Genomic DNA, 1,078,106 nt, shown 5'->3' with positions numbered 1-1,078,106 from the left:
TGTGTGTGTGTGTGTGTGTGTGTGTGTGTGTGTGTGTGTGTGTGTGTGTGTGAGATTTTTGTTTAGTAAAGAAAATAACTAGTCCATGTGCACTTACTACCGTCAGCTTTATATTAACCTGTACTGCTATGAAAAAAAATCCACATACATACACATTTAGAGCAATAATCTTAATATTTTTTAATCTTGGTTCACATACAACATAATCAAATTACGTAATATTTGAAATAATCAGCAGATGTTTGAGTAAAATCCTGACTCAGAAATTAATCTTGTTTAGATCTTGTTCTGGAGCAATATAAAATTCTTTAAATGTCCCAGGTTTGTGTACTTACTTTTTTTAATGCTTGTTCTTAATTTAAAAAGAAAACAATTTTCTGTACTTAGGTTGGTTTTATATTTTAATGTTTTGACTGAAATTATCTTTAATAAAAAGCTGGATTAATTTTTATCTAAGAAGATAATCATCAGTGAGTATTCCACAGCTCCATGTCCATTCCATATTTTTCTTTACAGTGCAAAACATTTTTAAATTCTGTTTGCTTTTTTAAAGTTTTAAAATTTCTGGCTAGCTTATTGTCTCTTGAAATTACTCAGAAAAGTGCATAGCATTTGCTCTTTAAAACAGGTTTGTTTTAAATGTTCAATGCATTTTCTATGCAATAACAATTGGGAATTATTAAGATATAGCATTTGATGAATCAGAGGTAAAGAGAAAAAAATGTGTTGTAGCACAGAAACCCTGTCAACATACTAGATGCAATGACCATGTAAAACAACCTTCTATGACGAGCCCATGAAACGCTTTAAGTTTGTGTTTGGGATATTTTTGTAACCTTTTCAGATGTAAGTTATATAAAATATATTCGACATCACCAAACTGTTCCCGCAGGCTGTTGTGTTGATACAGCAGAAATAATTCTGAAAACACAGTATATTCTAATGAAGTAGTTTGTTTTAATGCAAAACTTTGGTGATGCCCACTCTTGCCTCACAGTACAAAATCATTCACTAAGCCTGGTTAGTGACATCACATTGCTTTTCACACTCCTGTCATCTTATGCTTTAAGTTTGCTTTGATGTTTGTTGAGTATCAGAGGATTGAATCAATGATTTCACTCTCAGTTTAGTATTCTAAGAGAAAATGTGGAGGTAAATATGACCATAGTAGGTATTTAAAACACTTAGTTTTATCTTAACTATCTGGGTCTATTTTTTTTTTCTGTGATTAAAGAGACACTGTCAGCACAATTTTATAAAAAAAAATTGACAACACTTTAAATAGCGCATCTGGAGATTCTCTTTTTTCTTTTACTTTTTAATGGAAAAGTTAGTGTTACGGGATTTTTGTCTCCTTTATTGCTAAGGGACTCTTCAGTAAGTGATAAAGTACACAAGAAAATGTTGAACCTGTCTGTCTACACAGAAATGCACAGAAAAATGAACTGCTAATAAATATATTTGAGTTTCAGAAATCTCTGGAACTTAAGGTAAGTGCAAAAGTTTAGGATGGAAATTTTATCCTAGTTGATAGTGTCTCTGTAGACATTAATTTTAATTCCTTTTCTGATTCTGAAACCACTGAAAAAGTTTGAGTTGAGTGCCATATGTGAACAGAATGTAACCATTGATTCAGTTCTCTATGTTTATATATAATGCATGATCAATTGTTATATAAATTTGCTGCTGTTAATATTCTTGCCATTACAGCAATTCTGACTATTGAACTGTTCTTGGCATTGCAGTGGACTAAAGAGGATGGACATAGAACTGCCACCTCTGCTGTCCCTAACCTGTTTGTTCCATTGAACACTAACCCAAAGGAGGTCCAAGAAATGAGGAACAAGGTTTGTAACTGCTGTTAAATAATTAAATTTGCCATCCCTTCAAGTGGTGTACTTGTAAAGAGCTAATAATTTTGCAAAAATCAAAAGCATGGCTTCTTTATTGTCCTTCCTGTGATAACTAGAGGTAGAAACAGTTGCTATATGTTCTTGAACTAAGCTCGGTAGCATTTTGTCACCTGCTCCCTTAGAACCAAGAAGGGATTTAAACTGTTTAAGGAAGCATGTGCTAAAAGCCCACAGCTAAATGTATTTTTTAAAAAGTGGTCATGTCAGAGGGTTAGATATGGGGGTTGTAGAGGGCGAAATTACAAGAAGGAAATTAGTGGGGGAATCTGTCCTCTTAGATGTCTGTATTCAAATGTAAGAAGCATGGGAAATGAACAGGACATATTAGTGTATAAACTAAATGTTATCTTAGTTGGCATCACAGGAACCTGGTGTGGTAAGTTTCATATAGAGGGATATAGCTTGATCAGGAAGGACAGGCAGGGTAAAAAGGGAGGAGATATTGCATTATACCTCAAGAATGTATTAAACTTGTTCTCTGGTCAAGAAGAAAATGAGAGGGAGGCATATCTGGATTAAGATAAAAGGAGATTAAAAGATAGAGGTCATGTTCTGGCATGGGTCTACAGTAGACCACCAAATCAGGAAGAGGTGATGGATGAAGCATTTCTAAAAGAAATAACAGGAATAACCCAAAATACAAAACTTGATACTAACGGGAGACTATAACTACCCTGACATCTGTCAGAAAAGTAATATGGCAAAAGATAAAATTCCTAGTAAATTCTTGGAATTAATTAGGAGACCATATTTTGTTCCAGAAAGAAATTAACCCAGGAGATAGCCATTTTAGATTTGATTCTGGACAACAGGCAGGAAATGGCTGCAAATCTGAAAGTGGAAGGTAATTTGGGAGAAAATGATCATGAAATGATTGTTTTAATAGTTCTAAGGAAAGGAAGGAATAAAACAAGGACAGAGGACTTCAGAAAAGCAGGCTTTTAACAAATTCAGATAAATATTAGGTAGAGTTCCATGGAAAGAAGATCTAATAAAAAAGGTTGAGAGAGAGAGTGCACTTCCTCAAGACACTATTAAATGCGCAACTGCAAACTGTTCCAATGTGAAGGAAAGATAAGAAGAATTGATCTTTAATTACCTGAAAATCCAGAAAGTAATTCTATGCTTAGAGGAAACAGGAACAAAATCAGAAAGGCTAAGGCACAAAATGAGTCTAGAAAGGGCCATAAACAATTAAGAAAAGGTTCTTTAAATACACTAGGAGCAAGAGAAAAATGTACATGATCTGCTCAGCAGGGGGAGAGCTAGTGACTTATGACCTCAAGAAAGGTGAGATGTTTACTTCACTCTTAGCAGAAATGATTAATGATAACTTATTCTTAATATTAACTGTATTGAACATTTAGAGAAGGTGGAATGTAAACCAAAATAAGGAAAGGTTAAAAAAAATATTTAGAGAAGTTAGATGTATTCAAGCTGACAAGGCCTGATGAAATTTATCCCAGGTGACTTATGGAAGTAGCTGAAGCAATTTTGAAACCATTAGCAATTATCTTTGACAATTCCTATATGACAGGTGGGTTCTCATAGGATTAGAGATAGGCAAACATAGTACCTATATTTAAGAAAGTAGAGAAAGTCTATGGGGAGTTATAGACTAACCAACAACTTCAATACCTGGAAAGATACTGGAATAAAATTTGAAACAATCAGTGTATAAGTACCTGGAGTTAGAATAGGACTATAAGGAACAGCTGGCATTGATTTGTCAAGCACAAATCATGCTGCACTCATCTAATTTCTTTCTTTGACAGGGCTAGTGGCCTGTTTATGGGAGAGTCAATAGATGTGATGTATCTTTATTTTAATAGGACTTTTGACACAATCTCACAGGACATTCTCCTAAGGAAACAAGGGAAATGTGATCTTGATAGAATTATTAACATAAGGTGAAAAACTGATTGAAAGACTGTAGTCAGAGTAGTAATCTATGGTTCTCTGTCAGACTGAGAGGGTGTTTCTAGAGGGATCTCAGGGGTCACTGCTTGGTCTCGTGGTATTCTGTATTTTTAATAACGACTTGGAGATAGGAGTGAAAATTATGCTTATATAATTTGCAGATGACAGCAAGCTGGGAGGTGTTGCAAGACTTTGGGGGGATAGGATTAAAATTCAAAATTACCTTTACAAACTCTAGAAGTGGTTGGAAATCAAAGATTAAAGGAGGAGTGCAAAATACTTATGAAAGAAGAATCAAATGCATGACTACAAAATGGCAAATACCTAGCTAGGAGTTAGTACTACATAAAAGGATCCTGGGGTTATAGTGGATCACAAATTGAATATCAATCAACATGATGCAGTTTCAAATTAAAAGTGAAATATTCTGGGATATGTTAACAAGAACATTGTATGTAATATAGCGAAAGTAATTGTCACACTGTACTTAACAGTGGAGCTAGAGTACTGTGTCCACTTCTAGGTACCAAGTTTTAGAAAAGATGTGGATACATTGGAAAGAATGCAGAGCAGAGGATCAAAACTGATAAAAAGGTTTAGATACCTTGGCCTATAAGGAAAGATTTTTTAAAAATGGACATGTTTAGTCTGGAGAAGAGAAGGTTTTTGGGGAGGAGACTAATAGTTTTCAAGTACATAAAAGTTGTCACAAGAAGCAAGGTTCTCTTTAACTTCCGAGGATAGGACAAGAAGCAACAGGCTTAAATTGCAGCAGAGGTGGTGGACATTAGGAAAAGCTTTCTAAACTGGCAGGGTAGTTAAGCAATGGAAAAAAATTGCCTCAAAGTTGTAGAATCTCCATCATTGGAAACTGTACAGAGCAGGTTAGACAAACATCTGTCAAGGATCATCTAGATTCGGGTGGGCAGACAATAGGCCATGTCCAGTTTGTCTGACCTTTTTAATCCAGCCCTCCAAAGTCCATTTTCCTGCTCTGGTATTCCAGCTAACTCAGGGGCTTGGCCTCCTCTGGTGTTTTAGACAGGGAGTGGGGTTGAGGGCTTGCCTCTCTTCTACGTGCTCATATTCACAGCCTGCCAGTTATGGCCCTTTGACTCTGTGATTCAATGTTTAGACTTGAGAAAAGACAACTGAGAGGAACCTGATAAATATTCAAATATGTTAAGGGATGCTGTAAAGATTATGACCAGTTGTTCAAGTCCACTAAAGGAAGGACAAGAAGTAATGGACTTAATGTGTAGCTAGGGAAATTGATTAGGAAAATGTTTCTATCTTAAAGGATAGTCAGATTCTGGAACAGGCTTCCAAGAAAGGTTGTGGAATCATTGTTGTTAGAAGTTTCAAAAAAAAAAAAAAATAGGACAAATACCTGTCAAGGATGATCTAGGTGACTTGGTTGTGCCATAGCTCAGGGGTTGCACTTTATGACTTCTTGGTCTGCCTTCTAGATTTACGTTTCTGTGATTCTAAGGCAATGTTCCTTAATCTCTTTGGCACTGTTTCCCCTCCTCCTTTTTTAAATGGCAATAGACAAAAAGAAAATTACGATTTATCATTTTTATTGTATTTTGTTGTCTCAGATATTATGTTGAACAAAATTGAACACCTATTGTTTTTTAAACTTGTTACCCCCTGAAATATGCCAAATTACCCCGCATAAGTAATTACTCCTGGTTAAGAACCACTGTTATAAGGCCTTGTTTTAAGATTTTTCAATAAAATTTATGTTGACACCCAAAAGTCAACAAAATAAAAATCACCAAAGGATGCTCATACTTGTTACCTCTGTCAACAGATCATGACCGCAATGGGGAGAACTATTTGACAATTTGAGCAATGCACAGAGTAGGTATCCCACAGTGCAGTGTTGTGGGGGAAGGCAGAGCTGAGCATTTTGGAATTGCCTCTGAGTTCTCCCACATCCTCCTCAACTCCCAGGAGTGTCGTCATGAGTAGCTCTGTGAGCACTCTGTGTTGAGGAATGTCAAAACAGCGCAGCACATTCTGTCCCCCTCTCCCTGCAGCAGCAGTCTGCCAGACACTGTGTTCCTAAGTACAGGACAGAAGAGGAGCATTCCAATGATTTGCTCTTTGTTTCTTCCCCAAAAGGCGCAGCTCACTCAGCTGTCAAATACTATCTGGAGCTGTGAAAGGACAGGGGTGCAGGGCAGCAGCGGTCAAAAACACTGAGCACAGTCATCAGAAAGGGCGTTGTGGGATACTCGCAGAAGCCAGTTGTCTCTTTGTAGCTAGCAAACGAAGGGAAAAAAGAAAAATCTCTTGTAGGGGTGGAAGTTCTTTGTGACTGAAAATGGCAAAAAGTTGCATTGCAATTTGTATGCTTTTACTGTTTTGTTGCCAAAAGGCAGTTTCTGGTGACAAAACTTGATAGCGTAGACAAGGCCTAAGATAGAGACTTCCATTATCTCCTTATAAATAAGATGCAAGTATAAACATACAGTGTAGCCAAACCCGGTTAGTTTAACCTTAATTTTGCTTTTCAGGTATAGTGGTAGATTTTTCGTCAGCAGCTCAAAGAGGCAGATACGAGATTGTTTGTATCACCTGAGATCACTTGTTACTGCTTGGCCAGCTTCTATGCCTGCTTTTCAGTTATAAATTCTAGGTAGATTCTTTCAGAAGTGAGCCACATATGTGACATTGCTTTTTATTGTTAATTATGATAGCATCTGGGGACCAATCAAGAAAGTGAGCTAAGCAAGGTGCAGTCCCTGCCCAAATGAGTTTGCAATTTTAATAACAAGGCAGAAAAAGAATAGAGGAAAATGATTAATCATCATGGTCATGCTGTGTTCTTTTAAATTTTTGTTTTTGGTGCTTTTTATTTATATTTTAGGAAAGAGTTTAGCTAAATATGTATTATTCTAAAATGGAATAATGAAGCACAGAAATACAGATATTTTGTTCTTTAGATGTTGCATTATAGTTAAACATCCTTATCCCCACTTCCCAGATTTGTTGAGCCAGTTACACATTTTAAAGTAGGACTGTTAAGCAATTAAAAAATTTAATCGCAGTTATTCGCATGCACTTCCCCTTTGAAACGCTGCTGTGTTGTTTCAATGAGGCAGTGCTGCATGGAGCTCAGGATCAGCCAGAGTCCCCATGTAGGACACGATCTGTTTAGTTTATTCTACAGCAATGAGATTTAGGTTAGAGATTTTAAAAAAAAAAAAACTACATGCATGCACACACTTTCTAGCTACAAAGGTTAGCCCTTGTATAGACTTCCAAATGAGGTTATGCATTCCCTGTCATTGGAGGTTTTTAAGAATAGGTTAGACATACACTAGTTAAGGATAGCTAAAGTTTACTTGGGTCTGCATCAACATACGGGTCTTCACAAGATGTCCTCTCAAAGTCCCTTTCAGCCATACATTTCTTTGATTCTATTTTAATAGCACTTCCTCTTGGCTTTGGAATTATTCTCTGTGGGAATATAGTTATGGAATATGTGTAAACTAAAAGGTTAAATATGGTAAAAGACTGATTTGGAATGCTCTGATGCCCTTCTGAAATGGCTTTCTTTGCTGTCTGATCAATCTGGTTTAATCCCATAAAAGGAAGGGAAATGCATGTTGTGGTACCTATATACCAAACGGGTTGGGATGTAAGAAATTTATATCAGTAGAATCCTAGGGGGAGATCCTCCAACTAATGTAAATTGTCATAGCTCCATTGATGATAGAGGAGCTATGATGATTTATACAAACTCAGGACCAACCTCTAAATCCTAGCTGAAAAAGACTTTTTGTTTTGTCCCTCTCCTCTTTCAACTGATGGGTTTGTCTACTGTTGACATGTATTGATCCTGCTGTTTTCTTCACAGATCCGGGAGCAAAACTTACAGGATATTAAAACTGCTGGTCCTCAGTCACAGGTTCTTTGTGGGGTAGTAGTGGACAGGAGTCTTGTACAGGTGAGAACACAGAGTGTCATAAAACCTAATATTAAAATTAATGTGTGGTATCCTCTCTTTTCACCTAATATGTCACTATAACATTATTCTTTGATTGGCAGAGAGTAACTATGTACAAGGTAAGTGTTAGAGATAGCACCATTGTCTTTGTGAAAGTGCACAGGGTCAGAAATATAAGAGGCTTCAGTAGTGCAGTTGAAGCATGTCCATGAGAGATTATCATTGATTTATTGCTGAATGTAGTGCATGAAAATTTGAAAAGGCTATTTATATGGGTTAGAATCCCACTCAAAACTAGTCAGGCTTTGTAACATCTTGGATATTTTTCAAGTTAATGTACTTTTAAAATATAAGATATTGGAAACAGCAAAGTCAATTTTGTCTAATGTGTATTAAATATATTCTGATAACTTGACAGTAACTTGTTTGGAGATCAGTTAAAAAAATTGATATTGTTGTGTATCCACAATAAAATCCAATAAGCCAAAAACTGTATTTGGTTCACTAAGTAAATAGACTTTCTTTGAATTATTGTTCAAAATAAGAATTTAAGAGCTGTCTAGCCAGCTACTCAGCAAAGTGTGCACACTGATCATTTAAAAACTTACATCTCCGTAAATATGAGTGATATAATTGGCATTAGATAAGTATTTTCTGATGCACTATATGAAGTTTGACTAGTCATATCATGAGCAGAGCATTTTTCAGTCTGGTTATGATGTTTGTGTGCATGTCAGTTCATTATCAGTGCTGTTATATCTACCATTTACTGTTTCTCTGCATGTTTATTGCCAGTGTCTTAATGCTCTTGGTTGATGTGTTAAAGCCTGGGCTTGGTTTGCTCTGTTTACTCAATTTACTGTTGCAGGATGCTCCCCTCTCAGACTGTACGGAAACTATTGAAGGGCTCGATCTCACAGAGCAGGCCTTTAGTCCCGCTAAATCTCTCTCTGTTAGAAAGGTACTTACTGCCCTGTCATACTGCTCTAAATACTGTTGTTCACCATTCACTTCTACCTCTTCTTATTCTGCCCTGTTACTTATATTAGCTAAAGAGTTGGCTTTAAAAGAAAGTCTAGATGGATGTACAAATGATTTATGTGCCATTTGACACAGTTAAATTACCCTTTTAAAGTACCTCTTAAAAATTTTGAGTTCTTTTTATATATTCAGACTGGTGAATAACATAAAAGTGTGTGTGAAGTTTAAAGGCTTATCGGGAGTTCTGCATGTGGTGTTTGGTCTGCGCATGTCATCAGTGTTAAATAATCCTAATTTGAGAACATCCATTTTGAGCTAGTCTAGTCTTAGCCTGATTGTCAGTGCAATTCCAGTGATAGCCACAGGTGGAAGGTTTACCAAGCTGACTTTAAAAACAAAAGTGATTGTAAGGCTTCTATGCTGCAAGGATACTGGGTGCCTCCTCCTATCTTCTTATAACAGGAGTTGAGATGCAGGGGATGCTCAGTGCTACTCAGGGCTAAGTCCTAAATACATGAATTATCAAGTGGTTAATGAATAAGCAGTATCTGTGGCATTGTATGCCGTATAATTAAGATATAATTACATCTAAAATGTGCATTGGGCTTGCTTGGGAGGCTAAGTGAATTTGGAGTAATTTCCACAATGGAAATTCTTCAGTCTACTCTTGATGGAGTTCTTTGGAAGCAGTTCAGTATGGAACTTCATCAGGTAGAAATGTATTGCTTCCTTTTTTATCTCTGTCCCTTATCTTCTCCATCAAATTCTTAAATCAGCTGGAAGCTAAATAAATTTTGCCACAAGTTTACTCTCTCTGTCATCATATTTAATCTATTAGGAATTGAATAATTTGAAAGGTATAGTTTTTGCAAGTCCTGTGATTTTTTTTTTAACATGTCATCTGTGATCAGCCATTCTGTGTTGTAGATACATCATACACATAATACTGAGAACTTGGTAAACTCTGGTTTTCAGGCCAAGATTCATGTTCTTGACAGAAGGTATCATCTTCTGAAGGGAAGAGTAATTAATTTCTCTTTCCAGATTTAGACTAGAGAATAAAAACCCCAAACTAAACATTTCAAAAGCAATGACTGTCCTTCACTTTTCTATCTTATAAGCTCAGTTATCATAATTTCAACAGTGGTGGTCTTAAAGAAAAGAGAATCCATGTGTCATCAAAATAAATGGTAATAATTTTACCAATGAAATGCAATATTTAATTTAAGTTCTTATACAGTGTTTGACTAGTTGCTGCACTCTTGTGATGAAAGTATTCACAATTATTTTGCAAGGATTTAAAAGTTAGCAAGGGCAAGAAGAATGGACAGAAGTGTTTAATATGATTTTAACAGTATATATGTTGGCAAAATATCCAAATGAAGAGTGTTTTCTCCTCTTACTGGTGTCATTAAAATCCTATGTGAAATGATGCAATATTAGCCATCTGGACATATAGAGTAGTCATTATCTACCTACCTCATTATCTTTGTATAAAACAAGACTTGGGAATTTGGGACGTGAAGAATGTCATTGATAGAGAGCAAGTGATGCAGATAGATTGTGCTAAAAATCTAAACACAAACTTTATATATTTCCTCTATTTAAGATTTTGCAGACCGAAAAATCCTTATAGAAATATAATGCTCAACCAATCAAACTTCAACTAATACAAAATATTCCATGTATTATGGTTCCCCCTCTATATTGGAGAATTAGAGAGTCTTCTTTTGTCAATTTATTTTTTATAAAATGGCACTCAAAGTAATAGCAAAAAACTGCTATCTGAGTAGCATTTAAAAAAATTAAATATTCAGTGAACATTGGGATATATATCAGTTACACATTAATTTGTGGGAGAAAATTCCAGTGTTACATACAAAATATAAAAGTAATCGTTTAAATCCTGTCTTACCTAGAGCTGCACTGATAAATTCTCTCATCAAATGCTTTGATGTTCTGAGAAATATACACACACACGGCTCAACAAACCGTGGTGAAATCCACTCACCAGCCCTGAACTGTGCATGCACCAGACTGGCATTGCACATGTGCACGCCACCGGTGAATGGGGCAACCGGCTGAAATCTAGTCACCATGGGCAGTAGATACACTGATTTGTCGAGCGCTGTGTGTGTGTCTAAATATAAAATAAGAAATGTACATCTGTCACTCTGCCTCCTAAATGGTAAGAGCTAGGACCACCAAATGTGGTATGTAGCTTCCTCTTCTAACTTAAATCAAGTGTAACCCACACACCTAGGCTATGTCTACACTCGCAGCTTCTTGCGTGAGTAATACGCAAATGAAGCTATTGGTGGAATATTGCCGAGCCTCATTTGAATACCTAATGTAATGAGCCACCATTTTTTCAGAAGAGACTCTTGCACAAGAAGGAGCATCTATATTGCCCCTTCTTGTGCAAGAAAAACCCTCTTGGGCAATGCCGTTACACCTATTACTTTTCAGAAAGAACGTCATTGTGCAAGAGGGTTTTTCTTGCGCAAGAAGGGGCAGTATAGACACTCCTTCTTGTGCAAGAGCCTCTTCTGAAAAAAAGGTGGCTCATTAGGTATGCAAATGAGGCTCGGCGATATTCCACGTTTAGCCTCATTTGCATATTACTCGCGCAAGAAGCTGCGAGTGTAGACATAGCCCTAGTGTGGTTCACTGTCCCACGCAGTGGCATCTAGACCACAGCAACAGATCAAAACAAGAGACCTCTACAGCATGAGTTGAGAGCCAGCTGGCTTTTAGCTCAGAGGTAGAGGTTCCTTTACTAACCTTCAGAGGTCCCAGATTCAAATCCACCTGGTGGTGGTTACAAGTAGGGGCTCAATCAGGATCTCAACTGGGTCTCTGAAGCTTCAGAGGCACTTCCTTGCCCAGGGGAAGTATGTAACCCACACACATGTAACCACAATGTGTGGTTCATTGTCCCATGCAGTGGTGCCTAGACCACAGCAACAGATGTAAGACAAAGAGACCTCAACAGCATGGGCTGGGAGCCAGCTGGCTTTTAGCTCAGAGGGTAGAGGCTCTAAGCTCCAGAGGTGCCAGGTTTACATCTGCCTGGTGGCAGTTAAACAAAGTCAGGGTTTGGTTGCGCTAGGATCAAATGGAAAGAGGTGTGATGACAGGGACAGTTATACTCACACATGACCACAGGGGGACAGCAAGGATGAAGGCAGGAATCACCACAGGGGGGCACCACCTGCCACCCAGAGCAGCCCTGGGGAGTGCTTGCAGGAGGCCTGTGTGTGTCTTGTCTCCCTCTACCACCCCTCCCCCTGGGCAGGCCCTGGGATCAAGCTGGCAGGCAGGGTGTGCAGCCCCACCCAGAAGAGAAAGCTGAAGGACAGGTTGCGCAGTCCCCCTTTGTCCCAAGGGCAAGCCAACGGGCAGGGTGCATGGCCTGTGCTACTCCAGGCTACCCTTGGGGAGAAACCAGTGGCCACCCACTCTGAGCCCTCCCTACTGAGCACAACTATTGGTCACTCGTGCCTTGAGCCCTCACTCCCTCTGCACTCTCTCAACCCTCTGCCCTTACTCCTCTGCCCCTTCTCATCTCTTGCACTCAATCCTGTACCCTACCTCATTCCCAGCCTCCTTCCCTGCCCCCCAACATCCCAAGCTGCTGCCCTGACTCCTGCACACAATCAGCCCCCTGCCCTGAAAGACCCAGGCAAGACTAGGTAAGTCTTTTGGTGGACTGTATTAACTAAGTTTCTGCTTTGAACCAGATAGGGAATTTGGGTTTTTTCATTGATATTCCATGATATAATGAAATTCATAAGAGATGGGCCATTTTTCTGTTCTTGAAATGGAGTAGCTTTGCATGTCTGTTCCTAAAAACTTCTTTGCTTTTGCTGAGTAAGTTCTATATTCTGCCCTAGAAATGGCTGCATTTCATCTCTGGCTGTTACACAGGTTGAGGTCTGGTGTTTCTGGATAAAAGCACTACAGGCAGTCCCCGGGTTACGTACAAGATAGGGACTGTAGGTTTGTTCTTAAGTTGAATCTGTATGTAAGTCGGAACTGGTGTCCAGATTCAGCCGCTGCTGAAACTGATCAGTTTCAACAGCAGCTGAATCTGGACGCCAGTTCTGACTTACATACAGATTCAACTTAAGAACCCCAGGCATCCCCAAGTCAGCTGCTGCTGAAACTGATCAGCAGCTGATTCCAGGAAGCCCGGGGCAGGGGCTTCCTGTAGTCAGCCACTAGTCAGTTTCAGCAGCGGCTGACTTGGGGACACCTGGGGCAGAGCAGCTGGGGTGCTGCTGGGTTGGTCCAGTGGCGCCCAGAGCGGTGCTACGGGACCAACCGGTAGCGCCCCAGCTGCTGTACCACAGGCGTCCGGAGCAAAGCAGCGGAGCACGGGGGCAGCGGGACAGCCCAGACGCGTCCGGGCTGTCAGCTGGCCGCGTGTTCCGCCGCTTTGCTCTGCTCTGCTCTGCTCCCCGTCCCCCTGGTCTGCAGACCAGGGGGACGGGGAGCAGAGCAGAGCAATGGTGCGGAGCACGCGGCCAGCGGACAGCCCAGACGCGTCTGGGCTGTCCGCTGCCCGCGTGTTCCGCCGCTTTGCTTCCTCTCCCTGGTCTGCTGGAGACCAGGGAGAGGGAGGGCCCCGTTCGTAACTGCAGATCCGACATAAGTCGGATCCGCGTAACTTGGGGACTGCCTGTATATAAATCCAAGCTGTTAATGTAAATTATTAACAGCCTCAAGTTCTAAATTAGTCAGTTATCTATAAGTGAGTCAGAATAGGTGCAGGTAATGTCTTTTATAGGGTCAACTTCAATTCATGAATAGACAAGCTTTCAAGCTATCAGTTACCTATTGTATTTCATACACTTCATAAAGGGATAAAAGATGCTCCTATTAGGCGCCAGCATTGTTTACCTCCTAAGACTAAGATGTTTGTTTTCTATTTACATTTATGAAAGCAAAGTACACTAGAAAGCTTACAAAATGAGTTGTTTTTGACCAGAATTTCCATACAGGAGATGAATAGTGTTATCTAGCATCGAACAGTGACATTGCTCTTGTTCGCCTTCTGTGTGGGAGAAACTTGCCCCTCCAGCTTTTCAGGGGTGGAAGGAAATTGCATTAATGGTCACCAGTCTCATGCATTGCTCTTCTGATGTTAAAATAGGAAAGAAGGCAGTCCTAATGCACAAGCTGGGCACACGTAGAGTCAGACAAGCTTCAAAAATAGTCCATTACAGTTTAAAATAACATTAAAACCAGATACTGGTCCAAAGTAAGTCATAGGAAAATCAGCTTCTTCTGTATCATACAGAAAGCTCTTTCCCTTAAAATCCACTCTCATTATAGATGAAAACGCAAATGGAATTGGAGAGGAAGCATAATCTGAAAAATATTTTGCACCGTCCAACAGTGTTCCTTCCCTCTAATTTTTCCCATACGTGGGCAGAATGAATTTTATGTGCACCAATATGGAGGTGATGTCTCCATATTGATGCACATAAAATTCATGTGCTGGGGTGAGGATAAGGGTTTTGCAATGTGGGAGGGGCTTGAGGGCTGGGACAGAGTGCAGGGGAACTGTGGGCTCTGGAGTGGACCCAACAATGAGGGTGTGGGCTACAGGCTGCCCGGGGGCTACAGCAGGGAAAAAGGACTCCCCTCAGTTCTCTTTTCCATAGCAGCACCTGGGCAGGGGGTGTGAAGAGAGGCACCTCTCCTTACCACAGTAGGTCTATTCCAGGGGCCAGCAGGGAGAGACCGCTCCCTGCCACAGTCCTGAACCCCTGTATGGGGCTTAAAAGGGAGCTGCATAGCAGTACAGCTGTGCAGTTTAGAGGGTACTTAGCTATCCAGTCTTTTTTTTAAACTGTTACCTTTGTTTTCTGTAAGATTTTTTTTTTTTTAAAGTAAGTATTGATTTAGTGAAAGAGCCCTGGCTGTCTTCTGAAACATCAAAAGCGTAGTGATGAAATGGGGGGTTCCCTTCCTCTCAAACATGCTGTTTATTAAAATGGGTCCAGAATGAAGGAATTAGTAGCATATCTTCAGTAATGTCAACTCTTTTGGGGTTTCTAATATGGCTATTATTATCAATTTGAAACTACCTTGAATTCAGAATAGAAAGCAGCCTTTCATACTAGCTTGTTTTGGAGACCTCATACAGTTTTTATAAATTTCTGCTTTTTGCATTTCAGCCATACTTTTGGTGTTGAATACAAGTATCCACCTAATCTAATTGTTCACCAAAAATTTCTACTTTTTCATACCTTTTTAAAGGTAGCCATCCTGCAGCAGCAAAAAAAACTTCAGGACCAGACTTCAGAGAGAACCTGCTGAGCTGCAATTCATCTGCAAATTTGACACCCATCAGCTCAGAATTAAACACAGACTGTGAATGGCTAGCCAATTACAAAAGCAGTTTCTCCTCTCTTGGTGTTCACACCTCCAGATCAGCTGCTAGAAGTGGACCTCTTCCTCCCTGATTGAATTTACCTCATTATCTCTAGCCTGATTCTTGCCTGCATATTTATATCTGCCTCTGGAAATTTCCACTACATGCATATGATGAAGTGGGTCTTTGCCCACGAAAGATTATGCTTCAATACATCTGTTAGTCTATAAGGTGCTACAGGACTCCTTGTTGCTTTTGCAGATTCAGACTAACACGGCTACCCCTCTGATACTCTTTCATAATACCTATAGTAATTAAATCACATCTGTCTAGTGGGGCACACTTTATTCTTTTGTGTGTGTGTGTGTGTGTGTGTGTGTGTGTGTGTGTGTGTGTGTGTGTGTGTGTGTAGGAAAGCAAAGTACTGCTTAATCAAGTCAGCAGTATTGTTGGGCTCGTTCTTTAATGTGGTTCAATTCATGATGGCATAATCAAGATTTTAAGGCAGCAGGAGAGACTGGTAGAGATTTAGGCCTTTGTGAAATTGCTGTTTTTAAATTCTCTTCCAGCTCTGAGGCGCTTTAGTGCTTGATAGGACAAATAATCGCTGCTTCAGTTAAATTAAAATGGCTACCACGCTGTGCCGATCAGCTGTTTGGCGGCACAGTGCTGTAGTCTGGATGCTCTGCGGTTGATATCAAAGGCATTTGTCAACCTCCCCAGTAAACCTCATCTCACGAGGCATAACGGGGAGGTCAACAAATGTCTTTGATGTCGACCATGGAGCGTCCAGACTAAAGCGATGTGCCTCCAAACAGCTGATCGGCACAGCGCGGCAGCCATTTTAATTTAAATGAAGCGGTAATTGTTTAAATCGCTGCTTTATTTGGGTACGTCTAGTAAACTAATCTTACTGTGGTCTAGACATACCCTATCATTCAGGCCTGCAATCCCTTCCTATTGGCCTTGGAAAAGATGCTATTGGTATTCTATCAGGTAAACAGGGAGTGATATTGCATACAAATCTCCATCCAGCCTCTGCAATGCACCCAGTCTATATCTGCCTCCATAAGTAAACATTTCTTAGAGTCCACAGAGTCCACATCAAATCATGGAAGTTTAAAGATGTCAAATTTCATCAAGTACTTCACCTATCTTGATGCTCTCCTCACCACTAGTCCACTTTGTTTGTTTTTAGAGATGTCCATAATATTAATGTCTTGAACCATGAGGTTTCCAGTGGGAGAGTATTCTGTGACCTAATTCAATGGAATATATTTTGATTAACCTAATAAAATGTTCTTTCCTTCACTTTAACCCATCATTGCTTGTTATATGTATCCCTTTCTGCTATGGTAAGCCATTCCTGTCTTGTCTCTGATATTATATCCTTTATATGATTCACATTCTCTGTCCCCTAAATTATTTACCCAACTTTTTTACTTTTGTCACTCCTTTCAACCCCCTAATTATTTTCATTGCCCCCTCTGAATTGGCTGCAGTTTTACTGTTGTACTTAAAAAGATCCCGTGCAATTCTTTCGGGGATACGGCAAAATACCACATTTATTGGTAATATAACAATATTGTATTATATACATATAAGATACCATACTCCACGTGCGCACGCACACACACTCTGTTGTCTTGTTGCTTAGTTACCAACTTGCTCCTCTTAACTCCCTGGTCAGGTGAGTTACATGAGGGATGGGAAGGACCTGGGCTTATGTCGCTCCAGAATGCTGCTCCGATGTTGACAAGATGAGACCCAGGGTCCTAGCAAGACACCCCACATTTATAGGCGCTTCCCTCTCATGCAAGTCTATGCACTTTAGCTGTGTCACTTAGATCTGTGGCATCATCTTCTGGAGTTATCCCCAGTGCTTCCAATTTCGAAGAGGGTGTTTACTTTTAACTCTGCTTCAAAAGAGGGTGCTTGCTTCTGATTCCCATGGCCATCCATATGTCTGGTCTTTTCAGAATAAGCCCACTTGACAGTGTCTTGGGTGCCTTGGGTTTGACTCCTATTCTTTCCCTTTCCAACTGTTGCAACTGTTAATTCTCGGAGGTGTTTACCTTCCACGCCTCATTCATCCACATCTTGTTCATCAAGAACAGAACCACTTTCAAGTCAAAAGGGTAAGATCTATTCTACTTCTAGTACAAAGACATTTTCTTTAACTTGATTATTCCTAAAGACTATACAATTATTTAAAAACTTAATAAAAGATTTAATACAAAGTTAGAAAGACTTGAGACACTATAAAATGACTAATACAAAGATTTATCTACATTACATCTCTCTGGTATTGTTCAGGCTGGTTGAAGTATTCCAGGTGTAATTTCACCGTTCTATTCTGTGACATAATGCCTTTATTTAAAAAAAAAAAAAAAAGTGTGCTGTCTTTTTCAGTATTACTTCTCTCCAGGGGCAGATCTTCTGCTGGTATAAAATGTTATAGCTCTGTTGAAATCAAGGTGTTTCCCTTTAGTCTGTATATCTGTCAGATTATTTTCCCACAGAAATATTAACTTGCATTTTTTAAGATGACAAATTTCTCTCCATTTCCTGCCCATATTTCCAAGTCCATGTGTTATTTCCATCGCCTCACTATTTTACTTGCTAGATGTTGTGTCATGAACTTGATGTGCTTGTTTTAGCTTCTTTTCCCAGTAATGAATAAAGATGTTCTCCTAAATAAGACAAATAATACGGATACATTAGTCACCCGGCTCCAAACTGAATGCCTTGCTGTTTTTTGCTACCATTTCTTTTATAGTACTTTAGTCAACTTTCAATTTGTGTGATAGCGTTCATATCAAATCAGTGTAAATTACAAGAAAGGTTCAGAGATGCATAAACTAACTCTTAAGTGAAATCAGCCCACATTACATCTATTGTATTCACTTTGATAATTTTATAATCCTATAACACCCACAAGCTTTGCCTGGCATGATTCCCTGCTTTGCAAGCCTGTGCAGCATATTGCTAATGGTCCATTATTCAATCCATGTTTAGTTTGTAATCTTTTTGTTTAAAAAAAATCCAAAGTAATTGCGGATATTGATTATCCCCCCCCTATCATTTTTAGTGAAGTTATAAGTCTTGGGAGCTCACAAATCTGTTTAAAAATTATTTTTTGACTTGTATGAAATGCAGTTTTTGAGGTGTTCTGTTGTAGCATTTATACACCTCACTGGTGCAAAAGATGTCAAGCTCCATACAGTTTCAGGCTGGCTGATGTCGTATGAGAAACTTCAGCATGTATTTATTCTGCAGCTGGGAAAAGGGTGGTTCTTATTTTATTGGCTGCAACAAGACAGTTTCTTAGTTTCTTTGAAAGTTCATCTCCTGCTGTTTGTTCCCCACCAAAGGTTATACTCTTCAGTCACTTCCAAATAAATCAGTTGTGATGTTTGTAAATAGAAGTTTATGGATTCAGGTGAGGGACCAAGCAGCCAGAGCCTGTTAGTTTTTAAAAAACTAATATCCTGTTTTCATGCAAATATCTCTAGTGTTATGTTGCAAAGAAAGACACATCATTAGAAAGCTTTAAAAGTTCCTATTCTTTTAAACTTTTAAAAGACAAGTACTCAGATTGTCAAAAATGTGAAGAAACTTTTCTGCATACTATACTAGAAAATAAATGTAATCCCAATTTAGCAATGACAACCTGCGAAGACAGTTTGAAGTATTTCAGTGGCTATTTTTCTTCATAATAAGTGTTTCATTTGGGCAGGAGTGAAGCTATGTGTGTTTGTCTAGGCTTTTCAGGAGTGTGGGCACCCAAAATATAAGACATTAAATTGGGCCAGCATGCAGTTTAACTACTAAATTGAGATAGGAAAATCCAGTTCTACTGAGTGTTGTGGTCACTGGATAACCAGAAAAGAGGACACTTGATATGAATTCCTCTCTAAACATTAGGTTTGTTTGTTTGTATTGAGTTCCTGAAGTGTGCCTTCGTAAATCTGAAAATCAGATTCATTATGATTAAAATCTAAGGTATCTAAACTAGCACAAGAGAAAGGGCTCATTCAAACAGTTTCCAGGGCTTTTCACCATATGTGCGAGATTATCTTTCTTTTGCTACTCTTTGGTGATGAACCTATATTTCTGTTTCAAACTTAAATTAAATCAAATGGGATAACCTTGTAAAAGAATTTCAGTTTAGATTGTGTTCAGGACAGCAGCATGTAATCTGGGCACCATCTTGCTGCTGATGTAGACTGCTTGAACTGGGTGAAGATGGACATTTAGCTACTGTATGCTTCCTCTTTTGATATCTAGATCTTTTCTGACATGCTTTCACACTTGCAAGGGAGCTGGCAGGTGTGGTTGAAGGCATGACTGGCTCCGCACTCCCAGAAGGGGTAGGGGCAGGGCAGCCAGCCTTCAGCACCCCCTGGAGTATGCTGCTCTCCTACCCTCTGCCCTTAAAGCCACCTGGAGTGCGACAATGTGGCAGCAGTTTAAAGGGTGGCTGCCAGGATCTCTTAGAGTCGTTGGGCCCAGGGCAGCTGTCTCTCCCCTCCTCCCCCTTAGTTGGTGGGCCTGCACACCTGTATAACCGTGCTTCTCTATTTCTGGTGGCTCATCCTTTACTGAGATTCTGGCTGAAATGTTCTTGCAGCTGTTTCTGCCTAGAACAGTATTTCTTGTCTCATCTGTGCCATCTTTTTTAAAAATAATCTTGAGGATTAGAGAGTAATTTTTAGACATCTGTGCTGATGAGTTCAGATTAGGCATCAGAGTAACTTTTTAAATAATGCTGTAGACAAATGTCACTTAAACAGACAAATGACCTGGAAGGTCTGACACAGAAATCACAACCCAGGGAAGTGTCTTCCACCTTTGAGGCAATATGAAACCTTTAGCACATTTACCCAGCATAGCTCCTATCCTTAAGGAGGGGCTCAAAGCAGGGGGCTGAGGGCTAGACGGGTTGCAGGAATCAGGGTTGGAGGGTGAGGAGGGCTCTGGTCAGGAGACTCTGTATAGGGGTGAAGGGTGGGGAAGGGCAAAGAACACTTCCCCCGGGCCCCCCAGCTTTGTACCACACCTGCTTACTGTTCCCCTTCCTGTCCCTGCACTCCCTAGTCAGAGAGGAATGCAGCAAACTGTGCACTTCTCCTTGCTCCTTAACAAAGAGAACAATTAGCAATGTTCTCCCAGGAGTTGGGGGAGGACAGCCTCAGGGCCCTCCCCGCTTTCCCTGAAGGGTGCCTGCGGGATGGAAGGCTCAGGGCTGAGGCAGTCCCAAAAGAGAATTCTCTCTTTTCTGTATGGTTGTGAGATGAGATCTCATTCCCAGCAATATCCCATTTTCCTGGAACAACCAATCCTTAGCCTTGCTTTAAGTTATAAGAGGAACCTGTTTCCTGAATTTGGTGGTCCTAGCTCTTATTATTTTAGGAGGAGTTCTTGAACAGACTCTCAAAATATATACTGATTAGCTTTGATTCCCAGTTGATAAGAAAACCTGCCATTAATATGGGCGGAGGGCTCTTGTACATCAGCATGTTCTGTTCTTGTTCTTTGGACACAGAGTATCAGCAGTGCTAAATATAATACTTAATTACATATCATTTGGATCCAGTTTCTGTGAAAGACTGTATCCGAAACAGAACTGGTAAATTTTCCCTGTGGAAATAAGGAAACTTGCTACTTTCTTGACAGCAAATATATTATTCTGACAAAGCCCGTTTGGTTGCTATTTGATGTGGTGCTTAATAGTGGACATGCCCTGGTGAAAACAGTAATGTCTGTCTAGCCATTTACTCATAAGGGCTATTTTTTCTTTAATATAAAACATCCCAAGTTTTTTAAGATTTCTAAATTGGAATTGTTGCTTATTTAACCTAAGAAAATGAAAGCAGCATTTTTTCAGCTTAATTTTTAATTACATTTGTGTTTTTGGCTGCTTGTAGCCTGAGCCATTGTCAGAATTAAATGAATTGCTGTTCAGCGGCACACTCATCTTAATTGTATTCTCTTTTGCCAGGGAGAACTGGTGACTGCATCGAAAGCAATCATTGAGAAGGAATATCAGCCACGAGTTATAGTGAGCACAGCAGGACCAAACCCCTTCAATAAACTCACTGATCGAGAACTGGACGAGTATCGCAAAGAAGTGGAAAGGAAGCAGAAAGGTTCTGAAGGTTGGTTTGGTTATATCTCAGATACATTAGGTCCATGGCACAGCTGATGTGAGCATAGGATTGGGAACCAAGGTCTTCTGCAGTCTTAATCTTAGCTGTGACAGTAATTCTTCTGTGACCACAGGTCAGTTACTTAACCTCCTTGTTCAATTTTTGCAACTCTAAGTGGAGAATACTATTTGCAAAGCAATTTGGAGATGATAAACTGCCATTGAAATGCTCAGCAATATTTGGCCAAAATCTCAGTTCTTAATCAAACAAAACTTCACTGGAATCAAAAGTGAATTGCTTAATTACTGTCCAAGGAATTTGGCCAGTTATTATTGTTACTTAACATTTAATACAGAAGCTTGATACTTCATTCAGCCAGGCCTTTTATTGAACTTGGTGTAATATAGTTCATTACTGTGTCATTTTCCTACTGTGTATGATAACCTAGTGAGTAAAGATCTGACATTGCTTTTAGACAGCAGGAGTAAAATTTTCTTATTTGTTGTAAATTGGAGATCTGGTAAGTATTTTGAATTGGGGAAAATGCAGCTGTACCAGTTGGTGCTTTTGAAAAGGAGTCAATAGATAGAGACCTGATTAGGGCACACTTCCGAACTATCCCGAGGAATCACTAACCTATCAGAAAATGTATTGAGCATCATGCTGCAGTAAAAGAGAATTCACCATGGCATTTCTTTGATGTGATTCTCATATAGTGTTAAAGTGGAGCCTCTATGATAGTATTGTTTATGCTGGAATATTGGTGGCCCATTTTCACCTGTTTACAAGAGACTGGTCCATGGGTAGGGCTCTGGACCATGATTAAGGAAGTGTGGCTCTGTTCCTGGCCTTGGGCAAGTCATGTCCTTTTCTGTGCCTCTAATTGCCCGCTAAGCCTTTGACTGTCTTGTCCATTTAAATTATAAATTTTTAGGGCACGTTTTTTCACAATATTTAGTATATTGGGACCCCAATCTAAATTAGGGCCTCTAGGCACTATTGTAATACAAATAGCTTATGGGGCAATATACTATTTACATTTCCTTTAAAAGTTGTATGGTGACTTGTCCCTGGTTAGGGACTATTATTAGAGTGTGTTCTTCTTGTAACTTTACACTAGCTTGATGTATAGAGTCTCAAATTCTGCCTTTTTCATAGATAGCTTTGTCTGTATAGGTATTAAAGCTGTTTGTGGGACTGAACTGTTATGATGTTGTCTCTGTAATTGCATACCCCTTTATTTTCTCTGTAAAATTGCTAAATCCTACATAGATAAACTATCAAAATATGGAGAGACTGAGGTATTGAGAGAGACACCAGCTGGGAAGCCAAATGTTTCACATAAAAGTCAGAGCTACAGGGAGCAAAATGCTTCCAGAAAAAAACCATTGGCGTTGCAAGGCAGATCAAAAACCTTTCAAGGAACAGTGAAAGATACAGATCTGAAGATTTTGCAGACTCATGAAGAATCAACACTCTCTAAATCGTTAGATAATTCTCAGTTCTCTGCTGCATGGGTTTCTTCTCAGACCATGCAGCAAATGATTACTAATCTTAATCAGGAGGAGTCAGATGAGCAGAAGTCTCCACACAAGGAGTTTCACACAGCAGTCATCAAGGCATTAAGCTCCAATCCTGACCTTTTGGCTGAGGAGTCAGGTACTACTGAATATGGTACCACTGAGTTTTCAATCAAGGGGAAGCCATCTTGCTTAATCTGCACTTATGGAGTCTCTGCTATCTCTGGACATGTTTAGCTTGGCTTATTACTTGTGGGGCTGATTTAATTTAATTGGTGGATTTTTTTCTTGGCTGGATGAACTGTGTAGAACATAGAGATTTCCTCAGTACCAGACTTTCTAAAGGCAGCTTTTTATGTTTTACATTAACAATTACTTCTTTAGTAGGCACCTATTATTGAAGCTGAAAGGGAGTGGGATGGATGGATCATTTTTAATTTGGGGGGGGGAGATCTCAAACCACTTAAGAATCCATTTGCAATAATTGCAGTTTATTGCATGTTACACTTGTGATTATCTGTGCACCTTTCCATTCGTTGCTTTCAGTAATAGACATTTTGTTTAATCCAAGTTTCTGCCAATAAACTCAAAGCAAGCAAAAAATTTACTATTCTATAATTTTAGATTTGGTGCCCTTCATATAGTTATTTCTTCTTTGGCTCTTAGCCAGCAGCCTCCTCCCTCTAGAACAGTATGTCCCAATGCTGGGCCCCAAAATAGTGTGGAAACTGTTATATAATCATTTCAGTCCATTTTACTGAAAAATTTTTGGAGTAGAAATAGTTGGATAACATAATATCTATAGCGGGTAAAATCACAATAGTGTTGGTCTACACCTTAACTTTGGCTTGTTTTGGAATTATTTGGCATTCGGTCAGAATTTTCATTCAGCAACAGTGAAAGATTGTGTGTAGTGGTAAGTTGTTTTTTCCCTGCATCCCTAAAGAAGAATCCTGTGTGCTCTTTTTAATTTCCATCCTGATTCATCTGTAGAACCTTCAGAAGATGCCAGAGAACCGAAAGAAAAGAGTGTTCCTGACCACACTTCAGCCCGTACTCCTCCCAGCACTCCAGTTAAGCTAGAAGAAGGTATGTTCCATTAAACTGGGGTGGGAAAGACTTACATAGCAACACCTGTATTGACTGAAGCATGAAAAAATAATATTTAATGGAGGAATGAGTTCAGTTTTTTAACAATCTGTAGAGCTGCTTGACTAAATGTAATAGTGGCAATGTTCACAATAGTAAAGAAATGTGCATTGTCATTAGATAGATACTCACCATTTCAAAATTGCCTAGTCATCTTGTTAAGTCTTGGAACAGATTTGCTCCTTTGAGCACTCTGAGTAAGATGTGGCTGCTGTTTTGAAGTGACACGTTAAGTCTAATGATGAAGCAGAGTTTTGCTGAACGTGATTAGATAGTTTAGTAAATCCTGCTCACTGGTTGCACATTTCTTAAACATTATTGTATTTGGATTACACCTATGAGAATATTTTTCTGTCCCAGTTTAGCTCTTAGTTTGATTTGTTAACACGATGTAAAATTATCAGAAAAAAATAAGAAAAGGGCCTAGCACTTCTGTTTCTGTTATCCCATGGAAAAAATAAGATAAAAGTAACAGTCTGTTAAACAGGTGTAATCTAATTTCTGTTTTATGTTTCCTTTACCTTGTTCATTGGAATATATCACTTGTCTATTATGAAGTCTGCCATGCACTACTTCATCTCATTCTGTTTTCTGTAAGAATGTTTCCAATCATTCTTTTAATTTAACACAATGGCTGTGATGAATGCATAGATTCTCTACTTGTGCTTTTTTCTTCTTGTGGCTGCGTTAAACAGGAGATGGATATGCTAAAGAGTACCTGTTACCATAGTAAGTATCATCCCATACTCTGACCTGTTTGTGCTTCTTTTCTGAAGTTCTCTGGGCTTTGCTTCATTCTCTTGCATCTCTGTTGTTTGAGTTTTGTTTTCTGTTTGTGTTTTTTTAAAAAAAGGCATTTTTACAGTCAATGATAGACACTAATTCCTTCCATTATTACTTTCTTGGAATTCTAGGTCACTTGCATAAACTTTACATTAAAATGTGCTATACTGTTGAAAGAGACTGTGAAAGTGTCCTAATGAGATTCCATGTTTGTCCTGTCTTTCGGTGACTGTATCTGGCTAGTGATTTGTAACAGGAAAATCTGAACTTTGTTCTGCGTGGCTCTGATACCACTAGTAAGATTCTAAGATTGGAACTTAATTAAAATTGTGTTGAATAAGCTAGATATAAATGAGCTTTCTCTTTAAGCTATGTTGGCTTTACAGGGCTAACGAAAGTAAACTTCATGTATATGTGAATTTCCCTATCTTAAGCAGCTATGACTGAATGCAATGAGAGTTGGGGCTGTCAGGAGATCTGTTGGAAGCAGGTGCCGTTTTTATGTAGTCAGTTTTCTGACTACAACCACACTTAAAGTATACCATTTTGAAAAGCGTACTCCTATAGTGGGAACCCTATAGCATCTGTTTGTATAAAAATCTACTTTACCCCGACGTTTCCATTAGGGCCAAAACTGCAGATAGAAGTTGTAATGCATCACAGTATGCATGTGTTGTGTGTGTTTGCGTGCGTGCTGTTGTTTCTAGAATATATTTTTAAATTTTAAAGTATTGTCCTGTTGTCGCTGAAATATTTTTTTTTTTCCTGGAAGATGTAATTTGGAAAACTTCACTTGATGTATTAAAGTCACTGAGCAAAATAACGGATCTTGTACACATTTCTGATTTTAAAACTTTGCCCATTCTTTAGCTAAATTAGGAAATCCATGTTTCATTCTAGTGTACAGTGATTCCATCTTGTTAAATAATTTAGGGACTGTTTCAGAGGCTGGGTGGGATAAGTCTCTTGGAAAGACAAGTTAAAATTATTTTTCTATAACTGTAATGCTTGATAGTGGCAAAACCTGTTTAAATTCTGGTAGCTTCCTATACTTTCATTTAATGAACAAATTGAAAGGTTGACGGTTATTCCTTTAGAAGAACCAAAAACCTGCCTACCTGAAAATCAAATGTGGTACATGCACTAAAAATTAGTTTAATGCCTTCCACTTCAATTCCTGAAGAAATAAAAATCATGACTAGAAAGTTGGTAATGATAAAAAGACAATATGATATACTATAATTGAAGTGCTGTAAAATGGTCATAAAGAGTTAATCAGATTAACATTCCATGAGGCAACTGATAACATACATGATGGCTTCCTCATTTTCCTGGCTTTCAAATCTTGTCTGCATCATAACAGAATTTTAAACTTCTAACTTTACCATTCTGAGCATTTGGCTTGATACTGAGTATTAAGTAGATATTGTGGGTTTAACAGCAGAAATTAGCACTATTCTAGCAAATATTTATCATACATTCACAGAATAATGTCTTCTAAAACACAGTATAAGGAATTTTCAGTATAGTCCTGCAAGATTAAAGGACACATTCTCATTAGAGACATTCTCATATTCTATAGATATAGTCACCTCTCAAAGCCTTGAACATAAAACCTAGTGCTCTCACCCAGTTTCCCTCTTGACTGTGGAAGATCTTGAATTTTTTAAATTGAGGATTATTAGCCCAGTTTTTCTCGCAGCTCACAAACTCCTATGGCCTGGCTGTCACCCACTTTCCTTTTTATGCTCTACTAGCTTGGATGGAGTTGACACAGGTAATGGGACTCTTATTAATTTGTGCTTTTTACACAGGCAGGAATAAAGTGCATTGTGTTCTAAAAAAGTGCTCAGTGCAGACAGGATTGCTTCATAGTGAAATGTATGTAATATTGAAAAGTAGAGTATCGTTAAATCTCCCTGAAGACAGGGAGGTTCTACTGTAGACTAGTGAATAATGTGATCAGGGCCATAGCAAGGCCTGAGTATCACTTTAGCACCATTTAAGCAATGGCTGATGCTTCGCACAGGGATGAAATCCCGCTAAGTGAACCCATGTCATAGAAAAGGCTGCATCACAAAACATGCTTAGTTAATTTGACAGAGTATATTGATTATATTTATAAGACCTTATAACACAATAATAAATCTTTTCAAGATAATGAAACCATTACAATAGCAGACTTCATTATAAAGTCATCTTTTTAAATCTTCCCTGAGAAGCTCCAGGGAAATACTAGGATTTTTATAAGGATGGGCAAAGTAAGAATTAGTAAGATTCTCACACATCAAGCCATGGATCTGATGTTTGTATAATTTGCTCCATCCCAATAAATTAAAATAATTTAAAATTTAGGAGTCTAGTGACAATCTCATTAATGCCAATGGCAATTGTAGATTTAGTTCCCTGGTCACTGTGCTAAAAATTCTCAAATCATTTGCAAAAGAAGCAACATTACTATATTTTATTTATAAATATTTGATATTTACTCCTAGCACTTTAGAACATTACAGTTGGATTCAACTTTATTTGTTGTCTGGCAGGAAATTGAAAATAACCTTTTGAATGTTCCACTTACATCTCTGTGCCCAAAGGTGAAGTAGACTAGATAGATTTCAAAAGCATTATGTAAGTTAAATGAGCTAGACTTTCACACACAGCACTCACTAAATGATAGCTTCACCTTAATGTGTGTTGGAGACCAGCATACTTGAACTAAATATTTCATATCAATCCATCCATTAGACACACTGCAGGACCAGACTTACAAAGATGACAGTGATGCTGCAACTTTCAAGCAAACCCTCCCAGACCTCACCCCCGATGAGCCTTCAGAAGCACTCAGCTTTCCAACCTTCAGAAAGGAGGAGGAGGAAGAGGAAGGTAGGTGCAGTGAAGATCTGACCAAAAGCCAGACTGAGTTACCTGAAACAGAAAATCAAGAGCCCCGGTCCCAACCTGCTGAAGAGGCAACAACACCAACAGCTGAGGAGGGGACAGCTGCTGATCCAGGTAGTGATGAATCTCCAGGAAAATCCCCATCCAAAAAGAAAAAGAAGTTCCGCACTCCTTCCTTCCTGAAGAAGAACAAAAAGAAGAGTGACTCCTGAAGGCCTGATGTACTGCAGAAACACTGTCCTATTTTAGAATCTAAATTCATTAACCACTAGAATGTACCAGATTGTACTGAGCATTTTGTCTCATTATGTAAAGGAATGCAACAAATCAAGCAACCAACCCCTCAAGTTATAACTTCATTGTTTAAGGTTATAACAGGAAATTAACGTGCAGAAAGGTGCTAAACCTGTGTACTCAGCAGTGAACCACAGATTTGAAGCTTAATTTATAAACAAAGTTAAATGGCTTCCATGTGGAAGACATTGAACCACTGTTTTTAATTTAAAGACCACACTGCTTTATGTAAGAACACAAGTATTTTTGATTAGGCCATGTTCACAGTGCAGTAGCTGCTCACTCCAGAACATGCTCTTTTCCAATGTTATACTTGCCTGTCACAAAGAGGTTCTTTTTTAAATAATGCATTTTAGAGAGGATGCATTTTAGAGAGGGGGCACATTCTTGAACAGAGATGTATGCTTCTACAATATGTCACTACTCTAGTCAAGCTTTGAGACTATTCATACCATATCCCTCTATCTTCTCCCTACCTCCTCCTTCCCCATATAAGAAGATAAAAGCTGTCTTTCACCCATATTCTGGTACCTGAATATGAGACACATCAAGGGGCTACTAACTTTGAATAATACTCTCCTATGAGAACAGTGGGTTTGTTAAAAAGATATGATATAGTTGGAACTTAAACTTAACCTTGTGGTGTAAAGAACTGAACGGGTGATGGTGTTTCCTGATGATATTGTGCATTCAAAGAACCTTAACTTTTCTAATAAATGTAATATTGTGAAATCTATTTTACAGACCCTCTTCCCTAACCAAAATCAGAGACCATCAGACATCAGTTGCATAGCAATTTGGTCTTTAAGTACAGGTTGAAAACAATTGTATTTTAGATTTTTGGGACACTTTTAATTGATGACCTAGAGCATGGACAGTTTTAGATTTGGTCTTTAGTGCAGTTGTCATTGTTTTGATAAAACTTTGCTGGTTGCAGATGCAAATACGTTGCATATAAGCTGCATTTTCACTCCCTTCCCTATTGTAAACACAATACAATGAACACTTAACCTGTGTTTTTATATTACCTTTTTTTTCTTTTCACTTACAGTAGCTCATGTTTCTTGTTTTATGTTGCCAGCAGTAGTTAAATCAGGAACAGATATCCTTCCTAGAGTCCTTAGAGGTTCATTTGCCACAGGTTTTCCATAAGTATTTAGCATGTAGCAAAGCGAGAAAAATCTCACTTTCACCTCTTATTTGCCATCCTCTTCTACGTACAACTATGATTCTCTGTCACTGAGCACATTCAGAGATCAATCTTCAAGTTACCTTTTGGAAAGACAAAACATCTTCATTTGTTGTACACATGAACTTTTCAGAAACCATAATGAATTTACCCTGGATATAAACAAATTGCCTCCAAATGTCAGTGTTCAAATTACACATTTTTATTTATAACAGCAGAAAACAAGGGGAAAAAACCCTCCATGGGGGGGAAAAAAGTTGGCTTACATGCAATGACTATAATTAAAATAAAATTCAATAATGTATGTATCACATAGGGTTATATAAAACGCCTGTTTTATAGTGAGAAAAATAGCAGATTGTGAATGCCTTGCAATTGGTGCAGTATGAAAGCTGTGAGTAGTAAACAAGTTCAGCTTTATAGTGCAAAAATAAAGCCTATATTAGGCCTCAGATATATTGATAACTTGGACCAAATTAAAGTGATAAAAGGAAAACAAATGTACAGGATATGACATTAGCACTGCAAGGTGTCCAGGTGAGGGGCAAAGAGGTTTAGTGGCAATTATTACAGAAATCAGACATCTGTTTTGGAATAGGTAGAGTAAAATGAAATTAGAAGCAACAGCAAATCACTGCTTAAGAGTGACACCTAAACAATAATGTCTAATAAGGACTGCATGGCGCTAATGGCTTTGAGCTTATATTCTAACCTTCTGTGTCCTCTGTATACTAGGAAGCATACAGTACTTATCTTACTTTGCTAAATTGTGTTTTATTGCCAGGGTCATAATTTCATTACTAAGCCATTGCTACATGTTTCAGTTAATAATGGAGTCCTTTTATCTTTGACCACATATGCAATGATTTTGATTCTAATTTTGTAGTTTGTTCTTTCAATTCTTTGTATTACACTATGAAATCTGGTTGTGTACGGTATGGTTACACACTTGGGGGGAACAGTCGTGTATTTTTTCTTTCTTGTATCATTAAGTTTTACTCACAAATAAAATTCTTCTTTAAAAGAGTAAGGGTTTTTCCTCCGTTTTTGAAAGCTGGGGAACAGTTTTAATGTCCAGAATCTCTTTGGGAATAGTGCTCTAACCATTTTACTTGAATGGCTAAAACTATTTTCTTGAGCAAAGTATCTAGTACAGTAAAACTTCAATAGTCTGGCATCCAATTGTACGGCACTCGCGATAGATCAGCATCAAAATGGCACGAGCCTAGTGAATGAGCTTCGGCAAAAAACGAGTCACAAGACAGCAGCTGGACCGAGCGAAACCAGTCGGGACCAAGTTTAGTCTGCCACTGGCATTGTGACACGCTGGATGGTGCTTGTGCTACAATAAAAAGGGTAAAAATACTTTGTGTGTGTGGTGTGTGTGTGTGTATGTGTGTGTGTGTGTCGGCACCACCTATGTCCCAAAGGTTCTGGATTATCGGAAGTCTACTGTATTTTGCTTATAGTAAATTGGTTGCTGTTAAAGTTCCATACCAGATACTGATTTCTGATGTTATGGCTGGAGACCTTGAATGGGGCATGTAATAAGTGGCGGAGGGAGATGTGCATGTCAGAACTTTGAGGGAACATGTAGACAGAATACAAAAGCCTCCTTCATATTGCAGTCGTTGTCCTTCTGGAGAATTAGCTGTATCAGAGGGTTTGTCTAGACACAAGGTTTTTTCGAAAAAAGTGGTCTTTTTTCAAAAAAACTTCCCCTGCATCTAGACTGCTGCTGCATTCTTTCAAAAGAATGCGGCAGTTTTTTCAACTGCAGAAAACCTCGTTTTACGAGGAAGAATACCTTTTTTTTGAAATTGCTCTTTTGAAAAAAGGCACTATGTAATGCAAACTGTGCTTTCTCAAAAGAGACTGCCTGGATGCTCTTTCGAAAAAGTGGCTTGCTTTTTCGAAAGTACTGGTTGTAGTCTAGACACTCTTTTTCGAAAGAGACTTGCAGTCTAGACGTAGCCTGAGAGAGCAACTGTAGGATCCCTAGTCACTTCCAGGTTAGTATAATTCTGCCTACTGGAAACAACCTACTAGATTAATCTTATTCATTAAACTGCTGTCCAGAAAGTGACAACGCTTGGGTGGAATATGAGCTCAGGTGAAAGAGTTCTCATTTGAAGTCTTGCCTATTAATTTCACCCTCAGTCTGTGTGCAGTAGTTTAGAGGTTTGAAATCTCTGAACAAATGCCATAGTTTGCTGAAATACTATGGGGAGGACATAGCTGCTTTTCACTCTGGTAAATTTACATTCTCTGCTTTTTGAGTGAATTCACAAGCAACATATTCTCGTGTCCTTTTAGAATTTACATTTTTTCCACAAGGCAGGGAAATACTCTGCCTTTATCAATAATTTTTTTAGGACATACCTGGAATATTAGTCACTAATTCTATTTTTAACTAACACTCTAAGAATACAAAGTAAAAGTTTGCCACAACCAGGAAGTTGCAGAAATCTTTTTCCAGGGCTGTGTTTTTTTTAAGTGATGGATTAAAACCTGCATAATAGGAAATGATAGACATGTTCAAATTTGAGACATTTAATAAAAGTGAGTCCTAAATTTTATATATAAAGTCTCTAGCTTACTTTTGTTTCCTGTATTATATATGAGTGTAAAACCTACCAAAACCCAAATTATTTCCTTGAGCAGGTACAAATGTGTTTGAGGTCTGTCTCAATTTTTTTTGGCATAAAAAACCCTCACGAGTATATAATAGGCATCTAAAATATTGTCAAAATAACACATTATAAACACGCCTGTTTAAATTATGTTGGTAATTTATTTCAAAGTACCTGTCAGCATATCTGTAACAATATAGATACAGTAAATACAGAAATTCCCCCAGGAGTACAGAGTTAAAGGAACTCCTATGACAAACCAGTTCCTGTTTTTCTGCCCCCTTCTCTCTCCTTCCATCCTCCCCAGAGTCCAGCCAGAGGTCCAAATACATCGTACCTTCTCCCAAGAGTCCTCAGTTGCAGGACCCCACTTGCCAATTCCCCCAAGAGCCTAGCTGTGGACCCCTTTGTCCAGGGATCCAGCAAGAGAAACAGCCTGATGCTTGGTCCCAGGCTTGTATGGAGTTTCCTGCATGTCACCATCTCCTTCGCTGAGGATCATGCCTGGAACTGCAGCTGCCACGAACTCTCTAGCTCTCTTCCCCTCCCCCCTGACAGTGTCTTCTTTGTGCGGCTCTGCGGGGTCCAGCAACATTGCAGCCCATTTCTGAAAATTCTGCATTGCGCAGTGGTGCAGCATTCTCCAAGGAGTGATTACACTGGTTTGGGTTCACATTTTATTATTTTAGTCACAGGTTCACTCAAAGTTTTGTCTGCAATAGCACAACCTCAGGTTATGATCTTGTCAGAAGTCAAGCTAAGCAGTTGAACACACAGGCTGTATCTATACTTACCACACCAGAGAACAACCTTCTGGCATCAACTTAGCAAGTCTAATTAAAGCCTGCTAAATCAAATACTAAGGACAGTTCAGGTTGGCTCCTGTACTTATCAGTCATGAGAAATAAGGGAAGCAGACAGGAGCATTTGCTATTAGCTTCTCTCTGTGAAGATGGCACCAAGCTTAGTTTAAGGTAAGCTGAATCCAGCTGTGTGTTTTACAGAGCTGGAGTTGCATACCTTTAGCCTGACCTTGCAGTTCTAGTGTAGACCTGGCCTCAGATATTTTAGGAAGTAGTATGGTGGCACTCATCCCTCTGAAACTGGATTTAGCCAATGCTCTGATATGGGTCAGTGTTTCTGAATAGACTTTTATTAAAGGAATACTGAGCAGACTGGCCTTCAAACCTTGTGATAAGCAAAATTCCTGTGAAGACTGCTTAGAAGAGTAGGGCTGTTAGTTCTTCCGTGTTAGCCAATTTACATTTTCCCTTGCTACCACTGGCGGACCCAAATGAGATTTTGGGTAAGTTAGTCTTCACATGGTTGTATAGTGTTAAGGAATTAGAATCTTCTCCCTGGTGCCTATATTTAAGGGATGGAGTCCTTCTAGATGTAGTCTGGAGTGTTTCAGAGTCCTTCAGACTGAAAAAAAGTATTATTACAGGGAGATCAGCTGTCTATCAATGTTTTTTCAATTACAGGCAGTCCCTGGGTTACGTACAAGATAGGGACTGTAGGTTTGTTTTTAAGTTGAATTTGTACGTAAGTCGGAACTGGCATCCAGATTCAGCTGCTGCTGAAACTGACCAGCGGCTGACTACAGGAAGCCCTAGGCAGAGTTTCTCTGCCCCAGGGTTTCTGGAATCAGCTGCTGATCAGTTTCAACAGCAGCTGAATCTGGATGCCTGGAACAGAGCAGCTGGGGCGCTGCCAGATAGGTCCCCGCAGTGCCGCACCTCGGCGCTGTGGGGACCAACCCGGCAGCACCCCAGCTGCTCTGTTCCAGGTGTCCCCAAGTCGGGGACTGCCTGTATTTGTGTTAAAGCCTGGAAGACAAACAGTGCTGTGTAAGAGGGAGCAGAAACTACTCCACTAATAAGGAATTTGATCCTTACTCCCCTGCTAGAAGCAATCCTGCTCTGCCAATGAGTTGGTTATGAGGATGAGCAAATTAGTTGGAGGGTGGGGAGGAGCAAGGGTCTAATAGTCCCAAACCTATAAGGTACAAATAAGTACACCCACGTGCCTCTGCCTCTCTATGCCTATTTTCAATATCCTTCTGGAGTGAGCTTTTGTGTCCGATTTAAACTCTGGACTTCTCAGTCATAGATGAGCCCAGAAAACCGCACATACCTCAGACACAGGGAAATGTCACTGCCTGCAACATTTTAAGATCACAGCTGGTCTTACTGTATATCCAGGGTTCAAACAAAAACAAAGATAGTTGATAAGGTACTAGGATTACAAAACCACCTCTGAAGTCGTCGTATTTGGACAGTGATTCACTGGCTCACTTCTATAATTCATCCCATCTCTGTAGCAGTGTAAAAAAAAATGTGAAAGGCAAGACAACCAGGAGATGACAAAAACCTATTAGTGAATTGCTCTGCTTGCAGTGATTGAGATCACCTGGAGGAATGAAGAAGGAAAACAAACATTCTGAACTTCTGATAAGGTTCCTAATTAAATGGAGCTAGTCTACATTGTGAAGTTGTAACTTGATTTTTCAAATAAAGAAACATGCTGCTGACCATCTCATGGATGGCATGGAGACTAGGACAAAGCATGGTTAGCACTGTCAGCTACTTAGCTTCTTTACCATGATGGTCAAAGAGTATAATTTTGCAAAGGAGAAACATCCATATTAAACCTTTTGGGGTCATCGAAGAGCAAGGCCAGGACCTGTGAGTTAAGGAGAAAGACAGGCCTTGAAGGGACTAGGGCAGCTGTGGCCAACCTGAGGCTCACAAGCTGCATGCAGCTTTTCTCTCGCCCCCCCCCCCCCCCATGGCTCAAAAGCAGCCCCTGTGCCCCCCCAAAAACGGTCCTCTTGTCCCAGCTCCCTGTGCTGACTTGGGCAGGGGAGCTGTACAGTGCAGCCATGAAAGCTGCAGAAATAAAGATGGGAGCCAGCTGTGGCCAAAAAGCTTCAAAATGTGTTTAAATGCAGTTCTTAAAGGGGCAGAGCATTTTTTAGAGCTGTTTGGTTTTTGGTTTTTTGCTTGACAATGTTTTCCCAGCTCTTTGTGCTGGCTCCACTGTTATCTTGGCTCTTTGCCTAGAATGGGTTGACCACCCATGGACTAGGGCTATCTTCTTTTATTAACATGAAGCTGAACACAAGAAGACATCCTCCCCATCCCATGCAGCCCTAAGCAGAAGTGCTGTTGGACAGAGCTTTATATAGCCTAATGACTGATGAACAAAAGGACACTCTAAAAAGATGCATGTTATTACTGTGCATCTTCCTACCCACACTGTAACTGCAGTAGATGAGTTTGCAATGAACTGTTTGTAGTGAAAAATACAAATATTGGAAAATGCTCAGTATTGGAAAAACCTGATATATTAGGCATATAAAATGTAGCTAAAACATTTTTCCAATGATATTGTGTGTAAGTTGTACCACCTATTCATTTATAACCACTTGGCAGTACTGTGGGAATAGTTTCAAGATTGCTATAAAGCTCTCACAAATCATAAAAACTCTGGCTACCAACCAAAAAAACCCAAAACCCACCCAGTTTAAGGCACGAGGTACAGATTTTACCAGCGGAAGGAGGTCTTATGCAAGGAAACTGGCAAAATAATTTCAATATGACCCTCACAAAATGGGGCAGGTGTTGCATTTTCTTCTCATGAACCAATTGCAGGGTCTTGATCATTAGGCTGGCTGCCTGAAAACGCTAATCCATATTTGCTCAGAGCAGCAGAATGAGCAGCCAGTGCTTAAAATGAAATGGGCAAAGGCAGGATCTGTAAAAGTAATAATAATGTGCACATGATATTGTGAGAAATCATGGCATTTTACATGCCACATCTGGTTGGGAACTGTAATTTAAGCACAAACTTCTGCTATGGAGTGATTCTTATCTTGCTGAATTCAACCTTTCTCTGCCTGTGCAGCTGGCATGATCTCACCATTTTATGTAGCAGAGATACAACATGCTGAAAGAGACAAACTGGCATGAGAGAATTAATGTTAGCTGAGTTTCCATCTCCTTGAGGATTACAACGTGTGAATAAGAAATAATTTTGTGATCATGGTGGGTATTGCAGAATGGAATTCAATTTGGCCTTCCAGCAAATCAAAACAGAATGTTGTTCCATTTTAAATCACTTCTTGCCAACTGACTCTCCACTTCTTTTGACGTCCCCTTAGAGAATGTAAGCCATGATGTTGCGCCTTTCTTTGGTTATTCCTCCTTTGTATGCTGCTTTATGTAACCAAGAAGAATGAGGGGAAGCAGGAAGAGAACTGCACAAACAGTGAAGCAAATCTCAGCTCCTGCCAGCCAGTAAACTGCAAAAGAAATAAGTCTTTTAGTTCTTGGGTGCTATCTTCCTTGTACATGTTAAAAAGATTTTCAAAATGACTTCCTGTTCAGCCTTGGTACAAATTTGAGTAGTTGCATGTTGTACATGATGAGAGGTGCACCTAGTTAGATTTGCACATATGAATCTTTACCCATGAACAAAGTGTGGCTGCAAATAACCTTTGGCTAATACACTGGTTGATAGTAGTCCCCTTATGATTAAATTAACCTGTGGAATTCATTACTATGGGATGCTGTGATGGCCAAAAGTCAACCTGGTTCAAAACAGAACTCAGTGGCTGCATCTAAACTGGCATGATTTCCACAAATGCTTTTAACGGAAAAGTTTTTCAGTTAAAAGCATTTGCGGAAAAGAGCATCTAGATTGGCACGGATGCTTTTGCGCAAAAGAACATTTTCGCCATCAGGGTTTTTTTGCACAAAACAGTTTTTAGCTGTCTACACTGGCCCTCTTGCGCAACTACATTTGCGCAAGAGGGCTTTTTCCCAAACGGGAGCAGCATAGTAGTTGCGCAAGAACACTGACAATTTTACATTAGATCGTCAGTGTTCTTGCACAAATTCAACTGGTCAGTGTAGACAGCTGGCAAGTTTTTCCGCAAAAGTGCCTGCTTTTGCGGAAAAACTTGCCAGTCTAGACGCAGCCAGTAAGTTTATGGATGATGGGGTCATCAATGCAAAGGATAATCAGAGATGCATCCCCATTCTTGGGGCAACCCTAAATCTCTCACTGGCCGAAATCTGGAGGAAAAGACATGGCTCACTCCAGCTGCCCTGTTCTGTACACTCCAGTAGTGGCCACTGTCAGAAGACAGGCTATTGAACTAGATGAACCATTAGTCTGACCCCATGTGGCTGTACTTAAGTAATTAATTATACCAGTGGTCACCAACCAGTAGATCAGGAACTACCAGTAGATTTTGGAGCCTCTGACAGGTGATCCTGACTGGTTTGGCTAGGAAGCTATCAAGCACTGGTACTTCAGTTGTCCCTCCACCCACTGTCATGCTGCTCCTGCCCTGGAGCTGCCCCCTGGGAGCCTCCTGCGTGTACGGTTTGGGAGGGAAGGCAGGCACCCACTGTTGTACCCTATCTCTACACAGAGAGAAGGGGATGGAGGGAGCTTGGCAATGCAAACCTGTCACTCTGACACACTGTGTATGCGTCTGTCATTCTCACAAACCCACAGGCTATGTCTACGCTGGCAGCTTCTTGTGCGGGAACTATTTTGCGCAAGAGTTCTTATGCAAAAAGTCTTCCTCAAGAACACGTCTATGCTGGCATATGCTTTTGCACAAGAGATGTGCTTTTGTGGTAAAGCATCTATGGCAGTGTGGATGCTCTGTTGTGCAAGAAAGCTCTGAAGGCCATTTTAGCCATAGGGGTTCTTGCGCAAGAAATTCATGTTGTCTGTCTACACTGCCCTCTTGCGCAAGAGCTGTTGCATAAGAGGGCTTATTTCTCGTGGGAGAGGAATAACTCTTCTGGAAGAAGCCCTGTTTTCCGACACTAGACAATACATTTACTTGCGCAAGAACGCACGTGCAGTGTAGACACCTGGCAAGTTTTTGCACAAGAACAGCTGTTCTTGTGCAAGAAGCCGCCAGTGTTAACGTAGCCACACTGTCCTTCACTCTCATCTCCTGCTCCAACACATATGTGGGAGGGTTGTTGTTGGTACTACTTTTACTGCTTGCAAAGTGTGTTATTTTGGAGTTTTGACTGGTCTGCACATGTCAATCTTAATTTCTCTCTTATGCTTAAATTTAATGAGTTCTAAAATGCCTAACCTATCATCGCTGGAGTAATTATGGCTATGGTAATTGCCACTTCTTGAAGCTGTGGGCTCAGTGCCTGTAGATGAGGGGCCACACATAGCGCCAAGGAGCCACTGCTGCACATGCCAACTGCTTTCAGGAGTAGTGTAGGGCCACTGCTCCACCTCCCCCACCCCGAAGCTGTCTCAGTTAAATGGTGCCCTGCCAGAGCCTGCTTCCTGAACTCCTGTCCCAGCCCTGAACCTCCTGCCCCAGATGTGAGTCCCCCTGAATCCAAACTCCTTCTTAGAGCTTGTACCCTGAAACCTCTCCTGGACCCTAATCCCCCACCCTTGGCTAAGCCCAGAGCCACTTCCATACTGCTTAGCCCAAGAAGAGAGCCTGCTCCCCAACTTCCTACCCCAGCCTGGTGAAAGTGAGTGAGGATGGGGGAGGAAAGAGAATGGAGTGAGCAGGGTGAGGCCTCAGAAGGGGTGGAGCAGGAGCAGAGCCTCAAAGAAGGGGCAGGAAGGAAGTGGGGCAAGGGTATTTGGGTTTGAGGTAGATCTTACATTGCACTTACATTGAAAAGTGATTCTGTGGTTAAAAAGGTTGGAGACCACTGACTTACTCCATCTAGACAATGCTTTTCAAAAGGTAAGTTTTAAAATTAGGTAAATTCTTTTTGCAGCCACACACAACTATTCTGCTGATACCCTACCCACTGTCCCTTATTTTGCCTGGTTTAGCTTTCACTGGAAGCCAGTTAGTTAACTCAGTTGCAAAATGGTTTAATTCCAGTCAGAGCTGCCTCAACTCTTGCTGCACTTAGCAGGAACTTGGGTCTGGAAGGCAGCCAGCAGCTCAGAGCCAGAAGAAATATCAGCAAGAGCATGAGAGGAGTGCAGGATGACATCAATCATGAAAGGCAGCAACAGCAGGCATAAGGGGCCCCAGGAAGAGAAGTTAGATCCATACGTGCAAGCTGCTGCTCTCCACATCTTCCTCACAAGTATCTAGTCCTAAACTTGCTTTTTCCCAATCACCAACACGCTCCATCTTTGTGCCTGCCTCCATCACTTCGTCCTGCTTTCTGTCCACAGCAACTGACCCTCAAAGTGACCTTGAATTGCCTCCACTTTAAACTTTTAAAATACAGCCTAAGTTTCAAGCTGAGATCAAGTAAATATTAAATCTGGATCTAGCCAGAACTGACAGATGGCCTTCTCCCTACTCCTGCAAGGTCCCCGTCCCTCACAAGGAAAACCCCTGAATATGGCAGGAGGGGCTGGGGGAAGAGGAGGGGTGAAAACTGCACAAGGCTGAGCCCAGCACCGCTCTCCTTGCCAACGTCAAATCTCCACCCTTTCCTTTGGGCTTTGACAGATAATGATGAAATGTTTCTCTGTGGAAGAAAAGGAAAGTAAGCAAGCAGTTGAGGCACTTTAGAAATTTGGAGCTCTACCTTTCAAATAATTAGCTTGTTTGCTACTTGCTAAGTGCTGCTGTCAACCAAGTTGCTCTACAAGCACAATATGTTCTCTAAGTTAGGCACCAGCCCAATTACAGTAAGCAATATCTATGCCCTTGCTTCTATTCCCTTTCCAAAAGCCTCCCTGCTTTTCCATGCCATAATCCTTTAGCCCTTGAGAGGTTCTAGTCCAGGCCTCTGCACTCATGGCAGGTGTATATTAAATGTCACAAGGCCTAACTTTGAGTCAGGTAGAAAGTCACAAGAACAATCTGACAATCCACAAAGCTGAGCTAGGCCCTTAGGTGTCCTGTACAATGAGTGAGGAGAGACTGGCATTATGGCCTGTGTGTCTCAAGGGCCAGCATGTCAGGGAACAGGCTGCCTCAGGTAGCCAGTAGGAAGTGCTGAGTGGCCATTTGGGCCCATCTAGACAAGGTATACAGGGCTCCCTGAAAGAGCACATTTGCTCTTCCACCGAAAGAAAAAAAAAAAAGCAGAAGAGCAAACGCGTTCCCTGGACGCGGTGGAGTTTTTCCATGATACCACCAGTCTAGACGTACCGCTAGAGGGAAGCAGCAATGTGCAGGGGCAACAGCAGAAACACAAGCACCAAGGGAACTTTTACTGCACAAACTTAGGTATCGAGAGGGTGAAGTCACAGTTTTGTGAATCACTGGGGAGCCTAAAACTGGGATTCAAACTTAAGTGCCCAAGTCTTTTTATGAGTCCAGGACTTAGTCCATGGTGTATTGTGACAGGATTACTATAGTGCAGGGTTCAGTTCTGCCACACAGTAACGGGCTTCAGGTCAAGCTTTAGAGCAAAAAAGTTCTGCGCCTTTAAACACTGGATGGGAGGAATCAGTTGGAGCCAGGCTTAGAGCCAAAGCACCGGTGCTGCGTCTGGCCCTGTCAGACCTCCCCATGCATTGATACTGCAGCAGCAGCAAGCAACAAAACAAAAACTCCATAGCAGCAAATCTGAAATCCCTGCTCAACTTACTCAGACTCACATGATGGGGCGAGGAGCAGCAGTGTTGACAGTCTTGTTCCAGCAAGAGCCAGAGCTCTGTGACTCAGGTTACCATATGTCTAGGTTTCTCAGACCTAGGTTTTTTGATCCTCTGTCTGGGGGATTTTTCAAATAAGACACACGGGCTGGGATCTTTGCAAGCAGACATTGCAGCTCAGAGCTGTCTCCATGCTCTGATGGGTCCCTTCCCTACAGCCACAACGGAATGGTAACCTGATTCCTCCCAGCCCTGGGGAGAGGGAGAGTTCTGAAGAGAGGCACTACATCCTGGGCCCATGTCAGCCACCCTTGCACCATGACAGGGAGTGACTGCCCTCCATCATGAAAGTGAGGCTGTAGATAGCACTTCCTCCCCATCCTCCAGTACAAACAGATACCCTCAGGCAGTGTCTTCTTTTGGAGAACCTGAAATATGGTAACCTAACGACCCTCTCCCCTTATTGGGCCTCAGCACCCAGGCTCCACCCAGGTGTCTGCACTTCAGCCCAGCTGAGCTGGGCTCTGAGCCTTGCCGCTACTGAGAGAAAGAGAGAGGTTTTTTTTTTAAAGTAGCCCCTTTTTCAAAAAAAACATTAAGTACCTCCAGCCCTCCCAATCTAACCCAATGACCTCCCCTCCCACAAAGCCAGGCACCCCAGTCCCCCCACTCTAGCCCAGTGCCCCTTCTCTCCCCCAGAGTCAGGCACCAGACCTATGGTAACCCTACCTTTGAAGTGCCCACTCCCACTGCCCGGCTCTGCCTCAGCAGCTTGTCTGCAGAGAGCAAGTGGCTCTCTGGTGCCAGGCTTGCCATGTGGGGCTGTGTGCTCCCAGTCCAGCCCAGTGCCCCAGTGTTTAAATGCACAGAAAATGGCTGCACTAAAAGAACCAAGCTGGGAGGGATTGCGACTGCTCTGGAGGACAGGGTCATAATTCAAAATGATCTGGACAAATTGGAGAAATAGTCTGAGGTAAACAGGATGAAATTTAATAATGACAAATGTAAAGTGCTCCACTTAGGAAGGAACAATCACTTTCACACATACAGAATGGGAAGGGACGGTCTAGGAAGGAGTATGGCAGAAAGGGATTTCAGGGTTATAGTGGACCACAAGCTGAATATGAGTCAGCAATGTGATGCTGTTGCAAAAAAAGCAAACATGATTCTGGGATGCATTAACAGAACTGTTGAGAGCAAGACAAGAGAAGTCATTCTTCTGCTCTACTCTGCACTGGTTAGGCCTCAGTTGGAGTATTGTGTCCAGTTCTGGGCATGGCATTTCAAGAAAGATGTGGAGAAATTGGAGAGGTCCAGAGAAGAGCAACAAGAATGATTAAAGGTCTAGAGAACATGACCTATGAGGGAAGGCTGAAAGAATTGGGTTGGGTTTGTTTAGTTTAGAAAAAAGAAGACTGAGGGGGGACATGATAGCAGTTTTCAGGTATCTAAAAGGGTGTCATAAGGAGGAGGGAGAAAATTTGTTCATCTTGGCCTCTGGGGATAGAACAAGAAGCAATGGGCTTAAACTGCAGCAAGGGAGGTTTAGGTTGGACATTAGGAAAAAGTTCCTAACTGTCAGGATGGTTAAACACTGGAATAAATTGCCCAGGGAGGTTGTGGAATCCCCAGCACTGGAGATATTTAAGAGTAGGTTAGATAAATGTCTATCAGGGATGGTCTAGACAGATTTGGTCCTGCCATGGGGGCAGGGGACTGGACTCTATGACCTCTCGAGGTCCCTTCCAGTCCTAGTATTCTATGAACTGGGCACTCTCTTCTCACCTTCCCCCCCCCCCCCACTTTCTCACTGTGAAGGGAAGAACTGGAATTAGAGAATCCTGCCTCCGTCCCTTTGATTAACCATCTTCCACCTGGTATCTCAGTGAATGAGCTAAAAGCAAAGAGGCAAAAGTCATTACTTTTGCCCATTTGCTTTACCATCTTTCACTCAATATGGCCAATGTTCACACCACGCCCTGATACTGTAACTCTCTACCTTCTTCAACTCCTCTTGGCCATTTCCCAACCTAGCTCTCCTCCTCCAAGTACACATGGCCTCCTCAGCACAGAATTTGTGCGTCTTGGTGGAACAGTGGGAGCCTCAACCACTCAGTGGAAGGGCAGCACGTATGCTATTCAGGACGTAAAAGTATTGTTTTCTTGCAATGCAGATATTCACGGTTAGTCCATGGCAAAGGGACACATTCTGCATCTGCACAAGCACGTGCCACCGTATCTTTAGGGCACTGTTTCCACTTGTCCTGGCAGGAAACTTTCATTCTATTTCTGGCTGTGATGCTGACCAGCAGTGTGACCTTGGGCAAGATACTTCACCTCTCTCTGAGCCTTCTTTTCTCTCCTACCTGCTGTCTGCCTTGTCTATTGAGATGGTGAATGCCTCCAGGCATAGGCAGGCTCACTCCATCCATACAGCGCCTAGCACAACCAGGTTACAGTCGCAATTGTGTCCTGTAAGCCCTGCTGCACTGCAAACAGGCATTTGTACACCACTCCTCCAAGTCTTTGCTGACACCATAGGCTTATCTTCTTGGGTAACAAGGATGCTTCTTTCACAGAGGGAGAAAGCTCCAGTTTTGCACCTTTACACAGTATTTTAAACTGCTGCTGCGTAAGGGTAGCCACTCCATGTCAAACCCTGAACCACATGCTTTCTGAGATATTCCCAGAGCTAGGTCAGGGGAAAGTGGTACATATTTCAGGAGCGACATAAAATCAAACTATATCACATTATCCCTTCCTGTCGTGAGTAGCTTGCTCCATGAGCAATTCCTGTTGAAATCAATGGGAGACTTCCATAAGGACACAAGTTGGCCTTTCCCTTAAAAGTTAGGGATGTTCAGCAAAGACATTTACTCTTCAGTCATCTCTACATTCCCATTGCCCTTTTTCTCCCATGGCTGCCAAGCTGGAAGAGCCAGAGAATTACATTTTATATTGTCAGGGTGATGCAGGAGCGTGTCCATGCTTACCTGCTGCTGACAAGATTGGTCCCAGGGCTCTTGCTAGGGCCCCCAGGCTCCTCAGAATTCCCATTACTGTTCCCTTCTGGCTGGCTGAGCCTGTGCAAGGAAGAGTGCAGCATCAGTTAGTTCTTTTAACAAGACCTACTCCCTCCTCTTGTATCCTGTTTTTTGTGCATATCAGATTTGTGTTTTTTACCCCACACAGCCCACTCCATCCCTGTCCACCAAACATTCTTCCTCCTTAGTAGTTTTCCTCTCCACTAGAGAGGTGATTCTGGCTGCTGAACAGGATTTCTTCATTGGGAAAATGTAATTAATGGCCCTCGCTGCGAGTGCTTGTTCATCAGCTTTCACATACTGCAGCTCCATGCCAAAAACACATAATATGCTGCTGCACAGAGAATCCAACAGAAGCTAATACTTCTCTTCGCTGGACTGCAGGAGAGTTTCACATGCTCCTTGTTCAATGATTTTTTACATCTTCTTTGTAACATTAAGACAGAAAATTCTGTTTCTTATTATAATGACTTAATGCTGTGTGTACTCGTATCTGTGTATCTACATATTGAAATGTGCATGTATCATTAATCTTTCTTTCTTAAAACCCTGTCTTCTGAATGTACTGGTCCCAGGGCCAAATTAACTCTTCTGGGAGCCCATTAGGCTCTAGGATGGGGCCAAAATGAGGGGTTCGCAGTGCAGGAAGGGTTCATGGGCCTGAGGCAGGAGGGTGGATGTGGGAGGTGGTGGGGGCTCTGACTGGGAGTGCAGGGTTTGGGGTGGGTCTGGAGATGAGGCTTTTTGGAGGAAAGTAAGGGGCTCCAGGCTGAGGCCAAGAGATTTGGGGTGCGGGAGGTAGGGATGCAGATTCTTGGAGGGAGTTAGGGTGCAGGAGAGGGCTCAGGGCAGGAAGTAGGGGTGGGAATAGCAGTTATGGTTTCTTTGTGTATTTTGTGCAAGTGTAATATATAACAACCAGTGCTTTGGCTCCATCCTCCTCCTTGCTGATAACACCGGTGAGAAAGAACTAGTTCCACTATTGGCAGAGATGGTCAATGCTAGAGATCAGCAACCTTCTCTCCTTAAGCAGATTGCTGTGCAGCTTTAGCTCAATAAACCAACTATCATTTGCCCCCTTTCTGATCTTCTCTTCTGGCTAAGGCTTAGAGAGAAGGTGGTGGTGGACAAATGATGAGGAAACGTAGATGTCTCAGGTACCCTTAACCCAGGGGTTCTCAAACTTTTTGATACCGGGACCCCCCTCTAAGTTGCTCGCGACCCCCTAAGGGGTCTGGATCCACAGTTTGAGAAACGTGGCCGTAAGCCTCTCAATTTGGGTACAAGTTGGGTACACAGTAGAAACTGCACAAGTGACATTGGTAGACGATCTCCTTGCAGTGGCTGAAGACGCTGTAAGCATTGGATCCAACACTGCTGCTCACCAGGCGTTTGCAATCTGCCTGTGGCAGAAGTGGGCAGACTTGCTTGGAGGTGACTCTGTTCCATCTTTGCTGTTTCCAGAGTTCCCAGGGTTGGGCAGTTTCTCTTCCTGACTGAAGAGCCCTCCATGGGGAGTTCTACAGTGATTCATCTAATGTCCCCTCTATGCAAGGAATACTTGGGGCCTACAAGGTGGCCTGGCAGAGGTACCTTCAGCACGCTGTTTTATAGCTAGGTTTGTGTCTCTATCTCATCTAACCAAACCAGTGCTGTCAAACACCCGCACCAATGCCTGAAAAGGAATGGGGCATGGATGGGAGATAATTAGCTGACAGTAAAGCCTGATAAAACCAAGGCAAATACTGGCGGGCTAATGCAAGTAACCAGAAGATATGGAGTCCCCCCCCCTTACTTGATGGTCTCACCAGTTGCAGAAGAGGTGGGCAATAAGTGGCCCGTGGGCTGCTCTGTCTTGTAACGCAGGGGTGGGTGATAAGTGACCCGTGTGTCCCCAGATAGAGCCACTCCTAGCTCCCGTAGGATGCAGTTTGCCATTCCCGGCCAATAAGAGCTGCAGGAAGCGGTGGTCCGACCCACAGTGCTTCCCACATCTCCCACGGGCCACTTCTTGGAGGGGAACTGCAGCCAACAGGAGCTGAGAGCGGCCGTGCCTATGGACACGCTGTGAATGAAGCATCTGGCGGCCCATGGGCTGTTTATTTCCCTCCTCTTTGTTACTGTATATGGGGATACCCAGACTGTTGGATCCCCAGCTGCAGTTAAATTGTCATACAGCATCAGTGTCTAGAAAGGCTTTTCCCCCCTTGGAGTTTGCAACCTTGTCACTGCTATTCATGCCTTTGTCTCTGATTAGATAAGAGCAGTATTACTCCTGGGGATGGATTAGGTGCTGCTTTTACTTTTAATTGACTATATTTTTAATTTTTGTCAAAGCGGAGGAGAGGCTCTTAAGTATGCTGGAAATCCATCTAGTGTAACCCCATGTCAGCTGTTAAAGTCCACATTCCAGCAGTAAATGTTTGTTGCTGTAGCACCAAATCTTTGCTAAGCAGAAGTGGGTTTTGTATTTGCATAGTTGCAGTTAAAGTTAGCTTTGTACAGACAAGTGCTGTCCTCCAAACAAGTAAAGAGCCACTTACCATAGCCTGACACTACTGCTGACAAGCAAGGAATAACAATGGCAGCAGCTGGAAAAGATGTTAAGAGTAGGTTAGAACAGCACCAAACGGCAGAGAGCTCAAAACAGCAATAATAGCAATAGCCAGAAATGCAGCCACATTGGTTACTACTGCACAGAAAAATGTGGAGCCCTGCGGGGATTATACCAACAATAAATCATAAGGTTTAATTCAGTTTAATAAGAAGAAGACCCCCACAAAGCCAACCTCCACAAACAGCTCTTGCAGCCACAAAATCTATGAGTATTCAGCAGCTGTTTTACATTACAATCTTTCTTCCTGAGAGCCCTGGGGGAAGGGGCATAAAGGTCACAGTTACATTCTATTCAGCTAACTGGTAGTTTTCCAGATCTTCATCATCTTGTCAGGTGTAGTGGGAGAGGGAATCTTTCAGACATCACATGCATTATAAGATGGCCACGTGTAGAATCATGGAAGTGTCCTCTGAGGCACACAAGTTTATAGTACTAATGTATTAAGTGGATAAAAGCAACCATATTGTTCTGCAATGCAGTATGCATATGCCAAGTCTAGTGGGAAAATATGCTAGCTCTCAGAGCCCAGGCTAAATACAACAGCCAAGATCTAACAATGAGAACTGCCCTTTTACTGAAACAGAACATGTTTCTCCCATCAAGGAAGAGCTGTAGCATACAAAATACCCTTCCTTCCCAGCAAGGAAAAGACAATCAGAGGGAAAGAGCTAGGCATCCATCAGCAAATTTGAATGATTTGCTAATTTTTCAAGAATCTCAATTTGTACCTTTAATCTAGGTGAAGTCATTAACATACACTTGTCTCTAGACAAACAAGATGTCAAATGGAGTCTTCAAAACAAAGGGTTTTCTGTTTTAGGGATTTAAAATTTTCTACCCATTTTGAAATGTATCCCGGACACTCTAAAGAGAATATCCTGTTGTAATAAAGTTAACTCTTTTGAGAGCTTCTGATGGTGCCTGTCCATGAAAAGATTTAAGGTGCTTAAGTTACACTAATCACAGGCATGCGCCTACATACTTTTCCAAATAGGGAGGAACGGAAGCTCATTCTTAATGGTTTTCCTGAATGGGAGCCTAAATCTGCAAAAACTTCCTTCCTTTTAAATATATATGCACACATACTTCTGCTGTCTTCTTCATAAATGACAGATTGAGTTGTCCCACCTTGCCCCCCTGTGGTTAGCAAAGCAGGAGAGCAGAAAATTATACCAGTGACTAAGTCCTCCCTTGACTGTGTTTAGCATAAATCGAGTGTTTATATACAGCACTTCTCATTCATGCTCTGACAGACAGTTATGCAGCTCTCCTCAGCCCAGCCTCTGAAGTGTAATGAATAATGCAGCTACCATAGTTGTGAGAAGCAAAGCTGCCAGCCTTTTACTAAGATGGGGTATTTTTATTTAATGTACAAGTAGTTTCTAGATCTGGGAGAGAAAAAGAATCTGAAATGCTCCCCACTGAGCTGAGACAAGATCAATGCTGGTGACATTCACACATATCACCATGACAACTTCTAGGGATACAAATAGAATCAGAATAATCCAGAGCTGCAATTCCTTCAAGGTTTTATAAGCAAGAAAGTCAACTTTTAGTTCCTATTCCATGAAGCCTGAAGTACAGCTTTATTTAACAGGATGAGGAAATCTACATAGTGGCTTTGCCATGCTTAGGCTTCAAAGCCTATTGGTAACTATTTGAATAGCTCACCGAAAGAATAGAGCAACAGTCCAGTGCTCAGCACAGTCACATTAGCAGCCCATCCGATTAACAAGAAAGCTGGAATCAGCATCATGATAGCCTAAAAAAAATGCAAAATGAGTGTCCCTCTATTACAGCTAAAACCATATTAATCATAAAAGCCTAATCCTAGGTTTCCTGGCGCTGCGCTGCTGCTGAGAGGGGCTCTATTTAAATTAAGACAACAGTTCCCATGATTCCGTGTTTCTCTTTCTAATTTGGTCTGTTTTTACTCATGGGAGACTTTTTCCTATTAGGGGTTGGGGAAGTGGCGATTGTGTCACTGAGGATGCAGGGGTAGAGAATGCCTAGGCAAGCAGAGATTAGCAGAACTGGGAAAGAAGCAATAAAAGCACCATATTCCCCTTTTCTTGGCAGTGCTGAGGGATGCTATGAGAAGCTGCATCTGCCCCTAGTCAGCTGGAGGGTCAGTCACCATGGTTCAGGAGAAGAAGATCCTTAGATTTCATCTGCCCCAAGGTTAAAGAGAAACAGGAAAAGATTCTCCTCTTCCTGCTGTGCAGTTTATCTCTGCTTCCATATTGTGCTCTCACCATTCCTATTGGAAATCATTGTATCCGAGCCAGGATCCAGCACAGAGGTGGGAAAACATTTTGGCCTGAGGACCACATCTCAATATGGAAATTGTGAGCATTCATGGCCCACAATATTAAATTGGGGGATGGGATGTGGGAGGGGATGCAACTGGGGGTTTAGGCTCTGGGGTGCACCAGAAATGAGGAGTTCAGGGTGCGGGAGGGGGCTCTGGACTCTGGCAGGAGATTGGAATGCAGGGGCGAGTGAAGGGTCCGGCTGGAGATGTGGGATTTAGGGTGGGGCTAGGAATGAGGGGCTTGGGATGCAAGAGGATGTTCCAGGCTGGACCTGAGGGGTCCAGATGGTGGGGGGGGGGGGGTCACAACTGAAACAAGAGGTTGGAATTTGGGGAGGTAGTGGGGTCTCTGGTTGGAAATGCAGGCTCCTGTGCCCCAAACCCCAGGGATGAGGGATTTGGGGCACAGGAGGGTGCTCTAGGCTGTGACTGAGGGGTTCAGAGAGCAAAAGAGGGATCAGGACTGGGATATGGATGGGGGAAGGAGATGAGGGGTTCAGGCTGGGTTGGGGGTGAGGGGCTTGGAGTGAAGGACTATGCTATGGACTGGGATCAAAAGCTTCGGAGGGTGGGAAGGATGATCAGGGCTGGGGCAGAGTTTGGGGACACAAGAAGGGGTTGGGGTGCAGGCTCTGGGCGGCATTTACCTCAAGCAGCTCCCAGAAGCAGCTCCTATGTGGAAGTGTGGCTAGTTGGCTAGTCTGCCCCATTCACAGGTCCCATTGGCCACAGTTCCTGGCCAATGAGAGCTGCAGAGCCAGCACGTGCTGCCCCCAGTTACCCCAGCTTCCAGAGGCCATGCTGAACCATGGCACACACAAAGTCCTCACCCCACTCTCTGGCTGGAGTGCCAGAGTACGGCAAGCCTCCAACCCCCATGCCTCAGCAGGAGCTCAGGGCTGGAGTAAAAAACCTGACTAGCCAGACACAGCCCACAGGCCATAGCTTGCCTGTCTCTGATCCAGCACATGATTCACAAAGGAGAGCTTTAATTTTTCCCCAGCCCTCTCACATTGTTACAATTTAAGGATAGCTGAAATTGCTGTTTTCACTCTGCTAAAGAGGAACCACACCCACAATGCTAATCCAGAGTCACGTCTGAGTTATTAAAGTTACACATGACAAAAGGAAACACTCCCATCAGAGCTAGCCAACTAGTATACTGAGCAAACAGGATGCCTCCAGAGCCAGTCGGTACTTTATGTAGGGAAGGCAGGAATGGTTTACCCTACTATTTGGCCCACGCTAACCAAATAGTGTGCATCGATTATTAAGAGATAGTTGCACTATACACAGACCAATGGTTGAGGATGAAGGGGCATAAAGATTAATGGGATACGTGAAAAGCAGATCTGGTGCACTGAGCTGAAGTTAGTCGCAGCAGGCATGGCAGGAAATTAATGGAAGGAGGAGGAAGTCAGCAGAGAGAACAAAGTAGTGCATAGACACAGTATGGCCACTGAAAGACATCTAAAATTAACTTCTTGCACTGCTATCTTTGATACAGAAGAAGAAGCATTCATATTTTCTTGCCAAAGAACATGACGGAGCTGATGCCATCTGCAGAAATAGGATTTAACTTAGCTAGTGTGAAGTGGAGCTTGTTAATCCTTCTGCACTGACAGGATTAACCCCGTGGTGGGTAAAGAACAGGTTAGGAACTATTTAGAAAAGCTAAACGTACATAAATTCATGGGACCGGACTTAGTGCATCCGAGGGTACTGAGGGAGTTGGCAAATGTCATTGTGGAGCCTTTGGCTATTATCTTTAAAAGTCGTGGAGATCGGGAGAAATCCCGGATGACTGGAAAAAGGCAAATGTAGTGCCCATCTTCAAAAAAGGGAAGAAGGATGATCCAGGGAACTATAGGCCGGTCAGTCTTACCTCGGTTCCTGGAAAAATCATGGAAGGGATCCTTAAGGAATCCATATTGAGGCACTTGGATGAGAGGAAAGTGATTAGGAATAGTCAGCATGGATTCACAAAGGGCAAGTCGTGCCTGACCAAACTGATTAGCTTCTATGATGAGGTAATTGGCTCGGTGGACATGGGGAAGTCAGTGGATGTTATATACCTTGACTTTAGCAAGGCTTTTGATACGGTCTCCCACAATATTCTTGCCAGCAAGTTAAGGGATTGTGGATTGGATACATTGACGGTAAGATGGATAGAAAGATGGCTAGAAGGCCGGGCCCAGCGGGTAGTGATCAATGGCTCGAAGTCAGGATGGCGGTCGGTTTCTAGCGGAGTGTCCCAAGGTTCGGTTCTAGGACCGGTTTTGTTCAATATCTTTATTAATGATCTGGATGAGGGGATCGATTGCACCCTCAGCAAGTTTGCGGATGACACTAAGCTGCGGGGAGAGGTAGATACGCTTAAGGGCAGAGATAGGGTACAGAATGACTCAGACAAATTGGAGGATTGGGCCACAAGAAATCTGATGAGGTTCAACAAGGACAAGTGTAGAGTCCTGCACTTGGGACGGAAGAATCCCAAGCATAGTTACAAGCTGGGGACCAACCGGTTAAGTAGTAGTTCTGCAGAAAAGGACCTGGGGGTTACAGTGGATGAGAAGCTAGATATGAGTCAACAGTGCCCTTGTAGCCAAGAAGGCTAATGGCATATTAGGTTGCATTAAGAGGAGCATTGCCAGCAGATCCAGAGATGTCATCATTCCCCTTTATTCGGCTTTGGTGAGGCCACATCTGGAGTATTGTGTCCAGTTCTGGGCCCCCCACTACAAAAAGGATGTGGACGCATTGGAGAGGGTCCAGCGGAGGGCAACCAAAATGATTAGGGGGCTGGAGCATATGACTTATGAGGAGAGGCTGAGGGACTTGGGTATGTTTAGTCTGCAGAAGCGAAGAGTGAGGGGGGATTTGATAGCAGCCTTCAACTTCCTGAAGGGAGGTTCCAAACAGGATGGAGAGAGGCTGTTCTCAGTATCAGAGGAGTAGCCGTGTTAGTCTGAATCTGCAAAAGCGACGAGGAGTCCTGTGGCACCTTATAGGCTAACTGAAGTGTAGGAGCATGAGGCCCACTTCTAGCAGCTGATCTGGAGGTGTGAATTCCTCGTGTGGGGAGGAAGTGAGGAGACAGATTGACAGAGCCAGACATGTACCCAGAAGCCTCCTGCTACGGGACAAGCCCAAGAAAGAAACCAACAGAACACCACTGGCCATCACCTACAGTCCCCAGCTAAAACCTCTCCAACGCATCATTAGTGATCTTCAACCCATCCTGGACAATGATCCCTCGCTTTCACAGGCCTTGGGAGGTAGGCCGGTCCTTGCCCACAGACAACCCGCCAACCTTAAGCATATTCTCACCAGCAACTACACACTGCACCATAATAACTCGAACTCAGGAACCAATCCTTGCAACAAAGCTCGGTGCCAACTCTGCCCACATATATACACCAGCAACACCATCACAGGACCTAACCAGATCAGCCATACTGTCACTGGTACATTCTCCTGCACATCCACCAACGTAATATATGCCATCATGTGCCAACAATGCCCCACTGCTATATACATCGGCCAAACAGGACAGTCCCTACGTAAAAGAATCAATGGACACAAATCTGATATTAGGAATGGCAACATACAAAAACCTGTAGGGGAACACTTCAATCTTCCTGGACACACAATTGCAGATCTAAAAGTAGCCATCCTGCAGCAAAAAAACTTCAGGACCAGACTTCAAAGAGAAACTGCTGAGCTACAGTTCATCTTTAAGTTTGACACAGTCAACTCTGGATTAAACAAAGACTGTGAAGATTGAGCTTGCTAACTACAAAAGCAGCTTCTGCTCTCTTGGAATTCACACCTCCAGATCAGCTGCTAGAAGTGGGCCTCATCCTCCTTGATTGGATCCACCTGGTCATCTCCAGCCTGATCCTGGCCTGCATATTTATTCCTGCCTCTGGAAATTTCCACTACATGCATCTGACGAAGTGGGTCTTTGCCCACGAAAGCTTATGCTCCTACACTTCAGTTAGTCTATAAGGTGCCACAGGACTCCTCGTCGCTGTTCTCAGTAGTGACAGATGGCAGAACAAGGAGCAATGGTCTCAAGTTGTGGTGGGAGAGGTCCAGGTTGGATATTAGGAAAAACTATTTCACTAGGAGGGTGGTGAAGCACTGGAATGGGTTACCTAGGGAAGTAGTGGAGTCTCCATCCCTAGAGGTGTTTAAGTCTCAGCTTGACAAAGCCCTGGCCGGGTTGATTTAGTTGGGATTGGTCCTGCCTAGAGCAGAGGGTGGACTTGATGACCTTCTGAGGTCTCTTCCAGTTCTATGATTCTATGATTCTGTATTGTGTTGGCCTGGAAATTACATGCAGTAAATTGATGGCAGTTTAACAGTCCAAGTATAAAGTATGTCACTGTGCAACCATGCAAGAAAGTAATGCAAAACAGACAGAAGAGAGACAAGGAAAAACCAGGACTCCAGAAACACTGAAAAGCTCTTTGGTCTTTTTTTACACATTAGAATGTACACAATGCAGCACAAGCCCTCATCCAAATGCTTCACAAACATTAGGTAACATATGCTCCCATCACACACAGGTAATTGAAGCTATTATTATCCCCCTTCTACAGATGGGGAAAAAGGTAAAGAGATATATGGAACGCTATCAACTTAAAAAAAACCCCACTCCTGAATATCACTATAATTGGAGGAGATTACAGAAAAAGATTCTCTGTCTTTCCCCACATTGTTTACCATACATTTGACAGCATTTGCTGTGTAATAAGTTTCCCTGTTATTTTTCCATTTGTGTTTATTTTAATAGAGAGGAAAGCGCCTTTAAAAAAAAACCACAATGTGATTGTAAAACCACCAGTATTGACAAGGGGATGATGCAGGAGCAGGTATAGAACCTGAAACTAATTATTTTTATCTATATTGTGCTAGGTGCTATACAAACATACTTACCTATTAAAAATCAGACTAGGTTCCAGAATTAATAGCATCCCTAAGGTGATTTACCCAATGCCAGAAAGGCGGTCACAGATGGGATTACAACTCAGGGGTGCTTGCTTTCTTGTCCTGTGTTTGCACCAGTAAACTACACCAGAAATCACTGGAACATACTTCTCCTCACATTACATAGGCTACATCTACCCTACAGCAGAAAGTCCACTTAAGCTATGCAACTCAAGCTACATAGCTGGAAATCGACGTACCCGACATCAAGTTACTGCGGGGAGGGGACCAACAGGAAAAAGTCTCTCATCAGCTTCCCTTACTCTTCTTGTCTGGGGTAGAGTAACAGGGTTGAGGGGAAGAATGATCTGTGGTCACTCACCAGTGGATCGATCTCAGAGCACACACCCGGACTGTAGTGTAGATGTAGCCATATACTTGAGCCTGTGTGTGCTACATCTACACTACAGTCTGGATTAGAAGCTATGTAGCACTTATACTAGAAAGAATTTAAATATATTAGAGGAAAAGAACCTTATTATGGGAGATGTTTTAATTTTGTATCTTCTTAAAAAAATGTCATTACAGTGTTAATAGACAAAATATGCACGTTCAATTAAAAGGCATAGCAAACCACTTAAGATGTAATGATAAAGCCAAAACAAATCTCAGTCCATCTCTGATTTTAATCCTCAGGACAGTTACATCCATATGAGTCGAGCAAAAATGAAATATATACAAATAATATATGTTTAAAAGAGAAAAATACCCTTTTTACAGCTTTGATTTCACATCCTGGTTGGATTCGGCGAGAGTAGCCTCCCTGGATCACAGCCATTGTCATCCCAATAAAGAAAAACATCTTGCCCTGCTGCATACTAGAAGGAGTTGTAGAGAAAATGGAAAAACACAGATTATACAGTCTTCTACATGGATCTAGATTACTGTTTCCTAAATGAAAGAGATGGTTACATTAGGTGTCCACACTGCAATAAAAGGGTCTTAACATTCAGGCAGAATTAGTCACCACAACAATCAAATAAAATAATTGGAGATAGATTGAATTGCTCAGAGATATAGAAGACCTCTTCACTTTAGCCTGTGGCTATCTAACACATTCCTAGGGCAGCCCCAGAGTAGTGATTCCAGGCATTACTGACAAAAAAAGAGCTTACTGGCTTTCTGGTGACCTATGGGTGAGGAGTTGTTGGTTTGCAGTGGACAAGGTGCTTCACATCCAAGAAACCAATATCCCAACTGGCAGTCTCATCAGAGAGGGCAAGGAAACTGAACAATTGATCTGGTTACCCCTTGAGGTGTGGGTAAAGGTACATTGGTGGAGAAGCTTATACTGTCATTGCCCAGGCTGTTCCTCTTCCATAGAAAATACAGCAGCTTTAATAAACCACGTACACATTTTAAATTAAAAAGATTTAAGTTTGGGCAAAACATAATTCCTGAGCTATTTCTTCACTATTGGCTATCAAAGTATTTGGATTGTATCAACTCTTACCTACATAACTAGCTTGTCCTCCTGGCCAGTTCATTCAAGGATGTCATAACACAGTCATGATCATGGTTATAAGAGTGACATATCCAAACACCAGATACTGAATGAATTGCGCAGAAGAAGTAGGATTATCACAACGAAAAGGCTTCCAAAGACATACAAAAGATGTCTATTATGGTGAGGAAAAGACAGGAATAGAAAGCATATCCAGAAACAAAATCAAACAGGGATAAGGACAGGAGTAAATGATTCAAGATCTGGTCCCAAGTTGGGACTCTTTCTACAAGCCAGCAATAAAACTGCTTTTGAGAAGAGAATAATAATATGAAAGAATACAACAGGGTTTGATTAAAGGAATCTAGACAATCAGAAGTTGCATTACATAAGGGTTTGCACGCTATATATAATAATAAAGAACCATGCTGAGAAAAAAGAATCATAGCTAGACCCTATATCCAGTCTGTTTTACTGAAGCCTCAAGATACATGCTGACACAGAAAAACTCTTAGAATAGCTTTACATGAATCAATACAACCAAGCCAATTAAGCACAAATTCACAGTGTTTTCCATTTGTTTTGTTTCCATCTCTGCCCATCAATTTTTCTTTAAATTTTTAATTATAGTATTAGAGCACCTGCTTTCCTGATAGAAGTGTCTGTATTTCAAATATTCTTCCTGGCTTATAAAGAGAACCTTGAAGCATTAAAAATCAATTTATAACAGAATGCAATTTTGTAGCATGAAAATGCTTATCAATCATTAAAAGGTTCCTTTGAACATTTAGGAAAAGCCTCGATAGTCCATTAGGAAAACAATGAACAAAAGAAATGTTAGAGAGTACGTAACACATCTTTTCTAAGCACACAGTACCTGCTGAACTGGAATCGCTGATGGGTGAGAAAACTCAATGTGTATTCAAGACCAGAAAACAGGAAGAGATAAAGGAAATAAACTAGGCCCAGGACTTTGAGATTCTGAAGATCTAAATCAAAAAAAAGGGAAAAGGAGACACTACAGCGTAAGTACCATTTTAGAAAAAAAGACAACAAAAGCAACATTCAGTACCACTTACATCTACAGGGGCCAAGAGTTATTTCTGATGCTCATTTTACATTTCCACATGCCACACACCACAAATTAGACTCTGGCCCCATTTCTGTGATTACAGTGTAATGGCAAGTCTACACTATTACACTACATTGGCAGCAAGTCTGGGGAAGATGTGCTATGCCCACGGGAGAGCACTCCCCCACTGGCATCATTACTCCACCTCTGGATTTTGGAAGTGTCTCTCCCACTGACATAGCCCAGTATGGACACCACTTTAAAATGATGTAATCTATATTGGTCAGGAGGGTCTTGTTTTTACACCCAGGAGCAACATATATGTGGTAGTGTAGACCAACTTTAAGGGATTAAAGTGAAAAATAAGAGCAAGAGCCCAAAACATCCAAAGAAGTGGACACTCATACTATTAAGTGTCTCTTCCTACGGAAGAGAAGCCAGTGGGCAGGCCTGCCGAAGGGCGTGGGCAAAAGGGGCAACAACCTTGAGGCTCAGCAATTCTAAAGGAATTCTAAAGGGGCCCCAGGCCCTTTAAGTTGCTGCCAGAGCAATTTAAAAATTGCTGCTGGGCAGCTCTAAGGATTAGAGGGGGGCACTGCACACACTGGGCAGCACTATGAGCTGGCTGCCCCAGGCCCCATCCCTTCTGCCTGAAGCCTCACCCCTTCTGAGAGAGCAGGCTTGGTTTCCCTGCCTTGCTCAGGGGCCCAGTATATCCCCTGCCAATGGGTAAAAACTTACCTTCCACTACCCCCCACAGTTTAGTCTTGAATGATTTCTGCATTTAATACCGCTATGGTATAGGATGAATATGGATGCCAACGTTGTTGGTCTGTCTCTTGGGATATGTCTACACTACAGCACTAATTCGAACTAACTTAGTTAATTAGTTAATTCGAACTAAGCTAATTCGAATTAGCGCATCTAGACTTAAAAACTAGTTCAAATTAGCGTTTTGCTAATTCGAACTAGCATGTCCACACTGAGTGGACCCTGAACCGAGGTTAAGGATGGCCGGAAGCAGTGCCGGCAGGGCATCAGATTAGGACTTAGAGTGTGGAGCTACTGTCTCAGGCTAGCCGAGGGCTGTGCTTAAAGGGACCCAACCCCCACCCCGGACAGACAGTTCTCAGGGGTTCCCCGCTTGCAAAGCAGTCCTGGCTTGGAGTGCCCTGAGTGCCCACACTCGGCACATCACAGCACTCGGCCATCAGCCCGGCTGCACTTGCCGCAGGCTGCCATCCGGAGGGGGGGGGGTCAATCAAGGGGCTTCAGGAGAGCTTCCACCCCGAGGAGCCCACAGAGCCAGCCCAGTCCTCCCCATCGGGGGCTCGTACCCCATTCCTCCCTCACCTCCTTCCACTTACTCCTCCCTAGCCCCCCTTCCTGATGTACACGGGAATAAAGGACACGTGTGTTCAAAAATAGAAACTCTCTTCATTGAACAAAACTCGGGGAGACTGGGAAAAGGAGGTGGGAGAGGGGAGGAGACTGAGGGGGGATATGATAGAGGTCTATAAAAGCATGAGTGGTGTGGAGAGGGTGCATAAAGAAAAGTTCTTCATTAGTTCCCATAATATAAGGACTAAAGGACACCAAATGAAATGAATGGGTAGCAGGCTTCAAACTAACAACAGAAAGTTCTTCTTCACAAAGCAAATAGTCAACCTGTGGAACTCCTTGCTGCAGGAGGCTGTGAAGGCTAGAACTAGAACAGAGTTTAAAGAGAAGTGAAATAAAGTCATGGAGGTTGGGTCCATGGAGTGGTATTAGCCAGGGGGTAGAAATGGTGTCCCTGGCCTCTGTTTGTGGAAGGCTGGAGATGGATGGCACGAGACAAATGGCTTGGTCATTGTCTTCGGTCCATCCCCTCCAGGGTACCTAGTGTTGGCCGCTGTCGACAGACAGGCTACCGGGCTAGATGGACCTTTGGTCTGACCCAGGATGGACATTCTAAGCTCAGGGCTCAGGGTCGGGGGTCTCAGTGGACCACCTTGATTTTCATGCAAACCTGCTCCTGGGTGGCCAGGCTGGCAGCTATCCTGCCCTAGACGGCCACTTTCCTGTGCCTAGTGCGAAGGTCGTGGATGAGGTCCACGATGTCTGCACTAGACCAGGCGGGTGCCCGCCTCTTGTGGACCTGGGCAGGCTCCCGGGATCCACCAGCCTGGTCCCGGGAAGAGGCGGGGGGCTGGGTGGCAGCGGGTGGCTGGCTCAAGCCGTGCCAGGTGCAGGGTCTGCTGGCTGGGTGCTGGCAGGCTTGCACCTGGCACGGACACCGTAGCCAGCCAGTGCCCCTTTAAGGGCTCCGGGGCCAGGAGCGGGGCAGAAGAATTTCCCTGGTGGTGCCCAGAGTGGCCACCAGGGAAAGCTGGGGAGGGCTAGCCTCCCACTAGTTCGAATTAAGTGGCTACACAGCCCTTAATTCGAACTACTTAATTCGAACTAGGCGTTAGTCCTTGTGGAATGAGGTTTACCTAGTTCGAATTAAGCACTCCACTAGTTCGAATTAAGTTCGAACTAGCGGTTCGCGTGTGTAGCGCCTATTAAAGTTAATTCGAACTAACGTCTGTTAGTTTGAATTAACTTTGTAGTGTAGACATACCCTTGGGCATTAGTGGAACTTATAGCATGAAGGTGGTTTGCAATGGCCTCAGAAAAGGATTATCCTTAGTATGTTTTTCTGAAGTAGATGGAGATGGTTTCATATGGTTTTATGCTGCTTAGTTGAGGGTAAGATGGTTTTAATGTATCTAACACTTTAGCCCTTTCTACCATTATAGTAGCTGGAAGGCCATATTAACGCACTAGTATGACCAGCAAATTCCAAATACCTTTACCCAGCTAAAGCTCTGTGTCTAAATATCCCCAAACTTTAAGAGAAAATTTTGAAAATAAAATTCCCATCTGAAGCTAGAGAAAAATGCACTGGACACAGGCACTAACTTCTAGTTTTCCCAGCAATGCTCCACCCCCATAAGCAGAGGGCAGAGTTACTTCTGAAATGGTCAGAATAAAGGGAAAAAATGTAAATAGAAATCACTCCCACATCAAAGGAACACATACAGCATTATGTGAAAAACCACACAGCACTTACTCTCCCTCGAAGGTGAGTCCTTTCCTCTGGTGACTGCAGAGAACTGAAACAAAGCCAGCGGACTGAGCAAATCAATCCCTGCCTGAAATCCAGACATCATGGAGGATACCTAAGAAGAGAGAAAGACAACTGTGGCTTGCTTGCATGGACTAGAGCAGGATCGAAGGTATGCACACTACAAACAGTCCAAATGTTTTGAATGCACATAAACATGCTTCAAAACTGGTCCCGGTAGTCAAAACCTAAGAATGGCCATACTGAGTCAGACCAAAGGTACATCTAGCCCAGTATCCTGTTTTCTGGCAGCAGCCAATGCCAAGTGCCCCAGAAGGAATGAACAGAACAGGTAATCATCAAGTGATCCATCCCCTGTCGCCCATTCCCAACTCATAAAGGCTAGAAACACCATTCCTACCCATCCTGGTTAATAGCCATTGATGGGACTATTTCCAATCAATTTATCTAGCTCTTCCTACCTAAAAGCAAAACAAACACAAATTTTCACAGAAGGCAGAATGCAAGATATGTTGTCCTCTAAGCAGACTTGACACCATAAGCCACAAGAGCAAATATTTTCCAGATACAGGTACATATGCAAACTCTGCAGTCAACTAAGGGCATGTCTACCACATACACATATACAAACAAGGGGCACAGTTTTACCCCCAAGCACCTACAGATTGTGATTTTGGCTATTGGTAAGTTTATATTTATTACACCCTGAAGTCAGGATACAAGTCATGGACCAAATAAAAATAATCAGCAGATAACAGCATTTCTCCTCTTTTTCTTCTCTTCTGTAAGAATGGACAAGTTCTCCTCTGTTCCATTCACCAATCTTCACTTCCATGATGTCCAGAGGGGCTCAAGCCACCTCACATATTTATAAGGCATATATTGTTACTTTTTGTATTACAATAATACCTAGATACCTCCACTAAGATGCAGTCTCCTAGAGCTATTGAAATACATGCAACATGTGCTATCAGATACATGATCTGAACCAAACAAACAACCCAACATGCAGCTTATAAGTGACTGCTTTTGTTGCTTGTATTTCCGGCCCTTCAACCATCCACTGACACCTACTGGGAAACCATGAGAAAATCCTCATAGACTCATAGACTTTAAGGTCAGAAGGGACCATTATGATCATCTAGTCTGACCCCCTGCACAGTGCAGGCCACAAAATCTCACCCACCCCTCCTAGAATAATCCTCTCACCTATGTCTCAGATATTGAAGCCTTCAAATACTTTGAAGACCCCAAGATGTAGAGAATCCTCCAGCTGTGATCTGTACCCCATGCTACAGAGGAAGGCGAAAAACCTCCAGGGCCTCTGCCAATCTACCCTGGAGGAAAATTCCTTCCCGACCCCAAATATGGCGATCAGCTAAACCCTGAGCATGTGGGCAAGACTCATCAGCCAGACACCCAGAAAGTTCTCTATAGTAACTCCTATCATCCCTCCATTGACCTATTTCCCACTAATAATGAATGGTCAATTACCAAAATCATGTTATCTCATCAAACCATCCCCTTCATAAACCCATCTAGTTTAATCTTGAAACCAGATAGATCTTTTGCCCCCACTACTTCCCTTGGAAGGCCGTTCCAGAACCTCACTCCTCTTATGGTTAGAAACCTTCGTCTAATCTCAAGTCTAAACTTCCTACTAGCCAGCTTATATCCATTTGTTCTTGTATATTAAACTTAAATAATTCCTCTCCCTCCCTGGTATTTATCCCTCTAATATATTTAAAAAGTGCAATCATGTCCCCCCTCAGCCTTCTTTTGGTTAAAGTAAACAAGCCAAGCTCCTTGAGTCTCCTTTCATAAGACAGGTTTTCCATTCCTCGGATCATCCTAGTGGCCCTTCTTTGTACCTGTTCCAGTTTGAATTCATCCTTCTTAAACATGGGAGACCAGAACTGCACACAGTATTCCAAATGGGGTCTCACCAATGCCTTGTATAATGGCACTAACACCTCCTTATCCCTACTGGAAATACCTCGCCTAATACATCCCAAAATCGTATTAGCCTTTTTCACGCCATGTCACAATGGCGGCTCATAGTCATTCTATAATCAACCAGGACTCCGAGGTCCTTCTCCTCCTCCGTTACTTCCAACTGATGTGTCCCCAGCTTATAACTAAAATTCTTGTTATTAATCCCTAAATGCATAACCTTACACTTCTCACTATTAAATTTCATCCTATTGCTATCACTCCAATTTACAACATCATCCAGATCTTCCTGTATGATATCCCGATCCTTTTCTGAATTGGCAATAGCTCCCAACTTTGTGTATTCCGCAAATTAGGACACTTCCACTTTTGGTGCCAAGATCAGCAATAAAGAGATTAAATAAAATTGGCCCCAAAACTGATCCCTGAGGAACTCCGCTAGTAACCTTCCTCCAATCTGACAGTTCACCTTTCAATATGAACCGCTGTAGTCTCCCCTTTAACCAGTTGCTTATCTACCTCTCAACTTTCATATTAATCCCTATCTTTTCCAATTTAACCAATAATTCCCCATGTGGTACTGTATCAAATGCCTTACTAAAGTCGAGGTAGATTAGATCCACTGCATTTCCTTTATCTAAAAAATCTGTTACTTTCTCAAAAAAGGAGATCAGGTTGGTTTGGCATGAGTTACCTTTTGTAAAACCATGTTGTAATTTGTCCCAATTGCCATTAGCCTCAATGTCTCTAACTACTTTTTCCTTCAAAATTTTTTCCAGTATCTTACATACTACGGATGTCAAACTAACAGGCCTATATTTACCCGGGTCACTTTTTTTCCCTTTCTTAAAAATTGGAACTATATTAGCAATTCTCCAGTCAAATGGTACAACCCCTGAGTTTAGAGATTTATTAAAAAATTTTGCTAATGGACTTGCAAGATCATGTGCCAGTTCCTTTAATATTCTTGGATGAAGATTATCTGGGCCCCCGATTTACTCCCATTAAGTTGTTCAAGTTTGGCTTTTACCTCGGATATGGTAATATCTACCTCCTTATCTTTAGTCCCATTTGTTAATTTATCATTATCCCTAAGCTCTTCATTAGCCTCATTAAAGACTGAAGCAAAGTATTTGTTCAAATATTGGGCCATTCCTAGATTATCCTTAACCTCCACTCCATCCTTAGTAATTAGCGGTCCTATTTCTTCTTTTTTTGTTTTTTTCCTATTTATATGGCTATAAAACCTTTTACTATTAGTTTTAATTCCCTTTGCAAGGTCCAACTCTACCTGACTTTTAGCCTTTCTCACTTTGTCCCTACATGCTCTAACCTCAATAAGGTAGCTTTCTTTACTGATCCCTCCCATTTTCCACTCCTTATATGCTTTCTGCTTTTTCTTAATCACCTCTCTGAGATGCTTGCTCATCCAGCTTGGTCTAACACACCTGCCTATAATTTTTTTCCCTTTTCTAGGGATACAAGCTTCTGACAGCTTCTGCAACTTTAACTTAAAATAATTCCAGGCCTCCTCCACTTTAAGATCCATAATTTCTTTAGTCCAATCAACTTCCCTAACTAATTTCCTTAATTTACTAAAGTTAGCCCTTTTGAAATCAAAAACCCTAGTCTCAGATTTATTTTTTGTTTATCCTTCCATTTAATTTAAACTGAATTAGCTCATGATCACTCGAGCCAAGGTTGTCTCCTACAACCATTTCATCTATGAGGTCCTCGCTACTCACCAAAACCAAATCTAAAATAGCATCCCCCCTTGTTGGTTCAGCAACTACTTGATGAAGGAATTCATCAGCTATCACATCTAGGAAAATCTGAGCCCTATTATTATTACTAGCACTTGTTCTCCAGTCTATATCTGGAAAGTTGAAATCTCCCATGATTGCACAGTTTCCATGAAACAAAATACAGGTCTATGTAGCACTTTAAAGACTAACAAGATGGTTTATTAGATGATGACCATCTTGTTAGTCTTTAAAGTGCTACATAGACCTGTATTTTGTTTCAGCTACACCAGACTAACACGGCTACATTTCTACCACAGTTTCCATGAGTATTTAATTCATTAAAAACATTAAAGAGGTCTCTATCCATATCCAAATTGGATCCTGGTGGTCTATAACACACCCCAAGCACTATCCCAGGGGAGGATCTGATAGTTTTCTTCCCCAATGTGACTTTTGCCCAAACGGACTCTGTCTTCTCCATTCCATCACTTTTTATTTCTTTACAATCTACCTCATCTTTGATATACAATGCGACTCCACCACTCTTACCCTTATTTCTGTCTTTCCTAAACAGCACATACCCTTCAATACTTGTACTCCAGTCATGCCTAGTATTCCACCATGTTTCTGTTATTCCTATAATATCTGGTTTCACTTCCTGGACCAATAGCTCTAGTTCCTCCTTTTTGTTACCTAGGCTCCTCGCATTGGTGTACAAACATCTTAATTTTTGCTGTTTGGCCTCATTCACATTCTTTACCCAATTTGGCACAGACGTTATACCTCCAATATGACCTATTCGACTAGTATCCACCCCACCCTTCCTCATGTTCATTCTCCTACCTCCAGCTATATTCTTTCTTACTTCGTTTTCCTCCCTCTCAGTGTTAAAATCTGGCGTAGAGATTACCTGGGCATCTCCCAACCGTCTCCCCCAAATTCCTAGTTTAAAGCTCTCTTAATAAGTTGAGCCAGCCTCCACCCTAGAAGTCTATTTCCCTCCCTACTTAGGTGAAGTCCATCTCTAGAGAACAGTCCTCTGTCCATAAATGCCTCCCAGTGACCATACATCCCAAAGCCCTCCTTATAGCACCACTGCCTGAGCCATGTATTGATCATCATAATCCTGTCACATCTTAGTTGCCCTTCTCTAGAAACAGGCAGAATCCCACTAAAGATCACCTGAGCCTCAATTTGCCTGAGCATTCTCCCCAGCCTAGCATAGTCTCCCTTAATTCATTCCAGCGAGAATCTAGCCGTATCATTTGTTCCTAGATGAAGGATGATCAATGGATTCCTTCCTGCTCCCTTAATAATTCTCTTCAACCTCAGTTCCACCTCTCTTATCTTAGCACCTGGCAGACAGCACACCCTTCTATTCTCTGGATCAGCTCTGGTTACAGGCCTATCTATTCTTCTCAATAAGGAGTCCCCAACCACATAGACCTGCCTTTTCCTAGTGACAGTGAAATTCTCTGGTCTATCTCTAGCTTCCTCTGGCTGAAAGTCCTTGCCATTCCTATTTTCCCTTGTAATCCTAATGCTCATTATTGGTGTTGTCTCCATTAAGTCTTCCCCTTTATCTAGAGACACTCCTTTCTAGAGACACTGTGTTAATATGATTTGTATATCTTATCTGCCAGTTTTGCAATGAAAACTTCATCTGCCCTTGTGCTTATGTCCTTACGTTAGCCTTCTGTGATTTTACAACAGATTGCTCTGGAGTCAATTACTGTCTTATCACCAAAGGATTTGGATTTAAAAGTCCAGGTGGGGAAAATAAGAGAAACTATTAAATATATGAAATCACTGTCTCTAAATTGAGTGGTTTCTTTGAGGCATTAAGGCAGGCCCAAACTGTAATGTGATGAGGCAAGTATGAGAAGCCACCAGGTGGAGTGATGAACCTTGTATAATAATACACATACACTGTATATCTTCAAAGCATTGTACAGACCTCAGCTATTGGACTCTTTACCATCCCTCAGAGAGACAGGGCAGATTAGAGGGCGAGAGTAGGTAGAGGTAGGTAGAGAGAGAGGCTACGTCTGCATTGGCAAGATTTTGCACAGAAGCAGCCGCTTTTGCGCAAAATCTTGCAACCTGTCTATACTGGCCGTGAGTACTTGCGCACACTGACATTCGAATGTATAAAATCAGTGCTTCTTGCGCAAATACTCTGACGCTCCCACTCAGGGATAAGCCCTCTTGCGCAACTGTTCTTGCGCAAGAGGCCAATGTAGACAGGCAACATCAATTTCTTGCGCAAGAAAGCCCGATGTTTAAAATGGCCATTGGCGCTTTCTTGCGCAAGAGAGCGTCTACACTGGCACGGATGCTCTTGTGCAAAAGCACATCTTTTGTGCAAAGGCACATGCCAGTGTAGATGCTCTCTTACTCAAATACTCTAATGCAAAAACTTTTGCGTTAAAGAGTATTTGTGCAAAATCTTGCCAATATAGACATAGCCAGAGAGAGAGAGAAAGGCAGCTCTAATAAGCAGAAACAACCCTGACTAATTAGGAAAGGGTTACTTCAGGGCAGCCAGGAACACCTGACCCGGGAGTTATCATGGGCAACATGGGAGTAGCTGGTATAAATCAGTTAGGCTCAGCTGATCTCACCTGAAGCTGCTATGGGTCCTTTTTCAAAAGCCTTCCCTGCTTGGGGGAAGAGGAGAGTGGGAGAGGAAGTTGGAGTGAGAGAGAGCATAACAGATAAGGAGAGAGTCAGAAAAACTGAGAGGGAGATATCAGTGTTGCCAGAGACAGCAAGAGGATGAGGAGCTCCAAAAAAAGAGTGTTTGGGTTCCCTTCCCAGGTAGCCTGAGAGTACAACCAGTAGCTGGAGAGGACTGTTTACCCCACCCAGGCTGACCAGGGGGTGCCTGCCCCATGCCCTTTTTAGCCGAGGGTCAGAAGCCCAAACCCTGGCAAGGACAAGCAGGACCTGTGCTGCAGTACCTAGACTGTGAGATTGTGGAATGAAGAGGTGTCTGGGACCCAGGAGTAAGACTGACCTTGCAACACCCCATATTGAGATAGTAAAAAGAACTATCACCACCAGCGGTTAAAGGCCACATTTTCGGAAGTAGCATTTACTCAGTGCACACATTGAAATGCATAGGGATTGATTTTAAAAGCGTGGACACCCATATAAACTCCAAATGATGCTGTGTGCTGAACAGCTCAGAGCAGATCAGTGGCAGTCCTGACACTAGAACTCTGGAGTCCCTCACACCCAGGCTTGTGACTGGTCCAGGAGACTAAGCTGCTTCTGTGTAAAGTCCTTACGCTGCTACACACTCATTAGGATATAGAAGGAAGGCAGTTTCTCTTCCACTCCAGGCACAGGCATTGTGAGGCTTAATAAATGTGTAGTCTTTAAAGTGCCACTGGATTCCTTGTTGATTTTGCTGAAACAGACTAACACGTCTACCTCTCTGACTCCTGCTTAAAGTACCCTCCCAGTAGGCTCATGTACTGTACATGACTGATAAAAATTCTCAATTTGTTTAGATGACAACCTGTACAGATGTTGCCATATTCAACATCTGGAAAGATACTTGATGCAACGACAGTTTCCCAGTTGGAAAGGTGTTGTAGACCCGATACACACTGTATATTGAGAATCATTTCTGCATGGCTGCTATTATGGGGTAGGTTTGCAGTCCCATTTAAAAAACAAAACAAGGAGCCCTGATATTTTTTCTCTTCACTCTTTGTCTTTGTTTAACAAACAACAGTCTATTTAATACACTACATTGTGAGACTAAACGTGTCACTTCCTCAGAAGTTTGCAAAAGAATTAACTCTATATCCTATATGCATGACAGTTTGCATGACCAGCTGAACACAAACAAGCTGTAGAATCACCTTTAAATTTCATGGCAGTTACCATCATTCGTATGCCACCTGGAAAACTCTGTTTTGTGAGCCTCAGACTTCTCATAGCATCTTTACTGGATGTGCATATGTGTGAAAGACCCCACCAGTTTAGAAAGGGGGTGAGAGGAGAGATAACTAAGCTTACTGAAGAACCACATTTTACCCCTACATTCTCAGACAAACTAGAAAAAAGAAATAAAAGTTTTCATCTTTGACTTCAAGACTTGTGTATTTTACTTACAGACCTCTAAACACTTCAGGCAGGAAGGGTCTCTATGTGTTTGTATAGCATCACGCATAATAGGCCCTGTATTTTGTAGCTGATTCCATCATATTATAATAGTAATATTTTGTTAATTAACAGCAGCAAAACAATCTGAGAGAAGAAGAAACTGTTGAATATTCTACAGATCATTATAGGTGACCTAACAAGCACAATGGGAATTCTCTCTCTAAAGTTTATCCAATTGCCACTGTAGTATTAAAAATGAGCCCGCACAAATTACATCAAAATTCCACTGTACACCTACCTAGCAGACTAGGTAATCAGGAAAAACTCCCAACAGGGTGAAAAAGAAAAAAAGAGTACCATAGAGACTTATTTTGCCCCTACGTAAATACAATTTACTGCTGCACAGGAGTTAGGAAGCAAAGGGGAACTCCCAGTATACATTCCATTTTACAGCAATTCCCTACAAAATGTTTCAGTCAGTAGAACTACAAAGAGCGTCCATAACCCTATCAGACTGCCATACACATGCAAAAGGAATAATTATTACAATGAAAAAAGTGTCAAGCTATTATTTCAGAACACTAGGTGCATGCAAATAATCATAGTAGAGGAATAAACTAACAGTCATTTCACACGATACACCCTGCAGGAATCACTTAGCTGGATGGTTTGAAGCTTTTGCCCGAGCTAGAATAGAACAGGCAAACTTTTCCAAACAATTCTAAATGCCTAAATGCAGAGGCAGAGCATTCTCCATCCCACAAGTGCCTTGTAAATGGAGAGTATATTTAAAGAGCTGGGTGCTGCTCAAGGGGAGGGACAGAGACAATGAGACTGATTAAGTCCTGTTGAAATCCTAGGGCTGAATTTGGTCCGATCCATGCAAGTTTTTATCTCCAGGGACTTACACAGAATCCTGTTTTGAATCACTATAATGACTAAAAGTCATTTGAAAGATTTCTGATTAATACTGTTCAATAGTCTGCACCACAGACCCGAACAGCCTCCTCTACGTCATGGACAGCAGAATGGCCTTAGGTCAGGATAATGATCCCCAGCTGCTACTAGAGTCCTTTATCCAAAATAAAGCATCAGGCAAAAAGATTGGGATTCTCTTTTCAGATGCAGGAATTGCTGATTCTGTTTTGATGTTCAGCTATAGTAATTCTCTTCTAGGCCAGAGAATGATGCAGAGTAAAAATTTCAAAAAAACCAACCAACCAAACAAAAAAACCCAAAACCTATACCACAGAGTAAGGTATTAGTTTTGACAGCCTAGGACTCATTTTCAATAGTTGTTAAGCACTTGGAGGGTCAGAGTTTCAGAAGGTACTTAGATACCTGTAGGTGTTTTCAAAAACACGTACATGTCTAAAATCACTTTCAGGTGCCTAAATACATTTAAACAAAAACTGGGTCCTTCAACTCCTACCTTGCAATAAGACTTTACAGAAGAGATATCCTAAATAACATCTGAAAATGGTATTCAGGTGCTTTTGAAAATTTTCCCCACTGTCTATCAAATGTTGGTTCAGCAATAATGGAGAACTAACACTGAGCTAATAGCTGAAGTCTTTGTTCATTCTACAAGAGACTTTGTTCATTCTCCATCCTTCCCTCACCAAGTAGAGCATTCGTGGTATTTTTAATTTCATACAGTGTTTAGGCACTACAATGATGAGCCCGTTATAAAAATTGACAATTAGAAAGATTCCCAGACTGTTATTGACAGTTGTATCTGGATTAGTTTAGACTATAGAAACAATATGGCTAATTGAAGAAATGATATCTTAAATACATTTCACTCACTGTATTTCACGATTAAGTGAGAATGTTATCTAAAATTCCCAATTAGATTATGTCAGCGCAAGATGATAAAGTATTCTACGGCTCGTCTAGTGGTCCCAGCAATTTCTGTAGAATTTGAAGTTTAACATACCCTGAAGAAATTAAATGCAGAAATTAGACCTGTAAGCATTTCTGATGCATTGCAGTAGCTGGGACATGAGGGCTAATCGTAATTACTACTTTTTGTCATCACCAATTTAGGTAGTTCTAACTTCTGGTCTAAGGATTGAACCAAATCCCCAATCCATCAAGTTCCAGAGAGTCTCTCCCCTCCTCCTGCCCTCCAATATCCCCTGTCATTTCTGAAGTTTCAGTAATTCTCAAAAATGGATTTTCAGGCCCATTCTCAGCATGTTTTACCCGTTTTTCTTTGGGGAGTGTCTCCGGAAGCAGGAAGAAGATGAAAATTAAATCAGCAACAGCAAATCCAAGTGCAACCAAAGCTGACCGAAGATAGAAGACTTCTTTCACTGTTTCCATGGCAAGATAAGCACCAATCATAGGACCCACAGTAAATCCCAGCGAGAAAGCAATACCGATCATGGCCTGTTGGGAAACAGTAAACCTGAGGTTTTAGACATAGGTTTATTCATGACTGGGAATTTTTTTTTTTTTTGGTGAAACTTGATAATATTCTGACAGAAGCCAAATTATTGTGCCAAATGCTAACACATCAAGCATGAAGATAATGGAATTAAGCATCTTTTGACCCCAGTTCAGAGAGTCTCTTTCTAAATATCCACAAAGCAAAAAAAATCTGCAATCACCTCAAGAGAACGGGGAAGTGTGTGGCAAACAGCAATGAATGGCAAGACAGAAATAGCTGCAACAGAATTTAAGCATTCATGACTAGGCAGAAAATAAAAAGAGCTACCATTCAATAAGTGGCCATGTCAATTTTCAGCTTGGTAAAGGGCTTTCAGGGATCATTTCCACTACTAAGGCTCCTTTGAAATAAGGAAAGAGGAGGAAAAAAATAGGGGGGAGGTGAATAATATGCATGTTAATTCAAAGCAGATCTAAGACCACTTAGCCCCGGGATGCTCCAAGTAGGATGGTGTCAGTGCATATGCACCACCATGGTGGTAATGATGTTGTTTCTCATCCCCCAGGGTTCTTTGCTATTCCCAGAGTCTGCCCTATAGATACAAAATCAGATAAAAGGTGAGCAGGCTTGACCAGGGCAGAATTAGGATTGGTGGATTCTTTTTAAAAACAAAACATAAAAACAAAAAAACACCACCCTTGATGGTGCAGGAAGTCATAAAGGTGTCCAGGGACATCCTTAGGATTTTCGGGGCCCTACATAGTATTATTAAATTGGTGCCTTTATGCACAATGGCAGCCCAAAGGGGAGGACGATTTTTTATAGATGTGATTTTGTAATCTTCAGAAACATACTAATGAAATATTTTTAAAGTAAAATTTTAACTAATGTCCTGTAGGCTAACCCAGTAAATTCAGAAACTGACAGTATCTAGGGGGTTCCAAATGCCTGTTAAATGGCTTCATTACCTCTTGAATGGCTCTTTCACAGGTTCAGTGTTCTGCTAGTATGTTTGGCAGTCTTTTTCACTTTTATATTAATGAAATACTCTCCAGAGGAAGTAGAGCCACAGAACAAGAATAGGAAGAGGTGGGTGGGTGGGTGGGCATTAAAACCCAATGGTGCCCCAATTTTTTGGATATTCTGCATATGGGTAAAGCTGCATATTCTGTGTATGAGTAAAGTCATCCCTGAAGGTGCATGATTAAATATCTGTCTTCCTGCCAAGTTAGCATTAAATCAGTGCATCAAAATGATGCTCTAATGCTGGAAGGAGGAGGCTAAAAATGTGGTGCAGTTTAATAGCCTATGCAAGCACAATGGGACTTTGCACAGAATTTAGTCCAGCATCTTTAAGAGGAGTCATTTAAAACAAAATCTAGGTCCAGGCCACTTGCTATCCGAGTACAGGAGTTCTATCCCTGTTTCCAAATGAATCCTCATTGGGCCTGAGAACAGGCTCTTTGCATTTCTGCCTCAGATTCACAAACTGTAAAATAAAAACATCACTACAGGCTTGTCTACCACACAGGAGAATAGTGAGTAGCATTGTATGGAAAGTGCTTTGAAATTAAAAGCTCTGTATCAGTACTTAGTATTATTGTTGAATTTAAAGCTCTCCTTTAATTTAAAGATCTTTTAAAAAGATTGTCCCCCAGAGCAATTTAACCAGGATACAGAGATTATCTGCTAAAAATTCACCAAATAATTTCAGTAAGATAAACTATTAGTACACTTCCTTTTCTATAATGTATAACAGTTGCTACAATGCTATATAAATATTACTCCCAAGGTAACTGCATTTCACTAGTGGGTGAAAATGACTCCTATATAAAATTGGTAAATCAATTTGTAAAGTGCTTTAATTCTGGAAGAATGGCACTCTGAAAGTGTAAATATCATTTGAATACATCACAGGGAACAAAACGTAGGCAACTTTGCTGAAAAATTAACAACAAATCCTGTATGTATAGCCAGCATTTGCAACTCACCATGCCCTTACTTCTAGCTTTTGGAGAGTGCAAGTCAGCAATTATAGCAGTGGAGAGACTGACATTCCCTTTGCTTATTCCACCTAGAACTCTGGAGAGAAGAAAAATACCAAAACTCCTGGAGATAGCCCATAGTGCATATGATGCTATCAAGCCCACCTGCAGAGAGAGGAGGAGATTTATCTTACATAATATACTAAAATCAGCATCATTTTAGGACAATTTTCTAGTTAGACTAATTTTTGAAAAGCAAAATCAACATCTGCTCCACTAATCATGCAAAACCAAATGCTTTCTTGAATAAACTGGCATTTCACCAGATACTGAGTGTCAGAAAGTAGAAATCCAATAAGGAGAATGTGCAATCATTTCACATAATCCATGATTAGATTTCCTTGTAACATAATGTATGCCTGATGCAAAAATGATATTTTTATGCATTGAAGGGTGTCGAGAACACCTTTTTACAAGCTTACTCCATTTAGTTTGAAAGACAGGCATGGAAATGGTTTTGAATATAATTAAAATGTTTAAATCAAATTTGCAACCCAGATAAATTCTAAAACAAAACCGATTATCCACTGATCTGAAAGTCAGTTTTAGCCCTAAGGTTTAGTGAATAATAATTGAACTCACACATGTTTACTGCATTGATCTACAAAGATGCTGGGTTGTGTATGTTATTTGCTGCTAAGATCCCTTATGTATGTTCAGACCTGCAGTATATTATACCTAAAATCAGATCCCTACATTTAAGCTCATAACAGCTTCCACAGAGAGAAACTGTTTGGCGAATGTTTATTAATAGAAAGCAACGTATGTATTTATTGTATCAAAAATCCAAAGCTTTGGATGGCCAAAGGTACAAATTATTATCCCTATTATATAGATGGAGAATTTAGGGAGAAAAAAAATAAGTCCAACATTATCAGATTGGATGACTTAAAGCCAAGCACATAAATCCATATATAGGTACTTGTACAGGTAATACGATTTTACATGTTAAAATGTCAATGGCATTGAGATGCCTAAAAGATACAATGAAATGTTTTTGAAAATCCCAGTAGGTGCCTATCTGCACCTTTAGGCACTTAAATGCCTTTTAAAATCTGGCCATACGTGCTGAGGATGACACATGCAAGTTTGATCAAAGTGACTTGGCAAGGTAAGGTAGCAGAAGTAAGGACTAGTGCTCTGCATTAACCACACTGGCCCCTCTCTGTATGTGTGATTTATGCTGATTCTAGTCAGGATGCCAGACGTACCACTGTCAACAACATGATCGGCCTTCTCCCCATGCAGTCAGATGCAGCACCCGTGAGTGGAGAGGAAAAAAACTGCAGGATGGAAAAGATGGAGCCAATCAGACCTAGAAAAGATTGATGGTTAGACTTAATAACAAGACTTGCTGCCTTAGTGTTAAACACCAAGGCAGTTTAAGTGTTTAAAACCTATCGCTTTGCTATGGTAAGAAAGAAAGAAAGAAAGAAAGAAAGAAAGAAAGAAAGAAAGAAAGGAAAGAAAGAAAGGAAAGAAAGGAAAGAAAGAAAGAAAGAAAGAAAGAAAGAAAGAAAGAAAGAAAGAAAGAAAGAAAGAAAGAAAGAAAGAAAGAAAGAAAGAAAGACTCACACTCACTCTGTTACATTGTGATTAGCAGTTATCTACCTGGAATGCAAACACCCCCAAAATTTTGAGGCTAGGTTATCATTTGACTAAATTTAACTAGACTTTTAAGGGAAAGGGAAATGAGGACAAACCAGAACACATAAGACTTATGGGAGGAAAGAGGGTGTGTCAATAAAATGCAAATTATCTGATATTTTCTATGTCTGATTGAAAACTCTTTCTGTTCATGAAGAGATAATAATATAGCAGTGGTTCCAAATCTGTGGTCCCCAGACTCTGGGGGGGAGGGGGAGAATCCTTATTTTTCTTTTTCTTTACCCTACCGGGGAGTGGGGGAAGTTGGGCTGTGAAATTTTAATAGATTGAAAAGGGGTCCGTATGCTCAAAAAGGTTGGGAACCACTGTAATATAGGATTTAGCAGTGAGGCAGTGTAACACACAGTTCTTTTAAATAGGGGTTTTTTGGGGTTTTTTTTTGATTAACTGAACTTGGAGCTTATCTTTTCTCCCCTCAGTATGAAAGGGAGCAGTGAGACACATGATTGTAGGTGCAGCCCACACAAAAATGGCACTGAGTTTACATATCTGAAGAGGTTCCTCGAAACCTACATTCTGTCCCTGTGAAATTCAGTTCCTCTCTTCTCTTGCCATTTCTACCTTAGCGCCCTCATTAATTTGCAATTGTGACGGGGTGAAGTCACAGAAGACTCCTTGGGGAGGCTTCCTAGAGTGCTGACACAGCCACTGCCACCCTCATTTTGCTCTCTGGGACTTCTCGCTTCCCTGTCCTGCTAGGCCAGGTTCCTGGTCTCCCCTAGCCAAGGCACAGAGCTGAGAATCATTCCCCCACTCCCACCCCTGAAAAGCAGCACAGACACTAAATCTCTTCAGGTCCAAGGAGAGTGCAGTTTTGGGCCTAACCCCCTGGGACATGACTCCCCAAATGGGATCCAAACCCCCACTCAATTACTTGAGTAAGCCCCCTTTAACAATGAAAGGGGGAATGTATACACTGATTGCTCCCCCAGGTAATAATTATTTACACGGTGCTTGATAGTAAGTAAAAATGATTTTATTAAGTACAAGCAGCAGGATTTAAGTAGTAATAAGTGAGAACAGGCAGGGCAAATTAGATCACAAATTAAAAATATCAGAAAACGCTTAGCTAATTCTAACACTAAATCCTCAGTACAAACTTATTACAAACTGACCCTAAAACTGTTTCTGTTCCAGCTTCACTTTCAAACCAGGGAAAAACTCCACTTCTTCTTGGGGCTCTGGTTCACCCTCCTGAGTGTGCCAGCCAAAGACAAAAGACTCTTACTTTCCTGTTGTTTTTAAAGATTCTCTTATTATATGGGGAGTCACCTGAACCATCTCCCTATGTCTAATTTTGCACACAAGAATGATACATACACCAAAATAAGATAAATAGACCCAGAGGATTAAGACATAAAGATTGATAGGTTACATGAAGTAATTTGCTCAAAGCACCTTTGAGTTATATATTATGTCCATAAGTCCATTTCATAAAGCATGGGAGGGGAGGTGAACCATCTCAGCAATACTTTGTGACAAGCTGTCAAGAAAATGCATTTTTCTTTAAAAAGAGAGAGCTACGTATATGTCTTTCTTAGACCACCTAACAAGGCTGAAAATGCTCAGAGGTTGGAATAAAATTCTGCACCCATTGAATGATAAAATGGTGAGGGCAGGAGAGGAGTTAGTTAACAGGGCTGCAGGCAGGTAAGAGGCACTGGAAGGAGCTTGCTGGGCTGTAGATGTTGAACACCCACTAATTTTTCCCCTTGGATGCTTCAACCCTGGAGCACCCATGGAGTCAGTGTCTTGCTGATTTACCTCCATTCCTGGGAAGCTCAGTGAAAAAGTAGTAAAGTCAAGCAGGCCTGGTCTAGGAAGCAATACTGGGGAATAGGTTAAACAGCTTGCCTGACTAGTCAGAGATATTAGTTCCATATAAGCAGCACCATTTGCCAAATATTTATATTCTGCTTCTCTTGGGTATTTTTACTCTGAGTAAAAGGACTCCAAGGACTTTTACTCTCTTGCATATCTTTTACTCTGGCATCTAAGCCCCAGCACCATGTTTACAAGTTGTTCATAAATAAAAACATTGATGTGATCCTGAAAGCAACACTGGATCACAGTTTCATTCATACCTCCAAACAAGACCATGTTGTACTTCCTCTCCAAAGGCACCCCAATGACTGCGGCAAACCAATCCACTCCCTGTTGCAGTGAAAGATAGAAACCATCCTACAAAAGAGAGCCATACTGTTAATGGCACTAGGGAACAAGCCACTCTTGCAGGCTGTGACATGATTTGCAAAAATGCTGCATTGCTTCATAAACCAAAGACCACTTCAGACAACTTCCTTCCCCAGGCATGCTCATGGGGCATATGCCTGATGGATCGAATTAGTCACAGATAACCATCCCTGCCATTGACCTTCCCTCTCTCCCTCTCAAAATCTCTTCCATGATAGCAAAACAATTATTTCCCTCTCCCTCAGCACCTCCATTACTCCAGACTACTTCAAGCCTTTACACTGCTTCTGAGTAATGCAGGAAATACATTTCTGTATTGTAGTTTAAATGAATTACTCAAAGTAATAAAATAAAGAAAGAATAAAGAAAGAATAAAATAAAGTAAAGAATCTATTTGTCAAAAAAACAAATTACCTGAATCTTTTTTGTTTCTTTAGATAGACAGACTGGTTGCAGGCACTTTGAAATACATTATCAGCATAATTGAAAATGGTATGATTATACGGTATTATTTTGACAAATAAAATATGCAGAATGTTAAAATATTGTTCGTAGAATTTTAATTTTGTGTGCAGAATTCCCTCCACGAGTAAAGTGCCAATTACACGTGAATTGACACTCTCCACACAGAAGCTGAGCAGAGACCTCAGCTTGAGAACAAAGGACAGAGACCAAGGGTAAATGTGGGCTCTACTGGGACTGATTAAGGAACTCAGAGAGAGAGATGGAAAATGGAGTTCACTATAGCTTGACTGGTGAATTGCTCTCACTGGTTCAGAATGAGCTATGGACTGCTTATGCTGTGTACCAGTGAACTCCTACCCCATTTTGAAAATGCACCTTAGGTCTCACCACAAATCCTTGCAAGGATGCATTAGTCCCTGAAGAGTGCAGAAGTCTATTTCAGATGCACTCACTGGGCAGAGTGCACAGTGTAAAGGAGGAGTGCTGTAGCCCAGTGTTTCTCAACCAGTGGTACGAATACCCTTAAGGGTACGTAAGGGAAGTCTGGGGGGTACATCACAACAACTGAAACTTGGAGAAAACTGAATTTTTGTTTTAAGTTTTACAGCGCTTTATTATTTTTGTACTGTTTACACCCAAAAATGTAATCGCCTGCCCAGCTACAATTAAGTTGTTTAAACAAATGTGTTGCGATAGTAGAAAAAAAAATTGTGTGTCTGAAAATTGTAGGTATTGAGGGTATTTTTTTCAAAGAGGTACTTTATAAATAAAAAGGTTGAGACACACTGCTGTAGCCCACAGACACAAGTCTAAGAGGCAGTAAGTCTGCAGGGCTTTTCCTGAAGGCAAAGTGAGACTACTTGGGGTCTGCAATGCTGAAGGAATTCTCCCAGGAGATTGTTTAAAACCTGGGATGTAACACAGATCCTGTGGATCCATGACACACTTCCTCATGACACTGTTAATCAAGTTTTGACAGGTATAGACTGTCTAGCCATAGATGGCTTTGGGGCTCGTGAATCCTGCCACTGCTATCGGGGGGAGGGGGGAGGGGAAGCAAAGCTTCAAATGGATTCCCAGTTTACACAAACAGTACCACACTTGACATGGGATCATGGGGTTCAGTGCTATCTCAGCAGCATGCCAATTGGCATTTTGCTAGTTGTATCCAGATGCTCATAGATCCATCAATGTGCTTTCTGCTGAGCTGCTCTGAAGACGACCCAGTAGCTGGGACTTCTTCTTTCAGCTGATCATAATTGTGTGAATGCTTGGGGACCAGAGGCATATGCCCCATCTCTAACAAGTAGCGCAAAGTCCAGGAAAGGGAATTAGAGTGGTGGACAAAGAATAAGAGGGCTTAAGGTGATGAAAGAATGCGGGGAGAAAGGGGAGAGCTCTCTCAAAAAAACCTCAAAAAACCCACAAACACCAAAGCTCCGTGTATTGCTTTAAGCAGAGGCATCTATTTACCTATAAAACCAACTGGCAAAGAAGTCAGTATTTTCCATTTCAATGTAGTTGCTGGAACTGGCAAACAGATTTGACCATCCAGGCATAGGTGTTGGAAGTAGGCGTGTGGGAGGTGCTGCAGCACCCCGGGGTTAGAAGTGGTTTCCATTATATACAAGGCTTACAGTTTGGATCAATGGCTCTCAGCATTCCCATTGTACAAATTGTTCCAGTACCACTGCATCCAGGAAGGTCCCTGCATCAAGTTCCTCTCTCCCAGAACCAGGAGAGACAGAGGAGAGACTGCAGACTCTGTTACCAGTAGGGTTGCCAGATGGTTTCAACAAAAATATTGGACACAGTACATCACAATCTACATCACATCTTACTTGGAAAATACCGGACATTTATATTTTCTCAATTTGTTTCCCAAACAGAAAGCTCAAATACTGGACTGTCTGGTTCAAAACCAGACACCTGGCAACCCTAGTTACCAGGAGACCAGGGCTTCACGCCTCATGGAGCTTCATCTCAGCTGGCTGAGCCACGCAGAAGGAAGAAGCCCAGCATTAGAAGAAACCTCTTAGCTGGCCACTCATTGCTGGAGACCATGGCTGTGTCTACACTACAGAGTTTTTCTGGGATACTGAAGGTATCCCGGAAAAACTCTGCTGCAGCCAAGGAATGCATCTGCTTTTTCACATCAGTTGCCAAAAAAGCGGGCACACTCTTTCGGAAGCCCTGTATTCCTCATTTTATGAAGAACAAGGGCTCTTTCAAAAGAGGAGGTTTTTCCCGCATTTGGCCCCATGTAGACAGGCCAAATGTTAGAAAAGCCTCTTCCGAAAATAGAATCAGAAAAAGATACGCAAATTGCGGTTCACAATTTGCATACCTTTTTCCAAAAAATAATTGCAGTGTAGAGATATCTCATGAGAACACAGACACACATGAGTAAATGAACAGCGAGGAGCAGAGCAAAGGCAAGACAGTAACGAGAACTAGTAATCTCTGGATTTTCCCTAACACAGATATCTGACCTCAACTCATTGACGAAGAGGAGACAGTCTTACTAGGCAAAGGAAAATAAATCAAATCCATAAGAACAATCTAAATTAGGAATGTTATAATGCATGTATTGAAGTAAAGTGTAACCGCTGAAAAATGTCAGTGGTTACAGTCACACATGCAGGGAGGGCAGGCAGCTCTCTGGGAGCTGGTGTGCATGGCATGGGGAGCCAGCTTAAAAGCCAGCTCTTTGCACATACTGGTCCCCACCTGCCCCTTTGTGCTGCTGCCTCTGATACAAAGGCAGAAACATGGGAAGGGGGGAGTCAGTGCATGTGGGGAGCCAGTTTAAAAGCTGGCTCGCATGTGCATCGACTCCTGCCTTCCCTTCTTTCCCCCCATTGCTGCTGCTGCTGAGGCGGGGGGAGGGAGCTGTGTGGAACTGTGCACATTAACCAATGAGCCTAGACTCATTGGTTAATAGTGTACACAGTTACACTTTCACATCTCTAATCTAACTATCCTTTCGACTAGGGGGTCCCGGTTGTTCTGCAAGTAGATTTTGAGCAATGCCAGGGGAATGGTCAACCCTCACATTCCCTTTTCTGCATCACATTCTTCAGGTCACCTTGCGCCCAAATTGTATTTTCAGCAAGGAGAACTTAGGTATTACTTACGTCATTCTTGCTGTAATATTCGAGGATTGAAGGAAGGAGTGGCAAAATAAGAGTGAATCCCAGCAGGTCTATAAGGAGTGCCAGGAAGACAATGGTGATCACCCGACTGGAGCCATCTTCAGCCTCTAACTTGCCTTTGCTGGGGCAGCTAATTTCCCCCGTTCTCATGGCCATATTCTCAGGCACTGCACTTCTGAAACAGCATAACAGCACAGCATTCACTCCGAAGCATGTTAAGTACTGAGATTATTTCATCCAAAGAGGAAGAACTTGCTGACTCATTCTCTCTCCATTTCCCCAATGCAACCTTATAGTAATTATTAGTTTAGAATCATGATTCACTAGGGGGTAGCTATTTTGAAAACAGAACAGCCCATTGGCCTCCCAATTCCTGGTCCTTTATTCTAGTAAACATGGGACATGATGGCAAGGACTACTGTTCAAGGGAAAAGTTCAAGTGCTCAGTATAGTCAGTCCCAACTAAATGGATCTGCATCTTAACAGGATACGAGTGCTAAATCATAGCATCACTAAGTATACCTCTTCCATGTTTAAATACAATTTTTCTGGACTTGCTAAATTTTGTATAAGTGTTTTCAAGACAGTATTGAAGTGCAATCAGGAAATGAAAAAGTCTCCTGAAGCAGGTATCCAGCAGTATTTATGTCTATAGTAGATATTAAAGTGAGTACGGCTGTACAAACAGCTACAACAATTGACTCACTGACCACTTTAGGGAGGGTGTCAGATTCAGTAATGACAACTCCAGAAATACAGTGTAACAAAGTTTCCTTTGAAATTACTAATAGGTCTTCAAATCTATACCAAAATCATAGGAGGGGCATAACTGTAAGGCAGCTTGCATGGCTTTACATGGCTCTCATTTTATTTTTTTATTCTTCTGACATAACTATCAGCAAAATGTTTTAATTATTTGTATTTTGGAAGCATCTAAAGATCCCTGCCAGGGTTAGGGCTCCATTATGCTTAATAATGTACAAAGAAAACAGTCCATGTCCTGAAAAGTTGACAGTCCATGTCTGTCTGTGATATATTACAAAAAGTTAGCACTTTGTCAAACAAGTAGGGTCGAGGGCAGCGGAGCTAGCCAAGGGAAATGGGGGGGGGGGGGGGGGCGGGAGAACCAGCAGGCAGGAAGCAGGGATGGCTGGGTGGGAGGGTCAGGGGCAGCGGGTCTAGCCGGGGGAGGTGGGGACTGGCCGGCAGGAAACAGGGCTGGTTGGGGGCAGCAGGGCTGGCCAGGGAAGATCGGGGGGGGGGGAGGGGGGAAGAGAACCGGCTGGCAGGAAACAGGGCTGGCCAGGAGAGGGTTGGGGGGAGTGAGACTGGCGGGGGGGGGAGAGAATTAACTGGCAGGGAGCGGGACTGACCCGAGCACACGCAGATCCTGGGGCGCTACCCGTGCCACCCACGTTCCCGGCGAAGCACGAGTGAGTCTGGCCCCAGGGATTCCCTCCCGCCCCAACCCCACCCTCCTTGCATAGTTGCATACTGCCTAGCTGGTAGACACACTCACATAGCGTGAGCATGTCTACCAGCCAGGAAGTTCATAACTACATACTCCTAATAATAATAAAACTTGCCTAATTAGAAAATACCAGACATTTTATATGTCCAGAATTTTCTCAATTTGTTTCCCGGACAGAACCGTCAAATACTGGACTGTCCAGTTCAAAACCGAACACTTGGCAACCCTACAAACAAGATGGAGTGATTTAAAATGTTTTTAAATCAGCAAGCATGAAACATTAATTTAAATAATTGTTTTAAGACTTGTTTTGTATTTGTACTTGTAGATGACCTATGCTCCACTCAAAGTAGAAGGGTTTAAGAAGATGATTATGGTGCAGATAGGCCCTAAGTAGGATTGTCAAGAGTATCAAAGCATTAGATGTTTATCTGATCTTTAGAAGAGCTACATAGCTTTGAATCTGGCAGCATGTCCTTCAGGATATTAGAATTAATATCATCCTCTTCCATCTGGTTTTAACTCATAGGTTAGAAGAGAAAAATTAACTTTCCAACATTTTCAACTCGCAGTTTCTCAACATTGACTGAACTGGTGAAGAAGAAATGAAAATACTCTCTCTGCCCCTGCTACCTAAGCTGACATCAAACGTAATTAAGGCAAAAGCTTTTCTGCACAACAGAAATTGAAAGCAGTCACATTTGAGAAAATGCAAATATAGTACCATAAATCATTCAATTGTAAAGGCTGAATATAACAAATTCGTAATGTGGTTAATGATATTGTGACATACTCATAAAGCCAGATTTGATCCAAAAAATTAAAGATGCTTCCTCTGATTCTGTAAAGTTAAAGATGTTCTCCTTGATTCTGTGCATTACTAAAAATGTAGCCCCTTTTAAAATCTTTAAAATTTTAGGATGCCTTATTGCAGCATTTTCTTTTTAATTTTAGTGAGCTTAATAGATGATAATATATTTAGGCCTTAACACAGGGGTGGGCAAATACTGACCCATGAGCCTGAATCCAGTCCGCGAGGCCCCCACAATTATATTCACCTGCATGGCTGCAGGTACCAGCAACTGCAGCTCCCATTGGCCATGGATAGCTGATACCTGTGGCCATGCAGGTAAATATAGTGATGGCGGCCCATCATGGGCTAACCCTGGCAAACCACCACCATGTTATTACCCACCCCTGCCTTAAAATTAAATTTGAAATTATGGCAGTTTAAAACAGCTTATACTTAAAAGAAAAATGTACTTAATTTAAATAAGAAAAATTGTTTAAATTAAAATATCCTTTCAAAAATTTATTTTTATCCAGAGTGTTGTTAAAACACTGCAGTGCAATTGCTCTCCATTCCCATAACAATCATCCCTCCCAAAGTCCCAAGCACTCCCACTCCCACCAAACCCCCCCCCCCCCCAACCCAATTTTAAATGCTGATTTTGTGCTTACTGGATCAAACAGCAAAAATGGGGGGGGGGCTACCTCTTTATACTCTTTTCATTAATAGCCAAACTATCATTGACTTCCATTTATGATTGGGCCCACTGAATAATTTCTGGCATGAGTTCTATATTAAGAGAGATACTCTGTATCCCAAGTACAAATCACTGGGGAAACAGTATTAACAGATAGTTTCTAGTAACTTGGCATACATCGTAACACTCAGAGTTCCTAAAGCACCTAAAGTTCACAGACAGATATTTTTACTACAATTCTTTATTACTGGGTTTTGCGTATTGAATCTAAATTATTAAGGAACTAACATTCTGGAGCAAACACAAGAGGATGCTTCCAATCCACTTATTAATAAGAATAGTTGCCGTAAAGCAAGTGAACAAACTGCTGCATATAACAGTTTGTGTTTTTTTAAATGTATAAGAGTATATGAGCTTTTTTAAGTTGCAAATTACTCTAATTATAAATTATATACTCTAATTTACATTATTTGTAGGGCCTCTATTTTTCCAGATTTTTAATTTACCACTTTTGAGTTCTATGTAGATACTTAAAAATCATAGGATTTGGGGCTCTTTGAATATACTGTAACAAGTAATGTATGTACTGTAACATTATGTAATATATATACTCTTCGTAATGTTCTCTGGTGCACTTCAATATAGCATTTTTCCCACATACTTTAGGCATACCAGCAGTGTTTACATTAATCAATTAATATGCCATATTACTGCACTTTAGAAATCACACCTTAGCAGTTGGAATTACTATTTTGTGAAGACAAGCTCCTAGATATGAGTAACCATTTCTGGTATTGATTGAATAAATGCAAGTTTCTGTTTTTGAAAAATTTGGGACGTTTTATCACATAAAACTAAAAATCAGGAGTTCTGATTATTTATTTATCCAAAAGAGACTTTTTTATCTGGGTAGTTGAATCAACTGTGAGCATTAGGTTAGGCCTTGACATTTAGGTCAGGAATTTTTCCATTCTAATTTTTTCCGGCTCTTCCAGGTTGCAATCTACTCTATTTGTTGAGCCCTGCTCATTTTTCTTTGATTAGTGATCACGAGAAGTTATAGTTCAAGCCTTCACCTTTTTCTTCAGCCAGCAAGCCAGAGTGCATTTCATAATACATGATCATCCTGGCTTTCATTAAATGCAAGCAACATTTCATCTGTGCCTTACAGCCTACCTTACTTCCTGCAATACTATTCCATAGTAGGGGATATTTTTGTTCAAGGAAATAGGGACTAATGTTGTTGTTACCTGCACAGCATGTGCCATGTTTGTCATCCTCCTGGAAGATAGAAGGGATTTCATTTGCACTGAGTGAAAGCTGGTCGCCATTTTGGAAGAAAAAAATTAGAGGACCTGAGGCCCAAGAATCAACCCTACCTTCCATCAGAGATGATGAAGACTTCCTCAGTAGAAGGGAGCATTTGATACTGCAGCCACAGCAGGCTGAAGAGCCAGTGAGGGCAGTACAGGACAAGGAAGAAACTGGCAGAATGTAGCCTCCAGGAGAAGAGAGCCAACTCAGGTATCCCCAATTCCACAAGAGATAAGTAACAGCCTTCAGGCTCTCTGCACAGGCACTATGGTGGAGTATGCTTTGGCAGGGACCACTCAGGGAAGAAATGAGAAAAAGACTCCATCGACTGGAAGGCATGGGATGTGTAGGCCTAGGGATGGGGGTTCCATGACCACCACCACCCCCCAAAAGAAGAAGACTGGTAGTGGTGGTTAAGGACTCCCTTCTAAGAGGGACAGAGTAATCCATCTGCTGTCCAGACCTGGAATCTTGAGAAATGGGCTGCTTACAAGGAGCCAGAATTCAGGATGTGACCGAGAGCCTTCCAAAACTGATCAAACCTTTGGCTCGCTACCCCTTCCTGCTTCTCCATGTATGAACTAATGATACAGTCAAGAATGATCTTGAGCAGGTCACTGCAGATTATGTAGAGCTGGGAAAAAGGATCAAGGAATTTGAAGTACAAGTAGTGTTCTTGTCCATCCTTCCTGTTGAAGGAAAAGGTCTAGATAAGGAAAAAAGCGCCAGTCTAGACACTGATCTTGCGGAAAATAAAGCCTTTTCCGAAAGATCCCTTACGGCTTTATTTTCTGCAAGATCAGCGTCTAGACTGGCGCTTTTTTCCAGCAAAGCTCCGTGCGGAAAAAAAGCGGCAGCCATTTTTATGCTAATGAAGCAGGGGAGATTTAAATCCCCACTTCATTAGCAATTGCGATACGTCTAATTTACATCCCTTTTCCGAAAAAGGGATGTAGTCTAGACGTAGCCTATGGGTTAAGTTTAGAGGCAGAAGCAACAGGGGTGATGTTGTGCTTGGTGTCTGCTATCGACCACCAGAGCAGGTGGATGAAGTAGACAAGGCTTTCTTCAGACAACTAAGGCTACATCTATATTGCGCATTCTTGCACAAGAAGATATGCAAATGAGGCACGGTGATGAAAATAAGTGACAGAACGGCTCTTGTGCAAGAGGGGTTTTTGCGCAAGAAAGAGCAATGTAGACAAGGCCAGCTCCCAGACTACTGGGCTAGGCAATGCAGTATGGGAAGGAGATGGGCAGCCCTTGGTGGAGAAAGAACAGGTTAAGAACTATTTAGAAAAGCTAGACATACACAAATCCATGGGTCTGGATTTAATGCATCCGAGGGTACTGAAGGAGTTGGCAAATGTCATTGCATAGTCTTTGGCCATTATCTTTGAAAACTCATGGAGACAGGAAGAGATCCCAGATGATTGGAAAAAGACAAAGGTAGTGTCCATCTTTAAAAAAGGGAATGACAATCCAGGGAACTACACACCAGTCAGCCTTACCTCAGTCCCCAGAAAAATCATGGAGGGGATCCTCAAGGAATCAATTTTGTAGCACTTGGAAGAGGGGAAAGTGATCAGGAATAGTCAACATGGATTCACCAAGGGCAAGTCACGCTTGACCAATCTGATTAGCTTCTATGATGAGGTAACTGGCTCTGTGGACATGGGGAAGTCAGTGGATGTGATATATCTTAACTTTAGCAAAGCTTTGGATACAGTCTCCCACAATATTCTTGCCAGCAAGTAAAGGAAGTATGGATTGGATAAACGGACAGTAAGGTGGACTGAAAGCTGGCTAGATTGTCAGGCCCAATGGGTAATAATCAACATCTCGATGTCAGCTAGGCGGTTGGTTTCAAGTGAAGTCCCGCAAGGATCAGTTCTAGGGCTGTTTTTATTAATGACCTGGATGAACATAAGAATGGCCGTACTGGGTCAGACCAAAGGTCCTTCTAGCCCAGTATCCTGTCTACCAACAGTGGCCAGCACCAGGTGCCCCAGAGAGGATGGACTGAAGACAATGATCAAGCGATTTGTCTCCTGCCATCCCTCTCCAGCCTCTGACAAACAGAGGCCAAGGACACCATTTTATCCCCTGGCTAACAGCCTTTTATGGACCGAACCTCCATGAAATTATCTAGCTTCTCTTTAAACTCTATTATAGTCCTAGCCTTCACAGCCTCCTCTGGCAAGGAGTTCCACAGGTTGATTACACGCTGTGTGAAGAACTATCTTTTATTAGTTTTAAACCTGCTACCCATTAATTTCATTTGGTGACCTCTAGTTCTTCTATTTAGGGAACTAATAAATAACTTTTCTTTATCGGCCCTCTCCACACCACTCATGATTTTATAGACCTCTATCATATCCCCCCTCAGTCTCCTCTTTTCTAAACTGAAAAGTCCCAGTCGCTTTAACCTCTCCTCATATGGGACCCGTTCCAAACCCCTAATCATTTTAGTTACCCTTTTCTGAACCCTTTCCAAGGCCAAAATATCTTTTTTGAGGTGAGGAGACCACATCTGTACACAGTATTCAAGATGTGGGCATACCATAGTTTTATACAGGGGCAGTAAGATATTCTGGGTCTTATTTTCTATCCCTTTCTTAATAATTCGTAGCATCCTATTTGCCTTTTTGACCGCCGCTGCACACTGTGTGGAAGTTTTCAGAGAACTGTCCACGATAACTCCAAGATCTCTTTCCTGATTTGTTGTAGCCAAATTAGCCCCCATCATACTGTACGTATAGTTGGGGTTATTTTTACCGATGTGCATTACTTTACACTTATCCACATTAAATTTCATTTGCCATTTTGTTGCCCAATCACTCAGTTTGGTGAGATCTTCTTGGTCCCTCACAGTCTGCTTCTGTCTTGATTATCCTAAACAGTTTTGTATCATCTGCAAACTTTAGTACCTCACTGCTTACCCCTTTCTCCAGATCATTTATGAATAAGTTGAAAAGGATTGGTCCCAGGACTGACCCTTGAGGTACACCACTAGTTACCCCTCTCCAATCTGAAAAATTACCATTTATTCCTACCCTTTGTTTCCTGTCTTTTAACCAGTTCTCAATCCAAGAAAGGACCTTCCCTCTTATCCCATGGCCATGTAATTTACATAAGAGCCTTTGGTGAGGGACCTTGTCAAAGGCTTTCTGAAAATCCAAGTATACTATATCTACTGGATCCCCCTTGTCCGCATGTTTGTAAACCCCTTCAAAGAACTCTAACAGATTAGTAAGACAGGATTTCCCTTTACAGAACCCATATTGATTTTTGTTCAACAGATGATGTTCTTCTACATGCTTCACAATTTTATTCTTTACTATTGTTTCGACTAATTTTCCCGGTACTGAAGTTAGAATTACCGGTCTGTAATTGCCAGGATCGCCTCTAGAGCCCCTTTTAAATATTGGTGTCATGTTGGCTATCTTCCAGTCACTAGGTACGGAAGCCGATTTAAAGGATAGGTTACAAACCAAAGATAATAGCTCAACAATTTCCCATTTTAGTTCTTTTAGAACCCTTGGATGAATGCCATCCGGTCCCGGAGATTTGTTAACATTAAGTTTTTCTATTTGTTCCAAAACCTCCTCTAATGACACTTCAATACGGGACAGTTCCTCAGATTCATCACCCACAAAGGACGGTGCAGATTCAGGAATCTCCCTAACATCCTCAGCCGTGAAGACTGAAGCAAAGAAATCATTTAGTTTCTCCGCAATGGCTTTATCGTCCTTGATTCCTCCTTTTATAGCTCGATCATCTAGGTGACCCACAGGTTTTTTAGCAGGCTTCCTGCTTCTAATGTACTTAAAAAACATTTTGTTATTTCTTTTTGAATTTTTTGCTAGCTGTTCCTCAAAATCTGTTTTTGCTTTTCTTATTACATTTTTACACTTGATTTGACAGTGTTTATGTTCCTTTCTATTTATCTCACTAAGATTGGACTTCCACTTCTTAAAAGATACCTTTTTGTCCCTCACTGCTTCTTTTACATGGTGGTTAAGCCACGGTGACTCTTTTTTAGGTCTCTTGCTATGTTTTTTAATTTGGGGTATACATTTAAGTTGGGCCTCTATTATGGTGTCTTTAAAAAGTTTCCATGCAGCTTTCAGGGATTTGGCTCTAGTCACTGTGCCTTTTAATTTCTGTTTAACTAACCTCCTCATTTTTGTGTAATTCCCCTTTTTGAAATTAAATGACAGGGTGGTGGACTGCTGAGGTGTTCTTCCACCACAGGAATGTTGAATGTTATTATATTATGGGCACTATTCCCAAGCGGTCCGGTAACGGTTATATCCTGGACCTGATCCTGCACTCCACTCAGGACTAAATCAAGAATTGCCTCTCCCCTTGTGGGTTCCTGCACTAGCTGCTCCAAGAAGCAGTCATTTAAGCCATTGAGAAATTTTATCTCCGCTTCTCTTCCTGAGGTGACATGTATCCAGTCAATATGGGGGTAATTAAAATCCCCCATTATTATAGAGTTCTTTATTTTGGTAGCCTCTCTAATCTCCCTCAGCATTTCAATGTCAGTATCGCTGTCCTGGTCAGGTGGTCGGTAATATATCCCTACTGCTAATTTCTTATTATTGGAGCATGGAATTACTATCCATAGCGATTCTATTGAACATGTTGATTCACTTACTATTTTTATTTCATTTGATTCTACATTATCTTTCACATACAGTGCCACTCCGCCACCCACCCGGCCTGCTCTATCCTTTCGATATATTTTATATGAAGGGATGGATTGCACCCTCAGCAAATCTGCGGATGACACTAAGCTAGGGAGAGAGGTGGATACCTTGGAGGGCAGGGATGGGGTACAGGATGACCTAGACAGATTAGAGGAGTAGGGGCTTGGAAGCTGACTGGTCCATAACTCACCCTTAGTGCCTCAACAAAAAACAGGACGATGTAGCACTTTAAAGACTAACAAGATGGTTTATTAGGTGATGAGCGTTCGTGGGCCAGACCCACTTCCTCAGATCAATTTGTGGAAGTCATTTGTCAGGGGCGGGGAGGAGGAAATCCCGTTTCCCAGCTGGCGGGGCGGGGGTCTGCCAGCAGAAGGGAAAAGCCTTTCGTGACTCATTAAGAGGCTGGGTTGGAGTCCTGAGAGAGAGAAAGAGCAGCAGGGCCGGTTTCTCAAACTCCTTACCCCCTCCCGCGTGAGCCCCAGGGCGGATGAAGACACACGAGCCAAGGGAGCAGCCCCCCGCCCCCTCTGAGCCAGCCCCACCGCCGGAGCCCAGCACAGCTCCCGCTTGCCCACCCGGCGCGCCCCAGTCCCCTCCAGCCAGGCCCTACGCTCTCGCCTGCCCAGTCCACCCGCCCCCTCAGCTGCTGTACCTGCCGCCGCCTCCCCCTAGCCCGGGCGGCCCCGCGGGATGCTGTCGGCAGCGGGCTGCCCGCTCCACCTCTGCTTTCCAAGAGCGCTCCACACGGCCGCGGCGCTTCCTCTTCCGGGCTGCTGCTGCAGGAGAGGGCTGAGTCCTGCCCAAGGTGCCGCCGCTGTGGCCCCAGCCTCACTCTCCGGGCAGGGCGGGAAAACGCCCTCAGAGGAGAAGTCCTGTAACGGGGAAGTTGCCCGCTCTGCCGAGGGGGGAGTTTGCAGCGTGTAAAGTCCCCCTCTTTTAGAGCCGCTACCGCATTCAGAAACCCTCCTCACCCCCCCAAAAAATAAACCCTCGAGACTCCTCACAGCAGCCTGGTAACTTCCCCTCCTTTGAGACAACTGCCCAGCCTTAAGCCTGAGGCTTTTGCTTTGATCTAAGGTTAATGGCCTAACATTTCAACATCCAGCATAAACTTAGTAGTAGACACAATGCTTATTATACACACACCATCCTCCTATCCACACAAGACCTTCTGTTGCTCATACCAGCAGGAAATGTTTGCAAACGTTTCTCTTGTTATAATCAAGGTAAAAATCTCATTTTAAAAGGTTAAGATAGCATCCGTATCTAAAAGGAAATGTACTGATTTTTTTCTCCTATGACTCCCTTGAGAGCATTAGGGTTGCTCACACAACATCAATTGTACAAACCTCTGAGTTGCAGCTGCCAAATGCAATGCCGTTTATATGAAAACCATTGATAATATAGAAACCCTCTGACATAGTTATGTTAGCCCCTTTTTACAGTAGGAAAAATGGAAGCAGAAGTTGATATCCTCAAGGCCATCGAGTTATTGGAGATGCAATTGAAATGCAGAAGTTTCTGATTTCTAATTCTGAGCTCAAACATTTCTCTCTTGCAGTAGCCTTGTCTACCTAGGGAAGCTTGTAAACATTTCATTTTGTTACCCACTAGTTCAGCTCCAACATCAGAAGCAAACTTGGAAGCCCTGGTATAAATAGCTGATGCTGGGGTTCAACGCATCAGACAATCCAGCATGAACTTAGTAGACACAGTGCTTAGAAGCCTCCTGTCTACACAAGACCTGTTGCTACTACCACTGTTAGCTTCAGTAGGAAGTATTTGTGAAATTTCTCTAGTGTAATCAAGGCTAACAGAACATAACCTTAGAGAGACCATATGTGTGTATTCTTGTTAAGAAAAAAGTTGTATCTCTTCCAAATAAACTCTGGATACTGAAATGTGCAGATTGTTCTGACAGAACACAAGAAAAAAAGAAATAAAATTAAGGTGGCTGAATAAGGGCATATCCATGCTGGTGTCATGCAGCATAGCTGAATTGACTTCACTCACTGGAGCTGTGCAGATTTACAGCTGTGCAGCTGAGCTGAAGATCCGGTCCAGTGCCACTTTCAGAGTTTCATTTTTAAATTTAATGTCTAGGAAAGAGAATTTTGTGACAATTTTTCACATCTAGACTGCCACAGCCAATTCACTCAGCCTGTTTCCCATCAGCTCATGTTGTTACCAAACTTTGGCACCACTGCTTGTCTACTCTCTTTTAATCTGGCCCAACTTTTTACCCCCTTGGCCCATTCATATATATACTGTTTGTCATTTGGTATTTGTATGAATAGTACCCTATTAAATTAGATTATGGATGGTCAAGCACAAGACTGAAAGTCAGGAGTATTGAATTATATTTTCAGTTCTGCCTCAGACTTTTGCGTGTGACCTTTGGCAAGTCATTCTCTGTGTGTGTCTCAGTATCTACTATTTGCAAAATGAGAATAATACCTATCTTACATGTTGCAAGATTTAATTAATTAATATTGGTAAAGCAATCTGTGATCCTCAGAACAAGAAGAAAATAGGGTTTTTTTTTGCCATATCCTGAATTAGTTTCTGCTTTTGTTTCTCAACTTAGGTTTCACACCTCCCTGTTCAGAATTCTCCGTTCTCTTTTCAGAAGTACTTTTGTACTTCCATGTCAAATTGTGTTTCTCACAGGCAAATGATAGTACTACTGCAAGACACAGGAAAGTTACAAAGCAAAAACCTTGCAAAAATGCACCTTGTTTAAATAAGATAAAAGACAAGTAAGTTAGCAACATGCTAAAAACCAGAAGTAAGACATTTTTATTGTTCTTAAGAAAGCTTGTTTATCATTATTATTTTTGGCTGGGGACAAGTTTTAACACGTGGTTTATTTAAAGAAAGCACGGATAACAGCTGCACAGTGAAGTAGATCCTGAGTTGCATTCTACTTACCTGTCTGTATAGAGACAGCTAAACTTGTAATTGGCACCTGAACGACTTACGGTATTTTCTAGCCCCTTAATCAATGATACTCCTGAATCACAAGTACCTCTTTAATGCATCTCCAGCAGCCCTTTGCAGCACATGATATTAACATTATTATCCAGTCAGGATACTTTTACTATATTATTAACCAATTAAGTTATCAATTGGCACTAAGTTATTAATATATTTGCTGTAAGAATACCTCACCATACTGTTTAAATAGTAATAGTGCAATTTCCTATATATTTTCGAGTTTGTCTGACCAAGAACCCCTCCTAAATGGTAAGAGCTAGGACCACCAAATTCAGTAGACAGCTTACTCTTAACATAACTTAAAGCAGAGTAAGGGTTTGGTTGTGCCAGAAAATGGGATTGCTTATCATAAAGCAGACAATCACCAAATCAAGTACAGTTCTCAAAACTGACATAACTGAGTGACTGTTGAAAGAGACTGAAACAAGACGAGCCAGAAAAATAGGATGAACCTGGAATAGAATTGCAACACAATAAAAACGTATAGAAAAGAGATAAAACAGAAATTTGGAGTAGTGTTCTGTTTTGGCACAGCTATATGAATGCTTAAGATTTGAAAACTAAAAGACAGTGTTATTGGAAACCAAATTGACTATAGCCCTTTTTTGTTAAAACATAGTGAATGATAAGAGTTTATAAGAATGAAGAAAAAAATACACTTCATGAAATTCCCATTTTAAAAAGTTTACTAATATTTTAACAAAAATAACACTGTATTTTTGAAAAATATGATCATTTCAATAAAACATGTATATTTTCCTTTTATTTAAAAAAACGGAATTAAGGCCAGTGTAATGCCATGTAAATCTGCTAGCAATAAATAAAACAATGAATTCACACTACTGTGGCTCTTTTGGGTAATGTTGACCACTAATTTGGCTCCTGAACCAGTGAGGTTTGGCTGTGTCTAGACTGGCCAGTTTTTCCAGAAAATTGGCCGCTTTTCCGGAAAAACTTGCCAGCTGTCTACACTGGCCGCTTGAATTTCCGCAAAAGCACTGACTTCCTACTGTAAGAAATCAGTGCTTCTTGCGGAAATACTATTCTGCTCCCGTTCAGGCAAAAGTCCCTTTTGCGCAAAACTTTTGTGCAAAAGGGCCAGTGTAGACAGCTCAGATTTGTTTTCCGCAAAAAAGCCACGATCATGAAAATGGTGATCGGAGCTTTTTTGTGGAAAAGCATCCATGCCAATCTAGACGCTTTGTTCCGAAAATGCTTTTAACAGAAAACTTTTTCATTAAAAGCATTTCCGGAAAATCATGCCAATCTAGATGCAGCCTTCATGTATTACTACCCTAAATGATATAGATAAAATGCTAAGTGTTAGCCAAACACCTTCCCCACAGATCATCCCCTCTGCCCATGAATTGGCCATTTGAAAAGCTGTATCTTAGATTTTAGGCATAAGTTATGATGTCACCATCCAGTTCTCCAAAGTTCACCAAAATCCTCAATGAAAGGAGGGAAGTTGTGACCTGTAAAGTAAAAAATAAAGAGAAATTATATTTTAAACATAAAATGTATATGAAGCTGCCTGTAGACATCAATTATTTTTCATTGTTCATCATACTTACTAAAGTAACGCTTATAGGGAGTCAACCATGAATAGAGCCTCATTGTGCTAAGGATAATCACATACAGCCCCTGCTCCCATAATCTTACTTTCTAGCTAGACAAGATGGACACAAAGCAGAGGAAATGCATAGAGCGTACAAATAATATGAATGTGATGGTGCAATAAGCTCAGGAGTCCAGGACTAGGCCCCAAATATCATGTTGGTTAGTTTGGTTATTTGCATTTGTCCAGTTTGGTTATATAAGGAGGGGATTAGCTAGAATGGGGGAAAGAAAGGAGGGACTGGAGATGATCAACAGAGCCATCCTTAGGCATATGCAAAATACACAGTTGCATAGGGCACCACTACATTTGGGACATCACTGTGCCCCAAATTAAGTAGTGCCCTATGCTGCATATGCCTAGTGTGTCCAAGAACTGTGCCAGCCCAAACCCCCACCTTCCAGCTCCAGTTCCACCTCTTGCCCCAGGCGGCCCAATCCTCTGGCCCCGGCTCTGCTTCTCAGCCCCCCCATCCCTCTCCTCTGCCTTCTGGTTCTGGTGGCTCAAAACCCTGGGCCCCTGCTCCACCTCCCGGCCCCAGAGGCCCAATACCCCAGGCCCCACGGCTCCTGCTCCACCTCCTGGCAGCTGAATCCCTCAACCTCCCACCCGGACTCTGACCACTTCTCATCCCCAGCAGTCAGGGGCAGCCCGTCCATATAGGCGAACTAGGCGGTCACCTAGGGCGCCAAGTTAAATGGGGGGCCAAATGGTGTCACAATATCATTGAGGAGTTTGGAGGTGGGGGCGCCGATTGCATGGTTCGCCTAGGGCGCCAGTTGCTGGCAGCTAGTCCAGGGCCGCCCCTACCAGCAGTCCAATCCCACAGCCCAACTTCCAGCCCTGGTGACCAAATCCCCCAGTCCCCATTCCCTGCTGTGACCATGCCCCCAATTCTGATGGCCCCAATCCCCTGGTCTCCTGCTTCACCTACCAGCACATGTGGTCCCAATCCTCCACTTCCTGCTCTGCCTCCCAGCCCACAGCTCGGACAGGCTGCATCTCTCTCCCTTTTCTACCTGTTCCCCCCACTGGTCTCCCTGAGCACAGCCCTCTCTGAAGAGCTGCTGCCCTGCTTCTTGGCAGAGGATGGAGGGTGCAGGTGCTCAGGCCGGGTAGGGTACCAGAAGTCATAAGGCCGGCCCTCACTGAGGAGGAAGAACTGGAATAATCTGCTGAGCAGCACAGGCATGAGATAAAATTTTGAGTTAACACTGAGGAAAGCACTCTGCTTACACTGCTCTCTTCACCTGCTGTGCTATCTTCAGTATCTGTCTGGCTCTTCCCAGCAATGTCTTTCCATTAGGATACATTCCAGGAGAGAAGGTGGTATGTCATATGGTTTCTGGTATCCCAGAGGGAGACTCCCCTGCAAGTTCTGGGTCTGAAGAGCACTGGATCAGGGAGCTGTTCCAGCTGGGACCCATTTTACCCTGCCCCACCCAATGCAGAAGTCGTAATAAAGAAAGCAAACAGAAATATTTATGATTGACAGTTTCCTTTCACAAGAAAGGAACTGTGGATCACAGATTGCTACACAGCTTGCTCTGCTATGAGTTTGCTAAATAGCAGCAGTTAGTTGTGGCTTTGATTAACTGATAATTTTCAGTCAGATGGACACCACTAGAAACATAAAAAGGTCCTTGTGAAAGACCAGTAAGCAGCTTTCATAATATTCGCCTTTCTTTGAAAACATTAAGACATTGCTACTTTTCAGACTGAGAGGGTTTCAATAGGCTGATATCTGCACCAGCTTATTTAATGCTTGACAAAATCCAGCTTCATATAGCATTCAGCTTGCCAAAATCAAACAGCGAGCAATTAGGAATAGATTTATAGTGCTTTGTCATAGCATGGCTGATTTTAAATAAGAAAGGACCTAGGCATGAAATGGAAGTCTAAATCTACACCAAGTTTAGCAGTATGGAGTCTGAAAGGATTTTTGTCCTCTTCAAAGGCAATACAATACCATCAGTGGTTTGGATTTATGCCCATCAGAATTCTGGCAAGTATTTACATTCTCTCAACAATTGTTTGCATTTATTCTCCAGCAGATTAGCTTTGGAGGAGTTAGTCTAAACATCAGGATTAATCTGCCCACATGCAGTGTTTTGAGATTCAGTTGTTTAGATGTGTGGTTCATTACCCAGACTGAAAAATGAGAAGAGTGGACTTCATACCAGCTATTGATCATGGATAAGATTCCTTATTATAGTTATTTATTATTTGTATTGGGATAGCTCCTAAGAACCTCAGTCATTGACCAGCATCCTATTTTACTAGGCAATGTACAGATGCAGAACAAAAAGATCATCCCTGTCCCAAAATGTTGACACTTATAAGACAAGAGACAAATGGATACAGACAGAAAGATGGGGAGCAGAAGAAAAAAAGGTCTTACCAGTTAATAGAGAATTAGGGATATTCTGTAAAATAATTCTACAGAATAAAGAAGACTTTAATTTAAAGTATTTTGTGATGGGGTCAGGCCAGAGGGTTACAAGAAAGTAACAGAAAGCGGGTATAATAGCCCCAGGTTAAACAAACTCATATCTCTGATAACCAAAGGTCTACCCCGGTTAGAACCAGCTAGCCTCACTTGAGACAGTTAGGTTAATTAAGACACCTGGAGGCTATCTAGAACCCGCTACAATCAGTTGAGACAGTTGGGTTTGCTTGGGACACCTGGAGCCAATTAAGGATGGGCTGGAACTGGTTAAAAGATTGCCTTTCAGTTAGTTTAGTGGGAAGAGGCACAGGTGGGAACCTTGTAAGCACTAAGGTGAGGAAAGAGGCTTGTGGAATAACCCCTTTGTACTTGGGAAGTCTAAGGAAGCTAAATCCTTACTAGAGGGGAAGAGACTGTTAAGAAATCTAGTCTGTTGCCTCCATGTCTAGAGAGGCTACTAGTGATTAAGATTTTCCCCCTCTGCTATGTCAATTATGAGAGTGGCTAAATCAGACTATGCATTGCCCCTGATGTTAGAGTGAGAGCTGCAGTGAATCACTGAGGTGAGCAATTAGACTAGGAGTAGCTGTTTTTCCCAGACAAGGAGAGAAAATATCTAGCCTGCTGCTATCCAGAAGTAGTGGCCCCACTGTGTCCTTTGAAATAATGAAGTATTATAAGGGGGTGCTAAATAGAGTGATCAGGATTTAAGAAAAAGCTAATGTAAGGAACAGTTGGTACTGAGTCAGGCCGCAAGTTCTAGATTGTAGGAAGAGAGGCAGCATGGTGGGGAGAAGTTTTCTAGCTTCAGTGAACCTTGACAATATAAACTGATGACCAAGAGCTAGTTCCTGTACCATTCAAGTCAAAGGGGAGCCTTGCAGCTGATTTCAGGACCAAGCCCCAAGAAAAACATGAATTTCTCTTATTTATTTCAAGGGAGTGTTCCGTTTGAAGCTGATCTAGTTCAGTGACCCTCTTCACAGAAATTGAAACAGAGTGCAAATGATTCAGTGAGGTTTGAATTCTGTATCATTGGAAGTGTGTTGCCTGGAATAACAAGATCAGGAGACATAATCCTGTCTATTAGCTTCCTAAACCTTCAAACAAATCAAATCCACAGTCCTGTTCTGTTCCCCTCCAGGCTGCTTCTGTTCCTACAGTCTGAAACTCCTGGCCTGGTTCAATACCAACTCACTCTACACTGGCCTTTTCTTTAATCCTGACCACTCCATTCCACACTCCCCTTGAACACTTCATTTCAGAGGAACTCCAGAAAAAGTGTATGAGAATTTCCTCATGACCAGAACCATCTATGCCAAAAGTTAATTTTATGAATTTTTCCCCCACAAAATGTTTAAATAAATAGCATCACTGGCCTCATTGCCACAGGTCTTCAGATACTAAGATGATACTTCAGTATACAAAACCTAGATAGACTAGAATAGTATTCTAAAAAAAACCTTATCTACACATTGGTTGTTTCAATTTCTGCTTATATTTGCTTAGCTCTGATTTTATAGGGTTGCCAGGTGTCCGGTATTGACCTGGACAGTCTGGTATTTTCACCTCCTGTCTGGTAAAAAAAATTCAGAAAATACCAGACACCTAAAATGTCCAGTATTTTCTGATTTTTTTCCCTGCCAAGAGGTGAAAATACCGGACACCTGGCAACCCTACGACACACTCAGCAACTGGGCCCAATCCTCCCCCGCTTACCTGGTTCTACAAGGAAGCTGCTTTCTGGCTCTGATCAAGAAAACAAGATGGCTGCTGGCAAAAAGCCTTAAGATTTTTCTTAAAGGGGCCATACTGTTTTAATGCTGTTTTATTTATTTATTTATTTTGCTTTACTCTCGGTGTCCTTTTTTTTCCCAACAACTTTGGTCTCCCCCCCTATTTGTTCCTCAACAGAATTTTTTCCCCAGTGTTCCACAGTGGGGTGTGGAAGTGTTCGGTATTTTTGGCTAAACCATCTGGCAACCCTATCTGATAATACAAAAGCATTTGCACTGCTGGATAAACGTCAGCACTCTAGGCTTCTATTCTTGTCATTCTCACACTTGCCAGTGACAGAGTTAAACTGTTTAGTTAATAGAGTTCTGAGACTTTAACCGAGGACTATCCTGAAGAATGAAGTACAGTTGTGGTGACTTGAGTCAGCTTCTGGCAGCCAGCTCAGGAATCTCTCTGAAGGACTTCACTGGCATGTATGCAAATAACCACTCAAATGAACAACACTGGGGGAACATTAGTCTTGAAATAGAAAATAAGAAAAACAAGGCAATTCACAGCTGAATATGAAATATTGGCTGCAGCATAACAACCCCCTCCCTCAGCCCAAGAAATTAGGCTGTGGACAGTGATATAGCAATGGGTGGGCCTGCATGGGCCATGGCTCACCCACTTATCATCCAGGCTCACCTACTCCCTTTCTCAGCTTTGCCCTTGCCCAATTCCACCCACCCAGTGTTCCTGCCGAGGTTGAAGTGTGGTTCTTGCCCTGCTCTTTCCTTCCAGTTCTCCAGCTGCAGAGCCTAGCTGTGGCCTTGTCCTGTTCCTGCCACCTGCTGCTCTTGCCAGACAGCAGCATTGGTGCATGGGGCTTGTAAACCCCCAACCCTGCTTCCCGGCAGGAATGTTGGGCATGTGCAGCAGGGCAAGTGCTCAGACACCATTCTAGGGACCCCTTCCATCCCATCCCACTCTCTCCAAGGCTGGTTGGTGGGAGGCAGCCCGATCTCTCTTGTCCCCCTCCCCTCCTCATTGCCCACCCATCTGAAGTTAGGGCCCGCCCAAGTATCCCCTTCTGGCTATGCCACTGACAGAGAGCTGATATACAGTAGGTAAACCTTGCCACTATTTTGTTCAGACAAGAGTAGCTGCAACAGTGCTACCAATAATGCCTGGTCTGGGGTAGATCAGGAGTAGGCATTTTGACCATGGTCTCTAGTGCTATTCAAATGTTAGCCAAGGAGTTAAGGGTCTATAGGTCCTGTTGTACTCTCTTTTTTGCAATAATGTTCACAGAACAACTCTGCTGTTGCTCCACAGCCCGTGGGGTGTGCAGGAGGAAAATAGTTGTCCCTCTCTAATCTCTGCAAAGCACAAACATTGCAGAGGGGACAGGTTTCACAGCATGGAGTCCTTTTACATATATTCTATTTACACGTTTCATAGATGTCCAACATACTTGAGGTATGCAATTCTCTACTGTGTTCATGGGACTGCCATTGGAACAGTGCTCAAATTCAGAATTTGGTCAGAAACAGGCAAGATGATGTCACAAAACTATAGTTTTCTGTAGAATCAGGCAAAAGGCAGAGCTGAATGAGCGAGATGAAATCTCTTATTCACTAAAAGTTATTGTAATATCTGAAGCATCACACAAAATGTCTCTCCTAATAAACTGCCCTCCACAGAAATTTTGTGGTTTTGCAAGTTTATCTCCTTTTTAAATGTGCACTTCCTTCCTTTTATTGTTAGCTATCTCAGCCTTAACCCTGGTTTAATCTGCAGTTCTCAGCACTGTTAATACTTATAGAATGGCTTTCTACCACAGTACTAATTTAACCCAAATGTAGTCCTACATGCTGAATGAATGCTTCACAATGGAATTGAATGAGGCTGCCAAACTCTGACTCATAAAAGCCCTCTGCCAGTGTTCACTCCAACTCTATCAACAGCCGCTCCTGCTTTTACTCAGAAACCTTTTCTTCGTCTCTTAACAGCTCCTCCTGCTTCCCTTTAGCGATCAGTTCTTTCCCCCACACTTACGTCCTATATTTCTGCCTTCTTTCTGCACCTCCCCACAGTTGATAGTGGTACAAATTTGCCAACAAAACAACATCAAAAAGACCTGTGGCAGTGAATCTCAGAACACAGATCAACTGACTTGGGCTTACACTGTGGGGCTAAAAATAGCAGCATGCTTGTGTTTTGGAACCCAGGCTCTAACGCAGTAGTCTCCAAACTTTTTAACCACAAGATTACTTTTTCATTTTAAGTGCAATGTGAGATCTACCTCAAACCCAAATACCTTTGCCCCACTTCTTTCCCGCCCCTATTCCATCCCTTCCCCAAGACCTAGGATTACGAGGTAGACCCCGCCAAAAAAATGGACACACTTGATCATGTGTGGGGGGGGGAGAGGGGCAAGGCAGGAAGCAGAGCTGGGGGGGCTGCGGGGCTGGCTGGGAGGAACAGGGGGGGAGCTGGGAGGAAGGGGGGCAGGAAGCAGAGCTGGTGGTGGGGGGAGGGGTGCAGCCACTGACCGCAGCCAGAGTCCAAGGGGCCACGCCCCCGGCAGGTACTCCCTTGAGTTGCTAGTAGAAGCATGCCAGGCTTCTGCATGCAGCCAGCTGGAAGGCGGGGCTGTGATTGGCACTGGGAGCCTCTGGTCCAGTGCAGAAGCTGGGCGGGGAGAGTGGCTGGGAGTCCCAGCCCGTCCCTCCCCCCAGCTTTTGCACATGACCACAGGCTCCTAGCGCCAATCGTGGCCCTGCCTCCAAGTCGCTCCCCTGCCAGGCTTCCATCCGGCACCTAGCCGGGAATTCAGAAAATACCACACATTGCACATGTCCGGTATTTTCTGAATTTTTCTACCAGACGATAGAAAACTGGACACCTGGCAACCTACCAAGACCTCACCCTGCCCCTTTACCCTCCTTCCTCCCCAAACCTCATTCGCTTTCACCAGGTTGGGGAAGTGGATTGGGGTGTAGACTCTGGTCTTGGGCCAAAAGGTTCAGAGTCTGGGAGGGGCTCTGCACTTACTCCAGGATGGTGGATTGGGGTCCAGGAAGGATTTCAGAGTGCAAGCTCTAGGAAGGAGTTTGACTGCAGGGGAACTCATGTCTGGGGCAAGAGGTTGGGTACAGGAGGGGATTCAGGACTGGGACATGGATTCAGGATGCAGGCTCTGTCTGGGTACCACTAAACTGAGACAGCTTTTGCGTGGTGGAACAGTGGGGTTAAGGCAGGCTTAATCCTGCTCTGGCTCTGTCCCATTCCTGAAAGCAGCTGGCATGTACAACAGTGACTCCATGGTGCCATGTGCTGCCCCTCAGCTACAGGCACTGAGTCCACAGCTTCTACTGGGCACCGTTCCCCATTACTGATCAATGGGAGCTGCAGGAGTGGTGTTTGCAGGCAAGGACAGTGTGTGAAGACTCCCTGCTCTGCCATTCCCAGGGGCTGCAGGGACATGCCAGCCAATTCCAGGAGCAGCAATTACCATAGGGATAATTATTCCAGCCATAACAGGTTAGGCATTTTAGAACTCATTACTCAAAGAATTAAATTTAAGCATGAGAGAGAAATGAAAAGTATGAATTTCACAGACCAGTCAAAAACCAAAAATAACACTCTTTGCAAGCAGTAATAGTAACCACCACCACCCACGTATGTGTTGGGTCAGGAGATGAAAGTGAAGGACAGCTGCTTTTGTAGAAAAACTTGCCAGCTGTCTATACTGGCCGCTTGAATTTCTGCAAGAACACTAATGATCTCATGTAAGAAATCAGTGCTTCTTGTGGAAATACTATGCTGCTCCCATTCGGGCAAAAGTCCTTTTGCACAAAAGGGCCAGTGTAGACAGCTCAGATTTGTTTTGCACAAAAGCGTGTCTAGATTGGCATGGACGCTTTTCTGCAAAAAGTGCTTTTGCGGAAAAGCGTCCGTGCCAATCTAGACGCTCTTTTCCACAAATGCTTTTAACAGAAAACTTTTCTGTTAAAAGCATTTGCGGAAAATCATGCCAGTCTGTACGTAGCCTGTGTGTGCGAGTGACAGATTTGCATTGCCAAGCTCCTTCCATTCCCTTCTGTGTGGAGATAGGGTACAGTAGTGGTGGGAGGAAGGACATGCTGACATCAGCACCCTGCCTCTTCTCCCTCCCACAGCCTGAACGGGAGGCTCGTAGGGGGGCAGCTCCAAGGCAGAGAGCAGAAGCATCGGGGGGAGGGGGGGCAACTGAAGTGCCAGCACGTGATAGCTTTCTGGCCAAACCAGTCAGGATCACCTGTCAGAGGCTCCAAGATCTACTGGTAGATCCTGATCTACTGGTTGGTGACCACTGCTCCAGAGGGAACCCAGGCATCTACCCAGATATTTTTAGCCCTGTTGTTTTTTGATGGTTTATTTTACTGTGTAGGACCCAGAGTGGCTGGTATGTGTGGTACCTGTTTCTCCAGCAGCAAGATTGCACGTAAGAGAGAAAACCAGAGCTAGAAGCTGCCTTTTCTACCTTTGCTGTTCTTTCTTGCGTGTGTTTGAGATGTTTTGTTTTCTAGAAAATGAGATTGGATTTTATTTACAACTACAACAATGATAGTTCCTGACCATCTCAACTGTCTTTCTCTTTCCCAAAGGAGCAGTTATTACCATCTAAGACTGCCAGACAAGGAGGGTCAGTATCATTAAAAACAAGTTTCAGAAAGGTAGCCATGTTAGTCCGTTTGAGCAAAAACAAGTCTGGTAGCATCCTATAGGCCAACTAATTGATCAGGACATAAGCATCTGACAAAGTGAGCTGTAGCTCACAAAAGCTTACATCCTAACAAATTTGTTAGTCTTTACGGTGCCACCAGACTGCTTGCTGTCACTCTTCACAGCTAAACAGAAAGGGAAAAGAGATGTTAAAGTAAAAACCTTACTTAATAAACTACATTTTAAATGCTTTAACATTTTTCCTCTTCTGTATATTTATTAAAGGGTTAAAAGGACTTTTAATCATGTTTACACTATGATACTAAGCAGGCTGAGGTCTCTTTATACAAAACTTTAATACTGTTTAATGTTGGACAGTTTCAGGGCCATGTTAACATCTTTGATTTCTTGTGTTTATTTAGGTGGAATAAAAGGGACCAAACACTGAGGATGAGATTCTGTGCCTTTGCTAGATTATCTCATTCAATTGTGACTCAGGCTATCCATTCTCTCATCTGCAAGACATGCTCAATTGTTTCCCCCCCCCCCCCCGAACTGGGCTCCTCCTCCCAGATTTCCCTGGCAATATCAAGGATGCCACAGGGGAGGCACTCGTATAATAAGTCAGAGGTGAAAATGGATGGATGGATGAGGCCATACAACTGTAAATATGTACATAGTATTTTAAAATAACTTCTCCCTCACTGTCTGATTAGGAGCCAAAGAACTGCAATACAACAAAGAGGGCTGTGTGATTTCTTTTTGCTTCTTGATAAGCAGTATGGGGGGAATCAGGATCAAAGTTTGTGTTTGGTTGGGGAGTTTAATTTCATTGTTACCCACCAGTCTTGGGAGTATCTTTTTTCCCTTTTGCAGCCTGCCCTTACCTTGGTATTTCCAGTGAGGGCTGCCCTAAGCATACCAGGTCACAACCATCATTGATAAAAATCCTGCAGGACCACTGTTGACATCACCTGTGCAACAATATCTTTCTGTATAATAGCTGAGTACAGAATCTTGGAAAAATTGTCAGATTTTTAAAAGGAGATGTTTACGTGTAGGGAGATCCATTCTGCATTTGAAATACTATTGTAACAAGCATGGAATAAATATGTAGATAGAAAGAAAAGGATTGTATAGAGGGATCTATGGTTAGAATCTGGCCTTCCAATTGGAACTTAAGCCCTGATCCAGCAAAGCATTTCTCATATGAGTAACCTCACGTGAGTGGGCCTAGGGGAACAATGCTATGAATGAAACATGCAAAAATAGAAGCCAGCTCCCTTTTCCACTGCATTGCTGGTGCTACAGGGCTAGCAGTAAGTGTGAAACAGTAAATATTCACAGTCTCAATTCATTAAATACCCAGAAATTGAGGAAAGAGTTGCCATTTTTACATAGATACTTTTCAACAGAGATCCTTGAGGGTTCTTAAGAATGCAAAATAAGTCTTTGTGATGAATGCTGGGATATTGATCCAATTCAGGCAACCAACTTTGCATTGTGAAACAGGGGTGAAATATTTGTTGTTTCTCCACAACTGTAGCTGATGGAATACATTGTCAGTAGTAACTGAACTTGTTTTGTTATAAAATATACAAAAATGATTTAAAGATGTAGCTGTGAGCTTAATCAGACAGTTCTGAAGATGCTGAGCTAGTCTGTTTAACTGACCCTTGTTACATGGAGTATCAGAATGGCAAATTGAGGCCAACATTAAGATTCAATACATATGAAGCAAATGTCAACAATTATTGAACTGATAATGGATGCTGGGCTTTAACCAGATACTGTCAACAAACTAATTCTATTAAGCCCTAAAGAACAGGAATTACACTTTTCTGAAGCCAATGGCTAATTAAAACATTACTGCCTGATCTTCAGTATTATAAATCTATGATGCTAATTCAATGTGAGAAATTTTGCAATATCAAAAATACATAAGTCTATGCCTGTTACTTGATTATATTTAGAATAGCTATGCGATGCACCATATTATGGACTCTCAGAATTGGTCAGCAATTCTTGTCAAGAATGCACAATCTGTACAATTTTCTGAATGCTTATTCAGCCGACTATTTTTCAATAATATACTAAGTACACAAAAAACAAAAGGCTGTTATCTTTATTTATCACATTAAAAATACAGATAATTCTTCACAACCAACTAATCAATTTATCAGAATCCTTTTTCAGACTATTCTTAAAAGGCACGTTTTCCAAAAAAGGAGTGTACCTAGATATAAATCACCTCAAAACCCATGAGAACATTTTTATTTTCAGGTACAATATAAAACGTTCCAGCGTTTCTTGTTGTAGAATGTCACTGTCTTAATTTTTAAACTTCTTCCGCTTCATTGCTTTCCATTCACCTTCCTGGGTAGCAAGGCTATTGAAAAGATGTTTCACTTTTCTTTTTCTGTCAGAATCCCTATAAAAACAAAAGTATGTTTAAACCTTTATTCTGACATCATCAGGTAAAACAGGCAAAATAATATGCGTGGATTTAAATATTTATAAAAAGCTAAATTTTTGAAACACCAACCTCTGCTGCAGTTTAAGTTAAAATATTATAGGTATGGTACTTAGAAATATGCATTATGTTACTATATGAAAGAAACAGCAAAATTCCAACACATTTAAAATAGGGAGGATGATAAGTAATGAACATCAGGTGTAACTGACTTCAAGTCATGTAGTAGTTTCTATCAAATTGTCAGAAAGCTGTTTTGGCCTCAACATACGGTTGGCCAACATGACAGTCTTGATGAAGACCAAAATTGAAAATCGGCCAGCATACAGAGTAACCAATGGCTGTTAGAAACAATCATATTTTACCTTTCCATAATTTCTGAAAGCTGCATTCTAGCAAGGAACTGGTTATCTTTGCGGATTTCCCGAACAGCTCCTTTAAATTCACGTTTGTGTTTGTGAATCAGCCTCCTTCTTTCCTGCTCCTCTTTGCTGCCTCCCTGTTTTCTCCCAAACTCCAGGCTGAAATCATAATGTGCACGTATGAACAAGCATAAAATATTACGTCAGGTATATGCTTTTATACTTCACAGGGTCTAGTTTTTAAATAGAATATCAAGAAGTAGCATCTATCTCTTTATACATTCCTATGGCAACTCTCAGCACCAAGAACTTACCAGTCTCAGCTATAATTACATATTTATAGGATACCACAATAAAAGCATTTGACAACCTTACATAATTTAGAATAAGAGCAGATAACATTTTTTATAGAGCCAATACACAACAAGCTTCCACACACAGCAATATATTCAGATGTATAAAGGCTAAGACAACCATATTAGCTCACTAAAACCAGGTCAGCATCCATAGCTAGTGAAAAACCTGGATAAGAATGGAGTCTCCCAATGTGTTTTAAGGTTAATATTTCTCCTGATAAATTCAGCAAATAGCCAGAAAGTGTTTAGGATGAAAGTAAATGGTGGAACAGAGGCAGTCTCCTGAGTAACTGAGACCAACAGATAAGATAGTTTAGGAAAGTAATTAGTGTGTCCGTTTGGAAGTGATTCAGCAGCCAATGCAGAGTATTGGTGTAATATGCCCTTGCTACCCGAGTCAGAGTGCAACTGCATTCAGTATTAGTACAAGCTAAGGATGTTAAATATCAAGTAATTTACTAGTCAAGTAGTCAATGGAATTTCCATCGACTAGTCGATAGGCACTTCTGCATTCTTCCTTTGAAATGTACAAAAGCCCCTGCAGGGGAAGTCTTGCTGACTCTGGGCTGCACGTGGTGTGCTAGCTTTGAAATGTACTTGAGTCCCCAGCAGGGGCTCTTGTGTATTTCAAAGCAGAAGCGCCCTCATGGGGCCCAGGGTTAGCTGGGGACTCCCCAGCTGATCTCAGACTCCGCACAGCATTTCTGTGGAACCTGAAGTCAGCTGGGGACTCTCCAGTGACCCAGGGCTCTGTGCACTGCACCGGAACCCGGGATTAGCTGGGGAGTCCCAAGCTAACCCTGGGCTCCACGCAAATGTCACAGCAGTGTTTTAAAGGGGCAGCGCCGCACAGAGCCTAGGTTCAGCTATGCGGCACTGCCGTTTTGAAGTACCTTTTCTCTCCCCTCCCCCCCACTTTGCTGCCTCTATCTGATGGGGGAGAAGGGGGGAAGGGAATCAACTAGTTGACTTGACTATCCAATAAGCATTTGCTTATTGGATAGTCAACTAGTCCTTAACATCCTTAGTACAAGCTACCAAATACTTTCAAACTTAACTGCAAGTACAATCAGGATGTGGCTATAATCTAGCTCAGAACACAAAAAGATACATATGATGTGCATGGAGTAAGGTCTGTATGTGACAGGAAGGTGTAAAATCTGTTGATCAGACCAAGATAACATGTTTCTGGCCACTGTTGCAATCTGGGAATCCTGGAAAACTGAGAAGCCAAGACAGGCCCAGTGCAAAATTAAGAACTAGTTTAAAGCAGATACCCAGATTGTGTTTTATGTTTTGTTGGAGGTCAGATCAAATGCTCATAATGTTCCCTTCTGGCATTAAAGATCTACGAACCTATTAGGGAGAAATGAATATGAAAGCTAGGAATAGCCTCCAGATCCTTTTTTCTAGTCCTATATTCTAAGGCTATGTCTACATTGCGCATTCTTGCGCAAGAAGATATGCGAATGAGGCATGGTGATGAATATCGCCATCTCATTTGCATACCTAATGAGCTGCCATTTTTGCGCAAGGGGCTTTTGCGCAAGAAGGAGCAGTCTATACTGCTCCTTCTTATGCAAAACTCCCCTCTTGCGCAAGTGCCTTTCTGCCTAAGAGACGTAGCCTAATGGTAAAACCAGACAATACTTCCTCCATTTCTCAGGCTCGCTTATTGGGGTAGGTCATTCTTTTGTGCTATGTACACCTAATGTAGGAGAGGCAATTCCATTCTCCTTGTTTTTCCTACTTTCCAGAAGCTCTGCTTGGAAATTTAGGAAAGAATGATTACAAGCCTTTACCTGAAGCCTATCATCACACTATCTCAATGCCTAACTGGCAGTTTTGCTTTCTTCATTTCTATAATGATTAAGGTACTTACACTTTTACTATTTTGGGGGTGTACAGTTTCAATGGCACAGGCTTTTTTTTCTCACACACCAATGGCATATAGTGTTTTTCTTTGTCCTCTATCTCTTTCAGAGCATTTTGATGCAACTCCTGGAAAAGTAAATGAGTTTAGGATTTGAAAAGCTAATCAAAAGATATCACATTTTACAAACCAGTTATTAGCTGTCTCAAGAATGATGTTTTCCTAGCTAAGGGATCCTCAACAAAGTGTCTTCTCTCCTAGTAAAATCAGAGTTAATATTTAGGTTATTTGATAGTCCTGAAGAGTTTTAAGCCTTCAGGCCTGGCTACTTTCAAAAGGCTCTCTCAGCTCTACAAGAGGTGCTGTGATGGACAGCAGGAAGGATCTGTGGTCAAAGAAATAAAAGGCCAGGTTGGTGTGACTGAGAAGCAATAGACTAAACCTATTTGAACTCAGCTCCTGTCTCTCAACTTAAAACTCTAAGGCTGAATATTCATTGCCTCAGGGTTACATTTTGTGACTCTAACATGGCATTTCCATGCCATCTACATTAATCTTATTTGCTAAAATATTTCATGCTGTGCCTTCTGCTTGACAGGGTGTTACTGCGAAGTAAGAGGGTCCATCCTCACTGAATGCAGAGGAGAGTCAGGCTACATTCAGATCATTTTGAGCTTCAATTTCTAGAAAGGAAAGAATGAACTAACTTTTACTGATAAAAGCGGACAAATATTTATACTGGTTTTACTAAAGCACCAGTGCCCGTGTGAACTGTTACTTTATTTGATATATTTGTTTGATATACCAGTGACTTACAGATTCATACAAGATCCTCAGAAACAGTAACCCTGCCAGAATGCTATTCCTATGAAAGGAGCTACCCACAAAGTGGGTTCAGCTGCATCACAAAAAATCTATCCAAATATTATGTAACACTCCAACTTTTCCACAGAAAAAATGATCTAGTCTTCAATGGTCTAAGAGCTTGTCTATATACCAGTTAAGTACACAACAAGCTGAGGCATGAATTTACAGCATAGCAGTAGTAGATTAATGTGTTGAGAACGTTTACAATACAGCAGCAAGGACCACCTAGGTATTTGGTGTGTGGCAGAGGAATGCATCACATATTTATACCCCTGCTTTCTGAAAATCAAACCCTAAAAAACTACCAAGCTTGGCCTTTGATTTTTTTTCATGTTTAAATTAGCTTTACATTTTTTGTTAGCGCACACTTAAGATATCAGAATTTACTAATTTCTGCATTAGCAAATTGGTTTTGGAAGAACATTTACCTGCAGTTGTTTAGGGTATTCACTCACTGGTATGTGTTCTGTAAGTAGTACTCTGATGGGTAGCATTATCTCATGGAAGGATGACAAAGATCCATAGAGAGATGCACATTTCTTAATAAGATCCAAACATACGGCTAGACATGATAACCTGTTAAGAGAGATGTACACAGCTATATTAAAAACTCATATGCAATTATTTTACTGCATAATTAGAATATGCAGATGGAAGTTTTAAGAACTTCAAACTAAACAAATTATAGGCAGGGCTGATAGTGCCACATATTTTAATGAAACATGTCAGGCATCCATAATGAAATCTTGTTTTCTGCTTCTTGTACCTTTGTTGGGGCTGAAATTTTCTCTTTTTTTTCCTGCATACCTCAGTCTGAATTTTTGATTGGGAAAATTTTGACCAAATACGTTCAGTCATTTTCATGAATAAGGCTAAAAAAATATCTTGATCTGCCCATGGTAAAATATTCTGGGAACCTTGTGTTTGAAAATTAATATCCTCATGCTTTGGAGCAGGCACTTAAAATTTGGCAGGGATGGTTTATGTGTCAGGAAAATTCAACCAAATCTGGCCAAGTTATGGAAGAGAATGGAAGCATGGAAGAGAAAACGGTCTAATTTGAATACAGAAGGAATAGTAGTAGGACTAAGGGAAGAAAAAGGAGTAAATTGGAATAAGAAGTCGGTGTGTAACAAGGATTGCAGAGATGGCGAGGGCTGGAACTGGTTGGGCAAAAAGATTGGGACTGGAAATCTACATAGGAAATGGTATGAGTGACAGGTGCCTAAGGTGGTTGGGAGATGGGGTGGGTGTGCTTAGGACTAGGAAACAGAGCATATGGATGGTCAATGGGGTGGGGAGTGGAAAGGAAGGGTAACAGATACAATTTGGAGCAAGGATGACAGGGAAAGACCTAAGACTTGCTGTGCAAAGACATTAAGACTGGAAGACAGTGAATGGGGACAAATAGACAAGGGGATGGAATGATGGGACACAAGATGGGGAGGGCTCTGAGTTACTACAAAGAATTCTTTTCTAGGTATCCACCTAGACTTGATGAGGGGAGGAAGAAAACAAAACACGAGGGGTGAGGGAGAGAGGAAATTGATGGGAAGGAGAAGGGCCGGGTTGCCTTGCAACCCCCCCCCCCCCAGGAATTTCTTCGCACTCCCCAGATTCTGAACCCATGGCCTAGAAGGTCTGACCCACATGTTCAGGGTCTAACTGCCTGCCACATTTGGGGATGGAAAGGAATTTCACCCTAGATAAGTGGAGGAGGGGGGAGGGAGAATAGACAAAAGAGTCTCTGTTCGCTAGAGCAGAGGATTTCAACCACAGGGGGTCATCCAGAGGGTACATGAACTCATCTAAATATTTGGCTAGTTTTGCAAGCTACATAAAAAGCACTAGTGAAGTAATTATAAACTACAATGTCATACAATGATTTGTTTATAAAGCTTTTATATTACAAAGTGAAATGTAAGTACCATATTTATATTTAAATTGATTTATTTTACAATTGTATGTAAAAATGAGAGTCAGCAATTTTTCAGTGATAGTGTGTTGTGACACTTGTGTATTTTTATTATGGATGTAAAATTCTGTTTAATTAGTTAATCGGTTAACCAATTAAATGAGGGTGGGCTGGCTGAAGGGCAGACAGGAGCTGTAGTGGAATGCCCCGACTGGGCCTGCAATGCTTGAGCGCTCCTACTTGAGATGCACCAGGCCTGCTGTGGATGGGGGCTGCTTTGGCTAGGTTGGAGTGCCCCTCTGCCCGCAGCAGGCAGGGGGGCGCTCTAGATGCCACCAGCTAACCATAACCAGTAAACCATTCATATCACAGTCACACCAGAGCACATTTCTCTCCTGAGCCAGGGATTGAATTGCAAGATTAAGGTTCACTATTCCTTTATTCAGTACTTACCTGTGATGCCTATTGGCAAAGGGCATGTTTCAGGGTTGTATAGTGAAGGGGCTGTTAACTTTAGGACACCTACATTATTTTTTGCAGATGTTGAAAGATGCATAGTGAATGACTGCAAGGGACTACAGGAGGAGAAAGGTCAGTTTCATAGCTAAAACAGGTGTATCCTGACCTGGACAACTGGATTCTATCCCTGCCCCTGCTTAGTAGTACTAACCAAGTCTCTTAAATATAGAGCTGTTCAAAAAATGTTAATGAAACATTTTTCCTCTGAATTTGTCATAACTGAAACATGCAACTATCAATTTTGTCAAGATTCTCCTTGAAACCATGGAAGGTTTCTGACAGAACCCTGCCTACTTTCTAGCCGTCTTGCCTGCCCTGCTCATCAGCACCCTGGGGTTCTAATGCTAAAATCTGAAACCTCAAAATACTATACAAAATGAAATTACCGATTTCTGGCCAGTGATGCTTAAATCAAACTTCTCATGAGTGATCAGTAAATGTTGTGTTCCTCATTTACTGTGTAATTGTCTTGATAATCTGAAATCTGATCTGCAGCTATACTGAGTCCTCACAACTGCAACTGAAGTCAGTAGATGCTAAGCTTTGAACATATGAAGTGCTAAGTCCCAGGAATCTCAAATCAGACCCCCCCAAACTAGAAGAAACCTTTGGACCTTAAATCTCCAAGCCTTAGTTCTCTGCCTATAAAATGGGGATAATATCACTCCTCGCCTCACAAGGATTTTGTGAAGATACATTCACGGACATTTGCGAAGCACAGAGATACTATAGTGATGAGTGCCACAGAAAAGTCTAAGAGAAAATTAATAATTCTGTCTTTAGAGCATGATGTGAATAGTGTACAGTAAATAAGGCCTATGTCCACACAATATAACTGAACAATGAATCCTAATGTATGCCCACAACTGGGACGAATTACAGATCCACAGGCCATCTTATCTCTTGTAACTTCTGAGCACTTGATCTTGCAATCTTAACCATGTTCTTTTGATGTAGTTATTTTTGTGTGTAATCAAGATTTATTTACTGCTTAAGGGCCTGACCCTTCAAAATGTTTAGCGACCCTTGTGAAGTGCCGACAATCCTCAAATCTCACTGAAACCAACCAAATTGGGGGTGCTTAGCTCCCCAGAATCTGCTATTTGACCACTTTGCAGCATCAGGACTTAAGAATTGTATATTTCATTAATATGTAACAAGAACCATATCATGAAAATAATTGATTACTACTGTACACCCTCAGTTTTCATCCTAGAAAGTAACATGCCTGACAGTATACTGTCACTGAAGTTGCAAAATAAATAACTTGAATTTTTCCCCTATATATTGTTCACATACCTGAAATGATTCATTTCTGTTTTGCTGCTTTCCTTTAACCTAGTCACAATACTGAGTGGCAGATTTTGTTTTTGCCAGGTCTCCATATTCTTCTTATCACAGACCAAAAGTAATTCTGAATTTTTTCCTCCTGATCGGAAAGGATGCACTAAAGTATAGCCTAAAAACAAAGTTATAACAGTATATACAGATTAGTTATCAACATAAAAACTTAATCTTAGGACAGGAAAAAGTTGATTTATAGAAAATGTGTAGTTTTATAAAGATCCTTTATTAAAATTAAACTATTTCATATATACACAATGGTAATCTTTTTACAGAAAAATTAGGTCAGCAGTAAAGGCAGTAAGTAAGAGAGAGCGAAGACGGTGGCACCCGTGGCGGTTATAATAAGAGATCAGCTAGGAAAGGGAATTTGCAATGCAGCAAGGACAGTGGTTTCAGGAAAAGTTTCACTGCTAGGGGAGAATCAGGAAGGTTAATTTGATGTGGTTATCATCTAAAAAACTGGGATGAAATGGTATTTACCTGATAAAAAACACTCGTGACAAAGTCATAGTTTTTACTGGCTAGCGAAAAAATAATTAGCTCCACTTAAAGGCATTTTCTAGTTAATCTATTTTGTTAATGCATACTGGACTACAATTTATTTTAGTTACTGTGTCAAATTATTGCCTTATGTAATCAGAGATTCATGGATTTTATTTATACAATCTTAAATGAAAGTAAAACTGCGGTAGGTATAATAAGAATATATGCACACTGAATTTTGATTTGGTATTTTCTCAAGGAAGTTATATATTCCATGACCAATTTCCATTTTCAATATTTTATATAAAGAAAAGTTTAATATATTTGATCATATGAAAATGACAATAATGCAGATTGTAGGCTAGAAGCATTAAGTAATCAGAAGCATGCACAATTGCAGACTACCAGTTCAGGACCATTTGGTCATACAGCATTCTGAAGCTGAAAGTCAACTTTGACACAGCAGAAAGACCAGAACTGTTCCTCAGGTCTGAATGGATGTACCCAATTTTTTTTGTAATTGTTCTATGGTTGCTGAGCTTGCTAGATAATGATGCAATTCTTTTTCCTAGTTTCCTGGTTTAAACTGGTTTCTAGGCATAATTTGCTAGCACCCTGTCCTAAATAAGCTTGCTCTGGGAAATGGCCAAAAATGATAAAGAAAAATAAATTACACATCTGTGAAACTAGCATGTTTTTAAGCCCAGGAGGCTTAGAATGGAGCTCTTTTCAAAATCTTTTAGCGACAAAAATAAAAATAATATATATATTGAAATTCATGCAAATGGCTCTTTATGGGTAGGCATGAAGAAAGTCTCTTACCTAAAAGTACAAAGATGACTCAGGAGGTCAAGATAAATGAAGTTTCGATTTTATAGCCCCAATCCTACAAATGCTCATGTATATGCTTAACTTTACTACTGTAACAAGTATCAGTAAGTCAATGGGACTACTCAGGGTAGTGAGATAAAGCATGTGCACAAATGCCCACAGGATCAGGGCCTAAATGTTTAAATTATACTTATCTACTCTATTTCTAAGAGCATTTATTCTACTTGCATGTTTGATCAATGTTACCAAAGGCTACCTACCAAAAAATGACATCTCTCCCCCCAAAAAAAACAATGGATTTTTTTTAAAGGGGAACATTTTTTTCTAAAGCATTAAGTAGAGCTGAACCTCAATTTGAGACATCATCACTCAGTCTTTTTTAAGGATCTGTTGTTCCACAACACTTCCTCACATGGAAGGCACATAGATCAGGCCCTCAACTTTAAAATAATGGAGTAATATTAAATTATATTACTAATTATTAAAAATAAACATTAAAGAATGTATTGATATGATAGCATATCAATATGTATCACAATATCAGGTGTAAAATATCCTGTGTCAACAGATACCCAAGATGCCAGGAAGTCAAATGATTAGATATTTGGCAGGTACATGCCAAAGCCATATTGAATTGCACAGAAAGTATCTTAGCAGCTCTAATGTGAATTTCTAAAATATGATTGAATTTTTGTATATATGCTTCAATTACCAATACAATGTTTAAAGAATTAAAATATCTCTTGCAGAAATTCTGATAGTCTACATGTAAATAACTACTATCTTTATAGGTAAGTGTCACTTTACCACACAGACACTTTAGGCAACTTTCCTTCACTACACACACAATTAGAAACCAGGACTACTTGCAGTTAAATAATGCAAATCCTTAAAACAAACCAACCAAAACCAAACAAATACACAAACACCTGAGTTGGAGTTTTTTAAAAATCCACACAGGATAAACTTGAAGCAAGGGGGCCAACAGAATATCTGGGCTCCTGGGCAAGATGAAGTGGGGAGCCCACTCCAAGACAGGGCTGGGCCTTAGGTGAAAGGGGTGGGGCTGAGGCTAGCCTTCCCATGCCACTCATACAGTGTCACCTGGAGTGTGCTGCCCAGGGCGCTGATGGCAATTTAAAAGGCCCAGAGTTCCAGCCCCTGCCACTTCTGCAGTAGTGGCAGCCAGGAGCCCCAGGGCCTTTTTGTCTCCCTTGTTGGCAGACCTGACTTGCAATAAAACTGCACAAAGGAAGTCTCACATTGTTTAATAGTTTACCAACCATAAATCACATTAAAGTTTGAACAGTGAAGGAAGTATTGTAAGCATTTGATTTTCATGATTTGGCAACAATTCTCTTCCCCTTATAGGTGAATTACTGTCACTAAATTCCCTGACAAAGAGAAAAACATGTGAACTTTGCACCTAGAAATGGGGCACTGAGGAGGAGTGGCCAGAGAAAGAGAGAGACTGGAATGGAAATCATGAGTAAGTAGAAAAGGCCAAATTCAAGAGTCAGTCATAGTCTACATGGTGTTTATTAGACGATGTTGTCTCAAAGTGCTAATGAAGATTGCTCTACATTACAGGCCAGATTGTCCCCTCTGTTAATATGAGGACAGGAAGAAGCAAATCGAGGTAGGTATGCAAGGAAGGAGAAAATCAGCTTTGTGTCATTCATTTTTCTGGTATGCTTGACTGCATGGAAGCTCTACTACAGTTCTTCTGGCATTTTGCTTATAAGATGAGGAGTGTGTAGCATGAGCTGCAGTCTGAAGCCTCAATCACTAACCCATAACTCCAAAGAGATTACCTTTACCAGCATTAGCTCACACTGGTTTTCTCACTGTACTGTGGTGTCAAAGGGGAAGGAGCAGTTTTGCTATAAGGGCTGGGAAGCAGCATGGAAGAAGGCATCTACACAGATGGCACTTGTGTCTGGTGGATCTTTTGGGGACTGCAATATTTGAGAGGTTAGTTTCCTGGTCAGCTCAGGAGATCTACCTAGGAGATGACCTGGTCTTTCATTTGGAACATAAAGCTCTCAAGGTAGAATTATTAATTACAACAAAGCTTGAGGTATAAAAACAAATGCACATTCATATTTATCACTGCAAGCAAACTTACCCTGTGTTCGTTTTTGGGGTACAGCAATGTGAAGTATTCCAAGGAGGAAATTGATAAGCTCTGGTATGAATCTTTGAGATAGCGATACATATTCCAGGAATAAACAACACACAAACAATCCTTTAACAACATCTTGTAGCGTCATGACTTGGCACTAACAAAAAAATAATAAAACAAACATCTTGCATTAACATATTAGTATGAAAATTAAAGTGCAAGACACAAGGAAAAATAATAGCCTCTAACAGTGAGATTTTAATGAGTTTCACAAAGATGTATGATCTACACAGCAGGGCATTTTTAGCAATTAAAAAAAAGCTAATATATATTTTTACTGAGATCATTTTTAAAACATGTTGCTTCTCCCTAGTAAATATCTGATACCTTTCCTCATTGAAGGGAAGATGTGCATTATTCTACAGAAGCCTTGTCAAAAGCTACTTTAACCACTGGATGGCACTAACATACAAGTATTACATCCTTTTTATATCTTGCCTTGTTTCTGTGATTCTTACTCTATTCTTTGCTCACTGGTCTACAGTTTGCACTGCAATGTATGATGTCCACTTTTAGAAAGGAACCAAACAACTGCTGGATTTCAAAATGACTCAACGTCAGATGAGACAAGAGCAACTGAATCTCAATATTTCAATTACACAAATAAGGCTTTAGGATTGAAAAAAAATGAGGCGCTTTTGTTCAATTTATTTCAATGTAGCTGGCTAGCTCTGGAGGGACAGGGTATTTTATAAATAAAATCAACTGTCCCTGTTAAATAAGTACTATTAGCATATATGGAAGATATCATTGCTAATGAATAGGATCATATACCCATTGTATTTCATGACACCCACAGACATTAATATGAACATAAGAATGGCTATACTGGGTCAGACCCGTGGTTCATCTAGCTCATTTTCGTGTGTTTTGACAGCAGCCAATGCCAGATGCTTCAGTGGGAACAAAAAGAACAAGGCAATTATTAAGTGATCCATTTTCTGTTGTCTAGTTCCAGCTTCTCAAAATCAGATATTTAGGGACACCCAGAGCATGGGGTTCAATCCCTGGCCATCTTGTTTTGTTGTCTCTGTACACTTTCCAATCCGAATATATCTTTTTGGGAGGGGGTGATCTGTATGCATCATTTAAGATGTGTGCATATCAGAGATTTACATAGCAGCCTTATGAATTGACTGCTGCTGAATGCTGAGCAGATATTTTCAGAGAATACACGACTTCAAGATCTTTCTTGAGTGGTAACAGCTAATGTAGAACCTATAGTTTTGTATGTATTGTACTATGTTTTCCAAGGTTCATTATTTTGCATTTATCAACACTGAATTTCATCTGCCATTTTGTTGCCCAGTCACCCAGTTTTAAGAGAACCTTTTGTAATTCTTTCCATTCTGCTTTGGACTTAACTATCTTGAACAATGTTGGATTACAGCCGGTCCCTGAGTTACGAATGCATTACGGATCAAACGCTTGGCCGTAACTCAGAATGTTGTAACTCGGAACCCATTGAGTTACATTGCGACTGTGCTGTTCGTAAGCGCGGGTCGCGTTCGTAACTCGGAGCCCGCATTTACGACCGGTTTGGTTGTAAGTGCGGATGGTCGTAAGTCGAGACGGCCGTAAGTTAGGGACCGGCTGTATCTGCAAACTTTGCCACCTCACTGTTTACCCCTTTTTCTGAACATTTATGAATATGTTGAACAGCATAAATCCCTTGGGAGACCCTCCTGTTTACCACTTTCCATTGTGAAAGCTGACCATTTATTCCTAGCATTTGTGTCTTATCTTTTACCTGACACTGATCCACGAGGCAATGTGCATGTGCCCGGGAACCAGGGAGAGGGCGAAAGGGGTCTGCACTGGGACCACAAGCACCCCACCCTCCCCCGAGGCTGGCAGAGGGACTAGCAGGCTGGAGCTGGCAGCAGGAGGAGTCCATGCCATGTCCCCCTGCACTAACTAACAGTGGCAGTGAAGGTGCAGCAGGCTTGGTGGCTCTAGGTCATGCGAGATGGTTCTCCGGCCTCTCCACTCTGGAGGAAAGGTGGAACTGCCCTAGCACTCCCTGCAAGCGGAAGCTGGTGAGAGCTGTGCCATGTGAGCTGAAGCCACTTTCCTGTGCCTTCCCTGCTATCACTGCTGATGAATGCAGGGATTGGGGTACCGCATGGCCGTGCAGGGGGACTACTGGGGCTGAGACTGCCCTGGCTTCCCCTTCCTCCCCCCGTGTACTCACCAGGAGTGGGGAAGGCAGCTTTGGCCGCACTGCTTCTACGGCGTGCTGGAACAGTTCCATCGCTTCTCCAGAGCGGTACACTGGAGAACAACAGCTTGTGAGCTGGAGCCACCTTGCTGTGCCTTCCCCACTGCAGATGAGTCCAAAGGGGGCGCAGTGTGGACTACTGCTACTGGAGCTGGCCCCGCTAGTCCCCTGTTGCCTAGGAGAGAAGGTGGGGTGGGGCAGAGCAAGGGTGGGGAGAGGCAGGGCCTGGATTGGCAGGGGGTTGTCTTGACCCTTCCCTGAGTTGGGAGAGGAGAGGACGTGTCCAGTGGCCCCTCCTTCTGTCACCAGTCACCTTTGGCTGCTTAGTTTGCTTACAAGTCTTTAGTGTGGGACCTTGTCAAAATTGTTCTGAAAGTCCAAGTACACTCTATAAACTGGATCATGGTGACCCACATGCTTGTTGACATAGTCAATTCTAATAATTAGTGAGACATGATTTCCTTTTACAAAAGCATTGTTGACACTCAATATATCAAGTTCATTTACGTGCCAGATTATTGTTTACTATATTTTTTACCAATTTGTTAAGTACTGAAGTTAAATTCATCAGCCTGTAATGGCCAGGATTGCCTCTGATACATCTCTTGAAAATCAGTGTTACATTAGCTATCTTCCAGACAATTGGTACAGGGCCTGATTTAAACTATAGGTTACATGCCACTGTTGGCAGTTGTGCAATTTCATATTTGAGTTTCTTCAGAACCCTTGGGTGAATGCTATCTAGTGGGAGTGGTGAGTTATTGCTATTTAATTTATCATTGTTTCACTACTTGTCTACTGACATCTAAATATTGGACAGGTTCTCAGGCTTGTCACCTAAAAGGAATATTCAGGTGTGGAGATATCAACCACATCCTCTCCAGTGAAAAACGATGTAAAGAATTCCTTTAATTGCTCTGCAATGGCCATTTTTTCCTTGAAAACTCCATTAGCACCTTGACTATCCAGTGGCGCCCTCCTCTGCCCCAGATACTTTGGCAGATTTCCTGCTTCTGATGTACTTAAAAGTATTTGCTGTTAGTTTTTGTGTCTTTTGCTAGTAGCAATTCATTTCTTTTTTGTCCTAATTACTTTCGCATCTGCCTTTCAGAGTTTGTGCTCCTTTCTAAATTCCTCACTAGGATTTGACTTCCAATTTGTAAAAGATGAGTTTTGGCCTCCAAATACTTCTTTTATCAAGTAATTCAGCAATGGTAGCATGTTTTGTCCTCTTACTTTTTAAAAAAAAAAAAATTGGGATTGTGACCAAATTCACACTAAAGTTCAGCCTACATACTATTATGTAGACTATATATACAAATTATGCTTTGTAACATACCATTTAAAAACAAATAGCTCTGTGGTCAGTAATATCACGGTGAAACGTATGTAACAAAGTTACATGTAAAATTATGAATATAAACTGAAATTATAACAAATGTGGTTACTGTGCAATTCTGGTCAACAGTGGTGTAGCCATGGATGGGCTTGAGGGGACCATGATGCTCTGCCACTCCCAGCCAGCAAGCTAGGCTGGGGTTGACACTGCACTGCCAGCTCTCTAGCTGGGGAGCGGGGTCAGGGCTGATCCTGCTTCGGTGTCCTGCTGCCATGTCTGGGGAGCAGGGCCGGGGTGCAAGGTATGACCCTGATCTGCCAGTGCTCCAGTGGGGAGCAGGGCTGGGACGTGGGGCTCACTGTTCCCACTAAGGATGTTAAGGACTAGTAGACTATCCAATAATAAGCATTTGCTTATTGGGCAGTCTGTCGACTAGTCATTTCCCCTCCCTCCCCCTGCTGCCTCTACAAGATAGAGGCAGCAAAGGGGAGGGGGAGGGGTACTTCAAAGCAGCAGCACTGCACAGCTGAGCTGAGGATCAGCTGTGTGGCACTGCCACTTTGAAACCACAAGGTGGCATTTTAAAGGGGCAGCTGCCACACAGCTGATCTGCAGCTCCTTTAAAACGGGGGATTGGGGACATCTCCCCAGAACCCGGGGTCAGCTGAATGGGGAAATGCTGCTTGGAACCCAGGGCTAGCTGCGGAATCCCCAGCTGACCCCAGGCTCCGCAGCTGAGCCGCAGATCAGCTGTGCAGCGCTGCCCCATTAAAATGCCATCTTGACATTCAAAGGAGCAGAGCTGCACAGCTGAGCCGGGGATCAGCTATGCAGAGGCTGCCCCTTTGAAACGCTGCCTCTATGTTTCAAAGGGGCAGCTGTGGAGCCCAGGGTCAGCTGGGGAGTCCCCAACTGACACCGGGTTCTGGGGAAATGCTACACAGAACCCAGGGGAGCTGGAGAGTCCCCAGCTGACCGCAGGCTCCATGGCCTCGAAATGCACTGGGGACTCCTGTACATTTCAAAGCAGGCACCCGCATGCATCCCGGAGTCAGCATGGGCTCCTGTACATTTTAAAGGTGGAATGCGGAAGTGCCTATCGACTAGTCAATGGAAATTCCATCGACTAGTCAATTAACCGCATTCTAACATCCTTAGTTCCCACCAATACCTGCCCAGCCACCCAAAGTTGGGACCCAACCAAGAGGGCCCTTCTGGCTAGGTCTCTGTTGGTGAGTGCATAATTTGGCTCCTCAAAGACAAAAGACAAGCAGACACTTCTAGCCAAGTGTCATCAAAGTTGATAGGCAATCACCTGTCAAGTGGCCATTCTTTGGTAAGGAAGGGTGACCAGAACAAACAGATCCACATTTTATGTAGGGGTAATCCTCACAAAAATGCACTTCAAAAGACTATAGAAGTGAGGCACAAAAAACACCTCAAAGTATCTCCTTATCTTTCACCTAAGGCAAAAGAAATAGCCATTTGACTTTGGGAGAGATTCTGATCTGAAATTCAGTCAGCCCTGTTGCTGGGAACATGTGGTGGTAACAATTTCACTTTGAACAGAGTCTAGTTCGTTACGTTTTAGTACTAGGAAGCATTTTATCTTTATTTGTTTTGTAACTATTTCTGACATGAATACCTAATACTTGTAATCACTTAAGCTCTCTCTTTTTATTTTGATTAAAGAATAAAACCAGTTTATCTAATTAGTCTAGTGTTGTATTTAAACTGAGTTGTTTGGGTAACTCCATTTAAAACAGAAACAGTTGAATATTGTTCTGTTACAGGAGCAATGGACCTAAAATTTCTGGACTGTCTAGGAAAAAGTTGGGGACAAAGCACAACACACATTTTGAAGAAATGTTAGGACCAGGAATGTATTGTGGTCACTCTGCAAGTGATAATTAAGACTGGTGGAAATCACACTGTAATGCTGCAGCTATACACAGGCACTCAGTGCATGCCAGCAAACTGTTTGTATGTTTGTGAGGAGCCCAGGTTGTAAGCCCAGGTTGCAAGGCAGGTGGTGACAACCTCCCACTGTTCTGGACTGTACTCTGAAATGTCATAGCTAGAGCCTCTATTATGACGTTTTAAAACTGTTCTATTTGGTTTACAGGCATTTCACTCTTGTGACTGCAGATTTCCATTTAACAAGCTTCCTCATTTTTGTGTAGTTCAGGTGTGGAGTCTTTGTATGAAAGCTCAGTGGATGTGATCTTGTCAGAGTAAGACTGTACTCTGAGTGGGACTTGTAAACACAAATATTTTCCTGACAGTTACTGATATAACATACTACTAAAACATATTTCTAGATTTTTTTTCAAAAAAGTTCTAAACCTGCATCTTAATCCCAGTGCATTTTAAGTTGGAGTATAAGAAAGAAATGGAGGCATTGAAGCCTTATACTTAAAGAAAATATCACAGACATACCTTAGTAAGTAACTGGCTCATATACACAAATGCAGGTGTTACTACCGGGTGCCAGAAGTCAGAAGTAGGAAACAGTATTGCAGTAATTTTCAAATAAATGAGCTGAAAAAATGATAAAACAGACTAAGAAATTAGAATACAGTAAGTAACAGTTTCTGAGTATCTTAATCGGTTTTACATATGTGACTCTATATGTGGAATTGCTATGCGGTAATCTCAAGACTACTTATAAGCAATCATTGACTTTACAACATATGGGAGCAGTGGAATATTTATTATATGTCTATATTGCTTTGCTTGAATGATGCTGTTTGTTTTTCCAACAGGCAATACAATGGCTCCTCAGATAAGGACATCATTGCGCAAATCCGAAAGACAATGTATGTGATGAAAAAGACTAAACAGCTTCTAAAGAGCAATTTTTGAAGCTGGAGAGAGAACTGACTGGTGAGCTAAGAGAAGAGACCCACATTCTGTTGGTGTCGAAGAGTTCGGAAGCTCAGACCTACCAGGATTTCTTTATGGAAGATGGATAATTTTCTTTATAATGCTCTTGCTCTAAATAAAATAATAAGTTGCTTTAAGAAGGCTGTTTGGTTACTACATCTCAGGGGAAAATAAACTACAAGCTCTGAAGGTAAGTCAGGCTTGTTGAGGCAATTGTGGTTGATCAAAGAGGATTTTAGTTTATGGCCCAGTCTAAGAATTCCATACCAAAAGATCAGAAAGGGTCAGAGGGTCAGTTAATCTGGTAACTGTGACAATGACATAGCAAATGTAGATGCTAGAAGTGAACATGGCTTCCCATGATGGATTCACAAGCACTGCCCAAACCACACTGGGATAACTGTTCAAGAAAAATCAACCTATCCAACCTTAAAAATGTATTAAGCCTATTGTCTCCTTAGTCTGCATTACCCCAAAACACTACTTACAGTCTTCACTCTTGTACTACTTCACTAAGCCTAGTACAATGAAGCAGGAAGTTTCCTTTGAATCAAACACTGATTTATAGCTTGTCTTTTAAGCATATTACCAAACAACAATTGTTTGTTACTATTAGTTGTTACTATTTTCAAAGAGGTAGCATCCCATCTTGAATGCCCTAATAATCCAACTTATAGTTTGAAAGAAGAGTCTATTCATAGATTTAGCATAAGTTATCCAATAAAACTGTAATTCACTAGTGAACAGGTAAGCTCAACTATTTCATTCCAAGGCCCCTAATTTATTATCTATCATATTTAAATTTCAAAATATTGTTGTATTACATCCACAATTCTATTAATTTATGATGCAGAAAAGTTATTGCACGGTAAAATACTAAACCTTGGGGGGGGGGAACATTTTATTTAAACAGTTTATTTAAGAAAAAATATCCATTTCATTTGATCAAAAGCAGGAAGGACAATCTTGCCTTGCTCTAGGGTGGTAATTTTAGTAACATTAAGTGTTGCAGGGGGCACATAGAATCCTACAATAACATTACTGTTCAGTTATTTTAAGACAGAATAAGAAACCTTGCAAATCTGTTAATTTAGAATCAGTGTTTTCTCCTCTCAATTAAATGTGGCTCAATTTCTGCAGCCACATTTCTGTTCTGTAGAATTAATTTATTCCAGACAGAAAATTCTGGGCATTGAAAGCCCACAGATGCTGCAATGTGTCATATTTCGAATTATCAGCTGTGAAAAGCAAAACAAGATTTAACATCACCTTGATTTTTTTACACTAATGGAAAAAGCAATAGACTTTTCTAAACAAAATATATTAAATACCATGTCTAGCTTTGGAAATGTTGCCCGACCTTTGACTTCAATCATTTCTTCCATGTCATGTGCAGCATCTTGGAGGACAAATTTAACGCTATTACTTGCAGCTTCAGGAAACATCTGGCAAAGACTGTACAATGGTCTATTAACAAGAAACACAAGTCATCATGAATTTACCCATAAGAACATAAACATGGCCATACTTGGTCAGACCAAAAGTCCATCTAGCCCAGTGTCCTGTCTGCTGACAGTGGCCAATACTGGATGCCCCAAAGGGAGGGAATACAACAGGTAATGATTACATGATCCCTCTCCTGTCATCCATCTCCAGACAAACAGAAGCTAGGGATGTACCTAACCTCCATGAATTTATCTAGCTCGGTTGTTAAAGTCCTAGCCTTTCCCACATCCTCTGGCAAGGAGTTCCACTGGTCGACTATGTGCTGAGTGAAGAAAGCCTTCCTTTTGTTTGTTTTAAACCTGCTGCCTATTAATTTCATTTGGTGATCCCTAATTCTTATATTGCGGGAGTAAGTAAATAATTTTGCCTTATTCACTTTTTCCATACCTGGCATGATTTTATAGACTATATCATATTACCCCCCTTAGTCTCCTCTTTTCTAAGATGAAAAGTCCAAGTCTTTTTAATCTCTCTTCATAGCAGACTCATTCCAAACCCATAATAATTTTTGTAGCCCTTTTCTGAACCTTTTCCAATGTCAAAATATCTTTTTTGCGATGAGGTGACCACATCTGTATGCAGCATTCAAGATGTGGGCATATCATGGTCTTATATGGAAGCAAAAAGATATTCTCTCTCTCAGTCTCCATCCCTTTTTAAATGATTCCTAACATTCTATTTGCTTTTTTGACTGCCGCTGCATACTGAGTAGATGTTTTCAGAGAGCTGTCCACAATGACCCCAAGATCTCTCTTGAGTAGTTGCAGATAAATTAGTCCCCATCATATTGCATGTATAGTTGGGATTATTTTTTCCTAATGCGCATTACTTTACATTTATCAACATTAAATTTAATTTGCCATTTTATTACCCAATCACTTAGTTTGGTGAGATCTTTTTGAAGTTCTTCACTGTCTGCTTTGGTCTTGACTACCTTGAGCAGTCTGATATCATCTGCAAATTTTGCCACCTCACAATTTATATCCTTTTCTAGATCATTTATAAACACATTGATCAAAAAGGGTCCCAGGACAGACCTTTCAGGGACACCACCAGTTACCTCTCTCCACTCTGAAAACTCACCATTTATTCCTACCCTTTGTTTCCTGTCTTTTAGCAAGTTATCAATCCATGAACGTTATCAACCCCATTTATATTAATAAAGAACTATTATTTTAAGCATCTTTTGGAAATGTTATTTGTGATAGGCTGAAAGCAGAATATACTCTGATTGAAATTATTTCTGCAGAAGACAATTAACTGGTGTACAAACATGGCTGTGCTGGTTCTGATTTTACTAGATTGACATTTTTCAGTAGGTTCTGTGAAATGTGAATTTCTATTGCTTAAATATACGGTTGTACTCAAAAAGTTCTGTTAAGGTAGTATAATCCAAATACTTCTTTGAGAATTTCATAGAATCATAGAGCTGGAAGATGAAGCAAAATGCAGGACAATGTAGCACTTTAAAGACTAACAAGATGGTTTATTAGATGATGAGCTTTCGTGGGCCAGACCCACTTCCTCAGATCAAATAGTGGAAGAAAGTAGTCACAACCATATATACCAAAGGATACAATTAAAAAAATGAACCTTCAGAAGGTCATCAAGTCCAGCCCCCTGCTCTAGGTAGGACCAATCCCAACTAAATCAACCCAGCCAGAGCTTTGTGAAGCTGAGACTTAAACACCTCTAAACACTGGGCAGGGATCGTCAATGTAAATGCATCTCCATCCTTAGAGATGCGTGGTTATGTTCTGATACTTAGCTTCTTTCACACTGATAGGCATGAATACAAAGTTTAAGGCAAGACTACACAACACACAAGTCAGTTCTGCTGATACTAATAAAATACAATATTTACTTGATTTCCACCCATATTACAGCACTTTTAATGAGCAATGACAGTCCAGGAAGTTAACTACTAAAACGCATCTCAACATTATAGTCAAGTAGTCATCATATTGACTACTTTTTTGTTTTGGCTCCCACCCACAAGCTGCGTGTTGAGCCCTGTGTAAACCCAAACTGCACCATGGTCCGCAAACAAACAGGCCGCATGCGGCCCATGGGCTATGTGTTGAGTAGACCTGGTCTAGCCTATGCCACCACCAAAGTGATGCTAACAGCAAATGTATGCTGCTTAGTAAGCACCTTCTAATGGCCAGAACAACTACAGGAGGGCGGTATGTGGGCCAATGGGGGGGAAAGGGAACAGGTCTGCAGCCAGAGGGTGTAGGGAAGACTGTGTGTGTGCCTGTTAGGATTAATTGATGAGCACAGGGTCATCGGTTATTTGTGTAAATGGCTATACATTCACATCCAAAATTGAGATATAATTAGGGATTGTAAGACAGAACTATGTAGCACTTTAAAGACTAACAAGATGGTTTATTAGGTGATGCGCTTTCGTGGGCCAGACTCACCAAAAACTCATCACCTAAGAAACCATCTTGTTAGTCTTTAAAGTGCTACATAGTTCTGTCTTTTGTTTCAGCTAGACCAGACTAACACGGCTGCATCTCTATCACAATCCCTAATTATGTGATCACATTTTGCACTTAGTCCTCAGTCAGTGCACAGAATGGACACTAAGGATGTTAAGAAGTGGGTAAATGACTAATCTTGTACTCAATATAATTTGTATCAAGTACACAATTAGTTGATCAGCTGCAGCTCTGCAGTTTAAATGTAGTAGGAGTTGGGCTTGCAGGCAGTCTGACTCCTACAACATTTAAACTGCAGAGCTGCAGTGGGAGTAGGTCTGAGGTATGTCCCCCTTTGCGGCTCTTACTACATTTAACAAGTAGAGCTGCAGCCATCTGGGACCCAGTGCAAGTCAGGACGCAGCAGTCCTGTCTTGTGCTGAGTCCCAGACTGCTGCAGCTCTGCCTTTTAAAGTAGTAAGAGCCACCTGGCAGAGCTGCAGTGGGAGACCCGGTGCAAGCTGGGAGTGCTGAGTCCCAGCTCACGCCAGGTCCCAGAGTGTTGCAGCTCTGTCTCCGCTGCACCCCAAATGCACTGCAGAGATGGTACAGAGGCAGCAAGGGTGGTGGTGGGGAGTGAGTGGTTGAGTAGTGACTCGACTACTTGGTGAGCTTAAGTTTATCAGAAAGTCGACTACTCGAGTAGTTGTTTACATCCCTAATGGCCACAGGACAAATGTTGCAATGAGTAATAATAGGTAACAAATTTGGCATTGCCTAACTTTCAAATACTTGACTTAGTAACCCAGGGTATGTCTACACTACCCCGCTAGTTCGAACTAGCGGGGTAATGTAGGCATACCGCACTTGCAAATGAAGCCCGGGATTTGAATTTCCCGGGCTTCATTTGCATAAGCCGGCTGGAGCCATTTTTAAATGCCGGCTTGTTCGAACCCCGTGCCGCGCGGCTACACGCGGCACGGGCTAGATAGTTCGAACTAGCAAGCCATTCCGAACTATCTGTAGCCGCGCGGCACGGGGTTCGAACAAGCCGGCATTTAAAAATGGCGCCGGCCGGCTTATGCAAATGAAGCCCGGGAAATTCAAATCCCGGGCTTCATTTGCAAGTGCGGTATGCCTACATTACCACCCTAGTTCGAACTAGGGTGGTAGTGCAGACATACCCCTATATACTTTCATTTACCATAGTTTTTCCTTGTGTAATTATGTAGTTCTAATTGAATGTCTCTTGCACACTGAGAATTCTGTTAATTTGCTTTTAGAATGTTGGAAGCTTTTTAATACAAGTAATGACTAAGGCACTAAAAGAAACAACATTAAAACACAATAAAGTAAGTGGAAAATTAGTTTTCAATGTTAATAGGAGAATTTAAACTAAGTAACACACTGTGTGCTTTATTGTCAAGCAGCTATCTTTTTCTCTTGGAACCACTAGGGGGCTATAGTCAACATGTTTTATTACTTACAGGACCAATTTGTCAATCATTTTGAGCTCTGGTGGTTCCACAGTTGCTAACTCTCCAATGTACTCCAAAAGGAAGCCAAATAGTTTCTGCAAAAAGTAAACCATTTAAAAACCATTACACAGTTGTATGTGTGTGTACTCCCAATTGTAAATTTTAAATAACATTTTCTTTAAATAATGTGAATACAAAAACAATATATTTCAAATTGCTCCTTGAACATTTAGTCCACTCACTTTAGCATTCAAAATTCATATTAAAACTCAAACATACTTCTAACTTTGCTTTGTTTCCTACTGCAAGGCTTGGATGATTGCACTTCTGAATCCTCTCTAAGATAACAAGCTGTTCTTCTATTATTCTTCCAAACAGTAAAGATTTAAGTTTTTCACAGGATTCTGGAACTATAATAATAATAATAAAAAAAATCAAGCATAACCTGTTGAAATTTAAGATAAATTAGAAAATATTTTACATTGTCAACAAACTTCTAGAAAATAGCTATTTCAAATCAGAACAAAGCAATAAGACTTCTAGAAAAATGTTAAGTTAACATTTAAAAGATAAATAAAACCATATTATCACTATGTTATTTGAGACAGAATATACAATCACATAGCCATACACAAAGAGGAGCAGACTTAAAGTTCACTGTCCAAAATTTACCCATAATTCTATATTTTCTGTTTTTATGGTCGCACAAACTGTGTAATTTTCAAGATACGCAGTCCACTATCTTGCATGGAATACAGTAAGATATATATATATACCTACTAATGGAAAGAAATACGTGTGTGCCAGTTATTTATAGTGTTTTATAAAAGCTTAGCCAATGTACTTCCTTAGAGCTCTTTTTTAATTTAATAACTTCCCTCATAAAAATGATGCCAGATTCAATTTAAACTAGGGATGTTAAAATGTTCTTTAATTATTCAATTGTGCTTTCACTGAAAATGTCAGCAGTTACATGGGGGGGAGAGGGGAGCGAGAAGCAGGCTGCTGCGCAGGAGCCGGTGCACACGAGGAGCCGGCTTAAAAGCCAGCTGCCCGTGTGCACTGGCTCCTGTCTGCTGATACAAAGGCAGCAGCGTGGTGGTGGTGGTGGGGGGGGGGGGGGGGGGGGGGAAGAGGGAGGGAGGCAAATAGAGACATGCATTGCCCCTTTAAGTATGCCGACTTCCCTTCAAGTACACTGCCCTTGTAAGTAGACCAGGAAGCCCAGACACAGGACTTTGTAGCTGTGATATCCTGCTTTGTGGAGAGGGGGTACAGAGTTGGAGGGAGGGGGCTCAACTAGGGAAGAGGGGGGAACAACAACATCCCTCTTCCCGCTCTCTCAGCATTGCAAGCAGGAGGCTTTCGGGAACAGCTTCAAGACAGAGGGCAGGAGCAGCACGGCAGTAGGAGGAGGAGCAGCTGCATAGGGAACTTATGAGAGCTGATGAGGGGCTGCCAGCCCACCCTGATTCCAAACCCCCACAAGGATAGGCTGCTTTTCCAGAAAATCCTGCAAGTAGTGGACAGAGCAGGCAGCCATACGATGTTATAAGGAAGCTATGACAGGGTGTACCAACCCCGCCTTGGGCATGAAAGAGTGAACGTGGGCTACCTAGCAGAGAAAGCCCCACGTGCTGCCACTCTGAAGTACCCCTTCCTCCGCCCTTTGAGGCAGCAAAGGGGGGGGGGGGGGCATATCGACTAGTCAAAATACTAGCAGATAAGCAGGGCTTGCCGAACCGCAACATGCGCAGAGCGCCCGAACTTGGCTCTTCCGGGTTGCCATCTACTCGCCACAGGCGAGTAGACTGCATTATTTGTTGAGCCCTACCAATAAGCAAATGCTTATCAGTTAGTCGACTAGTCTTTTATATCCTTAGTAGAAAGGCCATTGAAGCAGCTCAGTCAGGGCTGAGTGCTGCGGAGGAAGGAGCTGATGCCAGAACTCCGCAGGAGGAGCTACGGGACAACCGAACTGTGGAGGCCAATCAGCTGAGAATGGCTAAGATGTGACTGGAGAAGTTGACGTTAGGGATGCTGGTAGGAAGCAGCCTAGGGCAGGGAGATCAAAAACCTCAAAAGCCTAGCGTGCTGCGGGCGGATTTGCCACTGAGCTAATGGTGGGACACACCTATCAATGACAGGGCCCTGGGCTGGGACCCGGGGGAGAGGGAAGGGCCCTGTCATTGATAGGTGTGTCCCACCATTAGCTCATTAGTCCCCAAGAGGTTGCTCCAGCTGTGACTGACTCTGGCCAATAAGGCTTTACTTTCCTGGAAGAGGGAGCTATTGATATGGACTCTGGCTTTTAGGCCTGACTGACCTAGAATAGGGAGTGATTGACTATTGACTCTAGCAGCTAGGCCTTACTGCCCGGAACACAGGGGGCACTGCTGCTGGCTCGGGCCATTAGGCCTCACTGTTCTAAGAGAAGAGCATGATGACTGATTCAGGCCACTTGGCCCCACTGCCCGGAGGGAAGGGAATGGAATGGGTCTCACTAACCCTAAGAGAAGGGATGTGGTACTAACTGTGGCCACAAGGACATAGTGAGAGGACCTTGCTCATAAGGACTGAGACACTCACAGGCTGCAACACTTAGCGAGGGGCCTGAAGGGTGCAAAACCCTGCCTATGAAGGGGCAGGGCAAAACCACCCCATGACAGGAGCACTGAGCAACAATGAACGTGTGCTTTAATAGATAAAGCAATGTAACAAAACATTAACTGGCACTATGTTAAGTGAGGAGTTACTACATGAAGTGGAGCCTCAGACATAGATCCTTATTTCCAGAAAATAAACAACCCCTCTACCTAGTCAATCAGTAGGAATCTTACCAGTAAATGTGTATGGAAGCTCAGATTTGGCAGCTTCTATCTTAGCATTTTGTTCTTTCTCACTTTGCAATTTATTTTCGTTTCCTTTGTGTTTCTTTTTCTGGTCTTCATCTGCAGTTACCTCTTCCTCGCTCCCCATGTCAGATTCAAGATCAGAGGGACTATCTGTAGCATCATCTTCCTCAACAATTGCTTCTTCCCCATCTTCCCTAGTAGGTTCTCCCTCACTTTCTTCTTCACTTTCACTCTCTTCTTCATTTCCACCTTCTTTCTCTTCATTTCCAACATTTATTTTTCCATCCTATTAATAGAGAAAAAGACTTAAACTAGCTTACAAGAATACTGTTGGGTTTTAAATTATAAGTTAAAATAACGCCTTTACTTGTATTACTAGAAACTAGGGATGTAAAAGTATAACCATTTAAATGGTACCTGATAAGCCTGGGCATATTGGTTACTGTTAACAGTTAGACACAGGCTCTTACCCATTCCTGGGGAGCCAGCTGCTGTCCCATGCTGCTGGCTTTGTATTCCAGACAGCATCCTGGGGCAGCAGTCAGCTCCTCAGGAGCAGAGTTGTAGCTGGGAGCAGCTGATTCAGAGGCAGCAGCATGGGGACAGCAGTCAATTTCCTGGGAGCAGGGCTGCAACTGGGAGCCAATGTGTGCCGAGAGCCAGCTTAACAGCTGGCTCCCAGCATGCCCTGGATCCTGGGGAGCCAGCTACTGCCCTGCACTGCAGGTGCATATAACCACTGAGGTTTTCAATGGTTATACAATTACCCACTTTTTAACAACCCTACTAGAAACACATCAGATCCTCTTATCTCCGAGTTTGATAAAAATTGAATATTATTTAAAATCCAGCGGTATATTAGGTGGACCAGTAGTTTGCAAATTAAAATTTGGCTCTGACAGTACATAGACTGGGTATCAGTTGAAAAGGGAAGATGGAGAAGTAGAAACCAAGGAAGAAAGATGAGCGAATTGGGAGTAGCTGAGCAAAGTCACTAAGGTGACATACAGGAAAACCGGTGCTGGGGATGTAAAAATTGAAAGATGGGCAGCCAGAGAAGCAGTGTCTGTAGCCAGAGTTACACCGCAAATGGAAGATTTCACCTGTATTTAAAAAGTGCCTTCTATGGGACTTTTTTATGAATAGAACAAGGAAGATTTCCCCTCAGTATGGGCTTGATCCCAAGATGTCAGAAGCCCCAACAACCTGAACTGGATAACAGCTGCTGAGGAACAAGTTCTACACTTACTTGCACATTTTGTAACTCAACTGTTCTCAATGCACTTACAAAGAATATAAGACAAGGAAAAGTGGTCCCAGAATACAGTTTTACTCCCTTTTATTTCTGTTAGAACTAATACAGACCTAGAAAAAGACTCTATCTATAGTCTGCCTCACACACCATGCCTCGTTACAAGATTTTTATTACTGGTGATTATAGGAGGGGGTCTGATAGATGCCACATACAATTTGCAGCAACAGAGCCATCATTTCTCTTGTTAACCAAGTACATTTGACATTACAAAAAGGGAAGGCAAACATCAAAGCCTGCTAGACTGTTTTTACAGGGTCACTGATCAGAGAGCCTAATCACTGAGTGAAGCCAATGCACTCAAAATGCCAGTGATTCCTCTATCTGAAAGAGGAAGGTAATTTCATGAGAACTCTGATCTGTTGCAGTTGAGAGGCACAAAGCATAGGTCGACAGAGGAGGTATTTAATAAAGTATGCTTTAAATCACTTTTTATTCTCCTCTAGTGTGGAATAGTTGCATACTAGTCAGCTCCTTCTGAGTGTGGAGAAATCATGGCTATATCCCTTATGCCAGAGGTGGGCAATAATGTTTGACCGGGGGCTCACTTTAGAAAATTTTGAATTGGCCCCGGGCTGTCCCTGAAGGGGCAGGGACTCAGGCAGAAGGGGCGGGGCCAGGACACCTCTGTGCTTCCCCACCCAAAGGCCCTGATTCGTCTGAGGGTGGGAGAGCATGCAATCTCTCTGCCCATCCCCAGAGAGTACCGACAGATGTTCTGAACAGCTGGCAGTTCCCTCTAGACACTTGTGCCCTGGTAGTGGGAGGAGAAGTTACACACTCCCTCCCGTGCCCACAGGTCAATCAGGGCCTGGGGAGGGAGAGCACATGAAGGAAGCATCACGCTTAGAGTCAACCACCAGCTAAGTTCCCCGAGCCCTTTGCAGGACGGGAGGAGACTTCACACGCTGCCCTACCCACAATGATTGGCAAGACTGGTGTCCTCCCACCATCCCCTGAAAGAAGCATGAGGCACTTAGAAGCACCACACCCCTTGCAGGGTGGGAGGAGACTTTGTGCGCTTCCCCCATCCCCAGGCACTTACTGTTCTGGGGGCAGAGGGAGTGGCAGGGCCTTTGCGGGCCAGATCAACTTACTTAGTGGACCACATCTGACCTGCAGAGGCCCTTTTGCCCACACCTGCCTTATGTGGATGATATTGGAGCTACAATTACACCATAAGTTGATCTCCGTACACTAGGGTGGGTCCTCTATGCTAGATGTAGGTTGCTTTACGCTGCCTGCATGATCAGTCCAGCCCTAATACAGGAGAGAATCTGAAACAATCTCTTGTGTACAAGGAATAAAGTTCAGGTGGAAAGTGCAGTACACCCAGATAAAAAATAATAAAATCGACAGAAAAGAGTTCTGTTTCATTGGAAATGATTTTCTCTTCATTACAACAATGTTGAAAGTCATTATAAAACAATCAAATCCTTACTTTATAAGAAAGTAAACGTCTGTCATCTTTATCCAGGATGAAGCCATCTGCTAAATCATCAGCTGACATATGCTTGGGTTTCTTTTTGTTCTCATGTTCATCTTTTCCATGCATTCGATGTAGTCTATCGGCCTGAGTTTTAAAATAAAATCAGGGGAAAGACAATATAGTTCATATGACCTAGATTATCTATTTTTTCTCCAATTTTCAAAGTAATTAAGAAAAGAAAACCAAAGAGAAAACAAAATTTTAACTAGCATTATTCATTTAACAGAGGGAAGGAACAATAAAACGCAAAGATACAATAACATATTAGCTTGAACTTCAAGTTGCCTTGTTTTGGTGAGTGGGACTGGTAAATGAGTCTGACTGTATATAGTCTAACCCATATTTTGAAGGGTTTGAAATATATTTACCAAAAGCCTTGTGTATCTTTGGCAATGAAATATTTATTTATACTCTTAAATATATATTTTGGTAATTATATTATTTTCACAAAGCAGTAGCTTCTTTAGAACTTTATGGTTGTGCAGCATGCATGCATGCATATTTCCTATATTTAAAATAGGTTTGAACAAACTTAAAAGGCTTTGAAAGGAATTTTAACTACGAAAACTTGTCAACTGACTCATCCAACTGTAACTGAGCCATTACTTATTGTGGAGCATTTCCCGCTCCCCCTCCTCCAACCAGCAATTATTTGGATTTGGAGCCAGAGATGCACTGCATGAAATAAGAGGAAAAGAATCTTTTCCTCCACTCTGATTAGTGATAACTGAGCAGCACTGTGGTCACTATAGAAGACTTAATATTGAAGTAGCCTTGCAGTCATAGCTTAAAGTTTTTATTTGAAGAAGATCAATTTAACAGTAGGCTTGGGCCCTACCAAGACCCACTCTTTGTGCACTGATGCCCAGGGCGCACTGAGCTCCTCGGGAACATGCAAACCTTCCCAGGTAAATCCTATCCCCCCACAGAGCAAACTCGCATCAGCACAATTGCCAGGGGACCCTTTGCAGCTACAGAAGGGAAGCGGTGCAGGATTTGCACAGATGTTGATTCAGCTCCTGTACACAACGCAGGTTCATCTAAAAGTTTTAAGCACATATTAGGTCTGAATGATACAGAAAGACAACCTTGGTGCAACTTGTATTTAACTGAAAAAAAATATTAGTTTTCTTGCCATGTCATTTCATGTGCCAAGTATTCAGCCCATTCTTTTTAAATAGTCAAATTAAAAATCCATGAAAAATGGGTAAATCATGTTATCTGTGTAGTGATGCAAATAGTTCCATTAGACTATGACAGGGGCTTATTTTCAGAATTGTCTCCTGCATCTTTTAGTACAACTGCTTTCAAACTGAGGTTAAAGCAATGACAAAAAACTGTAAAAGTTCACTACCAATGGGAGGTCTACACCACAATTTAAAACACTCACGTACCTCTAATTTCTGAAGTCTTTCTTGCTCCTCTTTTGCCAATTCTTCCTCAGTTTTCAACCTGTCAGAGGGTTGTGCCTTCATCTCAAACCCAAGTTCTCGAACAATCATATCATACTCATCAGGCTACAGAAATATACAATTTCATAATTAGTTAATATGTTACTTTTTGTGCACATCCACAGGAAGCCCTTGGTTCATTCAGGAATGACTATGATTGGCTCTGGAGAAGTCATGAAAGAACACCAACACAATAAAAGAACTTGGAAAAGACTAATTGAGTGGAAACTGAAATTCATGGAGACTTCCCCCACCCCCAGGAAAATTCTCACTTTAAAATACATACATACATACATAAGTGAATATGAAATCTAAGAAACTATATCTGGTCAAAAATTAGGGATGTAAAATCCCATTTAATTAGTTAACCAGTTAAATGTTAAGTGACCTAGTTAATTGATTAAAAGAGGGTGGGTGTGGATTCCATCTCGATGGGACAGAGCAGCCTCTACTACCCCTGCCCTCCAGTCAGTCAGGCTGAAGCAGCCACAGCACCAGAAGCAGGGGCTGCTTCAGCCCCTTGGTTTACCCAGTTACCTATTCACATTTCTATAAAAAAAACCAGAAAAAATGTTTAATAAACTGATCACTTACATAGCATTATATATCCTCAAACCAGTGTACAAAACATGAGTTACATCTTAATTAGGAAGACAATATCCTCATTTGACAGATAAAATGAGGTACAGTGTGCCCAGAGCCACAATGCAAATTAGGGGTAGAGATGAAAAGGGTATGGGTAGAGAACGATTTTTGGGTTGGGGGACACTGACCCACAGAAAAAATCAGTCGGGGGCCATACACAAGTGAGAAGCAAAAAACCCCAACAACAAAAACAAGCCCTCCCTGACGTGGCCCCGACTGAGAAGGAGAAAGACACTCCCCCGCACTCCCCTCGCGTACAGAGTCTGAGGGACCTAGGCTAGTAGATTGTGGGCTCCAGCCCCATGGTGGGGTGGGGGCTGCAGCACCAATGCAGGCTCCCCAATGCTGGGGGTGGGGGAAGAGGGAGAAAGACCAGGGCCTCGAAGTCCGGATCCAGGCAAGCCAAGGGCCACATCTGGCCCCCAGGCTGTAGGTTTTCCACCCCTGCACTAAACCATGCCACTTGTTTAAAACATTTAAATTGACAAAATTTTCCTTTTATACTAAACCAGATTATGAATTTTCTCCCAAACTGCATATGAACGCAACAGAACATCACTGATTCTCATTTTCTCTGTATCCAACAAACTTCCAAATGAAATCTACAAAGGTTTCATGTCAATTTCAAAACCAAGATAAAACTTGATAAATTGTTCATGGCATATTTGTCTACCTGTTAGAACTTCTAGATTCACTTTCACAATTAATCTGCCCAAATCACTAGAATTTTCACTCTTTTTTAAATAAGTGTGAAGAGAGATTTTATGTGCCAATTGATGCAGAAGTGAAGTTACTGCCACAAACATCTATTGCTAAAATAGGGGACATCTACACAACAGGGCAAAATGTGACTTAAGATTCGCAATTTCAGCTACGTCAATTGCGTAGTTAAAGTGGAAATAGTTTAATTTGGCTTTTGGTGCTGTCTATACAGCAGGAAGTCGAAGGAAGAACACTCTTTCTTCAACTTCCTTTACTCCTTCTGAAATGAGGATTACGGGAGTCGGAGTAAGAAAACCTCCAGCTTGACATTATTTCAAAATACTGTCTTGCAGTGTAGACACTTGCCTTTTTATTTCAAATAAGGGGAATTATTTTGAAATAATGCCCCAGTGTAGACATGCCCTTGAAGAATGTGTGTTCAAGAGACATTTCAAAGGCATTTACAACTCAGGCATTTTCCTTTTCAAGCAGATGATATCTCTTCAAGAAAATGTTTGTGTCTTACAAATAAACCAGAATATTATTCATATTTTTATAGAACAAGCAACCTCACTCAAATTCAACAGCTAATGAAAAAGCGTAGCCATAATCATGATGAACTTCTTGGTCAAGTCTTAAAATACTTAATACAAATCCTTTATTTCTCTAAAATTAGTATCTACTAAAAATCCTTCCAACCTCATAATTCTGAGATGAAACTCCTTCAGAGACTGTAGAATTCTTTCAATTTTACTAAAACACTAGACATTTTAAATATTTTAATTAGAAATGATCATATATAAATAACTAGTGAACAAATTCCTCCTTAACTGTCAATAACTACGTACTTTGATTCCATAACTGGAATCAAATCAGTAAAGGCTGCAACGAAACAAAGCTATATTGACAAAACCTTACCTTGGGTTTATCCTCGTCTTTATCTTTCCTCTCTGACTTAGGGGTTTTGTGGGAGAGAAGGGTTTGGATTTCTTTCCAATCAGTGTCAAGTTTTTCTGTGAGTTCCAAGGCATTTTCTCTCTGAGTTTGTCTCTCTCTCTAGAAAAATTAAAATATGCATATATCATAATTATTGTTCAATTGGCCAATAATTTGTGTAACTGCCCAAGGAAGATCACCTGCAGCATCAAGAGCAAATGAGGTCCATATGTAGACAAAGTTAAACATATGGTAAAAAAAATTAATGCACAACCAACCTGTTTTGCAATATTAAGCACTCTAGGTGAACAGTAGCACAAGCCTGCAATGAGGGATACAAGGGCAGAATAGCCATGCTTACAGAGTTCATAGGTGAAGGGTTTGGGAACCTGCAAAAAAGCAGACACTCTATACCTGTCATGTCCAACATGCTAGCTACTAGACACATGGCAATTCGGTCGGTTGAGTGTGGCTACTTGGCTTGAACAATGTGGCTATTTGGCCAGTTGAGTGTGACTTTCACTATAGTGGCTACTGCTTCAGAACCACTGGACACCACTGTTTTATACCATTTCCCAAGAGGGTCAGGTATATGATCATTTGGCTCTATATTTAGAAAGGCATACTCCCTTTACTTACTGCTTCTCCTGTGAAAAAGCACACTTCTCACGAAGAAAGGGGATATGGTGGTTTCCATGTCTTAAAGCTGATAATGGTTTTACAGAATGTTTTCTGCTATAATGATATGAAATTTAATGTAGTCTGTCCATTTTTGTTTATTATTATTATTATTATTCAAAGGCTACATACTCACTTTCTCTCGTTTGGATTTGGCAATCAGCTCTTCAATCAGCTCCTTGCGAGATTTAGGTTTTTCCTCTTCTTTATCTTGTTCCCCACTTGGTGCTTTCCTACGAAGGAGACCTCCACCCCCTCCAAAGTGAGCAGCAGTGAGCTCAGCTGAAAAAAGAATAGAAAAGATTAATCAATATATAGATTTACTCTGTCATTAAGATTATAAGGTGCTATTTCCCTATTAAGGCATAGATGCAACTAATAGATTCCCTGAAAGAATAAAACAGCTAGTTAATCAAGTTTTAAAACCCATATCCACAGATAACGATTGATGCTTGGCCTAAGTTAAGATGAAACTTTTGAAAAAAGGTATTCCCACTCTGACCTTGGGTTTCTAAACTTTAAGTTTCCTTTCAAATACCCAAAAGCAAAAGATACTTTGTGTTAAATCAGCAATAGAATGCTTTAATCTATTAATCCTCACATAATTAACGTGAAGATAAGCATTATTATTCGTATTTTACAGATAGAGCAAAGAGAAGTTCAGTGGCTTGATCAACATTCCAGAAAAGGTCTATGACAGCCAGGAACAGAACACGGTTTAATCACCAAATGCTGACTGTGTTTGATTTATAAGAGCACAAACTTAGGCCCTGATCCTGCAGACACTTAACAACAACAACTGATTTTAAGAATATGAGGAGTTCCACTGGCACACAAACATGCACAGGGGTTTGCAGGATCAAGAGTTCACACATCACAAAAAAGAACATCTATCCCACAAGAGGAACCTGGAATAGTAGGTTAGCTTCAACACTGGATTTTTTTTTTTTGCTTGTGATCACTGTCCTAACTTTCATGTCAGACATAACACTTGTGTTTAGTTATTTTATTCAAAGAGTACCCCAAAACTAAACAACACCAAAACCTGTTTAAAACAAAAAATCTGTACAGTGTTTATAATCTAGAGGGATATAAAATTAAATATCTATTTTTCTTTAAAACTATCTTTCATTGAATTAAAAATAAATCAGCTCTATTTTAACACAATTAATGCCATGATCCTGCAATTAACTTTGGACAAGTGCAACAGTCCAGTAGAGACTACATTGCATGAACTCCTACTACTTACTCATGAGCAAACATTCACAAAAACTTTTACAAAAGGCACGAACATTTCTACTGACATCATAGTCATATATAAACTGAAGTTGCCAGGCTGGCTTTTCTCTTTCTGTGTATCCAAACATAGCCACAAACAATCTTTATTCATATAAGCAATATTTATTTATATACTAGCAGATGTACCTGGCATTGCTGAGAGAGAGAGAGAGAGAGAGAGAGAGACAGAGACAGAGAGAGAGAGTGTAAGTAAAATAAATGAAAAATATACATGTTATTTAAAAAAAAAGAAGACTGGAGTAAAAGTCTGGGGGTGAGGAGAGGCAGGTGGCTTAGGGCAGAGAGTTGGGAGGGGTGGGGAGGGGCCTCAGGGCAAGTGTGAGGTGTACATTCAGGGCAGGAGACTCAGGACAGGGGGCTGTGAGGGGTCTTAGTGGGGCTGTGTCGGTGAGGGTAATGCTATCCCAGCAGCAACTCCTCCCAGGAGGTGGAGCAGCACTCCCCTGGCCAGCAGGCTCCCTCCCTCTGCAGCCTGTTAGGGGGGAGGCTCCAGGGGCTTCCCCCTCCTGCAGTGACCCACCCTGCAGCCTGTTGGGGTGAGGTGAGGCTCTGGGTGGCTATCCCTCCTGCAGTGGCCCCACAGCCTGCATGCTGTCAAGGGCTGCACGGGGCCTCTAGCGGTTTCTCCCTCCCCCCACAGCCTGTCTGGGAAGGGGTCAGGCTCTAGGGGCTGCCCCTCCTCCAGAAGGCCCCCTCACTGGCTGCTGGCTCTTCACAATGTGGGGTAGCAAACTTCAGGTGTGGGGCAGAAGGGCTCCTTGCTGGTGTGCTGGCAGGCAAGATGGCAGAGCCCTAGCCCTGCTGGCCATTCTCTTGGCCCTCAGGGGCCATTCTCTTGGCCTCTCTGTGCTCCTCTCTTTTGTGTTCCTTCTCTCTGCCTCTCCCTTTCCGTATTATGGGAAATACTCCCATTACCAGCACTGCCCATTTTCCAGACTCAACCAAACCCTGACCCTTGTTTAAATTAGAGTGAGAGAAAGCTGCACCAAATTTGGACATCCTAGCTCTTACAGTTTAAGAGGCATTCTTGAACAAATGGACAAACAGACTTATATATATATTTTTTTTGAGTGCATCTGTCTAAGTGAAGATGTAGACTTATCCAGGTGAAAGGAGATACTTGCATAATTATAGATTACTCACATCACTAAGGGATACAGAAACTAGCTCCAGATTTGCCAAATAGAAAAAATAAAAGTAATTATGGAAAGATTTTTAATATACAGGCAGTCCCCGACTTACGCGGATCCGACTTATGTCGGATCCGCAGTTACGAACGGGGCTGCCCCAGAGTACACGGACTGCGGGACCTCGCGGTCCTGCCGCCCCTGTACTCGGGGGCTTTCTCTGCGTCTCCCTGGTCTGCAGACCAGGAAGACGCAGAGCAAAGCCGCGGAGGGGCTCGGGCAGCCCAGGGGCGCCTGGACTGCTCCGCTGCGGGGGGGCTCGGGCAGCAAGGCAGCCCAGGCACGCCTGGACTGCTCCGCTGCCGGCTTCCCCGCGGCTTTGCAAAGCTGCGGGGGGGCTCGGGCAGCAAGGCAGCCCAGGCGCGCCTGGACTGCTCCGCTGCCGGCTTCCCCACGGCTTTGCAAAGCTGCGGGGGGGCTCGGGCAGCGAGGCAGCCCAGGCGCGCCTGGACTGCTCCGCTGCCGGCTTCCCCGCGGCTTTGCAAAGCTGCGGGGGGGCTCGGGCAGCGAGGCAGCCCAGGCGCGCCTGGACTGCTCCGCTGCCGGCTTCCCCGAGGCTTTGCAAAGCCGCGGGGGAAGCCGGCAGCAGGACAGCCCAGACGCCCCGCAGCTGTCCCGCTGCCGGCGTCCTCAGAGGCTTTGCTCCCTGTCTCCCTGGTCTGCTGGTCTCCAGCAGACCAGGGGGACGGGGAGCAAAGCCGCGGAGGACCCAGGCGGCGGGCCCGCGGTGCGTCTCGGTCCGCCGCCCGTGTCTTCCTGGTCTGCTGGGGTGGGGGGAGGGCGCAGCTAGTACGCCCCCCCCCCCCCCCCCCCCCAGCAGACTAGGCTTTTCTCCGGACGCCTGTGGCAGAGCAGCTGGGGTGCTGCCGGTTGGTCCCGCAGCGCCGCTCTGGTCCTGATTCAGCCGCTGCTGGTCAGTTTCAGCAGCGGCTGAATCAGGACGCCTGGGGCAGAGCAGATGGGGTGCTGCTGGGTTGGTCCAGTAGTGCCGAGGAGCGGCGCTACTGGAGCAACCCAGCAGCACCCCAGCTGCTCTGCCCCAGGCGTCCTGATTTAGCCGCTGCTGAAACTGACCAGCGCTGACTACAGGAAGCCCGAGGCAGAGTTGCTCTGCTCTGGGCTTCCTGGAATCAGCTGCTGATCAGTTTCAGCAGCAGCTGACTTGGGGACGCTTGGGGTTCTTCAGTTGATTCTGTATGTAAGTCAGAACTGGCGGTCAGTTTCAGCAGTGGCTGAATCTGGACGCCAGTTCCGACTTACATACAGATTCAACTTAAGAACAAACCTACAGTCCCTATCTTGTACGTAACCCGGGGACTGCCTGTACATTTCCTATAGCTATACCCAAAGGGCCAGACTGCAAACCCTTTACTCACATTAACTTGCACTAACTGACACAAGAAATCCCATTGGCTTCAATGAGACTATTTGTATGAATAACTATTCACTATTGTAAGTAGGAGGTCTAACTTCAGAACCGGGCAAATTAGTCGAAACAATAGTAAAGAATGAAATTGTCAGGTGTGTAGAAGAACATAATTTGTTGGGCAAAAGTCAACATGGTTTCTGTAAAGGGAAATCATGTCTTACTAATCTATTAGAGTTCTTTGAAGGGGTTAACAAACATGCAGACATGGGGAATCCAGTAGATATAGTATACTTATATTTTCAGAAAGCCTTTGTCAAAGTCCCTCACCAAAGGCTCTTGTGTAAATTACATTGCCATGTGATAAGAGGGAAGGTCCTTTCATGGACTGAGAACTGGTTAAAAGACAGGAAACAAAGGGTAGGAATAAATGATAAATTTTCAAAATGGAGAGGGGTAACTAGTGGTGTCCCCCAAGGATCAGTCCTGGGACCAATCCTGTTCAACTTATTCATAAAAGATCTGGAGAAAGAGGTAAGCAGTGAGGTGGTAAAGTTTGTGGATGATACTAAACTATTTAAGATAGTCAAGACAGAAGCAGACTGTGAAGAACTTCAAAAAGATCTCACCAAACGGAGTGATTGGGCAACAAAATGGCAAATGAAATTTAATGTGGGGAGAGGGATAGCTCAGTGGTTTGAGCATTGGCCTGCTAAACCCATGGTTGTGAGTTCAATCCTTGTGAAGGCCATTTGGGGCAAAAATTTCTCAGGGATGGTAGTTGGTCCTGCTGTGAAGGCAGGGGACTGGACTCAATGACCTTTCAAGGTCCCTTCCAGTTCTAGGAGATAAGCAATATCCATTAATTTAAAAGTGGGTAAGTGTAAAGTAATGCATGTTGGAAAAAAACAACCCCAACTATACATACAGTATGATGGGGGCTAATTTGGCTATGACAAATCAGGAAAGAGATCATGGATAGTTCTCTGAAAACGTCCACACACTGTGCAGCGGCGGTCAATGAGGCAAATAGGATGTTAGGAATTATTAAGAAAGGGACAGAAAATAAGACATAGAATATCTTACTGCCCCTGTATAAAACTACAGTACGCCCACATCTTGAATACTGTGTACAGATATGGTCTCCTCACCTCAAAAAAGATATTTTGGCCTTGGAAAGGGTTTAGAAAAGGGCAAATAAAATGATTAGGGGTTTAGAACGGGTCCCATATGAAGAGAGGCTAAAGAGACTGGGGCTTTTCAGCTTAGAAAAGAGGAGACTGAGGGGGGATATGATAGAGGTCTATAAAATCATGAGTGGTGTGGAGAGGGTGAATAAAGAAAAGTTATTTATTAGTTCCCATAATAGAAGAACTAGAGGTCACCAAATGAAATTAATGGGTAGCAGGTTTAAAACTAATAAAAGAAAGTTCTTCTTCACACAGCGTGTAGTCAACCTGGGGAACTCCTTGCCAAAGGAGGCTGTGAAGGCTAGGACTATAACAGAGTTTAAACAGAAGCTACATAATTTCATGGAGGTTAGGTCCATAAAAGGCTATTAGGCAGGGGATAGAAATGGTGTCCCTGGCCTCTGTTTGTCAGAGGCTGGAGAAGGATGACAGGAGACAAATCGCTTGATCATTGTCTTTGGTCCACCCTCTCTGCGGCACCTGGTGCTGGCCGCTGTCGGCAGACAGGCTACTGGGCTAGATGGACCTTTGGTCTGACCCAGTACGGCCGTTCTTATGTACTTACGAGGTTCTTAATCTGATCTAAAGAAATTTTAAACACAAAAAATGTCATTTTAACATTACAAAACAAGATATTGTATTTTTCCCTAAGTTTCTTCTGAGAAATGGCTGTCTTGTTGGTGCTGAAATTTCTCCCTAAAAACCAATTAAGCCTAGGACACAGACCAAGAATGGAAAATTTCAACCCACACCTGAAGTATGTTGAAGTTATAAAGCAACTGAAAACAAGGTCTTTTTATAGTGGAATATGTAAAGTAGTAACATCTGAAGGTCAAGCTAATGGTGCCCCCTATAATGTACCATACTTTGCATACTAGCATCTCTAATATAGAGGCAGTCCCCGGGTTACGTACAAGATAGGGACTGTAGGTTTGTTCTTAAATTGAATCTGTATGTAAGTTGGAACTGGTGTCCAGATTCAGCAGCTGCTGAAACTGACCAGCGGCTGACTACAGGAAGCCTGAGGCAGAGTTGCTCTGCCCTGGGCTTCCTGGAATCAGCCGATCAGTTTCAACAATGGCTGAATCTGGACGCCTGGGACAGAGCAGCTGGGGCGCTGCCAGGTAGGTCCCCGCAGCGCCGCAGCTCAGCGCTGCGGGGACCAACCCGGCAGCACCCCAGCTGCTCTACCCCAGGTGTCCCCAAGTCAGCCGCTGTTGAAACTGATCAGCGGCTGATTCCAGGAAGACCGGGGCAGAGCAACTCTGCCTCGGGCTTCCTGTAGTCAGCCGCTGGTCAGTTTCAGCAGCAGCTGACTTGGGGATACCTGGGGCAGAGCAGCTGGGGTGCTGCTGGGTTGGTCCAGTAGCGCCGAGAAGCGGCGCTGCGGGACCAACCGGGCAGCGCCCCAGCTGCTCTACCCCAGGGGTCGCGAGAAAAGCCTGGTCTGCTGGCGGGGGGTGGGCGCACTAGCTGCGCTCCCCCCCGCCCCACCAGCAGACCAGGGAGATGCGGGCAGTGGGACCGCCGAGATGTGCCACGGTCCTGCCCGCATCCTCCGCTGCTTTGCTCCGCGTCTCCCTGGTCTGCTGGGGGGGGGAGGGCACCCCCCAGCAGACCAGGGAGACGCGGAGCAGCTTTTCTCGCCCCGGAGGACGCGGGTGGCGGGACCGCGGCGCGTCTGGGCAGTCCCGCCGCCCGCTTCCTCCGGGGCAAGAAAAGCCCCGTTTGTAACTACGGATCTGACGTAAGTCGGATCCGCGTAAGTCGGGGACTGCCTGTAGTTGATTTTAAACTAGAGTTTACTTTAACAGAATGCACTTACTTTAAGGATATCCACATGTGAAAAATCAATTATGACGTGAATTAAAATACAATTTTAAGAAGTGAATGGTTAAAAATTACAATATTATATTGGTAGTTACCTAGTTCTAATTACCATATTTTATCTGATTTAAGAGAGGAACAGAAGGCCAATTTAACTCTGAATCTTTTCTTTGCATTATTTTTTAATAAAAGCCAGCCATACAACAATTTTCACAGTTGGGTTAAGAATGAAAATTACATTGGATAAAAATGTATTAAGGTATCAATTTGATTTTTCTACCTGACAATATTCCTCTTTCTTCAGTATCACTGTCACTCTCAATAATGTCATTAAGTTTTTCAATATCTGCTAAAGATTGGCCATAGTGGGTCAGTTCTTCATCTTCATTGAGGTTATAGATACTTTTCTTTTCATGGTTTTGCTGTGAAAAATAAAGAAACCAATTTAGCAATAAGACATTTTTCAGTTTAGTAACAGTTAAGTTAATGATGGCTAGTCAACAAAGATTTTTCTTTCCTCAAAAACTCGTATTTTCAATTTAGCCCAGGAGAATCCTATTTCATTTCTCTGCTGTTTTAACAGCATTTAGAAGTCTAAAATTTCATTCACACATATTTAAACCTTGAAACAGTGAGCATCTCACACTAGTTTTTACACTCTTATCATAGGAAATACAGAACTAAACCAGTGTAAATAAGTGGTGAATCAGGCACAGTGTTCTGGAGAAGGGTTTTTTCTTAGTTAAAAAACTAGTGGCAAAATTAATATAAAAGCAAAATTGGGTTTTTGTGTGTGTAAAAACTCAAACCTTTTAAATAAAATATTTCAGGCTTAATACCCACTAAAAATTATTTTTCCCAAAAACTGTGTTTTATTACTAGAATTATCTGCATATAAAATCATGCCGCTTAGTTCAGGAATCCAAATATGATGTAGACTGAAACAGAATACAAACCAATCCCACTTCCTGCCTCAGGTGTCCCCAAATCATGGGGTGCCCCTAACAGAGAAACATTCAGGGGCACTGGCTAGTCCCCATAGGGGGTGAGGAGGGATGCCAACCAGTTTTGCTCCTGGCATCCAACTGTGGCTCCAGCCTCGGCCCTCTCACCCATCCACATGCCTCACTTTGGAGCTACAGCCCCACTCCAGGCAGGGGAGGCAGGATAAGGAGGGGAACAAAGTAAAACGTTTGGGGACTGTTGTCTTAGACTCGTGATAAGACCCTAAAATAAGCTTCACGGGCCATCAAGTGAAACCCAACTTTTTTCAGGTGTATTGGTGAGAACAGGTCTTTAATGCCAACTAAAGGATTTACATTTTGCGGAAATAAAATTAGATTTTGACTAGTTTAATTCCCAAAATTACAACAGTTTTGTAAATGTTAAAATAATTCAGCTTTAAAAATCTGTAATTTGGATAGGACTGGTCAAACATTTGCTGGGCAAAACCTGTTTTTCAACAGAAAAATTGATTTTTGACAAAAGAATTTTCATTACAATTTTGATTTTTTATAAAAATCCCCAAATGCTCAGAGTATTTCAATTATTGGCAAAAATTATTTTGGTTTTCTTACTTCCACCAAAAATTCTAAATTTTAAAATAATTTTTAATAAGCTCTAATTCTGGAATTCATTTCAACTGAATAAAAGGTGTAAATAGACTTTCAGAAACGGAGTATGTGGGAGTAAAAATGAAAATGAAGTATGGTTTAGGGATGTTAAAATGCATTCATTTAGGTAAAGGTGTAACTGCTGAAAATATTTACATGGGGGGGGAGAGGTGGCCCCAACCCCTCCCCCCCCGCATTGCTGCCTGGGGAGGCGGTGTGTAACCATGAAGGTTAACTGACGAGCTCAGGCTCATTGGTTAACCATATCCATGTTTACACTTTCACATCCCTAGTATGCTTGTGTTATAGGGTTTTGGTAGAACCTTGGGATCAAGCAAAATATTATTTACAGAAAGCTTTATTTGATAGTTTAAACATTTCTACTTCTACTTTTTATATTATTTTTTATTCCTATATCTTTACCTGCCGTTCCAAAGCGAACCTCTTCATCATCTTCTCCTCTGGACTTATTTTGGTATTATATTCACCAAAACGTTTATCTTTAAATATATTGGACTTTCCCCGTTCTTTGTATTCTTTCAATAAAGTTTGTGTACGCTGAAAAACAGATCAAAGCATAAATGTAACAAAAGCACATCTGACGCCAATGATTTACAAAACAAAAGGCTCTGATGTATTCTGCATTAAAGTCTAAGTTAGTCACACACACACACACAAAGATGGACAGCTTGTGTGAAAAATCTATGCAGATCAATTAAAGAGTTTTATGAGAAGAGAACTTGACTATAAACAGACCAATGTAATTCATGCTGTAAATTTAAATTTTCTTGTGCCTGCATTTCATTAAATTAGTCTATTTTGTTATACTCCTAAACAATCCCAATTAAGAACTGTCATCTCAGTCTAGTTCATCATGTATAAAAATCTATCTATCTTAAAAAAGCCGCAGACTATTAGGTGAAACCATTGTTGGCAGCCTGAGGAGAGGTCAGTAATCAAATGGGTAGAGATACTGAGCTACTTATTTCACCTGGAAAGCAGATGCTCTAGGTCAGCAGTGAGGTATATCTGGCAGTTCAGAGTAAGGAAATTTGGTAGGCCAGTGTGGAGAAGCCTGTACATATCAATTTTGCAGGCAAATAGAGAGTTACACCTCCTTCTAGAGCTGTTAATAAAGCTGTCAAGAGCATACTAAACAAGTCATTTAGTTTTCCAGTATTAACCATTTTAAAGTTTTGTAAAACCTAGGCCAGTATTAAAGCAGGTGGGAAACTAATTTAAAATCTCTTGCTCACACACTGAAATATCACAACCAATACTTTCAGCAAGCATGCTACCTTCAATATTAGGTTTAAAAAGGTCAGAGGCAATACAAAATGTTGAATGCTTAGCAGATTCCTGGGGAGAAATAATATTTTGTATTATTATGAAGTCAAACTACAGTGGACAACAGAACAGCTGAAATTTCTAGGTATTGCCGGTCACGCACATCACATATGCAGAATCTGCAGATGTCAGGATTACTAAATAATGGAAATCTTACTTCATCTAAGACATCACAGAATTTATGTTCTTTTTTCATCTTTTTATGTTATGTACACATATATAATTTCCAATGAATTTTTAATATGATGCCATTTGTCTTTTTAATATTTTTGGCAGAGAAAAATACTTCTCCATCTTGACAGATATAAGGCGGACCCTTTCATTGATTACCATTACTCAAAGTAACTGTTTTATAGAGGGCTTCTCAACGGTATTCAAAATATATGCAACGATAACCTAAACTACAGTTTTGCTTGTGCTGTAGTATTTCTCAGACAGATTTGGTTTTCTTTTGAAGTATATCTCTAAATTCTGTTTGCTGATGGATGGTATGTACATCATAGTGAGAATTTGAAGAAAAAAATAAATTTACTTTTAACACAGATTTAATACAGAAGTATTGTGCTTAAGTTAAGTGGAGAGGAAAGAAAGCTTCAAGGCTTCCCTGCTGGATCCAGCGTGCGCAGGGAACAAGTTGAGTAAAAAATGGCTGTGTGCTGCCCTTTTTCTTCCCCTTGAGTGTACGGAACAAGCGGAACTAAAAAAGGGCTCCATGCGTGCTGCCATTTTCCTTCCCCAGATACACATTTCCTGGAGGCTTCCCCTGTAAATCCTTCCTGGAGGCTTCCTTCCTATAAATGGAAGCAGCAGGAGGCCATGTTACATGATGCCTGTGATATGGTGCAAAAACAAGTGCCTCCCACCACTCATTCATGCCCAGACCCTGCTCATCCCCTCTCACCCTCTCTCCAGATACCCTGCCCCGAGGCCGCTCCTGCCCTCTCCTCCCGGCCAGACACCCTCCATTTCTCCTGCCCTCTTCACCCGGATAGATACCTTACTCCTGGCCTGCTCCTGTACCCTACCTTCCACCCATACCTTGCACCCTCATCCTGCCCTACACCTCACCTCCCAGCCATACCCTGCACCCCCTCTATCCCATTCACTTGCAGCCATGTACCACACTTTTAACCCCTCATTTATGTCCCCACCCCAGAGCCTAAGGGGGCACACAAAATCCACTAACCCTGGAACCCCAGAAGAGTAAATCTGGCTTGACACCTTGAACCTCAGTCCTTCCAGCCCCTCCACCCACCATAGGGCTGGAGCACCTGGGGAGTGTGGTGTTTCAGTGGGGGGCCACATCAGTGAGGGTTGGGAATTTTTGGAGGGGTTTTTCTTTGCTTCTCACTTATGTGGTCCCCGACTGATTTTTCTGTGGGTCAGTGGGAACCTTTTTTGGGTCAGGGACCAACTCCTACCATAAATAAAGACAATGTTGAAACCTTGTGTGTTGGTTAAATAATGTTTTACTTTATTTAAATATGAAGCCAAGCCAACACCCCCCACATACCAACCCTGAGCTTATCATACACCTGAACCCCGTGCCCTGAGCCCCACATTCTAGAATCCCGCACCCCCGAATCTGCAGCCCCCTGCGATAACTCTCCTGCACTCCTTATACTCCCCAACCCTAAGCCCATCATATACCTGAACTCCCTGCCCTTAGCCCCTCATATCCTCACATTCCCAGATCCCTGCAACCCCACGTTCCCAGTCCCCTGCCATAACACTCCAGCACTAGGGATATAGGCAACTAGTCGACTATCCGACAACCATAAGCTTATCAGATAGTTGATTAGTCCCTTGACTAATCACTTCCCCCCCACTTGCTGCCTCTATCAAAAGGGGCAGGGAGCAGGAGTGGAAGCTAGGGAGAGTCATCTTAAAAACCGGTATGCCCTAGCACTGTGTCTGCAGGGGGCAAGGGAATAGCAGGGACTGGGCACGAGCCAGGAACCATCAGATTACTGGCTTGCGCCCAGTCCCAGGCCACTGTGGTTCTCCTGCTTATCAACTAATCGATAAAAATTCCATTGATTAGTCGATTAAACTAAATTTAACACCCCTATTCTTCACCCCCCACACCGCAACCTTACACTCTGAGTCCATCATACACCCAAATCCCCTGCCCTGAGTCCCTCATACACTGCAGACCTGCCTCTTGCACACCCCATAACCCTAGTCTCCTGCCCTGGGATTGACAGAAGACAGCCTGAATATGTGCATGAACAGGGTTCGCCAAGTAGCGGCGAGCCCTGCTCGCTAGTTGCGCGGAAGAGCTTGCTGCGCATGCGCAGACCGCACTGCGCAGCCCCGCCAGGCTAAAATCTACTTGCCATTTCCTTTCTAATAATGCCTAACCATTTCCTTTGTAATAAGGGGAAACTTTTATATTTAAAAAACAATCAATGTTCACTTTAAGTGCAGGTCCTTGGTAAACCAGGCTTATTTCTCTTGGCCTTCTCAGATAATTTAATTCCCATAAATTAAAATGTCTCAGGCCCTAACTCTGCCAACTTAAGTACATCCTCAAATTGAAATCAAAGAGAATACAAATACAAATGAAATTAGTATTTTGCAGGGTTGGAGCCTAACTTCTCCTAGCATAGATGAGTATTTCTCAACCTTTTTGAGACCAGGGACAGGTTGTTGTCGTCTTCCTAAACTGTGTCAGTGAAATCTGAGGGGCTGGAAAGGAGGCTGCCACGGACCAGCTGAAGTCCATGGATCAGTCATTGAGAAACACTGATATAGACCATTTGGGGAAATCTGAATTGTGTTTGAAGCCTGGTGTATCGTGTGGACGTAAATTGTTATTTAAAAAATTAACCAATTAAACATTATGTTTAACTGGTTAACTATGGAGCAAGCCTCCTTTTGCAGCACCATACAGCAGCCCTGGCCTGGCTGTCACAGCCCCCCACCTGTAGCAAGATGCAGGCAAGGGGCTGTTTTAGCCCGGCCCGGCCAAGCTGAGCTTGCTGTGTCATGGGTGGAAGCTACTCAGGCTGATCCTACCTCACTGTGGGGCTGCTTCAGCTAGGCCCACCACACAGTGGGTGGTGGCTCCAGCCCAGTCAGACTTACTGGTTAACAGACAGCATCACCTGGTTAACTCCTTGTATCCCTAGTCTATAGATAAAAAATAGAGATCAACCTACATATATTGCTCAGGGCTGTAAAAACTGTAATGACATGTGGAGATGCAGCTAGGGCAACATAAGAATTCTATTGTCAATCTAGCTACTGCCTCTTGAGAACATGGATTTACCATAGCAATGGAAAACACATGACACTCTAGTCTTTACATTATAGTGGCATAGCTGCAGTTGTGGCACTGATGTATATACATACCATTAATTTGTGGCTCCACTAAGGTACATTATTACCTTTCTTGGAGTGTAGGCCTGAATCATATATGAATCAGTTTGGTTGCATTTGTGTTAGATTTTCTACATGTATTTGATATTGTGATGAATTAGCAAGAGTGCTATAAGCAAGACATTAGGAGTAATTCTTCTGTTCTACTCCAGGCTGATTAGGCCTCAATTGGAGTACCATGTCCAGTTCTGGGTGCCACATTTCAGGAAAGATGTGGACAAATTATAGAATGTTGACAGAGACAAAACTAATTAAAGATCTAGAAAATATGACCTACGAGGGAAGATTGAAAGAAATTAGGTTTGTTCAGTTTGGAAAAGAGAATACAAAGGGGATTTAACAGTTTTCAGGATTCTAAAAGGTTGTTACAAGGAGCAGAAAGACAAATTATTCTCCCTTACATCTGAGGACAGGACAAGCAGCAAAGGATTTAAATTACAAGGGAGGTTTAGGTTGGAGATTAGGAAAAACTTCCTGTCAGGGTGTTAAGTACTGGAATAAATTGTCTAGATGCTGCAGAATCTTCATCACTGGAGATTTTAAGAGCATGTTAGACAAAAACCAAAAAATTAAAAATTCGACAAAATTCTGTATATTTTTTGTGTCAAAATAACACAATATAATCACACTGTTTTCAATTATTCGATGACCAGTATTTTGAAATAAATTGCCAAAATAATTGAAAATACAGTCATTATCTGGTTATTGTATTACTCTAACAAATAAAAATATGTGAACTTTGCAGTTTTAAATTTTTAAATTTTGTGTGTGCAGAATTCCCTCAAGAGTACCAGGGCACCATCTCGGATGCAGGCAGCTCAGTGGGGGGCCCAGGTGCAGGGAATCTGGATGCACAGGGGTTCAGTATGTGGGGAATGGAACTCTGAAGGGGCATCCAGGTGAAAGTGGTTAGGGTTCCATAGTGGCGGCTGGAGAGTGGGTCTTGGTGGGGTTGGGGGGTCAAGATGCAGCTGCTTGGGCTCAGCGAGCTGGGATTCTGGGTGAGAGGAGCTCCCAAAGCAGGGCGAGAGGCTCTGTGTAGTGTGCAACATCTCTATTTTCTTCCTCTCACCACCCATCCAGCTGGGATTAACATTCTTGGATGTCTGGGACATCCCTAGATCTCTCTCCTCCCTCCCCAATGATTTACCTCTCCCCCACCACTGCCTAGACAGACATGTCTGAGCTACTGGGGAGTGCAGTTTCTTTTTTGCTTTCACACAGGAAACCATTTTCTACCAAAAGTAAATAATTTGCAAGGGGCAGTTTTCTGCTGTGCTGCAGTGGTGCAGAATTCTCCCAGGAGTAACCAGTTTGATCAGTGCAGCTTGGATCAACAACAATATTAATAATCATAAAAATGGATTTTGTAGTAAAGAATGACCGCACTGGATTATACCAATAATCCTTTTAACCAGGTATCCTGTCTTATGACAGTAGCTAATGTCAGGTATTTCAGTAGGAATGAAAATAATAGGCAATCAACAAGTGATCCATCTCTTGTTGTTCATTCCCAGCAGTTTCTGACAAAAAGAGGCTAGGAACTCTCAAAGCATGATGTTGCATCCTTGCTCTAGCGAATAGCCATTGAGGGACCTTACCACTAGGAATTCACCTTGTTCTTTTTTGAACCTTGTTATAGTTTTGGCCTTCACAACATCCCCAAGCCTGGGGTTCATTGGTCACAGTTAAACCTGCAATCTATTAATTTAATTGAGTGTGTTATGTGAAGGAATAAAATTTCGTATTTACTTTCTCCATGCCAGTCAAGATTTTATAGACCTTGATCATATCCCCCCTTAGTCATCTCTTTTCTGAGTTGAACAGTCCTAGTTGTTTTAATCTCTCCTCATACAGAAGTTGTTCCATACCCCCAATCATTTTCGTCAGCCTTCTCTGTACCTTTTCCAGTTTTTTTTTTTTTTGAGATGGTGGGTGGGACCAGATATGCATGCAGCATTCAAGTTGTGAATGTATAGGATGCAGGGGTGATGAGTTTAAGACTAATGAGGGAGTATGTATCCCCACAATGCTACGGATGGGAGGAGCAAGGGGCCAGTACCTGGTGGCACCAGAGCCTCTAGTCAGTTTAGGGGACTAGATGGGGAGCCACTAGCAGCAGTGGGGAAGAAGCAGAGGGATGTGACCCAACCCGCTCCTCTCCTCCTGTGCCTGGCTACATTGCTCTGCTTCTAGCTGGAAAGTGCGGCGGGGGGGAGGAGCAGGATGAGGACTAGGGCTATGTCCCTCTGCTTCCCTCTTGCTGCTGCCAATGAGTGCAGGTGGGGCACACCCTTGCTGCTGTCATCAGACTACCACTAGTCCACACAGGACATGTCGCTCAGGGGTGAGGTAGGGGCTAGGGATGTAAAATCCCATTTAATTGGTTAACTGGTTAAACATTTTGTGTAGTAAGTTAACTGATTAAAGCTTCGCCCCCCTGCACGGGCAAGGACTGCTCCAGTACGCCGGTCAGAACAGCCCCTGCCTGTGGCGAGCCACACAGGGCTGGTGCAGCTACCTGCCCCTGGTGTGAGGGAATCTGCTCCAGCCCCTACAGTAGTGGTCCTTGCCATGGCGCCCGTCAGGCCATTTCTGTGCACCCGCCGGGCCATTTCTGTGCGCCCGCTGAGTGATTGGTGCCAGCCCTGCCCTTAGGCGTGTGGGCGGTGCCGGCCCCTGGGCGCATTGGCGGCGCTGTCCCCAGGCACGCAGCATATGGTCAGTGCTGGCTCCGGGAACGCAGCACATGGGCGGTGGTGGCCCCGCCCTCGGGCACACGGGACATGGGCTGTTCTGGTCCCGGGTGCGCGGTGGTGTATGGGCGGCCCCAACCCTGGGCGTGCAGCACAGTTGCGGCGCCAGCCCCGGGAGTGCGGCGCATGGGTGGCGCTAGCTCTGGGCATGCAGCATGTGAGCAACCCTGCCCCCGGGCGCCTCGCAGCCCCAAAAGGTTGGGGACCACTGCCCTACAGCATAACCAGAATTGGTAAACCAGTCACAGCCCTTATTGGGGACAGGAGTGGGGAAAAGGAAAACAGAGGGTGGAGCAGGGACCAGGAGGAGCAGAGAAGGTTACTGTCACAGCCTTTCCCCACACTAGGGTGGTACACGGAGGAGTCACATGGGGATACCAGTCACATGGTAGGTGTCCCCTTGTGTCTCCCCCTTAGCAGTAGCTCCTGATAGGATGTATAGTTCTTTAGATTATAGCATTTTTCATCTGAGAGCCCCAAATGGTTTCAGGTCTTACAATCCTTGAGATAAAAGTCATCCTTATTTTCAAGTCAGAGAAATGAAGGGACAAAGCATGCTTTTTGCTTGACAACTTTCCAGAGCAGAGGCAACATACTCATGTTTATATAGGTTACTTACAATGGAGCTTCAGTCTTCACTGACACCCTTAGATGTTCATTGTTATCAGCACTCTCAATAAGTAGAATAGACTTACCAAAAGTCACAGAGCAAGTGAATAACAAAGACTACAAAAAAATCCCTACTCACCTGCCTATACTCTGCTCTGGGGCTATACTGTACCATCTGACAATGTGGTTGTACCCCAACATAAGGGCAGTCTTGGTGAGATTTGTGCTATCAAACCCTCGGGGACCTGCTCCAAACTCTGAGATCACATCGCCTACAGGCCATCATTTACACAACCTGGGGGTGTGTGCACCACCACTGCCCCAATCTGGCCACAGGGGCCTGCTCCAGACTGGTGGGATCCCCACCTTGCCCTCACCTGGGGCTCGCCCTTCTCCCCTCTTACCTTTTTGACAGCTTTGGAGCGCGAGATGCCCGGCAGCCCCACGTCGTGTTTGGTTTTCCGTCCCAAGATATGAAACTTCTGCTTGTTGACCTTCACCTCGAAAGGGTTGTTCTTTACCATGCTCGTGCCCGCCCCACTCGGGCCCTTGGGCCTGGCAGCCACTTGGCCTTTTCTCCTCTGCTTAGCTGCCTTCCCCATCGTGCAGCGTGTGTGTGTCCGGGGTCAGCACTCGCTCAGCAGCATGAGGAGCCAGGCGCCTGAAGCACAGGGGCTGCGCAGGAACGGGGGGAGGGGGGGGGCACACTAAACAAAATGGCGACAAGGGCCCCCCAGACCTGAAACCGTTCCGAGCTGCCCCCCCGCAGTGTCCGCACACACCACGTCACGCGAGATCGTCTACGTAGCGTGAGACCTATAGGGTCGACCAGGGTCTCTAACGAGCCGGCCTGCGACCTGCCGCTCACGCTACGTACAGAGCAAGCTAAGCTGCAGCAACGCGGCCACGTCTCTCGCGGGACTTAGCGGTAGCAGTGACTAAGCTCTGCCGGAGAGCAGAGCGGCATGAACGATACGACTGTATAACCCGGCATGCAACGCTCCACCCCTTGCCAGTGAGGTGACGAACTATCACTCCCAGCATGCAACACCGAGCACGGGTGCTGACGCCTAGTTACTAACGAATCCGCTTTGACACAACAGAGCGCCGGGAGAACGCACTGCCTGCTGGGAGCTGTAGTCTTCGAGAGGGGACTGCCCCAGGCGTGAGGCGGGAAGCGAGGCGTAGCACTGCCCAGTTGTGGGCAGGCCCCGCCCGTCCCGTTTCTCCGCCCCCCTGAACAGAGGAGGGAGGGGGCGGTGAGTGAGCGAGGTGCGAGTGATGGGAGAGCGGAGAGCCCGGCATTAGCCTTCGGGGCCGGATGAGTGGAGACCGGGGGTCCCGGCGGTGGCGGGGCAGGAGGAAGGGGCGAAGAAGGTGGCGGCTGTGAGGGGACGGAGGGGGTCGGAGACCTGATCATGGAGATCGAGAACATCGTAGCCAACACGGTGCTGCTGAAAGCCAGGGAAGGTGAGCGGAGGGATGTGTGCGCGGAGGAGGGGCGCTGAGGGGACGGGCGGGGTGCTGGGGCATGAGGGGAGGGGGAGAAGAGAAGCGGGGGCGCTACAGGGAGGCGGCAGGCTGGGCGCATAGCTGCTGGGGAGGGGGGGCGTCGGGCGGGAGGAGAAGGAGGGTTTGGGACCGAGTTGGGGAAGTGGGGACCCGAAGGGAGCAGGGGTTGTGCTGGGGCTGGGCGAGGGGGAGGGCAGGGGAATGAGAGTGGCGAAAGGAAGCAGCGAGTGGACAACGAGGGTGAAGGTAAGATGATGGGGAGGCGCTGTCAGCGCTCCGGGGAGCCTCGTGAATGGAGAGGAGAGTTTGTTCCTCAACTCCACCCAGGTAGGGTGTAAACATCCATACAATAAAGGCACCCGCAAAGTCTTCCTTCTTCGGGATTAACCGTTTTTAATGTTTCTTCGCTCTCCCACTTCCTTGGGTGCAAACTCGTTTGCCGGATGTGTCGGAGCTATTTAACTTTATTCTTTAATCGAAACAGTGGTTATAGGAAGAGGGATTGCAAGCAGGAGGAAGCTACCTAATCAACTGAAATAGGCTCTAACTTTATAAAAAACTTTTGTCTTTGTCCTCAAAATCCCAAACAGCCGAAAAAGTAACAGATGATAGCTTTTTTGCAGCTTTAGGTTGAATGTCTTACCTCGTTTGCTATTGAAGTGTCTGTCTAAGATTGTATAATTGTGGACAGTCTCCTAACTTTGCAACGGCCTCTTCAATGAGCAATCCTTTTTTAAATAAGTCTGAAGTTTTGTTCTCTCTCTTTTTGTTTTTCACCCGACTGCATGATTTACATAAGTGGCTACATGAAACCTTTCGGAACTCTCCTCTGTCCTGAGTAGATCCTGACTCTGAGTTCCACTGTTCCTGTTCTCTTTGGACCTGATTCACCTACTTTTAATTGCAATGAGTAGCTTGTTGATGATTCCCATTGATTTCAGTGGGATGACTCAAAGTGAGTAAGGATGGAGGAATCTGGCCCTATAAGTTTTGCAAGTCACTCCCACTCTAAATGGGTTTGGCGCATAATATAGTGTGGATATTCAGTGAAATCAGTCTTGAGCAGCCTAATTTTTTTTTGTTCACTCTTCTGCTTTGAAATTGTGCTTAGAAAGTAAAATAATGTTGATACACCTCCTGATGCTAGTTTAAAAAAACTGCCTCAACCTAAATGAGTGATTAGTTCTATTAAAAATCTACATCTGTGACATTACAGCCTGGGTTTGGAGTTTGCCTTGGGACTCTCTAAGACAGATTTGGCCCACGGAGGTCCTACCTCTACCCCACACCCAGGCCAATCAGGGCCTAGGGATGGTGGTTAGGGGGGTGCACAGCACTTGGAGTTAACCCTGGTGGTTGACTCTAAGCACCGCAAGCCAGAGGGCAGGAAGCAAGAGACTTCATGCTCTCCCTGCCCCCGGGCCCTGATTGACCTGGGGGCAGGGCAGGAGCATGCAAAGTCTCCTCCCACTGCTGGGGCACAGGTGCTGGGGCACAGCTGTTCAGAACAGCTGGCAGCTCTTTTCAGGGGGAGGGGCAAATACTACTTGTGCTTTTCCACCCACAGATCAATCAGGGTCTCAGGGTGGGGAAACACAGAAGTGTACTGTCTCTGCCCCGTCTGCCCCCTCCAGGGCAGCCCTGGGCCTATTCAAAAAATTTTTTAGTGGCCTCTGGTCAAAAATTATTGCCCAGTCCAGTCTAAGAAATGGGGAGAGTTTGGACGGCATACGGGCATAGTGGAGTTTGAAGCCAGGTCACACTAAGGGTGGAGTGGTAACTGGGAATGCTTTCAAATGGTTGCTTAACATAGGGTTGCCTCTTTAGATTCCACCAGTGCTTGTTTTGTGTTTAAAAAAAAAGAAGTTCTGGTACTCCAGGGGAAAAGTTGTTGAGCTCTGACTGGAGGTGCTGGTACAGCATACCGGCAGTACTGTCACCAAAAAAAGCACTGGATTCCACTATATAGAGAGTAAATTATGGTATTACTGACCAAAATGAGTTATTACAGTACTCTGATGTATGGGTTGGAATCCTGATTACTTGGTCAATAGAGAGTGTCTTGTTTCCAGCTTTTTAGGTCTCTGTCACTGAGGTATCAGGATGAATCTAATGTTTTCAAAATACTGCTCAAAAAGTAATGTATTTGCCACGTGTGGAGTGCACTCATTGGTCCTGGGAAGATCTTCATCAGGAACGCTCCACATCAGCTTAGTTGTCAATATTTCCCCTAATTTTTTCCATCCATGTGTGGCATACATTTTGCTATGTGAACCCATACATGTGTGGTAGTGAACTCCAAGTAGAAACACATGCTGCTGTCTGTGGTCTGCTAATCAGCAGAATAGCATATTTTCCTGGGTGGCTGCCTAAGTAGTCAGTTTATAGGGAACATTGTCTTTTGTCCCCTTTATCCTTAGTTGGTATGAGGGCTGTGAGTGCATCAAACTGATTCAGGTACTGTGGTGTTGGATGCATAAGAAATAGAGTAACTGCTCACTTGGAAGGAGCTGGACAGGTGGGGCAAAAACCATCCAGATCTCTGAGACATCGCTCCTTCACAGCTGCCATTTTTCTCATCTCTCAGTGCATAGTGAATAGGGGTAGGAGAGACTAGGGAGGTGCATAGTTGCTGCTTTTTACATAAAGGGTCAAATCCTCAGCTGATCTAAAGCCACATAGCTCCACTGATCTTGCAGATAATGTTGGAGTGCATCAATAATTAATCCTATGAAATGGGTAAATTGCATGAGGTTGGATAGAAGCAGGTTACGTTCCCTTTATTAGAGCATAAATATTTCACTTGAATTTGCTAATTATTTTTCCTACTCTGCTGTGCTTTTGTGACAACTTAAACCCATTTCTACTTCTCAAAGCCATAATAGAGGGAAAAAATACTATGTTCTCGATTATGGACTGCACAGCTCTTCTAACTTGAAACCTTTTCATATCATAGGTGGGGGTTGGCAAAATACTGATCTTGAAAGCACTTACAGATGCTAGTCCTTCATACTATTAAGAGGTAGATGGCTATTATCTGCATTTCACAGATAACGAAATTGAAACATGTTTTGAATCCCTTCCTGAAATCCATAGAAAAGGTCTACTTCAGAGCCTTTGTTAAAGTTCAGGAGCTCCTGTTCTGAGGCTTTGTCTGCACTAGCACTTTTATTAGTCAAAGGTGTGGAAAAACGCACCACTTACTGACATAAATTTCACAAACAAAAGCACTGGTGTGCACATCACTCTATCCTCTAGTGTCTCCTGCTGACGAAGTTACTGCTGCTCGTTAGGGACTGTTCAATTATGCCAGCAGGAGAGCTCTACTGCTGGCACAGAGAGGCTACACAGAAGACCTTAGAGTGGCGCAGCCGCGGACATAGAGCTGTGCCGTTATTGGGTCCAATGCATAGACAAAACCTTAGACTCTAAATCAGGTTAAGGATATAAAATCCCGGTCAAACAGTTAAACATTATGTTTAACTGGTTAACTGATTAAAGAAGGGTGGGAGTGGGGGCTGCTCTGGCCACGCTGGAGTGTCCCTGCCTGTGGCGGGCAGAGCAGGGAGGGGGTGGTCCTCCAGCCCACTGGTTAACAATTCACATCCCTAAATGAGACCAAGCTTCAGGCTGGCTTGAAATCATCAGACCTTGTGATTTCCAAGAATGACTTCAAACAAAATAACTTCCAAATTCTTTCCTCTCTTGTTTGGCTGGCTTTAATGGCATTGGCAATTAATAATACTTAGTTGTTTGTCTGGGCCACCCTTTTGCCCAAAGTATAAACGGTTTCTGCTGCTATGTTGACAGTCTGGAAGAGATGTGGGGGTATGGAAACACTTGCTTCTTACAGTATGGTTTGTTTAATCAAAAGGAATAACTTAAAATATACTGTAAATCAAATTAACTGAATTCTAGATAATTTAGAGTTTCTCGGTCCCTGAATATCCATAATGTTGAATTCCTCTGGGAGTTGGCATCTTTTACTTGTATCTAAGGATGTTAAATTGTGGTTATTTAGCTAATCGTGTAGTCGATACAATTTGTGGTGACTACATGATTAGTTGATAAGGACCACTCTGCAGAGCCACAGTGGGAGTAGCTCCCAGAGCCGGCTCAAGCCGGGACTGACCAGTCACCCCTGCTGCGGGTCTGCATTTTACTACATTTAAAATGCAGAGCCGCAGAGTGCTGGACCAGCATAAGCCAGGACTGGCTTGCGCCAAGTCCAGCAGCCCCTGTTAGCGGCGGCCACGAATGGGCCACCACGAGCAGGGGCTTCTTGTTGGCATCAGCCCCTGTCCATGGGGGGGCCTAGCTCCCCATTGGGACCCCTGCAGACAGGGGCTGCTGCTGGAGCAGCCTCTGCCTGCGGCAAGCCTCAACCTGGTTTTTAAGCCAGCTTCATCCTAGCACCGTCTCTTGTTTCCCTCCCTTTACTGCCTCTCATAGAGGCAGCAAGTGGGAGGGGCGGTAAGCAAGTAGTCAAATACTCCACTCGACTACCCGAGTGAACAAAACCTTTTACATTATTTCTTGAGACAGATGCTCATAAGAACATAACAGACATACTGGGGCAGACCAAAGGTCCATCTAGCCCAGTATCCTGTCTGCTGACAGTGGCCAATACCAGGAGGGAACACAACAGGTAATCTTCACATGATCCTTCTCCTTTCACCCATTTCCAGGCCAACAGAGGTTAGGGACACCATTCCTACTCATCCTGGCTATTAGACATTGATGGACCTAAAATCCATGAATCTATCTAGCTCTTTTTTGAATCCTGTTAAAGTCCTAGTCTTCACAACGTTCTCTGGCAAGAAGTTCCTCAGGTTGACTGTGCACTGCATGAAGATAAACTTCCTTTTGTTTTAAACCTGCTGCCTATTAATTTCATTTGGTGACCCCTAGTTCTTTATATTGTGGGAATAAGTAAATAACTTTTCCTTATTTACTTTTCCATACCAGTCATGGTTTTGTAGACCTGTATCCTATCTCATCTTCGTCTCCTCTTTTCTAAGATGAAAAGTCCAAGTCACTTTATTCTCTTTTCAGATGGGACCAGTTCCAAACCCCTCATCATTTTCTTGCCCTTTTTTTTTAACCTTGTCCAATTCCAAGATATGTTTTTTGAGATGAGACGATCACATCTGTATGCAGTATGTAAGATGTGGGCATACCGTGGTTTTATATAGAGGCAATAAAATAGTCTCTGTTTTAATCTCTGTCCCTTTTTTTAATGATTCCTAGCATTCTATTTGCTTTTTTTTATTGCAGCTGCATATTGAGTGGATGTTTTCAGAGAACTATCCACAATGACTCCAAGATCTTTCTCTTGAATAGTTCTAGCTAAACTAGTCCCCATCTTATTGTATGTATAGTTGGGATTATTTTTTCCAATGCATATTACTTTACACTTATCAACATTAAATTTAATTTGCCATTTTGTTGCTCAGTCACTTAGTTTGGTGAGAACTTTTTGAAGCTCTTCACAGTCTGCTTTGGTCTTAACTATCTTGAGTAGTTTGGGATCATCTGCAAATTTTGCCACCTCACGATTTATCCCTTTGTGTAGATCAGTGGTGCGCAACCTTTTTTGATCTGCAAGCCCCATACCGCGGGGGCTGCCAACCACTGGGCCCAGCCCCCAGCCGGCCAGATCTGGGTGCCACACTGCAGGGGCCACCAACCACTAGGCCCAGCCACTGGCCAGCTGGATCTAAGCGCTGCATGGCCACCAGCCACCGGGCCTAGCTCCCAGCCGGCCGGATCTATGTGCTGCAACCCCCCAGGAAGACATCCATGACCCCCCTTGGGTGTCACAACCCACAGGTTGCACACCACTGCTCTAGATCATTTATAAATAAGTCGAATAGGATTGGTCCCAGGACAGACCCTTGAGGGACACCACTTGCCACTCTGAAAACTTACCATTTATTCCTCCTATGTTTCCTGTCTTTTAACCAGTTGTCAATCCATGAGAAGACCTTCTCTCTTATCCCATGACAACTTAATTTACTTAAGAGCCTTTGGTGAGGGACCTTGTCAAATGCTTTCTGGAAATCTAAGTATACTATATCCACTGGATCCCCCTTGTCCACATGCTTGTTGACCCCCTCAAAGAACTCTAGGAGATGAGTAAGGCATAATTTTCCTTTACAGAAACCATGTTGACTTTCCCTCAACAAATTTTGTTCATCTACGTGTCTGACAATTTTATTCTTTACTATAGTTTCAATGTTGCCGTTCTGTAATTGCCAAGATCGCCTCTAGAGCCCTTTTTAAATATTGGCATTATGTTCACTATATTCCAGTCATGAGGTACAGAAGCTGATTTAAAGGATAGGGTTACAAACCACAGTTAATAGTTCCTCAACTTCACACTTGAGTTTTCAGAACTCTTGGGTGTATGCCATCTGGTTCTGGTGACTTGTTACTACTAAGTTTATCAATTTGTACTAAAATCTCCTCTAATGACACCTCAGTCTGAGACCTTTCCTCACATTTGACACCTAGAAAGAATGGCCCAGGTTTGGGAATCTTCCCAATATCCTCAGCCAGGAAGACTGAAGCAAAGAATACATTTAGCTTCTCCAAAATGACTTGATCATCGTTGAGTGCTTCTTTAGTATTTCGATCATTCAAAGGCCCCACTGGTTGATTAGCAGGCTTCCTACTTCTGATGTACTAAAAAAACATTTTACTATTGCTTTTTGAGTTTTTGGCTAGCTGCTCTTCAAACTCGTTTTTGACTTTTCTGATTATATTTTTACATTTAATTTGACAACATTTATATTCCTTCCTATTTTCCTCAGTAGGATTTGACTTCCACTTTTTAAAAGATGCCTTTTTATCTCTCATTGCTTCCTTTACTTGGTTGTTAAACCCCGGTGGCACTTTTCTGGTTCTCTTACTGTGTTTTTAATTTGGGGTATATATTTAAGTTGGGCCTCTATTATGGTGTCTTTGAAATGTTTCCCTGCAGCTTGCAGAGGTTTTACTTTTGTCACTGTATCTTTTAATTTCTGTTAAGCTACCCTCCTCATTTTTGTGTAGTTTCCCTTTATAAAATTAAATGCCACAGTTTTAGGCTGCTAAGATGTTTTTCCCACCACAGGAATGTTAAATTTTATTGCATTATGGTCACTATTTCCACATGGTCCGGTTATATTTACCTCTTGGACCAGATCCTGCACTTAATTTAGGACTAAATCTAGAATTGCCTCTCTCTTGTGGGTTTCAGCTGCTCCAAGAAGGAGTCATTTAGGGTATCAAGAGATTTTATCTCTGCATCCTGTCCTGAGGTGACGTGTACCCAGTCAATATGGGGATAGTTGAAATCCCCCACTTTTATGGAATTTTTTAATTTTGATGGCCTTTCTAATCTCTCTTAGCATTTCATAGTCACTATCGCTATCCTGATCAGGTGGTTGATAATATATCCCTGCTGCTATAGTCTTATTATTGGAATATGAAATTACTATCCTTAGAGATTGTATAGAATACTTTGGCTCTTAAGATTTTTATTTCATTTGATTCTATATTTTCTTTCATGTATAATGCCACTCCCCCCACCAGCACAACCTGTCCTTCTGTGTCACAAGGCATAGAGCATCTAACAATAATAATTTGTTGCACTCACATATTGCATCTTGTTTTAGCTCTTTGTGGTGGAGAATCTGTCTTGCTCTGTTTGGTATAGCCCTACGCACAATCGGGATATCTTGACATTTGCCCTTTATGTAACAAAGTAAGAAGAAATGACATGGGCATGGTGGAGTCCAAATACATGGTTACTAAATATACACAGCATTCAAGGCCTAGTTATCTATGCACATTCTTGCTCTGGTTGTTCTCTGAAACTTACAGCACAGTGAGCACCACTAGAGGTCTTGAATCTATTTAAAGAGATACTGCCTTCTTTTCTAATTCAGTGTTTTTTCAACCAGGGGTATGTGTGCTCTGGGGTTATGTGGAGATCTTCCATGGGGTACCATAACTCATCTAGATATTTGCCTAGGTATTTGTACAGTGGGCTACAGAAAAACGCTAGTGAAGTCACGACAAACTAAAATTTCATACATACTATGGCTTGTTTATGCTGCTCTCTGTTATACACTGAAATATGAGTACAACATTTATAGTCCAATTGATTTAGAATTATGTGCTAAAATGAGGAAGTATGCAATATTTCAGTAATAGTGTTCTATGACACTTCTGCATTTTTATATCTGATTTTGTAAGCAAGTAGATTTTAGGTGTGATGAAACTTGGGCATGCATGGCAACTCGCACTCCTGAAAGGGGTACAGTAGTCTGGAAGAGTTCAGCGCCACTGCTCTACATTACTGGCTGTAATACTGCGTGGCATACTGAAATGCTACTATAATATAAATTCTCTTAATAAGAACAGCCATACTGGGTCAGACCAATGTCCTGTCTAGCCCAGCATCCTGTCTGCTGACGGTGGCCAATACTAGATGCCCCAGAGGGAGTGAACACAACAGGTAATCCTCATGTGATCCTTCTCCTGCTGGCTAATACTCATTCTGGCTAATAGCCATTGATGGACAGATTCATGGACAGATTCATTGAGCATTGTTCTAGCTCTTTTTAGAACCCTGTTAAAGTCCTATCCTTCACAACATCCTCTGGCAAGGAGTTCCACGGGTTGACTGTGAAGAAAAACATCCTTTTGTTTGTTTTAATTACTAGAAGACTTACCTGGCATTGCCTGGGTTCTTCAGGGCAGGGGGCTGGCAGTGTGAAGGGTACTGAAGTAAAGGCAGTGCCTTGCGGACGTGGGGAGCTCAGGGCAAGAGGCTGGAGGTGCGAGGGGTGGAGGTGTAGGAGTGAGGGCAGTGGGTGAACAGGGGCTCAGAGCAGGGCAGGAAGTGGACACTAGCTTCTCCCTGGGGGCAGCCCAAGGTACCCCCACCTGTTGTGTTATTTGCAGAGGCTTTCTCCCTCCACACCTGGCCCCACCTGGGGATGGGGAAAGTCGGTGGGAGCTGTTTCTCAGACAGGGGGGCTTCCACTTACCTTTTCTGGTAGTAGACAAAATGGCAGAGCTCCAGCCCTGCTGGCCACTCCCTTGGTGGTACAATGCTCTGCAGTGGATGCTCTGCATGATAGCACTCCTCTGCAAGCTCATGGCCCTCCAGTGCCACTCTCACATTGTGTCCTTTGGAACAGCAGCCTTTCACTTTGCATGTTATGGAAAACTGTCCTTTTCCTGGGGCTTCTGGATCTCCTGGCACAATGAAATACTGACCTTGCTTTACATTAGGAGAAGAGGAAGCTACATATCAAATTTGGTGGTCCTAGCTCTTACTATTTAGGAGGAGTTCCTTAACAAACAGACTCGCAGAGAGGCACACTCAAAAATATAAATGATAAAGCATAAATTATAAATGCCTGAAAGTATAGGTACAGAATCAAATTTGGGGTTTTAAAACGCTTTTTAAAAATAATTTATATGGTGGGGCGGAAGGGAAGATTGATTATGTAAAGCTGACATTGTCTTTGTTTTGTTCCATCCACTGCATCCTGTTGTTTAACTATCTCTCCTGAATGCATTAGTATATACAGGTATTCTATTGTAAAATCACAATACTAAATTCTAGGTCAGATTAGCTAAACCTAGTTTCAACCAATGTAAAAGTACGGGATGAGCAGATTTGAGGAAATATGAGAGAGTTGTAGTCTATGGATATTGGTTGCACAATGTTTATGCATTAGCATTTCTAAATGTTCGCGAGTACTGAGATTGGACATGCAGTCAGTGTACAGGCCCAGTAGTTCTAGTGCCTTCAGCTGTGGGTTCTTTGTGTGATTGTGCATATAAACTAACTCAAATGTGTACAATTTTATCTGATTTTTTTTGTTTAGATCTAATGCATTAAGTCTCTTAAAATCCAGCTTTGAGATGGGATGAAGTCTTTAGTTTTTTTTTAAGCAAAGAGGATCAAATACAGCAATTTATCTTCAGGCTGTCCCAAAAAGTTTGAGCCTAAAAGAATCACTTTCTGATTTTTTTTTCCCCCTTCCTTCTGGCTTCTGTAGGTAGGTATCCAATTCACACAATTATTCCAAATTGTCAGTTCAGCGGAGGACCATACTGAGTAATTCAAAATAGGGAGGGAGAAATTAACTTGCCCTCCCTGATGCTTCTGTTCCTTTGATGTTGGTTTCATTATTGCTTTTAACGTATTTGGCATCTAGCACTCATTCTTGCTTATGTAAGTGGGACTGGTACATCTGCCAGTGTCTTGCTATTATTAACATTGAAATAGTCTTGAACTTGACATCTATGAACAGAATTATGCTACAGTGACTGTTTTAAATAAAGGCCTGGATATCTGTTGTATATTCTGAGAAAAAAGGTGAGCTTGAAAAAGCAATATGACTTTTTCTATCCTTGAAAGGGAGCAATGACCATTTCTCTGTTCTGAGGGGATAATAGAGAATTGAGATGAGTAAACTAATGTTAATCTAGAGGAGCAGTTGTCATACAGACAACTACCTGTCTTGTCAAAGTCAGACAGGACTCACAGATTTGTCAGACCGCTCTATTAGCAAAGCCGCTCTGCTAAATGCACCCAGAAAATGTGAGTGAGTACCATACAAGGTTCAAACTCCTTGATTTATACAGTCAAAAGAAAGCCAAGTTAACAAGATTAAAAGAGAGGCAAAACTTCACATGATTAGTATGAGGCTAGTCAAGTATCTTCATTTCCACATCAAGCACACAGCAATCTCCTGTCCATATCTCCCTGGTTATCTCAATTGTTTTCTGCAATACCTAATGTTTCCTTTTTCTATTATCCCAGGCCCACCTGTTTAGCACTCTGATCTGCATACTTACAAACAACATTAACATACTTTTCTCCTTCCTGTTCAGAGACAAACAGTATTCCTCCAACTTATTCAATTATTACAGCATAATTCATCTTTCTCTTACAGTATAATTCTTTCTACTTTCACACTGTCCTGCCTAGGGAAGTACAGTGGTGGATGGAGCAGAAGGTTTGATGAAAGTAAGTTGGAAGTGGTAGATACTTGTTGGTCAGCACAACTACTAAAATGAGTCCAGAATATCTTATATTTTGTATATGTGTATGGGTCACTTCATTCTGAGTAACACAAATTGCTTGAAAAAAATATACATGAATGGAAAAAATTACCATATATCACTTGGTCGGCAGACCAATCTTTTCAGCCAGATGTAGACGTGAAAGAAGAAGCAGGTTCCTGGGATTTCTGCCAGGATACTTCCCCAGACTCTTTGAGGGGAATCCTTTCCTGTCAGCTTCTGGTTTGTGGGAGTTTGGTAAATGTGAAACTATTGGAAGGGAGAGAGAATGTTATGTATGTCTTGTTCCTTTCTTCTCCCTCTTACTTAAAACTTCCAAGCAGCTTCTAGGAGGACTGTCTTTCCCAATCAGCCATTTTACACAGCCTGTTAGGAAGAGGCTTTGTGATGGGGTAGAGTAAGGAAGAAAAAGTCCCTGTGACCTATCAGGAACTAGGAGTACGGAGCTTCCAGTTTCAGATACCTGCAAACCAAAGGCTAATATAAAGCCTCCAAGAAGAATAGAGCGACAGGATCCTTGTAGAATCCCAATTGCTTTTACTTTCAAGCAGTATGATTAGATAAGCTGGGCTGCAAAGAATTGTGGGGATCAAAACTTAATAGTTTCTTAATACGGTGTTTCCCAAATGGTGCTCCGCAGAGCCCTGGGGTTCCATGAAGTGGAACTCCGGGTTCCACGAAAAAATTCTGCTCCCCCATTCCCTGCAGAACCCGTAGGCAGTTCCCATTGGGGCTTTTCCAGCAAGGTTGGGCTTCTGGGGGCACATGGCTTTGGCCACTCCACCACCCACTGCGGCTGCCCCACCCCCACGCACAGTATAGCCCCTCCTCACCTCGCAGGACTGCCCTGTTCCGGTGCCTTGCAGCGTCCTCCTCCTCGTGTGTAGGCGGCAGCCTTTACAGTGGCCACTGCTGCTGGGAGTGCGAGGGATAGCTGGAGCTGAGAAGCCACTCTTGGACCGTGGCATTTTAAAACTGCTGCCTGCGTGGAACCCGGCTCAGGCTCCGCTGGTCCTACCCCCCCCCCCCCCCTGCTTGGGATGCGCTCGGGCTCTGCTACCCCCCATGTGCTGCTGCTCTCTCTCCTCTGTGTCCCTCTCCAGCCTGCTGGGGAAGTGGCAGAGTTTGATCTGGTGGGGAAGGTTGGGATTTCTACTCCCCCGCCACCTCCCCCTTCCAGTAGGAAGCATGACCTGGTGCTGCAGCTGCACTGGGTCCCCCACTGCATGGGGTGGGGGAAGGGAGAACTGAGCTCCATCCCTTCCCTCTCCCTCAGGAACAAGAGCATGCTGCCTGGAGGCTTTCCCTGCTGCAGCAGGGTGCCAAGCCAGGTAAGCTTCCCCCCTCATGCCCAGACCCTGCACCTATATCCCCCTCACTCCCCCCTGCCAAGAGTCCACATTCCCATCTTGTTGTGACACCCTGCCTCAAGACCCTCCTGAACCCTCCCTCCTGGCCTGACACCCTGTCCCAAGACCACTTCCTGTACTCTTCCTCCTGGCTAGACAACTCTGCCCCAAGCTTTCTCCTGTACTCTTCTTCCTGGACAGGACACTGTATGTAAATCACAAAGATGATCTGCAAACATCATGAAGAATTTTCCAGCCATAAATGACAACAATAACTGGATTTGAAATCCATTAAGTATAACAGAAAAGCCAGTCAGTTTTTCTATGCAAGATTATGAAAACATAATCGAAATCACTTCAGATGGCCAATTAATACAAAAATTTAAAGGAGTTTCTCTGATTACGTTTTGGGGCGGCTTATGTCAAGAATATTCAGCTTTATCAAGATGTGAAGTGCATCAGTTGTTAACATTAACCAGCACATACATGTGTGAAACTGGGTTCTTGAATTATGCAGCAACAACAACAAAAAATAATACAGCAGTTGACTGAATGCAGTGCCAGATCTACAAATCCAACTTTTTCATATTAAACAAAATATAAAAAGAATTTGCCAAGAAAAGAAGAAAAACCAGTCTTCACATTGAAAACTGCCAATATAATTTATACAGTAAACTTCCGATAATCCGGCACCCTTAGGACCCAGGGGGTGCCAGATTATCAGATATGCTGGACTATCGGAAGGGGGGGCTATGAGGGGTCTGGAGTGGGGTGGGGGGGATGCCACCCCAGACCCCTCATAGCCCCCCCTTCCGTTAGTCCGGCTCTGCCCCAGGTGTCCCTGATTTAGCCGCTGCTGGTCAGTTTCAGCAGCAGCTGAATCAGGGACGCCTGCAGCAGAGCAGCTGGGGTGCTGCCGGGTTGGTCCTGCAGCGCCGCTCCTCGGTGCGCTACTGGACCAACCCGGCAGCACCCCAGCTGCTCTGCCCCAGGTGTCCCCAAGTCAGCTGCTGCTGATACTGATCAGGGGCTGATTCCAGGAAGCCAGGGCAGAGCAGCTCTGGCTTCCTGGAGTCAGCCGCTGATCAGTATCGGCAGCAGCTGAATTGGAGACAGCTGGGGTGCTGCCGGGTTGGTCCCGCAGCCCCGAGGGGCAGCGCTCCAGCTGCTCTGCCCCCAGCTTCCCCGATTCAGCTGCTGGTCAGTTTTAGCAGCGGCTGAATCGGGGAAGCTGGGGGCAGAGTAGCTCCAAAGGTCCGGCTGCCTGGAGCACTTCCGGGTTCCTGATGGTGCTAGACCATCAGATGCTGGACCATCGGAGTTTTACTGTATTAGTTTTTGAGCTTTATGAATGTCGATCTCATGACCTTATTTAGCATTTGTTCATTATTACTATCCTTACTTATTTGTGGTCTACTTTTTCAGCGCCATATGTCAGACTGTTTTCTTGAGGGCCTGGGGATGAGGTGGGGGTGGGGGGTGTTGTGGAGCTCAGGTCCAGCGGCTCCTCAAAATTCTTACAAGTTTAAAAGGGTTCTGTGGCCAAATAAAATTGGGAAACATTGCCTTAGTGATTACACAATTATTTGATACGGAGGCAGCAGTGCAGGGCAATAGTAGCAGCCCCTGTCTATGCTCACCATGGACAGGGGCTGCACCAGCATCCCATGGAACAGCCTCTGTTTGTGGTGAACCTGGGCCTGCCACGGACAGAGGCTGCTCCATGGCAGTCTCCCCCCCCCCCCCCCCCCCAACCAATGCTGTTGCCTCTAATAGAGGCAGCAGAGGGGGGAAGGGTGAGCTGGCACGTACAGAGAGCTGGCTTAAAAGCTGGCTCCTTGTGTGTATCAGCTGTCACCTGCCCCCTCCACTCCACATGCTGCTGCCTCTGATAGGGAAGCAGCAGCGCAGGAGGGCAAGGGACTCCACAGGAGCTGATACGTGGGAGCAGCTGGCTTCCTGCATGTACTGGTTCCTGCCTGTCCCCCTCCACGATGCTGCCTCTCTATCAGAGGCAGCAGCATGACGGGTGGTGGGGAAGGTGGCTCTATGGGATCCAGTGCTACCGGCTCCCCTCCTTGCTGCCTCTGATAGAGGCAGCAAGAGGAAAGTGCATGTAGTTGATAGGGATTAACTGATAAGCCTGGGCCTGGGCTTATCAGTTACTCGTGTAGTCGATTACATATTGACATCCCTATTAGGTAGAAAAAAGTCAATTTTAAACTAAGCTCTGTATAGTGTATTTTTCTGCACAAAATATCAAACAGTTTAAAAACTACTGAGCTACTGTTCAATAGTTTTTAAACTGTTGAGCTACTCTGTCCATGTAACATAATCTGATTCTTTGCACCAACTCAATTAAATAATAGAAAGAACAAAGGAAGAGGGCTCCCATACTGATATGTTGTAGATAAAAATGTAAATGTAGAATTGTCAGAAAATTAAACATTGTGATTCCTTCCTCAGTTTTAGTTAGTTCCCCTTGTTCATAAATGGTATTGTATATTGCTATATACTGTTGGTTTTGTGCCTGTACATCATGTACATGTTTGATTCCCTGGTCTGGCACCCCCAGGACCTAACTGGTCCTGAATGACAGAGTTTTCTGGACCAGGGGAGGTCAATTCTGGCCCGTCCTGCCCACCTCTGCTCCCAGTTCTAGCTACTGCCCCCACCCCGAGCTGCTGGGCTCCTGAACTGTCTGCTACCGCCTGCCACGCTCAGGCTACTGGTCCCAGCCAGGCTCCTGGCCACCATTGTCATCAGCTCTGGCTGGACTCCCAGGCCTAGCACCACTGGCCCCAGCTGGACTCTTGGCTGCAGGCCCTTCTGGTGCCTGACTCTCAGCAACAGGGGCTCTCTGGCATTGGAACATCCTGGGTTTTAGAGGTTCAACCTGTACTATGCAAGGTTGATAGCAGGAAATTGTAACTCTGTATATGTGTTCTGCTTATCACTTATCACTGAACATTTTTTTTTCAAAAGTAAAAAACAAAATGAGGACCAAACCTTTGATCACATATTTAGATAAAGGCATGCAGTGTGTTTCTGACACAGTAGTGTGACTTTTGTAGATTTACTGGGTGTGGCTGACTTGGCTTTCTCATGTAATGTTATCTCAGTGTTTGGCTGTAGGAGTTTGTTGTGCAAGTATTTCTGTGCAAGCAAACATGAACCAACAGCATTACTTGCATTTCCTGAGTGCTCTTAACCATAGAGTTAAAAGTATTTTGCAGAGTTGGATAGGATCTTTAGTAACTTGTAAATTGCAGATAAACTAAGACACAAAGATGTGACTTGCCCAAAGCCACTGGATCTTATTGCATAGAGCTTATGGTTCTACTTAATAGTATTTTACCATTGCTTTGCTAATAAAGACTATGATCATATAGGATAGAATCAAATTTCTCTATCGCCAGAAAGTCCAGGCGTTGTGTAATCACCGAAATAAGGGCACGTTAATATGGATAGTAATGACCACATTCTGGCTGACTTGTTTAGAGGAAAATCATCTGCTGCTTTGAAAAATATTCTTAGCTTGCTGAATTGTATTTCTGAACAAGATTTCTTCATTGCTACAGTAAGACTTTGCAACAAACATCTGTGTGTTCATTTAGGATTTACATAAAGTAAACCAAAAAAACCTCCATCTTTTATTCAAAAAATATTATCTGAATGTTTTTAAAAAAGCAGCTGGAATCATTTAATGTATCGTGCCCTGATAACTAAAAAATGTTCCAATGGAATGTCACTGAACTTTCCTAGAAGAAAAATTCTGCCTCTACACTGAAAGTAAACATGAAAAATTTCATCTCAATGGGTAATGACTTTCCCAATGGAGAGTCTTCATAAATAGGGACAAATGCAAAGTACTCCACGTAGGAAGGAACAGTCCATTTCACATACAGAATGGGAAATGACTGTCTAGGAAGGAGTACTGCAGAAAAGGATTTAGGGGGTCAGAACAGACCACAAGCTAAATGAGTCAACAGTATGACACTGTTACAAACAAAGCAAACATGATTCTGGGATGCATTAACAGGAGTGTTGTGAGCAAGACATGAGAAGTCATTCTTTCACTCTACTCTGTGCTGATTAGGCCTCAGTTGGAGTATTGTGTCCAGTCCTGGGCACCACTTTTCAAGAAAGATGTGGAAAAATTGGAGAAGGTCCAGAGAAGAGCAACAAAAATGATTAAAGGCCTAGAAAACATGAGCTGTGAGGGAAGACTGAAAGAATTGGGCTTGTTTAGTTTAGAAAAGAGAAGACTGAGGGGACATGATAGTGGTTTTCAGGTATCTAAAAGGATGTCAGGCAGGAAGGGGGAAAATTGTTCTACTTGGCGTCTGATAGGACAAAAAGCAATGGGCTTAAACTGCAGCAAGAGCGATTTAGGTTGGACATTAGGAAAAACTTCCTTACTGTCAGGGTGGTTAAACACTGGAATAAATTGCCTAGGGAGGTTGTGGAATCTCCATTGCTGGGTATATTCAAGAGCAGGTTAGACAGACCTCTGTCAGGGATGATCTAGAATGGTACGGGGTCCTGCCATGAGGGCAGGGGACTGGAATTGATGTTCTCTTGAGGTCCCTTCCAGTTCCAGTGTTCTGAGACAAAACATGTTCTTACTAAAGTGCTTCCTCCAGTCATAACCATAATATCATTGTCACAACAGTTTCCTCACTCCTTCATATGAAGATGCATCACTTATTGTTGGAGACTTTTGTTCCCAACCTTTTAACTAATTATTGATCTATAAAAGGATCTTCCCTTTTATCCAATGACTGCTTACTTGGCTTCAGAACCTTTGGTGAAGTACCTTATCAAACTCTTTCTGAAAATCCAAGGTGATGGATTACCTTTGTCTATATGCTTCTTGACACACTCAAAGAATTCTAATAGATTGGTGAGGTATGATTTCTCTTTATAATTTTCTTCTTTTCTATAACTTCCTTATCAGGCAAACTGGTTGAAGCTAAGCTTACAAGCCTGTAATTGCCTAGACTACCTCTGGAGCTTTTAAAAAGCCTAGAGGGTCTCAACCAGAGATATGCACAACTCAGGGGTATGCAGCTGTCTTCAAGGAGGTAAAACAATTCATTTAGATATTCACCTAGTTGTACATCAGCCTACGTAAAAAGCACCCCAAAGTCAGTACAAACTAAATTTCATACAGACAGTGACTTGTTTATACAGTAAAACGTGTGTTGTCTGGCACGCTCAGGGTTTAGGGCTTTTGGGTTATCTAAAAATTCTGGTTATCTGAGGGTCCCATAAACCTAGGAAAAACCAATGGACAATAATAATAAAACTCAAGTTTTTAATAGTGGTAATTTTGTAGTGCGATGCAGTTGGTCTCACATTTCTATTTTGAGTTAAAGATGATTAGTACTTCTTAAATAAAAAAATTAAGCCAATCGTGGTAAATCACGTCAGGCCTGTGTTCCTGATGATGTGACAGTGTTGTGGCTGGGAGCAATGCCGCTTAACAAAGTTTTCTGGTTAACAGAGTTCCGGATAACACAGGTTTCACTGTACTTTTCTGTATACAATTTTTCTTTAATTCCAGAAAACTGAAGACCCTTGCCCTGACCTTTCTTGAGACTCTGCCACCTCACACTCCATTCCCTCTTCTCCATAGTTCTCCCCACCCCCTCTTACTTTTGCTCACTTTCAATGCAAGGCCCAAGTTGTTAGTTGCTCTTACTGATAAAAATGTCTTTAGTTTGTAATTTTGAATTGTTTTTGGTGTCAGCTTCCAGACATTTGTTATGTCTGTCTCTGCTATGTTAAGGAACCCTACAATATCTGACATGACCCCTGATGGGGAAGGAGAAAAACATTCCCCACCATTTCCCTCACATAGCAAAGCCTATGGTAAACCAGACTGGTAGATTTTGTGAGCTCCAGCTCTCCGCATTTGGGGTGTGGCAGGGAGGGGGAGACCTGGAGCGCCAGTACGAGCTCTCTGATGCTGGGGATGAGCGCTGAGCCTTGGGGGCTGGATCCAAGGCCTGTGGTTCCCCACTCCTAATTTATAGCATGGCACGGGGTGGGAATGGGGATGAGGGGTTCATGAAGGCTGTCCTGGAGAGAGACAACAACTCCAGCCCCCTCTCTCTCACTGCAGCAGCTTGGGACCAGGTGAGAAGTGCCTGTTCATGACTGCTGTAGCTGCAGCAGGCACAGCTGGGGCTGGAGGACAGACCGGCATACAGGGAGACACACTCTCTGTCCCTTTCTCCATCTTGTTGGCCTGGTTCCCATCTCTGGCCCCTTGCTTGCTTTCTGAGGCCATTCTAGTGTATAATTTATTCCGCCTACCAGACCTCTCCCTTTACATTTTATATGAAACAATCAAATTCTAGGCATATCCTGTTGTTCTGACACAGCCAAACTAGGGATCTAAAAGTATACATGGGTAAACAGTTAACCACTGAGCTTGGGCTCATCAGTTACCTTTCACGGTTACATGTAAGCCCCGCCCCATGATAGAGGCAGCATCGGGTGTGGGGGAGGAGAGTGCAGGCAAAGCTGACTTCCTGTGCATACCGGCTTTTGGCGAGCCCTGCCCTCCTCCAGTGTGTAAATGTGTAACTGCTTAAATTACCAGCTGTAACATGTTTAACAGAATAAATGCATTTTTAACATCTCTAAACTAAACCTTTTACCTTGCCTTAAAGTTATCATAAGAGGAAATTACATACCGAATTTGGTGGTCCTAACTCTTACCGTTTAGGAGGAGTGCTTGAACAAACAGACTCACAGATGCACATTCGTAAAATTATATAGTAAGATAAATAAATCTGTAGAAACTGACTCCTGTGTCTTCATGAAGATACACATGTATATTCATGTGTACATACCTAACATGCACCAACACATGTACTTTCATGTTATTACAGTTGTCTAGTGCCCAGCAACCCCAAGAAAGGTCAAGAATGCATTGTAGTACGTATTGGACATACACTTAAAAAGAGTTTGTAATATAGCTAGACAAAGGTTGGAAAAAATGTCTGATACATTTCTTCTTTTGTAACTACTAGTCAACAAAACATTCACTCTTTAAGAAATAATGCATTTCTGAGTTCCATTCTTTTAAAAAACTTGTTATGAAATGGTTACATTTTATGTCCTCAGTTTTTGTGTGTTTGTATGCCAGCAGAGGGAATAAGTTAGAAGTAGGCTGCAATTTATATGTACACAGGTATATACATGTGGCAATACATGCACCTCCCTACAGAGAGAGACAGTCTGTTACACAAATACACTGCATATAACACATTTGCCTTCACAGAGACTTTTTCATACACTTTTCCAGAGCTGCCTGTATTACCCAGATGAGAAGAAAGGAGGGTGGGCTGGAAGGGGAAAGGTGGGAGAGAAGATGGGGAAGGAAAGAGGCCAAAGACAATTTCCGGGTGGGGACAGTGAAGGAAAGAAGGGTATGTTGCATGGATAGGGATGCAGGGGGAGGAAGAAGGCTACCAGTGCATGAGGATGTGATGGACCCAGAGGTGTATAGGGAGTGCAACAGTATAAGAAGGTGAAAGGGATGCAGGGCTATAGGGGGTGAGAATTAAGGAGGTGGCGGCTCTGGGAGGTAGAGAGGATGAGTGAAAATGTGCTGTAAGGGGTGCTGGGATGGGTAGGTGTAGGAGCACAGGGTGGATGGGATAGGAGGGATGCAGTGAAGGCTGGAGAGTTCCGGGGGCGGGGAGGCGGTAGGATGGGAAGGAATGCAATGATGAGGGGATGGAGATGCAGGGCAGTTGGGATGAGGAGGGATCCAATGGGGAGGATGGAAGTGCAGCTCCATTCCTAGTACTTGGAGACAGGAGCTACAAATACCATGAATTCCTGGGTGCCAGTCATAGAGCAACAGATTGCAGTTTACCACAGGGCATACTCTGCAGCTCAAGCCCAGCCCAAGGAGGCGCATGAGAAGAAGATGGCTAGCAGCAGCAGCAGCAGAAGAGTGCACCACAATCCCTCAACAGCCTGTTGAGTACTCATGACCCATGCTAGTTTGTCCGCTGTTATGACCGTCTGTGGGCAGGACAGCATGTGGACTCCTTGGCCACCTCCAAGACGAGGAGTCAGACATGCTAGCCACTTCCCAGGAACCGTTCAGGATGGCATCTTTCAGGGAGCATGCCAGGCCTGTTGTGCCACCAAGTGGACTGTCAATGGCCCGGACAGGAGTGCTGATCAGAGCCTTCTAGTTGGGTATTCTAGTTCAAAACTGGACACATGGTCACCTGTGTTTTCTGTAAGCTACCTGGCAGCACAGACCCACAGCTACTTAATCAGCCCTGCCCAGTCAGGGGCTCAGGGCTCTGTATTAGGTGGAGCTGATTAAGCAGCTGTGGGGCTGTGCTGCTGTGCAACTTAGAGGGATCACTGATGGTCACCCTAATACTATACATTGAAATATAAGTACAATATTTTATATTCCATTTGATTTATTTTATAATTGTATTGTAAAATAAGAGAGTAAGTAATTTTTCATTAACTGTGCTGTGACATTTTTTTGGTCTGATTTTTTTGTAAGCAAGTAGTTTTTAAGTGAGGTACACAAGAAAAATCAGACTCCTGAAAGGGATACAATAGTCTGGAAACATTGAGAGCCACTGCTCTAGTCATCTGGTACAGAAGCTGATTTAAAGAATAGGTTACATGCCACAATTAATAGTTATGTAATCTTATATTTGAGTTCCTTTAGAACTTTTGTGTGAATACCATCTAGTTCTTGTAACTTAATGTTTCATTTATCAGTTTGTTGAACATCTCTATTTAAACCTTAATCCGGGACAGTTCCTCAAATTTGTCACCTAAAAGGATGCTATGGTTGTAGGGATCTCTCTCTCTTAGGCTCTGCAGTGAAGAACAATGCAAAAAATATTTAGTTTCTCTGCAATGGCCTTGTCTCCTTAGAAAGATTTATTAGAATCTCTGTTTTCCAGTGGCCCCACTGACTGTTTGGCAGGCTTCCTTCTTCTGATGTACTTAAAAAGTTTTGCTGTTAACTTTTGTGTCCTTAGCAAGTTGGTCTTTGTATTCTTTCTTGGCCTGCTTTTTTAAACTTTTTTACACTTGAGTTGCCAGAGTTCATGATCTTCTATTTTCTTCACTAGGATTTGATGGCCAATTTTTAAAGGATGCCTTTTTGCCTCTAACCATCTCTTTACATCTCTTTGTTTTGCCATCATGGCTTTTGAGGAGGAGGGGCACTTAATCTCTCTGTGTGTGTGGTTTTTTTGTTTGTTTCTTGTGGGACATATTTAATTTAAGGTAGTTTTAATAGTCTGCATACTGTTTGCAAACATTTCACCCTTATACCTATTCATTTTAATTTCCTTTTAACCAGCTTTTTCATATTAGTGTAGTTTTCCTTTTTGAAGTTAAACACTACTGTGGTGGGTTTCTTTGGTATTTTTTTCCCCTACAAAGATGTAAAATGAAATTACATTACAGGTGAGCTGCTCAGTAATAGCAGTCATTTTCACATCTTATACCAGATCTTGTGCTACATTTAGGGCTAGATAAAAAATGGCCTCCCTCTTGTGGGTTGCAGGCAAAGCTGCTCCAAGCAGTTGTTATTTATGGTGTCTAGAGATATATATTCTGCATTCCATCCTGAGATAACAGCAGATGGAGTGGGTATGTGTTATTTTGAAATCCTCTGTTGGAGTGTCTACAAAGATAGGCAATGCAATAATAATCTTGAGTTTTTCATAGTTTGTCACCATGCTGGTCAGATGTTCAGTAGAATAATTCCTACTGCTATGGTCTTATTGTTCAAGCATGGAATTTCCATCCTTAGAAATTTTATGGTACTTCTGGGTTCATTGACAATGTTTTACTCATTTGACTCTATTTTCTTTCACGTATAGTGCTTCTCTCCTACTCTGTTATTCTGGTGTACTTTATATCCAGTTATCCTCATGCATCATTAATTATCCTCATTCCACCAAGTCTCTGTAATATCTGTTATATCAACATTCTCATTTAATACCAGTGCTCTAGTTCACCCATCTTAGTATTTAGACTTTGTATATAACCATTTATACATTTTATCAGCATTCAGTTGCTTGACTTCATGTGTTGTATTTAACCAGGACACTCTTATGTTTTGAAGCCTGTTGCTCAGCCACAAGCTGGATATTTCAGAACCTGTCAGTTTCATCATTGATGCTGTTCAAAGAACAGCACTGGTCTTTTTATAAGAATTTATCTGAAGCACCTGTCAATGAGATTTCAGGCAATATTTCTTATAAATTTCAGTCAATATTTGAGGCAAAGTAGCAGCAGGCATTTTTGATTGTGTACTAATATTGAGACCTCACCCACAGTGATCAATGCAGTGGTCTTATACATGTTTCTTACTTTTCCTGTGCCTTTTAGAAGCTGATTTATTTTGCATATGTCAGATCAGAAGTTTCCTGCAACATTTTGTTGCAATCAAAATGTTCCTCTCAATCCACTATAGGTGGACGGTGCTATCAAGCGCTCTGATTGGGTTAATACCTTATACAGCAGTGTTTCTTAAACTTTGTTCCGCAGAACACTGGTGTTCCGTGAACAACTTGCAGGTGTGCCGCGACCTCATCTTTGTTTTTGTTACTTCTTTGTTTTTTGTTTTTTTTGTCTGACAATTTATTTTGTTTGAAGAAAATTTCCATAGGCGTTCCACATAAAAATATTGTTTGGTGTTCCATGGTCTCAAAAAGTTTAAGAAACACTGTTATACAGCATTTCCTGGTCACAGCTGCAGTTACAATGTCTTTGTCTTGTCATCCCCACTTTAAAAGAGTAGCAATAGAATGCTAACAGAGATCTAGTTCAGCAGGACCAAAGGTCAATGGGTCACTTAGGAAACTAGCACATCCCTTTTAGGACATGTTACCATACATAGTCTTGTCCCAGTTAGCACTTTTTTTCTTCAAAGTTGGCATCCCCTGGATTCCTCCACCAGTTTTCACATCAAAGATTGGTCTCATAAAGATCAAACTACATAGGCAGATGTTAAACTTTTTTACTAAAGCTTTGAAGATAGCCTCCTAAATTGAGATGGTTCCTTATGAAGATACTTGTAATACTACATGTTTGTGATGAATTTTGAGACTGGATCAAGCTAGAGAAAAACAGAAAATTGAAGTAAATCTAATGCATCCTGTAACTGTGGTGTGCACAGTTATCCTTCCTGTCCCCTCCCCAATGTGGTTAACAGTATTTTGTGATGGTTTCATTGCCACAGGGTATGGCTTCAAAAATTTCTCTCTCTCTCTCTCTCTCTCTCTCTCTCTCTCTCTCTCTCTCTCTCTCTCTCTCAAGCTCTGTCATGCAGATACACTTTTGTATTGGTTCAGTGTGTTAAATTAAGTTTTTAAAACCTCCTGTGAAGCATGAAATTTATACCGTGAAATATTTTGTTGTACCTAAATTGATATGATCATTTTTAAGACACTGGTGTATCTATTGATCTTAGTTTTTCCACAAAATGTATGGATATGCAGGTCTTCACTGTGTTAAGAGACATCTTAAGGTCTGATATGTGTAGAGAGTTTAAAATCTTCGATATTGTTACCTTCATCTTACAACAGGTGAATTAAATATAAGTTAATGAGAATTATAAAGAAATTCTGTTGTATTTATGAAATGTGGAAAAACTGCTCTTGATATAACATCTACATTGATAGTCTTAAAAAGGTTCAGTTTCTACAGCAGTTAATTCTATTACATTGGTTACCCTAAATTATTACATTGTCTGTACCATGTAGCATAGCGTATGTATTTGTACGGTGGCCAGTGTGGTCCTGGTCCATGACTTGAGCCCTTATGTGGTGCCATAATAATGGTAGTATTAATGCTTATTCTTACATGGAAAATGGAATAGAAAAGGCTATTTATGTACTGAATTTTGAACACTGAATTCCCTTAATTTTAATTATGATTTCTTGACCTCTTCAGTCTTGTATTGTTTCCTTGTTCTGTCACTTTTGCTTCCTTAAAAAACTTCAGAGGTAAAGGGAGCCAGTTGCATTTGAGAACCCTTTAAAATTGCATTTTCAAGATGTTGATTGAACTCTGTATGGTATCACAATATACATGTGAGATTAATCTTCACAGAAAATAAATAGTGATAGAAACCCACATATTAATATATTGACATTGTGATGCTAATAGAGGAAGGAAATTCACTACAGACTTCTGGCCTATCCTAAGCCTTCTGGATATATCTAGATATTTTCAGATTCTCCAAAGCTGTGAATTTTTTAATTAAATATACACATCAGAAAAACTTCAGTTTATCCAGATCTTGTTGATGCATCATAATCCTGTCTCAAATTGTAAGAGTTAATTTGAATAAGTTCATCCATGTTCTGAATGCATATACAAAGTGTTTGGATACTAATCATTTGTGCATATAGCAGAAAAGTGGACTATACAAGAGATATTGAAGTCAGTGAGGGAAGTGGTAGGCAAGTCACATTTGTTCATTCAGGAAAAAATAGTACAGTCCACTTGTAAAATAGCTGACATTTCACTATACAAAATGAGAATGACCCAAAGCTACAATATATGTTCTGCAGAGGAGAGAGAGCATATTGTAGCACTGGATTGAATTATAAACTACTCTTGCTTATATTGGGCTTTGTTTTTCCTTTTAGGAGGGTGCGGCAAACGAAATGGACGCAGTAAGAAATGGAAGGAGATGCTAACGTTACCACACCTCAGTTATTGCGAAGACCTTAGACGTTCAATTGGTAGGGGGGGTGTGTGTGTGTTTGTGTGTGATACAAATCTGATTTCTCGTAGGACTATGTTGTTATCCAGTGAAGGTGTTTCTTCTTGCTTCTGATTAGATATTTTGCTAGTTCGTGATCAGATCTCACGTCCTCTAATTTAATTGAGAATTCCTGAGGGGAAAGCAAATGTCTCAGCTACTGTTGAGTGTGCCCAAGAAAACTGCTCCTGAAATCTCATTAATTTGTGATTTAAATACCTTATGTTCTGATTTGGGTCTCAAAAACTGAGCATCTTCACCAGAATGTTAAAATTGAAGATGCTTACGAGTTGCTAGCAACAATGTTAGAGTGGCCTGTTCAAGGAAATCTGGGTATACTGCTGTGAATGTGAAAATAAGCCTTCCTGAAGCAATAACATATATTTGCCTCAGATTGGATATTTCTTTTGTTTATGTTTTTAAAGCCTCTTTAAATGAGCTCTGAAGAACTGAAATCAAAATATAAACCCCTTCAGTTGGAAACCTTTAGAACCAGAAAGCTTCTGTGTAAGCCTAACACTAGTAGGAAAGTGCATTAATTTTTTACTTTGGATACGGTTGTTGCAAATAAAACTACCAAGCTGAAACTTCTTAATCAGCTTTGGCATCTGTAAGACAAACAGGAACAATCAGCTTTCATTCCCCACCCTCAATATCTATTTGACTATATTGTTAAATAATATATTTTTTTGTTCTGCTCTTGATCTCTCTCCCTTCCTTCGTGTCCCCTTTCTCTGGACTTCATTCTTTTGCCTATCCGCAAAACATCCCACACCCACCTTGCAGACTCCTAAATTTAAGATCCAGTTGTCCTTGAATAAGCTTTATTAAAAAACAAACAAATATATTTTTCTTTAACATGCATAGTTAGTGTGCATACTACCTGAAGAAAGGGTAGAGATGCTATTTCTTATTAGTTCTAGGATGTTGCCCAACTGCTTGGTGTAGGAAAATTCCCTATGGAAGTAGTTCATTATGGGGGTTTTTACACTTTCCTTCGAGCCTTATTTTGTAAGACTGTTTTGACAAAAGTAGTCTTTCTGTTCACAGTTGGTACAGTGCCTAGCACTTATGGGGTCCTGGTTCATGGGCGGGGCTTGTAGCTGCTACAATAATACAAATAATGATGATTATGACCAGGGCTTGACAAACCCTGGCAAGAGCTACTTGCAAGCCCCACACCGCGCATGCACCAGACTGGCACTGCACATGCATGAAGCGCCAGTGAATGGGGCGCACGGAGCGACCGGCTGAAATCTACTCGCCCATGGCGAGTAGATTCAGAAGTTTGTTGAGCCCTGATTATGACAGTTTAATATCCCCATCTAATGTTGACTATATGGATCACAGGTATTTTGATCAAATGATTAGAGTGGAATTCAAATGGGGAAGCTGATCCCACAATACTTAGTCACATGAGTAGTCCTGTTTATGTTAATGAGACTTTTCATGTGAGTATAGAATCACTTTTGTTTTTATTTTCATTGAGGCTGGCACTCCATTATGTAATGTACAGGACCTTAACAAGTGTTTTTACTTAATATATTGGGAATTAGCTGCTAATTTAATATAAAAATGCTACACTACTACTCGCCATCTTGAATAATTTAAATAGAAAGGTGGGGTAAAAATATTTAAATAAAAATAAAACTATTTAGGGTGCATGTAGTAGAGTGTTGGAGGTAGTGGTGGTGATAAATAGTCTCTCACTTTCCTTTGTGATCTTTCTAGCTGGTTCAGTCCTCTTCATTTGACATGTTGATTGCATGGACTTTTGCTGGCTCTTTCTAAATGGGAATCTGCAATATAAACATTCTAAGTTGTTTTTTCTCTTCCAGTCTCAAATTGGGATGGGGAGGGGATATGAAGAACAACACTCTGGCTTGTGAAATGATGTCATTTCTTTAATCTCTTCTTTTGCCCAGAAAAAAACTATAATCAGCTTTGCGACAAGCAGCCAATAGGGAGACTTCTCTTCAGGCAGTTCTGTGACACCAGGCCAGATTTGAAGATATGCATTGAATTCCTGGATGCAGTGGTAAGCTGTAGACTCCGCCTACAAAGTTCCCAGCCTTGTTCTTTTGAAGAATTAAAAACTGATGCAAGGAGGGAATAGTGTATTTTTAAGTTTATAAATGTAGCTGTCATATTCTCTAGATCCAAATGCGTACTAATACAACATCAATTAAAATGTAGCAAAACTGCTGTAGTATCAACTGAAAAGAGAGTTCAGCAAAAGAAACTCAATGCCCTTAAGGGCTACAACTTCTGAAAAAATCTGGAGTCCATTTGTGCATTTTGTAGTATGCCTAAGAAGGCAATAAATTTTGCCTCCATTGTGGGAAACTTTAATGTCACTGAAAATGCTTTTCTTGCTTATGTACAGATCTAGGTTTCAGTATCTTACTTGATATCAGTTGAGTTAGGTGTTCTCTAAAAACTGGTTTATACTGAAAATGTAATTGACATATATTTTTCTAGTGTGTGAAAAGTCTACACTCCTGAGAGACATATCTTTGCTGACCTAACTCCCAGCATAGACAGCACTGGGTTGATGGAATTTTCTGAATTTTTTTTTACCGGACAGGAGGCAAAAATACCAGACTGTCCAGGACAATACTGGACACCTGGCAACCCTATGCCTTGCCCCCAGCATAATTCCATTGGCCAGTTTCCAGATAACATGAGCTGCCTGTTTGAAGAACAGTCAGCGTGTGGAGTACCCCTCCTGCTCCCCTCAGACTCGTAGCTATTCACAGACCCACATGGCCCTGTGATGGTCGGGCAGGCAGGGAACCTCCTATAAGAAACATAATGGGCTGCTGGTTGAGAGTTGCCTGAGTAAGTCTACTGGCCAGAGACTGCCTCTGGCACTCCAGACCCTTCCTTCCCCAACTCTCAGCCTCCCTCCCTTTCTCCTTACCTCACATAACTCCAACTCTTGGCCCCTCCCTGCACCCATGCCCTCTCTCAGACCCTGCACTCCAATCCCTTGCCTCGGTCACAACTGCTTCCTTCACCCAAACTCGACCCAGACTCATCCTGTACCTCAGTCCCTTACCCCAAGTTCCCTTCTGCACCTAACCTCCATCCGAGACACTGCACCTCCTCCATTAATATCATGGAAGAGTGCAGCCTGTGACCACTTTCCAAATTCTTAGTGTGGACCCCCCATCAAAAATCATTGCCCACCCCTGCCGTAATGCTATCATTGTTCCATAATTATCATGCCAATCTTGAAAATCTCTTGAACCCTCTTTGGACTTACCACGCTCCACTTTTGCTGATAGAAACTTGGACTTGCAGACCTCTGAGCATTGTAGACATGGGACATACAGTCCTCTGGTATTTTCAGTTCTACAAGAAATGATGATGAAACAAGATGATTTATTGAAAGTCAGATTGCTGTGAGACATAGTAAGAATTAATTCAATATTCATGAATGTGTTCATGATGCAACTATAGATGATGGAGTGTCATTTCTGGCCCTGTTAGATAAGTACTGACTGGTGAGATTGTATCATAATGCAGTTTGGGATGATGAGCAGTGTCTGTGCAAGGCAATATTTCTGATCTGTATACTGAGTTTGTCTCAGAGCTGGAAAACCAAAATGCGAGCTGCACTGACAGAGCTATTGCTGTTGACATCTCCTCTGTGGCAAGTTGCAATGCCAGGTTGCTACTGGTCAGTAGGAAGTTATTTGGAATTGGAAAATCCACTATGGAGGCCATTGTCATTCAAGTGTGCAAGGCCATTAATCATCTCCTGCTATGTAATGATGGTGATTCTTGACCATGTATGGGATTCATAGAATTAGGGATGTAAAATTCCATTAATTGGTTAACTAGTTAAATGTGGTGTTTAACTAGTTAACTAATTAAAAGTGGGGGCATGTGGGCTAGAGCGCCCTTCCACTCTGCTGCAGGCAGAGGCAGCTCCAGGCAAGCCAGAGCAGCCCTGGCCTGCAGCGCCAAGTCCCACAGTAAGCAGGTACCTGCTCTAGCCCTTACTGGTTAGCCGAGCCATTAAGGGTAATGCTTACTGGTTAACCTTTCCCATCCATACATAGAATCATAGGGTTGGGACAGACCTCAGGATTTTGAGTCCAAACCCCTGTTAAAAGCAGGACCAATTGCAATTAAATCATCCCAGCCAGGGCTTTGTCAAACCAGGACTTAAAAACCTCTAGGGATGGAGATTCTACCACTTCCCTAGGTAACCATTCCAGTGCTTCACCACCCTCCTAATGATATAGTTTTTCTTAATATCCAAACTGAACCTCCTCCATTGCTTCTTGTTCTGTCATCTATCACAACTGAGAACAGTTTATTTCCATTCTCTTTGGAACCCCCCTTCAGGTAGTTGAAGGCTGCTATCAAATCCCCCTCACTCTTCTCTTCTGTGGAGCAAACAAGCCCAAATCCTCAGCTGCTCCTCAGCCCCCTAATCATTTTTGTTGGTCTCCTTTGGACTTTTTCCAATGTGTCCACATCCCTTCTGTAATGGGGGCCCCAGAATTGAAAGCAGTACTCCAAAAGTGGCCTTGCCAGTGCCAAGTGGCCTCGCCAGTGCCAAATAAAGAAGAATAACCACTTCCCTAGATCTGCTGGCAATGCTCCTTCAAATGCACCCCAATATACTGTTAGTGTGCCCTTGTAAACAACAAGACTGACTCATATTCAGCTTCTCATCCACTGTCTTGCTCAGGTCGTTTTCTGCAGAACTGCTGCTTAATCAGTCGGTCCCCAGCCTGTAGCAATGCTTGGGATTCTTCTGTCACAAATTCAGGGCTCTTCACTTGTCCTTGTTGAATCTCATCAGATTTTTTTTCCCCCAAATCTCCAATTTCTCGAAGTCACTCTGGACCCTACCTCTACCCTCCAGCGTATCTACCTCTCCTCCTTAGCATAGCATCATCTGCAAACTTGCTGAGGGTGTAATCCATCCCCTCATCCAGCTCACTAATGAAAATGTTGAAGACATTGAGCCATTGATCACTACCCATTGAGCCCAAGCTTGCCAGCTTTAGATCAACCTTACAGTCAATGACAAGAATACTGTGGGAGACTGTATAAAAAGCTTTGCTAAAATCAAGGTATATCACATCCACTTCCTTCCCCATATCCACAGAGCCAGTTACCTCATTATAGAAGGCAATCAGGTTGGTCTGTTGGTCCTGCATGATATCTGTGATGCCAAGGAGGGGAGTTGTTATGGGGTGTGTGAATGGGCTGTTTGTCGAATTTTAATAGACAAACAAGGGGGGCTATTTGACTAGCTCAAAAGAGAGTTCAGGGAGGCTTAGAAAGAACACTTGAACAATGAGCCACAAGGATGTATTGTGTGCTGTATGTGGCCCTGCTGTTTGGGGGCCTGTTATGAATTGTGTGGTGCTTAGAGTACATTTCTGATTTTTACACATTTTTGTCGCTATCCTGTGATGTGTCACATGGTACAGTAGCGAGTAAGTAAATGGTTTCACTACTGCTAGGCATTCTGCAGAATTGGGAATTAATAAATATGATTTATTTCCCAAACCAATAGAGTTGCACAGAATTTTTGAAATATTTTCATTATTCAATGTAAGTCAAAAACAAATGCATGGATCTGAGGTTAAAGAAGAGGGAAGAACATTCATATACATTTAACTTCACATACATGAACCGTGGCTTTCATAGAAGAGGTTATGTAAAGCTGTGGCTGTCTGAAGTCTGCCTGAGAGGGGTGGCAGGGAAAGGAATGCAGCCCCCAAAGCCACTTGAAAGGTTGAGGCAAGGTGTAGTTAGGAGCTATATTGGAGTTCTCTACGGACTACAAAGGGATGCTAGCCCATGATTGTTAAACATGTAAATCGGCCACAAGAATCTTTAGCATGTGTTTGTTATGAAAAGAGCCCCATTATGTCTTGGTCCTTCTCCCTCTCATTTTCCTGCTGGTACTCCTGGGCATTTCTCCGATCTGCTCTTACTTCCTCCATATAGTTTGCTATATTTATAATATAGGCACTCTGGGCATCATTTGATGCATCACTCACTTGCAGAATTTCATTGACTCTGTTTTCCCACGTCCTCTTCTTTTTCCTTGTCTGGCTTAGGTATTGAGGGGCTACTCCTCAATGCCACTATGCAGCTATGGATAAACACACAGAGGTATCGTCAGTATAGTTGCTATGGAAAACAAAAGTTAAGTTTCTTAATTTCCTTCCCTAAAGGCTTAAACAAGACATGCTTATTGGCACTTCTGCTTTTGAATGCTTGGGCATGCTTAATTGCATGAAACTGGATGTAGGGCAATTTTCCATGGGCAGTGGTAATTTTAGCAGATCTCATTCCTGAGGGTAACAAAGGCACAGAGAGCACAGTTGTTACTGACATCTTAGTCATCTGAGGCCTCTAGGTTGTTAACAACATATTGCAACAGAGCCTGCCAAAACTCTCCAACTTATGTGGGAGAGTGCCCTACTGAAAAGAAAGGAGAGAAAAAGAAGGGTGCCTTCCCTAGAAACCTTTGGGAAAAGATGGCAGAGTTCCTCCATGAAAGTTTCATCAAGATATCTTAGGAAGATTTGATGGTGTGTGTGGGAGGATGGGGGAGGACTTCCAGTCTCCATGTTCTCTGGGCAGTAGTCACAATTGTGACCGAAGTGGTTAGTGTTGGAGGTTATAGGACAGCTGCTGGAGAACTGTTAGGGTTGACATAGGTAATGCAGAATTTGGGCTGTATTGAGCTCAATACTGCTTGTAGAGGTGGTGTTACTATGTCTCTGTAATGGAGAATTTACATTGATGGAGACAAATTTAAGTGTAGACGCATGCACAGCTAGATAGGTCAAAAAGCTGCCTTGAATCTGTCTTTTTAGGGTAGACCAGACCTAAGATAACAAAGACGAAAACCAATTTTTACAATCTAACACTTAAAACAATGCTATCTTTGCCAAACATGTCATCCTTCATGTAAGGTGCATGCCACATTTAAGCACCAGACATTTTCAGCACTAGGTGTAACTTCTGAGTGGCTTCAAAATGTGTTTGTATAGATTTGTGTATATTATTCCTATTAAATACATCTGGATCTGACAAAGGCATAGATAATTGTTGCAAACCCCAGATTTGGGGAAAGAGTTGGTACTTTTTTCCCAATTGAAAAATGGCGCAGAGGAAGCATTCTTGAGAATTGCTGTTCTCAGATAAAACCAGAAGCATCTCAGGATATAACACAACCCCTAAGTGAATCTTACTGTCTAAAGGCAGGCATGCATCCTGAGTCAAAGGGGTCATTTATAATATCTGCCATTTCTTTCATATTGGATCCCTGGTTTTGTTTTGTTTTGTTTTGTTTTTTTGTCCCCCGTCTCCCCCGATTTTGAGCTTCAGCCAGCTAACTCAAGCTCTTAAAACAGTGAAAGTAATGGTGTGAAGTAGACAAGCTAGTTTTCTTGTAGTCCAATAATTACCTAATTTGCTATAAACTTTCTCTTTTGGCATATCCTCATTACATGCAGTCCTGAGAACATAAGCTGTTTAAAAGTTTCTAGCATAAGCTTTTCGGCAAAGGATTTTAATTTTTCCTCCTATTCAGGAAGGAGCTGCATTTCAGACATTGAAATGTAGTATAGAGTCAAGAAAGGAGGATTAGTGGTTCTTTGATCTTTTTTAACGCAAACGCTTAAGAGCCTAATGTACCTCTCAATTTAGTCTATCCTGTGGACAAAGTCATTCCTACAAATAAGTACATTGGGGAGCTGAAATGGCATGTACAAGCTACATAATTCATGTATTGTTAGTTTTAAGATGGTTAATCATTAACTCTCAGGAAGATAAAATCTGAAAATTTTTCAGGCAGTTAATGGCTTTATAAAAGGAAGATTTTGAGAAAATTATTGAATTAGTTTTAGTCACATCAAAATTAGTTCCAACATCAGGAACTAATCCATTCCAACATCAGGAGTGGGGGGCTGGGGCGGGGAGAGGGAGGGGTTACTACAGTGTGAAGAAATTGCAGTTTGGAGTAATGACTCAAACTTCCTTCTCAACTTATTATTCAGAATATGTTAAATTAGATTACAGTTAAGCAAGTTTTATTTAACTTCCTCTAAATTAGATGAAATTTTTGTCCCTGATTACTGGAAATAAAACTCTGAGGCCAAAAGTTTATATTAGGTGATTCATTTCTTTGGCATAATATAAAAATGTTAAGACACCAAATGTGCTGCTGCAATTGATCAGTCATTGTTATAGAATTTATTTCTCCATTGTAGGTATTACTTTAACATCATGACAGTAAATCTGTAGGCATAATTGTTTAATATTTGAAATTTGAAGTGGTCAAGATCAAAATGTTCAAGCAGAAATGTTATTTCTTGAAGATGAGATACTACAGTAAAACTCCAATAGTCCGGCATCCAGTAGTCCGGCACTCCTGATAGTCTGGCATCAAAATGGCAAGAGCCTAGTGAGTGAACTTCAGCAAAAAATGAGTCAAAAGGTAGCAGCAGCAGCAGCTGAACTAAGCAAAAAGGGTAAAAAAGGCTTAAAAATACTAAAACATTACAGTATACTGTATACAGTATGACCAATAAAAAGGGTTAAGAACACTTTTTATACAGTATATAATGTATACAGTGTATATATATAACCAGTTTATAGTACCTCCTGATAGTCTGGCATATTTGATAATCCGGCACCACCTAGGTCCCATAGGTTCCGGATTATCGTAAATCTACTGTAGATTGATCCTGGGACTGGATTCTAGGAAATCTGGATTTTGAGTCCTAGCTGTGCCACTAACTCTGTGATTTTAGACAAATCATTTAGAGCCAAATTATCAAAAATAGCTTGTAATTTTTTGGGGAGTGCTTATGTTTGAAAAACTGATATTTATTTATGTGAGAGAAGTGTAGCACCTGTACACATTGATGCCATTTGAAGTTACCAGTATTAGTGCTTCTGAAAATGACCCACCTAGATACTTCAGGTTAAATACACATAATTCAAACTCTCTGTGAAAATGCGATCCTTAGAGAAACCACTGAACATGAGATCACATTTGTAAACAAGTGTGATCTGCTGTAGTTATAACACCACAGCTTTCAGTAACTGAAAAAGCTTAGTTCTCAGTTTTTCTCTTTCCACGTTTTACCTTGTGCTTTTGATTGGATTTTATATGTAGTCTCCATGTTTCCCTCATTCACGCAGTTTCTTTTTTGCTGAATAGACCCTCATAAATGTCAATAGGCAGGGAGAAAATTATTTCAGACTTTCATTTAGATCTTGAATTGAAAAACAATATCTACTATTTAGTGGAACTCCCCCTGTACATAACCTGCATAGACTTTGAAAAAGCCTTTGACAGTGTTGATAGACACTTTTTGGAAACTGCTGCAAGACCGTGGCATCCCATCCAAAATTATTAACCTGCTCCATTCAACGTATGAACCATCAACATGCCAAGTTGTTCACAATGGTGTCTTGACAGAATCCTTCAGCATACTCTCAGGAGTGCGACAAGGTTTCCTATTATCACCTTTCCTGTTCTTGAACACAATGGACTGGATTATGAGCAGGTCAACAGATGGCCATCAACGGGGCATTCAGTGGACGCTTTTCAAACAGCTAGAGGACATTGATTTTGCTGACGATGTCGCCCTCCTTTCACATTAACATAAAAGCATGGAAAAAAGATCGCAACACTAGACAAAACTGCCTCAGTGATTGGACTGAGCATTAACAAGGAAAAGATCAAGACAATGAGGATCAACCAGTCCAACAACACCACCATCACACTCGGAGGGGATGACCTGAAAGATGCAGAGTAGTTCATCTACTTGGGGAATATTATGGGCAGAGACGGAGGAACAGATAAGGATATCGATGCTAGGGAAAGCAACAGCTGCATTCAAGACTCTTTGTCCCATATGCAGTTCACAAATAATATCTGTGAAGATGAAACTGTTACTCTTCATATTTGTATTGAAGATTGTGCTCTTGTATGGATGCAAGACCTGGCATGCTAAAAAGTCTTCAAATCACAAGCTACAGGCATTCATAAACAGATGCCTGAGTTACATCCTTTATATCAAATGGCAAGACTTGTGTCAGAAATGAGGAGCTTTGGAACAGAGCAGGACAAGAACCATTTGACATTGAAACCGAGAGAAGCAAGTGGGGATGGCTAGGCCTCACTCTCAGAAAGCCATCTTCTAGCATAGTCTGCCAAGCTCTCACATGGAACCCGCAAGGAAAATGCAAAAGAGGAAGACCTTGACAACGTGGAGAAGATCTACTGAGAGTGAATGAGAGCAACTGGGGTACTCCTGGAGTCAACTAGAAGTTTTGTCTCCAGACAGAGTGAAGTGGAGGAGACTTGTAAACGACCTATGCTCCACTTGGAGTACAAGAGTTTAAGAAGATTTAGTGGGTGCTGTATTAGAAATCTGAATTCTCTATTGTTATAGTTTTCAGTCTCAGGATATTGAAGAAACAAGGTGGTTGATGTAATATCTTTTATTGGACCAACTTCTGTTGGTGAGAGAGAGGGAGAGAGAGTATGTTTACACAGTAACATTTTTTCGAAATAACTAGCATTATTTCGAAATAACTTGGTCCACATCTACACAGCAGGTAGTTATTTTGAAATAATGTTGAAATACTGTCAAGCTGGAGGACTTTTTACTCCGACTCCTGTAACCCTCATTGTACAAGGAGGAAGGGAAGTCATATGAAGAGTGCTCTATTTCGAAATTAGTGCTGTGTAGACACTCCTAATTTTGAAATAAGTTATGCAATTGATGTAGCTCAATTTGCATAGCTTATTTCTAGTTAAGCCCTGTTGGGTAGGCACACCCAAAGAGACCCACCCTTGTTTCGCTATCATGAGTCTAGGCCCACCGATGGGGAGAGGGAGAGGGCAAAAGAGGAAACTGCCCCGTGGTCCAGCAATACGAAAGGCCTGGAACTCCTGGATGCTGTCACTGCTGCTACTGCATGCCCTTTAAATTGCTGGCGTGCAGCATGCTCTGGGCAACATCGAGGGCTGCCTGGAGTGGGTATGATGCTCTCCAGATGGCGATGAGGGTGATTAGCCACTTCCAGGGTAGAGAGCAGGCTCCCCGCTTTGTCCAAGGGCCTGGCAAGACTGTTGGCCCTGCTGCAAAATTCAGTTTTGTGACCTTTTGAACTTTTGTCTTCATTGGTCTCTGTCTGCATACAGTAGGGATAATATCTTCTTGCCTCACAAGGGACTGATAACAGTTATGCTTGTACGTTACTTTTAACGGATGAAGCTCTATATTCATATTTTTTGTGGGGATGGTGTTAAAGGCTAAAAAGGACAGTTAGCTCCTCTAGGCTGGCCTGTATATCACATAGCATTGTATTTGTCCAAATTACTTCATTAGCTTGTTTGATTAAAGCTTATCTTCTAGAAAAATATCCAGTCTAAATTTGAAGACCTCCAAAGAAAGGGATTCTACAAGTTCCCTCTGTAGTTGGTTCCTAAACTTTTGGCAGTTGGTTCTGTTACACCTTTTTCTGCTATATTAAAGATTTCTTTAGTATCTCATATTTTCTCTCCATGAAGGTACAGTAATGAAGTTACTTCTCATCTTTTTTATGACAAAACAGATTCAGAGCCTAAATCTCTCACTGCGTAAGACATTTTTGCTAGTCTTTGTATCAATGTTGTGGCTCTCTTCTGCATTTTTTCCAATTTTCCCTCATCCTTTAAAAAATGAGGACACTAGATCCTCATGCATTTTTCTAGTATCTTTGTTCTCAGTCCCCTTCCTGTACCTGCTCATTATATTCCTGTTTATGCATCCAAGGACTGCTTTAGCTCTTTTTGCCAAAGCATCACTCTGGGTGCTAAGATTCAGTTGCTTGTCCACTGTGACATAAGAACATAAGAAAGGCCGTACTGAGTCAGACCAAAGGTCTTTCTAGCCAAGTATCCTGTCTGCTGACAGTGGCCAGCTCTAGGTGCCCCAGAGAGGGTGGACCTAAGAAAATGACCAAGCGATTTGTCTCTTGCCATCTCTCTCCAGCCTCTGACAAACAGAGGCCAAGGACACCATTTTATCCCCTGCCTAATAGTCTTTTATGGACCTAACCTCCATGAAATTATCTAGCTTCTCTTTAAACTCTGTTATAGTTCTAGCCTCCTCTGGCAAGGAGTTCCACAAGTTGACTACACGCTGTGTGAAGAAGAACTTTCTTTTATTTGTTTTAAACCTGCTATCCATTAATTTCATTTGGTGTCCTCTAGTTCTTCTATTATGGGAACTAATAAATAACTTTTCTTTATCAGCCCTCTCCACACCACTCATGATTTTATAGACCTCTATCATATCCCCCCTCAGTCTCCTCTTTTCTAAACTGAAAAGTCCCAGTCGCTTTAACCTCTCTTCATATGGGACCCGTTCCAAACCCCTAATCATTTTAGTTGCCCTTTTCTGAACCCTTTCCAAGGCCAAAATATCTTTTTTGCGGTGAGGAGACCACATCTGTACACAGTATGCAAGATGTGGACGTACTATAGTTTTATACAAGGGCAGTAAGATATTCTATGTCTTATTTTCTATCCCTTTCCTAATAATTCCTAGCATCCTATTTGCCTTTTTGACCACCGCTTCACACTGCGTGGAAGTTTTCAGAGAACTGTCCACGATAATTCCAAGATCTCTTTCCTGATTTGTCGTAGCCAAATTAGCCCCCATCATACTGTACGTATAGTTGGGGTTCTTTTTCCCTGATGTGCATTACTTTACACTTATTCACATTAAATTTCATTTGCCATTTCGTTGCCCAATCACTCAGTTTGATGAGATCTTGTTGGAGTTCCTCACAGTCTGCTTCAGTCTTGACTTTCATAAACATTTTAGTATCATATGTAAGCTTTACTACCTCACTGTTTACCCCTTTCTCCAGATCATTTATGAATAAGTTGAAAAGGATTGGTCCCAGGACTGACCCTTGCGAGACACCACTAGTTACCCCTCTCCAATCTGAAAATTTATCATTTATTCCTAGCCTTTGTTTTCTGTCTTTTAACCAGTTCTCAATCCAAGAAAGGACCTTCCCTCTTATCCCATGGCCATGTAATAGCCTTTGGTGAGGGAGCATTAGAGCCTTTGGTGAGGGACCTTGTCAAAGGCTTTCTGAAAATCCAAGTATGCTATATTTACTGGATCTCCCTTATCCGCATGTTTGTTAACCTCTTCAAAGAACTCTAATAGATTAGTAAGACAGGATTTCCCTTTACAGAAACCATGTTGACTTTTGTCCAACAAATTCTGTTCTTCTATATGCTTCACAATTTTATTCTTTACTATTGTTTCGACTAATTTGCCCGGTACTGAAGTTAGACTTACCGGTCTGTAATTGCCAGGATCGCCTCTACAGCCCTTTTCAAATATTGGTGTCACGTTGGGTATCTTCCAGTCATTAGGTACGGAAGCCGATTTAAAGGATAGGTTACAAACCACAGATAATAGCTCAGCAATTTCCCATTTGAGTTCTTTTAGAACCCTTGGATGAATGCCATCCGGTCCCGGAGATTTGTTAACATTAAGTTTTTCTATTTGTTCCAAAACCACCTCTAATGACACTTCAATCTGGGACAGTTCCTCAGATTCATCACTCACAAAGGACAGTGCAGATTTGGGAATCTCCCCAACGTCCTCAGCCGTGAAGACTGAAGCAAAGAAATCATTTAGTTTCTCTGCAATGGCTTTATCGTCCTTGATTGCTCCTTTTATAGCTCGATCATCTAGGGGACCCACAGGTTTTTTAGCAGGCTTCCTGCTTCTAATGTACTTAAAAACATTTTGTTATTTCTTTTTGAGTTTTTGGCTAGCTGTTCCTCAATCTTTTTTTACTTTTCTTATTACATTTTTACACTTGATTTGACAGTGTTTATGTTCCTTTCTATTTATCTCACTAGGATTGGACTTCCACTTCTTAAAAGATACCTTTTTGTCCCTCACTGCTTCTTTTACATGGTGGTTAAGCCACGGTGACTCTTTTTTTAGGTCTCTTGCTATGTTTTTTAATTTGGGGTGTACATTTAAATTGGGCCTCTATTATGGTGTCTTTAAAAAGTTTCCATGCAGCTTTTAGGGATTTGGCTCTAGTCACTGTGCCTTTTAATTTCTGTTTAACTAACCTCCTCATTTTTGTGTAATTCCCCTTTATATGTAATTTTGTGTAATGACCCCTAAATATTTTTCAGAGTTAGTTTTCCAGAATGGAGTCAACCATTCTGTAGATGTGTTACATTTTTTTTTGTTTCTATATATGTGATTCTGTGTTGTCAGTACTAAATACACTTTGACTAGACCTAGTTCATGAAGCAGTCCAGATCACACTCTATGATTGCCTTGTCCTAGCTAATACTTGCCACTCTGCCAATCTTTTTGTCAATGGCTGATGTTATTGGCAGTGATTCATATGTTTGCTTCTTGGTCTCTGAGAAGAATGTTGTGCCTAGAACCAGTCTTGTGGAATTTTACTACAAACACTTCTTTTCAATTATGAAAATATCCCCATTAACAATTATCTTTTGAGATCTATCACTTAACCATTTTTTATTGAATTTAACATGTGCTTTGGTGATATTTTATACTTCTAATTTTTAATCAGGGTGTTGTGTGGTTCGAAGTCAAATGACTTACATAGGCTACTAATTATATGCCATTACCTTTTATCAACCAAATTTGTAATATCAAAAAACCTGTGATCCACAAAACAGTGTTGAAAGGTATTATAGTGCAATCCTTTAATTCTTTCTTATTGAATCCCATATCTGCTTTTCCATTATTTTGCCCAGGAATGATGCCAAGTTAACCAGCACGAGATAATCCATATCATCTTGCTAAATAAGGCTTCCTATCATGTGAAATACAATTTTAATGTAATTATGCATATTTCTAAGGCATAGATTCTGGGATTTTACAAATCATTTGTCCAGTTTCAATATGTCCTGGAAAAGTACAGTTTAGGCATGGTTAACTCTTTTTAAGATGATGTGGATAATTTTCTGTTTCAGTATGTGTCCTAAAAAAATCCTTAAATTCATGAATTTCTTAGATGAAAACCATATATAATCCATAGATAAGATGCATCCCAATATTTGTGGTAGAAATTGCATGGTATCACAGTATTAGGTAATAATGGGGCTAATGTAATTTTAATTTCTCTTCCCTAGGCCATGTATGAGGTGTCTTCAGATGAAAAGCGTAAAGACTGTGGTCTGAAAGTTTTAGACACATTCTTCACTAATGGGGTAAATATATCATCTTGCAAAATATTTTGTCAAAATGCATAGTAAGAGCTGACCAAATTAGAGCTCAAAACTGCAACAATTTTGGATAGTGTTTTAGTTGTCAATGCATGAAGAAGTAAATTGCTTTCAAAATAAGAAACTCTCTAACAGAATTTTGCAAGTCATTCTGGAATATGGACTAACTCTTCCTTTCAAGATTATTGTGAAACTCTATTAACTCAAACACAAAGCTTGAGTGCCCTCTATCATTTTTTTTCATTATCGCTATGATTTTTGACTTTTTTTTAATGTCTGGTCACTTTTTAATATTACTGGTCCTGAGCAGAATTTTGTGAGATTAGAGGTCAATGGGTTTTAGTCTAAATATAAAAAAGTAGCTAAATTGCTGTTTTACCATATGAGTTATAGATCTGGCTTTTCAGCTCACTTGCGTAGCCTTGAGCAATTAGGTCTAAATTTTCAAAAGTATTTCATGTTTTGGCTGCCCATCTTAAGAAACACAAGAATTGATTCATCAGAAGATGCTAGGCACCCACAGCTCCTACTGAGTTGAATATCTGATCATTGTATTGGTAAATTAGATCTGCCTAGGTATGTCCCTGTTCTTCTACCTCTTTTGGTTATCAGAAGTTCTGCCGGGGATATAACTTCCATCCTCTTTTTCTCCCTTTCCCCTCCAACTGTTCTGGTTATCCTGAGGAAGATATGGATCTTGAAGACGTCCTAAAAATGCTCAAGCTCTGAGTTAGTCTCATCTTCTCTTGAAATTTATTTAACACCTAGCATGGTCTTTAAACCAATGAAAACTGGTCAGGCCTTTTAAGCCTACCTGTCCCTGAATGGTTTAAAATCTAGTTAGCTGAAGTGATGTGTTTTTTAAATCAGATAGAAAACTTCCTCAGATGAGAGCAGAATTGGTTGTGAATATGAAGGTGGAAGATAATTTGGGTGAAAATACCATGAAATGATAGATACAATAAATTCTAAGGAGAAGGAGAGAGAATAACAGAATAAGGAGAGTGGACTTTACGTACTTTAACTAGCTCAGGGCACTGGTAGGTAAGGTCCCATGGGAAGAAAAACTAAGTGATAAAATAGATCAGGGGAGCTGACAGTTTCCCAAAGAGAGAAATTAAAGGTACAACTGCAGACTATGTGAAGAAGGGATAGGAAGAATAGTTAGAAGCCAAAATGGCTGTATAAAGAGCTCTTCCATGACCTGAAATTGAAAAACCTATCCTACAAAACTAGAAACATGGGTGTATTATCAAGGAGTATAGGAAAAAATAACATACGCATGAAGGGACACATTTGGCAAAGCTAAGGTACAAAATTAATTGTACCTAGCAAGGAACATAACAGGGAAAAAGAAATCTTTCAATACTTTAGGAGTGAGGGAAAATGAAGGAAAGTGTAGGTCCTCAGAAAGGAGAGTTACTGGTGACATCAGGAAGGCTGAGGTATTTAATGGGTATTTTAATATTCAGCCAGGGAGGTTTTAGGAAAAAACTTTGTAATTATAAACTTATGTAATTATACTTTGTAGGTTAATAACCTGCTCGACTAGGTTACCAAGGGAGGTTGTGGAAATCCCCATCACTGATGGTTTTTAAGAACTAGTTACACAAAGATCCATTAGGGATGGTCTGTGTAAATTTGGTTTTGACTCAGTTTAGGGGTTAGACTAGCTGATCTCTTGAGGGTTACATATAGCTCTATTTTTGTGATACTTCATGTTTGTTAGATTACTAATTGTTTTTATTATTGTTTTTTGTTTGAATCATATAAAGTCTGCAGCCCACTTACCGGAAATACCTCAGCATACAGTGAATGAATGTAAAACAAGACTGGAGCAGAACCCTTGCAAAGATCTTTTTAATGACTGCACTAGGTATGTGATGAGTGACTAAAAATGTTGGCCAAAAGTACATTGAAAACTGTATTTCCATGGAGATGATAGGGAAAGTTTAAAGAGAAACTATCAGATGAAATTCTGCTGAGGCTACAACTAAGAATCTAGTGCTCTTTGTTTTCCTGTGTGCTGTGCACAGCCCTCATGTTGTTCTTAGAGTTGCTTCTGTTCTGTAACAAAAGTTGATATTATTGTGTCTTTGACTATAGTGGGAGTTGTGCAAATATGTCTAAAGATAGAATCTGGAACACTAATACAATGCGAGAGCTGAATACATATAGACCGAAACAATGTTTATCAAGCTAAAAATAGTTTTTTTTGGTTTCTGGAAGTTCTGTAGCTGTTACTGTTTGCATCTCCATTTTAAGGAGGATTCAGTCAAGATTCCACTTGTAAAACTGATGCGATTTGCACTTTACTATAGTTTCAACCAATTTGACTCTAAAGAACAGAATTGTCAAACTCAGTTTGTTAGGGAAGAATCAACATTGTTTTTGTAAAGGGAAATCATGCCTCACCAATCTACTAGAATTCTTTGAGGGAGTCGGCAAGTATGTGGACAAGGGGACTCCATTGGATATAGTGTACTTAAACTTCCAGAAAGCCTTTCACAAGGTCCCTCACCAAAAGCTTTTAAGCAAATGAAGTTGCCATGGGATAAGACAGAATGTCCTTTGATGGACTGATAACTGGTTAAAAGATAGGGGAAAAAACAGGTTGGAATAAAAGGTCATTTTTCAAAATGGAGAGAGGTAACCAGTGGTGTCCCACACTGGTCTGTATTGGGACCAATCTTATTCTACATATTCTGGAGAACATGATCTAGAGAAAGGGGTTTACAGTGAGGTGGCAAAATATGCAGATGTTACCAAACTGCTCAAGATAGTTAACTCCAAAGTAGACTGTGAAGAGCTTCAAAAGGATCTCACAAAAGTTGGTGGCTGGACAACAAAATGGCAGATGAATTTTAATGTTGATAATTGCAAAGTAATGCACAGTGGACAACAGAATACTAATTATTTGTATAAAACGGTGCAGACTAAATTAGAGAGATCTTGGAGTCCATTGTGGATAGTTCTCTGAAAACATCAATTCAATGTGCAGCAGCTGTCAAAAAAACAAGCTGAATGTTAGAAATCATTAAAAAGGAGATAGAGTAAGACAGAATATCTTATTGCTTCTTTATTAATCAGTGGTATGCCCACATCTTGAATACTGTGTGCAGATGTGGTTGCCTTATCTCAAAAAAGATATCTTGGCATCTTTTCTTAAAAAGTTCAAAAAAGGGCACCAAAAGTGATTAAGGATTTGGAATGGCTTCCATATGAGGAGATGTAGCAAACAGAGGTGGCTGCTCCCTGACCCTTGGGGGGGAAGAGCCCCCTCTCTGAGCCCGGATAGGCCAAACTGGGTCCTGTCCTTTTAACTTCACGGAGGCCAACAGGCGGAGCAGGTGGATAAAAGCCCAGCCCAGGAGCACAGTAAGTCCCCAGCTGCCAGAGGAAGCAGAGGCTTGCCCTGCTCACTGAGCCAAGCCAGGAGGGCCTTGAGGACCTTTCAGAGGGTGAGGACTGGCCCAGACCACCAGGCCCTTGCTCCGAAGAGGAGACCTTCTACACCCTCCCCCAGCGTGCAGGCTACCATAACCCCGAGAACTATGGAGCCAGGTAGATTCTGCGGGGGAGTTAGGCAGTGGCCCAGGGAAAGCCTGACAACTGTCAGGCTGATCCGATAACAATTTAGAGTGCGTCAGCAGGTTGTGGGCCAGATCCCCACTGACCCCATAGGCTGCCAAACCTGCCACTGCTAAGGCCCTGGACCGGGAGGTGGTGGATTAGGGAGGACTGTGCCCCCGTCACCACACATACCGAGTGGCAGTCTCCCCCTCCCTTCTCCGTTTGCTGTCTTGCCCTGAACCCTGGCCAAAATCCCCCTGGCCAGATACCTCCTGGCCAAAATCTTCCCAGCCAGACACCCACTACCCTTACCCTCCTAGCCAAAATCCCTCCTGACCCCAACCCTCTGGCCAGACATCCCCTGCGCTCCTGACCCCAACCCTCTGGCCAGACATCCCCCTCTGTCCCCTGGCTGGAATCCCCCACCCCACCAACTTCCCAGGCACCCCCTGGCCAGGCAGTCAGCCTCCTGCCACCTTGCTAAGCAACCTGCCCCCTGGCCAGACCTCTCACCTGTACCCCCTCCAACACCTTACTTCCTCCCACCAGATTCTGCACTCCCAACCCTATCACATTCACTGGCAGCCCTGTCCCACATTCTTAACCCCTAAATTTTGGCCCCCCCCTCAGAGCCTAAGGGGGCCCTAAAAAATCCACTAACCCTGGAACCGCAGAAGAGTAAATCTGGCCTAAGGCCTTGAACCTCAGTCCTCCCTGCCCCACTCTCCACTAATGCCCCTGGTGCTCCAGATGTAGAGATGTTTCAGTTGGGGGGTCACATCAGTGAGGTTTGGGGGTTATTGAAGGGTTTTTTTTGCCTCTTAGGTGGTTGATTTTTGTGTGCATCAGTGGCCTCCAACCCCAAAAAAGTTCCCAACTCCTGCCATAAATCAAGACAATGTTGAAACCTTTTGTGCTGGACATAATATATATATTTTAAATGAAGCTTGGCCAACAAGCCCCCAATTGAGGCTAAGCCCTCATCTGACTGCAGCATCATAACACTCCTGCACCCCCACACATGCCAACCCTGAGTCCATCATACACCTGAACCTCTGATCTGAGCCCCTCATATCCCCACATCCCCAGACTCCTGCACCCCCACATCCCCAGTCATAACACTCCTGCAACTCCACACACCCCAACCTTGTGCGCTGAGTCCATAGTTCACCCCATTCTCCTGCCCTGAGCCCCTCATGCACCCGAACCCAGACTCCTGCACCCCTACATTACCAGCCCTCTACCATAAGATTGACAGAAGACAGCCTGAATGCATGCATGAAGTTGGATTTGACCAGTTATGACATAAACTTCAAAGAAATGTGCAAACAGATGCAGCAACAGAAGTCCCATTAATTAGTCTGTGAGTACAGTGTTTCAACTTATGCTATTATTAATCATTATCTGAATTATTAATAATATTGCATTGTATATTTGCAGTTATGTAAATGGGCATTCTTATATGGCTCTTTTGTTGATCACTTGTTCCGAATTTTAATGTAGTTTGGCTCTTTGGTTTGAAAAGGTTGCTGACCTCCGGTCTAGTGAGTCTTCAGAGATCTAACATTGCGATGACATTTTTTGTCAGTTGTAATGTAATCTGATGAACTGTGTCCCAGTTGTTTGAGATGTTTTCATAGAAGAGAAACTGTAGCTATCAATGATACTAAATATCAACTATTATTTTACCATTAGTATCTGCTGGGGTGGGTCTGAAAACTCATTCCACTGACTACACAGCTACCAGAAGTAGGTGGGAAGCTGGTAATTGTACTGTTGAGTGATGCTTCTAAAAACAATTGTGGGCAGAGGTTAGATGCTATCTCTGGGAAAGGTATAAGTGATGGAGAATTTCTGGGAAAGGAATTTGTGTGGGTAAAATGTAGAAGCACAGTTGGAGTGCTTCAGGGTCTTTTGATTTAGCTAAAGTGCAATCTCATCCCTCTTTCAGTAATACCAGACTGTTGATGTACAGACATCTTTTAAAATGTCTGCATCTATGCTCCTGATAGGACAGTGATATCAGCTCTTAAAGTAAGGCACATCCCTCTGATCAGGCTAGCCTTGGAAAGCTGCTGAAAAGTGCTTCTGTTTTTGTCTCCACTCCTGACATGCTCACCTCTTGTCCCAGAATTGGATTTTGTTACGGTCGACAGGGGAAGGAAATGCAGGCCTCTATGCAATCCCCAAACAGGCCATGTTTGTGGGGGGATGTTTCACTTCCTATGTCAACTTAAAATTAGCTCTGACTAGTCAGTTGATTTGATCTCTAATTCCTCAAGAATTATTTTAAAGGTTCCAGCATTCACTGGTGACACAACAGACCTAGTTCTCAATTGAATTGTACTATTTGCTGTCTCTCTGAGGCAGGCACCGTAAAACTATGGCAAACTCATTGTGTAAGTGCTGTAGTATGTTCACTCTACCTTCCCTACAGGTTAATTCATTTGACATCCATTCAGATATATCAAGTGGCAACTTCTCATCCCTTATAGCTCAACATAAACTTGGATTGCTTTTGCAGGGTTGTTCATGATTATTTAAGTGGAGAACCATTTGAGGCTTACCAACGAAGCATCTATTTCTCCCGTTTTTTACAGTGGAAATGGTTGGAAAGGTAAGGCATGTTTTATTTAACACTCACTGCAGTACTTCATAAAAGCCAGCCAACTTGGGGTTCAATTGTACAAATATAGTAAATGACATTCCCTGCCCCAAAGACAGGGAAAAGAAAAGATGTAATGGGCAAAGGAAATAACAAACAACAGAGTTGTAGTAGACATGGTATTAATAATTAAATCCACCTAAAAGATCTCAGAGCATTTTACATTTAATTACGCTAAATGTTTACAAATCTTTGTGTGTTTGTAATTCCTAGACCCCAGTGGGGTTCTGAGCTTGATTGGGGCCTTGGGTGCTGTTTATAATACAATTCTATTAATCATTACAGCCCTCTAGATGGTAAGGTAATTAACTGGTTTTACAGGTTGGAAAATTGAGGCATAAGTTAAGTGATTTGCCTAATCATAAAGACCAAGATTTTAAAAATAGAGGGCTGTGTTCAGGGTCCTAAATCCAAATTTTAAGCCATTAAAGAAGTGACCTGATTTTTCAGAAGAGCTGTCGCCTAGAAGCTGCATGATGTCAGTAGCAGTTGCTGGATTTTCAGGACTTTTGACAATCAGTCCTGCTCCTTTGGGCTCCTAGGTGCCTAACCATGACTTTCGCTGCAGGCTTCTACTACTAGAAGACTCTTGGTTTAAGCAAGTTAGAGGTAGACACAGGAGGAAAACTAGGAAACTTATTTATAGATCATTAGACCAAATACCTCTGAAAAACAGAACAAACAAGGTGGTAAAAGCTTAATTGGGAACAGAGTTGAGTCAGTGATGAACACTAGAAAATCCCTGTTGAAAACATTGTTTCCTCACAAACATGCATGAGAACAACAACTAACATGTGTAGTGGTAGCATAGACCCTACATTTTTGTTCATTCTGCTTGTTGTAAATGCGTGCTGCCCATAACGGGGAGCCAGTGCCTATAAGCAAAAACACCCTTTCCTTTTGGTATTCAGTTTGTATTCTAATCCTTTTAGTCATTCAGCAGGAGGAAAGACATTGAATTGTCTGGTGGTCATGGAAGATATATAGGATGAGGGAAGAAACAGAAACAAACGGCTCTGAAAAAAAGAAAACAATGTAAATGAGATTAGTAATTATTCCATTCTGTCAATTAGGCAGCCAGTAACCAAGAAGACATTTAGACACTACCGAGTACTAGGCAAAGGAGGATTTGGAGAGGTGAGATATCTATTTGTTTGTGAATCCTTGAAGGGCATTTGTGGGAAAGGTAATTTATGCTCTTCATTCTGTGAATAAATAACAGATTTGACTGGATCAATTGTAAATCACCAATTTGCCAAACTGAAAAAACAGCATTTTATACTCTTAAACACTTGCATCTAACAAGACAGTTGGTTTATACAACAGTTTTCCATTGTTTTCTGTTTAAAAAAAAAACGAAAACCCCAAACCAAACAACCCAGCGTATGCATCCATGAAACAGTTGAATTGGTTCTCTTGTTTTATTTGTTCCCAAAGCACCCAAGGGAGTTAAAAAAGAGAAAACTGTATTTATTCCAGTGTAAAACCTGATACATTTGGCACATCTTTCTTCTTTCTATTAGGTGTGTGCTTGCCAAGTGAGGGCAACAGGAAAAATGTATGCTTGTAAAAAGCTAGAAAAAAAAAGAATAAAGAAGAGAAAAGGCGAATCAATGGCATTAAATGAAAAAAGAATTTTAGAAAAAGTGAACAGTAGATTTGTAGTAAGTATTTATTTCTGCCCTTGTGAAATATACGCGTTTGTGTCTCGTAGGCATTTCTTTATTCCTGTCTCTTCCAGTGGCAGTTGGACAACAGTACTCTTTTATATTTGAAGGGGCCGGCACAGTGCTTAGCCAACCCACCTCAGACCTCAGTGCTCCCTGCAGTGTGGTGCCCTGCTCCGGCCCTCAGCGCTTAGAGCCACCTGGAGCTCACTACATGGTGCTCCAGAAGTGATTTAAAGTAAGGATGTTAAGGACTAGTTGACTCTCCAATAAGCAAATGCTTATCAGATAGTCTGTTGACTAGTCGATTCTCTCCCCTTGCTGCCTCTATCAGAAAAAGGCAGCGAAGAGGAGGTACTTCAAAGTGGCAGTGCTGCACAGTTGATCCCTGGGTCAGCTGTGCAGCACCATGCAGAGCCCGAGGTCAGCTGCGGATTCCCCAGCTGATCCCAAGTTCTGGGGAAATGCTGTGCGGAGAGCTACAGAGTCCAAGCGCAGATTTAATGAGAACCAGGATGTCAATGAAAACATAGTGTGGTACAATATACCAGACTAGTGAGAATTATAATTCACTGCTGGTCTATAATATCACTTAATTTTCTGATGAGTTTTTAAATGTATGTTTTTCTGTCTGTAGATATTTCAACCTCTTTCATTGCTATAATGCCATACACATGCTAGGAGAATCCTTAAAAGTATTTGCTCTATTGCAATTTGGATGTCAAAGTTCTTATTGCCTGTTCATTAAAGTTGAAGGGATTAGAGAGGAAGATTTGAAAAGCTATGTAAAGTATGATATAAAGAGTATGAGTGCTAATGGTTTTAAAGTGAGCAACATTTCCATATTTCAGCTCTTTCACCATGATATTTCCCAATAAATTATGACCAACTTAGAGACCAGATCACTAACTAACTGATGTAATGGCCTAAAACACTCAAGGAATATATGTCAAACAGTTTATCGTTTATTTTTATCATTGACTTGCTATTATTTAAATATTAGCTTTAGGTAAATGTCTAGTTAAAATCCATTAATAGATGTATTTTCTTTGTTACAGAGAATTATAAAGCATGAGATTCTAAGTTTTTGCTTTCATAGATTCTGCGAAGGAGAAGATGGAATTTATTCTAAACAAACATAACATTTTGGTATCCAAAGAAGGGAAATCATGCTGGCCAGAGAAAACTCATTAGCATCTTAAGCCATACATAAATAGCATCTTTTATAAAGGATAATGTTTATCTTCATGTAAAGACAAGGCTCACAATACACAATTTCCCCACAATTATAAGTTATAAAGCTGCACTGGATATTAAAACTGAAACTTTGTTTGCTCTTGCTACATCTAATTGTACAGTAACACTCTTCCATGTATAAAAGTTTTAAAATGCTGAAGGGAGTTTAATTCAACATTTCTTCAAAAGAATAAAAGTAATCTTACTCTAACGCTCCCTGTGTGATGTGGTTGTTAAAAGAGCAGGGATAGGTCAAGTTGAAGTAGGGAGGCAATATTACTATGTTATGTGACATGACTGATTACTGACAGGTTGGATTGATTTAAATAGATTAGATTTTAAATCACCAATTTGAATCATGATTTTAATTAGAAAGCAAGAAACCTTGATTTTAATTCATTGATTTAAATCTGGTTTTATATTTGTACTATTTTGAACTTTACTTTAGGAAAACAACTTCCTCTTTATCCTGGCTATTCTGGATGATGATGCAGACGAGTTTAATTAAGTGGCAACTGTATTACTTAGATGGCAGTTGTATACATTTATCTGGAATTACCCAGCAATAAATCATACAGTTCAGGTCTTGATTCTTTCATCTATCTGGGATTTCCCTTTCCTCACTGAGTCCCAGGCTGTTGCTGGGATCCTGCTGCCTGCCTCTCATATTGACATTAAGGGAGGCTGGAAAAACAGGGGGTTGTTTCCCCACTGTATTAGACGTTAGGAGCCTCAATCCTCATTTCTAGGCTGCCTTTTGGGAAATCTTCCCTTAAATCCCTTTCCAACTCTGGTTTATTAGCTAATTGGTTTATCATCCCCATAGGATGAGTATCTACCCTGGACACCTGCCACCTTCTAAGCTGTGACATCTTAACCTAACCTTTTTACCTGTCCCATTGGGTCCCTAATTACCCATGGGGAAATTGTGTTGGGAAACCACAGTCCACCTGGGCCAATCTGGCAGTGTGAGGGAAAAATTCCTTCCTAGCCCCCTAATAAAAAACGGGACTACAGGTTGAACGTCTCTGGTCTAGCACCTTTGGGGCCTGACCAGTCCCAGATGAGGGATTTTGTCAGATCAGGGAAGGTCTTTTCTGGCTCCTCCCTTCTACTGGCTCCCTCCATCCATAGCCTTGCTGCCAGCCTCCCAGCTGGCTTTCCCCTGCCACCGGACCCTCAGCTCAGGGCTCCCAGTCTCATTGTGCTTGCAGTGATGGGGTTGTCACAGCCCTTAGTGGATCAGTGCCCCCTGCTGGCGTCCGGGTGTACCATCAGGTGGCAGCCCCACTTAAGCTTCAGCTCTGTTGCCTCCCAACCTCACTAGACAGCTCTCCACTGGGTGGCAGCAGGACTGCTGGGCTCTTTGCTGTGCCACTTGGCAGCCCCACTTTAGGTTCCTGGCCCCACTGCCAGGCAGCCCCGCGGTCGGACTCCCGATCTTACTGGGCAGTTTTGCTGCCAGGCGGCACCCCTGCTGTTGGGCTTTAGCCCACCAGGCATCCTCGCTGCCTACTGGCCCTCCCAAACTACCCCTGTAGTGTTGGTACCGGGTGGCAGCCCTGTTGCTGGGCTCCTGGTTTCACTGGCACAGGGCAGCCTCGCTACTGAGTTCCAGCCCTGCTGCAGGGCTACCAGCCCTCCACGGGACTCTCTGGTCCTGGAACATTTCTGGTCCCTCCTAGGGATATTAAATTTTTATTAATCAGCTAATCGAGTAGCTCAATTAGTTGATCAACTACTCGATTAGTTGATAACTAGGGGGAAGCGCAATGGGGAACCCAATGCGAGTGGGGATTGCATCATCCTCCAATCCCCATTGTGCTTCTGACTCCCCTGTTCCCCTTCCCCTCTGCACTGTGGAGATGATGCTGTGGGGAACTGGCTTTTAAGCTCGTTCCCCCAAGCACCAGCTCCTGCTCCTTTTCCCCTCCCTTGCTGCCTCTGATACAGAGGCAGCAAGGGTGGAGTGGGGGCAATTCAAGTAGTTGACTCAGCTACCCAATAAATGTAAGCTTATTGGGTAGTCAATTGACTACTTTTTACATCCCTAGTCCTTCCGACCAGGGATGTTGTCAGACCAGAGAGTCCTGGCTAAGAGGTTCAGCCTGTAGCACAGTGTGCCCAGTGTCTGTCCCCAGGCTGCACATGATGTTTCAAAGTGGCAGCACTGCGTGGAGCCCGAGAGCAGCTGGGGACTCCCCCACTGACCCCATGTGGTGCTACTGCTTTGAAAAGCCACATGAGCCTGATGTTCCTGGGCTTCACGGGTTCCACGTGGTACTGCCGCTTTGAAATGCAATGAGGAGCCTGACACCGGGCTCCTCGCAGCACTGCCACGTGTAGCCCAAGATCAGCGGCGGAGTCCACAGCGGCACTTTTGCCTTTGAAGTGTAGCAACAGCCCTAGGTGCCCTATGGACTCAAATAGTCAATGCAAAATGCATTGACAATTTGATAAGTCAGTTATTCACAATTTAACATTCCTAATCCAGGCTGTGAACTCATTCTCATGCTGGTGTTTTTATTTCCATCTGGCTAGGCTAGATGGTAGATTCCCATCTCTTAACTATGTGTAAGGGTCATTTGAATTGGAGCTCTCCCACATTCTCAGTTGAACTAAAAGTTATAAGGGAGGTGGTCCTCCTTCCCCAAGGCTTTTTGGAAAAAATGGCTTAGGTGCTTGCCTTCCAGAGAGGGTTCACTGCTGAGAATCACAGAGATAGACCTCTTCCTATTGCCCTGAATTAGCAGGCTGATTTGTGTATCATAGTCTAAGGCAGAGCCAGGCCTTGTGTGACTGGCTGGTATGGAGGTCCCAGAAATGACACATCTGTTACTTCCACCCCAAGTCCTGCTCCCCTCTGGGGATATCTCTGGTATAAGGCACTTCTTTTCCTATTCATTGTACTGAGAGCTTGAATGCCTAACTCAGGCTTTGTGGATCCCATTGTTTATTCTTGTGATTTTTTTTTCTAGGACCTAAGTCTTAATGAATCTAGCTTTAGATTTATATACACGTATTTAAGAAATTATATAGCTTAACATACATTTATGCAAAGTGTTAAATGGTATATTTGCATTTTATTATGTTAGAATAATGAATGATACTTATTTTTAGCAGAAGGCTTTTAAAATTCATTCATGTCAAGATAGAAATTGGAATTCAATTGGAATTGCACAGAGCCTGCATTTTAAAGTGTGGTTAGCATTTGTTTTTTATGTCTAGGTGAACAGTTAGTATGCAGCAAGCTGGGATGTAAATCTACAATGCTCCAATGTGCCATGTACTAACTGTTGTCATGCACCTGCTGTTTTTGCTAAAAGTTCTCTAGATAGATAAAACTACCTTAAATATGTTGGATACATCAGGGAAAAAGTTTGTCAAAACATGTTGTTAATCTTAAATTCAATTTACAACAAAATTGGCAAACTTACTGATCTTCTGAGCCACATAAGACGACATATGACAGTCCTCAGAAGTTTGAGAGCTGGAGTGCACCTGCCAGGACTCAGGATATCTGCCTCTCAGAGGCCCTTATGGGGCTCAGAGCTTTACCCCACTAGTGCTGAAGCCTGAGCCCTGGCAGGTGTAACTCCAACATTCCCTCCCCACTGGGCAAAAGCTCCTACCTTGCTGAAAGACACGGATTTCAAGCTTCCCATCCCCAAGACTGGTAGGTGAAGAATATGGAGTGGGGAATGGTGGAGTTCCATGAGCAGCACCTTTTTTTAAAAAAGTAATTAATTTCTTTTTAAACAAATCCAGTTTTCAAATTAAAAAATATTTTATCTGCTCTGATTATCAGAATACTGTGTCCAGTCTGGTTTCAACTCTTTTTTTTTTTTTAAAAGAATGTTGGCAAAGTGGAGAAAATTCAAAAAGGACCCTTATTGTGAGAGATTAAAGATGCTCAATCAGTTTAGTTTATCCAAGAAAAGGTTTGAAAGGGATCTTGATCACATTTAAAATGTGTGTATATATACATGGGGGAAAACTGCTTTTTAACTTAGTAGACCAGGTATATATAATATAATGACTGGAAACTGAAGCTAGACAACTTCAGACTAGAAACAAAATGCAACTTAAGTGAGCATAATTTACTATTAGAACAACTTTCCAAAGGGTGTGATAGATCCTCTGTCTTTTGACAGGACTAAATATACCTTTCTAAAAGAGAAGCTCTTGCTCTAACACATTTTACTGGGCTTGAAACGGGAATCACACAGAAAAATTCTATAGCATTTTTTATGCCAGAGAGCAGACTAAATAATCATAATGGTCCCTTTGGCTTTAATCTTTTAATCATATTGACTCTCTTCCTGTTCTATGGCCAATGCTAATCCCATCTGTTCATGGTAATGAGCACATAGCTAGCTATAAAAGCTAACATGTTCAAGTCCTTTGAAATGAAGGCCCGTTAACTTTAAAGACTAACTCATGCATGAGAGAATTTATCAATATAGAATCTACTTAAACATTGATAAGGGGGCCACCATTCTGTCTCTGAGAAAATGTGTACTATAGAATCTCCTTCTCCTGGGAAGAGTGAAATTAGAAGGCAGTTCAGACTATATCACTTAGGAGTTGCATTTGTCTTGTGGAAATAGAGCAGCTTAATTTAACATGACTGACTCTGCATTTGACTTTGTCCCTATTTAATACACTGCTTGTAATCATGTGGACTTATCACGTGTCAACTCTACTTAATCGCATTCCAGCCCTGTGTGTATGTGGCTGCAACTTGGTTCTCTCTTAGTTTTTCAGTTGCATAGATTTATCAGCCTGTCCATCTGTACCTCTGTTAGCCATTCGCCTTTGTGTAGGACAACATCTCAGAGTTTATTTGCTGCATGTGAGAGAAAATATTCCATCTTGCTGCCACCTTGAGGAAATAAGGAATTGCTGGGCTTCCCAAGCATGCACTGATATCAACTAGGGATATGAATGGTTAATTGGTAAGCGTCACTCTTACCAGGTTATACTTAGGTTACAGTGAGCAGGGGGCTGCTCCAACCTGATGGGGCCCACCACGGGTGAGGAATACTACAGTCTGGCCAGAGAACTCCCTGCCCATGTCAGGGGGCCAGATACAGCCCACACACTCCCATTTAAGTGGTTAACCAGTTGAACTCTGTTTAACCAGATAACTGACTAAATGGGATTTTAAATCCCTAAATCAACACATCCTACAGCACATGGGCAGGATTAGGAATATGAATGAGAGACAGTTTTTGTAGGGAAAGTGCCACTGTACAGATACATTGACTAGAAACCTGTTCAAAACTGCCTTTTGCATGTTTTAATTATTTCCACAGACTTTTTCCTCACACAGAATATATCTAGACTAGAGATTTTACTCTAATAATGCAAGTTAATCAACTGCCAGTTAATTGCTTAAAACTTTTATAAATACCAATGAAGACCACGTGCAGGGCTCACCAAGTGGTGGTGAGTCCTGGTTGCCAGCCGCGCAGAAGCGCACGCGCAGATTGCACTGCCCGGGCGGGCTAAAATCTACTCACCACGGGAGAGTAGATTGCTTGATTTGTTGAACTCTGACCATGTACGTTCTAGGGTAAGCCACAATGTTCTGTTTACTGAAACAAATGTTTGTGGAGCATAATTGCCAGTTAATTAACTTGAGTATTGGCCTGAGCAGGAATTGTAGTCTTGAAATAGCCACAGGCTATCTCTCCAGTCTTATTTCTTCTCGCACAATCTTGCCACAGGTACTAGGCTTCCTTCTTCAGTTGTGTGGTCTGGAACAGCATTCCTGTATTTCTTTATCTCATCAACTTTCTTTTTTTTAATCTCTTGAAAAATCTCTGAAAGCACATAATCCTTTTTTATCTGTGGCTCTGTCCACACTGCAGTTAGATACCTGCATTTGGCCTGGGCTAGTTGACTCCGGCTTCCAGAGCTTGGGCTAAAGGGCTGTTTCATTATAGCAGACTTCTGGGTTCATGATGGCGCTCAGGCTCTGGGACTCTTTCAGCTTGCAGGGTCTCAGAGCAAGATTGGGCAATAATTTTTTATTAGGAGGCCACTCTAAAATGTTGGTAAGTGGTCAAGGGCTGCACTTTTAAATGGAGAGGGTCTGGGACAGAGGCCAGGTGTAGAAGGGAGCTAAGGGTAGAGGATTGAGGTGCAGAAGAGGGAGGGGAGTCAGAGGGAGTTTGAGAAAAGAAAGGGGTTGTGATCTGAGGCAGGGGATTGGAGTGCAGGGTCCAGGTGGTGATATGGGTGCAGAAGAGGAATCTGGTGTGGGGGAGGAGTGTGGGAAGAGTTGCAGGGTCTGGGAGGGAGTTGTGACCTGGGAGAGAGGGGGTGCAGAGGGTTTGAATGGTGAGCTGGGGCAGAAAGGGGTGATAACTTGGGGTAAGGAGTTGGGATATGAAATGAGATGTGGTGTCAGATGTAGGATTTGGCTGGCAGGCATTTACTTAGGTGGTTGCTGGCCAGCAGCTCAGCAGAACCCTCAGGCAGGCGTCCTGCCTGCCACAGCTCCAGGCTCAAGTCCTGCTGGCTGTTTCATGTGGCTCTCTCTGTGCTGTGTGTGTGTGGGGGGGGGGGGAGGGGGGGGAAGGTTTCACATGCTGCTTCTGCCCCCAGCACAGTCTCTCAGCCAACGGGAGCTGAGAGATTGTGTTGGAGGTGAAGGCAGTGTGTGAAGCCTCTACTTTCCCACGTGAATTTGCTGAGAGCCAGTCGCTTCATGGTGTGAGGCTACTCCATGCCTGAGGGTCCTGGAGGGGTGGGCTGCAGGTTGGATTTAAAGGCTTGGTGGGCTGCATTTGACCGATGGGACACATCTTGCCTACTCCTTTCCTAGAGCCTGGGCTCCAGCCTCACAAAGTAAGCCCCATGACTCTGAGTCAGATGGCACAGGCTGTTAATTGCAGTATAGACATACTTCAGGTGTTTGGGATTCACATCATGACTGAGTGTTTCACTTGTTGGACAATTAGTGTTCGGTGTTTCTGTTGGCTCTGAATTTAATCAAGCATTTTGAGATGTATTTTGTATGCAGAATGCTATGCAGATTCCTGTGGCTGTTCTGATGTAGCTTTTTTCTACTTGGTATTTTTATTTAGTTTGTCTCCTTTGCCCTCTATGGCTTTTTCAACTCTCTGCTTGCCCTGCTGATGCCTTGTTCTGGATACTGTGCCTATAGCCAACCAATGAGAGGAGATATGCTTGGTTTAATGCAGTTCTTCATTTCACTATTAGAGGGTGCCACTATTAAAAGAAAAAAAAAAAGACTAGTCAAGTGGCTAGAGTAAGGGACTTGAACTTGGGCATTCTTAGTAATATACCTTGTTCTGTCATTGACCCTCTCTGACCTTGAGTAATTTACAGTGTCTCTTCTTCTCTGTCTCACTTTTTTACAGTGATTATTCATTTCTAAGTGTTCATTGAAAGGTACTCTGTGCAAGTTATTATCTTCACATAATTGGAATTGACAATTGAATGGCACTGGTAATAAGTGATCCAGTGTCGGGATGGTGTTGCATGGAGTATAAGCCATTCTACTCTACAAGTTTTAATCACACTGTAGTTTTGGTCCTAATGGTCAGTTTCAAATCTTTTGCCACAAAATTAACAATGGTGATGATTTGTTGGCTTTTCCCATACTCCCTGGAAAAGTAAAAAATGTCTGCTTATCTGCAACATAATATTAGCAGTATTAACTATTGCCTACTTAGTTCTTTTCTAATCAGCTATCTACTGATTGAATTAGAAAAAAGGGATGACATTCAGGGTTATGCATAAATCAGCAAGTATTTTTTGTCTTTAGGTTAGTTTATCCTACACCTATGAGACTAAAGATGCCCTATGTTTAGTATTAACCATTATGAATGGAGGGGATTTGAAGTTTCACATTTACAACATGGGAAATTCTGGCTTTGATGAAGAAAGGGCTGTTTTCTATGCTGCAGAGCTTTGCTGCGGCTTGGAGGACTTACACAGAGAGAGAATTGTTTACAGGTAAGTTTTAACTATAATCGTGTATTCCTTGAAACTTGTCAACTCTGCATGCTTTTATAAGATTAAATTGACTTTTTTTGTTTCAAAGTAGTTAGGTTATTTTGTATACCTATTTATATGTGTTAATGACCGTGTAGCTTTTTTTTCCTGACTTCTCTGAATTGGAAATGTTGCCTCTCATACCCTCTTCTGTTTATAAATATTCTTATCCAAAAAGTCAGTATATATTTAAAATGAAAATCAATCCATAGTTGTTTACTACACAATAACAGAAGTATTCTCACTGGAAATGAGTGTTACAGACAGCAATATTCAGATGTAGAAAGTGGAGATATCTGCAGGTACAAATTTAATGGTGGAGAATTCCCCTTGCCATGGGACCCATCTAAAATATCTCTCCTAATCCATGGTTGCTTTCCTAGCCCAGACTCTATCTTCCACAGGACATTTTTTATTAAATTTACTGAACCATTAAGATGTGCACATACCGTAACCAAATAACCACATGACTTAATTTTGTATTGTCTGTGTCTGTCATTAACATCTAGTATATGTTAGATCCGCAGTGAGTGAGGCTAAACTGAATTGTAAACACTTTGGGTCAGGCATCTTACCTCTTAATTTGTTCTGTAAAGCAGCTAGCATAATCTGGACTTGTGTGTATTTGTATAAAATTATAAAAAAGGGGCTCAGCACTCTTCTCCATAGCTAAAATGTTGAGCATGGGGAAGAAATGAGACATGCAATGGTCAAATAACTTGTCCAAGGTATTACAAGAAGTCAACGGCAAACTTGTGGCTTCATTTCAAAATAATCTTTCTTCCCCTAATACCACTTTTAATTTTAGAAGTACTTCAACTTTTTGTAATAGTATATAGCTATTGATGTTTCTTACATACTGGGTTAGCAGTTTATAATAACAATACTAAAAATTATTATTGTCCTGGTCTACTGTCTATATCTGTACATGTGTGTTTCTTACTTAGTTAAGAAGCAATATGCCAATTCTTCATGAACAGCATTTGATTTCTTTTCCTTTTTAAAATAGTTTGAGTGAAAGGAGTATTTATAGATATGATTGACATTTGCAATAGCTGGCACTAGTTGCTGAACAAAGATTAAATGGTAATAAGTCACTAAGACCGAATATTACTCTCCAAAGTGTTTTGGAGCTTCAGTTTAAAAAAGAGTTTACTGAGAGTGGGATATGATAGAAGTCTATAAAATCATGAATATGAACAAAGTGGAAAACATAATACAAGAACCAGGAGTAATCTGATGAACTGAATACCCAACAGGTTTAAAACAAACAAAATGAAAGTACTACTTCATACAATGTACAGGCTACCTGTAGAACTCATTGCCAAAAATATTATTGTGAAGCCCTAAAACATTATGGGGTCCAAAAAGAATAGGTCCATCAATGGCTACTGGCCAAAGACAGTCAGGGGTGCAGTTCTGGGTGTCCCTAAATCTTGGAGTGCCAGAACAGGGGATTGATCATTCTATAAACTGCCCTGTTCTGTTTGCTCTCTGTGAAACTTTTGTCACTGGCCACTATCAGAATAAAGGATACTAAGTAAGATGGAACCACTAATCTCACTCAGTATGGCCATTCTTATATTGTTTTCCACCCAACTCTGTGAATACATCTTAGAGTCATAGATCGGGCACTGCTAATTGTGCTAAATTGTGGTGGCTTTTGAGATGAGCCTAGAAAGTGAGCTAGAAACTGTGATGAGCTAGACTCTTTTCTGTAGTGCTGCCCCTTCATCAGAGCTGTGGCTGGATCCTTTAAATCAAAGGAAAATGAAGTTAAATGAAAAGCTGTGGAGATTTGATTAGGGTTTGAACCTAGTTTGTTTAATATTATTAACCTAAACTGAAAAAAACCTAACCTGAAAGAAATTGAGTTGTACCTATTTGTTAGATTCCTGTTTTGTGTTAAATTCTAGAATTTGTATGTTTTGGCTCAGGTTTGAGCCTCTCCTTATGCAATATAATACATTATGAGATAGAAATTGGTGAAATAACTTCTTAGATATATTAGTCTCATAAAGCTGTTTGAAGTTCAGCAATAATCTCATTCCAGCAGAATGTCACTGCAAATAACCCAGGAGAATTAAATCTCAGACAAAAATCAAAACTATCGTCATTGCCTTCTGCACATCTCCATGTGCAAGGGAATCAGTAAGCAGAGATATATACACATTAGTATATTGGAGCATGAACAATTTGTGCACACTCAGGAAAAAGTCTTCTGTTCAGTCCTAATACTTTTGTAAAAATTTTGTAAATCTGCTTCTATTTAATATGTAAATGGTCAACAAAGTAGGCATTTGGAAATAAGGTCTGATATTCAGTGATCCTTAAGGAATAAAACTAGAAAACATCTATGGTGAATGAAGGGAGAAGGAGTTAGCACCGTTTTCTGGATGTGTTCAGCCATTCAGGTAACTAACAATTACTAAGAAAAAAATTTAACTCTTTAGACCTAATTGCCTTGCCATAGGCAATGAGTATTAGTAAGTCTTAGAGAAGCAGGCAGTGAATTGGCAATTGGCCAGGAGAGCCAGTGAAAACAGAGTATGTTTTTTGAATTGGAAACAGCAGCCTTTCCTGTTTCCTTTATTGGCCAGGAAAGAGCTCCTTTAAGGACCTGTAAAGAGCCAGGCATGGGGAATCCAGTGATGTCCATGTCTAGGGAAGGCCTAAGTGTTGCAACTACAGATATATGAGTAGAACAGGGAATGTTTAGTCAGATGTGATCAGGTTATTTTCTTTATTTTTGTGTTTGTTGGACTTCTCTGTGCTGAGCACACTTTACTACCCTCTTATACTGTAGCTTTCCAAGCTGTCCTCCAGGGAAGCACTTCTCTCTATTTTTAATTCATTTTTTGTTTGCTCTGGAACACCTCGGAAGCAAATAATATTTTACTAAATGTGGGGTTTTAAATAAAAATCACTCTCTTTTAAGAACATGATCTGATTCCTATATCCTAGAAAGCGGAGAGATTGTGTGTGCACATATTCAAGACTGCATATCCAAACTACTAAGAGTAACTGAAGAGTTAAAAGATCTTGAGGGTGTCTCACAGGAAGAAATTCCAACGTGCTCCTTCTTTGATTCTCAAAGTGTTTTTGCATCTGAATGGTGGCAGCAAAACCAGAGACTCTGTAACTTTGGGGACTTTGCAGACCCCTAAAAAAGTCCAAATTGAGGACCTCTTTGGAAATTCAACTGATGGTGTATGAACCCTGACTACACTAGTGTTAGGCCTGAAACTGACTGAACCAAATGTAACTATAATGTACGCATGGCATTTGACTCGGCAAAAGAAAAGGGTGTGGGCTTCTATAACAACAACACTTTGGGGTTTTAACCAGTAGGTGGGGGTAATTGTATACTTTGGATTGATTAGAAAAATAGAATGCCTTTTCTGGGATTTTAACTTTATTTTCATAGTTGCCTTTCATGGATCGATTAGACATATAATCTGCAGAACCATTGGTGTCCGTGGACCACAATTTGAAAACCACTATTTTAAACTGCGTAGTTTTAACCTTTTGCTGCGTGTTTGTTTTTAATCTTCATTTGCAAACATTTTGCACTTACTACATTGTTTTGTTGATCCCTCAATAGTCTTCCTCTAGCTTGTTTCACTGGTTAAATACTCAGTAAAACTTAACAAATGCATGTCATCAGCAATAAAATAAAGGTGAATTGCTGAGAAATGGCTTAACTTACACATATGAATCTTGATGTGTTACCAGTTTTAATTTGATCTAAATTGTTCAATACATCTAGTTCTTTTATTCAGAATTGTCCCTATTTATTATAATTACTGTGGTCTGTTAATAAGGTTATTATCTTTTAATGATAATTATAGCTAGGTTAAGTTTTCTGTTTCAGTTTGTATGTTGTCTTTATGCTATGAAAAATGAAATAATTTGAAAACATAAAAAGGGATATCATGTTAAATTATAAATCTATCCAATTCTCATTAATGATTGCAAGGCTGGTCCTGCCCCTCCCCTGAGCAATGCAGCTTGGAGAGGAGAGCGAGCTGGAGCCACCTCGTTCCACTTTCCCTACCATTGCCAGTGAGTGCAATGTTGTGGGTACCAGGCCCCTCCTGGGATTTTCCCCGTCAGCCCCTTACCCCTGCCATCCATGATGTATGGGGGAGGGGTCTTGAAATTTTATTTTGGATTAATCAAAGTCTTCTGCAGAGAGGAAAGAGGAACAGTTTCTGACAATCTCTACTGTAAAACTTCTTACTCTATAGTTCACCATGTTTAAATTAGAAATTTAAAGTTGCAAAACTTGATATTTTTATAGTCTCTTCACACCTAAGTTCCAATTTTCTCAGGAAAGCAATTTTGTAGTTTTTGCAATAAACTACAATTGATAGTAGCTATAATTTTTCCCTTTTAGACAACTGGTTCTTTGTTTCATTTGTTTTGTAGAGACTTGAAACCTGAAAATATTCTTCTTGATGACCATGGTAAGTAAAGAAAAACTTCATTGGCATGTACAATAAAAATGTATACATTAGAGCGGTCAATTAATTGCAGTTAACTCACATGATTAACTCAAAATATTAATTGTGATTAAAATAATCATGACTAATCACGGTTTTAATTGTTCTGCTAAACAATAGAATACCTATTGAAATTTATTAAATATTTTGGATGTTTTTCTACATTTTCAATTTACAGTACAGGATACAAAGTATATATTTACCACTTTATATTATTTTTATTACAAATATATGAACTATAAAATGATAAAAGAAATAGTATTTTTCTGTTACCTTATACAAGTAGTGTAATGTGATCTCTTTATTGTGAAAGTACAATTTACAAAAGTAGATCATTACATAACTGCCCCTACCCCCCCAAACAAAACAATTTAAAAATTTGGAGCCTACAAGTAAGTTCACTCAGTCCTATTTTCTGTTCAGGGATGTGCTAAGACAAACAAGTTTGTTTATGTTTGGAGGAGATAATACTGCCCATTTCTTTACAATGTCACCTGAAAATAAGAAACGGCATTCTCATAGCACTTCTATAGCAGGGGCTGAGGGGTATTTATGTGTTAGATGTTCTGAACATTTGCATATCCTTTATGCTTCAGCCACCATTCCAGAGGACATGCTTAGATGCTGATAATTCATGTGAAAAAATCCAATAATTAAATGTATAACTCAATTCCTAAGGGAGAATTGTATGTCAAATGCTTTCTGCCATATATTTCATGTTATAGTAGTCTGGGATGAAGATGCCCCAGCACATGCTGTTCATTTTAAGAATATTTTCATGGCAGATTTGAGAAAATGCAAAAAAGGTATCTGTGTGAGATTTCTAAACACAGCTATAGCACTTGACCCAAGGTTTCAAATTCTGAAGTGCTTTCCAAAATCTGAGGGATAAAATGTTGAACACGCTTTCATAAATCTTAAAAAGCAGTGCTTGGATGCAGAAACTAGAGAACCTGAATCACCAACAAAAACAAACAAATACATCCAAAACCCAACCTTCTGCTGTTTGCATCTGACTCATGACGAAAATGAAGATGCGTTGGTCCACAGTGCTTTGGATTGTTATCAAGCAGATCCCATTAGCAACATGGAAGCATGTCCTCTGGAATGGAGGTTGAAGCATAAAAGGACATATGAATCTTTAGTGTATCTGGCTTGTGAATATTTTCAGTACTGGTATGCAATATTGTACACTTTACATTCTATGTTGTAATTGAAATCAGTATATTTTAAAATGTAGAAATCCTCAAATATTTAATAAATGGTATTCTGTAATTGTTTAACAGTGTGATTAATTACAATAATTTTGTAATCGCTTGGCAGCTATACTATAAATATTCAGCGTGCAGTGTAAAGGAACAGCTTTTAGCCTCATTAGATCTAGTCCTAATTAATGTCCTCATTGGATAGGCTGGAAAACAATTTTACCTTCCAATGTCTTCTTGCTTATAGATTAAAAAACAAACAAACAGTATTTTGTTTTAGTGAATACATCAGTAAAAACTTATCAGTTACAGTTCTTGGCAATAAAAAAAACAAGCAGAAGCAATTTGAACATGTGTATATCTTTTTGCTTATTTATTTTAACATTTGAATTAAAACGTGTTGGATGGAAATAAATAATAAAAAAAAACAGACTGCATGAAGCAGAAGTAAATTTTTCCTGCAAACAAGAATTCATACAAGCTGCTATTCTCTGTTCCTTTTTTTTATGTTGAAATTAGAAGAATCTTGTGACTTTTTTCCCTTCAGGAAGTGGTAATTGCTGAGTTTGTGCTTGCAGCTGTTAATACTGTAGTTTTGAGGCCAAATGATTTCATTAAATTCCTAAATCACACCCTGAGGTATGCTAAGTAGGTTTTCAAAGTGGTACATGTGGAGGAGTTGCCTGCTAATAACTCATGCTTTGGTAGACAGCAAGTTGGTTATTAACTTTCTAGTAAAAGCTTTTATAAAAAGTGAGCACCTAATTGGACATATGTGACCTTCTGTCACTGATCTATAGAATAATTTCTCTGGTAGAGAGAAGACATCCTTAATTCCATAGTGTGTAGAGAACTAATTAGAAAGTAACTTTAAGAGATCAGATCCTGCATTTAATGGCTTTACCAGATGTTAGTGGATAGAAACCTAATATATATGAAATAATTCCTGAAATAGCCAAAAGCCTAGTTATTTCTTGACCTGTGTACTTGCAGTCAACCTTCCAGACTTTCAGAAGTTATATACCACTAATGAGTTAAAAAAATACTTCTCTACATTGAAAACAGAGAAATGCCTCATTAAAAGGAGCCTTTTAACATAATTGCCTCTGTTTGAAAAGTCTTGCCACTACTGTGGCAAGTAACACTTAAAAATATTATATCTGAAAGACATCATGTCTAGATCTTATATTTCTGTTTTTAGGCGTTAATAATGAATGACCAGAAAGATGGGAACTTTTGAAATAACCAATTATTTAAAATTTTATCTCTCATATACTTCAGTGAAACACTGTCAGGTTTATGTATGTATGTATACAAATGCATGTGCAGAGCTGGATTTCTTTTCTGTAACATGATCAAAGGATACAACTTTGAAATCCACTTCTATCCTACATAACTTTACATTTCCTTGCATTTGGAATCTCCTGCAATTATGGTTTTTAATTATATTATCGTAATATTATATATCAGAGCCCCTTTTACGTTATGTCCATACTACAGATGCGCTTTTTTTGTCATCCCTGTAAACCTCATTTTACGAGGAAGAATGGATGTTCTGAAAAGGGTGTGGTTTTTTTTGTTTTGTTTTGGACAAAAAGAGATATCTCTTCTCACCAAGCAACAAAGTGCATAATGGAAAATAACATCTCCAGTGATGCACTACACTTATTTATCTGATCAGGGAGCCTGGTCTTTGAGAGAAATAAGGGCACAACATATCTGAATTACAACTCCTTGAAGCATTGCAGAACAATTGACTGATAAAGTTTAGTGTTTAACTGACTTGAAAGTACTTATTTTATTTTACACTTCCAAACATTTTTTTTATTTGAAACTTGTTCTGTGAAAAATTTCGATACATTTTGTTCTGATTTAGTATGAAACAAGTGTTGAAATATCAGAATTCCCTATGTGATGGAAATTCTGGTTTTCACTCTATTCTGCTCATTATAATATCTTCAAGAGGAAAACAGGTAATTCTGTATAACATTTCTTATGTAAAGAATGAGAGAGAGCAAAAGTCCAGTGTTCTGCTAAGAAGTCAAGAAGCTTAATACAGAATAATAAAAGACTTAATTATGGTATTCTATTGCTGTTCTTGTGGCTGCTGAATAAACAAAGGAGTTGAAAATGGTAACTCATAAATCCTATTCAGCCTACAGTCACACTTCCATGTGAAGTGTTCTGTTCTGCACTCAGCCACAGACTTCTTGTGTGAACTTGAGTATATCAGTTCTGCATCTAATTTTTTTCCATTCATAAAATGGGAAGGCTAAGACCACACAAGGGTGTTTTTGATTAAATTGATTAAAGATTATAAGGCTCTCTCTCTCAGGAGTGTGGAATTTACTTCCAGATAACTGTCTTTCAAGGGTGTGAACAATCCTTAACTAACTTAACCCTTGAGAGATGTAGGCATACTAACTAACTTAACCTTCCATATAGACTTCTTCAGTCAACCTAAATACCCCCTCTCAGAGACATAGATTACCTCTGCTCTTGAGAGAAGCTCTTCCGTTGATCTAGTATCTAAGGGTTAAGTGATTTTTCAGAGGTGGTGGGACTAGGAAATGGGGCTGAAGGATAATGGGTACTTATTTTGAAAAGGCTGATAATTTATTGCTGTTGAATTTGTGTAATTAATTTGAATGTAAACAGGACACATCAGGATTTCAGATCTTGGACTAGCTGTGCAAATCCCAGAAGGAGAAACAGTCAGAGGGCGGGTTGGAACAGTTGGATACATGGGTATGTAAAATGCCTATAACTTTCTAAATCATACTAGTGAGTTTAATTACACTTATATAAGTATATGTGACTCCAGAATACAAAGTCATTTTGATTTTGGTTTGGGGATGTTATAATATGAAGAAAAGATACAACATGTGAATAGGTGTGCACATTGTCTGCAGTGACTCATGACCGATATTGCCAGCCTCAGGACAAAGTCTCAAAAAGTAGAGCAGGTTTCCAGACTGGTTGTATATTACATAATTAGATATTGCCAATCCAGTAACAAGTGTAAACTCCTAACATACTAACCAGTTTTGCTGTTCATTAATAGAAAATCCCATTGGGCATTCCAGTCTATTTTGCCACTTGGACAAGTTGAACTATGATAAAAATGTAGCCGTGTTAGTCTGGTGTAGCTAAAACAAAATACAGGGCTATGTAGCACTTTAAAGACTAACAAGATGGTTTATTAGATGATGAGCTTTCGTGGGCCAGACCCACTTCCTCAGATCAAATAGTGGAAGAAAATAGTCACAGCCATATATACCAAAGGATACAATTTTAAAAAAAAGTGAACACATATGAAAAGGACAAATCACATTTCAGAACAGAAGGGGGATGCAGGGGGGCAGGGAAAGGAAGGTGAATGCCTGTGAGTTAATGATATTAGAGGTGGGGAAGGGTAGATGTCTGAGAGTTAATAGTATTAGAGGTGATAATTAGGGAAGCTATCTTTGTAATGGGTAAGATAGCTGGAGTCTTTGCTCATGCCCCCGCGGAGAGTGTCAAATTTTAGCATGAATGCCAGTTCAAAGGATTCTCTTTCAAGTGCAGATTTGAATGTCCTCTGAAGTAGGATGCAGGTGAGTAGGTCATTGAGACAGTGTCCTTTCTGGTTGAAATGGCAAGCAACTGTTTTTTCTTTGTGATCCTGTCTAATGTCTGTTTTGTGGGCATTGATTCTTTGGCGAAGTGTCTGAGACATTTGTCCAATGTACATAGCAGACGGACACTTTCGGCACATGATAGCATAGATTATATTTCTGGAGGCGCAGGAATATGTATTCTTGATCTTATAACTCACTTGGTTAGGCCTAGTAATGGTGTCAGCAGAGTGAATATGTGGACAAAGCTGGCAACAGGGTTTGTTGCAAGGGAAAGTACCAAGGTTGGTATTAGTGTGGTATGTCCTGTGGTTGTTGGTAAGAATCATCTTGAGGTTAGGTGGTTGTCTATAGGAGACTATGGGTCTGTCTCCCAGAGCTTCTTGGAGTTTAGTGTCCTGTTCCAGTATAGGCTGTAATTTATTGATAATGTGTTGGACAGGTTTAAGTTGGGAGCTGTAGGTGATGACAAGTGGTGTTCTATTGTTGGTTTTCTTGGGTCTGTCTTGTAGTAGATGGTTTCTAGGTATTTGTTTGGCTCTTTCAATTTTCTTTTTTATTTCTCCGGGTGGGTAGTTGAGGTTTATAAATGCTTGGTAGAGATCCTGAAGTTTCTGGTCTCTGTCAGTGGGATTAGAGCAGATGTGGTTGTATCGAAGGGCTTGGCTATAGATGATGGATCGTATGGTGTATGCTGGATGGGAGCTGGAAGCATGTAGGTAACTGTATGAGTCAGTGGGTTTTCTGTAGAGGGTGGTGTCTGATTTTCCATTGTTGATTTGTACTGTGGTGTCCAGGAAATGGATCTCCCGTGTGGAATGGTCCAGGCTGAGGTTAATGGTGGGGTGTAGGTTGTTGAAATCTCTGTGGAATGTCTCCAGTGTTTCTTGGCCATGCGTCCAGATCATAAAGATGTCATCGATGTAGCGTAAGTAGAGAAGGGGTAAAAGGGGACGGTAGTTGAGGAAATGTTGTTCTAGGCTGTTTGGTATATATGGCTGTGACTATTTTCTTCCACCATTTGATCTGAGGAAGCAAGTTGAACTATGTGATAGATGGTCACTTTATAGCAAAGGTCACAATATTTAGATTATTTCCAGTCCCAAAGGACTAGTGACTTACCTTAGGTCAGTAGTCATTGGCCTCAGGTCTAATTATAACGCATGTAGTTAATCCTGTAATTAACTAAATATTTATTAACTAAAAATAATTATTGTAACAAGGTTAAAAACATAATACACAAATTAGTCTTTGATTTGAAAAGATTTTATAAGCTCCTATAAGAAGTATAAGCAGCTCTATTTGTCCTTTGGGGTTGAACCATGCCAGGCAGCATGGGGTCTCTTGCTATGTTTAGAACTATTTGTCCCTCAAAGTCCATACAGCGTAAAAAAATCCAGATTCTCCCTGTCAGGGATTTTTATCTCCCCTTACTACAGAATCCAAACTGATGAGTGCTCTTGCAAATAACTTCTTCATGGGTGGATGGGAGGAATAAGACAAAGGTTTTATTCTACAGGGGCCCATTTGGATTCAGCCATCCTTCTAGATGGGGAAGAAATGACACCTCTTGAAGTAGACAAATATTTCACATGAATAATACTTCTCTGACTGTGGGGAACAGGCCAGCTGACAGATTTGGGGAGGTAGTATGCAAAGGTGGCAATTACCCGTTGGCCCAGAGATCCAAAGGGGCCCAGAGCTCCTGGCCATTGCAGCAGCTAAGCAGGATTAGGTTCAAGCTATGCATTTATAAGTGTTCAGTGAAGTATAGGGACTTCAGCATGAGCTGTAGCTGTTCTTCCAGCATCATGTTTGATAAAATTACAGAATTACATTGAAAATACAGCCATCTCAAAAAGTTAATTATTCTGGAGAAAAAATTCCAAAACATCTAAATATCATTGATATTCAGTTAGAATCTTGGCTTCTAAGTTCACAAGTCACTTTTAAAAATGTAGCTTTGACTCCTAAGTCACTTAGATGCTTAGCTTATCAAAATTTTACCTTGATTTAAAAATGGTTTAAGGATCATATTGATCTAGAAAAGAAGCAATTAAGGATCTGCTGTTAGCTGACCAAAATAGTTCTTAATATGGGAATGAGGACTTCCTGTAACTCTGGACTTCCATTATTACTGTAGCGTCTGTTTCTAGGCAGAGTGCAATGATAACTTAGTGGATTTGTTTTACTGGTCAAATAATGGAAAAAACCCTAAAACTGTATATTTTTATAATTTATTTTTGGTAGCTCCAGAAATCCTCAACAATGAAAGCTATACATTCAGCCCTGACTGGTGGGGTCTTGGCTGCCTAATTTATGAAATGATTCAAGGACAATCACCATTCAGGAAGCGTAAGGAAAAAGTCAAACTTGATGAGATAGACCGAAGAGTGAAGGAAGACCAAGAAGTGTATTCAGACAAATTCTCAGAGGAGGCAAAATCCATCTGCAGGATGGTGGGTGAAGAGACGTAGAGGTTTGGAAATTAAGTTTCTAATACTCTTTAAAGAGCTGAAATTTTACAATTTTAGTGTCTTGGTTTTGTTGGAAACTTTTCATAATTCAGGTGACATGGCTTAGGTGACCTGCATAAGTCACTTTCGTCTCTCTTTATGATTCATCTATTTATTGGCTAGAAGTCCATAAACAGTCCCATACTGTTGTTGTTGTTGTTCTGAGAAACTGAGGACTTTTCTTCATGATTGAAGGAAGATCATGTTTGTTGAATTATAACTTACAAAATAGTGTACTTTATAAGTGTAAAAGCTTCAGAGGTGTAGCAGAATTAGTCTGTAACTAGAGAAACTTAAAAAATAATGACTAGACTAGTAACACCTTACAGACTAACAAAACATGTAGATGGCACCATGAGCTTTTGTGGGCATAACCCACTTCTTCAGATGACTGGAGTATTAAAAGCCCAGATCCAAGGAGGAGGAAAAAATGGAGAAAAAAGACAGTGATAGATTGTTACAAGAGGCTGATAAGAACAATTAGCACCTCCATTATTTGGTTGGTTAAGTCATTAGGATCTGGAAGGTAGTGTGGGAGCCATCTGATGTCTGTTCATTCCATTCTGATAATTAACTTCATTTACAAGTTTAAGTTCCCTTCTTTATATTTGGCTTGTGGAACTGGCCTGAAACAACAAGGTTGGAGATCCAGGAATGCGTGCCCATCTAGGTTAAAGTGTTCTTCAACTGGTTTCTGCATCTTGCTTCTTTGAATATCTGATTTGTGTCTATTAATTCTTCATAGGTATATCTCCATATATATATCTATATCTCTCTCATAGAGCTGGACGGGACCTTGAGAGGTTATGGAGTCCAGTCCCCTCCCTTTATGGCAGGACCAAGTACCATCCCTGACAGAGTTGCCCCAGATCCCTCAATGGCCCCTTCAAGGACTGAACTCACAACCCTGGGTTTAGCAGGCCATTGCTCAAACCACTGAGCTATCCCTCCCCCATAAAAACTGTTCAGTTTGGCCAATATACATGGCTGTGGAGGCATTGCTGGCATTTGATGGCCTAGATCACATTAGTGGATGTGCAGTTAAATGAGCCCCTGATGTAGTGGCTCCTGATGTTGGATCCAGTAATGAAATAGCTTGTATAGATGTGTGCACAGAGTTGGCATCAGAGCTGATTGCAGGGGTGAGTTCCTGGATGATTATGATGGAGGTATGTATTGCATGGTTACTGGAAAGAATTTGTTTGAGGTTAGGGGGTTGTCTATAGGCGAGGATTGGCCTGTCCCCTAAGGCCTGCGAGAGTGAGGGGTCATTTTCCAAAATATGTTGTAGATTGTTGATAATGCGTTGGAGGGGTTTAAGTTGTGGGCTGTAGGTGATGACAAGTGGAATTTTGTTGTTTTCTCTCGTGGCCTGTCTTGAAGTAACTCATGTCTGGGTACTCTTTTGGCTTTAAGTTGTTTTTTTCACTTCTCTGGGTGGGCATTTCAGTTTTAAGAATTCTCTATATCAAGGGTGGGCAATAATTTTTGATGGGGGGGCCACTCCAAGATTTTGGAAAGTGGTCGAGGGCTGCACTCTTCCATGATATTAATGGAGGAGATGTGGGGCCTGAGATAGAGGTTGGGTGCAGAAGAGAGCTTGGGGTAAAGGATTGGGGTGCAGGAGGGAGAACGGATTCTGGGAGGTAGTTTTGGTGAAGGAGGCGGTTGTGACCTAGGGCAGGGGACTAGAGGGCAGGGGTTTGGAATGTAACCTAGGGTAGGAGGGTATTGTGATCTGGGGCAGGAGATTGGGGTGCTAGATCTTGGAGGTGGGATGGGTGTAAGAGGGGGACAGAAGGTTTGGGTATGTTGAGTGGAGGGGCAGAGAGTTGGGGCAGGAAAGGGTTGGGGTGCCAGAAGCAGGATGTGGCCAAGAGACTTACTTGCCAGCTGCCAAACTAGCCTACCTGCTTGCACAGCTTAAAACGTCTCCCAGCCAGCCTACCTGCTTGCCGGGCCATGTGCTTCATGAATAACTGAGCTGTAGAGAGAGGGCGTGATTCTTGGCTTCCTGTTACTCCAACAAGCAGTTCGCATTGGCTGAGGTCTGCCAGAAACTAGACAATGGGAATGTGTTGGGAGCAGGGCAGCTCCTAAAACTTCCCCCTCCTTTCCAGTTTTAAACAAAAACAGAGCCCTGCAGCTGTGTTTCTGCATGGCACACAGGTCTGCAGGGCAAGCTGGGGAGCCAGCCTGGTGCTCCCCACTGCCTCCATGGGTCGGACTGGTGGATTGGTGGGCTAGATCCAGCCCGTGGGCCGTATTTTGCCCAGGCCTGCTCTATAGAAATCCTGTAGGTGTTTGTCTCTATCTGTGGGATTGGAGCAAATCTGGTTGTATCTTAGGGTGTGGCTGTCTACAGTAGATTGAGAAATGTGTCTGGGATGGAAGCTAGAGGCATGAAGGTAAGTGTAGTGGTTGGTAGGTTTCCAGTATAGGGTAGTGGAAATTTGTCCATAATTTAATTGTACTGTAGTGTCAAGGAAGTGGATCTCTCCTGTGGATCGATCCAAGCTGAGGTTGATGGTAGGGTGGAAGTTATTCAAATCCCTCTGAAATTCTTCAAGGGCCTCTTTTACGTGGGTCTATATGATAGAGATGTTATCTATGTAATTTAAGTGGAGTAAGGATGCTAGGAGGTGAGAGCTGAGGAACTATTGTTCAAGGTCATTGATAAAGACATTGGCATATTGTGGGGCTATGCAGGTGCCCATGGCTGTGCACTGACTTGAAGATACAAATTGTCTCTGAATCGGTAGTAGTTGTAAGTGAGGACAAAGTCACAGAGCTCCAAGTGTGCAGTGGTGTCATCGGGGATGATGTTCCCAATAGCCTGTAATCTGTCTTCACGTGGAATGTTGGTGTAAAGCGCTTCTACATTCCTGGTGGCCAGGATTGTGTTTTCAGGAAGTTTACTGATATGTTGTAGTTTCCAAAGGAAGTTGGTGGTGTCTCGAAGATAACTAGCAGTGGTGGTAGCATAGGGTCTGAGGAGAGAATCAGGATAGCCAGATTATCCTGTTGTAAGTATGCCAATGCTTGAGATGATGGGTTCTCCAGGATTTCCAGGTTTGTGTATTGGGTAGCAGAAAATTCCAGGTCAGGAATTAAGGCGGATGTTACTGTAAATTTGGTCCTGAGCAGCATCCGGGAGCTTCATGAGCAGTTGTTTAAAAACCTGTCCTAGAAAATGACCCTTCACTCTCTCAGGCCTTTGGGGACAGGCCAATCCTGTCCTACAGACAACCCACTAACCTCAGACAAATTATTTCCAGTAACTGCGCAACACACACCTCCATCATACTCATCCAGGAACCCACCCCTGAAATCAGCTCCAGTGCCAACTCGGCGCACACATCTATGCAAGTGATTTCATCACTGGACCCATCAGCCATTACATCAGGGGCTCATTTAACTGCACATCCACTAGTGTGATCTATGCTATTAAATGCCAGAAATGTCCCACAGCCATGTATATTGGCCAAACTGGACAGTTTCTACGGGAAAGAATTAATGGACACAAATCTGATATTTGAAAAGGCAACACACAGAAACCTGTTGGAGAACACATTAACCTGCCCAGGCACTCATTAATCTCCTAGTCACCATGTTGGGTCAGGCCAATTCCACAAGCCAAATACACAGATAAAGGTTGGAACTTAACTTCATTTACAAGTTTAATTCTTATCAGAATGGAAATAACAGAGACATGGGCTGGCTCGCACACTACTTTACACATCCTAATGACTTAATCAAACAAACAATGGAGGTGCTAATTGTTTTTATCAGCCTCTTGTAACTTAAACAATCTATTGGTCTTTTTTTACCTTTTTTCCTCCTTCTCCCCCTTCCCTTATTTATTCTTGGATCTAGACTTTTAATATTTCAGTCATCTGAAGAAGTGGGTTTTGCCCACGAAAGCTTATGATACCAGCTACATGTTTTGTTAGTCTGTAAGGTGCTACTAGACTATTTGTTGTGTTTTTTACAGTTTTTTTTTGTAAGTGTAGTGGTCCATATCCTCAAGCTAAGGTGCAATATGAATATAGTGTAATCAAGGGAAGAATTAAGCTTTCTTAGTACATGCAACTTGGTATTTAATATGGGGAAGATGTGGTAGAAAAGTAGCATGTTAATTTTCTTGTGTAAAGAAAAAGATTACAGAATAGGACAGATTGATTTTTTTATTTTTAATTTTTTAACCTGTGTTTACTGAAGTAAAATGCAGTAAAACTTGGTAGATAACATACACTTAGGGGAGTTTTTTAGAAACATAATATTTATGTTTGTTATGGTATGATTTACAAAAATATCTTTTTTTAGAGTTATGAAGATACTGAAACAATTTTATCTCTCATTTGAGGAAAGGTGACAAGGTAGGATTGGAAGGTACCCGAGGAAGTCATCAAGTCCAGTTCCCTGTACTCTTGGCATGAGCAAGCAACATTTGGGATCAATATCTGTCAGGGATGATCTAAATAGTGCTTGGTCCCGCCATGAGTGCTGGGGACTGAACTTAATGTCCCTTCCAGTTCTGGTATTCTGACTCTATGTTTATATATTTGCAGATCACATATAATTATATAGTTTAACGAGCTGCTAAATTAGTTATGGATAGAACCTATAAAAAAGCAGAATGTAATTTAAATTACAGGTTTGGACCTCTCTTGTTCAGTACTTTCAGGACATGACTGACCCTGAACCAGGGAGTTTGATGGATCAGGGAAGGTCCTGGCCCTCAGCCCCGGCTGCTGGACTTGGCTCCCAGCCACCGCCTCCTGGCCCCTCACCCCTAGTGTCCGCTGTTGGCTTCCCTCCCCGTCTCATCCACCTGGCCCTAGCCGATAAGCTTCCTACCCCAGCAACTGACCATCATCCTGGGACTCTGCTTCCAGCTGGGCTCTGTTGGTCTGACAACATCCCTGAGGCCTTGTCCTGCTGTGCCAATTTTTCACTCATGCCAACTCCAGAGCACTCTCAGGGTCCCTAACTGTGCCAGACCAGGGATGTTGCCAGACAGGAAAATCTCAGATTAAGAGGTTCAACCTGTCTGTAGTCTAATAAAAATGCTTGGACACTTTTAAACCACTTACTTCAGGTTTCCAGTTCTTTAAAAGTTAATGTTATGGTGCAACATTGAATTGCAGATATCAGTAAGCAAAGGAGCCAAATAAAACTATATATATATGGTCTTCTTCAAGTGCTTGCTCATGTCTATTCCAATCAGATGTGTGCACGCCGCGTGCACGGATCTCAGAGCTCTTTTCCCTCAGCAGTATCCATAGAGCCAGCCAGGGAGCCCCCTGGAGTGGCACTGGTATAACCACGCATATATACTCCTGCTGGCACCTCCACCCCATCAGTTCCTTCTTACAGCTCATGCAGCAGTTGGAGCATTAGATCTTTAGTCTTCCTTTAGCTTTCATTGTTTCTTCAGTAGAGTAGTTAGCACCGAGTTAGTTTGTAAATAGTTCGTAGATATAGTATTTAGAGTGTAAATATTTAGAGATAGGAGGTCTTTGTTCCTCTTCTTTGCCTCTCCCCCACTGGGGAGGGGATGCCAGGGCCACAGGGATTCAAGCCTTGTGTGTCCTGTTTGAAATCTATGCCCTGAAGGGAACTGCAGGACTCCTGCCTAAAGTGCTTGGGTGGGACACATTGCACACAAGCCTGTAAGATCTGCAGGAGTTTTAAGCCGCGGACAAGAAGGGAGAGGGACTCTAGGCTGAAGAGACTTCTCATGGAGTCTACTCTCCAACTGCCAGCACCAGAAGAGGCCCATTTGGTACACAGTGCCCACTCCTTGGTGCAGGAGGCCTCGACGGCACCACTAAAGACTAAGGCTAAGCCTTCCCGGCACCATTCACTATCTCCTTCTCAGAGGAGATCCAAGTAGGGGAGGGGACATTCCTCCCCCCACAGAACAGGCCACAAAATGCACCTGAAGAAGGGGCACTTGGCCATGAAGGCTCCAAGCCAGACTCACGCAGAGCCTGGGCACGGCCACGCTCCCGTAATGGCTGAGGCTGAGGGAGCCCTACAAGACCTGAGACCATCAACGCCGGAGACGTTTCATGCGGTGCGTGACCTGATAGCGCTTACCGCCTCAGAGACATCCGCTTTCTCCGTACCAGTACCGAGTTGGTCAACGGTGCATTGGTCGTAACAGTCAGCGGCACGACAACATCCTTACCGGCTCTACGGGTACCGGGCCCTCAGATGACCTGGGCACATGGACACCCATCGACGGTTGTTGCTGCAGCACCGGGAGTGCCGGAGCCAACGACGTCTGTGCCACCTATCACTTCATCGGCACTGACTCCGGCACCAGCCCCTCTCTGGGCTATTGCACAACTCAGGTGCAGGCCCCGGCACCGACAGCTCTATCGGTGCTCATATCAACTACAGTAACACAACTGGTACTGGCATCAGCCTCAGCTTCAGTGCTGGCACTGATACCGACATCTATTTCAGATGGCGGCACTGGTGCCATTTCCGGACCGGCTGATGCCTACGTCATCCCTGGCACCGGTCCCACCAGTGTGGTCAGTAGTGGGGACTCCAAGCGTCCTGCCCTCGCAAGGTCTGGCAGTGCAAATGGCACTGCAAGTGCACACTGCACCAGCGCACCCCTTTTTACCCCCTACACCAGTCACGACTCTCAGGGAGCAACCGTGGGCTATGGCCTAGCAGCAGAAGGAACAGGAGTCGGGTGCCCCTCCGTAGTTGGCCTCAGAATATTCATCTGACTTGGATGCGGAGTCTTTGAGGCCAGGGAGGTCCTCATACAGGTCAAAATCGAGGCACCAGTCCTGTTCACGCCACAGGGCTGTTGGTGTCGACCCAGCCCAGCGGTACACTTGGCCTCCCCAGCAATGGCCCTTTTGGACCCTGTGGGCCTACCATCAAGCCCAAGGGCCACCCTTCGAAGCATCCATCTCGGGGTCGTCAAGACAAGGGAGTCCAGCAGGGGACTTGCATAGAGCTCCTTTGTCTGAGACGGATAAGTCAATGTCCACGTTGACTCAGAGCGAAGTGGCAACCAGACCCTCCTCCCCCCCCAGCCTGTGCAGGTAGTCCTGACATTGCAGCCAGGGCCACTGGTGGACAAGCAGGTGGAGGACCTGCTCATCCCGAGGGACTTCTCATCGTCCTCGCCTGATGAGGCCCTAGGTGATCCAGCCCCACCGCTACCTTCGATGGATGGAAGGACTCATCAAGACCTCTTGAGGAGGCTGGCAGAAAACTTGTCAGTAAAGATGTCGGAGGTACATGAAGAGGCAGATCTGATGGTGGACATCTTCTCGGCAAATACTCCCGGGAGGGTGGCTGTGTTGGGGGGATATGCTTTTAATAATGGTACGCTATGGAAAAGTTCTAAGATTGCTTGCCACAGGAGGACCAGAAAGAGTTTGGGGCCCTGAAGGACAAGGGCAGAACGGTGGCGTGTACTGCCTTGCAAGCAGCACTTGATGCAGCCGACTCGGCGGCTAGGACAATGGCTACTGCTATTGTAATGAGAAGGAGTGCATGGTTACAGGTGTCGGGCATTCCTTCCGAAGTCCAGACCTCTCTTCAGGACCTTCCTTTTGAGGGAAGGGGCTTATTCTCAGACCAGACCGATCCGAAATTACATGGTTTAAAGGACTTGAGGGCAATGCTAAAATCTTTGGGGATCCACACACCTGGTCCACTGAGGCGGTCCTTCAACCCCAGACCCGGAGGCAGACCATTCCAGCGGGATTTCAACCCTGACCAAGGTAAACGGAGGAACCGTAACTACTTACGGAAAGTCTTGCCTAGACACAGACATAGGCGCTTAAGATCGGGCCAAGATAAGGGGCCTACAACGTCTGTGGGCCAGCACCCCAAATCCTCATTTTGAGGATACGATCAAGGACCGCGCACCACTCTCACTTCAGTTACTCCCTTTTGGTTTCCATTTGTCCCACTTCTACCAGGCCTGGGCCTCCATAACTTCAGACCAGTGGGTCTTAGGCCTGGTGGCACAGTGTTATTCGATCCCCTTCTGCCTCCCTCCCTCCCTTGTCCCCCCCTCCCCCCGCTCCTCCCCTTCCCTCTTCAGGGACCCCTCTCATGAAACACTGCTAAAGCAGAAGGTTGCAAAGCTTCTGAACCTCGGAGTGGTGGAACCGGTTCCAGGCAAGTTCAAAGGAAGGGGTTTTTATTCCAGATATTTCCTCATTCCAAAGGCAAAAGGGGGTCTTCAGCCCGTATTAGACCTCAGGGGCTTGAACTTGTTCATAAGGAAAACGAAGTTCAGAATGGTCACCCTAGCCTCTATCATTCCTTCCCTTCGCTGCCCTCAACTTAAAAGATGTTTACTTCCATATTATGATAATCCCTGCCCACAGGAGATTCCTCAGATTTGTAGTGGCCAGTGAACACTTTCAGTTTGCAGTCCTGCCATTCGGCCTAACCACAGTGCTAAGGGTATTCACCAAGTGTATGGTCCCAGTAGCAGCCTTTCTAAGACATCAGGGTGTACACATTTTCCCTTATCTGAACAATTGGTTAATATGGGGGTCATCTCGGGAATGGGTGATAACACGTCTCGAATACCAAGTGACTGTTTTTCCAACTTGGCCTCGTACTAAATGAAGAAAAGTCTACTGTGATTCTGTCTCAGACAATAGAATTTGTAGGGGCCTTTCTGAATTCTATGGTAGAGACAGCATCTCCGCCCATACTCAGGTTTCAGACTATGTGTGCAATGATTATGGACCCTCAGAGGTCTCCCTTGACTACTATCCACAATTCTATGCGCCTACTGGGACATATGGAGGCTTGCACTTATGTCGTGACACTTGTCAGACTGAGGCTGCATACACTCCAGGGCTGGCTGAAAACCGCCCGCAACCCAGTGAGACAGCCTCTGGACATGGTGGTTACCCTCCCAAACTCAGTACTTCATTCATTGGACTGGTGGACTCAGGAGGATGTAGTGTGTGCAAGGGTCCCTTTCACCAAACAGGCCCCACCTATAGTCTCGAATATGCTCACGCAAGATCTAGGGCGGGGGATTCTATGCCATCCGAACTTGGGGGCCGTCTACCTTGCAGCTTGGAACCTAAGTGGCTTTCCAACATAGAACAGGGATGCTCTCAGGAAGTCCAAAGGGTCTTATTGGAAAGCAGAAAACTATCTACCAGGGCCCTTTATGAAGCATTGTGGACTCAACAAAGGGGCATAGAACCGGTTACGGCCAATATTCCTCTGATATTAGACCATCTCCTACAGCTCAGGCACCAGAGCCTTGCCATGTACTCTCTGAGAATCCACCTGGCAGCGATTACAGCCTTCCACCTGGGGGAGGGAGGAAGGTCGGTGTTCGCTAATAGGATGATAAAGAGAACCATGAAGGGGGTTGACAGGCTAATGATTCAAGTGCGTCCCTCTATTTCCCTCTGGGACCTTAATGTGGTATTTAAGGGACTTATGCGGCTGCCCTTTGAACCACTAGTCACCTGTTCTTTAAAGCATCTGTCATGGAAAGTGTCGTTTTTGATAGCGATTACATCAGCCAGAAGGGTTTCCGAACTACGAGCCCTTACCGCAGAGTCTCCATATGCAGTCTCTTTTAAGGACAAGGTTAGGCTTCGCCCTCATCTGACCTTCCTTCCCAAAGTGGTTTCTCATTTCCATATATCCCAGGACATTTATTTACCGGTGTTTTTCCCTAAGCCACACAACACACCTAAAGAGCAGGCTTTACATTGCCTGGATATGAGGAGGGCCATCGCCTTTTATATAGACAGGACAAAAGTGTTCCGGAAGTTATCACAATTTTTTATTTCCTTCGCGAAAAGAATGAAGGGAGCGCCAGTGTTAGTTCAGTGTTTATCCTCATGGATCACCTCATGCATTAGCGAGTGTTACTATGGACGGGTGAAGACTCCTCCCCCACTGAGAGTGCATTCCACATGAGCACAGGCCACATCCATTGTATTCTTGGCTCAAGTGCCTATATTGGACATCTGTAGGGTGGCCACCTGGTCCTCCGTACATACCTTCTCAGACCACTACGCCATCATGCAGCAGGCCAGAGCTGACACATCTGTGGGTAGGACAGTGCTGCAATTTATAGAAAGATAGGTGTCATTACTCTCCGACCCCACCGCCAGTGGAAATGGCTTCGGAATCACCTGATTGGAATGGACATGAGCAAGCACTTGAAGAGGTTACTTACCTCATAACTGTAGTTCTTCGAGATGTGTTGCTCATGTCCATTCCAAATCCCACCCGCCTCCCCTTCATCGGAGAACTTTGGTAAGAAGGAACTGAGGGGGTGAAGGGTCCAGCAGGGGTATATAGGCACCATTATACCGGTGCCACTCCAGGGGGCTCCCTGGCTGGCCCTATGGATACTGCTGAGGGGAAAAAAGCTCCGTGATCTATGCACGCACGCACACACTTGATTGGAATGGACGTGAGCGACACATCTTGAAGAACTACAGTTATGAGGCAAGTAACCTCTTCTTTTCTATTGAAAAATGCTGTAAAGTTTATTTCTAAAAGGGTATGTATAAAAGGCTAATTAAATGATATAGTTACTATTTCTTTACAGCTACTTGCTAAAGATCCAAAGGAACGATTGGGGTGCAGTGGAGATGGAGCTGCTGTTGTAAAACAGCATCCCATTTTCAAGAACATTAACTTCAAGAGACTGGAAGCAAACATGTTAGAGCCTCCATTTTTCCCAGATGTGAGTAGATGATAGACCTGTCTTGTACTTAAATAGATGCAATATGCTTCTCTGCTAATTAAAACTGTTTGCACTGAAACATAGGAAGGGTGCAGAAGCTGCAAAAAGGGTAGGTGGTGGTATTTGTAAATGATTGACCTGAACTTTGTGCAAAGACTTAGGAGAGTCCTAACAAAATTATTGAAATGGACATAGTGGTATTCTTTCAGTGTTCAGGTAAATAAAAAGTGAATAGGCAATAATGTGAACCTAAAATATTTAATTGCCCAGTTTTCTCTAAAAAACAATTATCTCAAAAAAGCAATGATTGTTTAATTTTACAGCCACGTGCAGTGTATTGTAAAGATGTCTTGGATATAGAGCAATTCTCCACAGTGAAAGGAGTGAACCTGGATACCACAGATGATGAATTCTATTCCAAATTTGTTACAGGTTGTGTCTCAATCCCTTGGCAAAATGAGGTACTGTACTTTGAGCAAATCCTCTTTGTGTTAGCATAACAGTAATGAACATTAAAAAAATACAGCACTGTTTAACTTCCCTAACCAGGCTTTATGATGAAACTTCCTTTTTTCTTTAGGCATTTGCTTCAACATGTTTCCAGTTAACAGTCCCATTGATGATTTGACAGGAGCCTCAAGGCCACACTTAACTTGCATAAAATTGAACAGATGGAAGCTGCACCACCCTATGCTTTAGTGGATGCTGCCCAGAAAACTGTAGCATCTGCTAGGATGAGCACATTGCTTATTTTTACCCTGTCTCTGAAAGATTTCTAATATTACCTATTCAAAGCAGTGGGACTTCAAGAAGTGCCATTCAAAGCAGCGATGTAACAGTGTAACCATTTAAATGATTAACAGATAAGCAGGGCTCGACAAACCACTGTTTCTACTTGCCTGTGGCAAGTAGATTTCAGCTGGTCCCTCCGTGCACCCCATTCTCCGCATGTGCAGTGCGGGGCTGGCGAGTAGCTCTCACCGCAGTTTGTCAAGCCCTGTCGATAAGCATAAACGTTCAGCTACTGAAGTGGTTACATGCTGGCTCCCGGCCATGTTCCTGGGGAGCCGGCTGCCATCCTCCACTGCTAGCTCTGTATCCGAGCCCATAGTGCGGGGTGACTGCTGGCTCCCTTGGAGTGGGACCGGGAGCCAGGAGTGGGGCTGGGAGCCGGCTTAAAAGGGGACTCGGGGAACTGGCTGCCACCTTGCACTGCTGCCTCTGTCTGCTCCTGACGTGCACTGGCTCCCGGGGAGCTTTCTGCTGCCCCAGACTGCGTGCTCTGAAGTATAAGGCCTATACTGCAGAGCCTGCAATGCAGCCGGCCCTCTGGGAGTTGGACCAGCAGCCGGGAGCCAGCTCTTGGCATGTACTGGCTGCTAGCTGCGCTCTAGGCGAGTCAGCTGCATTGCGGGTTCTGCAGTATAAGTTGTATACTCCAGAGCCCACAGTGTGTAACTACTGAGATTTTTCATTGTTACATCTGTACCTAGTTAACTGCTTTTTAACATCTCTAATTCAAAGTATGAAAAAGTAAATTTACTAAATGTTAGCCATTGTTATAAGGATCTTAATGAGTCATACCCAGGTATTCATGTTGAGAGCAACCAGAAGCTTCAGTCTAGATCTCTGTGGACACACCTTGCTTTAGATATTCAGAACATGTAGTTATTTCTTTAATCAAACATGACTTGATCATGCTTCTTAAGTAAGTATTCTAAACTGACTAGTTAATGAATTCATTTAGGACAATATATAGAGTTAATTTCTCCTGCCCCCACTGTGCTGGGGACACTGGATTGATTGTAATTAATCTGAGATAGGCTGTCTTGAAACAGAAGGGTAGAAAGAGAGATCCATGTTTATCTATTTGGCATGAATTAAATCTAGTTCAAGTTGTGCTTGTTTCAGTTTGGGCAATGGAAATTCAGCAAAGTGTGGGTGTGTTTTGGGGGAATGATGTGGGACACACTTATGAGTATTATCTCTGAAGCAAGAATTATAGAAAGCTGGTCTTAGTTTCTTTACATAAGGGCCCACATTTATGGCTATGGTATGGTTGCTTTTTGTTTGATTGCTGTAACAAAGTAGCTGTAAATGCAGTGTACCTGCTTGTGCATTAGACAGGGTGCAGCTAAGGGAGCAGCTGTGTCCTGCTATCCAGGGCTGAGATGAAACTAATTGTAAAATAGGTTTTAGGTTCTGGGTTGCACAAAAGTGGATAAAGCTGCCTTGTCGTCTTCTGTGCCTCTTATGTTGGCAACTTGCCGTTAGTCCAGAGTTCACAATTAACTTGAATGAACTTGAATAATGTCCGGGAGGAGGAGTCTTTTTCTGAGTGCGTTTTTCATTTTTATCTTTTTCACTTTCATGTAGATGATTGAAACAGAATGCTTTCAAGAACTCAATACGTATGAAACTGATGTCGCTTTGTCACAAGATCTAGATATGAGCAAAGATATCCCAAAACCAAAGAGAGGCTTCTTTCACAGACTTTTTAAGAGAGGGGTAAGAATACTGCCTATGGTTTTGATTTATGCAACATAAGTATTTTTTGCCTTTTATTTTTAAATTTAATTTAAAATATTTATCAAATGACAGTCTCGCTATTTATATAGAAGACTTATCATGGGAAAAATAATTAAAAGAGTAGATTGATGCTTGATATGATCATTGAATGAACAGTGACTTTGAAGAAGATATTTTAGGAGACAAATATCAGGATATTTTAGGAATGTATATAGATTTTGATGTAGGTGATGTAGATATACATGAGTTTTCCATGAACAATTTGACTCCATTTCTAAGACCTAATGTTTAATATATTAAAATATCTTAAACTTGAGCAATCTTTAGGAATTGCACTTCAAAATATTTATTATAAGACATGATAAATATGTCTTGTTTTAGTATATTCAAGTTGCATATAGATTTGAACAAAATTGGCTGTTAAGTATTGTTTTCTATATGCAGACCTTCATATATACAATTTTGTTTGTTCTGCACATAGAAATTCAAAGTGAAACTTGTTTTATGAAGAAAAAGTGCATTTCAATGAAGAACCATAGAAATAATGTTGGCTTACTATAAAGATTTAATTATTTTAAATTGCTAGGAACAAATAATGAATCATCCACAAAATAGCTGTGCATTATAATAGTAGGCTGAATATTTTTGTCATGAACTGGGCATTTGAATGTTGGTGTAAACTGACCATTTGTTTACAATAAAAGACTCTTTAAACAAGGAAAAACAGAGTACCATTCTCAGAAAATATTTGATTTGTACTTAAAAGAAAGTTTCCAGTTCATAACATAGGAATGGATCTAGTTTTCTAATGGAAATCTATCCTGAGGGAAGACTAGACATTTGAATTGATTTGAAACTGTCTGCCTTGAATGTTGACATTCAACTATTTACATGAAAAATATAAAAGAAGAAACACTTTAATCCCTACACTGTCAGAGTACAGCAGACTTTGATAATCCGGCACCTTTGGGACCCAGGGGTTGCCGGATTATCGGATATGCTGGAGTATCAGGAGGTACTCCGGCAGGGGGGCTGTGACGGGACTGGGGGGTGGGGTCGGGCGGGGAACGGCAGGGTGTGGGGCAAACCCTCTGCCGTTTTGTAGGGAGGCGGGGGAAGCCCCGTGCAACCGCTGGCGACAGGACAGCTGCGGCCGCAAGTGGCAGCAGCGACTTGGGGAAGCAGCGGGCAGAGCAGCTAGGGTGCTCTCGGGTTGGTCCCGCAGCGCTGCCTCTAACCCCCCTGCTCGGCACCAGGCAGCACCCCAGCTGCTCTGCTCTGCAGCTTCCCAAGTCTGCCGCTCGTCAGTTTCAGCAGCGGCAGACTTAGGAAAGCAGTGTGGACCAGCTCCAATTGTCTGGCTGGCTGGAGCACTTCCGGGTTCCAGTTGGTGCCGGACTATCAGGAGTGCCAGACCACTGGATTCTGGACAATTGGAGTTTTACTGTACTAGAAAATTTGCTAACGCCTTGGAACATAGAGTCAAAACATGTTAAGTTAATTTGTACAGTAATATAAACATTTGTTACTGATTTACCTAGTATAGCTATCTCTGTCTGATGTTCAAAATACTGTTTTTAGCTTTTGCAGGTACTGTGTTATCCCATCTGGTGAACAGAAGATAATTGGCAACTGTACCAATAGTTCCTAGATTAGCATGGCAGCAATGAAAATGTTGATCTTTTGACCACAGTTTTGCTATGGACTTGTATTGCAGATCATATTTCTTTTGCCTAAACTGTGCTCAAAATCTGGGCTTTGTACAAGTGAAGGGTTTTATGGGTTGAGGTCCTTCAATTGGTATGAACTACCAATATAAATCTTGTCTCTTATTAGGGATTTCATAAGGAAAGAATTAAAGGAAGATTAGCTGAAATGAAAAAGGCCTGAGGTTTGGTTTGAGGATGCCTTCTGCTTCCTTTTGATACCCACAACACTACTTATGTAATTGAAAAATTACATTGATTCTTATTAACAGGGCTCGCCGAACCGCGGCGAGCCCTGCTCGCCAGCCACGCTGTCTGGCGATCTGCGCATGCGCAGATCGCCCAAACCCGGCTCTTCCCGGTTACAATCTACTCGCCATGGACGAGTAGATTGTATTATTTGTCAAGCCCTGTTTATTAAATAAACAACCTACCAAACAAAACAAAGTACAAAATTATTTAACTAACTGCTAATTATTTAACTAAATGCAACCATTTTGTCTTGTCTCTTTCTCAGGTCTGTTTTAAATCTGGTTACATTGATGATGAAGAGGAGTCCTCTAGACTTTAAATCAGAGAATTATAGTAAAAAAAAAAAAAAAAAAAAAGATTAATGACCTCTGAATGTTTTTATCTTTTATGTTTTGTAAAGTGTATTATACATTTAAAATATATATATGGGCTTACAGACGTATATTTATTCTTAATTTTAAGTGTTAAGATGTATATTTTCACTAAATCTTCATTGTATGAAAGCTATGAGTGCCACTTAAGTGTAAGCTTGTATGTGTGTTATATAATGTATTTTTAATTGGAATGAATCTGGAAATACTTAAGGGTTTTAAAGTACGAAAACTTATGCTCTCTGTGATATGGATGTTGCTTGGCTTTGGGGTTTTTTTAGGGTTGGTTTTGTTGTTGTTGTTCCTAGCAATTCTACTGAAAGGCACCATGTTTTTTATTCCTCAGAATATTTTTAGGATTATTGTTATACTGATTAATTTAATATTTCTGGTTTCAATAACACTTTTCTGTTTGCTGTCAGATTGCACTGTAATGTAGTTCCTAAGTAATTTAAAATGAAATTGATATAGAAAAAGAAGGAATGAGTTCAGTGCAGTGACCTGTTTCTGTGAAATGCTTTTTACAAGTTTGGATTTAAAGACTATTTATTGGTCCCAAATTGTTCTTGTTTTGTATATTGTGTACAACGTGTATTGCCTTGTTTTTGCAACAGAGTTAATTTCTCTAAATGTTGATATCAGGAGACCATGACTAATTTCTTAATTGTGTGTGTGTGTGTGTGTGTGTGTGTGTGTGTGTGTGATTTCCATTTATCAGAAAGATAAATGGTGTCTCTGTAAGCTTTTTAGAATAATTGCATTTTTGTTCATATATTTAAATCAGGAGTGATTATAACAGGAAGTCCAGATTTTTAATAATAGTAATTTATGTCTTTGGTCCATAGTTTTTCCCCTTCCCCACTCTAGCTATAGCTTATCTGAGTAAGGTCTTTCTCTACACTGGAATCAGAACCATGCCAGTTATATAACTTGAATGCTTCATGGTTATTGTTAATAGGGTTTCCTAACCATTGTGGACAGAACTCTTCCCCTGAGATTGTTAGCCAACTCTATGAAATAGGCTTTCATTTATCGTGTGGCTTGGTGCTAAGTTGGAATGATGAAAAAAAGTATGTTCTTATCTACCAAATGACTGCTTGACAGTTAAATTCTCTGAAACTCCATCTTCACTGAGCATGTTCCACTCCCCTCACAGCTCTTGTATGACAGCTGGACTGCGTATGTGTCATTTCCACAGGGCAACTGAGCATGCTTCAGCCCAGGGCTCGGAACAAGACTTTTCCTGCAAATGGGGCTCCTGGCTGTAGCTATAACGCAAATTGAAATCAGGGAGACATTCTCCTGTGCTCTCAATATTCCCCATTGCTGCCATCCAGTATGGAGAATGAGGAAATGGCAGGTTGGAATGCACAGAAGTGGGAAATGCGGTCAAGAAGAAATGTTAAATGGTTGAAAAGAAGAAATGTTTCAGGAACCAGAGGTTTCAGGAAGCAGAAGATGGGTATAGGAGCCAGAGGATGGGCAACAGAATAAACTCAGATGGAGAGTGAGCATGAGCTGAGATGGAACAGATAGGAGCAAAGGGAGACAGAGAGGCTAAGGGTATAAGAGGTAGGACATAATCACTAGGGCTGTTAGTGTGTACTAGTTTACATGATTAACTGATAACACCGAGCTCATCAGTTCATTCTAATGGTTACATGCACCCGCGCTTGCTGCCTTTGAATCAAAGGTATCAGCGTCAGGGAGCAGGCAGAAGCCGGTATGCATGGGGAGCCTGCTTTTAAGTTGCTCTCCATGTGTGCTGGCTCCCTTGGAGCTGCTTACCCCCGCAATACCCACCTCTGTCTTTCACAGAGGCAGCTGCAACAAGGGGCAGGTGGCAGCTGCAACAAGGGGCAGGTGGGAGCTAGTGCGTGGGGGAAAAGGAGGTCGAGTCGTCGGCAGAAAATGGCTTAAAAATTTAGTGGTTACAGTTTAACAAAAATAAACATTTGTTAACATCTCGAATAATCTCTGGCACATGTGGGTTATATGGTTTAAAAAAACCCAAAAAAACCCAGCCCAACCCAAATGTACCAGTGCTTATTAGAGATGCGACGAACAGTGATATAGCTTCTCTAATTTGATTACTATAACTTCTATGTTAAAACATCTAGGCTACGTCTAGGCTGGCATGATTTGCCGCAAATGCTTTTAACGGAAAAGTTTTCCATTAAAAGTATTTGCGGAAAAGAGCGTCTAGATTGGCACAGAGGCTTTTCCGCAAAAGCATATTTTGCGGAAAAGCGTCTGTGCCAATCTAGACACGCTTTTCTGCAAAAAAGCCCCGATTGCCGTTTTCGCGATCGGGGCTTTTTTGCACGAAACAAATCTGAGCTTTCTACACTGGCCCTTTTGCCCGAATGGGAGCAGCATAGTATTTCCACAAGAAGCACTGATTTCAGACAGTAGGAAGTCAGTGTTCTTGCGGAAATTCAAGCGGCCAGTGTAGACAGCTGGCAAGTTTTTCCACAAAAGTAGCTGCTTTTGCAGAAAAACTTGCCAGTCTAGACACAGCGCTAGTATGGTGATATGAAAGTAACAACATTAACAGTGGGTATATGGAGTGATTGTCTGGACTTAATAGCTGCAGAGGGCAATTTAGGCAAAAATACCATGGATCCATCCTGAGCAGTTTTAAATGATGAAACTGCAGATATCAGCTTTAACAGATTAAAGAAAATATTGTATTTATATTTGCCATCCATGTTAAGCTCTCAACATCAAATAGGATTTTTTAAAAATATAGGTAATATCTTAATTAGGAAATCAACTACTGTAACACCCTTACTCTAAACAGAAAGTTCCCATAACACAGGGCATGAACTAAGGAATTAAAAATACTAAGTGTTAGAGGAGAGCTGAAACAGAAAATACAACAGTGATGTCTTATGAGTAATCCACAGTAAACTGCAACTGATATTAACCCTTCTCAATAATCTGTATTCTTAGTCATTATGCACCTTCAAGTTTAAAAGCTGCAAAAAAGTAGAGTGCAAAATTCATCCTCAGTGCAATGATAAAATAATCACCCTAACCCTAGGTCTTGGAATTCAGTTCAATAGCTGTAGCAGAAATTAATGTAATGATGGAGAAAGACAGACTCACTCCTTGCTGCTGTCTAGGTCAAAAATGGCTCAGAGACCTTCTAGTAAAATACATCATGCAATTTTTTGACAGTATCCTTCTCCCACTACAGGTTGGATGGACCTCCCTGGTCCAAAACCCTTGGTATCTGACCAGTCCAAGACAAGGGAGTTTGCTAAACAAGGGAGAGGTTAGGCCTCTAGGTTCTCCGGGAGGTGCCAGCCTCCCTGCGGGGCTCCCTTCCCTAGTCACTGGGCCCTGCAGGCTCTGACAGCCGGCAACCTCGGCCACTCGCGCTCTCTAGTCCAGGGACCCCTGGTTCTGGTGAGTCCCAGACCGGAGAAGCTGTTACAGGTTATACAGCGTCATCCCAAGAGTAACATAGAGTCCTTAGTTCTTGAAATGCGGAGGAGCAAGATTTTTCATGACTTTGGTTCTATAATCCTAATCCTTCCTCTGGCTGTACCTTCTGGGCTAATGAGTTAATTGGCCTTTTCACCAATTTAGCTCACCCCCGTCTATCAAAAGGACATAATTCCCATAATCAGGTGTGCTCAGTTGCAACTAATTGGAATAGCGGTCATCAGAGCATTGGCCTATCTGTAGTTGCAGAATTGGATCTTATGATGTAACTAAAAAAAAAAATCTGTACGAACAAAGTTTCAAAATTAGGAAAATTGTAGCCTCTTTGTTTCACCAATTAAGAAAAAAAAGATTTCAGTTCCTCATACTGATAATTTGACACCAGGGGATGTCCTGATCAGTCTTGGGTCTGTCTCAGAGAAAGGCAATGTTTACAAGCGCCTTTCGAAACAATTGACTGTCCTGTCCTGTTATAGTTGTACATCTCAACCAGATGAATATTACTGCCTCTTCCTACTGCACTTCCACTCATTCATGTTCATTCTTAATTCTTCATATGGATCAACACATATCTGCTGTAAATTTGCTCAAAAAAATAAACTCTGTTCACATATGGGCAAAAAAGGAACACGTAATTTTTAATCATAATTGTTTCAACTTTTGTTGCCACCTTTGGCGATTTTAGGTCTATTGGAAAAGAGGCACTCTTGACAAGCAACAGCATATTGTTTTTTATAAATTGGAGTTTTATCTAAAGTGTAATGAGTGGAGCAAGGGTATAGCCATCAAGATTCCTGGGTTTTATTCCTAACTAAGTCAGCATTTTACCCATTAGCAAATAACTAATCTGTATAAACATCTCTAAAATGTGCATGTCCTCTACTTTAAAGAAGTGTTGAGGTCTAACAATTGTAAGATCTGTAGAGAAAAGATATATCTCATTTTATTTGCAGAGAGAAGTAGCATTTTTTTCCTCATTCAAAAGGTGCTGTCTTGTCAGAAAACTGTCAAATTTTCATAGCTTTCCAAATAAGCACCTGTTTCACTTATCCAACAGTGAATTAAATATGAGTGTTCATTAAATTTCTTTAAATTGTTTGCAACGTACGTTTCAAAATGTATATATTCATAAGGCCAAATTCAATAGTGCATTCTGGCTGCTTTATTCTATTCAAGCAATACAATACAACTGAAAATCTGGAGTAACTAGCCACTTAAATTGGATTTACATCACCAGAGTGGCATAAAATGGCTCAATCATACTAATGAATTTGGCCTGCACTGAAGATTGTATTTTTTTTTTTTTTTTTTTTTTTTTGCCATGAGGTAGTCATAGTTTTTTATTTGAGACTTTGGGTATGGATAGGTGGATGTAACAATGAACAGTTAAATCATTTTTATTAAGAACTTCGAGTTACAAAATTTCTACATCTGTGAAGGGAAGTAGAGACTGATGGAAATCCAGTTCTACGGAGATGTATGTACAGTCCTGCTGTGTCTGCTACCTTTGCAGACAAGCACATATACCATAAAGGCAGTATTAGGCTCTTGCCTGCTCATCTTACTATGCCACTTCTATGCACTGAGGGCCTGGTTTTGTGCCATTTAAGCTTTTGTAGACATTTGATTGTTTACTTCATTCAGAGCAAGGTTGGGACTCAAGATTGGGATGCAAGCGAAGGAAAAAGGTACTAAATGTTTTTACTCTTAGGGTATGTCTAGACTACATTGTTTTTTTTGGAAAACACTTCCCTTTAAAAAAAAAAAAAAAAACTTCACCTGCATCCACACTGCAATCACATTCTTTCAAAATTAAATCGAAAGAATTCAGGGTTTTTTTCAACATTGGTAAACCTCAGTTTATGAGGAAGAACGCCTTTTTCAAAAGACAAATTGGAGAAATGGTCTGAGGTAAACAGGATGAAGTTTAATAAAGACAAATACAAAGTGCTCCACTTAGGAAGGAACAATCAGTTTCACACATACAGAATGGGAAGTGACTGTTTAGGAAGGAGTACTGCAGAAAGTGATCTAGGGGTTATAGTGGACCACAAGCTAAATATGAGTCAACAGTGTGATGCTGTTGCAAAAAAAGCAAACATAATTCTGGGATGCATTAACAGGTGTGTTGTGAGCAAGACACAAGAAGTCATTTTTCCACTCTGCTCTGTGCTGGTTAGGCCTCAGTTGGAGTATTGTGTCCAGTTCTGGGCATTGCATTTCAAGAAAAATTTGGATAAATTGGAGAGGGTCCAGAGAAGAGCAACAAGAATGATTAAAAGTCTAGAAACCTATGAAGGAAGGCTGAAAGAATTGGGTTTGTTTAGTTTGGAAAAGAGAAGATTGAGGGGGACATGATAGCAGTTTTCAGGTATCTAAAAGGGTGTCAGAAGGAGGACGGAGAAAACTCTGAGGATAGAACAAGAAGCAATGGGCTTAAACTGCAACAAGGAAGGTTTAGGATGGATGTTAGGAAAAAGTTCCTAACTGTCAGGGTTGTTAAACACTGGAATAAATTGCTGAGGGAGGTTGTGGAATCTCCATCTGTGGAGATATTTAAGAGTAGGTTAGATAAATGTCTATCAGGGATAGTCTTGACAGTACTTGGTCCTGTCCTGAGGGCAGGGGCCTGGACTCAATGACCTCTCGAGGTCCCTTCCAGTCCTACTATTCTATGATTCAATCAGGTCTCGAGGGTGCCAGACTAGAGAGGTTCAACCTGTATATTAGACAGAACATCATTGTAGTCAATGGGGTAATCGTAAGTAAAACTGGTATACATGAGATCTGATTCAAAACCCCTATGTTATACTCAGAGCTATTAGTGGCAAGCTATGGATCTAAAATATTGGGTCTGGATGTGCTTTTGTATTGTGTAATTGAGAACATAAACAGTCTACTTGGTTTTGTCTTCTCTAGTGTGTCTTCCTTGGTTTCTTAATGACCATACATAAATATATATTTTTAGGTCATATTTTCAAAGCTGTGAAATAATGTGACAGTAACTCAGAAGTTTTCATTATCATGTCCTGTGACCATCAAAATGGAGTGTTCCTGTTTCAGGTTGTTTTTGTTTCTATTAAGAGTCTTCTCCTTCTCTGTTGTTAGCTGTTGAGATAGTGCTGTATATCTGTGTTCACAATACCTATACAAAAGTCTCTATTTAAAAAATCAGAACTTAAAATTACTCTACCACATCAACATGAAATAATTGTAGTACCTCAGATAGCAAAATGTAGTAGCTATTGATGAATGCTGTGTTTTCCTTTTGGTAGCTTTAAATTTTAGTTATGCAGCCTTATTCCCATATATGAAAAAGAATTGCTTTTGTTTCAGTGGAAAACTTGATTAGTTTGAGAAACCAGTTTATAGACTTTTTAGAAAGTTATTCAAAGTGAAGATGATTCTTTAAAGGTGCAACTAATGACACTGTGTCAGTTGGTTCCAATGTGGTATTTGTGAATTCTAAATGCTGAATCTAGCTTTGCACAATGTAGAGAAATTTCCCATTTTGTCACTAATGAAATAAAGTACTGTTTACAACAGTGTTTCTTAAACTTTTTAAAACCGAGGAACACCAAACAATACTTTTTTTTTTTATGAGGAACACCAAGGATTTTTTTGTTGAGGAGGGGGCGAGGGAAAGGTTGAGGGGGGGAAAAAGGTCAGGGGGAAGTTAATAAAAGGTTGCTTGCCCCTTTAAGTGTGGCCATTTTGAACTTTGTTGTTCTCCGTGGCACACCTCCGACCACCTTGCTGCACACCAGTGTGTCACGGAACACAGTTTAAGAAACACTGGTTTACAAGATTCTAGAAACTTGTCAACAGAGACAATAGACCTTTGTTTTAGTTCTGTAACATGAACTTAAACAACTGTATCAGGAGTTGTATTTGTTTTGGTTTCCAGAAAAACTTGAGTAACTTTTGTTATATAGTTATCCAATCAGCACAACTTTAATAGAATACATTAATACAAACCATTAAACTGAATTCTGGTTCTTTCTAACTTGAATGATCCTAGAGGCATTTTGATGGAATGTTATATCTTATGGAATGTCTGCACAATGTCCATATTTATTGTATGTCCAGATGTAGTACGCATAAGAAGCTCTCATTTCGTCTTTGTATAATAATGTCAATACACCAGAATTCTTGTTCTAAGTATAACCATTTTCATTGCTATATGTGAGCAACATAAGTTATAAAAGTGTCTTCCAATCACTGAAGTGTTCTTGTATCAGCAGCTTTACATATTATGATGCATTTTTTTTATTCCTGAAATAAAAGCAAAACACTGCCAAATAAATAGATCATATGTCTGCATTTTGTTCTATGTAATGAGTCTTTCATGGGGATCAGGGTGGATGAAATAATTTTAATAAATAGATTTTTATTTTCATATTGATAGTTCATTAGCAATTTAAGATGTTAAAGTGGGAAGAAAGTAAATAGTGTTGTGTACTTGATTAGCTTCCAGATCATTAGTAGAATTTAAGTTTTATATATAGGGTTTTTTTTAACTGAAACATTTCACACTTAAAATGCTCAATTACACTTAAAGATGAGCCTGGTCTTCATGAACAGCCTTACTGTGAACTCTTTCCCCCCACACACACAATCACCTTCCAGAATATTGAACTTCCACAGGTCAAGGAAAGTAAAATGCTTCAAACAGGCTTCATTCCACGAGCAGGGTTTATCATTTTGAAGTGAATGGGATGCATGCTCCTAAATTACTTGTGTTCTTGAAAATATGGACATTGAAGCAAACTTTGAAAATGTTGGCCAATATATAAAAATGTAAATTATTTTGTTAGTGGCGTGAAAGTGAAAATAATTTTTAAAAAATATACAGTGTTGGTCTGAAGTGACATATTTCTGTATGCCTAAACTGCAAATTAAGGTTTGAAGGTAATGTATGTAGGCATGATTGTACTACCTTTAATCTAGCTAGTAGGGATAACAATAGTATTGAAAACATGGTGGCACATCAGTTTGGGCTAGCTACTCCATACAAGCTTGCCAATAATCTTGTGTTTGAACTTGGGTTGCTAGCCTATACAAAAATCTTTGCTATCACATCTTCATTATGCTAGCTAGATCAAAGGTAAGATGCCTACCTGTGCTATGATCACACCTTAATTTGTGTTGTAGACATACCCTTCGGCTAAGTCTACACTGCAGGCTTCTTGCGCAAGAACTGTTTTGCTGAACAGTTCTTGTGCAAAAGGTCTTCCACAACAGCTATATGTGAGCTTTTGCATAAGAGTGTCCATGGCAGTGTGGATGCTCTCTTGTGCAAGAAAGCTCTGATGGCCATTTTAGCCATAGGGGTGCCTTGCGCAAGAAATACATGTTGCCTGTCTACACTGCCATCTTGTGGAAGAGCTATTGCACAAGAGGACTTATTCCTCAGGGGGAGAGGAATAACTCTTCCTCAAGCAGCCCTGTTTTCCGACACTGTACTATAAATTTACTTGTGCAAGAACGTGCGTGCAATGTATACGCTCTGCAAGTTTTTGCACAAGAACAGTCGTTCTTCTGCAGGCTTTTTGCACTGTAGGCATAGCCAGTGAGAAACTTCCCCCCATGAAAATACAACTTTACACTCTGATGCTGGAAACACTTCTTTACATGCTTAACTGTAAGCACATGAGCTTTTGTGGGCATAACCCACTTCTTCAGATGACCAAGTGGGAAACAGGAACATTGTCCAAAGTCACATGGTGTGGGCAGGCACCAAAAATCTGTTAGTAAGAAATAAATTTCAAACCAAAATGTATGTTTGTCTGCTCTTTTTTTATCATGTCTCAAAAAGGAGGTTGTCCATGAAAATGTTTTGATTGGCCTGGTGGTCCATGGACTGAAAGGAGTTGAGAACCACTGGAACTAAAGTATTTGTTGTTTTTTAAGTTTTTCCTGTTACAGACTAACTTGGCTACCCCTCTGAAGCTTTTAAGCACATGGATAGTGCTGCTGAATGGGAGTCAATTGTGTGATTAAAGTTCCACATTTGCTTAGGTTTACTTTTCATTAGTTATTACTTTTCATTATTTTTGGATGTTTGTCTGGCAGGTTTTTTTTTGTAAATTTCAAATAAGATTCTCTACCTCTAACTACAACACTTCCTTCCTGTTCTGGCATTTATAATTTAGAACATTATACATTTTAACCTAAGTTTCACATTTAGTTTTACAAACCTCAATCTGATTTGATTTACTTATAGGAATTTGTTGTTTCAATTTGCATTTTATGTATATTGAGTGGTACATGTAATCAATACATGGCATATATTATATTCTAGCCAAACTCATATTTTCATCACTTAATACATACAAAATTCATAATGGTCCACATAGTCTGGGAATGGATAATGTATAATGGGATTATGTTGAAGGAAAAGATACCATTTTTCTTTGACGGAAAAGCTGAAAATTTTGGCATTCTTTTATTTTTGAATTCTTAAACATAATTCAGTTTTAAGGATTACATGCAATATGACTTTGACAAAATACCTGTTTCATTATAATGTCATACTACTATATATTACATCATAATGTTTCAACCATCACAGAATATTTTTTTAGTCAAATACAATAAACAATTCAAGCCAATCCTGTCTGAGCAATGAGTTGCTGAATGCTTAATTGATAAAATGAGGCTTCTTCATTCTACATTGTCGTAAACTTCAGAAAAGAGTGACAGGATTGATTAAAGGATTACAAATAATCTTATAGTAGACACATAGACTGAATACTTTGAATCTTAACAGAGACAAGGTTAAGGGACTTGACTACAGTCTATAGGTATCTCTCAACACGGGGTAGAAATATTGAATACATGTCTCTTCAATCTAGCTGAGAAAGGTATGACATGAGCAATAGCTGAAATATGAAGCTAAGTCAAATTGATGCTAGCATATATTTTAATAGTGAGACTAATTTAACTATTGGAGCAATTTCCCAGGGAACACAATTCAGTGTGCAACTGCAGTAAATTAACATAAATGACTTTCTACAATTATCTGTGCCTCTGAAAACCTGGCATCATAATGAAGTTAAATAATCAAGAATGGACAGGACTAAGGGTACGTCTACCCTGCAACACTTCCGAAACAACTAGCGCTATTCTGAAATAACTTAGTCTGCATCTACACAGCAGGCAGTTATTTTGGAATAGTGTCAAAATACTGTCAAAGTGGAGGACTTCTTACTCTGACTCCTGTAACCCTCATTGTAGAAGGAATAAGGAAAGTCAGAGGAAGAGTTCTCTATTTTGAAATAAGTGCTGTGTAAATGCTCCCAATTTCAAAATGAGCTATTGTGAAATAAAACTGACGTAGCTCAATTTGCGTATCTTATTTCAAGTTAAGCCTGGCAGTGTAGACACACCCTAAGAAAGAAAACTTTAATTCTTAACTTCAGATATAATTCTAGAAAGACTCCTTGGACAATCCTCAATCTTACGTTAAGCATCTTTTTCCGAGAAGATGGAAGCTTAATTTGTGTAGTATGAAAATCTATTTCAAAGTGTCTTTTCTTAGCAGGTGGAGCATATACTAGCCATATAACTTTCCTAGTCTATGCAAACTTCAGCACTTAGTTTTCCAAAAGCTGCATATATTTTGTTGCAGAGTATTTGTTACATTGATTAAATTTGCCTTACTTTTTCTAGCTGCTATAATGTGCATAATAAGGGGATTTCAGTTAAATGGGTTCAAGCAGCCAGTTATATTAAAACCAGCAGTTGAAACTGTGGAAAATTCAGTGGAACCCTACATTGATTTTTTTGATTTGCAAAAATTGCATTTATAATGACAGAAGTATTGACTTAAAAAGTAGTTTATAACAGTATGCTGCGAAATTAGTATTACTTTTTCACAAAAGAACAAAGGTACCCTTGGTACAATTATAGGAAGAAGAGGAGCCAGGTGCTTTTCTGTAAATCAGAGTACTTGGAACAAGTTTTATCTTCAGAAAGGCAAACATTTTCAATTCAGTGATGCTGAATATATACAAGTATGAATGATTCAAAGTAAGAGGTCTATATAGAATCATGATTCGATGTAGACTCACAGATTCTATAAAGATTCATATGAATCATACAATCATATGCAAAATGTCATGCTGGCATGAAACACAGTACTAAAGCCCCATTCTTAATATAACCCTATTTTAACTTTGACCGACATCTGTCTTAAAACTATGGCTTCGAAAACAGAAAAATGGGATCTAATTCAGATTAAATACTCTGCTTAGCAATGTATCACTGGTTCTTTTCAGTCTTTTAGCATGAGTTCTTGTAATGTCTCCTTTTAGCCAATGTCAATATCTTTGTTCTATAGTCCATGTGGTAATAGTGGAAAAATTAAGAAACCTTAATTGGTTTTTCCATTTCAACAGAATAAAAATCAAGAGGACGTGCTACTTGGAAAGTAGGTGTATACTAAGTGCACTTACTGGAAACTTGTATATTCTGTAAAACTATATTGAGTACTGATAGCACAAGTAGTGTTCTGGAGTGTAGAATGAAAGTTGTATAAAAATACTATTTGATCTTTGCAACCTGTTCAGTCTAAAGTAAAAAACTACTTTTAAGAAGTGTCTTTGAGCTTAAAGAATTTTTGTCGCTGTACTCAAAGAGAAGTCATAAACCTCATTGTCTTCCTACTTCGTTTATGTGAGTACCAGCTACCTGAACCCTTAGACAAGGAGACAAATGATAGCATTTGGCTGGTGCAGACTCAGAGGCATCGTCTTTTCTGTAGCAATGTCTTAGCTCAGCTTGTCTGATCCACCTGTAATTAGGAGAGTGTACCCAGATAATACTTTCAAGCAAGAAATGAAGGAAACTACTGCTGAAAACTGGATCTGAAAAAAGTGAAAGGATTTCTAGAGATATACATGGAAGAGCTCCATTCAAATTTTGTCACAGGTATTTTCCTTTAAAAGTGCAAGATGGAGCTCAGAGCTCTACTTACCCTGCTGTCCCTTTCCTCTGCATCCTGGTCTGTTTTTAAAACTTGGATCAACCTATCTAGTTATGTCACTCAAGGGTGTGAAAATTCATTTTTCAGAGACACAGGCAGCCTTCAGAGACACAGTTATGCTGCCTTAAGCCTTGTTGTTGATATCATTAGCTCAATGGAAGAATAATTCTATCAACCCAACTACTGCCTTGCCACAGGTGGATTTACCACAGCAATGGAAAACCCCTTCCAGTGTTGTAGCAAGTGTCTACACTACAGCACTATGGGAAAGTAGCTGCAACTCGTCACTAGTGCTTACAGGGTAGATTTACCCCATGAGGTGTATAGACGATAGGCCAGGGATGGGCAAAATACAACCTGTTGGCTGGATCTGGCCCATCTGCCACTTCTGTGTAGGCTGCCTTGGTTTCTGGCAATTAGGACCACAGCAGAGGATGGAGTCCAATTGCTGGTGCCCTGCGTGCTGCAAGGTGCGCAAGTGTGAAGGGCTGACTGGGGGATGCTAGCCTCAAGCTTGCCCCTTCTGCCTGAGGCCCTGCCCCCTTCTGAGTCCTGGAGTTAACTTCTCCCCTCCCCAGGAGTCTGGCAGCTGTGTAATACCCACTGGAGACTTTTTCTTCATTGAGTTTTATTTCTTCTTTTCACTTACTAAATGTAAGTTGTAAGTAAAAGTTTAGTATTAGTATTATTACAAATTTAACAAGTGTTCATAAAATAGTTTGCAATATCAATTGCCTTCTAAGAGAAGCTGTGGATAATTGTGTATTCAGTTAATTACTAAGTGCAATTTGTTGTATAAAAACATAATGGAGCCTTTTCATTAAAATAGTAGAACTTTGTGGCCTGTTTTTGCAGAGGGATCATTCCACAAATTAGTGCCCATTCCTGCCTTAGCCCTTGGATGCATGCATGTTGTTCAATTTTAAACCTACAGGGATGATGTCATTCAACTCAACCTTAGGATATGGGTGTATTACAGCAGCAAGTGTATGCCGCTAGAGTACTGTACCTTGTATGCTTCCTGGATCTATGGAAGTGGGTTTTTCTGAAGTTCTGAATTACATAATCCACTTCTGCAACAGGTAGCAGAGTCCTTCCACTGCTTTAACTCAACCTTACCCTTGCTCTAGACATATCTAAGTCTAACTTTCAGAGAACAAACTTATTTACGCCCTGAGCTCCATTTCATTCGCAAATAGGAGTGTTCACATCAGAATTTTATGGGCACTAGCTTCTTGTCTGTCATTAAGTCCCCTGTCATGTTCCTGACTATTAAAGGACAGACAACACCATGGGGCCTGAACCTAGTAGCAACGGAAATACAAGATCTGGGTGTAGATGGTCCCTTAGGTTGCTCTAAGTAGGGCATACCCCCAGCGGCCCTCGTGCAGTCTGCTGTGCGCTGAGGATCATGGGTTGTGGGAGCCCAAGGGAACGAAGCCAGCACCATGCGACCGGCGGACTCTGGCAGACCGGCCCAAGTTTGACATGAACCAAAGGGGCACTAGGACCCGACAGCGACTTTCGCGAGAGGAGGCGGGGCAGAACGGAGTGGTTGGGGGCGAGGGGAGTGCGGATGAATGTATGCCCTCTCAACCAAGTTTGTGTTTATCTGAAGGGTGACCCAGCCTCCCTCGCTAGTGGTGATTTGGCCAGTATTCCTGAGCTTCCTTTCTGATTGGTGGTTGAGGCTGTCACTCTTTAGTTTTCCAACCCCCTCCCTGAGGATAGGCCGGGTTCAGGGGCATGCGCGGGGACCTTTGCTCTCGGCCGGGCAGGGAGGGTTAGCGTGGGGGATGATGGGAGGTTTCCAAAATGGCGGTGAGGCGGTTTCGAAGTGATCGCAGACCCCTGCAGCGTCTCCTCCATTCATTGCAGTGACGAGCGGCGGCGCGTGCGGACCCCGGCGGCTGCAGACACGGCGGCGCGGCGGCCGGGGCGCGGCAAGCGGAGAGTTTCTGAGGCCCTAGGAGGGGGCAGTCCGTGCGCTGAGAGGGGGCAGGCTCCACGCTCCCGGGCGCTGCGAGGCGGCTCGGGGAGTCCGGTCCGGGCGCTGCGATTGCCTGGCCCCTGAGGGAACATGGCCACTATGGAGAAGCTGATGAAGGCCTTCGAGTCCCTCCGCTCCTTTCAGCAGCAGCAGGGTCCGGCTGCCATTCCCGAGGAGCCGCTCCAGAGAGTGTGAGTGTGCGGCCGCGGGGCGGCCAGGCTAGGTCGGGGGCAAACCTAGGAGGGGACCATAGAGCTTTCTTAGAAGCTGCCGCCCCAGCAGCGGGGGTGGAGTGGGCGGGGGAAGGGACGCCCGTGGGGGGGCCTGCCACTGGTGGGGCGGATGGGCCCTTGATGTTGTCTCTTGAGCTGACGGATGCGTGGCGGCGGGTTCCAAAGCAGTTGGGTTCCGTTACAGGAACCCAGCAAAAGGCTCTCACCAGAAAGAAAAGGTTTATTAACCTGCTCCGCAGTGAGGGTCGCTCCCCCGAGTAGAGCAGCAGCTTCTTTAGGCCGCTGCTATCTGCTACGTAGATATATACACACACATACATACACCTCGTGACAGCCAGGGAGCCTCTCGCATGCTCTAGCGAACTCCTGGAATAATAATAAATAGTAATTCACGTGTGTGCCCGCAAAGCAAGGCTGGTATTCTGTACTCAGCTGGCCTTTTCTCATTGGAAGAAGATAATTTAATAAAGTATCCTGGTAATTGGGTATCCAGAGTCTAGCATGTACTGAACTTTTATTTTTGAGGGGGAAAAAGAAGCTTTATGTGAAAGATCCTTGGTCGGTAGTTAGGTTTGTTTTTCTTAAAGCAGCAGTTCTGTTAAAACAGACAAATTATTATAGTAATTATGATGTATACTATAAAATGTGAACTATGAGACTGATATGGAGGAATGAATAACTTTAAAACAGCTAAAACAAAATACAGGACTATATAGCACTTGAAAGACTAACAAGATGATTTATTAGGTGATGAGCTTTCGTGGGCCAGACCCACTTCTTCAGATCAAATAGTGGAAGAAAGTAGTCACAACCATATATACCAAAGGATACAATTAAAAAAATGAACACATATGAAAAGGACAAATCAAATTTCAGAACAGAAGGGGAATGGGGAGGGGAAGGTAAATGTCTGTGAGCTAATGATATTAGAGGTGATAATTGGGGAAACTATCTTTGTAATGGGTAAGGTAACTAGATCCTTTGTTCAGACTCAGGTGTAAAGTGTCAAATTTTAGCATGAATGACAGTTCAGAGGATTCTCTTTCAAGTGCAGTCTAAAAGGCTTTTGAAGCAGGATGCAGGTAATTAAGTCGTTGAGACAATGTCCTTTCTGGTTGAAATGGTAAGAAACTGTTTTTCTTTGTGATCCTAATATCTGTTTTGTTGGCATTGATCCTTTGGCGAAGTGTCTGAGATGTTTGTCCAATGTACGTAGCAGATGGACGCTTTCGGCACATGATAGCATAAATTATATTTCTGGATGCACAGGAATATGTGTTCTTGATCTTATAACTCACTTGATTGGGTCCAATAATGGTATTGCAGAGTGAATATGTGGACAAAGCTGGCAATGGGGTTTGTTGCAAGGGAAGGTACCAGGGTTGGTATTAGTGAAGTATGTCCAGTTTAGTATCCTGTTCCAGTATGGGCTGTAGTTTATTGATAATGTGTTGGACAGGTTTAAGTTGGGGGCTGTAAGTAATGACAAGTGGTGTTCTATTGTTGGTTTTCTTGGGTCTGTCTTGAAGTAGATGGTTTCTAGTCTGGCTCTTTCAATGTGCTTTTTTATTTCTCCGGGTGGGTAGTTGAGGTTTATAAATGCTTGGTAGAGATCCTGAATTTTCTGGTCTCTGTCAGTGGGATTAGAGCAGATGCAGTTGTATCGAAGGGCTTGACTATAGATGATGGATCGTATGGTGTGTTCTGGATGGGTACCCTGGGTTGGAATTGCATCCCCAGAACTGTCAGCTGGCTGTGGCTTTGGGTGCTGGTCCATCCCCCAGCAGGACTCAGGCTCTCTTCTCTCCCCTTTCAGGCTTCAGTCATCTCCATGTCATTATCCCCACACACTTATTTTTTAATAAAAGTCCTGAATAGGTCCTGGGAAATAAACAAAAATTAATTAAAGCCCATAACCTGTCTGTGAATTTTACTAAAAATAAGTGTCAAATTCTTAACCTTAATGATGACTGTTCTGGACTCTTAACTATAATGCTTGGGTAGAGGATGAGTACAAGGAGCTGTTCAGTGCTACAGTGCTGTAGTAGCACAATCCTTGTGATTTTCTTTTTAAAGTCTTGATGGAGCAGGTGTAGAGGGCCCCAAATTAAAATCTTTATTGTCTAAATGCTGAATGTAGAAAACGGTGTTCTTCCTGATTCCCAGAGTATGAGGGAAAACGGAAGGGCTGTGGGTGAAGTGATTTTTCTGACATCTATGTAGTGAAATTATAGTTGGAGTTGGTTCCAGGATATTAGAGACAAAGTCGATGAAGTAATATCTTTTATTGAGTCACTTCTGTACACTAAAATATATAATCTCCCCGATCTGTCTTTCTGTTTTCTGACTTGCTGAATGTTACTGAACTGCCAGAAGGAAGTCTGCAGTCCTGGTGTACACCCTGATGTGGGACTAGTTAAACAGTTTCCTCTCATATTTGGAGAAAGTAGCAGTGAATGATTCCCTCCTCCCATTTTTATTTTTACAGGGAAGTGTTTAAGAAGAATAATGCTCATATTCCTGACCTGTCCTTGGCTGCTTTCTTATGTGGCAGTGGGATGATCCCAGTGTTTGTGTATCTGTTGTGCAGGTGCTTCTTACAATCTTGAGCAGGGGGATAGTAAGTGGACTCTGGGCTGAATGTGTTTCACCAAGGCTAGCCCCTGGCTGGCTGCCAGTCATTTGTTTACCTGCATATCTGCAGGCACAACTGCTTACAGCTTCCGTTGGCCTTGGTTCTCTGTTCCTGGCCTGTGAGAAGCAGTGATCTGCCCATACCCACAGTTCCTGATAAATGCAAAATAATGCATTGGAAAACAGTCACAACTATATGTATAAAATGATGGGAGTTAAATTTAGCTATTAGCACTCAAGAGTAGGGATGTAAAATCCTGTTTAATCAGAATACCAGTTAAATATTATATTTAACCAGTTAACAACTTAAAAGGGGGTGGATGGTGAGCCACCCCACCTGGGCTGGAGTGGCCTCCCTGCTACACTAGGGGCTGCTTTGGCTGGGCATGAGTGCTCCTGTTGGTGATGCGCTGGTCCTGCCATGGGCATGGGCTGCTTTGGCCAGGCTGGAGCTCCCCTTGCCCACAGTGGGTCCTGTTGGGCTGGAGCAGCCCCCTGCCCAAGTTGGGCGGGTGGCTGCTTCCGTCCACTGGTTAACCATTCACATCGCAACCTGAGAGCAATCTTGGAGTCACTGTGGATAGTTCTCTGAAAACATCTGCTCGGTGTGCAGCAGCAGTCAAAAATAGAAAACAATGTTAGTAATCATTTATAAAAAAGGCTAGAGACTTAGATAGGGATATTTGTTAAATTTTGTTTAATCAACTAATTGAGTAGTCAGTGGAATTTCCTGTTGGTGATGCGCTGGTCCCACCATGGGCATAGGCTGCTTTGGCCAAGCTGGAGCCTGGTCTAGAACATGGGAAACTGCAGAGCCACAGTGGAGTTAGCTCCTGGACCCGGGAGTTAACTCTGCTGCTGCTCTGCCTTTTAAATGTAGTAACAGCCACATGACTCATTTAAAAGGCAGAAGTGCAGCAGGAGACCGAGCACAAGCTGAGAATCAGCTGTCCCAGCTTGTGCCTGGACTCAGACACTGCACCTCTGCTTTAAAAGCATTTAAAAGGCAGAGGTGCAGCAGGGGACCAAGCACGAGCTGGCAATCAGCTGTCCCTGTGCATGCCCAATCCCAGATGCTGTGCCTCTGCCTCTCCTGTCCCCTCCCCTTCAAGCTGCCCCAGCACCAGCTTATGCTTCCATCCTCCTTTCTGCTTTTCATAAAGGCAGCAAGGTGGTGGAAGTGACTAGTTGAGGAGTCACTTGACTAGCTGCTTACATCCGTAGAATAAAATAGAAAATATCTTATTACCTCTATATAAATCCATGATAGGCCCACATCTTGAATACTGCCTGTAGATGTGGTCGCCTCCTCTCAAAAAAGATGTCTTGGCGTTGGAAAAAGTTGGGAATGGGGCAACAAAAATGATTAAGGGTATGGAACGAGTACCATGTGAGGAGAGATTAATAAGACTGGACTTCTCAGCTTGGAAAAGAGGCGACCAAGGGGAATATGATAGAGATGCATACAATCATGACTGGTGTGGAAAAAGTGAATAAAGAAGAGTTATTTACTTCTCACTATAACACAAGGACTAGCGGGTCACCAAATGAAATTAATAGGTAGCAGGTTTAAAACAAACACAAAGGTAATATTTGTTCACACAGCACATAGTCAACCCTTGGAACTACTCGCCAGAGGATATTGTTAAGATCAGGACTTTTAACAGGGTTCAAAAAAGAGCTAGATAAATTCATGGAGGATTGGTCCATCAGTGGCTGTTAGTATGGGCAGGAATGGTGTCCCCAGCTTTTGGTTGTCAGAAGGTGTGAATGTGTTACAGGATTACCTGTTCTATTCATTCCCTTGGGGCACCTGGCATTGGCAAGATGCTGGGCTAGAAGACAGAATAGAATGCTGCACTAGGTGGACCTTTGGTCTGACCCTTTACAGCTGTTCTGTACTTATCCTGGTTTAGAGAATAGATTGAAACTTGCATTTACCATTGATTAATGCTATCCAGAAAACTTTTTCCAGAGAGCTTCTTATAATGGTATCTTTTCCACTAAAGACCTTTGTAAAGTATTACATACAAATGAGTATCAAATATCATGGCAAGGATTTTAATTTAAATTTGCAAAATAGGAACATTGAAAATCCAGGCTTCTGATCTAACCGCATGGACACCGTTTTAAAAATAGGCAGTATGGTATGTCAAACAATTGGTTATGTAGTTCCTGGGGTCACCCAGAACAAATAAATATGCAAAAATAAAACACACTTAGGCTACATAGGATGTAGTTATAGTCTTCTTATGTTTTAAAATGCTATTATAAACTAAAAAGGACACCTTCATTTTAAATCTTTCTTTTACCTGCAATATTTTGACCCAAGAATTCTATAATATAGAAGTTAGAGGGAAAAAAATGTGTGTTCACTGTGCATTTGACAGAAGTTTGTGTTTGGTCTTTTTCATTGCCCCTACTGGTCAATTTCCATAATTGTTTGTGTGTCTGTCTCACCAGGGGAGAGCAAATCACTTAAAAATAGGAAAATATGATAAAACTGCGAAGTGGCAGAGGGACTTGGTCTTGTGGGTAAGGCACTGAACTACAAGGGCTTGGTTGATGCAGGATCACATAAAAAAAAAATCACCCTATAGCCTCTTACTGTCTCTTTTCCTTTTGTAAAATAGGGATAGTAGTACTTTATGTACTAAGTGTTTAGAACAAATCAGTTGAGGTACTCAAGCACAGTGGAGATAAGCTCTTTTGTAATTCTCATCAACCAAAGAAATAGCACCACAAATTATTTTTCATTCTTAAAAAAAACAAAAAACAAAAAAAACCCCCAAAACCTCCAGTTGCCAACCTACAGCTGTGGGTCACATGTAGCCCATCAGCATTCTGTGTGTGATATAGATGTCAAAAGTTGACTGCTAAGCCTCACCCTTTAACGGTTACTGGTTTTGATTAACCAGCGGGGACTGAAGCAGCTACATTGCTAACATGTGACCCACGAGACATTTTGTTTATCATTGCCCACACTCAAGATAATCAGGTTCCGCTGGTTTCTGTTAGGGTTGTTAGTGAGTAGTCGACTACTCGACTACCCAATAAGCATAAACGTATCCGGTAGTCGAGTGGAGTCTTTGACTACTCATTTCCCCCCTGCTTTGCTGTCTTTGTATGAGAGGTAGCAAGGACAGGGAAACAGCTTAAAAGCTGGTGTCTCCCCCCCCCCCCCCCCCAGCACCATCTCCGTGGTGCTGCCTGTCCCTCTCCCTGCTGCCTCTGTGAGAGGCAAGTGTGGTGAGATAAGGAAGGCTGCTCATGGTAGTTGGAGGCTGTTCAGGCAGCAGCTCCTGTCCATGGGGGTCCCAGCTGGGACCTGTCCCCCCTCCTCCTCCCCCAACTTCCGTGGACAGAGACTGCTGCCACCAAGCAGCCGCTGCCCGTGGCCAGCTCTGGCCACCACGAACCGGGGCAGCTGGACTTGGTGTGAGCTGGGACTGAGTAGTCCCAGCTCATGCTGGTCCAGGATGCTGCGCCTCTGCATTTTAAATGTAGTAAGAGCCCAGCAGGTTCTTACTACATTTAAAATGCAGGGCCACAGCACAGGTGGCTCCTGGAGCCAATGAAAATTTTATTGACTATATGATTAGCCAAATAAACACAGTTTAACATCCCTGGTTTCTGTTCAGGTAAGGTTTTTTTGGTGGTTGTTTTTTGTTTTTGTACCTGTATTACCAAAATGACAAGCACATGAGGTGAAGAACATGCTGATTGCACACATCATTTGACTGAGAGCCATGCGCTTTTGTTACATCTAATCAAAGCATTCTTTACTTCAGTCTTCACTGCTGACAATATTAGGGAAATTCCCAAACCTGAGACATTCTTTTTAGGTGACAAATCTGAGGAAATGTTCCGGACTGAGGTGTCATTGGAGGAGGATTTGGAAAAAATTGATAAACTTAAACAGTAACAAGTCACCGGGACCAGATGACATTCACCCAAGAGTTCTGAAAACTCAAATGTGAGATTGAGGAACTATTATCCATGGTTTGTAAGCTATCCTTTACATCAGCTTCTGTGCCTAATTACTGGAAGATCACTAACCTGATTCCAATATTTAAAAAGGGCTCTAGAGGTGATCCCGGTAGTTACAGAACAGTACCGTCTAACGTCAGTACCAAGCAAATGAGTTGAAACTATAGTAAAGAATAAAATTGTCAGACACAAGAGGAACATAACTTGTTGAGGAAACATCAGCATGCTTTCTGTTAAGGGAAATCATGCCTTAGTAATCTACTAGACTCCTTTGAGGGGCCCACCAATATGTGGACAGGGGGATCCAGTGGATATTGTGTACTTAGGTTTCTACAAAGCGAAACTCACCAAAGGTCACTCATCAAAGGCTCTTAAGTAAAGTAAGTTATCATGGGATAAGAAGGAAGGTCCTTTTGTGGATTGATAACTGGTTAAAAGACAGGAAACAAAGGGTAGGAATAAATGCTAAGTTTTCAGAGTGGAGAGTGGTAACTGGTGTCCACCAAGGGTCTGTCCTGGGACAAAACCTATTCAACTTGTTTATAAATGATCTGGAGAAAGGGGTAAATAGTGAGGTGGTAAAATTTGCAGATGATACCAAACTTGCTCAGATAGTTAAGACCTACACAGACTTTGAAGAGCTTCAAAAAGTTCTCACCAAACTAAGTGATTGGGCAACAAAATGGCAAATGAAATTTAATGCTGGTAAATGTAAAGTAACTCACATGGGGGGGGGGGGGGAAACCAAACGAACCCCGACTACACGTACAATATAATGGGGACTAATTGAGCTACAACTACTCGAGAGAGATCTTGGAGTCATTGTGGATAGTTCTCTGACAATATCCATTTGGTGTGCTGCAGCAGCCAAAAATTCAAATAGAATGTTAGGAATCATTAAAAAAGGGATAGAGAGTGAAACAGAGTATCTTATTGCCTCTATATAAAACAATGATATGCCCACATCTTGAATACTTCATACAGATGTGATTGTCTCATCCCAGAAAATATATTTTAACATTGGGAAAGATTTTAAAAAAAGGGCAACAAAATGATGAGGGGCTTGGAATGGGTCCCATGTGAAGAGAGAATAAAATGACTTGGGCTTTTTATCTTAGAAAAGCGGAGACAATGGGTGTGTCTAGACTACATTCCTCTTTCGACAGAGGGATGTAAATTAGACACTTTGAAATTGCAAATGAAGCTGGGATTTGAATTTCCCATGCTTCATTTGCATATTTGTCATGGCACTCTTTTGAGAGAGTGCTATTTTGAAAGTGAAACCGTCTAGATGAGGTTCTTTTGAAAATAGAAGCAGTTCTTGAAAGATCCTGTAAACTGAGCCAGCTCCAGTTCTGTTCGTCTGCTCCCAGGGAAGGGGTGGGGGAACCCAACACCACGTGCTTCTCAGGCGAATGCTGTATGCATTCAACCACTCCAGGACCCACCCCACCTCCTGTATATTCAGGGTGTCCCTGAGGTTTGCAGGATCTTTCGAAAAAGTCTTCTATTTTTTGAAGAACCGCGTCTAGACCGTGGTTTCACTTTCAAAAGAGAGCTTTTTTGAAAGAGCGCCACGATACGAATCTACAAATGAAGCGCTGGAAATTCAAATCCCGGCTTCATTTGCAATTTTGAAGTGTCTAATTACATCCCTCTGTCAAAAGAGGGATATAGTCTAGACATACTTTAAGGGGGGATATGATAGAGGTCTGTAAAATCATGACTGATGTGGAAAAAGTGAATAAGGAAAGTTATTTACTTATTCCCACAATATAAGAACTAGGAGGATCACCAAATAAATTAATAGGTAGCAGGCTGAAAGCAAAAGGAAGGTTTTCTTCACTCAGTGTAAAGTCAGCCTGTGGAACTCCTTGCCAGAGGATATGGTGAGGACTAGGACTTTAACAGGGTTCAAAAAAGAGCTAGATAGATTCATGGAGATTAGGTCCATCAATGGCTATTAGCCAGGATGAGTAGGAATGGTGTCCCTAGCCTCTGTTTGTCTGGAAATGGGTGACAAGAGAGGGATTGTGTGGGGATTACCTGTTGTTCCATCTCTCTGGGGCATCCGATATTGACCACTGTTGGCAGACAGGATACTAGGCTAGATGACCCTTCAGTTTGACCCAGTATGGCCGTTCTTATTGCTATGGTTAAATTGGTGCACCTGCAAGTGCAGTTAGCAAAACTACACTATTGTGGGAGGTGGTCTTGATTATGACAGTCTTGTGGCCCACTAGATGGAGGGCCACTTGTGTGGCCCACTCAGTACCCTAAGTTGCTCATCGTTGGTGTGCACAATCAGCTAAAGTTGGCATGGTCAGCTTTTTAATATTCATTTATCTGATACAGTAATAACTTTTTTCTTATTAAGCTTTTTGCTATGGAATGTTACTGTATATTACAGGTAAACAAATGGAGACACCTGAGATTTGTAAGTTCATACTATACAAATATTTAAAACTAGAGGAAATTATCAGGACGTTCAGGTATGAAATTTAGATGTACTGAAACTCCGGACTCATTTTCTTCAAAAAATTGGGACGTACAGTATAATACAAATGGCATGAATGATTTTCTTGTTCTGTGTTTTGGGGGGAAAATATATATTTGAGGATCACCTAAATCAGTGCTATAAAGTTGCAAGAAAACACCAGCTGAATGAGTGCCAGTTTTGTTTGGGATTTAGAAATTCCCTAGTAGTATCTGCCACAAAGACATTACAACATGAAGTAGAGCATACAACTGACAAAAGTGAAAATAACTGATCTCTTTTCAGTTTTGAGAATTTTAAAGAAATTGTTTCATATAATTCAAACAGTACACTATTACTGCTATGAGATTAAAAGATTACCTTAAAAGATTATCTTTTGATATACCAGACAAATGAATGCCAGTACCTTTGGTAAAAGTCGAGTGATAGACTACTGTACTTTTTGCATCCTTTGAGAGATCTGGTCCTGCTTACATGATGTGTGTCTAAAGCTATGTAATATAATTCAGTCCATAGGAGTCAGTGTTTGGAAAGATTTGAGTCTAGTAAAGTGTAGATGTTGTTTTTTTTTCTGAGTTTAAACCAAAATACAGTCTGAGTCATTGTTTTCAGATAGATTAAGTTCCATTTTTAGCTCAAATAATTGTGTAGATTTTTATAGTGGATGACTTTGATAGGATTGGATTAGCTTGTGACAGTTCAACTAACTTTGAAGACATGCCTGAATCTTGCTTGGAGTTGGAGTGTCTTTGGCTTAATAATTAGAGGTCTGCAAATCTTCAGGTATGTGCTTTTTATCAGAGGTATCCCCATCCATGAATGTGGATATCCATGGCTCATTTTTTGCACATACAAATTATATCGGTGCATGACTCTAACAATTCAAACTACAAATGTAGCCATATTCAGCCACTTAGTTGGCATACTTTTTATCTGATGAGTGTGTATGCATTTCCAAATGTAACCTGATTAAATAAATTACACTTTGCCTCTGTGTCAGAGTACACAGCTCTTCTGGTGTTAGAAGGCACTGTGCTGCTGGAGATGCTTGCTAAAAATTTCAAAACTACCTTGGTTTAAAATTTTAATTGAAGAGTTTGTTGACTTTAATTGGACTTAGACTGTAAGTCGCTTAAGTATTTATGATAATTTTATCCTGATGTCTTAAAAGTGATGTGAAATGGGGATTGACCATGATTTTTAAAGATCCTGTGTTACCTTTCCGAGAGCTAATGGTTTTTCTCATAGTCCTTTTGGCCACATGTCAACTTGGTTACTCATCTTGCCTACTATGTAATTTGGCCGTGGTGTTTTCCATTATTTGTCTTAAACACTAATTCAGAGTTGGTGGTTGTTCTTAAACGTCTGCTTTTTTATTCCACATATGGTTTCATTTAAGTGTTTGTGTGTTTTGGAGGCGGGCTTGAAATTTTTTTCTGTAAATATGTAAGATATTTTAAATTCTTAAGGATGAAAGGTGCTTTAATATAAAATAATAATAAAATCATATTCTGAATCCTTTCCTTTATTCACTCATTCCTCAAAAAATCTCTTGGGTTACTATAAAATATGAGGCGTTTCTTCCCAAAAGGAAGTTTGAGAGAGTTAAATCCATTGTATCAAATATTTCAACCAAAGTAGAAAATTGGATGTCACTAACTGACAAGAAATAGGTAGCTGAGATTTGTGTCACTGAAGAAACTAATTAGGGATGTTAAAATGCATTTAAGTAAACATGTAACTGTGGTTACACGCAGAGCAACAAGTGGCTCCCTGGACGTACTGGCTTCTGCCTGCACTCTCTCCCCTCCCTGATGCGGCTGCCTCTGATATAGAGGTAGCAGCTAAGGATGTTAAACAGCGAGTAATTTACTAGTCGAGTAGTCAGTGGAATTTCCATCGACTAGTCGATAGGCACTTCTGCATTCCTCTTTTGAAATGTACAAGACAAGAGGGGGCTCTTGTACATTTCAAAGGAGGAATGAGGAACTCTGTGTGCAGCCCAGGACCAGTGGGAAGTCCTGCTGACTCTGGGCTGCACTCAGCGTGCCAGCTTTGAAATGTACAAGAGTCCCCACCCGTGGCTCTTGTGCATTTCAAAGCAGAAACGCCTTCATGGAGCCTGGGGCCAGCGTGGGACTGAGAGTCCCCTGTTGACCCTGGCTCCATGAACGCGCTGCTGCTTTGAAATGCCACGCGGAGCCCAGGGTCAGCTAGGGTGTCCCATGGTGGCATTTCAAAGGAGCAATGCCACACAGCTGAGTTTGAGATCAGCTGTGCGGCGCTGTCCGTTTGAATCGCCGCCGCGAAGTTTCAAAGTGGCAATCCTGCACGGAGTCTAGGTACGAGCTGCCACTTTGAAGAACCCTTTTTTTTCCCCTCCCCCTTTTGCTGCCTTTATCTGATAGAGGCAGCAAACGGGAGGGGGGGGAGAAGATTGACTAGTCCATAACATCCTTAGTAGTAGCACGTGGATGGGGGATTAAGGGACAGGAAGCTCCCCCAGAAGCTTGTGAGAGCAGAGAGCTGGCTATTAAGCTGGCTTTCCGTGTGTACCGAGAGCCTCTACATAACCATGAAAGTTCATCTGTTGACTGTGTACATGGTTACACTTTCACATCCCTAAAATTGTTACAAATTTGGTTTGACACATACTGGAAGTTTTTAAAAATCTTACTAAAGTAAAAGTAGTTTTTAGGTGGTATTTGCTTCTACCAGTTTTTGTCATTCTCCATTCACAACTTCTCTTCAAAATGTGTTTTCTGCTGTGTGAAAAATGTGCAGAAAGGAAAGGAGAAATTAAAGACATAAAATAAAGCAAAAGATTTTCTTTCTAATCTTCTAGTTGTAGTGATCTTAGGTCTTGCTTTTAAATCAGTAGGCTAAACGTTTTCAGATTTCCCATCTCCTGAAATAAGTTTTAACTTAATGTCAAACTTTTGTACTCTTATTATTGGGGATTAATATGAGTACAGTGTGCAAATATTTCCTCCTTCCATCCCCATAAAGGCTGGCATTTGAGGTGTCACAGAAAACCTAACTTTTGAGTTTCCTGACCTGAACATCTAAAGTCTCTATATAATCATTTCATTAGTATAGCTTATTACATTTAATATGGCATGCTTTTCTTAATGAGAGTGCCAACTATTATGTTATGACTAGCAGACTTACTCAGTGTTGCCCGGTTCCTTTAAGATAGGGGGTTGATGGTGTTGGGGGTGCAGGACTCAGGGCAGGGACTTGAGGTTGTAGGGCAGGGCCGTGTTGGAGGCTGGGATTGGAGGGGTGAGGAGAGGCTCAGGGCGGGAGGTCCCATCTGACATGGACTTTCTCTCCTCCTTAACCCCTCTAGCTGTCAGGGGCCCTTATCTCTCTCTCTCTCTCCACTGAGGTCTCCTAGCCACCCTGACCGTCAGGGGCCTTTTTTTCTCCCCCGTACCCGATGCTGCAGCCAAGGGTGTTGGGGAGGGGGGGAAACGGTTTGGGGCAGGGGAACTAACTACTTGGTGTGCTCACAGGCAAGATGGCGGAACCTGAACCCTGCTGGCATATAGGGATATTAAATATTGGTTTTTTTAGTAATTGTGTAGTTGCAACAATTTTTAGCAGTTAAATGGTTACTGAAATGCTCCCATCCCCACTCCTCGGAGCTCCTTCCATTCCTGCGCTGCTGCTTCTATATCAGAGGCAGCAGCGTAGGGGTGTCGGGCAGAGCCGGTTTGAAAATCGGCATCTCAGAGTTCTGATCCACTTTCTTAGGGTGGAATAGATGCTAGCTATGATGCGTGTCTGTAAGGGCACGTCTACACAGCAGTATTATTTCGGAATAACTCATGTTATTCCGAAAACTTAGTCTGTGTCTACACTACAAGTAGTTATTTTGACATACTGTTGAAGTAATGTCAAGCTGGAGGACTTCTTACTCAGATTCCTATAACCCTCATTTTACAAGGAGTAAGGGAAGTCAGAGGAAGAATGCTCTTCAGACTTCTTGCTGTATAGACGGTGCCAAAAGCTGAAATAAGCTATTTCAAATTACGCTATTCAATTGATGTAGCTGAAGTTGCATAGCTTATTTTGGCCTTACCCCTATTGTGTAGATGTTCCCTACGAGTTCTGTATTTTAAAGCAGAACTAAGTTGTTGATAAAGTAGCATGGAAAAGGAGGAAAGGAACTCAGTCTTTGGGGCTGTTATAAGTGAATAAGGTAATGTTGGCAAATAAAATAGCTGACTGTATCTGTTGGACCTGAATTACAGTAAGGAATGCATATTTAAGTTGCCATACCATACAACTAACAATGATTGGTTTGACATGTTGTTGTTTGGATTTATTCAAAGTACATTCTCATTTTTATTTTAGAAAGAAAGAACTTACAACTTCCAAGAAAGATCGAGTGAATCACTGCCTGACAATATGTGAAAACATAGTTGCTCAGTCGCTAAGGTAATAAAAGACTTTCTGAACTCTTTATGAATGCTGGTAAAGTGGCTTAGTGTTCTTATGGTTTCTTCATTTTAATCCGTCTCTAATTCTGAATTTTGAACATACTCCTTTTTGAAACAGGACGTTGAAGGGTTGGAAAAATTTACCAGATAGAGACTCTGGAGGAACAAACCAATTATCCAAAGATTGTTATGAGACCTTGCCATAAATGAGGTCCAGAAGTAGTGCCCTGGTGAAAACTCCAGTCCTCCAGATTTCTTTAGATATTGGGAAAGTGCTGAGATTTGTACCTGGAGTTATCCTCAGATTCTGGTCTGGAGCTTAATCTTTCATATCAGCATCTGTTTGGTTTACTTATTTCAGTCTGTTCCTGTATAGGTGGAAGCAGACAGAATTTGCATCGCTTCTCTCTTCTTAGGGCCTCCTGTCCATTGCAGGAGCTACAATTTCTCCTTACTATACTCGTTTTCCCAACTTCTGTCCTTTGTCTCATTTTTTCCCACTAAGGTTGTGTCTAGACTGGCAAGTTTTTCCGCAAAATCATCTGCTTTTGCAGAAAAACTTGCCAGCTGTCTACACTGGCTGCCTGAATTTCTGGAAAAGCACTGACGATCTCATGTAAGATCGTCAGTGCTTTTCCGGAGATACTATGCTGCTCCCGTTCGGGCAAAAGTCTTTTTCCGAAAGACTTTTGCGCAAAAGGGCCAGTGTAAACAGCACAGTACTGTTTTCCGCAAAAAAGGCCCGATCGCGAAAATGGCGATCGGGGCTTTTTTCGGAAAACCGCGTCTAGATTGGCCACTGACGCTTTTCCGCAAAAGTGGCAGGATGCTTTTCCGCAAAAGCAATCTAGACGTGCTTTTCCAAAAATGCTTTTAGTGGAAAACTTTTCTGTTAAAAGCATTTTCAGAAAATCATGCCAGTGTAGACATAGCCTAAGGGTATGTCTAGACTGCATCCCTCTGTTGGCAGAGGGATGCAGATTAGACAGGTCGACATTGCAAATGAAGTGGGGATTTAAATATCCCATGCTTAATTTTCATAAAAAATGGCTGCCTTTTTGCCGACTCAGCACTTTGTCTGCAAAACGCTGCAGTCTAGAGGGGGATCTGTCGAGAAAGAAAGTCTTTTTTGACAGATCCCATATGCCTCCTGCAAGGAGGTTTACAGGATCTGTTGAGAGAGGCTTACTTTCTCGACAGATCCCCCTTTAGACTGCAGCGTTTTGCAGACCAAGTGCTGAGTCAGCAAAAATGGCGGCCATTTTTAATGCAAATTAAGCGCGGGATATTTAAATCCCCGCTTCATTTGCAATGTCGACCTGTCTAATCTGCATCCTTCAGAGAGATGCAGTCTAGACATACCCTAAACTTCTGTGTCTGTCTCAGATCTCATGGCATTCTCGAGGAGCAGTAGGAAAATTACATGGTCTTGACTGTTTCTTTGTTTCCCACAAACTGAATAGCAATATTTACTGGGGCGGGGGGAGTAAGTTATTCGGAAAATATTCTATCTTTAATTGTGGGGTTCAATCCTAGCATGATGACCCCTGATTGGGGCCTGAAGCCTCTTCGATAATGGAAGTGTTATTAATATAGTAGTATTGGAATTGGTCAGGTCTCTTGCACAGATTTGTTGCTTTGTATGGGTGAGCAAATAGTAGTGTCACTAAAATCGTATATATTAAAACTACAAAGAAAACACTGCTTCAGTTTACTTCAGTTTCTCATGTAGCGATTTTGTTTTTTAAAATGAAAGCTTCAGCTCTGAAGAAATTGTCTGAGGGCCTATACTCATCAGGCCCTTTTAAAGTGGTCTCACATTGAACTTTTATATTTGCTTTGAAAAATCTTGGCGTAAGTATATACTTTTTCACTGTTTACTCTTTTATGCTTCCCAAAGATCAGAGTAAAACTATAGTTTCATAGAATACTAAGACTGGAAGGGACCTTGAGAGATCATCAAGTCCAGTCCCCTGCTCTCCCGGTAGGACCAAACACCATTTATATCAGTGGTCACCTTTTTCAGCATGAGATCACTTTTTGAATTTAAGTGCAGTCCAGGATCCACTTCAAACCCAAATACCCTTTGGGGGACAGATGAATATCTGCTTGTCAGCTAATGCCTTTGCTACTATTGGTAAAACAATCCTAGCTATTGCTAAGCAGTTGACAATTCCCAAAGGAAATATAAGCAAAAGATATGACTCATCCATGGCTTCCTTTTATCATAAGGTCTGAGCAGCTCAGTCTTTTTAAATGTGGCACAACAGTCCTTTGAGGTGGAGAAATACTGTTGTCCCCATTTTATAAATGTGGGACTGTGACTTAACCCAGTTACACAGGCAGACTGTGGTAGAGCATGGAAAAGATCCAGGCCCTTAATCAGTGAACCTTCCTCTCACATTATTTGTCACCTTTAAAAACTGCTTGGATTCTGAATGTAACATTCTTCATTGCTATTTTATGGGATGTTGGGGAATTATTTGTTGAATTTAATGTAAAGAAAACCCTTTTAGAGTCAGAAGAATTCTGTGAAAATATCCCATTAGAAGATCAGAATTCTAGAGAAAAATAAAATGTATGCATGTTCTTAAATTTTCCAGAGGCGGTCAAATTGGAGTTTGATATGTAAAATTATGTAAACTTTTGTGCCTGGACTCAACTATTAGTTTGCCCTTCTGAGGAATAGAGAAAAAATTGTTTGACCCAGCTAATCTGTGTTGTACATTGTAGCTTCTGAGCTTGGAATGTTGTATTGCTTTAGGTTATGCTGTGAAAACAGGATGAGTGATGACCTCAATGGAAAGTAAACAGTATGATGCTATATTGACCTTTACATTTAGAATATTGGATATGGGAAATTCAATTTAATTGCAAAAGGACAACATTTGTAACAATTATTTTATTTCCAAACCATGTCAATAGGAAAAGTGGAAACTAAAAATATGGACTCCCGTCTTCAACGTCTGTCTTTACAAACAGCAACATTCACTTACTTTTCCATAGTGCACTTTAAAACATGCTAACTTTTTTTTTCCAATTTAGGAATTCTCCAGAATTTCAGAAACTGCTTGGTATTGCTATGGAACTCTTTCTTCTCTGCAGTGATGATGCAGAGTCTGATGTCAGGATGGTTGCTGATGAATGTCTCAATAAAGTTATAAAAGTAAGAATTATGTAATATATTTGATCAGGTTTGTCCTTTTTAGTACTGTCCTATAAGAAGATAAATTGATACTATTCATTCCATCATCCATTTTTTTGAGTATTAACTATTTCTCTTAATGCATTTGAGAGCACGTGTACACTTGCTAATCTTGCTTATCCACCAAATTCAACACCTTCCTTAAGGAAGAAAAATATTGCACGTGAAAGACTTTCTAATATACTGTTGGCATGGTTTCTTTATTTGTATCCTTTTTAGGCCAAAAGGTTTCTAATGATATGGGTAGTTAAGCTCTGGATTAGGCTGTGTGGAAGATTGTGTACTCCCCATCACAGAATATTTAAGAACTAACCAATTAGCCCGTCATAAAATGGGATTTTCAGGTCTTCTCTCTCTCAGCTCCCCTCTGCCTCCTGCCTCTCTCTCAGCTCCCCTCTGCCTCCTGCCTCTCTCTCAGCTCTCCTCTGCCTCCTGCCTCTCACTCTCCCTTTCTCTTCTCCTCCTCCTCCTCCTCCTCCTCCTCCTGCCTTTCTCTCCCCTCCATCTCTCCCCGCCCCCCTTCCCCTTCCCTCTCACCGTGGCGCTTGGCTGAGTAACGGGGCGGTGACGTACACGGGTGGGGCAGTGTACATCACCTCCCTCCCTTCCCCCAAACAGCCCCTTGTGCTGCTGGCTCCCCCGGTGGCCCAGCTGAGGGGCGCAGCACTCAGCTGAGTGCCACAGCGGGAGGGGAAGGGGGGCGGTGATGTCGACAGCCCTGACCCCTGGCTGTGTACGTCACCGCCCCGCCCCCTTCCCCTTCCTCCCACCATGGCGCTTGGCTGAGTGTTGCGCGCTCAGCTGGGCCGCTGCAGTGGAGAAGGGGCGGAGCAGTGATGTACACAGCCAGGAGGCAGGGAGGAGGAAGGGGGGGCATGATTTACATGGCCCCGCCCCCTGGCCATGTACATCACTGCCCCGCCCTCCTTCCTGTCCCACCGGACCCATCTGAGTAGCACGGAGCGAGGGAGCAAGCGGCCCTTTGGGGTCCAGCTGCAGCTGGTGGCTGCACCCCCCCACCCTCCTTGCCCGGTCTGCTTCCGGCCAGCTGTCCTGCCTGGCGCCCCGACCCCCTTCCCCTTCCTCTGTGATGGTTCGGTCAGTCACACGGCCCTCCGGACTCCCCACACCAGCACTGCTTCCCTCCCCCTTCCAGCCATTCCCGCCCCCCTTTCTTTTCCCTGTGTGGCGCACTGTGCCGCTCCCAGCTGAGCGGCGCTTCGGCCAGACCCACCTGAGCGGCGCTCCTGGAGGCGGGTTGCTGACGTACACGGCCGGGGGCGTGGCTGTGTACATCAGCATTACAGACGCACAGACACTAGGCTACTATATACAGTAAAACTCCATTAGTCCGGCATCCAATGCTCCGGGACTCCTGATGGTCCGGCACCATCAGGAACCTGGAAGTGCTGGGGCAGCCGGACAGGCTTCCCCCATTCAGCTGCTGCTGAAACTGACCAGGGTTGGTCTCGTAGCGCTGCCCCTCGGGGCTGCGGGATCAACCCGGCAGCACCCCAGCTGCTCTTGGGGACGCCTGGGGCAGAGCAGCTGGAGTGCTGCTGGGTTGGTCCCGCAGCGCCAAAGGACGGCCCTGCAGGACCAACCCGGCAGGACCCCAGCTGCTCTGCCCCAGGGGTCCCCGATTCAGCCGCTGCTGAAACAGATCAGCGGCTAATTCCAGGAAGCCCGGGGCAGAGCAGCTCTGCCCCGGGCTTCCTGGAATCAGCCGCTGATCTGTTTCAGCAGCGGCTGACTTGGGGACCCCTGGGGCAGAGCAGCTGGGGTCCTGCTGGGTTGGTCCCGCGGCGCCGAGGGGCGGCGCTACGAGACCAACCCTGCAGCACCCCAGCTGCTCTGCCCCAGGCGTCCCCAAGAACAGCTGGGGTGCTGCCGGGTTGATCCCGCAGACCCGAGGGGCAGCGCTATGGGACCAACCGGGCAGTACTCCAGCTGCTCTGTCCCAGGCGTCCCCAAGAGCAGCTGGAGTGCTGCTGGGTTGGTGCCGTAGCACCGCCCCTCGGTGCTACGGGACCAACCCAGCAGCACCCCAGGTGCTCTATTGCAGGCATACCGGATTCAGCTGCTGCTGAAACTGACCAGCAGCAGCTGAATCAGGGACGCCTGGGGCAGAGCCGGACTATCGTAAGGGGGGGCTATGAGGGGTCTGGGGTGGCATCCCCTCCCACCCCACTCCAGACCCCTCATAGCCCCCCCCTTCTGATAGTCCGGCATATCTGATAATCTGGCACCCCCTGGGTCCTAAAGGTGCCGGATTATCGGAAGTTTACTGTATATGATAGGTTTGGCAAATGCCTGTCAGGGACGGTCTAGGTGTACTTGGTCCTGTCTTAATGCAGAGGCCCGGACTTTGACCTGTCAAGGTCCCTTCTAGCCCTACATGTCTGATTCTGTGAAAGTGGTGAAAAAAACTGAGCTGCAAAGGGCAGAGTGTCTGCAGAGGAGAAGGTTGTAGCTTGGTCACCAAGAATAAGCTGTTCAGTGATTGCATTCTTTTACTAGTTTAAAAGTCCCAGAGGAAAGTCTTAGCAAGGACTGTAATCTAGATAGCCCCATACAGTTGGCAAACAAACTATAATTTGATGACCCTGTCAGAGTGGGGTGAATCTTGGGATTCTACCATGAGAGATTTATATACATTTAGCAAAAATGACAGTGGAGAGACTGTGTGTGGAGGGTAAGTTCACAGCTCACTTTGGATCCTTAACATAATTAAATTGGAATGTATTATTTTTGTAATTAATTATTTTTGTCATTTTTAGTTTATCATGACCCTTGTTATAATGGGTCTATAAAGAAATAATGATTTTGAAATGACTATGGATAAAACAAATTTAGAATTGGTGCTTAGTAACATGTAATCTTTAATGGCAATGCCATTAAGAATTAAGTTTTAATTTGTTTTACGCATTGTAATATCAGCCTGCTTCCATTAACTGGTATTGGATTCGATCCTGTAAACTGCCAAATGTTTTAGATTTCCAGTTGACAAAAGTTCAAATCACTGATCACTTTAGAGTAGGGCTGCAGTCCTTTCCTTCAGATATGTTTTAGTAGCAAACAACTCTCATCACTCTAAGCACTTCCTAGATAGATTAGGTTTACACGATGTGGGAACGAATAGATTGGATGGGAGTCTTCTATTTTTCCACTTCCTTTGAATAGTAGACTTGAGATTTTTCCCTCTTCTTCTCTTTCCTTCCTTCTCTCTTTTGGCAGTGGTTAAAAAGCTTTTGCAAAGAGGAGCGTCTTGCAGCTTCTAACACTTGGTGTCCCTCTCCTACCCCCCCAGTAGAAGAGCATCTGGTCAGACTGCCTAGTACTTTGAGAATCTGTTCCAGTACAAAAGTACATTGTTAATTGAAAAACACATTCTGCTTTGTACAATAAAGTCTCTGTGCATTTTTTGTTACAGGCCTTGATGGATTCCAACCTTCCTAGGTTACAGTTAGAACTCTATAAAGAGATTAAAAAGGTGAGCATAGCTCTTTCCTTTTTTCTCTTTGGACATATGTGATATTAAATAATGAAGTGTTTTGTTATTCATTGATCTTTGAAGTGATTATTTTAAAAAGTTTAAATTTCTCTTTGATATTTGATCTACTGCAACAACTATATTTATTGGTTTCTTTTTAATGTATATTTTTGTGTGTGTGGATGTTAAACATAAAAATGTCCCTTGTTAACAGCTGCTTATGTGATGTGTACCTCCTGTATATCATGGAAGATCATACTTGTATTATATATATACAAGCTAATTATTTTAGTCTGTGGTAGCTTCTGAGACAGGTGCCTGTAAAATAAGGAAGAAGAAATTAAACAAATGTTAAATGTGGGACAGTATATCGTTGGGAGACTGCTTACTGAACCTGAGAAGAGATACACGTGAAGAGAATGTATAGAGGGACCAATATTATCATTAATAATTTCTAACACATTTCTAATGGTATAATATATTTAATATAAGAGGTAAGGTAATAATACCACTCTCTGGAATAGTGTTCAGGCAAGATAGAACATCTATTTACGACTTGAGCTCTTCTTTGCGAAAGACTAAAATACCCTGTGGAACCCCATGTAAGTCTCTCGTTATTTGCCATATATGTAGGCGCTCTTGCATTATGATCATAACTGATTACAAAAATAAAACCTATTACTTCCATTAGTTTTAAGAAAAATAACTTCAGACATTCCTTCTAAGGGGTGAGAGGAGCTCAGTTTATGAAAAGATTTTAAAATATATTGAGAGGTGCTAATCTTCTACTAACCTGTGCTATTAATGACTTGTGAATATTCATCTATAAAGACAGATTATAGAGATACAGAGAGAAGGGGAAAATATTTTTAAGCTTAAATTTGAAACATTGCCATCTGTTCTTTGAGGAGACGTAGCCATATATTCCACTTAAGTGTGCATGCACTCATTGCACTGAAGCTGGAGAATTTTGATTATCAGTATCCACGTGTAGATGTATATGTGCTTGCTCACTCCTCAAGACCTTAGCCCCCATCTTCTGGTTACAAGAGATGGTGCCGATGTGATCCTCTTCAGTTCTTTCTTACCACCTGTGGCTGGAATTGGAGCTCTGTGTGTTTTCCACCTCTCATGCCTTCTGTTTTAATGACTCTTTCTAATTGTATACAGTTAACTAGAAGATTTACATGATGGTCCTCGGGTACTTAACTCAATTTTGTTTCATTGAAATCATTATTCTGTGGTGGGGCTGTGAATGAGAGGTTGAGTATGCAGAGTGCCCTGGGAAGAGGATTATCCCAGCCCCCTCTTACCACAGCAGATTGGGGTCAAGTGAAAAGCACCTCTCCATGGCTGCTGTGGCTCCAGTGGGCATAGCTATAGGAGGTGTGCATGTCCCCATCTGGGGCAGGTCCAGGTTCATCTGCCTCTTGCGCTTCCCACCCTGAGTAAGGAATGCAGCAAAATGAACTTTCCCCAACTTCTTGATGAACAGCTAGCAATGTGCTTGTATGAATCAGGGAAGGGGGAGTTCCAGTCCCCTCACTTCCCCCCAGTCCTCCCTAAAAGGCTTCTGGGCAGGTGGAAAATTTGGGCCTGGGGCAGTCCTGAAAGGGTGGGGAAAGAAGCACCTGCCACCCAGCCATCCCTTTCACCTGAGTGGTGATTCTCTCTTTTCTGTATGGTTTTGAGAAGTAGTCCCATGCTGGGCATACCCTGTTTCTCCTGCCACAATGAAATCCTTACCTTGCTTTAAGTTATTGCAAGAGGAAGCTGCATGCCAAATTTAGTGGTCCTAGTTTTATACTATTTAGTAGGAGTTCTTGTAGATTAGTAGATTAGTACCCTTAGTATAGTGTTAGTTTCATTGGGATTATCTTTAGTTAAGTATTTCTGTGGTGGTCTCTCCACCAGGGTTTAAACTAGGGATGTAATAATGTAGTCTTTTAATTGATAAGCAGAAGCTTATAGGTTTATGCTATAGACTACGTGCATTTCTCTCTTCCCTCCCTACACCTCTGCCAGTAAATTTTTTAGCAGACTAGTCAGCAGCCCAGCTCCGTCCTGGCTTGCAATGGGTTTGAGACCTATTCCTGCTGTGGCTCTACATTAGAGTGTATTAGGAGCTGGACAGGCGGCAGCCCGGCTCATTCGGGTCCAGGAGCTAAGATGCCCTCCGTCTCTCTCTCTCCCCCCCCCCCCCCCCCCCGACAAGGGCTGCTGCCACTCCATGCCGCTGCCTCTTTATCAGAGGCAACAGTGTGGGGTGGCAGGCAGATGATCTGCGCAGGGAGCTGGTTTTTAAACTGGATCCCCTCGCTGACCAGCTCCCGCCTGGCACCCCATACTGCTGCCTCTGATACAGAGGCAGCAGTGTAGAGTGGGAGGGGGCTTCTCGGGAGTGAGGCCGGTCCCACCCCTGGGGACTATAGAATAGTCACCTAACCGATAAGAATTCATGAGGTGGCTCGGCTATTCAATTAACTGATATTTAACATCCCTTGTTTAAACGTTTGTGTCCATGGTGTAGGGGGGCGATGTGCTCAGGAGAGGCCCATGTCAAATAATGGAGTTCACTTTTGCAGATTGTTTACCAAATGTACTCGGGTGACAAGGAATATTCATCTAAAGCAGCACCTGCTTGAAGCAGGCTGTGTAACTTGCTTCAGCCCCAAGGCCTTCATCAGAGTGCAGGTAATCCTTGGGTTCTAAGAGTGCTGCTGCTTTGCTCTCTGAAGCTGGTACCTCTCCGAAGAGTTGGAGGAGTTGTTCCCTGTCACTTGTACCAAGGAAAAGTTTTCATCTGGGCCAGGGTGTGTGGGGACATGTCTGTCTTCTCCAGAAAAATTGCAGATTGGTACAGAACGAATACTTGTGTGAGAAGGAATGGGTCCCATCAATCACTCCCCAGTACTATGCGGTTCTCTCTAGTCTTTTTCAGTCTGCTTGAATTTTTTTCCTATCCATGAGCAGAATTTTTTTTATATGCACCAAGAAATGTGCAAATGTGTACTACCATTAGAAACAAAAAAACTAGCTGTGGGTTCTCGGCTAATTAGCTGCGTGACGTTAGAATCTCTCCTGAGTGGCTGCACAGCTTACAGAGAATGCTAGCAGGGAGGTCAGATGATGACTCTGGTTCTAGCACTAAGATTTTGGTTGAGTTTTATACTGATGGTGTTTCTGCATTGGAGCATATCAGGTGGCAATAGACTTCCTCTGCCTCTCTCTCCTGACCTCTCCCTTGGTTCAGGAATTTGCCAAGACTGTGACCTTTATAGTCCCATTGGCTGGGTGGCCTGCTGAACCTGTGTGTCCATCTGCACTGTGCCCTGATGTTTCCCCTTTGCAGTTGGTGGAAGTGGGGCTCAGCACAAGTGATCTCCTCAGCACCAGGAATTTCTTCAGTATTCCTGTGCCCATAGGAGCACTCATGTTCCTTCTGTTTGGTATCATCAGTTACCTTGGCACCACTGCCAACTGTGGGGCCAGTATGTTTTTCAGCACCAGAAACAAAACTGTTTGCAGCAATTTCCTCTTAATTCTGGGCTACTCCCTCCCCTTTGCATCAAGTATTTCCTCTGGGTGTTCAGTGCAAAGGAACTGAATGGACTCAGGTTAGTGTCACCTCATATAGCAGGATGAGGGGGTTGGCTATGAGGTGTGAGCACTGCCTCTTTTCAAATAGTGCTAGGAAAAATTTTCTGCCTCCAGTGAGCAGATCGTATACACATCTAAGTGGAATATGTGTCTACATCACATCTTGAAGAACCCAGTTACAGTAAGTTACCATTTCATACATTGCTTGTAGGCTCCAAATACTCTTTGACAAAGGATTCAGCTTCCACTTCCAAAAATAGAACTGATTTAAACTAATGTTCCCTTTATGCTGAATGACAAGACTGAGCCTGTCTGCTTAAAGAAAATAAATATCGTACTCTCTTTATCTTGAAACTGCCCTGCCATCTTGGGCTATAAAGCAAAGCCTGAATTTATTACTCTTGCCCTGGAGCTAGTAGATGTTTGCATTTTATGTATCTTCTATTATCCTGTGGGATGCAGGAGGGGAAACAAGGAGCAAGAACCATGTATTGTTATTGTAGGCTTTCTTATCACTGAAGTTGATTTGACCAAGCCATTTACTCTTGAATATGTTTACGTCATATGATCCCTATTTTGATCATTTGCTCAATTTTTTTAAAGTTTTCCCCTGGAGTTTTATCATTTTACAACACAGGTTTATTTTCCTTTTCAACTGAGAGAACTTAAGTTTGTTTTTTTTTAATATCACTTCCTGTCTGGAAGCCATAGTACAATTTATAAGCATGAGATATTAGGGAATTGATTTTTTTTTTAAAGTTAAAATTCATATGCAGGCAATCATTTTATCCATTTTTCAAGGCTGTTTGTGATTGCTGATTGATTGGAAGTATTATTTGTTATATATCTAGAATGGTGCTTCTCGAAGCCTCCGAGCTGCAGTTTGGAGGTTTGCTGAACTTGCTCATCTGGTTCGACCTCAGAAATGCAGGTAAGCTTGTGCTGCTTAAAATCCTTTCGTTGATTCACGTTTTTGGTATGCAGAAGTGTTACTTGTCTGCCATATGTAAAAATAAAACAGAAAAAGTAAAATCAACATCTCTGGTGGTAGTGCTGCTTCATAATCCAAATTCAGCTGTTCGTTTTAATAAAGCTGTTGGCTGGGATTCAGTTGATTTGTCTATGGTTCTTTGAAAATCATAATTCAGTGGTATCACTATCTTTTTTCCCCCCAGATAATATGATTTTGATGTAATTTGAGTATCTCCACCAAGCCTTATTGTGTTTCACTGTTACATATGTTAACTGAAAAGTCTTGACAATGTAGTCACCCAAAATACTTCATGCTTGCACAGTGCTGTGCATCTGATCTCAAGGAACTTAAATGATCCCCAGTTTTCAGATGAGGAACCCAAACCACAGATTTGAAGAATTACTTTCCCAAGCTTGCCTAAGCAACACAAGGTAGAGGTTGTAAATTGGGCCCAAGTTGCGTGATTTCCTGTTTGTGTTTGTAACTATTACACCATCTTTCTTCACCTCCTTACCTTGTAATCATTTTTCTGTAGCTTGTATGATCCAAAGATCCTATTAAGGATTGGGGCCAGTAGCAATAACTGGGCCTCAGTAGGCCTATCCTAGTTGTGAGCCTACCCGTGGGAAAGTAGGTGGAATCTCTGTCACAAGATGCTGTTGGCAAAAGGTAATACTTTGGATTCTGGTGACACATCTGACGAAGTGTGTGGGATTTGAAATTAATGGACCAAAATTGGTGTGTAAGAGTTCGTCAGCAGGAGGCCACACTAATTGACTCACTGCGAGCCTCTGAAGTTCAGGGCTTTAGGCCTCACTGCAGGTCAACAATCCCAGTGCTAGAGGCCATGCCCTTGTTCAGGGGTGTGGCAACAAATCAACTGTTAAGGCAGTACTCTGCACTACAGTGTAGGGGTCCAGGCCCTGTATCAGGGCGGCATGACAAACAGTTAAGTAATACGTTTGTACGCTAATCAACAGTCTACAGAGCACAGACCCTTGGTCAGGGCAGGGTGACAAACAGTTAAACAGTGCATTTGTAGTCTGAGCAACAGTTTAAGGCTCAGGCCTGACTGCAGGAAGAGCCAGTTTGGAAGGCTGGGCCCTGCGTAAGGGCAGGTCAGGCCAGCAATCGATTAACAAGGAGTCCAAAAACAGTTGAGTAGTCCACAGAGTTCAAAGTCCAGGTCTATCTGCAGGCTGAGATGGTGTTGGGTCTACTTGCTGGCAGAGAGCTGACGCGCAGGGGCTTCTTTCCCTACAGGGGGAATCTGCCACCCAAGGAAAGGGGCTGGCGGGGAGATGTAGGCCCACCTGCTCCACTGTGTCCCAGCCCAAGGCCCTAGCAGTGGTGGCGCCACGGCCACTGGGCTGGCGGGGCTCTAAGCTATAATGCGCCATCTGGGTTGGTGGGTCAGCAGAGGTCCGAACCGCAATGCGCTGCCCAGCTGACCTCCATTTCTTCAGCTGCCTTGGCATTGGCTGTTCCTGGGCCCTGTTCCCCCTGGGGGCCTCCATGGCTTGGGGGCTGCTCCTCAGCATCAGCTGTGATGGAGGTGCTGGCAGCATGTCCACGGGCTTTGGGTCCTGCGTGGGTAAGAGTCCAGGCAGTCCAGCCTAGCAAGGGTCCTGGGGGTCCGGGTAAATCTGTGGGCTTGGGCAGTGTCTTCTGCAGCCTTGTCCAATGATCCAGGTCTGGCAGCGGCCATGGTGGTCTAGGCCAGTGCTCAGAGTCCGGCAGTAGGCCAGGTGGCCCAACCCAGTTCTCCCTCTGAGGGCAGTGTGGCAGGGCCTTCCTCCACTGTGGCTGGGGAAGAGCCTTTGCCCTGCTTGGCAGCCAAGCTCTTCTCTTTATACCTCCGGCCCCACCTTTCTGTTTGCTGTGGGTGGAGCTGGGTGGCTCTGGTACTGCTCACGAAGGGTTTTTTGTGGGAGTTTCCTCCTTTGGTTCAGTGGGGGGCCACGCTAACTCACTATATGGTACATTGGAACTTAGGCCTAATTGATGGGCAAGTTAATGAAGGGATTATACCTATCACTCCCTTTTTGGGGACTTTCACCAACATCTTTTCTACTATTGAAAGAATATTAAAAGGGGGTGCATTCCTTTTTAAAAACTCTGTATAGCTAAAGAGAAAGTGAGCAAAGGTTCTTTTTAAAATGAAAGCCTTTATTTAACAGTTTACAATCCAAATGCTTTAACTATTTTTCTTTATTTTCTGTATTACTGTACTGTATAAATACTTATTTATTTTCTGTATTAAAAAATAATGGTGTTCTTGCTATTGTACTAAGCAGGAAAGGTCTGTCCGTGTATGCCAAAAACTGAAGTTTGTTTGAAATTGTTTAAGGTTGGACAGTGACAGTTTAACATCTTTTAACACTTTGATTCTAAGTAGTCCATTGAAATTAATAGCAGGCCCCATTGTGTTTTGCTCTGCTAAAGATAATGGCCCCTACCCCAAAATTTAGTTCAGTGTTTTGTACTCTTTTAAACTCTTTCCACTTATCACCATAATGATGTTTATGCTATATTGTTGCTATATTATATCTTTGAATGTATATAGTACTGTTGTATAGCACTCAGATTTGATGGGGGGGGGGAGCATTAGAAAGAATATATCAACTGCTTATGATTAGATATGTAAAGTAGTATTGACCAAAAAAAATTCTTCTTGTGCTGTAACTAGGCCATACTTAGTGAACTTACTGCCCTGTTTAACACGGATAAGTAAACGACCTGAAGAATCAGTACAAGAGACGCTGGCTGCAGCAATACCAAAAATCATGGCAGCATTTGGCAACTTTGCAAATGACAACGAAATCAAGGTAATGCTGCTTTAAACTATTAAGAAATATTTGTATTGTACATGAGTACATAGTTAATCAACCATTAGAACCATTAATGAAATGTGATTGACTTACACTGTAACCTCTACCGATTTGAATTATTAAAGTATATGTTATTTATAATTAGGCTTGTAAAACATGTTCTTCAGTACCCTTTTGATTTCTTATAGTAACTTTTAAATCAAAATAACTTTTTGGGAGGGTAGAGGGCAAGAATTTTATTGTTTGCTTGCTTACTGACTTCTGCCTGCCTTTAACTTTCATGATTTTTATTTTTTGCAACCTTTTAGGTTTTATTGAAGGCTTTTATTGCTAATCTTAAATCCAGTTCTCCTACTATCCGTCGAACAGCAGCTGGATCAGCAGTAAGCATCTGTCAACACTCACGAAGAACACAATATTTTTATACCTGGCTACTGAATGTGCTTTTAGGTAAAATTCAGAAAACTGCTCCTACTTCATAAGGCATGAATAATATTGGGGGAAAAACAGAATTGGCCAAATAAAATCATGATAGTAATTACTATGTTATATTATAGTTTTGCTTCAGACATTTTCTTTCATGTTAAGTGTAACAAGTGTCTGCTTTATGGCAAAGGCGGGAGGGATAGCTCAGTGGTTTCAGCATTGGCCTGCTAAACCCAGGGTTGTGATTCAATCCTGGAGGGGGCTATTTAGGGATCTGGAGTAAATCTGTCAAGGATGGTAGTTGGTCCTGCCGTGAAGGCAGGGGACTGGGCTTGATGACCTCTCAAGGTCCCTTCCAGTTCTGTGAGATAGGTATGTCTCCATATATTTAATGGTTCTCAACCAGGAGTTTACATACTCTTGGGGGCAGCTAGAGATCTTATAGGAGGTACATCAACTCATTTAGATAGTTGCTGGTTTTGCTACAGACCACATAAAAAGCAGTAGTGAAGTTAGTATGAACTAAAATTTCATACAGTGACTTGTTTATACAGCTGTATACATTATGCACTGCAATGCAAGTATAGTATTCATATTCTAATCAATATATTTTATTATAGGTAAAAATGAGAAAGTAAAGTAGTTATTTAATAGTAGTATGCACTGGCACTTTTTTGTAAGTAAATAGTTTTTAAGTGTGGTGAAGCTTTGGTGTCCACAAGACAAATCAGACTCCCCAAACGAGTACAGTAGTTTGGAAAGGTTGAGGGCCGCTACTCTATGGTACACTTAATCAACATAATGAAAAAATAGGTAGGTTTAATTTTTGTCTTTTGTCAATGGGACTTTTACAGACACATAATGACATACCTCTATGGTACTCAACACTGCTTCCCAAATCAGATACATGTATCTAATGGAAAAAAAGAAAAGTTTGAGTAATATAGTAAATTACAACTCCCCATGTGTTTGAAGGACAAACAGTTTCATTAGTCTGTCACCTATGAAAATGTTTTTCTAATTCTAGTTCTATTAATGCAATAAACAAGGATTTATTGCTAAAAGAATAAGACTTGGCAAAGAAATGATGGTATTTTTCAGCTTTCATAAAAAAACAGAAAAAAACTAAAATCCAAATCAATGTTATAATTATTTCATTGTTTAGATGGACACAGCCCAGTGAGGGTGTCAGAGATTATTCTCTGATGTTGAAAGGTAAATCAAAGAAGGGAAGCATACAGTTGGAGCATTGGGAGGGGTTGTTCTAGGATCTGAAAAGGATAACAAAATGTGAGGAAACCATGGTTGTATGCAGCAGAGTTATCTTTTGGTGAGAAGGATCTTGGCTCTTTTCCCCCCAAGGGTATCTGTTTTGACTTTCTAATTGCTTCTCATTAGTGGATGCCTACATTTCCTGAAGCACCTCTCATGTTCGTTTTTCCTTCTTTAAAAGCCATCCTTGAAGGATATCGCTGGCTTTCTGTATTTGAGGAACTAAGTTTTGAGTTAGGGATATAGAAGGTTAACTGGTAGGTGCTAGACCACTTCCCTGCCCACCTCAGACTGAGCGCTCCTCCAACCCTGTGAGGCTCATTGGAGCAACTCCCATCTGTGGTGCCCTTCCCCTCCCCCCAGGTTACATGCTGGTTCTCTGGGATCATGAGTGCACATAGCACTTTCTAGATCTGTGCACTGCAGGGGTAAACTAGCATATCATCCCTTGTAGCGGTGTATTTGAGTGAAGCTCTTGAACCTCAGCACCATCAGGTACAACACCATCATGGTTGGGTAACTTGCAGTCCTGCAGCATTCGCCTTCTCTTTCATCCATGGAGTTGAGCTCCTGTCAACCAGATATCCAGAGTCAAGGACCTTTTGTAGCTTTTATAATAGATAACGTTCATGAAACACATGAAGCGGTTCAGGAGGTTATTGTTGTTACCAAGCGAGACTCCCAGGCCTGCTGGCTTTGAAATGTCTACATACTGCACTAAAGCAGGATCCGCCTCAGTCGTCTTTGCACTCATCATCCTCATCGCCAAGTGAGACTGTAGTTCAATGGGATTTCTTATATGTTGAAAATTCCTTACGTTACAAGTCTTATCAAGATCTTTTAAGGACAGTAGCTGTCTCAAAATAGTCCTGTTGAGGTGGGTGTGCAGAATTGTAATTTTCCCTTTTAAGAGCAGAGCAGGCATTGCCCTTTTAAGGTGACCATTTTGAACTCTGCATAGGATGCCGACCCTTTCAGAGCCTCTGGTGCAGGAGCCGCAAGTTTTTCTTTGAAGAGCTACATACGGCTCCCGAGCCGTGGGTTGGCCACCCCTAGCCTAGATATTCCATGTTTAATTCCTGAAGGGGCAGAGTGTTCAAGGACACGTGCAAACATTTTCCTGAATATCCGAAAGCTATCTATACAATACTCTTACTTGTTAAAGTTGAAATGATTATCCTTATATTCAAGACAGAAAGGTGTTTAACCAATCTTAGCTTCTCTCCAACATGTTTTGGATTACTTGTTCCACCAAAAACAACAAGGCATATCCGTTAACTGCCTAAATGATCTCTGCTTTCCACAAAGGGTGGACTTGGTATTTTTTGGTCCATTTGTCAGATTTTGGGAGGGTGTGGACAGTTTATATCCCAGTGTCCTAGATCTTTCCTTTCTGGGTCTGGTGCCAGAAATGATGACGGGATTGCTCTTTGAATTGGTTGCTGCCTGCTCTTTGCTGCGTTTCTCGAAGGAAGTAGCATTTTTAATAATTACTGCACCAAGGATGATGGTAGAGTTATGAATGTTGAGAGCTGACCCTCCTTACATACTTTTATATATTTGCCTCTGCATCAAAAATCATAATTAAGGTAGTAGAATTCTACTTGTCAGGCCATATAATTACAAATGTTTATAAAGATTAGGAGAATGTTCATACGTTGCTGTCTTTTTGGACATTGCTAGATTTTTTTTACATTGTCATACCAGCTGTTCATTACAATTGTGTCATGATGAAAGGCCTTTTAGTTTTGACACAAGATTCAATTCAGGATTTTTTTCCTACATATGCCAGTGTACCTACTACGGATAAGAAAATGTAACCATGTACATGGTTAATTGATGAGCCTGGGTTGATCACTTAATGTACATGGTTACACACAGGCTCTTGGTATGCATGGGGAGCTGCCTGCTGCCCTTCACTGCTGCCTCTGAAACAGAGGGATGAGGAGAGGGGCATGCTGGATCTTGTGCATGCAGGGAGCTGGTTTAATGGCCTCAATCCTGCACCAGTGGATAAACCAAGAGAAAAGTTGGTTACACACATACCCCTGAAGTGGAATGAAAATGTGAAGTGCATTTTGAAGAACCATTTCAGAACAGGGTAGTAAACCATTTTTGTTTTCCATCTCTCTTAAAAATGCTTCTGACATAGTGTTATTTTTTTAATAAGTAAAAACTGTTGATATCGTCTTGAGTTGCTGCATAGTACTTGTATTACCAATAAGATAAGTCATTTTTTTTGCAGGTCTGTTAGTACCTGTGGAAGATGAACATCCTACTCTTTTAATTCTTGGAGTACTGCTCACACTAAGGTATCTAATACCATTACTGCAGCAGCAAGTGAAGGATACCAGTCTGAAAGGCAGTTTTGGTGTAACAAGAAAAGAAACAGAGATTTCACCTTCTCCAGATCAGCTTATACAGGTGACAGTCAAATTGTAACTCATTTTAAGTATTAATTGGTTTGAGGCAATAAACATCCTTGTAATATACACTATATTCTATTTCTCATATTTGTCATCAACTATTTTATTTCTGAGTTGTGAAGGGTTTATTTTTTATTTTATTTTATTTTGTGATTGGCAAAATACATATCACTACAAAGTGCAATGGCAATATTATGAATTATTAGTAGGCACTAAGGACCATCACAAACGTACTTGACTTGCCTTTTCTAATATAGCAATATATATGCTGTTTTAAAATAAAAAACCTTACCAAAACAAAACCCCACATTACTCATAGAATTTTCTTTGTGGGAAAAGGATGAGGGAAAACAAACTTTATCTGACAGATGTTAATCACATCACTTAATGCACTACTGGAAGATTAGAACATGGCTGTGAGGGTGGTGTATGAACCTATTTAGAAAAGACTATAGCTATAAATATTTACTTTCTAAGGTTTCTTCAATTTATAGGTCTATGAGCTGACTTTGCATTACACTCAGCATCAGGACCATAACGTTGTGACTGGAGCTTTAGAACTATTACAGCAACTTTTTAGAACGCCACCACCTGATCTTCTTCATGCCCTGACCACTTCAGGGGGCATTACACAGGTCAGTGTATCCAAAGATGAGTCTATCAGCAGAAGCCGCAGTGGAAGCATATTAGAGCTTATAGGTAAGCAATATTTTTGGTGTTTTTAGCTGAGAGCAAAGCATACATTGCAGGCTTTTTAAAATCCTGAATTAGCCAAAATGATTTAAAAAAATAGCATTTAAAAACCTGTGTATGGAAACTTCGAGCTTTTTCAGAAGCAGGTGTGCAGGTTCTTTATGCACATATTGGAGATATGGGAATGTGGCTCAAAATTCTTAACATAAATATCTTAGCACAGTCTCACGTTTTGTGCTTACCTCCTTTTGTTTAACCAGAAGTTGTCAGACCACCATTCTATTTGATGACTTGATGAGAAAATTACCAATCTTTTCACCAGGCAACCGTGATGCATGGAAAGCTGATCTAATAAAAATGTACATTAACTATGAAAGCTCATTATCAGTTGTCCAGTTTACCAACAAGTAGGGCTGTCAAGCGAGTAAGAAAATTAATCACAATTAAAAAAATTAATTGCGATTAATCACACTGTAAAACAGTAATAAGAATACTATCTATTTAAATATTTTTGGATGCTTTTTACATATTCTAATATATTGATTTCAATTATAACACAATACAAAGTACATAGTGCTCACTTTGTATTTATTTTTTATTACAAAGCATTTACACTGTAAAAAAAAACAAAAAAAAAAAACCTTCAGTTCACCCCACTGAAGTATTGTAGTACAAATTCTATCATGAAAGCTGAACTTAAATTTTATATAATCAATGTATCCTTTTTTATCTCTGCCCCAGCTGTGGGTGGCCCAGGGCCAGAGGGAGGTAGACTCTGCTGTGGGCACTGCAGAGTTTGGGGGAGAGGGGAGACTCGGCCTGCAGATGGCATAGGGCTCAGGGGTGGGGGGCAGCCCCTGGGCTCTGTGTGTGTGTGTGTGTGTGTGTGTTTGTGGACCCCACCATGGGCAGTGCAGAGTTCGGAAGGGGGGGACTCAGCCCCAGAATAAGATGTGGGGGGGAGGGTTAGTCCCAGCCCCAGGAGGCAAAGAGAGGTGGCTTAGGTGAGCCCTGCGGTGGGTGGGTGTGTGTGTGTGTGTGTGTGGACAGTTTGGGCAAGCCCTCCCTCCCCAACTGTTTTATTTAAAAAAAAAAAAATATATGATCATCTGGGAGGGGAGAGGGATGTGTGTCAGGATCTTTACTTTTCTTGTTTACTTCTCCACTGGAGCTGGAACCACCGCTTCAGTTTTTTTCCCCTCCTTTCTGGCTGCTTTGTTTTTCTGTTTGCCCTTTGGTGGCGGTTTGCATTACTGCGGCTTACCGGAGATGGTCTCTGAAGCAGTTCATGTTGGTTTGCTAACCTCTGCGATTAACTCAAGTTAATTTTTTAATGTGTTAATTCTGCCCTGCATTAATCGCAGGCGTTAATGCCCACTAATTGACAGCCCTACTACCAAGATAAATTAAGCTTGTCTGTAGTTGTTTTTTAAGGTTTTGATGCTTTTGTCCGAGATGCATGTTCTTATAAATAAAATACTATCTTCACTCTTTTAAGTTCCTGAAATGAAAATCTTAATCCCTGATTGGACTTTAAAAAAAACTTTGCTTTTTATGCAGAACTCATTTTCTGCATTAGAGGAAAGAATGAACATTTCAATCTCTAATATACAAGTTTGCTGCTAGTAGGTGGTAATTCATTAGCCACACTAAAAAAAATACTGCAATGACAAATTAATTGTGCTTTTAAAAGTATACAAAACTTCAGCTGAGTTTTTTTTCTGTAGTGCGAAGAAGTGTTTGAGTACAACATTTAGAGATATTCTACCTCACAAGGATTTGAAACCTTAAGAGATTTTCTATTTAATTTTCTAATGTTTATCTAATGACCTTATGAGGCTATTAGAATTCCTGCTTAATTTCAGCAGCTTTGTTCTTTACTCTGATGTATTACTTTGTGATTTGCAGCTAGAGGGGGGTCTTCATGCAGCCCTGTTCTGTCAAGAAAACAAAAAGGTGACTATCTTCAGAATCACAATTTCTTAATCACATTCTTTTTTTTTGATTTTTCACTTTCTTGTCTTGCTAAATTTTTATCTCCATTCACTAATGCATTTCTCTTTGCAGCTGGGATTGAAGAGTATACATCTAACTATTGCCAGTTTGACATTACAACCAAATTTAGTAAAGCAGTTAAACAGAAATATTACTATTTTTTTCCTTGCTTTGCTGGCCGAATGATCCTGGCCTTCAATGATGCAGCTTTGACTTTTTAAGTAGCACTTGTTAAAGTAATCTCTGACGGGGCCAAATTACCCCTTCCTCCCCTTTAACAACAATATTTGGATGGGAATGAAACCAATAAAAGTTAATTTTCTAATTTAATTCTGTTATGCTTTTTGATCTTTTTTTCCACTAATGCATGTGTGTGGCTTGCATGTTTTAAAATGCCACTTGTGTCTAATCTAGTCATTTTGTCCTGTGATGACTAACATTGCTCACTTACGACCGTATTACCTATCTTTTTTTTATTTTTTTCTCTGTCACTGGATGTTAATGTTCAAATCTTAGTTTGAGTGCTCACCCTTAGATGTTCTGTGAACAGTTTGGCCATAATAAGGTACTTCATATTTAATCATATTTATGTAGTTTTCTGAAGAAGCTTAACAGCAGAAATGAAATCATTATAAACCCTATCCTGTCAGGATTCATTCATGCTGACTTCTGCTGTGCCGGTGCAAAATCCCTTTGGCTTGTGTGACGTTTAGCATGGAAACAGATGTCTGTGCTAGTGAATTCCAGTGTAGGATTTCCAGTGTAGAGAAGGAAGTACAATGGAGAAAAATACCTTTCCTGGGAGAAACAATTTAGAAGTAGAACGGGGATTCAACAAGCATTTGTTTCCACTACACCAGTTAGGGCCATTACAGCATCTAATTTACACTTCCAAATAGTCCCTCTACTTGGTGATTGTATATGTGAAAATCACTAAACTACAGTATTCTTGAGTATTTAAAGTGACAGGAAAACATCTTAATGAGAGAAACAGGGATTAGGGTTGCTAATTATCTAATCACATAAACCGAAATACCCCTGTGCCACTTCTTCTCTGACGCCCTGCCCCTACTCACTCCATCAGAACAGACTGGTCCCCCAGGGGTCTGCACTGGAACCGGTCCTATTCAACGTATTTGTAAATATCTGGAAAAGGGAGTAAACAGTGAAGTAGATAATTTGCAGATGATACCAAATGTATTCAGGATTGTTCACTCCAAAGCTGACCAAAGAGTTAACAAAACTGCCTGACCAAATTCAGTGTCAATAAGTGTAAAATAACGCACATTGGAAAACATAATCCAAACCATACAGCTATGGGTCTCAAACCACTCAAGAGATTTTTGGAACCATTATGCGTAGTTCTTGGAAAACATCCACTGAATGTGCAGTAGCAGTCAAAAAAGCAAACAATGAGGCAACTACATCTGCATGCAGTATTCAAGATGTGGGCATACCATATTTTTTTGTAGAAGCACTAATGTAGTCTCTGTCTTATTCTCTATCCCTCTCTTAATGATTACCAACATTGTTTGCTTTTTTGCCTCTATATAAATCCATGGTAGGACCACATCTCTCAAGAAAGATAGTCTTTAGAAAAAGTTCAGCAAAGGGCAATCAAAATGGAGTATGGAGAAGCTGCCATATGAGGAGAGATTAATAAAACAGGGACTTTTCAGGTTGGAAAAGAGGAGACTAAGTGGGGATAAGGTAGAGGTCTATAAAATCTACACACGAGTAATGAAAGTAGATACAGAAGTGTTATTTACTCTTTTTTCCAAAATACAAGAACAAGGGGTAACTAAATGAAATTCATAGGCAGCAGGTTTAAAACAAACAAAAGGAAGTACAATAGACTTCCGATAATCCGGAACCTATGGGACCTAGGTGGTGCTGGATTATCAAATATGCTGGACTATCAGGAGGTACTATAAGATGGTTATATATATATATATATATATATATATATATATATATATATATATACACACACTGTATACATTATATACTGTATATAAAGTGTTCTTAACCCTTTTTATTGTACATACTGTGTACAGTGTACTGTAATGTTTTAGTTTTTTAAGCCTTTTTTTACCCTTTCGGCTCAGTTCAGCCGCTGCCGCTGTTACCTTGTGACTCATTTTTTGCCAAAGCTCACTCACTAGGCTCTTGCTATTTTGATGCCAGACTATCAGGAGTGCCGGACTATTGGAGTTTTACTGTATTTCTTTACAAAATGCACAGTCAATCTGTGGAACTTCCTCCAGATGATGTTATGAAGGCCAGGATATTATCAGGGCTAAAAAAGAACTAGATAGGTGCATCAATGGCTATGAGCTAGAATGGGTATTTATTTATTTATTTTAACATTTTAACCCTGCCTTTCTGTTTAAAATATCCAAGGCGGCTTACAGGGTAGAGCTGGTGTCCCTGACCTGTACGTCAGGGTTGGGAATGGGCAACACAGGATGGGATCATTTGATTACCTGTTCTGTTCATTCTCTTTGGGGCATGTAGCATTCGTCGTTGGAAGAAGGGCTACTGGGCTAGATGGACCGATAGTCTGACCCAGTATGGCTGTTCTTATGTTCATCTTCCTCCCTCTGTCACTCACATGCCCCCACTTTCCTCCCCATTTTCTGAAGCCTAAAATGGGAGATCAGCCGGTGGTACAACAAGGGGCTGAGCCAGGCTCCTCCTCCTCCTTTCTCATAACAATGTCGTCCCTGTTGTTGCCCAAGGCTGCTTGAAGAGCCTCTTGGGGAGGTATCCACAGACACCTATAGGACACTGGTCAGGACCCCCTAGAATTCCATGCAGCTGCTCATGGAAGTGGTATGTTTATGACTCTGACCCAGATCGTCTGTTTGCCTCTTTTGTCTTCTGATATGCTTTCCTGAGTTCATTTATTTTCACGCAGCACTGCTAGGTGTCCCTGGCCTATCCTTTTTTCACCATGTTCTGTGTATTTTTTGGCGTAGATATTCCTCATTTAACATGTGCCCGCTTAACACTTTTTCGCGATAGCATGATTTTTTTTTTGGGAACGCTTTGGAATTACATGACCACCCCCGGAATAACATGATTTCCTCAGCCAGCCCATTGCTGGTGGCTGCACATGGCTTCTCCCGCCTCCCTGCAAAGCAGCAGAGGGTTTGCCGCTCTCTGCACCGTTCCCCGCTGACTCCCTCTTGCCGGACTAGCTGTTGCCTGCTGACTCCCCCTTTGCCCGCTCTTGTAGGCTGTCGGCTGGGTTTCCCCAGCCGGCCCGTTGCCAGTGGCTGCACGGGGCTTCCCCCGCCTCCCTGCAAAACAGCGGAGGGTTCACAGCTCGCTGCGCTGTTTGCTGCTAACGGACCCCTCCCCCTCTCGCCGGACACAGTGCGGGTCCCGGCAGACCTGTCACAGGGGCATACTCCCAACCCAATCCCCCTCCCCTCTCCTCCCTTTCCCAGAGCCCAACACCCCCCCCCCCCCTCCTCCTGTAACCCAGTCTCCTTTCTCCCCCAACCTAATGTCCTGGTTCCAACAGACACCATCACTTGAAACACAACCCCCACCTTTTCTATTATTTTCAATGGGAAAATTGACCCCGCATAACACGTTTTCACTTTACACAATCATTTTCTGAAACATATCTGTAGTGTTAAATGAGGAATTACTGTACTAGAATTTCTTCCATTGCTTCATAGTTCTGCCTGCACAGATTGTTCTCCCCACTGCAGTCAGATCTAGGATTTCCTGTGTGCTCCGTGCTGGAGCTCATTTGCAACCTGGAGCATTCATGGTCAGGTGTGCTGCCAGCTCTGCTCTTTACACTGTCCAAATAGGAACTGAAATTCAAATTTTCCCAGGGCTTTTCCTGTGTACCTAGAGCGCAGCAGAGTTGAAAGTGCGGGCCAGAGTGGTCATTGCAGAACACTGTAGGTTCTTCTTCGAGTGGCTCCGTGGGTGCTCCACTCCGGGTGTCGGGTCCTGTCCCGGCGCCGCAAATCGGAGAGCTATCAGAGCTGTGGTCCGCTGGACCGCGCATGCGTGGCTGCCCAAGGTGGCATTCGCGCCTTTGATGTGTTGTGTGCGGTCCGGCATGCTCAGTTCCTCTCAGCCGCCCTCGGTCGCGGACGAGAGCTCCTTCTTGTCAGTTTCATTTCCAACGGTTTTCTCCCAGAGCCTTCACATTTGTAAATAGTTTCAGAACTCTTTCCTTCCTTACTTTTGCGTTAAATTGACCAGTTCTACAAAAAAAAAAAAACCAAAAGCCAGTTTTCTACAGACTTTGGACAGTTTCTACGGCTATCTGTGTTTTTAAAAAAAAAAAAAAAAAAAAAAAAGGCCTGAGGGGGACGAGCGTAGGAGACATTGTACGTGTCAATTTCTCTCTCCCCACTACTTCAGTATGCCGGCGTCCCCCGGTTTTAAGAAATGCTCAGTCTGCCGAGAACCCATGCTGGCATCCGACGGGCATGATTCCTGTGTCAGGTGCTTGGGTAAGACGCATGTCCCTCAAAAATGCATCCACCGCAGCAAACTGACGGTGAGGGCTCGAAAGGATCGGGACTTGCGCCTGAAGCTGATCCTTTATGGAAAGGCGCTAGAGTCTGATACCATCCTTGCCTCGGGCACAGCAGCCCAGAAACGGCAGGCAACGTCTCCCGGGACAGCCGTTACGAAAAAGACTAAGGTGTACCCAGCTTGATCGTTGCCAGCCACCACCAAAATGAGATGCCCTGACGAGGCATCTGGGTCAGCGGCCCCAGGGCAGAAACGGGCGCCTGGACAGACGAGACCGGCACCGGCTCCAAAAACTGCACAGAAGCCGACGATTGCAGGACTGCGAAAGCCGGCACCGCCAACTGCCGCCCAAGCAGCACCGGCAGCGGCGATTTTAAACCCCTTGGTGCCGAGCCGCCAAGTCTCTCAGGCGGCACCATGGGCTGATCTGCTGGCACCGGGCTCTTCCTTGGCACCGTCAACGCCGCCCCCATGTGGCGATAGAGGCACTACAGCCGCGTGCGGCCCCGAGCTCTCCACCAGCAGATGAAATTGACAAGGCTTCACTGCCTTGCAAAGCTGCAGAGAAAGAAACTTACAGGGCGCTTTCCCCATCGCCTTCCTTCTCCACCCAGGTACCGAAGGCACCGGGACTATAGCCTTTCTCCATCTCATCAAGTGCTTAGAGGACCTTCCCATGGGGACACGGTCTATATAGAAACTAGACGCCCCCCATCAAGTTCTCGCTTCCCAAGGGGGTCATCAAGGCATAGATCACCTAGGCGGTCACCACGGCGGATCTACTACATCCGCAGTTCAAGATCCTCCAGGTACTCCTCACCAGCATGGTCTGACCATTACTATGGGCGCTACCATAGGGCTGAATATGATCGCCCCCACCCTGGACATGCTACTCTATCTTAGACGGGTACATGAAGAACCCCTATATCACCTAGTGCGCAGCACTTACCTGAGCGTCCACAAAGATTGTTTTCATCGCCTCCATCAGAAAACTTACCCATCCATCAGGATCACTCAGAACCAGAAGAGGGCCAACTGTCCGAGACAGAAGATCCTCAGCCACACATTTCTCCAGCTGACTGTTCCTCATCGTCACCGGATGAAGCAATGATTCCAGATAACGCCTCTCCCTTGGATGACCAGAAGCAGTTCCATGACCTATTCCAAAGGGTTACAAACACACAGGAAATACAGTTAACAGACGTTCCCAAGAAGAAACATCATATCTTGAAGAATTTGCGGCAGCAACAACGGGCAAGAATCGCCCTCCCTATCGATGAGGCAATCATGGAAGTGGCAGACGAAATATGGCAGACCCCCACATCGGCTGCCCCAGCTAGTAAGAGGGTTGATAGGAAGTATTTCGTACCTGCTAAAGGACTGGATTTCCTTTTCAACCACCCTCAACCCAACTCTGTTGTAGTTGATGCGGTACAGCGGAGGGCTAAGGCTCCTCAATATAAGAATACAATCCAAGACAAGGATAATAAAAAATTGGATGTGTTTGGAAGAAAGGTTTACTCTTTAGCTACGTTATTGTTACGAGTCGCAAATTATATGGCCCACCTTTCTAACCACAAATTTGATAACTATTCAAAGCTTACAGAGCTACTACAATATCTACCTGATGCTAAGAAACCCTTACTGAAGGCCATAGTCCAAGAAGGATATATAGCCTGCAATATTACTTTGCAGATGGCCATGGATGTGGCCGACACAGCTGCACGGGCCACGGCTACGGGGGTCGCAATGAGGCGGTCTTCCTGGTTATCATCCGCCGGAACTTTGCGGGAGCTTCAGAATAAAGTAGAAGATCTACCCTTTGAGGGTACCAAGTCAGTTTCGGGGAAAAGGATTTTATTCCCGGTATTTCCTTACCCTAAAGAAGACAGGAGGGTGGAGACCCATTTTGGACCTACGCAAGCTAAACCGCTACCTCAGGAAACATCGCTTCAAGATGGTGACCCTAAATGCCATCATTCCACCGTTGAACAAGGGAGACTGGTTTGCAGTCCTCGACCTGCAAGACACCTACTTCCACATAGCGATCCATGTGGCACACAGGCGTTTTCTCCGCTTCCAGCTAAGTCAAGAACATTTCCAGTACAGAGTACTACCTTTCGGCTTGGCATGTGCACCCAGAGTTTTCACCAAAACCTTAGCGGTAGTGGCTGCACACTTGTGCAGGCTGGGAGTGACAATTTTCCCATACTTGGACGATTGCCTCCTAAGAGGCCAAACTTATTCAGAGGCCAAACACATGGTGACAACAGCCTCAGGTTTTTCACTCTCTGGGTCTACTCATAAACATGCAGAAATCCTCGCCAGAACCTACACAAGATCTGATCTTTATAGGGGCGAGGCTCGATTCAAGAACAGCGCGCGCTTATTTACCCGCCGAACGTTTCGCCGCTATTCAAGATCTTGTTCACACGCTGACGTATGCTCCAACGATTCCCGTCAGAGTGCCGTTACAACTACTGGGACACATGGCTGCCTCAACAACTATTGTTCAAAACGCAAGGTTACATTTTCGCTGCCTTCAACACTGGCTGACTACAGTATACACTCCGATGAAGGATAGCATTCACAAGGTGGCGGCGATACCATCACATGTACAACAATCCCTACAGTGGTGGACCAAGTCCACCAATGTTATGGCGGGCATTCCTTTTCACCGTCCACAACCGTCAAAGCAAATAACAGATGCATCCCTTACTGGCTGGGGAGTGCATATGGACGACATGACGGTTCAAGGTCACTGGTCTCCGCAGGAGATGCTCTTACATATCAACATTCTCGAGTTAAGAGCAGTACGTCATGCATGTCAGCATTTTCAGTACCATATAAGGAACACGACCGTCAGAATCCTTACGGACAATATTGCCACCATGTACTATGTAAACAGACAGGGAGGGGCTCGATCCCAGTCCCCCTTTGTATAGAAGCGATGCGCTTGAGGAACTGGTGTACCCGCATCAATACCATCTTGACAGCCACCTATTTGCCGAGTGTCCAGAATACTATTGCGGACTCGCTCAGCAGGCTGTTTCCCCACGACCACGAGTGGGAACTTCGCATGGACATTCTACACGGTATTTTCGCCCAATGGGGGTTTCCCTCAATAGATCTGTTCGCTACTGCTGCCAATGCCAAGTGCCCCTATTATTGCTCCAGGGCAGGGATCGGACATCGCTCCTTGGGAGATACTTTTCTCCACAATTGGGGAACGTCACTGCTATACGCCTTTCCCCCGATCGTCCTAGTTCCCAGGATCCTGGAAAAGATCACTATAGAAAGGGCTCGAGTAATTTTCATAGCCCCAGCTTGGCCACGGCAGCCTTGGTATTCAATACTCGACCAGATGTCCATCAGGACACCGTACATCCTTCCTCTGCTTCCGGATCTCTTGACTCAGGAAAACGGCTCCCTTTCCCATCCGAAACCTGAAACATTACACCTCACGGCGTGGATGCTCGCTGGTTCAATCCAGTCGAATGCTCATGCTCTCAGAGTGTCAAGCAAGTATTAGTACACAGCAGAAAAGACTCAACTCGAAAGACCTGCCTCGCCAAGTGGGCCAGATTTCAAACGTGGTGTAGCAGTGATGGTAGGGATGCTTACGTCGCAGGGATATCCCAGATACTTGATTACATTTTACATCTCTACGACACGGGCCTTGCAATAGCCTCGCTGCGAGTGCATGTAGCAGCAATTAGTGCGTTTCATCAGGGTCAGGATGGGTTCTCTCCAATTACAAAGAGGTTCCTGAAGGGGCTTATGAACCTCAACCCACCATGACGACCACCACCACCACCTTCTTGGAATTTAGACTTCGTTCTGGATTCTCTGACACGCCCCACCTTTCAACCCTTGGCTACGATACCATTGCAACTTCTAACCACAAAATTGCTTTTTCTGCTTGCCATGACATCAGCTCGCAGAGTGAGTGAAATAGCTGCATTCGTGTCATCACCTCCTTACACAGTGTTTACTAAAGAGTCGTTAACGTTGAGATCTCACTGTTGAGATGCACTGTTGCACACGCTCAATGTGAGAAGGGCATTAGCCTTTTATATCGAAAGAATGCGACACTTTAGGAAATCGGACCGTCTAATAGTGTCATTAGCGGAGCGAACCAAGGGACAACCCATCACTTCCCAACGGATTGCGAGATTAATAGTGTCGTGTATTACAACCTGCTACTCCATACGTAACAAACCTCTTGTGTGTGTTCCCAAGGCCCATTCTACGAGAGCAGTAGCCACAACTACAGCTTTTCTTAGAGGTGTTCCATTCCAAGACATTTGTCGAGCAGCAACATGGTCCTCTCATTCTACCTTTATCAGGCATTACGCTGTAGTAAACCAATTTGCTGCCGATTCCCTTGTGGCTACAGCAGTTCTTTTGCATGTCCAAAAACTTTTAATTCCGGAGCGCTCAAGTGTTCGAGTACTGCTCCGAAGTCACCTGGAGTGGAGCACCCACGGGGCCTCTCGAAGAAGTTACTCACCCTGTGAAGTAACTATTGTTCTTCGAGATGTGCTCCGTGGGTGCTCCACGACCCGCCCTTCCTCCCCGCTCCGGAATTTTTCATTTTCTCATTTCAGGGAGCGGCTGAGAGGAATTGAGCAAGCCGGACCACGCACAACACATCAAAGGCGCGAACGCCGCCTTGGGCAGCCACGCATGCGCGGTCCGGAGGACCACGGCTCTGATAGCTCTCCGATTCGTGGCGCCGGGACGGGACCCGACACCCGGAGTAGAGCACCCACGGGGCACATCTCGAAGAACAATCGTTACTTCACAGGGTGAGTAATTTCTTCATACCTCCCAGGGTTCAAGAACATTAACTTTCACAGAACTGCATTTGCACTTCCCTAAAGTTGACCATGCAAGGTCGGCAGAATGGTCTTGGTGACATGGCTTCGTTGTTTAGAAAATTGACATAATGCAGCTAAGTTCAATTTAAACTTTTAGGGTGCGTCTACACTGAACCATTATTTTGATATCACATTATTTCAAAATAACACTAGTTAGCGTCTGCACAGCTATTCCGTTATTTCTAAATAATGGATGGCTTATTCTGAAATCTGTATACTTCGTTCTACGAGGAATAACGCCTATTCCAAAATAGCTATTTCAATATAAGGCATGTGATGCTCCACTGCTGCTATTTTGAAATAGAGCGGCCCAAGTGAGGGGCTGCTATTCCTCCCCTGGGCTCTAAATTGAGAGAGAACATCTACATTACGGATGTCTGCCTCGGACTAATTTTGAGACTTCCCTGCAGTATAGACGTGCTATTTCGGAATAACTATTCTGGAATGGCTTATTTCGAAATAAGCATGCCATGTAAATGTACCCTAAGCATAGACCAGGCTTGAATTTCTTTATTTGTGTACGTTTTAATCCCATACTGATTCCTGTAGTCTTTGATATAGGTGAATAGCATATTCGCTCTAATTATTATAGTTCTTACCATGAATTTCGAAGATGCATCCCCCTTGTAACTGGATGCTGTGCAGTGGATTTCTGATTTTTTCAGTTTACTGGCATGCAGAGCATTGAGGCTCTGCTCCTTTTGCTGGGAGTGGGGCTATTGGACTTTAATATTCTCCCCATGGGTAAGTGGGTAGAGAGATGAGGAAAGGGAGAAGCACAGCAACATTTGATTCCACCACCACTACTCTGTAGTATCGTTTATTCACTTCGTGCTGTTGTTTCAGGGAATCTGATTTAGGCTTCAATTTTTGTAGCTGGGTCATATTTTGAAGGCTGTCTTGTCAACCATAAGACTGAAAGGCTATATGGTTTTTAAAATGATTGCTCTACGTTTTGGACCTCAGTAATACAGCATCTTAAAAAGGTCAATTTATCAGGTGATTTCATGTCCACATAATCATTTTTTACAAAAGGGCCTATACAAAGTTAAAATTGACATTAGCGTTTATTCATAGCCTACTTTATACTTAATCTGAAAGCTTACCTGCTTGGGAAATGAAAAACCATCCTCATTTGTTTCTTTAAAATGGATAAATGCATGAAAGATGGGAAAATCAAATATCTTCCCTGCTTTTGGTAGGGGGACTTCTAGTCGTTTTCTCATCCTTTCATAGAGATAGGGATATATGCATATGATTTCACACTTGATGGTGTGACTGGTCTGTACACAAAACACAGTGCCTGATCTGATGGCCTTGAAAATCAAATATATGAATTCTAAAATATGTGAGGAAGCTTTGAAGCAATGGGGAAATGAGTAGCATACTACTTTTTATTATCAGAAGTGTAGTGGCTTTTAGGAAGTACTTGAATGAAGACAAGGTGTTGATTCATTAAGGAAAATATTTATTTTCTAAGTGTATCCAGTTTTGAATTAAATAGGTATTGAAGTTTTGGATTTTACGGGTTTTTTCCAGAAAATAAATAAATAAATAAATAAATCTCTCTCGCTCTCGCTCTCGCTCTCGCTCGGTCTTTACTTTCTTTTTAGTTTTGATGTCATGCCACTGGCCATTTTTTTTCTGGAAGATTGGAAAATTTAAGGCTGATGCTTCAAATGTAAAAAAACAAGGAAAAATTGCCATTTTATGCATCCTTGTGAAATAAAAGGGCAAAAACCTACTACTTTTTCTTTTGCTGCTCACTTTTAATGATCACATACTGAGTTTTCTATGTTTGAGACTCAGAACAAAATATAACCTTAAGCATACTCAGCCATTTTCTGCATGATTTAAAATACCTATAACTTACATACTGGAAAAAAAGTATGTTCTCATGCAGATGCAGCACAAAAAAGAGAAGCCTAAGCATTTGTTGTAGAACAGATTTCCAGTTGCATTATTTTCCATAGTGTTATGGAGTTGCACAATTCCATAATGCTACAGTTTCACGTTTCCTTGTCTGTAGACTTGATTAGTCTAACACAGTGCTGTGGATAAACATGGTATGGCTTCTTCTTATCATCAGATCTGTTTTTTTCTTCACATGAAAAATATAAAGCCAAGAATATTTCATGCTAGTGTCTGTGTTAATGCAGTCTTGTGGTTGTAACATAAAAGAAAACAAAACTGGAAATGTAAAACAGAATTCCCTGTTACACATGTTGGATATTGGATTATTGCATTAGGTGAAGTTTTGCATCTTTATGTATGCTGTACACACTTGAAGTATGATAGCCCTTACTGAGCATGTCATTGTGGGATTTATTAAGCTGCTGTATTAGATTCAGTTCTTGGATATACCACATGCTTTTGAATTTACTGAATATGAGTAGCATCCAGGCATGGATGACTTCTGGCTTTTTAAGATCACTCCTGAGGTGCAGACTGCAATGCTGGTATCCATTTTCTTAATGTGAAGCCCTGCAACTGAGTTACCTTTGACAAGTGTGGACGTCTCAAGTTTCATGAGTAGCTCACATATCCATTCTCCAGAGCTCCATTCTTGTGGATAGTCTGGATTGTTTCACCCTTTGGGGATTTTGTGAAAATCAAAACCAGTAATCCAGACTTTGCAAAGGCACTTCTAAATCACACACGCTTTACTCTTGGACTATGTCTATACTCTGAGTTCTTTATTGTATATCTCTTTCTGTATATGCAAATTGGCAAAAGGCTCACAGTGTGGATGTAGGTGGGACCAGTTAAACTGTTCTTTTACTGGAACAACTGAACCTACATCAGGGCTTGTGGTAGCAGAGTTGTCAGTCAGAGATAACACTTCATTACACCTCCCTGACTGATATAGTTATGCTGACAAAAGTCTATATTATAGACCTGGCCATTGACAAAGCACAACATGCATGCAGATCTGTCAAAAAATAACAGAACGCCTACATGTGAGACCCTCCTCACTTTTCTCAATCCATTCTGAGAGATGGTTGGGTGTTAATCAACATTGTCCAATGAGTACAGAGTAGGGATGTGAAAGGTTAACTAGTTTACCAGTTAATATCACCCTTCGCAGGTGATGATATCAGTTCTCATGAACCATCGACCAGGGGTTGTTCTGGGTATCCAGAGCAGCCCCTGTTTGTGGCGGGCCGGGGACACAGGCACTGGAGTAGTCCCCTCCTTAATTAGTTAACTGGTTAAATGTGAAGTAAAGTTCATGTTTAACCGGTTAACTAGTTACATGGGATTTTATGTCCCTAGTCTAGAATTCGTCTGCAGCCCTTTCACTCCTGCCCAATCTTGTCTTCTAGTTTTGGTATGTTTCCCCATTGTTAGTGTTTCTCTTTAATAGCAGATTCTAATATTCTTCCTGTCGTTCCCCCTTATAATCTTGTAACTGTTGCAGACAACATATTTTTGGATCAGGATCCCTACAGTTATTACACAGTGATATTTCAGATTTAAATGGCTGAAATTTACTTATTTTTAAAATCCTATGATTGTGAAATTAACCAAAGTGGACTGTGAATTCGGGAGGACTGTACTGATAAGAATATTCCTGTGCTGGTAGTCCTTAATGTTTGCTTTGTTCAGAAAAGACACCACGACCTCCCTTTAAAACAAGGATGAGTGAAAGGTATCAGTAAGGAAATAAGTATAAAGAAAATACATAAGACTGGAATTCATAAGTTTGCATAAACAGATTCCCATTCCTTCTCAAAATATTCAGCTTTCATTGTTTGTCATTGTCCACTTCTCTCCTGAGTACACAGTAAGATGCTGTCTGTTCTTTTTCTTAGTTTTTCATTTTCCCCATATTTTATAATAACCTAGATATTTTTTCAGTGCAAGGATAGATAATTTACTTTGGAGGGAAGCAGTTTTACATCTGACTCTCTTTTCATGTATGCAACGTTATAGATGTGTTGATCCCAGGATATTATATGAGGTGAGTGAGGTAATATCTCTAATTGGACCAGCATCTGTTGGTGAGAGAGAGAAGCTCTCAAACTGCACAAAGCTCTTTTTCAGGGCTGGGAAATATACAAAAAATTTTATTTAACTGTAACACGTGATGGGGTGCGGTCATAGAATACGCCTCCAGGGGTGTCTCCTGGAGTGCTGTTGACACGACCACTGCCACTTGCCTTCCCATGCTCTGGGGCTTCTCATCACCTGGTCCTGAGATCCCTCCTCCCCCATCCCCCTGAGAAGCAGTTCAGACACTGAACCTCTTCAGTGTCCAAGGAGAGTACAATTTAGGGCCCAACTTCCTGGGATACCCCTCCCCAAATGGGATTTAACTCCAAAGAATTAGGTAAGCCGCTTTTAACAATGAAAAGGGGAATGTGCACACTGGTTGCTTCCCCCAGGTAATAATTATTTACACTGGGTTTGATAGAAAATAAAAGTACTTTTATTTTCTAGAAGCAGTAGGATTTCAGTGGTAATAAGTGAGAACAGGCAGAGCAAAGTAGATTACAAATCAAAAGAAAAACAAATTGTGGACCACAAGCTAAATATGAGTCAACAGTATTACACTGTTGCAGAAAAAGCAAACCTGATTCTGGGATGCATTAACAGGAGTGTGTGCAAGACACAAGAAGTCATTCTTTTGCTCTACTCTGTCCTGATTAGGCCTCAATTGGAGTATTGTGTCCAGTTCTGGGCACCACATTTCAAGAAAGATGTGGAGAAATTGGAGAAGGTCCAGAGAAGAGCAACAGAAATGATTAAAGGTCTAGAGAACCTGACCTGTGAAGGAAGACTGAAAGAATTGGGTTTGTTTAGTCTGGAAAGGAGAAGACTGAGAAGGGACATGATAGTGGTTTTCAGGTATATAAAAGGATGTCACAAGGAGGAGGGAGAAAATTGTTCATAGGACAAGAAGCAATGGACTTAAACTGCAGCAAGGGAGGTTTAGGTTGGACATTAGGAAAAGCTTCCTGTAAGGGTGGTTAAACGCTGGAATAAGTTACCTAGGGCGGTTTTGGAATCTCCATCTCTGGAGATATTTAAGAGCAGGTTAGCTAGACATCTATCAGGGATGGTCTAGAGATAGTACTAGGTCCTGCCAGGGGGCCAGGGGACTGGACTTGATGACCTCTCGAGGTCCCTTCCAGTTCTGTTCTATGATTGTACGAAAATCGCTTAGCTAATTTTACACTGAAACCTCAATACAAACTTTTTAAAACTCTGCCTAAAACTACTTTTCCAGCTGCCCTTCCAAATCAGGGCTGTCTCCCTACCCTCGGATCTTTGGCTCCTTTCTTCAGGTGCAGCCTGGCCAAAAGTCGTTTTAAAAAAAAAAAAGAAAACTCCTCTTTTTAAAGAATTCCATTATTGCATAAGGAGTCACCTGGCCACTCCCTACCAACCAGTGCTAAACCTAAAGGATAAAAGGCTATTTGCATACGACTGCAAAGACATTGATGCCTCCCATGATGACTTTCATTACACTTTTAAAAATAATAAAGTATTCCCTACTCTTTGCCTAATTTTACACACAAGAATGATACACACACAAAAATAAGATAAACAGAATGAGCAGATCATGACATGAACATTGACAGGATACATGGAATAATTTGCTCAAAGAACCTTTGAGTTATGTATATTCATGTCGGGGGGAGAGGTGTTCACTCACAAGGTGAAACAGATTTGTTTGGCTCTGTTTCACTTTGTATTTAGTTGTGACACTCTTGAGACATTTCCATTCCTGAAGAGCTTTGTGTAGTTTGAAAACTTTTCTTTCAGGAACAAAAGTTGTCTAGTTACAGATATTACCTCATCTACCTTTGCTCTTTTTAAAAAGAATTTAGACTGTTTCAAGGGTATAGGATAATGTTTTAGCAAACTTTAATATTGCTGTGTCATTTACCAGGCAAAGTACTTTTAGGAGAAGAAGAAGGCTTGGAGGATGACCCTGAAACACGTTCGGAAGTCAACACTGCAACTTTTGCAGGTAGATCTGCATTCTTTTTATTACAGAATGCAGTATGTAACTTCTGTATATCTGTAATCCGGTCAGTATGTCCATCATGAATAGTAAATAAGTGTCTGTCCTTAAAATATAATTCACTAAAAAGTGGGATAGCCCAAGGCTACATAGTTACATTTTACACATCTTTTACCAGTTTATCCTTTATTTAATAAGTGTGAAGACTGATAAAAGTCTAATTGAACTGTGATTATGATTGACTGTGACTTGTAGCTGAGGATTATAGGTGAAACAGCGTAAAAGTTAAATTTTTTTAAAGTGCTATCTGCTTGTTCTCCTTAGCAATCATAGTAACAGAAGCTGAAGAAATAATATTTTTAAAATAGAAGGTGCATACTATTTAGAAACATAACTTCCTCAGACTTGTACCCAAATTTGCATACTTCTTTTTACTGAATTTTAAAAGCCCCCCTCTGGCATTTTAACACACAGTTTAGAAAAGATGGTTCTTGGACTGCAGTGTTCAGATGGAAAAAAAAGACTAAATATGGGCGTTAGAGCTAGTTAGTTTTTATAGAAGAAACAATGAAAAGTTAAGAAGGTTGTACTATGTGTAATTGACTTACAGGCGTTTACCTCCCTAAGGATGTTAAAATGCGGTTAATTGACTAATCTACAGGCAATTCTGCATTCCTCCTTAGAAATGTACAAGAGGTCCCACTGGGGCTCTTGTACATTTCAAAGGAGGAATGCAGAACTCTACATACAGCCCGGGACCAGTGGCAAGTCCTGCTTACTCCGGGCTGCATGTGAATCCCCAGTGGGGGGGCTCTTGTGCATTTCAAAGCCATGGAGCCTGGAGTCAGCTGGCAACTCCCCAGCTGATCCTGGGCTCTGTGCGGCATTTCCCCAGAACCCGGAGTCAGCTGGGGACTCTCCAGCTGATCCCGGGTTCTGGGGAAATGCCGCACGAAGTCTGAGGTCAGCTGGGAGTCCCCAGCTGACTGCCTGGGCTCCAGGGCAGCTGTCCCTTTGAAACACCAGAAGCGGCATTTTAAAGGGGCAGCCGCTGCATAGCTGAAGTACCCCTCCCCTTCCCACCTATGAGAGAGAGGAAGCAGGGGGCAGGGGAATCGACTAGTCAAAAGACTATCCGATAAGCAAATGCTTTTTTTAACATCCCTATACCTCCCGAACAATATTTTATTGCTTCATTCCCTGCTCCCTTCTAAGTCTTTTCCCTTAATCCAATTTTACATCTGAGATGCAAACATGAACTTGATTATTTTGCTTTCCTTTGTTTTTAAATCTTTTCTTTAATGTATACTCACAACATTTTCTTGATTCATTAGTTTGGACCATTAATTTACTTTTTGTTTCAGCCTCTATGAAGAGTGAGATAAACAGTGAATTAGCTTCTTCATCAGGAGTATCAACAGCTGGATCAATAGTAAGTTCTGCAGCGGATCCTACAGGACATGACATCATCACTGAGCAGCCACGTTCACAACATACTTTGCAATCAGACTCTGTAGACCTGACCAGTTGTGATTTGGCCAGCACAGCTACTGAAGGAGAAGAAGATGACATGCTTAGTCGGAGCTCCAGCCAAATCAGCACTGTCCAGTCAGACCCCATTATGGACTTGAATGATGGCACGCAGGCATCTTCACCTGTTAGTGATAGCTCTCAGACTACCACAGAAGGTCCAGATTCAGCTGTGACCCCTTCGGACAGTTCTGAAATTGTAAGTGTGCAACGGGCAGAGTGGGTATCCCAGTCTTCTACTGAGGGGCCCGACATATCTCAGAGCTCTTCCATGGAGGGTCCAGACTTGGACACATCTACTTGTTCATCTTCTACTTTTCCGTCCTCTGCTAGTAACACCGAAAAGGTCAGCAGCTCATAGCTTTATCTGAGAGCTTGACCTCATTTTAACACTTTCACTGCTGCTTTAAAAAATTAATTACTGAACATAAAAGTTGATCAAAACAAGACTTTTTAACTTGACATGTATGTATTAAAGAGACTATAAAATTACTCTCCTCACTGAAAGAATGAAAATATTAAGGGGTTTTCATGATAAATTTTCTAAATGTATGCTTCTGTTTTATTAGCATATTAGCCCTTAAAACTAATCAAATTGTTGCTTCAGTTTGAAACAGCTGGTGAAAGTGTTAAAGGGTGAACCCTCCATTTGGAATAATAAATACTTCTCAAGTCTGAGTGTGTTTCAACGTCATACTTTCATATTGCTTATTGCCTGTGCTTTTTCACTTGAGAATTCAATTTTACTACTACTTATTCCACACTTATAGAATTTCTGTTATATCATTTGAGCATTGCATAACTTCATATATGCTCCATTGATGCTTTTATGCTTGCTTCAAGCATTTATTCAGTAATGAACTCTACAGATATTTTAGCATGCCCATCTCTCTTTGGTCAAGATGTCATGTGGTTGAAAGAGCAATTCAACAGACACTAATGCTTTTTTTGTTTGGAGGATTTTTTTTAAATGGCTTTTTTTAGTGGGTTGGGCAAAGGACACAAATATACATATGTAGCTTGTCAAGCCTCAATTCCGGCTTCTTAATGTATTGTTACTGCTTGGCCTAAAAGCACTTCAGTGAGGTTATTGTAGATGAGTTGGGAAGAATAAATGACCAGTGGAGTTATTTTTAAAACTTGTTACTTTACAAGTGTGACACGCAGGTACTGTTGCCCAAAAGAGGGGTCAGATTGGGCAGGAGAGGAGTAATAGTAGTTTCTCAAACTCTGACTAGCACCTAAGTGCTCATGAAGCAAAAATGAACTGGTGTTGGTGCAAATCTTCATAATAGGATTGACCTTCTTTCTTGCACACTCTAAATAGAGAAATAATTAACACTTATGTTGTAGTGGCCAGCATCAGAATGAACACTTTATTAAGGAGAATTGGAGTGTTCACACTTCCCTTAAAGCTGTTGCTTCAGGCTGCCTGAATATTTGGGCTGATGTCACTGGATTGATTTACAATTGGTTCAGATTTTGAATGTTATATTTGCAATCATAAAGGTTGGAGTTTTAAGCTTTTTTTAAATTCATAGATCTTAAGACCAAAAAGGACCACAAGGATCCACAGCCTGATCTTCTGTATCACATAGGCCATAGATTCAAGCCCCTTAATTTCTGTATCCAGACTGTAATTTCTCTTTGAGCTGTAACATCTCTTTTAGAAAGATAATCAGTCTTGATTTGTGACTTCAAGCAATGACAAATACAAGGTACCCGTAAGTAATTAAAATTAAGTTTAAATCCTAAAACCCAAGTTTCTACCTTCAGGGAAAAGTACAGTTTGGTAAGATGCCAAGCCCGGAATAATCAAACTTGTCCCACTTGACAGATGCAGATAAGCCAAATAGAGTGTCCTTTATTGGTAGCTTTTAACTTTTAAATATCTCTTTTCCCCCCTTCCTTTCAATGTTTAGTTTGCTTTCTTAGCGCATAGCCATTGCTCCGATGTACTGAGATTATGGAGTTTGGAAATGAACAGTTTAAGAAGTGTCCAAAATAATACAGAATTATTTTCAACATGAGCTGCGATCCAGAATTGTCAAGGACTTTACTATTTTCTTGGTACTTGCTTTGGAAATCCAGTAAATAAATCCTCAGTGAGGTTTAGGGATGCTTAATGCGCATACAAAGTGCCTCTGAAATGCACATAGTAGTGTAATTTGATAACTATCTAAACAGAGAACTTGGAAATACTCAGAATTTACCTGGTATTTAGCAAACAGGCTAAGAATTAACTAACTTAGTGGCAATCCATAAATACTTGGTAAATAGCTGATGTCTGCATTAAAATGCCTGAACTACAAATCATAACTAAGGAGCTCAAATTTAAATCCAGTGCAAATGACTTTTGGAAATTGAGAAGAGAAGAGCTTATAGTTGCAGATCACATTTCAGTTTTTGAAAATGGTCATTATTACAATTACAAAACTTTATTAAAATTGCTACATAAAAATTCCAGCTCTTTTCATGCAAACAAATGGCATATTTAGATCTTTAAATATATGTAAATGTAGACTGGTTGCAATACGAAAAGTGACTAAATGTGCTAATTGATTCACATATCAGATTCTTGTGTAGTTGGTGGGTAAAACCAAGTTTCTACTAATCTTTTGATCTTGATAGTCCTGCAGACACAATATGAGAGGCTGAGTCCGGCTGTCTTTCTTCCTTGTGTGGCATTAACAATGTCAAAATTATTCTCCAGCTTTCCGTTGCATCCAAGAACAGATGCCTATTTTCAAATTCTGGGTGCTTATATGGTTCCATCACTGTAATATATTTGTTTGTATTTATCCTCATAATGTCCTTTTGAGGTAGGGCAATGCTATTATCTCCTTTCTACAGATGGGGAACTGAAGTAGAGAGACTAAGTAACCTGTCGTAGGTCATACAGGAAGTCTGTGGCAGAGAAGGGAATTGAACTATGGTCTCCTGAGTTATAGGCAAATAACTACTAGCCTTCGCTCCCCTCCTGTCCCCCAGGTCTGCAACAAGTGTAACTGAGGTTAGAATTTGGCCTGCTGAATCCATTTGTTGCGGAAATCATGTTTAGTTACCATGGAATCTACAGTGCCAATACAATTTATTGTAAAATCAATGTGTAAAACACAAATACGTTTTGAAAACCAGTGTTTGAAAGTGTAGTTATCTGCCAGATACGGAGTCCAGGGTTTAGATCTTCTTTGCAACAGCTAATCAAAACACAGTTAACTAAAACTGTGCTTCCTACATTGTCATAAGCTTTCCTCCTTGAAGTGTGTTACAATCAACTTGGGTTTTGGCAGGTAAGCAAGAGAGAAACTGCTTCATAAATACTGTTATAAAAATATTTATTTGAAAAATACACAGAGACATAATGAATTGGCTTTTAAAATATTTGAGTCTTTAATGGAAAATGTGATACCATGGAAATAATAAAGCAGAGTATAATGTATAAATCTTGAATCTTTATAGAATTAGACAAATAAGGAGAGAAGTTAAACTAAACATATAATAGGATTTTGAGATTCAAATAAGTGATGGAGTGAAAATTCTGAAAGATGTCACATCCTATACACTTACGTGAGCAGAGCTTGTTGTTTGTGGGGTTTTTTTTTTTTGGTGTTAAATTTGTAATCTTTGGACAGTGGGCTTTTTTGTCTTTTGTCTTTGTTTATGGAGCTTCCTGCCGTGTGAAATCTAAGAAATCTATCTTTTTCTTGATGCTTTTTTATTTTGTTAGACATTTTAAATGCTTTCCGACTTACATGTTGTTTTAAATTTATAGGCTGCTTTTTATTTGTGTTGTATAGAGTTTTGATGTCATAAGAACCCTGAAGGGTGTTTCTAGCTATTTTGTTCTTGGAATGGGAGGTGAGGTGTTGCTTTGTCCTTCTGCATGCTTATTTAATTTTTGTAAGTCTGGGATTTGTTTTATGTGGAAGAGGGCCTTTTAATATTTTAAAGATAAATTTTAAATGACAAAGATTTGTTCCATAATTTTATGATTTGATCTTAGACTTTATAAATTAAAGACAAGAGATGTCCACAGTTATTTTCTTGCCAGTGCATGATAGCAATGTTACAGCTGACTCAAATCAGTATATTGTTTGTGTATTTATTTGTATATTATAGTCTATGCAGCTAAAATTTCTTGACAGCTTAATTGGTATCTACTTTTCACTTTCATGATGTACATTTTACAGCCAGGATATTAACAGTTACCTTCTGATAGTGTAACTGAAATGTTTTGCTACATTTTGGTGATGATCTCAACATAAATGAAAGACGGTCCATAACATTAGTATCAGTGGGCTTTTTTTTAAGTTCCTTTCTATTGAACTCTGAGTTAGAATGAAAGGATAAAATGAGAATATTTGAAGAGCTCCAGCCCTGTGTTTTATGGTGCCCAGCAGAATCACTACTAAAATTCCACTACCCAATTGGAAGTTGTTGGAAAATTTGTCAACTGGGCCCTAAAAGAGGATGATGGAGTTTGATAACAGCTAGGATGGATGTTGCCTCTCAACAAAGAGGCCCAAACCGTAAAATAGAGAGAGGCTCCATGTAAGGTGTCATGTAAAACAAGGATGCCATTTCAGGAGGGAAGGGCGGGGCAGCAGTCATGTGCTGTAGGATGTGGCTAGCTTTTCATCCCGTTCTCTGGATGCTAAGGGAATGAGGGGAAAGTACTTGCATTTGATGCATACCTCTTACACCTGACTGGTAAGCTCCCTTCACCAGCTAGATGTGAGAGGCATGTATGGAATGCAAGCGCTTTCTCCTTAGCATCCGGGGAATAGGATGAAAGGTAAGTCGTGTCCCAGAGTGCATGGCTGCTGGCCTCCCCACCGTTCCAAAATGACGCCCTTGCATGTAAGCCAGGCCTGAGAGCTGTTGAGATCACACTTGTACCTTGGAAAATGAGGACTAGGTATGGGGCAACTCAGAGCTGCACGCTAATGCTAACATGCATCAGACTGACTTTGGTTTGGAAGGAGTTCTGAATTACTAACACTGCATGTTTGAGTGCAAAAATCCAATGCACTAAGTTAATCTAGTCTAAAAGTCTACTCCTTGTATATCTTAGGTTCTCGAAGGTACTGAAAGCCTGTATTCTGGAATGCAGATTGGACAGCTGCAAGATGAGGAAGATGAATCTGCAAATGTTCTCCATGATGAATCCTCAGATCCTTTCAAAAATTCTTCCCTTGGTATGTTAAGTAGAAAAAATCAACTACAAAAATAGTACAGTTGAACCTCTCTAGTCCGGTGCCCTCGGGACCTGACTGGTTCTGAACGAGAGAATTTTCCAGACCATGGAAGGTCAATATTGTCTAGCAGCATTACCAACACTTCCACTGCTTACTGGGCTGTTAGAGGACGTTTAGGAGTAAATTAGAGCTAAATAACAGCACAGAACACGGAGAACTAGGACTGGTGAATATAAACAAAGTTTATGAAACTGCGGGAAACTTGGTCACACCCATGGAAAGTGGACATCCGGCTAACTAAAATCACACCAGACTATGAATGTTTCTGGTCTAGAGAGGGTGAACTTGTAGTTTCTTTCATCTTATTTCTAGCAAAATTCATTTACTTATTTTATGTCCACCATAAACAAATGTAGCTGTTCTGATCAAAGTAGAAAATTCATTTTTCCTCTTTTTGTTTCTTTAACAAATAATTTTTCTTGTTAGTTCTACGCTACTTTAACTGTTTGGTAATAAACTTCAGTTAAGTGTGTGATCTTTGTTAATTTACATTTTAAATAGTGTTCTATTCATTACTTTTTTCTGAAGCTCTTCAGCAACCCCACTTACTGAAAAACATGGGCCATAGCAGGCAGCCTTCTGACAGCAGTGTAGATAGATTCATGGCAAAAGAAGAAGCAGTAGAATCTGGAGATCATGAAAATAAGGTAAGACGCATTCTCCCACTCAAAATGGGTTTTTAAGTTAGATGTTTGTTAAATTTTCCAAACAAATGACCTGAAACAAGACTGATGAAATTCAGTATTATAAGCAAATGCTTTGATATGTGCAAAAGTAGGTATATTTAACAGTATGTGTCCTAACTTTAAAAAAGTACATTCCGTTCATAAACATTAACTTGCAATTAAATGTCCTAGATCACATAAATACACTATCTTGACAACTTGCATATACAAAAGATATTATACTATCAAGCAGACCTAAATAGACAAGTAATGCAATTAAGGGTGTCAGAACTGAAGAGAGAAAAAGAACAGCTCTCCCTTGTTGGGTGAATGAAGATTAGTGAAGGGGCACATAATGAATTTATGTCAAATATCATTGAGCTGACCATCACCTGAAATGAACAAATACAACAAAGCTCCAGTTGAATGCAATGAGTTTTATATAAAAAATAATCCCCATCACTGAGAAGATGTTGCCAGAATCTCTGCCATACAGTTTATTAGAGCAAATGAGACAAATTTGGCAACTTCTAGAAGGAAATTACTCCTGAGTTGGGTTCCATATTATGTTTCTAGAGAGCATAACTTCATAGCTGAAGGAGCCTTATGAACAGTCTTTTGTCAAACAAGTTTAGATGATGATCATGATGATCTACAAAACCTGTCATAGCCTCAATCATAAAATTAAAACTATTCTAATGCTGGTGGTAGCATTCTCACAGAAGATGTATTTAATGTGCCTCTGATTTATTACAAGGCATCTTAGTCTTTTGTGATTTAAAAAAAATTATCTTGAATTAAAAAATCAGAATTTGTTGTTTTTTTCACATATCAATTAAACTGCTGAACTTGAGTTTCCGTATCCACAATATATATAGGTATCAGATGAACGCAATTTTTTTTATATATTCATTATTTTTCAGATGACCGCCCTTGCCCCAATCATTGTCCAGATTGTTTTTGGTTCTGAACTGGCCCAGGTTATAATTAAATAGGATAATCAGGGTTCCTTGTCTCTGACTTCAATTTTTTTAATAAAAAATGAAGAAACACAAATTCTGTATTTTTTCCATAGCAAAAAGATTTCTAGGATCCTTGTTTATTACTTAGTATTTCTAGAGTATCTTCCCTTTTTATGATTTGTTTAAATACAAAGTTAACAGCATATATAAGATGTGTGATTTGCTTTTTGGAACAGCCTTCCAGAATAAAAGGAGATATAGGTCACTACACAGATGGAAATTCTGCTCCTCTGGTTCACTGTGTTCGTCTCCTATCTGCTTCTTTTCTGCTTACTGGGGAGAAAGGTGGTAAGTTGCTGTCAAAAACAGTTGTGCTTATTGCCCATATCAGTATACAAAACAAAGTGTAATCACTTTCTCGTGTTTGACAGTTCTTCATTGACAGAGCTTATTGTTTTTTGTGGGTTTTTTTATGACAATAGCTTGTAAAGAGCTTTAATAGGATTTGTATTGTGTTGTAATGGCTGAACCTAGTTTTGACCTGCTCATTCTTGATATTATTGTATTTCTAGAAGACGTACCTGGCATGCCTTGGTCCAGACCGAGGCTGCAGACACCCATTGGGGAGTTTGGGGGGGGTGAGCCTGGCCTGGGTCCAGGGTTGGGGCTGTGCAGACCTCCCCTCTGGTGCTCCCCATGCCTGGTCTGGGGGGCAAAGGAGTTTCCAGTGGGGTTCTGTGGGGGAAGGGGGACCGGGGCTCCACTGCCCAGCCTTGGTGGTATTCCTGGGGGAAGGGGCATGGTGGTGGAACCAGTGGGGTTTCCCTCCCTCCAACCACTCCAGCGCTGGGACTGAGGGCTGGTGGTGTAGGAGGCCATTTACCTGGGTCAGTGGCAGGCAAGATCATGAGCCCTGTCTCTATCTGGCCACTCCCTTGGTGGTGCGGTTGTCTCCAGTGGTCATTGCAGGATTACCGCTCTCTGTGCTTGCTCCCCCCCCCCCCCCCCCATTGGTAACTGAGGATCCTGTCCCTTTTCTCTCTGCCTACTTCCTTTCCATGTTATGGAAAACAATCCCATTCCCAGCTCTACCTGTTTTCTTGGCTCAACCAAACCCTGACCTTGCTTTAAGTTAGGATAAGGGCAAACTGCATATCAAATTTGGTACTCTTACTGCAGAGAGACGCACAGATGCACAAATCTGTAGTGCGTGGGTGAGTGTACTTTAAAAGATGTTTTTAAATGGCAAAATAAGATAACTTTTAAACTTTTTCTTAAGATGTCAGTTGTCTAATTGAAGCAAAATACAGGACTATATAGCACTTTAAAGACTAACAAGATGGTTTATTAGATGATGAGCTTTCGTGGGCCAGACCCACTTCCTCAGATCAAGTAGTGGAAGAAAATAGTCACAACAATATATACCAAAGGATACAACTTAAAAAAATGAACACATATGAAAAGGACAAATCACATTTCAGAACAGAAGAGGGATGGGGGGGGGGGAAATGTGAATGTCTGTGAGCTAATGATATTAGAGGTGATAATTGGGGAAGCTATCTTTGTAATGGGTAAGATAATTAGATCCTTTGTTTAAACTCAGATGTAGAGTGTCGAATTTTAGCATGAATGACAGTTCAGAGGATTCCCTTTCAAGTGCAGATTTGAAAGGTCTTTGTAGTAGGATACAGGTAGTTAAGTCGTTGAGACAGTGTCCTTCACTTCAGCTACACCAGACTAACAAGGCTACATTTCTATTAGTTGTCTAATTGAAATCCATGTAGAGCTGGCAATTCACATGATAAAGCCAGCAGCCCCTACTTTTTACCAGTGACTTTCATTCATATTAAGGTTTTGTGTAGCATAGTTAAGTCTGAGATACAAGTAACAAAAACTAGAAACAAGGAGGAGGAAACTTGTAAAGACTACTGCTGCGTAAGTGGAGGAAATGGCTTTTTCTGTAATGTACTAGAATCATCAGCAGTAGTGGAACTGCCAGCTACTAGTGAAGCCAGTAACAGGAAGGAGAGAAGGACTACATACAAGATCAGAGCCACTAGCCAGGCAATGTGTCCGTAGGAGCAAATGGTTAAGAGACTGGAGTTTGGGTAGTATATCTGGGATAGAAGGGAACTGAGAAGCAAGTTCAGGGGCCTGCCAGTGCACTGGATAAGTAGCCCCCCCCCCCCCAAACTCTTCCTCCCTTCCCCGTCAGTGCCAATGGGAGGGAGGGAGAGAGTAAAAGGCCCCTGGTGGCGGGGGGAAGGGAGGGGAGAAATGTCCGCTGGGGGCTAGAAGGGAGAGAAAAAGCCTGTGACACATTGGATCCCCCACACTGAGCCCTTACCCCACAATCCTCACTCTTGCACTCTCCCTCTTCTCCCCCCCCCCCCCCAGCCTTTGCTCTCCCCATCCCCAAGGTCCTGCCCTGACCCCCCCCTCCCCGCCCCCACCACACACATATGCAGTGTGTCAATTCCCTCACCTGAAGGACCTGGACAACATTTAGTAAGTGTTCTAGAAGTTCATATTTTTAATTTCAAATACAAGGGATAATACATGCACACAAATGAAATATACACATTCAGCAGATTACAACTTTTCAAGTGATACTTTACAAGAATTGTTTGGCATAAAGCTTTTCCATTTATGCACATTCATAAGCATATTTCCATAATGCATATTGATATGTCCATGACACAACTATAGTACTTTCAGCTGTATTCTTATTTCTTATAAGCTTAGTGGGGAGTCTGGAAGGGGATGTCTGCAAGGAAAACATAGGCTGTTCTAAGTGGTAGTGTTGGTGTTAATGGGTCTTTCATTTCAAGATATCAAAGCAGTTTACAAATAATCAATTTACGTATCTGTGAAATTAGTGGACTTCCCTCAAATAGTGGTGTGAGAATGACGTGTTTCACCTTGTTACACAGGGTACGTCTACACTTGCTCCCTAGTTCAAACCAGGGATGCAAATGTAGCTGACCGAAATTGCTAATGAAGCAGGGATTTAATATCCCGCGCTTAATTAGCATAATCACTCCCACACGCTATTCAGCTCGCCAGCTGGTTCGAACCAGGAAGTGTCCTCCAGGACACGTTAGTTCGAATCAAACCCCTTGGGTTCAAACTAACGTTACTCCTCAAAAAATGAGGATTTCCATAGCTTTGCACTTAAAACACAAAACCCAGACCATACTCCTATGCTCTGCCTGGGATATGGTTCATGAGGGATGTTATTTTTATTTTGTTCTTGAGCACCCTAAAGGGCTCTCAGAAATAAGATCTACTGCCTGTCCTGAAACGATTATAATCTAATTGTGGCTATAAACATTACATTACTTATCCCATTCTGCTGTCAAAACCTAAACCAATATCCCTTACGTTATATGAACAGTGTTTTTAGAGATGCCTTCTTTCAGATGAGATGTAACATACAATTCCTGATCATTTGTGGATAGTAAAAGCTCTGAAGCACTTCTGCCAAGGATAGGAGTGTTTCTCAATCTCACTGTTCCAGTCACATTCCAATTTGGGTAAATAGTTTCATCCCAGTGAAAATGTTCCTTACAATTTCAATTGGATGTTGCTGTATAAATTTTGAGGTCTTTTTTACCTAATTCTTGAGCTACTGTAATCTTGGGGTGGCAAGCATTTTTTCATTTTTGTCTTGAGTAAAAAAAAAAAAAAATCTTACGGATTTCTTAATTTCTGGTTCAAATTAACAGTTTAGATAATCTAGAATACTATATTTTGGAATTGGATATTTTCAAAAACACTTTGTGGCACAGGAGGCCCATCCCCTCCTTTTACATGGGTTTTTGTCTGTTTCTCCAAGTGGGGATAGCTGTAGTTTTAAAATTTAGATTGTCACACTAGGACAGGAAAGAATACATTAAATAATACATTAAATAATAAACTATGGAATATTATGCACTGCTAATGCAGCAATCACATTCTCTCGAGCCATTATTTAGCAACTAGACTTTTTTAGGAAGAAAACACTATATAAATTATTCTAATAACTAGATGCAATTACAGGGTCTGCATTGATTCCTTGTGAATAGTATCTGCCTAGGTTAAGTTGTAATAAGACTCTGTTTGCTCTTTACTACCTTTTTTTTTTTGCGCAGCTTTAGTTCCTGATCGGGATGTGAGGGTCAGTGTAAAAGCATTGGCAGTAAGTTGTGTTGGAGCAGCTGTTGCCCTTCATCCTGAATCTTTCTTCAGCAAACTGTATAAGGCACCTCTTGAAACCATGGGAGAAGAGTATGGTATGTTGAGGTTTTTATTATAGCTCCCTTCTCTTTTGTGAAACATTAACTTGTTGATTTTTTGAATACATAATGGAAACCGTGTCTAAACCATTTGAGTTCTTTAATGTACACAGAACTCAGTGCATGTATACTAACCATGTCACATCAATGGTGTACACTAATGCTGTCTCAAACTATTTCAGTTACAGTGCCCACATTTTCTCTCTTGCCGATGAAAAGCCTTAGAAACAAGTATTTGCAGAAGCAACGGTGCACTGTGGGAAAAATTAAAACCAGTTAAAAACCCTTCAATGTTTTTAGAACATTCAACATTCACACAGACATACCAAATGGTTTACAGATCAGCAGTGAAAGGGCCTAATAATTTAACAGATTACTATTAGCATATTTAAAACGGGTTAAATTAACTGGTTCAATTTCAGCATAGCTGCAAACAAAGCAGAAATGATTAGGTAGTCCTCCTGCTACTGTTCCATAATGCACTGGTGCTACTGGAACCATTGCTTCATTATGAATTTAGTCCATGCTTGGGTGATAAAATGAAAACATTACTATTTTCTATTTGTTTTTGATGAAGCTTTTTGCATCATTTGTTATAGCTGATTTATTACTGCAGTCTATCTTAAATTTTTATAAGCAGTGAAATATCAGTAGAAGGCTTGTTAAAGCATAGAACGTATTTTTAAAATAAAGTAGTCGTAACTTCTTTTCTCAGAAGAGCAGTATGTATCAGATGTTTTGAACTATATTGATCATGGAGATCCCCAGATTAGAGGAGCAACTGCCATTCTCTGTGGGACCATTGTCTACTCCATTCTCAATAAATCACGTTTTGATGTGGAAAACTGGCTAGCAAACGTCAGAAGTTCAACAGGTAACAGTTGAGTAATTTTGGGGGATTGTTTTGGTGCATGCAGTGAAAACTTTGTCCTTATTTTTTCATTATTATTTCTTTCAGGAAATCTCTTTTCTCCAGTAGACTGTATACCTCTCTTACAGAAAACTCTGAAAGATGAATCCTCAGTTACATGCAAACTAGCTTGTGCAGCAGTGAGGGTAAGCAAAATTTCTATTACTTTTTATTTAGATTACCATAGAATGCTTGTCATGGACCAGGGCTCTATCATGCTAAGTGCTATAAAACACAACAAAAAATGGTCTTGTAGCAGCTTGTGATTCATTCACAGCACTTCAAACTGGGCAGTCCAGAAATTAGCTTTTCAGCTTTGGAATGTGTTCTGCTGGTTGGTGTCTTGCCTAAAGTTACCTGCTTCCTTCTCCGCTTGTCAGGCTTCTGTCCCTCCTATTCTGTGGTCTGGGTACTTACCCTTGGTCCGGTACTGTCCTCCTGGGGTACCCATGCCTGATTTCCTCCCCTGCTGGTGAAGCCACTTACCCTTTAACCCACTTTGCCTCAGTGACCTACTGCCATTTATCATCTAGCCCATTCTCTCAAGGACAAACTGCAGTCTGTATTGGCCACTTAATACCTTTCTCCCTATTGCTGGGCCTCAGCCTGGGGATTACTCAAGCCTTTCCCTAGCATTGGTCTGTCCCCTGCTGGCAGGCAGCTAGATCTCTCTCCCTACAGAGCTGGAATGGGAGTGAGTTCTTTCAGTCTAGCAGCGCTTTTATGCAGCTTAGCCAGGGTTTGATTAGCTGCCAGATACCTCCTTCTAATTGGCTCTCATGACAGCCCTCTCCCTGGGCTGTTTTTAAATCCTTATAAACCAGAACTAGGCAACTTCCCCATTACAGATTCCAGCCCCAGTGAGTATATAGTTGAAATATGAGGCAAGGTAACACATGACTACAGATAGATGGAAGAATACAAGAAATGAGATTTTAATTTGCATGATAGGCAGTAATTATTCCCTACTGAATTTTGAGTTCTCTTACAGAAATTTGGACCCTTCAGATTTCCCTAGCAGTTGACTATTCTCAGTGCAGCATCTCTGCAGAGATGCTCTTGAGGAGGAGTGGGCAAAGAGCCCTCCGTGGGCTGGTTCTGGTCCGCCAAGTCAGTGGATCAGGGCCGTGGCTGCCCTGCCACTCTCCCACCCCCAGGCCAATCAGGGTGGGGGAGGCGCAAGAAGTCTCTGGCTCTGCTCCTTCCGGGATGGCCTTGGGCCCCTTGAAAAATTTCTGAAGTGGCCCCCTTTTTGAAATTATTATCCACCCCTGCACTAAAGTTTCTCTGTTTTGGCCCCCACAAAAAGTTTAGATATGTAAGCATGAATTTGGTGCAAGAAGAGATGCTCTCTAAAACAATAAAAGATTAAAAACTTTTCTACCTCTGTCTTTTTAGCATTGTATCATGAGCTTATGCAGTAGCAGTTACAGTGAACTAGGTTTACAGTTAATCATTGACCTCCTTACTCTGAAGAATAGTTCTTATTGGCTTGTAAGGACAGAGCTTCTGGAAACTCTTGCTGAGATAGATTTCCGGTAAGTGTGCATTTTTCAGTAGGTTGCATTGTAGCTGTGCATACAGTACCTTGTATGGGAACCTAGCTTTTGACTTGAAGTTAGAATAGTTTTGACATATTAATGAACTTCTTATGCAATAAATCAAGTCTGACTAGAAAGCGGCCATTAACATCAGTGTTCACAAGATTGGACACATTAGTATCTTCTGTGTGTTCTTTTAATCTCCTTAAATCTGGCTTCTAAGAAACTATAAACAGATAAATATGGTCTGGTATGCGAAATAACTGAACTTTTGTGAAATCCTTTGGAGGCCCAGATGCAGCACATATTTTAAGTTCCTTCTGCTACTTTTTGTCAGCTGTTTTCAACTTCATTTGTTGCACAAAACTGTTTGGATAGGTAATACTGCAGTGTTTGCCTTTGCTTTTACATTCCCTCACACTCCAAAGGCTTTTTTAAGGTAATCTTATTTAAAAAAAAAAAAATCACCAGCCAGATGCTAGTTCAGTATGTTAGAAGCTTTAAATTGTTTCAATTTATTGTCTTTTGTAACAGATTTACTAAGAGGTGCTAATTCTGACCTTTTTTACCTAAATAATTAATAAAAGTAAATTTTAATTCTGCTATGAACAATTACACTGTACAACACTTAAAAAAAATCTTGTTACTTTAATGATGTTTAGTAACATGATTTGTCTTTGTCCATTTTACCCATTAAGGTTAGTCAGGTTTTTGGAAGGAAAAGCAGACAACTTACACAGAGGAGTTCATCATTATACTGGGGTAAGAAGCTTATCTTTGTGTGCACTATCAAAGCATTATGATTGAGAATTTGAAACATTGATTCAGTAAAACAGTTGAAATTATATGCTTAACTTTAATCAGTTGTTCAAGAGCTGCTGAAGCCAATGTGCTTTACATATGTCCGTGGTAGAATCATGGCCTAATTCTTAGTACTGGGTGTCAAATTGCTTTTCTACTGAAATAGAGATCTTTATAATATGATTTTTAAAATGTATAATGTTTAGATTATTTCATATGTAAATAAATTATTCAGCAATGTGGAAGTAGCACTGTCCTTTATATACTTTTCCATGTTAACACTACAAAATACATCTTTAATAATCTGTACAGTTGATAGTAACGAAAATGTGCTATGATAGTTAATCTTTGCTTACACTAATCTTATTCTCATAGCTGTTAAAACTTCAGGACAGAGTGCTTAACAGTGTTGTAATCTACCTTCTTGGTGATGAAGACCCCAGAGTGAGACATATAGCTGCAGCTGCTTTGATGAGGTATGAGCTAAAACATAGGATTTCCATAATATGCTAGCCTAAACTCCATGTATCTGCAACTAAATAAGACTTAGCATTCCACATTTTAATTCTTGTGTTTATTTTATACACATGCACACACTATTTGTAATGGAAGGAAAACATTTGTTCAGAATTGCATATTATTTTGAATCATCATGCTGTTTTCCATTTTTTCAAAGGATCGTATAAACATTTAATTTTTCACAATACCCCTTGAGCTGTTACTCCTGTAGGAATTCTGTGTAGGATTGCCAGGTGTCCAGTATTGACCCGGACAGTCCGGTATTTTTGCCGCCTCGCTGGTTAAAAAAAAAAATTGAGAAAATACCGGACATGTCAAATGTCTGGTATTTTTCTGATCCTTCCCCTCCTCCTCTTCCCCCTCCCCCTCCCCCCAAGCCAGGAAGCAAAAATACCAGACACCTGGCAACTCTCTCAGCAACAGGGTCTGCCCCCCCCCACCCCATCCCCCCGCTTACCTGGTTCTGCAGGGGCTTGTCTTGTGGCTGGCAGAAAAACAAAAGGGCTACCGGCAAAAAAGCTTCATCTTAAAGGGGCCGTGCTGGATTTTCTTCTTCCTCCTCTTCCTTCACTTCACTCCTCTTAACAACTTTGGTCTCCCCTTTTTTTTTCCTCAGAATGTTTTTCCCAGTGGTTTTTTTGGGGGGGGGCGGGGGGCGGGGAGCAGTATTTTTGGTTAAATCATCTGGCAACCATAATTCTGTGCTAAAAAATGCTGCACACAATATTTTAACATTCTACATATTTTATATGTTAAAATAACACTATATATTCATACCAGTTTCAGTTATTTTGATAACTTATTTTTGATAATAGTGTGTGAGTGAGTTTCCCCAGGAGTACAGATTTAAAGAAGCCCCTACAACAGCTCAGTTCCTGTCTTTCTTTCTTGACCCATCCAGAATCCAGCTATGGGGCCAAATTCCTGCACCTCCTCTTCCCCCAGGGCTCAACTGCAAAGTGCCTGCACAGTCTAAATACTGGTACCTCTTTCTCCTCCAGAACCCAGCCATGGGGAATTGCCCAGCCCAGATACCCATACCTGATCCTACTCAGAATTCAACTGCAGGGCCCCATCTCAGCCCAGACTTGCACCTCCTCCCTAACCAGAGCCCCGACTGTGAGGCCCCATCTCCAGCCCAGAAACTCACACCCCATTCTCTGCAGAACTCGGGGACCCATAAAGAGAAATAAAGACTGATGCTGGGTCCCAGACTTTTATGCAGTTGCCTGCATGTTGCCTTCCTTCTTGAAGGCATTCTGGATCGGCAACTTCCAGAACCTTCCAGTTCCCTCCCCCTGTCCCCAGGAGTTGCTGTCTCTTTGCAGGCTGGGGAACTGGGCTCTGCCAAGTTCAATGTTCTCTAGAGGCTGCAAACAGCTTTGCAGCCCATTTCTGTGAGGGCGGGGGGAAGGGAATTTTGCACGGGACATTAACTCTGTACAAATTGTGCATTGTGTAGTGGTGCAGAATTATTCCAGGAATGAGGTGTATTATCTCCATTACATGGATGAGGTAATTGAGACACCAAGAAGTTTGTGATTTATTCAGTAATATGGGGGGAGTTGGTGGTTAAGGTGTGACAGAAATCAGAAACTATACCTATTTTCAGTTTTATGAAAGGGATCGTACCTGCCAATCCTGTAGCAGATATGGCTCCTATAGTCAAGAATGGCATTTGGGAAGGAAGAAGTTTCCCCCATTTAAGACACAGGCAGAAAAAAAGTGTTTAGTGACACTAGCTTGTGTGTTATGCCACCAAATTACATATATCATGTCCACATCTGATTTGGTGGCATAGCACATAAGCTAGTGTCACTTAACACTGTTTTTGTACCTTGGTCTTAAATGGTGGGAAAGTTGCCAGAATAGTCAGTGGCAATGGAGAGGGCAGGGATTGGGGAAAGGATTGTTGTCAGAAGTTGAAGTGGTATTATATAACCCTGCAAAAGATTGATCCTCAAAATGCAGGATGAACAGTCAGGAAGTTTTGGTCAATGGGTTGGTTATCCTATTGACCAAAACTATATTTTCCAGTCCACCTACATTAACAAAGATTAACTGTTACCTCATATAATTTACACAAGAAATCTGACTCAACAGTCAGTTTTCAGTGCACTTCAACCTTTTTAACTTGATAAAGTTAGTCAGTTGATGCTCCAGTATTCATATGTCTCTCTGAATTATTTTGAGTCAGAAGCTAAAGATCATCTTGGCATGCGTATCAACACTGGAAGTGGCATCCCCATCAGAGGGGGAAAGGCAGAAGAGGAAAAGTTTTGTTACTCAGCACCAGTTAGTGCTACATGTACTTTAAAATTACTTTGTTTCCAGAGCGAGTCTATTGTTATCTGGATTGGAATGCTAGTGGCCATAAGGGTACGTCTGTACCACATCCCTCTTTTAAAAGAGGGATGTAAATTAGACATATCGAAATTGCAAATGAAGCCGGTCGGGATTTGACTTTCCTGTGCTTTGTTTGCATAATCGCATCACGGCGTTCTTTCAAAAAACGCTACTTCGAAAGTGAAACTGCAGTCTAGATGCAGTTCTTTTAAAAATAAAAGCCTTTTTCGAAAATGTATAGGATCTTTCGAAAAATGCTTTTCTTTTCGAAAGAATCCTGTCTTGACCATGGTTTCACTTTTGAAATAGCGTTTTTTGAAAAAAATGTCATGATGCGATTATGCAGATGGAAGTGTGGGAAAGTGAAATCCCGGCTTCATTTGCCATTTCAATATGTCTAATTTACATCCCTCTTTCAAAAGAGGGATGTAGTCTAGACATAGCCTAAGAGGATTGTGAGGGGAAAGATAAAATTGGAAAAGGTGGTCTTCAAGTCTCCTATATGGATGTAAGTGGTTCCTTTGGGTTAAATATTTGAGAGTGAGAGTTTGAATTCAGAATAAGAATTTTAATTTAAAAAACCAGCATGGATTTACCCACAGTTTTCTTTAAATTGTTTGTTAAATCAGTTTTTGTGATACCTGTCTTTTTAAAGAAAGGATTTGCTTATCATTTTACCTGTTTTCTGTTTTATTTAAGGCTTGTTCCCAAGTTGTTTTATAATTGTGACCAAGGACAGGCTGATCCAGTAGTGGCAGTTGCAAGAGACCAAAGCAGTGTCTACTTGAAACTCCTAATGCATGAAACTCAGCCTCCATCTCACTTTGCAGTGAGCACTATCACCAGGTACAGTATTTGCAGTATTGCATTTGCCTTGCTCTAATTAAAGAAACGTTGGCAATGGATAAGTACCTAAATTCTGTCAAGTGCTTGCGTGTTGCCAGGAAGACTTACATGAGGTGGTCAGGGTGGTCAAATATTGGAATAAATTGCCAAGGGAGGTGGTGGAATCTCCCTCTCTGGAGATATTTAAGAACAGGTTAGATAGACATCTGTCAGGGATGGTGTAGACGGAGCTTGGTCCTGCCTTGAGGGCGGGGGGCTGGACTCGATGACCTCTCGAGGTCCCTTCCAGTCCTATTATTCTATGATTCTATGATTCTATGAATATTTAATTTTATCCACTGTGAAATTAGAAGATTAGGCTTGAAGAGACCTCAGGAGGTAATTAGTCCAATACTTCTGTGATGGGGTGTGGTCACAGATGACCCCTCGGAGGGTGCCGACACTACTACTGCCACTTGCCTTCCCTCCCTTTGGGGCTCCTTACCACTCGGTCCTGCTGAAAGTGGTGATTTTTTTTTTCAATGGTGCAGGATCTTTAGAGTCAGTCAGCATTTTGAAAAGTTGTCTTTTATGTATAGGAGCCTAAAATTAGGCATCTAAACTTAAAAGTTTTGGTCTGCTGCAGTGATTAAAAAATTCTTGCCTTTGCTCCTAACTGATTAGAATGATTAAAAGTTGATATTAGAAATTTAATTACCCTTTTGTCATTTGTGGTGTTTACATTTTGCAATTCATTTAGCTTGGACTGTGAAATTAGATGGATCTGTTTATAGTTATTGATCTTCTAGTGTTCATCAACAAGCATAATGCTGTTGTGGTTTGAATTTTAACACTAAACAGAAATCATGAAGTAAATTGTTGTACATTAAAATTTAAAAAATTCTATTTGTATTATTGTAGGTTTCATAAAACTTTAAAAATGTATTATGGCCTAAATGTACTTGGTCACCCTATCTCAAAACACAAGAAAATAAGAGATCCAGAGATGGATGATGAAAATGATTAAACATATGAACAAATGAAGAGAGTGAAAAGGCTGGGAATGTTTAGCTCTCAAGAGACAAATAAGAGGCAGTATTGCAGATATTTTAATAAAAGGAATGACATAAGACAGGGGTGGCAAACCCGAGGCTGGTGAGCCGCATGCGTCTTGTGGGGGGAAAAAAAAATTGCGGCTCCTGACGGAACCGGAACAGAACCTGCAACTGCTCAGGTCAGCCGCTCTCATGGCCGGGCTGCTGTGAGTTGCACGCGTGGTCATGGCTTGCGCCATTCTGCTCATGGCCCCCAGCACGCTGTTTCATATCCTGCATGTGCAGGCCGGGTCGCACACTGTGTCCCAGACTGCACGGGCTAGCAGCCAGCCACTGAGTGCAGGCAATGGCTCTGGGACCCGGGCATAAGGTTGAGGGGGAGATGCTTGGCTTTGGAGAAGGGAAAGGGTGGAGGATCGGGGATGGAGCGGGGTTGCGCATGGTGTCCTGATGCGGCAGAGTGGCTCTGGCTCCAGGACCCAAGCATAAGGTTGGGGGAGAGGGGGATTGGGTTACAGCAGGGAGGGGAGGTGTTGGGGAAGGGTAAGGGAAAGGGGATTGGGTTGCACATGGCATCCTGGCCAGCTCATGCTCAACGCTGGCCGCTCAGTGCACGTGCCCCAGCACCTAGAGGGAGACGTACGGCTATAGCAGCAGCTCCGGGACCCAAGAATTTGGTTAGAGTGGGAGGAGGGGGATTGAGTTGCGGGGTGTGTGTGCCTGGCTTTGGGGAATGGGAAGGGGAGGAGAGGGAGATTGGGTTAAGGGTGTGTTTGCCTGGCTTACGGGAAGGGGAAGAGAGGGGGGATTAGGTTGGGGGCGTGTGTGTGTGTGCGTGTGGCGCCTGGCTTTGGGGAAGGAGAGGGAGACTGGGTTAGCGCAGGCTGCTCTTCCCCTCCCCATAACAGCTGGCACGCTTCCTGAAATGCTGGATCTGTCGCACCACTGGGGATTTTTCCCCTAGCTGCCTACCTGCACAGGAGGGGAGGGAGTAGGAATCCTGGAACTGCATGCGAGCTCCAACTTCTCAGGAAGCTTGTGGCTGTCATGGGGAGCGTGCGTTTTCTGAGAAGTTGGAGCTGGCACGCAGTCCTGGGAGACACACTCACACTCACATCCCCCCCTCCCCCCCGCCGCTTGCGCAGGCAGCAGGGTTGAAGGAAGTCCCTGGCGGAGTGACACACCAGGTATTTCAGGAAGCACACCGGCTCTTTAGGGGAGGGGAAGAGCAGCCCACATGCTTCCTGAGACCCACGATCCCCAGCACAGTTGGGGCCACATTAGTGAGGCTTGGCGGGTTTTGGAGTAGTTGTTTTTTTTTGCATTTCACTTGTGTGGCCCCGACTGACTTTTCTGTGGGTCAGTGACCACTGACCCAAAATAGATTCTCCACCCCTCTCATAAATAAAGACAATGCTGAAACATTTTGTGTTTGACATAATATTTTATTTAAAAATGAAGCCTGGCCAACAAGCCCCCATCTGGCCGCAACATTGTAACACTCCTTCACACACACCCCCGACCCCAGATCTGAGCCTATCCTACACTGGAACCCCCTGTCCTGAGCCTCTCACATCCCCAAAGTCCTGCACCCCCACATCCTCAGTCTTGTGTCACAACACTCCTGCACCATCTACACACTGCAAATCTGTGTCCTGAGTCCATCATACTCCCAGCCTCCCTGCCCATAGCCCCTCATGCACCTCAGCCCAAACTCCTGCACCCTCACAGCCACAAGCCTGCAACTTGCTCAGCACCCCAACCTTCCACCTGACCCCAACACTCTCCAGCCTGAAGCCCCCTCCCTGAGCCAGCATCCTTTTCTCTACTTCCTCCTGCACCCAGATTCCCTCCCAGAGTTTGCACCTCTCACTCCTTCCCAGTGCTTTTTTTGTGAGCCACAGTGGCAGTGGAGAATGGCAGCATGAAGAGCTGGGGCAAAGTTGTCAAGGTGCCCCTGCCCCCAGCCGGTGGCCAGGATAGCGAGTGGTCTGAGAGCCCTAATACACCCAAGTCTTTGACTGCTAGGATGAAGGTCCCTTTGCAGCGGGCAGCCAGGGAGGCTGACGGGTGCCCCAAGAGTCTGCCCCGTGGAGGCGACACGACTCGAGACTTAGCTCTTACTGCGTTTACCCCGACCGGCTCTGATTCTTTTAATTGTGTCTGGTTCTGTTAGAGCAACAGAAGGAGTCAGGTTAAAACTTAAACAGTTACAAGTTTATTAGAGAAACTTATAATCATACGGTTACAATGTCTATTGCTCTACTTCTTAACTGCTAGCAAATACAGGTCTTAAGAGGTTACAAAGGAAGGAGGGAAAACAAAACACCAAAATAATGGTACCAAAATGACAACTTAGCCTTATAGAGCTCTAATGCTATATGTGCACAATGACCAAAGAAAAGGACACAAACAGGTACAATTTTTACTCCCTTCTGCATCTCTCAATTCCAGCGTGTCAGGCCACAATTGGTCACTCAATTCCTTGGAAAGATGAATGTGAGGCTGGGTGTCCCCATGTGGACCTCGGGAGTCCATCACGTAGCCTGACCAGCAGGCAGCTGATGAATTGATACTCAAAATGAGTGTGCTGCTGGGCCCATCTGTATACCCGTAGGGTCACGTATTCTTTCTTATCTAAGGTGCCAAATTGTGCTGGTTCGTCTTTGTGATGCCAGTTCTTACAAGGGAGTTGTGAACATAATTTACACTTGTGAGAGAGAACTAAATTGGGAGTACTGGACATTCTTTAATCAGCGGGAGATTCCTCTCCTGAGATGGTTGTGTGATTGTATCAATATCTGTGCTAGCCAAGGGCAGTTTCTGCAGCCTCTTGGTCAACGACTGGCTTGATGGCCCTCTTACCTATGTTTACAGTTGTCCAGGGTCACGATGAGCCAGCATATCCGGGCCTTCTGTCAAGGCATCAAAGACTATGCTGATTTTATTGCTCTCTGTGCCCTGTGTGCTTCTGAGGCATCTTAGTGGGCAAGCAAGATGGATGTGGCAGGGTAGGATGTGGCAGGCTACATTCCACCCCCCCGATATGACACACCACGTCCCGGGGTACAAGTTGGTGGTGATGCCAGCTCCTCTTGCCCTCGTTGGAGGAATCTGAAAGTACCCAATGGCCTGATTAGAGAGTTCAGGATCGAGGAATTGGCTAGGATCTCTTTCTAGTGCTGTATACCGAATTTGCGCAGAAGAGATAGCTACATTAACCAGGCGTTTTACAATGCACAATGTTATACAAAAGGTAATTACAACAATCAAAACAACTAAAATACTGGTTATGATAGAGTGTAGGAAAGGAGTTAAGGAGAATCCTAACTGTTGGGCCAACCAATTTAGCCATGAGTTTTTTCCATCCTTAGTTACGGCATGTAACACTTTAACTGCATCTTTTATGGCAGACACGTCTTGTTCTTACCCCATGCTGTCTGTTGCCACTTCCCTTGCCTCCCCCCAGAGTTAATTTGAGGATTTCGGTAGTCGCTGTCATCGAACCATACTGGTTCCCATTGAAAGATGTTGCTCTTGTTCCACCAGTCGTTTGGGCTGAGAGGGACAAACTCAATTCCCAGTCAGGTAGAGGAGTTAAGCAGGGTGCACATCCAGCAATTTGTGGCTCCGGCAGGGCCGCAAAGATCTGGGGAAAAGTTAACCGAAAAAAAAAAAGCAGCCATGGGATAGTGTACCAGCACCTATTTTCCCCCAGCGTGGGTTTTTTTAATTATTATTATTTTTTTTTCTGCTCAACAACTTTGCCCCGGCTCTTCACACTGTCTCTGCTGCTATTATGACTCTTCATCTGGAATGGGTTGGACATCTTTGACATAAGATAATCAGGCGCACCAAACTTCACATTTGCTGTTTAATCTAGCTGCATTTGGACACTCGACAGTGAAAGAAAATAAATTTATAACAGAATTCTTTTTAATACAAAACTAGTCTGTGAAGCTCATTGGTCCATGGTAGTGGTATTTTATGTTAATGAACCCAACCATAAGTAAATTGTTTTAAAATGGAGAGAAACTCATGCTTCAAAGGGTAATTCAACTATCAGCTGATAAGATTAGGAAGAAACTTTATCTATTGGGAGGATGGTTATATCCTAATTGCCACAGTAGGTTTTTTAGTAGTGTATTTTTTTTTTTTGTGAAGCATCAGGCTCTGACAAAATACTTATATGTGCATCACTGATCTTTCTTTCTTTTTTTTTAACCTGTTCATATCTTACAAGTCATTCCTCTTTTTCTGTCTATTATTATTAAAATAACTTGAGTACCTCTCTTGCTTCTTGCATTGAAAACAAAATCTTTATGTTATGGAATAGTAGAAAAGTGATATGTATACTAATCTAATGGAAAAGTTTTTCCTTCTTGAAACTGTTGCGTGTGCATTATATCTCTTTTCTGTTTAGTCTTTAAGTGATATTTCCTTCTATGTTCAAGTTAACTAAATCCCATTAAATTAAACATTCAGTGATGAAAGATGCAAAATGTGCTTTATGAAGGAGCATTCTTTTGTTTGTATACAATTATGTTAGGCTGATTAAAGCATGATAATATGCTTAAAAGATCTATAAAATGGAATTTGAGTGATTCTTTGGTTTCCCATAGCGATTCTACTGTAGGGCTACATCTAGACTGGCCACATAAGACGGAATAGGCATGCAAAGCAGGCAAGTCAGAATAGGGAAATCCGCGGGGGATTTAAATATCCCCTGTGGGATTTAAATAAACATGGCCGCCGCTTTTTTTCCCGGCTTGGGGAAAAGCCGGAAAAGAGCGTCTAGACTGGCGCGATCCTCCGGAATAAAGCCCTTTACCGGAGGATCTCTTATTCCTACTTGCAAGGTTGAAACTGATCTTATTCTTGCAAGTAGGAATAAGAGATCCTCCGGAAAAGGGCTTTATTCCGGAGGATCGCGCCAGTCTAGACACTCTTTTCCGGCTTTTCCCCAAGCCGGAAAAAAAGCGGCGGCCATGTTTATTTAAATCCCGTGGGGGATATTTAAATCCCCCGCGGATTTCCCTATTCTGACTTGCCTGCTTTGCATGCCTATTCTATCTTATGTGGCCAGTCTAGACGTAGCCTAGGTGTATAGGCACTGTAGGCCTTTGCAAATAGGTCAGATTTTTTTTTTTCCTCAGCACTCTGTCATGGTAGCTTTACTGTCCTGTCACGAACTAGTGTGTGCAAGTGTAAGAGCAAGATTGTCCCGGATCCCCTCCCCTTTCTTCTTAATGCTAGTGATGGTTGTCAGAGCAATATCAAATTGGTTTTATTCAAATGCATCCATTATTCATCCTATATAGTTGTGGCCAATTGTTAGTTTCTCAAGTGAATTACTGTTAGGTTTCTGTTTTTTGTGGTGTTGGGGTAATTTTTTTAATTTCAATACGGGGCTTGGTACTGGAACGATGCCTTACGCCCCACGGTTCAAGTCTCATGGGACATGCTCAAAGTCTGTGCCTGTCAGTGATCCTCATCTGACCTGCCTGAAGTGTTAGGGTGGGCATATGTTAGTAATACATTTCACACCTGCAAGCGCTTTAAACCATATTCAAAGGATGGAGCAGCAAGGTGTAAGTGTTTGCTTATAGAAGTAGTGCTTCAAACTCTCATATGACATAGCATGAAGAGAGTACCCCAAATACTATTTCATCCGTATTTTTAGCACCATGGTCCTAATCCTTAGTACAGAAGATGAGACCAAGACTTTCCTTGGGTTCAGCATTTTGTTCTTCCATGTTGGTATTGAGACGAGATAGGAGCAACGACTCAACTAAGCTTGTAGCAGAGAGCCCCACCCCAGGAGCCTTACCTGTTAAGAAAGGTTCAGTGTCTCTGGACCCTTAACAGGTCCATTAGGGCTGTTCCCTGAAAAGCGTTTGAGGAGCCAGCAGTCAGTCTCATCTACCTCAGAGACATATGCAGCTTTTGTATGGATTTTCATCAGCACTGAAAGCCATCCATTTGCTTCCTGGACCCACAACTCAACTCTCACTGAGATCCCCCATTACTGCTATGTACTCCTCCTTTTCAAATCAGTTTTATCAAGAGACAAGCTTCTCTTTCTTTCATTGGTATTGCTATTTCAAGGTTCAGGTTACTTCTTTCTGGTAGAATCAGCATCATTGTCTCCCTAGTGTAAAGCTTCTGACTATTTGGACTCAAAAGTGCAATCCTCTTTACCCCAAATTGGGACGCAGCACATTTATGTTCTTTCACAGTCATTAGAGCCATGATCATTGAAGCAACCCAAACATTGGCCTTCTAAGGGGCAAAGACCTAGATAAGGATGGTCCAAGTCCATGCCAGTGGCCACTCTGGGCTCTGTGGGGTATCGCTCTTTGAGTCAGGATCTCCTCTCAACCATTTAGTCAATTGTGAGGGAGTGCATCAGATGCAAAGGCACTTGGAACTTCATTACTCAATACCTGATTTTGAAATGGGTACCAGGCCCTAAGAGCATCTCTCACCAGTACAGGCAGTCCCCGGGTTACGTACAAGATAGGGACTGTAGGTTTGTTCTTAAGTTGAATCTGTATGTAAGTCGGAACTGGCGTCAGCCGCTGCTGAAACTGATCAGTTTCAACCGCGGCTGAATCTGGACGCCAGTTCTGACTTACATACAGATTCAACTTAAGAAACCCAGGCGTCCCCAAGTCAGCTGGTGCTGAAACTGATCAGCGGCTGATTCCAGGAAGCCTGGGGCAGAGCAACTCTGCCTCGGGCTTCCTGTAGTCAGCTGCTGGTCAGTTTCAGCAGCGGCTGACTTGGGGACGCCTGGGGCAGAGCAGCTGGGGTGCTGCTGGGTTGGTCCGGAGCGGCACTGTGGGACCAACCCGGCAGCCCCCAGCTGCTCCACCCCAGAGGTAGGCAAGAAAAGCCTGGTCTCCGGGGGGGGGGGGGGGGGGGCACTAGCTGCACCCCCCTCCCCCCCCAAGCAGACCAGGGAGACGGGGGTGGTGGGACCGCCCAAGTCCTCCACGGCTTTGCTCGGTCTCCCTGGTCTGCTGACCTGGGAGACGCGGAGCAAAGCCGCAGAGCACACGGGCAGTGGGACAGTCCAGGCGCACCGCGGCTGTCCCAGTGCTGGCGTGCTCCGCGGCTTTGCTCCCCATCTCCCTGGTCTGCTGGTCAGACCAGGAAGACGGGGAGCAAAGCCGCGGAGCACGCCCGCAGGGGGACAGCTCAAGCGCGCCCAGGCTGTCCCATTGCGGGCGTGCTCCAAGGCTTTGCTCCCCGTCTCCCTGCAGACCAGGGAGACGGGGAGCAGCTTTTCTCGTCCCGGAAGACGGGGGCGGCGGACGACGACGCATCTGGGTGTCCCGCCGCTCCCGTCCTCCGGGGCAAGAAAAGCCCCGTTTGTAACTGCGGATGACATTAAAGTTTTACATCTTAAAATTTAATTCTACAAAGATAGTTGGGATTTAGAATATGGATAAGATTATGCATTGCTATTTGACTGGTACAGTTTGTTAATATCTAGTCAGTGTTATGTGCAGTTTATCTTCTCAACCAGCATTCATGTTTAATTTTACATATTTTTAACAAGATACAATTTGACTTGTATATGCACATATTTTAGTTTTATTTTGTTTGATTCAGAATCTACAGAGGTTACAACATGGTGCAAAGTCCAGCGGATGTCACTATGGAAAACAACATTTCTAGGGTTATCTCAGCAGTTTCCCATGCATTAACAACATCAACTACAAGAGCACTTACTGTGAGTATTTTAATAATCTATAAATAACATATAATTTTAATAAAATAGGGATCAGTAAATACATTCAGTACTTTCTTGCTATATGTGTTACCTCCACAGGGTTACCTGGGACCTCTGGAGCGTAGTGTAGGAGCCTCTACAGCTTGAGCTATAAAGCCAGCTGGAGCTCCCTTGTTCTAATCTCTCACTGTGAGTGGTCTAAGTGCCACTATCTGGGACAATGAACCACACTAAGGCTACGTCTAGACTGGCCCCTTCTTTGGAAGAGGCATGCTGATTTCTAAGTTTGGAATAGGGAAATCCGCGGGGGATATTTAAATATCCCCCGCGGGATTTAAATAAACATGGCTGCCGCTTTTTTCCGGCTTGAGGAAAAGCCGGAAAAGTGTGTCCAGACTTGCAAGTAGGAATAAGAGATCCTCCGGAAAAGGGCTTTATTCCGGAGGATCTTGCCAGTCTGGACGCTCTTTTCCGGCTTTTCCCCAAGCAGGAAAAAAAGCGGCGGCCATGTTTATTTAAATCCCGTGCGGGATATTTAAATCCCCCGCGCATTTCCCTATTCCAAACTTAAAAATTAGCATGCCTCTTCCGAAGAAGGGGCCAGTCTAGACGAAGCCTACGTGTGTGGGTTACATATGCATATGCCTCTGTACTGTCATACAGCGGTAATGAAGAAATGTTAATGATGGCGTTTGGAAATTCAATGTATTTTGCTCCTAACCCCTATACTGTTAACTGTAATGTAATATCTTCCTTAATTTCTTTCAGTTTGGCTGCTGTGAAGCTTTGTGTCTTCTCTCTACAACATTTCCCGTGTGCACATGGACTGTAGGATGGCACTGTGGGTATGTTTCTTCATCCAGTATACAAGCTTCTAGAATTCATATTTACAAAAACAGAGGACACTCATTCAGGTATCCAAAGCCCTGCTTTAATTATTTGCTGTTAAGCGTCACTTAGCAGTTGTTTAAAGATTTCATACAGATAGGCCTAATATTATTAGGCTCATAACAGGTTAGCATTGAATCAAGTAATAGATTTTCCATCATTTTAAATAATACAGTCCATATTCTGTGGTATTTGTAATTGTTTAAATAAATGGAGAAAATCAATGTTTATCTAGGAAATGGATAAAATATTGTGGTAGCAGAGGGGAAGGGGAAGTATTTTTTTTCAAGCTTCAGAAGGAATGTTATAAAATCTGCAGTGTTAAATAAAAACAAGTAGAGCAAAAGTCAGCTTTTTTTGTCTGAATTTTTCACATCATCTATACTTTATATCTGTATTGTAGGTGTTGGGCAATGGAAACTAGTGTGTAACTGTTGTTATAACAAGGATTTGCAGATGCCTCCCAGTTGCTTTTGTTGGGTAGATAAGTCTGCAAGACTTCATGGCAACAGCAAATGGAACCACTAGTGAAGTGCATAACTTTCCACTTACGTGGCTAATATGATTTTGAAAGACCCAAGATATTGTCTGTCGTGAGAAGAGATCTTTTACTTAAAGTAACTGTAGCCTTGTTAAATGCTAGTGTTTGATTCTCTTCTTTGGATACCATTGTATGTATTGCTGCCTGTCCATTAGGGTTGTAAAAATGCATTTAAAAATGTAACTGTGTTGTGTAACTGCTGAAAATCAACTTAAGTAAGCTTTATACTGCAGAGCTTGCAGCGAAGCCTGCCCAAGAGTAGGGTCAGCAGGGGCTGCTGCCAGTCTTGCCCCTGGGAGGAGGCTCTGCTGCGGCAGCAAAAGCGGCTTCCCAGGAACAAGGCCAGCAAGGGGAGCCATCATATAACCTGTAGCTGGGGGATGGCTGGGGGGTTGCTGATCCTGCCACTGACAGGTGCTGTTCGAGTGGACCCTGCAAGGCTGGAGCAACCCCCTGGCCAGGGCAGGTGGGGAGCTGCCCTGGCCCTACTAGCTAATTGGAACCAGTAAGCATCACCTGTTAACTATTAATATTGTAGCTGATTTTACATGTTGCGTGGTTGTGCATCTGTGGTGTTTGTGGGATTTTTTTTTGTTTTGGTCACAGTTTGTAGGACGTTGTGTGTATGTGTTCTGCTGCATCAGCTGTTTTCACTTAACCAAATATATAGTACAAACTCCCTGCTATCATCTGTGTGGACTTGCCAAATTGTTTGTTTTACTAGTTTCTGATGCTCCTCCCCCCCTTAAAATAGGCTTCTGTTCAAGTCCTTCAAGTTCGCATTTGTTTGGATGCTGGTTTCTCTCCCTATTTCCACATGTACAGAATTACACTCTCGTGTGCTTTCTCATATTTTCTACTTCAGCAGTTTTGGTTTTTTCTGATGGCTGAATCGCAAGGGAGAATCTTTACCTTAATTTCATTACTTGTGGTAAAATTATAAAAGCTTGCTGCTTCTCTGGTGGCTTGAAGTTGTGATGTGAAGCGTACCATCTAACAGTTTGTCTTTTTTGTTCATCAGCTTGCCCTTTCTTTTGTGAAGCTGCTGCAATTAGCAGTGCATAAAGGAAAGCTATGTCTCTTTGAGCTATAATCATCTCATTTTACATGGGAAATAGCCATAGACCTGATCAGTAATTGACTAGCAGGTAGGGCTGTCACTTGACCATGTTAACGCCTGCAGTTAACACAGGACAGGATTAACGCATTAATCCTTTTAATGTGTTAATGCTGCGCTGCCCCTTTGAAGTGCTGTTTTGACACTTTAAAGGGGAAGTGCATTAGGAGCCTGGGATCATTTCAAAGGGGCTTTGCAATGCTGAGCCGGGGATCAGCTGGAGTCCTCAGCTGATCCCAGGCTCCTAATACGCTACCCCTTCCAGCTGCCATCACAGCACTTCAAAAGGCCAACGCTGCATGAAACCCGGGGTCAGCTGGGGACTCCAGCTGATCCTGGGTTCCCTCAGTGCTGCCCCATGGAAATGTGGTACTGTCCCTTGGAAATGCCGGGGCAGTTTTTCCAAGGGGCAGCGCCACATGGAGCCGGGGTCAGCTAGGGACTCTAGCTGGTCCTGAGCTCCTGCAGTGCTGCCCCTTTGAAACACTCCCTCTGCATTTCGAACTGGCTGTGGTACTGAGCCTGGGATCAACTGAGGACTCCAGCTGATCCTGGGCTTCCACAGCGCTGCCCCTTTGAAACACTGCTGCAGCATGCACTATTAATCAATACATTTTTTAATTGCTTGACTAGCAGGATAAAAACTCATAGGTTTAAAAATAATTAAATTTTTGATTGTTTTAATTGGATTATTTAAATTTAAATTATATTTTTTCTTTAAAAATAAATCTGTTTCAAATGAAATCTGAATTTATTGCAAAATTTGTGATGGTCTAAACTTGTAAATGTGAAGCATATTTTGATAGAAGTTTGTTATTCAAAGCACTTAAAATTTAATAAATTGCTCTAATTCCAGTTACCATCGTAATGCAGGTTGACAAAAAAGAACAAAAGGTTAATAGCTAATAAAGAAGCAAAATATAATTCGTCACTTTCTCTTATACTAAAATATATATAGCTTATATTAAGCTATATGATGGCTTAAAATATTGTTATATAATTCTTCAATAACTGTATATAGCTATAGTCTACACTTCTAGTTAGCAAAAAAAAATTACCAAATCTAGTTTAATGGCTTTATTTAGTTATAAATTAACATGTTTGACTGGTTATGTTAACCAATAAGAATGTACCTTGCCTTAGAAAATGACTGAAGTACAAATGAAAATGCTGATTAAATTCAGGCTTTCCACTTGGTGATTAAAATCATGGTTTTGTTCACTAATCCTCTGTTGGAAGATCACAAAGAATAAAAAATGTATGGAAAAAAACCCTTCTTTTAAAAAAGACAATCTTTCTAAAAGCACACCAAAAGACTAAAAAATAATAAAGTGCACCAAAAAAGTCAAAAATAAAGTCTTAAGCTAGCAATTTAGGAGAAAGATTGGATGGCTAAGTATGGTTCAAGCTAGCTGCTGTTAGCCATCCAATCAACAGCAGCTAGCTTGAACCATACTTAGCCATCCAATCTTTCTCCTAAATTGCTAGCTTAAAACTTTATTTTTGACTTTTTTGGTGCACTTTATTATTTTTTAGTCTTTTGGTGTGCTTTTAGAAAGATTGTCTTTTTTAAAAGTTTTTTTTATTTTATTTTTGTCTTTTTAGTCTTAAGTCTAATGTGTTTCAAGTAATAAAAACTCCAAGGTTCATTTTGATATGCTTATATATTTTGAGGTAGACTTTTTTACATAATCTTTTTTGCACTAGGTATTTACATTTGTAATTATAAACAGTTGTGTTTAAGGCAAGGATCAAGTAATTGAGGTGATCGATCAATGGTTTTGTTGACTAAAAGGAGGAAGGCTTCAAAGACACTGTAATTCTTCTAAGGTGTCTTTATGACCAACATTGTCGCCCATTAATTTATTTGGATCGATTTTGTCGATCTCTACACTGTCTAAAGAACGTACTTGACTGAATGCCACAAATGGTTGAGCTGGCACAAATTATTGAGAGCTGAAGGTCACAACTGCTTTATGCATCGTAGTCCCTTGTAGTTTGTGGACGGTGACTTCATAAGCATGGATGATTGGAAGCATTTGCTGCACCACCAAGCTTTATCCAAAATTCGCTTGAAATTGACATGTAATTGACTCAGTGTGCTTTCTGACATCGCCTTCGAATTCAATTTAAACTTTACGGATATCGGTTTCGTGAATTTGGTTGTGTGGAAGTAGGGCCATATTATATTGGTGATGGTGCCAATTTTGCCTTTGATCAAGCAGTTTGCTTGGTCAACACTGTACGGAAGCACAGTAAGAGGCACCCAGATGTATTACAGTTCTCTTTAGAGTGCCTGCTGTTCGATTGATCTTTGTTGGGATAGCTCAATAAAGGTTAGGCACTCGTCTTTTCTGCTCAACGAGGGTATCTTGTGCTATGATTATGAACATTTGGAGGTTCGTATTGTCTAAACTGCACAAGACTTGATTATTGTGGTCATGTACCATTTTACAAGTCAGCATGATTCTCAAAACTTTTCTGGGTGAAAAGTCCCCTTGTTGTTCGCTTTCCTCACATTTACGTAGTAAAATATGTAGTTCTCATGTAAGTTTTCCTCTCAAAGATTATTTAAAATTTCGATAAATGTTGTATCCCCTCACTGTCACATGTTTTCAGTCAATTCACAAAAGCTAAAGAGGCGCCAGAGATGCACAGCGGGTCTTATTGAAACAGGTTGCTTATAAATGGGACTGGCTGATATTGGTGGAAGTTGAAGGAGATCACTGAAGAGCAAAATGTTCAAGCCTGCAAAAAGTTCATCAACATTAAGTTGGCTTAAACTTGACTGACAATCGGTATACACTAGCCACTCATATGATATAATAGAAACTTCATCAATGATAACAAATCTCACATTATGCCATTGGCGTCACATATGTTGAAGGTAATCTGCAGACAAGGGTGTGAAAGAGAGCATGTGGAGGTCTTTTTGAATGGGCACCATGAGCATTGAGTGCAGTATGAGCATTGAGGGCACCATGAGCATTGGCCGTTGACCAGTAGCGCAGCTTACTCCAGTGGGAGCTGCCGCTTTGATGAAAATCCCAGCAGGTTCTACTGGTCAGTAAAGATAACAAATCAGCTCAATCGCAGCTTGAATAGAAATGTCCTGCCATTGTGGTGCCTCCAGTGACGAACAACCGGAGAGGTGGTGGTGCTGGATTTTGATCTGTGGCTGATAGCTCACGCTGAATGTGGAATATAATGTAGTTGAACAGTTATCTCTGAGATTCATTCGAGATCTTCCACTTTCTAAATCTTCATTGGGCATGTTAAAGTTCGATTCTTCCACCTCAATCAACTGGATTTCATCTGGATTTCGATTCTGTTGAGATTCGCCGTCCTCTATCTGCATGAAAGTCTTAATTTGATCGATGGCAGCTTCGATTTCTTGTTTAAATTGCTAGAGTTCTTCGATGTTACTGTTCCTCAATCACAAAAAGTCTTGATTGGCAATAAAGGCTTACTTGGCAGTTCCATGTTCTTCCAAAAGCTCGGATTCCTTTAGAAAAGGTTTGTGAAGAACCAGCAAGTTATTGAAGTAGCTTTCTTTGTCTCTTATGTATGAAAAGTGAAGGGTGCGTATAATGTCTGGTCTTGTCCAAATATTTATTTTTGATCCATCTTTCAAGGTAAGCAAACGTGTGGGTACGTTCCCAGTCAAATCAAACTTTCATGAAGCCTCTGGAACTCGTCCCAGTCAAATCGAACTTTCCAGAAGCCCTTCTAACCCTTGCAATTCAAATACAATCTACACCCATGTGTTTGTATACGTATGTGCATGTGTGTGTGAAAGTTGAAAATTCCGTGACTGACAGATGGACAATAATGATGGCCGTTTAATCGAGAGATTGCCTAATAAAAATAGAATACTGTAGAAAGTGGGGTTGATTTTATTAAATAACTCATGTCTTTCTCTGAATCAAGTGTATCTGCCTGTGGTTTGTTAAAGGTCTATTAGTAGGTCCAAATTCAAGCTGCTTATTCTCATTTTCCAGGTTCTTTGTTTTTAGCCTCTTGTACTCCTTCTCAGCTTTAGTCTCTCCAAATATTTTCTTTGCCCATATTGTCTAATTTCTCCATTTTCCTATCTGTTTTTCATTCTATCCATAAATTTGAAATTGCTTGTCCACCATGCCTCCATTCTTTTTCATTAAATTTCTCCTCTGCTCCTTTTAGGGAGGCCTGCCAACTTTCGTATATAAATTCTACAAATAACATGTTCAAATAAAAACCATCTTCAAGATGCAAGCAGTACTCCTACATGATAGGAAATCAGGCATGGGCAATAATTTTTTGCCAGGGGCCATTTCAGGAATTTTTGAAGTGGTCCCAGGTCGCACCAGGAGGGGCAGGTCCAGGATACTTCCCTGCTTTCCTACCCACAAACCATAATTGGCCTGGGGGCGGGGGAGCAGCAGGGCTTCCATGGGCTGGATCAAACTGCTTGATGGGCCAGATGCAGCCCGCGGAGGCCCTTTTGCCCACCCCTGTTGTAGATCATATTGTCTTTTTGTTTTTCCTCTCTGCCCAAGCCCTTCATTTGGTGGTGTTTCTGTTGTTGACATGTTGTGTGATGGTACTATAATTAAATAGCGGAAGCCTTGGCCTCTTGTAATCTTTGATCCCATTGTACTAGCCGTGTAGTATGTAGGTAATTCCCTGTGGCTTTTCTGTTTCCTGTGGCATTATTTACATCCTCTACTGAAATGTTGTGGTTGTATACACTGTTCAAGACCTGTTTCATTCCACCTTTATACTTGGCAACATTCTAGCTATCATGAAATTATTTCATATATGATTCTTGTATATGTAGGCATACACATAGATGGTAGGATAAATGTTGAAATACTTTTCAATTGTGTAGAATGAAAAAATCTGTACTAGTAGTGGAACTCTCAATCTGAAGAGTAATTACTTTCTGTGTAAATGATTTAAATGTTAGAAGATGAGTTCTCTTTTGATTAAACTAATGGTTCTCAACTAGGAATCTGAAGGGGCCATGAACCGGTTTTAGGGTGCCTGTCAAGCACGGCTGCCATTAGATTTGGTGGTGCCTAGGGCAGAAAGCCAAAATACTGCCACATCGGGCAGAAGCCTGGGTACCTGAGGTCTGTCACCTGGGGCTAGGGCTGAAATCAAAGCCTGAAGAACTTAGCTTCATGTGGGGCTTTTGACAGTTGCCATGCTTGTTATCCTCAACACTGGTCTGGCTTACATGCAGAAAAGCAGTTGTGGCACAAGTGGGCCGTGGAGTGTTTATAAGATGTTGTGGAGAGGAGGAATGCTTTGCCCTGAATTTAGCCCTACCTATTTGGAAGTTCTTGAACTGAATAAATTTGAACTTCCTATAAGTCATTTTTGCAAAGAAACTTTAATTTTTTAGAAAATGAAGTGGAAATGTAGGGGACAAGTTCCATATCTTTGAAAAGATTTGTCTGCATCTCATAAAACTCTTAATATTTCTTTTGGCTAGTCTGTGCTTTTGAAACTTGAAGCATGTAGAGACCTTTTTGATAAAATTATAGTATGGCAAAATCAGGTTTCCAAGAGAACATTTTCACATCTTAACTGGTGTTCCTCAATAAGTCTAGAACTATGGGCTCATCTAGACTACACAGAATGATTGAAAGAGGATATGCAAATTCTGTGTGAATTTGCATATCTTCTTCCGATCGCACTTTTGAAAGTGCAAGTAGTTTAGACGCAGCTTTTTTGGTGAACCGCCCCTTGTCGAAAAGCTGCGTAAACATCATTTTGCATATCCTCTTTCGACCATTCCGCGTAGTCTAGATGAGCCCTAAGAGAAACAATGTCTGTACTGTTTGAGCTTTAGTTTTTGAAACATTTAAATTCATATCTTTGTCCATTGCTATTCTTAATATGTGCCTATTCCTAAACAATGTTACATTATCTATTTGTGAGCATTTTAATTCCATAGTTAATATCAGACCATTGTTTTGTGTTATATCTTTCCTTAATATTGAAATACTCATAAGCAAATCATTATTTAATTGTCCACCAATAGGTTCCCTAAGTAGTTATGATGATCACTGTGTTAGCAAAGCACTCTAATTCTTTAATAGATTCGCAGCAGCTTGCATGTTAATCTTTGCTGAAACTATTGTTTTGCGGGCTGAAGTCAAGATACTAAAGGTGATTTAGTTGTACAGATAGATGAGTTTCTAATAAATAAGAAATTAGATGTAAAAATGTTAAAATCATTTATCTCACTTTTAGTTTCCATGAGACTTAAAATTTGTCTAAAATGTTTGACAATTTTCATAATTAAACTTTCAGTGTTTCCCAGCTGAATCCTTCAGAAGAATCTCAGAAGAGCTGTACTATTGGAATGGCTGGTATGGTTTTATCCCTTCTTTCAACTGCCTGGTTCCCACTGGATCTTTCTGCACACCAAGATGCTTTAATTTTGATTGGAAACTTGCTTGCAGGTAGACAACAATTTTGGGCTTTTTCATTGTGATAATTTCCATTATGTAGTCAGAAAGCCCTATCTCTGTTTCACTGTAGGCAGTAAATATTCGCAAGCTTCAGAGCTTAAGAATTGCAGAAGAGGGTGGGAAGTTGTAACTGGGGTTGTGCATTGTTTTTCTTTATTTGGCTGGGCATCTAATGTTCATGCATGATAGTTATCTAGATATGTGAGCCTTCTCAAATATATTAAAATGTATAGGCTTTTCCTATATAACCCGGTAAGCATATTGTTCTTCTTCCTAATACCACTTTACAACATTCTACTAGCTGAGGAGTTATGCCTCTTAGATTTGAATTGGATAAAGGAGTCGTTAACACAAGGCACAATGATCTCTCTTAACAACAGGCCATTAGGTCACTAGTTAACACGTGGCTTTACCTAATTCTAGGCCTTTTATGTGGTACTTGTACATGTAATTTTAGGGCTGGAACAGTCTCATAAAGCCCAGATTTCCACTTGGTCTGTTCTTATTGGTCCTTTGATCTTTCTATTTTTAAATAACCGTAAGAGAAGGGATCTGTGTGTAGAATGGCCTATATAGGATATGTCGGTAGCAGAACATAACTTGAGAAATAGCTCAGTTATAACTGTTTACATTTCTTTAGGCTCAGATGTCTTCCCTAAAACAACTTGGACTTTGATACTTGACTACTGTTGCATACTTTGTGCACGTAACGATATTGTCTATATAGTCATAAGACATAATGTGTGGGTATTTATATTTACAATTAAAATGAAATTTTAATTAAAGTGGTATAGAGAAAGTGTGTCTAAGCATATTAGTGATAAACTGTTTTAAGTAAGATTTTATTTTTCCTTGCTTTGTATTCACTGCTCATATAGAGAATATAATTGACTAAAGATGTAACTTTAAAATAGTTTCTGCTAACATTTTTCAAATCCAAGTTGTGATGTGTTCCCCTGGCATACCACATCAACTGGCATCCCACTGAGGCCCTGATCCACCAACCTGCGCTCCCTTTTACACTATATTGCTGTGATAAGCTGACAAGCCTTCTAGGCTTTAGTCTGCACTTTCACCAGCATACATACAAGTAGGAGCGTACCCAGCTGCAGTATGTGCAGAGGGTTCTATAACCAACACTTGCATGGGTAGGCTTTTGCTAGGGTACCTCTCAGTTCCTAAAGCCTGTAATCCCTCTGCAGTTTAAACTCAAAATTATACTGCTTTGCACTGCACAGGAAACTGTACAGCATAAGCTCATAAAATTTGCTGCCTCCTTCAGTATGAAGGGGAAACACAACAGCTTTATCCTCCCTGGGTTATGATTCCCACATGCTGGTTTTAGATAAAGCAAAAACAAGTATTAAATATAAAAGATAGATTGTAAGTGATTATAAGGGGTAGTAAACAGATCAAAGCAGATTAGTTAGCAAATAAATGAATAAAAATGCAAGCTAAACTTAATATTTTAAATAGATTGGGCACAAATAGCAGATCCTCACTCTGAGTTTGGATGAGCAAATTCCAGCCTGCAGGTGGGATCTGGTCCACAGGGTTAGTTCCTGGTGGACCCCCACCTCTGTATTTATCTGTGCCTTTGCAGGTATCAAGCGAGCTATCAGGGATGCATGGATATCTCTTGGGGATGATCTAGATCAGGGGTGGGCAATAATTTTTGACTGGAGGCCACTTCAGAAATGTTTGAAGTGGCCCCAGGCCACCCTGGAAGGGGCGGGGCCTGAGATGGAAGGGGCAGGACACTTCTGTGTTTCCCCACCCGCTGACCCTGATTGGTCTGGGTATTGAGGAGTGGGTAAAGTCTCCCCCGCCCCCCGAGAGAACTGCCAATAGCTGGTGGTTCCGTCTAGGTACTAGGGTTGCCAGGTAGTCTGGTATTTTCGCCTCCTGTCTGGTTTAAAAAAAAAAAAAAAAATTCAGAGAATACTGGACACCTGAGAAGTTGTCTGGTATTTTCTGAATTTTTCCGCAGCCAGGAGGCAAAAATGCTTGGCACCTTGCAACCCTACAAACACTCAGCTCCTGGCCCCCCCCCCCAAGCCGCCCCTAACACCCCCAGTCTTCTGACCCCAGCCCCCATGCTTATCTGGTTCCCCAAGGCTGCCGGCACAAAATAGCTGCTGGCCAAAAGACCTAGGGGAAGCAATGAATCCCCTGGGTCTTAGTGCTCAACCGATCTCCGGTTCCTATCTTTGCACTCACTTTGAAATGGGACATGCTGTTTTAATGCTGTTTTATTTTAATTTGTTTTTTGGCTTAAGTCCTTAGAGTCTTTTATGTATGTATGTATTTATTTTCTCAACAACTTTGGTCTCTCCCCCCCCCCCCCCCTTCTTTTTTTCTCCCTTCAACAGAATTTTTTCCTGGTGTGGTGGGGTTTTTTTTGCGGGGGGGGGGGGGGGGTGTTCGGTATTTTTGTTTCAACCATCTGGCAACCCTACTAGGTACCCGTCCCGCTGGCAGAGGGAGGAGACTTCCCATGCTCCCCCCTGCTGCCCCTCAGGTCAATCAGGGCCTGGGGATGGGGAACACATGAAGTCTCTGGCTCCCTTCCCCTGCCCTACAAGGGAGTGCTGCACATAAAGTCAACTGCCAACTGAGCAGCAGCTGGTAGTTGACTTCAAGTGCTGAGCCCCTTACAGTGCAGGAGGAGACTTCACTCACGCTCCCCCTACCCCCAAGGCCTCAATCCCCAGCTGTTCCGTTCACAGACCAAAAATCCCTTTAGCCTGAATCTAGCACATTCTCCAGCACACTCTCTAGTTCAGTCTTTGAGTTTTCTTGAATAGGTAGTGAAGAGCCAAGATGATGTCAATCCCCTGCTTTATATAGCTTTTGCATATGGCAGGAGCCCTTTGTCAATGGAAAAATACTGACATCCCAATGACATCTCACACAATTTATCTTGCAAAAATATATCATAACATGATTATAATAGTTTAACTTGTTATGATTATTATAATCCTAATAATATCACTGTGAAGTATAGAGTGCAATGTGACACCAGTTTTAAGTAATGGGTTATTATTTCAGCAAGTGCGCCCAAATCCTTGAAAAACCCCTGGACTACTGAAGATGATGTGAATCCAGGTGCTGCTAAACAGGAGGAGCCATGGCCAGCTTTGGCTGACCGAACTCTTGTTACTTTGGTAGAACAACTCTTCTCTCACTTACTGAAGACAATTAATATATGTGCTCATGTAGTGGATGATGTTGCTCCTGGCTCAGCAATAAAGGTATGAATTTTATTACATTAAATTACTCCAAAATGCTTGTGATTTATAGCTGCTGTTGACCTGTGCACTCGGAGAAGATTTAGGCATCCAAAATATTTTATTTGGTGGAGAGTTCAGTGAAAACATGGCATTATGGACTTCTGTGAGGGTTAACAACGTGAATAACTAGCCAGCATCCTCAATGTGTTGTGCGCTGCTGTGTCTTCACTCCTATTTTTAGCATCTCATGCTCTCTGTCTTCCATGTGCTGGGTGGATATGCCCTATGAGTGCAATGTTACCGTTCTGGTTCTAAGCAGGGTTTATTGATCCCTCTGTCTCATTTAGCCATTACCATATTATTTGAATGCTTCCAAGAATATATAAATAACAGTCTTCCTTTCTTCAAATAGTTTGAGTAAACAGTTTTTAAAATATTTGTATTTGCTTATTGAGAGAATTGATTGAGAATATCAAGTAAAAAAAAATGTTTTGCATTTAGTTTCGAAAATATTGAAGTACCTGGTCATTCCTACCTCTGGGGAAGCAAGTTGATTTTCTGTCTACTGCGTGAGCCTCCACCTTGCTGGTGGACAGCTTAATTTCTCTTGTAGAATTTAGCTCTCATGGAGCTAGGTTGTGGTCATGGGAGGAGAGATGATGTCTGAAGTCACCAACACTAATTCTGTGGAAGACTTTGAACATTAGAGCAGAGACCTTGACCTATATTCTGTATTATAGGGGAGCCTATAAAGAGGTCAAAGCACTGGGTTATGCCCTCATGATAAACTGGTGCCAAGTACTACTTTCGGTGTGGTTGGCTGGCTTGTTATATAGCCCCAAACACATTTTAAATGGAGAGAGAGGGGCTGTTTTTAGTATTTATACAATGGAAGGTTTGTTTTATAGAATGTAGTTTGAAAGGTTTTTTAAACGAGGCTAAATTTTGAGACTAAACATAATGGCCATTCAGACCATTTTTGTTAAAATCTGGGGAGGGAGAGTTGCCTGCTATAACTATAGTACAGTAAAACCTGGGTTATCCAGCATGCCCGGGGATTAGGGTGTGCCAGTATCCTAAAAATTGTGGTTATCTAAGTAGGGAGGAGGGGGTGTGGGAGCTGTGTGGGGGCCGGGATGTGGCCTGCTGGGGGGGTCCAGGATGCAGCCTGGCGAGGGAGGTGGAAGCCAGGGGGCAGAGATGGATGAGGCGGCCTGCTGGGGGGGGAGAGGAAGAGGGCGGGATGCTTGCTGCTTGCTTCCGGCTGCCATTTGTCCCTCCCCCAGGTACATGCTGCACGCTCATCTAAGGAGCGGCCCGGCACTTAAAGTGCCAGTTTCCCTTTTTGTTTTGTTTTGCTTTTCCCAGCATCAGAATTTTGCTGGTTTCTACAGTTTTCTGGATGCTTAAGTTCTGAATAGCGCAGGTTTTAATGTAGTATGTTTTTGGTATTCTTTTACCTTACTGGAACCTTAAGAAATTTAGTAGTAAAACCCTTGATCTTTGTAGTTCTTATGCTAAAGTTGAACGTTAAAATACTCTTGTATTCTCCTCTCCATTCCAATACAATTGCATCCTGGCCTCCTGTCATGATGCCTCGGCTGGTCACAGCTAAGAATACCAGATTCAGGACAAACTATTGAGAAATGGGACAGACACGCTTCAAAGTCGTGGTGGTTCTTGTACAAGATATACCAAGCCAGTAGCAAAAGTAAACTTGTGTTTCACCACAGTGATTTAAGAAGTCAGAAATGCAGTTTCCTTAGGTTTCTAGTAATTATTTCACCTCCTAGACAGTAAACCATATGATGAGTGGTTATTTAAAGCAAATCTAATAAAAAAAAAGTGTTCTAATCCCACCAGATGAGTCTCCTACCCAGGTAAATATGTAACTTAGATCTTACCAATAATCATGCTGTTGCCAATCCTTTAGTATCTAATACAGTTAACTGGCTAAATGAAATATTTAATTGGTTATCTGTTCATCCACTATTTTACTTTTCCCCCCTAGTACAGTAAACTTCCGAAGATCCGGCACCTTTAGGACCCACGGGGTGCCGGATTATCAGATATGACGGATTATCAGAAGGGGGGTCTGGAGTGGGGTGGGAGGGGATGCCACCCTAGACCCCTCATAGCCCCCCCCCCCATGATAGTCCGGCTCTGCCCCAGGCGTCCCTGATTCAGTTGCTGCTGGTGAGTTTCAGCAGCAGCTGAATTGGGGATGCCTGCAATAGAGCAGCTGGGGTGCTGCCAGGTTGGTCCCGCAGCACCGAGGGGCGGCACTACGGCACCAACCCAGCTGCACTCCAGCTGCTCTTGGGGACGCCTGCTGCCCGGTTGGTCTCGTAGCGCCGCCCCTCGGCACTGCGGGACCAACCCGGCAGGACCCCAGCTGCTCTGCCCCAGGGGTCCTGCCGGGTTGGTCCCGCAGTGCCGAGGGGCGGTGCTACGAGACCAACCCGGCAGCACCCCAGCTGCTCTGCCCCAGGCGTCCAGATTCAGCCTGCTGGGGAAACTGATGCTGCTGGTCAGTTTCAGCAGTGGCTGAATCCCGACACCTGGGGCAAAGCAGCTGGGGTGCTGCAGGGTTGGTCTCGTAGCGCCGCCCCTCGGTACTGCGGGACCAACCCGGCAGCACCCCAGCTGCTCTGCCCCAGGGGTCCCCAAGTCAGCTGCTGCTGAAACAGATCAGCGGCTGATTCCAGGAAGCCCCGGGCAGAGCTTCTCTGCCCGGGGCTTCCTGGAATCAGCGGCTGATCTGTTTCAGCAGCGGCTGAATCGGGGACCCCTGGGGCAGAGCAGGTGGGGTCCTTCCAGGTTGGTCCCGCAGCGCTGTCCTTTGGCGCTACGGGACCAACCCGGCAGCACTCCAGCTGCTCTGCCCCAGGCGTCCCCAAGAGCGGCTGGGGTGCTGCCGGGTTGGTCCCGCAGCCCTGAGGGGCAGTGCTACGAGACCAACCCGGCAGCACCCCAGCTGCTCTGCTCCCGGCTTCCCCGATTCAGCTGCTGGTCAGTTTCAGCAGCAGCTGAATGGGGGAAGCCTGTCCGGCTGCCCCAGCACTTCTGGGTTCCCGATGGTGCTGGACCATCAGGAGTCCCGGAGCATTGGATGCCGGACTAATGGAGTTTTACTGTAGTAACAATACTCTACATGATCATATTTTAATTATACAACATCATATCTCTGAACTAATAAGATTAGGTGCAACCATTGTTGAAAAAGGCAGGAGTCATTAAATGTGTATATCCCTGTAAATATAGTCTCTATTTAGACGAGGGGGAAAGTGCTGATGAGTTAAATACCACACTATTTCAAATGTTTTTACTTTAGGCAGCATTACCTTCTCTCTCAAACCCACCTTCTCTAAGTCCAATTCGTCGGAAAGGAAAAGAAAGAGAACCTGTGGAACAAACATCTGTACCAATGAGCCCTAAAAAGGGAAGTGAAATTAATCCAGGTAAGGAGGTTGTGTGTACAAGGAGTATTGTGAAGAAATACTGGTTTGCATAATTCACTTTACTGTGAAATTCTAGCATTAATTCTGAGGAAGACTGCATACAGTCAGAAGAAAGTAAAAATATTTTCAGTGCTTAAATCTTGAGTGGCAAATCTTTTTCGTAAAGAACTCGTTAACTCTTTGGGAGCAGTATGGATTTGTGCCTCTCATTGTTATAATTGTGCTTTGAATCTCATAAACTGTTGATTAAAAATAAAAATTAGTTTATATATTTGCTCTGAAAATGGAAGCTCTTTTCCTGTTCAGAGAATAGAGTGACTGATCCTGAAAAGCAAAACTCTAAACATTGAAAGTAAGAGCTTGCAGGTTTCTCTGTATCTATTGCAGAAATGGGCAGGAGTAAAAGGAGCAAAGTTTATTCTCCTTTTTGGAAGTTCTCCATAACTATTTTAGTGAGTCCTGTGTCAGTTAATTGACTTACTTTGTAGCTGATTGGCATCAGATATATTGTGGTGGTGTTCTGTAAATTCTGGTCCTTTGAGTCATCCTCTGAGCTTAAATCACAGTTCTTATTCTAATCATTCAAATATATATGTTGGTTCATTTTACAGTGCATTTAAAAGTGATTCATTATATTCCATAGAGTTCATCCATATTTAATTTAATGTGTTCATTGATTTGTTCAGGATTATTTTTCTGTTTTAATAAGCTGCTAGGCAAACTGATACTTCAGGTCCTGCTCCAACAAGCAAATCATCATTACTGGGCAGTTTCTATCATCTTCCATCGTATCTCAAGTTATATGATGTCTTGAAAGCTACCCATGCGAACTATAAGGTACAGTACCATTTCCTTTAGATGAAATGAGAACTCTTTTCTGATAGTGTTACACTATCCAGTGTTGTAAGTTTCATATTCTTTACATGTTTGTTATTTGAGCGCTTGTTGAATATATTGTAAAGAGATGTAAGTGAGTAGTCGACTACTTGCATTCCCCTTTCCCCCTGCTGCCTCTTTAGGGGAGGAAGGGTAGGGGAGACTGGCATGAAGTAGCCAGGAGCTGGAGCAGCAGCCCCTGTCTAAGGGAGATTGTGGGGGATCCCAGATCGCGCTGGATCCGAGACATTTAAAATGCAGAACTGCAACAGTCTCAGACCCAGTGCGAGCTGGGACAGTGAGCACCTTCCCTTGTTGACTAATCATGTAGTTGATAGAAATTGCATCGACTACATGATTAGCCAATTACTCGCCTCTTAACATACTTAATATGTCACACTAGAAGGTTTACCTGGTGTTGCTGTGTCTCTAAAATACATAGTAGATAAAATATTCATTCCAATGTTGGGCATTTCTCGTATATACTGAAATTCATATTCTTTTGGCCAACAATATCCTTTGAGGCCATATCTGCACCTTCAATGTCTTCATCCCTCCAACCTGAAGACATAAAGGATGGGCCAACCCCCAGCCATCCCTTAATTCTTTCTTATTGACTCTGGCTAGGAGTTGGAACTTGCAGTGTCTATACTACTTGTTCACGGTACAGCCTGTTGAATGGGCTGTACATTGATGGGTGTGTAGCAATTAGTCATTAAATTATATTAATCATTTTTGATAGTTTCTTTTCCTCTTTTGAGGAGATGAAAATTTTTCCTTTATCTGTAGGACTTTCCTGGTATCAAGTCCATCCATTATGATTTAAATTCAGAGTTGCCTTGTATACAAAGTGGTAGTGAGTCCTCTAATGGGCACAGTTGGTGCTTAGTCTGGCTTGGTAAGGGGCACATACTATGCACTATTATAAATTGTTTTCAAAGAACTCAAAATGCAAAAATCCCACCTGAAGTAGCTTCTGCTGGAGATGTTGATGCATGCATCAGATCCTTAAATGGCTAGGGCGGAAAATCCTTAGCAATTGTCCTCACTTTTTCCATCAGTTCTTGTGTTCAGATCAGAAATGGGAACCTCTTAAAAATTCATCCTCCTCTAGTACTACAACCTCTGGGGAAGAGAACAGAGCCCCCAAAGGAGAGAGTTCTAGGTCTCCTTCACCAAGTCCTACTCCTAGAAGCCAGAAATTCTCCCAAATTGCCTTTGAGAAGGGTGGTTCAATACCCAAAAGTAGTCCCTCTGGCACTGCCTAAGTCACCAGACACTGTTCCAGGACTGGCCTCTTTGGTACCTTGGAAATTTTAGGTATTGACACCTTGTAGTGATGTTAACTACTACTTTGGTTCTGATGTCCTCCATTTGTGCATCTCCAGTACTAGCACACCCCATGCCGAAACTCTGCGCAGAGTTAGGGAGTAAAGGATTTCTGTGGCACTGGATTCTACGCTATGATCTGTAGTAAAAGTACAGTTACCAGTTCTGAGTGTATTAGCAATACCAATCAGGACGTGGTTGGAGGGCTTGTCTCTACAGCGAGTTAGGGCGTATCTAAACTACGCGGAACAGTCAAAAGAGGATATGCAAATTCAGCAGGAATTTGCATGTCTTCTTCCGATTGCACTTTTGAAAGCAGAGCTTTCCTAGCATTTCATTTTTTGAGGTTTATGTAGCTTTTCGATAAAGGGGAGGGGTTCACCAAAAGCTCTGCTTTCAAAAGTGCAATCGGAAGAAGAGATGCAAATTCTTGCGGAATTTGCGTATCCTCTTTTGACCATTCCGTGAAGTCTAGATGAGCCCTTAGTGAGCAGCAAACTGGGGCGTAAATCTGCAGTGATCCAATGTGCTGCTCAGTAACTTTCTGTATAGATACTTTTGCTTTGCACTAAAAATGTCAATAAGTCAAAGTTTGTCACAGTGTGGAACTTCTAGTGTACAGCAGCAGCATCTCACACAAGCCCACTGCAGTGCTGTAGGTTAATATTGAAGCTTGCTGCTTACTAACTTGCTATATGTACAAGTCATGAGTGTGTTTCCGTTATTCCATCTGGTACTTCTCTCCCTTTGTAAGCGGAGTACTCCTCCTCTGCTGACTCAGATAATAGCAGAGAGGTGTCATCAGTTCATTCTATGAGGTCAAGATTTGTACACCTCAGAGCAAGTTGAGGGCTCACTTTTATTACCCCAGACATAGAGCTCTGAGAAATACTCCCTGGTATCTGTCCCCATGTGTCTCTGCATCAAGTACCTATCAGCACCTAAGGGTTTATTGGGCACCATGGGAATTACATCAGGCCTAAAGACCAGTTCTGCAACCCAGTTCACAAGTGAGCCCTACAGTCAAACTACAGCTCTTTCAGCAACACAATCCGGCCTGATAAGGACTTGGAACAGACCTCCAACTTTCCTAGCACCCATTTTTTTCATCTCTACTTTCCACCTCACTGTCTAATAACTTTGCTGGGTTAATGCCTTTACTCCTCTATTTTGATAAGGTTACACTGGATCTTCAGAACAACAATGAAAAATTTGGAGGTTTCCTGCGATCAGCTCTGGATGTCCTCTCTCAAATTTTGGAACTTGCAACTCTTCAAGACATTGGAAAGGTGTGTTTATTTAATATAATGTGAAATTAGCTATATTTGACATTAATTGGTGCTTGATAAGGCTGACAGGTATTGGGGTCAATGACAAAATGTTGGGTTGCACAGTAAGTGAACTTCATGGGTGTTGTTTCTTTATTTCATATGACATTTGAAAAGTAATTGTGGCTGGGGTTAGTTCTGTGATTTGTACCTCATCACAGTAACAACTTGGTGATTCTTTCATTTTCCATTTGTGGAGGAAATGTCTACATTTCACTAAATTAAAAGTGTATATGTGAGTGTGGGGGTCCTGTCCCGCCCCCCTTCTTTCTTCCTTGTCTTCTCTTCCCTTTTTGCTCGCTAGCTGCTGAATGGCCGCTGCCTCTAAAGTTTATTTCACTGGGCTGCGGTGTGGGGGTCTGGGCCCACCCTCACTCCCAGACCCCAGTCCAGGGCCCTAAGGACAGAGTCTCCTGGACCTGTCCCACCGGAGGGGGTATGTCCCCTTAACCCACCGGTGCGCCGGCTCCGTGCCCTGCCCTGGGCTGCTTCCACCTCGCCTCCTTCGCGCCTCTCCTACAACTGTCTTCTCCGTTTCCTTCTCCCCTCCCTCTCTCTCTTCTCCTGCCCCTCTCCCCCCTTCCTGGCACTTCCCTCGGGGCTTTTATCCCCCTCCCCCTTCCCTTCCCCCTGGGCTTCTGACGTCACTTCCGCCCCTGCCGTCACTTCCGGCCGCCATTACCCTGCGGCCGTGCGCCCCGCGTTGCTCAGCAACGGTTGCTGGCCCGCCGCTCAGCTGACGCGCGGCGGCACTACACAGCCCGCACGTGAGCAACTCCCATTGTGTTGCCCCCACTAGCGAGAAGGCAATCGCGGGGTCAATACAGGGTGGGCCTGTTTCGGTGGGGTAGGCGGGCCTCACCCTGTCACAGTGAGTTTACTGTGTAAAGAGAATTTATGAAAAACTGAATAATTTTGCATAATTAAAGTTAATACAGGTGATGTTGCTTACCAAGAAAGCTGGAGACCTTTTGAATCTTACTTTCATTATAGCCATATAATTATTCTATATTTATATTAACTGAAGAAAATCAGCAGGGTTGGTCTTTTTCCCCCAAGTTTGATATTTTCGGTTCTTAATTTAACTGGGCTGTTAAACTTGACCATATTTGACATGACATATAACAAGTTTGTATGAAAGTGTAGATTTAAGTTGTAATTTCCTGGTTTCTTTCTGGTACATATTTGTTTTTTGAGCCTGCAGTTTTTCATTTTTTGCTGTCTGAGAATTATGCAATAGTAGCTTCTGTTTCATTTAAATTGATTAAATTACTTTTAAACTTATGTTTAGTGTGTTGAAGAGATATTGGGATATCTGAAATCCTGTTTTAACAGAGAACCAATGATGGCAACAGTTTGTGTACAACAGGTAAGGAAGTAACTTTTGTTTGAATTTTGGGAGTGATAGTGTGGCACTGAGGATTCCTTTTGTTACGCCATTTTTAAATCACTAGTGTCACTTGTCCTAGAACCTCTTGTACCATCTGAATAGTTTCTCTTGACATGCTTACCTACATTGTTAAGTGTCAGGAAACAAATTATTCCAGTTATCTGGATGCAGAGTACATTTGAGAGTAGGAAGCATGGTTTAAAGCAGGGGTGCGCAACCTTTTAGCGGCCGTGACCCATGGCGGTCGGCAAAGTTGTCGACAAAAAACTCCCCCCAAAACCGCTGGTGTCTCCCAGCTGGGCTTCCATCTAGCCGTATCTAAGCGGCACTGAGCAGCCAGGAACAGACAGTGACATTCCTCCAGTAAGCCATCCACGGCCCCCGTGGGGCTTGCAACTGACCATACCTGGGAGCAATGCCATGTGGTCAGCAGCGGGCAGGAACATGCCACGACCCCCTGGGAAGGCATCGACCCATGGGTTGCGCACCACTGGTTTAAAGGACTGATAGGGAGTTGAGAGATCTGGGTACTATTTTTTACTTTTTCACAGATTTCTTGTGTGACCTTTGCAATCAGTCATAGGACCATTTCTTGCCCTTCTCCCTCCAAAGAAGCTGAGCACTTCTGGAAATCAGGTTTTTAATTTTTCTCTCCTTCAGTTTCCTCATCTACAGGATGATGATGCTCTACTTACAGTGAGATGGAGGCTAAATTCACTGATATTTGTAAATTATTTGGTTCTTGCATTAAAGGTTCAATAGAACAACGCTATTTTTGTAAAATACTTTTTATGGGTTTTTTTTATCCTTCAGTATAAAAAGGTTGAGGTTTATCTAGCACCTACATTTGGCTCTAATTTAAAAAAATACAGATGTAAACTTGCAGTAAAATAGTTAACTTTTATCAAATACTCAATTAGAGAATTAATACGTTTTGGAGTCCCACGCAAACTCCCAAATATGCCCACTCTGGATTGGATCAAAAGGGATTGTCTCTGGTGTTCTAGTATGACCTAGCAGGTAAGCACAAGTCAGCTATACATACTATCTGCCACAAGGAAAACTCTAGTTATGATACAGGTTATATATTAGTTTATAGGAACTAATGACAGGATTGAAAGATGTTTACTGGTGCAAAACACAATTTTTGTATAAAACTATAGACAAGTAGCTTTCATCAGAATCAAATTCAATACAAGTGATTAAGTTTCTTCTTTATTTTGCCTATTGAATGTTTGACTTGGTGTCAACAGCAAATAAATAATCTTGTTCAGGATAAACAAGCCATAAAACTCCATTCATATTTAAATACAAGTTTATTAAAAGCTATTTTAAAAACATAGGAACAAACATAGAAAAAAAGTTTTCATAAAATGTCTTACCAAACTGATTATACATATAAATGTCTGGGTTGGAGTTGCAGAGTTGAGTGCCTTGTGTTGGTACCTTGTAATCTAGCCAGAGTAAGGTGCAGTATCTTACTGCACTGGCGTAGAAGCAAGGATAAGAGTGAGTCTGTCTTAGTCTGTCACAGTTCAGTCTCTCCTCTTTTGCTGAATGGAGAAAGTAAGCTGCACCAACCCCTTTTCCATGGTGCACTGGCAATATAAAACTTTCTCTGTTACTGAAAGAATGCTTGTTGGGAGGGTGGGGGATTAAAGTTTCAGAAATGTTCATTTTTTTCACATTTTTCTTTAGATGCTGAAAACTTTATTCGGAACAAACTTGGCTTCTCAATATGATGGCTTATCTTCAAACCCCAGCAAATCTCAAGGCAAAGTCCAGCGTTTAGGCTCTTCTAATTTGAGGCCTGGTCTTTATCATTACTGCTTCATGGCCCCTTATACACACTTTACACAGGCACTTGCTGACGCGAGTCTAAGGAACATGGTACAGGCAGAGCAGGAACATGATGCTTCAGGGTAACTGTTTTGTTTTTCCTTCTGTGTGTGGCATGCAGACTTTCATAAAACTTATCGAAACACTCTAGCTGCAGACAGTCAATCATAAAATCTTTGTAAGTCCTGAACAGGACTGTTGTAAAGTTTATTGATGTCTTTTACATATTGAAATTACAATATACTGTCAATAGCAGGAACTTTTCTTATATATTCTTTTGAAATACCATAATGTATCTTATATTTACTAATTTGAACTTTGGTACAACACTGTATTCTGGATAGAACAAAACTTCTTCACAAAGCAAAGTGGTAAATGTACATAAGAACGGTTGTACTGGGTCAGACCAAAGGTCCATCTAGCCCAGTAGCCTGTCTGCCGATAGTGGCCAGCACCAGGTGCCTCAGAGAAGGTGGACCTAAGACAGTGGTCAAGCGATTTGTCTCCTGCCATCCTTTTCCAGCCTCTGATGAACAGAGGCCAGGGACACCATTTGTATCCTCTGGCTAATAGCCTTTTATGGACCTAACCTCCCATGAAATTATCTAGCTTCTCTTTAAACTCTGTTATAGTCCTAGCCATCACAGCCTCCTCTGGCAAGGAGTTCCACAGGTTGAGTACATGCTGTGTGAAGAACTTTCTTTTATTAGTTTTAAACCTGCTACCCATTAATTTCATTTGGTGTCCTCTAGTTCTTCTATTATGGGAACTAATAATTTTTCTTTATCCACCCTCTCCACACCACTCATGTTTTTATATAACTCTATAATATCTCCCCCTCAGTCTCCTCTTTTCTAAACTGAAAAGTCCCAGTCACTTTAACCTCTCTTCATATGGGACCCGTTCCAAACCTCTAATCATTTTAGTTGCCCTTTTCTGAACCCTTTCCAAGGCCAAAATATCTTTTTTTGAGGTGAGGAGACCACATCTGTACACAGTATTCAAGATGTGGGCACACCATAGTTTTATATAGGGGCAGTAAGATATTCTTTCTTATTTTCTATCCCTTTCTTAATAATTCTTAGCATCCTATTTGCCTTTTTGACCGCCGCTGCACACTGTGTGGAAGTTTTCAGAGAACTATCCACGATAACTCCAAGGTCTCTTTCCTGATTTGTCATTGCCAAATTAGCCCCCATCATACTGTACGTATAGTTGTGGTTATTTTTCCCGATGTGCATTACTTTACACTCATCTACGTTAAATTTCATTCGCCATTTTGTTGCCCAATCACTCAGTTTGGTGAGATCTTGTTGGAGTCCCTCACAGTCTGCTTCTGTCTTGACTATCCTAAACAGTTTGGTATCATCCTCAAACTTTACCACCTCACTGCTTACCCCTTTCTCCAGATCATATATGAATAAGTTGAAAAGGATTGGTACCAGGACTGACCCTTAGGGGACACCACTAGTTACCCCTCTCCATTCTGAAAATTTACCATTTAATCCTAGCCTTTGTTTCCTGTCTTTTAACCAGTTCTCAATCCAAGAAAGGACCTTCCCTCTTATCCCATGACCATGTAATTTACACAAGAGCCTTTGCTGAGGGACCTTGTCAAAGGCTTTCTGAAAATCGAAGTATACTTTATCTACTGGATCCCCCATGTCTGCATGTTTGTTAACCCCTTCAAAGAACTCTAATAGATTAGTAAGACATGATTTCCCTTTACAGAAATCATGTTGACTTTTGTCCAACAAATTATGTTCTTCTACATGCCTCACAATTTTATTCTTTACTATTGTTTTGACTAATTTGCCTGGTACTGTCAAGCAGAAATACAGCCTTTGCATATATCTTAATTTGGTAGGGATTCAAAAGTGTTACCATGTACATGGTTAATTGATGAATTTGGGCTCATTGATTAACCTTCACAGTTACAGGCAGGCTCTTGGTACACAAAGGGAACTGGCTCTGCACACAATGGTTCCCGGGGAGCCACCTTCCCCACTCTCCTCCCCGCACGCCCTCTGTATCAGAGGCAGCAAACAAGTGGGAGCCTGTGCATGAAGTGAGCCAGCTTAAAATTGGTTCTCTACGTTCACCAGCTCCCAGGGAGCCCACTCTCCCTGCTGCGTGTCACTGCTGAAATTTTTCAGTTGTTACATGTTAATTAACCACATGTTAACATCTCTAATATTTAGAAGAAATTGTTAAGGTTATATATTTGCTATTTAATAATAAATATTAACTTTAAACCAACTGTATTAATATCATTTTTTGCTAATTGACATTCATGTTGAGTCTTAATAGAGGCAAATAAATGGAGACAGAATTCTCCTTTCAAGTCTGCAGCTAGTCAGGCTACAAATATATTAGTAGAATAACACAGGAAAGTTTGCATTGCTTCTACCCTTGATGTACAGTAAATGTTCCATAGATAAGTGAGTTTGTACACTCTAATTATCTGTTTGTTAAAATACTTAAAGTGAATTTTTAATTTTCTCTTAGCTAACTAAAATACTTGAAACAATCAAGCCCTATTACAAAGCTAATGCTAGTAAATAAAATAGTAGGGAGTGTGCATGTAAGAATTTTCTCAAATGTATCCCTTAGTTGTATTTTTTTATTTTGATAGATGGTTTGATGTTCTGCAGAAAGTTTCTACGCAACTGAAAACTAGCCTTACAAGTGCAACAAAACATCGTGCTGACAAGGTATTTAAAATATGTACTTAAACAGTAAAATGAAAGAAGGGGTAAAATTTACCTTTTATCCACATGAAGTTATATTTTAACAGTTCATTTTTGAACAGGAATCTTTCACAGGCAATATGTGGCTTTAAACTGTTTCTTTTTCTTTTTCACAGAATGCTATTCACAATCACATTCGCTTGTTTGAACCCCTTGTTATAAAAGCTTTAAAGCAATATACAACAACAACATCGGTACAACTACAGAGACAGGTTTTAGATCTACTAGCACAGTTGGTTCAGCTACGTGTTAACTACTGTCTTCTAGATTCTGACCAGGTTAGTCAAACTGTCTACTCTTTTTGGACAGTTCATAATAGATTAGACCATTTTAGTTCTTATAGGGACACTTTCAAGCTAAAATCTTACTGTAAAAATAATGACCTTCCTTGGCCTACTAATAGCACCATAGATGAGAACTATGATTTAAAATTGAAATTACAGAAATTATATTTCTCTCTACAGGAATATGAAGATCATTATTTATCTCTACAGGTTGAACCTCTCTAGTCTGGCATCCTGGTGCCCTGATCAGTGCCAAACCAGACAATTTTTGGAACCACAGAGGTTCTATATTGTCTAGCAGCATTATCAACACTTCCACTGCTTACTGGGCTCTTAGAAGACATTTAGGGGTAAATTAGAACTAAATAACAGCACAGAACACATTGTCAGGACTGGTGTCTGTAAACAAACTTTATGGGAGCACAGGAAACTTGATCACATCCATGGTAAGTGGACATCCAGTAACTAAAATCATGCAAACCACTGATGTTACCAGATGTGTGCTGGACTAGAGAGGTTCAACCTGTAGTTCGGTTAATCTTTTTCCCTTTTGATTATCATGCACTCTAGCATATGGGTAAATGTTTAAATCTGCAGAACTATTAATTTAATAATCATTTCTAAATTATCAACTTCCATTTGGAAATATAACAGCCTATCACACTGCTAAATAATTTTATTATAGTTAAGATTTTTAAGCAGGAATGTTATAATTACAACTAGGAAAATATGGTTTGTGGTTAGAATCATTTGGATTACTACTTAATCACAAAAGACAAAGATCTTAATCTATATACCTGATATGTAACAACATGAGAACAGATTAAATTTTAGGTTTTCTGGCTGGATGCCATTTGTAAATATTATCAACTAGAAAATTTTCTCCTAAGCATACTTAATGGGGATCTGTGTGTCTGAATTTCCAAATTTTATACCCACTAGCAATCATTTAATCACCATGTAACTTATACATTGAATAACCAAGAATCCTCTGGAAACAAAATTACTCTGGATTCTCATTGGTGCAAATGTGTAGAATTTGCACATTTTGGTGTAGTAAGGATATTATCCGTTTTTCTGTGAGTGATTGCTGATATCCATTCCACAGTAGTTGTAAGCACACACAACATGTGCCAGTGCTGAAAGTGTTTTCCTCAGCACTACACCTATGGGAGTTGCTCTGGTGACCCCTGAAGGGGTGCCCACATGGCATGGTATAAAGGGCGCTGCACGCTCTCTCCGGTGATGGTGCAAAGGAGCTGCTGTGCTTTGGACAGTTTTTACTTTTTCTGTGAATAAACCTTTGCTTGGTGTATATATAGCTTATTCAATAGTTCCTGAGGAGAAGCCGTGTAATTCTATAATTTTAAGAATGAGTAGTCCTGTGGCACATTAGAAACTTACCCACGAAAGCTCATAAATGTATATATTTTTGTAAAACCCACTTCATCAGATGAATTGGAGTGGAAATAATAAAAAAACAAAATATATGTATAACAGCGGAGCTACCTGTCCAATGTAGGACCTGTGTTAATGAGGCTGAGTGGACTAGATGTGTCCCATTCGTAGCTTTTGATGTGAAAATGCACGTTAGAGGCAGGAGAAATTGGCTTTCTAATGCGTCAACCAGTTAATGTCTTTATTCAAGCTGAGGATAACAGTGTCAAATTTGTAAATTAATTACTGTTTAGCAGTGTCTCTGTAATTGGGTAGTGAAATTCCTTTGTAGAAGGATGACTACTTTTAAATCCATGATTGAGTGTCCATGTATGTTAAAATGTTGCCCAGCTCTGCTCTAGGCGAATATACAGGCTGGGGACTGGATCCAGCCTGCCCAATACTTTGATTGGGCCCATGGATTGCCTCCGGTTACTTTCTATTTGTATCCTGCTGCCCATGCCACTGAATTTCCAGGTGGTGGTTCGGGCATCAGGATACTATTTAAATGGCTCTTGGTAGGGAACCCTACACAGACAGAAGGGCATACAGGACTGCTGGGGATCATCACATACTTGGATTCAGAACTAGTGGAGAAGGCAGATTGGGGCATAGGATCAGGAGCTAATAGCATGACAGCACCCAATCAGGGGCTGACTGAGAAGGGGGATGCAAGGCCACATGGGGATGGGAGCAGATGTGCCTGACTAAGTAAAAAAGAGAGTAGGGGGTCAGTCAGGCTCTGCATAGGGGAAACTCCCCAACTCGCTAACAATCCTCTCCTCCCCAAAAAACTGTTCTATATTTCTCCCATCCACAGTCACGACCCTCCAGGTTCACTCCCAGCTTTCTTCTTTCTCCCTCAGTTCCTTTGTTATCTCTAACTTTTCCAAGCATCTGCACTGCTTCTGAAGGGTGCGGGCAATATGTTTTTGTATTTTAAATTAATTACTCAGTTCTGTATGTATTTGCCTAGTAAGGAATCTGTCAAAAAAAAAAAAAACCCAAATCTTTTTTGCCTGTATTATTACAAACATACTTGCTAACAACGAATAGTCCTGGGGCACCTTAGACACTGACACACCCACTCAACATCATGAGCTTTCGTGGGAAAAACCCACTTTGTCAGATGAGATGAGCTTAAGACATCTCATCTAACAAAGTGGGTTTTGCCCACGAAAGCTTATAATAAAATAAAATAAAATAAAATAAAATAGTTACTCTACTTGTTTTTAAAGTTACAGACTAACACGGCTACCCCTCTGATACTTGCTAATAGGTATTTTGAAATTAATTACCAAAATAATGGAAGCTGTCATGGTCATATTGTGTTGTTGTGACAAAATATGCAGAATTTTGCAGAGTGGTGGGTTTTTTGTTTTTGTTTTTTTGATTTTTTTTGATTTTTTTTTTTGGTACAGAATTCCCATCAGTAAAATGTATATATCTTTTGATGCATAAGTACAAAGAAAGCAGGGTTAAATTTGAAGTGTCAGTATTCAATCTTCATTTTCTAATTTAAGTTCATTAATTCTCTACCATAACACTTCATAAAGGCTGTATTTTTGTATGAAATATGTCATCTAAAATGTGATGCAATTTTAAGTTTTTACATTTACGTTTACAACACACTCAAAATTTCTTCTAAGCATTCATGTCGTGCCATTTTCTTCTAAGCATTCATGAAAGTCTTCAGAATATCTTCTAGCAAACTGTGGGAATCAGTACTTTTAAAGTTTCATCTGCAAGTTTAGTTTTAGATGAGAAATTAATATTGACAGTGTTACGCCACTCTGAATGTGTACCATTCTTAACACATACTTTTTATCCTTTGTGTAGGTGTTTATTGGATTTGTGCTAAAGCAGTTTGAATACATTGAAGTGGGACAGTTCAGGTATAATCAGACATACAAAAATCTCCTTTCCTTCTGTAGTAGGATTATGGAAAATAATCACACAGGCCAGTTGAAGAATTTACATTAATATCTTTTTTGAATTGTACTATTTATTGTTTCATGAAAAATATGTTCGTGAATTTTTCATAAAGCATAGGCTGATTATTTTTTACTGAATAGATCGGACCTGTATATGTTTAATAAATGTAAGTTAGTGTGTATTGACATTTTTGTTTTGTTCCAGGGAATCCGAGGCAATTATCCCCAATATTTTTTTCTTCCTGGTATTATTGTCTTATGAACGATATCACTCCAAACAGATCATTGGAATTCCTAAGATTATTCAGCTGTGTGATGGCATCATGGCCAGTGGAAGGAAAGCTGTTACACATGGTAACTTGAAAACCAAAACAGTAAAAGTACTAACTATTTGCAATATACTAAAAAAGAATATAAAGTATCATGCTAGGGAATGCTGGGCTCATGCTGGTCAGCCCGGAAAACCTTTATATGGTTTTCTTGTGGCATTCTTTAAAATTACATTTTGTTTACATATTAAACCTTATTCAAAGGTATGAACTTACTCCTTCTGGCAGAAAATATTGTTTATCCCATTTATACTCCTTTTGCAATTATGCATATTTGGCTATTTTTGTTCAGAGTAATTAGGAAATTTGAGTAGAAGACAAGCTCTAAAGTATTGTCTGAGCTGTTTAGGTAAGGTCGTGTAGTCGGCAAGAATAAGTCTCAAGTCCGACACTGGGTTCTCAAAGTACAAAACATGCCACACAGGTATGTCATACACAAGTAGTTTATTTCCTGACAGCTAAGAGCTGTGCCCCATAAATGGAAGAACTGTATAACAGAAGCGGCATAATCTTACATCACTTCCTGCAAGCCTGGGACTCCGGGTAGGCTGCAGACGAAGTGGGAGGTTGTCTCAGCTTCTGAGGCGACGGTACCCAAAGCCCATCGGTGAAGTCCGATTTGCTAGGCTCTCAGGCAGCCTTAAATACACTTTTCCTGCCTTGTTTGGCAGTTTGGACATTTCCAGGGCTTACTCATTACATGCTGATGTAGGGCTTAGCTGTTAGTTATCAATCTGGTTCTGATCTGGATCTTCTTGTCCTTTGGCCCTGTTTACATGATCAGTGCGTTAGGGTAAACAGAATTGTTTGTGTTCTTGCCCTTTGCCTTTATCTCATTCTTGTTCTTGCTATATTGGCGACAATGCTTATCTTAAGTGGTGTATGTTCCAAGGACTTGCTTCTGGCTCATCAGATATAGGGAAAAGGGAAAGGGGATAAAGAATGCAGGCCTCAACTCCCCTAAACTATCACGTACAAAGTTCTTCTGCATTTAACCACTACAGTTTGTTTATAGTCTTTCCGGTTCTCCTTAAAGATTTCTGTCCCTTGCTTTCTCATAAAATATTCTAGTTAAAAATGAGTGTGATAAATTGATTGTCATTTTATAGTTGTAATTGCTAGTTTGTTACAAGAATATTGCCTGATAGACTCTTGACAAGGCAATATAATCCTTTTCTGTATGCACATGCGCAAAACCATACTCAGATTTTGCTTTAAATGTCTGATTTTTAATTTGGAAATCTTCCAAAATGTTGTGTTTTTGAAAAATCAGAAAAAAATTCTTGTAAGTTATATTTGTGAAAAAATATCTGCTTGTAGTGAGGGTCTTCTATTTTTAAAAATAAAATAAAATAATGGAAATGGTGGCCAAACAATATTTAATAGCAACAAAATTATATTATGGAGGGCTTGTTACTTATTTGTATCATAGGTGAACACAGCTGTCTCTTTTGTTTAGCTTCCTTTTGGAAAAAGAATATTGAAAGCCTTTTCTTATTCCAGAGCTGTTGATGCAAGAGATGTATCTGTCAATTACTGTGACTTATACTTAGCTTTAATAAGGATGAAAGAACAAGAGAGATGTGGGAATGACTTAAGTTTTCTACAAGTATTCATAGAAACATTACAATTTAAGTGCTAATTTTAAGTAGTAAAACAGCTGGGAGTTGGAACCTTTCTGTACTATTCAAAAATAACTTGCATTTAATATTGAAATATGAAATATCTTGATTTTTAGCTATACCAGCTCTGCAGCCCATTGTCCATGATCTCTTTGTATTACGAGGAACGAATAAAGCTGATGCTGGAAAAGAACTGGAAACACAAAAAGAAGTGGTGGTATCAATGCTATTAAGACTTATCCAGTATCACCAGGTAAGATAAGTGGACCAATTAGTAATTCTTTATATGTTCTATTGTGAATTATTGATTAGACTGGCCACACTTAAAGCATTTCAGATGACATTCATCCTAATTAGTTAGACAAATCCTGATTAATCAGACTTTGTTCTGAGCATTTTCTGGATATGCAGGATAAAAATTTGTTGCTTTCTGGCCCTTCCCAAATTGGTAGTGTAAGAGTACAAATTCAAGTGTCCCAAAGCAAACAATAAAAGCATTCATCGTTAAATATATTTTTTATCATAGAGTAGAAAGATAGATTTCATATATAGTGGTAAGTATTGACCTTGGAGTAGCAGTGAAGGGCTCCAGTCAGATTCTTGAAGACCTGCAGTGTATTGGGGGCTGTATGAACATGTAATGAGACAGTAGTGTCCTTGAGTGATGATCTAATTTAAGACAAGCTACAATAAGTGTGTGTAGCTATCATTAGGAGAAAATGGGGGAGTGAGTAATAATTAAGCCTAAGATTTGTATCACTTATTTGTAATAAGTCATAGGTTGTGGGCAATAAAAAAGCATGGGAGTCCTAGAATCATGGAGCTGGAAGAAACCTCAGGAGGTCATAAAGTCCAGCCCCCTGCCCAAGGCAGGACCAACCCCAACTAAATCAACCCAGCCAGGGCTCTGTCAAGCCGAAACCATGACCTGTCTGATTTTTATTAAAACTATTGGGGGGAAGGAATGACTGAAGCCCAAGAGAAGAATAGAGCCTGAGCTGAAAGAGTAGGGGAGCAGGATATCCAGCACCTGCTGTTTCAGCAGCTGACAGCTCTGGGGCTCCAGGGGCTCAACAGTGCCTTGGAGTGCTAAGTTGCCCTCAGTAACTGATGTCTTTGGCTCTGCCACCACAAGGTTGAAGTAAAAAATGTCATGGCAGTCTCTGAAAGTCATGGACTCCATTGCCTCCATAACATAATCTTACCTTTTATAATGATCATAGTTACATAGCCTTTTATGGATACAACTAGATTGGTAGTCATTTCATTTTTATAAAATACTACAGAAAAGTAAAAAAAATCTGGAAAATAACATTTTTTGGGTCATAATAGAGAGAGAGAAATTTGTTTTTTTTATAAATTCTGGCCAGAGCTGATTTTTTTAAGTTATTGTCATAGATCTACATTTTCATTTCTTCTCCTGGATTTACTTAGTTAATATTTTTACACATACATGCATACAAGAAATAAAACTAAGTGGAGCAGAATAGGAATGCTATTTAATAGTAATAGTGTTCGGGGAGTGGGGACAGGAATGGAGACAGAGTTCTGTGGCTGGGGACAAGGGAGTGGGGACAACGTTCAGGGAGTGGGGACAGTATTCTGTGGCTGGGGAGCGGGGAGTGGGGGCTGGGGAGTGGGGTGCCAGTGGAGGCAGAGAGTCCCCTGCATCTGCCTCCTCCCAGGATTTCCCCCCTCCTCCCCGAGGGAAACCAGTGCGTGCCTGCCCCGGGGCCGACACTCCCCCCCTCCCCCCCCCCCCCGGCGCAGGGAAGCTACGCTCACGCTTGCCCCAGCGTCAACCCCCCAGGCACCGGGAAGCCCTGTGCGCGCCTCCCCCGGGGCTGACTCACCCCTCCTGTGCGGTGGGAGGGAGCATCGACTCCCTACACAATACACCTGGCAGAGCAGCTAGCACATTTCCGGAATCTCCGGAAGTGGCGCTAAGCTGCGGGACTTTTGTCTGTCCCAGGGAAGCCGACACTACCTCTAGTTTCACTTGAGATAGGTAGTGGGGCTTCTTCGGAGTGGGAGGGAAGGAAATGGGGGTGGGGCGGACAGGACACCTCGCGATCGACTGGTCAAGGCCTCGCGATCGACCTGTTGGTGACCACAGTTCCAGATCAAGGGTGGGCAATAACTTATGGATGGGAGGGGCACTCGAAGATTTTGGAAGGTGTTCAAGGGCTGTTTTTCTATGGAGGAGCTGTGGGGTGTGGAACAAAGGTTGGGTGCAAAAGGGAGCTTGTGGTAGGAGACTGGGGTGTAGGAGAAGGCGTGAGGTCTGAGAGGGAATTTGGGTGAAGGAAGGGATTGTGACCTGGGGCAGGGGGATTGGGGTGCAGGGTCCAGGAGGCGGTCTGGATGCAAGAGAGGATTCTGGCACGGGGAAGGATTTAGGAGGGAGTACAAGGGCTGCGGAGGAAGGGGATGGGGTGTCAGAGGTAGTCTGACCAAGAAGCTTTTACCTAAGCAGTTCCCTTCCAGCAGCACTCTCAGGCAGGCTTCCCTGACAGCAACCCCAGATTGCTGGCTTTCTCTGTGTGGGATGGGAGGGAGAGGCTTCTCACACTGCATCCACCCCTAGCTAAATCTCTCAGCTCTCATGGCCAGAAACTGGCTCATGGAAGCTAAGAGATTGTGCTGCACTGCCCCTATCCCCTGGCAAAATTTCTCAGCTCTCCTTGGCTAGTTTCCAGTTAGTAGGAATGGAGAGATTTTGCTGGGTGTTGGGGCAGTGTGCTGAAGCTCCTCCTTCCCTACCCTGTTCCCACAGTACAGAGAGCCATAGGGAACAGCTAGCTGATTTGATCAGCGCTGCTCCCGCTGCAGGGGTGAGAGCAGGCCAGATCAAAAGTCTTGGTGGGCCAGATGCAGCTTGTGGGGCCGTACCTTATCTATCCCTGTCCTAGATAATTTTTGAGAAGCAAGTTGCATAACTTTTTGGTTTTGAGGAAAACGATTAGTTTTAGTGGTGGTTCTTACCCTCAACTGTGCTATTTAAATATGCCATTTTCTAAAGTGCTGGTGTGTTTTTTCTTCAGGTGCTGGAGATGTTCATCCTAGTACTGCAACAGTGTCACAAAGAGAATGAAGACAAATGGAAAAGATTGTCCCGGCAGATTGCAGATGTAATTCTCCCAATGCTATCAAAACAACAGGTTAGTATCTAACTTTATTGATTTTTTTTTAATTCTTATGTATCAAGTAGCCCTGTGGTGCCTTGAAGACTAAAAAAGGATAGTCGTGTTGCACCTTAGAGAATAATTAATATATATTTTTATTAAAGTTACAGACTAACACAGCTACCCCTCTGGGACTATATTTATAAACAGTCTTTCATATATAAACCAATTTTAGAAGGATAGTTTCCAATATTTTCTATTTGTATTTCATATGTATTTGTAGATTAATGTAATTGTGGGTTTTTTTTAAAAACTAATTTTGTAAATAAAGCTTTTTGTACTGGCTGTCTTCTGATATAACACAGCTTAAACTTAAGTATATAACTGCCCAAAGAATCATGACTAATCCAGACCACCATGCTTACTATAGATAGAGTATCAAGCCTTCCTATCTCTAATAGGCAGATGTTCCACATTTAGTCATTCAGCAAGAGAGATTCATGAAAATTCGTCAGGATTTTTCCGCCATTGGTCAAACATACAATGGGACCTCAGTCTCAACCTGGCAGCACTCATCAGACTATTGGAACCTTTGGCACCTGAAGGGTGAGCAAAATGGTAGTGCTCATGGCAGACCTCCCATCCCCGTTTTTTCACAAGAAAAAGGTTTCTCTTCATCTCCATCCTAAATTCTTCCTGAAAGTTACTACTGAATTCCATGATGACTGAACACTTACGTGTTTTCCCCAAAATCACATGTCACTGTGAAGAGGTGATGTCATGCCTATGCTGCCGGATATGTCTGGGCATTCTAATGGCAAAAGACCAAATCTATTCACAAATTACTAAGGCAGTTTCTTTAAATTAATTTCTGGATGCATGTGCAACCAGTGAGCTCATATTCCTTCACCTGGCAGAGGCACACTCAACCACAACACAAGCTGCTTCTCCTAGATCCCTGCAGGAATCAGTGATAATGGACATATGGAGAGCAGCTACTTGGAGTTCCATTCACACATTCTCAAAATATACCCTAGTGCTATCTTTTGCTGTAGATGCAGTGGTTGGAACTGTAGTACTTCGGACATTTTTGCCCTCTGCATCATCACATCTCTCTCTAGTTTAAGTGCAGTTTATCAGGTGGAGCCAGCACTTGAAAAAGCTCCCTTATCTGGTACTGGAAGTACTTCTAAATGTGGGATCCCTACTTGTATTTTCCTACCCTCTTTCCATCCCTTCCTCTTCAAGCTCTATTTGTTGGCATCCTTTCATTTGCAAGAGACAGTGGGAATTGCAGCGTATGGTGTAGATCATTACTGGGCAAAATACAGCCTGCTGGTCAGATCTGGTCCGCCAAGCTGCTGGATCCAGTCCCCAGATTCCGTAGGGAGCTAGGGATGTAAGCGACTAATCGAGTAATTGACTGTCTGATAAGCAAAAGCTTATCGGACAGTTGACACATCACAAAGCCATTTCCCCTGCCTTTCACATTTGCATTTTCACATCTAAAGCTATGAATGGGGACATCCAGCCCTCTTAATTAGCTTCATTAACACATGTCCTACAATTGACAGCTTTGCTGTTCTATAGATCTTGGATTCTATTACTTCCATTCCAACTCATCTGATGCAGTGGGTTTTACCCATGAAAGCTCTGTAAGGTACCACAGGACTACTCATTTTTGATATCACTGTGTCAGAGTTAGTAGGAATAAACTGCCCCACCTCTATTTTTTCTAGTTAATTTACTTTGAACAAAGAGTTGTCTCATGCTTGTAATCCGTATCATTTCCCCCCCCCCCCTTTTTTTTTTTATATAGGTGTTTCTCACGCTACATGGAAGAGGTGCTTTAACAAAAAATAAGAATTGTGGTAGTAAAACTACAAAATTAGTATTTGGGCGGGAGGAGGTAGCGTACTATCTGATATGATTGCTAACTTAAGTTTCAAGTTGATGTCCCTTTTAATTCATTGTCTCCCAGTACAATTGCTTTTAGATGGAACCAAAACCAAACCAATGCAATGGCTGCAACTGCTTTTAACACTGATCCCTTATGGGTTTTCTAATCTGTTGTGGTTTATCCAACTGAAGTGCAGCCTTATTGCATGGGAAATGCACAAGTATTGTACTAAAACATTCAAGACACAAAGGCGTTGTTATTTTTGGCAGCTGTGTTCAATGGAGAATAAAATTTGTTCCTTTCTTTTGAACAGATGCATATCGATTCCCACGAAGCTCTGGGAGTATTGAACACTTTATTTGAAATTTTAGCTCCTTCTTCACTCCGTCCTGTGGATATGCTTTTAAGGAGTATGTTTGTTATTCCCAGTACAATGGTAAGTGACCAGTGAAAGAAACTACATTATTCTGTTTGATAATAAAGCCTTTAATGCATTTGTGGCTGTTATACAAAATAGTAGTGAGTGTTCTCTTAATTCTCTGCAGTGTGTGTAATTCTGTTCCCAAATTCTGCTGAAATTACTGTTTGGTAATAAAGAAGAACTCAACAGGAGGACTAGTTTGCCTTTGTATTGGTCATTTTACTTGTAATTCAGTGGTGTAGAATAGTGGTCCCTAACGCGGTGCCAGGGGCATTTATGTGCGCCCGCCGGGGCATTTATGTGCGCCCGCCGGGGCATTTATGTGCGCCCGCCGGGGCATTTATGTGCGCCCGCCCCGGGTGCATGGTGCATGGGCGGCCTCTGCCCCGGGCGCGTGGTGCATGGGCGGCCCTGCGCCAGGCAGCCACGAAAGGTTGGGGACCACTGGTGTAGAATGAGGAGACTCCTGATGCAGGTTTACGAAAATCTGCTTGTTTCGTGCAGAATTGTAACCCCCTTTTTAATGTGTAACAAAACAAGATCCTCCTAGTATTTCATTTTTGAGAAGGCGTGGAGTTTTTTTGTGAGTACTTCATTCACAAAAAATGTTGTAGAAATACCCGTTCCCAATTGGATGCTCTCAAATCCAAAATGATTTCCAGAAGCCACCATCAACGTTTAGCTGTTGGGAGCCACAATAGTGGCAGAAGACAAGGTAGGAAAGTTTTTCACTTCTTTGACCATCTTTAAGAATGACCTTTTATCAGATATAATATGTTGTCAGTTCTCCATTATATTATTACAGTTGTCAATCTCTTAATCTGCTGTATTTTTCTCCTTTTTTGTTTTTGTAGGCATCAGTGAGCACTGTTCAGTTATGGATATCTGGGATCCTAGCTATCCTTAGAGTTCTGATTTCACAGTCAACAGAGGATATAGTTTTATCTCGTATTCAGGAGCTTTCTCTCTCCCCTTACTTAATGTCATGTCAAACAATTAACAGGCTAAGAGATGGAGAGAATAATGTACCTGTACCTGAAGAACAAATTGAGTTGAAACAAGCTAAATATCTGCCTGAAGAGACATTTTCTAGGTATGTTTTCTGAATCTATAGATATTTTGTAAAACTTGTGATTAAATATTAAGAGTGATCAGTGATATGGAAGCATAACTCTTATATTTATAAGGATGTTATCTGAAATGGTTGTGGGGGGGATTTAAGGTTGGATGCAAGATTGAGGTATAGAGTGGGCTAAGGTGTTGATGGATGTATTACATAGGATGAAGGTGTGTGTTTTTGTTTAACAGTTTTTGGCTGTTCTGGTTTCTTTTCCTATGCTGAGGTTAAAAGCAACATTGACTTGTATGGGACCAGGATTTCATCCGGGAAATTGACATGTCCTGCTTCCTTGCTTTAGCTCTTTTTTCCTCAGAGGCATATGTGTGGGATGTGTTGGGTGATTTTCCCTCCTGTTTATGTGAAAGGGTGAAGATCATGGAAGGGGAAGATCAGCTTTGTTTTTAAAAGGATAAATTGTAATCTAGAGCCTTCAGAGGAAGAGAGTAATACCAAGTAACTTGAGAAATTTTTGGGTGTGGTTGAATTAGAAATACTCGACTACTGTAGGGGGAAGGAATTGGGATGCTATTTTATCCCTCAAGGTGAGGATTGAGACCCTTATAAGATATTTTTATCTCCCAAATTCAGTTGTGGGGGGTTATGATTAGGCATAAATTTTTAACTATGAATCCTGATGATCTGAGACTTGCTAAGAGAAGGATTGGGGAATGGTTGTGGGATGGATTATTCATCTGAGTCAGATGGTTGGATGGGGTTTTTAACTTTCCTTGGTGGCCTTTATTTGGGTGAGTATATTCCTTTGGCCACCTTCAGGTAGCACACTCATGCCCTATGCTAGGAATATGTATAGCTGATGGAGAAAGGAGTTTTTGATTATGAAGGTCTATCATGTCTGTGGTAGTGATGGATGGTAAAGATTTTGTGTAAAGTAGAAACCTGTTGTGAACAGCTTAGTCTGGATGATTCCTCATTTTGTCTGTCTTTTAGGAAAATAGCATGTTGGGTAGGGTGCTAGATGTCTGATTCATGTTTATTGCAAGTATAGTGATTGATTGAACACTGACAATCTGTGATTTGATATCAGATGTGGTTTGGATAACTAACACTGTGGCTTCTAATCACACTGCAAATACTCAACCTTATACTAGAAAATAAGTCTGAGAGCTGGAGCTGAGTGGGTTTTTTGGTTGTTTTTTGTGTTTAGGGTTTTTTTGGGGTGGATGGAAGGGAAAAAGAGCTTTAAGAAGAAAATTTTAAAATGAGGTTCAGGTCAGCATGCTGAAATCTGTTAACTGATGTCTTTTTCTTCCTGACTCTGTAGTATAGTGTTTTTTTTATTTTGTTTATTTTTTAGGTTCTTATTGCAATTAGTGGGCATTCTACTAGAAGACATTACTACTAAACAGTTGAAAGTGGACATGAATGAACAGCAGCACACTTTCTATTGCCAAGAGTTGGGCACACTGCTTATGTGTTTAATACATATCTTCAAATCAGGTAATCCTCTCAAAATGAGTTGTTTTGTGCCATGATAATGACAAGTTCTTTTCAGTTCTGAATCAATTGCCCTTTCTTGGGCACTAGTCTTACAGAAGGCACTCCAGCTGGTGGCTCAGGCTATGTAGGGAAGATGCTAGATACCTATCAACACCTTTGGAGACCTCAGCTACTGAGTTCAGGGATGAACCTAAGGCAGAAGAGAACATTGCTGCCAACATCTCACAAATCAACAATAATTCATCCTTCTCACCAAACAAGATTTCTTAGATGTTGCTGAGACAACTGAGAGGTCCACCCCTACAGCTGTGGTCATACAATAGGCCTCACAGTTGAACTGCTCAGCATTCCCATGAGAAATACAAAATACAGCCAAAGACCTTCCTTTTGAAGGAGAGAAATTGTTTGCAGCCAAAATCAGCGAGGTACTGCATTCATATACTTGCTAGAAAAAGAAGACTACAGGCAGTCCCCGGGTTACATCAATCCAACTTACGTCGGATCCCTAGTTACAAACGGGGGGGGGGGGGGGCGCACAGCTAGTGCAGGGCGCTTCCCCCCAGCAGACCAGGGAGACGCGGAGCGGCTTTTCTCGCCGTGGAGGATGCGGGTCTGCCGGGGGGAACAAGACACCAGCCAAAAGGGGGCACTCCAGAGTGGAAAAATTAATTTCCTAGGGAACAGCAGGAGCAGCAGGCAGTGAGACCCATTGTGTTACAGTCCCCACCTTGAGAGCAACAGCTCTGTCCCTCTTCAGCACTAGAGCTGCAAGTATCTTGTTAGCCTCACGTGAAATTAACAAGTCCCTTCCAGCCTGGCAGAGGTGAAGCTGAAAAATTACCCAGTGGTGTGGGTGGGCAAGAATGGGGAGGAGCAGGACAGAAGGGAAGAGGGGATAAGTCCCAACCCCACACCCTGGCTGGAGCGGAGCAGGGTAAACCCCGAGGGGATAGGTCTCGTTGCAAAGTGGGTGAGGACAATGAGGACCCACCTGTGGCTAACCTCCTGTTCCCAACACAGAATTTTTCTTTAAAATTAATCCTGTGGATAAATTCTCACACACACTTCACAGGAAGGGATTTCCATTTTCTGCTCAGCGGAATACAACAACAGCTTTGATTGTATCAATATTTCACTGTGCTCTCCAATGACTATTGATTACACTTAATACCCATTTCACTGAACCATCTGTAGCAAATTCTATTTGGAACAGTAATATGCATTGAATAAACTTTTTTTAGTTATAAAAAACAAAGATTCTGACTATTAAATGAATAACTGGGATTTTTCAGGTACCCCAAAAGGAAGATTTGGATATAGCATGAAACACTGAAACTTATGATCAATTTTTAATTAAAATATCAACCAAAAAAAACCTTCATATCAAAACAGTATGTGTTTTTCTTAGAATAAGGAAGTTGTATGAGAATCAGGGTCTTCTCCATCTAACTCCAGCTCCCCGTCCCCCATCAAAATATGTACCAGTTCCGACTTACATACAAATTCAACTTAAGAACAAATCTACAGTCCCTATCTTGCATGTAACCCGGGGACTGCCTGTATATAGATATCAACCGTACCAGAGAAAGAAAGAAATATTCAAAATATACACAGTAAGGCCTTAAGAACAACAACAAACAAAGACTGAAACCAAAATGATGCTGACCTCCAGAAGCTGTGGTGTCCCAAGTTTTTTTTTCTCTGAATAACAAATTTGAAAGCCTGGGTGAGAGTCTGCAAGACCTTTCTCTCATTCCAGTGCTACTGTCATCCAACCATCAGTTTGGAGACCATTTGCTCCCATTCTATGTGAAATGAGCTGCCATTATCATGAACAAATAGGTCATAGAAGTCTTCCAAATGGGCTATACCATCCCATTTCTTTTTATACTCCCCATCCTTGCCACCTTTCCCTCTTCAGAGACCCCTCTCATGAACATCTGCTACAAGAGGTAGATTGTCTCCTCCAATGTGGAAACTGTTTGCATGCGACACAGAGAAGGATTTTTATTTCTGTTCTTTAACACAAAACCAAAATAGGGATTGTGATCTATTCTGGATCTCAGGTGACTGAGTAAACAACAATTCAAGATAGTCATATTAACAACAATACCACCATGAGACAAATGCAATATAATAAGTACACTCATATTCACAGCATGGAGCAGCCCACAGATTACAGCCCTACACATGTCTCTACTTTGAGCCCCATGGCTGTGGTCAAACACACACTCTGACAGCAGGCCCGCATGCAGGAATTTCTGGTGTGTGTGTGTGTGTGTGTGTGTGTGTGTGTGTGTGCTTTTTTTTTGTAAATGTGGACCGCAAGGGTGTGAATTCACCTCTCATGATCCTCCAAGCAAGCAGGGAAATCAGCCTCAGCCTTTCCCTGGCTGGTTAAACATGCGGTAGGGAGGCTTAGGCAGTGTGCTGCTCTTGCCTTCCACTGGCTGGCCAAAGCATGCTTACTTGGAGTGTATGGGGGGTGCTTTCACACCTTTCTCACACGCACACACATGCACCCTACATATGGGCTTGTATAGAATGTAAAACAGTCATACTGTATCAGACCAATGGTCCATCAGGCCCAGTATTCTGTCTTCTGACAATGACAAACACCAGGTGCCCCAGAAGGAATGAACAGAACAGGTAATCATCAAGTGATCCCTCTCCTGTCAGTCCCAGCTTCTGACATACAGAGGCTAGGGACACCATTCCTATCAGTCCTGGCTAAAAGACTTTGATGGGCCTATCTTCCATGAATTTACCTAGTTCTTTTTTGAACCCTGTTAAAGTCCAGCTTTTCATAACATCCTCTTGCAAACAGTTCCGCAGGTTGACTATGTGAAGGAATACTTCCGTTTGTTTTGTTTTTTAAACCTACCTATTAATTTCATTTGGTGACCCCCAAACTCTTGTGTTATGAGAACTTTCTCCACACCAGTTATGATTTTATAGAGCTCTGTCATATCTTCCTTTTAGTCTTCTCTTTTCTAATCCGAAAAGTCCAAATTTTAAAAATCTCTCAGCATATGGGAGCCCTTTTCTGAACTTTTTCCAATGCCAAAAAATCTTTTTTGAGATGAGTTGACCACATCTACATGCGGTATTAAATATGTGAGCATATCATGGATTTATATAGAGGCAATAAGATATTATCTGTCTTATTCTCTCTTTTTTAATTATAGCTAACGTTGTTAGCTTTTTTGACTGCTGTTGCACGTTGAGTGGATGTTTTCAGAGAAATATCCACGACGACTCCAAGATCTCTGCGTCGTAATAACTAATTTAGTCCCCATTGTTTTATACATATAGTTGGGATTATGCTTTCCAATATGCAGTATTGTATTTATCAGTATTAAAATTAATCTGCCATTTTGTTGCCTTATCACCTGTTTTTGTGAGATCCTTTCAAAGCTCTTCTCTGCTTTGGGCTTACCTAATGTTGGTATCATTTTGCCACTTCACTGTTTACCCCACTCTCCAGATCACTTGCTACTGATTTATAAGAGCCAGAACTCTGCCACATAGCAAAGATCTGGCCTTAATGCAGTACAATTTACTATGTATTAATTAGATTAGAGTTTTAGATATCTGCAAAACTTACCTTAAGCCATTAACACCAATGTAAACTTTGTTTAAAATGCAATAATGCAAATGTCCTGACATACTCTCCCTTCCCCTCTGCCCCCAAACACCCTGCTTTCCCCTCCTCCCTCAAACCGAGCAAGACAGAGAGGACTGCAGTCTATACTGCACAAGTTTGTTAGGGGGACACCCGAAACGAACTCCAGCACCCTCCATCTCACTGCACAGATGCCAGCACCCACCTACACCTGTGCAATCTGCTCCCCGCACTCCCTAGCCCATCTGGGACTGGGATAGAATCCTGCTTCTCAGACTTGCAGGTACTTGCAGTCTAGCTTGGAGTTAGGACAAGACACACAACAACAAACTCTCCACCCTTCCCTCATCTCCCTCCTGGACACACAGCACAAACTCCCCCGCCCTCCCCCCCCCCGCCTCCACCTCACCACAATGCCAGCATCCCCCTCTTTGCCCCATCGACCCCATTCAGTCAGTTTCCCCTCTACCTCTCTCCCCAGCTTAGGAGGCTTGAGGAGAAGGCTAGCTTTCTGCCTCTACCTCCTCTCTTTGAGCAGATGGGACTCTCCAAACTCTCCCTGCCTGATTCCTCCTCCCAGCCAAATTACTCCCCCTTCTTCCTCTCCCCAAACGCCCCTACTCTACAATTCTCCCCTCTCCCCGGCCCTCTATTTCCTCCTTTCCTCCTCATCTCCCCTCCCTACCTGCTCTCTGAAATTGTTTGTCTGAAGCAGGCAGCTCCATTTGAAGCTGCTCAGATGGTCCCTCCTCCAGCCAGTGAGCTGAGCTCCCTCTCTGTGCAGGAGCTCTGAGCAGGGCTCAATAAATAGCTGCACGGTAATGCAGCTGTGTAGTTTACAGGGAACTTAGCATAGGATTGCTTAGAGTTAGATTGGTTGTGAATGAAGCAGTTTACATTTTCCAAACGTTGAGTGTCTGATTTTTTTTTCCAATTCTCAGTACACACAGTAGCATGTGTGGTTCCTCTTTAATGTGTGTGTGTTCTTTTCAGGGATGTTCAGAAGAATCACAGCTGCTGCCAGCAGGCTTTTTACAGGAGATGGATCTGATGGTAGTTTTTATACCCTTGAGAGTCTGAGTGGTCTCGTTCAGTTCATGATTCCCACACACCCTTCTTTAGTGCTTCTCTGGTGTCAAATCCTACTTCTTGTCAATTACACTAACTACAGCTGGTGGTCAGAGGTGCATCAAACACCAAAGTAAGTCTGTTTTATTGTGAAATAAAGGTGTGCTGTAATAGGACTGTCTCCCCTACTGATTTTAATTTCTACACTTAATTAAAACACTAGTCTTTTGATGTAGCTTTATATGAATTTCTCAGCTGTTAAGAATTTGAGTACTATATGTGATAGAACCACCAAAAAAAATACTTTCCTTTCAAGAAGTGTGTACAGTCTTTGCAGAGTTCCATGAGGTCAGTAAAGTCTGACTACTGTAGAAAAAATGAAAGAGTGTATTCCACACCAGCAGGTAGAACTCTCCTCCTGTCCCCCCCCTCCCCCTCCCAATTGTTCTCTCACCTTTTAAAGGGAAGGGATTCCACTCTGAGTGTCTCTGATTATGTAGAAATACTACTTAAGAAAAAAAGGTGGTCTGGTCAGATCCCAGGATGCTTATGGCTTTTTATAGGTCCATATCAACATCTTATTTTAGCCTCTAACTGCTACACAAACAATAGACCATGGAGCACTGAAGAGGTATAATTATGGAAAGCTCTGTTGGCTAAGCAGCCACTGCATAACACATCCTCCCGTCTGAAATGGTCTGTTCCAGATTGTCTTAAAGTTTAGTGTCTGGTAGATGGGTAGATTATAAGCATTGCATTGTCTAGACTAGTTCTCAACATGGGCCATATGGCTCCCCAGGGGGCCATGCCTTACTTCTAGGGAGCCACAGGGGAAAAAACGGAACATTAGGGGCCCACAGTAAGTTTCTGAGGGGGCCACACAAACTTAACTGCTAGGCGTGTGATGAATGAGGCTCAGAAGGGAGCCTTGAGCAAAAACAGGTTGAGAAACACTGGTCTAGACTGAGTGACAATGGGATGACAAGGATGAAATTAATGAAATCTATATTGGAAAGAAAAGACCCCAAATGTAGTCAGACCTAGATTAGAAAAAGCAGGTCCAGGCCCTAACTGCAACTTGATTGTCTGAAGGCTGCTGTTAAAGAACAAATTTGAACAACAAGCAATGGGACAATACTGTATCAGCTAACTAATAGAACTTCTGTCTGTTCTTCCTGTTCCTCTAACTTACCAGCATCATCTCCTTTTTATCAGGATTGTGTGTCTGTCTTAGCCTGACAGTGGATTAGATGCTCAATCACAGTAGCTGGATAGAAAGAAGTGCTATGTTTTATGAATACATTGAAGGCTTTGTAGTTAATGACTCGTTGCAGGCCCCTCTGTCAGCGACATTGTAATATATATTGAACGAGGGGATGATCAGATATAATCCACAGCACCTCATAAAAGACTGAAGAACTAATGACAAAGAAATTCATATTGAGGAATATATAAAATGGGTTGATTTAAAATGTAAATCAGGGATCTACTTTAACAATAAAATATGTTTTTCTTGCAGGAGGCATAGTCTTTCCAGTACTAAATTGCTGAGTCCTCAGATATCTGGGAACAGTGATGAATTTGATTCAGAATCCAAATTTGGCATGTGCAATCGAGAGATAGTACGAAGAGGAGCACTCATTCTTTTTTGTGACTATGTTGTAAGTTTAGAACAGAAATTCATGCCAAAAAGTGTTTTGGGATTTTACTTGGGATGTTATCTTTTAGGTGCAGAGTACAATTATTTTAAATCACAATAAGGAAAAAAATTAAGAGCTCCTAGTAGTATTTACTTCCAGAAGAAACTACATAGAATTTTTATATATCAATTTCTACTTCTGGAAGTGGATACTTCCCCACCCTCCTCTCTCTATTCATGTATCTTATTAGTGTGTTTATTTTAGTTACTCATGAGTTACCTTAGGCATTCTTGCTACACTGAATTGTCATTGTCTACAAAGTTATCCTTTATAAGTAACGATAATCTCTTGATTGTTGTATTCTTACATATGTGATTTCAGGTGCACATTCAGAAGCTTATAAAAGTGTAGTCCCTCCTCTGAGTGTTTCTTGAAGACATTACTAGAATGAATTCTTTTCGCCTTAATATTTGTTTAACTCTGATCCCACATTTCATAGTTCTGTTCAGGTTTTCAGGAATTGGATAGCTCTTATGGCTTCAGATTTTTTATGCTCTCAAACACAGCATTATGGAAGTCAGCACCTCTACTGATATTAGTACACACTTTGCAGAAGATTGTTTTGCCTCAAGTGAGCAATATTAAGGCTGCATCTACACTACAACCTGGATCAATGCTCTTAGATCAATCATGTGGTGGTCAATTGAGCAAACCTAGTTAAGATCTGTCAAATTGATCGCCGATTGCTCTCCTGTAGACCCTGTTACTCCACCCTGAATTAGAAGAGTAAGGCAAGTTGATGGCAGAGTTTCTCTCATCAACTCCGCACAGTTTAGAACCTACAGTAACTTGACTTAAAGTATGTCGACTCCAGCTATGTTGTTTACATAGCTGGAGTTGTATAGCTTAAGGAAGCTTTCTGTTGCAGTGTAGCCATGTTAGTCTGTAACTTTAAAAAACAAAAACAAAAAAAACTTAAACAATGGTCTTATAGCACTTTAGAGATTAACCAAAAAATATATAGTTTCATGCACTTTTGTGGGCATAACCACCTCCTTCAGATGACTTCTTCCATACTTGTCTGAAGAAGTGGGTTGTGCATGTGTGAAAGTGCATGATACTATTTATATATTTTTTTTGGTCAGTCTCTAAGGGTATGTCTAGACTACATCCCTCTGTCACCAGAGGGATGTAAATTAGACATACTGAAATTGCTAATGAAGTGGGGATTTAAATATCTTGTGCTTCATTAGAATAAAAATGGCTGCTGCTTTTTGCCGACACGGCACTTTGCCGGCAAAAAGCAGCAGTCTCTAGACGGGGATCAGTCGACAAGGAAAGCCTTTTCTGACTGATCCTGTAAACCTCACTGTATGAGGCATAAGGGATCGGTCGGAAAAGGCTTTCCTTGTCAACCGATCCCTGTCTAGACTGCTGCTTTTTGCTGGCAAAGTGCTGCGGTGGCAGCCATTTTTATTCTAATGAAACGCGGGATATTTAAATCCCCACTTCATTAGCAATTTCAGTATGTCTAATTTACATCCCTCTGGTGACAGAGGGATGTGGTCTAGACATACCCTAAGGTGCTACCAGACTATTGGGTTTTTAAATTTTTTTTTTTTTGTTATAGTATAGATGTATCCTGTTGAAGGTATAACTAGCTCAGCTACAATGAAAGAGATAGGGTGTACATTTTAAAAGGAAACAAACTACAGACAGACATTGAGACTTTGTAGAAACAATTCTGACATATTGAATGTGTATCTATTATTCATTATTACAGAACTGTTGCAGAAAAGCAGGGTCTGATTGTATTAGAACAACTGGAAAGAACTCTATCAGAATTCATTGTCTTCATGATTATGACATCATGGAATTTGAAGCAATTTGTTGCAAATAGAGGATTATAATTTAAGATGGATTAGCTACAGGATAAAATGAAGTTAAAAGAAAAATTTGGTCATTATGTAAATGATCATGGTAATAAAAACGTGAAAAGAAATTAAAATATACACACTTGTAAACAGAATGTTTTTAACCTAATGTGATACAAAGTCCCACATGAAAAATTATTTGCTTTTAATCGTATATAAATAATATTGGATTGTTTCTGCTATTCTTTTAATATTGAAATGCTTACATGGGTAGTAATATGGAAATATTAGAATTATTTTACTTTTTTCCATAGTGTCAAAATCTACATGATTCAGAACACTTGACATGGCTTATAGTGAATCATGTTCAAGATCTAATTAATCTGTCTCATGAGCCTCCAGTACAAGACTTTATTAGTGCTGTTCATAGGAATTCTGCAGCCAGTGGCCTTTTCATCCAGGCTATACAATCTCGGTGTGAGAACCTTGCAACTGTAAGTTTGACTTGAGCTTTATAATGATGTAATTTAGACATTTCTTGTTAATTATATTTGGAAACACTTGTAATGCTTTTTCATGTGTCTTTTTATAGCACCAAATGCGGTCTTGGTACATAACTTACTATATGTCATACACTGGTGCCAAGTAAGGATGTTAAGTAGCGTGTAATTCACTAATCAGATAGTTGATAAATTTTTGCTTTAACTATTCAATTAGTCGATAGGGTGGCGCTGCCCCTTTGAAATGCCACCACGATGTTTCAAAGCAGTAATGCCACACAGAGACCCGGGCTCTGTGCAGTGCTGCCACTTTGAAGTACCCTCTTTTTTCTCCCCTTGATGTGTCTATCTGATAGAGGCAGCAGGGGGAAGCGACTTGTCGATTATCTGATAAGCAAGTGTTTATTGGATAGTTGACTAGTCCTTAATATCCCTAGTGCCAAAGACAACTCTTGGCATCTGAACTACATTGTCTTTAGTGCTGCTTAGACACACAGGTAGGTAGATGTGATCTCTCCCCAAAGTGCTTACAAGAAAATACTAACTACTAAATACACTTTAGAACTTTAGATATTGGATAACCAAAAACTTTGTCCCCATTTCCCCATATGCTTATAACCCTTTGGAGGGAAAATAATTTATGATCCTAAGCCTCTTCATTCACAAACTCAATATTTCATCTTCATAGCCTTTCTATTGCCCCCACAGGATGCAAACATGCCCCGTCAGGTGCCGTTACAGATTAATCAAATACAATATGGATCTTGTTTTTTCGTAGGAGCCTCTATACTGATACTGCTTTATTTGCTAAAAATCATACTCCTGAGTTGAAAACAAACAGTTAAAAAGGGAACATTCACTTCAAAAAGCAACCATGTTTATATAATAATTTGAGTATATTTTATTTTGCCCAACTGCCACTCCTATAAATTCAGCTGGTGTCACAAGAGGGCTCTGCTGTTGCCTGGGTGATCAAGCCAAGCAAACAGAGCTCCTAACCATGTATTGTAACCGTCTCACAGAACAAGAGATCCATAGTAGAGAGATTATACCGTTGACAAGTTTATTGGAAGCAATTCAGGAGGAAATTTTAAAAGCTCTATATGTATATGTATATTTAGTACTTAAACAATTAAAACAAACCGTGAAAGACATTAAAAGACATTGCAAGCATAAAAAGGCATTAAAAGCAATAATTAAATGGAATACTTAACAATTTAAATCTAATTCTTAACCCAATTTAGAGGCCTAATTCTTAATCCAATTTAACACACGTACTCTCTGTCTCTCTGTCTCTCTCTCGTGTGTGCTGGCCAGACCCCAGGTAATGTTGGTTAATTTGGTTGAGGCGGAAGTCCAACGTGCACATCACCCTAATACGCTGAATCGATGGACTCCAATTCCTGGGACAAAATAGTGTGGTGTATATATCCCCTCAGCAGTCCGATGGGATGCATCCACTGGTTGCACACAGTCCAAGTGGGGTGATGTCCGTTAGTGACACCACCTTCTTACAGATGTATCCACGACCAGTCCAGAAACACCCGGTTTTTGCACCACCCAATTTTGTTTCTCACCAGGAGTAAGAAACAATGGTCTGTCCTTGGTTAAATTCTTTCCTTGTTACTTTTTTTTTTCTTATCTGCAAATGCTGGAAATGCTGCCTCAGCGCACATACACAGTTTTTATTTCACGCAGTTCTTTTCTTAAAGTTGTAAACAAGTCCATAATCCTTCGGGGCTCTTGCCTGTACCTCAGTGTAGCCTGTCTTCAGCTCACTTACTGTTGATTCATTCATGCTAACCATTCATAGTATCCGTGATTTGTGACACTGGGGCCAGTCAGTCTACATTACTTCCTTTCTATGCATTATCTCAATAAATGAAGTTCTGACATGCTAATTAAGTCCATGGTCACATTTTTGCAGGATCTTTGCCTTCAATGGCTGTGTACAGATGTTTGGAAATTAGTAGATAAGATTCAGTATATCTCCATGTTGACCCTAACAAGATTAAAGAGTGATAAAAGAGAGGTGTGTGTCCTCTTCCCTAATCCTGCACTTAATGGGCTGTGCGATCTCCATGAAGATTTCTGAGAGTCGCTCCTTGAAGTCATAAGCAGGGAAAGACTTGGGGAAGAAAACAATACTAAACTTATTTTTTTAATTATTTTAATTCACTTCCGTTTCTCTTTTAAAAATGAAGGTTGGTGACAGCAGTGCTTTAGAACAGGTATGTGGAGCTGGAGAATGAAGAAGGGGTACAGCATGTAGATAATGAAGATGGAAGGGTGAGGAAGAAGAGAAGAGTAGCTAGTCCCATAGATAAAGGGGAAGACTTAATGGAGACAACACCAATAATGAGCATTAGGAGGATACAGGATGGGTTAGAGAGGATTACAAGGGAAAATAGGAATGGCAAGGACTTGCAGCCAGAGGAAGCTAGAGATAGACCAGAGAATTTCACTGTCACTAGGAAAAGACAGGTCTATGTGATTGGGGACTCCTTATTGAGAAGAATAGATAGGCCTGTTACCAGAGCTGATCCAGAGAATAGAAGAGTGTGCTGTCTGCCAGGTGCTAAGATAAGAGATGTGGATCTGAGGTTGAAGAGGATTATTAAGGGAGCAGGAAGGAATCCGTTGATCATCCTTCATGTAGGAACAAATGATACGGCTAGCTTCTCGCTGGAACAAATTAAGGGAGACTATGCTAGGCTGGGGAGGATGCTCAAGCAAATTGAGGCTCAGGTGATCTTTAGTGGGATTCTGCCTGTTTCTAGAGAAGGGCAACTAAGATGTGACACGATTATGATGATCAATAGATGGCTTAGGCAGTGGTGCTATAAGGAGGGCTTTGGGATGTATGGTCACTGGGAGGCATTTATGGACAGAGGACTGTTCTCTAGGGATGGACTTCAGCTAAGTAGGGAGGGAAATAAACTTCTAGGATGGAGGCTGGCTCAACTGATTAAGAGAGCTTTAAACTAGGAATTTGGGGGAGACGGTTGGGAGATGCCCAGGTAATCTCTACACCAGATTTTAACACTGAGAGGGAGGAAAACGAAGTAAGAAAGGATATAGCTGGGGGTAGGAGAATGAACATGAGGAAGGGTGGGGTGGATACTAGTCTAATAGGTCATATTGGAGGTATAACGTCCGTGCCAAATTGGGTAAAGAATGTGAATGAGGCCAAACAGCAAAAATTAAGATGTTTGTACACCAATGCGAGGAGCCTAGGTAACAAAAAGGAGGAACTAGAGCTATTGGTCCAGCAAGTGAAACCAGATATTATAGGAATAACAGAAACATGGTGGAATACTAGGCATGACTGGAGTACAGGTACTGAAGGGTATGTGCTGTTTAGGAAAGACCGAAATAAGGGTAAGAGTGGTGGAGTCGCATTGTATATCAAAGATGAGGTAGATTGTAAAGAAATAAAAAGTGATGGAATGGAGAAAACAGAGTCTGTTTGGGCAAAAATCACATTGGGGAAGAAAACTATCAGATCCTCCCCTGGGATAGTGCTTGGGGTGTGTTATAGACCACCAGGATCCAATTTGGATATGGATAGAGACCTCTTTAATGTTTTTAATGAAGTAAATACTCATGGAAACTGCGTAATCATGGGATATTTCAACTTTCCAGATGTAGACTGGAGAACAAGTGCTAGTAATAATAATAGGGCTCAGATTTTCCTAGATGTGATAGCTGATGAATTCCTTCATCAAGTAGTTGCTGAACCAACAAGGGGGGATGCTATTATAGATTTGGTTTTGGTGAGTAGCGAGGAGCTCATAGATGAAATGGTTGTAGGAGACAACCTTGGCTCGAGTGATCATGAGCTAATTCAGTTCAAATTAAATGGAAGGATAAACAAAAATAAATCTGAGACTAGGGTTTTTGATTTCAAAAGGGCTAACTTTAGTAAATTAAGGAAATTAGTTAGGGAAGTTGATTGGTCTAAAGAAATTATGGATTTTAAAGTGGAGGAGGCCTGGAATTATTTTAAGTTAAAGTTGCAGAAGCTGTCAGAAGCCTGTATCCCTAGAAAAGGGAAAAAAATTATAGGCAGGTGTGTTAGACCAAGTTGGATGAGCAAGCATCTCAGAGAGGTGATTAGGAAAAAGCAGAAAGCATATGAGGAGTGGAAAATGGGAGGAATCAGTAAAGAAAGCTACCTTATTGAGGTTAGAGCATGTAGGGACAAAGTGAGAAAGGCTAAAAGTCAGGTAGAGTTGGACCTTGCAAAGGGAATTAAAACTAATAGTAAAAGGTTTTATAGCCATATAAATAGGAAAAAAACAAAAAAAGAAGTAGGACCGCTAATTACTAAGGATGGAGTGGAGGTTAAGGATAATCTAATATAGTTCCAATTTTTAAGAAAGGGGAAAAAAGCGACCCGGGTAACTATAGGCCTGTTAGTTTGACATCTGTAGTATGTAAAATCCTGGAAAAAATTTTGAAGGAGAAAGTAGTTAGAGACATTGAGGCTAATGGCAATTGGGACAAATTACAACATGGCTTTACAAAAGGTAGATCGTGCCAAACCAACCTGATCTCCTTTTTTGAGAAAGTAACAGATTTTTTAGATAAAGGAAATGCAGTGGATCTAATCTACCTCAACTTTAGTAAGGCATTTGATACAGTACCACATGGGGAATTATTGGTTAAATTGGAAAAGATAGGGATTAATATGAAAGTTGAGAGGTGGATAAGCAACTGGTTAAAGGGGAGACTACAGCTGGTCATATTGAAAGGTAAACTGTCAGGTTGGAGGAAGGTTACTAGCGGAGTTCCTCAGGGATCAGTTTTGGGGCCAATTTTATTTAATCTTTTTATTGCTGATCTTGGCACCAAAAGTGGAAGTGTCCTAATAAAATTTGCGGATGACACAAAGTTGGGAGCTATTGCCAATTCAGAAAAGGATCGGGATATCATACAGGAAGATCTGGATGATCTTGTAAATTGGAGTGATAGCAATAGGATGAAATTTAATAGTGAGAAGTGTAAGGTTATGCATTTAGGGATTAATAACAAGAATTTTAGTTATAAGCTGGGGACACATCAGTTGGAAGTAACGGAGGAGGAGAAGGACCTCGGAGTCCTGGTTGATTATAGAATGACTATGAGCCGCCATTGTGACATGGCCGTGAAAAAGGCTAATACGATCTTGGGATGTATTAGGCAAGGTATTTCCAGTAGGGATAAGGAGGTGTTAGTGCCATTATATAAGGCATTGGTGAGACCCCATTTGGAATACTGTGTGCAGTTCTGGTCTCCCATGTTTAAGAAGAATGTATTCAAACTGGAACAGGTACAAAGAAGGGCCACTAGGATGATCCGAGGAATGGAAAACCTGTCTTATGAAAGGAGACTCAAGGAGCTTGGCTTGTTTACCTTAACCAAAAGAAGGCTGAGGGGGGACATGATTGCACTTTTTAAATATATTAGAGGGATAAATACCAAGGAGGGAGAGGAATTATTTAAGCTTAATACCAATGTGGACACAAGAACAAATGGATATAAGGTGGCTAGTAGGAAGTTTAGACTTGAGATTAGACAAAGGTTTCCAACCATTAGAGGAGTGAGGTTCTGGAATGGCCTTCCAAGGGAAGTAGTGGGGGCAAAAGATCTATCTGGTTTCAAGATTAAACTAGATGGGTTTATGAAGGGGATGGTTTGATGAAATAACATGATCTTGGTAACTAATTGTCCATTCATTATCAGTGGGAATAGGTCAATGGAGGGATGATAAGAGTTACTATAGAGAACTTTCTGGGTGTCTGGCTGATGAGTCTTGCCCACATGCTCAGGGTTTAGCTGATCGCCATATTTGGGGTCGGGAAGGAATTTTCCTCTAGGGTAGATTGGCAGAGGCCCTGGAGGTTTTTCGCCTTCCTCTGTAGCATGGGGTACAGATCACAGCTGGAGGATTCTCTGCATCTTGGGGTCTTCAAAGTATTTGAAGGCGTCAATATCTGAGATGTAAGTGAGAGGATTATTCTGAGAGGGGTGGGTGAGATTTTGTGGCCTGCACTGTGCAGGGGGTCAGACTAGATGATCATAATGGTCCCTTCTGACCTTAAAGTCTATGAGTCTATGAGTTTTACGAGCTGTTTTACTAGATTTTTCACAAACTCTTTGAAAATTAAAATAAATGCCATTGAACACTGTCTCCTCCCTTTCTGCACTCCCTCATCCAAGTGCTGAAGTATCCCTTCTGTTCTTAACAATCTTGTGTGTGTGTGTGTGTGTGGTTTTTTTAATCCCATATTGGAAAATTCTGCAGATGTTGTTTTCACCTTCTCTGTGCTCCTTTTAAAGTCTGTTTCATTTCCTTTTCATCTTAAATTCATGCTGTCACTTTCAAAGCTCTCTAATTCTGCCCAAGATCCTCTCTTCCCTTTCTCCTATAATGACACCAAATCTTGCTCCCTAAATTCTATGCCACCTGTAATCTCAATATATTCATTCATCACTTCAGACTTCATGTCTTCTTTCTGTCTGCTTTGCATAATTGAATAGCATCCCAGTTACTGTTCACCAAATCCTTTTCTGCACTTCCTTTGCCTTCAGACCTGTTTAAATAGTAAATTTTACATGACATTCAGTTAGTAATGCTATACTCTCTTTGGCATCATCATTCTTTTATCCTGTAAGCACTTAGGCATTGTGTAGCACTGTCCATCTATTGTTCCAACATCTTTTATATTTTACTGTGCTATAGTACTTACAAAATAAGATGAGGAAAAAAATGTAACACATGGTTGTTTTTTTTGTAATGTTTAGCCAACAACACTAAAGAAGACCCTGCAGTGCTTAGAGGGTATTCATCTCAGCCAGTCTGGTGCTGTGTTAATATTGTATGTGGACAAGCTTTTGTGTACCCCATTCCGTGTGCTGGCTCGTATGGTTGACACACTTGCCTGTCGTCGAGTAGAAATGCTTTTGGCTGCAACTCTGCAGGTAGGAATAAAAGTAAATATATTAGTCACTCAATTAGGGTTGCTAGCAGATAATTGAATGTGATTTATGTTAAAGTACGCTTTAGTTAACTTGACAATGATGTTTAGTGATGAATGAAAAACAATATCACTGTTTAGCATGCACGTCTAAGTGGTTAAATTTCATGTTGTGTTACAGTCTTTATATTGTTTAATGTTATTTCCTTGCTCTTGGTCTGTTAAAAAAAACATATGCATATATGTTTTATTCATGTTGTGCCTCATACCAGTTGTTTTGTCACTGTTTTCTACAGAACAGCGTTTCTCAGTTGCCAGTTGAAGAACTGGATAGAATTCAGGAATATCTTCAAAACCGTGGATTAGCACCAAGGTAAAATATTAGTATTAAGTCACTGTGATCGTAACATTGTATGTAAAAAATGCAAACCATGCATGTTTTTAATGATTTTACAGTGCTTTTTAGATGTCTGTGTGACGGACCCGGTGGGGTCCGCACTTGGCCCCGCGGGGGAACACCCCCCCCCCCCCCCCCCCCCCCCGTGAGGGGAAAAGCGGCTGCCGAGCACACCAAGGCGGCGGCGCTGGGGACCGGACGCCCCGCAGCGCCGACAGGAGCGGGGAGCAGGAGGCGGGGCCGAGCGCGAGCGGCCGGCCCCTGCCGCCCCGATTGACACTCCAGCCGGGCACCCGGGAGCGCGCCGGGACACCCGGGAAGGGGGTCGCGCCGGGGGGGGGGGGGCGGAGCTAACCACTCCGACGTCATCCCCCGGCGACTATAACAGCCGGGGACGTCCCGGCAAGAGGGGGGGGAGAGCGCAACGGCGGGCGCCCTGGCGTCCAGGAGCACCAAACCCCCAGCCCTCGGGGCAACCCGGAGAGACGGACTCGGCAGCTGGCGGCTCGCCCTGGGACGGGCCCGACGACTCGGGCGTGGTGAGTGACCCTGGGCTTGTTCCGCCAGCGGGACAGGTCAGCGGGGAGTGGAAGGAGCCCGAGGCGGGACCCTTTTGGCGCCCGTGGGCGGACGAGTTGAGGGCCGCAGCCCCGTCCGCCGTGGAGGGCGACAAACGGTCACTGATCTCCGCTTAGGGCCTCGGGCTGGGACCCGGAGGTGAGGGAGGGCCCGGGTCCCCCACTCCCCTTCCCCTTCACAACCCTCTCCTACTCCGCCAAGTCGAGGAGCAGGAAAGACCGACGAAGGGGTCGCCGAGCCCCCTCAGTCCCTCAGGGAGCTGAGGGGTGATCTCCCCCCGCAACTAGACACTACTACCAAGACCCCGGGTGGGGCGACCAAAGAGTCCAATTGAGGTGGTGGGTACGCTGGGCCCCGCCCCCTCCCCAGACTAGGGCCAGGATCGGCTGGGGGGAGAAGGGGTGAGGTGCTCGCACCCAGAAAACGCCATCACAGTCTGTATAGGTGGAGGCATACAAAGATTTGCCATGCCTTGAATACGTAATTAAAATATGATAAAGCCCTCTTTGTACTGCAAGATTGAAACCATATTGTAGTTTTCTTAGGCATAACCATATGCCTTGACAGAGTAAAATTTTTAGTTTAGATTCAATTTAAAACAGCAAAACCTGCAGGTCTCCAAGGATATTTTCTGCTGGCCTGCTATAATATAGGGTTGATGCAATCCCCAACCTTCAGTAAATCAGTCCCTTGGAAAGACTAAATTCGTAATAGTGATTTTAATTTTCATAGAGAATTTGGAAGACAAATAGATCAGAGAAAATCCAGATCATTTTATCACATGAGCACACTAGTCTCCTACCTACATTGAACAGTTTAATCTTGCTTGTGTAGAAGGATTCACATTGTTAGTATTGTTTATTTGGGTACAGCTTTGTAAGTATCAGGAGCCTGATTGATATGGCTCCTCATGATTGTTGGTTAAGAATACCCTGTTGCCTTCAGTAGTGGTTTATTGTATCCTGGGGGAAAGAGGTGGCGGGGAGGAAGGTAGCTAAGGCTGAGGACTATAAAATGGTTTGCTAAAAAGAATGTAATATTGTTATCTCTTGCTTGTATTGAGATAAGCTTATTTAACAAGACTTGTTCCATAATACAGCTCCCAACATGGCTTGTGATGTATACTTTATTATTAATAAAGTAATAGTAAAAGCAAAAAATATCTAAGTTGAATCTTCAGAAATTTTGTAAGACTCATGACCAGTATTGTCAATTATGTGCTTTCTGTCGTGTGTGTCAGTGTCAGTGTCAGTCAAGAGTATCCGGGCACGTTTGGAGACAGTTTCTGAATTTCTTCCTATGGAAACAAAGTGTATGCCAGAAAAATTATCTGCTTGGCAGATAAGACAAGTTTGATCTCTTGCTGCAACACACCATAAGCTATGCCTTTTTTGTATTGCTTGAGCATGCCTTCTGTAGCATTCAGAGCATTAACAAGTAAAATATAAACTAGTTTCTACTTATTTTGGGGGTGGAATGTATCAGAAGAACTAAGCATTTAAACTTGTTATAAAAATTATTAAAAGCTCTGGTAATTTGAAGCTCTGTTTGAATTGTAATAGTCTTCAAATTCCATATGGAACACTACAGAATGTTCTTAAGTTCAGAGCCTTGACACTGCTTATCAGCAGTTTTAGTTCATTCTCTTTCACTGAACAACGTAAATACCTCTGTAAAGAAAACAGTGTTTAGTTCTAATGCAGATAAATGTCTCCCCTGTGTTATTAACAAAGCAAATTTCCCCTCCCCTCCCCCAAAAAATATCCCACAATTCTTCTTTGAGTTCTTGTCCACATGTATTCCATTGTTATGTGTATGCCTAATGCCCTTGAGTTTGGATTTTCTGTCCAGCAATATCTCTTGCAGTTTATATATGCTCCCTGAGTGTTCTCCATCCTCCAATAGAGAATATAAAAAGCAGGGTGACCGTACTCATCTCTCATTTATTTTTCACTACTCATGGATATGAGTTGGAATTTAAAGTTTTCAATCATCTTTGCTCACTGTACACTTTTCCTTTTGTTTTGTAAAAATCAGTTGAGTTACATGGTTTTGCCTCAAACCACATGCAAATAGGGTTGACCAATAGCTATATTCATTGAAGGCGGGATGAACACTGGCATTCTCAATGGGTAGGACCTAGAGATGTGAAGGACTAGTCACTCCCCCAACCCTTGCTACCTCTATTAGAAAGGGGCAGCAAGCAGGGTGTGTATGTGTGGAGGGAATGGAGAGGGTACTTCAAAGCAGCAGTGCCACTTGGAGTCCTGGGCCAGACCCCGGACTCCACATAGTATTTCTGCTTTCAAACACTACATGCAGCCTGGGGCCAGCTGGGGTGTCCCCAGGCTTCATGCGGCATTTCAAAGGTGCAGCACCAGAGGAGACTGGTCTCCACGGAGGAGTTCCCAGCTGATCCCAGGCTCCGTGTGGCGCTTTTGCCTTTGAAGTGTAGCAACAGCCCTAGGGTTGAAGCGGCCTATCGACTAATCAAATAGTCAATGCACAATGCATAGACTATTCAATTAGTCAATATTTAACATCATTAGTAGGATCAAACCATCTTGGTGTTTTACCCAACTGTTGGTGGCTATTGCAGACATAATGAAAGGGTTTCTCCATTTTGCTAGCTTCTTGCTTTCTCCCCAACATCATAAGCAGCCTCAGTGTCATTCCTTGCACAGACCCCTATCCTGCCTATTTATAAAACAGCAGCCTGGTCATCAGTGTACTCTTTTTCCTCTCATTACACCATTGTCCAGTACTCAAGAGGTGATGCTAAACTTGGTCAAATGGTACTACCAAGCTGGTTGTGTGTTTATGGAAGTCTGATTCTTTCACCTATTTAGCTGCTTGGGAATCACCAAGAATTGAATGCACATGTGTAGTCACTTGAAGAAGAAATGGTTACTAACATGTCTTATGTCCTTTCTGCAACCTGCCCTTCTGCCCCTCTACATGAGTTTTCAGAAGAAGGAACTGAGAGGCCTTGGGGTCAGTTGGACCCTTAATTACTTGCATCACTGATGCATGGCAGCAGAAGATGCATAAGGTGCTTCAGTGGGTACCAGTGAGGGGGAAATTTCTTGTGATTGTGTGAGGTGTGACCATATATGGAGTGGAATGGGCATGTGTGCCACATTTCAGAGAACAGTAGTTATGAAAAATTCGTTACCTTTTTTCCTCTCTTTGTCCCGTGAAGAAAAAGTGGTGATCACCTGAACGGTCTGGTCTATCAAGTACCATTTTGTTCTCTGTCTTGCCAAAGCTCCTATTTGAGGCAGCTCTAACTTATAAATTGAGACCAAACCTAAAACTTGAATACTGGCTGAGATGGTGAACCATGTAGATTTCCCAGTTAGCCAGTAATGACCATTTTGTCTCTTTAAGCTAAAGCCATGTAATGACCTGCCTCCTTCAGCAAATGGGTAGTACAGGTTGAACCTCTCTTAACGGATGTTCCAGACAAAGAGCTTTTACAATTCATCTACAAATTCAATTCTCACACTGATGGCCTCCTTAGTCGAGATAACAGATGGCTGTAACATTATCAACCTAATAACAAAATGTGTAAGCGGGAGGGGTTGCACTTAGACACTTGCTGTGTAAAGGGGTCATAAGCAGGCTCAGGGCTCCAAGAACAGAACTGACTGACTGGGCAGGGCTGATTAATCACCTATGAAGCTGTGTTTCCGCGTAGCTTAGAGGGAACACTAGTCACCAGTACAAATACTTGAGAACCACTTTTCTAAAATAAATAATGACTTTGGGATAAAATACTTCTCTCTACTCCTGATCAACTTTTAAAGACCATTTAGCTTGAAGGTAGTGATTTAAAATTTTGGATTAAGTCTCTCTCTCTCCTTGATGTAAAACTAACTTGAAAAATTCACTGTCTGTGGCATGTGGAACTAGTAATTATCTTTCTTGCACATTATTATATGTTGAAAGTATTTATAGAATATGTGCCTTACCTGTAATTTCTGTATCTTTCTCCTTTTAAAATTCAAATTTTCTGATGAGTGTGTATCTATTTTCAGACACCAAAGACTTTACTCGCTGTTGGACAGGTTTCGCCTTACAGTAGCACCAGAAACAACTAGCCCTTCGCCTTTGGTTACTACACACCCACTGGATGGGGAAAACCAATCAGCCTTAGAGAACATAATTCCAGACAAAGTAAGGCCATATTTAGAATATTTAATAAGATCAGACAGCAAATGTATTTTCCTAACAAGCTTTTCCATTAGTGAAACATATCTGTGAATGCAGCTTTTTAAAATTCCCAGTTGTTTTTCTGTTTACAAATCTGAATAACCTGGTATAAAAGGTTAGCTACCTATTCTTAAGTTTTGTAGCTAACCAAATAATATGCACATATATTTATATCAAGCTATGATAAACCTCCTGTTTTTGCAGTTCTTAAAATTGCAACTTTTCTGGCCTGTAATATAGATGGAGATGCATATTATGTCTCAGCGAAAAAGATTGTTTTGTATTCAGTGTTCCTTTGCTATTTCAGAACTGTTTACTTGTTCCTTAAGAGACTTATAGATACCTTCTCTCTCTTCTCCAACCTCCTCAGCTGTGCTTTTGCTCTGTCTTACAGTCTTGTTTACTTCTGAAGACCTTATTTTCTGCGGGTGTTCTTCTTTGCTTCAGATCATTTCCCAGTTTAGTCATTGGTTTAACATGCCCACAAAATTTCTGGCTTCCAACAGCCAATATCTTATTTAGGCTTTAGTTTACCATCTGCTTCTTTCTTTGCAGTCTTCTGTCAACCTAGAGTGTTCATGTCCTATAAGAGTTTTTTTAGCAGCCTTGAGGCTAGCATGATTTGGTCTTATCGAAAACTGCATCCTACTCAACAAGATCTGATCCACTTACTATTGGGACATCTGTGCAGCTCCACGTCTCTTTGTGGCACAGAAGTCTACTTACTAACTATTCTTCATGTCTGCAGTTTGACTCCACTATAGAGGCAAAGGAGGAAAATGAAGTGATCTTGGTTCCATCAGCTCAGGCACCTCCTGAACACCTCAATCCTACACTCCTTTGGTTCCCAATTAAACGATCTTCCCTTGGGTTTGTAGTAAATTGGAACAAGAAGCTTTATTGAAGGCACAGGAGCATACCTTCCCAATGTGCAGAAAGAACAGCTAACATGGCAGGCAACCAGCTTGGCTTAACATGGAAATCTTTAGTGAGCTTAAGTGCAAAACGGAAACCTACAAGAAGTAGACACTTGGACAAATGACTAGAGAGGAGTATCAAAATATTCCTTAAGGATGCCAGAGCATCATCAGGAAGTCCAAAGTGCAATTGGCGATTCAGCTAGCAAGGGATGTGAAGAATAGCAAGAAGGGTTTTTACATGCATGTTAGCAACAAAAAGAACATCAGAGGAAGTGTGGGACTTACACTGATTGGGGAAGACAACCTAATGACAGATGATACGAAGAAAAACCTGAAAAAGGGTTTAGATCTTGGGTTAAAAAAGGGATAGATCTTGGCTGGTCTCAGTGGTGGCAAGTGACGAAGAAAGGAGCAATGGCCTCAACTTGCAGTGGGGGAGGTCTAGGTTGGATATTAGGAAAAAACTATTTCATTAGGAGGGTGGGTGGTGAAGTGCTGGAATGGGTTACCTAGGGAGGTGGTCGAATTGTAGTTTTCCACAAGTTTTCCGCTCAGGTCAGAAGCCTCACCCCACTAGATACCTAGATATTTTATAATGGGGAAACATGGCATCTTAGGACTTGGTCCATATTCCATTTACTAAGCGTTACTAAGTAAAAGCTATCTTCTGTTTGATTGTGTGGGCTTTCTTTCTGAATGTTAAAAAATGCATATAATTTTGCATATAATTCTAATTTTTTCTCACATGGCTTGTCGTCTTTTTATACATTGGTACCTGGGTGACCCAGTCTGGTTTAGGGTCCTAATGTGTTACATGCTGTTTATTAGCACCTATCTTTTCCCTCTCTTTGCTATTTTCCAGAAGTTCTGGATTGGCATAAGAACGCTTGCCAAAAAATAGATGAATTTTGTGAAATTAGTCTATTATGATGAGGGTCTGTTGAGTAACTTCATGTACTCTTTTTTGCTTTGTGTTTTGATTATTTTGTTTACTAGCCCTCTTATGCTTTGGAAGTTTTGCCAACTAGTCTCTTAGAGCAGTGTTTCCCAATTTTATTTGGCCATTCTTAAACTCAAAAGAATTTTGCGGAACCCCTAATAACAGTCCAATAAATGGACATCAGCACTGAGTAATGACATCATCATTCCCACTCTCTGGCTAAGCTGGCATTACCCAGGGACACTTATCGTGGCGCAAACAAATGAAAATTGTTTTTAGTAAAATTAATAAACACTTAAATATTATTTAAAAAATGTTATTGTAATGGAATTTTCTTGCAGAACCCTTATTTTCACTTTGCAGAACGCCAGGGTTCCGCCGAACACCATTTGGGAATCACTGTCTTAGAGGAACCAAATTCAGGGCTTAAATCAAAATATATACAGCTTTGTCTCCACAGATAGAAGTAGGTATGGTTAATCCAGTAATTGTGAACTAGGAAAGGGATAATCGTTTAGCGTGCTAATTAGAGGGTAGAACAAAATTGGACTATTTTCTAATTCTGCCAAAAGTAAATATGTAGTAAATTTCATTTTTTTTTTTTTTTTTTTTTTTTTTTTTTGAAGGATTGGTATGTATCACTAGTCAGATCACAGTGCTGGGTCAGGTCTGACTCTGCACTGCTTGAAGGTACAGAGCTGGTGAATAGGATACCTCAGCCTGAATTGAACTCCTTCATGACCAATAAGGTAATTTCTTGAAAAGAGGAGAATTTAAAATGTCACTTGCTTAAAATATTTTTTAAAAATTGTAAAATTTTTAAAACTGTCTCTCCATTCATGTTACTAATAATGGCCAAGTTAGATTGTTAAAAAATGAATTAAAATTCTTTCAGTTTTACTTAATACTGTTTGACTTTGGCATTTTACTGAGTTTGAACTACTAAAATAGCACGTTGGTGCTCTGCATAGTCAAATGGATTAATTATTAAGCCTGCAAGTATATCACAGAAGTCACGGGTTCTATGACTTTCCAGGACCTCCATAACTTTGGCAGCAGCTGTAGTGCCCCTGGCTGTCTCATCACCCTTCCTCCCCCATCTCAAACACCAACTGTGCCCCAGGTTGCCCCATGAGCACCAGCAGCGCAAAGAACACCCCTCCCCACTGAAGTATCAGTGGCACCCCAGGGCATTCCCCCCCACAACAGCAGCAGCACCCCTGAGCTCCTTCTCCCCACCCACAGAGCAGCAACACCAGCAGCACCCCTGAGCTCCTTCTCCCCACCCACAGAGCAGCAACACCAGCACCCCAGAACTCGTCAGAGCACCTAAGATTTAGTCATAGGTATTTATAGTACAAGTCATGGTCAGGTTTCTGGCTGTGAACTTTTGTGTATTGCCCATGATATATCTATAATTGTACTATTCCCATGACTAAACCTTAGTCTTAATTACTACCTTCTTTCTGATCTCTTCCCCCATCGTGTGCGCTCCCTCTTTCTCTCCCTCCCTTTCTCACCTGGGAGCCAACATGGAATCATTTGGGGTTTCTGATGCATACTTTGTGGGTCTGCCCACAACACATTCCAGTCATCACTACCCAGCTCACTGTGTTCTAGCTATGCCCTGCATGGGTAAATCCTGCTCAAGCTGCATGCTGTGGAGCTCTCTCCTGGCCAATGGGAATTCTCAGATAAAGTCCTGGCATTTCAAATTAGACACCCAAAATTAGCGGATACTTTTTGACTTACCTCTCTGTTTCAGCTTCCCATTTATAGAGTGATTACTTTCCAATTTCTCATAAGTTAAAACTCAACAGAAATCTTTAGTTTTATTCTGATTAGGTGCAGATAATTTGGGACAGATTTTCCACACAATGTAAAGTTGGAGTTCAGTTTTCAGTGTGAAACCAAACACAACCCTTAACTGTGGCAATCACAATGGTTCTTCCATTTTAATTTGCATAGTATTACCCAAATGCTTTAGTTTCTTTTCTCTATGGAAATGCGTTCTTTCTAAACTTTTGTCTACCATTTATTATTTCAGGAGTTTAATTTAAGCTTGTTAGCTCCCTGTTTAAGCCTTGGCATGAATGAAATCTCAGAAGACCAGAAGAGCAACCTCTTTGAAACTGCCCGTAGAGTAACTCTAGATCACGTGTCTACCTTTGTCCAAGAACTTCCTGCCATCCATCAGGTTTTTCAGCCATTGCAGCCAACTGAGACTTCAGCCTATTGGAGCAAACTAAGCGATATTTTTGGTAATACAAAATAATGGCCTTTTTCTCTTGATCATACTGTATAACAATGTTATCATGATGTCAGTTTTCTAATGGGATCAAAGATTCTCATAAGTAAAATACCTTGCCCAAATTTTATTTATCTGTTAAAGAAAATGTTAACCATGATAGTTTTTATTTCAAGCTTCTAGATTTCACCCTGACATTTTATTTTATAGGAGACAGGATGATGTATCAGACTTCGATGAGACTCTGTCGTGCACTGGCTCAGTATTTATCGTTCCTCTCTAAATTACCAGAATCTCTCTGTATTCCACCTGACAAAGAAAGTGACATCCTCAAATTTGTAGTAATGTCATTAGAGGTAAGAGAGTGAGAGTAATAAAAGATGCAACAGAAAGTTTACAAATATGTTCTGTATCCCTTTAACTAACTTTGAAGAGTAAATGGGAGTTGTGTAAGTCTAGAAGCATTCTTGGGTTCTAGGCTTACGTATAGACATCAGTTTCCAATATTTGCACTTGTCTCCACTATGACATCAATCGACTTTGCAGTGAGCAATCCACTGGCTGTCTATTTTTATCGTGTCTACTTAAACATAATAAATCTTTCTGTGCGCTCTCCCATTGATGCTGGTACTGCACCAGGACGAGAAGTTGCCGGCATCAATGGGAGAGCAGCCCTTGTCAACCTCACCATGCACCCTCACTATGCACAAGACACCGCAGTAAGTACATTGACTTCAGCTATTTAGGTAGTTGAAATCACTTAGGTTAGATTGATGCTCGGGTTGTGAGAGACAAGGCCTGTTGTTTAGTTCATTCAGTGGTTACTCTTTTGTGTCTAAGTATAGAATACACATCAGGTGGAATTGAGCAGAGCATATGGAACAAGAAAAAATGCCTTTTTTTCCCTCCAAGGAAGACTTTTTGCAGATAGTAAGGACAGGGAGGTCTTGGCATTTTGAAGAGTGGCACTGTATGACTTGTTGGGAAGATGAATAAATGTGGTTGTTTGCTCAGTATAGTGCTTAACTTATTTTTCTGGTTGGAACTTTTTGAACTATCAATATGCTAATATACTGTAATAAGAAAAATTAATCCTACTAGTCTTGGCAGCTGTAAATATATGTAATTATTTGTATAAAAATAATTTGAGCCCATATATTTGTATAAGAGGACAATTTGATATTTCTTTTTCTTGTGCAGGCACTGTCATGGCATTTAATACATGAACAGATTCCACTAAGTATAGATCTTCAAGCTGTTTTGGAATGCTGCTGCCTAACATTACAACATCCTGGTCTCTGGAATTTGCTGGCTTCTGCGGTGTATGTGACACAGGCTTGTTCCCTAATTAATTGTGTCAGATTTATAATAGAAGCAGGTGAGTTCAATTTGCACAAATATGGGAGATGCTTCTGATCCTATGCCAAGAATCTTGAAGAAATGCAGAATTTTAACAGTCCTTTGAATTTTTGTCTTTACCAGATGTATACAAATATATTTCTACTATGGAAAATATTTTTTTACTTTTTGAATTTGCCAGATATCTTGCCAATACAAGTGCGTGCTACTTTGGCATAATTGTGAATTTTAGGAAAGGATTAAAATTGAGAAATACAATTGCAATAGGCTTTTTAAAATGTTCTCTGTATTTATCTAATGTAGTTGCGATTGAACCTGGAAACCAGCTTCTTTGTCCAGAAAGGAAAAAGAATACTTCAAAAGGGGTCAGTGAGGATGAAGTTGATTCAAATTCTCAAAGTAAGTAAACAGTGAAATTCTACTTTATATGCAGTTTTACATAATTTGTTGAAAAGTTGCCAGATTTTCCTCTTTACCACTTTAAATCAAGAGAAAATTGAGGGTTATCAAATAATTCTCACTCTTGGTAACATGTGGTTAAGCTTGTATCACTGTTAAGAAGTTGGGATTTCTCTACAGCAGTGTTTCTGAACCTTTTTTTCTGAACCTTTTTTTATATAAAGTACTTCCTTTTAAAAAAAAAAAAAAAAAAAAAAAAAGTACCCCCAGTCCTACAGTTTTCAGACACACATTTTTTTCTTACCATTTCAACACATTTGTTTAAACAACTTAATTGTAGCAGGGCAGGCGATGAAATTTTTGTATAAAGTACAGAAATAATAAAGCATTGTAAAACTTAAGACAAAAATACTGTTTTCTCCAAATTTCAGTTGTGTTGATGTACCCTTCCTCTCCCCCCCTCCCCCCCCAAAGATTTCTCTCAAGTACCCCTTAGGGTACTCATACCACTGGTTGAGAAATACGGCTCTACAGGTTGAAACTCTCTGGTCTGGGACACTCTGGTCTGGCAACATCTTTGTTCTGGAAGGATGTTACTGGATCCGAGTTCCAGACATATGAGAGCCCAGAGCAGGCTGTGGAGCCTAAGACTAACCCAGGGCCCAGTCATGGTGCCAGGGCATAAGGGCTTGGTGGTCCAGGGCTGGCAACTGAGCCCAATGGCAGTGCCAGGGAGCCCAGCTGGGTCCTGAGGGACCACAGGAGAGAACCTGGAGTTGATGAGCAGAGGAGCTGAAAATTGACCTCCGCTGGTCCAGCCAGCGATCTCAGTCCTTCAGGACCAGGGATTTCTAAGCTATACAATTCTGACCCCAGCTGCCATTTGTAGTATTGTATTGATTAGCCTGGCACAGGGGCGGATATACGGCAGGGCGAGCGGGGCAGCCGCCCTGGGCCTCATGCTTTAAAAAGCCCCGCGCATGCGCCGTGGCAAAGGGGGGCCCTGCAAGATTATGCTGCCCTGGGCCCCGCAAAACTGTTATCTGCCCCTGGCCTGGCACTATGCAGATTTAATTTGTGTTAATGGAAATCTCTATGAAAAGTGTTATGAGAACCTTAAGCTGCATCTTTAAAACTATTAATTTGTGTAAAAACTATTAATAGTGTAAAAACACTTAGCTTGTCATTTGAAGGGTGCCACCTTTAACATTTTTAGACTTCATCCTCTGCACCGCATCGGGTATGAGTACAAATTTGGGTGTGGGAGAAGGACTTAGTGATAATACAGCTTAGCTGACGTTGAGGCACCACTTTAGTTGGTAGAAATAGACCTATTCTTATTAGAGTTTTTGTGTGCTCTTATCTTCACATCTGTATGCATTTTGTGAATATTCAAAATAACACTTAAACTTCTTTGTCTTTGTATTTCTCTCAACTCAGAAATGAAATGTATTACAGCAGCTTGTGAAATGGTGGCTGAGATGGTGGAGTGCTTACAAACTGTCTTGGCTCTGGGACATAAGAGGAACAACAGTATCCCAGCATTTCTCACTTCTTTGCTTAAGAACATCATCATCAGCTTGGGTAGGCTGCCTCTAGTAAACAGCTATACAAGAGTACCTCCTTTGGTAGGTGCATTATGGTTTGTTTCCTTAGCAGATGAAAAATATTGGCTAGTTTTTTGATAAAATGAATATAATATTTTGCTAAAACTTCATTCTTTGCTCTCACATTTGGTTGTCCATTTTTATCATTTTTTTTAATAGTGCGTGATCTCTAGTGCCTGCCTCACTTAAAAGTATTTTCAAATTTGAATGTCTTCTTTGAAGTGAATGGTTTGGTTAGAATTGTGGGATCCTTTTAGAATTCCATGACATTGTTTGAAATAGTTCCTTCTAGTAGTAACAAATCAGGACTGGTGGGATACATTTGCTGCTGACTAACTGTGACAGTGAGCAATATATTTAGCACTTCCTGTGCATAGCTAATATCTCCTGTAAAATAGCTACAGAAATACTTCAGAATTATTGCAAGATTTCTTAATAATTTTAAAAGACTTTAAGATCCTTTGATTAATAATGCAACTCAGAATAAGTATTTTTAGATATTTTGAGGGAGATTGTTCCTCTTTGAGTGATGTCCCTGGGGGTGCTCCACTCTGTGTGCTGGTGTGTCCTCATGCTGGTGACCCAAGATTTTTCTAGCAGTGCCCTGCCGCACATGCGCGATGGCGCGTCCTCGTGACATTGGTGTCCGTTAGGCACGTGCTTAGTTACTTCTCTACTGTCCTCAGCTGCAGACATAGCTCCATTCTCTCACCCCTTTAAAAAAAAACAAAAAAACCCAGTTCTCCTCAGTTTTACTTTCCTTTGCAAGTTTTGAATCCCTCCCATCCTACTACCTCCCCCCCTGCCCCTTCAGAAAATTTATTTTCTTCACTGTTCATACCTGATCTCATTTTTTCCCTCACGCCTGAGGGCTCATTCTGAGCCCAGACAAAAACCGGCTGCATCGATGGAACCCACAGCACACGCCAAACATAAATCGATGTCGAAGACCACATTGAAGCTGGCACCGGATGTGGCACTGAAGAGACCCCGCACTGAAATGCCTCCTCCCAAAGCATCGTCCTCAACAGCACTAGTGGCACCAAGTACCGCACACTCAGTCTTGGCACCGCCACCGGAATGGACACAGCACAGTACACCTTAGTCTGCGGCTTGTCAGCACCACCATCCCCATGATTCTCGGTGTGGTCCATCCATTCCCCAAAGTTATTGGTCCCATCGATCTATCCGAGTGAAGCTGGCACTGAATCGTACAACCGCTTCTGATCACTGCATTCCAGCCCAACTCAACAGTATTTGCCTTGGGAGTCTTGCCTCTCGAGATGCTCTCACCCACCTCTACCACAGCCTTGGCACTTACAACACTGGCTGAATCCCACACCCCCTATACTGGACAATGGCATCCCTGGGAGTCCTGCTCTTTTCATAGGTACCATCACACTGCTTCTTCAACAATAAAAAGACTACCTCAGTCACCTGAACCCACATCATCAGCCATGGCGCTAAATTCTCCAGACCCATTCACATGAAGCTAGACGACTCCTTATCAGGAAGGGAGAATAAGTCCCCTCTATATAACTCCTCCTCCTTTGCCGGACGAGGCCATCATTCTTACTACCTCACCTTCATTCGATGACTCCACATAATTCCAGGAGCTTTAAAAGGAGTAGCCCTGACACAAGAACGTGACCTGTAAGAGGTACAGAAAAGACAAATACTAATTCTTGCGCATACTACAACCTCCTACATCCTCCTGGATTGCCCTCCCGATGGATGAAGCCATTATGGGCCGCACTGATAACATCTGGCAAATCCCAGCATTCATTACTCTCACCAGTAAAAGGGCCGACTGCAAATACACTTTATAGTCCCACGGATATGGACTTTCTTTTTGCTCACCCTCTCCCAAATTCCTTAGTAGTGGACTCGGTCATGCACAAGAAAAAACAACCAAGTATGAAGTCCACTCCTCAGGACGAGGACCATAAATGGTTGGATATTATGGAGCGTAAGGTCTATTCCTCTGTGATCTTGATTCTCAGAGCAGCAAACTACACTGCCATGCTGGCCAAACTCCGGGAGCTTTTACAATTCCTCCTGGAGCATAAGAGGCTGATACTGCTCAATGTGATGCAGGAGGGCCACATCATCTCCCGCACGTCATTACAATCTGCCATGGACATGGCCGATACAGCTGCCCAGATCACAGCGTCAGCTATCATTATGCAAAGGGCATCGTGGCTCCAGACATGTGGGTACTCGGAGACCTCCAGCAGAAATTCGAGCACCTTCCCTTCAACTCTATTTGCAGCCAAAACAGATGAAGTCCTTTAGTTGATGAAGGACTCGCTCACAATCCTTTGGACTCTGGGCATTTACACCACTCCCCCAACAAAAGGACAAGGAAAACCTCCTACCACAGGCCCAGAGAACCATACTGACCAAAAAAGAGAGATGAATTCTGACAGAAACAGACCCCAACGGTGCAGACCTCAGCACTAACAACAGCTTTCAACATCTCAACCTTCCTCATCAAAGCAACAAATTTGGAGGCTTGGTTGGGAGCCAGAAAGATGTCCCTGCTACTGTTATAACACCAATTGGACAGCTACAGTTCACACACTGCTGCTGGCCCGTTTTACATCAATGGGCACTAATGACATTAGGCTGATCAGTGCTAGAGTTCATCAAAGTCCATCCCCTTCATCTCTATTCCCCTTACCAAACCCTCCTCCCTGTCCCTCTTCAGGAACACCCCGAACCCTCCTCCCTGTCCCTCTTTAGGACACCTCTCTCAAGATCCTCCTCCAGCAGGAGTCCTCCACCTTCTGCAAATAGGTGCGATACAGACAGTACAAACAGCTTTCCGAGGGAGCTGTTTTTACTCCACGTAGTTCTCCAGAAGCTTTAAGAAGGCTCAACAAGTATGTCACATACTGATGATTCAAGATGGTAGCACTAGCAATAATTATTCCAGCACTAGACCAAGTGGATTGGCTTTTGACTTTCGATCTTCAGGATGCATGTTTCCATATAATGATACATCCTGCCCACAGGTGGCTTCTACAGTTTATGGTGGGGAACCATCACTATCAATATTGAGTTCTCCCTTTCGGCCTCTAATATCTCCCAGAGTTTTTTCCAAGACTCTAGACATTGTTACAATGTACCTATGTTGTCAGGGAATCATAATAATCCTATACCTGTACAACTGCCTTATAAAAGGCACATCCTTCCAGGAAACACTAGACATGGTCAGTGCTGCCACCTATCTTTTACTCTGACTTGGCTTTTATATAAACTACCAAAAGTCCATGCTCCAACCCACACAGACTCTCGTGTTTATAGGAGCACACATCAATACCATCACAGCCAGGGTAGCTGCCTACACACAGATTTGAGGCCCCACATGACCTCATAACTTGGGCACACGCTGCCACCACTATAACAGTCTGCGAATGCCTCAAAATTCTCGGTCACATGGCTGCCACCATTTGTGGTCTGACTGGCCAGACTACACATGAGGCTTATGTGCTCCCAGGCCTGGTTGGCCACACTTTATACCCCTTCTAGGAACCTCTTTCCAAGACTGTCACTGTCCCACCATGTGTCTTCAGTTCATTGGAATGGTGGATGGATCCACACAATGTCCTGTGGGGTGTGCCATTTCATCAGCCGACCCTGACAGTTACCATTATGACCGAGGCAAATGGTCCTTCAAGAACCAAATGCTCCACATCAATCTGCTAGAACTCAGGGCAGTGTGCTATGCTTGCCTTCACTTTCTGTGCCATGTAGTACACAATACAACCTACATGTACTATATTAACCGGAAAGGTGGAACCTGGTCACCCTCCCTTTGTACAGAAGTGCTGAAATTATGGAACTGGAACATTGTACACCAACTCTCATACATAGCCACCTATCTCCCTGGGGTACTCAATGTTATGGCAGACACCATCAGCCATATTTTTTACAATCATCGTGAATGGGAGATAGACACTCAAGCTTTCAAAGAGGTGTCCTATGATGGGGACAGCTGGATTAGACCTTTTTGAAACCAGAGCCAACCAAAAATGCCACTTTTATTGCTCCAGAGCAGCCGTGGGGAAGGGTTCTCTAGGGATGCTTTCTCTCTAAAATGGGACACACCTCTTCTTTACACATTCCCACCGCTTCCCTTTCTCCACAAAATTGTCAAGATCAGAATGGAATTAGCCCACGTCATCATCGTTGCACCAGCATGGTCAAGTCAAATGTGGTTCCCTTATGTGCACGGATTGGAGGTAGCAGATCCATACAGCTTTCCCCCACTACACAGTCTTCTCACTCAACATTACGGCAGTATTTTCCATCCTGAGCCAAACTCCACCTCCAGGCGTGGCTCCTTCATGGCTCTAGAATGCCAAAAACATCTGTTCTGAACAAGTGAAACCGATATTAATTAACAATAGAGGCGAGTCCACCAGAAAAAAATTACCTTTACAAGTGGACCAGATTCTCCAAATGGCTCAAATGCAGTCATCCTGTGTCTCCTGCCACCACTCCCATTATATTGGACTACCTTTTAGAATTAAGGGAATCGGGCCTCTCTTTCAATACGGTTAAGGTGCATGCAGCAGCAATAGCAGCCTTTCACTGAAACGCGGATGGCAATTCTTTCTCTTCAGACCCGCTCACGAAACAATTCTTTATGGATCTCCAGAATACTTTCCTATCAGTACAGCCTAAGTTCCCATCTGGGACCTGAATGACGTCCTCAAAAGCTTAATCGAACCTTCCTTTGAGCCTCTATCAACTTGCGCTTGACTACACTGCTCCCTGAAAGTCACCTTTCTGGTAGCCATAACTTCCAGCAGGAGTGTGGGGGAGTTGGCAGCATTAGTAGCAGACCCTCCTCCTACACAATATTCACCAAAGACAGAGTAACCCTTTGGCCTCACCCCAAATTCCTATAGAAGCTCCTATCTCCCTTTCATATTAACAAACTGATACTTACCTGCGTTCTTCCCCAAGCCTCATGCTGATCCATCCCAAGCGACATGGCACTTCCTGGACATCTGCAGAGCACTTGTGTTCTACGCAGTTCAGACGAAACCATGGAGAAAACCATCCAGAGTCTTCCTGTCCTTTGCTGAATGCTCCAAGGGCCACGCTGTCTCTTCCCAGAGAATCTCTAAGTGGATCTTGTACTGAATCCACATATGCTATGCCATACCCGCCAGATACCATCACAGCTCACTCAACCAGAGCCGTGGCCTCCACAATGGCTTTCCTCAATAACGTGTCTCTGGAGGACATTTGCAAGGCAGCCACCTGGTCATTTGACCATACGTTTGTAAAACGTTATGCTCTGACCTTTGTCATCACACCATCTATGGCTGTTGGATAAGCGGTGCTATCCTCAGTTAGTGGCAAGGCTCCAAACTCACCTTAACTATATGACTACAGCTTTGTAGTGGAGTACCCACGGGGATATCACTCGAAGAAAAGAGAGTTACTCCCCCTGAGCGGTAAGGGGTTCTTCGAGATGTGTGTCCCCATGGGTGCTCCACTATACTCCTTCCTTCCCACTCCTTTGGAGACTTCTTGGTCCAGTGGCCAGGGTAGAAAAGGAATGAAGGGCTAACGGACACCAACACGTGAGGAGGCGCCACAGCACATGTGCAGCATGGCGGGGCACTGCTAAAAAATCTCCAGTCGACAGCATGAGGGTACACTAGCACCCAGTGGGGGGACACATCTCTAAGAACCCCGTTACTGCACTGGGTGAGGAACTCTCTTTTTCTGAATCTGCATATACTGGTGTTTCACAACCTGGATGGGAGAAAGTGTTGAGAGAACACTTTTTTTTCTCTTGAGTTAAAAGTTTTTTGTTCACTTTTCACAATAATCTTTCTTTGTGCCACCCTTTACATATGGAAAACCTTCCTTTAATTTGGTTTGTGTGGCCACAGGCTCTCCTTTAAATCCTTTCCTCCAAAGTGTTTACATTGTACTGTCAATTTACAGTGGCTAGTTAAAGGACTTACTGTAAAAGTATATGATTTTGTATGGTGGATTGGGGGAGAGTATGGTTTGATTTATAATTTTAAATCTTTTAGAGTGTGTTATATTTGGAAAGCATCTTGCACATTGTCGGCACCCGTGTAAACCAAATTAATAATGTGAAATTTTTATATATTAATAATTTGGTATATGAAACAAGGAACTTTGATGTTTTACTTATTTCCATTATTAAATTTAACATCTTGTTTTGAAATTCTGCCTTATTGGAAAGAAGGTTGCATTGATTTTTGGATCCTCTGACACTAGATGTGCTTCTGGCTATTAAATAAAGGTTTTGTGCATAATATATTAATTACACAGTTCAGACTTTAAGGAGAACATGGAATCATTTAAATGTCAAGTAACTGAATTGGTTATGACAAGGCTTTGCCTCTTTCCACTGGTCTAGTGTTAGAACTTTGCACTATTACTTGGGCAGGCCAAATTCAAGATCTAAGAACTTCTGAACCTCAGTTCAGTGTGGAGAGAGAGAGAGAGAGAGGGGTGTGCTGGTTGGTGTGAGGTGTTGTGTGTGGTCTCTAAGTGAAATGTAGGGGTAGAAAAGAAACCTTGGCTTTTTTATTTACCAAATGTTTTCCTCTCTGGCAACTTCCAGTAAAGAGGAAGAAGTATAATAAGACTGCTACTAGAAATGGTAAAAAAGAAAAAGTTTAAACACTTTAGTAACAACATTATTCACTTATTTTTGTTACAGTATTGGCAGAGTTGAACAATTTTCATTGAGTTAATAGAAGATTGTGTTTAAAAAAATACTGTGAAAAATTGTCAGATATATAGTAAACACACACAATTACTGTTGGAATTTAGAATAATTTCACGGATTCATTTTTGCATAGTGTGGTTATCTTTACAACTAGTACTCTTTTTTTATATTCCAACAGGTCTGGAAACTAGGCTGGTCACCAAAACCTGCAGGTGATTTTGGCGCAGCATTTCCAGAAATCCCTGTAGAATTTCTTCAGGAAAAAGAAATTTTTAAAGAGTTCATCTATCGCATTAATACACTGGGTAGGTAGACAACATTTGTATAGCTCTTTTGAATGCTTATATTTCTAGCAATCAGAAGTATGTAAATTCATAGGTTAGAACAGGGCTACTCAACTTTGGAAGCCCCGGAGGCCACAATGCCGAGGGCACATGCCGAGGGCCTCAACTTAAGTGTGGTTGCATGTACATGCAAATATGCAAATAGATTTTCACACTGATGGGTATGAATACGAAGATTAAGGAAAGACTACACAACACACAGGCCCTATTTAAGTCAGTTCTGCTGCTATTCATAAAATGTAATATTTACTCGATTTCCACCCCATGACAGTACTTTTAATGAGCAAAGACAGTCCAGGAATTTAACTACTAAAACACATATCAACAGAAGACCATTATATTGACTGCTTTTTTGTTTTGGCTCCCACCCGCAGGGTCGCGTGTTGAGTCCTCTGTAAACCAAAACTGCACTACGGGCTGCAAACAAATGGGCAGCGGACCACATGTTGAGTAGCCCTCGTTTAGACCATAGATTAGGGAACAACTTTTGTTTGTGATAAAGCATAGACTGTTACTGTTTACCCAAATGTGTTGGAGGACACACAGAAATTTGCGGAAATGTCAGGACATTTTTAATGGGGTGTCTTACACTTTACCTTGTGTAAGATAAACAAAATTTGTGTATATATGCTTCAAATAAACTAAGTTTAATTTTAAAAGCAAAAATGAAGTACAATATCTGATTTCTTCTCAAAATAAAATAGGAAAATCTTACTCAGAGATTAAACTAAACCAATATAGCCTATGATTATGCAAGTGATTTCATCTTTCTCTTCTGGTGAGCAGGGTTCAAATATGGCTTAATGCCCAGATAAAAATGAATGCACTGGTCTTTTTCTAATTGGGTTGGAGGCTGTGTGCACGCGCACATGCATCTATGTCAGTGCTATGAAAAAACACCCAAACAATTCAATTTTGAAGCTTCATGGGGGTACAGGATAAACTTAAAAAACAATAAATAGTCTGGTAGCACTTTAAAGACTAACAAAACATGTAGATGGCATCATGAATTTTCAATCTCTGTGTAGAAGTGAGAGAGAGTGCATATTGTAGAGCAGGAATAAATTACTATAATTTAATTAGCACTAAATTCAGCTCAGAATTATAATATGAAATTTTAGCAATAAGGGGCTTTAACTTTTTGGCATTGCCAATAACATGCATTGTATTGTATTAAAGGATCTGTTGGTTTTTATCTGCTACACACCCACACTGCTGATATAGCAGTTCACAATTTGTGGCAGCTGCGTCTGTCTTCCTTCTCTATGGCCCAGCAAGGGAACTCACTTTTAGGCTTCTGGCTCTCTAGCTATTATTTCTCTTGTAAGGAAACATGTTTCTCTCTTTTCTGGCAAACTTAATAAATGATGTAAGTCTGTATCCTGCTGAACACTCTGTATGCGGTGTCTAAACAATGTTCTCATATTTTATATACATGTAAGCTTTAATAGTCAGGGATCTAGTTGGAATACTTTTGTGGTTTTTTAATTGTATTTTTAAAGGCTCCAAATGAATCCTCTTCTTTCTAGGAATGAGCTTACACTAAATGTTAGCTATATTTATGGTCATTTGGAACACTATGCATTTCTACCCTACAAAAAAGGGAATTTTGGATGTTTTAGTATGCATGTAATATGAAAACCATGTTCTCGAATTTTTGTCCATTGTGGTTTTATTGCTTTTAAACTAAAAAATTGAAAACTAAAATTTGTGTCTGAAAAACAATTTTGAATAGGGTGTTTAATTGGGGGTTTTCATAATTCAGGTTAGGTATTCAAATAGAATTGGAGGAACTTAGGTTGCAACAGTTATAAAAAAAAATTGATTGGCACCAGTGTGAAATTACATTGTTAGAAATTACCATCTCATTTTAAAATGCTGTTCTACATTTCTTTAAAAAAAGCTAGCTTTTACACTATAGTAGTAAATGGCCTTCTACCTTTGAATATGTTCCTAGGATGGACTAGCCGTACCCAATTTGAAGAGACCTGGGCCACTCTGCTTGGAGTGCTTGTAACTCAACCAATTGTAATGGACCAAGAAGAAAATCAACAAGAGGTAAAGCCATTCAGTGCAATACAATTATGTAGCACTAGAAGATTGCTCAAGTCCTAAACTCAATTAATTTTGGGGGATTTTTTTGAAAATTAGAATGAAAACATACATGCTTCAATTAAACCATTGCTATGGGTGGGAGTGAGGTCGAAGGGTTCAGAATACAGTGTGCCCAGCCCACTCACCACAGCAGCTTGGAGACAGGGGAGAGAAACCTTTCCAGGGTCACTGCAGTTTCAGCAGGCACAGCCAGGGGAGATGGTACATGTCCCTCGTCTGGGGCAGTTCCAGGTTTGTCTGCCCACAGCGCTCTTCACTCTGTTTGGGGAATGCAGAAAACTGTGCACTTTCCCCTCGCTCCTTGATGTAGGGGAACAGCCAGCAATGTCCCCATAAGGCCACCTTTTCTCCTTAAAGGGTGCTTGGAGGGGTGGGAGGCTCGGATTGGGGTAGTCTTGGACCTCTCATGTACCTGGTGATTCTGTTTTTTCTATTTGGTTTCATGGGAAGCAGTCCCATTCCAGGCATGTACCATTCTTCTTCAAGTGATTGCTCATGTCGATTCCATGTATGAGTGTGCGCTCTGAATGCATGGATTGTCTTGAGAGTTTTCCCTTAGCAGTTACCTGTCAGGCTAGCAGGGGAGCCCTTGGAGTGGTGCTGCTATACCAGCACATATATATCCTTGCTGGGTCTCCACCCCCCTCAGTTCCTTCTTGCCACCCATGTTGTTGGAGCTCCTATCTCACTTACTTGCAAGTGTGATATCAGTAGTATCTGCAGCTAGTTAGCACCTTGTTTGAGTTCTTTATTTTCAAGTTCCCAGTTTTAGCTGTTCCTTTGAAGTTTTTTGCGTTTGTTTTTTTTAGTTAGAGTTTCTGTTGAGTCGGGGTTCACTTGTATCCTCTTCTCACCCCTTCCCCGGGGCATACCAGGACCCCAAGTCTTTAAGCCCTGTGGGGACTGCCTTAAGCCTATGCCCTGCGGGGACTCTCATGATTCATGCCTGAAGCGCTTGAGTGCGGCTCAGATCTCCATAACTTGTAAGATTTGCCAGCGCCCGACTTGGCGCAAGAGAGATTCGTGCCTGAAGATACTCCCAGTGGAGTTGGTGCTCCACTTCACACCAGATGCACCGTCTTCAGTGTGGGAGGCACCAGGGTCAGCCAGTACTTAAGTATCGAGACGCCCTGCCGCCCAGCACTGTTCCCAGTCTCTTTGGTGCCTCAAAAGAAGAAGAGGGTGGACAGAGGCACATGTTGAAGGTAAACCCCTAGTTTTGGGGCACTCAGACCCGCCTACCTACGCCTGCTGCTCCTGGATCATCTCGAGGTCAGTCGAGCACGAGATCATAGTCCTGAGGAGGATCGTTTAATGGTGGTCCGGCCTTCAACCCTGAACACCTTTGAGGTGGCAAGGGAGTTGATAGTGCTTGCCTTCTCCCCGGCCTTGCCATCAGCACCGGCGCATCGAATGGAAGAGCAGTCTCTCATCCACACTGAGGCACCTACATTGGAGTCCACCCAGCGTATTTCAAGGCTCACACTGACTATGATCTCAGTAATAGCGCTGGGTTCTGTGCTGCACCTAGCAATGCCTCTGCCAGCTCCTGCACCAGGGCTGGTGGCAACCACTTCCCATGCCTCCCAGGAAAGCACGGCATTGAGCACCCCCATCCCAGTGGCACTGCCTGCGGTATTGGAGCACCTGCTGTCACCATCACCTGTTCGGCACCAGGGCAAGCTGGTGGCTATGGTCCACCATACTTCTTGGCACTGATCCCTGTACCCATCCTCGGCACCACCATGGTCGGAATCTGATTATTCCTCAGACTCCAGCATTGAATCTGTCTGGACCAGGGCCATGGTCTCCCACTCTTGTTTCTAGCACTGCTCCCATTCTCTGCACTGGTACTGGTCTCGGCACTGTTCCTGCTCCATACACCACTCAATCCACCAATGTGTTTCAGGGAAGTCAGTGAAGCATACTTGGCTACCGCAGTGGCAGCACCTGGGCCAGTGGCCTTTTTGGATCCGATGAGCCTACCAGGGAAGCCCCTTTTCTGCTGTTGGCTCTTCATACTTGGGGCCTCAGGTGCTGACTTTGGTTACACCACAGCCTTGATTGCTGGCACTGGACCAGGCACGCTCCATCCAAAGGGAATCCCCCAAGACCCTCACTGGGAGGGTTTGGGGACCAATGTTCCCTCTAAGCTGTGCAGCAGCACAGGTGATTAATCAGCCCTGCCAAGTCAGAGGCTCAAGGTTCCATGCATGGAGTTGACTGACTGGGTGGAGCTGATTAATCACCTGTGAAGCGCTGTTGTCATGCAGATTAGAGGGAACATTGTTGGGGACCAGAGTCCTCCAGATCACCCAGCACTATCCTTATGCTCTTGCGGGTGATCTGACGCCTGAGACTCTGCAACATGGGAATACTTCTCCCTGGACGAGGCCCTTGGCTTGGCTTCTCCATGCTGTCAATGGATTCCTGGATCCACCAGGACCTGCCGAAGAGGTTGGCATGCAGTCTGGGGGTGCAGTGTGAGCGGGTGTCAGGATTCTGACCTGACAGTGGAAATCTTTAATGCAGAAATTCTGTCTCAAGTGGTCCTGGAAAAACCTTTGGCAGATGCCTGCCTCCATTCCCCTTACTGAGAAGAAGGCAGAGCAGAGGTATTTCATCCCTCCGGTAGGACACAAGTACCTCTTCTCACACCCTCTGCCAGGGTTGATCATGTACTAGCGGCCAACCAGTGGGAGCACCAGGGTCAGCCTGCCTATGCCTAAAAACAAGGAGGCCAAAAAGTTGGACCTTCTGGGTCACAAAGCTTACGCTTCGGGGGTTCTTCTGCTCAGGATTGCCAATCAGCAGGTGCCCCTGAGCAGGTATGCCTTTAATTCCTGATCAGCAATGGACAGATTTAAAGAGCTGCTTCCCCAAGACTCCAGGTAGGAGTACAAGGCCCTGTCTGAAGAGGGCAAGGTTGTGTCCCAAGCAGCTCTACAGGCTGCCTTGGATGCTGCAGACACAGCGTCTCATACCATGGCGACTGGGCTGGTTCTGCAGTGGAGTATCTGGCTGCAGGTTTCTGGTATTCTGCCAGAGGTCCAGAACTCTATCTAGGATCTGCCATTCGAGGGTGCGGGTCTCGTCTCAGAACGCAGTGACACCAGCCTACATAGGCTGAAGGACTCTAGGGCAATCCTAAAACCCTAGGGATCCACACCTCAGCCCTGCAGAGGCATTCCTAGGGCCTTCTCTAGCCCATTCCAGCAGGGCAATGTGTCCGACTTTTCTAAATGGAGAGGGCAGAAGAACAACAGAAATCTCAGGCAGCTGCTCCGTTCCTCTTCCAACTCAGTGACAGGCCCTTCTAATAAGCCTCAAGACCCCAGACTGAACCTTTGAAGGTCTGCATGGCAACAACATTACATATGTGGTGTGGCATGCTAGCCTCAGGCTTCACCTGCTCCAGCTGTGGCTGAGCAGGTTCATAACCTGGCTTTTCAACCTATGGATATGGTGGTGATGATGCCCAAGGATGTGCTGAGGTCCCTTGACTGGTGGCTGCAGGAGGAGGTGGTCTGTGTGGGGATGCCGTTCAGCAACCCTTCCCAGTCCATCCAGTTGGTGATGGATGTCTCACACAGGATGAGGAACTACAGGCTCAAGGTATGTGGTCCCCTGCAGATTTGGCCCAGCATATCAATGCCAGAGAGCTTCACTTTTTGTGCTTTCCTGCCACGACTTTGAAACAGGTGCATTTCAGCATCACAACAGCAATATTCTATATAAACAGGCAGGGGGAACAGGCTCCGATCTTCTGTGCCGGGAGTATCTTTTTCCTGTGGGAATTGTGCATTACCCACACCATTTACCTGGTGGCCTCTAACCTTCCCAGGGTGCAGAACGTGCTGGCAGACTATCTCAGCAGGTGTTTCAAGGGGCATGAATGGTCCCTCAGAGCGGATGTAGCCTTGGACATCTTCCACAAGTGGGGTTTTCCCCAACTGGACCTTTTTTGATCGGCTTCATTTACCGGCTTCATCGGCTTTTGAAAGAGGAATGTAGTTTAGATGTGCCCTAAGATTTTACACAATTCAATAAGGTTTGACAAGTCTATTTCTGACAGTTCATATTTATCACAAGTAATTATTGACTTTAAGAGCATAAATGTATGTATATCACCTGGTTATGATAAATTATATTGTTGCAGTTTAATCAATATATACAATGTGGTCACAAAAACTTGGGAATGGATCCATCTGAATTTAGCCACAATGTGAAAGTTGGTGGATAGCTCTGTAAATATTAAAAAATATAAAAATCTATCATCAGATTGTAGGTTAAATCATTTTAATTATGTTTAGTTCCCAAAGAGCATGCGAAGCCATACAAACTATGACATAAAGAGATTGACAGATTTTTAGTCAGGAAAAAAATCTACGCTCACAAGGAAAGTTGCCACAGTCCTTGTGTTACTTTCCCCTGTAGTTATTGAGAGAGCATCCGTAACATCAAGAGGTATATTACATTGGTTTTGATGGATCTTTAAGAATTTTCATTTTCAAATACAGTATGTTCACTTCACAGGAAGACACAGAGAGGACCCAAATTAATGTTCTTGCAGTACAAGCCATAACCTCCTTGGTGCTGAGTGCAATGACAATACCAGTTGCAGGCAATCCAGCTGTTAGTTGCTTGGAACAGCAGCCTCGTAATAAAGCTTTAAAAGTTCTGGATACAAGGTATTATTTCACCTGTTCTGAAAGCATGCGAATTTATATTGACAAGCTTGAATACAGCGTTATGCATATGGTAACTTCATCTATTAATATGATGTATAATGTAAATGTGTCTGTTATATTTTTGTAAACCCCAAAGTGAAACACTAACCTGAGTACATTTCCTTTTAAATCTAGTTAAATCTCTTGTTTGCAAAGCAGTGGCCAGATGAGAGCTGTTGATTTTTTTTTTTAAGCTAAGTGTGGAAGGAGTCCTAAGCTTGGGCAAAATTTCAGATTTGTTTAAAACAGCTAAGTAAGTTAATATGCAGCTAGAATAGTAACTTGACAGTTTTCATACTTGGTGTTATAGGCAAATGTTGGGTAAAACATCGTCTTAAACTGTTAATATGCTTTCTTCTGAGCTTTTAGGTTTGGGAGGAAGTTAAGTGTTATCAGAGGAATTGTGGAACAAGAAATCCAAGCAATGATATCTAAGAGAGATAATATTGCCACTCACCATTTTTATCAAGCGTGGGACCCTGTTCCTTCACTTTCTCCTGCTACCACAGGTATGTGTGCAATGGTCATTTATACTGATAGTTCTTCAGTCCTTCAGTGAATGAAATGATGGCTGCTTGCTGAATAAAGTAACTTTTCTTATATGTGATAGAAAAACATTTTTCAGGAATTACCATATACACTATTCTGAACAAATGTAGAAAAAAGTAGTTTTCAGGTTTATTGGGCATTTGTTTAAAAAGTCCTTTGTCTTTTTATTTTAGGTGGTCTTATCAGCCATGAAAAACTTTTACTGCAGATCAATACTGAGCGAGAAATGGGAAACATGGGCTATAAACTAGGACAGGTTTGTTCAAGTTAATACATCAAGCCCAAACTTCTAAACTTTTTTTGTCTTTATTCTCAAAAATCCAGTTTAAGAAGCATTGCTTAATGTCCAATTTAGACTTAGTAAACTAAGAACAGTCTTAGATCCTGACTGAAAACAAAAACAAGTGAGGGGTTTTTTGAGTTGTAATAAAATCTACCTAGGAAGTAGAAGTTCTCCCCTGGGATTCATTAAATACTTATTAGTGCCACATACAATACCTTATCAATGACTCTGCTATTTAAATTCCTAATTTATATATTTCATTCCATGACTAAATTTAAACCCCTTTTGGAAAAATAGTTTTCCATTAAAAAATGGTGCATATGCATTAGCAAAAACTTGTCCGTTTCAAATACTCAATTTAAATAACATTACTGTCACTGTTACAAGCTCTAATTTACCTAAGTTAGTATCTCCAACAGTAGGAAAATATCAGTTTTATGTTGTCTGTCTCTAGGACCCTTCCTTTTCCCTTTATAAGTTGGAAGTAATTTCAGCTTGTTGTATGTCATATTACTGCCCATTAGGAAGGCATCTGTTTTACCTACAATAAAATCATTACATTTGTAACAATCCCAACATTTTATTACATGATATTATAGAACTAGCAGTGCAGATGTTATGACTTGAGAGGAACTTCTGTGTCAAGCTACTGTTTTTAGGTATTTATTGTGATAGTTCAGGGCAACTGCAAACTATTAACAGCGTAATTGCTATAGTTACAAGTTAGTGTGCAGCTCTTTCTATGCAAGCACATTTTATACTTAAGATGACACCATTACAAAGAACACACATTTAAAAAAAAAGAACTAAATGCATGCAAAAAAGTTTACCAGAGGTTACTGCAATTCCAACATCAGATTCTGGTAGGAGTCAGTTTTTCAAAACCCACAACTGCGTTTATCCCCATCATTACAATTTCATAACTGTCTCAGATTCAGAACAAGAGCTACTGTGAATAGTTCCGTCTTTCCTGAATACTGCTTGGGCATTTGATTTTGGCCTCATGGAACAGGTGATTAGTAAACAATAGTTCACTTCCTAAGAGTGTGGCTTCCTAAGTCTGAGTTTTGTATAACCAGGAATTTTCATTCATCTCCTTTAGATAAGCTCTTTGTCTAAGAGCCCCCCAGCATGCAATAAAAATTCTACAGCCCAGCTATGCTATGGCAACTGTTTTTCTGCATATAAAAGCAAGGATAGTGTTAGGGGGTAGCAAGCAGGGCAGGTGCCCCAAGTCCCATGTCACAGGGAGATACCACAAAGGTATGTTGCTCAGGGTTCACATGAGTGGTGGGGTTCCGTGCAGCAGGACATAGGTTTTCTGCCCTAAACTCCCTGCTCACGAACCCTCAGGCGGACCTTGGATCCGTAGTTGAGAGCTGTTGCCTTAGATAAGTCTCCAGGAAAACCACTTAATACTTTTTAGTTCCAAAAGTCCATTATTGCCTGGCACATTGTATAACATAGTCCCCAGGTCTCACATCTCCCTACTCCAGAGATTGTATATGTTCTTCGTCCATGATAACACATATACCAGTCATTTAATATACTGGCCCCCACAGTACATAAACTTAATTCAGTAAGGTATCTCAGGGATACTGCAAAAAAATGGCATATCTATCACACTTATGTTCAAACATATTGCTGCCAAAAGGTGAGTTTATTTTTCCAGGAAAGGCTTTTTTCCATTTTTGTAAGGGAATAGGGTGGGAGTTGTGCTATGTGAGTGACAAATAATTTTTTTCACAAGTTAACTTTTATGACTCTTTTCTTGAACTCAAATTTCATTTCCTTTTTAAAATCTTCAAATATGTCATTGGCTCATTCATCATGGCCTGCCTTTGATATATTTCAAATATTTTGTTGACAGATGAGTATTACAGTATTTTGCAGTTTATACACAGATTGCACAGTCTTCTGAAAGAAAGATTCAGTTTTTCAAATACAAACACTTGAGCCTCACACATTATAATACATTGTCTTCTGAAAGAAAGATTCAGTTTTTCAAATACAAACACTTGAGCCTCACACATTATAATACATTGTCTTCTGGAGTAGGTTTTTATGTGTTGAATTTTCTTTAATTTTTAAAATTGAAGCTATTTGATCATTAGACTAGCATGTAGTTTTGAAATTAAGTTTAGCTTGCAGTCTAAAATATGATCCTGCCAAAATGCATCATGTACATTTGTGAATATTCTGGCAATTAGAACTTGTTGCTCATGATCAGTAACTTTACTTCTTAAGCTTTGGGGGGTAGCAGAGTTAGTCTGTTGTTTAAGTTTACTTTTTAAATAACTTAATATTAGTCTGACCTTTCTTTCCCAAAAATAACAAAAAAAAAAATTGCATCCTTATCCAGAGATTAACAAGCAGAGAATTATTTTCTGCACCCTTGAAAATTAAAATGACCAAATGATTTTTTTTACCTTCTTCCTTCATTCCCTTGCCCATCTGTGCCCCTTTTATTCCAAATCAGAAGCCCAAACAAAAAAATTAGCTACTTAGAGAAATGGTATAAGAATAGCTAATTATAATTCATGTAAGATTTTTAACTACTTGGTCTCCCTCTCTTCTTTTAGAGCAGGGATGGGCAATAACATGGTGGTGGTTCACCAGGTTTAGCTCCTGAGGGGCCACTGCTACTTTATTTAGCTGCATGGCTGCACATACTAGTGCTTGCAGCTCCTGTTGACTGTGGATTGCCATTCCCAGGTAACAGGACTGAAGGAAAGTGGTGTGGACCAGGACATCACTTCCTGTAGTGTGGGTTGGGAAACGTGATCTGTGCCCAAAGGGAACTGCAGTTGCTGGTACTTGCAGCCATCCAGGTAAATACAGTTGTTGGGGTTACCTGGAAGCTAACGGTAGCAGACCAGATGTGGCCTGCCAGCCAGTATTTACCCATCCCTGCTTTTTAAATATATTTTGCTATAAAAGTCAGAATTGTGACATCTTTTTATATAAAATGTAGTTGAGAAATTCTGCTTTAAACTTAAGTTAGAAAAATTGGAGCTGCTCTGGGGTAGTAAAGAGAAGCTTTCTTAGATTACCTATAAACACAAGTTTTTACAGCAGTCTACACTGCATAATCAATGTATCTGAATTAGGCCTGCAGATGGGGGGGGGGGGGATGTTAAAGTGGGTAACTGCCTGGAGACTGATGATCCAAAAGAGCTTGTAGCTCTGGGTATGTATAGACTACATGCCTCCGCCGGCAGAGGCATGTAAATTAGACTACCTGACATAGTCAGTGAAGCGGGGATTTAAATATCCCCCGCTTCATTAAAATAAAAATGGCCGCCGCATTGTGCCGGCTCAGCTGATCGTCGGCACAGCATGGCAGTCAAGGGGCGGATCAGTTGACGAGGAAAGCCTTTGCTGACCGATCCCTTATGCCTCATGTAGTCTAGACATATCCTCTGAGTGGCCAGAGTCCTGGGATTTTTAAATTGTTGCCAGAGTGCCCCATAGTTCACTTCAGGCTGCACTGAGGGCTGCTTGGAGGGGAGATACAGCACTCTTCAGGTGGCACTTAAAGCTGCTTAGCTGCAGGCCTGCCCCTTCCAGGACGGGGGGTGGAACAGCCTGTCCCTCTCACCTTGCTCAGGGCTCCAGTAAGGCTTTCTGCTCCACTGATCTGAATCCTCAAGCTATACTGTACATTGCTTGTGCAGCAAAAACAAAACAATCCATCTAATTTATGATTTTATTAATTCAACAGTGAAAACTAAAGCAAAGGCACATCTTGCTTTTTTGGATACTGGTCTCAAAATATAATTTTGACTTGTCATTGAGAGAACCAAAGTTAATAAAGTAGATGAATAGAAGATGGCAAATTCTGGATCCAGATTTTAAAAAAAATCACATTTAAAGAAGAATATTTTCAGATACAATTCTTATGTCTGGGTTCTATTACCTTGTACATCAGTAGGAATGACATAGTAGAAAATTTAGGACAGACTTGTATCTTTTATATTAAGTGTGTTTTTCTAGAGTTGAGTGAAACATTCATAGTGAAACCTGCAACAAAAATAAACATGGCTTGTTAAAAGCTCAAAATTTCATCATTTTTTCTAAGGGTACATTGACCTTTCAGCCAACTTGTCCCAACTTTAACATCTGGCCAATGTTCATGAGTTTTGGCTGATCTTTTTGCATAGTTTCAGCCAACATTATCGACAGAGAGGCCATTTAAACTAACTGGCATTTTTAGGGATTTGTTTAGCCCCAAAAATGAGGGTGCAAAATCCATGCAAGCAGACTTGATGGGATTCACACACATTCCAATGTTCCCACAAAACCCTGTGGAATGATACCAGGGTTTTATGCTGATTTGTTTTTTCCCTTTCTCCAGACATATCTAAGGGAAGGCAGCAATGTCGCGCATATGCAATATATATATATATATATCTATATATACAATCTTAGCAGAAGTATTCTAATGCCACATATTACTTGAGCCTTGACCGTTTTAAATGTATAATTATTCAAACTCTGACCTTCCAATTCTTTTTCTTTACGAGTTTTTTTTTCATGCAATTAGTATAGGAGCTGCAATTGGCTAAACCTACTCAAATTTCTTAACTTTTGCAGATGGCAATAGAAGCAGCTATCACTAACCTTCCCTTGTCTTCTTTAATTTCAAAGTATTAGCACTTCTAAATTGTTTCTATTTTGACACACGAATATAAACGAACAAAGTATTTTTGAAAGTATTTTTGGCTAGAGAATTCAGGGTTGGGTCTTGCTCCTATATATATTGGTTCCCAGTCAAAATATAGTTTACTATGGCTATATCTTAATGCAGCAGTCTCAAACTCCTGGCCCGTGGGCCATCTCTGGCAGGAGCACAATCCAGCCTGGGCGTCCCGGTGGACCGGGGCCTGTCTGTTCCCGCTCCCCAAGCCCCACTCCTTCCTCTCCCCCCATGACATCCTGCCTGCGGAGGATGTGGTCGGCACCTCCACACTTCTTGTAACAGCAGGAGCCACAGGAATCAGAGTGCACTTGGCAGGCACACTCACTTCGCTTCATCATGTTTTCTGCAGCTGTGGGGAGGGTGTAGTGGGCTAGTACACTGCTGCCACCCCACGCCTGACTCCCATGGTAATCCTGAGGCTGTGTTCCTTGGGGGATAGGGTGCTGGGGGGGAATTGGAGAACAGGAATGGCCTGTGTTAGTGCACTTGTATGTGTTGTGACGTGATTTATTGCCTGTAAACTCATTGTGTCATATATTTTGAGAAACCAGTTTAATATTTTTAGTGACCTGACAGGGTGCACCACATAATGTTATTGCAACTGTATAAGCACACCACATATGCAACATAATGTATTATACAAATTAACAGTATAAAGCTTATATAAACCTATTTTGAGATACTGTACAGTGTTTTTGCTTACCTTTTTCAAATAGAAAAATGGTAGCTTTTTTTCCCCTAGCAACTTCTATCTTGATTATAAAAAAGCTAAATATTTTTCAAGTTTATGTTTTCTGATATTTAAGGTTTCTATACACTCCGTGTGGCTAGGAAATAACATCACTCCATTGAGAGAAGAGGAGTGGGATGAAGATGAAGAAGATGAGAGTGATATGCCTGCTCCTTCTTCACCACCAACCTCTCCTATTAACTCCAGGTCACTTACGTGGATTTTTGTTTGTTTGTTTGCTACTTGAACACACCAGTGCTAATAATTATGTTTTGAATTAATTCAGAGTATCATATGTTGCCTTTTATAAAACGAATGCTGTATAAGGATTGCTTTTCTAATTTCTTTGGAAACACACACCAATATAGTGACTGTTAGCTTTGATCATTTTACTTTGCAGGAAACACCGGGCTGGGGTTGATATACATTCTTGCTCTCAGTTCTTGCTTGAGCTGTACAGTCAGTGGATATTGCCATCAAATCCTAGCAAGAGAACACCAGTCGTTCTGATTAGTGAAGTGGTGCGATCAGTAAGTCTAAAAAATAAATTCTGTGCCATAATTGAGGGCATTCATGATTGTTTTGTTTATAAACTTGCTTTTCCTAATGTATAGAAAAACTGACTTCTGTAGGTGGTATCATTGATGTAATGATTCATCTTTTAACTGTTTTGGTAACTTAATTCCGCCGGAATGCTTTTGATTAAAATATATTAAGCTGCGGCTCTGCTCCCCGTGTCCCTGGTCTGCTGGGGGGGGGGGGGGGAGGGGGGGCGCAGCTAGTGTGCTCCCCCCCCCCCCCAGCAGACCAGGCTTTTGTTTTGGACTCTGGGGCAGAGCAGCTGGGGCGCTGCCGATTGGTCCTGCAGCGCCCGTGGGCACTACTGGACCAACCCGGCAGCACCCCAGCTGCTCTGCCCCAGGTCCTGATTCAGCCGCTGCTGGTCAGTTTCAGCAGCGGCTGAATCAGGACGTCTGGGGCAGAGCAGATGGGGTGCTGCTGGGTTGGTCCAATAGCACCCCAGCTGCTCTGCCCCAGGCGTCCCCAAGTCAGCTTCTGCTGAAACTGACCAGCGCTGACTACAGGAAGCCCGAGGCAGAGTTGCTCTGCCCCGGGCTTCCTGGAATCAGCTGCTGATCAGTTTCAGCAGCAGCTGACTTGGGGACGCTGGGGGTTCTTAAGTTGATTCTGTATGTAAGTCAGAACTGGCGGTCAGTTTCAGCAGTGTCTGAATCTGGACGCCAGTTCCGACTTACATACAGATTCAACTTAAGAACAAACCTACAGTCCCTATCTTGTACGTAACCCGGGGACTGCCTGTATAGACAATGTAACTGTAGTATTTTACATAAATAAGGAGGGAAGTGCCAAATCCATTCATCTAGGCAAGAAAGTCAGTACCCTATTGAAAGGCATATCCAACACCAAGTACCAATGTTGATAATCCATGTGCCATGTCTTCAGAATATTCTGTCAGGAACATCTGCTCAAGTCATCTAATAGAACACAAATGGTTTGTGAGAGACTATCATCGGGTCAGTGTTTGATCAGTGAGACTCTTTGCACAGATTTGTATTGAGTCAATAACAAGAAGTGCAAAAATGTCTCCTCTATTAGTGGAGAGAGCCCTAGTTCAGTCAGATATTTTTATGATACCATAGACCAAGGGCTGGCAAAACGCAGCCCACCAAACATTCGGATCCAGCCTGCCACAGTACTCTGAGCTGTCAATGTCCTGCAGTCCAGCAGAAACTTTGGGAGCATTTTCCGATGATTTGTGTTACTGTTACTTAGGAAATACAGAATCCTAAACTCTGCTTTCAGAAGGAATGTAAGAAAAACTTCAAATATTTTATTTGAAAATGTGGGATGTGTCTTTCTACCATCTTGAGTTCTTTGGATTTGTTTGTTTGTTTTTTATTTTGACTGTTCCTCTTTGACTGTTCCAGTGTGTCGTTTGGCTCATTTTACTGAAACTTTAAAATTAAAGCCTTTTATAGCACACATTACAATAAAAGGAGTTGAATTTTGCTGGTGGTTACATTAAGCAAGTACAGTCTAATATTTTTGACCTGATAATTGATTTTTTTTCTACTCCATTTTTATATTCACAGCTTCTGGCAGTGTCTGACTTGTTTACAGAAAGGAATCAATTTGAAATGATGTACACAACATTGACAGAATTGCGGAAGGTACATCCATCAGAAGATGAGATTCTCATTCAGTATTTGGTACCAGCCATATGCAAAGCAGCTGCTGTTCTTGGAATGGTAAGAAATTGTCACTAAAAAGTTGTGGCATGTCTGGGAATGGAACATGGAAGTAGGGATGTGATTTTTTTTTTTTTTTTTAAACTCTGTATTCAGCATTGGTGAGACTGAAATTCTATATCCAGTTCAACTGTTCACATTTTTAAAACTACGCTGAAAAATCAGGGAAGGGGTAGAAAAGAGCCACAAAAAAGATTTGAGGGATGGACAAAATTATAGAGAAATATTTAAAGAGCACAAACTACGTAGCTTAGCAGAAAGAGAATTGTGAAGTAACTGTATTACTCTACAGAGTATTTTGATGGGGAGAAGAGACTGGATACCAAAGAACTCTTCAATGTAGCATAGAAAGGCAGAACAAGACATCTAGAAAATGAAGGCAGACATTCAGATTGGAAATAGATATACAGTTTTAGCAGTGAAGGTAAATTGAAAACTGGAACAACCAACCAAGGAAATTGGTTGGATTCTCCATCTCCTGATGTCTTGAAATAGACCAGAATGCCTTCCTGGAAGATAAGCTGTAGTGAAACATAGGTTTTTGGGCTCAATATTGGAGTAACTGGATGAAATGTAGGGCTCTGTGACTTGAAAGATTAGCCTAGATGATCTGATGTTCCCTTCTCGACTTAAACTGTGAAACTTCGCAGATCTGTGCTCCTAGTAGCTGCCACTCACTGGCCACCCAGCTTGGAAGGCAGCATTGTAGGAGTAAGGATGGCATGGTATGGTATTACCAACCCTTACTTCTGCACTACTGTGGGCAGTGCTGCCTTCAGAATTGGGTACCTGGCCGACGGCCGTCTCTCTCCAGTCATCCAGCTCTGTAGGCAGCACAGAAGTAAGAATGGAAATATTAACTGAAGTGTTGAAGCATAAGCTTTTTTGTCTTTGCCCACGAAAGCTTATGCTCCAATACTTCGGTTAGTCTATAAGGTGCCACAGGACTCCTCGCCGCTTTTGCAAATGGAAATATTGTGACACCTCTGACGTTGCAACTCCTTGCAGTTCCCTTTTAGGAAGAACCCAAATTTGGTCTCCCCTGTGAAATTTCTATATTATAGGTTAGAAACACAAGGCCAGGGGGGTCCACCAGATTTCATGGTCTGTGACATATTTTTCATTCCAGTGAATTTGGTAAGCCCCTACTTATTTGCAGACTTTGGGCACACAACAGTCTCTTTCATATAATAGCATTCTTCCTCACATACATAGTTTGGAGGACCATTGACAGATGAAAAAATTCTAGATGCTCAGGCCTACATATAAGGATGCTTACTGTGTAAAATCTTACACTGCATAAATGGCTTCCCTTACCTATCAGTATTAGTATAATACTAATTTGCTTCCCCCTAAACTAGGACATATGATGACAGAAAAAGTCTGACAACATTTGTTATCTTGGTTCAGTGGTTTACCATTTAACTTGCAAAAGTTGATAAAATACTTGCACTTATTTAATAATGTGATCTCTTTGGGTTAAGATGCTTTTATATTGGGAATGAGATGCAATGTTTTTAATTTAATTAAATTTGCAAGCTAAATATATCAGTTTGCCAACTTGTTCACATGTCTCTTACATGATTGAATAATTTACTAAGTGTTGTTTCATGTAAACCTCTGATTCATGTACATTTTCTGCTCTTTATTTAACAAATTTTTGCAGCCATGAGAATGGTACAATAGTCCAGTAATGCTTTCAGTTCATGGTTTTGTTTATGTGCATTAGGATAAAGCTGTAGCTGAGCCAGTAAGTCGTTTGTTGGAATCAACACTACGCAGCACCCATATGCCAAGTCGGATTGGAGCTCTGCATGGAATTCTCTATGTGCTGGAATGCGACTTGCTTGATGAAACAGCAAAGCAACTCATTCCAATTATCTGCGAGTATTTGCTTTCCAATCTGAGAGGGATAGCACAGTGAGTGTTTAAAATTTTAGAGTATTTTAATGCAAGCAACATTTGGAACTGTAGAAGAAACATCAAGAAGTATTCTGATTTGTCCAAATCTCTCAATCATGCAAAGAAGCTTTTTGAAGAGATTTTTAAGGATCCAGGTCTGAGAATAGATTGATTACATTTCTGCCATGTTACTATTTCTGGTTCTGATTTCATCTGAAAAGAGCAAAAAGCTTGATTTCAATTTTGAACCTCAGAAAAGTAGTTGTTTTCAAGATTGAGATGAATAGTCAATTCTTATTTTAATGTGAACATTGGTGAGTGGATAGACAAACATTTTTTAATTTAACAGTCTGCAAATGAGAATTATAATAGTAGTTGACACTTACTCGTGTCCCTTGCTACTGTCTTCATCTTTAATTTGCAGAAATGACCTGCTGGAAGGAAGAGGAAAAAAATCCGTGTTTAATAGTTCAGTAGGCTGTTACAAAATCTTCCCTTATTTAAATACAAAAAAGCAATCATTTTCAACCCATCATCCACAGACCCCTGTGCTTGCTCAAAGCCATTCCAGTGTGGGTGTGTGTTGTCTCTGAGCACAATTACCAGAAAAAATGTCTTCACTGGTACCCTTCAAGGTGTATGGAGTGCCCCCTGGTGCCATGTGATCATGGTATCAGGATAAAGGGCCTATATGATCCCGTGTCACCTCAGTTCCTTCTTAGCTCCTGTGATCGTCACTGGAACTCTTCCTCTTGCTTTGTCAAGCATTCTCAATGGTCTGTTTCCTCTGATATTGTATATAGTGGTATGGTTTTTTGTCAGTTTGCTAACTGAATTGTATAGAGTTTTGTCCTTACCTGTTGCTGTGCCATGCCTCAGTCACTGGGTTTCAAGCCTTGTGTCTCCTGCTACCAGACAGTGTCCCTGAGCAACCCTGAGGTACTTGAGTGAGGCTCATGTTGGGGACTGCTGCCGGATTTGCAGGGATTTTTAAGCCCCATACAAAGAAAGACCTGGAGGCCAGGTTGAAAACTTCCTTTGAGTCAAGCCAGTCAGATTCCGTATCAAACACTCAACATCAGTGAAGCACTCCTTGTTCCTTGTAGGATTCCCAGCACTGTTCCCATCCCCAGTGCTGAGGAACAGACAGAAGAAGCTACCAGCTAGGATGGGACATTTTCCAACTGCTATATATGACAGCCATGTGAAGTAGAGCAGAGTGCAACCTAAGCCAGACCAATCTTCTACCTTGACAGTGCAGTGGTCTGCACCATTGACTCTGGAATCATCAGCACCGGAGCGATAGTATGGTACCAGTGTTATTGTGATGCCATCCATGCTAGATGCACTTGCTGCCACCAGGTATCTGCTATTGCTGTTGGAACTGCATCATTGACAATGCAAGATCTGGGGTATTGGAACCAGCAGACAAGAAACAGCTTTTAGCCACAAGTTACCATTCAGTGCCTGGCCTCTAGGTACTGTCTAAAAGGAAACTGACCTTGCTGGCCCCAACATAGGCTTCTCCACTATAGCACTGCTCTCCAGAAGAGACGCACAAGTAGAAACAACTTCTCCATGGTTACCAGATAGACTTTTCGTCATCTGAGTCAGAGGTTGGGTTATACTATAATCTGAGTCACTGCTGCTCCTGCAGTCATCTGTACTCTACTTCAGATTCAGGAGTGCCATCAAATGCTTGGCCTAATAGTCACTGGAGAACCTATGCCCATGTGGTGGTCCTTTTTGAGGCACTCCTGTTGGGTGGTTTCTGGAAGAAGAGCACCGCTGTCCCATCTGGCAGTATTTGATCCACACTCTGGTACTGAGCCCGGTGCCAAATTTCAGGAACTAGCTCCTGGAATCCAGATGGTGCAGAAAGAGAAGAAGAGTACCTTCAGACAGTACCTCCTTTTCCTCCACTGCTGTCTCTTCTCATGGGGAAGTTGTGTTAGGAGCAGGAGTGTTGCCACCCCAAAAGGACTATAAGGCCCACCAGGCTGCCAAAGATAGATGGTGGCCCAAAATCTGTGTATACTGGTGATGGTAGTAAGAGACCTCTCATAGTCTGGTGTACATTTTGGCTATAGGAGACTCGTCAGACGTTGCTCTGTGGATAGACTGAGAAACTTCATGGAAAAAAGGACTCTAGTGTGACCTTTAACTTCCTGGGATTGTATACACCAGTGACTTTAAGGAAGTACTACAGACATCAGTAGTCCTAATACGTTGCCTCACTAGCCACCAGGCCTCTGAGAGGAGATGGGGCAGGGTCCTTATGCATACACTCGAGCCCTCTTCTACCTAAGCATCAATGATTGTTCCACCTAAACAACAAGGAGCCTATTATAAGCAGGCCTTTTGATGACATGCTAGATAATGTTGGATTATTTTCAAATCCTATTTTCCCCCTTTTATTTGTGTACTGTGTATCGCACTTCATCCATCCGTGGTCCAGTATCACTAAGAACTACACTACCACACTACATTGGGTGCTATACATGGTGGAAGTTGAATTCTACACCTTTTCACCTTCCCTAATTTCATCTCTTCAGGGACCCTTTTACCAAGTGTCTTCCAACCCAAGAGCTTCAATCTTTCATTTGGCTTGGAGTCATGGAAGAGGTTCCACAAAATTTAAGGCAGGTTGAGTTCTAGTCTCATTTCCTAATCCCAAAGACCAAGGCTGTTCTCAGACCTATTCTAGGTGTAAGTGAAGAATATGGAGACCTGGGAGATGGGTCGTAAATGGGAGGGAGCCTGGGCTATAATAGCAAAGAAAAAGGAGGGACAAGGCAGAACTGGAAGGCAAGATCAACTCAGTACCTTAGATGCCAATATATAAATGCAAGAAGTATGCGTAATAAGCAGGAAGAACTTGAAGTGCTAATAAATACAACTATGACATTGTTGGTATCAGAGATTGGTGGGATAATACACACAATTGGAATATTGGTATAGAAGGGTACTGCTTACTCAGAAAGGATAGGCGCGGGGGAAAAGGAGGAGGTGTTGCCTTATACGTTAAAAATGTATACACTTGGACTGAGGTGGAGATGGACGTAGGAGACAGATGTGTTGAGAGTTTCGGGGTTAGGCTAAAAGAGGTAAAAAACAAGGGTGATGTCATGCTAGGGGGTCTACTACAGGCCACCTACACAGGTGGAAGAGGTGGATGAGGCTTTTTTTAAAACAACAAAATCAAGTACAGGATTTGGTAGTGATGGGCTTTCAAGTATCTAGACATATGCTGGGCAACTAATACAGCGGGGCACAGACTATCCAATAAGTTCTTGAACTGCATTGAAGACCAGTTATTATTTCAGGTTAAAAAAGCTACTGGGGGGAAGCTGTGCTAGATTCAATTTTAACAAATAGGGAGGAACTGATTGAGAATTTTCAAGTGGAAGGCAGCTTGGGTGAAAGTGATCATGAAATCATAGCGTTCATCATATAAGGAATGGTAGAAGGGAGAAGAGCAAAATGGAGACAGTGGATTTCAGGAAGGCAGATTTTGGTAAGCTCAGAGAGCTGGTACATAAGGTCCCATGGGAAGCAAGGCTAAGGGGAAAAACAACAAGAGTGTTGGCAGGTTTTTCAAAGAGACATTATTAAGGACCCAAAAGCAAGTTATTCCACTGCATAGGAAAGATAGAAATTAGCCAAAAGACCACCTTAGTTTAACCAGGAGATCTTGCATGATCTAAAAATAAAGTGGAAAAAAGGACAAATTACAAAGGATGAATATAAGCAAACAATACAGGTATGCAGGGGCAAGATATTAGAAAGGCAAAGGCACAAAATGAGCTCAAACAGCTACAGACACAAAGGGAAACAAGAAGACATTGTATAAATATATTAGAAGCAAGAGGAAGACCAAGGACAGGGTAGGCCCACTGCTCAGGAGAAACAGTAACAGGAAACTTGGAAATGGCAGAGGTGCTTAATGACATCTTTGTTTTGGTCTTCACGAAGAAGTCTGATGATCAAGGAATGCCTAACATAGTGAATGCTAGTGGGAAGGAAGTAGGTTTGGAAGATAAAATAAAAAAGAACAAGATAAAAATCACTTAGAAAAGTTAGATGTCTTCAAGTCACCAGGGCCTGATGAAGTGCATCCTAGAATACTCAAGGAGCTGATAGAGGAGGTATCTGAGCCTTTGGCTATCATCTTTGAAAAATCATGGAAGACAGGAGAGTCCAGAAGATAGGAAAAGGGCAAATATAGTGCCCATCTATAAAAAGGGAAATAAGAACAACCCAGGAAACTTTAGACCAGTCAGTTTAACTTCTGTGCCAGGAAAGATATGGAGCAAGTAATTAAGGATTTCATCTGCAAACACCTGGAAGATAATAAGGTGATAGGTGGTAGCCAGCATGGATTTGTAAAGAACAAATCATGACAAACCAATCTGATAGCTTTCTTTGATTGGATAAAGAATCTTATGGATAAGGAAGAAGTGGTGGACCAATTCTGTTTACTACCTTAATTGACAATTTAGATATTTGCATAGAGAGTACACTTATTAAGTTTGCAGATGATGTGAAGCTGGGAGGGACTGCAGCTGCTTTGGAGAATAGAGTCATAATTCAAAATGATCTGGACAAATTGGAGAAATGGTCTGAGGTAAATATGATGAAGTTTAATAAGGACGAATGCAAAGTACTCCACTTAGGAAGGAACAGTCAGTCTCTCACATACAGAATGGGAAGCAACTGTCTAGGAAGGAGTACTGCAGAAAGGGATCTAGGGGTCATAGTGGACCCCAAGCTAACTGAGTCAACAGTGTGGTGCTGTTTCAAAAAAAGCAAACATGATTCTGGGCTGCATTAACAGGAATGTTGTAAGCAAGACCTTATAAGTCATTCTTCCACTCTACTCTGCGCTGGTTAGGTCTCAGAGTGTTGTGTCCAGTTCTGGGCACCACATTTCAATAAAGATGTGGAGAAATTGGAGAAGGTCCAGAGAAGAGCAACAAGAATGATTAAAGGTCTAGAGAACATGACTTGTGAACAAAGACTGAAAAAATTGGGCTTGTTTAGTTTGGAAAGGAGAAGATTGCAAGAGCATGATATAGCAGGTTTCAAGTATCTAAAAGGGAGGAGGGAGAAAAATTGTTCTTCTTGGCCTCTGAGGATAGGACAAGAAGCAATGGGGTTAAACTGTAGTAAAGAAGGTTTAGTTGGACATTAGGAAAAAGTTCCTAACTGTCAGGGTGGATAAACACTGGAATAAGTTACCTAGAGAGGTTGTGGAATCTCCATCTCTGGAAGTATTTAAGAGCAGGTTAGACAGACATCCATCAGGGATGGTCTATATCAGTGTTTCTTAATTTTTTTTAAGACCGGGGAACACCAAACAATATTTTTTAAATGGGGAACACCAAGGATTTGTTGAGCCTCCTCTCCCCCCAAAAAAGTCAAGGTCAGAGGGGAAAGTTATTGAGCAAAAAAAAAAAAAAGTTGCTTGCCCCTTTAAGGGCAGCCATTTTGAATTCTGTTCTCCACAGCACACCTCCGACTGCCTCGCAGCATACCAGTATGCCACAGAACACAGTTTAAGAAACGCTGAGCTAGATGGTACTGAGTTGTGCCATGAGGGCAGGGTACTGGACTCGATGACCTATCAAGGTCCCTTCCAGTTCTAGTGTTCTATGATTCTGTTATTCTAGATCTTCTCCAGATCTATCTCAAATGAAAGTTTCACGTGGTCTTTCTGGCTTCCATTCCTTTCTTAAATCCTGGGGACTGGTACACTGCTCTTGATTTAAGAGATGCCTATTTTCACATACTGATTTTCCATGGCCACAGAAGGTTCTTTGGGTTCATAGTAAATCAAACGCACTACCAATTTGTGGCATTCTTCTTTGGCACATTAGCAACTTTGTGAGTATTTACAAAATGCCTGGCAATAGTGGTGCCTTCCTGAAGAGGCGAGGAGTGCAAGTTTATTCATGCCTGGTTGACTGGCTAATAAGAGGCAGTATTCAGGCAGGTAGAATCCATCATCTTTTGCATCCAGTTGACATTCTGGGCCCTAGGAAATAGTACATGGTTCAGCACAGAGAGGTTCGACAAGCCTAATAATAATGAAAATAGCCTGATCACATCTCACTAAATATTCCCTGTTCTACTCACATATCTGTTATTCCAAGGTTTAGTCCTTCCCTAGGAATGGATACTGCTGAAACTTCCATGCCTTGCTCCTTGCTTAACTCAAATCTCCCAGCTCTGCTCTGGTCACACACAGACTGCAGTAGAAAGGTCCTGCTCTTTAATTAAAATACCCACGCTCTGTTTTCATTGGCCCTCCTGGCTCCCTGCCAACACTTCCTGGAGACTCTGTAGGACCCACTGTCTCTGGGTTTATCTCATACAGGCAGTTTAGTTTACTGAATGGCTGGGATGTCCAAAAAAGGATAGTACCCCGCCTATTCATCACAGGGCATTAAGTGCAAAGGAATTGAGGAGGATTGCAGAGGCACTGCTTCAAATAGGAGGCTAAGGTCAAAAGGAACATGCATCCCCACACTATGGGTACTATAAGCAAAATTCTTCAGGTCCAGCATACTGGGCACACACACCCTTATTTGGTATACAAGTCTGCATCACATCTCAAAGAACCACAGTTACAGTACTTAACTATTTCTTTGCTGATATAACCATTTGCTTTTTTGTTTATTTACAGCTGTCTAAATGTCCATAACCAACAGCATATTTTAGTGATGTGTGCTGCAGCATTCTACTTGATAGAGAATTACCCACTCGATGTAGGGCCTGAATTCTCTGCAGGAATTATGCAGGTATGTATTTCACAGTGCTGCAGACTATAGAAGATTGATGTAATCTTGAAGTGGTATAATTTTTAAAAACTTTGAAGGTGGTTTACTATTGATAAGCTTTATGGAAGAAATGTTTTCTTCTTTGCATATATATCCCTGTCAGTGCTACCTCCTAGGATTTGCATGCGCTGCCCAAGGGCTCTCATGTGTGCAAATGAAGCCCTTTTGCCTCCAAATGAAGTCATGTATGATATTGTGGACTCACCACAGCTCCATTCCTTCTTCACTGCATACTGCTTTAGACAGCCGTTGTGCATACACGGATTCTCAGCATCCTACCTTTTTTAACATAGTGATATATTCTAAGTTTTTTCTTTCGTTTTAGTTATTATATTTCTCCTTTTAGTTTTAATGCAGATGGGTCTAAAGGTTCCCTTCAACTTTCAGTCCTCTCTTTTTGGTCCATCTCCACTCCAGATTACATCCAAGACCCTAGAGATTAAACACTTTAGAAGTCTCTCTTGTGTACTTGAGAAGCATTCAAGGTACCTCTGCTGCATCTGAGACACCCAAGTCCCACCAAAGGTAGTAGTCTGGACATCATTTAAAGACAGGCCATAGAAAGATTGGAAGGCTAGGCTGTGAAGCTCCTTCTAGTGGAATACTCACTAGCTCAGAAGGGGTCCACTTTTCCTACTGTACTTAACATCTGAGGCAGCTCCATCTACTCCTTCAGAGGCTAGGACTTAGAAAAAGAAGCCTCTTTCCCCTACCAAGGAAAAAAGGAAGAGTGGTAGGTTATCCATAAATGCTACTGAGACTTCTTGTATCTTAAGGGGAACAGTAGAGATTCTGATATTATCCCAGTACCAAGCCATCAATACCACGCAAGAAACAGCATGTGGTGAAATCTTCTAATAGATGGTATAGGAAGCCATTTACTTCTTGGCACTGAGATGCGCACAAGCACCAATAGTACTCTAGTAGGGATGTTAGATAGCATGTGACTGAATAGTCATCTAACTGCATCAAATTGTAGTGGTTACACAATCATTTGATAGTCCCTAGAGGCAGGGCCAGCAGCCAGTGCACTCCCAGCTCCACTACTAGAGAGCTCCCTGCTACTCCGCAGTGCTGACTGTCAGAGGCAGCAGCGCAGAGTGGCAGCAGACCCTGTCTGGCAGGAGGGATGGGGGGTAGGTCCAAGTTCCCCACAGATGGGGTTGCTTCATGGCAGTGGGCCCTATCCATGGGGGGGTTCTCAACTCCTCAAGGACAGGGCCAGTTGCTGCTGAGCAGCCTCTGTCCATAGCAAGCTTGGACCCACTGCAGTCAGAGGCTGCTTCGTGGCAGCCTCCCTCTCTCTCTCACCATGCTGCTGATTTTGAAAGCTGGCTTCCTTCAGCACCAGCTCCTGCCTGCCCCTCCCCCGTGCCTCAGTAGGAGGGAGCAAGGGGTGGTAGTGGCTCCCTTGAGCCAGCTACAGGTGTATCAGCTCCCATCTGCCCCCCTCACCCTCTGCTGCTGCTGCCTCTCTATCAGAGAAAGCAGCGCAGGGGTGAGGAGACAGATATAGTGCTCATGGGGAGTTGGCATAAAGTGGGCTCCTTCCTCCTTCTCCCTCCCCCTCCCCAATGAGTGCAGTTGACAGGATTAATTGATAAGACCAGACTTAACAGTTAAATCATGTAGTCATCTAGACATTGACATGCCAGTACTCTAGTACTATCATCTTCTCTGCTCTGGAGTTATGAGATCCAAACTCCTCTACAAGCCTCTCTGGTATCACGTTCACCATCACAGCTCTGACCATTCTCAAAACCCTTTTCTCCTGGAGGCCCTTTTCATACTGGAGGAACAGGAGTTCCCTGTGTTATGGGCTTCTATGAAAACTCCTTCCCTGGTATTACTTAGTCACCTGTAACCTCAGTTGGCTCAGTGTAGGCTTGTTTTTAGCACCATACCAATATCATCTCTCCTCCCCAGCTGCCATTCTGTGTAGGAACCTTTAGCCTCACCAGACTCCATACATCCAGCGGTAATGAATGTCCTTGGGGGGGCAGAGGGGAAACTTCCTCAAACCTCCCCCATAGTGAGCTCTCTGTAATCTGTGGGGTCACCTTCATGAATAATTTTATAGGTTACCAGCGAAAAGCGATTCCAATATTTGTTGGTACCACATCACTCTCACAGGCACCAACTGTATGGGGACATCCTTCAGTACCTTAAGCCCCTTTGACACTGGGACACGCTGAAGAAAAGTGGGACCCACATATGGAGGAAAATTCACCCCATCTGCTAAATTCTCTTCATCCTCCAATTAGGCGGTAACCCCTCCATCACCTTTTTTTTATGACAGCTGTAGGGCCTTCGAAGAGCTCATTAAGTGCTTGGCAGAATTCCCCCAGATCCCAGCAGAGGAGGTTCAGGAGTCTTCGGGCTCCTTAAAACATGTTATAAATATCACCCCTGAAGGGAAATTGCACTCCCAATCAATGAGGCTCTGTTATTGTTCGCTAGTACAGTCTAGCAAATATTTGTCACTATCCAGCACACCTGTTTAAGTGAGCAGATTAAAAGATACATCATCATAACCACCAGAATGGAGCATTTCTTTTTCCATCCCACTCCTAATTCCCTAGCAGTAGGTGCAGCTAACAAAGAAAATGACAAATCTGCTCCAGATCTTTACTTTTGATGAGTCGAAACTCATTTTGTTGGATGTCTTGCAAGTCACTTGGGCCTGATGAAATGCATCCCAGAATACTCAAGGACCTGCTAGAGGAGGTATCTGAGCCTTTAGCGATCATCTTTGAAAAATCAGGTAAGTCGGGAGAGATTCCAGAAGACTGGAAAAGAGCAAATATAAAAAGGGAAATAAGAACAACCCAGGAAACTACAGACCAGTCTGTGCCTTGAAAGGTAATGGAGCAAGTAAATAAGGAATCCATCTGCAAACATCTGGAAGATAATAGGCATTTGAAAGAGTCTCGCATGACCTTATCAGTAAACAACGGAAATACAATCTACATGGGGCTACTATCAGATGGATGCATAACTACTCTGAGAATAGTTATACAGCCAGTTATTAACAGTTCACAATCCTACTGGAAGGGCATAACAAGTGGGGTACTACAGGGGTCTGCTTTGGGACCAATTCTGTTCAATATCTTCATCAGCAGTTTAGATGGTGACAGAGTATGCTTATTAAATTTACAGATGATACGGAACTGGGATGGGTTGCAAGTGCTTTGAAGGATAGGGTCAAAATGATCTGGACAAGTTAGAGAAATGATCTGAGGTAAACAGGATGAAGTTTATGAGGACCAATGCAAAATACTCCACTTAGAAAGAAACAATCTATTTCACACATACAGACTGGGAAGTGACCGTCTAGGAAGGAGTACTGCAGAAAGGGATTTAGGGGTAATAGTGAACCACAAATTAAACATGAGTCAACAGTATGACACTCGCAGAAAAAGCCAACATGATTCTGGGATGGATTAACAGGAATGTTGTGAGCAAGACATGAGAAGTCATTCTTCCGCTCTACTCTGCACTGATTAGGCCTCAATTAGAGTATTATGTCCAGTTCTGAGCACCACATTTCAAGAAAGATGTGGAGAAACTGTAGAAGGTCCAATGGCTGTAGGTTTCTAGAGCATCCTGGCTCCAGTCTTACTGCTGCCCAAGAGAGGTGCAGAATATGCTTGAAAACCTTCCCTTTGAAGAATCATGCTCTTTAGTGCTGACAGATTTTTCCATCTGCACCTGGAGGGACTTGAAATTAACTTTAAGATCTCCGAGAATTTACTTTTCTGCAACAAAGAAACCGTGTATTCCTAAACATCACAGTGCTCTGTTTGATGTCATTACCATTCTCAGGTAACTTTTCACAGACCTTTAGGCTTTGAGATCTTGCTCTCCAAAAAGAGACCACCTTCTTCTGTAATATTAACATCGCTCATCCCTCTAAAACTATTTTACATCTTGCTTGAGGGGCTCAAGCAGTCTACCTTTCCTGGGCCTTGTGATGCATGATTCCACCTACCACCACCAAATGTCCCACTTCCTACCTTTCTGGAAGCAGGCTTCCTCAGACAAATGGGTCTTGGAGCTTATCAGTGTTGGATATCCCATACACTTTCATACTTTTTCCACCCTCTCACCTGCCTTCCTCATTTATCTTCAGGGAGTTCTTAAAACAAGAGAGCAAGTCTCTCCTACTTTAGAGGCAATCAAACTGCTTACTCCAGTGTTCTTTAGGAGAGGGTTTTATTCCTGTTTCCTAGAGGGACACAGGATGGAGACCAGTACTCTATATCAGAAACCCAAGTGCCTCCACCCTTTCCTGGCACTTCATATTGGTGACACAAGCCGTTATAATCCCATCCTTAGACAGGGGAGATTGACATAAATGGGCTGCCAATTCTGAAAGGATATTTGTAAAGAACCTAGGGCTATGGAGAACCCCAAAAGAAAGGACTCCATCCCAGCAGCATTCTGAGCCTTTTATGAAACATAGGAAATGTTTGTGGGATGGGTAGATAGCTACATAAAAGAAGGCATCCTACAGGTCAAGGTTGAATGGCAATCAGCCAGAGCACTACTCCTTTATCTGGATGATTGACTCCTCCATTCTAGCAATCCAGTTGGCAGCCTCCAGGGCTCTAGCATTGTTTTCAGTCTCTAGAAGTGATGCTTTTCTTGTAAGATAGGAATCCCAAAATTGCAGACTCCCTCGGCCAAAATTTCTTTCATAATAGCATTAAGTCTCATTTGCAGTCTTGACATTTTCCAGATTTAGGCAGATGCAAAAGCAATCTTCTTTAACACTGTAAACAATGTGAAATGTCATCTTTTTTCCCCACTCCAAGAGAAGGCTGAAACTGATTGGGAGGGGCTCTGATAATACCAGGGCCAGGTACTATACTTTGTCTCTACCACTAATTCTCAAAGTCTTTCTCAAACTGCATCAGAAAAGAGTGAGGGTTATCCTGACCAAGATAATTGTAGTTACTCATACCTCCATCACCTCTCTGGCAATGTCTTTCCAACTAGTTTGTATCAGGAAAAATCTCCTATTGTTATGCTTGTAACAGAGGTGGGGAACCTTTTTGGGTTGGGGGCCACTGATCCACAGAAAAATCATTCAGGCTGCACACAAGTGAAAAACAAAAAAACCCACTCCTCACCAGCATGGGCTCCCCAGTGGTGGTGGTAGTCCTGATCTTCAGGGGCCGGATCTAGACAAGCCAGGGGCTGCTCTGGAGCCTTAGGTTCCTCACCCCAGCTTATAAGAAGCACACAGGATCATTTTTCGGGGGAAAAGGCAATATGCCATGTTGATTGAAAATACAACAAGAAAAGCAGTGCGTTCGCGTGCACACACTGCACATGTTTTTATAGTTACCAGTATGTCATGGTTTGAATCATTTTAATAGATTGAAAATGAGTGAGGAGCTTGGCTATGTTGGTCACGGTCTGACGCGCTGAGGCATTGTGAGACTGAACTCCAAGAACCATAGCAATACATCCTGTTTTTATACTTATACATTACCATTTGAATCTATGGGTTTTGCAGTGTCATGTTCTGATTGTTAATCTTTAAGTGGCATTTTATCCCATCCATTACTGGGGGTTTCCCATCATTATCCTTCATTGGCATTTCGATGGTTGTCACAGGGTTTTTGCCACAAAAGTCTAGGACCTGATCAATCTCAATTTTTTTCTCCATGGTTCCAGGATAGTTTTCAAGATAGAGCTAATATGTTTGGAAAAGGTCCAATCAGTTACCCTCTGTAATAGGAAATATAGTACTTGTAAAACTTGTCTTCAGAAGTGGAAGTGCTTATATTCACTCTTCCCCAGCATCTGCTCTTCAGAAGGTTCATTTCCAGTTGGATTTGAAGTCCTAATACACTTGACCACTATCACAACCTTCCACTCAAACATTGAGGGCTTCTCAATTTTCGCAAGCCCTAGTATGGCCAGTTTCCTCAAAGACCCCAACTCCTCAGTGGGACTTTAATTTCATCCTAAGTGCCCTAAAGAAACCCCTCTTTGAACCAACATACCTGTTTTTCCTCCACCTGGCCCACAGGGCTTTGTTCCTTATAGCCATCATTTCACTCAGTGTTCTTATGGCAGACCTGTCATTTACTGCCTTTTGTAGAGGTAAGGTTACAGTGTGTCCCCTCAACTTCACTTTTTCCCTAACGTCAAAGCCTCATGCCCCCAAGAGATTTGCCTACATACACTCCAGGGATCTTATACTTCCAGAGATAGTCTCTGATGATGTAGTCTTCTGGACTTTCTTGAACTTGTCTTCCCAGCACACACCTCGTTGCTGAATTATTGCTTGAGAGTCTCCTATAGCAGGCCACCCATAGAGATATAATCGAAGAAGGAGAAGTTACTTACCTTACAGTAACTTGAATCTTTCAGGTTGTTTTGTCCCTCTCGATCCTTCATCTCCAGTCCTCCTTCCTCTTTGTGGAGGCTTTGCTTCATAGTGAAAATGGAGCTGAGTTAGTGGCAGGCAGGTTCAGACAATCTTCTGAGCCCTAATTTGGAGGCACAAGGTGCTGCTCTGTACAGCAATGGATCCCTCTGTCGTTGTTTTGCATTCTCCTGTCAGTCTCCCCCTCCCCCCCATCCTTTAGTGGAGTACTCAGCAGGAGAAAAGAACTCAAGTTAGTGTAAGGTTAGTAACCGTTTTTCCTCTTCCCCCAAAAGGTATTTTATTGAGATAAAATCACTTCTCCTTGTTACAACATGAAAACTATTAACATACTATTGTATCTGATGCCAAGATATCAGCGCAGTGTTAATTTGAATACAATCACTTGTTTCTAGACTTTCTTGTTTCTTTCAGATGTGTGGAGTAATGGTGTCTGGAAGTGATGAATCAACTCCATCCATTATCTATCATTGCGTCTTGAGAGGATTAGAACGACTCCTTCTTTCAGAGCAACTTTCTAGGCTGGATAGTGAATCTTTAGTTAAACTAAGTGTTGACAGAGTGAACACACACAGTCCCCACAGAGCTATGGCAGCCTTGGGATTAATGCTGACCTGCATGTATACAGGTGTGCATTTTATTCAGTTATTTATACTCTGTTTTAAGTACATCTTTTTAGTAATGTTTAGTTATTCCAGAGTGCGTTTCAGAAAATAAATGTTTACAGATTACTGACAAATGATTTTTTTCAATGATACCTGTAAATCCATAGTGAATTTATAAGAATTTTTGTTTCTGCTTAGGAAAAGAGAAAATCAGTCCAAGTCGAGCAACAGATACAAATCCCACAGCTCCAGATAGCGAGTCTGTTATTGTGGCTATGGAACGGGTATCTGTTCTTTTTGATAGGTAAGAAAACAAGTCCTGAAGCATAAACTGCAATAAAAGCCTCACATATTTTGGTATTTTCAATTTGTAGGTCAATACTCTGAGTTTGAAAATGTTACTGCTTATACTTACTATGCTGTTGATTAAAAGTACAGTACCAGTAACAAACACAGCAGTGTCATTAGAGTTGTTGGGTCCAACAGACATACAACAATGTAAATAGGAAACAGATTTATCCAGTCAGTAGTAATTTTATACAAAACAAATGCCTCTGCTTATCTACAACACGTCTTCCCCCAATATGGTGATATATATGTAAAATATTTGAATGATCCATCTCGAAATAAAAATTAACAATACTTGGATCCTGTTTATTGACATGTAAATAGTCAGAAAGAAATGTGATTTTCATAGTCATTCAAGTTAACCAGGCCATCTGGATGAAAATTGTAGTTTTGTCACTGGCTACATGTAGTGTGTATGCCATCACGAAGGGTTGGAATGCCATTTGTGGGTTATGAATATATGCAGTGCAAAAACGATTAAAGTGTACTTTTTTTATACAATACATCTAAGTGCAAGTTTCCTGATGTTCAAAAAGCTGTTCCAATATCTACTTCACCTCACTGGACAATACTGTGTTACTATTTAAGTTGTATATTCCATGATTCTTTTTTTGTGTGATTTTGCAGTGTCTAGCACGATAGGGACTTGATCAGAGATTGGGACACAAAGTATTCCTACTGCAAATAAATAGTTTTATAAATCATTGTGAGGAACAGAGTGCTCCAAGCTGCACCCAGAAATTTTAACATTGTCTGCAGTGTGTTGTTGTCTCTCCCCCTCCCCCCCCCCCCCAAAAAAAGTAGACTTGTTAAACAGGTAGGAAATTATTCAGTTGTGATCCCCTTAAGTTTTCAGTTTATAATCTCACTCAATCTTCTAGTGTTCTAAAAGCAGGAGTTCACCAACAAAGCGGTGTCAAAAGTTCCCAACTTTGTATTGAGGGATAAGGATCCTGACATTAACAGGTGTGTTGTGAGCAAGACACGAGAAGTCATTCTTCCGCTCTACTCTGTGCTGGTTAGGCCTCAGTTGGAATATTGTGTCCAGTTCTGGGCACCGTTTCAAGAAAGATGTGGAGAAACTGGAGAAGGTCCGGAGAAGAGCAAGAATGATTAAATGTCTAGAGAACATGACCTATGAGGGAAGGCTGAAAGAAGTGGGTTTGTTTAGTTTAGAAAAGAGAAGACTGATGGGGGACAGTTTTCAGGTATCTAAAAGGGTGTCATAAGGAGGAGGGAGAAAACTTGTTCATCTTGGCCTCTGAGGATAGAACAAGAAGCAATGGGCTTAAACTGCAGCAAGGGAGGTTTAGGTTGGATATTAGGAAAAAGTTCCTGACTGTCAGGGTAGTCAAACACTGGAATAAATTGCCCAGGGAGGTTGTGGAATCCACATCTCTGGAGATATTTAAGAGTAGGTTAGATAAATGTCAATCAGGGATGGTCTAGACAGTATTTGGTCCCGCCATGGGGGCAGAGGACTGGACTTGATGACCTCTCAAGGTCCCTTCCAGTCCTAGTATTCTATGCCTTCCTACTGATGACCAGAATTCAGAAAATAATGACAAAACCCAGCCTGCATCAAATAGGTCAAGATGACAATGGCATTAATACTTGTTGGAAATGTCTGTACGTGATCCTTATCTTTCTGAAATGTGGCCTTTTGTCTAAAAGACCCATTCTACATCCCATTCAGGTACGTCTAAAATTGACTCCTAGATTTTGAAGGGGTGATCTTGGGTCAAGAATGCTGAAGATGTAATTCAGATTATTCCTCTCCATATCACCTTTCCCCACCCCCTACTTCCTGTCAGCTATTTGTATCTACTCCAGATACTGTATCTACCAGTATCTACAGCTTTTACTGGTTTAAGAATAAAATGAGTCTTTCCCTTTTTAATTTCCAATATCCATCACTCACTACAGGATAGTCCTCGAGTACTATTCTTAGAAGTGATTTAGGGCTCCTAAATCCCATTGAAAGTCAGTTTTTGTTAATACCTCCAAAGTGCCTCAGTGTGTTTAAATAAAAAGCATAGTAAAACCTCTTTCAGAATTCCTTGTAATATACAGAAACAGAGCATAGACCCTTCCCCCCCAAAAAAAAGTAGTATATTTCAGTGTATTTTAAATTTGTCTTTTTTTTTTTAATGCAATCAGTTTCTGTAATTGTCACCAGGATGTTAAGCATTCATTACTGGGAAGGTCCACAATACAATATTTGTATTAAAATATGCTCCATACGGTGGAAGACACAAGAACTCGTGCTCTAACCTGACGACCTCCAGATACAGTAGGTGTGGTAGCACAAAGTGTCAGATTGGTCAGAAACATTTGGCAATGATTTATCTGCTCCCATTAACTTCAGTGGGAACAGTTATACCAACACTAAATGCTCTAGAAACCACTGTCTTTTAAGACTTCATAAGTCAATCTTGAAAGTCATTACTGAACACTCACAAAATTTGTGCTCATGAAGCAGAGAGCATTCCATAGCAGAGGAAATCAGTTGTATGGTAGTGCATATGCACTTTTCCCAAGAATGAGCTTGATCTGTAAGCATCAACAGATGCAGGAAAGCACTCCAGTCAGTGGTACCTCATTAAAATATCTTTTAAATAAAATTAGCTTCATTTCCTCTAGCGGTGTTTCTCTCCATCCCTACCATAACATTCTTCTTGTTACTTCCCTGTTGTTCAGCAAGCAGAAATGTTAGGGATGAGAATGAAAACCTTTACTAATGCACTCCCCTACACACAGATACCACCTTTGTAGTATTTCTACTCTATGAAGTTTTCAGACTGTTCTGAGATGCACATGAGACATACTGTAGCGCACTCAAGTGTAGAGTTGTTTTTTCTAGAGCTTTACTTATTTCCATTTAAAAAAAAATAAGTCAAAAGCTAAATATTGTACATCTGTGGAAGAACTCTTGGATTGTCAGTTGGATAAGGGTTAGATCTCAGTGCATGTCTATCTATATATAAAAGAAAAACATCTCTATGTTCCTTCTTGGCTCCAGAAAAATGTGAAAAACATTCATAGGGAAACATTCATAGGGACTAAATCATGAACATTCTCCTGAATTACAATGGTTAAATATATGCATTCTCTTTTTTGTCTTAGGATCCGGAAAGGATTTCCTTTTGAAGCTAGAGTAGTGGCACGGATCCTCCCTCAGTTCCTAGATGACTTTTTCCCTCCACAAGATGTAATGAACAAAGTTATTGGAGAATTTCTATCTAACCAGCAGCCATACCCACAGTTCATGGCCACAGTAGTTTATAAGGTAATGTATTTTTAAATTGAGTTTCATAAATATACTTTTAGTGCAAGGCTGTTCATTCTTTTAAGTAAGTAACTGGAATTCAAGGCATACATGCAATTTCTGGTGTTATTCAAGTGCATAATCTGGCAAAATAATTTTATACCACTCTACTTCTGAAGATATCCCCTACTGACATTTGAAAATTCCGTTTGTGACATACAGCTGAATAAAGTAAGAGGCCTGTTCATGATAGAGAATCAGCTTTGTCTCAGATGACCATATGATCAAGCTAGTCTACACCAGCTTTCTTTCAGCATTGTTTAAGCAGAAAAACTGGCACTGGTGACCCAGTGCTGAATCCCCTTGCCTTAATTTCTCCTTAGGCTTCCTTTTTTCTGATGTACCCCACAAAGACAACATCTTGACCTCAGGCACCTCCTCTGTCTTAATTAAAGATCAGGCATAGTATAGAATAGGAGTTGGTAATAATTTTTGGTGGGGGGCCACTCCAAGATTTTAATAAGTGGTTCAAGGTTGGCACTTTTCTATGGACTGAGTGCGAGTCTGGGACGGAGGTTGGGTGCAGAAGGGCACTTAGGGTAGGGGACTGAGGTGCAGAAGAGTAGTTTACATTACCTAATGTAATATAGTTTAGGCGGGAGGGATAAGGTAATGTAATGTAGCTTAGGGGATCATCCCTTAGCTAATTTACCTTCCGTTACCTAAATTAGTCCCTAAGTGTCCTATGGTAAGCAGTGTTCTGAGATTCCTCTCCCTCTTCTCATCCTGCACGCATAACCATGTCGTAATGATTCTTCAGAACACATTTATGACAGATTGGGAAGAATAGTTTCCTCATTATAATGCTAGTCTGGATATGCCATCTTGGCCAATCTCTTGGATTGAATATGCCAATCTCTTCAGTTCTGATTTCCCCAACATCTGAAGTACAAGTTAATCACTCACAAATTATTTGAAGGCCCAGATGTTGCCTGTGCAATTTTGATTATATTTAGATACAGCTATCTGCCATAGTATACTCTCATGGAATTTTGTAGGAAATCTCATGTATATAATGAATATATTTGACTCAGAGCCCAACTACTAAAACCTGACTGACAAATTTAATATCTTAAAGATTTAATAAATACATTTTATTTGAATCACCCATCTTAGTGGGCAAAATGTTTTAAAGGTTTGGCATAGTAGAAGGTTTGTCTGGGTTTACATGTTTGCAGTGTGTGTTAGGAATGTAAGCGCCTAGTCAACCAGTGATGCAACTAGTCACTTCCCCCCTCCCTTGCTACATCTTTCAGAAAGTGGAAGCGGGGGGGTGACGGCTTACAAGCTGGTTATCCTCAGCACTGTCTCCACAGGGGGCAGGGGAGGTAGAGGCACAGCAGAAATGGGGTGGGTGGGTACTGAAGCAGTCTCTGCTCACTGCTTCTGCTGCAGTTCTGCTTTTGAAATGTACAAGAACCTGCGATGGGTTGGACAAGGCCCCCACATCCCTGCTGGAGGCCTTTCCGTACCCTACCCAGCAACAGGAGCAGAAGAGAGGTCCTCCAAACAGAACAAAGTGGCAGCCTTTGCTGCAGCCAATTAGGGTGCAGCAGGCTGATATAAAAGAAGCTGCTAGACCAGGGCTTGGCAATTCCTTCCTGGAGCTTGACCCAGGTAGACCTCAGGGCTGACTCACAAAACATCAGCATGCTGGACAGCTCCGTGTGAGAGCTGTCCTTCATACCTGGTCGGAATCAGGTCCTGGGGCTAAAGATTAGCTGAGAAGCCAACGGCAACCCTTGCAGAACCCCAGACAGGGAACTTGAGTACAAGGCCCTAAAGAAAGGGCTGGATGGAGCAGCTTCCTGGGGAAGTGGCCCAGGGACATGACTGTAAGCAATTACTTTGAGACGCAGCAAGTAACTGCTACTTATAGGGTCCCTGAGACGGGACCCAGAGAAGTGGGCAGGCCTGGGTCCCTGCCCAACCCCCAGCAACCACACCAGGAGGTAAAAGAAGAGGCCTGGTCCCAGGCCATATACTGGACACTTCCTCTCCACAGACAGTCAACTAGAGACTACAAGATTCCCCTCAGTCTCCGAGGGGCACTCATAAGAAGGGCAGAGCCCTTTGCAGAGCCCCAGCAGGGCTCTTGTACATTTCAAAAGCAGAAGCCCAGCAGGGAGCGTGGGGTCACTGGGGGAGTTACCTGTTGGCCTTACACTTACTGCAGGGCTTCCACTTTTGAATGGTGGCAGGAGCTCAGCAGGGCTCTTGCTACAGTTCAAAGGAAGAGGCGCCCTTATAGACTAATCGAATAGTTGATGGAAATCCCATTGACTATTTGATTCATTAATTAATTTAAATTTAGCATCGCTACTGTGTGTGATATCTGGTCCTTAGTGTTCTAACATGTTTTCTCCCATGTGAAAGACTTATTATAATTTTTGCAGGTTTTTCAGACACTACATACCACTGGACAGTCATCAATGGTCCGTGATTGGGTGATGCTATCGCTCTCCAACTTCACACAGAGAACACCTATTGCGATGGCAATGTGGAGTCTTTCCTGTTTTTTTGTCAGTGCTTCCACCACTCAGTGGGTTTCAGCGATGTATCCTAAAGAGATTTTTATGTGGGTTTAGGACTTCTTTAAAATGAATTGATAATGCTGGAGACTGAAATCCTCCCTTCGTGTGCCTAAAAAGCATACAGTGGTCAGCAGCAGTGTTCTCTCTAATTTTTTCCACCGAGTGAAATGAATTTTTATGTGAACCAGTATAGAGGTGATGTGCACCACATCACCTTCATATTGGACACATAATGAAATTAATGTAGTGGGGGTGGTGTGAAGGAGTTTGTAGTTTGAGAGGAGGCTCACGCCTAGTGTAGAGGAGTTAGAAAGCAAGGCTGAGGGCTCTTGCTACGGTTGTGGGCTCTGGGATGGAACCATGGATGAGAGCTTAGAGCTGGGATAGATGGTTGGGGTGCCTGGGATGTGAAGGTTCCAACTAGAGATAAAGGCTATGGGGTGGGGCCTAGGGTGTGTGTTAGTGTGTAATTGAATAGTTCTTCTTCGAGTGGTCCCCATGGGTGCTCCACTCGTGGTGTCGGGGTCGTCCCGGTGCCGCAGCTCGGAGGCTTTGCATAGCTGTTTTCAGCCGGGTTGTGCCTGCGCGGTGTACAGCACACGCCGTTCACTCTTTGATCTTCGCCCGCACCTGGCTTACCTGTCAGTTCCTCTCAGCCGTCCCTGGCTGCAGACGAGCTTCAATCTCTCTCATCCTTTCAGCAGTTCTCCTTCCCCTCAAGGGATCTTTAATTAGTTAATTGTAAATAGTTAGACCCTTTAGTTCACCGTTCCTCTCATCTAAAAAAACAAAAAGGAAGGAAAGAGTCTTGTTAGCTCTTTGTTGAAGCCTTGGCTTCCCGCGGCTATCACTGACTTTTAACAGCTCAGCCGCAGGGGATTAACAAACAAGTTTTTCTTTAAGAAGAAAAGATTTAACCCAGTCATGCCTGGATCTCCAGGTTTTAAAAAGTGTGCCCAATGCAGTGAGCCCATGCCAGTTTCAGATGGGCATTCAGCGTGTATGCGCTGTTTAGGGGAGAACCACATCCCCCATAAATGCAGGCACTGCTCAAAGATGACAGCCCACACTTTCCGAGACAGGGAAATGCACCTCAAAACGCTTCTCCTGGACAAGGCGCTGCACCCCAATGTTGTGAATGCTGAACAGTATGGGGGGAACCCAGAAGAGGAGAATTCTTTCCCCTGAACTGCTGGCTGAAAAAAGAAAAAAGATCTCCCCTACCAGATCGTTCCCGCCTGAGAGAACGGGGGGGGGGGGGGAGATAAATCAGGACCCTCTTGCTCTGTCCTGCGACTCTCAGCACCTAGGTTGGGGACTAAAGTGAGGAAGGCTGCGGCATCCGATAGATCCTATTCAGCACCGACAAGCAGTGCCTGTACTACAAAGGTGCCAGCACTGCATCGTTTAACTCTGCAAGCGGCGCCAGAGCAGCAGATACCTGCACAGGCGGCACTGGAGGGAAATCTCCCAGCACCAGCAGCACAAGAAGCACTGATGCCGGCACCACGGACTACTCCCAACTCACAAGCGGCACCAGCAAATACAACAGTGCTGCAGCTGACTGAAACACCTGTGCCGGAGCCGACGATGAGTCATGCCAGAGCCTCCAGCAAAGGCACCAGTTAAAACACGGAGACAGGGGACTCCCCACTCCCCGTATCAAAGATTTTCACCAGGTCCTTCTCCTTCTCCTCCTCCTCCTCCAATGTATGCCTCACCTCTGCACCATACCTATCAGCACCACAGCCCAAGGCACCAGTTCTATCATAGACAATATTCCCCATATGGGCACTCGCGGTACAGAGACTATTACAGGCACTATTCCTACTCTCCACCACGCTATCACTATTCCTACTCTCCACCACGCTATCACTATAGATGGTCACCACGCTATCACTATTCTCTGTGTGTCAGACACAAAAGGCGATATACCAGTGGTAGATCATCCAGGTGTTCGTCACCTCACCCATCGGATCGATATTATTAGCACTGCCATAAGTCTCTGTACTTCTCATGTTCACATTCCCATCGCCCTGGGCATCAACAACCCTCATGCAACAATCCACTGTCAGCAGGGCACACTCTGCCACAGCAACACCATGGTTGTCATCTGACTTCAATATGCAGTCCGGGGGCTACAACACAACACTTGGACCTGGAAGACGGGCAGTTGTCTGAAGCAGAGGACCAACAGTCAGCATTTCTGACTGTTCACCCTTTTTGACACGAGGCAGTTTTCCCACTGGACACGTCCCCACCAGACGATTTCAAGCAGTTCCAGGACCTATTCAAGCATGTGGCCTAGTCCCAAAAAATCCACCTGACAGAAGCACAAACGAAACAGCGTCGACTGCTGAAAAATTTACACCCAAGCAGAGCGTGAAAGTTGCCCTCCCTATTGATGAAGCCATTATGGAAGCATCAGATATCATCTGGCAGACACCAGCTTCAGTGCCACCAACCTGCAGGAGAGTGGACAAGAAATATTTTGTCCTTTCCTAGAATCTAGAATTCCTCTTTAACCACCCACACCCGAATTCGCAGGTGGTAGATGCAGCACAACAGTAGGCCAAAACACTGCAGTATAAGACAACACTAGATGTCAAAAAGCTAGATATATTTGGCAGGAAAGCGTACTCCTAAGCGAACCTTCTCCTACGTATTTCTAATTATGCTGCCTTGCTATCGAACCAGAACTTCGACAATTATGAAAAAATATTGCAGCTTCTTCAATATCTACCAGAAAGCAAACACCCCCTCTTAAAGTCCCTAGTGTAGGATGTGTTTACAGCAGCAAGAGCGAGTTTGCAGATTTTGCAGGATGTGGCAGACACAGCAGCCCGCACCACTGCAACTGCAATAGCCATGAGGCGCTCATCTTGGCTTACTTCCACTTTTGTGTGAAGCTCCTTTGGAACTGCTGCGGAAGACCTCCCTTTTGACAAAAACAAGTTGTTCGCAGAAAAGACAGACGAGGTCCTCCACTCCGGAAAAGATACCCAGTCTACGCTCCGTGCCCTGGGGATGTACACACACTCTTTTCGGCACAACAGATACTACCCATACCAGAAGAGGTACAATTACCCCTGTAAAAGACGACGACAGCGCACCATAGACCAGTTGCATGCAAGACAACGCCTGCAACATAGATGACCTCAACCATCCCATATGACCAACCAGCAAAACCCCAAAGAGCAAGTTTGATGGTTCGGTCAAGAGCATGCAAGAAATCCTTACGGTGACTGAACAACTCCTTGCTCACCTTTTCCACCATGGACTTTGACCTTTTCAAGATCAATGGGCAGCCATTACATCGGACTGCTGGGTATTACAACTGGTGGTTTTCAATCTCACCATCCTCTTCACTACCATATCACCCACAAATCCACCAACCCTGTCCCTCTTCAGGGACCCATCTCATGAGACCCTGTTGAAGGAAGAGGCCCACTGTCTGCTCTCCATAGGGGCCATAGAGCCCATTCCTCCTCAGTTCAGAGGAAGGGGGTTCTATTTACTCTATTTTCTCACAGAGAAAAAGACCAGAGGATGGAGGCCCATCCTCAACCTCAGGAAGTTAAACAAATACCTCTGCCATCAAAGGTTCAAGATGGTGACCCTTTCCAAGATAATACTGTCACTAAAGAAGGACGATTGGTTCGCAGTCCTCGACTTGCAAGATGTGTATTTTCACATAGTGATACACAGGGATCACCGAACCGCGGCGAACCCCGCTCACCAGTTGTGCATGCGCAGATCGCCCAAACCCAGCTCTTCCGGGTTGCAATCTACTCGCCACAGGCGAGTAGATTGCATTATTTGTCGAGCCCTGGCGATACATCCAGCTGAGACGTTTTTTCCGTTTCACTATCAGAGACGATCATTTTCAATATCGAGTGCTACTGTTTGGACTCGCATCGGCTCCCAGGGTGTTTTCAAAAACCCTCGCGGTAGTAGTGGCTCACCTACGGCACAGAGACATGATCATATTTCTGTATTTGGATGACTGCCTTATAAAAGTCAGGTCGAGACGAGGTACTACAGAGGTGACAGTAACTAGGCAGACATTTTTATTGCTTGGGCTCATAATCAACAAACAAAAGTTGTCTCCAGATCCTATGCAGAGTATAAATTTCATAGGTGCATGTTTAGATTCCACCACGGCCATGCATACTTACCTCAAGAGGGCTTCCAAGTTATACAGGAGCTGGCCATGGTAGTCATCCACGCCCCTACAGTCACTGTACTTACCTGTCTCTGCCTCATGGGACATATGGCGGCCACTACCTTTGTAGTTCAACATGCGAGACCTTACTTTTGCTGTCTCCAACACTGGCTGGTATCGGCGTATACTCCAACGAAGCACTCCACACACAAGGCGATAACTCCAACTACTTTAGTTTGCAGATACCTAGTTAGTGATTGAACTGCAGAAATCTGCTAGCAGGGGTCCCATTCAAATGTCAATAGCCATCGACCCAGTTGACTACAGATGCCTCCCTTTTGGGTGGGGGTGCACACATCGATGGCATGTCTGTGCAAGGCAGATGGTCAGCAGCGGAGGCAGTTTCCCATATCAACCTCCTACAGTTAAAAGCCGTGTTCCTTGCTTGCAAACACTTCCACACGCACATCACTGATACTACCATCTGAGTGCTTACAGACAACATAGCGACTATGTATTATTTCAGTTGACAAGGAGGAGCTCGATCCCGATTACTTTGCACACAGGCAGTCCACTTATGGAACTGGTGTGTAAGAAATTGCATCACTCTGGTAGCATCCTACTTACCAGGCACAAGCAAAATCATGGCGGATGCTCTCAGCAGATTCTTCTCTCAAGTCCATGAGTGAGAAATCTGCCCCAATGTCCTGGACAACATCTTCCGGGCTAGGGGTCACCACAAATAGACCTCTTCGCGACTAATGGGATCAGGAAGTATCAACTTTACAGCTCCAGGGGAGGCATGGGCAAAGGCTCACTTGGAGATACACTGTTAATTCGTTGGGAAATGCCTCTCCTCTATGCATTCCCACCAATGGTACTTATTCCAAGAGTAATACAGAAAATCAGAGAAGACTCAGCCTAAGTCATACTCTTAGCACCAGCTTGGGCAAGACAGACGTGGGACCCGTTCCTTCACAGGATGTCTCTGTTACCACCACGTCCCTTACCACTCCTCCCAGACTTCCTCTCCCAGAACCAGGGATCTCTGCTACACCCCAGACCTGAGACCCTCCAGCTGGCAGCATGGCTAATAGCTGGTTCAGAGTAGAAGAGCAACTTTGTTCAGAGACAGTGAAGACAGTACTGTTGAACAGTAGAAGACAAACTACAAGAAGGACTTACCTGGCAAAATGGAGGAGATTTGTGGCTTGGTGTGGGAAAACTGGAAATGCATGAAATCCTTGATTATATCCTTTCCCTAGACCAGGCAGGTCTTTTGATCTCTACGCTGAGAGTTCATCCCTCAGTAATCACCGCCTTCCATTACCACCACCGAAAGCCATTCTATCTTTGCTCATCCCATGACCAAGGGACTGCTTAAGGGAATAGCTAATCTCAAACCCCCCAAACAGACCCATCCCCCCCACTTGGAGCTTGGATTTGGTCCTTGGCACATTAATGTATCCACCCTTTGAGCCACTAGCCACCACGTCGTTATTGACGCTCAACACAAAAGTGGTATTCTTATTGGCAATTACATCCGCCCGTAGGATGAGCGAACTGGCAGCGTTAATGGCAATGCCACCCTTCACGGTTTTCACCAAGGACTGTCACATTACGTACCCATCCAGCCTTTATCCCTAAGATCGCAACACGATTTCATATCAATGAACCCATCATTTTACCTGTCTTTTACCCGAAGCTGCATGCCTCGACTCAAGACTCGCTACTCCATACCCTCAACGTACGTCGAGTTTTAGCATTCTATATAGATAGAACACGGACCTGGAGCAAGACCAAGCACCTAATAGTATCCATTGTGGACTGCTCCAAGGGCAATCCATGGTCTTCCCAGCATCTGTCCAACATCATAGTCTCTTGCATCACCACGTGTCACTCGATGCGCAACAAGCCCCTTCAGACTATACCTAGGGCACACTCCACCAGGGCAGTGGCAACATCCATGGTGTGTGTTAGAGGAATCTCACTGCCGGGAATCTGCAGGGCAGCCACATGGTCCTCAAGTTTGATCTTTATGAATCGCTATGCAATAGTGCGGCAGTGGATGGCTTCAGTCTTCGGTTACCTCAGCAGTACTTTAGGTCATTGACAGGCCTGAACTCCAGGAACACAACACGAGTACTGCTACGAAGTCACCATAAGTGGAGCACCTATGGGGACCACTCGAAGAAGTAGTTACTCACCTTTGTGCAGTAAAGATGGTTCTTCGAGATGGTTCCCCATGGGTGCTCCATGTTCCACCCTTCCTCCCCGTTCTGGAGTTGTTTTTCTTTTGTATCCTTACAGATGCAGAATGGTAAGAGGAACTGACAGGTAAGCCAGGTGTGCACAAAGATCAGAGTGCTAACGGCGCATGCTGCACACCGCACAGGCATGACCTGGCTGAAAACAGCTATGCAAAGCCTCCGAGCTGCAGCGCTGGGACGAGCCTGACACCATGAGTGGTGCACCCACAGGGACCCATGTCGAAGAACCATCGTTACTGCACGAAGGTGAGTAACTTCTAGTTGTTGTAGCCACATAAAATTTTAGTGGTTACACAGCTATTTGATAATCCTCAGAGGCGGGGCCGTCAACCAGCGTGCTCCCAGCCCCACTCCCGGGGCTATATTGGAGGCAGCAGTGTGGGGTGGCACGCGAGAGCCGGTTAAAAATGCAGATCTAGAGGCAGCAAGGGGGTGGAAAATGTATGTGGTCAACAGGATTAACCAATAAGCCCAGTTTTATTGGTTAAATTGTGTAGTTGCCTACATGTTGACATTCCCGGTAGGGCTGGGTTTGGGCTGAAGGATGGTCCTTTAGGGCTACTGCAAGAAGAGAGGACTCCCCCTTCCCTCACCCCCACCGCAGCACCTGTGAAGGAACACCCAGGGACCGGATGGTGGTCCTGGATGGAAGCCAGGGCCTTGTTTCCGGGGCAGGGTGGAAAGGGAGCAAGCAGGATGGGTGCTGGGGCCGGTCTTCCCATGGCAGAAGCCAGGTTGGGGGGCCAAAGTGCCCATGGCAGTGTCTGGGCTGGACTCCAGCAGCCCCATCTGGTTGAAGGGTGGGCTAGTTTGGGGGTGTGGTAGCCCATTCCCAGCTGCCACAGGTCCCTGGCCCGCGGGGCTTCATTTAGCACCTGTGCAGGGCTAAATAGACAGCTGCAAAAGCGACTCAGCTGCACAGCTTATAGGGAACTTAGGTCAGCAGTATTTTTCCGCAACACCCTGCCAGGGCATCAATTTCACCAAGTGGGCCCATTTCCAGAAACAAAGGCACAGTTCATTCTTCATGTCTATTCGATAGTTAATATACAATTATTAGGCTAAAATGTGTTACCTGAATTATACGAGAAATTAGACTGGATGGTCATGATGGTCCCTTCTGGTCTTGATGTACAACTCAGTAGTTTGAATTGCTAAGAGTTAATGCCAGTCGGTACAAGTTGTAATAGTTCAACATTGGTACCATAATGGTTTAACTTTACTATCAGATGTAAACTGAATTATTTAGCAATACGTCAGTTTCAGCAATATAGGAGATTCTTACATCTACCCTTTCATTACTATGGAAAAGCTTTTTTTAGTGGTTTAAGGCAGCCGTGGCCAACCCGCGCTCGCAAGCCGCATGCGGCTCTTGCCCTCCAACAGTGCGGCTCGGGAAGCTGCTCCTGCGGGCCCCCCCCCCAAATGGCTCCGGCTCCCCTTCCCCAGTTTCCCTGTGTTTACCGGTTTGGAGCTGCAGAGTTTTCAAAATGGTGCTCAAGATAGCAGAGGTCTTCTCTCCTTAAAAAGAACTGCTGCTCAGGTAAATCAGCCCCAAAGATGACATTTGGTAAGCAGTCTTAAAATGGAAATTTCTCCACCATGTGATTTACATTTTCTTTGTGCCTCTGTGCATTGGAAGTTCTGTTTATCTTTAAGTCTCCTTTATGTTGTTTTTTTATTTTTTGTTTTTTGCTTGATAATTCTGTCAACACTGTTTCGGCTCTCTTTGTTAAATAGGTTGGCCACCCTGGTGTAAAGTTTTAATGCAAAGATTGAGAAACAGGTGTGAGACATGGAGAATTTTATTGAAGGGAACAAATGATCAATGATCCTATTATGTTTAGAACTTTTTACTTTTATTATGTTTAGATATTGTCAGGTGGCTTTTTATTATTTTCCTTTTAAAAATCAGTCATAAGCATTGTGCCATGTAAAGCACTGTAAAAAGAACATCGTCATCAACTTTCATTCCCTCCTTGTAGTTCTGTCTTCCCCCATGTCTCCCAAAAACCCATACCTGGCAAACATTCCTCTTCAAGGCAGCAAGTTATAAGAGTCTTTAAACTGGCAATAGGATAATTCTCCAGAGTAGTTGGAACAGCTCGTGGAAGGATGCAGTGGCAATGCCCAATGAACATGCAATATAATAAAAAAATCTTCTCTCCTTAAAAAGAACTGCAGCTCAGGTAAATCAGCCCTAAAGATGACATTTGATAAGCAGTCTTAAAATGAAAATTTCTCCACCATGATTTACATTTTCTTAGTGCCTCTGTGCATTGGCAGTTCTGTTTATCTTTAAGCAGTGCAGAACTATATTGGTGACAAGGGTTGTTTCTGCTAATATATACTAACAAGTGGAAAGTATTGCTACAAACTCATTTTAAGCTAACAATAATGGGGAAGTTGCATGAAGTTATCCTGAGAACTACAACTAAAAATAAGGCTTTTGCAATGGCAATTTAATTACTACTTGCAGATGTCTTGCACTTAGTATTACACAGTCATGAAAAAAATACATAATTTATCTGGGAATGCTTAAGTCAGTGATATTTTGTGTAAAACTAAAATTTTGTTTGTCATTATTATATCCTTAACTGCTTCCTCAGTCTTCCACATATTATCAGCAGAATGGGAAAATCGGAGCAAGTGGACATTAACCTCTTCTGTTTGGTGGCAATAGACTTTTACAGGCACCAGATAGATGAGGAACTAGACCGAAGGGCCTTTCAGTCTGTGTTTGAGATGGTAGCATCACCAGGAAGTCCGTATCATCGCCTACTAACTTGCTTAAAAAATGTTCACAAGATCACAGCATGTTAAACATCATAATTATGGTTAATGAAACTCGGTGGCTTAAGTCTGGAATCTGGTCTGAACATTTAGAGAAATATGAAAGTGTAGAAAGCAGTTGGAATTTGCATCTGCAATAAATGTGCATCTGTCAGTTTTAGATTTCATGTTCGTTTGCATGGGGAAGTACTTTGCACCGCAGAAAGTCACAGAAAGTTGTAATAGGAACATTCTTGTTAGCCCGTGGGTAGCTGTGCTACTAGGAAGTATGCACATGTTTTAAGTAATGTTTGGGACTAACCTGAGGCTGAATTACTAACTGTGAAATATTTGAGCGAGTACTGTTTGCAGGATAGCCAGTTATTGCTTTTCTTCCTGATGTTCAACTTAAATCACCGTGTTGCATCTGGTATTGAAACTGACAAATACTTTCAGTGCAAGTTTGCAGTCATTACAAATCTTTATACTTTTGTGTGTGTGTGTATATGTGTATATATATAAAAACACACACATACTGTGAGGTAGTATAGATCAGAAATTGTTCCCTAATGTCTCTCCCAAACAAGGAAAAGAGACTAGTTTTCAGGAATAGCACTCCTAGCATGTAATTCTTCTATCCCTGGACTTTCTAATGTACTGTGGTATATGTGTTGGTGGCATGGAACATGTAGTGCACATACATAACCACACTTCTATTTTTTTCTCAGGATTTGAAATTTGAGTACAATATATCGGTAAAAGAAATTTTAACTTAAATATTTCTATATCATGTAAAGTATGTAAAATTGTAAAATGTGTGGTGCATGAGATGTGCTGTAATTTGAAATGAACAAAAAGCCACTCTAATGAATGTCATGACATCTCTATTGCCCTCATTTTTTCATTGTGTGCTCAAGTTCATGCCTGTTTTTAAAATCCATCTTAGTGTACAGTTTACATTTTATGTTCTACATTTCACGTTTCTGTATGTTAACACTTTAAAACTTGGAATATATTGACTAGTTTGTGTTGAAACTGTGTTAAGACATTTTTGTGATCCATTTGACTGTAGCTTGTTTTGAGTTTCTTTATTTTGAGATGTAGAGGAGAAGGGAATAGATATCCTGAATCGGCCCTTTGCATGGTAAGCTGTGTTTACCTGCTGCAGAGGTGGGGTTTTTTGTTGTTTTTGTTTTTAAGAAAAAAGGTATGCAAGTCCCCAGTAACCAATCTCTATCTAGCTTTTTCATTTATACAGACAGAAATCATGGAGTCATTTGGATATAAACCACACTCACTTTACTCTAAGCAAATGTATGTTGACAATTAAGCATCAAAAGTTTAATATGGTCTACTTTGGGGCTGGCTAAGGAGTTAAATTACACAACCTCTTTTATTAGTTATCTACAATATAATGTTACACCCAAACACAGCATAAACGTTCACAAATTCAAAAATTCTCCAATTCTACGCAGGGCTAGATTCTGCTTTGACCTTACACCTCATGCAAGCCATTGATATTAGTTGGTTACACATGGGGAAATCTAGGGCAGTATTTTTCTTACAACTATCTGATATAATTCTTTAATATAGAAAAGCAATGCCTTGGTTCTGAGCTGCATTGCTATATTTAACCTCATTACATTCTCATTAACACCTGTTGGTAACACTCAGAATATCTCGATAGTGTTATCAAAAGGAGCATATACTGTATGTATTTGTGTATATAATATATATGTAATTATACACATGTGACTACATTAATGTATACAAATGTGTATATTTGTATTTATTAAACCCGTGGATTTAAACAAATTCCAATTGTTAGAACAAAAATAGTTGCTTTTGCCCATAATTTGATTACAAAGGAACTACCCAATGATGTCACTTCCTCTTCTGATAGGTATGAAACTGATGGGATGGGCACCAGAAATAATCGTAGACACTGCTGTATGTAGCTGTTCAACAGCGTTTACTACCTATAGTTATTTCTGCCCTCTGACTTGGCATATTCTTTTTCCTTGGGCCACAGCTCTGTGGTAACTTTTTTTAAAAAAGTAAAGGTTTTATTTATACTGGAAATCTTACATTACTGGAAAGAGTTCACTTGTCAGGGCAGCGAGCTATAATGCCCTCAGATTGCAAATAAGTATAGATCACTAATCCCTTTTGTAATCCTCAATGATAATTTTCTACTATAAACTCCCATGCTAGACAGGTTTTTGTATAATATACTGTAAGTGAAGATATTTTTGTAAGCTATTTTCCAAAATTTAAAATAGATTTTAATATATTTTTGAAGCATCTGGTAGTCACATCTTCACCATAGATCACTATACTTTCTGTATCACAAACAGATAAATCTTTCTTACTTTAAACTTCATAAATAACGAATGCATGGTTGGTCAGTATGCCTCCATGAAATGCAGGCTGGCCATTCCAGCTTCTGAAATTTTCCAAACAAATCAACAGGAACTTGCCATAGAAACTTTCCAACCAGTAAAAAGAGTTTATTAAGTAAAGGAGTCAGCATGTGACAGATTCCCTTTTCTCAGTACTGTTGTTGACATTTGATAGGATTATCAGGTTTCCCACTTCTAACTGCTACCCAAAAGTGATGTAGCCATTTTCTACTTCAGATAAATTCAAGGATAATCAAAGTAGATGTAGGTCTTGGTCTTATCTCCATGAAGATTTGTCATAGCAAACCTAAACATGTTTTCTATGTGTTTTTAGATCTTCACTGTTTCTAGATTTTTCTCTCTCAGAATAATTAACTCAATACAAACTCACCTCCATTTTCAGATGTATGATTGTCGTGAAGGGGACAGGACTTGTTATTCTCCATAGTTTGTAATTACATGTTGATAAGGCTAAAAATTGACATTTTTCATCTGTTGTATACATACATTTTGTCCTTTTTTCTTTTGGAGTGAAAATTATTATTTTTGTATTTGTAATAATCAAAACTAATCTACATAATTCTGGTAACACCCTTCAAAGGTTACATTGTGTTTTATTACATAATTTCTGCTTCTGGCAGCAGAACAAAATAACACATGGTCATGTTTTATGTCTATTTAAAAAAAATAGGTTAGTTTTTTTATTACCATCTATAAGAATTGTTCCTTCAGGGCAACATTTTTTTTTATATATTTGACCAAGATTGACTTGTATCCCTTTCTATTATGCGATACCAGTGACATAAAACAGATCCATGCTTGACATCAAATTGATTTCAGAAATGTTTTCATTTAAACCCGAGAGAAATATTGTTAGAGATATATCTGGTGTCCCAAATAACTAAAATAAGCAATATTTATCCTATTCTAAAGCACAGAATGCAAATTGATAAATTTTTCTTTAGAGGGTCTTGAAATAGTTTATAGTATAGCTGAGAAGAAAATATATCTGTGAACAAGCAAATTAAGTTATTGAAATCTGTGAGGTTTGACCAATATAACCTGCTTTTTTTTTATAAAGTGCCTCTTTTGAGACTCTTGTTCTTGCCTCTGAATTTTTAAAATGTATCAGGCAAATATCACTTAACCAGTAAAATTCCTTCTTTTCAGTGAAGTTTCTTATTTTCTTCTCTTGCTGTGAGTGAAACAGAGGAGAAATTTGAAATACTGTTTGCTTGATACTAAAACAAGTTCTATTAATGCAGATAGTTTCTATTTGCAATTTAAGATGCTGTCAGTTGAGGTGGTATTAATGATTCTTCTCTTTAGCCCTTTCTGCCCACTTTGGGGATGTCCCCCTCAAAGAAATGAATCCAAGCAGCCAGTACTCATGCATTCTACTTCCATTTGGGTAAAATCCCTTCTCAGCATGAAAGGATAGCATCTTAGATTCACTAATTGACATGAATGCTGTGAATACCAAATGAGCAGCTTTCAGTTAGACTTGAAAATAAATTAGTCAACCTTCAGGTTAAAAGTGAATTCCAAGCTAATATTTTTGTAATTCTATTTTAGGGCCATTTCATCATGTCACTTTGTACAGCAAGTAGAAAGGTTGTGCCAAAATACTGCCAAGGCAATTCTCCAAGAGAAGCAAACTTAAGTTGTCTTACGGTATTGAAGAGCTGTCGTGACTTAACACTATCCATGCATCATGCCTCCTGAATTCAAGAAAAATTCAGGTGTAATGAGCAATAAATATAGCAATAAGCAGTGTAAGAGAGTGTTAGTTATTCAGGATTTTACCCCAGGGTTCTTTGTGTGGTCAAACTGAGTTAGTGCTTTAAATAAGTTTGTTTTTTTTATAAAGTCCCCAAGAGTATTATGCATTAAAACCAGGAACCAACTGAGGATAACAAGGGCCACATAATGACACTATTATGTTACAGTAACAAGAAGGCAATTTTAAAGGTTATAAAAACAGCAAAAAAAGTATTTAGATAATTCTCTAGTTAGGTAACTCCCTGGTAGAACTGGAGAATCAGGGATGCCTACCTATGGTTAGGATAAACATTGCACCAAAGAATTTGGAAAGGGTGCCAAAGTCCAATGTGCTAATTTACCTATTTTGAGAATTCAGGTGGAAATTTTTGTGCCTGTTACCTTACAGTATCCATTAAACGTTTTCAAAAACACCACTAACGTTCCTACCCTGGAGAGCTTCTATGGTGTGTCAAGTATTAAAGTTAGGTGGACATAAATGCCGTGGAAACAGTTTAGGGATGCATGTACTGCTTTGTCACATGCGTGTTGTGTGTGGGCTTGTCATTCACATCAGTCTTTGTCTACACATAACGTCAAATTAGACCAGCCTGGCAAAGGAGGGACAAAGTAATCGGCATACCACACAAGTCCTGTGATGATTTGAGGGCTATGATGGGCAAGGCTTGGAGCCCCAGCATCAACAGTAGCTGTATGCAGAACACAAGGAAGGAATATAATTTTAGATGTATGTTTAAATTTAAAGACACTTGCAGAAAATATTGCACATTTAAAATTAGAGAAAATAAACTATAAATTATAAATTGCTGTATGTGGCTTGTTTATTTAAAAATAAGTTTTGAAATACACTTTAAAAGGCTGCAATAAAAGTGTGTGTGTGTGTGTGTGTGTGTTCTCTACGCTGATCCAAGTATAGGGAATGTTGAAAAAACATGAAAACATTAGAGCTTATACACCTTCATGTAAACTTTAGTACTAGTTATAAGTTAAACAAGATAAACTTTAAAAACAACAACTAGTCTGGTAGCACTTTATAGACTAACAAAACATGTGATAGTATCATGAGCTTTTGTGGGCACAGCCCACTTCTCCAGATGACCAGAGTGTTGGATGTCCAGAACTAAAATAAATAGGGGAGGAGGGGGGAGAGAAAAAAATGGGAGGGGGGAAACAAGAAGAGGCAATGGGTATAAAAATATCAAAGGGAAAGTTGAGCTGGAATGTAACAGGAAAAAACAAATAGTATATAAGCACTTAAAGACTGGATAGTCAAAAGAGGCAGATAAGAACCATTAATCAGGTTAAACAAGGATGATCACACTGAAGATTTTTTTTACTACTTTTGAAAGACACACTTTGCAGAACTTATGGGATAAGAGCTTATCTACACAGACAAACTCAAGGGAGATCTACACTACAAACCTGCATCAACAAAGCTGCTGTAGCACTTGTGGTGAAGACATGCTAGCTGACAGGAGGGAGTTCTCTTGGCTTAATTCAACCTCTGTGAGAAGGAGTAGCTACATCTACAAGGGAAGCTCTTCCACCAACGTAGCACTGTCTACAAGGGTTGAAGTCGGTATAATGGCATGTGGAGTTTCACATCCTGACTGATGTAATTATACCGAAGTATGTGTGTTGTAGACCTAGTCTCAGGGAAATTAAATTCACTTCAGTTAATTTGGATTAAAGTGTTCTTTTTCTACATTGAAGTGGACTTAATTGGATTTATCTTAGTTCACTTCCAAAGTGAATTAAACAAAATCAGATTAAGGGTATTTTAATGCTAAGTAAGTTTCCAGATGAGTTTAATGCCGTTTAACTAATCCACTTTAAAAGTTAATTCAGATTAATTTTCTATGTGGTTTAAAAAAGATGGAAGAGAACAAAGGAAAAACAGCCAAACACAAAGACTAACAGTGTACAACTGCATTTGTAAACAAGGATGTTTTTATTTACTGGAGCCCTACATACATTACATTAGAGGAGGAGGGAAAGGGTTTAGCTTAAGTGTGGTTTCACAGCTGTTAGATTTTCTGTTGGATTGATGCTTTTTTTAAAAAAGAAAAAAAATTCTAAATAGTCCTACTGCACATTAACAATGATCTCTTACAGTACTTCACTGTTACAAGACATCTTGTTTTGGTTTAACTAAGTGATATTCAATGTTTTCTGAAAATTTTGGAAGAAGCTTACAGTCTTAGCTCAATATACAAAGCAGGTGCTACTCCATGTGGTGTTGAAATTTGATTCCTTGTCTGCTTTTTTCATGTGGGAGAGAAAAACCAGGAATTGAGAGACAGAATGATTTAAACCCAGGCAAGACTGCCATGCCTCCAGGGAATTTGGGGCATGGAAGTGGACTAAACCAAGAAAAGACTGAAAATAAGGGAGGAAAAGTGAATCTAGTTGTGATCAAGGTATTCTCTTTATTTTGTGCTTTGGTTTGAACTCCTCTGTGTGACTCTATGCCTCCCCTCCCCATTTGCCATCTAAGCATTGTTCCCCAGAGATTTACTCTGTTTTTAGTGTTTTCCTTAGTCACACTGAAGCAACCAAGTATGCTTTAATCAATTATATCTTTTGTAACAAAAACCACCTTTTTTTAAGATAATTTGATTCTTGTGTCCTGGAAGGTACAGGAGGCCTGTCTGTTTGTGTATCTGTATGCCTCAGACTGAGAGGTCAGCTACTAGAGACTTATTTTTTCTCTCTCCTTTTTTCAAGCTCTCTTGTGGCAGAAGAGCTTGGGGTATTCTGGAGGTGGATTCAAGTGTTTGCCCAGGTTTTAGGGATAAAAATCATTTGATGGTGGCAGTGACCCCCTCCCCCTGCAAAATCTGTGTATTGTGGTTCTGGGGGAAGTTTTTGTAACCAGTGCCTGTAGTGGCAAGGTATATTTAAAGTCTTTATGGGCCCCCTCCTTCTGCACTTGGAGTGCCAGAGTGTGGGGAACTGCCCTGACACCTTGTAACAATGCGGCAAAAACGACTGTTAGCTGTTCTTGAGAGATGATGTATTCATACCCATACCAATCAGGTGCATGCATGGAAGCAAGGTTTTTCTCCTAGCAACATCTCCAGTGTGTTGGAGTATTGTCTAATATATTGCCTTGTCAACCCCCAGTTTTTTCTTGCTGGCCACTCGGGCATAGGGGTGGGTATTGGAATAGACATGAACAAAGAGAAACAGGTATAGAAAGGTGAATAACATTTTTTCTTGTCAATTCTGACCAGATGACTGTCAAACCTAAGTTGAGGAGATGGGGTTAGATAAAAGGTGGCCCCTGACTTGCGATTCGATTGGTTCCTGGGGAAGTGTTGCAAGTTGGGGGCATCGTAACTCAAACCAGCATTTATGATAGGTGCCGTGTGCCATTGTAAATGCGGGCCAAGGACTTGAGTCGGGGGTTTTCAGCCCCTTCCACACTTACAACCATTTTTGTAAGTGCAGAGGGGTTGCAACTCAGGCCGTCATAACCCGGGGGTTTCCAGTAAGCTTGCACGATGGGAGCACTGCCCTGCCAAAGACCATATTGTTTCTGGCCTACTGGGTGATCACATAGCAAAGATGTGGAGAATGACCACATCATTTTTCTGCAGACTTGCTGAGTTGGAATCTGTGCCAGGAACTCTGTGGATGAAGCCTGTGTCATGGTGGAGGTGCAGGAACTCCTGCAAGGTTGTAGCACTCACGAATGCAGGATGCTATCCAAGAAGAGACATTGAGAGGAGACAAGTTGAGCCTTTAATCTGTCTGCCACCACTACAAATAACCAGAACAACTTCCTAAGCAGTCTTGTTCTGTCAATGTAAAAGGCCAGCACTTTGCAGACAGCAAGAGAGTGGAGTCTTTGTTTACAACTGCTGGATTGTGGCTTAGGAGAGAATAGTGAGAGGAAGATGTCCTGGTTGATGTGGAACTGACACACCACTTTTGGGAGAAAAGCAGGGTGAGGCCTTAGCTGTACCTTGTCCTAATAGAATATGGTGTATGGTGGCCCTGATGTTACATCCTGAAGTTCCAAAACCCTACCAGCTGAGGTTAAGGTATGCACCAGGAATTCTGCCTTAAACAAAAGGTAAAGCAGGGAGCATGTTACTAAAGCTTCCAGTAGTGGCTCTGTTAGTCTAGAACAGTGATGGGCAACCAAGACTAGTGAGTGGGCTGTATGAGTGACTCTACTTAATTTCAGTGGGTTGCAATATTGAAATCTGGTAGTGGGCAGGCCCATTGGGGGTTCCCTATGAGCAGTCCATACTCTCTCTCTCTGCCTCCTTCCCCCAAACCTCTGTCACTGGACCCCTGCACTTACCTGATCCTTCCTGTACCTCCCAGCACTTTCAGAGCGCCACAAATTGACTGACTCATGCTCATGCCCTCCTTCCCAGAACATGAACACTGAATCAGCCAATTCACAGTACTCCAAAAGTGCTGTGGGGGAGAGGAAGGAGTAAGTGCGTGTAGGGATCCTCTGTCCCAGTGCATGAGGCATCAGGAAAGGAGGCAGAGAATGGGTGCCTGGTGGAACCGCAGTGAGCCACAGGTTGCCCACCACAATTAAGGTCCCATGCAAGGATGAGAGACCAGACCTCAGGGTACAGTCTTGAATCCTTTCAAGAACCAATCAACCATGAGATTTGCAAATATCAAATGTCCCTATGCACCCAGCTGAAAGGCCACTATAGTGGTGAAGTGAACCCTTATTGATGGTACTGAGGCCCCTTGCTTCTTCAGACAATGTGGTCCAGCATAAGCAGCACTGAGGCTAGCATCAAGGATGAACAGTACTGCGCTGACCAGAGTGAAAATCTCCACTAGACAAGATAGGTAGCTGTCACAGAAGGTTTCCTCCTGCCAAGGAGGATTTGTGGAACCTGGTCTGAGCAGCAGAGCTCCATAGAGTTCTGCCATGGAATGTCCATAATGTGAGGGCCAATAACTTGAGGTTTGGATGTTGGAGACGACCATGGTCTTGCATCAGAAGGTAGGGGAAGAGCGGTAGAGTTACTTGGGTCTCCACTGACAAGTCCAGGGGTATCAGTATGATGTGAGTGCCTTCCCTCCTAATATTGAGTACCTGGTGAACAAGCACAGTAGGTATAAATGAGAGAACCTCCCCATGGGAGGAAGTGTGTGTCATCGCAGGAGTCTGTGCGGTCACAGGGGTGTCTGCCCCCCACTGGCCCTACAAGGGTTAAAACCAGTTTAGGGAGGCTAAGTGATAGGCAGCCAAAGATGGGGCTGCAGATAATTAGGGACCAGCTGGGGTTGTATAAAGAAGGGCTCCTGGATAAGAAACTCTTGCTCCAGCTGTGGAGCAGGAGGGACCTGGCTGCAAAGGACGCTACAGAGGCTTCCTTAGACAGAGTGGTGCTGGGGAGCACTGGCCAGACACCACTCCCAGGTTGCAGGGGCCTGAGAGGTACCAGAGCAGAAGGCAGCAGATTCACCTGCTTGCCAATAAGGAGTGGTTGCTTAAGACTGAAGTTTAGTCCTAAGGCAGGCGCGAGATAATGACTGGCAGTGGATCACTGAGGCAAGGTGGGTACAGGGCATTTGGGGTCCCCTGGGAGGGGAGGACCCCAGAGTGGGGACACTGCGGCAGGGTAGTACTCTGAGGAAAGGGCACTGTGGGCAGGAAGAGACACGGGGCCTGAACCAGTGCAGGAGACAGGTAACAGGGTGAGACACTGGCCAGCAGAAGGTGAGCTAAGGCTGAACAGCTAATATGAGAGGTAACCAGCAGGTGGCAACATGGCAGTGAGTCTCACAGCCCTGTTGCAGAGCCCAGAAGGACCAGACCTGCTACTTGTTGTGATGTATGGTGAACAGGGCTACCAGAAGAAAGTCCCACCTTTGGAATATTGAATTTGGGATATCCAGGCAACTTATGGCTGTAGAATGACTCGCTGATGTGGTCCACCAGCTCATTCTGTACCCTGGGGAGATGTGACACTTGCAAGTCAATCAAATGTTCTACACAGAAGTCCCCTAGTATGTAGCCTTCTTAGCACAGGGGAGAGGAGCATGCATCTGCATTTTTTGAAATGGAAATGATTGCATTGTCCATCACAATTGCTTCACACTGTCCTGTTAGGTACATCTGGATGGTCTAGCATGCTAGGTGCACTGTTCTCAACAAAGCTAGGTCAGCCCGAGGTCCTTGAAATGGACTCATCATCCCAAGTCAGGCACATCCATCACGAGTAACTGGGTCTGTAAAGGGCACCCCTGAGCAGATATTCAGAGCATGTATCTACCATAGTAGGAAAGTGATCATACCCAGACTTTGCTGGGCTGGTTGATGCACTGATACCAGCCATGAATGAAGAGAGTGGTGGTCTGGTGTATATATCACAAAGTTACATACAGGTGGCCACTTGTCTGAGATGCTTCAGGCCTTTGATCGTGATCTTTAAGTGTTTATGGGTGAAAACTTACAGATAGACACTTTTTAATGACCCTCAACAAGATACTTTAGGCGATATGTGTGGAAATCACTCTTAGGCATAAGCTAGCCACAGGCTTTGCAAACTTTGAACCCCATGGATTAAGGCATGCCCTGGTGCTGGGAAGAGAAGAAAAAGAGGAGGTACCTCCTTACACTAAGAAAATAATCTAACAACTAACTTTAATGAACTATGAACAAATGAATAGGACACTGCTAATGGTGCTTGCCAGAGCAAGAAGCTCCAGCTTCTGTCACCAGGTATTAAAAAAGAATTGAGTTGGCAGGACTATATATTAGGTGCCATAAGGGCACTATTTCAGGGGATGCCCAACTCAACCGAATGTTGTTAGTGGAAGAATCTTCCAACTTCCATGCACACACACGTTTCAGATTGGAATGAACATGCACAAGCGAAGAATGCCTGTTCTCACTGTTAAGTGATGTTGTAAACAAATAGTAAACTGTAAATTGTAACCATAGTAGGACTGAGTGGACTTGTAAAGTTTAACATTGTATTTTTCAATGCACTTATTTTTTGTACATAATTCTACATTTGTAAGTTCAAATTTCATGATGAGGTTGCACTAAGTACTGGTATGAGGTAAACTGAAAAAGATATTTTTTCTTGGAGTGCTCCACTATAGGCGTTCTGACACCATAGGTCAGAGATTTTTGTTACAGTAGTTGGTTGGGCTGTGCTGTACTGTAGGCATCTCAAGCTGTTCGTGCCTTAATGGATGGAATACATGGCATTGCCCTCCTCAGTTCCTTCTCTATGTATCGGCTGCATGCAGTGCAGAAAAAAAGATAGTAGTTAAGATAATAGTTAATGTCCTCAGTTATTTAGTTAGTTTTTAAATAGTTGGCTAGTTTGTTTTTTCAAAAAACAATTCCCAGTTCTCCAAGTTCGTTGACTCTCCATTTCTTCAGCTCCCTCTGTGGCTTCTCAGTTTAAAAAAAAAAGTTTAGATAAAAATTGAAGAAACAGAAGAAAACAAAGTGAAGCGGAGTCTTCAGAGACAAGAATTAATGGTTGCCATGGCCTCCTTCCTGCCATTATGCCTGGATCTCCCAGGTTCAAGAAATGCAAGATATGTCATGACCCTATGCCAGTCTCCGTTGGCCACTCCTCATGTATGAAGTGTCTTGGGGATACTTACGTCCTGACCAAGTGGTCTCACTCTTCCAGCCTTGCTTCCAGGGTCAAACGTGATACAGAGCTCTGCGTGAAAATGATTCTCCTTGAGAGGCTGCTCTTCTCAAAGCCAAGATCCTAAGTTCCCTCCTAAGGACAAGATTATACCTGCTAAGGACCCAAGGAAATGGACCAGCACTCCTCCAGCTTGGGACTCTCAAAATAAGAGTTTTCCCAGCCGAGTCTCTTCCCATGGTACTGATGTCCTGACTCAGTCAAGGGGACACTCCTAGCATCTCCAACACTGTACCAGCAAGGATCATATCTGATACTGATCCGGACCATAGGCATGTCACATCTGCTCTTCAGCACGGGACTCAGTGCCAAAAATATTCCCAACTCTGATGCCCCCTCCACTGGTGCCACAACACCACTCAGCACTGAGCTCCAAGCATGGCACCACTTCAACCATGATGCCTAAAAGGCAGCACTGCAGCACCACCACAACACCGTGGCACCATCACAACATCCAAAGAAAGCACCGACACAATGTCCATGCCAGAGGGCTGTTGCCCTGTCCTCGGCACCACCTTTGCTGCTCTTTGGCACACCGACTGCTTTCCTGCATCATCAATGGTTGAACCTCCTCTGTCCCCCGCTCTTTCGAACATCAGTGACCAAAAGGAAAGGAAAAAAAGAAACAATAAAAACAAGGAAGCACAGGTAAGGCAGACTCTTGAGCTGACATAAAGGTACTTTGAAACTGCAGTACTGATCCAGAAAACCCAACAGACAGCAAATATTTTTTTTTTTTAAATGAGACCATTGAAGGAAAGAAATCAGGAATGTTGTACTTTCTCTAGTGTGAATTCTGTGCCGTGTTATGTATGAAGCCAGATGTAAAACTGGGCTCTGAATCCTTCCCTCCCCAAATGCTGGGGCTGTTTGGATATTGAATGTTGTTGGTTCAAGCCCATCTGTCAGATAGAAGCATAACATACCTATGTGCCTATCAGTCTGGGATTGTCCAGCAGAATATTTTTAAACATAATTTACAATGAAAGAAAAAGTGACACTCTGCAGTCTAAACTTAACCCCAAAGGTAAGGTCAGTCTGATGTCCTGCCGTGTACAGAGCATCCTGCTTGCTATTTGCACTGGACTCATTAAAAGGGGAGTATTTTCTGCACTTGTGCCCATTAGAGCTCAGACTGCTTGCTGGCTTCTCAGATGCGAGTATGGGTAAAGCTTTGTGGGAACTATTCCTAGCAGACAAAAACTAGAATTCACTGCCAGCTTCTGAAGTGATCCTTCTTGATGTAAGGCTTTTGTAGAATTTTCACTTAACTTTAAGCACTTGCATTTTCCCTCACAATGTTGTAGCTTTGACTATCTTCTCCTTACGTGTCATGGTAAAATAATTGTCCCTTTCATAGGAACCTTGAACAGCAGTTACTCTGGCACCTGATGTGTCATAGTACTACACAGACCAAAGAAAGAAAGAAAGGTACAAGTTCAATGTCCTCTTTAATCTCTCTCTTCAAAATGACATGAAAGTTTTTCTCAAGGATTAAAAAGTTTTGTACACTGGTACAGCTTCACTTAGAACATGGTCAAAATGCTGTGTGATGCCCATGGGGCCTAATCTGTAATACTCTGTATTGTCCAGTTCTCTCTGTAGCTTGGTCCTGTCCAAGATGTATCAAAACTTGAATGAAATGTGTATTTTGTTGTTGAATATGTAAAAGGCCTTTGATTCTGACATTCTGTAAACTATCTTTTACACATACCACATCTCTAAGATGCAGCTAACATTTAGGTAGAAGGGGAAACTCTTTCTAATAGGGGATGCTATGGTGTTATTTATAGCAATTTAAAAACTTTTTCAGGAAGTGCTTGTTGAGAAAGATCTGCATAGGTGGCAGAAGGAATAAAGCCCAAATGTAGCACTACCTCAGCTCTCTTTTTATGCTTGAGTACTGAATGTGCTGTCAGTTGAGACAGCTCCTGCAGTTATGTGTATCAGAAACTAAGATTATTGAAAATAATAATAATGTAGCATACCAGATTCCTGTCCCCAAGTACGTGGACATGAAAGGATAAGTGTTTAACAACTGGACATTTTTTATATCACAATGGTAAACTCTGAAATTACAACTGGGCTAGTTAAAAAAAGAAAACAAAATTAGAGCAGCACATTAACAGGTGTAATGGACAAAAGTTGCCACATGTGTCAGCAGCACAACCAGGAAGTGGACCCACATAAAATCCTAATAAAGCAGCTCTGTTAGAGCTGCAAAATAATTTTCATCTTAACTGTTGCTAATGAATGGTATATTTTCAATTCTTGTGATGGAGAGTCTAAATCTACAGAAATGTACAAAAGCTATTGAGCAAGCTCTCCTTCAAATTCAGACAACGGATAGAACAGACACAAATAATTTACAAGCACAGGGGAAGCATGAAAACACAAGAAAAAGTATACTAAAATGTGTAAAAGCAAATGCAAGGCACATAAAAGGAGCAAAACACAAAGGAACATCAGTAGGTATTGTGGGAGAAAAACATAGATAAAAGAAAGGAAAATGCCATGCATATGGGCTCACATGCAACAACTGTAGCAAGGAAAATCCTTATGCTAAAGCTTGCATACAAGAACCCCCCCCCCCCCCCAACACACACACACGCCACCATACTGAAGAAGCAAGCAGTAACTCAGAGGATAACTTTTCAAATGTATATTACATTAATGCATTGCAAATCAACAAAAATAGTTTTTTTACAGCTCAGTGCCAGAAAAGAGAGAGCTGCAGTGCATGAACTAGAAACTGCAAAATAGTGGGAATTTAGTGAATGTGTTAGGCTATGAAGACTTTAATATGTGCAAGAGAAACAAACAAAACAAACCACCAAGCCAAAGCCAAATTAAAATGATACAGTGGTACAATCATAATACCACTTGGACAATGTAAATTATAGGTAGGGTACTAAGACTTTACAGGCTTAAATTTCGGATGGAATAGACTCTACAGGAACTATGAAACTCCATTTTGAATTTAGAACTCTTTCTGGTAGCATCCATTTGAGTTATGCATTCTATCACGTTCACAGGTAGCTGTTAGAGTTTGAAAATAGCAATTCCACCTACCTGTTGGAATTTACATAATCTATGAATATTTACAAGCATCCTGTTCTACCAATCAGTTTAAAACACGTCGTAAAAGCATCCTTTAGTGGCCAATCATTTTAAACCTTAGGGTTCATGAATATGTATGAGCCAAAACTATAAAAGCTTCTGCCACGCAGCAGTTACCTGTTGCGTCGGGCTTAGGGATAGGTTAGGTTCTAGAGAAAGAGAGAGAGATCCTTCAAGTCTTGTCCTAGGTCTGATAGAATGAGAAAGGTTGTGTAAAGCTATTCCTTTAGAGAACCTGACAGAAGGTCAGTTCTCTCATCTAGGTTAGGTTCAGCTAGTTTAGCTTTTAGATAGGATAGCTCCCGTCATCGTGTTTGTACGGCAGGTTGCGTCGGCTAACGCATGTCGGCCATCTTCGTGACTGTCCGTCGGGTGCGTCGGGATTAGTTTAAGGTTTTATTTTTAGGTTAGGTTTAGGATAGATAGGCTCCAGAGTCGTCCATCGCCTGATCCAGTTGCACCAAGGCGCGAGAAGAGGCGTCGAGGACCAGAAATTCTGCGGAAGGTGAATTGACCGTCTTCAATCTCAACTCCTGCTTCGAGGGATCACCTTGGCTGTTCCTCTCCTGCGGCTAGCAAATAGCCAAAGGATCGTAGGTCGCCAAGCACTGGATCAGCCGACGAGGGACACCTGGCAGGTCCTCCCCAAAGGCTTCCAATTAGCCCCAGGGTCGTAGGTCGCCAGTGTCCATCAATCGTCTTCGTCGTAGACTCTGTAGTAGGTATAGGGACCTTGAGGGACTTCCCCTCCTGGTCCACTTAGTGTAAGAAGGGACTGCCCCCATGGGTTAATTTGAGGTATTGTTTTGTTAAATTTATTTTTGCAACAATATAGTCTGGTGGTTTTCAGTTTAAAACCAAGTCTTAAGTTTTTATTTAACGTGCCACCTTAATCTAATATTTCTCACTCTTCGGTGATCAGATACGGCGAGAGGGTCGCTACCTTAAATACCATCCCTTGCGGATTGGTTGGATTATTAAATTAACCTTTGGGAGAAGTGTCCTTAAAGACCTTCAATTCTGTCGACATACAGCTAACACATCAGACACTGCTGCAGAAACCACCCTCAACAAAGCAATGCTTCATTTAAGCAGACATGGTATCCCAAACAGACTAATTTCAGACAATAGATGCCAGTTCACTTGCACTAAGTTTGTACAATTCAACTGGGAATGGGAATTCAGTCATACTGTAACACCACCATATAACAGTCTGTCAACTGGCAAAGCTAAATGATAGTTAAAATAGCTAAAACTCTACTAAAAATCTGCAAAAAAGCAAAGAAAATACATGTCAATGGAAAAATACTGGACTGCTCTCACTGCCTAATCTGTGAGGGCGACACGTGAAGTAAAGATGCAAGTGTACCCTGGTGTCTACTGCCTCAGCAGTGACGGAAGAAGCACCAGATAATAATGAAGAGATATGCAAAGACTAACAGGGTAACCACGCAGAACTACAACCAGGTGATCATGTCATGAAAACCTTACTATTTCCTCAGAATAAATCATGCATTTTAGAAGTTCCTTTTCATTCTGTTTTTTTTAGTTTTTTCCATATGTAACCCAGGGTCACTGAGAAAAGGAGAGTGAAGTTTGCTGAGGCTGTAAAGCAGACTTCACTCTCCCTTTCTCAGTGCCTCTGGATTACATATTTTCCTTGGCTAAATCCTCACTCTGATGACATAGCATATAGGCATATATTTCACAGAAAGTTCAAATAACTTTGTCCACTATGAGCACATGATAAAAACATAAGAGTACAAAGATGGTGAAATGTGCACACTTTTGAGGCTTGACCAGCAGGAGACATGGAAAGATGAGCTGGGATTCTTAAAATCAGTTTGCTACAGAAAAACACAGAATTTGTGTTTATAGAGACTTTTTAGTTTTTACATTTTGTTACAAAACCTCTTATGTTTCCTAGTAACTAAATTTTACTGAAAGTATCAGTGTCATTTATTCATTGTGTTCAAGCTCCTGATTTTGTGATTGATTTCTAAATGCACTTTAAGTTTACATAGCTAAACGTTACTTAATGGTGTATAAGGATTCACGTTTTAAAGCACCTCAGATATCATTTCAGCCTCCAGAAATGAGTAATTAAATTTGTGAAAAGATGCCAAAAACTTAAAATCACCCTCTAAAGACAGTGTTCCTGCATTTGGCATGGACAATTTCAGGTTGATCATAATGTAATTTTCTGTATTTTATGCAGCCAGGCTGTACTTGTTCAAAAGTAAACAATTGTAGGCTATATGGATATCACAGAGGCACTGAGAAAAGGAGAGTAAAGTCTTAACTGAGAGTTGGATGGCTTTTAGCTCAAGTGGTAGAGGCACATAAGTTTAGACTTTAGGTCCCAAGTTCAATCCCACCTTCTGATGACCTGATGCTTAGGATATGCTTCCTCCTCTGAGGGAAGTCTGTAACTTAGAGACACTGAGACCACTGGGGGAGGGAAGTCTGCTTTACAGCTTTAGCGAGATTGCACTCTCCCTTTCTTAGTGGTCTCAGTGCCTAACAGTCTGTCAAAAGAGACAAAAATAAGAGGCTAAAACAGCAGGGCCATCCACTGTATAAAAAAAAAAAAACAGCCTGAAAGGTAGGTAGTGCTTTGTACTAGAAATGAGCAAACTGCAGAATTGTGTGGGTCATGAACACACACATGAAAATAGGTGGTCTTAAAACTGATTGATTAATGTAAAACACCCCTGGTATATTGCTATCTCTATCAACTTCAAGGTCTCTAGCTTGAATCTAGTGCTTTTTAAGGATTTGTTTGCTTTTTTTAAGCCAAATGTTGCTTTGTTCTCCCTAGATATCTTGGGTAATAGAAACAAGATTGAGTAGTGGATGGAGAACATCTGCCTCGAACTCTCTCTCTCTCATGATATTCTGCAAAATGTGACCTATGGCTTTTTGCACATTGTTGCCTCTTTTGCAGATGTTAGAATACTAGAGAAGTGAGAAAATAACAATTTGGAATTGTTAAAAATTTGGTGTCCCGCAGTCTCTTGTTAAATCACATCCAGAATCCATCTATTTTATGTTGAAAGAGGCCATTGATCTTTGATTTTTTTAATAATCTCCCCTCACCCACCTTCTACCCCGGTGCTAGTTCTTGTAACTCTCCTGCCAGGAGCTAGGAGTTGTCTGTTAGAATTTGCACTGAAGGAAGACTTTTCTCTCCACTTTCTGGACTTAGACCTGTATCATTTGCTTTTACTGTAGTATCACCTTCTGTACTTATAGGAGAAGACATGTAAAGGATATTTAGACTTGAAATAAGGTAGGTCAGCGTTTCTTAAACTCTGTTCCATGGCGCACCGGTGTACTGTGAGGCAGTCTGAGTTGTGCTGCGGAGATATGGTGACCATACGTCCCTTTTTTTCTGGGACAGTCCCGAACTTAGACACCCAGTGCTAGCGCGGTGCAGCAGCAACTCCCCACCTCCACCCAGCACATAAGTGGCTCCCTTGGTGCTTTGCATGGGCAGCGGGGGCTGCTGCTGGTGGCACACAGTGTCCAGAGCTCAGAGCTCCCATGCAGTATGCGCTGCTGTCTGGCAAGCCCCTCCCCCCACCGCGTGGCCCTTCCCTCCTGCTGCGGGACTGCCTCCGCTGTGCGCCGCCAGCCTGGCCTCCTCCATCCACAGGCAGCCACCACTGCTGCCAGAGGGGGAAGGGCACTGGTTGGAGCTGGTGTGCCGCTCTTGGAAGCTACCACCAGAGTCCCAGCCCGCAGAGCTCGGCTGAAGTGCTGCAGAGCGGGGTACGTTTGGGCTCTGCTGGTGTGCTCTGTGGGCCCTTTCTCCCCCTGTCCCTTCCCACTCCGCTGGGGGAGTGGCAGCGCATGGACCCGCTCGCACAGCTGTGCTCCGCAAGCCAGATCTGGAAGGGTGAGGGGTTTCTCCCCTCCTCCCCCTGTGCTCCTCCTAATGGAAGCCAAAGCTGGTGTGGGGACTGGAATGCAGCACTAACATTAGCACTGCAGGCAGCCCAGCTCTTGGCCCGGCAAGTGGTCCTGCCTTGGAAGCAGCTGGGGCCAGGGCTTTGGGGACTCCAGCCCCGCAAACTGGAAGGTAAAAGGTGATGGAGGAGCTCAGAGAGAACTAGGGGGAAAGAGGGTAGGAGAGGAAGGGGCTTGTGCTGAGGGGAGAAGGCAGGGCAGAAGAAGAAAGAAGGCGGCACCAAGGGACAGGGTGGAGGAGAGACAAATGCCAGGGGGCCAAGTGGAGACAATGAGGAAAAGGGGAGGAGGAGGGAGAAGAGGTGTCAGTGGGGGTGAGAGGGTGGAGGGGATAGGGTGATGCTGGGAGATGAGAAGGGAAGGGCATTGGGGGCAAGAGGAAGCGAGGGGAGGGGAAGGTGCTGGGAGAAGGTTTGAAAGAAGGGGTGGGCATGAGGAAGGCGGGGATGGAGCAAGTCATGTGTGAGGGCACGGGCATGAGAGGAACTGGGGCAGAGAGTGGTGAGGGGGATGGGCATCAAGGAGAAAGGGGGCAGGAGCAGTGAGGGAAGGAGGAAGCAACAGGAAGGTGCAGGGGTAAGGGAAAGTGCAGGTGCCAGGGGATTCTGGGGGTGAATCAGAAGGGTGCACACCTGCAGGTGAGAGACCAGCATCAAAGGAGAGAGGGTTTGGTGGAGGCCAAACTCATCCCCTATGGCTAGGAGGATGGTGGAAAAGTTCTTATAGGGGGTTACTTTTACTTCTGGTCATGTGTCCATCTTGACCCTGAGAGTCAGAGGCATAGTAAACAGAGGTCAAGGGGTGTAGGTAATGTGTCCCTAATTTTGGTTCAGAAAGAACAGAGTTGAAATGGCTGTCCTTAAAAGGGGCAAGCTTCCTTTTTTTGGGGGGGGGGGGGGGGGGAGAGGAAAGGCTCAACAATCTTTGGTGGTGTTCCCCATAAAAAAAATGGTTTGGTGTTCCTCGGTCTTAAAAAGTTTGTTAGGTAATCCCTTTCCCCAGATTTGGACTCGAGGCTACTGTAAGGCCTTACTTTATATGTCTCCACTTCCACTTGTATAGTAGCTCCCCAAATCACTGATTTCCAGACTATTTTAAAGCTGTTAACATGGCTTTGACACATATGTCTCCCTTCTTCGGGTAGTGTCCCCGTGGGTGCTCCACTGTGAGTGTTGGGTCCCATCCTGGCGCTGCAGATCTGAGATCTTCTAGCTGTTGTTTGCCAGACCGCGCATGCGCGGTGGCCATCTTGCGGCTTTTTGCGCGTTTCCAGTCACGCGGTCCGGCCCGCCAGTTCCTCTTAACCGTTTTCGGGCACAGATGGAGAAACAGCTCCCTCTCCTTTTCTTTGTTTTACTTGAGAGGAGTAAATCTGTTTTAGTGTAAATAGTTCATAGTGTAGTATTTAGTTAAGTGATATATATAGATGCTGTTAAGAAAAAAAATTTCTCTTTATAGTTACTTAGTTAATTAATTTTACTACAATTCCTAGCTCCCCAGGATTTAAGAGGTGTGTGCTTTGTAAAGACTCCATGCCTGCTTCAGACGGGCATGCGGAGTGCATAAAATGTCTTGGTGAGGGGCACATTCCACAGACGTGCCCTCACTGTTCAAAGCTAACTGCCAGGGTTCGCAGAGACCACAAAATGCATCTCAAAATGCTTCTTTTTGACAAAGCCCTCACACCACAGTCAGACCCTCTGGCGGAGGCGTCTCATCATGTCCTGACTAAAGCTGCTTACAAGAAGCCGCCTCCCTCTCCATCTTGCTCTACCACCCAGAGTGAGTACGGCTGACAAACCGGGCACCTCAGGCTCAGGTTTAGTGGTGACCCGCAGGCTGGAGAAAGACAAGTACACCCGAAGTGCATCGGCACCAAGCCCATCGGAACATGCGCCACATCGGACTAAGTTGACTCCATGAGTGGTGCCGTCAATGAAAGCTCTGGCACCGGAGTCTTCGGCACTGAGACTCTCGACATTGGGGTCTTCTCCAGCACCAAGGGCCAGAGCACCGCCCTCGCCACCGAGAGCCAGGGAACCGTCATCGCCGCTGGCACCAAGAGCTAGGGCACCGTCACTGCCGCCAGCACCGAGAGCCACGGCACCTACGGAGCTGCCGACACCGAGAGATGCGGCACCTACTTAGTCTTCCGTGTCCCGTACTACTAAAGCGCCACTCTCTACCACTAGAAGGCAGCACCGGCACAGGTGGCCCGAACGGCACCATCACGGAGGTCGGCCACCTCCGTATTGCCCATCCAGGCATCAAGCAGAGTAAGGGAAAGAGCACAGCGGCTTCTTACCCTGTCTCCTAGTCCAGGTCCGGAAACATTTTCACCGGAACCACCATCTCCACCAGCTCGCTCTCCTAGGGTGACTCACTACCATTCTCCATATCATGATGACCGCTGGTTCAGGCGATACGATTTCAGGGATTGTTCTCCACGCTTGCTGTCTCACTCAGCAGTTGTCATTGTCGCTCGATCATCCGTGGCACCACCCAAGTGTGTGTCTCTTTCCTCACAGCCTGACAGGCCCCCCCACCCACCCACCCACCTTCAGAGCAATCCATGCCTCTTGAAAGCATGCCAGTGGATATAGGCTACCCAGCCGATACAGAGGACTCCCATCGTCATCCCCGATGGAAGTAGCATCATCATCCCCTGATGACGCTGTATTCCAGGGGGATACCTCTCCCACGGATGACATCAAGGACTTTCAAGAACTTTTCAAAAGGGTCACTGAGAGTCAAAATGTCAAGTTAGGAGAGGTACAACAGAAGCAGTATCACTTATTGAGGAATCTTCACTTCTGTCTTCAAAAATAGCTCTTCCACTAGACGATGCTATCTTAGAAATAGCCGACTCCATTTGGCAAACGCTGGCCTCCGCCCCACCCACGAATAAAAAGGCGGATAAAAAAATATTTAGTCCCTGCTACTGGCATGGAGTTTTTGTTCAACGACCCTGGGCCCAACTCCCTCGTTCTGGATGCAGTCCAGCAAAGGGCAAAAGCATCCCAGTATAAGAACACTGCAGGGGACAAGGATGTTAAATGGCTGGACCTGTTTGGCAGGAAAGTCTACTCTTCTGCCACCTTGTTGCTCTGCATGGCGAACTATTCCGCCTTGTTAACTAACCGCAACTTTGACAATTACGTCAAATTGGTCCCTCTCCTAGAACATCTTCTGGAGTTCAAGTGCCAGATACTGAAGGGTGTTATACAAGAGGGCTTCGCGTTTTCACGATCAGTGCTCCACATCATGCTAGACATGGTGGACACGGCAGCTCACACCATGGTGACATCTATCATTATGCGATGAGCTTCCTGGCTTCACATAGCAGTGGCCTCCAGAGAGCTCCAGACCAAGGTCGAAGATCTGCCGTTTGATGGACAAAACCTGTTCACAGATAAGACGGACCAGGTTTTACATTCTGGGAAACACACGTGTACTACCTTAAGAATATTGGGGATGTACACACCACCTTTCAGACGCAAATGTTATACGCCTTATCAGAGGCAGTGACCATTCCCATACACACCACACCAGGGGAGACAGTACGATGCTCAAAGAGGGTGTCAATGTCCCCAGAGACGCCGCCCTCAACAACCCAGACCAGCGCAACAGCAGTCGAACAAACAGCAAGTTTGACGCGAGCATTGAGGGACTGCGAACCATCCAGTTGACACCCTCCTCCAACGCCACCAAAGCATTGTTTCACCACCGCTTAAGGCCCTTCCAACATTGTTGGGCCACCATCACGTCAGAATGATGGGTCACACAACTGATAACATCTGGTTACGTGATTCCATTTCTCTCGCTCTCCCCCCCCCCCCTTCAGGGACACTTCTCACGAACCTCTTCTCACCCAAGAGGTATCCCACCTCGAGCTAGGGGCTATAGAGAGGGTTCCAGAGTCTTTCCACGGCAGGGGTTTTTACTCCCGTTACTTTCTAACAGAGAAGAAATCAGGCGGATGGAGACCTATACTCGACATTCGGCAATTGAATTGCTATCTACGCTGACAGCACTTCAGGATGGTGACATTGGCAAAGATCATTCCAGCACAGGAACAACACGATTGGTTCACATCCCTCGATTTGCAAGATGCCTACTTCCATATCGCCATACATCCAGCACACTGGGGATTTCTTCGTTTTATAGTAGGGAACAATCATTATCAGTATAAGGTCCTGCCATTCGGGCTATCATCAACTCCGAGAGTTTTCTTGAAGACTCTCGCAGTAGTGGCGGCTTATCTTCGTCGCCTAGGAGTTATCATCGTCCCCTACCCAGACGACTGTCTTCTCAGAGCACGCTCATTTGAAGGATCCTCTCAAGTGGTCACTACTACGACCCAGTTATTCAACATACTAGGTCTTATGCTCAATGTTCAAAAGTCTACACTAACTCCTCAGCAGTCCATAGAATTTATTGGAGCCCTCCTCGACTCCACGACAGCGCATGCCTATCTACCACTCTCCAGGTTCCGCACAATCCAAGACTTAATACAGGTTATTACCACAAGCCCTACTGTAGCTGTCCTCATGTCTTCAACTGTTAGGTAATATGGCGGCCACGACGTTTGTGGTATCCAACGCTAGGCTCCACCTCCGCTGTCTTCAGCTCTGGGTATCCAAGATATATGTACCTGGCAGACACAACCTGCACAGGTCCGTAGTAGTTCACGTCATAGTCAAACGTTCTCTTCGCTGGTAAATGGCATCAGTCAACATCATGATGGGCATGCCCTTTCACAAACCAAAACCCACGATACAGCTTACAATGGATGCCTCGTTGATCGAATGGGGAACGCACATTCAAGACAGTCAGATTCAAGGTCAATGGTCCCCAAAGGAGTCCCTTCTCCACATAAACCTACTGGAATTACAGGCAGTCTCGAATGCATGCAGACACTTTCTTCCCTGCCTGCGCAACCGGGTTGCCATAGTTTTGACAGACAATATGACCACCGTTTACTATATAAACAGACAAGGAGGAGCTCGTTCCCACTTCCTGTGCATGGAGGCTGTCCGTCTCTGGAACTTCTGCAATCTTCACAAGGTGACTCTTATAGCTGCTTACCTACCAGGGAAAGACAACAGCACGGCCGATGAGCTCAGCAGGCAATTCGCTAAACAGCATGAGTGGGAAATACAGCCACATGTACTATGTGCTATATTCGACAAATGGGGTCACCCGTTAGTCGACCTCTTTGCCACGCAGTATAATGCGAGATGCACTCACTATTGCTCCAGAGTGGCCATAGGCCGAGCCTCCCTAGGGGATGCTCTCTTTTACAACTGAAGCGGCAAGTTGCTTTATGCATTCCCTCCCATTCCACTAATATCCAGAGTCCTAGAGAAAATACTTGTTGACAATGCAACAGTAATTTTAATAGCACCATTCTGGCCCCCCCAGACATGGTTCCCTTACCTCTTTTGGATGTCTCCTCATCTCTTCCATCTTCCGAATTGTCTGGACATTCTCATGCAGGTCCATGGCCGCACTCTACATCCACAACCATATCGCCTCACTCTCATGGCCTGGCTCCTATCTGGTTCAAACAAACTGAGATAATTTGTTCTCATGAGGTGAAGGATGTACTTCTGCACAGCAAAAACCTTCAACGCGAGCTACTTACCTTCATAAATGCCACAGATTCCAACAATGGTGCATTGCCAATAACTTACTCCCTACCACTTCCTCATTGCAATTCATTCTGGAATACATTCTACACCTTAAACGAACAGGCCTCGCTATTTCTTTGCTCAAAGTGCATCTGGCAGCGATCACGGCTTTTCATCAGCCCATAGAAGGGTTCAACCCCTTTTCTCACCCAACTACAAAGAGGTTCCTAAAAGGAATTACTAATCTCTTCCCTGAGTACAAGCGGCCTCCGGACTCTTGGAACTTAGAGCTCGTCTTAGCCTAATGCATCCACCATTTGAACCATTACCTACCTGTGATTTTAATACGCTTGCCATGAAAGTCATATACCGTTTGGCTATTACTTCAGCCAGAAGGGTGGGGGAGTTGGCAGCTCTACTGGCCAAGCTCCCGTATACCATTTTCACTCCTCAGGCGGTTATCCTTCATTCTCAGCCATCCTTCCTGCCAAAAGTTAATTTTGCCTTCCATATAAATGAGCCCATCATAGTACCGGTTTTCTATCCAAAACACCATACCTCAGAACATCAAGCAAAGTTACATTCCCTCTATGTACGTAGGTCCTTGTTTTTTACATCAACAGATCTCGAGAAGCAAAGAATTCTCAGCACTTGTTCATCTCCATGGATGCTCGTTCTAAAGGTTCCACACTTTCCTCACAAAGAATCTCTAAAATAATCATTTCCTCCATAACTCGATGCTATGAACTGAGAAATAGACAACTTCCAAACACCATTGCAGCTCATTCTACCAGAGCCATGGCTTCTTCAGCAACTTTCCTTAAGGCAGTTCCCCTAAGGGACATCTGCCGAACAGATACCTGGTCTTCGGACTTCACATTTCCAAACATTATGCTCTACAGAATATCGTTATGACTGATGCAGCTGTAGCCACCACAGTGCTAACCTCGGCAACAATCCACTGATTCTGAACCCGCCGTCTTCTTTCAGGCTACTGTTGTGAAATCACTCACAATGGAGCACCCATGGGAACACTACCCGAAGAAGTTACTCACCTTGTACAGTAATGATGGTTCTTCGAGGTGTGTATCCCCATAGGTGCTCCACTAGCCCTTCTCCCCGCTTTGGAGTGTCTCTCTCATATCTTTCAGACTTCAACAGTCACGAGGAACTGGTGTGCTGGACCGCGCGACTGGAAACAGTGCGAAAAGCCGCAAGGTGGCCACCGTGCATGTGCAGTCCGGCAAACAGCTAGAAGAGCTCCGATCTGCGGCGCCGGAATGGGACCCAACACCCACAGTGGAGCACCCATGGGGGGGGACACACCTCGAAGAACCATCATTACTGTACAAGGTGAGTACCTACTTCTTCCATGTTTGTAATCAGAGGTGCTATCTGACTGCCACGTTGGAAGCCATGGTTCTTGCTGAAACCCCCTGATTGCACAGTCTGAGAATGTTGAATCTACTGAGATATTCTTTAACTCTGAACCTAACCATAATAATTTTAGCCCCCCTTTTTTGGCAGCCTTGTTGTCAAATTGCCAATCCTGTCCAGTATAGTAACCCCTTATGTAATGTTATAGTTACCCAATGACTGGAAGATAGGTAATGCAACGCCAATATTTAAAAAGGGCTCTAGAGACGACCTCGGCAATTACAGACGGGTAAGTCTGACATCAGTACCAGGCAAATTAGTTGAAACAATAGTAAAGAATAAAATTGTCAGACACGTAGAACATAATTTGTTGGGCAAAAGTCAACATGGTTTCTGTAAAGGAAAATCATGTCTTACTATCTATTAGAGTTCTTTGAAGGGGTCAACAAACATGTGGGCAAGAAGGATCCAGTAGATATAGTGTACTTAGATTTCCAGAAAGCCTTTGACAAGGTCCCTCACCAAAGGCTCTTCTGTAAATTAAGTTGTCATGGGATAAGAGGGAAGATCCTTACATGGATTGAAAACTGGTTAAAAGACAGGAAACAAAGGGTAGGAATAAATGGTAAATTTTCAGAATGGAGAGGGGTAACTAGTGGTGTTCCCCAAGGGTCAGTCCTAGGACCAGTCCTATTCAATTTATTCAGAAATGATCTGGAGAAAGGAGTAAACAGTGAGGTGGCAAAGTTTGCAGATGATACTAAACTGCTCAAGGTAATTAAGACCAAAACAGACAGTGAAGAAGTTCAAATAGATCTCACAAAACTAAGTGATTGGGCAATAAAATGGCAAATGAAATTTAATGTGGATAAATGTAAAGTAATGTACACTGGAAAAAATAACCCCAACTATACATACAATATGATGGGGGCTAATTTAGCTACAATCAGGAAAGAGATCTTGCAATCATTGTGGATAAAATATCCACGCAGTGTGCAGCGGTAGTCAAAAAAGCAAACAGGATTTTAGGACTCATTAAAAAAGGGATAGAGAATAAGACAGAGAATATCTTATTGCCTTTATATAAACCCATGGTACACATCTTGAATACTGCGTACAGATGTAGTCTCCTCATCTCAAAAAAGATATACTGGCATTAGAAAAGGTTCAGAGAAGGGCAACTAAAATGATTAGGGGTTTGGAACGGGTCCCATATGAAGAGAGATTAAAGAGACTAGGACTTTTCATCTTGGAAAAGAGGAGACTGAGGGAGGATATGATAGAGGTCTATAAGAACATAAGAATGGCCGTATGGGTCAGACCAAAGGTCCATGTAGCCCAGTAGCCTGTCTGCCAACAGTGGCCAGCACCAGGTGCCCCAGGGGGGGTGGACTGAAGACAATGATCAAGTGAATTGTCTCCTGCCATCCTTCTCCAGCCTCTGACAAACAGAGGACAGGGACACCATTTCTTTCCCTTGGCTAGTAGCATTTTATGGACTGAACCTCCATGAAATTATCTAGCTTCTCTTTAAACTCTGTTATAGTCCTAGCCTTCACAGCCTCCTCTTGCAAGGAGTTCCACAGGTTGACTACGTGCTGTGTGAAGAAGAACTTTCTTATATTAGTTTTAAACCTGCTACCCATTAACTTCATTTGGTGTCCTCTAGTTCTTCTATTTTCTTTATTCACCCTCTCCACACCACTCATGATTTTATATACCTCTATCATATCCCCCCTTAGTCTCCTCTTTTCTAAACTGAAAAGTCCCAGTCGCTTTAACCTCTCCTCATATGGGACCCGCTCCAAACCCCTAATCATTTTAGTTGCTCTTTTCTGAACCCTAAAATCACGAGTGGTGTGGAGAAAGTGAATAAGGAAAAGTTATTTACTTGTTCCCATAATAGAAGAACTAGGGGCCACCACCAAATGAAATTAATGGGAAGTAGGTTTAAAACAAATAGATAAGCAATGTACCAGTGTTAATTGGGACAATATTAAATAAAGCATTATTGTACTGCTCTTGGAAAAAATGTTGCTATAGCAGAAGCCCTCAGAGAGGAAGAGACAGCCTTAAGTGTACGACAAAGTGATATTCCATTTTATGGTCATTGTTGTCCTCCCCCACCCCGCGAGGGGACAGCATTATCTTTGATGAGTGCTGAAAGTGTCCCATTTACTTTGGAAAGAGACATGAAATCTGCTTTGATATGGTGTACATTGTAGAATTTTTTTTTTTTTTTGCACACATGAACAGTCTCTTAGATTTTGCCGTTGTCTCTCATTCATCTTTAATTCCTTTCCCAAAAACACATGAAGGAGAAAGTGTGGCTCAGATTTTGAACAAGTTGGAATTTTTTTTTTGTAATTTCCATACTAATCCTCCTTCTGTAGAATCTTTTTTCTTAAATGGGCTCATGGAAAGAACAACTGAAGTGCCTAATCGCCTCCAATACTGTCTTCTCAAATTATTCAGCAAGAAAAAGATCCTCCTGCTTCATTTCATCCTTCACTCTAGACCAGGGGTGTCCAAACTTTTTTCAAAGAGGGCCAGATTTGAAAAAGTGAACATGCGTGAGGGCCGACCATTTTGCCTGACATTCTTTGAACCATTAAAATTAAATGCAAATTAACTATTTTATGCAAAGTTTATTGCAAACGGCATACTTTTCATTTCGTCACATGGATGACAAATCTAAACAGGTGTTAAATCACTCTGCCTTTCATATCTGAAGGCCAGATGAAAAAAAAAATCCAGGAAGCTGAAATATATGTCAGGAACATTGTAAAGTACATTACATATTATCAACTTTTAAGTTAAAAAAATATGAACAGGAACATAACACCAACTATACATGCTGTGTCCAAATATATTTATAACTGATTTAGACCAACTGACATTAACTGAGATTTTACAATGTATTCATCTCAATTGAAAAAAAAACTTGCCTACACTAATGTGAAGGGTGAAACTGAGATCTGGACTGCAGCACAGGAGAGCGCAGGGCACGCTGGCCTCATGGCGGCACGGGAGCAGGGCGAACCCGCAGCCAAGCGGGGGAGCGGGGTTGCGGACGTGCCCTACATGGCAGGCTTTAGGACCACAGCGGCCGCCATGGACGGCGGCGGCGCGGACGGAAGCGGCGCGCTGTGCGCGCCAGTTCAGAGGAGCACCAGGGAGCCAGGAGAGGTGGAGGAAGCGGGGGGCTGTCCCCGCACTCTCAGCCCCAAAGCGGAGGACCCGCGGGGTCGGAGAGCGCAGGGCACGCTGGCCTCACGGCGGCCTGGGGACAGGGCGAACCCGCAGCCAAGCGGGGGAGCGGGGCTGCGGACGTGCCCTACAGGGCAGGGTCTAGGACTGCGGCGGCGGTGGCAGCGCGGCCCGAAGCGGCGCTGCGCGCGCCAGTTGAAAAGAGCACCGGGGAGCCGGGAGAAGTGGGGGCCGTATTAAATCCGACCGCGGGCCGCAATTGGCCCGCGGGCCGGACTTTGGACATGCCTGCTCTAGACTGTCAATGAGCTACATAGGCCAGTGAGTGGGCTGTGTGAATAGCCCTTCTTCATCTCAGTGGGCTACAAGTTTGTTGTAACTAAGACAGTCTCCCAGATAGGGCAGTTTGCTAACTGTGCTTGCATGCTTAGAATTTGTGGGGTGTGCTGATTGAACCATGACAACATTATCATTGGCTGCAGAGGAAATGCCTGGCTTTCACAGTTCATGTTGTATTCAATCAGGAAGCACCTCACTTCATGTGCCCTTGTGTTACATGTGTGTCACTTTTGTAATACCTGTAGGAAAAAACCTTTGTGGATGGAAACCACCAGAATATGGCAACCCTGCACATGGGCAATGGTAAACAAAAATGTCTTGTGGGCCACACACAGAATACCAATGGGCTGCATGCAGAATACCCCAGGTCCACAGCTTCTCTAGAAGGAGTTTGACAGTTCACCTTCCACTTGTGGAGAAGATCCTAATGTTCTTTTTTTGCTTCTTTTTTCTTCCACTGGATTTAATCTAGGAAATATGTGCAATCTTCTTTTTCTTGTGTGATGTAAACAAAGATGCAGAAGAAACAATTCTGTTCCTTTTATCAGACTTTTCCTATGGTAAACAACCTTTTGAGCAAAGCCTTTAGTTCTGGTGCCCTCTGGTGATGAGTCTGAGGAAAACTTATCCCCAGAAGAACAGGCCAGTTTACTCCAAATTTTCTTGGGCAATGTCTTGAACACTTTCCCTCTTTTTCTTAATTTACTCTTTAGAGAGGCGAGGATTAGGAACCTGAGTCAGAGGAGTCGTCCTACTAGCAGATATCTCTTCATCTTTGCCCTTTTTCACTTAGTGCTCGGGCTAACAAGACTACAGTCTCTGAGATAAAAGCACTTTTCACACCAAATTCAAAAAGTCCTTACCTAGCCCAAGAGGAAATTTCTTCCTTTTGAGGGGGATTCCCTCCTCCCCATCAGGCAGAATTCCTGACTTCCCATGGGGATAAGGGATACAGACTGAATTGCCCATGAGAGGATTAGGAAACCTCTTCTACAGGTGGCATGCAACCTAAACTGTATTACCAGCTACACTTTTGTTCCATCTGTGACTGATTCAGCCAGTCATGCTTATGCTTATGTGTCCTTTGATGTAACAGCCTCCGGTGGCTAAATGGTCTCAATTTTTACAATGTCCTTCAAGACATTTCCTGGCTGGCGGTCAGACTCCCTGCTAAGGGGAACTCCTGGGGAACTAGGAATAGGGTTGCCACGTGTCTGATTTTGAACCGGACAGTGTAGTATTTGAGCTTTCTGTTTGGGAAACAAATTGAGAAAATATAAATGTCCGGTATTTTCTAAATAAGATGTAATATAGATTGTGATGTAATGTCAAGTGTGTCCAGTATTTTTGTTGAAACCATCTGACAACCCTAACTAGGAAAGGCAGCTGAAGCAAAACCTTTCTGACCCATAGTGGTGAATGAAGAGATCAGAGTGCACAAGTCACAAACATTTCCTTTTGCAACATCTGACAAGAATACAAAATAGGAGGAACACAGGCTTGGTCTCCTCTTTGACCCTTTGTTAGCCATCCTAAGACTGTTACCTGAGCAGTGGAGGGATCTGGTAATTCCAGGCAGGGGACAAACTCTCTTATTTAAATTCCCTTCCACACAGCTGATCCTGGATTTGACTACCTTGCTAGTAGCTACAGGAAGCAGAACAAAACTGCTTCAGAAGATGAGGGCTAGGGCCCTTGTCATCCATTCTATCAGTTTTGACTCTGTCCCCTACATCTACAGACAGGCCCATCCACACTGACAATCTGTGGATCTAGCCATGAGACAGAGTACTTATTCTACACACACATGCTCTTTAGCTTTGTTTATTCAGACTTCAGTATCAGAAACTTCCTGTTATGATTATGTCCTTCAGTGACTACTGGGCCTCAAACATATTCTAAGTCATATTTGGTTAACTTGGTGTGTTTTTAAATCAATGTAATTAAACAGGTGCAAAACCCTGTATAGATGCTCATAGACACTCTTTAACTTAAATCTGATTTATATTGATTTTTATGTTTAATTTGGGTTACTAGTGAATTAAGCTAAAACGATATCAGAGGTTCCACAGGGGTGTGCATTTAGCTTCAGTAAATGTTTTTTTGGTTAAAATGGTGCAAGTTTTAATAGAGTATAAACAGGGCCATAGCAACTCTGAAAATTCCACTAAGTAATTTAATCTGCTCAATCTCCCCAACAGTACTTGAATATTGTCCTATATTTAAGTTCTGTACAAGCCAGTGTGCAGATTCTACAGTATCCAATCTGTGCTCTTGAAAAAATCAGCCTACTTTAGAGTTTGGCCAGGCCTCACCCCTGCCCTGTGACTAGCTATTGCTCTTCTAGTCAGACACAGAGGAAACATTTAAACACACGCTCCTCTGCCTTCCTCCCAGTATTTTGTTTATAGTAAGAATCAGTCATGCAACTCAGCCCAGGTAAGGCCACACTTCACAATTCATTTTGCTGGAACTACATTTTACACATTTTATATATATTTTTTCATTGAAGATGATTAATTCTTTTTTAAACTCCCTAACTGTACAGAGTCAAGGGGCCAGGGGAGAGAGACAAGAAATCCAATCCAGTGAACAGGGAGAGCAAGAGGCATGGTGGAAGCAACCTTGCACACAGCTGTTGTTTCAACCTATTACCGATAACTACAGCAATCTTCCCCTTGCTGAGATTTGGAAAATGAGAGGCTTGTGAGTAGAATGGAAAGTAAGTTAAGGGCTGTTCAATGGGTCCAAGTCCTTGTCACCTTTCCATACCACAAACATGTTGGCATTTGGGATGTGCAGCAATCGATGTATAGTTTCTTAAACTGAAGACTCTTCCAGCATATTAATTCACCACAAATTGGCAAAATTGCCCCAGAAAATACGAGAGCACATACTTTACCATTAACCTGCTCTCTAACATTGTCATATGATGCACAATTACCATGGTTTCTTAGCATTTTTTTTTCTGTTTCTTATGATCATGAGTTATCCAACATCATGCACTAGATCCTTAGTTAGCAGGACAGTTTTTCTAGCTGTTGTTTTTTTCTGAGAGCTCTTAAGAGTAATATACTATCAGCTGAGGTTTCTAATTAACTCTGAATAGCTAGTCTGCTGCTACTCAAATATAATTCTCATTACCATCTCAGCTAACAAGCTTCATTGTTTGCCCTTCTAATGAGCTTTAGTCTAGGGTATGTTGTTGCTACACTGCCTTTACAGAAAACTCCTAAAAGACCCTTAGTACCTACAGCTCAACATAGATCAGTATGTAGAATATGGCTATAGTCTCTTTTTTATGTTTTACCCTAGTGTATCGATGTGTATGTCTGATGTATGCATGAGGGGCAAAGAGATTTAGCTCCTAAAATCATTAATTCTTTTGCCTTTTAAACAGATGGTGAGACCATGAAATGTCTCTGCTTAACACAAAGTACATCTCCCATAGCTCTCTCAGCATGCATTTCCCTCCTCCCCTTCACCTCTTTTTTACAGCTGTCTTCAGAAGTGTTAACATTTTTCACCCATGGTTTCTAACTGGTCACGCTTGTGCCTGTAATGTGAGCTATTGATGCTGAATTTAAAAAGCGAGTATATTTTTTCTGTTGCCTAGATAGAACATACGCAGGGTTTGCTATTCATTCTACATGACTGGCTTCAGAATGGTATTCCTATGGAATGCTCTTAGTGTGATTTAATGTATGCCTTTAACCCCTATAGCTTTGAGGCCTGAAGGCACTTGATAAAATACTTCATTCTTAGAGAAACCAAGTGGTTGAGCCATTATTCAAGAGCAAGCTATAATCAGCTATTCTGGCCAATTTTATATAGTGGGCAATGGATATTCAAGATGCCAATGGAACCTAAAGAAGAATATGGAAGAAAGAGAAAATCTTACCAGTTTAAAGGGGTATTTTAAGTCACTTTTCACCCTTGTCCTGGAGAGGTAATTCTGTTACATGCAGGTTCGTAAACCCATATTGACTGGGTACATGTCACCTCAGAACAAGAGGCAGAGATAAAATTTCTCAATGCCTTAAATGACTGCTTCTTGGAGCAGCTGGTACAGGAACCCACAAGGGGAGAGGCAATTCTCGATTTAGTACTGAGTAGACCACAGGATTTGGTCCAGGAGGTAACTATTACAGGACTGCTTGGGAATAGTGACCATAATATAATAACATTTAACATTCCGGTGGTGGGAACAACACTCTGGCATTTAATTTCAAAAAGAGGAATTACGCAAAAATGAGATGGTTAGTTAAACAGAAATTAAAAGGTACAGTGACTAGAGTAAAATCCCTGCAAGCTGCATGGAAACTTTTCAAACTCACCATAATAGAGGCCCAACTTAAATGTATACCCCAAATTAAAAAACATAGTAAGAGACCTAAAAAAGAGCCACTGTGGCTTAACAACCATGTAAAAGAAGCTGTGAGAGATTAAAAAGGCATCTTTTAAAAAGTGGAAGTCCAATCCTAGTGAGGTAAATAGAAAGGAACGTTAAACACTGCCAAATTAAGTGTAAAAATATAATAAGAAAAGCCAAAAAAGATTTTGAGGAACAGCTAGCCAAAAACTCAAAAAGTAATAACAAAATGTTTAAGTACATTAGAAGCAGGAAGCCTGCTTAAAAAACATTGGAGTCCCTGGATGACTGAAATACAAAAGGAGCAATCAAGGACGATGAAGCCATTGCACAGAGACTAAATGATTTCTTTGCTTCAGTCTTCACAGCTGAGGATGTTGGGGAGATTCCCAAACCTGCACCATCTTTGGGGATAATGAATCTGAAGAACTGTCCCAGATTGAAGTGTCATTAGAGGAGGTTTTGGAACAAATAGAAAAATTTAACAGTAACAAATCACTAGGACCAGATGGCATTCACCCAAGGGTTCTGAAAGAACTCAAATGTGAAATTGCAGAACTATTAACTGTGGTTTGTAACCTATCCTTTAAATCAGCTTTTGTACCCAAGGACTGGAAGACAGTTAACATAACACCAATATTTTAAAAGGACTCAACAAGCAACCCTGGCAATTACAGACTGGTAAGTCTAAAGTCAGTACTGGGCAAATTAGTTGAAACAATAGTAAAGAATAAAATTGTCAGACACATAAAAGAACATAATTTGTTGGGCAAAAGTCAACATGGTTTCTGTAAAGGGAAATCATTTCTTATTAATCTATTAGGGTACGTCTAAACTACATGGCTCCATCAACGGAGCCATGTAGATTTGTTGTTTTGGCAAAGTCAAATGAAGCTGTGATTTAAATGATCACGGCTTCATTTAAATTTACATGGCTGCCGCGCTGAGCCAACAAACAGATGATCAGCTGTTTGTCCGCTCAGCGCGCTAGTCTGGACGCTCCCCTGCCAACATCAAAGCCCTTTGTCGGCAGCCCCGGTAAACCTCATCCCACGAGGAATAACGGGGCTGCCGACGAAGGGCTTTGATGTCGGCAGGGGAGCGTCCAGACTAGCGTGCTGAGCAGACAAACAGCTGATCAGCTGTTTGTCAGCTCAGCACGGCAGCCATGTAAATTTAAATGAAGCCACGATCATTTAAATCGCGGCTTCATTTGACTTTGCCTATGTGTCTAATCTACATGCCTCTGACGACAGAGGCATGTAGTCTAGACACAGCCTTAGAATTCTTTGAAGGGGTTAACAAACATGTGGCCAATGGGGATCCAGTAGATATAGTGTACTTAGATTTCCAGAAAGCCTTTGACAAGGTCCCTCACCAAAGGCTCTTGTGTAAATTAGGTTGCCATGGGATAAAAGGGAAGATCCTTTCATGGACTGAGAACTCGTTAAAAGACAGGAAACAAAGGGTAGGAATAAATGGTAAATTTTCAGAATGGAGAGGGGTAACTAGTGGTGTTCCTCAAGGGTCAGTCCTAGGACCAATCCTATTCAACTTATTCATAAGCGATTTAGAGAAAGGGGTTGGCAGTGGCAAAGTTTGCGGACGATACTAAACTGCTCAACATAGTCAAGGCCAAAGCAGACTGTGAATAACTTCAAAAAGTTCTCACCAAACTGAGTGATTGGGCAACAAAATGGCAAATGAAATTTAATGTGGATAAGTGTAAAGTATGCACATTGGAAAAAATAACTCCAACTATACATACAATATGATGGGGGCTAATTTAGCTACAACTAATCAGGAAAGAGATCTTGGAGTTATCATGGATAGTTCTCTGAAAACGTCCACGCAGTGTGCAGAGGCAGTCAAAAAAGGAAATAGGATGCTAGGAATTATTAAAAAAGGGATAGAAAATAAGATGAAGAATATCTTACTGCCCCTATATAAAACTATAGTATGCCCACATCTTGAATACTGTGTACAGATGTGGCCTCCTCACCTCAAAAAAGTTATTTTGGCATTAGAAAAGGTTCAGAAAAGGGCAACTAAAATGATTAGGGATTTGGAATGGGTCTAATATTAGAAAAGAGGAGACTGAGGGGGAATATGATAGAGGTATATAAAATCATGAGTGGTATGGAGAGGGTAAATAAAGAAAAGTTATTTATTTTTTCCTATAATATAAGAGCTAGGGGCCACCAAATGAAATTAATGGGTGGCAGGCTTTAAACTAATAAAAGAAAGTTCTTCTTCACACAGCGCGTAGTCAACCTGCGAAATTCCTTGCCAGAGGAGGCTGTGAAGGTTAGGACTATAACAGTTTAAAAAAGAGCTAAGTAAATTCATGGAGGTTCGGTCCATAAAAGGCTATTAGCCAGGGGGTAAGGAATGGTGTCCCTGGCCTCTGTTTGTCAAAGGCTGGAGATGGTTGGCAGGAGACAAATCGCTTTATCGTTGTCTTCGGTCCACTCCTTTTGGGGCATCTGGCACTGGCGACTGTTGGCAGACAGGATACTGGGCTAGATGGATCTTTAGTATGATCCAGTATGCCATTCTTATGTTCACACTCCTTTCCATGATCAAGAAAAAATAGCTGAGTTGTCCCTGCTGTTCTGAGTGTTATTACACATAGGACTGATCTACACTAAGAATTTTAGACCGAATGTAGCCACATATGGTTACATTTCTAAACGATGCGTCCACGCTACCAAGCCTGTCTAGTGAACCTTCAGGGCTGCTGAAGTTGATGTCGGGTATTCTTGATTTTATGAGCAGTAATGATATTCCTGACCTTGCCAGGTAAAGTTTACGGGAGTGAAGATGCAGCCTTGGTGTAAGTTGACCCCGTTTCCTCATCTCAACCACAGGCTCTTGTGGGATGGGAAAGTAGCACTGTCCTGGAAAGCTGCCCTGCCCCACTGGCATGATCCAGGGAAGTGCCTTGCCCCGCTGGCATGTCCCATCTCCACTCCCAACCACAGGATCATGCTCTGGCAGGCCTCTTACCATGCTTGGCTGCCTCTGTACTGCATGAGTCTAGATATTCCATTGAGAAACAGTGGCTGCTTTAAAGCAAAACTTTGGCCTTGCACAGAACACATCTCCATTGTCTTTAGAAATACGTTCACTGTCTGTTAACAGATTAGGGATAGGTTTAACAGTGTGTCTCCTATAACGTGTGCCCTTGTAACGTTTTGTTACAACCGGAACAGCAGCCAGCTCACTGTGTACTCCCAAGGCTGTCTGACACGTGCAGATTCACAGGCAAAAACAGACAAGAGACAATATATTTAAGGAGCAAATGGAGTGGAGGATCAAGCTCCTGGAAGAGATGTGGGCGGAGAGGCAGGACAGAATAGCAGTGTGGCAGGACAGGAAAGCCTGTAGGGAACTAAGAAAAATCTTGGCAGTGATGGAGTGCCTGGGAGCATTCATGGAGAGGTACTGGCCCCTGGATCCCCTTCACCCCATGCAAAATCACTTTCCCTCCCTCATAACCTCCACCTCCAGGGATTCCAGGACATAGTATGGGGGAGGGGAGGTGACTCAAGGGTAGCCTTACACTCAACCTCCATGGTCTTGGGAGGGAAAAGGCTGTTCTCCTTGCAAGGCTGTTCTCCTTGTTCTCCCCCTTTTCTGGTTCCCACCATGGATTTCTTTTCTTTCCCTGATGCTTTCCCTACATAAAAATGCATGATCTTTGAACAGTCCCTTTATTGCGTATGCTGCAGGGGTGAGGTGGGAGATTACAGGTCAGCACAATGGAAGCCCCTGGTTCAGTCTCAAAATTAGCCATTCATAAAAATTTATTTCAAAGCATCTCTGATTCATGCTGCCACGCGTCGTGCTCTCCTTATTGCCCTGGTGTCTGGTTGCTCAAAATCTTTGGATAGGCATTCTGCCTCAGCCCCACCCACCCTGCCAAATAACTTTCCACCTTGCTCTCACAAAGATTATGGAGCACACAATAGTCTGACACCACAAAGTTGTTGTTGTTTTTTTCGGTCCTAGACATCCAACACTCCGGTCATCTGAAGAAGTGGGCTGTGCCCGCAAAAGCTTATGATACCATCTACATGTTTTGTTAGTCTATAAAGTGCTACCAGACCATTTGTTGTTTTTTCAGTTTACCTGTACAGACTAACTCGGTTACCTCCTGAAACCACAAAGAATGTTGTGTTCAGTGAGGTCCAACCTAGTCAAGAGACTCCTAAACTTCCCTTTGAACACCCAAAAGCACATTCAAACACCTTTCTACATTTGTAGTTAAACCAGTCCTTATTTGGAGTCCAAGCTGCCTGTGTATGGCTTCATGCGCCATGGGAGCAAGGGGTAAGCTGGGACACCAAGGATCAGTATTGACATTTCCACCTCTCCAATTCTGATTTTCCAGCTTGGAAAAGAGTCCCAGTGTGCATCTTTCTGAAGGTGTAAGATCATGTACCTTTCCTGATCATCCCATGCTGATGCCGGTGAAATGGCCCTTGTGATCCACCCATGCCTGCAGCACCATCAAGAAGTACCCGTTGCAGTTTATGTACTCCATGGCAAGGCAGTCAGGGGACAAGATGGGGATGTACATTCTGTTTATTGCCCCACTGCAGTTAGGGAATACCATCGTGGCAAAGCAATCCACTATGGTATCCATGTTTCCCAGAATCACTATTCTCCATAGCAGAATGGTGTTGGTCATCGTGGATACTTGTAAAATGACAGCCCCTGTTGTAGGTTTCCCCACTCTAAACTGATTCCCAGCTGACTGGTAGTTGTTTGGTGTTGCAAGCTTCCACAGGGTAATTGCCACATGCTTCTTCACAATCAGAGTGGGTCTCATTTTGGTATTCCTGCACTTCAGGGCAGGGAAAAGCCATTCACAAAGTTCCATGAAAGTTGCTTTGCGCATTCGGAAGTTTTGCCACCACTGCTAATCATCCCATATTTTCATCACAATGTGGTCCCACCAGTCTATTCTTCTCTCATGGCACCAGGACCAGCATTCCACTGTGTCTACAGGATCAAATGCCAGTTGTGGTTCCCTTTCCTTCAACGCAAGGACTTGCCAGCACAGTGTGTGCGTGGGACCCAGAGATGGAGGAGATCCCTACTTCTCCTCCTTGTCATTCCCATCCTGGAGTGTTGTATTAACGCTCTCGAAATACTGATACTAATGGCGCATCAAGGTAGACCTCACTATCACAATGGTTTGATGTGGATATATTCTCATGCTGCTATGGGCAACCAGGGTCAAAAAGAGCATGAAAAACTATTTCCTGCTGATCTCAAGCAAGCGGGGGAGTAGATGGTAGCGTTGTGGGATGCTTATGAAATGAACCCCTAACCAATCTGGATTATGCTCCAGGTGTATGCTGGGACAGTTTTGGTCCCAGTATGTACCCAGAGCTTTACCCAGAATGCAAAGCAACACAAGCACTGTGGGATAGTTACCCACAGTGCATCACACTCAAAGTTGATGACACTCACCCTTCATGCTACTTCAAACTACGTTGAATTCTTCTCTACATTGGGGACACAGCCCTTCTTTGCAAAATCGGGTGGTAAAAAATTGACCATAATAGATTCAACCTCCTCTCTTAGTATAGAAGTGGCCTTAAGTAGGGCCTTGCCTATGAGACTATCTCTATGAAGGTGTCCAGAGTCATTCTGTGATTACTTTCTGAAATGGGGCCCCCCCCCCTTTTTTTGTTAGTCTGGCCATGGTCATTTAATGTCCCCATATTCCATCTTTTTCTATGTGAGCTAGCAGACGATAGCCAAGTGTATTTGGGTTATTGTATGTACTTTATTATTTTAAACCTGTTATGTCCAGGTGCCTGCATCTTGAAGGTGTGCTTCATAAATTATTTTAAACTTTATTTTTTATAAAAGCTAAAGTTGTAAGATACTGCTGCAAATGAACCGGCCTCTTAGATTTCTTAAAGATGTATTTCTTTATTTTCATTATTTCTTATAATGGCTTATTCAGAAATGCAATTTTATGAAGTTTAAATATAATGCTCTGATTTTGCAGCTGGATACATCCAGGAGTCATCTTGTATCTGCAAATACTAGATGCAAACACCTGCCCAATCCTATTGCAGGATTATGGCTAGAGGCTAAACAAGGGGAGAACAATCCTGTTACACAATGTTTTGTCTGACAACTAACTCTGAAAAATGGGATTAAAATGTGAACTGTTTACACTATTAGCAATTAAAGTTTATAAACTTCTGTCTAGATCTATTAAATGTGATTACAATAGAGAAAGCTTAAAGAAGTTGGATAAAACTAACTTGAGCGTGTTTAACAGGGATAATGTATTTAGAAAATGACAAAATTTTGTGTGCTTAGTCTACTGCTGTACATTTTGTTCATTTAAAGTTTAGTCTTTCATCCATAAACTAGTCATTTATTTTTAACTGCAAAAACAATTGAGTTCCTTTGTTAGAATTTGATTTGTTTTGAGGATCTGTTATCCTGAGGATAATGGTGGTGAGAGAAGCTCAAAGTCTGGGTCCATTTCAGATAGGTATTGAAGAGTCTGGGTGGGTTTTTTTAAGAATTTCACTTCTTCTCTATTGTGAACATCAAGAATATCCTTTCTTCCATAATATTTTTAGTACTACAAGTCCTGGATGGAAACTGAGAGTGAGATACTGAGGACTTTGCCCCCAAATCAGACAGCGCTAATAAATTAAAACAGCATTCATATGTCACTGTGGGTATCATTGGGGCACAGGATGTAATTTCCAGCTCCAGCTGTAGCTACCTGCACTAGCTCTGATTGACTGCTAAAAATAATCAGAGCGGTTGTAGGTGTATTTCCTTGAGCTGGGAATCAGACACCCCAATTCAAAGTGTAGATGTACCCTATGGGACAAATCAGGCCCTGACCTACAACATTAAAAGTGCCATATAGGGTCAGCTCAGTGGTTCATCTACCCTGGTATCCTGTCTTCTAACCATGGCAGGTGCTAAACTTACACTATGCACCCTGTTAAGACATATTATCCATTTGTCAGTAAATACTCTGAACTTCTTCTATTACCTGAAGACAGGTATGAGAAAAAGACATTACTAAGGTTTCAGTGTGCAGACAAGGACACCTACCAATACTGGTGCCCTGCCCTTTGGGGCAGAAGCCAGGGTGCTAGGGTTGGCAATTCTCCCAGACCAGATTGGATGCCATTTACTGCAATGGTGTCTGCTCCAGGAGTGTTGGTAACCCTTGAAGCAGGCAAGAAAGAAAGACTCACTGGACAGTCTCATGGGTGGCAGCAAGTGCTGTGAGCACCCTGGAGGAGGAGGGGGCAGCTAAGCAGCTGCCTGGAAGGAAGCAGCACTTTGAAGGGGAAACCACCTCTTCTTTCCAGCCACCAGCTGGGTGGCTGCCCCGCACTCAGCCTAAGTCCTCTGGCCTATGCTTGCTCTGTATGTGAGCACAGGAGGGTCTCACCTGGAAATAGGGCTGGCTGCTGTAGCCCATGAACAGTACCCAGATGCTAGGGTGCCATGAAATTTGGGCAAATTTGTGCTCTACTCAGCTACATGTTTTGCATATCAGTATTTTGCTTATTCTGTTTGCAGAATATCTGGAATAAAACTCCAAAGAAACTTTGAACTTGTGCTTCAGGAGTTCTGACTACAATGGTCCTACAAATGAGTACAGGCAGTCCCCGGGTTACGTCAGTCCGACTTAAGTCGGACCCCTAGTTACGAACGGGGGGGGGGAGGCGCAGCTAGTGCGGGGTGCCTCCCCCACTGTCGCCACCTCTGGCGGTGCGGGGGGCACTTCCCCCCAGCAGACCAGGGAGACGCAGAGCTAGCCCCCCTCCCCAGCAGACCAGGGAGATGCGGAGCAGCTTTTCTCGCCGCGGAGGATGCAGGCGGCGGGACCACCGAGATGCGTCGCAGTCCCGCCGCCCGCGTCCTCTGCGTCGAGAAAAACCATTCCGCGTCTCCCTGGTCTGCTGCGGGGGGAGGGGGGGGAGAGGGCGCAGCTAGTGCGCCCTCTTCCCTCCCCCCCCCCCCCCCAGCAGACCAGGCTTTTCTCGATGATGCCTGGGGTAGAGCAGCTGGGGGGCTGCCGGGTTGGTCCCGCCACACCAAGGGTCGGTGCTACCAGACCAACCCAGCAGCACTCCAGCTGCTCTGCCCCAGGCGTGTCCGATTCAGCCACTGCTGGTCAGTTTCAACGGCGGCTGAATCTGGACGCCAGTTCCGACTTACATACAAATTCAACTTAAGAACAAACCTACGGTCCCTATCTTGTACGTAACCCGGGGACTGCCTGTATTGAAAACACTTTTAATTGGGTCTCTATATAGAATAAACCATGATTATTTAACAAGATTTGATCCCTCTGTATTGGCTGCATGATCTTATTTGCCTACAGCAAAATTTAAGGCATAAAAAGGGTTTCTTCACATAGCTGTAAATTAAAATGCTGTGGTCACTCTGTCATGTCTCACTTCAAATTGTAAACTTTTCCAGATAGGGAGATGGTTGATAAAATGCCAAACAAACTATGACACTAGAAATAATGTTTAACTAACTAAAAACCACCATAATACAGTAAAACCTGTGTTATCCAGCATGCCTGGGGTTTGGACGTGCCGGTAACCTAAAAATTCTAGTTATCAGAGGGAGGGGGTCAGGATATGACCTGCTGGTGGGGGGAAGGGGGCGGGATGCGGCTTGCTGAGGGGGGGGGCGAATCTGGGGGGGCGGGAGGCAGAGATGGCTGGAACGGCCTGCCGGGGAGGAAGCCACGGGGGGGGGGGGGGGGGCTGGCCTGCCGGGGTTACCAGGAGCTGCGGGGGGAGCCGAGATGCTTGCTGCTTGCTTTGGGCTGCCATTTGTCCCTCCCCCAGGTACATGCTGCACGCTTGTCTGAGGAGTGGCCCAGCACTTAAAGGGCCAGTTTCCTTTTTTCTCTGTGCACCCCCCCCCCCTTTTTCCAGCATCAGAAATTTCTACAGTTTTCCGGATGCTTAAGTTCTGGATAGTGCAGGTTTTACTGTAGCTCCTTTGCCTTTCCTCAGATTAAAGATATTTGTCTGGTTTAATAAAAGTTCATAAGTTTCTTGAAGTTGAAGACGGAGAGGATCCCATCATCCTAATTTTCTCTTCTTGAAAGAAGATGGCAATTACAGTAAAAGCTATATTATCTGGCACTTTACCAACCAAAATGCTTTAGAAACTGGCATTTCTGATATCGCTGAATATAAATCTTTAATCTAGTACCCAGAATGCAGAATCAATGCAGAAACTTACAGGAATCAATGCTGAAGCTATTTGGGACCCGAGTACAGTATTTTCGAGAGCAATTGAGACTACACTCAAGTTAGCTGAGAAGAGCTGAATTCTCTTCTTTCTTTCTGTTTCTATCTGCCATTATGATTGGTTGGTGTGTTAGTGCATTGTCCTGTGTTTGTCATAAAATATCAACATCACCCAACCATAATGCCATCCAAAATACAAGCAAAAAGCAAAGGAGAGAAGCATAAGAGAATTGTTTTGATATTAAAACAAAATAGATATTTCTACACATTTTGAAAAAGGAAAAACAGGAATGTTTTGATATGAGTGCAATGTTGGCTTCTCGATAAATTGTCCTGAGCCTTGATGTCATATATTATCTTTTTTTTTTTTTTTTTTTTTTTGGCTAGTTGAGAGTCAAATAAAACTGTTGAACAGTACTGTACTCTACATATGCCTAAATTAGAGTAGCTGGACAGTGTTTTGTATGAATGGCTTTCACTGAAATGTTTGGAGGATGCCCAAATCTCTGGCCCAATACTTGTTGAAAAGGCAAAAGTCTTTTATAAACAAATGTAATAGACTGAGCCATGTGCATTTTCTAATGGATTGCTTTCATGTTTTAAACTTTGCCATAGCATTAGAAAGCTAAATATATCTGATGAACAAAAAACTGGCTGACCATGAAGCTGCAGAAAAATAATGTGAATATTTTAGAAATTTAATAGCTGATGTGGAGGCAGGGAAAAGGGAATAAGGGAATTTGTGTGCGGCCGTATTAGTCTTGTTAGCAAGATAGCAAGAGTCAGGCTAAGTTTGTGGCCTGACAACAGGAGAGCTGTAATAAGATGCTGCGTTTGCCTCTCGCCTCCATAGGGAGATAAGGATAGAATGCTGACTCTGGCAGGGACCTTGAGATAAGGAGCATCTGGGTGGAACTAAAATAACTGTTAGCCATTGGTGTTTGTAATGGGAAGGAGACTAATTGTTTAACGTTGTTATATGTAACCGACAGTATATAAACTGCTTCATAATTGCTTATATTCGAAGATCTCCTGGGGGGGGGGGGAGCTCTCCCATGAGGGAATTCTGAAAGCAAGGGGGGAGTCAGCCAAACCTCAAGACCCAGCAGATATGTGAGGGAGTGACGACTCCTCTTATTTCATGAGCTGCTGATAAGGTCTGGCACTCTAGACCCAGCAGACCCTTTCTTTGGAGTGTGTAGAGTTAGTTTCCTATAAGCCGCTGAACTGATAGGGAGTGGACAGGATATTCCCCTGAGTGACTAAACTGGGCGGAGGTCAGTCTAAGCATATCCCCACACTGCCGAAAGGCACCCCTACATACTACGTGTACGCACATCATGGTCCAAGGACCTGTAAGCATTTGACAGATTGGAAGAGAAAGAAATTAAAGCCCTGAGGGATGAGATTGAAGCTCAGAAAAGCAAAAATCCTACCTACAGTGAGAAATGTAACTTACAAGCAGCAGCGCGTCTGTGCCAAAAAAATGCAGTAGGAGTGAGAGGAATGGATTTCTCGGCTGGCGTGCCCATATCAACTGCGCTGCCTCTCCCAAGCTTAGGGGGGAATTTGGCACAACATTACCCCCTCTACTCTCTATGCCCAGCCCCGAAAGATAACTGAAAGGGATAAGCTCTTCCCTATGGAAAAACGGGCTCTAGTAAAAATCTGCCCGATCCAAAGCAAAACACCGAGTTTTGGAATAGACTTAACAGCTTGTGGGAAGTGTTCCTCCAAATTCTGAAGGAAGGAATGCCCGCTGACCATCAAGCCATATTGGCCCTAGGCATTTTGGTTGGAAACATACACACAGAACACAGTGCAGGAGCAGGAAAGGGCTGCAAAGCAACTTCAGGAGATTCTCAAGCCCTCTGTTAGCAAATAGATAACTACAGCCTCTCCATCTGGAATTGCAGGCAACCCAAGGATGTTTCACAATGCACAAGTGGGGACTGCCCAGAAAAATATATTAATAAACAGTTAAAACCTTCCCCTCACATGCCGTTATAATTGGCTTGAGGGTGTGGGAGGAGGTGAATTAAAAGCCACCCTAAGTTAACCAGTAGAAATTGAATTTGAAGATGTAATCACTAGAAGCTAAATCTGCCCTAACAAGGAGCCACATTCTGTGACACATCTCCTTTACAGAGCACAGGCAAGTGATCCACCCCAGAGTCAGCAGCATAGATCAACCCTGCTGCAGCTTGGCTGTTATGAAAACCCCTGTACAAAGAAGTTTAAAATTACTATTAGTTGACTTCAATAATAAAGCCATTTAGCAGGAATCAAGAAAGACCATAAGAAAGAAAAAGCATGTGAAAGGGGAGGGTAAGAGGTTTGGGGCCCGATGGGCAAAATAGAAGTGAGGAACATCTATAAAAGAAAAGTATTCTAAAGTATAATGTGCCACCCCGATGGGGGTAGAAATGTTTTCTTTGTCTTTCAGATCATCAGAAAGCGCTGGTGCCAGCTGAAAATCAACTAAAGAAAAACCATGGTTCTCTGTCATGAAATAATGTTATTTGTGATCTGTTTGTTGTTTTGTTTTTTAATTGTGATACGTATTGCAAACGTTGTTGCATGTAGAATATTATTTTTAATGAAAGGATATTTTAAATAAAGCAGAAGCATGAATTTAAACCAACAAAATTAATAATTGGGCCCAATCAATTGGCAACTCTAAACTTAGTCAATTGGCAACTTTAAAATTTAGTGAAAGGATAATAGTTTGGTAATTGTTTAGGCTAGGAGAATGTTAATAATATCTCCACAGGTGAACAAAAAAGGAACTGGAAGGAAGCAAGGAGTGCACCACGTGAACAGAAGGACTGGGAGTGAGGTACCAGCCCCCTCCCCTCAGGATTGGCTTTGCTTTCATGGCCACACTAAAGAAATATCTAGCTTTTGCAAACTTGTACACCAACCATGAAAGTGGTTTGGCTAGAGCTAATAAGAAATCTGTAAGTGGAAAAAACACAGGCAAGTGGGACATCAGCATATTTAAGTAAATATGCCCACAACATTGATGCCCACAATGAGGAAACTAGTAACCCCACCATTGCAATAATAGTCACTTGCCCTGCTACTTATTGAAGCCTGACGCCTTAAAAGGCCTCAAGAACCATGGAATTACATGGGTTCTCATTAATAATTAAAACATTCTGGAACCATGATGTTCCCCCATATGAGAAACAGTGACTCTAGTCAATGTAACCAGCCTTAAATTCACATACATAGAACAAATACATGCTATTAGCGATGGGGAATACACGGCCTTGGGCTGCCCCTCATTCACACATAATTATTTTGTTTATTGTAACAAGACGAACACTATGAGGAAAAAAATTATACAGTCTTCTGAGTTAAAGTTTGTATGGAATATTGTGGGAAGGAAGCTAAGCATTAACATCAGGCCACTGAAGTTGGACCTACTGACTCCCACTGGGGCTTACCACTTAAAGCCCAAACAAAGGTAACCCCTGAGGCTTGGCTATCATTTGTTAAACAATGGCCATTGCTAACTTTCCCTTATTTGGATATCATCAACCAGGTCCACAAGGGCAAAATAGAGCCTCCCAATTGTGCATCATGCCCCAAACAGAGCCCTGTACCAGAACCAGGACAATTGTCACTGGTCCTTACCTTGGTGATGTTTCACACTGGTATAGACCAACTGTGTGCTAGACTGGCTAATCAAATTGGCAAGTGCAATGACGAGGCTTAGCAGATACCATCGCAGATTGGTTTGGGCCTGGAAACACTGTCAGCAACATTTATGTCATAGCCCAGAAATTGTCTAGAATCCAGGCTAGTGGATGCAATAATATCCAGTGCCTATGAAGGCCTAGACACCAGCCAAACCAACCGATTGGTCCTGAATAGTTTGAAGGATCTGTCCAACTCTGTGTCCACGTCAATAGACCAAACCAGATACTGGGACCAGAGACTGATTGGATTGCTAATTAATGAAACTAAATTAAAGGTATTAGAAGAGCAATGTTGGAGGATAGATTTGACCACCCTGCCCTTATGGTGGTGAGTCCTCATCTCCCCCGTACCTATCCATGGGAGTGGGGAAGTAAAAAATACATGAGGACCCAAAGGCCTGCCTCGACAGGCCGTAGTATAACCTTCTGCTTTTTGGCCCCTCTGGGGATTCCTCACTCACAGTGAGCCAGAATGGTAACCTTCCTGCCTGTACCAAAGTAGGGGCATATAGAGTGAAGGGCATTGCTTATTCTGAAGGTGTGGGAGCCTCCCTGTACCCAGGGATTGTTGCACCCACTTTGATAAGGAAATCTTATGTACCTGCCCATATAGCATCATGACAAATCTGTCTAGGTTTGATGTGGTTGTCACAGAGAAACAAATGAACATCTATCTGGTCCAAATAAACGGTACCTACTGGTGTTTGACTACCCAGACAAACCACTCCATTGAACTAATGGAAGGTCCTGCCCCTCTCCATATCTAGCCGTGTGCATAACAGTCCCTCACAGGGTGATCCTGACCATTAACGGGACGTGACTCTACTGCACTTCGGCAATGACAGATAACCTAATATGGCATGGAGGAAGTAAATACCTAGAGGAGGATCTGCTGGCGCTGCAGGCAGAGATCGAGGAGTTGGTGGCTGACGCCCAAAGACATATTAGGGTTGGATGTCTGAGGTACACACAGATAGGGAACCATGCCAGCCCACTCTGAGGCACTCAACCAGGCAGCAGAGGTCAAACCTATAATCATGGGCTGCGCCTTTACTGGTGACGAAATATCTTGGGGATGGATTTGAATAGTGTTTGCCAAATTATGTGGAGAGTTTTTATTTTAACATTTATAATAGTGCTGGTGCTGTACTGGTGCTTCTAAGGTAAATTAAAAACCCTGAAACTATTGTATTTAACCTGGCGGGTTAAAGAGAACCTTAAAGTCAAGAGAAAGGAACTATAGGAGTAAACTGAGGCAGTCCATGGTATGTTGCTGGGATCTTTCAACTCAAAAATTTGAGGTCCAAGAATACACAGATCCCTTCACACAGACAAAACAGCTAATTTGACCCTGGTTTCCCTGGCAACCACATTCCAAAAGGGCCTCACTTTGATAAGGCCGGTACCAAACAACCACTCGGGATTGTTTTTTCACTGTCTGCTTTATTCCTAGGAAATAAGCTTGGTTCCAAAGAAGCCAGCTGGCTTTTATCTCAGAGAATAGGGATTCTTATGTTCATCAGCGAAAGACTGCTCTAGAAAGACCTATACCAAGTTTTGCTAAACACCTGTCTGGACCCATGCTTCTCACTGGAAAAAAAAAAAAAGACCCCTCCACCTCGAGATGAGTCTACCCCAACTACTGATAAATCTCCCTCCTTCTGGTCCTGCTTTCCCACCTGCTGGACACCAGGAGACAAGTACAGGGTGATGTGCTGGTAACCTCTCCCCTGCATAATGCTGAACCTCGACTGTTTCAGGAAAGAAGAAGAAATGTCTGCTCCACTGACACCGCCAAAGCCCAAAGATTTCTGACTACAAAAGGACATTAAGAACTGACCTTGGTGAAAGAAGCGAAGTATTGTATACTGTCAAGGAGAAACTTGTGGGAGTGGTTTGGGTTTCTCCCTTTGATCTGGACTCTGTGCTTAAGGACGGGTACCATCAGCATGTACTGCCCTCCCTAATTGTTTTTATATGCAATTAACCCTTAAGTTCCAAATACCCTTTAATTGGATTACCTTAGTACCCAACCGATTCCCAAATCTGCTTTCACTCCTACCAGAGATCTAGAAAATCTCAGAATTGCAAGGTCAAATTTGTGTGCTGCAAAATAGATATTAAATTAAGAAGCCTGCTTTCCATTTAATGTATAGCACATTCTCACTTGTGTACTAATTATTATATGTTGTGTTATGTTACTAAAATTATAGAACAGCCTCATCATAGAATAACATTGGGGATATTAATGATGTTCTTGCTTTTGCTTATTTTAGGCATATTTGATTGTTGTTGTAAAAGATGTAGTAATAGAAATAGCTTTTATGTTTATACTAATTATGTGTAACCCCTTGTGCAAAAACGGACCAGAAGAGATGATGCAAATGAAGCATGAGAAAATGCTAATCTGTGCTTCATTTTCATTGCCTCTTCCGGCAAAGCGTGTAGTATAGACAAAGCCATAGTGAGAGAACATTTTAGAAAACTAGGCTTACCTGAAGATAGCACAGCTATTCTATTGCTTGACAATCATAGAGCTCACCTTCATGAAACAAAGTTGGTGTCTGGTAATGTTTTTATTATCTTCTTGCCTGCCAATGTTACTTGATTGATTCAACCTAAGGACTAGGACATTATCCAGAATATGAAATATTATTATAGAAGAGATTTCCTGAGAGAGTTAATCAATCATGAAAGCACTACACAGGACTTTCAATCTCATTATAACCAAAAAGATGAAATGTTAACATTGCTTGTGCTTGTGCTTGTTCTGTTAAAAGAGAAACATTAAGGAGAGCTTGGATAAAATTATGGCCAAGTGTTATGTTTGAAGAAGTGCCTTCTGATGAAGGTTTCAAAGTAAGAGTTAGAAAAAAATATATATTAGCACGAATTCTTGAAATGGTGAAGGATAATCCTTCTTATCCAATCAACAAACTTCATGAAAGTGAGATAGAAGAGTGGGTTGAAACTGACAAGGAAATTGAAGTGACACATACTGTTACTGACATAAAATAATAGAGATTGTTTTGACTCCTAAAAATCAGAGGACAGTGATAATGACTATGAAAAAGAAAATTTTTGTGACAAGGACAAAATAACTTGGAGGAAAGGCTGCTTCAGCTTATTATACAATAATTAAATTTGCATAAAGACTGCAGTGTTGTACTGCCCAGAATGTTATGCAACTGCACATTCTGCACTCTACTTGTATGCAAAAGAAGCAGAAGAAAGCAAGCAATCTGATATCAGGGATTTCAAAAAAGCCACTTCCAGGTTATATCATGGGGTCAGTATAGATTCAGCCCAATCTCCTACACTCTCTATATCTACAATAATAATTTATGTTGATAATGATGACCATGAGACACTGCAAGATCCTGAAGTATCTTCTGAAACATTAAAGAAAGATTAAACTGTGCTCACCAGAGTTTTATTAAGTGTATAAGTGATCAGGGTATATGCCATACACTGACCATAGTGATATGTAGTGTCATAAAATAAGCTACTATATAGAAAACTTTATCTATATATAAATAAGTGCTTCAAGAAATCAACCACTCTGCAGTTCAGTACTACTACTGGATTGGTGAGTACCTGTATACTATGTTATACTTTATTCATTTTATTGTATTCCAATTCTTTTAAAATTGGTAGTCAGTTGGTAAGAATAACTTTTACTTAACCAATTTTTTTGACAAACCTCCCAATTTCCCCAACATGGCAGATAAAAAAGTTTTTTACATACAGTGATCTGATCTAAGCCAATTCCTACAGCAGAATGGTCTCTTTGCATAGCGTATTAGATTGGGCAACCCCTTAATTATTTATGCTGTATTGAACAAACGTGTTGATTATGAAATTATCCTGACATTTTGTTAAAAAAAAAAACCCCAGGGGTGTCTTATGCCGTAAAAATTTGCAAGGGGATATCTGGCATTGTGCACAAGTCTTGTGGAGACAGCAACCCTGTGGGTACGCACAACTTAAATCACCTATTCTGCTAATTGAAAGGAGGAAAGCAGGAGCGTGAAAAGGTTTTAGTGGTATGATAAGCAGAATGTAATGCTCTTTCACTGGTTTCGAATTTCGTGTACTCATTAAATCCTATCATTAATAGTTGTTTCCACATAACTGTGCAACCTAATCAACCTCTCATCAGCTTGTCAAAAGTGCATTATTTTGACTATTTCAAAATACATCAACTCTTAGGTAGCTGTCCATCTTATGAATGTCTGGTTGTTTTCAAGGGCTTTATAAAGAGTTCAAATTGAAAGACTGAGAAGCAGAAAGTTTTTGCCACGTTTGGGGAAGATTAGGACTCTTGCCTGGAACAAGCTCAGAAGTCTTCTTTGATCCCAGGAATTCTGTCCCCACCCATTTCCTCCTGCAATTCCCATTGCAATGTGAGAGGTTTAATTAAGACTGTATGTCTTAATTAAAGCAGGTTATAGTGGAAAAAGGGTGAGGATTGAGGGAACCGACAGTAGTAAGAGAGGGTCAGGTTGTGAAAAGGATAAGGAGAGTATAAAAGGAATGAAGGTATAATGATAAAGCTCATGAACAAGGACCAACAGGCACCTGATGGATGTGTAGGGAAAGATGATGTGGAGAAACTGGAGCGGTCCAGAGAAGAGCAACAAAAATGATTAACGGTCTAGAAAACATGTGCTATGAGGCAAAGGCTGAAGGAATTGGGCTTGTTTAGTTTAGAAAAGAGAAGACTGAGAGAGGACTTGATAGTGGTCTTCAGGTATCTAAAAGAGTGTCACAGGGAGGAAGGGAGGAAATTGTTCTCCTTGGCCTCTGATGATAGGAAAAGAAGAAGAAGTTACTCACCCTGTGTAGTAACGATGGTTCTTCGAGATGTGTCCCCGTGGGTGCTCCACTCCAGGTGTCGGGTCCCGTCCCGGCGCCGCTGGTCGGAAAACTTCTATAGCCGTAGCCGAGCCGGACCGCGCACGCGCGGACGCAGCGCGCGGTGTTCGCGCCTTTGCAACGGACCGGCTCCCCCTTGTCAGTTCCTCTCACCGCTCGGTCTCTGAAAGATAAAGCAGAAAGACCCGGAGCGGGGAGGAGGGTGGGGCGTGGAGCACCCACGGGGACACATCTCGAAGAACCATCGTTACTACACAGGGTGAGTAACTTCTTCTTCTTCTTCGAGTGGTCCCCGTGGGTGCTCCACTCCAGGTGAGTATAAAGCAGTAACCCAGAATGCGCTCCGGGTCAGTTATTTTCTACTGTGGACAGGACTGCAGAGGCTACCGCGGTATCTGAAGCCCACCTCTTAGTTACGGCATAATGCCGTGCGAAAGTTGCGCTAGAGGCCCAGGTAGCTGCCCGGCAGATATCCGCAAGGGGAATACCCTTTGCAAAGGCAGTGGTAGTCGCTACCGCTCGCGTAGAATGAGCCCGAGGTAAAACAGGTAGAGGCTTATTCCTAAGCAAGTGGCATTTCGTAATACAGAGAGTGATGAGATTTGCAATGCGTTGAGCGGAAAGCGCTTTGCCCTTTGATCTAGGTGCCAAAGATACCAACAGTCTGTCAGTGCGTCTCCATTGACGTGTTCTATCTATATAGAAAGAGAGCGCACGTCAGACATCGAGCGTGTGAAACAGAGCGTCCCTAGTTGAAGAATGAGGCTTGGGATAAAAAGTCGGGAGGACCACAGGCTCGTTAATATGGAAGGAAGAACAGACTTTGGGGATAAAATCTGGGTGTAATCGCAGCGTCACTGTATCTTTGGAAAAAACTGTAAAAGGAGGGCTTGCCATCAACGCCCCCAGTTCACCTACCCTTCTTGCCGATGTAATTGCAAGGAGGAAGACTGTTTTCATTGTTAACATATGCAGAGAAACTGATGTCAAGGGCTCAAAAGGTGGGTACATAATGGTGTCCAATACTAAATCCAGATTCCAAGAAGGGGAAGGCGCCCTTCGTGGTGGATGCAAATTTAGGAGCCCTTTGAGGAACCTCTTTGTAATTGCATGGGAGAAGAGCGAGGAACCTTCTATTGGCTGGTGAAAAGCACTGATGGCTGCCAAGTGCACTCTTAGGGACGATAGTGCCAGCCCTGAAGTCCGTAAGTGAAGGATGTAGTCCAAAACGTGTTGTAGAGGAGCTGAGAGAGGGTGTATGTTGTTTTGAACGCACCAGTTAGCGAATCTCCGCCATTTCGCAAGGTACGTGTTCCTCGTAGAGTCTTTCCTACTGTGTAGAAGTATTGTCTTGACCTGCTCAGAACATAGATTTTCATCCCCTTTTAACCACTGAGGAGCCACGCCGTCAAATGCAACGCCTGCAGTCTGGGGTGTAACAGCGTGCCTCGTTCCTGAGTAAGGAGGTCTTGGTGAAGAGGAAGAGGGTAAGGTGGTTGAACTGACATTCTGTGTAAGAATGGATACCAGGCTTGCCTGGGCCACGCTGGCGCTAGCAAAATGACAGTCGCCGCTTCTAAGCTGATTTTCTCCAGTGTCCTGGAGATAAGCACTGTGGGGGGAAAAGCATACAGAAGTGTCTTCTTCCATGTGACCAGAAGCGCATCGCCGAGAGAGCCCTTGCCGAGCCCTGCTCTCGAGCAATACAGGCGACATTTCTTGTTGTTGTATGTTGCGAATAGGTCTACCTGTGGAATCCCCCATTTCTGAAATACCACAGAAAGTACATCTGTCCTTATCTCCCACTCGTGATCCGTGGGGAATTGTCTGCTGAGAGAGTCTGCAATTACATTGGCGGTGCCAGGTAAGTACGACGCTGCTATGGTTACGTTGTTCTGTATGCACCAGTTCCAACATCGCACTGCTTCGGCGCATAGGGATCGTGACCGTGCTCCTCCTTGTCTGTTGACATAATACATTGCAGCTATATTGTCCGTCAGTATCCTCACTGTCAGACCTCTGATGTGGGGAAGAAAATGTTTGCATGCGTAGAAGATTGCCCGAAGCTCCAACAGATTTATGTGCAGACGCCTTTCGCTGGGAGACCATTTGCCCTGAATTCGTTCGCTGCCCATGTGGGCCCCCCAGCCGATGAGTGAGGCATCCGATGTTATCTGTACCGATGGTTGTTGTCGATGGAATGGAACCCCTGGCAGAAGGTTTTGCTTTTTCGTCCACCACTGCAGGGATCTTTGGACATGCGGAGGTAGGCATACTACCTTTTGGATGTCGTGCCTCACAGGGACATAAACTGTGGACAACCAATGTTGGAGACCCCTCAGGTGGAGGCGCGCATGAGGAACTACAGCAGTGGCCGCTGCCATGTGGCCCAGGAGACGCAGGCAATTGTGTACCGATACCATGATGTTGCTGGTTAGTATGGTCACGAGATCCTTGATCGCTTGAAACCTTTCGTGAGGTAAGTAAGCTCTTGCCGTGCGTGAATCGAGGTTTATCCCTATAAACTTTATGAATTGCGTCGGAATAAGTGTTGATTTTTTTCTGTTGAGGAGGAGGCCGAGTGACTCGAACGTTTGTTCTACCGTCGCCACCATCTGCGATGCCTCTCGCTGCGTGGCACCTTTTATTAAACAGTCGTCCAGGTATGGATATATTATCACCTGTAACCGACGCAGATGAGCTGCCACGACGGCCAGGGTTTTTGAGAAGGCTCTGGGTGCTGAAGCCAGACCGAATGGTAGAACCCGATACTGAAAATGATCGAGACCTATCACAAATCGCAGAAAACGCCTGTGCGCGGGATGTATTGTGATGTGAAAATACGCATCTTGTAAATCGAGGGCAGCGAACCAATCGTTGACATCGAGGGATGGGATTATGGAAGTCAGTGTCACCATTTTGAAGCGCTGTCTGCGAAGATAACGATTCAGACGTCTTAGATCGAGAATGGGTCTCCAGCCCCCCGTTTTCTTTTCCGTTAGAAAGTATCTGGAATAGAACCCTCTTCCCCTGAACTGATCGGGGACCCTCTCTATCGCTCCGATGTCCAGGAGGTGATGGACTTCCTGTCGCAGGAGATCCTCGTGAGATGGGTCCCTGAAAAGGGACGGGGAGGGTGGGGTGGTGGGAGGGATGGAAGTGAAAGGAATGGTGAAGCCGCTGCTTATGACTTCCAGAACCCACTTGTCCGATGTTATTGCGACCCATTGATGATAGTAAGGTCGTAAGCGGTGGTGAAAAATGGGTTTTGTCTGTGTAATGACGATTGGTATGATGCGCTTGCCCCCGACAAGGGAGTCAAACTTGCTGTTTTGAGGCGGGCGTGCCCGTCACCCTGGGTGGTGGTGGACGCCTTCGTTGAGGGCGCTGTCTAGGTCGCGATTGGTCGAACGGACGATTTGTTTGCCTCCGAGACTGATAATCGTACCGTCTTTGGTATGGAAAATAACGACGGCGGCGGAATGGCGGTGCGTACATCCCCAGCGTCCGAAGTGTCGTTCTTGAATCTTTTCCCGTGTGAAGCACCTCATCTGTCTTTTCTGCAAACAACCTCACCTTGTCAAACGGGAGGTCTTCTACCTTGGAGTGCAACTCCTTGGGCACTGCCGCCGTGGCGAGCCAAGAAGAGCGCCTCATGGACACCGCTGTTGCCACTCCTCGAGCTGCTGTATCTGCTATATCCATGGCTATCTGAAGATTGGCCTTGGAACATGCATAGCCCTCCTTGAGGATCGATCGTAACAACTCTCTGTCCGCCTCCGATGATCTTTGGGACAGGTCTGTAAGTTTCGCTATACTGTCGAAGCTATGATTCGCCAACAGAGCTGTATAATTCGCTATGCGAAGAAGCAAGGTGGCCGATGTATAAACCTTTCGGCCAAATATGTCAAGTTTCTTTGCCTCCTTATCAGCCCCCGCATTCTTCAATTGTGGGTTCTTAGCCCTTTGGAGAGCTGCGTCGACGACCAAGGAGTTTGGTTGCGGGTGAGTAAACAGAAATTCCGAGTCTTTGGATGCTATAAAATAACGCTTTTCCGCCGGTTTCGAAGTTGGTGGAGTCGAAGCCGGGGTATTCCAAATCTCTGCTGCTGATTGGAGGATCGCCTCGTCCATAGGAAGAGCAACCTTAGATTGTTGTTTGGGGTGCAAATTTCTCCAGAGTTTAAACTGCTTCGTTGGAGTGTCTGCTATCTGAACCTCTTGAGACTGGGCTACTCTCCTAAAAAGGTCTTGAAAGTCTTTAGTGTCGTCCGGGGGAGATGGATCCCCTTCAAACACTGCATCGTCTGGGGAAGATGTCGAAACATCTTTTTGAGTTACAGATCGTAATTGATCGTCCGTATCCGATATCTGGCCTTCCTCGGGCTCAGATAGCTGAACTGAAGGCGAAGGATTCTGGTGCTTAGGCGATGCCCTCTTCCAGTGTTGAATTGGAGATGATTGACGTGCCTCATGAGGAGTATGGCAGCAGCAGTGATGAGAGCGAGAATGAGGTCTCCCATATCCAGAAACTGACCGGTGACTTCTATATTCAAAATGGTCAGGGGAAGACCTTCGCGAGGAATATCTGCTGTCATACCGCCTATGATAAGATCTAGGCGGGGAGTAGCTAGGTGAGCGGGATCTGTATGATGATTCCCGACGGTAGCAATGATATCGTTCCCGATGGTCAGAGTAACAAGATCTTGACCTACAGCGAGAAGAAGGCATTGTTGGGCTATGAGACAACGGAGGATGACTAGCCCTCATTGACTGAGAAGGAGAAACTGAAGGCTGAGGTGAAGGTGAAATTGAATGCCTTCGTGCTGACTTTCTAGCAGCCTTTGTCGGGACTGCTGAGGCAGGGGAAGCCTCCCCCCCTTGCACTGATAAGGAACAGCTGGTAGGGGGAGGAATAATTTCGCCAGCATTGTCGGCAGGCATTAGCATCTTGCCCGGCACCGCAGGCAGATGGTCACTCGGTGCAGCTGCGATAGCAGCATGATCTGCCGGTGCCGACTCGGCACGGTGGGGGGCGATCTGCCGGCCCCGTTCGTTCCGCTCCCCGGTGCCATCTGGCAATGCGGCATCCGGTGCCGAGCACGGTGCCGGCTTGTCCTGGCCCCCAATAGCCGTTTGCGGTGCCGCCCGATGCGGCTGGGCAGACTGTCGCGGCTCCAGCCCCTGTGGCGGTGCCGAGCGTTCCGCAGCGACCGTGCTCTCGGCGGGACGCGGAGCCGGTGCCGATAACGAGCGGCTTGCCGCTTGCGGCTTATGCGACCTGCCTGAGTGCGTTGCCGCTCCGGAGACACCCGGCTTGTGCTCCTGACCAGCCCGGGACAGCGAGGGAGGCGGGAGAGAGCGGGTGGGAGAAACTCTCTTCTTTTTTGATCCCAGCGCCTCAGGGGAATCTGATCTCTTCCTTTGTCCTATAGAGGACTTTGAGACCTGCTGCTCCGGAGGCTGTAAAGCTTTGTCACATAACAGCAGTTTCAGGCGCATATCTCTATCTCTGCGTGCCCGCGGAGTCAATTTAGCACAGTGAGTGCATTTTTGTGGCACATGCGCCTCTCCTAAGCATCTGACACAAGCTTCATGCCCGTCAGATGCTGGCATGGCTTCCTTGCAGAGAGCGCACCGTTTAAATCCCGGTGACCCAGGCATAATGTCCTGTTTTTGTCTTTTTGTCTTCTTTTTTTTTTTTTTTTTTTTTTTACCTAACTAACTATTATTAACCAATTAACTAACTAACTTTCTCTTTCTGTGTTTTTTTTTTTTTTTTTGTGTGTAGTAACGGCTCCTGTCTGAGGAGACAAACGGCGTTCCGCCAGCAACCACGGGCGGCTGAGAGGAACTGACAAGGGGGAGCCGGTCCGTTGCAAAGGCGCGAACGCCGCGCGCTGCGTCCGCACGTGCGCGGTCCGGCTCGGCTACGGCTATAGAAGTTTTCCGACCAGCGGCGCCGGGACGGGACCCGACACCTGGAGTGGAGCACCCACGGGGACCACTCGAAGAAGAAGCAAGGCTTAACTGCAGCAAGGAAGGTTTAGGTTGTACATTAGGAAAAACTTCCTAACGGTCAAGGTGGTTAAACACTGGATTAAATTGCCTAAGGAGGTTGTGGAATCTCAATCACTGGAGATATTCAAGAGCAGGTTAGTCAGACATCTATCAGGGATGATCTAGACCATGTTTGGTCCTGCCATGAGGGTAGGGGACTGGACTTGATGATCTCTCGAGATCCCTTCCAGTTCTAGTATTCTATGATCATGTGAAACATGCACACATTTTAAAATGATTCTTCTGTTTCTAATACTTATTACAATAAAGAAGCAAATCCCTATTCTTATTTCCCCCAAAGGTCCAGGTATGTAGAAATCCTTAAGCCTGGTCTATACATAAAAGGTTTGTCAACTCTAGTGTAAATACATTATGGGAAAAGCAGGCTTTTGATAGAAGGGTTTATTTTGCTTAGGAACTGGTATACAGGCAGTCCCCGAGTTACGCGGATCTGACTTATGTCGGATCCGACTTAAGTCGGATCCGCAGTTACGAACGGGGCTTTTCTCGCTCTGGAGGACGGGAGCAGCAGGACGCCCAGATGCGCCATGGTCCGCCACCCCCGTCCTCCGGGGCGAGAAAAGCTGCTCCCCATCTCCCTGCAGACCAGGGAGACGGGGAGCAAAGCCTTGGAGCACGCCCACAGCGGGACAGCCCAGGCGCGCTTGAGCTGTCCCCCTCCGGGCGTGCTCCGCGGCTTTGCTCCCCGTCTCCCGACCAGCAGACCAGGGAGATGGGGAGCAAAGCCGTGGAGCACGCCTGCAAGGGGACAGCTCAAGCGCGCCCGGGCTGTCCCGCTGCGGGCGTGCTCCAAGGCTTTGCTCCCCGTCTCCCAGGTCAGCAGACCACCCCCGCCACCCCCATCTCCCTGGTCTGCTGGGGGGGGGGGGGTGCAGCCAGTGCCCCCCCCCCCCGAGCAGACCAGGCTTTTCTTGCCTACCCCTGGGGTAGAGCAGCTGGGGGCTGCCGGGTTGGTCCTGCAGCGCCGCTCTGGACCAACCCGGCAGCACCCCAGCTGCTCTGCCCCAGGCATCCTGATTCAGCCGCTGCTGGTCAGTTTCAGGAGCGGCTGAATCAGGACGCCTGGGGCAGAGCAGCTGGAGTGCTGCTGGGTTGCTCCAGTAGCGCCGAGGAGCCGCGCTACTGGAGCAACCCAGCAGCACCCCAGCTGCTCTGCCCCAGGCGTCCCCAAGTCAGCCGCTGCTGAAACTGACCAGCGGCTGACTACAGGAAGCCCGAGGCAGAGTTGCTCTGCCCCAGGCTTCCTGGAATCAGCCGCTGATCAGTTTCAGCAGCAGCTGACTTGGGGACGCCTGGGTTTCTTAAGTTGAATCTGTATGTAAGTCAGAACTGGCATCCAGATTCAGCCGCGGTTGAAACTGATCAGTTTCAGCAGCGGCAGACGCCAGTTCCGACTTACATACAGATTCAACTTAAGAACAAACCTACAGTCCCTATCTTGTACGTAACCTGGGGACTGCCTCTAATCTATGCCAGTAAAAGGACTTTTTTAGCCAGTATGAACTGTCTACCCTAGGAGGATTTGCCAGGAGAGCTACACCAACAAATGTTTTAAATGTAAAGAAGGCCTTAAAGATGGCAACAATCCAAAATATTTAAATAAATGGTTTTCCGTTGTTGTTTTACAGCACAATTAATCACGAGTAATTTTTTAAACTGCATTTATATTTTTAACCATTTGACAGCCCCAGTTATTAGCCCAAGTTTTGGTTCTGTATTTTGATTTTAAATATAAAAATGTGCTCAATTTTGTGATCACATATTGTGAAGTGAAAAATTCATTTTAATAATGTGATTTAAAATCTTATTATATTACAGAACACTTAAATTATGGGACAGTGATGAGACAGTTTTTATCAACACAATTCTTAAAATTTAAACCTTGTCTACGTTTAGTGCACCCACTACTGCTAATATCAGAAAACTTTTGATAGAAAAGGCTAGCGCAGAAAAAGACATATAAATACATTACTTAACAATGAGTAGTCCTGTAGCACCTTAGAGAAGAACAAAAATATATATATCGTATCATGAGCTTTTATAGTAAAAAACCACTTCCAAAGGGGAATTCATTATTTTTTAAAGTTATAGACTAAGACGGCCTACCTCTCTAAGACATTCTTTATCAGTCACTCATATACCATGGTCATGAACAGAGTATAAGACCTTAGAGAGATACCTTATGAAACTATGTAAGGTATTTGGTATATGTAAGAAAATATGTAAGACAGTACTTGGTCCTGCCATTAGGGCAGGGAACTGGACTTGATGACCTCCTCAAGGTCCCAGTATTCTATGATTCTATGTCCAGTTTTTTAAAGAAACAAACCAATCCCTAAAGTAAGCTTCTACTGTCACCTTGGAGCTTGTCCATATATGGAATTATTCAGGAATAGCTTCATGTAGAATTAATAAGTAATAGCTGTTATACTTTTAAGTTTACAGCCTATCTCAGTCTGTATTAACTTCCGAATATAGGCAAGTACAGAGTCCCGAAAAAACAAACAAACCAACCATTTTTCTCAGCCTATGCAGAAATGCCAAATTTGCCCAGCAGGTGTCTTCAGAATTTTGAGAGCACACAATCATAGAGTCATTTATCTTGCCATATATTTTTAAACAAACTTCTTAGTGATTTCAGTGGGGTGTTCTGCTTAACAAAATGATGCACAGAATAGAAGCATAACTTTTGTAGACACTAGCATATTTGTACACGAGTGTTTAGGATCACTATCAGTCATTTTAATGTTACCAGTTGAATTAACTGCTAACCAGCAGAGATTAGCCTGAAGCTTGAACAAAAGTCCTTTATTTATTCCTCTTCCCCACAAATGTGGATTATTTGAACTACATTTCATAGCTCAGATCAAAGTCTAACTAGGAAAACACCCTGCCAGATTTTTTTAAAATAGAATACATGACGTTTACTCAACCTGCTCCCTGATAGATCAATAATCCTTATTTAGAAAAATATGTATCATTTTATCATTTTGACCATCCAAAAATATAAGAAACATTTGTTACAATGTGTCCTCCTATTTTTCTCCCTTATTTATAACTTCTCTGTATTGTCAGCTGTGTTTTCACAAAATGTCCTTTTTAATACTCAGATTTAGAGAATTATTGGGAACAACAAACCCAAAGAAAATCACTCACAACATTTTAAAGAATACACACATACGCTTTAATTAAAACACTTATCGCACAGGTATGTAATTAAAAACAATAGGCAAATAGCTACTTTGAAACATTTCTATGAGCTACTTCTTTAGTTTAATTTTTTTGCAATGTCAGAGTGCCTTGTCAGCATTTTTTAACCTTTGCTCGATCACTTAAAAATTCAAGGTAGAAATAGTGTAGCTGAGAAACTTCAGTAGAGCATATTTAAGATTTTAATTTTAAATAATAGGCCAGAATGTTGGCTAATGATAAATTGATGTCACTTTATTGATTTCAATGGGACTATATTAAGTTACATCAGCTGAGAATCTGGCCCACAATCTTCACATAAGCTTGGCTGAACCTTTGTTCTTTTAAAATTACTTAAATTCTTGCTGGAGGACATAGAGCTGCATGCAAGGAGGTAGGTCTTGGGGTATAGGAACTCATGTAACTCATGATTTAGATAGCAGACAGGGTCATCAGATAATTTGTATACTGTTTTTGTCTCCACTAACTGGCTGTGACTTGAAGCAAGGCATGTAGGGCAAAATGTTCAAAAGCCCCTGGGTGTGTCTAGACTGGCAAGATTTGCGCAAAAACTTGCCAGCTGTCTACACTGGCTGCTTGAATTTGCGCAAGAGCACTGACTTTGTAATGTACAAAATCAGTAGTGCTTGCGCAAATACTTTCACGCTCCTGCTCAGGGATAAGCCCTTTTGCGCAAGGATACTTGCGCAAGAGGGCCAGTGTAGACAGGCACCTTAATTTTTTGTGCAAGAAAGCCCGATGGCTAAAATGGCCATCGGAGCTTTCTTGTGCAAAAGCGTGTCTAGATTGGCATGGATTCTTTTGCGCAAAAGCACTTTTTGCACAAAAACATCCTTGCCAATCTAGACGCTCTTTTGCAGAAATACTTTTAACGGAAAAACTTTTCCGCAAAATCATGCCAGTCTAGATGCAGCCCCTATGTCACTGAGGGAATTACTTCCATTGACTTTCAATCAGCCTTATGTTCTTAAGTCACTTAAGGTCTTTTGAACAATGTACCCTTTGAGAAAGGAACCTCAGTTTCTCCATCTGCAAAAGAGGAATGATACAGAACTCACCATTGTACAATCATCTGTGATTCTCTGAAAAGCAGCAAATTAAGTGTTAAGTATGTATTGTTTTATTAATTAATGGAAGTACCTGGCAGCTCCGAGGAAAGTCAGGATGATATAGGAGGGAGAATCCAATAGCTAGGGGAGTTATATGAGTTGGTGTGTTGTTAAAGAAGGTATCTGTAGCTGGAGGTGACGGAGGAGTTGAATCCGGTGTGAGGGGAGGAGGACTGCAGTAGAGCTAGGTAGGTAAGCTTGGTATTTCCAGAGCAACTTTATTACATCATAGGGAATGTATTTGTCAACATTATTCTACAGGCTGAGTTATCTGTATATTAAATGTAATTAGGCTCACCTCAGCCATACATTTAAAAGACAACTTCAGTTAAGCCTCTTTTCCCCTCCCCTCAGTTGTTTTGAGAGAGTTCCTTTTTTTTCCTCTCCACATGTTGATTTATCTTGTCAAACTCTTTTGTTCTCATGCAGATGCTAAATTGTGCTCCAGCTCTGTGATCATCTGTGAGGATTCCTATGTTAATTTCCTGCCCCATGTGAGATCCTCGGCTTCCAGAACACCAGGTACAAAATGTTTTCTTTTACAAAAGAGTCTAAAAGTGAGGTTGCAAAATTTGCAGTTGGTACAAAATTACTCAAAATAGTTAAGTCCAAATCTTACTGCAAAGAGTTATAAAGGAATCTCACAAAACTGTGATTGGGCAACACAAGGACAGATGGACATGGAAAAATATAATCCCAACTATACATACAAAAATGATGGGGTCTAAAATAGCTGTTACTACTCAAGAAAGAGACCCTGGAATCATTGTAGATAGTCCCCTGAAACATCTGCATAATGTGTAGTGGCAGTCTAAAAAGCTAACAGAATATTCTATATAATTAGGAAAGGAACAGATAATGAAACAGAAAATATAATGTATCTATATAAAGTCATGGTACATATCTTGAATATTGCATGAAGATCTGGTTCACTACATCTAAAAAAAGATATATATTGGATTTGGAAAAGGCACAGAAAGGGCAACAGAAATAATTAAGGGTAAGGAATAGTTTCCATATGAGGAGAGATGAACAAGATTGGGACTTTTCATCTTGGAAAAGAAATGAGTAAAGAGTAAGGGGCTTTTTTAGAGGTCTAGAAAAACATGAATTGTGTGGAAAAATAAAGTGAGAAAGTGTTATTTATTCCTTCACTAACATAACACTAGAAGCTCACCCGATGAAATTTATAGGCAGCAGATTTAAAAACAAACAAAACAAATTATTTCTTCATGGTCAACCTGTGGAACTCTTTGCCAAAAGATGGTGGAAAGGCCCAATCTATAATAGGGTTCTAGTAAGAATGAAATGAGTTCAAGGATGGGCAGGGATGGTGTCCATATTTTCTGTTTACCAGATGATGGGAATGGGCATCAAGGGATGGATCATTTGATGATTGCCTTTTGTGTTCATGCCCTCTGAAGTACCTGGAATTAGCCACTGTTAAAGATGAGATATTGGGCTAGATGGACTATTGGTCTGACCCAATATGGCCATTTCTATGTTCTTATAGTGCCCAAATGTATCTGACCCCTGCTGTAATCCATTAGACCCCACTCCCCTTCCAGTGCTGAGAGAGAGCCCAGGAGCCCTGACTGTCTCTCCTTCTCTGCAGAGTTAGTAATAAAATAAAAATGTATATTAAAAATGTAAAGCTAACCAGTGTCCCTGAAGTGACTTGCCACAAGATGTCAGACTATGTTAGTGTTAGAGCTGAGAGTCTAATATTTATTTATTTTACTTTCTTTTATATAAGAATTAGATGAAGTGTTCCTGTCAGCTAACTAAGTTATCTACCAAAACAAAACAAAAAAATTCTCCAGTGCCTTAGTAGCCCCTGGAAAAGTGTGTGTATGTATGGGAAGGCAGATGGGGGTCGGTCCCTCCCAATTTGCTGCTTGGCTTGTACTGAGTGAGCATGGTCAATAACACTACTGAAGCTGCTGTCCTCGGTCTGCCCCCACCCAAACTCTCACCCTCCATCACAGCATGCACAGGTTATCACCCTCCTCCCAAAACACCGATCTATAAAGGCACATCTGCTTAAATACAATAAATCCTGCATCTTGGCAGGGAGCTAGACTAGATGACCCTTGCAGTCCTTTCTAACCCTATGGTCCTATGATTGCTGGCTTCATCTGGAATATGTCTGTCAGCTGAAGAGGCACCGTAGCTAAAAGAGCTGCGCACATTACTATATTGTGCTTCCATAGTGGTTTTGGCAGAGTCTCAGGAACTCAGTATATGGATACAAACAGCTGCTAGGTGAATTTAGCAAGCTGCCAAGTAAGTAGCACACTTTGAGCAGTAAGGCTGGTGTGTGGGCAGAGAAATAACAGTGACTCTCTTAGCAGCTTCTCTAAGGCCAGCGGTTTCTGGTATTGGGCCAAAACCACTCTCCTTCTGGAACAAAAACAAGCTAGAACCCATTTATTCGACATGGCTTTAACACTTGCCACCCAAAGTGTATTAAAAACTGGATTAGCTGGAATCATGTATAAGTTCCAAACTCTTCTCTTGGCCTAATGTTGTTTGAATCAGGTTAACATGAGTTATATTTGATTGGAACTAAAGGCTTCTTTGTCACCTTTTCACACCAGAAGTCTTCGGCGGATCTTCCGTATTTTTTGGCTAAGAATAATTTCAAATCAGGACTTGCTTGCGCAATGTAAACAAGACAACATGGCTGCCATCATTATGAAAAGACACTGGAGATAGATTGGGCACGAGCTCAGGAAAGATGGAAGCTCCATCACAAAGATTGCTGTGCACTGGACCCCTGAAGAGAAGCAGAAATGAGGACGACCCAAGACAACATGGTGCCGGACCGCTGAAGTAGAAATGAAGACAATGAATTAAACTTGGGTTACTATTGAGAGGCTGGCCAGAGACAGACAGAAGTGGAGGATCTTTGCTGTTGCCCTATACGCCAGTGGGCGTGAAGGACAACAACAATGATGATGATGATGAAAGGCTCCTTTACAGTATTTTTCTAACTATTGTTTAATTACTGTCAGAAATACTCGAATGGCCACACTAGCACTGTTACTCTTGCCACAGAAATAAGACTGAATAAAAGGGTGTCATGAAAGCAGTGCAATACCTCTATTTGGAGGGGCGAAGTATCTGTTTCCTAACTAGCAAGGATGTTTTTCTTACGGACACTTTTCTTATGTCTTATGAACACTTATTTTTTCATTTTGTTTTCTTTAATCTAAAATAAGTCATTTTATAATGAAAGTATACAGGTGGTGGTATAAGCCTTGACTTAAAAAAATGTTTTAAGTAAATACCTGTGTCAAACCCTGTTTAGCTCAGCACTTAGGTAAATGTTTAAATTAAAAAGAAATCACACACTCCTTAATAAAATAGTTATGCTGATAACACTTAAGTGTAGACCAGACCTGAATCAGTGAAACTTAGGTAAATGCTTAAATTCAAGCATTTTCCTAAGTTTCACTGATTTAGGTCTCGTCTACACTTAAGTGTTATCAGCAGAACTATCTCATTGAGGAGTGTGTGATTTTTTTTTTTTTTTTTTAACCTGACATAGTTATGCTGATAAAAGCTGTAGTTTGGACTAGGGATGTTAGATAGTGGGTAACAGAATAGCCGAGTAACTGCAGGAATTCTTATCGATAGCTGGACTATTCTGTAGTCCCTGGAGGTGGGGCTGGCAGTCACTGCGCTCCGGCCCCACTTCCAGGGAGCCCTCTGACACCCCGTGCTGCTCCCTCTATATCAGGTGGGAGCCAGTCTGCTAGGGGAGCCAATTTAAAAACCAGCTCCCCATGCAGATCGGCTGCCTGCCACTCCTGATACAGAGGCAGTAGCATGGGGTGGCAGCAGCCCCTGTCTGTGGGTAGTCTGAGTTCTCCGTACAGAGAGGCTGTTCTGCATCTCAAAGCAGCAGCCCCTGTCCACAGAGGGTCCAAGCTCACTGTGGACAGGCCTGTGGGGAGCTCGGGCCTGCCATGGCCAGAGGCTGCTTCGAGGCAGCCTCCCCAGCCTCATCTCTGTGCTGCTGCCTCTTATAGAGGAAGCAGCACGGGAGTGTGGCAGGCAACATCATCATTAAAAGCCAGCTCCCCCCAGCAGTACAGTGTAGGCTTATTAGTCATATAGTTGACTACACATAGACATCCTTAGTGTGGACACAGCTATACTAGTAGAAGGTGTTTCATTCCAGCATAAGCTTACTTCACTTCTTTGAACCAGAATATACTATACCACAATAAACACTGTTTAGTGTAACTAGGACTTTGTCAATTTAACTATAGTTAAGTGGCAAAATATTTAAGGGTAGACAAGGCATTAAATTGGACTAAATCATGTACTTAAAGTTAAGCCCATGCTTCAGTGCTTTGCTGAGTCAAGGAGTGAATATGCAATGGAGTCTAAGCTAGGGAAAAGGGAGTTGATGTATTAGATCCAATTTTGCTGATGGAAGCAGTTAACTTTTAAAACATCAGGGATGCAGATCTAAATAAATAAAACCAAGGCTTTGGAGGTATTACGGTACTTTAAAAAAAGCAGTTTTATGAAAACAATGCACTTCATACATCATTTGCAAAACCCAAGAACTTCAAAGAAATAGTTAAGGAAACTAGTCTTACATTCTTCACTTGTGAAGCAAACATATTATCATCAAGTCCAGAGGAAAATATATTTAGTCACAAAATCCTTAATTCTAACACAGACAGTTGGCTAATTTTAAGGAATATTTATCTATCCTTTTGTGTTAAAATATTATTTTCATTATCTAATTGAATAGAAAATACTAGTAAAGATATTGATAATTTAACAGCGGGCTCTTTTGTTAAACACTTATAGCTGTTTCTGGAAAATAATGTTGTATAATTTATGATAACTTGCAATTGAGGTAGGTCAGTTTGTCTTTATCCAGCCTCCCCAATTATCACCTCTAATATCATTAGCTCACAGACCTTACCTCCCCCCATCATCCCCCCTCTGTTCTGAAATTTGATTTGTCCTTTTCATATGTGTTCATTTTTTTGATTGTATCCTTTGGTATATATGGTTGTGCCAATTTTATTCCACTATTTGATCTGAGGAAGTGGGTCTGGCCCACGAAAGCTCATCACCTAATAAACCATCTTGTTAGTCTTTAAAGTGCTAAATAGTCCTGTTTTTTGTTTCAGTACTTATTTGGGGTCAGAGTTAAGCCCAAACTACACTGCTGCAGGCTACCCCATTATACAATCTCACTCAAAATGTATCAAGATCTATCTTATTTCTAATTAAGTTGTTTGCCCTCCACAACATCTATTGGGAGGCTGTTCCAGAACCTCAATCTTCTGATGGTTAAAAATCTTCTTATTTCCTGCCTAAGTTTATTAATGACCAGGTTATATCCATTTGGTTTTGTGTCAACACTGTACCTAAAATTAATAGCTCTTCACCCCTTGTTTTTACTCCCTGATTTGATTTATAGAGGAATTATAGCCTCTCTCTCAGATTTTGTTTTGGTTGGATAAACAAGCCATCCTTTTAAAATATTCTCTTGTAAAATAGACTCTCCATTCCACAGATTATCCTAGTAGCCCTGTTCCTCTCTGAATTCATCTTTCTTGAACATGGATTTACGCAGCGTTCTAAATGAAGGCTTACCAGTGCCTTGAAGAAGGACACCAATACTTCCTATTTCTGGAAGTAATAACCTTGCCTGACACATCCTAGGACTGTATTTGAATTTTTTACAACCACGGTACATTGTGGCTCACGGATAACCTGCTATCAACCAATGCACCTATGTCGCCACTGTCACTTTCAGCTGATGAGCCCCCAGCTTAAAGCACAAATTCTTGCTATTAATCTTTAATTGCATAACCTTGCAATTTGGTAGTATTAAATTTCAACCCATTTCTATTACTATTTCTATTACTCCAGTTTCCAAGGTCATCCAGTTCTTCCTGTATAATATTACATACGTCTCTGTGTTGTGAGTAGATTTCCACCATTAATACAAATATTAAATAAAATTAATCTGAAGACTGATCTCCGAGGAACTCCATTAATAACTTCCCTCTAGCTGGCTCTAACAAAGCCTCATTTACTGGCATTGCCAATCTCTCAGACATTAAGCAATAAAAGACGTTGAAAAGTTTGTTCAACTTTTTCCTGTACTATCTCCACTGGCATTTTCAGGGTATTTGCATTCACTGTAAGATTTCATAGAATCATAGGGCTGGAAGAGACCTCAGGAGGTCATCAAGTCTAGCCCCCTGCCCAAAGCAGGACCAATCCCAACTAAATCAACCCAGCCAGAGACTTAAGCAGAGACTTAAAAACCTCTAGGGATGGAGATTTCACCACCTCCCTACGTAACCCATTCCAGTACTTCACCACCCTCCTAGTGAAATAATTTTTCCTAATAACCAACATAAACCTCCCCCACTGTAACTTGAATTTCCCGGAAGTTACAATAGTTACCTGCTTGAACTGAAGCAACTGGGTTGATACCTTCATCAGGAGAGGAGAATATTGCTATTTGGATTGGCTGACACTGTTTCTTGCAGATTTCTGCTCAGAGTCTTGTAACATGTAATGCACTAGTTGAGTAGACCTTGAGTAGATCTGAAATGGGGCAAATAGAATAAGTATTCCTACATGATTGTATGCCCCCAAGAAACACAGACTAGTTATGACTGTAAACTCTAGGGATATGGAGCTGCAGGCCATGGAGGGAGAAAACATGAAAGCTATTGAAACCCTTAATGTGTGGTTATGTCTACCCAGCAAAGTTATTTTGAAAAAACAGCTGTTATTTCGAAATAACTTTACCAGCGTCCACACAGCCAAACTGCTATTTTGAAATTAAATTGAAATAGCGGAGGGCTTATTTCAAAATTGGTAAGCCTCATTCCACAAGGAATAGCACCAATTTTGAAATTGCTATTTCGAAATAAGCTCTGTGTAGATGCTTATTTCTAAATAGGGGGCCTCCAGCCCTTCCCAGGGTGTCCTGGTGGCCACTCTGGGCACAACCAAGAAAACTCCTTTCCCTCCTCCCCTCCCCAGAGCCCTTAAAGGGGTAGACTCTGGCCACAGTGCCTGTGCCAGCTCCAAGCCTGCCAGCCCAGAGCCAGCAGTCACTTTACCTGACCCAGTGGCCCCAGCATGAGCCAGGCAGCCAGTGCCAGCCAGCCCTCCACCGCTCCCCAAGACAGGTTGCCAGCTCCCAGGAGCCTGCCAGGGGCCAGAAAAGGCAGGCGCCTGCCTGGTGCAGTGCAGAGATCAGGGATCTAATTCAGGTTTGGGGGGATGCCTCCAACATCCATGATCTCCGCACTAAATGGAGGAACCTAACCGTCTACAGGTGGATGGCTGCCATCTGGGCCACTAAAGGCCACATGCGAACCCAGGAGCAGGTTCACATGAAAATCAAGAAGCTGTGGCAGGCGTATGCCAGGGCCACAGGGGGCAGCTCCCAACCAGGGGCAGACTCAGACCCCGGCTCCTATTTTGATGCCATGGACCACAACCTGGGGGGCAGGAAGGTCCATGCCCCCCAGATGGTCTTCGACCCTGGGGCAGAGTTTGCTGCCTCGTGCTCCTTCAGTCCCTGCTGCCTCCCCAGCTACTGCTCCTCCTCCCCCTTCCGCTTCTCCCCACCGTCTCCACATCCCGAGGGACACCAAGGCCCCCGCACCAATGGTGCTGGGAGACAGTTGGACCGGCAAAACCCCCAACCCTGAGCCCTGAGCTTTTTCCCCTTCCTCCCGCTGCCAGCTCCCTCCTCCCAAGTTTCTGCCTCCCTCCTCCCCCTCCCACCTTCTTTCTCCAGTCTCAACTCAGTTCCATTCCCCCTCTACCCCAGTTTTGTTCAATAAAGAGGCTTTGTTGTAATGAACACATGTCTTTTATTGTACATCAGGAAGAGGGGGTAGGGAGGGGTATGCAGAAGGACGTGAGGGAGGAATGAGGCACAAGCCCCTACTGGGGCACACCAGGGAGACTGTTACTGCCTGCAGAACGTGCTGCCAGGTTCGTAGCAACACATCCAGGAGAAGCACCAGAGTGCCCAGAGGTGGCTCCGGCTCCATGCTGCAGAGTGCTGTGGTATCCTGAGTGAGGGCAACCAGAGCATGCAGAGAAAAAAAATGCTTCACTGTCCCTCAGTGAGGTAGGCAATCAAGCAGGGAAACCTTAGAACCGGCTGTCCGGGGGGGGGAGGTGTCCCTTTAAGAACAGGTCTCAGATACCTTGTGTGGCTCCATTTTTAAATCCTCCTTAGTCCTAACTTCATGCCTGCGGCTACACGCAGCACGGAGTAGGTAGTTCGAATTAACAACCCTAATTCGAACTACCGTTACTGCTCATTAGAATCTTTAATTCGACTACCTACTCCATGCTGCGTGTAGCCGCGGACACAGAGTTAGTTTAAAAATGGCGGCACCCAGGAACATGCAAATGAAGCCCAGGATATTTAAATCCCGGGCACCATTTGCAACTGCAAATGGCGCCAGCAGAGTTACAGAGAAAAAAACTGATCCCTGTGCAACCCCACTGTGGGTTGTCAATTTCACTGTTTAGCGCTTCGCTGCAGCGCTTCTAAGTGAAAACGGCTTTAAAGAAATTTTTTTTTTTTTTAAACAAGAGAACACCTAACAAGTAACAGGAACACAGTTAACACTAAAACTTTAACTATTTACAGGTAGACAACTATCTAAAACCATGACTGAAAAAGAGATCAGGGAGCTCCGACCACGACCTGAGGCGGTTGAGAGGAACTGACGGTTGCCGGCTCACGCGCGGCTGATCAAAGGCGCGAACGCTATCCTGGTGAACTACGCATGCGCGAGTTGGTGGAGCACGGCTATGAAAAGTCTCCGAGCCGGGGCGCCGGGACGGAACCCAACACCTAGAGTGGAGCACCCACGGGGCCACTCGAAGAAGAAATAGGCACTGCAGGGATAAAATCTTGCTGCCAAGAGAAGTTAAGAATGAGCTCGTTTTTTGAGGAGTACAGGATCTGTCGGAAAATCACCCCGCTGTCAGCAGAACCACATCTAAACCGCTGTTTCAGTTTCGAAATGGCGCTTGTTCAAAACAGCATCAGAACATGATTATACAAGTGAAGCCTGGGATATTTTAAATCCCTGCTTCAGTTGCACTTTCAATGTGCTTTATTTATATCCTTCTGCCAACAGAGGGGTGTAGTATAGATCTAGCCTTTGAGAGAAATCAACTTAAGATGCACAACTCCCACTACGAGGATAATGTACCTGGAGTCAATGTACCTTAAGTCATTTTTTTCGCAGCGTCCCTATTGCAGGAGACTGATAGGAGAAACTCTCTTATTGACTTCCCTTTCTTCTTGTGACACTGTGGAGTACTGGGGTTGATGGGGGATGCCATCAATGGTTGATTTAGCAGGTCCTTACTAGACCTGCTAAATCAAACCCTGAAAGATTGGTATCTGGAGTGTCTATCTCAGGATAAGTGTAGAACTGGCCTCAGAGAAGATATTGCTGCTGTCCTTGTTCCCTTTTGTTCCCTTTCTCTCTTGTTTGTTACCTGGCTAACTGTGTCCAATCTAAAACTAGACTGTAAATTCTACAAAGCAGGGACCATCTCTCTCTCTCTTTGTTATTTAAAATGTCTAATACATGATTGGTTACAATAAGAACAATACAAATTTTTTTCAGAGCCCTACTGGATAAATGTCAGGGCAAAACGTTTCCTAGAATTCTTTCATAATGTCTGAAAAACAATTTGGGGTCCATTTGGACTGAGGTTTTTGTATAAATGCAAGATGGTTATTTGGTCCCCGATCAGACACTCAGTATCCCGGCAATAACATAAGGAACTTTTTTCTGAGACATCTTCTCACTTCCTTAAGTTTGTCCTGCTGAGCCTCTGTCATTGGCAAAACTAGTCTATTGAATTTGATATTGTTTTTATTAATATGTACATGCAACCTGCTGGGATGTGCTGGGTATATACAAATAAATTAATATAATGAATCTGCCACCAGCGCATCCTTTTCTGACCACCATCTGTCTACCAATCATGTGCTGTCTCCCAGCTGGGCACCCAAGAGACAAGCCATTCAAGATCACTGTGACAACATACAGCATATGGTGCTATTTACACATTTTAAGAGGGTAATAGTTGTTAGACTGTCATATTAGCAGTTAAAAAGTAATATTTGGAGGCTATGTTTTGTTAAGGAAGCCTTTCACTCAGTAGGTATATTTTTCACATATAGATTTTTTCAGTGGCTCTGGAGTAAGAGTTACTAAATAGAGAAATTCTGATTTATTTTTCTTCATATATCTCAGTTCTTTTGTGGATATAATTTGGAATGAACAATAAAATACATAAAATGGAGACGAGGCAGTGATTATTAAAAGTTTTATTTCATGTGCCTTTTAGGGACATTATGGGCTCCCCTCACCCTTTCGAGAATGTAAACCAATCTGTGTAGTTTTTAAACTATTTGTAAGATCAAGGATGTGGTTATGAAAAGACTTACAATTTATAGGATACTTAAGCATTAAGGATTGAGGCACAGAACATTTCCTGGGGATTAAGGACTGGCTGGGTGAGCCTCAGGCCATTAACCCCCGCCTGTCATTAATCTCCAGGAAATACCCTGCAGTGAGGTCGTTACTGCTGTTATATGCTGAAACTGAAAACAAACAACGGTGTGTGTTTTTAATACATGATGCAGTTTAATTTGGAATGTAGAGAATTAATGCCTGTGCATTAGCTAGTCATATTGCTAGAACTGATCAATTCCATTAATCTTACTGTTTTATGATAGACATTATGGCGTTGCATGGGTGTAAGAAAAGGCAGAATTTGACCCATAGTGTGTGATACAATTTAATATGATGAATCAATGAAATCAGTGTTGTTTCATTGGTGTAAATGTGAACAGAATTTAGCCCTTTGCATAGAAAACTACCATAAAATGCTTATTTCACAATAAAGCAATTTATTTACAGCTCTAAGCATCTTGCAGCCTTTTAAAAAAACTCAATGAATAATCCTTTTAGGTTCTCTCTAAAGCTGGTGAAATGCCTGTGCTGCAGTCCTGAGGCAGCACACAGGCTGCATAAAATAGCATAAATAGTATCTAAATTACTTGGAATACAAAATACACATACAGTTATAGATACTTACAAAAGACAAATTCATACTGAAAGGACTACAGTATATGCTTAGCAGTCATAAAGCATCTAAGGAAAAAAAGTGGCATTATATTTTGTGTGTGTGTGTGTGCGTGTGTGTGTGTAAAAAGCACCGAAAAGCTATTTTTATGCATGTTCCTAAAAAAAAATGCAGGCCTATTTTTAAAGAAGACTGGCTGCTTAAACATTTATCATATTGTAGATATGCAGATATATTTTCATAAAGGTATGTGGAGCTTTTAAAAAAAAATCTTTGTAAAAAGCTTTCTGTCTGTGTGTACATGGCCTCAGTCCTTGCAACCTCCTAAAGAGTCCGTCAAGGCACAACTTAAAAGCTCATTCAGGCAACCATGACCCCCTGCCAGCAGATTGTCTGCCTAAAAGGTAAGAAAAGCTAAAAAGAAGTAGAAACTTAAAAGTAGCGTCTCAAAGGCTGCATAGATCTTTTTTTGTTAAACCTAAAGTGTTTAAAAGCTTTAATATTGATGGCCTGTCAACTTTGTCCTGATTCTTTGGCTTTCAGTTAAAAGGTTTTTGTTGTTGTAGCTTATGCAGTTGCTCTGTTGCTATGGAAACGTGACATCAAAATGACGTTTCTCTGTTTAAAAGCTTTTAACTAAATTCCTGCCTGTCAGATGTAGGCCCCATTTTGTGCACTCAAGCTTCAAGCTGTTGCAAAAAGGTTTCATATGTTCTGTTGTCATTCAAATTCTTTATCCACATATGCATGTCTTGCACTACAAAAACCTAAACTAAAAACTCAATCTATATTAAGTGTCCTCTTTTAAAACCCTTTTAGGTCAATCAGCAATGGCTGCAGCAGAAATTCCCAGTTACATTGTTTCTTCTCAGACTGAGAAACACAGAAGGGCCAGAAACTGGACTGATGCAGAAATGAGAGGTTTAATGCTGGTTTGGGAAGAATTTTTTGATGAACTGAAACAAACTAAAAGGAATGCCAAAGTTTATGAGAAAATGGCTAACAAACTCTTTGAAATGACTGGAGAAATTCGCCACGGAGAGGAAATAAAGATAAAAATTACAAATATGACATTCCAGTACAGGTAAGCTTCAGTTAATTCTTTTTATTTTGAGAGATTTTAGCAGGGACAACGCAGAGCTATTTGCCTTTCAGAAAAAAGTCTCATACAGGAAATCTATAGATAAAAGATTAAAGATTGTTCATATCGCTTTTAAAAATCTCTCCTGTCAGTACTATTACATCTTTATTATTTTCTCTCCCATTTATTTTCAAACTCAGGCACAACTTTGTTTCTTTATAGTTAACTAATGGGAATATGAAATATTGGAATGAAAATGTATTTGGAGTTAAAATAGAATTTCTTCTTTAGGGGACTGATAATGTGAGCTTGTCAGCAGTTCCTGGCAGCTAAACTAGTGCAGTTTGAAGTGACCAGTTACAATCAGTGTTACAAGTAAAAGTTCAAATACAAATAATTTATTTAGGAATGAAGTTCCCCATTTTTGGCATTGAAAGTTGAAGGGACAAAAATAATTGGATGTCTTATTACTGAGTGACACATATTGCTATAATTATAAGCAGCTCTAGTGAAACAACTATTATATCTGCAGAGAAAGAATCAATGTGCTCTGTGAATAGTGCTCTAAGAGAGTGGGGGAGGGGGCAGAGGTATCTAGAACATGATAAAGATGAGGCAATCTCAGTCATGAGGGAAAGTTGGCTTGAAAGATTGAGAGTCACACATTTGTTGTTTCTAAAAAATAGCAGAAATATTTGCATTATTTGTTTCTGTTTTGTTTTTAAATCTCTAATTGACACAAACTGCTACACGCTGGAAATCTTGAGTGGTCATTTAGGTGTGTGTTTGGGATGCAAGAGTATCAAATATGTGTCTTTTATTACATCTCTACTCAAAGCTAGTATTCATAATTAAAAAAGGTTATTACAGAAGCAAATCATATTACAATTGCTTGCTTATCTTTGGGGCACACTTGCTATATTTCATGCAGACATCGCTCATAAAATAGAAAACTAGGGTGAATGCTGGAAACCACTTTAACTTTGAATATCCCTTTTCTCAATTTGTCAGACCTATTAATATGTAAGGTATTTTTCTGTAATGTTAAGACTGGTACTTTATACTCAGCAGTTAACATCTTCAAAGTGCTTTACAGATACCTACTTAATCCTCACAACACACCTCTCAGGGAGGTAAGAAAGTATTATCTATCCCCATTTTACAGCTACAGAAACTGGAACTGAAGCTATTATTTCCCCAAGATTACAAAGCAAGTCATCCTTATACCCAGAATTAGAACCCAGGAGTTCTGGACTACCAGGCCTTTGCTTAGCTCACTAAATCATGAAGCCTCTTTGCTTGCAAATACATCCAATTGTACATAGGTTTACAGGAGTCCAGAAATACTGCATGATATTTCAAGTAGAATAATGGCTATGTGCAGTGGGTTACTTCTGTAAATTTTGTTCTGAATTTTCTTTTATTATTGACCACACAGTCCCATTTTTTCTAATTCATATTTTCTGTTAAGCAGTATTGGGAGGAGAGGGAGTGAAACATACAAACTGTGGAGGAAAATTTACTTTTTCATTCCTACATGTTTTCATTAACTTCCAGAAGCCTTTTCAATGCATGCGTCAAAATGTATTGAGCTACAATGCACATTAAAATGCCAATTTTGGAGAGCTTTGAAGACTTCCCTGTGCTGGCATGTTACTGATTCAGTATTTTCTGGAGTCACAAATACACTTTGAAATGTCAAATGATATTGCTGTTTTATAATGGAGACTTAAGTTTACTGATATTATTTTAAGACAATGTGATATAAAGTAAAACGATAAACAAAAGTGATAACTCCCAGTTTGTGTTTATTAATTATTACTAATTGTTTCTCATTAATTTGTGGAGATGGAAAACATTACAGTAGAATTTCTAGTTACTACTCTGCTGTCTGCTTTGCTTTGATTTTGGACACCAGCATTTCACTTTGAGTTTTAGGTGTCTGGAGGATACTTGGAGATCATGTCATGCATCACATTTCAATGCACAGTCATGTGAACTGAAATGGAGGGCATGAAAATCATGAAAAATGCTCTGTAGTCAGATAATATTTTGTAACAATTATATGGAATTATATGGAGTTGTTAAAATTGAACTAAAAGCATTTAATAAAAGTAGCGGGGAAACCAGGTCTTTCTGTATCCAAATTATATTTTCCTCCCACCACCCCTGTAACAAAATTGTAGACTTTGATTTCATGAGATCATAGGGTTGGAAGGAAATTGAGAGGTTATCACTTCCAGTCTCCTACACTCATATCCAAGTGTTAGATAAATATCTAAATCCATCTGTTGTATTTCTAGGGTGCTTATCACCATAATAATATTCAGACTAATATTCATAATAGTGGTGCTAGTCTGTTTTTGCAAAAACAAGAAGTCCTGTGGCACCTTAAAGATAAACACATTTATTTGGACATAAGATCTGTGAGCTGAAGCCCACTTCATGAGATGCATCTGACAAAGTGGGCTCCAGACCATGAAAGCTTATTTCCAAATAAGTGTGTTTATCTTTAAGGTGCTACAGGACTCCTCCTTGTTCTTATCATAATAGTTTGCCACCATCAGAAGGAATCAGGTACCACCATCAGAAGGAATCAGGATATAGAATGGTGCCAGATAACACTAATGTCCATCTACATACTATTGGTGCAGAAATAACCCTCAAGTTCCCTCCCGACCAAAACAACCCTATAATTTAAAAAAAACAGCCATTTACCTGAGCACCTCTGTGATGCAGGCATATTTAAGAGTGAATGTGATGTTGCTGGTGTACAAGCATGTTGGGACATCTGGTTGAGCGGGTAATGGTGACTTGTAGCTTCAGAGATCTAAATTAGAAAATAGGTAATATTGCAATTAATAATGTCTTTCAACCTGAAGGATCCCATAGCACTTTATGGCCTGATCCTGCAAACATTTAGGGTTGCCAGATGGTTTAAACAAAAATACCGGGGACACTTGACATTACATCACAATCTACATTACATCTTATTTAGAAAATACCAGACATTTATATTTTCTCAATTTGTTTCCTGAACAGAAAGCTCAAATACTGGACTGTCCTGTTCAAAACCAGACACCTGGCAACCCTAATAACTACTGACTGTAGTGCTTATGGTTCTCAATGTAAGCCTTAGTTCATTGCTCAGCAGTGGTCTAAAAAGATGACAAAATGCTGGAATGCATTAAGAATGGGTTTTAAAAATAATACAGTATAACTCCGATGGTCCGGCATCTGCCGGTCCGGCACTCCTGATGGTCCGGCACCATCAGGAACCCGGAAGTGCTCCGGGAAGCCGGACCATTGGAGCTGCTCTGCCCCCAGCTTCCCCGATTCAGCCGCTGCTAAAACTGTGCTGAATCCGGGAAGCAGGGGGCAGAACAGCTGGAGTGCTGCCGGGCAGGTCCAGTAGCACTGCCCCTTGGGGCTGCGGGACCAACCCAGCAGCACCCCAGCTGTCCCGGATTCAGCCGCTGCTGAAATTGACCAGCGGCTGACTCCAGGAAGCCCAAGACAGAGCTGCTCTGCCTCTGGCTTTCTGGAGTCAGCCGCTGATAAGTTTCAGCAGCAGCTGACTTGGGGACACCTGGGGCAGAGCAGTTGGGGTGCTGCTGGGTTGGTCCAGTAGCGCCGCTCCTCGGCGCTGTGGGACCAACCCAGCAGCCTTCCAGCTGCTCTGCCCCAGGCGTCCTGATTCAGCCACTGCTGAAACTGACCAGGGCTGACTCCAGAAAGCCCAGGGCAGAGAATCTCTGTCTCGGGCTTCCTGGAGTCAGCTGCTGATCAGTATCAGCAGCGGCTGACTTGGGGACACCTGGGGCAGAGCAGCTGGGGTGCTGCTGGGTTGGTCCAGTAGCGCCAAGGAGCGGCGCTGCAGGACCAACCCATCAGCACCATAGCTGCTCTGCCCCAGGCGTCCCCAAGAGCAGCTGGGGTGCTGACGGGTTGGTCTCGCAGCACCAAGGGTCAGCGCTACCGGACCAACCCAGCAGCACCCCAGCTGCTCTGCTGCAGGCGTCCCCGATTCAGCCGCTGCTGAAACTGACCAGCAGCGGCTGAATCGGGGACTCCTGGGGCACAGCCGGACTATCAGAAGGGAGGGCTATGAGGGGGTCTAGGGTAGCATCCTCCCACCCCACCCCAGACCCCTCATAGCCCCCCCTTCTGATAGTCCGGCATATCTGATAATCCGGCACCCCCTGGGTCCTAAAGGTGCCGGATTATCGGAAGTTTACTGTACTGCAATATTATAATACTGTTATATAAATCAGCAGTAAGTTCTCCCCTTGAATTGAATTGAGTTTTGAACATCCTATCTCAAAAAGGACATAACAGAAAAAGGGTGTGGTGGGGATTAGAGATTGTTAAAATGATTGAAGGCATAGACAAATTCCTTATGGGGAAATACGGAAAAGTTTGGAACTTTTTAAAGAGAAGACAAATTAATAAAATGCAATATGACAGAGGCACATGAAGTAACAAATGGTACAGAGAATGTAAACCAAGTGTTCCTCTTATTTTAAGATACTTTTTACAGAACACTTAATTAGCAGGTAGAACTCAATGATATCCTTTTGCAAAGTAGTATTTTTAAAAGATTAGACGTTTTGTAGAGATGAGAACATTGGTAGTTTAAATTAGATATAATTTTTAAAACATATAAAATATATAAATTCTTGTGACTTTATATTAATATTCATTATTAATTCTTCTAGAAGTAGTCTGTGCCACAATTGTCCACTAACAGGTTTCTTGCATCTTCCTGTGAAACCTTTGGTATTGGCCACTGTCAGAAATAGGAGACTGGAATAGATGGTCTGATATGGTAGGCAGTTCATGAATACTACCGTTAAATCCAGTGACTTCATGGTAATAAGCATCTTGCCTAAAATAAATGTTTGCATGTCTGCAATACATACAGTGATCATTTCATTCACCACAGTAGCTAAGGGCCTAACCTCCATGAAGAATTTAGTGCACATACAGCTGGGCAAAATCCTCCTATAGCAATAGAAACATTTAGGACAAATAGCCACTGATTTTTAATGTTCTGTGTGAAAGGGATCTGTTGCAGTACACTGCATGTACTTGCATTTATCGAACTTGGAAGGTGAAGGTCTGAGTCCAGCATGTTGGGCGTGAAAGTTAAAGTTTCTGGTAAGAGTATCAAAAATGCTGTTTACATTTATAAGTCATCTGCTGCAGTTTAGAATCACACAGAATATGTCCTGAATTCTTTCTATTGTGTTTGGTAACTTGGACATTCAGAACACACAAACCTAGAGTTAGCCCTTCTAATTGAAAATACATTCCTATCAACACTAATATCAAATTACTGCAGAAAGCTAAATTTGAATATTTTACCAGTTTTCTCTTAATTTTCAATAATTCATAGCAGACCCACAACTAAAGTACTGTGCTTCCCTATATTTTTCTCTCCCTCGTCATTGATTGGTGCATGAACAATGTTATTTATTATTTATTTTGAAAGCTTTTTTCAGAAATCCCAGGAGATGAATCTTGTTTCCATTCCATTTCTCCAGACTAATAGTAATATCCAACAAATAATAGACTCATAGAACTGGAAGGAATTTTTTTTCTCCCTCCTCCTTGTAACACCCTTTTAGATATTTGAAAACTGCTATCACACCCTCTTTGTCTTCTCTTTTCTAAACTAAACATTCCCAATTCTTTCAGTCATCCCTCATAGGTCATGTTTTCTAGACCTTTAATCTTTATTTTTGCTCTTCTCTGGACCTCCTCCAATTTCTCCACATCTTTCTTGAAGTGTGGTGCCCAGAACTGGACACAATACTCCACTTGAGGCCTAATCAGCGCAGAGTAGAGTAGAAGAATGACGACTTGTATCTTGCTCACAACACTCCAGTTAGTGCATCCCAGAATCATGTTTGCATTTTTAGCAACAGTGTCACACTATTGACTCCTGTTTAATTTGTTGTCCACTCTGACCCCTAAATCCCTTTCAGCAATACTCCTTCCTAGACAATCATCTCCCATTCATTTTTTTAACTGTATTCTTTGGTATATATGGTTGTGACTATTTTCTTCCACTATTTGATCTGAGGAAGTGGGTCTGGCCCACGAAAGCTCATCATCTAATAAACCATCTTGTTAGTCTTTAAAGTGCTACATTGTCCTGCATTTTGCTTCATTTCCCATTCTGTATGTGTGAAATGGATTGTTACTTCCTAAGTGGAGTACTTTGCATTTGTCCTTATTAAACTTCATCCTATTAACCTCAGACCATTTGTCTAATTTTCCAGATCATTTTGAATTATGAACCTATCCTCCAAAACTCTTGCAACTCCCCAAGCTTGGTATCATCTGCAGACTTAATAAGCGTACTCTCTATGCCAGCATCTAAATCATTGATGAAGATATTGAACAGAATCGGTCCCAAAACAGACCCCAGCGGAACACCACTTGTTATACCATATAATAATAATTCTGTAATAATAATAACACCATAATAATAATAATAATAATAATAATAATAATAATATCCCCTCCCCTCACAATCCAGCACTAGTATCTTGAACAGAGAAGTAAAAGATCAAGTTAGAGATTAAATGTATTTGTACTACATTATTTGATTAAATGTATATCTTTTAAAAACTCTTTGTAAAATGTAATGTTTTATTAATTTTATTTTAAGGTACTTTAATACTCATGAAATTGCCAAATTAAAGAATATAGAGAATAAAGTCCTAGGCTACGTCTACACTGGCCCCTTCTCCAGAAGAGGCATGCTAATTTCGAACTTTGGAATAGGGAAATCCGCGGGGGATTTAAATATCCCCCGCGAGATTTAAATAAACATGGCCACCGCTTTTTTTCCGGCTTGGGGAAAAACCGGAAAAGAGCGTCTAGACTGGCGCGATCCTCCGGAATAAAGCCCTTTTCTGGAGGATCTCTTATTCCTACTTTGAAATAAGTGTAGGCCAGTGTAGACGTAGCCCTAGTGATCCACCAAACAAGCAATAGAAGTATAACTTGCTCCAACAATGTGGCTCAACCCAAATGGCAGAAGGTTCTGGAAAGTGATTAATTAGATCTGTGCTCACTGAGTTGTTGATTTTCATGTAATACCATGACCAACAAGATTGCCAATTGTGGTAGTAATGTTTTTGTACCTTGAATATCTATCTGTACACTGGGAACTGGCCTGAGATTACTAATTCATTTGAGATAATTGTCAGCGTCTTCTGATCTGGGCTGGATTTAAACTAGTGTTTTAGAGATGAAAAAAGTCTAATTCATTAAACAGTTCCTCAGCCAATTTACTTTATATAAATGTAAATGAGAGAATGGTCCCACTCTTGTGAGGAACATTCTGAGCTCCAGCACTACCCCATTTGGAATCAGATAATGAAAGGATCTGAGACCTCACTCTAGCTCCCTTTACCCAGATGCCTGTCTGACCTGGGAGTATGTCTACACAAAAAAGTTATTTCGAAATAACAGCTCTTGTTTCAAAATAACTTTACTAGCGTCTATACAGCCAAACCGCTATTTTGAAATTAATTCGAAATAGCGGAGCGCTTATTTCGAATTTGGAAAACCTCATTCCATGAGGAATAATGCCAAATTTGAAATAGCTATTTCGAAATAAGTGCTGTGTAGACACTTATATTGAAATAGGGGGCCTCCGGGCTTCCAAGGGTGCCTGGTAGCCACTCCAGCCTCAACCAAGAACACTCCTCTCCCTTCCTCCTCCCTGGAGCCCTTAAAGGGGTTGACTCTGGCCACAGTGCCTGTGCCAGCTCCAAGCCTGCCAGCCCAGAGCCAGCTGTCACTGCCTCTGACTCAGTGGCCCCAAAACATGAGCCAGCAAGCCAATGGCAGCCAGCCCTCCACCGCTCCCCAGAAGCCCGGAGAAGGTGGGCGCCTTCCTGGTCCAGGGTGGAGATCATGGACTTTATTCAGGTTTGGGAGGGATGCCCTTAATGTCCATGATCTCCAGACTAGATGGAGGAACGCGGCCGTCTATGGCAGAATAGCTGCCAGCCTGGCCACCAAAGGCCACATGCGAACCCAGGAGCAGGTTTGCATGAAAATCAAGTTAGTCCGGCGAGACCCCCAAACCTGAGCCCTGAGCTTCCCCTCCCCGTTCTTCCCCTTGCTTCCCCCTTCCAGCTCCCTCCTCCCAGGTTTTCCCCTCTCCTCTCTTCTCTCCTCTCCTGCCTCCTTTCCCCAGTCTCACCAGAATTTTATTCTCCCCACCCCAATTTTGTTAAATAAAGAGTTGGTGTTCATGAAAATACATGTATTTTATTTTACATCAGGAAGGGAAGTTAGGGAGGGGTAAGTGGAAGGACGTGAGGGAGGAATGAGGCACAAGTCCCGAGTGGGGCAGACCAGGGAGGGTCTTAGTGCTCCTCGGGGTGGAAGCTCTTCTGCAGGGCCTCCTGGATATTGACAGCCTCCCGATGGACCTCCGGGATGGCAGCCTGCAGAAAGTGCAGCCAGGTTTCAGCAACACGTCCATGAGAAGCACCAAAGTGCCCAGGGGCAGCTGTGGCTCCATGTTGCAGAGTGCTGTGCTGTCCTGAGTGAGGGCAACCAGAGCACGCAGAGACAAAATGCTTTGCTGTCCCTCATCGAGGTAGGCAAGCAAGCAAGGAAAGCTGAGAACCGGCTATCTGGGGGGGTTCTTTTAAACACAGACCTCATATAGCCTCAGGCAGCAGCCACACAAAGTAAGTCCTGACCAGATTCCCTGCCGTACCTGGTTCCAGCCTGCCTTAAATGCAATGCAGTGTCCACTCAGCGTGGATGCACTATTTCGAAATAGCAAAATGCTATTTCAAAATGCATTTTGTCTGTAGATGCGTTATTTCAAAATAACTTATTTTGAATTAACTATTTCAAAATAAGATATTTCGAAATAACGCTGTAGTGTAGACATAACCTTGGGGATTCCTCTTCCACTATTCCATGTGGTGGAGTTCTCATAACACCAATAAAGTTGGGTTTAAGATTCCAGGGAGGCTTAATCCCCAGTTTCATCATAACCCGTAGGACAGGGTCTTGGGTGTCTGGAATACTCTCTCCAGAGTGGCCGTTACCTTGCCCATCCTGCTCTATGGGCATGAGAGAACCACAAATAACAGTCTGTAGGACATAAGGAAAGTGCACTGTCTATTCCTCACATGTCCCAGGCCCTGGCTGTGCTACAGCGACACTGTAGGACAGGCCTCTACTCTGGCAATTGCCTCAGTCTCTAACTGGCAGGAACCCTTTCTCTCCAGCATTGGTCCGTCCCTCAGGGTCATGATCTCCCTTCAAATCCAGCCTGCAAGACCTGTTTAATAATGTCTCCTTGAATTGGGCCCTCTGCCCAGGGTCCCTCCGCCACTCTTCCCAGCTGCTCACCACACTCAGCTCCAGTGTTATTTGTTCATACAGGGCATTTGCTCTCCAGCTCTGGGTCCCAGTCAGCATAGCTGGTCTGTGCTGCTCCTGGCTCTGGACTACTCTAGCTCCAGCTTCATCCTGCCTTCTCTGACTCCGTGCTGCTGCTGCTGTTCCATTGCCAGCCCAGCTCTAGCTCAGTGTTGCAGCTCTGCCTCCAGCTCAGCTCTGCCTTGTGGACTGCTTTTCTGATCCCTCTGGTTCTAGCTTCCAGCTGCTGCTATCCCCTGAGTTCTACTCTACGCTGGTTCAGGCTGCACCAGCTCACATGAAGGATGAGATCCTTGGCTCCTGACTCACTCATTTGCCTACCTGCTCTGTTAGTAGACTGACTTAGATTCTTGGCCTTTCTTTGTTGACCCTCGGGACTGTCGCTCTCAGGATCTGGATTTCTTGTTGGCCCTTTCTTTTAGCAGAGGAAAAAGGCCAAACAAAAACCCACACTAAAGTTTCACTAAGGACCAATATTTCCCTAAAATAAACATCAAAACACACACAGTTCTTTCACTAGGCCTCCAACTCTCCCACGCCCCATTACCTCCTCTTCAATATAGCTTGTGGCTCCCCCCTATTTGCTATATTAGGTAGAACAAGTGCCTGATACCTTGTCTTTTTTCAAGAGGCAGATACTAGGTTAACTTCTTTCTGTTTCATGGACAAGGCTATAATTATGTCAGAGGGGTCATGGAATCCATGACTTCTAGAAACCTCCATGACATTTCTGAGAAGGGCTGGAGGCAGCCTTGCAGTTTGCACCTGCTGCTTGTGTTCAGCCCATCAGCAGCTCCCAGCTGCTGGGTAGCAGGGAGACTCCAGAGTGAGGGGCCTGGAGCTCCCACTCAGTGGGTGGCAAGGGGACCCAGAGCTCCCAGCCACTGTGGGGGTAGGGAGTGATAAGGGGAAAACCATAGCCCCCAGCTGCTTGACCCTCTGCCCTCCCCATTTGGTCAGGGATATCTTTAAGTAAAAATCAACAACAGATCATGGGCTTTCTTGAATTTTTGTTTATTTTCCATGATCTGGCCATAATTTTTACTAAAAATATCCATGACAAAATCTGAACCTTATTCATGGGGCCTATCACTCCCCTACTTCCTCTTGCCAGTGGTGGGCAACCTGTGGCCTGGCAGCTACATGTGACCCATCATGGTAATCCACTGGCGGGCCATGAGACAGTTTCTTTACATTGAGCGCCCGCTGGCATGGCCCCCCACAGCTCCCACTGGCTGCAGATCACTGTTCCTAGCCAATGGGCACTACAAGAAACAGTGGCTAGCACCTCCCTGTAGCCTGTGCCACTTCCTGCAGCTCTCACTGACTGGGAACGGTGAACTGTGGCCACCGGGAACTGCAAGGTGCTATGTCTGTGGACATTCCACGTAAACAAATGTTTCTTGGTTTGTGTGTGGTCTGTGGGCTGCAGGTGGCCTACCACTGGATTAGACAAACTAGATATTTGATAATACACTGTACTAGCATTACTTTGGTCCTATCCATTTCAATAAAATATAATGTTTCATTTAAAAAATATCTTGCCTTTAATTGAAAGGAAACCTTACAATAATTTGATCCTATGTTGAATCAATAAATTGGAGAACAGTGAGCTAAATTCATACTTGAGTTACATTAAGGATAAATTTAGTCTGATAGAGGTGAGAGGCCTCAGCTGGTCCACTCTTCTATTCACACTTCACTTCCAATCCCAGCAAAAGATTCTAAAATGAGAAGAGTGTATGCCAAAACTGGTGTTGACCATTTAATGCTAACATTTTTAGCTATTTCACTGTTGATCATTTTTTTCAGAAAGCTTTTGTGAGGCAGATCTGCAATAAAATGCTATTCTCACCCCTAATATGCCCTTTGGCTTGCCTTTATCTTGCTGTGCTCTCACACCCTAGGTTCTGAATTTCCCCTCCCTATCTTTTCCTCTCCCCTCTGTATCATCCCTTTGTCTTTCACCACTCCAGAGTCCAGACTCCTTCAGTTCATTGTTGTCCCTTTTAAGTCAGCTAAGTGCTCCTGCTGTTTTCAGTGGGGATCAATATTCTCAGTCTATTGCTGAAGTAAGCAGCAATGGGGGCAAGACAAAAATCCACACACTGTATTTAGAACTAGAGGAGTGTACAGAAACCTATCTAGTTCTGAATAATAGCATCGTCTAGCAGCAGATAGACAAATCTATGGATTTTCTCAAAAAATGTGAGAGTTCTGCATAAAAATAAGAGGGAAAAGGTTGCCCAGCTGAATTTAAGCATAGAAATAAAATCCTGACATATTTACTCAAACAAAACTCCTCTCTTTAGTAGGAATCTTGCTGGAGTAAGGATTTGAGGATTTAATTCAAAATCATAATAACGGATGACTGTGGTACAAAGGAAGTAATTTGAATACTGTGGTAGAGACAAAGAGGCTGATGAAATCTGAAAGCAGAGCAGTAGCTGGCAAAAAAAAACTTCTACTCAGTGAGAGAGAGCCCAGTGTTCCAAATGTAGACTTCAAAGTTCAAGAAACAGCAGCTCCCACCAAGACCCCACATTTTAATTAACGTTATAGTTTTTATTTAATGATCAGATTGAGAGTGTATTGACAATACAATTTGAGATGTTCTGCATTAAAACAATGAAATCTGAGCATGTTATTTAGTCCTTGCCAATACACAGAATTCGGCTGCTATCACTGGCATGAAGAAATCCTTGTGAAGTGTGTAAAGGTGTACAGTGTGTACCTATCATAGTATGGCAATGGAAGAAAAGTACTTTGCAATAAAAGAATGATAACTAAGTAAATTATTTGGTATTAAGTTAATAATTAAGTGTCAGTCCTATAGATATTGTCTAACAAAAAAGCCATCCTATAACATTGTTGTCAATTATCTGATCTGATTGTGAAATCACAGCAGCAATTTGCAAAGTATGTATGAAATTAAAACGTTGAGTACATAGAAAAAAATTATACAGACTCTGTTGTGCAGGCTTTGCTATGCATTGCTATAATATGCAGCTCACTGTAGCTGGAAAAGCTCATCAGATCTTGAAAATACAAAGAATTCTACTATTTAAAAACCAAAACTAATTTGTTGTTCTTAACTTCCCTCCCACCAGTAATTGTCACTTCACCCTGGCCATTGGAAATGAAGAACAATTTTTCCACATTCACACCACTGTCTGTCAGCATTATTATCATGCTCTTAAAGTTTATTTTCCTCCAATGGTCCTAGTGGCAGCTTAAGCAAGGGGTGTTATATCTGTCCACAAGTAGACGGACCCAGGAAAAAATGTGTTGTAGTGTACTCCAACTATCCAAACTCAGTTATTTTCCTATTTCCTTTCCAGAAGTTGGAAACTGCTTTTTCTATTTGACAAAAGGGTTGCCAGATGGTTTAACCAAAAATACTGAACACGCCCCACCCCCCCAAAAAAACACTGGGGAACAAAATCTGTTTGGGGGGGGAAGAGGGGAGACCAAAGTTGCTGAACAAAAAAAACCCAGCATTAAAACAACATGGCCCCTTTCAGTGCATGCAGAGTCAGAATAGGGATAGGAACACGGGAGAGGTTGAGCATTAAGACCCAGGGAAGGCATTGCTTCCTCTTGGTCTTTAGGCTTTTTGCCAGCGGCCATTTTTTTTCTTGATCAAGCCAGAACACAACTTCCCTGAGGAACCAGGTAAGCAGGAGGTCCGGGGGGGAAGCCGGGGGCTGCACCCAGTTGCCGAGTGTATGTAGGGTTGCGCTAGGTGTACGGTATTTTTGCCTCTTGGCAGGGGAAAAAAACCAGAACATACTGGACATTTTAGGTGTCTGGTATTTTTTGAAATTTTTTTAATCGGACAGGAGTTGAAAATACCGGACTGTCCGGGTCAATACCAGACACCTGGCAACCCTATTTGACAAAACAAGCTTGGAATTCCATTAACATATACAAAAGCAGCATTTTAAAACTATTTTTGTTTTAAGTTAAGCAACATTAAATGTACTGGAAACATATTTTTCATGTTAGCCTGAAGTAAATATGATGAAATTCAATAAGGACTAATGAATGCAAGGTACTCCACTCAGGAAGGAACAAATCAATTTCTCAGGTATAAAACAGGAAATTACTTCCTAGGAAACAGTACTGCACATCACAAGCTACATGGGAGTCAACAGTGTAAAACCTGCAAAAAAGCAAACATCATTCTGCTATGTATTAGCAGGAGTGTAGTAAGCAAGACACAGGAAGTAATTCTTTTGCTCTACTTTGTGCTGATTAGGCCTGAACCAGAGCATTGTTTTCAGTTCTAGGTGCCACATTTCAGGAAAGATGTAGACAAATTGAAGAAAGTCCTGAGAAGATAAACAAAAATGATTAAAGGGCTAGAAAACAGGACCCACAGGGGAAGACTGAAAAAATTGGGTTTAAGTGTGGAGAAGAGAGTTTTCAAATACATAAAAGGTTGTTATAAAGAGAAGGGAGAAAAAATATTCTCTTTAATTTCTGAGGACAGGGCAGAAAGCAATGGGATTAAATTGCAACAAGGGTGGTTTAAGATTTGACATTCTGAAAAATCTTCCTCTCGGGGTGGTTAAGCACTGGAATAAATTGCCTACAGAGGTTGTGGAATCTTAGGCCATGTCTTCACTAAATGGAAGATCAACACTGCTGCAATCGCTCTTCCGGAGTTCAATTTAGGGAGTCTAGTTAAGACTCGTAAAATTGAACTCAGAGGGCACCCCCATCTGCATCCGATACTCTTGTTTCTGCAAGGAGTAAGGGAAGTGATGGCAGGAAAACTCGAAATAAGGTACATTGACTCCAGCTACGTAATTAACATAGCTCAAATTGTGTATTTGATTTGACCTTCCCTTTTAGTGTAGACTTGGAATCAGTCATTTGAGAGAGAGCAGGTTAGATAAACACCTGTCAGAGATAGTCTAGAACCATGGTCACCAACCGGTCGATCGTGATCGACTGGTCGATTGCAAGGGCTCAACCAGTCGATCGCAAGGTGTTCGGGGCCCCCCCCATTTCTCTCCACCTGAGAAGCCCCACTACCTACCTCCAGCAACAATGGAGGTAGTGCTGGCTTCCTGTGGGGTGGATGCAAGTCCTGCAGCTGTACACCACTTCCAGGGGTTCCGGAAAGTGTGCTGGCTCAGGTCTGTGGCGTGCCAAAACTTGCGGGGGGGAAAGGAGCTTCCCTCCTGTGTGGGAAGGGGAGCTGGCCCCGGAGGAGGCGCCCGCGGGGGCTTCCCTCCTCTGCGGGGTGGAGGAGGAGGAGAGTCCTGGAAGGAGGCTGGTGCAGGGAACTCCTGCCCCCACTGCACCTTGATGGCTCCCCCTGGCACCCTGTCCCCTCTCTCCTGTTCCCCATTTGCACCCTGTCCCCTGCTGCAGAACCCTGCCCCCACACTAGCACCCACTAGCACTCTTCCCCAGTACCATGTCCCCTGCTCCCACCAGCACAGTTGGGGCCACATTAGTGAGGCTTGGGGAGGTTTTGGGAGGAATTTTTATTTTATTTTTTGCATCTCCCTTGTGTGGCCCCAACTGACTTTTCTGTGGGTCAGTGACCCCTGACTCAAAACAGGTTCCCTGCCCTTCTCATAAATAAAGACAATGAAGAAACTTTTTGTGTTTCACATAGTATTTTATTTAAAAATGAAGCCTGGCCAACAAACCCCAATTGGGGACAAGCCCCCATCTGGCTGCAGCATTGTAACACTCCTGCACCCGGATATCTGAGCCTATATCTGAGCCTATCATACACTGGAACCAACTGCCTTGAGCCCCTCACATACTTCAACCCAAATTCTTGCACCCTCACAGCCATAAGCCTGTGGCCTGCTTAGTACCACAGCCCTCCATCTGACTCCAACACTCCCTGGCCTGGAGCTCCCTTCCCGAGCCAGCATCCCCTTCTCCATCTTCTCCTGCATCCAAATTTCCTCCCAGAGCTTGCACCTCTTACCCCTTCCCACAACCAAATCCCACATTCCCACCCCAGAGCCCACACATCCTGTCTCAACCCAGTGAGCTTATGGCTAGATTGCAGTTTTTCCAGGATTCCAGAGATATCCTGGAAAAACTCTTCTGCAAACAGGGATGCATTTGTTCATCTGCTTTTTTTAGTGGAAGAGCAAACATGCTTTTTCGGTAACCCCTATATTCCTCGTTCCATGAGGAATAAGTGGGATTCCAAAAGAAGGGGGTTTTCTAACATTTGGTCCAGTCTAGACAGGCCAAATATTGGAAAAACTCTTCCTACATAAGAATTGGAAAAAAAAAGTGACATTGTAGAGTGTATAAGGGCTGGGAATAGCAAGTGATGGAGAGGAGGAGAATAGAGAGGGAGGGGCTTCAAGGAAGGGGTGAGGTCTGGGGGAAGGATGGGGCAGTAGATCTTTACTTGTTCTAAGATTTAAAAAGTGATCTTGGGTGTAAAAAGGTTGGAGACCACTGGTCTAAAAGTACTTAATCCAGACTTGAGTGCAGGGGATTGGACTACAAGACCTCCTGAAGTTCCTTGGGCTATGTCTAGACTGCAAGCCTCTTTCAAAAGAGGCTTTTTTGAAAGATACTTTTGAAAAAGCCTCTTTTGAAAAAGACCATCTAGACTACAACCAGTACTTTTGAAAAAGCAAGCCACTTTTTCGAAAGAGAGCACCCAGGCAGTCTGGATGCTCTTTCGAAAAAGCATAGTTTGCATTACATAGCGCCTTTTTTCGAAGAGCACTTTCAAAAAAAGGCATTCCTCCTTGTATAATGAGGTTTTCTGCGGTCGAAAAACCTGCCACGTTCTTTTGATTTACTTTCAAAGAACATGGCAGCAGTCTAGACGCAGGGGAATTTTTTTTTTAAAAAAAAGGCCACTTTTTTTGAAAAAACCCTGTAGTCTAGACACACCCTTGCAGTCCTATGATTTTACGCTTCTATGTAAAGCCAACTGATTTACTGAACAAAGTATTAAGTGTATTTAGTGATTATACAGGTTAGTTCTGGTCACCATAGGCCAAATATTCAAAGGTATTTGGCTATGTGTAAATAGATGGTAAGTGGGGTTTCCAAAAGTGCCTAACTGAGGTAGGTGTCTGATTCCCTTTGAAATCAATGGGAATTTATCATATAATGAGCACAAGTAGTTTTGAAAAATCATTTAAATAGATATCTGCATCTTTAAATCTTAAAAATTTGGCCTCCTATCCTTCACATTTTTAGAATTAGTAAATCCTTTCTCCCACCTGGCTTTTTTAACAGATTGGAAGAGGAAACAAGCATTCCTGCTTTTTGAACTTCCAATCAGTTTCTCAACTTTAAATGTACTAGTCCAAGTGAAGGAAATATTCTCTCTCTCTCTGATTTCTGTCTTAACTGAAACAAAAAATAATTAAAGCAAAAGGTTTTCTGTACAACAAAAATTAAAAGTACATAATTAGGAAAATGTAAATATCAACATTAAGTCCATTATAAAGACTGAGAATATGGATACAGCACATACAATTGAGACATAGGCTATGTCTAGACTACACGTCTTTTTAAAAAGAGGCTTTTTCAAAAGATACTTTCGAAAAAGTGGCTTTTTCATAAGACAGCACCCAGGCAGTCTGGATGCTCTCTTTCAAAAAAGCACAGTTTGCATTACATAGCGCCTTTGCATTACAAAGGCATTATTCCTCATAAAATGAGGTTTTCAACAGTCGACAAAACTGCTGCGTTTTTTTGATTTACTGTCAACAGAACGCAGCGGCAGTCTAGATGCAGGTAAAGATTTTTCGAAAAAAGGCCACTTTTTTCGAAAAATCCCTGTAGTCTAGACACACCCATATAGTAAAGCTTGATGTGATGATCATCATAGCTATTCAGAACTTTCTGGCATCTTCAGGTCCCCTTGACCTAAGGAAGAATTTCCATTAGCTGTTACTAGCATAAAGCCTATGACACAGTTGGTCAATTCTAATTTCATTTACTAGGGGTGGGGATGGGGTGGGGTGGGGTGAATACTCTCCCTACCCTTTATTAAAATATGCTGTTTTAAACCCTAATCAGATTAAGCATTTTGTAAGGGGGGCAACTAGTACTGCTCTAACAAACGTATTCATTATTAAATTATTTAAATGGGTTCTGTTTACTAGCGGAAGCTACTATTTTTCAACACTGGAATTGAACTCAAGTTGGAGTACATATGCATCTTTTTACCACTGGACAAAATCATTAAAATAAACTCATTCTCTCACTTGCGAATAAATGCCAAAAACTGCTATCTAATTTTATTACTTTTAACGATTTTCAGTTTGCCTGTCAAACGAGCAGAGTTATCTTTTGTGACTAAAACAGATTATTTGAGATAGAGGTTTAAGATGTGTCTAAAATGTTTGTTTCTGTGTTATCAGACCTTTCTGTTGTATGCCTTTACAGGAAATTAAAATGCATGACTGATAGTGAAACCGTCGCACCTGACTGGCCTTATTACAAAACCATTGATAGGATCCTGTCTAAAGTAACAGACCACAGTGATGTGAAAATGCATGAAAGTCAGCAACCAGGCCCTTCTACATCACAGACTGAGGCTTCGCAGTCTCCATCAGCTAAGTCTACACCTCTATACTTGCCATATAACCAGTTTACATATGAAGGAAGGGAAGAGTGTTTTGAAGATGAACATTCAGAGAGCTCATCAAGCTTACTTTCTTATAAGTTGAGGTGGATTTTTTAAAAAAATTTCTTTCTCATATTTCACACATTAGACTAGTTCTGTTGTATAACTGGAAAACTCTAGAATGTTTACATTAACCACTCTTGCCAGGACTTTTTTTATGTCACAAGTGAGATGAGTTTGCTGGTCTTTAACCTAAACAGTTAGACTAAGAGTTTTAGTTTTGTTTGGTTTTGTCCGTGGAGGAGGTCAGCACTGCAAACCACCACACTATATTGTCAAAATGTAGCATGGGTTCCTCTGCTTATGAGCTGTATAACATTTCTCCCAGGGTAGAAGAGGCCCATGCTAGTATTGCAGTGCATATGTAGAATAATGTGGGAAGTAGAACATGTTTCTTAGCTGCATTTTCCCTTGCTCTAGCTCGGAAGTGGGGAGCTTTTTTTGGGCTGGGGGCTACTGACCCACAGAAAAATCAGTTGGGGACCACACACAAGTGAGAAGCAACAAACCAAACAAACCCACCCATAACAAACAAAGCCAAAACAAACACTGACTGCTGTGCTCCCCACTTCCTCCCCTACCCACCCCCCACTAAGAAGGAGAAAGACGCTTCCCACCTTCACCCTACACACCAGAGTCTAGAGGGGCACAGATTGGTAGATTTTATGTGCGCTGGGGATACTGGAGCACCACTGCAGGTTCCCCAATGCTGGAGAGGAGCCCTGAGTCTCAGGGGCTGGATCCAGGCAAGCTGGGGGCCTCATCTGGCCCCTGGGCATGAGGTTCCTTATCGCTGCTCTAGCCATTGCTATTACACTTAATATGCATATGAAATTTCAATAGAGTCAACTATTATTAAAGTGTGTGTGTGAGAAACAGAGACACACACAAGACAGAGAGAATGCCTCAAAAATGCAAATAAAATATTTCTGTAGATTTTTGTCAGATATTTTTCAGTTTTCTAACAAGCATCTTGTAATGTGCATTTCAGCCACTATTAAATATAATTAAATTAAATAGAATTTAGAATGGCAGTTCTTTCAAGTGACAGTTAATATGAGGAATGTAAACATGCTTTTCTGTTGTTAACATTTGAGTTCCCTAGACAGAATGATTTCAGCCTACAGCAGTATTGTAGACATGACACACATTTCAGACTTCACTGCTCTCAGTTTTCATCACCAAAACATGGCAAAAAAAGAATTGATTGCAATCTTCTGTCAAAAGAAAATATTATGTTCATCCTGAAGATCCTTACTATGAGTCTGTGTAATACGAAGATTTTATGCATAACTGTGAAATTAGAAGTCACTCATGCAATTGTGAAACTAACTGCTGAACTAGAATTAAAACCACACAAACTGATCTGGAGTAATGGGCTTTCAGGCCTGCATTTGAGTGATTTGGGAGTTGAGTGATTAGAGTTGAGACTACTTCGTTCAATGAGTATAGCTGTCCCTGAGCAGTTGAGGATTTTAAATGTATTTCCTATTTACAGAGTAATCTCTGTGAACAACTTTTGGGCTACATTCATGTATCAACTCACAAATCATTCTTGTACAATTAGCAATTCATTTTAAGTATTTGATGCCTGTTCTTCAAACTTTCTTGACTGGATCAATGTAACTCTTAGTGTCATTTCTTTTGAAAACTCAAAAATTGATTTCTACAAATATTCTTTAATAACGTAAAATTCATTGTTTCTGCAAACACATCTACGAACATCTGCAAGCACATCTGTAAATGCAATCACTAGAGTTTTTGCTAACATAAACAATAATTTTGTTAAAAAGATTTGAGGTATTTATTCATCTTCCTTGAGGAAAAACTGCAGGAAGTTTGGACTGCCAGCAGCTAAAAGGATACTTGCGATAGGTATTACAGCCCTTCGCATCTGGAGTAAAATGAACCTCATTTTGCACTAGGGCTACGTCTACACTGCAGGCTTCTTGTACAAGAACTGTTTTGCGGAACAGTTCTTGTGAAAAAAGTCTTCCACAAGAGCACGTCCACACTGCCATGTGCTTTTGTGCAAAAGATGTGCTTTTGCGCAAGAGCGTCCATGGCAGTGTGGACACTCTCTTGCGCAAGAAAGCTCTGATGGCCATTTTAGCCATAGGGGTTTCTTGCGCAAGAAATTCATATTGCCCATCTACACTGCCTTCTTGTGGAAGAACTCTTGTGCAAGAGGGCTTATTCCTCGTAGGGTTAGGAATAACTCTTCTGGAAGAAGCCCTGTTTTCCGACGCTTTACTGTAAATTTACTTGCACAAGAACGCGCTTGCAGTGTAGATGCTCTGCAAGTTTTTGTGCAAGAACAGCCACTCTTGTGCAAAAAGCCTGCAGTGTAGACGTAGCCTAGAAGTATTTCTGGGTGGGTTATAAGAGCATAATGTAAAAGATGCAGCTATGTGAGAAGAAAGGAGTCAGGAAAAAATGGTGACTTACTGTAACTATGGTTCTTTGAGATGTGACGCAACATGTATTACGCTAAAGTGTATTTATGTGTAGTGCACTAGAGCAGGAGAAATTGACCAAGCCATACCCATAAAAGGACAATGCTCACACCCTGTGGCCATAGTTCTTCCTTTGGCTACATGGAGTGGTGCCACTCTGCCCCTCCCTCAGTTCCTTTTCACCAAACACTTTGAAACTCTTCTCCAGTGCAGAAGGGATAGAGGGTGACTCACAACTCAAAGAACACCACTCTAGTTAGTAATAGTTTCTTTTTCTTTGAGTAAAGACATGTAGACCATTTAATTGACTCACAAGCAGTATCCCAACCACTAATTTTGTACTATGTATTGGGTGTATGAACTCCCATCCCTTCAAACTGGCATCCATCATTTTGGTTTTCCTCTTTGGATGTAACCATTTGAGGGGCCATTTACCATGCAGGTAAATGTCTCCAATTTCTCCACATATTTCTTGAAGTGTGCTGGCCAGAACTGGACACAATTCTCCAATTGAAGCCTAATCAGCACAGAGTAGAGTGGAAGAATGACTTCTTGTATCTTACTCACAACACTCCAGTTAGTGCATCCCAAAATCATCTCTAGTTTTTCCAGATCATTTTGAATTATGACCCTATCCTCCAAAGCACTTGCAATCCTTCCCAGCCTGGTATCATCTGCAAACTTAATAAGCACACTCTCTATGCCATCATCTAAATCACTGATGAAGATATTGAACAAAACCGGTTCCAAAACAGACCCCCTGTGGAATCCCACTTGTTATGCCCTTCTAGCACGACTGTTCTTTTATTTTAACTTCTAAACCAACCCTATTTCTTCTAGCATTCACTATGTTAGGCATCCCGTCACCATCCATCATCTTGGTGAAAACCGAATCAAAGAAGTCATTGAGCACATCTGCCATTTCCAAGTTTCCTGTTATTGTTTCTCCCTCTTCACTGAGCAATGGCCTACTCTTGGTCTTCCTCTAGTTCTTAATATACTTGTAGAATATTTTCTTGTTACCCTTTATGGCTCTAGCTAGATTTGGCTCTTTTTGTGCCTTTGCCTTTCTAATCTTGCCCCTGCATGCCTGTGGTGTTTGCTTATATTCATCCTTTGTAATTTGACCTAGTTTCCACTTTTTGATTTTTAGATCACATAAGCTCTCCAAGTTGATGCAAGGTGGTCTCCTGTCATACTTCTAATCTTTCCTATGCAGCAGAATACCTTGCTTTTGGGCCCTTAATAATGTCCCTTTGAAAAACTGCCAACTCTCTTCAGTTGTTTTTGCTCTTAGTCTTGCTTCCTATGGGACCTTACTTACCAGATCTCTGAGTTTACTAAAATCTGCCTCCCTGAAATCCATTGTCTCTCTTTTACTGTTCTCCCTTCTACCATCCCTTAGAATCATGAGGTCTATGATCTCATGGTCACTTTCACGCAAGCTGCCTTCCACTTTCAAATTTTCAACCAGTTCTTCCCTACTTGTTAAAATCAAATCTAGAACAGCTTCCCCCTAGTAACTTTCTCAACCTTCTGAAGTAAAAAATTGTCTCTAATGCAGTCCAAGAATTTATTGGATAACCTGCGCCCTGCTGCGTTAGTTTCCCAATATAGGTCTAGATAGTTGAAGTCCCCCATCACCACCAAAGCCTGTGCTTTAGATGATTTTGTTAGTTGTTTAAAAAAAGCCTCGTTCAGCTCGTCTGCTTGGGAAGGTGGTCTGCAGTAGACCCCTAGCATGGCATCACCCTTGTTTTTTACCTCTTTTAACCTAACCCAGAGACTCTCAACAAGTCTGTCTTCTATGTTTATCTCCACCTCAGTCCAAGTGTATTCATTTTTAATATACAAGGCAACACCTCCTCCCTTTTCCCCCCACCTATCCTTACTGAGCAAGCTGTATCTCTCTATACCAATATTCAAATAGTGTGTATTATCCCACCAAGTCTCTGTGATACCAACTATGTCATAGTTGTGTATGTGAGCTTCTCATCAGCTGTGAGCTTCTAATCAGGGTTTGAAATCTAGAAACCTCTGCTCATTGGTTGAGCCTTAGCCTCTCCCCCTGAGTATCAGGCAGTCCAGAGCTTTATAAAAGAGTGAGTCAGCGACCAGGGAGCTTGCGAACAGGAGCTGTTAACAGGGAGTTTGGAGAGGGAGTTGGGATGGGGGTGAGATACACTCGTCATTTTTAACATCTTTTCACTACATTCCTTACCTTCAGGGAGGCATTGAATAACAACTGAGGAATCTCTCAAAAGGAAGGCAGATATGGATGGTGATAGCTCTGCTGTTGTTACCTACACAGCATGTGCCATGTTTATCTTCCTTCCAGAAGAAAGAAGGCAATACAAGCTGGTCACCATTTTGGAAGAAAAAATTAGAGGACTGGAGGCCCAAATATTGATCCTACGTTCTATCAGAGAGGATTAAGACTTCCTCGATAGAAGGCAGCGTTTAATCCTGCAGCCACAGTAGGCTGAAGAGCCAGTCAGGGCAGTACAGGACAAGGAAAAAAACTGGGTAGCATGTAACCTCTAGAAGGAGAAGGCGGCCAACTCAGGTATCCCCCATTCCTGTAGACGTAAGTAACCGCTTTCAGGCTCGCTCCACAGGCACTGCAGTGGAGAATGCTTTGGCAGGGACCTCTCAGGAAAGAATTCAGAAGGGAACACCATCTACCGGAAGGCATGGTATGCGCAGTCCTAGGGATAGGGGTTCAACAGCCATCACCCCCAAAAGACGGGTGGTGGTGGTAAGGGATTCGCTCCTAAGAGGAAGAACAGACAGGGGAGAAAAGGAGGAGGAGTTGCATTGTATGTAAGAGAGCAGTATGATTGCTCAGAGCTCCAGTACTTAGAGGGAGAAAAGACTGTTGAGAGTCTATGGGTTAAATTTAGAGGTGGAAGCAACAGGGGTGATGTTGTGGTTGGTGTCTGCTATAGACCGCCGGATCAGGCGGATGAGGTAGACAAAGCTTTCTTTGGACAACTGAGAGAAGCTTCCAGATTGCAGACCCTGGTTCTCATGGGCGACTTTAATCACCCTGACATCTTTTGGGAGACCAATACGGCAGTACACAGACAATCCAGGAAGTTTTTGGAGAATGTTGGGGATAACTTCTTGGTAGGAGGAACTGACCAGGGGACATGGGCAGGTTGACCTGCTGCTCACAAACAGGGAGGAACTAGCAGGGGAAGTAGAGGTGGGTGACAACCTGGGAAGTAGTGATCATGAGATGGTAGATTTCGGGATCCTGACCAAAAGAAGAAGGAAGAGTAGCAAAATACACACCCTGAACTTCAGAAGAGCAGACTTTGACTCCCTCAGAGAACTGATGGGCAGGATCCCCTAGGATCTTACATGAAGGGGAAAGGAGTCCAGGAAAACTGGCAGTATTTTAAAGAAGTCTTATTAAAGGCACAGGAAGAAACCATCCCGATGTGCAGCAAGAAAAGCAAATATGGTAGGTGACCAGATTGGCTTACCAGGGACATCCATGAGAAGTGTAAACACAAAAAGGAAACTTACAAGAAGCGGAACTTTGGACTGATGACTAGGGAGGAGTATAAATATATTGCTCGAGAATGCAGGGGAGTTATCAGGAAGGCGAAAGTGCAATTGGAATTGCAGCTGGCAAGGTATGTGAAGGGTAACAAGAGAGGTTTCTACAGGCATGTTAGCAATAAGAGGGTGATCAGAGAAAGTGTGGGGCCCTTAATGGATGAGGGAGGTAACCTAGTGACAGGTGATGTGGGAAAAGCTGAAGTACTCAATGCTTTCTTTGCCTCTGAGTTCATGGACAAGGTCAGCTCCCAGACAAATGCACTAGACAATGCAGTATGGGAAGGAGATGGACAGCCCTTGGTGGGGAAAGAACAAGTTAGGAACTATTTAGAAAAGCTAAACATACACAAATCCATGGGCCCGGATTTAATGCGTCCAAGGATACTGAGGGAGTTGGCAAATGTCATTGCGGAGCCTTTGGCCATTATCTTTGAAAATTCGTGGAGATCGGGAGAGATCCCGGATGATTGGAAAAAAGCAAATGTAGTGCCCATCTTTAAAAAAAGGAAGGAGGACAATCCAGGGAACTACAGACTTACCTCAGTCCCCGGAAAAATCATGGAGGTGATCCTCAAGGAATCCATTTTGAAGCACTTGGAAGAAGGAAAAATGATCAGGAATAGTCAACATGGATTCACGAAGATCAAGTCGTGCCTGACCAATCTGATTAGCTTCTATGATGAGGTAACTGGCTCTGTGGATATATACCTTGACTTTGGCAAAGCTTTTGATACGGTCTCCCAAAATATTCTTGCCAGCAAGTTAAGGGAGTATGGATTGGATAAATGGATTGTAAGATGGATAGAAAGCTGGCTAGACTGTTGGGCCCAATGGGTAGTGATCAACGGCTCAATGTCAGGTTGGTGCTCGGTTTCTAGCGGAGTGCCCCAAGGATCAGTTCTTGGACCAGTTTTTTTCAACATCTTTATTAATGATCTGGATGAAGGGATGGATTGTACCCTCAGCAAGTTTGCAGATGACACTTAGCTAGGGGGGGAGAGGTAGATACGCTGGAGGGCAGTGATAGGGTCCAGAGTGATGTGGACAGATTAGAGGATTGGGCCAAAAGAAATCAGATGAGGTTCAACAAAGACAAGTGCAGAGTCCTGCACTTGGGACGGATGAATCCCAACCATTCTTAGAGGCTGGGGGCTGAATGGCTAAGCAGCAGTTCAGCAGAAAAGGACCTGGGGATTACAGTGGATGAGATGCTGTATATGAGTCAACTGTGTGCCCTTGTAGCCAAGAAGGCTAATGGCATATTAGGGTGCATTAGGAGGAGCACTGTCAGCAGATCCAGGGAAGTGATTATTACACTTTATTCGGCTCTGGTGAGGCCACATCTGGAGTATTGTGTCCAGTTCTGGGCCCCCCACTACAAAAAGGATGCAGACACATTGGAGAGGGTCCAGCAGAGGGCAACCAAAATGATTAGGGGGCTGGAGCATGTGATTTATGAGGAGAGGCTGAGGGAGTTGGGTCTGTTTAGTCTGCAGAAGTGAAGAGTGAGGGGGGATTTGATAGCAGCCTTCAACTTCCTGTAGGGAGGTTCCAAAGAGGATGGAGAAAGACTGTTCACAGTAGTGATGGATGGCAGAACAAGGATCAATGGTCTCAAGTTACAGTGGGGGAGGTCTAGGTTGGATATTAAGAAAAACTATTTCACTAGGAGGGTGGTGAAGCACTAGAATGGGTTACGTAGGGAGGTGGTGTAATCTCCATCCCTAGAGGTGTTTAAGTCTCGGCTGGGTTGATTTAGTTGGGATTGGTCCTGCCTTGGGCAGGGGGCTGGACTAGATAACCTCCTGAGGTCTCTTCCAGCTCTATGATTCTATGATTTATTAGCACTTCAAGTTCTTCCTGCTTATTCCCCATACTTCTTGCATTTGTATATAGGCATCTAAGATACTGATCTGATTTTGCCTCCCAGTTCTGCCTTGTTCCTCCTTTATCTCTGCTATTATAGCCCATTCTTCCTCCCATTTCTGAACTTGTATTATATAAGAACATCTGACAATATTATGTAATAGTGTATTCTCTTAAACCTCCAAAAAAATCAATTACACTATAAATAGATTTCACTCACTTATTGCAGTACTGAGCCCAATAACTTTTTTTTTATCAAAAGGCATATGGTCTGGATTTGAAGCCATCAAGAGCTAGATAATCCACCATTTCCCTTGTAGTCTGTTCCAGTGATTAATTACTCATTGTTAAATATTTCTGTTTTTAATTTGCCTGGTTTTTACTTCGAGCCACTGTGTTCTGTTATGCCTTTCTGCACTAGGCCAAAGAGCCCTTTTACCCTGTGTTTTCTCCCCTGAAATGTACTTAATTCATTAGGGTCAAGTCACCTTTTATCTTCTTTTTTGATAAACTATCTAGATTGAGCTTTTTAAGGCATTTTCTGTACCCCGCAAATCATGTTTCTGGCTCTTCTCTTCACCCTCTCTAATATTTCAGCATCCTTTAAAATTTCCTGTGCACACCAGAAATTGATAGTGCATTCTAGTAGTGTCTCACCAATTCCATGCACAATAGTAAAATCCTCTCCTTCCCAGTTAAGACAGGTTGAACATATGTGGTCTGGGACTCTCTGGTCCAGCAACATTCGTGGTCAGGCAGGACCACATGTTGTGGGACTAGAGAGTCCCAACAGCAGAGGTTGCCGGTTGCTGGGAGTGGAGCTAGCCTGAAGTGCAGTAGAGCCTGGGGAGTACCAAAGCCCACAGCTGTAAGGGTGGGGAAGCTGGCAGGGGTCCAGAGCTTGTGGGGCAGTGGAAACCGCAGCTGGGGGGAATTGGGGGAACCACTGGGAGATCCACTGGGGTGGCAGGGCTGCTGCAAGATCAGTAGAGCTGCCAGGAATTCTGGTGGGGCCGCAGGGCTTCAGCGGAGCTTCTGGGATCTCTGGTGAGGATGTCGCGAGGCTGGCAGGGCTGGGAGCTCCAGCAGGCCCGCTGCAAGGCAGATGGGGTCAGGAGCTCTGAGGGGGCTATTGTAGCTTGCAGGGATGAGAGGCTGGGGAGAGGAGCTCAGTGGGGAGTCTAGCAGTCCTCCTCCCAGGTCTCCCCTGGTCCAGCAAACTCCCTTGTCTGGGACTGGTCAGGTCCCAAGGATGCTGGACCAGGGAGGTCCAATCTTACATCCAAGGAATTCATTAGGACTTTTTTTGTCACAATTCCTCATTTGAAACTCATATTGAGGAGTTTGTCCACTGTGAAACCTCAATCTATTTATCAGTTTTCCAGGATACCGACCCTTATTATGTAAGTCTGGACTACGTTCCTCATTCCTAGATGTCTGATCTCACATTTGGCTGTATTAAAACACAGTTTGTTTGATTTGGCCTACCTAACAAGGAGAATCCAGATCAGTCTAAATGACTGCCCTTCCCTCATCATTATTTAGTATTCTGCCAAATTATCATTTGCAAATTTTATCAACAATTATTTTGTATTTCCTTTTAGATCATCTCCAACTATATTGCCTCTAAAGAGCCATATATTAGGACAGGGGTGAACAAAAGAGCATCCGCAGGCCAAATCTGGCCTGCGGACACCCTACCGCTCCTCCGTCCCCAAGCCAGTCAGAGCCTCCTCCCCCGCCGGGGGCGTGCGGCACTTGCAGGGCATAGAGTGAGACTTTGCACGCTCCCCTGACCATAGGCTCTGAAATACCTCACTCCCCTGGTGCTCCAGCCTCATGCTGGAGGGGAAGAGCAGGGAGGATTGAGGTTCAAGGCCTCAGACCAGATTTATTCTTCTGGGGTTCCATGGTTAATGGATTTTATGCCCCCCCCCCCCCCCAGGCTCTGGAGAGGGGCCAAAAATGAGTGTGAGGGATAGGGATGGGGATGCAGGATCTGTGTGGGAGATGGAGTGCAGGAGCAGGTTGGGGGCAGGGGTCTGTCCAGAAGTGAGAGTGCAGGAGCAGGCTGGGGGTAGGGTGTCTGGCCGGGGGGAAGAGGCAGGAGCAGTAGAAGGTACAGGAGCAGGCTGGTGGTAGGTGTCTGGCCATGGGGGACGGACAGGGTGTCTGGCTGGGAGCAGGGGAAGAAACAGGCTGGGGCAAGTGTGTCTGGTCGGGGGAGGGGGCAGAAGCAGGCTGGTGGCAGCACGTTTGGCTGGGGGAGGCGGCAGGTGCAGGCTGGGAGTGTGAGGTCTTGGTGGAGGGAGTGAGTGAGGGGACTCAGTGTGGGAATGAGTGTGGTGTTGGGGGGGGTGTAGGATATGGGCATAAGGGGGTGAAGGCACTTACTTGCTTTCACACGCAGGCAATGTAGCTTAGGCACTGCCACTTGCTGCTTCCAATTGGCTGGATTCTGGCCAATTGGAGCAGTGGGGAAAGCCTCCAGCAAGCATGTCCCTGTGCTGCTGTCCTCAGGTGGGGGAGGGGGAAAGGAAGCAGCAGCATGCATGCTTCCCCGCAAGCTGGATCTGGTGTAGAGCCTTGGGGTCCCCCCCCCCCCCCGCAGGAAGCCAGCGCTGGTGCTCTAATCTTGAGGGGACATGAGGCTGGAGCACCAGTGTGGTTCCCTGCTGCGGGGGGGGGGGGGGGGGGGGGGGTAGGGGGCTGAGCTGGAGCACATCCAGTCTGTACACATCCAGTCATGTTATAGCCTAGCTCAGGGGTTGGCAACCTTTTCAATATTAAATATTTCAATTTAAATATTAGTCTTATCCACCTAGGCAGCTTTTGAGTTGAATTGAAAGATCAGATATAATCTATTTGAATTTCTCAAGAACTTTATTTTGTCTAGTAGTAGTTAATTTTTCTTACTACACATATCCCTATAAAGTGGTGATTGTCTAGGAAAACTACAGAGAGCGATTTTTAAAGGCTGATTGAGAGGTGTACATGCACACGCACACGCCCTTCCTCCCTCCCTCCCTTCAAGGACAGTATTTGAGATTTGGTTTGCACCACAGGGGAGGGGGAAATAGCCTCATTGCTGCAAAGTTCTGTAGGATCTGTAACAATGGGATACTGCAGCTATGGAGTTAGAAATTCCATCTGGAGAAGTGGGTTTTGCCTACAAACATTCATGATGCAATATAACTAACTAACTATATATAGATATAGATAGTTAGTTTCTAAGGTGCGACAGACTACTGCAGTAAAACTCCAATAGTCCGGCATCCAATAGTCCGGCACTCCTGATAGTCCGGCATCAAAATGGCAAGAGCATAGTGAGTGAGCTTCGGCAAAAAATGAGTCACAAGGTAACAGCGGCAGCAGCTGAACTGAGCAAAAAGGGTAAAAAAGGCTTAAAAAAAGAAAGCATTACAGGTATACAGGCAGTCCCCGGGTTACGTACAAGATAAGAACAAACCTACAGTCCCTAAGTTGAATCTGTATGTAAGTCGGAACTGGCGTCCAGATTCAGCCACTGCTGAAACTGACCACCAGTTCTGACTTACATACAGAATCAACTTAAGAACCCCAAGCGTCCCCAAGTCAGCTGCTGCTGAAACTGATCAGCAGCTCATTCCAGGAAGCCCGGGGCAGAGCAAGCCTGCCTCGGGCTTCCTGTAGTCAGTGCTGGTCAGTTTCAGCAGCAGTTGACTTGGGGACGCCTGGGGCAGAGCAGCTGGGGTGCTGCTGCGTTGCTCCAGTAGCGCCGCTCCTCGGCACTACTGGACCAACCCAGCAGCACCCCATCTGCTCTGCCCCAGGCGTCCTGATTCAGCCACTGCTGAAACTGACCAGCAGTGGCTGAATCAGGACGCCTGGGGCAGAGCAGCTGGGGTGCTGCCGGGTTGGTCCAGTAGCGCCCAGAGCGGCGCTGCGGGACCAACCGGCAGCGCCTCAGCTGCTCTGCCACAGGCTTCTGGAGAAAAGCCTAGTCTGCTGGGGGGGGGGGGGCGTACTAGCTGCGCCCCCCCCCCCCCCACCCCAGCAGACCAGGAAGACGTGGGCGGCGGACCGAGACGCACCGCGGTCCCGCCGCCTGGGTCCTCCGCGGCTTTGCTCCCCGTCTCCCTGGCCTGCTAGAGACCAGCAGACCTGGGAGATGGAGAGCAAAGCCTCGGGGAAGCCGGCAGCGGAGCAGCCCAGGCGCGCCTGGGCTGCCCCGCTGCCCGAGCCCCCCCGCGGCTTTGCTCCGCGTCTTCCTGGTCTGCAGACCAGGGAGACGCGGAGAAAGCCCCGGAGTACACGGGCGGCAGGACCGCGAGATCCCGCAGTCCGTGTCCTCCGGGGCGAGCCCCGTTCGTAACTGCGGATCCGACGTAAGTCGGGGACTGCCTGTACTGTATACAGTATGTACAATAAAAAGGGTTAAGAACACTTTATATACAGTATATAATGTATACAGTGTGTGTGTGTGTGTATATATATATATATATATATATATATATATATATATATATATATATATACACACACACACATATACATATATATATATAAAACCAGTTTATAGTACCTCCTGATAGTCCAGCATATCTGATAATCCGGCACCACCTAGGTCCCATAGGTTCCGGATTAACGGAAGTCTACTGTAGTTGTTTTTAAAGTTACAGACGAACACGGCTACCCCTCTGAGACTTTTTAACAAGATAAGTTCTTCAACGATAGCAGACAGACTGTCACAATAAAACTTTGGTGCGTAAAGGGTAAGAAATATCAGGACAAAAGGTTAATATTCTACCTTGTGTTATGTAAAGTAAACCTTTGTTAAAAACAAAGAAATTCCCAGGTCTTTACCAGAATCTCAGCAGCAACTTCTTCTAAATGATAGAACTGTAAAAATGCACTTTTTAAAGCTATAGTAGGATAAAGTTAGTAGTTGTTAGCTCTAGTAGGCATATCTCGACACAAAGAGCTATTGAATTTTGGGTCCCTGATGTAAGTTGGTCAAATGTGAAGGTTTTATATACAAACATATTTGTATTTCAGAGCTGAAGAAAGACCAGTTAAGAAAAGAAAGCTGCAAAGCTGTAGTTTCCAAAAGAAGAAACTAAAACTAATGGAAGCCATGTTGGAAGAACAAAAGAAGTTAAGCAGAGCTATGGAAGAAACCTGTAGGGAAGTGCGCAGGATTCTGGATCAGCAAAACATCATTCAAGTTCAAAGCCTACAGCTACAGGAGAGAATGATGAACCTACTGGAGAAAATGATCTCCAAGTCTAATGTGTAGCTTCCTTTGTGAACGCTACTCAATTACACTATTTAACAATGTTCTAGAAATCCACTATCACACACCTTATGTGTGTCTGTTGCCCTTTTCCCAGGTTTTCTATGGAAATTTAAATATTAGTGTAATCCTAGTGAAACAAAGAGAACAGTTAATGCAGGGTAGGATCTATCCAGTCCAGGATTTTGTGTCATTAAGTAATAACAGTGAGGAAACTGGTGCAATATATACCTAATTGTAACTATTTTTGTACTAAATGGTTAAGGGATGAGTAGCTCTGGGAAATGAAATGTATTGAACTATTTATGCTAAGGTCAAGTATTCTCTTACAAGTAGCAGTGTTGTGTTCTGCTTCATATCAAGGTCTGCAACCTGACCTACTCTGAGAGAAAACAGTAGCATATTTTCCAGACACATTCACTGCAATTCTGGCTTTGTGCAAGCTAGAAACTAGATTCACAATTTTGAAACACACGCAGTGGTTGTGTGGCATGAACTATGATTCTTGTGAAGAGGTAGCTGAGATCACGAAACACATGTTATTTTAAATTCCATGTTGATATGAACAGTACTCAAAAATGAAATATTAAATAATCCACCCAAATACACTTTTGATAAAAAAATAAAACTATATACTGAATACTAAACTGTATTGAAAGTACTTGGACTTGATTTTGATATTAAATGTATAATTTTTTTTCATTATTAACTGGAATCTGTTGACTTTATGAACAACAAACAATTAGAAAACTCCACTTATTCTCTATCACAAAATAAACATATTGTACTGTGTGTATATATTTATATCTATATATATCTCCCTCAAGTTAAATAAAGACAAAGATAACCTTATTTATTATTTGTTGGGCAGACAGTGTGCTCGAGACAGAGTAAAACAGTGGAAATTACTGCTACTGCCCAAGAAGTTTTCATTCTAAAACACAATACAGAGCTCTATGTCCTGGATGCCCCAAATACATGCCTGTCTTGAAGTAAGGTAGAAAATTCATTTTTAATAACACATTTCCAGAACAGTCTCTCTTGTTGATGAAATAATGTCAATATGCTACATGGAAGCAATATATTATAAGGAATGGTTTGAATGAAATTAGGGTGGTCAACATTAATATCACAAGAAGCCACTGAAATCCTAAAGGATGGTCTAGAAATCATCAAGCAGTGTTCTTGTTATCTATATTTATAGAGTACTAGACGATTTATCCAGCATTGTTCAAGTCAAATCATGTTTTCTTCATTTAAAATATTGTTGCAGGATGGGGTTAAGGGTGAAAGGTTCAGTATGAAGGCTGCACCAGGGAGAGAAGACAACACCAATCCTTTTTCACCACAGCAGTTTCGGGCAAGGCGAGAAGCACCTGTCCATGACTGCTGCATCAGACACAGCCAGTGGAGGGATGCATGTCCCCTGGCTGGGGGAGATAGACAGACACATAAACAAGCAAACTCTCTGAAATATAAAGTAGATAGCTGTTCCTTTCCACACCCCTGCACCCTCCTGGCTCAATCCCCATCTCTGGCTCCTTGCTGCCCCCTTGTGGTCATTCTGCAGAATACCTGTCCCTCCTGTCAAACCTCCTCTTTTCCATTTTATGAGAATCAAATTCTAGGCACATCCCATTGTCCTGGCACGACCAAGTCCTTATCTAAGTTATGATAAGAGGAAGCTGCATAACAAATTTAGTGGTCCTAGTTCTTACCATTTAGGAGTTCTTGAAAAAATGGACTCGCGGATGGAAGACAGACACCCATTTCTAAAATATATATAGTAAGATTTCATTAAAAATCACCTTGAATAAATAACTTCTTGGATCTAGATTAATATGTTAGCTCTTTGAGAAACAACTATTACTACTGCTAGGTTAATAGTGCTCCTGCTGTATTTGTGAAGCAAGAGGCCATCTAAGGACTGATTAGACTCATTTATAAAAAATATAAAAAAGTATTCCAATTAGTGGCTACAGACCAGAATTCTCAAATAGTGCTTGCATTTATATAACAGTCTTGCCATCCAAGCAATTTCAAAGCACGTGACGTTTAATTTAACCTTCAGAATACTGCTGTGATGTAGGTAATATTGATCTTCTACAGAGGTTAAATATAAGGTAATGATTTCCATGTTAAATACAGAGAAATTCAAGATATGTCTACACTATATGCTTCTTTTGGCAACAGAGTACATACTTTGGTATACCCTTTTAGCATGGATGTAAAAAGTAGCAGTGTAGATTAGCAATGGGCAACCTAGGGCACTGAGGGGCATGGGGTGATGCAGGGGCTCAGGCTGGGGGGAATCATGGGGCTGAGGGGAGCGAGGCTGGAGCAGAGGGAAGATGTGAGGGGGAGATACAATTTTACTTTGCAGAAGCTATACTTTCCTTTATTCCTCACTTTGCCTTCCTCTCCAACTAGTTATTTGGCTGCATTCTCTCTCTCTCTCTCACCTTTTCTGTGTTACTCCCCCAACCCTCTCCTGTCCCCAAACTCCCTCTCGTACCGCCACCCCACACCCTCTCCTGCCAGCAAACTTCCAGACCCTACCCTCCTCACCTCTTCCCGCACCCTCATCCCTATTCTACTCACTGGCAACCCTGTCCTGCACATTGAGCCCCTCATTTTTGTTCCCACTTCAGAGCCTAAGGGGATCCACAAAATCCACTAACTTTGGAACTCCAGAAAAGTAAATCTGGCCTATGGGAAGCCCTGAGCCTCAGTCCTCCCTGTATCTTCCCCTTACCCCGTGGAGTACCAGAAGAGTGAGGTCTCAGTTGGGGGCCATATCACTGAGGGTTGTGGGTTTTGGGAGGAGTTTTATTGCTTCTCACTTGTGTGATCTGCAGTTGATTTTTCTGTGGGTCAGTGATTCTCGACCCAAAAAAGGTTCTCCACCCCTGCCATAAATAAAGAAAACATTGAAACCTTTTGTGTTGAACATAATTTACTTTATTTAAAATGAAGTTTGATCAACTAACATGAGAGTTAAAATATTTAATTTGTTTAATAATTTAAATTCAACTATTCTCCCCAGCTGTAGTACTAGCAAAATGGCTTGGGCGTAATTATGTAATTAATGGTGAGTTTCCATTAGCAACTGGTTGTCCATGGAAAGGTTTGCATTGACACAGGTGGTCCATGGAGTGTGTGGTAGAGAGAATCCCTCACCCCTCTCAAGAGAGTGGCACTGCCCAGGCCAGGAGGGATAAATCTTGGTACACCACTTCAGAAAGGTTGCTGACCCTTAAAACAGAGAATCTTGTAGTTCCCCACTACTAGAATTTTTCTCTTCTGTAGGTACTCCTGGGGTAATTCTGTTCAAAAAATTAAATTCTTTTCACGGTATTTTAAATTGTGCAAAATTCATCATATCTTATTTGTCAAAATAAGACTATGTAATCATACCACTTTCCATTATTATCGTGCAGGGGATGATTCCTGCTGGCTTTCTGCTTTCCCAACTTCCTACAGCTGGAACCTTCTCCTGCACATGGAAAGACGCTGGCTGGGGGAGGCAGTTGGGAGAGGTCACTTCCTTCCCATAATAGAGAAAGGGTCTGGCAGTGGGGAGCTGCTGAAGCTTTTCACTGATACAAGTAACACACCACAGCGGACACAGCTTGTGTTTCTCACTGCAGCATGTAGCTACATGCACCTTACATGCCACTGCTATCAGTATGTAGTATAGATGTAGTCTAAGGATATATCTACAATGACAGCTATGACGGGGGTCTTCTCAGCATGGATAGCCAGACATTCTAGTTCTACTTAAACTAGCATGCTATAATTAGCAGTGTGACTACGGTGACACGGGCTATGACTTATGCTAGCTGAATACAAGCTCCCCTTTTCTCCTGGGAACATTCTCAGGTTGCTAGCATAAGCCACTGCTAATACCACAGCAGCCACATTGCTGTTGGGGGCTGTGTCTACACTGCCTGCAAGTTTTTGGGCTCAGGGTTAGCTCAGTGGTTTGAGCATTGGCCTGCTAAACCCAGGATTGTGAGTTCAATCCTTGCAGAGGCCTTTTAGAGCTTTGGGGCAAAAATTTGTCAGGGATGGTACTTGGTGCTGCTGTGAAGGCAGGGGACTGGACTTGATGACCTTTCAAGGTCCCTTTCAGTTCTAGGAGAGAGGCAATCTCCATTATATTATATATATTAACACTGATGTTCTAATGTAAGAAATCAGGGCTTCTTGCGCAAGAACTATGACGCTCCCGCTCAGGAATAAGCCCTCTTGCGCAAGAGGCCAGTGTAGACAAGCAACATGAATTTCTTGCACAAGAAAGCCCAATGGCTAAATTGGCCATCAGAGCTTTCTTGTGCAATAGAGCGTCTGCACTGGCACGGATCAGTGTAGACGCTCTCTTGCGCAAATACTTTAACGCAAAAACTCTTGCATTAAAAGTATTTGTGCAAAATCTTGCCAATGTAGACATAGCCTATGAGTTCTAGCTCAACCAGAAGTTGCATGTTTGTTTACCTGCACTAGGAAGCATCCTCCCACCTACTGTGTAAACAGGCTAAGACATAGTTTGCCCTAGGGCCTAAGCCATATTGGCAGCACCTGTGCCATTTCCCAATTTAATCACTAGACTACATTCCCTCTCTGAATTTATCTTTAAAGTTGTTTGTATTGTCTATATTATTTACCATAAAGCGAGCTGTGCTACTGCTCTTTCTATATGCATATATACCTATTTATATGTCTGATATCAACACTGTGTTAGATGAAGGTCTACTAATAATTAAATCAAAAGAAACCTTGCATTGACCAAATATATTAGTTCATATTAGTTTTTTTTCTTTTGTTGCACTTTAGTTTTCAGCAAAATTATAACTGGGCTTGGGTGCATAAACACTCTGGTTGCATCTTTGGTCAGCCTTTAAGTGGGCTAGTACCTTCAAACAATGCTTCCAGCCTGGCAAATTCAGGTAATTTCTCTTCAGTACCTATTGTTTGTGCTATCTATTATTAAAGAAATGCCCACCTCACTTCACAGAAGAAACAATAACACTCAAATTGTATTTAAATTAGCTGCTTGAATCTTAAAATAATAAATTCCATCACTTGGCAACACTAGGCCAAACACATCTTTGAACTTTGTACAGTAAACTATTTAGTTGCCATCCTGATTTACATGCTGTTTGACTTTTACCTCCATAGTAATATTGAGAGGTTTTATTCTGTTACCTAAGTAGTAAATTCTCTCATTCAAAACGAAGCTACTTCATTTTAGTGGCTTAGGCTTAACAGCCTAAACTGCCTCTGAGACACATTCAAACTCAGTCCAAATTCCTTTGTGCTCAATCTATGCCACACTGGCTGGTGCCTCCCTCAATTTAAGAAATTATTTTAAAATGGCTGATTTAGGGTTTGGCTACCCTACAATAATGGGATATGAATTCAGCTTTTATGGATATACTTGATTTAGCTTTCATCTAGGTATCTTGGGTATCAGAAGAGTGAAGTCATCACAGCTCATGCTTCAGACTCTTGGGAGGTAAGCCTGCCTGAAACTCTGGAAAAATCAGCATACACCAGCTGAATGAGTAAAGCAAGCTGTCATTGCTTCTTCTGGTACCCAATATAGCTACATTAAAGCTAGAGAATATATCAGCCTGAGGTGCCATCACACTCTGCAATGTAGATAGTCTCCAAGTAAACAGAAAGCAAAATGGGATGGTGATTAAATTCTAGTCAGGGGTATATATGCATAGGGAATAATATATAGTCCTCTTCTAATTTCCCTGCTTTTGTTTTCAAATGTTAGAATACATTTCACACTCTTATGTGTTAGTTGGCTTCAGGTAAGGATTAAGTTTTTGAGAGATTCAGTTAGCACCAGTTAGAACCTGAACACTTTGTTCTAACATTAAGATGACTGGTGGGCTTCGCAAGTTTAAGATACTGCTTCTATGCACACGTATAATTTAGGGGAAGGAAACTCTATGTTGGCTGAAGAGAAGTTAAAGAGGGCCAAGGGGAGATATAAGAAAGTGAGAGACTTGCACACAGGTTAGATTAAAAAACAAAACTGAGGAAGGAGAGAAAACCTAGAAGAATGGAAAAATATTAATTAAGGAGAAAAGGGAAAGAGGAAAAAATAAACTTAGAAATAGCCAAAATGGAGGAAAAGACACCCAGATACTCAAATTTTTGTCTAGGACTGTAACAAGGAATAAAAGAAAAATGCAAGAAAAATTTAGTGTGTTAACATATTTTATGCAGCCCTCAACTGAAACATTAGTCAAATAACTAATGATGTACCTAAAGTAATATTACTATTTTTATTAGAGAAATATCTGAGCATAGCAGCACAAATATTTTTTTTTACCTCAAAGAGGAGTTGGTTTTGGGTTTTTTGCAAGTCCCACTAATAACAGGATTGCATTGTAACTAGACAGGATCTTCCTATGTTGACAATAGCAATTAGAGGGACAAGGTAGGTGAGGTAATATCTTTTAGTAGGCCAATTTATGTTGATGAGATTAGAGTGTCAAGCTTTTGAACTTTCATCTTTTTTGTGTTTGCTCATCTACATAGAGAGTGAGAGTGTAGAACTAAAAAAAAAAAAAACCCTAACATTTCCCTTTTGTGTCTGTCAATCAACTTAGTATGACCAAATGAAGGCCTTATCTTTTCTTCCAAGCCCTCTGTTTCCTCCTTTCTCTGTTACTACTGACAACACCAGCATCCTCTAAAACTTTCATCTTTGATTTTGTTCTCTTTCCCCACAAATCCCGGCTATTTACAAATCTTGACTTTTTTTCCCTCAACAATATTTCTGAGGCCTTGGCCTTCTTTTCCTGTTCACATGGAAAAACTTTCATTCAGATTTTTATCTTGATATCTCTTCTCTGATCTACCTATTGACCTTACACTGACAATGTTGTGGCTTTCTGGATGCATGGGAAACACCCACTGACCCAAACAGAGTTTCAAAGGTGTGAGTTGACATACTGATCTTATGAGCACTTATGTTCTGATCAATGGGACTGTTCAGGTGAGTACACTACTAAGCTATGTATATTTCCAGGATCAGATCCCATGATGGTAGATGGTGGATGATCAGATCACAATTCTTTTACATTTGGGAGACTTTTTACCATGAAAGCTTATTCATGTGGACACACCTTTACAGCTGTGTGGAGTCCCACTAACCACAATAAGGTTCACATGTGAAATCAGATTGCAGGACTACGGCCATATTCTACTCTCTCCCAAATTAATTGCTGTTGTTATTCCCAGAACACAATAATACCCCCTTTAAAAGGAGAGAGTATCCAAGAGAGGAAGAGAACACATTCTCTCCTTTTAAGAAGAGAGAATGGTTGACTCCTGTGATGGTTCCCCCATTCTTTATGAAAATTGCCTCATGAATATTAATATGCATAACTGGAGATGCTTTGAACAAGATACCTAATATAACCTATTAATTTTAAAGTTACAATTGTCTGGATCTGTATATCCTATTTTGGTGCATGTATCATTCTTGTATGAGAAGTTCAAAGTATGAAGTATGAGACTGTTCATAGTTTTAAAGTGCTGACGAGAGCCATTACTGATGAAAGAGTTTGTCTCTGACTTGAAGATTATGCCTGAAATAAGAACAGCTCTTTAGGGTAAGAATCTGCCGTCAATAAGTTTTTTAGCTATGCATTTCTTTTCATTTAGTAACATACTTTGATCTGTCTGTTTTCAATTGCAACTGCTTAAATCCTACCATTTGTACTCAACCCCCACCCCTTTGCTTATTATCAAGCCCAGTGTAAATAATTTTTACCTGGGGGGGGGGACCAGTGTGCATATCCCCCTTTCACTGATAAAGAGGACGAACATCTTCATTAGGTTTCCTTGTGTAAAACTTTTACACAGAGAAAGATGAACATAATTTGTTGAGGGAAAGTCAACATGGTTTCTGTAAAGGGAAATCATGCCTTATCTACTAGAGTTCTTTGAGGGGGTCAACAAACATGTGGACAAGGGGGATCCAGTGGATATAGTGTACTTAAATTTCCAGAAAGCCTTTGACAAGGTCCCTCACCAAAGGCTCTTAAGTAAAGTTAATTGACATGGGATAAAAGAGAAAGTCCTGTCATGGCTTAATAACTGATTAAAAGACAGGAAACAAAGGGTAGGAATAAATGGTAAATTTTCAGAATGGAGAGAGGTAACTAGTGGTGTCCCCGAAGGGTCCATACTGGGACTAATCCTATTCAACCTATTTATAAATGAACTGGAGAAAGGGGTAAACAGTGAGGTGGCAAAATTTGCAGATAATACTAAACTGTTTGAGATACTTAATACCAAAGCAGAGTGTGAAGAGCTTCAAAAAGATCTTATTAAGTGACTGGACAACAAAATGGCAAATGAAATTTAATGTTGATAAATGTAAAGTAATGCACATTGGAAAAACTAATCCCAACTATATATACAATATGATGGGAACTAATTTAGATCCAACTACTCAAGAGAAAGATCTTGGAGTCATTGTGGATAGTTCACATCCACTCAGTGTGCAGCGGCAGTCAAAAAAGCAAATAAAATGTTAGGACACCTTCTATGTAAGACATCTTCTATGAGCAGCTTCAGGCAGAATTGGAGTCTACACTACACCATATCTTACCATCATCATGGGTGATCTGAATGCCAAAGTGGGAAATGACGACACACACTATGACAGGGCCATGGGCAGACATGGGTGTGGCACCATGAATGATAATGGTGAGAGACTTGTAGGGTTTTATTCTGTCAAAAATCTGGTCATTGGAGGGACTCTCTTCCCACACCGCAACATTCACAAGCTGACTTGGTTTTCACCAAATGGCAAAGAACCAGATCGACCAGTTGATGATCAATGGTACATGGAGATGCTGCTTGCAAGATGTGAAAGTGCAGAGAGGAGTGGACGTTGGTAAAGATCACAATTTAGTGATGGCACTTGTGAAACTTAAGCTGCGAAGAACAGGTATTAAGACATCCATACAAAGACGCTTCAATGTCGAAAAGCTACGAGATGTCACCACAAAGGCTGCCTTCACCATTCAACTGAGGAACAGATTTCAAGCTTTGCAAGATTTAAGGGATGACATATCTACCAGTATCACAGATAAAATCAACATGGCATGGGAACAGATTGCATCAGCCTACACAAAGAGCAGCGAGGCCTGTCTGGGTTCAAGGATAGGAAGAGGAAGGAGTGGATTAAGCTTGATACATGGAAAGCCATCAAAGAGAGACGGGACATAAAGAAGAAACTGGTAGATGCCAAATCAGCCAGAATTCAAGAAAGATACAAGCAGAATTACAGAGAGGCAAATTGAAAAGTAAAGAAGTTAGTAAGGGCAGACAAACAAGCTTTCATGGAGGACCTTGCAACAAAAGCTGAAGATGCAGCTAATCAAGGGGAGCAAAGAAACATGTACAGAATCACCATGCTTGTTTTTGGCAAGTATCATGGCAGGACAAGTGCCCCCGTTAAGGACAAACAAGGGCAGTTACTGTCAACAGGGTAGATCAAGAAGCACTCTGGACAGAACATTTCAGAGAGGTTTTGAATAGACAAGCCCCTGAAGAAGCGGACATTCAAGAAGCTGAGGAGGACCTTGATATTCATATTGATCTACCAGAGAAAGAAGAAATAGTGCAGCCATCAGATCCCTGAAAAATGGCAAAGCTCTAGGACCTGACAACCTGGACGCGGAGTTGTTTAAAGCAGACGCAGAACTTGCAGCCACCATTCTCCAACCACTGTCTGCAGCAATTTGGGAAGGACAACAGATACCCAAGGAACTGGACCAAAGGAGTCATCATCAAGATTCCTAAGAAAGGAGCACTCAGCAACTGCAACAATTGGCACGGGGATCACCCTTCTATCCGTACCCAGCAAGATCCTAGCCAAGGTCATCATCCAGCGGATTTCAGATGCTGTCAACAAGTCTCAGAGAAAAGAACAAGCTGGATTTTGCAAGGGAAAAGGATGTATAGACCAGATTTTCACCCTGAGAAACATCATAGAGCAGTACACAGAGTGGCAGAGACAGTTGTACATAAACTTTGTTGACTTTGAGAAGGCTTTTGACAGCATACACAGAGAAAGCCTTTGGTGCATTCTGAGAGCCTACGGAATCCCTCTACAAGTGGTCCAGCTCATTAAGAGTTTTTACACCAACTTCACATGTAGCATAGGATACTGCAATCTATCTTTCGAAGTCAAGACTGGGGTCAGACAGGGATGCGTCATATCTGCACTACTCTTCTTCTGGCTAACTCTTAGTCCAACCTGATGTCCAAAGGTGCATAGGTGTTGTCTTTTCCTGCATGTGTTCATGGGTATGGGAAAGTAACGCAAGATCATCCGCAAAGTCAAGGTCTTCCAATGTGGAAAAAGGTGTCCATCTGATACCTCTTGACACATCTGCTGTTGTTTTCCACATCACCCAGTCAGTCACGATGTTGAAAACAGAGATTATGATTCTCAATATAGATTCACCAGCACCAATCAAGATAGATGATGCAGACTTACCCAGCATAGGCAGCTTTATGTACTTAGGCAGCATCATCCGCCATGATGGAGGCACCAAGAACAACATTCAGAGCAGACTAAGTAAGGCCAGAAATGTCCTCAGGAGTATGAACAATGTATGGAGATCGACACAGTACAGTGTCCACATCAAACTTAAGCTGTACCAAAGCTGTGTCATATCAACACTATTATGCGGCTCAGAGTGCTGGCAGATGACAGAGTGCAACAGTGCCAAGCTCTCATCCTTTCACACCACCAGCCTTCATAAGATACTTCGCATCTTTTAGCCGAAAACAATCTCCAACCACGACCTGCTCCTGCGATGCCACCAGGAGGACATGACCACTATCATTATGAGAAGACGCTGGAGATGGATAGGGCACGTGATGAGAAGGGAGGCAGACACCATTGTAAAGATAGCACTTCACTGGACGCCTGAAGGACAACGGAAACGTGGGAGGCCCAAGATAACCTGGCGACGTACTGTTGAGGCAGATATGAAGAGAATGAACTACAACTGGGACACACTGGAGAAAGTGGCCAAAGACAAACAAAAATGGAGAACCTTTGTTGCTGCCCTACCCACCAGCGGGTGTAATAGGCGTTAACTAACTACCTATGCCCACATCTTGAATACTGTGTACAGATGTGGTTGCCTCATTTCAAAAAAGTTATATTGGCATTGGAAAAGGTTCAGAAAAGGACAACAAAAATTATTAGGGGTTTGGAATGGGGTCAATATGAAGAGAGAATAAAGGACTTTAACAGGGTTTAATAAAGAACTAAATAGATTCATGGAGGATAGGTCCATCAAAGGCTATTAGCCAGGATAGGTAGAAATGGTATTTCTAGCCTCTGTTTGTTAGAGGCAGAAAATGGATGACAAGAGAGGGATCATGTGATGATTACTTGTTCTGTTCACTCCCTCTGGGGCTTCTGGCATTGGCCAGTACTGGAAGACAGGATACTGGTCTAGCTGGACCTAGGGTCTGATCCAGTATGGCTATTTTTATGATTTATTTAGGATTTTAATCCCTTTTGGAGGTTGATTTCCTAAGTGGTGTGCCATTAAACTGCATCCTCCCAGAGCTAAAGTGGTTAAGTGTTTGCATTGCTTTTCAGAGGGGTGGTAACCCTAACTCTGTGCTTTGTTTGGGGCAGATTAGAGGATCTGGTCCAGCAAGAGAGCATGGTGGGGAGTACTAGAAAGCAAGAAGATGGGTGTCAGTGGCATGATCAGCACACAAAGGAACAATCCCAAGGGGTCTTCTGTGATCACACCCAGTCATATCTCCACTTTGTTGTCAGCCTCTATCAGCTGAGGAACAAAGTACTAAATTAAACCCTGCACATATAACTGCATCCATGTAGACAGACCTCTAAGCGTGCATGGCCCTCCTGTAAAAACACACCTCTTTTCCACTAAATATTTTGCAAAGGAAGATGCCAGCCTAGTAACACAGCAGATTAATGCACTAAGGATGAGAGTTTGAGATGGAGGCCCTAGTGCATCTTTTTGGGAAAACACTTGTGCCTGGGTGTTTATCTACTGGTATATTCCCAAGGTAACAGTTACCTGTGTATTTAATGGAACATGGAATATTTGTTGTTCTCACAATACAACACAATATCCTTCCATAAAGCCTACAAAAAAAAAACCCTCTTCTGTACAAGGTCACACTTTAGTTTTCCAATTATTTCAGTGTCTATGAATGTTATTTCAATATTATGTTTGAATGCTATGTTTGAGATTGGTACTAATTTTACTTAAAAGAAATTAACCCGTGTATATTATTAAATCTACAAACTTCTTTACATACTCAACAGGTGAGAAGTACTTATCATGGCTCGAAATACACTTGTTTAAGTGATTAAGAGTCTCACTTTTGCATTACATTAAAATATATATTTAGAAAATTAATTACATCTACTTTAAAAAAGATACACACTACACTGATTCATAAACAAAGCTTGAACATGTTTAACTAAACTGGTATTTAATTCGATATTGTGAAAGCAGGGCAAACCCTTATGAGAACACAATAAGGCCTTGTTTATAAACAAACTTGCATCACTTTAACTAAAGGTATACTTTTTATACAATGTATTGAACCTAGTGCAATTGAAGTAGCTCTCTTCAGTTTAATGGTGGCTTATTTTGGTGTCTCATCATGTGTTATTTTACCAATTTGTTAAACTGAAATATGCCCTCTTAACAAGAGTTTCTACAAAGTATATTTTTACCTTTTAACTAAAATACTTTAAAAAAGCACACTCCAGCCAATAAACCATTGTTTACACTAGTACTTCCCGTGGAAAAGCTTTTGTTGTTTAGGGTTATGTTGTGGTTTTTTTAAAAGCACCTGTGAACAACAAAAGCTGTGTCCCTCAATTGCCAGTGTAGATAAAGCATAAAACGTGGAAAAAAAAGTTTGCCAAAAGAAAGGAAATAGCATTCCTTTAGACTGGATGACCAATATAAAAATCTGGTGATTTTTATGAATTGATGCTATGTGGCCTTCTAGTTTATCTCAGTACAGAATACAGGATTAGCCTGCCCTGAGATTGTTAGTAGTCCTAAAGACTACCTACCCATCCTACCATAATTAAAAAACAACTACAGGCAGTCCCCGGGTTACATGGATCCGACTTACATCAGATCCCTACTTACAAACGGGGTGAGGCAACCCCGCACTAGCTGCTTCCCCCCAGCAGATCAGGGAGACGCGAAGCTAGCGCCTTCTCCTCCCAATAGACCAGGGAGACGCAGAGCAGCTTTTCTCAGCAGACACCTCAGCTTGAGAATAAAGGACTGAGGGAAGTGAGGTGTGGGAGAATAAAACTGAGCTCTGGAGAAATGTTTGGCTAGAGTTTCCCCTACAATATGTACCAGTTCCGACTTACAAACAAATTCAACTTAAGAACAAACCTACAGTCCCTATCTTGTACGTAACCCGGGGACTGCCTGTAATAGTTTAGCAGCATCTTAAAGACTAACACAACATGTAGATGGTTTCATAGCCTTGGTGTGTACATTCCACATCTGAAGAAGATGGTTGTACCCAGGAAAGCTATAGTACCATCTACATGTTTTGTTGGTCTTTGAGGTGCTGCAAGACTATTCATTGTTTAAGTTTTTCCAGTTACAGACTAACTCTGCTACCCCCAAAGCTTTTGAACATATCATAATTAACTACAACTTCATCATATGGACCCACAGGAAAGAGACCCTTGAAGAATTTCACAAGGATTTCAACAATTTCCATCTCATCATCAACCTCAGCCTGGACCAGTCCAAACAAGAGATCCACTTTCTTAACACTACAATACAATTACATGACAGACACATTTCCACTACCTTATACCGGAAATCTACTGACTGTTACACTTACCTTCATGCCTCTAGCTTCTATCCAAGACATAATTCTCAATCTATTGTTTACAGCCAAGCCCTAAGATACAGCTGGATTTGCCCCAAACCTACAAACAGAGACAAACACCCATAGGATCTATATAGAGCATTCTTAAAACTGAAATACCCACCCAGAGAAGTGAAAAAAACAGATTGACAGTGCCAGAAGAGTAACCAGACATCAGCTACTTCAAGACAGGCCCAGAAAAGAAAACAGGACACCATTTGTCATCACCTACAGCCCACAACTTAAATTCCTCCTATCCTGGAAAATGACCCCTCACTCTTACAGGCCTGAGGGGACAGGTCAATCCTCACCTACAGATAACCCCCTAACCTAGTGTTTCTTAAACTTTTTAAGACCGAGGAACACCAAACAATTTTTTTTATGGGGAATACTAAGGATTTTTTGTTGAACCAAAAAAAAAAAGAGGAGGAGGGAAGAGGGAAGGCGGCGGGGGGGGGGGGGGGGGGGGGGCAGTTATTGAGAGAAGAAAAGGGTCAGGGGAAAGGTTGTTTTTTTTTTTTGCTCAAAAGGTTGCCTGCCCCTTTAAGGCTGGCCATTTTGAATTCTGTTCTCCACAGCACACCGGTGTGCTGCGGAACACAGTTTATGAAACACTGTCCTAACCTCAAACAAATTCTTTCCAGTAACCATGCAATACATCTCCATCATACTCATCCAGGAATACAACCCTGCAATCAACTCCAGTGTCAACTTTGTCCACAACATCTATACAAGTGATATAATCACAGGACATAACCAGATAAACCACTACATTAGAGGCTCATTTAACTGCATATCCACTAATGTGATCTATTCCATCAAAGGCCAGCAATGCCCCTCTGCCATGTACATTGGCCAAACTAGACAGTCTCTTACGAGAAAGAATTAATGGACACAAATCAGATATCCAAAAAGACAACACACAGAAACCTGTTGGGGAACATTTTAACTTGCCTGGGCTCTCATTAATAGATCTCAAAGTCACCGTATTGTTTCAGTCCAATTTCACAAGCCAACACCATGAGGAAGCCTTAGAACCTAATTTCATTTACAAGTTTGATTCCTATAACAGAAGTATGAACAAAGACATTGGCCCACTGGATAGCCCACTACGTTCACATCCTAATGATATAAAAAAAAATCCAAACAATGGGTACTTAAGAACAGTTAGTACCTTCTCTATCAGCTTCATATAGCATAGACACGCTAAACTGACTATTTCTTCCCCCCTTTTTTTTTCTTTTCCTTCTTTATCCTTCTCCCCCTTCTCCCCCTCATCTCCTATTTATTTCAAAACTGGGCCTTTAATAACTCCATTCATCTGAAGAAGTGGGTTGTGCTCACAAAAGCTCATGATACCATCTACATGTTTTGTTAATCTCTAAGGTGCTGCAAGACTATTCATTGTTTAAGTTTTCCCAGTTACAGACTAACTCAGCTACCCCTCTGAAGCTCTTTTACCATAATTAAATAAGGCTCTGTATGACACCAAAACACACGTGCCTCAGCTTCACATAACTGAGTGAAGAACTTATTGCTTACCATTTCAGAAACTCCATGGAACCTGACCAGGATCAGAGGTTTAGCAAATCAGCCTTTTTAATTCCATTTTTATTTAGGGTTTCATTTTATTTAGGATTTCATTTTCTAGTTGCTCCCACCAGTTATTTCGGGTTAGCTATCTGTGCAGTGCTGCTTGGATTGGTGGGAATCCTCCTGTGACATTACGTTATACCTCATGTTCTTCACAGTAACATTATGATATGAGTAGCATAATTATGATATGTTTTATGCAAGATGGGAAATTTGAGAGATCACAGGAAGGGTTATGATTTACTGAATATGATTAGTGTATTTGTATGCATCTGTAATTTTTTTGTCTGAAGTAACGATTAACTATGTATCAAGTACAAGTGTGGTTACACCTGGGGCACATCCACCGCACAGAATGCAATGAGTGGCTTACTGTGAGGAGAGAACAATATGTCTCAGAAAATGTTTTTCCCCTAAAGTGAAGTATTCCTGGAGATGCTGCAAACAGCCTTTGAGTTATGGCTGCAGGGTAATGTGATCAAGTCACCTAATACTAGACTCTATGATAAAATTACAGAACTTTTCCACAGACTCTGTAAACAGAATTTAGGACTTGTCTACAGAAAAATAGTTTGCAGAAAATTTGGGTGTGAGCATGCATTGGTTAAACCTGAACTAACCTCAGCCTTTTTTTACAACATGGACAAAGCCTTCACACTGATAATCTATGGAACACTATAATACCAAATACAAACCATATCATACCACTATATAAATCCATGGTACGCCTACATCTTGAACAGTGTGCATTTCTAGTTCTCCATCCCCCTCAAAAATATATATAAGAAATGGAAAAAAATACAGAGAAGACTAACAGCTTTAGTCCAACCGAGGTAGGCTCCCCTCCAGGCTTTAACTCAAGTTGTTAAATGTGTTAATGTGTTTTCCCTGCTATTTTAAATTGGGTTGGCTCATCCAAGTTAAGACTATAACTTGTTTCTCATGGAAGATATTCTTAGCATCATGAGTAGAAGACCAGGAATTTGTTGTTCAGGTGAGTGGATGGAGGGAGCTTGTTAAAAACTGTTCCTGTCTGAACATGCTCAACATATTTAAAGGGGCAGTGCACTTCTTTGTTACCCACACACAAAGCCCTCTTGCTCACTCACACACACTCACACTCACATTCCAAAACAACACATACTTGTGCTGTTGTTACTTCTTTCAAGATGTGCTTTTTGAGATGGGTTGATGTGTTTGCAGGTGTACACATACCCCTATCTAAGAACCACTGGTACAACCTACTTGTTTTCAGATCTCCTTACATACTAACTGCTCTTTGAGGCCTCCTACTTACTGTGTAAGGTGTGGGAGGGAGAAGAGGCAGGGTGCTGATGTCAAGGTGTCCCATCTCCCCCGGCATTCCTGTACCCTATCTCCACACAGAAAGAAGGGGATGGAGGGAGCTTGGTAATACAAATCTCTGTCACTCTCACACATTGTATATATGTCTGTCATTCTCACAAACGTGCACTGTCCTTCACTCTCATTTTCTGATACATACGTGGGTGGTGGTTGTTACTATTACTGCTTGCAAAGTGTGTTGTTTTTGGTTTTTGATTGGTCTGTGGATTTCATAATTTTCATTTCTCTCTTATGTGTATATTTAATTCTATATTTAGTTCTAAAATGCCTAACCTGTTGTGGCTGGAGTAATTATTCCTATGGTAATTGCTGCCTAGAAGTGGTGAGCATATCTCTGCAGTCAGGGCTGGATTAACGGGGGGGGGGGGGGGGGGGGGGGGGCTAGCTAGGCAGCTGCCCACGGTGCCAACCTATGGGGGCACCTGATTGAAGTAGTAAGGGGAGCCACACGCACGGCGTATGCGCGGCCCCGCCCTCGGACACATGGCTCCCCTTACCACTTCAATCAGGCACCCCCCCATAGGCTGGCGTCCGGGGGCGGGACCACGGCACCCCTTACGATGTCAATCAGGCACTGCGCGCCCGGGGGCGGGGCTACACATGCGCCACACGCTCGCTGCCCAGGGCGCAAGTATGGCTCAGTCCGGCATTGCCTGCAGTCCCTGAGAGAGTCAGAGCAGGAAGTCTCCACATGCTGTCCTTGCCTGCAAACAGCACTACTGCAGCTCCCATTGATCAATAACAGGGAACAGTGCCAATAGAAGCTGTGGGCTCAGTGCCTGTAGATACTCCAATAAATCTGTTAGTCTATAAGGTGCCACAAGACTCATCACTTTTGTAGATGAGGAGTGGCACATGGCATGATGGAGCCATTGCTTTTCAGGAGTGGTGCAGGACCAGGGCAGGAGGAGGCCTGCTTTAATCTCACTGCTCCACCATCCAGAAGCCATCTCAGTTAAACAGTGCCCAGCCAGACCCTGCTTCCTGAACCCCCGTCCCAATCCTGAACCCCCTCCTGTACCCATCCTCCTGCCCCAGACGTGTGTTCCCCTGCACCCAAACTCCTTCCCAGAGCTTGCACCCTGAACCCGCTCTTGGACCCAACCCTAGGCTGAGCCCAGAGAACCTCCCACACTGTGAACCTTTTGGCCCAAAACCAGAGCCTGCACCACAAACCCTATGCTGGGGGGAAGCAGCCTCCACCCACGGCAGGCCCAGGCTCACTGCAGACAGAGGCTGCTTCGTGGCAGCAGTCCCTGTCTGCGGGGGAGTCTGAGCTCCTTGTAGATGGAGGCTGCTCCGCATCCCACGGAGCAGCCTCTGTCTGACTGAAGCTCGAACCTCACCATGGACAGGGGCTGCTGCTGAACCAGCCTATGTCCACGGCCTGCCCAGGCTGCTGTGGACAGTGGCTGCTTCTCTCCCTTTCTCCCCACAGTAGCCTCTATCCATTGGGAGTTTGGACCCCCACAGACAAGGGCTGTTGCCACCCTGTGCTGCTGCCTCTGTGTGTAGAACTGGTTTTTAAACTGGCTCTCCTCGTGGACCGGCTACTGCCTGGCACCCCATGCAGGACGGCAGGGGGACTCCTCAGGAGTGGGGCTGGGAGCACACTGGCTGCCAGCCCCACCCTTGGAGATTATAGAATAATCGAGTAACTGATAAGAATTCATGCGGCTACTCGACTATTCAATTGCCCCATATCTAACATCTCTACTGTAGGCAGCCTGCTGCCCTGCCAGCCCCACAGGGCTCCCTTCTGCTGGCCCTCAACTGGGACTTTCTGGTCCTGCAGTATCTGTGCCAGACCATGGATGTTGCTGGACCAGAGTTTCAGTTCAGAGAGTTTTAACCTAATAATATATATATATATATAATGAAATATATTGTACTTTGTGATAAAGTTGTAGAAGTTGTCAGTACTTCCTAACCATTCAGGTCTTACCTCCTGATGCATAGGTTCTGCTGCATAGGTTCTGCTGTGATGGGCACTTCTTGTCTCCTCTTCCTTTGAACCTCTGCTTGCTCAAGCCTCATATTTCTTCCACTCTCTATTTTCATTTGCCCAATGGCCTCTCACTTGTATGCCATTAGATTTGCCCATCTTAGTCTGATGGTGCCTTTTGTCTCATGCCACCTTCACTTGACACTCTCACCCAAATATAACACTTTCCCTCTCCATTTGCCTTTTGCTCCAAGCCCTCCAGCTTCCTGCCTCACACTTCCAAATGACCTTTCAGGATGGTCTCTGTCCCTGTCTCAGGATGGTGTGATTAAAATCACCATTTGTTAAATCATGATTTAAATCAGCAAATAGGACATCTTGATTAAAATAATCTATGTTATTCTTGTTTTGCAAGTATATTTGCTATTTTCATAAACAGAAGTTAATTCTACTTGGTTGGTATGCTTTGATACTTGTTTATAACAAATATAAGGAGACATTTATTTGAACAATTGTATAGCTTACCATTGTTCTGATTCTTAATATTTTACGTTTTTGTTAGAATATGATGAATGATATTTCTTATTTATGAGATGATTAATTTTGTGTCAAGCTGCATTTTGATGAACATAGGAATTCAATTCAAATTCATTAAAATTGTACTTTTACAACTTGTTACTTAAAACTAAATTAAATCATGCTAACTACAGAAGAAAAATATCAAAACATGTTTTGCCTTTAAATTGATGGATATATTAAACAAAATAAGTATTATCTATTGCTAGAGACTTGAACTGACTTTAGAACTAGTAAATCTCCCTCTCACTCCTAGGTTTTATTCATAGACTGCTTTTTCAATCCTAATTGGTTCCTTAACTTCTAAAAAACTAAAATGAAGAAAATATTCTCCCAGCATCTCTAGAAGAGTCTCTTGCTTTTAAAAGCCAGCTAGGCAGAGCATCAGACTGCCTTTGGGTGCTTCATTTAAAACGTGGCTTCAAAAGGTGTAATAGTTTTTGTACCTCATGTTAAGGATATTAATGCTCATAGGAAGTTGAGCCCTGAACTCATGCTGCTATGACTGTATTTGATTTTAAATAAAGTTTACCTTTAAAAAGTATTTGGTTTAAATAAATGCTGTTTTAAATCGAAAAACTATAGCCCTAACTCTGTCTGCTCAAGATCCCCCTCGCCCCCGTTACTTGGAGAACTTGCTGTCCCTGGTAACCTGAGAGAACCCTTTGCCGCCCCACCCTCGCACCCCGGGCCCCAACGGCTACCGCAAACCCCAGCCTCACAACCCCTCAGTCCCCTCCAGTCTGCGCATGCGTATCATAGCTCCTCACGGGTGGAGGATGGGCACACTCCCGAAGCGGAGGTCTTATGAGCTGCCCACCGCGCTCTTGTGAAGCGTTGAAGCAAAAAGGAAACTACAACTGCCGGCAAGCAACGCGAAGCGGCCCTAGTTGGTAGGCGGTGGCGGACTGGCAGCGCTGCATCCTGGGAGCTGTAGTTCTCGGTTCTGCATTGTCTCGCTCCTCTCTGGTCAGGAACCCAACCGCCACCCCTGCCGGGTGAGTGACTGGCAGCTCCCTGCAGCCAGTGGCTGAGATGCTGGGAGGTGGAGACAGGCTCCCGTCGCCCCGGTGACCGGTGGCGAGCTGGTGACTCAGTGAGGAGTTGGAGCCTGGGGGACAGAGGTGAGCGAGTGGGTCTTGGAGGGGCGCTGTGTGCGCTGCCGGCCCGGGACCCGACACGGGAAGGGGAGGTCGTGAAGGAGTAAAATGGGGAAGGGGCGAGACCTGAGGGGAGGAGGATAGACCCCGATCCGCCAGGCTGTTGCCTCCCCCTTGGCAGAAGTTAGACTCCCCCGCCCGCGCTGAGCGATGGCGGGGAGCGGTTCCGTTACACTCTGGACTTTGCGGGGCGTGGGGATTTGTTTTGTTGGACTCCGATTTTACCGCTTGCCTTTCAAACGGTCCTAACTGGCCCGGGTGCTGGCCAGCCCCGGCGGCTCCACCCTCCAGGGAGGCTGCTGCTAAGGTGGTTAACATGCAACGCTGCGTCCCGAGTAGCACGCAACTGTTGCTTGCCTGGGGGCGGGGTGCAGCGAAAGTGCTGCTGGCCCTGAAGAAGCGCGTTCCCAACTTTCCAGCAGCTGCCTGACCCCACTTGCTCTTGTATCTGCGCCCTGTGCATGAATTCACTACCCCTTCTGAAATGGGGAAACGGGATTCTCTCTACTTTGCAGAGGCACCGAGCGGTTAGTGCTGTGAATGATGCTTCTTTCTTTGGGGACATGATTTATAAACCGAAGTGGCAGCACATTACTGATAATAACACTTTGGCAAATGTTTTACATCCCCTAACCCTCCTTATACCTCTGAGTATGTATGATTCCATTTTTACAGACGGCAAAGGGAGGGAAGTTAGGTTACTTGTCCAAGGTAACATAAGGAGTTGGTAATAGTGGCACGATTTAGACTCCCAGTTAATTACAAAAAATTATGAATATATTTATTCCTGAAAGGATACTCTCCTTTGGGTATTAGTCCATCTAAAGATATTTCTGATATAATTGGTTCTCTTTCTTCCTCTTCTAGTTTACCTGAACTCTTTCCTGATATGAATACTGGAGTGAGTCGATTTGTGATTTGTGAGCTGTGTGCCCACAAAACGGATGCTATTCTTTTCATAGGGTTAGATAACTGATTGCTTTTTAAATTCATCCTCATGACTGCTTCATTCATAGTTTTTGGTTTACAAGATAATTTTAAACTTTCTTCTATAACACTGAAGCTTGAATACTTTTGAGTCTTCTCTCAGGCTATATCTAAACTGGAAATATTTGACAATGAAAACTCTGTCAACACTCATAGGTAGCTAAAAAGAAAGTTTACAAATCATGTTTACACTGCCACCCTCTGCCACATTGTTAGCTCCCCTCCCTGTCCACAGAAAGAACAAAGCAATATGAGTATGCATCACACTGTGCCTAGTGTCCCTTTCAGTCACTAAGCACTGTGGAATAACGTAATATAACACGAGGCATTTGAGGAACATGAAAAACTTCCTGTCAGCCACCTCATAGACTCATAGAACCATAGAGCTGGAAGAGACCTCAGAAGGACATCAAGTCCAGCCCCCTGCCCAAGACAGGGCCAATCCCAATTAAATCGACCCAGCCAGGGCTTTGTCAAGCCAAGACTTAAACACCTCTAGGGATGGAGACTCCACTACTTCCCTAGGTAACCCATTCCAGAGCTTCACCACTCTCCTTTTGGAACCTCCCATAAGGAAATTGAAGACTGCTATCAAATCCCCCCTCACTCTTCGCTTTTGCAGACTAAATATACCCAACTCCCTCAGCCTCTCCTCATAGGTCATATGCTCCAGCCCCCTAATCATTTTGGTCGCCCTCCGCTGGACCCTATCCAATGTATCCACATCCTTCCTGTAATTGGGGGCCCAGAACTGGACACAACACTCCAGATGTGGCCTCACCAGAGCCAAATAAAGAGGAATAATCACTTCTCTGGATCTACTGGCAATGCTCCTCTTAATATGTCATTAGCCTTCTTGGCTACAAGGGCACACTGTTGACTCATATCCAGCTTCTCATCCACTGTAATCCCCAGGTCCTTTTCTGTAGAACTGCTACTTAGCAAGTTGGTCCCCAGCCTTTAACAATGCTTGGGATTCTTCCATCCCAAGTGCAGGACTCTGCACTTGTCCTTGTTGAACCTCATCAGATTTCTTTTGGCCCAATCCTCCAATTTGCCTAAGTCACTCTGGACTCTATCCCTGCCCTCTAGCATATCTACCTCTCCCCCTAGCTAAGTGTCATCCGCAAACTTGCTGAGGGTGCAATCCATCCCCTCATCCAAGTAATTAATAAAGATGTTGAAGAAAACCGGTCCCAGAACTGACCCTTGAGGCACTCTGCTAGAAACCAACTGCCATCCTGACATTGAGCCGTTGATCACTACCCCTTGGACTCGACCGTCCAGCCAGTTTTCTATCCATTTTACCATCCATTTATCCAATCCACATTCCCTTAACTTGCTGGAAAGAATATTGTGGGAGACCATATCAAAAGCCTTGCTAAAGTCAAGGTATATCACATCCATTGACTTTCCCATATCCACAGAGCCAGTTAGCTCATCATAGAAGCTAATCAGATTGGTCAGGCACGACTTGCCCTTCATGAATCCATGCTGACTATTCCTAATCACTTTCCCCTCTTTCAAGTGCTTCAAAATGGATTCCTTGAGGATCCCCTCCATGATTTTTCCAGGGACTGAGGTAAGACGGACCGGCCTATAGTTCCCTGGATCATACTTCTTCCCTTTCTTAAAGATGGGCACTACATTTGCCTTTTTCCAATCATCTGGGATCTCTCCCGTTCTCCACGACTTTTCAAAGATAATGGCCAAAAGCTCTTCAATGACATTTGCCAACTCCCTCAGTACTCTGGGATGTATTAAGTCCAGACCTCTTAGCTTCCCAGCCCTTCCAGGGTTCCCAGCTTACTTTTGTGCCTCTTGAATGACTGTTGTGTGTGAGAAATCATGGATCCCAGATTTCACTCCCATGTTGTATTCATTGTGCTTAGGACATCACACTTTGCATCAGAGCTACTTATGCACTTAATAGCAGAGGGCAAATACTTGGATGCAGATGACTGTGAGTGCCAGGGGCAGGAGTGAGGGAGCATTGTATTGGGCTGTCACAGAGCAGCTGTGCATAGTAGAGAGTTGCTTTTGGGGTAGGAAAACCAGGGCGGAATAGTGGGATTGTATTGTCATGCAGGTGTGGGATGAATATCAGTGGCTACAGAACTTTCAGGTGTATAAAGCAACCTTCTTGGAGCTGTGTGCTGAGCTGGCCCCTGAACTGCAAGGACACCCAAATGAGAGCTGCTTGCTTGGTAGCGAAGCATGGTGCAATGGCTTTGTTGAAGCTAATGACTCCTGATTGTTACTGTTCAGTTGCAAATGAGCTTGAAGTGGGGAAGTCTACCATTGGAACAACACTTATGCAAGTGTGCAGGGCAATAAATCACATTTTGCTGCGCAGGACTGCGACTGGGAAATGTGGATGACATACTGGATGGCTTTGTTGAAAGGGGCTTTCCAAATTGTGGCGGTGCAATTGATGGCACACACGTCCCCATTAGAGTGCCACCCCACCTTTCCTCAGAGTATATCAATCATAACTAATACTTCTCCTTGGTGCTTCAGGCGCATGTAGATCACTGTGGGCATTTCACAGACATAAATGTGGGGTGGTGTGGAATAAGGATGTTAAGTATCGACTAATTGAATAACGAATAGTCGAAGCATTTTGCATCAGGTATTCGATTAGTCAATAGAGCACCTCCACCTTTGAAGTGTAGCAACAGCACTAGGAGATGGAGCCTGGGGTCAGTGGGGGGGAGTCCCCAGCTGAGCCTGGGCTCCACACAGCACTGTGTCTTTGAAATGCTGCGAGGAGCCAAGTGTCAGACTCCCAGCGGTGTTTCAAAGTGGCAGCACTGCATAGAGCCCAGAATCAGCGGGGGAGTCCCTAGCTAATCCAGGGCTCCACGTGACGCTGCCGCTTTGAAACACCGCATGCAACTTGGCCGTGGGCTGCAGGCGTCATTTCAAAGTAGCAGCGCCACTTGGAGCCTGGAGTCTGGACCCAGGCTTCAAGCGGCGCTGCCCCTTTGAAGTACCCCCTTCTCTGGGACTCTTGTACATTTCAAAGTTGGAACACTGTGTGGAGTCCAGGGCCAGCGGGGAGTTTAAATGTTTTAAATGTTTAAAATCAGAAGCAGGAAGCCAGCTAAACAACCAGTGGGGTCCTTGAACGACCGCGATTGTAAAGGAACACTCAAAGATGATAAAGTCATGGCGGAGAAGCTAAATGAATTCTTTGCTTCAGTCTTCAGAGCTGAGGATATTGGAGTGATTCCCAAACCTGAGCCATTCTTTTTAGGTGACAAATCTGAGGAATTGTCCCAGATTGAGGTATCATTGGAGGAAGTTTTGGAAGAAATTGATAAACTTAACAGTAACAAGTCACCGGGACCAGATGGCATTCACCCAAGAGTTCTGAAATAACTCAAATGGGAAATTGCGGAACTATTAATTGTGGTTTGTGTCGCAACTTGGTTCGGTGATGTGATGGGAGTCCCCAGGGGTTAAAGCCGACTACCCAGTGAAAACTACTGGATGATGGTGAAACAAATGATTTTTTATTAAACAGAATGGTTCTTTTATCAAAAATCAAGTGACTTTTAAATGAATTTTAAAACAAGCAATTGCCTAATGCTTTTACAGGAGGGGAAAACTGAACCAAACTGCACTTAACTGATTACAGACTTTATGATTATAATTCGATTATATTAAATCACCATCTCTAATTCGCTTAAAGCAGTGCAGCATGGAAGCAAAAAATACAAAAACAAAGCCAATATAATGATAATAAAAACTCCGTCCACAGCCAGCCCCTTTATGGTTATTTTAGGGCAGCTGGTAGAGATAGTCATTAATCTACCTCTGCAACTTAACAACTCCTGGGTTTCTATTTCTAACACTTATACATGGCCTAAATACAAGCCCACTACACAACACAAGATTATACAATGTATACAGCGTGGTTAATAGAACTCAGTTACACTCTACAGAATTACACAGTGAAATTAACACGATTTAAATATTAACTAAACCAATAACTAATATATTTAAGCAATACTTACAAATCCAGCCACGATAACAGCGTAAAGACACACTGGAACTCGGAGCATGCTCAGGACTCGCGCACCCCTATCTTTGACTCGAAGGGTGGGGAGGCAGCCTCAGGGTGATCAATCCTTCAGCCGGGCAAAAAAGACATGTGCCCTCAACACTCGGAACCTCCCTGAACAAAGGGGTTGAGGGTCTTTTATAACATAACCTGATATCTGGTACCTTATAAGGGTCTGTTTCCTGGCCGGACCTGATAGGCTGGTAATGAGGTAATGTGCAATATTGCCCTATAGGATTTTTCATGATGCCCGCCTGATGGCCTCGTGGACAGTTCCGGGTGCAGGCATGGTCAGTGTGCATGACAGTTGCGTCTTATCTCTCTATGCTGTCAGCCGACGGTCAGGGCAGTGTGTGTGTGTATGTTTCCGAGAAAAGGTTTAACGTCCGTGCCTTTACTGCTAGGACCGGGGTCCCATCGCAGAGGGTGGCCAGCAGGCCAACAGACGCCCCGTTATATAGGAAGAGCTTATTACATCTTAGATTTCAGCTGCTAGAATTTCATAATTCCTTCGCAGCGGGCAGCCTTGAGGAAAGACTGAAAGATGCCCCAGTGGATCCTGTCACCTGGGAGTGACACAGATCCAAACGCCCAAGCTCTTCCTATAACTGTCCCTTTAGACCGGCTGAAGTTCTTTTAAATTGTGCTTGGTTCTGTTACAGCAACTGAAGGAGGCAGGTTAAAGCTTAAACAGTTACAGGTTTATTGAGGAAGCTTATAAATCATATGGTTGCAATGGCTATTGTTCTATTTCTTAACTATTAGCAAAATATAGGTCTTAAAATGGTTACAAAGAAGATAAAGATAGAAAAATAGAAATAATGGTACCAAGTAACAGCTTACTCTTGCTATGTGTACACTTAAGACAGAGGACCACATCCAGGTACCATTTTTACCCCCTTCTGTGCCTCTCGACTCCAGCATGTCAGGTCAGGGCCGGTCCTTCAATTCCTAGGAAAGACGAAAATACGAGGTGGGCGTCCCCATAGAACCTCGGGAGGTCAAACACCTAACCCGACCAGCAGGTAGAGGGTAGAATGACACTCAAAGTGAGTGTGTGCTGGGCCCATCTTATATAATCATGGGGTCACGTATTTCTCTTTCTTATCTGTAATGCCAATTGATGCTGGTCTGTCTGCTGTGAGACCAGTTCTTACAAGGGAGTTGTGAACTTAATTTACACTTGTAAGAGAGATTTGAGATGATTAAATTTTGAAGTACTGGACATTGTTTTCTCAGTGGGAAATTCCTCTTCCTGGGACTGTGTGTGTTCGAATCAACATAGGTGCCAGCCGCAGCCTCGAGGCCAGCTTATTGACTTAGCTGCTCTCTATCCACATATCTGTGTTTCAGCTTCTCAGGATCAGATGAGCCAGCATAGACTATGCTGATATCATAGAATCATAAAATCATAGAATAATAGGACTGGAAGGGACCTCAAGAGGTCATCGAGTCCAGCCCCCCGCCCTCAAGGCAGGACCAAGCTCCACCTACACCATCCCTGACAGATGTCTATCTAACCTGTTCTTAAATATCTCCAGAGAGGGAGATTCCACCACCTCCCTTGGCAATTTATTCCAATATTTGACCACCCTGACAGTTAGGAATTTTTTCCTAATGTCCAATCTAAACCTCCCCTGCTGCACTTTAAGCCCATTACTCCTTGTCCTGTCCTCAGAAACCAAGAGGAACAAATTTTCTCCTTCCTCCTTGTGACACCCTTTTAGATATTTGAAAACTGCTATCATGTCCCCCCTTAATCTTCTTTTTTCCAAACTAAACAAGCCCAGTTCATGAAGCCTGGCTTCATAGGTCTTGTTCTCTAGACCTTTAATCATTCTTGTCGCTCTTCTCTGTACCCTTTCCAATTTCTCCACATCTTTCTTGAAATGTGGCGCCCAGAACTGGACACAGTACTCCAGCTAAGACCTAACTAGTGCAGAGTATAGCGGCAGAATGACTTCACGAGTTTTGCTTACAACACACCTGTTGATACAACCTAGAATCATATTTGCTTTTTTGGCAACAGCATCACACTGTTGACTCATATTCAACTTGTGGTCCACTATGACCCCTAGATCCCTTTCTGCCATGCTCCTTCCTAGACAGTCGCTTCCCATCTTGTATGTATGGAACTGATTGTTCCTTCCTAAGTGGAGCACTTTGCATTTCTCTTTATTAAACCTCATCCTGTTTACCTCTGACCATTTCTCTAACTTGCTAAGGTCATTTTGAATTATGTCCCTATCCTCCAAAGAAGTCGCAACCCCACCCAGTTTGGTATCATCCGCAAACTTAATAAGCGTACTCTCTATCCCAATATCTACATCATTGATGAAGATATTGAACAGTACGGGTCCCAAAACAGACCCTTGAGGAACTCCACTTGTTATCCCTTTCCAGCAGGATTTAGAACCGTTAACAACAACTCTCTGACTACGGTTATCCAGCCAATTATGCACCCACCTTATCGTGGCCCTATCTAAGTTATATTTGCCTAGTTTATCAATAAGAATATCATGCGAGACCGTATCAAATGCCTTACTAAAGTCTAGGTATATGACATCCACCGCTTCTCCCTTATCCACAAGGCTCGTTATCTTATCAAAGAAAGCTATCAGATTAGTTTGGCATGACTTGTTCTTCACAAACCCATGCTGGCTATTCCCTATCACTTTATTACCTTCCAAGTGTTTGCATAGGATTTCCTTAATTACCTGCTCCATTATCTTCCCTGGGACAGACGTTAAACTGACCGGTCTGTAGTTTCCTGGGTTGTTCTTATTCCCCTTTTTATAGATGGGCACAATATTTGCCCTTTTCCAGTCTTCTGGAATCTCCCCTGTCTGCCATGATTTTTCAAAGATCATAGCTAAAGGCTCAGATACCTCCTCTATCAGCTCCTTGAGTATCCTGGGATGCATTTCATCAGGACCTGGTGACTTGCTGACATCTAACTTTCCTAAGTGACTTTTAACTTGTTCTTTGTGAATCCTATCTTCTAAACCTACCCTCTCTCTGCTTGTATTCACTACGTTAGGCACACCTCCAGACTTCTCGGTGAAGACCGAAACAAAGAAGTCATTGAGCATCTCCGCCATTTCCAAGTTTCCTGTTACTGCTTCTCCCTCCTCACTAAGCAGTGGGCCTACCCTGTCCTTGGTCTTCCTCTTGCTTTTAATGTATTTATAAAAAGTCTTCTTGTTTCCCTTTATGCCTGTAGCTAGTTTGATCTCATTTTGTGCCTTTGCCTTTCTAATCTTGCCCCTGCATTCCCGTGTTGCTTGCCTATATTCATCCTTTGTTAGTTGTCCTAGTTTCCATATTATTGCTCCTTCTCTGCCCTGTGCTTTAGAGAGGCAAATAAGATGGATGATATGGAGGCAGGCTGTCTGGCCACATATGCCTACCTCCCTACCTTCAAGGACCAGTCAAGAGAGTCTTATTTATCTCTTGCAGCTGCTTTTCATGCTCACCTCCCTGTTTTTCGGAGCCTGTAAGTCCCAGGATGGCTGTAAGGTCAAATTCCGTTCACAGAAAGCTGCATTGTGCTTCCCATGCTCCTATGAGGAGCCTAGTGTGACAGGATGGGCTATACACGAAGGCAATGGTCAGAAAAAGCCGGCTCTACAACAGTTTGTAACCTATCCTATCTAATGATTCCTATCTATTCTGTATCTAATGATTGGAAGATAGCTAATGTGATGCCAATATTTTAAAAGGGCTCTAGAAGAGATCCTGGTAATTACAGAGCGGTAAGTCTTATGTTAGTACCGTGCAAATTACTTGAAACTATAGTAAAGAATAAAATTGTCAGACACATGGATTAATACAATTTGTTGGGAAAAAGTCCTGTAAAGAGAAGTCATGCATGAAATCTGCTAGAGTTCTTTGAGGGGGTCAACAAACATATGGACAAGGGGATCCAGTGAATATAGTATACTTAGATTTCCAGAAAGCCTTTGACAAGGTCCCTCATCAAAGGCTCTTAAGTAAAGTAACTCATCATGGGATAAGAGGGATGGTCCTTTCGTGGATTGATAACTGCTTAAAAGACAGGAAACAAATGGTAGGAATAAATGGTAAATTTTCGGAGTGGAGAGAGATAACTAATGGGGTCCCCCAAGTGTCTGTCGTGAGACCCATCCTATTCAACTTATTTATAAATGATCTAGAGAAAGGGGTAAACAGTGAGATGGCAAAATTTGCAGATGATACCAAACTGCTTAAGATAGTTAAGACCAAAGCAGAGTGTGAAGAGCTTCAAAAAGATTTTACCAAACTAAGTGATTGGGCAACAAAATGGCAAATGAAATCTAATGTTGATAATTGTAAAGTAATGCACATTGGAAAAACTAATCCCAAGTATATATACAATATGATGAGCACTAATTTAGTTCCAACTACTCAAGAGAAAGATCTTGGAGTCACTGTGCATAGTTCACATCCACTCAGTGTTCAGCAGCAGTCAAAAAAGCAAATAGAATGTTAGGAGTCATTAAAAAAGGGATAGAGATTAAGACAGAAAATATCTTATTGCCTCTGTAAAAAACCACGGTACACCAACGTCTTGAATACTGTGTACAAATGTGGTTGCCTCATCTTAAAAAAGTTATATTGACATTGGAAAAGGTTCAGAAAAGGGCAACAAAAATTATTATGGGTTTTGAATGGGTTCTATATGAAGAGAGAATAAAGGTTTGGACTTTTCAGCTTAGAAAAGAGGAGACTAAGGTGGGACATGGTAAAGGTGTATAAAATCATGACTGATATGGAAAAAGTGAACAAAGAAAAGTTATTTACTTATTCCCATAATTTAAGAACTAGGGGTCACCAAATGAAATTAATAGGCAGCAGGTTTAAAACAAACAAAAGGAAGATTTTCTTCCCTCAGTGGACAGTCAACCTATGGAACTCCTTGCCAGAAGATACAGTGAAGGCTAGAACTTTAACAGGGTTCAAAAAAGAGCTAGAGAGATTTTACCAAACTAAGTGAATGGGCAACAAAATGGCAAATGAAATTGCCATGGAGGTTAGGTCCATCAATGGCTATTAGCCAGGGTGGGTAGGAATGCTATCCCTAGTCTCTGTTTCTCTGGAGGTGGGTGACAGGGGAGGGAATCACATGAGGATTACCTGTTTGTGATCCCTTCCTCTGGGGCATCTGGCATTGGCCACTATTGGAAGACAGGATACTGGGCTACATGGACTTTTGGTCTGACCCAGTATGGCCGTTCTTATGTTCTTATTCCATATTTCTTGCTAACATTGTTCACAGCAATAAGCATGTTATGAAGTTTTCTATAGTCTATATCAGTGATACTCAGATCTCAGTGGTTCAAGAGCCAAATTAGCAATCAAAATTACCCAAGAGATTGAGAACAATATAAATTAATTCTTTCATTTACTCTCTCTATATAAAATATTATCACAGCAAAAAGACTGACCAAATACAGTAGACTTCTGATAATCCGGAACCTTTGGGACCTAGGTGGTGCCGGATTATCGGGTATGCTGGACTGTCAGGAGGTACTATAAACTGGTTATATACATATGCAGTATATACTGTATATAAAGTGTTTTTTACCCTTTTTATTGTAGCACAAGCACTGTTCAGCATCACACAATGCCAGTGGCAGACCGACTCGGTCCCATCTGGTTTAGCTCGGTTACGCTGCTGCTGCTGTTGCCTTGTGATTCGTGTTTTGCCAAAGCTTCACTAGGCTCTTGCCATTTTGATGCCGGACTATCAGGAGTGCCATACAATTGGATGCCGGACCACTGGAGTTTTACTGTATTATTACTTTATCAACTACAGTTGGTTAATAATATAGTAAAAGCATCATGACTGATTAATAGCTTTGGTTAATAATTAAACCACTATGTGGTTTAATGTGTGCTTCAGAGAACTGCAGGAGGCACATTAAAGAGTCACCTGTGACTCCTGAACCTCAGTCTGAGTCTAAGCAATACAAACTAGGAATGTAAGTGAGTATTTGAGTGGTCGACTACCTGATAAAGTTGTCGTCTACTCACATTTCCCCCCCTTGTTGCCTCTGTATCAGAGGCAGCAAGAGGGAGGGGAGAGCAGGAGCCAGTGCTGGGAGGAGCTGGCTTAAAAGTAAATTCCTCCCAGCACTGTTTCCACAATGCCCCCTGCCCCTCACAATCTGTGCCACTTCCTCTATCAGAAGCAGCAGTGCGGAGGGTGGGGGGCAGGGGAGACCGGTGCCAACGGTGGGTTCAGGCATGATTAGCCAATTATCCGCTTCTTAATATTCCTAATTCAAACTAGGTCACTGATGTATCTTACGTTATTGATGTATACATCATCAACCTGCAGTCCTGGTTGGGTGTCTTCTAAACTTTCCCTCAACATCTACATATGTTAAATAACTGTGGAGATGAAATGCAACTTTGATGTATACCTTTCTCAATGCTGCTATGCTCAGAGTTCAATTAGATTGGAGATAGAAAGCTGCCAATTTAGGCTTTTTATGAATTGCGTATCTAGAAAGTAAGTATTCTTCAAGAATATATATCATCTTGTTGTGTTGGATTTTATCAAATGTCTTTTTATAATCTGCACAGCACATACAAATTTCCTTTTTTGCTTCTGTTGCACACTCAGATAAGGTCTTCAGGGAAAGATAGCCTTCCTCATGTCTGCTCTTGAGCAGAAATAAAATTAATTTCCACTAATTCTCAAGTTATACCTCCACTACTTAATTATATTCTGACAAAGCAGTACCTACCTTCTGATACAGATATAAGCAGCAGGTTTTGCTAACGTGAGATGTTAGTGAACATTCTTATTTAAAAATACTATCTCAATCCAGTTCCCAATAAGCCAGTGTCCACAAAACAAAAACGCCACCATAAGGGGCACCATTATTGTCATTCTCAGAAAAGAGACCAGAGCGCGGAAACCAAATGAATTTCTCACTCCTGAAATAGTCCAGACAGAGACTGGAATTGGTATATTGGCAGTTCAGTGTGAAACAGCTGCTGTCTTTTCTGTACCAGTACTTTTCAAAAGAACCAAGTTAATGCATACACATTTAGAGCAAGAATACATACGCATATCATGTATTCTGGGAGTATCCACTCAATTTTTGATGAGGGTCTGCTGGTGTTTATGCTATTACAGTTTCCTTCAGATGTGCAATTTGCCTATAAATATGCCACATTTCAGCGCATTAAAAAAGTTTTAATTTTTGAGCTCTGAGGAGGCATACTAGGGGAAAGCAATGTGTCTTGTTACTCAACAGAGGCAGTTCTACATTGATTATTCTAAAGCAGACCTGGGCAAAATACGGGCTGCATCCGGCCCACCAAGCCACTGGATCCGGCCCGCGGAGACAGCGGGGAGCCCCAGGCAGGTTCCCCTACTTGCCCCGCAGGCCCACGCACCATGCAGAAAAGTGGCTGCGGGGCTCCATTTCTGTTTTGAAACTGGAGGGGAGGAGGGAAGTTTTAGGAGCTGCCCCACCCCCAGCACATTCCCATTGGCTGGTTTCTGCCAGAAACCAGTCAATGTGAGCTGCTTGTTAGAATAACAGGCAGCTAAGAAGAATCATGCCTCCTCTCCTGGGCTCAGTTATTCATGAAGCACATGGCCAGGCAAGCAGGCTGGCTGGTTGGGAAACATTTTAAGCTTGGCAGGCAGGCAGACTAGTTTGGCAATTAGTCTTTTGGCCACAGCCTGCTTCTGGCACCCCAGCTCTTTCCTGCCCCAACTCTCTGCCCTTCTCCCACTCAACATACCCAAACCCCTTGTTCCCCCTTACACCTATACCCTCTCCCAGATCTGGCACTCCAATCTCCTGCCCCAGATCACAAATCTCCTCCTATCCTAGGTCACATCCCAAACCCCTGCACTCCAGTCCCCTGCCGTAGGTCACAACCGCCTGCTTCATCCCAACACCCTCCCAGACTCCAGTTTCTCTCCTGCATCCCAGGCCTTTACCCAAAGCTCCCTTCTGCACCCAACCTCCATTCCAGACCCCGCATCTACATTAATATAATGGAAGAGTGTGGCCCTTGACCACTTTCCAAAATCTTGGAGTGGCCCCCCATCAAAAAATTATTGCCCACCCCTGCTTTAGAGTCCTGTCCAGTTCTTGGATAGAAAAAATCTGTAACCAGGAGTAGGGAAGGAAAACACTGTAACAACCAGGGAACACTTTTACCCTCAAACAGTTTTCCCTCTCATCTTCTCTTCCCCTGACAGATGGGCTGATATAATCAATTGCAAGGTTTACAGAGTTTCAGGATGAGCTGAATGTTCAGTGCTATAATCCTAATTTTCGCATACTCCCTTCTGGCCCACTGAATCTACTTCTTATATTAATTTCTGAATATATCTTCTATTTGTATTTGCTCTTTTTTATTGTTAGTTAACAGGAGCAGATGCAGGAAATTAAGTCAAGCATAAAGCACATGAGTGGCGGAAAGGAAATATCACTCATTAGAGAGTTTGAAAAATGGTAAGAAAGCTACAGTGAAATGCAGAAATAGCTGTGTGTGCAAATTTGTAGGAGACAGGTACAGCTCAAGGACAATTGCAACCCCAATCCTGTCTCTGCACTGTGTTGTGCCTTAAATCTCAGAGCAGGTTCATTATAAAGGTAAATAAGAATGTATGCTGTCAGAAAACTTGCAAGCTTTATTTTTGATTCAAAGATCTTACTTTTTGCCTACTAGTTTGTAGTTCTAATAAGGCCAATATGAGGTGTATGAGGCAAATTCTAGCTTTTTCCCTGTTATAAACTAATTTCAGTGGATCTACAATACTGTAGCAGCTGCAGTTAGCCTGTATGTATGCAAGGAAATGTTTCTTTCTATAAAGTGATACAAAGTTTCAAGGTAATAGAACATCATATACAGTCTCATTTACTGAGCTGAAAAAATATTCCAATGTCAATACAATCTGTGAAACGGTTTATCAAATTACAGTAGTGACTTTTTAGTGTTACTACCCCTTAACAGGGATGATGAAAATGTCATAGAATTATACGTTTTTGCAAGGGATCATATTACCATTTATGTTTTTTAAATAGTATTTAATCAATGGGCCTATTTTGTTCCTAACATACATGCATAATCTCCACTATCATTTTGGAAAATTTGAGGGTATTTCCTCTGTCTCCTTTGCAAATCTTGGTGTTCAATGAGTAGTTATTCTGATGGCAACCTTGTTATCATAACCTTATGACAAAATTAATTTAAAAATAATTCAGTGACAGCTATTTTTGTACATATTTTAAATGGATTAAGCACCATTTCTGTTCCAAATAAATAAAACATAGTATACTAATTTAGAAATCATAAGAGTACTGTAATATAATGGAGATAATTAGATGCACATTAGTATTTTAGGAAACTCAAAAGTGTGGCCTAATGGAAGAAGGCTAGTCTTCTTTAAGGCATAGGACTGAGTGTAAGGTAGCCTGGGCTCTATTTTATGCTACTGATTCCTAACAAAGGTTGTGAGAGATTAATTACTATTTGCAAAACACTTCTTAATCTTTGGATTAAGCATCATGTAAATGCGAAGTATTAGTATTTGTTAAAGCTAAATTTATTTTCCTGATTCTTTCAGAGGCTGTGAGTAGCTAGATAATTACTATATTAATACATAATTAACAGAAACTACTCTGCACTGATAAATTACAACTGCTGTCTACAGAGGTTATAAAAACCAGTGCTGTCCCTTTGTCAAAATAAATTAAAAACCAAAAATATAACTAAATAGGTATTTTACATAGTGGTTTGAAGGCTTTCATTTTTAAGAGCTGAGAGTCCTCTAAACAGGGAGCACATTCTGGAGTTGAATCTTCAACTCTGAGTCCATTTTCAATACAGGAGAATTCATTTCTAAGTACCAACCACAAAAGGGTGAAAAATAATCTCTGACAATTTAAATACTACTTTCATTATTAGAGTAGTGAAATAACTAAGATGCTTGAATAGCTATACCTGAGATGCCAATAAATGTTTTTTGTTTTGTAAGGCATTTCAAATTTCACTTGTTGAAAGCACAGGTCACTTGTGGAAAAAAAGTGTGTGTTTGTGTATTTATATACATCACTGTCTATCTTTAAAGTGCTTTACCAATTTTAGTCTAAGTTCATTCAAGCAGATCAAATTATGACTTCAGTGTGAACTGTAACATTGAAATTCTTAGTAATAGAGATGTAGCCATGTTAGTCTGATCTTGCTGAAACAAAAGAAAGGACTATGCAGCACTTTAAAGACTAACAAGATGGTTTATTAGGTGACGAGCTTTTGTGGGCCAGACCCACTTCCTCAGATCTGAAATTCATTGAAATTCTTGACTTTTAAAAAAAATTATCAACTGTTATTATCTCTTTATATAAAAAAGTTTTCCTGCCTCATGACAGAATGACATCATCAGGCTCTCTTGCCATGGGGTTGGCAAGCATAGCGACCATGGGGTGCAGCCCCCTGGTATTTTTATAAAGGTCAGCTATTGCCATTCCAATGTGAATGCACCTGTCACGGATGCTAGTAATTGTTGGTTACTTGCTTAAGGTAAAAAATATCTATTAATGTAGTGTGCTCCATTTGAAACATCTAGGACCTGATTTTTCAAGGTACTTAGTAGTATATAGCATTTTATATGTTCAAAGCACAGCAAATGTTGACTAATGTTGCAGTTGTGAGTGCTCTGCATGCCTGTAAATCACACACTAGGGTGGGGCTGAGAAAAATTGTTTAAAAAAATCAAAATATTTGAATTAATTATATATTTTAAAAAGCCTGCTTGAAATTGACAACTTCTATTAAGACCTAAACTGGTTATAATCTATGAAAAACATTTAAATAAAAAAATCATGCAATGGATATTTGCTGTTAAAGTTTTAAAGAAAATCAAGTCACTGAAGTGGAGAATTGCCCAGTTAAGTACCTGAAACCATAGTTCATTGATGTGCTAATCCAGCTTTTGACAGCAGTAAAGTTTTCTTCATGTAGAGAGAGAATTTTAAAAAAAATCAGTTTATTCTGTTGAGAAAGCTATTGGGCGTTGGAAAAGTAGGAAAATCCTTTTTTCTCTTCTAGTCTCTGAATAAAAATTAGGTATAAGGGGAAAAGATCTATTACTTCTAAAAACTTGATGGACACGATGACCAGAAACAATCAATTCAATTCACTGAGTTGGGAAACAAAGCAGTGACTCATAGGACATTTTGTACGGTCCCAAGATGTACTCTAGTCATTTCTGGATTCCCGTAACAAATAGCAATGGATGGTTTTCCTAGGTACTGTGCAATACTACTGAAAGCATGCAGGGCAATATATTGCACTCTGCTATGGAGGACTGTGACTCTAGGAACTCTGCATCACAGTGGCTAGCTTTGCAGAGATGGGCTTTCCTAACGTGTGTGTGTGGATAATAGATGGTGCACTCATTTCAGTTTTAGTGCCGGACCAGCTTGACATAGAGTACATCTATAGGAAGCGATACTTCTTGATGATGCTGCAGGAGCTTTGTATATCAATGTGGGGTGGTTTGGGAAGGTGTATGATGCATGCATCTTTAGAAACATTGCATGATGCATGCATCTTCAGGAACACTGGGCTGAACAGAAAACTGCAGGTGAGGACTTTCTTTTCAAATCATAAGATCACAATGGGGGGATGTGGAAATGGCCATAGTAATCCTGGGAAACCTGGCTTACTCCTTATAACCCTGGCTCATGAAACATTATACAGAGCACCTGGACAGGAGCATTTTAACAACAAGCCGGTCCAGTGCTGCATGGCAAGAGAATGTGTCTTTGTCAAGTTGAAGGGGAGATGAAGTTGTGTTAATGGTAGGCTAGACCGTTTAATGGAGAATATTTCCATGATCATAGCTGCTTGCTGTACTTTGCATGATATCTGTGAATGTAAGGCTGAAATGTTTGCTCATAAGTTGAGCTCTGAGACACAGTGCTTGATTGCAAAATTTGAACAGCCAGATACTAGGGCTCTCAGAGGAACCCATAGGGCTGCTATGAACATTAGGGAAGCTTTGTGGAACCACTTTGACAATGAGGGGTGCTGTAATCTCTCTCATTGGGGTTGCTTCCCTGCTGCATCCCATTCTACATCCCATGTAACACATACCTGTACTTGGGACTGAAGTGATTGCTATGAAAAAACGTTAAAAACAACAAGTAATCTAGTAGCACCGTAAAGACTAACAAAACATGTAGATGGTTTCAGGAGCTTTCGTGGGCACAACCCACTTCTTTGGAACAGAAAATAAAATCATTCTACAATTAAAAAAGTTTGCCTTTATTGATCAAGACAAATTACAGCAAAACACACCAAGAATCCCATGTTTGCTCATAAGTGCGAGTCTTGGAAAGATTGTGTGTAGCTACAGATTGTTATTTGATGTAGACTGTGTGCTGGGTTAGGCCCCTGTGTCCTCAAGGTCCCAGCTGAAAAAAACACAATCTACAAAAGAGGGGTTATTAAATTCCAGCTCAAGATTGAAACATTTTATTTACAAGCACCTTTTGCAACATATCCAATCACTTTCCCATTAACCCCTGCAAGGCACTGTAAACATGGTGAGTGTGTGGGTGGGCGGGTTACAATTGTGCATAGGGACAAAAGAAAATAGTCATGGCTTGTGGAGCAGCTTTGCAGGGAAAATCATTCTATTTATGCCACACTTCTCCATAGGTGGGTATCTTTCTAGCAGATAATCTTATTGCTCAGGGTACAGGAATAAACCAAGGCTCAGCTACTGGATGCTAGCGGCTTTTGCTTTGCTTCTGTTAGCTGATGGTCAGGGCAGTGCCTGTGTGTGTATGTTATACACCCGAGTCTTCAACTGCTGGGACACAAGGTCCTGTCACAGCGGGCGGCCTTAGGGAAGACTGACAGGCACCCCGAGAAGTTTAATGTCCGTGTCTTTGACCGCTAGGACCGGGTCCCTCTGCGGCAGGCAGTCAACAGGCTGACAGACTCCCCAAAAGTTTTATTGTCCGTGTCTTTAACCGCTAGGTCCCATCACGGTGGGCAGCCAACAGGCTGACAAATGCACCAGTGTTTACAGGGAGAGCTTATTACAGCTCAGATTTTGACTGCTAGGATACATGATCCCTTCGCAGCGGGCAGCCTAGGGAAGGCTGAGAGATACCCCACGGATCTGTCCTCTGAAAGCGACACAATCCAAATGCCCAGCTCTGCCTGTATCTGTCCCTTATGACCGTCTGGAGTTCTTTTAAATTGTGCTTGGTTCTGTTATAGCAACTGAAGGAGTCAGGTTAAAACTTAACCAGTTACAGTTTTATTAAAAAGGCTTATAAAGCATGTGGTTACAATGGCTATTGCTCTACTTCTTAACTGATAGCAAATACAGGTCTTAAAATGGTTACAAAGGAAAAGAAAGATAGGAAATAATGGTACCAAGTGACAGCTTAATCTTTAAAGAGCTCTAATACTATGTATATACTTAAACAAAGGACACATACAGGTACAATTTTTACCCCCTTCTATGTCTCTCGACTCCAGTGGGTCAGGCCAGGGTTGGTCCTTCAATTCCTCGGAAAGACGAATATGAGGTGGGCGTCCCCATGGAACCTTGGGAGGTCAAACACCTAACCCGGCCAGCAGGTTGATGGCAGATTGACGCTCAGAGTGAGTGTGCTGTTGGACCCATCTTTATACCCCTAGGGTCCCGTATCCTCTTTCTTATCTCAGATGCCAAATTGTACTGGTCTGTCTTTGTGGCACCAGTTCTTACAAGGGAGTGTCAAATAATTTACACTTGTAAGAGAGATAACTAAATTAGGAGTACTGGACATGCTTTGCTGGGCGGGAGATTCCTCCCCCCAGACGAGTGTGTGATTGTATCAATACGGGTTTCAGTCAAGGACACTCCTCGGCAGCCTCTTGGTCAGCGATTAGTTCAACCACCCTCTTATCTCTGCTTACAGTTGTCCAGGGTCACTGTGAGCTAGCATATCTGGGCCTCCTGTCAAGGCTTCAAAGACTATGCTGATCTTACTGCTCTGTGTGCCCTGTATGTTTCCAGGCAAAAAAAGATGGATGTTACAGGGGGGTTCATGTGTGGCTACAACTTCATGTGCAGCTTACCTATGTGCTGCTTTGGTCCCCGCACCAGTGATTGCAGAATAGGACAGGACAGTGTCTAACTATGGGGGAAGAAACACAGTTGCACAGGCATGGAACCTATGGCAGAGAATTAACAAGTACCTCAGGGAAAGTTTTCAGAGCATCTCTCTGCAGGATTCCATTGACATTTCAGTAACATCTCCAAGTCTCAGCCATTTACATTGTGTCTCATCTCCTGCTTCCTGCTCCTCATGGAGCAGCTGCTGTGAATGGCTAAACATCTCTGGAATGGAGAATAGTTCCTGGCTGCCTGGCCCACCAAGCGACCCTGCTGGGAGCCCCACATCCTCATCTAACTCTACAGTGTATTTCTGAGGGGTGCTCATGTCAGAGGTTTTACACTTTTCTTTATATTAAAAAAGCCTCTTTCAGGCTTATTTAAATTCAAAGTTTGTTGATGTCACTCATTGGTTCTGTCTAGACCTTTAGTGTTGATTTGGGTGACATCTTCAGCTCTTGAATGTTCAGTCTATTTAATGAATAAACATTTCTAACTGATTTTGGTTTTGTGGCAGGAAAGCATCTGATATCTTTAAAAGTTAATTTTAACACATTTTTATTCAATCAGTTTTGAGAGATTTTTTTCAGTTTTATCAGAGTTTAGAAAGAATTTAATTTCTTGTTAAAAAGTCCAAACACACCTGTTCTGCATATAAAGTTTTCAGTTTTTAAAACAGTCTTTTGATATTAAATAATGCTTATAGATGGTCATTAGTTTAAATAGTTCTCTAAAAAGTTGTTTGATCTGCATGACAGTTTTTGGAAAGATTATTTTTGTCTTTCTGAGTTGGGTGAAAGTTGCTTAGCACTGTGTGTTTTTAATTTTCCTATTCATATAAATATTCAATACTTAAATAGCTCCTTACATTAGTAATTAGTTTAGCAAGGTCATTAGATTCCATGCTGGTACATAAAGCATTTTACTATACCATAGCAATGATACTAGGAGCTTTTCCTTTAATCTAAGATATTAAATGTATACATTTCAAAAGGTGTTTGTCATTTCAACATATAAGAATTAAACAGAAGTTTTTAAACACTTCCAAATATATATTTTTCTTAGAGGCTTTTCTAAATGAAGTTTTTAGAATAATTATAATATTCTTTTCATCAAAAGATGTTTCTAAAATTCTTTTTGTGTAGTTTTACCCAGATTTCTTATTCTGATAATGCATCCTATGCTCCTTTTCAGTATCAGGTCTCATCCTAAAACATGAATATTTTATGTGGTTTGTCTTTTTGAAATAAGGAATTATGTTTGTATCAAGTTGGTATCTTACAGAAAGGGCGATGTTCTGGTCTAGGTAAGACATTTTTAGAAGTTTTTCCCTTGACTAAGATTTGTAGAATTACAATCTGTAGAATTATAAAACAACAAGGATTCGGGTGGCACTTTAAAGACTAACAAATTTATTAAGGGGGAGCTACAACTCACTTCCTCAGGTGCTGAATAGAAAAAGAAAAAAAGGAAAACAACAACTACAAAAAAGGATCCAGAGATGGGATTGTGAAGTTCTTATTAACTATTTTGTACAAAGCACAAACTTAAATAACTAATGCATCTTTTCAATACAGCACAAAAGAAAACTGTATAAAGGTAAAGCAAGGTAAAATTTAAAATACAGCTACTCATGAGTTAAAAAATCACAGTTTTATGTCTAGGGAAGGCTATCTTTTCTGACATTTGCTTGTCCTTGGTTGATAACCAAAGAAATTCCAGAATTTCTGCTAACTTTTTAGCATCATGAAACATAAATAGCTAAACATAATATGTTTGTTTTATTTTCAAGCATTCTGGCTGTAATATACTTGTGGCTCAACAATTCCCAGACTGTGCATCATGACCCCAAATGAAATCATGCTCTCAGCAGATTGGGTCATAGTCTATAATGTGCAGATGATGTCCTTTTGTTCTGCTCAAGATGACATCCCATATCTGATGTGTGCAAGGTCATGTTGAGCAAAGGACATCATTTTGCCCTTCAAAATGGTGTTGTCTGTGATTTCTGGGATCCCATAAGGAAATAATTAAAATGGGGTGGTTTTGCCACAAAAATTGGGGGACCCGTATAGTTGTATCTTCATGTTCAGTAAATAAAGTTGTAACAATTTATTTTAAGAGTTGCAACTTTATTAATACAATGTGTGCATCATTGTTGAGAACTGTCCACCACAGTTGTTCAGCTTTGTTTTGGCATTACTAAAGTAGACAAGAGATCATGAGCCTGTGTCAGCCGACGGTCAGGGCAGTGTGTGTGTATGTTTCCGAGAAAAGGTTTAACGTCCGTGCCTTTACTGCTAGGACCTGGGTCCCATCGCAGAGGGTGGCCAGCAGACCAACAGACGCCCCGTTATATAGGAAGAGCTTATTACACCTTAGATTTTAGCTTCTAGAACACAGGGGTTCCTTCGCAGAGGGCAGCCTTGGGGAAAGGCTAAAAGGTGCCCCAGTGGATTGTGCCACCTGGGTGTGACACAAATCCAAACGCCCAAGCTCTCCCTATATCTGTCCCTTTATGACCGGCTGAAGTTCTTTTAAATTGTGCTTGGTTCTGTTACAGCAACTGAAGGAGTCAGGTTAAAGCTTAAACAGTTACTATTTTATTGTTACAGGGTAAACTTAGTTGTTAAATGCTACTACTGTGTTACAGATAACACAGACACTACAAAGGACAGGACAGAAATTACACTAATAAGTCACTTACAGGTACCATGAAAACCTTTTGGTTCTCTGAGCTCTTATTAAATGCATGCAAAATAGACACATAGCAGGTATATATTCTCACTCCTGCGTTCCAGACTTGGCGTGGCCAGCGTCTTTCTCTCAATCCCTTGGGAAGAAGTAGGGCGAGGTTGGGCGTCCCACAGACCTCGGGAGACAATCAATACCTGCCAGCAGGTATAGATGATTGGAGCTCAAATGGGGTGGGCTGCTGAACCTCTTTTATACCCCTTGGGTCATGTAGGCTTCTTCCTGGGCTCAAGTGGCGAATTAGGAAAAATGGCTTTGAATGCCAAGTTTCCCACGAAGGGTGCAAAGCATAATTCACACCTGGGAAAATGCAGTCAATGGGCACCTCTGGTATGTGATAGGCAAAGATTCCTCTTCTGGGACAGTGCAGGCGTGTCAATTACTGGTACTAGCCATCAGGGTGACGGGAGGCCCCGGGTCATCAGCTAGCCCATTTACTGTCTGGTTTCTGTTTATGGTAGAGTCAGGGACAGGCAGCACACCTGTGTTCCCAGGGCATCAAAGGCTGACTGCCTTTCTCTTGCTCTCTGGGGCGGGGGGAAACAAGATGGGGTTTGTGGAAAAACAAGATGGGGTTTATGTCTGGCTACAGCCTGTGCCTATATTTTATTATTTTGCTATATATATAGCAATTTTGATAAATGTATCCCCAAGCACTGAGAACAAAAATGGAAAAATAAAGTATTAAATCAACATTTATTTATTCATTTATTTTTAGGGCTTCTGCAGATAAAGGAATTGGGACACCAGGAAATCACTTACATTAACTATGAATAAGAATTTGACCAAGGGCTACTCCAGATCCAGAAATTAAGCAAAATGTATAGACCAGGGGACACAGTGAAACGTCGACTCAATATTCATGCTTCTCCTCGGATAAGAAGTGTGGAAGTTGCAAGAGGAAGAGCTGGCTATGGGTTCACCCTTTCTGGACAAGCTCCATGTGTTCTTAGCTGTGTCATGAAAGGAAGTCCTGCAGATTATGTGGGCCTTAGGGCAGGAGATCAAATATTTGCAATTAATGAAATTAATGTTAAAAAAGCTTCTCATGAAGATGTGGTCAAACTAATAGGAAAATGTTCTGGAGTCCTACACATGGTCATTGCTGAAGGCACAAGTCATATTGACTCATGTTCTAGTGATGAAGAAGTTGGTTTTTATGATGGGAAAGGGTGGTTGAAGCCAAAGCCTGACTCTAAAGTCTTGGGTATAAATAGAGCAGAGAAGGTTGTTGAAGAAATGCAGTCTGGTGGAATTTTCAACATGCTCTTTGAAAATCCTAGCTTTTGTGCGTGTAATGTGGATAATTCAGTACCAAAACAAAGATCTCTTTCTGAGACTGCTGCTATTAAATTTGAAATTGGACATGAACATATCAATAATAACCCTAATTTACTTTCAAAGGAAGAAATATCTAAAGTGTTACATGATGATTCAGTTTTTCAAATTGGACCGGAAAATCCAGAAGACTTTGCGTTAGATGCAAGTATTTTAAATGTTGCTATGGTGGTAGGTTACCTCGGCTCTATTGAACTTCCTTCAACAAGCTCAAATTTGGAAAATGATAGTTTGCAGGCTATTCGGGGATGTATGAGACGACTTCGGGCAGAACAGAAAATCCATTCATTGGTAATGATGAAGATTATGCATGACTGCATTCAGCTCTGCAGTGACAAGTCTGGTGTAGTGGCAGAGTATCCTGCAGAGAAACTGGCATTTAGTGCTGTGTGCCCTGATGATAGAAGATTTTTTGGGCTAGTTACCATGCAGACCAATGATGATGCAAGTTTGGCTCAGGAAGATGAAGAGGTTCTGAGGACATCTTGTCATGTGTTCATGGTCGATCCAGAATTATTTCATCATAAAATTCACCAAGGAATAGCAAGACGTTTTGGACTAGAGTGTACGGCAGATCCAGACACAAATGGCTGTTTAGAATTTCCAACGTCATCTTTACCTGTTCTTCAATTTATTTCTGTTCTCTATAGGGATATGGGTGAGCTGATTGAGGGAATGCGAGCAAGAGCTTTCCTTGATGGTGATGCAGATGCTCATCAGAATAACAGTACGAGTAGTAACAGTGATAGTGGTATTGGAAATTTTAACCAAGAAGAAAAAAGCAATAGAGTTTTGGTGGTTGATTTAGGAGGCAATCCAAGTAAACATATACCTAATAGTATATGGGAAAATCCAGTTGTAAGGGGACAGAATCAACATACTTCCCAGTGGAATAGCTTCTGTCATGAACAAGAAGGAAGCACTCCTTTAGAAGTAATTCAGAATGACAAATCACAAAGTAAGCACTTAAGTCCTTCAGCTCGTATTGAAGTTCCACTAGTTTCTTCTCGAAGTTCAGTGCCACCATCCAAGAAAAGTACTATAGGCGTAGGCAATCAGAGATGGTTGCCTGTTCATGTCTTGCGAGAATGGCAACATGGAAATGCCAGTGACCAGGAGTCTTATACAGATTCTACAGATGGCTGGTCAAGTGTTAACTGTGGTACTCTTCCCCCTCCGATGAATAAGATTCCAGCTGACAGATATAGAGTTGATGGCAGCTTTGGGCAGCCCCAATTAACGTCTCATAAAAATGAATGGTCTAAGAAAGTGTTTTGCGCCCACAACAAGTTTGGCCCTCCACACAATATTAGAAAGTCTAAAGAAGCTAAAAAGGTAAGAATCATACAGGGTACTGCAAAGCACTCTGAAGTTACTGTTGCATTTGTTTAATAAAACTTCTAATTTGTGTAACATTTATAATTGCAAAATTGTACATAGAATTGATACTTCGCACCCCTTTCTTTTTCACATCTGCATTTACCACAAATGCTGTGATTTACTCATCAACCTATTTATGGGGAAGCCTGACTGATATTGTCTTGCATAAAAATATCTGAGGATCTTAAAGTACCTTACAAATATTAATTAATTCCCAGGAGTTAATAAAAAAGTTAAAATGAAGTTAAAGCTGACAAAATATTTCGGTAACTTATGGTTGAAAGGATATTGTTGGCAAAACCCCACCTTTTAAAAAGGAAATTCACAGTAGATGTTAAATTTAAATACAAACACGTGAGAAAGCAGAAAGTCAAAGATAAACTTCCTTTACTATTCCAAATGTTTAGCATTGTAATAGCTTAATTTTGCTAAAAGTTTTCATGTAAAAATTTTTACATATGTGTGTCTACCATAATTTGATATCTACATTATGTTTTGTTAGGTAATTACAATTATTTCAAAAACTAAAGTAACATCTGTGATGTAGTGGGGGTTCTATCTCCTCTGTAATCCGGGGTTCCCCTGTGCCATGATGTGTGATTCCTACTGTCTCACTCACATGTGTATTGGTCCAGATACCTAGTCCCAGCTTGAGCAGATAACAAGTATCTTCCCAAAGGGAGAGACAAAGGAAGAGAGGTGGAGATGGCCAGTTGGCTGGGGGGTAGGATCTGGGGGAGCGAGACAGTTTCTGGCTGGGAAACATGAACAGTCTAAGCTGAGGGTTGAGGGGGTGATGGATCCCCTAACCCAAGGGGTCTGAGGCACCCTGGCCCTGACTCCTGTAACCACATCACGGCTGTGCTGTGCTGTATCCTGGAGAAGCAATAAACCCTCTCTATTCTACTGGCTGGTGGAGTCTGTTCTGGCTGCTACGGGGATGCAGGATCAGGGAGAACCCCGACGCGCTGTCACAACATCAGATGGGAAGAAAAAGCATTGGGTATCGAACATTTGCCAATGATTCTGCAGATTTTCTAAGATCTGCAGGAAGGGAGCTCTAATCCTGAGCACCTCTTGAGAACTTTTCTAGGGATGAATCTCAGGCCATGTCTACGCTATGAGATAAGGTTGAATTTTTTATGGTTGACTTCTGATAACCTGATTTTGCAAAGTTGAAGCTCCATGTCTCCTCTGTAGGGAAGAATTTGATGTAGTCCAAAGTAGCACATCCCCTATTAGGGAGCCTGCTGTTGACTTTGAGAGTGATGCGAGTAGTTATCCAATAGTGCTGGTTTACATTCTGAGTTATGTGCTGGTTTACATTCTGAGTTATGCTCCCAGTGCATTTTGGGACCAAAACTGTGCAGGTGGTTATGGATTCAAGTGGTCAGCATCCCATAATATGCTCATCTAGTCCCTTCCCCCTTGCTTGGGATCAATAGGAGACAGTCTTTTTGCATCCTTTTTGGCCTTGTTATGGCATCTGGTTGCCCACACAGATGTCATAACAGCATGAGCATGGATCCCGTTTTGCATCAAACCATTGTGATGTTGACGTCTGACATGGTGTGCCTAATGGCACAGTATTTTGAGAGCGTACACATGTCACTCCGCCAGGAAGAAGATGGGGATGAATCTCAGGATCCCATGGAGTTGCTGTTCATGCAAACCCTTCTGCTGATGCAAACACAGCCACCACTCAATCCTGTGGACATGGTGGAACACCAATTCTGGTGCCGTGAGAGAAGCACAGACTGGTGGGACCACATTTTTTATGCAGATACAGGATGACCAGCAGTAGCTGCAAAACTTCCAAATGTGCAAGGCCACTTTCTTGGAACTTTCAGAATGGCTTTCCCCGACTTTAAGTGCAAGAATATCAGAATGAGACCCGCTTTGACCTTGGTAAAGCATGTGGCAATAGCACTGTAGAAGCTTGAAATGCCAAACAGCTACCGTTCAGTAAGGAATCAATTTGGAGTGGGGACTGTCGTCATGCAAGTAGGCAAGACGATCAATACCATTTTGCTATGGAGGGTTGTGACTCTGGGAAATGTGGATACCATGGTGGATGGTTTTGCCACGACGGGGTTCCCTAACTGTGAGGAGGGGTGGGGGGGAATAGATGGAACACACATTCCCATCTTCGCCCCCAACCATCTTGCCAAGGAGTACATAAACCACAAGAGGTACTTCTCCATGGTGCTGCAGGTACTGATGGATCACAAGGGCCATTTCACCGACATCAGTGTGGGATGGTCAGGAAAGATGCATGAGGCACGCATTTTTAGGAACTCCTCCCTTTTTAGAAAGATGTACACTGGAATTTTTTTCCCAAACTGGAAAATCAGAACCAGAAAGATGAAAATGCCAATATTGATCCTTGATTACCCTGCCTACCCCATGCTCCCATGGCTCAGGAAGCCATATACGGGCAGCCTGGATCCCAGTAAGGAGTGGATCAACTACAGGCTGAGCAAACGCAGAATAGTAGTTGAATGTGCTTTTGGGAATTTAAAAGGAAGGTTTAGGAGTCTCGTGACTTGGTTGGACCTCAGTAAACACAACATTCCCTTTGTGGTGTCAGCCCACTGTATGTTCCATAATCTTTGCAAGAGCAAGGTGGAAACCTATCTACCAGAGTGGGGTGCTGAGGCAGAGCACATAGCTAGAGATTTTGAGCAGCCAGCACAACGCAGGGTAGTATAAATCAGAGGCTTTGAATATGTTTTATGAATTGCCAGTTTTGAGACTTATGCTCATGGCTCTCAGTGAGGTGCCCCTTTATTTAGTCTTTTTGCCTGTAATTCCTCACCCCTGCAGTACAAGCAATAAAGAGACTGTTGATCATGCATTTTTATTTAGGGAAAGCAGCAGGGAGGAAACTGTAGGAACCCAAAGGGGGGTGCTCAGAAACATGAGGACAGCCTTTTCCCTCTCAAGACCATGGAGGTGGAGTGTGAAGCTACCTTTGAGTCCCTCTACCTCCGTGTCCTGGAGGTCCTGAGGGTGGAGGCTGTGGAACTGCGGGAGGAGGGAAAGCTATTTTACATAGGTTGGACAGGCTTCTGGCAGGGAGTGTTTTGTCTCTAGGCACACAGCCTGGAGCTCTATCACTGTCATCGTGGTGGCAAAGGTACTATGCACCTGCAACTCCCTGCACACTCTCCTCTACTGCCATTCCATAACCCTATCCTGGTTCTCAGCCTACATTTCCTCCAGGAGTGGGTGAGGGACCAGCCAGGGCATGATCCTGTGGGCGGGAGGACGGACATGGGATTCAGTCATGCCGGTGGGGCGGATGACTTCCCTCTGTGTCTGGCACATGCCACGGCTTCCTGGAACAGTGCTACTTTCCCACACTGCAGGAGCCGGTAGACGGGAGTGGGGGGAATGAGGTTCAGTTATACCGGTGGAGCATAATGATGTCCGGCATACATGGCTTCCTGGGAAGAGTGCTACTTTCCCAGAAACTGAAGCCATGAGGCAGCACCTAATAGCTTTCCCTCTTTCTTCATCTAAGTTGTCATGCTAGATATCAGCCAGGGCCACACGGCAGTCTGGCAGGGGGCCAAAGCCATGTGAGCTGGTGAGTTGGAGCCAAAACTGGGCCATGCAGCAGTCCAGCACTATTTAAACACCCTGGACTCCTGACTCCGCTTTGTAATTTCTTATTGGTGCAGTGGTTTGCAGCATGTGGCTGAAGACAGCTGTATCCCTGAGAGGGGAACTGGATCCAGGGCCATGAGGGACCAGGCTGTGTGGCAGAGGGACCAGGCTGTGGCAGCCTGGCAGGGGGAGAGGTGGAAACAGCAGCCCACCAAGTTGGGACCATTGGCAGGCAGCCCGGCTGGGGGCCATCAACAGGGTGACGATCTGGGGCCAGAAGTGGAGCCAACAGTGGACTAGAAAGCCAGCAGCAGGGGACCTTTCCTGGTCCAGCAAATTCCCTCATTTGAGACCAGTCAGGTCCCGAGCAAGTTCCAACCTATATATTTTTCCTTTTCTAGTCTTCTAGAATCTCTTCCATCTTCCAGGAATTTTCAAGGATAATAACTAATGGCTCATTTGTTTTCTCAGTTAGGTCTTTGAGTATTCCAGGGTGCACTTCCATCAGGCTCTGATGACTTGAAGACATCTTACATGTTAAGTAATTTTTAACATGGTCTTTCCCTATTTTAGCTTTTGAACCTACGCCATTTCCATTAACATTCACTATGCTAGATATCCAATCACCAGCAACCTTTTTGGTGAAAACCGAAACAAAATCCTCCAAGGCTGTTATACAAGAAGGGAAATTAATAGCAAATCCACACTATAATCAGCCCTCAAGGTCACCAACACAGTACCTAGGTCGGGGTGGACAATAATTTTTGATGGGGGGCCATTCCAAGATTTTGGAAAGTGGTCAAGGGCTGCATTCTTCCATGATATTAATGGAGGAGGTGTGGGGTTTGGGATGGAGATTGGGTGCAGAAGGCGGCTTCGGATAAGGGATTGGTGTGCAGGAGGGAGAATAAGGTTTGGGTGAAGGAGATGGTTGTGACCTGGGGCACTGGACTGGCCAACTACTCATTAGATGATTTAAAGTAACTTTAATTCAGAGAAGTGGCTGAGTGGACAAATAAGGGGCTGTGGGTTTTTGGCCACTGAGAGCTCTTGCATATATAGATGCAGGAGGGGGCAGAGGGTTTTGAGTATGTGGAGTGAGGGGGCAGAGTGTTGGGAAAGGGAGGGGCTGGGATGCCAGAGGCAGGCTCTGGCCAGGAGACTTAACTGAGTGACTCTTGGCCAGCACCCAGCATGTTGCTCAGGCAGGAAGAGAGCCTGCCACACTCCCACACAGGCTGCAGGGCCATGTGCGTGTGTGAATAACTATAAGCCAGAGAGGAGGGGGATGTAGTGCTTTGTGTGCTGCCTGTTATTCAAAGAGGCAGCTCTCATTGGCTGGTATAGGATTGTGCTGGTAGTGGGGGCGGTGCCTGAAGCCTTGCCCCCTCCCCTCCGGCTCTCAGTTTTTAAAGAGAAACGGCCTGGCAGCCACTTTTCTGAGTGGCATGCGGGTGGGGTGAGGCAAGCAGGTCTACCTGGGGCTCCCCCCAGCGTCCACAAGCCAGATCCGGTGGCTTGGCAGTGCCAGTCTGGCCTGTGAGCTGTATATTGCCCAAGCCTGTCTTAGGTCCATTTCCATGGTGGTGGCGAGGTGATGAGAATCATAGCTCCACTTGTCAGGATTCCAGAAAGAGGTCCAACCTACATTGGAAAGCCTTCCTTCTGAGTGCACAAAGCTCTTACCTGAAAAGATTTATGCCTCCCTTCATGCTGCAAAGGATTCCAGGGCTACCCTCTGGTTGCTGGAAATCTGTACATTGGGGTAAAAGAAATTTTAGTCTCCAGTCCCCTCACAGGCCTTACACGGCTCAATGTCAGTCTCAGAACCACTATGAACTTCAAATTGAGAAAGGGAAGTTCCCACGGCACAAACTATCTGGTCTGAAAACCTTGTCACAATCACTGCTGTATACGCTACTTGTGATGGCTGGTTGAGGTGCTGTGAGACCACTTCCCATGGTTGTATGCCTATTTGGCCACCAGTTGGCAGCATTCTGCCGTGCCTGAAATGCATAATGTTAGACTAATGGATTTTAGAGGTTGTCTGATCCAGGTATACAGTACATATCCTGTCTGTAATACTCCTCCTCATTCTTCTTCAGGGACCCTCCTCATGAAAGTTTGCTATGACAGGAGATAAATCACCTTCTTCAGTTAGGAGCCATAGAACCACTACCTCAACATCTTTGTGGCAATGGGTTCTACTCTCATTACCCTTGTAAGTGCAAGTGTCCAAGTTGGCCAGGCAAATGGTTAGTTTTAACTGGCTTCCACATTTTTATAAATATGTCTCTAACATTGTTTTATTCTTGGTAAAAATGGGACCATATTCCTCATATTCTTTATTATGCTGTGGCAGAATTCTAACCAAGTGCTTGATATTTATTTTGTACAAGTATCAAAAAGCCTTACATCAAATTTTGACAGGGTGTAATTTCCTATTCTGTTTTGTACTCCTACATGATCTCTAGTGTGATTTTTTTTTTCATTTTTCCTTTCATTCTGTGTGTCTGTCATTTACAGACCACATATAATCCAAACAGCTTTTAGTTTTAAACTTGGACATCAATATTTACTGAATAACCAAATCTAATGATTTGGAAGATTGCAGATCAGTTTCATTTTCCCTCAGAATGAAATTGGAGTTACCTTAAAGTAGACCTCATCACCTCCTAAATTTAGATATAAATACTTCTAAAATGTTTTGCATTATATTTTATCTGTATATGATAGCCACTCAGGGTAGCACACAGGATTTGCCACCATTTAAACCTATGTTGGGCAAATATTTCTGTTTTATTTTTGTGGCTGCACTGGGAAACAAAGTAAAAATTTAATGTTCTCCATTGTCCCAGATGTGTTTGCAAGTGTGGGTGCTTGTTGTCCATAGTTTATTGGTCCCAACTAATGGGAACTGCGGGAAGCAGTGGTCTTGCCCACGCCACTTTTCGCAGCTCCCATTGTCTGGGAACGGCAAACTGTAGCCATTGGGAGCTGTGAGTGGCTGTACCGGTGGGTGCATAGGTAAACACATCATCTGGCAGCCTGCCTGGGCTAACGTTGGAAAACTGCATCTGACCCATGGGCCACTTATTGTCTATTCCTCATATACAATATTAATATCTCTGCATTCTGAGTTTGCCATTGAGTATACCCTTTGCTGCAGAATATTGCTTCAGAGATAGGCTTTCATTTTTCAGGGGGAAAGTTTATTTTTAGATCTTATGACCGAGAAAGTCTTTAAATATAAACCACTGTGAACCAATGCAATAATACATGCCTGGATCTGCAGATTTGAAAACCATTATTTGGCTTAATGGGTGTTAACATTGAAGCCTAAGCATTGCAACTTTGAATGTCAGCATAATCACCGATAATAATTTTATAGTAGAGATATCCAGCTTATATTCTTGTTCCACAGTCTGAAATTGTTCTCAGGTGTCAACTGTGAAGTCTACTCTTCAGTTCCTCCAGTGTAGTTATTCACTGTCAATATTATTGAAAATTGAAAATGTAGAGACAGAAAAAATACAGGGAATACTGCATCATTAGTTTTCATAGTGAGTTAAGAACCCTCTTATTTAAAGGTTTCCTGAAATACTCCAGAAATAAGGTCTTTCTCCAGAATTTTGATCCAGCTTCCTGCAAAATACACTGAGCCTTGGCAATATAACTTATAAAGAAGACTTCTAAATAGAGTCTCTAGTGAATATACACCAATGAGAACTGCAAAGTCATCAATGGCAATCATCTAGTTAAAGATAGCAGGTATTAATTTTCTTCAGAGAAAGATGTCAAAAATACGCAATCTTTTAGAACTTCATAGCATTCTGTCCTCCCCTCCGCCCCCTTTGTAAAGTCAACTGTGAACATCTAATCAGGCCTGGCTAAAGAGTTTGCGGGGCCCAAGATAGGATGTTGGGAGTGGGGCCCCGGGCCCAGCCGGTAGATGGTGAGTACTCAGCAGCACAGGGCCCTGGCTCCAGCGGCGTTTTCTTTGTCAGCGAGGTGAAGTTTGCAGGTGGAGTGTGCCTGGAGACTGACAAGCAGGAGACGTAGCCTCAGAGAAAGGGAACTGCAGGGCGGGGGCTTGTTTGGCAGCCTTGCAAAGAGGGAAGAAGTATAGGAAGCTCCCTGCTGGTGGAAGGCCGTAGGCAGGGCTGTGCCCTCCCTGCCAGCAGGCTGTGCTGCTTCCCAGCAAGTGGTAGGATTTAAACTAATTCCCCTGCTGGACGGGCGTGGGTCCTACAGGCTGCTCTGCTCTCCCCCCCAATCTCGCTGGCAGCTGGTCAGGCCTGGCTAATGCAGCTTGTGTGTGCAGCAGCCTCTGGGCTGGGGAATTCACCGAGACATCCTGCGAAGTCCTTGTTAGAAGCCCAGCCCTGTGTGCAGTGCGGGGCCTTGAAGGCATGGGGCCCAAGGCAACCACCTTGCTTGCCTTGCCCTAAGGCCAGACCTACATCTAATTATAAGAACGTAGAATTATTTTTGCTTAAAATATAACCTTAAAATATAAATACAGCAAAACAAAACACTTTAAAATATTTTAGAGTTGGGAATAGTGACTCTCACAAAGGCAGAATTTCTTTAAAGGCTTTATTGGAAAAACTTCTGTTGGCGAAAGAGAGGGTTTCAAGACAGCTTTTTTTCAGGTATGGGAAAAGTCACATAGAAAAATTAAAAAAGAGACAAAGACCTTATGGATGAACACTTTTTACAAAGAAATCACTCTATAGCTGATTTTTCAATCATCATCCTCAGAGGAAAATACCCCATGCCTTGAAAAGGTAAGCCTTAGAGCTTAAATTCATAACATTGCTAAAATCATGAACTGAACAGAGACATTGGATTTATGGCTTTTTACAACAATCTATAACCCTCTAAATCCACCTTTCTCAGCTTTTGTGTGTATTTGTACTCCCCGTGACTGGAGAGGTAATAACTGTCTATTTTAACTGAAATGGTCCCTTTAAATATATATACTTATGCTAAATAATCTTTTCACCTTATATTTAATTTTTACACCCTCAGTGCATGTCTCAGTCCTGAGAACAACTCCGTGTAAGCTCAAAAGCTCGTGTCTCTCTCCAAGAGAAGTTGAGCCAATAAAATTGTCTCCCCCAGGTCTCTGTAATATCCTGAGACAAACAAAGCTGTGACAACATATAGCATACAGTAAATATTCTTGTAAACATGCATTCTTCCTCACCACAGCAGACAAAATAAAGGATAATTAAGTATGCTAAAGTGAAAAACAATGTTTTAAGATAACATACAGTGGGATTAATGTGGTTCTTCAATGTTGCATGGAAGGTGAATGCAATATCTTTGAACTGGCAAAATGAGGTGATGTTCCTGATCTTTAAGAAAAGAGAGCAGAGGGTGTGTTTCAATTTTAGGGGGATCACATTCCTCAGCCACCCTGGCAAAGTCTACACCAGCGTGCATGGGAGGAAGTTGTGCTTGTTAGTTGAACCTGTGGATTCTGCCCTGGCCGTGGAACAATTAACCAGTTCTTTGCTGCCTTGCAGATATGTGAATGGTCATTTGTTAATTCAGTCTACTTTTGTAGACCTGGAGAATTCACATGACTACATTCTCCGAGATCTCTTAGGGGAAGTGTGGGAGTATAAGGTGTCAGTGCTGCTTTTGTGCGATACCTGATCCAGGGTGGATTGAATTAAGTCAAGGTGATTTACATAATTGATTAAAAAAAACCCTGTTGATTTTAAATCAACTTTCCCACTGATACTTCTTCATAAAGGAAAATGTTTGTAAGTTTGTGCGCTAATAACTCAAACGCTATAAGAGCTACCACAACCAAACTTTGCATGGGATAAACTTTCATCCAGGAGAAGGTTTTAAGGTACTTTTGGACCTGATTGGGGTCCCACCTATCCTTTGCGGCCCCAGGCACGAGCTGGGGCGCTCCTCTCGCATGTAGCCTCCCGCGTCTCGCCCTCTCCCGCCTGCAAGGTTACATAGCTGACCCTTCCCCCCCTCCCTCCGCCAGCATTCTGTGCCCCACCCGCTTGCTCACAATGGCTTGGGCACCCGCCCTGCTCCCCGTGGCACTTGTAGTCCTGGGCACGAGCTGGGTCGCCCCTCCTGCATGTAACCTCCCCTCCACCCGGGGTCGCTCCCCACCTGCCATTCCCCGCCCCTCTGGAAACCAAAACCAAAGCCGGCCAGCCGTTCTGCTCAGTTCGCTGGGCTTATCCGAGCAGAAGGAATCCATGTGCCTGTTGCAGCGCAGCGCATAAAGGAGAATGTTGGTATGTTTGTGCTCTAATAACTTGGACACTAGAAGACCTAACGCAACCAAACTTTCCATGGGATAGCTTTTCCTCTAGGAGAAGGTTTTAAGGGACTTTTGGACCCGACCGGGCCCAATCTCAACCTTTAAAAATAAAAAATAATCCACTGCGCTGCAGGGGCAGCACCGCCCACAATAGGTCACCGCCTGTGGCCCCAAAGTGCCATCCAGGACTCTCCCCACCCCCACATGCACAATGGCTCGAGCATCCACCCTGCCTCCCGCTGCTACAGTTACCAGGTATTCTGGAAAAACCCCAGTCACAATTGATGGGGGAGCGGAGGAGGAACTGGCTGGGAGGGGAATGGAGCTGGCCGGAAGGAAGGGGTGTGCCGAGAAGCAGGGCTAGTCGGGAGAGGGGGGCTTGGGCAGCGGGGCTGGCTGGGGGAAATCGGGGAAGGGGTGGCTGGCAGGAACAGAGCTGGTCAGGGGAGGGGCTGGGGCAGTGGGGCTGGCCGGGGGAAATCGGGGGAGGGGCGGCCGGCGGGAAGCAGAGCTGGTGAGGGGGGGGTCAGGTACAGCGGGGCTGACTGGGGGACATAGTCTCTGATACCATGCTTGCGATGCTCTGATGTCTGTGTGGGAAAACAGGTCACAAAAAGTTGTGAGCACACTGCTTCCTGTTGATCACATGTAAGGGAGGGAGGGACTAAATGAGTACATAATGGGATGCTGACAACATGAGCCCATAACCACCCGCTGTGGAATTTTCTGCAGAATTTTTGTCCCAGCATGTTCCAGGAGCATAGTCCAGAATGCAAAGCTACCCAAGGTGCATTGCTCTCTGAGTGGACAATAGGATTCCTAGTGGGAACACCCTACTTTAGACTATATTTGATTCTTTTCTGCAGTGAGGACAAGGACCATTGACTTTGCAAAATCGAGTTCTCAGAAATCAGCCATATTAAATTTGACCTTGTTTTGCTGCCTTCGTTTTTTCCTATATATTGTGTCTCTGTCTTAACCAGGGCTCGCCGAGCTGCAGCAAGCCCCGCTCGCCAGCCATGCTGTCCGGTGTTCTGTGCATGTGCAGATCGTTCTGCGCATGCACAGATCTCCTGAACCCGGGTCTTCCGGGATGTAATCTACTCGAGACCTGGTCTTAACTATCTCCACTGCCTACACGGCCAAAGTCCACTATCACATAAGCACAGAAATTCACCATATTAGATTTGATCTTATCTCAGTGGCAACTGGAAACTCTAGATTTCTCTTACTGCAGCTTTCTGTATTTTATACTTGCATGATAAATTCTAAATCTAGTTAACTAATTAAACAAGCCATAAGGATTATCTAACTAAACTTTTTTCCACCTAGCTTGGAAATTTACTTTTCAAATCACACTTACAATAAAAAGCATAGATAGTTTTGAAGAATGATGCTTTGCAAAGTTAACTATTTAAGTTATTAACCAATTGATCCACTTATCCATATCCACATCTTCATCTACAACATTTTCCTCCAATAAGCAGTTTTTCTTATGATATTTCAGTCTTGCAACCAGGCCCTGAGTATTCTTCTTGCACTGCCTACACTAGATATGTTTTCCTTTTTTACACAGGCAATGAATTTCTTCAGAATATTCCCAGATAGGGTCTCATATATGCTGAGAAGCCATGACAGTTTTTCTGTGGCAAAAGTGTGAGGAAATATAGGAAACTGTATCTGTGGTGAATAATGTCTTCCTTTTTTCTTTCCAATCCACTACCCTGTTCCTTTCTGTGCTGCATCCGTTCTTTCCTATATATTGTGTCTCTGTCTTAACTGTCTCCACTGCCATGCTTAGCCAAAGTCCACCATGACATAAGCACAGAATAAAAACAATCCCATCCAGCTGGTGTTTTTATTTGCACATGTTACTTCTTAGTCTGCTGAGAAACAGAAATTGAAAGCCCAGAACTTTTAAGAAGCAAGAGCTAGTAGTTATGCTGGGCAGACTAGAGCTATTAATTCACTTCTATGAATCTACATGTATAGCATGTTTGTGATGTGATTTAATTGTAACTGTTATTTTTAAATGAGCCAATGGGAGCTGTGATCCCCCATACCTGCGGAGGCACAGAGGTGGTGTGGGAGCCTGCCTAGGGCTATAACCCTGGCAGTCCAGATCTGGCCCATAGGCTGGTATTTACCCACCCCTGTTTTAGGCTTCTGTAATTTAGAAGGTAGGAATTTATTGGTGATAGGCCATAAAAAGGATGCATCAGTCATCAAAGTGGGAATACAAGATAGTTTTATCCTCAACTTGATATCCATTCTGTTTCGATGTAATATGATAACTTGAATGCTGCATTTGTTTGGTTCTAAAATTTCAGGGAATGTTCCAGGCATATTTAAAACATACAGAAAGAGTTAATCAAATATTAGGTAAGATGGATTCTGTTGTTATCGTAGCTTCATATGGAGGAAATATGAGCAAGCATTTTATAGTCATTAGATGTTTGGGGCTAGGTCTCCCTTATATTCAGCTATGAGCACACATGATGCTAATAATTACACATACAATTTACTGTATGCAGATGAGCAGTCCCACTGATTACTAACAAAGTCATTCATGTCTAAATATTTGCAAAACTGGGGCTTTTGGCTGGAAAAGTCACTTCATGAACTTAAGTCACTTGAGTAGAGAATTTCAGAGGTACCAAGGGGAGACACATGCTAACACTCATTCAAAATGGGTAGCTAATTCAGTTTTATTACTTTTAAGATCCCCCTCTTTGGTATTCAGTGTTCCTGTCTATACAGTTGTAAAACTGAATAAAAGGCAGACATCTCTAGAAATCAGATGTTGTCTCGGAGAAGTTGCTCTATGTAAGTAAATAGTAAAATAAAATAAAAATAAAATACAAATACAAAAAAATACTAAAATAAAATATGATTAATCCTATGTTTTCTTTTATGTTTAGGGTGCAAAATTTAGGCATCCAGTTGCATTAGATCTGGCTCCCCAACGTTCCTCTGTTCGGAGATCCTTTGGAAGATCTAAGCGATTTAGCATTACTCGTTCACTGGATGATCTTGAGGTAACTAAGCTTTACATAAAACATTATATTAAACTTTTAAATGATTCATGTACAGTAATATTTTAGTAATTTTGACAATGATACGGGATCTGTGAAAGCAATAAATATAGAGCTGAGAACTGCCTAACTACTATGGAAGAGATAATCAATCAGCAAAGGAACTAGGGGGAGAGAAGGTTGAAGGAGGCTTCATTCCCCCTCTATTCTAGTGCTGTATCCCCAAAAGCTGCTTCATTGCGGATTGGGCACCAACTATTTACCTATCCCTTCCAATTTGCAGGTAAGAAAGGTACTTCAGAAGTGTGAGAGAAAAGACTGAGATGCAGAGCTGTTGGCATGGGGAAGGAATGGGAAGGCACACAAAATCCCTGGTAGAAGGGAAGAATGGGGGATCCTGGTTTGGGGGTAAGGAAACTATGGCAATATATAGTTCCCTAGAATAGAGCCTTGAGTATGGGGGATGAGAAAAAAGGGGAATCAGGAAATGAGGGATGCTAGTGGTGTGTGCAATGGGTGCTCAGTGTACAGAAGCAATGAACTGTTTGAGCCTACAATCCAATTACTCATTCATTTATTTCTCTCTTTCCAAATATCTGTTTATTCTCAAATATTTTGATGCAAGAAAAACCCCAAATATTCTTTATTGAGAACAGAATCTATATCCCTGTTTCAAATTTAAAATACTGTAATGTGATTTTTTTTAAAAGCCATATATTCAAAAGTTTAAAATGGTAGGTTGTCCTTTAAACATCAAAGCAAAATAATCTGAATGGAGACCCCATGTGAGAAATATTAACTTAGACAGTAATTTGAAAACTTCAGAAGTGAACAAAAAAAGTGTTTGAAAAGAAAGTGTCCATTTCTAAATATAGCAGCATTTCTACAGCACTATAATTAAGTATTACATCACGAAAAAAACATTATTTCTAATACATTCAGTCAGAATATTAGAAGTACATGTGCAGAATATTTCTGGGCATTTTTTCAAACCTGATAGAAGAAGAAACAACACTAAGTCATTTTTAAGGAACCCCCTTTAGAATAATGACTATGGACATGACTTTTGGTCTCTCATGAAGCCACATGGCAGAGGAGAGGTATGTTAACTATTTAAGCTTTGGATTTGGACACCCTAGACTCTCAAGTTCAAATCTTGTTATGGTGAGCTTAGTCTTCTGTACTAATGAACAGGGTAAGTTGTGTTCCATGTAGTTTTTTGTATATGGGTATTTTGAATGTAGTTCAATAAGGTTAATCAACTCAGTTTTTGGTAGCTCATTTTGCAAGAGTATGAGTTTGTTCCAATGTATTTGGGCAACATTTCCTTTTATATGCCATTAAGCACTGGTGCTATGTATCACATTTTTTTGTATACTGTTGTAACTAATTTCAGAATATTCTGCCTCTACATTTAAGGAAAATTCATTAAGGCTACATGTATACTGCATGAAGTTTGAAGTAACGTATTGCTGTGCTTCATTTGCATAATTTATTCAAGCCATTTTTGTGCAAGGGGTTTTTGTGCAAGAACAAGTAATGCTGGGAGAGGCATAAGGATCTTGCGCAAAATGGGGTTTTCACACCAAAAAAACCTGTCCTCGGGGTCAGTGGGTACGCTGCCCCACTACACCAATGCACAGTCTATAGCAAAAAGTCTTTACGCACCAGCCCTTGTTCCGGGCAGGGTGACAGTATACCCCAAGGGCTGTCCTCAGGCCTGACCCTACTTCAGAGAGGGGCAGTTAGTACAATGCCCAGACCCTTGATCAGGGCGGGCGGCAGGAAAACAGTTTGTACAACCAAGCCCTGGTTCAGGGCGGGGCAACAGAGAAGGAGACACAAATAGCTCAAGGTCCGTTTGCAACAGCCCCAGCTAGGTCCCTTTGCTCAGGCGGGTGGTCTGGCAGATGCAGGCGGCTGAACAGGAACAGGCAAGGGGGGAGACTGCCACCTGAGAGTGGGGTGCCAAGGGGGATGCAGGCCTACCCATTCCACTGCGTCCCAGCCCAGGACCCTAACAGCAGCAGAGCAGATGGCTGCTGAGTCAACAGGGATCTGTAGCGCAACACACTGACCTGCTGCTGCTGGATCAGCGGGGTTCCATACTACAACACGCTGAACATCTGCTAAACGGGTCGGCTATCCCTGGGCTGCTTCCATTTCCCCCCTTGGGTTGTACCTGGGTCTGGAGCAGGTCCTCTGGGTACTGTGGCTCGGAGTCCACCAGTCAGGTAAACAAACTCTCCGGGAAGTCCTCCAGTAGTAGGCCTGGCGGTCCAGGCTAGTTATCAACTTCCCTAGGGTCTAGCTCCTCGCTTGGTTGTGCTGGGGAAGCTTCTGGCTTTCTTGCTCACTGGGGTCTGACTGGCCTCTCTGGCAGGCCTTTTATATCCTTGGCCTCGCCTCCTGGCTTCTGTCCAGGTGAGTTGCTAGGGCCAGGTGCTGCCCACCAAGGCTCAGGGGTCAGTGGGCGGTCACTCTGCCCCATTACAAAGAGATTTAATCATGCTGAATGCTCTGCCATTACTTACAATCATATATAACCAACTCATCCCCCTTACAAACCAGTCATGGTCTCAGTCATGGAATGTAACAAATAGTATCCCATATTTTCAGTTACACCCTTGCCATCCTACCCATAGCCTATTCCTTCTGAAAACCTATAAAAATAGTGCTCCTGCAGTATTTTCTGACAATTAACAGATTCAGGCTATTTTGGTTCAAAAAGGTTGAGAGAAATCATTTCAAAGTTATGTAGTCTTCCTGAAGAACATCTACCAGCATCTTCCTCTCAATTGTATCCAGCTCAAATGTTTCCAGAGATTGAAACTGTGGAAGTATTGCATAGGGAGAGAAGTGGTCTTGTAAGTAAACAGGTCTCAGGCTATTTTAGGGCTTCACAGGTCAAAACCAACACCTTAAATTCTTCTTTGAATGATTGCTCATGTCGCTTCAAGTAGGTGTGTGCGTGCTGTACACACAGTCCTCAGAAGATTTTCCCCCTAGCAATACTCATCCTTCTGTTGTGAAGCCCCCTGGAGTGGCGCTGTGATGGTATTGTGTATATAGCCCATTGCTGAACCACCCCTCCGCTCAGTTTCTTTTTACTGCCAGTGATGACTGCTAGGGTGTGTCTAGACTACATGCCTCCTTCGACGGAGGCATGTAGATTAGCCAGATCGGAAGAGGGAAATGAAGCCGCGATTAAAATAATCGCGGCTTCATTTAAATTTAAATGGCTGCCCCGATCTGCCGATCAGCTGTTTGTCGGCAGATCGGGGGAGTCTGGACGCGATGCCCCGACAAAGAAGCCTTTCTTCATCGACACAGGTAAGCCTGGTTTCACGAGGCTTACCTGTGTCGATGAAGAAAGGCTTCTTTGTCGGGGCATCGCGTCCAGACTCCCCCGATCTGCCGACAAACAGCTGATCGGCAGATCGGGGCAGCCATTTAAATTTAAATGAAGCCGCGATTATTTTAATCGCGGCTTCATTTCCCTCTTCCGATCTGGCTAATCTACATGCCTCCGTCGAAGGAGGCATGTAGTCTAGACACACCCCTAGAGCTTTCCTTTGGAGCTTAGTTTATTGTCTTGTAAATAGTTGTCATTAGTAGAGTTAAGTGCTGTTTAGATAGGTTAAGTACTTTTTCTTTATTTGGTGGGGATTAGTTCCATTCTCCCTTCAATCTTGTGCTTTGTGTCAGAAATGTATGCCTGTGGGAGGCCCCCAGGAGTCTTGTCTTAAGTGCTTGGGGAAAGCCCATCAGACAGACAAGTATGGGTTTCCAACCTCGGATGAAAAAAGAAAGGCACTTTAAAACTCCTTTTTATGGAGTCAGCTCTGCACCCTCAGCTGGTGCAGCCTGGCTCCTCTCTGAAGCCGGCTTTGTTTGTGCGCAGTGCACCATCCTTGGTGTGGGACAGCACAACATCACCAAATGACTCAGCCTCCAAGACTCCCCAGCACCAATGCTCTCTGGAGCCTAAGGCTGGAGCAGTAACTTCTCAGTACTGCTCATATTCCCTGATGTTGCACAAGAGACAGAAGCATCCAGAGAAGGGAAAGTTTCTTATGACCAAGTCCAACAAGGCCAAAAGAGTGCATCCCACATTAGGTTACTCCACAGTACCTCGAGAGCAGCCAGTGCCATCAACTCTGGCACTACAAGAAGAGCCATTGAGTCCAGTGCCGGTGGATTCCCTGGTGCAGAAGTGTCAGTGGGAGAATTTGACATGCTATTCACCTCCGACATTTGAAGTGGCCAGGGGCCTAATTGAAATGATGACCCAACACTCTCTATCTCCAAGGGTAATCCCTCTGCAATAGCGAGGTCCTGCTTCTGCAGGGGTCTCAGTACCATCAAGAGGCAAGCCTTCTATGGTTCAGCAGTGGTTCCCCCTGGCCTCAGCACCATTGACTCCGGGACCGTTCTTCCTGGTACCATCCTTCTCAGGGCTATTCCCCCTGGCACTACACCCTTGCACCATCCAGAATAACATCCCCGTGGGCTTCTAGGTTGGTCTCAATCTCTGATGATTAAGGAAACATTTAAATATATTGCTTGAGCATGCAGGGGTGTAATTAGGAAGGCCAAAGCACAATTGAAATTGCATCTAGAAAATGATGTGAAAAGTAACAGGAAAGGTTTCAACAGGTATGTTAGCAATAAGAAGGAGGTCAGGGAAGGTATGGGATCCTTACTGAATGAGGGAGATAACCTAGTGACAGATGGCATGGGAAAGTCTAAAGTACTCAATGCTTTTTTTGCTTCTGTCGTCACAGACAAGGTTAGCTCCCAGACTGTTGCACTAGGCATAACAGTATGGGAAGGAGGTAGGCAGCGCTCAGCAGAGAAAGAACAGGTTAAGAACTATTTAGAAAAGCTCATAGCGATGTTCCAGATGATTGGGAAAAGGCAAATGTAGTGCCCATCTTTTTAAAAAAGGGAAGAAGGAGAAACTGGGGAACTACAGATTGGTCAGCCTCACCTTAGTCCCTTGAAAAATCATGGAGGGGATCCTCAAGGAATCAATTTTGAAGCACTTGGAAGAGAGGAGAGTAATCAGGAATAGGCAACATGGATTCACCAAAGGCAAGTCATGTCTGACAAACCTATTGCCTTCTAGGATAAGGTAACTGGCTCTGTGGATATGGGTAAGGCGGCGGACCAGATATACCTTGACATTAGCAAAGCTTTTGATAGTCTCCTACAGTATTCTTGCCAGCAAGTTAAGGAAGTATGGCTTGGATAAATGGATGGTAAGGTGGATAGAAAGCTGGCCAGATCATCAGGCTCAAAAGGTAGTAATTAACAGCTCGATGTTTGGTTGGTCAATATTAAGCTGAATGCCTATTAAGGCTTATATTAAGGCTTAGTTCTGGAGCTGGTTTTGTTCAACGTCTTTATTAATGATCTTGATGAGGGGGATGGATTGCACCCTCAGCAAGTTTGTGGATGACACAAAGTTAGGGGGAGAGGTAGATATGCTGGAGAAGGGGTAGGGATAGGGTCCAGAGTGACCGAGACAAATTAGAGGACTAGGCCAAAAGAAATCTGATGAGGTTCAACAAAGATGAGTGCAGAGGCTTGCACTTGGGATGGAAGAATCCCAAGCACTGCTTCAGGCTGGGGACCAACTGGCTAAGCAGATATTCTGCAGAAAAGGATCTGGGGATTACAGTGGATGAGAAGCTGGATATGAGTCAACAGTGTGCCCTTGCAGTCAAGAAGGCTAATGGTATATTAGGATGCATTAGGAGGAGCATTGCCAGCAGATCTGGAAAAGTTATTATTCCCCTTTATTCGGTACTAGTGAAGCCATATCTGGAGTATTGCGTCAAGTTCTGAGCCCCCACTATAGAAAGGATGTGATGCATTGGAGAAACATAAGTGGAAGGCAACAAAAATTAATAGGGGTCAGAGCACATACGAGGAGAAGCTGAGGAATTTGGGCTTATTTAGCCTACAAAAGAGAAGAGTGAAGGGTGATTTGATAGCAGCCTTTAACTATGTGAAGGGAGTTCCAAAGAGGATGGAGTAAGGCTGTTCAGTGGTGACAGATGGCAGAATGGAACAATGGTCTCAAAATACAGTGGGAAAGGTCTAGATTGGATATTAGTAAAAAACTACTTCACTAAGAGGGTGATGAAGTGCTGGAATGGGTTACGTAGGGAGGTGGTGGAATCTCCATCCCTAAAGGTTTTTAAGTCCCATCTTGACAAAACCCTGTTTGGGATGATTTATTTGGGATTGGTCCTGCTTTGGCCAGGGGGCTGGACTCAATGACTTCCTGAGGTCTCTTCCCACCCTCTGATTCTGTGATTCCAAACTGGACTCCTACATGTCTAGGAGGAGCTGGCCCCATTTAAGGTGCTTTCACCTGGATCAACAGCACCAAGTCCCAGTGATGTTCTCAGGTTCCCAATGGCAAGCCCTGATGCAATGGCCTTTCTAGACACCCTGGGAAAACCACCAAGCTCAGGGCCACAGTTCTCAGTCAGTCTTGATGGCATCAGACAAGAGAGGCCTATCATCATGTTCCCTAGCCAGGGAACCCCCAGGGGCTCAGAGCAATATATCAGTGCCTCGCTTGGTGCCACAGCCAGCATCCAACCTGACAGTGGTATCAACACCCAACCTTACAGCACAACTGGTGCACAAGCCAGCACCATGATTGGTCCCAACACCATATTCAGCTTGGCCACCATGATTGGTGCCCAGCCTGGCACTGTGATCAATACCCAGCTTGGCACTGTGAGGATTGCTAAGGCTGGCAGCTCAGATGGGATGTCCATAACTCAGTGCCTGCCACTCCAGGCAGCAGCCACCATCACCATCAGAGACTCAGGTGAGAACCCATATCACCATAGTCCTCAGTCTCTTCGAAGACCTGGGCCTCCTGCTAAACCTGGACAAATCGACTCTAACTCCCATACAGGTCATAGAGTTTGTGGGTACCACTCTACATTCTCTGTCGCAAAGGGGCGTCCTACCCATCTCCCAGTTTCTCACGATAAAGACAACGGTCAGGTCACTCCAGAACTTTCCGGTGACTACCGCCCGGACTTGCATGCGCCTTCTTGGCCTCATGGTTGCCTGCACTTCTGTAGTGCAACGCACCAGACTGCGTGTGTGCCTGCTACAGATGTGGCTATCACGAGTCCACAACCCGGTTGTCCACTCTTGAGACAGAGTGCTGACAGTCCCATCCTCCATCCTCCTTGCATTGGAATGGTGGACCTGCCAGGCAGAGGTATGTGCAAGGATTCCATTCTTCAGACCAGTACAGTCCATCCCTCTGGTCACAGACGCATCAGACATGGTCTGGGGAGCCTACTTAGGAGACCTGCACACACAAGGTATGTGGTCCGCGGACTAAATCTCCCTTCATATCAGTATCAAGGAGCTTCAGGAAGTCCAACTAGCTTGTGCTGTTTTCCTTCCCCACCTGAGAGGCAAGTCTGTCCTCATTCTGTTGGACAACATGACAGCAGTGGCAGACATAAACAAGCAGGGCGGGGCTCGTTCCTCTTGCCTGTGCTTGGAGGTGACCCACCTGTGAAATCTCTGCATCGGGGTGGATATCCACCTGATAGCCTCGTATCTCCCGGGCTCCCGGAGCGTTCTGGCAGACAGACTGAGCAGAACGTTTGCAGGACATGAGTGGTCCCTATTCTTGCTTACAGACAGCCTGAAATGAATTCTTTCTGGTAACCATACCACACAACCACATCATAAGCCTCCAAGAACCCAGCCCTGCAACCAAAAACATTGTCAACTCTGCCCACATATCTATACTGGCAAATTCATCACTGGAGCCAACAACATCAGCCACCAAATCAAAAGGTCATTTGACTGCACATCCAGTAATCTGATCTATGCCATCAAATACCAGCAGTGCCCCACTGCTATATATATTGGACAAACTGGACAGTCTCTGCGGAAAAGAATCAATGGACACAAATCAGATATATGTAAAGGAAACGTACAGAAACTTATTGCTAATGGACTCAATCGTGGTGAAAGTTGGTTGGGACACTACCAATTTAACAGCCATTGAAGGTGCAAACAGCTCTTTGTGTAGTATTCTTCCTGACATGGGGGTCTATCTATCGACTTTGATTCTTATCTGCTTCGGTTTAACTACCCAATCTTCAGATACTTATTGATTCCCTCTTCTCCTACCCCCTCCCTTCCCCCCCTATTTATTTTGGGTGTATACATCCTAAACTCATAATTCCCATCATCTGAAGAAGTGGGCTGTGCCCACGAAAGCTCATGATACCATCTACATGTTTTGTTAGTCTATAAAGTGCTACCAGACCATTTGTTGATTTTTTTCTGTAACAAACTAACTTGTCTATCCCCTGAAGCTGTCATTAATGTGTGTGCTTAACCCATAGCACAATTAACGTGTTAATTGCAGACTGGGTGGGAGGGCATCATTATCTGCTCTCGAGAACCTACATCTGGTCAGGCCCAGTAATGCAAGCCACCACCAGAGGGCAGGTGGAAAGAGAAGAGGCTAGAAAAACATCTGGAGGAGAAGTACAGATCTTGACATCCTCTACCTCCCCCATCCCAGGTGACCACATTTCTTAAAGTAAAACAGCTACAAAGTCTTCCCTGAATACTCCCCTCCATGTCTTTCAGGGATCACCCAAAGCTGCCTTCCCCTATGCTTCCTGAGGGTGGGGCTACTCTTCTCCCCACTGCCTGCATCTGGGGTTGTGGCTCAATCTTTCTCCCCCCAAATGCTGCACTGCCCATGGCTGGGTCTTCTTCCCACCCTTGTGTTGTCCAAAGCTGTGGCTGACCTAAGCCCCTTGCTGTCTGCAGCTGGGACTTATGCTTGATGGCTCCCTCCCCCGAGCCCTGTGCTACCTGCAGCTGGGGCTGCCTCCCATGAACCCTGTGCTGCCTGGTGTTGATGCTGACCCTTCCCCCTGAGCTTGAGGGCTGCCCCCCCCCACCCCTGAGCTAAGTTCCCCTTTAACTGCATGGCTGTGTGGCCATGCAGCTTCCCATTACTCCCCATCGTGGGGTTCAGAGTTGCAGTGGGGAGAGATCTCTCCCCAAACCCTGAAGATGCCAGAGATGGTAGTGGGGAACCTCTCCCCACTGCCCGCAGTATGGAGCTGCCATTGCCACTCCCTGCTAGCCTCAGCACTACCAAACTGCCATGGCCTGGGGAAAAGGACCCCTCCTTACCTTCCCCAGCAGGGAGTTGCTCAAGTACGACAAAGCCCCAACTCTCTGCCCCACCTTGGGTCCCCCCACAGTCCTGAGCACCCTCTTGCACCCCCAAGTGTTCTTCCCTGGTCCCAACCCAAAGCCCACACTCCCAGACCAGAGCCTATACTCTTTCGTGAACCACAAATCCTTATCCCTAGCCTCACCCCAGAGCTTGCACCCACAGCTAAAGCCCTTGCACACCAACCCTCTGTCTCAGCCATGAGTTTCTGAATCCCTGTTTCACCCTAGCCGGCTTGCACCCTAGCCAGAGTCATAACAGTACTATACTAGGGCTGGAAGAGACCTCAGGACGTCATCGAGTCCAACCCCCTCCCCAAAGCAGTACCAATCCTAACTAAATCATCCCATCCAGGGCTTTGTCAAGCTGAGACTTAAAAACCTGTTGGGATGGAGATTCCATCACCTCCCTAGGTAACCCATTCCAGTACTTCACCACCCTCCTAGTGAAATAGTTTTTCCTAATATCCAACCTAGACTTCCCCCACTGTAACTTAAGACCATTGCTCCTGGTTCTGCCATCAGTTATTACTGAGAACAGCCTCTCTCCATTCTCTTTGGAGCTCCCCTCCCCGCCCCATCAGGAAATTGAAGGCTGCTATCAATTCCCCCCTCACTCCTCTTCTGCAGACTAAATAAGCCCAAATCCCTCAGCCTCTCCTTGTAAATCATGTGCTCCAGCCCCCTAATCATTTTGGTTGCCCTCTGCTGGACCTCTTCAATGCGTCCACATCCTTTTTGTAGTGGGGGCCCAGAACTTGATGCAGTACTCCAGATGTGGCATCACCAGTGCCGAATAAAGGGGAATAATAACTTCTCTAGATCTGCTGGCAATGCGCCTCCTAATGTACCCTAATATGCCATTAGCCTTCTTGGCTGCAGGGGCACACTGTTGACTCATATCCAGCTTCTCATCTGCTGTTACCCCAGGTCCTTTTCTGCTGAACTGCTGCTTAGTCATTCTGTCCCAAGCTTGTAACAGTGCTTGGGTTTCTTCCATCCCAAGTGCAGGTCTCTGCACTTGTTCTTGTTGAACCTCATCAGATTTCTTTTGGCCCAATCCTCTAATTTGTCTCGGTCACTTTGGACCCTGTCCCTACCCTCTAACGTATCTACCTTTCCCCCTAATTTAGTGTCATCCACAAACTTGCTGAGGATACAATCCATCCTTCTCATCCAGGTCATGAATAAAGATGTTGAACAAAACCGGCCCTAGAACCGATCCTTGGGGCACTCCGCTTGAAACCAATCGCCAACCAGACATTGATCTGTTGATCACTACCTGTTAGGCCCGACAGTCTAGCCAGTTTTCTATCCACCTTACAGTCCATTTATCCAATCCATAATTCCTTAACTTGCTGGCAAGAATACTGTGGGAGACCATATCAAAAGCTTTGCTAAAGTCAAGGTATAGCGGATCTACCGACTTCCCCATGTCCACAGAGCCAGTTACCTCATCATAGAAGCTAATTAGGTTGATCAGTCATGACTAGCACATGGTGAATCCATGTTGACTCTTCCCATACTCAGAACTCCTTGGCTCCACTCCTGCCACATGAATTTTGGTGCACAAAAGAAAAGACATTCTGCTCCGGGATGGAAAAAATTGGAGGGACCACTGTCCCTGGGCCCTGTGTTGCCTGCAGTTGGGGATTTAGTCCCGTCTCCCCTGAACTCCACACTGCCCACTGTGGGATCTCCCCTAGTCCCATGCTGCTTGCAACTGGTGCTTAACCAACCCCCCAGCTCCTCACTGTTTCATCTCCCTTCCTGTCCTGTACTGTCCGCAGCTGGGGTCAGGCTCATCTTCTGCCCCGGTGCTGCCTGCAGCTGGGGCTCATCCCCCTTCTTTGAACTGCCTCTCCTGGCTGAGGTTGCTCCCTCTTAGGGATGTAAGGGATTAGTCGACTAGTTTTAGGCTTATCGGATAGTTGACAAGTCGACTACTCTCATTCCCCACAGAGGCAGCAAGCAGGGCTGCGAGGGGAAGAGGAGGAGCTTAAAAGCCACTTCCCTCCAGCACTGTCTCTGTGGACAGGTTCTTCTTTGCAGACAGGAGCTGCTGCTGGCTGGGCAGGCAGCCCAGCTGAGTTCTGTCTCATGCTGGGTCCAGGACCAAGCCGCGATCCAGCTCTGCAATTTTAATGGCCGTAGAAGCCGGGCAGCCTGCCGCCAGGCTCCTACTGTTTGAGTTTGGTCCCAGACCAGCATGAGCCAGGACTAAGCTGGATACCTATGGATACCTGGATTAATTGAGTAGTTGATAAAAATTATATTGACTACTTGATTAGTTAAATACCTGCTTCTTAACATTCCTATTCCCTCTCCCTCTCCCACTCTGTGCCTCCCCTGATTGTGGCTGATTTCTGTCCCTTCCCCTCTCTCCAGCTGTGCGCCACTCAGGGCTCATCTCTGCACCCAGCACTGCCTGCCAGCAGCAGCAATTTCTCAATTTTCCTGCTGGTGGGCAGTGCTGCCTTCAGCTGACCTCAGGACAGCAGCACCATTCTCTGCTCTGTCTTGCAGCAGGGACCAATTCACAGGTTTTGTAAAATTTTTGGGGGCAGCTAGGATAGAACTATAAAAGGGCACTGTCCTGACTAAAAAGGGATCTATCATCACCCTAGCCAGTCCACGCCCTATTCTTCCAGCCAGTACTTCATACGTCGGGCCAATCCCCCTGCATTGCACTTCATTGTCCATAGGTGGGCTGGCACTCATCCTAGGGTATTCCATAGAGCTCTGGCCCACTTGAAGAAAATTGTTGATACCTGTGACCCAGCATAATTTGACTAGCATGTGGGTTCTGGGATAGAGCTGAAGAAGAGAGCTTTGAAATGTATGAGGGGGGCTCCATCTATGAGGGGGAGGAGGGTGGGCATCAAGGCTGGGGCAGGAGGGACTTACTTTGAGAAGCTACTTGAGGTCTGTGGAGCCCTGCAATGCTATGTTCCTGGCCCCTGGATTTGGAACCACCTTTCCTCTTCCCCGAAGCACCCCACTTGGCAGCTTGTGGCAACAAAGGGGCCAGCACTGACCAAGCGGGAACTGGGTGGGGGTGCTCGGGGGAAGAGGCAGGATGGTTGCAGAGTCCTGTGGTTCCGGGCCAGGAGTACAGCCCTGAGGCCACCTGTTACTTAGAAGTTATTTGGAGATTACCTAATAAATTTCATCTGTTCTCTTGATACAGAAAAACCCACCATCCTATTCTTTACTGCTGGTCTCCAAATGAAAGACTGCAAAAGAGATGAAATCCTAGTTTTCAAACCATGTTTGGGTTCCTTTATAATATTACATATGTATATCTGCCTTCCTTGTCTACTACATTCTGATGAGCAGCTATAGTAGTGAAATTTACAAGAATCCTATTTCATCTGGAACAGGATTCTTATAAATTTCAATACCTTTCTTACTCAGAAGGACCAAGAGCAGACAGGTAAGATGAAGTAAATAGCATAATATGCACACGTGATTGTGATCAGGAAGAAACATGCAGCTGCATGCCCTGAAACAGAAAGAAAGTCGTTCTAAACTCAGTTATTACAATTTTAAGTTTTCTTTTTAATTTAACATTACTTTGTATCTGGAACATAATATTTAAATTACTAGTTTATGACCTGTTCCATATAATATTCATTTAAGAGGAATATATTAAAAACAAATGCTTAGTTTGGAGGGAAAAAATATTTGTCTTAATTCCTAAACAAGTTTGGACATACACTTTAAAACAGTCCCTTAGGCCTTCATTAAATGCATTTTTTCATGAGAAGATTCTTCAGTGGTATGTTGTTATCTTGACAGAAACTTTATTATGTATAACCTGCTTAAACAATGTTTTAAAAGCTGAGTACAGGCAGTTTTTTCTTTTGACAGGGATATATACAGTACTCAGTACTCAAAACTAGTACTGACTCTGGGTGGGGAATGTACTGTGGAGGGAGGAGACTGAGAGAGGTGGTATTAAGGACAATAGGTAGAAGAGCTTTATTTATTTTACTGGACTCACAAGAAGTAAATATGTGTTCATTTCAGAGAGAACGTAATAGTAAAGTTAAGGGGATTGTTTCCTAACAATGAGAGAAACATTACTTGGGAATTGTTTATACATGGAGAAAGCTTTTATTGGTAGTCAAGTGTCTGTAAGTATAAAGTTTTGTTTATCTAAAATGAACATAAAGTAGGAATATAATTTTAAATGGTCATTTTCAAAGTGAAGGAATTTTCTTATTGTCATACAAAGTATTTCCAAGAAGTTAGACTTTTAACAAGGCAAACTTTGTAAGTATTTATCAGCTGACTTTCTATATGCTCTCTAATGAGAATTGAATCGATATACTGTTTATATAGAAGTATTTTCAATATAGGTTAAGTATCGTATTAAGATTTACTAGTGTGGGAACAGTATATTAGTTGTAAAGATGCTTCTCAAGTGGGTTATTGTTTTTTGTTCCTTTTTTGTCATATAGGCAGTTACTTAATTTTCTTAAAACCATATTAGCTCCTGTATTCATGATACAGAGGTGCCCTTTTAAACTTAGAAAGGTATCTGTTAATTGTCATGGTTGTTTCCAAGGTGTACACTTTTTAGATAATTTTCTGTGGTGTGGATATTCAGCTAGATTACTGATGGCTTATTAATTACCAGATAAAAATGTATTTCTATATACAGTGTTTATAGAATGTATAATTCTGGAGACTTTTAGAACTTCATTTTTTTTCTTAATCTCATGATAGTCAGAACATGCACATTTTGAAGATAATGGAAATATATATTACTAAACTTTGGCTTTTTAAAGTCTCTTTCTTTGTGACCATCATTTCCCTACATCTCAAATTCTAGTTTCTTTTTGCAGATTCATTTTAGGATTAAAGAGAAGCCTCTTTTTAAAAACGAAATGGGAAATGTATACTTTACAAGTGTTAAACTTAAAAAGAGAAGTGAGAACACTAGTTACATAACTAATGAGCAGTCCTTTAATGAAGGGGCTGCAGTAATCTCAATTTCTGAAGCTCTGTTTGGGGGTAGGAGGAAAAGTGGGTGTGGGTGATCTGTCACTTAATCGTATCCTCTTTATGTGTAATTTAATTTAATTTTACTATTAGTCTGTAATTCACATATGAAATCTTTCTTCATTCTAAGCAGGCAATTAACATCCACTCCTGTTTTATTTAAACAATTTTATCTGCCAAGGAAATTAAGATGTCTTAAATTTTATACATTGATACATACTTTGCAAAAAGTGATTGTATTTACAGAGCAACTATATGTTTTTGAATTATGAAAAAGGCTACTTTTATTAGCTAATTTATTATTAAAGGGATCAAAAGTTTTCTTTTTAGCATTTAATATATGGTTTTAAGAACAAAATATTTGTTTTCAAACTAGCTCTCTGTTTAACAAATGTCTGTTTGGATCTAAACTTTGAATATATAGGCACAAAAGTCTTGCTAAAACTTGCATTTTGTGTTGACAGAAGGGGGCACTCAATAACAATTTGAATTAGGCTTCTTCATTTTGCTAAAGGAGTTACATTGAACATTTAGTGTTTAACAAGTTTTGCATTTTTCTAATCTGAATTGTTTATATAAAGGATAAATTCAAAAACAGGGTATATATGATAGCATATATAATAAGAATAAATAGAATTTTTGTCTTCTGATGTAGTTGGACAGGAGACTCTCTTTTTTTCTTTTTCTACTAATGGAATGTATGTTCTCTTTTTACTAGTTAGGATCAGGTAAAAACTTGCCAAAAGTACTAGTTGATGGCTCATGGGAAACGTTTAAAAATTGTTTTAAAAGTTATTTTTGCTATATTATTGTCTGTTTCTTCCACTGATCTTATTCTTTTATTTCAATAACTAAGGACATTTTAATTTAATGGGATGTCTCTAACAAAATTCTCTTGCTCCTATTTTCTTGCAAATGGTTATTTCTTTGTCTATAATGAGGAATGTGAAAAGAGTGATATGAGGTTAATAAGAATCAAGATCTTTTAGCCAAAGTCTTTTCTGCCTGTTCCAAATTTACTATGATAGCTTTTACTTCTCCCAGTTGCCTAGCAGCTTTTTTGCTTTCTTCTTTCGTTTTGCTCGCTGATGTTCACTTTTTGATCAGCCAAACTAATCTAGACTCCCTGTCATTTCTGCCTTTCCTGCAAGAGAAAAAAATTCTTCGTCCAGGAAGGGATGGGGAGACTCTGGATTTTATGTCCCTCAGCTCTTTTTTGTTTCATAGCTGATGAGTGTGGATTTACAAATGCCTCTGTAGAAGATGTATCTGAATCGAGCATGTTAGATATGCTATGTCATGATTTTATAATTTTCCATTAATAGCTTCAGTAATTTAACATGTTGGAGTATTATAGAGACTAGCCACTTCCAAATTTGGGCTATCTGATTTTGACCTGGAAGGTTCATAAATACAAATATGAATTCAAAATCATAACACATTTTACATATAGAAGCTATTGATACCCTGGAAAAAATAGAGGAAAATGAATTTTAAAAATTCTTTAGCCACCATCATTTCTTTGGGAGCTAAAGGAATAGCTAGATGGATAAAAGTGTACACATGTAATTCAAGTTATTTTAAATGAAATAAAAATCCATTATGTTAACACACTATGACTTGCTACACATGCAAATTATTAGATTTACTGCACCAAGTACAAGTGCCTGGAATCCTTATAAAACAATGCCAACACACTGTGTTCCTAATGTTAGTTTTCTACATTTTGTAAGTACAGCAGCTACAAGCAACTCTTGCAAGTGCCACCAGCTGCATGTGTTTATTTCAAAGGATTCTAGTGCTTATGTGGATATGTAGTGTGTGTATTCCAACTGCACTAGTTCATCTGGTCTTCCCAGAGCAGGATACTTTCTGGGATACTCTGACTCACCCTTCAGTGAACACCGTGGGTGAGAATCCTCTTAACAAGAGGTTTTCTAAAGACCATCCACAGGAACATTCTCTAGGAAGTCTCTGACTTGGTTATAATATCCCACACTCATCTCAGGTAACAGTATCACGCAGCTTGTTCCCAGCATCCATGTAAGTATGGTTGCTGTATTCCTGTACAAGCTATGCACTATTTTGTGATTTGAAATCATGCCTTTTGTAGTCCATTTGTTCTAGTGATATGATTCCAATTCACCCGTCATAGACATCAGAGCTCTTCTAAAGACCTAGTGTAATGAAGTGATGAAATCCAAACTGAACTCCACAACATGGTTTTCTGAATAAGAGCTGGATTTCATCCACTGCCATCATGGTCTTTAGATCTTGCTCCCTGCTACGCCTCATGGTCTGTTCAAACTCACTTCATCTCTCAACTTTTTCCATCAGGTAATATACTAATTTAACAGTCATCCCACTTTGTCTGGGAAGTGCTCCATTTGGATATATGGAGAAAAAGGTTCTGATTCTCAGTAATACAGTTCCCAGAACAAACTTGGCCCTAGAATATTTTGTAGGTTTTGCAACAAATCCTTGTTCGCAAGACGTTGTTCTTGGAACCAATGGAAAGGTGTTGTGACCGATCTATAATGCACTGACTAGAAATATTCATATATTTAATCATGTATGTGGGTGGGCCTTGGAACAGTTCAGAATCTTGGAAATTGTATAGTCATGAGCAATGAGAAAAGGGGGGAAACTAAAAATAAATCCCAAGGTGCTGTTTTTAGAAACCATTTGGCATAGGAAAAGCAATCATACCAAATCATAGGTGATCTAAGTGTTTCAGGTTTACATTCCTAAAGGAAAGACCTAGACTCAATTACATGCATGGAAAATATTTTTTTAAATTAAATTACATGAACTAAACATAAAGGATAGCTCTCCGTTTGCGATCACTATCACAGACAACCAGAGTAGTGAACCAGGAATATAAATTCTGAACATAACAGATTACGGAGATAATTATGAACATTTTACAGCAGGAGATTTGGAGTTTAAAGATAGAAATAATTCCTTTTCTCAGTAGGTCTCTTTGCTCACAAGGGAGCCAACTCCAAAGATCAGGATTCTCAGATCTAGGTCTGTCACCATTTTCTACCCAGCAAAGTAAATGTTTGGTATTTCAGGACAAAGTCTCTGCACAAAAAATATTTGGGAGGGTTGCAGAAGGTGAAGGGATGGTAAAATAAAATAAAATAGGTACTGCAGAAAAGAATCAAAATGTGTAGTGAATCCCATTGCATCAAATGTAAAAGAGAACAGCTTTTGTTTTACTATGCAGTGGGTGGTGCAAGCCACATAAGATATTATGCTTAAATCCTTATATGCGATGGAGCAGTAGCCTGAGATGCCTCTTTCTGAAGCAGTGCAAGTGGTGTTGTAGGATAGGCATTGACATGGCCAGCTCACTTGAAACTATGTAATTGACTACAGTTGTTGCACTGTCAGGGTTACACATAGACATTCCCTTGCAAAAATCTATTTATTCAGGCTTTGTAAAGAAGACTAGAATTTTGCCCTTAATGCTAAATCTAAAAAAATTGGTTATCCAAAAGAATCAGTTTCTAAGAATGACTTTACTATTGTAATATGGTTCAGAAAAAAAATGTAATGTTTAAACATAAAACCTTTTCTGGTGATACTTTTTTGTCTATAAGTTGTAAATTTTTAATGCTTGTCACGTGGTAAAATTAATATTGTTCTGGCAAGATGATTTAGGTGATTGGCACACTAAGCCCCTAAATAATGGAGGATGTAATAGGTGTAACAAAGTTTCTTTCTTCATATTTACTTCAAAGGCACAAGACTCTTGCACTGATAAATAAAATGTAAAGGATGAAAATCCAATCCAAATCTGTTCCAATTCACAGAATGTATTAAGGATGTGAACATGTAACTATTTAATTGATTACTAGGTAAACATCACCCTTAACAGGTGATGCTTACTGGGTAATGGTTAACCATTACCTGGGAGCAGCCCTCACCCTGCTCATGGCCCGCCACTGGTGGAGGGCTGCTGGCTCCCAGCCTGTCTGAGATGGGAGCCAGAAGCCTCACATGGGGCTGGAAGTGGTGGGTGGGGAAGGGCCGTGTGGGGCCCAAACTAGCAGCTGAGGTTTACATCTCCCCTCCCCCCCCCCTCCCCTCCCTCTGGCACTTCTGGCCCTGAGTCAGGCTGCTGACTCCCAGCCCATGGGCCTGCCCATGGCAGGGCCGGAAGCAGCTGGGCTAGAGCAACCCATGGGGGGAGGGGGAGCCTCATCTGCTCCCATGTAATCAGCTAACTAGTTAAATGTTAAGTTTAAAGATAGAATTAAGCTAATTAAACAGATTTTACATCCCTAGAATGTACATTGTTCAGTTACAAAACGTATGTGTGTCTCTGGAATGTTTGCACAATGAGATTTGTTACCTCTACTTCCATGCTTTGTTTGGATTAAACTTTGTTCTCTTATCTCACTCCAAATGAAATCAATAGGGCCACAAATGTTAGCTAATTGCTGTATTAGCCAAGAGAGTGTGTACTCCCTAATGGTTAGAACATAAGGTGGCAGGAGCAGTAGACTAGATCATCTTTTTCCTCTGATTCTGACTTGCTAAGTGATCTTGGTTAAAGGCACTAAACTTCTCTCTGTCTCAGTTTCTCCCTCCATAAAAGGAGACCAGATCATCTTTGTGAAGTGCTTTGAGGCCCACAGAGAGAATGCATTAGAAATTATTCAGAAGGCATTATTAGCTAACAGTTCTAGAGGCTTTTAAAATAATACATTGGTATTATGATTGTTACACCAATAAAAGCTATTACGTTTTTTGGTTTTTTGTAAATGGGCAGCAGTTTTTGTGAAATTTGCTATTGTGGACAGACTTCATCACTTGAATAACAATATTGATAAAAGTTTATTAGGCTTTCTCTGTCTGCTCTTACATTCCACATGTTGGATTTTTTCCCCTCTCTTCTTACAGTACATGCATATATCTACTTGTGACATCAATGAAGCATATGTAGTGTGCACTGAATAGGGAGTGCAGAATATCAGTCAAGAGCTCTCCTATGATGATCTGAGAGCAGAATTTTGCTCTGAAATTGTTTGTTCACAAACTTGAACCCTGTATGGAAAATGTCCTTGTCAAGTAGATCTTTACATGCAAGTTGTAGTTCTAACCACTTAAAAGTTGAATATAGCAGGTCCTTCTCAGGCACTTTACTTTCTACTGGTCTGTTGGTGTCAACCTTTTAAAAATAGTGGTTTATTATTGAAATGTTTCTCCACCTTTAACAAAGGTGGTTAACAGTGTTTTATTAAAAGCCAGGCTATTAGAAGCTGGTATACTGTAGAAATGATTATCCCACAATCACACTTCATTTTATTTTCCTCATTTGCTATAGGATATACTTGAAATGAAATCACAGCATGATTTGTATGTACTGATCTTGCATTTTTGTGAGAGATAATTGAGATCTAATCTGAATCCCTGATGAGCCACAGCTTCCTGCAGTGCCTTGTTGCTATGGGTAACATAAAGGGAGTAAAATAGAACTTCATACGAAATGCCTTTAAACTTTACTGGCATGTACAGGCACGGAATAGGGTTGAATCGTATATTTTAGTCTTTGAGAAGCTGATGGGTCAAGGAATTTTTTTTTCAGTCTTAAGTGAAGATGAATTTAGGAAGAGTACTGTTAGCAAAAATAACTGCTGTTTCTTTTGAAGAGCGGGTAAGTGGTATGAATTATATTTAGCTAATGCAAGGTAGTGTTGCAGTGAAAATTAGAGAAGAGTATTATATTCAACTTCAGAGTTATTGCGTTTTTGGCTCAGTTTTTGTCTGTTCTATATTAAAATAGTGTTAGTTCAGAAACTTTTGGAATTAATATATGATTTTCTTTAAAGCAAACTGTGATTGGCATATATTTTATTTTTACATCATAGCTACCTCTTTTATGGAAATTGTGTATAGAGAACCTGACCATATATTTGCTCTGATATTTAACTGCAGAACTTAATTGTAACCAATATTTACAAATTCAGCCATTCATAATATAAACCTACTTCATGTATGTGCAATATATATTACATATTTTTCATCATAAATAGTACAATATTTTATTTGTATTTTAGTGACAGTATATTGTTTTTATAATAATCATTTTAAGAATGGATTTTATTTTTAGTGATTTGATTTAAACGTAATATGATTGTTTTTGTTCATGCAAAAGTTGTTTTAATAGGAACACCTACTTATTAGAGGAATTCTGAATATGGCAATAAAAGATTTCTTCTTTGCCAGATTTGCTATGTATATTTTGTTTTTTTGTAGCTTACATAAAATATGCGATAAGAAAACAATTTTAAAGGACATTGCATTGAAAAGCTATTCAGTTAAATGTCCATTGAGTAATAACATGCAGTAGTTTAAATGGATTCTTTTTTCCTTTGAATTGTTACTTTTACAGTGTCTTTCCCATTAGCTATTAAAAATGTACCCCTTTAATAAAAGAGAATTGAAAGCAATAAGTTGTCTAATGTGCCTCATTTAATTGGCTTGGTAGTGAGGATCTTCTTCACAGAATCTTATATAAGAAAATCAATCAAAATAATTTTTAAAAAGAAGATAGGCATTATATTAATTATTGCTGTTTAGGTTAAGAAATGTATTTTAGATGACTAGTTGCAATGAAAATGCAAGAGTAATGTTCTAAAATATATGCAACCGATATACATATAACAGAATAAAAGATAAATTTTAAATTTGTATTGTCAAATATATTTTAGAATAGGGGTTCCCAAATTATGGGGTAATATCCCCAGAAGGGTCATGGAAGTACATTCATACTGTAAATTTTTGAAAAAACACAAATTTAGTAAATTTAAAATGATAAAAAACCATAGCTACAGAATATAATCCTTTAATGGTGTGATGGAGAGTCTAGGCACCTGTCCATAATTCATATATCTTGACAAAATGAAAAGCGCTTGAGATGGTTTACCAAGAGGTTGATCAAAACTCAGTACAACCAGACAACCTCATGTTTGAAATGCATTCTCTGATTTAGGTAGTTAAATGTGTGAAAGGTGGCTATTAATCTTTGTATCTTCAGTGGTCCATCTCCTAGAGAATGAAACTAGTTTCCAAACTGGATTCTGAAACTTGAAAAAAGTAGTTTGGAAAGTGGAGATAGTTTTCTTAGATCAGAGGAAACATGTGTTAACCTATACACAGAAATATAGGCTTACTAAGCAAGTCCTGAGGACGTCAGTGAGGGAGATCTCTGGACACAGCAAAGATTTGGTGGTGTGAGGTCAGTAACATAGGCAACCTGTCAGGACATACAAGATGAATACCTTATGGGAGATGTGTAATCCTGGATCTGTTTTAAACAAACCATTTATTTTGTTTTAATTTCATTTTCTTTTATTGATCTTATTTTTATTAAGATTCCTGTTGTATTGGTAACCTGACACAGAACTAATTGAACTGCATAACTTCTTGAAAGAGGTTCTGAAGGGTAAATAGTTTCTAGAATATACATCCTTCTCTTAGTCTCAGTTATGGAACATGGGCAGAGGAACCTGTTCTCATTGGGTCGCATTATCACCAGGCTAAAGTGGATGAATTCAAGGGGCAAAACCAAAAGAGAAGATGGGAATTGGAGATGGGTGCATCAGTCTGATGTTTGCCACATATTGTTGAAATCTGGAACCACAAATATAGGTTCAGTTTAGAGAGCAAGATGTAGGAGAAAAATAATGTTGTATCCTGTTAAGGCTTCTATATTGTTGTCATAGGCAGCTTATTGTAGACTGGTGCATGATATAGATGTAAACAAAATATTCTAGACTTCTTTCTGAGACTTTTTCAAAGGTGTCTAAGGGAGCCCATTGAATTTCAGACTTCTTTGAAAATTCCAACTGCTGCTAAAAACATTATTATGGGCAAAAACAACTAGATAGCTGATATGGGATTCACTAAAGAATTCAAGTAGGGAACTGACCCTATGCTGTTGAATTTTTTATATCAGTGACATGGAAGAAGACATAAAATTGTTACTGCTAATTTTTTCCAGATGACACAGTGATTGTGAGAATGATAAAAATGAAAATGACAGGTCACTAAGGGTATGTCTACACTACCCTGCTAGTTCGAACTAGCGGGGTAATGTAGGCATACCGCACTTGCAAATGAAGCCCGGGATTTGAATTTCCCGGGCTTCATTTGCATAAGCGGGGAGCCGCCATTTTTAAAACCCCGCTGGTTCGAACCCCGTGCAGCGCGGCTACCCGGGGCACGAACTAGGTAGTTCGAACCAGGCTTCCTAGTTCGAACTACCGTTACTCCTCGTGAAATGAGGAGTAACGGTAGTTCGAACTAGGAAGCCTAGTTCGAACTACCTAGTTCGTGCCCCGTGTAGCCGCGCTGCACGGGGTTCGAACCAGCGGGGTTTTAAAAATGGCGGCTCCCCGCTTATGCAAATGAAGCCCGGGAAATTCAAATCCCGGGCTTCATTTGCAAGTGCGGTATGCCTACATTACCCTCCTAGTTCAAACTAGGAGGGTAGTGTAGACATACCCTTATATAGGGTAGTCTGGATTGTTGGTAAGATGGTTGCACCCAAAAACATATATTTATATCATTATGACCAGATGTAAGGTCATACAAGTAGGAACAAATACTTGCAGGCCATACTTGCATGATGGTGGAAAGCAGGGATGTATAATCAGCTGAACATGAGCTTCCCAGTATGATACTGTGTCCAAAAAAGTAAATGCAATTTTTGGTGTATAAACAGGGGCGCTCAAGTTATATTACCTCTGTGTTTGGCGCAAGTGAGATTGTTACTGGAGTACTGTATCCAGTTTAGCTGTCCACAGTTCAAGAAGTATGTTAAAAATCAGAGAAAATTCAGAGAAAAGTCCATGAGAAAGAGAGTCCATGTCATATTGTGATAGAGTAGACGGGGGTGGGCAATGAAACTGTAGCAGCACATCAGGGTTAGCCCCTGGTGGGCTGCTGCAGCTCAATTTACCTGCACCTTCACAGGTACAGGAAATTGCAGCTCCCATTGGCCAGGAATGGCCAACGGGAGCTGTGATCCCCCATACCTATGGAGGTGCAGATAAATACAGTGGTTTGAGGACTCACCAGGGGCTAACCCTGGCAGACCGTACAGGCCAGTAGTTACCCACCGCAGACTAAACTAATCTATGTAGTTTAGCAAAGGATTGGCAAATATATGATGTGGTTTTATGTCCTCTGATTCTAACCTATGGCATATTCTGAAGTATTGGCTGTCAAAATTATGTAGAATTCTAAATGTCACAATTTTAAAAATCCAACTTCTGTCCCTGAAAGATAAATTTGAGGATTTTTTTTTTAGACTTCTCTTTGCAATTGACATCATCTCAAGTTGTACACTCTGAAGTAGGGATATTAAATATCAGTTAATTGAATAGTCGATTAACCTCATGAATTCTTATCTGTTATTTGACTATCTTATAGTACCCGGAGACGGGGCCGGCAGCAGTGCGCTCCAGCCCCACTTCCAAGGAGCCCCTTGCCACTCTACGCTGCTGCCTCTGTATCATACGCAGCAGATCAGGGTGCTAGGCAGGAGCTGGTCTATGCGGGGAGGCAGTTTAAAAACCTGCTCTCCTTGCGGGCCAGATGCCTCCAATATAGAGGCAACAGTGTGGGGTGGCAAAGCCCCTGTCCAGGAAGGGTGGGCCTGAGCTCCCAGGCCCAATGCGAGCTGGAACTGAGCCGGGATGCCTGCCTGTCCGCCTGGCTCCTAATACACTTTAAATGCAGAGCCGCAGTGGTAGTAGGTCCTGCCCCCAGCTCAATCCGGGACTAAGCTGGGCTGCTGGCCAGCCTGCTAAAAAAATTTCTGGCAGGGGAGAGGGAAATGTATGTAGTCCAGTGTTTCTCAACCAGTGGTACAAGTACCCTTAGGAGTACTTGAGAGAAGTCTGGGGTGTATGTCAACACAACTGAAATTTGCAGAAAACCGATTTTTTGTTTTAAGTTTTACAGCATTTTATTATTTTTGTACTTTTTTACTCCCAAAAATTTCATTGCCCGCACAGCTCTGATTAAGCTGTTTAAACAAATGTGTTGCAATGGTAGAAAAAAAATTTGTGTGTTTGAAAACTGTAGGTACTGGGGGTACTTTATAATTTTGTTTTTTGAAAAAGAGGTACTTTATAAAAAAAAAAAGGTTAAGAAGCTTTTGCTTATCGGTTAATTAACTACACTATTACATCCCTACTCTGAAGGAGCCCTGGTTGTTCTATGCTGTATCGATCATTGTTGAGGATGTCAATAGGCATCTCTTCACTGCCCCTAAATCACAATTTATCAGTTTAATTTGATGTCAGTTGAAGTCTGTGGTACTGCTAATATGAATTAATAGTGCCTTTCCTCAAATAATGTGCATCTCCCAATAAATTACTTTAAGCTAAGCCTTTCTTGAAACCAACTGCTATCAAACTCTTGATGAACTTGAGGAATTGGGATGACAGTATGGTCTTATCCACTTGCTAGGGCAGTGCTGCAAAGAGGAGTTTCATAAAGTATTTCTTGACTGGAACTTAAGGCTGTTGAATGTGCCTTCCTTCCCTTGAGCCTCAAACAGACCTTGTAGAATGTGATAATTGGGAGGCCATGTTCTCCTGCATTGTAAGCACCTCATACTTATCATAGTTAATCAGGACTGTGTAGTTAGCTGAAACGAAAAACATTATTATGTTAGCCTTCTATGCTCATAGACATACCAACTAGAGAAGCAGGCAGGATTCCTGTTGAGGAAGATATTGCAAATTGTTTTTGTTTTTGCGGACTTGTAATTCATTTTTTGAGAGTTCAGTCATTGGTTACCACCATACTCTTGGCACATAAGCATGTCTTTATTACTGAAGTTATTTGGAACGCAGGATCTCTTGAATTCTAATCTGGATGTAAAACTATTTTGAACAATGAATACAATTCAGATTCCTATTCATGGCTATTCTCACAATCTTTTACCTAATTTAAATACTTTTGCAAAAGAAACAAAATGGCAATTCTGATATGAAATAAAATTTCTAAGGATTTTTCAGAGTTCAAATAATCTGTAGTAACACATTTTTTTATAAAATATTTTAAAATGTTTAGAAATATCATTAAAATTAAGTTCCAGTGGCTTTTCAGCCATGTGATTTTTTTGTTACTTATTTTACCTGAGATAGGAATTGTACATTTATGTAGAAATCAGAGAGGTGTGTAAATGTTGAATAAATCCAATAATCTATGCATATTTACTGTAGAATCTAAATAGTTTACCAGTTTTTACTGGTTATGTGGTAAATGATTATTTCCATCAAATAATTTTTATACAAATACTATATCAAATCTGTCTCATAAGGGCCCTGAGTAGTACTCTGTATCAACAACTGAGAGTAGAATGTGACCCAGTAAGTATTGAAGTTTTAAAGTGAGATCATCATACTACTCACAAAATCAGGTCTTGCAACTTCCTCTTATGAACAAATTGAGACAAGTTTTTATTGAACATTTAAAGAAAGAAACTGCTACCCTTGAATGCTGTCTGCATAATGTTTTTGGCAAAGGTAAATTTAGTTTTATTAAACATTCACAAACATGTTTATAACCCTTTACTGTAAATTCAAATGTAATTATTAACAATTTTAGCTATACTAAATATAACTATCAAAAATAATAGTTTAAATTATGGGTAGTTTAGCTAAAATATGCTTATGTATCTTGAAGAAGAGTTCTGTGGAATTTGAAAGCATGTCTTTTCTACCAACCTTGTATCTTTCAGGGGGTCACCTCTGAGCTACAGTGATTGATTTTTTTCCCCTTTCCCCTGGTGGGTGGGTTCCCTGCCTTCTCTCCGACTTTTTCCACAAGACCTTGCCCTTGCCCTACCTCTTTTCCTGAGGCCCCGCCACATACCCACTGTTCACTCCTCTCAGTCTTCCTCAGGGTGCTGAACACCTGGTTGGCAGCCAGGTCTAGAAGCACTGTAACTGGTGGTGCTGAGCACCTCCTATTTTTTACTGCGGATGCTTGAGTCCCTGATCACAGAATCAGCACCTATGCCCTGAGTGACATAGCTATGTCCATCTATCTTTTAAGTGTAGAACAGGCCCCAGAATGAATTAACTGACAGTGTAAAGTTAATTTTCATATATTAAATGCACATTAAACCCTTGAATGGATATTCATTCAGAAGTAAAGTGGCTGTAATTTGCTATAGCTTGAAGAAAGTTTAAAGTACAATGAGCTAAGCTAGCTTCTGAATCAGTGTGTCTATGCATTAATTTTTACACAGTCAATTTCACACCATGAGATTCATTTTAATGTACCTGAGTGTCCTTGTATAGACAAGTGTGAATATGTTTTAAAAGGCAGACAAAGTCAATGAGTTAATGTTTTTTATTTGGACCAGCTTCTGTAGGTGAGAGAGACAAGTTTTCCAGCCACCAGAGCTCCTCTTCAGGCTGGGAAAGGTACTTTCAGCATAACAAGTAAATGCAAGATGTAACATTGTTTAGCACAAGCAGTTAGCACGTACTGTAAGGAACTATTCTAGGTAGATGAAGCAAAATGCAGGACAATGTAGCACTTTAAAGACTAACAAGATGGTTTATTAGATGATGAGCTTTCGTGGGCCAGACCCACTTCCTCAGATCAAATAGTGGAAGAAAGTAGTCACAACCATATATACCAAATGATACAATTAAAAAAAATGAACAAATATGAAAAGGACAAATCACATTGCAGAACAGGAGGGAGATGCAGGGGGGGGGGGGGGAGGAAGGAAGGTAAGTGTCTGTGAATTGATATTAGAGGTAGGGAGAGTGGGATGTTTGTGAGTTAATGGTATTAGAGGTGATAATTGGGGAAACTATCTTGGTAATGGGTGAGATAGTTCAAATGTTTGTTGAGTCCTTTTTGGAAAGTGTCGAATTTTAACATGAATGACAGTTATTCTAGGTAGAGTGGCCCATTAACACATCTGTAGTCATAGGACAAAAAGATGGAGATATGCCACGTCTGCACTAGCACCTACATTGGCAAAACTTTTGTCCCTCCAGTGTTTTAAAAAAACACACTCAAGGCTGTCTCTACACTTATACGTGCTGCGCAAAACTTTTGTTATTAATAGGTGATTAACCCTTTCCCTCACCCCATGAACGACAAGGTTTTGCTATGCATGTAAATGCAAGTATGAACGCTGCTTTGTCTGCAGGAGTGTCTCCTGCCAGCAAAGCAAAACCCACTGCTCGAGGAGAGAAGTATATTTTTGGCAAAAGTGCTCACAAAAAGCATTCACACCCGCCAACTTTGAGCAAAACAGCCTGGTTGCTAAAAGCAGCATAATATATACACACCCTAAGGCTAGGTCTACACTACACCTTTTTCTGATTTTTTTTTTCTGAAGAGGCTTTTCCGAAATTTGGCCCATCTACATTGGTCCAAATTTCAGAAAATTCCCCTCTTTCGGAAGATCCCATAGGGCTTCCAAACAAGCAAGTTTGCTCTTCTGCAAAAAAAGCCAACCCGCAGTCTAGACCAGTGGTCCCCAACCTTTCGAGGTTGTCGGGCGCCAGGGGGCGTGGCCGTTCGCCCGCCAGGCGCCAGGGGACGTGGCCGTTCACCCGCTGGGCGCCAGGGGCGGGGACACTTGCGCCCCGGGGGCGGCCCCCCCCCCCCATAGCTGCATGCCCGGGGCCGGCGCTCCCCCTGCCAAGCGCCGCGCGCCCGGGGCCGGCGCTTCCCCCGCCAGCGCCGCGCGTCCAGGGCCGGCGCTTCCCCCACCAAGCGCCGCGCGCCTGGGGCCGGCGCTTCCCCCGCCGCGCGCCGGGGCCAGCGCTCTCCCCCGCCATGCGCCGCACGCCCGGGGCCGGCGCTCCCCCCCGCCATGCGCCCGGTGCCAGGCCAGCCCCGAGCACCTGGCGGGCGCATGGAAATGCCCCCGCGGGCGCCATGGCGCCCGCGGGCACCGTGTTGGGGACCACGGGTCTAGACGTACCCTGAGTTTCATAAGGTTCACTGACATAAGTGCTTGTGTCTAGGGATGTAAAAATGTTGTTAAAAATGTAACCATGTAACCACTACAAAATTACAGTGGTTGTAGGGATAACATATCAATGTATTGAAAATGATTCCCCCAAATGGAAGTGACTCCCCATAATTTGTTCCCCACAACTTAAAGGCTGTGTCTACACTGGCATGAATTTCCGGAAATGCTTAAAACTGAATACTATTCCGTTTTCAGTTTTTCCGGAAAAGGAGCATCTACATTGGCAGGCTGCTTTTCCGGAAAAGCCCTTTTTCCGGAAAGGCGTCTGTGGCCAATATAGACGCACTTTTCTGGAAAAGAGCCCCGATCGCCATTTTCGCGATCGGGGCTTTTTTCCGGAAAAGACGACTGGGCTGTCTACACTAGCCCTTTTCCGGAACAGTGTTCCGGAATAAGGACTTATGCCCGAGCGGGAGCAAAATAGTTTTTCCGGAATAGAGGCTGATTTTGTACAGTAGAGCATCGTTGCTTTTCCGGAAATTCAAGGGCCAGTGTAGACAGCTCACAGCTTATTCCGGAAAAGCGGCTGATTTTCCGGAATAAGTGGCCCAGTGTAGACACAGCCAAAGTGGTTAGATTTATTATTAATTCTTCTTATTATTATTATTATTTGTTAAGATTGTTAAATGTTTAGATTTATTATTATTATTGCCCCTTTAGAATATAATGTATTAGGTCATGTAACTTAGAACTGTTAAGAATATAATCCTATGTAGCCAGAAACAGCCCCCCCCCTCTGTGCCCCAGGGCATGCTCAAGCTTGTGCAAGGGGCTGCTTGAAATTGACATTGCAGAGATACATTGTAACAATGCATTGTCAAGCCACTAACTCTGCTATGGGAGCCTAGCCCTGTAATTGACTAAGGGCATTGTTACTTAATTGACGCCTGTTCTCTTTAAAACATTGTAACTTTACTCAGCACTCAGAGAATATTTTAAGCAATACCACCCAGAAACTTTTTGTAACTACAACTCTGATATATGTAAAGTTATTATTATACAAAAATATTGTACGGGAAACATTAATTAAGGAATGTATGTAAGAGAGAGAGAGTGCTTGGATGATGAGTGAATGGTTCTGAGAGGTGGCAGCCTGAGAATACAGCAACAAAGGGCTGAAGAAGGCGTCAGGTGCCAGGTGCAACCAAAAGGTGTCAAGTGGAGAAAACCAAGTACTGGAGGTCCACCCGATAAGATCACTGACTAGCACCTGGCAGCCACCCTGGAGACATCAGCATGATGCAGCAATTTCCATAGACTGGCATAGGAAGAAATTCCTATAAGAACTGGACTAAAAAACTATGGAATCAGAGTCCAAGGTTCTGCTGCCAGTCTACCAGGAGCTTCAGATGCGCATCTGATCAGGACTTCGCTCCCCACTACCATCACTTGTGTACAGAATACCTGGCCAGTATTCTGTCACAAGCAACTTCCAGGCTGGTAACTATAACAAATACACAGAACCTGAATGAATGGATGAATGAATGTTTATATGTATAAGGGTTAAGTAGTTAAACAACGTTGTTTGCTTCTATCTTTTCTTTATTTTTTTATTATTATCTTTACAATAAATGTGGCTTTTTGCCTTATCCCCCTCATAAGATCCTGCTTGCTTTTATTGGTACAACATGGTTACACAGTTAAACACACTGTGGGTTCTGCATTATAAAGCTTATATACTGCAAAGCCTGCAGCAAAACTTCCCTGGGAGCAGGGCCGGCAGCCCCTGCCAGCCCTTCTCCCAGGGAGGAGGCTCTGCTGCAGGCCCCACACCAAGAGAGGCTTCGCGGTGGGCTCTGCATCTGGTTGTGGATATCAGATTTTGTGGTGTGTTGGCTGTGGTTACTGAATCTGTGAAGGTAGATGTGGAGATCTATAGTTTTCTTGTATATGGTTCTGTGGGTTTCATTGTTCTAGGTCACTGGTTCTGAAATTGTAGTCCACGGACCACTTGTGGTCTGCAACCATCTTACTGCGAGCTTGGGGCTTGGCTTCCCCTCCCCCTCTGCCCTCCCGCTCCGGGGAGCTCTGCGCTTATGCTCCAGCTCTGTGCCCTCCCACCCTCATGTGGCTGGAGTGCCAGAGCTGGCTTCCTGCTGTGGGAGGGGCGATTCCTGTCCCTCATGGGCCAGATATGGTCTCATGGGAGGAGGAAGTGGCTCTGTGTGCTGCCACTCTCCCCTTTTCCCTCTACTCCCTGGTTGGGGGAATAGTAGCACAGGAAACCACTTATCTGGAGGCTTTTCCCATGCTCCCATTGGCTAGAATTGTGCCTACCCAGACTCCCTGCCCTACCTTCAGCCTTCTCCTGCACCCAATCACCCAACCAGACACCATCCCCACTTCTACCTCCAGCTCAGACTTCACACCCTTACCACGTCCTGCACCCCACCTTCCATTCAGACCCCTCACTCCTATCCCTATCCCACTTCCTGGTAGCTCCTTCCCACACTCTGAATCCCTCATTTTTGGCCCCATACCAGTGCATAGGGAAGGCCACAAAATCTATTATCCCTGGGACCCCAGAAGAGTTAATCTGGCCTGTGGGAAGCTCTGAACCTAGGTCTTCCCTTTCCTCTCCCTTTCCCTTCCCAGGTGGGGCTGGAGCACGAGGAAAGTGAGGTTTCTCAGTCAGGGGGCCACATCAGTGAGGGCTGCGAGCTTTTTGTTGGTTTTTGTGTGTGAGGGGGCCAGTTCTAACTTTTTTGTGTAGCCCCTGACTGATTTTTCTGTGGGTCAGTGGCCCCCGACCCAAAAAAGGTTCCCCATCCCTGCCTTAAATAAAAACAATGTTGAAACCTTTTGTTTTGGACATGAATTAATACTTTTACTTTTATTTAAAATGAAGTTTCGTAAACTAACTTTATAAAGTTAAAGAGCTTGATCTGTTTCATTATTTTGATTAATATTTCCTTTCTTATTGGTCCTGTATGCCTTCTTATTTTATAGCTGCATATTTATGTTTTTATGCTCCATTAACCTAATATGAATAATTTAGTATTTAAGGTATTTAGAGATAAGTGAAGGCATTTTGTCATCATGGGTGGTTGGCTTGTAGTCCGAGGAAAGGTTTGTGTTGAGCCAGGTGTGCTGTGGGCCAAAAAGTTTGAGAACCACTGTTTGCAGCTGATTGTGGTGTGCAGAAAGTTGATGCCAGTGTGAAGTGTTCCAGAGACAGTTTAAAGGATGAGTGGTGGTAGTTGAGTTGTGGTGGAGGAAGGAAGTTTAATATCCAGAGGATGAAAATGTTGATATATCTCAGTTATATAATTGATTTTGTGGTGCATTTGATATGGCTTATTACCACCAATATTCAGTAGTGGTGTTAACTGGCCATTCTATCTTCAAGGGTGCCTTACAATATGTGCTAATTACTTACACTAAACAATGCGTTGCACCTTACATTTAGTTGTGATATTAGGAGTACCTTTTCCAGGCCTGAAGAAGAGAAGAAGAGCTATGTATGGCTCAAAAGCTTCTCTCACTAACAGACATTGGTCCGGTAAAAGATATTACCTCACCCGCCTTGTCTCTGTGGAACCGACATGGCTACAACTACACTGCATAGTATAGACATAGCCTACACCAAATCAGTTAAATTCTTCTATCATCTTTCACAAGCACAAAAGTCAGTTAATTGGAGGAATTCTTTTTAGTGTTTATTTGGAAATCATACTACTCTTCCTGAAGGGCATATCAACACTATAAAATTAAGTAGGCCTAACCTTCATTGCTGCAGTAATTACTTTGCGTGTGTGTGTCTGCACTTTGTTCCATGTGTCAATGGTGTGGGTCCTTACCAGAGCACTTGCACTGATTAAATTGTCAATGTGTGACATTGTGGGATAGCTTCTGAAAGCTAGCAATAGTCTATGTAAGCAACACAGTGTCTTCACTGACACGGCTTCAGTCATACTATGTCAACATTCACTGTCTTGTGGAGGTGGAGTTATTAAGTGAGTATAGTCCGGGAGTTACATTTATGGGAGAGAAATGTTAATGTAGAGATTTAGATCATGTCTTCACTCCGGGGAATATCGAAGCTGCAGCAATCGATGCTTAGAATTTCTATATAGCAGGCCTAGTAAAGACCTGCTAAATCAAACTCAGAGGATGCTCCAGTTGGCAGCTGGTACTCCTGCTCCTGTGAGGAGTAAGGTAGGCTGACCAGAGCATTTGCTCCTGTCAGCCTCCTGCTTTGGGGATGGTAGGGAAACTTGAATTGACTCCAGCCACTTACGTAATCCAGGTATGTTAATTATCTTAGTTCGACCTTTCCCTTTAGTATAGACCTAGCCTTACAGAGTTAGGTTGATGTAAGCTAACTCTGAAGTATAGACCAGGGCTAAGAAATGTAACTTTGCATTTTAACTGTCTATTTACTAAAAGGGAAATATATGTTTGAAGACTGTTGTGAAGATACTATTAATTTCCATTGATGCCTTTCAAATATAGCAAAAAGGAACACTATTAATGTTTGAATAAGATGCAAAAAGATATGCTAAAGTAACAGACTAGACCTAAAAATGTATTTCTAAGAAATAATCTGATTACTTTTTGCCTGAAAAGTACACCTATATATTATGTTATTTGTATTAACTTTTTGGCAGTCTTTGTTTATGTTCTGAGTAATGGTGTTGATGTCATAGTATTCAGTATAACCAAAGTTTCACCATGCAATATGTATGAATAAAACAAAAGGAATCTAAGAACAGTCACTGTTCTGTTACTTTCATAAGAATGTAATAAGTACTATGTAACAGATTATATCTAGTACACAATATTCAAACATGTAGATTCCATTTTAAAAGTAACTTTACAATTTTGAATATTATAAAATACTAAACTGTCATGCAAAATACTTTCTTATAAGTTAGCATAAAACATTTTATGCACTTCATGAACAGCATCATCTCAAATGTTTGAGTCCCTGGATGGTGCTTTTGTATGACTTGAGAGAAATTCACAGATGCTACTTGGATTACAGGCAGTCCCCGGGTTACGTACAAGATAGGAACTATAGGTTTGTTCTTAAGTTGAATTTGTACGTAACTCGGAACTGGCTACAGATTCAGCCGCTGCTACTGAAACTGACCAGGAGCTGACTACAGGAATCCCGAGGCAGAGTTGCTCTGCCCCCAGCTTCCTGGAATCACTGATCAGTTTCAACAGTGACTGAATCTGGAGCCTGGGACAGAACAGCTGGGGCGCTGCCGGGTAGGTCCCCCCAGGACCAACCCGGCAGCACCCCAGCTGCTCTACCCCAGGCGTCCACAACAAAAGCCTGGTCTGCTGGGGGGAGGGGGGGCGCACTAGCTGTGGCCCCCCCCCAGCAGACCAGGGACACCCGGAGCAAAGCCTTGGAGGCGGCGGGGTCCCGCGCCTCTGCGGCTTTTCTCCGGAGCAAAGCCTTGGAGGCGCGGGACCCCGCCGCCTCTGCGGCTTTGCTTGGGGTGTTCCTGGTCTGCTGGGGACCCCCCCAGCTGACCAGGGACACCCGGAGCAGCTTTTCTCGCCCCGGAGGACGCAGTGGCGGGACCACTGCGCGTCTGGATGGTCCCGCCGCCCGCGAGTTCCGGGGCGAGAAAAGCCCCGTTCATAAGTGTGGATCCGACATAAGTCGGATCCGCGTAACTCAGGGACTGCCTGTATATTATTACACTTTATAAATTGAAAGGGAAAGATTTATTTTTATATAACTTTACAAGAAATGTTTTTTTCAGTGATGCATGAAAAGAGAAGCAATAATTAAAAATCTATTTTGATTGAGATTAGCCTAATAAAATGACAGGTTTTGAAAATTCCAAATTACTACTAGCAGAATTTTTGTTTAAAAGAATGGGCCTAAGTCCTCTTCTGGTGAAGTTAATGGAACTACACTAATTTATCCACTCAGCATTATTAATCTATTATTTAAATAGTATGGAAATTTATAATGCATTTAAAATGCAATTAAAGTTTTAGAGTTGACAAAGTTTTTTAGTGTTTTTTTTTCCGTTGTTTTTGTTTTTTTATTGAACCTCTATCCTATTTTTTGCTTCTTAATGATATACACATCGTGAAGGAGATATGTAAGTGACTTTCCTCCCTGTCCCCCATGCTCATCCCTTATTTGGGAAGCATCATAAATGAACAGTCTGGACTTTTCTGGTTTTGCTAGAAGACCATTATTAGGTAAAAGAGAGCTTAATGTGACCATTTAATAAGTTAAAGGGACAAGAGTTTCTAAATAATCAAAAAGGACTTTCCCTATTTAATCTGTTAGTCATTTAAATGGATGTTAAAAAAGAATTAACAGAAAAAGTTCAGGCTGATTAAAAATGGCTTTTGCTCAGCTCAGTGTAAAAAGCAAATATTTGTACATTGTAACAGATGTTTGGGGAATGTCCACACACTTGCTTTTACAAAAAGTTTTAATTGCATTAAGTTAATTGGCAGTCTGAGGTAAGAAATGATGTGTAGACAAACCGATGTCATTATTTAATCAATTCTGCACTCATCCTAGAGCTCTAGATTATGTCAAAATTGCAAAATTTGATGTGAAATCCTGTTGAAGACAAATGCAGTTAATGGATCTGTCAGCATACCTAGTTGAGATTAATACTTTAACTTCCACACTTCTGTAGGAAGAAGTATTAGTTGGACCTTGACTAGCTATATTGGGGTAAAAACTACTTGCATTTTATCTCCTCTAGGATTTTATATCAACATAGCTAAGTCAATATAAAAAAATAGGTTTTTTTTTCCCCATAGCAAAGACACATAAAATCCAGGCTGAATTTCTATTGTAAAATATGAGCGTGGGGAAAAAAAAGCTCCTTTCAAATCATGAAGGGACAAAAAGGATACGACTCCTGTTCCTCATTTTTGAAGGTTACCTTTGAAAACGTAAGGATCTGATCTTGCAAACATGTACACACAAGTAACTTTGTAAGCAGCCCTTTTTAAACTCAGTGTGAGTATACACATTGGGAAGTATATTGCCCAATATTGTGGGAGCAGGCTACCAGACATGAGTTCAATAGCTGGGAAGAAGTTCGGTAGGGAGAAGGAAGCAGCTGTTGGAAAATAACTGCTGACTCATTTAGACTGTCTCTTCCCCCATGTCACCTGGGGCTGATTGATTTTTCTGGGCCAAAATGCAAAGATTGATCAGCGCCTTCAGTATTATACATTACTTGGAGAAGTTTCTCTATGTATTGTCATGATATTTATGTAACTCATCTCTTTCTCTCTTTTTTTTATTGTAGTCTGCAACTGTGTCTGATGGAGGTAAGCTAAAATTTGTTTTCACTTTTATTAGTATACAGAAAAATCAAACTTTCCACATTAAATATTGTGGTAAAGTGTGATAAATAAAATGTCACATGAAAAGAAGTGTTTGCTTAATAATCAACATGATGGGTTCATTCTCCAGACCATAATGATTAAGGCTTCATGCTTGTCACAGAGGTCACAGTTTCTGTGAACTCCATGATTTCTGTGAACTCCATGATTTCTGGCTAGTGTGTCTGGCTCAGGGGCCACATGAACAGGTTGGGCAGTCACTGGGCCAGGTGCACTGGCTGCTGCTGGGGCAGTCTCCCTCACTTATCCAGCAGCAGGGGTGGATGTGGGGAGGGCTCAGGGCTGAGAGGAGTTGTGTGGGGCAATGCTTACTTGAGAGGGTTCCCTGGAATGTAGAGAGGAACTTCTTTCCCCTCAGCTGCTAGCTCCACATGCTGCCTCCACCCACAGGCACCACCACTGCTGCTCCTATTGGCAATGGTTCCCAGCCATGGGAACTGCAGAACCAAGGCTTGGGGTGCCATCACAAGTAGTGTGATCAAGTGGAGCTAGAGGTTAGAGGTTACCGCTTCCCTCTTCTGAAGCACCTACGTAAAATTCTTTGTGGCATATTCATTTAAATAAAGATGTTATTACAACTAGAATTTTTCATTTGTGATTTTTTCAAAAAGTTGATCTAGTGGGATATTATAAAATTAGGAATTGATTGACATAATCTTTCTCTCACTTTATTAATATCCTTTATTAGTCTTTATAGTCTTTTACCATTGTACTTTTCATTTTATATGTTACAAAAAAGTTTTTTACTGTTTTGTCTTGCAAAGACAGCTTCTAACTCCTAAATTTAGATGTGATCTCAGAGTTCTTGTTGAGGCTAACGGGCAATTCTTTTTATAACAAAGTAATACATTAATTTTAGATAAATGTGAATACATCCTTAAAAACTTATTAAATGTAACCCAGCCTTGCTGTTGCTAGGACACTATTGAGTACCATCCGGAACTGAGAGGATGCTCTTTCATTTGAGAACTCTTGACACAAAATCTACTATTAAGATTAGCATTGCTATTTGGGCCTCCTATTCTGCTGGGCTTCAAACAGCAATAAAGAATTGTGTTTAAATTCAGTTGAATGGTAGTTCCAGCTAACTGATTTCCTTATATGGTTTGGCTGGGATTAAAAGCAAAATATTTTTAGTTAATTTGTTACTGGGGTTATGAAGTGCTGAATTTGACACGTTGGATCCTGTGCTTCTGGGCAGCAGTAGGCTGAATATTCTCTTTCCCCATCAGGCAAAATGGCAACTCCCAGTCTAATTTCTTGCCTCAGTGGCTCACTACAGCTCTCAGTCTAGCCCCTTTACTTCAGGGGCAAGCTGTACAGGCAGTCCCCGAGTTACGCGGATCCGACTTATGTCGGATCCGCACTTACAAACGGGGCTTTCTCACCCCGGAGCTCGCAGGCAGCGGGACTGCGCAGAGCGCAGCGGTCCCGCCACCTCGACCTCCGGGGCGAGAAAAGCTGCTCCGGGTGCCCCTGGTCTGCTGGACCAGGGACACCCAGAGCAAAGCCGGGGAGGCGGAGGGTCAGGCAAAGCCTCAGAGGCGCGGGACTCCGCCGCTGCTGCCGCTTTGTTCCCGGTGCCTCTGGTCTGCTGGGGACCGTCTCCAGCAGATCAGGGACACCTGGAGCAAAGCCGGGTAGGCGAGGGGTCCCGCGTCTCTGAGGCTTTGCTCTGGCAAAGCCTCAGAGGCACGGCACCCCGCCGCTGCTTTGCTCCCCGTGTCCCTGGTCTGCTGGGGGGGAGGGTGCAGCTAGTGGCCCCCCCCCAGCAGACCAGGGAGACGTGGAGCAAAGCCCCGGGCCTGTGGTAGAGCAGGTGGGGCGCTGCCGGTTGGTCCCGCAGCACCGCTCCTTGGCGCTACTGGACCAACCCGGCAGCACCCCAGCTGCTCTGCCCCAGGCGTCCCCAAGTCAGCCGCTGCTGAAACTGACCAGTGGCTGACTACAGGAAGCCCCTGCCCCGGGCTTCCTGGAATCAGCCACTGATCAGTTTCAGCAGCAGCTGACTTGGGGATGCCTGGGGTTCTTAAGTTGAATCTGTATGTAAGTCAGAACTGGCGTCCTGATTCAGCCGCTGTTGAAACTGATCAGTTTCAGCAGCGGCTGAATCTGGACGCCAGTTCCGACTTACATACAGATTCATCTTAAGAACAAACCTACAGTCCCTATCTTGCACGTAACCCGGGGACTGCCTGATTTAGCCACTAGCAACATTGGCACAGCAGAAGGAAAAGGGAGGGGAAAAATCTCTAGTGGTCTCTCTGGGAGTACAGGAAACAGACCTCAGTCTTTTCCCTCACTAGCAGGGGTATACCTCGCTCAGATTTCCGGGGCCCAAAAGGGCTGTTCCCCTAGCAGAGCTTCCCCTGCCCTTTGCCTCTGTACCTGCAGGGTTCTCTCCTGCAAGCTAACAGTGTCTGTAGATTTCCTGATCTTCTGCAATGTGCCCTTCTCCTCCTCCTGGCACACAACTAAACTGATTAAAGGGGAGGCTTTTTACCAATTCCAGCCAGTCCTTAATTGGCTCCAGGTGTCCCAATCAAACCCAAATCTCTCCACTGGTTGAATACAGGTTCTAGATTGCCTCTGAGGATCTTAATTAACCTGAGGTAGACCTTGTTTGCTTACCAGGGAAATAATGACTTCTTAAGCTAGAGCTAATATACCTGCTTTTTGTTATTTTCTTGTATCCACTGGTGTTACCCAGTGATACTAGTGACTGAAGAAGTTCAACCCATGCTGGACATTTGGAAAAAAGGAGAAATGTGTTCTACATAATAATAGCTGTGGTAGCTGTGGGGTACCTGAGGGGTAGCTGTGTTAGTCTTAAAAAGCGACGAGGAGTCCTGTGGCACCTTATAGACTAACTGAAGTGTAGGAGCATAAGCTTTCGTGGGCAAAGACCCACTTCGTCAGATGCATCTGACGAAGTGGGTCTTTGTCCACGAAAGCTTATGCTCCTACACTTCAGTTAGTCTATAAGGTGCCACAGGACTCCTCGTCGCTTTTGCAGATTCAGACTAACACGGCTACCCCTCTGATACTTGTGTTAGTCTTATCTTCCTAAAACAAAAGGAAAAACTATGTAGCACTTTAAAGACTAAAGATGATGAGCTTTCGTGGGCCACTCCCTCAGATCATATTCTGGAAGAGAATTGGCATGACCATATATACCAAAGGAATATAATGAAAAAAGTAAACACATTATTAAACTGACAAATCAGATTTAGTACAGAAGGTGGGGTGAGGGAGAGGGAGGTAGGGAATAGCTATTTATGAATCAATGAATGGCTAATCAGGGGTGCTAAGTAGGGGAGCTATCTTTGTAAAGGGTAAGGTAAATCACATATTTGTTAAGGCCCATTCATAAAGTGTCAAATTTAAGCATGAAAGAAAGTTCTGAAGTTTCCCTCTGTAATCTGGTGTTAAAGTCTCTTTGAAGTAAGATGCATGTAGTAAGGTTAAGACTATGTCCAGGTAGTTTGAAATGAAAAACAACTGTTTTTTCCTTGTGAAGATGTCTGATGTCTGATTTGTGGGCATTAATTCTTTGGCGAAGTGTCTGAGAAGTCTGTCCAATATACATAGCAGAAGGACACTGTTGGCACATGATGGCATAAATTATATTTCTGGATGAACAGGAATATGTGTTCTTGATCATCTCACTGACATGATTAGGTCCAGTGATGGTGTCACCAGAGTAAATATGTGGACAAAGTTGGCAACAGAGTTTGTTGCAAGGGAAAGTTCCAGTGTTGGTATTAAGGTGGTATGTCCTGTGGTTGTTGGTAAGAATCTTCCTGAGGTTAGGTAGTTGTCTATAGGAGACTATGGGTCTGTCCCCCAGAGCCTCTCGGAGTGTAATATCCTGTTCCAGTACAGGTTGTAGGTTATTGATAATGCTTTGGAGGTGTTTAAGTTGGGGGCTATAGGTGATGACAAGTGTTGTTCTATTGTTGGTTTCCTTGGTCCTATCTTGAAGTAGATGGTTTCTGGGTATTGGTCTGGCTCTTTCAATTTGTTTTTTTATTTCCCCCGGTGGGTAATTGAGATTTACAAATGCTTGGTAGAGATCTTGAAGTATCTGGTCTCTGTCAGTGGGGTTAGAGCAGATGCAGTCGTACCTAAGGGCTTGAATATAGACGATGGATATTATGGTGTGTCCTGGATGGAAGCTGAAGGCATATAGGTAAGTGTAACAGTCAGTGGGTTTTCTGTAGAGAGTGGTATTTAATTTTCCATTAGTGATTTGTACTGTGATGTCCATGAAATGGATCTCTTGTGTTGAATGGTCCAAACTGAGATTGATGGTGGGGTGTTAGTTGTTAACGTCTCTGTGAAATACGTCCAGTGTTTCTTGGCCATGGGTCCAGATCATAAAGATGTCATCGATGTAGCATAAGTAAAGGAGGGGTAACGGGACAGGATCTTAGGGAACGTTGTTCTAAGTCAGCCATAAAGATGTTAGTGAGGCCATGCGTGTACCCATGCGGGTACATGCGGGTACCCAAAGATGTACTGTGAGGCCATGCGGGTACCCATGGCTGTGCCGCAGATCTAGAGGTATAAGTTGTCCCCAAATTGGAAATAATTGTGGGTGAGAACAAAGTTACATAGGTCTGCTACCAGACTGGCTGTGGTATTCTCTGGGATAGAACATAACATAACATAAGAACATAAGAACGGCCATACTGGGTCAGACCAAAGGTCCATCTAGCCCAGTAGCCTGTCTGCCGATAGTGGCCAGCACCAGGTGCCGCAGAGAGGGTGGACCAAAGACAATGATCAAGCGATTTGTCTCCTGCCATCCTTCTCCAGCCTCTGACAAACAGAGGCTAGGGACATCATTTCTATCCCCTGGCTAATAGCCTTTTATGGACCTAACCTCCATGAAATTATCTCGCTTCTCTTTAAACTCTGTTATAGTCCTATAGTGTTTCTAATCACTTGTAATCCATCTTTATGTGGAATATTGGTGTAGAGAGCTTTTACATCCATGGGGGCAAGGATGGTGTTATCAGGGAGGTTAGCGATGTTTTATAGTTTTCTCAGGAAATCAGTGGTATCTTGGAGATAGCTGGGAATGTTGGTTACATAGGGTTTGAGGAGAGAGTCTACACAGCTGGATAGTCTGGTAGTGAGTGTGCCAATACCTGAAATGATGGGACATCCGGGATGTCCAGGTTTATGGATTTTGGGAAGCAAATAGAACAATTCTGGTCGGGGTTCAAAAGGTATTTCTGTGTGAATTTGGTCCCGAGTAGAGGCAGGGAGTTCCTTAAGGAGATAGTGTAGTTTCTTTTGGTATTCCGAAGTGGGATCAGAGGAGAGAGGTCTGTAAAATGTGGTGTTGTAGAGTTGTCTAGTTGCCTCCAGGTCATAGTCTGATTTATTCATAATGACCACAGCGCCCCCTTTATCAGCAGGGTTGTTTTTGAGACTCTGGATAGCATAGCATTCAGCACGGCTGACATTGTATGTCACTTGTTGGTGGTGGTGCATAATGTCAGTCTGTGCATTGTTGCAGAAGCATTGTATATAGAAATCCAGATTGTAATTATGACCGTCGGGGGAGTCCACATAGAATTTTTTTTCTTTTGGTGTTGATAGGAGGGATCTGATTGGTCAGATTGATGTTCATTGGTAGTTTGGAAATATTGCTTTTCATTTCAACCAGTTGCTTTTCATTTCAACCTACCTGGACATAATCTTAACGACCTTACTACATGCATCTTACTTCAAAGAGACTTTAACACCAGATTACAGAGGGAAACTTCAGAACTTTCTTTCATGCTTAAATTTGACACTTTACAAATGGGCCTTAACAAAGACTAATATCCCTACCCATTACAGAGATAGCTTCCCCGCTTATCATCCCTGATTAGCCATTCATTGATTCATAAATAGCTATTCCCTCCCTCCTTCTCCTTCACCCCACCTTCTGTACTAAATCTGATTTGTCAGTTTAATAATGTGTTCACTTTTTTCATTATATTCCTTTGGTATATATGGTCATGCCAATTCTCTTCCAGAATATGATCTGAGGAAGTGGGTCTGGCCCACGAAAGCTCATCACCTATTAAACCATCTTGTTAGTCTTTAAAGTGCTACATAGTTTTTCCTTGTGTTTTGGATAGGCTTTTAGCCTGGCCCTTGCATCATTTGTGCCCATCCATAATAACCAGCCAAGTTTTGTTAGAAACTAGTTTAGCAGAACAGTTTAAATACGATTTCTTAATGATATACAACATCTTTAGTATAGTTAGCGTATAGTAGAGATGGTTGGCTTCTAAAGTTGCCTCATTTGGTCTTGCAAAAGGATCAGTCTTGCATGTATTTTACCTATTTTGGCTTAGGTACTGAACAATATATACTGTTTTTTATTAAGCAAAAGGATGCAAACATCTGCTTAGGAAGCAAGCAAACTAAAACAAAAGGTAGCTGTGGTTAGTCTGAGCTTGCTAAAACAAAAGGAAAAACTATGTAGCACTTTAAAGACTAACAAGATGGTTAAATAGGTGATGAGCTTCTGAGGAAATGGGTTTGGCTCCCTAAAGCTCATCACCTATTAAACCATCTTGTTAGTCTTTAAAGTGCTACATAGTTTTTCCTTTTGTTAAAACAAAAGGGGGATTCTGAAGCTGGAGGAGGGTAGGGATAGTTGCCTGTTTTCTTAATCCAAGTGAAATAGTAGTCAAATATATTCATAGCAGCTCTTGTTATTCATTCCTCCTATTTGCTATTTCTTTGCTATCATTTTCTTTTTAAAAATGATGCCTGTTTGGGGCTTAGCCAGAAATAATACCCTAGGCAGAGTTCACTATATGATTTTGCTAGCAGCTGATTTAATCCATCGGGTATTTTCTCTTCTTCAGCTGTCACCACTGTCACAGCATATGGAAAGCAGGTAGAATAGAGAGTCTATTTGGAGCCTACCCACTAACTGGCATGGGATAACAGGGGGAAAGGCAGTTTGCACCTACTCCATCTCTTATTTCTTAAAAGTAGCTTTTATCTTTATCTTCACTATTAAAAAAAAGTTTGTACAGTGAGTAGGCTATCTTGGTGGGATATTCCATCAGAGACAAAGTGTGGGTTATTTTTACCTCAGTATAGCTAGTAAAGCAGTGGTTACCCACCAGTAGATCGGGATCTATCAGTAGATCTTGGAGCCTCTGACAGGGAGATCCTGACTGGCTTGTCCAGGAAACTATCAAGCACTGGCACTTAAGCTGCCCCTCCATTCACTGTCATGCTGCTCTGGTCCTCTGTCTGGGAGCTGCCCACCTGGAACCTCCTGCTTGTTGTGCAGGGTATGGGAGGGAAAATGGGGGGCGCTGATGTCAGAGTGTCCCTCCTCCTCCACTCCTGAACCCCATCTCCACACTGAGAGAAGAGGATGGAGGGGGCTTGGCAATGCAAATCTCTGTCACTCTCACAGTGTGTGTGTGTGTGTGTGTGTGTGTGTGTGTGTGTGTGTGTGTGTGTGTGTGTGTGTGTGTGTGTGATTCTCACAAACACTGTCCTTCATGCTCATCTCCCAAACCAACACATATGTGCTTGGAAAGTGGGTTTGTTTTGGTTTTTGATGGGTCTGTGCATTCATCATTTTTATTTCTCTTACACTTACAAGTAATTCTTTGAGTAGTGAGTTCTACCATACCTAACCTGTTGTGGCTGGAGTAATTATCCCTATTGTAGTTGTTGCTCCTGCTAGTGGCTGGCATGTCCCTGCAGCCCCTGAGAAAGGCAGAGCAGAGGGTCTCCACTCGCTGTCCTTGCCTGCAGACACTGCTCCTGCAGCTCCTATTGATCAATAATGGGTAACTATGGCCAGTAGAAGCTATTGGCTCAGTGCCTGTAGATGAGGGGCAGCACATGGCGCCATGGAGCCACTGCTGCACATGTCAGCTGCTTTCAGGAGTGGTGTAGGGCCAGGGCAGGAGTAAGCCTGCCTTAATCCCACTTCTCCACCACCTTGAAGCCGTCTCAGTAAAACAGTGCCCAGACAGAGCCTGCTTCCTGAACCCCTGTTCCAGTCCTGAACCTCATCCTGCCCCAGACCTGAGTCTCTCTGCACCCAAACTCCTTCCCAGAACTTGCACCCTGAAACCCCTCCTGGACCCCAATCTCCCACCCTGGGCTAAGCCAGGAGCCCCTCCAACACTCTAGACCCCTTGGTCCAAGACCAGACCCTGTACCCCAAGCCCTTGCCCAGCCTGGTGAAAGTGAGTGAGGAAAGAGAAGAAAGACGGATGGTGTGAGCAAGGTAAGGCTTTGGAGAAGTTGTGGAGTTGGAGCAAGGCCTTAAATAAGGGGTGGGAAGGAGGTGGGGCAAGGATATTTGGGTTTGAAAAAGATCTTACATTGCACTTAAATTGGAAAAAGTGATCTTATGGGTAAAAATGTTGGAGACCACTATAGAAAAGATACAAATCCTAGGTGAAAGGTTTAGGGTTGACCTTGACTAACTACACTGAGATAAAAACTGTAATACCTTGTCTCTACTAGGAGTTTACATCCTCAGTTTCCCATTTCAGTGTAAAAACACATCTTTTTATCTGTAGTTAAGACAGTGGTCCCCAACCTTTCATGGCTGGTGGGTGCCTGGGGGCGGGGCTGCTCACGCGCCGCATGTCCGGGGTGGAGCCAGCCCCGATGTTTCGGTGGGCGCACATAAATGCCCCGGCGCCCGCAGGCACCACGTTGGGAACCACTGAGTTAAGTCATACGCTAACATGCAGACAGCATTTGGAGGCTTATCTGAATATTGTATAAACTGCTAAATCCACAAGAAGTGATTTTTGTATCCTTAAAGATTTATGTATTATACATTTGTTGGTCTAAGAAAAGATTAGGTATTATCTGCTTGTCTACAATAAAAACTATTTCTCCTGCATAGAATGTCTAATATCCATTGGCTGATGAAATAGGATCCCCGAGGTAACACTCAGTTGATAGTAATGTCAAGTACAGTGTACTTACTTTTGCAAATTTTATTAAAGATCTCTGGCTTGTCATGTTCTGCTTCTTCAGTATTGTTACTAAAGTTATTTTCAAGTCTAGGGATAATTGTATTTTCATAATTTAATACCATAGAATTTGGTTGAGTCGTGACGTCTGAGGGCTGTGTAGGTTGCAGAAGTAAAAGAACAGATTGTAATTTGCTCTCAGTATTCTGTTGAGTTCTGTATCCTAATATTTTATCTGTCTTCTTGTTTAGTGCTGAAGATTTAACAGCATACATTGTCTCTCTCAATTATAAAGGTACCGGGGGGTCCTAATTTCTGTACAAAGCTATAAATTGTAGACTATATAAAGAATAATATTTAATAAATGCTTAACTATACAGAAAGTAAACTGGAAAAATAAGATCCACGAGGAGAAAGTGAAACCAGAAAAAGTGAATACAAATAAAATCTCAATTTCAGCTAGAGCTGCACTAAATCAAATGTTCTGATTAATGTCTATATGACAATTTTCGACTTAATTTCTTTGAAAAGATCACAGCAAATAAATGTTTCTATTTTTTTAATTTCAGCATTTCACTATAATACTCATAGAATTGCCTATTTTTGGACTTGTCTAGGTTTGAGACATTTGCAGCAGTATGACTGCATTAATATAGTTACATAATACAAATTTCCTTTATTTATACAGTCCATTTATGAGAGTGTTTCCAAGTTTAAAATAATTATATGTATTTAAATCTATCCTTGCAACTAGTGCAGAGTACACACCAACTTTTTGTTCAAATCACTGGGGCCTCATGTTATGTAAAAACTTTACATTAGAGTCTGGCTTTGGATGCTGATTGCTCAAGTCCATATTCAGTCAGATGCATACTAATTGCCGGTTGCATATTTGGTTGTTACCACCAAAATAAAAAAAGTATATATTCTCACAGGCCAGCATTTTCAGATTTGGGCACCTTTGGTTATGTACACAAATCAAGATTTAGGACACTTAAATAAGTGGCTTGATTTTCAGAAGTGCTGTGCAGCCACTGCAGTCTTTTAAATCAGTAGGCTTTGATAGGGTTTAAGCACCTCCTAAAGCTAAGCCTCTTATTTAGGTGCCTCTCTTAAGAAACTGAAGTTTGAAAATGTCATTTTCTTCAGTGGGTAGGAGGGAAAACAAAGTAAATTATATGGCAAAATTATAGTAAGTACATTTCCTTTGAATTTTTAATAGATATTTGAAAATAAGCTTTACAGGCTATTGTCTGAAGGAAGGCTAAGCTTATAACCTCACTTCCTCCTCTATTTCCCCTCCTCTATCCCTATGCCCTCAACTACCCAGCTGTCGTTTGTACAAGATGGATGAGCTCTTCTAAAACTAATTTACTTGAAGCTGATGTGCGAGCTCTAAACAAACTCCAGTTCACACATCAAATTCAGTCTTCAGAGCAATAAAAAAATACCAGCGTTGTGAGGGTTCAAAAAACTGGCTCAAATTTTCTTGTGTGCATATCACTGGATAAAAATATTAAGGCCAGTAGACTATCAGAACAAAGCGATTAACATAACCTGTGTGGAGTGACTCAGAAATAATTGTACATGTACTACCCTTTCTCTTCAGATCTGGTCATGGCAATCTGCTAGAGATCAGGGATTTGCCTACTGACTAATAACTGAGAAATAAACATTAAAATCTGATTTTGCATAATGACACACAGCCAGTCAAAATGCAGAAAATAAAATTGAGAAACAGGTTACTGGTATGGATCAATAACTACAACATCTTTGCCCTGGGATCTGCAGAAAACATTTTATTTCAGTATCAATGCTTATAATTCTCTGAGGCTATAATAGCCTTTTCTCCTTATGCTGCCAACTATTGGTACTTACTTATAAGCAACAGTAGGAGCTCTAGCATCAATAGAATGTAGGGTTGCTTGTGTTTTTGAACATTGTGCTGTTTAGGCAAACTCAGAGAGACAGAAGCTGAAATATCAGCTGTCCCCTCTCCACTTCAACCATTGCTATCACTGCTGGAGTTTCGCAAGGGGGAAATTTTAGGAATAATATGGTGGTGACAAAGTCAGTGGGTATACAATTACTCATCGACATGGCCTTCCTTCTCAGAGATGTGGGCAATTATTGGTCTCTGAAATACCCAGCAGTAGGTGAATTAATTTAACATGTCAGAATTTTAAAGTATGTAATTTCTGATCTGTCGCCCCTAGATCTGATTACTGATCGTATAAATCATTTGCCTTTTTCTTTATACTTTCAAAGAATAGTAATGGTGTGCTTGTAATGTTTAAGCTTTAAAATTTGAGTTCTTCTAAAGCACTTCACTGTAACTGCTACTGCTTGTGATTTTTTTGTTCTTATCACCAGAGCCAGTTTTATTTTTTCACAAGTTGTCTGTTTGAAAAGCTTAGAATGTTTACAACTGCAAAATAATGTAGAATTACATTTAAAAAACACAACCACAGAAGATGCAATAAAAATGTGACATTTCTAAAAAACTGACATACTATTCTTATCTAAGTTGCAAATAGCTGATGAATTGTCTAACCGGCCTATGACTTACCTTTTAGTTCTTATACCACGAGTCCACAGTTACAGTAGATGGATTCCACTGTAACATAAATAATTAAAGCTCCTTTTTCACAGTGGTGAAAGGTCTTTTCTTTAAATTATTTATGTAGCATTTTATAGTGCTCTATGTTAAGTATACTGTTGGTTTCCTCAGCTTGAAACCATAATGGAAAAGAATCAGTATTCTCAAAAGTATGTAAAATGCTACCAGGAATTGTTGGAGGAAGAGGCATTAGCTTGCCTTATCTAGGAAGAAGTTACAAAGGAAAAATGTCTCCCGCTGAGGAAAGAATCTTCATACAATGTGCTTTAGGTGATTACAGCTGAGTTTGGTATGGATTCAGAAGGATGGTTTTTAGTGAATGGTTTGAAGTATTTGGTTAAATGGCACCACAGTGGCTCTTACCAGCTTTATCCAGGTAATTTCTCTGGTGATTATGTATAATATCTTCACCTGTGACTGTAGGAATTTAGCAATTACCAGGAATATGCTAATCTGCTCATTATAAAAAAGGTTTGTCTGAAATATTATGTAGATTTTATTAAAGGATACATTCAAATAAATCATCACTCAAATATATTCTAACTTTATTCTTTTTCAAGTTTTAAATCAGAACTTTCAAAGCCAGATTATCTTTAACCTTTTCAGTATTTAATTGATAAGAACAATGCGTTTTCTATGGAATAGCACTCTGTTTTATAAATAAAATAATATAAATATAACTCAAAGTGTGTTTCATGCTTCTTATGAAGGATTTAGGTTAGTGTAGATTTTTATAAGTAAATTAGCCAGTCTGTATTATATGTACATAAACAAGAAAACAAAATTAAGCAGATTGCCTGTCCATGGAATGGCAGATTTCCTCTTCTTAATTTTTTTTCTTGAAAAATTGGAAAACTTCCTATACATATATCATGATCTGTGCTATCTGTGAAGCCATAAACATAGTTAGTTTACTAGATGTTTTATAGATACAGTTCTGGTTTTCCCTTTAAACAGTGGAATGTTTTAGTGTCAGCATTGTGATTCAGCTGTTTACATGTTGTACATTTACTAAGGTAAATAATTTTGAATCGTTTTTTCAGATTTAAGACTAGAAAACCAAAGTGGCAAATTGAACAACATTTTTTTAAAAAGCTCTTTGTCCATAGTATTGACTCAAGTATTGTTGTGATCTGGGTGGGAGTTACAGAATAAAAGAAAAAAGTGTTACTGTTTGTAATAAAACTTCACTTGCTCCTTTGAGAGATGGTAGTAGTGGTCCTAGGATAGGATGAAATAATATGCAGTGTAAAAATATCCTGAAGTATACTAACTCATAAAGGGTATGTCTATGTGTTACCCATTTATCCGAAGAACCCGCCCCTCGCGAGTCGGGGGGGGGGGGCACCACTTAACGTTTATGGCTCCCCAAGCTGTCTTTTTCCTTGCTCCACTTTATATCTTAGCACTCTGGATTGGCTGGTTCCTCTGACCCAGGAAGGGGGCTCGGGCCCTCCCTCGTGCTGAGCCCCAGCCCAGGGCCCTAAGGCAGGGACACGGGTCCCTAACCAATGGAGGGGGCTGGAACCCCTAAACCCTCCACTCTCGGGGTCTCACGGCCCTGCCCTGGGCTACTTCTTCCTGGCCGGCGTCTCAGGTTTCCCAGCGTGGGGACAAGCTTACCCGTGCTCACCTCCTCTCTGGAGGGGTGAAAGTCCGCACTCACTCCACGCCGCTTTCCCTCAGCCCTGCCTGCTCCAGGCACTTTTGAAAGGGCCGCTCCTCAGCGTCCCCAGCTGCCGCTGCCCCGTCCTGATTTGCCCTGCCCCTACAGGGTTCCCCGATGATGTCGCTCATGACGTCATCGAGCGGCACTGGCCTGGCCCACCGCCCTGCGGCCTCGGCCATCCCGGACGCAGTCGGCACGGCCCTGGGGTTCTCCGCCGCCGGCCTGCTGCCGCGAGGACCCCCCTGCGGCTGTTTGGCCCTCCCCCTGACGCGTCCCGTAGTGTGGGGCTGCACGGTCGGGCTTTCTGCCCCATCACACTACACATCAAAGTTAATTTGGAATAACAGCTGTTATTCCGAATTAACTTCCATTTCCAATTAAATTCGAAATAGCAGGGCGCTTATTTGAGTTAGTTAAACCTCATTCTACGAGGAGTAACGCCAAATTCGAATTAACTAATTTGGAATAAGTGTTGTGGGCCAAACCAGGAAAAATCTTCTCCCTCCTCGGAGCCCTTAAAGGGGCAGACTCTGGCCACAGTGCCTGTGCCAGCTCCAAGCCTGCCGGCCCAGAGCCAGCAGTCACTGCCTCGACCCAGTGGCCCCAAAACATGAGCCAGCAAGCCACTGGCAGCCATCCCTCCACTGCGCCTCAGGAGCAGTCTGCCAGCTCCCAGGAGCCTGCCAGGGCCCGGAGAAGGTGGGCACCTTCCTGGTCCAGGGCAGAGATCAAGGTGGACCGTACTCAGGTTTGGGGGATGCCCCCAATGTCCATGATCTCTGCACTAGACAGAGTAACGCAGCCGTCTATGGCAGGAAAGCTGCCAGCCTGGCCACCAAAGGCCACATGCAAACCCAGGAGCAGGTATTCATGAAAATCAAGTTGGTCTGGCAAGACCCCCAACCCTGAGCTTCTCGTCCCCCTTCTTCCCCTTGCCTCCCCTTTCCAGCTCCCTCCTCCCAGGTTTTGGTCAATAAAGAGAGTTTGTTTTTGGCAAGAAATATGTTTTTATTTGACATCAGGAAGGGGGGTTAGGGAGGAGTAAGGGGAAGGAGGGAGGAATGTGGCACAAACCTCCAGTGGGGGACACCAGGGAGGATCTTAGTGCTCCTCAGGGTGGAAGCTTTCCTGCAGGGCCTCCTGGATACTGACAGCTCCCCGATGGACCTGTGGGATGGCAGCCTGCAGAAAGTGCAGCCAAGCTCGCAGCAACACGTCCATGAGAAGCATCAGAGTGCCCAGGGGCAGCTCTAGCTCCATTTCGCAGAGTGCTGTGTATCCCGCGTGAGGGCAATCAGAGCACGCAGAGACACAAATGCTTTGCTGTCCCTCATCGAGGCAGGCAAGCAAGCAGGAACTCCTGAGAACCAGCTGCCGAGAAGAGGGGGGTGTCCCTTTAAGCACAGGCGTCAGCCTCAGGCAGAAGCCACACACAGACACTCCTGACCTGATGCCCTGCCTGACCTGGTTCTGGCTGGCCTTAAATCTGATTCTGTGTCCAGTCAGTGTGGATGCAGTATTTCGAATTAGCAAAATGCTAATTCGAACTGCATTTTGTGTGTAGACGTGTTAATTCGAATTAAAGTTCAGTTAGTTGGAGAGCTAGCTGGCTTTCAGAATTGACTAGGAACCAATTTTTCATGAGAACTTGATGTTCTCCTCAAGATGCCTCCTGAATTAAAGGTTCAGAGAACTTTCCTGTCCTCTCTGTTATACTTTAGTTTCTGTTCATAGACAGAGCAAAACTGCTGCATTGTTGTCATGTTCCTTTTTTACCTTTAAGAGGTTTTGATTGTTTATAGTTGTGTCTGAAAGTTTTCCATTGATAATTTTGGGGTTCAGCAAGGCTATACAAACAAGTCTTGTATATCAGAGCAGGATAACTTCATTGTGATGTATCCCCATGTGACTAATTCCCCCATAAGCCCATCAAGCATGCTTTCAGTATAAATACATTCGTCCTTAAATTTACTTGTATATACATCTCACTATGATTGTGAGTCTTGACAAGTTATAAGCTTTCCGTTGATACCTTACATGTTACCTTTTATGGATTAGTACTCTGTATACTTTTGTTTGGTGTAGTGAATTTATGTCATGCCTCAGGAGAGAATCGTTTGCAAAGATTAGAGTACCCATGCTAAGGAACTTTGTGTCACAATGGAGTATTTGGAGAGGCAATTTGAAGGATCAATCTGACTCAGTACTAGAGTGTGTAGTTAGATGTGACTAGCCAAGAGGATTTGTGTATACAAAGTAGAAATGGAGTTTATGGGACAGTAACTAGGTGTAATGAAGAACTAGCACTTGCAAGCGCGAAAGTAGGGTCTGGAGTAAAATGAGGAATTCTGAACGCTCCCAAAACTGTTTTGAGCTGAACTGTGATTATTACTTTCAGAAACCATTTAGGGATAGCTAAGAGGACAAGGGTTCAGACTGAGAGGCCATAGGAGAACTAGTGGAGACAGTACACTATATAATGTTTATTCTGTGCAATGAGAAGACAAATTTCAGACTCTTCCTTCTAGCTGACCCTCAGTTGCCATCTGTGGGTGTGTCTACACTACCCTCCTAGTTCGAACTAGGAGGGTAATGTAGGCATACCGCACTTGCAAATGAAGCCCGGGATTTGAATTTCCCGGACTTCATTTGCATAAGCGGGGAGCCGCCATTTTTAAAACCCTGCTGGTTCGAACCCCGTGCAGCACGGCTACACGGGGCACGAACTAGGTAGTTCGAACTAGGCTTCCTAGTTCGAACTACTGTTACTCCTCATTTCACAAGGAGTAACGGGTTCGAACTACCTAGTTCGTGCCCCGTGTAGCCGCGCTGCACGGGGTTCGAACCAGCGGGGTTTTAAAAATGGCGGCTCCCCGCTTATGCAAATGAAGCCCGGGAAATTCAAATCCCGGGCTTCATTTGCAAGTGCGGTATGCCTACATTACCCTCCTAGTTCGAACTAGCGGGGTAGTGTAGACATACCCTGTACTACTTCATCAGAGGTCTGTGCAAAGTGAGGTCATTTTCAAGTGTAAATTCACACCTGTTCTATTCTGAGGTGACCTTAATCTCAGTCACTGAAATGGATCATGGCACAGAAAAGTAAAATACTTATTAATACTTCTGGAAAAAAGGTTTATCCCATGTTTTCAGATTAATAAAAACTATTGCAGAAATCTATACAGATTTTGGAACAACATTGACTGTGATTATCTTCAGGGATTAGAAAGGAACTTTCAGTGTTAATTGTTTTTGAATAGTTATTTATATTAATAGATAAAATTTCCTTTTCTGAAATAATTTGAGTTTGTTAAATAAAATCTGTAAGTATTTAAAATTCTGGGACTATTTAAAGATAGTTCTTGTGGTCCAAATCAACTTTTTTGGGTGATCCATGCTATCACATAAACTATGAAGAAAATTAGTTTCTCTACATATTGTAGACAGTTCTGCTTCTCCCCTTAACCAAGAAAGTGCCTCTTCATATATGTGTCCAGTGTTCCCTGTAAACTGTGCACTTCTGCAGCTGCTCAGAAGAGACTCAAATGCTGCTCAGCTGATTAGCAGAGAACCCACAGCTTCTGGTGGTGCACATTCACACATGCCTCAGTGTGCACATAAAATTCATTCCATACATGCATGGAGAAAATTTGCATGTGGATGGAAAAGATTAGAGGGAACACTATATGTGTCTTAAAAGCTGTGTATGCAGTTTTTGTTTCTGTGTACTCTTTGGTCTTTTGTTATCTTGAGGGATGAGGAAACTGACACTTGTTAAATGTAACATTCTGAGAAATAATGTTTAACACCTAATATGATTCCTCCTCCTATTTCATGACATATCTTCCGGAAGGAAAATATGAATACATTTGGGGATAAAAATGTAAATTGGGTATTACTTGGTAAGACTTTTTTACTAGCTTTACCTAGAATATGGCCAGAAGGAAAATCACATTAACTATAATGATGTATCTGCTTGATTCCTGAGAGTCCTAAATATTACCGCCACTGAAAGTTTATTAATAAGTAGATTAATTTCATTCCTTCTCAAGCCAACTCTTTGACTACTTCGATTTGTTTTAATAAGTTACTATTTTGCTTATGAGGAAACTGTATTCTGCAAATAATTGCTACGATATAATTTAATATTTGCTAAATTAGAATATATATAATTAAAAATGAAATTTCAGAAAAGTTTTAATATTTTAGAGATCTGGTCACTATTTCATTATCACCTTAACTATGTGAATGCCTCTCAATGAAAGTTTATGCTTCCTAGGAGGAGGAGCAGTATTTTATAATATAGGCTATGGGTATATAGTTCTCATTTGAATGACAGAACTTTCAGAGTGGCTATAAAATATCATTTTTAGTGAAACTACTCCTTGTATGTAGTTGGATCTCTTAAGTTGGAAAATCCAAGCTAATATTTCTCTGAAGAGCATACTGTTTTTACTGACTTTGAATCTAATTTTGCAATCAGTTTACATTCGCACTAAATAATATTTTTGATAGTATAGTGTTTTCTATAATATTATTGGTTATGTAGCCTATTTTCTTTAAAGATACTTCTCTTTTCCTTTGTCCTCTACTATAGCCTCTTCACCTTTTCCTTTTTGTCTGTTTTTCATACCACTTTTTTCCTCAATAGGACTTAACAGGTTTTTTTCTTTATCACATACAAAAATAAGATATTTTAGGAATAGGAAAAACCACTTAACCTATTAGTAATAGATTGTACTTATATAGCACCTTCTACTAGAGGTATATGGAGAACTAGGGCAACCTTTGTTAGAGGATCATATCTTGCTTCTTTGGGAGTAATTCATCTTCTTTGGTTCCAAGTACAATAAAACCTGCGCTATCCGGAACGTAAGCATCCAGAAAACGGTAGAAACCGGCAAATTTCTGATGCTGGGAAAAGCAGAAAAAGGAAACTGTCCCTTTAAGTGCCGGGCCGCTCCTCAGAGTAGCGTGCAGCACGTACCTGGGGGAGGGGCAAACGGCAGCCGGAAGCAAGTAGAAAGCATTTCAGCTCCCTCTGCGGCTCCTGGCACCCCCGGCAGGCCAGCTCCCACTCTCTCCCTCCCCCCCAGCAGGCCACGTCCTGGTCCCCATATGGCTCCCATTTTCCTCCCTCCTCTGCCCCCCTCCCCCGTAGACCCCACACGGCTCCCGCCCTCCCTCAGATAACCAGAATTTTTAGGTTACTGGCATGCCCTAATCCCCGGGCATGCTGGATAACACAGGTTTTACTGTAGTTGTTTGTGTGTGACAGTGGCCACACCACAGGAAACTGCTTGGACAATCAGGCCAAACCAAACGAGGATAGCCAATAGGTCTTTTGTCCTCAGCAAGACAGGGAAACAGTTTTTCTCTAGCATGCAAAACTGTTCCGGTGGACTTGGCGGAGTAAATCAATTTGTGATTTCCTGGCCATGAAGGCACAGATTTTCTCAGAACTCTCATCCCATTAATATCTTATGAAATCTATTCATAATTATAATCATATCTTTAACTCAAGTTCTGCAATGATGAAACATGATGAAGCTACAGGTTAAGATGACTACTGAACGTCATAGCCACACTTCTTGGGTTTAGTGACAGTTCAGCTCTGTCCCCAGGGCAGCGGAGACATTCAGCAGCATCCACAGCAACTGAGCAGACTTTCTTTGGATAGCATTGCTCATCCTTTTTAAGGCAAAGTGCTAGAAAAGGTGCCCTAAAAATTGCCTGCCCCATAATATCTGGCAGACTACTGTGGCTGTTAGATTATCCTACAGTGGTCAACAAACAATAAAGAAGAAAAGACCCACTTTAGGAGCATTGAATGACGGAACCCTTATGGGTGATGCATGAAGGCCTGAGAGAAGAACAGCTCTTCTCTCCAGAATATTTACCTGCTATCAGATTGATATTGCGGCACTGAGTGAGATTAGATTGACTGGGGAAGGTTCCATCAGTGAGAAGGAAATTATACTTCCTTTTGGAAAGAAAGAGCTGAGGATGAAGACAGGATTAATGGAGTTGGATTTACCATAAGAATATCACTCCTGAGACAACTTCCTGACTTCTCTATTGGCCTGAATGAACAGCTCATGAAACTTCAATTTCTTCTGGATCCTCTATGGCACATCACTATCATTAGCGTCAATGTGCCTACAGTGACTAGTATAGTAGGAAGCAAGGAGCAGTTTTACTTTGGTTTGGACTTCATTAGATCAACCCCTTCATTTGACTAAACACATGCTGCTGGGAGACTTTTAATGCTAGAGATAGCAGTGGCTGGAGAGTGTGACAGGACAACATGGAGTGGGAAAGATGAACAGCAATAGACTCCCACCAGTGGTCTATACCTTACTGTGGAGATGCTGCATAGCTAGATAAGGATGGGAGACAGTGTTTGGAAGTAGTGTTTGGAAGTTCTGCCTATTTGTCCAAGTGGAAGCAACTTTTGATTTGCGTGACCTCAAAGGGAATTTAACCCATGTCAGTCCAGATTCCAAACATTTTGAACTTTTTGTTACAGTTGACATCTTTGAGCCTGGCCCCTTAGCTCCTTGAAAGTTCATTTGGCTATGAGAACTTGGGGGTTACAGTGGATGAGAAGCTGGATAGGAGTCAACAGTGTGCCCTTGTAGCCAAGAAGGCTAATGGTATATTAGGTGCATTAAGAGGAGCATTGCCAGCAGATTCAGAGATGTCATTATTTATTCAGCTCTGGTGAGGCCACATCTGGAGTATTGTGTCCAGTTCTGGGCCTCCCACTACAAAAAGGATGTGGACGTATTGGAGAGGGTCCAGCGGAGGGCAACCAAAATGATTAGGGGGCTGGAGCATATGACTTATGAGGAGAGGCTGAGGGACTTGGGTCTGTTTGGTCTGCAGAAGCAAAGAGTGAGGGGGGATTTGATAGCAGCCTTCAACTTCCTGAAGGGAGGTTCCAAAGAGGATGGAGAGAGACTGTTCTCAGTAATGACAGATGGTAGAAAAGGAGCAATGGTCTCAAATTGTGGTGGGTGAGGTCCAGGTTGGATATTAGGAAAAACTATTTCATTAGGAGGGTAGTGAAGCACTGGAATGGGTTACCTAGGGAAGTAGTGGAGTCTCCATCCGTAGAGGTGTTTAAGTCTCGGCTTGACAAAGCCCTGTCCGGGTTGATTTAGTTGGGAGTGGTCCTGCCTAGAGCAGGGGGCTGGTCTTGATGACCTTCTGAGGTCTCTTCCAGCTCTATGGTTCTATGATTCTATGATATCAGCTTTTCAGGAATCTTCTTTTCATGAAAAATTGGTGTTTTCAAATCCCACAGTAGAAAGAGTTCTGAAAAATATTGCAACGTCAAGAACATATAGGTGTTCTGCAATCTTTTTATATTTTAATACCTAATTAATTCCTACAGTGCCAGCAGTATCTGATCACATTTCAAATAGTGTCCTGAAAGGTGAATGTAGTCTTGCATTCAGTTGTTTGGATTCCGTTGCTTCTCATGTGAACACTTCAAGCACATGGATGCTCTTGTCCTAAATCATATAAGAATGTCCATTCTAGACCTGATTAGTGGTCCATTTAACTCAGTATACAGCTTGTGGATGTTGGCCAGAGCCAGATGCCTCAAAGAGAGTAAACAGAATAGAACACTTAAGTGATCCATGCTCTGTAAACCAATCCTAAATTTTTAGCAGTCAGATGTTTAGGGATACCCAGAGCATGGAGTTCCATCTTGGCTGACAGCCATTGGTGGACCTATCTTCCATGAACTTATCTAATTCTTTTTTGAACCTAGTTATTATTTTGGCCTTTAGAACATCTCATGGCAATGAGTTCCACAGATTGACTGTATATAGTGGTCTTTTGTTTGTTTTAAGCCTACTCTCTATTATTCATTTACTAGGGTGACCTCTAGTTCTTGAGTTATGTGAAGGGTAAATAATGTTTCCCTAGTCACTTTCTCAATACCATTCATGATTTTATAGATTTTTGTCATATTCCCCTTAGTCATTTCTTTTTTAAGCTGAACAGTCTCTTTAATCACTCCTCTTATGGATACTGATCCATACTTGTAATTATTTTTGTTATTCTTCTCTGTACTTTTTCCAATTCTAATGTATCTTTTTCAGGTGGGGTATCCAGAATTGCACACAGTATTCAAGGTATGGGTGTACTGTGGATTTACTTAGTGACATTATGATGTGAGTGTACTGTGAATTTATTTAGTGACATTGTTATGTTTACGGTTTTGTGTGTCCTTTTACTAGTAATTCCTAACAATCTGTTAGGGTTTTTTCTTTGTTTTGGACTTCCACTGCACATGAAGCAGATGATTTCAGAGAACTGGCTACAGTGATTCTAAGATAAGTTTGCTAAACATCCAGGATTGTCCTGGAGTCTCCAGGGATTGGAGATTAATCTTTAATTAAAGATTTTCAGCTGATGAAACCTCCAGGAATATGTCCAACCAAAATAGGCAGCCCTACTCCAGTATCACAGAATTATAGAACCATACAGTTAGAAAGGACTCAAAGGTCATCTAGTTTTACCCCCTGAAAGATGCAGGAGTTATGATGTCTAAACCATCCAAGACAGATGGCTATCCAGTCACCTTTTGAAAACCACCAGTGAAGGAACTTCCAAAAACCTTGTGAAGCAGTCTATTACAGGTATGAAGTTATTCCTGAGATTTAGTCTGAAACTGCCATCCTGTAATTTGAACCCATTGCCTCTTGTCCTGCCCTCTGTGGCAATAGAGGATAACTCTTCTCCATCTTTTTATGACAGTTTTTCAAATATTTGAAGACCAGTATCAGTATTCTTCTCTTTCTAAACTAAACATGACCAGTTCCTTCAGCCTTTGCTCATATGGCTCGCATTCTATCCCTTTGATCATCTTTGTCATTCACTTATGGATGCTTTCCAGGTTCACTACATCCTTTCTATGCAGTGGTGACAAAAATCATCTCTTGTGGCTTGCATGCTGTGTGTCTGTTAATACAACTTATAATTGTATTTGCTTTTTTCGCAACAGTGTCACAGTGATGACTTTTGTTGAGATTGTGATCCACCACAATCCTAGACCATTTATAGCAGTGCTTCTGCCAAGCAAGTTATTCCCTATTCTATATTTGTGTATTTGGCTTTTATTTCATAAGTGTAGCACCTTACATTTGTCTGAGTTCATTTTGTTATATATAGCCCAGTTCTCAAGTTTACCAAGATCCCTTTTAATTTTAGCCCTATCCTTCAAAGTGTTTGCAGCTCCCCGCTCCCTTGTGTCATTTGCAAACTTAATCAATATGCTCTCTATTGCTACATCCATGTAATTAATGAAATTAATAATTAGGTCCCAGAGAGGACTTTGCCCTTGGTGGGTTGTGCCCCAGTCACTGGGCATTAAGCTCTGTGAATCCTGTAACAGGCCTGTTAGCAACCCCTATGGCAGCTGTCTCAAGTGTCCGATGGAAGCACATATTAAAGAAATGTACCAGATTTGTAAAAATTTTTGGCCTTCTGTGCAAAAGGAGAGAGACCTCAGACCCTGAGCTCTCCTTAGAGAGCTCACTCTCCATCTGATGTCTAATCCATTCTTGCATAATTCTTCCAGCACCTCAACATTGGTGTGAAATGTGCCACCAGAGTTTACCCGGCACCACTCTTTGTTGCTGGAAAAAGAGAGCAAAGAAGCATGCCTCCCTGGTACCAACAAAGAAGGATCAGTTGGCAGCAAGCAAAAAGCCTGGCTTGGATCATCCGCCCACTCCAAAGCCCTACAGTCAGAGCTCTCCAGTTGAGGCTATTAACCCCATAAAAAGTCCTCTGTACTGCCCCTGCTCCCAGCAAAAATTCTCAGCTCCTATTGGCCAGAAACTGAGAGATTGGCCAGTGGGAGCTAAGAGATTTTGCTGGGGGGTGGGAACAGCACGAGAAGTCTCCTGTCTCCCTCTTCCCTCCCCAGCTGTCTGGAATGGAGAACAGCTGCCTTTTAAAGTGTGAGCTGTTCTTTGCCTAAGGGTTCCAGCGAGGCAGTCACAGACCAGATCCAGTGGCTTGGCGGGCCAGATCCAGCCTGCTGGCAGCCTCTTGTCCACCCCTGGCCTAGGATCTGGGCTGTAGAGCCCACCTGGGTGAGCTCAGCACTTAGAGCTGCTGACTACTGGCAACCTAGCTCTTCATATCAGCATCAGGGAACTCAGAGCAGTTTGCATGGCCTGTTAGGCATTCTTATCCCACCTGAAAGTCAAGGTGGTGCAGGTTCTGATAGACAATACTGCTGCAATGTATTATATCAACAGGTGAGAAGTGACCAGATTCTCAGCCTTTTTTCAGGAAATGCTCAGCCTTTGGGACTTCTGTGTGTGGAATGTACTCATCTTATCACCAACCATTTACAAGGATGATCTCCAAAAATGTCCTAGCAGATTGGCTCAGCAGGACCGTCTTGTCTCACCACAAATAATCCCTCCATCTGGAGGTGGTCAGTGTAATCTTTCAAAGGAGAAGAGCTCCCCAGGTGGACCTGTTGAAGTGCCACCAGTTCTTCTTCATCCAGGGTCTGGACTAAAGTTCCCTTTTTGATGCCTTCCTCACCCCTTGGGCAGGGATGTTTATGCACCTTTCTGTCAGTGTTGTTGATTCATAGAGTCCTGGTAAAAGCATGACAGGTCGAGAATCCTATTCGTGACCATTGCATGGCCCCATTAGTCCTGGTTCAACGTGCTGTTGGATCTGTCAGTAGCCACCCTTCTTCCACTGCCTCTTTGACTCCACCTGTGTCACAGAACCATGGCAACCTGCTGCATCTGAACCTGGTGGCATTGCACCCGATGGCTTGGCTGATGTGTGGCTAAGTGTGGATGAAAGGGTGGGTTCAGCCCATGTTCATTAGGTTTTGCTCATCAGCTGGCAGCCTTCCACTAGGGCAACTGGATGAGTTTTACTTATTTGGCCTCAGAGCTGTACCTTTTTGCTGAGCAGGCCTCTCTGCAAGACATCATGGACTACTTGCTGAATCTTAAGCTGAATGTCTTTCACCAAGGTCCAGTTGACAGCCATCTCAGTGTGGTATTTGGGGTCATGGCGAGGTCTCTCTTTGCCCATCCCATGACAGCATGCTTTTTGAAAGTGCTGGAGCACTTCCACCTACACATCCAGGAGCCAGTCCCCCCTTGGTACCAGAATCTTGTGATATCTAGGCTCATGGGTCATTTCTTCAATCTCTTAGTTTCCTGCTCACTCCTGCTTCTCTCTTAGTCATTATCACGTTGACTTGTAGGATTCCAAAGATCAGGACATTCATTTCAACCTTGTCTTCACTTAGTGGAAGATTGACACTGTGGAGATTGATCTCCCAGGAGTCAGTTTAGCAGGTTCAGTAAGGAACTGCTAAATCGACGGCTGATCACATTCCCGTCGACTCGGGTACTCTACTGCTCCACCCATTGATCCCCCTTCATCCCTATGGTGGGGACACATGTAAGTCGAACTCTAAGGTATGTCGACTCCAGCTCTGCTATTCATGTAGCTGGAATTGTGTACCTTGATTCACATTATCTACCTTCCTGTCCCCTGTCAGAGTTGCTTGCAGACTCTTTGTCACTCCCTGGATTAGGGATGCTAAGTGTTAACCAACTAACTGTTTACCCAGTAAGTATGCACCTTACCAGTATGCTTACCACGGTAACGAATTAACTGGCGGAGTAACCAGTTAACTGGCCTGGCTGGAGCAGCCCAGCTCGGTTGGAGCAGCCCCTGCCATGGCATCACGGTTAACCAATTAAACATTCCGTTTAGCCAGTTAACTTTTTAACTGGGATTTTTAAGCTGGCTCCCCACAAGCACCAGCAGCAGCGTGGGCTGGCAGAGGGCTCCCCGGGAGTGGAGTGGAGCACAGTGGCTACAGGCCCCACCCCACGGGATGATCAATAGTTGTGTAACCACTAAAATTTGATGCAGTTACACAGTTATTTAGTTACACATTAGCTACTGAAACCTCAGTCGGGGACAGTTCCTCAGATGTGCCTCCTAAAAACAATGGGTCAGGCATGGAAATCTCCCCCATGCCCTCTGCAGTGAGGATGGATGCAAAGAATTCTCTTAGCTTCTCCACTATAACCATATCTTTTTGAGAGCTCATTCAGCACCTCAGTTGTCCTGTGGTGCTACTTACCAATTGTCAGGCTTTATGCTTCTGATGTACTTTTTAAAAATGTTAGTGTGGGTATCTTTTACTAGTTGCTCTTCAGGTTTTATCTAGGACTGCTTTAATACTCCTGGGGGAATTCTGTGCAAAAAATTAAAATTTCTGTGTATAATAATTTAACATTCTATAAACACTCCAGTTTAAATTATTCTGATAATTTTTTTAGTTTGGAGGTGTACATTTAGCATTAACTTTGTTGTGTTTGTAAATATTCCATTTGCAATTTGCAGCCATTTTATGTTTTAACTGTTCCTTTTAATTTCCATTTCACTATCTTTTTCATTTTTAGTTCCACTTTTTGAAGTTAAATGTTACTGTATTGGGTTTCTCTTATGTTTCCCTCCCTTCACTGATGTTACATTGACATATGGTCATTATTCCTGAGTGGTTCAACTATATTCACCTCTTGGGCTTGATCCTGTACAATTACAATTAAATCAAGAACCCTTGTGGGTTGCAGGTCAAAATGCCCCAAGAAGCATTGATAGTGACATTATCGAGTAAGTTGAAATCCCCCTTTATTAATTACATATTCTCTTAGTATTTCTAATTCCCCTGAACATTTCAAAGTCACTGTCACCATCTTGGTGAGAGGGTTGATAACATGTGTGATGGACTGGGTCACAGAGATTCCCTTGAGACTGTTACCTGATGGGGTGATCACAGCAGCCCTTTGGAGCATACCACCATCCTGTTTTGCTCCACCAAAGACACAGAGTTGGGGATCACAGCCCATAGCAGAGGAGCATAGTCGCTGAGACCAACTTAGCTCTGGGAAGGCTCAGTCACAGGCACCTGACACAGCACCAAGGTGCACAGCCTCAATAGGACCAGAACCCCAGATAAATTTGTCTTACTCTGCATAAAAGTTTTATACAGAGCAAGCTTGTATCTATGAAAGAGAGAGCACAGCTGGTGTCCGCCGCAACAATTATTTAAATTGGGTTAATGATAAACAAAGTGATTTTAATAAATATAAAATAAAAGATTTAAGTGGTTGCAAGTGACAATAGAACAAAGTACGTTATTAATCTAAAAAAGCAAAATAAAAAATGCCAACTAAGCTTAATAGTCATTTTCGTAAAGCATGTTTGAGTTAGGTAACTCATATTAAAAAATATATTTCCATAGAAATATGGAGATGCAATGTTACAGTGTATTCCCACTGCTGTTTTTTATTGTTCAAGCATAGCCTTCTATCCATAGAAATTCTATGATAGTTTGATTAATTTATGATTTTTACTGCATTTAACTTTATGCTTTCTTTCACATACACCAGTTTGATCTACTCTGTGATTACTGTATGTTTTCTACCCTGGTATTACCCTGTTCCATTGATTATCTTTATTTCATAAAGTTCCTGTGATGCCTACTATATCAATATCCTCATTTATTTCTAGGCACTTTCATTTGCCCATCTTAGCATTTGTGTATAAGCACTTGTACATTTTGTCAATATTCCATTGCTTGCCTTCAAGTGTTATATTTAAATGGACTCATATATTTGATTTTTTTTCTCACTAGCTATAATTTGTACTTTACCAACTTCTTTCCTATTGTCTTTATAAATATAGAGTTCTCCCTTTAATAAATGTATCCACAAGGGAAATCTCTGTCCAAACCATGTGCTCCTGTGTGCATGTCGGCTTTCCCCAGCTTTTGGTTTCAAAAAATCACTTTAATCTTTTAACTTTTTAAATTTTACATTGCCAGCAGTTTGGTTCCATTTTGCTTTAGATGGAGCCTATCCTTCCAGCATAAGTTCCTCCTTTCCCCAAAAGTCTCCAATGACTAATAAACCTGAAACCTTCCTCCCTATACCTTTGTCTCATCTACACATTGAGACCTTGGAGTTCTGCCTGTCTCTCTGGCCCTCCATATAGAACTGGAAGCATTTCACAGATTACCATGGAGGTTGTGGACTTTAAAGTCTTATTAACCAACCAACCAACCAACCAACTGTATTTGACCTTCAGCACATCTTTTCTACTTTTCCATGTGACACTGGTACCCACATGTACTATTGCACCAGTTCCTCTGCAGCATTGCACATAATAAGAACACATGAACAGCCATACTGAGTCAGACCAAAGGTCCGTCTAGTCCAGTATCCTGTCTGCTAACAGAGGCCAATACCAGATGCCCCAGATAACAACATGTAATCCTTGCGTGATCCCTTCCGTCACCCACCTCCAGAGAAACAGAGGCTAGGGATACCATTCTAACCCATCCTGGCTAATAGCCATTGATGAACCTAACCTCTGTGAATCTATCTAGCTCTTTTTTGAACCCTGTTAAAGTTCTAGCCTTCACCGCATCCTCTGGCAAGGAGTTCCACAGGTTGACTGGGTGCTGAGTGAATCTGTCTAGATGTCTCATGAGATTTGCAACCTTTACACCCAACTGGCAATTTACATGCAGTTTTCCCTGTCATAAAAAGCCCAGCTACTTATATATAACAATCAAATTGCCCATTAGAATTATCTTATATTTCCTAGTAACTGGAGTTCCTTCCTTAGAAGGAATATCTTCAGTGTGAGAGGATACCATGACATCATCTGGAAGGAGGCTCCCAGCAATGGGATTGTCTTCTTCCTCTCCAGTTCAGTGTGCTCCTTTCCTAAGACTTTCATCCTTATAGCACAGAGGCTGTCAGATTGGGGATGAGACTGCTTGATTGTGTCTTTGAAATTTTCCTCTGAGTACCTCTCTGTCTTCCTTATCCACACTAGTTCAGATACTGTGGTCTCAAGATGCCATATTATGTCTTTGGGGGACATGAGCAACTTGCACCACAGGCACACATACAGCTCCTCCCTATGAGGCAGGTAATCATATGTGCTACATGCAATGTAATAAACTGGACAGTCTCTCTCTCATCCCCCCGTCCGTCCCCCCCCCCCCACCCCCCCCCGCTGCTAGACTTCTGCCTGTAATAATTTTACTCCTATCGGTATTGTGGTTTTTGTTTGTTTTGGGCGTGTATGTTTGGACTTAGTTTAGAGTATGTTTCTTAGGTGTATTTGGGTTATTGTTGTTTTTCACCTACAAAATCACCCTTGCAATGAACAACATCTATCATCTCTCTTAGCCTCTATAGTTGAAGCTACTCTTTTTTGTTCTTAAATCACAGCAACATCATATCACAGCTTTTAACATAGTTCACATATATCTGTTTGATAATGAGAATATTTTTTCAACATTGTTTTGTGATATGTAGATGGACTAATTGTTTCCTTACTTTAAATGTTTGTTTTTTACTAAGTTCAGATTGGAAATATTTTTAGCTACACATCTTACTTTGTTTTTCCAAAGAGAATGAAACATTATTTTTAGAAACATTTGAATGGTGTAGTAAACAGAGTTATTGCTTCTTTATTAGCCTTCCAGAGAAATTTTTAGGAGCAGTAACCCTTTAAGAAGAATACAGCATCCCCTGAGTCAGAGAGGCTGAACAGTAGCAGTCTCTGAGAAGACCGTTACCATGGGTTGCTTGCCCCTGATAGCTCTATCTGGAGGTCACTAGCGCCCCAAGTTTTCTTGCAATCTTTTTGTTGCTATGGATAGAGCAGGAGTGAGTTCCTGCCAGTGTCAGAAAGTTTGGAGTGGGTACTATAATGCTCTGGCTGTCCAGGGATAAGGAAGGTATTGCTGGGACTGACTGATTACCTGCCCCTCCTTACTGACTTGCATCCTTTCCCACATTTTCTATATTTAGTAGTCAATATCCTTACCTATACAAGCCAATTCATAGAGTTGAGACTGAACATAAAGCTTTGTTGCCTGGCATTATTGACACTGCCTGGTGAATTATGGATTCCTTTTAAAGAACCAGTACCATTGGAAAATTCTGAGGAGAGCTGTAGTCCCCTGATAATCATGAAAAGATGGGGTACTCCTGGAGCATATCTGCCCAAAGTGCTAGTTTAGAGTGGTGGGCACTGGAGATTGTCTCCCCTCCTCATGGCCCCTTGTTGCTTTTGGCAGTAGTGGCTGCCAAAGAAGTGCATATTGCCCTTACAGTAATTTAATTATCTTTGTAATTGGATAGGAGAGAAATTGAAAAGCTATTTTTCAGTGTAGTTGGTGCTATAATAGTGAGGAGTGTTTTGTGAAGTCTTTGCTACTGTGAACATCAATAGGTGTCATGAAAAGCCTGCTAAAAAGTTACTAAGGAAAAGATAATAGAAAAAGAATGGGTTTTTTTGTTTTTTCAACAGAACTAAACAGTAGTGATTTAAAAGACTGTATCAGTGACAACAGCCTCAGTAGCAATGCTAGTCTTCCCAGTGTACAAAGCTGTCGACGTCTCCGAGAAAGAAGAATTGCAAGCTGGGCCGTTTCATTTGAACGTCTTCTTCAAGATCCTGTTGGTGTTAGATATTTCTCTGTAAGTAGTGAGGGGCAAGAAGGGGGCTTCCAAAAGATCTATTATTTCTCCATAAAATAGATTGTAAATCAGTTTCTGATGTGCTTTAATATTGGTTTAAAAGTCAAAAAGAAATGTGTATATTTTAGATTTTAACTCTTAAATATTAATCATTTAATTATTAAGAATTATTATTAAATCAGATTGGAAACGGGTTTAACAGGCTTTACCACGGATGTCAGAAATTATCTCTCTTTTCAGTAAAGTGGCAGCCTCAAGTACTATATTCAGAAAGGTTTTATTCTAATTAAAAATGTTAAAAAAATATAATAAGGCTGATACCAATTTAAGCAACTAGCAAGGGTTGGGAGGACCACTTACATGAATAAAGAATTGCACTCTAGGGAAACTTTTTTGCTGGGTCCATTGTACCCTGTTGGAAGTTGAGTTAAAGATAAACAGTTTCCCTAAAATGTAACTATTTTAGAATAACTAAAAATTATTTAAATCCTTATTAAAGTCTTGTTCATTAGTCTGTGAACTAATCTCATGCTGCAAAGTTCTAAACAGTCTTTCTACATTGAAATACATTGATTGTAACTTGATTCAGTAATGCAAATTGAACAAGTTCTGAAAAAGGGAAACAGTGAGTATTTGGCAAATCTGATCCTAGATTTAGGTTCTATTTTAAAAAAAGCCTGATTCTGAGACTAATAATAACATTTTTGTTGCTTAAAAGATTCCAAATTTGTACAAGCTCCAACCTCTCCTCCCTTTTTCTCCCCCATAAATATGTCGTTTTAAAATGTAAGAAACTTGACTTTATTTTGTGACATATGTTTTGTATGCTTATGTTTTATTCCTAGGAATTTCTACGAAAAGAGTTTAGTGAAGAAAATATTTTATTCTGGCAGGCCTGTGAATATTTTAACCATGTACCTGCACATGACAAAAAGGAGGTAAAATCTCTCTCTAGATAACAGTCTGTCTGTCTGTGAGCCCGTCTTTCTATGTGTCTGTGAATCTGTTCAAGATCTCCTCCTAAACTGTAAGAGCTAGGACCACCAAATTTGGTATGCAGCTTCCTTTTATCTAACTTAAACCAAGGTCAAGATTTGGTTGTGCCTGGAAAATGGGAAGTGCTAGGAATGGGACTGTTTTCCATAACATGGAAAGGGAGGAGGCAGAGAGAGGAGAAATGCAAAAGGGAGGGGCAGAGATGAGGGATGCAATACTCTGAGTGGCCACTGGGTGGGGGAAGCTGCAGCACCATGAGAGTGGCCAACAGAGCTTAGGCTCTGCCATTTTGTCTGCCCCCAGACTGAGTAAGTAGCCCCTCTCCCAAACTAGGGATGTTAAATATCAGTTAATTGAATAGTTGATTAATCTTGTGAATTCTTATTGGTTACTTGACTATTCTATAGTCCATGAGGGGTGGGGCTGGCAGCCTGTGCACTCTGGCCCCATTCCCGAGGATCCCCCTGCCACTCCGCACTACATCCTGTCTCTCAGAGGCAGCAGTGTGTGGTGCCAGACGGAGCTGGTCTGCTAGGGGAGCCGGTTTAAAAACCAGCTTCCCTCACAGACGGGCTGCCTGTCCAGGGGGGCCTGAGCCAGAACTCAGCCAGGCTGCTGCCCACCTGGTTCCTAATACAGAGCTGCAGCAGGGTAGGTCCCAGACCTGGTGCAAGCCAGGACTGAGCCGGGCTGCTGGTCACCCTGCTAAAAAATTTACTGGCAAGGGGGAGGAAGGAAATGCATGTAGTCTATAGCACTAACCTATAAGTTTTTGCTTATCAGTTAATCGACTATATTATTACATCCCTATCCCAAACCTGAAGCCTGACCCTGACTAGCCCCCGTGAAGAGCCTGCAGGCCATGGGGGAGACCCGCTGGAGGAGGGGGCATCTCCCAAAGCCCCCCTTTGGAGATACTGCAGGCTGCAGGACGGGCTGCTGGAGGGGGAGCAGCTCCCAGAATCTGGTCCCTCCCCAAACAGCCTGTAGATTGGGGGCAGCAGGAGGCCAGGAACAGCCCCCAGAGACTCACCTCTACAACAGCCTGCAGGCCTTTGCGGGAGGGGTGGGGAATGGGATGGTGCTCTGCAGGCCAGGGGCAGTCCCAGGAACCTTGCCCTCCCCCAAGAGCCTGCAAACTACAAGGGGTGCCACTGGATTGGGTGGCCCCTGGAGCCTAGCCCCTCCAGATGGCCTGTGGGCCTCAGTGGGAAGTGCTGTAGGAGGGTGCAACCCCTGCAGCCTCACCTTCCCCTTCTCCCCCAGACCACCCGCAGGCTGCGTGGGGGAGAGTGGAGGGCTGTTGGAAGGGTGGCAGCCTCTGGAGTCCCATCCCCCCCAGACTGCCTGCAGCCCATGGGGGGGCAACTGGGGAGCACCCGCTGGTAGGGGAGCACTGCCCCAGCCCCCTGGGAGGAGATGCCACCTGCGCAGCACCTCCCTCATAACCACGGGTGGCCCTGGTAAGCTCTCCCGTCTCTCCCCCCCCCCCCCAGCCCTCTGGCTTGAGCCCCAAGTCCTGTACCTCCCACTTGCCTTGACTTCTGCACTCATACCTCCCAACTCTGTGCTCTAAGCCATCCACCCTCTGCCCCTTTTCACCTCTGAACTCTCATTCCAGCCTTCATTTTTGAAAAATACTATCATTGAAATAAAGCGTTTATATTTTTAAAAAAAAATTCAGTTAATTTTCAGAGGCTGGAAATGGGTGACAAGAGAGGGATCACTTGATGATTCCCTGTTCTGTTTTACTTCCTCTGGGGCATCTGGTATTGGCCACTGTTGGAAGACGGGATACTGGGCTAGATGGACCTTTAGTCTGACCCAGTATGGCCATTCTTATGACCCGAGCAATGCCAGCTATATCTGCTAGTAATGCTATATATTCAGGTACAAAGTTGCTAGCCAAAAGCTGATGCTCTGTCAAGACAATTGAGATAATTTGGTTTGTTGTTAGTCTTTGTCTTGAGGTTCTATCTGAGCTGGGTTAGAGACAAAGTCATTTGTTTAAAGGACTCTCCTGGGGACATGTCTGCTGACAGAGGATGATAAAGGGTGCAAGTGCCCCAGGACCCAACACGTCAAAAGACCCTGGGACTATTGGCTGCTACTGCAGAAGTGATGGTGGCTGGAGCCCCTGGCCCTTTAAATTGCTGCTGGAGTGCTGTGCAGCATGCTGCGGGCAGCTCTGAGGGCTGGTGTGCTCCAGGTGGTGCTGAAGGCTGGCTGCCCCAACTTCCATCCCTTCTGCCTGAGGCTCCACCCTTTCTGGGAGTGCAGAGCCAGCCCTCCCACACACCTTGCCCAGGAAAATCTTATCAGCCCCCCTGCCTGGGGATCTGAGTCCCATGAAAATATCTCCTATAATCTAATTGTAGTTATATTTAGGACTCTGTGCAAGGCCTTTTTATTCCATTTAATCCTTATTTGAGCATTTTGTGGGGCATCCTACTTTTGTAGAAATATAGGACTGGAAGGGACCTAGAGGTAATCAAGTTGAGCTCCCTATGCTAAGGAAGGATCATTTAAACCTAGATCCTTGACAGATGTTGTCTAATCTGTTTTTTTAAAACCTCTGATGTTGGAGATTTTATAATCTCCCTTGAAAGCCTATTTTAGTGCATAACTATAATTAGAGTAAAAAGTTTTTGTAATATGTAAACTAAAACTCCCTTTTTGTTGATTAAGCTGATTACTTCATGTCCTTCTTCAGTGGACATGAGCAACGCTTGATTGTCCTCTTTATACCTACCCTTTAACATATTCGAAGACTATTATGTCTCCTCTTGGTCTTCCTTTCAACAAAACATACTAAGTCTTTTTATCCTTTCCTTATAGATCAGATTTATTAAACCAGTTTTCTTTATGGTTACTCTTAGGATTCTCTCCAGTTTGTCAACATTGTTCCCTTTGGGATTCCACTATTTCACACCAACTAACTACTGATAATTATACTGTATCTTTAAATCAGTTTTACACCCACCCTATAGTAATTTTGTCCATACCACATTGCCCTTCTTGTGTTATGAGAATATCATGTAAGATTGTGTCAAAAATCTTTCACTAGCATTTCTCATGTTTTTCTGAATCCACCTCAGGGCACTGAACCTATTTTTTTGTTTTTGCTTGTTGTTTCTTGGATTATATTCAGAATTCAGTTGCTTATAAAAGAAGCATGTAACAACTAGATTCAAGATTTTTTTTAAAACTGCTGACATTCAAAAATATGGTTCATTTTTACTACCTTCTTTAAATTAAGTTTTAAAGAATTTTTAGTGATTTTTTTTAAAAAAGCACTAAATCACAAGCTTTTACTATATTTTGATGCAACATTTGACAGTCTAACATGTATTATTATTATTATTATTATTATTATATTTTGAATATTTTAAATTGTATTGCAAATTTTCTTGATTGAAACATTTCTTTACTTAGGAACTGCTCTGACACAAAATATTTGTAATGTTAAAAATTATGGCAATTTAAATATTAAGAAAGGAGATGTTTACTAAAATTGCAAAAAACAGTAATTCCTACATTTTAAAATCTCAACAAAGGAAAACAAAAGGATCAATATGGGGACAAAGAAATCAATGTTTATTTGAAAGATTGAAAAATTAAGCTCCTACATTTTCACAAGAGGTCAAATTAAGTCTTCCCATGTACTGAGACACATAATTTCTTCTCTTTTCCCTTTTGGGAACAAGAATGTACAGAAATAGCATATTTAACTTGCCCTTGGATTGTTCCAAACATATCAGAAGCAGAAATCATACCAGTGAGTGGGGCCACTGTGGCTAAAGAAGCACCTATTGAAGACAACGCCGCTGCAGAGAAACTAAATTAATTCTTTGCATTGGTCTGCACTTCAGAGAATGTGAAAGAGAGTCCCACTGCTGAGCCATTCTGTTTAGGTGACAGATCTGAGGAACTGTCCCAGATTGACGCATCAATAGAGGAGGTTTTGGAACAATTGATAAATTAAACCATAAGAAGTCACCAAGACCTGATGGTTATCACCCTATAGTTCTGAAGGAACTCAACTGTGAAAGTGCAGAACTGGTATGTAATCTATCATTTAACTCAGCCTGCATCAGATGACTGGAGGATAGCTAATGTGATGCCAATTTTTAGAAAAGGTTCTAGAGGCATTTACAGGCAAGTAAGCCTAATTTTAGTACAAGACACAGTGGCTGAAACTAGTAAAGAATAGAATTATCAGACACATAGATGATCACAGTTTGTTGGGGAAATTCCACATAGATTTAGTAAATGGAAATCATGCCTCACCAATCAATTAGATCTTTTGAAAGGAGTGAGCAAACGTGTTCAGTGTGATCCAGTGCTTATCGTGTGCTTGGACTTTCAGAAAGTCTTTGACATGGTCGCTCGCCAAAGGCTCTTAAACAAGGTAGACTGTCTGGGATAAGACACACAGTTCTCTCATGGTTCAATAACTAATTAAAAGATAAGGAATTAAATGGTCAGTTTTCAGAATAGAGAATAGTAAATAGGAGTTCCCTCAAGGCTCTATACTGGAATTTGTGATAGGCAACACATTCATAAATCATGTGGAAAAGGTGATGAACAACAAGATTGCAAACTTTATCAACAATACTAAATTTCTCAAGATAGATACAAAGATGAATGCAAAGAATTAGAAATGGATTTCACAAAACTAAGTCACTGGCAACAAAATGGCAGATGAAATTCTATGTTAATAAATGTAAGTAATGCACATTAGGAAATAAAATTCTAACTCTACATACAAAATGATGCAGTCTAAATTAGCACTTATCACTCAAGAAAAAAGACCTTGGCATCATGGCCAGTTCTCTGAAAATATCTGCTTAAAGTGCAATGGAAGTCCAAAAAGCAAAGAGACTGTTAGGAGTCAATAGGAAAAGGTTTGATAATAAAACAGAAAAGACAAAAATGACTCTATAAAAATCCATAGCACAACCACACCTTGGCTACGTCTACACTGGCCCCATAAAACGGAAGAAGCATACAAAGCAGGTAAGTCAGAAAAGGGAAATCCGTGGGGGATTTAAATATCCCCCGCGGATTTAAATAAACATGTCCACTGCTTTTTTTCCGGCTTGGGGAAAAGCCGGAAAAAAGCGTCTAGACTGGCGCGATCCTCCGGAATAAAGCCCTTTTCCGGAGGATCTCTTATTCCTACTGTCAGGTAGGAATAAAAGGGCTTTATTCTGGAGGATCGCGCCAGTCTAGACGCTTTTTTCCCACTTTTCCCCAAGCCGGAAAAAAAGCGGCGGACATGTTTATTTAAATCCGCGGGGGATATTTAAATCCCCCACGGATTTCCCTTTTCTGACTTACCTGCTTTGCATGCCTCTTCCGTTTTATGGGGCCAGTGTAGACGTAGCCCTTGAATATTGCATACAAGTATATTTGCCCCATCTCAAAATAGATATATGAGAATTAGAAAAGGTACAGAGAATGGTAACAAAAATAATTTTGAGTATTGAACCGCTTCCATATGAGGAGAAATTAAAAAGACTGGAATTGTTCAGCTTAGAAAAGAGACAGCCAAGGAGGGATATGATGGATGTCTATAAAATCATGAATTGTGTGGAGAAAGTGAATAGGGAAACATTATGTACTACTTCACATAGCACAAGCAATACTAGTCACCCAATAAAATTAATAGGCAGCAAGTTTAAAGCAAACAAAAGGAAGTAGTTCTTCACAGAACACATAGTTAACCTCTGGAACTTATGGCCAGGGGATGTAATGAAGGCCAAAAGTATAAGTAGGTTCAAAAAAGTTAGATAAGTTCATGGAGGATCAATAGCTGCTAGCCAAGATGATCAGGGATAGCCCACGCTCTGGATGGTCCTAAAAATCTGTCTGCAAAAAGCTGGGACTAGGATACAGGGCATGGATCACTTGGTTAAATGCCTTGATCTGTTCAGTCCTTCTGAATCATCTGCATCTGCACCTGCAACTGCTGGGAAGACAGGGTACTGGCCAACTTGACCTGTTGGTCTGACGAGTATGGCCATTCTTATTTTCTTATAATGTCATGTTTCGTAAAAAATAAATTAATGCTGATATGAATTCTGTTGTTTAGCTTTCTTACAGAGCTCGGGAGATCTTCACCAAGTTTTTGTGTAGCAAAGCTACAACCCCAGTTAATATTGATAGCCAGGCACAGTTGGCAGATGATATTCTCAGTGCTCCACATCCGGATATGTTCAAGGAACAGCAACTTCAGGTAGCTATGAGTATTTAACTGTTTTTTAATCTATGTAATTTACTTTTTCTTTTACTGTGTATCACAGTGAATGCACTCCCCATCCCTTCGGGGGAGGGCACTTAGGGGCGTGGACATCACGCCGTTGGCTGCCGATCCATCAGCGATCTCCCTTAGTCCCTGAAAACCAACCCAATGGCTAAAGTAATAGGGTAGCCCTTTGCACAGGGACCTGACAGCCAGGATCCATAAGGGGTAGTCCTTGGTTCAGGGCAAACTCAGTCTAGTGACCACAGTCAATATGGGGTGACCCTTTAACTCTCGGAGGCACAGCCTGGTGGCCATAGTCAATAGGAGATGGCCCTTCAACTCAGGGCAGCAAGGTCATAAGAACATAAGAACGGCCGTACTGGGTCAGACCAAAGGTCCATCTAGTCCAGTATCCTGTCTGCCGACAGTGGCCAGCACCAGGTGCCCCAGAGAGGGTGGACTGAACACGATGATCAAGTGATTTGTCTCCTGCCATCCTTCTCCAGCCTCTGACAGACAGAGGCCAGGGACACCAATTCTATCCCCTGGCTAATAGCCTTTTATGGACCTAACCTCCATGAAATTATCTAGCTTCTCTTTAAACTATGTTATAGTCCTAGCCTTCACAGCCTCCTCTGGCAAGGAGTTCCACAGGTTGAGTACACGCTGTGTGAAGAAGAACTTTATTTTATTAGTTTTAAACCTGCTACTCCTTAATTTCATTTGGTGTCCTCCTAGTTCTTCTATTATGGGAACTAATAAATAACTTTTCTTTATCCACCCTCTCCACATCACTCATGATTTTATATACCTCTATCTTATCCCCCCTCAGTCTCCTCTTTTCTAAACTGAAGAGTCCCAGTCGCTTTAACCTCTCCTCATATGGGACCCGTTCCAAACCCCTAATCATTTTAGTTGCCCTTTTCTGAACCCTTTCCAAGGCCAAAATATCTTTTTTGAGGTGAGGAGACCACATCTGTACTTCAGTTAGGCTGTGTCCAGACTCAGGGGCTTTTTCGAAAAAAGTAGCCTTTTTTCGAAAAAACTTCACCTGCGTCTAGACTGCAGCTGCGTTCTTTCGAAATTAAATCGAAAGAACGCGGCTTTTCTTTCGAAGGCGGTAAACCTAATTCCACGAGGAAGAACACCTTTTTTCGAAAGTGCTCTTTTGAAAAAAGGCGTTCTTGAAAGCAAACAGGGCTTTTTAGAAAGAGAGCATCCAGACTCACTCGCTGCTTTCTTTCGAAAAAGCGGCTTGCTTTTTCGAAACTTCCGCGTGCAGTCTAGACGCTCTCTTTCGAAAGAGGCTTGCAGTCTAGACATAGCCTTAGTCTATAAAGTGCCACAGGACTCCTCGCCGCTTTTGCAGATTCAGACTAACACGGCTACCCCTCTGATACTTCACATCTGTACACAGTATTCAAGATGTGGGCATACCATAGTTTTATACAGGGGCAGTAAGATATTTTGTGTCTTATTTTCTATCCCTTTCTTAATAATTCCTAGCATCCTATTTGCCTTTTTGACCACCGCTGCACACTGTGTGGAAGTTTTCAGAGAACTATCCACGATAACTCCAAGATCTCTTTCCTGATTTGTCGTAGCCAAATTAGCCCCCATCATACTGTATCTATAGTTGGGGTTATTTTTTCCGATGTGCATTACTTTACACTTATCCACATTAAATTTCATTTGCCATTTTGTTGCCCAATCACTCAGTTTGCTGAGATGTTTTTGGAGTCCCTCATAGTCTGCTTCTGTGTTGACCATCCTAAACAGTTTGGTATCATCCGCAAACTTTACCACCCCACTGCTTACCCCTTTCTCCAGATCATTTATGAATAAGTTGAAAAGGATTGGTCCCAGGACTGACCCTTGGGGGACACCACTAGTTACCCCTCTCCATTCTGAAAATGTACCATTTATTCCTACCCTTTGTTTCCTGTCTTTTAACCATTTCTCAATCCAAGAAAGGACCTTCCCTCTTATCCCATGGCCATGTAAGTTACACAAGAGCCTTTTGTGAGGGACCTTGTCAAAGGCTTTCTGAAAATCTAAGTATACTATATCTACTGGATCCCCCTTGTCTGCATGTTTATTAACCCCTTCAAAGAACTCTAATAGATTAGTAAGACATGATTTCCCTTTACAGAAACCATGTTGACTTTTGTCCAACAAATTATGTTCTTCTACATGCCTCACAATTTTATTCTTTATTATTGTTTCTACTAATTTGCCTGGTACTGAAGTTAGACTTACCGGTCTGTAATTGCCAGGATCGCCTCTATAGCCCTTTTTAAATATTGGTGTCACATTGGCTACCTTCCAGTCATTAGGTACGGAAGACGATTGAAAGGATAGGTTACAAACCACAGATAATAGTTCAGCAATTTCCAATTTGAGTTCTTTTAGAACCCTTGGATGAATGCCATCCGGTCCCGGAGATTCGTTAACATTAAGTTTTTCTGTTTGTTTCAAAACCTCCTCTAATGACACTTCAATCCGGGACAGTTCCTCAGATTCATCACCCACAAAGGACGGTGCAGATTTGGGAATCTCCCCAATGTCCTCAGCCGTGAAGACTGAAGCAAAGAAATCATTTAGTTTCTACGCAATGGCTTTATCTTCCTTGATTGCTCCTTTTATATCTTGATCGTCTAGGGGACCCATATGTTTTTTAGCAGGCTTCCTGCTTCTAATGTACTTAAAAAACATTTTGTTATTTCTTTTTGAGTTTTTGGCTAGCTGTTCCTCAAAATCTTTTTTTGCTTTTCTTATTACATTTTTACACTTGATTTGACAGTGTTTATGTTCCTTTCTATTTATCTCACTAGGATTGGACTTCCACTTCTTAAAAGATACCTTTTTGTCCCTCACTGCTTCTTTTACATGGTGGTTAAGCCACGGTGACTCTTTTTTAGGACTCTTGCTATGTTTTTTAATTTGGGGTATACATTTAAGTTGGGCCTCTATTATGGTGTCTTTAAAAAGTTTCCATGCAGCTTTCAGGGATTTGGCTCTAGTCACTGTGCCTTTTAATTTCTGTTTAACTAACCTCCTCATTTTTGTGTAATTCCCCTTTTTGAAATTAAATGCCAGAGTGATGGACTGCTGAGGTGTTCTTCCCACCACAGGAATGTTAAATGTTATTATATTATGGTCACTATTCCCAAGCGGTCCTATAATGGTTATCTCCTGGACTTGATCCTGCACTCCACTCAGGACTAAATCAAGAATTGCCTCTCCCCTTGTGGGTTCCTGCACCAGCTGCTCTAAGAAACAGTCATTTAAGACATTGAGAAATTTTATCTCTGCTTCTCTTCTTGAAGTGACATGTATCCAGTCAACATGAGGATAATTAAAATCCCCCATTATTATAGAGGTTTTTTTTTTTGGTAGCCTCTCTAATCTCCCTCAGCATTTCAATGTCAGTATCGCTGTCCTGGTCGTGTGGTTGGTAATATATCCCTACTGCTAATTTTTTATTATTGGAGCATGGAATTACTATCCATAGCGATTCTATTGAACATGTTGATTCATTTAATATTTTTATTTCATTTGATTCAACATTATCTTTCACATACAGTGCCACCCCGCCACCAGGTCTAGCAGCCAGAGTCAATAAGTTGGGAGTTGGCCCACCCCTACTCCACCAGGTCCTGACCCAGGGCCCTGTGAGCGGCAGAGGGATCTGCCACTCCCTCGGTGGGAAATTTGGCTGAGTTTACCTGGGTGCAAGAGGCCGCTCCTGCACCCTCCATGGGTTACTTCCTACTGATGCTGGTGGAGCGGCATCCCATGTAGTGGCTGGGTCTTCTGGTTCCCTGGAAGCTACTGAGTCGTAACACATAGTGGGTGGTTCCTAATACCCAAGTTTCCTCAGTCTCCCAATCCTCCTTTAACAAGTCAAGAAACCCTCGGGGTTGTCTCCCATAAAGGAGCTCAAAAGGAGATAACCCCGTCGAGGCTTGGGGGACTTTTCTTATAGTGAAGAGCAGAGCCAGTAGGAGCATATCCCAGTGTTGTGGATCGTCTTCTATGAATTTACGTAGCATTGATTTAAGGGTGCCGTCAAATTGTTCTACAAGTCCATCTGTGTGAAGGTTGTATACCAATGACCAGAGAGTTCGAATGTGCATGAGCCAACATAACTCAGTGATCAACTTGGATGAGACGTTGGCAACCTGGTCTGTCAAGATTTCTTTGGGTATCCCTACCCTCACAAATACCTTTGCTAATTAATTTGCCATATTTGTCTCAGTTGTTACTCAAAGTGGCACAGCTTCTGGATACTGGGTTGTGTAATCTACCATTACCAGGATGAATTGGTTCCCCATCTTGCTCTTCTCCAAGGGGCCGACAAGGTCCATCCCAACCTGCTCAAAATGGTACGCCGACAGCTGGTAAAGGTATGAGGGAGACCTTGGATATACCCTTAGGCCCTGCTTGTTGACATTCTGGGCATGAAGCGCAGTAGTCTCAGACTTCTTGGTATATGCCAGGCCAAAGAACCAGTGTACCACTCGCTGGAGGGTCTTTTTCCTATCTAGGTGTCTGGCCCAGGGAGTGGTGTATGCCAAATGTTGGAGGCTCCTGCATAGTCTCCAGAAGACCAACAACTGGTACGTCTCCTCTTGCGTCTGGGGGTCTGCTACTACCCGGTATAGTTGGTCTTTCCAGATCTCAAAGTGTGGCCCCTGTGGGTGCTTTATCTTCTTTGTGCTCTCAGGGTCTTGAACCTGTGCTTCCTCCCATGCTCAGCTCAGGATTTGGTCTTCCCTTTGCTCCTGCAGGAAGTCTACATCCTTTTCTGGTTCTACCCAGACATCTTCCTCCAATGGACTTTCCCTCAGTTCTGGATTTATTGTGGAGCCTGGACAGTTGAGGGGTCCTTCCTGGGGGGTCTCACTCTACTAGGAGTCCCAGCGGTCTTCCTTCTGGCACCCTTTGTTGCTGCCATTTAAGGTCTGGGTCTTCTGGTTCCCCAGCAGCTACTTCTCCCTTGGGGTTGTTCTGGGGTGGCGTGGCAGCGGTCTCCTGGGGCTCTGGCTCCTGATGTCTTGGTTGCTGGCTGGAGAAGCCGTGGAGCTCTGGTTGAAAGTCCTTCTCCTTCAGTGGCCAGTCCAGACTGAGCTGCTCTGCTGCCTTTTACTCTGCCCCAGCATATGGAGCATGCCCAGTCTGGGTGAAGGGGCAGGACTTCTCCACCCACAGGGTTTTAACCCCACCTGCTTCAGTGCAGAGTATGCACACCTCATCATACTGTAATATATTTGTTAATAACATAGAACATAACTATAGAAACATTTTCACTTGCTGGCCTTTTTGTCACATATAGGAACAAAATCGATGACGTACAGTTTTGCAGATGCTGTTAGCAAATATAAAAACAGGCTACCTTGGAATTTCCACACAAGAGGCTAATCTTGTCAACTACATGCATTTCCCCCCGTCCTTGCTACCTCTATATTAGAGTCATGAAGAGAGGGGGAAACAGAAGTCGGTGCTGGAGGGTGCTGTCTTAAAAGCCAGCTCTCCCCAGCACTGGCTTCACGGTGCCGTCTGCCCCTCACCCCATGCTGCAGAAAACAGAAACAGTCCTATAAGGAGCAGAGAGGTGTACTTAAATTGAAAAAAGCTATATTTCTCTTATTCCTCTCTACATCAACTGAGTTTTGCAAATATGAACAAAATATGCTATAATTCAACTTAAGATGTTACATTTCCTTTTTTCTGAAGTATATCTCTAGAGGATACTCAAGGTCCTTGAAACTGTTATACCTGGACATGCAAGTAATATCTACGTGATACTACATACAGGATATGTCTAAACTACATCCCTCTGTCGAAAGAGGGATTTAAATTAGACAAATAGAAAGTGCAAATGAAGCGGGTATTTTAAATATCCCACGCTTCATTTGCATAATCGCATCCCAGTGGTCTTTCGAAAAAAGGCAAAAGTGAAACCGCCGTCTAGATGTGGTTCTTTAAAAAAAACCCTCATTTTTTGAGGAATACAGGATCTTTCAAAAAAGGCATGGGGGGGCGGTTTCGAAAGAACAGCATCTAGACAGCGCTTTCACTTTCGAAATACCCTTTTTAAAAAAGATCGCTGTGATGCAATTATGCAAATGAAGCATGGGTTATTTAAATCCCTGCTTCATTTGCATTTTTTGTTTGCTTAATTTACATCCCTCTTTCGACAGAGGGATGTAGTTTAGACATAGCTCCAGAGATCATGGGGAACATAATCTTCTCTACTGTTTTATGCATCAGCCTCAAGATTAAAACATATTAATAACTGCAGCTGTTTGAAGTCCATTTTCTCTAGGCAATGTACAAGAGAAACTCTGAATTCTTGTATTGATGGGGTTAATAACGAAAATTCACTTTGCACCTGTATCTGATTAGTCTAGTTATAGGCTCTCTGAAGGATCAGCTTCTGAAGCATACTGTTGGGTATGATGAGAGTAATGTTAAATTCAGCAAGCTGGAGGTGGAGGGAAATAATGCAGAGCAAATGGTAATCTACTGAAGATAAAGTAGCTTAAATTTAAAGCACGGCATTAAGACTTTAGTGACTGTAGTTGGCATGTTTTGCCTGTGCCTGTCTCTCTCTCTGTTGTGGCTGTGACAAGGCAGCTTGTATGCCTTCTAAAAGATTAAAAGAAAGTTGTTACAGAAGATAATGCAAGATTTAGTGGGGCATGGATAGCAATATCCCCTTCTTTGGGCAGCCAGATTCCTGTGACTGTTTTGTTTTGAAGGCTAAGTTAAGTTTAATGTGTTGGAATTATAAGTTTATCAAAATAGATCTTCCATTTAAATCTGATTTATTGAACAAAGGAAATATCTGCAGTTAGTGAACTGAAATTGATTTTTGTTAATCACATTTAATTCAAAATTGTAGAACTAGTAGATCCCATTCTCTTACACCTAATTTTTTATTCAGGGATTAAAGGAAGAAAAACAAGCTTTCCTGCTTTTTCAAATTCCTATTGGGTTTTACCTTAGAATAAACTAGTAATTGAACAGAATTAGTTAAGTGAACTGACACAGAAGAAAACATTTTTTGTGTGCCTACAGAAAAGATTACTGATGTCAAAAGCTGATTTAGCACTTCAACAAACTGTAGTTCTAGTTGCTTTGCCAGTGGCTTCCACTAATTCAGTGGTTCAGCTTTCTTTAGAACTAAATATATATTGCTTCATTTTTTATAAATAGTTTTTGTGATTTTATAAAGGTAATCCTTAAAATGTTATAATTTCACATTTAAATTTAAAATAGAACTTTTTAAAAATATTAGTTCTTCAAGTGCTTGCTCATGTTGATTCCATTCTCAGTATGTGATCCCATATGCCTGACCTTTGAAGATTTTTGCTTTAATGGTGTCAGTATTGTCAGCTATGATGGCCTCATGTGCCAGTATATTAGGCACTGCTGGCCCTCTGCCCTCTCAGTTCCTTCTTGAAACCCACGGGGATCAGTTGGAATGCCTTTTTCTTGCTTTGCAAGGGCTAGCGGGTTTTCATCTCTTCTGACTTGGAGATTTAGGGCCTTGTGAATGGTTTCTTTATAGTAGTTAGTGTTAGGTAATTGATAAATTGTAGTTAGATAATTAGAGTCCCAAGGGACTCTGCCCAGGCAGGGTGTTCCCCAGTCTCAAAGGTTTAAGCCCTTCTCAAACTGCAACAAGCCTTTGCCCGTTAGTGACCCCCATAACAGCTGTCTGAAATACTCGGGGGAGTTACACGTGAAGGATGAATGTCTTATTTGCAAAAACTTTTGACCTAGGATTCAGAAATAGAATGACATCTTTCTGGGGACCCTCCTTATGGAGGCTGCTCTCTTCCTGGCTTCTGAGTCTTCCCAACTGGACTCTACCTCTAGCACCTTTGCCTTGGTGCATAGCACACCCCTAGCACCAGGTTCCACCCAGCACTACTCTCTGTTGCTGGTGCTGAAAAAAAAGGCCAAGAAACACAGCTCTCCAGCACTAGCCCAGAAAGGCCATATTGGGCAAAGGACCAATGGACATGTTTCTACAGTCAGAGCTCCTAGACCCCAAGGTGTCTGCTATGGACTCCTGGGCGTGATAGGGAACCCCAACTTGTGGCAGGGCCGATGCCTGCCCTGGATCTGCTGGCATTTGGAAAGCAAAGACCTCTACCAGTGCAGACGATGATATGTGTGCCAAAGGAAGCAGCAAAGGCTCCCTATGAGGGCAAACCAGCTATTAGGACTCCTTCCTCCCTCTCCCCTGCAGAAATTAGTTAAGCACCACTGATCCCCAGAGCCAAGGTAGCACTTTACAATTCCACACCACAGATCTCCAGCTTCATACTCCATGTCCTCTGCTACTCACTCAAGATCACAGACATTGTGATTGTGGTCTCCGCCCTCTCAATGTGGATCACCTAGGGAAAGCACTGGTCACCGTATTGGTGGTACCATTCAGCCTCCTGCTGATGATCTTCTCAATTCAGATTCCCTTCCTCTGGACTGTGGGAATGATTTCCATCAAAGTACCAGTCCTTCTGTCTCTGGCATGGGTCCTTTTATTCAAAATATTGGTCTCCAGTACCAACAGTTTCTGCTCAGATTTTAGCCCGGATCATGTCCTGCTATGACCTAGCAAAGGTCTTCCTGGCTCAGGTGCCAGTTCAGAATATCTTCACAGCCACTACCTGGTCATCTGTCCACACATTTACATCTCATTATGTGCTTGCTCACCAAGGCCAAGACTATGCTGGCTTTGGCAGAATTGTGTTGCAAGCTCCACAATTGTGAACTCCCACCTCTAGGGATAAAGCTTGTTAGTCAACATGAGCAAGTACTCCAAGAAAAAAAAAATGGTTACCTCCATTTTGTTCTTTGGGATGTGTTGCTTATATCCATTTCATTGCCTACTCTCCTGCCCCTGTGTTGGAGTTGCTGACAAGAAGGAACTGAGAAGGCATAGGGCCAGCAGTACCTAATATAGTGACACATGAGAATAGCATTCTAGAGGGCACCACAGCCACCTCTACTGATACCACTCAAGCATAAATTTCCAACGGCCATATATGTGGACCAGGGGTCTGCAAAAGGGCCTCCATGGGCCAGATGCAGCCTGCCAAGAGGCTTGATCCGGCCCACAGAGGCCCTACCATTCTGCCGCCCCCAGGCAATTAGGGTCTGGGGTGGGAGGAAGTGCACAAAGTTTCCTCTGCCCTTCCAGGGACATGTGGTGCTTTGAAGCACTGCACTTCTGGCGGGGAAGGAGGAGGTTTCACACGCTCCCCTGCCCCCAGGCCAATGAGGGCCTGGAAGTGTGGGGAGTGCACAAAATTTCCTCTGCCCTGCAAGGAGCACTGCACTTAGAAGTGCCACATGCTCCTGGCAGGGCAGGGGGAGGCTTCACTTGCTCCCCAGGCTCTGATTGGCCTGGGGGTGGGGGAGCATGGGAAGTCTCCTCCCACGGCCAGGGGCATGGGTGCCTAGGAAGAGCCTGGGGGATGGGCAAAATCATGGTCTGGGGGTGGGGAAACCTGGAAGCATCCTGGCCCCGCCCTGTCCGTTTGAGCCCCACCCCTTCCGGTGCAGCCTCGGGCCACTAATTATTGCCCACCCCTGATGTGGATACATGCACACCTAGAATGGAATGGACATGAGCAACACATCTCAAACAATAACAATTACAAAAAGCAGGTAATCTTTTTTTTTTAATCCACACTGGTTTTCATTTCAATCATTATGTAAAAATAAAGCCTTATGCTAAAAGATTAGGACTCACTTCTCTTTCGTTTGAAATTGGTGCACAACTCCCATTGATTTCAACAAAATCAAGCCTCATGTCTGTCTTCACATTAATGCTCTGAGTTTTAAGAACATCGTACTTCAAAATAGGTCTGCCTTCTTCATATAGGATTTAATCTTGTATAATGATTATCACACTGCATTTACATTTCAGATTTTTAACTTGATGAAGTTTGATAGCTATACTCGCTTTCTGAAATCCCCACTTTACCAAGAATGTATCCTGGCTGAAGTGGAAGGTCGGCCTCTACCTGATCCTCAGCATGTTCCCAGCAGCCCTACATCTAAACACAGTATCAGCTCAGAGCGGTCCCATATATCAACACCAAAAAAGGTGACTTTTTGATTAAATTGTTACTTTTCTGAAAACTAAGTTCTTAGCTATAGCTGAACTTCCCCTTCTCTCCCCCAAATTTGTTGGAAGATCAACAGAAAAGTATAGAAGCTAATAAGTGTGCTAGTGTTGACATAGTATCTAATTTATAATGCATTGTGTACAAATTATTTTGTTGATAGGTTATCAGTTACTAACTCCCTTTTAATATAATTTTATTTATGTATTACATAAATAAACACATTTGTTCTACCGCTAAAATTGAGGTATCTATATGTTCCAATTCAGAAAGTTGATTTTGATTGAGATCTATGATTGTTAGGAAACTAAGTTCTGGTATTTTCACCTGTAGGTATCCAATTAAAATTCAACCAGGGTTAGTAGTGAATGCTGGTACAATTGAGAGTGCTTTAAATAGCCTAGATGGCATGAGTTGATAATTCCAGTCAAATTCCCAATGGGCAAGTGTTTACATCACAAAACCCAACACTGCTACTGTCAAAATACTATCCCTTCTGTCCATCCAGCAGAGAAGTTAGGGTATGTCTACACTACCCCGCTAGTTTGAACTAGCGGGGTAATGTAGGCATACCGCAATTGCAAATGAAGCCCGGGATTTGAATTTCCCGGGCTTCATTTGCATAAGCCGGGGGCCGCCATTTTTAAATCCCGGCCGGTTCGAACCCCGTGCCGCGCGGCTACACGCGGCACGAACTAGGTAGTTCGAACTAGGTTTCCTAGTTCGAACTACCTAGTTCGTGCCGCGTGTAGCCGCGCGGCACGGGGTTCGAACCGGCCGGGATTTAAAAATGGCGGCCCCCGGCTTATGCAAATGAAGCCCGGGAAATTCTAATCCCGGGCTTCATTTGCAATTGCGGTATGCCTACATTACCCTCCTATTTCGAAATAGGAGAGTAGTGTAGACATACCCTTAAGAATTAAATAACATTTCTCATCCTTAAAATTTATCCCTATACTAGAATAATGTTCAGCTTCTGATCCTTAAGGGTGACTGCATTAAGAAAACTTGTATCTGATTATATATTTAAATAGAAAACTACCTGGGATTGAGAATCCATGCTTTAGACCAGTGTTTCTTAAACTTTGTGTTCTGCAGTACACCGGTGTGCCGCAAGGCAGTCGGAGGTATGCAGTGGAGAAAAACAGAATACAAAATGGATGCCCTTAAAGGGGCAGGTGACCTTTTTTTTCTCAATAACTTTCCTCCTGACCTTTTTTTTTCTCCTCAACAAAAATCCTTGGTGTTCCCCGTAAAAAAAATTGTTTGGTGTTCCTCGCTCTTCAAAAGTTTAAGAAACACTGTTTTAGACAATATGTTTGCAAGAGCACTCTAGCTAATACTTTAACTGTGTTTTAATGGTAGTTAATTGGAAAATCAAAGTCAGGAAGGTCCTTAAATGAAGAATCTGGAGAGGACGATGCTGAGAAGAAAAAAAAAGGGACATTTTTCTCCTGGACAAGAAGTAAGAGTGTGGGGAGATCACAGAAAAAAAAGGAAAATGATGACTACCAAAATGGTGAGTTTCCATGTCCTGCTTTGTTGCAAGATTGCTTTAGCACTAGACAGTAGCTCCTACTTTTAACACTCAGCAGGGAATCTACAACTCTTTTGTATACATGAGTTGGATCAGATTTTTAATTATCTCCTGAGATGTGACAGAAGTTAATAGTCGAGTCATGGAGTTTTATAGGAACAGTCATGGAAATAGGTAGCGGTCTATAGACAAAAGTCTGGGGTATGAGAAATTAGAGCATTAAAGGCTTTCTGCTTCAGTGTTCTGGACCAGTGGGATTTCCCTCAGCTATTTAAATGTGCTTTCACCAATTTCCAAGGGGTTTTTTTTGTCCATCCTGCTGCACTCTTACTACAGGCAGACTCTCATGCTCTCTTATATTCAAATCCTGCCTTTGCCATCCTGGGGGAGTTAAACAGCTAGGGTATATCTAGACTACAGGCTTTTGTCTACAGAAGTTTTGTTGACAGATACTGTTGACAAAGTTTGGGTCGACAAAGAGCATCTAGACTACATCCAGTACTGTCAACAAAGCAAGCCGCTTTGTCGACTGACAGTGTAGACGCAAAGGACAGTGTAGATGCAATAATGCCTTCTGTCGACAGAACTCTGTTGACAAAAGGCTTTATTCCCCGTAGAATGAGGTTTATCGCCATCGACAAAACATTATGTCGAGAGAACTCAGTGGCAATGTAGATGCAGGTATAGTTTTGTCGACAAAAGTCCAGTTTTGTCGACAAAACCCTGTAGTCTAGACACACCCCTAGATATGCAAATAAAGTCATATATGTTTCTATGCCCAGTTCCCTTCAGTTGGAGCTCATGATGCTGCAATTGTGCCCCTTTTACTTCCCTTCGAGACCAACTCATGCAGATCCAGACTTAGTCTGTCTCCCATCTCATGGCAGACAGAATGGCCTCTTGCAATTTGGTCTGTGGCAGAGTAGGAGACTAGTGGGCCTGTTGTACCAAATAAAAGCAAGCAGGATCTTATGAGGGGGATAAGGCAAAAAGCCACATTTATTGTAAAGATAATAATAAAAACAAAGAAAAGATAGAAGCAAACAACGTTGTTTAACTACTTATTCCTAACACTACTTAACCCTTATACACTTGTATGTATATTATATATATATGTATATAAACATTCATTCATACATCCATTCATTCAAGTTCTGTGTATAGTTACCAGCCTGGAAGTTGCTTGTGACAGAATACTGGCCAGGTATTCTGTACACAAGTGATGGTAGTGGGGAGCGAAGTCCTGATCAGATGCGCATCTGAAGCTCCTGGTGGGCTGGCAGCAGAACCTTGGACTCTGATTCCATTGTTTTTTAGTCCAGTTCTTATAGGAATTTCTTCCTATGCCAGTCTATGGAAATTGCTGTATCATGCTGATGTCTCCAGGGTGGCTGCCAGGTGCTCATCAGTGATCTCATCGGGTGGACCTCCAGTTTCTCCACTTGACACCTTTTGGTTGCACTGGCACCTGACGCCTTCTTCAGCCCTTTGTTGCTGTATTCTCAGGCTGGCACCTCTTAGAACCATTCACTCATCATCCAAGCACTCTCTCTCTCTTACATACATTCCTTAATGTTTCCCATACAATGTTTTTGTATAATAATAACTTTACATATATCAGAGTTATAGTTACAAAAAGTTTCTGGTAATAATAACTTTACATATATCAGAGTTGTAGTTACAGAAAGTTTCTGGGTGGTATTGCTTAAAACATTCTCTGAGTGCTGAATAAAGTTACAATGTTTTAAAGAGAACAGGCCTCAATTAAGTAACAATGGCCTTAGTCAATTACAGGGCTTGGCTCCCATAGCAGAGTTAATGGCTTGACAATGCATTGTTACAATGTATCTCTGCAATGTCAATTTCAAGCAGCCCCTTGCACAAGCTTGAGCATGCCCTGGAGCACAGGGGGGGGGGGCTGTTTCTGGTTACATAGGATTATATTTTTAACAGTTCTAAGTTATATTACCTAATACATTATATTCTAAAGGGGGCAATAATAATAATAAATCTAAACATTTAACAATTTTAACAAATAATAATAAGTAAGAAGAATTAATAATAAATCTAAATACTTTAAGTTGTGGGGAACAAATTATGGGGAGTCACTTCCATTTGGGGGAATCACATTTTTAATACATTAATATGTTACCCCTACAGGCCAGCCCTGCTAGTAACATTAGGAACTGAAGCTGTTACCTCCCAGTCAGAGCAGGTGGTATGTCACGTATTAGCTCTGAGCCAGTTTCTGGAAGCCCCTTTCCATCCAGCATTTGTCTGGGTTAGTAGTTCTTCAAAGGTGCCTCCCTACTATACTCCTATAGCAGGTTGTACTTGTTCAAGCAGTTCTGCTTGCAGGGACCAAGTACAATTTAGAAGATAAATCAAAACAGAGACATGGAGTAAAAAGAACTAAATATCCTAATTCCCTTTCCTCTGGGTCAGGAAAGTTAATCAGAGAGTTAGTGTATTGTGCTTTGTAAGCACTAGGATCACAGTGTACAAGTTCCCATATCCTTTCATAGCCATGATGGGGACGTTCCTCTCAGATCCCTTTATTTATTTATTTTAAATGGGCCTTCAGTTTTCACAGGCAGAAATGTTTTGGGGACCTACTCTGTAGCTCCGATATCTGAATTTCTTCATAAGTTATGAGCTAAGAACAATCCAGCTGAAGAAAGCACAGAACCCAAACCAAGAAGTGTAACTGATAAGAGCAAATTTTGCAAGCCACTGATTTTCATTCTATTTAGTAAGTTGAAACAGCAGAAGGAAATCTCATGGAATTAGAATGGTGTTGTAGAATGCTTTGTTCTAGAAATCCATTTTACAGATAAAGAAATTACTTCACCCGAAAAAAAAATCCCAAAAGGAGACATAGAAGAATCATTTAGGGAGGTAGAATGAGTTCCATAGGCACAGAATGTTAATAAAACATAATATAATTGGCAGCGACAGGGTTATGTAGCTTGTTCTTTCAGCTGCTAGTCAGTCAGTTTTTGTTGAGAAAATTGTAGATCTTGTATAAGGGCAAATGTGATGGGATCAATACCCACCTTATGTGAGTGCTTCCTCTGTGTGCATGTGTCTGCATTATACTCTGGTGAATTCATGGTTAGTGGTTCTCAGGTGATTTCTCTAGTCCCATCTGGAGTCCTGTTTTTAAATTATCTCAGTTGTGGTATGGGACTGTGTGACCGTGTCCCCACCCTTGGTCCGTCTTGGGGTGGGGGGCGGTCACTCGTCTCTTCGGGTAATTCGTTTAGCCTCGGGCGACGAGTCCGTTTATGGTTAGGGTTCCCTCGGGGGGGAGAGAAGGAAGGGGGGCCCGGGCCCGCCCTCACTCCCGGGCCCCAGCCCAGGGCCCTGAGGACGGAGACTATCCGTAAGTCTCTGTCCAACTGGTGGGGGGGATGCCCCTAAACACACAAGCCCACGGGCTATTTCGCCGCCCTGCCCTGGGCTACTTCCTTCCTCTCCCCTACCCCGGCTCCAGGGTGTCGGTCCTCCACCGCCGATTCCTCCTGCCGAGACCGTCGGCGTCTCTGCGGCTCCTCCGCCGCCGGGGGGGTGCTCCCGCAGCCTCCTCGCGCTCCCCTCCCCTTCTCCGGCGGCCAGCCAGCTTTTAAAGATCCCCGCCGGCCTGGGGGGGGGGGGGTTTACGCGCCCCGCCCCCCTTTTGCGTCCGCCGCTGCACGCGCTCTTTCCCCCCCGCCCCTCTGGCGGGGCCGCGCCCCGCTCAGATGTGCTGCCGCGCCTCTCCAGCTGGGCGTGTGAGCAGCCGGCACAGCGGCGGTAGGTGCTTCGCTGCCCCTCTCCCAGGGCACAGAGTCTTAGTGGTTGGGTGCGGGGTCTTGGCGTCCCGTCACAGGCTGTATACCCAGGACTTCTTCCTTGGAGATACTACTCTCCTGAGGTCCTCCCCAGGTTCAGTCCTCATCCAGTCTCTGTAGCCAGCCAGGAGCTCCCTTAATGCTCTCCCAGTTCTTGCTTGTAAATTGTCGTTAGCTCAGTCCAAGCAATCATCCAGGAGACACTCACTCCTCTGATCCCTGCTCCTACTTAACCTGTGGTTGTGCTGCATTCCTTCATGCAGCTGGGCATACAGTCCTTCTCCTCCAACTCCTAGTAGAAGCTCAGCCCAACAACTCTTACCAACTTTCCCTTGCTCTGTTCTATCACTTCTTTTTATATGGCCCTCCTGGGCCTATCTGATTGCCTTCTAGCCTGCTTGGAGGATCTCTTGGGATGGGTGTGGCAGAACCCTGTGGTCTCCAGAGGCTCAGTCCACCCCTTCACAGCAACACTAAACTGTTTTTAGCTAAATGAGGTCTGGGCTAATTGCATTGTGTTTGAAATAATTTCTATTAGTGAAAATATTTGCATTTCTGCAGCTTACAGAAATGAAAGAGCGTCACATTTTAGCATCTGTAGAGGTTTGCACAAAGCAATTAACAGGTAAACAGTTAAAAAAATATTGCAAAACCAAAACTACAAATTCTGAAATCTACTATCACAGTCAGCTAATCCCAGGTCATGTATTTACTGCTGTCTCTCTTTCCCCAATATCTGCCTACCATCTTTCTTGAAAAGCATTGTAAGCTGTTCAGTTGATGTCGGCGGGTGGGTGGAGGGTGGTTCATGTATGTGAACGATGGTTGCAGAATCAGATATTAAGATTCGACCTAAACTTTAATAAGTGATAAGGGATTGAATTATCAAATTTTGGGTGACCAATCTGAGACACCTTAAAAGAACTTGACTTTTCAGGTATCTGCTACTCACCTTGAAAGTATCATAGTCAGTTTTTAAAATCTAGGCAGGCACCTCTAAAAACATGAACCTTATTTTTCACCTGCTTACAAAAAGCCATGAACACCTGTAGTATTACATAAGAAATAAATAAGTAAAGTTAAAAGATGTTTAAATGTTCAGAAGGTGAAGAAGTACAAGTATTTAGACTTTTTTTTCCTCAGATTAGAAAATGAATATTACAGACAGATGACGTGAGGTTTTGTAGCACCTTTAATGTATAATAAAACCAAACATTTCTAACTACCACTCTACTTTTCCCACTCTCAGACTCTATGCATACCAATGGATTATTTTGCAGACGTGAATCACAAGGCTCCATGTCATCAGCTGCAAGTCTTGAACTGGTAAGGGCCAGCTCCTTAGAATCAAATAGTATGTGAAGAGTAGGAAAAAAAATGTGAGTGATTGTTTCCTAGGAAATCAATAATATCCCAATTTTTCTGCTATCTTATAAATAAACAGAATATCTATATGTATTTTAATTAAAATGTTATATTACTTTTAGAATGAACTTTTAAAAACTATTTATAGCTATTCTCATTTTGTGAAATAAGAAGGGTCTAATTGTTTAAATCTGTCAGATGAATAGTTAAATATTTTTGACGCACGCTGTTAGCGCTACCTGTGATTCTAAATTATCTTGATTATGATCGAAGGATAAATATCTCTTTTATGTATTTCATATTGCTGATTTTTTTGTAAATTGTACTATCAACTTCAAGCTATTCTGTTTCCTAGCTACCCCAACTTTTCTGTTCCTCTGGACAATGTAATAAAAGTTTGCACTTCTATGGAGTCTTTCAATCCAAGGATGCTAAAGCCTTTATCAAATTGACCCTGCTTGCCTACCAGCTACTGTAGTCCTTAAATTCTGCTATGAACAGCTGTCTGCTGAATTTCTCTTTTAGTCTTCTTCTTTGTGATCATATGTGAGTTTGAGTTTATTTCCCTTATGCCTGGGCTTTGTCCAGCCCCAAAGTCGAGGTTCTCTCCTTCCCCTTCTGGTCACTATGGCTTGACTCTGTTCCCATTGTTTGAGGAATAAAAGAGTGAAGCATTCTCCTGCAAGTCACACACTACCATACATGTTCATGTATGGAGAAAAAAGAAGAGACCATAGTTACAAACAGTGTAGTTTTGCCTTCAAAGTCCAAGCTGAATTAAGTACAAAAAGTAAACAGTATAAATGATGAAAAATAAGCTTGAAATCATCTGTGACGGGGCAGCCCCGCCCCGCACTCAAGCCCAGGGAAACCACCTGGGGCCGGGGGCGGAGAAGACCCCACCCACACAGCCCTACTGGGCATGCTCCAAAGGGAGCAAAGGTACAAGAGGCTGCTGGCCTGCTCAGAAAGGGCAGACTGCGACCTGAGCAGGAGCTAGCAACCACTGGTCAGAGAGGGAGTCGCCAAGGGAGCTGAGCGTGCTGCTGCCGGGCCTCCGCCGGGCTCGGCCCCAACGCCGGAGCCGCCGACCGACCACCCGTGACCCGAGCACCGGACCGGACTCTGCCAACTTTGCGGCTGCCCGAGACCCTGGCAAGTGGGGACCGGGGTAACAAACCCGGAACTGTGGACTAGGCCTCTGGGCCTGCAAACTGTGGACTAGGCCTCTGGGCCTGCAAACTGAGGACTAGGCCCCTGGGCCTGCAAACGGTGGACTAGGCCAGTGGGCCGTATTTCCCCTAAGAGAGGGGCATTGTACTTTGGAACTAGGCCAGTGGGCCGTATTTCCCCTAAGAGGGGGGCAGTATACTTTGAGGGCTAGACCCAAACGGGCCGAAATAGGCCCCGGATGGGGGTGGCAACCCCAAGACAGGGGCGAGCCCCCCGACATCATCCAAGATTTAAAGTGAATTTTAGCAAAGTCTATAAAAGAGCATAATTTAAAAATATTCTTTATTATCCTGACAGTATCCCTTTGACTTACAAATGTGATTCTAAGAGTCATACAGATTCTTGTTGATGTATGTGATACTAGTGGATAAACCGAGACATAAACAGTGCAGAGCCATATTGGTAGCATCCGTTTAAATTGAGTGTTTATTAAATGCTTCAAAATAATATCTGGTAAAACCAATGTAGTGGAGTTGTTCCTTTTGAAACTTTGTGTACTAAGATGATTTTTCTGTGGCTATAACTAGGCCCTACCAGGTTCATGGCCGTGAAAAACATGTGATGACCCATGAAATCTGGTTTTCCTTGTCACATTTGGCTACTGTAGGAAGGTCATGGAATTGACACTTACTTCTGTGCTCCCATCAGAGCTGAGTGGTCAGAGGGCAGTGGCTTCTGGCCAGTCACCCAGCTTTGAAGGAGGTGATGCTAGCAGCAGCACAGGACATGATATAGAAGGGGGCCATCATTTTTGAAGGAGCAGGGCTGGCCTAATGGGTGGGCGATTGCCCAGGGCACTGTAGTCAAGGTGGCGGAGCTTGGCATGGGCTGGATTGAGGAACCCCTACTGGAAGATTCCTTCTAAGCAATGAGCTCCAGCAGCTAGTTCTAGCCATCCTGGGGAGGAATAGAACTTTCTCTTCTCCTGCACAGGCTGCTGTCAGAGCCAGGTCAGACCCACCTCTGGGAACCTCTCCCAATGGCAGAAAGTTCCATGGAAGTTGGCTGGGAAACCAGTCTGAAAGCAGTGCCAACACCAGCAGCAATGCAGAAGTAAGGATGGGAATACTGTGACCTCCTTCAGTAGCCTTGCAACTGCCCCCATGACCTCTGCTTGGGTCAAGACCCCCACAGTTAACACTAAAATTTCAGATTTAAATTTTTAAAATCATGGAATGTAAGATTTTAAAAATCCTATGACTATGAAATTTACCAAATTGAACTGTGAATTTGATAGGGCCCTAGCTGTAATAAATCTGTTACCACTGCACAACTAAAACAAGTTGCCCTAATTACAAAATCTATGGCCATTTAGATAAATAGTTTATAAAGATGAGTCCTCTTTCAGACACCTTACCTCGGTTTCCCTCTCTAGCTTGTGTGTATTGGGATCACTGCTGTGTTCTGCACATTTCTTGTAGGTTAAGGGTGACAGAGGCCCTATTTCTTTATGTGCATGTGGGGATTGGTAGGTTTGTACCCAGCCATCCTGATTGGAAGTTTCTGTTGGAGAAAAGATCTTTAAAATTCAGTTCTGTTAGAAAAGTGTCTGTAAAAATTGCATTTTATGGTTTCATGTCTATTATCAACTTCAGTTCAGTTGAATATGAAGCTGCCCTCCTGTAGTGGAAACTTCAGGAAAGGCAAAGTGGTACTTCCTCCTGGTTTCCCCTGGGCTAATTTCTCCCTTACGGGTTGAAGTGTAGTTTGGTGTAATTTGCAACCTGTTGCTACCTCTATGAGTGAACTAGCCCATAGTCTTCCATCTTTATTTCTTTGTAATGCATTTCTACTTGCAGGATGTTGGTTGAAGTATATAACATGGCAGAAAAAATTCAGAAAATTCATTTTTTTCTAGGCATCAATCATCTCATATATAGAATCCTTGTATACCTCTAATGGTGTCCCCAGAACAGTGGTTCTCAAAGTGTGGTCCGTGGACACCAGTGGTCCATGACCATCTTGCAGGTGGGTTGCAGTCTTGGGGTTTCCCCACCCCCCGAATGGGGAGCCTGCGCTAGTGCTCCAGCTCCACAGTTCGCCCTGCCCCCCCAAGGTTGGAGCGTCGGCTTCCTGCTGCAATGGGGGTGAGCCTCACGGGCCGTATCTGGCTTTCAGGGCAAGAATGCCATGCTGCTCCGTCTCCTCGGCTGGAGGAGTAGCAGTGCAGGAAACCACTTGCTGGGAAGCTTTTCCCACTACTCACATTGGCTAGAATCATAGCCAATGGGAGCAATGAGGGGCAGAGCCTGGGAGCAGCATGAGGCACAATGCCAGGGAAGCCCCCCCCATCCACTCCATGCCCAGACTCTACACTCCCTATCTCTCTCTCACACACCCCTCCTGCCAAGACCCTTGTACCCCCAACCTGCTCCTGCACCAAACTCCCTGCCAGACCTCCACTGGCAGACTGTTCCTGCATTCCAGCCTCCCAGCTAGACCCTTCCCCGCCCTGCTCCTGCACCCTCCCTCCTACCCATACTCCCCCACATACTCAGCCTGCCCTGTACCCTGCCTCCCTCCTAGGCCCTGTCCCCTTACATACTAATGGCCATACTGGGTCAGACCAAAGGTCCATCTAGCCCAGTAGCCTGTCTGCTGACAGTGGCCAGCACCAGGTGCCCCAGAGTGGGTGGACCGAAGACAATGATCAAGTGATTTGTCTTCTGCCATCCTTCTCCAGCCTCTGACAAACAGAGGCCAAGGACACCATTTCTATCCCCTGGTTAATAGCCTTTTATGGACCTAACCTCCACGAAATTATCTAGCTTCTCTTTAAACTCTGTTATAGTCCTAGCCTTCACAGCCTCCTCTGGCAAGGAGTTCCACAGGCTCACTATGCGCTGTGTGAAGAAGAACTTGCTACCCATAGGCTACCCATTAACTTCATTTGGTGTCCTCTAGTTCTTATATTATGGGAACTAATAAATAACTTTTCTTTATTCACCCTCTCCACACCACTCATGTGAGTGAAACACTCACCGTTGCTTCACTCCTGTACCTCCACCCCCTCCTGCACCCATTTTGTCATTATGGGTGGTTGGTTTGTATCCACAGAAAGGTCTGTGTTGAGTGGATGGGTTGCAGGCCAAAAAAGTTTGAGAACCACTGATCTAGGAAATCAGTGTTACATTAGCTAATGTAGACAGTTACTTATTTACAATTTAAGAAACTTTATTATAATTATTTACTCTTTATGTATTTTCACAAGAAGTTACTCTACAGGGTAGGCTCCATCTCATTACCCCCTTTAAATATTGAAGTTATGTGATAGGTTTTTTTCTGAAAGCAAAACTGTCCAAAAATTCAACTGTTTTTAAAGTATGATTAAATTCACAATGTTTGGTCTGTAGTAGTGTCTTTGTCTTAAATTAAAATAGTTCTGAAAACATTGCCTGGTAATAGAAATATTCTGAAGAAAGGGTAAACTTCAGACATTATTAAAAATGTGTTCCCTTGTTTAATTTTGATTTGTTGTACTGTAATATGGTGTGCTTACTCTTAACTTTTCCTTTTTGTTTTGACAAGTCTGAGGTCTCTCGGGTTTCTGCATCTGTACCTGATAAAGAAAAATCCTCAAAATACTGCTGTATAAACCTTCCAGATGGCTCATCCTGTAAAATGATTGTTAAATCAGGATTCTCAGTCAAAGAGATGTTATCCGGGCTCTGTGAGAAACATGGCATTAACATAGCCGCGGTAGACCTTTTTTTAGTTGGAGGAGACAAGGTACTACATTTTCCTAAACTTTTTAAAAAAATCAGACTTCCTCGTTGGTTTACTAATCGGATTATTGATTATGTAGGGGAACATTCTTGTATTCAAACTTCACATTGACTAACAGTATTTATGTGTGTTGCTCAGTGGAAGAATATTAGTGAGATCACTGGAATACTGTGTCCATTTTTAATACTACATTTTAAAAAAAGGATACTGAAAAATTGGAAAGAGTTCAGAAGAGAGCTCTAGGAAGGTTTGACTTCTAGAAAACATGACCTAGAGGTAGAAGTTTAAGAATTTCAATCTGTTTAGTTTGACAGAAATGTAAGCAGTAAGTTGATAACTGCTTACAGTATCTACTTGGAGAAGAAATTTTTGATAGGTAGCTCTTTAATATCACGGAAAAAGGTATAACAAGATCCAGTGATTGGAAACTGAAGCTAGATAAATTCAGATCAGAAAACAGTGATGGTATTTAACCATTGGAAAAATTTATGAAGTGAGATGATGGATTCGCTATCACTTGAAGACACAATTGGATATCTTTGTAAAAGAGATGCTATTGTTCAAAAAAGTTATGAGCTTGATGCAGATTTTGTCTTGTGTTTATGTCCATTCTAGATTTAAAAACTGAAATTATAATCTTGATTTATTTGCCTTCCTTGTAGAATAGTCTGTTCTTTAAAATCGTTCTGTGGAAATCATTTTACCCTATTTTCTGATGTGTCATTCTGTTTGTTCAGCACCTTATGTCTTAAGTGTCCAGGCCTTCTATGAGATGTTGAGAGCTCTCAATACCCATTGACTTTAGTGGGCTTAGGGATTTGCTTAGAACGTCACAGGTTTGGGCCATTTTTTTTTAAACTAGCCAGAGAAAAAGAGAAACTAATGTTGCTTGCTGTAAATTAATACAGCAATAGTCATGCACACAGAGCTTATTAATGGTTGTTTCTTTCTTACTGAGCTAATTTTAAAGTTGCTTTTTTTGTTCTGCACAGCTGTTACATATTGTTAAATGATCTATAACAAATGACATGTTCCCAATGTAACATATTTTCTGTTCTTTTGTTCCAACCATATGCTCTATAGCCACTTGTATTACATCAAGACAGTAGCATCTTGGATTCTCGGGATCTGCGTTTAGAAAAACGGACTTTATTTCGGTAAGAGAAAAAAATATTACCATTTTGTGAAATTTTCCATTCCAGCTAATATAAGGGGACCAGAATGTTCCATGTGATCAAATAGAAGTGAGTTTAACACAGAATAACATTTGATGAGTTGTGTCTGTTTCTCTGTCTGTAAAATTACAATGTCAGATTGCCTGGAGAGGCCCATGAATGTGAGTGCCAACCTTAGGGCAGACTGTTACAAATCACAGTACAAACCCCAAACTTGTTGTGAGCAGTGTTCCCTTTAATTTTTCCCTTCCCTGAATGCAATGAATTTTGTTATGTGTACCTATATCTAGGTGATGAGGCACACATAATCTTTATATTGGTGCAAATAACAAAATTCATTGGTGGGAGTGTGGCCATGGGGTTCTGGGTGTGGGAGAGGTCTCAGGATTGGTGCAGGGGGTGTGGACTATGGGCTGGGCTCAGGAGCTCGTCTGGGAGAGAGGGTTGAGATGTAAGGGTTCTGAGTAGGGGGTGCGAGCAGCTCTGGGGTGGGGCTAGAGATATGAGGCTGGGAGTGCAGGAAGGGGTCACAGCCTAGAGTTGAAGGATTTTGAGTATAGAAGGGGGCTATGGGTTAAGGCAGGTGGTTGGGGTGCAGAAGTGGATGAGGACACTTGGGTGAGCCCGAGGATATGGGATGCAAGAGGAGGCTCCAGCTTTGGGGAGGGCTCAGGCATGGAGGTTGAGGTGCAGGAGGTGTGCAGGCTCTGGACTTGGAAGTGGACTTTGGGGTAGGGACAAGGCTGAGGTGTTTTGGGTGCTGCAGCTAGCTCTGGGCTAGAGCGAGTCTTAGGGCTCGGGCTTACCTGTGTGGTTCCTAGTCATCATTGCTCCGGCAGACTGCCTTGACAAGGCCTAAATTGTAATACTGTGTCCAGTTCTGGGCACCACATTTCAGGAAAGATGTTAAGAAATTTAGAGAGTCTAGAGAAGAGCAACAAAAATTCTGATTAAAGGTCTAGAAAACATGACCTATGAGGGAAAGCTGAAAAAACTGGATTTGTTTATTTTGGAAAAGAGGTTGAGAGGAGGCATGATAGCAGTTTTCAAGTACCTAAAAGAATGTTAAAAGGAGGAGGGAGGAAAGATTTTCCTTGACCTATGATGATAGGACAAAGAAGCATTAGGTGTAGAGTGCAGCAAGAGAGGTTTAGGTTGGACATTAGGAAAAACTTCCTAACTGTCAGAGTGGTTGAACACTGGAATAACGTGCCTAGGAAGGTTGTGGAATCTCCATCACTGGAGATATTTAAGAGCAGGTTAGATAAGCATCTATCAGAGATGATCTAGATCAGGGCTACTCAACTTTGGAAGTCCCGAGGGCCACAATGATAGTCACAGCACATGCCAAGGACTGCAACTTAAGTATGGTTGCATATACATGTAAATATATGAAAATAACTTCTTTCATACTGACGGGCATGAATACAAAAATTAAGGCAAGACTACACAACACACAGGCCCCATTTAAGTTGATTGGGCTGATATTAATAAAATGCAATATTTACTTGATTCCCTCCCACATGACACCACTTTTAAAGAGCAATGATAGTCCAGGAATGTAACTACTAAAATGTATACCAACAGAAGACCATTATATTGACTACTTTTTTGTTTTAGCATCCACCCACGGGCTGTGTGTTGAGCCAAACCACACCACGGGCCACAAACAAACAGGCCATGGGAGGCATTGTCTCCCCTTGCCTATGTGTGAGAGCAAGGGGGAAATGTATCTGTCAGAATGTTATGCTGAGGCACAGTGCCTAGTCTTGTATTTAGCAGGGCAATAAGGTGAGCACATCGAAGGATGGTACAAATCAGAGGATTTGAAAGACAGCTTTATGAATGGCCAGTTTTGAGAATCATACATGTTGCTCTCAACGAGGTGCCCCTGCATTTCAGTGTGCTTGTCTGTGACCTCTCCGCCCCTTCAGTACAAGCAATAAAGAGACTGTTCAGAAATCGTGTGTTTTTAATTGAGCAAACACAACAGGGACAGAAAAGTAGTCCAAGATGGGAGCTTTGGGGACAGGGAGTGATCATAATTGCAAGAAGGACAGCCTTTTCCTTTGTGACCCATCCTTGGGGGTTGAGTGTGATGCTGCCCTTGGCCCCTGCCCTCCAAAATGCATTCTAGGCCCCCTGGGAGAGGAGTCTGTAGAACTCAGTAAGGAGAGAATGTTGATCTGCAAGGGCTGGAGTGGGTGCCTCACTTCCCATTTCCCACACACTCTCCTTTCCACATGCTCCACACGCGTTTCATCCCATAGCGTAATCTGCCACTTGCTTATGTGCTCCCTGTTATGGTTTAGTGGCAAGCACAGTAAGGGACAGGCTGGGACACGAGCCTGTGGATGGACAGAGACAAGGGACCCATGCATGGTGGCAGAGCAGGGCAGGGACAGTGTGTTTGGCACCCCCTGTTTTCAGCAGCAGGAGGGAGGGAGAGAGGCGGAGAGGGTCCTGGCATTGCAGCAGGGCAACACAGGGGCTCAAGACATGCTTCATTGGAGATGAGCAAATGGGAGATTTACTGCAAAAGTATCAGCTAATAGTTTCTCCTGCTTCATCCAAGTTACTAGATATCCTCTTCTCCGGTTCACGCTGACAGAATGTGGCCAGAATTCTGGACCTTTATACTGCAATTCTATGTGCTGCAATGATGCCAGACCACTTACTGCTGGCTTGGCCCCCTGTGTCCTACCATGGACTCCCCAGAAACCATGTGAGAAGGATTAAAGAGTTCCTCTATGAGAGCTTTATGGAGATGTGCATGGAGGATTCCCTCTCTGTCTCCGGATATGTTAACAAGCTGTGCCCTGCTATAGGTAAAGTGGCCACCACAGATCCAACCCACTTTTAGCAAGGTAAAAAATGTGAACTCACCAAAAGTGTCCTCCCTTGGATCCATGCCCAACTGTGAGAAGTCCTGGGAGAAGGAGACTGTTTCCAAGATTATAAAAGTTCTTGACTCTCTGTGACTTCAGTTGCTCCACTTGCCTGATGGCTGTTCTCCCCCACCATGCTGTCCTCCATGTTGTTGCCCAAGGCTGCTTGAGTATCTTGGGAGGAATCCATGGACTGTATAGGGAAGCCCTCCTTCCTCCCCTCCAAGGATTGCATGCAGCTGATGGTAGAAGTGGTATGTTTTCAATGATGCTCCAGACCATCCATTTGCTTCCTCTGCCTTTTGGTACAACTTCCTCAGCTCCTTTATTTTCACTTGGCACTGTTGATTGTCCCTGGCATATCCTTTTTCCTCCATGACCTTTGCAATTTTGGTATAGGTATCTGAGTTTCTTTTGCTCGTTCCTAGTTCTATGAAAATCAGATTCCTCTCCTCACATAGTAGTGAGGTTCAGGATCTACTGCACTGCTCCATGCTGATGCTCATCTGTGACCCTGGAAACTCACAGAGATCATGGAACTTGATCTCATGGTCAGGTGTACTGCTTGCTTTGAGGTCTGCTTGCTACACGGACCACACGGGAAATGAAATTCATTTTTTCTGGGGCCTTTCGTATTTATCTGGAGAGCAGTATTGTTGAAAGTCGTGGCCAGAGCAGTCACTGCAGGGCACTGTGGGACACCTCCTGGAGGCCAAGAACGTTGACTTTCACAGTGCTACGTCTGCACTGCCAGAAAGTCGAACATGCAAGATCAAATTTAATGGTCATTCCTCCTGAAAAGAAGAGTACAGAAATGTACTTTAATGTCCCTTCTTCAGTAGTCCAGGCCTATGAGATCATAAATGATATCTGAGACCCTCTTAAATCTGGAAATATTTGCCTTTTAGGTAATGCACAATATCCAACACGTTAATAATCTAAGAGAAATTCAAGATAGACTTTGCTATTTTCAAAAACCCAGATTAGACACAGTACATGATTCCAGGGAATAAAAACAATTGTATGAGGTCTAATGTAAACCAGTGAGGTCAAACAAACTCAGATATCCATATGTCGGCACTTAAACAAATGGCCTAAGTTGTCTTTGAGTAGTGTCCCTGTGAGTGCTCCACTATAGGTGTGCTTGCATCCGTGTGCTGATGAATGGAGAACTTTGATAGCAATGTCTTTTGGACCCAGTCATGTACTTTCTTTCCTTCTAAACACTTCATTTTCTTCTCAACCACCTCTGGCCAGAGACAGCACTGTTAGAAGTCCATTTAAACAATTGTCTTTCTGTTTGCTTCACAATTAGATAGTTTTTCCAAGTTGTAGTTGTAAGTCTTCCATTCTTTTTTTACCCTTAAAATAATGTGTGTGTGTATGAAATTACAAACTTTTTTTCCCCTTTTTACTTTTATTGGGAAATGCCTACCTTCCTGAACTTCAAGAAGAGTCACACCTGCAACAAGGCAACTCTGACTGAGGATAAGCACTCTAGTTACATTCCCTTTCATGTTGAGGCCACATTCAAATGAAGTGTAGCCTTTGCCAGAAGCTCTGGACAAGATCTGACAAAGACAGAGAGCTACATCAAAGGATCATCTGTATTAAGGCAGTTCTCTGATTCCAATCACCTGGCGGACGTGAATCATTCCCACAGTATTCACCATCTAATTCAAGTCTTATATGAATCCACCAAAAACTAAGTTAAGGGCCCAAACCAGTGAGGTGTTGAGCACTTTTTGGAAACAGTTGAGCATATTTAGATTATGTAAAAGTTGGGTCGCAGATTGTCAGCCGACAGTCAGAGCAGTGAGTGGTGTGTGTGTGTGTGTGTGTGCTATACAACCAAGACTTCAACTGCTGAGACCGGGGTCCCTTGCAGCGGGCAACCTGGAGGAGGTTGACAAGCGCCCCAATAAGTTTACAGGGAGAGCTTATTACACTTCAGATTTTAGCTGCTAGAATCCGTGATTCCTTCGCAGCAGGCAGCCTGGGGGAGGCTGAGAAGTGCCCCAACGGATCTGCCACCTGGGAGTGACACAAATCCAAACGCCCAAGCTCTCCCTATATCTGTCCCTTAAGACCGGCTGAAGTTCTTTTAAATTGTGCCTGGTTCTGTTACAGCAACTGAAGGAGTCAGGTTAAAGCTTAAACAGTTACTATTTTATTGTTACAGGGTAAACTTAGTTGTTAAATGCTACTGCTGTGTTACAGATAACACAGCCACTACAAAGGACAGGACAGAAATTACACTAAGAAGTCACTTATAGGTACCATGAAACCCCTTTGGTTCTCTGAGCTCTTATTAAATGCATGCAAAATAGACATCTAGCAGGTATATATTCTCACCCCGCGTTCCAGACTTGGCGTGGCTAGCGTCTTTCTCTCAATCCCTTGGGAAGAAGTAGGGCCAGGTTGGGCGTCCCACAGACCTCGGGAGACAATCAGTACCTGCCAGCAGGTGTAGATGATTGGAGCTCAAATGGGGTGGGCTACTATACCCCTCTTTATACCCCTTGGATCATGTAGGCTTCTTCCTGGTCTCAAGTGGCCAATTAGGAAAAATGGCTTTGAATGCCAAGTTTCCCACGAACGGTGCAAAGCATAATTCACACCTGGGAAAATGCAGACAACGGGCACCTCTGGTATGTGATGGGCGAAGATTCCTCTCCTGGGACAGTGCAGGCGTGCCATCAGAATGGCAGGAGGCCCCGGGTCGTCAGTTAGCCCATTTACTGTCTGGTTTCTGTTTATGGTAGAGTCAGGGACAGGCAGCACACCTGTGTTCCCAGGGCATCAAAGGCTGACTGCCTTTCTCTTGCTCTCTGGCGGGGGGGCGGAAACCAAGATGGGGTTCGTGTCTGGCTACACAGACCCACCTGGGTAAGCCACTGGTAGGCCTGAAACACTTTGTTTGTCGTAAGTGTATGTAGCCACGGAGCCTCGCAGAGCCCATTGGTCAAAGTAGGTAAAAGAAATAGGCCGGGGACCCCCTCTCACAAGTCTTCTAAAAAGAGAATGGGAAGTCCCCTAGGTGAGCTCAGAGATACTTGCTTAGTATCTTTGGCACCTCTGCCATCGAGATCATCTCAATCTGGCACCTGTGCCTCATGATAGCCATCAACTACTGATACATCCAACTGACACAACTCACCATCACTGTATATTCATTTGGCATAACATCAAACAGATGGATCTTAGTAATTGTCTGATCTGAGTACTCGATTCATTTCATTTACCCTACCCCTTCCACAACTCACTTCCCCATTTGTCTTCAGTGACCCTTCTCATAAAAGTTTACTATGACAGGAGATAGATTTCCTCCTCCAGTACGCAGCCATAGAACCGGTGCCTTAACATCTAGGAAACAAGGGATTCTGTCCTCATTTCCTAATATCCAAAAGGAAAGGAGGTTGAAGACCCATACTAGACCTCAGAGCTCTCAACAAGTTTGTCAAGGCTCAGAAACTCAAGATGATTACCTGATTGATGATCATTTGAGTATTGGAATAGGTAAACGGGTTTTCATCCCCCAAACTCCATGAGCCTGCCTTCACATCTCAATCCTATAAGCTCACTTGTTTGCTTTGAGACTAACAATCAGATAACTAGTTAAATGTTAGGATAACCTAACATTTAATCAGTTAACCTGCTAAGCAGGATCCTTGGTGAGGGACTGCTCCAGCCCAGCTGAAGTGGCCCCCAGCCCATGGGGCTCCCACTCCTGGTCCCCCATGGGGCTGCCTGCCAGCTCCTTGCTCCCGGTTAACTAACCAGCTCCCAGTTAACTCCCTGTTTGGAACACGACTGTTACCAGACTCCTCCTTTTCAGGCTTTCTTTGCACCCAAGACTGTTTTTCAAAGTTTGGTTAGTAGTAATTACCATTTATACTCAAAGGCTGTGTCTACACTGGGCCACTTATTCCGGAAAATCAGCCGCTTTTCCGGAATAAGCTGCGAGCTGTCTACACTGGCCCTTGAATTTCCGGAAAAGCAACGACGCTCTACTGTACAAAATCAGCCACTATTCCGGAAAAACTATTCTGCTCCCGCTCGGGCATATGTCCTTATTCCGGAACACTGTTCCGGAAAAGGGCCAGTGTAGACAGCCCAGTAGTCTTTTCCAGAAAAGCGCGTCTACATTGGCCACAGATGCTTTTCCGGAAAAAGGGCTTTTCCGGAAAAGCAGCCTGCCAATGTAGACGCTCCTTTTCCGGAAAAACTGAAAACGGAATAGTATTCCGTTTTAAGCAGTTCCGGAAATTCATGCCAGTGTATCATAGAATCATAGAACTGGAAGAGACCTCAGAAGGTCATAAAGTCCAGCCCCCTGCTCTAGGCAGGACCAATTCCAACTAAATCAACCCGGCCAGGGCTTTGTCAAGCCGAGACTTAAACACCTCTAGGGATGGAGACTCCACTACTTCCCTAGGTAACCCATTCCAGTGCTTCACCACCCTCCTAGTGAAATAGTTTTTCCTAATATCCAACCTGGACCTCTCCCACCACAACTTGAGACCATTGCTCCTTGTTCTGCCATCTGTCACTACTGAGAACAGCCTCTCTCCATCCTCTTTGGAACCTCCCTTCAGGAAGTTGAAGGCTGCTATCAAATCCCCCCTCACTCTTCGCTTCTGCAGATTAAACAGACCCAAGTTCCTCAGCCTCTCCTCATAAGTCATATGCTCCAGTCCCCTAATCATTTTGGTTGCCCTCCGCTGGACCCTCTCCAATGCGTCCACATCCTTTTTGTAGTGGGGGGCCCAGAACTGGACACAATACTCCAGATGCAGCCTCACCAAAGCCGAATAAAGGGGAATGATGACATCTCTGGATCTGCTGGCAATGCTCCTCTTAATGCAACCTAATATGCCATTAGCTTTCTACAAGGGCACACTATTGACTCATATCTAGCTTCTCATCCACTGTAACCCCCAGGTCCTTTTCTGCAGAACTACTACTTAACCGGTTGGTCCCCAGCTTATAACTATGCTTGGGATTCTTCCGTCCCAAGTGCAGGACTCTACACTTGTCCTTGTTGAACCTCATCAGATTTCTTGTGGCCCAATCCTCCAATTTGTCTAAGTCATTCTGTACCCTATCTCTGCCCTTAAGCGTATCTACCTCTCCCCGCAGCTTAGTGTCATCCGCAAACTTGCTGAGGGTGCAATCCATCCCCTCATCCGGATCATTAATAAAGATATTGAACAAAATTGGTCCTAGTTCCGAGCCTTGGGGCACTCCGCTAGAAACCGACTGCCATCCTGACATCGAGCCATTGATCACTACCCGCTGGGCCCAGCCTTCTAGCCATCTTTCTAACCATCTTACCATCCATTTATCCAATCCACAATCCCTTAACTTGCTGGCAAGAATATTGTGGGAGACCGTATCAAAAGCCTTGCTAAAGTCAAGGTATATAACATCCACTGACTTCCCCATGTCCACCGAGCCAGTTACCTCATCATAGAAGCTAATCAGATTAGTCAGGCACGATTTGTCCTTTGTGAATCCATGCTGACTATTCCTAATCACTTTCCTCTCATCCAAGTGCCTCAATATGGATTCCTTAAGGATCCCTTCCATGATTTTTCCAGGAACCGAGGTAAGACTGACCGGCCTATAGTTCCCTGGATCATCCTTCTTCCCTTTTTTGAAGATGGGCACTACATTTGCCTTTTTCCAGTCATCCGGGATTTCTCCCGATCTCCACGACTTTTCAAAGATAATAGCCAAAGGCTCCACAATGACATTTGCCAACTCCTTCAGTACCCTCGGATGCACTAAGTCCGGACCCATGGATTTATGTACATTTAGCTTTTCTAAATAGTTCCTAACCTGTTCTTTACGCACCACGGGCTGTACATCTTCATCCCATCTTGTGTCACTTGGCGCAGAAGTCCAGGAGCCGACCTTGTCCATGAATACAGAGGCAAAGAAAGCATTGAGTACTTCAGTTTTCCCCACATCATCTGTCACTAGGTTACCTCCTTCATCCATTAGGGGCCGCACACCCTCTCTGATCACCTTCTTCTTGTTAACATGCCTGTAGAAACCTTTCTTGTTATCATTCACATCCTTAGCCAGTCGCAATTCCATTTGCACTTTCACCTTCCTGATAACCCCCTGGCATTCTCAAGCTATACCTTTAAACTGCTCCCTGGTCATTTGTTGAAGTTTCCACTCTTTGTAAGCTTCCTTTTTGTGCTTAAGTTCACCAAGGATTTCCCCTGTAAGCCAGTCTGGTCTCCTACCATGTTTGCCTTGCCTCTCTTGCTATGCGTCGAGATGGTTTCTTTCTGTGCCTTTAATAAGGCTTCTTTAAAATACTGCCAGCTGTCTTGGACTCCTTTCCCCTTCTTGTTAACATCCCAGGGGATTCTGCCCATCAGATCTCGGAGGGAGTCAAAATCTGCTTTTTTGAAGTCATAGAATCATAGAATAATAGGACTGGAAGGGACCTCAAGAGGTCATCGAGTCCAGCCCCCCGCCCTCAAGGCAGGACCAAGTCCAAGGTGTGTATTTTACTACTCTCTTTTCTTCCTTTGGTCAGGATCCTGAAATCTACCATCCCATGATCACTGCTTCCCAGGTTGTCACCCACCTCCACTTCCCCTATTAGTTCCTCTCTGTTTGTGAGCAGAAGGTCAAGCTGCGCACGGCCCCTGGTCGGATCCTTCAGCACCTGTGTCAAGAAGTTATCCCCAACATTCTCCAAAAATTTCCTGGATTGCCTGTGTACTGCCAAAAGGAATAATGTAGACACAGCCAAAATGAATAATGATTTACCTGTATCTGGAGGATTGCCTCCTTAGAGCCCAATCTTTCTGGGAGGCTCACCAATTCATCAACACTATGATAAACTTGTTTATAGAACTGAGTCTACAGATCAGCACTGAGAAGTTAACCCTCGCTACTGTGCAACACCTGGAATTCATTGGGATTGACCTTGACACTTCACAGGCCAAAGTCCTACCTCAGCACAGGTTTCTAACCTTGGTTTCACTCAGACTCCATTCAGTGCAGCCCACAAATACTGGTGAGGATCTGCCTCCAACTTATGTATGGTCATGCCAATTTTCTTCCACAATTTGATCTGAGGAAGTGGGTCTGGCCCACAAAAGCTCATAATAAACCATCTTGTTAGTCTTTAAAGTGCTGCATAGTCCTGTCTTTTGTTTCAGCAAGACCAGACTAACATGGCTACATCTCTATTACTGCCTCCAACATGTGGGGCATATGGTAATAGGCATGACCATGATATTACACGCTAGGATTCACGTGATGGTTCAGTTCTCCATTAACAAACTGCGAAGTACCAGTGAACTGTTAATCTTTACCAGCTATGAAAGACTCTGCCTGAAGGACAGGGCATGCCCCACTCCCCCGGCTTCAAAGCCTGTGCTGCATGTCGCAGGCCTGTGCCAGTTAGTGACCTGCAAGTGTTGCAGTTGCAGGTCCTTCCATCCCAGAGCCATTAAGGAGTGTAGCATTTGTCTCAGAGTGCTCTTAATGGAGTTTACACTAGCACCACCAGATCAGTGGTTGAAGTCAGGCTTGGTGCACAGTGTACTGCCAGCATTGATGGCTCAGCACCATTCGTAGCCCGCAGCCTGGCTAGACCTGCTAGGAAGCCAGGCAGAGACAAAGCCCCTCATAAAGATAAGGGGAAGAAAAGCCACCCGCCAGCAGACAGGCCAGAGAAGCTTCAGAAGACACTGAACCCAGTGTCCAGGTCACCACTGTCGATGCTGGAGATCTGTCTTCCCTCCATGCTAGAGGGCTTTCAGGCCATGCAGGACATAAGAACCATGCCAGTACCACCTCCAATACCTACAAGGCTCTGACACCAGGATAAACCACTATTTGGCCCCTGATCTCCTGGCACAGTCCGGTGTCCTGCTCTCCCATCAGTGTCTGAGAGGAGAGTGCCACAAAGTCCCCAGAGGTCTTCTTGTGAGAGACTGGGGCACGACTTGCATCTTTCGCATCACCAGAGTCAGTGCATAGAACTGTGCAAGCATGTGCCCCCTGGCACCAAAGGAGTCAAGTAGATAGTGAATCTCCTTACTCGCCATGCCACTGAAGGGATCCCTTGCCATGGCACGGGCACCATTCACCATTCATTGATCTAGCCGCAGAGGCATGTCCTGTTTCTCCCGGTTCTGGTCCTGGTGCTGTGGAGCCTCCGTCCCCCAAACTTCAGGAGTGGTTCTTTGGGCAATCAAAGTTCCCACAGACTGGAAGAGCCACTGTTCCTGCTCATCCTCATGGGCATCGGTGAACATCCATTCTTGCAGCGTAGTATCAGAGGCAGCTTCCATTCCCCTAGCCTAACAGACAATGCTACTGCTGGCACTGTCGTAGGGCATGCTGTGGCCACTGTCTCAGTGGCAGGCACAGTGGTGTCCATGTCCTCCCTGGAGCTTCCTGGTTCAGCCCCATCTTACCCACTTTGTCACCAGAGCATCCCAGGCCCCTTCAGTGCTGCCAAGGTCTTGTGGGTCCCACGGGGACTTGGGCACACCAGTCCCCCCTCAACAAATGGCGTGTATGGGTGACCAGCTACCACCTGGTGAAGAAACCCAGGTGGTCCTGGCCTCCTCTTCTTCATCATTAGATGAGGCGATCATGGCTTCCTCCCCAGCAGTACCCCAGGAGGAGTCAAAGCCCCACAGAACCTTCAAAGGACGGTGGATAATGGCTTGGGACTGCAAGCCAAGCATGTGCAGGAGTCCTCAGACTTGTTGTTCAGGGTACTGAGCCAGGCAGGCCCGGGCACAGTGGTGCTGCCCCTGCATGAGGCAGTTGCTTAAATCACCAATGTGCTCTGGCAGATCCTCCATCCTCCATTCTGCCAATAGCCAAGAAGGCAGAGCAAAAGTACTTTGTCCCGGGGGTCACAACAATCTTCATACGTTCCCGTCGCCAACTCCCTCATGGTGGAATCAATGAACCATAGGGAATGCCAGGGCCAGCCAGCATCCACCCTCAAGAATAAAGACTCCAAATGACTGGACTTGTTTAGTAGGAAGATTTATTCTTCAGCCAGTTTCCTGTTGCTGGTGGTTAACCACTAGGCCTTCTTCGCTACGTACAATGTGAACACCTGAAGGACACCGTCAAAGTTTAAGGCCTCCTTGCCTGAAACTTCTTGCAAGGAGTTCAAAGCCCTTGTCGAGGAAGTTTCCTCCGTGGTGCTGGTGGCATTACAAGTGATATCTATTGCTGCAGATTTGGCAGCTTGCTCCATGGCATCTGCCATTTGTATGAGGCGGGCAGCCTGAATCCTCCTGTTGGGTTTGTCTCTGGAGGCACGGAACTTCAGTCCAGACCTGCTATTCACCACAGGGGCCCTGTTCACAGAACAGAGGGACACCAAGTTGCACAGGCGCAAAGACTCCCTTAAAAGGGAGTACAACCTTAAAAGCCCTAGGCCTCTACGTCTCCAGATCTGAGAGGAAACAGTTCAAGCTGCAGGCCTCTCAGCAAAAGGACCAATATTCTTGCCCAGAGAGGGCCCCTTCATGCCCTAAGCCTCCAAAGAGTAAACAGGATCATCACCCCTCACCTGGACAGCAATCAACCAGCCAGGCAGAGTCCCAGGGCAAGCGTTCTTTTTGAGATGACATAGTGGACTCCCAAAACGCTGCCCACCCGTTCTCTTCCATGCTCAGTCCCTTCCTTCCAACATGGAGGGAAATTACGTTGGACCGCTGAGTCCTGGCCTCAGTCCAACATGACTACATCCTCCAGCTCTCCTCTAGACTCGTTTCCATCCCCGCTCCTGGCCCTCTTCAGGAGGTACTCTCCTCATGAGCAGCTCCTCAAACAAGAGCTTTTCCAGTTGCTCCATATGGGGCAGTGGAGAGAGTCCTGCCGAAGATCGAGAACAAGGAGTTCTACTCCTGCTACTCCCTTATCCACAAGGTGAATGGGGGCCTACAGTCTAAACTGGTCTTCTTCAAGTTCCATATGGTCTCCCTGGCCACTGTCATTCCCAAAATGGATTCTGGGGACTGGTATGCCACCCTCAACCTCAAAGATGTGTTCTTCCATGTCGCCATCTTCGAAGGCCACAAACTCTTCCTGAGAATTGTTATTGGAAAGAAACACTTCCAATTTGCAATCCTGCCCTTTGGACTATCTACAGCCCTCAGGGTCTTTACCAAATGAATGGTGGTGGTGGTGGCATACTTGAGGCATCAAGGCATTCAGGTGTAACCTTACCTGGCTGACTGGCTTGTCAAGGGCCTATTGAAACAAAAGGACCAGAGCAACATTCCAACTCCTTTTGGACACGTACCATCTGCTCAGCCTCCTAATAAACAAAAAGAAATCCCTCTTGGTGCCTACCCAGAGGATAGAATTCATAGGAGTGGTCCTGAACTCCACTACACACAGAGTGTTGCTCCCTCAGGGTATGTCTACACTACAATGTTAGTTCGAACTAACGGACGTTAGTTCGAACTAACATTCATAGTCGCTACACTAGCGCTCCGCTAGTTCGAATTTGAATCGAACTAGCGGAGCACTTAGTTCGAACTAGGAAAACCTCATTTTACGAGGATTAAGCCTAGTTCGAACTTACTAGTTCGAATTAAGGGGTGTGTAGCCCCTTAATTCGAACTAGTGGGAGGCTAGCCCTCCCCAGGTTTCCCTGGTGGCCACTCTGGCCAACACCAGGGAAACTCTATGCCCCCCTCCCGGCACCGGACCCCTTAAAGGGGCACGGGCTGGCTACGGTGCCCATGCCAGGTGCAAGCCTGCCAGCACCCAGCCAGCAGACCCTGAACCTGGCACGGCACAGAGCAACCCACCCGATGTTCCCCAGCCCACCCCCTCTTCCCGGGACCAGGCTGGTGGCTCCCGGGAGCTTGCCCTGGACCGCAAGAGGCGGGCACCTTCCTGGGCTAGCGATCTCCGCACTAGGCACAGGAAAGTGGCCGTCTAGGGCAGGAGAGCTGCCAGCCTGGCCACCCAGGAGCAGGTGTGCATGAGACCCCCGACCCTGAGCCCTGAGCTTACAATGGCCGTCCTGGGTCAGACCAAAGGTCCATCTAGCCCAGTAGCCTGTCTGCCGACAGCGGCCAACCCTAGGGACCCTGGAGGGGATGGACCGAAGACAGTGACCAAGCCATTTGTCTCGTGCCATCCCTCTCCAGCCTTCCACAAACTTTGGGCAGGGACACCACTCCTACCCCCTGGCTAAGACTACTCCATGGACCCAACCTCCATGACTTGATCTCACTTCCCTTTAAACTCTGTTCTAGTTGTAGCCTTCACAGCCTCCTGCAGCAAGGAGTTCCACAGGCTGACTCTTTGCTTTGTGAAGAAGAACTTTCTGTTACTAGTTTGAAGCCTGCTACCCATTCCTTTCCTTTGGTGTCCTCTAGTCCTTCTTTATGGGAACTCATGAAGAACTTTTCTGAATGCACCCTCTCCACCCAACCCCTGCTTTTAGAGACCTCTATCCTGCCCCCGCTCCATCTCCTCTTTTCTAAGCTGAACAGTCCCAGTCTCTGTAGCCTCTCTTCATCTGGGACCTGTTCCCAACCCCTGATCATGTTAGTTGCCCTCCCCTCTCCCAGCCTTTCTCTTCCCCTCTCCCACCTCCTTTTCCCAGTCTCCCCCAGTTTTGTTCAATAAAGACAGAGTCAATGTTGGAAGAAACGTTATCTTTATTTTGTACATCAATAAGAAGGGGGGCTAGGGAGGGGTAAGTGGAAGGAGGTGAGGGAGGAATGGGGTACGAGCCCCCAGTGGGGAGGACTGGGCTGGCTCTGCGGGCTTCTGGGGGTGGAAGCTCTCCTGCAGCTCCCCGATTGCCCCCTCTCCCCAGATGGCAGCCTGCGGCAAGTGCAGCCGGGCTGATGGCCGAGTGGTGTGATGTGCCCAGTGTGGGTACTCCGGGCAATCCAAGCCAGGACTGCTTTGCAAGCGGGGCACCCCTTAGAACTGTCTGTCCGGGGTGGGGGTCAGGACCCTTTAAGCGCAGCCCTCGGCTAGCCTGAGACAGCAACTCCACGCTCTAAGTCCTCCTCTGATGCCCTGCCGGCACTGCTTCCGGCCATCCTTAAGCCCTGTTCAGGGTCCACTCAATGTGGACTTGCTAGTTCGAATTAGCAAAACGCTAATTCGAACTAGTTTTTAGTTCTAGACGCGTTAGTTCGAATTAGCTTAGTTCGAATTAACTAATTCGAACTAAGTTAGTTCGAATTAACGTTGTAGTGTAGACGTACCCTCAGGAAAGAGTGTTGCTCCTTTCCCCACAAGTTGGTCTCTGCTTTTCATGTGGACTAGGACATTTTTCTGCCAGTCTTCTACCCGAAGCCTCATGCGAACAATGAGGAGAGGCACCTCCACACACTGGATGTGTGTTGGGCATTGGCTTTTTACCTGGAGAGGACGCTTGACTTTTGCAGCTGTACAGAACTATTTGTGGCTTATGTGGAATGTGGAGGGGGGAAGTTCCCCCATTCCCTCCCAGCGACTGACCAAATGGATTACTTCCTGCATCCACATGTGTTTTGAGTTGGTGGGAACCAAGCCACCAGGGTTGATTTGGGGAAAGGGGGAAGGACTGGTGGCTCTGTGCCACTACATTAAGGCCAGGTCTACACTAGACCCTGCAGCACAATTTAAGGTATGCAACTCCAACTACATAGAATATGCTTACCTTAAGCCACTTGGCAGTGTCCCCACAGTGGGAGGGGAAGAGACAAATGATCTCATCAGCTTTCTTTTCTCCTTGCAAAAGCAGGAGTACTGGACGTCAGCAGGGGCTCCCTCTGAGTTCCATTTAGTAAGTAGACTTGCTAAATTGAACTCAGGAAGATTGATCATGGCAGCAGTGATCTTCCATTTAGTGTACACAAGGCCTAAGAGTCACCACAGATGTATGTGGGTTCCTGGCTTTTCCTCATGTTCTATGAACTGAAACAACAATGATTCCACTGTGCTGAAGGTGTTTTGTTCTTGTACAAGAACGGGGAGGATTTTTTCTTATTAATGAATTATATCCGAATTCACTTTATTTGATTCCTAGATTAGATTATAAACTTTCCCCCATTTGGTTTATTTGAATAGCAAACACTTATTCCAACATTTGATATATTTCAGGCTGGATCTTGTACCAATCAATAGATCAGTTGGTTTGAAGGCTAAACCCACTAAGCCAGTAACGGAGGTTCTACGGCCTGTAGTTGCAAAATATGGCTTAAATCTTAATGAGCTTGTGGCAAAACTAGTAAGTATCTTTTGGTGAAAAATGTGTATTATTGCTTATATGGAAAAGAGTATATGATGTTTCAAGAAATTTAGTTTGGGCTCATATTTGTGTATGAAAATGTATTTCTCTGTGCAATGTTCAGAGACTTCATTCATAGTAGTTTGACTATGGCTTTGTCTGGGCCTGCCTTGTCTTGTCCTTCTGAGCCTCCCATTCCTGTCCCTTTTCAAAGGTTTCATTTCAGACCGTAACATCCCAAGGTTGAACACAGCCTTCTCCATCGTCCATTACTTCTGTCAGCTAGACGGTGTCATTTGAGAGCAATTAAAACGGTTGTTCCTACTTGCCTGGAGAGCACAGAAATCAGCTTCAGATTGTTGACAGCATATAGGTCTACCATTGGATCGTCAGACTGGTCAATATATAATATGCCACAGATAAATGACTTGTGTCCCTTATGGTCAAAACAATTAGGCACCGTGTTGGTCTGAAAATTATAGAAAAGATAAGCTGAGAATTTTTGGTGATACAATGAAACATAACTGAGCTTTTAAATGCCAAGTTGTAAATACAAGTTTTTTTTTTCTCTATTGTACACAAACTGCAATCTAACTTCAGAATGGTGAGCAGGAACCACTAGATCTTGGTGTCCCTATATCTAATCTGGATGGTCAACGGGTTGTTTTAGATGAAAAAGAGCCAACAAAGGGACGAGGTAAGAGATTCTGAAAGTTTCTATGAAGTGCTTAATGAACCTCTTTAAGCCTAACATTACATTCATAGGAAAAATATATGTATGTGAGGTAAATGGTGTTAGGAAGAAGGATTTGATTAATAGACTAGAATGGAAAATAAAGTTAAAGGGGTAACTTTTCATCTGTTAAATTGGCTGGTGTTTGAATATCCCAGGGTATGTCTACACTGCCACCCTAGTTCGAACTAGGGTGGCTAATGTAGGCATTCGAACTTGCAAATGAAGCCCGGGATATTTAAATATCCTGGGCTTCATTTGCATGTTCCTGGGCACCGCCATTTTTAAATGCGTCATAGTTTGAACTCCCTGCCGCGGCTACATGCGACACGGACTAGGTAGTTCGAATTAAAGCTCCTAATTCGAACTACCGTTATTCCTCCTGCAAGGAGGTTTAACGGTAGTTCAAATTAGGAGCTTTAATTGGAACTACCTAGTCCGTGCTACATGTAGCCGCGGGCAGGTAGTTCGAACTACAGGGCATTTAAAAATGACGGCACCCGGGAACATGCAAATGAAGCCCAGGATATTTAAATCCCGGACTTCATTTGCAAGTTTGAATGCCTATATTAGCCACCCTAGTTTGAACTAGGGTGGCAGTGTAGACATACCCCCAGTGTGTTCATGGAGCAAAGATTGTAACTCTTAAAAATATTTTTTCTGCGTAATAACCTACAAACACTTGGTTCATTAGCAAAATGCAGGACAATGTAGCACTTTAAAGACTAACAAGATGGTTTATTAGATGATGAGCTTTCGTGGGCCAGACCTACTTCCTCATTAGGGCATGTCTGCACAGCAGGGCTAAAACCGGAATAAGCAATGCAATTTGAACTACGTCAATTGCATAGCTTAAGTCGAAATAGCTTAATTCGGCTTTTGGCTCTGTCTATAAAGCAGGAAGTCTGAGAGAGAGAGCACTCTTCCTCTGACTTCCCTTTCTCCTCATAAAATGAAGGTTACAGGAATTGGAGTAAGAAGTCCTTCAGCTCGACATTATTTTGACATTATGTCAAAATAACTGCTTGTAGTATAGATGCAGACTATGTTATTTTGGAATAATGCCAGTTATTCCAAAACACCTGCTGCTGTGTAGACATAGCCTTGGAGCATGAAGATCTCTATTTAGCCAGAGAACAGATATAGCTTAGGGTATCAGCTATATCTGCTGGAGCGATGAATTGTGTAAGGTAAGAAGATGATGTAGTCAGTATCTCTATGCAATCCTTAGGCTCTGTAGATACTGGCGAAAAGAGTGCCAGTTGTGATTTTTCAGGTGGTTGGTCTCTCTGAAATAGAAGTTGAGACTCAATTCACTTGCAATTGACCAGAGAGCAACAGTTAGATAATTATTTTTTGTCACTCTTGACCGTTACTGGATTCAGGCCAAAGGCCTCTAAAGGAAGATACCATTAGTGTCCCCCTTTATGTCTCAGATATATGATTTTGTTAATGCATTTAGGTTAGATCAAAATTACTTTAAATTCAATGTGTTTAGAATGGTGGATATCACAGGGAAAATAAGTTAAATAAAGTGAGCTGAGGTGTGTATGTGTCAGATTGTATCACTTTGTAAAGACCAGAATCATCTGTCCAGGCATTTTAAAGAGAGACAGACAGCAACACGTAATTTACTTTAATACTTGTATAGTCTTATTTGTAATGTTATATAGAATGTAAGCACAAATGAGCAATTTCAGTCTACACTGCCAGCTTATTCTGAGCATTAAACATGTGTAAATAAGAATCATTCCCAGTACACGTACGATCCTTGAGCAGCAGAGAATCAGCATAGGCAATCTCATATAAATTAAACTAATCCTGAGCTTGCCTTAACAGTGTATGGAGAGAAAATGGAGATCCTCAAAGCAGATTTGAAACGGTTTTGGGGGTTTCTTAATGGATTTTTCTGCATCTGGTGTTTTTAATAAATGACGCAGTTTTCATCTATACTTAACTCTATGAGTGAAGATCTAGTGAAATTATGCCATCACACAAGTCAAGAAAATTGAAAGCTTAGTATAGGTTTTTCCTCACTCGTTGCTTTTCATTTATTTTTTAACAGCTGTTGTACTCAATGACTTACGAATATTTTGGAGAAAGAATGTCTTCCCATTACCATTATGACTCTTTTCTCCATTTTTTGAATAAAGGTATAAAAACTCTTAATGCACATGCCCTGAGAGCACTAGCAAATCAAGGAAAGACCACACTGCTTTCTGCTTGATTTAACTTAAAAATATTGAGGATGTCAAGTTTCCTTGGTTTTGCTAAAACTTCTTCTAGGAGGCCTCAGAGCAGGGGTATTTTATGTGCCATTGTGTTTTTAAAAGTGAATATTATGCTGAAGTGATACATTTATAATTATAAAATACATTTTTATGTTTAGTGTTCACAGACAGACAAAAAGGCACATCAGTTAAACAAAGTACAGTTGTAACTTCTACTTCAAGAAATCAAGCATCTACAGTAAGTTTTCTGAAATAATTTCTGCCACACAGATTACTTTCTATTTTCTTCTCTCATCATAAAGTAGAAGCTTCAGGTTTCTTTGCTAAAAACAGTATCCAGATTACCTAACTGAATTGGCAGCAGCTATACATCATCCTGTTCTTTCTGTCAGACTTCATCTGTGAGGGTTTAATACTGCTTTTTCACCAGTGTGAGATCATGAATAGAGTAGCAGTGAATGTTTTATGGCTTTTATATTCTTGGCTTCCTCTATCAGCTGAGTGGGTCATCTTTATCAAAACCCATTAACTTTCTCTGAAATCCAAGGGAAGTGCCTTAACCCCCTACTTCAGTGTACATTTTGCTGAGCAAGCAATGTTTTTTCTAAATGGGATTTTTTTTCTTTTTTGGTATATAGTGTTAAATCTTCTTTTGTCATAATTAAGCTATGATTAAGCTATAACCTTTGTTGTATTTTTTTAAATCAGAGAGATCTGTTTATAAAATAACCTTTTTATTCACTTAGAATCTATTACACACATATTGTGGTATATCCTAATTGTAAGTAGCACTTTAACTTTCCTTCTAATGCAGGGAGAGGGAAGAACTCTAGGAAAGTCTAATTCTATTAAAATAAAAGGCGAAAATGGAAAAAATGCTAGGGATGCTCGGCTATCAAAGAGAGAAGAATCTCTTGCAAAGATTGGGGGAAAAAAATATCAGAAAATTAATTTGGACGAAGCAGAGGGTATGTCAACTTTTTAAGTATATGTAATAACATTAGTGTTCAAGGGAAAATGATAATTCCATTTTATGACTGTGGAAATCATAAGGACTACTATGCATTTATCACTGTATGAAGAAAATAACAGGCAAGTTTCTTATATGCTTGTTGTTATTAACTGTGAACTGCTAATTTATTGAAGTCTAAGATAAAATTTTCAAACATACCTGCAGGTACTTAATGACATTTAGGCATTTTAAGATGAGATAGGTGCCTGTCAGGATTTTCAAAAGGATTGAGGAGAAAATCAATGGGTGTCAGATGCTTAAGAGCTTTTGAAAAGCACACTAGATGTCTGTATGCACCTTTAGGCACCTGACTAACTTTTAAAGTCTATCCCTAGATCTCAGTTTCAAAAGAATCCTAACGACCTATGTTAGGTTGAAAGGAAAACTTAGACTCCTAAATCACTTAGGCACTTTTGAAAATTTTACCCATAGTGATGGTCAATTACCATTACAGTGAAAGCTTTGTTATCTGGCACTCATGGAGAATGGGGGTTGTCGGTTAATTAATGTTCTGGATAATCAGACTTATTGCTCTCCCCCCACTCTGTACCCAGAAGAAACTGTGGCAACCTGCATCTCCCCACCTTGGGAATACTTGGTGACTCTTACCCTTCCTCCCGAGCCACAGAGCCATCCTAAGCAGCAGGCAGATGACCAGGCCAGCTGCCTGGGAGCTATCCTGCAGATCTCTGGCTCCCAGCAGCTCGAGGCAGGCTGAGGGGCAGGGAGGTTTCTGATGATGATGTCCTCAGATAGTGCCAGCCATCAGAAACTCTGTGAAAGCCGGACACGTCAAGCCATCTGGCTGGACAGAAAGGAGTTAGGTGCATGCGCCTCAAGATGTGGTGGTTTTGTGGCTGGGGGCAATGCCAGTTAGCCAAGTTTTCCAGTTAACCAAGTGCTGGATAACAAAGCTTTCACTGAACTTGAAAAGGGGTTGTGGTGATTGTGAGTGATTGTGGGGTGGTGGGAAAGAAAAGTAACAGATTACTTTTCATTCAATAAAAGTTCTGAGAAAGTAGCTCTAAATGGTACAAGAAACAAGACTGTGCTATCACTGGTCATTTTGCATTTTTTGAGCCAAATTCTTCCCCAGATTATATCTTTGAGAGCCAATGACTTCATGAAGATTTCACTGATGACAGCAGAATTTACCTTCCCGTGTATGTTTTCTGATGTGAAAAAAAAAATAGATTTAATAAAATCCACAGGATGTGATGGAATAAAATCATTTTAAGGATCAGTATCTTTAGATATTGCCCCTCCCAACTTCAACGATTATTTGAAACAGTTGCCTACTCCATGAGCTCCAAATTAAAATGTGAAAATTAAAACACATAGTCTAGTTCAGGCAAAAATTTAAATTTCATCATTATTACCACCAGATGTTCAAACAAAGGGCCTGATCCAAAGAATTGCACATGAATGACTTTACATATGTGAATAAGTATCTCTAGCTTTGGACTCAAGAAGGTACTTTAGCTGAAACCCCTGTTGTGAATGGCTGCTTGTTAATGTGGTTTTGAATGATTTATTTCTGTTTTGCTACTTTAGTAGCTTGTTTTACCCATTCTTATAAATTAATTTTCTGATTGAGGCTGAGTAAAATAATGACATAATTTGATAGGCTTTAGAGGGTAGCTGTGTTAGTCTGTTTCAGCAAAAACACCAGGGAGTCCGGTGGCACTTTTAAAGATTAACACATTTATTAGGGTATTAGAACATAAGCTTTCATGAGCTACAACTCACTTCCTCAGATGCTGAAGTGAAAAAGAAAGAAAGATGGGGGGAAAGGATTTAAAAATGGGGCTGTGTGACATTAGTGTTAATTAAATCAGAATGGATGTGCCTTATCTCCAACAGTGGTGAGAAGTTGAGGAAATAGCCTATTGTAATGTGAGAATCATTCCATGTGTTTGTTTAGACTTTGGTTCAGGGTGTCAAATTTCCATATGAATTCCACCTCAGCAGTGTCTCTGTGTAGTTTGTTTTTGAAGATTTTCTGTCTGAGAATGGTAACTTGCAGGTCCAAAACTCTGTGCCCAAGGAGGTAAAAATGCTTCCCCTCTGGCTTTTAGATGTTGCCATTCTTAATTTCTGATTTGTGTCCATTTATTCTTTTGTATAGAGACAGTCCAGTTTGTCAGATGTAAATGGCAGAAGGGCATTGTTGGCACATGACGGTATATATTACATTAGTAGATGTGCGCGTGGATGAGCCTTTGATGGTACAGCCGATGTGGTTAGGTCCTGTGATGATGTCAGTAGGGTAGATACATGGACAGAGCTGGCAATGGGGTTTGTTGCAGGGATAGGTTCCTGGATTAGTGTTTGTGTTGTGGGGTCTGAAGTTGATGGTGAGTGTTTGCCTCAGGTTGGGGGGCTGTCCGTAAGCGAGGACTGGCCTGCCTCCCTTGGTCTATGATGTGATACTGAGAGTGGCCACTGGGGGCAGTGAGCCCACAGGGGAGAACTATTCTGCAGTGTCCACTGGGGGCAGCTGTACCACTAAAGGAGTGGCCAGCAGACTTCGCTGATTTGCCTGCCAGCGCACAAGGTAAGTAGCCCCTTTGTCCCAAACCCTTCCTCTCCCTCCCACCCTCCGCCTTGGCTGAAGCACCAGTGGGAAACAGAAAAGGACCCTGGTGGCTGGGGAGAGGCAGGGCTGGGAGGGGAGAGAAAAGGTCCATGCTGTATGGGACCCCACTTCCCTGGGCCCCTCCTCATCCCTCAACCCTAAATTTTGCACCCCCCAGCCTCTTGCACTGCCCTCCCGTCCCATACCCAAGTTCCTGGCCCTGACTCCTGCATCCCTCACACTACCAGCTCCCTAACCTTAAGGACCCAAGCAACGTCAGGTAAGTCTTTTAGTACCCCAATAAATGTGTTAGACTTTAGAGTGCCACTGGACTCCTGTTTTAACATAATTTGAAAATCTCAGAATTCCAGGCTTTAATATTTTATTTTGATTTTGTTAAATTGGTGCAAATTTTGGAAAGGTTTATTGAATGTTGTAGACTATTTTAAATGAAACATCTCAGCTTTATGAAATTTGAAATTTCAGGAAGAATCAGTTTTGCCTAAAACATACACATTTCAGAAATGGATTATGTTTTGATGTGCATACTGCCATTTTGCAAAACTTTGGCAAAAGTTACATTTTGGGTCTATAGAATACCCCAGACTCAAACTCAACATCTTGCAAATCTCTTAAAAAATTACTTTGACACAACTCTTCTAGCCTATGTCAACACTGGCCAGTCTTGCGCGAGAACATATGCAAATGAGGCATGGTGATGAATATCGCCATGCCTCATTTTCATATTTAATGGGCTGCCATTTTTGTGCAAGGGGCTTTTGCACAAGAAGGAGCAGTCCACATTGCTCCTTCTTGCACAAAAAACTCCTCTTGCGCAAGTGCCATTCTGCCTGAAAATAAGCGGCAGAACTTCCCTTGCACCAGAGGGGGGTTTTGCGCATTAAGTATGCAAATGAGTCTTAGCGATAGTCATGCCACGCCTCATTTGCATACGTTCTTGCGCAAGACTGGGCAGTGTAGATGTAGCCCTACTGTTTCTGCCAAACAACCCAAAAGTAGTGTTAAAGTAAGTTCTAGGTATGTAACATGAATTTATGTTTAGTCATGAAAACACTAAATGTTTTGGTTTTGTAATGAAATCTGTTGATTATTTTGATTTGGACAATCAGTGTAAACTGGGTTGAAGCCACAAAATTGATTTCACTTTGGTCCTAAAATGAATTTGAACTTAAATCCTTAGAAATATAAAGGTAGAAATAGCTCCTGGAGCTTGATCCATGGCGTAATCTTGCTCCTCTTTCTAAATAAGGGAGCATGAGACAGTCCCATGTTAGCAATTTTTGAACAGTGATATGATTGATACCAAGTAATTAAGTTGTCATTTGCTTATTTCTTTTTTTGGGAGACGTATCCTCTTGTCTCAGGGCCTAAAGTTTCTTGTTGCTAAGTTTTGAGGCTTTTCTGAAAAAAATAATGAATTGTCCTAAATGTGTATTAGTTACATACAGTATATTATAAATTATGTTAAATCACGAAACAACATTATGATTAAACTGAGGTTTCATCTTAAATCTACTCCATCAGTGAGATTCAAAGTTTTGGCTAAAAGTTCCAGATTGAAAATGGGGAAAAAAGCATTGTAAGGGGAATATTTACTTTCTAGACTAACACATTTTCAGAGAGCTGACTATTTTTGAGTTGAGGTGTAAAAAGAGGCATCTAGAATATACAAATTTGCATCCTAATCCTACAGTCTCTTACATTTCAATAGAATCAGATCTTTGTTTTATAATAATAATTAAAAACATATAAAGATTAATTTTAATTTATAAAATAGAAAATATGTTTAGGATGCAGACTTGGTATGCAGAATTTTAGCCCAGAGTGAAATACAGCTGTTCCAAATTTGCAAAATTGCTCTTACAATAGCAGTCCTGATGGCCTTAATTATAATGCTGATTGTGGACATTGTGCAATTGAAAAAGTTCCTAATTAACATAAGATCTTATTTCAAGAATTAAAAATAACCGAAGGTCTTCACTGAGAATACATTGGTTAATTGTTGACACTTTAATGGTTTTTACTGTCTGACAAAAAATTGTCATTTTTGGGTTTTCTTCTAAATAGAGTTTTTTGAACTCATATCCAAAGCTCAAAGTAACAGAGCAGATGACCAACGTGGGCTGCTAAGGAAAGAAGACCTTATTCTACCTGATTTTCTTCGTTTACCTCCCAGTGGACCAGAACCATCCTCATCTACACCAATGAGCTCTAAAGGCCTCAGCAAAAGAATTGCAAAAAGTGATAAATGTACACAGTTAAGTGGAAAACTGGCATCTGTGCAAAACTGTAATGAAAATTCAATTAAGAAAACAGGTCATTCAGAAAATAAGTCTGCTTTGACAACTTTCAACACTCAGAAGACTTATGTTCCTTTTAGTGCCCCTTTGTCTCCAGTTCCACATGTGCAGGAGAACAATACAATATGGAAAAGGCAATCAAGAGAATTACAAGCTGAAGACATTCAGACTATAGATGATGAAAATGTAGCAGACCTGACTCTTGTGGCTGAAGGAGATATTAGTAGCCCCAATAGCACCTTACTGCCACCAACACCATTATCAGACATCAGTAAACTCACAGGAGCCAACTATCCATCTCCAACTCCACTGACAGGTAATCAGGAAAATTCTGGATATCAAAGATCCAATTCAGGTATTTCTAGTTTTTAATAGTCCTTCCTTTTATGTAAAATCACATTCTCTTTACATTGTTTATTACTAAAACAAATAAAAATATCTGCACCTTTTTATTTTCATTTTTTGTTTTGTTTTATTCACTATTGAGTAACATTTCTAGTTGCTTTTAAAACATATTTTTGTTTGGGCTGAGTACACGTGTGCTAAAAATGCAACTGACTTTTTAGTGTGGGACTTTAATGCACATGTTAAAAATACACACAATATTTGCTATAATTAAATAATTTACTGTTTTCTCACATACATTATGCTATAGTTAAATATAAATACAGTATCTGACCTGTTTTCCAGTGATTCAGTCCACATTTTTTGAACCATTAGTAATAATGAGATTAAATCACAAGTTTAATTATTTACTCCTGATCACCTTTTTTTTAAACATTTGGAAGTTCTAGTGCCATAAAAAGAACACTAAACATATGTTGAAAATTGCAGTACTATTTACAGTACAACATAAACAGGATAAACCTAGAATATTTTTTATCTTTATCTAATAAATTATATTTTTGTCTAAAAACATAACCCTTATACCCTTTCTTTTTTTCTCCTTTGGTACCCAAAGCACTAGATTGCACCTAGCCTACAGTTACCAAAGTTTTCATATTTGAACCAGCTTTTCCTAGCAGACCATTTTTAAGAAAATGGAAGACATTAGAACATAAGTTTCAGCAGTATCATGGATCAGTATTATTCTTCATGAATATGAACTCATAATAATTGCTATTACCAGAAATAAGAAGTGGTAGATTATGGGTGTTGTGGTATTTACATTTTACAGTCATTGTTCTGTACTCTTTAATGAAAAATATAACAAAAGGTATCTGTTCTACAGTTACTTTTCATGTTTCAGTGCTATGATTTATTTCACATTTCTTCATGATGTGAAAATATACATTTCAGTTATTATTTATCTTACAGAGAGTATTTGATCCTGTTCCTTATCTGTACTGCCAATGATTTGTAAATATTTTTTGATTGTTACATGCTTATAAATGGCAATGTGAATTATTGCATCCTGCTGCACTTAAAAAAACAAAACAAACTCAGTCTTAATAGTATTTGCAAAATGTTCTATAAATGCTGCCACTTTTAATTCTTCAAATCAAAATTTAAACAAACATGTAATGCAGTTGCCTCCAAAGGAGAACACACAAAGTGTATATAAGACACGTTTATGTAAATATTTATATATCTGTGTCAGTGTCCTTTTGATGAGCGTAAAAGAGTTCAACTTGCATCCTTCTCAGTGAGAGTTGATATGAGAGAATTTGCACTTAAAAATTATGAACTTACAATATTTTAATGCATGCCATACGGTTCTGTATAACTGCTGTACTTTCACTTTTTCTTTCTTTCTACTTTTACTTTGTAGAGATCTTTATGTAGTTTTCACATGTATTTTGTATCTTTGTTCTTTCAGAAGTAATAAATTCTATACCTAGTTATACAAGACTGGTTTTAAGCTTTGATTTTCTTTATTATTTTTAAAATATTCCACCTTTGTAGAAACTTACAGGCTTAATTGAATGCAATTAAAATGTAAATATTACATTAACCTTAATATATTTAAATGTCCTAATATTGGTTCATTTATTTAGCATAACAGTATTTGTTTAGATCCTGTAATATACATGTTAATAGATATGGACTAACAATTACAAATTGTGAGGAGAAAATTTAATATCCTGAATAGAAGTCCTTTAAATAAGGTCAGAAGTTGCATTTAGATGCTGGCAGCTCCTATTGAAATAAATGCAGCTGCAGGCACACATCTATGAACAGATAAGGAAGCAGATTGGCCTGTAGTACAGTTTAGGAAGTATATGTATTACAATTAATGTAAACAATGTTATAATTTGAAAACTAAGTATTGAAGTCTTTGAAATCTTTACTTCTCAAATCCCTTGTTTTCTTCTTTCACATACAAGTGTGTTTTGATTATTTGAATAAGAACAACATTACTTTGAATACTAAATTCTCTAAAATTAGATTATTTTCTGCCTCGCATTTCATGGGCTAAACCTTGTTCTCAATCATTTCTTTTTCTTACACTTTAAGAGCCACCAATATTTGAGTGGTTTCTGAAGACAATTGGTGTTCTCCGTTCAGTTCTAAATAAATCTACCAATATAATGTCCCCTTCATTTGGCAGTCTCAGCTATTGAGACTCAAATACCCTTTTTACTTGTAGAGAGAGTTCTCCACAGCAGGATTACAAAGCCTGTTGTATTTTTTTTTACCTTTTTTTGCTGACTGAGACCTCCATTTCCCCCAATTTGTTAATAAATTCACTTACAGTTATTGGTCTCCAGGAAATAAAACAAAGCCCTTTTTAACCTGTTGTGGCAATTCTCTGTTTGAAAGCAGACACAGACTTTTTAATAACTAGTAATCCCCATGTGGGATTACACCAGAATTTAAAAATTTTCATTTTTATTCAAAGGACAAATCATCATGTGCTTTACCTTTGTATCACAGACACCACTGAGTGTTTTCACCATAATTAAATGGGAGAGCTTTACATAATTAAATTGAAGCAGTCCTATAAAAACAATCTTAAATTTTAAAAAATGTCATCTCAAAAATCCCAAGGCACTTAATAATATAATGTGCAAACTATAGATCAGTCTGGGGATCATTTCATCATCGCTGAAAGTCAACCATCTCTGGGATGTTTAACAGCTTATAGTCCTATTCCCCAACAATGTTGCACTGTTTCCAGATGAAACTGTAGAAATGATTTGAGGCATACAGGATTTAATGACCAAAATCAGAATTTAGCTAGGACATAAAGGTCAATCTCACTAAGATTAAGATGAGTACCATGATATAATGATTGCAGTAGAAGATTTTCTGTTTTAAGTCACAGTTGAAATATTCCTCTAGCAGCATATTGGTTCAGTACGGACTCAGACTAGAAGGCTGTCTATTAAATCATCAGTATTAATGGCTGCATCTTTAAGCTACCATTTTTCTTACCACAAAGGATTGGATTTGGGTGCCAATCAAATTAACTAAGTAATTAATTACAGGAATTGTGTCACATATTTATGTGTTCCTTCTGCTCATAGGACTTGCAGTTAAACAATGTAAAACATTTTGGAGCAGATCATCAGCTAATGTAAAACAGCACAACAGGTTGTAGTAAATGGCATTACTCTCATTTACACTAGCTGAGCATCTGATCCTCCCTCCCTGTCTTCAGAGATGGAATGCACTAATTCCCAGGCCTGCCTGGTGTCAGAGTCAGCAAGGTACTTGAAATTTTGCTCTCTTTTACTATACAGGCAGTCCCTGGGTTACGTACAAGATAGGGACTTTAGGTTTGTTCTTAAGTTGAATTTGTATGTAAGTCGGAACTGGCTCCAGATTCAGCTGCTGCCACTGAAACTGACCAGGGGCTGACTACAGGAAGCTGGAGGCAGAGTTGCTCTGCCCCCCGCTTCATGGAATCAGCCTGATCAGTTTCAACAGCTGCTGAATCTGGAGCGTGGGACAGAACAGCTGGGGCGCTGCCCGGTAGGTTCCCACAGGACCAACCCGGCAGCACCCCAGCTGCTCTACCCGAGGCATCCCGCAACAAAAGCCTGGTCTGCTGGGGAGGTCCCGCTGCCTGGGCGGCTTTGCTCCCGGGCAAACGAGCAAAGCCGCCCAGGTGGTGGCTTTGCTCGGGTGTCCCTGGTCTGCTGGGGGGGGGTCCAGCGGCTTTGCTGGACCCCCCCCAGCAGACCAGGGAGACTGGGAGAAGCTTTTCTCGCCCTGGAGGACACGGGTGGCGACCCGCCGCCCGTGAGCTCCGGGGCGAGAAAAGCCCCGTTCGTAAGTCGGATAAGTGGGCTCCGCGTAAGTCGGGGACTGCCTGTATAGCATTTGAGGAAGTTGTGACTATGCCAACAAACCCTAAAATATTTTAATTAGGATTATGCTTCCTCAAACTGTGAAATCATGAGCCTTATGCCATGTGTTTGGTGGGTAGAATGACCAAATTATGTTCAGTTACCTTGTACATGTCTGCACTTTGGTCAAATATTTCATCAGCATTTAAAAAAAAAAAAAAAACAACCCTACCTTAGAAATCCAAATACCTTGTTTAGATTTGATTCTCAGTTCCAGGTATGGTTCATATAAAAGAACAAAAAATCCACTGAAATAATGTGCACTCTGCACATATGCAAATACTTTTTCATGGGAAGATTTTTTAAAAGCATGAGTGAATAGTAACAGTACACAAACTCTGAACCCTGGTCTACACTAGGACTTTATTTTGAAATAAACCCATGAAGGTTGAATTTATAAGTAGAGTGTCCATACTACCATGCTCATTATTTCAGAATAACGAGCCTCAGAATTCAAATCTATATGCCTGCTTTTTATCAGGAGTAAAATACTTATTTCGAAATAATGGTAGTATGAACGCACCAGTGATGCTATTTAGAAATAATTACTCCCCAGAGTAATTTGAACTAATTATTCTCTAGTGCTTTCTGGGGCTATGAAGTCTGAGGTAGTGCATCCACGTTAAGTGAGCCTGCCTCGGACTAATTTTGAGGCTTCCCCATAGTATGGACATGCTAGTTTGAATTTGTTAAATCAGGAGTTAAGTCAAATTTACTAATTTTGAAATAGCTTTATAATGTAGACATGGTGGCATTCTCTGCCCGCACGCTGTGGGGGCTGGCCTGAGCCACACTCCTCTGAATGCGAGGTATGTGACACCAATATTTAAAAAGGGTTCTAGAGGCGATCATGGCAATTACAGACCGGTAAGTCTAACTTCAGTACCGGGCAAATTAGTTGAAACAATAGTAAAGAATAAAATTGTGAGGCATGTAGAAGAACATAATTTGTTGGACGAAAGTCAACATGGTTTCTGTAAAGGGAAATCATGTCTTACTAATCTATTAGAGTTCTTTGAAGGGGTTAGCAAACATGCAGACAAGGGGGATCCAGTAGATATAGTATACTTAGATTTTCAGAAAGCCTTTGACAAGGTGCCTCACAAAAGGCTCTTGTGTAAATTACATGGCCATGGGATAAGAAGGAAGGTCCTTTCTTGGATTGAGAACTGGTTAAAAGATAGGAAACAAAGGGTAGGAATAAATGATAAATTTTCAGAATAGAGAGGGGTAACTAGTGGTGTCCCCCAAGAGTGAGTCCTGGGACCAATCCTTTTCAACTTATTCATAAATGATCTGGAGAAAAGGGTAAGCAATGAGGTGGTAAAGTTTGCGGATGATACCAAACTGTTTAGGATAGTCAAGACAGAAGCAGACTGTGAGGGACTCCAAAAAGATCTCAGCAAACTGAGTGATTGGGCAACAAAACGGCAAATGAAATTTAATGTGGATAAGTGTAAAGTAATGCACATCGGGAAAAATAACCCCAATTATAGGTACAGTATGATGGGGGCTAATTTGGCTATGACAAATCAGGAAAGCGATCTTGGAGTAATAGTGGACAGTTCTCTGAAAACTTCCACACAGTGTGCAGTGGCGGTCAAAAAGGCAAATAGGATGCTAGGAACTATTAAGAAAGGGATAGAAAATAAGACACAAAATATCTTACTGCCCCTGTATAAAACTATGGTATGCCCACATCTTGAATACTGTGTACAGACGTGAAGTATCAGAGGGGTAGCCGTGTTAGTCTGAATCTGCAAAAGTGGAGAGGAGTCCTGTGACACCTTATAGACTAACTGAAGTACAGATTTGGTCTCCTCACCTCAAAAAAGATATTTTGGCCTTGGAAAGGGCTCAGAAAAGGGCAACTAAAATGATTAGGGGTTTGGAACGGCTCCCATATGAGGAGAGGTTAAAGCGACTGGGACTCTTCAGTTTAGAAAAGAGGAGACTGAGGGGGGGATATAATAGAGGTATATAAAATCATGACTGGTGTGGAGAGGGTGGATAAAGAAAAGTTATTTATTAGTTCCCATAATAGAAGAACTAGAGGACACCAAATTAAATTAATGGGTAGCAGGTTTAAAACTAATAAAAGAAAGTTCTTCTTCACACAGCGTGTAGTCAACCTGTGGTACTCCTTGCCAGAGGAGGCTGTGAAGACTAGGACTATAACAGAGCTTAAATAGAAGCTAGATAATTTCATGGAGGTTAGGTCCATAAAAGGCTATTAGCCAAGGGATAGAAGTGGTGTCCCTGGCCTCTGTTTGTCGGAGGCTGGAGAGGGATGGCAGGAGACAAATCGCTTGATCATTGTCTTCAGTCCACCCTCTCCGGGGCACCTGGTGCTGGCCACTGTCGGCAGACAGGATACTGGGCTAGATGGACCTTTGGTTTGACCCAGAACAGCCATTCTTATGTTCTCCCCCACAACTGTTGGGGGGTCAGTTTGGTGACCTCTGATCTAGGCAGTTATTTCATAGTTGTACAATTTGTAGATTGTACAATTATTTTTTTCTATATGTAGTACTTTACACTTATCTTTATTGAATTTCATCTTGCTTATTTCAGATGAATTCTTCTGTTTATCAAAGTCATTTTGAATTCTAATCCTGTGCTCCAAAGTGCTTACTCTCACCCCCAGCTTGGTGTCATCTGCAGATGTTATAAGAACACTCTCTACGCCACTATCCAAGTTATTAATGAAAATATTAAATAGCCGTGGACTCAGGATAGACACTTGCAAAATCCCACTAGCTATTTCCTCCCAGTTTGAAAGCAATTACTCTTTGAGTGTGTTTTTCAACCAGTTGTGCACTTTCTTTACAACTATTTCTTCTAAATCACATTTTCCTACTTTGCTTAGAAGTATGCCAGGTCAAAAGATTTAATAAAATCAAGCTATACAACAGATATTGCTTTCCTACCATTCACTAGGCTATTATCCATGTTAAAGAACTTTTGATTTTCAGAGCATTAAAGATCTCTTGATATTGCCATATTGGTGTCTCTCTTAGAATTTTTTCTCATCTTTCCTTTACATCGGGATAGTTGATTGTTTTTAAGAAAACTACCAGCTCTCCTAAACAACTTTTTCTCTGAGATGTTTTTCCTATGGGATATTACATTCCAGTTCTCTAGTTTGTTAAAGTTTGCTTTTTTGACATTTATTCTCCTTATTCTGATTCTGTCAATCCTTTCTTTCCTTAGAATAATGAAATCTATCATTTCATGGTCACTTTCATCCAAGTTCTCTTTCACATTCAAAATCACATGTAAAATGACGGCCCTCTTCCTTCAGCTTCTGAAATGAAATATTGATCCCAAGGTGTTTGAAGATTTTGTGGTTTGCATTATTATTTCCAATAGATGTGTGGGTAGTTACAGTTCTCATTTTGGCCAAATCATGTTTATTATATAGTTAAAACATGTTAACATGTTTGCTAACATGACTTTACAAGTATATGCATACCTTTGAAAATCTCAGCATGAGTGCTGAGCCCAAAGTACAGTACTGATTTTGGGTATTGCACAATATGAGAAAGCATGGATAGAGAAGGCTTGGGATAGAGAAGCACCAGGGATATAATAAGATTGCATGGTTAATTCCAGATAAAGGACCCAAGTTGTAATCATTCCTCTGAATTCTGGATGTTGTTCTCAGTAGCGCCTTTAAACTTTTAGTTTAAGAAAGCAAACACAATGAAGAATTGTCTAGCTTTATTCAAACAGTTAAGGTGTGTTCTCCCTCATTCAGCTAAATTAATTCTCATCCTACTGTACGCTGCACTGGGTTTTACACTGAAATCTAACTGTCCATAATTGGCATCTTTCATCTTAATAAAGTGAATTGCAACTTCTGAGGACAGATGAAATCTCTATCTGAGTAAAAATAATATCTTAGCAAGGTGATTAAATGAGGAAATGTCCTCCCATTTTGTTCCATTATTTTTTCCTCCTCTGGCTGATGCTGGAAATGTTGTATCCTTCCTCTTTTGGGTTTGCCCCTAGTCATGTGAAAAATTTTGGGGAGTCAATATAGATTCATCCTGAATAATTAAGGCATCATTTGCTCTATGCTCATTTTTGTATACACTGGATAATGCTATTCTAGATTAGAAAGATTCAAACTAAATTATGACAAAATTCACCTATGGGACACACAGAAGGTACCAAACTTTGGCATTTTCCCCCCCTTATTGATAAATACGTGAATCTTTCTAGTGGAATAGCAGAATAACCTGGTTGACTACTTGCCATGAGGACATGAGAGAAGAATTTGCCCAATGTAATTTAAAGACTGTAAGACTGAGAACTGGTTACAATAAATCAGAAGATACATAATTTGTTTTATTATTATTATTCTTTGTTAGGTATGAACCACAGAAAGAAAAAAGATTCACCAGGGGCTTCGGGAAACTTCTCTGAGCAAAGCACTCACAAAACAAAGACCAACAGAAGCCTTAATCCTCCTGGGGGTAGGGATTATCATCCCACATTTGTAAACAGAATAATTGATGTGGATGGAGTTAAACTGGAAGACAGTGGCACACGTTCCTGTGATGATTCAGAAGGGAACCTCAGCTTCGATGGCTATATTTCTGAACTGAGATCTTGCCAGGGAAGGATGCGGACAGGAGTTTATAGGACATCAGACCTTCCCTCTATGATTACTGTCAAAAGTGAGAAAAACAAGAGTGCTGAGGATCAATACAAAGCTACTTTTGTTTAAATCTCTATTTTTAATTAAGGGCTTCAGTATTTTTGCCTGGCATTTTTAGCCCTAGAGCTATGCATTTTGGGCATGTTCCTGCAAGTTACTAAGGATATGTCTACACTTGCAGGAACAATAATTGATGTTGTGGTGATCAATCAACCAGAGGTTGATTTAGCAGGTCTAGTGAAGAGCCACTAAACTGACTGCAGATCACACTCCTGTTAATTCTGGTATTCCACCAGAACAAGAAGTATAAGATAAGTCAATGGGAAAGTTTTTTCCTGTTGATCCATTGCAGGTCCATGCCACAATAAATTGACCTAAGCTACATCAACTCCAACTACATTATTCATGTGGCTGGAGTTATATAACTTAAATTACACAACTTTCCCACATAGTGTAGACCAGTCCTAGGTGCTTTTGATTCCTGTGGGTTTCAATGTGTATTGAAAATAGGCAGCACCTCCCTAAATCAACCTTTGTTATTAGTTGGAAAGTAGGTATTTTGTAATTAACAAAAATGTTGAGATATTGTTCTGTCACCTAATCGACTTTCAAATGTTGTTTTCCAAGTTATGATTCCTGTTAATACTTTGATCAAATTGGTGAGATTATAATTCTGATGGCATAAAATCACCCTTTACTGTCTTTGAGAAACACAAAGTAATTTGAAGTCCCTCCCAGGTTTTTACAAAAGATGGTTTTGGTTTTTCATCTTAATTTTCTAATGTTCTTTCCACGGTATTCATTGGTGCTGCTAGACTTGTATATTGGATATGAAGTGTACTATTACTTATTATTTGGACAGCATGTATGGCAAATATTCCTGTCTATTGATAGAATTTGAGAAGTGAAATGAGGAGTAACGGTAGTTCGAACTAGGAAGCCCAGTTCGAACTACCTAGTTCGTGCCCCGTGTAGCCGCGCTGCACGGGGTTCGAACCAGCGGGGTTTTAAAAATGGCGGCTCCCCGCTTATGCAAATGAAGCCCGGGAAATTCAAATCCCGGGCTTCATTTGCAAGTGCGGTATGCCTACATTACCCTCCTAGTTCGAACTACCGTATTTGCAATGTCAAACAGGTTTGCAGATTCTTAAGATTATGCAACAGTAATATAAAACCTTCCCAATTTTAAAAAATTATGGGCAGAGTTCCATTAACTTCAGTGGAGTGTCACCTTTTCACAAAAATAGAGAGTTTGGCCTTAAATTTGGGAAACACGTTTACTAACATTAGACCCAGCTCAGTCAATTGTATTCTTTAGATTGTTTAGATTGTTTACTTTTTTTTAAATATAGTTGGTGGTGAATGAATATATATCATTCATGAAAAACAGCTGCTCCAAAATTAAAATTGGACTCAGAATCACACTAAGATTGTTCTGATGCTGCACAATAGGGTGATTGAAATGCTCAGGGTATTCGTAAGGCGATACAGAGACTTTCAGCTCTAGATTAGTGACTTGAATCTGACTTGTGCCAGTGTTTGTGGAAAGCTATCACTGGACTATAAATCAAGTACCATATTTTCCGGCGTATAGGGCGACTGGGCGTATAAGACGACCCCCTATCTTTTTAATTAAAAGATAGGGTTTCATCTTATACCCCAGCGCCCCTCCGCCTCCTTTGCTCCCGGTGTCCCTGGTCTGCTGGAGATGGTCCCCAGCAGACCAGAGGCACTGGGAGCAAAGCCGCCAGGAGCGCCTGGGCTGCCCCCCCCCCCCCCCCGCCGGAGCCCCTCCGCGGCTTTGAAAGCCTCGGGGGAAGCCGGCGGGGGGGCATCCCAGGCGCGCATGGGCTGCCCCCCCCCCGCCGGAGCCCCTCCGCGGCTTTGAAAGCCTCGGGGGAAGCCAGCGGGGGGGCAGCCCATGCGCGCCTGGGATGCCCCCCCGCCGGCTTCCCCCGAGGCTTTCAAAGCCGCGGAGGGGCTCCGGCGGGGGGGCAGCCTATGCGCGCCTGGGATGCCCCGCCGCCGGCTTCCCCCGAGGCTTTCAAAGCCGCGGAGGGGCTCCGGCGGCGGGGCATCCGGCGTACAAGACGACCCCCGATTTTTGGGGGATGTTTTTTAACTTCAGAGGTCGTCTTGTACGCCGGAATATACGGTAAGTTGGTTTTGGGAGTTCAGTTCCCAGTAACTAGAACACAACCTCACAGAAACTCACCACATTTGACAGTAAGTGCTGTCATCCTGGCAGAGACTGAAGGAACTTCTTATCCTTTTTGTTGCATATGATATTTGCTAGATAAGCTATATATAGGTGTAAGTTAAGACAATAATGCAATGAGCCTGCAAGCTGGAAAAAAAACTAGCATCTAGTAGTTCCTTAAGAACACTAATAAGGAGATAGTTATTGTGGTTAAAGCATTGGTGATGCAGCATGGAGAAGCTTTTTCTGCTGCCACTCAGCTGCTGCTTGTCCTGTGACTAAATCGAGTACTTAAAGTCTTCAAAGTTTTCATACTGTCTGTAAATTGTGGTCCATAGAATACATCATTCTATATAATCTTATGTTGCATCCATAGGATTTGTATAATTAATATCTGAGAGATAATGTAAAACATCTGTTTTCTTTAAAATTCTTTCCCCGTGTTGCATCTATTTTCTATCATTGTTTTGACAGAATTATGATATAAATTCACTACCAACAAAGCAAAGTATCTTAGCATATCTCTAAACCTCAACAAATGGGCTCCTATCTGTACCTGAACATGATGCACCTTGCAGTATCTTTGAAAATCAGCTCCTACTTCTGTACTTTATAGTGAATATTTAAAACTGAAATGCAGTTGTTGGTGTCTATAGTAATTTCTGATCAAAACTTTAGGGTGGGACACTTTATCTTGCCTTAGATGCTATGGAGTCCCCTACTAGAATACTCACATATACTGTGTCCCAGGATATTGGGGTAATTCTCCTGTGTGAATACTTGACTTGAAAGAGCTATTGGTTAAATTAGAAACGTGAACAGAGTTCTTATATTGAAATGAAGGTGCATTTGTTCATCATAAACATTTCACTTCTTTTCAAACACAATAATAATTATAGAAATTAAATATCAGTTTGCCATTAAAAACTTTCTGTGGATGTTTAGGTGCTGAGGAGTAAAAAAGTTCTGTTGCATTAGATTCTGAGTGCAGCAAAATGGATTTGACTGAATTGGATATTCAATTCAAATTCAGAGAAATGAATGATGCAAAAGGAAGCTGCCTTACAATGAGTTTTCTTAAATATAGAGAGAATGGCGGAGGAGGAGTGGGGGGGAATTGGCAGCATGCCTGGAAAGCACAGGACAGTGAGCCAGAAAACCTGGAATTCAGGAAAATAATTCTTCTCTATTTCCACAATATCATTTTCAAAACTGCCCCTAAATATGAGCCTTATGTAAACTCCAGCTGCAGGAGTGGTCTTTAAAAATATGACTCTATGTCTTAAAGCTCAAGGCAATTTGTTGCTTAAGCTTAGAAATAATTAGTAATATTACTTTTACTGTGCAGGATCTGGGGTAATATAGATACTAAACCAACACAGCAATCCCTGGAATCATTCACCAGGGATAATGGAGTTATTAATAAAACAAAATGGGTACAGCAAGACCCAGAATGGCATTTTCAAGAGTGATTGTGCTTTGAGTGATGTCCTGCATATTTAACTATTGAATGACCCTATCAGCGTAACATGATTTTAAGATGCATTGTTATATTGTGATTTTCACTAAAATTGAGACCTATTACTCAATCTTTTAAAAAGCAGCTTAAATTATATACTTTTCAGTGGCTTAGTCCTCTATCTTGTCAATCAGTTTCTGAAGACTGTGGTCCAGACTATGGACCTTATACTCTTATGCCATTTTTCCACTGGTACAGCTCCATTGATTTCAATGGAGTTACTCCTGTCTTTCTTAACAAATGTAAATTTCAAATTTCAGGGGACTCTTTGATGAGTCATTTGGTTCTGAGAGTGGTTTCACACTTTGCTAGATAGCATATCATTTTTAAAGCCAGGTTCTGAGAGCTATCTCTGCTTTTCTTCTTCTATTAGCATTTTCCATTCTCTTACCACACTGGGTAGTTTTTCTGGCAGAGGATTGGTAAGAGTCAGTGGGTTTGCTGGTAAGTCCCATTGTTCCACTAGCTTTAGAGTCTATGGCCCTCTTTTAGCTTCTCATAGAAAGTCCATTTTGTGGCAGAAAACAGACTATATAATGCACACAGTTACAAGTACAAATTGTGTTCATAATATCAAATGGGATTCACAGTTGGATACAGGCACATTCCCCAAACTTCTACAAATATTGCCTATAGAAAACAATGCTACACTGTATTAGTTATGCTGGCCTTCTTGGACAACTTCTTAATAGTGCTTACTGTCATTTAAAATTGCTTCTCCTAACATTTGCTAAAATACATTTGGATGATACTAGATGCACATATCCCATAGAGATCTGGTTGTTGTGCAAATAGTAGGAGATAATGCAGGATGTACTAATAGGATAGAATAGTGTCAGTGCCACCTTCCAATTATCCTGGCCCAGACTTTCAAAACTACTGAGCTCTCCTTTAGTCAGATCAGTGAAATGGCCAAATATTAGAAAGTGCTCAGTGCACTGCAGCCTTCATTGTGCTACATGGGAATGATTGCTGAGCATTTTTTAATATCTGGGCACTTCGTTTTGTTGGCCGCAAAGCTAGAGACAAATGTCTTGGACTCAGGTCTGGCTCAGTCAATAGAGTCTAACAATTTCTTCCTGGGGTACATAGGAAATTAAGAATGCACAAGTTCATTCAGACCACAATGCAGTACTTTATGTTTAGAAATTAATCTCTTGCCACAGGATATGGGAACTATGGGATAGGTACTTCTAAAGTCCCAAAATGCACTGGTACAACCATGGCTATAAGACAGTTTGTATGGATGTGCCAAACATTTGTGGAAAAACAATGTTGGTGTGTGGATTAGCTGAACTGCTGCAAGGATAATCTACCTGTGTCCTTACAGAGGTTTCCATATTCTAGTGCCTACCCTGCAGGACTTAGAATGCTGAGCACCAACTGTAGTTCCTTCAGGCCTGATCCAAAGTCCATTGAAATGAAGAAAGACTTTTAATGACTTCAGGGTTCTTGAATCAGGCTGCTAGTATGTTTAGATTGACTATTTGTAAGTTTTTCAGATAACAGTTAAATGTTGATGGGTCAGCTATTCATCAGTTTTGAATGGTTTCTAGGTACCTTCAAAATCCTAGGAAGCCTAACAGATAAACCTGAATAGTCTTTAAACTAGAAGACAAGGAAAGAAAGTTATTTTATTTTTTTTACTCCGAGCTTAAATCTGTTGGACTGTATAAAAATAGTTGCCTTCTGGAATTCTTGTTTTAATGATGATTTTGATTTTAAACAGCTATATTGTGACTCTGTAATTTGGAAACAGTTATTGAGTTAATTTCTCCATCCACACAAAACTGATGTGAAATTGTATACAGCATAAGAAATCACTGTTTATAGACACAAAAATATGTTAAATTAATTTTAAATGCTAATTGTGTAATAAGAAAATAATTTGTATTGTCGGAGCTAATATTTCATTTATAGTGTTAATTTGTGATTTAATTTAATTTAACAAAGGGAAATAAGGGGAATCTGAAAATAATCATATAATGTGCCTCTAAATACACAATTTTTTAAAAAAAGTATGCTGGTTGTTTTTAACAAACTTGTGATAATCAGAAAATGAAACAAGGCTGAAAATTGTCAACTTTAATTACATTTCATAAAGATGTATTCTTGTACCTATAACCTTTCCAATTAAAATCAACTCATATTTTAATATTTAATAAAGTATCTATATCTATATCTCTATAAATATATTCCTTTAAAAGGAAATTTATCAAAATTGGCATCCCTTGAAAGTGGGCTTTGCCTTCTGGAATCCAACAATAGCAGGCCAGATCCTCAGCCTTTAATGTGTTCCCTTTATACCATTCTATCCCTGTGTCAGTGTAAAGGGAATTTAAAACTACTTTAAGGCAAAAGATTAACATTCTCCATGTATAGTGGAATTCTCATGTAAATTCTCTTGCATCTATTTCAGGTGGGCTAGCCAACAGAATGGCTCCTTGTTAAGACTGCTCTGACTGGTAGTGTGGACTTGTCAGCATTACCAGGATCGGGGCAATGGAAAGGTGTCAGAAAGCCACCTGTGTCCTCCTCACACTGATGCTCCAGACACTGCTATGGCCTCTTTACATGTTTCCCCCTCACCTCATTCCCCCTTTAAAACATGGCATGTAACTTTTTTCTCATTTAGGGCTTGAACTTGTGCAGCATAGGTGTAAAATGTAGTGAGGTTTAAAGTGATAAGCTGGAGTATTAGCTTTCTTCTAGCATAAATAGTGCCTAAGAGAAGTGCTTTCATTGCTTGTTGGGTTTCACATGTAATCTCTGACATAACAGCATCTGAGAGTAACACTTTCTACAATCTCTGGTTGGCTAGGAAGCTCCATCCCATTCTGAGAAATAATGCCCTGATCTCAAGTATTCATAGCCTTCATCCATGTGCTGGACTACACACCTGGGCATGAAGCCTCCAACATGTAGGAAATTCCAAGTAGTATTAGAATAGATAGAACACTGCAACATGTCTCCTTAGCAATACATGCTACTAGAATCATATCAAACCTGTCTTCCACTTCATACATTGGCTTCCCAATGACTATTGAATCAACGTCAGGGTACTTACATTCAAGGCACTTAATGTCCTGGGCTCAGGATATCTAAAAGATCATCTGTAGATCTAGGTTGAAGATCATGGTAGACAGTACCACTCCTCTGACACTGTTCAGCTCTCTACAATAAGACATTTTATGCAGGAAGCTGTGGATTCTTTGGGTGGTCTGAGACTATAATGGACGCCCATAGGAACCTCATCAACTTCCATTCCAAGTGCAAAGTGCATTTCTTTGACCTGACTTCTCTAACATAAACATACAGTTATGTGTGCACATGTAATATATGTTTATAAAAATCCAAAATAAAATACTCCACTACCTGAATTTTGCCCTTGGTGAGAAGATAAGACCAAACCTGCAGCTATTTATTTGCATTGTTTAATTCACTACTGGAAGGCGCTCATTATTATGGTGGTAGTAATGTCTACATAATAGTCTCCTATGTCTCAGAGAGTATGCCATTTGTCCAATCACAATCCAATTCTTTTTTATCCTCTGTTTTTGTGTATAAGGAGATAGATGCATAAGGGGTTTGAGATTTACTACCACTCAGTGCAGAGAACTATACCTAATATCTAACTTTGCTTGCATTTATGGGAAGCTGCTGGTCCTACACGTACTCACCACTGTGCACTGTCCGCAATGGCTGAAAGGATTGAGGCCGGTGTATGGAAAGGTGCTGCTCCTTATATATTTAGGGAAATATTCACAGGAGGGAAAGTTGTCCACAAGGTGGACTTACTCTTCCAAATGGAAAATATTCTCAATATGGGAAGCCCCCGTAACGTAGACTTAGTGAAGACTCTAGTATGAAAGACTCTTGACTGCTACAGTTTGAGCACTCTGTTCTTTCATTTATTTCAATCACGGGTCATTTGGCAACAATATTTGTATATCATTCACTGATAATATCATATTCAGTCTTCTCTTGCATGATGGAATCCAAATTCCGTAAGGGCCTGCTGCATACTTACCCATCAATTAGAGGACATACTCCAATAAGGGACTTCAACATCATCTTCTAAAACTTATGGAGCCCTCCTTCAAGTCCCTCTCAGTGTTCTACCTACCATCTCACTTACAAAATGGTTTTTTGGGGGGAGGGGAGAGGAAGGTGTTGGTGGCCATCTTGGCCAGTGAATTAGTGAGATTTAGGCATTCAGGACAGAATTCCCATTCATTCATAAAGGCAAGGTTATTCTGAGACCTCATACAAAATTCATCTGCTGATGATTCCTGAGTTCCACTTAAACCCATCAAACTTACTTGTATTCTTTCCAAGCCATATTCCACAAAAGTAAAGAAGTAGCTCCACATCCTGGTTGTATCTAGAGCTCTTTGAAAGATTTGGTCTTGTCACTATAATATCAGCTTGTCCCCATGTCTGTTGGTGTTTATAGCTGGCCTTTCCAAGGGTCAAGCCACTTCATCATAAAGACTAAAAATGCTGGATTTAGCTGCTAGATAAGATATCAAATATAGGAGAATGACTCCAATCTCGGTTCAGCTGATGCACCTGATACTCCTCAATCCCACTCCTGTAGAGGATACTGCTTGCCAGTCACCTACACATGGTCCACACTCAAAAATACTCTCAGAAGAATCATTGTTTATCTACAACAACTGTGGTTCTTCAAGATCAAATACTCAGTGTGGACGGCACTGTAAATGACTCCATCCCTGCTTTGAGTCCTTTAACTACCACGAGCTTTGAATTGTGAGGGACTTGATGCAGGTTAAGTCTGCTCCATCCTTCATGCTCTTGCATGGGACCAGGAGGTGGAACAAAGTGCATTCAACAGACCCAGTGGCCACTGCTGTTCAAACTCTTCTGAGCGTGTGTGCACAAGGGACATGTACACCTCCTATGGGATTCATGCTGACTATGACATCTTGAAGAACCACACTTAGGGTGTGTCTAGACTACATGCCTCCGTCGATGGAGGCATGTAGATTAGACAGATAGGCAAAGGGAAATGAAGCCGCGATTTAAATAATCGCGGCTTCATTTAAATTTACATGGCTGCTGTGCTGAGCCGACAAACAGCTGATCAGCTGTTTGTCGGCTCCGCGCGCTAGTCTGGCCGCGCCACGCCAACCTGAAAGCCGTTTATCGACATCCCCTTTATGCCTCGTAGGATGAGGTTTACAGGGAATGTCGATAAAAGGCTTTCATTTCAACAGGGGAGCGTCCAGACTAGCGCCCGGAGCTGACAAACAGCTGATTAGCTGTTTGTCGGCTCAGCGCGGCAGCCATGTAAATTTAAATGAAGCCGCGATTATTTTAATCGCAGCTTCATTTCCCTTTTTCGAATACACAAATCTACATGCCTCCATCGACGGAGGCATGTAGTTTAGATGTACCCTTACTATTGGCTAAGTAATTCTTTTTGCATGTTAAGATGGCTTTTAGTCTGTCACATATGGAAAATATCATGTGTCTGCCCCAAAGTTATAGCAGTTACTCCTTGAATACATATTGAATTTACTGATAATTTTAAAAGTAAATCTGTTTAGGAATTAAAATCCCTTTAAGTGGGTCCTTTAAAAATGTAGTGCCCTGTGTCACACTTTTTTTGGCCCCCATAATCTCAGTGAAAGTATAATGCAGACTCTTTGAACTTCCTACATATCATCGAAGCTTTGTGGATCAGTTCAATATAGTCTTGGCCCATAAATACTAAAATATCCTACTCATGTGTAAGACTACAATTTAGTGATGGATATTTTTAGTAAAAGTCATGGACAGTTCACATTCAATAAACAAAAATTCACAGCTGTCCATGACTTATAACTACCTCTGCTAAAATCTTGGGTGGTAGGCAGGGTTCCCTCTAAGCTGCATGTTTGCATGGTCACACAGAAAAAAATTCCACCCACCCACTTTCTATGCAGAGCTGGGTGGTGGGCAGCAGGAGGCTACTACCGTGGCTGGGGCTCGAGAAGCCACATGACAGATGGCAGGAGGCTGATTTGGCAGCTGGGGCTGGAGGAGCTCTGAGCTGCGTGGTGGGCAGCAGGCGACTGCTCAGGTGGCCAGGGCCAGAGCTGCTGCATGGGAGCCTGGGCTGAAGAGTGATGGTGCAGGTACTGGGGTCTGTACCCATGGGGGCTTGGGACAGAAGCCAACCAGGTGGGGGGCAAAGGCACCAGCCATCTATTGTAGGGGAGGTACCGGGTGCAGGTAAATTCCGGGGGGAGGGGGAGAAGGTGCGAGATCTGACATAGGTCCCTGGGCGATGGAAGAGGGAAGAATAGGAGAGGTGCGAGATTTGGCACAGTTCTGTGGACAGTGGTGATTGGGTTGTGGGCCCTAGGCCCAGGTACTGGCTGTTTGGTTTGGGGGGAAGATAGCATGGCCCTGGCATATATACTGGAGGCATATGGGGGGCAGATTGCAAGGCTGGGCACAACAACAGGGTGTGTGTTTGGGGGCGGGGGCTAGGCAGTTAGTCAGGCCTGTTCAGGTACCAGCTGATAGTGTGTGATCCTGATGGGGGCACAGGCAGTGGGGCACACACAGTATGTGTTGGGGTAGGGGCCAGCAAGCTGGGTGGTTTTCAGGGTGGGTGGGTCATGCACCTTGTTAATTACCCATTTTTAGTATTTTTTTTCTTGCATAACAATTTAAATAATATACAATTTTGTTAGCAACCGGTGGGTGCCACGGTGGCACACATCCAAACAAGTGCACACGATGTCAGTATTGGTGCACAAGACAAAATTCACTCCACTCAGGAATGGAAAATCTTACAGGGAACACGGGTGGTGTGTGTCCTGCTGTGGGAGGTATCCCGCAGGGCCTGCTACTAGGGGCAGGGAAACTGGGGTCAGTGGCACCAGCTACAATGCTGGGCAGCGGCTATCTTGTCCACCTCAGGACTGCTGCTGGAGGCCACCCTGGGATTGCTGCCAGGGACCACCCAAGCAACAGCTGGTTCTGCTGGTTCCAGGATGCTACAACAGCAGTTGTGCATCTGGCTGCGGGGTGCTTCAGCAGCTGGCTGTGAGGTGCTCTAGTGGCTGGCATGGCTATCCCCATGTGCCATGGACCCAGCAGTATGGGCTGCCCTGGGTCAGCCACAATGATTGCTGCAGAATTCAGAGCTCACCGAAAGTCATGGAATGGCAGTCACGGAGCCTACTCATATGTCTCTACAGGGCAGTGTTAAGGTTGCTACTGAAGAAGAAACTTAGTTGTGGAGAATAATGGGGGAGGGTAATTATCTTTATTTCTTAAAACATGCTTACTCGTAAAACATGTTTATTTCTAAACAGGGTTACTTGTAAAATTTTCCTCCTGTTTCCATGCATGGGATGAAAGATGGAGTTAAAAAATTATTCTTTTGCAGGAGTTTTAGCACTTCCCTCTGGGTATGTCTAAACTGCAGTGTTATTTCAAAATATCTTATTTTGAAATAGTTATTTTGAAAGAGCTTATTTCAAAATAACGCGTCTACACAGAAAATGCATTTTGAAATAGCATTTTGCTATTTCGAAATAGCGCGTCCACACTGAGTGGAGTCTGAATCGCATTGAAGGCTGGCCAGAACCATTCCGGCAGGTCACCAGGTCAGGACTTACTATGTGGGGCTGCTGCCTGAGGCTATCTAAGGTCTGTGCTTAAAGGGACCCCCCTCCCCCCCCCCCGGACAACCAGTTTTCAGGTTTCCCTGCTTGCTTGTCTACCTTGATGAGGGACAGCAAAGCATTTTGTCTCTGCATGCTCTGGTTGCCCTCACTCGGAACACCACAGCACTCTGCAACATGGAGCCAAAGCTGCCACTGGGCACTCTGGTGCTTCTCTTGGACGTGTTGCTGCGAGCCTAGCTGCACTTTCTGCAGGCTGCCATCTGGGAGGTCCATGGGGGGGGATGTCAGTATTCAGGAGGCCCTGTAGGGGAGCTTCTACTCTGAGGAGAACTAAGAGTCTCCCTGGTCTGTTACACTGGGAGTTTGTGCCTCATTCCTCCCTCATGTCCTTCCACTTACCCCTCCCTAAGCCCCCTTCCTGATGTAAAATAAAATACATGTATTTTCATGAACACAAACTCTCTTTATTTAACAAAACTGGGGGGGGGAGGGTATGAAACTCTGGTGAGACTGGGGAAAGGAGGCAAGAGATGGGAAAAGAGAAGGTGGGAGAGGGGAGGGGGAAACCTGGGAGGTGGAAGGGGGAAGAAAGGGGAGGAGGTCTCGTCAGACCAACTTGATTTTCATGCAAACCTGCTCCTGGGCTCGCATGTGGCCTTTGGTGTTCTGGCTGGCAGCTTTTCTGCCATAGACAGCCATGTACCTCTGTCTAGTGCGGAGATCATGGACATTGGGGGCATCCCCCCCAAATCTGAATAAGGTCCGTGATCTCCACCTTGGACCGGGAAGGCGACTGCCTTCTCCGGGCCCTGGCAGGCTCCTGGGAGCTGGCAGACTGCTCCTTGGGAGCGGTGGAGGGCTGGTTTCCAGTGGCTTGTTGGCTCATGCTTTGGGGCCACTGGGTCAGGGCAGTGACTGCTGGCTCTGGGCTGGCAGGCTTGGAGCTGGCACAGGCACTGTGGCCAGAGTCAACCCCTTTAATGGCTCTGGGGAGCGGGGAGGGAGAGAAGTGTTCTTGGATGAGGCTGGAGTGGCCACCAGGGCACCCTGGGAAGGCTGGAGGCCCCCTATTTCAAAATAAGTGTCTACACAGCACTTATTTCGAAATAATTTGGTGTTATTCCTTGTGGAATGAGGTTTACGAAATTTGAAATAAGTGCTCTGCTATTTTGAATTAATTTCGAAATAACGGTTTGGCTGTGTAGATGCTAGGAAAGGTATTTTGAAATAAGGGCTGTTATTTCGAAATAACTTTGCTGTGTAGACATACCCTCTGAGATGCTGTATACTAGCAATATGATTTTGATTTAGATATTTTTAGGATTTATGGGCCAAGACTACAATGGACTGATTTTTAAAGGCTTAAAGTTTTTTTACATTCTCCTTCCCCACCACTGGTGTTATTACAGGAAAGTTTTAAAGGTATTTGTGTACCCTAACTGTATTTCCATACCTGAACATGTTTGGATTTCTTTTAAAGGTAATATCACCTGATTTTGCTAGGTTTATAATATTTGGTTTGAGGATAATTACAACACATCTATAATGAAATTTACTATAACATTGATATTTATTCTCAACCTTAACGCCATTTTAATGTTGTTTTTTTGTGGGTTTCTTATCTATCTATCTAATCTATCATCATCTAATCATGTTATTGCTAATTCTTCCAATTTTATCATGATATTATAAATTTTTTTCTTAAATCGCCTGCTGCTGGAATCAACTTTTACTTGAAAATATGATCTAAGTGTGTTGTAAAGACTCAGAAACCAGAAAGGAATTAACAAGAATTCAACATAAATTATTTTTTTTTAAACCTGATGATTTCTTAAAGCTAATCTTATGATTTTGGGGGGACCTAGTCCATGGTACCTGAACACTGGGGTTTGCAATGCTGCCATCACCTTTCCTGTCTGAACACCTTACTGAACACCATGTCAACCCTAATTAGTACCACACATGAAAGGAAAATGCTGCAAGAGGGAATCTTGTTTTGGAAGACTAAGGCTGGGAAAGTAGGGCTGAGGGTCTTAGAATCAGACTGGGAAGCAGCCTACTGCTGGCAAGGGAGCCAGTGCTAACCCTCATTGGTGGATTATTAGAAGTGGCATGCAAACAGAGGGGCTATTGTGGAGGGCCTGAATGAGTCTACACACACTGGTGAAAAGGACTGGCCCAATGCATAATGCTTTCGCAAGAGATGTGGCCTGGTGTGAATCAGGACGTAGGTCTGAGAAGCCTTGCCTTCATTCCTCTTGACGGGACATCATTAGCAACTATACATTTGTACCCGTGACAATGGACCCAGCTCAGTTAATAGTATGGGTTCACTATTGCCCCTAGGTTGGACAAAGAGTTAAATCAAGGTATGCCAACATTTTGAGACAAATAGTCTAAGATAGACATCATCTTATGCATTAATGACATGTTTGGTATCTCCCTGTGTAATTTCCTCCAAAGCATTTCTATTCACCACCCGCTCTTATGCTTTCACACTGGTTATTACCACATAGCAAAATTTCAACATTTTTTTTTTTACAAATGGGTATATAAGTACTGTATTTTGTTACACCATAGCAAAATAACTCTTACTTTCAAATTTCAGGTCTTACACCAGGACCATGCATTAGGCTCTTTCTTTCAACATTTATAAACAAAACCAAACAATCTATAAAACACACCTTACATATCATCTTACACATTAATGACATGTTTGGCACCTTCCCTTGTAATTTCCTCCAAACCATTTCTATTCACTGCCTGTTGCTATGCTTTCACGCCAGTTGTTTTCACACACAATATCACTATTCAAACTATTTTATCATGTGCTAAGTTGTACTGTTCTGGTGAAATGTATTTACATATTTCATGTGCTTTTAGTAGTGCTAGTGGTTGTAGTGCCGAGTTTGTCATGAACACTGGGTAGCAGGCAAACATCTGCTTTTGACAACGCTTGTCAGTTACTCATAGTATAACTCTTACTTTGGTTCAGGTTTCAGGCATTACACCAGGCCTGTGCATTAGGCTTTCTTTTTCCTATGCTGAGAGTGAAAGTGTGATTGTTGCACAAATATGCATAATCTAAGATAGCATAGATAACAATAGTAGTGTCGATGTAGTGGCACACCTTCAGCTAGCTATAGGCTAGAACCAGAGTACCTGCCCTAGGTCCATGTATGCTGACTGCTAGCCTGTGCTGAAGCTCATGCAGCCAAGAGAAGATTTGACTGGAGCACTTCATGTGCAATGTATTCATACCCCGTCTCGCTATCTATGATGATGTGAACTCTAGAGAATTGATCCTGAGTAATGGGATTTTGCTCTCTGCGAGAGCCAGTTCCATAATGATGCAAAAGCTCCAGGCTTTATGCAATTTTCAGACTGTCCTCTTACCTTTTCTGCCCCCCTTTTGCTTCTCCCCCATCTCTGTCACCCTTCTTCTCTCCTTCTCTCTCTCTCTCCTCCTCCCATCTTTGCCCTTCCTAACTTTTTCTACTATTCTTGCCCTTCCCCCTCCTCTCTATACCTCCTCATCCTTCCCTTTCACTCTCTCTGCCCACTCCACCCCCATCTTCCCCTGTTCTCCCATCTCTTCTTCTTTGCCCCTTTTCCCCTTCTCCTTCCTCAGTTTATCTCCTCTTACCCTTCTCTTCTCTTTCACTTCACATCTCCAACCTCTCTATCCTCTTCCCTTTTCTTCTTCTCACAGAGTCCCCACACCACCCCTATCTCTCCCTTTCCTTCCCTTGTTTCTCCCCCATCTCCTCAACTTCTCCTACCAGCACATCATCATTAAACCTTCACTTAACCTCATCCGCTCCGAGGAGAGGGAAATTAATAGGGAGAGAGCTGAGTGTATGGAAAGGGTAGGTGGGGGCAAGATATGAGAAGAATTGAGAGGGAGGGGGAAAAGAGAAGATGTGGGAAGGAAGGGAAAGGATGGGGAAGGGGAAAGAGGGATTGGGGGTAAGCAGGAGAGAGGGAAAAGATGATCACAACTGCCCCCTGCCCCGTCCAGCCAAGCCCCTCCCCATCTCACCTCTTACTGGAGGGGATTCTAATTGTGATGGAAATGCAGCCCCAGGTATGTCTTATGTTGTGGGCTATGTATTAGGAAGAAGAGCTGCAGAGCGCTTGGGTGATTTGCAGTGAGAGCTCAGTGAGGAGAAAGAGGGCTCTGCCTTGGGCTGTCACAGACCCAAAGACAGGAAGGGAAATGGGAGAAAGAAAGAGGAAAGAGCAGGGAGTGGGGAGGAGGAAAGGCTAGGAAGGAATAGAAAAGACTGGAGGAGCAATGGGAGAAGTAAAAAGTGCAAGGGAAGAGGGTCGGAAAGAGGGGAGGTGAAGAAGAATGAAAGGAGGGAGAATGGGAAAGGATGAGGAGAACGGAAGAAAGATGTTAGAGGGGAAGGAAAAAGGAGAGAAGGGAAATTTAATCTGTAGGCTTTGCCTACTCTGTGCTGCTTCAGAGTGGGATGAGCAGCCAAAGTTGTATTGGTAAATCTTTCCCTAAGCGTTAAAATATAAAAGTTAACTATTCCAAAAGTTATGGCAGTGATACTTCATTTCTTCAGACCACAAGAAATATCACACAGGAACATTCTCTGAGGTTAATGTATGAATTTTTTAATAAAAACCCCATAGAAATTGCCAGGCAAAAACTAGGTTAGGCTGAGTTCAGGTTGCGAGTACACTTCAGTAATTGTAAGTAAGTTTCATTACAATAATGCTATACTTGTTTTAAAGCCACTTGTCCAAAATAGCCTTTCCAATGGGAGCTAGGTTTTCAGTGCTGCACATCCATCTTACACATGGCAGAGGAGCACACTGACAGCAGCCCAGAAACACACACAGTTTGGACATACAGTTCTGCAGGAGGCACCTAATGGTGAGATTTTCCCAGGGTGACTAAATCCAACAGTCAGAGCAGGGGTGTATTCTGGCACTTGAGCATGTGTCACACGTCCATTATCTGCAAACTGTGAGTAGGTGTTTAATGAGACACCTGAGAAAATTGGGAGGTTTCCATGCTAAATACTCTCAGGGTTGCAATTAGAATAATTCCTTAGAAGCTCTGTACTCATCATACCACAGCAACTAACAACCTGAGGTCAACTAGGCTTATGGGGCTGTAAAAAGGAAAATGTTCCTTTCTTACTGGCAACATTTTCTGAAGTTCCTTAAGGTTACAGAGGCAGAGCCATCTCTTCAACACACACCTGACTTATAGACCATTTTAAAGCATGCAATGGGGGCGTCTAATATGCTAATGAATGGAGTGGGTGGAACAGCAAGGATTTCAGCACATCTAAAAATGTAAATGCCTAACAGTTGCAAATTGGCTTGTGCTGAAGTCATCTAACTGGGTTGGCAGCAGTTAAGGGTGGGTGCATTTACCACTAGATTTCTTTATGCATCTTTTTCAGCCAGTTTTCATTACACACATGCCTTTTCTGTGAGACTAAAAAGTCATACATCTCTGGCTGCAGCTAGAGTTTCAGGCCTAGGTTGTGGTTTGATATGCATAACAGAGTCCCTAAAGTTGAGATTTCCTAAATTTCCCTTGCATTTTAAATAGCAGGAGAAAGCTACCAGTTTCTGAGCTGTGACACATGAAGGGTATGTCTACACTGCAATTAAACACCCTTGGCTGGCTGGTGTCAGCTGGATTGGGTCCATGGGGTTAGGCTGTGGGGCTATAACAGCGGTTCCCAACCTCTTCTAGATGGGGACCCATTCTGACAATTCAGGAAGACTGGATGACCCAAGGCAATTCAAAAACGGGGAGAAGAGAGGGGGCAGAGCCCCCTGGGAGACACCTGGCAACCCTTTTGAAATGTAATGGCGACCCATATTTGGGTCCTGACCCATAAGTTGGGAAACCCTGGGCTATAATATTGCAATGTAGATGTTCAGGCTGGAGTCCATGCTCTAGCATCCTCTCCTCCCCCCCACCTCCATGGGGTGCCAGAGTTCAGGCTTCAGCCCAAACCTCAATATCTACAATGCAGTTTTACAACCCTGTAGCCCTACTCCTGTGAACTCGATTCAGCTGCTGGTGTTTAATTCCAGTGTAGACGTACCTGAAGAAGCACCTTTGCCTTTAGTTGTATTTGGTTGTGTGGTTTATACATTTCCATGTATCTCAAGGTACATGCAGTGCTTGTGATTGCTACATATTGTCTTGATGTGGGATGCTATGAAAATTCTGGATCTAAATCTCCCTAAACTTTTAGACTGCTTTAAATCAGATACTCTTTATAGTGGCTTAAAGAAAACCCCTAGATCAAAAACAAGCGTGAATGTTAGGTGTTTGAACTCAAAATCTGATTTTTAGGGTTTGATTCCATTTCTTTTATTGTCCCTTTTGTGTGCATTGATATTTCAGACTTGAGCTAATGCTCCATTGGTACATGAATGATACTGCAAGTGGCTAGAGGGCCATACATTCTCATGCTGTATTATTTTGGAATACATTGAAGAGAGCTGCAGTGGTTAAGGTGTATGCCCCCATAAAGAAGATGGTAAGAAAGCATTCAAATAACTGGTGTACATGAGTTAATTTGTATAAAGGGCCAAATGTGGCAGGGTCTGTTGAACAGCCACAGAATAACTTCTTAACAATATCTTGCAATCATGTAATAATTAATCTCAAGGGTTTAGAGGGGGGGGGAAAAGCAAGTAATGCTGTTGCAACCCACACACCTGGGCTATGTCTACACTCGCAGCTTCTTGTGGCAGAAATATGCAAATGAGGCTAAGCGTGGACTATCACCGAACCTCATTTGCATACCTAATGAGCTGCCATTTTTGCAGAAGAGGCTCGTGCGCCAGAAGGAGCTGTCTACACTGCCCCTTCTTGCGCAAGAAAACCCCTCTTGCGCAATGCCGTTATTCATGAAAATAATTGGTGTAATGGCATTGCACAAGAGGGGTTTTCTTGCGCAAGAAGGGGTAGTGTAGACAGCTCCTTCTGGCACAAGAGCCTCTTCTGCAAAAATGGTGGCTTATTAGGTATGCAAATGAGGCTCAGCGATATTCCATGCTTAGCCTCATTTGCATATTTCTGCCACAAGAAGCTGTGAGTGTAGACATAGCCCTAGTGTGGCTCACTGTCCTCTGAACTGGCACCTAGACCACAGCAACAGATAAGGTCAAGAGACCTCTACAAGCTAGGTTCAGAGCCAGCTGGCTTTATAGCTCAAGCCGTAGAGGCTCCTATATTGAGGTCCCAGGTTTGAAATCTGCCCAGTGGTGGTTACACTGTGATGGCTGGAGTTAGGTTGTAACTGGTATGTTATGCCCTTCTTTGTGCTACTGTAGTGCAAACACCACTATGAAAGGCTGATTTAGGAAGCTGATAGCCATGAGTTTACAATCTCAGGGCTGCAGACTCCTCAGAGAATTATGAACACATGCAGGAGTGATGACCAACCCTTCAATTTTTTTTATGGATACATGGGAGCGGGTTCTAGAAATTATGCAGGGGTAGAAATGAATCCCCTTCCTTTGTTGTTGTTGTAATATGGGGTTGGTGTTTGGAGAAGTTATGTACCTCTCGGGGATAGGGAAAGAAGAGGGGAGGATTAAAAGAAAAATAATGAGAGTCCTATTGTATTTTGGCTTCTGATATTTTTTAAGCAGATGGTAAGAGAGGGTTTCTTGCGCAAGAGCTATGCTCTTTTCTAACAAGTGTAAGCTCTCTTGTGCAAGAGCTCTTGCGCAAGAGGGCAGTGTGGATGCGCAGCAGGGGTTTCTTGTGCAAGAAAGCCCTGTGGCTAAAATGGCCATCAGAGCTTTCTTGCGCAAGAGAGTGTCCACACTGCCATGGATGCTCTTGCGCAAAAGCACATGGACATGTGGACCTGTTCTTGTGCAAGATTTCTTGCACAAGAACCCGCCAGTGTAGACATAGCTTAGAGTGCAAGGTGGTAAGCAAAGGAAAATGAATCAGCAGGGCAGAAATCTGGTTCTTTGTGGAAAGAGAGAGAGTCAGAAGAAGGGCTTGAGTGCATGCTGAATTGCTGCTGTCCAGTTATAGTGTCCAGCTATTCTCATTGGCTGCAGGTGTTCACTGACCCAATATGCTGCATTTTGATAGGATTTTTCTAGAACTCTCAAATGACTTAGGCTCACAATGTCCCATCAATTTAGGGATTAAATTGTCCATTGAGAGTGTGAAATAAAAAGTATCTTTTCTCACCATAGCCACACTTTAAATTAGTGTGGAAAGGAAAGGAAAGTGATTTTGTCTACTGAATGCTAGAGAGAGAAGAGGTGAGAGAGCCAGGGAGACTGGCAAGCAGGTTACAAGCCAGACAGGACAGAACCTTGCTGTTGACTGGGATTTCAGTAGTGGACTTGGTGCAGGAAGAACAGATTTTAAGTGTTACAGATGGGAAGGAGAAGTGGTGAGATTCAGGAAGAGCTTCAGTGTAAGGAGAGAGAAAAAGGCGTCATAGATAACTGCAGACTTGTGTGCTTGAGTGACAGTGAAGCTAGTGGAGTTGACAGGAGTGCTGGAGAAATGTGGGAGGTGAGAGGACTGAGGAGAAGACGTGAGCATTTAGATGAATGCATATATTTCAGATCCAGGATTATCTGCTGACATGCAACAGTTCTGAGTTTCTGCATGCTGAATTGCTGCTGTCCAGTTACAAATATCCTGCAGCTATTCTCATTGGCTGCAGGTGTGCACTGACCCAATATGCTGCATTTTGATAGGATTTTTCTAGAACTCTCAAGTAACTTAGGCTCACAACGTCCCATCAATTTAGGGATTAAATTGTCCATTGAGAGTGTGAAATAAAAAGTATCTTTTCTCACCATAGCCACACTTTAAATTAGTCCCCATTTAAAAATAGTTATCTGACTGTGTAAACCATGCAAAAATGATGCATATATTAGTGATATCACACTTTCATTTCATACAGCATGAAAGCAAAAGAAACCAACTGAAAAAGAGTCCTAAAATTTCTAACTTTCTCTTTGTGTTAATCATTCCACATCCTAGAACTTTATTTGAGGAACTTGGATTTGGTACCTTATTACAATATTATCAGCTTAAATGTGATAATTAGATCACTTCTGGACCCACCAGCAGACCCCACAATTAGGATGCCACATATTAAGTCTACAGGTAAAGAAGAGATTGGCTTTAAAGAAGGAAGCCTCATTTACCAAGATAAACATTAAAGTAATTTACACAAATAAACTGGAGATCATATATAAATTGCCAAGTATTGTATTATTTTTTTTACCCTCAGCTTGTCAGTTACTGAGTGATAAGATTCTCTGTTCACATGTAATGCACACCTGGAAATGATGTAAAAAAGAATGTAGAATATTGCTGACCTTTTAGACATGCTGCGAAAGCCTTTTGTTTGACATGGTTTCTGAGGAAGGATCAGAATAAATTTTTAAATAAGAGGGCATATGTTTGAGGGCTTTCCCATTTATTTTTTTCATGTATTGGTGAGTGAAGTCACATTGTTTTTTGTCTCCATTTGATTATTTAATGCTGATGGATGTATTTAGTTGTGTATTAGCAATTAATACTATTAGGTAATTGTCATTGTTAGTAAGGCACTCAAGGTTCGAACTTACTCAGAACTCTTCCTTCAGACCCAAAGAAGCTTGAAAGTTTGTTCTCTGACAAACAGAAGATGGTTCATAAGAAATGTTACCTAACTTACCAGGACGTGTCACGTAGTCAGCACATTATGCTTCTGTCAGTTTGCGTTGTTTTATAGCACTTTGTTTTCTTGCCTTTTCCATTCTCTCTTGATGAAGCTGGCATCAAAGGAAGGTTACAGCTGAAAGTCATGAGTTATTTTTTCTTTCACAGAAAAGGAGTGTGGGTTGCAAAGAATGTAACAACCTCCATGTACCAGCCCCAGATATAGAATACAGAACTGTGGGACAAGAAAGACCCTCAAAAGTTACCTATTCCAGTCCCCTGCACTCATGGCAGCATTAAGTATTATCTAGATTATGGCATCGTCATCAGGACTTTGTATCATTTCTTGTTCTTAGCTAAACAATTGTGTTATCCTAGATCCTGCCTGAGCTTTCACTGAAATACTGCAGTCCTGGATTTGGGAGTGACTGGGCCTGGCTCTGCCAAGTAATGAAGGAGACTACTTCCTTTGTAGAATGATGGCCCCTCTAGTGACTCCCCTCCCAGCTTTCAAGTGTACTTGCTGGAACAGCAAACAATGTGACTGAATTAGCAATATCGGCTGTCTGCCTTGCTCTCTCTCAGCCACCTGAAAAAGGAGCTGCCATTCTGGAGTAGGGATGTTAAATATTGGTTAATACAATAGTCTATTAACCTCATGAATTCTTATCGGTTACTTAATTATTCTATAGTCCCCAGGAGCTAGTGTGCTCTGGCTCCACTCCCAAGGAGCCTCCTGCCACTCTGCTGCTGCAGTGCAGGGTGCCAGGCAGGAGCTGGTCTGCAAGGGGAGCCAGTTTAAAAACCAGCCCCTGTCCGGAGGGTGGGGGGGAGGGGAGCGGGCGCTGAGCTCCTGGACCCAGCATGAACCGGAACAGAGCTGGTAAATCATTTAACCTCTCTGTACCTCATATTTCCCATTTGTAAAATGGGGGATAATTACACAAACCTACACCACAGGTTCTGTGGGGATTAATTACTGTCAGATTTTAAGATAACAGCTGCTATGTAAGTGCTAAGTATAATGATTATTTATTGCTAAATCTGGAGTGAATTCAAAATTCACCCAGTCTGTTGTTCATTCTTAAGGCATTGCCTGAACTGGGAAGGGTTTATCGGTATAGTTATAGCAGTATAGCTATTCTGGAAAAATCCACTAGTTTGGACACAGTTATAGCAGTATAAAAGGACTTTCACTGATATTGTATTTACCAGTTCCCCTACTGAAAGCACTCAGGACTATGTCTACAACGGCACTTTCATTTGTTAACATTGGTTGTTCAGGGTTGTAAAACAACACATTCCTGAATGACAAAAGTTTTAATGATATTAAGTGCTGGTGTGAACAGTGCTTTGTTGGCACTCCTGGAGACACAGCCATCACCCCTCATTGAAGGTGGTTTATTTTGCCTCTGGGAGAGCTCTCTCCTGGCAATAAAAAGTAGCCACACCACACACTTTACAACAGCATGGCTACAGAGGCACAACCAGACCATTGTAAGATCCATGGTGGAGACATAGTCTAGAGCAGAGGCTGTCAAATGAGCTCCATTCAGGTGGTCCACAGATACTCTAAAGGTACAATATTGGACGATTTTCTGTCTGAAAATGAATCAGTTCTTGAACAAAAGAAAAAAAGAACATTTTGCTGCTCTTAGACAAAAGTTCCAGTACAGATTGAAGTTCTCTTGTCTCGTGCTCTCGGGATCTGACCGGTGCCAAACCAGAGTATTTGCTGAACCACAAGAGGTCAATATTGTCTAACAGCATTACCAACACTTCCATTGCTTACTGGACATTTGGGTGTAAATTGAGCTAAAGAGCAGCACAGAACACTGAGGGTATGTCTACACTACAGAGTGGTTTTTTTTTGAAAAATGGCTGTTTTTCTGAAAAAACTTCAATTACGTCCACACTGCAATTGCATGCTTCCGAAAGAAAATCGAAAGAACAGAAGGGTTTTTCTGACGTTGGCAATCCTCATTCTACGAGGAAGAAGCCTCTTTCTAAAAGAGCTCTTTCAGAAAAAGGCGTGTGTGAATGGGGAAGAGGGAGTTCTTTCGAAAGAAGAGGAAAGAGGAAAAAGCACAGGTGCCCTGGTGACTATTCCATCCATAGTAATCACAGCTAAAATGTGATTCAGTGTGGACGCTATCTTTCGAAAAAGCAGAACACTTTTTCGATGCACTTTTGCAGTGTGAGCGCTCTCTTTCGGAAGAAATTTTTCTGGAAGATTTCTGCAGTCTAGACATAGCCAGAGAGGTAGGACTGGTGGCTGTAAACAAACTTTATGGGACCATGGGAAACTTGGCCATACCTTTGATAAGTGGAAATTCAGCTAACTAAAATCATGCTGGAATACAAGTGTCGCCAGACTAGAGAGGTTCAACCTGTAGAAGCTGAGCAAAACAACTGGAAATGCAATATTTTCAGAATTGAAATTAGTGAGTTTAAGCTGCCTTCTGGTTTGTCCAATAAGTCACAAGAGTGCTTGTGGGAGATTTCTTGCAAGGAAACATCATGGTCACAATTTAAAAGACATTCTCTAATTGAGTTTTGGATTCAAGGAATTGGAGAGTACTCAGAACTTGTGGACACAGCAGTGCTTTTTCTGATGCTGTTTGCTATTATGTACCTGTGTAGGACAGTATTTTCATCACTTGCAGCCCTGAAGTCCAAATACAGAAGCAGGATGAATGCTGAACCTGATCTAAGGCTAAAACTGACAAACATTACACCTGACTTCCCTGAACATTGCTCACAAAAATAGGCACGTCCACTGCATAAGAAAGGTAAGACTAATGATATTAAAATATAAGTTGTGTTCTTTTATTTGTAGAACAAAATCATTAATTAAGTTTGTTTATATAGCGCTTTTATCTGAAATGCTTTATAATAGCTCACTAGTGGTATAAACAATATTTGGAAAGATCATTAAGTGGTCTGCCAAGTCCTTCATCAACTTTCATGTGGGCCCCAAAAAAAAGTTTGAGAACCACTGGCCTAGAGCATTTACTGACATAGGTATATTAGTAAAATTAAACTCTTAACTGACTTCGCTATGGTGATAACATTTTTGAGTGTAGACAATACCTTACTATAGAATGGGTTTATTTACTGCACCTAATTTCTGTTTCATCAGAGTAATGTGCATTTTCTTTCTTCTTTTATTTTTCCCTAGCTCACTGTTCCTGCATTATTATAAATAACTGCTGGGCAGGTAACCATCTGTTAATGAGTAATTCTTCTGTTTGCCTGATATTGGCACTGATCTGTTTCATGTTTTGCATCATAACAGTTTTCTGAGCGGCTTGTTTGGAGTTCTTCATAATTACTGTATCATGTTTATAATGACATATCAAAGGAAAACATAGATGTGCTTCAATTCCAAATAGCTCTCCGAGTGCAAATAATATTGGGCTAGATTGTGCTGAGTGCGTTTCAAGCCCACTTAGTTCCAGGCAAGTAGAGGGAACTTACCTCCATACAGGGTCCTCTTCAATCCCTGTGGTTTTTTTAAAATAGCTCCAAAAACCTCATTCACGTCAGCCCATAAAGAAGTTAATCATTGACACAGATAAGAACTCTGATTACCTAACAAGTTAATATACTCTAAAGTCAAGTGAACCAGTGGGAGATTTGAGTATATCCAAACGTCTTGCGAAAGCCTGTTGCTGATTTATCCTGCAGCTTCAGACTCCTGGGCAGCAGAACAGCCTTGCCCTACTGCTGTACGCAGGTCTTTTTGGAAAAGACAAAGAAGATGAAAGCCTGCAGTCCTTTCACTGTTGTCATCCTGGCTTTGACTGTCAGCAGTGATTGTTCAAGGATGGTAAGTGTGATTTTTCTTGTGATTTGGAATGGCTAATTAGTGTACCAAAAGCTGAACATAAAATGGCAGGCACCAGATACTGTCCTTGGGTTGAATGGACAGGGCCAGATGGCAGGCTGAATTACACAGGGCAATTTAGCTGACAAAATCTTTCTTCATGGATACCATTATGATCAGAATTTAAAAGATATTCCCTGAGTTTTGAATTCAAGGTACTGGAGAGTGTCCAGAATTTGTGGACAAACCAAGTGCGTTTTCTGATGCCATTTGCTATATTCTGATAACTATGTGGAAAATCAGGTATCATGTCATGCTAATAATACAACTATGGTTATGCAGCTAGAAGTCCTTTCACCTACTAGTAGGGTAGAAAACAGCAAGCAGCATGTAATACAATGCACAGTTATTAAGGGAGCAGCACATTTACAATAAGTGCTAGAAATCTGTAATGCTCTTGCCAAGCAGACAGGAGCACAAGTTATAAGGTTTCAGATTCTATAAGACCCACCCTGTGCATCAAACTTCATGGATCTCTACCCTCATGGGATTTACAGGAATCTAAGAATTTTAGACTTGGTGTAGTAAAATATAGTAAAGACTATGTGTGCTTCTTCCCCCTTCCATTACTTAAGCTTGAAACAGCACATATCATTTAGCTAATTGCGCATGTTTTAGAAGCTGTAGTAAAAAGGGGAACTAGCCGTTTAGACCCATTTCTCAAGGACTGGATTACACGTATTACTTGAGTTAGGGAAATTTGCTAATTGCTATTGCTTAAGTAAGCTATACTGGTGGTTGTTACTGAATGGAATAGAGTTGAAATATGCTAACCAATAACGCGGCAACACGAAGCTAAGGTAACAAATCAAGACGTGCCAAGTTAGATAAGAAAGTTAAAGAAAGTATAAAAAGGATGCTTAGCCAACGCTCAGGGTCGGCTCTGCTTTGAACATTGAGTTCCTTAGCCGTACCTTGGTTGCAACCAATAAACTTGAGTTGGACCCAGCCTGAAAGTGTGACTCTCTTCTTGGGGTAAATCAGACTAGCCTCCAAGGGGACGAAACCAGCAATTTATGCAACAAATTGGCGACCCAGATGGGACACCCCTTGGACTACTCCGGAGTCGGACGACAAGATTCGCCGTAGGTGACCGTGAAGTGCGCACCGGACTGTTTGAGTCCGTCACGGCACCGAAAGCGTGAGTCGGGACATCCGGAAAGTTAAAGGAGTCTCTATTGAATGAGTCACACGAGGCTGTCAGGTCCGAAGAAAAGAGGAAGGCGCCGGGGTATAGACGGAGTGAGTATACCTATTCCTGTGTTCTTGTAGATATTGATCTGTAAGTTTGCACTCAGCACAGAGGTCTGAGTATTTGTTTGTCCCCCGGGGGCGTTGCGTTCAGCACATAGTTCTGAACATTGGAAAGAACACAATATTGTGGAATTGGGTCGCATCCAAATGGTAAAAACCTCTGTAAGCCCCAGAAGGAACACCACGAACCAGTGGGTTGCGTAGGGAAATTATGAGGAGTTAGAAAAACCCCAGGGGATTGCTTTTGTTTTTAGTAGGAGTACTTCTGTTCTTGATATTAATGATTTGTTAGAAACCTAAATTGTTAAACTAAAAGTTTGTGTGTAAGAATGACTGTCGCTGACCAGGTCTGAGACTTAAGCTGACTCCAGCCGCCCCAAGAATCCTGCAAGGGGAAACCCGAGGACCAGGATTTCTTGATTGCAAGGGGGGTCAGCCGAACCTCGTGACCCAGTGAGTCTCCAAGCCCCCTGTTTGTCTATATTTGTTGCTGTCTGATAGACCTGTCTTAAGTGTCATGGTTCCACAAGGGCACACCGGTGTCTCTAGTGAGGCAGCCAAGCGCTGGACCCTCTCTGAGTTCGGACGCTAAAAGCTGGTGTGGTGTCATTCTATCGACATACGGAGCCGTGGTAAAAGCGTGTTGACTGTGTGTGTGTGTGTGTGTGTGTGTAATAAATATATAGACATGAGTCCAGGTCGCTCCCGGGTAGAAAACTCCGTAACCCCATTGGGATGCATGTTGCGCAATTTCAGTAAATTTAAGGGTGATTTTGGGATTAAAATGACAAAGGATTATTTAATCAAGTTCTGTCAGCTAGAGTGGCCAATCTTTGGGATAGGCTGGCTAGATAAAGAGTCTTTTAATGTAAATCTAGTTGCCTCTGTGCATAGTATTGTTACTCGAGGTAGGCACTGAAATTAGTTCCCAAATATTAATTGTTGGTTGAATCACATGCAGAGGCGACCTGCGTGGCTGCTGAAGTGTAGTATAGGAGCTTGTAGAGTTATGATAGCAAAAACTAAGGCCACGGGAGGCAAGAGAGCGTGCCCCAAGGTTTTAAATGATTCTAGTAGTGAAGTTGATCTGACTCAAGGCAGGCGTAGAAAAACTCCCATGGTGGAGCAACATGAGGAGGGGAAGGAAGAAGGCGAAGCAAGCTACCTGTATGTAAGCCCCTCCTCACGAAGATTAGAGATAATATGCTGGAGCATGCCTTTGTAGTTTCATCTGCATGCCCAGTTGCCTAACTAGGGCGAGATATGCTAACTAAGCTGCAGGCTGAAATTTTCTTCCGTGGTGGTCGGATTGTAGTGCAGCTGCCGGTGAAACAGGGTTCTTCCCCCTTTAACACCCCGGTTTTAGGAGTACGCAAAGCAGATGGCACCTCGTATAGATTAGTGCAGGACCTGAAGGCTGTAAATAAGAAGGTTCTTGTGGATCACCCTATGGTCCCAAATCCACACACCATTGTAACACAAGTTCTGGCAGATGCAAAGGTGTTCTCAGTGTTAGATTTAAAAGATGCTTTCTTCTCTATCCTTTTGCATAAAGACAGTTAGAAACTATTTGCCTTTGAGTGGGAGGACCCACATACCCATGACAAAACTCAGTTGTTGTGGACTGTGTTGCCCCAGGGTTTTGTATCAGCTCCCCCATGTCTTTGTGATCACATTGCAGAAAGACTTAGAAAACTAGAAAAGGGCAATGGAGTCCCTGTTGGATGCCCTAGGAAAAAAGGAGATATAAAGTCTCACAAGAAAAAGCCCCAGCCAAAGGTCACCTTCTTAGGCTATGCGATTAAAAAGAGAGTGCGAGCTTTGAGCAAGGATCGAATCCAAGCAACTTCAGGAAATTCTCAAGCCCTTCTTAGCAAATAGATAACGACAGCCTCTCCGGCTGGAATCGCAGGCAACCCAAGGATGTTTCACAACACATGAGTAGGGGCCGTCCAGAAAGAAGAAGAAGAAAAAAAAAAAAGTTAAAACCTTTCCCTCACACGCCGTTATAATTAGTTCGAGGGCGTGGGGGAAGGTAACTTAAAAGCCACCCTAATGTCAACCGGTAGACATTGGATGTAAAGATGTAATCACTAAAAGCTAAATCTGCCCTAACAAGGAGACACATAAATCTCCTTACAGAGCATGAGTAAGTGATCCACCCCAGAGTCAGCAGCATAAATCAACTGCTGCAGCCTGGATGTTATGAAAATCTTATACTGAAAAGAATTAGGAGGTGTGGGGGCTAATTGGAAAGCCCACTCTCCTTACCAAATTAATGCTAGACAAATCTGTGTAATTAAGAAAAGTCATTTAGCAGGATCAAGACAGATCATAAGATAAAAAAAAGCCCGGTCTGCAATACAAGAGGGAAACTGAGCCATGCCACTGTTGGAGAGGGCTAGCAACTCTAAGGTAATTCAAGGGAGTGGAAGGTCACGAGTACCGATGAAGCGCTCTTGTTCTCAGAAAGTTGCAGCTCACTCGTACATGAAAGTGGTAAGGAACTAGCTGTAACCGGTTCCCCTAACAGATCTTAGGCAGTATTTTAAGTTATAATAGGCCACCCCGATGGGGGAGAAATGTTTTCTTGTCTTTCAGATCATCAGAAAGCGCTGGTGCCAGTTGAAGAAAAACAACAACAACAACAACAAAACCATGGTTCTGTGTCATGACATAATAAGTTTGTGTTCTGTCCAAGTTTGTCTTGTATGTCGTAATTGTAATACGTATTGCAATGATGTGTATAGAAATGGCTGAAACAGATTAAGTATAATTCGAAGAAAGCATCTTGAGGAGGGAATTGTAGTAAAATATAGTAAAGACTATGTGAACTAGCCGTTTAGACCCATTTCTCAAGGACTGGATTACACGTATTACTTGAGTTAGGGAAATTTGCTAATTGCTATTGCTTAAGTAAGCTATACTGGTGGTTGTTACTGAATGGAATAGAGTTGAAATATGCTAACCAATAACGCGGCAACACGAAGCTAAGGTAACAAATCAAGACGTGCCAAGTTAGATAAGAAAGTTAAAGAAAGTATAAAAAGGATGCTTAGCCAACGCTCAGGGTCGGCTCTGCTTTGAACATTGAGTTCCTTAGCCGTACCTTGGTTGCAACCAATAAACTTGAGTTGGACCCAGCCTGAAAGTGTGACTCTCTTCTTGGGGTAAATCAGACTAGCCTCCAAGGGGACGAAACCAGCAATTTATGCAACATTGGTGCTCAGGCTACTAAGGTTTATCCTGGCTCAAGTCCTGATCTAGCAAAGCACTTAGCACAGCACGTGCAGAACTTTCAGTATTTATATGCTTAAAATTAAACAGTACATACATAAGTGATCTGGATCAGGGCTGTAACTATTAGTGGCTAGTCAAGGGCCAGTAGGGATTAATGATACCATTAATATTGGCGTTTGTATTTTTAAATAATTAACTCAGAGCTATCTAACCCCAGGTAACTAGCTTAGGTAGCCACCTGTTCTTACCTCTGTTCTTGGTGTCCTCCCCCACCCCCTTCAATAGCATATTTCATTTTTTGTTGCACCTTGTCTTGGCTGTAAGCATTCTGGGCCAGAGAATGTCCCTTTCTATGTGTCACTACAATGCTTAGCACAAAGGGCCCGAATCTTGATTGGGCCACTGAGGGTGTGTCTAAACTACATGGCTCCGTCAATGGAGCCATGTAGATTAGGCTGATCGGCAAAGGGAAATGAAGCTGCGATTTAAATAATTGCGGCTTCATTTAAATTTAAATGGCTGCCGCGCTCAGCCGACAAACAGCTGATCAGCTGTTTGTCAGCTCAGCATGCTAGTCTGGATGCTCCCGCGCTGACCTGAAAGCCCTTTATCAACCTCCCCGTTACGCCTCGTAGGATGAGGTTTACCGGGGAGATCAATAAAGGGCTTTCATGTCGGCAGGGGAGCGTCCAGACTAGCGCGCTGAGCCGACAAACAGCTGATTAGCTGTTTGTCAGCTCAGCGCGGCAGCCATGTAAATTTAAATGAAGCCGCGATTATTTAAATCGCGGCTTCATTTCCCTTTGCCAAACAAACAAATCTACATGGCTCCGTCGATGGAGCCATGTAGTTTAGACGTACCCTGAGTGTTGGATCAATCCTTAGGTTGGGAGTTGATGGAGCTGTTGGAGGCTCCAGAGTGTGGAACTTGTTTCTTTCTTGCATTCTTTTAAGCTTTTCCCTGTAACTAATAAACATCTCAAGCTGTTTTTTAGAAGCATTATGGTAAGCTCTTTATTTATAACCTTCCCTCCATCTATTTTTACTCCTTCTGTCTGCCAGTTTCCTTGTTTTTCTGATATTTAATATATCTCTATCTCTATCTATTCACAACTTTATTGTTGTTAGCTGTCCTCAGTGCCTTTGATGGCAGTGACATTTTATATGTCCTACTATTATTTCTTATTTCTTATGATTGAGTAGAATTAACATATATAGTTTTATCAGTGTTCATTTACTGATCAGTGAGCACAAATAGAGATTGCTTATAACTTATCCCATAGGAAACACTGCTATATGATGTGAAAGATCAAAAGGCTGGGGTAGTATTCATAGCTGTGAACTAGTTCTGAAAGACATGTGCTTCCTGCCAAAAGAAATAGGAACTTATTGCCCTAGATAATAGAGAAATATAACAAAGCTGGTCTTCTGCATTCTTGTGCCATGTTTGGCTTTTCCTGGGTAAGCCACAATCTTTCATCAGCCAATGTTTTTTTTTCCCTTTTCACAAGAACATGCCCTAGTCAAAACCACACATGCATAATGGGCTTGTTGCTGAAGTGTGACATAACACGTTTTGGGACTTGTTTAAATGTATGTTTTCTCCTTACAAAACATTTCATGTAGTCTGCATTATTTTTATTTGTAGAACCATGGGTCTGTGCAAGGAAGAGGTTCAGTACATGGAATCTTTCACCACCAAGGTACCAAATACACACCACTAATAACAAACTGTTTACGGTATCTATGCTATGCAACCCTATAACAAGCCTGTGCTTGTTTCAATGTGAACTTTTAAAGACAGTGCTGGAGGAACAGAAAGATGGGCCCCAGTGCATATCGAATTATTTATTCATAGTGGGAGTATCTCTAACAGGATATTAGGAGACACCTAAGAACATAAGACACAGAATATCCCAAAGCACAGTGGCTGGGGCACCCTCCTGGGTGGGGGAAAACAGAATTCAAATCCCTTTTCCACATCAGGGAGAATGGGGAATTGAATCTGGATCTCCCACATCATGAGTGAGTGCTCTAACCACTGGCTACGAGATCTAAAGGGGTTCTTGAGAGTCAATACCTCCTCTTTCTCTGGTGGTATTATGGATAGGGATCTTCTGTGAGCATCTACCAAATCACATGCCATAGGCAGAACAGCTAGTCTGAGGGCATGTCTACACTACACAGCTATTAGCGACAAGGCTGTGTTGGCAAAGCCTTGTTGCTAAAGGTCAGCTTGGGTGAATGCTGTTTGTCAGCACTTTTGCCCACAAAATGCTTCCACCCAGGAGAATGCTCCTGCTGACAAAGCAGCATTCGCACTTTCGCTTACCGCTGCAAAGCTCTGTCATTCGGGGAGGGGGGGGGGAGAGAGTAAGCACCCATGAACTATATGTTTTGTAGGTCAAGTGCAAATGTAGACACACCCTGAGGATGATGCTGGGGCTTAGGTGTGAGCTGCATGTGGGTATCCAGACTGAAGTGGCTGTGCACATGCCCAGCCAGCAGCACTGGTGCTATTTTTGGGGTGGGGCTGCTGAACTGCCCCCCCTCCAGTTTAGACTTGTTGAGATTGGGCTGCCAATTCTCCCAGTCCAGACAGACTGGACTCTATTGCTGCAAATGGCCCATGCCACCCCTTTCTCTCCCCACCCCCACCCCACTTCTGTGTCACCTCTTCCCCCTAAGAACCTCTCCGCCTCTTCCACCTGTTGCTAGGCCTCTGTGGCTGGTAAAAAGTGGGAGGGCCAGACCTAGGCTTACCTACTTTATAGGGCTCCCACCATCCCTTCTGGTTCAGCTGTACCATTGGGGAGGAAGGCATAGAACCCTTGCTCCTAGACATCCATCTCCGTTCATTTTTATTCACTTGTAAAGAGCTTGTTTATTTCAAAAGTGGTGATGGTCTGATGTTTGGTGCCCCCATGTTAAGTATCTTCCTCCACCTTTTATAACCCTTCTACCCTTTTGCCTTTTTTGTCTACTTGATTACAATAAAGTGTCAGCTTGAAAAGCAAATGGATGTTATAATCTGATATAGAGGCACAGTAACTACTATTTCAGATACTGCACTAATAATATGAATGTGTTATTATTAATAATGATTATGTCTGGCTGTACCAGGATTTGCCATATGTTGATGACACTGAACTGAAATTATCTGAAATTTTTATTCCAACACTGAGTGCTTTAATGATGTTGCTTTAGTTATTATGTCTGCAAGTCCAGTGCATTCTAAGATTATTTCCTTTTCCTCTTAGGGTGTGTCTAGACTACACGGTTTTGTCGACAAAAGTGGACTTTTGTTGACAAAACTATACCTGCGTCCACACTGCCTTTGAGTTATGTCGACATAACGTCGACAAAACTCAGCAGTTTTGTCGACGTGTGTAAACCTCATTCTATGAGGAATAATGCCTTTTATCGACAGAGTTCTGTCAATAGAAGGCATTATTGCATCTAAACTGTCCTTTGCGTCCACACTGTTATGTCGACAAAGCAGCTTGCTTTGTCGACAGAACTGGATGTAGTCTAGACGCTCTTTGTCGACAGAAGCTTTGTCAACAGTATCTGTCGTCAAAACTTCTGTCGACAAAACCCTGTAGTCTAGACCAGGGGTCTCCAAACTACGGCCCGCGGGCCGGATGCGGCCCGCGAGGCCCTCTCATCCGGCCCGTGGAGACCTTTTTGTCTGGCCCCGCCTTCTTCCGCATGCCGGTGTGACGAGGCGACCCCCGCCCGTGACCCCCGCCCGTCCCTGGGGCGCCGCCGAACGGGCCCTTCTTGCCGCGGGAGGAGGGGGCCCTGTCAGGGGTGTGCGGCATGTACCCACGCCGCGCCGGGGCAGGAGAAGCGGGCCGCTCCGCTGACAAGTGGCCGCGCGGCGGCAAACGGCGCAGGGGGCGGGGGTTAGCACGGGCGGCGTTCCCCCGCCCAGACTGACAGGGCAGCCGGCCAATCAGGGGGCAGGATGGGAGGTGGTGGTAATGCCCGCCCGGCGACGTGCGGGGGAACGTGAACCCCGGCGGGAACTTTAAAAAGGTGACCCCTTCCGCCCGGGGGGGGGGGGGAAGGAGTGAGCGGTGGCAAGCAGGAGGGGAGGACAGCGTGCAGAGGAAGGGGAGAGCAGGGGGAAAAGCCCCCCCCCTTCTCAGGAGTCCAGACCCGACGGCCACCCAGACGGCAGGACCAGCCCCGGCGGGAGGGGTGGGCGTCTGGATATACGACCGTCAGCCTGACGGACGAATCAAAGGTGACTGCCCCACGGTGGGGGGAGGTAGAGGGTCACACGAGGAGGGAAAGGAAGCAGCCCAGGGCAGAACTCGTTAGAGTTGGCGGGCTGACGAGTTACGGCAGGAGCCCCGTCAGCCGGACCGGAGCCAGCTGGTTCCGTGTCCTTAGGGCCCTGGGCTGGGGCCCGTGAGTGAGGGTGGGCCCGGGCCCCCCTTTCCCTCCCCTTCAGCACTGGAGGGAGTGCATGGTCAGAGTACCGGCCGCGCTGCGACAGAGGGCGCAATAGGCAACTGAAATTCCCCGTCGTGAAAGCGGCCCCCGAACTGCTGTTTGATAGTTAATGCGGCCCTCGGGCTGAAAAGTTTGGAGACCCCTGGTCTAGACATACACTTACTGCACTAGAGTTCACAAGAAACAGGATCCACCATACTGTTGAGATACTTGAAGTGTCTGTTCCTTTAAATTAGCATTACTTTGTGTAAGCAAAGGGGTGCATGTCAGTGTGTGACTACATGGAGGTTTTACTTTTGTATTTCAGTGTTTACAGAGGATGATCAGCTATGTACATTTCCATTTCGGTATGGTGGAAGGATGTACCACTCGTGTATATCAAATCTATTTTCTCTAAAGAAATGGTAAGTCAGCTTTGCAAAGAAAGATTCAGTGCTGTATTAAAATTAAAATGGGTAGGTGTTTGATCATTAGTCTTGTTTTCACATGAATCTTTATGGATCCAATTCACCACACACTAAAGTCAATAGAAAGACTTTCACTGATGCCAGTGAGCATTGGATCAGGCACTAAATATAGAAAGAGATGGGGTAAAGTCTGTGCCATAAGGCACCAAGATTGCACAAACATAGTGCAGAAGAATTATGCATCACTGCATAAAAGGAATGCAGAAAAATTATTCATCATGGGTCATACATGATCTTTGCTTGATGCATGCATGGGAAGTCCCATTCAGATCACTGGCAATTCCTTGTGCACTATAAGTGGAGACTATGGCCTCTCTACTATTAGCTTTTGGGGCTGAACAGGAGATGGAATAGAAACATATGTAATCAATTCACACACACACACACACACACACACACACACACACACACACACACACACACACATACAGCAGTCAAGTTTTGCATGGATAAGAACTCAAGAGCTTACTATAGTAAAGCCAATAAAGGTTTTAGATGAAAGCCCTTTTTCCTACCTGTACTTAAACTCTACTGAGACTGGTACCAAACTCCTTATGGATGGTGCAGTTATAGGTGAACTACAACTCTTCTTCAGAATATGAATTGTTATTTTTATTATTATTTCAGATTCACTTATTTAAAAAAAACCACTCCAAATCTTTTTCAGAGAGTCACAGTGAAATTCTGTCCTTCCCTGAGTGTATCTGGAGAGCCCCAGTCAGATAGGGACTCCATTGTTTTAGGCACTGTATAAACACAGAGGCTTTGTCTACACTAGCACTTTTGTCAGCAAAACTGTTGTCAGTCAGGATGCAAAAAAGACCTCTCGCCCCAGTTGACCTAAGTTTCACTGACAAAAGCACAGGTGTAGACAGTTTCTCTGGCTGACATCACTACAACTGCTTGGACATGATTTCATTATGCTGGGGGTAGAGCTCACTCTAACTTGCATAGAGCAGCTATAGAGGAGACCTTACAGTGGCACAGCTGCATTGGTGCACTGTAAGGTCTGTAATGTAGGCATAGCCTTACTGCCAGACACAAGAAATAGGTGTAAGAAAACAAAACATAGTGGACTGGGACATACAAGGATATGCAATCTTTCCCTCCATGGATGATTTGTAAGTGGCAGATTTAAGGGTGCAGGTAAATATGATAATTTTACAAAATATGTATATAAACAGATGTGCAGTAGAAGATTCTGGCCCTTAGATTTTATTCTGAATTAGTGCCCCTTTTTTCATGATTAACATAGTGTTTCTTTGACTGCATTTTTGCTGTGGTGTAAAGTGTCAGTGTAGCATTGGCAACATAAGACAGTCACTCTTGTGAAGAGACATTTAAGCTAGTATTATTATACCTATGTTGGCCTCAGGGTATTAGAGAAGGTGGGTGGGGTAATATCTTTAATTGGACTAATTTCTGTTGGTGAGAGAGTCAAGATATCAAGGGTTCCGTTTTTGAAGCTGATTGTGGCTTTTAGGAAGTTGAGGTTGGTATTGGAGTGTTCTAGAGAGAAAAGTGCTGCAAAAATGCACCATGAAATCAATTATATACACCGCAGATACACTGATGACATTTTCATCTTCTGGACATGTAACTTACACTCCCTCACAGATTTCTACCACAATTTTAACACCCACACCCTGTGCATTAAACTCTCTCTGAAACGTTCCTGCACCAGCCTCAACTTCCTGGACACCGTAATCAGCTTCAATAATAGGCATGACTAGATACTAGAACCCCATAGATCACCACACCTACCTACATAAACCTAGTAACTACCACGAATACACTAAGAAATTGGTTATCTACAACCAGGCCCTCACAGAAGAAAAAGGCTGATATACACACCTTAATACTTAAAATTGCCTTCATCAAACACGAACACTCCACTAGAGAAGTAGATCGCATAATGGAACAGGTCACCCAAATAACCTGAGCGAACCAGCTTCAATCCAGAAATAAAGCTCCTTCTGGTCTCTAGTTGTCATCTACCACCTCACGCTGGAACTTATATTGTGTGTCATCAAATAACTACAACCCATACTTAGTAGGGACCCCATCTTGCAAGAAATCATTCCTGAAGCAACTCCCTAACCTCATCTTCAGAAGCAAGCTCCCTGCTGACTAGGATATACAATCTCAGAGTGGCACCAGATTTTGTCAGAACAACAGAAGCCAAAACCTGCAGAAATAGATTCCCTGCTACAATGAGCAGTACCAGTCACGGCACACCAGTCAAGCTCCTTGGGTCCTACACATGCTTACCGTCACGTGCTGTATTTCAATCAGTGCACTAACTTCCCCGATAATAACCATGTGAGCGAAATCAGACAATTGCTATGCTCTCGAATGAACACACACAGGAAAATGATAAAAGACATTAATACCCTGGAATGAACACTTTTTACAAACCTATCACTCTCTGTCTGATCGTTCAGTTACTGTCCTAAAAGGAAACCTGCACAACACTTTCAAAAGATGAGCCTGGGAGCTTAAATTCATAACTTTGCTAGACACCAAAAATCATGGTCTTAAGAAAGACACTGGATCTCTATCTCTCTTATTATAACAATCTGTGAACCACTGATCTTTCTTTTTGTCATATGACTACATAGGTGTTAATGGGCTACTTCACCTTGAATTGTCCCTTAGAATATATGCTAACTACTTACACTATACTATCTGTTCCATCTTGTACAGAACTTTTTCCAAACCTAGAGAATTGCTCTCTGTGCTCAAAACCTTGTCTCATCAATAGAAGTTAGTCCAGTAAAAGAAATCACCTGTCCCATATTGTCTCTCATTTAAACTAGGTATTTTAAACTAGGAGATCACTTCTCATTATCCTGAGTATCCACAGGTAAATAGCTGATGGGAAAGGCACCCATGAAACAATATTTTAGAAGTAGTATAAATAATGAGAGCAATTTTCTTTGTCGAAACCTGCATCTAAATGAGCCAACACTAGAAATTGATCTTTAGGCCCATTTTAGTTTATTTCATGTTCAAGAGGATTTTAAATTATACCTGAAATCTTTCATGTATATCTTTAACTGTGCCATAAACATTGAAAAAGAGCAAATGCGTAGGATCCAGGTTTGGAGCACAGTTGAATGTTGACCTGGGAGGCTTTTATTTATTCTTCCTGTTTTCACATACAGTTTACAAATTGGGGGGATAAGAGAGGAGGTAGCCGTAGCTGCCTGATTTTTGAGAAGTCATATCTGTTTCAACTTTGTTTCTAGCCTTTCTAGCAAATATATGCTCCTCTTTCATAAGCTAAAAAGCAGTCTGGCATATCTTCAGAGATCTTGATGCCAGAAAAATAGCACTGGATAACAAAGAGAGATCTGCCTTCTGCATTCTCTTTGTTTGATTATGTAAGCATGAGGCTGTGCTGTGCTGTGCTGCGCTGCATAGGAGTGATCTACGATAATAGACCTCAGATGACACTGCTAAGATTTCACCTCTACCCTGCTCTCTTTGAGGTGGCTTACACCAGAAGGGGCATTATTAGGGACTGTGTGGCTGGCCCCTGTTCAATGCTTGGGCACAATATGACCTTTTATATAGCTCTTGGCAAACCAAATCCAGTTAGACAGCAGCATGTTGTTCTGCTGATTTAAAGCACCCGTATCTCAGACTTCCTAGCACACTCCAAAATGTGGCTATTCATGGAGCAATGTAGGAAAACTTGACCATCCACTTAACCTGACTGTCTAGAGAAGAAAATAGTTAGCCAGTGGGGTTATGGAATGTTTTTGGCACCCTGCCATAGCATGAGTCCAGTGGGGCTGTTACTACACGACAAAGCAATAAGTCTTTAACCTTGGGTCCCAGCTGGACTAAGGCATGGATCCTCCCCTCCTGTGGCATCCTAGGCAGGCCCACCAATGGGGGGAGGAGGGAGAAGAATCGCTGCCAGTGCCGTGCTGCATGCTCCACGTGGCTCTGAGGGCTCTCCTGCTTCCCTCTGGCTTCAGACTTCCGGTTTTGACTCTCTGGCTCTGCCTGTGGCTTTTGCCTCCAGATGGCTCTCCAGTTCTGGCATTCAGCTTCTGTGTCTCCCACTCTGATCTCTGGCTTACAACTCTGGTCTACCTCCCCTTTTCCCCAGCTCTGGCATTTAGCTTTCTGCCCCTGTGGTACTGACCCTCGGCGCATTTCCTGGGCTCCACCCACTCTTGATCCAGCTCTAACCTGTAGGTTGAACTTTTGTCTTTGCTATTAGGCATGACCACCCATGGCTTAGTTGGCAATAAATATTACCTCGCCCTTCTACCCTCTCTCTTTAATAGCAACTTTTTAGGGCCTGATGCAAACCTCATTGAAGTCAATAGAGAAGTATTTCTATTTACTTCGATAAGATTTTGATCAGACACTTCATCTGATTTTTAGTTCTGCTGTAGGATTTTACATGTGTGAGCACAACCCATATCCTAATTACTTTTATTTTATTACTTGTGTTATGGTAGCATCTAGGAGTCTAGTCATGGACCAAGATCCCATTATAGAATAAGTGACAAAGGCAGGTACAGACACAGAAGGATGGGTGAGCACCGGGAAAAATTGAGACAATATTGGACAGTATAATAGGACGTGGCTTCATCATATCAGTTGTCTTAAGTAGGGCTAAGTTTTTGGTAGGCATCATAGTGTAACCTGCACACTGAGGTTATGTCTACATTGCATCCCTCTTGCACAAAAGCCAATGCAAATTAAGCGTGAGTTAGCATATTGCTGCACTTCATTTGCATAATTAGGGGCCGTTTTTGTGCAAGAGGCTTTTGCACAAAAAGGAGCTGTCTATGACCTTTGAAGTTCCTTTAAGGAAGTTAAAGGCAAAACCCTATCAAATCCCCACTCACTCTTGGCTTCTGCAGACTAAACAGACCCAACTCGCTCAGCCTCTCCTCATAGGTCATGTGCTCCAGCCCTCTAATCATTTTGGTTGCCCTCCACTGGACCCTCTCCAATGCATCCGCATCCTTTTTGTAGTGGAGGGCCCAGAACTGGACACAATACTCCAGATGTGGCCTCACCAGAGCTGAATAAAGGGGAATAATGACATCTCTGAATCTGTTGGCAATGTTCCTCTTAATGCAACCTAGTATGCCATTAGCCTTCTTGGCTACAGGGGCACACTGTTGACTCCTATCCAGCTTCTCATCCACTGTAACCCCCAGGTCCCTTTCTGCAGAACTACTACTTAGCTGATTGGTCCCCAGTCTGTAACAATGCTTGGGATTTTTCCATCCCAAGAGCAGGACTCTGCACTTGTCCTTGTTGAACCTCATCAGATTTCTTGTGGCCCAATCCTCCAATTTGTCTAAGTCACTCTAGACCCTATCTCTGCCGTCAAGCGTATCTACCTCTCCCCCTAGCTTAGTGTCATCTGCAGACTTGCTGAGGGTGCAATCCATTCCCTCATTCAGGTCATTAATAAAGATATTGAACAAAACTGGTCCTAGAACTGAACGTTGGGGCACTCTGCTAGAAACCGACCGCCATCCTGACATTGAGCCGTTGATCACTACCCGCTAGGCCCGGCCTTCTAGCCAGCTTTCTATCCATCTTACCGTCCATTTATCCAATCCATATTCCCTTAACTTGCTGGCAAGAATATTGTATCAAAAGCCTTGCTAAAGTCAAGGCATATCACTGACTTTCCCATGTCCACAGAGCGAGTTACCTCATCTTAGAAGCTAATCAGATTTGTCAGGCACGACTTGCCCTTTGTGAATCTTTGCTGACTATTCCTAATCACTTTCCTCTCTTCCAAGTGCCTCAAAATAGATTCTTTAAGGATCTCTTCCATGATTTTTCCAGGGACTGAGGTAAGACTGACTGGCCTATAATTCCCTGGATCATCTTTCTTCCCTTTTTTGAAGATGGGCACTACATTTGCCTTTTTCCAATCATCTGGGATCTCTCCCGATCTCCACAACTTTTCAAAGATAATGACCAAAGGCTCCTCAAAGACATTTGCCAACTCCCTCAATAACCTCGGATGCATTTATTCCTAACTGTCAGGGTGGTCAAATATTGGAATAAATTGCCAAGGGAGGTGGTGGAATCTCCCTCTCTGGAGATATTTAAGAACAGGTTAGATAGACATCTGTCAGGGATGGTGTAGACGGAGCTCGTTCCTGCCTTGAGGGCGGGGGGCTGGACTCGATGACCTCTTGAGGTCCCTTCCAGTACTACTATTCTATGATTCTATGATTCTATGATTTAGTCTGGACCCATGGATTTGTGTACATTTAGCTTTTCTAAATAGTTCCTAGCCTGTTCTTTACCCACCAAGGGTTGTCCATCTTCATCCCATCTCATGTCACTTAGCACATTAGTCTGGGAGCTGACCTTGTCCGTGAATACAGAGGCAAAGAAAGCATTGAGTACTTCAGCTTTCCCCACATCATCTGTCACTAGGTTACCTCCTTCATCCAGTAGGGGCCCCATACACTCTCTGTTCACTTTCTTCTTGTTAACATGCCTGTAGAAACCTTTCTTGTTATCCGTCACATCCTTTGCCAATCGCAATTCCAATTGTGCTTTTGCCTCCCTGCATTCTCGAGCTATATATTTAAACCCCTCCCTGGTCATTTGTCCAAGTTTCCACTTTTTGTAAACTTCCTTTTTGTGCTTAAGTTCACCAAGGATTTCCCCTGTAAGCCAATCTGGTCTCCTATCATGTTTGCCTCTCTTGCTATGCATTGGGATGGTTTCTTTCTGTGTCTTCAACAAGGCTTCTTTAAAAAATTGCCAGCTGTCCTGGATTCCTTTTCCCCTTCATGTAAGCATCCCATGGGATTCTGCCCATCAGGTCTCTGAGGGAGTCAAAATCTACTTTTCTGAAGTCCAAGGTGAGTATTTTGCTACAATCTTTTCTTCCTTTGGTCAGGATCCTGAAATCTACCATCTCGTGATCACTGCTTCCCAGGTTGTCACCCACCTCTACTTCCCCTATTAGTTCCTCCCTGTTTGTGAGCAGAAGAGCTAGCTGTACACGGCTCCTAGTCAGATTCTTCAGCACCTGTGTCAAGAAGTTATCCCCAACATTCTCCAAAAACTTCCTGGATTGTCTATGTACTGCCGTATTGGTTTCCCAACAGATGTCAGGGTGATTAAAGTCCCCCACGAGAACCAGGGCCTGCAATCTGGAAGTTTCTCTCAGTTGTTTGAAGAAAGCCTCATCTATCTCATCCGCCTGATTCGATGGCCAGTAGTAGACACCAACCACAACATCGCTGCTGTTGTTTGCACCTCTAAACTTAACCCAAAGACTCTCAACAGGTTTTTCTCCCTCTATATACTGGAGTTCAGAGTAATCATAGTGCTCTGTTACATATAGTGCAACTCTTCCTCCTTTTCTCCCCTGCCTATTCTTCCTCAACAGTCTATACCCTTCCATGACAGCGCTCTAGTCATGCAAGTCCTCCCACCAAATCTCTGTTATCCCAATTAAATCATATTTCTTGGACTGGACCAGGGCCTCCAGTTCTTGCTGTTTGTTGCCCAGCTTCTCACATTAGTGTACAAACACCTCAGATAACCAGTTGATCGCCCTATCTTCTCCATTCGAATCAGGGGTGCTCCTTTCTTGCTCGTTCCTCTTTGCATTTCTTCCTGGTATCCAACTTTCCCACTCCTCTCAGGGTTTTGGTCACCATCCCTCAATGAACCTAGTTTAAAGCCCTCCTTACTAGGTTTGCAAGCCTGCCCGCGAAGATGCTCCTTCCTCTCTTAGGGTATGTCTACACTACCCTCCTAGTTCTAACTAGGAGGGTAATGTAGGCATACCGCACTTGCAAATGAAGCCCGGGATTTGAATTTCCCGGGCTTCATTTGCATAAGCGGGGAGCCGCCATTTTTAAAACTCCGCTGGTTCGAACCCCGTGCAGCGCGGCTACACGGGGCTCGAACTAGGTAGTTCAGACTAGGCTTCCTATTCCGAACTACCGGTACACCTCATGGAACCAGCGGGGTTTTAAAAATGGCGGCTCCCCGCTTATGCAAATGAAGCCCGGGAAATTCAAATCCCGGGCTTCATTTGCAAGTGCGGTATGCCTACATTACCCTCCTAGTTAGAACTAGGAGGGTAGTGTAGACATACCCTTAGTTAGGTGTATCCCATCTCTACCTAATCCTTGTGCCCAGGACAGAGTCCCATGGTCGAAAAAACCAAAGCCTTCTCTGCAACACCACCTGCGCAACCATGCATTTACTTCCTCAATTCGACAATCCCTGCCCAGTCCTTTCCCTTCAACAGGGAGGATGGACGAGAACACCGCTTGCGCTCTGAATTCTTGGATCCTTCTTCCCAGGGCTCCATAATCTGCAGTAACCCACTCAAGGTCATTCTTGGCCATATTGTTAGTTCCCACATGGAGAAGCAGGGAGGGGTAGTGATCCGAAGGTTTGATCAGTCTGGTAAGCCTCTCAGTCACATCCTGAATTTGAGCTCCCGGTAAGCAGCACACCTCTCGAGATTCCAGGTCCGGATGGCAGATGGATGGCTCAGTCCCTCTTAGAAGGGAGTCCGTAACCACCCGTTGTCTTCTTTTGGGGGTGGTGGTCGTGGAACACCCATCCCTGGGACAACGCATCCCAGCTTCCAGTATATGGTGTTCCCTTGAGGTTTCTTCCTTGTGAGGTCCATTCCAAAGCATTCACCACTGCAGAGCCTGTGGAGAGAGCCTGAAAGCGATTACTTACCTCTATAGCATTGGGGGATTCCCGTGCTGGCCTTTTTCCTCTTCTAGAAGTTACATGCTGCCAGTTCTCCTCCTGGTCCCATACTGCCCTCTCCAGTTCTTCTGCCTGCCGTGTTTGCAGGATTAAACGCTGCCTTCTATCAAGGAAGTCTTCATCCTCTCTGACTGAGTGTAGGGTCAACACTTGGGCCTCCAGTCCTCTAATTTTTTCTTCCAAAATGGCGACCAGCTTTCACTTAGTGCAGATGAAATCCGTTCTTTCTTCTGTGAGGAAGACAAACATGGCACACGCTGTGCAAGTAGCAACAGCAGACCTATCACCATCCATCTCTGCTGTCCTGGAGAAAGGATTTAAAAAGAAAGGCAAGAGAATCTCACCTCCTTCCTTCTCCCCTTCCAAACTCCCTCTCTAAACTCCCTGTTAGCAAGCTCCTTGGTCGCTTGCTCATTGCTTTATAAAGTCCTGGGCTGCCTGAAAGTCCCTTCTCCTACCAAGGCTCAGCCAATCAGCAGAGGCTTCTAGAATTCAAATTTTAATTAGAAGCCAACAGTTTCCACCTGCCACTCACAGCACACACTCCATGAAGGGGAAGGGGAGGGGAAAGGGGAAGTTAGAAAGAAAAAAAAAGTCTCACTCACAGCACACAGGGGGAAAAAGAAGCCTCACTCACAAACACAGGCTCAGCACACAGCAAGAAAGCCCCAAACACAACACACTCTTTCCTCAAGAGTTCTGTATCTGCTTCTCCTCTACCTGGAGAACTCCCTCTCTAAAGCCTCACTCACAAACACAGGGGGGGAAAAAGCCTCACTCACAAACACAAGCTCAGCACACAGCAGGAAAGCAACTTGGGAGAAAACACAAAGGCATTGTTTGAAAATGTGACATTGGGGACAATGAAGGCTGGCATCTGAATGAATAAGAGATGATATATAGGGTGGGAACAAGACCTTGAATGTGAAGACAAGTACTTTGTGTTCAATATGATAGAGAAAGAGGAGCCAGTCCAGGGAGTAATGTCAGTCCTGGAGGCGACTAGTGGGGAGGAATAAAGGGGTCACCAGTGGGGGAGATCATAATGCACATGTAACCCAACATGAGTTGTTCCTGCCCCCAGCCTGGGGCCTCCACACTCTCCCTGTCCTCTTCCCATGGCTTGTTACCTGCCTGGAATGGATTCAGTTCTCAGGTCAGCTGAAAATTTCCTGTGTGACCTTGGATAAATGATGTAAAATATGTTGTGACGTCATGCCCTATCCGTAAAATAAGAATAATAGTTCCACGCCTCATGTGAGATACTCGAGTAAGGGGAGCAGGATTTGACCCTTTGTTGCAAAAATTTGAGATTGTGTCAGTGAATCTGGAAATCACCCTTATACAGTTCCTCATTTATAATTATTTCTGTCTAGACGCTTAAAAAGTGGAAATACTTTAAGGAACAGAAAATAAAACGTATTTGCCATAGAAATCAGAGAAAAGTCCCTTTGTGGACAACTTCCCCCATCTCCACAATTTACAAAGGGTTACTTTCAAAAGCAAACGGTTTAGGCTCTATCTTAATAATGATGGATAAAGCCAGCATTAATATATATTTTTAGATGTTTATTTTTGTCTTTTGTTTTTAACCTAAGCAATATCAGGAATGCTATGTCAGGATTTTCCTGGGTTTACTGGAGGACTTGTTGGGGAGGTCTTAGCTCTCTTTTAAAAATACCATCCCCCAACTCCCTTCACTTAAACATAGGCTATGGACAAAGACCTTTTTTGTACACTTGGCCATGAAAACGGTTTTCCTGGTAGCCATTACCTCAGCCAAATCGCAGCCCTAATGGTGGATCTCCCATATACCACGATTTTTTAAAGACAAGGTCACTTTACGTACCCATCCCAAATCCCTCCCCAAAGTACTCTCATCCTTCCACATCAACCAGACAATACATCTTCCCACCTTCTTCCCCAAACCACACACCAACTCTTTTGAGATGAAAATGCACACTCTTGACCTGCGCAAAGCGCTCTCTTTTTACCTACAGTGAAGGGGACCATTCTGAGCATCTCCCAGACTATTTGCTTCAATAGCAAACCACAATAGGGGCCAGGCCGTCTCATCACAGAGACTCTCCCACTGGATCTTGGATTGCATCAAGCTCTGCTACGCACAGTCAGATGTGCTTCCTCCAGAGAACATACGGGCACACTCAACCAGGGCTATAGCTATCTCGAAGCATTCCTCCATAAAGTACCCATAAGAGACATTTGCGCAGCCGCCACGTGGTCCTGCGACCACATATTTTCAAAGCACCCTGCACTTACGCTGGGTCCTCTTTCCAACTTGAAACTAGCTAAGGTGGTTCTTTCCATTGCTTTTCTGCCAGATCCGAAGTCCCTACCTCCCTAAAGGGGTATTGCTTTGTAGTCAACTTGGGTATATCTACACTAGCCCCCTGCTTCGAACTAGGGATGCTAATGTAGGCATTCAAATTGCAAATGAAACCCGGGATTTAAATATCCTGAACTTTATTTGCATGTTCCCGTCCAGTCACCATTTTGAAATTCCACTAGCCCGAAGAAACTGCCCGCAGCTATATGCGGCAGTGAAAACGGTAATTCGAACTAAGTCCTTAGTTTGAATTAACTGTTACTCCTCCTGGAATGAGGTGTAACAGTTAATTCGAACTAAGGACTTAGTTACTTCGGGCAGTTACTTTGGGATAATGGAATTTCAAAATGGCAACCGGATGGGAACATGCAAATAAAGCCCGGGATATTTAAATCCCAGGCTTCATTTGCAACTTTGAATGCCTATATTAGCCTCCCTAGTTTGAATTAGGGGGCTAGTGTAGACATACCCCTAATGTGAAGCACCCACGGGCACATCTCTGTCTCTCGAAGAGGCGGTTACTCACCTCAATAGTAACTGACGTTCTTCGAGACGAGTGTCCCCATGGGTGATCCACAACCCTCCCTTCCTTCCCTGTACTTTGGGATTCTGGCCTTCCTAAGCCATGGTTTTGGAGTAGAGGAGGAACTGGGGAGTGTGGGGGAGAGGGCTCGCGCATGCGCGAGGCCTGCAGCCTCACAGAGCATGACTGCTGATGCATGCCTGCGCGGCCCCAGGGACACTGCTATGAAATCTCCACTCTGAGGCTCGGCGGCAGCGCACTGACCTAACGTGGAGCACCCACGGGGACACTCATCTCAAAGAGCGTCAGTTACTATAGACGTGAGCAACGTCCTCTTTTCAGGGGTCAGATCCTGCCCTTTCTTTGAGCCATGCATAGCCCTTTGTGAGGATCACCACTTCCATGTGGCTTATGTGGCCCACCCTGGAACATGGCAGGCCAGGCAAAAAAGATGCTAATTGTCCCCACTGACATCATGGGACCTTCAACTAAGGGGTGAGTGGTCACCATACTCAACTCAGGGACCCCCCAGTGATTCTTCCAGCAAAGCCAGAGGTGACAAGACTTGACATTCCCGACGTTCCCACAGTAAAAAGCAAGCAGAAAGTAAAATAACTTAAAGGGGAAAAAACAACAACTTTTTCAGGTCTTCTTTATGAATCACATCTGTTTCATTGCCTTTTGCAGATCATCCATGAGTATTACTATCCTTATCCTTTAATTACTGCTGTAATTAAAACATAGCTCTTAATAGTGGTTTGAAGGATGTTCTTGTCTCGTATGGTGCACAGTGGTTAACAAATCTTCATTAAACTGCACTTTTTATTCTTTCAGGTGTTCAACCACACATAACTATGATCGTGACAGGAAGTGGGGTTATTGTGCTTCTTCATCCAAAGAACATGCAGGTAAGGCAAGTAATTAGTGATACCAGCAACAAGCATAAGGAAAGCACAATTGCTCTGCAATATCTAGTATTTTGTTGTTAGTTATTATTAGATGATGATAGTTACTATCTATCCCTCAAGTATGCATGCTGCTTTATAGACAAGCAAAAGAGGTAAATCACAATCAAGGCTTGAAATGACATGGGGAAGTGGAAGTAGGGGAAGGATGAGATTTCCACCAAATAAGGAATTTATTAGATTATTTCTTGTGCAGTGTGCATGCAAGCGGCCAGATCTCTAGCTGGTGTCATTACACAGATGTCTGTGTGGCTACACTGATTTTTAGCAACTGGGGATTAGAATCTTTCTCTATTTTAATATACTAAAATATGAACTATTCATATACTATTATTGGCTTTAAACTTTTTTCTGGAGTCTGGATCACTGCTGGAAAGTGAAACCTGTCATTTGTCCAGCACACTAGCACTCTCTGTTCCCATGTATGTTTTCAGTACCCCATGCTGTGAAATTAAAGCCTGAAGCCCCATTCTTTGGTTAAATGTCAGTGCTATTCCTGTGCATAGAGAAAATCCTACTCACTATAGGTGAGGCCTAACTTCATCTCATATTGCCAGGCATGCAGAACAATATCTTTCTTGGGAAGGGATCTGGGTGAATTTTGGACACCTTCTCCAGATAACACATTATGCATCAGTCACCAGCTCTAGGTCTGGAGGAAGCATCATGTTTAGATACCCAGTAGGACTATCCAGGTGTGGAAGAGACATAACTGCTAAGGTACAGCAGGTACTCCCTTTGGGCTTTCACACACCCATACTACATGCCTCACATCTCTCTTGCTTTCCCTTCTTAGCAGATAGGAGGAAAGCGAGTCCTGCATGCTGCATTTGGGCATACAAAGAGGGCACACAATTAGTTCTGGCAAATTAAGGCCATCAAGTGTAGTTGTGCTGCACGAGCATTGAATTTGTGAGATCGTTAGCCCTACCCACTGTGAGATCGTTAGCCCTACCCACTGAGCTTATGTAATGGAACAGTTTTTCATTTGGTAGTTATTAGAATTAAAATAATCTTTCTAATAATAGTGAGCAAATTAAACCGGGTCACACAACCCTTTTAGTGTAATCTATCTGTGTTTTCCCATGGGCATGTGGCACTGTAGGAGCCATTTCTGAAGGAAGGAAGGAAGGAAGGAAGGAAGGAAGGAAGGAAGGAAGGAAGGAAGGAAGGAAGGAAGGAAGGAAGGAAGGAAGGAAGGAAGGAAGGAAGGAAGGAAGGAAGGAAGGAAGGAAGGAAGGAAGGAAGGAAGGAAGGAAGGAAGGAAGGAAGGAAGGAAGGAAGGAAGGAAGGAAGGAAGGAAGGAAGGAAGGAAGGAAGGAAGGAAGGAAGGAAGGAAGGAAGGAAGGAAGGAAGGAAGGAAGGAAGGAAGGAAGGAAGGAAGGAAGGAAGGAAGGAAGGAAGGAAGGAAGGAAGGAAGGAAGGAAGGAAGGAAGGAAGGAAGGAAGGAAGGAAGGAAGGAAGGAAGGAAGGAAGGAAGGAAGGAAGGAAGGAAGGAAGGAAGGAAGGAAGGAAGGAAGGAAGGAAGGAAGGAAGGAAGGAAGGAAGGAAGGAAGGAAGGAAGGAAGGAAGGAAGGAAGGAAGGAAGGAAGGAAGGAAGGAAGGAAGGAAGGAAGGAAGGAAGGAAGGAAGGAAGGAAGGAAGGAAGGAAGGAAGGAAGGAAGGAAGGAAGAGTGCTTTGCGCTCTGTTTTTACTCTGTTTTTGCTGTTTTTACAGAAATCACCTTTGAATTTCGGAAAAGCAGACATTTTTTTGGCATCCCTGTAAACCTCATTTTACGAGAAAGAAGGGATGTTCTGAAAGAGGGTTTTATTCTGACATTTGGCCCTGTGTAGACAGGCCAAATGTTGAAAAAGCCTCTTCCGGAAGAAAAGCGGAAAAAGATACGGAAATTGTGAACTTCAATTTGCGTATCTTTATCCACCTTTTGTTTGTAGTGTAGACGTAGACATAGACTGTTTCTGTTCCTGAGCTGGGACTCTCTCAGATTATAAGAGTTCTGGATCTGGTTCAGACTTTTTTTGTTTAGTTTGTAATTTCTTTTAAACAGTGGCATTTTTTAACGAATAAGAAAATATGTTCTCCCTCATACTACATGCACACTCTGTTGTCAGCTACTCTTTCCTCAATAGTGTACAGAAAGAGAGTTGAGCTTCAAAAATAGATTGCCTTATGAAGAATTCATTTGGGGAAAAAGATGTTGCTTTAGTGACTGCTTCAAAGAGGACGAGGAAATAGCAGCATTCATTGCAGAAGTAACTAAAAAAAATGAAAGGGGTAGTCAGTTGAACACTGACAGAATTTTCCCACAGATTTTATATAGCATTGAGCAATAGTTCTGCATGTACCTCATTTTGATGGTCTGAATAAAAAAGGAAATAGAGGTCTGTGGCAAACTCCTTGAGATGCAAGTTATTTTTGTCTTAGCTGATTGCTTACTGAAGTGTGGCTGAATTGTGTGCTGAGTATATCTTGATAACTTCTTCACATTTAAGATTGGTAATTTAAAGATTGAGTCCTGGTCCCACTGAAGTTCCAACTATTATATAAAGTAGAAAAAAAGGATAAATATATTTTTGCAAAAATACTTTTGATTTCAATAGGGAGTAGATACAGGGCTGGCTTATCCATTAGGCACAGTAGACACAGTGCCTAGGGCTCACGATACTTTTAGGGGCCCATGAAAATGTTTTAATTTCTTTTAAAATCCAAAGAAAAAAAAAGAACTTTTAGGGTCGAAGAAAATGTTTTAATTTTTTTCTCACATCAGAAAACAATGAAACTTTTAGGGCCCACGAAAATCTATTAAATTTCGCCTAAAACAGAAAAAAAAAATGTTGAAGTATTTAAAGTTATATAAAAAATATTTTTTATATTTTTTTTTATGGAGGAAGGGGCCCACGGAGGCAAAAGTGCCTAGGGCCCATGAAAGTCATAATGCGGCCCTGATTGGATACCTAGGTGCTTTCCAAAATCCTACTAGAAACCTACCTGCTTCTTTAGACACCTAAATTCTTTTAAAAATCTGGCCCTAGGTGAATTGCTAAGTTGTGGCTCTTGTATTGTGTTGGAGAGGGGCTAGTGTGCCTAGGGTGAGCAGACAGCAAGTGTGAAAAATCAGTACAGGGGGTGAAGGATAGAATTCCAAGCAGGAAGACACAATCTGGCCCGAAGATTGCTGTGCTGTTAGGAGCATGTCCCTCAGGTGGAAGTTGCAGGTGGATCTGAAAGAGTCAAAATATAAATAGTCTCAGAAGAGCACCTTAGAGATTATCTTCAGGATGCCAGAGGAAGACAGGTGGGAAATGATCCAGGGATGGTGGAAGAGAATATAATGAGGGGTTCCAATGAAAGAGAATAGGAAAGAGCTAGAAGTTCTGCTTCACTGACTTTGGGATGGTACCAAAAATGATTTGCCAAGTGCTCCACTATGCTGAGGCTGGCCCTGGGAGAGAGCAGCAGTTTGAAAATTACAGGCATATGTAGTGATGAAACCTATAATTTAGATATTTCATAACCATCAAATGGAAGCAGCAGCAACATAGTCATTATGTTTACATGCTTTCTTTTGATGTTCTCCTTGGGTGTGACTTCCAGCATATGTACACAAGCCTAGATTCTGATCTCAGTTACCCCATTGGAAATCTGGAGAAAACGCCTTGACTTCAGTGGAATTATTCCAGATTTACACCAGTGCAGTGAATTTTAGGATCTGGCCTCAAGTGCTTTGTTGCAGGGTCTTTGTGTGGATAGGTTTTTATCTGCTGAATTTTCTATTTGGCAGTGTCAGCATGTTGGCAGCACAGTACTGTGCTCAAAGAACAGCTCAATGGTGTAATTGTGCATTGTTCTCATAGCAGAATTTGGCTAGGAAGCATTAGACAAAGAATTCAAATATAGGTGAAATACTGAGCCAGCCCCTCAGCTGGATCAATTGATCGGAGTGGAGAGATGCTGATTTATAGCAGTTGATGAGTTAGCCCAGTGCCTTTTGTTAACTAGTGTTATTTCATTAAAAAGTCTTATGAATTTTACATGGTACTCTCTCATGTCAAGGCACCCTCCATCAACTGATTGACTTAATGGGGATTGGGAACAGTGATGCCAATTCAAATATTTCAGGGGTGCAGGTAATTCCTGATCCTCTCCCAGGTCTCCTTAGGAACCTTAGATCTTCCTTTGGCTGAAGAGTCTGTCCTACCTCTTACCACCATAGTGCATGAGCTGGAGCCCCAAGGAGCTGAGTTCTCAGACTGATTCTCCTGACTGGCACAGTCATGGGATGGTCTCTCCATGCTCACATCCCAGCACCATCTGAGTGGTAGTGTTACTTCGTGTGCCAGATTGCAATGCCACTTGCTGAAATTTGGCTTGATTGCCCATCGGTCCATAGAAAGGGGTGGCTAGATCAAATGCAGTGGTATTTGTGACCATGCCTTGGGAGCGATGCACTGGATTGTTCCAGAAGTAGCTGTACTTATTTAGTATGGGATCACCCCTTAAAGATTGTGGGAACATTCACCCTTCCCATTTGACACCCCTGACAGGGAGGCAGCACTGACAGGTTTTCCCACCTCATTTAAAAAAAATATTTTTGGAGAATAGGAAATTTTACATTTCTTAGTTTGTTGCAATTTGTTTGGTCAGATTTAATTTGACCTGCTCCTTCTCTTCCTGTTAGGAAATTCTGCACCATCCAACTTTCCTCAGTCTTAGAAGGCACCAGAGTCCACTACCAGGAATATGTAATTTATGAACTCTGAAAGAGAAACATAATCCCACTTAGTTATATTGATATGTAAAATACACAGGGCATTATTCCCTGCAAATGAGAACTTCTGACTTTTTTTAAATCACTAGTGTAAAGGAAGAGCTCCACCTTGTGGGCATTTGTCCAATAGTCTCGCATGATACCTGTGGACTTATCAATATTGCAAATAACAATCATGTGTCAAATTCTGTTTCAGCTATATCATTATAAACCCATTTATTTCAGTGGAGGAGAAGAATTCAGCTCACTGAGCAGTTGTATAGTTTTATAGCTAAAGATAAATCTAGTTATTGTACAATTAAAAAATAAATGGTTAAAAAAAAACCATTGTTTTAGTGAGATTGAATGGCGATATTAAAACCACAAGGCATCTGAACCCAAAGTGTTATTATTCTGCATAAATGGCAAATGTCTGACAAAACAAAGATTGAGCTGTCTGTCCGTTATTAACAATAATTTATTAATAGCTTTCTCAGATTATTGTACAAAGCACCAATGCAAAAATGGAGGGACTTGTTTTGTTGCATATGATCATCGTTCTTATCACTGCATGTGTCCTGAAGAATTCACTGGAAAAGACTGTGAAACCTGTAAGTGCCTTCTTTAATGAGCAATGGATATTAGAAGTAGAGGACTTTTCCAAGTTTGTTAGATAAAAGGTAATGTTGTTGTGATGTTAGAGAACACTAACATGAATGTTTGCGTAGGCTGGTTTCCAAGTGATTATAATAGACAATCAGTTTGTGACAGGACAGCTGAAAATAGACTAATTATATGGCTAGAAATTCAAACCTGATCAGAACCACCATTAAAGTATTAGATTAGGAGACATACAGTAAAACGCTTCCTCCCCATTAACCCGCATACTCAGTTTTTGAGATTAGCATACACGCTTAGAACTAATTATACTATTTAGTACTCAGAGTGGAGAGACATGATAAACAAAAGAATCTGAGGAAAGGTATTATAAGGGTCTTTCTGTACTCTCAGGCTATGTCTACATTGCACAGTTATTTCGGAATAAGCTATTCTGGAATAGTTATTCTGAAATAGCTTATTTTGAAATAGCACGTCCACACTGCAGGGAAGCCTCAAAATTAGTCCAAGTTAGGCTTCCCTAATGTAGACATACTATCTCAATTTAGAGCCTCAGGAGAAATAATTTAGAATGTCCCTGATGAGGGGCTATATCGAAATAGCAGCAGTGGAGTGTCTACACATACCTTATTTTGGAATAGGCATTATTCTTCTTAGAATGAGATTTACAGAAGTTGGAATAAGCCATCCATTATTTCAAAATAATTTCAAAATAACAGATTTGTTGTGTAGATGCTCGCATAGTTATTTTGGAATAATGGCCATTATTCCGAAATAACTTTGCTGTGTAGAGACACCCTCAGTGATTTTACACCAACATAATTCCATTGACTACACTTGAGTTATTCCATATTTACATCAGAATAAGTAAGAGTTATCAGACCATAAGGCTCTTATCATTCTATTGCACCAGTTTTACAATGGTATACAGCACTAGACCCAGACCTAAGCACACTAAGCAATTTCTCAGGGTCCTGAGAAGCCCAAGGTGGCCCCCTACTCATTTTTTTTTGGTATGTGTCATGGGGTGAGGGCAAAATTATTCCTGTTTGGGGCCCCAATGGGCTAGCACTGCCTCTGGCAGACTAACTCCACGGACCTCAGTGGAATGGCTCCTGATTCTCATCTGTATAAGAACAGACTCAGGTCCCATAAAAGGTCTCATTTCTCTTTGTTGTTCAATGCAATCCCTTTCCTGCCAGGGAGCTATTTAATGTATATTTTACTGTCTGGGGCACCAGGGTAGCTGCATCTGTTACACCCTTCATCTGTAAGGACCAGTCGGCGAAACTAACGGCTATGAACAGTACATAAAAATGGGATGAATGTCATTGTACTATATTCTGATTTTCTTCCTTTTATGTATTGAATTAACCATTGGGAGGCTTGCAGAATAGTGCAACTGTCTGGTTCATTTCATAGGTGAATATGATATTTTAAAAGCCAAAGAAAGCCATCTGGCCCAACCAGCTTCTTTATTTATTTCTAATTGGTTCTACTATTAGTCATAGCTCCTATCACCATGGCAGCAAGGTTAAAGCACAAATTGCTTCATTAGCACATAAGCCTGGATCCACAAGGGAATTGGGGTGTGACACCACTGAGCGCTGGGACATGTAATGTTCAGACATCTAGAAAATCACTAGACCAAGAGTATGATTCACAAAGCCTGAGTTAGGGGCCTGGGTCTCCCTTTATAGGGAAGGGGGAAAATGGGTGCCTAAGAATGAAATCCACAAAAGCCAGCATGTTAGGCAGAGCTAGTCAACTTGAGATGCCAGCAAGAAGGGTGTGTCCTAAGCCCCACCCTCTCATCGAATTAGGCAAGGTGCCAGTTGCAGGGTGGTGCCTGTCTCTGCTTACAATCCCCATCCACAGCGCCCCTCTCCTGGACTCTGGCAGTTAAAGCCCCTGATCTGCTGTTTGCAAGCAGGAGCCATGGGGAGGGGGACACTTGAAGTCACATTCTCCCTCTCCAGATTTGCTGGTTGACTTGTACTGAAAATGCTCAGGTGGACAGAGCTTGCTCAGTAACATCTGCTGAAGCTGCTGCCCTCATGCAATTGGCAGGTACAAGTCATCTCTGCTTGCACAGATGCAAGGCTCTGATCATGCCTACAAGACTGGAACACATTCAAAAACTGGTGAAAAGAGGCACCATAATCTGTGTGCACCATTTAACTTTTAATCCAATGATGAAGCCAGTTATCTGGGATGTAGGATACCCTCCATTCAATCCCCAGCTCCCATAGGCAAAACAGGCAATCAAACACCTGTTTTCCCTTGATTTGTAGATCTCATTTTAGGCCAAAGTGGAAGATAGGTGTCCAGGCACTTAGAAGCAGTATTATGCATGAACTGAGGCAGAAACGTAGTTGTTCAGAGAGTAAGCCATACTTTCCAATACTATTTGGCTAGTTAACATGAAAAGGGATTATTAGGGAATAACACATCATTTGGTATTATTCTTTGTAACAAATAAGCCTTATAAATATTTTTTGGTTTTAATTTTAGGGAAGTGTTTTGATGACAGTCGCTATGAGTACTTTGACAATGGTGAAAACTGGACAAGAATCTACAAAGGAATAGTGGAAGAATGCACGTGTGTTAACAGCCGAATCGAATGTCAAAACACACGATACACAAGTATTACTCTGCTGTCCACAGCATCAGTATTATTTTATTCTAAGTGTGCATATCTGCATGTAATGGGCTAAATAAAAACAGTGATACCGAAATCCATGCTACAGTATTCTACGTAGTCCTGCAACAGATACACCCAAAAAGAAAAAAAATTGTCCTGCGGCTTACAGAGAGTAGCCCTGATTCAGTCCTTCGGCATGTCCTTAAGTGCTTTCCTGAACAAGGATGGACTTAAGCATGTGTTTCAGCATACATGTTAATGTGTTCAGGAATAGGAATGTGATCCTGAATTGGGGCTGATAACAATAAACATTAGATTAAATAATAATAATAATAATGGTAATAATGATAAGTAATAAAATTACACTTGTATCCCAGAATCTCAAAGCAATTTACAAATTTATATTAAGTAAGCTTTATAGAACTCTGCAATATTAAGTAAGTAATATTATCCCCACTTTACAGATGTGGAAACTAAGACACAGAAGTGGGACTTTCCAAGCTCACATAGTAAAGCCCTTGTAGAACTGAGAATATGCCAACGAGTCAAAATTGCTAACGGCATAACTTTGGCCACAGGAATCATGATTGTAGTCACATGGTCTAACTACTTGACCAAGCTTCCTCTCTCTTGGGTTATTATGAAGTATTTACACAGTTTACTAAAAACCTTCGCAATAGTGGAGACCATATTGTGAGTAGCAGTAATAATAATGTTTATGTTATTTGTTAAACAATGATAATTTGCAACACAGGGGAAACTATCTTGGTACTGACAGTAAAAGTGAACACTGGACCAGATCCTCAACTGATATAAATCAGCATAGCTCTGTTTTCAATAGAACTATCTCAGTTTATTCCAGCTGAAGGTCTGGTCTACTGTGAGAACAATAAAAAGTGTCAGAGAAGGAGACGTTATCTCCATGGTAAATATGATGCACATCCCTAGAGTCTTCTTACTTATGATGATTCCTATAAGGTATGCTATGAAATTTGCATAAGGGGGTTGCATTTTCTTGCATTGTGTGTAGCTTTGAGACATTCCAAGCCCAGAAGGGATTAATATGGGCAACTGACCTCCTGTATAACACAGGAAATAGAATTTCCCAGAAAAAAAATCTTAGCGGTTATCTTTTAGAAAAAAACTGCCAATCTTGATTTTACAAACTGTAGATGTCAGAGAGCCCACAACCATTGGTAAATTTCTCAAATGGTTAATTAATATAATAGAATCATAGAAGATTAGGGTTGGAAGAGACTTCAGGAGGTCATCTAGTCCAACCCCTGCTCAAAGCAGGACCAATCCCAACTAAATCATCCCAGCCAGGGCTTTGTCAAGCTTGGCCATAAAAACTTCTAAGGATGGAGAGACCACCATCTCCTCACTATTAAAAATACATGCCTTATTTCTAGCTTCAACTTCCAGTCTGTTATATCTTTCTCTGCTAGACTAGAGAGCTTGTTATCAAATAGTTGTTCCCTTTGTAGATACTGTAATCAAGTCATTCCTTTAACTTCTCTTTGTTATGATGAATGGATTGAGTTCTTTGAATATATCACAATAAGGTGTAGCTTCTAATCTTTTAATCATTCGCATGGCTCTTCTTTGAACCCTCTCCAATTTATCAACAATTTATCCTTCTTGAATTATGTACACTTATTGCTTTTGATCTTTTATTTATATTTGTAGGTTGCATCAATAATCCCTGCCTCCATGACAGCGCCTGTAGAATGAGTGTTGTGACTGGGAAAACTATATGTGGTTGCAAAGGAAACTTTGTAGGGAAATACTGCAATATCAGTAAGTATTACAATGTGCCAGGGAGGAAAAACGTTATTGATTGATCATCTGACTGGTAGCAGGTTTTAGTTACTTGCATTTTCTCCTCTACATTTAGCACAGTTATCATCTAATAATTGTTCTGAAGAATCATGTGGCATAAGTAACTTCTCCCCAGCTAAGGAGTTCAACATATTCCTCTAAAATAAAACCTACTGCATACTTCATTACCACGGCCCCAATCTTGTAAACATACATCCTTCAGTGTAATTAAATTATGTATGTACCTAAAGTTAAGCATATGTTTGCAGGTTTTGGATCCAAACTGTAGCATATGTACTGCAGCATAAATTCTTCCACAGACAAATATGGATCTATATTGTTCCCACATGAAGTAAATAAATTTCTATTTTAACAAGATTGCTGGTAGCTTCCCATATTTGTCAGTCATCAATAGTTAATAGGACTAGATGCTAATAAAAGTTTCCTTTTAGCATTTCCTTTTAGCCATCTGGGTCTGACTCTCTTCTCCCTTATACCAGTTTTACACCAGTAAAACTCCACTGCTATTCCAAATTTACAGAAATAAAACTGAGAGGAGAATCTGGCTCTTGATATCTAGACATGTTATTGCTTTGTTGCTTCTTGTTTGAGCTTCAGAAGTGCATAGTTTTTTATGTAGTTTTCTTACACTTCTGAAGTTTGTCGCTGTATGGATTAAATATATTTTTAAACCTTACCAGTGCACTACATCTTCTCTTCTACTAAACTCAGTGGTATCTTTCATATGCAGCAATTTTTTGCACACAAATTACAGTAGGCCTTTAGCCATTCCACACTGATCTTGTCATCACATTGGCTAAGAGGATTTGCATGGTGACCCAGGGCCCATTGTAGTCAATGGAAAGAGTCTGTAAGAAGGTTGCAGTTTCCTTGTTTGGTGTAGATCAAGTCTAGGCTCCATGTCCTGTAAACTCTCTTCTTAAGCTCAGGGTTTCCACTAACTTCCTTCTGGGGTCTGTGGCCAGGCTGAGTTATTTCTCTCAGCTCTGCTCCACTGGAGTTGGAGCCTCCTTTTTGTGTTACCCACTTAATCATCTGAACACTCCTTTGACCCTTCCCTGACGGAACTAACAACTTGGATCACTAGGCCATGCCCTCTGAACAGTGCTCCTAGTCCAAGGCCTTTATAAGAACAGCCTGGATTTTCTTTCTCCTCCTCCCAAACGCTAACTATTCCTGACAGCCCATGTTTTTGTTGTTGTTGGGGGTTTTTTTTTGGTACTATTTCGTCACCTTTCATTTGTCTTACCCCTTTCCAGGTGTCTGGGGAACTAGCCTCTCAGACTGTCTCTTTCAGACTGAAAGGGCCAATCCATTTTTTCAGACTTCTATTGACTGCACTGGGCAATGGAACAGACGTAGCTGAGTATGAGGATGGGAGCCCTCTAAGGAACACCTATTTGTTATTTGTTTTTCACTATTCTTTTTTGTTCTCTTGTGTTATGTTTTTTTTAAAAAAAACAAAAACAGTTTAGTAATTCAAAGTGAGAGCAAAACTAAATTCCATATGATTAATTCCTATTGCGCAGCATGCATAACAAATTGAAAAATTACCAGTTTTCAAAATGGCTTCCATTTCCCATTGCTCTCAGTAGACTTGAGGCAATAGCTGCCCTCGGGTAAGGTGTCTTCTTTCAAATGGCCACTGCCTCCCATTGTTGTCTGTGGGAGTGAACACAGCAGCCATCTTTCGTTAAGAGGAGACCTACTGAGAACTCTTGGAGATAGGTTTCTATTTTGAGAATAGCTCTAGCTACTGGCAAGTTACAACCTCAGTCCCACTGAGAAAAATGAGAGGTGGCGACTGCTTTGAAAAAGAGCAGTTCTCTGTGGAATTCTGTGCAGCAGAACATTATGTGGCAACCCTTGCCACAGAAGCCAATTTCAGTTAGGAAGAATAAAGAAAAAAATGTCCATCATTAAAAAACCCCTTTCAAATGTAGCATAAGATTTCAGTGAGCTTAACTGTAAAAAGTTTGAAGCACTCGTGATGTTCCATTATTAAGATCATTCAAGGAAAAGAAACAGCCTGTGACAGGGTGCTGACATTCTTAAAGGACCTTTTTGAAATTAATTTTAATGGATAAAATAATTACCCAATTTACTTGTAAATTCTCACAAAAATCATGAGTGCTGTCATTTTTGAGAAGATACACTGGTTTTTGTTCATCCATGACCAAACTGTAAATGCCTGCTTTCAGTGCAAAATTCATCCTTAGCTATGAAATCAGGAAATCATGAGCAGGGATTCCTCTCCTAAGTCATATTACAGACCTAGCAACTGTGTCTTTCAGCTTCTCTCACACCTTGTCCCATATTCATCTGTGCCTCCTTTTATATTATAAATTCACGGGGGCAGGAACTGTACCTTCCAATAAGGCTGTACAGCGATTAGCATATTATGGGTGATACTGTTATCTAGATAACAAATTATTATTATGATAAGCAGCAAGAAAACTATCTACGTCTGGATTCTCTAGTCCAGTATAGGGATGTAAGCCTGGGGTTATCAGTTTGTCGAAGTCGACTACTCACATCCCCCCCCCCGACCTCTCATTCCCCTCTCCCCAGTGCTGCTGCCTCTTATAGAGACAGAAAGGTAGGGGGAAGCAGAAATTGGTGCTGGGTGTGCTGCCTGTTCCTCCCCCCGGGCTGCTGCCTCTATTAGAGGCAGCAGCGTGGTGGAGACAGGGAATAGTGCTGGAAGCAGTGGGAAGAGGCTGCTCCAGCTCCAGCTCAGTTTGGTCCAGGACCAAACCGGACTGCGGCTTTGCAATTTAAAAGGCAATAGGAGCCAGGTAGCCTGCCCCCCAGCTCCCACTGCATTTTAAATTGCAGAGCTGCAGTGGGGTTTGGTCCCAGTTTGGCATGAGCCGGTGCTGAGCCAGGCTGCCTGCTCACCTAGCTCTGACTACATTTTAAATGCAGAGCTATAAACCTAAGGGTCTGAGCCGGGCTGCCTTCCCCTATTGACTAATTGAGTAGTCGATACAAATTCTATCAACTATTTGATTAGTAAATTAACATAATTTTAACACCCCTAGTCCATTAGGTATTTAAAAGCAAAGAAAAAAACAAAGTATTCTGTTACTATTATATCTGAATACAGTTGACCTGGCTGAAAAGTACAGCTTCTGATAAACCCAAACCACTCTGGATTTCATATAGCTGGATGTGTCCTTCCAAACAGGACCCAACCTGGGTCTTTACAGAATATATAGCAGCTCCTAGGCTGGTCATATTCTAAACCCAGTTAAGGAGTTGAACTTTATTCTAAAAACATTCTTATACTTTTATGGGTGTGAAGAAAATCCTCTAAAGAAGAACTGAGTGCAAACCAATTGGTGAACTGATTGGCAGGGAGCTGCTGAGGTGTGAGTGAATTGACTGAGCCGGCCAGAGGGGATTATTAAAAATACAGGAGGGGGAGTATGAACTGCTTTAATGTAGAGGAGGATACAGATGAACTGATTTAGTGGGTGGTGTGAATAGACTGACTAGGTGGGAGGAGAAAAGTCAATAGATGTAATATGTGGGTGGGTGTGAATTGATTTAATAGGCAAGACAGAGAATAAGAGCAAATTGATTTAGAGACAGATACTTAAAGTATTTAGGTGCTTGCTGAAAGATGCAGATAAGCACCTAGTGGGATTTTTGAAGTGCCCAAGTGTAAGCTTTTCAAATCCCACTAGATGCTTATCTGCTTCTTTAGGCCCCTAAACAACTTTTGAAAATCTGGGCCTCAGTGACTAGGAGTGAATTGACTGAATTACTAGTGATGAACTGTTTAAGTAAGCTGGATCCTAGAATTTGCAAATGTGATCTTTGCATAGGCATCCTTTTGTTAAACATAGCACTATTGAACTTCTGTTCATTTCTGTCCAAAACTTCTGTATTTCCTTATTCTTTCTGGTAGCAAGCTATTTGTTAAAGATGTAATTATTAAATCTAGCTGCCTGTAGATATTTATACCATCCATGGCTATCAGTGTGAATCATTATTGCTGTGCTGAAATTGTAGTCTAAAATGTCACTAGTAAAATCAAATGAAAGATTAACTCATCTCTCCTTTTAACTATGAAATGTATGCAGTTTATTTCTTCAGGCTATAATGGATTCCTGGTGGCATATATAAAACTCTGGAATTAAAACTTGTATATAAAAGGATTCCATTTACACAGTAGGTGAATTTATACAATGGTGATTTGTTTTTTTTTTTTTTTTTTTTTTTTTGGTAAGCAGTAATCTCCTGAAGTCTAGCTCAGTTGAGCTTTTAAGTGTTTGCAAGTCAAAAATGTTAAGGTATTTTTTATTACATTAGAAATATATTAAACAGTAAGTCTACCTGCAATGACTACAGCATGCATTCTTTAAGCAAATGCTCAACTAAGAGTTTTTTGTGTTATAAATTACTTTAATCCATGATCAGATCCGTTCCTGTTTTATGTGTCAACCTTCTATTAGATTTAATTCATTTCAAGGGGCTGCCAATTTTGTGCATAGCTTTTGGCCCACAACAAATTATTTTTGTGTGTCATAGTCAAGCTATGGTTTCAATGGCTCAGTCAGACTATGTGCTGTTGGAAAACAGCACATTATATGAACCTTTTTTTCCTCATTAATGAGCTAATTAGATTGTTTCTGTTTCTATAGAATCATGTGACCAAACAGATATATATTTTACTTCTATAGTGGTTTTCATCCGACAATTTAAAAGCATTTTACAAACACTGATTTGTAGATCCTCACAACTCCCCAGTAAGTGGAAATGTTATAACGCAGAAATGCTAAGTAGCTTAATCAATGACAAATTGGAAAGCAGTAGCAGCATCAGGAACAGAGCTTAATACATCCGACTCTCAGGCCTGTGCAGTGCCCACTAGACCACACTTAGGCTACATCTAGACTACAGGCTTCTTGCGCAAGAACCATTTTAGGAAGAGATCTTCTGAAAAAACTTCTTGCGAAAGAGAGCATACACACTGCAAAAGCGCATCGAAAAAGTGACGCGCTTTTTCAAAAGAGAGTGTCTAGACTGCCTGGATGCTATCTTGCATAGTGATTGCTATGGGCAGAATGGCCACCAGGGCACCTGTGCTTTTTCCTCTTCCCTCTTCTTCTGAAAAAACTCCCTCTTTCCCGTCCCCACGTGCCTTTTTGCGAAAGAAATATTTTGCAAAAAAGCATTATTCATTGTAGAATGAGGATTACCAATTGTGGAAAAAGCTCTCTGTTCTTTCGATTTACTTGCAAAAGAATGCATCTGCAGTGTAGACATAACTCAAGTTTTGTCAGAAAAACAGCCTTTTTTGTAGTCTAGATGTACCCTTGGAGAGAAAAGGCCCACTACTGTTAATAGGCCCTCACAAGAGTTCAAACATACACAAAAATTGTGGAAAAAGGGAAGGGAAACATATAGGCAGGGTGTAAGAACACTAGAGGGGTCAGGCAATGGGAACAGAAGACATTACTAAAACAAAGAAAGTTGATATATTCTACATCTCACAGCCTTTCAGGATTGCAGAGCACTGGAAACAGAACTGAAAGAGGAAAGACAGATCTTTTTACCAGCAAAGTTATGCATAAGTTGTGCATTTGAAATAAGCAGAAAGTGATGAGACTGGAGAACACCAATACAAAGCAGAATAGATACACAAACAGCTGCAGGCTCCAAATAGTGTCAGAAAAAGATTCAAGGAGGCACAGGAAGAAATTAATGGATTTCCAAAAATGAGGCTTAAAAATCCATTCAGACATTCAGTACCTACGAGTTCCAGTGAGATATGTGGCAAAGAGACACAAAATGAAATGAGGGACTCTCAATGTTCATTGACATTAAAAATACAGAAGAGACAGAACCTTCCATTCCCAGTTCTTCATAAATACAATTGAGTAAAAAAAAGTACTTTAAGGAGGAAAAGTTGCACAAAACCACAAAGAATCTGGGAGAAAACAATTGCAAATTGGAGCAATCAGTTAGGAACTGTTGAAAAGCAGACTGCCATAACACCATTAAAGTGGGTACAAAAGAACCTTTTCAACCTATGAGACCATAGTTAGAAGATGACCAGTGAAAAAGAACTTAAAGCAAAACTGTTCTAGTACCAGTGAGCAAGCAAGACCATTTTAGTACCAATGATTTTTATGAGAATGGTGAACTCAGAATTGAAGACGCTAATATTTGTCAGGCTTTGCTGAGTTTTTAAAATATTGGGAAGAATGTAATGAGGTGTCCTTTTAAGGGCTTCTGTATTGTGATCTGCAAATCACAGCATTGCTTGTCTAGTGAGTGAGTTGGAGTGTGAAGCGGATGTTGGATGTCTGTTAACAAAATAGCTTCACTGTGTTTATGTGGATTTACCTCCACAGGATATTACAGTCTAAATAAACTAGACCTTTTCTGAGAACAAGCATTTCAAAAAAAATTCTCTGAGATATTGCTATTCAACTTGCCCAACTAGCATCAGAGACCTTGAATGGAGATTGGATTGTGGATAAAAACAGTCTACACTAGGTAGACTGTTTTTTTTTAAAGTAGAACACAAGCAAAAAATTAGAAAACTATCTAAACAGCCAGACTTCTATTTGTATTCTGTCTGCAGCTTTAGCATTGAGTGGCTGATATGCAGCAATGGAAGTACATTAGATTTCAGTCCTGGAGGTGCTGAAAACTTCCCTATAAATGACGTGAGTGAGAATTAAGAGTCCTCAGTGTTCAGAACCTTGCAGAATTTGGCCCTGATACTATGCTAATAGACTGTCCCTCTCTTCTTGCATTCTTACAGAAGTTCACATCTCTAAATCATTTCTGAATGTAATAAATACAGTTCCAATAAAACTTGCACCTGGCACTTCCCTGGCCAAATGTAACATGAGATTGTTAACATAAAGCACAGTGTTGTTTTTTTATATGAACCTAACTCTTTCAAACACATGATATTTCATTATCCTGTAGCCTTGATCAGAAAATTACTTTAAAAACAGTTCTTCTTCTTATTATTATTATTTAAAACATATGCAATTTGTTTCATATATGTTTTATGAACAATAATTGGGATGAGAAAAAGTAGAAGTGGTGATCTCAGAATATCACCGAGGTGCTTGGAGTCCAAATGCAGCTACCTGGAATCCAAATGCAGCTACATATCCCATTTTGCAAATGGCCTAGCAGGTCTTGAACCATGGCCTGTAGAGTTACCAGGTAGCAGATAGCCTGGCAGCAGCAGCTATGATGAGTTTGTGCTCCATTACTCACAACCCATTGCGGACACAGACCAGAGGAAGTCCTGCCTGAGAGGTCTTACAGGCAGCAGGCTCCTGGCTCTTGACTGGTTTCTTGACATATATAAACCCATGGGCTGTGTCTAGACTGGCAAGCTGCTTTTGCGGAAAAAACTTGCCAGCTGTCTACACTGGCCGCAAAAGGGCCAGTGTAGACAGCTTAACTGTGAACAGTATCAGATCCACCAGCTATTAGATTTGAAAATTAATCATGGCTCCCTCCGGTACCTTATAGTCTTGAAGGACAATGGCTCAGAGAGTGATCCTACGAGCCAACATCCCAAGTCCATGCCCTAATTTGTAGCAGATTTTCATGGGGCCCATACAGGAGAGTGCCCCGAGAGAGGGGCGTAATGTAAGGCCTAGCAGATCTGGGCTTGCAGAGCTGCCAGCCAGCAGTGACTACAAATAACTCACACTTCGCTACCCAGCACCTGCTGTGGATGCAGACCATGGGAAATCTAACCTGAAAGAGTCTGACAGGCAGCAGCCTTTTGGCTCCAGATTGAGTACGTAGCCTATATAAATGACCAGGAATTCCAGGAATTATCCATGCAACAGTTTGGACCATCTGTTGCTACCTCAACAGTCCTGCTTCCTGTACTTGAACTCCCATCTTTGACTTCAGTTTGATATGGACCTTGCTTCCTGACCTGGACTTTAATTCTTGGTAACCACGTTAGCCTGGAATTAGATTACGAATTTCTCTGCTAATCTCAGCCTGAAGTTTGACTCTGTTTTGACCCTGGATCATAAATGCCCTTCCCTAGGATCTTGACAAAGACGTTAAGAACCGGCCACATCAAAATCCCATGCCCAAATCCTTTGAAATTCTGATCTGAGTTTTGTGCCTGGTGCCCACTTTTAATTTTGAGGTCTACCCTTCACTGATGATTAGAGGGATAATTGCCATTACCATAAACTTCTATGTTACCAGCACTGTTCTCCAGTTCCTGTCTTGCTACATTCCACCAATATCAAGGGAGCATTAGTAGATACCTGGTAAGTTTGACTGCCAATGTGGTATGCAGTGGTTGATGTACCAGTGGTTAAATAGTTTGTGATGTTATATCTTTAAATCTCTTATGCCTGATAAAATAGACCCTGGTTTCCTGTTCTATCAGGGGCAAAGATTCTTCCTAAAACTTGGGGGAGGGGGGTCATGAGGCCCCACATGCTACATTGCCCTACCCCCACCCTTCCCCCGAGGCCCAGCCTTCCAGCCAAGCTGGAAGCAGGAGCTGAGCCAAGGAGCCTGGGCCTGAGAACAGTCCTCTGCTTCTGCTCCCACCCCTGTGACCCATTGCCCTGGGTAGATGGAGGGTCTGCAGCACCCCATAGCTGCTTGTGCATTTCTTAACCTGACCTGGTTCTGGCTTCCAGCCTGGCTCAGGTGCAAGATTTTGGGTGGAAGAGGAGAGACAGCAGGGGCAGGTCTGTAGCAAAAAGTGGCCAGGACAAAAGTGGGTGGGCCATAGCCTTTTGCCCCCTCCTCTTCTTCCTCCCTCCCCCGTACCCTTGTGTTCATCTTTGTGCATAAAAATGTCCCTGTATGAACACTTGGATGTGCACTGAAAGATTCTAACAGCTGCACATGTAGGTGGTAGAAGGCACATGTGCCAACCTAATTGGACAAATGACCATAATGAAGGTGACAGAAAAATGGTTTTGAATGGTTTGGAGCAATTGTTAGTACTTGGAAAGCATATGTATGTTTGGGTGTGCTGAGCTACTGAGAGGATGCCAGGTTTTCAAGTCTCTAAAAATCAGGTACTTTAAATGTTTGATTATGCATTCTTTGCTGCACCTTTCTGATGAAAGATTTTTATTTATGGTTTCCCCTAGCCCTCTCCTGCGTTGCACCTTGTGTATTCATTTGTACATGTATAAAATGAGTGTCACGCGCTGTTTATTTGATTTGGTGGTTTTGAATATCCACTTTGTATAGCAGAAATAATTATGCAAAGTGCAAGGCCCATTGACTTCTAATTCACAGAAATATCAGTTAGCATCCTAGTGATGAAATAAGCATTTCTTTAGCACTGAATTTACCTAAATTCTGATCAGCATCTTGTGTTTTGTCCAGTCCCCAACCAACTATGTTATAAAGGCAATGGTACTGAGTACAGAGGGGTTGTGAAAAAAACTGTTTCTGGATACACTTGCGTGCCCTGGAATTCAGATTTGCTTTACCAAGAGCTTCACGTTGACAGCGTTGAAAAAGCTGTACAGATGGGCTTGGGACCCTACTCTTACTGCAGGTGAGCACTTCTTGCACATTCAGTGTTTGTAAATCAAAGTGTATGTTGAACATAGCAGTGGCTTTGGAAGAGCGGTATGCATTCAGCTGCTATCTTTTGTGGCAGTAACACTGGGTAGCTTCAGAGAGTCAATTCAGAACATGAAATCACAAACTCATTTGGAGCAGCTTAGTAGGACCTACATTTAGAAAGTGTAGGATCTTGCAGCTGAACTAAATGGGGCCACCAATAAATGTCTAGACTTGAGGGAATGTTGGAAAGTTCTGGGCCTTTTAGCGCTTTCATCTCTGGGACCTTTTCCACAGGAGTCCCAAATAATGAAAACATACCTCCTAGAGTCACTCCCGTGATCTGTAGTTAACTTCCTCCAATGCCTGACTGTGATGCTGAATGTTCTGGCAATTGTCCTCTTCAGGTTGATGTTGCACCCTTTCTCTATCTTTAATGGACTATCAGCACTCTTAGCAGTCATTGTAGCTATGGAGATAAGAGAGGGTCCACCCAGGATTAGAGACTCTGTAAAAATGAGTGTCAGACCTGTGTGGAGAATGGATGTTCTATTTCTCAACGGATTTAAGAGACTTCAAAATTTGGCTTCATTCTGAACTAGAAGGAAAATTAAAGTGAAATTTTTCACAAAGGAAAATTCTGGGGGGAAGAGACAAACTCAGGTTAAAGGAAACAAAATTAAACATTTCACAGTTGACTTTTAAAAATGTTTGTACTGTAATACAAACCAACAAATTACATTATATATATATATATATATATATATATATATATACACACAAACCAGAAATTACATTATTTCAAAACAAAACAAAAATTCATTCTAAAAAATTTAAAATGGGATGTTTTGACGGTATCCAAACTTTTCCCATTTTCTTCTGAAATGAAATTTGAATTGAAATCAGCACACTTTCAGGTAGTGTATTGGTTTCAATGGAACTGCATATTCTGGAGGAATATGGTCCCATAAGTTTCTATGACTAGTCAGAACATGTGTTGCAAATGGGCCTTAGGAATTCTGCCTCCTTGTGCCTTTTCACAACAGCCACCTTTCTCCATACTTCATAACCAAAAGAGAGAAACAAACAATTTATGTCCATTTTAGGGCAAACAGTGAGGATGGGCAAATAACAGACATTCAGGGATTTGGCTCAGATGTTTATCCAGCTGTTGTTTGATTTTTTTGTTTTGTTTGGAAATCAGGCTATTTATCTGCAGAATTTTTCATTACATTTCCCATAGTCCATGGTTTATTTGGAAATATTATGAGAGCATCTTTTCTCAAAGTACAGTAATTCCTCATTTAACACTACAGATATGTTTCAGAAAATGATCGTGTTAAGTGAAAACATGTTATGCGGAGTCAATTTTCCTGCTGAAAATAATGGAAAAGATGGGGGTTGTGTTTCAAGCGGTGGTGTCTGTTGGGACCAGGACATAAGGTTGGGGGAGAAAGAGGACTGGGTTACAGCAGGGAAGGGAGGTGTTTGGCTCTGGGGAAGGAAAGGGGAGGAGAGGGGAGGGGGATTGGGTTGGGAGTATGCCCCTGTGATGGGTCTGCTGAGACCCGCACTGCGTCCGGCAGGGGGGGGGGGGTCGCCGGGGAATGGCGCAGCAAATGGCGAACCCTCCACTGCTTTGCAGGGAGGCTGGAGAAGCCCCGCGCAGCCACCGGCGACGGACCAGCTGGGGAAACCCAGCCGACTGGCCTGCAAGTGGGGGCAGAGGAGAGAGGGCAAAGTGGGGAGTCAGCGGAGAACGGCGAGTCCGGCGACGGGGAGTCAGCAGGGAACGGTGTAGCGAGTGGCAAACCCTCCACCGCTTAGCAGGGAAGCCGGGGAAGCCCCGCACAGCCACCAGCAATGGGCCAGCTGGGGAAATCCTGTTATTCCAGGGATGGTTGTGTAATTCAAGAAACGTTCCCTAAAAAAAAAATTGTGCTATCGTGAAAACGTGTTAAGCAGGCACGTGTTAAATGAGGAATTACTGTAGCTCTTCTTTTTCAGGAAGCCAGTAAGTGCAGAGACCCATACATTAATAAATAATATATGTGTCTCCAAAGAGTGTTTGTTCTAGATCTTCAAAGAGTGTTTATTCTTTTATCCAAATTTGTTTGATCTCCACAGCTGGGTCCAGAAACAACAAAGCATTTAAGCAAATACCTGAAAATATCCCTGTTCTGCACATGCTTAAGTGCTTTGCTTGATTGGAGTCCAGCTCAGGACTCCAATTTAATGCAAAGGGTTTAAACGTGCTAAACTTTAAGCATGTGCTTAGGCACTTTGCTGAATCTAGGTCCTGTCAGTCTGGTCCCTTTGAGAACAGTATTTACTTAAATATTTAAAACGCAAGAAAAAATCATATATCTGTGTAGGAGTTTGTGTGATCATGTCCTGTCTAATGCAGAGAACCACCCAGTAAAGCTCCTTCTTCCACTTTTTTTTGCTAGATTGTTTTAATTTTTAGGTGGATCTCTCCAATACACTGTGCAATTCCACAGAAATCTTATTGTTCAAATATTCTAATTTAGAAACATAGTTGGCGGTAGATGACTCAGCCCATACTGCTACTTCTGTTCTGAGAATTTAAAAAGTGTTTTAGTCTTTGAAGAGTAGCAGGCAGATTCAGAAAGCTACTGAAGACTCTTAAAAAGAATGTGTGAGGATTAGGATAAGTCATATTCAAATTAGGTTCCCTGTTTACCTGAAGCCCAGTATTATCTTGTCATTGTGACTAGTTATAGGGAAGATCTTTTTGAGGCTTTGAAAGCTACCATTATATTATGGAATGAGTAAATCAGGCATATTTCTAGTTCTTTCTGCAGCACTGACAAAGATAATTCTGATTCTCAGAGAAGCATATTGGAACCAATCAATTGCAGTTAGTTTCTTTAAGCAAATAATATTCATTATTCTCTAGTGAAATCTTGAATATTTCCTTTAATCTACTTTTTAAGTGTGCTTGATTTACCTTAAAAATATTTACTGTGTTTGCATTTACTCAGAGAGTGAGATAGCTAAAGGATGAAATTATGTTTTCATTTACACTGTTGTAAATCTGGAGCAACTCCATTGTGCCCAATTAGCTACTCAGTCTAGATTAATGATGATGACATTTGGAACTGAGTTCATCCCATCTTTGTCTTGCTTTAAAGAATATAATAGACACTTACTTTGAGGTAATGTGAGTGTAGGTTGTCAGCAGATTGTCTAATGGGCTGAATACTGACTAGTTGCTTTAAATTTTTAAATGCGAACTATTTTTGCTACTGACTTGCTATATGTTCTTAAGCAAGTCACTTAACCCATCTGGGTCTGTGTTTCTCCACCTATAAAATGTGGGTAAATAATGCATAACTCACATGCAGACTTGATCCTGTAAAGTGCAGAACATTCTGGACCCAGTCCAGCAAAGCAATTAAAATCAAAGACAGTTAGGAGCCTAGGAGCTTTTAATAAACCCACTAGGCAACTATCTGCATCCTTAAAATCTGCCCCTCAAGCACATGCTTAACCTCAAGCAATGAGTAGCCCTATTGAAGTGAATGGGACAAATCACAATCTTTAAAGTTAAGCACATGCTTAAATACTTTGCTGGATCAATTCCAGACTGCTCAGCACATCGCAGAATCAATCCTAGGAATGGCACAAGAGTAAGTACATGAATGTTGTTGGTCAAGTACTAAATATTGTTATTGATACTGCTTTTAATTTACTCTCCCCAAACTTTATTAGAAATCCGGATAATGATGAGAAGCCCTGGTGTTACATCATGAAGGACAATACTTTGTCTTGGGAATATTGTAACATTGAATCTTGTGGTAGGTAAATGTTAGGTCACGTGATCTGATAACAGCTTTTCATTTTTCACTTTAGTGTAACCCAGTGAAAACTCTTTCTAGTATACTTGAACCTCCTTAATGAGGCAACCCTAGGAAATAAGGTTTGCTCGATTAAAGATTTTGCTGGTCCGGGAGGGCATGAAGGAGGTGATGGTAGGGCACTCACTTGGTGCTGTGCATCCCTCTCTGCTCTCAGACACCACTCTCACCACTATGGTTATGTCTAGACTTCAGGCTTTTTGTGCAAAAAGCTTTTGTCGGAAGAGATCTTTCGCAAAAACTTCTTGTGCAAGAGTACATCTACACATCGAAAAAGCATTGCACTTTTGTGAAAGAGAGCATCCAGACTGCCTGGACGCTATCTCACAAGTAAGCAGTGATTGCTATGGACAGAATGGCCACCAGGACACCTGTGCTTTTTCCTCTTCCTTCTTCTTGCATTTAAAACTCCTCTTCCCAGTCTACACATGCCTTTTTGCGCAAGAGCTCTTGTGCAAAAAGGCATTCTTCCCGTAAACTGAGGATTACCAATTGCGCAAAAGCCCCTCTGATCTTTCGATTTACTTGTGCAAAAATGTGCTTGAGGTGTGGACACTCTGTGAGTTTTTGTGCAAAAACTCTGTAGTGTAGACATAGCCTATGGGAACAGTGGGGAAAAGTGTCCAGCAGAGCACATCTCTGCACTGCCATTCCCCAGAGCTGCTTCCTCCTTCACCTGCCAGGCTCCATACCATGAATGTTCCCGAATTAGGAACACCCAGAATACGGAGATTATGGTGTATCAGTGGAACTTTTTCATTTGTTAAGCCACATTTTAGGTTTCATTTGCATTTCTGAAGGTTCTGATGGTCTCAGATGGGTGGGTACATTTATTCTCTCTGCTACTGTAATGCTCAATGTGTTTGCTTGGAAGAAAAATTACATTATTCATAGATAGTTGTGCAACCATAGTTTTTATTACACAGTGATCACAGCATAAAACTGTCCTTGCCAGGCGCTCATCTGAGTAAGACTTCATAACTTAATGGTGCTATTGGTGCACCATCCTTCAGTCCTAATCCTTACTCATGTGAGCAGTCCCATATAGAGAAATAGGGCTCTTTGTCTGAGTGAAGATTGCTTGTGTCAGTCAAGATAGCAGAATCAGGCTCTCAGTGGGCAATTCTCTATATTCACTGATACTTAATTTAGCGGTTTAAACTAAAAATGGATGTCACATTCTAAATTGATTTTAAAAACTAGGAACTAAAATGTTTCCTTAAATTCACATTTAATCCCCACGATTGTTAATAAGAGTTATTAAAATTGAGTTATCTGAACCTATAAAGTGACCATTTATTCTTCATCAATTATACTCTTTTTTTCTAACTCTCTGATCTTCAATGCTAAACTTGATATCTGGAAAATTAAGGCATGATGTTTCTGCTTCATGTATCATCAGCAATCTCTCCAGTAATAATAAGCCTGGAATCACAGGGTAGGTCCCAATTCTGCTATTTAACTGTATGGAATTCAATGAGATTTGGGCACTACTTCCTTGGGGTTCCAAGGAGATTCCAGTTTTAGAAATTGTAAATTTATGTAGTCTGATACTCATCACACCATTTTTTGTCTCAGACAGCAGGAAAAGGACACCAGTATTCCCAGATAATGTGGATACTTTTGCAGTTGTCAAAAGAGCATGTGGCAGAAGACACAAAAAACGACGTTTCATCAGACCTAGGATTATTGGCGGCTCTGCCTCTTTACCAGGCTCTCACCCCTGGCTAGCAGCCATATATATTGGAAATAACTTCTGTGCTGGCAGTCTTGTTCATCCTTGTTGGGTAGTGTCAGCAGCACACTGCTTTGCTAACAGGTAAATTCAAATTCTTTAATAATATCACAGTTCATAATTATAGCTAGAGAGCCCATTATGTCTCAGTTTCCTCAAATGTTTCTGAGACATAGAAGACTTACATAGAAAACATAAAAAAGAGATCACAGCGTTGGAATGCTCCCATTTCAGAGGTGGAATGCAGGAGCTCTTTAAGAGTACACAGCAACGAGACACAAGAAATGAAAAGGAAGCTTAATGATGAGAGTGGACAGAAGAAATAATCATGAACATATTGTTATGTACACATTGTACATGGTATGTTGTAGGTCAGGCTTTGTACCAAATATGGACTAGGTCCACAGCTTTCCTATCAAAGATATACATAAGATCCTTTAGCTAGCATATTCTCAGGTAGATCTGTTAAATGCTAAGATAAGATATTTTTACAAACTACGCCACTTTGTGACTGAACAGTATAATACAGTTTAGCATTCCGCTACATCTTCTCTTTTATGTTCTACATTCCTACCATTTACAAAATGAACACTATTATGATATCTTTAAGTGCCTTTGAATAATACATGTTTTCTAATTACAAAACCTGAACATGTAACGATTTGGTCATTATTACGACCGTCACAGGTTAGTTTCAAACTTTGAATCTTCTTGTTTTGCATCTGCCAGCTGTAGAGTTTTCTTTGTTGATTGTTCTTTTGGGGGAACAAACTGTACATGTTGATTTTCTGTTGAACTTTCTTCTGTTTCCTGTGATCTGGGTAATTAATTCTTTTTCTATATGATAGTTGGAGTTACACATCCTTTTTCTCCACCCAGTTGACAGAACACTATCGCCAGGCTGTAACCCTCACAGCTATCTGAGTGTAGTCTATTGTCAAAGTGTTCCTAAGCTCTCTGCCTTTTTTGTTATCTGGTTGCTCTCTTCGGGTGCGTCTACACTGGGCCACTTATTCCGGAAAATCAGCCGCTTTTCCGGAATAAGCTGCGAGCTGTCTACACTGGCCCTTGAATTTCCGGAAAAGCAACGATGCTCTACTGTACAAATTCAGCCGCTATTCTGGAAACTGTACGCTGCTCCCGCTCGGGCATAAGTCCTTTTTCCGGAAAAGCTTTTCCGGAAAAGGGCCAGTGTAGACAGCTTTTCCGGAAAAACTGAAAACAGAATAGTATTCCGTTTTAAGCATTTCCGGAAAATCATGCCAGTGTAGACGTAGCCTTCATGTCTGCCACTTTGGAGATGTATTATTTTCCAAAGCTGGAACAGTAGTTCTGAGCTGTCTTTCCCTGAGGTGTTGTGGTGAACTATATCCAGTATCTACTCTCAATGCTAATCGGTAGTTCAGGAGAGCAAGAAGGAATGGAGTTTTCTGGCTGTCTATTTAGCTCCCTAGCTTCTCCATTCACTTGTGGGTAGTCTAGGCTGCTAGTATCATTATCAAAATCATATTTTGTTCAGAATTATTTAACTTACATTGTAGTGAATTATGACCCATTGTCCATAACTAGTTGTTCTAGAATAGTGAAATGAGCAAAAATGCATTGCAGTTTCTTAATAACACTGAAGCATGTTATGTTTTTCAAATACTTAATTTCTATATACCTGGAAAACTAGTCCACTATGATCAAATAATTATATTGTATGAATTTACATAAATCTGCAGCTAGTATCTTCCAAGGTCTGTCTGGGAGAGGGTTTTATTCTGTGGTTCAGGATTGTCTTGTAAGGTTATTTGTACTAGATCTCTTTTCAATGGTCCAATATTATCAAATCCTGCATTGAGTTCCTTCACCTTTTTCACTATGCCACATTACCAGTCTTTGGTCACATGCACTCTAAATGCAAAGCTTTTGTCTTTGTAAATGGTTTCTTTGGTAAATTGGCCCGTGTAGGTCAGGATACCTTCAGTGCTAATTAGAACGGTGTCTAGTGTCTTTAGCTCTGGGAACCACTGATTTTGTGAGTGCCTTACGGAATGACTGTGATGTCTGTTCCTGAATCAATTTTAAAGTAAATAGTTTTTCCGTGAATACCCAGTTTGTTTCCAGGCAAGCAATAGTCATCACACATGATAGATAACAGAAACAGTGGCTCTCGATTGTCTGTATCGTTTGTCAACTCCCCGAGTGTCTTGGGATGGCAAACAACTACAAAATGGCCATACTTTATACATTAGGTACGTCTTGCACTTTTGGTTGGACATACATCATCTCTTGAGGTACGACTTTTTTCACATCTTGTGCACTTAGGCTTTGGTGTTTGCCTGGAATTTGTCCTATTTTTTAGCCTGAGTGGTCTTATAATAATGACTTTTAGTTGACATGCTGAATTTCTTTAGTACTTCTAAGCTAGTTTCAGGTTTCCAGCCTTTTTTTGTTTTGCTGCTTTACTAGTTCTGTTTGTTTTTCTGTCTGATTAGCCATACTTAGGGTCACGTTGTTTTTAATTGTAGCGCCTCTGAAAGTTTTTTTTATCTGCTAACCAGCCTGTCTGTGATATTTTTGTGTTTTGCAATTCCAAAATCACAGGTTTCGGCCAATACAGAGAATTCTTATAAAACATTTCACATTTTCTCTTAGTCTTTAAATCTCCAAATAAAATTGCACTTGGTTAGAATTTAAGTCAATTTTTTTCGGTGCAATCATTGCCCATTCATAAATCACATTTCTCTGAGGTATAAAGTATGCATCAAACATAGCCAGAACTCTTTCATAGTCATCTCTGTGATTGTCTTGAGTAAACTCAAAGGACATAAAGATATGCTGTGTCTGCTTCTTCATAGCATAAATTAAAGAGTACACCTGAATATCTCGTTTCCTTTTGGAGTTGGCGGCAATGCAAAATCTTGCATCTGTTTTGAAGATGTGTTGAAATTGAAGTTCTCTGGGACACTGAGGAGTGGCATGTGGAGGAGATCCTGTTCTTCCATTTGCAATCTTTGTTGCTCTTTTTCTTCTACTTTGTTTCCCACTGACATTAGTTTACTTTTGATACCATGTAACAAGCACCTTTTACACTGAAAGTTGCAGGTCAGGCTCTGAATCAGATGTGGACAGGCTACAGAGACTTTATGTCAGAAAGATACACACCAGATGTGTTCATTTATAAGTCTTTAATGTACACCAAGACTTATCTGTTATATGCTCAGATAAGCTACCTTGTGTCTGAACAGTATAATACAATTTCGTATTCCACTACACTTACAGCGAGGATTATTATTTATTTAACATTTATATTCTGCTCATGCCTAGAGAGCAACCATATTTGGCACCATTTGTGCAACTTAATGTACAATAAGAGATGGTTCCTGATCCAAAGAGCAGTAGATCCACATTTGCTCGAAAGACTGAAAAAATTGAGTTTTTAGATCTTTATCTGATAGCAAAATTAGAAAGTTTATAGGACTGAGATAGTAAAGTTGCTATCAACCCGTTCTAGAGGTAAAAGGCCTAGGGCTATTTTTTCTTCAGACACTCCATAACTATGGTCAGGTAGGCAAATGTTTATTCTTTGACATCAGTAGGATGATGATGAAATAAATTGGATACAAGGAAAAACAGGACAACAAATCAGAAAGTAAAAACTGGGAGAAAAGTTAAATAAAGGAACAATTTTTGAGAATAAATCTCCAGGTAAAATTGCACTTGTCTGGAATTTTAGTCAATACATTTTATTTTAGAATTCTAATCTATAATTGAACAGTCTGAAATAACTGAATATCCACAATCACAGTTTAGGATATTCAGAATGTGTTGTTAGGAGCTGTTGTAGGGAGGCAGTGTTGGTCTAATACAACAGTGGGCAATAACTGACCTGCAGGTCAGATGCGGTTTGACAGGGTAAGCTTTTGGTGGGCTGCCGCTGCTGTATTTATCTGCAGTTCTGTAGGTACAGGCACTTGCAGCTCCCATTGGCTATGGATCACCGTTCTCTGCCAATAGGAGCTGTGGGAAGCAGTGTTCTGGTTTGTGTTGTTTTCCATAGTTCCCATTGACCAGGAACAGCAATCCGCAGTCAATGGGCACTGTTAGCCTCCATACCTGCGAAGGTGCAGGTAAATAAAGCTGTGGTGGCCTGCCTGGGGCTAACCATGGTGAACTGCCTTCTGCCTATTGCTCATCCCTGGGCTTTGTCTATACTACAAGCTTTGCTGGAAGAGGCAATGCAAATGAAGTGCAGATTAGCATTTTCTCGCACTTCATTTGCATATTCTCTTCCAATCTGTTTTTGTGCAAGCGGTTTTTGCACAAAAATAAGCAGTGTGGACGTTTCCTTTTTGCACAAAACCCCCTTTTTGTGCAAGATCCTTATGCCAGAAGGCCCAAGCTATATTGCAGCTAAATCACAGACTACCTTTATGATAACTGATTAGTCATCCATCTTCTCTGTACCTTAATCCTCCCGTCCATAAAAAATGATAATATATACTAGTATTTGTAAGAGGCTCTGAAGCCTTCAGAGGCAACATACTAAAAAAGTACAAAAGATGCTTTTATTATTCCTGATGAATAGAAAAGGCTAGATTTTCAGAAGTAGGTTCTTGTAATTCATGTGCTGAAGCTAACCAATAATTTGTGTCCCTATTCTCCCACTCTTACCCCTTACTTATTGCTTAATTAGTCTTACTGAAATTGATGGGTGTATTTGAAGTATAAGAATGTGTAAAATGAGCACCTGCACACACAAGTATTTACTTGGGTGGGCAAAAAACTAGCTTTGCATGGGCACATGAATTTTTCCCTTCTTCAGTTCTTTGGCTAGATGTTAATAAACACATTGTAGATGAAATTAGATGCCTATTGTAATGTTTAATGTTTAGCTGAAAATGGTCAAAACAGCTGAGTAAGCAATTATTTTATATAATAAATCAACTTTGAATGCCATTAAATAGAATAGTGAGGAGTTTGGAAAATATCCTAAAGGAATGAATGGCCAACTGTTATTGAATTTGACTGGAATTTGGGTAGCTAATTTCCTTTTGAAATTTCTGATTGTATTAAGTATGGAAAACATTAAATATCAGATGCACCCCCTTCATTCTGAATCATCCATTTGCCATCCAAGCAGGGTACTGTTTTTGAAGGTAAAGCTCATCACATCAATTGAGAAAAGTGTTCCTTTGCTTAGTGAGGAAGCCAGGAGTAACAAAAATCCCTGCACCAGAATAAATATGCAGATAGCCTCTGCAGCTAAAAATATCATCCTGAATGTTGTGGTGAAGCATGTGGGTCTTCAGCCACAATGCATTTGTTTTCCAAATGTTGTGAAATAGCTACTAACTTTGGCAGCTATTCAAGACATTTCCGCCCACTTCCAGCTGGTCGCTTGGTACATGCAGATTTTCAATAGTTTCTCTATCATATTCTGCACCTTTATGGATGGTTAGCACATCTGAGATTACTGGCCAGTTTGTTCAGCTGTTCTCCGCTAGGTGACATTAGATACCTGTACAGCTCCATTTTTGAAGGACAACCCTCTCTTTTGTTTCTTCTGGATGTATAAAATAGCTGGATACATATAAGCCATAGCATGCCAGTTTAGAAGCAATAAGATATATTTTAGATATTTGTCCAGGAAGTGGTGAGCCTCCAATTTGCTTTGAGGATCACAAAATTCACAGAAGGGCATACCGATTAGGTTCCTTTTGGGAAAGAGTAACAAGAAAATAATTTTCCCTGCCTTCCCTATTCTTTGGACTATCCCGTTATCTTGTTGCATCTTTTTTACTCTTAAAAAATGCTTCCTGATCTTCCTTCTTACACCTCACATACTGTAACTGTTAAACTACAGCAGTTTTCACCGTATACTTGAGTTTACCAATCTGACCCTGGACTCTCTCCCGGTTCAGTATTCAGAACTGGGTGAGAAAGCATCATACATCTATTTCTGGGAGGCAAAGGCTATGAACATGGGGATAGGGTAGATGTGACACTACTGGATGACTACTTGTTCACATTGCATGACAGTAGGCATACTGCATGCTTCAGTTGTATAATGAAGTGTTTTGAGTAATACAATATTGGCTAAATTTACTGCTGACTTTTGCATGTGCAATTCCAATGGCGTTTACAGCAATAGTGATTTTTAACTTCATTGCTTTCAACATCAGAGTAGCTAGTATGCTTCCAATCACTTCCTAATAATTAGGGCCCTACCAAATTCACAGTCATGAAAAATGTGTCATGGCCTGTGAAATCCGATTTCCTCCATCATCCCCACACCCAGCATCAGTTGCCTCATTAGGAAGGCTGGATAAGGGACACCCTGAAGGCAGGGAGGTGGGGTGGTTAAGGCATTGGCCTGTGCCCTAGGGATGTGGAGCTCAAGCCCCACCCACCCTGACATCATTGTAGGGGAGGGGTAGCACTGGAAGCAACCTGACCTGGGGTCCCACTATGCACCAGAGTCCAGTTGCTATTCCTAGGGTGGACAGGGATGGAATTTCCTTTACTTTGCAGGTTAAAATACACGGCACTGTGTAAAATCCATTGGAATTGCACATGCAAAAGTCAACAGTACATTTAGCCAGCATTGTTTACAACATCAGAGAATCTGTGTTTCTCAAAACACTTCATTATGCAACCCAAGCATATAATATGCGTACTGTCAGAGCTGTGTCAGACCCACCTCCAGATCCCACAGCTGCTGGCTGGGATCCCAGTTCTGGAGGAAGTGAGGGTTGCTATTAGCCACCTATCTAGGCAGGGCTGACTGAGAGTCTTTGACCTGGTGGGAGGCTGCTAGGTAAACCCCGACATATGGTAACCCACAACCCTCACTTCTGTGTTGCTGCTAGTGGTGGTGTTGGCTTTAGAGGTGGGTAACCAGGTAGCAGACGCTGCTCTTCAGATGCCCAGCTCTGAAGGCAGTGCCCCTGCCAGCAGTAGCACAGAAAAAAGAGTGGCAATCCCTCCCCACAACAGCCTTGTGACCCCGCTGCCCATGATTCCCTTTTGGGTCTGGATCCCCATGTAAACACATGAAACTATGAAATTGACTTTTTAAAATTCTATGACTGAAATTGATCAAAACGGACTGTGAATTTAGTATGACCTTACTGATCCCTCTTGAATTACTATCCCATGCTCTTCAAAGTTTGAATGTAGAATACGAGCCCGATCCAACTCCCATTGGCTTTCTTCTATGGGCTTTAGTGACAGCTGGAGAGGTCCCTTATATACAAGGCTCTTGTATTACTGTTTTTTACATTTACTATTCAGTGTAGAATCACACTAACACATCTTTTTTTTCTTCTTCAGAAGGATAGCTTCTGGGCCCTACTAATTGTGTTTTCCTTTTATTTAGTCCACTGAAGTCCAGTATTAGAATTGTTCTGGGTCAGCATTTATTTAATATAACAACAGATGTAACACAAACATTTGAAATAGAGAAATACATTTTGTACCCAGAGTATTCAGTATTCGACCCAACTGAATATGATATTGGTGAGTATTTTAATTTTCTTTTTACCATTTTATTTCATGCAGGTAGAGTTCAGTCAGTTTGGCAAAAATATTTTGCATCACAATGCGTTACTGTGAGAAAACTAAGAAGTTCAATCTATTTAGTTTATCCTGAGAAGGTCAAGATGGTCTGTTCATAGTCTGTAAGCACCTGCACTGGAAGAAGATTTCTGATAGTTAAAGGGCTCCTAATTCTAGAAGATAAAGGAATAATGAGATCTGGTGTCTGGAAGCTGAAGTTAGAGAATGTCAGGCTAGGAATAAAGTGCAAATTATTAACTGGGAGGGTAGATAACCATGGGAACAATTATCCTAGGTGTTGGTGAATTCTGCCTTTCTTTAAATCAAGATCCAATATTTTTCTAAATATTGTGCTCAACCAGCAGTTATGGGCTTGAGGTACAAATTAGTTGTTGAATTTCTCTGGCCAGTGAGAGGATGATAATGGTCTCTTTTGGACTTAAAATCTATTAATCTGTGCATCTTTGTACACAAAATAGATAATTGCGTAATAGCTTATTTTCAGACCTATCAATTCAATTAAAAACTAAACTGCAAGTCATTAAAATGTATAAGTCAGATTAACAATAGAACAGGAAGGTCCTATTTTCATATTTAATAGTGTGGAGCCTGGAGATTCTTCATTAACAATCCAGTTACAAAAGCCCTTTGTGTTTGACGTTCTTTACAAAGCTGGCACATGGGACACCTTAGTGCAAGAATGGAATGGGTTCTTCCTCTCAAAGCTGGTGACCATTTTGTACTTGATACGGTATTAACAGCAGTACTCAGGAACCGAGCTGCCTAGTGTGATATATGAATCTGGAGAGATTAATGTGGATCCGAGACCTCATTCTGCTCACGTTGGTGTAAATCAAAAGCGATATGAGTGGAATTATGCCCATGCCCATGTCCTAATTCACAAAAGTGCTAAGCACTGACTTCAGCTGAAGTTGTGGGCATCTCAGCATCTCTGGAAACCTGGCCCTTTCTTTCCAAGGAAAAACAGTCCATTTTTTCTCTTTAATATCCATCTACTCCCCGCCCCCCCAGAAGTGCTATATTTAGTGGTGCTGCGGGGGCTGTTACACCTCCCGACTTGAAGTAGTAATTAGAAACACGAAATATATGGTTTTTATCATCCACGCTCCCTAATATAAAAATTGTTCCAGTACTCCTCCATTCCCCACCCCATAAGGAGGTTCAGGAAAATCTCTGTAACATAAAAGTAAACTCTTCTGCAGGAGAATAGTCAAACTTTGTCAGCCTTCAATTAGCTGTGAAATCAGCAGTTGTTGGGATAAGATTAGAACTGTATCTGAGATCATAGGCATTGACTTATCTTCTAGCTGGGAGGTGTCAACACCCCCCTTCATCCCAAATACCTGCTCTGCCTCTTCTCTCCCCTTTTCTGCCTCTTCTCTCCTTCTTCTCCCTCCTGAAGCATTCTGAACAGTGTGAAACAGCTGTTTCATGGTGGGCAGGAGGCACTGGGAGAGAAGGGGAGGAACTGGTCAGTGGGGCCATTAGCAGGCAGACGGTGCTGGGGGAAGGGAGTAGATGGTAGAGATTGGTTGCCAGAGGTGCAGAGCACTCACCAATTTTTCCACGGGGGTGCTCCAGCCCCAGAGCACCCACGGAGTCGACACCTATGCCTGAGATCTAATGCTACCAATCCAACTAAAAAGAAACAACCCTAATTTCACTACTGCTTTATTTTTTGTCCTACAGTTTTGATTAAGCTCAAAAAGAATAACCAGCGTTGTGCTCTCAAGACCCAGTTTGTTCATCCAATCTGCTTGCCAGAGAGCAACATGTCCTTTGCTGAGCAACACAAATGTCAGATTGCTGGATGGGGACACAGACTCGAGAGTGAGTTGAATGAGAAATGTGATGTGAGGAAAAAGAATTTGATCATAACCCAAGTCTGACGTTTCAGTGGTTCTCAAACACTGGTGTATAGATGGTGTGCTGAGCTTATGTAACTGCTTCCTGGAGGTGATTGTGAAATGCATGTCAGTCTTCAAGCTGTAATATTTCTGGCTAGTTGTGCCCCAATACAATTTGTAAATTTCCAGTAATATTTTTGTCTAATTAAGCTGAAAAAAAAATTCAAGTCCATCTCTGCACTATGGGCAGCAGCTTCATGGCTTTCTTTGATGGATAAACTCAATCTATGTTTGTATTTGCAGAGGACATTAAATGTGGAAGCTCAGCAAAGATGCTGTATTAGCATTTCTTAGCCTTTTTTATACCAGGGACTGCCTTTTTGCCTTTCTAAACTGTCAGTGAGAACTCAGGGATTGGCACTGGAACACAAAATGGTCATTCGGAAACATAGCATAGGAGGATAAAACTACACTGTAAATGGGCCAGGAGTGATTTGGGGCTGCAGAAGATGATGGGAGAATCAATGCTAATAAATGTAAAGTCATATACCCAATGTTGGATTGCAGATCAGCACAGATACAAACTGTGAGGGACCATAACTATGCAGCTACAGCCATTGTACCAAAGTGATTGATTGTCATTGCATCTCTCTCAGACTATCCTAATATTTCAAAAGACACCTGCTTTCTCAAGCTGTGCATGTAAACATGAAGGCACCCAAAGTCAAAGGCTTCTTTTGAAATATGTGGCTATTAATTTGTCACATAGCTAAGTACTCTGAATGCCAGAGGGAAGGTACGGAATCCTGTTTGAGAGGTTAGAAGACAGCATGGTCCACTGTAGTAAACATTACCTTCAGAAAAGGACCACAATATGATCGAGTTTGAGAACTATTTAGTGTTTTATGGTGCAGTGTGCTTCCCTGGTAATCTACTCCACAGCTAACAGGAATTAATTTTTTGACTTTTTTTTTAAAGATGCCTCCAACTATTCTAACATTTTGCAAGAAGCATTGGTTCCAATTGTTCAAGATAATAAGTGCAGAAGCCCAGAAGTTTATGGACATGAAGTTGATGAATACATGTTCTGTGCTGGTTACTTTGATAGCAAATCAGATGCCTGCCAGGTAATACTATAGGAGTGTGCGTGAGAGAAATTACAGTACTAAAAAATCATATTTATAATTTTTTCTTCTAGTTTGCATCTTATATTTTGTGTTCTCAAATTTTGGTTCTGGACGAGGTTACAGACTTGTTACTGAAACAGATTACAAACCTTTAATATTAAAAGGTTTATTAATACATAGATCATCAAAGTTTGTTTTAACTGGTTCATTTTGATAGAGCAGTGTCCTTTGGGACACTATTTTAGGTATGTCTATACAGCAAAGTTATTTCGAAATAACAGCTGTTATTTTGAAATAACTTTACCAGCGTCTACACAGCCAAACCGCTATTTTGAAATTAAATCAAAATAACGGCGGGCTTATTTTGAAATTGGTAAACCTCATTCCACGAGGAATAGTGCCAATTTCAACATTGCTATTTTGAAATAAGCACTGTGTAGATGCTTATTTCGAAATAGGGGGCCTCCAGCCCTTCCCAGGGTGCCCTGATGGCCACTCTGGGCACACAACCAAGAAAACTCCTCTCCCTCCCCCGCTTCCTGGAGCCCTTAAAGGGGTAGACTCTGGCCACAGTGCCTGTACCAGCTCCAAGCCTGCCAGCCCAGAGCCAACAGTCACTGCACCTGACCCAGTGACCCCAGCATGAGCCAGGCAGCCAGTGCCAGCCAGCCCTCCACCGCTCCCCAGGACCAGTCTGCCAGCTCTCAGGAGCCTGCCTGGTCCAGTGCAAAGATCAGGGACCTAATTCAGGTTTGGGGGGATGCCTCCAATGTCCATGATCTCCGCACTAAACAGAGGAACGCAACCGCCTACAGGTAGATGACTGCCAGCCTGGCCACCAAAGGACAGTCCGTGCCCCCCAGGTGGTCATCGACCCTGGGGCAGAGCTTGCTACCTCCTGCTGCCTCCCCAGCTACCGCTCCTCCTCCCACACCTTCTTCCTCTCCTGCTTCTTCCTCTCCACCCTCCCCACACCCACAGGGATGCCAAGGCCCCCGCACCAATGGTGCTGGGAGATAGTTGGGCCAGCGAGACCCCCAACCCTGAGCCCTAAGCTTCTTCTCCCCCTTTCTCCCCTTGCATCCCCCTGCTAGCTCCCTCCTCCCAGGTTTCCCCCTCCCTTCTCCCACCCTCCCTCCTCCCCTCTCACACCTTCTTTCCTCAGTGTCACCTCAGTTTCATTTCCCCCCACCCCAGTTTTGTTCAATAAAGAGGCTTTGTTGTAATGAACACGTCTTTTATTGTATAGCAGGAAGAGACGTTAGGGAGGGGTAAATGGAAGGATGTGAGGGAAGAATGAGGCACACGCCCCCAGTGGGGCATACCAGGGAGACTGTTACTGCCTGCAGAATGTGCTGCCAGGCTTGCAGGAACACGTCCAGGAGAAGCAGCAGAGCGCCCAGGGGCGGCTCCAGCTCTATGCTACAGACTTCTGTGGTGTCCTGAGTGAGGGCAACCAGAGCACGCAGAGAAAAAAATGCTTTGTTGTCCCTCAGCAAGGTAGGAAAGCAAGCAGGGGAACCTTAGAACCAGCTGTCCGGGTGAGGGGACAAGTCTCAGATAGCCTCAGGCAGCAGCCACGCAGGGTAACTCCTGACCTGATGCCCTGCCAGAACCGGTTCCGGCCGGCCTTAAATGCGATTCAGCATCCTATCAGTGTGGACACGCTATTTCGAAATAGCAAAATGCTATTTCGAAATGCATTTTGTGTCTAGACGCGTTATTTCGAAATAAGCTATTTCGAAATAATGCTGTAGTGTAGACATACCCTTAGAGAGCAGTTGATGACTTGTTTACCAGAGGTTTGGAACACTCAGAGCAACAAATATTGCTGCTATGCTGCATTCATGTATTTAAATCCTTATCAATAAATCAATCTCTCATTTTTCCTTGTTTGTTTTACAGACCAGATGTGGATATGGCCTAAGTAGAAACAGTAAAAGCTTCTAATTATTGCAACAACTAGTTAACACTCAATTTTTATATAAGAAGTGTTTTTTACCAGTGCTGCTAACAAGATTCAAGATTTTCTTTTCAGCCTTAAGTATAGAAATGTGTATAGTTTTATCTTTTCCTTCAAAAAAAAGCTGCTACTAGATGATGGCAAAGCTTGCATATATCATGATTTACCAAATTCACACTAGTATAGTGTCAAAGTAGGAATGAATTGTCCTTGTTTTCTGACACATTGAAAGTTTTCAGGTCCAAAGATCCTTGAGCGTTACAATTATTTTCATTCAGGGTCAAATTTTTAGATAACCAAAATTATAGTGCATATACAATTTGCAGGCATTGCCATGTAGAATTTCAAAATCACACATCTGGGTTTGTAAATTTTATTCAAACATAATCATGGGCATGTTCACACTAAAGGAGAAGGTCAACTTAAGATATGCAACTCCAGCTACTTTAATTACACCCTCTCTGCTCCATTCCTCCCCCAACGCTGTAATTACAGAATCATAGAACACTAGAACTGGAAGGGACCTTGAGAGATCATCATGTCCAGTCCCCTGCCCTTACATAGCAGGAGTTGATGTATCTTGAATCTCTGTCCACACAGTGGGAGGTTGATGGAGCAAACTCTCCCATTGGCTTCCCTTACTCTTTGTGAAGAGTAAGAATACCAATGCCAACAGGGGTTCCTTCTCAGCTCAAATTAGCAGGTCTTCACTAAATCAAACCCCAGAAAATTAACCGTGGCAGTGTTGATCTGGGTAGCGTAGACATAGTCTATGTGATTTGTGTACATGAATGTGTTTGAAGAAGAGGCCATTTTGAAAATTGTTTACCTGAGCCTGCTGCCGTTGACACTCATAGCACAATTTTCTGTTGTTTTCAATGGGAAGGGCATCAACCACTGGAGACTTAAGGCTGGGATTTCAAAATAATACATTGATGTATATTTTTGACAGTCCCACAGTACTCTTCCAATTGTTACAAGAAAAGATCCGTATCACCCTTCACAACTTTTACAACTCAGGTTTATATTTTAAAGGTGGGTCTGTCTTTCAGAGAAGCACAGATATTTACTAAATGGACATTATACGTTTATTGCTTTTTAAAATCAGCATTTATTTATCACACCCCACCATGCCATCTTGGTGCTTGTTGCATAGCTTAGTACAGGGGTGTCCAAACTTTTTTCAAAGAGGGCCAGATTTGATGAAGTGAACATGCGCGAGGGCCAATCATTTTGCCTGACATTCTTTGAACCATTAAAATTAAATGCAAATTAACTATTTTATGCAAAGTTTATTGCAAACGGCATACTTTTCATTTCGTCACATGGATGACAAATCTAAACAGGTGTTAAATCACTCTGCCTTTTATATCTGAAGGCCAGATGAAAAAAAAAATCCAGGAAGCTGAAATATGTCAGGAACATTGTAATGTACTTTACATATTATTGGTAATAAAGGTTGTCCGTCAACTTTTAAGTTCAAAAAATATGAACAGGAACATAACACCAAGTATATATGTTGTGTCAAATATATTTATAACTGATTTAGACCAACTGACATTAACTGAGATTTTACAATGTATTCATCTCAATACATATGGATTCGTTGGGGGCCATAAAAGATAGATATTGCCAAATTACCTGTGGGGCCGTATTAAACCGGAACACGGGCCGCAATTGGCCCGCGGACCGGACTTTGGACATGCCTGGCTTAGTACGACGAAAATATTTTCTATGCTAAATTTTTTGTATACAGTAGGGGAAACCAAATCTTTCATTCACTCAAATGGGTCACCTTTTGGGGCTTCCCTTGACTGATTGCATAAAAAATCGTAACAGGATTAGCAAGTTAAGATTAACTTTCTTTAATTTTAATACAGGGTGATTCCGGTGGACCTCTCTCCTGTGAAAAAAATCAAATATCTTACCTCTATGGAGTTATCAGCTGGGGAAAAGGATGCGGCAGAGTTAACAAACCAGGAGTTTATACCCGAGTGACCAAATATGTGGACTGGATAAATAATAGGCTAAACATACCAAAAAACAAATAGCAGAGCTTTCATGTGTTACTGTTGCCACACACAGTATGAACATTATTTCCTAGAGTAACCTATGTACTGTTAATAATTCTTAGCAGTTCTGAGCTGTAACATTACAATTGACCTGATGTAGTAAACTGTATCTCTTTGATCTCAAATAAAGGGCACTGGATGGCCCAAATAATGAGACACAGTGCCTTTCATGTCATTAGCTCAAATATATATCCCAAATTGGTATTTACCAAAACTCATTGCTCTCTGGGGCCTCCTTGATGCACTATACGAAATGCAAGGTGCTGGCTATCTGAGTGCTCCGGGGCTGAGGTATCCACGAAAAAATAAAAGTGGGTGCTTAGCACTTACCAGCAGCCCTTCTATCAACTCCTTCCTGTTCCTTCCAGTGCCTCCCTACCACCGGCAGCCATACTGATCAACTCTGCCTCTTCCCTTTTAATAAATGGGAATCCTGCCCACTGCAATCAGCTGTTCTGCAGCATGTATGAGATATTGTGGGGAGTGGGAGGAGAAAAGGCAGAAAGAGGCAAGGCAAGGTGGGAGCAGGGCCTGGTGCAGAGTGTGGGGGTCCAGCACCATTGGGGAAATTCCAAAGTCAGCATGTCTGGTGAAATGAATGAGTTGATGATCTCCAGTCACAGGGATGGCCAAATCACAAAACCCACCCTCAAAACTGGCATCTTTGTTGCTAATCCCAGCACAGAGTTCAAGCACTGTATGAGCATGGAGACTGCTTACTTACCCTTATAAGTGTTCCCTGCAGGTCATTGTGGAGGCACATTAGCAAGCACTATGGGAAAATGTGCACTGCAGCTGCTTGTACCAAACAAGTTGTGTGGAAAAATAGAGAACTGGTGTTGAGCACTTAAAAGTTAAGTACATGCTTTGCTGCATAGGGGTGGATTGAAGGATGTGTCTAAAATCAAAAATATATATACTTTAGTGTGTTGCAGAATCAGGATCTTATTTTTCCAGTATGCTCAGTCCAACATTCCCAAGAATACAACATTTGCTATTTAAAAAAAAAACTTTAATCATTCTGATTTCCGAATGACTGACTCACTGGAATCTTTCTGAGAGCACATCAGTTGCTGCTAATGCTGTGAATTGTGAAAGATATAGGATGAAATTCACCTCTGTGCAGTCGGTCAATACAAAGCCCATGCTTAAGTTCCAGCAATGCATAATGATGTGCTTGATTTCTGCAAAAGGATGAATTTTACTCAGCAGCTCTTATATAAATGTTTCTAGCAGTCAAAATATTTTACTACTACTGAGTCCAAGCCATCAAATTTATATCAGGGTCTCAAGTCTGTAAAGTCATGCGGCTACGTCTACACTGGCCCCTAATTCCGGAAAAGTCATGCAAAGCAGGTAAGTCAGAATAGGGAAATCCACAGGGGATTTAAATATCCCCCGCGGATTTAAATAAACATGTCCGCCGCTTTTTTTCCTGCTTGGGGAAAAGTAGGAATAAGAGATCCTCCAGAAAAGGGCTTTATTCCGGAGGATCGCGCCAGTCTAGACGCTTTTTCCCGGCTTTTCCCCAAGCCGGAAAAAAAGTGGCGGACATGTTTATTTAAATCTGTGGGGGATATTTAAATCCCCCGCGGATTTCCGTATTCTGACTTACCTGCTTTGCATGACTTTTCTGGAATTAGGGGCCAGTGTAGACGTAGCCATGCATGTTCAGACCCATGTTTGGCTTGACCTACTAATGGGGCTTGGAAATTGTAATCCTGATGTGGGTTGGGATTACAAACATGCCTGAAGTTGAGAATTGTTTTCATTTAGTGGTTTGGACAGGTCAAATTCCTGATTATTTCCAGTATGATGGTGGCCTGGTAACTTGTGTGAAAAGAATGTGTGTCCATGTAATAAGACCCATTACTCCCATTCTGGTGGATCACAAGGACTAAATTAGCACAAAGGCAAACTATTCATTGAATCATAGACTATTAGAACTGGAAGAGACCTCAAGAGGTCATCAAGCCCAGTTCCGTGCCTTCACAGCAGGGCCAAGAACCATCAAGATCACCCAGATAGATGTCTATTTAACCTGCTCTTAAATATCTCCAATGATGGAGAGTCCACAACCTCTCTAGGCAATTTATTCCAGAGCTTAACCACCCTGACAGTTAGGAAGTTTTCCCCAATGTCCAATCTAAACCTCCTTTGCTGCAACTTAAGACTATTGCTTCTTGTCCTATCATCAGAGCTCAAGGAGAACAATTTTTCTTCCTCCTCCTTGTAACACCCTTTTAGGTACTTGAAAACTGCTATCATGTCCCCTCTGTCTTCTCTTTTCCAAACTAAACAAACTGAATTATTTCAGTCTTCCCTCATAGGTCTGATTTCTAGTTCTTTAATAAATGTTGTTACTCTTCTCTGGACCCTCTCTAATGCCTCCAAATCTTTCTTGAAAAGTGGTGCCCAGAACTGGACACAATACACCAACTGAGGCATAATCAGAGTAAAGTGGAAGAATTACTTGTAGTGTTTTTTCTCTCACAACACTCCCAGAATCATGTTTGCTTTGTTTGCAACCATGTCACACTGTTGACTCATATTTAGCTTGTGGTCTACTATGACTCCTAGATCCCTTTCTGCCATACTCCTTCCCAGAGAGTTGCTTCCCATTCTGTATGTGTGAAACGGATTGTTCCTTCCTAAGTGGAGTACTTTACATTTGTCCTTATTAAACTTCATCTTATTTACCTCAGACCATTTCTCCAGTTTGTCTAGATCTTTTTGAATTATGACCTTATCTCCCAAAACAGTTTGCAACCCCTCCCAACTTGGTATCATCTGTAAACTTAATAAATGTACTCCCTATGCCATTATCTAAATTGATATGCCCTTTTAGCATGACTGTGAACCATTAATAACTACTCTCTGAGAACAGTTATCCAGCCAGTTATGTAGCCATCTGATAGTAATCCCATCTGGGTTGTATTTCCTAGTTTATTGATAAGATCATATAAGAACATATCAAATGCTTTACTAAAGTCTCGGTATACCATATTTACCACTTCCCTCTTATTCACAAGACTTGTTATTCTGTCAAGGAAAGGGATCAGATTGGTTTGACATGATTTGTTCTTTACAAATCCATGCTGGCTGTTACCTATCATCTTACTACCTTCCAGATGTTTGCAGATGAATCCCTTAATTACTTGTTCCATTATCTTTCCTGGCATAAAAGTTAAGTTGACTGGTCTATAGTTTCCTGGATTGTTCTTATTTCCCTTTTTATAGATGGGCACTATATTTGCCCTTTTTCAGTCTTTTGGTATCCCTCCCGATTTCCATGACTTTTAAAAAATGATAGCTAGTGGGTCAGATACCTCCTCTATCAGCTCCTTGAGTACTCTAGGATGCATTTCATCAGGCCCTGGAGACTTGAAGACACCTAACTTTTTTTCTAAGCAATTTTTAACTTGTTCTTTTCCTATTTTAAATTCTAAACCTACCCCATTTCCACTAGCATTCGCTATAGCTATGTCTACACTGGCGGCTTCTTGCACAAGAAAATCTTGCGCAAGGGTTCTTGTGCAAGAACTTTTGCGCAAGAAAACGTCCACACTGCCATGTGAGAGATGTGCTTTTGCGCATGAGGATCCATGGCAGTGTGGACACTCTCTTGTGCAAGAAAGCTCTGATGGCCATTTTAGCCATAGGGCTTTCTTGCGCAAGAAATCCCTGTCAAAAGTCTACACAGCCCTCTTGCGCAGGAGCTCATGCGCAAGAGGGCTTACACCTGTTAAAAAAGAACGTAGCTCTTCTGCAAGAAGCCCTCTTTTACCATGCCGTACTGTAAATTTCCTTGCGCAAGAGCAGATAGGCAGTGTGGACATTCTGCGGATTATTGCACAAGAATGGCCGTACTTGCGCAAGAGGCCGCGAGTGTAGACATAGGCCAAGTTAGGCATCCTGTCACCACCAACCTTCTTGGTGAAAACTGACACAAAGAAGTTGTTAAGCACTTCTGCATTTCCAAGTTTTCTGCCTTTGTTTCTCTCTCTACATTGAGCAGTGGGCCTATCCTGTCCTTGGTCTTCCTCTTGCTTCTGATGTATTTGTAGAATGTTTTCTTGTTATCCTTTATGTCTCTAGCTAGATTGAGATTGTTTTATGTCTTTGCCTTTCTAATTTTGCCCCTACATACTTGTGTTGTTTGCTTATACTCATCTTTTGTACTTTGACCTAGTTTCCACTTTTTATACAATTCCTTTTTGATTTTTAGATCAAGTAAGATCTCCTGGTTAGCCAAGGTGTTCTCTTGTCATACATCCTATGCAGTGGAACGGTTTGCTCTTGGGCCATTAAAATGTCCCTTTGAAAAAATTGCCAACTATCTTCAATTGTTTTTCCTCTTAGTCTTGCGTCCCATGGGACCTTACGTACCAGCTGTGACTTTACTAAAGTCTGCCTTCCTGAAATCCATTGTCTTTATTTTGTGGTTCTCCCCTCTAACTCTCCTTAGAATCATGCACTCTATGAATTCATGATCACTTTCACCCAAGCTGCCTCCCACATTCAAATTCTCAACCAGTTCCTCCCTATTTGTTAAAATCAAATCTAGAACAGCTTCCCCACAGTAGATTTCTCAACCTTCTGAAATAAAAAATTGTCTTCATTGCATTCCAATAACTTGTTGGATAATCTATGCCCTACTGTGTTTTTCCCCAAGATGTCTGGATAGCTGAAGTCCCCCATCAGCACCAAATCCTGTTCTTTTGGATGATTTTGTTAGTTGTTTTAAAAAAGCCTCACCCACCTCTTCTGCCTGGTTAGGTGGTCTGCAGTAGTAGACTTCTATTATGATATCACCCTTGTTTTTTACCCCTCTTAACCTAACCCAGAGACTCTCAACAAGTCTGTCTCCTATGTCCATCTCAACCTGTCCAAGTGTAAACATTTTTAATACATAAGGCTACACTTCCTTCCCTTTTTCCCTGCCTATCCTTCCTGAGCAAGCTGTGCCTTTCTATAACAATATTCCAATCATGTGTATTATTCCACCAAATCTCTATGATACCAACTATGTCATAGTTGTGTTTATTTACTAGCACTTCAAGTTCTTCTTGCTCATTCCCCATCTTCTTGCATTTGTATATAGACAACTAAGATACTGATTTGATTTCACCCTTCAGTTCTGCTTTGTCCTCCTTTATCTCTGCTATTATAGCTCTCCCATTTCTGACCCATTTCCCCGGTTTCTCTACATTTTCCATTTACTTGTGGACTTTGGTCACCTGCCCACATCAAACCTAGTTTAAAGCCTTCCTTTCCAGAGATAAGGCCTCTGGAATAGGGTTTGTGGGAGATTATAGCAATCCCTGAACTGTAGTGCCTGTTCTATAGACTCAATTTCACTTTAAAATTAATATTCATCTAAATGTTCCATATTTTCATTTGGCCATCTGGCAACATGTACACAGCCATTCAATGTTCATTCAGTTTTGGGGAGGGCGAAGGAACTGCTGGTGATGGTTCCTGGCTGTGGGTTTGGGAGTTGGATGCTGATGATCACTTTTGCTTTTTTAACTACATTTATTGATCTGATAATTGCCTTTTAAAAATACTTAGAGGCATCTGGATTTACTTTTATCAGAGTAACACAGTAACAGTAATGCCATGGATTAAAATGTTAACTTAAAAGGAAATGAAACTTATCCCACTCAACCTACCTTTTTCAAACAAAGGCCCAAGGATCAGCTCCTCTCAGTTGGTGAAAATTGCCATAGTGCCATTCACTTTACTGGAACTCTGACAACCGGTGGTTCTGCCCTCAAGGTGAATAGATAATCCTTGCACTGTGGCTTGGAGGTCAACAAGCTGAAATGTTTTCATATTAGCAGGGGAAGCAAAATCCAGAGACAAAAGAGAGACTGGTTTGCCTCCAGACTCATTCTACTAAGAATTTTTACAGCACAGCATAAGGGGATATCATGGCTTTGTATATTTTTGCTGGGTTCGTACCCGTGATCAAGGAATTAGGTGTCTACACACCTTTGAGGCTCTGGCCCTAAATTTATAACTGTATTTAGATGGAACTTTTAATTAAACATCATATTGTTATTTTAGCATTCCCATATATTTGCAGATGAGGGATTATCTCACTGGAGAAATCCCATCTTATATTTAGACTCATAATTAAAGATGATTTTACCTAGAAAGTGAGCATAAGTGAAAAGCAAGTTGACAGTAACAATTCCCTAATAAAAGACAAATCATACCTTCATGCACAATTTAATGAAATCTCCTTTATTATGTATCAGGCGACATCTCATCCAAAGTGACTAATTCAAAGGAAATAAATACATTTCGGCATCTAATGATACCAGCTAAAACCAGAATATTCTATTATGCCATTGTAACAAAAGTCTATTGTGATGTGGCTACAGAAGCTCAAAGACATTTAAAAGATGGAATTAATTACCACTAAAATCAGACAGTGGTAGGAAATATTTTTAGAATGAAAAACTCTAATTAGTCCATTGTTTAATCTAAGGCAATCAATTACATAACCCATTTTATTTAGCCTATCAGTTAGAGGTTAAAATTAAGTGAGGCTGTTCCACTTCATTATCATGTGGCAGCTCCTTTGAATAGAAAAAAGGAATATTTATTAATCGCAAGTCTTCAGCATCTTGTTTCATACCATCTTTCAGGCAGTCCTTAGTGGCGTTTCTAGAAAGTATTTTGTGATAGAGCCTTTATATTGTTAATTACATTAAAAAAGAGAGACATTCTGAGTTATCTTATAATGGAGGGGTGTTTATACAGTTATTGTTGCAGTTTTCCATTATTCTGGTGGCAGCTAATTCTTTTTGTAAGGAGTCAAGCTGCAGCACACACTGAGTGCTGTATTATGTTCCAAGGGAGAGGAGAACACTTTGATATAATGTACCTATTCTGACTTCATATAGCCCTTCATCCTGCAGAGGGATCTAGATGAGCTGTGGGTCCCTGCCCCTGTGCAGTGCCTAGTGATTATAATGGCTATGTGCCCTGGATTGTAGAGGCTTGGCTCTGTAAGTTCTTTCCCACATGGAGCCATAGTCTTTGAATTTAAAGCAGGCTGGAGAATCTTTTTATGGTTGGGGGGGAGGGCGCTGTATACAAGTGAGAAACAAAAAAGCCCCTCACTGAGTTGACCTCAGTGAAAGACACTCTCCCTTTTCCCCTTGCACACCCGGGCCCAGGCTAGCAGATGGTGTGCGTGTTCTAGCCCAGTGGCAGAAGAACTGGAGCGCCAGCCTAGGCTCCCCAACGCTCGGTGGAGAGGAAGCCCTGGACTCGGGGGAGGATCTAGACAAGCCAGGAGTCGCATCCTGCCCCCACGCCTGAGGTTCCCCACCCCGATTGAAAGCACTCCACGCCCTGGCTTTTGGGCCTTGCAATGGGCGCTGATGCCCACCTGCCCTTAGTGCAGGCATGTCCAAAGTCCGGCCCGCGGGCCAAATGCGGCCCGCGGTTGGATTTAATACGGCCCCCCGCTTCTCCCGGCTCCCCGGTGCTTTTTTTAACTGGCGCGCTCAGCGCGCCGCTTCGGGCCGCCGCCGCGGTCCCAAACCCTGCCCCTGCACTCCGCTTTGGGGCTGAGAGTGCAGGGACAGCCCCCGCTTCCTCCCCCTCTCCTGGCTCCCCGGCGCTCCTCTGGCGCCGCTTCCGGCCGCGCCGCCGCCGTCCATGGCGGCCGCTGCGGTCCTAAAGTCCTCCATGTAGGGCACGTCTGCAGCCCCACTCCCCCGCTTGGCTACGGGTTCGCCCTGCCCCCGGGCCGCCGTGAGGCCAGCGTGCCCTGCGCTCTCCACCCGCCTCTGACCCTGCAAGCCCTCTACCTTGGGGCTGAGAGTGCAGGGACGGACTCCGCAGCTGCTGAGATCAGGGACGGACTCCGCAGCTGCTGAGATCAGGGACGGACTCCGCAGCTGCTCAAGCTCAGTATCTGTGATTGGCCCTGCACACTGTCAGCTTCCTGGCGGGCTCAGGCACGTGGAGCTGCGAACATTAGAGACTTCGCCTCAAACGGGCTCAGGCACGTGGCGCTCATCATTAGAGACTTCGCCACAAACAGCCACAAAGGCAAGAGAATTCTTGTTGGGCAGTGTATTAGTGCAGTGTATTACTTGGGCAGTGTATTAAACCTCTGGCACTGCGCTCACATGATCCCTTCCCCTTCTGGTCAATTTAAAAAAATGGCGACTGTAAATAAGAGAAGGAAAGTTGACAGTGAGGGCCGCCGCTTCCAGGACAGGTGGAAAGTGGACTATTTCTTCGCTGAAATAGAGAATCACTGTGTTTGTCTGATATGCCAAGAGACTGTGGCTGTTTATAAGGAATTTAATGTCAAGAGACACTACCAGTCGAGACATAGCACATACGACAAGCTTACAGGGCACGACCGCAGTGAAAAGTTGAAGCAACTTGAAGCTGTTTTAATGTCACAACAGAAATTTTTCATAAGAGCCCGTGAGTCAAATGAAAATGCCACAAGGGCGAGCTATGAGGTGGCAACGTTAATTGCTAAAAATTGCAAATCTTTTGCTGAGGGTGACTTTATCAAAGAATGCGTTATGAAAATGGTTGAGAATATCTGTCCCGAGAAGAAGCAAGAGTTTGCCAACATTTGCCTGGCTCGTAACACTGTAGCACGGAGAATTGAAGAGATTTCATCAGATGTTAAGAGACAGTTGACATCCAAAGGAGTGGATTTTGACTTCTTTTCAATAGCCTGTGATGAAAGCACGGACCTATCTGACACAGCTCAGTTGCTGATTTTTATGAGAGGGGTGGACGATGAAATGAATGTGACTGAAGAGCTACTTGACCTCCAGAGCCTTACGGACCAAACAAGAGGAAAAGATTTATTTGTTTCTGTTAGTTCCGCCATAGATGACATTAAACTGCCTTGGAACAAAGTTACTGGGATTATTACTGATGGGGCACCTGCCATGGTTGGTGAACGAAGTGGATTATCAACCCTAATCTGTAACAAGGTGATCGAAGAAGGAGGCAAAGCTATTAAACTCCATTGTATCATTCATCAACAAGTTCTCTGTGCTAAACATCTCAAATATGATCATGTTATGAAACCGGTGCTAAAGACTATTAATTTTATTCGCTCTAAAGCCCTGTGCCACCGCCAGTTTAAACAGTTTCTACTGGACATCCAGGCTGAATACGAAGATGTTTTATATCACAACGATGTAAGATGGCTCAGTCGGGGGTCTGCACTGCAGCGTTTCTACTCTCTCAGAAAGGAAATCGGAGAATTCTTGGAAACAAAGGGACAACCAATGCGAGAACTATCTGATCCTATTTGGCTGGCTGATTTGGGGTTTCTAGTTGACATAACAAAGCATCTGAATGTACTGAACACGAGTCTTCAGGGGAAAGATGCAGCAGTGAACCAGCTTTATTCACACCTCAAAGCCTTTGGGACAAAGCTGCAACTTTTCATAAGGCAGTTGTCACAAACACAGCCCAATACCATACATTTTTCAGCGTTGCAGGAAATAATGAACAGTTTTCCACAGGACAATATCAGTGCGCAAACGAGCAGGTATGCAGCAGACATTGCATCTCTGGCTGGGGAGTTTAAACGGCGCTTTCAGGACTTTGCAGCTATTGAAAAGGAGATCAGCCTTTTCTCCTCTCCATTCTCTGTTGACCCCGAGGATGCTCCAGATCAGCTGCAGCTCGAGCTCATTGAGCTGCATTGTGACAGCGAGTTACGCAGTCGTCACCAACAGCTCTCTCTTGTGAACTTTTACCGCCAACTGGATAAGAGACGGTTTCAAGAGATTCGAACATTGGCTAAGAAAATGCTGAGCTTGTTTGGCTCAACATATATGTGTGAGAAGACATTCTCTGCTATGAACTTTAACAAGAACCGCGTGAGGACAAGACTAAGTGACTCTCACCTGCGTGACATTTTGCGCATCAAAACCACTGCCTTTGAACCAGACCTAGCCTATGTACTGCAGTCCAGATCTCAGTTTCACCCTTCACATTAGTGTAGGCAAGTTTTTTTTCAATTGAGATGAATACATTGTAAAATCTCAGTTAACGTCAGTTGGTCTAAATCAGTTATAAATATATTTGGACACAACATGTATAGTTGGTGTTATGTCGTTTGCCGTTTGCAATAAACTTTGCATAAAATAGTTAATTTGCATTTAATTTTAATGGTTCAAAGAATGTCAGGCAAAATGGTCGGCCCTCACGCATGTTCACTTCATCAAATCTGGCCCTCTTTGAAAAAAGTTTGGACACCCCTGCCTTAGTGCCTTGGAAAATCTCTTCCCGTGTAAATAATGAGCGGGCACGACAACCGAGTGCGGCCGCGTGCCTCGAGGGCACTGCGCGGTTTGTTCCGACGCGCTGGGGGAGGATTCACCGCTGGGTGGAGAGACGAAGCCCAAAGGCATGGAGCTGCCCAAGCGCTAATCGGAGGGGGCTGGAGCGGAAGGGGAGCGCGGGGGCTACTGAAGTCGGTATCTCTGTCCCAATCCTGCCCGCGCTCTGTGAGACCAGGCTCCAAACCCACGGGGGGTCCCCGCGCTTGCCCCCGGGCCCCGCTTCAACCCCGTGTAGACGCGAGGCTCCGCGGCGCGCTTTGGCGCTGCAGCTGAAGGTTGGGGCTGGGGGGCCCTGGCGCTGCGCGGGCCCCCAGTGCCGGGCGTGCGGCGAGCTGGGCCTGTGCCCCCCGGCGAGGGCAGAAGGGACGCTGACCCCGGCCCCGCGCGGGCCAGAGGCTGGGCCGCAGGTTGCCGGGCCGCGGCTAGCGCACGCCCCCTCTGGCCGCCGGCAGCGGCGAGCTAATCAAGCTATTTTGAAAGTGACCCCGCGGCCCCGGCCGGGAGCGAGCGCCGCGCCGCGCGGGAGCAGCTGTCCGGAACCATGACTGAAGATGACGGATTCCGTGGTGGTGGAGGGTCATGTCAAATTGAGAGATGGAAAAAAGGTCCCCGATTTGCCCCTGCCCGGCTCCCCGCGGCTTGGCTCTTGCAGGGGAGCGGGGCCCCTAAGGATTCCGCCCCTCCTCGCCCCTGCAAGGCACCTGGCCGCTGCTCGGCGGGCGGCGGTGGGGAGCTGGCCCCGGCTAACGTGGGTGTCTCTTTGTTTCTCTGCAGTGGAAGAATAGGTGGCTGGTGCTGCGCAAACCCTCCCCGGTAGCAGGTAAGTGCAGCCCCGCGCTGTGCGCTTCCCACGGGCGGCTACTCTGGGGAGGCAAATCCCTCTCTCCCGGCTCCTGGCAGAAGAGACGGAGCGGGGAGCCCGGCCGCGGGCAGAGGGGTGGAGATTAAACTCTCCCCAGAGCCTGCTCAGCAGCAGCTCCCCACACCCTGGCCTGGGCTGATTTCTCCCTCGTCTCTGGAGAAGTGGGCTGTGCCTAGGAAAGCTCACGATACCATCTGCATGGTTTGTTAGTTTTTAAAGTGCTACCAGACTATTTGCTGTTTTTTAAGTTTCTCCTGTTCTGTCAGCCACTCACTTGGCAGGGGCCCAAGCAGCTAGAAATAGCAAGAGGATATTGAAGGTGCCCCAAAGTGTAATTAAGAGAGAATGGGGAAAAAGCTAAAGCCAAGAGCTGGAGAGCTTTGTGATCCCCCCCCCAACCTACCCTCAGTCTGCTTGGCACGTTTAACCTCTTCGGGAGCAGCTGGAGCAGCAGTCTTTCAAGTTCACAAAGCTTCTCTATTTGGGGCTGTTTCCTCTTAGCCCAAAACTCTGGTAGAGCCTGGCTGTGCCCTGGTCAACACCAGCTGAATTTTGTTGGTCCCTCTACTCTTGTCCTTTCTGACCAGTTCAAAGGTGGTCACCTTAGGCTGGTGGAAAGGATGGTTCCTGAATTGTTAGTGAACGGATTAGGGAAGTTTGAGAATCTCAGCTGAAAGCCTGTGGCTGTATTGTGCCATTATCTCTTCAAGGGTGGAGATATTTTTCGGTGTCACATAAAATGTAAACTCATACTTTGTCTTTTATGTATGAATGTGAGTGGGAATCGCCTGAAAGCCGATTTTGTAATCACCAGTCTATAAATTATTTATTGGCTTTGGATTTAAGTTTATATTTTATCTTTTTTACAATCCATTTTTCATATGTGCGTTTATAAAGTTAGGTACCCTCATCATTGCTTTAGTACTCTAAATTATTATTTTTATTAACATTTATATGTTGATTTAATTGCCTAAATCTCTATTAGCATCAGAAGTCCCATTGTTCATAAAACTAATATTCAGGTCTCTGTATATGAACTTAGGATCCTGAATTTAGGAACTCAAATTAGGAAAATAGATTCTTCAGAAACTGGAAGATGAAAAAAAACATGTGTTCTTATTCTAAATTATTACAGACCATGATTGTTGAATGTCCATAAACCAGAATGCTTTTTCTTTGATGTGTTTTCAGTTTTTATTTATTTAGACAGTTGTATGGTAAAGCCCTTATACTTTGTATTTGCAGCTGTTTCTGCAAACAGCTGCAAGAATGCAATCCAAAATGTCTGTGAAGTTTTCTGTTAATGTACAATGCAGTTTTTTCAGCTGTTTTTCACCTCTTTGGAAAGATGCCCAGATTTTGCCCAACTGAGCCTTATAATGGCGACTTGCCAGGAGTCAGAGTGCCACACCTAGCATTCATAAAAAACGAGTGCATGTAGCTCCTGTTGGTTTGCTTAGAAGTAAGTGTGAGCTATGGAAATTAAAGCTAAAGATCCCTCCTAAGATTATCCATTTATTTCACTTGAGAGACTGCATGGCATGCTGGGAAAGGAATCTGCACTCTGTGCATATGGGGCTGGGGTGCTTTTCGGTTTCAAGGACAAAGCAGGTGGTAAGCTGTACTAATCTTCCTTGTTGATCCCAATATGTTTGTGTACCATACTCCTCTAGTGAGACCGTGAGGTTGTGCTGTTTCATTCTGTTGTTCAGATGTTGTTTTATTAAAACATCTTTAGGAAGAGGTTAAAGATAAAAGGGGACAAAACCAAATATTAGAAAGTAAAGATGTGACACTGAATAATTCTGCAACAGTGGCTATTGGAAGACATTCAACTAGGAAACCTGAACTGAACTGATAATTTGGCAGTATAGACCTCACTATTTAATATTTGACTAAACTGTCAACTACTATAAGAATTTCATTTATGGTTCAATATGTTCAAATGCAGTGTTTCTCAGCCTTTTTTTTATAAAGTACCCTTTTAAAAAATTACAAGTACCTCCAGTACCTACAGTTTTCAGACACACACATTTTTTTTCTACCATTGCAACACATTTGTTTAAACAACTTAATCATAGCTGGGCGGGCGATGAAATTTTTGGGTAAAAAGTACAAAAATAATAAAACTCTGTAAAACTTAAAACAAAAATTCAGTTTTCTCCAAATTTCAATTGTGCTGATGTACCCCACAGACTTCTCTTGAGTTTGTACCACTGGTTGAGAAACACTGTTCTAATGAACATAAGAACAGCCATATTGGATCAGACCATTGGTTCATCTAGCCCCGCATCCTGTCTTCTGACAGCAGCCAGTGCCAGGTGCTTCAGAGAGATGCTGAACGGGACAATTTATAGAATGATCTACCTACTTCTGCAGTCCAGTCCCAGCTTCTAGAAGACAGAGGTTTAGGGACACCTAAAGCGTGGAATTTCACCCCTCCGAACCAAATTAGCTATTAATGGCCATCTTCCATTATCTAATCTTTTTTGAACCCATTTATGCATTTGGCCTTCACAATATCCTTTAGCAATTAGTTCCATAGCTGATTGTGCATTATTTGAAGAATTACTTCCTTATATTTGTTTTAAATCTCCTGTTTATTAATTTAATCAGGTGACCCCTTGTTTGTGGGTTACGTGAAGGAGTAAATAACACTTTCTCTGTATCGTTCATAATTTTACAGCTCTGTAGCATATCTCCTGCACTTGTACCTTTTTCAAGCTGAGTGATTCCAATCTTTTTCAATTTTTGTTGCCTTCGCTGTACTTTTCCTATTCTAATACAGGTTGTACCTACCTGGTCTGGCACCCTCGGGACCTGACAGGTCCTGAACCAATGAATTTGCTGAACCAGGGGAGATCAATGCAGTGTGGGGGGGTCTTCTTTTCCTTGCCCCTCACCTCCAGGGGTTCTGCTTTTCCCTGGGCATCTCCACTTTTACCCAGGACTCTGCTTTCCCCACTATGGAAACGGGGATCTACCATCCCCCCGCGGCATAGCTGCCTCTCGGGTCTCTGCTCTCGCCACAGTAGCTGGGGACTCCACTGCCATCTGCAGCTCCACTCTGTCCCCGGTGGCTTCGCTGCCACTGGGGCTCTGTGCTCCTGTTAGTGACGGGGGGCTCCTCTTTGTCCCGAGTGGCTCTGCCACCTCCTGGGGGCTCCGCTACAGCCCGGCAGTTCCACACTCACCCCAACAGCCCTGCTGCTGCCCAATGGCTCTGCACTCCACCAAGCAGCTCTGCTATCAAGAGAAGGGCTCTGTGCTCCTCTCAGTGTTTCAGCGCCTCCAGCATGTTGCTATGGCCCAGCTGTGTTGCTGTCCTCCACCATGAGTGGGAGCTATACCCCTCCCCTCCCACAACTCCTCCCAGGGACTGGAGACTCTGCGTTCCTCCTGGTGGCTCTGCTATCGCTGGGGCTCCCTCTTGGCCCCCTAGTTTAGCAACCCTCCTGGACCCAGCCTGACTGCTTATCCCCATGAGTGCTCTCATGGGGGTCACCCGATGACGCTGGACTAGGGGTGTTGCTGGACTAGGGAACTCCGGATTATGGAATTTAAACCTGTATGTCTTTGTTTAGATGGAATGGCCAGGCCTGTAAATCGCATTTCTGTCTTATTAATCTCTTTCCAAGTGATTCCCAAAATTGTTAGTTTTTTTGGACCGCCACTGCTTACTGAAGCGACGAGGAGTCCTGTGGCACCTTATAGACTAACTGAAGTGTAGGAGCATAAGCTTTCGTGGGCAAAGACCCACTTCGTCAGATGCATCTGACGAAATGGGTCTTTGCCCACGAAAGCTTATGCTCCTACACTTCAGTTAGTCTATAAGGTGCCACAGGACTCCTCGTCGCTTTTGCAGATTCAGACTAACACGGCTACCCCTCTGATACTTGACACTGCTTACTGAGTGGATGTTTTTAGGGAACTACCCAAGACGACTCCAAGATCTTTCTTTAGTATTAACAGCTAATTTAGACCTTATCATTTTGTATCCATAGTTGGGATTATGTTTTCCAATGTGAATTACTTGGCATTATTCAACATTACATTTCATCTGCTGTTTTGTTGCCCAGTCATCACCCAGTTTTGTCAAATCCTTTTGTAACTCTTCACAGTTTACTTTGAACTAGTATTGTCTGCAAATCTTGGCATCTCACTGTTGATCCTTGTTTCCAGATCATTTATGACTGTATTGATCAGCACTGGTCCTAGTACAGATTCTTGGGTTACCCTACTATTTATTTTTCTGCACTGTGAAAATTAGCCATTTATTCCTATCCCATTTCCTGTCTTTTAATCAGATACAGATCCATGAGAGAACCTTCCTTCTACTCCCATAATTGCTTACATTAAGAGCCTTTGGTGAGGGACCTTGCCAATCATTCTCTTCCACAGACTTATGACACCCTCAAAGAGTTCTAATAGTCTCATGAGGCATGATTTACTTTACAAAAGCAGTATTGACTCTTCCCCAACATACCGTGTACATCTATGTCTCTGATCATGCTGTTCTTTACTGTCGTTTCAACCGATTGGCCTGGCTCTGAAGTTAAGGGTTACTGGCCTGAAATTGCTAGGATGGCCTCTGGAGGCTTTTTAAAAACTCGGCATTACATTAGCTACCCCCTAATCATCTGGTACAGAGGTTGATATAAATGCTATGTTACATACCACCGTTAGACATTCAGCTGTTTAGGTCGACTACCGTGTGGTACGATGATTTATTGCTGGTCAGTTTATCAATTTGATCCCAAATGTTCTCTACTGACATGTCAATCTGGGACAGTTCCTCAGATTTGTCACCTAAAAACAATGGCTTGGGGAGGAGTGGGATTCTTATTTGTGTTCTCTGCAGTGAAGACCGATGTAAAGAATTAATTTCTTCTCTGCAACAGTCCTGTCTGTTGTTAGTGATGCTTTAGCACCTTGAGCGTTCAGTAGCCCCGCTGAAGGCTTGGCAGGCTTCCTGCTTTTGATGTACTTAGACATTTTTTGGCATTAATTTTTTGTGTCTTTTGCTAATTGTTCTTCAGATTTCTTTTTGGCTAGCTCAGGTTTCCTTCTTCACTTGACAGAACTTAAGTCTCCTTTCCATTTTCCCTAGCAGATGATGTCATAGAGAGTACGCTTATTAAGTTTACATATCATACCAAGTGGGGAGGGGTTGCAAACTGTTTTGGAAGATAAGGTCATAATTCAAAATAATCTGGACAAACTGGAGAAAATGGTCTGAGGTAAATAAGATGAAGTTTAATAAGGACAAATGCAAAGTACTCCACTTAGGAAGGAACAATCCGTTTCACACATACAGAATGGGAAGCAACTCTCTAGGAAGAAGTACTGCAGAAAGGGATCTAGGGGTCATAGTGGACCACAAGCTAAATATGAGTCAACAGTGTGACACAGTTGCAAAAAAAGCAAACATGATTCTGGGATACATTAACAGGTGTGTTGTGAGCAAGACTCAAGAAGTCATTCTTCCATTCTACTCTGCACTGATTAGGCCTCAGCTGGAGTACAGGCAGTCCCCGAGTTACGCGGATCCGACTTATGTCGGATCCGCAGTTACGAACGGGGCTTTTCTCGCCCCGGAGGACGGGAGCGGCGGGACGCCCAGATGCGCCGCAGTCCCGCCGCCCGCATCCTCTGGGGTGAGAAAAGCTGCTCCGCGTCTCCCTGGTCTGCTGGGTGGGGGGGAGCCCCCCCAGCAGACCAGGGAGACGGGGAGCAAAGCCTCGGAGGACGCCGGCAGCGGGACAGCCGCGGCACATCTGGGCTGTCCCGCTGGCCACGTGCTCCGCGTCTCCCTGGTCTGCTGGGGGAAGCCCCCCCCAGCAGACCAGGGAGATGCGGAGCAAAGCCTTGGAGGATGCGGGCGGGACCGCGGCGCGTCTCGGCGGTCCCGCCACCCGTGTCTCCCTGGTCTGCTGGGGGGCGGGACACAGCTAGTGCACCCTCCCCCCAGCAGACCAGGCTTTTCTCGCCGACTACGCCTGGGGTAGAGCAGCTGGGGCGCTGCCGGGTTGGTCCCGCAGCGCCGCTCCTCGGCGCTACTGGACCAACCCAGCAGCACCCCAGCTGCTCTTCCCCAGGCGTCCTCAAGTCAGCTGCTGCTGAAACTGACCAGCGGCTGACTACAGGAAGCCCGAGGCAGAGTTACTCTGCCCCGGCTTCCTGGAATCAGCCGCTGATCAGTTTCAGCAGCGGCTGACTTGAGGACACCTGGGGTAGAGCAGCTGGGGTGCCGCCAGGTAGGTCCCCAGCTGCTCTGTCCCAGGCGTCCAAATTCAGCCGCTGTTGAAACTGATCAGCGGCTGATTCCAGGAAGGCCAGGGCAGAGCAACTTTGCCTCGGGCTTCCTGACTGGGCTTCCTGTAGTCAGCCGCTGGTCAGTTTCAGCAGCGGCTGAATCTGGACGCCAGTTCCGACTTACATACAAATTCAACTTAAGAATAAACCTACAGTCCCTATCTTCTACATAACCCGGGGACTGCCTGTATTGTGTCCAGTTCTGGGCACCACATTTCAAGAAAGAGGTGGAGAAACTGAAGAAGGTCCAGAGAAGAGCAACAAAAATTATTAAAGGTTTATAAAACACGAGCTATGAGGCCAGGATGAAAGAATTGGGCTTGTTTAGTTTGGAAAAGGGAAGACTGAGAGGGGTTTTCAGGTATCTTAAAGGGTGTCACAGGGATGAGGGGGGAAATTGTTCTCCTTGGCTTCTGATGATAGGACAAGATGCAATGGGCTTAAACTGCAGCAAGGGAGGTTTAGGTTGGACATTAGGAAAAACTTCCTAACTGTCAGGGTGGTTAAACACTGGAATAAATTGCACAGGGATTTTGTGTCATCTCTATCACAGGAGATATTTAAGAGCAGGTTGGACAGACATCTATCAGGGATGATATAGACTGTGGTTGGTCCTGCCATGAAGACAGGGGACTGGACTTGATCTCTTGAGGTCCCTTCCACTTCTAGTATTCTGTGATGTCTAATGTTTAAAAGACGTCTTTGTCTCACTGCCTCTTTCATTCTGTTTGGTCACAGTGGCATTTTCAGCTCAGACTTTGGGGGCCCTGTTAGCTTCTAGTTTGAGCTGCAGTACGAGATGCAACAACATCTCTTTTTGGCATGGTACCATGAGAGCAAGCACAAATCTGTGGAACCAGATGGGAGAGGCTCTTGCCCAAATGCTTCACAAAAATCTCAAAAAGGTCTCACTTTTGTCTCTGCACAATAAAAACCTTCTTCAACTCTCAAACATTTTCACAGACTATTAGACAACTGTTTCCCACCTACAGGAAAAAATAAACAAACCCTGAGACTCTGTGACTTGTCTTCATGATTTGTGTCTCCAAATACCACAAGACTTGTGCTAAAACTGTGAACGTTGACAGCATGGCAACTATATTTCTTGAAAGTGCCCCCATCTTACAATCTGACTACACAGTCAAACACCGGAATCTTTTAATTTAATTGGAACCAATATCTCACTGGAGTCAACAGGACAGCATGCAGACACAGGAGTCTGCCCTTGAGAATCAGATTGCAGGACTGAGATTTGTTTCCATTTCTACCCACACTCAGTTGGGACAAATGATTGTCAGTGTCACAGTTTGTAAACCTAAGACTCTTACAGAATTTAAAATCAAAACAAACATTCCTATGATATTAAAATATTCACTAGATAACGTTTCCCTGAAGTGTTTCCTTTTCTAGGGTTCTGTTAGAGCTCAAGAAGAGTCAAGCTGACTATAAACTGGCTCATCTGTTTTCACTGTCCAAACTGAAATGAAAGAAAGAATGATCCAAATTTTTCAGTTAATTTCTAATGAAGGGAATGGAAATTTTGTTTCAGAAAGGAAGAGTGACAAATTCAATCTCATAAGTAGTGAAAAGTAAATATGACTATTTTTAATAAAAATCCTTTTTATTTTAATAATCTCTAGTGTTACAGTGTTGCCCACTTTTTGTTTTTATTATGAGATTTATAATATTGAGTGTTTTTCTTGAACATTCCTGGAAGCATATGAGTACAACTCATTCTTTTCTTAAATGTATTTCAGGGTTGTGAAGAAAAAAAAACGTAGAAGTATTATTCAAGTGTAGTATACAATTTCAAGAGATCAGAAAGCAAACCAAAAGAACTCCAAATTTAATATATTTAAAATTTCAGGACTGGGGGCCTGATTCATGAATTTCAGTTGCAAGGGGTTGGCAGTATTTGTGTTCCATATAACATAGATAAGGAATGTTGTGAATTTTTTACCCTTTCAAGTTAAAAACATATTTTTTCATTTAAATTTACAGCATCACAAAGATGTTTTAACATGAGACTGCAGTACTTGTACTACTGATATAAAAACTAGCTCTTTTAATATTATAATACCATAATTTAAGAAAATTGCTGTTTATGACATGAAGTATGTGGAAAACAATGTGCATGCCCGTAATGAGTACATGAATGTGGTCACTCAGAAGAGAATCATTGGGTCACAAGTTTCAGTTGACTTAGGCCCTGGACCCTAAGTTTCCTGTAAGCTTTGTGGCTGTGTAGCTGCTCATTTAGCACTGGGTAGGTACTCGAGGAAGCTGTGCAGTGCAGGGACCTGTCCTAGCCTTAAGCAGCTCATCCCTTGCACCACCCCACAGCCTGTGTCCCCAGGCAGAGCCCTCACAGCCTTGTATCCCAACCTGACACATTACTTCCATGTTGGTGCTCATCATTAGAGACCTACCAAATTCATGGTCCATTATGGCCAATTTCATGGATTTGAAAATTGGTAGATTTTTTGTTGTCAGCTTTCTAAACCTAACATTTCATTGTTTTGTAAGCATGGGGCCCTGACCTAAATTACAAACCTGTTTTAGGGGGGTCATGGGATTGCTACCTTCACTTATGTGCTGCCTTCAGAGCTGGGCTGTCAAGGCAGCAACTGTAGAGCTTTCTGCGATCACAGGAAATGGCAAATCAGAGCTAATGGGAGCTGTGAGGCTCCATGGTTATGGAGCCTTTAGATAAAAAAATCAGAGTGGTCTGTTAGCAGCTTTCCCAAATGAGGCCCATGGCCCACTTTGAGAAACACTGGTCTAGAGTATAATAGCATCATCATAAAAAAATGGTCAAATCTTAAGCTACTAATACAAGTCCTGGATACATCCTGCAGGGGCTCTCCAAGAAACCACGAATAAAAATAAATTGAAACAAAGTATCGAATGTTAATCTATAGCATTTAAGTTCAAACCTTGCAACTTCTTGTTCAAGGATGAACTGAAATGTCAGCATTGTGCCCCTTGAAATCAGTGAGGCTCTGCCCAGACTCAGAAGTCCATTCTCATGCAGGGAATTGCAGGATTCTGGCCCTGCATCAAATACCACACTAAGTCCAAAAGCTTTTTTTCTTCTTAAGTCAAGTACTGAGAATTGTGTTCATTACATGTCAGGTTCTCTGACCGCTCTGCTTCTTTCAGATTGCTTAGTCATGTTGGTGTACAAGGATAAATCGGAGCGAGCCAAAGGACATAAGGAGAGGAGCAGTGTGACCTTAGAAGATATCTGTGGTCTGGATCCTGGGCTCTCCTATGAGGGCTTAAATCACACACTCGCTATCATCTGTCTATCTCAAGTCGTGATGCTGGGATTTGACAACAAGGAAACAATGTATGCATGGGATGTACGGATTCGCTACAGTTTAGGGGAAGGTAACCTTTGTCTTGTCTCTTTCCTTTCTCCTTTGGAAAGAAAGCAAACAAAACTATAGCTGAAATGCCAGAAGTTGTACCCATATGGACAAGATTGTCCCTGAAGACAAACAGCTTTCACTTCTTTGTGAGCACCAGATCCACTATTGCATGAAGTGTGTGTAGGTGTGCATGATGCTGCCAAATAGTGCTGTGCCACAGAGAGTATAGTATAATGTAACATTTGTGAACTTGCTTCTTCTGTCATCTTTGGCTCAAGTATTAGAGGCTTTTTGTTTTCTTGGAACAGAGAGGCCAGGCTCTAGATCCAGTGATCCAGGTCAGGTGTTTGTCAGCTTTATCTTTTACTTGTGTCTCTAACACATGGATTCATGACAAATCTTCATGCTCAGGGAGGAAAAAACCTGAGTGGGAGAGCCATGGTTAGAATCCCGACTCCCACTCCCCAGTTCTGCACTCTAGAATAGATCGTGTCCGGTGCTGGTGAACACCCTTCCTCAAATACACTTGGTGGGAGAACCTCACAGTAAAGATTACATTCTCTGTAGGTTCTAGTATGGCGTTGGTTTTCAGTTCTGCAGCCTGAAATTCGCTGTAGTGGCCAAAGATTTCTGATAGCGGGTAATTGGCCTCTAGGATTTGGTAAAGCATGGGGAACATACATTTATTATTACTGATTATAATGATTATTTATGTATAATTTATCACCTGTTAAGTCTTGACAAAGAGCTTGACACTATACAAAGACAATACTTGCCTGAGAAGCTTATGGTCTAAAAGACAGGTGCACTGAGAGATGTGGAGGAGAGTGCAGACATGGCAGCGTTTTTTTGGTTTTCCTAGGCTCCCTCTAATGCAGTGTTGGGAAAGAGAAAGCATGTAATATATATTTGTGTGTGTGAGTGTGGTAGAAGTGAGCCGTTAAGAAGCACTTGAATGAGTTGTAAGGGGAACCTGGTAGATCATGAGTTGTGCCAAGCATAAGGGCAGTGTGGAAGACATGGAGATAGGAGTGTGGGAAAAGAACTGAAGAGGCATGAAGGTTGGTAGAATGAAGAGCAGAGCTTATTGAAAGCTGAAGATGATCGAGGAGGATGAGGACAGAATGGAATGTGTTAAACTTGATCAGGTGAACTCTTTGGATCCCAGTTTCAATGGAGAGCACAGTGCAGAAGTAAGACAGGAGAGAATCCAGGAGGGAGTTCTGCGTAGATGTGAAAGGAAGAAGGAAATTAACCATCTGAGGGTTGGTTCTTTGAGGATGGGGATAATAGAATGTGCTTATACGCCATGGGCCCAAACTCGGAAGAGGAAGGGCTGGAAATGGACAGTGAGCAAGAGACCTGAGTCTGACTAAGATAAAGGAGAAAAGGATATTGGGACAGGATGGAAGAAATTCATTCCTGACAATCCTCTCTTCGAAGTCAATGAAATCCTGGCTTGAGAAGGAAGTTCTATAACCCATGTTAAGGAGCAAATCAGACTACATGATCCGAGGGGACCCTTCTGGTCTTGGAATCTAAGGAAGGAGGTTAACGGTTTGAGGGGGCAGTAAAGGTGGAAAATGAGAAGTGAGGGTTGTAGGTATGGGATGCTGTTAGTGAGGAGAACTGGAACAATTTTTCAAGAAAGATGGCAGAACAGAATGGGGAGCAGATGAACTTGGAGTGGAAGCATATGGGTTTCCTCTAGAAGTGTTCTGCAGAGGGAGTAGGTATAATGTGGTTTGTGAAATGGATGGTGGGCAGAGAGAAGCAAAAGAGTCTGGGTTTGAAGGAGCAAGTGGAATTAAGGGACCCAACTTGAGAGCTGTTGAAGGTGAGAGCAGAGAGCGTGAGCCCCCAGGTGCAGGCATGTTGATAGACTGGAGGTCTTGGAAGGACAAGGAGCCGATGAAAGGTTGGGGTTACAGGAAATAAGACACATCCAAATATAAGACACAGACACATCCAAATATAAGATCCTAAGTATTACGGAGCAGGTTCTGTGCTCCTATGTAAAGTGAGATGGAAGAACTGCAGACTCCACTGGAAAGGTTACATTTCAGGTAGGAAAAACTGCTGCTTTCTGTGGTTACTTCAGATTTTGCCTATATTGCAGTTTTGTGCCAGATCTAATTGTTCCTCACTTTTGGGGGTATTTAGATGGATGAAATGGCACGTTTTAGGGGTGATTCTGGAATTCTAGCTGCAGATCTTTGATTCATGCTGCCTTTGGAGCTGGCAATCCTTTGTTATGCTGTTTATCCCTTAAATGGGGGGGTGGAACAGAATCACTAAGCTCATAGCCTGGCAGCCTATAAATTAGGGCTGTTTACAAAGCTCCATCTCCTAGGGAATGTCTAGACTACATCCCTCTGTCGGCAGAGGGATGCAGATTAGGCAGGTATTTGCAAATGAGGCAGGGATTTAAATATCCCGTGCCTAATTTACATAAACATGGCTGCCGTGTTTTGCCAACTCAGCACTTTGTCAGCAAAAAGCGGCAGTCTAGAAGGGGATCTGTCGAGAAAGAAAACCTTTCTACAGGATCTGTCGAAAAAGGCTTTCATTCTCGACAGATCTCCCACTCCCACTAGACTGCCACTTTTTGCGGACAAAGTGTTGAGTTGGCAAAACGTGACGGCCATTTTTATGCAGATTAGGCACGGGATATTTAAATCCCTGCCTCATTTGCAGTGTCGACCTGCCTAATCTGCATCCCTCTGTCGACAGAGGGATGCAGTCTAGACATACCCCTAGAAACAGAGGTAACCTCCAAGAGATGTCCAAGTTGATGCTAGACTGAATATGGAACATTCTATAAGCGGTGATAATTTGGTTTTGCTTTGGTAGTGCATTGAGTTTTTCAAAATAAATTGGTGTTCCATAATTATACACCAGAAAAATGGTGTGAACTGAACATAGATTTGTTCCCCCATGGTGTTTTGGGGCAAGGCTACGAGTAAAGCTATGGTGAGGTCTCTTCTTTGGCTCTCTCTTATATTTTTCTTTACTAATTTTGTGGTTAATTCTAGGAATGTTAACGTTTAGTCTGATATATGATTAACCAGTAAGTCGTGGCTTACCAGCTAATCTTGTTGGCTATGTTCACTCTCCTCCCTTGCTGCCTCAGTATTAGAGGCAGCAAGGGGGAAGAGTGTGAGCCGGTACTCGTGAAGAGCTGGCTATCTCTGATAGAGAAGCGGTAGCGCAGAGGGTGAGGGAGGCAAGCTGGAGCAGATAAAACTGGCTTTCAAGCAGGATCTCTGCATGTGCCATCTCTGCAGACCTGCCTGTCCCCCACCCTTGCTGCCTTCTACAGAGGCAGCGAGGGGAGCAGACAAGAGCCGGTGCTGGGAGGAGCTGGCTTAAAAGCTGGTTTTCCCCCCCAGCACCAACTCTGTGGTGCCATCTGCCTCCCCCCCACCCCCCGGTGCTGCTGCCTCTATCAGAGGGTACGTCTAGACTACAGGGTTTTGTCGACGGAAGTTTTGTCGACAGATACTGTCGACAAAACTTCTGTCGACATAGAGCGTCTAGAAACATTCAGTTCTGTCGACAAAGCAAGCTGCTTTGTCGACGAAACCCTGTAGTCTAGACGCAACCCTACAGGCAATAACACCTTCTGTCGACAGAACTCTGTCGACAGAAGGCGTTATGCCTCGTAAAATGAGGTTTACCAGCGTCAACAAAACTGCTGAGTTCTGTCGACGTTATGTCGACAGAACTCAGCGGTAGTGTAGACGCAGGTTTAGTTTTGTCGACAAAAGTCCACTTTTGTTGACAAAACTCAGTAGTCTAGACACACCCAGAGACAGCAGTAGGGGGAGATGGCAGGGGAGGCTTCTGTGCCCCTGGGGACTATTGAATAGTTGTGAAACCGCTAAGATTTCATGTGACTACACGATTATTCAATTACCCAATATCTAACATCCCTAGATAATTCTGCTAAGACTTTAGGGAAGATGCTGAGTTGACTTTCAGCTAGATGGTACTTTACTGAAGAATACAGCAGAATATTTATATGAAAAGCAAAAAATCAGATCCAAGTTAAATCTTCTGACATTTGAATAGTCGGGGAAGGGAAGAACAGTTATAAGAATTGGTTCTTTAGGGGTTTCTCTGTAGATTTTTAGTGATGAGTAGGCAGCTTTTGGGCTTAGTGTGAAAGATATATAAATAAATATGCGTCTTAAGTACTTTAGGGCTGTCAGTTAATTGCCATTAACTCACACGATTAACTTAAATTAATCAAGGTTAATCACTGTTTTAATCACACTATTAAACAATACAATTTCAACCAATTTCAATTTCAACCAATTGAAATTTATTAAATATTTTTGGATGTTTTTCTACATTTTTGAATATGTTGATTTAAATTAAAACACAGAGCACAAAGTATAGTGTTCACTTTATATGATCTTTTTTTACAGATATTTGCACTGTAAAAATAAACAAAAGGAAGTGTTTTTAAGTTCATCTCTTACAAGAACTGTAGTGCTTCTGTCTATTGTGAAAATACAATTTACCCAAATAGATTTTCTGTTGCATAATTACACTAAAAAACAAATCAATATAAAACTTCAGAGCCTACAAGTCCACTCAGTTCTCCTACTTCAGCCAAACGCTAAGACAAACCAGTTGGTGTACATTTACGGGAGATACTGCTGTCTGCTTCCTATTTGCAATGTCACCTGAAAGTGAGAACAGGCTTTCACATGGCACTTTTGTTGTCAGCATTCCAAAGTATTTACATGCCAGATATGCTAAACATTCGTATGCCTTGTCGTGCTTTGGCCACCATTCCAGAGCACATGCTTCCATGCTGATGATATTCATTAAAGAAATAATCTGTTAATTAAATTTGCCGCTGAACTCCTTGGGGAGGGGGGAGGGGGACAATTGCATGATGACCCAGAACATACTATTTATTTTAAGACACGTTCACTGCAGATTTGATAAAACACAAAGAAGGTACCAGTGTGAGATTTCTGTAGACAACTACAGGACTCAAGGTTTAAGAATCTGAAGTACCTTCCAAAATCTGAGGGTGACAAGGTGTGTAACAAGAGCAACACTCCGATGCAAAAACTACAGAACCTGAGCCACCAAAAAAAGAAAAGCAACCTTCTGTTGGTGGCATCTGACTCAGATGATGAAAATGAACATGCATTGGTCTGTTATCAAGGATTGTTATCAAGCGAAACCCGTCATCAGCATGGATTCTCTGGAATGATGGTTGACATGTGAAAGGACATATGAATCTTTACACTGTAAAGGCTCAGTGGTTCCTTCTGAAGAGCAGGCTGGAGGCTGAGAGCAGGAAGCACCAAAGTGAGGTATTCCCCCCCACTCTCCTCTTTCAGCAGCCGCACAAATGCCTGTGGAGGGGCTGTGTAGGTGGGGAAGGAATCATTGAAGGAGGGAAAGGAAGGTTGGGGGAGATGTAGAAACAAGTTAAGCAATCAATGTAATTGAGGGCGAGTGTGGCCATATTGTCTGGATGTTTCTACTCCTTATTGGAGGGCAGTTACTTAAGGTTGAATATATTTGTTCTCAGGTACTGATGGTTAAACATGAAGGAAATCATTTGGGAGAAGGCAGCAGGGGGAGGAAACAAAACCACCGAGGAACACATTGCCTTTAAGAGCGTCTCTCTTGGCTCTCTCATGTTGCTGAGCTGTGGCTCACGGCCTGAATGCATTGCTCCAAAAGCTGAATTGGCCTAATACCTGTGCAGCTGGTCTGTGGCTGCCATTGCCATACTATTTGGGTGCTACCTAGAACTATTAGAGGGGAAAAATGCTCTGAGAACTGTATCTGACAATGGTAGATCCAAATGGCATAGTAGCCAGGACTCAGTTGACAGAACACTATTAAATAAACTGGTTGGTTTCTGTTACAAACATCCTTGTTTGTTTTTTCCTGTTTGCTACCATCATTAATTGTTTTTTTTTTTTTTTTTTTTTTTTGCTCCTTAATAGTTCACCGGTTTCATGTTGCTGTAGCACCTGGCACAAAGCTGGAGAGTGGACCGGCTACTCTTCACCTCTGCAATGACATTCTAGTCCTCGTAAAAGATCTCCCACCCACCATAATGGGGCAATGGAAGCTCTCGGATCTGCGTCGATATGGAGCGGTCCCGAATGGATTCATTTTTGAAGGGGGTACTAGGTGTGGCTTCTGTAAGTACAAATGGAAATGGTCGTCACTTAAAAGTTCTAATATTTTTTTTATGGCTAAATCTGGTTAGTGTAAGGGTAGGAACCTCATTCTGAAGCTCTTGCTTGTGTGAGCAGTCTCATTAACTTCTGTGGAACTGCTCATGTGAGCAAGTAGCTGCAGGACTAAACAGTGTTATTCAGACAAAAATAGTATTGGTGAGATGGATGCTGCATGAATATTGCTGGAATACTTCAATCAAACATAACTTTCTGCTCTCACTATAAGAATAACTAAAGGAAATTCTCTGGCCTGTCTTACACAGGAGGTCAGATTAGATGAGCTAATGGTTCCTTCTGGCTTTACATATATTCAACTAAGATTATGTTTTCATTTGTATTGTGGTAGACGACAGTTTTTTCCTCTAGGTCTCAATATAATCAGAATCCAGGTTTTTGCAGACAATAAATAAGAGACAGTCCTTCCCTTGAAGAGTTTATAGTCTAATTTGAGATAACAAAAACCAAAAGCATGTAGGAAACAAAAAAGGAAAGGGGGAGGGAGAATAATCAAAATACAATTCCATGTTTATATAGATTAGTTATTACACAATGGAGGCTACGTCTATATTGCAGCCTTCTTCTGCAAACGCTTATGCAAATGAGGCGCAGAGTAGAATATTTCTGTTTCATTTGCATAATTAATTAGCAGCCGTTTTTGCGCAAGAGGCTTTTGTGCAAAAAGGAGCCGTGTAGATGGCTCCTTTATGCACAACCTCCCCCCCCTTGCGCAAGAGCCGTTCTTCCTCATTTTTTTCAGGAAGAATGGCTCTTGCGCAAGAGGTGATTTTTGTGCAAAAAGGAGCCATCTAGACAGCTCCTTTTTGTGCAAAAGCCTCTTGCACAAAAATGGCTGCTAATTAATTATGCAAATGAAGCACATATAGCGATATTCTACTCCATGCTTCATTTGCATAAGCTTTTGTGGAAGAAGGCTGCAGTATAGATGTAGCCTTAGTGATTCTGGATATTTCAGAGAAATTTCTTCAGAGCCAAGAAGAGGTAGATTAAGATTATTTGGGCACAAAGAACATTCTGCTCCTCTTCTCCCCCCCCCTGCACATCCTGGGGGTCCAGGGGCATCAAAACCAAGGGGAGGAGGGAGGCTGCCTGTGTGTTATTCTGCTAATGGAACCAAGTCTCAAAATATCACTTATTTTACTAAACTAAAATATCAAACTTTCCTATCAATCTACCAGTCAAATCTAGCAGTTGATCAAAATTACATAAGTCACTTTGATGCCAAATAGTCCTTTAGCATTACATTTTCAAAAGCAAACTGTGGCACTATGCTTGTCAGTTATGTGCAAATCCATTTTCACTTTCAGATCATGAAGTCAGGGATGCAGAGGATTCAGGTTGAACCTTTCTAGTCAGCAACCTTGGAATCCGACTGGTGCCAAACCAGAGAATTTGCTAGATCACGGGAGGTCAATATTGTCTAGCAGCATTACCAACGCTATTACTGCTTACTCGGCTCTTAGAAGACATTTAAGGGGTAAATTAGAGCTAAAGAACAGCACAGAACACTGAGAGCCAGGACTGGTGGCTATAAACAAACTTTATGGGAGAACCATAGGAATCTTGGCCACACCCATAATAAGCGGACTAAAATCATGCCGGAACATGGATGTTGCCAGGCCAGAGAGTGCCAGACTAGAGAGGTTCAACCTGTACTTGATTTGCATGTGAAAAAAACCACACAAATGAGGCTTGTGAGTGTAAGAAGAGGTGTATGGTACACCACAGTAGTAATTTCAGTCTGTGTTAGAAAATGTGGCCTTTAGTTGTTAGTTGAAAATGCTAAATGTATTTAGATTTTGAATGGCACTGTTTGCTGTGTAGGGTTTTCTGGCAAGCATCTAAAACTGAGTGAAAAGACCATTAGAAGCAGTGGCTGATTCTGACAGTTTGTGCACGGTACCAAGTTTTGAGCTAATGAAATCTGAAACAGCTGCAATATTTAGCTCCTCATCACCACACTGTAAGGAATTATAATGGAAATACCAAGCAGCCTTTAAATAAATTTAGTAACAGATTGGTAGATTAAATCAGGTATTAATCTGTATTGGCATGTGTTCCTCAAAGGAAAGAGTGTATCATTTCACTCTTTGAACTGAATACTGTATCCACTTAGAACCGAGGCTGTCTTGGAGATGATAAGTGCTGGATTTGTGCTCGGTAAATAGTACAGAAGTAGTTCTGTGATGCTTTGGTTTCAATCTTTCCTCTGATTCTTTAAGCAGATGCCTGGGAAGGCATTCTCTTTCCCTTTCTTAGCAATGTGGGCTTTAAAGGTTGCCTTGATGAGCAGTTCTGTGCCCTGTGGGAGTTCGCAATTGGAACATGTTGGCTTCAGAGTGATTTGTTTTATGCGAATTTCACTGGGAAAAAATAACATTTTCATGAAATTACTCAAAAGTGAAAATGGCAGTTTCTTGTCTTACTGGTCAATAGAAAACTAACATGAAGTCTAGGCCTTGAGTGCTCTTAAAAAAACAAACCTCTCTCTGGTGCTTTATCCTCTCTTTCTCAGAGAAATTGTTTAGTAAACTTTGAGAGTGTATCTGAAATCTGCATTGTTTCAAAAGCCCGTTTGTTTGGTGCTTAGCTTAGTGGAGAAGAGGAGAATGTTATTACCAAGGGTGTAAATCAGAGAGATTTGCTGCTACTTACTGTACACGAGGAGAGAACGACTGGATGCAATTCCATTTTCCTTCTTGACAGTAGAAAGGTTATGGGCAACTGAAGACAAAAATGAAACATGCTGAATTAGAAGCTATCCTGTTCTGGAAGGACGTTTCTTCACTGGCTGCCTGACTGAGCTAGGACTTTTGGCAAATGCATGGTTCATTGCAGGGTGGTTACTTTGGGAAAGGCATTTTTTCTGGTGGTATCACAGCTGGCCGGTAAATGTATGCCATGGTGTAGCTTTCTTCTGCAGTCTAACCACCTCATTGTGTAATGTGGCTATAGGGTGACATACAAGGACATGGAGGGCTCGTCTACACTGGCCCCTTTTCCGGAAGGGGCATGTAAATTTCACCAGTCGTAGTAGGGAAATGCGCGGGGGATTTAAATATCCCCCGCGGCATTTAAATAAAAATGTCCGCCGCTTTTTTCCGGCTTTTAAAAAAGCCGGAAAAGAGCGTCTACGCTGGCCCCGATCCTCCGGAAAAAGCACCCTTTTCCGGAGGCTCTTATTCCTACTTCAAAGGGTGCTTTTTCCGGAGGATCGGGGCCAGTGTAGACGCTCTTTTCCAGCTTTTTTAAAAGCCGGAAAAAAGCGGCGGACATTTTTATTTAAATGCCGCGGGGGATATTTAAATCCCCCGCGCATTTCCCTACTACGACTGGTGAAATTTACATGTCCCTTCCGGAAAAGGGGCCAGTGTAGACGTAGCCGGAGTGTTTCCAGAGAGCAGCTCTAAAAGGAACCGTGAATATCCTTTCAGTTAGGGGACTGTCCGGTCGTTGATGCTCAGCACAAGGATTTGACTGGGCACTGATGAATTCCCCAGGAAGGCAGAAAGGAATTCACTCCCAAAGGCCATAGAGTGGTAGCACCGACATCGTACAGTAGGCCCTGCTGCCCCATCTGCGGAGTGAAGGGAAAGGACAGCAGGGTAGTTGTGGATTCTCTGGTTCCGCTGTGTCTGCCCCCCAAATGCTTGCTGCACACTTCCCTATGGAGAGACCCCATGGGAGTTGAGATTTATGCCATGTAGAGGGCATGCACCTTTTGTGCAGTTCCCCAAATCTTCTCCTCCCCCTCCCCCACCTCTGGCAGGGGAACTGTTTTGGTTCTGCTGTCTGGGAATCTTGGCATCTAAGCACCTCGGGATGGGATTTGGCCCGTATTCTTGCTCTCATAAAGTGAACTGAAACTGACTACTCCTTTATAACCCTTGGTGAATAAAGGATGAAAGCCTGTTTCAGCAGATTGCAGCTATACACCTCTCGCTACTCCAATTACCTTCTCTTCCCCAAAAAACTATACCTTAAGGAAATGCCTAAACGCTAAGAAGACAGAAATGAACACGCCAGTTCCCAGTATGTGTCAGTAACCTGATATGTAGTATTCACGCAGCCTTAATTTTCACCGTTGTTTTGTTCTGCAGTGGAAATGAATATATATTTCTTATTATCTAAAGTGCATGAATAACTGATAGCTACAATGTAAAAAGGATTATAGTCCCAGGGTATGTGACTTCAGAGTTCTATGCATTTTTTAGTGTGATGTGCTGGTGGAAAAGGATAGAATTAGAGTGATTGATCTATGTGATGTTATAGATGTTGAAACGTATGCTTATGGGGTGTATGTAAACCTTTATATTTTTCACTTTATATTGTATAGAAACTAGCAAGAATAGTGAGTAATGAAATGTGTATTAATATAGGTTGAACCTCTCTAGTTCAGAACTCTCTGGTCTGGAAACATCCATCATCTGAAATGTTTTAGTTAGCTGGATGTCCACTTTTCATGGGTGTGGCCAAGTTTCCCACAGCCCCATAAAGTTTGTATATAACCTACAGTCCTAGTTCTCAGTGTTCTGTGCTGTTCTTTAGCTCTAATTTACCCCTAAATGTCCTGTAACAGCTCAGTAAACAGTGGAAGTGTTGGTAATGGTGCTAAATAATATTGACCTCTGGTAGTCCAGAAAATTCTCTGGTATGGAACCGGTCAGGTCCTGAGGGTGCCGGACCAAACAGGTACAATCTGTATGATAGTGTATTACTAAGAATTATATTGAGTGCCAACATTTTTTTTTAATGGGGAGATGTTACTAATTAAGAAGCTGTGCTATGTACATTTTATGCACTATTGCTTGTCTACTGTATTTTTGGGAGAATTTGTGAGTCCGTCTGTGTCCATCCATCCATAAGTCCATTTGTTCAAGAATTCCTCCTAAAATGATAAGAGCTAGAATCACCAAATTTGGCATTCAGCTTCCTTTTATCGTAACTTAGAGCAAGGTAATGGTTTGATTGTATCAGGACAATGGGATGTGTATGGAATGTGATTGTTCTTTCCTAGAATGGAAAGGAAGGAGTCTGGTAGCAGGGAAGTTTATACTCCAGAATGACCAAAGGGGGGCAGCAAGCACAGGGGACAGCTGGACTCTAGACTGACCACAGAGAGGCAGCAAGCAAGCACACCCCTGACAGCCCCCGAGAGCCACAGAGCAGCTGACCGCTGGCCAGTGCAGCCCTCTGGGATGGCCCTGAGCAGCAGTGCTGGCGGCCGACACTACCCCCTGTCCTAAGCTCTCCCACACTTTTCAGCCTCCTGCTGTCACTTGTGCACCCACTCCCCCTGCCCTGACTCCTGCATCCTCTACACCACGCCATCTGTTGTAGTCTTAGAACTGTTAGCCTTTAAATATTTACATTTAATAATTGGACTACACTATTTGCAGTGCATACACTCAACTTCTTCCTTTTCGCCTGTTTTTTTAAAACTTGAAATAATTTCTTGCATTCTGAAACGTATTCTGATTTTCATTTTCTTCCCATTTTAATGAGTCAAATCTTTACACCGTTACCCATTTCAAGCTGTTAGCAGGTATCTGTGGAGAATGAGATTCATCAGTATTTTCAAATTTGTACACAGGTCAGAGCTTGGTGTGCGGCTTTTGGTTTATTGTGTGTATCTTCTAGACTAATACATACCCTTGCTTCACCAAGCAACTCTGCATACACACATAGACTAATGCACTATTTTAACACATGTATCTAATGCAATATAGTGTATATTCTTATTAAAACAAGTTATTTGCATCATACAAAAGTAGAGTGAAAATTGGAAAAAATTGAATAATAATACTTTTTGTAAAACCTGGGAGTTGTTTTGCTAGAAATTGGCTTAAAATGAAAAAGAAGGAACTTACATGTAAATACATTTTTAGTTTAATGATTGACATTGATATGTTTATCCACAGGTGTGTCTGAGGACACACAAAGGACCTTATTTTCCTCTGACTTATACAGGGTAAATCAGGAGCACTACTGAAGTTAGTGTAAAAACTGCTGTTAGTGAAAAGAGAAATAGGCTTCCTGCCTCTTCTTGAAAGGGGTATTTTCATGGATCCAGGAAAATGTGTTGTCTGTCTTGAGATGATGTTGATTAAAACGGTCTTTAAACACATGGTTATGTCTGTGCAGGTGAAGTGTCTAACTTCTGGACGGTCGTCAACTATTTATCAATGTGCGGTGTTGTTGTGAATGCTGGTGTTGCTATGGCTCTCTAATCCATGTTATAAAAAAACAAAGTATATATTATCCATAAAGTAGTATGAGTTTTATAGATGTAACTGAATGTGCAGTATGTCATCTGATTCAGCAAGTGTTCCAAGCAGTATCCATGTTCACTGAGTATGTTGGAAAACAATCAGTGGGAATACTCTCGAGACCAGGCAAAAAAGAATCATTCCGTAGACTTTTCATTTTTTATTTTTAAAAATAACATTTGCACATATTTCTGTTTTGGTGATTTTGCTGCTCGACGGGAGTAGGGCAGCACTGATTTGTGTTCACGAGAGTGCAGCTGATATACTCCGATCCTAAGTGCCCACAATTTCCACTGAAAGATGTGCCATGGTCTGCAAGTCATACATGTGCTGTAAAAGAGCAAGAACTTGTGGAGTCATTTGTTATCAGTTGTAAAAAAAACAAACCCGCACCTCTCTTTGTAAAAATATCTCCTATTTCTATAAGTAGCAATTAGCAACATTCAAAACATTATAAAGGGAAAGAATGCCTAAAGCAAGCAGGTAAAAATGGGGCCACTGTCCAGAAAATTTTTTCACAGCAAAGTACAAATGGCCCTCATTTAGTATGTCAACACTGCAATGAAAAACGTTGGTGGTGTGGGGCTTGGACTAAGGGGCCATTTAATTGCGGTGCAGATATTCCGGCTTGTGCTGGAGCTCAGGTTCTGGGACTCTATGAAGGGGGAGAGTCCCAGAGCTCTGACTGCAGCTAGCGCCAGAACATCTACACTGCAATTAAACAGTCCTTTCCCAGGAACCCAAGTCAACCAGCATGGACCTACAGCGTAGACTAGATGTTGGTGGTTAACCGATTAACCGGTGGCCAGGCTGGGCTGGTGTAGGGATGTAATATCCCATTTAATTATTTGACCAGTTAAATATTAAGTTTAACCCGTTAACTAATTAAACAGGGGCAGGTGGGGGGCACTAAAGCCCGTTTGGGCTGGAGCGACCCCCCGCCACGGACAGGGTTTGCTCCAGTCTGGTTGCTTCTAGCCCCCTGTGGGGCTGCTGGCTCCCAGCTCACAGGGGACTTGTAGAGCCAGCAAGCCTTCATGGGCTGGGCACTGGCAACCCCACGCAGACACCCAGTAGTGGTGTAGCAGTCCTCTGTCTGCAGCGGGTGGGGGGAGCTGCTCCGTGAGTACTGGTTAATCATTAATGGGTGATGCTTTCCAGGTGACCGGTTAACTGGTTATCCATTAACATCCTTAAGTGGGAGCATCTCCTCCAACTTGGCAGGGCACGCTGTGCTATGGGCTGGAGCAGCCCCCGACCTACGAGATCACATTTTAGCGGTTAACCGATTAAATGTAACATTTAACTGGTTAAGTCATTGTACACTCCTAGACATACCCAGTGAGACCCTGATTCAGGACAGCACTTAAGTACATCCCTGTATACAAGAGCATTTAAGTATATGCTTAATTTTAAGTCTATATTAAAAATGTGCAGAAGTGCTGTCCCTTTTCTGAATCAAGACCTAAGGGCTACATCTACACTGGCCCCTTCTTTGGAATAGCCATGCTAATTTAGAACTTTGGAATAGGGAAATGCGCGGGGGATTTAAATATCCCCCGCGGGATTTAAATAAACATGGCCGCCGCTTTTTTTCCGGCTTGGGGAAAAGCCGGAAAAGAGCGTCCAGACTGGCGCGATCCTCCGGAATAAAGCCCTATTCCGGAGGATCTCTTATTCCTACTTTCAAGGAATAAGAGCCCTATTCCGGAGGATCGCGCCAGTCTGGACGCTCATTTCTGGCTTTTCCCCAAGCCGGAAAAAAAGCGGCGGCCATGTTTATTTAAATCCCGCGGGGGATATTTAAATCCCCCGCGCATTTCCCTATTCCAAAATTCTAAATTAGCATGGCTATTCTGAAGAAGGGGCCAGTGTAGACACAGCCAACGAGACTGTTACTCTAATCGATTGTTGTAGCAAAAATGACATGCAGAAAGGACCATTCTCATGCATATATTTAACCCTCCATCTCCTTATCCCTTGTTTTTCTTTACTGTCCAATATTAACAAAACTGAACTATTTAAAAGATGGTTAAAGGGATGTACACTGCCCATTTTAGTACAGCTAACATGCCAGCATGATGAAGATTTGTCAGTCCAGTTCAGACAGGTGGAAGAATATTCATGAATATGCTGCCAGTCTCTTTGAAATCAAACAGCATTTTCATGGGAGTAACTGATTATTCTTTAGTTGCAGAACAAAACATCTGCCCAATCCCAATTTTCCTTTCTTCATTTCTTATTATTCTTAACAGCACAACTTTTGTACTACACTTCCAGAGATTGTTCTGTTTTCAGTAGATGCAATCAAGTGTATATCCTGGCGCTGAGTACTGGATGCACAATATTCATCCCTCGCTGACTATAGTGTAGATTCATAGTGACCACAACCTGTTACCATTTATTGAGAGATTATTTTTTTTACTTAGAGGGTGCTGTGAAAAAATCCATGCAGGATGCACAAAAAGTCATTAAGATTCAGCAGAGGGTCAGTTTCTGATGCATTTGTGTATTTCAGTCTAAAACTGAGAAAATGTTCCTAAGTTTGTTCTAAACCTGCCTTACCTTCTCTGCAAGTGCTTCCCTTCTATTAGGAGGAGAACCCCCTCGGGGACATCAGCTACTGGGCGAGGGGTTAGTAGCTGACTGGCAGCAGGAGCAGGAGGGTTTTCCGTGATCTTGCTGACGTTATGGGGAAAGGAAAATGGGCACTTCCTATTTTCTCCCCCAGAAGATCCTGTAGGAAATAGGCCACAGTGGATGCCCCTTGAAAAGCCTGCTGGCACCCCCATAAAACCAGAGGGAGAGCAAAGGGGCTATTTAATCAGAGGACCCCCACATGGGGAGGTCACTGGGCCTCTTCCTGAAGAAAAAAGCTGAGAGGGGATCATTTGGCCTTAGGTTGTATGTGATGGCTGAAGACTCTTCTGGGAAGTTCTTGTTTGTGTAAAGTCTGCCAACTTGCAGGCCTTTTTCTACAACTAGCCCTTGCAAATTGGTTCTTGCAAGTCTAGGGTATGTGAACTGGTTGATTATTCTACTCGTAATGGACAGATGGTCCATATCACAGTCGGCACTTATGGGAGTCCCAGTTAGCAGCTTAAAAAATAAAAAAAGAGGTCAGAGCCCAACTGAGCCATCTCAGCTCTACAGGGGTCCTTCAAGGTCAGGATTAAGGTACATTGACGGGAAAGTGTGAAGAAACATGCATCACTGTTGTATGGTATTATTCTGTGGACTTCAGTCTCTAGGATTGTCTCCATGCAGGGCTTCCAACAGAATTGCTGGACCTCTAGGCAAAGTGGGGAGGCAGCTCCACTCCCACAAAGGGCTGGACTGGGGCATTAGCCTCCCCTAGCCAGCCCTCCAGTGCTGCCCGGTCTGTGCCATCCAGGGCTCCAGCAGTCATCTAAAAGGCCCAGGCGCTCTGCAGCTGGGAGCCCCGGACCCTTTTAAATTGCTGGGTCCTAGGGCAGCTGCCTCTTTGTCCCCCTCTACCACTGTTAGTGGCCCTGTTGACATGACACCTTTCATGTGAAGTAAATTCACTGAAAAGCTAGGAACCTTTCTCCTTACACAGATAGACAGACACACAGTCGTGCTTGTTCTAGGGTTTCCATGTAAATAGTTTGCAGGCACATACAATTCCACAGTATGATTACAGAACAACTTTGATAGGTTTTTGTATGTAGAATTTAAAAAAAAAAACATTATGAAAAGTTCAGTAAGATGTTATTCAGTTTCACAACCAGATTCCCTATCCTAATTTCGCTAACTTTTGAAGACTGATTGTACAGTACCATGTTGCCAACTGTTACTAACGTCTGGCTTAGAGTTTCAGTCTTGCATGATTGGTTGCAGGCTGCTTTTCACAAACTCCCTTACCCCTGAAGAGAGAGCTCTTCAATCTAGTAAACAGCTGCATGGTATTACAGTGATGCATACCACATATTTCTTCGCTTCCAAATGCTTGTGCAGTGAACTTTGTTCCAACACACGACTCAGATGTATAATTTCTAGGAGCAGAGAACTTCTCGGTTAGAAATCTAACACACCAGAATTAAGTCAGTAGAAGTTATCTACAGATACATAATATTTGCCATTAGAAATGCACCAGAAGTTCATCCATGCACCCTGTAACATCTTATCAGGACTCATAAATTACTGTTTCCTTATTGTCAATCTAGCTTTAATTGGTAAAGCAAGAAAGTCAGATCGCTGTTGTCCCTGTTTCTCAAGAGAGGGGATCAAATGGTGGCGTGAAAGGGCAACTCAGAGAAACTAGACCAGTGTTTCTTAAACTTTTTAAGACCGAGGAACACCACACAATCTTCTTTTTTTCTGTTGTTGTTGTTGTTGAGGAACACCAAGGATTTTTTGTTGAGAGGGAAAAAAAAAAAGGGGGCGGAGAGGAAGTTATTCAGGGGAGAAAAAAAAAGTCACCTGCCCCTTGTTTTCCGCAGCACACCAGCATGCCACGGAACACAATTTAAGAAACACTGAATTAGACTGTTAGATATTTCACATTTATTTTGCTACAGGAGCCAATGTGTTGTTTTTTGTTGTTCTTTCACTGGGACTCTGAATTCATTGCTTTCACTTCCAGTAAAGGCATAAGGCTGTTCAGTAGCTGTTGTAATGAGGAGCTCTGGTAGGAATTGATTTATTTTTAAATTAAGTTTTAGGTTGCTGAGTCCCAATTTTATGCAGCTTGGTGCAAGTTCTTCCTCTTTCATTAGCTCTCCACGTCACGGAAACCCTGTTGAACATGGCAGTGCGTGGGGCAGTTGAGTAGGCAGTAGGAACCTCCACCAAAGCTTTTAGTAGCCTTGTGAGGAGGGAGGGGGAGCATTGTATTCACATTTTCAAAGATCCATGCACAGAAGCCTGGAAGAATGAGTGTGGAGCGACAGTGGACACACTTCTGCCCCTTTAACTCAAATTATGTCTTCAGATTGTGAGCTTAGTTTAGTCTCCTATCCCTGAGATGTTACCCACCTGTAGCCTTTTTACTGAGGTCTGGTAAGTAGAGTGGTGAATGTACTGTTTATAGTTCTTGTTTTGTATTTGCCCTTTTCACAAGTGGAAAGCCAGTAGTCTGGATCACTGCGTGGTGCTTGCATTAGGATGGTGGCAGTGGCACAGTTAGGATACTCCTTGGTCTTGTCTGTTTGGTTACAGAAATTTGCACGAGAGACTTCTTTCCCTGAGCTGCGGTAGGAACTTACAGAACTCCGAGGGTAGAAATCACAAGACAAACACTCCAGCTCTGTGCCCAAGAAATTATAGAAGTGTAGGATTGGAAGGGACGTCATGTCCCCCCACATACCTCTCTCTCAGCTTTCTTTTAGGATCACAATGATTCTGCTCATTCACACAGTTTAGAACCAACACCAAGCCCCTGCCTTCAGTATTAGCACCAGGATTAGCCCTGTGCTCTCCCACAGGTAGGCTTGTTCTCTGGCTTTTTGCATCAAGCCCTTCCTTTGTGCCCGGTTTTTGTACTAGAAAAGAGTCTCAGCTGTGTCTACTGCTAGGCTTGCCCATTTATTTTAGTCTGGTGATAACCTAGAATCCAAGACCCTTGTGGGCAGGCGTTAGCACCTTTCAGCAGACATGACTGCAGGGTGTTGACATCCAGGCCATTAATAAAGCATACAACAGATTGATGAATAGCAGTAAAATGTTCACTCAGTCACTCAGAATTTAGGGTGCTGTGTAAGTTAAATGTTTTGGACATTTTCAGTTGTTTTTGACAAAGTGACCGCATTATTATTATTTAATTTCATTTGCTGGCGATGCATTAATACATTTGGACCTTTTTCATGTCTTGAGAAATTTATGCCTGATGGTGGTGGGGTATTTACATATAATTAGGTAAAGGATTAGATTTGACTTGGGAAATGTTGTAACATTGTTTTTGCTGTACACATACAAACCCACAAAATATTTCCATCAATAACAATAGAAATGTACATATTGGCAAAGTAAGAAAAGTGCTGCTAGAGAAATTCATAGAGTATGATTTAAGGACATTTACTTAATATATTTTGATGTGTGATACCACAACTTGTGTGTTATAAAGCATTAACTTTTTGAATCTATCTGAATTGTTGAACACCTTCCTTTTCTATTCCCTCATAATTTCCTGGAACTTTGAAAATCTAAATTATTTGAAAAGAAATGCTTAAAATAATCATCTTGATATTAGCTATTGAAATTATTGTAAAGAACTGAATTCTGCCAACTCTCCTTTTATTGAATGTGGGTTTAGTGGTAAATGACTATAATATGCAAGAGTTGTGAAATTTATTCTCATCTGCACCTTTTGCTCAGAAATTAATTAGATTGGAGATGCTAAGTTAGGGTTGTACTTGGCCGTTTATATGGGTGCAGGATGTGCTCGTGGGGGCTGGTGGAGGGGTAGAAGCAAGGAGTATTTTCATCTTCTGAATACCCCCAAAGTTTGTACAGAGACATGAAAAGGGGTGAATGCACCCCCAACAGATGATAACAGTCTAGGTGATAAATTTTGGTCATGTCTGACTGAGTTGGATTTAAACTGGCAACCTATCAACACTGCCAAGTTACTGCGCTGTAACTTTCTTGATCTAGGATGTGAAAAAACATGCCCCTCCCTGAGAGCAGCAAGTTACAGTGCTGTAAAACACCAGTCTAGATAGTACTACAACTGTTAGCTACTCCTCTCATGAATATGATTTTTACATAGAGACTGTTAGGATATGTAAAAATTAATAGAGGTCTGGAATGGTGGTAAGGGGTCCAGCCACAGATGGAATTGCCATTTAAGCATATTTTCCCCATTTGTCCTGGTAGCCTGGAAAAATAGCAACACTCAACAGTGTCTTGTTTTAACTTTTCACTTGCTCCATAGAAATATTTTCAGGGTCAGAGCTCTTTCCCTCTCCCTGTATGCTGCTAATTAAGACTGTATGTAATTGCTATTCAGCTAAAAACCAGTAATCAACAAATGGGTGGGTATAATTGTATTCATCACCTGCTTTATTCATTATATATGGAGATATACCTATCTCATAGAGCTGAAAGGGACCTTGAAAGGTCATTGAGTCCAGTCCACTGCTCTCAAGGGCAGGACCAGCTACCATCCCTGACAGATTTGCCCCAGATAGCCCCCCCCTCAAGGATTGAACTCACAACCCCATGTTTAGCAGGCCAATGCTCAAACCACTGAACCATCCCTCCCCTCAACAATAGTCACTGTAAGTGCATTAACATTACTAAATAAGGTTTTAAAAAACTAGTAATAAATGTATACACTAACATACTAAAACGAATGAAAGGGTGTAACTGGTGCCAAATTGTTGCCACTCGGAACGTTGCGTTGAATGTCCAAGGTAAACATGTGTCAGCAGTAAAGCAGTCCATTACTCCATCTGCTCCTGGGTTGCCTGTTTCTTCTCTAATCCTCTCTCCCAGCGCTCCTGCCGTGACCACTCTCTTGCTTTTGCTTTAAACTCAGAAGTGTAGACAAAGCTGTCCAAGTGGGATGGGGCAGGACAGAATTGCCAGGCCCCTGAGCGAGGTGGGAGGTTGGTCCAGCTCTGTGCTCCTGGAAGGGGTGGGGCTGGGGCAACCTACCCTTAGTGGTATCTGGAGCATGGCATGTGACCTCCCCTCCCCAGCCAGCCCTCAGAGCTGCCCTGAGCATGGCACTCCAGTAGCAATTTAAGGGGGCTAGGGCTCTGGCTGCTGTTGTGGTAGTGGCAATGGTAATCAGGAGCTCTGGTCCTTTTGAATCAGCGGGCCCCAGGACAACTTCCTCTTTACCCTCTTTCCCTGTTGGCAGGCCTGCATAGAAGTAAAGGAGTCTGTATAGTATCAGCAATCCCTGAGCTATCCAGCCTGCTACACTACATGCAGCTCAAGGCTTGCTTATTTATTTACTTATTTATGATTCTCCTAAGTTTGCTGACTGCTCTTCTTAATGAATGGAAAGCAAAGTACTAGAACAGAATGAAGGGTAAAGATCTGATGACAACTCATGGGATCACCTTACATTCTGTTAATAATAGGCACACAATGCTGATACTAGATATTTGGGTACGCAGGAAAATGAGTAAAATATTTCTTAGCTTACAGTACTGCACAGAAAACTAACTCCTTTGAGGATTAAGCCCTGATCGGCTTGAAAATAATAGGCCAGGTTCTGCTCATTAGTTATGTTAAATGTGGAGTAACATAATTAATTTCAGTGGAGTTACTTTTGATATTCCTAGCATCACTGAAAACAGAGTTCGACCCAATGGGAGTTTTATCAGAGACTTCACTGGAACCAGGATTTAGCCATAATCAATAAAGAAATGTCCTGCACCTATCTTCCAAACTTTTAAAAATAAAAATAGCTGTTTAATTAAGGTCACAAGTCTTCTGTGTATTTATAGATCTCAGACAGTGGAATTCTAAACAGCAGCAAGTGCAGGGGCAGGCTCCCGCCCAAAAATCTGCACAGATCACACTGCAGCCTGCTCCACTGTGGTTGACTCAACACATGCTTTTTCTCTGCTATTCTGTGCTCTTGAATCACCAGTGGAGCATACCTTTGAGCAGCTCCATGCATTTTAGTTGCACTTTGATTGTGGTCAGTTTATGGGCCGGAAGAAAGGTGGACAGATCTGTTTGTCTCAATATTCGTAGCTCCTCGGTCATCAGTATATTTAACTGTTGTAGTATAGTCTAACTTTAAAAACACCCCATAAATTATGGGAAAATTCATATCTGAACTTCAAGACTCAGGCCTGTTTGAATTCATGGCCTTGATCAAAGTCTAATGTTAGCAAAAATTTAAGAAGGGAGATTTAATCTCCATGCTTGAATACTTAAGCCATCTCTATTGGAGGTCAGGTTGAAACATAATGTGAGGGAGCAGTTTATCCCATGTTTACCTACTGTGGTTTTTTTTCACTTTATTCTGAAGTCTCTGGAACTGGTCACTCTTGGCAACATGATACTGGACTAGATGGATCTTCGTTCTGATCTATCATGGCAATTCCTATGTTCCAAGTCCAAACCCTATCAAACTTCAGGGAGGTTCAGGTCTGAAATTAACTGCTCAGCCCCATCTCTAACTGCGGCTAAGATTTCTACAGTAAATACTTTGTATGTAAACAAATCTCCTGTGTTCTAAAGCAGAAGACTGACACAGCTCTGACCTGAGAGAATATAAGAAACAGGCAGCTGTTGTTTTCCAATGCTTATATTTTGACTTAGTTTAATTTGGTTTTGGTTGCATGGCTCTCAGCAAGCTGGCTGAAGTGATTGAGACTGCTGCATACAAGTTTCTTGGATCAAAATGTGTTACTATTAAATTAGTTCCTTTTATATTTTTTCTCAGAATATATCTCACTGATTTCTTTCTTTGACTAGCACACCGCATTCTTTTGATCACCACATATAAATGTTTAAACTTTATGCTTCTGTTATGCATGCAGATGAAAAGTCTATATTAATGTTGTGCTCTCTTTCAGGGGCTGGTGTTTTTTTCCTTTCTTGTGCCGAAGGAGAGCAGATCAGCTTTCTGTTCGACTGTATCGTTCGTGGCATTTCCCCGACGAAAGGCCCTTTTGGGTTGCGTCCAGTCCTACCAGGTTAATATAGGAAGTATAGAGTAACCGTGCAAAGTAGGAACTTGCCATGTCTAGCACTTATTGCTCAGATTGGAATTACAGCTTGCAGACACTTGCTGGGCATGGCAAGTGCAAAGTGGTTTTCATTCTGAAATGTCACAGTACAGATTTATCAGTTGAATGTCTCCGTTTCCCTTGCTGCTCTAGCTCATTCATATTTCTGTTGCTGCTGGTCTTTATGTGGTCTTAACTAACTGTACTAAAATACAGTATTCTGAATAGAGATGGACCCAAAACAAATCAGGGGCTTGAATAGTCCCAGTTTGAACTTAGAGCTGTATCTGGCTGCTGTTTGTAATATTGAAAATTTGCTGAGCCAACCCCCTAGAACACTAATTTTGGGTCCAAATGATGTCTTAAGCACACTCCAAAGCCCACTGAAGTCATTGGCAAAACTCCCAGTGAACTTCTAGTGTTTTGGTTCAGGCTCCTACATTTTGGTCTGAAGTTTGCAGTTCAGGCTCCTCTTTGGTGAGTAAGGATTACATTCCTTTTTCTGTTCTGTGGTACATGCTGCATGCATTGTAGTGTTCAGAGAAGAAATCAGATGTGATCTTGCAGGAGTTCTATGGCCCTTTGGATTTAATAGGTGAGGAAATGTAATACAAGTTAGGAGTATGTCAAGAAGGGTAAGGAGGTGGAAGTTGAACTTGTTGTGCAATAACTGTAAATTGTCTATGGTGAAGGAAGAAACTTTTAAAATAGTGGAGAATAGAGTTCATATTTATAGAAAATGTTTGCACTTCTATAGTTAGGTGTATTTTTAATGGCTTTCAATTTAAAAATAGTTTTATGGGGTTTTTCTCACTGCTGTAAACATGCAAACAAACCAGTCTCTTTCTTATGTTGAGATGTGATATAAAAGATTTATAGTAGATCCTCAGAGTTACAAACATGGGAATGACTGACTGACCAACTACACTCCACATTTGGAACCAGAAGTGCATATTCAGGCAACTGTGGAGACAAAAACCAAAAAACAACAGCTATAGTACACAACCATTTTAAATATAAACTACTTTAAATAAAGGGATTAAAAAAAAAAGGTTTGACAAGGAAAGGAAACTTTCTGCGCTTGTTTCATTTAAATTAAGTGATTTAAAGTATTATGCAGAAGAAAAATGATGGTTCAAAGCTGTGTTAAGGCAATTTTCAGTTGTAAACTTTTGAAAGTACAACTAGTGTTGTACAACCAGTCAGTGCTGTGAACATTTCAGAGCTACAAACAATCTCCATTCCTGAGGCGTTTATAACTCTGCGGTACCACTGTAGATTGGATGTGAAATTATGTGGAACGATAGAAAACCCCCTGTAGTCCTGCCCTTCTAAAATTAGAGATGCATATTTTATACAGCACTTGATTCATCTTTCTCTTCCTTGAAATCAGTGCCTGAATACCATAGTAAACAAACCATCCAGAGGAAGGCAAACCAGCCTCATAACAGCTCACTAATTTTATATACTGGTTTTTGCATTTGTAATATGAACATTATTATGAATTGTTTGGAAATTTTTAATTGATTAATCTTTTTGACATGCACAGATGTTTAGACTTACAATTTTGTCAGTATGCACAGAAAATTCTAATTTACTAAAGATTTCTTTTTATGGACATGCAAAAACAAATTATTTAATTACATATATGCTTACAAGGTCTCCAAAAGAGCTCCAGGTAAAGAATTGTGGCAATGGGCTACTAAGTAAGACAATCTTAATTCTAACTTTTGACTTTTGCAAATTTAATGATTTTAAGTATATTTTTATATAATTTCCTTTTTTTTTTTTAAGTTTAAAAACAAAAATTCTATCATGTAGAACAGTGGTCACCAACCAGTAGATCGGGATCTACTGGTAGATCTTGGAGCCTCTGACAGGTGATCTTGAGAGGTTTGGCCAAGAGGCTATCAAGTGCTGGCACTTCAGCTGCCCCTTCCTCCCACTGCTGTGCAACTGCTGTTCTTCGCCTTGGAGCTGCCTCCCCTTCACCCCCGGGAACCTCCTGCTTGCTGTGCAGGATAGGGGAGGGAGAAGAGGGGTGCTGATGTCAAGTGCCCCCTCTCCCATCCTCTATACTATTTCCACAGAGCAGAGTAGGGGCACAACAGGACTTGGGAAGGAGTGGTGCAGGGCCAGGGCAGGGGTGAGCCTGCCTTAGCCCGCCACCACCCAAGAGCCACCTGATGTATGCAGTGCCTAGTTGGAGCCCAAAGCCTTAAACCTTACCCTAGTCATGAACTCCCTCCTGCATTCCAAGCCCCGACGCTAGCCTTGAGCACCCCTGCATCCAAATGCCCTCCCAGAGCCTGCACCTAGAAACCCCTCCAGCACCCCAACTGCTTGCTCTAAGCTCAGGTCAGAGTCCCTCTCACACTCCAAATCCCTTAATCCAAGACCAGAGCCTGCACCCCCACCTGCTGGCCCTGCCTGATGAAAGTGAGGGAGAATGGGGGCGGGGAGGAGGATGGAGTGAGCAGGGGGAGAAGACTCAGAGAAGGGGCACAAAGGAGGCGGGGCCAGGGTATTTGGGTTTGAGGTAGATCTCAGAATGCACTTGAATTCAAAAAGTGATCTCATGCTTTAAAAGGTTGGAGACCACTGATGTAGAACTATTGAGCCTCAAAGAGCCACAGCACAATCCTGTAACGTTTGGGCTGGGTAGGTAACTGTTTTCAGTAGAAGCTTGCTATCGTCTGTGTGGGGCTGCCAAAAGAGCAGGATGAGACCCGCTTTGCCAGTGGGTTTCAGAGGGTACGTCTACACTAGCCCTCTAGTTCGAACTAGGGAGGCTAATGAGGGTGACTGAAATTGCTTATGAAGCGCGGGATTTAAATATCCTCATTCCACGAGGAGTAACAGTTAATTAGAACTAAGGGGTTTATCTCGGAATCCCACTTCTCTGCCGTGTGTAGACGTGGGCAGTTACTTCGGGCTAGTCAGTTTTCAAAATGGCGACTGGCTGGGAGTATGCTAATCAAGCGCAGGATATTTAAATCCTGCGCTTCATTAGCAATTTCGGTCACCCTTATTAGTCTCCCTAGTTCGAACTAGGGGGCTAGTGTAGACATACCCAGTGCTACTTGTTAAATGGGAATAATGGGTTTAATTCCAAATTCTAGAGGGGAGTGTTCTGTAGGGGTTACAGACTATATTACTGGTTCCCCTCTCCCCTTCTTCTCTCTCCATATACATCTTTGTCCTCCACCTTGATTCTGTCTTTCCTGTTTTTCCTGCTCCATTCCTGTCCCTTTGGTGCTCTAGGCTTAGTTCCTGCCAGGTTCCCTCACCTGTTTCAGTGCTCCCCGCCTATATCTTGTATGCTCTTATTACGAGCCTCTGCTTCTCCCTTTTACTCAGCTCATATACTCCGCATTTCTCAGCTCCTTCCCCTTCTCCTGAATTTTCTGGCCCCCTCTGCTCTGGCCGTCTTTTCTGTCTCCAGTTCCTAATCCTTCTACTCCTTGAGATCTATCCCAGCTAACTTACCCTGAACCTCTCCCTGTGCCCCATGCCAGGTTGTATCTCCTATCCCTCTGCATTCCAGTCAGGCTGCTTTCTCCTCCACCATGCTGCTTGAGGGGAGACTCTGAGAGCAGCAGGAAGATGATATTCCTGTTCTCTGTTCCAATACCTAGTGTTAGACCGGGCCCCTACTGCCTGGAATAGCAACTGCAGGAAAAATCCAGGTTAACTCCTGCAGTCTGCTTAGTAGAGATGGGTAGATCCCTGCAAATCTGCGGATGTGGATGCAGATATCTATGGCTCATTTTTGTGGATATGGATGTGGTTGCAAATTTTGTTTCTAGAACCCTACAAATTTGCAGATAGCTGCTTTATATCTATGGGTACTCACATCCACGGATGTGGATGCAGATATTTGTGGACCATTTTTGCAGATGTAGATACCAGTTTTATACCCATTCAGGGCTCTACAGAGGCAGTTGAGAGAATTTAGCTGTTGAACTCTAGTCTCTACTGAGTACATGTGAACTGCAATATTTTCAGAGGCTGATAATTGGTAAAATATAGCTTTAGCATCTCAACAAAGTTGTTGCAAGGTTTTTTTTAACATGGGCAGTCTTCGCCAAACTTAAACCATTAAGGCTGGAATTTTCTATAAAAAATGTTTGCCACAATTTGGAAATAATTTATTATTTGCTTGGATTATTTTGTAATGTTTCAGATAAAATGGTCCAGTTGTTTCCAAGAATGAAAATTGTCACTTTGTTGAATAATTGAATAATTGATTCAGACACTGCCCCTGCTAATATAGCCATTCAGCTTTTCAAAAAATGCATTGATAGATTTTTATCGTAAGGCTTCATCTTCAACAGAAGCCAGTATATAGTTTTCAAGTTTATTTTCCCACCTAAGAAGTTTGAGTGCTTCACAGATATCTTTCTGTATGTTTTAGAAATGTCTGTCAGTCTATTTGTGAGTCCATTTGTTCAAGAACTCCTCCTAAATGGTAAGAGCTAGTTCTATTTTGGTACACAGCTTCCTCTTATCCTAACTTAATAGCAAGGTAGGGTTTGGTTGTGCTAGGATAATGGGATTTGTGCAGAATTTGATTTTTTTTCATGGAAAGGGAAGGGAGTAGCAGGAGGCGTTTATTCTGCAGAGTGACCACAAAGGGGACATCAAGGGGAGCCACAGATGGGGACCATGACAGCTATAATCCCATTGGACTAGCAGGTGCTGAGGTGGGGAAAGGGATGGCTATCTAGTAGGGATATTAAAATATGTTTATTTTTGTAAACGTGTTTGCATATTAGGGGCAGGTGAGAGCAGCAGCACAGGGGGCAGGTGGCTCTGTGGGAGCCGGTATGCGCAGGGAGCCACCTGCCTTCCCCCACCCTCTGTACTGTTACCTCTTTATTGCAGGGGTGGGGGAAAGGGTGGGCGGCTCCCACCTACCTCCCCTTTCTCATGCTGCCGCCTCTGTATCTGAGGCAGGAGCACGGAGGTAGGGGCCAGGGAGCAAAAGCTGTCTTCTCATTAACATCTACACTATCTAGTGTATATTTCAGAGAGTTTGTATATATGTCTGTGTGTTCATCCCCCCAGCTGGGGGACAAGCACCCCTCTCCTGGCTCTGTCTGCTGAAGCTGCAGCAGTCATGGACAGGTGCTTCTCACCTGGCCCCAGCTGCTGTAGTGAGAGAGGGCAGGGGATGTCCTCTCTCCCCAGGGCACCCTGCATACTGAATCCCTCATCCACAGCCCCACCCCAGAACAATCATAGAATTGTAGAACTGGAAGGGACCTTGAGAGGTCATCGAGTCCAGTCCCCTGCCCTCGTGGTAGGATTAAGCACAGTCTAGATCATCTTTGATGGTGTCAGTTAAACCTGCTCTTACAAGTTTCCAGTGATGGAGATACCACAACCCCCCTAGGCAATTTATTTCAGTGTTTAACCACTCTGACAAGTGGGAAATTTTTCCTGATGTCCAACCTAAAACCTCTCTTGCTGCAATTTAAGCCCATTTCTTTTTGTCCTATCCTCAGAGGTCAAGGAGAAAAACTTTTCTTCCTCCTCCTTATAACACCCTTTTAGATACTTGAAAACCGCTATCATGTCCCCTCTCAGGCTTCTCTTTTCTAAACTAAACAAGCCCAGTTCTTTCAGTCTTCCCTCATAGGTCATGTTTTCTAGACCTTTAATAATTTTTATGGCTCTTCTCTGGACCTTGTCCAATTTTTCCACATCTTTCTTGAAATGTGGTGCCCAGAACTGGACACAATACTCCAATTGGGGCCTAATCAGTGCAGAGTAGAGTGGAAGAATGACTTCTTGTGTCTTGCTCACAACACTCTTATTTATGCATCCCGCAATCACGTTTGCTTTTTCAGTGATTTAAATGAAGAAAAACAAAACTTTTTGAGTTAAAGATCCCTGTGTAATATTGTCATAGTTGATTGGAAAAGGTAGATGACTGTCATCAGCTGTGAATGGCAGAACAATATATAGAAGACTGTGGAGACATGGAAAACAAATTTTAAAAATGGTCTGTGGTTATTTTAGCTCATAATACTGAAAGATGCATGCATTTTCATGCAACTGTATTTCAGACTAATATTTATCAGGTGCTGTTCATAATTTTTAAGATACGTATGGTAAAATGGCACAACTTATCCTGACTTGTGTATAGTGCTGGAGATTCATTTGCAGACTGGTTTTCCTTATCAAGTATTCTGTTACACAGAATGTACTGTATTACTTGAAAAGGTCATGTTGTCAGCAGCTGCATACTGTATCTGGCAAGTGTATCAGAATCTACCCAGTCTATTGAAAGGACTATGTTAAATAGATTAATCATCCCTGCTCTTCAGCTAACTAGGTCTAAATTTCCTTGTAGTGGATTATACCCAGAAATACTGAAGTTATTAATATTTCTATTTAATGCAAAGCCATGTTGGACATTAATACTTTCTTCTTTAGGGATTTGTTTATGAAATGTTCTGAATTACATAATTTGGTTGGTTTAGCAATTTAAGTATGAACCAGATTTCTCTCCACAATTTTGTTGATGGGTTTTGGATTTTTGCCTTTGACTACACCTCTCAGACATCTTGGAACTTAGAAACATGCCTTTTTGTCAACTTCAAGAAGGAAAAAAGGTCCTTTAATGTTTCTTTAATATAACAAAGACCCTTTTTGCAAAAAGAAAGAGAATTTAGTGCAGTGAAAGGAGTCAGATTGTCAGCAGAAATTGAATCTTCCATTATCTACAGACTAGGTAAAGACTTCCCTAAGCTTCCTTTCAGTATATCCATGGGTAGGAAGTCATGGTGATATGCATCTATAGCAGCCTTTCATGTACAGAAATTCACAGAACATTTTTGCTAAATAAATAAATTATTCAGTATTAAACCAAAGAAAATAGAATAAATGGCACATGGAAAAAATACAAATTGGAAAATTTGCATATTCTCTTGTTTTTATTCACAATAATAATAATAATTTGTCTAATTTTAAAAAAAATCTAATTTCCAAAGGTGGCAGCTTTAACTGCCTGCATAGCTGGGCATACATAGCTACACAAATGTGGCCATTATATGTTTGCGTGCATACTTGCTTGTTCAAATGCAGTATTTGCAAGTGCAGCTTAGACACAGGTTGAACCTCTCTAGTCCGACATTCTCTGGTCCAGCAACATTTGTGGTCTGGCATGGTTAGTTAGCTGGATGTCCATTTATCATGGGTGTGGCTAAATTTCTTGTGGTCCCATAAAGTTTGTTTATAGCCACCAGTCCCTGCTCTCAGTGTTCTGTGTGTGATTTAGCTCTCATTTACCCCTAAATGCCTTCTGAGAGCCCAGTAAACAAAGGAAGTGTTGATAATGCGGCTAGAAAATATTAACCTCCTGTAATTTGGAAAACTCTCTGGTTTGGCACCAGTCAGGTCCCTAGGGTGCCAGACTAGAGAGGTTTCCAGTTTTGAGAGAACCTGTATTCAGTTTTGAGAAGTATAGTTCAGTTGTGTAGAAAACTTAATGGCGTTTTGATACAACACCATTTTCCCGATCCATACTTTTTGTTCTGATGTGCATACTTCAAGATATATGTACATGAAACCTGTTCTACATTTGAATGACCACTGCGCTGTGCTTTGGAATTGATCGTCCAAACATATATAAATGTCTCTCTAGTAATTAATGCATGGGTCCAGTATTCTTCAATATTTTCATTACTGACTTGGATAATGGAGTGGAGATTATTGCTTGTAACATTTGCAGGTGATGCCAAGCTGAGAGGCATTGCAAGCACTTTGATGGAGATGGTTAGGTGTCAGAGACCATGATAATTTGGAGAATTAGTCAGAAATTAACAAAATTTAAAAAATCCAGTAAAAGCAAGTGTTAAGTACTTCTGTTAGAAACGAAAGATGAAATGCACAACTGCAAAACAAAGGATTTAAGGTCTCAGTAGTACTGTAATAAGTCTGAAAAGGATCTGGGGGGTTATAGTGGATCACAAACTGAATGTTAACAATGTGATGCTGTCGAAAAAAGGAAAATGTCTAATATGGAAAATATGGGAGGTAATTAGCCTACTTTACTTGACTCTAGTGAGGTCTCAGTTGGAATACTCTTTCCATCACTGGATGTCACACATCAGGAAAAATGTGGATAAATTGGAGAGAGTCCAGAGGAGAGCAACAAAAATTATAAAAAGCCTGATAAATAAGAAAAGATTTAAGAAAACGGGGAGATTTAAGAAAACTGGGCACATTTAACTTTCAGAAAAGAAGACTGGGGAGAAAGGGGGATCTGAAAACAGTCATCAAACATGTTAAGATGATCGGTTTGTCTTAATGGACTTAATCTGCCGCAAGGAAAATTTAGGAGAGATGTTAGAAAAGTCTTTCTAAGTATAACAGAACTTAAGTCCTGGAATATGTCTCCAAGGGAGTTTGTAGAATCTCCATCACTGGAGGTGTTTAAGACCAGGCTGGACAAACATCTTTCAAAGATGGCCTAGGTTTGCATGACCTTGCCTCAGTGCAGGGGGATGGACTAGATCAGCATTTCTCTACCTTTTTTAATAAAGTACCCCTAAAAAAAAAGGCACCCCCCTTTAAAAAAATTGTAAGTACCCCCAGTACCTACAGTTTTCAGACACACACAATTTTTTTCTACTATTTCAACACATTTGTTTACACAACTTAATCATAGCTGGGCGGGCGATGAAATTTTTGGGAGTAAAAAGTACAAAAATTATAAAGCACTATAAAATTTAAAATAAAAAATTTGGTTTTCTCCAAGTTTCAGTTGTGTTGATGCACCCCCCATCCCCGTCAGACTTCTCTCAAGTACCCCTAAGGGTACTCGTACTACTGGGTGAGAAACTCTGGACTAGACGTCGTCTCAGGGTCTCTATCCATCCTACATTTCTGTGAGTCTGCATAGTGCTCATCCCATGCTCTCGAAGCTTTTAAATACATGAATAAAATTTCATAGCATGAAAGTATTTGAAATACACCACAGTGGACTGCTCAGTTGGTTCTAATGAATGCCCACCAATGCTCATGATAAAAATAAAATCCCTCCATCATAGGTATCTCAGTCAATTCAACCTTCACCCGACCCTTTACTAATTGACCAGGAAAGCAGGGTCAGGGCAAGATTTCAGCTTTCTTCATGGTAGGGGATCCATGTCTGTTTGGAAGTGATGAAGCCTTTTCTTTATTACAATGTTTCCATGAATGTAAGTGCTCAGATATGGTGGGCTCACATGTATAGAAAACCGTGCGCTCAAGAGAGAGTTCATGAAATGATTCTCTGTTTGGAGCTCTGATTAGGTGGTGTGTGGGAAGCTGCTGTAAAAACTTCCTCAGGCAGCTATGTCCACTATGTCATGCTATCACTGTCCTGGGAGTTGCTAGAGTGAGTTATTACAAATTGTTTAGTGGTTTTGTATTGTGCACACATGAGGTTTAGGATGACACCACCGACCCATTTTTACTTGTGACCTAAACCAGTATTTAAAAACAAAACAAAAAAATTCTCTGGAGATCAGAAGCTGATAAACTTTAACCCACGTTTCCTCCTAGCCTACGTAAATCAACTCATCGTCAGTTTGCTTTTCTTCACTCTCCCACTGTACCAGACTTGCACTCTAAGTGCTTTGTAAAGCTCATCACCGCTGAACTAGAATCCTAGACTTCTAGGACTGGAAGGGAACCTCAAGAGGTTATCTGGTTTAGTCCTGGCACTCCTGGCAGGAATAAGATTTTTAAGAGCAGGTTAAACCAACACTTGTCAGGGATAGGCAAAATATAGCCCACATCCCAGATCCGTCCCATCTAACATTTCTGTCCAGTGGAGCTGTATAGATGGCTCCTTTTTGCACAATTTTGCTCATTTTTTCAGGAAGAACGGCTCTTGCGTAAGAGGAGGGTTTTGCACAAAAAAGGAGCTGTCTACATAACTCCTTTTTGTTCAAAAGCCTCTTGTGCAAAAAGGCTGCTAATTAATTATGCAAATAAAGCACGGCAATATTCTACTCTGCACTTCATTTGCATAAGCTTTTGCGGAAGAAGGCTGCAGTATAGACATAGCCATGGGGGTGAATCTCTCCTTTGATGCATCTATACCATAGGAGTGAACCAAGCCCAAGTCTTTGAGAATAGAGAAACAATGTAAAATCATGATCACCCTGGTTTTCACCATTTGAAATGGTCCTCCATCTCAGCCAACCGATATAGGTTTGTTATAGATGCTGTGGCTGTAAATGTGATCAGGAATGTGGTAATTGCAGCTGTGCCGAAGCTAATCTGTATTCTATCTCACATTTGCTTCTTTTCTGTGTAATTATGAGACCTACTGAAACTTCAGTGAGAATGAGTTAGCAGACCATGCCTACTGCAGCTGTGAAATATTCTGTGCATTTTTAAGATGTTTATAATAATCTTGTCAAATTAGTCGCAAGAATATAATAATGATTGCGGCCCACATCTGATTTTATCGTGCATAGCTGGAAAATGAAGAGATGCAGAGAAGAGTGGCATGTTTTCTGAGGAAGATGCACACTCAAGTTTGTGAAGTTTTCAATATCTATCCTCCCAAGGAGATGGTGGGATCCTCATTCATTGTGACATTTCATTGAGCTAATCTAGTAGAAATGTACTGTAAGCAATAGTCCCATATAGACAGAGTGGTGGTCTGCATGATCTAATTGACTTTTTCCATCTCCAATTCATACAAGATTAAAAAAAAGAAACCCCACACACTTGATGTGAGAGATCCTTTAAAATAGGTGAGCCGGGTGACCTCTTGAGGTTATTTCTATTATTCTAACTCGTATGGCTGCAAAAAAAGTACTGAATTTGTTTATAAATCCTTCTATCACCTTTTGGAGAGGGGAAACTAACAAAATAGAAATGGCATGGCAAGGTTAGAGAGCCTACAGGAGAAAATGCAGGATAACAGTTGGTTGTTGTTTTTCTCTGAATACTTTTACTGCCTTTTAAAAAAATTTACATCCACATTTGTTCCTTCCTTAAAGACCCAAGCACAAATCCAGCCTACATGGAGGAGAGAGTGACCCATGAAGCTTTGCAATTAGAAAAGCGTCTGAGCCTACTATCCCAATCAAGTCACCCAGGTAGTGGAGGTAAGAAATGCCCAAGATGAAGCTATGATACAAGCCTGGATTTCATCTTGAGAGTCTCTTTCCTGAGGCTTCCAAAATAATATTTTTAAAATGCTGGTTTTTTTTGAGCCTTCCATTTTAAAATACTGAGCTGTCTTCACTCCCTCTTCTTTAAGGACATGATCTGAAGTTCACTGGAGCCAGTGGGACTATTTCTTTAGTGGGTTTTGGATCCTGCTGCAGAGCCTCAAGTCAGGAAATGTCTCCCAGGAGTAGTTGTGTCAGTCTGGATATGCAAAAACAATGAGGCGTCTCATGGCACCTTAGAAACTAACAGATTTATAAAGGCATAAGCTTTTGTCAGATGAATTGGAGTTGACGTTACAGAAGCACGGGGTGTATATAAGGAAGAAGTTGCTTGTGTTAATAAAGCCAATCAAGTCAGGGTGGAAGTGGGTCATTCACAGCATTTGATGTGGATATCCAGAAAGGGGAAATTGCCTTTGTACTATGTTAACCAGTTGAGATCCTGTCTTAAATGGATAGTGTTGAACTTGCAAATGAATTCCAGCTGAACTGGAATATACTGTGCAGATAGTCCTGCTACAGCTAATAGTGCGGAAATCGTTTCAATTTATGCATAAATGTATCATGGAACATGTGTGTATATATATTATGGATACAAAGCTATCATCATAACCATAACTGTCACCAGCTTATGTTGTTTACAGTTATGTTTTCTTTGGAACATTGTAGAATTTAGTTCAGGGTCCATCAGTTCAAAGATAATCTTCAGCTGAACAAGTGATTTTTTTTTATGTCTGATACCTTTTTAAATGTTGACTTTGCAATTGTTTAATTAAAATTCCTTGGTGAGAGAGAGAGAAAAAGCATCAAACCAGCCTTGATGTGGAGGAGGGAGGGTAGGAAGGGTGTGTCTTGAGATACCTTCAAGCTCTATATTTCAGTGATTTCTATGAAATGAAAACTCATTTCATTCAACAGCTTCAAATCAAACACAAACATTGAAATTTACAATATACAGCTTGTGGCAATTTAGCATTAAAAGCTTGCATTTTGGAACATTCTTAGATACTTTAATTTGTCCTCTCTGGTATATATCAGAAATAACTGAACTGAAGCCAAGCTGACACATATTTTACCCCAGTGTAATTTCATTGGCTTCAGTTCATCTATTCCTGATCGACACCAGAGAGGAAATTCTAGCACATCATCTTCAAATTTAGGTTAGAACGTGAGATATTTTCAGAGATACAGTAAATTTAAACTAAGGGCACCAATTTTTAATTTTTTCTCAGTGTATAAGTTGTAACACGCACTGTGTTATTTTGTCATAAACAGCTCTCCCCTCAGACAAATAGAATCCCATGATCCTTTCTATGTATCTGTCCTGTCCTTGCTTGCATTCTGATTTAATTATATTTTGAACATGGGTTGATCTAGTTTCTTTTATTCCAGGAGATGATAGAAGCCTATCAAGTTCATCTTCAGATACCAGCCACTCGGACGCTAGTGTTGGGAGTAGGTTAACAATTTGGCCTGAACAGTCTTCGGCCAGTACGTCTCAAGAGAGTCATGGACTGGCAGCTGCAAAGGGCATTCATTTTGGGGAAGAAAAACCACTTGGAGAAGGGGCACGTGGCACCACCAAGCCACCTCCTAAGCCTCTTCGGTCTAGACAGCTACAGGAAATAGGTCGTCAGAGTTCTTCTGACAGTGGGATAGCTACTGGTAGTCACTCTTCTTACTCTGGAAGTTTCTCTTCCTATGCTGAGAGTCTGGATATTGGCCACGGTGATGAGTTTGGATCGTTGCTTAGCCTGCCATTGACCCTTCCTTCAGATCAGAATTTATGTACTTGCTTGCACAGTGAGCTCCAGAGGGGCTTGGGCTCAGAATATCAGGTTCCTAGCCCTGTCAGGCATGTTTATGACATACCCAGGAGTTTATTACAAGCAGCTGCTATAGACCTGCATCCCAAGAGTGTGGATTCAACCCAACCAAAGGACCAGGACCCAGCACCTCAAGGTGTTAGTGACCCTAAGGTACTGGTACCACACTCGGAAACATGGATGGCCCCCGAGCAGAGCCAAGACAGGGGGAGGCATGCATCCTTACTCCCAGAAAGCACCAAAGACTCAAGTGATGAGACATATGTGGATTTTGTTTCGAGGTGGTCAGATGCAAAACCACAAGGACAGGTGTTAGACTCCAAAAGTAGTGAGTTGGCACCACCTAGTGGAATCCCAGCTGACCCCTGTGAAATATATAGCCCCCACCCTGGGATGACAAGAGCTCTCTTTTCAGCTTGTCCAATCTGTGGTGGACTAAAGGTAAATACCTAATACTGAGCTGATGCTAACAAAGACTTAAGTACCTTATTTAACACCATTAATTTAAGTGACTTAAGGATGTAAGAATAGTTGTGAATTGCAGCCTATTTCTTTTTGGGATAATGGAATTTGTGCTGTTTTATGGGTATGTTGAAAGGTTCAGTAGATGGCAGCCTCTCCCTTAAGAACTATGTCTGGAACAGGAAAACACTGAAATGTATATAGACCATCAAGCGATAACTTTTAATGGACCAGATTCTGTCCTTAGATACAGTGACTCACACTGACTTTAGTAGAAATGTCCCAGGCACACTGGAGGGTTGAATTTGCCTCTGTTAATTAATTTAGTACAAATGAGGGTGTCTGGTTGTTGGTATTTCTTGAGTTGAATGAAGGGAACCAGAAGAGGATGGATGATATTGTAGTATAGTCATTTGTTACAAACACGTATTTATTTTGACAAATATTTGTGTTGTGCTTATTGCTGTAGTGCTTATTTCTGTAGTATGTGAGCACCCTGTTTGCATGCTGAAGCTAGAATGGCAGCACTGCTGACTGGAGAACATAAAAGCTGCTATGCTATGGTAGTGGTCCATCTTGTCCTGTAAAATGTCATTAAGAGTGGCAGATGCTTCGGAGAAGGCGCAAAAAACCCTGCAGTTGCCAGTTATGGAAGAGTCAACCCTCTAACCACTAACAGTTAAAGGCTGACCTAAGACCTGAAGCATGAGGGTTTACATACTTTCCTACATTTTTGTTTATTTTAAAATATTTACTGTTATGGCTCTGCCTACATTATGATTCTTATTATTCATATAAATGTCGAATCCCTTTTTGAATCCTATTAAGTTTTTGGCCTCCATGATATCTTGTGGCAGTGAGTTCCATACACTATTTATGCATTATGTGAAGAAAATATTTCCTTTTACTAGTTTTTGAGAAGATTTTTTGTGGTGTTTTTATTCTAGTTACTAAACTGGAACAAGGTAAAGCAGTGTTCATGTTGGTGAGACAGAGAAAACCTGAGAGAGAGAATATAAAAATTAGGAAGTGATGCATAAAACTAGGAATTCAGGCAAAACGCTCATGTAGTGAAACAATTGTTAAATAAGGTAATTTAAGTGTATAATTTTAAATGAGCATGTGGGAGTTACATTACTCATTGGGAAGAACAGATTTTCAAATTCATAATAATTTAATAAGATTGTTGGGCTATTTGCTTTTTCCTGTCTTGTAGCTGTTCATGCGCTTGTAGTGAAGCCTGTTTTTAAGTCTCTGGTTACTAGAGGATGGTGTTGGCTCTGCATGTCTTCAGAACTGTAAAGGACTGGTATCACTCCTTCCCCCTTTTCCAGTGTACTCCCTGATTGGCTGATTGATTTGAAATGTATTAGGCTAGACACCATGTGGGAGGGAAACTCTCAGCTGTTCTGACATTAGGCAAATGTTGAAAAAGGCTATATACAGAGTGGACTGTCATCTAGAAAATAAAGAATGACCTGAGAAATGCTGGCCCCACTTGAACTTATTTTAGTACCGAATAAACGGTTGTGCTTCTTTTCCTTGCCCTTCTTAAAGAACTCTGCTTATATGCTTTTTTGAATTATACAAATAGCAGTTGTGTTTTTGTTAAAAATAATCATAACCATTCACTGTGACTTATAGCAAAATCACTTCTTTTAGAAATGACTAATGGGACCCTATTCATGCCTTCTTTACACATATTATAGTGAAATCCATATTCTGTAATGAAATAATTCCTGTTCTACGCAGTGTGAATAGGATACAATTGAGATACCACCAGGACCAAGGTGAATTGAATCATGGGTTACTTGTTTGGAAAATATTTATTGGGCCAATGTTTTGCATGGTTTTGCAATTGCTGGTCTCACAATTAAATTGTGCTAATGTTTTAAAATTCCTGATTTTTAGTCTAATTAATGAGATGGAGAAAACAGTACAGTCCATAGCAGTAATGAAGTATAGCAGCAGTTTTTCAAGTTCATCCCTGTTTATGAATTTTTTAAAATTCTTCTAGTCCTTCCTCAGGCAAAACTTTCTTTCTTGGTCAAATTGCCACTGAAAGAAACAAGTAAAACCATGAAGACTGGGGCAAATACAGGTGTGAGGCATCCCTTGACAACAGAACCAGTGAGGGAGTCAGGATTTGGGGTTGTGGTACAAGGGTGTAGACATCTGTGTGTCAGAGAGCTATGTTTCAAGGGACTGAAGGAGATGTGGGGTAGAGGATGGAGACCTGTAGGTGCGGAGGATAATTTTGCTTTTTCTAATTGAGCAAGTCCAGTAGCTAGTGAAGGAGCAGCATGGAGAAGGCTCAGACACTCCATTAGTGACCGGAAGGATGATGACCAGAATTACATCAAGATTTGGTGTATAAACTGGGGCTCATCCAGGCTCTGACAGAAAACGTCAGTAACGCTTGCCTGTTTCATTCAAGGTGAAGAATATAACCACTGAGCAAATCTATTGTACATTGAAATAAAACATAAAGGAACTAGAAATGTATTAGCAGCTGAAGTTTAAGATTAAGAAGTAAATATGCAAGCTCCTTTGTGTTCTGTGGTACAAGAGTCCCTTCATTATAGACTGCATTGAATATGTCTTTACTACTGTTCTTTCATGTAGTTATTTTTCAATTGTACAGATAAGTATTTTAGCTGAGATCTGTGTATAGTATGGGCATATTTGAGACTCAGATTCTTGGATTGTTTTTTATTAAGGTTTGCAGAGTTATTAATGGGCCACGTTCATTCCGTTTCCGACTACCTAATCACTATTAGAATGGAGAATAACTCTTCACTGTACATATTTTTTTCTGTAACATCATTTGATGCCATAGTTTACAAGATAACATCAAGATTTTTATAGGGTGGTTGTGGTGGTTTTTTTTAAACTCCTCCATTGTTTGTAAAATTTCGTAGATGCTTGGAAATAAAACTCTTTTCCAACTGATTTTTGTCCTTTTCCATCTGGCAGATACTGTTTCCCCTGCTACAACTATCATTCTTTTCCATGGTGATTAGGTATGAAATGAATATGACTGATTTTATTGACTTCTTTGTGGTGTACCAACATCAGCGAGGGCAGCAAGAAATGTGTCTAACTGTGGGAATGGTGACCCGGATCCCATATTCCTGGCTTATCCCAAACTTTCATTGATTTCAATGGGAGGGGTTTTTTTTTGTCTTTGAAGAATGTGAGATTAGACTAAGATTTTGCTAGTTAACTTGTAGTGATCCAGTCAGCATAAAAATCAGCAGCATTGTTTTTGTATGGGTCTGTTACCAGGAAACACCAGCATATATTCCGCTAGTTGGATCGCTTGATCATCAGAAAATACCACTACCTCTGTGGAGATGAGAGCCCCAGTTCCCTTGTAGTAGTACAAATCAGGAATTATTCTACTAAATTAATCTATTTTAGATATTTGTATAGTTCCTATTACTGTAGTACCTGAGTGCCTCACAACCTTCTCCACAAGACACCTATAAGGCAGGAAAATGGGTGTGATTCCATTTTACAGGTAAGGGGGCTGAGCACAGAGAGCTAGATTCACAAATGACATATTAATGGCGCAACACCTAAGTTCCAGGTGATTCCGTATTCTGGGGGAGAAAGGGCTGTCTCAGTCTCTCCTTTTGAAATTTAAATATTCATTGAGTCAGAAAGGGAAAGGGGGAGAGACTATAGTCTGCTGATTGGGACATTCTTCTGGGATATTGGAGGCCCCATTTTTAAGTACCTGGTAGGGTTGCCAGTTGTCCGGTTTTGAACCAGACAGTCCAGAATTTGAGCTTTGTGTTCGGGAAACAAATTGAGAAAATATAAATATCCAATATTTGCTAAATAAGATGTAATGTAGATTGTGATGTCATGTCAAGTGTGTCCGGTATTTTTGTTGAAACCATCTGGCAACCCTAGTCCCTGGTTCGAATCAGGCAGAGCAGGGAAAGCACCTCTCTGACATCCCAGGGGAGTGTCACCATCTGCCTGACTCTTGGTTGTAACTCTGGGTGAGTATCTCTGATTTTGTGTTTTGTGTGAGAGAGCTTAGCCTGGTTTAGGCTCCTAGTTCCAGGAGCAGGTTCACAGGCTGCAACTGAGCAGAGAGAGGTACCTCCCTCAGGCCTGGATTTAAGGGCCTACTCACCACACTCTTTGGCATTCCCTCTTCTGTTTTATCAATCTTGCTCAGCTTGCTGGCTGTTCTGAATGCCTTACTTAGGCATCCAGCCACTCATGTATTATGTGGCGAACCTGGGTTCCTATGTGAGGATTTCACTGGGAAGTAGGCACCTAAAAGTTTGACATTGCAGCGCCCATGTCTCTTTGTGGATCTAGCCCTAAATATCTTCCCCAGGTGTTACACAGGACTCTTGTGATAGAGGAGAGGTTTGAACCTAGGCCTCAATCCCATCTCATCGGGGATAAAGCCGATGAGATGTCACAGACTATTTCATTGTCACTTCTGTGAAGTTATTTTTTCTTTAACACTGAAGTTTTCATGAATGAAAAAAGATACTAAAGAAATCATAGAGGTGCTTTTATAATTAGGCTGGCAGAACTAAAATGTTCTAGATCAAATCAGTGAGAAAACAGCAAAGCAGCTCTGTCTCCCAGTTCCTCGGTCACCATTATATTACTCTTTTTACAACCTTTTTTCCCCATGGTTGAACATGTCCAGTGTACATTTACACAAAGCTCCAAGGCAGTTCTACATGGCTCAGAAACACTGTGCCTTTTTAAAGCTCTACACTTTCCTCTTCTTGTTAATAGTTCTTCTTCCATAGTCAGAGCTGTAGGTAGTTTGAGTATTCCCATACTCATTTTTCCTTGACAAAATAGGCGCTGATGGTGCGCCACTGTAATCAATGACAGTTTTGTCATTGTCTTCAGTGGGAGCAGACAAAGTCCCTAATGAAGGCCTGTGGGTTTTTTCTTACAGAGATTCTTTTTATTTTAATGCATTAGGCCAAACTTGACTTGACACCATTTCTTTCACAGCTGTGCAGAGAAGAAGCCTTCGAGCCCAAATGCGGTAAAATATTTGATAGAACAGAAAAATCCAAAAGTTATACATGAATCAGTGGTTTGATTTTTCTTTTATTTGGAACACATTGTAGTATAGTTATAAAAGAAGAGACTGTCACACTCCAATACAAATAAATAACAGCCCTAACAATAAATGTTTAATTCCGTAGAGAGCTATATTTGGAGATCTATCACGTGACTGACTGTCACTATGAAAATGATCTTTGATGTCATTGGCATTTAGCATAAACCAGAACAGTTTTCAGGCTTTCTAATTCTATCCATTTCTATTAATAATACTCTCTGATTAAATTTCATTTAGGTCTCTTAGTGAGGGCCAGACTATGATACTTTTATTCACGAGTGGTACTTTGCTTCTGATTGACTGAAATGTGGATACTGGTGGTGGTAGATGAGCAAGAATATCACAACATGACATTTCACCAGGATCAGTTTATTTTCTCAGCTATGGCTGCACTACAGAGTTTGCTCCGGTGCCACTGTAGTGCTCTTAATGTAGATGCTGTAAGCTGAAGAAACTGTTCCATCAACTTAACTATTACAACCCCTGCAAGAGGTAGCCAGTTATATCAGCAGAAGAAGAAGGTCTCCCACTAACATAGCTCGATGCACATTGGTGCTTGGATCAGTGTAATTTACATTGCTCAGAGAGGTAGCTGATACAGACCACTGAGCGACATAACTTATACTGATGTAAGTGATAGTGTGTAGATAGCTTTAGGCTACTGGCCTTCTATAGAGACAGTGACAATGGTAATAGGGTTGCCAAATGTCCGGTTTTGAACTGGACACTCCAGTATTTGAGCTTTCTGTTCGGGAAACAAATTGAGAAAATATAAATGTTTGGTATTTTCTAAATAAGATATAATGTAGATTGTGATGTAATGTCAAGTGTGTCCGGTATTTCTGTTGAAATCATCTGGCAACCCTACGTGGTAATGATCTTTTTATCAAGGTACCTTAAATAATTACCTCATAACATCCCCCTGAAACAGAGGAGGAATCTGAGAATTGCTTTACTCACCACTGAAATGCAGGCACTTTTGAAGCAGTTTGCATCAACCGAAAACAGCACACAGCAGCAGTGTACCAGTCTAAGCTCGGAAGAAAAGAATACTTTCCTAAATGAAGTTGTTAGAAAAATATTCTGCAAAATAGGTGGGCAGAATGCAATAATCAGAGATGGAATTTGGCCAGGACCCCATTATTAACATCCTTACTCTTATAAAAAGTGCCACAGGACACTTACTAACAAGTGATATGACGTTTCAGTAGCTCACCCCACAGACGGTGCCTCCAGAGATACAGGGGTCCCTATCTCTACTGGTCTCTGATGGACTTAAAGAGATCGAGAACCTTGTACATGAATCATCAGCATAATTTTCTGCAGCCCAATATTAGTGCTCCTTGGAGTGCTCCCTTGCAAATACTATAACATGTGACTCCCAATTCCCCAGTTTCCATGTGAGTTCCTAGAAAATGTAGCCTTTGAGACATGGTGAGTATTTGCAACTCCAATGATTCATCAAAGATCCTTCTAGAAAAGCACAGGGAGACTGAGGCACAGGTTTGGAGCCCTGCTAAAAGGTCCCATCTTGGATGGGAGACCTTCAGAATGCATAGATGCCGTAGGAATTAATGTTGGTGACGTGAATGGATGACACTCCCAAGTCAGTGCTACAGCCATGGTCCTGGAGGTGCTATTTTAACTGTACATGTGCGTGTGCGAGAGAGATTTTTGTTCCTTCTAATGACTGGTTTTTATAAGAAGTTTTTTTGTGTCTGCTGCTGCTTTCAGTTAGTGGGTTTACTCCTTCAATTTCAGAGTAGAGGCTCATGCCTTGAGTGTGGAAGGACTCAGGTTTGATTGCGGCTGTTGGCATAACTGGAGTCTGTTTATTATGTCTTTCAGACAAGACGTAAATTAGCAAAACTGTCCATCTGTCATGAAAGACTCTATCAGGGTAGGGATCTTAATCCAAATTGGTTTTTAAAAAGAATAATGATAGGAGCTCAGCACATTTTTGGATTGAACTCCAAAAAAAAAAAAAAAAACCCCGCCAAAAAACCCAACCCAAAATAAAACATAAAAAACTAGATGTCCAAAGATCTACATTTGAAAAGGATGTGGCTGGCATAAGAGCACTGGTGAAATGGTATCAAACATCTCAAAAGTGATAACAAGTGAGGGTGACTTTAGTATATTAATTCCCTGTAGTAAAATAATTACTTGGAGTGATGGGTGGGCAGCTCCGTATTCCTATGGCCTAATCAGACAAGCTGTTCATCTGTCGGTTAGTTGATTAGGATATTGCTAGTTTGGATATTGATCCATTATATCTAGTCAGAATGAGCAAATAGGTAAGTCTACTTATACTTGTGAAAGTAAAAGAAGCTGACACATACAGGATATATAGGTTGAACCTCTTTAGTCTGGCACCCTCGGGACCTGACTGGTTCCAAACCAGAGAATTTTCCAGACCACGGGAAGTCAGTATTGTCTAGCAGCATTGCCAATCCTTCCACTGTTTACTGGGCTCTTAGAAGACATTTGGGAGCAAATTAGAGCTAAATAACAGCACAGAATACTGAGAGCCAGGACTGCAGGCTGTAAACAAACTTTATGGGACAACGGGAAACTTGGCCACATCCATGAAAAGTGGACATCTGGCTAACTAAAATCATACCAGACCACATGTTTCTGGACCGGAGAGTTCTGGACTAGAGAGGTTCAACCTGTATAAGAGCAAAAATTACAAACGCCGACTCTCCTTTCTCAACTGGGAGCAACAACTTCTCTGGAAACTTTGCTGTTTAGAGAAGATAGAGGAAGGAATCTGACAATGAGACTCAGGAAAAATTATTGCCTTCTGAATTGATGATAAAGAGTGCAGTCAGAATGCTGGGAATGAGGCTAAGATAGGAAAAGAAGGGATTTTTCTTCTGAATCAAAATCCATTCCCCACTAGAGGAATCGTCAGTCAGAACTCTATAAAATGTGATAGTGGAATCTGCCAAAAAGAACAGCATCATGTGCCTTCTCTTTCGGAATCTTAAAAGAGAATTAACACCCCAGCACTGCGTGACAACGGAAATTATTCCTTTTACCCATTCAAAGAAAAGATAATAGAAGAGCCTCCTTTCCTGAGAAGGCTGCACCGAGAATATGGGCTGTTCTGGAGATGACTAATTCAGACAGAACCCGGGGCATAGGCATATTGCCTTAATTATTAAAGCAGAAGGCAGGGATTAGGGTTCCTTAATTCTTTATTCAGATGCATCTTGGACTTGCTCTGTGGCCATAAACATGTCATTAAAAAATAATCTTTTCCATAATTTGTCCATCTGCAAAATGAGTATAATGTCTATCTACCTCACTAGGGTTTTGTGAAGTTCATTTAAGTCATATTTGCAAAGTGTTTTATATTGTTATTAGAATATAGTATATAAGAATTATAATCTGATAATTAGCCACCAGTGCCAAAGGAACACAAGTCATAAAAGAGCTCGGCAAATGCCAGCAGGAGAGGACTGGCATGCATGAAATGTCTGGAGATTTGGCAATAATCCACTATGGACAGTTGGGCTTTGGAGGTGATAGAAAATGGATATTGAATAGAGCTAGATTCTTTTCCCCAAAACTTTTTCCATATGGTCACCTACAGTTCATAGTATAGACAAGCTTGCAAAAATGAATTCAACTGTGCTGATTTAGGAAGTCTAAGAACATGAGGAGCACACCTATACTTTTTTGTAGATGCTTTTTTCAGAGCTAGATCTCAAGAAGTTGACAGACATAGCAATAGAAAAGACAATAAATGATGACAAAACCATACTTCTACAATCAACTTTAAAAAGACCAAGTTGCCATCAACTCTCAGAATACACCTAGGAGTCTTATGTTCAGAATAAGACTGGGGAAAATTCAGAAAACCATCAGTAAGTCATTCTAGTGTGGATGAAGAATCAATAGGCAGCTGCAAAAAAGTTCTAAGGCAGACAGTTTTGTTTGCAAACATGGTTCTTGGGCCATTCTACACGTTGCCACAAATGTTTCCTTTGGAATATTGGAACGACAGGAAGGCATCTTGGGAAAAGATGATTCCTCAGACTACACAGCAGCACAAGGACTCAATCCACTGCTATTCTGCTTCTCCCATCAAGAGTAATAGCAACAAGTTCCAACAGCTTGGCCTTCGATTCCTTGCAAAGGTCAGTGCAGTGCATGTAATGTGATTAGAAGAGATACAAGGGCGTGAACTTTTTGAATGCAGTGCTGTACATCTAGCCGTTCTGATTTCTCAGGCACATCTCGTGCAACAAATTATGATGGTTAAGTTGAACAACACCGAGTTGAACTTTTCCCTCTGTAATGTAGGAAGAAAACACAGGATGTGGGAGAGAGAAATGGCCTAGTGCTTTGCGGGTGGGACAAGACTGAGGACCTCTTAAGTTCTACTCTGGCTCTGCCACACTCTTCTTCCGTGGCTGTAGGGAAGTCAGCAATGCTTCAGTTTTACAGGAGAGCAAACAGAGATAATATTTACCTCCTTCCTGGAACAATTGGCAGGGTTAAGTAGACAATGGACAATGTTTGTATAGCACATTGACTGTGTAAGTACTATACACTCATTCCTCTCTCAGGCAAATTCTCTCTGAACTCAAGAGCAGTTTTTCCAGAATAAGGACTGAGTTAAAATACTGGGATTTGGTCCATGCTGAGATTCCTAAGAGCAGCTAACTGTGTGGAGTTTCTATTGCTTTCAAAAATCTGCGAGTCTTAGCAGGGTATTTCCACTCATTGGCCAGGTCCACCAGAGCTGGCAGCATCTGGGGCTCCTGGGCAAGGTGTGGGGAGTGGCTTCATTGCTGGGCAGGTGGCCCTCAGCGCTGCCCAGAGCATGGTGGGCTTCACTTAGCATTGCCTGACTACAGTTTAAAGGGTGTGGGGCTGCTGCTACTCCGGCAGTGATGGCAGCTGGAGCTCTAGGCCCCTCTGAATTCCTGAGGTCTAGGGCAATTGCCCTCTTTGCCTCCCCTGATGGCAGGCCTGGCCAGCCCCCATGTGGATTATATATTCATTGCTGGGATTTCTTTATTGTGAAATAACTTACACATGAGCTATTTCAAGGGCCAAAAGCTCGGCCCTTTGAGTCAGGCCTTGGCCCACGGCAGCACAAAAGTACCTGAAAGCTGCCCTAAATGAGCAGTTGAGGACTCCCTCACCCTGAGGGAATTTTTGCCTGTGGTAAAATCAGCATAGCTGATTTCTGTTCAGGTTCCACCTGCTCTACCTCACTCCCTCATGGTATGGCAGCATGTTGTGGATAGAAAGCGATATGACAGGAACTCACCGTGCTTTAGCCAGTTTCATGGCTTGTTGGTTGCCATCACAGGCAAATACAAGGTGAAGGAGTTTTAAAGCAACTCTGATTCAATCTGGGGATCCATTTGACTTCTAACAAGTCCTGGTATTGTGGGGCAGACAAAGGAAACTTTTCTTCTATCCACTTTGCAGCATTTACTCCTGTGGAGTTTTGCATTTAGCAATTGATTGTAGTTAACAATATCACACAGGATTAAAAAAATAGTTCTTAGACTGCAAGCACTTTGGACTGCATTTTACTGTGTGTGTCTATATTGTAGGTACTATTTTAATCCATATAATAGTAATAATTCCACCCAATTGAAATACTGTTTAGGACAGGATGTCTACTGACTTTACAAATGCATAGGTGCAAGAAATAGTCTCTTCTTCATTTGCTTCAGATTGGAAACAGGAAAAGGAGAAACGATAGCAAACATTAGGGGCAGAAACAGCAGTGAAAAAGGAGTTCTCTGGTAGGGCTGAAGTGCCCACACAAATCCAGAGGGTAGGTGGAAAAGTAGCTTAAGATCCTTTTATACTCACTTGATCCTGGGGCTTTTGGGTACTGGTCCTTAGTGTAAATTAGATGAACCAGGTGCCAGTGAATTCAAGGTACTGTTCCAGCAGCAAGGAATCAGCTGGGCATAGAAGAGTCCTGCTAGGTTCTCTCATGCCCAGCTATTCCCTGTGCCATGGATTCTATAGCACAGTGGTTCCCAACCGCCGCTCCGCGACCCACTACCGGGCAGTGGACCTCTGGCTGCCGGGCTGTGGGGACTGGGGTTGGGGTACACCGCTCCCAATGTGGCTGTTGGGATAGGCATGGCCTTTTCCCTCCTCTCAGCCAACCTATGCTGGGCTGGGGTGGGGTTTCCTTCTAGCCACAGAAGATCGATTAGCTGTGTGGCGGCAGGGCCGCATGGAGCCCAGCTCAGCAGTCTTAGGGTATGTCTACACTACCCCCCTAGTTCGAACTAGGGGGGGGTTAATGTAGTCATACGGAGTTGCAAATGAAGCCCGGGATTTGAATTTCTCGGGCTTCATTTGCATAAAGCCGGCCGGTGCCATTTTTAAATGCCGGCTAGGTCGGACCCCGTGCCGCGCGGCTACACGCGGCACGGACTAGCTAGTTCGGATTAGGCTTCCTATCCAAACTAGCTGTACGCCTCGTGGAATGAAGTGTACAGCTAGTTCGGATTAGGAAGCCTAATCCGAACTAGCTAGTCCGTGCCGCGTGTAGCCGCGCGGCACGGGGGTCCGACCTAGCCGGCATTTAAAAATGGCGCCGGCCGGCTTTATGCAAATGAAGCCCAGGAAATTCAAATCCCGGCCTTCATTTGCAACTCCGTATGACTACATTACCCCCCCTAGTTCGAACTAGGGGGGTAGTGTAGACATAGCCTAAGAGCAACCACGACCTAGGCAGCAGCGCTCTGCTGGTGACTAGGAGGCAGCGGAGGTGAGGGGGCAGGGCAGGCACTGGGGGCTCCAGGGGTGGGGCTAGTACTGGGGGACTCTGGGGATGGGGGGACTCTAAGAGGCAGGAGGCTGGCACTGGGGGGTGCTAGGGCTGGGGCTAGTACTAGGGAGCTCTAAAGGGTGAGGGGCTCTAAGAGGCAGAGGGGCTGACACTGGGGGGCACTAGAGCATCCAGGGTGGGATGCTGGCAGTAGGGGGCTCTGGGGACTGGGTTAATATTGGACTGGGGGCTGGCATTGGGGAGGTATCTGGGTGGGTTGGGTGCAATGGGGCTCTGGAAACAGCAGGCTGGCACTGGTAGTGGAGGGAAGCTCTAAGGGGTGGGGGGCTGGCACTGAGACACTTGGGATGGGGGGCTGGCACTGGGGGGCTCTGAAGGTAGGAGGATGGCACGGGGGGGGGGGGGAGGAGTTGAGTGCAGGGGACTCTGGGGTCAGATTCCTTACCCTGTTAGGGTTTTGGTTTTTTTTAGAGAAGTTTAAATAAGGGGCAACCTCCAGTAGTTAGAAAGAAGAGAAAATGTAATCAAAGTTGTTTTTCCATTAAAAGTTTCCATTTTTATTCTGATTTGGCTTGCCCGGGTCTTTTGTTGTGGCCTACTGTATTTCTTCGTTTGTGTGGTCAAAAGTGATCAGCTTAAAACAAGATTTTTACTTCCTGCTCTTGTGTGGAATAGACTTGAAGGAAGGAGTCAGATCCTCATCTGATATGAACTTTGTCTGAGGACTTGGCCCAAACATATTTTTAGTGCTGGTTCATGAAAGGAGAAGTTTATTTGTCACTTCTTAAGAACGCTGCCAATGGGAAAAGAACCAGGAGCAGTTTAGGGTTGCCAGGTGTCTGGTATTGACCCGGACAGTCCGGTTTTTTCACCTCCTGTCTGGTAAAAAAAAAATTCAGAAAATACCGGACACCTAAAATGTCCGGTATTTTCTGATTTTTTTCCCCAGCTAGGAGGTGAAAATATCGGACACCTGGCAACCCTAGCACCCCCCGGACCGCGATACCCTCAGACTCCTGCCCCCGGATCCCATGCTTACCTGGTTCCGCAGGGAAGCTAAGTTCTGGCTTGAACAAGAACACAAAATGGCCGCTAGCAAAAAGCCTAAAGACCAAGGGGAAGCAATGCCTTCCCTGGATCTTAGTACTCAACTTCTTCCCTGTTCCTATCTCTATTCTAATTCTGCACTCACTCTGAAAGGGGCCATGCTGTTTTAATTCTGTTTTATTATTTATTTATTTATTTTTGCCTAATAGGTCTCGGAGTCCTTTTTTTTCCCCCTCAACAGAATTTTTTCCCAGTGGTTTTTTTTTTTTTTTTTTTAGGAAAGGGGGTGATTGTTCGGTATTTTTGGTTCAAGCATCTGGCAGCCCTACAGTAGATTCTCACAAATATAGCCTTTATCTGCAAATTTTAAAGTTGCAACCACAGCCTACCTTAAACTCCAGAAACCATTGTTAGTTTTGGCCTTGTTTTCACACTCCCAACAGAGATTTTTTTATCGTAGCATGATGCCAGACCTGTGCGCTGACCAGCTTTTGTAGCAATTCCACATTTGATCCCTTCAGGCTTTACTATAGTGTGTGTGTTATTGTAGAAGTGCCCAGTAGCACTGTTGCTATAATTGTCTGTTATTTTCAGGTATTTCCCTGTTTTGTGGAGTCCTGTCACTCATCATTACAGTGTTTTATAGGCAGTCACTTAACATGCAGTAGCAAAAATGTTTTAGTTTTTATAATTGATTGAATTGCTTTTACGTTATTGATGTTTTAGAGCAAGAGCAAATAATTGCTGTAAGTTGAAAGCCTTTTGCACTGTGGTCACAAAAACGACTTTCCAATGAAATTCCTTCAGAATGTCTGCTGTGACCATTGGCTGAAATTTATCCCTTTTCATTATGAAAGGAGAAATGTTCCACTAAAGCCCTATATGAAGGATTATGTGAGTCACTGGACATCATTCACGATGTCTAATCTGCTGTGAATTTTAATCACTGTACACAGTGCTTATATAAGAGCCTTGTTAAAATCTATGTATTTTTGTAAAGTAATTCTTGTTCATTACAATTCAAGAGTATAATGAATAATTCTAGGGATAATGACAGAATTTTCAAGCTTGCTGGTAGCCAACTTTTTATAATTATATTCTGCAGTATATTTATGTTGACTTCCTTGAAACACTGAAATTATGTGATGGTTTTCTACATAGAAAATAATGTGTTATCAAACTTGGATCTTAGTTACTTTGCCATTACATGCATTGAATAGTACCTCATTATACACAGGCTGATTGCTTCACTGAGGTACTTGAGTACTAAGATGCTACACATGGTGACGCTGGCTGGTACTGTTAATCCTAGGCTTATGAGTTTGAGCAAACAAAGGAGTTGATACTGTGAAGTGCTAAATGATGCCTCTGAAGTATTGTGGAACCTCAGCTCCCATTAAAGTCTGAGTAATGAAGGGCAGGTTCAAATCTCCTGTTTGTTATTTGCACAGTGTGGTGAGATTCACCCCTGTTCAGAGGGCTCGCATCAGGGACTAATTGGGTCCTATTTTGAGAATAAGCAGGTCTTGAACATTGCAGAAACTTTGTATGAGCTCTTTGCATGAGGTGAGCTTTTCCCAGTATAAGGTGAGTATGAATTGGCCACCTTTAATGCAATAGGAAGGTCCGATCCAGTAATATTGAGAGGGAATATTGAGAGGGTTTTTAAAATTCATCTAACATTTCAGCAATGTGATATTATCTTCTGCGGAAAATGATAGAGTATGGCTGTTTGTCTTTCTATTCAAGAGTTTCCATTGGCTCTGATGAGACCTGTACATTCAAATTGATGCCATGCTCTGTTTAAGAATTTATTTTAATTAATAATCACAATTTATTTGGGCAATTGTAAAAGATCTTGCTTTTTTACCCAGTCATCATAACTGGTTTTATTTCAAAACTGTCTTATTTCCATTCATATGAAAGGCTATGTCTTATGTATTGATTCAGCAACTGTCCCATCTTTCTGTATTGTGTTCCAAAACAGTTGGGCTACAAAATTTATTCTGGACAGTTTACATTGATTTTAATATTCATGTATCTCTAGTCAAAAGGACTGCCTCACTTCTACAAAAGAAATGATGTGTAACAAACCTTGTCTCTTTGCTTGACTGAGGATATGATAGAATACTTGGGCTAGACTTTTTCTTTTAGCTATTTTATGAAATAAAACAAGGAATGGGTATGCATGGTCCATTATTTATTTAATCAGATAAACCTTTTTTCATGAATCCTCAACACCTGTGAAAGTGGCAATAATTAATACAATATTGAAGTTTTACAGCTGAGCACTCAAAAATCAGGAAGAATGCATGCTATACCTTCCCCCCCTTTGCATATCCATTACAGTACAATTTGAATTATCACATAATATTTTCCTGATGCACGGTGACATAAAAGGTCACATGCTATTTCCCAAATAAGACAATCTAAAAGTATTACTTTTCCCCCTACGCCCTGTAGTGTGCTTTGTGCATCTATTTGGGACATGTTTAGACAGTTTTAAAAATAATATCAGAAGTGTTACTTGTACTTCTACATTTCTAATGTTAGACATGTAATTATCATAAGTACAGTTGAATACAGCTCAGGAGGCAAGAAAAAGTTTAAAGTAATATTTTAAAAATATCTCAGAGCCATTCCCTCTTTATAAAAGCTTTATGGTCTGTTATTAGAGCAGGTAAAGTGGGCTGGTGGGCAGAGCTGGTACAAAAGTACAGTTTGCCTTGTTACTATTATCACTGCAGAGGTACATGCCCTTATAAAATCTGCAGGTTCAGAAATCTGGGGCCTTTAGGCAAATTAAAAAAAAATGTCTCAGCTTTCATATGCTATGACTATGCATGATCTCATTTGCTTATTTTGGATTTTCATCAAGGGTTGTTTTAAATTTTTACACTTGCCTCCTCGCTGCAATATTGGTCACTGGGCATTCTATAAAAGTAAATTAAAATAAGTAAATGTAGGGGACATTTAGCGCTAGATCCCCAAAAGAATTTAGGCAGGTAAGGTCAAAATTTACATTCTCAAAGCCCTCACTCGACTCCTGCATAACTCTCTAGATACCTAAAGTTCCTAGATGTCTAAGTTTACGCTGGTAAAGTCCACTAGAACATAAATTTCTGCCACTGGCCATATACGTAGCTGCTTAAGTCCTGCTTATACCTGAACTCCAGAGGAATCCTCAAAGTAGGCATTTCTTCTATATATCTTGCTTTCTGGGGCTCAATTCAGTAGGTAAACTGGGCCTCATAAAACTCAGCAGCTATTGCTGCTGTAATCCTCTTACTAGATATGAGAGACCCAGGTTCAAATTCTCCCTCTGGCAAATGTAGAATGGGGATTTAAACCCAGCTCTTCCCCTCTCAGGTGAATGCCCCAACAACTGGGCGAAGGGGTATTCAGGAGTGGATCTTTCAGTCTCACCTATTGAAGCTGCTCTACTATACAGGCAGTCCCCGGGTTACGTACAAGATAGGGACTGTAGGTTTGTTCTTAAGTTGAATTTGTATGTAAGTCGGAACTGGTACATATTGTAGGGGAAACTCTAGCCAAACATTTCTCCAGAGCTCAGTTTTATTCTCCCACACCTCACTTCCCTCAGTCCTTTATTCTCAAGCTAATGTGTCTGCTGAGAAAAGCCGCTCCACATCTCCCTGGTCTGCTGGGGGGGGGGCGCTAGCTTCGCGTCTCCCTGGTCTGCTGGGGGGAAGCAGCTAGTGCGGGGTTGCCTCACCCCGTTTGTAAGTAGGGATCCGATGTAAGTCGGATCCATGTAACCCGGGGACTGCCTGTATATAAAAAAGTATGGCCATTAGAACAGGGACTTAAACCTTCCATGTTCTGGATTAATGTTCTAAACATTAACATGTTGGGTAAAACTGGAAAATTGCTCCATGATCCCTCCTCATGTTCTTGCAATGAGAGCGAAGGTATTTAAGTCCAGGACTGGGTTCATGGCTGTAACTCCTGAGCAGAGGAAGATACTTTATTTCACCCAGAGTTAGGCATCTAACTCCATCTGACTGATCGAGATTAGGCCATACCTGCCTCCTCTGCATTTCCTGTTGGCTGGTTTTGGTGGCTTCCTGCTCCATGTGCTGGCTTTTGTGTCTCCCATTCTTAGTTTCTTCACTTACTCCCTGCACTGTATAGGGAATGCAGGTACCTAACACAGAGCTGGAAATTCCACCAGGGGGATGAAGTGCTTAAACAACCATTTTTGCTGTTATTGCTGATACAACAAAACCTTTGTGATTGGCTGGAGCTGCAACCATTCAGACTTGACTGACTGCGTGCGGCCAGCCTAACTGGTTGTAACCAAGTGCACATGCACTTGACAAGTTGTGTTGTTTAGGAATGGATGCTTGTGAGTCACACTGCTTGGCTGGGGAACAGGTATATGCAAATCTGACCGACAGAGCTTTAGGCCAGGTACTTAGCGGATATTTACTATGGATAAGTTTCCATTGTTACTACACGTGTATGTTATGTATAATTACTTTTGAAAATAGTGTTAAAAGTGTGTTATTTAGGTTGCTAAGTCTAGCACTTGAAAGTTAGGAAAGGTCAGATTTATGGCTGCTTATGGTTCAGTTCACCTCCTCTTCCTGTAGCAAGCATTTCTAGTGTCCCAAACCATCTGGGAAGCTGGCAGGTCTGGCCCTCTGACACAGAATCCACAAGCAACATTGTATTGAATCCAGCAGAAAGGGGGAGGTCCCTGTTCTCTGTGATCCCTTGCTGCTGGATGATCCCTACGAGGCTATGGAAAGATGGGCATAAGCTAGAGTAGCTCCAGTATGTGTGAGAGACTGTCTCAAGCCCTGCCAACCCTAGCACTTCAGGAATGCAATGGATATTAAAGGTTACCTTTATTCTCCCTATCCCCTAGTCTTGCAGTGAGCACAATTCTGACAGGAGGAGGGATCTGGTCCATTATCCATATAAACAAATATTGTGCTACCAGTGCCAAAGATAACTGCCATTTAATTTTATTTCCGCCTCCTGGTATAACCAATGGAGAAAGGAGGATTAAGGGTTAGTGATGCCATACATACTGTAAATAAAATGGCTACATGTTAACCCCTTTCATCATAGCATGTCATGACACAGTATGCCTTTACCTCCACCTGGAAACCACTTGTTTGCACAGAGCCATAAAAATCCCATAACAACATATAATTGGGGCTAAGTGTCCAAAATATAGTGAGACTGCACAAATATTGCTTTTCATATGACTATGGCACCACATATCTGCTAGAGATGGGGACACCATAAAAAGCAGTGGTTCTCTTCAGGAATATAATGCTTGTCATCATTGTGGTTGAAAGAGAGAGCCACGAGTGTTGTTGCTGCAGGGATTTGCTAGGCATGAAATTCTACCTTCTGCACCTGCAGGTTCTGTCTTCCATGCCTGCAGTGGAACTGCTGTCTAGTCTCACCTTGTATATAATATGTACAGATACAGAGAGGGAGGGAAGGAAGACATTATTTCAGGTGTGACTCCCTGGATAGCTGCATACTGATGCCAGTGGATGTGCAGCTACTCCTTTCATAGAGAAATTGGGGCCAGGGAGAGTATTCGCCTCCCCAGAAATATAGAGATTGCATTAATAAATAAAGGAAATACTGAGTTGGGAACAGAAGCTAGTTTATCTCACTTCATTAAAAGTGGGCAGATTTAGTCATGGTACAAAACTACTCATTTTTTGAACATGAGCAAAAATAATGATTTTGCATATTGGAAAAAAATGTTCCAAATGATCTTTATGCTGGGTTTCCTGAAATTAATTCTTCTGTACCATCTGCAATCTGTAGCATTTGTCATTGCCTACATAAAAAGTTTTGCCTGTGTGTTAATAGAAAATCATGCTGCATTTGAGATGTGATTGACCCATTGTGGATCAAACCATGTTTTAACAGAGAGAGCACTGAAACTACACACACAGTGTTGGTTGCTGGTATCACCAAAATCATTTTTATCCATATCATCACTTCAGAAAACAGCTGACATTCAGTTTGGCTGAGTGAAGGGAGATATTTATGAACTGACTTCAGTGATCTTTCTGTAAACTGACAGTTGGCTTGCAACAGATGAAGCTGAGTAATCAGAAAATCATAGATTAAATTGGAACCATTCACCTGAAGCAGGCCTTGAACTTGCATGTGTTATGGTTGGAGTAATAAGAATTTTAAGATTCTGAATATTTTGACATTTTTTTCTGTTCTAATTTTGATTGAATAGTGGCAATTGTAAGATTAGTTAATTCAAAATAGAAATACTTACCCCATTCCTTTATTGCCCTGGCTTCATTTGTGCCTATTTGCAATTTCTTCAGAACTTTTCTATGCTGACCATCTCAAGCTTGAAACTTTTGTGGAGTTTGCACCCAAAACAAGTTCTAGCTTTTGTCTGATTGGATAGACTTAAGTGCTATTTTTATGAAAGATTGGCCTTCTGTTGCTGAAATATCTGACCTATGCAGAGTTTTGGACCTATCGGGACTTTTTAAGTTAGTTCAAGATCAAAAAGTAAAATTCAACTTCCATTTGAGTTTTTACAACCTCAATTGGAGTGTATATTTTAGGATTTTTTGTGCATCTTTTGCACCCTTCTGAAATGCACAAAGTTCAAGGTAGGTCTCAGAAACTGAAATCAGTGTTTCTGCAGAGAGCATTCATTTTAGTTGACAGAGGGCTTGGCAATGTACTTAACATTTCATATTTAATATCCTGTAATATTTCACTTGTGATTTTTAAATTACATTTTGTGATTTTTTTGTGTGTAAATTGTTTCAAGAGGAGCTATTAGGCTAGTAGTATTTTTAGTAATGTCCTGGCATACCAAATTCAAAGCATGCTCATTGCAATGAGTTATGTAGTTTGGTCAGTCTAATTGCTACATCTGACACTAAGCTTTCCATATTAGCATCACCCTTATAACATGGTCCATGCTAATTGCTGAGTGTCTGATTTAAAGACAATAGTATATCTTTAATTACTGCAACATACCTCTGTAGATGTACAGGTTATTGTACAATCCAGTTAACTCTTTGTCATTGTTCATGTCATCATCCACTATCACATCTAGAGAACCATTTGCTCTTTGTTGGAGATATCTGTTGTACACCACTTTCCAGAAATGTTTTTAGAAATCTCCCTCAAGGGAGATTTAAGACTCACAGTTTCCATCATCTCTTTCTGAAGAACTGCATTTGTGAACTTTTTTTCAACCACTTTGAAATATCAGGATTATATTTTGCCTAGAGACAAAACAATATAATTTCAGTCAAGCTGCCCACATGAGGGTGTATTTTCAGCTTGCTCATTGTAATGGCCTGGAAGTGTAAGTCCTTGTTTGGCAAGACAATGTATGCTACTTAGTAATTTTTATTAGAGTTGTCTAGTTTTTGTCTTTCTTTTAAGAGTTCTGAAAACTTAGCATATCGCCCGCATTCTTTGTGATATTTTGAAGAATATCGACTGCTTGGTGTTGACATGAAAAGGTTTGGTGCCTCATAAATTTGTCTCAAGCCTTGTTGCAGTGTGAGAATCCAAACTCTGGGAAAACTGACTTTGTGTACTTAGTCAAAAGTAGTTACACCTAAAGTTGCACAACAGTAGACACAAAGTACAGTCACTAGTTTCAGAATGCTGCAGCTATTGACAAGCATCAAACCAGGCTGAACAGAAAAATGGCTTGCTTTTCCCAAGCTGCGCACCAGGAATTATTTCTCATCAGACCTGAGGTGTCTCAGAAATATTAAAAGTATCAGGTAGCTGCTATTTGGTTCTCATTGCAGGCGATGGTGGAGCTAATTGAGCACTATGACCAGAAGAAGCTGCTTCACTTGATGGATGTGAATCTTGCTGACAGCAATTCCTGGCTATGGGGCAGAAGAGTCTATGGCCCCCCACTCACGCAAAAGCTCTGAATGAATGAATGTAGTCGGCCTGGCATTTGGGCACTGGTATACCTGCAGTGGCTGTGCAACTGGCCACGTTTTCCCAGTCTAGCCAGGACTTTTATATACCCATCTGGTAGGGATGTCATGCAAACCCAAAGACTCTTGTCTCACCCCTTCCCTGTGGTCATTCCCCTGTCCTGCACCTTCTCCAAAGCCCTCTCCCCCACTCTTTCTCCATCACTCACTTTCACCAGGCTGGGGGGTTAAGGTACAGGGTGTAGGCTCTGGGAAGGAATTTGTGTGCGGACTCTGGACTGGGATGAATGAGGGGAGCAAGGGGTCAGCATTTACTTCTGGCAGCTTCCAAAAATGACTGGCACACCCCTCTGACAGTGTCTCCTAGGCAGGGGGTAAGAGGGTCTCTCAGTGCCGCTACCAGCCGGCACTATCCCTGCAGCTCCCATTGGCTGCAGCTTCTGGCCAATGGAAACTACAGAGTCAATGCTTGGGGGTGGAGGCAGTGTACAGGAATCACCCCAGGGACTGTAGGAATGTGTTGTTTTGATAAGCTCTTCCAGGACCAGTGCACAGGGAGTGTGGGCAGGAAGCATGCCTTAGCCCTATTTTACTGCTGACAACGATTGCAGCAGCTGGGAGTCCTGGCTCCTTTTGAATTGCCTGAGCCTCTGAGCAATTGACCTCTGCACCAGCCATCAGCAGCCTCGTTGGAAGGGTAGTTTTTCTGTTTTATAAATCAGCCAAGTTTTAGGTGATTTCATTTAAACCCTTGGAATGCGTACTATTGCGTTTGCATTTTATTTAGTCACTACTATTATTTTTTTAAGGGCTCAGGTTAAAAAATGTTGTCTGCTCTTGCAGCCCTGATATTGGTCCATGCAACAGCTCCATTTCCACTCTTTGGCTAAAAAAGACATAACCTGGTGGCTATGCAGCAGCACTAAGTAATGGTGGGTTGGGTACCATTGCATTCATCAGTACTTTTTTACGTTGTGCTGGTGTGAAATGTTCTGCACCAAGCAGGATTATTTCTAACTAGAGCTGGTTGGGTATTTACTGCCAGGCACTCCCATGAGATGTGGGACATGCAGGTTTGAGTTGCTGCTTTGCCTGATGCAGACAAAGGACGTGATCATGAGGCTCCTACAGTGTGAGTGTCCTACCTATCTGGCTACAGAGCTAGCGGCTGGCTGTCTCAGTCTCTCCTGGTGGGCTGTTCTACTGTGTAGACCTATGGTCAAGTCCCTGGTCTCAGGCAGGCCAAGGAGGGATTTGGGAATCCTTTGCATCCCAGTGGAGCGTCCTAACGTCTGGGCTATTGGCCAGTTTGAGATAGCCTCTTCCTGGGGCGTTTTTGTGAAAAATGTAAAAAGGTTACCTTTGTTCTAATATGGAATCGAATGCCAAAAACCTCAACATTTTTCACAAAAGGAAAGTCTTGTTCCCAAGTCAGCACTAGCTCTGAGTGGGTGCCATCCTACTGAGTAATCACAGTCTTCTCTCTAGCAGTTTCCAAGATCAGCTTTTCATGTCAGTTACTGCAAACTTCTTTATTTTGCACATGATATCACAGCGTATCTGCAATACAAATGATCGTGCATCAAGGCATATGCCAACCTGTAATTAGTGTGTGGGAGAAGCTGTGAAGAAACTTCCTTGTGAACAGGTATTTCTGGCACTTTCACTGAAGTATGTGGGGCTAGTCACTATCAGAGGTAGGATCTCAGATAACAGGAACATTGATGTGGTCCAGTCAATTCCGTGTTTCTGTGCAGATGCTCCTGCGTTAGGAACTTTGGCTCCAGTCATTGTGAGGATGTAATGGAGTGCGGTGGCTGCAGGGAAGATTGTTGTGGTTCCCTTGTCCTTGATTGCTTGGCTCAGGTGGAAGTTAAAGCACAAAGGGATCGTCTCTAACTTCTGCTACTGCCTCATCAAGCGTTTACCATTGGGGTTCATGCACAGTGGAACCTGATGTCACCATGTTCCATCTCTTTTCTGACACACTCATCCAGCCCTAAACAGGCTCCCTTCTGCCCACATTACATTGGGGGGGGGGTAGGGGACAGCTGGGCTAGGATGTGGCTATTCCACTTATATTAGCCTAAAGCTGTCAGAAATTTTCCCTGTGCAGGGGAATTCCTCAGTACATGTATCCAGTTGGCTTAAGTTGCTATGTGTCACATTAGTTGATGAAGTAGAGAACCTGGGGCTGTTGAGCCTAATCCTGCATCTACTGAAATGAAAGACAAAGCTACCATTAACCAATACTCATTAACCAATACCCATTAACTCTGCAGTGCAGATTTGGGGCTATATAACATGATGCATATAGATCGATTCATATTTCAGTAGTTTGTAAGTGAGGTTATAGAGCCTCTAAGAAAGGAAAAGCTGTACACTCTGCAAGCGACAGTATTTCTGACTGGCTTACAGTTTTAAATGAAAACTGGCCAAGGAAGTCAGCAGTTTAATAGGCTTTAAAATGGTCAAATGCCATCTTAAAATAAACTAGATGAAAACATTGCTGTGGAATACGCACATTTTAAAAACATCCTTTTTTACTATTAAAAAACCTATGTGCCATGATCCCTGTTTGGAAACCTGGAAATGCATGCCAAAGTTAGGTTATGTTTAGTTAGGGTAACAGAGCTAATCTGTGAATAATGATTCAGTATATCAACCTGCTAGGTCCTTCTGACATCTATCATTGAACTCTGCCCAAGATATTTGAAAGTAGAACATCAAAAATGAATGTCATCTGACAGCAACCAGATCCCTACCAAGGTTAAAATAGCCTTGGACATGAAGTTCATGATGTGCAATACACAAATGGTACATATCCGTTTACTGTGGGTGTTGTAATAGTGAGGTTGTTTGAAGTAAGTCCACGCATTACATTATTTAAATATCCAGATTATGGGTCTTAGAGAAAAAACCCTACATTAGAGAGATACTTAAATTATTTCATGAGTAATAGCAGAATTGTTGGATTTATGCATAAACTTTGGTACTCTGCTACTTTCAAACTATCGTAGCACTTCTATGGGTACCCAAGCTTCACACCGTATGTAATGGATAGGAGTGCTGGCCAGCACTTGGTGACTAAGGGGTTAAACTCAAATAACTAGCAAGTGTGTTGGCAAGGAACCAGAAGAACAAATCGAGATAGAGTGCTGAAATTTGAATTGGATATAGATACCTTGCCTGCTTTCTTTGTGTGGGAGAGTTAAACCAGGAGTTGAGAGACATAGAATAATTTAAACCCAGGCAGGACTACCATGCCTTCAAGGAATTCAGGGCATGGAAGTGGACTGAACCAAGAGAAGATTGTGAGTAAGTAAAGGGGGAAAGTGAATCTAGTCACAATCAGGGTATTATCTTTATTTTGTGGTTTGGTTTGAACTGCTCTATGTGAATCTACGCCTCCCCTTCCCATTTATCATCTAAGAATTGTTCCCAGAGATTTTCTCTGTGTTTTAATTTGTTTTCCTTAGTTGCTTTGTAACATCTAGCAATCAAGTATATTTTTTGTTTTGTAATAAAAATCACTTTTTAATATGATGATTTGATTCTTGTGCCCTGGACAGTAACAGGGATCTGTCTGTGTGTGTATTTGCCTGCCTGAGTCTGGGTGGTCAGCTACCAGAGACTTTAGCTTGTTTTTCTATTTTTCAAGCTATTTTGGCACAGAAGAGCTTGGGGCACCCCAGAGGCAGAATTCAAGTGTTCGTCCCTGGTTTTACAGATAAAATCACTTGATGGTGGCAGCTACTCCTCCCCCCCCCCCGTAGTGAATCTGTGGGTATGTCTACACTACCACCCTAGTTCGAACTAGGGTGGTTAATGTAGGCAACCGGAGTTGCAAATGAAGCCCGGGATTTGAATTTCCCGGGCTTCATTTTCATATTGCCGGCACCGCCATTTTTAAATGTCCGCTAGTTCGGACTCCGTGCCCGCGGCTACACGTGGCACAAACTAAGTAGTTCGGATTAGGCTTCCTATTCCGAACTACCGGTACACCTCGTTCCACATACCCTCTGACGCTGGGGGGGTTCTGTTCAGGCAAGGTATATTTAAAGTCTTTATGATCTGCCTCCTTTCTGCACCAGAGTGGGGAACAGTCCTGACATGCATACGTAATAAAGATACATATAATTTGAGTGAGTTAAATTATCTTTTTGCTGTTTTGACACAACTGTAGTTTACATGTTTATGCTCCTCTCTATATTTTTCATTTCATATTTGAGAATGTTGTGTTACATTTGTAAATTTATGTAATAATGTGAAAATGGTGGTGGAACAGAGCAAAACTCATTTTTTTGTTTCTTGTAACTATCCTCCCCAACCAAAACATTTTGGATACTACTTATTGGCCTGACAATTCTGCCGTTACTGTAGCAAAAATCATAGGATTATGGGATCTGGCTAAATGGTTGTAGAAAAGGCAAAGTATGGTCTATTACATAAAAGGATGGACAATGCAATTCTCTTCGAGTATGGCAATATTGTCCAAAGTTACTCAATTAACTATAATTATGGGAGTCAATGTTTGTTGTTTTTCAGTGACCATCTATCTAGTTATTCAGTCTACCAATTTTATCAATTTTGTATCTATCTAGTTACATCTAATATCATACTAGCTGGTATGGCTGTAGAAGATCTCTATACCGTTATTCCATAGAAAGATGGACTACAAGCTGTAAAGAACTATAGCCCTGATGATATCATGACATGGTTGATTACTGAGATTTGTGACTTTATTCTCACCAAGAACCATTTCAGATTTGGGGATGATTTATACCTTCAAGTCAGTAGTACTGCTATGGGTACCCATAAGTCCCCATGGTATGCCAACATTTTTATGGCTGACTTAGAACAACACTTTCTCAGCTCTCATTTCCAACTGCCCCTCCTCTACTTGTGCTACATTGATGACATCTTCATCACATGGACCCAGAAAAAAGGAGGCACTTGAAGAATTCCACTGAGATTTCAAAAGGTTATACCTCAACATCAATCTCAGCTTGGACTACTCCACACAAGAGATCCACAGTTCAAATAAGTAGTGGTCACATAAGCACCATCCTACACTGTCTCCATATGTAATCTCTGCAGATTGGCCTCAGTTGTCTTCCATTCCAGAGGTAATTTGGACAAAGTTCTCACCATTCCTGGGTCAGTACTTACCTCCCTTCAGTGGAGGGCTGACCCTACAAACACCTTTCAAACACCACCATTCAAGTGTGGTGATCCTTCTATCATTGAGCTCATGTTGGATCTTCATTGGGGGACTCATCTAAGGATTATAAAGACCCAGATCTGTGGTCTCTGGATGAGGCAGTACTGCATATAAACATCCAAGAGCTCAGAGCAGTTCATCTCGCAGGCAGGGTGTTTTGCCCCTGGCTGGCAGATAGAATGGTCAGGAAACAGACAACATGGCATCAGTGTTTCACATCAACAAGCAAGGGGGGACCCATTCTTCTGCCCTCTGCCAGGAGGCCCACAAGCTGTGGGACTTTTGCATCAGCCTTGATATCGACTTAGAATCTTCTGAGCATCCAGAAATCTTGGCAAATTCTCGTCTCACCATGAGTGTATGCTATCTGTGGAGGTGGTCCTAGAGATCTTCTGGGAGTGGGACACTCCTTGAGGGTATGTCTACACAGCAGTATTATTTCGGAATAACTGACATTATTCTGAAATAACATAGTCCCTGTCTATATTACAAGCAGTTATTTTGACATAATGTCAAGCTGAAGGACTTCTTTCTTTGTCTCCTGTAACCCTCATTTTATGAGGAGTAAGGGAAGTTGGAGGAAGAGTGTTCTTTCTCAGACAGTGCCAAAAGCCAAAATAAACTATTTCGATTTAAGCTACACAATTGACATAGCTCAAGTTGCGTAGCTTTATTTGACTTCAGCCCTGCTGTGTAGAAGTGCTTTGAGTGGATCTCTCCAACTAGGTAGAATAGGAGATGTTCTGCTCCTGACAGAGCCTGGGTGAGGTTCCCCATCTGATGCTGCCTCCTTGTTTTGGATGGGAGATCTGCTGTATGTGTTTCCCCCATTTCTGCTCATGAACAAGGAACTAAAGAAATTCAAAAGGCACAGGGCCCGAGTCATCGTGATTGGCCCTGATTGGCCCAAGCAACATTGTTTCTTGACCCTGTTGGCTCTGACAGTGCTCTCCCCATGGCCACAACTGGACCTCTTAAACCAGGACAATGATAATCTCCTGCAACCCAAACTCACGACCTTCCACATCATGGAGAAGCAGCGAGACAGGCACATGGTCTCATGAAAGGGGCAAGGCAGAAGGCCAGGGCTTTGAGTTTGTGTGATTAGACAGTTGGCGACTCTACTGTGTCGATTCCTTGGCCATGCCGGAAAAGGATTTTCCAGAGCACAGCTGTCAGTTTGCTGGGCACCCGCCACCATAGGTGCAGCATTGCCCAAATGTTAGGGAGACCACATCTATACGGGCATGTCTTGTTTGTGCCTGGGAGTTCCAATGACTGTTCTGTCTTGTGGCCCAGAATTTCTGTTGGTGGGCCTGGTGCTTGTCAATTAATTGGTTCATAATTTGTTCAAGTATTTTTCTAGAAATTGAAAAGTTAGGCTGACTCATCTATAATTCTCCAAGTCCTCTTTCTTCCCCTTTTTAATGACATGTGCTGTTTGCCCTTCTCCAGTCTTCTGATACTCCCATGAGTTCTCAAACATAATCACAGAGGGCATGTCCATCCAGCAGGGCTAAAGCTGAAATAAGCTATGCAACTTGAGCGACGTTAATTGCATAGCTTGTTGAAATAGCTTATTTTGGCCTTTGGCACTGTCTACACAGGAAGTCCGAGAGAGCACTTTCTCTCCTACTTCCCTTACTCCTCGTACAATGAAGGCTACAGGAGTTGGAGTAAGAAGTTCTCCAGACCCCAATTATGTCAACATTATGTCGAAATAACTGCTTGGTGTGTGGACGCGAACTATGTTGTTTTGGAATAATATCGGTTATTCTGAAATAATGTCTGGGTAGACATAGCCAGACAGTTTGAAGATTGCTGGCTCCACCAACTTGAATACATCTAACATACCTAAATAGTCTCTATCTTGTTCTTTCCCTATTCTGGCTTGTGTTTCATTCTCCTTTAATATTAACTGTGTTAAATATCTGGTCATGATTAAACTTTTTAGTGAAGACTGAAGCAAAATTAACATTAAACATTAAACAGCTAAGCCTTCTTGATATCATAAGTCAAATGCATCATGGGGAAAAATTAAAGTTGCACTGGCAACCTTAAATCTAGCTTTTTCTCACTAATGAGTGCTTGACTTTGCAAGTTAACTAATGTTCTTTGAATATAGGTTTTGTGTAAGTAAATTCTAGGGTTTTTTTAAATAAAAAGATAAAAGCAAATTCTAATATCTACAACCCATTATTATTAGCAGGGTGTGAACCCTAAACCTCCAGTATTGTAATTTATCATTTGGGGGTACTGGAGTAACGATATTAGCTGCCAGCTAGTGTTTGTGTAGCAGCATGGTTCTGGCTTTAGACTATTCATGTCCAGTCTACCAAAATTTTCCTGGGGAACACAAGTAAGAGTTGTGATTTGTGAGCATATTATAACCTAGCACTTTAGCCATTATGGGACAAAGAAAAGGCAACTCCCTAGCCACAGAATTTCAAAACCTGCTACTAACAGAAGATATTATAGTTTCTCAGAAATGGTTCCAAGAGTCTATTGTAATGAAAAAATTAGGCAACCAAAATATACTAACTCCCCTTATAATAGCAACTCTCCTCCCAAAGGATCTGAAAACACTTTTTAAACTTTATATTCATAAGAAATATTTTACTCGCCACTGAAATGCCTGTATTTGTAGGTTGGCACAAAGTAACCATAGAAAAGAACAGCAATGCTTGTGTTTAATTTGAGCAAATGCTCTTTTCTATCTCTGAAATGCTGCTGGATTTATCTATCACTCCATAAATGAAATGTTGGCTCTGTTTCTTTTCATAAAACGTTTCCTTTCCTTTCTAGTGTAAATAATTGCTCATAATCTCCCAAATGTTAAAAAACATAGTGAGCGTGATTACCCAAGTAAAGGCGGAGGTTTTAGATTTCATTGATGTAGTGGAGTTTCAGTCAAGGCTTGAAACGGTCTCCTGTTTTTCCTACTGTTATAGATGGTTTTGCACTGCAAATCTAAATTGTCATTGCTTAACATTCAAAGAACTTGAGCAGAATCCTTTCTTAATGTACAGTTCATTACCTGAAACTGAACTAATATTTTCTCTTCATATAGTTAGGGTCCAGTCCCCATCCAAATAAATGGGAGTCTTGCAATTTATTTTAATGGAAGTTGGATCAGGCCCCCTAATGCTGTATTTCTTTATTATTTACTGAATTACATACATATAACTTCCGAACAGAGGTAGACAGCTGAGAATAAGAACTTGAAAGAAATAAATACACTGAAAGATTTTTATTGCATGAATTTGTCCTTGAAATAGTGGGTTATCAAATAAAAAAGCATAAGCAAATTCTATAGTGTGATGAACCTCCTAAGTTCACACAATGGGTCCTGTGCTTCTGGGTAGCAGTAGGTTAAGTATCCTCTCTCCCTGTCTGGGGAAAACAACTTCCTGTCTAATTGCTCCCCTCAGTGGCTCACTACAGTTCTCAGTCTAACCCATTTACTTCAGGGGCAAGCTATAATCTGATTTAGCCACTCTCACTTTGGCATAGCAGGGAATAGAGGAAGGGAAAAAAACCTCTTAGTTTCTGGTGGCTTCTCCAGGCAGAGAGATAACAGATTAGATTCCTTAACTCAGTCACTTCCCCTCTAAAAGTGGTTTGTCACTCTCAGACTACTGGGGCCCAAAGGGACTGTTCCCTGAACAGTGTTCTCTCTGCCCATTGCCTCTGTAGGTACAGGATTCATGCCTGGTACCAGATAGCATCTCTATAGTTCCTGCTCTCCAGCAGCATATTCTCCTCCCACTGCTCTTGGAATCCCACTAAACTGACTAAAGGGGAGGCTTTTAATCAGTTCCAGCTGGTCCTTAATTGCCTCCAGCTGTCTCCATCAAACCTAACTTTCTCACCTGGTTCTAGCAGGTTCTAGATAGCCTCAAGGTGTCTTAATTAACTTAAATGCCTCAACTGAGTTCTAGGAGGTTCTTAATTGATCCCATGTGTCTTAATTATCTGTCATTTGGTTGCCATGGCAACAGGGATTTGTTTCGTCTACAGTTAATGCACCTGATTTCTGTTACTTTATGGTAGCCATCTGGCTTTTCCCCGTCATGATAGGCATTGGAAAGGATATAGGGATGCTAGGATAAAAATGTTAACAGTCTTTTGAAGATAACCTAACAGATTAATTACTAGTAAAAATTTGATCTGTACATCTGCTACAGTGCTTAGATTTTTCTCACAGATAATGAATCATCCCACATAGTTTCCCCCAGTCATCCGTGTTTGGTACCTCACTATACTGTCACCCTGTGGCATATCACATCGTGTTCTTTAGATTTTAAAATAACACATTTTCTTTGTGCATATTTCCAACAGGAATTCAGCATGACTTGAATTTTAATGTAGCTAATAATGAATGTGGACAATTTTCTTTTATTTTCTACCAATTGAGAAAAATTATTTCAGATTTGATGGGAAGTCAAGCTTTGTGTGTGGCTAGGTGAATGTGATCTATTATGTTGCATATGGAGAGATTCAAGCAAACAAACAACCTTATATTAAAAGTATTCTAATTTTGATCTCATGTAATCTTAAATCACAAAGGTTAGCTACTTTTTCCCACTTGATTAATAATCAGTGCTGAGTTTTTTTATCTGTTAAGATATGTTTCAAAACAGTCAAGCTAAAGTTAGTGACCCTTTAAGGCATATTATAGACATTTCATAGATATTTCTTACAATTTTTTTCCCAGGGTGTCTTTGTTGGGGCTCTTCTGGTTTTTAAATACTTTTGCATAGCTAAAGACTCCTTCACAATGTTGATTGTATTTTTGTGAAACCTTTGTTATATGCAAAGAGAGATTTCATTCTATCTCTTTCTGTTTTGTTTAGGGAACAGCAGTTTTACAGTCTGGAGTGTTACCAGTTCTCCCAGGTAGGTACTTATTTAATTGTGTAGTTTGCTAAATATTACTATTTGTAATCCTAATTTGCCAAGATTGTGGGAGGGAGGCAGGCAAATGGAAGGCCAAATCCTGCAATCTAGGATTGTGGACCATGTAAGGACTGTACATTCAGGACCGAGTCTCTTTGAGGAAAAGGATTCTCCGTGCAGTTGGTCTTTCAAATGCAGTTTATACAATTTATATTTTTGTAAAATATTAAAAATCTGTAGTGTCTTCAACTGCTGTTCAACAAAGGCATGGATTCATAAATCTGGTTTTATCCTCACATGGAAAAATTATTTAATTTAGAGGTAAGATTGCTTGAAGGCATTTCCTACAATACAATCAAAGAGGTTGGGGTGTTTGGTTAAAGCTCTAGTAACATCCAGAGTAAACTCAATTCACATACCTTCCATTGAAGCTTCTTCATATGTATCTAAGAATCTTCACTTCCACAAGATTCCTTTAGCTGTGCACATAAAACCATTCATAGTGTACACATTCAAGTCCTCTAAATAACCGTTAGAAGCATAGAGCCAGATCCTCAATGAGTGTAACTCAGTACAGCTCCATTGTGGAACTACACTGATTCACGAAAGCTGGAAAAGAACCACAAATTTGGCCCATAAGATTAATTATGACCTCAGGTTATTTAGGTGGTGACAGCGTGTTATGTACTTTTGCATGGAAACTATGTCAGTAAAATATATTACTCTCCCTATGGTCTTTGTCTAATTTATAATATTGTTCCAGCACCTTCTCTTTCAGAGAAAGGTATAACACGATCTAATGGCTGGAAGATGAAGCTAGACAAATTCAGACTGGAAATAAGGCGTAAATTTTTAAAGGTGAGATAATTAACCATTAGAACAATTTACCAAGGGTAGTGGTGGATTCTCCATCACTGAGTATTTTAAAATCAAGATTGGATGTTTTTCTAAAAGATATGTTGTAGGGATTTTTTTTGAGATGTTCTAGGCTTGTGTAACACAGAAGGCCAGTGCAGATGAATAACATTCTCTTCTGGCCTTGGAATCTATGAATCGTCTTGATCTCTGATAACATTTCATCTTTATTATCTGAAAAGGGTACCGTCAGTCTGGGGTAGGTAGCGTCCCCACATTGTCTTTGGTGAAGACAGTTGCAAAGAGGTAGTTTAGCATGTCTGCAATATCCTTATCTTCCTTAACTGCTCCCTTTACTCCAGTGAATCAACTGACACTGTCAGTCTGGGGTAGGTAGCATCCCCATATTGTCTTTGGTGAAGATAGTTGCAAAGAGGTAGTTTAGCATGTCTGCAATATCCTTATCTTCCTTAACTGCTCCCTTTACTCCAATGGATCAACTGACTTTGTCCCAGGTTTCTTGCTTCTGATATACATATAGTATTGAAAACTAAACAAACAAATTATGTTTGCATATTTGTTTCTCATTTTAAGCCATCTATGAAAAAAATAAAAGGAACTCTTGCTTCTCAAGCGTTAGCAGGATCAGCTGGATGTTACACTTCCTTGAGTAGACTGATTCCAGAATGAATGAATCAAACAGATTTCTTAGCACCAGAAAATCTTTCTAATTAAGATCTCTTTTTATTATGATTTGTAATATGTTAGGAAGAGAAAACTTATTTAGAACCATATGGCAAATCTTGTCCTCAATTACTGCAGTAAAGATAGTGGAGTTACTCCAGATGTATACAGATATAACGGAAAACAGATTTTGATAATTGCTTCCAATTTTGTCGTCTTTCTTTTTATTACCCAATCTTTAGTAATGCTATCCTAAATAAAGTAGATGGCTGATTTATGATGGAAATATCTATAAAATAGAATGAAGTTTAACTAATTAAAGTCTACAATTCAGCAGTGCCTCTCATTTATAGGTGCAATTTGTAGCTGTAATATTTGGACTGCTATTATTTCAACCTGCAAATGACCTGTGGGTTTAAGTAATGCACATGGATTATTTGCTTCCTGATTTTGTGCCCAGAGGCAGTAGTTAGATGTCTAAGAATCAGTGTTTGTACCTTCAGTATTTTTCAGGAACATAAGACATAGGTGTCAATTGCACCTGTAAAAAGAATCACTTTATTGTGGCAGCTTGCACTTTTCATCTGGGGAATATTTTCATCTAGCAAGTATTTGTATCTCTATTTGCCTGAATTATACCTGATTCCAAGTAGAGACCCACTCTGATTTGTGCTCAAAATTGATTTGCAAATCCTTGGGGCATGGTAGGCCAACAGAAAGGGAAGTCACCTTCTGGAAAAAAAATACACCATACTTGCTGGCTTTTTTTTATAGCATGCACTAGAACATTTTACTTATGCCAATAAGCATTTTCTTACAGGGATGATACCCAGAAGTTATGGAATAATTCTCGTGCATGACAAGAGAATGTAATACTAAAGGCTAGATTCTTACTCTTCTTAAATAGCACCTTATTCTCTGAGTAGTCCCCATTGAAATGTATGGAGATATTAAAAGTACTACTTAATGTGAGCAATGATATAACAATATAGTCCCAAGTAATTTTAAAGTCAAATGACAACTTCAACAGAACAAAAACAATAGTGGAATTGTCAATGGGACTGTAATAATATATATACCTGTAATGAGGCTGGCAAATGGAAATCCATGCTGTGGTTTTGCATCTATGATTATATTTCAGTGTTATAATCTAGCAAAGAAAATGTAATTATAATGTGAGTATAATGGCTATATTTACAGGAAATGTTTGCTCATCTAAGCAAAGCAAGATCTAACAGTACATTTGTATAAACCACTGATGCAGTTCAGAAGTTCAAGATGTTCATCATAAGATGAAGAATTCTGCCATAATTTAAAAAAAGCCTGAAGAAAAACCTTACTGGATTTTTTTGTAGCAATGACCATCCCCTAACATTATTGTAAATGTGCCACTAAGAGAAATTTCTTTGAAAATGTACAATCTTCTCGCTTCTATCATTCTGAACACAAAGAAAATGGAAACAGATGTAAATCTCTCTTAAAATCTACAATTAAATATTTGCTTAGTGAGAAAATAGACCTTTTTTTAAAGGATGAGAAGATTTGAAAGTCATTGACCCAAGCAAAGATGAAGGACAAGAATATTTAATTGAAAATGGATCAGTATAATTCATCATCTAATGGAAGAAATCAGCAAGATAAAGAAAAGTGGTTATTTGAATGTGACTAGTGGGCAAGATAAAGAATGTGTAATAAAAGTCAGAAAATAAAGGAGTGGCAAAGGGAATTGAAGTCCAAACAGAATCTTTTTTTCCCCTTCATCTGTCTTTTATTCTCTTGGCTGCCTTCGTGATATCTTCATCTCTTCTACTTCTTTTTTTATAACCACATCTTTATGGAATTTCTTAATAAAAAAGAAACCCATACAACTTCTTTCTCAGTTTCTCAACTTTATCATTCCCAGGTGCTTCCTTTTGTCTTTTTAGTTGCAGATACATCAAATATTACGGAACCTAATTTGTTGCAATGCTTTGGAAAGTAATACTATTTTGATATCTTGCTTCTTTCATTTTTTAATCCAGGTCATGTGCTGAACGTCCTTTGTTACTCAACCATATTTCAAAGAATTGTATCTGGATTAGACCGCCTCACTAGAGCTTGCTCACATTTCTTTATTACATATATTTTTATCACTGTTTTCATCCCCTGCCTTTCATTTGCTGAAGCCAAAATGAGGCTGTCTCTCTGATGAGGAATTTTGAGAAAATCACTTCATTTGAGGTAGCTGATCTAATGAACTGGCCAAATAACCAGGCACACACACCAGGCACTAGCCAGTCCCCCTCTCTCTGGCAGCTTTTGCAGCCAGAGTGTATGAGCGCTCGATGATGTCATTCTGTCTCCCAGCAGGAAAAACTTTTTTATAGCTATAGAGAGAGAATTTGTGAATGTAACTATGTGCACTATTCTGTTATGTGAAAATGTGGCAACCCAGTTATTCACATCTGTTTCTTTGTGCATTTTAATGCTCAATGTGCATGACAATGATGCTAACTATGCAGTGTCGCTGAGGAGTGGGGAGCCACCGGGCACTGCACCCCCATCTGCAGCCAGATGTGACTCTCAGCCAGCAGGTAGAACAGAAATTTTATTAGTTCACAGGGACACAGCATAGAACATACTTGTTAGCACAGGATCCAGGAGCAGCCAATTCAACCCATCTTGGGGAGAAGGGGGTCCAGAGTCCTGGCCCTGGCCCCTCTTTCTGTCCCCCAAGCCAGCTAGACTCCCTTACGCACCCAGCAGCATACCTCCAGTTTCACCAGTTCCACCTCCCCTTTTGTCCAGCTTCCCAGGCAAAAGGTGTCACTTGGTCACACCCCCTTCTCAGGCTCAGGTACCTGTGTACCTGATGGGCTAAGCATACTCCCTCAGTGAACCATACCTGAAATCCCCATCCACATCTAAATAGTAATTCAGTATCCAGGGAAACTGAGGCAAACACACAGGGTTACTACAGGGCAGTAGAAATCAAATGCAACATAAGAAAGCAAACTGAGAATCCAATCCCCGCTTTGTCACACATACACTACTATTCTGTTATGAGAAAATGTGGCAACCCAATTACTCACATACCTGTTTCTTTGTGCATTTGAATCCTCAACGTATATTAACAGTGATGCTAACTATGCATATAAGTACCTTAAACAAATGCAAAGACAGCTTTGCTGTGCTATGAAGTTCTATGTGCTTTATAAAACATCTTCTGCTAACCACTTCAATTTTGACTCAACACGTTATGTGTTCAGCTACTAGTGATACAAACACAAGAGGTTAAACATTTCTCTGTTAATTGCTAGTGGTTACATATTGTGAACAGTAGACCCATCACCTTAAAAGAAATGTGCTTCATTCTAATAGCAACTCAAACATGCTGGAGAATAAGTTTTCACAAATATGTCAGTGCATAACACTTTTGTTCAAATGTCACTCAAGAACTGCTACTAAATGTAAAAATAACCTGGTGAGGTGAATAATTTTAACTCTGTTTTTAAATCTTGTATTGTATCTGCCTTAAAAACTTCAGCAAAGCTAAGCATAATGAGACAGAAATAATCTCCCTGGAAACTTGTTTCTACAGGACTTTGCAGGACTGAAATATCCTGAGCTCCCTTACTGCACTGTGATAGTGTCCATGGGAGGAGGCAGATTGGAGCTGTTCCCTGTAGGTACATGTGTGCTCAACTAAGCACGTGCTCCCAGGAAGTCAGTAGTGCCCCCACAGAACCAGCTTTGAAGAAGAATCAGCATGAAATCCCTTTGATTTGGGCAAGCTCTGCTAGGAAACACTGAAAAGGATAGGATAATATTCCCTCCACCTCCCCACTCTTTGCAATGACTAGTACCAATTAGCCTTGCACAGGGCCTATGTATTGGAACAAAGTTGTGGTGGTCACTGACATTTGCTACCACTGCTTTCTATAATTAGAGGAGTCAAAGAGAATTTTGCCTTCATTTTTAATGTATTGTTCAAAATCAGGAACTTAATTAGAACCATAGCAGATAATCCCCTAAAGTACCGAACCCCAATATAATTAGGCTTCATCATCATTACAAAGTTTTTTCTATTTCTTGTATGTGCAGTTCCTTTTTTTCATCTTTTGAATGATCAATGTCATCTGCATCATTACAGAGCTTTCTCTGCGTGACAGCTTCTTTGCTTGTTATACAAAAGCTGCATGAAGTTTGACATGGAAATGTGCTATAGGATGAATAAGGGAGTAAAGACAAAACAGTGCTGGGGAGTGGAAGGTTCTAAAATGTCAGGGTGCTAATTAGAAACATGTTAAATTGTTCTCATGTGTATGAAGAAGAGAAGAGAGAAACCCAAGGTAGCTTAAAGTTATGTACATAACAGAGGGAATGGGTGCTGAAATTAAATTGAGGAGGAGGAGGAATCAGAGCCTTTAAGGAGCACATCTCTTTTACTGCAGAACTGTTCAGCCTAATTATCCTCTTCTGAAGTTAGTTACTGGTGTAACTTCATTTATTTCAGAGGGGTTATTCCTGATTTACATCATTACAAGATAAAAATCTGCCCCATGGTGACTTGGTGGCCTCTGACAAGACTGAACGTAATTTATAATTCATGAAATCGTGGCAGGAAATTCTTCATCAGTTCTTGAGGTGGGGAAAGATAAAATAGATTGTGATATTTTATTGCCCCCCCCCCCAAAAAAAGGATTGTATTTTGAACATTGTCCACAGTTAATTTGTCATCCTTGGCAGTGATAGAAATTTTATTATAACAGAATTTTTATTATGAGAAATTGATGAGTAATAAAGTCTTCTATCATAAGACTTCCTCTTGCTTCACTGTCCTGAATCTTATGAGCACACAATTTAAATTCCCTTAAAAATGAGCTTGGAAAAAGTGTAGATAAATGGATACAGTCATTTAAACAATTCATGCATTTTATTTAAGAACTATATCTTGGCCTGAGTGCACACCTGAAATACAGGAACTGTGCTGGGCTAAAAGGGAGGGAATCCTGCTTGTAACAACATGAGGACTTGCAGAATCCTAAAATAGCTTCTATTACATCTTCAGAGCAGAAGTAGAGCCCAAGGTTTCTAGTCCCTACTCTATGGGATGCAAAGAGTAGTGGAGCTGGGACTACACAGGTAGGATGCTTTTATATTCCTCTACTTCTGTTCCTTACCTGCCCCCACACTGCCTAGCACTGAGATGCAGGGAGCCTGCAGATCGTAGCATGTAGTGTGATGGGATATGTAAGAATTAATAGTGGTCCGGAAAGGCAATACAATAGTGGTTGGGATCTGGCCAGAAGCACACAGATGAAGAGGCTTGTATCCCAGCATGCTGTGGGTGCCAGGGTTTTTCCTTCATCCTCAGTCTAAACTGATCCTGGACTTGGGGTTTGTCAAAATTTTGACAGCAGATGCATCTTTAAAAAGGCATGTCAAACAGAACACATAAAGAGAAGGACCCGAGATAGGGGGCATTGCAAATGCCAGCCTTAACGCCTTCCAGAAGGACCGAACCTGAGAGAGTTCATCACCATGGAAAATTGTATATTCTTTATATGTGATAGAGACTCCTGCCTTGCTCTTCCTGGTACTACAAACTGTTTAGACAATATCACAAATATGGATTGTCCTGAAAAATGTCTATCAAATCTGAAGAAATTCCCTATTAGACAGGTAGGGAAAATTTCAGAGTATGGCAAAATCTCTTTAGAAATAGAAGTGTTTACATATGTCCAGTGATTTGTACACTGCTGATAAACGGTAGTTGTGTTATGTAATGAGGTGTGAACTCACATTCAAATAGCAGAAAGATACAAGCAGAGGAGATCATATAAATGGATCGTAGCACCAGCAAATCTGATATATTTTGATAAAAAGAAACACACCCAAAGGTTCCCTCTATCCTAAAACAGTCACAACGCCATAGTGCTTTGGATTCTCTATTGAGTAAGATAACATCCCTCTTCAAAGAAAGATATGAAAAAATTTTCATCTGACTAAGTGATGTGCTGAGCAGGTTTAAGAGCCTCATCTAGTTTTAATGCAGCAAGAAACACAGCTTTACTTGAGAACTTAAACTATTTTACATTTCAGTAATGATTTTTCCAGACAATCAGGCAGTCTAGACATTCAGACCTTATTGCCTATGTTGTGAATGCAAACCAGCTTGTGACATAAGCTTGTGTTTAGCACATTCACATTCCTTTTCAGTAGCCATCAGGTGGCAAAGTTTAAAAATTTAAATTGTAGGGGTTAGTTTATAATCTTTGTACTTAAACCTCAATAATCTTTCATTAGTTTTTAGTGGATTTGGATGCATTACCTATGAACATGCATTCATAGCAAAATGTTCTGCCCCTTGAAGAGTTGACATAGAGGCCCAACTACTGATATGAAGCAACAAAACAGGCCATTTCAAATGTTGATTCTCTTTGTCATAGCCACAGGAGATATAGGAGCACAATTCTATGGATCGACTATACGAAGACTTGATTTTCACAAGGAAAAACCCTGTGGAAGGGAACCAGTCTTTGTTCCATAGTGAACATTCTTTTCCCGTAAGCATGAAAAGTAAAATGTAAACAGTTTTCTAAATGAGCTAATGCATTTGAACACAAGGCATGGCAGTCAGCCACACTAAAAATGGACATCACCAAAAACTGTAAAACAACCAAACCCAAAAACCACATCATATGAAGACATGACAGAAGAGCATGGTGAAAGAAATGGAATGCCTGTCACAGAGATGACTACTTCAACTTCTTGAAAATGTATCTTGTCAAGCAGTTCCACTCATTTGCTACAATACATATCTTTGGTTACATGACAAAGAACAGAACATAGCAAGCAGGAGGACATTGAATCCTCTCTCAATGTATTCATTGTATTGTTCTTCATTAGCACAAGTAGATGTAGTAAGAAGCACAAAGCCTCATGAAAAGAATCCACACGAAATTCCACAACATGCATATGTCAAGTCACCAAATTATACCCGCTGGGTAACATTGTCCTGACCATAATGGATTCAAATATTTCATTTGGAATTGTTTATTTTCTCTCTCTGGTTCTTTTGTACAAATGCCAGGGCGGATTCTTTTCTTCTATAACTCATAGAATGTTGCTTAAAAGTCCACATGCCCTGCTAGATGCACCAAGTTCTTGATCAAACTCACTGGCTGTGTCTAGACTGGCATTTGCTTTTGCGGAAAAACTTGCCAGCTGTCTACACTGGCCGTTTGAATTTGCGCAAGAACACTGACGATCTAATGTAAGATTGTCAGTATTCTTGTGCAAATACTATGCTGCTCCCATTGGGGAAAAAGCCCTCTTGTGCAAATGTATTTGTGCAAGAAGGCCAGTGTAGACAGCTAAAAACTATTTTGCGCAAAAAAGCCCCGATGGCAAAAATGGGGATCGGGGCTTTCTTGCGCAAAACCGCGGTTAGATTGGCACAGACGCTTTTCCGCAAAAAGTGCTTTTGCGCAAAAGCGTCCGTGCCAATCTAGATGCTCTTTTCCGCAAATGCTTTTAATGGAAAAACTTTTCCGTTAAAAGCATTTGCGGAAAATCATGCCAGTCTAGACACAGCCACTCAGTTCAGTTCTCTGGAAGAGGAAACAACCTCTGTGTCTGTCACTCCTAAAAAGTAGAAACTATCATTTGCATAAACTTTATTATAGTGTCCCAAAGACTCACAGAAAGGCCTCTGGGAAGCAAGAGGCAGAAAAAAGCAAACCAATCACAATGAAAACATATCTGGTCATTACCAAGAGGCCAGATTGTGAAGCCCTTTTTACACTGTAAGGACATTTACTTGTGAGTATTCCCACTGAAACCAATGCAACTGAGTAAATAAGTGTTCACTAGGGTACAGAAGGTCTCTATAATCTGCATGTAAATTAAAAATATATAGTTCTTCTGTATTAGATATGCTTTAAAATGTGTATATTGGAGTCTTAGGCTATAGAGTACATGCTTTTTGTGAGTGCACAAGTACTGTAATACTGAGTCTTTTTGTCCAGTTATGTTCTTGTGAAGTATTTACTTACTGTCCTCTAATCTGTATTCATATTTGTCTTAAATCAAAACACCAAAAAGATTATTTAACTTGGTTCCATAGTTATTCATCTTGTTTGCCAGTCAAATATTGAGGACCCTGTTCACTTTATATAATTTCTTAATAGTAAGGGTAACATGTTTGGCTGTTTTTAAACTGTGTCTGAAACTCAGTGGCTCTCCTCTTCAAGGAATCTTCATCATTTTAGGAGGTGATGAGAATTTTATATCAAGTACCAAAAGCAGCCTCCATCTGCCAAACTGCACACAGCACAACTGCTCTGTCAGGGTACACTGCATAGCTATTTCAAAATAAACTATTCTGGAATAGTTATTCCAAAATAGCTTATTCTGAAATAGCATGTCTACACTGCAGGGAAGCCTCAAAATTGATTGGAGGCAGGCTTCCCTAATGTGCTATATTGATTTAGAACCCCTGGAAGCGCTGGGCAGGAATAACTTAGAATGGTCCCGGGGAGGGGCTGTTTGGAAATAGCAAGAGTGGAGCACACCTAATTTCAAAATAGCTATTTCAGAATGGCTGTGTCTACACTGGCATGAATTTCCGGAAATACTTAAAACAGAATAGTTTCCGTTATAAGTATTTCCAGAAAAAGAGCGTCTACATTGGCAGGCTGCTTTTCCGGAAAAGCCCTTTTTCCGGAAAAGCATCTGTGGCCAATGTAGATGCGCTTTTCTGGAAAAGAGCCCCGATCGTCATTTTCGCGATCGGGGCTTTTTTCCGGAAAAGACTACTGGGCTGTTTACACTGGCCCTTTTCCAGAACAGTGTTCCGGAATAAGGACTTATGCCCAAGCGGGAGCAGCGTAGCTTTTCCGGAATAGCGGCTGATTTTGTACAGTAGAGCATCGTTGCTTTTCCGGAAATTCAAGGGCCAGTGTAGACAGCTCGCAGCTTATTCCGGAAAAGCGGCTGATTTTCCGGAATAAGTGGCCCAGTGTAGACACAGCCAATAAGTATTATTCCTCGTAGAATGAGGATTACAGATTTTGGAATAAGTTGTCCATTATTTCAAAATTATTTCAAAATAACGGAATGGCTGTGTAGGCGCTCTCATTTTTTTTTGAAATAACGTTAGTTATCTTAAAATAACAGTGCAGTGTACATGACTCTTGCAGTGGTGCAATATTTCAAATACAATAAAGAACATAGTCCTCCACCCTTACTTAAACTGGGTAGTGTTTGCATACACAATTAGCCTCACTGGGATTATTTGTGTGAGTACAACTCATTACCTGCAATGGTGCCCACAATGAAAACTGTGAGGAAAGCAGACAGTGCCAATTTACCTAAATAGTTAAAACCACTTAACAGGTTATATAACTTGCAAAGCATTGTAAATCCAATGTATAGTCCTACATCTGTACCATCCTGCGTAATTCTGGATTGATGGAGAGATGGTCTGGATAGACTGCTTTTCTTGTTAACACAGACTTCTGTGATCACGAAATCATAGAATCCTAGGGCTGGAAGAGACCTCAGAAGGTCATCGAGTCCAGCCCCCCTTCCCAAAGCAGGACCGACCCTAACTAAATCATCTCAGCCAGAACTTTGTCAAGCCAGGACTTAAAAACCTCTAGGGATGGAGATTCCACCACCTACTAGGTAACGAGTCCAGTGCTTCACCACCCTCCTAGTGAAATAGTTTTCTTTAATATCCAACCTGGACCTTCCCCACGGCAACTTGAGACCATTGCTCCTTGTTCTGACATCTGTCACCACTGAGAACAGCTTCTCTCCATCCTCTCCGGAACCTTCCTTCAGGAAGTTGAAGGCTGCTATCAAATTAAATGATTAAATAAGATAGTAAAACTGAGCAATATTTCATCAGAGCAATGAATCCAAAACCGATTAAATAAAAACTTCTCCCTTCCCTCTCTATTATTTGCTTATTCATTGCATTGTTCCTACAATTTGATTCTTGTGGATGAGGTCTGATGAGACATTAATTACAGCACCAAGTTTTGTGCTTACACTATTCCAAAGACACGGTTAGGGTTGCAGCAGCAAGCAGTTTACAACTTTGGATGTGATTCTGTCACTTTGTTTACTCATACTGAGTAGGCCTACTGATTGGGTGAGTAAGGATGGCAGATCGTGGCCTGTAGAAAATATTTTGGGGGATTCTTTGTTCCAAAGAAATGACACTGGAGAATTAATTTTTATCATAACAATTACAAAATGAGGATTTCAGTGATCTGAAAAAGGGAGATGTTAGAACAAAGACTTCCAATGACAAAAGCAATCTTGTGTTTCTTACCAGTAATTTTTTCCAGAGTAATTTATTTGGAAACATTGACTGTGACTGCGTGGGTACAGCAGACAGCTAATACTAATGAAGGGTATTTAGCATTAATGTGCAGAACTCTCTTTAAAAACAGGTGCTTCTTCTGTCATGGCAGCTTCTGGATCTCTGAAAGTACAGAAAGGACACTCTCTGCAAGCTGGTAGGTGTAACAGGTTACGTTGTGTGTATGTGTATATGTAAAAGTGTGCCACTTTGCCCTTAAAACAAAAGAGTTTTAAAAGTGATATTTAACAGTGATATTTCCTGATGCAGTCTGTGCTATGGTTTATTTTTCTATTCAATTTGCAGATGAATTAATATTTTGTTAGACACAGCATTGACAGGTGGAATAAGTTTAGAAAAGGCAGTGACAGGTGGGATGTGTGCCAAGGCACAGGCATTAATCCTCTTCGTATCAGTGAAAGGCTGCCAATATTTTAACAAGGGGCTCCCACAAACAATTTCCACCTTAACCTGTCATAAATCCTATATACTGGAAGTGATGGCCATTTAAAGTATATGTCCCTATAACAATGAAGGAGCGAGGAGACTAACCAAGGCAAACAAGCACAGTAAGCTGCAAATATCTGTAGCTGAAAATGCAATGCAAGTACATTGATAGCATAGGATAGCCTTCTGATTGCAACACAGCACACGTATTTCCAAAACATTCCCTGGGGAGAAAACCCTCAGCTCCATCTACAGAGTCTTCACACCCCATTCCAATCAAAATAATGCAATGTGGTCCATTCCAAACAATGACAAATTTCCTGTTGTGAAGCAGAATCATTTCCGGGAGGGATGGTTTCAGCGATTTCTGTATTTAGTTCTTCAATTGGTTTTTTTTTTAGCGTTGTTATTTAGATTATGTGTCTAGAAATCAAAAGAAAGCGGTTGTAGGCTTTATTATCACCATCCAATTTACTAGCTACCATGGGGCCAAATATGTTGGGAATTTTTCAATGCTCTAGGTCCTAAAGGTGGTTTTGGGTTGATGGCACCGCCAGCTGAACTTGGAACTTCTACTGGCCCAGAAGAACCTGGTGAGTAAACAGCACTGCAACCAACTACATCAAAAGGCAGTAAATTCTGTACTTTCCAGAAGAATTATTCTGTTTACCTACCCATCTTCTTTGAGGAGGGTGGCTACTTGGTTTCATGAAAGAGATTGATTGATTGTTTCCCACATTTATTCTAAATTAAGTGCAGTGGTTAGTTATACCCACTTGTTTTCCCTAACCTCCCACCATAGCATATATGTGAGCAGTTCCATATATGTGTCCCCAATCCATCAGGTCCACGGTTCCATACATGAATTCTTTATGGTGAAGACCCTTGCATTTGTTTTCTGCTGAGTATTTATGTATAGAACGTTTGAGGGAAATATTTGCTTGCATTAAATGGATTATTAATAATTGTGAATGACAGCATGAATTGTATGTTCATTTTTTTAGGAGGAGCAGTAGGCTATTCAACAGATCTACCTGTAGCTGATCGACCCCACAGCGAGACAACAACCTATGTTAATATTCCTGTCAGTCCTACATCAAAGAAGCAGCTCCACTACATGGAATTAGAGCTTCAAGAACCTAGCACAGGCATAAGAGGTAGAGATCTTTACGTATGCCATTACTACAACTAAACAATGTTAAATGTAAACTGTGTGCATGCAGAGGGAAGTCCTGTGCTCCCGGCCGCCAGCTGCTTGTGCTGGGACTTGCCCACGATTGTCCACATTTAGAAATACTGTATTAGGGACAACTATTCAGCTAAGAAGAGTCTCTGGAGTCTATTCTGTCCCCAGCTCAAGCAGGATTGTGCTCGCCTTTTATTAGCCCTCTGGTCGTTAGGTCAATGCCTCTCCATTGCAAATATGTGGAAATTGGGTCCCATTGCCCCAGAGCCACAAAGGATATTTAAAAGAGCTCTAGAGGTGATCCTGGCAATTACAGACCTGTAAGTCTAACATCAGTACTGGGCAAATTAGTTGAAAGTATAGTAAATAATAGAATTGCCAGACTCATCGATGAACATAATTTGTTGGGGTGTGTGTGTGTCAACATGGTTTGTATAAAGGAAAATCATGCCTTATTAATCTACTAGAGTTCTTTGAGGGGGTCAACAGACATGTGGACAAGGGGGATCCAGTGGATACAGTATACTTAGATTTTACAGTATACCAGAAAGCTTTTGACAAGGTCCCTCATCAAAGGCTCTTAAATAAAGTCAGATGGCACAAGATAAGAGAGAAGGTCCTCTCATGGATTGATAACTGGTTGAAAGACAGGAAACAAAGGGTAGGAATAAATTGTAAGTTTTCAGAATGGAGAGAGGTAACTAGTGGTGTCCTCCAAGGGTCCATATTAGGACCAATCCTTTCAACCAATTTATAAATGATTTGGAGGAAGGGGTAAACAGTGAGGTGGCAAAATTTGCAGATGATACTAAACTGTTCGACATAGTTAAGATCAAACTATACATATAAAATTATGGGAATTAATTTTGCTATTATCACTCAAGAGAGAGATCTTGCAGTCACTATGGATAGTTTTCAGAAAACATCCACTCAATGTGCAGCCACAGTCAAAAAAGCAAACAGAATGTTAGTAATTATTAAGAATGGGATAGAGAATAAAACAGACAATCTCTTACTGCCTCTATAAATTCATTGTACGCCCACAACTTGAATACTGCATACAGATGTGGTCACCTCATCTAAAAAAAGATATCTTGGCATTGGAAAAGGTTCAGGAAAGGGCATCAGAAATGATTAAGGGTTTGGAACAGGTGCCATATGAAGAGATATTAAAAAAAAATCAAACTTTTCATCTTTGAAAAGAGGAGACTAAGGGGGGATAGATAGAGATCTAAAAAATGACTGGTGTGGAAAAAGTGAATAAGGAAAAGACTTGTCCCTATAACATAAGAACTGAGGGGTCAGCAATGAAGTTAATAGGTGATTGGTTTAAAACAAACAAAAGGAAGCTTTTCTTCATGCAGTGCACAGTCAACCTGTGGAACTCCTTGCCAGAGGATGTTGTGAAGACCAGGGCTTTAACAGGGTTCAAAAAAGAACTAGATAAATCCATGGAGGTTAAGTCCATTAATACTTATTAGCCAGAATGGATAGGAATGGTGTCCCTAGCCTCTATTTGTTAGAGGCTGGAAATGGGTGACAGGAGAGGGATCACTTGGTGATTACTTGTTCTGTTCACTTCACCTGGGGCATCTAGCATTAGCCACTGTTGAACGACAGGCTACTGGGCTAGAAGGACCTTTAGTTTGATCCAGTATGGCTGTTCTTATGGTATTAAACACCATTGATTTAAATGGTAGTTAAAAGCCTAAATACCTTTGTGGATCTGCGCCTGAGAGCCTATGGCCACATTTTTCAAATGTAGGTAAATAAAATTAACTAACTAAACCCATATGTAGGCACCTAAGTAGAAGGAGCCTTATTTCCAGATGCACTGAGCACCGGCAGCTCTGTAGGGCTGCAGAGTATTATCACCTTTGGACTTGGGTGTCTCTGGCAGGGCAAAAACCCACACCCACGAAATTTATAAATCATAAAAAAAGTAACCCTACCAGGACTCCCGCCTCAGTGTGCCTAACCAGGAAGCACAGAGCATTGACTCTCCTTTGTCTAGAAACGGGTGTTTATGCTTCTTAGAGATGCAAGCCACCCAAAAGCCCTACTAACCTTTTGGACCTACCTGAGTATGGGCTGCTCCAGTATCTACCTGGCATAATTTAGGTGGTTCAGGGCCCAGTACCCCCTTCTTCTGGCATACACAGAGATCCTGGATGCTGCAGTAATGTTGGTAGAGTCTCCCAGAGCAGTGGGCAGTGTTCCCTGTAAACTGAGTGATTCAAATGCTGCCCAGTTGATTAGCAGAGCAGCCCCAGCTGGCAGCATGTGTTTCTATTGTGGTGCACATCTGCACATGCCTTGGGTGCACATAACTAAATTTATTCTGCACATGGATGGAAGAAATTAGTGGGAACATGTTAGTGGGTCTTGGCATTAGGGTGCTGTTAAAGATGAATGTGACTTCACCCCTTTCAGAGGTAATGTTTCAAGTTGTTTGCAGACTCAGGTAGATGCTATTTCTTTGCCTGATTCATTGTTTCAAGGTTTAGAGACTTGTCTTTTGAAAGTAAACTAAAGCTAAGAACTTGAGTTAATTACATGACTCCAGTAACTGGGGCCCTAGGCATGGCTCTATGGATCTTGGACAAGATGCTGAGTCTCTGGCATGATTCATCAGACAAATAGCCCATCTAGCACAGTATTCTCTCTTCTGATAGTGGCCAGAGCTGGATGCATCAGAGGGAATGAACAGAAAGGGCAATTTATCAGGTGATCCATCCCCTGTCATCCTGTCTCTGCATCTGACAATCAGATCTTTAGGGACATTCAGAACATGGGGCTGCCATTTGGGGTTGGAGAAATGAGGCCAAGGGATCTAGATCTATAAAAGGGCATAGACCCACATCCTCAAAGGTATCTAACTCTCATGGAAATCAATGGGAGTTAGGCACCTTTTGGGATCTGGCTTAGCTCCCCTACCACACAATGGATTCCAGCCCTGAGTTATGTGCCCAGGCTCCTTTTACAATCAATGGTGAGAGTTCAGTCCCTAAGAATGCGATTGTCAGAAGGCACCACTGTGAGTGGGGAGCCACCTATAGTAGCCAGTCAGAAATGCTGAGGAGAGGGGCATTGCTTAAGCCATATTCCAAAAAGATAGTTAAGAACCTAACTCCGGGCCAGAGAGACTTGCCCATCTCCACTTGGAATTCACAATGATGAGTCCCCTCCTGAAGTGAGGTGCCTAATGCCAGACCCCACCTTTTCTTGGAAATAAACAAAGGACTCTCCCCTTGCACCCAATTGCTAGACACTCACCTGGGATGACTGGAATTTGAATCTCTCCTGGATGGCCTCTGTAGTACTCAGCTTACAGGTAACTCCGGTGAGAAACCTACTTAGGCCAAGATTGTCACTGGTTGAAATTATGATTTAGCCACTAGAAAGCATGCTTTGTTCTACTTGTTACCTTACCTGTGTCTTCGATATTTACGTATCATCACTGACATGTCTGTTCTTTAGAAATAAATTGATTCCTGTTGTGTTAGAAAACCACTTCAGTGCTGTGTGTTAAACTGAAGAATAAAGTCCTGAGCTAAACTAACAGGCTGGTGAGGGCTCTGCCTCTTTGGAGGCAGTGAATCTTCTAACTTCTGTGTCTAGTGGGAGGGCTGGACACTGCAGGGAGGGAAAGGTTGTTGGTATTGCCCTGTATGGAGTAACAAGGCTGGTGGGAGCCAGGGTGAGACCTCTGTGCTGTGAGTGGGTGTCAAAGCTGTGAGCCAAAGCTGAACAGCATGGGGCTCCCATGGTGACAGGACAGGCAGTGACAAAACTCCTTACTGATCTGGGTGAAGCTGCAAAGTGTCCCAGTCCCTCTCTTCTTCCTGCCATTTCACTTCTGGCTAGCTAAGGGGGCTCCTTGCTCAGCCTGTTGGCCTCTAAAAAATTCCCTTTCCTAGGGGCTCACTTAGCTGTCTTCATGCACAGGGGTCAGCTAAAGAGGTCAGCCATGCACATGGGTCAGCTGTCTCCATGCACACGGAGTCCAAGTGACATGGGGCCACCCATTTTAGGACTGAAAATTCCACTAGGTGGCAGATTACCTGGGGTGAGACATTGCTCCTCTCCATCAAGCAACACTTAAATCCTTTAAAAAAATCTGTCTCTAAGGGCGTGTTAATTGCACCGTTAATTCGAGATAACTAGCGGTATTTTGAAATAACAATGCGTCTACACAGCCATTCCATTAGTTTGAAATAATTTAGAAATAATAGACAGCTTATTCCGAAATCTGTAAGCTTCATTCTAAGAGGAATAACACCTATTCCAAAATAGCTATTTTGAAATAGCCCTTCCAGGGCCATTCTAAGTTATTCCTGCCCAGTGCCTGCTGGGACTCTAAATCGAGATAGCATGTCTACATTAGGGAAGCCTGTCTCAGACTAATTTTGAGTCTTCCCTATAGTATAGACGTGCTATTTTGGAATAAGCTATTTCGGAATAACTATTCCGGAACATCTTATTTCAAAATAGCTGGGCAGTGTAGATGTACTCTAAGTAACGTACCCAATATTACAAAGGAAGTGTGTAGGGGAACAGAAATTGAACCCAGGCCTACCACAGCCCAGGCTAGTATAATAAGCACTGGACAAGCTTTCCGCAAAAGGGCAGGATAGTAATCAATAGTACAGTTGTATTTGGGTTTTTTTTTCAGGGGGTGAATCAACCAGATATGCACAGATTGACATTGCAGCCACAGAGACAGCTCACAAAGTGGGCACTCAGCATGCTCAATGCCGAGAGGATCGCTTGCAGGAATTGGAACAGAAGAAGAAGGGAGCCCAGGAATGATCTGCCTGGAAAAGAACTTTTTGCGCACTCTAACTTGGTACTAATTTAAATTTCAAATGATTCACATATTTAGTATTTAAAATACACTTGTATAAAAGCTGCCTTTCTTGATCATATTTATACCAGACTCATTCCAACATTCTAATTCCTAATTGGAAAACTGGTAGCATGGTGTTGTTTTAAGCTTTGTAACGTCCAGAAGTGCTCTTCCTTTTCCACATACAGTATATGTAAGTTACTGTTTTCTTTTTCTATAAATCCTGGAAGAACCTGGTGCCAAATCTCAATGATTACTGATCAGAGGCATTGTATTTAAAGAATTCTTAATTTGTGCAAATAAGCGTGTGTGTTTATGGGTATTATATATGTACATAAAAACCACAAAAACATATTCAGATACTATTGAAGATCTTACTTAAATACAAAAGAAAAAAATTCAGTGTTTTAAAAACCATATTCTACTGCTATAATTTTGTCCAAATACAGGCTCACTTATGTACTTGCCTAATTTTACATAGCTGTGTAGTTCTGTTAAATTAACTCCTGTGCATCAATTAACTGTTTGCATTGTCAGGGCCATATTTATGACTGCGTAGTTGTGCCTGCAGATCAGAGAACCAAGGCCAACATTTCCAAAGTTTCAGCTTTATTTTCAGAGGCATTGAGGACCTGAATGACTTTTCCAATGACTTTGATTAGAGTTGTGGGTGCTTAGCATCTTAAAAAGTTGGCTTCTAGTTTCTCGAGTTGAGCCATCCAAAAATCAAGGTACCCCAAATTAATAATCACTTTTGAAAAAGCGGATCTGCATTTGTATCTTCAAAACAGTGTAAAAAATGGAAGCCAAAATCAGTCCATCAGAGTTAACACTAAAACTGCCATTTACTCATTCCATGCTATGCCTAAAGATTGCAGAACCAGTGCTATGTAAGAGCCCACTGTCTTCTGAGACCCTGCATTGCATAGGCACAAGGACCTATACTGTACTTTCCTGCATCAATTTGTAAGTCCACATAACTTTTTGTATTTTGTGGTTTTGTCCCTAAGACAAAATGCAATTAAAAAGAAAAAAAAAGTCTATTCCAGTTATTCTACAGTTACAAACCAGTGTTATTTCAGTTTTGAGCTTTTAAGGATTATCAGAAGCAAGTTAATCCAACAAATACTTTTAGTATTGAAAATAATTTGACTATATCATTTTAAGCCAGAATTTTAAGAATAAGTGCTGCTTGTAGATCCAGGCAGTAACTAACATAATGAATGAAATTTTCAGATTGAAATGAATTTTACCCACTGGTTTCAATCCCTTGTGTCTATTTGAAGGCAGAATTTGGTCTGTATGGTTATTTGAATGTAGTCTTAAGAGCATTTCTTTATTTTTTTAAATTGAACAATTAGCATTAAAAATACACCAGCCCTCTTAAGTAAAAACATATGCATAGGAGAGCTGACAGTAACTATCATCTTTTATTTAGAGTGATAGAATCAAATGGCTGGATATATATATTTATACCAGTATGCTAGTTACTATAGTATCTCTTTAGGGACAATGAAGAGTCCAGTGGCATCTCAAAGATTAACAGATTTATTTGGGCATAAGCTTTTGTGGGTAAAAACCACTTTGTCAGATACATACTTTAGGGATTTTTTTGGCAAAATGGACAGGTGTCATTTATTTTGTAAACCTATATTGAAAAGAACTATGATATCCTGGATACTTATTGCTTTTTGGGACCTGTTTCAGTTATGACCCAATCCTATAAACACTGCATGCATAGGACTGTCAGTGGACTTGATCAGAGTTTTCTATAGAGAGGGCTTGCAGGATTGAGCCCTTTGTTATGTAAATATTTGTATGTTATGTTTAAAATGCATATTATTTACGTGATTTACTTAAATGTTTTCTTATATTTTACTGCAGCACTTGGTAGTTAGTCATTCTTTTAGGGAAAGGTGGCTTTTTGACACAGAGCTGGTATTAAATACTTGTAATAATTACTAGTGTCATGAAGGCCCATGTTTGGACTTAAGAAGATTGTATTTCCCTGTTTTAATACGATAGTAGCAGTCATGGCAATGTGGAGCTTCTGTCATGATATACAAAGCTGGTTTTTACACATTGCAACATTACCTTCATATGTGGGAATGCTGTGTGACAACAGCACAAGGCAATGCTATCATGTACTGCTTCAAAGTCATCTCTTAAGCCCTGATTCTGCACTGGGATCTGCTAGTGCAGAATGCTGCATTCACACCAGTTTTGCATTAGTGAATCCTGATGCAGGATTGGGATTGTAATCATTGCACTATCACGACTCAGCAGGAGGCTTTCTGCAGCAGACAATTTGAAAGGGAAGTAAGGAAATATCGCTATGCTTAGGACACAATTCATCACTCTCATTTTGGCTATACTGACCCAGCCAGGGATGAATGACTCTCATCACCAGAAAAATTTAAAAAACAACAATGATTTTGTAGCACCTTAGAGACTAACAGAAAATATATATAAATAGTATCATGAGCTTTTAATCTCCTTATTGAGGATTCCAATAGCACCCTATAGGGCTGCATGAAAACTGAAATACATTTTAAACATTTTATTTACCTTTCAATATTAATGCTCTGTTTCCTTTTAGCCTTTCACATAGCTTGGACAAGTGAAAATAGGTAGTCTCCTTTCATTTTGTATATATCCTATCTGATTTTGGTGTGATAATCTCATTCATGAACATAATGGTGTACAGTTTGGCATGGGGGTGCATACAGGGCAGTATGTTTCAGTAAACATACCGAAAAGAAAAATCTGTTCCTTCTCGAATATACATAAATCACAGAAACATTTCTATTGACCCTTCTTTTGCTAAAAGTTTGTTTTTAACCAAACATATTTTGGGCTGAAATTTGACCTGTCTGTTGTCCCTTTAATATGTTTATATGGACTTTCCTGTATTGAGGAATTTTGTATTGGAATGAGCAGTCACTGTTCAGATTTCAGTGTCTTGGCTATGTTCAAGAAGTGGGAGGGGGGGGTTGTTATTACACAATCTTGCTTTAAGAAGTGAAGGTTTCCTGAGCTACTGCATTAGAGCATACAAACATGGGAAGCATCTACCTTTTTAGACATCTTTAATGCTAGGTCTCGCTCTCTCTGTCTGTCTCTCTCACACACACCCCTTAACCGAAAGAGGGGAAAAGAGAAGAGAGAAATCAAGACTGACATTTGTGATTAAATTCAGAGCTGTGGCCAAAATACTAAAAACTAATAAAACCCCTTTTAGATGCATTTGGCATAATATTTTGTCCTGAGAGAAATTTTGGCCCTGATACATACATACTCCTACTTTCCAGGGAGCAAAACAACACTATTTCAGCTGATCCTTGAAAGCTAATGTTACAATCGTTACAATCGCTCCAATAACAACACATGTCCAAAGAGGAAATGTCTGGAGCAGATTAAGTAGTCTAGCCAATATTTGATCCATCTCTAGTATAGGAATTTATCACACAAAGTTGTGTGTACTATCTGTAATATCGCTGTAATATTGCTTTGATTTTGATAGGTTTGATAGGTTTGAATGTATCCTACCTGTGTATCCTACCTGTGTAAAACTAACTACTTCAGTGGATTTTACAGCATTGTTTTAAAGCAGGTATGTGGCATTCTTTTGTTGTATCTGACCCCTCAGGTGAGCGAAGGAATTTCGTTAAGCTAGCCCCAGGGCCATACACTATGGTTTAAGATTTGTAAAGTTATTTAGGTGCCTTAAAATGCTAATGGACACCTACTTGACTTTTCTAATGAATGTAGGTACCTAACTTGCTTAGATGGGTTTGAAAACGCCACTAGTGTCTATCTGCATCTTTAGGCACCTAAATACCTTTGACAGTCTGGACCTGGGAGTCTTCCTCAGCAAATAGCTTAGACAAGTGCTTATATTTTTTCTCTGTAAGGCTTAATTAATATAGTTTGATGGTCTGTACTTTTGTTGAATTATCCTTGATTTAGCTTGTTCTGTCAGGCCATGAAACGCATACAATACAGGAAAATAAGAAGTTTATTGGTCCATGGAAGTCCTCTTTACCCTTCATTTAAATGTCCATAGCAGGAGATGAATTCCAGCTAACACCATAATCTTCCATTTATTCAGCATCTTTCACTGAGAAAGATCACTAGTTGCTATACAACCTGGTGCCTAAGCAGGTCATTTCACACACAGTCAAAATGCAGTCAGGGTGGATTGCAACACAACATCATTTTAACCTCACCCAGCAACACTACACAACAGATTAGGGGAAGAAGCAAGGAAGAATGCCATACTGAAGTGAAGTTGTAGTTAAATAGTCAGAATATGACATTGTAGTCAAATGTCAGCTCAGGTAATTGGGTTAACAAAAAACACCATGTGCTCTTTAATGACACGTGTTGATAACCTCAGTAATGCATTTCTTCTGATAGATGGAGTTTTGGCAGTATCAATCCTTTACGTTTTCGGGGCATATGTGTTCAGAATGTCAGAGATAACTGAAACCACCTTTTATGGACTTTGTTTGAATGGACAGAGCATGTCTCACAGGAAACATAGCTAATGTACATTATGAATTGTAATACAATATACCTTTTATTAAAGCTGTGTGAAATCTTAGAAAATCCTAGCTGCTAATCAAACTTTAATTAAAATGAAAGTTTAAGGGAGAACTAATTAAAGTTTCTTACTGTAATTTCAGAAATACTTCGTTTCTACTCTGGTGCTGCATAAAGAGAATTCAGGAAGAATTTTAATCTTTTATGCTAATACATATGTATATGTATTCAGAGATTCTTTGATGGGTGAGCAACAGAGAAGGGGGGATGAGAAGGCAGATTTAGTAAGTGTGTGAGTAATTCCATTTTTGGTCAGTACTACATTGTGAAAAAGCCAGCATCTGATATTGTATCCGGTCACCTTTATCTATCTGTGAACTATGTTGGTAATCTTCAGAGCATAACTCATACAAAACATAGTAGATTGCGATTGTTCTCATCTTTAGTAAGGCGCTATGACCACAGAGACTATAGGCTCCAGTTTGCAATGAACCCTCTAGACATGTAATACACAGAGTCATGTGGCCTTGTTACAGGAGACAGTAGAACTATGTGGGCTGCATTTGGTTGTCATTTCACACTTTTACTATCAAGAGGCTGGATCTAGAAGCTGTAGGCAAAAATTAGAAACAATAATTTTAGTATTGGGAGTCTGGTGGGGAGGGTCTAAAAGTCCCTGTTGGTCAAGAGTTGCACTTAATTATGGTCTCCTTATTGATTTCTGTCAAGAAAGAGACCAGGATTAAGAGCAGTGTAGTAGAAATCAGGTACGTCTTAAAATCCAATATGATAGTATTCTAATAGGGGAATTTCCCAAGCCAACCCAACATGCCAGTAAAATGCAGTGTTTGGGACCAATACTAGAGAATACTGTATTTCTTTGAAGACAAAGCCAGGCAAGAGGTGGTAGCGACGTGGGTTGACTGCCCTCTTAGTCAAATAGAAAGTGTACTAAAATGTTGATGAAGAGCAGGTGAGAGAGACATACCGGGAATGAAGCAGAATCTCCAGAACAAAAAGTTAGATAATTCCATGCCAACACTTGGGCGCCTTAAGAACTCCATATTAGTTAAAAAGGTATAAAAATGTAGTAAATGCAGCAACTTACAACCATGATTGTGGTGCAATCGCAGTCCATTCCACGAGTTGCAGGCCAGGACAGGTCTTATAAAGCACCTGGACCTTATTCTCCCATCATTTAATCCACTGCAGATCAGCAGTATCTTCCTTGAAATCAACAGTTTTATGGAAGTGTCCTTGGAGAATCCACTCCCTTTCAGATTATACTAGTCACCATAGAACATCCTGGGACTGGAGGGTAACCAATGTCACTGTGTCCATTGGTTACCCTCCAATCGCTAAACCTCTGGGTTTAATAGGCTTTGTCTACACTACAAAGTTTTGTCATCAAAACCCACCTTTTGGTGACAAAATAGTAAGAGCGTACACTCTGCAATGGGGCTTTTGTATTGTGAAAGGTTAGCAAGTGGTTCCGCAGAATTTACTTGGGTCCAGTAGCTAAACCATTTCTTTAAGCCAAGCCCAGTACCCTATGCCATGTGTCCTAAGGTAGACTAAGAAGTGGATTGATTACAAGCAGCTGGTATTATTGAGCCTTTCCTGCTCCTTTTGTTCCAGGAGTGAAATCAGATACTGGAATAGGATCACCAAGGTCAACTGTGTGGCCAAGATAGCTATGTATCTGCTCCCTAGAATAGAAGACATATACATCACCTATCTGTGTGGAAAAACTTTCATAAAAATCAATTTAAATAGCATGTACCTCTAGGCAACAGCTCTAAATCCCATGTAATGATCAATACTCCTAAAGCGTTGTTTCATTATAACTATCTCCATTTCTAGTGTCAGCAGCACTGAGTATTTTTCAAAGGGCAATGGACAGGCAATTTATTTCAAGCCATGACATATCTGTGTATACCTTGATGATATCTTTATTCCAGGAGATATGAGTCAGAACACTTACAAAACTGGTACTGAAAAAATTGGCTGACACTGATACTTGTCTTCTTGTAAATGTATTTTTAGGCTACTGAAATCATTTACCTGGGTCACCAAGTTTCTGCAACTAGCTTATATTAAGTAGAGGAGAAAGTATGGGTTATTACTGAAGCAACATTGACAAAGTCTGTGTGTCTGCTGAAATCCTTTCTAAGCCTACTAAACTAATCTGGTGAATTTTTATCTAGCCTGGTATGGGTATTGACTCTATTATATAAACTGCTACAGAAAAGGATACAATTCCTCTGCAATCAAAAACAAAAAATCGCTTTTTCAGAAGCAAAGCAATTGTGAAAGTTATCAAATCTTTTAGTTCAGGATGATAGCCAGAAAATGGGAGCTAAGCACAAAGGTCACTATCAGAAAAAAAATTATTCTCAATTAGAACAAAAAGTTCTAGCCATGATTTTTGGGGAAAGGAAATTCCACACTTACCTATCTGTGAGGCAGTTTGTTACACATTCAGACAATAAACTGCTGAAAGGTCTGTTTGGTGAGAGCACAACTTGTACCTCCTATGTCAGAATTAATTCAAATATGGCTCTCTTCTTAGGAACGCACAACTACGAGTTTGATTATAAACCTGGAAAAGCATTGGATAATGTAAATGCTCTGTGTAGACTTCATTTTCTGGATACTTCACCCAAAGCATCCCTGCCTACAGAAACCATCTTCCTTATTGAACTACTGTCCACTTCTCTGATGAATGCAGTATAGCTAAAAAGAGAGAGACCTATTATGGTCTTGAGTGCAGAGAACAGTTACAAACGGCTGGACAATCTCATTATTTCCAGAAAGAATCTTTTTGTCCAGGATGAGTGCTTGTTATTAGGGTCCTGCATGATTGTACCGCTAGGATGTAGACTCCTGGTGCTAAAATCACTACATGAAGGGCACCCTGGCATTTTACCCATGAAGAGGCTTGTGCACAGTTATATGTGGGGACTGGGAAAGCATCAGGATATCGAATGGGTAGTTTGTCACACTAGCTTCCATTCTCCACTGATAGTTCCTTTGTATCCATGGGCGGGGTCTCAGTGACGCTAGATGAGGATTCATGTAGATTCTGTTCTTCCATTGATGGAAAAAGTTTGTTTTGAATAATCACTGATGCTCATTAAAAATGAAGTGAGGCATGTGAAATGCCCTTTCTACACCTGAGGATACAGATGGTACTCTTGGACTTACCTTTTCCAGTTTTGATGTGCCTGAGACAGTGGTAAGTAACCACAGTCCCCAGTTCACTGGTGCTGTGTTTTAGGAACTTTGAAAAAATCAGTATCAAACACATTAGAACTGTATCAAGCCATCTTTCTCCAAATGGTCCAGTGGAATGAGCTGCGCTAAACAGAAAAGAGGAGATGAAGAAGATGGCATATGGTAGCACAAAAGCCAAGTTGGCCAAGGTTCCTTGCCAGTATCACATGACACCATGAGCCACAACAGGCAAACCCACCTGCAGAACTCTCAATGGGAAGGAAACAAAAAACTCATTGGGACTTGCTATATATCAGAGAAGCTGCTCTAGTGAAGGAAGGGCAGGCAGCACAAAAGTTATATTATGATGTAAAAGCATCAACAAGAACATGCAGTGTATGTAACATGCCTATTGTTCTTAATTTTTGTAGTGGCCCTTGCTGATTAGCAGGTTGCATCATAGCACATGTGGGATCACTTTTTTCACTCACTCAGTTACCAGTTGTAAGGCCAATTCGTAGGTATTACAAACAGATTCATGTGCAGTACAGGTAGAGGTTTCTTATTCATGTGCTGAGCTACAAAAGTTTATGGAGTCATTAAACTATCTAGCTGCTACAACCAGCAATAATGAGATTGGTGAGGATTCCATACTAACGGCTATACTGGACTAGGAAGTTAAGCCTGCAGAGATGATTGTGTTAGCAGATAACCCTTGTGCACCTGCTATGGATGCAGGACATAAGTCTGTTCACTACACCATTCCAGAAGAGCTCCCAAACCTAGAGACAGGCTAAACTAGTAGTAGTAAAGCAGAATAATCCCATGTAATTGTTTGAGGACTAGGATACTCTGTCTCAGCTACTTACATAGGATGTTGTGTTGTTAAAATGTAAGTTTATTAATCTAAAGGGGGGTGTACTATTGAAGGGATTTTTGTTATGCTTATAGCCACCTGGTGGCAAGTGGGAGAATAGCTATTAAATGTTAGATGCACTAAGACTGTACTGAGCATGGGAGGGGAGGAGGCAATGGATGTGTGAGAAAAATGTATCAAGTTAGAGAAGGGGTGTGCAATACTTTTTGATGGGGGGGAGACATGCCAAGAATTTTGTAGGTGGTCAAGGGCTTCACATTTCTATGATATTCAGTGAGGCTGACAGACTTGCTGGGGCCCTAGGCAAGGGGGAGGGCATCTCTATGCCCCTTAAAGGGCTGGGGCCTTGGGCAGACGGGATTGGGACTAGCAGCCCTCAGTGCTGCCCGGGGCATGCCATTCAGAGCGCCAGGGGCAATTTAAAGGGCCCAGGGCTCCCGCCACCACTGCTGCTGCAATTGCCCCTGTCAATGAGCCTGATACTAATGGTGGGGTCTGGGTCAGCGGTTGTGTGTAGAAAGGAGCTTACGCTAGTGGACTGAGGTTTGGGAAAGGGGGCGGGATCTGGGAGGGGGTTTGAGTGAAGGAGGGTGTTGGGACCTGGGGCCGAGTATTGTGGGTACAGGAAGTTGCATGGGGGTCTGGGAGGAAGTTGTGACGGGGTGCAGGAGGTGAGTGCAGAGGCTTTAGGTTGTGACCTGGGGCAGAAGGGGGTTGTGACTATTGTGTGTCTGCATGGCGTGTGCCATGGGGAGGCGGGAGACTTCTGCACCCTCTCCTGTCCATGCCCCAGCATAATCCTTGCAGCTCTCATTAGCCAGAAACTGGCCAGTGGGAGCTGCGTGGGCTGTGCGTGCAGGCATAGGCAGCTTGCAAAGCCTCCATCCCCATTGCACCTGCTGTGCAACGACACACCTGCCCGCACTAGCAGCTAGCTGCTTAGAGTGCTGTGTGAGGCTGTAGCAGGCAGAGCGCCTGCCCGAGGGTCCCATTGGGCTGTAGGACATTGGTAGCCCAGAGGATTTTGGGGGGCTGGATCTGAATGTTTGCATGGCCATATCTGCCCCACAGGCCATATTTTGCCCGCAGCTGAGTGAGAAGCTAATTAATTGTCCATGTGACTCTCTTATCAAAATCTCTTTTTACTTCTATTCTATTTTGGGGGTCTAAGCACTGCAGGAAAATGGCCAGTCTGTGGCTGGGTCTGAAATAATTAACCAGTATTAAGATTGTTTGTTGGAATAGCACCACAACTGATTCTAGGGTAACATAAGCTATGACACATGCCTAGTGTATAGATTGAGATGTTACATGTTTGGCTTAGAACAGGGTAACTTGAGTATTTCAGGGCATATTTAGAGGCGGTGCAGTTATTCATGTTGCAGGCATACGGCTTTCTGACTGTGTTAAAGTCATTCAGACTGGATTTGAGTTTGGCATGACTATGAAGGCCTTGGCTACTTTCAGTCTCAATCTTTAGCAAATTAAATAAGCCATGGATGCTGGCTCAGAAGCTAGTCCAGGGTTATTGTCAGTTTGGAGAAAGAACTAAACTTTCTACCAAACTCCAATGCTGTTGCTGTACCATTCCTCCTGGTTCACGACTAACCTGTCTTCTGTCGTAGGAGTTGCTGCCAGCCCACGTGGTCTCCTTCACATTCCTATAAAATGGGGGGAAAGACCAGATCTTGGACTAGATGCCAGATGATTAGATTTAAAACACAAAACAAAACTTTTGAAATTGATGAGGGCAGGTGAATGACTGATAGGATAAATTTTACTCATCTTCCTCCCTGGCACTGATCTACTGCTGGATTGGCAGGATCTCCATCTTTGTTTTTAGATTCTGTCTGTAAAAGTGGTGTCTTGTAAGAAAAAGTGGTACCCTTTCCTGCTCTTGATGCTTGACCTTTGAAATGGAGCAAATGTGACTTCAAGAAAGGATTTCATGGGCTAACATCCTTGAAGACTATTTTCATCTTCATTGGGTCTGAAAGCGTTTGAGATAACTGCATGGCTTTAAAGCTAGAGCTGGGGGCCTGACTTTGATTAGGGATTTGTATTAGAAGCAGCACTTCACTCTCAGTTGGATGTGTTTGAGGTCTAAGATGTGAAATTTGGATCTGGACCCAAATATCCCCAAAGTATATTAGTTTCAAATACAATGGTTGACACATCTCTGTTTCAAAATAATGTAATTATCTCTTTTGTTGGTATTTGTAGCCTCTGTTTGCCAGAAGCAAGGAATGGGGGAACAAGGGATGGATCATTTGATGATGACCTGTTCTATTCATTCCCTCTGGAACACCTGACACTGGCCGCTGTCAGAAGACAGGATACTGGGCTAGATGGACCTTTGATCTGATCCAATACAGATGTTCTTATGTTCTTGATTAGTATGGAAACATTAAAAGATAGTTCCCTCGGGGAGTAGACAGGTTTAGAGTCATTTTAGACCAACGCTGATCACCCCTTTGAGTTTACAGTGTGAGAATTGTATTTAAACTAACCTCTGCAGGTTTCTGTTAAGCAAACTGATGAAGGAACAAGATGTCTGTTTTACTTCAATATATGTCAATTAAATGCTTAAATATTAAGCATATTTTGCTATTGAGATAGATGTTTGTGCATTTGTGATGGGAGAGAATGAAATGTAAATAATAATATATACCGAGATTTGCATATATGAGACTGATCTATTATAAATATGGATATTAATGAGGGCATGCATTTGGTATACAAGAGCTATTGTACTGAATTTGTCTCACACTTGAAATATTTTCCTGAAAAATAGAACATTCTGATGTGGCTATCTATACGCTTTTGTGCAACAAGGTCAGATTTTAATGAATGTTTTATTTCCTACCTAATGGTATTACGCAAATAAACAAATATACATATTTTTGTACAGACATATAAGCTATTCCCCAATGATTGCTGCACGAGTGTCTTGAAATACATGTTGCTTATGCAGTCTATAATGCAATGGGAATGTTGATTCAGAGTCTTGATGTTATTTGTTACAATGAGGTACTGTATAGTATAAAATGCAGTCTATGGTTCCAGTAGCTAAACTGCAACTTTCCTGTTTTCTAATGTACAGACTATTCTGTTTGTATTCAAAGGTGAGATATAACACATTGAATTTTATTTCATGCCCTTTTTATTTATTTCTTCTATCTTAATTGAACAGCCTGAGATTTTATATTTTTGACACAGTTTTAGAAGTGACACTAATACTTGTAGATATTTTCAGGTAAAGCAGCTCAATTTTTTAAGGCTTAGCTATGCTGTGGTGGACCATAGTAGTGAGTGAGAGGGGTTTTTCTTAAATTATTTGAAGCGAAACCCCACAATGGAAGCTTTGTGCATTTCAGGAGGCATCATGTGTGATGGCATTGTCCAGCCTGCTGAGGCCTTAGACTGGCAAAGCATTAAACATGTGCTTGAATATAAGCATGCAAGCAATCCATTGATTTACCTAGTTTAAGTATCCTGATTTGTTTTTGATTTTTTTTGTATTGAAAGGCTTGTGTTATTTTCCTTCCCCTCTCCAACCTGTGTCCAATAAATAAAATCTGCCCTATGTGAAACCAGTGACAAATGTATTTTATCTAAGCTTTCCAACTCTGATTAAACTATCCATAAAGCAGACAATGATTCAGATCACATTCTTGTGCCACAGTTTATTTGCTTCATGGGTGAGTTTGCTTCATGTTCCCTCCCCTCCCCCCCCAAGCACTGCAACTGGTACTCCTTGGGGAACTTTGTGCCAAAAACCATTCTGTGCATGATGTTTTAATGTTATGCACTTGTTACTTGTCACAATAACACAGTGTATAATCATGAGAGTTTCAGTTATTCTGGTATTTCACAATACCTGTCCTCAAGTCTGTCTGCAACAGAGACACAACAAAAAAAAGATTCAGAAAATGTTTTAGGACAAATAGATTTATTTCTAGGCACATTTATACTGAATTTTACATAATTCATTTTAACTACAACACAAACTTATTTCCTACACCCCTCAGAAGCAGTGAACAGGCTTGAGAGAGTCAGGGTATCTCATCCATAGGATGGCAGTCCCAGGGGTGGTGGCTGCACCGATCATCCTGCAGCTGGGATGGTCTCCCATATTGATATTAGCCCAGGGAATTATCTGGGGGGGCCTGGCGCAGGGGGCAGAGTTACTTTGCAAGTAGAATGTAGCCATGTGGGGCCAGGGTGCTCCACTTCCTGTTGCCAGGGTGCAGCAGAGCAACCCAGTTACGAGATAGGTGGGATAACAGAGCAGGGGGCTAGGTTGCTCCACTTGCTGCAGCTCTTACCCCCTTAGTGCATGCAGGAGGTCAGGCCCCCCAGTTGTCCCCTGGACAGTATCTCTTGGGGGAAGGGGCGCAATGGGGACAGGAGAAGGTTGAGATGGGGTGGGGGCAGAGGGAACTGGCCTGATGGAGGAGCAGAGGGACTGGAAGGAGCCTGGGAGTGAATCGGTTTGTTTTTTGGAGGTGTAGGGACGGAGTTTTTTAGGGAGTTGGGTAGCCTCCTCAATGCAGGTTGCAGCTAATCCTAGCCTTTCCCAATCAGTCAGGTACATCTACTGCTGCCCCCATGTGTCCCTTAGACCCGGCCCCCCCCAACCACTTCTCCCCCCCCCGAATCCCTATGTCCTTGCATCCCTATCCCCACACGGCCCCTACCCCAATGCAGTCACTGCAGCTCTTCCTCTCGGTCCTCATATCTAACTGCACTCACACGCAGCCACTGCATCCCATCCCTGTGTGGCCCTTTAAGTCCCGCCCCCCCCCCCCCCCCCCACACACCATGTCCTGGCCTCACTTCCTATTCAGCCCCAGTCGGTCCTCTTCATTGGTGGTTCTGAACTGCAGTCTATACAACCTGCCCCACCCTGTCCAGACCCCTCCCGCCATCACCTGTGCCCCCTCGACTGGCCCTATAGCCAGGATGTTGTGAGGAAACACACTTCTCTTCCCTATTGGCTGCTACAGTAAACGGGGTGTCCTTTTTGTGCGGCAACAGCAGCACCTGGTGGGCTACAGGTGTAACTGCAGTGCTACTCCAGCAGAATGTATTTTCTGCAGAGGGAAAAAAAAATCAAATTCTGACACATGCAGTGGCACAGAATCGCCCCAGAAGTAAAATGGTGACAGTCTGCATAATGAAAAATCAGACTACAGAAAAAAGATACTTTGTCACCAAGGACTTTTGGTCAAACAACCTTTTGCATATGAATGCTCCTTTCAGTTTCAGTCTAGTGATCTTCAGATGGCATTAGTTCATGGATTATCACAGAGATGGGCAATAATTTCTAATGCAGGGCTGCTCCAAGTTTTTGGCAAGTGGTCAAGGGCTGCATGTCTATGGAGGTTTGGGACAGAGTTGGGTGCAGAAGGGAGCTTGCTGAGCTCTCAGACCCAGCGCAAGCCAGAACTGATCCAGGCTACCTTGCACCTAATACACTTTGAATGCAGAGCCGCAGTAGGGGTAGGTACTGGACCTGGCATGAGCCAGGACTGAGTTGGCCAGCCTGCTGAATCATTTACTGGCTGCGGGGAAGGGGAAATGTGGGTCATCTACAGCATTAACCGATAAGCTTTTGCTTAATCAACTACACTATTACATCCCTACTTTAGATTAGACTATAATTTTACATCCCTAGATTAGACTATAATTTTAGATTATTCTATTAAATCTTTGCAGCATCATGCTTTAGTTCAACTGGTCTGGGAAATATATCTCCCCCCTCCTCCAAGTACAACCAACAGAGCTCATAAACAGTGTCTACTTTTTTTTGAATGATTATTTGAAAGACTTGATGTGATGCAGATGCAAAATTTAAAGAGTTAAATGATAAAAGATCTGCAAATTAAATGTATATTTATAACCGACTCATTTAATTTCACAATCAAGGTGTCACTTCAGTGACTAAACTATAAAAGGACTGATACCATATTCCTTGCAAAGGACAATCCAGTTGGAAGCTTACTATTTAATTTTTTGTTTCTCTGGGTATTCAGTAAGTCCCAGGAAAAGTGCTTTCTTGGGTGTTTTCTACAACATGGAAAATATGTTCAGAGTTCATTGTGTTGAAGACCTCTTGAGATTCTAGTGGCTAAGTCTTGTAGGTGCTTCTTCACCTAAAAAGGGCAAAAATATATTTACTAAGTGATCAGAAAATGTTTTTACATATTCACATTTTACCACTGGTGTGTATTGCACTTGATGGACCTGTGAAATGACAGAATTTTAAGGCTCAATTCCCAAAAAGCCAAACCTGTTACTTGATCATAGCAACTGAGAACTTTTTCAATATTCCAAATCAGGATTTCCTGAAGTGACAAGAAGGATGGTGTTGTGGTTAAGGCATTGTACTGGGACTCAGGCTTCCATGCCAAGCTCTCCTGGAGGCTTCTGTGTAAGCCTGGATAAACTTGCCCATTAAAATGGGGACAACACTTATTTCTTCCTTCCACCTTTCGCTTTGTTGTAAATTCTGCAAGACTGAGACAGTCCTTTAGTATGCTTGAACTGCGCCACGGCACCCCAATAACAAACAGGATCTGTTACAGGCTGTCCCTGCCCTACAGTGCCCCATTCTGGCCACGTGCCTATAAATGCTGCCTGCCTGGCTTTCCACCTCATGTCATCAATAAATCCACGAAGACTATATATGAAACTACAGTCATTCTGAGGAGTCTAGTTTATTAGCCAAAGACCCAATGAAAACACAAGCAAATACTGTCAGCTGGGAGACAGTCAGTCTTAGTTTATCGATTGCTGTCCAGCTGCAGCAGGGTTTGCTTGGCTTGCATCCCTAGCTTGGAGTCATGTCTATTACCATTAGCTGGGAAGAATCCTTCCCTGGAGCCAGGGGCCTGTAAAGATCTGTCAACTGCAGCTCCTCTTGGGCAGTGTGTGGTTCTTGACAGGCCAGATGGGTTTCCTGACAGAGTTTGAGTGTTTCCTGTTTTAGGAACACACCTTCCAGGTCTCTCCTGCAAGCTCCTCTCCCCAGGAGCTTCCAGTCTCTGGGAACCACTCCAGTTGAGCCCTGTCATCAGGCTTATTAGCTGCCAACCAGCCACCATGAGATTTAATTATTTCTACCTGGGCCTGATTTGGCTCATTCTTCTTTATTAGTGCTTGTTACAAGTAGGCTAGTCCCTGACCCTCCTGAAAGAGCCAGCTTCTGTGACAGGGCCCCACATCACTATTGTAATACAAATGAAGACTAACAACAAATAAGTCAATAGCCTGGATAACACACAGGAAGATCCAAATTACCTCTAAAGCAGAGAGTTAAACCTTCCATGGGGGTACTTCGCAACATGTAGTATTTATACATACCTTATAGCCCAGTTCTTTCGTCTTTTCTTCTAGCATGACATATTTCTCTTTGTTTCTGCTCAGATGTTCTTTATCTCCTGTCCCCTCCACATGCTTCAGTTTCTGATGGGAAAGCTCTAACTGTTTCTGGTAATGATGATGTTTTTCAATTTTCGCTTCAAAATGTTTCAGCTCCTCCTACAAAACAAGGAATACACATTTCAGGGCTAAATGCAGTCTTCTTTTCAAGAATCAATCACTCTCACTCACTTAAAGCCCTTCCCGCTCTCTGCTTCTTAAGAACTTTGGGTAACGGATCTTCACAACCATCCAGATATTCAGTTTTGGAGGAAAACATCTATTGCACAAGTTTCAAAGAGGCCATTAATGTCTGAAAGCCACAAGGACATTGTAGTGACAAATGCCATAGAAAGTAAGTTTATACATTGCATTTTTTGCAACACAATACAGAGCTCACTTTTCAATATCAGACCCTTAATGCTCAGAATTAGCTCTTTTCTAATTGGCCCAGTCATCCCCTGATTGGTTTATTTTTACCATAAGCTGTGATGTACCTGGAATAGATCCAAGTGACAACCTCTTCAACTAATGCTGAAAAGGGCTAGATTGACATCAGTGACATCTAGGGCTGCCAACTCTCCAGGACTGCCCTGGAGTCTCGAGGAATTAAAAATTATTATGTGATGAAACCTCCAGGAATACATCCAACCAAAAAGTAGATCTCCTGTATACTGTGGCAGAGGCAGCAAAAATGCAAGCTTCCCTAGACACTCAGGTAGGCTCTTGTTGGACCTCACTGTTCAAGAGTAACTTTAGTCTCCATAAGCGGCGAGGAGTCCTGTGGCACCTTACAGACTAACTGAAGTGTAGGAGCATAAGCTTTTGTGGGCAAAGACCCACTTCGTCAGATGCATGCCACAGGACTCCTCGCCGCTTTTGCAGATTCAGACTAACATGGCTACCCCTCTGATACTTTAGTCTCCATGTAGTTCTGGGGCCTGCCCACATTGCAGGGGCTACCAACAATACCAAATGTTGTGCCAATTATGATGATGGTTCTCTTTGCAATGTAACTCTTGTGCATGAAGAACCAGACTGAAAACTACCACACTTATTTCCCGCAGACCATGTATGGAATGTCTACACTTGAGCTGAGAGTGAGTCTCTCAGCGTGACTGGACAAATAAGTGCTAACAATAACTATGGATGTTGCAGCACCAGCAGAAGCCTATGCTAGCCATTCAAGTGGGGACCCACCTTACCCCCAAGTGTGGATGGCAAGCCCAACTCTTGGCTGCTACTGGAACATGCACACTGCTATTTTTAGCAAGTCTGTCTACCCAGGCTGCGAGGCTCGCTTCCAGCGGTGCTGTAGACATACCCTTAAACAATGTCTGCCGCTAGTTTGACTCAGATCTAGCTTGGCAGAGTTTTCACTTTGGCCTGGTGGGAAAAAACAACAAAACAACTTCCCACTCTAATGGGTCTGCTCCAGTTTCAGAAGCAGAGGTCTCACTGCAGAAGGAAATGATTATCCTGCTATATGGCATTCTAGTCTGTTTTACACACTGCATGTTACACTAAGATAGCACTGGGTTTTCCTGCAGCTGATTAGCTGTTCAAACTATAGGGAAGGGTGCAGCATTGGCACATCATCCAAATAAAATAAAGTGTCATACGGTTCACCTGATACATCAGCAAAAGTAACTGACTTTCGCCTGAGCGGTTGAATTGATTAAACATGATTAAAAGGAATTTCAGCCAATGTGTACCTTTAAATCTTCTTCCCACATTATAAGTCAGCAGAGCACCCTGTGACCTTTACCATCCTCCTGCCACGATCCCCTAGCGTGGGCTATGCAGGTGACAACACCTCTCAGCTGGTGCATGGCATTTCCCTACAGAAAGATTTCTGCCTAAACGTTCAGTCTGTGTCATATTCTTACTTTAGATTGGGGATGGGGAATCTAAGTTCCGGGGGCCAGATGCAGCCCCTGGCTTGCCAAGATCTGGTCCCTAAGGTTCGGGGTTCCCCCTCAGCATTGGGGAGCCCACACTGGCATTCCGGCCTCCCTGCCATCCTCCTGCAGAGCTGGAGCACACAAAATCTACTAGCCTGGGCCTCTCTACGCTCTAGTGCGAATGTGGGGAGAGTCTGTCTCCTTCTCAGTCAGGGGTCACGTCAGTGAGGGCTTGTTTTAGGGTTTTTTTGATTCTCACTTGTGTGTGGCTCCCGACTTATTTTTTTTGTGTGGGTCAGTAGCCCCCGGCCCAAAAAAGGTTCCCCATCCCTGCTTTAGATCCTATTGTTGAGAAGAAAGGGGATTCATCCTTATGCTAAGGGTAGATGCCACTGGGCTCATTCACCTTTCTCTCACTGCTGTATCCTTGATCCAAAGCTCATGGAGGTCAACGTAACAAACATATTTAATTGAGTATGGAAATCAGGCTCCAAGTCTCAGAAGGAAGAATGATCTTGGAGCTGGACTGTGACGCTGTAGATCTGGGTTCAATTACTGGCTCTTCCAGATTTTGCACATAACCATAGGCAGGTAATTTGATCTCTGTGCCTCACTTACTCATCTGGAAAGTGGGCAGAGCCATGACAGGAGAGTTATAATGGGAATCCCATAAATACAGATAGAAATTCACAAGTGGACACCGCTTTCCCAGCCACGAATGCAAGAGATTGTTGTCCCCCTGGTAGTTGGGGAAACAGGACAGCCAGGCATGGGATAAACTAAATTGAGATTTTTTAAATGTCATCATTAAAAAAAAAAGCCAGAGAGTGCAAGCACAAGCACCACAGTAATTGATTTAGCAAAAGGCATTTATACTAAACAGAATCATGGTGCATTTCTGGGTTAGCTGTGCACTGATCCTTCCTAGGAAATGATCCACGAGCAGCCCTCCTCCAGGGGCAAAACAACAACTTGGTGGGGAACTTAGCTAGCTGATATTTCTTAGAAACTAAAACTATCAGCATTCATTACAACAGAGGAATAGAAGAGGACGATGGAAAGGTGGCCTGTTTGCACAAAGTAACCAACAGTTCATAGAATCCTAGGGTTGGAAGAGATGTCAGGAGGTCATTGAGTCCAACTCCCTGCCCAAAGCAGGACCTACCCCAAGTAAATCATCCCAGCCAGGGCTTTGTCAAGCCAGGACTTAAAAACCTCTAAGGATAGATATTCCACCACCTCCCTAGGTAACCCATTCCAGTGCTTCACCACCGTCCTAGTGAAATAGTTTTTCCTAATATCCAACCTAGACCTCCCCCACTGTAACTTGAGACCATTGTTCCTCGTTCTGTCATAATTGAGATCAGCCTCTCTCCATCCTCATTGGAACCCCTCCCCCCCTTCATGTAGCTGAATACTGCTATCAAATCCCCCCCCCTCACACATCTCTTCTGTAGACTGTAGTTATATCATAGAATCATAGGACTGGAAGGGACCTCAAGAGGTCATCGAGTCCAGCCCCCCGCCCTCAAGGCAGGACCAAGCTCTGTCTACACCATCCCTGACAGATGTCCATCTAACCTGTTCTTAAATATCTCCAGAGAGGGAGATTCCACCACCTCCCTTGGCAATTTATTCCAATATTTGACCACCCTGACAGTTAGGAATTTTTTCCTAATGTCCAATCTAAACCTCCCTTGCTTCACTTTAAGCCCATTACTCCTTGTCCTGTCCTCAGAAACCAAGAGGAACAAATTTTCTCCTTCCTCCTTGGGACACCCTTTTAGATATTTGAAAACCGCTATCATGTCCCCCCTTAATCTTCTTTTTTCCAAACTAAACAAGCCCAGTTCATGAAGCCTGGCTTCATAGGTCGTGTTCTCTAGACCTTTAATCATTCTTGTCGCTCTTCTCTGTACCCTTTCCAATTTCTCCACATCTTTCTTGAAATGTGGCGCCCAGAACTGGACATAGTACTCCAGCTGAGGCCTAACTAGTGCAGAGTAGAGCGGCAGAATGACTTCACGAGTTTTGCTTACAACATACCTGTTGATACAACCTAGAATCATATTTGCTTTTTTTGCAGCAGCATCACACTGTTGACTCATATTCAACTTGTGGCCCACTATGACCCCTAGATCCCTTTCCGCCATGCTCCTTCCTAGACAGTCGCTTCCCATCTTGTATGTATGGAACTGATTGTTCCTTCCTAAGTGGAGCACTTTGCATTTCTCTTTATTAAACTTCATCCTGTTTACCTCTGACCATTTCTCTAACTTGCTAAGGTCATTTTGAATTATGTCCCTATCCTCCAAAGAAGTTGCAAGCCCACCCAGTTTGGTATCCTCTGCAAACTTAATAAGCATACTCTCTATCCCAATATCTACATCATTGATGAAGATATTGAACAGTACAGGTCCCAAAACAGACCCTTGCAGAACTCCACTTGTTATCCCTTTCCAGCAGGATTTAGCACTGTTAACAACAACTCTCGGACTACGGTTATCCAGCCAATTATGCACCCACCTTATCGTGGCCCTATCTAAGTTAGATTTGCCTAGTTTATCAATAAGAATATCATGCGAGACCGTATCAAATGCCTTACTAAAGTCTAGGTATATGACATCCATCGCTTCTCCCTTATCCACCGCTTCTCCCTTATCCACAAGGCTTGTTATCCTATCAAAGAAAGCTATCAGATTAGTTTGGCATGACTTGTTCTTCACAAACCCATGCTGGCTATTCCCTATCACTTTATTACCTTCCAAGTGTTTGCATATGATTTCCTTAATTACCTGCTCCATTATCTTCCCTGGGACAGACGTTAAACTGACTGGTCTGTAGTTTCCTGTGTTGTTCTTATTCCCCTTTTTATAGATGGGCACAATATTTGCCCTTTTCCAGTCTTCTGGAATCTCCCCTGTCTGCCATGATTTTTCAAATATCATAGCTAAAGGCTCAGATACCTCCTCTATCAGCTCCTTGAGTATCCTGGGATGCATTTCATCAGGACCTGGTGACTTGCTGACATCTAACTTTCCTAAGTGATTTTTAACTTGTTCTTTGTGTATCCTATCTTCTAAACTTACCCTCTCTCTGCTTGTATTCACTACGTTATGCACACCTCCAGTTAAGCAGACATGTAATTTTACTCAGCTATAATTCCACTACACACCATGGAATACTCACATCAGTAAAAAGTTACACATGTTTAGATGTAGGGATGTAATAGTGTAGTCAATTAACCAATAAGTAAAAACTTATAGGTTAATGCTATAGACTACGTGCGTTCCCTCTGCCACACTGCCAGTAAATTTTTTAGTAGGCTGGGCAGCAGCCTGGCTTAGTCCTGGCTCATGCCGGGTCTGGGACTTAACTCTGCTGCAGTTCTGCATTTGAAATATATTAGGAGCCAGGTGGGCAGGCAGCCTGACTCAGTTCCAGCTCGCGCCGGGTCCAGGAGCGCAGCATGCGCCCCCTGGATATGGGTTGCTGCCATTATTCCCTGCTGCCTCTGTATCCAAGGCAGCAGCATGGGATGACAAGCAGCTGGTCTGCGAGGGGACCTGGTTTTAAACTGGCTTCCCTCATGGACCACATCCCATCTGGCACCCCACGCTGCTGCCTCGGTTACAGAGGCAGCAGCACGGAGTGGCAGGGGACTCTTCAGGAGTGAGGCTGGAGTGCACTGGCTGCTGGCCCTGCCTCTGGGGACTATAGGATAGTCGAGTAACCGATAAGAATTCATGAGGCTGACTGACTATTCAATTAGCCAATATTTAACATCCCTATTTTGCTGTTTGCAAACTGGGTCCCAATTTTGTCTCTTGAGTGAAGAACGACAGAAGGGGGAGAAGGGTGCATCATTATACCCTGAATATAGCGTACACAGTGTTTCTTAATGTTGAAGAGAAAACCCTTATCTAAATTCTATCTTACCCGAAATGATTCAAGTTCCTTCTCAGTAAAGTTGGCTGATTTGGCCATGTCCCATAAATCAATCACTCTGGGTTCTTCAAACTCTAAATCAATACACACACAATTATTTTAAGTTGTTCATTTTTGAGATCACATTGACAAGACTAATTAACACCACCCCTCCATGGCTCTACATGAGAAATGTGCACCCAATGGCACTGCATTACTGAGTCCAAATCCTAACATTTTCATTAGATGTTTAGCATAGTGGATATGAGACCTTTAAAAAAAAAATCCTCCCCCCCTCACCCCCCCCCACACACACTCCCAAAGGGGGCCACACCTTGAGTAAGGTCTCTGTTACCCTCTGCCTTTATGGTAAAAAAATAAAATCCCAGCTGGTTTCTGTTGCATGGGCTTAGAAGACAGGAGTTTAGCCCTCCACAGGGATCTAGAGATGGGGATGGTGTGGAGTTTACCTACATCTTGTGGCCGTCTCTCAGAAAATTCTTGTGGAACTCTTGCTGGTAAGTTTAGTGCTGACAGGATCAGCATTAACATACTGGCTATTTCCTCTGATTATAAGATTTACATTTTGTATTGTAAGAATGCCTAAAGGGGCCAGAGTCGGTGCTCCCAATATCAAAGAAACTTCCTTCCTTCAAGGGGAAGTTCCTGGGACAGCTGCCACCGGGGCAGCTCTAGCAGCATAATATTCACAGGAACCATGCTGCAGAAAGGCTATGAGTAGCTAGTAAGGAACGACTACCCACAGAGTCTCTGCAGAGTTGGCTCTGTGCCTCCCCAGATCTCAGCCTATCAGAGCTAAACCTCCTGATCATTTTCAGGGACAATGACATGTCCCATTTCCCCATTCCACCAAAAGCCACAAGTATAGGAAGCATCATGAGAATCTATTTCCTGTCCTATAGGAGTGGCCTCTGTAGGCGACACACAGGGCACTTGTTCCCTAAAATCAGTAAATAAACAGAGTAGGCCCTTTAAATGGCTCAAGTCTGTTAGTCAGTACTTTGTACAAGGCTCATTTGGATTAAATGGGTTATTTGCCTTCTGACTTCTCATAAAACAGATTATAAATGAATGTGAAACAGGGTGAATCATACCGCTGGCTGTGTCGTATCCCTGGTGGCTGATTTTACGCAAGCGATCAAATCCCTGATTGATGCTTCGCATTTTGTCTTTCAGTTCTGTGTGTTTGCCATACAAGATTTCCTCTTTGAGCCCGTTCTCCTCATGGGGGTTGATCAGATTTTTATGGATTTCTGTTATGAAAAAAAAAAAAAATTCATAAGAGGCCATATCCCAAGGACAGAAATATTTGAAAGTCCCAGCAAGTTGGATGGGAGCAGTCGATGCTCAGTTCTTATCAGCACTTGATCCCTTTGTAAATTATCACTAACAATGCACTTTAATAGCACTGATTTTTAAGAGTGTTTACTTTTCAATGTGTGCACACTTTGGACAGAAGAGATGTAAAAATATTCTATCTAGAAAACATCAATTAGGTCAGCAATTTCAACAAGATCCAGAATTATATTACCCCATTTCCTGAAAAATCCCTTCAGCAGTGCCACAGCATTACTCCAGGGAACAGGAACAAGGGCAGAACGGTCCTGTGCCCTTGCTAAAAAGGACCTCCGCAATGGCCCAGAGGGGCTGTTAGCAGCCAGTCCTAAGTTAGAGCAGCCTCAGGTGGTGTCCTATCCTGTGCCAAGCAGCAGACTGACCTCTAGTAGTCTTAGCTGCCCATAACACACAAGTGGCATAAAGCTACCTTAGCTCCCATCCATTTGGGCCCTGCTCCCAGGTAAGGTCTGTGCAATCTGACTCCTCATTGCTCTAGTCTTAACTCCAACCTTCCCCCTCAGATAGAAGCCCAAGGGTCTGATTTCCCCCCTCCCTCCCTGCTTACTAGGTGCCTCTAAGGAACTATATTCCATTAAATCAGGGCCCAAATGCTAGAACAGGGACTAGGTACTGGCTGATATTTTTCTGAAAGCCATGAGTTTATTTTGCTCAGTGGACAATCTCCTTGCTCACTGAAACACAAGCAGGCATTATAAAAGACAAGACCAGTAATTGTTCCATTAGTTATATAGATTCTTGGCAGAGGACACAGATTTGTGCCTTGTAAGTATCTGTAAATGGCAGCATACGCAAAGTAATGCTAATGTAAACCTAAGAATCCATCTTTAAGATTTTAAAGATGCTTTAAAAACAACTTAGTAATTGGCAGAGAGAGGGCTGCACTGCTCTGGGAACATCAGACAAATATCCAGACACCTTCTGTTCTGCTCACAGTCTCTAGCAGAATATTATATTCATGAATCTTTTCTTTGTGATGCTTAAATTCCCGCCACAGCTTATCCAGCTCCTGATCAGAAAACTTCCCAGAAGTCTTGGCCTGAAAGAAATATGAATGGAAAACATAATCCCAGATATACATATAAAATGAGGGAGTCTGAATTAGCTTTTAATCACTAAAGAAAGGGATCTTGGGGTCACTGTGTATAGTTCTCTGAAAATATCCCCTCAATCTTTAGTGGCAGTGAAAAAAGCAAGCTCATGAAGAAAGGGACATATAAGATGACAGAGAATATCTTATTTTCTCTTTCTATATATATTTTAGAGTTTGTGCATCTGTCTGAGTCTGTTTGTTCAAGAAATCCTCAAACTGGAAGAGTTAGCACCACCAAATGTGGTATTCAGCTTCCTCTTATCCTATCTTAAAGCAAGGTCAGGGTTGGGTTGTACCAGGACAATGGTATGTGCCTGGAATTGGATTGTTTTCCATAAAACAGAAAGGGAGGGACTGATAGGAGGGTCGGTTATACTGCAGAGTGACCGCTTGGGGGGGGGGGGGGGGGGTAGCCGCACCAGGAAGAGAGTGGCCAGCTAGGACCAGGGCTTTTCATGTCGCTAGCCACCGGCCCAGGTGGGTGACTCCCCTGTCCAAACCCCTCCCCCTCAGTGCCAGATGGGGGTGGAGGGCCACCAGCCAGCACCCCTGCCAACCAGCAACCCCTCCAGAACTGTACTTCCAGGGACCCTACAGTCCCACTCCCCCCAAGGAACACTGCTGGTGGGGCCCCCCTGGTTCCCCATCTCTGGGGCTAGCCAAGGCAGCTCCAGTCCCACCACCCCTGCCCTGAGCCCTCCCTATACCTCCCTCTCACCCCCTGCCCTGGCTCTTGAACCTCTACCCTCTCATGGAGGATAGGTCCATCAATGGCTATTAGCCAGAATGGGCAGACATGGTATCCCTAGCTTCAGGGGGTAGCCAAGTTAGTTTGTACAGGATAAACTTAAAAAAACCAGACTAATTGTTGTTTAAGAGTTTGTGTATCCCTATCTTTACCAGAAGTTAGGAATGAGTGACAGGGATCACCTGATGATTATCTATTCTGTTCATTCCTTCTGTGGAACCTGGTATAGGCCACTGCTGGAAGACAAGATACTGGGCTAGATGGACCTTTAGTCTGACCCAGTATGGCCATTCTTATGAATGAGACAGACAGAAGCTATAATCCTTTTTCATTTCCAAGGGCAAGTGATGCTTCACTGTGCTGGTATTAAGGCAGAACTTACACATGGAATGTAATCCTGGTCTCCATGCATTCTATGGGAGCTTTACCATTATCTTCAATGGGACCAGAATCTTACCTACCAAATATCCAGAGACATAATGAAAATTATTATTTTTATTATTGTGGAGCCTAATCCCTGTCACACATGTTCTTTAGGAAGCTATCAGTTATTGATGTTGGAGACATGAACTGCATGCTTGAATATATAGTGTTTTTCTTACCCTAGGGATTGAGATGGATACATAAGGAGAACCTTTATTCAAAGAGCTCTCATTCTGTTGGCAAGTAAATACCATATTTTGTGTCATGCCCCTGCTCTGCTCCAAGCTGTTTCTGATTGTACTAGCTATTTGCAATGAGAGATGAACTCAATGTGCTTCCCAGGTAGAGGGATGGATTTAGCTCTGTTTTTTCTTCCCACAGGTTAAAAGTGAAATCTTTTGATATTTGTAGAGCCAGCAGCTCAAATTTTGTTGGGGAATACTCCCAAGTGATCTCTTTGTTCTGCCATTTCTCAAAGAAGAACACTGGTAGGTTGAATTTGATTTTATTTAAAAAACACAAACACAAACTTCCTTTTCCTTACACTACCTTAGAATGATAAAGTGAAGAATTCTAAAAATGGTTCTTTTTACTAATTATTTCCTTTTCGCAGGTTCTGCCAGTCTGATACAACTGCCTAGACTGGAGCAACTCTTGTTTTCAGACACTAACACAAATTCTGGAAGGTTTCACTTACAAACACTACAAGGCGGGGTTTTAAGTTTAACTTGTTCTAAAAATAATTCTATGAAATATTTCTAAATTTAGTTTAGCCATTTAAAGAAAACAAAAGCCAAGATACAAAGCTGTATCCCTTAATGTTTATACAGAGTGAAATCCTTCTCCCTGTAAAGTCATTAGCAAAAAACTCTGATTGGCCTAACTGTGATCAAGATTTCACCTATATATTAGGGACACTTAAAAACTTATATTTTTATAAACACTAATTTTTTCACTGTAAACAGTGGTTATATGTTTACATATCGGGGGCAGGTGGGAGCCAGTGCTCAGGGAGACCTGGCTTTTAATATGGCTCCCCGCAAGCACTGGCTCCTGCCTGCACCCCCTTCCTCCCCTCCCCCCACGATGCCTCTGATAGAGGCAGAAGTGCGGGGAGGGAGGTGAAGGGAGAGCCAATTCTGTGGGAGACAGAATGTGCAGGGAGCCAGCTTGAAAGTTGGCTTTCTGCACGTACTGGCACCCACTTGCCCTCACACGTTGCTACCTCTCTATCAGCAACATGGGGCGGCTCCTCCTGAGCACTAGCTCATGCCTGCCTGCCCGCTCACACTGTTGCTGCTGTGGGAGACAGTGGAGGGTGGGGGGGGGGGGGAGCAAGATGGCTCCATGGGAGCCAACATGTATGGAGACACAGCTTACAAGCAAGCTCTCCACGTATACTACCTCCCGCCTCTCCCCCCCATTCTGCTGCCTCTGTGGCAGCAAGGGGTATGTGTGCACATGTAACCATTAGGATGAACTGATGAGGCCAGGCTTATCGGTTAATCGTGAAAACAGGTGCACACTAACATCCCTAATACATATAGTGGCTGGAACAGCTCTAACGGACCAGATCCCCTGAGAAAAGACGTGCCCTTCACACCCAGTGTTTCTGGTAGAAGAGGTCATAGTACCTGGCCCAGTGTTTGGAAACAGAGTTCTAAAGATTCTCAGTCCAAGTAAGGGCTTTCTAGAAAAGTTAAGCAACACACCTTGCTCCATAATTTCTCCAGTCTTGGATCATCTAGCACATCACTTTCTGTGCCATCTTTGATGTAATTAGTATCTGCTAGCTGGGAATCTTTCTTTCCATTCATTCCGTATTTAGTCATGATTACTGTAAGTGAAAAACAAGAAACTTTTTAGAACCATTAGAAGATGGTTCCTCCTTTAAAAAATAAAACAAAACAAAGCACCTTTCCTGAGAGTCTGTGGAATCCATGCCCACCCATGCGCTGTCTTCCGCTAGTGGTAGTAGGGTCACATATAGAGGTTGATGAGCCAGCTACAGCTTCGGCTAACTTTTCACTCAGGTAGCAGTGGCTCATGGTTTGGCCCTCTTGCTGATGATCTACTCAAGAGTAGGCCTGCCTACAGAGGAAGGAGGGGGCAAAGAAGAAAGTTGCCCCAGGGCCTGGGAATTTGAAAGGGCCTGGGGCTCCCACCTACTGCTGCTGAGGCAGCAGCGTCAGCTGGAGATCCAGGCCCCTTAAATGCCACTGGAGCAACACACAACTGGGCAGCACTAACTGTTGGCTGGGGAGGGGAGGATGCGCAGCGGGCTCCAGATGATGCTGAGGGCTGACTGCCCCCAGTCCTGCTCCATCTGCCCGAAGCCTTGCACCTTCTGGGAGCGCAGAGCCACTCCGCCCCACCCATACACACCTAGCAAAGAAACCTGACAAGGCTGTCAGCCCTCTGCCCAAGAGCATGGCATTACATCTCTGCCCTCTCCTTAAGACACACATCTACCATGAGGGCCATCAACCCTATCCCCTTCCTGAAGAAAGGAAACAAAAACAAAATACCATATAGACCAGATCAAACACTAAGCATGGTTCAAACAGCTCCACTTTCTTTCATCTTTTATTTTCTAATGAGTTTACACATTTTAAAACAAACAAACAAACCAGCACCAAGATGCAGCGATTGTCCTCTGAACGGTCTACAAAATACCAATCCCATTTTGTCCATACAAATGTCAGTTTCACACAGTGCTTTAAAGTTGCAAAGTCACTTTTATTCAGCACAAACTGAAATGGGATACAGAAATTTACTCCCCAGCGTGCCCCAGTTATAAAGGAAAAAAAGAAGATATAGCATGGATAAGTAGTCTGCCACAGACCTCCCATAGCGAAATTAGAACAGGAAATAACTACTAACCATATCGTAACTGGTGGCAAGTATTGACGTTAATAGCAATAGTAAGATATTAATATTTTTCCTTCATTGTAAATGAATGTATATATGTATGTTCAGTTTGCAACTGATGACCAACTATAAACCATAGGATTTCAAGACAGCTAAGAGAAACTTAACGTTCTTATAAACATCCTGTTCAATGTCATTCTTTGCTGATCAATTTGTCAGGCATTTGCAATGGCATCAAAATGGTGACAAAGGGACACCACCGAGGCTTTCCGATTTCTAAATTTAAAGTTTGTTCAGATGACTACAGGGAACACTCCATCGCTATGAAGAGCTCATTCCAACTATTCTTAAGTGACAGCTATTGTGCATCCAGAAAAAATAGCTAAAATAGTTTATTTGACCTCAAACCACTCTGACTATAAAGTTTTAGATTACTGTTAAAAAAATAGCCTTGTGAAATGGAGGCTGATTTAGGGGCAGGATATGACATGTGAATAATACTGATGCTAGCAGCATTATGCCACCCACAAAGGCCCTGAAAGAGTCATCCAATATTTCTCAATGCTCAACACACTGTTAAATGGGATTAACTATGGCACAGTTCCCCTTTTGCAAAATAGGGACAGAGTCTGACTTTGTACAACAAGTCAGTTGTAAGGTCAGGCCTCCCAACCCTGGTCCTGTGTCTTTAAACCTTCACATGAGCAAACTGTGCTCCTCCACAAATTCAAACTAAAATTTTCCAAGTCACCACTACAAACTTCTTAAGGGAATGGGCACAGAGCAGCACGCTCTCCAGTACAGCCTGAGGGATAGCAGTTTGAGGAGGAAGAGTTTAGTAACAGAACTGAGAAATAGAAGACTTTGGGTCTAATTAATGAGCCACAACTGACTCTCCAAGTAACCTCGAAAGAGTCACAGTGCTGTATTTTCAGATACTAGCTTGAATTTTTGCAGGTGCCAAAATTGAGATGAAGATTTTATACAGAATATTATAGCTATATAGGTCAATTTCAGAAGTCAAGAGAGCTTTTATTTTTGAAAAAGTATTTAAAAAAATAATAAAAAAAACCACCCAAACAGGATGAAGTTTAATAAAGACAAATGTAAAGTGCTCCACTTAGGAAGGAACAATCAGCTTCACACATACAGAATGGGAAGCGACTGTCTAGGAAGGAGTACAGCAGAAAGGCATCTAGGGGTTATAGTGGACCACAAGCTGAATATGAGTCAGCAGTTTGATGCTGTTACCAAAAAAAAAAAAAAGCCCCCTCCCCCGCACACACAATGATTCTAGGATGCATTAAAGGGTGTGTCATGAGCAAGACATGAGACGTCATTCTTCCGTTCTATTCTGCGCTGATTAGGCCTCAGTTGGAGTATTGTGTCCAGTTCTGGACACCTCATTTCAAGAAAGATGTGGAGAAATTGGAGAGGATCCAAAGAAGAGCAACAAGAATGATTAAAGGTCTAGAGAACATGACCTATGAAGGAAGGCTGAAAGAATTGGATTTGTTTAGTTTAGAAAAAAAGAGAAGACTGAGGGGGGACTTGATAGCTGTTTTTAGGTATCTAAAAGGGTATCATAAGGAGGAGGGAGAAAACTTGTTCATCTTGGCCTCTGAGGATAGAACAAGAAGCAATGGGCTTACACTGCAGCAAGGGAGGTTTAGGTTGGGCATTAGGAAAAAGTTCCTAACTGCCAGGGTAGTTAAACACTGGAATAAATTGCCCAGGGAGGTTGTAGAATCTCCATCTCTGGAGATATTTAGAGTATGTTAGATAAATGTCTATCAGGGATGGTCTAGACAATATTTGGTCCTGCCATGGGGGCAGGGGACTGGACTCGATCTCTCGAGGTCCCTTCCAGTCCTAGTATTCTATGAAAGAAAATCATTAACAGAATAAAAAGCAAGTTGTCAATGAAATTAAAATGCTGTTTTATTTTGTTCTGTGCTTTTTCTGAGGCTAGGAATCTCATCCCACTGTAGAAACTGTGCCCAATCCTGGCTTCAATATGACATTTGTGTGCTTACTGCCTCCTGACAAAAATAAATGCAGGCATCTGACTTTAGGTAACTGAGGGTATGTCTACACTACAAAGTTAGTTCGAACTAACGGACGTTAGTTCGAACTAACTTTAATAGGTGCTACACTAGCGCTCCGCTAGTTCGAATTTGAATCGAACTAGCGGAGCGCTTAGTTCGAACTAGGTAAACCTCATTTTACGAGGACTAACGCCTAGTTCGAACTAGCTAGTTCGAACTAAGGGCTGTGTAGCCCTTTAGTTTGAACTAGTGGGAGGCTAGCCCTCCCCAGGTTTCCCTGGTGGCCACTCTGGCCAACACCAGGGAAACTCTATGCCCCCCTCCCGGCCCCAGACCCCTTAAAGGGGCACGGGCTGGCTACGGTGCCCGTGCCAGGTGCAAGCCTGCCAGCACCCAGCTAGCAGACCCTGCACCTGGCACGGCACAGAGCCACCCACCCGATGCCCCCCAGCCCACCCCCTCTTGCCGGGACCAGGCTGGCGGCTCCCGGGAGCTTGCCCTGGACCGCAAGAGGCGGGCACCTTCCTGGGCTAGTGCGGACATCGTGGACCTCGTCCACGATCTCCGCACTAGGCACAGGAAAGTGGCCGTCTAGGGCAGGAGAGCTGCCAGCCTGGCCACCCAGGACCAGGTGTGCATGAAAATCAAGGGGGTCCACTGAGACCCCCGACACTGAGCCCTGAGCTTACAATGGCCGTCCTGAGTCAGACCAAAGGTCCATCTAGCCCAGTAGCCTGTCTGCCAACAGCGGCCAACCCTAGGGACCCTGGAGGGGATGGACCGAAGACAATGACCAAGCCATTTGTCTCGTGCCATCCCTCTCCAGCCTTCCACAAACTTTGGGCAGGGACACCACTCCTACCCTCTGGCTAATAGGACTCCATGGACCCAACCTCCATGACTTTATCTCACTTCCCTTTAAAGTCTGTTCTAGTTGTAGCCTTCACAGCCTCCTGCAGCAAGGAGTTCCACAGGTTAACTATTTGCTTTGTCAAGAAGAACAACTTTCTCTTACTAGTTTGAAGCCTGCTACCCATTCCTTTCCTTTGGTGTCCTCTAGTCCTTCTTTATGGGAACTCAGGAAGAACTTTTCTGAATGCACCCTCTCCACCCAACCCCTGCTTTTAGAGACCTCTATCCTGTCCCCCCTCCGTCTCCTCTTTTCTAAGCTGAACAGTCCCAGTCTCTGTAGCCTCTCTTCATCTGGGACCTGTTCCCAACCCCTGATCATGTTAGTTGCCCTCCCCTCTCCCAGCCTTTCTCTTCCCCTCTCCCACCTCCTTTTCCCAGTCTCCCCCAGTTTTTTTCAATAAAGACAGAGTCAATGTTGGAAGAAACGTTATCTTTATTTTGTACATCAATAAGAAGGGGGGCTAGGGAAGGGTAAGTGGAAGGAGGTGAGGGAGGAATGGGGTACGAGCCCCCGATGGGGAGGACTGGGCTGGCTCTGCGGGCTTCTGGGGGTGGAAGCTCTCCTGCAGCCCCCCAATTACTCCCTCTCCCCAGATGGCAGCCTGCGGCAAGTGCAGCCGGGCTGATGGCCGAGTGGTGTGATGTGCCCAGTGTGGGCACTCAGGGCACTCCAAGCCAGAACTTCTTTGCAAGCGGGGCACCCCTGAGAACTGTCTGTCCGGGGTGGGGGTCGGGACCCTTTAAGCGCAGCCCTCGGCTAGCCTGAGACAGTATCTCCATGCTCTAAGTCCTCCTTTTATGCCCTGCCGGCACTGCTTCCGGCCATCCTTAAGCCCTGTTCAGAGTCCACTCAATGTGGACTTACTAGTTCGAACTAGCAAAACGCTAGTTTGAACTAGTTTTTAGTTCTAGATGCGTTAGTTCGAACTAGCTTAGTTCGAATTAACTAATTCGAACTAAGTTAGTTCGAACTAGCGCTGTAGTGTAGACATACCCTGAGTGAAAATTCTGGCACAAGATAGTTAAGACCAAAGCAGATTGTGAAGAGCTTCAAAAAGATCTCACCAAACTAAGTGATTGGGCAACAAAATGGCAAATTACATTTAATGTCGATAGATGTAAAGTAATGCACATTGGAAAAAAATAATCCCAACTATACATTCAATATGATGGGGACTAATTTAGCTACAACTACGAGAGAGAAAGAGATCTTGGAGTCATTGTGGATAGTTCTCCGAAAATATCCACTCAGTGTGAAGCAGCAGTCAAAAAAGCAAACAGAATGTTAGGAATCATTTAAAAAGGGATAGAGAATAAGAGAGAATATCTTATTGCCTCTATATAAAACCCTGGTATGCCCATATTTTGAATAACACATATAGATGTTGTCACCTCGTCTCAAAAAAGATATATTGGCATTGAAAAAGGTTCAGAAAAGGGCTTTAAAAAAAAAACCGATTAGGGGTTTGGAACGGGTCCCATATGAAGAAAGCTGAAGAGTCCAAGTCTTTTTAATCTTAGAAAAGAGGAGACTAAGGGAGGATATGATAGAGAACCACAACTGGTGTGGAAAAAAAAATGAATAAGGAAAAGTTATTTACTTGTTCCCATAATATAAGAATTAGGGGTCACCCAAGTGAAAATAGGCAGCAGGTTTAAAACAAACAAAAGGAAGTTTTTCTTCACGTAGTAAACAGTCAACCTGTGGAACTCTTTGGCAGAGGATGTTGTGAAGACTAGGGCTACGTCTACACTGGCCCCTTTTCCGGAAGGGGCATGTAAATTTCACCAGTCGTCGTAGGGAAATCCGCGGGGGATTTAAATATCCCCCGCGGCATTTAAATAAAAATGTCCTCCGCTTTTTTCCGGCTTTTAAAAAAGCCGGAAAAGAGCGTCTAGACTGGCCCCGATCCTCCGGAAAAAGTGCCCTTTTCCGGAGGGTCTTATTCCTACTTCGAAGTAGGAATAAGACCCTCCGGAAAAGGGCACTTTTTTAAAAGCTGGAAAAAAGCGGCGGACATTTTTATTTAAATGCCGCGGGGGATATTTAAATCCCCCGCGGATTTCCCTACGACGACTGGTGAAATTTACATGCCCCTTCCGGAAAAGGGGCCAGTGTAGACGAGCCCTTTAGGTGTTTAACAGGGTTCAAAAAAAGAGCTAAATAAATTCATGGAGGTTAGGGTCCATCAACAGCTATTAGCCAGGATGGGTAGGAATAGTGTCCCTAAACCTCTAAAATCTGTCTGGAAATGGATGACAGGAGAGGGATCACTTGAGGATTACCTGGTGTGTTCACTCCTTCTGGGGCATCTGGTATCGGCCACTGTCGGCAGACAAGATACTGGGATACAGGGGTCTTTGGTGTGACCCAGTATGGCTGTTCTTGTTATGTTCTTATCTTCAACCAAGTTATTTCTTACCATTTAAATTGCGTCTAAGTTTGGCTTCTTTTTCTCCATCTTCATCTAGCCCTTCAGCCTTCAGCTTTTTCCAGCTCAGCTCATCCTTTTCTTGTATTTTGAGGTCACTATGTAGCTCTGCCAGTTTTACAGCCGATAGATGAAGCTAATAAGAACCGAGAAACACTTTGTGGTCAGTTGCCTTGTAATCACATGCACACGTACACACAGCTGCAAAGTTACCACTGAAGCTTGACTGGCATAGAAGACAATATTTGATATTCCACTGAAATGGGACAGTGTTGGTCACAGCACAGGGAACAATGTGCTAGACACTGTACAAATAAACTCCTTCTTTATGCAGATATTCATGCTCCCATAACATCTAGATGCCTAAACTACCTTTGTTCCTCAGAGCCCCAACCGTTTCTCTAACAGCAGCATTGGCCATGTGTGCTGGTATTAATAAATGTGAATGAGAAATTAACTCTTTTCAGCTTTGGTTGGCGAGAGAAGAAAAGCAGGTGGAGAGGTGAACTTCAAGAGGACATCACAAGATTTAAAGAAATCTTTATCGGTTACTAATACTGCAGATTATTAAAATAAAACATTTGATAAATCTAATCACATTTATTGTTCCCTCCCTCCATCCCCATTTCTTCATTATGGACAATTAGTCTATTTCACTTTCTGGTTCTAATGCACTAAGATTTCTACAGTGACTGAGTGCAAAATACTCCAGGGAAATATTTCTGACCCAACAAAATATGGTTAATATTCAACATAACTATGAGCAGCTATGGAAGTGTTCTTAATAGAACAGACAGAGTTTTAAATCAGTTGGTCTCGAAAATTCATGTCCAAGAATTTTAAAAGAGCTGCATGAGAAGTTGGATGGACCATTCATGTTGATTTTCGTTAGACTTGGCACACCAGGGAAGTTCCAGAAGATGGGAAGAAAGCTAACATTGTGCCAATTTTTAAAAGAATAAGCAGAATGACCCAAGTAGTTACAGGCTTGTCAGCCCAACATCAATCTTGAGCAAATTCTACCGTCTGTGTTGTACAGGAAGTCAGAATACAGGAAGTCAGAATAGAGGATCACAAAGATCCCTTCTGGCCTTGGAATCTGTAAAAGCATGCGATATGAAAAAATAAAAATTCTGTTTGTTTGGTAAGGCTTCTAGAGGATTTATCGACTTGAAAATGTTGTATACCTTTAACAAAAACAAACCCACAACCAGAGCCAGGAACAGGAATAATTTACTGATGTGCATTGTGGCTGAACATGCATGGCTGTGATAGAAGCCATAGCTCCTGAAATTCCTGATTTCTGTGGCTTTAAATTGGAGCAATCAAACAATGAATTAACATTGATTTTTGCGGCTTGGGAGTAGGAGGTGAATGGTGTGTTAGAAGGGGATCTAGAAGACAAAGGGGAAGTGAGGTCAGAAAAAAACCCAACACTTCAGCAGCCTGGCTTTAGCAAGGTCCCATTTGAGTTTTTTACATCTTGTTATCTCTACTATCCCAGCACCCCTTCTTTTGGAAAGTTTAGATCCACTTCAGAGCTTGGAATCTTGGACCTATTGACCATATCTAGTGAAAATTATTTGCCAGCATAAAAGCTATATTCAATGATAACAAATGAAACGGATATACAGAATCTACATTCAGAAACCAGTTAGTTTCTCACTGTCTGTGGAACAATTTTAAAAACATTAAGATATCAGCATGCTTTAGAAATATTCTCTGACTTCTCATTTATGAAATGAAAAAACTACACACAGAAACTCCTTTGGAGTAAACAGGTTACCTCAGGTTACTTCAAAAAAAGCAGCTCAAACCACTTAGAAGTGCTCTGATTTGTCTATGTTAATATAGTGGTAGAGATGTAGCCGTGTTAGTCTGGGGTAGCTGAAGCAAAATGCAGGACAATGTAGCACTTTAAAGACTAACAAGGTGGTTTATTAGATGATGAGCTTTCGTGGGCCAGACCCACTTCCTCAGACCAAATAATATCTTACACATTACAAAGATAGCTTCCCCAATTATCACCTCTAATACTATTAACTCACAGACATTTCCCCTTCCCCACCCTCTAATATCATTAACTCACTGGCATTCACCTTCCTTCCCCCCCCCCCACCCACATCCCCCTTCTGTTCTGTAATGTGATTTGTCCTTTTCATGTGTGTTCATTTTTTTTAAATTGTATCCTTTGGTATATATGGTTGTGACTGTTTTCTTCCATTATTTGATCTGAGGAAGTGGGTCCGGCCCACGAAAGCTCATCATCTAATAAACCACCTTGTTAGTCTTTAAAGTGCTACATTGTCCTGCATTTTGCTTCTATGTTAATATGTAACTAAGTTAGCCTTCAGCACAGCAAAACATATTTTTCAATTTAAGCATGGGTTGCCCTTTTGAATTCAATAGCACAGAAGGCAACTGGACTGTTAACTTGTTTAAATGTGCAAGTGCATTGTGAATCAGATCCTTAGTTTACTCTAAAATCTAGAGCAATTAGAAAAAATAGTTATGCATTAAGGTGACCCTGCAAGATATTGAGCTCTCTGACCCTGATTTCAAACCCAGAGTTGAGAACATGAGTCATCCTCTTGACTTTTAGGTCACTTCAGTGGGACTATTCACTGGCTTACATTCAGCAGAGATCTTAACCATGTACTAGCCTGTCCATGTTCAGCACAGAATGTAAACCCATGCAGTCAATGAGATTTTAGCACACGCCTTTTTTTTTTTTTTTTTTTTTTAAAAGAGGGAGGCATATCAGAGCCTAGGTACTTTGTGGTTTGGGGGCATGCTGTGAACCCTAACAGGTCAGTCATGACTTCAGTCTCATACAATTTTATAGAAGCTGTGGAGAAACCTGTGTAAGAGTAAAGTGGGTACTGACTCCCCTACACTCTACTATTCTGCAAATATTTAACCTTACACTGGTATTGGCTTACTTTTTCTTTCATGCAGAATATACACAGGAATATGCTAGAAATAATTCACAGAGCAAACTGATCCCTCTCTCAAGGATTTTCAAAACTGTTGTATTAAACCTTTAAACATACAACTTTTCATTAGGTACATGTTTCTAGTTAATAAAAGATGAACTGCATTGTTCACAGTCAGATGCCTAATTTATCATATACTGCCACTACATATGGCATATGCTTGATAAACATGCGATAATAAACTTTAAGCTTAAAGAAAGGGTAAAATGGAGTTTTCAAATGAAGACATTTCACAGAAATCTGATCTTATTTCAAACACTGATTTTTTCCTGTATGCATTTTTACGGACTTCCTTATGAAGGTGTATTTTTTAAATGGAAACTTTATATATAATATTTAAGTCTTTTTTTCCTGCAAAACAAAGAAACATACATGGTTGTGGTGTCCATTTTCCCATCTTTTGTATTGGTGCTGAGTAGCTTTTGATCATCATCTCAGTCCCAACAATGTTGAGTATTCTGTTTTTGAAATGTTTCCATTTCCAAAATAGAAATCCAATTTAGAACATATTTCCAATGGGAAATTCAGAAAAGAACAGCTGGAAAATTACAAAATGTAAAAGGGTAAAGACTTTCAAATTTGCCAACATTTGCAGAACTCTCTTGCCTGGCCCCTTTTTGGATTACAGAATTGGATGCAGTACAAGAACCTATTAAATGCTGGATATTGAAAGAGAACAGATGAAACTAGTACTCAAAGCACAGCTTCTATTCGAAGTTAATCTCACACAGTCCCAAGAATGATAATCACCAAAAAACATGGGGGGGGGAGGTGTACATATGAGGAACCTTAAGGACTGTCACACACTAGCAAATGGTACGAAGAGTTGACTGTAGGTAGCAATGAAAACTGATCAAAAGAGGTTTATAATTAAGCCATTAAGTGCCCAATTATTTGCTCCTTGCCTAATGTTTAATATTGTTAATTGCCAACATTGGAAACTACCACCAGAGGATCTGTGAAACATTACAATATCCTATCAAAAATTGCTAGGCTCAGTTGTAATCATTACCCACAAGGCAGAAAGAGACAAGTGGTTCTGATTAAAGACTGGAAAATGGACTTCACAACACAGTATCATGCTAGACTTTGGAACCCATCGTTTCTTAGGCTTTAAAGCTCACAATGGTACTGTAAAATGACAGATATTAGAAGTATTTGTGCTGCAACAATGAAAGAATAAAGGGTTCTTTAAGAATTAAAGGATTCATCCCATGCTCACTACAGTCAACTTTATAGGGTATAGAATCAGGCAATGAATAAATGGAACCCTTGCTTTGCTCTGATAAGAATTACAGGTCAAGTAATTCACAGGTCAAGTGAATGTATCAATTCTAGGGACAACTGGGGTTAGCTTATGAACAGAGAGAGACACCAACCTTATTTCTGGGAAACAGGGAAGGCACTCTAATTTATTGTTTCTGGATTACCACTGAATAATGCAATGGAGTTACAACACATGGCTGTATTTTGCAATACGGAATTGCAACACCCACCCCAATGCAAAACCACAGAGATCTTTATTTTCACCTTCTTCTAATAAATGGCTAGAAAGGCCAGGGTCCCTAAAGCTCATAATATAGAGCTCAGTCTTGGAAAAAGGCTCATACAGATCTTTAACAGGAAATCCAGCAGTGAAGATGGTTTGGGATTTCATTACCATATTAAAAATGTTAGTGCAGATTTGCTGAAAGGATCACCTAGGATTGCCAAAAATGTGGGGGGGGGGGGGGGGGGGGGGAGGGGAGAGGAATGTAAATGGAGATTTTTGATTAATTTGGACCCAAAAGTGAAATTCAGTAGTAAGAACCCCTGCTTATCAAAGCCAGCTCAGTATATTTTGGCCAAGTCTACACTGCCACTTTACTGCACTGCAACTTTCTGGCTCGGGTGTGAAAAAACACCTCCTCACACCAAGCACAGCACTGCAAGCACCAGGTGACAGCAGTGATTTTACAGCTACCAGAACGGTTAGCAACTCCCCTCATGAAGGTGGTTTACCCATAGTGCTGGAAGAGCTCTTTTTCAGTGTTGCTGCCATGGCCACAATGCCATGTTAAAGAGCTGTACTGGCAGCACTTTACACTTTTAAGTGTATACAAAGCCTCAGCTTAAAGTATTGTCTCTCTTCAGAGGATACCATCGGGCTCTCCCATGTATTATAACTCAGTAATTTGCCTCAACTCACATTTGTTAATACCACAATACAATATCTGTATAAAAAAGTGTTACTGAGTTGTTCAAATCAGAAATACACAACACATGCCTGTTTCGCAAAACTGATTTTAAGTGACAATCCCAGTGTGGTCGCAAATGCTTTCACACCTACATTCTGGTATTATGTTTTCCCCACCTGTTGGTTTCTCTGTTATGGCACACTCCTTTCCCCTCCCCCTGCACATACAGGTGAGGAGAGAGAGATTTAAGACATTCGTTCTTGATTTGTGTGCAGAATTGTGGAGGTGAGGAGAACACTGGAGTTAAGGGGAGAGCTGCAGACTCCTGTGGGTATGAGAAGAGGGCAAAGTATCTGAACTCTCTGCCCAAATGCACAAGGAGACCCATAGCCTAGGTACATACTGAGGGCACAACACTGGAATTTAGAGTCAGTGTCTACGTGTTTATTGAAACATGGATGTTACAGCAGTAGCTTAGAAGATCTGAGTTCAAGTCTCTGCTCCTCAAGAGACTGCCCCTGTGATCTTGGACAAGTTACGTAGCCACCTCCATGCTCAAATCAGTAAAACTCATGGGCTATGTCTAGACTGGAAAGTTTTTCCGGAAAATCAGCTGCTTTTCCAGAAAAACTTGCCAGCTGTCTGCGCTGGCTGCTTGAATTTCCGGAAAAGCACTGACGATCTCATGTAAGATTGTCAATGTTTTTGCAGAAATACTATGCTGCTCCCATTCGGGCAAAAGTCCTTTTGCGCAAAAGGGCCAGTATAGACAGCTGAGATTTGTTTTCCGCAAAAAAGACCCGATTGCAAAAATGGCAATCGGGGCTTTTTTGCAGAAAAGCGTGTCTAGATTGGCCACGGACACTTTTCCGCAAAAAGTGCTTTTGCGGAAAAGCATCCTGCCAATCTAGACGCGCTTTTCCGAAAATGCTTTTAACGAAAAACTTTTCCATTAAAAGCATTTTCGGAAAATCATGCCAGTGTAGACGTAGCCATGGATCATAGCACTTTGACAGAAATGTTAAACAGTGTTCGGTGCCCAGATACAAGCATGCAGGGGGGCGATATAAGTACCTAAGATGGAGGTGAGCTAATGTCTCATCACAATTTAGAGTCAGCATAAGGTGCGGGTTGCCCCACATTTCAGCATTACCCAAAGAAAGACTCAGAGGCAGTTGTACAACTTCATACCACCATCAAATATACGGGGAAGGAGAGCGCCATGCCTCACAATTAAGCTTTTTTCCTGCAGTTGGGCCAATGCTTTGAAAACCAGGTGCCTAAAGGCAGGCCCCACGATCCTTACGGAGGCATCTGGAGAGGCCGACTGGCTGAAGTTACCGCCGCACCCCGCACCCGGCGCGGGGAGCTGCAGGCGATCAGCCCTCTGAAGATCGGGGCACATTTGTTCAGCTTCCCAAAGTCGTATTCGAGGGGCAGCTTCAGGCAGGGAGGCTTGAAAACGCTCCCAGCGCAGGCATGGTGACCCAGCCCCAGGTCCCCAGGGGGATGCGGCTTCAAGGAAGCGAATTAGCTACTCACCCGCTGCGCCTTCTCCCAGATCTGGTTCAGCTTCACCACCCTGAATGCCACGGCCTCCGGGCGCTTGGGGCCGCCGCCTGCAGCTGCCTCATTCGCCTCCCTGGAGTACTTACTCCCCTGGCCCCAGACCACCAGCAGCAGAGAGAAGCTCAGAGCCAGCAGCTCCCAAACGGCGGACATCGCCCAGCCCGTCCGTCCTGCTGCTGCTGCTGCAGAGTCGCCCCAACAAGCGGCCGGACCGAAGAGGAGACCCACAACCCCGGCAATGCACTGTTCCTCCCTGCTCTCGTTGTGCCGTGGAGACACAGGAGAGCTTTACAAAGCCGCACTACAAGACCCAGGGTGCATTGCACACGGGGCGGGCCAAGGGCCTGATTGGGAGGCTCTGAAGGTCCCAATTCAACAACCAGCGTCGGTGTGAGTGAGCCCGCGGGGCGGCTTTCTGCAGGCCCCATGCAATGGTGTTTGCTAGTTCGGCGGCAGGCCGCAGCTTCGGCATCGAACACATAGGCTAGAAATGGTTTTTTGTTTTTCTCTTTGGAGCAGAGTTTCTAGGGGGAGCCCAAAGCAGGCTGCTGCGGGCCTGCTGCAAGCAGCTCTTACGGTATCTATGTAATCTGCTTGCGTGTGGTTTATAACGAAAAAGATCTTATACCCTGGCCATGGCTTTTTGCTCAAGAACAGCTGTTCTTGCGCAAAAATTTGGGAGCATCTACACTGCACGTCTGTGTCTAAACTGGCCAGTTTTTCCGGAAAATCAGCCGCTTTTCTGGAAAAACTTGCCAGCTGTCTACACTGGCTGCTTGAATTTCCGCAAAAGCACTGACTTCCTACTGTAAGAAATCAGTGCTTTTTGCAGAAATACTATGCTGCTCCCATTCGGGCAAAAGTCCCTTTGGGGCCAGTGTAGACAGCTGAGATTTGTTTTGCGCAAAAAAGCCCCAACCGTGAAAATGGCGATCGGGGCTTTTTTTGCGTAAAAGTGCATTTAGATAGGCCACGGACGCTCTTCCGCAAAAAGTGCTTTTGCGGAAAAGTGTCCGTGCCAATCTAGACGCTCTGTTCCGAAAATGCTTTTAATGGAAAACTTTTCCGTTAAAAGCATTTCCGGAAAATCATGCCAGTCTAGACGTAGCCCACGTGTGTTCTTGTGCAAGTAAATTTACTGTAAAGCATCAGAAAAGAGGGTTTCTTGCGCAAGTGTTATTTCTCTCCCCACGAGGAATAAGCCCTCTTGCACAAGAGCTCTTGCACAATAAAGCATTGTGGATGGGCAACAGGGGTTTCTTGCACAAGAAACCTCTATCGCTAAAATGGCTATCAGAGCTTTCTTGCGCAAGAGAGCGTCCACACTGCCATGGATGCTCTTGTGCAAAAGCACATGGCAGTGTGGACACACTCTTGCACAAGACCTTTTGCACAAGAACTCTTGCACAAAACAGTTTGTGCGCAAGAAGCCTGCAGTGTACACTGCAATGTTTTTGTGCAAAAATTGTTATTTTTGCACAAAAACCTGTGTGTGTTGACACCTCAAACGCACTTTTGTGCAAGTAAATCAGTAAAACTGCAGAACAGAGGGCTTTTGCTGGTGTAGGTAAATCTTCTTTGAGGCATAACTCCCTTTTGCGCGACAGCTATTGTGAAAAAAGGCAAGTATGGATGCTTCAGAGGGGTTTCTTGCTCAAGAAAAAGCACAGGTGCACTGATGGCCGTTCTGTGAATGGCCATCAGAGCTTTCTTGCACAAGAGCATACATGCAGTGTGGATGCTCTCTTGTGCAAAAGCACATCACTTTTGTGATGCGCTTTGTGGTGTGGACGTGCTCTTGTGCAAGAAATCTTGTGCAAAAACTGTTGAGCAAGAAGCCTGCAGTGTAGACATAGCCAAAGGCTTTGTGTACACTGAGGCTATGTCTACACTCGCGGCTTCTTGGGTGAGTAATATGCAAATGAGGCTAAGTGTGGAATATTGCCGAGCCTCATTTGCATACCTAAGGAGCCACCATTTTTTTCAGAAGAGGCTCTTGCGCAAGAAGGAGCATCTACACTGCCCCTTCTTGCGCAAGAAAAACCCTCTTGCACAATGCCGTTCTTCCTGGCAAGAATCCCCGCTTCATTGACTAGGCTGGGTAAACTAGTTTACATGGCTCCATCGACGGATCCATGTAGTCTAGACGTACCCTTGGTGTTTTTTCTCTTAAAGCCCCAGCTCTTTGAGTCATGTAAGTAAGTGTAAATCTCATCTTTTCCCCTTAAATGAAAACAAAGTTTATCGTTCTTAGGGGATGGCGGCATGAACCCAGTGGGCTCAAAATACTGAAGTCAAGTAAAAAATACCCAACATTTATTATTTTTAAAAATCTCATGATTTTTAGCCAATATCATGTTAGGATATAGATTATACCATCTGAGGAAACCTCCAGGAATGTATCTAACCAAAGTTGGCAACTCTAGTACTGATACATAATTTTTGAATGCTTGGGATTGAAAGTACTGCCCAGAGATCACATGACTTGCTCAAAGTGACATAGGAAGTCTGCGATGCACATGGGAAATGAACCTAGATCTCTTCATCCCACTCCAACGTTATAGCTACTTAGCACCACCCTTTTCCCTTATATTACTGGACCACAAATAAGTACTTAGTGCCTCCTCATCTGCAAAGTGGAGATCAAGTGGAAATCCCTCATTCACAAAGATGTTTTGAAGATAAATTCAGTGATGTTGATCAGTTTGATACATTCATTAATTAGCAAATAAGGCCATATAAATACATAGAGAAATTATGGTGATAGGGCCAGTCTGTCAGCCTTCTATAAATCCCACTGGACTCCCCAGTTTAAATGAGAACAGGATAATGTTAGGATTAGCAGAGGCTCTTTTTAAGTCCCCACTATGGTGTATTCAAACGTCACTGAAAAGAGATTTTGTTCTGTGCTTTTAAATGTATGGGCAACTCTCTGGCTGCTGTGGGGGCAGCTATCTTTTGTGTTTTAGTTTAGATACAGAAAGTTACATATCAGAGAAATTTGTAATGAATACAGGATTGCAAAACAGCAAAGAGGTCAGAGAAAGTGAGTGTATTTCCTGGTTAAAAGAGGGGAAAAAGAAAGTCTAAAAGAGGAAGTCTTTGAAGCTTATGTTCACAAAGACTTGAATCATATTTTCAAGCATATCTTATTTATTCAGGACAGTGTCAAGAGAGCTTTTCTTTTATCATCATTATTCATTTTAGATTCAGTTCAAGGGATGGATTGGCTATAGGTTGCTTTCTATTTTACCAAGTCTGGTTCACCCTTGAATCTGCCCCCGTTCATGTAATCCTTGCATGTGTCATATGCTTCACAGGTGCTAGTAAATTGTCCTTCATTACAACTTTTCTTTTGTGAAGTCCTGCAAAAGGGCTGGTGGCATTTTCAGCATCCATACTTTGCAAAGTTCAATAGAGTCTGCTGCAGAACCTGTAGGGCTGTATTGATCTTTAAAGATCTGAGGCAGTCTACAACTGTTAAATATACACAGAATTTTCATCAGTTCCTAATACATTTGGCAAAACATTATTAAACACTCTGGGGCTACGTCTACATTGGCCCCTATTCCATAATAGGGATGCTAATGTAGCACTTGGGAATAGGCAAATCCACGGGGGATTTAAATATTCCCCGCGGGATTTGCATTTTCATGGCTGCCGCTTTTTTCCGGCTTGTAGATAAGCCAGAGAAAAGCGCCAGTCTGGATGCGATCCTCCGGAAAATAAGCTCTTTTCCGGAGGATCTCTTATTCCTACTTTCAAGTCTGAACGCGATCCTCTGGAAAATAAGCTACTTTCAAGTAGGAATAAGAGATCCTCCAGAAAAGCACTTATTTTCCGGAGGATCGCGTCCAGACTGGCGCTTTTCTCCAGCTTATCTACAAGCCGGAAAAAAGCGGCAGCCATGAAAATGCCTATTCCCAAGTGCTACATTAGCATCCCTATCACGGAATAGGGGCCAATGTAGACACAGCCTGGCTGTTTTTCTGAAGAGACAGTGAAACTGTGATGCACGAAATTAAAAGTTCAGAATGTGAAAATCACACTGTGACACCCTGTAGAAAGACTGCAGCACATGTACACACCTGATCTACTTCATAAACGCACACAGCAATGGCATTTACACAACCAAGAAAAATGTGCCACTTGTGAACATGCCAAAAGACAAATGGAGTCAAAGACCCTAGGAGAATTGCTTCAGTTCATGTAGTGTCTATGCATGAGGCTGGAAACACAAAGGTAATACAAGCACTGTTTATTAGCAGCTTATATATATGGTCACTATCTACTTTCTCATAGGCTATTGTCCTGGCACATCTCTGTATTGTGTCGGAGCACTTTGCAGATTAATAAAGGTTCCTAGTGAACTTAATGGAATCTTTAGCCCTTTTCTCCCTTTTCTAATTAATTCACGGTAGGTTTTTTGGTTGTTTTTTTTTGTATGGGCATAAGGTATCGGGGAGCAGCAGGGATGTGTTGCTTGTTGAACACATTCCTTTGGTTCTGATGAAAAACCTGTACTAAAAGGGAAACTAACAGCCAGAATCTGGACCAGTCTAATCTCATCTGGAAAGTTCATTTCCATAGCTTGTTACTTTTGGTCAAGAATCTCTTATCTCTGATTTTCTTGATCTTTGTCCTGTTTGCTTTGACCTTCATTAGACTAGAGGACAGAAACTGTCTTAGCAGTTCATACATGATGAAGTATTTATTGTAGCTGACACTTGGCCAGTTAATGGCTTTGAAAACTAGGACCAAGGCCTTGAACATCTTAGATATCTATCTTTACATTGTACTCAACACTGCAATCGGAACTCCTTTTTTTAAAGCTCAGCAGTGCGGGCAATACTGTTACAGCTTTTGCATATGCATGGATGCTCAGTGTGATATTTGATGAGTTTCAGTATGTGGTGTCTATATCAAGGTTCAGAATATTTCGGATGGGGAGAGTCTCCATGGCGTTTATATTTAAATATATAGTTAAGTATTTTGACTTTTCATTTTGTTCCCTTTCTATAGTTCCAGATGCTTTCCCAGAAGATTTTTAAAAATCTGTTTCTAATGGAGCTTGAAATTACTGTGGCTTTTTGCTTATGCCAGAGATCCATTATATCAGGAACTTTAGAGATTCCTAGGGGATGAGTTCTGCGTCAGATACACATTAGCTTTTCACTGGTATAACTCATCAGCTTCAGAAGAGCTACTTTTGATTTTCATAGCTAAAAGTTACAGAAAAAAACAATCTGGGTGCAACAAAGTCTCTTCTCAGTGTGTTACAGACTGATCATGTGAGCTACTGGGCACTTCTTGTAATATAAGGCCTTCAGCTCTCATTGACATTAGTGAGGGTTGAGAGTGCTTAGAAACTCTGCATCAGTGCTCAGGAAGGCTATGTCTAGATTGTCGGCTTCCTTCGGAAAAAAGCTTTTTTTGGAAGAGATCTTCCAAAAAAAACTTCTTCCAAAAGAGAGCGTCCACACACAAAAGTGCATTGAAAAAGCCATCTGCTTTTTTGAAAGAGAACATCCAGTCTAATTGGCCACTTTCTCACATAAAAGGCCACCCGGAACCACATCAGCCAGGGCTCTAGGTCACCAGTTGTTTCTGAGTGCTGGTGCTGGAGCCTTGCAGAGACATGCACTTAAAGGGACCCCCCAGACAGCCATTTCTCTGCTTCTGCTGCATGTTTGCCTACCTCTTCGAGGGACAGTAAAGCTCTGGAGGTGCCTGCTGTGGTTGCCCTGGTTCTTTGGACGCCACAGCTTTACTCTTGCTGCCATAGAGTTGGAGCTGGAGCTGGCCATGGCCATGCTGCCTTTCTGCAGCACTTTGTGCCAGCTGCCTTCCTGGTCCTGACCGAGCTCAGCCCCAAGCTCATTCTTGGGACCCTCTCTCTGGGTGCGGGAGCTACACTCTGGCAACTGCACCCCACAGTGGAGATGCTTTTCTGGAGGCTTGATACCAATTCAGACTGGTGGGACTGGCTGGTCATGGAGTGTCTCCAAAACTTCTGCATACGAGAGGCCACCTTTTCGGAGCTGTATGCCTGGCTCATCCCCACCCTCCAGGAACGCGACACCCACCTGCAGCCCGCCAATCCCCTGGAGAAGCGGGTTGCAATTGCCATCTGGAAGCTCACCACCCCAGACAGCAATCAGTTTGGTATGGGGAAGTCCATTGTAGGGGCCCTCCTCATGGAGGTAAGGCACTCTCGGGCTGCAGGGGTGGGAGGGTCCTGGAAAACGGAGTCTTGGGAAAGAGGGTTTGGGGGGTGGGGTGGGGCTGGGGGGTTGTGACATTCCACCCTCACACAGGCCTGCTGCTGGTGGGGTGGCCTCATAGGGGGAGGCTCCTGGGGTGTTTGGGGGAGGGGAAGAGAAGAGAGGGGGGTGGGCATCTCCCAAGGGCTCAGGAACTCCCTCTCTCATTCTCTGCTTTGTGTGTTTGTTTTTATATCCTTCTGCAGGTTGTGAAGGCCATCAACTTGATCCTGCTGCAGCGGGTCATCTGCCTGGGAGACCTGGACCCGATCGTGGCTGGATTCACTGCTCTGGGGTTCCCGAACTGTGCTGGAGCCATATATGGGACCCACATACTGATCTGCGCACCAGGGCATCAAGCAGCCGAGTATATTAATAGGAAAAGCTACTTCTCGATGGTGCTGCAGGCCTGGTTGACCACCATGAACAGTTCACGGACATTTTTGTTGGGTGGTCGGGCAGGGCATATGATGCCTGCTTTTTTCAGAACTCTAGTCTGTATGGAAAGCTGGAGGCGGGCACATTCTTCCCCTGCCATGAACTAGCTGTTGGGGATGTGCAGATGCCATTGTGAATTGTGGAGAACGCGGCTTACCCCCTGATGCCGTGGCTTATGAAGCCTTATATGGGACACCTGGACCTCTGCAGGGACCAATTTAATGCCCGCCTGAATTGGGCCAGGATCCTGGTTGAGTGCGCCGTTGGCTGCCTCAAGGCGTGGTTCAGGTGCCTGCTGACCCACCTCGACATGGGGGAGCACAACATCCCCGAGGTGGTCGCAGCATGTTGTGTCCTCCACAACATTGTGGAGAGGAAGGGGAAGGCCTTGCTCCGAAGTGGGGAGCAGAAGCCATCTGCAAGGGGTGAGCCTTCGAGCATCCATGGACAGCTGCCATCCAGTAGGCCCATCAGGCCGGGTGCGCATCCAAGAGGCCCAGAAGGAGAGGTTCTCTCAAGGACCCTAGTAACTCTCCCCAAGGCCTCCCCAACAGGGGCCTCTGGCTACGCCAACCTTATTCCTAATACAACCCTTCCTTTTTCCCCTTCCCTAACCTCTCAATAAAAAGACCTGTTTGATTTCCAACAAAATGAAGTCTGTATTTATCTTTCATTAAAAAAAGGTGGGCAGGCAGAGGGGGGGCTCATAACCTGGATGGGGAAGAGGGATCAGAGTGGCCTAGGGGGTGGCTAGATGTGCCACCTTGAGTGCGGGGACCTCGTTGGAGTTGGGGTTTGGTGGGTCCGAGTACCACAGGGGGGTGGGCAGGAGTTAGGGCTGGAGCAGTGTCAGAGATGTCAGGGGATGGGGGGAGGGGGCATAGACATCACATGGGGACAGGGCATGGGAATTACTTGGGGAGAGGGCATGGGCACTGCTTGGGGAAGGAGCAGAGGCATTGCATGGGGGGCAGTGGGAGGGGAAATGGGCATAGCGGGGGGGGCAGGAGGATGGTAGGCAGGAGGAGCAACAGCAGGTGGGTGTGCCATCATTTCTCTCAAGACAGCACACATGCTATCGCACCACTGCATGAGCTGGTCCCAGGCACACTTCCGCCACTCAGCGTCCTCGTGGATCTTCTGCTCCAGGGTCCACTGCACTTTGACGCACTTTTGGGTCCCTCGGGCTGTGTCAGCTGGCACGGGTGACATGGCTCACCCCTCAGTACCGACTGGCCCAGCTGTGGAGAACACAAAGAGGGAGAAGTGGTCGGTCATCCATGCAGACACTGTCCCTGAGGCCGTGCTCCCCTCTGTGAGCAGTGACCAACAGTCCTCAGGGCAGAGGAGGGGGGTGTTCTGAGAGGAAGGCCATGTGTGGCCTGCACAGCAAGCCTTGCCTCCCAGGGGCCCCAAGGTGCCCAGGGGACCATGCTGCTTGCTTCCCCCACCTCCCTCCCACCCATGGACAAGCAGGCAAGGGAAGTGTCCAGCCACAGTGGGATTCCATGGGCGGCAGAGGAGCTGGGAGCAGCCCGGCCCTCCCTGGGGTCCACACACAAACCTGCGGCTCGCAGCGCTGCTTGTGGGAGTGGGTGCTGCCTCGCACGTGCAGGCATGCCCACATGCTGTGTGCAGAACTCCTTGGGGTGTCGGGGGTCGTGCCTGCGCCCTTGTGGCTAGCCTGCTTCCAGCCATGGCAGGTGCTGGGAGGGCACTGCCCCTCCTCCCTGCCCCGGGGCTGGATGTGTGTGTGGCCTCTCCTGAGCCTGGCAGCAGGATTCCACCCAGGCTCAGGGGCTGCCTGCTGAGTCAGTGTTCCACACACTAACGCTGCACGTGGTTCCTTGTGCACGGACTGCAGCACGATGTCCAGCCCGAGCAGCCCGAACTTCGCTTTCACCTTGCCTCCAGTGCGCCTGCCTCCCCGCCCTGTGTGTGTGATAAACTGAGAGTATTCACCTGAAGCTCCCGCTCTGGCTCCAGGGACAGGATGACCGTGTCCATCTCTTCCTCGTCCTCCTGATGGCCCTGGTCCTCCTCCTCCTCTGCCATGACCTCTGGCCGGGTGATGATGGGGGTCTCTAGGCTGCAGTCCACGATGATAGGTGGGGAAGATGTTTCCCCAGCCCCCAGGTTCTGGTGGAACTCCTGGTAATAGGGCCAGGTGTGGGGTCCTTGCCTGAGCACGAGCTGCACTCTCTGGCCCTGACGTATCCCTAACGGAGCTCCTTTACCTTACTCCAGACCTGTTCCAAGGTCTGGGGTGGGTGTCCACACTCTGCCAGGGACTCAGCCATGTGCTCGAAGATGTCCACGTTGCAGCGCTTGAAGCGGAGATCCTGCAATGTCTCCTCCTCGCCCCACACCTCTGTAGTGTAGACATGTCTGAACTCACTGGGACCCAGATCCTAACAAATTAGTGCAAATTGGAAATAACTCTATTGACGTTAAAACCTTTTCTAGATCATTACTCTTGAATGGTCCCTGTGTTCTAGATTGTATGAATTTTGTTGCCATGGGATTTTGAAGTTGTTGTAGCAACAGGAATTAGAGAGAGAGGTTCACAAGGAAGAAAATATGAAGATACCATATTTATTCCTCTTCCTCTCAACCCTCCACTGATAGCCTTGGTCATCCATAATCACTTTGCATATGTTTTCTGTTGTTTTCTCTCTGTTTAACAGCTCACTTCATGATAACATTTAGAACAACACCAATTTTCCCTTAATTGTTCAGTTGAGAGTGAGAAAAAGTTAAGAGGGTAGCTGTAAAGCTGGCCCTATAGACTATGGAAAGTCAGGCTGAAAGAAGAGGAAGCAGCAGTTTCTCTAAGCCTGTGGAAGGACAGGAAGATTTAAGAGGAAAGGAAGAGACTGAGGTCAACATCCATGCCTTGAACCCTCACTCGCCAGAAGGGAAAAGATGGAGCAGCAGGCCTCAGCAGCAGCTGTCCAAAAAGGTACAGGCAGTCCCCGGGTTACATGGATCCGACTTACATCGGATCCCTACTTACAAACAGGGTGAGGCAACCCCGCACTAGCTGCTTCCCCCCAGCAGACCAGGGAGACGCGAAGCTAGTGCCCCCCCAAGCAGACCAGGGAGACGCGAAGCGGCTTTTCTCAGCAGATACCTCAGCTTGAGAATAAAGGACTGAGGGAAGTGAGGTGTGGGAGAATAAAACTGAGCTCTGGAGAAATGTTTGGCTAGAGTTTCCCCTACAATATGTACCAGTTCCGACTTACATACAAATTCAACTTAAGAACAAACCTACAGTCCCTATCTTGTACGTAACCCGGGGACTCCCTGTATGTGGGACAGACTGGAGTATGACTAACACTTCACGCACTGAAAAGGGTGCTTGTGCCCTTTTCTACGCACTGGGTATAGAGACATGACAAGTACCATCTCATATCAGCAGTATGATCTACAGTGACAGTTGTCTCCCTCTGATCCCACATTGCCCCTTCTTGACAAGCAAAAAGCATGATATTTCTCAGTCATGTTAGCTCACGTGAACTTGTTTAACATGATTGGAAAGTCCTGCCACAGGGCAAGCCAACTTGTTTAAAGCCATTAGTCAGGTATATTTAAGGAGCTGTGTTTTAGGCAGTGTTCACTCCCAAGCTAAAACGTGGCCAGCTAACATGGCTTTCAGACTTACCAACCTGCATCTTGACAAGACTTTTTATTGTGCTGGAATTCATGTGCAAATTTGACTCTGTCAGTATGGGTCTGAATAAAGACGTGGGATAGCTCTCTCATTACAATAAGTAATTTCTCTTTCAGGGACACTCACTTTCTCTGTTGGAAGTGAGTCACATTCATCCTGATTTAATTAGCACTGATGTTACACTCCTATCTCTGCATCCCTGCTTTTCTTTCACTTCAAGCATCTGAGGAAGTGAGTTGCGTCTCATGAAAGTTTATGCCCTAATACATTTGTTAGGTTTTAAGGTGCCACTGGCCTCCTTGTTTTTGCTGATATAGACAACAGAATGGCTACCTCTCTGAATCCTGTTAGCTGACATGATAACCTTTTACCCTGTCAAACAGGGTCAGGATGTCCAAACTGTGATAGCAATAAAATAATACCAGAGAAGTTAATGGTTTACCTGAGGTCCTATAGGAAGTCTCTGACATACTCCACTATAAGATCATCCTATCTTTCTAGGGAGGAGAAGTGAATTTATGTAGCAGGTCTTCCATTCATTAGGAAGAGAAAGCAGAATGGTGCTGTCTTGATGGATGTGATCTTACGGAATGTAACGGAAAATGAGAACTTTTGGTATTATGCTATGAAATGTAATTCTAAACTCTGTCAGTGCTATGGAATTCTGTAAGGTGGTTCAAAAACTTATAGTAAGGGTAGCATTCTCTATAAGCTTGTGTAGGTTTTCAGAGAAGGATCCCTCTTAGATGTCTCTAGGCATCATATTAAATTGTATCGAGTTTTACAATAAGGATGTATAAAATATGTATAAAAAACTTTTTAAAAAGACAATCTTTCTAAAAGCACACCAGAAGAATAAAAATAAAGTTTTCAGCTACCAATTTAGGAGAAAGATTGAATGGCCAAGTATGATTCAAGGTAGTTGCTAACTGTTAGCCATCCAATCTTTGCCTTTTTAGAAAGATTGTCTAATAATATTAATTAGACTTCAAGGATTCAAATACCCGCAGCAGTATCTGTGATACCGTAATGTCTCCCAATGCTCTATGGATGATTTGTAGAGAGTCTTAAAGTCATAGGGCTCAATCTTCAGCTCTGTGCAAGGAACAAGACAGGGAGGAAAAAGCAGATACAAAGCATCTTCACGTAGCTGGGGGCTAAAACTGCCTAACTGAGGACCTGCAATGGGATTGATGCCACACATGGAATCCAATTAACTTCAGAGGGACACAGTGCAGGCATACCCTGTCTTCATGGATATCTGTTGAGAATCAGGCCCTGATAGTGTTACTGTCTGCTTTCTCCCCTTACTGATCCAGGAACAAAGACTGAGTTGCCAACTTTCTAATTGCACAAAACTGAACACTCTTGCCTGGCCTCGATCCTTCCCAGAACTGCCCTACAGACACTTTCCCTGCCCCCACTTACTCCATCCCCCCTCTGTCCATCTCTTGCTCTTTTCCACTCTCATTCACTTTCACCCAGCTGGGGCAGAGGGTTGGGGAAGGAGTTCAAGATGTAGGCTGCAGCCAGGTGGCACTTAACTAAGGCAGCTTCTGGCAGCAGCCAGCAGAGAGGCCAACGATCTCTGTGCATTGCCCAAACCTGCAGGCTCCACCCCGATAGCTGCCATTGGCCATAGTTCCTGGCCAATAGGAGCTGCAGAGCTGGTGCTCGGGGCAGGGAAGAGCTTGAAGCCCCTGTGGCTGCTTCTGTGCCAATAACTTCCAGGAACCACATGGATCCTGCCTTAGCCCCACTGCACCGCTGACTGGACTGTTAGCAGCCTGGTCAGCAGTGTTTACCAGAGCTGCCAGAGTCCCATTTCTACTGGGTGTTCTGGCCGAAAAACGTACAAATGGCAACCCTAGCAAACACTGCTGGGAAAGGTAGTTACACATTCTTGCAATAATAATTGGAATCTATAGCACAGACATACTCTAAGCCATGATGGCTTTCAGTACTTGGTTATAATTGTTCAGCCAGGTGACACAAAGCTTTTTAAGCTTTTCCTTTGTGATGTTGGCTCTGTCAGTAAGCTTTGTAAACAAGAAAGAAGGCATAAATCTTTTTCTATTAATGGAAGAAAAAGCATCATATGGGACTTTGTCTTCTTAAAAGAGATTCACAATTCTTTAGATTCTTATGTAACCCAAACTAATTACTAACTCCTCTGGTTTCATTCAAACTTCCCAGTGCATAGCATTAAAGATAATGAAGAACTTGGCTAGACTCTGGAAGCAAATTACTCAAGCAAGCAAGGAGAATTAGCCAACTTCAGTTTTGGTTTTTAAAATGCAACTCGTAGGAGAGTGTGCAGATCTTCTGATGATCTGCACATATTTTAATACTTGAAAGAAAAATCAAGTATTAGACCAATACTCTTGCTAAGCCTGTTATTACTCCCCACAATATACATAGAGCAACGGTTCTTGCATTGTGGGTTGGGACCCCAAACTGGGTCATGCCCCTATTTTAAATGGAATCTACAGGGCTGGCATTAGTCTTGCTGGAGCATAACACCAAAGCTCAAGACCCCGCCCAATGCCTGGGGCTGAAGCCTGAGGGCATCAGCCTTGTGTGACAGGACTTTGGTTACAGTCTCCCACCTGGGGCTGAAGCCTTTCGGGTTTTGCCCTTTTGCCCCAGGCAGTGGGACTCAAGTGGGTTCAGGTTTGGGTCGCCCCTCCTAGGGTTGTGCAGTAATTTTTGTTCTGAGAAGGAGCTCAAAGTGCAATAAAGTTTGAAAATCCCTGATACAGAGGATAATGCTATTAATTCCAGTAATTTGCTGGAATTATTCCTTCAGTTCAAAGCACAAAAGTCTGTGCTTTGGTGCTGAAAGCCCTAGGTTCAAAACCATATGGTAAATGGCGTGGGGCCCTTACATAAAGGCATTTTATAAAAAACAAAGCATGCATTTTCGTAGACTTTACCTCGTTTTTTGCACCATTCTGCTGCTAACAGCTCCACATCTAGCTGCTGTATCGCTTAGTGCATACAACACCCATTTCTATGTAATCTTCTCCCTCATTCCCACATGGCAAGTGTGTTATAAGGTTTCACTCTCTCACTTCATAATTGCAGTATTTCCTGGGGTAAAATACTGGGCATATTGAAATCAATAGGAGTTTTGCCATTGATGTCAATGGGGGAGGGGAGCAAGATTTCACCTCATTAGTTTAAGTAAAAGAGCAGAGGTATGACCTGCAAATACTTTTGGATATCAGGAAAGGTTACAAAAAACAAAAACTGGGCATGTTTACTCCTGAGAAAAGAAGTCCTAGGTTACAGTCTTCAAATATTTTAAGGGATCTGATAGAGTTGGCAGTGACAAATGATCTTCACATCCACTGAAAATAGGAAAAGAAGTAATGGGCATAATCTGCAACAAGGGAGATTATACATAAGGTTATACATTATGAAAATTTTTCTAATTATGCATATAATTAAGCACTGGAATAGACTTTGACAATGATTGTGAATTCTCCATCACTGGAAGTTTTCAAGAACAGGCAAGAAAACCTGTCAGGGACGGACCTTCAGTGTAGGGGGCTGGATTAGATGACCTCTCAAGCTCCCATCCAGCCCTTCATTTCTATGTGCTCAGTGTGAAGCATGAGTAGTCCTATTGGTTTCAAGATGTATAGAAAATCACTAGGAATATTCATGTTTAAGATTAAGTACCTTGATAAGTATTTTCAGGATTGTGGCCTTATACTGACACACAAACTGAAAACAGGAGTCTTATCTACCACTGAAATGCAACCATCTCTGGGATGAAACATAACACTGATTAAAAATGCACAGTTACATTAAGTAACAGTTTAGGACAAGAGGTCCCAATAAAAAATGCAGTGTCAATTCAGGTAAATATTATGCAATTACCTAAATTGTAATTTGCCCATGATACTGAGATTAATGAAGTGATAAGAGAAGAGGTTCTGAAAACTGACATGTGATACATGTACCTCAGGATTCTGATAAACTATGTATTCTTGGATACAGCTAGTTAATATCATTGCTTGAAATTGTTCATTCTGAATGATCCTTGTGGGGGAACCTCAGCAATGAAATGGAGAAGCCAGTTTGACAGACTTGTTCCCTTCTTGATTTTCCTGGGTATCATGTCTTAGAATAAATGTGCTTCATTTTGTCAGGATTTTAGTTGAGGATTCCTTGAGTGTGTTGTTTTAGTCGTATCTCTTGCTTATACAGAACATGTGGTAACACTCTAATGGTATTGGGACTGTAGGTTTTTGCTATTAGACATGACAATAAGAATCGTTAAGGATTTTGCAAATGTGGGTATATTTGCAAGTTTAGCTATGCTGCCTCCTTGCACCACATCTCTCTCTCTCTCACTTACATGATATGCTCTTATCACGTCATCCCTCTTTGAGTCCTTTTACTGGTTTCCCTAACCTTCCACATTGACTTCAAGTTCTCACCCACAACCCATGCCTATATCTCTTTATTTCCCCCCTTCTCTTTTTCTGCCTATGTTCCATTCAAGCTGCCCTGCTAACTGTAACCTCCAGATCCTTCTATATCTCTGCTTGCATGAGGTACTGTTTCTGTTACTGGAATCTTAGCATTCCTTTCATTTGGCACATAAACATTAACCCAGTGGGATTAGCCATGAAGGCATGAGTATTTAGCTCCCCTGGCAAACTCCTTTGAACATGAACATCACATCTTTCTTTATGTGATGTTAGGGATTTGCTGCCTGGCTGGAGCTGTGCGCTGCAGGTAGGGGTAGAATTAAAAGTCCTCAGTGTACACTTACATATGCTTTATTTGCTGAAGTAGTTGTAATCAGAATCTCACGGAGAAACAAGAATATTTTAGAAGTTACTAGTGTATGAACAAAAGGGTCATAAGGAACCTGCAAAATGGTTTAAGAGCTTATATGTATTTCCTAGGCAATATCCCGAGAGAAAACAAATCAGAAAAGGAAGAGAAGTAAAGTAGATAATCCAAAGACTACACCACAGGGGAGCAATCAGCAAGATCCATACACAGTTGTTCATTGCCACAGAGATGGGAAGAAGACACTGAAAAACAAATGGACAGTTCCTGCAAGGTTCCAAAAATGGGGTACGAATGCCTGTGTGTTTTTACCTGTGCCAGAGGACATGTTTCTAGAGGACATGGTGGCTGAAAATCCCTGCTATAAAAGCAATTCTCAACAGAAACCTGAGCAGTACTGGAAAAATGCTGCTGCTTTAATACCTCCATGCATAGGACACTAGTGACCAGCCAAACCAAGCCAGATATCTACTATCCTGACTCTTCTTAGGTGACCTACATCTATAAATGTTTATTAAACTGAATTAATAAATGCCCAATGAAATATTTTTCTTGTGTCCTTGAGGAGTTTGACATGATTAACTGAGCCGTTCTTTTTGTGTGTAGGAGTGTTCAACAGTCGCAACTGTCATAGCTAAGGAGAAAAGCCTTTTCCACTCTGACCTTATTTATAACTTTCCCATCACAACTGCAGTTCTTGGTCTCTGCCTGAAGTTTTTTTTTTTTGGTTAGGGGAGGAAAATATGAGAAAAATCCTTTAAGCCATTTTCAAGGGCATGAAGAGTGTTTTTCTCAACTGAACAACAAAAATGTTCTCTCTGTTTCAGGGAGACTTCATTCAGACATTACATGTAATGTTTTACATATATGTAGGTTAATGCTTTAGGAAGTGTGCAAATGTAGAACATAAACAATCTTATATAATCAAATGCGTCTTGCTGCTGACAGAGTGAGAAGGTGTGTTCACCTTTAAGGAGTAACCTTAAGGATGGATGACCGTGTGCATTTGTGTAGATCTGCTTTACATTACAATATAAATTCTCAGTCAGCTGACCTGAATGAACCCAAAAAGAAAGAGCGGAAGGAATGGAGCCCTATTGGAATTGTGGAAATCATGCTGTATGAGTCAAAAGCTCAAAGCTCATGAACTGATACTAATTGTTAAGCTGTGACCTCTGAGGTCATCTGTATTAATCACATGCTTCAACCACTCTGGGGACCTGGGCACACTAACCACGCACAGGATCTATAACTGCTTAGTTGTACCATCTAAGATTAAAACAGATCAGCCCCAGTAAATACCAGCCTTATGTTGGTACTGTCCTCATATTTTTGTGGCACATGAAAAACTGTTAAAATTACAAGTTACCACTTTAAATTGGTAAGCAGTTTCCAGGCCCTGCCCTCAGGCAAAGGTGTTGTGAAGGGAAACATGCAATCAGAGTAATTCTTCATTGAGCCAATCATGAGCAAGGTGGATTGGGTTATGTCTCTCGCCTTTAGGGAGTCACCTCCTTTGTCTGTTTTGGGGTTCCTGTGTTTTAAGGTTCTGAATTTTAAGAAATAAAGTGGTATTATCTTGCGAAGAGTATTTTATGCTTTTATTTTACTCATGTGTAGGCATTATTATGTTCAAAATAGTGGCACACATTCTGAACCCTAATCCTCTTCATGGCCTGCAAAACAACACTTGCCCTTCCTTCACATACACTGCCCCATCAGACACTAAGGGTGTGTCTAGACTACATGCCTCCTTCGACGGTTTCACGAGGCTTACCTGTGCCGATGAAGAAAGGCTTCTTTGTCGGCGCATCGCGTCCAGACTGCCCCGATCTGCCGACAAACAGCTGATAGGCAGATCGGGGCAGCCATTTAAATTTAAATGAAGCCGCGATTATTTTAATCGCGGCTTCATTTCCCTCTTCCGATCTGACTAATCTACATGCCTCCCTCGAAGGAGGCATGTAGTCTAGACACACCCTAAGTGTGAGTGGGATGTTTTCCTGTCACTAAGGTGACAGCCAGGAGTGGAAGATCACTATTCCTCCAGTAAAGGAGAGAGTTACTAACTTGCTCACCAAACTGGGGACAAGGATCTGTGTTAAGCCCCCACTGCCAGGTCTAGACTCAAGCCAGACAGAGCCAGCTAAGTCCTATTTAGCTGCTGAAAGAGAGGAGGAAGTTGAAGGGGATAGGAAGATTGGGAAATAGCTGGAGAGGTGGGTGTCTAGGAAGGCTTCCTGGAGTCAGTAGAGGCATACACAGTGTCATTCACATTCCATATTGCTATAAGTAGGTAGACAGCAGGCCCGGCTTTTGGGCAAGGCGAGCGAAGTGGTCATCATGGGCCCTGCGCATTCATTCAGGGCTCAGTACTGCCCAGCTCCCAGCCCCACCCACCTGACCGGGAGCCACACAGACGTGCAGCTCAGCGTGCTGCCTTGGGCCTTGCACACGCTTTGGCCGGGCCTGGTAGAAAGAGAAAGGGATGGCCTTCCTCTAAGGTCATTCCTGCCTCAGCGGTAGAAATGGAGCCGTGTTAGTCTGGTGCAGTTGAAACAAAAAACAGGACTGTGTAGCACTTTAAAGACTAACAAGATGGTTTAATAGGTGATGAGCTTTCGTGGGTCAGACCCACTTCCTCAGATCAAATAGTGGAAGAAAATTGTCACAACCATGTATACCAAAGGATACAATTAAAAAAAAAATGAACACATATGAAAAGGACAAATCAAATTTCAGAACAGAAGGGGGATGGAGGAGGGGGAAGGGGGCAGTAAATGTCTGTGAGCTAATGATATTAGAGGTGATAATTGGGGAAGCTATCTTTGTAATGGGTAAGATAATTAGCCCCTTTATTCAAATTTGAGTGTAAAGTGTCGAATTTAAGCAGGAATGACAGTTCAGAGGATTCTCTTTGAAGTGAAGTCTTAAAAGGTCTTTGAAGCAGGATGCAGGTAATCAAGTTGTTGAGGCAATGTCCTTTCTGGTTGAAATGACAAGAAACTGTTTTTTCTTTGTGATCCTGTCTGAGATCTGTTTTGTGGGCATTGATCCTTTGGCGAAGTGTCTGAGACGTTTGTCCAATGTACATAGCGGACGGACACTTTCGGCACATGATTGCATAAATTATATTTCTGGATGTGCAGGAATATGTGTTCTTGATCTTATAACTCACTTGGTTGGGTCCAATAATGGTATCAGCAGAGTGAATATGTGGACAAAGCTGGCAACAGGGTTTGTTGCAAGGGAAGGTACCAGGGTTGGTATTAGTGTGGTATGTCCTGTGGTTGCTGGTAGGTGGTTGTCTATAGGAGACTATGGGTCTGTCTCCCAGAGCCTCGTGGAGTTTAGTATCCTGTTCCAGTATAGGCTGTAGTTTATTGATAATGTGTTGGACAGGTTAAACTCTGCTGATACCATTATTGGACCCAACCAAGTGAGTTATAAGATCAAGAACACATATTCCTGCGCATCCAGAAATATAATTTATGCAATCATGTGCCGAAAGTGTCCGTCCGCTATGTACATTGGACAAATGTCTCAGACACTTCACCAAAGGATCAATGCTCACAAAACAGATAGACAGGATCACAAAGAAAAAACAGTTTCTTGCCATTTCAACCAGAAAGGACATTGTCTCAATGACTTGATTACCTGCATCCTGCTTCAAAGACCTTTTAAGACTTCACTTCAAAGAGAATCCTCTGAACTGTCATTCCTGCTTAAATTCGACACTTTACACTCAAATTTGAATAAAGGCGCTAATTATCTTACCCATTACAAAGATAGCTTCCCCAATTATCACCTCTAATATCATTAGCTCACAGACATTTACTGCCCCCTTCCCCCTCCTCCATCCCCCTTCTGTTCTGAAATTTGATTTGTCCTTTTCATATGTGTTCATTTTTTTTAATTGTATCCTTTGGTATACATGGTTGTGACAATTTTCTTCCACTATTTGATCTGAGGAAGTGGGTCTGGCCCACAAAAGCTCATCACCTAATAAACCATCTTGTTAGTCTTTAAAGTGCTACACAGTCCTGTTTTTTATTCCTGCCTCAGACTGGGAGATATTCTCTCTGGCTATATAAAAGAGAGATCCAGTGAGCTTCCCTCAGCCATAGAGCCTCCTTGCCCAGCAGAAAGCAGCAGTTACTTAATTATTCCGTTTTACTTCAGAATTTATTTGTCCAGTGTACTGAGACTAGCAATCAGACACATAGCTCTGACTTTACTCTCAGATTTCATCGGTTCTTCCCATTAACATTCGGCAGATAATCCTCACCTCAAGAGAACCATTAAGATTCAGTGATCTGAAAGAAATATTGAGCAGCAGGGTAAAGTTTCAGCTCTTACATTTTATCTTCATTAGGACAAATTTATTTTGCATTGTTACCTACATTCCCATGTATAAATCAATTACAACAAAAACGGAGGTATTAAGCAAATGGTAGCAAATATTTAATGTAGCAAATCCCTTCTTCATCTTTCGCTTTGGTTTGTAAAATGTCTGCAAATAATTTTCTTAATTTTTTTAATTCAAATGTATTCACTGACTAATTTCTACAAATAATTCTGGCACTAGAGATTGAGTGAATTTTCAGATTTGTACTATGTTACTTTTAATTGAACAGACAAGCCCCACTGTAGCAAAATTGGGACTCCTGCTGCACCACTGAACTCAATGGAAGTTTTAATCCTGGATTAAGCCATAATGGTTTAATCCTAGCCCCAGTGAAGTTAAGGGAACAGGATTTCACACTAAATAGTTGGAGTTAAACTATAGATTACATGGGTCCATGGCTACTCAGAATCTTGTACAAATACTCATGTTTGTAAGTTCCACTTTTCACAAATATTCACTTAAAATTTACCACTTCTGTGAACATCTCCTGTCAGTCTAAGACTATTCTTTAGCTCTAGAAGAAAACCCACCTTTGTCTAGTAGAAGACAATGCCCCACTCTGTTTGTGCATTTAATTCTTTTGCAATCAAAAAGGAAAGAACTTCTCATTGCAAGATTAGGGATATTTGATTTCCAGAGTCAACAGCTGAACAAACAAATGGAGTCATGCCAGCTGAATGTTAACAATTAAAACCGAGCAGGCTAAGGAAAGTGCATGCAGTCTGTCCAATGTAATCACCATACAGAGAAGCTATGATTTTATTTTCAATTGCAGTTGTGTCTTCAGAAATGTTGATTACTACTGTGAAGAAATGAGACCACTTTAACCTTCTGTCATATTGCTATTTGTATACAAATATGGTTATTGCATCAATTGTCCCTTTCCTTTGAATGAACAGCTTATCCAATATGTATGGACAAATTTGAGCAGGTCAGAACTTCTCTCCCAGTACATTTTTACTTTGTGAAGTGCCAGTATGCTGATAGGATGGAGGAGTGCACAGTAATGATTGAGTGATTGTTACTTCAGGGGACCTGTGTGTTATTACACCTGAGTTGCATCTGGTCCTACGTCATTAAGGGCCGGTCTACGTTACAGCAGAAGGTCGAAATAAGATATGCCACTCCAGCTACGTTAATTGTGTAGCTGGAGTCAGCATATCTTAAATTGCATTTCTGCACCATCCACACACTGGGAGGCTGATGAGAGCAAATGGCTTCCTTTACTCTTCACAAAACGAGGAGTACAGGATACTGCCTGGAGATGCTCTCAGTGTTTGATATGCAGGTCCATACTTGATCTGCTGATTGAATGCCAGAGAGTCAACCTCTGGAATGTCGAGCTTCTGTGTAGTGTAGATGTGCCCTAAGTGCTTACTTCACTAAGGTACTTAGGTGCTGTAATGCTGTGATTACCATTTGTATCATTTTTGCTACCATGGTTATATAATTGCAACAAATCTTGAACAAAGAATGTCATGTAAGGTGTCAATGGACCAATGACCCACAATCTGAGTGGTTCCAGAGAGACTTTTGCAAGCTAGCAGCTTATTCCATTATTGTTGTGATCCTTATCTATGAATATTGAAAATTACTTGTATATGATCCTTTAACCATTCAATTGATCTTTTTTTATATTAAACTTTTTAGTTTTTAGTTACTAAAGGATGGACTTCAGTGTGATTATTGGCTAAGCTCTGAGTAATATTTACTGGCTAAGTGTCTGATCCCTTGGAATTGGAAGGATCTTATAGTAATTAAATTGGTTTTCAGTAACCAGTCATCATAAGTCAAGTGGCTGGGTGGTGAGCCAAGGACTGGAAATGCTTGAAGAGACTGCATTTTTACTTCTTGTTTACCATTGAGGTGAGCAAGAAGTTCACAATTGTTACTGGCTTGTTGTAATCTAGAGCTAGAATAATCACCAGTTTGGAGAGGCTCTGCCCTATTTTTCAGCAGTCTGTCCTGAATTTGGCATTTTCAGCTGTGACCCATTGAGGCCTATTGACAGGTGCCTAACTGCCTCTGTAAGTACAACATTTAGGCTCCAATGGCATTTTCAAAACCACGTGTCAAGTGCCACTTACAGTCCCATAGGCATCTAGCTTTTCTGCACAAAACTGCCCAAATCTTGATGATGCCCCACACCTAATGATCTGCTTGGAGCCTTTGCTTATGTCTAAGCCCTGACAGGATTCTCAAAATAGGTGTTCCCCCACTTTTTTCCAATCCAGTAGCATACCTAGCCTGCACCAAAGTCAGCCAGGAGTGACCAGGTCAGGAATGTTTTGTTCTGAGTCATGTATGTGAAGGCATTCCTAAAAGTCTACTTATTGGGACATTCAGTACGGAGACCGGGGATCTGAATTCAAATCCCCATTCTGGAGTAGGGATTTGAACCCAGAAGTTTCCTATCCCAGCTGAGTGCCCTAACAGTGGGGTTTGTGATGAAGGTCTCCTGTTGGAGCTGTTCCTGTTTGTATAAACAATGAAATATTTATCGGAGAAGGACCTTGAACTTAATTTTACTACTTACTAAGAGGATACCCTAACCACTGGCTTACTGTACCAATTGCTGCCTTTTCTCTCTCTGTGTCTTTGGCACAGTATGGAACAGCTTCAATAAGACATGTTGACAGCACTACACCCCCAAAGGACCCAGTAACCCATGACTGGGGTACTTAGCCAGAAAGTAGAAGAGCTGGGTGCAAGTCCCTGTTCCATATCAGGAGGAGCAGGTTTTGAAAATACATCTCTCACATCCTAGATAAGTGTGCGTATCTGCTAGGCTACTGGGATGAGGGCATCTTTCTTTCTCTCTCTCTCTCTGATTTTTCATAAGGAAAGGGCTAGCCTAGTTTAGGCATCTAACTCGGAGAGATGGTTTCAGGCAGAACATCCTAAATGGAGATATATGCTCCTTCCTTGGGCCTGTCAGTTGAGTACCTATGACCCTTTGTGAATCTGGGTTCTAAGTTAAACCCATTACTCTGCATTTCACTCCTCACTAGCACAGGCAGCTACCCACCCAGCCCACTAGCTTCTAAGAATCCCTCTTTTAGGTGCCCAACTCTGCCTGTACAATGGCTGGGGTGCTAACATGAAGCTGTGAATTCCACTGAGCAGCATAACACCTTAGGAGTTAGGCATTGCCAAGCCTAGAGTCCCTTTGTTCTCCAGCCTGATTCCCAGTTTGCTGCAGTCATTAAAAGATTCCCACTGACTTCAATGGGCTTTTGATAGGGCTGAAAGACTCTGATCCTACATTTGCATTCATAAACAGAGAGCCTGGCCAACTTCACTGATGCCATTAAAAGAATATTAGTAGAATAGCTTTTTAAAGTAAAAGTTGAAGATGAGGCCTGAATCCGAACACCCTCAACAGCTGTTTGGGAGAGAGTATCTGAGGGGAAATGAATAGGAAAAAAGATGACATTGGATCCAGGTCTGTATGTTGTCTTTGGCTGCTCTGGTTAGAATAGACCAAACCAAAACTTGCATTTGAACTTGAGTGTGATTATATTTCAAAATCATGCACCATAAATAAATAATAAATAATAGCAAACATTCTGTCACTCACATTTTGGAATACAGAAAAGTCTTTGGCCACAGGAGGGCAATACTGTTCTATAATAAATTCAAGATGCTTTAGTCACTAAAAGCTGGCATATAAACATGTAATTGGGGGGGGGGGGGTCTATTTTGAAATGATGATTAACAAAAAGTGATTAACAAAAAGTACAGGTGTATCACAGAGCTACCTGGTGAATACAATCGATTATGATTAACAATCATAATAATCTTAGGTACAAAGTGGATTTCAGCACTAACTAATCATGTCTTGCCTGTGGGGCACATGTCTATTATTCCCTTTTAAAGTTGAGGAAACTAAGGGTATGTCTATATTACAGAGTTTTGTCGGAAAAACGGCCATTTTTTCGACAAAACCTGAGTTACGTCCACACTGCAATTGTGTTCTTCTGAAAGTAAATAGAAAGAACAGAGGGGTTTTTCCAGCATTGGTAATCCTCTTTCTACAAGGAAGAAGCCTTTTTCCAAAAGAGCTCTTTCAGAAAAAGGTGTGTGGACGGGGAAGAGGGAGCTTTTTCAAAAGAAGAGGAAAGAGGAAAAACACACAGGTTCCCTAGTGGCCACTCCGTGCATAGTAATCACAGCTTAAATGTAAGATAGCGTCCATTCAGTGTGGACGCTATCTTTCGAAAAAGCATATCATTTTTTCAACGTGGTTTTGTGTGGGGATGCTCTCTTTTGGAAGAAGTTTTTTCTGAAGAGATCTTCCAAAAAAAGGTTCTTCTGAAAGAAGCCTGAGACACAGAGAGGTTAAGTGATCTGGCAAGGGACAGAGGAACAGTCAAATTTTGAGTGGGGATTTGAAATCAGGCATTGCTTCTAGCTTCTATTCTTTTACTCTGACTGCTGCTGAATCAGGCTTTTCTTCCACTTTGTCATTAACACTACTGGGATTTGGACAGTCAAATTCCCAATGTAGCTTTAAAATCTCTATCTTAAAGTTTTAGAGGCTCCAGATTACTAGGTACCTAGCCCTTGACACTATAATCATTCTAGTTCTATTCTTTCCTAATTTTTTTCTACCTTTCACAGAGAAAACTTATTCCTAGCTAGATCTGAAAATACTGGGCATGGAATTACTCATGAAGGCTATGTCTAGACTACAAAGAAAAGTCGGAAAAAGATACACAAATTGCAAACTGTAATTTGCATATCTTTTTTCTGCTTTTCTTTCGAAAGAGGCTTTTCTGAAATTTGGCATGTCTGCACAGTGCCAAATTTCAGAAAAACCTGCTCTTCCAATCCATCCCTTCTTTCTCGCAAAATGAGGTTTACAGGAATGGTGAAAGAACGCATCCACTTTTCCAAACATTTTTTTTGAAAAGTGGATGCATTCCTTGGATACGGTATTGCTTTTCTGAGATACCTCTCAGAAAAATGCTGCATTCTAGATATAGCAGAAGAATAATAAGTAGCATGCCCTTCAGAAAGTTGAATATATTAAACATTTTGCAGTATAAGCAGTGATTTGGACAGCAACCATTATTTTCTACAAGCTTTTGAATCATGAAATACCAAAGAGAGAGATAAATTACTTAGTATACTATAAGGGGGAAACAATAGAAATAACAAGTTGAAGTTAAGAAAATGGAAATGTAGTTTGAACATCAGGGAAAATGCCCTCACGAGGAGAGCTATTTGACAGTGGAATAGCTTGACAGGGAAGATGAGTAAGTTTCATAATCTGAGTCCTTTAAAACTAAGTTAGACAAAGCAACAACATTAGCAAAAAATACTGTAGCAAATAATTTTTCATGGGCAGGGGAATAGAGGACTAAGTACTGACAAGGTTTTCCAGATTGTTTCATTTGTTAGTTTTTTGAGTTGTTTTCTCCGCATGTATAAATATAATTTAGAGATCACTCTTTGTAAAGAAAAGATTTAGTATACAATATTTTTGGAGATAGGTGGAAACATTCTATTGGCAAAATTGTTCACCTTCTATTCTTTGTATTATTTCCCCTTAAAGGGAAATCAGCCTATTCCTTTGAGCAAGCCTGCAAATATCTGTAGTTATTTTCCATGGATTTAAATGCCAGAAGGAGGACCATTATGATCATCTAGTTTGACCTCTGTGAACAAATCAGGCTGCAGAATTTCAGCAAAGTGATAGATTTTCTATCACTTGACAGCTTTAAAGCAAAACTGAGTAACTTTCTACTAGATATGCTTTAGCTCAGGCGTGACCACCAGGTATAGAACTGATTCGGGAATCACTTTGCTGAAATTCTGCAAAGTAGTATTGCAGATTCGATAATTTATCATGAACATGATTTTTGGCATATAATCCAACTAGAATCAAAAGCACTTGTGGAGTAATAGTTACCATTTCAGAGAGGAAGGTTTTGAAGATTACTGTTCCATTGTTATATAGGCCTTGTGGCCCACAAAGGCTGATTTATGGATGCCAATATGGGTTGCCTGGAAAAGCTTACAATGTTAGGGTTTCCCACTGATCAGGAGTCTACATTCATGGATAGGCAGGGACACTATTCCCACTGAATGATGTTGTTATAAAATGGATTTACTGTCCCCATCAGTAATAAGACCACGTCAAAACTATTAATGGAACAAAGTGCATAAACCAAACATTGAACAGTGCCAACAAATACATCCCCTAATATTGCATGTCCCCTGGTGCCCTCATTCTGCATGCCTATTCATGCATGTTAGTGCACACTTGGCACCACTACATAGACCTGGAGGTCTGCCCATGAACTCAGGACCTAATGCAAGTGCAGTGAAAATCAGTTCTCATATAGTCATAAGCAAAAGCAGCCCTTGAACAGATGTTTCATCTGCACTCTAGCTTCCTCCCTCAGCTGATGCTCCTGCTCCTGCTCCAGAAATTGCACTGCAAGCCTCTCCTCATGTCCTGCAATTTTTTACTCTCGCTCTGCAGCCTGTCTGTGCTTTTCTACTTGCTGTGACTCTGCTTTCCCTCAGGTATTGTGCCTGTTTGTTGGCCCTGTCCTAAGTGCTCACCACCAATTCATCACGGAAAAGCTTCCACTCAGAGCGGTCTGTGCCCATTCCAAATTCCAGGAACCTCCTGGAGTGTGACTACTCTGCCAAGGTTGAAGGACTGAAAAGCAGACAATAACTGCAGGAAAAGTTTGCAGCACCCAGGATTGGGTCAAAATTCACAGGGAAGTCAATGTGACACTGTTTAAGTGTTTGCATGGATTCCTGCCTCCTTACAGCTTCTGATGCAGGCTGGTCTGGCCATAGCTACCTGTGGACTACATGCAAACATACATCATAATACAGAATCTCAGACTATGTCTACACAGCAGCATTATTTCGGAATAACTAACGTTATTCTGAAATAACATAGTGCGCATCTACACTACAAGCCTTTATTTTGAAATAATGTTGAGCTGGAGCACTTCTTACTCTGACTCCTGAAACCCCCATTTCACGAGGAGTAAGGGAAGTCAAAGGAAGAGTGTTCTTCCTTTGACTTCCTGCTGTGTAGACAGCTCCAAAAGCCGAATTAAGCTATTTCGACTTTGGCTATGCAATTGACATAGCTGAAGTTGTGTCGCTTAATTCGACTTTAGCTCTGTTGTTTAGACATACTCTCAAAGAGCTATCTCCTCCATTCCCTGGTACACTTCTGGAATACAGTATAAGCTATTTATTCGAAATGCTATAAGCCAAACCTCCATGTTGCCTGAATCCCTTTCTTGTGCCCCAGCAAGAGATCCATGTGATAAAGACTGTAGAGGACATGTGTCTCCTGCTGTGGGACAAGAAAGGGATCAGGATAATGCTGAAGTCCAGATAACACAGAAGAGACTCCCAGCCAGGACTCCAAAGAGAAGGAAAAGGAGGAGCATCTTGACAAGGGGGTGGTCACCCTAGTGTTGAGTGGTTCTTACACCAAACCGATCTGCAAATCTGCTGTCATGCGTGTGAGTGAGTGGAGCTATGGCAGTCAAGCTTCATAGGGCTCCCTGAACTGCCACAGGGACAGGGAACACCTGTTCTCTGCAGGCCCAAGGAGCAGGAAAGGCTGCAGTCCTGATGGGCAGAGCAGAATCCTGACAGGGGGGTTACTGGCACTGTTGCAGCACTGGGAGCCCTTTGCAGCCCTTCTGTCCCATGAGGCACCATAAATTACTTACGTTTTTATATGAGATCCAAAATTATAGTTCTCTTCCAGGCTCAAACCACACAAAGAAAAAAAAAGGGAAGGATCAGTAGCTGAAAATGAAGTACCATGTAGAACGCTCATCAACAATTTCCCTTCCCCATCTTGGATTCTGTGTTTAATTATAATCAACAAACACTTCAGACTAGATTGAAGTCTCAGTTCTTATAACAACATCCTTCAGGACCAGTACATTTACACTTTAGAATGACTTGAATCAACATATGATCAGTTTGGTAATACAACATATCTATTGCAGTATGGGCCAGCTGACATCACAGCTTCCTTACATCCATTTGAATTTTTGATACTTACAGGGGGTATCACTAGTCCTGGGATTTATTTCCCATTTTGGGTACCTCTAGACTAAGGGGTTTTCCGGGAACTAGATGGGGCCAAATGGTGGAAAAGCCATCAGAAAAAGCTATGCAAATTGCAGAGTGCAATTTGCATAGCTTTTTCTGAAAAAAGGCTATAATATAGACCTAGCCTCACAGTTCTCAGACACAACATAATCACACTTGGAAAACTGTGGGACATCAGACCTGAGACACCAGTTTTCTTCCTTTCTCCGTGAGTTGTCATTTTACTCTTCCATAACTATGCAAGAGCACTCTGTCTCTAAGATTCAGCATTTAATGGAATGTCAGTGATAGAATAGAACTCATTCTGTACAGCTATAACCCAATGAGAAAAGGTTAAACTCTAGTTTTAATGAGTTAGCTTACTAAGTGAAGTTTTGTGATCAATTTGTCTGGAATTCACTTACTAAGAACCTACTCTCCTCTGGCACTGTTCAAAAAACTTCGTAACTCCTCTTTGGAGGTGTTATTATTACTAATATTGATTACATGAATTACAATCTTGTATTGCATTAATATGGAAATGGTGACAAAGATAACCTTTCTGAATATAGTCATTGAGTTTTTAACTGCTAGGGACATCTGGAGCTACATCAGCGGAGGATTTTGGTTGCTAAATGTGTCAAACAATGGATGAAGTTGGAAATTTGTGCCTATTTATCCCCCCCCCCCTTCTTTGCTAAAAGTCAAGAAACTTTCTAAGCAATGAAGAAAAAAAAAAGTCAAACTCAGACTAAGTGACAGAAAAGATTGTAAGAGCCTAACAATTGTATGGGATATTATGGAAGAATATAGATTCAGCTGCCTCATGAAAAGGAAAGGCAGATTCTGTCTTGCACATATTGTGTAACCTTCTTGGGGAAAATTTTCACTGTCACTTTAATGAAATATACAGGAGTTCAGAAACAACTGGTATTAAAACACACTTGTTAGGGATCATAGATAAAACAGATTTGCAAATGAGATTTGCCTATTTTAGATGATTCATCTAGCTTATCTATTTATAATCACTTTGATGTTTTTGATGAGCCTTACAGAAAACTATAAGATAGATGCATGAAGATGGACCTAAGAATGTATTAAGAACTTATGTATCATATAGGTAATGACAGAACACTGACTATTGGAACACGGTGAGTCTGTGGAAAAAATAAAGTTATATTGGACTAGCTAAACAAAACAAAACACCCTCAGCATTTTTAAAATCCACAACTAATTTAGGAGCCTAACTTTAGGTGTACAGTTTTGGAAAATGTGGACTTCTTAACCTAATGGTGGGGAGAGAAATACTATCTTTTTTTTTACTTGACTGACATTTAAGAAAGATAATTTCAAAGAATTCACCTCTAAAACAATGTCTAAAAGTTGTACGGCTGAGATTGGGTTAGTTACAAAAGATAGTTTTGTATCTAAAGAACAAGGCTGGGAATTAGGAAACTAGGTACTAGTTTCAATTCTGCCACCGTTTTCCTATGTGGCATTGGCCATGTGGGTCACTTATACCAAATGTAATAAACATTGTCATTGACCAAGATTTCATTCTAACATACACTTGTGTAATACCAGTTGCGCTGCAATTGATGGATTTACAGTGGTGGTGTTCCAAAGGTATTAAACAGGTTTTATACACTGGTGGAAGGGATATCTGAATCAAGTCCTTAGAATCATAGAGCTGAAAGAGACCTCAGGAGGTCATCAAGCCCAGCCCCCTGCCCAAGGCAGGACCAGTCCCAACTAAATCAACCCAGCCAGGGCTTTGTGAAGCCGAGACTTAAAAACCTCTGGGGATGGAGATTCCACCACCTTCCTCAGTAATCCATTCCACTACTTTACCACTCTCCTAGTGAAACAGTTTTTCCTAATATCCAACTTAGACCTCCCCCACTGTAACTTTGAGATCTTTGCTCCTTGTTCTGCCATCTGTCACTACTGTGAACAGCCTTTCTCCATCCTCTTTGGAACTTCCCTTCAGGAAGTTGAAGGCTGCTATCAAATCCCCCCTCACTCTTCTCTTCTGCAGACTAAACAGACCCAAACCCCTCAGTCTCTCCTCATAGGTCATGTCCTTGATTATCATTATTTTCCTTCAGCTTGAAAACTGGGATAATAATACTTTAACTTATGTCATGAGAGTTGGTGAGTTATAATTCACTGGTATTTAAACAGCACCTGGGGATCCTTCATTGAAAGAACTATCTAAGGTAAATAAGGAGTATTTTATTTGTATGTATGCAAGACTTAAATTTCAAGTTTTAAATATCAATAGTATGTATTTTTGATACATAATTGTTTTTCTTTATGTCTTGCTGCATCTTTGAATGAACAGAGGGTATGATGTGCTGCTGAAATAAGTAAACTGCTAAAGAGTTTGGTCAGAACTAAAATGGTACATAATAACTTTATTATGTTAATAAACAATTGTAAACAATTATTGTTGGTATTTCAGTTTTTTAAAACTCTCTCCATAAATAATTAAAGATATGCAAAAATAAATTGCAATAAACAAGTGAACCATACTGCAAATAACAATAGCTTGCATTTAAGCAGTCCCCTTTATTTAGTGATCTCGAAGGTTTTTACAAACATTAACAAATTACCCCCCACAATACTGGCAAGCATTAGGATCTCTACCTCTCAGAAGACAGTCTTGATGGCCAACTCAGTGGAAGAACTGGGAATAGAACCAAGATGTCCTAACTCCCAATTTTAATCTAACTATTAGCCAACACTTGGTCTAAACCTTCACAAGAGATCTCGCTTTTGGAGGGGGTGAGGCAGGACTTCAGTGTACTGTCAAAGGGATTTCATTCACAGCATTGCTAGCACATTTATTGTTATAACCATCTACAGAGCAGCAAGCATCGTCACTGACTCTTTGGGGGGCTGGGGTTCATGATCACTTCAGGCTGATGAGTATGTGTAATTTACTATGAGTTAGAATATCACATTTTCAGGGGCCTTCAGTAGCCTGATTAATATTATTTACATCTTTTTGGTGAATGCTTCCAGTGGACCTTGCAATCTAATTTTGTGCCTTGTACAGTTGTTCTGTAATTTAGTGTGTGTGGAAAACATTCCTCACTCAGCAAAAGCAGTAAGCCGCACTGTCTTCCTGAAGACCTTCAGTGGGAGAGTTGTTAGAGTAAAGGACAACAGGATTAGATCCTAGATTATTATAAGAAAATGCTGAAAGAAAGATTGTTTAGTGACTTTAAGATTATTCTCTCTCTTTGGAAGCTCATCCTTTTCAGTCCCATGTGGGTCACGTGGCCATTCTGGTTTACTTTAAGCTGTCAGGTAGGTAGTACTGCCTCCGAAGTATCCACACAAAAAGGTGTATGTCTATCAGCATCAGGGGAACTACACCAAGGATGAATAATGAGTAGATGCCACAGGACTACTCATAGTTTTTAAAGTAACAGAATAACATGGCTAACCTTCTGAGACTCCCCCCTTCCCCCCCGGATGAATGTTTGTTTCCCACCCTCAAGGCAAAGGCACATAGTACAGCCTGAGGGCCTTCTAAAGCATACCACATCCATAGGTAGTTTAACAGTAGGAAAGGTATTTTCTATTAAATTGTATATGTTCTACAGAATTTCCCCATACATTATCTTAATGTGGGATGTTAAATCATTTTATGTTATTTTTGTATCAAGGTTTCCTGCAGGTAAGAAAGATATCAGAAATGCAGATTTTAAAATACTACACTGAAGGGCATTTTTTAAAATAAATTTGATATGAGTTATGTGGACTGGTTGCCTTTTCTCTGGTGTACTCAAAAACTTTTTAAACTCATGTCTATAACAAACTTGCAGGCATTTTTTTTCTTGTCAGATCTATGTACCTGTCAGATGTTCTTAGAAAAGGCTTTATAAAGATTTATAAAGCAATACCCACAAAAATCAGAGAGGTTTCACGTTCCTGTCAGATAGTTATGAATGCCAGTGGTCCAATGATAGATCACAAATATTTCACAACATATGTGCTGTCTATTTTCAGTATGTCACCTCTGCTTTTCTAGCTCTAAAACTAGTCCGGTGGGTAAAGACCTAGGACTGTGCACTAACGGGGAAGTAAAGAGCCACCCACATATGGCAGAAGTTTCAGCAACAGTTCTGAGAATGCTGCTCACTCTCCCCTCTCCCTCCTACATGCCCTGTGTGAATACTACCTGGCTAACATTTTATACATGTGAAAAAATGTCAGATATACACAAATATCATATTTCCCTATTAATTTTCTCATCACTAATGCCAAGCATAATGCTCTACATAAAAACAAGCTAAATATCAGCTTAGCCAGAAATGTCACCTGTTAAATTCCTCAGCAGCTTTGAAAACCAGCTTAGAAGTTTGTGGACAAGTATGGTACAAACTCAGAAAGGGTAACATCACAACATATATTTTACTGCCATTTAAACCAGTCAGTCCAGACATCAGACATAATGTAAATTTGAACTCTTATTTAAATTTTAGGCCTGCATCACTTTATAATCAATTGGATTAACTGAAGAACAAAATAAAAACAAGAACCATTATAATTTATGGCAAACAATTTGGCTACTCCTGGGCTGTGTCTACATTGGCATCCCTTTCCGGAAAAGGGATGCTAATGAGACACATCGCAATTGCAAATCCGCGGGGGATTTAAATATCCCCCGCGGCATTTGCATTTACATGGCTGCCGCTTTTTTCCGGCTTGGGGATAAGCCGGAGAAAAGTGCCAGTCTAGACGCGATTCTCCGGAAAATAAGCCCTTTTCCGGAGGATTTCTTATTCCTACTTGAGTAGGAATAAGAAAGGAAGTAGGAATAAGAAATCCTTCGGAAAAGGGCTTATTTTCCGGAGAATCGCGTCTAGACTGGCGCTTTTCTCCGGCTTATCCCCAAGCCGGAAAAAAGCGGCAGCCATGTAAATGCAAATGCCGTGGGGGATATTTAAATCCCCCGCGGATTTGCAATTGCGACTCGTCTCATTAGCATCCCTTTTCCGGAAAGGGATGCTAATGTAGACGTAGCCCTGGTGTTTAGAGTTTTAACTGAGAGAAAAAAAGATGCAAAATCACAATGCCTATTATATAAGATCACAGTAAGTGTTCTGCATGTTATAAAAGATTTTATGTCTTTGAAGTGCTAAATTTCATCTGAAAACTAATCCTTTAATACTTAAAAATATGTACATTGTTACAGTTACTTTTACTGAATTCAGTGAACTAATATTTACATAGCTTTGCATGGAATTATATAACATTTTACACAAATATAATGTATTGATTTGAACTTGGCACAGCAAAATCAGAATAATTTCAGGGGTATTTTAAAATAGATTTTTTCATTTTTAAAGAATGGAATAGTCAAATGTTTAAAAGGGTCAAAGCAACATGTACAGACGTTAAAGAAGATAACACTGTCTCCTCACATAATTTTCATTAAGTTCACTACCTGCAAAGCTACAAAAAAAAAAAAAAAAAAGAGAGAGAGAGAGAAAATCTCTGATTTCCCCACCACATGGATAGCTTCAATCAATTAAACACTTTTTTCTCCAAGAGTTTTGAACTTCTAAGTCTGTACTATTCTGTTTTACTAGCTTGCGACCTGCTATGTCAATATATTCCCAGTAGGTAACATTGTGGTGTTATTGTATTTAATTATCAGACACAATTTGTTTACAGAAAGGATGACTTACAAGGGTGTGTTTCAGCTTGTGGCTGAGTATATAGATTTTGATTCCACTGAATTACATGATGCACTTCCAGGCTATGTACAGCTGATTTAGAGTCGAAGTTAGAAAGGTAACCCTTTGATGGTACATGTTAAGGCAGCTGTATACTTTATCAAGAGTGAGTAAAGTGGCACATTATAACAAACATGGACATGATCATGCCCAGTCCTGCACAGGTGTGCAAGGGGCAAAGTGCAAAATGTCTGCTCCCCTGTGCAGATGTCAGGCACAGGCCAGTCTTGGGCAGCAGGTGTGCAAGGACTTTGCAAAAAGTGTTAGTTCTATACTTCCTAAAAATGATGGAAAAGGGGACTATGGGTGAGCATGATGAAGAGGAGAGGGTGAAAGGGGAACAGCAGCCTTGTCCTACATTCACAGATGCATTGCACCTCCTGTGGATCTCCAGTGAGCATCCATTGCACATTGCCCAAAGATGGCTGGTAGTTTTATAGTCTGAGAGGCATAGTCCTGTGGCACCTTAGAGATTAACAAAAATATACAGCATCATATGAGCTTTCACGGGTACAACCCACTTCATCAGATGCGCTGGAGTGAAAACAACAAAAAACAAGATATAATAGTAACAAAAAAAAAGTACTGTACAATTGTAGGACTGATGCTAATGAGGCTACTTAACTGGGTTGGGAGTGTCCCATTCTTAGCTTTTGCTATAATAATGCACTTGTTAAAGGCAGATGGGCTTTCTAATGTGACATATACTTAATGTCTTTGTTCAAGCCCAGGAAACAATGTCTGGTCCACTTGAGTGCCCATCAGTCCTTCAGAATGAAACATCACAAGAGCACCATAATACCCACTTCTAAAAGTCATAATGGTTGCTATAAACCACATCACGCTTGACACAGAATTTCTGCTTCTGCACCATTAAAGTTTACACCAATGTTCTTATTGAAAAGTGAAAAATTAATCATTTTTACTGTCTTACTGGTCACTAAATACCTTAGTCAAGTTGGATACCTAAGGGTATGCCTACATTACCCTCCTAGTTCGAACTAGGAGGGTAGTGTAGACATACCCTAACTGATCCAACTTGATGATTATTGAAACTGTCATCCTCAAACTTTATCAATTTTTTTTCATTTTATTCATTGATAAAAACATTGAATAATATCCAGGTTTTTTTGTGGGCAACTATTGTGAACATCTACTACATACTAGTAATTCTCTATTAATCGTCATGATCTTAAGATTTGTTTATAATCCATTTCATATTTACCACATTGATTTTGTATAGTGCTAATTTTTAAAAGAAGAATATTGTATGGTATTAAATGGAATATCTAACAGAAAAACAAAAATACTATGTCCACAGAATTATCTTTATCAATTGCAATCTTTTCAGGACCCCTCTTGCCATTGAAGGTAGAGGTTCTATCTTAAGTAAGAAGAAAATAAAATATAAACAGTAAGGGCAGAACTGCAATTTGAATTCAAAGATAAATGGATGTGTGGTAACTCCTAAAGCCAGGGTCAGATTAATTTTTCTCTGGGCTTGGGGCTATTATATTTTTGGGGCCCCTAGGTTCCAGAGTGGGGCTAAAAGGAGGGGTTCACTGTGTGGACAGGGGCTGTTGCTTGAGGCAGGAAGGTGAGTGTGGGAGGGGGTGAGGGCTCCAATTGGGGGTGTGGGCTCTGTCTGGGCTGGTGATGATGCATTTTGGTGCAGCAGTTGGTTCCAGGCTGGGGCCAAAGGATTAGGAATAGGTTTAGGGTGGGAAGTTGGGGTGGCAGTTAAGATGCATGAGCAGGCTCAGGGCTGGGGTGTAACATCTGTGTGGGAGTTAGGAGGTAGAAGGGGGCTCAGGGCTGGGGGTTCAGAATCTGGAAAGGAGATAGGGTGAACACAAACTAATTGCGTAACAGTAATGAGAGGCACTATGGAGCCAAGAACTGCAGAATCTGAAGCCATGATGTGAAAGCTTTTGTCAAATGTTGGATTTCTTTTTTAATGGTGACCATTCTAAGTCTTGATGAAGACAGTTTTATAAAAAGTCATCTAGATTCAGTACAGACTCTGGCAGGTGTCATGCTCAGAGTCATTATACTTACACAGAACTAAAATTATACTCCAAGTAGAAGAATGTGTGACATTTCAGAGTCAGTTTTCTGGCTCTGTGAGCAACTTCTGCATCAGAAAAGGGAGACAGCAAAATAATGAAATGTCTGTGCACAAATGAGAACATTCTGGATTGGAGTTTCAGTAGAGATAAAACATCATCATGTTAGTAACATCAACAGAAGTGCAGCAATTTGCAACATCTAAAGGTCTGAAAATTTTTCAGGATTTTTTTCACCCTTTATTTTAAAGGTTGCCAAAATTATAGGTGCACAAATTCAATTTCAAATACTGCCATTTGCTTCTCATGTGGGAGACCCTCTCTGCACTCTGTACTGAATCCTAATTTCTCACAGGGATTTGCTGCAAAATGTTGTATCCATTGCTTAATGCAAAGATTAATAGTTATGTTTTCCCCTTATAAAAAAATCCAGGTTGAGTGTCTGACTTCATTTATCTGGATAATTTGTAAGAGAATTAACTATGAAAGTGCTTCCCTGTCACTGTACTGACAGCTGCTTGAAGAGTTAGATGGTATTCAATCCCTGGGTAGTTAGCATGCAGCACAATCAGTTTTCTATTTAGCATTATGTATGCAATACATCCACGCTGCCTGCTTCCCCGTAGAGACACCAGAATCTCTAACTAATAGAAAAGAAGTCTCCCTTCACTTCTTAAGGAGCAATATGTATTTTACATTTTGGAAAGGACAAAAATAAAGCACAGATATACTGTATAAAAGACCAGCCATAGCCCACATTTCTACCTCAAGCCCCACAATTTTGATGGTTCACCCTGCTCTTCCCTCACCTGGAAAAGATAAGCTTGTTATACAAACTAAAATAATAATAATAATAATAAAAAAAAACAACAACAGGGTAGCTAAAGTGAAGCTCCAAAATCTGAACTTGGAGCATGTCTACACTAGGGAAATAATAAACTTTGAAATAATAACTCCTGAAAAAACTATTTCAAAATAAGCTTATTCCCCAAGGAAAGCAGGAGTACAGGGCTTGGTAGTGTGGATGCTCCACTTATTATTTCAAAATAAGGGGGGTTATTTTGAAATAACTCCCTAGTGTAGACCAAGGTTTAGACAGCTAAATACATGTTTGAGGGTGATTTTCTGGGGTACTCCGCAGGGCCATCCTTAAGATTTCTAGGCCCCTGGGCACTGCTATTAAACTGGTGTTCCTATGTTTGATGGCATAAAAAGCTTGACATTCAAAATTCTCTGTACCCATAAAAGACCAATTTAGCAAGTGTAAGGTCATTCTTAACGTTCCATATAAGAATTAAATTATTTATTTTAGGGGGATTCAAATATAAATTCCTTAGATTAATTACAATCTTACATAGGAGATGCAGATATGATCCTATAGCTATCTACAGATTTGGCTGAAAATGGTTTCAGGCTGTAATTTTGGAAGTATCTATTTCTGGGCACTTAGGGGGTCTATGTTTTTGGATACTCAGGACACGTCTACTCTGGGGAGTTATTTTGAAATAACTTCCCTTATTTCAAAATAATAAGGTAAATCTACACTACCAAGCCTATTATTTCAAAAAAGGGGCTTGTTATTTCAAAATAACAACTCCTGCTTGTGAACACGAATAAGCTTATTTCAAAATAGTTATTTTGGGACTTATTATTTGAAAATAACTTATTTCGAAATAGTCTGGTAGTGTAGATATAGCCTGAGAGACTAAGTTTCTGTGATCAGACAGCATTCTGCCTTCCCAGTTTATATATGCAAATTATTTTTTTGGACTCCCCAAAATATGCACTGAGTATCTAAAGGAAGGTGCCCAGAATTACTAGTAAAAATGTGGCCAACCCTGTTTAACTGAAAATCTGTAACCAACCATACTTAGGCCTTTAAAATGACTGTCAGTCAGACATGCCCATTTCCCAACTTTGTTAAGGCCTGGCTCATTCTCTGCTCCTTTCCAAAAAGAGGCCAAGGGTGAAATCCCGACCCAATTGAAATAAATGGCAAACTCCCACTGACTTCAACAAAGCCAGGATTTCACCCCAGAAATCTCAACTATAAGTCTGTCCAATAAATAAATATGGAAATACAGAAGCATGTTCCAATTTCTAAGGACTCTGAAAATTTAAGAGCAGAGTACAATAATTGCAATGCCACATAAATTTCTCCCCACTGCTTAGAACAGTCATAAAGATTAACGACTCGCACAGAACAAGACTCTTATGGAATGATATTTTGACTGAGCACATGTTGAAGACTATCCTTTCTCATAAGGCCCTGCAAATTCCAGAAATAATAATTGTCTGAATATTGCTATGATCATGCCAAAATAGAGTTATATTCCCAGTTGAATGAGACCAATGAGGTGTTTCCATAGCAAAACCTTTCCCTGCCATTAGAGTTTAGTGTAAACTTAAGGAAAAGGTTTAATGACTAGAGTGCCAGTAGCTTCTGGAAAGAAACTATAGTTCTGTTGAGTATGCTGGTATTTTAATGGCTTTATTATATAAGTCACATTTTATTATATATAAAGCAGCTTAATGAGAGGAATTTCTCTGAAACCATTTCTCAATTCCTGTCCCTGAGGTGTGTCAGGCAGCCTATTACATTTGACTTGATTCTGACTTTCCTACTTTCAGGTACAATGTGCTGACAGAGCATAACAAAGATTTCTCCATGAAGAGGGCCGTAATATTTCAGCAGGTGCATTACACAGAGAATCAGGGACCCAAATATGCTGTGCAATTATTATTTTAGAATGTCATAAATATCTCCAAAATATGAGAATGAGCTCATTTAACTGCAATTCAGAAGACTGATGAGCAGGGCTTTATGGGCCATAATGGAGCCAAATTCCAATGTCACATGTATTTTGTTTGGCACTAACAGGATATGTATTAAAGTCTCAGAGGGGTAGCTGTGTTAGTCTGTAACTTAAAAAAAAGAGTGGTCCTGTAGCCAGCCTCCCCCTCCCTTGGCACAATCCACTTCTCCAGATGAGCCAAGAAGTGGGTTGTGCCCACGAAAGCTCATGACACTGTATATATATTTGTTTGTCTCTCAGGTGCTACAGGACCACTCGTTTTTTTTAAAACGATATGTATTAATACATTTATAAACAAAATGTGGACTTAGGATTTCAAGCTAACAATTTAGGTAGTAGTAGTTAAAACACAATTTATCTAGATTTGTGTAAATGAATAAATAATCTGAAGCCATACACAAATATGCATGAAGTCACATTTTTATTATGTAGTATGTGTATTACAATATCACCTAGTAACATAATCAAAGATCAGGACCCCATCATGCCAGATACTTACTATGTCGATGATAATAGGAAACTGATCTGCTTGGAAAACAGTATTTTCTGTGAAAGATTCCAAGATTTTCTGGATTTTCAATGGAAAAACTGAAAATCTTAGAAAAAATTAAAACTTGACTTTATTTTTAGGTTCCTAAAAAAATGGAAGATTTTGGAAGAAATGGACTGCTTTTCATAGAGTTTCCATTTTGAAAAAAACAAACCTTTTTTCTATCAGCAAAGCAATACAGTTGTTGCCAAACTATGTGCTTACTCCTCACAGAAGAGAAAACCATCTGCTTTTCTTTACATTTGGTATGATTTTTAACTCCTTAGGGAGTTAAGCATGATAGCATTTAAGCAGAATTTACACTAATTCTTAAAGTTAAACAAATGCTTAAGTGATGTCCTGAAGAGAGATGGTCTTAAGTGTATGCCTGACTGCTTTGCTGAATCAGGGCCCAAATCCACGCAACACAGAAGAACATCATTTTTATGAGTTCTTGCTCACATAGAAGCCTCCTTCTGTTGATTTCAATGGGAGCTGGATTAGACCCTTTAACAGTATTTTGAAGAACTGGAGATATTTTCAGTTCCACCTGAAAATTCCCATCCTGCAAATGATATAGATCAGTGTTTCTCAACCTTTTAAAAATAAAGTACCCCTTTAAAAAAAACAATATAAGTACCCCTAATACCTACGGTTTTCAGACACACAAATTTTTTTTCTACTGTTGCAACACATTTCTTTAAACAAGTTAATCGTAGAAATTTTTGGGCGTAAAAAGTACAAAAATAATAAAATGCTGTAAAACTTAAAACAAAAATTCAGTTTTCTCCAAGTTTCAGTTATGTTGACGTACCCCCCCAAACTTAATGGTACTCATACCACTGGTTGAGAAACACTGATATAGATGGTGCAGTGAAAATTTTATAAGGAATGGTTTTGTATAGTTTTAGTCAGGACAAAATTTCCTCAGGTAGCCAATCGAGTTGCTGAGGATGCAAGCAATATCAAGTCAACTTCACAGATGCCAGAACTGGGGATGCTGGAGATGCTGCAGCACCCCCTGACTTAAAGTGGTTTCCATTATATACAGGTTCAATGACTCTCAGAACCCCCACTTTGCAAACTGTACCAGCACCCTGGTCAACTCTTGGCATATTTAATGATGTAGCAGCATTCCAAGGGTCATACTGCTGTAGGATCTCACAACCTCCATTATAGCCATCATACCTTTCTCCTGCATATGTTTTATCTGCAATACTAAAATGAACTGCCACTGCGTCCTACAGGCATCTCAGGCTTGTCATCTAATGCTACAGATATTTCTGTACACTGACTAAAAGGTATCTGATCTCAACTTAATAAATCCCTTGGGAGGATTTTGTCATATATTTGACTCACTTACAGAAGTGTTTGGGCAGCCAGTACACTGTTCCACATGAGCCCTGTGAAGAGATCATCAACCTAAGTTAGAGTAATAATAGAGATGTAGCGGTGTTAGTCTGGTTTAGCTGAAACAAAAGCCAGGACTATGCAGCACTTTAAAGACTTACAAGATGGTTTATTAGGTGATGAGCTTTCGTGTTCCAGACCCCTTTCCTCAGATCAAATTGTGGAAGAAAATTGGCATGACCATATGTACCAAAGGGATACAATCAAAAAAAGTGAACACATATAAAATATCAGTACACACTAATACCAACTCTAAAACTTTCCCTTGCAACAAACCCTGTTGCCAGCTTTGTCCACATATTTACTCTGCTGACACCATCACTGGACTTAACCATTTCAGTTATAAGATCAAGAACACATATTCCTGCTCATCCAGAAATATAATTTATGCCATCATGTGCCAACAGTGTCCTTCTGCTATGTATATTGGACAAACTTCTCAGACACTTCGCCAAAGAATCAATGCACATGAAACAGACATCAGACAGTTTCATAAAGAAAAAACAGTTTCTTCCCATTTCAGCCAGACTGGGCATTGTCTTAACGACCTGACTACCAGCATCCTGCTTCAAAGAGACTTTAACACAAGACTTCAAAGAGAAGCCTCTGAATGGTCATTCATGCTTAAATTTGACACTTTATGAATGGGCCTTAACAAAAATGCTAATTATCTTACCCATTACAAAGATAGCTTCCCCAATTATCACCTCTAATATCATTATCTCAGACATTAACCTCCCCCCTTCATTCCTTCTCTGTTCTAAAATCTGATTTGTCTATTTTATGTGTGTTCACTTTTTTTGATTGTATCCCTTTGGTATATATGGTCATGCCAATTTGCTTCCACAATTTGATCTGAGGAAGTGGGTCTGGCCCATGAAAGCTCATCACCTAATAAACTATCTTGTTAGTCTTTAAAGTGCTGCATAGTCCTGTCTCTTTTTCTGAGTTAGAGTGGCTTCTAGTTCTATGATTTTGACTGCTGATTTCTGGTCTATAAATCTAACAAGCTCATGCACCATAATTTACTCACATTCCTTTTTTTAACAGTATACTGCAACACAGTACCTAATGGTAAGAGAATCAAGACACTCAATCTATTTAGTTTATTAAAGAAAAGGTGAAGAGATGACTTGATTGAACTCCTACATGGGAAGATTTCTGATAGTAAAAGCTCTTAAATCTAACAGAGAAGGAGATAAATAAAATCTGTGGCTGGAAGCTGAAGTCAGACAAGGTCAGACTAGAAATAAAGCACAAATATTTGAGTTAGGGCTATGAACCACTAAAACAACTTACCTAGAAATAATAGTTTCTTCTGGTCTTAAAATCTATTCACCTGTGAGAATAATGCTATTTATTTTAATAATGATCCTGTTCAAAATTAGAAAACAGCCACATTTTCTGATTTTTTTTTTACCATCACCACATAACAAGAACTGTTTCTTTTGTTATAAACTCCAATGTCAGGGTCATGCAGCTATACTAGAATAATTCTGCTAGGATCACACTAAACTTAGAGTTAGGCCACATTTATACTTACCCAGGGATTGGTGCTCCAGAGATCAATCTTTTGACATTCGACTTAGAGGGTTAAATAAAGATTCACTAAATTGAATGCTGAGGTCACCCCCGTTGGCACTGGTTCTTTTACTCCTCATAAGGAGTAAGAAAAGATGATGGGAGCATTTCTCCTGTTGACCTCTTGCTGTGAGAATGACACCAAAGTTTGAATCAAGCTACGTCGACTGCAGCTAGGCAATTAATGTAGCTGGAGTTGAATATCTTGATTCAAACTTCTGGGTAAGTATAGATGTGGCTTATGTATACACTACAGGGACTATACCAGTATAGCTACAGGGTCCAGCTAAATCAATAGAACCCACCAATGTAGACACACCAATGGACTGGATTTTTCTATTGATGAAGAAACATCACTTCCATGAATGATGATACCTAGATTATTAAGGCATTCTTCCATAGACTTAGCTGTGTCTACACTCGCCACCATTGTTAAATTGCTTAGAGGTGTGGATTTTTAGTAACTAATAGCTTTTTAAACTAAGTTTTAAGTGTGGACAAGGCCTAAGAGCTGTAAAACATCATTCATGTGACATTGAGAAATGTATGGTAACAAATTTTCTAAATCTGGATCAATACCCCTTCCTAACTCAATTTATTCTTGCCAGAACTCTCTTCTACCTCCATTATTTACTTTTAATATCAGTTTTACAAAAGTACACACAGCTGCACAAGTCAAACTACTGGCAGACTATATGCTGGAGGACGAATAAATAAGATAGCTGCATCAGAACAAAAGCTCTCTGAACAAATACATACTTCACAACACGAAGCAGCTTTCATTTGAAAATTCTGAACTGGGGCTATAAGAAGTGAAGTGCTGAAGTTAGCGTTATATGTAAAGATGAAGAGTCAAGGAGGGTTGCTTTTACCTGTGGGGGCTGAACAGTGCTCTATACTAATAAGTGTAGACATACATACATTGCAGCTGTTCATAATACTCCAGTCTCTACTTTTTATTTTCCTCTTTTGCTTTTCTTCAGAAAAATTTGATCTTTACCCCAAAGTTTTAATGGGACATGACCATTTCATCTAGAGTTTAAAAACAGGGCTTAAACCAACTATTAATATTAGGGGTATGGAAAGAAACTTTCTATGGGCGCAGGTTATCTTATAACTGCTGTTGTATTTTGTACCTTCTTCTGAAACATCTGGTCCTGGCCACTCTCTCTGTCAGGGACACTGTAGTAGATGGCCCACTGGTATAATCCAGCTGACAATTCCTACATTCACACATTTTATTCCAATTCTTTCTTAAAATACACATCCTGCAAGATCTATAGACATTAACTTACTGAGCACGGAAGAATTGTGATGGTATTAAAACACTCTCGGTAACTGTCTTGCTATGTAATAAGTCCATCTTCAGATCTCCTGGGTATGTCAGGTTTGAATTATACATACAAGCCTTTTCTGTGTAGGATCTGATCTTGTGAGGCTCTGACCACTCTCAAGTGTTGGCCTTGTATCTAACGGCTTGCAAATCCTGCAGCCCCCCAAAATTCTTGAAGAGCTTTCTAGCCTTCAGATTCCATTCCTAGTAGTAATTATTACTATTTTAAAATAGTGTTGTAGATCCCAGAGTTATTTTATGCATTTCATTGATCTTATGTTACACAGCTTCAGTGTTTATCTGTGGATTGCTACCCAGGAGACAACACTCTATTTTCAGCTCTGCCAATGACCTATGTGTGTGACCTGGGGTAATTCATTTCAGCTCTCTGGGCCTCTCTCTTCCACTCTTTGTTTGTCTTGTCTATTTAGAGGATAAGCTCTCTAGGACTGAGAGAGTCTTACTATATGTTATTATTTGTACAGTGCTTAGCTAAATGTAAGGGGACTGTTACCCCTTACTAAAACTCTGTGGGAGTTTTTGGTTTACCAGCTTCAGAAGGGGAAGGGTTCATGAGACTGACAGACCCCAGAGACAATGGAAAGCAGTCAACACTCCAGCTCAGCCTGACTGACAGGTTGTAAGTGGGGATTGTTCTGGCTCTGTCTCTGAACAAACAAGCTGTGTGCAGAAGAAGTCCTGCAGCGACAGAACCAGACACAGACAGGCCAAGCAGTGCAGACCCTGTGTTGAGCAGCAGACTGGCAGTGCTCAGAAAGCCAAAAGGAACAGAGAAACAACACAAGGAGCTGGAACTGGCCAAGCAGCACAGCCTGCAGCTGGATGTGGTGAGCTACTGGGACCTGCAAAGTGTGGGGAAAGGCTCTGGACTGGGAGAGGGGTCTGGCCACTTACAGACTGAGGCTGTGTGGTCACTGCCAGTGCAAGCGTGTCCAGCCTGCAGCCCCTTGCAGCACATCCAGGGCTTCTAAGGAAGAGACTGTGAACTGTCCTTACACTCTGCAGACTGCTGTGTTGATGTCTCTGTGCTACAGAGCAGGGCTGTGTGTTCTCATTTAACCATTCTCATTGTTTCTTATTCTATTCTCTTTAATCAGTTGATGTTTAATAAATTGTATTTGCTTTGAACCTTATGAAGTGATCACTGGGCCAAGAAGGCCTGCAGTGTAAAGAGAGCACCTCGGAGTGGGGACACCCTAACTCCTGCCCCTAGTGACTACAAGGTCAGGGATTAAGCCCCAGGAAACCTGGGCCCAGCCTTGTTGGGGTTTCAAGGGCTCTGCTACTCAGGAGAGTGGAGGGGGAGCCCTCAGGATCAGGGAGCCGTGGGGTAAAGGAAGTGGGAGCGGGGACTCAGATCCTTTCGCTGCTTCATTTCACCGGGGTGTATAGAAGCCAGGAAAGTTCCCCACAAGAGCGGGACCATTCCCCCGCTTACATAAATGAAGCTCTGATCTTGGCTGGGGTCTCTCTGCCTTACTGTAATACCAAAATAAATAAAAATAATATAGTATATAAGATTTTATTGTCTAATTGCATCTATATTGTATAGTTCTTATTTAAACTGGTATAAATCAAGATTAACTCAACTGAAGTTCAGACTGTTTTTCCCCTGTTGTAACTGTCATCGATTTTTGGCTCCATAAGTGTATGAAATGTATATAGACATACACATGTCCCTTCTGTCAGGTGTTGATAGCAGCAAAAAGGACCAGTTTGGTTTTCTAGGGGTTTCTTTAAAGACCTAATACCAGCTTATGTCCCAACCCAGAAACCTGGGAAACTAAATCTATCACCTGGACACCACTGAAGAGCAATACTTTCCCACTTGTAAACACTGCAAAAGAAAGAGAAGTGGGGAGGACAATGTAATAAACTTGGGGGAAATGAGCAATTATTACATCAAAAATTCATCTTCTTTATTTCCCAGAAAGATCAATTGTGCTTTATGGTCCCACAAACTAAAAACTTAATGGTATTTAACCAAAATGCCTCCCATATCACATAACTAAAATGCAAATATGCTGTGGCCCATTCAGTCTACTCCTGTAGCTCTCACTAGAGAACTCACTTCCTCTGAAGCTCCTACCCCTCTGCAGCTCTTAAGCTACTCTGGGCTGCTTTTTCCCCATTTCACCAAAAGGGGACAATAGAGAGCTCTTTACTTAATTTTCAGTGTATAGAACTATACTATTCAGGGTTTGTTATGATAGAGTTCAGCTTTATATACGTATTTATTTTACTGACTGGTTTAATAAATAGCTATGTAAAATGATCAGAGAATCAGTTAATGCTGCCTCTGGACAACAGTGACTTATTCCATGACATTTTCAGAAAACAGTCTAACCTTTTCTTTTCAGAAGAGATGTATTTTATCTGCTTGAGCAGAACAATCATCTCTCCTGCTTGCCTCCCATTTGGGTTACATAGCACTCGAGGGCACAGTCGCAACATATATAATGATGGGAAGTCATTGAACGGGGAAATGTGCAAGGGGTTTTGTATGTAATTTCCCCCTGTAACAAATTATTATTTTGGCTTAACTGCTTACATAAATACTTAAAGCTGTCACAGAAGGTCCTTTAGCCTTTCTTCTGACATCTGGTCTATCTCAAATTGAAATCAATTGTACACCAATATAATGTCAGTGATAAACTGTGTCATAGTAAATGCTTCTTCAATGTCAGTTTCACTATAGACAAGATAAGTAAAACACTCCTATCTCTGGGGACTCCTCCATTTGTGATTCCTCCCCCCTCCCCCCAAATGACAACCTTCAACTCCTAACAGCCTCGTCATTCAGAGCACTGCTGTTGGAACAGTTTTTGTCATGAGGATGTTGAGCTATATCCCACTCTTTCTCTTGCCCCCGCCCCCTAGAACCGGGGCTTGCAACTGAGCCTCCGCTGACATTGAGGTGCCCCCCCTACGTGGAGTTGGAGGAAAAGCCTTGGATGCAGGGCTTGCAGCCAGCTGGGACTTTGGAGCCAATAGGAGAATGGGGATGGTGGCAGAGTCGGACCCATGGCCAGCAGTGGAGTCCCCAGACAGCAGCGAGTCTGATGGTCGGGACTCTGGCCATCAAGGTTTCAGGGCCAGAACACAAGGGCACCATTTCGGGAGGGTAGCAGTCATTCATACCAGGATGCTGCTTGCTTTTCTTTCCATTCTCCTGACTATCAGGGAGTGAGGGGAAAGTACGTCACTTCTGAACATGCCCCTCACTCCTGGCTGGTGAAGGGAGGGGGTAAAAGAGTAATTCACATAATCAATGTACTTTCCCCTTGCTCTCTGATAGTTAGGGGAATGTGGAGAAAAGCAGACAGCATCCCGGTATACAATGGCCCCCCCAGCCTCTGTCCTCCTAAAATGGTGCCCTGGGGCATATTCCAAACCTGCGGCACCCCCATACTCCTACCTCCTGTGCCTATGTGTCAGTGAGCTATAGAATAGACTGATTTCACCTCTGGCTGGCCATGGGATAGTTGTGTCCCAGGAAGAGCATACACTCCCGAGAAAGTTAAGCAGTGTTTGCATTGCTACTTTAATATCTACACTTCCACACCCTGGCTATTCTTTCTTCCTCATTCCATCATTTTTAAGATCTGTTTTTGGAAACTTGCATTGCCATCTGTATCATTTATGGCAGCATCATTAACATCTCCAGTTAGTTATTGAATTAGCCATTGTGGCAAGGGCCCCTCTTCCCCAAGCCACCACTGGGTAGGCCTCCTTCCCTTAGCCCCCCAAATTAGGGGTTTTGCAGCAGGTCTCAATGGTAGGGAGCCCAGGCCAGGTGCCCACAGGTTCCCTCCTTAGCTGCCTTTACCTAATGCTGGTCAAAATTGTTCTCTCCAGTTTCTTCCTCTCTGACTCTCCTCCTCCACCACCACCCATTTTCATTTTCATTTTCATCCTCATCCTCATCCTCATCCTCTCCCTCTCCTCCCCAGCCTCCAACTGCTGAGGCTTTTAAAGGCCTTTAGACAGACAGCAGCGAAGTCAGCGGGCCCAAATTAGCCTGAGCCAGCTCCCTCCCAGCTGCATCTAATTGGGCTGCAGTTCTCTGCTTCTCTCACGGGGTTTTTCCCTTTTGGGCTGCCTTTCCCCCTCTCTGCATCAGCTCCCTGGCCTGACCCTGTCACACCATCCCTTTTCCAAAAGTTTCCAGTGGTGACATGCCCTAGAAATGCCTGCAGTGGAAATGCTCTCATTTTCTGAACCACATTCGCTTCCAAATATTTAATTTCCCCATTTAAATCTCCCATTTCATTGCATTAATATGAGCAAGCACAACATCCTGATATTAATGGGGTGCCCATGGGAGCCAGACTGGCAGAGTCTCTGACTGGGGGCTGTTGCAACTCTCAGCATACCATCTGCTTCCTGTGAGCCAGTGGGAAAGCTCTCCAGGAACACTGTGGGCTCTGTGGCATTTATTATTTTCCTCAGTATCATACCCCTCAGCACTATAAGGATTGTGAAGCATAAGCCAATGGTCTGCTGCTCAATAAACTCTCCTCCTTGGGGCAACATGATTCCTGAAGGAGGGTTCTTTCCCATTTAGGAGAGAATACAATCCAAATACATTTTACTTACCACAGGTATTATGCAAAATGTGAGAAGAGAAAGCGCAACGTTAAGTTTTGTCTGAATGAGGAGCCATAAGCAAAAGCTTTGGACTTAAACCAATGCCCTCTAGGATCTTCTATCTGTTAGAATGTTATGAACAGAATGTTGTAATGAAAATGCTAACGAGCCTTTGATCATTGTTCTGGTTAACTGTAGAATTCAGTGGACACACATCATGGACACTAGCAGTGCAACGACTGTACATTTTGAAGGCGAGGTTCTCTGCTGGCGTAAATTGGCCTAGCTCCATTGATTTCAATAACCAGAAAGGGACAAACACTCGTCAAACCCATTGACGTCAATGGAGCCAGACCAATTTACACCAGTTGAAATTTGGCCCCCAGTATTCCCAAGATTGTCTGAAATGTGACATGTACTGGATTTACAAGAGGTTTTTTTTTTCCAAATAAGAATCACAAACAAAGCATTCATCTACCAATTTATTATATCCAGCACTTCAGATTAATTGTCTGGTTGATGTAGTGTCTATGGAATTGTGTTTCCTGGCCATTAAGAGACTGAATTTACAAGATAAGATGAGGGTCTAGTTCAAATCTAGGGTGAACAAATTATAACAGTGCTAGATTTAAATGCATCTTACAACGAGTCATCGGGCTCTGCAAAGGAACTATGTCTCTATATGACCATAAACAATGGTCAAGGCAATAAAACCCAGCATGAAATACTGCAGAGGATCCACTGAAGTACACTGACAATAATATGGTGGATGAGCATGATATACCCTGAAAATCAAAACTGACTGGCACAGTGTGACAAAATGTTTTGGCAGAGACCCATTCTAAAGCAATTAAAAGAGCATAGATCACAAAGCAATATCAAGCAACAATGGATAATAAAATATACAAGGCCAGTGTATTCCAGACAAGAGAACTAAATAAAGCAAATAAAGGAGCAATCTAGAAAGTGATGAGAAGATCTGAGGACAGTAGAGAGATGCTTATATAGACAATGAATGGATGTGACAGCTATAAATCTTAGATGTCCAGCTCCATAGTCAGACTTTATTTTATCTACAAATATTGAGCCAGATTCTTCTATCATTTGTTCCCAATTTGGTGAAAAATCAGTGATTATCAATGAAGTTATTCAAGAGTTACTCTGATGTAAATGGGAGTAGAATCTGGTATATGATTGTTTAATACAACCTTTTCAATAAATTACATGATCTTCTCTATGTTTTTTTCTCATTGCTGATTAAGAATTCCTGAGATTCCAGTCCAAATAAAGTAATTTTCCTTTCTAATCAGTTTGTTGTCCCTGATAGGGATGTAAATTCCCATTTAATTGGTTAACTGATTAAACATTATGTTTAACCAGTTAACTGATTAAAGAGAAGGCAGTCAGGGGGCTGCTGGCCATACTGGGCCAGCCTCGGACAGGGGCTGCTCCGGCTGGCTGGTGCTCCATACCTGTCATGATTTTATAGACTGCTATCCTATCCCCCCCCCCTTTTGTTGTCTCTCTTCTAAGATGATCCCTGGTGACTTATTGTTTAATTTTTCAGTTCCAAAAACTCCTCTTTTGATACCTCAATCTGGGCCAGTTCCTCAGATTTGTCACTAGAAAAAATAGCTCATCTATGGGAAATTCCCTGACATCCTCTGCAGTGAAGACTGATGCAAAACATTCATTTAGTATTTGTCTTCCTTGAGTGGTCCTTTAGCATCTCAACTGCACAGTAACGCCACTGATAGTTTGGCAGGCTTACTGCTTCTGAGGTACTTCAGAGTTTTGCTGTTAGTTTTTGTGTCTTTGCTAGGTTTCTTCAATTTTGTTTGGCCTGCTTAAATATACGTTTGCAATTGACTTGACAGAGTTTATGCTCCTTTCAGTTTTCCTCAGTAAGACTTGATTTCTAGTTTATAAAGGATTTTTTTTGTCTCTAACTGCCTCTTTTACCCTGTTGTTTAACCATGGTGGCATTTTCTGGTCCTCTTATTGTTGTTGGTTTTTTAAAATTTGAACATATACATTTCATTTGCACCTTTCATCAATCTCTCCAGTATCTCCCACAATATATAGGTGCTTTCTAGAGTTAAGGACTCTATCACCCTCTCTCCCAAGAGGGATTCATTACCTTAAGGTATGTCTACATTGCAGTTTTCCCAGAAAACTGGCCGTTTTTCCTGAAAAACTACACTTACATTCATGCTGCTTTTGCGTTCTTTTGATAGAAAGTTGAAAGAACGGAGGGGTTTTTCCGAAAAAGCTTTTTTGGAAAAAGATGTATGTGGACTCAGAAGAGAGTGGTTTTTTTCAAAAGAAGAGGCCTCTAGGAAAAAGCACAGGTGCCCTGGTGGCCACTCCGGCCACAGTAATCACAACTGAAATGAGAGATAGTGTCCAATAAACGTGGACACCATCTTTTGAAAAAGCAGACTACTTTTTCATTGCACTTTTACTGTGTAGATGCTCTCTTTTGACAGAAGATTTCCGGGAAGATCTCTTCCAAAAAGCTTCTTCCAAAAGAAGCCTGCAGTTTGAGGTAGATGGTAGAGCATTTGACTAGGACTCAGGAGATTTGTGTTCTATTGCTGGCTCTGCCACTGACCTTGGGCAAATCATTTACCTGCTCTATGCCTTTGTTTTCAATCTGTATAACTGAGATAATTATACTGATCTCCTTTGAGACCTATAGATGAAATATGGTACATACAATTTAGGTATTGCTATTGTGATTACAGACCAGGCCTGAAATAGCTAGCACTACTCCCCTCATAGTCCCCGGAAAAGCTTTCAGTGACTTCACTAGAAGCAGGATTAGACACAAAGGGTAAAATTTTCAAGAGTGATTTAGGAGCCTACATCCTATTCAAGTTTAATGAGATATAGATTCCTAATTGCTTAATTTTTTTTATGAAGATGACACTTAGGTGCTTTTGAAAATTTAGTGCTTTGTTCTTGAAGACAAAATGGATTTCCATTCAGACAAGAAAAGCTTGTTCCCCGGTTGATATGCCACCTATTTTAGCTGAACCAGATTTAAGATATAGAAACAACTGCTTTTTTGAAATCCCTAATCTGTACACACAGTTAAAATCTGACCTTCCATTCTTACACCCTTTTCCCCCTTACACCTTAATTTGCCTCCATGAAATTTTCCTCTTTGAAATCTAATAATCTTGGACTGCTATGAATTCATTTCTTTTTAGTTATCAGGCAATATCTTCAACAAGAAGCTCTTACAATGGGTTGAAGTTTATAAATGTTTGATGGAACTAGGGAGTCAATATAGATGTGTGAAATTCACTCTCCAATAGTACCTATGAGCAAAATTTAAGGCCGAATTACATTGACGCAAAATAGCATTCATGGGGTTTAAGTCAGTAATGATTTTTCCCCTTTTGTCTTAAAAGTTTAGCTAGGCATATGATTCATAAGGAACCATTTATTCAATAAAATGTATCCCGAAAATTAATTTTCTTCTCACAAATTGCCTGCAAACAGATAAAGGTCTTAAATTAATTTTCTGAACAAAAGTATTTACTGACTATTTCTGCAAATTGTTCACAAGCAATTTATTGCAAGTTTCTGATTTTTAAGATCCAAGATGTAGGTTATTGGAGATTGGTTACATGTTATTTTTTTTCAAAGCATACCTCTAAGATCAGGCTTCTGCTATACAAACTTGTTTTTAAAAATTCAAAATGTGCTTTCTGTGAATATTTACTTAAAATTTAATTTTAGTCAATTAATTAATTAGAATTGTTGTGGAAAATGAATATACAAAGGATGAGTACACAGTCAGGCTATTATTTAATTTGTAAGCGGCAATTGTTTAATTTGACTTCAGTGGGCTTTAGATCAGCCTATTAAAACTATCGGCAGTACAAGAACAGCTAACAGGGAGTTTGGAGAAGGAGTTCTCCAGGTAAAAGAGGAGTAAAAATGGGACCCTTGTGGTAAGTGGCTGTCTATAGTGTGTGTTTGTGTGTGTGTGTGTGTGGGGGGGGGGTTATTTGCTGTGTACTGAGCTTGTGTTTGTCTTTTTGGTTTGGTTTGGTTTCTTTGTTTGTTTGAAGGAGCTTCTAAAAGGTTTGAAATCTAGAAGCCTCTGTTAATTGGCTGAGCCTCAGTCAGGGGGAGGGGCTACCAGAGCTATATAAGCCTGTGAGTCAGCGACCAGGGAGTTTGGAGAGGGAGGTTAGAGGGCGCTAGTGACTTCTGACCTTCTTTAAAACATAACTCTTATAATAATCTATATTCCAGAGATTTAAAAAGAAGCCCAGTTTATACTTAAACTTATTCATAAGAAAAATGGAGACAGAAGTCCAGCAGCAGAGTGGGGGCTATCCTGTTTATTGAGTTGAGTGTAACATGTATGATTACCTGCCCTGTGGGCGGGTGGCGTATGTGTGCACCCGTTGAAAGGAGCTCCTGACCCTCAGAGACTGAGTTCGGGCTTTGGAGGCCAGGGTGGCTGAACTGGAGGAGCTAAGGGAGGTAGAGAGATATGTTGATGAGACTTTCCGGGACACTGTAGTACTGTCCAACCTCCAGTCTGAGAGCCCCAGTGCTCTTAAAGAGGACGAAAGTCTCAACGGAACAGAGCATTCAATGGGAGCAGATGGAAACCATCCCGTAGTTGGGACCCTCCTTCCAGAGGATGTTGCGGTATCCTCTCGCACTGAGGATACCTCTGAGGGGGAGGGAATGCCAGTTGTTAGGAAGAGGCAAGAGTTAGTAGTGGGTGATTTGATCATTAGAAACATAGATAATTGGTATCAGAGGTATCACCCTCCAACCTTAAGCATATTCTCACCAGCAACTACACACCGCACCATAATAACTCGAACTCAGGAACCAATCCTTGCAACAAACCTCGGTGCCAACTCTGCCCACATATATACACCAGCAACACCATCACAGGACCTAACCAGATCAGCCATACTGTCACTGGTACATTCTCCTGCACATCCACCAACGTAATATATGCCATCATGTGCCAACAATGCCCCACTGCTATATACATCGGCCAAACAGGACAGTCCCTACGTAAAAGAATCAATGGACACAAATCTGATATTAGGAATGGCAACATACAAAAACCTGTAGGGGAACACTTCAATCTTCCTGGACACACAATTGCAGATCTAAAAGTAGCCATCCTGCAGCAAAAAAACTTCAGGACCAGACTTCAAAGAGAAACTGCTGAGCTACAGTTCATCTTTAAGTTTGACACAATCAACTCTGGATTAAACAAAGACTGTGAATGGCTTGCTAACTACAAAAGCAGCTTCTGCTCTCTTGGAATTCACACCTCCAGATCAGCTGCTAGAAGTGGGCCTCATCCTCCTTGATTGGATCCACCTCATCATCTCCAGCCTGATCCTGGCCTGCATATTTATTTCTGCCTCTGGAAATTTCCACTACATGCATCTGACGAAGTGGGTCTTTGCCCACGAAAGCTTATGCTCCTACACTTCAGTTAGTCTATAAGGTGCCACAGGACTCCTCGTCGCTTTTGCAGATTCAGACTAACACGGCTACCCCTCTGATAATGGAAGACTGTATCTATTTGCTATATCTACTTGCTAAAGTAATAATATGTCTAGACCTCACAGTCTCACAAAATATCACATTCATTGCTACAGCAAGAAAAGTTGCATAACTTTTTCATTCATATTAAATGTTACATTTGAAATGCCATACCCCTCTGCTGTACTAAAAATTTTGCTGTAAAAATGCAATGGAAGATCCGTTCTAATTCCCTAAAACTTCTCCTTTGATTTATGTGGCTTCAGTCTTTCAACACAGAATGTGTAGCTTTTCTTATAATTAGCAAGACAGTAAACCATCAGAGCATATAATCCCCCAATTCATTTTTTAAAAATGTGGCTCATTGCCTTATATTCTGCTGTTAATTAAAAAGGATAAGCAAGGATTTTGCCAGTAACATTTATCCACAACATCCCACCATGCCATTTCAGACAACTATTTTCCTGAAATTCATCTACATTTTGCATTAATAGACTCATAGAATCATAGAACTGGAAGGAACCTCGAGAGGTCATCAAGTCCAGTCCCTTACCCTCATGACAGAACCAAGCACTGTCGAGATCATCCCCGATAGATGTCTATTCAACATGCTCTTAAATATCTCTAGTGATGGAGATTCCACAACTCTGAATTATTTTACATTTTCCTGCGGAGTCATGTGTTACCAAAGAACCAACCCTAAAGTTTGGTTTGTAGTTTGAGGAAGCTACTTGCAGTGAAAAATGTGATGAATTTAACTTCTTTTTAATGTATCTATCCTCTATGCAGTTTTTAATATTGTGCTTAAAAGTGTTCATTATTTAGATCATTGCATCTACAAAGCAATTTCATTTGCTTACCCACCATTCACCATTACTATGATCTTGAGAATTCAATATTCATAATTCAGTATGGCTGTGTCTATACAGCAGCATTATTTCGGAAAAACTAACGTTATTCCAAAATAACATAGTGTGCATCCACACAGCAAGCCATTATTTTGAAATAATGTTGAGCTGGAGGACTTCTGACTCGGATTCCTGTAAACCTCATTTTATGAGGAGTCAGGGAAGTCACAGGCAGAATCTTCTTCCTTCGACTTCCTGCTGTGTAGACAGTGCCAAAAGACTAATTAAGCTATTTGGACTTCAGCTACACAATTGATGTTGCTCAAATTGCGCAGCTTAATTCGAGTTTTGCTCTGCAGTGCAGACATACACTATTTGTGCTAAATCATCACAACCGACATAATTTAATTAATCTGTGATTAGATGAATCTCATACAACCAGAGATTTATGTGATGACTACTGAGCATTTCTGGAGTGAATATATACATGTATATTCCTAGTGCTTTCTCTTGTTGGCTCAGCATGAAGCCACACTTAACCTCTCATTGCACAGTGATGTTTTACCCGCCTTGAAAATTCTAGCCAAGCATGCAGAGAGAAGATTCAAAGTCCCTTCGGGATAATCTAATACATTTAGTCTCACTCATTGAAGGATAGTGTATTGAAGAAATCTAGACTGTGAGTTTTTAGTGTTTTTGCCTTCTAGTCAACATTTATAAAACACCTTGGCTACGTCTAGACTGGCATGATTTTCCGCAAATGCTTTTAACGGAAAAGTTTTCCGTTAAAAGCATTTGTGGAAAAGAGCGTCTAGATTGGCACGGATGCTTTTCCGCAAAAGCACTTTTCGCGATCGGGGCTTTTTTGCACAAAACAAATCTGAGCTGTCTACACTGGCCCTTTTGCTCAAAAGCTTTGCGCAAAAGGACTTTTGCCCGAACGGGAGCAACATAGTATTTCCGCAAGAAGCACTGATTTCAGACAGTAGGAAGTCAGTGTTCTTGCGGAAATTCAAGCAGCCAGTGTAGACAGCTGGTAAGTTTTTCCGCAAAAGCACCTGCTTTTGCAGAAAAACTTGCCAGTCTAGACACAGCCCTTGATATCTGGTATATTTTAAGTAGTAATAGCTCATAATTTTGAGGACTTAATTACTACATCAAAGACAGAGGTGATCTGTCAGATATGCTAATCACCAGCCAATTAGGTCTTCTTCAGTCACTGGCAACACTTTAAACTTCACCTGAGATCAATGACCTGCCAATGCAGATCCCACAGCACTAATGTCTATGATTTTGTCCATGAATGCACAACTCAGTGACTTAGTAAGCACTGAGGTCTGTATCAGCTTCAATTGCTTAATGGCTGCCTGTAAACTACAATGCAATAGTCTAATCTTGACATGACAAAGTCTTAGAGGGTATGTCTACACTACAAAGTTAATTCGAACTAACGGACGTTAGTTTGAATTAACTTTGATAGGCGCTACACTAGCGCTCCGCTAGTTCAAACTTAATTCGAACTAGCGGAGCGCTTCGTTCGAACTAGGTAAACCTCATTCCACGAGGACTAAGCCTAGTTCGAACTTACTAGTTTGAATTAAGGGCTGTGTAGCCCCTTAATTCGAACTAGTGGGAGGCTAGCCCTCCCCAGCTTTCCCTGGTGGCCACTCCGGCCAGCACCAGGGAAACTCTATTGCCCCCCTCCCGGCCCCAGATCCCTTAAAGGGGAACGGGCTGGCTACGGTGCCCGTGCCAGGTGCAAGCCTGCCAGCACCCAGCCAGCAGACCCTGCACCTGGCACGGCTTGAGCCAGCCACCCGATGCCCCCCAGCCCTCCTCCTCTTCCCGGGACCAGGCTGGCAGCTCCCGGGAGCTTTCCCGGGACCGCAAGAGGCGGGCACCCGCCTGGTCCAGTGCAGACATCGTGGACCTCGTCCACGACCTCCGCACTAGGCACAGGAAAGTGGCCGTCTAGGGCAGGAGAGCTGCCAGCCTGGCCACCCAGGAGCAGGTTTGCATGAAAATCAAGGTGGTCCACTGAGACCCCTGACCCTGAGCCCTGAGCTTAGAATGGCCATACTGGGTCAGACCAAAGGTCCATCTAGCCCAGTAGCCTGTCTGCCGACAGCGGCCAACCCTAGGGACCCTGGAGGGGATGGACCAAAGACAGTGACCAAGCCATTTGTCTCGTGCCATCCCTCTCCAGCCTTTCACAAACTTCGGGCAGGGACACCACTCCTACCCCCTGGCTAATACCACTCCATGGACCCAACCTCCATGAATTGATCTCACTTCTCTTTAAACTCTGTTCTAGTTGTAGCCTTCACAGCCTCCTGCAGCAAGGAGTTCCACAGGTTGACTCTTTGCTTTGTGAAGAAGAACTTTCTGTTACTAGTTTGAAGCCTGCTACCCATTCCTTTCCTTTGGTGTCCTCTAGTCCTTCTTTATGGGAACTAATGAAGAACTTTTCTGTATGCACCCTCTCCACCCAACTCCTGCTTTTAGAGACCTCTATCCTGTCCCCCCTCCGTCTCCTCTTTTCTAAGCTGAAAAGTCCCAGTCTCTTTAGCCTCTCTTCATATGGGACCTGTTCCCAACCCCTGATCATTTTAGTTGCCCTCCCCTCTCCCACCCTCTCTCTTCCTCTCTCCCACCTCCTTTTCCCAGTCTCCCCCAGTTTTGTTCAATAAAGACAGATTCCATTTTTGAACACAATTGTCCTTTATTTTGTACATCAAGAAAAGGGGCTAGGGAAGCGTAAGTGGAAGGAGGTGAGGGAGGAATGGGGTACGAGTCCCCGATGGGGAGGAGTGGGCTGGCTCTGCAGGCTTTTGGGGTGGAAGCTCTCCTGCAGCCCCCCAATTGCCCCCTCTCTCCAGATGGCAGCCTGCGGCAAGTGCAGCCGGTCTGATGGCCGAGTGCTGTGATGTGCCCAGTGTGGGTAGTCCGGGCACTCCAAGCCAGGACTGCTTTGCAAGCGGGGCAGCCCTGAGAACTGTCTGTCCGGGGTGGGGGTCGGGACCCTTTAAGCACAGCCCTCGGCTAGCCTGAGACAGCATCTCCACGCTCTAAGTCCTCCTCTGATGCCCTGCCGGCACTGCTTCCGGCCATCCTTAAGCCTGGTTCAGGGTCCACTTAATGTGGACATGCTAGTTCGAATTAGCAAAACGCTAATTCGAACTAGTTTTTTAGTCTAGATCCATTAGTTCGAATTAGCTTAGTTCGAATTAACTAATTTGAACTAAGTTAGTTCGAATTAACGTTGTAGTGTAGACGTACCCAGAGAGAACGAATGAGTCTCCTTTACATCCTGAGCTGAGCTTTTAGCTGAAGTGAGCTCCAGGGATCCCAGGTTTAGTTCTGTTTGTTCAATGCTGTTTGTCAGCGATGGAATCTGTAACAACCCCCCAAATCAATCCAGAGGACAGGATTAATTACTTCTGAAGCACCTGGCTATAATGTGTAGAAAGAAAAAAAATGTTATGTGAGCTTCTTTTTGGGAGACATGTGATAGTGATCTCATCAGCCAGTAGTAAAACATCACTTGAATTTCTAAAAACGACAGATGGCAATCTGAGAGAAGAGCTATTGTACTCAACACAAGATAATGATTGTGTATCTCACTATGGTAGATAAAGATGGATTTATCACTGGACTGGAAATTGATGGTTGTCTAGGTAGCAGTGATAGTGACCTGACAGTATTCAATAAGGACAATCAGTAGACAGTCTAAAAGAACAATACATATATATATATATATACTTGATACGTTTAGCCATGACTGGCAGGGCTAAGGACAGGCATAGCTTTATGGAAAACAAGTCTTGCCAAGCAAACTTGCTTTCATGCTTTGATGAGATTACAAGTTTGGTTGATAAAAGTGGGCTGCGTAGCTGTCATAAATTTGGACTATAAGGGGTTTGCCATGCTAAGTCATTTTGATTTAAAAATCAGCACTGTACAATATCAATGAAGCACATGTTAAATAGTTTATCTGATAGATTAGACATCAATGGGGAATAATTATCAAGAAATGGGAATGTTTATTGTAGGGTTCAGTACTAGGCCTGATACTATTCAATATTTTCATCAATGATGTGGATGTAACTATAATATCACTGGTAATAAAAATGTGTAACTGATACAAAGATCAATCTCCTTTCTTGATCACTGTGGACACCCCCATATTGCCTGTCACACAGGCCCATAACCTGGGCACATCCTCTATTCAGACCTCTCTCTGTGTCCTAAAGTTCAGTTTATGATATCTAAATCTAGCATAACACCATTAAGATAGGACCTTTTCTATCCAGCCACACAACTAAAACTCCTGTCTGGGGTCTCATTTCATGTGTCAATTACCTGAACTTCCTTTTCTCTGGTTTTGGCAAATGAAATCTTATCCCTCTCATATTCATTCAGAATGCTGCAGAAAGGATCATTCTCCTGGCCTGTTGCTTTGATCACATCACCCATCTCTTTGCATCCCTCCAATGGTTACCTCTTCTGTGTTGCATCATAGACTCATAGACTCATAGACTTTAAGGTCAGAAGGGACCATTATGATCATCTAGTCTGACCCCCTGCACAGCGCAGGCCACAGAATCTCGCCCATCCCTCTTAGAATAATCCTCTCACCTATGTCTCAGATATTGAAGCCTTCAAATACTTTGAAGGCCCCAACATGCAGAGAGTCCTTCAGCTGTGATCTGTGCCCAATGCTACAGAGGAAGGCGAAAAACCTCCAGGGCCTCTGCCAATCTACCCTGGAGGAAAATTCCTTCCTGACCCCAAATATGGCGATCAGCTAAACCCTGAGCATGTGGGTAAGACTCACCAGCCAGACACCCAGAAAGTTCCCTATAATGAATGGTCAATTAGTTACCAAGATCATGTTATTTCATCCAACTATCCCCTTATCATAGAATCATAGAACTGGAAGAGACCTCAGAAGGTCGTCAAGTCCAGCCCTCCGCTCTAGGCCGGACCAATCCCATCTAAATCAACCCGGCCAGGGTTTTGTCAAGCCGAGACTTAAACACCTCTAGGGATGGAGACTCCACTACTTCCCTAGGTAACCCATTCCAATGCTTCACTACCCTCCTAGTAAAATAGTTTTTCCTAATATCCAATCTGGACCTCTCCCACCACAACTTGAGACCATTGCTCCTTGTTCTGCCATCTGTCACTACTGAGAACAGCCTCTCTCCATCCTCTCTGGAACCTCCCTTCAGGAAGTTGAAGGCTGCTATCAAGTCCCCCCTTACTCTTCACTTCTTCAGACTAAACAGACCCAAGTCCCTCAGCCTCTCCTTGTAGGTCATATGCTCCAGACCCCTAATCATTTTGGTTGCCCTCCGCTGGACCCTCTCCAATGCGTCCGCATCCTTTTTGTAGTGGGGGGCCCAGAACTGGACACAGTACTCCAGATGTGGCCTCACCAAAGCCGAATAAAGGGGAATAATGACATCTCTGGATCTGCTGGCAATGCTCCTCTTAATGCATCCTAATATGCCATTAGCCTTCTTGGCTACAAGGGCACACTGTTGACTCATATCTAGCTTCTCATCCACTGTAACCCCCAGGTCCTTTTCTGCAGAACTACTACTTAACTGGTTGGTCCCCAGCCTGTAACTATGCTTGGGATTCTTCCGTCCCAAGTGCAGGACTCTACACTTGTCTTTGTTGAATCTCATGAGATTTCTAGTGGCCCAATCCTCCAATTTGTCTAAGTCACTCTGGACCCTATCTCTGCCCTTAAGCGTATCTACCTCTCCCCCTAGCTTAGTGTCATCTGCAAACTTGCTGAGGGTGCAATCTATCCCCTCATCCAGGTCATTAATAAAGATATTGAACAAAACTGGTCCTAGAACCGAACCTTGGGGTACTCCACTAGAAACCGACCGCCATCCTGACATCGAGCCATTGATCACTACCCGCTGGACCCGGCCTTCTAGCCATCTTTCTATCCATCTTACCGTCCATTTATCCAATCCGCATTCCCTTAACTTGCTGGCAAGAATATTGTGGGAGACCGTATCAAAAGCCTTGCTAAAGTCAAGGTATATAACATCCACTGACTTTCCCATGTCCACCGAGCCAGTTACCTCATCATAGAAGCTAATCAGGTTGGTCAAGCACGACTTGCCCTTTGTGAATCCATGCTGACTATTCCTGATCACTTTCCTCTCATTCAAGTGTCTCAAAATGGATTCCTTTAGGATCCCTTCCATGATTTTTCCAGGAACCGAGGTAAGCCTGACCGGCCTATAGTTCCCTGGATCGTCCTTCTTCCCTTTTTTGAAGATGGGCACTACATTTGCCTTTTTCCAATCATCCGGGATTTCGCCTGATCTCTACGACTTTTCAAAGATAATGGCCAAAGGCTCCTCAATGACATTTGCCAACTCCTTCAGTACCCTCGGGTGCATTAAGTCTGGACCCATGGATTTGTGTACGTTTAGTTTTTCTAAATATTTCTTAACCTGTTCTTTACCCACCAAGGGCTGTCCATCTTCTTCCCATCTTGCGTCACTTAGCACAGAAGTCCAGGAGCCGACCTTCTCCGTGAATACAGAGGCAAAGAAAGCATTGAGTACTTCAGCTTTCCCCACATCCTCTGTCACTAGGTTACCTCCTTCATCCATTAGGGACTGCACACCCTCTCTGATCACCTTCTTCTTGTTGACATGCCTGTAGAAACCTTTCTTGTTATCCTTTACATCCTTAGCTAGTCGCAACTCCATTTGCGCTTTCGCCTTCCTGATAACCCCCCGGCATTCTCGAACTATACATTTAAACTCTTCCCTAGTCATTTGTCCAAGTTTCCACTTTCTGTAAGCTTCCTTTTTGTGCTTAAGTACACCAAGGATTTCCACTGTAAGCCAATCCGGTCTCCTACCAGGTTTGCCTCTCTTGCTACGCGTCGGGATGGTTTCTTTCTGTGCCTTCAATAAGGCTTCTTTAAAATACTGCCAGCTGTCCTGGACTCCTTTCCCCTTCATGTTAACATCCCAGGGGATTCTTTCCATCAGATCTCTGAGGGAGTCAAAATCTGCTTTTTTGAAGTCCAAGGTGTGTATTTTACTACTCTCTTTCCTTCCTTTGGTCAGGATCCTGAAATCTACCATCTCATGATCACTGCTTCCCAGGTTGTCACCCACCTCTACGTCCCCTATCAGACATAAGATAAAGTCAGCCTGACATTTCTCATTCACCATCAAGATGTTGGCTCCTGCTTTTGATCAGCCCACAATGCCACCTTCCTCGCCTTCTTGTCCCATCTTCACACAACTACGTTCATGCTTCTCCCTCCCCCATGTCTGTGAGGGAGAGCCTTGTGAAAATCTAGTAGCTATCTCATTATTCACCTTCCTGTCTCTGATGCAATTCCTATAAAAAAACAGACAATAGTTAAACTACTAGTATGCAGAGACCACGACCTATCAGGCTGACCAAACTTGTGTAATTTCTTCCTATCTATAACCAGAAGTTGGGTCTTATAAGCTCTTTGCTGTAGGGACTGTCTTCTTCCTCTGAGTTTGTACATTGCCTGAAACAGCAGGGTTCTGTTTCATGACTAGGGCCCCTAGTTTCTAAATAATAGAAATAATACTGTTAAAAGCTGTATAAACTGAAGACATTTCAGTGCTGGCAGGATAGTTTTATCAGAGCATCTTGCTTTGATTTGGTATTTATGGTCACTTTCAGTTAACTGAATCACTCTAACATGATGCATTTTTAATCTAATCATTATCTCAGAAAACAAATCATTTGTATTAAAATAACAACTTTCACCTTTTTTTTCAATCAATCCAGATTGCTTTAAAATGGCATTATTGGATTATTTACTCCTGGACTATAGGAAGTTGCCCTTTAATTAAAGAGGAAGAAAACTTGTGAATGGAATTAAAGAATCACCAACCATTGTGATTTCCATGATGGAGATTAGTTTACTACAATTAACACCCATCTGATTCAGACACTTATTGACAAAAGCAGGTCCTGGAGGCAAAACCTGCCTGCTTCAGCTAAATAAAAAAAAATCTGTGGGAACTCAATCCTGTTCCTACTGAAATCAATGCCAAAATTCTCACATTAATGGGAACAGAATCGGGCCCAGGGATTATTGAGGTGTGTTGAATGTTGTCAGTATCTTGGTATCCCCCTTTGCATCTCTTCTGAGGTGTCTAGATGGTCTTTTTTTTCTCTGTAGGGCTCTCTGTAGGGAATAATGGGCCCTGATTGTTCCTTTCTTTGGCTGAATGGTCTCTTTCCTCTAAATAAATATCTCCAGTGAACTGGGATACCTGCTCACTTCTCCATGCCTGTGAATAGCGGTATGACTGGGAAATAATCTTCTGGTCCAGCTGGGGCTATTTTGAATTGGGCTTGGGTTATTTTTGAATGTGAGATGCACTAGGATTTATTACCCATAAAAAGGTATTAGCTCTCCTGTCATCTAGCACAATGGGGCCTGATCCTGACTGAGGTGCTACCTTATTACAAATAATAAATAAGAATAAACAGTACACTCACATACATACTGTATTGAGTCTCCATACAGTTTAATGTTGCTGCACATATTGGATTTATTGGTAAATAATACTAATCAGGGGAGGTTGCACTAGATGAACTTATTTTTTTTCTCTGTGATATTTCACTTTGACTTTAGAAAGTTCTGTCATAAAATCAAAACATACAACAAAACCCTCAGGCAACCTAATTCAGGGAAGACAGATAAAACACTATCCTTTAAAAATCTCCATTAAACATCTCTGTCAAGCAACTATAGTAGCTTTCTTCTTGTCCATAGGGAGGAATTGTTATTGCTTCCTCAACACAGAAATAACTGGACACAGAGTAGTGAGATTACTAACTTACATGACAAATTTTCTCTATTTAGAATTAATGAGATGTTTCTGACAAAGTATTTCCTATATCCATGCCTCTGACACTGTACCATTAAGGGGACAAGAAAACAAAACCTAAAATCGCCAAACCAGCCCAACCAAAACTAAGAGATCCAAGAGACAAAGAACAGGAATGAGATTCATGAAGAAAAATTAATATTTCAAAGTGATAAAAGGAACAGTTACTACATTTCTGTCCTGAAGTGTTTACATTGTAGTGGTTGGCAGAATAAGTCCAGTTTACAATATTATGTAGTTTGTAAAGCACTTGTGGGCTCTTGTAAACAGTAGACAAGATGCTAGATGTTATTAATAAACATTTAATGTTTTAACGCTGGGTCTTTTAGGGTAGAGGCTTATTGTTTCTATTCACTTTAGTAGGCATGCATATGATACATGGGGCTCAAGAAACAGGATCTGCTGTGTGCTTTCAGTAGCAGCTCAGAACAGATTATGTGGGGCCATTACAAATGGTAATATTTACTGGAAGTACAGGCCATCCTTGCTATTAGTCCAAGATACATTCCAAAAACCTTGGATTTATAGCAAAACAACATAAAGTGGGGAATTCTTTTCCTGCCGCTAACTTCCCTTTGCACAAGTTGGGTTCTTTTGTGCAACTTAAGAGCAGGGAATGAGAGAATTTATAACGCATCAGTTCCTACAAGCATCAACGACTTTAGTGCGGAACGGATATATACCGGGGCGATGTATAGCAGGGATAACCTATAAACCCATTTCTGGGAACTACTCTTATTAGAGGCATTCAGTGGAAACTAGAGGCAATTGTTTTAGCATTTTATGAATGGCTGTTGAGTCCATTTTTGTATTCATTTCTATTTGTCGTCTTGCAAAGATAATACAGTAGGGCTCCGTCTACACTGGCATGATCTTGCGCAAGAACTCTTTTGCAGAAGAGTTCTTGTGCAAAAACTCTTCCAGAAGAGAGCATCTACACTGGCATGTGCATTTGTGCAAGAGATGTGCTTTTGAGCAAGAGCATCCATGCCAGTGTAGACTCTCTCTTGCGCAAGAAAGCTCTGATGGCTATTTTAACCATAGGGCTTTCTTGCGCAAGAAATTCATTTTTGCCTGTCTACACTGGCCTCTTGCACAAGAACAGTTGCGGAAGAGGGCTTATTCCTGAGTGGGAGCATCAGAGTTCTTGTGCAAGAAGCACTGATTTCATACATTAGAATGTCAGTGTACTTGCGCAAGAACTCGCGGCCAGTGTAGACAGGCAGCAAGTTTTTGTGCAAAAGCGGTTGCTTTTCCTCAAGATCGCACCAATGTAGACACAGCCTAGTTGTAAAGACTGCAAGGTGACCAGAAATATTCAGGGAGATGGTGAATACATTCATCTAATAAGGATGCGGAAGTTAGGAGAGCAACTCTGACGTTAGAGATTTCCAACAGCATAAGGCGGGTTGCTACTGAACTTAGGGGACTTACACAGAAGTAAGTATCAGAAGAAGCAGGCCTTGGGTTTCTTTTTTTCAGAAGAGGTGAACAGGAGATAGCCTTTGAAATATTATGCATACATTGTTCTGAATGAATACAATATACCATAAACTGTAAAGGCAGCATTACCCAATTACCCTGCTGGGGCAGGGTTGAAAACAGGGCTCAAGTTGTTCCTGCACTTTTATTAAGAGCTACTGATCAAGTACTCTCATGTTTATCTGAGTGATAGCAGCAGAAGTAAGTTTGAGATCTCTTAAAATTTGGTACCCACATTTGGAATGAGAGAGTAAACTGGGGTTAGCATCAGCGAACAGGGCTCCATGTTCTACAACTACCCTTTCCATTGCCATAATCATAGTTGCATTTTACCAATTGATTGGAATTCCTATCCTTAAAAATAATAAAAACATTGCAAACTTTACTTTTTTCACTAATCTGACAGAGATAATTCCTGAAGCAACATCAGGCCAAGTCTTAGAGGTGGTGCAAAAGTAAAATCAGCTTTACAGTTGTGCCCCTTTAGTAACACATGGCACCATACAAAAAAGGTTTAGAAGGTCCAAGAAGTGCACATACACATACACAGAGGGTCCTGTTTCCCCTAACTCTGTTAAACTTTCTTTCCCATACAATGGCATGTTGTCTAGTATAGAAGCTCACTGTTGCTTTGTAATTCTAATAAAAAGCTTCTGAGATTGGATACATTTTCTGGCTTTGTTTGGCAATTTTAATCAGTCTTAGTAACTATTTAAAATCCTGCATATTACTAAGCAGTAGCAATTATGTTTTCTACTCACAAGCTTCTAAGACAAAAGAGAGAGGGCACTCTCTTGCAGGTATCATTGAGTAAATATTTTTTCTGTGGTTGAAAAAACTGCCGCATTCTTTCAATTTACTTTCGAAAGAATGCGGCAGCAGTCTAGATGCAGATAAAGATTTTTTGAAAAAAAGGCCACTTTTTTGTTTTAAATCCCTGTAGTCTAGACACACCCTTAATGTAAAGAGATGTACCGGCGGTGTTATCTACTGCCAGCACTTCAGCCTGTGTCATTTCACCAGCTCTCCCAACAGCTGTAATACACACGTTGAATAAAATGGAGACTCAGAGTGGTGGACACCCCATGAGAATCCAGGCTGCCACCTCTCAGAAAAAAAAGATTAGTTCTTACAGCGAAGCATCCTCTGTCTCATGCATTAGAATTAGAGCAGATTGGAAAAATCAAATGAAATTTCTGCTCTACTGTGCTTTGATCTGTCCTCTCACTTAACCCCTAATTCCCAGGCTTTGCCCTAACAGCAGGACCAGGAGCCTCCTTTCTAGAAGTGCTGAGAGAGCTCTGGGGTGCTTCTTGCAAGATGAACCCATGTGGTAGATCAATTATTAGTTATAGACATTAATGCCTCCCACTGGAAAGGGCAGCATGTCACATTCTCCCACAATAACAGCTGTTAAGCTTTTGCTCAATAAATGATTTCTTGGCATGTTGATATCTTTGTCTACTGGATGTTCAAGTCCTGAAAGACAAAAGTTTATCTGCAAATTTCAAGTAATAATTCTTGGAGGAGGACACATTACTTTTGGCCCTTCTCTGTTATTTGCTGAATACCTCTGATGACCTGTCAGGGTGCTCATTTTTCACTGATATTAAACCAAGACATTTGAAGGCTGCGGTGGCATTTTAAGTGAATCATGGCTTGGACACGATGACAACAAATGTAAGAAAATGATCATTCTCCTTATTCAAGTGACCTGGCAAACTTCACCTTTCACTTTGAGGAGATTTGAAATCTTTCCCAATTTCTGCAGCTGGCCATACTGATCTTTATATTTTGAAGTTTTAATATTTTTTTCTTCCACTTCTGTTCTTCAGTTACAGACATGACTGTCAGATGCTATACTTACATTATTAGTAGTGTAGAAATTGGACTATTGTCCTGAAGAGTTTTAAATGATTTCTCCTTCATCCCATTCCCAATTATGGTCTCTCTTTATAGTGAATGAATTGCAGGCAAACGAAGTCAAACGGCTGGACTATAAACTGATATTTTCTAGCACAGACCTGGTAACACAGAGACAATGGTAATATTTGGCAATAAGTATATTGCAGGGATTCTCGAACTTCATTGCACTGTGATCCCCTGCTGACAAAAATTACTTCATGACCCCAGGAAGGAGTTCAACCTGGTGAGGGGGCCAAAGCTGAAGCTCAAGATCTTCAGCCCCAGGCAGGGGGCCTGGAACATGAGCCCCCTGCCTAGTGCTTTGGCTCCCCTGCCTCCGGGACAGCAACTGGGAGAGGGCTCACTGCTTTGTCCTCAGCAGGGAGGTGCAACTGTACCTGAGGGAGAAGTGCCTTTCCTCTGCCAAGCAGCTCTGTGCCTAGAGCCCTGAGCCCCTGGCTGGGTGGAGCTCATTAAGCAGTTGCAGGACTGTGCTGCCATTCAGCTAGAGAACACTGGCCCTGGGCCCTAGAAAGTATAAGCGAGGATTGGCAACACCATTCAAAGGGGTCAATACCCACTTGGGGGGGGGGGGTCCCAACTCACAGTTTGAAAACCACTGGTTTAGTGGATAGGACACTAGACTTGGGAATCAGGAGATCTGGCTTCTCTTCACAGCCACTGACTTGCTATATGACCCTTGGCAAACTACTTTATTTCTGAAACAAAATACAGGACTGTGTAGCACTTTAAAGACTAACAAGATGGTTTATTAGGTGATGAGCTTTCGTGGGCCAGACCCACTTCCTCAGATCAAATAGTGGAAGAAAATAGTCACAGCCATATATACCAAAGGATACAATTTAAAAAAAATGAACACATATGAAAAGGACAAATCACATTTCAGAACAGAAGGGGGATGCGGGGGGAGGGGGGGGAGGGAGAAGGAAGGTGAATGCCTGTGAGTTAATGATATTAGAGGTGGGGAAGGGTAGATGTCTGTGAGTTAATAGTATTAGAGGTGATAATTGGGGAAGCTATCTTTGTAATGGGTAAGATAGCTGGAGTCTTTGTTCAGCCCCCCGCGGAGAGTGTCGAATTTTAGCATGAATGCCAGTTCAGAGGATTCCATTTCTAGTGCAGATTTGAATGTCTTCTGAAGTAGGATGCAGGTGAGACAGTGTCTTTTCTGGTTGAAATGGCAAGCAACTGTTTTTTCTTTGTGATCCTGTCTAATGTCTGTTTTGTGGGCATTGATTCTTTGGTGAAGTGTCTGAGACGTTTGTCCAATACATAGCAGACGGACACTTTCGGCACATGATAGCATAGATTATATTTCTGGAGGCGCAGGAATATGTATTCTTGATCTTATAACTCACTTGGATAGGCCCAATAATGGTGTCAGCAGAGTGAATATGTGGACAAAGCTGGCAACGGGGTTTGTTGCAAGGGAAAGTACCAGGGTTGATATTAGTGTGGTATGTCCTGTGGTTGTTGGTAAGAATCATCTTGAGGTTAGGTGGTTGTCTATAGGAGACTATGGGTCTGTCTCCCAAGGTATGTCTACACTACCCTCCTAGGTCGAATGAGGAGTAACGGTAGTTCTGACTAGGAAGCCTAGTCCGAACTACCTAGTTTGTGCCGCGTGTAGCTGCGCGGCACGGGGTTCGAACGAGCAGGGATTTAAAAATGGCGGCACACAGTTTATGCAAATGAAGCCCGGGAAATTCAAATCCCGGGCTTCATTTGCAAGTGCGGTATGCCTACATTACCCCGCTAGTTCGAACTAGCGGGGTAGTGTAGACATACCCCCAGAGCTTCTTGGAGTTTAGTGTCCTGTTCCAGTATAGGCTGTAATTTATTCATAATGTGTTGGACGGGTTTAAATTGGGAGCTGTAGGTGATGACAAGTGGTGTTCTATTGTTGGTTTTCTTGGGTCTATCTTGTAGTAGATGGTTTCTAGGTATTCGTTTGGCTCTTTCAATTTGCTTTTTTATTTCTCTGGGTGGGTAGTTGAGGTTTATAAATGCTTGGTAGAGATCCTGAAGTTTCTGGTCTCTGTCAGTGGGATTAGAGCAGATGCGGTTGTATCGAAGGGCTTGGCTATAGATGATGGTTCATCTTATAAACCATCCTGTTAGTCTTTAAAGTGCTACATAGTCCTGTATTTTGTTTCAGCTACACCAGACTAACACGGCTACATTTCTATCACTATTCTACTTTATTTCTCTATGTCTGTGTCTCTTCCCACATATTGCAGGTCTTTTCTCTATTTACATTGTGAGTGTTTTGGGCAGGGAACAGACTTATTGGCTACGTCTACACTGCAGGCTTTTTGCACAAGAATGGCAGTTGTTGCGCAAAAACTTGCAGAGCATCTACACTGCACGCGTGTTCTTGCACAAGTACATTTACAGGAAAGCATCAGAAGAGAGGGCTTCTTCCGCAAGAGTTATTCCTCTCCTCATGAGGAATAAGCCCTCTTGTGCAAGAGCTCTTGCGCAAGAAGGCAATGTGGATGGGCAACAGATGGCTATCAGAGCTTTCTTGGGTAAGAGAGCATTCACTCTACCATGGACGCTCTTGCGCAAAAGCACATGGCAATGTAGACACACTCTTGCGCAAAACAGTTCTTGCACAAGAAATCAGCAGTGGAAACGTAGCCACTATGTATTAGTATGGGGCCTAGCAAGCAGAGGCTCCAGCCAAATCTGGAGTTACCAACATGGTTGTAATGTGCTGAAAATATAATAGAGTTTTCCATGCACTACCCTGCAAATGTGTTTCAGCCAAAATCCCAAGAAGTGGGTGTGTCTTGACTCAGATGAGATATTACACCTGGTTCCCCTCAGTATTTGCCTAACCATTCTTGAAATGCAGAGCCCTAAATTGAATATATTTTGTAGTGCTTTATATATTAGAGCAAGGTGAATGATTAAAAAGTTATGTGACTATATGAGAAATTCTGTGAGATTCAGCAATATTAAAAACTCATTCACTCAGCTTTTTCAGTTAGGCATAGTGAAAAAACAATTTATAATCATCTGAAAAAATTACTTAATTGTTAATCTGCCATCTCTAAGGTTCTGAGCAAGGTGGTGCTGATGCTTAGCACCTAAGAAAATCAGCCTATCAGTGAATAAACTGGGTATAAAGTTTTAGGGGCTTGTGTAAGTAGATTCCTAGAGTGGTTGTGGAATTTTCATCTCTGGAGATATTTAAGAGCAGTTTAGATAGATATCTATCAGGGATGGTCTAGACAGTACTGGGTCCTGCCATGGGGGCAGGAGACTTGTCTTGATGACCTCTCAAGTTCCTTTCCAGGTCTAGTGTTGTATGATTCTATGATACACATACACCCACACACACCCCTAAAACTTTATACTGGGTCAAATATTTTGATACTGAGCCACTAAAAAGCACAAACAACACAAGAATAAGACCAATGCTGAGTGTTTGGAAAAATCCCACCAATAATGTAATCCTTTGGCTAATTGCTTGTGTCAGAATTAGGGCTTGCTGTTTATTTTCCTGTCACCAGTGAAAAGTATGAGCAACTGCCTTAAGAAAAATCTGCTGTCCTTGATAAGAATCACACAAGGGAAAAATGCACACCCAGGATTTGTCATTGTTAATCATTGTCAGCATCCAATATCCAGCATGTTTTTTTCCACTAAAAAAAATCAATAATCAAGTTTCTTTTTGTAAAACTCCTCCCAAATACTTTAAACAAGTTACATTACTGGAAGCATCAGATATAAAAGTGTGCGGTTATTTCTCAAGAAGGGAAGCCATTTTCGCCTATATTATAATGAAACCAATAATAATTCATTTTTTCAATCCACTAAAGTGCCTATGCTTGTTAAATCTTCATAGTTTGTCGTCTTATTAAATATGTCTATACAGCTCTTTATTAAATTGAGATGACCCATGTGGTAGTTCTAGCTATTCCTACTGACGTCTTACTTTTAGGCTAACTGAACACTGATATATTAGAAAATATGTCAAAGGTATGTTAAGTAAATTGCATTATAATTACAGATAGGCTGATTTGTTTGACATAATGTAATGTGTACATGAACACACACACACACACACACACACACACACACACACACACACACGGTCCTAAAATTTTAAACTGGGTCAAAAATCTTGATACTGAACTACTGAAGAGCACAAACATTTAAAATTGATCCTTGTAACATTTCTGGTAACAGCAATAGTAACAATAGGTGAAATTCAATTGATTTTCTTCAGATAAATACCCAGCAGTTTCTCTCATTGATCAGGGATGAAGCCAATGTACTTACGGATGAAACAAACAATATTCTACAGATTCTTAGTAAAGGTTTGAAAGAGATCATTCCAGAGAGCACTAGACTTAGAGAACTGTAACCATTTTAGAGGTTTTCAGCAATCTCACGGATGCAATTCTTCATTAAGTTCTATGTAGCATATTCATTGGGGGAGGAGTGCACACAGGTGCTCCATTTTTTTTGTTGGAGCTAGAGATCTAGAAAGCATTATTGCAACCCAACTACATTTTCAGTTTTCTTTTGTCATGGAATGGAATGTAGATGGTAAAGTCCACTAATATTCCTCCCTGAAAATCCTTTTGTGGAAGCAGATGTCACATGATATGGAAAGACATTCCTAGTGGTTGGACCAGGAATCAGACCTAATGGTCAAGGCAGGAATTAGTAGGTAGGAAACAGATCCCAGGGTTATAACAAGAGGCAGCGATCATATGCTGGAACCAAAGTCAGAGGTAAGGACTCAAGTTATCTACAGTGAGGCTATGCAGGAGTTCTCATGGCTGTGGGCAAATACTTGAGCAGCCAATGAATTGCTGCTGAGGATAAGAACTCATTTCTTGACTCCTTGAACCAGTCAGGCACTGTAGTCATTCAGGTAGCCTACTACAGACCATAGAACTGGAAGGAACCTCAAGAGGACATCAAGTTCAGTTCACTGCACTCCTGGCAGGACTAAGCACCTTCCTCTCTTCGAAGCAATTCAGAACAGATTCCTTGAGGACCTGATCCATGATTTTTTTTCAGGGACTGTGGTAGGCTGACTGGTCTGTAGTTCCCTGGATTTTCCTTTTTATCTTTTTTCTTTGAAGCTGGGAATTATATTTGCCTTTTTTTCTAATGGTCTAGAATGGGATAGAGAACCTTTTTTGAGTTGGGGGCCACTGACCCACAGAAAAATCTGTCAAGCGGGGGCAGTGGAGGGTGGAGTGCCAGCGTGGGCTCCCCAGGGCTGGTGGGGGGGGGGGGGAAGAACGGGAGGAGCCCCCTGTGCTCTGGTGTAGGACCTCCCTCAATCACCACAAGTTTTCAAAGATAATGGCCAATGCCTCTGCTATCACATCAGCCAACTCCCTCAGCACCTTCAGATACTTTAGATCCGGCCCCATAGACTTCTGCATGTCCAGCTTTTTAAAATGATCCTTAACCTGTTCTTTCACTACCGAGGGCAGCTCACCTCCTCCTACCTATGCTCATTACACTGCCTGAAGATTATGTCTTTGTCACAGCCTGATTCCTGACAACAGGCAGAAAATAGGTGTCTTTATACACTTCTCCTACTAAACCTTCTATTTTTTGGAGAGGGCTTCTTATTAGAGCCAATTAGACATTTTGTGATAGAGCTTTTTTTTTTAAAAAAAAAAAATGCTGATTCATCAGAACCAAAACTTTTCTTGAGAAGGTTCCAGAATTGACAAAACTTAAATCAAGATTGGTTTTTCAGATTCAGGTTTCTAGGTCTACCATTTCCCAGGCTCAAATGCCATAATCACCAGGCTATTGAGTCTTAAGTCCAATGTATATTTCATTATCTATACAAAATAGAATGGCTTCAATATAAGAATCTGAGAGCTCCACCATGCCAGAATTTTCCTTAGCCAGATGGTTAGGGCCCTCACATGGGATACAGAAGACTCACTTGCAAGTTACTACTCTAAATAATAAAGAAGGGAATTGAAGGCTGGTCTCCAACAACCCAGCTCACTACCTAAACCACCAGGCAACTTGCTAGTCTCAAAGAGGCATGCTTCCATGGGAAAAACCTAAAGGTCTCATTTTCATCTTGCTGCAGAAGAGGAACAATATTTGAAATCTTGAAAATGCTTTGCAGGACAGGGAAATAGTTTAATACGCAGCTCTACTTCTTAATATTTACGTTGAGGCCTGTTCAGCTGAGTCTTAGGAGCACTCAAAATTGTTTTAGTCACCATCTGGGATTGAGTGTCAGGCCACTGCAGCTAATGCACAAGATGTTACAGCTTGAATGATAGACTTAATACACCAGCTAGTATCTGTGGCAGACTCATATCTTTTGTTGCCCCGCCATGAATGAGGAATACATAACACATGCTGAACAACAGCTTCCTAAATATCAGTTTGCTAAAACCTTTTGTGTTTCATCTCAGACTGTCCACAGGTTATAGTTCTTATTTCTAGTGAGGTCCCTACCTTTTTTCCCTCTCCTTGCTTCTCTGGAGGCCTAAACTCATTCCTTCTACTTGGGTAACTTATCTTCTGACCAGCTGAACATCTCTTTTTTTCACATTCTAAGCATGAGCATGAGCATGGTGGCAAATATCTTCTGATGACCCTTTCACATTTTGCTCTGGAATTAGGGGGGCAACAGACTTGCTAGGACTCTGGGAAAGGTGTGGGGGGTCCCAACTCTATGGTCCCAGAAGGGGCAAGGCCTCCATCCCAAGAAACAGGGCTGAGGCAGCCAGCCCTCGACACTCCTGGAGTGCACTGTGCCCATCCGTCCCCAGAGCCCTCAGAGCAGCCTGGAATGTGCCACATCGCGGTCCAGTAGCAATATAAAGGACTCTTGCTGCCACCAAGTAGTGGTGCTGGTGGCCAGGAGCCGCTGGCCCTTTTGAATTACCAGGCCTTGAGGCAATTGCCACTTTTGCTTCCCTCTGTCGTGGGGCCTGTCTGGAATGTTTCTGAGCCACAGTAACCACTGAAAAATAGTGACCAAGGCAGCTCTCTGTCCTGCATGGCTAAGAGGAATCCTGTGATCAAAGTAACCACTGTGTGAGGGTTTTGTTCTGTCCTGCAATCTCTCTGTCCAAAGGGGCTCTGGCATTATAAAAGTCTCCCTCTCAAGGCACAAAGCTCTTAGTCCTCTTGCAAAGAGTCAGGGCTGTACTGTTCTCAGAGCACTCCTGTTGTTTAATTTACCTTAATGATTGTGTCATTCTATCACCAGCATTTAAAGTGCTAGGGCAGTATTCAGAGGGAATACACAAATCATCCTTGAATAAATAAGGTCATTTGCTATTAATTAATCTGCACAACTCACTAGAAAAAAATGTATCTTCCTAACAAGGTAATTCCTCAATGAGAACAAATGCCTCATTAATCTTTCCAGCATGTATAATCTATTAAGGTCTGGTAGAATAATGACTGGCAACACAAAGAAGACCACTGATTACATACACCCCAACAAAAATTCATTAATCCATAAGGTATTTGTAAAAACTGACCATTAGTATTTCCTGTTTATATTGGGGATTCTACTAACTGTGCATGCAGCTTGACTGTGTAAACAATCCCTGTTATTCTAGCTCTGCCTACATTACTTTGCTAAAACCAGGTTTGTTTCAGACTGTAAAATATTTGGGGGCAGGGACTTTCTCTTAGTACAGCTTGTTTAGTGCTCAGCACAATTGGGACTAGATCCTAATACAGGTTGCACCACTCTAAACTAGGACCACCTGGACCACCAACATCAGTGGTCCAGTAGGACCATAGATGTTGCTGAACCAGAGAGGCCCAATGGAGGCCCAGAGGCAGGAGCCCAGCACGGTTTGAGAGCCCAGCAGGGCTGGCTACAGGGGGGCGGGGCGGTGTCCAGGAACCCTGCTGCAGGAATCCATCTGAGTCGGCAGCAGAGTGGCTGGAACACCAGCCAGAGCCGGCTGGGAAGCAGTCTGCACTGGTGTGGCCAGGAGCCCAGATGGTGGGATCATGGACTGCCGCAGCATGTCTGGGAGCCTGGCATTGCGGTGGGCTGCCAGCAGGCTGGGGTGGGGGAGGAAGCCAGTGGAGAGGCCAACAGCTGGGCCAGGAGGAGCAGGGCTGGGGGCCCAGATACGACCCCCCCTTGTCTGGCAAAATCACTAGTCAAGTCCTGAGAGTGCTGGACCAGGGAGGTCCAACCTGTAATGATAATGCTGCACAATCCTGGTTGTATTTAATGTAGCTAGGAAAGAAGGCGAGAGGGAATGGGAATCACCAGGAATAAGCAGGAAAGGATAATTATAAAGCTCAAGAGGCTAATTATAAAGACCCTGACATTGCTCCCACTGATTTAAATGGGTGTTTTTCCTTCCCTCAGTGGTTGTCAGAACACGCTCAGAGAGAGAGCTAAGGAGAGGATGACAAAAACCAAATCATCTGAGTATAGAATGACAGAGATAAAAGGAAACTGAAGTCCAGGCTGTTGGGCTACATGCAAGAATCACTGTCAGTGTTCTTTGGCCTGTGCCTGACTGGAGGATAGATTAAATTCATCATAGTCACATCTCTTTCCCTCACTCACTCACACACTTTGTTAAATCTTCAAGTTTTTTTTATCCCTCCTCATCATAGTTTTTTCATCATCATGACCCCGAAGAAGGAATCAAACAATGGGCATATGATCTTGCGATAATAATTAAAAACCATAAAGATGATGGGCAGACATGGAATTCAGCATTACCCTCCTTGCCAAATGGAAAATTTTCAGAAACAGTATCACCAGGAAACCAAAACACAGCATGAATACAAAGCCATCATGTAAAAAAGCAGAAGCCTTGCAGATCATCCAGCCAAAAGGTTGACAAGCTCTGCTCATTTAACACTAAACAGAACACTAATCAGCACTGATCTATGTAATGTAGGTCCCTTAAAATGAACTAAATGTTGAGTTTATATTTAATCACTCATATGCTCAAAGAGACTTCTATGTCAAATTTGAGCACTGGGTAAATCAGTGTTTCTTAAACTTTTTAAGACTGAGGAACACCAAACAATATTTTTTTGTATGGGGAACACCAATGAGCAAAACATTAAAAAAAAAAAAAACCACACCCAACCACCAGAGGGTAGAGGAGGGCCTCAGGGCAGGGTGTCTGGCCAGGAGGGAAGGTAGAGGAGGGGACTTGGGGTCTTGGCAGGGTGAGGGGGGCTTGGGTGCGGGGTCTGGGCATGAGGGGGGATGCTTATGTGGCTTGGCACCCTGCTGCAGCACGGAAACCCAGCACAGCTGCAGCACCAGGCCAGGCTTCCCGCTGGCGGGGGCGGGGAGGGGAGAGTAGAAACCCCAACTGTCCCCACCATATTAAACTCTGCCACTTCCCCAGCAGGCTGGGGAGGGGCACAGGGGAGAGAGAGCAGCAGTGCATGGGGGGCAGCAGAGCCCAAGCCGGGTTCCCCGCAGGCGGCAGTTTTAAAATGCAGAGGTCCAGGAGCGGCTCCTCAGCTCTGGCCACCCTCCCCCTCCCAGCAGCAGTGGCCACTGTAAAACCTACTTCCTGCACACTTGGAGGAGACTGTGCAGCAGCAGAGGCCCTGTGGGACAGGGGCCATCCTGTGGGCTGGGGGGGGGGGGGGCAGCCACAGCAGGAACTGTCTATGGGCTCTGCAGGGAGCGGGGGGAGCAGAATTTTTTCTGTTCTCTCCGTGACACACCTCTTGATTGCCTCGTGGCACACTGGTGTGCCGCAGAACACAGAAACGGTGGTGTAAATGAAATCACAGCAGATCCTATTCCTCTTTAAACTTAATAAAATGACGAGCAACTTCAGAACATAAGCAGTTTGAAACTGACAGGTGAGGGGCACAACAGAAAATGAAATCATCATAGAATCAGATAGGCAGGGCTGGAAAGATCCACTAGAGGTCATCAAAATCTACCTCCTATTCTAAAGCAGAACTAAGTAAACTTACATGTAGAATAGTGATAGAGATGTAGCCGTGTTAGTCTGGTGTAGCTGAAACAAAATACAGGACTATGTAGCACTTTAAAGACTAACAAGATGGTTTATTAGATGATGAGCTTTCGTGGGCCAGACCCACTTCCTCAGATCAAATAATGGAAGAAAATAGTCACAACCATATATACCAAAGGATACAATTTAAAAAAAAATGAACACACATGAAAAGGACAAATCACATTACAGAACAGAAGGGGGATGTAGGAGGGGGGGGAAGGAAGGTGAATGCCAGTGAGTTAATGATATTAGAGGTGGGGAAGGGGAAATGTCTGTGAGTTAATAGTATTAGAGGTGATAATTGGGGAAGCTATCTTTGTAATGTGTAAGATAGCTGGGGTCTTTAAAGTGCTACATTGTCCTGCATTTTGCTTCAACTACCCCAGACTAACACGGCTACATTTCTATCACTAAGATAGCTGGAGTCTTTGTTAAGTCCTGTGCGGAGAGTGTCAAATTTTAGCATGAATGCCAGTTCAGAGGATTCCCTTTCAAGTGCAGATTTGAATGTCTTCTGAAGTAGGATGCAGGTTAGCAGGTCATTGAGACTGTGTCCTTTCTGGTTGAAATGACAAGCAACTGTTAATGACCTGCTAACCTGCATCCTACTTCAGAAGACTTTCAAATCTGCACTTGAAAGGGAATCCTCTGAACTGGCATTCATGCTAAAATTCGACACTCTCCGCACAGGACTTAACAAAGACGCCAGCTATCTTACACATTACAAAGATAGCTTCCCCAATTATCACCTCTAATACTATTAACTCACAGACATTTCCCCTTCCCCACCTCTAATATCATTAACTCACTGGCATTCACCTTCCTTCTCCCCCACCCCCCACATCCCCCTTCTGTTCTGTAATGTGATTTGTCCTTTTCATGTGTGTTCATTTTTTTTTTAAATTGTATCCTTTGGTATATATGGTTGTGACTATTTTCTTCCATTATTTGATCTGAGGAAGTGGGTCTGGCCCACGAAAGCTCATCATCTAATAAACCATCTTGTTAGTCTTTAAAGTGCTACATAGTCCTGTATTTTGTTTTAAGTAAACTTAGACCATCACAGCCATGTTTTTGTCCAGTCTGTTCTTAAAAACCTCCAGTGCTAGTGAGGCTATGTCTAGACTGCAAGCTTCTTTCATAAGAAGCTTTTCCAGAAGATACCTTCCGGAAAAACTGTTTTAGAAAGAAAGCGTCCACACAGCAAAAGTGCAATGAAGAAGCGATGTGCTTTTTTGAAAGATAGCGCCCACATTGATTATATGCTATCTTGCAATTAAGTTGTTATTAGTATGGATGGAGTGGCCACCAGGGCACCTGTGTTTTCTCCTGGAGGCCTCTTCTTTTGAAAGAACTCCCTCTTCTGCGTCTACACACGCCTTTTTCAAAGAAGCTTTTTTGGAAAAAGGCTTCTTCCTCATAGAAAGAGGTATACTGCTCTTGGAAAAACCCCTCTGTTCTTTTGACTTTCTAGTGAAAGAATGCAATAGTAGTGTGGATATAAGTATGGTTTTTCCAGAAAAATGGCCATTTTTCTAGAAAAACTCTGCAGTGTAGACATACCCAGAATTCACAGCCTCCCTTGTAAGCCTATTCTTGAGCTTAAATATCCTTATAGCTAGAAAGTTTTTCCTAATATATAATCTAAATCCCCTTATTTCTTCTCTTACCTTCAGTAGACATGGAGATGAAGTCATCAACATTTTCTTTATAACAGACTGTAACATATTTAAAGACTTACCAGGTCCCCCATCAGTCTTCCCCATCCCCCCCAAGATAAACATTTTTAATATAGTTTTCTAAACCTTTTCTCATTTTTGTTGCTTTTCTCTGGCTCTTTCTAATTCTTACATGTAGTCCACATCCTTCCTCAAGCGTGGTGACCAAAATTGGACACACTACTCCAATTAAGGCCTCAGCAGTGCTGATTTGAGCAGGATAATTAACTCACTTGGTTTAATAGTGCTTACCAAGTTTAAATGAATACATATAATGTGAAATGTAAAAAACTTTGATGTAGCAAATGAAATCTGAGCATTATTCAATTCTACACAGTTCTGGGGAGATGATTTTGATCTCCAGATAAAACTATTGACCATTATTAAAGGTCCTTATTAACTTACTGATCAAGCTTTCTGTTCCAGTGAAAATAACAGTTCATCTGAAAATAAACTCTAATGTTAGAAATATGGACATTTGGATAACTATTACAATATCAATACTATTTAAAATTGCCTTTCCACATAATGTTAATCCATGGCCAAACCTTTTCCTTGCATACATATGCAAATATCACACACAGAATCCCCTAGTATGCACTGTTATTTTCCTTAGCAATTCACTTGGGACCATAAGCAGGTCTCTTTTCTGGTTGGCTGAGCAACTCATCTTGTCTTTTGTGAGGAGAGTTCCTCCTATTTTAATCTGTTTTGACTACTGGCTGTAGCTACAGGTAATCCATAAAACAAATGCTGGTTTATTGTTAGTTTCTAGACTATTCTAACTATATGTTTAAACAATGTTAAATACTTTAGCATATAATGCAATGATTTCTATGTCTTTGCTGTCAGTTTTGCTTAACATCACACTTCATGCATTAGCAACATAATAAACTGAAATTGTTCTACATGTGCATGGTTTCTTAGTTTCCTGCCCATAAAGCTCTTTTCTGTTCAAGTACAGCTATGCTGCATAGTATACAAATTTTCTAGTGTCAGCCTTCCTAGCCATTTTTTCTAGACCTCTATCTTGAAACTTGTTAGTGAAACAAATTCCAAATGATAGTTTTAAGTTGTTTATAGACTCCCTTATTTAGCTACAAACCCTCTGGGAAATATTTAATTTAGAATAACCAGAATGTTACTTGGTTAGAAGGAAATGCATGTATAAGTCATTGTCACTTATTGAGAGAAACAGATATATAGCTAAATCAGTTTGATAGTCCACGCTGATTATCCTTTTTTGAGAGAGAGAGAGAGAGAGAGAGAGTTCAGCTCAATTAAAGGTAAGTTTAGTTGAAGGTGGTATTTCAAACTATTTGGCTACTGATCAACACCTGATATCTGAGCATTTTCTGAGGGTCCTATGGCTTGCCATACATAGCTCTACAGGCTTTGGAAACTTCCATGGGGTACTCTGTTCCATGATGTAACCTCTTTGGCTAATTCTTTATAACTTTGCCCCCATTCTGTTCTGAGACTGAGTTACCCTTTTGTAGTTTTCTAGACTTTATAAAAGTCTCTGCCTTCTTTGGTATTTTTGGAAACATATTTAATCAGCCCATCCATCAAATAAAGTCACTTGAACCATCTGTCCTCCAGAAGCTTTACGTTGGCATAGCCGCATAAATCTTTAACCTTTGTATATATCAGCACCTCTTTATTCTCTCTTAACTAGTCTTATTTCACTTATGCTGGTATCACTCTTTTGACTTTGCAATCAAGTTGTAAGCAAGTGTCTGTGGCCATTTAGTTGTCATGAGACACTTTGGCAGAGTTTGCCTTGAGCAATTTTATTTCAATTATCTCATCTGATACAGTGTTTTCTTCTTGAGTTAGACTCCATTCTAGGACACAGCCCTGACGGTAAGTGTTATAGTGCCGGTCCAAGAGCAGCTCAGGAAACATGATTCTCTCACTACTGCTAAGGTGGGAAGTGGTCAGAAATTTTATTCCTAACCCGTTACCACCTCTGATGCACCCATTCAGCTACACAGCCTGATGCATTTAGAGGACCAGTGGCCATGATCCATCCATTACCTACTCCAGGCAGAAGTAAGGCTGCATGCAGGTCCTCCCTTACTCTTATGTGCTTGGACCCAAAATCTGGGTAACCTCAGTAGAGCAGTGAAGAACAGTTGTGTTCCCCATTATTCCACTATAAGACTGTGCAGATCATATTTAATGTATCACAGTCTGGTGAGTAGATTCCCTGCCATCAGCTCTTATTTAAAACAGAAGACTACATGTTTTCATGACACTTTGTGGCTTCAGTCTCCTAGCAACACAACTTCCACTTAAGATGACCCTTGTCATTTCAGATGGTCTGTGTCCAGAATGTTTAAACAGCCTTGGCTCTCAGTGCAGTTATGCTGAAACTGAACAAATCCTTTTCTTTGGGCAAGCCTTATTATCTACAAAATGAGCTTTTTCCATATACAATCCAACCATTTTGCTGTGTTTCACTGTAAATCAGATTACAAAAAGGTAAATGGGAAAATCCTTTTTCATAAATGTGGTTGGAATTAATGATTAGAAGGCTAGTTATTTCTCAGTCTGAACACATCCTCTATAAGGCATATAAAACAGTCTTTGTTAGTTGTAATATGGGCTCAGGACTATAATCCCATTGTACACAGCATTACAATGACATACAATGCATTATTATTACTATCATAATATAGCACAATGCGCAGATACACTTTATTAGCAAAACTAAACACTGTGTATGTGAGGAATGTCATTTTAAAACTTAATAATTATTTCAAAAACTTTTTTTCCCTCTAAATTTTTGCAAAGCTCACCTTTATTAATCAGGAATGCATAGTGTCTAAGCCTGAAGCTTCAAATCAGTTCCACCTTTGAGTGATCTGGGAGGAAAAAAATGAAAATAAAATAAAGATTAAAAAAAATCTCCTTAAACATGCATTATTTTTTATAGATGCATTTCACATCAACTGCTGAAGTTATATTTATTCCCATCAAAATCACTTTAGGCTAAACTAAGCATAGGAAAGCATGACCCCAAAAATATGATCTGAAAAAAAGTTAGACATAGTTGAACAGAAGGGATCATTAGAACATCCACTCTGACCTCAAGTATGTTACAGGCCATAGAATTTTGCCCAGTTACCCAGAACTGAGCCCAATAGCCTGTATTTGACTACAGCATGGTGTCAGCAACAGAAAGGTGTCTGCTCTGAATCTGAATACATGAAGGCTATTTCTACACTGCAGGTATTTGTTGGCAGAGAGTATGTTAATGCAGCGCTCATTAGCATTTGTCGCGCTGTCACTTGCATATTCTCTGCCGATGCATTTTGCGCAAGAGGTTTTTGCGCAAAAACAAGCAGCGTAGATGGGTCTATTTTGCACAAAAAACCCTTTTGCGCAAGATCCCTTAAGCCTCAAAAAAGGAGGTATACAGGATCTTGTGCAAAAGGGTTTTTTTGGTGCAAAATGGACCTGTCTACACTGCTTGTTTTTGCACAAAAACCTCTTGCACAAAAAGCATTGGCAAAGACTATGCAAATGAAGCGTGACAAATGCTAATGAACACTTCATTAGCATACTCTCTGCTGACAAATACCTGCAGCATAGACATAGCCAAAGGGTACATCAACACAGCAGTGTTATTTCGGAATAATGTCAGTATTTCGATGTAAGCTACGTAATTGATGTAGCTCAAATTACGTAGCTTATTTTGACTTTACCCCTGCTGTGTACATGTGCTCCAAGAGATTGAATCATCATTTCCCTTGGTAGTTTATCCCAATGGTCAAACTCTCTGTTAAAAATCCATGTCTTCTTTCTGATTTGTATTGGTCTGGCTATAACTACCAGCCATTGGTTTTTGCTATGCCTTCTCTGCCCCATAAAAGAGCTCTGTTGGTCCTGTTATTTTCGCTCTAAGAAGATACTTAAATACTAAAGTCCACTCACTCCTTGTCACTAATTTATCATTACAACACACAAGTGCACCGGGGGATAAACATAAATTGATGCTCTCATTACACTCTTGACAATAACTTTTTTTGTGCACTTGGTTATATATATATGTGTGTGTGTGTGTTTCTGGCATGTCAGCAGTGAACTTAGTTGCTACATGAAATAGCAAATTTGAAAATAAACTTTATAGCTCTACTAAAGAAGTTGAATATTATAAGTACAGGTATAGCTCTAAAAACACTTGACAGCACTACACTAGATGAAGAGGGGAGGGGTAGCTTCATGGAGTTGGTGCAGCTCCCTGGCCACCCTGTTGTAAGTTAGGAAATATATTCTAACTTCCACAACTTGTGCTGACGGAGAAATAGGTGTAGTCAAACTCCACACCATCTGCCCTTCATGACTTTCTCTTGAAATGTCCCTGGTATTCTCTTTGCAAGAGGAAATGTTCAGGGAAATTGTGTGCATATTCACCGTGGAACAGGTTGGCCTTAGCAGATTGGAGAATCCGGATCTCTGTGAGTCACTTTTTATATTACACAATTCATTATTATTTGTATTCCAATTCATCATTAAGGCTGCAAGAGAAAACAAGTTACAAATTCATTGATCAAGGTCAGATGTGCCCACTTCCTTTTCAAACCCTTCCATGGATTTGTTCCAGGCTACCTTGTGAACTGTGTGTCTTGAGTTTCTTTCTCTCTGCTTGGCTAATATTGGCTTGAACTCAGCACCTGAATACAACCTTGTCAGTCTTGCTTAGTGAGTTATTTTCACTGTAGTACCTGCACCACACAGCCTTCCTATTTCTCTCTTTGCCTCCTCACACTTCCATCACTTGGTTATTCATCTGAAAATATTGTATATATTTCTTTATTTTTTTTTACTCTGTGTTGTGATGCTATGTGCATCCCTGTAATTGTATTTGGGATAGAATGGTAGGTCCTAGCACCATGTATTGTAAAGCAGCACTTTTCATTGGCTCACCCTGAAAACCAGAAGGTGTGGGCCTTATTAGATCCAACCCAAGAATATATGTGACAAAATGGGCTAGGTTAAGAGGCTCCCTGCTGGAAGCCTCAGTGTCATTCCATGCCCATCTCAGGAAAAAGCAATGGAGCAAAGTCCTCAAATGGCCAAAGGAGACTATGCAGGAAGTAACCAATCACAGGGAGCTATAGGGAGCCAGCCAATCATAGAACTGCAGTCTAATATGAAAGGAATTGCAGAGCGAGCAATAGTCATTTTTTTGCTGGAAACAGAAATGCATGTGGTGCTTCTGGCTGGCTAAAGGGAACTGTAGTACCACAGAAAGCTCTGTGCTGGTAGGGACCAGGGAAGCACAGAAGTGCTCCTATTAGGTTACATGGCCTAAACATAAAAGAGCCCTGATATAAACTTTGGTGAAGGCTGGGGATTGTGAGAGTGACCCAGAGAATTGAAAGCAATGTTGTTAAAGGAACATGGTGATATATGAATGTTATTCTTAGGATCCCTGGGTGGGACCAGGACTAGTGCATGGGCCAGGGATCAGTCATAGGCTACTGGAGTAGTAACAGGACAGTAACAACCTCCCAGAAAGGGGATCTGCACTGTTTAGTGGCTGAGCTGGGGCCTGGTCCCAGAAAGGGTGAAACCTTTGCCACTGGGGAGGGCATCCTGAGGATACAGCCTGATATCAGGGCTAGGACTGTTTAAATACTGCAGGTGCACTTGACCAGAAGGGGCCTTCATGAGAAGAGGGTGCCATCTGTTAATGTACTATATATTTGAGAGACTTTGTCTGTCTGTGAGTGTGTCTGTCGGACTGTCTGTCTGTTTGTTCAAGAACTCCTCCTAAATGGTAAGAGCTAGGCCCACCAAATTTGGTATACAGCTTCCTTTTATCGTAACTTAAAGCAATTTAAAGGGCGTGGTTGTTCCAGGACAATGGGATATGCCAAGAATGTGCTTGTTTCTCATAAAAAAGAAAGGGAGGGTTCTGCTAGCAGGGACAGTTACAATGTAGAATGACCACAGAGGGGCAAGAAGGGGCCAGAGATTGGGACCAGGACAGTTACAACCCATTGGGGCAGCAGAGGCAGGGGAGGAGATAGGGACACCTATCTACAATATATTTGACAGAGTTTATCTGTTTGTGGCTATCTGTCTGTCTGCCCCCCAGCCAGCGGACATGCACCCCTCCCTCATCTGTGTCCACTGCAGTGGCCATGGACAGGTGCTTCTCACCTAGCCTCAATCTGCTGTGGTGAGAAAGGGCTGGGGTTGTCCTCTCTCTCCAGAGCAGCCTGTTCAGTGAACTCTGTTCACTGTAAAGCACTGGGGAAAGCTGAGGTACTCAATGCTTTCTTTGCCTCTGTATTCATGGACAAGGTCGGCTCCAGGACTAATGTGCTAAGTGACGCAAGATGGGATGAAGATGGGCAGCCCTTGATGGGTAAAGAACAGGTTAGGAACTACTTAGAAAAGCTAAACGTATGCAAATCCATCGGTCCGGACTTAATGCATCCGAGGGTACTGAGGGAGTTGGCAAATGTCATTGAGGAGCCTTTGCCCATTATCTTTGAAAAGTCGTGGAGATTGGGAGAAAAAGGCAAATGTAGTGCCCATCTTCAAAAAAGGGAAGAAGGACGATCCAGGGAACTATAGGCTGGTCAGTCTTACCTCGGTTCCTGGAAAAATCATAGAAGGGATCCTTAAGGAATCCATTTTGAGGCACTTGGAAGAGAGGAAAGTGATTCGGAATAGTCAGCATGGATTCACAAAGGGCCTGACCAATCTGATTAGCTTCTATGATGAGGTAACTGGCTCTGTGGACATGGGAAAGTCAGTGGATGTTATATACCTTGACTTTAGCAAGGCTTTTGATACGGTCTCCCACAATATTCTTGCCAGCAAGTTAAGGAATTATGGATTGGATAAATGGACTGTAAGATGGATAGAAAGCTGGCTAGAAGGCCGGGTCCAGCGGGTAGTGATCAATGGCTCAATGTCAGGATGGCGGTCGGTTTCTAGCGGAGTGCACCAACATTCAGTTCTAGGACTGGTTTTGTTCAATATCTTTATTAATGACTTGGATGAGAGGATGGATTGCACCCTCAGCAAGTTTGCAGATGACACTAAGCTAGGGGGAGAGGCAGATACGCTTGAGGGCAGAGATAGGGTCCAGAGTGACTTAGACAAATTGGAGGATTGGGCCACAAGAAATCTGATGAGGTGCAACAAGGACAAGTGTAGAGTCCTGCACTTGGGACGGAAGAATCCCAAGCATTGTTACAGGCTGGGGACCAATCAGCTAAGTAGTAGTTCTGCAGAAAAGGACCTGGGGGTTACAGCGGATCAGAAGTTGGATATGAGTCCACAGTGTGCCCTTGTAGCCAAGAAGGCTAATGGCATATTAGGATGCATTAAGAGGAGCATTGCCAACAGATCCAGAGATGTCTTTATTCCCCTTTATTTGGCTCTGGTGAGGCCACATCTGGAGTATTGTGTCCAGTTCTGGGCCCTCCACTACAAAAAGGATGTGGATGCATTGGAGAGGGTCCAGCGGAGGGCAACCAAAATGATTAGGGGCTGGAGCACATGACCTATGAGGAGAGGCTGAGGGAGTTGGGTCTGTTTAGTCTGCAGAAGCGAAGAGTGAGGGGGGCTTGATAGCAGCCTTCAACTTCCTGAAGGGAGGTTCTAAAGAGGATGGAGAAAGAAAGGCTGATCTCAATAGGGAGTAGCAAGGGAGGATTAGGTTGGACATTAGGAAAAACTTCCTAACTGTCAGGGTGATTAAGCACTGGAATAAATTGCCTAGGGGGGTTGTGGAATCTCCATCACTGGAGATTTTTAAGAGCAGGTTAGATAGTCATCTGTCAGAGATGGTCTAGATGGTGATTGGTTCTGTCATGAGGGCAAGGGACTGGATCTGATGACCTCTCAATATCCCTTCCAGTTCTATGATTCTATAATCTTCAGTACCATATTCTGCACCCCATCCACAAGAGGGAGCGTCACTAAGTTTTAAAGTGAGATAAGTATCAATAAACAGTCTTTTATATTCATACCAGTGTAGTCAGTTCCCCTGGCAACTAAACATCGGTGTGGGGATTATAGCTATGCAAAAAGACCATTTTAAAAAAAATGAGACTTTTCAGATTCTCTCTCGTGAGGAATAATGTAATTGATTAATTAGTACTAAGCAGGATTTAAGTATTCATTTGATCCCATAGCCACTCATCTCATTATAGTTTGCAAAAACTGGAGCTGGAGCCTTTTATAAATCAATGAGACTGCCTTTCTAGGTTTCCTAGCCCATCTCACCTGGGCAACAAAAGAACATTAGCTTTAATAAATAAATCCCAAACAACTTTAGTACCATCAAAGGAAACAATGGAAGTACCACTAAGAAAAGGTCAAGAAGTACCTTTAGAATTGTCATGTATAAATGAGATGTAACTGGATTGGTCTGTAAAATGCAAGATGGGTTGCATTGCTCTTGAGCCCCCCAAATCCTTGTCCAGGGTAGGTGGAGGGTCCAGGGATCCACACAGCTGCCCTGATGGCTCTTACCACAGTCTAGAATGACCATACATCCTGTTGCAGACAGGTCAATCCCCTTTTTAAGCCCTGCCCTAGACATCCTGTCTCTTTTCATAAAACTGGACATTTGGACATCATCAGCTGGCAAGAGCAAATGAGACAAATGCTCCAGTTTTGCCAAAAAGGGACTTGGCATGGAGGCAGCTCTATGGCAGGGGGCAGAAGAGGGAAGAAAGGTTGGAGGGGGATTTTTTACAAATACAGGGAGCAAAGAAGATGTGTGTGTATATATATTTTAAAGAAGAGGAATTTCGGCCACCTAAAAGGCTCATTCTGATAGGGAAGGATTGAATCTGAGGCTGTCTACACTACCAGGTTATTTTGAAATAATTAGTCCCGAAATAACTGTTTTGAAATAAACTTATTCCTCTTCAGAAGCAGGAGTTATTTTGAAATAACAGACCAGAGGGGAGGAGAGGCTGAAGATCTGTGCCTTGACTACTAATGCTCACAGGTCTGTTTTTCCTAACTGCAGCAAAAAGATAATCAAAGAACTGGGAACTAGCTGCTTGTTTAGCTCCTTACAGTGGGGAGATATTAATGCCAGATGAATGGTGCATGTTTTAAAGATATAGGAGTTGTGGCTTGTATATCTTTTGATGCTGAACAAATTTGTTTGTTTGATATTATTGTTGCATACATAGCATTTAATATACAGATATAAGGTTTATTTAAATTAATGAAGAGTCTTAGAACCACAAATGCAAAGTACTCCACTTAGGAAGGAACAATCAGTTTCACACATACAGAATGGGAAGTGACTGTCTAGGAAGGAGTACGGCAGAAAGGGATCTAGGGGTTATAGTGGACCACAAGCTAAATATGAGTCAACAGTGTGACGCTGATACAAAAAAAGTCAACATGATTCTAGGATGCATTAACAGGTGTGTTGTGAGCAAGACACAAGAAGTCATTCTTCCCCTCTACTCTGAGCTGATTAGGCCTTAGTGGGAGTGTTGTGTCCAGTTCTGGGCACCACATTTCAAGAAAGATGAGGAGAAATTTGAGAAGGTCCAGAGAAGAGCAACAAGAATGATTAAAGGTCTAGAGAACATGATCTATGAAGGAAGGCTGAAATAATTGGGTTTGTTTAGTTTAGAAAAGAGAAGATTGAGAGGGGACATGATAGCAGTTTTCAGGTATCTAAAAGGGTGTCAGAAGGAGGAGAGAGAAAACTTGTTCTCCCTGGCCTCTGAAGATAGAACAAGAAGCAATGGGCTTAAACTGCAGCAAGGGAGGTTTAGGCTGGACGTTAGGAAAAACTTCCTAACTGTCAGGGTGGTTAAACACTGGAATAAATTGCCTAGGGTGGTTGTGGAATCTCCATCTCTGGAGATATTTAAGAGTAGCTAAGATAAATGTCTATCAGGGATGGTCTAGACAGTACTGAGTCCTGCCATGAGGGCAGGGGACTGGACTCAAAGACCTCTCCAGGTTCCTTCAAGTCCTAGTATTCTATGATTTTATGACTCTGTGAACCTCCATTGTTTTCTTATGAATGTATTGTATTAGCAGATTTTCTACACTGTGGTTTCTTTATTCCAAATAGGAGCAACTCAGGTTATGGGCAATCATGATTGTGCAGATTTGCATATTTATCTTGTGTTATTATTCATACATAGTCATTCTCCTGTCAAAACAGACTGAATCCACTCACTAATCTTGCAGTGCAATGGAATTATACTGGGAACTTGTGTAATCAAATTTTAGAGTGTTATGCATGCTACATATGTCCCTATATCTCACTGTATATTTTAGAAATGTCCATCTATCTGTCCATCCATCTGTGAGAACTAGGACCACCATATCTTAAAGCAAGGAAAGGGTTTGATTGTTCCAGGACAATGGGATGTGCCTGTAATTTGATTGTTTCTCATACAACGGAAAGGGAGGAGGTCTGGGAAGAAGGGACAGTTATACTGAAGAATGACTACAGGGGGGCAGCAATGGGCCAGAGAGGGGGACTGAGACAGTGATAACCCCACTGGAGCAGCAGGGGACAAAGATAGAAAAGGGACAATTATCTACTATATTTCAGTTTTTCTGTTTGTGTGCCTACCTGTCCCCCAGTTGGGGGACATGAACCCCACCCCTGGCTGTCTGTTGCTGTGAGCGGGCTGGGGTTGTCCTTTCTCATTGCATACTGTCCTCTCAGCCTGCATACTGAACCACTCATCTCCAGCCCCTTAAATGAAGAAAAACAAAACTTATTTAACGACCAAAGCGATGCCAGATACATCTTCTAGTTTTCTATAAGTGCAGCTTCAGTTCCCGTGTCTAAAAGTTTGGCCCTTCTCTATTTAAGACATCTCAGAGCGTAGAGATAAATGTGCTTCAGGCATTCAAATAACACTTGGCTGGAGATCCTGCCTAATATTATATTTCCTATTTAAAGTCACAGTGGAATGTGCTTGAGCTAGTTCCCAGTAGAGTTTGTCTGGGCAAAGCATCTTCAATAAATAGTATAAATAAGTTGGAAAGTTAATCATTTCTTCTAACAATATGCACCCAGAGCTTCAAAGATACCAAAGGAAGTTGAGCAAATTAATTTTGTTACTTCATTTGGTGTTGTACAATAATGAATGAATTTTTACTTCATTTGCATTTAAGTGATTATGAGGATTATTTTCAAACTAAAACTCTGAGATCAGGAATAAATCACTGTATTTACAAACATTATTTGAAGGGATATATTTTACCTTCAGTGTGATAAATGCCAGATAACCCAAATTCTGTAAGTGCCATATTAAAAATGCTTTGTGATAAGCAGATATTAAAGAGTCCTAAAATAATGACAATATTAATCTTAATATGGAATAGAATGAGCAGTTTACTTCCCTCTCTTAATCTGCATGCAATGATGTCTCAGCCTGCTCCATCCCCCGCTTCTCTGATTTGATAAACATCATTAGCATACAACAGCTATCAAAATAAGTAAGACCGATTCCCTTGATTTACACTGGCATAGCTGAATTCAGTTCTTCTGTGCAATCTGCTCTGGTCTCTTGAGAATCCACTAAGTTTTGAAATGGAACTTTATGGAGATTTATAAAGAATATTAAAAAAAAAACCTCAGATGGAAAGAAATTCACCTGTATGAAAAGCCACAAAAAGACACTCGACTTTTCCATGAGTAAAATTCAGCTCATCGAGCTTTATTCTATGCACCTCGTGCAAAGCTTCTGAAAACCGACTCCTTGAAGGCCAACAAGTATAGCTTTATCCTACCAAGAGGATGAAGGAGCGTTTTCATCTTATCTCTGTGTGAAACTCAGACCCTTCACTGTAAATACCCCATCTCCTGCTCCTGTCCCTCTGCACCAGAGGAGGGGGATATCTTGAGCACCTTATCTCATATCTCAACTACTGTTGAATTCCCATGAGGAATAAAGAGGAGATTCATGACTCTCTTTCCTCACAGTTGCTGAAAATGGATTTATGTTTCTGACATGAAACCATGTTAAACATTATTGGCTTTTGCAGAGTACCTTTGCAATTCATTTGAACATGAAATTGGAAGCGACAGGGCTCGTGTTAGAGGAAGGAAGCTTGTACCTGTATTACCACAGCACAGCAATGCCATGTAATGCCAATCCCTATTGTAAATGGCAGACGAAGTCACATTACGTGAAGACCTTTATTGTAAATACTGAATGGCAGACCATCCTGTAAAGTCACACCACAGCAAGCCCTGTTTTACACAGGTACAACATGTCTACATTAGTGGTTCACAATAATGCAGCAGTACCAGTACACATTTCCATGGTTTAAAGCAGCGTTTCCCAAACTATGGGCTGCGGCCCGGTACCGGGCCACAGGAAAAAAATACCAGGCCTCAGCGTGGTTGCCAGGGTGTTCTGGACTCCCGGAGTGCCCGTGTGGCACTGGGTCCGCCAAGGCCTTGGCTGGCCTGGGCATAACCTACGCCCCGATGTTCCGGCTCCCGGCAGAGGCGTAGCTAGGGGAGGTCGGGAGCGGGGGGAGGGGAGGAGGAGGAAGAGGGGAGAACCGGTGGCTGGTGGGAAAGCAGCACTGGACAGGAGAATCGGGGCGTGCTTTGGAGGCTTGGGGCGGAGGGGCAACCTGCAGAAGCAGAGCTGGCCGGGGGGGCTGGCAGGCAGATTGGGAGGAGGAGTAGGGGAGAAGAGGCTGCCGGAAGTAAGGCTTGCCTGGGGTATCGGAGCTGGCTGGGAGAGATTGGGGGGGCCGGCAGAAGCAGGGCTGCCAGGGGGCACGAGGTCGGGGGTAGGGAGCTGGCCGGGGAAGGTGTGTGTGTGTGGGGGGGGAAGAAGTGGCAGCTGGAAGCAGGGCTGGACGTGGGCAGTGGGGCTGGCCAAGGGAGATTGGGAGGAAAACTGGGGGAGAACTGGCTGTCCGGGAGGGGAATGGGGGAAGTGGGGCTGGCCAGAGGCGCAGCGGGGGGAGCAGGATTGACCCGGCCATATGTAGATCTTAGGGCGCAAAGCACGAGTGAGTCCGGCCTGGGGATTCTATTGTGCCCCCTCCCGCCCTCAAGTAGTTGTGAACTGTCTGGCTGGTAGACACCCTCATGCAGCCTGAGCACATTTAGCAGCCAGGCAGTTCGAAACTACAAACTGATACATCTAGTAATAATAAAACGTACCTAATGAGAAAATACCAGACATGTTATATGTCTGGTATTTTCTCAGTTTATTTTTTATGTGTTTATATTTTTGGGCTGCAAAAAACAGTACTTAAAAAAAAGGGTTCCAACTAAAGTAAAAAGTTTGGGAAACCCTGGTCTAACCAGCTTTCTGTCTGTTTTACACTCCATTTATCCAATCCATATTCCTTAACTTGATGGCAAGAATGTTGTGGGTGACCATATGAAAAGCTTTGCTAAAGCTAGCAATGGGGGCATTGGGAGGACCAGAAACAACTTATTTGACTATTCATCATTGGATTAATGAATATGCAAATATGCAAATGAATGCTACCAGTCCTCCAAAAGTTCGTGACTGGATTTACTGGTCCCCATGTCAAAAAGTTTGGGAACCCCTGATTTAGAGGACTTCCAAGGGAGTGTGAATCAAGGTGAATCTAAACGAACTGTGCTGAACTCTTTACTAGGCAGCAGTGAATCAGAGTCTTTCATGCATAGCTGGAAGTCACTAAGGGTGCATCTGCACTGCAGGGCTTAACTCAAAATAAGCTACGCAAATCAAGCTAAATCAATTGCATATCTTATTTCAAAATTGTTTATTTTGGAATTGGGAGTGTCTATGCAGCACTTATTTCAAAACAGAGCACTCTTACTCTGATTTCCCTTACTCCTTGTACAATGAGGGTTAAAGGAGTCAGAGTAAGAGCCTCTAGCTTGACAATATTTTGACGTCATTTCAAAATAACTGCTTGCTGTGTAGACAGACTAAGTTATTATGGAATAGCTCTTGTTATTTCAAAATAGTGTTGCAGTATAGACGTACCCCGAATTACCTCGGTGATGGGCATAATATAAGAACATAGAATACCATGTTTCACATAGTTCTGTTTGTTCACTAGAGACACTTGCACTGTATCTAACACCACCACTTAAATTATAATCTAAAAGCCAATGTGCTTTCTGTTCCCAGCTAATATTTTCCTTTCTGTGGCAGATAGTAATGAATGCAGGGAGCAATGCATATTCTAATCTTTATTTTTAAAATTTGTCTCAACTCGCTCCTCAGGCTATTATAAAGAACTATTGCTGTTTATCCAATTTCCTGAGAGATCTTATTAATACATTCTCAAGTGTTCTAGCAATCACTCCCAGTCCACTATCTGACTTGACTTACGGATTCTAATTCAAGGAGAAACTGTGATTGTATCATTACAGAAAAGGAGCTGGGAATTTGAGGTGGCAGGAAAAAAAAATTGTTCATAGACAAAATGTAAAATCAAAAAGTGGGGCATGCAGCCCTAACCTAAGCTGTTGGATGTTTTGTGTAGCTGAATTTTGTAATAGAAGGGGTAGTGTGGTCCAGTGGTGAGGACATTATACCGGGCCCTCAGGAGAATTAGGCGTTGACCATCAATGTGACCTGGAGCAAGTCGCTCAGTTCACTTACCTGTGTCTGTTTGCCTCTCCTCATTTTGTCTATTTTCAGTGTAAACTCTTCAGGGCACAGACTTGTGTGTGTTGATAGAAACAGAATTGAAGATGAAAGAGAAGAAAATGAAAAGAAATAGAAGCAAACAGATCTAACAAAAGAGTGCAAATGGGCCTACATCTAAGTTTTAGGACACAAAGGCTACATCTACACTGGCCACAATTTCCGGAAAAGCCATGCAAATCAGGTAAGTCAGGATAGGGAAATCTGTGGTGGATTTAAATATCCCCCGCGGATTTAAATAAACATGTCCGCCGCTTTTTTTCCGGCTTGGGGAAAAGCCGGAAAAAAGCGTCTAGACTGGCGCGATCCTCCGGAATAAAGCCCTTTTCCGGAGGATCTCTTATTGCTACTTCAAAGTAGTTGGTTTAATATTTTATATTAGTGGACTGGGAACAAGATTGGGAACCAGAACCCCCTGCTTTTTATACCTAGCTCAATCAGGCTACGTCTACACTACAAGGTTTTTGAGGCAAAGAGTATGCTAATGACGGACTCATTAGTATGAGTCATGAGGCCATTAGCATATTTTCTGCCAATGCTTTTTGCGCAAGGGGTTTTTCCACAAAAAGAAGCATAATTTTCCTTATTCACTTTTTCCACGCCTGTCATGATTTTTTAGGCCTCTGTCATATCCTCCCTTAGTCTCCTCTTTTCTAAGCTGAAAAGTCCAAGTCTTTTTAATCTCTCTTCATATTGGACCCATTCCAAACCCCTCATCATTTTTCTTTCTTTTTCTGAACCTTTTCCAATGCCAATATATATTTTTGAGATGAGGCAACCACATCCGTACACAGTATTCAAGATGTGGGCATACCATGGTTTTATATAGAAGCAATAAGATATTTTCTGTCTTATTCTCTATCCCTTTTTTAATTACTCCTAACATTCTATTTGCTTTTTTGACCAATGCTTCAAATCAGGTGGATGTTTTCAGAGAGCTATCCACAATGACTCCAAGATATCTCTTGAATAGTTGTAGCTAAGTTAGTCCCCATCGTTTTGTATGTATACTGTATGACTAACAGAACATGATGAACAAAACATGTAGATGGTATCATAAGAAGTGGGTTGTACCCATGAAAGCTCATGACACCATCTACATGTTTTATTTTTCTTTGTATTTCTCAACATTGAATTTCATCCATTGCCCACTCTCCAAGTTTTTGAGGTTGCTTTGTTCTTGAGTACAGGCAGTCCCCAAGTTATGCGGATCCGACTTATGTCGGATCCGCAGTTCCGAACAGGGCTTTTCTTGCCCCGGAGGACGCAAGCGGCGGGACGCCCAGCAGACCAGGGAGACAGGGAGCAAAGCCGTGGGACAGCCGCGGCGCGTCTGGGCTGTCCCGCTGCCCGCGTGCTCCGCGGCTTTGCTCCGCGTCTCCCTGGTCTGCTGGGGGGAACTCTGCCTCGGGCTTCCTGTAGTCAGCTGCTGGTCAGTTTCAGCAGCGGCTGAATCTGGACGCCAGTTCCGACTTACATACAAATTCAACTTAAGAACAAACCTACAGTCCCTATCTTGTACGTAACCCGGGGACTGCCTGTAATTATATATCATCTATAAACTTTGCCACCTGTTTACCCCCCTTTTCCAGATGACTTATGACTATGTTGAACAGCATTTTTCCCAGTACTGACCCCTGGGAGATTATCTCCCCAATTATGAAAACGGACCATTTATTCCTACTTTTTAACCAGTTACAGATCCATGACACCACTTTCCTTCTCTCACAACAGCTTTTACACATTGAATTATTTATAGGATTCAGGCCCTGATTATAAAATTTGCAGAAGTCTCAATGTGGCCGCTGTTTACTTTATTGCAGCATTAGGATTTTACTTTATAAGAGGTAGCTAGGGTATGGCTTTACACATGTAACTTAATATTCTTTAAAAATGAAATTCCAGTGTAAAATGCTGAATTTTAACCAGCTGAGTTTTTACATTATTGTAGCTCGAAATCAAAACATCCTAGCAAACAAAATGCAAAAGATAGAAGGATGGCTTTCCACGAAATTAATCTTAATACTTGTAGGTAGATTATCTGGCTCAGGCTTTGCCCGTTTGTTTACAGAATTCAATGTTAATGAGAAACTGTAGCCTAATGAGTTGAAGCATGAGAAGGATACATAAGCATGTATTTCAAAATAGGTGTTTTATTTTTTGAGTAATTCTAGAAAGAACGATCAACAACATGCATTTTTAAACATCCAGCCATACACAGCTCAGTCATACACAGCTTTTGGAAAGATATTAATGTGCCAAAAGAACCTTTTGGTTTACAAAAAAAGGAGGCACACTAGTAAATTCCTATCTTCTATTGAGATAATGGGAACAAACTAGACACGATTATTATTTATATGAGGTGCCATAAATGTGTATTGTGTCATAGTGAAGTGGGAGATGACAGATTGTTGGCAAGGGAGATCCAAGAAATCCAGATTCTACTTAGCCTTTGTGTTGGTGTATTAATGAGGGGAGGGTGCAAGAAATCTTCCCTTTATGTGGCTCATAAGGGCCAAACAGAACTTTTAGCCTCTATATTGTGTGGAGTGCAGGAGCTACTCAACCCTTGCTCCCACGGCTGGCCCTAGAGAAAATGGCACCACCTATTTCCCCTGACACGCATGGGCTCCCTAACCTGTGCACCTCCCTCCTGCATTCCCTTTACCACTAAACCCTGCATTGTACCTGCTTTGTCTACAACCTCTGCACAGTACCCACTTCATCCTAATGCTCTTTCGAAAAAAGGCATTCTTGAATGCAAACAGGGCGTTTTCGAAAGAGAGCATCCAGACTGCTTTTTCGAAAGTACTGGTTGCTTTTTCGAAAGTACTGGTTGCAGTCTAGATGCTTTTTCGAAAGTACTGGTTGCAGTCTAGATGCTTTTTCGAAAGTACTGGTTGCAGTCTAGATGCTCTTTTTCGAAAGAGGCTTTTTCAAAAGATACTTTCGAAAAAACCTCTTTCGAAAGAGGCTTGCAGTCTAGACGTAGCCTCAGTTGCAGAAAACCATTGAGAGGAAATCTACAGCAGTGCAACAGTTTCTAAATTTTTTGGGGGTCCATTTAGATGAAAAATGCTCTTTAAATGCAAGGCTATTTTCATCCACACTGATGTTGCATATTTTTGAAGGAAAACAAAGAAATAGTTCATTTTGTTGCTGCCCATTTGCTATAATGGAAGAGGCCCTTGCATTGTTAGACCAAATAGTGGTATGAATCAATTGAGATAGGTACCATTGCCAAGGAAGGGGTGATTTGGTAGCCTGTGTCTAGGATTTGCAGCTTAGAGCAACTAAAATAGTAACAGATTTTTAGAGCTCTGCGCAGATACAAAATTTGTATCCAAATCGGTGTCCATATCTGGAAAAAATCCACATCTACGGATGCAGATACCTGTGGATATAAAGTGGTTATCTGCAGATCTGAAGATATTTGTAATTTAATATAAAGATTAAGGAACCTAACTGTGCAAGAAGATAATTTTCAGAAATTTAAATGAGGCATTTGATTCTGAAAACACTATAAATTGATCAAAGTAAACTCTGCCTTCCAGGAAAACCAGAAGAAGAAACATAACTAAGTAGAAAATTGGGAGGAGGGTAAAAAGATTCTTTCCATGCATCTACCTTTATGCAAAGTGCAGTACACATTATGCATTTTCAGAGGTGACTACAAGACCTAAATGTATTTCTGGACAAACAGAAGAAATAGTACACCGTGAAAATGTCAAATGCAATTAAAGAAAGAGCAGTGTGTTCAACACAATGCGTCTAATGCTATCAATATTTTAAGATGTCATTTTACTTTCTATCTTCTCTCAGTTGATTAATATTTGATGGCAGTGATTTTAACAATCTGGATTTGATTTATCTTGGGTATAATGTCAATCATCTATCAGTTCTTTTATGAAGATAAAAGACTTCAACTAATATAGACTATACTCATTTACAAACAGCATGAGAAGATTCCTTTGACTTTCATGTGCTTGCATATTCTTTTTTTGAGGCTGAACCTTCTTTGTTTCACATGACTAGAGAGTAGTTAATGTAACTCCAATTTATAAAAAGGGCCTGGGAGGAAATCCTAGCAATTATAGGCCAGTGAACCTAATTTCAGTACCTTGCAAATTGGTAGAAACTATAGTAAAGAACAGAATGTTCCTTAAAAAATCGCGCGTGTGTGTGTGTGTCTTTTGTAAAGGGAGTTGTGTGTGTGTGTGTCTTTTGTAAAGGGAGTTGTGCTTTGAGGGAGTCAACAAGCATGTGAACCAGGGTGATCCGGTCTATACAGTGTGTTTGGATTTTCAGAAAGCCTTTTACAAGCTCCCTCTTGAAAGGTTCGTGTGGAAACAAAGTAGCCATGGAATAAGAGGGATGATGCTTTCATGGATCAGTAACTGTTTAAAAGACTGGAAACAAAGGGCAGAGATAAACGGTCAGTTTCACAAAGGTGGAGACCAGGGTCTCCCACAGATCTGTACTGTACTTTGTATTGTACAAAGTATGCTATACAACCCTGTTTAGAAAGAGTTCAACTGTTTTCTTTAAATGGTTTTGTTGCTTGTCACTCACAGATGCCACCTCCCTGAGTATTCTGTAAGGGTATGTCTACACTACCCCCCTAGTTCGAACTGGGGGGGGGGGAGTAATGTAGTCATACGGAGTTGCAAATGAAGCCCGGGATTTGAATTTCCCGGGCTTCATTTGCATAAAGCTGGCCGGCGCCATTTTTAAATGCCGGCTAGGTCGGACCCCGCGGACTAGCTAGTTCGGATTAGGCTTCCGTGGAACAAGGTGTACAGCTAGTTCGGATTAGGAAGCCTAATCCGAACTAGCTAGTCCGTGCCGCGTGTAGCAGTGCGGCACGGGGTCTGACCTAGCTGGCATTTAAAAATGGCGCCGGCCGGCTTTATGCAAATGAAGCCCGGGAAATTCAAATCCCGGGCTTCATTTGCAACTCCGTATGACTACATTACCCCCCCCCCCCCCCAGTTCGAACTAGGGGGGTAGTATAGACATACCCTAAGTAATATTGGTTGGGATTTTTTTTTGATAAAATGTTTTCATCAGAAAATGATGATTTGTTGAAACAAACACTGTTGACAGGAATGTTTTGAGAGCAAAAGTTTCAAAGTTATCAATTTCAGCTATTGCAGACTGAGGATATGGCCAAGGTGCTTGGACGAGTGCGATCGACCATGTGCTCACTCGACCCCTGCCCTTCATGGCATATTAAATCTAGCCGGGAAGGGATGACTCCAGGGGATTATTAATGCATCTTTTAGACCTGGTATGGTTCCCGCCACCTTGAAAGAGGC

The 1,078,106-nt window shown here is 42.3% G+C and overlaps 10 protein-coding genes and 4 long non-coding RNA genes across 55 annotated transcripts in view; 9 read left to right on the top strand and 5 right to left on the bottom strand.

Annotated features, from left to right (window-relative positions):
• Positions 1-30,171, top strand: part of ADD1 (adducin 1) — a 98,476-nt gene extending 68,305 nt beyond the window's left edge. For 2 of the 15 annotated variants that reach the window (XM_075930841.1, XM_075930844.1), the window contains exons 11-17: positions 1,746-1,847; positions 7,705-7,794; positions 8,663-8,755; positions 21,165-21,321; positions 22,585-22,971; positions 23,826-23,921; positions 27,510-30,171. In XM_075930841.1, coding sequence (XP_075786956.1) covers positions 1,746-1,847; positions 7,705-7,794; positions 8,663-8,755; positions 21,165-21,321; positions 22,585-22,971; positions 23,826-23,921; positions 27,510-27,874 — 1,290 coding nt within the window. In that variant the 3' untranslated portion in view covers positions 27,875-30,171. Of the gene's footprint in view, positions 1-1,745; positions 1,848-7,704; positions 7,795-7,895; positions 7,914-8,662; positions 8,756-21,164; positions 21,322-22,584; positions 22,972-23,825; positions 23,922-24,676; positions 24,712-27,509 lie in introns of those variants that run through there. The other 13 variants (XM_075930843.1, XM_075930845.1, XM_075930847.1 and 10 more) reach the window with 8 other exon arrangements.
• A 1,748-nt stretch (positions 30,172-31,919) lies between these two features.
• Positions 31,920-88,696, bottom strand: SLC75A1 (solute carrier family 75 member 1). Of its 2 annotated transcripts, XM_075930857.1 has the most exons (13): positions 88,340-88,696; positions 78,677-78,869; positions 74,966-75,062; positions 72,425-72,528; positions 71,160-71,318; positions 68,982-69,167; positions 58,942-59,050; positions 55,650-55,761; positions 54,038-54,146; positions 47,691-47,781; positions 45,946-45,993; positions 43,352-43,441; positions 31,920-36,084 (listed from the first exon to the last, which is right to left on the bottom strand). In XM_075930857.1, the coding sequence occupies exons 2-13, from the start codon at positions 78,848-78,850 to the stop codon at positions 35,978-35,980; spliced, it is 1,386 nt and encodes a 461-aa protein (XP_075786972.1). In that variant the 5' UTR covers positions 78,851-78,869; positions 88,340-88,696; the 3' UTR covers positions 31,920-35,977. The 2 variants fall into 2 exon arrangements, with proteins under 2 accessions (XP_075786972.1, XP_075786973.1); XM_075930858.1 differs by lacking the exon at positions 88,340-88,696 and having other exon boundaries at positions 72,425-72,496; positions 78,677-78,816.
• LOC142829687 (uncharacterized) lies at positions 47,534-48,248 on the top strand. Its single transcript, XR_012904408.1, has 2 exons — positions 47,534-47,669; positions 48,099-48,248. It is a non-coding gene; the product is annotated as an uncharacterized LOC142829687 (long non-coding RNA).
• A 14,593-nt stretch (positions 88,697-103,289) lies between the features above and the next one.
• On the bottom strand, positions 103,290-153,786 carry NOP14 (NOP14 nucleolar protein). The gene is made up of 18 exons (XM_075930837.1): positions 153,298-153,786; positions 145,221-145,355; positions 143,465-143,606; positions 136,452-136,597; positions 135,620-135,757; positions 133,298-133,420; positions 131,856-131,987; positions 129,088-129,388; positions 126,527-126,657; positions 126,257-126,342; positions 122,169-122,304; positions 120,391-120,492; positions 114,335-114,488; positions 110,845-111,004; positions 107,540-107,687; positions 106,254-106,372; positions 104,019-104,174; positions 103,290-103,611 (listed from the first exon to the last, which is right to left on the bottom strand). Exons 1-18 carry the CDS (start codon positions 153,493-153,495, stop codon positions 103,512-103,514), a joined length of 2,607 nt encoding a protein of 868 aa, XP_075786952.1. The 5' UTR covers positions 153,496-153,786; the 3' UTR covers positions 103,290-103,511.
• Positions 113,537-120,995, top strand: LOC142829686 (uncharacterized). The gene is made up of 3 exons (XR_012904407.1): positions 113,537-113,695; positions 113,797-113,845; positions 120,717-120,995. It is a non-coding gene; the product is annotated as an uncharacterized LOC142829686 (long non-coding RNA).
• Positions 153,787-154,046: 260 nt separating the features above from the next.
• Positions 154,047-254,158, top strand: GRK4 (G protein-coupled receptor kinase 4). 4 transcript variants are annotated; one of them, XM_006128265.4, is made up of 16 exons: positions 154,047-154,363; positions 179,523-179,618; positions 181,564-181,676; positions 194,841-194,918; positions 196,709-196,809; positions 201,031-201,123; positions 202,245-202,308; positions 202,695-202,835; positions 211,876-212,066; positions 216,537-216,574; positions 220,474-220,563; positions 223,683-223,891; positions 234,540-234,677; positions 235,001-235,138; positions 237,054-237,185; positions 239,430-254,158. In XM_006128265.4, exons 1-16 carry the CDS (start codon positions 154,312-154,314, stop codon positions 239,481-239,483), a joined length of 1,728 nt encoding a protein of 575 aa, XP_006128327.1. In that variant the 5' UTR covers positions 154,047-154,311; the 3' UTR covers positions 239,484-254,158. The 4 variants fall into 4 exon arrangements, with proteins under 4 accessions (XP_006128327.1, XP_075786953.1, XP_025043127.1 ...); XM_075930838.1 differs by lacking the exon at positions 202,695-202,835; XM_025187342.2 differs by lacking the exon at positions 239,430-254,158 and having other exon boundaries at positions 235,258-237,184.
• On the top strand, positions 254,019-458,276 carry HTT (huntingtin). Of its 6 annotated transcripts, none has more exons than XM_006128263.4 (67): positions 254,019-254,158; positions 267,684-267,767; positions 270,815-270,935; positions 274,408-274,467; positions 278,919-278,998; positions 281,730-281,868; positions 282,180-282,321; positions 285,815-285,993; positions 286,490-286,694; positions 288,597-288,644; positions 303,978-304,058; positions 305,417-305,781; positions 310,660-310,783; positions 311,372-311,490; positions 312,707-312,818; positions 316,604-316,744; positions 317,463-317,621; positions 317,706-317,803; positions 319,056-319,195; positions 319,897-319,960; positions 320,375-320,475; positions 323,564-323,710; positions 332,365-332,485; positions 333,254-333,330; positions 341,335-341,486; positions 344,547-344,749; positions 348,063-348,189; positions 348,899-349,026; positions 351,573-351,683; positions 353,014-353,091; positions 354,811-355,034; positions 357,587-357,665; positions 357,818-357,979; positions 361,262-361,317; positions 361,562-361,710; positions 363,424-363,560; positions 366,352-366,468; positions 368,646-368,768; positions 369,608-369,846; positions 371,189-371,331; positions 375,950-376,157; positions 377,544-377,685; positions 379,853-380,032; positions 386,828-387,004; positions 387,297-387,373; positions 392,017-392,155; positions 394,678-394,800; positions 396,099-396,312; positions 396,510-396,655; positions 397,500-397,677; positions 397,962-398,057; positions 399,498-399,685; positions 406,576-406,702; positions 408,699-408,799; positions 413,393-413,547; positions 413,956-414,095; positions 414,309-414,391; positions 419,927-420,057; positions 420,251-420,380; positions 421,965-422,120; positions 423,850-424,040; positions 430,711-430,825; positions 437,682-437,895; positions 438,071-438,176; positions 441,347-441,509; positions 443,945-444,105; positions 453,127-458,276. In XM_006128263.4, the coding sequence occupies exons 1-67, from the start codon at positions 254,058-254,060 to the stop codon at positions 453,338-453,340; spliced, it is 9,291 nt and encodes a 3,096-aa protein (XP_006128325.1). In that variant the 5' UTR covers positions 254,019-254,057; the 3' UTR covers positions 453,341-458,276. The 6 variants fall into 6 exon arrangements, with proteins under 6 accessions (XP_006128325.1, XP_006128323.1, XP_075786942.1 ...); XM_006128261.4 differs by having other exon boundaries at positions 333,254-333,399; XM_075930827.1 differs by having other exon boundaries at positions 305,417-305,928.
• A 4,710-nt stretch (positions 458,277-462,986) lies between these two features.
• LOC106732361 (uncharacterized) lies at positions 462,987-579,135 on the bottom strand. 2 transcript variants are annotated; one of them, XR_001368625.3, is made up of 5 exons: positions 577,758-579,135; positions 530,371-530,482; positions 521,883-522,026; positions 477,669-477,803; positions 462,987-465,722 (listed from the first exon to the last, which is right to left on the bottom strand). It is a non-coding gene; the product is annotated as an uncharacterized LOC106732361 (long non-coding RNA). The 2 variants fall into 2 exon arrangements; XR_012904406.1 differs by lacking the exon at positions 462,987-465,722 and adding an exon at positions 474,794-475,631.
• Positions 527,211-559,722, top strand: MSANTD1 (Myb/SANT DNA binding domain containing 1). The gene is made up of 4 exons (XM_025187341.2): positions 527,211-527,273; positions 527,391-527,655; positions 545,485-545,769; positions 558,655-559,722. The coding sequence occupies exons 2-4, from the start codon at positions 527,402-527,404 to the stop codon at positions 558,893-558,895; spliced, it is 780 nt and encodes a 259-aa protein (XP_025043126.1). The 5' UTR covers positions 527,211-527,273; positions 527,391-527,401; the 3' UTR covers positions 558,896-559,722.
• A 73-nt stretch (positions 579,136-579,208) lies between the features above and the next one.
• Positions 579,209-748,640, top strand: RGS12 (regulator of G protein signaling 12). 11 transcript variants are annotated; one of them, XM_075930829.1, is made up of 19 exons: positions 579,209-579,331; positions 602,180-604,134; positions 617,017-617,133; positions 652,690-652,711; positions 674,168-674,200; positions 682,464-682,633; positions 683,479-683,571; positions 689,727-689,870; positions 699,832-700,011; positions 701,396-701,549; positions 706,650-706,726; positions 711,527-711,727; positions 712,808-712,881; positions 728,916-729,042; positions 729,643-729,739; positions 732,165-732,244; positions 732,821-732,974; positions 737,685-738,272; positions 746,589-748,639. In XM_075930829.1, exons 2-19 carry the CDS (start codon positions 602,281-602,283, stop codon positions 746,945-746,947), a joined length of 4,524 nt encoding a protein of 1,507 aa, XP_075786944.1. In that variant the 5' UTR covers positions 579,209-579,331; positions 602,180-602,280; the 3' UTR covers positions 746,948-748,639. The 11 variants fall into 11 exon arrangements, with proteins under 11 accessions (XP_075786944.1, XP_075786945.1, XP_014431558.1 ...); XM_075930830.1 differs by having other exon boundaries at positions 579,268-579,457; positions 737,709-738,272; positions 746,589-748,640; XM_014576072.3 differs by having other exon boundaries at positions 579,268-579,457.
• A 22,925-nt stretch (positions 748,641-771,565) lies between these two features.
• HGFAC (HGF activator) lies at positions 771,566-833,585 on the top strand. Its single transcript, XM_075930824.1, has 14 exons — positions 771,566-771,760; positions 777,960-778,014; positions 781,083-781,179; positions 793,704-793,777; positions 799,074-799,196; positions 801,718-801,849; positions 803,537-803,647; positions 813,056-813,230; positions 816,974-817,059; positions 818,698-818,938; positions 826,221-826,360; positions 828,110-828,250; positions 829,246-829,394; positions 833,238-833,585. Exons 1-14 carry the CDS (start codon positions 771,692-771,694, stop codon positions 833,406-833,408), a joined length of 1,764 nt encoding a protein of 587 aa, XP_075786939.1. The 5' UTR covers positions 771,566-771,691; the 3' UTR covers positions 833,409-833,585.
• A 10,169-nt stretch (positions 833,586-843,754) lies between these two features.
• On the top strand, positions 843,755-952,612 carry DOK7 (docking protein 7). 8 transcript variants are annotated; one of them, XM_075930818.1, is made up of 13 exons: positions 843,780-844,389; positions 844,559-844,604; positions 854,124-854,354; positions 860,320-860,520; positions 876,353-876,472; positions 887,518-887,625; positions 889,084-889,958; positions 920,953-920,995; positions 932,983-933,048; positions 933,860-933,931; positions 934,343-934,495; positions 939,200-939,373; positions 950,235-952,612. In XM_075930818.1, the coding sequence occupies exons 1-12, from the start codon at positions 844,336-844,338 to the stop codon at positions 939,334-939,336; spliced, it is 2,106 nt and encodes a 701-aa protein (XP_075786933.1). In that variant the 5' UTR covers positions 843,780-844,335; the 3' UTR covers positions 939,337-939,373; positions 950,235-952,612. The 8 variants fall into 8 exon arrangements, 6 of the variants coding, with proteins under 6 accessions (XP_075786938.1, XP_075786937.1, XP_075786936.1 ...); XR_012904405.1 differs by lacking the exons at positions 939,200-939,373; positions 950,235-952,612 and adding an exon at positions 921,774-921,853 and having other exon boundaries at positions 843,757-844,389; positions 934,343-934,409; XR_012904404.1 differs by lacking the exons at positions 939,200-939,373; positions 950,235-952,612 and adding an exon at positions 921,759-921,853 and having other exon boundaries at positions 843,757-844,389; positions 934,343-934,409.
• On the bottom strand, positions 951,947-980,223 carry LRPAP1 (LDL receptor related protein associated protein 1). The gene is made up of 8 exons (XM_006128250.3): positions 979,887-980,223; positions 973,163-973,307; positions 966,621-966,745; positions 963,563-963,683; positions 962,383-962,541; positions 961,280-961,362; positions 955,380-955,556; positions 951,947-954,169 (listed from the first exon to the last, which is right to left on the bottom strand). The coding sequence occupies exons 1-8, from the start codon at positions 980,064-980,066 to the stop codon at positions 954,104-954,106; spliced, it is 1,056 nt and encodes a 351-aa protein (XP_006128312.1). The 5' UTR covers positions 980,067-980,223; the 3' UTR covers positions 951,947-954,103.
• A 7,036-nt stretch (positions 980,224-987,259) lies between these two features.
• Positions 987,260-990,875, bottom strand: LOC112546631 (uncharacterized). Its single transcript, XR_003090354.2, has 3 exons — positions 990,730-990,875; positions 988,577-989,025; positions 987,260-987,855 (listed from the first exon to the last, which is right to left on the bottom strand). It is a non-coding gene; the product is annotated as an uncharacterized LOC112546631 (long non-coding RNA).
• Between the last annotated feature and the right edge of the window lie 87,231 nt (positions 990,876-1,078,106).

The sequence above is a fragment of the Pelodiscus sinensis genome, chromosome 5 (genome assembly GCF_049634645.1).
Source record: "Pelodiscus sinensis isolate JC-2024 chromosome 5, ASM4963464v1, whole genome shotgun sequence".
Lineage (NCBI taxonomy): Eukaryota > Metazoa > Chordata > Testudines > Trionychidae > Pelodiscus > Pelodiscus sinensis.
The sequence above is the reverse complement of the archived record's forward strand: the minus strand, read 5'-3'. Positions and strand labels throughout refer to the sequence as shown.

Excerpts from the sequence above, each read along its gene's own strand:
- SLC75A1 (XM_075930857.1), bottom strand. The coding sequence starts at position 78,850 with ATGGCCATGAGAACGGGGGAAATTAGCTGCCCCAGCAAAGGCAAGTTA. Across the intron at positions 75,063-78,676 it reads AATATTACAGCAAGAATGAC|GATGGTTTCTATCTTTCACT; the intron begins GTAAGTAATACC and ends TCTCTTTTGTAG. Across the intron at positions 59,051-68,981 it reads CACTCCCCAAAGAAAAACGG|GTATCCTCCATGATGTCTGG; the intron begins GTAAAACATGCT and ends CTCTCTTCTTAG.
- NOP14 (XM_075930837.1), bottom strand. The coding sequence starts at position 153,495 with ATGGGGAAGGCAGCTAAGCAGAGGAGAAAAGGCCAAGTGGCTGCCAGG. Across the intron at positions 135,758-136,451 it reads CCAAATCCAAACGAGAGAAA|AGAGAGAGACAAACTCAGAG; the intron begins GTGAGTATGTAG and ends TAATTTTTCTAG. Across the intron at positions 129,389-131,855 it reads GACGTTTACTTTCTTATAAA|GATGGAAAAATAAATGTTGG; the intron begins GTAAGGATTTGA and ends CTCTATTAATAG.
- GRK4 (XM_006128265.4), top strand. The coding sequence starts at position 154,312 with ATGGAGATCGAGAACATCGTAGCCAACACGGTGCTGCTGAAAGCCAGG. Across the intron at positions 179,619-181,563 it reads AGACCTTAGACGTTCAATTG|AAAAAAACTATAATCAGCTT; the intron begins GTAGGGGGGGTG and ends TCTTTTGCCCAG. Across the intron at positions 235,139-237,053 it reads CAATCCCTTGGCAAAATGAG|ATGATTGAAACAGAATGCTT; the intron begins GTACTGTACTTT and ends ACTTTCATGTAG.
- HTT (XM_075930825.1), top strand. The coding sequence starts at position 254,058 with ATGGCCACTATGGAGAAGCTGATGAAGGCCTTCGAGTCCCTCCGCTCC. Across the intron at positions 281,869-282,179 it reads CAAATGACAACGAAATCAAG|GTTTTATTGAAGGCTTTTAT; the intron begins GTAATGCTGCTT and ends GCAACCTTTTAG. Across the intron at positions 430,826-437,681 it reads TCTCTGCAGGAATTATGCAG|ATGTGTGGAGTAATGGTGTC; the intron begins GTATGTATTTCA and ends TGTTTCTTTCAG.
- MSANTD1 (XM_025187341.2), top strand. The coding sequence starts at position 527,402 with ATGGCTGCAGCAGAAATTCCCAGTTACATTGTTTCTTCTCAGACTGAG. Across the intron at positions 527,656-545,484 it reads AATATGACATTCCAGTACAG|GAAATTAAAATGCATGACTG; the intron begins GTAAGCTTCAGT and ends ATGCCTTTACAG. Across the intron at positions 545,770-558,654 it reads TTACTTTCTTATAAGTTGAG|AGCTGAAGAAAGACCAGTTA; the intron begins GTGGATTTTTTA and ends TTTGTATTTCAG.
- RGS12 (XM_075930829.1), top strand. The coding sequence starts at position 602,281 with ATGTATAGACCAGGGGACACAGTGAAACGTCGACTCAATATTCATGCT. Across the intron at positions 617,134-652,689 it reads GTTCACTGGATGATCTTGAG|TCTGCAACTGTGTCTGATGG; the intron begins GTAACTAAGCTT and ends TTTTTATTGTAG. Across the intron at positions 712,882-728,915 it reads GAAAAACGGACTTTATTTCG|GCTGGATCTTGTACCAATCA; the intron begins GTAAGAGAAAAA and ends GATATATTTCAG.
- HGFAC (XM_075930824.1), top strand. The coding sequence starts at position 771,692 with ATGAAAGCCTGCAGTCCTTTCACTGTTGTCATCCTGGCTTTGACTGTC. Across the intron at positions 771,761-777,959 it reads GCAGTGATTGTTCAAGGATG|AACCATGGGTCTGTGCAAGG; the intron begins GTAAGTGTGATT and ends TTTTATTTGTAG. Across the intron at positions 799,197-801,717 it reads TGGAAAAGACTGTGAAACCT|GGAAGTGTTTTGATGACAGT; the intron begins GTAAGTGCCTTC and ends TTTTAATTTTAG.
- DOK7 (XM_075930818.1), top strand. The coding sequence starts at position 844,336 with ATGACGGATTCCGTGGTGGTGGAGGGTCATGTCAAATTGAGAGATGGA. Across the intron at positions 854,355-860,319 it reads TCGCTACAGTTTAGGGGAAG|TTCACCGGTTTCATGTTGCT; the intron begins GTAACCTTTGTC and ends GCTCCTTAATAG. Across the intron at positions 933,932-934,342 it reads TACTGGCCCAGAAGAACCTG|GAGGAGCAGTAGGCTATTCA; the intron begins GTGAGTAAACAG and ends TCATTTTTTTAG.
- LRPAP1 (XM_006128250.3), bottom strand. The coding sequence starts at position 980,066 with ATGTCCGCCGTTTGGGAGCTGCTGGCTCTGAGCTTCTCTCTGCTGCTG. Across the intron at positions 955,557-961,279 it reads AGGAACTTGAATCATTTCGG|GAGGAGCTGAAACATTTTGA; the intron begins GTAAGATAGAAT and ends CTTGTTTTGTAG. Across the intron at positions 954,170-955,379 it reads CGAAAGAACTGGGCTATAAG|GTGAAGAAGCACCTACAAGA; the intron begins GTATGTATAAAT and ends TGCCCTTTTTAG.